The sequence below is a fragment of the Tamandua tetradactyla genome, chromosome 6 (genome assembly GCF_023851605.1).
Source record: "Tamandua tetradactyla isolate mTamTet1 chromosome 6, mTamTet1.pri, whole genome shotgun sequence".
In the NCBI taxonomy this organism is placed as follows: domain Eukaryota; kingdom Metazoa; phylum Chordata; class Mammalia; order Pilosa; family Myrmecophagidae; genus Tamandua; species Tamandua tetradactyla.
The window spans coordinates 37,831,170-38,980,438 of NC_135332.1; the positions used below are offsets into that span (position 1 = coordinate 37,831,170).

Sequence of the window (1,149,269 nt, forward strand, 5' to 3'; positions counted from 1 at the left end):
TTATTTCTTTTTCTGGAGTGATGCAAATATTCTAAAAATGATCATGGTGAAGAATACACAACTATGTGATGATATGGAGAGCCACTGATTGTATAATATGGTAGGACTGTACAGGTGTGGGTATTTCTCAATACAAATATTTTTAAAACACGAAAACATGCCAGCTCCCACCTCAGTTGCTCCAGGGTCCATCCTGTCCATCCATCATTCCCCCTTGTAACCCCGCCCACCATGTTCTGTAAGCCCCACCCCCATATCCTCAGTACGCCCTTTCCCCGCCCACACGACCTGCTCTACCACCTTCCCTTGGCCCCGCCCCCCAGGCCCATTCTCTTTCCCTTCCCACCTCACACCTTCGCCCCACGCTCTCCCCGTCGCCCAACTACGGGGCTCAGCGCCGCGGGTCCCGCCCCCAGCCCGCGCCCCCGTCTACCCAGCTCGGCGTGCGTGCTCGCTCGCGCCGCACGTCGCCGCTCACCCGCCGCCCGGGGCCTGGCGTCGGCCCTCGCCGCTGCGCTTCCGCTCGGCGCCGCGGGCCGACCCCAGAGTTGGGCTCCCGTGGTGCGGTGGCCCGGGAGCTGCCCGAGGTCTGAGCCGGAGCGGTCCCAGGAGCCGCGCCTCCTTCCGGCGCGAGGTAGGGCTCAAGGGCCGGGCGGGATTGGACCGAGGTCGCGGCAGGCCTCGCGGGAGAGGCGGGGGCTCCGGGCCGGGGCGGGGCGGGGGGTAGGGTGGTGGGTTGGGGGCAGCGGGCGGGGGCGGGAGGCAGCGCGCGAGCCCAGGGGGGCTAGACCCCCCCCCCTTGTTTGTGTCTGGGCGCCGGGGAGGGGAGTGCGACGGCGGACTAACGGTTATCCGCGCCGCGCAGCCCACGTGCCGAGGACCGTGCGGGTCCGTGCTTTCCGTGGCAGGGGAACCACTTGTCCCGTCAGTAAATTTTTATTGCGCCCTTCAGTGTGACAGGCAGCCGACCGGCGCCGAGACGCAGAGAAGGCGGCAGTCCTGGGCATCCGAACGCGTTTCCGAAAATGGGTTGGATGCAGAGGGAGGGGACGGGAGGGTGACAGCTGGGCGCAGCCCTCCTCGGCGCGACGGGGTCAGGGAAGATAAATGCGTGCGCTCGTTTGGAGAGCGCATAGCCGCCTGGACAGATGGCGCCCTGGTTATCCCCTGACGGGCGGGAGGGAGGGTGCGGGGAGGGCAAAGCGAGCCCGAGGTGGATCCAGCCCGTTTCTTTCCTAGTTAGAACTCGCCCTTAAAGAAGATGGAAGGGGAGAAGCGGTCGGCGCCGGGCCCGCCCTCCGCGGGCCTGTTCGCGGACGGGCACCTGATCCTGTGGACGCTGTGCTCGGTGCTGCTGCCGGTATTCATCACCTTCTGGTGTAGCCTCCAGCGGTCGCGTCGGCAGCTGCACCGCAGGGACATCTTCCGCAAGAGCAAGCACGGGTGGCACGACACAGACCTGTTCAGCCAGCCCACCTACTGCTGCGTATGCGCGCAGCACATCCTGCAGGGCGCCTTCTGCGACTGCTGCGGGCTGCGAGTGGATGAGGGCTGCCTCAAGAGGGCCGACAAGCGCTTCCAGTGCAAGGAGATCATGCTCAAGAGCGACAGCCGGGGGCTCGATGCCATGCCGCATCATTGGATCCGGGGCAACGTCCCCCTGTGCAGTTACTGTGTGGTTTGCAAGCAGCAGTGCGGCAGTCAGCCCAAGCTCTGCGATTACAGGTATTGCCTTCGTGGGTATTGGTTGGTCCCAGAATGGGCAGCAGGAGAGTTAGGATCTCATAGGGTGGGACTGGAGGCTGGCTTTGAGTTCCGCACGTGGTCTAAACTGCTCATCTCCTGGGCACAAGCTAATATATATCCTGAGTATTGCCCAGCCGGGTAGCTTTTGCCAATAGTTATTTGCAGAAATGATGCTTCTAGCTTCCATTCTTCAGCCAATATGCAGTTTGGGGTACTAAAATTTGGCTCTTAACTCCCATCCAGATGTCTCAAGTGCTGCGTGCTTCATAGCCAGTGTATGTTGTATTTTAGTTTTTGCTACTATTACCTCCATTTAACATAGGGGAAAATGAGGTGTGGAAATAGCAGTTTTCCCCTAGAACTTCAAAACTGATTCATCCTTGGTATAGGTAGTGTAAACAAGGGTCATTCCAAAACAGCATTTTAAAAAAAAGCAGGGGTCTTTTACCAAAACAGGTATTGGTGACATAATGAAATATATTCACAAAGGACACTGGGATATTCTTTTTGCCACATGGTCTTTCAGCATTTTAGATAAATGACATCGTTTTGGTAATTAGTGACCCTGATTGAGCTTATACATACACATTGGGCAACACTTTTGTGTACTTAAATACTGTCTGAAAATAGGCAAAGATGTGCTTCTCTCACGTCGCAGATTGGCAGAAGGGGGTGCTTCTTAGCAGATCATCTTACTTAATTCATTTTATGTTTTAAAGTCCCTGGTGCCTACTCAGTGGTGAAATAGAACTGGCTGCCAGGATTTCTAACTTCCAGCAGAGGACTAGGAATATTAATACCTAGCCTTGTTGCAGCCTCAAGTCTGAACATCCTTATTGCAATTTATTGTGTTTTCTGAGACAAAACATGTTAAGGCCCCTAGCCATGTTTAAGAACTGAAATAGAAAGCTACTACTCGGTAGTAAGTTATTTTTTTGTTAATTTTTGGCAGAAGAATCTTTTTAAAAATATTAGTATGGACACTGTTAGGGCAACACCTATTTTTTTCAAATATTATTTTACATGTTATCAGATTTAAAGACTTAATACATTTTCAAAATAATATATTTTTAAAAATATAGAGTTTGGGCAGGCCACGGTGGCTCAGGAGGCAAGAACGCTGGCCTGCCATGCCAGAGGACCCCTGTTCGATTCCCGGTACCTGCCCATGTTAAAAAAATAAATAATACAGAGTTTGCAACCATTCTTTTTTATTTGGAACTTTTAAAATTTAGACTTTGTCTTTTTTGCATCTGTGAAAACTAGGTTACCAGTGTATGTTAATAAATTTCTGAATTCTCTCTAAGTGTTGTTTAGCCAGAGACTTGGGATTAATTAGAAAGAAGATATAAATTGAGTATTGTTAATTTTTCTTCCCTTCCTTGTATCTGTGCAGAATTAAGTAAAAATGGCTTTCATACATATCTTAGCCATACTTTCAAATACTCATTCCTTAAATGATCATAGTGCTTCTGATTTTCAACCCAAATAATCTTTCTAAAATTGCAAATGTAATCTGTTCTGCTCTGCTTAAACCATTCATTTGCTCCCCATCACTTACACTGGTGGTCTTAACAGTGTGAAAACCAAGGGCTTCATGTGGCACGCAGCATTATGCATGCTGTCTCGATCCCACCTGCCTTTTCAAGTCTTAGCTACCGTCACCTGCGTTAAACTTTATAGACCTGCCATATCAAGTTGGTTTTAGGGCCTAAAAACAGGCTTTTTTTTTTTTAGTTGCGCTTTTTCTCTAGGTTTTCCTTTCTGTCTAAAGTAGCCTTCTTCTGGCTAGCTTCTACTCATCCTTAAAGACTCATCTCATGTCGTTTCCTTTAGGAATCTTTGCCTAACGTTCCCACCCCAGCCCCCAACCCCATTCTTTTTCTTCTTGATAATGCTGTAATAGCCTCTATCTCAGCGGTTCTCATAGTAAGGTCCCCAGGCTGGCAGCAGCAGCAGCGTCACCTGGAAACTTGTTAGAAATGCAAATCCTAGGGTTGCCAGATAAAAATAGAGGATGCCCAGGTAAATATTTCAGATAAACAATGCATAATTTTTTTAGAATAAGTATATCCCATGCAATATTTTACACAAACATTCCAAAAAATTATTATCTATCTAAAATTCAAATTTAATTAGGCATCTTCTTTTTTATCTGGTGACCAGTGAATTACAAACTTGAACTGGGGATCGGCAATCTGTGCTTTAACTGGCCCTAAGGAAATTCTAAAGGTTGGAAAACTGACTATATCTGTTTATGTATCTTTCTTGCCCTTTTAAAAACACAAGTCTCTCTCTTCAATTTTGTGCTCTTCCCATTAAGTACAATGAATGTTTCTGTTGATAGATCTTTTTCTCATATACTGGTTATGACAGGTTACTGAACGGTTTGTTCCCAGAATTCTGTACCACAACTTAATCCCCCATGGAGGACATTGACGCTGTACTTTAGGAAGTGTTAGATATTCATTCCCAGGAGAAGACAGCACAATGTCCTGAAGTTGTACATATTCTTTAGTGCTCTAAACTAATTTATGTTACACAATAATATTATGCAAGATTACAGTCTGCTTGACCTTCAGTAGAAATGAGATATTTTGAAAGAAGAGACAAAATAACTATTTAAAACACAGACCAGACTGTGAAACACAGACCAGACTGTTCCTCTCTAAATTTTATCTGGAGAGGGCTCATTCCTTGGCTGCATCAGGTTCTCAGGAAAGTTTTTAAATGAGCTGTGAAGAGCTCGATAAGTTAGCATTTCTAATTGTTTGAAATTGTTTGGTCAACAAGTCAGCATTTCAAAGGGCGGTAATGACAAGTGATGATTGATTTTAAAGCCTACAGCCTAGTTAAAACATCTATATAGTAACTGAGGGTTGATAATTTATATTTATTCCTTCAGTTTCCAATTTTCAGCTACCTATTGTGCCTTGCACTGTGCTAGATTCTGCTTTTCCTGTTGTTTTTTTTCCCTTTTTCTATATGTTCCTGCCTTGGTCATCCAACCACCATGATGCATTTCTGCACCTAGTTTTGTATCACTCCTTCCTTAGTCTTCCTTTTTTCTTCTCACCTCTCTTCTGACTAAAATATAGAATTAGGTTATATTTTAACAGTTCATTATATTTATTAAATACACCTTTGTTCCTTATAATGTTATTTGTCAGTAAGAAACCTTAAAGTGTGTTTTTAATTTTCAAGGCCTTTTTTCATTACATCCACCATCACCCCTTCCCTCCATGTACGCACCATGATTAATAAAAGAAAGTTTCTAACTCTCCGATGGTAATTACATTAGCCACTGAAATCTTGGCTTTGATCTTAAATTTTGTCTCTGTGTTCTATTGATATATGTTTGTTTTGTCCAATATCTGAAACAATAAAAGATAGTAAATCATCTTCTAGAGCAGAGGTGTGGAAACTTTTTCCATAAAGAGCCAAAAATGTTTTAGGCTTTGTGGCCCGTATGATCTTTTGTAATTACTTAACTTTGCTATTGCACAAAACCAGCTATAGTTAATATGTAAATTACCAGGTGTAACTGTGTTCCAGTAACACTTCATTTACAAAATCAGGTGGCAGGCCTGTTTGTAGTTTGCTGACCCTGTCTAGTGTGAATCTCATAAATGACAATCTCAACTTCACATGTAATTTAGCTGCCTCTTCCAGCATACTAAAGAAGAAAAGAAAACTATTGTGAACAGTTTCTGTTTTAGAGAAAATCATAAACATTGTTGCTAACATGGGTTTTTTTGCCCTGTTAAACTTTTTTTTTTTTTTTTTTTTTTTTTTTACATGGGCAGGCGCCGGGAATTGAACCCGGGTCCTCGGGCATGGCAGGCAAGCACTGTTACCTGCTGAGCCACCGTGGCCCGCCCAAACTTTTTTTTTAATAAAGCAGTCCTGCTCAGAGAGAAGAATGACGTGAATTTACGAGGCATTCCATATTTTCGCATGAGAGACTTTCAAGGGTGGTGGTAATGTTCTCTGTCTCCATAAGGGTTCGAGTTACATGAGTGTGTGTACTTGTCAAAACTCAGCTAATTGTACTTAATATTTGTGCATTTCATTGTATATAAATGTTGTATTAAAAAAAACCATAAGCAGTATTGAACTCTAGGTAATGATACGTGTGCTTGCTGACGTATTTAGGAACCATTCTGATGTCTACAGTTTACCTGGAAATGGACCAAAAATAAGATGGATGAACAGATGGGTAGATGGATAAATAGAAATGTGATAACGCAACTTCAGTAAGATATTAATGCTAGAATGTAGGTGGTGGGCATATGAAAGTTTACTCTAAGAAATTTATAAAGCAAGAAAAAACATTTAAAAAAACAAAGGCTGTCTTGTTTTAAAAGATACGTGTTAAAGTGTTGAGGAGTGGAGTGTCAGTGTCTATAGTTTACTCTCAAATGATTCAGCAAAATACAAGTTTATATCAAGAGAAAGGGAAAATACATGGGATAAAATTTTAATTATGAATCAAAGTGAAAGATCGGTTTAAGGGTGTTTTACTGTTTTTTGAGTTCTCTCTAAGTTTGAAATTGTTCAAAGTGTAAAATTGGGAAAAAAGAAAGGGAGAACTAAAGATAAACAATTAGCCAATGACATGATTGCTAAAACTAAAATATCAAGAAATTGTTAATAATTTCTTATTTTCTCATTAGGTTTTAAATCTAGATTGAGTTATATACTAATTACAAAAGTGTAAAGAGTGCAAGGTCTCAATATTGAATATAGTATTTCTAAGGAAAAGCGTAATATTGAATAAATAGTAAGTAACTATTTGACTTTACCTTTACAGAACACATGCTAATAATAGCCAGCATCTTGGTTAAAAGAATCTTTACTGAAATTTAGAAGAATGTAATAAGTGATAAAGGTGGCATTACATATTAAAGGGGATAGAAAAGATAGTTTTATAAATCATGCTGGAACAAGTGCTCTTTGAGGGAAAAAAGGTTAGAGCCTCTTTGTTTTTTAATTAGAAAAGTTGTGGATTTACAAAAAAATCATGCATAAAATGCAATGTTCCCATATTAATTCCCTATTAACACTTTGCATTGGTATGGTACATTTGTTACAGTCACATTTAATAATTGTACTGTTGAAAGGACATTTTAATAATTGGAAGCATATTTTAATAATTGTACTATTAACTGTAGTCCATGGTTTGACTTAGGATTCACTGTTTTGTTGTGCAGCTCCTTGGATTTTTTAAAATTTTTATTCAAGTTAAATATATACAACCTAACTTTTACCCATTTAACCACATTCAAATATATAATGCAGTGCTATTAATTGCATTCAGCAGTGTTGTGCTACCATTACCACCATCTGTTATCAAAACTTTTCCATCATCCAAAATAGAAACTTTGTTCATTTTAAGCTTTAACTTCCTAAACCCAACCATTTCTTTGTAGAAATGTCTAAGTCTTTTGTTCATTTTAATATTGGGTTATTTGTCCTTTTGTTGTGAGTTGAAGGATTTCTTTATATTTTCTAGATAGTAAACCCTTATCAAATATGTGGTTTCCAAATATTTTCTCCTATTGTGTAGGTTGTCTTTTAATATTGGGTTATTTGTCCTTTTGTTGTGAGTTGAAGGATTTCTTTATATTTTCTAGATAGTAAACCCTTATCAAATATGTGGTTTCCAAATATTTTCTCCTACTGTGTAGGTTGTCTTTTAACTTTCATGGTGAAGTTCTCTGATGAACAAAAGTTTTTAATTTTGATTAATTCCCATTTGTTTTCGTTTGTAATGCTTCCGGAATGCAGTATACCAGATATGGGTTGGCTTTTATAAAGGGGATTTATTAAGTTGCAAGTTGACAGTTCTTAGGCCATAAAAGTGTCCCAACTAAGGCATCCGGAGAAAGTTACCTTGACTCAAGAAAGGCCGATGGCATCTGGAACACTTATGTCAGCTGGGAAGGCATTTGCTGGTCCTTTGGCTTCTAGTTTCAAACATCTTACCTGGGGGTGTTTTCTTTCTGTATCTCCAAATGTCTGTATCTCAGCTTTCTATATTATATTGGCTTTCTAAGCATCTCTGTCGGCAACTCCAAATGTCTGTGTCTATGTCGCTTCTGGTTCCTACCTAGCTTCTGTTGGCTCTCTCAGCTCCTCTAATTTCCTGGGAATTCTGCATTTCCGTCTGTATGCATCAGTATCTCAGGTTTCTCCAAAATGTTACCCCTTTTAAAGGACTTCAGTAACCTAATCAAGACCCACCTTCAGTGGGCAGGATCACATCTTCATCTAATCAAAAGGTCACACCCACAATTGGGTACTCCACATCTCCATAGAAGTAATCTAATCAAACGGCCATACCCACAGTTGAGTGGGTCAGTCTCCATGGAAACAATCTAATCAAAGCTTCCACCTAGGACAGGCCGTGGTGGCTCAGTAGCAGAGTTCTCGCCTGCCATTCTGGAGACCTGAGTTTGATTCCTGGTGCCTAACCCATGTTAAAAAAAAAAAAAAAGGTTCCACCCTAAACAATAGGTCTGGCCCCACAAGATTGAATCAGGATTGAAAGAAAATGGCTTTTCTGGAATACATAACAGTTTCAAACTAGCACACTATTTATTTTTGCTTTTGTTCCTTATACTTTGGGTAAAAAGTCTGAGAAAACCATTGTTTAATTCAAGGTCCTAAAGATACTTCCCTGTGTTTTCTTCAGGGCATTTTACAGTTTTGGCTCTTGTATTCAGGTCTTTCATCCATGTTGAGTTGCTTTTTTGTATATGGTGTGAAGTAAGGATCCACCGTCATTCTTTTTAAATAGAGATCCAGTTTTTCCAGAATCCTTTGTTGAAGAAGCTGTTCTTTCCCAGTTCAAAACTCAGTTGGCCATTAAATGTGAAGGTTGGCTTTTGAACTCTCAATTCAATTCCTTTGGTCTATGTGTCTGTCCTTATGCCAGTACCATGTAGTTTTGATTACTGTGGCTTTGTAATAAGTTTTAAGATTGGGAAATTGAGTCTTCCAACTGCATTCTGCTTTTCAAGGCTATTTGGGGCTCCTTACCCTTCTGTGTTAATTTGATGATCGACTTTTCCATTTCTGTAAGTAAAGCTATTAGAATTTTGATTGAAATTACATTGACTCTAAATTGCTTTGGGTAGAATGTACATCTTAGCAGTATTTTGTCTTCCAATCCATGAACATGGACTGTCCTTCCACATATTTAGATCCTCTTTGATTCCTTTTAGCGATGTTTTGTAGTTTTCTATGTACCAAAGGTTAGAATCACATTATACACCAAAGTGCATTCCAGGTGGATTAAAGCATGGGTTCTTAGCCCAATGGTTCATAGGTAGATAAGCATCAGGAAAAGCCCAATACTTTAATGAGAAGCTATAATCTGTAACCCCAGTGGGTTAAGAAGTACTGAATTAATGACACTAAATATGAAAACTGAATTGTGAGGGAAAAACACTATGTGAATATTTATCTAATTTGGAAATGTAAAGGACTTTAAACCTTAAAGGCATTTGAATAAAATCACAAAGAGATACCTAAATCTGATAAAATAAATGCCTCGATCTGATATCAAATAAACTTAAGTATTTAAAAAAGTGAACTTAAGAGAAAACTGAAAAATGTTTGCAACAAATATGACAGAAAAGAGTTTAATGTCTTAGGTAAGTAAAAAGTGCAGATGTTACAAGTTTATGAAAAGCAAAATGCTATCAACCAAGAATCCCATATTTGGAAAAACTCTTTCAAAAATGAGATTGACGTTACCAGATAAAAAGTTGAGTGAGGGGGCGGGCCGCGGTGGCTCAGCGGGCAAGAGTGCTTGCCTGCCATGCCGGAGGACCCCGGTTCGATTCCCGGCCCCAGCCCATGTAAAAAACAAACAAACAAACAAAATATAATAAAACAAGAAAATGTTTAAAGATGTTTCCCTTCCTTCCATCCTTCCTTCCTTCTCTCTGTCTTTCCTTCCCTTCCTCCCTCTCTTTAAAAAAAAAAAAAAAAAAAAAAAGTTGAGTGAGTTTATCACCACTAGGCCTGCCTTATAAGAGTCTAAAGAGAGTTCTGCAGGTTGAAAGGAAAGGATAATAGACAATTGGATGAAGTCATATGAAGACCCTCTGGTGAGGGTAAAATCATTGTAAATATAAACGCCAGCACTAATGTATTTTTTTATTTGTAACTCTACTTTTACTTCCCACAGTGTATCTACAAGGCAAATGCATAAAACATGTTGATAAATCAATGGTTTGGGGCTCATAATGTATAAACATGTAATTAGTAATGAGAACTACCTAAAAAAAAGGAGGTGGGTGAAGTGGAATATAATTTGAGTATACTGTTGAAGTTAAACTGATATCAAAGCCAATAATGTTACAGATACAGATTATTAAATTTAACCCCTATAGTGAGTACAAAGAAAAGATCAGAGAATATGCAAGCTCGCAGAGACAAAAACTAGAATATAGATTGCCGGGTGCAGGGAGAATAGAGAGATTGTATGGGGGTTGTATTATTTTTGTAATTGTCCTATATATTTTCAAGTAAATAAAAAGTCTACAGTTTAAAAAAGAATCATGGAAAATGGATGCAAGACATGAATGAATTCATAAAAGAATGCAAAACATATTCAACCTCATCTAGTGACCAAATAGCTCCTAATTGAAACAACAAACTACTTTTTTCACCTTTCACTTTATCAGGGAAAAATTTTAAGTGCTAGTGAGCATTATTGGTAAGTGTTAAATATTATGGACACCTTCCATCAGTGCTAACAAGCAGTTGACAGGCATATCAAGGACCTTAGGAAAATGTAGGCCCTTTTATCCAGTAACTTGACTTCTAAGATTTCAAGAAAATAATTTCATATATGTTTAAGATTGTTCATCATGTTACTTTTCCTCCCACAATTAAAAAATATCAAATGATTTTTAATAAAAAACAACAAGAAGGGTTAAATAAACTGTGGTATATCTACATGGTGTGATTTATTTTGTATCTTTTACAAACCATGTTCTAAAAAAATATTTTATGGCTTGACAGAATATTCATGATACATTGTGGGAAGAAAAGCAATATTCAGAAGTGTGTATGCACATGTATCATAGTCCCAACTTTGAAAAACAATACATACATGCACTAAAAAAACTGAAATAAAAAAATACACCAAAATGTTAAAAGTAACTATGACTAGATTATTTTTGTTTTGTCTTTCTGTATTTTCTAAATGTACAAGCGTCAGCTGGTATTATCTTACTTAAAGTACAGTTTTAAAATTTATGCAAGAAGTTCATTAAAATCTTCTGATTTTTAGAAGCTCAAACAGTACAAAAAGAATATTAGAGTAATAATATCAGCCCCACTTTTCTTCCCAGAGGAAACTGTTATGAATTCATTCAATAGGTATTATTTCAGATTATTTTTATTATGATAATATACTATTTTGAAGTTAATGATAGAGCAATATGTGAAAGTATTATACTTCAGCTGTAGTTTCCCAAACTTAGTTTGAAAATAGGTATCAACAGAGGTTACTGTACAAGTTATTTCAGTTTTCTCTTTAACAGATTATGCGGACAACTCTTCATTCAGCAGTTAATAGCACTATTGAGTAAATAGCAGGAATTACCTGACAGATCCAAACATCCAACAGGAAAAAAGTCTTAAAATAGAAGGTCAAGAAAGTTGACCTTGGGTTGAAAGAGTGTTTATCCTTTTTAAATTATTAATTCATTTAATTATAACCATTATTTTCTGTTAGCCTGCTTTTGTCAGATCTACCTTAGCTCTGAGTGGATTACATACTTAGCAGATTAATAACAGAAACCAGGGACCTTCACCAGCAGTATTCCCTACTTGTTTCATGCATAGGTACAATTGTAGAGGTAAATCTCAATATAAATGTTTTTTCTTTCTGTATCGCAAATGCAAATATATAAATTATATTTGCATTAACTGCCAATAAAAGATTGACTGTTTTATGTTGTTGACTAAAGTGTTGTTCACAGATGATTGTAAGTTAAGAAATATTCAAACTGGACTCTGAGGAACTCTTCAGGAGTTCATGGCCAAGAGGGCATTTGAGCACTTTTAGGATGCACGAGCCTATTTCAACCAAAACACAAATTATACATAAAACCATTGTTCTAGACCACCTTTTGTTTATGTGGATTATAACTATTGGATATTTATTCTACTCTAACTTAAAACAAATATAAATTTTTCTATTTTTTAAATGACAATAATAAACTCTTTACATATTAACATAGATAATGTATTTTTATGAAAATAAACATTTACTGAGAACAACAACATTGGGTTGCAGTTTTGTACATTTCCTTGGCTTAATAGAAGTTAGATAAATATTCATATCTACTTCTGCATTCAGTCTGCTATGATATGTTATCTTTTCTGTAAAACTTCACTGTACACTACTGAGAGAATGAGGGTGAAATAACATCTTAGTAATAGTATAGAAATGATTTTAACCTGACAGACCCTCTGAAAAGATCTTGGGGATCTCCAGCAGTTTAAGAACCACTGTTAGATTAAACTGCCAAGTATATTCAAACCTTATAACTCCATTTTCACTATACAAACTGCCAAGTATATTCAAACCTTATAACTCCATTTTCACTATACAAATACAGTTATATTTTATTTGCCAGATTTTATGCTCATTCATGATGAGATTACTGTTGTTTTTTTTTACAAAAATGATTGGTTTTCAGACTGGAAGAGTATGTTTAAATTTAATTATTGCCTTTGTTTCTTCCTTCCTGGTCAGGTGCATTTGGTGTCAGAAAACAGTACATGATGAGTGCATGAAAAACAGCTTAAAGAATGAAAAGTGTGATTTTGGAGAATTCAAAAACCTCATTATTCCACCAAGTTATTTAACCTACATTAATCAAATGCGTAAAGACAAAAAAACAGATTATGAAATGGTAATTAGAGTTTATTTTTCTATAATCTGTTTCTAGAAAGTTATTTAAGTCAACATAAGAAAATTGTGTGTGTGTGTGTGTGTGTGTGTGTGTAAAGAATCAGGGCCTGGAATAAAATAAACTATATAGATAAAAGGTCAGGAGGAAAGGGAAAATAAAAGTCCATTATTTAAGCCATAAAACCTCTTACAGTTGTGTCACAAATCTTGGCTCTTGAGTTATTTTGTGTCGATAAGGAAAGTGGAAATGTTGTATTAGTGTTTCCAAATCACTACCTGCATCTGAATCAACTGGGGGGAGTTTTAAAAATACAGATTCCTGAGCCCACCTCAATCCCTGTGTTTGATTCAGTAGTTTTAGGGTGGGTTCCAGAAAGCCATATTTTGCGGGGAACATCTGATCCTGATTATTTTTGGTAAAAAGGAAACAGATTTTCCTCACATTTGTCTAGAATTTTCCTGTTCGTAACTTTACATAGGATACCAAGAGAAAAGTTTATATTGCACAATAGATGCTCCCACAAATAATGTTGAATATTAAAACTGTTGGTAACATGTTGCAGTGTGTGTGTATATTTGTATGCAGCTATGCAAAAGTTTTTGTCTTTATATAGGTAAAAGGAATGATTATAAAGATGTATAGATTTAGTTCCCACTTCAATATGCCAAAATAGTTGAACTTTTTATTTTAACGTTAAATTGTACCTTATCCAAGTTAAGATTTTTGTATTGTATTTCTGCAAAGAAAGAAGATGTTTTTAAATTTTAAATTAACTCTAAGTTTAATGCTGTTTTAATATGTAACAGCTCCTTATGTATTTAAATTCGATCTGAGGTCACAGGGAATGAAAATCAGAGTAAAACAATTAAATAGCTTCATTAGTGATTACATCCACAAAGAGAAGGGAAGAGGAAAGAAAGGGTTAGATTATGATAAACATTTAACTTCATTTGACTCTGGGCTTTGTACAAATCTGGATTCTTGAATCTGATTCTGGGTACCCCACTTAAAAAAACAAACAAAAAGCATACAAACTAAAATATGCTAATACAGCAAGAAAAGGATAACCAAAGTAAGAGATCAGAGAAAATCAGTGTTCAGTATGTAAATGGTTGAAAGAATTCATAACATACAGTCTAGGAGACAAGATTAATGAAAGATACGGTGCTTCACATGTTTAAGTATAGCAGTTCTACGGAAAAACAAATGGAATTGCTTCAGGAAGCAAAGTTGGAATAATGAATGAACTTACTGAAGGACAGTTTTTCAGCTCAATTTAAGGAAAAACTTTCTAATAATTTGATTTAGCACTGAAATGGACTACATAATAAGTGAGTTCCTTCTTTCATGAGTATTTAAGCATACACTGGATGACTTATCCTACACGAGAATTAACATACAGTGCAGGTTGAATTAGGTCATCTCTAAGTTCCCTTTCCATTCTTAGAATTCTTTGATTTTTATATTGTATTGATGGTACTGGTATAGTTACTTTTCTGTAAGTACATTATAGCACTGCTGTTAGCATGGAATAATAAGTGCTTCATAACTCTAAGATGGTAAACTCTTTTCATTCATGTTCATTTATTTTAGCTAGCTTCTAAGCTTGGAAAGCATTGGACTCCATTAATAATCCTGGCCAACTCTCGTAGTGGAACTAACATGGGAGAAGGCCTGTTGGGAGAATTTAGGATCCTGTTAAATCCAGTCCAGGTAACTAAAGTATAAAACTTATCTACTTGACTAATTTTCATTTTTAGCTTCTTATTTTTCCTAAAATGCAGTGACTGCTAGTGCTTTAAGTCACTAATCACCTGAATAAAGGGAAAAAAAATAATTACAAAAGGATCAAGGCATTCAAGGATGTGGAGAAACAAATATCTTCATGCATTGCTGGTGGGAATGTAGAATAATACATTGGTCACTTTGGAAAACAGATTGGTAGTTTCTTAAAAAGTTAAACAAATTTATAATATCACCTGGAAATCTCACTTCTAGATTTCTACCCAGAGGAAATAAAAAATATATCTCTCAAAGATTTACATGTAAATGTTCATAGCACCATTATTCATAATAAAAAGTGGGAACAACCCAATGATCTATCATTCATCTGGTGAGTAGAATAACAAAATCTAGTATATGCATGCAGTGGAGTACTACTCAGTAAAAAAAAGAAACTACTGATACATGTTAGTTTTCTGTATGGGGTTTGTATTATTTTTGCAACTGTCCTGTAAGTTTGAAATGATATCAAAATTTTTTAAAAATATGTAATGACAAGGAACATGTGTACGCTCAAAAATGTTTATACCGTTAAGAAAATGGAATGCAAATTAATATCTATATTATTGTTACAGCAATATCAAAATCAAATGCACAATTAATGGAAAGAACACAGACAAATGAAAAATGATGTAATTGTGTGGGGGGTGACTCTCAGACATAATTATCAGTAGGCTTAGCCTCTCCTTTTCAAGAATAAGCTTCATAGGGGCAAGCCCCAAGATCAAGCACTCAGCCAATGGAATTGGTTGTCCACACTGCTTACAAGAATATCAGGAATTCCCCAGATGAGGAAGTTTAACATTTCCTCCTTTCTTCCCATCCCCCAAGGGGACTTTGCAAATACTTTTTTATTCTCTGCCCAAATTACTCTGGGATATATGTGGGCATCACACTAACCTGTACAAACCAACAAAGGATCCCACTACTTTTAAGTAACATTTGTCTTGGTTGTCATGTGCCCTCTTACTGCAGTCCTTTCACTATTTTACAGAACTTTGAGAACGATGTCTATTCTGCCAGTTCTTGCCAGTTGTGCAAAACTTCTGTGGGGGAGTGGAGCCTGAAACATTTCACTCCATCATCTTTACCAGGGCAGGCTCCACACAAAATGTTTTTGACATTTTGACTTTTGAGATGTTTTCATAGAGTATCATTTACAGAATTATGGATATCATGGGTCCTTGGATTTTTATGTTTTTTATGCATATTGCAAAATTGTTGTCCAGAAAGTTGTATTAACTTGCACTAGTGATTTTTTTTTAACAGTATAAAACTTAAGTCACTAGTTAGATGTGGACTTAGCACATTCTGTTTTCCTATGAACAGAAATGAGGCAGTACGATGTAATGGGTAGATTATAAATTTGAATTTGTATTTCAGCACTTAATTATCTGAGGAATAATAGGAAACTTATGTAACTTTGTGCCTCAGTTTCCTGGTCAATAGAAGCTAACTCCTGCTTTGTAGGGTGGGCGTGGGCATATGCCAAGATCAATATAAATAACTTGGCTGGTGCCTGATGCATTTGTTAAAGATAAATACACAGAAGCCAGTGTTGTTATACAGCCATATTTGGACTCACCTAGAGGAAAATCATCCTCAGTATTGAATGAAAATAAGTTTTCTCTTTGTCTTTCATTTCTAGGTTTTTGATGTAACAAAAACTCCCCCTATCAAAGCACTGCAACTTTGTACTCTTCTTCCCTATTATTCAGCTCGAATACTTGTTTGTGGAGGGGACGGAACTGTGGGCTGGGTCTTGGATGCAGTTGATGAAATGAAGATTAAGGTATCAGCCTTTACGAACTAGTATCTTTCACAGAAGCACTTCCAAGTTAAATAATACAGTTTTTAAAATCTTTTTTATTATGCCAGTGAATATTAGGATACCTTGCCAGTTTTGAATAGCAAGAGTAAGATATTTATGATTAAGCAACCAGTTAGCTTAACCTTTAGTAAAATAATATAAAGTTGTCATATTTGAGTCTTTATTACTTTGGTCTTTAAGTTTTATGAAATATTACCCTATGTATCATCTGAAAAGAAAAATCTAAAATATTATCTTCGCTGTTCCTAGGGACAAGAAAAATATATTCCACAAGTTGCAGTCTTGCCTCTGGGAACTGGCAATGATCTTTCCAATACATTGGGTTGGGGTACAGGTTATGCTGGAGAAATCCCAGTTGCACAGGTCTTAAGAAATGTTATGGATGCAGATGGAATTAAGCTAGATAGGTAAGTTACACTTCTTCTGAAAGTAGATTTCTTAGCTTTGGGAATATTGTTTGGTTTATAAATGAAGACTTTTGTACTTACAAAACAAAACATAATTTAAATGTCAAAGGTGCTGTTAGTTGTACTTATCCATAGATCCTGGTGCTTTGCTTTGCTATATAAGGTCTAAAGACATAAATTATGCTGGGTGCTTTATCCCAACATTTGCATTTTCACTTAGATATCATTATTTTTTCAAATGCTGTTTCAACAGAAGAACCTTAGTGGTAAGGCATCCAAAGTACGGTTTATTTGATCAAAAGTAACTATTTTTCTCTTTAACTTCTGTTTATTTAGATGGAAAGTTCAAGTAACAAATAAAGGATACTACAATTTAAGAAAACCCAAGGTATGTTTTAGTCCTCAATTGTGAATAGTTTCAACAAGCATTCAAGGAGTGTCTCTACTATACAATGCATGGTACTTTGTGACGGGATACAGAAACGTGCTTATCTTTAAGGAGCTTGTTATGTAACCCCTAAGTTGGAGTGTAAAAAGGACTGTGGGAGAGAACAGTGCAAGCATGCTTAGTTCTGCTGAACAGTCTGGAAAGATTTCAGAGGAAGTAAACATCTGAGTTGGTCCTTAAAAGTTCAATAGAATTTAAATCAACAGAGAAAGGAACAAAGGATTTTTCAGGCAGAACAGATAGAAATATGAGACGGTGGGAGTCATAGTTAGCAAATAATGCAGGGATAACAGATCTGTGTTTTAAAAAGTTACTCTGGAGATCCTGTGAAAATAGCTTAGAAGAAGAGCAGAAACAAGGGGACTTTAGGATGAGGACAATCCAGATATGTTCTATATAGGTAGAGTTGATCAGGACTTGGCAACTGATTGGTATAAAGGAAAGAGAAAACACATTACTACCAGGTTTCTAGTTTTTATGCCTAGATAAATAGAAATACCATTAAAGAGGATAAGAAAATAGAGTTTCAGGTTTGAGATGGAAAAAAATGTGTTAAATTTTGGTCATATCAACTTGAAGCAGTGGCACATTGAACAAGTTGGACATTTAAGCTTATTGCTCTGGATAAGGGCAGAACTGGAGGGGTAGATTGAGGAATTATCAGCCTAAAGGTGATTATTTATATTATCAGAATGCATGATATGTAGAGAAAGAGAAAAAGAGGCCCAAGAACTACACCTTGAAAATAGATTAATTCAGGGGGCACAGCAAGGAAGAGGGGCCACTAAAGGAGACTGACAGTGTAGTGAAAGAATAAGAAGGAAATGGTTTCAGAGAAGACAGAGAGTTATAGAAGGTAAGTGGTAAGTGGCAAAAATAATGCTGACTTGAAAAGAATACTAAAGGAACACTGGACATACATATTTACCACTACCCTTCCAATTTCCTGCCACCAAAATCTCTCTGAAGTGGTGATAAATTTTTAACAGGCATAAGCCCTTAAGGACAAAGAAGATGGGAAATGAGATGATAGCAGTCTAGAGAAGCCAGAACAGTGTGGAAGGCAGAGAACAAATAGTAGTAACTGATTTAGCATATTGAAGAAAGCTGAAATGCTAAGCATCTACAATACAGAAAACTAAGAAAGAAACGAGATGTGGCAGGATCCAGCAAATGCTTAGCACTTAGAGTCACCAGATCACTTGGAATGCATGAGTGTAGGCTTGAACTGAAAGCAGAACTAACCAAAGAAGTTGTTTGTCTCTAGAGCACCTCCCCCTTCTCCAACCTCATGTAGCCACACACTACCTTCCACCTCCTGCCCACCTCCCCCATTCAGACCGCAGCATGGAGGTTTACTCTGGAGAATTTAAACTAAAGGGATTCTGAACTCTGAAATACCAGGCCAGCTGAAATAGAGATTAAATGACATGTCAGAGCACTAGCCCTTTTCATCCACTTAGCTTCAAGATTCCTAGCAGAGAGGATTTCTTTCTGGAGAAACTAACCTCCCAAGGAAAAGTTTCACAGATACTGACACTTGGTAGGCCCACAACAAAATAACCAGATTCCTACTATATAACCCTACAGTGGAGCTATTCCCATGGCAAACCATGCCTTTGGATACAAAGTTCACAGTTCACCTTTTATTGCCTTGCACCTAAAGGTGAGCAGATACAAGTAAGGATCTGAGGAAAGAACATGTATGGAAAGTTTCTACCATGAAGGAACCCAAAAGAAGCAAACAGGAAAAAAAGGAACACGAAGCAAATAAAGATAATCCAACTAGCAGAAGAAAACCTAGAGGGGAAAAAAAGACAAAATTAATAACCTCAGAGAGATGAGAATAACTGCATCCATGAACAGGATGCTAGGAAAAAAGAACATTCTGAAACACACACACACACGTACAAACATACAACCCCACTCCCCAAAAAAAGCTCTTACAAACTAAAATTCAATAGTCAGATTAGAAGGTAAAGTTGAAGACAACTCCATGAGATAGTTGTTGTGAGAAGAGAAGGGATGAAGAAAATAATTAGATGTTGCCCTCAAAAGGATTAAGCACACTTTGATTTGGGAGGTATCTTTGATAAAGACAAGTTTTAGATGGCAGGTAGAAGAGAACATGAGAATTCATACATGGTGATCTCACTGCTTTCAGTCTGGCAAGAATCAAGATCGTCACCTGAGCATAAAGGCAAGGAGGCTGTTGGTCAAGGACTTAATGAAAGTAGTAACATTGGATTATGACAATCTGATTATGAGAAAGGAAGTCTTAAAAGATTACCATGCGCTGTTGGCAGTTATGTCCAGCCAAGGTCGGAAATAAATTTCTAACAGGATCATAATTATAAGGTTCTCACCAGCAGTGCCTGGTAACCTGAAAACCAAAACAGTGTTTTGAGTAGATTAACAAATAAGGCTGATATGGAAAAAAGTAAAGGAGATACTAGAACTAAGTATGTTGTCCAGTTGGTAGTTGAAATGATTGACTTCAAAATGCATACTGAGTTTAAAAATACAGTTAAGAGGGGACCGGTAGCCAGGTTTAGGACTGATAGAAGCTTAGAACGGGTTGCAGTGAAAGTGAAAAGCAAATATGATGGCAACACAAAACATGGAAAAGCTAGTTACACTACCTTTAAGCTCTTAAAGTATTCTAGATGATAAGGACTGAGGTATAGCACTTTTAAATGGAAATGGGAAGTGAAATTCCTATCTATAGTTATTAGCCTTTGTACTAAAATTTGTTTCTGGTAATTGTATTGGATGGTATAAAATAGCTTTATGTGGAAAGTAAATAAAGTATTCAGTTTTCATAAAAACATAGACTACAATGTACATAATCAGTATGTGGTATAATCTTGGACTGACACCTAATATGTTACCTATTCTTATTTTTTCACAGGAGTTCACAATGAACAACTACTTTTCTATTGGACCTGATGCTCTCATGGCTCTCAATTTTCATGCTCATCGTGAGAAGGCACCATCTCTGTTTTCTAGCAGAATTCTTAATAAGGTGTGTTGGATAAAATAACATTTCCTGCTTATCATCGAAGGTACAGTAAAAATCAATAGTTCCATTTTATTTAGCATTCTTTCAAGTAAATTCAGATTGAACTAACTTATGGAGACATTTACCTGCTCAGTTTTATGTAAGACTGTCAAATTAGATCTGTGACTGTATTTAAAAATTTTTTATAACAATAACAGATTTTTAAAATTTCAAAGCTGGAATGTTTTACAGCTTATTTTGCTTAGATGGCAACTATATGGAATATATTTTAGCTTAAGTGGCAACTAAAATTGGAAAGAAATTTTAATCGGGATAAATTTTTGGTGCAGTCATTAGTGGAAATACAGATTCCATTGACTTGGGAAAACCCCAAAAGGCCAGTGAGGTAAGAAAAAGGGCAGCTTGTTTATCAAGACCCCTGACTAAATTGGTTGCTCTATTTTCTGTAGTATAGTTGACTCCTTTAATGGAAAATTTTGTTTTGAAATTTTTAAAAATGACTTGGTGGTTGAGCAATAGGATATGAATAACCAATGCAAAACTATTTTATTCCTGGGTCTGTTTTACAGATACTTCAAATTTGCATATAGTTCCCTTTTATTAATATAATTACCTAGGCAATGAGTATTGGCGTTTATACAATTGGTAATTAGCTCAACATCTCAGTGCTTCCATCAGCTTTTCTGTCTTCAAAATTGATTGTAAAATGTTTGTTAGATTTATCTGTATTACTTTCATTAAATAACCTGAGGTATTAGGAAAAAATGGAATTTTCTGATTTTAATATAATATTGCATTATCAAATGCTTCCTTTGGGAGAAAACGCCAATCGGGTACAAATCTCTCCTTCCCCAGTGCACCCCTCCCCCATCAAAAAAAACAAGACAAAACAGGTCAGTTAAGCTAAAAGAATAATGACCTTTATTGTCACCTTCTTAAAGCAGAGTGATGATAAACAACATTTCATTCTGTTGTACCAGAATTCCCCTAGAACCTTTAAACCTTTGCTAATAGCATAATAGAATAAAATGTAAAATTAGAAATGACACCAAAAATATCCCTAACATGTTATAATATGTAAGGTAATGTGTCTAACATGTTAAGGACACTTTTGGCATTATTATTTAATTATATATTTTCAGTGCTGCGCCTAGTAGGTTCCAGTTTTATCCTATAAAATTTCTAGGGTAGAAGAAAGTTGGATGAAACCAGGGGGTGCATAAAAAAAGTTTCCTTTAGGGTTCCACTTTTTCCATCATTATCTAGTCCATCTGAAGAAGCATGATTCAACAGTCAAGTCAGGGAGTTTGATACAGTGTATTTTCCTTAAGGTTTACACAGCTTGTTAGATTGTTTTAATGTCATGTTTTGTTTGTCTATTTTTCATAGGCTGTTTACTTATTCTATGGAACCAAAGATTGTTTAGTGCAAGAATGTAAAGATTTAAATAAAAAAGTTGAGGTAAGCTATTAATACCTTTCCTAAAGTTTTGGATGATCTCTGAATTATGAAGTTTTCTAAAACAACAGTGCTAAATTCTCTTTTAACATATTTTTCTGACATATATTGTGTATTTATTGTGTGCCAGGCAGTTGGTATGTGCGTTATATACTTGGTCCCCCTAAATGCTCACCACAGTCCTATGAGGCAGATACTGTTAGGTTCCCATTGTACAGAAGAGAAAACTTGGGTTTAAAATGAAATAATTTGTTCAAATTCAGAGACATAATCAGGATTCAAACCCAGGTTTATCTAACTCCAAACTCTATGTAATTCCTATGCCAAATAGCTTTTATTCATATGTGATTCAGAGTTGAATTTATTTATCACAGTGCTTGACTCATCATAGATGCTCAGAAGTTTAAAACCCAAAATTTAATTTGGGTTATGTTTGTGATGTATCTGTCTTACATAATTTACTAAAGTAAAATAAAAATGTATAAACAAAAACAGAATGTTAATGATTGCTTATAGCTACAGTTTCCCTGACATCGTGATATGACATAGTATTGTATTTACATCCCTACTTGCCTCTAAAAAGAATCCCTAATGTTAACAGCCATAACAAAGACATTAGTACAGAGAATCCTTGAACTAGTTAAATAAGTGAAAGGCAAGAGCCAAACAGTAAACAACATGGGGAAAGAGTGAAAAAATGAGCAGGGAAAAAGAAGCCTGATTATACATGAGCCAAAGAAAGTTGCTGTGGTTTAGCAAGACAGCTAGCTCAAAGCCTCTGGGCAGCCATAACACAGAAGGAATAGCAGCAACTTTTCCATACAAAGAGCTTTGTTCTTTATTATATTTCTTTTTTCCTGGGCTTTTTTAGCTTTAGTAGGGTGAAGCATACGAGGTAGTACTTTATTTTCTGATATTTATGTAAAAATTATTTGTGAAGCCACCTATAAAATGCAGGTAGTGTCTTAGATATTAAAGATATAATGATAATTCCCTTGCTTTTATTAAGTTTATAGTCTAGGGGAAGACTTTAAACCACATTGCAGTACAGTAAGAGAAGTGATTTGATAAGAAAAGTACATGGTCTTATAGGAAGAAATCAGAGCAGAACATAACCAAAAGACTGGGAAGATTTTGTAGGGAAAGTGACAGTAACGAAGTCTTGCTGGAAGAAGTGACAGCTAGAATCTGAAAATTAAGGAGTTAGCTAAGTGAAGAAGAAGATTGTTCTAGGCTAAGAACAGCATCTGCAAAGGTCCAGAGGCAAGAGAGAAAATGACTTACTACTGTAATGAGTTCATTGTAAAAGGGGAGGTGACAAGAACTGAGACTAGAGAAGTAGTCAGGCTAAATCAGAGAGGGCCATATTAGCCTAATAAGGAGTTTGGATTTGATCATGAGCACATAGTCTGGCCCCTGAAAGGCTGTAATTAGGGGTGACATATTTGCACTTTGTAAGTGTCAATCTAACTGCTCTGTGAAAGATGAATAAGAGGAGAGTAAGGCTCTAACTGGTCCTAACAGATCAGTTAGGAATATTTAGGGAGGAGATGATGGTATTCTAGACTAGGGTACTCTTGGGAATGATGGAAAGAGAGATTTAGAAAGTGGTGTTGACTGTTTTTAGTAAGTAATTCGATGTGGGGGGTAAACATAAATAAATCAAAGGTAACTCAGGTTTCCTGCTTGGGCAGCTTAGGGAATGGTACTTCTCTTTCCTGGGAAGTAGATGGGGAGTGTGTAGACAAGGTGCCTGGCTGAGTTTTGTTCTTAGATGCTGTTAATCAGTGAAATAGTTTTATCAGCAGTTGGATATATAGATCAGATCCAGTTCACTTTTCTGGACCGGCAAAATAGATGTAAGAACTGTCAGTACAGAGACGGCAATTAAAGATGTAGAAATGGCTTCAGAGTTGGGAGCATGAGAAATGATGGGGCTTAGTGCATAGCTATGGGGAATGCCATACTCATCCATGAGGAAAACAGGAAGTGAACTGGGGAGGACCAACCTGAGACGTAGACTCTGTGGTCCCCAGAAAGCAAAGAAAGAAAATATTTCAGGAAAGGAGGGAAGAGTCATTAGTATCAGATGCTCATGAAATAGCAAGTTAGATAAGGTCTGAAAAAATTAATTAAACTTACCAAAAAGGACCCCATTGATGACCTTGGTGAGAACAGGTCCATTGAAGAAATGGGAAAGTCCACATTACCTTGAGTGAGAGTTAGAAAGTAGTCTTCTCTTGCCTCTTATTGCATGTGCATCTCTTACTTCTTAAATAAGCATATATATATATATATATATATGTGTGTGTGTGTGTGTATACATATATATAATATATAATATATATATATTATATGAAAACAGATGAATTCTTACTGGATATGTCTGGAAATACTATGCCCTGTAATAACACACTATTCGTATTTCTTTAAAGCTGGAACTGGATGGTGAGCAAGTAGAACTGCCTAATCTGGAAGGTATTATAGTTCTCAACATTGGCTACTGGGGCGGTGGCTGCAGACTTTGGGAAGGGATGGGAGATGAGACTTACCCTCTAGCCAGGTATGTACAGTTTTTAATGTCTGTTTTCTTTAGAGCAGCTATTGTTCTTTATAGACATTAAAATCTTTTCCTGAATTTTTTGTAGACCTTATTAATACAAATATTTAGTAAGTTGATGGTCCACCTGTGTTAAAAAGTATTTGTCCTAACATGTTGATCTTTTTCCATTATATAATCCATGTTTCCTATTTCCAATTTTAGGCATGATGATGGTTTATTGGAAGTCGTTGGAGTTTATGGATCTTTCCATTGTGCTCAGATTCAAGTGAAACTGGCAAATCCTTTTCGAATAGGACAAGCACATACAGTACGAGTAGGTAAAATATTGCTATTACATTCTAAGTTCTCCCAGTTCCTTTCTAAGTCATTAATATGTAGAAGTAGATATACATGCTATATCTTTCCCTAAATGGGTTTATAGGACATGCTGGTGATCGCCATACACCAGGAAATTGGTTGGGATGGGGAAGGAACAGGAAACATGGCCTCAAACCGGTACAAGAAATAAAGCATTCGCTGGGGGAAAAAAAAAATCCCTTAAAACAATCAATGAATAAATATATACATTAATTTTCTAAAAATGAAATGCAGGAGAATTAAGGGACTATCAGTGGGATTATTAAGGAAGATCGCTCTGAACCTCAGTGGATTAACTTGCTTCTAATTATTTGTTCCCTAATACCAGCTGATCTTAAAGTGCTCGATGATGCCAATGCAGGTGGATGGTGAGCCGTGGGCTCAAGGACCCTGCACTGTCACCATAACTCACAAGACACACGCACTGATGTTATATTTCTCAGGAGAACAAACCGATGATGACGTCTCGAGTGCTTCAGATCAAGAAGACATAAAGGGAATGGAGTAGGTGGATGCAGAAATGAAGACTTGGTATAGAATCCGCTCAGACAAGTAGAGAGATATGCATCCAAAATTAGGAATCCACTATTAGCTGTTCCATTATAATTCCATCAGTAGTATAATGGGTATACATTTATGTAAATTGCATTCTAAAAACAGCCAAACTTTCAGTTACTAACAAAAGCTTATTCTTTTCTCAGCAATATGCTTTGAATGTATAGCACCTTTAAAGAGTCATACAGTTACCCTAAAGTGAAATGGTTTTCATGGCTTATGTTTTGAGGGTGGACTCACTCTGAAGTAGGCACTGTCTCATTCCTTATTCTTGAACCAAACATTTGATAGACATAGTCTATACCCAGTCAGATATGGGTGGAAAAAACATTTTAATGTGGTGACACCCTAGTATTTTAAAAATTAAATTACTTTTTCAAAAGGAAATGGTATAAATGTCAAACCTGCATGGTTACTGCTAGGCTTCCACTGGCAGCATGACTTACCTGAACCATACATCAAGTGGATCCATTTCCAGGAACTCCTCAAAGGAAAAGTTTTAAAGTCATAAATTTTTTACTATAGTTTTTATGTGAGGATCCATTTACACCCCCACATGTTGTTTAACTAATCTTGTTAATGGCCGTTTTGAGCTGAGGTTCAGAGTCTGTTTTATAACCCCAGCATAGCCAAAAAAGCACCAGGTAGGTGGCTGGCAAAAATTAAAATTCAGAGCATTTTGGATGGAGAATTATAGATTCCATGCTGGTCAGTTTACCACTTTCTCTTTTGATAAAAAGACAGTGGAAACAATTCAAGAAAATGTTCTAAAGGAAATTCACTGGTCAAATTAATTGTTTAAAAAAATATTCAGTAAGCTATAAAAAAAATTATATTCAGTAATGACTGATAAGTTTTTAAAACCCAGTGGTCTTGCAGTACTTGAAGTAAATGTTTTATATTTAAAGCCCTTGCCAGAATTTCCCCAGAACTGTGGTTGGGGTGGAAGTGGGGAAACACTCTGCCTAAGTGTTTATATGATATTTATTTTAAAATGAAAAATCTATATTTTTTACTTATTTATTTATCTTATGGTATGCTACCTGTGTTTAAATAATTTTTACAATTTATGTCTTTATTTAAAAATCAGATTAATCAGATGAACTCTACTTAAGTCACAGTTAATCAGATAGAAGTTTAGCGAACTAAGTAATTAAAATCCATAGTTTAATTCTGCAAGATATTACCCAGATATTCTAACTCTTCAGAGATAGTCCTCTTAAAAGGAATGAAAAGCACTGGCACAGTACTTTTGAATAACTGAGAGTTCTGTTTCACTGTTTTTGTCCCTCAGTTGCTAGTTTCGTAGTTGCCCATTAGAGGGCGCTCCCCTGCTGTTGCTGGCCAGCCTGCCTCTTAATGTCCTGAAGTTAAACAAACCTAATGGGTGGCCCCAGTTTTTTTCCTGACAAATGACCCGTTTGGGGGCTTGGTGGTCTTTCATGGCATTAATCTCTGAAAGATTGTAATGTATCCCCAAAACATCTCTAGCTCCCCTTAATCTATTATGGTCATCCATGTATTGCTATAAACTTAAATTTGAGTCACCTTCAGACTTGGGCCATCTTTTTTGAAGAAACAACTTATTAGTATATATAGTAATCAGTACATTATATAAAATACTTAACAACTTCCAGATCTCACTGATGCTAAAATTCTAGTATTGAAAGATTTTGTGAGCAGGTCTGTTTTCACCTTATCCATACAGGTGTCATGGCAAGTAACTTTCTTTTGCAGTGGTGGGAGATTTTGATTTTCTCCTGTAAGTGCTGATCATGTTTGAGTATAATGAGATTTATTCTTTTAATTCATGGTCAGAATTGTTGCAGGTCTCATGTTTTATAAATACATTATTCACTTTGTTTTAGATTATATTTTACCTATAACCCATAAGAGTTGAAGCAAAGTAGATAGTTTTGTATACACAAAGCAGATAGTTTATTGGGGATATAAGAACTCAAATAAGCAAAATAGTTACACAGGTTTTTTTTAGTTGTTAAAACGAAGGGTATTACATGCATTTAGAGTAGGTTTATGTGCAACTCCCTCATTTATTTAAACAAATAGATTTTTTAATTATCATAAACCAGTGAGGGTTTTTTCCCTACCAACCCTTCATGAAGTTTTTCTGCTGCCTTATTCACTCATTTAGACTTGTTTTGGGAAGTTATTCAGAATGCCATATCATAAAACATATTCTTATCTGGTTTTAGCCAACATCATTTACTTTTTTAGGCCCATCCACCCAGCATTTCAAATAAATGTGTAGGGTAGGCATGTGCTTTATTTTAAGTAAATACAGTTTACCAGATTTCATATTTGCAGCTTATATATTAAGATAGCAGTTGTTTACATTACCAGGGATTTTACTGCAAAATAAATTACGAGAAGATTTTCCTGTTCCTGTTCTTTTATTTTTTCCATGGGCGTGCACCAGGAATCAAACCTGGGTCTCCAGGCATGGCAGGTTAGAATTCTGCCACTGAGCCACTGTTGCACCACCCTTTCCTGTTCCATTTTAAATTGTCTTGATTTTTTTTTTTAATTGACTTCTACATTCTCAGGAATAAATATATAAGTAGGACCTATCTCTATATCTGTTTTGAGATTTCTTTCATCTTTCACTGTCCTAATACATTCCTAACTCTTCATAAACCTAGTGGCTTAAATACTGAATACCTGGCAGCTCTTCTAGATCCCAAAAGTAGATAATGATCATTTTCAGTGCTTTATGTTTAATATAAATCAAGCTTTGTGTTTTAAAATACGGTTTGTCTAGTAAGATTATATGATGATAAATGCATTTTGGTTTTCTGCAACAGTTAACTGTGAACCCCTAATGTAACTAACTAATGTGTATAAAAATTTTATAGTCAAGATTATTTATTTTTATTTTTTTAGGGTGTGTCATAAAATGTGTAATTTTTGCTTTTTGAGATACGTTTGCTTACTTAGTGCTGTAACATATACTGTGACTCAGAAGTTATAAAGTCCTTTCTGTGCTGTAAAAACAGATACTGCCAGTGTGTCAAAAGAAAAATAATTTGCATTTGTAATATAAAGTAAAATTGTACTTAATGTATAATATGGGATTTTAAATTTGCACTATCTAGAAACTTTAAAAGTTATATTAATTTACAGATTCATATGGATCCGAATACATAACTTATTCCACTTAATAGGTCAGTAGAGTTGGTGATCGTTTTGTGTGTGTTTTCCCTCTAAATGATAATATCAAAGAAAGAACCAGCACTTTATATTCAGAAATGTTTTTAAATTCTGCCTAACTTTAGGCCATGGACCGTAGGTATATTTATGAAAAAGTATCTAGAAATTTAAGTAGAAAAAGTAGTTTTGTTACTCAGTCCAAATCTGAATGAAGGTACATTCTCAGCCACAAGACAGAAGTTATGTTGGGTTTTGCTTTTAAAATGCATCCCCCTGCCTTTCTCAAATTTTCCTGTAAGGACTATCTCCTGTTTCTCAAAAGTGGGATCTACAGGCTGCCTGCAGGCATCAGCATCATCTGGGAGCTTCATGAAAGTGTGGACTCTTGGGCCCAACCCTGCCAATCCTGACTTAGTGAATCAGTATCTCTGGAGAAGGGATGTAGAAATCTGTTTTTATTAGCAAGAACCTCAGGAGATTGTTTGCACACTGAAATTTGAAAGCAGCTGCTCTATGCCTTGAGTCACCCAGGCCTTGTTCCAGATACATATCATGCGAAAGAACTGAATTAATTGAATACTACTGAAGTTGTATCTCCTTCGCTCTGTTAAACACCTTCTTCCTCCCAGATCATTATTTTCAGAAAACTCTGTGAGTCTTGTTCATATTCTATCCAAATTGCTGTATTTGTCTTAAATTCTATTGCATAAAAATTGGTAGCCTTAGATTCTTACATGGACTGAAGTTTTTGGTGTCTGGTCCATGGAATCCTGGAGGTACAAGGAGAAGATTCCACTGTTATTTTTTTTTGGTTTTTGTAAGAGCTTGAAGCCACTATTATAACTCTTTCAACTGTTTACTTTTCTACTGATTTTTATATACCTAGAAACATGATGTTTTTATTGAAAAAATTATTTAGGGATGGAGGGGCTCTCAGTTCCTGCTTGGAATATGGCCACTTGGCTATTTCTTAGTTTTTTAAGGAATTTTGTTGAGTTTAAAGCACTGCCTTAGGTTATGTTCCTTGTATTTCTAATTTTAACAAAGTATGGAAATGATCTATGTATTTAATTTTAGATATGTAAATACAACACACAACTTTTAAAATAGCCCTACATGAGGCTTGCAGGTAGCAAAGAAGTATGCTCCAGGGTTCTGGAGAGAAAATTTTTACATGTCACCCTGAAAAGAAACTCAAAAGAAATTATTGAGATTAGCCATCTGCAGAAATGTTTGCAGAGAATAAGTTACCTAGAAATGATACCTGTAAGCATTGCTGATACCAGACCGAGGGCACTTCCTCAGTCTCTGCAAGGATGACCTGGGCTATCTCACTGTTAAGGAAGGTGTTAGTAAAGAATGCATTTAACAAAAATAAACTATAGGCAATCTCCGTCACGTACTTTTTTGGTGACCAACAGGGTCACCAACACTTTCAGGAAGTGTTGAAAGGGAAGGCTGAAAAGTTAGGTTTTCCTTCTTCCTCCAGTGTTGTCCAGGGAAGAGGGCATCCTGACCAGATGACTAGATTTGGTTTTCTGAAGAAAAAAAAAGAATCTTAGCGAAAAGAGGGGCACATTTGTCGTCATTACTCCAATGCTGGACTTGGCTAGCACTGCCTCTGCCAGCATTTTCCAGTTAGGTCTCATTGAAAAAACTCCACAAATAAATTGGCAGTCTTGATTTGTAATTTTGTTTTATACAAGTTTAAAGACCTGCAGCCCTGGTCACTTCCAGGTGAACTGTCTGAACTGGGTCTCTGAGCCCACGGCGGGAGGGCACCCGATGACCGCTTGAGCCGCCGGCTGGCCCCCTGCACATCCTCCTCCAACCCCCGGACCACCGTGTACTGCCTAGTGTTGATTGCTCTTGCTGTGTTGGGTCTGTGTTGTGGTCCATGCCTGCAGAGAGAGAAGTAGGAATTAAAGCATTTAGTATGTTGAAGATTGCTTGTTTTTCAATAAAATTTAAAGTACTTCACTTAAAAATTATCCCATTTTTGTTTTTTGATACTAGCAAAGATAAAATAAGCAGCTTTGAGTTTCACAGAAAATAGCCCTTGTTTTACAGCAGAGATAGCATATATTTGTGGCAAATTCTGGATCAGATATTTGGGTTGGAAAAGGGAATTTAAAAAGTGTTATTACCTGGGGGCAGGTCACTGTGGCTCAGCAGGCAGAATTCTTGCCTGCCATGCCGGAGACCTGGGTTCGATTCCCGGTGCCTGCCCATGCAAAAAAAAAGTGTGTTACCTGGCCTTGTAGGCAAGTGGCACAGTGCACACACACGCAGATGTGCCTAGGAGAAACATGCATCCCCACATTTACAGGCTCTGTGCAGGTCACAGAAGGTCCAAGGGATAATGTAATGAAGTAACTAAGATGAATTTGTCTCACTTTCAATCAGGTAGAGAATAAAGAATACAGGGTTTATTTGGAAATGTCTAGGTTGAAAACCCAATTTCTGCAGTGTGACTTGGGCAAGTTACTTGTACATGAGCCTCATTTTTCCTGATAAAAATGGGACTGGATGTCCACCTAAGGGCATGTATAATCAAGTTCTTCCAGGGCTAGGAAGGTGATAAATGTAGGAGTGGTGGGAACTGGTAAACCAGAGAGCACCTGATGGTTGCCATGCAAGAGGGCAGGTCCAGAGTGACCAGAAATAATTTTTCTTGAGAAAGCAGAAATCCAGACTTTATAAAGTCTAATTTTTAAATATTGGTTGGTAACAAACAATTTAAAAAAAACAAAAAACATTGACTCAAACTGAAAAAATGTATCAGTCAACTGTCACTATGTGTATGATGAATATGGTTAAAAAAAAAGTCATCTTAATAAGCCTGGTAGAGGTATGTTTCCTTCCATTTGAATTTTTTAAAAAGCTTTATGATTTTTCAGCTATCATCCGGGTTTCACATAAGATTTTGTGGCATGTAACTTTTTATTCATTTCATTAGGTATTAGGGGATTCCAACTTCATTATCCAGAAGTTCATTTTCACAAATTATTTGGGAATAATTTAAAACTCATGTATTTGCCTGGTTTTTAGAGACATAATGCCAAATATAATGTACTTTTTCTTGATCAATAATATAAAACATACATTATACTTGGCTGTGATATCCACTGGAGTTCACAAACAAGACTCATTAAATAAACCTGATAAAGTCCATGTTTTGACTTGTTAGATAGCTTCAGCTCACATTTATTGTCACTTGGGTGTATTAGGTGCTTTACTTTCTTCTCTGCAGTTCTGTGACAAAGGTATTAACTCTAATTTACAGACTGTTAAACTCAGCTAGACATGACCCCAGGCCATCATACCCGTCACCTTTTCATCAGCAACAGAACCACTAACCCCAAGATATAAAAACGTCGAATATTGCCTTAGACATGTAATTGTGCTGGGTAGTAGGAACGCTAGGGTTATGATACAGCCTTCAAGGGAGCTCCCCATACAAGAAAACAGATTGTCTACATGCAAAGATAAATTACTCAAAAGTATTTCAAGGATTTTGTTGAGCCAAAGGTTTTACACATGGCCTATTAGTAAGAACTTAATTTACATTTTCTTGGGGCGTAGGGACTAGGAAATAGAAACTGAACAATTTTTTCAGATGTGAGTAGATGGAAAAATACAAATGTGTGAGAAAGCTGTGTACACCGAATTTCCTAAGGGCAGAAAACTTAGCTTGTTCATCTTTGCATTCAAATCAATATTTGAGTAAGTATCTTGTGAAGATTTTGTTCTATATGGGAAATACCTACAGGACGTTACATTTGACCTCCCATCAGCACATAAGGAGCACTCAACAGTCTTTAAACGAAAAAAGCTGCTGAGGCCCCTCTGCATGAATTATCTGCATACTCAAAATGGAAACAGCAAGGCTGTCTGTTCCTGTAGCATGCTTGCCTGTATCTCATGCCCCGTTCTCTGCAAATGCCCCCGCCCCCACCACAAAGCCTCCACCAGAAGGCCCTGCTTAGACCAGCTGATGATACTTCCTTGCAGCTGATAGGACCAGAGGAGCCCATCAATTGGTCAAGCAACCAATCAGAAGAGTTCTGATTCTGATAATTCTTAGATTTCCTTCTTTTTCAGAAGTACATTTTTTCTAAACACTTCAGTATGATACTCATGGATTTAAAAAATTGTTAGCGTTATCTGCACACCGAAAATGGAAATATTCTCACTTTGTGATTGATGGCGAGATGCTAGCTCAAAATATCTAAGAGTGATTGATCTTACCTTGCAAACTTGGTCTGTTCAAGATTAAAATGGGATATTTGTCACTGAGCTATAAAGGTCTCAATGAAATTTCCTCATATTTCCATATTTATATATGAATAAACATAATAAATGGCATTTTGCTGCCTGAGCTACAAAAAAAAAAAAGAACTCAAAATACCAAAACAAACACCCACCTGGTCCTTCACCAGAGTTTGAGAAGCACCGGTGTAAGTAACACACTCACTTCCTTCTCTGGGAGCGGGTGGGGTTCTGCTTCAGTTAGTTTCTTATAAACAAATAAGCTCTAACTAAAATGTACCAGGAGGCTTGCGTTAAAGATAATAAGTGCAATGACCTCAATGTGACTTTGCACTAATGGGGCCCCCAGACAACAGTGTGGTGGGGGGGAAGATACAAATAAAAATGAAAACCTGAACATGGTGTAAACTGGAACATACAAATGTAAGAACCATATGGTTTGGAGATATATGGCATAATGACTTAGATTTTTCTCCTGACGGCCTCCCAGAGGAGATGGGAGGCAGAGAGGAAGCGAGCAGGAAATTGCCTCCGAGTAGCTCCTCCCAGGCCTTCTGTCCTCTGTGTCCCTGGGAGGTCACACGGAGTTCTGCCAAGGCTCAGAGAAGCTGCGGTTCCAGCCTTTGCATGCGTGGAAATGTGCAAAGTCACCACAGCGTCATGGCAATGCTAGCCTACACAGGGAGCTGCTTTTGAATGAAAGATAAGTTTGGTTTTAGATACAGAGAATATAAAGTTACACTGGGACATTCAGGAGCACAGAATTACCACCTGGCCTGGCAATTCCACTTCCAGGTATATAACCAAAAGAATTGAAAACAGGAACTTGAAAAGTTAGTTGTACATCAGCATTCAATAGCAGCATTATTCACAATAGCCCAAAAGTGGAAGCAACTCGAGCGTCCAGCAACAGATGAATGGAAAAATAAAGACAGAGACTGATAGTTAAATTGGGATTAACCTTATTTGTTACAAGAGTGGGCAAAAGGAACATTTTCTCTCCATGAGCTATGACCTCATGATCTCTTCCCCACTCCTCCCCAGTTGATTGACTCAGGATATGGAGAGGGTTGGTCCTTGATCATCTCTAGTTCATCAACAGTCTTGGCTCATTTGGGAATGTGATCCATGAAACAAATAAGAACCTTAGGAGTCCAGACTGGTTGCTGCATTTCTTTCTACAGTGTGGAAAAGAAGCTTAACAAAACTTGTTAAATGCTGTCTGATGAATCACTGTTCTGGACTCGTGATTGTATTGATGGAATGCTTCTAAATGTATGGATATAGGGTTGAAACAATTATATATTACCAATCCAGAGTTTCCCCAAATCAGTGCTTGTTTCCTGAGTTTTTCAAAGGTCTCTGTTCTAGTTTGCAAGCTGCTGGAATGCGATATACCAGAAATGGAATGATTTTTAAAGAGGGGAATTTAATAAGTTGCAAGTTTACCTTTCTAAGGCCCATGAAAGTGTCCCAATTAAAGCAAATCTAAAATAATGTCCAAATTAAGGCACCAACCAGAGGTTACCTTCACTCAAGAAAGGCTGATGAAGTTCAAGGTTTCTCTCTCAACTGGAAAGGCACATGGCGAACGTAGCAACATCTGCCAGCTTTCTTTCCAGGCTTCTTGTGTCATGAAGCTCCCCCATGGGTGTTTTCCTTCTTCACCTCCAAATGTCTGGCTGTGTAGGCTCTCGTGGATCTCGTGGCTCTGTCACTTTCTCCACAATGTTTCTTCTTTTAAAGGATTCCAGTAAAGTAATCAAGACACACCCGGAATGGGTGGAGTCACATCTCCTTCCAATCGAAGATTAAAACCCGCAATTGGGTGAGTCACATCTCGGTTGAGATAACCTAATCAAGTTTCCAACTGCTGCCTCCACGAGGTAGATCAGGATTAAAACAAGACTTTTCTAGGGTACATAATCCTTTCAAACCAGCACAGTCTTCTCTAAAAAATGGCCTGTGCTCAGATAAGTTTGAGGATGTTACTCTTATCTCCTTCTTGGAGAATCTCAGTACACTTTGTCAATGCAAAGTTTATGAAATCAGAGGCAGCATGGCTTAGTAGCTATCAGGGTCTGAGTTCTTATTCTACCTTCACCTGCTTGACCTTGGGTAAGCTGCTAAACTTCTTTGTTCCCCATTTCCTTGTCTTTCAAATGGAATGACAACAATTCAATTCTGCAAATCCTGCATTATTACCTTGGAGCCAGATGTATTTCAGAATGCAGATATTTTTTGTTTGCATTTTAGAAAATAATATAACTCTTCAAAGTGTGGCACCCTCAGAGGGCCTGGAGAGGTAACCCATGATGTTTCTGCAGCCACTTAGATGAATATTGACACCAAGTGGGGTAACTATAGTCTATTAAATGCCACAAAATAACCCAGATAAGGTTTTGCCACCAAATTAGTTTGCTCCAAAAATACTCAATTTTTCAAAGTGACTTAGGCCTCAGAATTGCAGATAAGGGGTTGTACATCTGTAGTTGCTCCTCCTAAAGTTATTTAGGATTCAATGAGAAAGCTCCTGTAAAGTACCATCATCTGTGGCACATTCATTGTCAGACACCAAAAGGAAGTTTTTAAAGACCCTGAAACATTCACAGTAAAGAACTTTAACTCAAGTGTTTCTCAACCTTACTGACCATGGAACTCTTTTATATCAGAATAGATCACAGTTTGGAAACCCTGATGTAGTCCAAACTTGTATTTTAAGTATGAAGCAATGAAGCCAAGATACATAAAATGTCAGCTGGTGGCTGAACCAGGACTAGAAACCTGACACCTGACTTCTAGACTTGGGAATTTTTCTTTGTGCTCTGAACTGCCTCTGTAGCAAGTGATGGCTTACCTTGATTTGGAGGACAGTGGATTAATTAGGGTTCTCTAGAGGAACAGAATCAGCAGGAGATATCTTTAAATGTAAAATTTATGAAACTGTCTCTCACAACCGTGGGAACATGAGTCCAGATCTGTAGGGCAGGCCGCGAGCTGGCATCTCCAAGGAAGGTCCTCAGTGAACTCTCAGGAGAGGCTGGCTGGCTGAAGCAGGAAGAGTGACTGTCTCTTCTGAATCCTCCCTAAAAGCCTACCAGCAATTAGATTAAGCGTCACTCATTGCAGAAGACACTCCCCTTAGCTGATTATAAATGCAATCAGCTGTGGATGTAGCCAAGGTGGTCATGATTTAAGTCCATGAAATGTCCTCACAGCAACAGACAGACCAGTGCTTGCCTGACCAGACAACTGGGCACCACCACCTGGCCAAGTTGACACATGAACAGGCCATGACAGACAGTGTCAGGAAAATGAAAGACTTTGGAGGTCTTGAGTCACATTGCTTCTGTGGGTTGAAGTATATGGAACACACCTGTGTAACTGCCGCATTCTCTTCTTACAAATATCGCAGTGGGTTTGAATATGTGCTGCCCATGATATATGCTTTAATTGAATGAAAACTATAAATTTCCCTGGCAATGTGGGACATGACTCCCAGAATGAGCCAGGACCCAGTATCATAGGATTGAGAAAGACTTCTTGACCAAAAGGGGGAAGAGAGAAATGAGACAAAGTTTCAATGGCTGAGAGATTTCAAATAGAGTTGAGAGGTCATTCTGGAGGTTATTCTTAGGCATTATATAGATATCCCTTTTTAGTTTTTAGTGTATTAGAACAGCTAGAGGAAATAACCTGAAACTGTTGAACTGTAACCCAATAGCCTCAATTCTTGAAGATGATTGTTTAACCACATGGCTTTTAGGGAGTGACCGTGTGTTTGTGAAAACCTTGTGACTGACACTCCCTTTATCTAGTGTATGGACAGATAAGTAAGAAAATAAAGACAAATAATAAATAACTAATAGAGTGGGATAAGGGGTGTGAGATGTTCTGGGTGTACTTTTTATTATTTTTTTCCCTTGGACTAATGAAAATGTTCTAAAGTTGATTGTGGTGATGAATGCACAACTATTGATGATACTGTGAGTCACTGATTGCATACTTTGGATGATTATATGGTATGTGAATATATCTCAATAAAATTACATTTTAAAAATATGAAAAATAAAAGAGTATCCCATACAGAATCCATTTTATTTTTAAATAATTTCAAATGCATAAAAAAATTGCAAGAATACAGAGAACACTCATACCCTTTATCTAGATTCATCAATAATTAACATGTTGCTACATTCGTTTTATCATTTTCTCCATGTAGGTTATGTGTATAATTTATTTTTTCTGAACCATTTGAAAGTAGGTTGCATACAGCATGCCCCTTTAACCCTTAATGCTTCAGGGTGGATTTCCTAAAAATGAAAATAATTTCTTAGGTAACCACAACAGAGTTAACAAACTCAGAGTGTAGCAGTGGTACAGTATTTTTATCTAACCAATCAGGCATATCCCAATGTTGTCAGTTTTTCCAATTACGTTTTTTACATTTTTTCCCCAGTCCAGGATCATGTGTGGCAGGGAGTTGTCATGTCTCTTGGTCTCCTTTTATATGAAACAGTGTTTCTCAGCCTTAGACAGCCCATTTTTAATTGTAGTAAACTTTAACTAATGCTACAGGACAATGTGAAGTTCCCTATTCATCAGACATGGGGATGTTGCAGCATGGCACCAGTTCCAGGGAGGCTTAAAGGAAACGCAGCTTCCTTCCAGACACGTGGGTAAGAACAGTTAGGAGTCGAAGACAAAAAAGAAATTGTGGAAGGAGAGATCACTGGGCTCAAGTTCCTTGGGGCCTTTAATTTCTGAAGAAAAAGCTGTCGATAATGAGATTTAATATTTCTGTGGAAAATTAATAAAGTTAAGGATTTCATAAACTTAAAAAAAAAAAAAAAAAAACAGGACCCAGAAATAAAATAAATGGTTCCAAGATCTAGGGCGTTAGAGTTAAACAGAGCTGGGCTCAAATCCCACCTCCTTGCCTTCTGAAGTTGCAGTGGCCCAAGTGAGTTTCTTAACCTCTCTGAGCCTCAGTGTCTCCATCTATAAAACGGGGGGAGCAGATGGTTCTGTCACAGGGTGTGGTGAGACTGCAGTGGGAGAGCACAGCGTCGGGCACACAGGAAGTGCTCAGTAAATGGCATTACTATGACCTCTCTCCACTGACCTCTCCTGCCTCACAAATTTTTACCCACTGGAACTTTTTAACGGGGAAAACACTGTTTTCCTTAAATGCATTACAAATTCCTTGTCTGATTTTAAAAAGAAAAGCTCTGTGATGCAATTGACCCTTTTCTTCATGACCCAGGGTCATTGTGACCCAGCAAGGATTAGCAGACATCCATAGAGGGCCATGCCTTCAGGGCTGCAGGAATGGCAGCCCTTTGTCCCCAACTTAGGACCTGATTTTGGATCATGCTGTGCTGGCTTGAATCTGTTATGTACCCCAGAAAAAAAACACATCCTGTTTTTTATTCTGCAAATTTTGTTTTCCATTTAGCAGGAAATCATCATCATCTTTACCAATACAGAAAAGAGAATGGGCTGGATCTAATAGTGGCATTGACACAGTACAAACACACACCGCACACACACACACACACACACACACACACAATCCTCTCCAAGGGTGTGTGTATGGTACTTGTACTTTTCTGAAAAGTGGAAAGCTTTGCACTTGAATTTTTGATAGGCTTTACTAGATCATTGTCCCAAAAGGCTCTGGGAATCCAGGGTCCCGAACAGTTGAGAGGTCTTAGGTCTGCTGCATTCACTTTGGACTCCTGGTCAGACTCTCCCCGGTGAGTCATGAGGACTTGAGGATGAAGAACCAAGATCTTGTAGTGTAATCTCACACCCAGCCCAACTTGATGCAAGGCCAGTTGGGGGCACAGGGCAAAAGGAAATGGGAAACACTGCATGTTCCTTAAATTCAATCTTGCGGGTGCAGACCTATTGCTGGGTGGGGACCTCTGATGAGGTTGTTTCCATGGAGATGGACCTACTCATTAAAAGTTGGTCTTACTCCACTTGCTGGAGTCCTTTAAGGGAGAGACATTTTGGAGAGAGCTCAGAGCCCACAGAAGCTAAGAGAGAAACAAAACACCCACAGAGACATTTTGGAGAGAAGGGCCAGCAGACATCGCCATGTGACAAAAGAACCCCAGATGCCAGCAGCCTTTTCTTCAAGAAGGTATCTTCTTGTTGGTGCCTTAATTTGGTCATTTTCATGGCCTTAGAATTGTAACTTGTAACTTAATAAATCCCCTTTGGAAAAGCCAATCAATTTCTGGTATATCACATTCCAGCAGCTTTAGCAAATTGAAACACATGCTAACTCATATACTTCTAGGTACGTTTTGCAAGACTCTGAACCTCTCTAAGCATCATTTGTAAAATTAATAAAAAAAAAATTAGTAAAAATGCCTGCCTTTCAAGGCTTTGGTGAAAACTCAGTGAGTCAGCCTGGGAAAGTTCTTGGAAAATAGATCACTATTATACAACTGTTGATTATGTTAAATTTACTGTCAATAGAAAAAAAAAAAGGAATAGCTAACATTTACTTCCTGAGTAAGTTCTGTGCTAACTGCTTGAGTGCATTTCACAGGGATTATTTCCTGGTTATTACAGCAACCCTGTGAGATAGGTATAACACTCCCCTTTTACCAGCTGAGAAAACAGGCTCAGAGAGGCCAAGGTACTTGCCCAGGATCACACACAACCAGTAATGGCAGAAACAGGACTCGAACCCAGGTCTGTCTGATCAAAAGCTAATTCTCTTAAACCTTACACCAAGCATCTCCCTCACTGCCACCTCCTCTGCCCAGGGATTCGCCTCTTCTAGTTTGTGGACAGGAAACAGTCTCAGATTGAGTGTGAATTCAAGCACTATCTTTTTTTTTTTTTTTAACTTTTATTTTTAAATTATTTCAAACTTACAGGAAAAATTGCCAAAATAATACAAAAACATTACAGAAAACTTCAATATACCCCTACCCAGATTTACCAACTTCCAGCATTTTACCATATTTGCTGTATTATTCTTTATCTATCTTCTAAACATTTGAGAAGAGACTGCATGTATCATTCTCCTTTAGCATTCAATATTTCAATGTATATTTATTTCCTAATAACAAGGATATTCACTAATGTAACCACATTAAGTACAGTTATAAATTTAAGAAATCTAATATTGATGTAAAGCATATAATCTATATTCTAATTTTTTTGATTGTCCAATAATGTCATTTCAGCATTTTCTCCTCCAGTATTAGAATGGAGCACTATCTTATTAATTAAATCAAAGAGTTCAGTGCCTGGTCTTGGAGTTCCTACTTTTTGCTTCTTGCCTAAATTTTAAATAGGTGTGACTGCAATCTAAGTGAGATACCATTCTATTAATAAGAGACAGCTTTTTTCTTCAGGTCTAAACTCCAGGCAGCAGGAAGAAGAGGTAAGAAAAGGGGGTCAAACAATCTTCGAAAGAGGTTTCCTGGAAACTGCCAGGGGACACCCCCACCTGCATCACAGTAGCCATAACTTGGCCACAGGACTGTGCCCACCTACAGGGTCGCCTGGGGGATGTCATCCTGATGCTGGGGCAGGCTCTGGTCTCAGCACCCAAAGACCTGAACTTCTGCACAGGAGCTGAGAAAAGTGAAGAGACCATTTTGTTTGATCTGTAATTGGCTTTCAAGATTATTTTATGTAATTAAAATAAAAACTTCAACCAACGTTTATTCACATGAAATATTTTTTGGAGACAAGGCAGGAAGAAGAGGTAAGGCTGAACCAAATGGAATCAAAGTGGCTCTCTATTTGGAATAGTTCCAAGGCACTTTACCTCCAGGGAAAAGGGCACAGCCAACTCCCTTCTCATGGACCCCCCTCCTGAAAAGCTGAGCTGGAATGGGATCCTTCAACTCCAGAGCGAGTCTTAGAGAAAAGACAGGTGAGATGAGTACAAAAGGAGGGAGGACTTCAAGATTGGTTTAACCAGCTGAACTGATGAACTGATGGTGCTGTGGAAACCCAAAAGTATCATTTGTGGCTGACTGGGGCAGTTTGGAAATAGTGTATGACTACTGGTTGAGAGCCAATTTGAAGGGAAACGGGCCCTCAAATGCTATGCTCATTTCCCATCCACAGATGAGAGAGTCTTAGGGCATAAACCTTCTAGGAAGTTCCTACAGAGCTGGGCAATCAATGGAGAGGTGTGGACATAGAGGAATGCTACATCTGTGTCTGTCCATCAAATCAGGCACAGGAATCCCATGGAAATCTGGGATAAGACCTGGGTACTCGGGCTCTAGGACCCTTCAGAAACCAGCGAGCCTGGGGTTCTATCCATGACTACTGAGATACGGCCAACCCATGAGGGAGACCCAGCAGCTGCACATTCGAACACGAGAGCCTATGCCACGCCCCAGCGCCACACAGCCAGCACCTCAGTCTCCTAGGCCAACCTCTGAGGTGAGGGCATCCCTGAAGGAGATCATAGGGACACCCCATGACTCCATCAGGCACTAGTCAAAATCCAAGTGAGAAGAGACCTCCCTGCCTCCATGTTTTCAATGGAGAAAATCCAAGAGCACAAGGGGAAAATGAAAAAAAAAAAAACCTCAGGTGTCTAAACTTCCGAGGAGAAATAGCTGTTCAGCACAGAAAATCCTGTCATAAAAGACAGACAGGGGACATTTTCTCCTCAAACATTCCTTTTCAACTAGCCTTTCTTGTTCTGTCACTATCTCTTCCCTTCCCCTTCACTACTCTTGAAGCCTCTGTTTTAGGTTTCCTCTATTTTATGTAATTGGGATTGTTCCACAGGAAAAGTAGACTTGCACTCCAGGGTCTTGGAATCTGTCCATCATTCACAATGCAATGGCATTTCAAGGCTTCCTGGGGACTAGTAAGAAAACAGATGTAAGATCCCCAAGAGAATCCACAATCAGATTCTGTTGGCCACCCCAACAGACCACAGTGAATTCGATTTTAGAAATAACTGCCCACCTCCCATACACACAAGCACTCTTCGCTTTACTCTACTGAGCCACAAATGACTGTCTTGACCATCATACTGGAGCAGAAGAGCCCATGTGGCATTTCTGAATGGGAGGATAAGTCTGTAACTGACAGGATATATTCGGGATTGCAGCAACAGGATGAGAAGACTCCAGGGAGGGGACTGGGAAAGAATGAGAGAGAAAACCCTGAAAGTTAAACCCTCAGGTCTTCACAAAGGAGAGAAGAAACCTGGGACGCTCCTTTCACAAGCAATACGTTTTATTCCCACAGGTCAGTCAAGAAGGCTTATTAAAAGTTTACAAGTTCCGTCACCTCAAATCCACGCCTCCTGTAATACCTACTCCTATTCAAAAAAGGACCAAATCTAGCGAACGGGGCCCTTTGCTGACCTGGGGCTTGTTTTTTTCTTTCTTTTTAACTCTTTATTAGAGACATTTTCAAAAATATGCAGTAATAGTAGAAGGAATAATACAATGAACTCATTTTCCCATCTCCATTCTATTACTCCACTCATTATTCATGTATGGTTCATTTCAATCACATCCCTACCCCTTTTCCCCGTCCCCGACTCTCGATTTATCCAGAAGCAAACCCTAGACCGATGTCCTATTGGTCATGGAATTCCTTAGCAAAAGGTCCTAGAGGAGGGGCTTCACCTGGGGTGGGCCTCACATGGGCAACAGGCCTGGTGAAATCTCAATCCCCAGGGTGGTTGGGTGGAACTTGGGCAGCCAGAGGCCCCTGAGCAGTGACCTCCCATGGTGGAGACCCCATTCACTGATCCCACCTATTGTAGACAAGTCATGTCTTTTGCTTGTGCTGGGATGCAAGAATGAATATCAAACTCTGCTTTCTTGCACCCAAAGCTTCTAAGGTATGTCAACCAGCCTTGGCCCTAGCATTTCTCACGAGTTTCAAAAGATCATGTCTGTAGCCTGGATTATCTCCTTAGAGATTTAACTCTAAAACACAAGCTCAAGAAATAACAGCTCAAACGCTTACTCTTCACCAATGAGAATCAACAGTGGAAGGAAAATAAGGTAAAAGATACTGCTGTCGGCTATAGGTCACAGGTCCATTTCCGAGTAATTAAAATAGGGAAAATGGCCAACCAGGTCTTAAATAATACAAAAACTTCACCTTGACTTTTAACTTATTTCACCAGACTGAGACAGGCCCTGATAACTGGATCTGGCATAGTGTTTTTGTACTTGTTTCTGGAGATTTCTGACTCTTTCCCATAGTACCAGGGTTTTTTCCCCTCACACTTGTTAGAAGGCATCTCCTCCATGATGGAATCACAAGTCCGATGAACTGAGTCTATCCTCCCGATTGAAGTATTGAATTATTCTGCAAAATGAGGCATCAGATGAATACAAGGGTTCCTCCCTCAATTTCCATCCCTGAAGCTTCTTGTAAGCTTCTTCTCTTATAAAGAAAGGGCTCAGTGTTTTCTATCCTGAGCTTCATGTTTGCTAGGGAAGAGCCCTCTGCTGCCCTCATTTCTGCAGAAGAAGTTTCAAAAGGAGCCATGGATTAATCTTTAGCATTCTTATGCCCAAAGACCAGCAACTACCCCAGTATGAACTGGCTTCAGACAAGGTTTTGTTTTGGAAGACGCATGAAGAAACCACCTTCCAGAGCAGAGAAGAATCACTAAAGAACTTTTCTTCCAAGTAGCAAAGGAAGAAAACTTTTAAAAACCATTTATCAGCTATTGCAGGGATGCCTTCCCTACAAAGAAGATCTTTCTCCCCAGGGCCTTTTGGGAGATGATACACAGACACGTCAGACATCCCAAGTGCTCTGAGCCCAACTAGAGTGGCCCGAAATTCCAGCACAAAGCCTGACATGCTTAAATTCTCAAATATCAGTCTGAAGAGGTCTTAGGTTCCCTCCTTCCCTAATGGTTACCTCTTTTTTTCATACCACAAGGAGCCTGGCTTGAGCTCCCGTTTGGAAACGCTCAGAGCCGTACTCATTTCATCAGAGATGAAATTTCTTCCACTTCTGAAACGGGAGCTTACATCCTGACAATACCAGGATATAAAGAGAAAACAATCTATTTGCTCCTGCCCCCTAATGTTTAGGGCTTATTTTCACTCCCAGATTCAATGACCTGTTGAGCTTGCTCCCTCCAGCTTGGCCAATCTGCACATCTGGAATTGGCTCAAACATGGGAGACAGCAGAAAAGGACAGGACAAGTGACAGACCTCCAATACCATGTGAATGCCAGCACCAGGCCTGCAGCCTGTGGCCGGCCGAGCAGAATGGCGCCATTTGGCTTCCAGTAGACCCCTCTGGCCATAGGAAGTCACCCTAGCAGGTGACCACACATGACCTGTCTACGTGAAAGCAGACTTCAGATACCGAGCTCAGATACCCTATCCACTTGACTGTGATCTACACTAATCAATCCACAGGAGACACTGTGCTATCTATACCTCCATGTGGAAGGTGGAAGAGCTGAGGTTGAGGAGAGTTATCGGTAAGAAGAAAAGAGTCCAATAAGAACAAACCCACCATGCGTTTGTTCACCAGGTCACGGTGGAAGCATGGGTCCCTCTTGCCCAGCAGTGTTCCCTGCCCCTGTGATTTAGACACTTGTACCTACTTGGGGTGGAAGGGGGGGAGTGGGGTTGTCCATCCAAAGCTGGGCATGGGTCACCTTGACCTTGAGTGAAAAGACAAATTTAACAAAGGCTGATTCAGATCACAGCTTGAAGCCTTAGAATAAATGGTTCCTGATTGATTAAACATTTAAAAACCATCGATGGGATGAGGAGGAACAGGATAGAGAGGGAAGCAGGGCTGTTCTCCAGTGGGAACAGACGACAGGCTGCTTTGGGAAACTAGTTCTAGGAGACCTGTTATAGGCAGTTTCCTCAAACACAGAGAATAACCAGAAGAAACCAAGCATTCGCCCCAACCCCACATGGTGCAGTGGGAGTATTTCAAATTCAGTGACAGTAGAATCTGTACAAACTCTAGTTGTCGTTTTTTTTTGGGGGGGTGCATGTTCTGGGAATCAAGCCCGGGTCTCCCACATGAAAGGCAAGCATTCTACCACTGAACCACCCATGCACCCCAAAATTTAGTTTTAAATAACCCCATTAGCGTAATCAAAATACCAAGGACCAGTGCCCCCAGACAGCAAAAGAGCTTTAAAACAAGTTGTCCCCGAAGTAACCTGGTATGGCTATACATTTTTTCCAAGGAGCAAGCGCTCCTTGGTTATTGCCCAGAACCCTGCTCAGCTGTCCAGGTACCTGGCAATTAATGGGAACAGTGGGAGACCCATCCCGCCCTGTGGCAACAGGGCCCAGGAGGCAGAAATGCTTCCCCACCCACAGTACAGTTACTGGCCCCCTTTCCTGGCCAAATCCCTCTCCTTACCCCACCCTTCCCAATTCACCAGCTCCCCTGCCACCCTTCCAACCCTCGGAGCTCCCAGGGAAGTTCAAGGAGAGTTCCAACAATAAACTCAGTTCTCACTGGAGTCCCCAAGTCATTAGCCAGAGCTCCCAGGGACCTGCCTACTTGGGGGAGAGGACAGAGATCGTTGCACCCGCAGAGAACACCCAGAAGGCTGGGTACAGAGCTTCAGTAAAGTCCACCTTGTACTTATACATCAGGTGGGTCTTGTCACCAACGGCAAAGAAGATGACGAAGCCGTGGTCACAGTTGAGAAGCACACCGACGCGCGTGGCCTTGGTGGAGGGCAGGACTTTCTCCACGTTGTTGTGCCAGGCCGAGATCTTGGTGTTGAACCACTCCACACACCAGGAGGCTCTGTTGCGGCCGAGCCGGCTCTCGAGGCCCTGGCGGTCCATGCTGCCGTAGCAGATGCCCACCCCGCAGAAGTTGTTCTTCTGCAGCTGCACTTCCCAGTAGTGGACCCCTCTCTTGTAACAGTGCAGGCCCAGCACCTGAGAGCAGTACAAGAACCTCTGGGGATGCGGCCGGTAGTTCAGGGGTGTGTCGGCCACCGAAGCCACGGTGTAGTTCTCCGACAGGGCCACCTTGTTGTGAGCAGTGTTGTAGTCCAGAATGACTCTGGTAGCATCTGAGAAAGCATCACCCCAAGGAGCCAATTACTAGGAGCCTGAAGTACTCTCAATTTTAAACATTTCTGCAACTGGTATTATTTATTCATTTATCCACCCTCCCATCCATCTGTCTATCCATCCTGTCCATCCATCCATCTATCCATCCACCCTGACCACCCATCCATCCATCCATCCTGTCCATCCATCCATCCATCCATCCACCCTGACCACCCATCCATCCATCCTGTCTGTCTGTCCATCCATCCATCCATCCATCCTGTCCAGCCAGTCACTTGTCCATCTGTCTATCCATCAATTCAGCCATCTATCCATCTATCTGTATGTCATTCATCCACCCAAAACCATTTCACTGAGCAGTCAATTCATGGCAGATTCTGTGCAAGGCACAAAACCATCAAGAGAAACAGTGCCTGGTTCTGTGGTGTGCACAATTCAACAAGCAAGGCAAGTCCATCAGTAAAAACAGCATTGTAAGATGTACTTCATTAAAAGGGTACACGCACTGCTATAGGGGCAGAGATGGGGCAACTGATTCCCATAGAAGGGCAGAGGGTATAAGGGAGACATTTTACAGGTGGGCTAGAATTCGAGCTGAGCACAGGAAGATGAGAAGAATTAAGAGAGAAGAGAGCAGAGGAGGGAGAAAGGCCATGCAGGGCAGAGAGGATACTGAGAGGTCACAGGAACTCTAAGCATGTGACAGGACCAGGGAGGTCTGGGTAGCTGAGAGCACACAGCAAACAGCAGGGTGTGGGATGTCCTGTTGTGGTTAGATGGTGAAGGGCTGAGGGGCTCAGACCTTAATTAGCAGGCAGCAGAGAGCCAGCCAAGGCTTTTAAGGAGGAGATGATCTGATCATGCCCTTGCCTGAGACACAAGCATGCACCCCTCCCCCATTCCTGCCACATACTCAACCAGTTCCAGGAGATCTGAAGACTGAGCTCTTCAGATCAATCAGAGGTGCTTTCCCAGCCCTCAGTCTCCTCCCTAGGGCACACTCATCTCTGCCGGTCCCCTCAAGGCAGATCCAGGGCCGTGGGGAACAGGTTTGGGGCAGCATGGCAGAGAGGGCAATCTCTAGCCTAGAGACAAAGACCTGGGTTTGTGGCTACGTGGCTGAGGGCATGATGCTTTTCACTTGGGCCTGAGTTTCCCTCTGGGTGAAATGAATGGGCTGGGAAAAATGTTCTCTCAGGTTCTAAGATTCTAGAACTGTTCCTTCCCTGCTTAGGTGGTTGTGCTTTTCAAATGTGCCGTGTTGCTTCTCTACGTTGGTTCACATCCCTGCAGGGCCTAGAACCTGGAGCAGATGAGTCACAGGGCCCTGGTCCTTGACTTATGCCCAGTCAGACATCCTTCCTATTGTTCAGCAAATGCACACTGAGCCTGTGGCTGTGCTGAAAGCCAAGACGGAGGTGAGGAAGAGCGGCACGGGGCTGCCCTCGCACAGGTTATATGGCGTGGGGGTAAGGTTTTCCACAAATCATTACACCCTGGAGAGTCACAGATTCTGCTGAGTGTTAACAAGGAGGCATGAAGGCTGTGTGGGGTGCAGGCAAGGTCCCTCTGAAGAGGCCCTTTAAATGGAGACCTGCAGGATAGGTAGGAGTTGGCTGGGAAAGTGGGGAAGGGAGAAAACTCCAGCATCACAAAGGTATAGTGCTTTAGAACTGAAAGTCCGGGGGGTGCGGAATACAGAGGGCCAGGGAGAGGTGGTATGCAGTGGAGAGCAGGGCTGGGGAGGTGAGGGTGGGCTGGAGCTCACAGGCCGTTCCTCCTGGACCACGAGATAGGATTTGGATTTGATCCTGACAGCAATGGGAAGTGACCAGAGGGTTTTAAGCAGGGGAGGTACATGACCAGATACGCAATCTTTTTAATAGCAAAATCCTTCCCCCTGGCCTGGGCAGCTGGCACAGCAGGTGGTGATGCCCCCACAGAGCACAGGGCCTCCTGAAGCACACGGCTCAGCACCACCTGCAGCAGCTTGGGTGACAGCTGGCTGGGGTCCAGCAGAGGTTCTGTGGGGGCTGGGAGGGGCTCCAGGGAAGGCCCGCCCTGAGAAACCAAGGTATCCCTGCATCTCCCCCAAGCCCAGCTGTGGCTGCAGAAAGAGAAGCTGCCAGGTGTGCATTTTCCAGAGATCCTGTGGCTGCCACGTGGCAGTGGGTCCACACAGCAGCTGCTGCATGTGAAGCTTTGCAGCATGGAAGGAGAGGAGAGAGAGTGGAGGGCCCCTGGCCGGGCCTTGAGGAAGGAACTCAAACCACTTACAGGTCAGACAGGGAAGGACAACCTTGCCAAGGAGTCTGAGACGGAGCGACCCAGAAGGTTAGGCGGAAAACTGGGGGAGCGTGGTGACACAGGGCCCAAGGAAGTGCTTCAGGAAAAAGGAATGTGAGAGAGGTGCTCAATGAAAACTGAAATGTGACCTTAGGATTGAGCCACACGGGGGCTTCCGCTGATGTCAGGGAGAGCAGTTGTGGTAGAGGGGAGGGGCTGAGGTTAGACTCCGTAGGACGAGGGCATACACCTGGGCTTCCCAACTCTGGCTGCATTCTGCAACCACTCAGAGCTTTAAAAGCCACTGAGATCCCAATGAACTTATCTGGGATGCAGTCTGGACAGCAGGGATTCTACAAAGCTCCCCCGGGGGATCGTAACTGACCCACACTGGAAAGCCACAAATGGAAACCATCTTTAGAGCTGTGTGTTTACTTCCCTAAAAAGGATCCCCGAGGAAATGAGTTACATATACAGCTTTCCCTGCTCATTCCCTGGAAGGTCTGATTTTAGTGTACAGGATTAAAATGGGGTCCGTGAGCAGATGAGGGTTACCCCCCCCTCCCCCGCGATGTCACTCCTCACTGGGGAGGAAGCTGGTGGGACAGGGAGAAGGCGGCAGGGAAGGCAAGCAGAAAGCTGAAATGGAGGCCATGGAGAGTGACAGAGTAGTCAAGAGGAGAGAAAGAGCAGGAGGGCAAGGCGATGGAGCACCCGGCGGAGGTCGTGACCACAGGTCACCGCAGCTGCTCTGCAGGCCTAGAGAAAGTAAGCTGGGTTCAGCCAGGCCCGGGGTTCAGCCAGACCAGACTGCAAGAGGGGGTGATATGGATTGAATCATGTCCCCTAAAGACAAGTCCAAGTCCTAAACCCAAGCCCTGTGGGTGTGAACCCAGTTGTAAATGGGATCTTTGAAGGTCAAACTGAATCAAGATGGGCCTTACTTCAATATGGGCAATGTGGGGACAAAGGCAGAGACCGAGTGATGGATTGCTGGCAAGGTACCACCAAAATGCTGCAGACTGCAGAATAAGCACGATCCTGCCAACACCGTGATTTTGAACTTAGTTTCCAAGACTTAGTTTTGAACTTAGTTTCCAAGACTGGGAGACACTAAAATCCTGTTGTTGAAGCTAACTACTCCGTAGTATTTGTTAGAGCAGCCCTGGCAAAAAGAAGACAGGAAGATTCAGAGAACTGACTGCAGAATCTAAGCTGGCTAGGAAGGGAGGTGAAGAAAGGCAGGTGATATGGAAGGGAATAAGTAAGGGTAAGTAAGGGTGCAACAAAGTAGAGGACAGGTGAGGGGGCAGCTGACCAAGCAAGCTGGCTGGACCTCCGAGCAGAGCCAACGGTGCGGAGCCGCATGGAGCTGCACAGGAGAGATGCTGAGCCAGGAGGACTGCTCATGCTGTCCAAAGCTACTCACACTCCAGGAGCTCAGGTCTGGTCTTGGCTAAGAAGGCGTCCAGCACCTTGGCCTTGTCCTGTGCAGAGTTCTGCTGAGAAGCAGAGGCCACGTCTGTAGCAGGGAGGGTAAACAAAAAGATGCTTTAATGACCAACTCAGAGTGGAAACTCCATTGCCCCTTGCCCACAATAACTCACCCTCCAGGGCAGGTTTTAAATCCATTAACGATTCTTGCACTCCAAAGATGGGAACCTTGCTCAGTAGGGCAGAGGCAGGCGCTGGGGATGAGGGAGGAGAAAAATGAGTTTGCAACATGACACAGAGTACCCTAATGCCCTCCACATCCTTCAAAGCTTCCACACACACCTGAGCAGCTGGTCCAACACAGGTGAGTGCAGACAGGCCACTGTCATCTTATTCAACTTATGCATTTATACTCGCCCTCACCTCCAACCCCGGGCCTCCCTTCATTACAGGACAGAATCTTAAAAGTAAAGCCCCATCTTTGAACTCAGATAGGAAAGGCTGGCTTCAGCTTCCAGCGTTTGATACTGAGCTTGGACAGTCACAAGGAACAAAACAGATGCAGAAAAGTTTAACTTACGAGGTTTCTTGGGTTTCTTCTCTTCTTCTGAAAAAGAAGGTATTCAGAATTCAGAGATTTTAAAGTACAACACAATGCTACTTTCACTAACCATAAGATTTATTTGCATGAATTTTACCCATCCAAATAAAGCTGTCTTTTTTGTGTGTGTGCATGCTATATGGTGGGGTCACATTTCATTCTTTTTCCATGTGAGTATTCCATTATTGTAGCACCATTTGTTGAAATTTGTTTGTTTTTGTTGGTTTCTTTGTTTGTTTGCGAAGTGCGTGGACTGGGAATCGAACCCGGGTCTCCTGCATATCAGGCAAGAATTCTACCACTGAACTAGTCTTGCACTCCCCAGCTGGGTTTTTTTTTAACTTGAAAACTGTAAGTGGTCAACAGGCACAATGAATGTTTCATGACAGAAACCACCCTCAGTGGTTGTGGAAAGAGGTACCGGCTGATAAGGAGCATAAGAGAATCTTCTAGGGTGATGAGAATTCTCATCTTGACTGGGTAACACACGTGTATGCATTTGTCCAATTTTAACTAACTGTACATCTCTGATCTGCACACTTTACAGCAGGTAAATTTTTTTAATGCACATGAAAAAATTAGGGCCTCAGTACTAGATGGTGCTTGCCAGGTACCACGATACTCTTTTATAATAGCTGGAGTGTGTACCAATGACAACTGAGTTTTGCTAAAATAATGCTTCCCAAAGTGTGGCCCCCAAACCAGCAGCATCAATATCACCTGGCAATTAGTAAGAAATGCACATTCTCAGGCCCCACCACCGACTCAATGAATCAGAAAGTCTTAGGGTGGAGCCCAGCAATTAGTGTCTAACAAGCCCTCCTGGTGATTCTGATGTAAGCGGTGAGAAGACTTCAAGTTCCCCCTCTTCCACCTTCACCTCCACTGATACGGATCTCATCCCTCTCCACCCGCTCCAAAACTTTACAATTCTCCTCAACCTCTCTCCAGACTCCCCCTCGGCCTCCCATGTCACAGCCACATTTCCCTCGCCAGTTGTCTTTCCTCTCTGCCCCAGTCCCTTGCCGTCCACGTGGTCTCGCCAACCCTACTGGAAGCTCCCAGAGGAGGTCCTGTGCTAAGATGGCCTGGAGCACAGGGTCCCTCGCGGGCAGCACCGCAAGGGAGAGTTTCATCAACACTGGGGCTAGTTCACCCTGTCTTACATATTTCCCCATCGCGGTCAATTTTTTTTTTTTTTTTTATGTTTTTAAAATTGGGATAAAATGTAACAGACAATTTGGCACTTTAACCATTCTTAAGTGTTCCATTCAGTGGCATTAACGACACTCACCATGTCGTGCTACCGTCACCACTATACAGTTCCAAGACGCTGTCATCACCCCAAATGAAACTCTGTACCCATTAAGCAATAACTGTCCACTCCCTTCTGTCCCAGCTCCCGGTAACCTCTAATCAACCTTCTGTCTCTGGATTTGCCTAGTCTCTCTTTTCTCATGTAAGTGAAACTACACAGTATCTGTCCTTTTTGTGTCTGGCTTATTTCACTCAGCATAATATTTTCAAGATTTATTCATGGTACCATGTAACAGAATCTTATTCCCTTTTGATGCTAAATAATATTTCATTATATAGATATATCACATTTTATTTATTCACTCATCTATTGATGGACACTTGGGTTGTTTTAACTCTTCAGCTATTGTGAACGATGCTGCTCTGAATACTGGTGGGTGATGGACCTGCTGAGTTCCTATTTTCAATTCTTTGGGTATATATCTAGAAGTGGGACTGCAGGGTCAAATGGCAATTCTATGTTTAACTTCTGGAGGAACTGCCAGACTGGTTTCCACGGTGGATGTACTATTTTACATTTCCCCCAACAATGTACAAGGGGCTCTAATTTACTGACCCATTTTTAGTTAATGTTTATATATGTACATTGTTTATTTTGTATACTGTATATTTTGTAAATGGCAGAAGGGGCAAACTTCATTCTTTTGCAGGTGGATATCCAGTTTTCCCAGCATCATTTGTTGAAGAGATAGACTTCTTTCCCCCATTGAATGGTCTTGGCGCTCATCAATAATCAATGGATCACAGGTGTGAGGATGTATTGCGGACTCTCAATTCTATCCTGTTGGTCTATATTCTATCCTTATGCCAGTATCACTCCATTTTGATGCCAATATCTTCATAGTAAGTTCTGAATTTGGAAAGTGTGAGTCCTCCCACTTTGTTCTTTTTCAAGACTGTTTTGGCTATTGGGGGTCCCTTGAAATTCCACATGAACTTTTCTAATTCTGCAAAAAACACCACTGGGATTTTAATAGAGACTAACTGCATTAATTCTGAAGCTGTCCTTGAATAGTACTGTCACTTTAACACATTGAATCTTCCAATCTATGAACATGCACGCCTTTCCATTTATTTCACTCTAATTTAATTTCTTTTTGCAATGTTTTGAGGTTTTCAGTGTACAAAACTTGAACCTCCTTGGTTAAATTTGTTCCCAAGTATTTTATTCTTTCTGATGGAATTGGAAATGGGACTGTTTCTTAATTTAATTTTTAGCCTGTTCATTGTTGGTTACAGAAATACAACAGATTTTTGAGAGTTGATTTTACGCTGGAACTTTGCAGAATTTATTAGCTTTAACACTTTATTTGTAGATTCTTTGGAATTCTCTACATAAGAGATCATGTCATTACAAATTGAGATAATTTAACTTCTTCCTTTCCAATCTGGATGATTTCTATTTCTTTTTCTTGCCTAATTGCTCTGGCTAGGACTTCTAGTACTTTGTTAAAAAAGAAGTGACAGTGGGCATACTTGTCTTATTCTTTATCTTAGGAGAAAAGCTTCCAAACTTTGATCATTGAGGATGATGTCAGCTGTGGGTATTTTATATATGATCTTTATCATTTTGAAGAAGTTTCCTTCTATACCTAATCTATTAATTTTTTATCATGAAAGGATACTGGATTGTGTGAAATGCTTTTACTGCATCAATCATGTGGTATACTACCCTGATTTATTTTTATAAATCAAACCACCCTTGAATACCTGGGATAAATTTCACTTGATCATAAAGTATAATTCCTTTAATGTGCTATTTAATTTGGTTTCTTGTATTTTGTTGATGGTTTTTGCATCATAAGAGATATTGGTCTATAATTTTCTTTTCTTGTGGTATCTTTTGATGGCTTTGGTATTAGGGTGATTGTTGGCCTCACAGAATGAGGGCATATTCCCTCAATTTTTTGGAAGAGTTTGAGCAGGACTGGAGTAAATTCTTCTTAGAATGTTTGGTGAAATTCACCTGTGAAGCCATCTGGTGCTGCACTTTTTTTTGTTGGGACGTTTTTTTGCTATTTCAATCTCTTTACTAGTAATTGGTTTGTTGATATCTTCTATTTCTTCTTGAGTCACTGTCGGTAGTTTGTGGTTTTCATGGAATTTTCAGGTTATCTAATTTGTTGGTGTACAGTTGTTCATATTCTTCTAATTCTTTTTATTCTGTGGGGTCAGCAGTTAATTTCATTCCTTTCATTTCTGATTTTAGTTATTTATGTTAACTCTCTTTTTTTCTTTGTCAGTCCAGCTAAAGCTGACCTAATTTTATTGACCTTTTCAAAGAACCAACTTACAGTTTCATTGTTTCTCTCTATTGCTTTCTTTTATACTCTATTTTATTTGATTCCACTCTAATATTTTAGATTTTGTTTGCTCTTATTTTTCTAGGCCCTCCAATTTTGAGGATAGGTCTTTGATTTGATATCTATCTTCTTTTTAATGTAAGCACTTAGAGTTTTAAATTTCCCTTTGAGCACTGCCTTTGCTGAATCCCATATATTTGGGTATGTTGTATTTTCATTTTCACCTGCCTAAAGATATTTCCTAATTTCCCGTGTATTTTTTTCTTTGATCCACTGGTTGTTTAAGAGCACATTGTTTAATATCCACATATTTGTGAATTTTCCAGTTCTCCCTCTGTTATTGATTTCTAGCTTCATTCCACTGTGGTCAGAGAAGATAATATTATATGACTTCAATATTTTTTAATTTATTGATACTTTTTTTGTGATCTGACATATAGTCTCGAGATTTTGGAGAATGAACCACATGCACTTAAGAATGTGTATTCTGACCAAGAGAGCCAAGATGGCAGCTTAGTGAAGTGTAGGATTTAGTTCGTCCTCCAGAACAGCTAGTAAATAGCCAGGAACAGTACAGAATGACTGATGGGCTTATCAGTGACCGGACACATAGCATACACCAGTCTGGACAAGCTGGACCGGCTGTGAGTCCACCCAGAACTGTGAGTCTCCATGCTGTGGCAGCCAGCACCCCTCCCCACAGGCTGCTTCCCAGAGGGGAAAGGAAAGAGACCTTACTAGCAGCAAGGGGCTCAGAGCAAGTAAGCTCCAATTACAGAATTAATTAACAAATTCTGACTACTAAAAATAGGCCTCCAGCTCAGCTGAAGCTTAAGTAAAAACTGAGGTTGCTGGTTTTTGCCCACGCACAGAAGAGGCAAGGCAGATGGAGAAAGAAAAAAAAAAAAAAAAGAGGTTTTTTTGGATCAGATAGCACAAAATACTTGAAAGGGTCTGAGGGGCAGGCCACGGTGGCTCAGCAGGCAGGAATGCTTGCCTGCAATGCCTAGAGGAACCGGGTTCGGTTCCCAGTGCCTGCCCATGTAAAAAAAAAAAGAAGAAGAAAGATAATGGTCTGGGCCCTGAAGGAAAGGAGGGGGCACACAGGACCTGGAGAGACACAGAGCAACATACTAACTTAAGCTCATGATTGGCAAATCCGAGGAATGGGGGTCCTACTCTGAAAAAGATTTTTTTCTTTTTTTTTTTTTTTTTTTGTGGCTGTGTTTCTACAGCTTGACTGCTCTTTGGATACAGCTGCAGGGCTTCTCAGGCTCCAACTGCCCCAGGCAAGGGCAGAATTAAGGTTGTCTTAGAGTTTGTCTAGAGCTGTGCGTTCCCCAGGAGAGGAGGGGAGGGGCCCAACTCAGGTGGAATCCCTCCCTCAAGGAATTCGGATCCAGTTTCTGGAAAATGAAGCAATTAAAGCCAGCCTACAGCCTCTCCTCTGTCTCAACCACACCCGCAGTGGGAAGAGTCTACTGAAGTTAAAGGTACCACATCACCTTATGCTGGCAGGACCTGCAGGCAGACAAGTGACTCATACTGAGCAGGATAGGAAAAACGCAGAGTCCAGAGGCTTCATAGGAAAGCCTTTCAACTGCTGGGTCTCACCCTCAGTGGAAAAGTCCTCCTGAGAGGAGGCCAGTTTGGTCTGGGAAAATCTGACTGGGGTCTATAATACCTAATAGACCCTCTGTGCTGGTTTGAAAGGATGTATGCCCCCTAGAAAAGCCATGTTTTAATCAAAATCCCATTTCATAGAGATAGAATAATCTCTATTCAATACTGCATGTTTGAAACTGTAATCAGATCATCTCCCTGGAGATGTGATTTAATCAAGAGTGGTTGTTAAGCTGGATTAGGTGACAACATGTCTCCACCCATTTGGGTGGGTCTTAATAAGTTTCTGAAGTCCTATAAAAGAGGAATTTTGGAGATGGAAGGAGATTCAGAGAGAGCAGAGAATGCTATAGCACCATGAGGCAGAGTCCACCAGCCAACGACCTTTGGAGATGAAGAAGGAAAATGCTTCTTGAAACTGGAAGCTTCATGAAACTGGAAGCCAGGAGAGAATGCTGGGGAGCTTCATGAAACTGGAAGCCAGGAGAGAATGCTAGCAGATGACGCCGTGTTCGCCAAGTGCCCTTCCAGATGAGAGAGGAACCCTGACCGTGTTCACTGTGTGCCTTCTCACTTGAGAGAGAAACCCTGAACTTCATCAGCGTTCTTGAATCAAGGTATCTTTCCCTGGATGCCTGTGATTGGACATTTCTATAGATTTGTTTAATTGGGACATTTTCTCAGTCTTAGAGCTGTACACTAGCAACTTATTAAATTCCCCTTTTTAAAAGTCATTCTGTTTCTGGTATATTGCATTCTGGCAGCTAGCAAACTAGAACATCCTCCTATGGGAGAAAAAAAAGGGGGCACCATACAGACAGGGCAAGAAACAAGAAAACAAGATATGAAAATTTCTGGTCTGTTAAAACCTAAGCTAAAGGACTAGAATAAGCTGAACAGAATGTTAAAGAACAGACAGACAACAAAGTTATCCAGCAAGTTTAAAACCCTAGGTTAAAAAAAAGTGAAAACAATCTCCAGAATAAACTAATTAAGGAAATTAAATGCCTAGATGCCAGCAAAAAATAACGAATCATACTAGGAAAATTGAAGATATGGCCCAGTCAAAGGAATAAACCAAAAATTCAAACGAGATACAGGAGCTGAAACAATTAATTCAGAATGTTCGAACAGACATGGAAAATCTCATCAAAAATCAAATCAATGAATTCAGGGAGGATATAAAGAAGGCAAGAGACAAAAGAAGAAATCAAAAGCCTGATATGATACAACAAATCACAGAATTTATGGGAATGAAAGTCACAGTAGAAGAAATGGAAAAAACAATGGAATCCTACAAGGTTAGATTTCAAGAGGTAGAAGAAAGGACTAATGAACTGGAGGAAAGGACATCTGAAATTCGACAAGCAAAAGAAAATAAAGGGAAAAGAGTGGAAAAATATGGGCAGGGACTTGGAATTGAATGACAACATGAAGTGCATGAATATACATGTTGTGGGTGTCCCAAAGGAGAAGAGAAGAGAAAAGAAGGAAAAAAACTAAGAGAGGAAATTATCACTGAAAATTTCCCAACTCTTATGAAAGACTCAAAATTACAGATTCAAGAAGTGCAGTTTACCCCAAAGCAGAATAGATCCAAACAGACGTACTCCAAGACACTTACTAATGAGAATGTCAGAGATCAAAAAAAAGAGAGAGAATTTTGAAAGCAGCAAGAGAAAAACAATCCATCATATGCAAGGGAAGCCCAATAAGACTATGCATAGATTTCTCAACAGAAACTGTGGAGGCAAGAAGATAGTGGTATGATATACTTAAGATATTAAAAGAGAAAAACTGCCAACCAAGAATTCTATATCCAGCAAAATCATCCTTCAAAAATGAGGGAAGAAAAAAAGAATAAAAAAGAAAGAAAAATGAGGGGGAAATTAAAACATTTTCAGACAAAAAAATCACTGAGAGAATTTGTGACCAAGAGACCAGCTCTGCAAGAAATACTAAAAGGAGCACTAGAGACTGATAGGAAAAGACAGGAGAGAGAGATGTGGAAAAGAGTGTAGTCACTATCAGTAAAGGTAAAAAGAAAAAAAATTTAGATATGACATATAATATCCATAAGGCAAAATGGTAGAAGAAAGTACTGCCATTACAGTAATAACCCTAAATGTTAATGGATTAAATTTCCCAGTCAAAACACACAGACTGGCAGAATGGATTAAAAACAGGACCCATCTATATGCTGTCTACAGGTGACCCATTTTAGACCCAAGGATAAATTTAGATTGTAAGTGAAAGATTGGGAAAAGATATTTCATGCAAATAACAATCAGAAAAGAGCAGGAGTAGCTATACTAATATCCAACAAATTAGACTTCAAATGTGAAACAATTAAAAGAGGCAAAGAAGGACACTATGCATTAATAAAAAGAACAATTCAACAAGAAGACGTAACAATCATAAATATTTATGCACTGAGCCAGAGTGCTCCAAAATACATGAGGCAAACACTAAAAACACTGAAAAGAGAAATAGACACATCCTCGATAATAGTTGGAGACTTCAATTTTCCGCTCTCATCAACAGACAGAACATCTAGACAAAGAATATAGAAACAGAGAATTTGAATAATACAATAAACAAACAAGACTTAACAGACATTTATAGAACATTACACCCCACACAGCAGGATACACCTTTTTCTCATGTGCTCATGGATCATTCTCAAGGATAGACCATATGCTGGGTCACAAAGCAATTCTCAATAAATTTTAAAAGATTGAAATCATACAAAACACCTTCTCAGATCATAAAGGAATAAAGTTGGAAATCAATAATAGGCAGAGGGCCAGAAAATTCACAAATATATGGAGGCTTAACAGCACACTCTTGAACAACCAGTGGGTCAAGGAAGAAATTACAAGAGAAATCAGTAAATATCTCAAGGCAAATGAAAATGAAAATACAACATATCAAAACTTAGGGGATGCAGCAAAGGCAGTGTTAAGAGGGAAATTTATTGCCCTAAATGCTGTATCAAAAAAGAAGAAAGAGCAAAAAATGAGGAATTAATTGTTCACTTGGAAGAAATAGAGGAAGAACAGCAAACTAACCCCAAAGCAAACAAAAGGAAAGAAATAATGAAGATTAAAGCAGAAATAAATGAAACTGAGAATGTGAAAACAATCAAGAAAATCAACAAAACCAGAAACTGGTTCTATGAGAAAGTCAGTAAGATTGATGGACCCTTAGAGAGTGTGCCAGTTTGAATATGTGGTAGACCCCAGAAAAGCCATGTCTTTTAATCCTCATTCAATATTGCTGAGTGGGAGCATTTTGATTGTTTCCATGGAGATGTGACCCACCCAACTGTGGGTGGTAAGCTCTGCTTAGATGATTTCCATGGAGGTGTGTCTCCACCCATTGAAGGTGGAGTTGATTACTAGAATCCTTTAAAACAGAAAATATTTTGGAGAGAGCCCCTTTAGTAAAGCCAGGAAAAAGCCAGTAGACACTGCCATGTTTGCCATGTGCCCTTCCAGCTGAGAGAGAAACGCTGAATGTTCTTGGCCTTTTTGAGCCAAGGTATCTTCCCTGGATGCCTTAAATTGGACATTTCTATAGACTTGTTTTAATTGGGACATTTTTTCAGCCTTAGAACTGTAAACTAGCAACTTACTAAATTCCCGTTTTAAAAGCCATTCTGTTTCTGGTATATTGCACTCCAGCAGGCAGCAAAGTAGAACAGCGAGGTTGACAAAAAGAACAGAGAGGATGCAAATAAAATCAGAAACAGAAGAAGAGACATAATCACTGACCCCAAAGAAATAAAGGAGGTAATAAGAGGATACTATGAACAACTTTATGCTAATAAACGAGACAATGTAGATGAAATGGACAACTTCCTAGAAAGGAATGAACAACCAGCAATGACTCAAGAAGAAACAGACGACCTCAACAACCCAATCACAAGTAAAGAAAATGAATTAGTCATTACGAAGTTCCCAAAGAAGAAGAGTCCAGGATCAGATGACTTCACATGTGAATTCTACCAAACATTCAAGAAAGAATTAGTACCAATCCTGCTCAAACTCTTCAAAAAAATTAAAGAGAAGGGAAGACTACCTAAATTCTAAGACACCAACATCACCCTCATACCAAAGGCAGACAAAGATGCTACAAGAAAAGAAAATGGCAGACCAATCTCTCTAATGAATATAGATGCAAAAAATCCTCAACAAAATTCTTGCAAATTGAATCCAGCAGAACATTAAAAGAATTATACACCATGACCAAGTAGGATTCATCCCAAGTTTGCAACACAAGAAAATCAACTAATGCAATGCACCGTATCAACAAATCAAAGGAGAAAAACCACATGATCATCTCAATTGGTGCAGAAAAGGCATCTGACAAAATTCAACATCCTTTCCTGTTGAAAACACTTCAAAGGATAGAAATAGAAGGGAATTTCCTCAACATGATAAAGGGAATATATGAAACACTAACATCATCCTCAATGGGGAAAAACTGAACACTTTCCCTCTAAGATCAGGAATAAGACAAGGAAGTCCACCATCAGCATTGTTATTCAACAATGTGTTGGAAGATCTAGCCAGAGCAATTAGACAAGAAAAAGAAATACAAGACATCAAAATTGGACAGGAAGAAATAAAACTCTCATCATTTGCAGCTGATGTGATACTATATGTCGAAAACCCCAAAACATTCACAGCAAAACTATTAGAGCTAATAAATGAGTACAGCAAAGTGGCAGATTACAAGGTCAACACCTAAAAATCTGTAGTGTTTCTATACACTAGCACTGAGCAATCTGAGGGGGAAATCAAGAAAAAAAATTCCATTTACAATTGCAACCAAAAGAATAAAATATTTAGGAATAAATTCAACTAAACATACAAAAGACCTATACAAAGAAAACTACAAGAAATTACTAAAAGAAATCACAGAAGACCTAAATAAATGGAAGGGCATACCGTGTTCATGGACTCAAAGACTAAATATAGTCAAGATGTCAATTCTACCTAAATTGATTTATAGATTTAATGCAATACCAATTAAAATCCCAAAAACTTACTTGGCAGAAATAGGAAAACCAATAACCAAATTTATCTGTAGGGGCAGGGTGCCCTGAATAGCTAAAAATATTCTGAGAAAGAAAAATGAAGTCAGAGGTCTCACACTTCCTGACCTTAAGGCGTATTACGAAGCTACAATGGTTCAAACAGACATAAATATAGATATACTGACCAATGGAATCGAATAGTGTTCAGATATAGACCCTCTCTTCTATGGACAATTAATCTTTGATAAGGCAGTCAAGCCAATTCACCTGGGACAGAACAGTCTCTTCAATAAATGGTGCCTACAGAACTGGATATCCACATGCAAAAGAATGAAAGAGGATCCATTATTTCACACCCTATACAAAAATTAACTCAAAATGGATCAAAGACCTAAACATTAGATCTAAGACCATAAAGCTTTTAGAAGAAAATGTAGGGGAATATCTTATAAATCTTATAATAGGAGGTGGTTTCCTAGACTTTACACCCAAAGTACAAGCATTGAAGAAAGAAAGAAACGAGAACTCCTCAAAATTAAACGCTTTTGTGCATCAAAGAGCTTTGTCAAGAAAGTAAAAAGACAGCCTACAAAATGGGAGACAATGTTTGGAAAGGATATATCAGATAAGCGTCTAGTATCCAGAATATATAAAGAGATTGTTCAACTCAACAACAAAAAGACAGACAACCCAATTACAAAATGGGCAGAAGACATGAACAGATACTTCTCAGAAGAGGAAATACAAATGGCTAAAAGGCACATGAAAAGATGCTCAACTTTCCTGGCTATTAGGAAAATGCAAATCAAAATCACGGGGCACATGCTCAACCCCAACATGTGGTGGTAGCCAGGCTCTCCCCAAACCCCAAGGAATGTGCTTCACTCTCTCCAAGGCCTGACTCTTCCACTGCAACAAGGTGGAAGGCCCATCCTCTGCCTTCGGGGAGAGGCAAACTCACCCTCTTCACGGGCTTGGATGGGTCCATTCTCCTGGCCTGAGTCTCCTTGACCTCAGACCTCAGCCTCCATGGTTTTGCCTCTGAGGTCATTTTTCCTCCAATGTGTCCCTTCTCTGTCCCTCTCAGTCTCGACTGGCAGTGGTTGTCTTTATACAGATCCCGCAACACTCTCATTGGCTTTCTATGCAATAGCCTTGAATCATGCCCATCAGACATAAGGAGCTTCCACAAATCCTTCTTGGATAACTCCATGTCCAATCCTGGCTTTCTCCAAAATGGCTGACTGGTTCCACATTTGGCCAAGGCCTCATGTGGGACACTATTCTCTGGGGTCTTCCTTCCAGGAAGCCTAGAATTCTCCAGAACATCAACCTCTGGTTTCTTTGTACCCAGGAGTTCAGTTCTCAGCTTATCTCTTTCCTGTTGCATTCCACTATAAGCTGTGAGGAGAAACCAGGCTGCACTTTCCATATTTAATTTGGAGATCTCTTCTCCTAAATATCTAAGTTCATGGCTTTTAAAATCTGCCTTCCAGCCAAAGCCACTCGTCAATTTTGCCAGATTATCTGCCATTTTAAAACAAGGCTCTTCTTCCTTCCAGTCTGTAATGACACACATCTCATCTGTGTCTAGAGCCTGGTCAGAGGTATCTTTAGAGTCCACATTTCTACCAAGATTCTCTTCAAAACATTCTAGGCCTTCTCTGTCAAGCTCCTCACAACTCTTCCAGAATCTTTCCCTTATCCATTTAAAAAGCTGTCCAACATGTTTGGTATTTGCAAACCACAGCAGCACCCCACTCTCTGGTACCAAAATCTGTTCTAGCTTGCTGGCTGCTGGAATGCAATATTCCAGAAACAGAATGGCTTTCAAAAAAGGGAAATTTAATAAGTTGCTAGTTTACAGTTCTAAGGCCAAGAAAATGTCCCAATTAAAGCAAATCTATAGAAATGTTCAATCTAAGGCATCCAGAGAAAGATACCTTGGTTCAAGAAGGCCGATGAAGTTCTGGGTTTCTCTCTCAAGTGAGAAGGCACATGGAGAACATAGTCAGGGCTTCTCTCTTATCTGGAAGGGCATAGGGCAAACATGGCATCATCTGCTAGCTTCTTCTCCTGGCTTCCTGTTTCATGAAGCTTATGCATAAGACTAAAGCAAAAAATGTTCATTTGGTGCAAACTTTATATTTTGACTAGTGCATTTCCTAATATAACTTATGTGGACAGCTTAATTGAACACCATAGTACATGGAACCTCGAGTAGGGCATGAGATTTTGTAGGTTGTCCAGAGTGAATCCTAATAAATCCCAGAGTGATTTGAACAGCAAATAAAAAAGTATTTGCAAAGCCCCCTTGGGGGAATGGTGAGAAAGGGAGAAAATTCAACTTCCCCAAGTGGAGAATTCTTGATATTCTCACAAGCAGTGGAGACAACCAAAGCAATAGGCTGAGCCCCCAATTTTGGGGTTTGTACATATGAAACTTAACCTCGCAAAGGATAGGCTAAGCTTACTTAAAATCAGGCCTAAGAGTCACCCCCAAGAGAACCTCTTTTGTTGCTCAGGTGTTGCCTACGTCTCAGTCAACATGGCAAGCAAACTCACTCCCCGTCTTTACATAGGACATGACTCCCAGGGGTGTAAACCTCCCTGGCAACTTGGGACAGAAATCCTAGAATAAGCTGGGATTCAGCATTAAGGGATTGAGAAAACCTTCTTGACCAAAAGGGGGAAGATGAAATGAGACAGAATAAAGTGTCAATAGCTGAGAGATTTCAAATAGAGTCGAGAGGTTATCCTAGAGGTTATTCTTACGCATTATATGGATAACCCCTTTTTAGTTTAAGGTATATTTAGAGAGGCTAGAGGGAAGTGCCTGAAACTGCAGAGCTGTGTTCCAGTAGTTATGTTTCTTGAAGATGATCGTATAATGATATAGCTTTCACAAGGTGACTGTATGATTGTGAAAACTTTGTTCTGATGCTCCTTTTATCTACAGTATGGACAGATGAGTAAAAATATATAGATTAAAAATAAATAAATAATAGGGGGAACAAATGTTAAAATAAATCAAGCAGAGGGAAATACTAGTGGTCAGTGTGAGGGAGGGGAAAGAGGTATAGTATGTATGAGTTTTTTCTTTTGATTTCTTTTTCTGGAGTGATGTAAAGTTCTGAGAAAAGATCATGTTGATGAATATGCAACTTGTGATGATATTGTGTGCCACTGATTGCATACCAAGTATGGACTGTTCATACAATAAGAATGTTCATGTTGTATGTTGATCGATTTTATTAATAAAAATTAAAAAAATTAATAGAAAAGAATGTGTATTTTGCTGCTGTGAGGTCAACTGTTCTACATATGTCAATAGGTTTACTTGGTTTATAGTATCATTCAAATCTTCGATTTCCTTACTGATCTTCTGTCTAGATGCTCTATCCATTATTTAAAGTGGTATAGTGAAGTCTCCTACTATTAATGTAGAACTGTCTATTTTTCCCTTCAAATCTATCAATAACTGCTTCATACATTTTAGGGTTTTATCACTAAGTATGATACATTTATAATTGCTATGTCTTCTTATTGAATTGACCCTTTCATTAGGATATAAGGAGCTTCTTTTTTCCTCCTAACAGTTTTGGACTTAAAGTCTAATATATCTTATGACAGTAGAGCTATACTGGCTTTTTTTTTTTTTTTTTTTTTTTGGTTACTATTTGCATGGTATCTATTTTTTCCATCCTTTCACTTTAAACATACTTGTGTCTTTGAATTTAAGGTGAGTCTCTTGTAAATATCATATAGTTGAGTCATGCTTTTTTATCCATTCTGCCAATCTCTGACTTTGGACTGGGAAGTTTAATCTATTTACATTTAAAGTAACTACCGATAATATAGGCTTTCCTGCCATTTTTTCAATTTCGTCTTTGTAAGTCTTAGAGCTTAGTTGACCCTCAATTCTTCCATTAATACCTTTTTCCTATTTCTTTGGTTTTTTATACTGCAACATTTTGAGTCCCTTCACATTTCTTTTGGTATATATTTTTCATACATTTTCTTTGTGGTTATCATGGGGCTCAAATTTAAAATCCTAAATCTATGACAATCACATTTGATTTTATACCAGCTTAACACTAATAGCATACACATATACTTCTCCTATTCTCCTTCATCCCCCCACCTCTTTCATAGTTGTTACAAACTATATTATTATATACTGTAATCCCAAAACATAAATGTATGATTACTTCTGATGCATTTGCACATTAGAACCTGGTAAGAAGTAAAAAAAAAAAATAAATGGAGTCATATAACAAAATATACAATATAATCATACTACATGGTTACCTTTACCAGAGGTCTTTATTTCTTTATGTAACTTCAATCCACTGTCTTGTGTCCTTTCCTTTCAGTTTGAAGAACACTCTTCACACTGATTATAGAGCTGGTCTACTGGTGACAAATTCCCTCAACTTTTGTTTATCTAGGAATGTCTTAATTTCTCCCTTATTTTTGGGAGAAAGTCTCACTGGATATAAAATTCTTGGCTAGCACCTGTTTTCTTTGAGCACTTTAAATATTTCATCCCACTGCCTTCTTGCCTCCCTGGTTTCTGTTGAAACCATGAAAGAAATTGGCACATTTTATCTTATTAGGATTTCTTTGAATACATCTTATTGCTTTCCTCTGACAGTTTTTTTTTTCTTTTTCTGGCAGTTTGCTTAACTCCCTCCTCGTCCTTGGCATTGGACAGTTTGAATACTGTGTGTCTGGATATAGTTCCTTGAGTTTATTCTGTTGGGCTTCTTAAATGTGAATATTCATGTCTTTTGTTAAGTTGTGGAAGATTTCTGCCATTATTTCTTTGAATATTCCTTCTGCCCCTTTCTTTCTTCTCCTTCTGAGACTCCCCTAATGTGTACCCTGGTATGCTTGATGGTATCCCACAGGTTTTTTAGGTTCTGTTCGCTTTTTCTTATTCTTTTTTCTTTCTGTTCCAGGGCCAGAATAATTTCAACTCTCTTGTCTTCAAGATCATTGATTCTTTCTTCTGCCAGTTCCAACCTGCTGTTGAAACCCTATAGGGAATTTTTCGTTTCAGTTATTATGGCCTTCAATTTCAGCAGTTCTGTTTGGTTGCTTTTAAAATTTCTATCTATTGATTTTCATATTGTTTATCCATCATTTTCCTGATATACTTCAGTTCTCTCTCTGTTTTCCTTTTTCTCCTTGAGTACACTGATGATCTTTTTATAAGTCTTTGATGGTATGTCATAAAGTCTGGTCATCTTTGTTGTTGGTTTCCGGATTTTTACTTTATTCCTTTGAATGGGTCATCATTTCCCATTTTTTTGTCCTGTAATCTTGTGTTGCATTTTGTGCACTTTAACATTTTAGAGTGCTAACTCGGATATAGTCCCTGAGCCGTCTGTTCTTTGTTTGGATCCAGCTAGGGATATGACAGAGATTTCCTTGAGTGCCAGGAACTAACAGAACAAATAAATGAAGGCAAAAAAGCACCTTTCATAGTCTGCAAATTGGTTCTGCTTTGGCTGGTGGTCTCCTTCAGAGTTTAGCCCTCCTATCAAGAAGCTCAGCTTGCAATGAACGCAAAAAGCAGGGTACTGTCTGTCTTATCTGAGTCTTAGTGGAGCCCATTTCTTGTTTTGTACTTGTAATTGCTCCTGGCCTTAGGAATTCTCAGTTTATAGGAAATGCCCTATCTTCGTTCTTTGAAACAGACTTTTATCTACTCCTGGGTACTCTATTATATGACTTAAAGAGGATAGTCTTTTGTCCCAAACCTCTTAGACTTAATTATTTAATTCACTGTTTTAGCTCTCTGAAAGTTGCTTTTTTACCTCCAGGACAAATTCTATGAGAAGGATCCTGAGATAAGTATCCTAGTTCAATCTCCCAGCCTTCTACCTCATAGAATGTCACTGATATACGGGCACACCAGTATATACACAGGGGTTACTCTGCTTCTACTGGAACACGGTCAGGGATCCATAACGGGAACACAGGCCGGCTCCACACTGAGTTGGGAGGGGGTTGAGGAAGGGATCCCAGGGCACCACAAGCTTCACCTACCATTTTTCAAGCTGCTTTTTCATGATTCCGCACTCCCCTAGTTTTCCAGAGGGTTGTAGTACTGCTTTCTGGAGCTCTGAGATGGCTCTGCCAGTTTTAGCTAGTTGTTCAGAGATTCTATGGGGGGTAGGGAGAATACCCTGGAGCACCTTACACTACCTTCTTGGCTGACTAGTTTTTCATTGAGCACATTTTGAGACAATTGATTTACAATATTTAACTACTGTTCTAGTTTGCTAGCTACCAGATTGTAATATACCAGAAATGGAATGGCTTTTATAAAGGGGAATTTAGTAGGTTGCTAGTTTACAGTTCTAAGGCCGAGAAAATGTCCCAATTAAAACAAGTCTATAGAAATGTCCAATCTAAGGCATTCAGGGAAAGATACCTTGGTTCAAGAAGGCCGATGAAGTTCAGGGTTTCTCTCTCAAGTGGAAGGGCACATGGTGAACTCAGTCAGAGTTTCTCTCTCAGCTGGAAGGGCACCTGGAGAGCACAGCATCATCTGCTAGCTTTCTCTCCTGGATTCCTGTTTCATGAAGCTCCCCAGGAGGCATTTTCCTTCTTCATCTCCAAAGGTCACTGGCTAGTGGACTCTCTGCTTCGTGGTGCTGCAGCGTTCTCTGCTCTCTCTGAATCTCCAGATTTCTCCAAAATGTCTTCTTTTTTAGAGTACTCCAGTTAACTAATCAAGACCCACCCGAATGGGTGGAGACAGGTCTCCATCTAATCCAGTTTAACAACCACTCTTGATTGAGCCACATCTCTAGGGAGATGATCTAATTACAGTTTCAAACATACAGTACCGAATAGGGATTAGATTAATTTAATTGAAATTAATTAATTTCAATGTCTGAACTGCCTTACAGATGGTTCCTGTCAAATCTGGTTTTTTCCTGTGAATGAGTCATATTTTCCTATTTCTTTGTAGTTGTAATTTTTTTGTTGACACAGACTTTTTTTTTTTAGTGGCTTAATAAATATTTATTATCTCACAGTTTTTGTGAACAAGGACTTCAGGCATGGCATAGCCATGTGGTTTTTTGTTTTTTTTTTTTTCAGCTTTTAAAAAGGAGAATTTATTAAGCTGCTAGTTTACAGTTCTAAGACTGTAAAAATGTCCAAATTAAAGCAAGGTTATAGAAATATCCAATCTAAGGCATCTAGGGAAAGATACCTTGGTTCAAGAAGGCCTACGATATTCAGGGTTTCTCTCTCAACTGGAAAGGCACATGGCAAACATGGCGACATCTGCTAGTTTTCTCTCCAGGCTTCTTGTTTCAGGAAGCTCCCCCGGGGGCATTTTCCTTCCTCATCTCCAAAGGTCTCTGGCTGCATGGGCTCTCGTGAGATACAGACATTTTGAGTGTTATAATGTGGCAACCAGAAATTGGGTTCTCCACCTTCTTTCTTAGCGATTGCTTTTGTTGTTTAGCGATGGTTGGCACTGTCCATTTGCATAGTGACTTTTCCAAACTATCTTTACAAAGTCTGCAATCCTTGTATGTGCAGTCACTGAGGTACTATTCTATTATCTCTCTGGTCAGCCTGTGACCTGAGACTTCCTTAAATGTTGACATTCAGGAGCTCTCCCTTCATCAGGAGATCCCCAGATTTCTGTAAGTGTCTGGTCAGGTTCCAGAATTCCAAAATAGCTGAGTCTGATGTTTTTTTTTCCAGCTTAATGGGTTATTTCAGTGGAGCTTCCTACTTTCCATGACGTCACTTCCAGTCTATTTTGAGCCACTTCCAACATACAGGCCCCACTTCACTTGTACATTTAATTTTCATGGTCCCAACTATTTTCAAAGGTCCATAACATGGGGCAATTTGTCCTTCTGCTGAGGCAGGAGGGTATGGTCTCCCTGGGGAACAGGCCTGCCTGAGGAGCCAGCATCCACAGCTTGTCAATGGGAAGAACATGTGAAGGGCGGTGGCTAGGGTTTGGGGCCGTGGTGAGGAAGCTTTCAGGAGAGGTATCACTTAAGGACACAGGTTTGAGGTACTTTTCACTTACTCTTTCAATTCGTTTATCACACAAAATTTCCCAGCTAAGCTGAAAAGCTCCTTCTTCTATCTAAACCCTGGCATCCTAGCCCCTGACTGCATTTCCATTCATGGACTGACAACACACATTTGCCTGCTAATGACAACCTAAACATTAAAAACAAACCAATAAGAACTTGGACTTCTCTTATCCTCCCAACACACCAATGGTATGTGGATATCATTCCTTTGGTTGAGTATTTTGTAGGAAAACAGTAATAGCTAACCAAAATTCCCAATGACGTTTTTATGATTATAAAAAGTGCTTTTCCAATCAGTGTTTCATTTGAACCTCACTCACAATAACCCTGTGGTGTCAATGCCAGCATGGTCCAAATTTGATGTAGCAGGAAACTGAAGGTCATCACTCTCCCTCTGCCCCCATGCCAAGAGAACACGTGTTCTCAGTGACAATGATATCAACCCCAACGGGACAAAAATTGGTTGTGGGGCAGTGAAAAAATATTATTCTCTTTATGTCCAAAACATGGCATATAAACAGAGAGACAGTATATCTGGTATTAAACATCCACGGGAAAGAAGGAGCAATTAGGAAAAAATTGCCTTTAAAAGGCTCTGGGTGGCAGCGTGGGACAGGGATCCTGGAATGAGCTGGGACTTAGCATCAAGGGACTGAGAGGAACCCTAGAATGAGCTGAGAATCAGCATCAAGGGATTGAGAAAACCTTCTCGACCAAAAGGGGGAAGAGTGAAATGAGACAAAGTGTCAATGGCTGAGAGATTCCAAACAGAGTCGAGAGGTTATCCTGGAGGTTATTCTTACGCATTAAGTAGATATCACCTTGTTATCCAAGATGTGATGGAGAGACTGGAGGGAACTGCCTGAAAATGTAGAGCTGTGTTCCAGTAGCCATGTTTCTTGATGATGACTGAACAATGATATAGCTTTCACAATGAGACTCTGTGAATGTGAAAACCTTATGCCTGACGCTCCCTTTAGCTACTATATCAACAGAAGAGTAGAACATATGGAATAAAAATAAATAATAGGGGGAACAAATGTTAAAATAAATTCAGGGCGGGCCGCGGTGGCTCAGCGGGCAAAGTGCTTGCCTGCTATGCCGGAGGACCTCGGTTCGATTCCCGGCCCCAGCCCATGTAACAAACAAACAAAATACAATAAAAACAAGAAAATGTTTAAAGATGTTTCCCTTTCTTCCTCCCTTCCTTCCTTCCATCCTTCCTTCCTTCTCTCTGTCTTTCCTTTAAAAAAAAAAATAAATAAATTCAGTTTGAAATAGTGGTAAATGAAAGCGAGGGGTAAGGGGTATGGTATGTATAGTCTTTTTTTTCTCTATTATCATTTTATTTCTTTTTCTGTTGTCTTTTTATTTCTTTTTCTAAATCGATGCAAATGTACTAAGAAATGATGAATATGCAACTATGTGATGATATTAAGAATGACTGATTGTATATGTAGAATGGAATGATATCTAAATGTTTTGTTTGTTAATTTTTTTTCTTTTAATTAATAAAAAAAAGTTTAAAAAAAAAAAGGCTCTGGGTGGTGGGAAGGGTGATCATGAAGGAAAGGTAGAGAAACACTGTGATGGCAAAAGCAAATTACAGCATAAAGGCTGAAGAGTACTGAGCCACTGGGACCAGTGTCAAACTCCTCCAGGGCCTCTTTCCAAGTCCAAGAATGTTGTTGTAATAAGATTTCTTGAAATAAGTTAGCTCTGGTGATCTTGCTGGTCCAGATAAATATCCAAGACTGATGGGTAAGTCCTTGTAAGTGGCTTCTGCCACAGCTCCTTCCAGTTCCACTCACCGGGTCTGTAGCCGGACTTTTCTCCAGAGCAGGCCTGAGGACTCACAGCCACTTACAATGGGCTGTGGCCCCCCGGGAGTAGCAGTGAAACCCACCCAGCGTACCCACCAGCCACAGCCATGATGTCACCACGGGGGCCGTGGGAGATTACTTACTTGGAATCTTCTTCACAGGGTGTGGCAATTTGTTCGTGGATGGCGGGACAGGCGCTCCAGAGTCACCTGCACCAAAGAAGAAGGGGTTATTTTACGTGGCTCTTACCCACCAAACCCAGAAGCCAGCTCCACTATGGGTGGGTGGGTAGACTGTTTACATAGACAGCCATTTCCACTGCCCTCCCCTTCCTACCATTTACAAGAGCTAGAAACAATATAATCGAAGGGCCAAAGTGGTGTGTTCCCTTTTTTCTCTAGCATAAATGTTTAACCGAGATCCAGTGTTTTCTCCACCATTACTCTGTGACCTCTCTGAACTTCAGGCTCTTCATAAGTACAAACAGGACGACTCCCCCTTCTTCAGGGTTGACATAACCACCGAACGAGACCATGGGATCATGAACTGGATGCTCAATCAATGTTAGTTCCTTTCCCACTGCTGTTCCACCATGCCGCCACCCCTAGACCACTGATCATAGACACGGCAAGAAAACAAATCTGCATGGCGAATCCATCAGCAGCTTCACCTTCTACAAAGTACTCTGACACGCAACGCGCCACGGAGCCACACCACGACCCGTTTCAGAGGCGTTTCTGCAAGGATGCTCAGCTGGCTCAGCTGAAACTCAAGTCCATTCCCTGCGTTACATAATGCTTTACAGGTGTCCCTGCCTCGGGACTGCAGAGCACAGTCTACAGAACAACAGCAACTGCTAAAAAAAACCGACACAGATTCTGGCCTTATAGAAATCACAGGCTAATGAGGGAGACAGGCAGGAATTCCAAGGAAGAGTAAAACAAGAGATGTGAGAAGGGATCCAAAGGGATGATAATGATCCTATGACCTGCTGCAGTCTGACAAGTGGGAGTGGTGACAACTGCAATGTTTCAACTGAGCAAGAAGGAATTATCTGATGAATACTGTGGAGTTTGAGCCCTCTAGGCACATACAAAGGCCCTGCGGCTGGAAGCTTAGCATTTTTGAGGCACTGAATGCAGAGAGGTCAGCAAGCACCCCTTAGGGCTGGAGAGACAGGCAGGGCCTAGGAGCTTGTAAACCAGGAGTCTGGTCTGTAATCTAGGAGTAATGGAAAGTTCCTGCAAGGGGTGAGGGGCAAAAGGTCCCAAGAGATCAGAATTGTATTGTGAAAAGCTGCAGCAGGAGCAGATGTGGAAGGACCATTTAGAAAGCGGCCACAGTTGTGGGGCACAGGTGATGGCAACTAGGACTAGGCTGGTGGTGGCGAGGACTGGGACCACCAGACTGAGTCAGGAGATATTTAAGACTCAAAATCTGGTGATAGATCAGCTACGGGGAAGAAGGAAAGGAGGAGTCGAGGAGGAATTCCAGGTTACTCTGACCCCAAAATTATTAGCCATCCCCCACCAAATACACTGACAACTCAGATTCCACTCAAAACCTGTAACAGTCTGCCTCGATGATCACAGAGAAAAAGAATTTGTCCAGAAAGCTTGTCCAACAGGCCCCCAAAACTTTTCAGGATGGAGGAAAGCCTCCCCACCCACCCACTCAGATGGAGGGTGGCAGTTTCAGGATCCCTGAACACCAAGCCCAAATGCTCTAGATCACACACGCCCACCTTCCATCCCATCACACCTTCCCAGATGCGGAAGGGACCCATCTGCGCTCGAGGTTCCCCAGTGGGGGGATACGGGGGTTGATCATGGTTACCTGGGTTGAAGGACTCCTCGGGCTTCTTCTCCTGCAACTTCTTGATGTGCCCCTTCAGCTCGTTTTTGAGGCCTAAGGTCCCCTGATAGACCCCCTTTATCAGCTCGTTGTTTAGCTCAATCTTGGGGATGTAGACTGACTTTGTTGAGATTCCTTGCAGTTTTGACGCTTTCTGAAACAAGCCAGGAAATTACTGCAGGTACCTCTAGGGAAGCCAGGGCCTGCCTGAGCTCAGTCCTCACATGCCCAGAGAGGAGATTTCCTGTGCTCGTGGGTGCTAAATCCAATCGACCTTCTCAAATTACAGGTCAGAAGTCACCACAGGTTCAAGAACCAAGTACCATTTTAAAATAGAGCAATCAAAGCTGGAAGAGACAGTGGAGCTCCCTCAATCTTAAAGGGGGGTAAACTGAGGTCTGGAAGGGACAAGCGACCCACCAGGAACTCTTGCCAATTAATGGCAAAGCCAAAGCCTGCTAAGCAAGGACCCCGTGGGTCACGCTAAGGAGCACAGAGTCGGAAAAGGCAGAGGGGCCTGGGGAAGAAAGGGTGGGAGGAAGAGGTTGGGGGCAACATTCTAAGATGGTCTCCAAGGTCCTACCCCCTGTTATGCAAGCCCCATATTCCTGAGTGAGTGGGCATCACTTCCATGATTAGATTACACATATGGCAAAGGAAAAAAAGTTTGCATCTGTAATTAAGATTCCAAATCAGTTGGTTTTGAGGAAATCAAAATGGTGGGCCTGACTTAATCAGGCAAAAGCCCAGAAAAGAGGTCCTGGGCATTCCGGGAGAAAGAAATTCTCCTGCTGGCTCTGAAGAAGTAAGCCAGCTGCCAAGTTGCGAGAGGCCATGTGGCAAGAAACTGTGGGGCCTCTGTGAACTGAGAGCAGCCCCTCACTGGAAGCCACCAAGAAAGCAGGGACCTCAGCCCTACAACTGCAAGGAACTCAATTCTGCCAACACCTGCAGGAGCCTGGAAGAGGAGTGTGAGCTCCAGGAAGGCACGCAAACTGGCCGACACCTCAACTGCGGGTTGCAACACTAAGCAGGAGACTCAACCAAGTCACACCCAGACTCCTGACCCAGGGAAACGGTGAGATTATCAATGCATGTTGTTCCACGCTGCTAAGGTTGTGGTAAGTGGTTATGAAGCACAGAGAACTAACAGTGTGTGCCTCAGGGATGCTTCTGACAACCCTTTCAGCCCAACGTAGAAAAAACAACTCCTCACAGGCCCTACTGCAACTAAATCAACAGGAAGACTTGAGGCAGAGGAACAATCGAAGGGGACTGACTGCCCTCCACAAGACCCACCTCCAGGAACTCAAATTCATCCCCCTTAGTCAGGGCAAGTTCAATCTCCTCCTTCAGGGACTGGATCTCACTCTTCTTCTTGAGAAGAATCTGGTAAATGCTGTCGAACTTGCTGCTGACCCTCTTCTCCTCTTCCTTTATCTTTCGCAACGAGTTGGCCTCTGAAGCATCGATGAGAGCCTTCATTTCCATGTATTCTTGTCTAAGCTGCTCCAGTTTCCTGTTTGCAGTCTCCTAGCAGGGTCAGGACAAGACGGAACCCATCAGACTGGCAGAAATGCTAAGTACTAGTGAGATGTGCAGCACTAGGAACTCTTCGCTTATACCCTGTGGGAGTACAGGCTGGTTACAGCCACTCTGGAGAGCGATTTGGCAGTAGGGACTAGGTTTGAAGGCGCTTAAACCTTAGGACCCAGCAGCTACAATCCTGGGAATATGCCCTAGAGAAATTCTCAACACTTATCCCAGGGACATGCACAGGGATGTTCACAAGCAGCACTGCTTGATACAGCAAAACCTTGGAAATAGACTGAATGTCCACCAAGACGAGTGGATACAGAGGTGTGGACTATTCAGAGGACAGAATATTTAATGGTATTGAAACTTAACATATTGGAGCTATGCATGGATAAATCCTCATGAGGATAAAACCACTCATAGGAGAATACATTGACTATGATACTCTTTATATAAAGCTTAGAAAGAAACAGAATGGTAGTAGATTGCTAAAGACTGGCATACATAGAAAATGAAAGTATGAATACCTGGAAATTAGTGTAAAAATCAGGATAGTGCTTAATTCTGGAAGAGAAGAATGGAGAGAGGAAGAAGCAGACGAGGGCTTCATCTGCATTGGTGATAAATCCTTAAGCTGGGAAGCAGTACGTGGATAATTTGTTTTGTTTTTTTTAAGAAATGGCATGAAACAGCTTTAGAAAAATTCTAGAAAAGATCATTCTCTAGAACTGCACAGTCCAAAACCATAGCCATGTACCACACGTGGCTACTGAACACCTGAAATGTGGCTAGTCTAAAATGAAATGTGCTATAAGTGTAAAATACATACTGACTAGCTTTCAAAGAATGCAAAAATATCTCGGTAACACTTTGTTGGATTGACTTCATCTTGAAATTTTATTTCAGATATACTGAGTTTAATAAGACATTTTATTAAGATTAATTTCACATGGTATTCAAACTAGTTTAAACTTACGGGAGACTGCATTATATGCAGTGGCCAGCACTGCTCTGGAAGCTGCAGTTTCATTTTATATCTTGGGTAACCTCAAAAGTGCAGAATCAAAAATGACCAACAGAAAAAAAAAAATACAAATAAAATTTTTTAAAAAATGGCCACAGAAACACGCACAAAAGATACAAAGAGAATGGAATTCAACTATTTCTTCATCTTGTTACTTTGCCACCTCCAATGTGATGACCAACATTGTTCTCTATTGTCCCTCTTCCTTGGGTTTCAGCCGATCACGTGGCTGCCCAGACACACTCCAGTTCCCAGCCCCCCCCTGTAGCGAGGTCTGGCCGTCTGATTAAGCTCCTGACAATGGAATGTGGGCAGAAGTAACATGTGCTTTGCCAAGCGACCTGCTTAAAAGGAAACTGCTTAAATCACAGAGTCAGAGACTAGAATACAGGTTACCAGGGCGAGGGTACGGATAGGAAATGGGGACTTAATGCTTCATGGGTACAGAGTTTCTGTTTGGGATGATGGAAAAGTTCTGATAATGGATGGCAGTGATGGTGGCTCAACACTGCGAATGTAATTATCACCGCTGACATATATATTTGAATGTAGCTAAAAGGGGGAATTTTAGATTGTACAGATGTTACTAGAATAAAACTTTAAAAAACAACAATGTAGGACCATGTAACACAGTGAACCCTATTGTAAATTACAAACTACAGTTAATAGTATAATTTATATATTGTTTCATCAATTGTAACAAAGGTTATACCAATGCAGTGTTAATAGTAGGGGAAACTCTGCGTGTGAGGTGGTATATATGGGAAATAGGTATCTTCAGCATGATTTTTCTGGAAACCTATAACTTCTCCAATAAAAATTTAAAAAAGAAAAAAAAAAAAGGAAGGAAATGGTTCCTCCTCTACTTCTTCCCCACCCTTCTTCAAACAGGCTAGAACACAGATGCAATGATGACCCAACTCTTAACTTCAACCAAAGAGTTGAGGGCCATACCCTACTGAGTTCAGGACCACACTCTATGGAGTGCTGGAACAGTAAGATGGAAGAGTCCTAACTCCTCGAATAATCACCAAGGGCAGATCCATCGTACTAGGCCAGGCTTCTCACATCTGCATCCGAACAGTCACAGTGAGCAAAATAAGCCACCTTATTTAAACCTCTGAACTTCAGGGGCATCTTTGTTACGGCAGTTTAGCTTGTCCCGTAATCAACACAGGTGCTTTCACAAGCATCCTTTCATTGAAGCCTCATAATCAGCTTCTGAAAGGAAAGTTGTGACTCCAGTGTACAGAGGAGAAAACTGAGGCTCAGAGATCTGCCAACATGACCAGAGTCACACAGGCTAGTATTCGACGGAGCGGGTATTCTAACCCGGATGTTGTCTAATTAAGGCACAGCTGCCACAATAAAAACTGGGTGCTACAGCTCCAGGACAAGGTCGTTTAAAAAGGAATCTTCTATTAATATAAAAGCAGTGTAACCTCATTGTACAAAACTTTGAAAAAAACGGGGGGGGGGAGTCCCCAATTCTACCACTCTAACACTGCTACTGCTCTCCTCTTACTGTACTTCCTTCCAGTCTTTTTCCTATCTGGCCTGTAGTGAGTTGAAAGGTGGCCCCCCAAAAGTTACGTCCACATCCTAGAACCTGTACATGTGACCTTATTTGGAAAAAGGATCTTTGCAGAAGCAATTAAGCTAAAAATCTTTAGATGAGACCATCCTGGATTACAGAGGTTGGCCCTAAATCCAACAATGAGCATTTTTATAAGAGAGAAGAGGAGACACAGATTGAGGAGGAAAGGCCCTGCGAAGATGGAAGCAGAGACTGGAGTGATGCAGCCACCAGAAGCTGGAAGAGACAAGGAAAGCGCTTCCCTTAGGGCCTTCAGAGGGAGCACAGCCTGACCACACCTGGATTCCGGACTTCTGATCTCTAGAACAGTGAGATGACAACCTTCTGTAGTTTTCAGCCATCGAGGCTGCAGAAATTTCTTGCAGCGTCCTAGGACATTAATATACTTCCTTTTAATAAATGGCTGCAACCATTTTGCTTCCTGTTTTTTCCTACTTTATATCATAACCACTTTCTCTACTACTACTTCTTTTAACTATGCTTTTTACTGATCCTCCTGCCCCGCCCCCGCACCGCCCCCACCTTGCTCCTGTTCTGGGCTTTTAGATACTTTTCAATTTGAGGTTGCAAGAGATCTCTCAGGGGTACGTGACTTTTTGTACACTGGTCAGTTTAATCCTGACACTGGCAAGTGAAGCCTACACCAGCCTTCTCAAGGCCGGAGCCAGCCTGTTCCGCCTGGAGGCCGGCGAGGCCCACAGCTGGCACTGACAGCTGGCACTCACCCGCACATCCTGCTGCCTGGCTTGCACGTCATCCAGCGCTCTGGATGCGCCGTTGATGTGACCACACATGACGGTCAGTTTATTCTTCAGCTTGGTCTGTGGAGAAAACCAAGCCGGGTGAGAGCGCAGCCCCGCCTCGCCCCAGCGCCCGACAACAGGGCCACGCCCCCTGAATCAAACCCATTCCCCAACAGGTGATTCTTCCACCCCAGCTCTCATCTGCTTTTAGCTTTCCAAAGCATTCCCATGTTCACTGTCTCCCTTCATCCAGTTGGGGGCACAGTCAAGTCGCTCAGAGTCCAGGATTTGGAGCCGGACAGACCAGGGTTCAAATCCCAGTTCCCGGCTGTGCAACATTCTCTCATCTCAGCTTCCATGTCCACCAAAGACGGATAACAACATTCCCCAGTTCCCAGGGCTGTTCTGGAATGAGTAAATGAAATAATATAAGTTTTCGGCATTATGCCTGGATCTTGAAAAGGACAGGCTTGATGTCAGCTTGGACTCTTAGAGTCTCTTCACTGTTACCCATTTACAGCTGTCAACACTGAAGTGAGGACAGCCCGGGGACTGAGTTCACACAGAGACAGAAGGCACTGGACAGCTGCTTCCATAATAGAGGTGAAGTCATTCGGGCCACCCCTCCCACTGCACAGGACCCAAACTGCAGGTAAGATATCAGAAAAAAAAAAGCAAACAAACAAAAGCCTCCTTAAAGGCACTGGAGAGCTAACAAGGCAGAAAAAGGTCATGGAGTCAAGATCTAGGAGAAAGAAATCCAGAGACATAGCCTAGCACCTGGGAATGTTCTCCCCAGGGGCATCGGCCAACTCCAAGACGGCTGATTGGAGCCCCTGACAGTCTCCAGGAACCAGAGGGACAACAATCAGAGTCCATGGCTCACCTAGTAACCCCCCAGGCTGGGACCACCAAGGGCTCCCCTTAGGAATAAGAATGGACTAGCAGTAGACCAGCCCGCAGGAGCTGCAGCCAAGCTGCAAACAGACTCAATCCCCGAAACTGAATTAAGGTACTCAGAATCATTTGGCCCCTAGCCATCTCCGGAAACAAAAGGAAACTGTGAAGGAAGATATGATTTCAATAATGTTTCAAAATCAATATCTGATTACTGATTATCCTGCCTCTCTGCTCACAGGTAATGCTGGGGTGCGAAAATGAGAAGGAAAACCGCCATAGTAACATTTATTATGTATTTACTAGATGTCAGACACCACTCCAGTGCTTTCCATGCATTGACTTAAAGCTAAGAACTCATTACTTGAGGAAGTAAGGACTCATTACCCCCATTTTACAGATGAGGACACTAAGGCACAGAGCTATTAAGTGACCTGCTCAAGGTCACACTGCTATTAACTGGTACCGTTTAGATCAAGGTATTACAATCACAGGCATGTGCTAAAGCTGAGCACACTGGAAATTTCTAGAAAACAATTTTTACTTCCCCTAATTAGCTGGCTCAACACACTCTGGTCCTGCCCTCCCCTCTCCTGACTCTTCTACTCCACCCATGTTTATTGGGAGTTGAGCTTGACCCTCAACCTAGATTTGAATAACCCAGTGAGAGTCACACGGAAGGGCTGGGAGTAGGGACCGAAGCCAAGCTAACTGGACCCCAAGAGCGCAAGTCACCAGTGATGTTTCAGGCTTGACCTCTGTGACAATGCTCTTTGACCTGGCCTCTAACAGTGTCCGAGATAGGGTGTAGGCCAAGAGCAGAAGTCCAAGCCCAAGCAGATGGAGCCTCATGGGGTTCTGGGGATTGAAGAGACTTCAAATCCTAGGGGCTGCCACGTATTTTATTTCCAAGGGTACTTTCAGTACTGTACCTGTGAACCCTGTATTTGAAAGATTTTACCGCCATTAATCAACACGCATGGCAGTCCTTTGATTGTGGCCAGAGACCCACATGTCTCCAGACAAAAGGACAGTGACCCAGTGGCTCTGACCAGCGGCAACAGTCCCCTAATCAAGGGGAGAGAACCCTCTGAAGTTCTGAGGTCCCTTCACAGACTGACCCCCGGGCACTTGTGTTCTCCAAGACAGTCACCAAAGTCCTGAGTCCACCTGCACCAGTAGCTGAGACAAGCCAGTCGCACAAGGCCAGGGTGCCCTACATTCAGCAGTGAGTGGCAGCAGAGCTCAAAAAAGCAGACCGATTAAAGAGCCCAGTAAGCCAGGGCAATTGGGGCGAGGGGTGGGGAAGGAGAGGGCCAAGGAAGGCCTGTTCTAAGGATTAAAAGCACGTACAGAACCTAATAAACTAGAAGCAGACTCCAGCTTGGAGGCTAAATGAGAGCTGTGGCTCCCAGCCAGGCTGAGGAAGCATGGCCTATCCCTGCTGTCTTCTGCCTCCAGGGGCAGGAACTTCTAGGAGAGCCTCTCTGCAAATGCCAGGCTGCCCCATGCCTCGCCCGCAGGCCCGTGCACCCTGAAGCAAAGAAGATCCAGATGGTCTGACCCCAGGGGGCTGCTCTTCTCTCCCTAGGCCAAATGATAAGACAGCTCTCAACAGAGATTTTACTATGAAACACTGGTTTATGGGTCGCCTTATTTAATCCTCATGTTATGACTTCCTAGCTAAGAAGAGCAGCCAGGATTCAAACCCAGATCTCTCAACGCCCAGCTCTGGCCCAAGCCACGTAAACCAGCCACATGGTCTGACACAGGGGCCTGTAGACAAAGCACCTTCTATGCAACTCACCTCTCCGGAGCCTCCCGACACCCAGTGAGGTGGGGAGAGAATACTATCAGTCCACCGGACAGCCAAGGGAGCCTCGGCTCTGAGAACAGTAATGACTTGCCCAAAACCGTGCCAGAGCAGGGCTCCAAAAGCTGGGCAGGTTCTCTCCTGTGACAGGCCCTGACTCAGGCAGTGGTTCCTAGGATGGTGGCATCTCAGAGGAGGTCCACTTGCAGGAAGCGCCTTGAGGTCTAGAGTCAGGACAGAGCGCAGACGCACCTAGCTCAGGCCTGGATGCAGACATGGCCAGGGAAGGGCTGTGGCCTGAAGCAGGGAGGCCTGGACACTGGTTCTGGCGCCACCACAGATCTCCCCCTGACCTTACCCAGGCCTCATGTTTCCTCCGACAAGGCGAGAACAGTCCTTGTTCTGTCCAACAGTACTATGAGAATGAAATGCAATGAGGCCATCTTTGGAGGCCAGGGTGGTACGCTACTCAAGGTGGCTTGATAACGTTTTCCCAGCCTCTGCCTGTGTCCACCCACTCCCCCGACCCGCACTCCCAATCATTAAAGACCACAGACCTGCGAGGCCCCTTAGGAATCCAGTTTTGTCTCCTTGTTTACCCAGTAAGGATCCAGACTCGGAGGCCAAATCCTGTGCTCCAAGTTATCCAGCCAGGACAGAGCACACCATGACACAGCAGTCGGCTCTCCCTGTGGTCATATCTAGGAATTCCTGGGGCTCTGCCCCCTGTCTCCCCCCCATCCTCTAATAACTTACCCTCCCTGGTCAACAGAACTCTCTGATTCACCAAAGGCTTTGGCTTACATGACCTCAAGCCTCCAGGTATGAACAGACCTAGACATGGGGCTGGTTCATGGAGGGAAACTGCAAATTGCGCAAAGCAACCTGGGTGCCATTGCTTTCTCAACCAGTTACTGTATTTTCTGAGACTACATTAACTTACTGGACTTCAGTTTCCTCAACTGTAAAGTAGAAATAATAAGAGATCTCCTAGATGCTGGAGGAAACTCCGGGAGCTCATATTTGATGTTCAAAATGCTCACTAAATACCATACGAAGCTCTAGGCAAGAGACCTCACTTGTGTCCTCAGCTGTCTCCTCCGTAAAATGGGTGGGTGGATGGGGACAGATGATGGCAGAAGGTTGGATGATGGGGGAGGGCTGGATGATGTCCCAGCTTCTTTCTACTCTGACACTGTGACTGGTCCTGCCTCAGGCCCAGAAGATCAGTTCCCCCGGGGAACCCAGGGGATGGCAGGGATGCCACCAGCCTGGCCATCTGCACAACCCAGCTGGCTCTAGCCTGTCCCTCTGCCCCTCACCCACTCCCCCTACCTCCAGGTCGGCGCTGGCCTGGCTCAGGGGCGCAGGCGAGCAGGCTTTGTGTTCCACCAGGCAGATGTGGCAGATGCACTCGCCGTGTTCTGGGCAAAAGAAGTCCCGCAGCCGGTTGTGCTGGGGACACTTGCGACGCAGCAGGTCCCGGATGGGCGGCTGCAGCTGGTGGTCCCGGAAGACGGGGCTGTCAAGGTGCGGCTGCAGGTGCTCCTCGCAGAAGGAAGCCATGCACACGAGGCACGTCTTGGCGGCAGTGGCCTTCAGACAGTGGTCGCAGGCCACCGGGCTGGACGAGCTGGGCTCCACAGGACGGGACGGCGGCGTCCAGCCGTCGGTGGCCTCCTCCCGGGCCAGCTCGACCTGCAGGAACTGCTCCACCACGGCGCACAATACCGTGTTCTTCTGCAGCTGCGGCCGCGTCCGGTAGACCGCGCGGCACTGGGGACACTTGAACGGCGCGCCCTGGACCGACCACGTCTCGTCCAGGCACGACGTGCAGAAGTTGTGGCCACACGGGGTAGTGACCGGCACCTTGAAGGGCTCCAGGCAGATGGAGCACGACAGCTCCTCGGCCAGAGGGCACAGCTCCGCCATGGCGCTCCTGGGGGACGGGTCGGGACGTGCTGGTTCGGTAGCCGCGGCTCCTGCACTATCGCCCGGAGGCCGCCGAGGAAACGAAACTGAGCAGCTTTCGGGGCGGGACCGCGGCCTTCCAGGAAGTCACGTGGGGGCGCGGGGGGGGGCGGCCCGTGGGGAGGGGCGCGCCGCGGGGGGGGCGCGCGGGGGAGGGGCGCGCCGCGGGGGGGCGCGGCGGGTTGGCGCCTCAGACCAGCTGGCGCTGCCAGACGGCGGTCGGCGACGTGAGGGGCCCCGACGGCTCCTGCGGAGAGGGCGCGGCGCGCTGGGCTCGGCGCTTGGGGCCAGGGGTTTCAGATCGTGCTCGCGACCCCCGGGACGTTTGCGGATGAGGAAACGGACAGGCGGAGTGGAGTGTCGCGCACCCGAGAGTAACAGCCACCGGGGTCCTGTCCGGCTTCCGCACAAACTTGCTCCTGGAGCAAGTCATCTCCCGAGGAGCCCATCCAAGATGCCTCCGCCGCCACGGCCAACAGGGCTGATCTAGTTATCAGGAAAGGCCTTTTGAAAGTAACAATTGTGGGAACAGTTAAGGATAAAGGACACTGCCCTTTTTTCTTTTTTTTAATCCTCTGTCTTCCCTGTTCCTGGGTTCTGGCAGAAGGGCGTTGATCCTTGAAGGCTGGAGCCCATGGTCTTATCATAATCCAGACCCGAACTTGAAGCTTTCTTTCCATTCCACCCATCTAACATAATTTAAAAATTCCCATTTCTACTTTCATGAGGTTTGGACACACCCAGATTAACAAAGGTTTCCACGCACAATGAATACAGTATTGGAGTTTGGATATTTTTTTCTAAATGGTTCATTTAGATTTCTTTCCTTTAATATTTTTAGCTCTTTCTCCCCCTTCTGGTCCTGCCTACAAGAAAAGTGTATCAGCAGAGGCACATCTATAGCCAAGTGATTTTTGTCAAGGATGCCAAATCAGTTCAATTGGGCAGGAATAGACTGTTATGAATGGTGCTGGGAAAACCGGATATCCATATGCAAAGAAAGGAAGGTGGCCCTCTACCTCACTCCATATCCAAAACAATTCAAAGTGGATCTAAGATCTAAGTATAAGAACCAAAATAATAAAACTCCTAGAAGAAAATGGAGTTAAGTAATGGTTTCGTAGGCTTTACACCCAAAGCACAAGCAACAAAAGAAAAAACAGATAAAAGGATTTCATCAAATTTAAAACTTTTGTGCATCAAAAGTCTTCATCATGAAAGTAAAAGGACAACTTATAGACTAGGAGGACATATTTGGAAAGCACATATGCAATAAGGGTTTAATTTCCAAAATATACAAAGAAAAATAAAACTTAAAAACACAACTCAATTTACTGGCAGTTTCATTTCTAGGTATATATCCAAACTAATTGAAACTGGGAACTCAAGTAGATATTTGCATGCCAATGCTCATAACAGCATTATTCCTGATTGCCAAAAGACAGAAGTAACACAAGTGTCCATCAACTGATGAATGGATAAATAAAATGTGGCATATTAATATAATATAGTGGAATATTATTCAGCCATAAAAAGGAGTGATGTTTTGAGGCATGTGACAATATGGATAAAGCTTGAATGTCATGTTGAAATGACATTCTGGAAATAAGCCAGACACAGAAGAAGAAACATTGTATGAGCTCACCGATATGAAATAATAAGAATAAACAAATTCATAGAGTCAGTCACTAGAATACAGGTTACCAGTGGTCAAGGTCAGGGTAGGGAATGGGGACTTAATGCTTAAATTGCACAGGATTTCTAGTCAGGATGATGGGAAAGTTTTGGCAATGGATAGTGGTAATGTTAGCACAACATTGTGACTGTAATTAATACCACTTAAATATTTATTTGAATGTGGTTAAAACGGGAAAATTTTAGGTTGTATATATGTAACTAGGATTAAAAAATTTTAAAAACAATACATAGGACTGTTCAACAGTGAATTCTAATACAAACTATGAACTATAGTTAACAGTACAATTATAATATTGTTTCATCAGTGGTGACAAAGGTACCCGCTAATGCAAAGTGTTAAATAATAAAGGGTTATATGGGAACTCTGTATTTTCTGCATGATTTTTCTGTAAAACTGCAACTTTTTAAATTAAAAAAATGTATTTAAAGAGAGAGAAATAAAGGACACAACAGCCAAAAATAATAGTGGGTGAACAGGAGGCTAAAAGTGTTCGAGAAAGGGGATGGAGTGTTGGCCAAGTGGAAGAGTGTCTTGGGATGCGTTATTGGAGTTTGGATTGGACACCAGGTGGGCAGTAAAAATGAGAAAACGGTAAATGCCTTGGTAATTGCACCATTTATGGGCATTGGCTGTGTGCTTGACAAGTTACATATATTATCTCTTATAATCCTTATAAACCCTGAGAGCAGATATTATGTCCATCTTAAAGATGAAGGTCACCTACATTATAGAAAGCAGGACTGGGATTCTAGCTCAGAACTGCCTAATCAACAGTAACTCCTGTTTCCTCTAATTCTTGTCCCGCAGACTTCTATTCCCCCAGAACCCTTTACCCCACTCATTCTCTTTCATATTGTTTTTTTGTTTTCTTTTGATTTGTTTTTATATGGGTGGAGGAAAACAGAAGAAGGATGAGGGAGGCAAGAAATTAAGATTTATTCATTCTATCTCAATTAATTCTCACAACAAATCTCTGAGGTGAGATGGATATAAATTATCTCCTATTAACAGATGAGAAAACTGAGACCTAGCGAGACTAAATAACTTGCCTAAGACCATGGATGATCTGATTTCAAAAGCCAATCCTTTTCTGGTATAAAATGTTCCCAAAGGGAGATATGGGAGCAGTTTCCAGGAAAGAAACACGATAAAATTCCATGTGACTAGCTTTCCCGGGTGAGGTGGCCTGGTGACTCATGCTGGAATACCTGTAGAATTGTCTTACCAGGCTGAAAGGCTGAGAAGGGCTGATTAGACAGCGGAGATGAGGAGGAACATACTTTATGTTTATCAACTTCGGTGCAGTATGTGTTTACTTAGGCCCACTATGCAACAGGCATTGTACTGAGTGCTGAAGGACTAAGATGTGAGTTACATGTCGACCTGCCTTCTCATACATGGAGAAGACAAATCAGGAGTGGGAATATGGCAAGAGGTCGATTTTGCCTAGGGACATGGATTCCTCATCTGCAAAATGGGGAGCCCTGTAATAATACCTTTCTTTCTTTTTGTGGAACCAAAATGAAACACACACGAAGCATACTAACACCGGTGAGAATGGGACAGCGTCAATGCGAACCCTTGTAATGGGCTCTCCAGATGGCTCTCCTGAGCTGGAGGGTGTGTTTGTGAGTCGTCACACCAGTAGAGCAGCTCCTCAAGTCAAACATGATCCCAGCTGGTCACAAAGAAGTTGGATGTCCCAGCAGATGACTGGCTGGCTTAACCAGATGACATTTTGCCCCTGTAGGTTGGGAGAACTAGGTGGAGTAATTAACTTCATTTGCCTACAAATATATTTTGATTAAGCCTATTATTTCTACCAGTGCAATGCTCGTGAGATTGTGAGGGTGGTTCCAACACCCAACCCTCTAGCACTCAACCCCTCATGAAGGACACTGATTGTTGTACCCATTTGAAAGAAGGCTAGAAAGGTCTAGAGACAGAAATGATCCTAAAATCCTGACTTTGAGACTCTCTGTATACTAAAAAGGTTGTCGTATGTGACCCTTGCTGTCATACACAAACACAGTGGGGGGGAATCTATTCTTAATAAAATAAGTATAAAGAGGTCCAACAAAGTCCTTACTTTTTCCATAGTAAGGACTATGATCATTTTTATTGAGGCACTCTCATTCATTCAGCAAATACTTTTCTAAACAATGCTGATTATGTTTTGACTTCTTTATTTGGTTAATATGGTGAATTATACAGATTGATGTTTGAACCTTAAACCAACTATGCATTCCTGGAATAAATCCCTTTGCTCATGCTGTGTCATCATTTATTATATATCGCTGCATTTGATATCCTAACATTTTGTTAAGGATTTTTGTATCTATGTTCATGAGAGATGCTGACTGTAATTTTCTTTTTTTAAATGTCCTTGTCAGATTTTGCTATGAGTGTCAAGTTACCATCATAAAAAGGAATTGGGAACAGTTCCTTCTTTATTTTCTGAAATACCTTGTGTAAAACTGATATTATTACTTTCTTAAGCGTTTGACAGAATTCACTAGTAAAACCATAGGAATCTAGAATTTTCTTTATGGGAAGGTTTTTAATCACTAATTCAATTTCTTTAGCTGATAGAAGACTAATTTAAATTTTTATTACTGCTTGTATCAGTTTTTGGTAAGTTGTGTTTTTAAGGCATTTGTCAATTTCCTCTATGCTAATGACTTTATTGCTATTAAGTTGCTTGCTATATTTTAATATTATCCTTTTTAAATTATTTTTAATTGAGATATAATTCACATATCATAAAATTCAACCTTTCAAGGTGTACAAAAAAATTCAGTAGGTTTTAATGTAGTCAAAAGGCTGTGCACATATCACTATTATTGAATTCCAGAACATTTCATTATCCCAAGAAAGGAACTTTATACCCATTAGTAGTCACTCCACATTCCTCCCTCTCCCCAACCCCCTGACAAAACACTAATCTATTTTCAGTTTCTCTCGATTTGCCTATTAAGAACATTTTACACAAAATATGTAATATTTCATAGCTGACTTCTTTCACTTACTGTAAGTTTTCAAGGTTTATCTATGTTGTATTATGTATCATAACTTTATTCCTTTTCATGGCAATCAACAATTGTAACAACACCAAAGCAAGTTATTAATAATAGGGTGGTATTTTATGCATGATTATTCTATAAACCCACAACTTTACTAAAAAAGAAAAAAATTGCAATAAGTTAAAAATCGTTGAAATGCACAATGTATCTTATCTGACAATGGAATGAAGCTAGAAATGAATAATGGAGGAAAATCTGGAAAATTAACAAATCTGTGGAAATTAAACACAACCAATGGGTGAAAGAAGAAATCACAAGGGAAATTAGGAAATATCTTGAGACAAATGAAAATGTAAACACAACATACCAAACTTATAGTCTGCACCAAAGGCAGTGTTGAGAGGGAAATTTATAACTGTAAAGAAAATGTAACACATTTACGGAAATTTCCAGACAGATTTGTATTATCAGGTGAGTGTATCATTTGTATTGTTTATGAAAACTTCTAAAGCTAGATAGCTAGAATTCATATATATGTAGATTACTAACCCATTCTCTTTAAAAAAAAAATTATTGACAAATCTTCACACACATATGGTCCACATATGACATACAATCAGTGGCTCACAATATCATCACATAGTTGTATATTCATCACCATGATCATTTTCAGAACATTTGCATCACTCCAAAAAAAGAAATAAAAAGAAAAAAGAAAAAACTCACACATCCCATACCCTATACCACTCCCTCTTATTGACCACTAGTATTTCAATCTACCCAATTTATTTTACCCCTCATCCGCCTAATAATTATTTATATTTTATTCATATTTTTTTTACTCATCTGCCCATACTCTGGATAAAAGGAGCATCAGACACAAGGTTTTCACAACCACACAGTTACATACCAACCCATTCTCTTAATTGGACTATGGAAGAATAATGTTCTAAGAATTCAAAACATCAAATAATCATGTAACCCAACAATCAAACAAAATGGGCGTTTTATCACTTTTGAAGCCAGGAGTTTATCATCCTGAATATTCTGTTTTAGATTAATTTTTAAAATGAGTTGCATTTCAGCCTGATGGTATTGTGGCATCCTCTCTTCCAACTAGAAAGCCACCGCTGCCTCCAGACGCTGTCCAGATGGCGACCTCTCTGAGATCCAATACCTATAACAGGCAGAACCAGGAGGATACCAACTTCCCCATACTGTGCCAGACGTGTCTTGGAGAACACCCGTATATCCAAATGACCAAAGGAAAATATGGGAAGGAATGCAAAATCTGTGCCAGGCCATTCACAGTGTTTTGCTGGTGCCCTGGGGTTCGCATGCATTTTAAGACCTAAGTCCGCCAAACCTGCATCAAATTGAAGGCCGTCTGCCAGACATGCCTCTTGGACCTAGAATATGGCCTACTCATCTGGGCTCAGGATGTGGGATTGTCTTTTAAGGATGATATGCCAAAGGCAGATGTCAGCAAAGAGTACTACACACAGAATGTGGAGAGAGAGATTTCTCACTCTGATGGAACACCATTCGTTGGTATGCTGGGGAAAGCCACGTCCACCAGTGACATGCTACTCAAACTGGCCCAGACCACACCCTACTATAAATGGAGTTGACCCCACATTTACTTCTTCTGGGTGAAAGAAGAATGTAAGAGAGAAGTATTCATACAGACATGAGAAGCCTACAGATCCAGATGACCCCCTTGCTGATCAGAATATCAAAGATGGATATTATGGAATCAATTATCATGTGGCAGATAAGATTCTAAAGTGGGCTTCAACAATGCCTCACCCAGACCCACCAGAGGACAAGACCATCACCACACTATATGTTGGTCTGGGAGATACCATTACTGAGACATCATTTCTACCAGTTTTGAGAGATTCGGATAATAACTATTGTGCAGAGACAGCAGTGTGTTTTTTATCCAGTTTGCCACACAAGGCAAGCTGCAGAAGTGGCTGCCCCCCAAAATCTTTTAATAAGTTGGTTGTCAATGGCTGCAGCCTCAACATAAAATGAAGGAAGATCCCAAGCAGCCAGAGGAAAAGAAAAAGAGAGGGATGGAACCACAAACTCTGGAAACAAGCTACCTGTTCCAGGGCTGCCAGGAGCCCTCCTACCTCCTCCTCCAGCCAACTACTTCACCCTACCCTCCTATGGTCCTCCAGCAGTGGTGACCACTGCCCCGCCACCACCCCCTGGTATTGCTCCGCCTCCATCCCAAGGTTTTAATGTTCCATCCAATGGAACCAGCCCCTCCTTTCATGAGGGCTCCAGGACCAACCCACTATCCTTCTTAGGATCTTTAGAGGATGGGCGCTCATGCTGAGAAACACAGCTTCCCCTAGCACATTATCACCACATTTGGGCTCTACAGAAGAAAGGGCGCTCTCATTACCCAGTAAATGAATCTTGGAATAAATATATTTTTCTTCCTTTTTAATTTCCGTGGTAGCTGAATGTGTTCTGACGTGGACAGTCAGAGAACTACAGCCGTGCTTTCCTACATGTATTCGAAGGACTGATGGACATCAAATAAGCTACCATTAACACATCTGGTTACTACTGTAACATTACTAATAAAACCTAATGGCTGCTCCCCTTTTCTATATGGGGGACAAGTGACTGGATGAATTGGAATGTCCAATAGAGTTACCATCTCAATTATATGTTCATTTTGTATTTTTATTTTGGAGAAAAAAATTGACCTGTGCTTAAAAAAAACTTTTGACCACTTTTATGTTCATTAGGTATTTTCCTTTTTATCATCTTAAAAAAAATTGCTAATTCTAATCATTGTAGTGGCATGAGTGTGATTGAATTCTGAAGTCACACCCTCAGAAAGACAAATAGAAACCAGCACCCAGGACAGTCCAGATCTTTTTTTTCCTTCTCTTTTCCTCATTTGTTACTAAAGGAATCTGCCTGCTAGCTTTGCTTCTTTATGCCTACAAAAAGACAAAAGTTACTTTTTATTCCTGTCAATCAGATGGAAACCAAATTCCATGGAGCTGTATATCATCATTGAGCTTGCTTGGTATCTGGAATGAAATTATTTTAAAGAACTTCCTGTGACACGCCTTAAAAAACTGAAACAAAAAGTGTTGGAGAGTGTTTGGATGGAAGACTTGTGGCTTACAGCTGGGACTTCAAATGTTTGGATATAAGTGAATCATAGATGGTAAAAGAAATGTAATGCTGTATTGTGTTGTTTGTGGTTTTTTTTTTTTTTAGTGTTGCACGTTATTTATTAATTTTTAAGGTTAAAGCTTGTTAACACAGCATGGAGAATTAAAGCCACTTTTCACTTGACCTTCTGCTTTAATCAACTGTCTACTATGTGAGGTATGCATAATAGCCTTATATTTAGAAAACATTTCTGAATCTAATATTGCAGAGGTTGTTGCAAAATTACAAAAATTGTCATTGTCAACATTCAGAAAATTGTGGGTCATCCTGCTGAGAAGCAATTTGTCTATTTCAAGTTCGTCCAGTAAATAACACACATGCATCACACATTGGGCCAGAACCACATTGTGGTAGAACGGTGTTGTCTGTGTTGCATTTTGAAAGTATTAAAAATGGTCAATTTTCCAAAAAAAAAAAAGAGTTACATTTCATAAATGTTTATCCTCAAAAATGTTCACTGAGGCATTTTTTAAATAATAGCAAAAACCTGGAAAGTATCTGAACATCTAGTAATAAGATTGCTTGAAGACATCGATACATCCATGTGATGTGATAGTACTCAAAACTTAAAAAGAAAAGATCCTGTAGGAGAATATTTTAGGACATGGGGAAATGTTACTTTCATAATACATTTTTAAGTGAAAAAGCAACTTGCTTCCTGGTGCCTGCCCATGCGAAAAAAAAAGAAAGAAAGAAAAAAGTCACTTGCAAAATAGCATACACAGTGTGATCCCAATTTTACTCAAATTTATTGTAAACAGAAAAAAGCTATACATCGAAATGAGTTCTCTGTGGATAAAGATATCATGGCTCCTTTTCTTCTTTGTTTATGTATTTTCTAAAGTTTTACAAAAATTTGTATATTGCTTTATTTTTTGGGTGCATGGTGCAGGGATCCAACCCGGGTTTCCCGCATGGAAGGGAAGCATTCTACCACTGAACCACCCATGCACCTGTACTCATTTTTAAATTCTATTTTTCCAATTAAAAGGAATATACAGGGTCTCCCCTGAAGAAATGTGAGGATTCCTGAATAATAGATTTACAACTTTTACACAGGAAGTACTCCTTGCTAGGCCCACTCCACTTCAGCTTCTTAGTGTCTGAAAAAGGAGTAAACATTAGACAGTAGTATCTATTTAATGTTTGCTTGTTTTGCTTTTGAAACATTAGACAAAGGCTATTGTGGTTCGTCATTAATAAGTAACATTTTGCTTAAATCTCTTGGGTCATGAGTCTTCTGTGAGAATAAAGTTGATAAAATATCAGCCTTCTTCCCTATTTCATTTTTATTTATTTATTTTTTTGCATTGGCAGGCACCAAGAATCGAACCCGGGTCTCTGGCATGGTAGGTGAGAACTCTGCCACTGAGCTGCCATGGCCTGCCCCCCTATCTCATTTTTTTTTTATTTTATTTTTTATTTTTATTAATTAAAAAAAGAATTAACAAAACAATTAGAAATCATTCCAATCTACATGTACAATCAGTAATTCTTAATAACATCACATAGTTGCATATTCATCATTTCTTAGTACATTTGCATCGATTTAGAAAAAGAAATAAAAAGACAACAGAATAAGAATTAAAACAATAATAGAAAGAAAAAAAAACAAAAAAAACAAAAACAAAAAACCTATACCTCACATGCAGCTTCATTCAGTGTTTTAACATAATTGCATTACAATTGGGTAGTATTGTGCTGTCCATTCTGAGTTTTTATATCCAGTCCCGTTGTACAGTCTGTATCCCTTCATCTCCAATTATCCCTTCTCTTTTTTTTTTTTTTTTAATTAACGGAAAAAAAGAAATTAACCCAACATTTAGAGATCATACCATTCTACACATGCAATCATTAATTCTTAACATCATCACATAGATGCATGATCATCATTTCTTAGTACATTTGCATTGGTTTAGAAGAACTAGCAACATAACCGAAAAAGATATAGAATGTTAATATAGAGAAAAAAATAAAAGTAATAATAGTAAAATCAAAACAAAACAACACAAAACAAAACAAAAACCTATAGCTCAGATGCAGCTTCATTCAGTGTTTTAACATGATTACTTTACAATTAGGTATTATTGTGCTGTCCATTTTTGAGTTTTTGTATCTAGTCCTGTTGCACAGTCTGTATCCCTTCAGCTTCAATTACCCATTGTCTTACCCTGTTTCTAACTCCTGCTGAACTCTGTTACCAATGACATATTTCAAGTTTATTCTCGAATGTCCGTTCACATCAGTGGGACCATACAGTATTTGTCCTTTAGTTTTTGACTGGATTCACTCAGCATAATATTCTCTAGGTCCATCCATGTTATTACATGGTTCATAAGTTTATCTTGTCTTAAAGCTGCATAATATTCCATCGTATGTATATACCACAGTTTGTTTAGCCACTCTTCTGTTGATGGAGATTTTGGCTGTTTCCATCTCTTTGCAATTGTAAATAATGCTGCTATAAACATTGGTGTGCAAATGTCCATTTGTGTCTTTGCCCTTAAGTCCTTTGAGTAGATACCTAGCAATGGTATTGCTGGGTCGTATGGCAATTCTATATTCAGCTTTTTGAGGAACCGCCAAACTGCCTTCCACAGTGGTTGCACCCTTTGACATTCCCACCAACAGTGGATAAGTGTGCCTCTTTCTCCGCATCCTCTCCAGCACTTGTCATTTTCTGTTTTGTTGATAATGGCCATTCTGGTGGGTGTGAGATGATATCTCATTGTGGTTTTGATTTGCATTTCTCTAATGGCCAGGGACATTGAGCATCTCTTCATGTGCCTCTTGGCCATCCGTATTTCCTCTTCTGAGAGGTGTCTGTTCAAGTCTTTTTCCCATTTTGTAATTGGGTTGGCTGTCTTTTTGTTGTTGAGATGAACAATCTCTTTATAAATTCTGGATACTAGACCTTTATCTGATATATCATTTCCAAATATTGTCTCCCATTGTGAAGGCTGTCTTTCTACTTTCTTGATGAAGTTCTTTGATGCACAAAAGTGTTTAATTTTGAGGAGTTCCCATTTATTTATTTCCTTCTTCAGTGCTCTTGCTTTAGGTTTAAGGTCCATAAAACCGCCTCCAGTTGTAAGATCCATAAGATATCTCCCAACATTTTCCTCTAACTGTTTTATGGTCTTAGACCTAATGTTTAGATCTTTGATCCATTTTGAGTTAACTTTTGTATAGGGTGTGAGAGATGGGTCTTCTTTCATTCTTTTGCATATGGATATCCAGTTCTCTAGGCACCATTTATTGAAGAGAATGCTCTGTCCCAGGTGAGTTGGCTTGACTGCCTTATCAAAGATCAAATGTCCATAGATGAGAGGGTCTATATCTGAGCACTCTATTCGATTCCATTGGTCGATATATCTATCTTTATGCCAATACCATGCTGTTTTGACCACTGTGGCTTCATAATATGCCTTAAAGTCAGGCAGCGCGAGACCTCCAGCTTCGTTTTTTTTCCTCAAGATGTTTTTAGCAATTCGGGGCACCCTGCCCTTCCAGATAAATTTGCTTATTGGTTTTTCTATTTCTGAAAAATAAGTTGTTGGGATTTTGATTGGTATTGCATTGAATCTGTAAATCAATTTAGGTAGGATTGACATCTTAACTATATTTAGTCTTCCAATCCATGAACACGGTATGCCCTTCCATCTATTTAGGTCTTCTGTGATTTCTTTTAGCAGTTTTTTGTAGTTTTCTTTATATAGGTTTTTTGTCTCTTTAGTTAAATTTATTCCTAGGTATTTTATTCTTTTAGTTGCAATTGTAAATGGGATTCGTTTCTTGATTTCCCCCTCAGCTTGTTCATTACTAGTGTATAGAAATGCTACAGATTTTTGAATGTTGATCTTGTAACCTGCTACTTTGCTGTACTCATTTATTAGCTCTAGTAGTTTTGTTGTGGATTTTTCCGGGTTTTCGACGTATAGTATCATATCGTCTGCAAACAGTGATAGTTTTACTTCTTCCTTTCCAATTTTGATGCCTTGTATTTCTTTTTCTTGTCTAATTGCTCTGGCTAGAACCTCCAACACAATGTTGAATAATAGTGGTGATAGTGGACATCCTTGTCTTGTTCCTGATCTTAGGGGGAAAGTTTTCAATTTTTCCCCATTGAGGATGATATTAGCTGTGGGTTTTTCATATATTCCCTCTATCATTTTAAGGAAGTTCCCTTGTATTCCTATCTTTTGAAGTGTTTTCAACAGGAAAGGATGTTGAATCTTGTCGAATGCCTTCTCTGCATCAATTGAGATGATCATGTGATTTTTCTGCTTTGATTTGTTGATATGGTGTATTACATTAATTGATTTTCTTATGTTGAACCATCCTTGCATACCTGGGATGAATCCTACTTGGTCATGATGTATAATTCTTTTAATGTGTTGTTGGATACGATTTGCTAGAATTTTATTGAGGATTTTTGCATCTGTATTCATTAGAGAGATTGGTCTGTAGTTTTCTTTTTTTGTAATATCTTTGCCTGGTTTTGGTATGAGGGTGATGTTGGCTTCATAGAATGAATTAGGTAGTTTTCCCTCCACTTCGATTTTTTTGAAGAGTTTGAAGAGAATTGGTACTAATTCTTTCTGGAACGTTTGGTAGAATTCACATGTGAAGCCATCTGGTCCTGGACTTTTCTTTTTAGGAAGCTTTTGAATGACTGCTTCAATTTCTTTACTTGTGATTGGTTTGTTGAGGTCATCTATGTCTTCTTGAGTCAAAGTTGGTTGTTCATGTCTTTCCAGGAACCCGTCCATTTCCTCTAAATTGTTGTATTTATTAGCGTAAAGTTGTTCATAGTATCCTGTTATTACCTCCTTTATTTCTGTGAGGTCAGTAGTTATGTCTCCTCTTCCATTTCTGATCTTATTTATTTGCATCCTCTCTCTTCTTCTTTTTGTCAATCTTGCTAAGGGCCCATCAATCTTATTGATTTTCTCATAGAACCAACTTCTGGTCTTATTGATTTTCTCTATTGTTTTCATGTTTTCAATTTCATTTATTTGTGCTCTAATCTTTGTTATTTCTTTCCTTTTGCTTGCTTTGGGGTTAGCTTGCTGTTCTTTCTCCAGTTCTTCCAAATGGATAGTTAATTCCTGAATTTTTGCCTTTTCTTCTTTTCTGATATAGGCATTTAGAGCAATAAATTTCCCTCTTAGCACTGCCTTTGCTGCGTCCCATAAGTTTTGATATGTTGTGTTTTCATTTTCATTCGCCTCGAGGTATTTGCTAATTTCTCTTACAATTTCTTCTTTGACCCAGTCGTTGTTTAGGAGTGTGTTGTTGAGCCTCCACGTATTTGTGAATTTTCTGGCACTCTGCCTATTATTGATTTCCAACATCATTCCTTTATGGTCCGAGAAAGTGTTGTGTAAGATTTCAATCTTTTTAAATTTGTTAAGACTTGCTTTGTGACCCAGCATATGGTCTATCTTTGAGAATGATCCATGAGCACTTGAGAAAAAGGTGTATCCTGCTGTTGTGGGATGTAATGTCCTATAAATGTCTATTAAGTCTAGTTCATTTATAGTAATATTCAGATTCTCTATTTCTTTGTTGATCCTCTGTCTAGATGTTCTGTCCCTTGATGAGAGTGGTGAGTTGAAGTCTCCAACTATTATGGTATATGAGTCTATTTCCCTTTTCAGTGTTTGCAGTATATTCCTCACGTATTTTGGGGCATTCTGATTCGGTGCGTAAATATTTATGATTGTTATGTCTTCTTGTTTAATTGTTCCTTTTATTAGTATATAGTGTCCTTCTTTGTCTCTTTTAACTGTTTTACATTTGAAGTCTAATTTGTTGGATATTAGTATAGCCACTCCTGCTCTTTTCTGGTTGTTATTTGCATGAAATATCTTTTCCCAACCTTTCACTTTCAACCTATGTTTATCTTTGGGTCTAAGATGTGTTTCCTGTAGACAGCATATAGAAGGATCCTGTTTTTTAATCCATTCTGCCAATCTATGTCTTTTGATTGGGGAATTCAGTCCATTGACATTTAGTGTTATTACTGTTTGGATAATATTTTCCTCTAACATTTTGCCTTTTGTATTATATATATCATATCTGATTTTCCTTCTTTCTACACTCTTTTCCATATCTCTCTCTTCTGTCTTTTTGTATCTGACTCTAGTGCTCCCTTTAGTATTTCTTGCAGAGCTGGTCTCTTGGTCACAAATTCTTTCAGTGACTTTTTGTCTGAGAATGTTTTAATTTCTCCCTCATTTTTGAAGGATAATTTTGCTGGATATAGGAGTCTTGGTTGGCAGTTTTTCTCTTTTAGTATTTTAAATATATCATCCCACTGTCTTCTAGCTTCCATGGTTTCTGCTGAGAAATCTACACAAAGTCTTATTGGGTTTCCCTTGTATGTAATGGATTGTTTTTCTCTTGCTGCTTTCAAGATCTTCTCTTTCTCTTTGACCTCTGACATTCTAACTAGTAAGTGTCTTGGAGAACGCCTATTTGGGTCTAATCTCTTTGGGGTGCGCTGCACTTCTTGGATCTGTAATTTTAGGTCTTTCATAAGAGTTGGGAAATTTTCAGTGATAATTTCTTCCATTAGTTTTTCTCCTCCTTTTCCCTTCTCTTCTCCTTCTGGGACAACCACAACACGTATATTTGTGCCGTTCATATTGTCCTTGAGTTCCCTGATACCCTGTTCAAATTTTTCCATTCTTTTCCCTATAGTTTCTGTTTCTTTTTGGAATTCAGATGTTCCATCCTCCAAATCACTAATTCTATCTTCTGTCTCTTTAAATCTATCATTATAGCTATCCATTATTTTTTCTATGTTTCCTACTTTATCCTTCACTTCCATAAGTTCTGCGATTTGTTTTTTCAGTTTTTCTATTTCTTCTTTATGTTCAGCCCATGTCCTCTTCATGTCCTCCCTCAATTTATCGATTTCATTTTTGAAGAGGTTTTCCATTTCTGTTCGTATATTCAGCATTAGTTGTCTCAGCTCTTGTGTCTCATTTGAGCTATTGGTTTGTTCCTTTGACTGAGCCATATTCTCAATCTTTTGAGCATGGACAGTTATCTTCTGCTGCTGGCGTCTGGGCATTTATTCAGATTTCTCTTGGTGTTGGACCCAGCAAGGTTGTAATATTTTTCTGTGAAATCTCTGGGTTCTGTTTTTCTTATCCTGCCCAGTAGGTGGCGCTCGTGGCACACGTTTGTCTGCAGGTCCCACCAGTAAAAGGTGCTGTGGGGCCTTAAACTTTGGAAAACTCTCGCCGTCCTGGGGGTTCGCTAGCCGAAGCGAAGCTTGAGCCGGCCCGGGGTCCGAACGCAGGGAGGGTTGCTGGTCGCCGCAGCCAGGGAAAGAGCCCGTCCGAATTTCCTAGTCGGCCCTGGGCAACAAGCGTGGCGGGAGGGCGCCAGCGGCAGCGGCCCGCCCGAGAGAGTGCACGTTCCCCGGGAGTCACGGGGTCACCGTTCTCCGCGACCTGGGGGTTTCCGATCCAATTCTCTCAGTTGGTCCGGGGGCTGCGCGTGGTGTGGGCGCCAGTCGCCTTGGTTTCAGGGGACCACCTCTCCAATTCTCCCAGCCGGCCCGGGAAGGGGGAAGGGAGTAACTCCGGCCGCTTCCCGCCCCGCCCGGTAAGGCCCGCGCGCCTCGGCGATCTCACCCGAGCTGCTACTCTCAGCCATCCAGCCGTTCCAGGATGGGGTACGCTGTCTTTTTTATCTCTGTTGTGGCTTTGGGCGCTTTCTGTATCGTTTCTACTCCCCTAGTAGGTGTCCTGGAGAAGAAACTAAGATCCGCGCGTCTTACTAAGCCGCCATCTTCCAGGAAGTCTCCCCCCTATCTCATTTTAACAATTCCTTTTTATTTATAGCATTCAACTTTTTTTTTTTTTTTTGAGGGGTGGGTGCATGGTCTGGGAATTGAACCCAAAATTTAACAGCTCTGTGCCTCACCTATCTATAACTTAGATTATAAAATCTAAGTTTCTATGATTTTATGCCCAAACATCTGGGTTTTTTTTTTTTTTTTTATCCTTTTAATCAGTACAGTGCAGTGGTTAAAGACACCAACTCTGGATCTCAGACTGCCTGATTTCAAATTCCAATCCTGGGCAGGCCACGGTGCTCAGCAGGCAGACTTCTCACCTGCCATGCTGGAGACCTGGGTTCGATTCCCAGTGCCTGTCCATGCAAAAAAAAAAGCCAATCCTGCCACTTAGTAACTATGCGATTTCTGGGCAAGTCAGTTAGCTTCTTGGTGCCTCAGTGTATATTACCTGTAATATTAGTACCCATTTCTTAGTGTTTCTGTGAAGATTACATGAGTGAATATAGGTAAAGCACTTAAAACAGTAAGAGCTCAATTAACGATTATTTATACAGCTGGAGTACAATGTCACCATTCTCTTCCATCCTCTGAGCTAAAAAATCTGCTCGGTTGCAGTGTCACGTGATTGGAAAGCATGGCTCCAACCATAGTGATCTTTTTTTGGGGGGATGCTATATGGAGAGGCCATATTTCATTCTTTGTCCGTCTGAGTATCCCGTTATTGCAGCACCATTTGCTGAATTTTTGTTTGTTTGCTTTTGGGGAAAGTGCATGGCATGGGCTGGGAATCCAACCCAGGTCTCCTGCATGGCAGGCAAAAATTCTACCAATGAACTAACCCCATACCCTCATGGTGATCTATTATTGTTCTTAGCTTCAATCTATCAGTGAGTCCTGACCAGGCTTAAACTACCACAGCTTCTGAGGTTGTGGGACCTACAAGAGCCACCTTGTGTGGGCCAGCAACTTGGAGGGTATGATTGGACACTTGGTAGACTCCTTCAGTTAAACCAGCCAAAAGAGTGTCTCCAAAACTGGAGTTTTAACTTGAGATCCTTGGATCCCTAGTGTTTCAAACGCATTTAAAACTTTCTTAGTGGCTATCATTCAAAAGCACATAATAAATCAAGGTCTTTATATTATAGTCACATCTCGTTTGGAAAAAAGATGTAGCTCCACTTTTGTTATTTATCAAACTTCGCTGCTTCCAGAAATTAAATCTATGCTTAAAGGAGAGAATTCAAAATAGTTAGCTATATTATTATTATTTATAATTTGAGAAGATTCTCAAGATTGTTCCCAAAAAGGAAGCTGAAAGATTGTTGGAGTACTGGTAGCATTAATGGAATAAGTTTCTGGAATTTCAAGGGAACTGCTTAGTAGGGCAGCATTTGTTTAAATGCTACATTGGGGAATGTTCAGCTTGTGGTTCATAAGAACCTTAATATGACCAGGCATGACATAAAATACATTTGGATTTTACTGGAGAGTGAAAAACTTAAAAATCTGCATTGGTCATTATCAGAAAGAATTTTAAAAACAAAAACAAGAACCTTATTCGTGTTGCACTGACAGAGCCTTTGGTTCCAATTATCTGTCAATGGGCCAAAAGCACATACATGCAACTACATTGTGTTTGGCTTTTTTTTTTTAATTGATATGTATGCTCACATACCATGTAATCATCTGAAGTGTATCATCAATGGTTCACAACATCATATAGCTGTGCATTTATCATCACAATCGACGTTTTTATTTTTTTTTAATCACATATATAGAAAAAAGCAATAAATTTCAAAGTAGATCACAACAATTAGTTTTAGAACAGACTTCAGAGTTCGGTATGGGTTACCATTCCACAACTTTAGGTTCTTACTTCTAGCTGCACTAAGATACTAGAGACTAAAAGAAATATCAATCTAATGATTCAGCAATCATACTCATTTGTTAAACCCTACCTCCTCTGTCATAACTCCACCATCACCTTTGATCTTCCTCCCACTCTTTAGGGGTATTTGGGCCCATTCTAACTTTTTCATGTTGGAAGGGGCTAATAATATGGGATAGGGGGATGGAACTAGTTGATGTTCTGGAGAGGCTGGACCTTTTGCATTTTCAGAACTTAACTGGTCCAGGGACCCATCTGGGAGGAGGTTGTAGGTTTCTGGAGAGTTACCCTAGTGCATGAAACTTTTGTAGAGTCATATAATGCCCTTGTTGTTTTTTAGGATTGGCAGGAATGGTTTTGGTTGGGGTTTGGCAAGGTATGGTAGGTAACAATGTCTAACTGAAGCTTGCATAAGAGTGACCTCCAGAGTAGCCTCTCAATGCTATTTGAACTCTCTCAGCCATTGTTACCTTATTTGTTACACTTCTCCCCCCCCCCCCCCCCTTTTGCTCAGGATGGCATTGTTGATCCCATGGTGCCAGGGTCAGGCCCATCCCTGGGAGTCATCTCTGTGTTTGCCTTTTTCTTTGGGTGCATGGTTGGGAATCGAACCCAGGTCTCCCGCATGAAAGGCGAGCATTCTACCACTGAACTACCCGTGCACCCTGTCTTTTTTTTTACTTAATGAGTTTACAAAAGCATGCTCTTAAGGAATTCAATTCAGAACTATCTGATCAATTCCTAATGGTGGAATTTTGTGTTTGTTTTCTACTAACAAGATCACAGGTGCAGGCGCTGCAGGCCTGGTCACACTCCCATCAGCCCTGAGGCATGAGGATTGAGGCAACTACTGGCCCTGAATCTCACATCGTGGTCTCCTCACCCTCTCCACCTCCTACAGAAGGAATGTGCTTTTGCAACACTCGCAGAGCCCTCTTCCTCTTTTCTCTTTAACCCTGAAAACTGCAAAGGATCCTCGGGAAGAGAGAAATATCTATGATGGCCACGGTCAGCCATCTATTTATTTCATGCTGAGATTCCATCAGGGCCCGTATCACTAAAAGCTGCTTCTGCATCCTTTTCTCATCCTCCACCCTCCAATCCAGCCTTCCCATTTCTTGTTGTTGGATTGTTCTACTTCCTGATGTCTGCTTTGGTGACACTCCTACTGAGACCATTATCTCTTTCTTTTAAAAAATACTACAAAATTATAATAGTATGCATATAGCAAGACATTTACAGAGAGAATATATATATATATATGTGATCGAATATTATTCAGCTATAAAAAAGAATGAAGTATGTTACATGAGTGAACCTTGAAGCCATCATGTTGAGTGAAATAAACTAGACACAAAAGGACAAATACTGTGATTCTACATGTGTGAGATATTTACAATAAGCAAATTCATCGAGAGAGAAAGAAATTATCAGGGGCCAGAGTGAGGAGTGATGAAAAAATCTTGTTAATGGTGGTAATTGTAACACAACAATGTGAAAGTAATTAATACCAGTGAGCTGTACGCTTGAAAATGGTTACAATGGAAATTTTCCTTTGTATGTTACCATAATAAAAAATCTTCTTAAAAATTCAGAGAAGGATATAAAAAGAAAAGCTTCCCTACCCCCCATCCCCCGCCGACCAGCCCCTGTGTGTCGAGGTGACTACTACTAAGTTTCGTGGATGTCCTACTAGAACATTTGGGGTACAGCTCTGCAATCCAGGCTCATTCATTTGCTAGTTATGTGACCTTGGGCAAGGTATTTAACCTCTATGCCTGTTTCCTCTTCTGTAAAATGGGGATAATAACAGTGCTTATCTTGTAAGGTTACTTTGCTAAATGAACTGATAGATGTAAACTGCTTAGAAAAACAGCCATCACGTATTATTACCATCATTTCTATTCTCCAAAGCTTCCTTGTGATGATCTCATCTCTAACTGTGGGTCTCAGCCTTGAGTCAGAGGGGTGGCAGTGACCTCTCTGAGGCTCTGATGCTGACCAGGCCAAGATGGGGTGAGCTGATTAGGGCACTCTGGATCCATTCCCTGCCCCTAAACTGCTGAGTCATGAAACATGGGTGTGCTCAAACAGACTGCATTACTCATGTTCCAAGAATTTGATTTCTTCAGTGCTGGGGTAGCCAGAACCCATGGGTGCTTGCTTCTAACCACTAAAAGCATTACTTGCTTACCCCAGTGTGCCAGACTAATGTCATTTTCTATGTGGGCCTCCATGTGGGAAAAAGGTTGGGAATCAACGCTTTTAGGATTCAACTGAATCAGCCTAAAAAAACTTGCTTTTGGAAAATCCAGAGCCAATCATCAGACTCCAGTGCCTATTTTCTAACCTTACCCTGTCTCCATTATTTTACCTCTCTGGGTCTGTTGTCTCCACAGCACAATGGAGATTGAGCCTCATTATTTTGAAGGTGGCTTCCAGATTTAACAATATAGGGCTTTACAATGACCAAAGAATTGCTTAGAGTCCAGCAAAGAGTCCTGTGTGGACCAGTATTTCATTTCCTCCATGAGTCCGTCAGAACCCAGGAGAGGAGAGACGATACTCTCGTGACTGTCACTACGTCCACGTGTGCACCTTGGTTTTAAGGGCTGGGTGCTCACTAACTCCACTCTTACTTAGGCCCTAAACACTTTAAAGACCCATTTTTAGGCAGGATGAACATATCCCTTTGACTAAATCAATATAACTTTTGCAAAGTAAATTAAATCCACCCTGAAGAATATCCCATGCTAACAACCAGTTGATTTTTCTTCATTGATGTTAATGAAGTTAACTTTATTAACCAGCCTTTTGTGAGTCCCATTAGAGGCTAAAGAGGAGACCAACATTTTGTGAATGCCTCCTGTGCATCAGAGTCTGTACTAGACATTTAAAAACATTATCTCTACTTTCCAGTACAAGTCTGAGGATGGGAGAAGGCTCTTTCACAAATGAAGACACACACCTTCCGTTACCCAGCTCTGCAGTAGACCCACCTCTGACTTCAAAGCCCATTTTCTTTCCACTATGTCAGCGGTTCACAATGTGTTGTCTGAGGACTTCTGCAGGTCCACAGGACTCTTTATAGGGATTCCATGAGGTTAAAATTACTAAGACATTATCTGCCGTTTTTGCTGTGCTGACATTTACAATAAAGGTACACAAAGAATGGTAGAAAAAGTTAGAATGGGCATAGCTCAAATACCCCAATGAGAGGGAGAAAGATGAAACTTGATGGTTGAGTTATACAGAGATATACAGAGAAGGTAGGGTTTAACAAGTGAGTATAATTGCTAAATCATTATATTGATATTTCTTTTAGTCGCTAGTATCTTAGAGCAGCTAGAAGTAAAAACCTAAAATTGAGGAATTGTAACCCATACCAACCTCTGAAATCTGTTCTACAACTAACTGTTGTGATGTACGTTGAAATTCATTGCTTTTTTCTATATATGTTATTTTTCACACACAAAAAAAGAGAGAGTGAGAGAAGGAGGAGTATAACAGAGAAGATATGATTTGACTGCTGGATCATTATATTGATATTTCTTCTGGTCTCCCGTCTCTTGGAGCAGCTAGAAGAAATGAAAAATTGTGGAGCTGTAATGCATACCAAATTTTAGAATCTGTTCTGTAACTACTAATCAAAATGTACTTAAGAAATTTATTGCTTTTTTGTATATATATATTTCACAATTAAAAAAAATTAACGAATAATAAATTGCAAAAAATTAGATTAAATTAAATTAAAAAAAAACCACAGTGGAGTTAAATCACTGCATCTCAGCATGAATCAAACCAGTGACACCAATCTATATAAGAATGCCATTGATGGAGCAGTAAAAATTGTTACTAAATACTGGGCCTTGAAGACATATTTTGAAAATATTTTGTGTGAAGAAATGGGAAATATGAGCACCAGAAAAGCTACTTTTCTGCTTTTCTTCAAGGAAAAGCCTGCATAATTGATTTTTTGAGCTGTGAGCTGAACTGGCTGCTTTTTTCATGGAACAGCATTTTTACTTAAATAACGACGAAAAAAACTCCATGATCATTTAGATTTGGGTATCTAGAAGACATTTTCTTGAATGAAATAAAGTGAACCTGTCATTTCAAACAGAACAAACGACAGTATTTGCTGCCAATGAGAAAATCTCACTTTTAAGCAAAAATCAATACTGGAAAATGTCTATCCCCACTGTGAGCCTGATGGCTTTAATACTTAGACTTTGCTGACGATATCAGTTATTTGGCAATGTTAACACATATAACTTTTTAATACTGCAGAACTCAATATATCAACATTTGGATCGTCAGGATGGCAACACAGAGACTTCTCTGCCCGTCAGTGAGCCACAGTTGTGCCCTCCCAAAAAGGTCTCAGCATAAGAGAGGGGTTGTTGGGGGGCTCTTCCTTGGGTATTCTGTTTCAGCTCCGGAGGTAGTTAGTGGCTGCTCCTCAGAGTTGCTATTTCTATTTTCTTTAGAGTTCTCTATATTTCTTACTAGCCTTGGATTGTTCTTCCAATCCCTTCATAGTTAGGAATTCTTCATACTAAACTTTCTCTGTTCAAATTACTATTTGGCATGGGTAGGCCATGGTGGCTCAGTGGGCAGAGTTCTCGCCTGCCATGCCGGAGACCCGGGTTCGATTCCCGATGCCTGCCCATGTTAAAAAAAAAAAAAATTATTATGTGGTTTCTCTCTCCTGATTGTACCTGGACTGGTACTGCAGGCTTTACAACCAAGTGCTGAGAACAGTGAACTGGAAGGAAAAGAGATCAATTAGTACAGTTATTACAGTGAAGGGAAGGGATAAAGGAGAGGTGCAGTCTTAATCTTTGTGAAATGGCAAGAGGCTGCCTAATTGAGATGGAGGGAGGAAGGTGAGTTTACGGAGAACATTTAGAAGAGCTGCTTTTTAGGTATAAATAAAGAAGTTAAAAATTTATGCCATCTCAAGTGGGCTAGTTCTTTCACCTGTTAAGTTTTTGTGATGTTACCCTTTCAGAGAAGTTAGTAATTATGTTAGCAATCAAGATGAGGACAACAAAGGAGACCAATCGTACCAGTGATGTGGATAGTACTGTAGAACAGGAAGGTTTCAAAGAAGGGAAAAAAGATCCAGTGGGATATTGGAGTGATTAAGTCAGGGTCAGAGTCCTTCATACAGAGTTGAACATCTGAGAGCTAAGGCAAAAGTTCAGAACTTAATGGTGAGCAGACAATCTGAAGATGGACAAAACTGTTGAGGTGCAGAAGGATAATTAGCCAGAAAGTTCACATTCCCAAGGATAACGGCAGCAGAGGAGAGATGTGAGGCAGGTGACCCACTGCTGCTTATACTCAAAGCCAAGATAGAGCCACTTTAGCGACAGCCACCAACACATCCTGGGGGAAAGAACACTACTCTGAAGTTATACTAGACCTTCCCTCTGCTAGCTGGGTGGTCTCTGGCAAGTTATTCAACAGTGGGTTGGAAGAGGTTAAATGAGCTACTACTTTAAGCCCATAGATTAGTCATGTAATAATAATAGCTGGCATTTGAGTATTTACTATTTTCTTCAACTAGAATAGTACTTGCTTCTAGACCACCTGACTAGGAGCAAGGAGGCAAAAATTTAATGTCTGACATGTACTTCATGCTCAGCACCTTTGTTTTTATCTCTTTCCCCCACTTTTCTCTCATTCCTGGGGTAAATGGTACTTCAGAGTATCCAAGTCTCAGTGTAACATGGAGATTACGTTCCTGATATCAAGCAATACAAAATAGATTTATATTTTACATGGTAATCCAGTACACACATGGGATTATGTAAATGAGAAAAAGTTTCATAAAGTAAACTTAAATTTACTGGGTGTGATATGTTATTTACTTTTCAATTTTATTTCATCTTTCAAAAATCTGGTCATAAATCACTAAAGTGATTCTTTTATTTTTGGACATGGGCAGGCACCAAGAATCGAACCTGGGTCTCTGGCATAGCAGGCAAGAACTCTGCCACTGAACCACCACTGCCTGCCTACTAAGTTGATTTTATGACTCTTTTTTTTTTTTTGACATGGGCAGGCACCGGGAATAGAACCCCGGGCCTCTGGCATAGCAGGCAAGCGTTCTTGCCTGCTGAGCCACCGTGGCCTGCCCAATTTTATGACCCTTTTAATGGACTACAACTCATAGTTTGAAAAACATCACTATAGAGTAAAAAAGATGACTCATAACCTAATTACAATTTGAGGAAAATATACCCTGAGGTCAACATTTCCTTTTGGTCTAGTCAGTATTTATAGGTTATCTTAATTTTGTTTTCAAATCTGGGAGGAAAGTGTGCTACACAAGAGCCCCAGTCCAAGAGCTCATCATTCACATTAATCTCATTCTTTCTGGAATAATACATTTCATTACAAATCAATAAACCCACATTCTCAAATACATCAATGATTAAAACTGGACAGCATCTTCATTGGCCCAGTAACTTCTGGATATGATGAACTCGATTGGACTAAACCCTGGAAGACCACCCTTTGGTCAAGGAAAACTTTGTTACAAAAAATTCTAATCTCTAATTCAAAACTGCTAAATAAGACAATGATTTGCAATACTCAACAAAACATGATAACTCAGCCTGGAAGTTTCAGTTCAATATGATTTTATTTAAAAATCTGCAAAGCCGAAGAAGGGATCTGATCTTTTGTTAAAAGAAAGCAATTTTCACAGTATATATTTAGCAATTTTAGCTCTGTGTCAAATAACAACAGAAAAGAAAAGTCTCTGTTCAAGATCCTCACTCCAGCATACTCGTCCAGGTGCTTGGGATCTTGTGGCAAGATGACACATTCCCTGGGTTGAAGTTGACAGAAAACCACTCACCCAAGTGAAATGCCAGTTCTTCCCCAGGCACACACATGAGGTCTTATGTCCATGTTCTACAAAAGGCCCTGAGAATCCTTATTTTAAAGTTGAGAAAAATGTGAAAGGATTCCTTTTTACTCAAATTGCCTGTAACAAACCCAACTATCATTGGTTAACTCTTGACAACTGCAAATATAAAATACTTACAATTTACAAGATGTTCCACATTTAATGGAACTTAAATGTTAAAAAAATTATGTCATTTAACATGCGTTAATGTTTTAAAACGTTACTTAATAAAGCTTATTAAGACAAGATATACAGCACTGTCTTGTACTTGGTATTATAAACTCCTACTGACGGTTGCTACTTGATGGTCAAAAAAAATAAAAGACAAGAAACCATACATACTGGTATGTAACAAAGCCTGCAGAGAATGTCATGTTTTAAATGTTGTAACTGAAACTGAAAGAAAAAAAATTCTAAAAAACCAATACCTATGTTATTTTAAATGATGAGGTAGATCTTTATCCTACGCAGTAAAGTGAAGATAACAAAAGGGCATACAACTTTCAAATCTTCGTTTTTAAAAAAGTTCAGATATAATCACTTTCACAAACAGACATTTATAAACTATGAGGTGGAAATCTCATACTCAGGCAAGTTATGTATTTGCTGTGTTATTATTCGGAGAATCAATAATCAATCTTGGGTCAATCAATTCTCTCCAAAGTACAGTGATCTGAGGAAAAAGGCAAAACACTCAAATTTAGAGACTTCATTTTGAGAACAATAAAGGTTTAAGTAAGTTAAAATCTTTAGTCAAGTAAATTTCCATTTATGCAGAATGTTTGAATAACTGGAATTCTTAGATTCCCAGTAAATTGAGTAAAGTTAGGGTATAAGAATGCATTTACCTAGACTGCAGCTAAATTTTATATAACATCTCATCTATTTTTTAAATTTAGAACAGGGGATGGGGGTAGGAGGTAGCTGGTTGCAAGATGATCAGTAGGATTTGCCCCAACAAGCTCCAAGTAGACAGGTGGCCTGCATACCTCTTGGGAGACAGATGTGGCCCAGATAGGTTATCACTAAACTGTTGATACCCTTTTATGCAGTCTGTAGTTCTTATATCCTATGCTGCCTAAAAACAGGAGGCATTTCCTCCTATATTCCAGAGCAGCTAGAAGGAAAAATCTGAGAGGATGGTATGGAAGCCCGTGACAAACTCTGGGATCTGTCCTGTAACTACTTGTTGAAGAGTGCTCTGAAAATTATTGCTCTTTTCTTTCTTTGCTTTGTATATATACTATATTATAAAGTTAAAAAGTTAAAAAACAAAAACAAAACCAAAACAGGAGGCATTTCACACTTTAGCCAGAGAAAGAAAACTATACCACCTGACTGCATGCATGAATAAGGGCCAGTTAGTATCAAAAAAGGTAATTACAACCTTTGTATTCTATTTCAGGTCTCATTTATTAGGTTATAGAGAAGAAAGCCTCCAAGGTCCAATTTTCCAATAGTTCCCAGGAATGCATTTCAACCAAAAAGGAACCAGGTATATATATTGCAATATATATATCGCAGATAAAGAAGTATAAAAGACTGGGTCAAATCTACTGATCCTACCAGATTTGGAATAAATCCCTAAGACAATCATCTATCCGAAAGACAAAGCAAAACATACATTCTAATTAGGATTACCACAGTTTATATTTTAGATAAAATGTGAATTTGAAGTACTGAAATTTACAGAATAATGCCTATCACATTTCAAATATAAATACCTTAGGAGAAAGCATTTTCTTAAATAAAAATTCCATTTACTTTAATGCTAGCAGAGCCTGACAAGTCAGCCATCATCAGCAACCCTGACAATCTGGGATGCCTAAACTGCCTAAACCACATATTTTCAATGATGGTAATTTAAGGATTTAAACAAAGTTAAAGGACAGAATTGTCACTTTAGGTTATTCTTCAAAATTATTAAGTCAGAATAGTGGTAACATTTGAGGGGTGGAGATGACTGCAAGGGGAAATGAGTGAGGCTTCTGGGGAGCTGCTGAGTGTTCTACCTCTTGTCTTGGGTGCTGGTTATATAAGTATATTCATTTGTAAAAATTGTTCAACTGTACACTCATGATATGTGCAATTTTCTGAATGTATACTTCTATTAAAATTTATGAAAATACGCTACTTTTTTGTATTAGAGCCTATAAAAATTCTGTAACTATTTTAAGCAATTCTGTACTCTTTTTTTTTAACATGGGCAAGCACCAGGAATCAAACCCGGGTCTCCAGCATGGCAGGCGAGAACCCTGCCACTGAGCCACAGCTGCCCGCCCAATTCTGTACTCTTAAACAAATATCTGTTAATTTGGGTACCATGTCACATTAGCTTTTTGAGATCAAAGACAGTGCCTAAATTTGACACTGACACTGTTAGTGCCACTCCATAGGAGGCCACAGTGCCTCAGGCTCTAGATTCTTTATGGACCTAAATATAGGTCGTTTAGACCACATTACCTCCAGACTACTAGTAATCAGTCAAGAGAGATATATGACCAAGCAGTTCCAAAAAAAAAAATCCACCTACCTTTCTCTCCTGTGTGACAGCATACTCTACTACCTCAGTTCCATTTTCATTGTGATAAACCAAATCAAATTTCCCAGGTTCTTTCATGGCTGAAATCAGAAGGTTGGGAAGAGAGAGAATAAGGCATTTCCCAGTAATTAAAATGTTCCTCCACAGGAACTTATATTATTATAAAAACAAATATAAATTGTTAATTGATGTGAAGGATGGGTGTGTACAAGAAAGTATGGAGTGCTCAGTGCCAGGTGATCCACAGAAAACCCTGCCTGAGCAGAGGGGGCTTCATGGACATTTGTTAGAGGCAATCTTTTCTTCAAAGAAGTGGGCTTGATCAATTGTCACTAACTAGTACTCCCAGAAAATAGAATCACATGGTCTCAGCTGCTTTAATCCCAAAAGATAAATCATACGTTCCAACAAGGAAGGAAACATGAAATGTTCTGCAAAACTATCTTGCTCTGTCCTCAAACATTATGCTTTCTATTTGGTAATAAGGCAGTCCTCACTTTGCAAGACAGTACAGGACCATAAAAATGACCAAGTGAACTGAAATTGTGCAAAGCAATCCTAATAATTAGTGGACAAAAATTACTATTTATTTAAAACAGCATTTTTATTACTGTTCAATGGATCTTTAAAATTTTGTCAAAACATTAAAAACTCCTACTGTTAAAGGAAATGAAAAAAATAGTAAAACTAGTATTTACACAATACACTAATTTAAAACACTAAAAACATTAAGCATTAAGGTATTTTATTTCTTTGTAAGAAACTTATCAAGGTAGATTGAACAGTGTGTGCCTTCTCAAATACCTTACAATACAGAGGGAGCATCTTTTCTATGCCTTGGAGAATTGAAAATTTTCGTAGAAAGGACAATTTCACTACTCCTCTCTAGGCTTGGATCACCTTCTAACATTTTATCCTTGGCACTTTTAATGTTGTGAAATCTCTCTGAGAGTTTCTTTAATGAAAAGTTTTTTGCTGGTGTTGCTTCTTCTGGGACATCTTCATTCTTTTCATCACAATCACTTTTGTCATTTATGTCAGTAGTACATCCAAATAAACAGCAGTGTCAACATTCCCACAGTTAGCTATTTATTCTATAAAACCATTTACATTTGATTCAAATTTCATTTCCAGAATTATACTTCTTGTTTCTGTGCTGTGCTCTTTTGCTGACCAAATCCCTCTTTAAAATATCTACTTTTGTAAATGTCATAGGGATCATCACTGAGCAATAACAAGGCAACTTCACACTATGTTGTCTGTGTGTGAAATGAAGAACAGTGACCAATCATGGACAGACTTTGAAAGAAGGAATATGATTGTCATGACACACATCTGTTATTTATGTAGTGATTTTGGGCTGAAAAGCTAGCAATACTTTGTGTAATTATAGTTAACATAGCATGGTAACGGAAATTTGAATCAGATTGTTGGGAGAACAGTGTTATTTAACTAAACTTTGATAACTGAAATTCATGTACATCTGAACCACGTAAAGCAAGATTACCTGTATTTCTATTAGAGACAGATAAAGCCTATTTTTGGTGCCCCAAATAAGGAGAGTTCTAACTGGACGTTATCACCCTGAGAAGCAGGGCTTAGGGTGTATCCACAGAGCTTGACACTGGATGAACTTTTCTGTCCATGAACCATTTCTAAGAAAGGGGATTTCTAAAAATGAAACCTAACAGAAGAAAGCTGGAAAATCAGAGTAAATTATACCTATTCATTTAATTAATATCATAAAGGGATTTTGTTGAAAAACTCTTTGGGCTGATTACTGTCTACTGGGATTTTGAATCTTTTACTCACTACTATATGTAAAAATAAACAGAAAACAATTTTTTTAGGGTCTGCCAAAGAAAGAGAAATCTTTATGCTCTCTGGCTAAGGATCCCTAAAACAGATATAACTGTTTAAGTTAAGCCATATATAATAAAAGCCTTTTTATTCCAGGCTTTCAGAACTAATAATGGATGGGGTAATGAGGGATAAAGCACAGAACCATTTAAAATAATAATGTATGTGTGAGTGTATATACACACACTTTAGACATTTTATTTTCACTTACCAGACAAAAGTAGATTCATTTGCAAATCTTCTGAAATAGGGCTAAGTCTATGAGTCCACTGATTTAGAGTTCTCTTTCCTTTATAAAACATGCCCCTATTGTATTGTCTGCAATTTCCACAATTTCCAGTGTTGGTTTTTTAAAGTGATCCAAGAATGCAGAAACTTGCAAGGCAAACTGAGTGCAGAATCTTCCTATATTTTTACAGAATTTCTCCCTTTTACAACTGACCAGCTCACATATACTTCAACAGCAATTTTTTTAGTACTGCTCCTAAGTCAGGATTCATCTTGGGTTTCAAAGATAATTCTCTTTGCAATCAGCTTCCATCAGTTTATAAAATTTTTAATGAAATTACATAATTACAGTAATAAGAACAACTGGCCTATGTGCTCTGAAAACAAATCCAACAGGACTCGTGGCAGACATCGAACTCAACTAGTGGGAGTCATGGTGCACAGGTCTCTCTGCAGTGGCAGACAGAGTGGAGAGCATCAGCTCATCCTGAAGACCCATGAAGTGGAGGCCAATGAAGAGAGCTTCTCCTGAGTATGAAAGCTGTTTCAAAACCACTGCGGCTATAAAGAGTTTATATTTTCAAATTCTCTTCTAAAATACTCACCAGGTAAAGATGAAAGAATTTCTATATCTACTTGCTGGGTCTCTGGATTGTGGCTTAATATTTTTCCTTCCTTTCAAAAATAAAAGTCCAAGTCAAAAATCAACATGTTGAACACTGTGAATATACTGAATTTCACACTTTAAAATGTCGAATTTTTAATGAGAACTTTAGCTCAATTTTTGAAACTAAAAAACAAATCAACAGATAGGGTAAATAGAAAACATGGACTTAGTGGGCCATGGTGGCTCAGCAGGCAGACGTCTCACCTGCCAGGCTGGAGACCCGGGTTTGGTTCCCGGTGCCTGCCCAAGTGAAAAAAAAAAAAAAAACATATGGACTGATAAATACTCAACTGAAATATAGAAAATCCTCCCCAGAGGCAAAACTGATTGATTTACATCATAAATGGCAGACAGTGACCCGACAGACTCAAAGACAGAGTATACTGGGAACCCGAACAGAGGAAAGGAGGAGGAAAACCGTGCCAGGGTGAAGTATTCATTTGAAACTAACCATCACAGTCTCTACCAGGAGAGGCTGCACATACTGCAATGGAGCTTCTTTGGTTCATGATGCTGTCAGAACTCTTTAAAAAATGTGATCATGCTATACAGTAAAGATAGGATTTAACATATGAATATGAATGCTGAATCATTAAATTGTTCTCTCCTTTAGTCTTCTAGAGCTGTCAGAAGTAAAAACCCAAAATTGTGGAATTGTAACTCCTGCCAAACTGTGAAATACGTTCTATAACTAATTGTGGTGCTGCGCTTTGAAATTTATTGCTTTTTCGTATGTATGTTATTTTTTCACAAAAAAAAAAAAGAAGGGAAAAAAAGCCGATTGTGATGATAAAAAAATATTTAAGCCTTCTAGCCTTCTATATTCTGGAGCAGCTGGAAGGAAAAAAATCTGAGAGGATCGTATGGTAGCCCATGACAAACTCTGGGATCTGTTCTGTAACTACTTGTTGAAGAGTGCTTTGAAAACTATTGTTTTTTTTTTTATTTCTTTGCTTTGTATATATGTTATACTATACAATAAAATAGTTAAAAAAAAAAAGAAGTGTGATCACAACCCCCAAGCAGGAAGAGGAAGGCACTTTTTCATTAATAAGGTCCAACTGCCTTCTCCCAGGTCTCTGGCGTGGGAGCTGCTTCCTAATGCATCAGGAGGATGCCCTGCCCCGTGCCTGTGGGCTATGGTAAGACAGACGGCCTGTGTGGGCACGTGTTGAAGCCAACCCAGAACATCAATTTCTACTGCTTCTCCCCAGGATTTCTGAGCACAATCAACAATCTTTTAGACCAGACTCAATAGGGGTGAGGCGCCAGGTAGACTACATTCTTTGAGCACAGATGTGACTTTTAGAGACAAATTTAATAAGTAAAGCAGGTGATCAAGCTGGATAACAGCACTCGAGGCCAAAAAGTGGGATATATTTTCATTCTCAAAATTGTTCTGAAAGCAATTTCAAAAAAGTTCATAAAACATTGAGAACTAAAGTAAGCAAACAGCTTTCCAAGGTGATTACCATGATGAGCAACACCCATTTAATATGCACTTTAAAAAAATCAGTATCCTCTAGAATTACAACATGTAGAGGTGGTGGGATGTTATCCACTAAGTATTGATTTCCATTCCTTCAAGTATCACAACATTAAATTAGTATAGATAGGGTGACAAAACAAACTGGTTTACCCAAAACAGGTCCATTTACATTTTTCCTCCCAGAGTAATTAGTAGCACACACTTTTACTCTCAAGTGTCCTGGTTTAGGGTCACCTCCTTCCTTCATAGAAGATAGTAAATGGCAAAAAAGGTAAAAAATACAATACACTCATTACCTAGAACTAACCAACCAGATCCCTAAACTAACTGATTTATCCTACAGCCTGCTTTTGAGGGAAGGCTCTTACCAAGATTTTAAGTCTTCTATGGCATCAATCAATAAAATGCACTGGTACTTATCTATATTATAATATTAACATAGCCAATTATTTTTTTTTAAAGATACATGTGTCTTTTTTAACTTTCAAATAGTTGTTTTTTTTTTTTTTTTAACATAGGCAGGCACCAGGAATCAAACCCGGGTCTCTGGCATGGCAGGCGAGAACTCTGCCTACTGAGTCACGGTGGCCCCCAATTTTCATTTTTCAAAATGGACTTACATTCTGCATATTAACATCAAAATAAGTAAATAGGCATTTTATGAGATTTTCAACAAAATTCTGCATGGGCAAAAAAGGGAAGGGAAAATAATTTGAGATCCATTGACTGTACCAAGCTTTTACTAAACTGAGATAATGCTCACTGGCCAATCTGAACTCCCTTAGAGATATTAAGTGAGTAAATTTCAAGGATGGCCTTTGTGAATTACCTATGATGAACTGATACTTCAAAGGAAACCATATTAGACCATAATAACCAGTAGTAATTCACAACTACATAAAATAGATTCTTATGTTAAAAACTATTATATTTTCTCACTGACAGCAATTTATTGCCTTTCAGAGTTTAGGACTGTGGGAGAGAGAGTACTCAGGTAAGTTTGTATGTTTAAGCTGGTTAGAAAACAGTGACTAAGAAAACTGAGTTCATCATTTTCATTCTATAATTTTCCCATTTCCATTCTATACTTTTCTGCTACTAAAGAGCTTACATTTTCAACTTTGATATCATTACTCAAATAATCTATATTATCCATAAAAGCAGTATTAAATATTATTTATCTTTTTTAATACACTGACAGATGACTATACTGACAACTGATTGTTTTTAAATAATCAGCCTTACCTTGTACTCAGAGACATCAGGAGAGTAATCGGATGTTAGTTCTAAAAGCTAAAAAGCAGGAAAAAACCTCATAAATACACAAATCAAACTCACACATTCCCATAGCTCCTCTATCACACTCTCCAGTAAATGTGTAATGTTGGGGTGCCCACCTCCACCACTCTGGAGTCCCTAGTATGAACCTGTGGCAAAGCTGGAATTCCAGGAAGAAGAGGTTTTTTTTTAAGAGAAGTGGTAGGTTTAGAGAAAAACCATGCACAAAATAGAGTTACCATACACCACTCTATTATTAAACACCTTGCTTTGGCGTGGTACATTTGTTAACAATTCGTGAAAGAGCATTTTTATAATTGTAATATTAACCCTAGTCCATAGTCTACAATAGGGTTCATTGTTCGGGTTGCACAGTCCAGGAGGAAGAGTTTTTATAGATATATTTAACTTGATCTATTAAGTCAGTTTATCTGGAGGCTAAATTAACCTTTTTTGCTGCAGTTATTCTTTTTAAATGTACCTTAAATGCAATCTTTTCTCCAACTTGAGGAGCAGCTGCTAATAACGGTAACATACTGTAGTCCTTCTTGTGTATCTCTACTGGATTCTGAAAAAGAGTGTTTGTTCATTAGCCAATGACTTAGGGCTGGTGAGACACTCTGAACCCATGATACCAACTCCAGGCACACTATGTGGAGAAGGTGAGAGGTAAATTCACAGTACTACTTACCTGAATAATAGTAGATGAATTTGTTAGCAATTCATTTAATTGCTGCTGCTTTTGATAGTCACTGTTTCTGTTTAAAACACAAGGAATGGTTTGACCTCGTCCTCGTCCTCTACCCCGCATTCCCCGTCCCCTGGCTCCCTTCCAAGAAAGAAGGTCCTCTCCTCTACCCCATCCTCTTCCCAAACCGGTGGGGACAGACAAGTTGGGAGGAGGACCAGGAGCCTGTCTGCCACTATTTGAGTCAGAGTGTTTCCATTCGGTAGCACTCGGAGTCTGTGAGGACTGCCCTGGTCCTGGACAACCATTCCCGGCAGAGAGGCCTGTGGTCTTTAAGAAACCTGCAGCATATACCGCCGTGCTCTTGGATATCATGCACTGTTCATCTGACTCTGAACTGGAGTCTGAACTAGAAGATGATGTTTTCTTTGTCTTGCCCTTAGTGGGGGTATAGTTAAAGCCAGTTTTTGCAGACAGTTTGTTCACGGTTATGTTTTTCAGACAGGATCCTTCCTTTGATAGCTCAGATGATATTTTCTCAGAGGATTTATTGACCTCCAATGTGACATTGCTGTGCTCATCACTGGTTGATTCATTAGAAGACTCTGACTCTGAGCAGGAACTGGGGCTATCTTTTGCACAAATGCCTCCACCATCTTTCTTTTTACCTTTAACTAGGTTATTTCTTCCAGGAGAACCTTTTGAAGAACTACAGCTCTGAATGGTCCACTCTTTTGCTGTCTGTGCTTTAGGAGACTTGGGATTCTTTGTCTGTTTTTTATATTCACATTTCTCGTTTTTCTTTGGTGATTTTCTTTTGGTCTCCTCCTCTTCATCATCATCATTCATTACACCACATATTGTTTTATTTTTCTTCTTGTTTTTTTTTCTCACACTCTGATCTGTAGCAACTTTTGGTTCCAGATTCACGGTCTTCTCATTATTGCTTTCTTGCCTTTTCCATTGCTTCTTTGAATACTTGTAACCTAGTTCAGCTTCTTCCTCCTCAAACTTAAGCGTCCGCTTCTTAGCTTTTCGAGGTATTAAATGTGTACCATCACCATTAGTGACTACTGCAGAATTCTCGGCAACTGCTCTCTCTTCTAATTTAACTCTGTCAAAAGAAAAACAGAAAGCTAGAGTGAATTAACTCACAAGCATGTCACCAGAATGTAGTTATATATACTGAGATGACTTTGCGAATTATCACTATCATTCATCAATGAAAAAATGCCAACTCCCTGAAGAAAAAAGGCTCTTTTTGACAAAATGACTAATTTGACAACATTTATAATCTACTTTCAGATGACTGGTTTTATTTACTGAATATCTCCTGCATCCCAAGCATTTTCTCTCACCTAAACACCACCCTGAAGTAGGTGTCCTTCATTTTCTAGAACACAAAATTATAGTTCCGACAAATAATTTGCCCAAGAGCCACAGCTAATTAGTAGCAGAAATGGGATTAAAACCTTAATTTTTCTAACATCAAAGCTCATAATTTTTCCAGTACATTATATTGCCTGCTCCAAAAGGTGATAATGCTGAATATCCATTTTTGTTGTGGACTGTGGGCTGATTTTTCAAAAACCAGATTTTATTTTTATTTTGTTTAAATTTAGGACAACACTAAACAATTTATGTTCTCTGACGTAGTGACAGTGATCCATAAAATTCCATGATAATTCATTCAAAAATATTTCACTATAGGAAAGCAATTCTGTTCTTCCATGAACTGGCAATGGCTAATTCTAACATGTGCAGTCCAATAAACAAAGGTCAAGAGAATGTTCCTAACGTCGGGCACACAGTGGGTACTCAAAAAAGCCTACTGAGAGGATACATTATATTTAGGCTGTATTTATAACCAGCTATATATTTCACCAATTTTTTAGCAACCAGGAAAAGATATAATCATATTTTAAAATAAAGTATAATTGGTGAATGATAAAAACACATACTTTAAACTTTTTTAAACACAATAATCCTGCAGCTTTACTTTAATGTGGGGTCCAAAAAACAAACACCCTCAATTCTTTAGAATATACAAATATACAGACCCATATGGATCAAGACAAAGTAAGAGCTACTGATATCTAGAGAAGGCTATATAGAGAAAAAGTCCTGAAAGATCAGAGGTTCAAGCTGTAGGATACACATTATCCTCTGCTCCCAGCTCTGGACTTCAGCACCTAGAAACAAGGAAGCAATTTTTAAATTTGCAAAAGCTAGGTTGGCAACCTGTGAATCTAAGAACTACAGGGGAACTTCCAGAGCATTGCTGTTCTCTGACATTCCTGATCAATTTGTTTTTACTAGTAGCAATGCTATGATTAAAGTTTCAATTCTGGGACTACCGATTGAGACCCAGCTTTCCATCAATCTTTGTAAATGGTTATAAGACTTCCTGTTCAGTCACTGTGGTTTATGCCTTTCACAGGTACTTGCACACCATCCTGCTTTCTAAGTCAGCCCCTAGCATCATCTTACCCATTCTTATGACCATGGACTTGTGGATACTTGGCATGAAGGCATGATCTGTAATCATTGCAGCCTCACTACCAGCTCTTCCCAAAAAGAACAATAATTTCACATTGAAACATTAACATTGAGAGTCAGAAAGTCAGAATGTCATCCAGAGACAAGAAATGGTTTGCCTGGATCTGCTTGGTTACTGTTGCTTTCAAGGTACACTTTCCTTGGAAATGTTCTTCAATTCTCTACCTGGATCAGACAAGGTACCTAGTTATTCTTTTACAAACAGAAGTGAATGGATAAAACACATGGACAACTAACAATGAGAGATTTGATTACAATAAACTTTTAAAACAGACCCTCCACTTCTCATTCAAACTCTCTGCAGGGCAAATTTGGTAGCTTGATCACAACGCAACTATTTCCTTTAAATCTACAATTTCACATCTAGGATTTTATCATAGAATCATGCGCATGTTTGTACAAAGGTATTCACTGTGGTGATTTCATTTTATTTAGCAATATTTAAGTAGAAAAAAAGGAGGAAGAAAATTATAATGAACAGCTAGCTATGTAAACTATACCCAATTTAAGAAATAAAACCCTGTATTTTGTGTCCATTATATCCATTAATTCCTTTATGTCTTTATCACATAGGTATTATATCTGGACAGTATAAAGTACTATTTTGCATGTGCTATAATTTTATATAAATGATATACTTCATGTGCTCTCCTGCAAGTTGTTTTCACTCTATATTATGTGCTCTATCCACATTCACTGTAATGCTTCTCAATAAGTTGGTAAAGTTCATTCTCTGAACCTGGAGTGGCACCCACTCTCAGCTTGGCTCCTCCCCTAAGACCTTCCTGCTTCGTGGTACTAAAAGGTTAGTTAACACCTCGCCCAGTGTAGCCGCTTCAAGAATCTTGCTTCAGCATTTCTAGCCAGCTTCTGATCTGACTGGTTGATGCCAAAATCAATCAGCCCTGAAAATCCTGCTCCAGGGCTCCACCACAGGCTCCTCACTGGGACTCCTGAGAACCAAGCTGTGCTTCACAGGAAGTCATCATACCATCCAACTCCAGGGAACCCCAGGTGGGCATCTCTGAGGACTGCCCTGACTGTTCGCTGGCCCACAGGCTGGGGGTCTTCTCTGTTAGCCTGTCTCTAAGCGTTCCTGGAACAAACTGTGTCATGCCCCAGGCAAGGAGATGTCATACTAGCCAGTGATTTTGGCACCAAGGCATGCAAATGCTTGATGCCCATCTGTCCCACCTAATACCCCTGCCCTCTGAAGCCATGGTGATTCCTCAGTTCAAATCCTTCTTCTGCCACTTAAGTTTTTTTTAAAAATTGCCTCTGCTTTTCTCATCTGTAAAATAGGAATAATGATTACTATAGTATTCAAATGAGCTGTTATATACCTAGAAAAGTACCTGACTTAAGAACAAGTGCTTTCCAAACATTAGCTCTAATTTTTATCTATACAATTAATGTTAGTGCTCTGAGGGCAGGAATTGGTGGGTTTTTAATAAAATCGTCACATCAAATGGAGGTGAAATTTGACAAGGAGGGTAGAAGGGGGTCCTGAACTCTCTCTGGGTCCCACTTATTCCTTGCTACCTCTGCTCAGCTGCAGCAGAGCCTCCATTATCACCTTCAGAGAGGTCAAGTTACTTGACCAAGGACACACAGATAAGACTGTAGAGCAGAAATTCATACTCTAGACCCTGAGCTCTTAATCACTCTGCTCTCCTATCTCTCACATGATAATGAACAAAGGAAACTCACATATTGTTGGTATATGTACAGACCTATTTAGGCAGTACCTATCAAATTTTAAAATGTACCCTCTCTTTGGCCAGGGAGCAACAGTGAGTAATAGTGGAAAAGGAAGACAAAAAAATGTTCATTAATAAAAGGACTGGTTAAATAAATTATGACATGGTCACACAAAGGAGTACTCTGTGGCATTTAAAAGGAATGATGCACCACACAGACTTTATATACTGAAATTAAAGATACCCATGTTACCTAAAAAAAAGCAAGGTGCAGAGCAATATGTATGTTACAATGACATCTGTATTTAAAAAGGGTAAGTGTATATGTGCATATATATATTATATATTTGTATATATAATATGTATATACATTGGTCTCTGTTTATTGCCCATAGGCATTAGATCAACATGGGCCTTGACACAAGAGAGTAGATCTCAATATTTGATACCCTAGAAACCATTAGCATACTGCGAAATAATATTTAGTCTCAAGAAACCTACAGCTGCACACAGTTGGACGATTTTAATGGAAACTATCTTCTCTGACATGCAAGGAAACCAAATTATCCTCAGCCTGGAGGACAAAAGCCCCCATAGGCATTTCAATGGGTATCTAAAGTTATCCAAGGGGCCACTCCCTATAGCAACAAGAAATAAGAACACATCTCTATTATTTAATCAAGCATCAAATGCCACAGAGAGTCAAACGGAATGAAGGAGAGAATGCACTATGTTTCCTTACAGAGTGAGCTCCATTCTACCTGGTCAATCTTCAAACAAATAGGTGCAGCCAACCACACACACCACTATGAGAACACCTGTTCAGGGGGATCCAAGCAAATGGGAGCATTTCCTTCTTCCAGCAGAGTTGGATACCACTTTCAAGAGCTCAGTTAACAACCTGGGAGTGTAGCTGAAGTCAGATTCCAGGAGCCTAATAGAATGAGAATGGGCTGTGGAGACCGGCAGCGGCCTGCAAGTACAACAATGCCTATTTAACTTTGAAACTCAAAATTCTGCAACAAATCCAGTGTCTCAGGCTAAAAATGAAGGATTCCTATCATCCTGTACCATCTTTCCTGAAATAAACTTCTTTAAATACCCCCAGTACTTCCAACAGAATCCTTCTGCTAGTCACACTCATCTCTTTACCAAACCAGGCTAGCTCTTGCCTCCACAATTGTGCTTTCACCATAACACTTCCTCCTCATCCTTCAAGATACTGCTGAATTCCTTGACCATTTTCATTTCACCCTGATCTCTTCTTTCTGAACTAATTTTCAGCTTTATTGTTTGCATCACAAAAGATATATACAAAGGCATGAAACTGATCAGTTTGGTTTACTCCAACAGCATTAAGTACCCTGAGAACAGACTATGCTTTCTTCTGTAGCCCTGAAATAAGTGAGCTTGTGCAGGGGAAACCAGAAGAGAATGGTTGAGGGTGTGAAACAACAAAAACAAACAAAATTTTTCCAAATTCAGCTTTTTTTTTTTTTTACTAAGGGCTGCTCCACTCACCACTGAAGCCAGCAGCAGCATTATTTCTGGGCAATATGCAATCGTGCATCTGAAGCATTTAGGAAGGATTCTGCCTGCTATTTTGCTGTATTTATTATTTACGACAGCTTTCATGGTTTGTTTTTTGGGGTACATGGGCCAGGAATCAAACCCAGGTCTCCCACACATGGTTTGTTTTTCACATTTTTAACTTCATTATAAAGAGTATAAATCCCAGATGATTCATTAATTGAAACATAACTATAGTTAGCTAGTGGTAAGTTATTCATTCATCAGGCAGGGGACAGTTCACAAAGCAAACTTACTAGGAGGTGACAGAGTCCTTAAACTGTAGTATTTAAATAGTCCCTGAGTAGCAGAGAGAATGGAGATCTACTTCACATTTAATTAAAAAAAACTTCTTTTGAAATTTAGACTATTTTAAATTGTCATAAGAAACAGATGAAGATTATTAATAAATCATAGTGTTGCTGATTTAAAAGAGAGAGAGAAACAGAGACTCAAAGACATAGTAATTGTTTCTAATTAAATTATCCGATATTCTAAAGGAATCTTAGGATCCTGACATGCTCTGGGGAAAGAAACATTGAATAGCAAGCAAAAGGAAGCGGGCAGGTCCACAACTCTGGAATTAATTCAATGCAGCTTTAGCATTAAAAAAAAAAGAAAAGAAAAGAAATCTCAAATGAGTCTAAACTATGAGTCTAAACTGGAATGATCACATCTCATCCTTTTATTGAGACAAATCAACCACACATGGACAATCCATACTACAACTGCTCCTGTTATGCACCTCAGAAGCATTTTACAAAAAGTCCAAAAGCACATTTACAAGTATCTTATGTTCTCCCAATTCACAATCCAAGAGAACTTTCCAAGCACCTATTTGAGCGACGCCCCAAAACACCCAAGTGAGACACAGAACAAGCGGAGGCTTAGGGGATATTGCGGGTAGACTAAGGCTGGGCACCCTGCGCGTAACGAAGGAAACATGAGTTTGTCTGGGTCTCCAACACCTGACTCCAAGATCCGCTAAGGGGAAGGCCAGGTCTCAGGCACACTGGCACCATGTGATCGTAACCCACTGTTTACCTTACTAAAAGCTTATCCAATCAAGGCACGGGCCCTGCCCTTAAACTTCAAAGCGTGAAAGTTTGGTCCACAAACCACCGGTCTCAGAAGCACCCCGCGAGGGATGCTCCTTAATATGTAGATTCCTGGACACCCACACCTGGCTGCACCAACCTGAGTCTCAGGGGTCCACGAATCTGCATTTTTAGCAGTGGCGCTTCTAGAGTCCCCCAACCCCCACTCCCTCACGGTCTCCAGGTACCTGAACGCCCTCTTCCCCCAGGTCCACGCGTCCGCGGCCACCTCCCACACCCAAACCCCGCCGCGCACCTAAGGCAGTCGTTGTCCCGCACCAGGCGCGCGCTCTCGGTAGGGGGCAGGAGCCCCCCATCCAGGTAGAGACCTAGGAAGGCCCCAGAACTGAAGCCGAACCGTTGGCGTACGAGACTAATGAGATCGGTAACTACTCGGCATCTGTTTAAGTCGACCAGAAGCCAAAAGACCGTGCAATGCGGAGTAGCTGGCGGTGGGTAGTCAAATTGAAGCCGTAACCTAACCGTCTCGGAGGCTGCCATCTTGTTCGAAGCCCAACGGAAGCCGTGAGATACCAAAGCGGTAAGGAGAGGCGTGCTCAGGCAGCCCGCCCCCGGAGCCTTTTAACGAGTGCCACCTGTTGGCGACAAGCGGCTACTACACGTTTCGCGAAATGGAAGAACGCGAAAGAAGGTTGGTTCAATTCAATTCTGTTCACTGCAGGGCTAAGGCCGAATATAAATGAAATGCCTTTATTACTTTCCTACCGAGACTATGCAGACTCCATTTAGCCAAATATCTTTAGATAAACCCTTCTCTTAAACAGTGGTCGTCTAAGATACTCATATACCTAAAATAATTTTAAAGAACTAAATAGTACAATTAAAATAATATTCTCTCATCAATTGTAATAAAGGCACTACACTAATGCAAAATGTTAATAAGGGAGGCGGGTATCTGAGAACCGTGTGTTTCGTCATGATTTTTCCGTAAAAACCTACCACTTCCCATATAAAAAAGACCGAAAAAAAGATAAAAAAACAAACAAACAAAAAATCTATACCAGAACATTTACTTGACAAATAAAATTTTTCATCATAAAGAGTTCTAAAAGATGTAATTCGTAGCGTATTTTAAATATTGACATTTTACCTTCAGTCACTCTTTTAAATGTATCCAGTAGAATATAAATGCCTTAGTAATTCAATACCCAACAACATTCATATTTAAAAATATAAAAATAAACCTTTCTTATTTACCATTAGGTAAATAAATCAGAAATTTTACATCATACCTTTTACTCCTTGAACTTGAATGTCATTCCATTTCTCCCACAAAATATATAACACCTTTAATTTCAATGACAAATTTATGGGTAATATACTATTAACCCTATTTTGAAGATTAAAAAGAAAAGCAATGAGATTCAGAGAGGCCATGTAACTTCCTGAAGGTGGCTTAAGGACTAAGTGGTTGATACTTGGCAGTCAGTAGATACATGGAAATGTGGGGGGGAAAGTTTCATTTTCCTATAATCTAATGCTCTGAGTCATCTGGATTAAATTTTCATTATAATCATTAGTGGAGCACAATTCAGCAAAGGAGCACAAAACACCCATTTGAATCAAACTTATTAAACAGGGAAAATAAAATGGGCATGGGAATGTGTCTCTTAATGAAATATGTGAAGCTGGGTTTAATGAGGCCAAGTATCCATGTATAAATATTAATAAATGAAGGAGGGCTCCATATCAATTCCAGACTTATATTCTTGTTTTTATAGATGTAAAGCCCTGAGAAAACTTGTTCACATAATTAGGTAGATGAAAATGGAGGGGCTCATGTTATTGAAAATGCTAGTAAACTCTTTGAATTCCTTCCAACTTACATGCTAAAAGTCAGCTAGTAATCTATCTTTTAAAATTGTTAATGTTCATTAGCTAACCACTCAGTTAGGTTCTTGTTCAATGTTAAAAACAAAGAATTGAGATCCACATAGTTTTCCAAAGGAATTTTTATCCAGTCATTGGAATTGTTCATCTTCTCAATATCTGGGAAGACTCTTATAAGACTGAACAAATTATTATTATCCCACTTTTTCTTGCATTTGGAGGTGGCTGGGTAGGTGAAGCTAAAATTAGATGAAACAGGTAAAATGACAGCTCAATCAAAATGGAGATTGTGGATTTTAAGATTTTTCCATTGCCTGTGGAAAAATATATAGTAGGACCTATATATTTTCATGACAGGTGTACAAAGAGACAGATACTCGTGAGCCATCATATATAGATTTATTTACATTTTAATCCCACAGTTGAAATAAATTGTTTATAAATATGCCTTTGACAGAATTGGAAGGGCATATCAACATCTAAGAAGTAGTTAATCCCAATTAGGTGAAGCTGCTCAGGGCATTACTAGATGTTTTAGTTTGTTAATGCTACCAGAAATGCAATATACCAGAAATGGGTTGGATTTTATAGAGGAAATTTATTAAATTACAAGTTTACGGTTCTAAGACCATTAAAATGTCCAAACTAAGGCATGCAGAGAACCATACCTTGGCTCAGAAAGGCCAATGGCATTCAGAACCCTCTGTCAGCTGGGAAGGCAGGTGGCTGGTATCTACTGATCCTTTGACTTCTGGTTTCAAACAGTTTCCCTGGAAGCATTTTCCTTCTGCATCTCACAGACATTTCTCTGTGTCGGCTCTAAGCTTTTTCCAAAATTCCACTATTCTTAAAGGTCTCCAGTAAGTGGATTACGACCCACCTTGAATGAGCAGAAACTCATCTCCACGGAAGCCACCTAATCAAAAAGTCCTACCCACAACTCAGTGGGTCACATCTCCATGGAAACAACTTTTAAAAGATCCCACCCAAACAGTAGGACTGCCCCCACAAGATTGGATTAGAATAAAGAACATGGCTTTTCTAGGGTACATAACAGTTTCAGGCCAGCACATTAGACTTCATGTATCAATGATTCCCCTACCATTGTCACCTTGACTGTAGACAAAAGATGGAATCTTATCCATGCTCTTTCAAAAACAACCAGAACTAAAGTGTTAACATTATTTTAATAAAGCTGGGTAGTGGGTACATAACTCTGTGTCCTTATATGTATTTTGCAATGTTCATTCATTATACTGGGTATTTCTATTCTCCCTATCCTAGCTATCTATGATGAGAAGAACAGTTACAGCTGATGTGTAGAAAATGTTATGGGCCATCCTATCAGTGCTGTACTTATGTTATCTGATACAATCCCCTCTAAAATCCTATGAAGAAGGCAGTATTATTGCCTTCTAAAATTTCTTATTTGTAAATGATGACACTTAAGAACAGAAAGGTTAAGTAATTTGCCCACGGTCACACAGCTAGCAAGAGGCAGAGTCAGGATTCAGTTCTGGCAATCTAGCTCCAGTGGGCATACCCTTACCTCCTACATGACATGACATGACTAAACTGCAACTGCAGTCATTTTGTTAAGTAAAATGCTGATAGCTTTATTTAGTCTATGCGATCTGGTTGGTCTTTAAATATGCCAGTTGAACCTAGGGCTCAAATTGAGACTCTGTACAGATTTCATGAACTAGGTTTGCCTTCCTAGGACATAAAATTCCCAGAGGGTTCCTAGGTCAGATAAATCCTGAAACTCAGAGGGACCAGCCCCTCCAGGATTATCAATTAATTGCATCCCCCTATCCTTTAGTGTGGACACCTCTTCTCAACATGAAGGAGTCAGAACAGGTATTCCCCAAAGATCTCTATAGATTGGGATAAGGATTGAAGGAGAAGGAGGAGGAATAATAAGAAAATGGGATTTAACAAATGAGTATGGCTGCAAAATCACTGTATTAATATTCCTTCTAGCCTCCAGTGTCTTGGAGCAGCTGGAAGGAAAAATCTGAGACGATGGAATGGTAGCCCATGACAAACTATGGGATCTGTTCTTTAACTACTTGTCATATCATGCTTTTTGAGAATTACTGCTTTTTTCTTTCTTTACTTTGTATATTTGTTATATTAAACAATTTTTTAAAATATGCCATTTAAATAGGTGTTTTTCTTGCTTTTCAACATTTTTACCTTCAAGTTCTACTGTGTATCTAAAGAAGCTAGATGGAAATATCTAGGTAGAGACTTCAGCTACACAGAAACATCTTTTGGAGACTTTTGCCTTTTGTATGCTCTATAGGTCTTTAATAAATACCAAGGGAAAAAATGGAGAAATCATTATTTTATTTAACAAACAATTACAATGCTCAGGCTATGTGCCAGGCATGATATTAGTCACTAGGGATCCTGCGAAGGATATAGCACACACACACATACAGCCCTGCCCGCAGGCTGCTTCCAGTCCCACGGGAGAAACTACATGTAAATGACAAATGATGATGTGGCGGGGTGAGTGTTATCATTGATGAGAGGTACAGAGGCTAAAGAAGCAGAATGCACGACACTGGTGGAACAGGGGAAGATTTCACTGACAATCAGACACTTGAGCTGGATCTCAAATGTGAAAGTCATTGGGCTCATGAAAGGAGGACACTCTGGGTGAAGGACTCAGCATGTGTCAAGCAAGAAAGCAGGATTTATTTGGAGCTCTAAGTGGTTCCTTATTTGGAGGGGTGGGGCCTTGTGGGCGCATGGCTGGAGGTGAGGTTGCTGACACTAACAGATCCTACTGGATGTCATAACTGGTCCGTGTCCTCATCAGTGTGTTCTAGTGCCCTGTCTCATCCTGGCTAACATGTACAATGGATTGAGCCATCCCATTTGTCTCTGGTTCCTCATTTACTATTATTTGGGTTTGAGACTCTAGAATTAAACTGTATTCCAATGTAACCCACATGTATAAAGTTGAATTAGTTTTCCTGTCACTAATAATATTACTATTAATAGGACCCTTGTCCAAAACCCTTATAAGCCCTTGTACTCCCTGTCCTTTTGCAGAGTGCTATAACCTTCATTTTCCATGGGAGGTCTCTACCCTGGAAGATCTTTTCCCGTTCGAAAGTCCTAACAAAATTCATGTCTGACTCTGTACCTGACATGTCCTTTGGCCTTTGGGTAGGTCCAGCTCCAGCTCTCCAAGAGCTGGGTTGGAGCAGTAATGGAGCTCTGAAACATGCTTTGACACGGACGAACCTTGAAAACATCAAAGTTAAATGAAAGAAGTCAGTCACAAAAGACCACATAGAAATAGAAAGCAGATTAGTGGAGAACCAGGTGAAGGCTTATTGTCCTAATAGTAAGCAGCAGAATCCCTCTTAAGGAAGGAATGGTCTTTTTCTAAATACCTCATGTTCCTTGAGGCTAAGAGATGGATGCATGGGATATGGGGATATCTGAAGAGGCATCAAAGGAAAACTGTCTGGCACAAGGCTATGCGAGGAATTTGCTTTGCTTGGAGAGGAAGAGAGAGAGGGAGATGAAGAGAAAGGGGCTACCAAAGAGAAAGACCAGCCAAAGAGAGACATCACTGGATGAAGTACCGGTGGAAATTTTCCTTTTAGGGAGTGCTTGCAGAACATTTGAAGAAAGGTAATGCTTGTCGGTTTGATTTGATCTTGCATGTATTTCTGTGATATAAACTTGTCTTCTTGGGGCAGCTCAATAATAAGATATAACAGAACTTAAAGAGAGGCCCTGGGATTGGGAGATGCTGGCAATGTGCCCAGAAGTTGTGTTCACAAAAATTACATTTTTTTTAATTGCATGTTTGTGTGTGTGTGTGTGTTTTAGTTTTTGTTTAGCTTTCCATTTTGAAATAGTTTCAGATCTACAAAAAGTTGCAGAAATAGTGCAAAAAATTCTTATACACCCTTCATCCAGATTAACATCTTATATAACCGCCACACAATTATCAAGGACAAAACATTAAAACTGATATAACACTATTATCTAATGAACAGATCCTATTCAGAAGTTGTCTATTGTCTACTAGTGTCCTTCGTTTTCCTGGCCCAGGGCACATCTAGGATCATAAACTGCTTTTACTAGTTATGTCTTCTCAGTCTCTTTGAATCTGGAACAGTTCCTCAGTCTTTCATTTTTTTTTTTCCAGTCATTTTTTTTTTAATTAGAGAAGCGATAAATTTACAGAAAAATCATGCGGAAAATATAGTACCCACCCCCTTTTCCCATTATTAACACCTTACCTTGGTGTATCATTTTTATAACTGTACTACTAACTATAGTCCATAGCTTACACTAGGGTTCCCCGTTTGTATTGTACAGTTCTATTTTTTTTTTAATTTCTAGTCTAGTAACATTGACACACCCTAAAATTTCTCCCTTTTAACTGCATTTATATATATAATTCAGTGGTATTACATTCACAATGTTGTGCTATCATCACCCTGTAAAACTGAAGCATTAACTCCCTATTCCTTACCTCCACTCCAGCCCCTGGTACCTATATTCTAATTTCTGATTCTATGAATTTGCTTATTCTAATTATTTAATATCTGTGAGATCATACAATAATGTCTTTTTTTTTTTTTTTTTTTTGGTGTATGGTCTGGGAATCAAACCCAGGTCTTCTGCATGAAAGGTGGGCATTCTAATCTGTGAACTACCCGTGCACCCAATATTATCCTTTCGTGTCTGACTTATTTCACTCAACATGATGTCTTCAAGGTTCATCCATGCTGTTGCATGCATCAAAACTCCATTCTCTTTTTTTGGCTGAATAATATTCCACTCTATGTATATACCACATTTTGTTTAGTGATTCATCAGTTGATGGACACTTGGGTTTCTTCCACCTTTTGGCAATTGTGAATGATGACGCTATGGATGTTGGTGTGCAAATGTTTGAATCCCTGCTTTCAGTTCTTTTGGGTATGTACCTAGTAGCGGGATTGCCAGGTCACATGGTAATTTTAGCTTTCTGAGGAACCACCAAACTCTTCCACAACAGCTGCACCAGTTTACACTGCAACTAGCAATTAATGAGTTGTTTTTATTTTTTAATAGTAGCCATTTTAGTGGGTATGAAATGGTTTCTCACTGTGGTTTTGATTTGCTTTTGCCTAATAGCTGATGATGTTGAGCTTCTTTTCACGTACTTTTTGGCCATTTGTAGATCTTCTGAGAAATATCTATAGAAGTCTTTCCCCCACTTTTTAAATTGGGTTGTCTTTTTGTTGAGTTGTAGGATTTCTTTGTATATTCTGGATACTAAAACCTTATCAGATATGTGGTTTCAAGGTATCTTCTCCCATGCTATGCAGTGTCTTTTTACGTTGGTGATAAAGTCCTTTAATGCACAGAAATTTTAATCTGGACGAGGCCCCACTTATCTATTTTTTCTTTTGTTGCTTATGCTTTGGGTGTCAAAGTCTGTTCTAGTTTGCTAGCTGCTGGAATGCAATATACCAGAAACGAAATGGCTTTTAAAAAGGGGAATTTGATGAGTTGCTAGTTTACAGTTCTAAGGCCGAGAAAATGTCCTAATTACAACAAGTCTATAGAAATGTCCAGACACAGGCATCCAGGGAAAAGATACCTTGGTTCAAGATGGCTGATGAAGTTCAGGGTTTCTCTCTTAAGTGAGAAGGCACATGGCGAACACAGTCAGGGCTTCTCTCTCAGCTGGAAGGGCAAATGGTGACCATGGCATCATGTGCTAGCTTTCTCTCCTGGCTTCCTATTTCATGAAGCTCCCCGGGAGGCATCTTCCTTCTTCATCTCCAAAGATTGCTGGCTGATGGACTCTCTGCTTCGTAGTGTCACTCTCTCTGAATCTCTCTGACTTATTTCTCCAAAATGTTTCCTCTTTTATAGGACTCCAGTAAACCAATCAATACCCACCCAAATGGGTGGAGACATGTTGTCCCTTAATCCAGTTTAACAACCACTCTTGACTAAACCACATCAACCAGGGAGATGATTTCATTACAGTTTCAAATATACAGTATTGAATAGGGATGATTCTACCTTTATGAAATGGGACTTATATTAAAACATGGCTTTTCTTAGGGGGCATACTTCCTTTCAAACCAGCACAAAGGCTAAGAAGCCATTGTTTAGCACAAGGTCCTGAAGATGCTTCCCTACGTTTGCTTGTATGAGTTGATCATTTTGGATCTTGTATTTGATCCATTTTTAGTTGATTTGATCCATTTTGAGTTGAATTTTGTATATGGTGTGAGGTAAGGGATCCATCTTCATTCTTTTGTATATGGACATTTGTTGAGTTTTGACAAATGCATGCACCTGTGTAACCCAAACGCTTCTCAAGATATACCCCATAAAATTCCCTCCAGCTGTTCCCAATTTCTGCCCTTAATCTCCCAGGGCCAACCACTGTTTGTATCTGATTTTTACACCATCGTCTTATAGAGCAATTCCCTTGTCCTTACCCTAATTATTCTGACTGAATTAGCCCAGCCTGTGCTGTAAAAAATATTTTTTCTTAAATAGTATTTGTAGTCTTCTATGCAATAATATCACTTCTGCTATTCTATTTAAAGAAATAATGTCAAACATGAAAAATATATGTGAAAACATAGACATTTATTGTCCTTTTTTCTTCTTTTTTTACCTTGATAAAATAGAAATCTAAAATTCTAAGTATAGTGTATTTGAGGCTTTGGTGACAGAACAACTTGGAAGCTTTTGATTGGGAAAACTTAGAATAATGTTTGTTATATACTTAGTTCTTTTTGATCAAGGGAGTAACTTCTATGCATCTTCCAAATATTTCTCCTAAGGCCCATCACCAATATAGTTCTTATGGAACTTTAGGCATTCCAGAACCTGGTTGTAAATTTCTTTTCTCTCCCAGATCTCAATATCCTGGCCTCTCATCAGCCGGAATGCAAGGTCAGGGCTCCGCCTAGTCTCAAGGCTCCTAAATAAAAACATCTCTGCGGATTTATGGAGGGGTAGTCCTTCCATGTACTTAAAAACAACAACCATGTATTCAGAAACAGAATTTAGAAGTATGCTAACCCCTTCAAACAGCCCGCTATAGCCTCTTTCTTAGCTCTCTGAGTTAACCAGTAAACCCTAAAAAAAAAAGTGACCTTCAGACACACAGACACTTAGATCTCTGCCATCTGCTTCCTTCCCGTCTGCTTCCCAAATCCCAATCCTCTCTTCAGATGACTACTAGGAAGACATTATAGTACAATGCTGACTATAATCTATGGAGAGAGAAAACAACTAACAATTTTATTAGCGTGTTTAAACAGAGGAATGTGAGCAAAACTAGGAAAAGTCATCCCAAGTCCAACCATGGTTATTATGTATGATCTGAATATGTTTTTAATTTCCAAAAGTGTCTGCAATTTACAGAGAAAAAGAATGTAAAACACAAATTCCTGAAAATGGAAACCCTTAGTTTGTATCGACCGAAGCTCGCTCAGGCTGGAGAGGTCGCAGCAGTTCTGAAATGCCAGGGCGGGGCAGGAAGGACCATACTTATGGTTATTCCCCAGGAGCCGCTCGGTCTGGTTGCACGAATCAAACATACGCTCCTGCCCCAGCTCAAAGGCATTAAACGGCCTCGGAGGTCGAGCTCCTCCCGGCCGCCCCTCCCCTAAACCGCAAAGAACCATGTGGTCCGGGCCCGACCGCGGAGCAGGGGTGCCCGCTGAGCCTTTCCGCAGAGGGCGCTCGGGATGCGGCTGGAAGCCCTGCCTCCTGCCCCGCCCCGATCCGGCCAGGCCACGCCCCCGATCCGCCCCGGCCCCGCCCCGACCTCGCCCGGTCCGCTGCTGTCACGTGGTGGGGCGCCGGGTCCAGCCTGTTGCAGATGCTGCTTGGGCGGTACTCGTCATGGAGCTGGAGCGGAGGAGCTGTCAGGTCCCGCGGCCGCTGCTGCTGCTGCTACTGCTGCTGCTGGGCCTGAGCGCGGGTAGGTTCCCGCAGAAGGCGCATCCGCCGCCGTCCCTCCTCTCTCCAGGGCTGAGAGTTTGTTAGTGGATTTGTGCTTTTTGAAACAAATCGCTTTTCCTCCGTTCTTGTCTTGTGTAACTAGATTGCTTTTAGATCTCTTTTTCCTTCGTTCGAAATTCCTTTTCTACCCTTTTCTGGGCTCCGGGTGATGTGGTGCGTCCTTTGCCCCCTCAGGCAGTTGTGTTGCTTTGGGGATTTCGGGAAGCTGCTGATCAGCGAGGTCTCCGCAAACTTGGGGCCACCTCCGTTTTCCTGCCTAAAGAGATTACAACGCCTTCTTATTTTGAACCGAACCATGCGGTCGAAATGACCTTTAATCCTACCGCGAATGGGACATTTCATTGAGATAAGGCCTTTTCCCTCTACTGAACCAGAGAAGACAAGATCACATCTTCCCCCTCCTCAACGTTTTGGGCGAAAACAAATTCGCGTATAATGTGACCTGCGGGATAATTTCCCCCGTTTTCATTCTTATTGGCTCATCAGAATGCCTCTTCGTCTGAATGAAGAATTTAGGCAAGTTGCTTAACAGTTCTTATCCCTTTTGTAAAACGGGAATCATCTGACTGTACAGCTGTGTCTTGGATATGGTGTAAAATATGCCCCCGCCCTACCCCCACCCGTCCCCACTCCCAGGCAGTGACCAGGGAAAGGAACGAGATCAGGGTTATGCTGTCATTTTCAACGAGACTGCAATGTTGTGTTTCTTGTGTTAAAAGTTATCTAGGATAAACTGTGTTTGTGGATGTGTATGAGAGAGAGGGGGGGAGTCATCAAGTCTTCTATTTTTATCACTTCAATAATGCTCTTCTCATCGTGTTTTGCGCCTTCCGCCTCTTTCTGGTTTTCTCAATGTCGGTTCTTAACCATCCTTATCCAAACGGCAGCATCTCCTCTTCATCCACCCCGTCTCTACTCTGTTGGAACGTTTACTTGCCAGGAGCTGGAAATTTGAGAAAGGAAGTAGAAACAGAGCTTGAAATTTGAGAAAGAACGTGGAAACAGAAAACTCCGTACTTCCTTCACCTCTTAACATCAGTCTTTTTTAACCCGTTGAATGGTTTCTGAGAAAAAAAAGATGCTGTAACCTTGAAGTTGTCACTGTATCAAAAGGCAACATAGAAATGTATTTATTTAACCTACTCTTTTCTGATACGTATCTTGCTGATGGAGTAAAGTTAACGAAGGAAAACTGGAGTTAATGGGGTTAAAGTATACATAATGTCATGTAATCGTGTAATATACTGTAATGTAATATAATTTATACATTTATAATATATTTTAGGAACTCGTGATATATTTTTGCCAAATTGCCTTCCCAAAGAGTTGTGCTAGCTGAGAACTCCGCTCACAGCTCCTTTTGGACACTGAATATCTGTTGTCACTTTTTGATCATTAAATAAACAAAGATTTTTTAATGACCCATAACATTAATATTAATATATTTAAATATTAATGGTGGTGTGTTAATATTCATATATTTGAATATTAATAATGTTAACTATTATTTTACATATTCATCAGACATTTCTTTCTGTTTTTTTTTGAAAATTATCTCCTCACAGCTTTTACCCATTTCACTGTTAGAGTCATCAATTTTTTAACTGAAGCAAGAAAAATCACCCTTTTTCATATTTGTTGCAAATCTGCTTACTTTGTTGTATGCCTTTTATTTTTGATGTACAGAAATTTAAAGCTTTTCTCATTTCAATTCTGTTAATGTTTTTCTTTATATTTTAATGTTATTTTTAATATTTTAATTTTAAAATCCATATACTTGATCCACTTGGAATTTAGTTTGCTTTATAGTATCAAGAGAGGACCTAAATTTCTATTTTTTTCCCTCCAAAAAAAGGTAACAGTTGCCTCAGCAACATCTATTCAATAATCTTGGGCCCACAAATTTGTGATGCCTCTCTAATAGGGTATTAAATCCAAAATAAAAACCAGCATTTCACATTTTGAGAGTTTTCTTTTTTTCCCTAAAATGTCAATATTGCTTTTGTTTTTTCTAAAATTATACCAGTATTTCATGCTTATTGTTCTAATTGTGACTACCACACAAAGGCGTAAGGGAAAAAGTGAAAGCTCGCAGCCTCCTATCCCACTATTAAGCTTGATTTGTTTTTTCTTAACTGAGCTTTCCTTACCCCCACAATATATTGGGGGGGCCAAATCACATAAAACCGAAAGCAGATCATCTCTAGCTTAACATGGCCACTTCTACCAGGCTTGGACATCAGGTGTTCTTCAGGAAAATCGAACTGCACTTCTGTTTCAGGAGCAGTCATCAGCCAGCCTGGAGAGGAGGGCAAGGAAGTATGGGACTACGTGACAGTGCGTGAGGATGCCCACATGTTCTGGTGGCTCTATTATGCCACCAACCCCTGCAAGAACTTCTCAGAGCTGCCCCTGGTCATGTGGCTTCAGGTAAACATAGCTTCACGGTCGGATCTGGGGTTGAGGTCAGGTTCCGCTCCCTCACCACTTTTCTTGCTCTTAAGGGTTGAGGCACCTCAGTAGGTAAAGAGGCCTGATTTGATTGGCGCACGGCCAGCTGGAAGTATCCTAGGCCTGGGGCGCTGGCCTCCTTCTGAGGCGAGTTGAAGGACTGGGCAGTCGTGGAATCTAAATCAGAGGGTGAGGGCCTTTTGCTGGGTCTTTTTTATTATTTTTTTAATTGTCGTAAAATATATGTCACATATAATTTGCCACTTTAACCATTTTTAAATGTACAGTCATTTGCTGGCACTATTTACATTCTCAGTGGTGTGCAAGCATCGCCAGTATCGACGTCCGAAACGATTTGCTCATTGCCAGGGTCTTGAATTTTGGGGCCAGGCAGTTGCAGGAGCCCTTACAGAAAGCTCCTGGTGAGATCTTGGACTCTTGAAAGTGTTTTAAAAGGTTCCGAAGCAAAGATGGAGGTACCCTGACCCTCTGCTTTCTCTGCCTCATCCTCTCCTCCATGTCCTTTCCTAGACCCTGACTTTTTGCCCCCAGAATAAGCTGGTCTTTTGGAAGGATCTGCTACCACGCCTTAGTATCTAAATAGGGATTGTAGGCCCTGCCCCTCTCCCCGAGGGTGTTCACGTTTTAATCTGGTTTCTGATTGTGGGACAGGAAAGGCAGGAAACTCCTTGAAAGGTATTTTGCGAGCAGGCAGAGGATCCTATCTGGTGTTTCTGAAATATCTGTCAGAGGTGGCCCCACCCACCTGGATGACCAATCTCTAGAGAGGGGTTGGAGGGACACAGTCTTGCTTCAGTCTCTGGAGTTAGAGGTGAGGATCAGTGGGACGCGCAGAAAGGAAAACGCCTCAGAACCGTCGGGTCTCAGCCCAGGGACCTTCTGTCCACCTCGGGGACCTGGCTACTAAACGCTTTCCTACAACGCACAGCTTTGGCAAGACCTGGCTTCTAAACGCTTTCCTACAACGCACAGCTTTGGCAAGACCCTTCCTCTCTGGGCCTTGGTTTTCTAATCTTGTTATTAATCAGCAGAACTTTTTGCTCCCCCAAAATGAAAGTTTACGTATGGAAGTCAAAGCAGATAAAAGCAGAAATGCTGTGACTGGGTTGGGGGGGGTCAGGGGTGGGAGTGGGGGGATGGAGTGCAGAGTCCCACCCATTTGCCTCGCTTTGCCCCAGGCTGCTCTGCCTTGTACTGCTCTCAGGAAGGCAATTTGAAAAAACACTGAATTTCAGAGATTGCAAACTGTCTTTTTGGTTGACAGCAGCAGAGCGGGCTTGATGTTTCAATGAGTTGTTGCCAACCTCTTAAAATCAGGAAATGTCTTTCCCCTTTCCCCAGTCAGGAGATTAAGCAACTTTGGGCCTGATTCGCTACCACCATACTAAGGGGTAGCTGCCCCCTTTCATTCAGGGTGATGCCCATCAAAAGAGGTGGGTTCTCTGCCTGATGAGCTCAAATGACCAATTCCTGGAACCAGTTTCAAAGAGAGGGAGAGTTTATTGCAAAACAGGAAGCAGGAGCGCAGATGATCTATTGGCCTAAAAATCTATCTCCCTGAACTGCAGTAACTCATAGTTTTATAGTACCAAAAGATGGGCAGGTTTTAGGATAAGGAGCACAGGGCCTCAGATGATGTAATTAGAGGTGATTTAATTATTGAGCATGCACAGATTGATTACATGCTTAGTCACAGAAAGTATGTAAGAAAATGGCAGCCTCGTGTGATGACGGGTGTGATTTTTAGTATAACAAGGTATAAGTCACTTATAGGTTAAAGTTGAAGCTTCTGCCCATGTCAGGCAGGCCCATTTTAGTTAGATCTAGGTTCATCCAGCAAGATAGCTTTGGAATTGAGGTGCATTAGTTCTGGGCTGCTGTAGGGCCTTTCATTAATAACCATTAGGGGCTGTCTTTAGTGATCATAAGACTCTCAAGCTGGAAAACAGGATCAGATGGTACACGTGAAGGGTCTGTCGCAAGGTTTTTACAGTCACAAGATAAAGGCTGTACAATCATCAGCGATCAAGGCAGCTGGGTTACAGTTCAGAGACTTCTGGAATTTCTTTCTGTCTCCTCCAGTATACCAGAAATTAAAAAGGAATGTCTGTATAATGATTCAGTAGTCATAATCATCCCCTAAATCCTCACTCCTCAATTACAGGGACAGGAGCCCTCTGGGGACCCCCGCCCCGCCACCTGGTTTGCTCTGCTCTGTGACAGCGCCTGCTGCCTGGCCCCTGTCCAGGTTGGGACCTTTGGTTGGGTTCCTTTGAGCTGAGATGCTATTTGAAGATTACCAATTTGTAGACCCTCAACTGCTCTTTTCATTTCCCCAGAGCCCCAGGGGAGAAGCCAAAGAATTATGATTTAGGGAGAAATATTTAGTTCAAAAGATGTATTTTAGGAGCCTACTGAGCTAGAGTGCAGTGACTTCTCTGTAGGAATCGTTGAGAATTGACGATATATCATCTGTGTGGAGTAGTGAGCTATTTTAGGTGTGCTTTCAAGTCTTTTAAGCTTCCACTAGTCCTCATTTTAGTCACTGGATACCCACAGGCCATGGCAGCTCCCAATTCCAACGTTCTTGACAAAAAAAGATTTTGTAATAGGATGTTCTTAAACAGAACAGAGGTGATCCTCCAGCCAGCTTCTCACTGCCTTAAGGGGTCTGGGGGTCATTTGCCACCACTATAGCTTATCAAAAACAGAAAAGAGAAAATGGGATTTATCCTATGAAGACCAGGCACCCTGTGGTTCCCAGCTTTCCTCCTTTTGCTTTGGCCCTGCCCCTATTGCAGGAGGAACACTAGGAAACGGAATCCAGCTTCCATTCAAGGGGACATACTTGGTTTGATTTATTGCACATTATATTGTAAGCATGTTTTAATGTTGCTGCATGGTTTTTCATAGTTTGTGATTTAAATGGCAGTATAACAGGCCATCCTGTAGACATGCAATGATGTACTAACCCAGTATAGCCGGGTTCCAACATTTTGTTGTTATATAAAGCACCCTGTAATTGAGGAGTGAGGATTTAGGGGGTGATTATGATTACTGAATCATTGTACAGATATTCCTTTTTAATTTCTGGTGTACTGGAGGAGACAGAAAGAAATTCCAGAAGTCTCTGAACTGTAACCCAGCTGCCTTGATCTCTGATGATTGTACAGCCTTTATCTTGTGACTGTAAAAAGTGTTGTGAAAAGGAGATGTGATGAACATCTCCATCTAGCTCATGAACTTTTTTCCACTGTGTTAGGAAATCTTAAGATACAAACTGCATTTAATTAGAGGGAAATATAGCCTCCCAGTTTTAGCATATCTAGCTTGTTGCAGGTTCAAAACATTATAAATGTCTTATAAAGTCTTTCTCTGTTGGGACCCTTTGCAGTTGTCTGCTTACCTCTTAGCCCTGACTCTACCTTGTTTTTTTCTTTTCTTGTTTCATTCCCTTGAGATTTCCTTACATAGATGACCTTGGCTGCTGTTTCCTCTGAGCTCTTCCCTTCTGTCTGTCCTTTTGTTCTAAGCCTTAGGCCTGCCCCTCACCTCAGCTGATATACTTTCCTCATAACCCCCTACCCCCACCCCCTGGCTCAGCTAGCACCTGAGCTTTTGTCCACAAAAGCACATATCAGCGTTTCCCCTGGCCACTTCCCAGAGGGGTCTCCCATCACAATGAGAAAGTCCACCCAACCTGCTCCTGTTGTGCCCTTGGTTCCTCTCCTCCCCTCTCTTAGCTAATCAGACCTTCAGAACCTCTGCCTCCCCCATCTCTGCCCACCTGCCCATCAGGGGCCCCCTGCACTGACCTTCGCTTCCAAATCCTACCTCTCCCTGCCCCCTGGGTGCCCACAGTGTCAAGTGCTCCCTGACTTGGGACTTTGCATATGCCACATTGTATCCTGAGAATCAACATAGCCAAACCATCCCTCTGTCTGGATACCTTATCAATTCAAGAGAGTCTAAGGAGAGAGTCTCCCACCTAAAGAGCCCTAGCAAGGAGAGGCTGTGGGATGGAGAGTAAGTAGGCTGGCCGAGTGAGCTGGGGCTGGGACTTCCTGCTCATTTTTGAAACTAGAGGGATTGGACAAGAAGCTCTTTTGAAGTCTTCTAGTTGTGAAGGTCAACGAATCCAAAGGTAGGTCAAGGCTCAAGCTCAAGAGGATCAGGAGGTAGGAAAGTTCGCTTGGGGGGGCATTAGCCCAGGTCTGTCCCGTTCACACCAAAGGGTTGCAGCATTTCGGAGTGTTTGTGCTCGGCGGACCAGCCGCCCTAAATCATAATCATTGACTCAGTGTGGTCTTCCATTGTAATGACGCAGATTTGATTAAAATGTTCCCTGGATTTATTTTTGTTTCTTTTCTCTTCCACAGGGAGGCCCGGGAGGTTCGAGCACTGGATTTGGAAACTTTGAGGAAATTGGGCCTCTTGACAGTAAGCTCAAACCTCGAAGGACCACCTGGGTAGGTACAGCGAGGGTCGTCCCCAGTGGAAGCTGTGATGGGACTTCTCTCTGGCCCCTCCCCAGCTCTGGGTGGGGTCACAAATGTAGCAGCACGGCCAGGCCCACCCCCTCGTCCCCTTCCTCTCCCCCTTCCCGGCAGGTAGGCAGGCCTTGGGCCCTTGTCCACAGAATTCCTCTCTAGGGCAGCTGCTGCCATTTCTCAGGAAAGCTGAGCCCAGGCTGATCTCTCTCACCTTGCTTATTCTGGGACCTTTCTGTCCACTTGCCTTCAGAAGCCTACCCTCGCAGCTGCACCTGGGACCTTGTCATTAATCCACCTCTTGGCCGGCTTTGAAATCTCAGACCCAGAACCCCACCATCTCCTATCTCTTCCTTTCTCTTACCTTGCTTCTCAACATTTCGACTTCATCAGGATTTCAACTCCCTTGTCCCCTCTTGTTTTGTTTTATTTTTCCCTCTTAAAATGTTCTTGTGGTAACATTTATAGCATAACATTTGCTATTTTAACCATTTTTAGGTGTACAACTCAGTAACATTCATTAAATGTATAGTATTGTGCTATTAGCCCCACATTCTATACCAGAACTTTTTCATCTCCGCAAACAGAAACTTTGTACCCATTAAGCAATAACTCCTCATTTTCCCTTACCATCTGCCCCTGGTAACCTCTAATCTACTTTAGTTTCTGTGAATTTGCTTATTCTAGATGTTTCATGTAAGTGGAGTCATACAATATTTGTCCTTTTGTATCTGGCTTATTTTTCTAGCATGTTCCCCCAGCTATTATTAAGTCTCTCTACTTCCCTGCCCTCGCCACCACCCTCATTCTAGTTTCACTTCCTTCCCTAACTGCAGTCTGCTCAGCCCCTCACCCCCGGCTCCCTTATCCTTCCCTGCTCTCAGCCCTGCCAAGCCTAACCTTGGCCAGTCCCCCACCCACCTGCCCTGGCCCTGTGCCCAGGCTGCCAGACCCTGCTGGCAAAACCACACCACTGGGCAGTTGGGCTGGGGCACAGCTGTCTTGCTTACTCAGGGCCTCACAGCCTCATCGGCCTTGTGCTTAGGACCTCTCCGTGTCCGTCTGGCAGCACCCCTGCTCCTCCAGTCTTCCTCACCATAGCTAACCTGTGTCCCTGCTTCATCCTATAGCCAGCACTTTCCTGCCCTCACCAGTAAACCCACTCCCTTTCTGCCCCTTCTTACCAACTTCTTGCCCATCTCAAAGCAAGGGACCCTTCTCCAGGCTGCTACATCCTCAGAGACTCCCCTTTGGTCTTTGGTCCCTTTCTGTTTCTTTGTGCTCCCTCCAATCACTTTTCTCCCCTCGGGGTGCAAACATATGCAAAATCTTTTCCACATGTTTTCCCTAAACCTGGAACATTCCGGTACCTGGTGCCAACTGAAATGTCACTTCCACTCTAGGTAACAGGTGCACCACTAACCTCCCAGAGCTAAAGGGGGCAGCGTGGCTGGTGCGTTACTAAGATCCTTCGAGTCCTAAAATTCCGTAATTCTAGGCCTCTTTGGAAAAGGTAGTAGAATAAATTCAGACAGGTCCAATGTGGAAATTGGATTCATCTTGAAGATAACTGATGTGTGATATGCAGGCCTCGAGTATACTCTCATTGCTTCAAGTTACTGCATAGACTGACATTTAATGCGTTTGTGTTGTTTGAAATGTGACAACTTAGATTCTTTGATCTCCATGTATTTGCCAGTCTTTCCTTCTTGTCTCTCCTACTAATGTTTGTCTTTGCCAAGTGTCCTGTCATTTCATTAAAGAAAAATCCCTTTTTTTTTTTTTTTTACATGGGCAGGCACCGGGAATCAAACACAGGTTCTCGGGCTTGGCAGGCAAGCATTCTTACCTGCTGAGCCACCGTGGCCTGCCCAAGAAAAATCCCTTTTAGCAGTAGGATGGTAACCACACTGATATCCCTTGTGTGGTTTTTGCTGAGGTTGTATAAGATGGTCAGAAGATACTTAGTGGCTATATGGCGGATTGCAACATTTGGTTTTCCTCCTTGGTTTGTAGCTCCAATCTGCCAGTCTTCTGTTTGTGGACAATCCCGTGGGCACTGGCTTCAGTTATGTAAACAAGAGTAACGCATATGCCAGAGACCTTGCCAGGGTGGCCGCAGACATGATGGTCCTCCTGAAAACGTTCTTTGATGGCCACAAAGAATTCCAGGTAAGCAGAGGCTGGGGAACAGTTGTAGGGGCTAGCAGAACAACGTTATACGAGAATAAACTTAAACTTTCCTAAGTGTTCATTGACCCTGATTCCAGAGAGAAGCTTCTCAGGCCCAGGTGAGGTTGTGGGTCATTGTTTCTGTCATCTCTAAAGGTGATTTTTTAGCTTCAGTGACCATGAAGTCAGTATTCTAATCAGACGTGATAATCAGAGGTGGGGGAAAAGACAAAAGCAGATTTGTTTTGTCTATCCTTTGCATTTCCATTGCATTTCATATTTCTTTGTGAATTAAAAAGCACTCAGGACTTTTTTTTTTAACTTCTTTGTAAATTTCTTTTCTTGCTAGATGATTCCATTCTATATTTTCTCAGAGTCCTATGGAGGGAAAATGGCCGCTGGCATTGGCCTGGAACTCTATAAGGTAACAGGGAAGGTGATTTCATTGTTTTGGTTTTGGGTAGAAAACCAAATATGTTTCTTTTTTTATTGTCACCTGATATTGATGCACTTTAAGTAAGATCTTACGCATGCAAGATAAGTAAGTCTGTAAATTATTAAACAGGTAAAGTTTAAACAGAACAATGAGGGTTGCCTTATCAAATATCACGCAAGCCATAAAGCTACAGTGAGTAAAACTGGCATTGGCATAGCAACGGGCAAATGAATTAAACGGACAGGGTGAAAAATCCAGAACCATCGATAACATCTATATGTCATATGCACATAACTATAATCACACAAATATATGTGTATATCATTCATATATGCCATCATGTATCTGATAAGGGGGCATTTCAAATAATTAGAATAGTCAACAAAGGGAGTGGAAACAAATGATGATTACTTTGGAAAATAGTAAAAGTTGGATTCTTTGCCATGTTTAAATACAAACTCTAAATGTATTAAAAATCTAAACATAAAAATCAAAATTCTAAGAGCACTTAAAAATATAGGAGAAAGTTTCATAATCTTGAGTAGGAAAAACTTTCCTTCGTGACCTAAAAGGTACATGTGAGGTCCTTCTTGGTTCCTCTTTCAGGCCATCCAGCAAGGGAGCATCAAGTGCAACTTTGCTGGCGTTGCTTTGGGTGATTCCTGGATCTCCCCTATTGGTAAGTCTCAGGTTTGGGGACACTTCTTTACTCTCCTCTCCCCATCCTTCCCAGGGGCTTTTGGGTGGAACAACACTGCACAATTTTCTGGGTCATTGGAGGGTAATTGCCTCAGAAGCGTCTGAGACATTTGGGGATCAGAATTCATTTACAGAGCACCCACTATGGACCACAGAGGGCTGAACTGAGTTCTGTTATTTGATTCTCACAATGAAAGAGCCAAATTCTACAGTTGAAGATATTCTTAAGCTCAGAGAGGGGATGTAGTTTGCCTCTGACCCACGAATGAGTGGCCTACTCAGGATTCAAACCCAGGTCTGTCTGACACAGCTCCTGCCCTCTACTACCCCTCTGCTGACACAAGCATTTGGGTTGAAATTCCCATCTGTTGCTCAAGTCAATGGCGAGATGAGGTTATCATCAGGTCCTGCAACTCAGAGGTTCACGGTTTCATAATGTGAGTGTCCTTTATGGAGTTCTAATAAAGAGTATTTATATTGAGACATCTGGGGTGTGCCTTCAGGCACCTGAGCTGGCTGTACCCCAGTGTTTCTCACCCTCAGCACTATTGACATTTTGGGCTGTATGATTCGTTGTTGTAGACGGCTGTGTTGCGCATTGTGGCACGTTTGGCAGCATCCCTGGCCACTTAATCACTCGATGCCAGTAGCAATACCCCTTTCATGACAACCAAAAATGTTTCTAGCAATGCTAAATGTCCTCTGGGAGACAAAGTCACCCGGGTTGACAACTACTGCTCTAACTTAACCAAACCTTTCACAGGCATAACCAATCTTTGAGGATAGAAACCAGAAGAGTTACCTCTGGAGGAGGGAGGGGAATGGGTTGGAAAGGGAGATAAGAACACTTTCTAGTGTAACCCGTTTTTCCTCCCTGGATGGACCTCATCGGATGTTGTGAAACTGCCGAAGCCTTGATCAGAGGCATGAGGGTCCAGCATGTTTCTTTTTAGATATCTGACTCCCACTTCCACTTTGGGGTATCTTCACAGTCGCATAACAACACTAAGCCCCTTGCATGTGGTAGCTTCATTTAATCCCTGCAATCACTCCATAAAATGGTTGTTATTATTATCCCAACTTTGCAGGTGATGAAACTGGGACCAAGAAAGGTTCAGTAACTCCTAGAGTCACACAGCTGACAGAGTCAGGATTCAGACTCAGGCAGCAGGCTCTGGAATTGTGCTCTTAACCACTACACTACACTGCTTCCCAAGACCAGTAAGTTTAGCCTCATGTCTTTGCAAGTGCTGTTCACCCTGCCCGGAATCTATTGTCTTGTTGTATTGGACAACACAGATATAGAGCATTTCCACTCTTGCAGAAAGTGCTGCCAACACACATCTAGCTCAGAGATTTGCAAATTGCTGCCCCAAATGTGTCCTGGCTACAGATTTGGGGAGGCAATTTGCTTTTTTTTAAATTTTTAAAAATTTTTTTCAAAACATATAACAAGAAACAAACACAAACATTCTTAAGATATGATCATTCCATTCTACATATATAATCAGTAATTCACAATATCATCACATAGTTGCATATTCATCATCATGATCATTTCTTAGGACATTTGCATCAATTCAGAAAAAGAAATGAAGACAACAGAAAAAAATTCATACATACCATACCCCTTACCCCTCCCTTTCATTGATCACTAGCGTTTCAATCTACTAAATTTATTTTAACATTTGTTCCCCCTATTATTTATTTTTATGCCGTATGTTTTACTCGTCTGTTGATAAGGTAGATAAAAGGAGCATCAGACACAGGGAGTAATTTGCTTTTGTAAATAATCTTCATATTGTCTCTGGGTGCTTTCTCCCTATAACAGCAGAGTTGAGTAGTTGTAACAGAGACTGCCTGGCTTGAAAAGCCAAAAATATTTGCTATCTGGCCTTTCACAGAAAAAATGGCCAAATGCTGGTCTGGATCAAGCAGGGCATGGGATGTATAGGAGAATTACAAGCCTTTTTGTGTTTTAAGAAATGAACGCAAAGGCACGGGCTTGGAAATGAAGCTGGAGAGGTGAATGAGAGGTAATTAGGCCACAGAGGACCTGTTATGCCTACCTTTCACAGGGTGTATTCTGAAGACTGTCAGTCTACTGAGGTGCTGTGCAAAGAAGGACTTTTTGATCAAGTTGTAGAAGCACTAAGCACTTGCTTCCCCTCCTGGTGGTTTGTGGGCATGTTAAAGCCTCTGAGAAGTCCTACAGGAAAGAAATAGGTTGTATTTTGTATAACTCCAAAGGTATTTAACCAAAACCACTTTTTCTTCTGATACCTAGATTTAAATCCTACAGAACTGAGATGATTTGAAATATACTTTGAGAAACTCGACCTTATGGAGCCGTTGAAGGCTTTGGCACAAAGTAGTGGCATATATCAAATGTGCTTCATAGCCTGAGGTCCTTGGTACTTTGTTGGCATCTCTGTCAATAGCGCTTGTCTGACTCATTGTTACAGTAATCATGAACTTGTCTATATCCAGGCCAACTATTCTCTTTGAGGACAGGCATTGCCTTACTTACAGTCAAATCTTCTAAAGCTCCTTTGCAACTTTAGGGCCTTCGTGCATTCTCAGTGTGTTTATGAAGTAGAGATACATTGATTGACTATATAACCACAGACACTTGAGTTACCATTAGACTTCTTCTGTAATTAGTTCATTGGTAGATGCTAGTGGCTCCAAACAGGAAGAACAAACAGGATGCAGAGTGAGGGTGGGGAAATATTTTGAGCTGTCTAAAAGTTTGAAGAAGCCTGCAGATAAGAGCCTCCACCCAGCCACCCACGGCCTGCTTGTGGAGATGCCCTCGCTGGCCATGACTCACTTGGCTGGGCCAGTATCAGGCCAAATTAACGTGCCATTAGTCTTTAGAGTCGCCTGGAGGGCCTCCCCCACACCTTCAACCCAGCTCCCAGCCACCGAGCTGTCAGTGGTCTCCTGTGTGAGGAATGTTTGAGTTAAGAAGCCTTCAAACCCAGAGCAATCAGGTTTCCTGCCTCTGTCTCTTTGCTTTGGGAGGGAAAACTGGTTAGGTTTTCCACAGTAGACTCATCTTGCATCTCACTTGTATCTGTGTGTATCGTTTTATGTCTTTGTACTTTTAGATTCCGTGCTCTCCTGGGGACCCTACCTGTATAGCATGGTGAGTAGGTGGATCCTCACCTCCAGCACCCTCTGGGTGAACAGCCCAGCGCGACTCTTCTGGTTCTGCCCTCAGTAGGGAGGCCAGGCAAAAGACATGCAATGTGGTTGACATGCCCAGCTTATCAACTTCTTTTCTTTACCTGCTCCTTAGGGACTATTCATCTATATCAAATTGGGTATCCTGAGCAGCAGCTAGCCTCAGGAACAAAGAAGGAAACATCAGCACAGTTACACCATTGCTCCAGGTGCAAGAAACATGATCGATTTAATTCCCCAACTTTTTGACACGTAAATTTTCAAATATGCAGAAAAGTTACAGCTCTCTGCTGACATTCCTATACCGACCACCTAGATTCAGTTAGCAATTTGCAATACAGTACATGCGTGTGTGGGTTTTTGCTTTTTGGGTTTTTTTGCTTAATTATTTGAAAATATGTTGCAGACGTCATGGATCTTTATGCCTAACAAGCTTAACATGCATCTTCTAAAAATAGAACCGTTCTCCTATATAACCATGTGTTCTTATCATACCTAAAAAATGAACAATAACTTCTTAGTATAACCTAAAATCCAGTCCAATTTCAATTTTCCCAAAAATGTATTTTCTTCAAACTAGATTCCAATAAAGGATCATGGTTTATGTCTCGTGGGTATAAGAAACATGGTTTTAATATGCTCACTCCCTAATAAAGTTAGCAGGAAGCGGCTAGATATTTTGAAATTTGGTAAAGAATAAAGCGCAGTAACAATAGTAGGTGATACCATTATTTTTGCTGCTAAATTGAGTGACAGCACTTTTCATATGTGAAGCCCCTTTTCTCCTTCTACCCACTCCTTCCCCTATCGCAAGCCCAATTGCAGCCATACCAGATTTAAAATCCTTAAGTATTAAGTGAGTCTTTTCTTGGTTTGCTCTGCAGTCTCTTTTGGATGAGCGGGGTCTGGCAGAGGTCTTGAAGGTTGCAGAGCAAATTCTCGATGCTGTAAATAAGGGACTCTTCAAAGAGGCCACCCAGCTGTGGGGACAAGCAGAAATGGTCATCGAACAGGTAAAAGGGGACATGCTTAAGGGCCAGTCTGCTTGGCTTTTTTCCAAGTACAGGACCTAGAATCAGGAAATCAGGTGGTCAGTGTGGTCAGTATCAGGGTCTATCCTGGGATTCCTCCCGGATCTGGAAATGATTACATTCGGAACTGTGAATGTGACGGGTCTGAGCGGTGAGCTGTGCCCCCTACAGAATCAGAGAAACACTCAGGACTGCAAGACTTGATTGTCCCTCGACTCAATGTATGGGTTCTATAAGAAATAAAATGTCTTGCAGAGGGATTATGTTGTTCCAGGCCAGTCTTTGGCTTTAGAATCTTGCCAAGCAAGCTTCTGACTCCAGTGCGCCCTGAGGGAAGAGTGGACGGGCAAGGATGAGAGCCCCCGCCCTCGCTGTAAATGAACACACAGGCTCTTGATTTCTCCTGCAGCATTGCGAGCTTGATTCCCCCACCGACAAGAGAGTGGGCTGACATAGCTGGTTTCTGTTCCTTCAGAGTTGCATTTCTTTCTGGTCCCAGCAGATTTGTAAAGTTAAAGGCCAACTTTGGATAAGATGTAGAGACAGGAGCCCTTCCTGTTTTAAAACTTTGATAAAAAGATTTAAAAATAGCAAAAAAATAAACAAACAAACAAACAAAAACTTTGATAATGGGCAAAAAACAAACAAACAAAAAACAGTCAAATATACTTTTATATTTCAGAACACAGATGGGGTGAACTTCTACAACATTTTAACAAAAAACACACCCAAGTCTGCAATGAAATCGAGCCTAGAATTCACGCAGAACCATCTGGGTGAGTGAACTCTGAAGTTGTTAACCCCGCCTCAACTTACATGCAGGAGGAAATTGATTTTTTAAAATAGCTTCATTGAGGTATAATTTACATGCCATAAAGTTCACCTGTTTTAAGAACACAGCTTGCTGTATATTGTAGAAATTTGTGCAGGCGTGACCACAATCCAGTTTTAGAACGTTTCCTCACCCCAAAGGATCCCACTTGCCTGTTTTCATTCAGTTCTTGTTCCTACCTCCAGTCCCAGACAACCACTACTCAGCTTTCTGTTTTTATAGATTTGCCTTTTCTGGACATCTCACATAGCTGGAATCATACAATCTTTTCCATCTGGCTTCTTTCACTTAGCATGGTTTCGAAGTTTGGAAACTGACTTTTATGTACTGAATTAGAATGTCACTTCTCCTACAGTCTGAGTTTGTTGTCTTCCAGCTAACCCAGGTTCACTGGGAATGCAGAATGCCTGGCATCCTCCGTAAGAGGCATCTAAAAACTGCATGAGTCCTCTAGGTTCTTGGTTCATATCCTTTGGCCATTCTGGATAATACAAATGGCTCCGAAGTGCATAGAAGGCAGCAATCAGAAATAATAAAGCATCTCCACTTTCAACATGTTTCTCACTTCCTCCATTCTGTTTAAATCAAGGTGACCCTTTACATTTTCCAGCTAAAACCCTCTCTCTTACTGCACAAAATTCCCAGCAGCTGGGAAAACATGTCCTCTAGGTTTTATTTCCAGTTCTTTGTTTTCACTGTGTACCAGTTTGGTTTCAGTTCGTCTTTCTCAGCATCATGTGAGACGCCTACAAGAAGATGCCTTAAGTCAGCTCATGAACGGTCCCATCAGGAAGAAGCTCAAAATTATTCCTGAGGATCAATCCTGGGGAGGTATTTATTAACGTGATGATTTCCTATCTGTGGAGTATGAAGGTGCAAATTCAAAGGCCTTAATTCTACAAATTATGGGTTTATAGGTGTGATGGCATGCTGCAAGTAGAACAGTATTACTCTCCATGTTTTATAGATGAGCAAACAGATATAGAATAATAAATGACATGCCAAAGCTTTGTTCAAAATCAGGGCTTGTTGGGGAGAGAGATGAAATATGCTTGGTTATGAGTTGATAAATGTTGAAGTGTGCATCCCAGAGGATCCTTATGTTCTCTTTTGCACGCGTTTGAACTTTTCTATAAGACAAAATTAAGATAAAGCCACACCCGAGGTCACAATTGGTTGCACATGTGATTTCCAGGAAAAGCGCCTTTGCAGAGTGTCGGGCACACCCGTGTGCTTGGACAAGTTTTGACCACTCTCTCTGGCTGACGTCCCCAGGCATCTTTGTGCTGGATGTGGTCCAGCACTCACCGCATTCTGGCCTGAAGGCCATAGTGAGGGAATAATGGAGTCCTTAGAGACTCCATCCTGGAGGGAGGCCTTGGGCAATTGGGACCTTGGGTGTGGGGTGGGGTGTGGGGAGAGGACACTCCAAGCTGCAGAAGTTTTCATTTGGTCCAAGATACCCCCAAGGCCATGGTCAGGAGGCCCATTCCTGGGGAGGCCCCTTGGCAGCTGCTGAGCGGCTAAGACTCGCCTCTAACCCTGGTTTCCATGGCATACACGGGCCCTCCTATCCCAATCCACAGTCACCAAGGACCGGGTATCCTCATTTCCCACACCCCTTAAGGTTTTCTGGAAATGAAGAAAAAAATTAACTAGCTCAAATAAGAAGATAGAATCCAGTGTCAGAAGCTGCAAGGGATGGTTACCACTGTGGGGAGCTGTCATAGCCCTGCGAAAAGGGAGGTGTCAGAAGTCACAGGGGCCAGCACAGGTGGGTCTCCAGACCACATCTTATTGGTCCTCACAGCTCATCTCCCCCATTTTATCTTTATATCAGTATTTTCCAGCCTCAGCTACCATGGTTGTAGGAACCTTCTCTGTCCAATGTGGCTGGATGGGCAAGGGTAACTACCTATTTGCAGAGGATTTTGATAGAGAAAAATCTCTCTGGCTCCAGATGTTTCTATATATGGTCAAGAAAGGACAGATTGTCCTTGGCCAGTACACCGGGGTCTTGAGTTCCAGTCTGTGGTTAAGCACACGTAGACTGTAGTTAAACATGCCGAGCCTAGCTGTTTTACCATGGAATGTTTCTTAGCCTCTCTGAATCTCATTTTCTTTAACCATCACATAAGTTAAGATCCTTGACCTCCTAGGGGAGGGATGGAGAGGAAATTGATATTGCTTATAAAGTACTAACTTAGTGAATAAACAATAGCTGCTGTTGCTACTATTCTTATCTGATATTACGGTGATAACGCTGATGACTGGGAACCTAGCAGCAGCCTATGCCGAATGCTGCCTCTCTTCCCCGGGCCTCGAGAGCCACATGGTTTTAACAAGGGCCAGCTCTGAATGGAGGCGTCTGATTTGGTTTATCACCTAAGGAAGCCTCACTTGTTGAGAACTTAAAACAAATATTGGCCCAAGCCCAATTTGTTCCCGGCAAGGACCAGACTAAAGCATGTTTTCTGAACTTCTCCCTATGCTTGAGCAATCACTTTCTCCAGGTTTTAGTTCCTCATTAAAAACGGGATGTGCTATCATCCTGAGCTCTTGCGTGAATGGACCACGAGTGCTGTTTATGCGTCTCCTCTGCTCCACCAGCTCAGGCACGGGTTTCCATGCGTCCAGAGTCATTGTTAAGGGTTGCCCAGTGGACACGCCTAGGTGCCTTGGCCCAGGATGCTCTCTCTAGGTCTAGTAGAGTCTGAGCCTCTGGTTCTGGTAGATTCCAAGCTGCACTCCTCTTTGCAATTGCAGGTCAGTCTATGAGCGTCTTTGAGAACATGGCAGGGGACTTCATGAAGCCGGTCATCAGCATTGTGGATGAGCTGCTGGAAGCCGGGGTCAATGTGACCGTGTATAACGGACAGCTTGATCTCATCGTGGATACTATGGGTAGGAGCTGACTCCACGGGGTGCATGAATCAATGTCATGTGTTGACTGAAGAACTGGCCTTGGACATGTAATTTTGAGGGAAGGCCGGCCTCTAAATGTCAGAAGCAGGTAGCTTCCTGTTACATCCAATCTCCTCTGGCCTTGACTCTTTGAAGAGGGGGAAGCTGCATACAACTTGGGCCCTTCTTAGGTTTTGAGGCCCATACGTATGATTTTAAAGAGCACCCCTTCGTTCCCCTCTACAGAACATTTTAAAAGAAAAGACATTTTCCTGGCCCTTGGGCAAATGCACTATTTAATTGAGGGAAAACTTAGTCTTTGTGCAGGGTCACAGGAGATGTTAAGCCTGCAAGGTGAATTAAAATTAAACTCTCGTGACTCTCTAAACCCGAGGACCCGGAGAAATGGTCTCTGTGTAGTCCTAAGCAGGTGCTTCTCTCTCATGCTGTCACCCACATGCTCACTTCTGATTTCAGTAGGGCCAGAGAGGGGCTCAGATGCAGCTTCTCAGAGCCGTCAGTCAGTCGAGGCTCGTGGTTTGTCAGGTCAGGGCATTTCTTGAAGTCGGCAGGATTGAGTTGTGTTGTGACTTGGGGGCCAAGGGCACTAAGAACCATTTGAAAAGGTTCTGCATGTCCTCCATGCACGGCCTGGGGGCTCCATGCTCTGCCTCCCTATCCCTGGGGGTTTCTCAGGGCCCCCAGCATCCTTGCCAACCTCTTAGAGAGGCTGACTTGCTTCCTCCAGAGCATGTGGCAGTGGGAGACTCAAGGCAAGAAAAACATGGGCTTCACAGCTGGTGCTTTTCCGCCAGGAAGGCTTGGTGTTTAGAGTCGGTTCTGGGAGTCCGCAGCATAGCCATCCCCGGTAGCTTGTTAGATGTGCAGGACACAGCCCAGACCTGCTGAATCACAGTGTGCATTTTAGTGAGATCCCAGGGTGACATTTGGGAAGCACCAAGCCATAGGACGTGTGTGTGTGTGTGTGTGTGTGTGTGTGTGTGTATTTTTTTCTCCCCCCGCCCAGCTCTTAATAGCCAACCCTCTGGTTGTCCCTCTCACCAGGTCAGGAGGCCTGGCTCCGGAAGCTGAAATGGCCAGAACTGCCTAAGTTCACCCAGCTGAAGTGGAAGGCCCTGTACAGTGAGCCAAAATCTTTGGAAACATCTGCTTTTGTCAAGTCCCACAAGAACCTGGCTTTCTATTGGATTCTAAGAGCTGGGCACATGGTGAGAGCACGTCAGCACTTGTTCTAGACTTACAGTTGTTCTGGGAACAAAGCCGCGGGCTGTTTATTATGTGTGTGTGCTGCCTGGATTGCCCTGTAAGAAGGGCTTCAACTTTTGGAGGGTTTTGGACTCTGCTTATATAACTTGATTCCTTTGAGCCTGGAAACTCTTATTTAAAAAGTACATCCTCCTAAGATGGTTAAGCTGGGCCCTCTGTTCTTTGCTCATTAGTTTATACTAAGAATTTATTTCCTCTTAACAGTTTATCCTGAAGGAATAGGGTTTTAATGGGGAAAGAGGAGAGAAATTATCTGATGGAGGAAAAAAACAAAGCTAGGTGCTCAGTAAACTGGGTCATCAGAACATGGCACAAAGCAGGGGGAGGGGAGAAAGAGAGTTTTCAAGCAGTGCAGGCACCAGGATTTCAGTTTAGAAGAGACTGTGGATGCAGAGATACATCACTCAGAAAGGCTGTCCCACTGCTGTGACTGCAAAGCAAACACGCTCTTTCCCCTTAGGTTCTGTCTTGTTTGAGTGACTTTCCATGGGCTGAGGGAGATTGTAGAGGGCTCTAGCCACCCCCCAACACACACATCTGCAAAGGAGGAATGCATAGGAAACTAGTCTTAAACCTCTGTTTGCAGTAAGCATATGGTATGTTTACTTGGATGGCTGAAGAGGTACTGGTAGAGATTATCGGGGGGACGAAGTGCCCTCCCCTCTAGCCACTCCTTGGGGACATTAGTGGTTCTCAACCAGGCTTGAATTTGGGTGTGGAAGGGGGCATCTCGTGGGAGAGGCCAGGGGTCTTATTGAATGTCCTACAATGGACAAGACAGCCTCCGCAACAAAGAATTGTACAACCCAAAATATTATTAGTGGCATTTTGGGTTGTACAGTTGAGAAATCTTTGTATAGAGGGAAGGGGGAGCTTGAGCATTTGATAAGACTTGATTCCATAATATTTATTAGCTATCTGGCCATGGACGACTTATTCATCACCTCTCTGACCCTAGTCTCCTCTTCCATAAAATGAGAGCAATAATATTCATAGGGTTGCTGAAGAGATTAAAATAAGGTCCTTGGCACAGTGTTAGATACCAAGTTAGCATTTAGTAAATGCAAGAGCCCATCCTTTTTCCCTTTTCACATATATGTTGATCTATCCTCTTAAGATTTTCTAGAAATGAAGAAGCTTTAAGCAAAACCAGAATTTCTCTTATTTGTCTATTCAATGAGGAAACATCTGAGTGTCTCCTAGCTGCTAAACCCTGTGCTAGGTAATGAATACAAAGATGAATGTTGCCCAGGGCCTGTCCCTGAGGAGCTCACAGTGTAGGAAGGCACGCAGGGTAATAGACTGTAATAACACAGAGCAAGAGATTCTAAGATGGGTTTTGGCCCAGAGAAGGGTACCCAGTCCAGGCTGGGGAATCTGGAATACTGGGCCCTAAAGGATAGGTAGGAGTTAGGTAAAGAGAAGAGGGTGTTGGGAGTAGGGGAAGCAGTGTGTACACAGGGGCCCAGAGGAGATTGTGGGAAAACTGAGGCCTTGGGAGGGATGGGGCCAGAGATGAGGCTGGAAAGGTAAGCAGGAGCCACAGGGGCTTTCATACCACACTAAGGAGTTCAGACTTTATCCCGAAAGCAATAGAGTGTCATTGAGGGGTTTTAAGCAAAGGAGTGAAATTGTTAGAAATAACGTTCTAGTAGTAGAAGGATGGATCAAAAATGGGGCAGAGGGTGGGCCATGGTGGCTCAGCAGGTAAGAATGCTTGCCTGCCTTGCCCGAGGACCCAGGTTTGATTCCCGGTGCCTGCCCATGTAAAAAAAAAAAAAAAAGTGGGGCAGAGAGCGGATCTAAGAGGCTGTTATGGAATCCCAGAAGGGAGAAGAGTAAATGGCTTAAAGTGTAAGGAAGGAGAATTGGCAGGCCTTAGTAACTGTAGGGGATGAGGAAGAAATAAAGGGTATTTTTCCAGTTTCTGCTTCAGTGGCATTCTCCGGATAGGGAGGTAGCTTGCACAAGCCGCATCTGCATTTCCTGTGGAACAGCCAAGTGGGATGTCCGTAAGGCAATTGAGAATATAAACTGAATGTGTGTGGGTCTGGAGCCAAGACGGATATTTATCATTGGAGATGGAGGTTTGGGAATCAAATATGGAAAAGGCCAGGGAGAGTGCCTTGGGGAGCATCAATATTTAAGGGTCAGGAGGTGACTGAGAAAGGAGCAGCCGAGAATATGAGGGAGACCAGAGTCATCCCCAAAGCAGGGAGTCATCCCCAAAGCCTTTTCAAAAGAGGGAGTGACCAGCAGTGTCAGTGGTGCTGAGAACTCAGATAAAAGACTGACCCCCTATGCAATGATTTGATTACAGATTCTCTCTTTTTTAAAAAATATTTTTATTGAGATATTTCCACTCACTTATTTTCCATCCAAAGTTTACAATCAGGGGTTCACAATATCATCACATAGTTGTGCATTCATCACTATGATCATTTTTAAAACATTTGCATCACTCCATAAAAAGAATGAAAAAGAATAAAAACTCATACATCCCATACCCCTTACCCCTCCTTCTCATTGACCACTAGTATTTCACTCTACCCAATTTTTTTTTACCCCATCCCCCCCATTATTTATTTAATTTTTGTCCTTATTTTTTTTTTTACTCATCTGTCCATACCCTGGAATAAAAGGAGCATCAGCCACAAAATTTTCACAATCACACGGTCACATTGTAAAAGCTATATAGTTATACAATCGTCTTCAAGAATCAAGGCTACTGGAACACAGCTCTACAGTTTCAGGTACTTCCCTCCAGCCGCTCCAACACACCACAGACTGAAAAGTGATATCTCTATAATGCATTAGAATAACCTCTAGGATGATCTCTTGATTCTGTTTGAAATTTCTCAGCCACTGAAACTTTGACTCATTTCTCTCTTCCCCCTTTTGGTTACACTGATTCTTGAGTGCCATGCAGACATTTGTAGTGAAATGGCCGACTCAGAAGCTGAGTTGAATGGAGGGGTTGGGGGAATGAATGCAGAGTGAAGGAGTGGGGGCAACCACCTTTAAGAAACTGCGAGGAAGTGGCCCACCTTGTTAAGAAACGTGATCTAAAGAAAGAATGGACACACGTGGTTGTACAGAGTTAGAAGGGCTTTTTCTCGTGGTTCTGAGTTACTGAGTATCTTCAATACAGACTGAGAATAGGCTGGTGGGAAGTCTTTGAGCAAAAATATATCAATATATTGTTAGAGACAGGTTCCTACCACAGCAGGTAGGAGAGGAAGGGAGCTGACCTAATCACAAACTTACTTGCTGGAGTTCAGGCCCATTTTCTCTTGGTTAGTTACATATAAAACAAAAGGGGACAACCTGAAAATAACCTTTTGAGACTGTTATTGAATTATCCCCACATTAAATTATCCTCAAACCACTTCCCCTTTAATTGATTAAATGTCTTTCTAGTATGCCCTGCCAGGCCTCTGCCTCCAGGAAGATCCTTGCTTGGCAGGAGAGTCCAGGCCAGGGGTGTGCTACAGAGAATCGAGGCCACTGAATTTCAGAACTTGGAGGCCATCTGTTTGCAGCTCTTCTAGTAGCTTCCCTCTGGGTTGCTTTTCCACTTCTTCCCAACCTGGGATCCCCCGGACACAGAGAACCCTTTACAAGGTTTAGAAGCTCCCTTCTTCCTTGAACAATCTGGGTCCCAGCCCTTTGAGGAGAAACACAGATCGGCCCCAAATGGAGTAAACGTTTCTTTCTGAATGGCGACTTCTCCTTCCATCTGTCACCCCACACAGTAGGGACCCAGAAGAACTTACTGCCCAGTCTAGGGGTCATTTCACAGAAGGTCCTTCTCCCTGAGGCGCGCATCCTTGCAGGTGGTTGTTGCGGAGCTGACCCAATCCTGAGAGCTAGTCTCAGGATGTCATCCCCGAGCCCGGTCCCATGCTGCATTGGTGGGAATCCACTGGGATTCCTGACGTATGTGCTACTCCGTTCCAGGTTCCTTCTGACCAAGGGGACATGGCTCTGAAGATGATGCGGCTGGTGACACAGCAAGAATAGATGGACTGGGCTGCAGACGAGCCGGCCTGGCTTTGGGACACCGGAGTGGAAACGAGGACCCTGACGATGTAGGAATCTGACTTTTTTGGTTTGCGGTTGTGAAGGTTCCTGCTAACTCCCGCAGAGGACAAAATTATCACCTCTGCAGCATCTTGGAAATCATGTCTGCTTCTTATAAAACCTAAGATTTTGGAAAAATGGATTTATTTTAATCAAAACAAAGGGGTTTCATAGATTAATTTTTTTTTTCATTATAAAAGCAAGTTATGTGGGGGATGCAAAGCTAGTTCAGTGCTAGAATTCTCGACTGCCATGTGGGAGACCCAGGTTCGATTCCCGGCCCGTGCACTTCTTCCCCCAAACAAACAAGCAAAACAAAAAAATTCAATAAAATGGTGCTGCAATAACAGGATACTCGCATGGAAAAATAATGAAATGTGACCCTGCCATACAGCATACAAAAAAAAGGAAAAAGCAAGTTATGTGAACTGCAGAGAAAATGGGGAATACAGGTAAGCAAAGAACAAGACAGTACCTATATCCACCCACGTCCCAGGCAAATGCACTGACACCACTTTAGTGGACATCCTTGCGGATCTTTTTTTGCTATATATACATATATATTTGTACAAAAAATGGAATCATAACTGTAGATGTTATCTTACTGTCTGCTTTGTTCATGTATCAGTATGTCCTAAACACTATTCCATGTCAATAAATACTCTGTAACACTTTTTATGGCAGCTGATATTCTACTTTACGAACGTACCGTTTTTTGTTGTTTTTTTTTTAATCAAATACCCTGTTTCCCATAAATAATTGCTCGTTTGTTACCATCATAAACAGTGCTCTGGGGATTCATCTTGATACTTGCATTTTCGTGCACATGCTTATTTCCTTACAGTAAATTCCTAAAAAGTATAATTGTTTCGTCAAAGATTGCCACGTCTTTATAAAGTTTGAAAAAAAATTCATTAGTAATCCTGCATTGTTAAATAGAAGGATTAGACAATAAGAAATGCAAAGAAACAAATAAGTGAGACCCAACTACCCAGTGATAAAACTACTATTAACGTTTTGATGGGACCCTTCCAGGCTCTTTTTTTTTTTTTGAGGAATCTTGTATTTTTTTTAAGCCTTTTGATATACATTTCCAATCTTGCCTCCAGTTCATACTCACAGGAGCAGTGCTTGAGACTCGTATTTCTCTATATCCTAGTCAATCCCAGCTATTGTCAATCTCTTTTACTTTGCCAATTTGATAGATGAAAGAATATTTCATTTTGATTTGCTTTTCCTGAATTGTTAGTGACATTGAACCTTGTTTCCTATTTTATTACCCACTTGTATTTTTAAGAGCTTCTTTCTTGTTGTTATTGATAGAAGCTGCAAGTACGTTCCCCAATCTGTCTTTCAAAGTGGTTTCTGTTACTCTTTTGTATAGAAGTTTTTATTTTCCATTTCATATTTAGCAATCTTTTCCTCTGGTCTCAGGTAATATTTTAAAAAAAAAGATTTTAATTTTAACAGCTCTATTTAGTTATAATTCACGTACCATATATGTGCTTCTCTGTTGTGTACCCTAGAAAAGACCATGTTCTTTTTTTTTTGGCATTTTTTAATTGAGAAATATAGCATATATTCAAAAAAGCAATAAATTTCCCAGTACATTTTAACCAGTAGTTGTAGAACAGATTTTTAAGTTTGGTATGGATTACAGTGCCACGTGTTTTTCATTTTTACTTCAAGTTGCTCAAAGACAGTGGAGACCAAAAGAAATATCAATATAATGATTCAGCAGTAATACTCATTTTTTAAATCCTATCTTCTTTTTTATACTCCCTGTGTTAGTTAGATTCAGTTGTCAACTTGGCCAGGTGAGCATACCTAGTCTTGTTGCTGCGGACATAAGCCAACGGTATGTGAACCTCATCTGTTGCCAATTACATCTGCAGTCAGCTAGGAGGCGTGTCTGCTGCAATGAGTGATGTTTGACTTAATTGGCTGGTGCTTAAATGAGAGATTGCAAGATAGCCCTGCTAAGCAGCTCGGCATTCCTCATCTCAGCACTTGCAGCTCAGCCCAGGCCTTTGGAGATACAGAAAGAAGTCACCCCGGGGAAAGTTGTTGGAACCCAGGGGTCTGGAGAGAAGACCAGCAAAGACCATCCTGTGCCTTCCACGTAAGAAAGAACCTCAGTGGAAAGTTAGCTGCCTTTTCTCTGAAGAACCAACAAAATAAATCCCCTTTTATTAAAAGCCAATCCGTCTCTGGTGTGTTGCATTCCGGCAGCTAGCAAACTAGAACACTCCCCCTCTTCTCTTTTTTTCTTTTTTAGTGAAAAATAACATATATACAAAAAAGCAATACATTTCAAAGTACATCACAACAATTAGTTATAGAACATATTTCAGAGTTTGGTATGAGTTACAAGTCCACAATTTTAGGTTGTTACTTCTAGCTGCTCTTACATACTGGAAACTAAAAGAAATATCAGTATAATGATTCAGCACTCATACTCATTTGTTAAACCTGACCTTCTCTGATTAACTCCACCATCACCTTTGAACTTCCTCCCACTCTTTACGGGTATTTGGGCTATGCCCATTCCACCTTTTTCATGTTGGAAGAGGCTGTTGATAATGTGGGATGGGGGATGGAACTAGCTGATGTTTGACTGTGTTCTTTTAATCCACCTTGTGGGGGCAGACTGTTGTGGGTGGGGTCATTTGCTTAGGCTGTTTCAATTGAAATGTGACCCACCCAATTCAAGGTGGGGTTGCAATTCTTAACTGGAGTCCTTTGTGAAGAGGATAAAAGACAGTAAAAGTTCAGACAGCTTAGAGAGAAATGCCCCAGGAGAAACACCCAAGGACCCAGAGGAGCTGGGAGAGACAGCCATTGAAACCAGAACCAGCAGCAGAGAGAAGCAGCAGATGTCGCCATGTGCCTTCCCATGTGATGGAGCACCCCGGATGCCAGCAGCCTTTCCTCAGAGAAGGTATCTTCTCGATGCCTTAATCTGGACATTTTCATGGCCATAGAACTGTAAATTTGTAAACTAATAAATCCCTCTTGAAAAAGCCAACCCATTTCTTGTATATTGCATTCTAGCAGCTTTAGCAAACCAAAACACCATACAATTTGTACATTTAAAGTGTACAATTAAATGGCTTTTAGTTTTGCCACCATCACCACAATTTTAAAACATTTTCAAAATTTCTCAAAGAAACCCTGTACTTTTAGCTACCACTCTCTAAGTCTCCCATTCCCCCCAGCCCTAAGGCACCTCTAATCTACTTTCTGTCTCTATACATTTGCCTATTGGGCATTTAATATAAATTGAGTCATATAATATTTAATCTTTTTAAATACTTCCAGGAATGGAATTGTTGGGTCATATGGTAACTTCATGTTTACCTTTTTGAGGAACTGCCAGAACTTTCCAGAGAGGCTACAGCATTTCACATTCCTGCCAGCAATATGTGAAGATTCTGATTTCTCCATAACCTCGCCAATACTTTTTATTTTCCATTTTGTTGATTATGATCACCCTGATAGACAAAGTGGTATCTTGTGGGGGTTTTTTTTTAACTGTAGTAATATATAGATAACAAAATTTGCCATTTTAACCATTTTTAAATGTAAAATTCAGTGACATTACTTTTACAGTATGTGGCTCCCATCACTACATTTCATTACTAAAACTTTTTCATTACCCAAAACAGAAACTCCCCCATTAAGCAATAACTTCCCATTCCCCCCACTCCCAGCCCCTGGTAGCCTTTAATTTACTTTCTTTCTTTATGAATTGCTTATTCTAAATAATTCATATAAGCAGAATTATACAATATTTGCCTTTTTATGTCTGGCCTATTTCACTTAACATATGTTTTTAAGAGTCATCCATGTTGTAATGTGTATCAGAACTGTGATCCTTTTTACAGCTGGACAATATTCCATTGTATGTATATGCCCTATTTTGTTTATCTGTTTGTCTGTTGATTGAAACTTGGGTTGTTTTTCACCTTTTGAATATTGTGAATAATGCTGCTGTAAGAATTGGTGTATAGGTATCTGTTTGAGACCCTGTTTTTCAATTATTTGGGGGTATTCATCTAAGAGTTGAATTGATAAGTCATTTGGAAAATCTATATTTAACCCTTTGAGGAACCACCAAACTGTCTTGTACAGTTTAAATATTACCACCAGCAATGTTTGAGAGTTCCAATTTCTCCACATCCTCAGCAACACTTATTTTCCATTAAAAAAATATTATCCATCCTAGTGGGTGTGAAGTGGTGGTATCTCATTGAGGTTTGATTTGCATTTCCCTAATGGCTAACGATGTTGAGCATTTTCATGTGCTTATATATCTTCTTTGGAGAAATGTCTGTTCAAGTCCCTTGCCCATTTTTAAGTTGAATTGTTTGCCTTTTTGTTGTTGAGCTGTAGGAGTCTTTTTCTACTCTGATCATTAAATCTAATCAGATAATGATTTCCAAATATTTTCTCCTGTCCAGTAGGTTGTCTTTTCACTTTCTTGATAATGTCCTTTATGCACAAAAGGTTTTTTTTCTTTTTAAATTTTGACAAAGTCCAATTTAACTATCTTTTTGTTGCTCATGTTTTTGGTATCATCTAAGAATTCATTGCCTATTACAAGGTCCTAAAGATTTTCCCTATGTTTGTTCTAAGAGCTGTATGGCTCTAGCTCTTATATTTAGGTTGTTGACCTATTCATGTAATACTTTCAGAAAGAAAAGGCTGCTTCGACCAAGTTTATAGAAACAGTCATCTATTTTTTTTATCACATGTTTGTTTGTTTCATTTAAATTGACTAGTTGGGATTTATGTTGGTATAAGAAGTGAGATGGGAATCTAACTTTTTTGCAGTTGAACCAGCTGTTTATTATTTCCCCACCTCTCCAACACATACATACATACCCTGTTGTTTGATACACTAAACTCGTATATTTAGGCTGTCTCCAACTCTCTCTATCCCTGAACAGGTATCATTATATTAATCACTAGATATTCATAAGGAATAGGCTGATCTCCCCACTTAGTATTCGTTTGTTTAAAAAATGTCCTCATAATTTTCTTCCAGATGAGAATTTACAATAGTCATATTGTAAAATTCCAGGAACAGAAAAATCCTATTGAGATTTAGACAGGATTCTATGGAATTTATAGATAATTTAGGGAGAACTTTTATTTCTTTTCACCCTCTTTTTCAAGTCTTTTTTATGATGCTTAGTAGAATTTATGGTTTTCTTTATTGAGGCCTTAACCATTTCTTATAAGACTTTTCCTAGGTATTTTGCATGGGGGTGATATAGTGAATGAGTTATTTTGCTTTTTCATAGTCTCAGATTATTGTTTATTTATGGGGAAAATACTGATTTTTTAAAACTTTTTTTTGTTTGTTTTTTTGCATGGGCAGGCACCAGAATTGAACCTGGGTCTCTGGTATGGCAGGTGAGAATTCTGCCAATGAGCCACTGTCACAGCAGCCTGAAGAAAATCAAAATACTGATTTTTATGTTAATTTTAGAAGCAGTCAGCCTACTGAATTCACATATTTTTAAAGTTTATTTATTAATTTAAAAATTTTGTTTATTTATTTATTAATTAAAAAAATTTAACAAACTAAAACATTAACATGTGATCATGTTAATGATCTGTGTTACTGTGGATGATACTGTGAACACTTTGTTGTATACTTTCGTGTGTGACTATGTCTCAACAAACTTGCCTATAAAAATAAAAAGAAAATCAAAATTAAAAAAAATCAGGGCTTGGCCTATTTTCTTGGGAGTCCGCTATGATTGAGAGACTACCCGGGGTTTCCCGGATGGGAAAGTTGAATAGTTCCAATTTTTTTTCTTTGGACTCTCAAGGGACTGTATCATATTTTTTAATTATCAGCCCTCCGTAGTCTGAGATGTATCCTGGTAGTAAGTTATACAGGATTACACAGTCTTGTTTCCATTCTGGACCCCAGGAGTTTGGGTGTTTAAGTGAGCTATACAGACAGGGTGATTTAGATTATGTGTTACAGGAAATTTAGGTTTCTAGACATAATCACTTTCTGCATTTGCTCTCGTATAGTAGGTAAAAGTCTAGAGTATATACACTGTCATCTTAGACCCAGCCAGACTGACTTCATTTTTTAACTCTAATTGACGCCTAATCTCTTTTTTCAGTTACTTTATCTGTTATTGTATATAGCTAAGCTAACTTTCAGGGCTGCAGCACCCCACTTCAGGGTCCTAGGTGTCCCAGAGTTACTCGAAGTTCCAGGGAAATACCAGCTGATACCCTATAGCTCAGTGTCTCAGAATCTAGAAATGCACTTACAATTTCAGATTAAATGTGGCTGCTATAAGGACTTGCAATCTAGGTTCCAGTTTTCTTATAAGTATTTTCTGGGAGACCTTAGCTTATTTGCTCTTTTGTTTCTGGTTTATTATGCAGAACACATTGTCCTTGAGGTTTATACAGTTCGTGGCAAGTCTTTCGACGTCCTTCTTTTTATGGATGCACCATATCCCATCATATAAATGTATCACAGTTCACCATTCTGCTTCTCGGTCATTGTACCCTTCGGCTCCCTCCATCTACTGGGCATCATGGATAATGCCCAAAATAGGCAAACCATGTTTAACAGTACCCTCCGTTGGTTGTACACTCAGCAACAATCTCAATTTTAGATAATTTCATTGATCCATAGTGACAAAGAACTGACAGACCCAGCATCACCATCAAATCAAAACTACCCCTTATCGCTTGTCCTTCCCCTACCCCATTAGTTGCCCCTGGTAGTGCTGTGAAACTGGTGATGTCTCCTGTTAAATATTGACCATAGCATGCATTTTTAGTTTACCTCATACCCTTTTACTATCGACTCTTTGTCCAATATCAAAACTTTGAAATATTTCATGTGAGAACTTATTTATTATTGTAGATTTAATCAGTGGGATACATAGCACTATATATCTTTCAATCATATTCATCTTCAATATGGAAATGCTGTTTATAACCCCACTAATTAGCTACCATCACTTCTGTCCTTTCACATTTAGGTTCAACCTCACTGGGTAGCCTTTCCCCCATCTCTGGCTTTTATGGACCTCTAAATCTGCTATATTCTGCAGTGTAACCTCTGAGATTACCTTTACCAGAGTCATAACAGCAAAATCATACAGTATCTGTCCTTTTGTGTCTGACTTATTTCACTCAGCATTATGTCTTCAAGGTTCATCCACATTGTCATATACTTTGAAATCTCATTTCATCTTACTGCTGCATAATATTCCACTGTATATATATATACCACATTTTGTTTATCTACTCGACTATTGATGGGCACTTGGATTGTTTCCACCTCTTGACAATTGTGAATAGTGCTGCTATGAACATCAGTGTGAAAATGTCTATTTGTGTCACTACTTTCAGCTCTTCTGGGTATATACTAAGTATTGATATTGGTGGGTGTGCTTGTTTGAAGTTATTATGTGCCCCAGAAAAGCCAAATTCTTTAATTGTCATTCAATATTACTGGATGGGAGCCTTTTCATTGTTTCTGTGGAGATGTGACCCACCCAATTGAAAACTTTTTGATTGTTTCCATGGAGAAACCCCATTCAAAGTGGAGTTGCTTACTGGAGCCTTTTAAGAGGGAACCAGTTTGGAAAAAGCTTCAGAGCCCATGCAGCCAGAGACCTTTGGAGATGAAGAAGGAAAACGCCTCCATGGGAGCTTTATGAAGCAAGAAGCCGGGAGAGAAAGCTAGCAGACATCACCAGGTGCCCTTCTGGCTGAGCAAGAAACCCTGAACTTTATCAGCCTTTCTTGAGTGAAGGTAATCTCTTGTTGGTACCTTAATTTGGACATTTTCACAGCCTTAGAACTGTAAACTTGCAACTTATTAAATTCCCCTTTTTAAAAGCCATTCTGTTTCTGGTATATTGCATTCCAGCAGCTAGCAAACTAGAACACCAGGTCATAAAACAGTTCAGTATTTAGTTTTCTGAGGAATTGACAAAGTTTTCCACAATGGCTGCATCATTATACATTCCCGCCAACAGGGGATAAGTGTTTCAAATTCTTCACATTCTCTCCAGCTCTCCTCTTATTACTAGATCTTGAAGATGTTTCCCTGCATTTACTTCTAGAACTTGTATGGTACTGGCTCTTACCTTTAGGCTTTAATCTATTTTGAATTAATTTTTGTATAGGGTGTAAGGCAGGGAATCTCTTTCATTCTTTTGGTTATTGATATCCAATTCTCCCATGCCCATTTATTGAAACGACTATTTTGTACCAGTTCATTGAATTTGGAGGCCTTATTGAAGATCAATTGTCCTTAAGATTTGGTGGCCTATTGCCACACTCTCAATTCAATTCCATTGGTCAATACTTCTATCTTTGTTCCATACCATACTGGGTTTTTTCTTTCAGAGAGAAGGCACATAGTAGGAGAGCAGACGGCCTAGTGGCCCAAAATTTGTCTCCTCAAACTACAGTAATTCTGATAGTTTCATTAGAGAAAAAATAGGCAGAGTTTAGGATAATGAGCACAGTGGCCCCAGATGATGTAATTAGAGAGGATCTAATTATTGAGCATGCACAGACTGATTACATGCTTAGTCACAGAACCTATGTAAGAAAATACAGAATGAGGTATAGGTGGCTTGTAGGTTACAGTCTAAGCTACTGCGCATATCAGGTGGGCCTGTTTTGGTTATCAAAATAGTCTCTGTTATCAAGATAACTTTCTGCGTGGAGTGGGTTAGTTCCAGGCTGACCCAAGACCCTTCATTAATAAACATTAGGGGGTGTCTATAGTGATTATGAGACTTCAAAGTTAAAAAACTGGATAACTAAGAACAAATGAAGGTTAGTCGCAAAGGTTTTTACAATCAGAAGGGCGGAAGGGCTATACAATCATAAAGAGAGATCAAGGCAACTGGATTACATTTTAGAGATTTCAGGAATTTTCCTCTGTCTACTCCAATATACCAGAAAGCAAAAAGAAATATCTGTATAATGATTCAGTAATCAAGATCATCCCTTAAATCCTGATGTCTTGGTTATAATTCCTTCCTCTCATTTGATAATTATCTCTCAATCTTGAGGGATATCTGGGTGATGACTGTTTATTTGCTTCAAAGCTGAAAAGGGGCATTGTTATTAAGGGACAAAGGGATGATTATGATGAAACTGGTTTTGTTCTTGAAGAGTCCAGTATCTGATTTTCAGAGCTTCTCTGGCATTCATAGCATGCTGTTTTGACCACTGTGGCTTTATAGTAAGCTTTAAAGTCAGGAAGTGATAGTCCTCCCACTTCATTTTTCTTTTTTAGGATATCTGTGGTAGTTAGATTCAGTTGTCAACTTGGCCAGGTGAAGGTACCTAGTTCTGTTGCTGTGGACATGAGCCAATGGTATGTGAACCTCATATGTTGCTCATTACATCTGCAATCGGCTAAGAGGCATGCCTGCTGTAATGAATGATGTTTGACTGAATTGGTTGGTGCTTAAATGAGAGAGTGCAATGTAGCACAGCCCAAGCAGCTCAGTATATCTCATCTCAGCACTCACAGTTCAGCCCAGGCCTTTGGAGATGCAGAAAAAAATCACCCTGGGGAAAGTTGTTGGAACCCAGAGGCCTGGAGAGAAGGCCAGCAGAGATCACCCTGTGCCTTCCCACGTAAGAAAGAATCTCAGTTGAAAGTTAGCTGCCTTTCCTCTGAAGAACTAATGAAATAAATTCCCTTTTATTAAAAGCCAATCCGTCTCTTGTGTGTTGCATTCTGGCAGCTAATAAACTAGAACAATATCTTTAGCTATTCAGGATCTGTTTTCCTTCCAAATAAGTTTGATAGCTAGCTTCTCAAAGTTTTCAAAGTAGGTTGTTGAGATTTTGATTGATATTGCATTGAATATGTAGATCAGTTTGAGTAGAATTGACATCTTAACCACATTCAACTTTTCTATCCAGTTGAGTGTGGAATGTCTTTCCATCTATTTAGGTCATTTAAAAAAGTTATTTTAGTAGTGTTTTCTAGTTTTCTGTGTATAAGTCCTTGACATCCCTGATTAGGCTTATTCTTAGCTGTCTGATTATTTTGGTCACTGTTTTGAATGTGATTTTTTCCTTAATTGTTTCCTCAGATAGGTCATTGCTTGTGTTTACAAACATTTCTGATTTTTGACCTTTAATTTCATATCCTACCTGTTTTAGTTATAAGCTGTTGTAATGCTATACACCAGAACTGGAATGGCTTTTAAAAGGGGAATTTAATAAGTAACAAATTTACATTCTATGCCCATGAAAATGTCCAAATAAAGGCATCTAGGAAAAGATCCCTTGGTTAAAGTAGGCCAATGATGTTCAGAGTTTCTTTCTCACCTGGAAAGGCACATGGTGAAATCTGCTAGCTTTCTCTCCAGGTTTCTTGAATGGGTTCCCCAGGGCTCTCCCTGTTCTGTTGTCTCTGTCAGTTCTGGTGGCTCTGTAGCACTTTCCAAAATGGTTCCTTCTTAAAGGGCTCCAGTAAGCAACCCCACCTTGAAGGGGTGGAGACACATCTCCATGGAAACCGTCTAATCAAGAGTTACCACCACAACTGGGTGGGTCACCTCTCCATGGAAACAATAAAAAAAGATTCTACCCAGTAATACCGAATGAGGATTAAAAAACATGACTTTCCTGAGGTACATAACAGATTCAAACCAGCACATCACCACTTTGCTGAATTTGTTTACTAACTCAAGAGGCTTTGTCATAGATTTCTCAGGATTTGCTAAGTATAGGATCATGTCAGATGCAAATAATGAAAGTTTTACTTCCATTTTGATGTGGATGCCTTTTATTTCTTTTTCCTGTCTAATCGCTTTAGCTAGGACTTCTAGTACAATGTTGAATAACGGTGGTCATAATAGGCATCCTTGTCTCATTCCTGATTTTAGGGGGAATGCTTTCAGTCTCTCACTATTAAATATGATGCTAGCTTTGAGTTTTTCATATATGCCTTCTATGATATTGAGGAAGTTTCCTTCAATTCCTACTTTTGGAAGTATTTTTATTAGAAAAGGATGCTGATTTTATCAAATTTTTTTCAGCATCAATTGATATGATTATATGATTTTTCCTTTTTGATTTGATAATGTGCTGTATTATGTTGATTGATTTTCTTGTGTTAAATAACCCTCACATTGGTATAAACCCCAGTTGGTCATGATGTATATAATTCTTTTAGTGTGTCATTGGATTTGATTTGCTAGTATTTTGTTGAGAATTTTTGCTTCTGTATTCATTAGGGATATTGGTCCTTAGTTTTCCTTTCTTATAGCATCTTTATATGGTTTTAGTATTATAGTGATGTTAGCTTCATAAAATGAGTTAGGTAGTATTCTTTTTCTTCAATTTTTTGGAAAAGTTTGAACAAGATTGGTATTAGTTCTTTTTAGAATGTTTAATAAAATTCTCCTGTGAAGCTGCCTGGTCCTGGAATTATCTTGGTGGGAAGATTTCTTTAATTTTTAAATTTTTAAAAAAATTGACAAGAAAGAAACACATTCTTAACATATGATCATTCTGTTCTACATATATAATCAGTAATTCACAATATCATTACATAGTTGCATATTCATCATCATGATTATTTCTTGGAACATTTGCATCAATTCAGAAAAAATTAAAAAACAGGGCGGGCCGCGGTGGCTCAGCGGGCAAAGTGCTTGCCTGCTATGCCGGAGGACCTCGGTTCGATCCCGGCCCCAGCCCATGTAACAAAAACAAAAAAAACAAAATACAATAAAACAAGAAAATGTTTAAAGATGTTTCCCTTGAAAAAAAAAAAAAAAAAAAAAAAAAAAAAAAACAGAAAAAAGTTCATACATACCACACCCCTTACCCCTCCCCCGCACTGATCACCAGCACCTCAATCTAAGTTTATTTTAACATTTGTTCCCCCTATTATTCACCTTTACTCCATATGTTTCACTCATCTGTTGATAAGGCAGACAAAAGGAGCATCAGATACAAGGTTTTCACAATCACACAGTCACATTGTGAAAGCTATATCATTATACAATCATCTTCAATAAACATGGCTACTGGAACACAGCTCCACATTTTCAGGCAGTTCCCTCCAGCCTCTCCATTACATCTTAACTAACAAGGTGATATCTATTTAATGTGTAAGAATAACCTCCAGGATAACCTCTCGACTCTGTCTGGAATCTCTCAGCCATTGACACTTTATTTTGTCTCGTTCCACTCTTTCCTCTTTTGGTCGAGAAGGTTATCTCAATCCCTTGATCCTGAGTCTCAATTCATTCTAGGGGTTTTCTCAATCCCTTGGTGCTGAGTCTCAGCTCATTCTAGGGGTTTTCTCAATCCCTTGATGCTGAGTCTCAGCTCATTCTAAGATGTCTGTCCCACATTGCCAGGAAGGTCCACCCTTCTGGGAGTCATGTCCCACGTAGACAGGGGGAGGGCAGTGAGTTTGCTTGTTGTGTTGGCTTGAGAGAGAGGACACATCTGAGCAACTAAAGAGTTTCTCTTGGGGGTGACTCTTAGGCCTAATTTTAAGTAGGCTTGACCTATCCTTTGTGGGGTTAAGTTTCATATGAACAACCCCCAAGATTGGGGTCTCAGCCCATTGCTTTGGTTGTCCACACTGCTTGTGAGAATATCAAGAATTCAACTTGGGGAGGTTGAATTTTCCCCCGTTCTCACCATTCCCCAAAGAGGACTTTGCAAATACTTTTCCACTCACTGATCAAATCACTCTGGGATTCATTGGGGCATCACTCTGGGCAAACCAACAAAATCTCATGCCCTACTCAAGGCTCCATGTACTTACGGTGTTCAATTAAGCTGTCTACATAAGTTATATTAGGAAATGCACTAGTCAAAATATAAATTTTGTACCAAATAAACATTTTTTTAACACACACATAAGTTAAAATTTTTAAATATTAATTACTATCAATTTTCAACACCCTGCAGTAATGACATTCCTTTGTTCTTCCTCATGCAAAAGCCATTTTTAAAATTTGTACATTTAGTCTCCATCATTATGCACTCTAGGCATTCCTAGATTATACCATCTTTGTCTTCATCGTCTATCTTTCTTTCTGATTTCATTTGTGCCCCCAGCCCTCCTCCTTCTATCATTCTCACATTCAATAGCTCCATTCAGTGTTTTAACATAATTGTACTACAGTTAGGTGGTATTGTGCTGTCTATTTCTGTCCTGTTGCACAGTCCTGTATGCACAGTCTGTATGCATCAGTCCTGTTGTACAGTCTGTATCCCTTCAGCTCCAGTTACCCAATATCTTATCCTATTTCTATGTCCTGATGGTCTCTGTTACCAGTGAAATTCTCCAAGTTTATTCACTAATGTCAATTCATATCAGTGAGATCATACAGTATTTGTCCTTTTGTTTCTGGCTAATCTCACTCGGCATAATGTCCTTAAGGTCCATCCATATTGTTACATACTTCATAACTTTATTCTGTCTTATGGCTGCATAATATTCCATCATATGTATATACCACAGTTTGTTTAGCCACTCGTCTGTTGGTGGACATTTTGGCTGTTTCCATCTGTTGGTAATTGTAAATAATGCGGCTATAAACATTGGTGGGCAAATGTCCACTTGTGTCCTTGCCCTTATGTCCCCCGAGTAGATACCTAGCAATGGTATGGCTGGGTCATATGGCAATTCTGTATTTAGCTTCCTGAGGAACCACGAAACTGCCTTCCACAGCGGTTGTACCATTTGGCATTCCCTTGGTGGGAAGATTTTTGATGACCAATTGAATATCTTTACTTGTAATTGGTTTGTTGAGATCTATTTCTTCTTGCATCAGTATAGGTAGTTCATGTGTTTCTCAGAATTTGTCCATTTTATGTAAGGTGTCTAGGTTGTTTTCGTACAGTTGTTCGTAATATCCTCTCAAGATTTTTAAAATTTCTTCAGGATCCGTGGTAATGACCCCCTCTCATTTCTGATTTTGTTTATTTACATCCTCTCTTTCTTTCTTAGTTAGTCTAGGTAGGGGTCCATCAATTTTGTTGATTTTCTCGAACCAACTTTTGATTTTGTTGATTCTTTATATTGTTCTGTTGTTCTCCAGTTTATTTCTGCTTTAATCTTTGTTATTTCTTTTCTTCTGTTTCCTTTGGGGTTAGTTTGCTGTTCTTTCTCTAAATTCTCCAGGTGAGCAGTTAAGTCCTCAAGTTTTGCTTGTTTTTTAATATAGGCAATTAGGGCTGTGTTAGTCAGGGTTCTCTAGAGAAAGAGAACCAAAAGGAGAGATCTGTACATATGGGATCTATAAAGGTGTCTTACTCAACTGCAGGAATGGAAGAGTCCAAAATCCATAGGGCAGGCGGTGAAGCTGGCAGCTCTGATGAAGGGTCTGGATGAACCCCACAGGAGAGGTTTGCTTGCTGAAGAAGCAGTGAAAGAGGCTCTCCTCTTCCTTAAAAGCCTTCAACTAATTGGATTATATCACTGCATGAGGCCTTAATTGATCACAAATGCAATCAACCACAGACGCAATGAACTAACTAATGATTTAATACTCCAGCCTCTGGTTTATCAGCCAGCCATGAAATATCCTTGCAGCAATGGTTAGGCCAGTTCTTGCCTGACCAGACAACTGGGCATCATCACTCGGCCAATGTAACACCAGAACCCAACCATCACAAGGCAATAAATTTCCCTTTTAGCACTGCCTTTGCCACATCCCCTAAGTTCTGATATGATGTATTCTCATTCTCTAGCAATTTCTTCTTTGACCCACTGATTGTTTAAGAGTGTGTTATTTAATCTCCATATGCTTGTGACAGCTCTGGTTCTTTGGTGATGATTTACTTCAAGTTTATTCTGTTGTGGCCAGAGAAAGTGCTTTGGATAGTTTCAATCTGATTAAATTTATAACCTTCCATATGCACTAGAGAAGAATGTATATCCTGATATTTTGGGATGTAATGATCTATATATGTCTATTAGACCTAATTCATTTATTTCATTGTTTAGGTTCTCTATTTCCTGGTTGATCCTCTGTCTTGTTGTTCTATCTATAGAGAAGAGTGGCTTATTGAAGTCTCCCACTATTATTGTTTAAGCATCTATAACTCCCTTCAGTTTCATCAGTATTTGCCTCAGGTATTTCAGAGCTCTTTGATTGGGAGCATAAATATTTATGATTGCTATTTCTTCTTGGCGAATTATCCCTTTTACTAATATATAGGGTCCGTCTTTGTCTCTTATGATGTCTTTACATTTAAAGTCTTTTTTATCTGATATTATACTTATATATCTATATATTAAATATTATAATGTATATTTATATATTAAAATATATTATTTAATATGTATTAAATATATTTATATATTTTTAAAGTATATAAAAGTATACTTTTCTGCTTTTTTTTTTTTTTTGGTTACAGCTTACATGGAACATCTTTTTCCACCCTTTCACTTTCAATCTAATTACGTCCTTGGGTCTAAGATGCATCTCTTATAAAGAGCATATAATGGATTATATTTTTAAATCCATTCTGACAATCTGTATCTTTTAATTGGTGAGTAATCCATCAACATTCAATGTTATTACTGCAAAAGGAGTTAATGAATCTACCACTTTATCCTTTAGGTTTTTTCAGATCTATATATTCTTTTCCCTCTTTCTGTTTTTATCCTTTAAGTTACCCTTACTGCTACTCTTCAATTCTGTGCCCTCCTCCAGACCTTCCTTTCCTGTGTGTGTGTGTGTTTTTCAACTACAGGACTTCCTGTAGTATTTCTTGTAGGGCAGGTCTCTTGTTGACTAGTTCTCTCAGTCTTTGTTTGTCTTTGAGGATTTTAATCTCTCCCTCACTTTTGAAGTACAACTTGGCTGGATAAAGAATTATTAGCTAGAAGCCTTTCTCATTCAGGATCTTAAATATTATACCACTGCCTTCTTGCTTCCATAGTGCCTGTTGAGTAATACGAACTCAGTCTTATGTGTTTCCCCTTGTATGTAGTACATCATTTTTCTTGTACTGCTTTGAGGACTTTTGGTTTCTCTTCAGCATTTGACAGTTTGATTAGTATGTGTCTTGTAGTTGGTCTATTTGGATTTATTCTATTTGGAGTTCATTGGACCTTTTTGATTTGCCTATTTATGTCTTTATAAGGGTTAGGAAGTTTTTCCCAATTATATCTTTAACTATCTTTCCCAGACCTTCTTTTTTTCCCTTTTTCTGGGACACCAATGATTCTTATATTTGTGTGCTCTTGTTGTTCATTTCCCTAAGATCCAGTTTCATTTTTTCTATCTTTCTTGCCATTTGTGCTTTTGTGCACTACAGTTCAATTGTTCTGTCTTCTAGCTCACATATTCTTCCTTCTGCTTCTTTGAATCTACTATCATGTGGCTGTAGTATATTTCTAATTTGTTCTACAATATCTTTCATCTCTGTAAGATCTGCCATTTTTCTATTTAATCTTTCAAATTCTTCATGTTCTTCAAGTGTCTTTCTGACATCCTTTATTTCTTTATAAATATCCTTGAGTAGTTGTTCCATGTTCTTTGTCCCCTCTAGAGTTTTTTTTTTCCCCTCTAGAGTTTTAATTTGGTTGTTTGTCTGGGCCATTTTGGCTTAGATCGTCATGTGCTTTGTGATTTTCTATTGTGTTTGGGGCACTTGATTATCTTAGTAAGGTTATTTTGCAAGGTGGTTTCCCTCAATTGTCTAAAGTTTTGCACTTACTTGGTTTTGCATGGAAGGTTTCCTTTTGCACTTGGTTTGCCAGTAATTTGCCACCAGACCCAGTCCTGGATCTCATGGAGGGGGTACAATTCTACTTGAGGGTCTATTAAAAGCTGCAGGTGTGCATGGGTACTTCAGTGGCTAAATGCCTACCTACTGTGCAAGCGATCCAGACTTAATTCCTGGCCCATGCACTCCCCTGCCCTCCAAATAATAATATTAAAATATAAAAAAATATGAAAAAGATCAGACTTCAACAGTAGAAGACCCCAAAGTCAGAAAGAAACATACTGAGAGATATTGGGAATGAATTCAGACTGATGCCCACAGAAGGGAGAGAAAAATTTGAAAATAATAATAAATAAAATAAAATAAATTTAAAATAAGAAATAAAAAATCAATAAAATATAAGCATATATAAAATATATAAATAAACATAAAAAATAAAAATAATACTTCTAATAAAAAATAGAGAGAAAAAATATATTTTTAAAAAAGAAAAACAAAACAAAAAACCCTAGGCAGATAAGGAGTTTGTCAGCCTGCACTTACCGCTTCTCACCAGCAAATGATGCTCCTAATCCTAATGCACCTCCTCCCTCAGGCCCACACCTCCCCAACTGCAGCAGCTGGCCAGGAAGATGGCATCATGGCCAAAAGGCTGCTGCCAGCCCATGGTTCAGGGAAGCTGACTAAAATGCCTGGGAAGCAGCCAGCCTGCAGTTGCTGGCACCTGGTGGATCCATTACACACTGCTCCCAACAGAATGGTTATTCATGGCACCTGGCCAGGCAACAGCTCTCAGCCCAGGGATACAATTTTTTGCAGTGAACAGCCAAGCCCATCTTTGGGCTTCCCATGGGCATTACCAGCTGCAGAGCCACTCAGGGATGTTTCCCCAGCCAGATTCTGGGGCAGGCTGGAGTAGAAGGATGGTCAGCTCCCTCCAATCCATACCTCCTCACACACCAGTACCCACCCATGGTGGGGACCATGGCTGATCAGAACCATTCTGCTTTCCCCATTCTGATCACCCCAAACCCGCCACCTCTCTCCTCCCCCAGAAACAGTGAAGACCCTCCATGATCACTCACCCTTCCACCCCAGGACCACAGTCCTGGTCTTTCTCTCCCCATCCCCTATCTTGTCCCACAGAACAGCGTGGAGCAGAGGTGAAGTCAGTCCACCCTACTCTGCTATCTTCCTGGAAGCCCCCACATTTCTTATTTACAAATCAAGCTTAGCTCTTTCAATTTTTAATTCTTAGCTCAAAGTCTGCATAAGGGATTCAAGATCTTTTATGATTGCCCTGAACTTTCTCCTATAGTTGCGAGACTGAGATTTTGAAAACCAAACCTAAAGTCTCACACTGCAGGTGGTTAAGTGTGAGAAAGAACAACAAAGAGTTGTTTACTCTTTGCATGCCTCCAAAGGAACCATGATTGACCTTTGACCAAGCCCTGAGAATGTGGCCCTTGGAGTACTCTTTACGAGTGATTGATACTTCTGTTATATTCACATAGGGTAATGGACCATGCCATACTGTCTTATCAGATTACTTTGCACAAACATCAGGATTGATGATGTGGATCAGATTTCATTCTTGGGGTCCTGAGCTTCACTTGCCAAAGCTGGTTGCATGGCAGCTTATGCCTATGTGACCAGTCCCTTTCAAATTCTGAGACTAAAATAGGCTTCCTTGGACAGAAACCTTTCACACATGTCACTATAGTTTGCTTTTTTGAGAGACAAAGCATGCCCATGTGCCCTTGGATAAGGAAGGGCATTGGAAGCCTGTGGACTTCCCTGCATATCTTTTTCTTGCTGCTTTTACTCTGTGCTTTTTGCTATAAAAAAAATCTTAGCCAACAGTGTAACCTGTTATTGAATCTTATCTTTCTGGAAAATCACCAAACAAAGCACTGGATTTCAACACAAATTGAATTCTCAAGCTCTCAGAGTCTTTTTGCTAAAGTTAGGGTTTGGATGGAAAGGAACGAGATTCTCAAAATTGGAGTGGGTCATGTAGGCAAGCTACAATAAGGTTTAAATTCCTCAGAGCCTTTTTTAGCCAGTAAATGCAGTCCCTTCTTTCCTGCCTGAAGAAATTAGTTTCTTTTTGCCCAAAGATCCTATGGTCAATTCCAGACTTGATTCCTATGGCTCCTTATTTTTTTTACATGACTTCAGGGGTGAATTTCCTATTATTACTAGAGTGAGGAAGGAAAATTCAGGCTGGGTTTATGGACAGTTCTATACCATATGTATGCATCACCTGAGAGCCAACAGTTACAGCACTCATCCCCACTCTGAGATTTCACTGAAAGATGATAGTGAAGCAAAATCCTCCCAGGGGTAAGAAAAAATTGAAATACAGATTGTAAGCTTTTTAATCAATGTTCAATTTATTGAACATGATAGCTACACTAAGCTGACTGATTACATAAGTATAATGTCCTTGTTCATAGGAAATGTACATGGAAGTTTTATGTGTTCAAGGAGTATGATGTGTGCCACCTATTCTCAAATGCTCAGAAAATAGATGATCGATCGATCAATTGATAGAACAATATGGCTTTTGCCTTTTCTGTTCTTTAGAAGCAAATTACTAGTTCCATCCCACACTCAAGTGAAGGGGATTACACAAGGGCATTAATATCAGGAGGCAGAAATCAGTGGGCGCCATTTTAGAAGCTGTCTACCACAGTGGGACAGCACTTATTTTTCTCATACTTCTTTGACTTCCATCACCTCAGAGCTTTTGTTGGGAGTAGAGTCTGAGGAGAAAGCATGGAGATGTGGGCTTCTCAGGTTCTCCTCATTCCCTGTACCCTGCACTGGGGGAATGAGTTCACAAGGGGGTTTTCAGCCCCATTTTGCAGATTGGAATGCTCCAGTGTCTCAAGCCCTCTTATTTGGCCCAGAATAGCTGTATTTAAAATTACAGCAATGCATCATAGCCTGAGTATTTACTATATACTAGACGCTTTATGTGGAGTTTCACATCTGATCCTCCTAGTCTTCTCAGGTGAAGTACTATAATTATTGCTATTTTAAGGAAGAGGAAACTAAGGTTTGGAGATGTCATATACCTTGGCCATGGTCTCACAACTAATAAGTGGGGAAAAAATCCAGAACTTAAGTGTGTGACCACTGTGTGAAGTTTAAAAACACTCTTAAGCAAAATGTGAGGATGTTTAGGATTTTATGTTTGGAAGGGGGTGCTTTAAAGTTATTCCATTTTCATCCAAATTCATTGTGTCTCTTGACTGAGATTTCTTGATCCCTGATCTTGCAACTGTGCAGGGGTATGTTACAGCAGTGGTTCTGGTGGAGGGCTCAGAGGTGGTATCTTTATTTATGAGCCAGTTCTTCCACAATCTTGAAGTCATTCCTGGAGGTCTTTTCCTAGAACCATCTCTTCTAGTTCTTCCAGTTCGTCCAATGATTTTGTGAGCAGTAGTTCCTGGTATTAAATCCTTTTCTACCCCAAATATCTAAATTGCTTTCTATTCCTATACTGAACCCTGACTGATACACCTACTCATCAAATAACTCACCCTTTCTCATTGGGGAAGATTAAGGGGTGGTCAATAAGCTAAGAATGCTTAGCAAAGCTCTCTCTTTGGAAACCAGAAAGAGACAAAGCATTTCCTCCTCCCTTAACCGCCAACATTTTTCATGTGCCCTGCTTACTGAAATCCGTCCTGCCCCTCTCCACCTAAACACTTTTTTATCTTTCAGTTCTCAGCATAAATGGCCCTCTCCAAGAAACCTTCTTTGATTCCCCAGACTAAGTTAAGACCCCCTTTACTCACTCTCATAGTACTCCACAGACACTTTCTAACCGTCAGTCTACTTGTGATTGTGTACTTGTGTCCACATAGAAGACCATCGGTATTCATTAATTGACTGGCTGGTTGGCATTCCAGCATGAGAATGGAGGAAAGAATGCAGTGGAATTCCTCCAAATTGTGAAATGTAGTCACTGGGCTGCAATCTCAGCCTACTTTCAGATTTATCTATTGCAGGTTCTTACCTACTCCTCATTTGCTTTGTCTGGTATTTTAATGTTCAGTGATGACATCCACTTTTTTGAATTATCTGTTCATGAAAATTTACTACATTTTCTCATTTCAGAAATTTGGCCTCTTCTTCTATAGTGTTCTCTGGGCAGATGCGGTTGACTGTCGTGGAACTGTTGGAAGCAATGCCTTCATTAACAGCAAGAAGACTGTCATTTGCCACAAGGGATGATAACCCTGACTTAGCATTATCTTCTGCACAGTTAGTCAGATGTTAGAAAAGTCCATAGCTCTGCTGTAGTGCAGATAATCAAGGAGGGTGTAGGTTGAGTGTGCCAATACCAAAAGTTTTCTCTATCTTTTTTTGTCTTAGGCCCTAAATCACTTCAGCTACCAGGATGGGCCTTCTCTGACTGCACTCATTACCCTGCCCCCAGCCCCAGATCACTAAATTTCTCTGTGTTCGCAGAGCACTGGGTACAGAGTCTATCAGAGAGGATTTACTCCCTCGTATCACCATCATCTGCTTCCTTACCCATGTCTCCCACGAGACTATAGAGCTCTTCAAGCAGAAAGAGCATGTCTTACTCATCTTTACATCCCAGTACCTGACCCAACGCCTGACAGAGGGTAACTTGGAACTGAACTAAATTATGAGCATTACACTGGGAGCCTCGAGACTACCTAAGAAATGGAGAACTGCATTTCCAGTTTAGGGTTTCCAGTTTCATTTGGGACTTTCGTAATGTCAGACTTCCCTTTACCCAAACAATCCACCCCAAACATTGGTGAGGCTGCCTTTATGAACAGTTCCCCTGTCCTTTCACTTGTCTCTCTCCTCCCTCTGAGGTCTTGGATGAGCTCTTGCCAGGGGCACATTCATTGTACCATCAGAGAGTTATGTCTATTGGGCAATTAGCATTGCTCAACTTGAATCCAAGCTTGGGCTGTGTGCTGGTTTGAAAGGATGTATGTCCCTTAGAAAAGCCATGTTTTAATCTAAATCCCATTTCATAAAGGCAGAATAATCCTTATTCAATACTGTGTGTTTGAATCTGTAATTAGATCATCTCCTGGGAGATGTAACCCAATCAAGAGTGGTTGTTAAACTGGATTGAGGGAAATGTGTCTCCACTCATCTGGGTGGGTCTTGATTAGTTTCTGGAGTCCTATAAAAGAGGGAACATTTTGGAGAATTTAAGAGATTCAGAGAGAGCAGAACAGAATGACATAGCCATGAGAAGCAGAGTCCACCAGCCAGCGACCTTTGGAGATGAAGAAGGAAAATGCCTCCCGGGGAGATTCATGAAACAGGAAGCCAGGAGAAAAAGCTAGCAGATGACACCATGTTTGCCACGTGCCCTTCCAGATGAGAGAGGAACCCTGACCATGTTCGTGGAGAGGAAAACTCTGACTGTGTTCTCCATGTGCCTTCTCACTTGAGAGAGAAACCCTGAACTTCATCGGCCTTCTTGAACCAAGGTATCTTTTCCTGGATGCCTTTGATGGGACATTTCTATAGAACTTGCTTTAACTGGGACACTTATTAAATTCCCCCCTTTTAAAAGCCATCCTGTTTCTGGTATATTGCATTCCAGCAGCTAGCAAACTAAACAAGCTGGTTCCCTTTTTTGCTGTTTTTAAATCACAAAAGCAGGAAAAACAACTCAAATCCTGAAGCAGTTGACAAGGCAAGCAGGGGAAAATCAGCAAAGCCTTTATTAGAATTTATTCCAGACTGTCTTACTGAATGGTCTTGTTGGAGAAACACAGAAGTCAGTGGATCAGTTCAACAGAGACTCCTGATTTTTATTAACTTAAAAATGTTTTATGATTTTTTTTCTAAAAACTTTATTTGCAGATTTTTTAAAAAAACAAAATGCCCTTCCCACCTCCTCATCTGATGACAATACACATTTCGTAATACCATACTAATGACCAACATTTACTGAGCACTTGCCATGCGCCAGGCACTGAGCCAAGTGTTTATGTGGCTCACTTCATTTTATTCTCACATTAACCCTGGGATATGGACACATTGAAGAAGCCCTTTTTCACTCATGCAGACTAGGCTTAGAGAGATTAAGTATAACCTCTTCTAATTTAGAGCCCTATGGAAATTTAATTTTACATGGTTTTTAATCACCATGTGTTTATATTTTATGTCCTAACCTTTTTCCCTTTCATAGCTATAGCAGGTTGAATGGTGCCCCCCACAACATGTTTCCCCCTGGAAGCTGTGATTGATATTTTATTTGGAAAAAGTTTTTTGCAAATGTAATTAAATTCAGGGTGTCACGATGAGGTCATGCTGGATTATCCAGGTAGGCCTTGCATCCAGTGACCAATGTCTTTATAAGAAGAGGATGACAAGCACAGAGAAGGTGCTTGAAGACAAAGACAGAGATTGGAGTGATGCGTCTACAAGCCAAGAAATGCCAAAGATTGCCAACAAGCACCTACCAGCTAGGAAAGAGGCATGGGACAGATTCTCCCATGAGCCACTAGAAGGAAACAACCCTGCCAACATCTTATTTTGTACTATTGGTGTCCAGAACTGTGAGGGAATAAATATCTGTTGTTTTAAGCTACCTAGTTTGTGGTAATTGGGTACAGCAGTCCACTATAAAACTTTCCATTTATCTATATAACTTTTATAATTATCATTTTGACTCAGCAATTCAATAAAATTGATAGGTAATGATTTGTGTCACTAATCTGTGGTTAGATTTTAATCCTGATTATATACTGCACTCTTTGATCAGTCCGTCCATATCTACAGCAAGATAATGTTTGGAAATATTAATCTTTGCAATATTTTTCTCTGTCCTACTTAGTATGTGACCCTTCACTAATCATTCAGAGACAGCTACAATCCCTTGAGAAGAATTGGAGTTATTAAAATGGAAATGCTAACAAAAAGAAACACTGGAGTTTTGGCTTTCTGATTTAAGCTTCCGAAACCCAACTGAGACGCCTTAGGAAGCCATAGCCTTTGATTTGCAGTAGAAGTCTTTGATAAGGAGAAGAAAAGGTATTTGAGAATCAAAAAGACCCTGAAAGAAAAGGGCAGAGAATTTGTAACCTAACCATAGATGGGAAAGAGCAGGGAAGGAGATCCAGACCACCCAGCCCCAGAACAAATAAATGAGTCCAACTGGGTTGTGGGTAGGATGGGCAGGTGGATGGCACATGACCCTGAGGGAGCTCAGTGGGGCCTAGAATTAGCACAGCATCTGTGAGGTCCTGTATAGAGGAGCGAGATCAGCAGCAAGGAGCTGCCAAGCCCCTCCAGTTATACATCGGCACCAGGAAGCCACATGGGAGCCAGCCCACTGCCTCTAACCAGTCAGTGTCCACTCCCTGTGTCAAAGAATCACGGGCATTCTCATAACTCTATAACGGGAACCCACCATTGACTGCTACCTGCAATGAGTCAGGCACTGTGTTAGCACTGGGGAGACAGTATTGACCAAAAAGAAAAGACATGGTATCTACCCTCAGGGTGAGTACAAAATGAGATCAACCTCAACCAAGTCTCATCCCACAAACAAGAGTACACTTACAACTGTGATCATTATAAATAAAAGACGCTTGGTGCTATAAGAACACTGAAATGGAGACCTCTAGAAGGAGGGGGGGCGGGGGAAGGGTGTACAATCATGCATTTGATTCTAGACATGTTGAGTCTGCATTTGAGACATCCCAGTAGAAATGTTAAGTAAGCAGTTGTGTGTGTGTGTGTATGTTTGTCTGAGCTTAGAAGAGAGGTTTGAGATAGAATTATAAGTGAATGGTGGGTTGATTGACTCCAGAAATCCATTCTGTGCTTTCCATCAGAGCTTTGAATTTGTTCAGGGTGGCAGTGGGCCCAGTTAAAGATACCTGCTACTAGTGGTGGTCAGGTGCACATTCATTGTTATCAATGAAGGGTAGCAGAAGCAGCTGGGTAGAGGTTCTAGAAAGCGTTATAAAAGGGTTAGATTACAGTCACACAACATTTCCACATCTCCCTACCTGGAATGTGAACCTGAACCTGAAGGCAGAGAGCATCTACCTGTTATATGAAGCAAAAAGCACAAGGATGAAAACTACCTGAGAGGGGTGGTGGGGAGAAACAATCAAAGGTTCCTAGGACATTGATGACTTTATAAAGCTGCTGCGCCAGCCCCAGGTCACGTATCTTTAAACTTAGTAGCAAAATAAGCCCCCATTTGATTGGGCCAGTGCAATCCCTTTTTTCTGTTGCATGGAGTCAAATGCAATCCCGAGACTGATGGCATCTGAATCCAAGGGCCTTAATAAAATCACCCAGAGAGAGGGACTAGGCTGGGAAGAGAGGTAGGCCTAGGAAGAATCCTATGGGAAGTTGCAACATTCAATGACTTGTAGACGAAGATGACCTGCAAGGCACTTGGAGAAGGAGGAAACCTGAGACCAGTGTTTGAAGAAGGAGTACCTGGAAATATCTCCAAGACCATGAGGCAGAGGGGTTAAGAGTATCAGCTTTGCAGCCAGATTACCAGGCCTCAGACCTGGCTGGATCACACTAGCCAGGTGGCCTAAGGCAACTGACTTAATATTTCTGGGTCCCAACTTACTCATTTGTTAAATGCATTATTGTGATGATCAAATATGGAGGACTTGGTGTGCCTGGCATAAGGTAAGCTCTCAGCCAGCATTAGTTGCCATTATTATTAATCATTCCACAGAAAGAGGAAGGAGAACTTAAAAAAAAATACAACATTGTTTTTGTATAGGTTAGTCCCTTGGGCAGCTTGGTAAATGGTATTATCCTCCATGGGATGAGCATTAGTCATCAAACAGGCCTAAGGAAAAACAGTTCTCTCTGGGATGCTGCAGACTTCCTCCTAGCCTGGCTGGCTGGCCCTGTAGTCATGCACAGGGGGGATATTTTCATTCAAAGAAGCATTTTTGAAGCCTTTTCAGTGTGCAAGGACTGTGTTGGGTAATGGTGGGATAGAAAGATGAATATAATATGGGGTGCATGTGTGTATGTCCACATGTGTGATATATCTGAGGACTGACAGCAACTATTATACTCTTGTTTCCACTGGCCTTGAACCAGGAAAGGGAGGAACCTGACTGGGAGCTTGTAAAGCCTAAGGGAGAAGCTAACGTGGCTAAAGGCAGAGGCCAGAGATGGAGACTAGAAGAATCCCAATGACATATTTGAGTCTTGGATCAAATAACATTTGAATGGAGAATTAGCCTCCAAATTTTTAATTATAGGATCCAATAAATTGCTTAAGCCACTTTGAATTATATTTCCCTTCACTTGCAGCTGAAACGGTTATAAATGATGCAAGTGATAATGAATTAATATTTGTCTCCCACCTGAAAGTTCACTAATTGCTTTTTCTGCAGTTGTTAATGCCTAATTAAATGGACGGTTCAAGTCGCATAAGGAACCAGTTTCAGAAGCAGGAGTAAAATTTGGCCATCTGTTTTAAAATTATTTTGGGGGGAAATTTTCAAAGAAATACAAAAATAGAATAGTATAACAAACCCCTATGTACCCATCACTCAATTTCAACAGTTATCAAATCATGAATAAACTTGTTTCAATTTATATCCCTGTCCTTTGACTAGATTACCTTGCAGGACAGCCCATGCTTAATTTTGCCTGTAAATATTTCAGTATGTGTGCTGGTTTGAAACCGTTATGTACCCTAGAAAAGCCATGTTCTTGTAATCCAATCTTGTGGGTGCAGACTCACTGTATGGGGACTTTTGATTAGATTATTTCCATGGAGATGTGACCCCGCCTATTCAAGGTGGGTCTTAATTTGTTTACTGAAGTCCTAAAAATAGCCAACACAGATGTTTGGAGATGCTGAGAGAGCCATTTGAAATCAGAAGCCAGGAGAGGACAGAGATGTCTGCATGTGCTTTCCCATGTGACAGAGAAACTCTGGACACAATCGGCCTTTCAGCCTTTCTTGAGTGAAGCATTAGTAAACCGAAACAGTACGGATCACTAAAAGTTAAGGATTCCTTTTAAATTTTTTTTTTAACTTTTTATAATGGAAGATTTGGAACATACACAGAAGTAGAAACAGACAGGCCTCCAGCCCCAGTTACCATCAACACAGGCCAGTCCTTCCCTAGTGACACTATCCACTTTCTCCCCATCCGAAGTGTTTTGGAACAAATCTCAGGTATCATGTCATCCATAAACATTTCTATATGATTCTCTAAAAGTTAAGGACAGTGAACAAAACCAAACCTAACCTCCACCCCAAAATTAGCAAAAATTCCTTAAGATCATCAAATATCTAGAGAGTTGTATAAATGTGCTGGTTTGAAGCTATTTTGTACCCCAGAAAAGCCATGTCCTTTAATCCTCATTCAATATTTCTGAGTGGGATCTTTTTTATTTTTTCCATGGAGATATGACCCACCCAATTGTGGGTGGTAACTTTTGATTAGATGGTTTCCATGGAGATGTGTTCCCACCCATTCAAGGTGGGGTTGCTTACTGGAGTCCTTTAAGAGGGAATCATTTTGTAAAAAGCTTTAGAGCCAACAGAGGAACAGAGCCAGGAGATTCCAAACAGTCAGAGACTTTTAGAGATGAAAGAAAATGCCCCTGGGGAAGCCACCAAAGAAGCTAGGAGAGAAAGCCACCAGTGGTCACGATGGGCCTTTCCAGTTGACAGAGGTGTTTTAGACCCATCAGCCTTTCTTAAGTCAGGGTGTCTTTCCCTGTATGCCTTAATTTAGACATTTTCATGGCCTTAGAACTGTAAACTTGTAGCTTTAATAAATCCCCCTTTTAAAAAGCCATTCCATTTCTGGTATATCGCATTCTGGCAGCTTTTACAAACTAAAACAATATTTTTCTTGATTATCTTATAAATATTTTTCTAAGTTGACTTGATTGAATCATGATCTGAATAAAGGTCACAGATTGCAATTGTTTGAAATTACTTAAGACTCTTTTCATCTAGGATTCTCTTCCATCTCATTTTTTTTTTCCATTGGGTATTTAAAAAATTATTTTAAAAAAAGATTGTTTATCCTATGGAGTTTCTTATTGTCTGGATTTTGCTAATTTTATTCCTGTAGTGTCATTTTGAAATGCTCCATTTCCCTTGTATTTCCTGTATATTGGTTGTTAGATCCAATAATTTGAACAAATTCAAGATTCACTTTTCTTTTTTTTTTTTTTTTTTTGCCGAGTCTGCCTCTTAGTATTATGTGCCTCCATCAGGAGACATGAAATGTCTCATCATCGCTTTTGATCTTTTGATCACTTCTTATATCCATTCTTTCATCTGAGGTTGTCAAATGTAAGATTCTGAATCTCTCCCTCATTCTTTATCTATAATTTCCCCTCATCAGCTTTATTGAGATATAATCCACATACCATACAATTCACCCATTTAAAGCGTATAATTCAATGGTTTTTAGTATATTCACAGAGTTGTGCAACCATCGCAACAATCTAATTTTAGAAAATTTTCAGCATCCCAAAAAGAAACCCTGTACCTATTAATAGTGGCTTCCCATTCTCCTCTACCTTCTTCGCTCTAAGCAACCACTGAGCTATTTTTTGTCTCCACAGATTCTGGACATTTCAGATAAATGGAAATGTACAATCTTTTGTACATTTTGTCTTTTGTAATTAGCTTCTTTCTCTTTGCCCAGTGTTTTCAAGGTCCATCTGTGTTGTAGCATGTATCAGTACTTCTTTATTTTTATTGTTGAATAATATTCCATTGTATATGGATATGCCACATTTTGTTTATCCATTTATTAATTGATGGACATTTGGGTTGCAGGTTCTCAATTCTATTCCATTGTTATACAGGTCTATCCTTCTGCCAATACCACACTGTCTTGATTATTGTAGGTTTGTAGAAGTTTTAAAATCAGAAGTGTGGGTCCTCTAACTTTGTTCTTATTTTTCAGGATTATTTAAATTATTTTAGGATCCTTGTATTCCCATTTTGATTTTAGGTTCAGCTTGTCAATTTCTGCAAAAACCAGTTGGCATTTTCTGAACACTTGAGTGTAGGTTGTAAACCTTATGCTCATGAACACTTAATGGCATCATGTACATTTCCAGCTTCTTTCTTTCTTTTTTTAAAGGTAAACTTGAAAAATTTAACTAAAATATTCATTATTAAAGATACATTCTTTATACCTAAAAATACAACAACAAATGTGGTAGTTAGGTTCAGGTGTCAACTTGGCCAGGTGAAGTTGCCTAGTTCTGTTGCTGTGGTCATGAGCCAATGGCATATGAACTCATCTGTAATTGATTACATCTGTTGTCTGCTAGGGAAGTGCCTGCTGCAACGAATGGTGTTTGATTTAATTGGCTGGATGCTTAAATGAGAGAGCTCAACGCAGCACAGCTAAGCAGCTCAGCATACCTCATCTTAGCACTTGTAGCTCAGCCCAGGCCTTTGGAGATGCAGAAAAGAATCACCCCAGGGAAAGTTGTTGGAACCCAGAGGCCTGGAGAGAAGACCAGCAGAGGTCGCCTTGTGCCTTCCCGTGTAAGAGAGAACCTCAGATGAAAGTTAGCTGCCTTTCCCCTGAAGCACTATATGTTTTTAACTAAATAAATCCCCTTTTCTTAAAATCCAATCCATCCTGGTCTGTTGCATTCTGGCAGCTTTGGCAGACGAAAACACAAATATAGTTTACGTGTAGATTTAAGTAATTCACATAGCTGTAGGTGCTTTTTTGCTTCACAATATAGTAAGATGGTAAACTTATCTTGTACATTTTTTATCCCAGATCCAGAACCAGGAATTTATCCAAGAAATTCTGGTTGTTTTATTTGGAAATGGTATTTAGAGAGTACAATCTGAGTTGTAGAAATATTCATTGCTACTAGTTGTAATCATACTGCAAGTTTATATGCCTAGATTTTCATTTAACAGAGAATTATTAGCACTTATCTATATTACTGTGGAGTCTTTGTAAACATAATTTTTAACAGATACATAATATTCCATTGAGAAAATGTTCTATAATTATTTAAGCAATTCTCCCATATTTAAACATTTATTCTGATTCTCTTTCTGTGATTACGAATAACCATGTGATGAACAATTATTTTGCTTAAAGCTTTTTCTGTTAGGGCTATTTAATTAGTATGGAATAGCAAAAGCAAAATTTTTGGCAAAAGAATACAAATATTTTTTTTTTATTAATTAAAAAAATTAACTAACACAACAATAGAAATCAATCCATTCTACATATGCAATCAGTAATTCTTAATATCATCACATAGGTGTATGGTCATCATTTCTCAGTACATATGCATCGATTTAGAGAAAGAAATAGCACTACAACAGAAAAAGAAATAAAGTGATAACACAGAGAGAAAACACAAATAAAAAATAAAAAGTACAAAAATATATAAGAGAAAAAAAACAAAACAAACAAAAAAAAAACTATAGATCAGATGCAGCTTCATTCAGCGTTCCAAGATAATTACATTACAATTAGGCAGTATTGTGCTGACCATTTTTTTTTTTTTTTTTTAGACGTCATACCATTCTACATATGCAATCAGTAATTCTTAACATCATCACATAGATGCATGATCATCGTTTCTTAGTACATTTGCATCGGTTTAGAAGAACTAGCATTATAACAGAAAAAGATATAGAATGTTAATATAGAGAAAAAAAATAAAAGTAATAATAATAAGAACAAAACAAACAAAACAAAACAAAACAAAAACCTATAGCTCGGATGCAGCTTCGTTCAGTATTTTAACATGATTACTTTACAATTAGGTATTATTGTGCTGTCCATTTTTGAGTTTTTGTATCTAGTCCTATTGCACCGTCTGTATTCCATCAGCTCCGATTACCCATTATCTTACCCTGTTTCTAACTCCTGCTGAACTCTGTTACCAATGACATATTCCAAGTTTATTCTCGAGTGTCGATTCACATCATTGGGACCATACAGTATTTGTCTTTTAGCTTTTGGCTAGACTCACTCAGCATAATGTTTTCTAGGTCCATCCATGTTATTACATGCTTCATAAGTTTATCCTGTCTTAACGCTGCATAATATTCCATCGTACGTATATACCACAGTTTGTTTAGCCACTCGTCTGTTGATGGACATTTTGGCTGTTTCCATCTCTTTGCAATTGTAAATAACGCTGCTATAAACATTGGTGTGCAAATGTCTGTTTGAGTTTTTGCCCTTAATTCCTTTGAGTAGATTCCCAGCAATGGTATTGCTGGATCGATGGCAATTCTATATTCAGCTTTTTGAGGAACCGCCAAACTGCTTTCCACAGTGGTTGCACCATTTGACATTCCCACCAACAGTGGATAAGTGTGCCTCTTTCTCCGCATCCTCTCCAGCACTTGTCATTTTCTGTTTTGTTGATAATGGCCATTCTGGTGGGTGTGAGATGATATCTCATTGTGGTTTTGATTTGCATTTCTCTAATGGCCAGGGACATTGAGCATCTCTTCATGTGTCTTTTGGCCATTTGTATTTCCTCCTCTGAGAGGTGTCTATTCAAGTCTTTTTCCCATTTTGTAATTGGGTTGGCTATCTTTTTGTTGTTGAGTTGAACAATCTCATTATAAATTCTGGATACTAGACCTTTATCTGATATGTCGTTTCCAAATATTGATTCCCATTGTGTAGGCTGTCTTTCTACTTTCTTGATGAAGTTCTTTGATGCACAAAAGTGTTTAATTTTGAGGAGTTCCCATTTATTTATTTCCTTCTTCAGTGCTCTTGCTTTAGGTGTAAGGTCCATAAAACCGCCTCCAATTGTAAGATTCATAAGATATCTCCCTACATTTTCCTCTAACTGTTCTATGGTCTTAGACCTAATGTTTAGATCTTTGATCCATTTTGAGTTAACTTTTGTATAGGGTGTGAGATATGGGTCTTCTTTCATTCTTTTGCATAAGGATATCCAGTTCTCTAGGCACCATTTATTGAAGAGACTGTTCTGTCCCAGGTGAGTTGGCTTGACTCCCTTATCAAAGATCAAATGACCATAGATGAGAGGGTCTATATCTGAGCACTCTATTCGATTCCATTGGTCGATATATCTATCTTTATGCCAATACCATGCTGTTTTGACCACTGTGGCTTCATAATATGCCTTAAAGTCTGGCAGCGCAAGACCTCCAGCTTCGTTTTTTTTCCTCAAGATGTTTTTAGCAATTCGGGGCACCCTGCCTTTCCAGATAAATTTGCTTATTGGTTTTTCTATTTCTGAAAAATAAGTTGTTGGGATTTTGATTGGTATTGCATTGAATCTGTAAATCAATTTAGGTAGGATTGACATCTTAACTCTATTTAGTCTTCCAATCCATGAACACGGTATGCCCTTCCATCTGTTTAGGTCTTCTGTGATTTCTTTTAGCAGTTTTAAAAGAATACAAATATTTTAACAGCTAGGTGCATTTTTAATACTTCTTTTATACCACCTTATATTATTGTATGGTTATCTCAATGTGCATTACAAAATTTTAAATGGTTAGAAACTGATGAATTTTAAGAACAAACATCTGTTCCCCCAATATCTGTTCTCCCTTACTTCCATAGGAATAGAAATTTTAACAGGGGACACACCATCCAGGATAAAGACTACAGTTCCCAGCCTCCCCTGCAACAAAGCTTGGCCATGTGACTATGTTCTGGCCAATGGGACATTAGCAAAAGTGTTCCCATGGTGATGGCTGGGCAACGTCCATAATTTGTGTCTTTTGCGCTCTTTCCCCCCTCCTTTCTTCTATTTTGCTGGCCAGAGTGTGGGTGCCACCATTTGGGATCGTGAGCATAAGGGCCATATCCTAGATATTGTGCAGCGGTAAGCTGGAAAGAGCCAGGGTCTCTGAAGACTCAGCAGAGCAGAGCTGTCCTTCCACCTTTGCAGCACTCCCCTCTAAACTTTCTTTACATAAGAGAAAAATAAGTTTCGTTTAACTACTGTTGGTTTAAGTTTTCTACGTTATAGCCAAACCTAACTCTAAATAGAGTGTGGTTTTAGCAACTGAGAAAGGCATTGTTGCACTCTTCCTCATAAGCCCAGAGAAGCTGAGAATTACCACCATAGGAAAAAGCATCTCAGGCATACTTTGAGAAGATGTCCTTAACTTCTTAAGTGTTCCTGATCCCAATCTAAAACAAAACATTTGTGTTAGCAGCAGAAGATTCCAATGAACTCGACATCCAAATGCCAGTTTTGTTGCCTCAAGTATAAAGGGAAAGAAAGGATCTGGAGGGTGGGGGCATTAAGACTTCTCTCATATTATGTTATTTCCAGGGATTACTGCTCCTGCTCTAAGAACTATTAAAAGGCCCTCTTGAGAAAATGGCAACCAAAAATAAAGTGGCATTGGCATCTCTGGGAACATTCAACTCTATTCCTACAAGCGTAACCTGCTTTAATTTGCTGAAGCCCAAGTCAAGCCCTGTTTTCATTGGGTTTGGGAGAGAGGAACCACTGAGATAATATTTTTAAATAGAGATGTCAGTCTAAAAAAGAAAAGCAAAAAATGTAGAGCCAAAAGGAAGTTGTCTTATTCGGGGAATGGTGAAGAATGGGGAGAAATTCAACTTCTCCAAGTTGAATTCTTGATATTCTCACAAGCAGTGTGGACAGCCAAAGCTATAGGCTGAGCCCCCAGTCTTGGGGTTTGTTTATATGAAACTGAACCCCACAAAGGATAGGTCAAGTCTACTTAAAATTTAGGCCTAAGAGTCACACCCAAGAGAGCCTCTTTTGTTGCTCGGATGTGGCCTCTCTCTCCAGCCAACGCAACAAGCAAACTCACCACCCTCCCCCTGTCTACGTGGGACATGACTCTCAGGGATGTGGACCTTCCTGGCAACGTAGGACAGAAATCCTGGAATGAGCTGAGACTCAGTATCAGGGGATTGAGAAAATCTATTCAACCAAAAGGGGGTAGAGTGAAATGAGACAAAATGTCAATGGCTGAGAGATTCCAAACAGAGTCCAGAGTTATCCTGGAGGTTATTCTTACGCATTAAGTAGACATCACCTTGTTATCCAAGATGTAATGGAGAGGCTGGAGGGAACTGCCTGAAAATGTAGAGCTGTGTTCCAGTAGCCATGTTTCTTGATGATGACTGAATAATGATATAGCTTTCACAATGTGACTGTGTGATTGTGAAAACCTTGTGTCTGATACTCCTTTTATCTACCTTGTCAACAGATGAGTAGAACATATGGAATAAAAATAAATAATAGGGGGAACAAGCGTTAAAATAAATTTAGTTTGAAATATTAGTGATAAATGAAAGTGAGGGGTAAGGGGTATGGTAGGTATAATCGTTTTTTTTTCTCTGTTATCATTTTATTTCTTTTTCTGTTGTCTTTTTATTTCTTTTTCTGAATTGATACAAATGTTCTAAGAAATGATGAATATGCAACTATGTGATGATATTGAGAATTACTGATTATATATGTAGAACAGAATGATATGTTAATGTTTTTGTTTGTTCTTAATTTTTTTAATTAATAAATAAATAAATTTAAAAAAAGAAAGTTGTCTTAGAAAGTGTTTGGTTACAGTAAGTCAAGCCTGATGAAAACACAAACTTTGGGGCTCAGATCTACAAAATGTCATGATCTAGGAACCAGGCTGAGATTGGATAACAAGGATTTTTTCATCTCCTTTTCCTTCTCCTTTAAAAATGTGGTCACTTCTGGAGACAGGGAAGGTTGTATAATATGTTTACGAGCAACCCTGGTATTTGATCTTCCTTGCCATTAGATTTTGTCAGCAATCAAAATCATGGTCAGAAGCTAAAGCAAAGAACTGACCTCGGATGTTAAAAATTATCACCAACAAGTAACTTGGTTCGGTACCCTCGGTGTACAGAGCCCTCCTTGGAGCAGATCAGCTAGCCCCTTTCACTAGCCTCTCTGCCAAACCATGTGTGAGCTGCCCAGACAGTTTCTATAAGATTCCCTCTTTCCTGCTCACTGATCCTGTATTGAGGCTTCAGGTTCTTGAACAGTACCCTCTTAAACTAGCTGAAGGGGGGTCATCCAGTTTGTGCCTATACTCGGCAAGATGTGTTAACCCAAGCCAGCTGCCTCCTGCCAGCCTGCACAACTCGGAACTACTAGGCTGAATCATCAGTTGCTGTTCACCTGGGGAAACCAAATAAACAAAGGTGAATGTTGTTTTAGGCAAAGCCTCCTAACAAAAGCAGCCAATTCGTTACAAAAGAAATCACAGCGTACACCCCCAAACCAATGTAATTTAAAAGAAACATGCAAACATCCTCTGAAATTCTGTATTCATAAATAATTATCCATCAGCTGGCCAAGTTATCCATTTACAAATAACTTCAAGATATTTCCGATGTTGTCTTTTTTCAAAATAGACATTTCACCTCTATGATTGATCGTAGAATGTGGCAATGAAATCTACACTTCCTGGGGGGAAATAAAAGTACTGCAATTAACTTTACTTGGTGACGGGGATTTCTAACATGAATTTAACATTCTATTCCAGTGTGTTACACCAGAATAGCCACTGGTTGTTACCTTGCACTTTTTCTTTAAAAGCCCTCTGGCTCCTGCCACAACCCCAGGAAAACTGCTTAGGTTCCTTGTTCACTTTCCCTTTAAGAGTCGTTAGTGTTTCAGCTGGTAAATTTCCATGTGCCCTCTGGACTAATTGGCACCAAGTGAGAATTTTCCAATTTGGAAGGAGAAAGAGCCGGTTCTCCAGGGAAGACTCTTCCAGGTAATTGCTCTCCGAGAGGTTCCTGCCTCTACCGTTGGCAGCTTCTGGGAGACAAATCCCTCTGGCTGGTAGGTGGAGCTGGAAGCCCACGGATGGGGAAACGGGAGCAGGACAGACGTGCAGAGGCCTTTGAGACCCGTGACCTTTCCAAACAGAGGAAGTAGGGGAAAGGCCGCGGCAGGCAAAGGCAACTGAACTTTCCCAGGAGACAGGCACAAGGGCTGTGGGTATAATGGACATTTCTGTTGCTGTTCTTTTACTGAGGAGCGTCAGTGCAGGGGCATCGGGGGAGGGAACTAATGTGGTTGCCAGGACTCCTCAAGAAGGGCCATAATTATTTGGAGGAATTACTTTAACAAACTGTCTGGGCTTGGGGAGGGGGGAGCGGGTGGGGTGGGGTGAGGGTGGCACCCGGATGTGCTAGGTAAGAAAAGATGGGGGCTAAACCGAGGAAGGCTCCGAGAGGGATTTCTGTGTGTCCAGGGTGTGAGTGGGGAAGGGTGAAAAGAACAGAGGTGGACAAGAAAGAAGTCCTCCCTAGGGGCTCCCCTCCCCACCCCCCCACCCCACCCTATACCTGGGGCTTGGGTGGGGGTGGGGAGTGGAGATGTGTGGGAGAAAAAGGCCAAGGGAGTGGGGACATATGGGTGGCAACTGAAGAATTTCAGAGAATAAAAATAAAATAGCTGTTTTCCTGATTTAGGAACTGTAAACCCCCTTTCTCAATTCTGCTTTGAAATCTTAAGTAAAATTTGCACTGTTCACTTTTTTGTGAGTGTGCACGAGAGCATTTTTCCTGGGGAAACTGAGGAGGTGCTGAGTTCTGTGGGCTGTTGACACTGGGTAAAAAAGAGAGGGAGCATGCTGCAGCGGGAGGTAGGGAAGCCCCCGCTGAGTCCTGGCGCTTTCTCTCCTCTGTGTGTTCACATCGCGGTGCTGGAAAATGGCAAAAAAGGAGATGACAGTTGTTTTTAGTTGAGAAACGGAGACTGAAAGCTGAGTTGAAGGGCAGCCCTCAAGATGAGGTCGCCGGGCTAGTCAGCATTGCCTGACTCCAAAGCTCGTGCCCTAATAATCTGGTTAGTCACATCCCAGCCCCTGCCCCTGGACGGGGCCCTTAGAGCTATTGGAATTAGTTTGCAGGGGCTCCTGTTTCCCATAGCAGGAGAAGCGCATGGGTCTGACTCCTAGCGCTGCTGTTTACTAGCTGAGCGACCTTGGACAAGATGTTCAGATTTTCTGTACCTCAATCTCATCTGCAAAAGCACGACAAAAATGGTACCTTCTTTACATGACCAGATTCCTTCCTGTGCCTGACAGGGGTCTTAATAACCTGGACCTGCCACCTCTGGCCTCATTTCTGACCTCCCCTCTCCCATCCCATCCCTGACCTTTATTTTCTCCAGCAAATTCCTAGAAACACACAAACAACAAACTAATTAGAAGTAAAGAGGTTCAATCAGTCACCAAAAATCTTCCTACAAAGAAAAGCCCAAGACCAAATGGCTTCACAAGGGATTTTTATCAAACATTCCAAAAAGAACGAACACCAATCCTCCTCAAACTCTTCCCAAAAATTGAGGGAAAAAGGAGCATGACCAAACTCATTTTATGAAGCTAACATCATTGTAATACCAAAATCAGGAAAAGATGGTACAGGACAGGAAAACTACAGGCTAATCTCCCTAATGAGTACAGATGCAAAAATTCTCAACATAATACCAGCAAATTGAATCCAATAACACATTAAAAGAATCACACACCATGACTAAGTGGAGTTTGTACTAGAAATGCAAGGGTTGTTTAACTCAAGAAAATCAATCAATGTAATATAGTACATTAACAAATCAAAAGGGAAACATCACACAATCATCTCAATTGATGCTAAAAAAAGCATTCAACAAAATTCAAAATCCCCTTCTGATAAAAACACTTAAAAAGGTAGGAATCAAAGGAAACTTCCTCAGTATGATAAATGGCATATCTGAAAAACCCATAACCAGCATTGTACTCAATCAGGAGAGATCGAAAGCCTTGTCCCTAAGATTGAGACAAGGATGCTCTCTGTCACCCTGTTACTGAACATTGTACTAGAAGTTCTAGCTAGAGCATTCAGGTAGGAAAATAAATAAATAAAAGACATCCAAATCAGAAAGGAAGAAGTAAAACTTTCATTATTTGCAGATTCTATACTTGGAAAATCCTGAGAACTCTATGACAAAGCTACTTGAGCTAATAAACAAATTCAGCAAAGGGGCAGGATTCAACATTAACATGCAAAAATCAGTAATGTTTCTATACACAAGCAATGACCTAACTGAGGACACAATTAAGGAAAAAATTCCATTCAAAATAGCAATGAAAAGAATCAAGTATCTGGGAATAAACTTAACCAGGGATGTAAAGGAGCCGTGAAAAGAAAACTACAAAACATTGATAAAAGAAATCAAAGAAGATCTAAGTAGGTGGGAAGACATTGCCTGCTCATGGATAGGAAGGTTAAATGTAGTTCAGATGTCAATTCTACCCAAATTGATCTACAGATTCAAAGCAATAACAATCAAAATTCCAATAACCTCCTCTGAAGACTTGGAAAAGCTAGTTATCAAATTCATTTGGAAGGGAAAGAGACTTCAAATAGCTAATAATATCCTAAAAAAGAAGAATGGAGTGGGAGAACTAACACTTCCAATTTTAGAGCTTATCACAAAGCCACAATGGTCAAAACAGCATGGTACTGGCACAAAGATAGAGGTATTGGCCAATGGAATAGAATCAAGAGTGTGGAGATAGACACCAAACTATGGTCAACTGATCTTCAACAAGGCCCCTAGATCCACTGAACTAGGACAGAATAGTCTTTTCATACATGAGCATGGGAGAACTAGATATCAATAGTTAAAGAATGAAGGAGGACCCCTACCTTACACCCTATTCAAAAATTAACTCAAACTGGAATCAAAGACCTAAATATAAGAGCCACAAAACAAGAAGAAAATATTGTGAAACATCTTCAAGACCTGGTAATGGGTCTTGTAATAGTAATAGGAGGTAGCTTCCTAAACTTTACTCCCAAAGCACAACAAAAGAAAAACATCAGCAATTTTCTATACAACAATGCTTCTGTACCTCAAAGAATTTTGTCAAAAAGGTGAAGAGGCAGTCAACTCAATGGAAGAAAATATTTGAGTATCACATATTGGATAAAAATTTGATATCCTGTATACATAAAGAAATCATACAACTCAACAAAAAAAGAACAAACAACCCAATTATAAAATAGACTGAATATCACTGCCCTCCCCCTCTCTTTGTGGGACACGACTCCCAGGGGTGTGGACCTTCCTGGTAACGTGGGACAGAAATCCTAGAATGAGCTGAGACTCAACATCAAGGGATTGAGAAAAACTTCTAGACCAAAAGGGGGAAGAGAGCATTTTTTCCTTAATTGTGTCCTCAGTTAGGTCATTGCTTGTGTATAGAAACATTACTGATTTTTGCATGTTAATGTTGAATCCTGCCCCTTTGCTGAATTTGTTTATTAGCTCAAGTAGCTTTGTCATAGATTTCTCAGGATTTTCCAAGTATAGAATCTGCAAATAATGAAAGTTTTACTTCTTCCTTTCTGATTTGGATGTCTTTTATTTATTTATTTTCCTACCTGAATGCTCTAGCTAGAACTTCTAGTACAATGTTCAGTAACAGGGTGACAGAGACAAAAAGTGTCAATGGCTGAGAGATTTCAAACAGCATTGAGAGGTTATCCTGGAGGTTATTCTTACACATTATGTAGATATCACCTTTTCAGTTAAGCTATATTGGAGAGGCTGGAGGGAACTGCCTGAAAATATAGAGCTGTGTTCCAGTAGCCATGTTTCTTGAAGATGATTGTATAATGATATAGCTTTTGCAATGTGACTGTGTGGTTGTGAAAACCTTGTGTCTGATACTTCTTTTATCTACCTTATGTACAGATGAGTAAAACATATGGATTAAAAATAAATAAATAATGGGAACAAATGTTAAAACAAATTTAGTAGATTGAAGTGCTAATGATCAATAAAAGGAAGTGATAAGGGGTATAGAAAAAATAGGGGAAACAAAGGTTAAAATATATTGGGTAGATGGAAATACTATCAGTCAGTGAAAGGGAGGGGTAAGGGGTATGGTATGTATGAGTTTTTTATTTCTTCTTCTGAACTGATGCAAATGTTCTAGGAAATGATCATGGGGATGAATATACAATTATGTGACGATATTGTGAGTTATTGATTATATGCCAAGAATTGAATGATCATATGGTAAGAATGTTCATGTTTGTATGTTGTTACATTTTAAAAAATAAAATAGGCTAAACATATGAATAGACATTTTTCCAAAGGATAACTACAGGTAACTAAAAAGGACATGAAGAGGTGCTCATTTTCAGTAGCTATAAGGCAAATGCAGATCAAGACTACAATGAGATATTGCTGCACATCCTTAAAAATAGCTGCTATTAAACAGAAAATGACAAATGTTGGAGAGGACATGGAGAAAGTGGAACACTTATGCACTGCTAGTGGGAATGTATAATATTGCAGCTGCTGTGGAAGACAGTTTGGTTGTCCCTTAGAAAGCTAAATATTGGGTTGCCCTATGACCCAGCAATTCCACTACTCAGTATATACCCAGAAGAGCTGAAAGCTGTAACACAGACATTTACCCACCGATGGTAATAGCAGCATTATTCACAATTGCTAAAAGATGGAAACAAATCTAAGTGCCCATTAAAAGGCAAGTGGATAAACAAAATTTGGTATATAAGTAAGATGAAATATTATGTAGCAGTAAGACAAAATGAGGTCCAGAAGCATATGACAATGTTAATGAACCTTGAGGATATAATGCTGAGTGAAATAAGCCAAACACAAAAGGATAGGTACTTTATAATTTCGCTTTTATGATCTTAGTAAAGGTAAACTCAGAATAGAGAATAGAATATGGGAGACCTAGAAATACACAGAAGCTAGAGATGAGTGAACAGATAGCTAAATGAGATTGAAATTAAAGGTAAGGGAATGGACAGAAGTGAAGACAATTCGTTAGTGGATTTATAAGTAATATTGTCATATTGAAGGTAAAAATGATTGAAAGGGATTGTATAGAGCCATGTATCCCACTGATTGAGACTACACATATAAAGTTCTTGCATGAACTACTTCAAAAGTATGAATTTTGTATAATCAATAATAGAGAAGTATGGAGGGAAACTACTACTGCAGCTATGGGCTATATTTCACAGAAAGACATCGACAGTACTACAAAAATACTAGGGATAAAAATTGGGGGAGAAGGACATGAGTTAAGGGGAGGTTTGGACTTTATATTTAGTGAAGGTGTGTTTATCAGTTATTTTTCTCTTCGGAGCAATGAAAATTGCTGAAAAATGAAAGTATTGAGGATTGTACAACTAAGTGAGGATAATGTGAAACATGAATTGTTGACTTTGGACATTATACATGATGCCCAATGGATGGAGGGGAGTGAAGGATACATTGACTGAGAGGTGGAATGGGAGACTGTGGCATGTACATATGATGGAATATTGTGCGACTACAGAAAGGAACAAAGTCATGAGACATGCAACGAGGTGAATGAACCTTGGGAACATTATATTATGCAAAATAAGTCAAAAACAAAAGAACAAATATTGTATGGTTTCTATCATAAAATACCTATAAGAAAATTGGGGCCTAGATTGTAAGCTCTCATAGCAAGTTGCATTTACCCCAGAGCTGTTAATGTTATTTCTAGATTTTGAGATGCTGTGCTATACACGTATAACCTGGTATCTTCCTGGATCTTTGGCTACCTATATGACACTGAAGACTCAGAGTTGGAGTTCTGCAGCTCTGAAAGTCAGCATTGTTACATGCAACAACTGTTAAAGAAACTGAAAAAGAGATCAGTCTTCAATTAAAGGTAAGAACAAAGCTAATTGGGTTGGGAGTAAGGTGAATCAGAATACAGGGGTAAGAAAGACATTGTATTTTAGAGCTTCACCTACTGTATAACACCAAAGGAAGAGAGATTTGTTTTGTCCAAAATCTAAATTTTCTGTAGCACATAATCTAAATTAACCTGTCTGGATAGCTCATTGAAACAACCTAAACACATGGAGCCTGAAATGGGAATGAGGGTTTGTGATTCTGTATGGCTTAATGTAATACCCAGATTCATCCCAAGCACTTAATCTTGAGGCTTGCATTTGTGAAGCTTATTTATGTAACAGAGAAGCTAAGCCTACCTACAGTTATGCCTAAGAGTTACTCCCAGAAAACCTCTTCTGTTGTTCAGATGTGGCCTCTCTCTCTCCCCCATGTGGGGTGAAAGCCTCCCTGGCAACATGGCACATGACTCCCATGGATGAGCCAGGCCCTGGCACTGTGGGATCCACAATGCCTTCCTGACCAAATGGGGAAAATAAATGTAACAAAATAAGGTATCAGTGGCTAAGAGACTTCAAATAGAGTTGAAAGCCTTTTCTGGAGGCTACTCTTACACAAGATTTAGCTAGATATTGCTAATTAGTATGGTTTGTGAAACCGCAACCAAAACCATTCCTGTTAATCCTAAAGAACACCTAGGACTTTATCTGAGATTCTACAAAAGTATAACATACTAGATTGCTTTTCAGAAAACTACAACGTCCAGATGTGCTCTTAGGCCAGATAAATCCTGAAAACAAAAGGGGCCAGCCTCTCAGGAACATCAGCTAGTTCTATCCCCTTATTACATATTATCGACAGCCCTTTCCAACATGAAAAATTTAGCAAGGGCATAGGCCAAATACCCCTATAGATTGGGAGAAGGCTCGAATGAGAAGGAGGTGTTATAACATAGAAGATAGGTTTTAACAAATGAGTATGACTGCTGAATCATTATATTGATATTTCTTTTAGTCTTTATTTTCTTGGAGCAGATAGAAGGAAAAAAAACCCAAAATTGTGGAGCAGTAACCCATACCTAACTCTGAAATCTGTTCTATAACTACTTGTTACAATATACTTTGAAATGTATTGCTTTTTTGTATATATGTTATACTTCATAATAAAAAAATATTAAGAAAAATCAACAAAAATAAATAAAAAGATCACACCCACATTTGAGTGTGTCATATCTCCATGGAAGCAACCTAATCAAGAGGTCGCACCCTACAATATCAGATCAGTATTAAAAGAACATGGCTGCCCTCACAAGATTGGGTTAGAATTTTAAAGCATGCTTTTTCTGGGGTACATAACAATTTCAAAACAGCACACAGGGGCTTAAGAAAATTGAATTCATTATTATTTGTAAAGCACTTAGAAAAATACCTTGCACAGAGCAAGTGCCTGCAAAACAGAATTTATTTTAAGGAAATGCTGAATGAAGCAGATTATGCTTTAGTTTAGTGGCAGGGTTATATGTTTAGATGTCAAAATGCATCTTTTTAATATCTTTCTCCCCCTCCTGTTTTTTCACTGTACTCTGTGGGCTGGTTTGCCTTCACCCCTCCTCATAGCTACATAAAAGCTGTTGCTGGACTGAGGGCAAGGAAGGGTCTAGATTTCACTTGCAGAGCATTGTCTCTCTGCCTCCAAGGTGAGATAAGACCTGCACTGGGTGATGGGTGGAGAGAGGAGAAGGAAGGACAGTGCAGACAAGGAGAAAGTCAAAGGGAAATCTGAACCCTCAAGAAGGACTCTGGTGAAGAGGTACCTTGCATTTGGAGGACAGAGCCAGGAGTCAAGGTCACCTGTTCCCTCATTGACCCATTGCTATTGGCCAGCTGCCTTGCAACAATCCTGGGTCTAGGACACTTGTAAACCCCTCTGGCTGGGGGTGGTACGGCTTAGCTGGAAGGCACCTCTCTTTGTCCTTCTGTCATGACCAATGAGGACAGAATAACTAGGGAATTTCTATCTGAGCTGGAGCAGCACTGGACACGCCACCACCATTATAATTATAATTATTATAATAGTAAAAAATGGAAACAACTTAAAGGTTCAATAATATGGGATAAACTAAATTAATAATAATATCTTCACACAATAGAACATTATACAGGCAATAGAAATGAAATTATAGAAGAATACATAAGGTCATTAAAGTGAGAAAGTGCAAATCACAGATATGCTATTAAATGTTTTTACATACATATATGAAAGTGTCTGTTAATATATGTATTTTATGTTATTTTTTATGTATATATATACATAGGAAACATATCCTCTGAACCACTGGAGCTTGCTCTGGTCTGTGGTGGGAAAAGAGGGTGAAATATATTTTTTATTGCCCCCTACCCCAATTAGTGGGAAAGACATCTCTCTGTAAGCATTTAGTCTAGAGAGCTTAAAGAAAAACGAATTTTAAGCTCTTATCTTAAATTGTAGCTGGATAGATGACTTTGTCTCCTTTGTGCAATAAAGAATTGACTCAGCAGGTCTGGGGTATTCAAACACTGCACATTCCAAAGAGCTGTTTATGTTAACGTGATTTAGGGTGGGGACCTCAGGCCAGGCTGTCATTATTTTGACTGCTGGAGGGCTGGAGATTGAGTAAATAAGACCAGTCACACAGGCAGTACATACCTATGTAACCAGCCCACAATGAAAACTCTAGACCTCAAGGCTCAGGTGAACTTCCTTCATTGGCCATACTCTGTACATGTTGTCACACATTGTAACTGGGAGTCTTAAATGCTGTCCCTACCACTCACGGAAGAAGCTTGCACCCGGTCTCTCCTGTATTCTGCCCTAGGTGACTTCTGCCTTTGCTGATTTTAATCCGTATCCTTTCCCTGTAAAACGATAACCTTTCAGTACAGCAGCTTTACTGAGTTCTTTAAGTCCTCTAGTGAATGATTGAAACCCAGGTGGTCTTGAGGATCCATGACACATTAGTTTCTTTATTTTGGAACCCCCCTTGTAGGGTGTCTCTCTTTTTTTCTTTTCTCCAACTTCCACCTCCGCCCCCATTAATGTGAAAGGGTGGCTATCTGGGCATTCTCTGTCAGGGAGACAAAGGGGAGATGAACTGAACTAGTTTGTATATGAGGAGTGACAGGAAGTTGATCTTTTTCCTGGAAGGCTAGGAAAACTCTAATTTGGGGACCCTGAAATGTATAGCAAAGAGGAGAAGGTTAGAAGCTGCATGGGCCAAGGTGCTTGAAGCAGATGTCTGGGGAGAAATCCCCACTGCTAGCAACAATAGCTAGTGCTGGGCTTAGGTCCCCTTGCATGATCCATAAGACTCTTTTAAAGAAAAACCTGCTACTCACCTTGTGTGCTAAGGTCTTGGGTGAGAAGTGCTTTGGAGGATGAAGAAGAAAAGAAGTGAAGACAAGGTAGAAGGTGGAAGGACAAAACTAGGAAAAGAGAAGGTAGCAACTTCAGGAGGTGGGAAGTGGTAATTTAACTGAACCAGGTACTGGAAGATTACCAGAAAAAAGCAAAGCCCCCTTTAAAAAATGCCAGAAAAGGCTGGGGAGAAGGCTTGATTTCCCTCAGCCTATTGAATGAGAACTGAGATATTTTATTTGGTTAATTAAATGAGAGGTTGACCACAGAATGTTGAAAGACTATGGAGCATATGTATCCATACATATATGGCTAGGGATGCATTGAAAATGCCCTGGAAGTATAAATATATTAGAAGGCTAATGGTAATAGCTATCTTAAAATGTGGAATTACATGATTTTTTCATCTGTACTTTCTAATCATTTCTACAATGACATATGTGGTTTTATAATTGTTAAAATAATTCTTAAAAAAAAGAAAAGTATATTCTTAGCCAGAAAATTCATGGATTGAATTTGCACTGGATGACCAAAAAGGACAAGGCCACTGAACTAAAAAAAAAAAACTGCAGTCAACTGAAGGAGACCTTCAAATACCAAACAGATAAATATATCACTAGAGACTGTTGTGCACGTGATGAAAGAAAAGAACTGGGTGCTGTGGTTAGGAATGGGAGGAGGTTGTGTGTGATGGAACCTCTTTTAGAAGCTAATAGTCACAGATCTCCTGGTGGGGGTGAGGGTGAGCTCAGACATTTTGCATTGCATCAGGGCAATGCAAAAATGGATGGAGGGGAGTTCCAGGCACAGGAAGTGCCTAAGGCATGGCCCTAAGACAAGAGCGTCAGTGTGAGGAACTGAAAGGTGGGTGCACGACTTTGGGACCTGGAGGGAGTGTTTGGGAAGTGGAAGTGAGGTTGTAGGGGGGTGCAAGGATAAACTCATGCAGAGCCTTATACGTCTTGATAAGGAGTTTGGCCTTTATTCCGAATGTAAGGGGAAACCAGAAGGAGGGTTTCAATGGAGGTAAAGATGGGAATAGGTGGGTGGATTTAGGACATTTTGAAGGGAGAACAAATAGATGAGATGTTGGACTGGGGGTGAGGAATGAGAGAAGGAGGTGTCAGGGTTGACCGCCAGTTTTCCAGCTTGGAATTAACTATCAAGATAAGGCCATTTGTGGTAGATCAGGTGTACTGGTTTGAAATTGTTATGTACCCTAGAAAAGCCACATTTTATTTTCTAATCCAATCCTTTGGGGGCAGACCTACTGTTTAGGGTGTAAACTTTGATTGGATTGTTTTCATGGAGATGTGACACACCCAGTTGTGGGTGTGGCCTTTTGATTAGATGAGGTGATTCTACCCATTCAAGGTGGGTCTTGATTGGTTTACTGGAGTCCTTTAAAAGGGGAAACATTTTGGAGTTGCTTCAGAGCCCACAGAGATGACAGACATTTGAAGATATTTGGAGTACCCATAGAGAGAGCAGACGTCTAGATAGGGATGTTTGGAGATGCAGAGCCCAGCAGATGTCACCATTTACTTCCCGTAAGATAATAAGCAAACCAGAACCCAGAAGGGCTAAGTGAAGGCCCACAGATGCTTAGAGAGGATCCACTGGCATCAGAAGCTGAAAGCAACAGAACCAGGAACAAGGACCTGCCGAGGCCAGACACTTGCCATCCCATGTGACATATTTCTTTCCCTGGATGCCTTAGTTTGGACAATTTTTTTTGGTAACATTATATAGGTGGGGTTAACATTATATATATGTAATACATGTCTAACATAAAATCTGCCAATTTAACCATTTTTAACTGTGAAATTTAGTAGCATGTACAAATTTAAAAATGTGCATGAGGAAGAACAAAGGAATGTCATTACTGCAGGGTGCTGAAAATAGATGGTAATTAATATTTTAAAATTTCAACTTATGTGTGGGACTAAAGCAAAAAAATGTTTATCTGGCACAAAATTTATATTTTTACTAGTGCATTTCCTAATATAACTTATGTAGATAGCTTGATTAAACACCATAAGTACTTGGAATCTTGGGTAGGACATGAGATTTTGTTGGTTTGTCCAGAGTGATGCCCCGATGAATCCCAGAGTGATTCGATCAGTGAGTGGAAAAGTATTTGCAAAGTCCCCTTCGGGGAATGGTGAGAATAGGTAGAAATTCAACTCCCCTAAGTTGAATTCTTGATATTCTCACAAGCAGTGTGGACAACCAAAGTTATAGGCTGAGCCCCCAGTCTTAGGGTTTGTTCATATGAAACTTAACCCCACAAAGGATAGGTCAAGTCTACTTAAAATTTAGGCCTATGCGTCACCCCCAAGAGAACCTCTTTTTTTGCTCAGATGTGGCCTTTCTCTCCAGCCAACACAGCAAGCAAACTCACCACCCTCCCCCTGTCTACGTGGGACCTGACTCCCAGGGGTGTGGACCTTCCTGGCAACATGGGACAGAAATCCTAGAATGAGCTGAGACTCAGTATCAAGGGATTGAGAAAAACCCTAGAATGAGCTGAGACTCAGCATCAAGGGACTGAGAAAACCTTCTCGGCCAAAAGCAGAAAGAGTGAAATGAGACAAAGTGTCAATGGCTGAGAGATTCCAAACAGAGTCGAGAGGTTATCCTGGAGGTTATTCTTATGCATTAAGTAGATATCATCTTGTTATTCAAGATGTAATGGAGAAGCTGGAGGGAACTGGCTGAAAATGTAGAGCTGTGTTCCAGTAGCCATGTTTCTTGATGATGATTGAATAATACAGCTTTCACAATGTGACTGTGTGATTGTGAAAACCTTGTGTCTGATGCTCCTTTTATCTACCTTATCAACAGACAAGTAGAACATATGAAATAAAAATAAATAATAGGGGGAACAAATGTTAAAATAAATTTAGTTTGAAATGCTGGTAATCAATGAAAGGGAGGGGTAAGGGGTATGGTATGTATAATCTTTTTTTTTTCTGTTTTTGTTTTATTTCTTTTCCTGTTGTCTTTTTATTTCTTTTTCTGATTTGATGCAAATGTTCTAAGAAATGATGAATGTGCAACTAAGTAATGATATTGTGAATTACTGATTTATATATGTAGAACAGAATGATCACATGTTAATGTTTTAGTTCGTTTGTTGTTAAATTCTTTTTAATTAATAAAAATAAACTTAAAACCTCCAAATTGTTCCAATGCCAAAGAAGCTCTAAAACCCAAAAATGCTAAACTCTCCAAAAATAACAACTTATTTCATCAATTCATCCCTTTGCCCCTTGAATCTTATTAGCAACTCACTCCTCCTTAATTATCCTCGTATTAATTTGCCTCCTAACCCCTGCCTCTTACAATGTCTATCTAAGTTTGTTAACAGGTCAACAGCAGCCATGACCATCCAGCAAAATTCTGAAGACATACTCCTGCTACAACAAAAATCTGAAAATCTACTCCTGTTGCAACAAAAACATCGCTATCAGCCAGTTCCATAAAAAAAAAAGCCACCAAACCCCATTAATAATGCTCCAGCTCAACTCGAAGCAATTTCCTCTCCCAGCTTCCCCAGACACAGCAGGAAGTAGCCAAAAAGACAACACAACATCCCTTTGCTTCCTCCAAAAATTGCTTTGAGCTGAGCTAAGTTATCCCCCCAAATCAAATCCAAGCTCAGGTCAATTTTTTTTTTTTAAAAAAAAGGCAGAAATGTCAGGTCTCAGAAAATAAAACTTGACATACAAAATGGATTCTATGGAATGGGGGCCCCTTCAGTTTCTCTCCCTCAGCAGCTCCTCTAACAGGACCTGATGTGCTGGCAAGAGAGATGAGTATGAATGTGCTGACACCCCACCCGCCAGAGGCCAGACCAGATAACCATGAGCATGAAATCATGATCTGTACCAGCCTGATATCTCCTGATGATGCCTGTGGCCCCACATCACCCCCAGCCCTCGTGGGACATTTTTTTCTTTTAAAACCACAAGCTGTCAAAAAGAGAGTTGGAACCATTTTTCCTTTCACTAGCAGGTTTCACTGGTTCCCACCTGCCTGCTCTCCCTTTGCTCTCAATCTGTTCCTTCTCTCTCTCAATAAACCTATTAAGCTTAAAAAATATATATTTCCATGATCCTATTTAAGGATTTTTTTTTTAATTTTAGAGGACTGTTTCATTGTCCCCTTCCTTATATTTTATTATGAAAAATTTCAAAAGTACAGTGTGGTAGTTAGGTTCAGGTGCCAACTTGGCCAAGTGAAGGTGCCTAGTTCTGTCACTGTGGATATGAGCCAATGACATGTGAAGCTCATCTGTCACTGATTACATCTGCAGTTGGCTAGGAGGCGTGCCTGCTGCAATGAACGATGTTTGATTTAATTAGCTGGATGCTTAAATGAGAGAGCTCAATGTAGCACAGCCCAAGGAGCTCAGTATGCCTCATCTCAGCACTCACAACTCAGCCCAGGCCTTTGGAGATGCAGAAAGGAATCACCCAAGGGAAAGTTGTTGGAACCCAGAGGCCTGGAGAGAAGTCCAGGAGAGATCGCCCTGTGCCTTCCCATGTAAGAAAGAACCTCAGTTAGCTGCCTTTCCTCTGAAGAACTGTATGTTTTTAACTGGATAAATCCCCTTTTATTAATCCATCTCTGGTGTGTTGCATTCTGGCAGCTTTGGCAGACTAAAACATACAGCAAAGTTGAAGGACTTTTACACTGAGCACACCACCTGGATTGTACCATAAACATCTTGCTATTTTTTTAGCAGAATATATCCATCTAGGTACCCATCAATTCTGCCTGATTTTGGGGGGATGCCTTTCAAAGTAAGTTGCAGAAGCAGCACACTTCCTCCTGAATACCCCCCAGATCACTAACTAGAGTTCAATATTAGTTGACAGAATTTTCTTTTGATGTAATATTTACATATAGCAAAGTGCCTGAATTCTCAAGTATATATTCAAGAAGTGTTGACAAATGCATACATTTGTAAAACCCAAACATCTTTTCAAGATATAGAACATTACCATTATATATTTTCAAACTTTTTTATTATGCAGTATAACATATATACAAAGCAAAGAAATAAAAAAGCAATAGTTTTCAAAGCACTCTTCAACAAATAGTTACAGGACAGATCCCAGAGTTTGTCATGGGCTACCATATGATCCTCTTATATTTTTCCTTCTAGCTGCTCCAGAATATAGGAGGCTAGAGGGCTTAAATATTTTTTTATCATCACAATTATTTTGTCCTTTTTTGTGAAAAATAACATATAGAGAAAAAAGCTATAAATTTCAAAGCACAGCGCCACAATTAGTTGCAGAACATATTTCAGAGTTTGACATGGGTTACAATTTCACAATTTTAGGTTTTGACTTCTACTAAGGATTTTTTTATTGACAAAACAACATAAAAACACAAACATTCTTAACATATGAACACTCCATACTTAATGCACAAGCAATGGCTCACAATGTCATCACATTGTTGTATATTCATTACCATGATTATTTCTCAGAACATTTTGCATCACTACAGAAAAAGAAATAAAAAGAAAAAAGGAAAAACTCATACATACTATACCCCTTACCCCTTCATTTCTCTGACCACTAGTATTTCCATCTATGCAATATATTTTGATCTTTGTTCCCCTTGTTTTTTTCTATACCCCTTACCACTCCCTTTCATTGATCACTAGTATTTCACTCTACTCAATTTATTTTAACATTTGTTCCCCCTATTATTTGTTTTTTTTAAATCCATATTTTTACTCATCTGAGTTTAGACATTTCTATGGCCTCAGAACTTGTAACTTAATAAATTCCCTTTATAAAAGCCAACTCATTTTTGGTATATTGCATTTCCAGCAGCATTAGCAAACCAAAACAACAGGCTGGAATCCATTAAATAAGAGATGCCTGGGTTTATTAAAAGGGCAGCATTTTCAACAGTTCAGCCTACTGATGTGAAAAAGTGTAATGTGAACAAGAGAAACAATTCACCAAATTGCTCTAGTATCATTCCAGCCATAACTTATTTTAAAGTTTTCGTTCCTTATTCATAGAATTGTTGAGGTTCTAAAGGAGTCGCATATAATTTTGAGTTGTACTTCATTTCATTTGGTAATGATATTGATCAAAAGTGCCAGATGCATTCAAATGACCAATTCCTGATACACCAGTGTTTCAAAAAGAGAAAGAGTTTATTGTTAGGTACAAAGCAGGGGATCAAATGGTCTATCAGCCTAGAAATCTATATTCCTGAACTGCAGTAACTGGTAGTTTTATAGTATCAAATGATGGGCACGTTTTAGGATAATGAGCTCAGTGTCTCCAAATGATGTAATCAGAGGTCATCTAATTATTGAACATAAACAGATTGATAACATACCTAGTAAGATAGTTCAGGAATTGGGTTGGATTAGTTTCGGCTGGCTCAAGTTCCTTCATTAATAAACATTAGGGATTGTCTTTTTTTTTTTTTTCTTTTTGTATGTGGGCTGGGAATTGAATCCGGTCTCCTGCATGTCAAGTGAGCATTCTACCACCGAACCACCTGTGCATCCCTGGGGCTGTTTTTTGTGATCATAAAACTTTAAGGTTGAAAAATAGGATTATGGGACATATTAGAGGGCCAGTCACAAGATTTTTTCTATCACAAGATAAAGGCTATATGGTTATGCAATCATTATCAAAGATCAAGGCATTTGGGTTACAGTTCAGTAATTTCAGGTATTTTCCTCTGGTTATTCTAATTTACTAAAAAACAGAGAAGAAATATCTATCTAATGATTCAGTACTCACAATTATTGGTTAAATCTTAACTTCTTGGTTAAAACTCCTCCCTCTTGTTTGTCCATTCTCTCAGTCTTGATGGATGTCTGGGCAATGACTATTCTAACTTCTTCATGCTGAAAAGGGGCATCAATATAGTGGGGTAGAAGAATGAAACTGTTTGTTATTCATGCAGAGATTATTACCTATGGATTTCAGGACTTAACTGACATAGAAACAATGCAGAGGCTTTAAGTCTCTGAAAAATAAATTTAATAAGTAAAACTTTTATAGAGTCTTAGTTAGAGCTCAAGATATTCCTGAGGATTTTCAGGAACAGTGTTGCTTAGGGCTTGGCATATTCTGGGAGTTTTCAATATCTGGCTGAAACTTGCATAAGAGTAACATCCTCCAAAATGACCTCTTGACTCTGTATGAAATCTCTTAACCAATGAAACTTTATATTGTTTTACTTCTTTCTCCCATTCTAGTCAAGAAAGCATTACCAATTTCACTATGCCAGGGTTTGGCTTATCCCTGGGAGTCATGTCCACATTGCCAGGGAGACTTACTTCTGGAAGTCATGTCCCATGTAGTGGGTTAGGAAGTGACTTTATTTGCAGAGGTTAGCTTAGAGAGAGAGACTACATCTGAGCAATAAAAGATGTTTTTCAGGGGGATGATTCTTAGGCATTATTATAATTAGGTTTAGCTTTGCCATTATAGAAATGAGATTCCTATGGCAAGCTTCAAGATAGAGGACTTGGCTTAATAAACTGGGAGAACCTGTTGTTTGAAAACCTGAGCAGGAATTCCCCAGGTGGAGAAGTTTAATAGTTCCATGCTTTCTTTCCCCAAGGGACTTTGCAGTACTTTTTCATTTTATGCCCCAAACACTTTGAAATGCAACAGGGTATTACATTAACCTATTCAGAATAGCAAGATCTCATTCTCTATTCTAGGTTCCATGTCAAATAAAACTGAATTATTTAAATAATCTGACCAGACCGGTTAAATTAGATAGTGTGCCACAGAAAATACAAATTTTGGACAAAATAAAACTTTCTTCCTTTGGTCTCACACAGAAATTAAAGTTTTAAAATGCAGCCAATATCATCTTTTATCTTGTATTCTGATTTACTTTAGTCCTAAGAAGATCAGCTTCATTTATGTCCTTAATTAATGTCTGATTTTTTCAGCTTTTTAAACAGTTATTGTATGAAGCTCCTTTAGTACTTTTAAAGCTGGAGATCTCTAACTCTAAGTCTGAGTCTCAGGTGTCACACAAATACCCAAAGTCCAAGGGAGCTACAAGGATTTACACAAAAAGCAGGACATTTCAGAATTTAGAAATAGCAGTTAAAGCTCAGGCATGGATATCACTGCTGTAAGAGCTTACAATCCAGGTCCTAATTTTCTCATAAGCATTTTCTAAGTGAAGCTATTACCAGAAATAAAGACACTTGGCAATTGACTTATATTGGGGTCATCAACTGAAAACCATAGCAGAAACTTTGTCCTTTCTCACCTTTACACATTTACCAATGTTATATTAATTAACAGATAGAACATAATCTATATGCTTGCCTTGCTTCTCTTTTTTTAATTTTAAATTTTTTCTTAAAATACCAAAAAAATACAAACAAATGCAAACATTCTTAACTTTTGATCATTCCGTTCTACATATATAATCAGTAAATCACAATATCATCACATAGTTGCATATTCATCATCATGATCATTTCTTGGAACATTTGCATCTATTCAGAAAAAGAAATAAAAAGAAAGCAGAAAGAAATTTATACATATGATACCCCTTCCCCCTCCCTTTCACTGATCACTAACATTTCAAACTAAATTTATTTTAACATTTATTCCCCCTATTGTTTATTTTTATTCCATGTTATACTCATCTGTTGACAAGGTAGATAAAAGGAGCATCAGACACAAGGTTTTACCAATCATACAGTCACATTGTGAAAGCTATATCATTATACAATCATCTTCAAGAAACATGGCTACAGAACACAGCTCTACATTTTCAGGCAGTTCCCTCCAGCCTCTCCATTACATCTTGACTAACTAGGTGATATCTATTTAATGTATTAAGAATAACCTCCAGGATAACCTCTTGACTCTTTTGGAATCTTTCAGTCATTGACACCTTATTTTGTCTCATTTCACTCTTCCCCCTTTTGGTCAAGAAGTTTTTCTCAATCCCTTGATGCTGAGTCTCAGCTCATTCTAGGGTTTGTCTCAATCCCTTGATGCTGAGTCTCAGCTCATTCTAGGATTTCTATCCCATGTTGCCAGGAAGGTCCACACCCCTGGGAGTCATGTCCCATGTAGACAGGGGAGGGTGGTGAGTTTGCTTGTTGTGTTGGCTGGAAAGAGAGGCCACATCTGACTTGCTTCTCTTTTAAAGTCTCTTTTTGTTGAAAATGAAGTTCTGACTTATAACTGATCACATATACTTTTAGAGATACATTAGAGAAAAATAGTGTAACTGACAAGGAAATTTGGTCATTTGCATGATTTGTAACATTCTTCTAAGAATGTTACATGATTGATATCATACCATGGTCTAACATCATGCAGATCAGCATCAGAATACAACACGGAGGCCCAGCGGGTCAGTGACGTCATCTTTCTGCGCTTCGCGCACGTCTGCGGGTGGAAGAAGGAACCGCTTCGCCACCCTTCACTTCTTTTGTTGGACTGCTTTTCGTCTAGAGTCATGGCGCCGTCTCTGTGGAAGGGGCTGGTGGGCATCGGCCTCTTTGCCTTAGCCCATACAGCCTTTTCCGCTGCTCAGCATCGTTCTTATATGCGATTAACAGAAAAGGAAGATGAATCACTGCCAATAGATATAGTTCTTCAAACACTTCTCGCCTTTGCAGTTACCTGTTATGGTATAGTTCATATTGCAGGGGAGTTTAAAGACATGGATGCCACTTCAGAACTAAAAAATAAGACATTTGACACATTAAGGAATCACCCATCATTTTATGTATTTAATCATCGTGGTAGAGTACTGTTCCGGCCTTCAGATACAACAAATTCTTCAACCCAAGATGCATTGTCGTGTAATACATCATTGAAGTTACGAAAACTTGAATCACTGCGTCGTTAGATTTTTACAGATTATAATAACAGGACAGGACACAGAGCTGGAATATTGGAGTTTGGGGTATAAAACACTCCCCCCATCAGTATTTATATTGATTTTTCAGACCTAATAAAAGTCTATGGCCCTTGTTTGTATACTGTTAATCAAATAATTAATGCAGTATAAATTATCTGTGAAATGAATCTCTGATCTTTCAAAGAAGGAATTTTATTTTCATTTAAAACAAATTCACATCTTTTGTAAAAGTCACTGTTTTGAACAGATTCTTTTGAAAATTGTTGATGGTTTTTGTGATTATTTATTTTCTTAGATTTCTTTTCTTTTGCACTACAGTTTTTAGGATCCTTTAGGAAATACTATGTGACTACTGCATTTTGCAGCATGAATTATGGAAAAATGATCTTCAGTTCTTAACAACAAATGGACTTCACGAACGAGATCAAAATGGTGACTCATCAGTTTTTCTTACGCCCCCTAAAAAGTGGCTCTGGTTTAGCAGATACTTGCCAGTTTTATTTTATCCATGACTTTTCACCCCACCTTGCTCCCATATGCTGTCAAACGTCATCTGTCTTGTTTCACTTCTTGAGGTTCTATGTATGCAGTGAGCAACTTTTGCATCAGAAATTCTTTGTTATAACAAATATATTTAACAAGCTTAACTGGCTGTAAAGTTACTTGTGTTCTCTTTGTTTATCTGTAAAAATTTGCCCTAATTGATTATATAGTGTAAGAATAGTTGAAGATAGACCAAAATGACTATTCATGATTCAATTATACTGCCTTTGTAGAAGGAAAACTGATTATTTGTCATTAGCTAGTTTAACTTATTCAAAAACTCAGTTTGTTGTACACTAAATTAGTGAATTAGTAAAATAAAGGAGGGGTCTCATCTGACAGCAGAGGTGATTTAGGAATTGGTTCAAATGTGTTCTAAATGTTAAGAACTAACATCTAATTTAAAAGAAAAATTGTCGTTTAAGAAATTGTTTTGTGACTTCTAATTTATAGCAGGCTGAGAGCTGCTGAAGGTGAGAATGAGGATACTGAGTTGAATTTTTTTGTGTGTTAAACAGAGATTTTACTTTTAGGGAAATTTGGTTAGCACGTCAATCTTCAGAAAGCTGAACATTTCTTTCTGGAGCACATTGCTTTTGCTGAGTTGCATAGGTGTAATGGGAATAAATGGAAACAGGTTTGAAAAGGAAATGCGCTTTAGGAAAGAGTAATACGGATACCCTTACACTTGAACCTTGAACCTTAGCCCTTCTATTCTATCTGATAATGCACAGCTCCAAAGCATGAGATTGTTTTGTCATTGGGCTTTTGTTGTTGTTATTGTCGTTGTTATTGTTGTTTTTTGCCAGCCCAGTCTGTCTGGAACACTGACTCTGCTCTCTAATGAGAACAAAGTTAGAAATCTGCTGATAACCTAAAATAATATAGAAATGAGTTAAAAATGTGAGGTTAGGAGTTAAATTGATGATTATTAAATCAAAACACGCTCCTTAAATCAGCCTTGTTTACCATTTTCCTCAAGTGTGACTTGATTTGGGAGAGCCTCTTGTTTTATTTTGGGGCTGTCTTCCTTTCCTAATATATTTTCTTGTAACAGCTTTCTTGAGATTATAGTTCCCATACCATACCATTCACCCATTTAAAGTGTACAATTCAGTTTGTTTGTAATATATTCATAGAGTTGTACCAACATCACCACAACAATTTTAGAATATTTTCATCACCCCCAAAAAGAAATCCTATGTCCTTTAGCAGTGACCTTCCATTTCCCTCCAAAGTTCACAGGCCCTAGGCAATCACTATTCTACTTTCTGTCACTATAGATTTGCCTATTCTGGGCATTTCATATAAATGGAATTGTACAATACATGGTCTTTTGTGTCTGCCTTCCAAATGCAATTTTATTCTATGTGGCATGTGAAATTTTTCTCATCTGGAGAACCGTTATTGCTGTGAAAGGAAGTAGTTGGCAAAATGAATAGATTTGAAGAGGGAGGGTGAGACGCCTAGCAGATGTCTCAGTAAATCTTATGCTGAATGTATTCAGTAGTTTTTCCTCACAGCCAATCATTCCTGAGATATTACTGCTTAGAATATTTTGGCTAGTCTCTGGAATGGGTATTTAAATCTTTGCCTGCCCAGTCTGGAAGGTCCTGCTAAGAACGATGCAAGATAATTTGACAGGTAATTGGCATTGCAGTTTTCAGGTGCATCTAGCTTTGCTAGCAGCTGGTATACCTTGGGCCAGGTGAGCTTCCACTTAAAAAGAAAATTTCCTCCATTGAATTTCTGCTGTCTTTTTCAAGTAGGTACCATGGGACTGAAGATGATGTGGGTGCATTGTAAAACTGCTAAATGAATTGAGTACAGAATTTTATTTACAGTACTATGAGTACAGTACTATGAGTACAGTACTATGAGTACCGGTACTACCTATGGTAGTCCAAAAATGTGATGTGAACTAGTTAAGCCTGCAGTTAACTATGATTTCAGTAACATTCAGAAATGTGTATTATTCAAGGTTCTCTATAATAGAGGAACATTTTCAGGGAACCAACTAAATCCTATGGGCTAATGGCCCACCCGATGAAAATGCAGAGGGGTTCACTGGAGGCTATTATGCTTTGTAACTACCTAATGATTGTTTCCTAAGCATTGTGGCTTATTTTTTTTAAGTGGGCATGACAGCACCTTCCTGGTTGTATGTGGCCTGTTTCCATGATGTATTCAGTAATGTTGTTTGTTGTGAGCATCAATGCTTGTAACCCCAACCTAAACCCATTTTTTTTTTTTTGGATATGTTTCCTCTCTTTTAATGACCTTGCCCTGTCCAATAAATAAATGGTTGTCTCACCCTGAAAAAAAAAAAAAAAAAAGGAATACAACATGGAAAGAGAGAACATTGTTAAGTCTTTAGAATTTTATATACTCTCTAAATATATGAATAATATTTCACCCATACAAATTTAACTATTAGAAGGATAGAAAATCCCTTTTAATTATTGTAACACTTCCCAAACACTTTCTATGTGATACATTGAACTATTTTAGCATCTCAGTTTTATAAGATGAAAGACCAAATCCTTTGCAACAATTTACCTTTAAAAGTGAGAACAATTGACTTCTGAAATAAAGGATGATAAGGTCAACATAAACATCAATGAGGATGTTATTCTGATATGATATAGAATCTTTGTCCTCTAGGCACAGATATGGAAGATTTTTTATAACCTTTCATTAAGAATAGACCAACAATCTACATTATCTTAATAGAGAGAAAACTAAACACCAGATTTGTATGAATACACAGTTTGTCTCAAAAACCTCTATCATAAACAAGCTTATCAAATTTTTGGTCAGCATTGATGATGAAAGACAGAATTCACTTTCATAATCCTTCTACAACTTTCCATAACCATTCAGATCTTGTTTTACACATTGAAACTAGTCATTTTACTTTAGGACAAACCATACTCCCTTAGACAATTTTATCAAATTTTAGTCAGCATTGACAACAATAAACAAAATTCACTTTCACAAACCTTCCACAACTTCCCATATTCACCTAGGCTTTGTCCTACACAATTGAGGATAAAATTAGACAACTTTCTTTAACAAAGCACATCTTGAATATTTTACGTAGCCACATTACTCAAAAATGCCCAAAAGATCTTTGATGCTGCCTTTAAATATTCTACTAAACACAATTATTTTTAAAATAGTTTGTCAATATAATAATTTAATTTCATTAAACACAAACTTACCTTTTTACCATCTCAAAGATCTAATAAATATAATGCTATCTTATTTTATTGGTGAACATGTATAAATTTAGTGAGCACATACCAATGTACAATCAAACTGTATTTGGTTCAAAAGTTATCATAAAAACAAGAATAGGACTAGACTTTGTCATTCCATTTCACTGAGCTGTATCTGCTTTTTTATTCCTTCTATGGGAGGTTAAAAAATATCTTTGTTTTCATAACAGACTAAAATTATGAACAGCCTCAAAAGCATATTGACTATCAAGCTCTGGAAAATGTGCTACAATCGTTTAATTTGTCCCAAGTATAAATACAGGAAAACTTATCCATAGCTCTCAAAGATATTTTCCTTTACTTATTGAATTTTGACAATTAGATCTTATTTGATTATTCCTATCCCAAGGCTATTAATGTTTTAATAATGATTTATTGTATTTCCCATTGCAAAGGTATAATTAAAAAATAATTTTAAATTGGGGACTTCTCTCAGAACAACAATGCCCTATTCCTTAGTATTTCTTCTGTGTCTGCTATTTTGAATTTCTGGGCCCAGTAGAAAGAATTCTAAACCAAGCCCAAACCTCCCCCAACCTTCTGCTCCCAACCCTTTCCCTATAGCTGCTTTAGCTGATTCATTTATATTTGCCCCGGACTGAAGTGGCCCTGGGGGCAGGGATAGTTGAAACAGAAAGAATGAGGACTGATCTGTTGAATTTGATTTAAAAGTTTTAAATGAGGGCAGTGAAACTGAAAGAAACAGTTTCCAGTTCCAAGTCCAGACATCTGACTGGATGAGTGAGTCATCAAGGCAGAAATGGATTGGAAAATTACTATAGAGGTTTGAGTCCACTGGACCTGGTTTTGAGGTCCTGAGTCATGTTTCCAGAATGATCCCCTTTTGCTCTGACCTTTTCACATTTCTGTTTTCTGGGTACCATTACATATGAGGTTTGAAGCCTTGACCTGTTTGTCTGAATGGGTTTTGAGGCCCTGATCTGAGTTTATCTTTGCAGGATTGGAGGCACTGACCTAAGTTTATCTGTTGCACATACTCTGGAAAATAAGCAATCCAACAATTAATTAGTATTTGATGAAATTAAGTAAGTATATTGTTTTGGTTTGCTAATGCTGCCAGATTACAATATATCAGAAATGGATTGGCTTTTTTAAAGGGAATTTATTAAGTTATAAGTATACAGTTCTAAGGCCATAAAAAATGTCCAAACTAAGGCATCCAGAGAAAGATGCCTTGACTCCAAAGAAAGGCCAAATGGCATCCGGGATTTCTGTCAGCTGGGAAAGCATGTGGCTACTGTTTGAGGTCCTTGCTCCTGGTTTGCTGCTTCATGCTTCTGACTCCAGTAGCCTCCTCTCCAAACATCTGTGGGCCCTCACTTAGCTTTTCTGTATTGGTTCTCTCCAGGTTCTGACTTGCTTAGTTTCTCATGGGAAGGCACGTGGCAACATGCTAATGGCTCTCCAAGCATCTGTATAGGCACTTCAAGCATCTCCAAATGTCGGTGCCTAAGATTTCTCTCCCCAAAATGCTTCCCTTTTTAATGGATTCCAGTAAACTAACTAAGACACAACTTGAATGGGTGAAGTCACATCTCCATCTAATCAAAAGGTCACACCCATAACTGTTTGTGGCACATCTCCATGGAAACAACCTAATCAAAAGATCCCACCCTAGAGTAGGTCTTCCCCCACAAGATTGGATTGAGACTTCCAAAGCACAAGCATGAAAGAAAAAAATAGATAAGTGGGAACTCCTCAAAATCAAATGTTTCTGCACCTCAAAGGACTTTGTCAAAAAGGTGAAGAGGCAGCCAACTGAATACAAGAAAATATTTGGAAATTATGTGTTGGATCAAGGTTTGATATCCTGTATACATAAGGGAATCATACAACACAATAGCAAAAGAACATACGACCCAATTATAAAATGGGCTAAAGATTTGAATAGACATTTTTCCAAACAGCAAATGCAAATGGCTAAAAAGCACAGGAAGAGATACTCATTTTCATTAGCTATAAGGGAAATACAGATCAAGACTACAATGAGATATCACCTCACACCTGTAAGAATGGCTGCTATTAAACAGGAAATGACAAATGTTGGAGAGGATGTGGACAAACTGTAACACTTATTCACTGCTGGTGGGAATGTATAATGTTACAGCTGCTGTGGAAGACAATTTGGTGGCCCAGAAAACTGTATATCAAGTTGCCCTCTGACCAAGCAATACCTCTGCTCAGTATATACCCAGAAGAGCTGAAAGCTGAAACACAAACAGACATTTGCACTCCAATGTTCACAGCAGCATTATTCACAATTGCCTAAAGATGGAAACAATCCAAGTCCCCATCAACAGATGAGTGGATAAGCAAGATGTGGTATACACATATGATGGAATATTATGCAGCAATAGGATGAAATGAGGTCCTGATACATATGACAACATGGATGAAACTTGAGGACATAATACTGAGTGAAATAAGCCAGACACAAAAGGATAGATACTGTATGAGTTTGCTAATATGACCCTGGTAAAGGTAAACTCAGAGTCTTATAATGTAAAATATAGGGGACCTAGAGATACACTGAAGCTAGAGATGGGTGAACAGATAGCTAATGAGGTTGAAATTAAATGTAAGGGAATAGAAAGAAGTGATGGTAGTTCATTAGTGGGTTTATAAGTAATATTTCCATATTGAAGGTGAATATAATTGAAAGGGGTTGTACAGAGCCACATATCCTACCAATTAACACTACAAATATAAATAAGTTCTTGCATGTACTACTTTAAAGGTATGAGTCTTGTACAGAGAGTCAATAATAGAGGGATATAGGGGGAAAAGTACCATTGCATACGGGCTATGTTTAACAGGAAGACATCAACAGTACACAACAATACCAGGGGTAAATAATTGGGGGGAGGGGGGTGGACAAGAGTTAAGGGAAGGTTTAGATTTCCTATTCAGTGAAGGTGTGTTTAGCTGTTATTTTTCTCTTTGACTAAGGAAAATTGTCTAAAATTGAGAGCATTGATGATTGTACAATTAAATGAGGATACTGTTAAGACATGGATTGGTTATTTTGGAAAGTATCCATGATGGCTAATGGATGCCTGTACCTTTGGGTCCTCTCATCTACATTATACCAAGGCAGTTTTGGCATTTTAACCTCAGGTAATGTTGGCCACCTTTCGATTCATTTTTCAGCCAACCACCCAAGCAAATCAACGCCCCTTTGAACCCCTTGAGCTGCAACATTGAATGCAGAATCTCTGCTTAGTGGGCCCATATCAATAAATTCAACTTGATCCAGCTTTATATTCCTTCCACCATTATTCCACACCCTTAATGTCCATTCCCACATGTATTGCTCTGATTTCTGTCTGTATAGATTGGAAAACTCATGCAGTCCTTTTGGAGTATAGCATACCTCCTCATGGGCCACACTTTGTACCTCACAGTTTGGGGCCTGTTGGAACCTTAATCTGGTTTTAAGTCTGGAAGAAAAGAGGGGTAGTGGGGGTAGATCACAAAAAGAATTACGATGTTTCTTTCAAGCCACTTAGCTCAGAGCATTCTGTTGCAGTTTCATCTGGTGAAACACGACTAATCTTTCCAGATAGAGGAGTGAATGCTATTTCCTCTGGAGGTGGTTACAGGTTTAGCAGGCACTGAAGGGTTAATCGTCAGATGGAGGTTGGATGACAGACTCCTCAGGGTTACAGGTTTAGCCGGAGGTGGGGTGGCTGTTTCCTCAGGGCAGACCATTACAGATTTATCTAGCAAGGACTCAGCAGAATCCAGTGTTTCAGTGTCCCCACTGCCATCATTATCTACCCTTACGTCCCCATCCCAATTTTCAGGATTCCATTCCTTTCCAGCCAATGCCCTCACCTTAACAGCAGACACCTTCCAAGGTTGGAAACTTAGTTTACATTGTAAATTTGCTACTTATGCATTGAGACTCCAGATTTGGTTTTCAGAGATCTCAAGTCTGTGACCTCAGGAAACAAGATTTTCTTTCAGGGCACACACAGAAACTCTTAAATCCTTCATACAGCACTTAAGCTGCAAATTTGAAGACTTCAGCTCATCCTTTTCTTTTATAACTGTATCCAGTGTATCTAGGAACAACCAATCAATGTCATGATACCTTTAACTCCACAAACCTCTATTAAGGTGTCAAAAACACTGTCACCCAGAGCCTTGCCTTGTATAAACATACAGCTAGCAGAATCCAGTGGTGATATTTTACATATCTCTATTGCCAGCTCACACGATGGACTCTTAATGCCACCTTGATTATTGGAAATAGAGTCATTAGTGCCTTTGAGTCTAATCAGAGTAGAAAACCAATTGCAAAGATCCATTTTTAAGATTCTGTTTTTAAAGAATCAGTCCTGGTACCAAAGCTGTGTTAGTCAGGGTTTTCTAGCGAAACAGAACTAGCAGTAAATGTCTTAGTTTGCAAGCTGCTGGAATGCCATATTCCAGAATTGGAATGGCTTTTATAAAGGGGAATTTAATAAGTTACAACTTTATAATTCTAAGGAAGTGAAAGTGTCAAATTAAGGCGCCAAGAAGAAGTTACCTTCACTCAAGAAAGGCCGATGGGTTAGGAACACGTCTGTTAGCTGAGCAGTCACGTGGCTGGCATCTGCTGGTCTCTTGCTCCTGGGCTTTGATGCCTTAACCTCTGTTCCTGTGGGGGTTCCTCACTTTGCTCACCAGGGCTGGCTTTCATCTCTTGGCTTTCCTTGGCTCCTTCCAGGTTCTGGCTTGTTTAACATTTCACGATGAGGTATGCTGGGCTCCAAGCATCTCCGGATATCTATGTCTCTGTTCACCACAGAGGCCGAGTCAACTTTGCTCTGAAGTTTCTCTCTCTCTCAGGCCGAGTCAACTTTGCTCTGAAGTCTCTCTCTCTCTCTCTCTCTCTCTCTCTCTCTCTCTCTCTCTCTCTCTCTCTCTCTCTCTCTCTCTCCCTCCCTCTCTCTCTCTCTCTCTCTCTCTCTCCCTCTCTCTCTCTCTCTCTCTCTCTCTCTCTCTCTCTCTCTCTCTCTGTAGGCTTTGAGGCTCTTTCATTGTTGACTCTCTCCAAAATGTTTCCTCTTTTAAAGGATTCCAGCAAATCAATCAAGACCCACCTGGAATGGGTGGAGTCACATCACCATCTAATCAAAAGTTAATACCCTGGGGGAAAGAAGTATAACTAATAACTAATAAAGTATCAGTGGCTGAGAGAGTTCAAATACAGTCGAGAGGCTACTCTGGAGGTCACTCTTATGCAAGCTCCAATTAGACATAGCTACCTATCATAACTTGCCAAACACCAACCAAAACCATTCCAGCCAATCCTAAACAACACCTAGAGCAATATATAAGATTCTACAAAGGTTCCACGCACTAGGGTAACCTTCCAGAAACCTACAACCACCAGATGGGTACCTAGACCAGATAAGTCCTGAAACTTAGAGGGCCCAGCCTCTCCAGAACATCAGCTAATTCTATCTCCCCACCTCATATTATTGACAGCCCCTTCCAACTTGAAAAAGTTAGAATGACTATAGCCCAAATAACCCTAAAGAGTAGAATAGAAAGATCAAAGGTGATGGTGGAATTATACAGAAAAGGTAGAGTTTAATCATTTAATCAAATGAATATGATTGCTGAATAATTAAATTGGTATTTCTTTTTAGTCTCCAGTATCTCAGAGCAGTTAGAAGTAAAAACCTAAAATTGTGGAATTGTAACCCAGATCAAACCCTGAAATCTGTTCTACAAGTAATTGTTGTGCTGTGTTTTGAAATTTATTACTTTTTTATATGTGTTATTTTTCACCAAAAAGAAAAAAAAAGTCGATTTAATGATAAAAAAATATTTATAATCTCCTATCTTCTGCAGTAGAAAGAAGGAAGAATCTGAGATGATGGCATGATAGCCCATGACAAACTCTGGGATCTGCCCTGTAACTACTTGTTGAACAGTGCTGTGAAAACTATTGCTTTTTTCTTTCTATGCTTTGTATATATGTTATATTATACAATAAAAAAAGTTAATACCTCAATTGGGTGTGCCATGTCTTTGTGGAGATACTCTAATCAAAAGTTTCCAACCTACAGTACTGAATCAGGACTAAAGAAATAGCTGCTCCCGCAAGATTGGATCAGGATTAAAACATGGCTTTTCTGGGGTACATAATACTTTCAAGCCAGCAGAGTAGATCTCTATAAATATGAGATTTTATAAAAGTGTTTCATGTAACTGTGAGGATGCATGAGTCCAATTCTACAAAGCAGGCCACCAGTTGGCAACTCCAATGAAAGCATTCAATGAATTCTCCAGGAGCGGCTAGCTGGCTGAAGCAGAGATGAAAGTTCTCTCTTTTGACTGCTTAAGTTGTCACTTCTCCTTTAAAAATCTTAACTGATTGGATTAAACATCTCTCATTGTAGAAGACACTCCCCTTTAGTTGATGGTAGATGTAATCAACCATAGATGCATTGACTTACTGATGGTTTAAATCCATGAAATGTCCTCACAGTAACAGTTAGGCCAGTGCTTGACCAGACAATAGGCACCATCAAAAAAGAAAAAAGAAAAAAAAATAGCCACCATCATCAGGCCATGTTGACACATGAACTTAACCATCACAGCAAGAAAAAGTTCAAATGGCTTAAAGATAAATGAGTCCAAAGGAAAAAAAAAAAAGAAAGAAAGAAAGAAAGAAAGGGTTCAGACTCAGTATTTGTAATCACTATAATGAAACCTGAACATTAGAGACTGCCCCCTGGAATTTCCCTAAAGCAGTAGAGGGCTTTACTCTACTGGAGTAAATGGAAAAGACTTTTCCAACTGTCCTGGTTACAGCTTCAAGTGAAATAGATCTAATATTTGGAAACAATTAAAAGAAGATCATAGGAACTCTCATCAGCACTAAGGCCACCTTAGGAGTCTTAAATCCCACTACTCTCATTAAAAACTTTTAAAACCAAATTCAACAAACCAGGTCTCGTGATTTCTATCTCACCTATCCCTGTCCCCAGGGCCTCTTAAACCTTGGTCAAATATGAGTGAATGGTTAAGGCAGCTGTGCCAGTTTGACTCTGTAGTGGATCCTAGAAAAGCCATGTCCTTTAGTCCGCATTCAGTATTGCTGGCTGGGAGCTTTTTGATTGTTCCCAGGAAGATGTGATTTGATTGTGGATGTTAACTTTTGATTAGAGGGAGATGTGACTCCACCCATCCCAGGTGGGTCTTGACTGGAATCCTTTAAAAGAGGAAACATTTTGGAAAGAGAGTCCCTTTTTGAGAACGAGGAGAGAGCTGTAGAGCCACGAGGCCAAGAGTCCACCAGCTGGAGGCCTTTGGAGGTGAAGAGGGAGCGCACCCTGGGAAAGCTTCATGAAGCAAGAAGCCTGGAGAGAAGGCTAGCAAATGTCATTGCTGTGTTCGCCATGTGTCTTTCTAGTTGAGACAGAAACCCTGAAATTCATCGGCCTTTCTTGAGTGAAGGTAACCTCTTGTTGGTGCCTTATTTTGCACATTTCTAGAGACTTGCTTGAATTTGGATGATTTCATGGCCTTAGAACAGTAAACTTGCAGCTTAATAAATTATGCCTTTTAAAAACCGTTCCATTTCTAGTATGTTGCATTCCGGCAGCTAGCAAATTAGAACAGCAGCTATAGGGGAAGGTTTGTGTGCAGAAAGATGGGGGCGGGGGGTTAGTTTAGAATTCTTTCTACTGGGCCTGGAGATTAGAAATGGTAGGCACAGGGAAATGTTGTGGAATAGGACATGGTTGTTCTGAGAGAATTCCCCAATTAAAATTTTTCCCAATAATACCTTTGCAACTGCAACCACAATGAACAAATCATTATTAAATTATAAATAGCCTTGGGATAGGGGTAATTGAATAAGACCTAATTGCCAAATTTCAGTAAGAAAAAATATCCTTGAGCACTATGGAAATATTTTCCTGGATTTATACTTGGGACAAATTATACTATTGTTGTATACTTTCCAGAGTTTGATACTTTTGAGATTATTCACATTTTAGTATTTATCAAAACAGAGATTTTTTTAACCTCCAATAGAAAATGGAGCATTATATCTATTAGATCTTTAAGATGGAGAATAATGTTTGTGTTTAGTGAAATTGGATTATTGGTTTGACAAATTGTTTTTTAAATTATTAGGTTTTATAGGATGTTTAAAGACAGTACTGAAGGTCTTTTGGGTAGCTTAAGGTGTGTGGATATTTAAAGTATACAGGATGTGCTTTGTTAAAGAAAGGTGTGTAGTTTTGTCTTTGAAAACGTGTAGGAAAAAGTCTGGGTGAATATGGAAAGTTGTAAAAGTTTGTGGAAGTGAATGGTATTTCTCCTAGTTATTGCTGACTAAAATTTAATAGCTTGTCTAAGGGAATGTAATTTTGTAAATGGTTAGTTTTAATGTGTAAGACAAGACCTGAATAAATATGGAAAATTGTAGAAGAGTTGTGAAAGTGAATGTGTCTGCCATAGTCAATGCTGACCAAAAATTTGATAGGCTTGTTTATAATATTTTGTAAGAGGTTTTTGTGTCAAACTGTGCATTCATACAAATCTGGAGTTTAGTTTTCTCACTCTCAAAATATTGCAGATTTTTGGTCTGCTCTTAGTAAAAGATTATAAAAAGATTTTCTTAACCATTTGAGCTTTCTGTCTAGAAGGCAAAGATTCTGTCATTTCAGAATAATGCCCTTGTTGATGCTAATGTTGACCTTATCATCCTTTATTTTAGAAGAATTTTTGTTGTCACTTTGGTAAATAAGGAACCAATAATGTTTCACAGTAACCCATTTTCCTATTTAGCACAGTGTTCAAACCTGACAATATTTGACATTTTGCACTCCCAAAGTTGAACCCTAAAGGATATCTTTTATTTCTAACTGCTACAAAGGATTTATTCTTTCACCTTGTAAAAGTGAGGTGATATTAGCTAGATATTGCCATTTGCCAAGGTTTGTCAAATCCCAACCAACATCATTCCTGTAACCCCAAAGAACATCCAGGGCACTGAGATCCCACAAAAGTTGCATGCTCTAAGTTTACCTTTCAGAAACCTAAAACCTCCAAATGGTTCCTAGGCCAGAGAAGTCCTGAAACCCAGAGGTGCCAGTCTCTCCAAGAACATCAACCGGTTCTACGCCCACCCCTTCTCATATTTATAAAACAACATGAAGAAGTTAAAAGGGGCATGACCACTTCCGGAGAAGATGGCGGCTTAGTAAGACGCGCGGGTCTTAGTTCCTCCTCCAGAAAAGCAACTAAAGAAACAGAAACAATACGAAACAGCTCCCAGAGCCACAACAGAGACCAAAAAGACAGCGTACCCCATTCTGGAACGGTTGAATGGGCAGGGAGAATCCGCTGCGGTGAGATACCCGAGGGGCGCGCGTTTTCCCGGCCGGGGCGGCTGGCGACTGGGGTCCCCTCCACGCACGTGGCTCCCCGGTCTGACTGGGAACGTTGGATAGTGGGGCCCTCCCACCACGCTTGGCGTCTCGGGCCAGCTGGGCAATTTGGACCGGCACTCCCCCAAGCCGCAGCGGCCGGCAACCCCCCCCCCCACGCGCAGTTTCCCGGGCCGACTGCGAGAATCGGATTGGCAAGTTAAAGGAGCCACAGCATCTTTTACTGGTGGGACCTGCAGACAGATGAGCGCCACGAGTGCCACCTACTGGGCAGGATAAGAAAAACAGAGCCCAGAGATTTCACAAAAAATCTTTCAACCTGCTGGGTCCCACACCCAGGGAAATCTGATCAAATGCCCAGACGCCAGCAGAAGATAATGGATCATGCTCAGAAAATTGAAAATATGGCCCAGTCAAAGGAACAAACCAATAGTTCAAATGAGATACAGGAGCTGAGACAACTAATGCTGAATATACGAACAGAAATGGAAAAACTCTTCAAAAACCAAATCGATAAATTGAGGGAGGACATGAAGAAGACATGGGCTGATCAAAAAGAAGAAATAGAAAAACTGAAAAAACAAATCACAGAACTTATGGGAGTGAAGGACAAAGTACAAAAGCTGGAAAAAACAATGGATACCTACAATGGTAGATCTAAAGAGACAGAAGCTACAATTAGTGAACTGGAGGATGGAACATCTGAATTCCAAAAAGAAACAGAAACTATAGGGAAAAGAATGGAAAAATTTGAACAGGGGATCAGGGAACTGAAGGACAATATGAAGCGCAAAAATATACATGCTGTGGGTATCCCAGAAGGAGAAGAGAAGGGAAAAGGAGGAGAAAAACTAATGGAAGAAATTATCACTGAAAATTTCCCAACTTTTATGAAAGACCTAAATTTACAGATCCAAGAAGTGCAGCGAACCCCAAAGAGAATAGACCCAAATAGGCGTTCTCCAAGACACTCACTAGTTAGAATGTCAGAGGTCAAAGAGAAAGAGAGGATCTTGAAAGCAGCAAGAGAAAAACAATCCGTCACATACAAGGGAAACCCAATAAGACTATGTGTAGATTTCTCAGCAGAAACCATGGAAGCTAGAAGACAGTGGGATGATATATTTAAATTACTAAAAGAGAAAAACTGCCAACCAAGACTTCTATATCCAGCAAAATTGTCCTTCAAAAATGAGGGAGAAATTAAAACATTCTCAGACAAAAAGTCACTGAGAGAATTTGTGACCAAGAGACCAGCTCGGCAAGAAATACTAAAGGGAGCACTAGAGTCAGATACGAAAAGACAGAAGAGAGAGGTATGGAGAAGAGTGTAGAAAGAAGGAAAATCAGATATGATATATATAATACAAAAGCCAAAATGGTAGAGGAAAATATTATCCAAACAGTAATAAACATTTAGTAATAACTAAATGTTAATGGACTGAATTCCCCAATCAAAAGACATAGATTGGCAGAATGGATTAAAAAACAGCATCCTTCTATATGCTGTCTACAGGAAACACATCTTAGACCCAAAGATAAACATAGGTTGAAAGTGAAAGGTTGGGAAAAGATATTTCATGCAAATAACAACCAGAAAAGAGCAGGAGTGGCTATACTAATATCCAACAAATTAGACTTCAAATGTAAAACAGTTAAAAGAGAAAAAGAAGGACACTATCTACTAATAAAAGGAACAATTAAACAAGAAGACATAACAATCATAAATATTTATGCACTGAACCAGAATGCCCCAAAATACGTGAGGAATACACTGCAAACACTGAAAAGGGAAATAGACACATATACCATAATAGTTGGAGACTTCAATTCACCACTCTCATCAATGGACAGAACATCTAGACAGAGGATCAATAAAGAAATAGAGAATCTGAATATTACTATAAATGAGCTAGACTTAACAGACATTTATAGGACATTACATCCCGGCCTCCGCGGCTTGGGGGAGCGCCTGTCCAAATTTCCCAGCCGGCCCGGGGCGCCAAGCATGGTAGGGGGCGCCAGCCGCCGCGGCTTGGGCGAGTGCCTATCCACCGTTCCCAGCCGGACCGGGAAGCCACGTGTTTGGAAGGGACCCCGGTCACCGTTCTCCGCGGCTTGGGGATCTCCGATCCAATTCTCCCAGCTGGTCCGGGGGGGCCGCGCATTGTGGGGGGCGGCAGCCGCCGCGGCTTGAGGGGACTGCCTGTCCAATTCTCCCAGCTGGCCCGAGAAGGTGGGAGGGAGGGACTCCGGCCGCCGGCCGCCCCGGCCTGGAGAAGCCCACGCCCCTTGGCAATCTCACCGGAGCGGGTTCTCCCAGCCAGTCAGCCGTTCCAGAATGGGGTATGCTGTCTTCTTGATCTCTGTCGTGGCTCCGGGAGCTGTTCTGTATCGTTTATACTTCCCTAGAAGCTGTTCTGGAGGAGGAACTAAGACTCGCGCGTCTTACTAAGCCACCATCTTCTCCGGAAGTCTATCCTGATTTTTATACAGAACATGGAAACAACCAAATTTACATGTCAGTCACACTTCCTTGCTCTAATCCTTCTCTAAAAGTACATGTGGTCCACAAAAATGGACTTTAAAAGAAAGGCAAGGCAAGTATGTCCATTATGTTCTATCTGTTGATTAGCATAACCCTGGTAAATGTGTCAAAGTGAGACAGGACAAAACTGCTATCATTTCTGGTTGATGTCCACAATATAAGTCAACTGTCAAATATTTTTATTTTTGCAAATAGCTTCACTTACAAAATGCTTATAAGAAAATTAGGGCCTATGTTGTCAGCTCTAAAAGCAGTCATATTTATTTCTGAGTTCTAACAGTAATTTCTAAATTCTGAGATGTATTGTTCTTTATGTATAAGCTGGTAGTTCCCTGGAAGTTTGGGTAGCTGTGTGATAGCTGATATTCAGACTCAGAGATCTCCAGCTCTAGAAGTACTAGAGAAGCACCTTTACCCTATACAGCAACTGTTAAAGAAGCTGAAAAAGATTATACTTCAATTAGGGATGTTAAATGAAGTTGACCTGGTTAGGACTAAAGTAAATCAGAATACAAGGTAAAAGATGATTTTGTCTGTATTTTGAGACTTTAGCTTCTGTGGGAGATCAAAAGAGAAGAGATTTATTTTGTCCAAAATTTAAATTTTCTGTGGCACACTATCTAATTTAACCTGTCTGTTCAGTTTATTTAAGCAAGCTAATTCATCTTTATTTGACATGGAACCTATAATAAGGAATGACATCTTGATATTCTGTACAGGTTAATGTAATACTTTGATGCATTTCAGGATGTTTTGGGCATAAAATGAAAAAGTATTTGCAAGTCCCCTTGGGGGACTGGGGAAAGAAAGCATGGAGCTATTAAACCTCCACACCTGGGGAATTTCTGCTATTCTCTCAAGCAATAGGGGCTCCTAATTTACTCTAAAATATATGAGCCCTGCCTAATATGATATAATGCCTAAAGAGTCACCCCCTGAAAATCTCCAGTTGTTCAAATATTCCCTCTCTCCTCTCTCTCTCTCTCTCTCTCTCTCTCTCTCTTCCACCCTGAAAATGAACTAACTCAGTACTTCCCCCCTATATTGGACATGACTTTCAGGGTAAATTTCCCTGGCATTGTGGGATTAGCAATGGGTTCATTATCTAAAGGGAAAAGAAGTAACGTTTCAGTGGTTCAGATATTTCAAATAGAGTCAGGAAATCATTCTGTAGATTATTTGTATGCAGGCCAGCCAGATAATGCCAGTACTATTCCTGAAAACCCTAAAGAATACCCTGGTTCTATCTAAAATCTATAAAATGTTATCTCCCCAATGTAACTTAGTTATAAATAACCTTCTTCTACTCCTTTTATTCAAACCTATAGTTTTCAATTGACTTATAACATTTATTTTTCAGAAACTTAAAACTCTGGATTGTTCCTAAACCAGTTAAACCCTGTAACCAAGAGGTACCAGTCTCTTCAATAATGAAAACCAGCTTCATTCCGTTACTCCGTAATGTCAATGCCCCTTTTCAGCATGAAGAAGTTAGAGCAGTCCTTGCCCAATATCACTCAAGATTGAGGAATGAACAAAAACAAAAGGGAGGAATTTTAACTGAGAAATGAATAATTAACAAATGATCATGATTATTAAATCATTATATAGATGCTTTTCTTTCCATATTGTAGACTAAGCAGAAGTTAATACTTGACATTACTGAAACTCAACTAGTCTCAGTGCTATGTATAGTTACTATAGCAATAACTACAATAGTTACTATAATAGTAACTATACATATAGTTATACCTATTCCTATTGTATATTGTAGCCTGGTGTCAGCCTTATGTACACCTACTCTGGTAATCATTATTCTAGACCACTCTCAGCCCTGTGTATATTTACTATTATAATGGTAACAATTCCATCCCCTTGTTTGAACCCATGAAAATCATGAACTCCTTAGACTCTGGGCATCAGTCTTCTGCTTCACATATAGCATTAAACTCTTTCTCTCTTTGAAATACCATTGTCATAGATTGGCTATGATATGTGTCAGGCAGAGAACCCACTACTTGTGTTCAGTATCAAATAAAGGTTTGAACATATCTCATCTCATCCCAATGTCTGCTCTGTTTTGCAGAACAACTCTAATAGTAACATGGTGTCCTTTTCTATACCATTCCTTTCCTAAAGCTCAATCATACTGAGGCTAGACTGTGTCACAGAAATAAACTATTTTGTTTCATAGGCTCAAAACTAAACCCTTCCTAATTTTTCAAAATACAGTCCAAAGGGCTGTAACATTCAGGAATGCTATTTGAGTTAGAATTTCCCCATTTAAAGAATTTCAGTAATCAGTAATCAATTAGGACCACTTGAACAATATAAATAGAGTTTACATACCAACTGACGATTTATGTAGACACTTAGCACTTACTATGTATTTACGTAACACACCAAATTAATAATTAAACAGACATTAAACTTCAGTTTCATTAATACCAATTAATTGCTGGATTACTTATTTTTGCAGAAAAAAGAAAGTGTACAGAGGTCAGAGCAAGGGGGATCATTCTGGAAACAGGATACAGGGATACAGCCTTAAAACCCAGGTCCAGGGGACTCAAATTTCCGTACTAACCTCCACTTTTACCTTGGCGACCTACTCACCCAGTTAAGTGTCCAGACCTGGAACTGGAACTGCTTCTCTCTTTGAAGCTTTTTAAAGTGCCGAGTGTCTGGAGAGCTGGCAGAACAGAGAAAAAGCCGGTTGCTGAGCCTTTAGATAAAAGGAGTTTAGTGGCTGCAAAAGGCTCGATTATCATGCTTAACCTCTCCTGCTGGAGCTCTAGAACTTTGGGCAATCAGACTCTTTGCTTTCTATCTGGGTTGTCAAGCTGAAATAGATCAAAAGCAGTGGATTCTGCCTGATGCACTAAAATGACCAATTCCTGAGACACCAGGGTTTCAAAGAGGGAAAGAGTTTATTGCTAAGCATAAAGCAGGAAATCAAATGGCCTATTGGCCTAAAAATCTGCCTCCCTGAATTGCAGTAAATCCGATCGTTTTATAGTATCAAAAGATGAGCCAGTTTTTGGCTATGAGCACAATTGCTCTAGATGATGTAATTAGAGTACTCTGTTGTGCACAGGCAGATTATTGATCACATGCTTAGCAAGATAGCTTAGGAATTGGGATGGGTTTGTTCTGCTATGACTCAAGTCCCTTCATTAATAAACATTAGGGGCTTTCTTTTGGGATCATAAGACTCTAAAGTTGAAAAACCAGATTAGGGGGTCTATTAGAGGGCCAGTCACAAGGTTTTTACAATCACAAGATAAAGGCTGTAGAGTTATACTATCATTATCAAAAATCTAGGTGGCTAGGTTACAGTTCAGTAACTTCAGGTATTTCCCTCTGGCTATTTTAATATACTAGAAAGTAAAAAAGAAATATCTATGTAATGATTCAGTGATCATAATTATGTTAAATCCTAACTTCTCAGTTATAGTAGTTTGGAGTTTCATAAAGGTATTTGGTATAATCCTCATGAATGTCACAGATCTACTGTAGATATAATAGACAGTGTATTGAACTAATTTCTCAAAAACTTTATGGGAAATGGAAGTGGCTGGCTGATTTGTAATCTCTGGATACACAAATTATCCTTTATCAACCACGTACTATGTTCTAAGCATTCTGCTACAGAGTCTATAAGTATCCCTTTGAAGGCCTGCATATTTATCATCCCATTTTCTGTGAGGAAAATGAGGTTCAGAAAGGTTAAGTCACTTGCCCATGCTCACAGAGCTAGCAAGGGGTACAGTCAGCATTTGAACCCGGGTCTGGCTGACTAAAAAACCAGTGCTTCTATAAAGTAGCTGTTGATCTAGGTTGCAGAATGGGTTCTCCAGTAAGCAGACACTGAGATGGAATTGGAATGCCAAAGGTTTATAGGGGATTAACACTGTGAAAGGACAAGACCTCAGTGCAGACTTGTCAAAGTCTCTGCCATCCCAACCTGGAGCTCTCATCAAAGGCTGCCTATTTGCAGGGGGCTGCACTGGGCAAAACTGATTATACCCTTGTACCCCTGCCTCATTCAGCTACTGAGTGGAATAGAGGCATCCCTAGAAGAACGTGATGTTACCTCAAAAGCTGAGCTGGACCCCAAAGGTATTTTTACAGAAAACAGATTCTATTTGTAATCAGCCAAGGGGAGTGTCTTCTGCATTGAGTGATACTTAATCTAATCACTGGAAGCCTTTTAAGGAGGATTCAGAAGAGACAGGCTCTTTTTCTGCTTCAGCCAGTGAGCCTTCCTATGGAGTTCGTCTAGACCCTCCACTGGAGTCATCAGCTTCACAGCCTGCCCTATGGATTTTGGACTCTACATTCCCACAGTTATATGAGACAGTTTTATAAATTTTATATTTATGGATATTTTCTGTTGATTCTGTTTCTCTAGAGAACCTTAACTAATACAACTCGGTACCAGATGTGAGGTCTTAAGAAATAGAATCTTAAAAATGGGCTTTTATGATATGTTTTCTACTCTGACTGGACTCAAAGGCACTAAGGACTCTGATTCCTGTGATCAGAATGATACTGCCGATCCATGGGGTGAGTTGGAAAAAGAGATAGTCAAAATCTCACCATTTGATTTCTAATGCTTTGCTTGTATGAAGCCAGACTCTAGGGGATAATGTTTTTGACACCTTTACAGAGTTTTGTGGAAATAGGAGATATAGAGATGTTGGCTGATTGTTTTTAGATACACCGTATACATTAATGAGTGAGAGGGATGGGCTTAAGGCTTCAAATGAGAAGCTTATGTGCCATCTGACAGATGTCAATGCTTCTATGAGTGTCTTGAAGGAAAATCTTATTTCGTGTAGCCATAGACTTGAGATCTCAAAAAATCAGACTCAGAATCTTGTTAGAGTAGCAACTTTACAGTATAAACTGAAATCTCAATCTTGTATGGTGTCTGCCATTAAAGTGAGGGCATTGATTGGAAAAGAGTGTGACCCTGAAAAATGGGATGGCGACATATAGGCTGATAATGATATTGGTGGGGAGGTTGAAACCCTAGGTTATGCTGAGTCTTCTCTAGATAACCCTGTAATAGTCTTCCCTGAGGACATAGCCACCCTACCTCCAGCCTGCCTTGAGGAGTTGACCACCCAACCTCCACCTGAAGGAATTAGATGAAACTAATTTCACAGATGGAACTACAAATGAAGGCCTGGAAGCAAATGGCTTGGAAGATACTTTTAATTCTTTTCATGACACACCCCTACCATCCTTCATTTCTTCCAGACCTATAACTAAACTAAAGTCTCAACAAGCCCCTAAAGGTGAGGTACAAAGTATCACACATGAGGAGGTACATTACACTCCAAAAGAACTATGTGAGTTTTCCAATTTATATAGACAGAAATCATGGGAATATGTGTGGCAATGGATTTTAAGGGTGTGGGATAATGGTGGAGGGAATATAAGGCTGGATCAGGCTAAATTTATTGATATGGGCTCCCCACAAAGCAGAGATTCTACATTCAATGTTATAGCTTGAGGTGTTAGAAAAGGTATTAACAGTTTGTTTGGATGGTTGGCTGAAACATGGATCAAAACGTGGCTGACATTACCTGAGGTTGAAAAACCAGAACTGTCCTGGTATAATGTAGATGAGGGGATCCAGAGGCTTAGAGAGATTGGAATGTTAGAGTGGATTTATCATGCAAAGCCTCCTCTTACACCCCAGGAATGTCCGGAGGATGCACCTTTTACCAGAATAGTGAGAAATAAATTTGTGAGACTAGCACCATCATCCCCAAAGAGCTCGGTAGTTGTACTTCTCTGTAGGTCAGATATTACTGTGGGAACTGCTGTCACTGAGCTAGAATCCTTAAACATAATGGGGTGTTTATGTTTAACAACATAAACATAAACTTCCGCCGAGTTGGCAGAAGCCAGGTGGCAGCACTTATTTGCCAAAGATAGGGTGGATATGGCTATTATAATTGACAGCAAACTCAAAGCAGGAATCAAAATAATCTGACTTACAGAGATTTGTTGTGTAGGCTAGTAAATCATGGGGTACCTAGAAGTACAATAGATGGGAAGTCTACTAAATTCTTGTTTGAGCTGTATAAACAAAAGAGTTCTAGGTCAAGTGTACAGAAGTCTAACTTGAATTACAAAAACACGGAGTCATAGCCCTTTAATCAATTTCTAGACTTGAGACAGTTTAAAGACCCAGAGCCCTTTGAATGAAGGGGAGGCCAGGTCCCTTTGGAGGAGAACCCTGTTACATTGTCACAAATTTATACTGTTAATCTTCCTCCAAGCCTTCCCCAAGGAGACTGACAGCCTCTTTCCAGGGTAACTGTGCATTGGGGAAAAGGAAATGAGAAGATATTTCAGGGATTATTAGACACTGGTTCAGAAGTGGCATTAATTCCAGGGGATCCAAAACGTCACTCTGGTCCACCAGTCAGAGTGGAGGCTTTTGGAGGTCAGGTGACTGATGGAATTTTAGCTCAGGTCCATCTCACAGTGGGTCCATGGGCTCCTGGACCCATTCTGTTGTTATTCTCCCAGTTCCAGAATGCATAATTGGCATAGACACACTGAGCAACTGGCAGAATCCACACGTTGCCTCTCTAACTTGTGGAGTGAGGGCTATTATGGTGGGAAAGGCTAAGCAGAAGCCACTAGAACTGTCCCTACCTAGAAGAATAGTAAATCAGAAGCAGTACTGGATTTATGGAGGGATTGTAGAGATTACTGTCACTCTTAAGGACTTGAAGGATGCAGGGGTGGTGATTCCCACATCCCCATTTAACTCTTCTATTTGGCCTGTGCAGAAAACAGATGGGTCTTGGAGGATGGCAGTGGATTATTGTAAGCTCAACCAGGTGGCAATTCCAATTGCAGCTGTTATTCCAGATGTAGTATCATTGCTTGAGCAAATCAATACATCCCCTGGTACCTGGTATGCAGCTTTTGATCTGGCAAATGCTTTTTTCTCAATAGCTGTTAGTAAGGACCACCAGAAACAATTTGCCTTGAGCTGGCAAGGCCAGCAATATACTTTCACTATCCTACCTCAGGGGTATATAAACTCTCCAATTCTATGTCATAATCTTGTCCGCAGGGATCTTGACCATTTCTCCCTCCCACAAGACATCACACTGGTCCATTATATTGATGACATCATGTTGATTGGACCTAGTGAGCAAGAAGTAGCAACTACTCTAGACTTATTGGTAAGGGATTTGTGTGTCAGAGGATAGGAGATAAAACAACAAAAATACAGGGGCCTTCTGCCTCAGTGAAATTTCTAGGTGTCCAATGGTGTGGGGCATGTCGAGATATCCCTTCTAAGGTGATGGAGAAGTTGCTGCATCTGGCCTCTCATGACCAAAAAAGAGGCACAATGCCTAGTTGGTTTCTTTGGATTTTGGCAACAACATATTCCTCATTTGGGTGTGCTACTCTGGCCCATTTATCAAGTGACTAGAAAATTCGCTAATTTTGAGTGGGGACCTGAACAAGAGGAGGCTCTGTGACAGGTACAGGCTGCTGTGCAAGCTGCTCTGCCACTTGGACCATATGATCCAGCAGATCCAATGATGCTGGAAGTGTCAGTGGCAAATAGAGATGCTGTTTGGAGCCTTTGGCAGGCCCCTATAGGAGAATCACTATGCAGAACCTTAGGATTTTTGAGCAAAGCCTTACCATCCACTGCGGACAAGTAGTCTTCCTTTGAGAAACAGCTTTTGGCCTGCTACTGGGCTTTAGTAGAGACTGAACACTTAACTACGGGCCACCAAGTTACCATGAGATTTGAGTTGCCTATCATGAGTTGGGTGTTGTCTGACCCACCAAGCCATAAAGTTGGGTGTGCACAGCAGGACTCCATCATAAAATGGAAGTAGTATATACGAGATAGGGCCAGAGCAGGTCCTGAAGGCACAAGTAAGTTACATGAGAAAGTGGCCCAAATGCTCATGGTCTCCACTTCTTTCACATTACCTTCTCTTTCCCAGACCAGAGCTATGGCCTCTTGGGGAGTTCCTTACAGTGAACTGACTGAGGAAGAGAAAACTCCAGCCTGGTTTACAGATGGCTCCACATAATATGTAGGTACCACCCGAAAGTGGACAGCTGCAGCACTACAACCCCCTTCCAGGGTGTCCTTGAAGGACAGTGGTGAGGGGAAATCCTCCCAGTGAGCAGAACTTCGAGCAGTGCACCTGGTTGTTCATTTTTCTTGGAAGGAGAACTGGCCAGAGGTACATTTGTGTACTGATTCATGGGTTGTTGCTGGATTGTCAGGGACTTGAAAAGACCATAATTGGAATATTGGTGACAAAGAGGTCTGGGGAAGAAGTATGTGGATAGACCTTTCTGAGTGGGCTAAAAATATGAAGATATTTGTGTCCCATGTGAATGCACACCAGAGGGTGACTTCAGCAGAAGAAGGTTTTAATAATCAAGTGGATAAAATGACCCGTTCTGTGGATACCAGTCAGCCTCTTTCCTCAACAACTCCTGTTATTGCCCAATGGGCTCATGAACAAAGTGATCATGGTGGTAGGGATGGAGCTCAGCAACATGGACTTCCATTTACCAAGGTTGACCTGGCTACAGCCACTGCTGAGTTGCCCAATCTGCCAGCAGCAGAGACCCACTCTCAGCCCTGATATAGCACCATTCCCTGAGGTGCCCAGCCAGCTACATGGTGGCAGGTTGATTACATTGAACCACTCTCTTCATGGAAGGGGCAGCGATTTATTCTAACTGGAATAGACACTTACTCTGGATATGGGTTTGCTTTCCCTGCATGCAATGCTTCTGCCAAAACTACCATCTGTGGGCTTACAGAATGCCTTATCCATCATCATGGTATTCCACACAGCATTGCTTCTGATCAAGGAACGCATTTCACAGCAAATAAAGTGCAGGAATGGGCACATGCTCATGGAATTCTCTGGTCTTCAGAAGCAGCTGGATTGATAGAACAGCGGCGTGGCCTTTTGAAAACTCAATTACAGTGCCAACTAAGTGGCAGTACCTTGAAGGGCTGGGGTAATGTTCTCCAGGAAGCTGTGTATGCTCTGAATCAGCGTCCACTGTATGATACTGTTTCTCCCATAGCCAGGATCCATGGGTCTGGGAACCAAGGGGTGGAAATGGAAGTGGTACCACTCACTATTACCCCTAGGGATCCACTAGGAAAATTTTTGCTTCCTGTCCCTGTGATTGAGCTCTGCTCATCTACAGGTTTTAGTTCCAAAAGGGGGAGCACTTCCACCCGGAGAAATAACAATGATTCCACTGAACTGGAATCTAAGACTGCCACCTGGTCACTTTCGTCTACTCATGCCCCTGGATCAACAAGCCAAGAAGGAGATTACATTACTGGCTGGGGTGATTGACCCTGACTATCAGGGGGAAGTAGGACTGCAACTACACAATGGAGGTAAAGAAGAGTTTTCCTGGAATATAGGAGATCCCTAGGGTGTCTTTTAGTGCTACCATGCCCTGTGATTAAAATCAATGGAAAACTGCAACAGCCCAATCCAGGTAGGACTACCAATGGCTCCGAAACTTCAGGAAGGAAGGTTGGGTCACCCCACCAGGCAAAGAACCACAGCCGGCTGAAGTGCTTGCTGAGGGTAAAGGGAACATGGAATGGGTAGTGGAAGAAGGTAGTGATAAATATGAACTACGAGTTTAGCTGCTCCTAAACACTAGAGGCTAGAAGGAATATTAATGCTGTGATTCAGCAGTCATACTTGTTTGTTAGATCCCATTTTTTTCTGTTATGCCTCCTCCTCCTTTAATCCTTCCTCCAAGCTATATGGATCTTTAGGCAATGCCTGTTCAGACTTTTTCATGTTGAGACAGGGTATTGACACTAAAGCATAGGGGGATGTAGTCAGTTGATAAATCTTGGAGAGGCTGATCCCTCTGGGTTGTAGGATTTATCTGAACTAGGAACCCTCTGGGAATTATATGTTCCAGGAAAGCAAACTTAGTGCATGAAACTTTTATAGAGTGTCCGTTTGAGCACTAGGTGTTCTTAAGAGTTAACAGGAGTGATGTCCTTTTTGGTCCAGAAGGTGTTGTTGATCCCAAAGTACCAGGGCCAGACTCATCCCCAGAAGTCATGCCCTACGTTGTCAGGGAGATTTTTACTCCTGACTGTCATATCCCACGTATTAGGAAGGGTAATGACCTTCCTGGCAGAGTTGTGCTTAGCAAGAAAGAGGCCAATTTGAGAAACAAAAGAGATTTCCTGGAAACAACTATTCAGCTTCGTTATGGGTAGTCGTAGCTTCTCCCCTAAAGAAACAAGCTTCATAAGGGCAAGCCTCAAAATTAAGGGCCTGGCCTATTTTGGGGGGAGTCCCCAAAGATTGAGAGGGTACCTGGGTTTCCTAGATGGGAAAGCTTAATATTTTCATACACACACACACACACACACACACACACACACACACACACACACACCGCCTTTGGACCCTCAAGGGACTCTACCAATACTTTTAAATTATCAGGCCACCATAGTCTGAGATGTATCCTGGTATTAGGTTAAGCTGTACAGAATTACAAGGCCTTGTTAATGTTCTAGACTCTGTTCTGGAATTTGGGTTGTTTAATGAGCTATCCAGACAGGTTGATTTGGATTACGTGTTACAGAAAATTTAGGTTCTAGGCATAATAAACCTCTCTGCCTTTGATCTCAGACGGTAGGTGACAGTCTAGAGTACATACACTATTATCTTTTACCCTGTACTCTGACCTACACCAGACCTAGCCAGATGAACTTTGTTTTTAACTCTAATTGAGACCTGATTTCTTTTTCGGTTACTTTAAATGTTATTGTATATAGCTATGCTAACTTTCAGGGCTGTAGCACTCCATTTCTGGAAGCCACAGTGTTTTATAATCTAATTTTGGAAGTAACATCCCATCTCTTCTGCCATATTTTATTTGTTAGGAGAGAGTCCAGTGCTTGCTTCGGCAGTACATATACTGAAATTGGAGCGATACAGAGATTAGCATGGCCCCTGCACAAGGATGACATGCAAATTCGTGAAGCATTCCATATTTAAAAAAAAAAAGAAAAGAAGTTAAAAAGCAGTGAGTCCAGAAATCCAACCATATTCAAGGGTTATATGAAGGCAAGAATACCAGGAGGTGGGGACCATTGGTGACATCTTGCTGCCTTCCATAAACAGGCACATATTCAAATAAACAACACTGAAGACAATCATAATATTAGCTGCCATGTATCGAATACTTGCTATGAATTGGGTATGGCGCTTGGCCCCTACTACATTATCTCTGTTCTCTCCATGACTCCTTCATTCACTCAAGATTCGTCAGGCAACAGGCATTGTGGGCTGCTGAAAAAGGAATGACAAATGAGCCACACTTGCGGTTTTTGAGGTCTCATACCTAGAGGTCTAATTTGTCCCCATTTTACAAGAAGGAAGAGAGCGGTCAAGCAGTTAGTAAGCCGCTGGGCTGGGAGGCCAAAGCTGGTCAGCTGTGATTGCAAGGCCATCTGTGGCCTTGCAATCACAGTGAAGAGAGCCTCCTCCTAAATCCACAAGCCCTGAAAATATCTAAAAAGGTAAAGAGACCTTCTTTACTTCTCTCTAAGAACAATTGTGAGAAAGAAACAAGTCGCGAAGAATTTATAGAACACAATTCTATTTATATGAAGTTCAAAAACAGGCTAAATGAAATCTTGTTTGGTGGGGTTCAAATAGCAATAACGCTAAAGAGAAAAGCAAAGAAATGACTTCCACAAGTTAGAATAGTGGCCACCTGGTGGGGAGTCTGTGAAGGGAGGTGCCACGGAAGGGGTTCTGGGGGGCTGAGTTCTATTCTAGAACTCTGCTGGTGGTACATGACTGTCCAATTTATGACCCAAACTGATTTCTTTGTTTATATATCCATTTTATATTTTATTCCTATATATGTGTTGTTCACTCCTCTGTCTGATATATCTCACAATAAATAAAAGAACAATTGTGTTGAGTGGGAAACTATCTGCCAGGTGCCTGTTAAGGCATGTAAAGAGCTGTTTTCTAGAGACTTGCAGAGGGCAGAAGGTCCTGTGCCCCGGCACATCTCCCACACAGAGGGATTCGCAGCTTGGTTTATCACTTTGGTGTTTTTTTTGTTGTTATTTGTTTGTTTTTTGGGGTGCATGGTCCAGGAATCAAACCCGGGTCTTCTGCATGGAAGGCGAGCATTCTACCCCTGAACCACCTGTGCACCCGATCACTTTTTTTTTTTTTTTAATGCGTGTTACACCCAAAATAAATTCTGAGGAGGACAGTGCTTGGTGAGCTCATATTGCCATTTCATACAGCGTGTCTGAGCATGTGGATGTTTTCTGTTCCTAAAAGGGGTGCTGGAGACTGAAGCCTGATTCACACTGTGACAACAGCCACTTAGGGCTTACAGAGCAAATAGCCTTGTACAAAAATGCAAGGGGAGTCTCGCTCTTGAGCCATTATTTAGGCTTTAATTTATTTCCTTTCAGAACTTGTCACAAGGGAACAAGCAGAGGGGGTTTAGATTGGGCTCTGTCTGAGATGGCCCAGCCAGGCCAGCACCAGGGATCTGGGTCCGGAAGCTCTTTTTCTTTGGGAGGACTTTCTGTGTGAGGAGGATGGGTTTGGGGAGGGGGTTCCAACAGTGTCCTGGATCTTTTGGGGATTTTGAGCTGGTTCTATCCAGTCCCATACAGTCAAGATGGGGCTTTGCCCTCTGTGTTCCCAGCCCTCTCGCTATACAGCTTGTAGGTACAGAACAGGTCTAGGCATAGAACAGTTACCTGGATGTGAGTCCAGTTACCTGGATGGGATCCCACTTACCTGGATATGAGTCCACGTACCTGGACCAAGTGTTTTAGGGCCCAGCAGAGCATTCATTCACTATCGATGGGGTGGGGGGTGGAGCGTGGGGGAGGAAGGCATGGTTGCCTGCGAAAGTACTGACCGCCTGTTCGCTTTGAATTTCAGATAAATAATGAATAATTTTTTAGAACAAGTATGCCCCAGATATTGTATGGCACATACTTATAACTAAAAAAATTATTAGATTTTAATCTGAAATTCGAATTTCACTGGGCAGTCAACATTTTTAATTGCTAAATCTGGCAAGCATGGTGGGGTTATGGCGCACTAGTCAGCATCTAGCAACGGGAGGGACAAGGGGCGCCGACCAGGTTTCTGCTGAGTTCTGTGGACCTGGCTATGGCTACTGCTTGCTTGATCTGCTCACCGTCTCCATCTCCCTCCTTTTCTCCAGGCTTGGGGACTTCTCTCTGGACTGCGGGCTGAATGCTTGCTCTGCTATAGATATTTTATCAGATTAAGGGATTCTTGCTAATTATTTTGTGATAATGCGTTGTGGTTATGTTTCTTTAAAAAGGAGTTTCTTATTTTTAAAGAGACATACAGAAATATTTATAGATGAAATGATATGAATTCTGACATTTGCTTCAAAGTAAGATGAGAGGAGGAATCTATATTGTTGAAAAATAAATAACATAAACGGTGCTGTGATGGTGGCTCAGTGGCAGAATTCTCGCCTGTCATACCGGAGACCTGGGTTCGATTCCCAGTGCCTGCCCATACCAAAAACAACAACAAAACAAACGAGTGAAAAAAAGCACATCAGTGGTTGCCTGAGCCTGGCAGCAGAGGGAAGGATGGACTGCAGAGGGCCACAAGGAAATTTGGGGGGTAATGTTCTGGATTTTGATAGTAGCACTGGTTTCAAAGGTGTATGTATTTGTCAAAACTTCTGGAACTGTACATTCTAAATGAATGCAGTTTATTGTACATAAGTCATACCAGTAAAAGCATATCTCAATAAAGGTACCAGTTGAAAAATTAAAATAATGGGAGAGGAAGTGGATGGGGGTGTGGACAGGACAGGGCTGACCATAGACTCAGGCTATAAGTGAGTTGTTGGGACTGGGTGATGCTTACACATAGGATTCATTACCCTGTCCATCTGCTCCTGTGTATATTCAAAATTCTCCATAATAAAAAGCTTTTAAAAATATGATGAGGAAAAAATCCAAACTAGAGATTTTGGAATTTCTCCATCAGGGGGAGCTGCTAAAAAAAAATCATTGCAATTAGTTTTATTTAGGACAACTGTGAATGTCTAGAAGCAAACTGTTACCATGTAGGATTCTACATTCAGATTTCTTCTCAGTGACTCCAAGTTCTCACTGCACATTAATGAAAAAATGGAAATCCTTAAAAAAAAGAGACAAAAATATAAAAGAATATTACTCTGCAAATGTGCCCTCCATTCTTTCTCTCTTAGTGCAGCAGCTTCTTTTATGGCTAGCTTTTATTATAGCAGTTGTGATTCACGTGGCAAGAAAATCTTGCTTAATATCACCTGGGAGGGGTTTAAGTTTCACCACATTTGTCCGAGGGCCTTACAGAATGTATATTATGTAGACAAGTTTCAGCTTCCTATTATGTCTCTCCAGCATACTTCTGCATATAGCCATCTCCCAATTGCCGCTTTTGTTTTCCGGTTCCACAGGAGGGGCGCTCGTACTTCATGAAGTGTGGGGCACGCAGGAAGGCCTTCCAGGAAACTCGAGAGTGAGGAAGAACTCTGAAAAGCTAATTCAGTCACACAAACACTGCTGATATGGCAGGAAATTGCCTCCGTAGAGGTTGGGATACTGTGTTGTTAGATGCCTTTCCCGCTGCCGGGCAGGGCCCAGGAGGGGGGTTGGTTTTATTGCTCCTTAACTGTGGGGAACCAGCTTCCCGCCGCGTATGTGGGAGGACACAGCCAGTGCTGGGCTTCTGCTGGATGTGAAAGTGAAAGGTTCTGACTGTTGGAGGCTGGCTGGAAATGGAAACACCTATCAGGAAGACAGACCAGGACTAACTCGTGGGTGCTCCCAAGTGGCTGTGGACTAGCAAAGACCTCTGGCTGAGAGAGGCGAGAAATGTGAGCCAAACTGTAAGTAAATGGAGAATGTGGGGACTCCTTGACCATAACTTCCGCAAGTGGTCTGGATATGCCAGCTTCACAGGGTATAAATCAAGAGCTTTGAACAACATGCACAAACAAATAACATCTATTCAGCATTTACTCCGTGCCTGGAGTTGAGCTAAGGTTATATAAAAACTATCTCATTTAACTTCACAACCACCATCTGAGGCAGTGCTATTTGTATTCCCATTTTATAGATGAGGAAATGGAGGCACAGAGAAACTAAGTCACTTGCTCGGGCCCCAAAGCATGTATGTAGTAGAGGTGGATATGAATCTGGCTGGCTGGATAGTAGAGCCTGTTCTGGTGAGGTGGACAAAAAGATTAGAAAAAGGAAGTTCTCCTTAAGTGCCTATAACAGACTTTAGCCATTAATGCTTGATGGGAGCTTGAGATAGCCCTGTTGATGATGTAAGAACCTAATGGGGGGTAGGATGGCAAACAGCTATAGCAAGTACCCTCTTACTTGCTTGGAGGAGCATTTCCAAGGTCAGAATTGTATTTTCTGCACCCGCACTGCCTAGAATAGTGATGAGCACACAGTATGTGCTCAATAAGGGTTTGTGGAATGAATGCAAGAACATTTGGCCGTCAGAAGCCTTTACATGGAGCATTTTCAAGGTCAGAATTGTATTTTCTGCACCCACATTGCCTGGAATAGTGATGAGCACACAGTATGTGCTCAATAAGGGTTTGTGGAATGAATGCAAGAACATTTGGCTGTCAGAAGCCTTTACATGGAATTACCCATAGGGCCTTAATAAATATCTGATTGTCTGCAGTTGATTTTTAAATGAGAAACAGATTAAGAAAGCAATGATCTCTTCTTTCTCTAAATTAGTCAATACGTGTATTGATCAGGATGGTCTAGGTTATGCTGTGGTAACAAAAATCCTCCAAATCCCAGCAGCTTAAAAAAATAAAAATACATTTCCTGCTCTTGCTACGTGACCCTATCAAATCCACTGGGAACATTAGACTCACTCTGGACCCCAGCTGATGGAGGAGACACTATCTAGAGAACTGCTGGTTGCCATGAAAAGAAGTGGCAGATTCTGTGCTGGCTCTTAAAATGCTCACATTTCACTGGTCAGAGCAGGTCATATGACCATACCTAAAATCAGCGGGGATGTGAAAGTACACTCCTATCATGTACCCGGGAAGATGGAAGCAGAATATTTGTGAAGAGCCCTGTGATTATTACAGGTCTATTTCAGTTGCAAATGATGATAATTAAACTCAAAAGCAGAAAAGAAGAAATTCCTGGTTTACTTAGCTGAGAAGTAAGTCTAGTTGTTGTTTGGCTTTAGATGCAATTGGATCCAGGTATTCAAAGGTGCCATTACTCATTCAGCTTGATTGTTTGGGCTTCATGCTCAGTTTCCCCCCAAGTCATGACAAAAATGGCCATCACCAGCTTCATACTTTTCCTTCACCAACTAGAAACAGGACTGTTTATTCCCATTGTTTTCAGCAGAAGTCCATGAAGTGTGTTCCATTGGCCTAGGCTGAGTCCCCTAGGAGTCCTGATCCATTTACTCCTCCTGGAGCTGCCAAGTGAATCTGCCCCACCTGAAAAACATGAGCTGATGATGGGTCAGGAATATTTTCCCCAAATGAAGGGATGACTCTGCTACTAGGAGAGGGGACTTCTGGGCAGGTCAAAACAAAATATAGTCATCAGATTTTTCTCTTCCTTTTGTGTGGTGGGTCAGATACACCTGGAATGGAAGTCTATTGGGACATGCCACCCAAGGCTTACACCTGCTTTCATTCTTCAATTTATGCTTAAGAAACTGCCAGGGCTTACTTCTCTCAGCAAGGTGTGGTGGAAAGGGGCTGCTTAGAAGGAGGCTAGGGAAAAGAAGAAATCAAAGTTGAGCCTGCTATTAAAGACTGGGAGAGTGGGAGAATAAAAATACCACTAACAGAACTATTGAAGGATGAAGAAGGAGAATGAGTTTTGGTAAGGAGAGTGGGACTGTACATCTTGACTTTCAGATGACTGGGCTAGGCAGACACAGCAATGCACAGCCATTTGGAGCTGCAGAATCATAGGTCTGCTTGAAGGACAGAGCTGGACATTGATATGAAAATCAGCTAATGAAAAGAGGTAGGATATTCAGAGCCCTTAGAAACCCAAGGGAGAAAATGGAGAAAACAGTTTGGTCTTCCTCGGGGAACATCTGCAGCTGGCCAGTGAGAGCAGGAAGGAGAGCCACCCAGGGTGCCTGAAGAGCGATTGGTTATCATGGTGAAAGGAAAACAGAGGACAGATTTGACTTTTCAGAGATGTTCACTGCTCTTACGGGAAGAGAATGAAAAGCATACTCTCCACGTCATTTCCTCTGACTTTACTCTCATCCTCACCTTCACCTCTGTGCCATATGATGATTTGTTTGATTATACTCTGAAACGTTAGTTTCTTCATATCTTTTGATCATCAATTGACTTCTATCCACTACTTATTGATCTATCCATGCTTTTATCTAAAAGGTTATTAGAAGAGTTAGTGATCCTGATAACCAGTCTTATATTGATTAAAAACCTGAATTTTGACACAAGAGAGAACTGGGCTCCAATCAACTCTGCTACTTAATAACTCTGACATATTTTAAGACACTCAATCTCTCTGAGACTTCATTTCCTAATCTGTACAATGGGGAATAAAAATGTTTCCAGAGTCCTAGAAATGATTAAGTGGCATAGCAAAAGTGAAGTACCTAGCATAGAGCATGGCACATAAAAGCGGCTCCCATTTATGGGGAATTTATTCTCAACAAGAATAAAAAGATGATATAGCAGAAAACCCAACGTCATGGAAAGCCACTCGTGATATTATAGTTTAAAAGTCAGGTTGTCAAATCGTATTCACAACATGATCTCATTTTTATTAAAACATACACACACAAGACTGGAAGGAAATACACGAGTATTTGGCAGTGATTAGTATGGGCAGATTTATAGATGATTTTTGTTTTATTATATTTTACTTTGCTCATCTTCAGTTATCTGTATATTATTTTGGTATTCTGTAATTTCTGTAGTTTGTGAAATACATAGTCGCTTTTGTAATAATAAGAAATCATGTCATTATAAAAGGAACAGAAACAATTATTTCACTGACCATGGGCCCTGAAATGAATAAAGTACCAGCCCATCTTGCTAGTGCTGCGAATTGAATGATGTCCCCGCACAAAGACATATTCAAGACCTACTTCCTGACCCTGTGGTGAAGCATTTGTAAACAGGATCTTTGAATCAGAGTGGGTCTTAATTCAATGTGGCTGGAGTCTTCATAAGCAGAGGAAATTTGGACCGACAGGAGAATCAAGGCCATGTGACAGAGGTAGAGATGGGGTTATGGATTGCCAGCAAGCTGTCACCAGAACTCTGTGGACTTCAGATAAAGCATGAGCCTGTTGACACCTTGATTTTGTACATCTAGCCTCCCAAACTGTGAGACCATCAATTCCCACTGTTTAAGCTTGCTAGTCTGGAGTATTTTGTTACAGCAGCCCCAGCAAACTAAGACAGCAGGCCTCAGTCTTATTAGTATTATTTTTTTCTTCTTCCATTCTTCCAGTCTGTCTTTGGTAAATGCCTTTCCACTCACTCTTCATAAAGGGGGGATTTCTGAGGGAAATCCTGCCCTGCAGATTTTGGGCTTCACTGGACATCCACTTCGCTGAATGCGGACACAGCTTGCCACTAAATACTTGTCTTCACAGCTGCTCATAAAGATCTGTACTAATGTAATGGAGCAGTGGTACAAACCATGAGGAGTTCTAAACTATTAGTGATTGAGCTCAGAATGTTGCCATCTACATGAACTCAGTTTTTATTTTTGTAACAGTAGATGTACTTCTCTAAAAATTTAAATGAGCTTACACTCTACAGTACAGAGTAGCTGATATATGTGGAAGACAGCTCAGTGGCTGGGAGGTAGGTGGAAGGTGAAGGTCTAATTCGTACAGCTGATCAATAATTTAAAAAACTAAGAACTCTGCACAGCCATGAGTTCACGTAGACATTTAAGTGTCTAGGCTTTGAGTAAGCAAGATTAGTATAAAACCATTTAAATCTCTTTCACTTCCCACAGGGCTGGTACTCACAATTCTCAACTGCTTACCAAATATTGGTTGTCTGAGCTCTGGAGAGTGGGAGAAGAGAATGGGGACCATTTCATAAGCTGGTAAAAGTGTTCTTGTATTCTGCGTTCATCTTAAGCCTGCCTCTCACACATGCTTGGCTTAGTTTGTTTGACACTTTTGACATTTGTACCATAGTTACCCATGAACACTTGATCCTGACACCTGTTCAACATTGACGGGGCACACTGAGGAAGGAGCTGGGAGTTGGCATGGCCAGGACTTGGCAAGCTGATGTGGCTGTAAGTTGGGCTTCTGAAGAATGTGAGACTCAAACGGGGCCCATTGAAGGGAGGCTTACTATCTGGGAAAATCAGGTCTGGTGGGTGGAATCAGGCCCACTCAGAACATTTGTTAGAACCAGAGTAAGAATACAAATAGAGATCCACATACCATATGCTTAAATAATTAAAAGTTCAAACTCAAGCTAGCAAACTACAATAAAATATGTTCTAACTTCCTACTTTAACAAATAGAGCTGCATAACAGAACAAATATATTTTCATAACAACAAAATCAAAACACTTTCATAGCGAGGTGATTGATTTTTTATAAGGAAAGCCAGCAAAATAGCAAAGATAACTGACTGTAATTATTGTAGCAGATGTAGAACCAGTGAAATATTCATAAGTTTCATTTCATTGTTTCTTCTAGTAGCTCAACAATACGCATGATATATGTTAGTTGTTTTATGTGAAGCTTGTCCATAATATAATCTAGTTAAGTTGAGAACTGAGTGGAGAATTACTTCTAAATGTGTTATATATGATCCCTTCTCGTACTTTAGAACCCATTAAATTGATAATCTCATTTTGAGCTCTCCTTTGTATATTGTGATCATTTAATACATTATTTTTATCTGTATCACCTGGTGAACATTCTTGCATCATATTTTTTGAAATAATTTCTGTGAGACCTAGAAAATTTCCATTGTTTTCTGTAAATATTGAGCTGTGATTGCCACAAAAGTATCATTATGCTTGATTAAATATTGTATATTAGTATTTCTTCATAAGAATGTTAGGCATCATATAGGCACATCATTTGTCTTTGTTGAGTACTATTTATTGTTTGCTTTTCATTCAGTCTTTAAAATTTAGTACTAATAATTACTTCCTTTTTTATGCAAGTGATGTTTCATTTTTTCAAAAAAATTAAGCCCCTACGTGCTGTAGCTTAATTGGCCAAAGCTGATCTTAAAGAGCAGTTGTAAAACCCTGTCACAGTGGTATCAAAATACTTTGTATTTGTACTTAGGATATAAAAAAGATTCTACAATGTCTTTGTCCATCTAAAATAATTTTGGTGTAAAATTAAATACTAAATTTCCTCCCATGTTTAGGCAATAGACAATTGTGATAATTAATTTGAAGTGGATTGGGTTTTTCTAGAAATGTGTTTACTCTGCCAGAAGGATGTGACAGACATTTTTCAGGTTCACTATCCAATAAGCTAACTAAAGCTCCAGAGGTTTTTGGTTTTCACATTCAATTGCCGCTTTTATAAATGCAATTTTCTTCATATGTTAATGGACAGGCCATTATTAAATGTAAAATCATTTAATACATTAAATGTATCAATGTATTAATATTATTATTATTAATATTATTATACATAATGTATTATGTAATATTATTATACACAATGTATTAATTGTTATATACAATGTATTGATATTATATTAATAATATATTAATATTATTATACATAACATAATATATTAATTTATTAATATTAATATATAATTTATAATTATTGTATATAATTATATATAATATAATTTATATATAAATATAATAATATATTAAATATATAATTATATATAATTAAAATTGATATATTAATTCAATAATAATATATAAAAACATAATATATTAATATATTAACATTAATGTATTAATGTTACATTAAATGATCACAATATACAATGGAGAGATCAAATATACAATGGAGCACTCAGTGTTGCATTTGGTTTTCTGAGTTATGAATTTGTTATGAATAGTCCTTTTTCGTTGTTGTCCCCATTGTTTTTGATTGATAATTGAGTCTTCATCGAGGGAAGGGTTTGAAGTTGCAGGGATTTCATTCTTTTCAAATTGTGGATTTAAAGATAATTTATTGTTCATTTTCAGTGGATTAGCAATTTCATTTTTATTAAATAAAGAATTTGTGAAGTCCTGCCTGAGCATTTTATGTGGGTCATGCTCACAGAAGTCTGCCCGCTTTCATTCTCCATTTTTGAGAAATTAAGCAGACTTTCCTACTTCAGCGTTTTTCTTTTCTGAGCTCCATTATGGTATTCTCTATCTCTGTGATGGTCTCGACTTTTGTATTCTGTTAAAAACTATTTAAATAAAACTGGAATTTGTATTTCAATTCTTGGAAATTTTAATTGTCATTATTATTTTAATAGAAATTCTAGTTCCCACATTGAATGTGCATCTACTTGCCAGTTCATATGATGTTTCATGACATTTGTATCTGGACCTAAATATATAAATCTAAGAGTAATATGATTTTTTTAATGTTACAAAATACTCCTCAGTTGTCACGTGTAACTTCCGTATATGCCGATACAGGGACCACTGGAAAATGATGCATTGTTATGCAAGAAGCTATCATCTTCTTGCCATCTGACAGGATGGAGTTGACAAGTTAATTAATTTGTCTTTTTTTCTTAAGTGCTTCCTCCTCCCTGTACTCTGAAGCAGTGTCTATCTCTACATTAGCAGCAGCACAACTTACAAATTCTTCATTGCAATTGGATTCAGTCCTTTTTTGTTTCAAGGACATCGGGCTAGAAATGTGGCGAGGCAATTCCTTAGGGCTTCCATAAACTGAACCATGTAAGTCGCAAGAACAGATATTTAGGGTCATGGGTTGCTGTGTGCCAGCACTGAGTGCCAGATTCCAAATGCAGGCATCTTTCCATTCTTTAATGTTGTGTTTGTGATATGTGAGGTCTCCAAAGCTCAAGGCCTGTTGAGGGACCTTCTTGTCTGGGTTAAGGACAGTGTGGCCGCTTTGGATGTTGTCTTAGGAACTGATGAGAGGTCTGTGGAGAGCAGGAGCCCTGGCAGGGTGGAGGCTGGGGAAAAGAGCCACCCTAGTATGATTTGGGGCTAAGGGGGCAAAAGTAGATTCACCATGAAGCTAATGATGCCTAAGCTTCAGGCCCCTCACTTGTACAGATTACTCCAAAGCCCCACGCCTAATTCTGTGTTCTTTTTCTTAAAGATGGCCTGGAGATCATCAAACTTAAGTTTGAAACACTTAAGGCAGGATACCAGAACCCAAGCCAGACAGGTTCAGGGTAGATCAGGGCTGGGTCTTCAGCGGGAACCAGCGATAAAGCCTGGAAGCACCAAGCCTGGGCCAGCCCAGTGGGATTCACAGTGAAACTGCAGTTTGACAAGCCGCATGCAAATCTCTGTAACACACTGACCAACAGAATTACAATGTCAGCCACATAGGCTATTTAAACATCTTTAGAAGTCACATTTTTAAAAACTTTTTAAATTGTATAATAAAATAATATGTGTAACATATTCACAAAGCGAAGAAAGAAAAAAACAGTTTTCAAAGCACTCTTCAGCAAGTAGTTACAGGACAGATCCCAGAGTTTGTCATGGGCTACCATATCATACCATCTCAGATTTCCCCTTCTAGCTGCTCCAGAACACTGGAGGCTAGAAGGAATAAATATTTTTTTTATCATCACAATTGTCTTTTTTTTTTTTTCTTTTCTGTGAAAAACAACACATACACAAAAATGCAATAAACCTCAAAGCACAGTGCAACAATTAGTTGTAGAACAGACTCCAGAGCCCGGCATGGGTCGTAAGTCCACAACTTCAGACCTCTATTTCTAGCTGCTCCAAGATACTAGAGACCTAAAGAAACATCAACATAATGATTCAGCAATCATACCCGTCCGCTGAACTCTACCCTCCCTGCACAACTCCACCGCCATAGGGGTCACATTTTTAAAAAGTAAAAATAAATGGGCGAAAGTAATATTAATAATGTATTTTCTTTAACCCAGTGTATTCCAAAGATCATGTAAAAACATTACTGAGATGGTTTACATTCTTTTTTATGTACTAAGTCCATAAATCTGGTGTGAATTTAATGTTTCCAGCACATCACAGTGAAAACTAGCCACCTTTCGAGTACCTAGCTGCTGCATGCGGCTCGTGGCTGTCACAGGACATCACTGCTCTGGTGGCCTCATCTGTCTGTGCCTCCTGGGCAGGGCTGGCTGGGGTGCTTGGAGGAGCCGAGGCTTCTGGCCAAAGTGGGGCTAGGGAAAGAAGAAATGACTCAATTTTGTCCAGAGTAAAAGTAGGAATGAGCTGAAATTCCATAGAAGGACAGCTAGGGGAAGCCAAAGGTGGCTCCAAGGATCTCCTCTTTTTTCCTTTTTTTTCCCACCAGTTGGGAGATTTGTCCCAGTTATCAGTCCTGGAACAGAGTTGCTCCTCCAAAAATCATATCCATTTCATGTAGTCTCAGGCCCAAAGCATCCCACGCTATTCTCTGCCTCTCACACACACACAATCTCGATGCAAATATCAGAGGTTCGCTCTCTAAGCCCAGCTCTGTAAGTGAAATCACTGCCCTCCCCCCTACATGGGACATGACATTCAGGGGTGAAAGTCTCCATGGTGGCGTGGAGATGACTCCCAGGGATGAGTCTGGTCTGACCAAAAGGGGGAAAAGAAGTGTAACTAATAAAGTATCAGTGGCCGAGAGAGTTCAAATAGAATTGAGAGGCTACTCAGGAGGTCACTCTTATGTAGATGTTGCTACCTATCATAACTTGCCAAACCCCAACCCAAACCATTCCAGCCAATCCTAAAGAACACCTAGATTCTACAAAGGTTCCATGCACTAGGGTAACTTTCCAGAAACCTACAACCTCCAGATGGGTCTCTGGACCAGGTAAGTCCTGAAACCTAGAGGGTCCATCCTCTCTAGAACATCAACTAGTTCCATCTCCTTACCCCATATTAGTGGCAGCCCCTTCCAACCTGAAAAAATGAGAGTGGCCATACCCTAAATACCCCTAAAGAGTGGGATAGAAAGATCAACGGTGATAGTAGCATTATAGAGAGAAGGTAGGGTTTATCAAATGAATATGATTGCTGAATCATTAAACTGATATTTCTTTTAGTCTTTAGTATCTCAGAGCAGCTAGAAGTAAAAACCTAAAATTGTGGAATTGTAACCTATACCAAACTCTGAAATCTGTTCTACAACTGTTTTGCTGCGCTTTGAAATTTATTGCATTTTTGTATGTGTGTTTTCACGAAAAGACAAAAAAAAGTCTATTGTGATAATAAAAAGATGTCTATTCCTTCTAACCTCCTATATTATGGAGCAGCTAGAATGGAAAATCTGAGATGATGGTATAGTATCCATGACAAACTCTGGGATCTGTCTTGAAACTACTTGTTGAAGAGTGCTTTGAAAATTATTGCTTTTTTCTTTCTTTGCTTTGTATATATATTGTATTTTACAACAAAGTTAAAAAAAAAACAAGCAATGAAAAAGTTAAAAAATCAGAGGCAGAACTCACATAGTGCTTATTGGTGGAGTGGATCATTTAATATTTAAAATATTCATCGAATTGAAAAATATATTGCATTTTTTCATAGGAATACTATTAAAATGGAACACTGCTCCTGACCAAAGTCTCTGCACTAAATAAGCCACAGATATGGTAAAAAATGTGTCATAAGAAGAAAGATTATAAAGTCAGTAATCACCTAGAACAATGACAATGGGCTGCTCCAACTTCTATAAAATGGATTTAAGTGTACTCTACTATAAAGCACATAAAAGTGCCACTGGCTCATACATTTGCACTAAAGCCTAATATGATGGCTAGAATAATATTCTTGCTGGAATTAGTGGCGTTTGGGATAACTCCTATGAGATGATAGAATGAGCTGAGACTATCTCACAGATGCAGTTCTCTTCTCTTGCTGTATCTCCCTGGAGCAAGCAGAGGTGTCTATTTCCACGAGTGAGTATCTCTGGTGCTCACTGTATCATGAGTTATGGTCCTCATAGCCGACATGGTCCAATGTGGTCCAGAGCCTTCTAGAAACAAGGCACACTGGGAGGGGAGGTGAACTAGCACTTGACCCACCTATGAAGGTGGGGTGTGTGCCCTGGGAAGGCAACCCACGGGGGTGGGTGCTGGGAGGCAGGCCAGTTTGGCAGGCAAAACGGGAATCTGGGGAGCAAGGCAAGTGATGATTGGCAGTTGTTTAGTAAAATAGGAGACATCGGGGTCATCAGGTAGGTATAATAAGAGGTGGATGGAGGGTAGCAACAGAGTAGGTATTAGACTAACACCCTTGGCATTCTTGGACACCACAGTCACCATTTAAAGTATTTGTGAGTGATCCCAAAGGTCCACAACATGCAGTCATTTGACATTTGCCAGGACAGATATTGTAAACATCTAAGCATGTAGGAGCTTGTAGAGTGAATAACAAGTTTCCCATCTCGTGATTTTATGGCTCTTTGCTCACAGTAAGATGTGCAGAAACTTTCCTTAGGTGATTGAAAAATAACAATAAACACGATTTTTTTTCCCTTTGGAAAAAAAGTTGAACTGCTGATCAAACTGAAGAGTAATTCAATCAGGAAATGAAATAATTGAGTGTCAAATTCAGCAGTGCTAGGTTTGATGGATGAACAGGTCCACTTGTAGTCTTCACAAAAGAAAGTTAGGAGGCTGTTTAAGTATGGCACAAAGCTGGTCATAAAGGGAAAGTCAAACTTGAGTAAAAGTTGAAAAGGGGGTTAATATGTGCTGTGAGGCTATGCACAAGAAGCACCTTCGATTCTTGAGAAAAAGATTTATCTGTACAAATATTGCAGGGATTCAAAATGGCTTGGAAAAATATTGCGCCAGCATGTCGTGGGTTTGCTGTAAACAGAAATCAGCTAGGCACTAATAAAAGAAAAGATGTTTGGCGATTGCAGGGCAGTTGGTCCTGGCTGGAGTTCAGAGTCAGGGCTGGGTTGGGTCTAAGGATAGGCAAAGCAAGGCAGGGACTTAGTCCTGGAAGGACTGGAGGGAATGTTCAGCAGAGAATCAAAATAGCACTTTTAACTCAGAGAGACAAGTAGAAGCCAGCCAGTATAACCTAGAACGGGAGCAAAAATCAAAGCTGACTAAGAGCAAACTTAATTTTGCACTAAGTCCCCAAACATGAGGCTAAACATCCTTAATTTTCCTTCCTAAAGTTAGAATCGGTCCTAAAAATTGTGGCATGGCTGAACCACAGGTTTGGAAGGAGGATCCAGGGCTTTTAGGTACAGTTAAGAGGTTTTCAGAGATTGGGAGTGTGAAAGAATATGAAAACAATTGCCCCATGAAAAGAGCAACAAATTGTTCACGGTCAGACTACTGCAGAATACCTGGACAAATCAAGTATGTGTAACACCTGGCTCGCTCTTTACTGGAGAATTAGGTCATGAGGTTCTCGATGTGTGGCTGCCTGGGTAAAAGTTTGGGTAGTGCACTAATTTGTAGTGTGTCACCTTGAATACATTGAGAACTACATCTGCCAGAATCCCCTTCTCTATATTGTTCCAGGTAGGAGTTGGCTGAAAGAGAAATTTGCATATTTGGAAGGTGGAAATGACACCATGGCTATTACCCTCAGAAGGGTACTGTGGTTAGAAGTGGCAACAGACAGATACAGAGGTGTCCATGGTCCCAGCTTGTCCTAGCTCTTCTCTGCTCCTTATCCACCTCTTCTTACTGATAGTTTATCTTAGTGACCACAGGGTCACTGGCTCATCACTGCATACTGGACAGTGATCTGCAAAGGTGATAGCTACACAGAGGCACAGCTTCCTACTGATCTTATCTTTGCCTCCCCATTTAGGGGGTTGGATGCTTGCTTAGAATGATTCTAAGGTGAACCTGTCTCTGATCCCCCAATTTTCTTCCAGGACTTTTACTTCCCCAGATTCTCTCATATAGGAGATAATCCCTTATCCCATAACTCATGGTAGTTCTGCTTCCCTGAATTATCTCTGACTGTATTACCAGACAGGCAGTGTAGCCCCCTCGGAAATCCAAGCCTGGAAACCTCGACCTGATTTGATCCTTTCTCGGTTATTGTAAGGATTCTTTGGTTGCAAGAGACAGAAAGCCATGCTGAATTAATTTGAGCAAAAAAGGAAACCTCTATTGGCTCATATGCTCAATCCACGAAAGTACTGGAGTGGCTGGACCCAGCCAGAGGTTCAAATATTATCAGTCTCTTATCTTTGTTGCTCTTTTCTTGTTAGCTTTATTCTTTCCTAGATGGGGAAGGACCGACCAGTCAAGCAGTGGTCTTGTTTCCACTTCAAGGACCAATCACAGGCCAGAGTAATGAAGTATCAGGATTGGCCCATACTTATGTGGCTTGTTTGCCCCCCATGGTTCAGGGTTGAGTCTTTCATTAGAAGCTGTTGCACAAATGCGGATGCTGGGAGAATTATCCTGAGCCAGTAAAATACTTCAATTTATATCTAATTGGTTTACATTTACATTGAGTAAAATTAAATTGGGCAATTTTGAGTATAACGAAAGCCCTTTCTAGCTAAGATATCCAGAGACGCACCTAGGAGTTGGAAGGCACAAATTCCATGTGCCTTTCAGAGAATCTGACTCTATACAACTATGCTTTGGAGGGTTTTTGCCCTTTGCTGGAAACCTTACAAACCTTACACCATCATTACTGGAGATCTTTAGATAACGCTCCAAAAGGTGTCTCAGTAGAGGCTTGCTAGGACAGGTCAAAGAGGTTCTGATAATGTAAGAGCTGATATTTTCCTTATTTTGGGGCATTTACAAGAAACGAGCATGAAAGGATGAGAAGAGAGATAAATTTTAATTAGGAAGCAAAGGAAGTTTAAGATGGAGACTGTTACAGCTTTACCACATTAAGTCTTTTCATCTATGAACCTGGTGTATAATTGCTTCATTTGTTTAGGAATTCTTTTATGTCTTTCAATTAAGGTTTTATATTTTCTTCATAAAAGGTCTGACCATATTTATTAGACTTATTCTTAGATACCTTGGAAGTTTTGGTCCCATTTTAAATGGTATTTTCTCAATCACAATTTTAAATTATTTGCTATTAATGTACTGTACAGGAAAGCTTTTCGGGCGATGGGGTGTGGGAAGGAGCGGGGAAGGACCTTCTGTCCAGAAACTTTAGTGAACTTTCTCATTTGTTCTAAAGGTATATATGTGTGCTGGTTTGAAACTGTTGTGCACCCCAGAAAAACCATGCTCTGTTGCTAATCCTAATCCAATCCTGTGAGGGCAGAGCCATTGTAGGGTGGGACCTCTTGATTAGATTGTGTCCATGGTGGTGTGGCCCACTCATTCAAGGTGGGTCTTAATTAGTTTACTGGAATCCTTTAAAAGGGAGACATTTTGGAGAAAGCAGAGATGCTTGGAGAGTTGATACAGAGAGCAGACAGACACACATTTGGAGATGCTAAGAGGTGAAAGCGAGTTTGCTGGGGAGAAGCTAAGTGAGGACCCACAGACTTGTAGAGAGAAAGCCCCTGACATAGGAGCCGAGAGCTGTTTGAAACAAACCCAGGAGGGCCAGGAGATGGCACCGTGTCTTCCCGTGAGACAGAGGAACCCAAGTGCTGCCTTTCCTTCGAGAAGGTATCCTCTTGTTGGTGCCTTAATTTGGACATTTTCACGGCCTTAGAATTGTAACTTGTAACTTAAAATCCCCTTTACAAAAGCCAATCCATTTCTGATATATTGTGTTCCAGCAGCTTTCACAAACTGAAGCAATATGGAAGTTAATTTTCCCTAGGTGAAGAACCCCAATTAAGTCATGTAAACTGAAGGTTCTACTACCCGGTATTAATTTTCCCCTCCTTTAACAATTGACATTATTTAGCTCTGACTGGAAACCATATAGGTATATGTTTTGTAAAACATATACCATGGATGAAGAGAAGTTTTCATATTTCATACTATATTTTTGTTTTAGGGGTTCACAAAGGCCTTGGGAAGTTCTTTATCTTGGGTGAATCCTGCATTCCAAACTTACTTCATCATGGAACCCCTTCTCAAGCAAAACCTTCCAGTCTTCTGAGGAACTACTTTTTACAAAGGACACACTTTGGGAAATGTTGGTCTCAGGAAACACAGTCAACACAAAAACTATTGAACCCCAGGACTTCCAAAGAATCTACTGTCTCCTTCACTATATGCCATGGAAACTAAGCTGACTTGATCAAGATTCTATTTGGCTTCTTCTGTTTCTTCTCTTCAGTTTTACAGCTCCCTATGGGTTAATGCCAGCATTATTTAAAAAAAAAAAAAAAGGCAAATATGCATATTAAATCTCACAAGACTACTCCTCAGGACAGGGCCACAGCTGGTCGCAGTGGGAGAATGTCCTTGTAATTCCCATCAGTGTCTTTTGACCGATCTGGATACATTTTTCCTGTTTCTATTACTCTTCCTGCTAAATCCCAGGGCATCAACTCTTATTCTGTATTTTTCTCCTTAGATTGTACGAAAGCACAAGTGTTTATCAAAATCTGTCTTTTCTGTGTCCTGGATCGCGTACAAAGGCCACAGATCTGTCAGAGTACACGTAAACAAATGGAAATATAAAAGGTCGAGGAGCAGGAACCTCTTTTAGGGAAAAAAAGTTCTAATTATCTCTTTCCCTTGCATTCCTGATCGGACTGTGTGCTTGCGAGGTTATTTGAAAGGATAATGAGCAGTGACTAGCTCAGTGGGTCTCATCCAGGTGTGTGCCAGAATCACCGTGGAGCTCCCAAAAGGATAGATAACCAGGTCCCACTTGGAACCCTCAGAATTAGAATCTCCAGGGGGAAGCTTGAGCATTTGCATCTGTGAAAGCTCGGTAATTCATTCCCTGGTATTTATTATTGGTCTTTCTTTCTTTTTTAATAAATTGTTTTTTTTAGTAACACCTGACCTAAAGATTTTCTTCTGATTTCAATTGAAAACATCACTAAAAGAAAATTCTTAAAGGAAAAAAAAAAAACACTTTCAAACCCGCCTCCCAAACAATGAAACCGTTTTTTTTCATGTCTAACTTGGATCCATGTTCATGGAGAGACATACTGGAATTCAGAATTTGTCACTTAGCTTTTTATTAAGAAAATATTTTCCATGCCTCTGCATAGGAATAATAATGGTCATTTTAGGAATTGCACAGTATTCTAGCAGGTATTTATTTGTATCATAATTTGGCTAACCACTCCCTTCCTATTGGACAATTGAAGCTCTTACTCTGTTTTTAGCTGCTCAGGGGAAATTGGTAATAAAAAACTTGGTGTATACATATTTTACTCTTCTTTTGAATCAGTTCCCTTGGGATACTTTTCTGGAAACTGCTTATTGAGTAAAAGGGTATGAACTTTTTTTTTTAAATGAATCTTGTTAATGATTACTAAATTATTTTCCAAGAGGCTGAATACATTCACAAAGCCATGTCCCAACCCCATGGCATAAGTGGTGAGGTTTTCAGGGAAGGGCAGGCAGTACTAGAGGTCTCTTGGGATTTCCCATGACAGACAGAAGAAATGAACCTGGAATATTGCCTTATTTGGGAAGAAGAGCAAGAAAACTAGAAAAGACAATGGTATCGCGGCCGGGTCAATGATCTCCCCTGCCAGGTGCCAGCACTTTCCATGCATCCTCTCTAATTCTCAGAATAACTTTGTAGCCCGTGCTCAGGTGGTTCAGTGGGAGAATGCTCATCTGCCGTGCCGGAGACCCCAGCTGGATTCCAGGCCCATGCACCCCCCAAAATTAATAGCTCTGCAAAGTAAAAACCTTACTGCCCCTTATTTTACAAATGAGGAAAATGTGACAAGAAGAGATTAAATAACTTGCCCATGGATTGCACAGTACGTACTGAAATGAGGATTTGAACTCCGGGTTTTTTTCACTGTGTCACTTTTTGTGCACACAAAAATGATAATATGCTGCATTCCATGTCATTGATTCCTAAGGCAGTCGCAGCCTCTCATCAGTTAGGGACACCTAGCTATAAACTGGAATATGAAAGACTAGATTTGGTGGGCTAAAGACGTCTGCAAATTCTCTGTTGCTCCTCCCATTTCTCCTGCTCCTTACCTCTTTGCCTTGAATGAGGCTGGCCTGGGGCCCTCCTACTAAGAAGGCAGCACGAGTGAGGCCAAGCTAAGTCTGGACGTAGGCTGGGAGAGTGTTGGAGCTCCAGTTCTCGTCCTTTCCCAGGCCTGAGCCAGTCTGTGAAGAGGCCCAGTGCCCCTGCTAGAGAGACCACACGCAGATGGAAATAAAAGTCTGGGCCAGCCCCAGCTGTTCTGGCCAGAGCAGCTAAGCTGCCAGACATAAGAGTGAGGCAAACTTGGATCTTCCAGCCCCAGTCGGATCTCCCAGCCATCAGTATGGGGAGCAGAAACAAACTGTCCCTAATGAGCAAATAATCAATTGTTTGAAGCCATTAAGTTTTGGGTGGATTGTTCTGCAGAAATAGATACCTGAAGCAAGAGATTTTATGATGGTGAATGTCAAATGCAGGAAGAGAAATAGGGATATGTTCAGTCTTCCCACAAGCAGAATTCAATCCATGAGCATTGACCTCCTCCCTACCTAGGATTTAGCTCTATTGCAGCACTGCCCCCACTGCCTGGGGGCAATTCACAGAGGTAACCATGGCGCCAAACAGGTGTTTAACAGATGTTTGTTGAGTGACTCATGACTTGCTATTGATTTATGAAAGCAGGTGAAATGAGCAACAGCTTTTATTTTGCTCAGAACTGTGCAAAGTATTTTACACGGATTATTTCATTTAATTGTCACAACCACCCCATCACGTAGATGGAATTATATCCTCCTTTTACAGGTGAGGAAGCCGAGAGTCTAGATAACTTGCCGGGGATGCCACTGCCAGTAACTGAGGCAGTGCAGAGTCAAACACCTGCTGTCAGGTGTTAGAGGTCCTATTTTGCTAAGAGGAAAAAAAAAAAGTATTATGAAGTGTTTCAACCATACCAACAAGTATAGAGATGACCATAGCAAACCTCTATGTACCCACTTCCCCAAAGCATTAACTTTTTATATGTGCATTAAATCTTTTCAATGCTTTTAAAGAAGTAAAATATTATAGATTCAGTTAAGTGGCCTTTGTAGTCTCTCAATTCTTTATGTCTCCCATCTTCTCTTCCTCATCCATCCCAAGATAACCACCATTCTGAATTGGTTGTTTATAAACCCAAGGACCCATGCTTGTTTTTATATTTTTAAACATAAGTATGCATTCTTAAGCAATTTATACTATTGTGGGTGCTTTAAAACTTTAAATAAAAGGAATAATAGAGTTTGTACCCTTCTCTACTCATAGGTGGCCTTTTCCTCTCACTAAATATATTTTTGAGATACATCCATGTTGATATATGTAGCTTTTGCTGCAATATAGTTTCCATTACAGAAATATGCCATAGTTTATTTCTCCATTGCTCTGTAAATGAACATTAAGTTGTTTCAAAACACTTAATTTTGTTCTTACCAACACTATTGCAATTGGCATTTGTGTACGTGTCTCCTTAGGTAGATATTTAACAGTTTCTACCTAGAAGTGCAATTGTTAGGTTAGAGTACATATATTATTTTATAAAAAAATTGTTCTTTTAAATTTTATTTTGGTTCTTTAATTTTAGTGTGTTATATATACAGGCAATAATGAAATATAAATGAAACATGTAATTTGCCATTTTAACCATTCTTAAGTGTACAATTCCATGGCATTAATTATATTTACAATATTGTGCAACTATTATCACCATCCATTACCAAAACTTTTTCATCACAGAATCTCGATCCTTTAACCAATAATTCCTCATTTCCTCCTCCCCCCAACCCCTGGTAACCTATAATCTACTTCCTGTCTCTCTGAATTTGTTCATTTTCCGTATTTCATAAAAGTGGAAGCATACAACATTTGCTATTTTGTATCTGGCTTCTTTCACTTACCATAATATTTTCAAGTTCACCCATATTGTAGCATATATTAGAACTTCATTCCTTTCTATGGTTGAATAATATTCCATTGTATATGTTTACCACATTTTGTTTATCCATTCATTCATGGGTTGTTTCCACCTATTGGCAATTGTCAATAATGCTGCTATGAACACTGGCGTACAAGTATTTATTTGAGTCTCTATTTTCAGTTCTTTTGGGCATATACCTAGGAATGGAATAGCTCAATTATATGGTGATTCTATGTTTAACTTTTTGAGAAGCTGCCAAAGTCTTTTCTACAGCAGCAGTGCCATTTTACACTCTCACCAGCAGTGTAATTTCTCCACATCCCTGCTAATACTTCTCTGACTTTTTAATTCTAGCCCTCCCAGAGGCTGTGAAGTGCTATCTCCTTGTGTTTTGATATGTGTTCCCAGATGACTAATGATGTTGATCATCTTTTCATGTGTTTATTGCCCATTTGTATATCTTCTTTGGAGAAATGTCTATTCAAGTTCTTTGTCCATTTTTTTTTGTTTGAACGCACATAAGGGGTAATGAAAAGCAAGTCTTCGTCCATTTTTAAGGTGGGTTGTCTTTTTGTCATTGAGTTTTAGGAGTTCTTTATGTATTCTGGATATTAAACCTTATCAGATATATGGCTTCCAATATTTTCTTCCATACTGTAAATATTTTTTTCTTGATAATGTCCTTTGAGACATAAAAGTTTTTAAATTTCTAATGTTTTGTTTGTTAATTTTTTTTAATTAATAAAAAAAGTTTAAAAAAAAGTTTTTAAATTTCAGTGAGACCATTTTATCTATTTCTGTTGTTGTTGCTCATGTTTTTGGTGTCATATTAAGAATCCATTGCCAAGTCCATAGTCATGAAGATTTACCCCTATGTTTTCTTTTAAGAGTTTTGCGATTTTAGCTCATATTTACTTATTGATTCATTTTGAGTTAATTTTTAAAATATGGTGTGGGGAAGGGCTTCAACGTCATTCTTTTGGGTGTGGTTATACATTTTTCTCAGCATCATTTTCTGCAGAGACCATTGTTTCTCTTTGAATGGACTTGGGCACCCTTGAATAAAATCAATTGGCCATAAATGTGTGAGTATATGTACATCTTTAACTCTTCTAGATTTCTGCCAAATTGCCAAGTTTCTGTGCAAAGTGGTTGCACTGATTTATACTCTCAGAGCTCACACTCTTAAATATTATGCAATAGTCTTGAAAACAACAGTTCCAGGGATACTACCAAATTAGCATTTTCAAGTACCTGAATTGAGCAATGCAATGCTTGAGGCTTTAGCAGCCAGCAAATGAAAGGAGCCATTCCAGGGTGGTGCACAAAACCTGCAGAGGTCAGGTCAGTTGGTTGTGTCAGGGTAGACAGCACTAGTTATGTTAGGACTTGATCCTAACTGCAGGAATGCCATGGAAGGTGATTCAGGCCATGCCCTGCACAAAGGCATTCAGCCAAAAGTCAAGTGGAGGCTGAAATCTAGGCTCTGCTACTGCACTCTGATCACCATGGAGCCTGGGATAGTGCTGGTGTCTACCTGGAGGAAGGAACACCTGTTGATTAATTACATAAAAGCACTGAATGGGGTAGTGGCAGTTCTGAGTAGAAGGCTTTATTTTGTCTGTGAGAAATTGGAGAAGCTGACCCAATAGAAAATAGAGGTTACTAAGAAATTTGCAGGTTTTTAGAATGGATAGAGAAGGAAAATGACTCCAGGGAAAGGGCAGAGGGTGCATGGAGGTTGGGGACAATGGAAAATCTGAATGTAGTATATCAACTAACTCTCATACTGCAACGTGCTCTGCCTCATCACCGCTGGGGATGGTTTACCTTGGCCTATTGTCTCATCTCCAGGGAAGTTCCTGCTGCTATTGGAGACTTCTGGAGCTTGCTGTTTCAGATAGCTTCAGCTGAATGGTATGATATGCAAACTAACATAATAAACACTTCCTAGCTGGATTATAAACCTCACCCAAAGAGATCCCACTGCAATTTGCTTAAGGAACTCAAACAATTCAAACTTCCAAACACAGGCACACAGCATGGGCAGGTGGCCTCCTGGGAGGATCCCAACAGTTGACACAAAAGAAGATACCCCATAGGTAAGTGGACCTAAACTGGTCTTTGGTAGAACTTCCCCATGCCTAAAGGAGTTACAGAACTTCTTAGGTTCCACTTCCCAAATGAACTGCCATTGGAAGAAGCTGCAAAGGATGTAAGGGTCTTTGGGAAATGTTCAACCATATGACAGCTTGCCACCTACTGAACAGAACCACAGTTAAGCTCTTAAATGCATACCAGAAAACTTCCGCAGAATTTGGTGGTGGTGGTGTAAGAGCCTGGGTAGTGCCTATCGGAGGCTCCTTTAGCAGAGTCACTTGGATAGGGACCCTGGTCCTGTGAAGCCATGGTGTCTCAGGTCCAGAGGGGAGGGAATCCCTTTTACATCACTTGCATAATGACTTCACATTTCCTTTACCAGGTGGCATTCATGGGTTCAGTAAAGAACAGAACATTTTCCTGTAGAAAGCTGCTCTCTGGCTCTTGGGATCAGCAGTGGTATCTTTAAGTGGTGAATTCATGGGCAACGAATCAAATTGCTTGTGTTAACATTTTGCCTTGGCTGCTGTGTGACTAAGGGCTGCAAAATGGAAAGACAGTATATATAATAAGGGTATCTAGGTTTTGAGATTTGGTGCACAGAACCAGGAACTAAGTAAACACTCATTAAATACTAAGCCATTACTCTTGTTATTCTCCAACTTTTTTCACTGACTTCTCTGGGAGTAGGTCATTTCTTTTTTCTTTTTAAAATATTTTTATTGTGATATCTTCATGCACAATACAGTCCATCCAAAGTATACAATCAGTGTCTCATAATATCATCACATAGTTGTGTATTCATCACCATGATCATTTTTACAACATTTGCATCACTCCAGAAAAAGAAATAAAAAGAAAAGAGAAAAAAGCCCATATATCCCATACTCCTTACCCCTCTCTCTCATTGACCACCAGCATTGCAATCTATTCGTTCTTATTACCCTTTATCCCCTCCCCCATTATTTATTTATTTATTTATTTTTGTCCTTATTTTTTTGCTCATCTGTCCATATCCTGGATAAAGGGAGTGTCGGCCACAAGGTTTCACAATCTCATGGTCACATTGTAAAAGCCATATAGTTATGTAAACAGCTTCAAGAATCAAGGTTACTGGAATACAGTTCAACAGTTACAGGTACTTCCCTCCAGTCACTCCAATACACCATAAACTAAAAAAGGATAGCTATATAATACATAAGAATAACCTCCAGAATGATCTCTTGACTCTGTTTGAAATCTCTCAGCCACTGAAAGTTTATTTTGTCTTATTTCTCTCTTCCCCTTTTGGTCAAGAAGGCTTTCTTAAACCCATGATGCCGGGTCCTGGCTCATCCCTGGAGTCATACCTCATATAGCGGGGAGAGCAGTGAGTTTACCTGCTGAGTTGGCTTAGACAGAGAGGCTACAAAATCACTTAGCCTTCCCTGCTGGTATAGTCCTAGAGCATAACCAAATGCTTCCTCAAGTTTAAGGGAATTGGAGTGGGTAGAGAGTGGGAGGGGCTTGTTTTCATTTGTTCAGTTAGGCTCAGATTAAAAGACATTCCTTACCATACTGCACATAAAGGAGATAATTCATATTTACGAGTACTAAAAAATTCTTTCTGTCGATACTTCTGATGGAAAAGGTGGGACTTTTCTCAAATACATTTCCCCTGGGGTTGTGGAGAAGCTGCAAAGAGATGTCAAATGGCTAACTCTTTTAGGGAAATCTCAGGGTGGTGTTTACATTGATGAATTCCCCCGGTGGTCCTGCATCAGCCCTCACTCAGCTTTACATCAGGCTAAAAAAGTCACCACGTTCAGTCCCAGAACTGAAGGCAGACTTAAACTACAAAGGTTGACAAGATATATAAGATAATTCTGACGTAGGAAAGTAGGGGGCAATTTAAGCAATTTACTCTGCAAAAATTGACCTATGAAGGGATTATGCCTTCTTTAAATCCAATCCTGGCATCTCTCCTCAGTGACATTTATCAGAATGCTACCTTGTGGGCATGGAATCAGCGGGATGGGTGTGTGTTTTAGGAGTTAAATGAATATCAGCATCGACTTCTGATCTGACCATTTCTACCTATCAGAGAGGCCAGTTTCTCATTTAGGTCTGATGGGATACCTTCCTTTTTGCTTGCATGGGTGCTGCCACTTTTCCTTTTTCATCTCTTTTAGGTGCTTTCATACATATCCTTCTTCTGACTGATACATCCCTTTTTTAGATGTAGTGTTACACTCTTGTCTTTCTTGTTCTATCCATTGGAGTCTTTATCATTTTTGTTTGTTTATTTGTGTAGGTTGGGATAAGAGCATCTGATAGAAGCTATCCATACTGTCTCCCCAGAAATATGTCATACTTAACAAAACTACACAAGCAATTTCAGGGGGCTTCGTGGACCTTCTGTTTTAGGCAGCTTGGGCTAAAATCCTGCCTTTAGCTGACTTTGCCCATTTCTGCACAAGTCCATTTTGAAAGTTTAAGTCTAACAAAAATCTTATTTTGTTCACCACCAAGTTCTTAGGATCACTACTCAGCCTCACTTCCCTTCTCATTTCTCTACCTTCTAACCTTAAACTAGGGTCAGTTCTTTGACCTCTGAACTGCCCTGATCTTGGGGCTACTTCCTCAGCCACAGACACTGGGTTAATTTCTAGTTTTGATTACAGTTAATCTCATGTTCTTGCTTTTTTCTCTTGTATTTTCTTATATCTTGTACTTTCCTTTGTGTCCTAGTTACCCTATTCCTATTTTCTTCCCTCATTCCTTTTTTTCCTGTCCCTACACATAGATCTGAGGGGTTTGTCACTTTCACCCTGTACTCTACTTCCTTCTCATAACCATATTCTCATAATCATCTCCCTTTTCCTTCTACTCCCTGCTTCTCCCATTATTTTTTTCCTGTCAAGGCTTTCAAGACTTAATCCCTGAGCATCATTTTCTCAATTTCTCCCCTGTAGACATTTTCCATCCCCTCCACCATCAGAACTTTGCATTTCCTTAAAGTATTCCATTTTTACATGATTTTCAATAAATATTTTAACATGCCTCTGAGCTCCAGACTGCATATCTAACTCCACTACCGTTTCTACTCGGATGTCACAGAAACAGCACAAACTTAACAGGTCCAAAATGAAATTAATGATTCACTGTTCCTCCACCTCCATCTTCCCTCATCTCAGTAAACTGCATCCTGCTCCACAGGGTAACTCAAGCCAGGGGAGTCATCTTTCATTGTTTCCTTCTCCTTACCTGCTGCGATATCAGACAGTCTTATTTCCACTGCTTCAAAATAAATCTTGTGTCCAAAGCAGTGTCTTCATTCTGACTGCCACCTCCCTTAGCTCAAGCCAGTATAATTTCTCATCTGAACTACTGTGACAACCTCCTAACCAGTATTCCTGTTTCTACATGTGTCTCCCTATTTAACCTGCTGTTCACACAGCAGCTACAGCTTGGTTTTAAAAACAAATAAAATAAAATACATACATATATACGTGTATTTATATGTATATATATATTCACTATCTATTTAACCCTCTTTAATGGCTTTCCATTCATTTACGAAACAAAATTTTACTGAGCATACTCTATTGTGGGACCCTCAATGACACTACCTCATCAAATAAATGAAATATCTAGTAAATAGAAAATGACAAGGAATGTGAAGAAAAATGAAGAAGGAGCCAGGTACAGGAAATTGTGTGTGTTGGGATACAATATTAAATAAGGAGTTTAGGGAGGGCTTCACTGAGACTGAGTGACCTTTGAGCAAAGAACTTGAAAGAAGTGAGGGTGTGAGCTATGCAGAGCTTTATGGAAGAATATTTCAGGCTACAGGAATAGTCATCGCAAAGGCCCTGAGGTAGAAGCATAAGCAGTTAGTGGGCTGAGCAGCGTAGAATAAAAATTCAAACTTTACAATGTTTTATAAAGGGATCCAATGCTCCACTCCCCCCCAAAAATAACTTTCTGGACGTCTCTAATCCCATCCCATTTCTCCCCCACTCCGCCTCCTGCACCCCCCCATTCCAACGACCCTGGTCTTCCAGTTCACCAGACTCTGTTTTCTGCTTTCTGTCTGTGCTGGGGCCTCAGCAGGGATTACTTCTCACCACCCATATTTCCATATTGAGTTTGTAAGACTGGCTCCTTCTCATGCAATAGGACTCAGTTTAAATTTCACTTCAGGCCTTTTTGAGCACAGGACCTAAAATAGGTCTCTTTTTGTTGCTTTCTTGTTTCAGCTTCCTTTCATGTTTCCTTTATGGCACTTATCATACCTTGCATCAGGAATACACATACACACATACACTGAAAAATAGATAAATGGTATCTCTGCCATTATAACCTGCCTAACCTTCATTACTGAAGATTAAGCATTTCTCCAAGTGATGGTTAGCTTTAGCATAACCTCTTTTCTGTATTTTGCTCAAATGTTAATGTCCCCATGCCCTAAAGGCTGAGAGCAAAGCAGCTAGGTGAAACCGACCCTTGCCACTAGCCTGGGGCTGTGTGTGAGCGTGTGGGTGTGGGGTAGATTTATCCCCCCGGTTTCCTGGCGGAATCAGTGACTCAGTGATTGGGCAGTTTCACAGGAATCATTCCAAAACTCAAACCCATTTAGAGGAAAGCGTTTCACTCCGACACCACGGACTATGAAAACGGGCAAGAAAGTTGATTTTGAGTGCTACCAGACATCATTATTATGCAGTTATAGTTGAGCAATTATTAACGGTTGTGCATTACAATGCAATGACGTAGGAAGAGGCTCAAAGCCCCGCGGCTGTGCGAGCTCAGCCTCTCATCCGCCCCTCCGCTCTTTCTGGGGTGGGGATTCTCCGACCCGAGGCAGGCACACGGTCTAACTGACCCCTCGAGACCTCCCAGAGCCAGGGCGGAAAAAAGAAATGACTTTTTCCTTGCAGAAAATACGCGCTGGGCTCGCGGGGTTAGACCGTCCAGGTTCGGCCCGGTCTCTCCGAGCCCCGGGCGAGAGTGCAGCTCATCTCGTGAGAGCTCGTGGGAGGCCCAGCTCCCGGCGGCCCCAGGACGTCTAGGAAAAGCTCCAGACTGCGCCCCCTCTGGCGCAGCTGGGAGAAGAGCAGCGGAGGCGTGGGAGGGGACGGCCGGCGGCGCGCACGCGCAGGTGAGCTAGGGCGGGCACGGGGGCACGAGGGCGGGGGGCGGGGCTATGCGTCGAGCTGCGCGTCCTCAGTATTTAATGTCTCTGTGCTCCGCTCGCTCTGGCGAGCACGTGGGAGAGCAGCTAGAGCTCTGTGCTGCGGGGGCCGGGGGGCGGTGGCGGCGGCGGCGCAAAGATTCTGCATCTCGGCGATCGCCGAGGAGCTGGTGAGTTGGCGGTCTCCAGGGGCAGCTGGCTTGGAGACCACCTGCCTGACCCTGGAGGACGATGCCGTCGGGGTGATGGGGAACCTGGGGTGCAGGTGCAGATGCGATGCGCGCTCCAGAAGCCCCGGCGGCCGGAGGTTTCAGACGCCGGACGCCGGCTGTCAAGCAGGCCCCTCCCTTCATTTTCCCCGCCCGCGCGCCCCCTCGTCCTGCCCGGCTAGGGTGGTGTGTCCGCGGGCTCCTGCTGACAGATCGGGCGTGCGTGGCTTGGGGCGGCCGCGCTCTCTAGCGGCGTGGTTCCCTACCCCCGCGTCACCACCTCTGCCCTCTGCGGCTTAAGTTTCCCTGAGCCCTCTGAAGGGTGTCTTTAGTGAAAAAGACCGGAGCGCGTCCCACCCAAGGTCGCCCAATCCTATACGCGTTTACTTTTCAAAGGTCGTGTGTACCCACCCAGTCGGAGCTTGGGGAGGAGGCGGCGGGGCTGGCTGTGGGCAGGGCCAGGTACTAAGAAGGACGAGGGGGTCCCCCAGCCCCTAGGGGACCGTCGACCCCTTCGGAGGGATTGCAGTTTAATTGGTAACTAAGTGAACCTCACCCAACTTCTGGGCCTCTTTGGCTCACCCAGGATTCTACCTCAGCGTAGGCCCGACGCTGGTGACAAACCCGAGCACGGAGCTCAGCTCCTGGAGTTGGATTTGCGGAACACGGACCGTGGGCCGGGAGACCCGATTGTCACCGGAACCCTGTTTCGGGCGGAGGGTCCGTTTGGACCGAGTCCCGAGGTCGAAGCCTTGGGCGTCTCTTGAGAGGATTAACATTTATAACCCCTTCAGCATGTCGGTTGAGAGGCGGAGGCCGTCCAGTTCGCCTTGCTCGCCGTCTTCACGCCCGGAGCGCTGTGGGTCACGTGTCGCGCTCCTCTTGGCGCGGTCCTCCCACCCCCCACCCCCACCCCGCTTCTGGCCTGGAGGGATCATGCTTGTTTCGGGGCTGCCCTTTAAACTGTGCTTGGAGAATCTGTGGGCTGAACGCTAAGGGGTGGGGTGTGGGGCGGGCTTTCCTTCTGTGTTCCATTACTGGGTGCCCTAGGTTACAGTTGCTTGCATTTGCCCTCCTAGGGATGAGGGAGGCAAGGTCCTGATGGAAGGGTGGGCGGTGCAGAACGCACTGGGGACACATGGAAGCCCTGGTGTTTCGGGATCTTCCTCCCCCGGAGAGATGCCCAGGATGACTGGTGCCTTCCTACCCATCCGCGACCACTAACAGAAACCCGGTGGACTTAGCTCCAGGTGTGAGTGGAGGCTTCTCAAGCCGGTGGGGTGTATGGGGAGGGCAATTAGTGAGGTTAAGCCAGCTATCTTTCCCTGACTGAAGTGCAGGCAGCTTGGTGTTTATATTTATCTTCTGCGGTGAAATCTGGGCTGCCGGACCTGGTGCAAGCATATCTGCTGTTTGGTTTGCTACTCTGCCTTGATGTCGCTATTCCTGATCAAGGAACACTGCTGTTCCCCGTTCACAAAAACTACAAAAAACCCACCAAAAAACAGCTGTTAGTTCTGGCAGCTAATAACCTTACTTGTTCTTGTAACTGCTAAATACTTCTTAAAATTAGTAGCTTTTTTTTTTCTTTAATGCTTAACTTTATTTAGAAGGCAAAGCTTGGACTCTAGTAAGCTCCACCCATCCATTTTCCCCTTAAAGGTACAGAGCACCTTTGAAATGAGTGGCCAGTATGACCCATAGCTGTTCTTGGCATTTAGGTGGCTCACCTGCTGATGATTGAAAAGTTTCTGAGCATTAAACAAGTAAAGTTATGTTTTTGGAACTTTTTGACTTGTGTTGGACCTTTTCTTTTTCACCTAGTTTTGTGGGTTCTGGGTAATAATTCTTGAGTATATTCAGTATGAAATATGGCCTGAAGTTAGTAGCCATTCTTCTCTGGATGCTACAGATATGTAAATCAGTAAGGCTTCCATTGTTTCCTAGATTAAATAGTCTCTGTTGCCTTGTGTGTTCAGTGATGATCCAGAGCTTGCAGGTAATTGATTCAAGCCACTGGATGAGACAGAGGTCTAATAGATTGATTTGTGCAGCTGGAGTCTCTTGTAAGACCCTTACTCATGCTCTAGCTGTTTCTAGGGGATACATTCACACTTGGCCACTGCTAGGTGACATTGGAGGTGTCTGTTGGAAATGACCTGCCCAAGTGCCACAGAAGTTGAGGTGGCCCCTGAAGGGTAAGGATGCAGAGTATGGATATTTTAAAGCAAATTGTCTGGCTACCTGGTAACCCAAAATATACTTGGGTTTTGAACCCAGGCTGAGTCAGAGTATAGAGTGGGCAGAAGGTTAGTTTTAACCTTTACAGTGTTCACCATCACACCCTAAAGACAAATTGAGATAATATTGGTGAAACTCTGGGACTGTGCCTGGTCCATGACGGGTGCCAAGCATTGTTTTTTTCCCCCTAAAGAAATCCTAATATTGATTTTACTTAATTTCTCTTGTATCACTTGAGTGATTTGAATTTTTTTAAAAACCCCACCCCACCTCTCCCCCAGTGTCTAACCTAAACTTGGTTGGCAAGAGAAGGAAAACAAATTGTTTTCCCCACACTTTGCTAGCCAGGAACCTGGCTCCAGTGGCCACAACATGACTCAAGGGTGCTTGGATTTCAGGGCTCTGAAGAGCAGTCAGTAAATTTTCCATGGACCTGGCGAGCTGACCACCTGCCAGCCGTCCTCCCCCAGGCCGCTTCTTCCTAATCTGCCCTGTGAATCTAGAATGAGAGGGCTTCTCTGCAACTTGGTCTGTTCTCTCCTTGTGGCGAAGTTGATGGTTGTTTGATACCTTAGGTTTGTCATTCTGCGGAGAATTTTCCTCTGTTCCAGGGAGCTGGTGAGTCCTATGGGCCTCTTGTCCCTCTGAAATCACCTGACTGAGAGTTGCTAATCCGCATAGTGAAGGTGTAAGTTAGCCCCGAACCTTGCTTCCTAAGGGAAAGTTCTGTTTCTTCCCACCGCTTCCTGATATAATACCTCACACAGGTTTCACTTTTAGGACCATTTGACATTGACATTTGTTTGTGGTGTCTCACTGAATGAACTTGATGCCACCTGCTGGCCATGGTACCCGATTTTAAACTTGGGCACTGGAAAAGATGATCAGTGAGAGTGTTTTGAGCAGGACAGTATCTGACTGGAGAAGTAGTTAGTGGAGATGTGGGAGCTAAAGTTCAGGGGAATGACTCTTTCTTGGCAGTTACTGTGCTAACTGAGTACATCTTTCTAATCCTTTAATTCTCACACCTCTGAGTACAATTTAAATAGGTGAAGTTGGAAGTCATTCCATATTGTTTCAGTGCCTGTATTTTCATGGGAGAGAAGCTAAAAAGTATGAGTTTGGTCTTATTAGGTCCTCCGGAGGGTTTTTTTTTTTATTAAGATTTTGTACCAAATAAACATTTTTTACTTCAGTCTGACACATAAGTTAAAGTTTTAAAATATTAATTACCATCTATTTTCAACACCCTGTAATATTGACATTCCTTTTCTTCCTCATGCAAAAACATTTTTCAATTTGTACATTTAGTCACTATCATTGTACACTCTAGGTATTCCTAGATTATTCCATCTCAGTTTTTATCATCTATCTTGCCTTTTGGTTTCATTTGTGCCCCCACCCCTCCTCCCCTCTGGAGGGCTCTTGCAAGAGGAACCAAGGAATACTCTTAAATCCGTGGGCTTTTCTCCTAAGCTTTTTGGCTGCTTTCTAAGCAGTGGAAGAGGAGTGTATGTTATTCAGCTTTCTGTGGCTTTCCAGTAATAGATAGCTTTCCCACCAGGTGCCCCTTTAACTTTCCCTTCCTCCTACTAAACGGTTCAGAGGCATCATCATTCTGTCCAGGTCCTTGGCATCTGGACCTTTCTGCACTTCTCTTTTTGTGGAAGTAGGTAGTAAACATTCTCCTCCCTATCCTGTATTTCTGGCTAGCTGTGTTCACTGTCACATGTCACCGAGGGCCTTTTGTACCTAGGAAAAAATAGGGCCCTCAGGTGAGCTCTGGAAGGAAAGGTATGCAGAGCTCAGGGCTGATGAGGCTGATTTTACCGCTGGGCTTAGGTGGCAAGAGCGCTGGATTGGGGGTAAGGACTGGATGCAGTTTTAGGGTTGAAGTGTGGCTGTGACTCTAGGCAGGTCTCTTTGGCCTTCCGGGACCGCCCCAGTTTTCTCAGTTGAGCTGGTCAACATCACAGCCGTAAGATAATACTCCTAGGAGCCCTCGAGTAACCAGGCGCCTTGGGGCTGCTGGAGAGTGGTGGGGGTGCCTTTAGGGGCTGTGTGTGGGAGAACAGGTATGATTGGGGCTGGAAAGCTTAGCTTGGTGGGTAGTACAAGTCGAAGACTAAAGACTTTCAAAAAATACAATTCACTGCTTTAGGTACACTTAAGTTCTACTAGCCTAGATGCTGCTTTACTTTCTAAATATTTTTATTTTTAACAATATTTCTTTTCTCATTCCAAATCCATCCTTAGGGTAGAGGGCCTAGCTGGAGCTGCCGTGTCCTAGAGAGTAGCCATTAGCCACTAATTACATTTAAAAAATATTTTAAAAAACAACGGTTCTTCAGTGGCCTCGGTTCCATTTCAGATGCTCAGTTGCCTCATGTGGCTGGGGGCTGCCATATTGGATAGCACGGGTCTATGACATTTTCGTCATCATAGAAAGTTCTGATGGACATAGCTACTCTAGAGTATTATTGACTCACCTCTAAAGCTTAATTCCCTCTATTTGTAAACCTCTAAAGCATCACTTGTTTGGGCTTAGTCTTTCATAATCCAGAAACCCAGCAGCTTCAGTGACAAATTATTTATGTGTTGGCTTTCTCCGTGGCATGTTAAGAAACCCGTTCAGGTCTACCAGTTGGGAAGGGAGTGATCAATCATGCAGCCGTCTGAGAGAGGAGCTTATCGAGGGGCCTTGGGGACAGGAGATACCAAGGCCTCGGACAGCCACTTTGGTTTTGAGAGTCTTTGCAATCCTAAAGGTCCTTGCCAGCTCTCCAAGGCCAGTGCTCTCAGGGCTTGGTCTTCAAGTGTCAGATGTCACTGGACCAGCTACTTGGTCCTGCACCCACCTGATGGCTTTCTACAGGGTCCCACCAGGAGTCCACGGCTAAACCAGGATGCCAACAATTTATAAACGAGCATCAAGTTGGGGGCTGGTTTTCACTGAAGGCGCTTGTGGGGAAAGTTGCGCCCCAGTGGGGATCCTGGAGTGTGGGTGTGGGCTAGCTCTTTGGGAGTGATGCCCTTTTCGTCTGGTCCTGGTTTTACTTTATGACCCTGCCAGACTAACCGCAGGCATATAATGTGAGCTCTCTTTTCTTGGCGGCAGACAGCAGGAGAAGAGGTACAGCAGATACTTATACTTGGTACTTGGGCAGCGGGGTCAAACTGTCCCATTTTAATTCTCTCGCAACCCTGTGAGGTTCAGTGTTTCTAGTTTGTGGATGAGGAAGCAGAGGCTGGAAGAGGGTGAGCTGACCCCAGGACACTGCTGGGCTGGCTTTAGACTTCGATCTCTCCCTGGCCCTGCCCAGAGACTGTTTCTTATTTACTGCCCCATTGTTACTCCCTCCTTATCCTGAAAACTAAAACTAGCATTTTAAAAGATTAAAACCATTTATCCTACAAACTAGGAATCAGACTGTTCAGTGCTTTCATTTAAGCTTCCTAAGAACTCTATGAGGGAGAAACTGTTAGCCCATCTTCTAAGCCAGGAACTCTTTAACTCTCTTGCTTTAACTAAAGTCATAGTTTGTCATCAGAATTCTGCAACAATTTGGCACTTTTGAACTGCTGTGAATAATAATGGCTGTGAATAGTGGTAATAGCTAAAAATAAAAAAAAAGCCCCTGACATAGTGCTGTGTTATCTGTAGAGGTAAGTAGCTCTTACCTCTGAAGGCCTGGGGAACTTCTTAGAAGAGTTCTGTTTAACTCAGTCTCCTAGTTGAAGACAACCTTGAAGTCACTCATTCCCTAGCTAATAATAATGTGGCTGTGGCCTGTCAGGCCTCACATGGAGGTCATGGGACCATCCCCTGGCCCTCACCAGGCTGTCACCCAGGAGGAACTTGGCTCCTGGTTAGAGGAGGTGGCAAGCTCTGCTCAAGCACAGCTCCAGTCTCCCTTCTTCTCCAGCTTTGGCCTGGCTGTGGATTTGTGAGGACCTGGACACCAGATCTGAAGGACCCCCATTCAGTCTTCAGGAGGATCTCTTCCTTTCCCCCCTTTCCTTGTTTCTCCAAAGAAATAAGGGCTGGAGTGTTTCTCCCTTACACTGAACTGCTTGTGGAAGGAGGCCAGCCTCGGAGATACATTGAGCTCTGCCTGCTGAGAAAGGCCCGGCTGAGAATAACCTCCGTGCTTTGTCCTTTGCCTTTGCTGGGGCCCACCCGGCCCAGCATGTGCTGTCGTGCTATTTTTAGCAGGTGGCATCCTTTAGGAGGGCCAAGTACCAGGTCACTGCAGTGTCTGGGGCAGGTCCTGGTGATGAAACCACTGCCTGTGCTGCCACCGCCGCCTAATCAAAGGAGAGAGGAGAATAAAGGCACGCTAGGATCCGTCATGGAGTGTGTGTGTGTATAGGGGATGGTGGATGCTTAAGAGTTCTCCCGGGCTGCCTTTTCTACTCTGGATCCGTGGCTGGGGCCCATCCCTGCCTCCTGGGCCACGCTGGCTTGCTGCTCAGGCAGGGAAATAGGGGTCAGAACTGCCCTTGGGAATGAGAACCCTCCACAGTCAATTTCTCAGGAAACCATGCAACCCCATTTTCCTGTGAAGTCTCCTTTGGACAAGTCGCTAAAAGGGCAGTGTGATGGTGGCTCAGTGGCAGAGTTCTTGCTTGCCCATGTGGAAAAAAAAAGTCACTAAAAGCTGTACAACAGTAAGGCTCTGGCGGCAACCTGACTGCTGGTGTCCTCTGGGTTAAACCACAACCAAAACATGAACAGAGAAGGCAAAGCCATATCCCCCATTGGAATTCTTTACTGGGAAACCACTGAGGATGAATTCAGAGGCATGAAAAAGTAGTTGACAAATTTCTGTTCCCCACCTCTCTCTTTTCTGCTTCTTCTTTTTTTTGGTTTCTCCTCTCTAACTTAGAGCTGCCAAGTCCAGCCCATGTATCTGTTTCTGGTTAAGAAAGCTCTGAGCCATATAAGGCCCTCTGTTGCCTATGGTTTATGTTGGCTGGAGAGTGAGGGTTTTTCGGAAGTTCTGATTCAAAGAAGCGGCAGTGGCTTATGTGGGGCTGAGTGTGTGTGTGTGTGTGTGTGTGTCTGCCCCCCCAGGGTGGGGGCTCTCTAAAAGTGAGCCCCTATTTACCCACATGAACTGTGCCTGTCCCTTTACAGCCTGGGAGGTGGTCTGTCTCTGGAATAGTTCAGGAAGCAGCTTCTGTTTATTAAAGAAATTAAAGCCCCTTGGCTCTCTGGGCATCTGTTTCCTCTCTCTGGAGGGCACAGGGAGGTTGGAGAACCTTCTTCCCCGAGGTTCTCGATAGCTCAGGTCCATCTAAAAAAGGCGCTTCTGCCTGCTGACTTGGGGAGCCATTTCTCTGGCAACAACCCTCCTACCTTATCTTTGTCTTCCCTTCTTGCTCTCTAGTCTGCCACGCGTTACCTGCCTTAGGACTTTGGCATGTGTTCTCTGCCTGGAACTCTCCCACCCCCATCCTGGCCAGCTCCTCACTTTACCAGCCCTGGTGCCACCTCTTTCAAGAGGCATCCCCCAACCGTTGTCCCAAGCACGGGCCCTTCTTAACCAGAGTTCTTCATCTCCACCACCCAACACAGAAAAGGGTTCTCAGCTCTCCCATGCGGTACAGGTGTGTGATTCATCACATGCTCGCAGGGCCTTAGGGCTTAGTTCTCTGCTGAACTCCAGCTGCGTGGCTGCAGGGTCTACTCCATTGTTTTGCTTGTACCCTCCCACTCCTTTGCTTCCTGTGGGCTGTTTCCTTAGTGTTTAGAATGGGACTGGGCTCCCAGTAGGTAATAAAATTCTATTTAAATGACTAGTCCTGAGGGCTACCTTCAGTGGGGTGGGGAGACCAGGTGCTTTGGTTCCTAAAGGTCTGTGAGTGGAATTAGCATGTTCTCTTTTTGATCCTTACTATTATATCAGCAGGGCAGTTGGGGGTCTCTGAAGCAAAATGGATGCCAGTTATTATGGGGAAAATAATTTTTATTTTAGTTGTTTTTGATATTATCTGGTTGGCTTTCTACTGTAGATGCAGTTTATTCCTACACATTTTTTTCTCCCCTCATCCTCCCAATAGAGATAGCACAAATTTTTTGGTCAAGTTACTATTTAGAGTTTCTATTATAACAATATATTATTATAAGATATATTATTGTAATATAAACATTGCTAATGGCTGAAAAGTTCCTAGTTTTCCATATTTCCTTTCTTGTCCACTTTCTGCTTCCTCTCCCAGTTAATTTCCTTAGTTTCTTCTGCTTTGTTTTCTGTATAGCTCTCATTAATTCACTGATTCTTCCCTGAAGCTCTGCCCTTCCTGTAAAGCCCCTCTCCCTCTGTTAAAGCTATAGGTCATGGAATCTGACACTCACCTTCTCCTGTTGTTTCCTGGATCCCATACCCTTGGGTTTCTTGGTTGACTTCTGTGTTTTGTTGGCATCCCTCCTCTATTAGCTTGCTGAGAAAATGTGTGGGGGTGGGCAGCCACCAGGAAACAAGCTAAATCTTGCAGAGGGAGAGGTACCTGTGATGGCGTGGGCAGTGGGATGTCTGCAGAGACTACTGGCTTCCTAGATCCCTTCTACCATCCAGCAGAAGAGCTGGTTTACTCTCTGAAGAAGTTATAAATAAAAGGGTCTCAAGTAGTGCTGACAGTAAGGAGTCTGGAAGCAGAGTCTGTATGTTGAGTGGGGGTTACCCCCTCTCACTCCCACGGTGCTGGCACTCAGGCTGCTGTTCCCCCACCCCTACCCCCCACTCCAGGACAGTTGGAAGATTCTAATCTGGGAACCTGTTTCCTGTTCATTCCCACCCCAGCCAGATGCTTGCCTGTGTCTTGTCTTTTATTTTTAGAAATTACTCATTTTATTTATTTATTTGTGAAAAATAACATATACCAAAAAAACAATACATTTCAAAGCATGCTACAACAATGAGCTATAGAACAGATTTCAGAGTTTGGTATGAGTTAACAGTTCCATAATTTTAGGTTTTTACTTCTGGCTGCTCCAAGACACTGGAGACTAAAAGAAATATCAGCATAATGATTCAGTAGTCACACTCATTTGGTTAAATCCTATCTTCTGTTATAACTCCACCTGCTCCTTTTATTTTTCTCCCAGTCTTTAGGGGTATGTGGGCTATGCCCGTTATAACTTTTTCCTGTTGGGAAGGGCTGTCAATAATAGGGGATGGGGGATGGAACTAACTGATGTTCTAGAGGGGCTGGGCCCTGTGGGTTTCAGAATTTAACTGACCTGGGAACCCATCTGGAGGTTGTAGGTTTCTGGAAATTAATCATAGTACTTGGAGCCTTTGTAGACTCTCAGATAAAGCCCTAGGTATTCTTTAGGGTTGGCAGGAATGGTTTTGATTGTTTGGCAAACCATGGTGAGTAGCAATATTTAGCTGAAATTTGTGTAAGAATAGCCTCCAGAGTACCTTTTGACTCTATTTGAACTCTCTCAGCCACTGATACCTTATTTGTTACAATTCCTTTCCCTTTGGAAGGCATTGTAGATCCCACAGTGCCAGGGCCAGGCTCATCCCCGGGAGTCATGTCCCCCATTCCAAGGATGCATTCACTCCTGGGTGTCATGTCCCATGTAAGGGGGAGGGTAGTGATTTTACCTCCTGAGTTGAGCTTAGAAAGGAAGAGAAGCCACATCTGAGTAACAAAAGAGGTCCTCTGTAAGTAACTCTTAGGCATAACCACAGGTAGGTTTAGCATCTCTGCTACGTTAAATAAATAAGCTTCACAAAGTAAGCTTCAAGGTTAAGGGCTTGGCCTATTGACTTGGGAGTCCCTAATGTTTGAGACAGTCTCAGGGGTTTCGCCAGAGGTAAAGTTTAATAGTTGCATATTTTTTTCCCCATCCCTCAAAGGATTTGCCAATACTTTTTAATTATCTGCTCAGTGTACACTGGGATGTCTTCAGGCATGACATTAAGCTGCACAGAATTACAAGCCCACGTTCCTGTGCTTGCCTGTGTCTTGGAGAGACTGCCACTTTCTCTCCGTCAGTCAGAGTGGCAGTAATAAGCTCAGTGGAGAAGAGGTCATTGGTTTTATGCCCCCAAAGAAACTGAAAGACTTGAAAGCACTTGAGTACAGCATCCTTGTCTGATTTATTTCTGTTTTCCAGAACACTTTATACCTTATAGGAGCCAGTAAATATTTGTTGGATGGCAATGACCTCCTTAGGCCTTTCTGTAACTTCTGGGTTGGACTTCTTATATTGGCTTTGGGAATCAGTTTGGGAAATCAGCATCTTGCTTCTTTGCTTCACCCATTTGAGGCGAGGGGGTGAAGGGTCTTTTGCCTCAGATCAGCATCTTTTCTAATTTCTTTTGAAAGCACGTGTCATCTTTAATAGCATTTTATAGGCTTATTGTCTGATCACAACTTCATACCTTTTGAGCAATCCTCTGTAGTTTTCTGTGGCCACTTCTTTCATTTTGATAGGAACTCCCCATCCCCAAGAATGCTTTCCTGGTACTTGCTTTGCCACAGTCCTCAGAAACCTGTCATAATTCACTTGTAAAGCAAGGAGGTTGCCAAAAGCAGTGATGAGTGCCAGGCTGGGCGGGCCATATTCTGTAAAACTTTAAAAAAAAAAAAGTACCCCCCCCCCAATGAAGGAGTGGGGAGAACTTTATGGAATGAGTTTGGACCCACCATGGAGTGGGGCAGCAAGAAGGGGAGAGGTTGGGCTGTCCACCCTTGTTTTGTGTCACTCCCTTTATTACTGAGTATTCATACCAAGGGTTATGGGGAGGATGAGCTCTTCCTTTGAGACCCTTTCTAGGGATAGGATTTTGCCTTCTGGCTCTCTATACCTGGAGCGCCTGGGGCTTGGCTCTGGGCTTCCATTTTGCTGGAGAAAGCTTCCCCGTGCAGGTGCTCCCACCCAGCGGTGGGACCGTCCCAAGGGTGTGGTTGGTCTGGCCCAAAGCCTGGACCGGTGCCATCACAATGGAAGGTGTGGGGGCCCGCCTTGGGCAGGGCACAGCCCCACTGTGAGCTAATTTGAAATCTTTAGGATGCCAGCCTTTGTCACAGCTCACTCAGGCCCCCAAAGGATGACAGTAACAACCCTGTGAACAACTGGGGCTGGGCTGAGGCCAGCACACCTGCGGCATGGCTCCAGCACTCTGATTCCTGGGCCCACAGTCATGCTGCTGAGGGGGAGTGACCCAGGCTTATCATTCCCCCACCCCCAGTGGCCAGGACCCAACAAGTCCAGCAAGGTAGGCATTGGTTGCCAAAGCATCTTCTCTGCCTCTCATGTTTTCTTGAGATCTTTCCTTTTAAGACCATCCTCAAACTGGACTACCTAGGACTGTAACCACAAGCTACTTGGGGCTCTTTTGTCAATGAAACATTAAATAAAAGTAAAAATCCCATTCCTTAGTCACATTAGGCACATTTCAAATGCTTAGTAGCCTTGTGTGGCTGGTGGCTCCTGGATTGACCGGCTGTCAGCATTTGGATCCCTGGCCTTTGCCCTTGTGACCTGCTGTACTTTGATCTTGTCACAGCTGCTACAGCTCTTTCAGGCTCCCCACTGCCCTGGCAGTAAAGGTCATACTTCCTTTGTCTAACCCCTACTTGCTCCCAGGACTTGCTCCTTCACAGCTCTTGGACTTACTGCCCCCTCCCACTCCCAAAAGCATTTTGGGCTTAGAACCTTAATTTTTGCCACTTTTCCCTCTCCCCACCCAGTGTAGTCCAAGGAAATTCTGGTCCTCTTTGAGGAAACCTTCCTGGGCTCTCTTTGCCTACTTCCTGCATTTGAGGTCAGCTTAGCTGCTGTGGTGCAGGGTGTGTGTGTGTGTGTGTGTGTGTGTGTGTGTGTGTGTGAAGTCACATTTAAATGTATGTGCAAGGTGTGTAACCTAATGAATAATTAATACCACATCCAGTATAAACCAGAGACACTCTTCCAGTCTTGCAAAGAACTTCTGGGTGTGTGATCTTCCAGGCAAACTCAGTTGAGAGTGAGAGTGCTTCTAGCCTAGCCCCTGGGCCCACTGATATGCTCTGAATGCAGTGACCCCAAGTGCTGAGTTTTAGGTTCTGGACCATGTGGCTGCTTCCTGTCCTTGGAACAACCCCTTCAAGGGGGAAAACCCTTCGGCAGAGCTTTGTGCACATGACACTGTAGAGATGGCATGTCCTGAGGAGGCTCCTGTTGGTGAACACTCGGGAGCAGTCATTGGCAGGGAGCAGAAATCCCTGGAATAAAGGAAGAAGGCTCAAACAGATTTGGCTTCACTGACCAGATTGGGCTTGTTGAGCTCTTTGCTCTTAAACTCTTGCTTTTAGGATTGACTTTCCCATCAATTACAGGCAGCTCTTTTTCACAGTAACAGCCAGCCATATTGTCATAGTCACTGGACCAAGAATTTTTGTACCATTCCCAGGGATTTGTTTTCATGTTTAGCTGAATAGTCTAGACTGCAGTGACAGCACAGGTCAGATGGCTTGGGAGAGAGTCCTTCACTTTTCTGGTGGTGGTTCTGAGAAGCTGCGGGTAACTTTCTGGAGAAAGAAGGATCCTTTTAAAACCTGGAGTGAGCAGATGAACGTGGAGGCGTCTGGGGCTGTGGCCCGTGCCTGCTTTAGCTCTGTGTGACCGCCTGGCAACCAGTCAGCATGTCTATTCCTGGGTAAATGGACCTGCTAAAAATAAGCAGGCAGCTATTTAATTGCAGCAGATTGAAAATAGCCAAGTCTCGTCCCCACCGACCCTAGGATAAGTCTCTGCAGCATCTTTCTGGGAGACTTTTCCCTGATGGTGCAGGCCTGTCCTGAGTGTCCTGGGCCTCGGGAGGGAGGCCCTGGGGGGAGGACACCCCGGGAGGCAGCCTGCACTTCAGTTCGCTTGTGAATGTGAAGGCGTTTAATCATGAGAAGTTCCGATTTAAAAACAACAAAACTCTCAAGGCAAAGAGAGTAATTGGAGTCTGTGCCTGGAGCTCCTGGGCAGAGAAGGAAGGAAGCACCGAGCCTAGTGAGGCTGCACTTTGTTAGTGTGTGAACATTCAGAAAGGGTGGTGCTCCCCACTCCACTCTCCCAGACCTGTCAGACCATGTAAATGGGGAAGAAGTTTGTATTTGACTGGGGTGAGATTGTCTCAGGGTAGGACTCGCCTAGGGCTGAGGATGTGAGCGGCCAGCCATTTTCTTGACTGGTGGGCAAGTGGGTCATCCTCTCCACGCCAGACCCTGTGCGGTGCCTCAGGTCAGCGGGCACCTTTAGTGAAACCCAGTGAGGCTCAGATGTATTGCAGCCGAAGCCTAGGGAGGGTGGCTGTTGATCCCAGGGGTTCTTGGCACTGATCTTGGTGGAGGATGGCTCAGATCTCTAATCACAAACTCCTGGCAGTAAGGCATATTCATGCCTCCCCCTCAAATCTCTGGGGATCTCATCCCTCCTGCCTGCATACTGGGCATTTCCTATTCTTGGAAGCAGTCATGGAGAGGAGGGCTTTGTAGCTGCTCACCAGCAGAAGCCGTGGCCCCTGGTTCCTGGTTCCTGGTCATGTGGTCTCTGGTTCAAGTTCAGAGTCAAGGTGGAGTCTTTAAAGCAGCCATGCAGGACACTGAGGCTGGGTGCTGTGGGTGCTTGGGAATCCAGATGGGACTTGCTGGATTCTGTGGGTTGGGTGGGGGGGCCTTGGGGGACTGTTATGGAACACCTTCAAGGAGGCTCTCCTGGCACCAGAGTAGGGGGAAAGTGGCCTGGGAGCTGTGCAGGGACAGGGCTCTCTGAGTGGATACAGCTGTCTGTCTGTATGTAGCTAGAGATGCTGGGTCTGGGGGGTTAGCGTCTGGACTACAAGTTGGCCTGGGAGGGCTGGTGGGTGACTAGTGTCAGAGTCTCAGTGTGCTCTAAGGCAGCAGACAGGGCCATGTGTTATGGCAGTAAGTGGCTGGTTCTGTGCGTTTCATCTGAGCAAGGCCCTGGGAAAAGAGCAAATGAAGTGGTGGGAGGGCCTGATATTTGGGGGTGCTAAGGACTGGGTTGGGGCTTGGCTGGCCTGGCGTACAGGGCCATAGCCACACTGGAAGGCATGTTTGAGGGTTGGGCCTCTGCCTTATTGTAGTAGAGCCAGTTCCTGGGGTTGTAGATGGGCAACTGCTGGAGAGTCAGTACCCCTGGGGATCAGCTTTTAATTCTGAGTGGGGGACCTTTCCCAGCTGTTTGAGAGAGGCAGTTTGCTGCCACCCACAGACAAATTTGAGCCTCTAGCCTTGAACCGTCTTTTCCCGTTGTGCATATGATCACATCGTAAGGGGCAACTGAGACCATGGATTCTTTTCCTTCCTCTGACCCATCCTATTGAGTCTTTTTCCTAACATCATAGACTTGCTGGAAGACTGTGGGGATGGCAACTATAAACTTTGTACTTACGGAATGGTGTTGCCTAGTTAATGAGTCTGAATCCACATTTACTGACAAGATGAAAATCTGGATTCAGACCTCATCTCCACATCCTTTTAGCTCAGCCCTGTTGGGTGGGCAGTGGTCATCCTCCCCCATCCTGAGACCACCCTGCCCCTCGGCCCTTTTCCCATCTCAAATTGTCTTGGCACGAAAGACATTGAACACAAAGCCAATCTTCTGTAATCTACCACTTTTTTGGATGTGTGTGGGTTGTTACAGAACAGTGATTCTCAAAGTTGTCTACACACTGGAATCACCTGCGTTAAAAACCAAACTGGTGCTTGGGTCTGCCCCCTTCAAGGCTCTGATTTGATTGGTCTGGATACTTCCCGGGCATTGGAATTTTAAATACTTCTCAAATGATTCTAATGTGCAACCAAGTTTCAGAACCACTGATAATAGAAATTCACCCTTCCCAAAAGGAAGAAGTAAAACTGTCTCTATTCACAGATAAAGAAATCCCAGTGAATATACTTAAAAAGCTTAATGTTAGAACTAGTAAAGAAGTTCAGCATGGTTGCAGGATACAACCTTTCCTCTCACAGCTGTAAAGAGTTTGGTGTGTGCGCATACAAAAAAACTTGAGTTTGCAAATGCATGTTAGTCTACAACTTCTGTTTTCTCTATCATGACAGTTTTTCCCTGTCAGAACGTGAGATTAACTTCATTCTGTGATATGGTGTATTAGGGTTCTCCAGGGAACCAGAACGGACAGGTTATACACAAATGCACATACGTGTATTTGTGTGTGCATACATAGACACACACATATATATGTAAATATTATGATATTATGGTAATTGACTTACACAACCACGAGGTTGGCTAGTCTGAATTCCAAGGCTGCAGGTTGAGAATGCTGTTGAAGGCTATGATGAGTTCCCCAGGGAGAGTTGGCTGACTGAAGTAGAAATTCTCTCTGACTGTTGATTTAATCAGTTCTCCCTTTAAGGCCTCCAGCTAACAGGATGAGAGTTCTCTCGTTGCTGAAGGCAATATCCTTTGTTGATTGTAATCAGCCATAGATGCAGTCAACTAATGATTTAAATCAGAAGTGTCTTCATGGTAGCAATCAGGCCAATGTTTGCTTGACCAAACAATAGACACCATAACCTAGCTAATTTGACACATGACTTAACCTGATACCACAGTCTACCCCTTGTCAATTTGGCACCCATACACATCTCCTTAAACCATACTTAATCTCTAAATAAAAACAATTAACAGTCATACTTTCGCCTAACATAATTTGGCTGTCCTGTGTACAACTAGAAACACGCTAATTCTTTCCCCAGAAAAGAAAGTAAGCCCTTGGGTAATATTCACTCTTAAACTTGACTTAAATATTATGACGTAAAGTTAAAACAGCTTATGTTACATGCTAAGGGGATATGATAGAGAAGAAAACAAAGATATTTGCTATATATATAAACATTCATAGCAAAACAAGGAAGAAATACTCAACCATTACAGTTGTCATTTCTGTAACTGGTTATGTGGTCGTAGCTTGTATTTATAACTACTTCTGCTGCCCATTCCATATTCCCTTACCTGCAGCAAGCGTCTCAGCTGGTTGTGATTCTTTGCTTGGTGAGATGACTCAAACTTTCATTCCTGGAGGATATGGGCCTTTAGTAGTCCTGCCTGGATTGGGTTGTTGCAATTTTCCCTTGACTTTAATCACAGAGTGTTGGAGTATTAAGAAAAACCCTAGGGACTCTCCTGTATTTCAGGCAAACTCTTCTTTTCCTCCATTGTGTAGTAGCAGTCCTATTTTCCCTTGCTAATCAGGAGCAATCATCCCAGCCAGCGCAGTAATTCCCTTCCTTGTGGATTCAGAGGATTGAGGAGTGGCCTGATGGCAGCTCACCAGTTCTTTGGAATTGTCATTGTGTCTTCTGGTGGAAGCACTTCTGTTTTGGAAATATGACTTCCTTTTGGAACTATATGACCCGTAGACCAGCAGAGCTTAAGTTTGTAGGGACACACGGGTGTGCCCATGGACACAAATTTCATGGTATATTTAAGTAACAATTCCCTTTTACGTTTAATCCTAGTTTTGTTTCAAATGATGTCCTGGTGGTCATTCTTTTTGTTTCTTTTTATCAGCGTTGTTGAGATGTAATTCACATAACATACAACTCACCCATTTAAAGCATACACTTAAATGGTTTTTAGTATATTGACAGATATGTGCAATCTTCACCACATTCAACTTGAGGACATTTTCATCTTCTCAAGAAGAAGGACTGTGTCCGTTAGCTATCTGCCCCATTCCCCTCTACGATCCTCATCCCTAAGCAACCTCTGATAGTCTTTGTCCCAAATAGATTCCCTTATTCTGGGCTTTAATATGAATGGAATCATATAGTAAGTCATCTTTCGTGACTGGCTTCTTTATTTAGGATGTTTTCAGGGTTCATCCATGTTGTACTATTCCTTTTCATCGTTGAATAATATTCCATTGTATGCATATACCATATTTTATTTATCCATTTGCCCCTTGATGGGCATCTGAGTTGTTTCTACATCTTGTGAACAGTGCTGCTGTAAACATTGATTTGCAAGTTTCTGTGTGGCCATATGTTTTCATTTCTCTTGGGTGTATACCTAGGAGTAGAATTGTAGCGTCATATAGTAATTCTTATGTTTAACCATTTGAGGAACTGAGCTGTTTTGCCAAGCAGCTGTACCATATTACATTCCCACCAGCAGCAATGAGGGTTCTCATTTTTCCACATTCTCACCAACACTTATCTGACTTTTTTATTCCAGTCATCCTAGTGTGTGTGAAGTGCTATTTCATTGTGGTTTTGATATTTATTTCCCTGATGGCTAATGATGTTGGGCATCATTTCATGTGTTTATTGGCCATTTGTAAATTTTCTTTGGAGGAATGTCTATTCAAGTCTTTTATCCATTAAAAAAAATTTTTTAATTGAGTTGTAAGGATTCATTATGGATTCTAGAGACAAGTCTCTTAACAGATAAAATAATTGTGTAAGTATTTTCTCCTATTCTTTGGGTTGTCTTTTCACTTCCTTGATAGTGTCCTTCGCACAAAAGTTTTTGATGACTTTCAGTTTCTTTTTCTTTGTTGCTCATGCTTTTGGTGTCATATTTAGGAATTGTTTGCCAAATCCAGGGTCATGAAGATTTATCCCTATGCTTTCTTCTAAGACTTTACTTGTAGTCTTTACTCTTACGTTTAAGTCTTTGATCCATTTTGAGTTAAGTTTTATGTATGAGGCCTCAGTGGACATTTTTAGATAGACCTCTGCCTATTCAAACTTCTTTACCTTTTTGTAGGAAAGATTCTAGGTGTGCAGATTTCTTGGTCAAGGGGTGTGGCCATCATATTCTAAGAACTGGTGCTAAAGTTCTTCAGACAGGTAGTGTGAACTTCCCTTTTCCTTGGCCATACAGTGCATCTTCCCCATGAAGATACACTGATTAGTGGGTTTGAGATTTAACGTGGAGTAGAACCTGGGTTCAAATCCCTTGGCTGGATGACCCTAACTTATTTTAACCTTTTCTGGGACAATTTCCAGCTTTTTAAAACGGGAATACGTCTCAGACCAGCTGTTTGAGGATTAAATGGTGCAAGGGGAAGTGTCTAGGAAAGTTGACACATGCTGGACTCTAAAGCCCTTTCGTAGCATTATCAAAGCTTTCAGCTCAGAAGTATTAATACAAAATCTTCTGAGCCCTGGCCACTGCTTAATTAGCTCTGCTTTGTACTTTCCAATCTCATTGCTTCATCTTCATATGTTAGCGAGGTTTATCTTTAAAGATGGAGGGACTTCTGGAGATGACCACACACTCCACTCCCTGCCTACCCCTCTGTCACTTTGGGGATTGAATTTGTCTACTAGCACTCTTTCACAAACTGTATATGCCTATGCATCTTGTCAGGGGTTTGTTGAAATGAGGCTTCTGATCCAGCAGGTCTGGATTTGGGGCCTGAGATACTACATTTCTTGGAGGTTTGGTTCCCAAAGTATGCTCAGTTCTTCTGGTCTGAGCTGTGTCCTAGGAAACTGGTTCTTAACACTGACTGAACTATCAACCAGATAAAACCACCCGGGCTACTGTTAAAAGAACAGATGCTCTTAACTAATAAATTGAGCCATGTAAGAGTTGTTAAAACATTTACATTTGTAACCTCTGCAATAAAATACAAAATCAAATTAAGATGTCATTTACTAGGTCAGTTGGAGGATTTTAGGTTTTAAGAAGACATCATTTTTGCAGATGGATTAAACTTTTCTGGCATAGGAGGTATTGAATACATGTATTCTAAAATAAATCTTGTTACTTATCTCTAACAAAATCTAACACTGCTTTGCAGAGCTCTTAATAGATAGTATCTCAGCTAATCCTCATCTCCTGTATATGTCTATTTCCTTCTAGCCCTTATCGGTTTTCCTTGCTTGGATCTAATTAGCTTACGTCTCTAGGTTCCCTGTACATTCTGCTCCTAGAATCACTTGGAAACCCAGTTTGGGGTGTATACCTTGCAGATCTGTGCTGCTTCTCCAGTGCCTCCAGGATAAAGTCCAGACTCTGCTGTGTGTCCCCAGGATCCGCCCCACCCCCCACCCCCGGGCTACTTGAATTCTCTATAAGTGTGGCCTGTGCCTTAAGGACCCTTTCACCCTGGAACCCCCTGGTATGTCCCCTTATCCATTTGCAATCTTGCTCATCCTTGCTTCTGGCTGAATATTACTCTGTAACAGACTGCTCTTTTGCTCACCTTTTCTGGGATGATTTTTTATGGGTATCTGTGAGGGCTTTATGTACATGTGGATTCTCTGGGTGTTTAAAAATATTCCAGTGCTACCTGAATAGATTAAAAGGTTCTGGCAGTTTAGGGAATTTACACACACTAAGCATAACTAGCCCCTTGAGGGCATGTAGGAAAGATTTGGCATCATGAAGCTTGTGAAGAAAGGGAGCTGGGGTCAAGAGAAAGGGTCAGTTTGTTTCACAGGAGTGTGCATGAATTAGGGAGCACAAAGGTGTCCACCTGCCTGCGGAGAATCACTCAGTAGTGAGAGAGGTTTGCTTCTTTTGGGGGCAGAGCAGGGGAGAGCAAATCGCTCTGGCCATAGACCCCTCCACTCATCTTCCGTGTAAAATGGCATCAGCATCCTCTCACTCGGCTCTCATAGCACTCCTTCTCTCCCTCTCATCCTACTCTCCCAGGTGTGATTCTCTCAAGCCTCCAGGATGGCAAACCGGTTCCGCTCACTCTTTCCCTTGGCCTTGCCTGGGATGCTGGCACTCCTTGGCTGCTGGTGGTTTTTCTCTCGTAAAAAAGAGCACGTCAACAGCCGCAACAAGCAGGTGGAGGCCAGTACTGTGGGCCTGAGAACAGACCCTGCAATTGAGGACCCCCTCCCCATGGAAGACGCCTGTCCTGTAGCAGGGTCCACAACCCCCAGTGTCATGCAGTTGCCAGAAAAAGAACTGCCCACCGCGAGTAAACCTTGTGTGGAGGCCCCAGCCTTGCTGCGGGCACATCCAGCCCCCCGTAGATCAGAGTCCTCAGGCAGCCTTCCTAATACCATGGATCCAAGATTTCGACCCGGAATACGCAAAGATGACAGTGCTAAGTTGGAGATAGCCCTAACATGTGATGAAGCAAAGTCTATACCCCTGGAGTGTCCCCTTCCATCCCCGAAGGGTGTACCATTTCCCCACGAAGCAGCTGAAGCATGTAAGCGAGAGTCCACATTCAGCAGGACGCCAGGGCGAGGCCAACCAGCCCTGTCTGCAACCCCCACAGAGAAGAGGGGCCCTGGGGAGAAGATAAGGGAAACAGGTGGGACAGAAGGGACCGGCGATGCAGTGCTGGGAGAAAACATGATTGAGGAATGTGTGATGTCCCAAGAGCATGGCTCTGAACAGGAGAATAGCAAAATGCCCAGCCTGGTGCCCTTGGGAGGAGGGGAAGAGAATGGGAAGACTAGCCTGGCTCAGGTGATGGGGCCAGTGCAGAAAGATGATTACATAGTTGGGAAGTTGTTAAGTAGCTTCTCTGAGCCGGCTCACACCAAGCTGGCTAAGAGTGATGAGATGTTGAAACTCCATGTCCAAGGTGGCAAACACCAGGACAGAGACCTTGCTGTAGAACGGGGTGAAGATGAGATGTTGGATAGAAAAGAGAAGATTGAGGAGGTTGCCATTCAGATAATCTCCAAAGTGATCTTGGAAGCATCTGAAGAAGTAGTGGCTGTTACAGTGGACAAGATTGCAGGTCAGAAGCATCAAACTTTGGCTGGTCAGCCCCAGGGGCAAAAGGAGGAGAGCTGTGGTCTAGGCAGCCAGACAACTGTCCCAAAGCAGGATGCCACAGAACCCATTCCAGCCAAAGCAGAGGTGGCCATGGGTGTGTTGGCTGCTGCACCCCCTTCCTCAGACCTGCCTGTAGAGGACCAGTCACCACCAAAGACCCACGTGAGCTGCCTGAACAGCCCTCTGTCCAGCCCTACCAAGGACAGTATGCCAAAGAACTCCATACACCCCATCTCCCTGGCTACCAGCCCTCCACCAGTTGCCCCCCTTGAAGAGTCGCTGGGTGAGGCAGGCCCCCTGGCAGAAGATGCTGGCTGTGCCCCCTGCATGTCGGACAGCAGCCAGGGCATCCCTTCGGTGGTTTCTTCGGGGCCGTGCTCAGATTCTGCCAGCACCTCAGGACTCGACGACTCTTGCACAGAGACCAACTCAAGCCCCAGGGACAAGGCTGGCACCCCCCCACAGCCAGAAAGTACTGTGCCCTTCAGCAATGGGGTGCTGAAGGGGGAGTTGTCAGATTTGGGGGCAGAGGATGGATGGACCATGGATGCAGAAGCAGATCATTCGGGAGGTAGGAGGGCCTTGGGTGTTTATCACTTAGTGGATGGGAGGGTGTCCCCTTATTCCTTGGGGAAAGACTGCGGTCAGCCTCTCCCTCCTACTCCTGCAGTGCAGTAATGGTGTTCTTCAGTTGTGTGTCCCAAGTGGCCTAAAGAATTGGGGTGCAGCTTACAGCTGATGGGTAACTGAGAATTTAGGATACCCTGAGGACCCAAAGCCATGGGAGCTGTGACTTGGTATATCAGCCAATGACCCTCCCAGCCCTTCTGAAGGAACCACTTAAAGTGGGATTCACTGATTAGCCTAAGCATGCTTTTTTTTTCTCTTTTAAACACTAACCTCTTAATGGTTTTTAATGGAGAGGCCTCCTTAGCTTTGTTTCCCTGGTGTGGCAAGTATGGGTATGAGTTGGTTTTAATGGTTTATTTCCTTTTAATCATGTGCTTGTTCCCATGTCTTCACCTGCTTTCCTTCTCCAGAAGCTCTTACGGGGTAAGTGCCCAAAAGAATGGCCACAGCTTTGAATACCTGTGGGAGGCTCAAGCTTTCCTGCGTTGTTGCTGTCACCTATTCCTTCGCAGAGAGCCTCAGCCATTTTCTTTCTGTGCAGCTGCAGTTCCATCCCCGGGAAAGAGGGCACTTTGGTAACGAAGTGTCCGCTGGGTTTTTCGAGTGCTGACCTCAGCGTAGACAGTTCAGACCGCTAACTTACAGGTCAGCAGCTCCTGACCCTGCTTTTGCAGTTACCCCGGGGTATTTTCATTTCTCATGGAAAGATGCCATGAATTAACTGCGTGGTGTCTGGTTTGTTTGTCCTGGAGCCTTTCCCTGCCATTTCCGCTCCAGGAGAGTTGGGAATCTTTCTTGGGAATTTCAGCAGCATCTGATGTTACCATACACTCTATTTCATTGCATCTAAGATGTTATTGATCAAGACCCCACTGTTTTTTGTACTGCTTAAAGGAAAAAAAAATGCTGCTAATCATGATTATAGGAGGCTAGATACCATAAGATGTATCCTAATTTGTTTAAAAGTGCATCTTAAAATGGATGACATATCTTTATTTTTAAGAACAAAGGGGTTTCCCTCTGCCTGCTGCCCTTAGCATAATTAACAAGCTCCTTGGGCTTGTCCTGCCCACTCCAGACTGACTGTAGTAGCTACTCAAGTGTATTGATGGCTTCTGAGTTTAGGGTTAGTGGAAAAGAATGCTGTAACTGAGCTGTGGGGATGGGGCTGGAGAGGCTTAGGGACGGCAGAAGCCTGCTTAATAGCATCCATCGAGCACTAGCAACCAAGTAGGGCCTTGTGTGCATTCTCATGCCATCCCCACTTTGAGCACAAGGAAGGTAGAAGCTTTAGAGTGTTCTAGGGGATTGCCTGACTGAAGGAGTTGGAAGCCGGACTTTGAATGCTGTCTGCTAAAGTCCTGGCTTTGCTTTTAGCCACTGCTGGGTGCCTCCAGGTGTGCCAGGTATTGGCTAGGCTTGCTCTTTGGGGCAGAGAACCAGGATGAGCAGAGCCCTATCGGCCTGCATCTGTGTGTAGTGGGTCGGGCAGGCAGCCTTCTTTCCGAAGAGGTGGTTTTCCCTGCTGGGAAGCCCGTTCCAAGCCCTTGGAGTTGAAGTGGACTTGGAAGCCTTCCTTAGCTGGGAGCAGAATCAATTTTGACCCTAGTCCTTTGCATCCAGACAGTACATTCTATGGCAAAGGAATGTGCCCAGGATTTGGAGAAAGCATGTGGAAAATAGCCTAATTAGTAGAGTCTCCAGAGTGATCTATTTTTGGTTGAGTCAATCATATTTAAGCCAGAGCCGCTCCTCTTAAGCTGGGCTGGACCCCTGTTTTCTCTGATACGGTCTTGAGCAAGAGGCGGGCAGCCTGAGTTAGTGCCAGTGTGCCTCCGCCGCCGTCCTCTTAGGAATGAGGAAATGTGCTCTAGCTCTGTCTTTGACCAGGGGGTTTAAGACCAACCATGAGTCCAGAAAAGCATTCTAAGTTGCGCAGTCTGGGCCTAAGCAGAGGGAAAGGAGATCATCCTTCCTTTGTCTTCTTCTGGCAGAGAAACAGGACCCTGGTTGGGGATAAGAAGCGGGGCTCTCAGATAAGTCAGGACTCTGTCTAGCTCTGCTTGGCTGAAGGCTACAGCCTCTGAGCCCAGCTTGAGGCCATGGGGACTGGAGGCCCTTGGGCTGAGGCGGGATGGTTGGGAGAGTACCTGGTCCATCCTGTGAAGGCCTGTATCAACACCGGCCCCTGGGACCACGCAGACCTGATAGTCCCCTCCCCCACCCATGGGCTCCCCTTGCCTGGGCTGGAGTCCGTTTCTTCCCAGTTCACCACTTGTCTCTGCTCCAGCAGCTGTGGCTGGGCGCAGCTGCCAATTAAGCAAGTAGGGCCGTAAGTGACAGGCTAAAATTAGGTGTATCTACACCCCCAGTCCTCCTTTCATGAGAGTTCTTCTGAGCCTTCTAGACTGAGAGTTGACAGTCACCTGCCAAACTTGAGGAGGGGGCGTGGGGCAGAAGCCTCCCAGGAATGTGAGTTTGGGGAGTTGTGCATTACTGGCTGCTCTGAGCCTGTGTCTGTGTGCGTGTATGCTTGTTCCTCTCCTGCAGGGTCGGACGGGAACAGCATGGATTCTGTGGATGGCTGTTGTGGCCTCAGGAAGATGGAAGGCTTCCAGAGCGTCCAGGCAGGCTCCGATCCTAAGAAGGTAGACCTCATCATCTGGGAGATCGAAGTGCCAAAGGTAAGGGCAATGGCATCCCTACCTGGCTGGCTGTGCAGCTCCTGGGCAGACTCAGGGTTAGGGCAAGGGAGCCAGGGGGATGGACCGGAAACCAGGAGAAGCCCCCCAGTGAGCCAGAGGCTGGAGGGAAAGGGAGTGCGGCACTAAGCCAGGGCTCAGAGAGCTGCCAACCGGGTGAAATTCCTCCTGCCGCCTTCAGGAGTGTCTTATTCTTGTCCTCCAACTCAATAGGCCTCTTTCCCTCCTCCCCTAGGGCTTCCCCTGTGTGTGCCATTGCTCTGTTATCTGTTTGGAAACGCTAGCAAACAAAGAGCCTGGGAGCCTGAGGGCGCCAGGAGTCTTCTCCCTGTGTATTCTGCTCCGTGCAGCTCAAGCTCTCAAACGTGTAAAGTGTATTTCATAATTGAGAAGAGCATAAATACATATTTTAGAAATCTTGAGAAGTATAGAAATGCATGAGGAAAATAAAAATCAGCTCTAATCCAACCCCCGAGAGTGACTGTTAAGACTTTTATTTCCTTCTCATCTTGCACCCTGTGGTTTTAAACAAAACAGATTATGTTGCTTTAATTAATGCTTTTGAATATTGAACAATTTAAGTTTCCCATGTCCTTCTTTGAAAATGTAATTTTAACTGCATTATTCATTGTGTGAATGTCAACTTACTTCACCAATCCCTAATTCCAGGGTACCTAATTGGTTTCCAGCTTCTTGCTGTTAAAACTTAACAATTTATTAGCTTGATCTTTATGTTTATCTCTGGGGCTCAGAAATAATTGGCAGGCTGCACTGCCCTGGGTTGCTTAGCGGCCTGGCGAGGTGGGGATTTGACTTGGTCTGAACTCTGGTTTGGGCAGGCTGGCTCCTCTAGTTGCTTCCTCCCTTGGTAATGCCGGTAGCAGTCCTGCCCTCTTCCCTTTCAGGGGGTGGAAGGGGTGCAGCGAGGTAGGCTCTAGACGAAGAGGGACCAGGTCCCTAGGAGCTCAGCTGGAGTCAGGGTCGTTTAGGCTTGTTTTGGAGCTTGTACATCATGGCTAAGTTTGGTTTCCTCTCCCGGCCTTAAACTCTAGCACACTGGGCATTTCTTTGTGGGACATTTCTTGTGTCTTGGGCTCTGAATTTGCTGAAGGCTCCAGCCTGCTGTGAATTGGCAACAGAAGCCCAAGGGTCTTTAGAAGCTTATTTTCAACTAGGAATCCTTCATCTTTGAACTTGAGCAGCCTTGAGGGAGGGAGAAGAGGCCAGAGGAGTGGCAAACTGACCTTGCGCTGAGAACAGCTGGGTTCAGATGTTTAGTAACTGAATGGCCTTGGATGAGTTACCAGCCTCAATGGACCTGCTTCCCCATCTGCAAAATGAACGGGGGAACCTGTTTCATAAATGCTATGAATAAATGTTAAGTGCTGGGCACAGAAGTACTAAAATAGAATAAAATATGTTTAAATTTGACGTTGTTTAAAACGAGCTGTGTCTTCGGGAGGGTAGGAAATCAGCTTCCTGTTAACCCTCTCATTTCTTTGTCTTTCTGGAAGCATTTAGTTGGTCGGTTAATTGGCAAGCAGGGGCGGTACGTGAGTTTTCTGAAGCAGACATCTGGTGCCAAGATCTACATTTCAACCCTACCTTACACCCAGAACGTCCAGATCTGCCACATAGAAGGTCAGTGGCAACTGCTGTCCTGTGTTTAGTTTTCTTACCTGAAATGTGAGTAATTTAAGCATTTGAGCCCAACTGCTGCCCTTTTGGAATCTCAGCCTCTAAATAGAAAACCTGCTCCTTATCCCTGGGGAAGGGGGAGCATTGGGTATCTTCAGGTCTCTTCCCCAGTTTACTTGCTTGTAGGAGACTTATGCCCTTCCCCCACAGATCTGCTGCCCAGGAGAGGTGCTCAGACCTCTCAGGGGTTCAGGATTACAGTGCGTCCTGGCCCCCCTGAGCACAGATGCCCTGTGTGTGATCTGCTTTGGTAAATGAGGGTCAGTCCTTTCCCTGCTGCTCTCTTTCTATTCTGTTCAAACCATGATCATCCCCAGCAGAGGGTTGAAAGTGATCAGTTTTGAGCTTCTTTAGACGTCTTTCTTCCTAAGGCAGGGCTCAGCATCTCGACGCCCCTAATGCATTTGAATCCTGACATACCTGCTTGAGCTGGTTTTGCTCTGATGTTTCTTTAACCCACAGTGATTCTGTGCCCTGACCCACCCCCCTTTTAGGCTCTCAGCATCATGTGGACAAAGCACTGAACCTGATTGGGAAGAAGTTCAAAGAACTGAACCTCACCAATATCTATGCTCCCCCGTTGCCTTCGCTGGCGCTGCCTTCTCTACCAATGACTTCCTGGGTGAGCATGCTCCTAATGTGATCAGGATTTTTTGTTTCTTCTTCATATTGGTCCCCCAAAAGAAACTCCCAGTGCCATGCGCCCAGAAGGCCCAGAACATGTGAATGATTGCTTCTTCTACTAGCCTGTGTTCTCTGGGGACGGGAAGCGGGGGTGAAGTGCTGGACAGGAAGCCAGAGGCTGCCCGATCCTGCCTGGAAGAACCACTTTCCCCTGGCTGTACTACCTGGGCACCTTCTACATTTTCTAGGCGTTTCCCTAGAGCGAACTATAGTCCAGCCAGGAGACTAGGTGTGTCTGGACTAGCTTGGGGTTCTTTAAAGCTGTGCTAGGCCCAGGGTCACCACCCAGCACCTCTGAGGCCTTGTGCATTGTGGGCTTGAATGAGGCTTGTGATGGATCAGTGCCCTTCCTTTCTACTTGAGTCAGGCTTAGTAGTGGCCGTGGTGAGGGAGTGCCTTCCCCTTTCCTCTTCCAGAAGGTACCTAGATTATTAAAAAAAAAAGGCATACACCCATGAAGCCCAGGGAGCAGGTGGTTGTTTGGAGGTTGTCATAGGAGTTTGGCTGGAGGAGAAGCTGGTATCTTAAGGGCCCCTATGTGCTGGTGGCCTGCTGCCTCTGTCACACACTTGAGTATTCCTACATCGTGGTGTGAGCCCGCCCTCACTGGGCGTGGAATTGCAGTGTTCTGTGGGCCCAAAGTAGTTGCTTTTTACATAAATAAGCTGAATGTGCTTCTCTAGGAAAACTGCTGTCCTGGGTTTTGTTTGAGATGGGAGGCATTTCGGTATTATATCTCTTCCCCAAAGATCCTCATGCTATGGGAGAAGAAATAAGGTGTCCCCTTTTCTTTCCTGTGGAATTTGGGAGTGGGCTGAATCCTGCATACTTCACTCCTGAAATCATGTAGAACTTTTTTCCAGGAAGCTTGGCCCCAAACACACTCTTTATTTATTTTTTTAATTGAGTGCTTTGTATGGTTTCCTTCCTTTCTGCTCTGCTTGGCTCCATGGAACCAGAAAGGAGATTCCAGAGGCCTCTCAACCAGCAGCGGTAGTAGCTCTGGGGAGATCATGGTGATGGCCAACACTCTAAGCCAGAGGGTTTTTTCTCTCGGTGGCCCCCAGATACAGAATTAGAGTCGTATCATGTGCAGAGCCTATAGATGTTGCCAGTAGCTTGACGTTGGGAAAACTAGTGTCTAAGGACAATTCTTTCTTTTTTTTTTTGTAACATAATTACAGAAAAGCAGTAAATTTCAGCACACCACAGCAATTGGTTGTAGAACAAATTTTAGAGTTTGGTATGGGTTACTGTTCCACAATTTAAATTTTTTCCTCCTAGCTGCTCCAAGACACTAGAGATTAAAAGAAATATCAATATAATGGTCCAGCAATGATACTCATTTGTTAAACCCGACTTTCTCTGTATAACTCCACCATCACTTTGATGTTTCTCCCAATCTTTAGGGGTATTTGGGCTATGCCCACTCTAACTTTTTCATGTTGGAAGGGGTTGTTGATAATGTGGGATTAGGGGATGGAACTAGTTGATGTTCTGGAGAGGCTGGCCCCTCTGCATTTCAGGACTTAATCTGGTCCAGGAACCCATCTGGAGGTTGTAGGTTTCTGGAAAGTGATCCCTAATGCACAGAACCTGTGTAGACTCTCATGTAAATCCCTAGGTGTTCTTTAGGGTTGGCAGGGATGGTTTTGGTTGGGGATTGGCAAACCACGATAAGTAGCAGTGTCTAGTTGAAGCTTGCGTTGAGTGTTGCCTCCAGAGTAGCCTCTCGACTCTGTCTGAACTCTCCCAGCCACCGATACTCTGCTGGTTATAATTTTCTTTCCCCTTTTGGTCAGGAAGGCATTGTTGATTCCATAAAGACAGTTCTTTAGAGATCGATAGTGGTGTCTTCTACACCTTTAGGTAGGGTCTGTTCACTGAGCAAATCTCCTTTCCAAATCCCTAAGCCAGGGGGACGGATTGGGTGATCTCTGTGGAGCAGCACGCAGGGGCCCCATCCTAAGGACAGATGGGAAGAGGAAGTGTCGGATGGCAAGAGGAGGTGTCGTGCACACTATTGCACACGTTGGTGCTGGGCCTCACTTGAGTAGTGAGACACTCTCAAATCATAAGCTTCTCAGGTCATCGACTGGTTGGGAGTTGTTCTCAGTGATCGCCTCATCTCCATGTTTGCCCTTCCTGGGTCTTACAGGCTCATCAAGAGAGGTGGGAGGGAGGGGAAGCCCTGGAGGAGCCCCCTTGCCCTGGCCACGTCACACCCAACCCCACATCAACAGTTGGCCCCCTATCCCTGCTGGGAGCCACCCTGCCCCCAGCCTGAGGTGAGAATGCCCCTTGTGGTTATTCGTGGGAACGCAGGACAGGGACCACAGTGGTGTCAAATGCTTTCCGCGGCTAAAGTAGTTTTCCCTGAGCCACTGCCATCTGGTTGCCATGTTTTGGGGGGTTGGCATGCCCTTTTTGAAGATGTACAAGTTCAAAGACTTGCCCTGGGGCCTTGGGGCTTATCCCAAACAAGGGAAGAGAGGGATTATTTCAGTGCCTGCCGCACCTTCCCCTTCCTCTGTGCAGCTCATGCTCCCCAACGGCATCACTGTGGAGGTAATCGTGGTCAACCAGGTCAATGCCGGGCACCTGTTTGTGCAGCAGCATACGCATCCCACCTTCCACGCGCTGCGCAGCCTGGACCAGCAGATGTACCTCTGCTATTCTCAGCCTGGAATCCCTACCTTGCCTACCCCAGTGGAAAGTAAGTGCTTCCCTGAGAGTCAGAGTGAAGCCCTGGGCTCTGGCCGGGCCAGGGAAGCTGCTTTGGGGGCTGCCTCTTTCTGCCTTTGGTCTTGACCAGGGGTTAGACTGTTCTGGGCTTCTTCCTGGGGAGAGCCTCCCCTGAGTTTCTGCCACTAGCATGGCCTCGTGCTGGGTCGAATTTCTTGCGGGTGCTGGTGTTTCTTTTGGCTGATGGAGCAGTGGAATTGGAGTGGAGTCTTGACACTTGGATTCAGATTCTAGCTCTGTCACTTACTGTCAGAGCTGTAAATGGGGCGGATACCCACTTGTCCCTGGAATTAGAATCGAGTACTGTATATGTAAAACCACGGGCTCCCCACAAAAGATCTCTAAATCCAGCAAACCTGTTGTAGTGGGTTGGGTCATCTCCACTTGACAGATCAGGAAACTGAGCCTCTAAAGTCAAGTTTGCCCCCAAGTGAGACCTGAACAGGAGCTAGGATCTGAACCCAGGTTAGACTCCTGAGCCTACCCTTTGTAGCTATGATTTTTTTTTTTTTAACATGGGCAGGCACCGGGACTCGAACCCAGGTCCTCGGGCATGCAGGCAAGCATTCTTACCTGCTGAGCCACCGTGGCCCTCCCTGTAGCTATGATTTTTTTTTTTTGCCATTGTCAACAGGGATTGAGTGTTAGGCCATCTCTCCCGCTACCTCCATCAGGGACTCCTAACCTGTGAAACACTGATGGGCTTCAAGGCATCAGCAAAACCCTTGAAATTAGGTAGCATTTTATAGGAATAAGAATTTGGTTTTCATCAGATTCTCTAAAGTCACCTTGACCCTGCAGTAAAGATCAAACCAGAGCTAAGAGGTGACTGCCCCAGGGGTTCCATTTAAAGGTCAAGTGGTTGCCTCCTATAAGGAGACCAATGTAGCCAGCTCTGGCCCACAGACCCTCGTGCCAGCTGACCTGGACTGCTGCTGGGGGGTTCGAGGGGTTGTGGCCTCATCTTTACCCTGTGGTTTCATCTACCCCTATCCCTGCTACCCCAGGATAGGTGTTGGTGACCCATGAAGCACTTGCCCTCTGGCCTTGTTGGCTGCCCAAAACATCAGTGCTCTCAGCACCTTCCCGAGGCACAAACTAGAAGAAGAAGCAGAGGGGCTTAGGCCTAGGAGTCCCCTTCTGCTCAGCCCTGTGTCTGGGCCATCATAGGCCAGAACAGACCTCAGACGCCAGGCCACTGAGATCTGGCTGCTCTTCCTGGTTCTTGATTCTCTTAGGGACTTCCCAGAGTTATACATTTTACTTGTTTAGTTTCCAGTTAATCTGTACCTGGGTTGGGCTTCAGTAGGCATTAGGGAAAATGGATCTAGTCTGAGTGCTTTTTGGTCTGGATAGCGTTGGGGGCAGCACACATGCTGGGCTGAATTTCCAATATCTCAGATTTTCCTCGGTGGCCTGGGCTCTGGGGAGGCTCGTGTCATTCTTTTCCTGGCCAAGAGAGGCAGGTTCCTGGGAAGTAATATGAGGTGGGCAGTGTTGACTGGGGTGGCCCCTGGTGCCCACATGCTCCTCTTTCTGCCCCGCAGTCGCAGTCATTTGTGCCGCCCCTGGTGCGGACGGGGCCTGGTGGCGAGCTCAAGTGGTGGCCTCCTACGAGGACACCAACGAGGTGGAGATTCGCTACGTGGACTACGGTGGCTATAAGAGGGTGAAAGTAGATGTGCTCCGGCAAATCAGGTGCGTAAAGACTCCTGAGACGCCAGACGGACAGAGAGGCACATGCCCTGTGTGCTGTGGCACCTGTCTCAGTTACCAAGCCTAGGAAATGGGCTTATTCTTCCCCTCTGCTGTTGCCAACTGTGTTTTAGCAGAGTCTGATATAAGCAAACTTGATTACTTGCCTCAACCAAAATGAGCCAGAAAGGCGTGTCTTAAGTAAAAATTCTCCCAATATCCTACATCAAAAGAGAAGCAGGTTCATCTCTGGAAATCTGCAGGAAGTCCCTCTGGGGTCAAGCTTGCATCAGGGTAGGCTGCCTGCGGGCAGGGATCCTTACCGCCACCCCCCTGTCCCGCTTCGTCCTGGATCGTGGGTGTCTCTGTACTAAGCACAAGATGAATAGTAGCCTGGAGTTGGATCAGCCTTCCAGCCCATGTTCTCAACTTTACAGGTCTGACTTTGTGACGCTGCCATTCCAGGGAGCGGAAGTCCTTTTGGACAGCGTGATGCCCCTGTCAGGTAACAGGGGGGGCCTCCGGCTTGCGGGTGGGGGCAGAGGTGGGAGCACTGAGAGATCTTTTCATTCTAGAGCAGAGGTTCTCACCTGGAGAGTTTCTGCAAACTCAGATTGCTGGCATGACTCAAGTTTCTGATGTAGTATGTCTGGGGCGAGGCATGAGAACTAGCATTTCTAACAAGTTCTCAGGTGAGGTAGATGCTGCTGGTCCAGGAATCGGCCTTTGAGGACCACTGCTCTAGACTTCACCCATGCTTCCAACTGAGCTGCTTCCTACAAAGGCACTTCCCAGCATGCAGTCCAAACCAGAGTTTTAGCACTCATGGCTGAGCTCAGCAGCCCTGCTCAGCCAGGTCACAGTTCCCATGGGTGCTAGCAGGGGCTGTGCTAAGCCTCACCCTCAGCCAATGTCCAGTGTCTTAGACTGTGGTAGCTCTGCCCCAGAGAAGAGGACTGGCTGTGAGATCTTGGGCAAATTACTTAATACTGTCACCAGAGGGGGAAATTGAAGCTGTCTTTGAGGGAGGCTGTGAGAATGATGCACACTCTAGAGCTGGTATGTAGAAGATGGTTACCAAATAGCAACCGTTCATGGCTAGGAATTTTATATTTGTGGGCAGCAGGGTCTGCTTATTCCATGCTCCCCACCCCCCACCCCAGGTTCACCCTGTCTGACCTTGGTCTGGGTTGTCAAGGTGATTACGTGTATTAGAAACACTTCAGTCTGTTTGGAGTCATTGGATAGAAAACATGGGCAAGATCTTTGTTTTCTTTTCTTTTCTTTTATCGCTATTGCCCAATTTCTGTTTTTCTCCAGTTTCTGTCCATCTTAACAGTCTGTCCAGGCTCAGCTAAAATACTCCAACCTTCTCTAAGACTTTCCTAGACCTTTGTAAACACCTCCCTCTCCCATTTCTACCATCTCTTACCTTGGGTATGTTCTTTCTTCCTTTTTTTAATTATAACGTGGTAAAATACATGTAACACAAAATCTGCTGTTTAAACCACTTGTAAGTGTACTATCAAGTGGCACTAATTACATTTGCAATGTTATGCTACCATCGCTACCATCCATTACCAAAATTTTTCCATCAGCCCAGATCAGACACTCTGTACTCCTCTCCTATAACTCCTCGTACCTGCCACCCCCCAGCCCAGCCCTGGTAACCTCTATTCTGTTTTCTGTCTCTGTGGATTTGCCTATTCTAGATATCTCATGTAAGTGGAATCACACAGTATTTGCCCTTTCCTGACTGATTGGGTGTGTTCTTAGCTTAACTTTTATAACCCAACAAAGCAGAAGCAGCCTCGCCACCCTGCCTCCTGCCTGGTGACTGTCCCTGTGGGGCTCGGGGCTGATTGCGCGAGTTGAATTCCACTCTCACCACTCCAGGAGGTGGTTGGCTTTGGCTGGTCAGCCTTTGCCTCAGTGTTCTCATCTGTAAGGTGGGGATGGCACTGCTGCCATCGCATAGCACGCAGCTGATGGGGCACAGGTGCACACGACGCTCACAGCACAGTCGGCACCCACATGTGGTGGTGGCACTGCCAGCGCCTCAGTAGCTCACGAGGGTAGGGTTTCTGTCCCTTTGCTCTCCTGCCCCCTACTCCCCAGTGGGTGGCATATGGCTGTGCCCCTGAGGCTACCCGTGTAGAGCCATGCGGAGGCCTGAGGTCTGCACCTGATGTAGGTGGCTCACCTAAATGAAGGGTTCAAGTCCTGCTGCAGCACCTGACGTGTGCTTGGAATACAATTGAAAGTCATGTAAGTGACAAGAAGGTCTTGCCTAGGTGAGAGCCTAAATGCCGCTTTTCCTTCTCCTTTTAAAGATGATGACCACTTTTCACCTGAAGCAGATGCAGCTATGAGTGAGATGACAGGAAACACAGCGCTGCTTGCTCAGGTGGGTGGTCAGGGGCTGGGAGGGGTTTGTTGAGGAGCCTCCTGCCTGGCTCCTGCAGTGCCTCCCTTGCCTCCGTTAGTTAAGTATCTGGGCTTCTTGGAATTGAGCTCTAAAATTCCTCCCTTCCCATGCTCGGAGCCTGGCTCAGCCAGCAGCCTTTAATGAGATGACTGTAAGGTGGGAGCAGCTTTAAAACAGGCTCACTTTTTTTTTCCAGGTGACGAGTTACAGTCCAACTGGCCTTCCTCTGATTCAGCTGTGGAGTGTGGTTGGTGATGAAGTAAGTTCTGTCATTCATTCCTCTTCTGGTTTGCCGGCCAGCAGTAATGGATGATTTGGAACTGGTTCTGGCATGGTTTCCTCTTGAGCTAACTCGGAGATAGAACTATAGACCAGAACCCCCAGGGGACGTTGGGCCACGTCCAGTGACATTTTTGGTTGTCACAGTTAAGGAGGGTCCTGGGGGCATCTAGTGAATAGAGACCACGGATGCTGCTAAATGTCCTACAGTGCCCGGGCAGTCCCCACAGCAAAGAAATATCCAGCCCAAAATGTCAGTGGTGGCAGCATGGAGAAATCTGCTGCAGCCCTTCCTGGACCTTCTGTCCATTGGGTTCTCCTATCCCTCCATCCTGTGGTTAGATTTCTTGAGCATACTGGAATGCCTGTCCTCATGTCAAAGTGGCCACAGGAACATTTAAGTAAATGATCCTGTTGGCCCAGAAAATGCTTGTGAGGTTGTTCTAGGGCTGTAAGAATACGAAGCAATGGAGGCCGTGGGCAAGGCTCTCAAGGGGAACTTCTCTTCTAGGTGGTGTTGATAAACCGGTGTCTGGTGGAACGGGGACTTGCTCAGTGGGTAGACAGCTACTACGCAAGCCTCTGACCCCTGCCCTCCAGCAGCCGCTTCTTGAGTCTTTTTTGCACTGTTAAAGTTGGGCTTGGCAACAAGGCAAAGAATTTACATCAGAAGAACAAAACTTTGTCCTCCCCAGAAAGTCTTTTTTTTTTCCTTCCCCATACTGTAATCACATCGAAGAAGTTTCATCTCAAAGAAAAGGAGGGAACTGTGTGTTCTTTTCAAATCCATAGGTGATATTTAACAAGCCAATTGGCTTATTTAACCTGGTTCCAAACTGTTAAATTAAAAAAAAAAAAAAATGAGGTGTAAAACCAACCAACTTCAACTAGGTTATTCTGTTCCTCCTCCTATCAGTTTTCCTTCCCACTCCCTCCCCCACCAAAACAAACAAGTGGTGGTATTCCTGCACTCAGGCAACAAGCAAAGAGATGCGTTCGGCTTGCCTGAGAGGGTTTCTTTGACTTCAGAATCTTCCTCCTGCCTTCAGGGAGCGAGGCCTGAACTGACCCGTGGGTATCAATGATTTGTACAGCTCACTAAATGAATTTATGGCGTTCAACCATTTTTTATAAATTTCATCTAGGTCTCTAGGAACACAAATTTTTTTAAATGCAGATGTAAATATGAAGCCCTCGTCACTACTGGTGGGGGGAGACAGAACTGTCATCCTGCCAAGCCTGGTTGTAATTTGTAACCATTTTCTATTTGTGCAAAATTTGTAAATATATGTTCAAAAATGTAATATTTTGTACAAGATACACTGGAAAAGAAAGGGAACTCAAGATTTTGCCACACCAAGCGTCATCTGTAAGTAGAAGTTAACTCTGCAGAGTACAGCCGCCGATCCCAAGTCTTCTTAGCAGGCCTGCGTGGCCCCCCTGTACCCCGACAGTATGACTGTATAGAGCGTGGTCAGGGAATCGTCTGGCTGTACAAACTTGTGAAAAAGTGACTCATTGAATGACCTTGCAGTGGTGTGTTTTTGATTCCTTTTTTTTTAGACTGGCTTCAGCATTGTGCAATTTAAAAATAAGTAACTTAACTTAAACTTATATAAACTCAAATTATATAAACTCTATCTTTGAGTCTATTTTTTTCAGTGGTACAAAAGGTTGGGAGGGGGTGGGGAGCATAGGGGGTGGGCTGGTGGGTCCACCCCACATGCCCCACAAGGACTGCTGCATCTGAAGGAGTCTTATACGGGTCATTCAGTGGTAGAATTCTTGCCTGTCATGTGGGAGACCCAGGTTTAATTCCTGGCCCATGCACTTCCTCCAAAAAAAAGAAGATGTTCAACAAATGGTGCTGCAATATCGGAATATTCACATGGAAGAAGAATGAAATGTGACCCCCACCATGCAGCATACCAAAAAAATAAATATATAAATAAAGGAGACTTACAGTTTTTGAAGACAGTTTGTCCAGAAATTTCCACTGGACCTTTTTCTCTCTCCCCATCTCACCAGGTGGCAGCCAAGTCTCCTCTGGCTTCCCCGTTGAATCTAAATAGCTGAACCTGCAAAATCTCCCAGGAGATACTCAAGTTTAAAGCACTGATTTCCAGAATTCTTCAGTTGTGTGTGATTAACATGTCTACTGAGTTATTTAATCTATTACAGCGATAAAAAATGATAATAAAAATGTATACATTTAATGTATACATTTAAATGGTGAGAGCGGCTATGAAACCTCGAAAGGTTTGATATGCTCCCACTCCCGAAAGCTAGTCTCATACCCCTGCAGTCTAGCCACCCTGCACAGCCGCTCCCCCTGCCTCTCCCACAGTTTGGCTTGGGCCTCAGTGTTCTGTGGCTTTCCCACCCCTCACAGGTGCTGTGGGGAGCACATCAATATGTCTTAGGAGAACTGAGATAGTCCAACAGACCTTAGGGCTGCAAGAATCCTCCTCCAGAGCTGCAGCCATTCTTCTCTGCTGCCAAGACCCTCTTCCCCATCCCAGGAAGACTGCGAGCCCCCTCTCCCTGGAGTTTCTCTGAGTCCCATCCTAGCAGGCCTGTTAACCCTCCTTACTGTTTTGCCCAATGGCTGTGGCTTCTGGAGCCTGAATTGGGTTGGGTTGAGTCTCACCTATGAGGCTAACAAGTGGTTAAAAGCCTTTTTCCTCATGTGTAAAATCAGGTAATGGTACCTACTACATAAGGTCCTCAAATGATGTCACCTGCTTGTATGGAGCTGGGCCCACAGGGCGTGCTCGTGCAATCATAGCTGCCCAGAGCACTAAGTCCTAGCAGAAATGGGATATGACTTTGGCCAAGTCGCATTGCTGTATAGCTCAGCATCGCTGAAATCTCTCATGAAAGGATCTTTGGGAGCCAGACAAAGTAGTTTGGGAGAAAGCTTACAAGAGCCTGCTGTACAGATTGGTCTTTATCTCTAGGGAGTCGCTAGGGTCAAAGGGTAGGCACAGGTAGCAACAGAGTTCTGGTGCAGTGGGGGAGGGTGGTGAGGGGGAGAAGCCTGGGTAGCTCAGATCCGATAGAAGGACATCCTCCAGTATGGTGACCTGGGTGGATGAGATGTGTTTGTGCTGGATCCTTAAAGTCCTTAGTGGGGGTGGGGACAGAGGAGATGAGGAAGACAGGTTTTATCCTTCAAGGATGGTTCCACTAAACAGGATTTGGCATATGGGAGGAAAAGTGGCATGGAGGTTGGTGAAGGGTGATTTACATTATGAACAAACGTTTCTCAGATTGTTGAAAGCCTCTGGGTAATTTCCAGAGTCCTGAGAATGTTGATTTTGACCATTTTGCCCACATTTTTGTTATTTTTATGGAGGAGTGAGTTTCTGGAGGTCTTCCTCCAGTATCCTAGAAGTTGACGCACTTTGAATTGAATTACGCACTGTTCTTTGAATTACCTGTGGGCCATTCTGGGGACATCTTAAGGGAGAGGCCAGGGCTGGAGAGAGAGATTTGGGAATGTCAGTCTTTTGTTGGGGTGGGGTAGAGAGTGAGTGCTGGGCTTGGGGCCAGAGCTTCCAGTGTTGGTTTCCACTACTTCCCGTCTGGTCCATGGGGCCTTTTTAGGTACGGGTGGGGTGGCTGATCCTAGTGGGCACTGGTCCTGTGGTTCTTTATGCTTTGTGCAACCTTGACTGTGTCACAGGCATCAACCTCTATAAAACGAGAACCAGTGTCAGTTCTAACCATCACAAGCTTAAGGCTATAAGACAAGATCAGCAGCTAAAGTTAGGGAGCGCTTACCCTGTGTCAGACATTGTGCCAGTTGTTTTACAGGTAATACCTAATCATCTGACAACCCAGAGAGATGGGGATTATTTCATAGATGAGCAAACTGTGAAAGTATAAGCTGGTAACTTCATAAAGTGGTTTGTGCATGAAGCTGAGTAAAGACCCAAACTGTTTCTTCCTGGGCAGGTGCTCCTAACCACTGTCCTGTCATAAAACAATGCAACTGATCTTTTTTTTCCCTTTTAAATGCAATTTTATTGAGATATATTCACATACTATAAAGTCATCTAAAGTATATAGTCAGTGGTTCATAGTATCATCATATAGTTGTGCGTTCATCACCATCAATTTTTGAACATTTTCATTACTCCAAAAACTAAAAATAGAAGTAAAAACGAATACCCAAAACATCCCATACCCCCCATCCCCTCCCATTTATTTTGTTGTTTTTTTTTTTGTCTTTATTTTCTTACTCATATGTCCACTGGATAAAGGAATGTCCGTTATAAGGTTTTTACAATCACATAGTCACATGTAAAAGCTATATAGTTATACATTCATCTTCAAGAATCAAGACTACTTACAGTTCAACAGTTTCATGCATTCCCCTCTAGCTACTCCAATGCACTGTGAAAAGGGATATCGAAAATGCATAAGAATAACCTCCATAATGACCTCTTGACTCTGAAATCTCTCAGCCTCTGAAACTTTTTTTCATTTCTTGTCCCATTTTTGGTCATGAAGACTTTCTCAATCCCATGATGCCAGGTCCAGGCTCATGCCTGGGAGTCAGGTCCCACATTGCCAAGGAGACTTACACCCCTGGGGGTCAAGTGAGTTTACCTGCTGAGGTGGCTTAGAGAGAGTGGCCATATTTGACCAACAAAAGAGGTTCTGTGGGGGAAATCTTAGGCATAATTATAAGTAGTTTAGCTTCTGTTTTGCAGGAATAGGTTTCATAAGGGCAAGCCCCAAGATATTGGTAGTCTCCAGTGCTTGTGAGACTATCATCTATTTCCCAAATGGGGAAGTCTAATAATTCTGCATTTTTCCCTAGTCCCTCAAGGGGATTTTGCATATGTTTTTTTTTTTTTTGTCTTCCATCCAGATTACCCTGGGATGTATCAGTGCATCACACTAACCTGTACAAGCCAACATCTCACTCCCTATTCGAGTTTTCATATGATTATGGTGCTCAAATAAACGGACCATATAAGTTAAATTAGTAGTGTGCTACTGAAAATATAAATTTTGCACCAAATAAACATCTCTTCCTTTGGTTTCACACAGAAGTTGAAGAGTTTTAAAATATAATTAGTATCATCCTTTACATGTATCAGATTTACCTGAGTCCTAACCAGATCAACTTTATTCATATCTGTAGTTGAAGTCTGGTCTGACTTTCAGCTTTTTAAGTAGTTGCTATATGGGATAATGCTGACTTTTGTAGCTTTAGAACTCGAGCTCTGAATCTCAGGTGTCACACAGATACCCAAAGTACCAGGCAATGACCAGTTTATACACAAAGAGCTCAGCATCTCAGAATTTAGAAGTAGCAGTTACAACTCAAGAATAGATGTGACTGCTGTAAGACCTTACAATCTAGGAACGTTTACAATAAGCCCCAACCTGATAAGCTACGATCTCTAATTCAATTCTTAGGGTTTGAACATTATAGTTAGCCCATGTTAGTAAGGCATTATAAGTCAGGCATATGGCTTATTTCACTCAACATGCAGTCCTCAAGTTTCATTCACTTAGTTGCATGCTTTACAGCTTCATTCCTTCTTGCAGCCATTCAATATTCCATTGTATTATATACCAGTTTGCCCTTCTGTTCATCAGTCATGTTTGCTTAGGCCACCCCCATCCATTGCAAATCATGAATACTGCCACCATAAAGATCAGTGTGCAAATGCCCATTCGTGTCCCTGCTTTCAGGGGGTTACGGGATCATATGGCAGCCCTATACTTAGCCTCCTGCCGAGGGACCACACTGACCTCCAGAAAGGCTGCACCATTCAGCCTCCTGCCAACAGTGTAAAAGGTACATCTTGCCACGTTTTCTCCAGTACTTGTATCTTTCTGTTTACTTATTTATTTAGAACATCTTCAATTTTAAATTCTTTCTTTATAGGTACCTAGACCACTTTGATTATGAAAACTGTAGAGGAACTGTTTAAAAAGTTGAAAAAGGGATCAGACTTAGACTAGAGATATGAATGAAGCTGGTCTGGATAGGACTAAGGTAGATCAGAATACAGGGTAAAGGATGATATTGTCCATATTTTACAACGTCAACTACTGTGTGAGGCCAAGGGGAGAGATGTTCATTTGGTGCAAAATTTTTTGGGTAGCACATCACTTAATTTAATTTGTGTGGTCCGTTTAGTTGAACACTGTAGGTACAGGGAATCTTGAATAGGGTGTGAGATTTTGTTGCTTGTCCAGCTTAGTGTGATGCCCTGATATATCCCCCAGTAATTTGGGCAGTGAGTAGAGTACTTGCAAAGTCCCCTTGGGGGACTGGGGAGAAAGGAAATACTCTACCTCTCCCATTTGGAGAATTTCTGATGTTCTCACAAGCAATGGGGACAACCAAATCAATCGGCTGAGCTCTTGATTTTGGGGGTTGCTGCCATGAAACTTATTCCTGCAGTGGATAGGGTAAGCCTACTTAAAATTATACCTAAGAGTTGCCCCCAGAGAACCTCTTTTGTTGCTCAGATGTGGCCTCTCTCTCTAAGTCAGTACAGCAGTTAAACTCACTGCCCTCCCCTCTATGTGGGACATGACTCTCAGGGGTGTAAATCTCCCTGGCAACGTGGGATAGAACTACCCCGATGAGCTGGGACCCACATTATGGGATTGAGAAAGACTTGACCAAAAGGGAAGAGAGAAATGAGACAAAATAAAGTTTCAGTGGCTGAGAGATTTCAAATAGTGTTGAGAGGTTATCCTGGAGATTAGTCTTATGCATTATATAGATATCCCCTTTTTAGTTTATAATATATTGGGGTAGCTGGAGGGAAGTACCTGAAACTGTAAAGCTGTGTTCCAGTAGCCTTGATTTTTGAAGATCATTATATAAAATAAAATTTTTACAATGTGACTGTGATTGTGAAAACCTTGTGTCTGATGCTCTCTTTTATCCAGGGTATGGACAGATGAGTAAAAAAAAAATATGGATAAAAAATAAATAATGGGGGGATAAGGGGAAAAATAAATTGGTAGATGAAAATACTAGTCAAGGAGAGGAAGGGATAAGGGGCATGGAATATATGAGTTTTTTCTTTTTTCTTTTTATTTCTTTTTCTGGACTGATGCAAGTGTCCTAAAAAATGATCATGGTGATGAATACACAACTATATGATGATATTGTGAGCCATTGATTATACACCATGTATGGACTGTATGTGTGTGAAGATATGTCAATTAAAACAAAAGAGAAATTTAGTAACTTTAGCATGTGTCATTTTCCACAGAGTCCTGCTTTGCGGGGTGTCTTCACTGCTTGAGGTCTTTGCTCACACTTGCTGGAATCAGCTGTGGCAGACTTTAGTCCACAGGACATTTTCCCCCATATTTCTTTGTAAACACTTCAGTGTTCTTACAGAATATTTTATGGTCCTTAGAGTATTCTTTAGTGAGGTCAGCCTGAAGAGGGTGCTCAGGCTGGAAGCCATTCACCAGGGCAATGAGGGACTGGATTACTTGGTCAGTTTTGGTGACTGGCTTCCAGTTTTCAGCACTAATTACTGGCCAACAAACCTGTCCCTTTTCATTGATGTTCAAGTGGAAGATCTTGATTTTAAATGTCATCTTTGGTGATTTAAATGGATACTCTGCTGGAAAGTTGAATTCGATTCTGAAGGCCCCCTTATTATATGGACAGTTGTCAGGAAAAATAAGCCCTTGCCAAGTCAATAAATTAGCTTCATCAGCCTGGATGTTACCGAAGTTTCTCATTCCACATTTGCAGATTTCTTCAAGCACCTTCATCAGCCTTCTGCTGGCCGCCATCTTGGATCTGGTGCCGCTCTTTCTGTTTACCTTTAAATAGTTTTCTTCACGTACCATACCACCATCCTAAGTAAACAATTAATGGTTCCTGGTACAATCACATAGTTCTGCATTCACCATCACAATCTGTATGAGGACATTTCCATTTAGTTCTGTGCTGTGATCTTGGCCCTTCCATCAGTTCCAGACTGGTGTACAGTGTGTATCTAGTCACGGATGTCCCCCAACCAGTTGTTTCAGTCAGTTACCAGCTATTTGCTAGCTGCTCTAGGGGACTAACTAAATTCTGCACCTCCCTACACTGCCATTTGCCCCGCCTCCCAATGCAGTTGAGTTTGCCTCATTCCATATCGCTAAATAAATGCCACAGGGGTTGCATGATCAAACCATAGAAAAGTTTTGGAACTCAGACACAGAAAAAATACCATGATAGGAGAGATAACTAATTCTGTATATATGTAAATTTTTAATTAAAAGCCAGGAGAAACTTGTAGCATCTAGACCAAAGGGTGGACATTTTAAATTTCTCATGACCTTAAAAGGAAAACTAAATTTCCATTGGAAAATGCCTAAAGGATATAGACAGAAAATAGATAAGCTGGGTCTGTTTTTAGCCCAGCAGTATCACAGAGAAGTATAATGCAAACCACCTTTGTAATGTTTTTGTGTGTGTGTACATGGTCCTGGAATTGAACCCAGGTCTCCTGCATGGAAGGCAAGCATTCTACACCACTGAACCACCCATGCATCCCTTCCTATGTAATTTTAAACTTTATAGCAACCACAATAAAAAAGTAAGAAGAAATAGGTGAAGTTAATTTTATAATAGTTTATATAATCCAATGTTCTATCATGTAATGGGCATAAAAAGTAAGACACTTTGCAGTCTCTTTCATAATGTTTAAAATCTGGTGTATATTTTACTCTTGCAATTATCTCTCAAATGGACCATATTTCAAGTGCTCAATAATGTTGTGGCTTGTGGCTCCCCTGTTCAATGGCATAGATCTACACACTGGTTACCGACTGTACTAATCCTAATAGTTTTGCATACATTCTTCCTTATTCAGAAAGCTCTAGCCCGCCTTCCCAATCAAGATGGCAGAGTGAGACACTTCAGGCTTCATATCCCCACTGCTCTCCCTCCCTGCCCCAGAAGCTTTGAACAATACACAAGAATTGGCAGAAACATCTTTCTTAAGGCCCCAGAAAAGTTATAGGATTGTAGTAAGGTGTTTTAGTTTGCTAACGCTAGCATACAATATGCCTGAAATGGAATGATTTTTTTATAAAGGGGATTTATTAAGTTACAAGTTTCCAGTTCTAAGGCCTTAAAAATGTCCAAACTAAGGCATCTAGAGAAAGATACCTTGACTCTGGAGAGGCTGAATGGTGTCTGATATGTCTGTGTCAGCTGGGAAGGCACGTGGGTAGCGTCTGCTGGTCCTTATTCCCAGTTCCATTGCTTCCAGCTTCTGATTCCAGTGACTTTCTCTCCAAGCATCTGTGAGTCCTCATTTAGCTTCTCTGTACCAGCTCTCTCCAGGTTCTGGCTTGCTTAACATCTAATGGGAAGGCACATGGCAACATCTGCTGGGCTTGTGAAATGTCTGTGTCTGCACTTTCTCCAAAGTGAAAGGACCCAGTAAACCAATCAAGACCAACCTTGAATGGATGGAGTCACATTATTTCCACCTAAATTAAAAGGTCACACCCACAATTTCATGTGTCACATCTCCATGGAAACAACCTAATCAAGAGGTTCCACCCTACAATACTGGATCAGGATTAAAAGAACATGGATTTGGGGGGTACATAACAGTTTCAAACCAGCACACACGGCAAGTGCCAAATTGAAAATGCCAATTGAAAGCAGTAAATGTGGCACCCTGGCTGGCCCCTTCCCACCCCTTGCCATCTTAGTGGCCTGCTATCCCAGTGTGGTTCCTGGTCCTGCATCTGGAGGGGGCAGATGGCCCTTGTGCACAAGTTGGAGCATGTACATCTGGCCTAGTCTGGTGGTGGCCTGAGGGCCTTGTCCCTGCAGAACTTGTTCCTGCCTGTAGAAGTGAGGTGGGAGAGCCTTGAAGTCATGCTGCCTAGGGCGAGGGGTGGCTGGCTATAGAACATGGTGCAGTGCCTGAAAGCCTTAAGGAAACAGTTTCCTAGGGAGTAGGAGACATTTATAACCATAAGAGTGGGGTAATTTCTAGGGTCACACGTGAATGCCCCAGACTAGACAAGCAGGTCAAGACCCTATGCTTTGGCCTGGAGCTGTTCTCATACAACTCATTTTTTCGATAAACCCTGAAGGAGGGCACTCTATCTGCAAAGACTGGGAAAGATGTTCTGCTTTCTTTCTATTCTTTTTCTTTCTTCTTTTTTTTTTTTTTTTGTTAGCACCTGTCATTCAGGGAGAACTCAGTCATAACACTAGCTTGATGCAAGCTTAAGGAACAGTTGCCTCAGAGTCTAAATTTCAATGGTAGATAAACTACTAAAACATCAAAATGTCCAAGTTTCAACAAAAGATTGTAAAAACAAACAAAGAAACAGAAAGTGATGTTCCAGGCAAAGGAGATTAAAGCATTAGAAACTCAGTAAGGAGGATCGAACCTGGGACATTCTAGACAAAAACTCTTTAAAAATGGCCCTAAATATGCTTAAAGATCTAAAAGAAAACAGAAATAAAGAACTAAAGGAAACCAGGAAAAGTGAATACAAAGAGAGTATCAATAGAGAGGTAAAAATTATGAAAAGCAACTAAACTGACCTGAAGACAACAGACACAAAAATTTAAAATTCCCTGAAAGGGTTCAACAGCAGATAGGAGCTAATGGAAGAAGGAGGCAGTGAACTTGAAGATAAGATAATTGAAATCATCCAGTCTAAGGAGCAGAAAGAAGAGAGAATGAAGAAAAGTGAACAGAGACTGAGGACACTGTGGGACACCATCACGTGTACTAATATATGTTGCACATTGTGGGAGTCCCACAAGGAGAAGAAAGGGGCAGAGAGAAAATATTCAAGGAAATAATGGCTAAAAACTTCATAAATTTAACAAAAGGCATGAATATATACATCCAAGATGCTCAACGAACTCCAAATGGAATAAACATAAATAGACCCATGCTGTGACATATTATAATCAGATTGCTGAATGCCAGAGGTAAAGGGAATTCTGAAAGCCTCAAGAAAGAGGCAATGTGCCATGAACAAGGAGACTCGAGAAGACTATATGCTGATTTCTCATCAGAAACTATGGTGTCAAGAAGGCAGTGGGATGACGTATTTAAAGGGCTAAATGCAGAAACTTGCCACCCAAGAATTCTATATCTGGCAAAACTGTCTTTCAAAAATGAAGGAGAGATTAAGACAGTCCCAGATAAACAAAAGATAAGGGTGTTCATTACCATTAGACCAGCCTTACAAGCGAGGCTAAAGAGAGTTCTGCAGGTTGAAAGGAAAGGGAACTAGATAGTAGATCAAAGCCATATGAAAAAGATGTCCCATAAAAGTAGTGGCATGGGTAAATTTAAATGCCAGTACTGTATTGTATTTTGGGTTTGTAACTCCACTTTTTCTTTCTACAGGATGTAAAAGGCAAATGCATAAAATGTAATAATAAATCAGTGATTTTGGACCCGTAATGTGTAAGCATGTAATTTGTGACAAGAACTACCTGAAGGTGAAGGGACAGAGGTGTATAGGAACTTAGTTTGTGTATACTAATGAGGTTAAGTTGGTGTCAAAGCAAATAAGACTCAGAGATTTAGCATATTAAATTTAAGCCCCATAGTAACTCCAGTTGCCAGGGGCAGGGACACAGGGGCAATGGGGAGTTAAGCACAGTGGGTGTAAGGTTTCTGTTTTGGGAGATGGGAAAGTTTAAACAATGAAAGGTGGTGAGGGTACCACGATATTGTGAATGTGATTAATCCCCTTGGATGGTATACTTGGAAGTTGTTGAGACCATAAAGTTTCTATTGTATATATGTTCCCACAGTTTTTTATAAAAGCAACTAAAAAGACAAATTACAATTAAATGCAGGATGTGAGCCTGGGTGGGATCTAGCAAGGAAGGAGAAAAGACTCAAAAGGACATTATTGGGATAGATGCAAAATTTAGATTATAGACTGTAAGCTTTGCATCGGTGTTGAATTGTTTGAACTTGATAATTGCACAATAGTTGGTTATGTAAGTGAATTTCCCAGTTCTTAGGAAATGTACATGGAAGTACTAAGTGTTCAAGAAGCACAGTGTATACAACCTATGCTAAAGTGTGCAGGAAATGGGTCGACAGAAAGACAGATAGAAAAGAACGGCATGGCAAATACGGCAAAAAGTGAAAACTGGTGATCTTGTATTTGGTGGGATAGGGGTATTATGGTGTTCTCTGATTTTATAACTGTTCCTGAATGTGTTTCAAAATTAAAAGTTAAAACAAAATGTTGTAGGTTATTTTGTACGTTTACTTTCTCAGATGAACTTGAAAATGATTTCTCTATTTTTTTGGAGAGTATTGTGATAAATGTTCTGTTGATACTTGAAAAGAATGCATATTATTGGTTTGCTATAATGTTTTATAATCTATTAAATCAAGTTCATAAATCATTCAGATTTATTGCCTTTTTCTTTCTTGACACCCCCCCCCCCCCTTTTATTTTGAATTGTTTGGTCTACACTACGTGCCCCTTTCTAAAGAGAGTACACTAAATGATTCTGAAATTGTCATGTTGTCCTGCTACTTGGTTTTTTGATTTTACTTAATTTTTAACAGCTTGTTTTATAAGCTTTAAGTTGCCTGGTTTGAAAAGTTTCATGAATGGTGTTTTTTCATCAGTGCAAAATATCTTTGTATCCTTTGTGGCCTTTTGTTTTGAATTTTATAGCCTTTCTCTGTCACTTAACTTTAGGTGGGTGGTTTGTAAATAGAATGTGGCTGGATTTTTTTTTGGGGGGGGGTGGTCCAAGAATCAAACCTGGGTCTCTTGCACGGAAGGCGAGCATTCTACCACTGACCCACCATGTACCCTGGATTTTTTTTTTTTTAAGTGAAATCCGGGAGATTTCTTGATAGGTGAATTATTTAATCTATTTATTGGGATCATTAATGCATTATCATTTGCCATTTGTAGTTCATTTTTCTGTTATGCCTTCTAGTTCCTTTTTTCCCTTTCCTCATTTGCGTGATCGAATTTTTTTTTACATAGTCCATTTAGCATTCCACATCTTGTTTCACTGTTATGAATGGAGAACCTTAAAGTTTTCAATATATTTGAATTTGTATTTACTCAAGTTCGAGTATCTAAGACTTTTTTTCTCTCTGAACAAGAGGAAACTGGATACCACCTCATTTCTGCCCTTCTGCCTGCGGTTAGTATATACAAGTGCGCCGACATGTGCTCTGACTTCTGGGTTTTGATGAGATCACCGAGAATGTGCTTTGGAATTCTGCATTCCATATATTCTCTATCTCAAGAATCTTTTTAATGGTGACCTTTAAAAAAACACCTTGATCTAATGTTTCACCAGTTTCATTGTTTGTCTGTTTTCCTATATACCTGTTCTTGGATTTCTTATTTCGGTTCACTTTTAATTTGTCTGGAGTATTTCTAAGAATTTTGGGGGTTCCAGAACACGAATGAGCCCTTGCACACCTGAGCATTTGTTCGTTTGCTTTGTTTTCATCCCGGCACATCCACTGTAGTTTGGCTGGACTGCCCCAAGGTCTGTCCTTCACCCTGGTGGATGGCTAATTCCTGTCACTGATATATGGGCACAGGTGGCATGTGTCACTTCAGGGCAGCGGCTTCGAGGGCCACCAGTTGGTTCTCTGTGTCGTCTCCCTCTGCCTCCGTGTCGCCTGGGTTCTGCCGTGGTGTGACACATGGCGCTGTCGTCAGTGTTGACATGCGGGGCTGCTGTGCCGTAGCCCATCCCCATCCTGGTGCCCCTCTAGGTTCCCAGACCTTCCTCTGAACACTCATGCCTCTGGCTCTGGGGCTGCCTGGGCACCACACTCTTCTGCTTGATGCGGGCAAGTTCCTTGTCCTCTCTGCACCCTTATCCTCCTCCCCCAATCCACGAGGGTAGATTAGATGAGCACTGAGCGCTTTCCAGGTTTGACTTTTGACTAATCTGTTCTGTTTTGAATAAGAAACCTCTTAATGAGGCTGACATATTTTTTACAAGGCAAGCTGATGTAGGAGGGACCTTGGCTGTTTCTTGCTAGCAATGGGTCCAGCTGACATCTAGTGGAGACAGAGGCATGTGAGAAGCCACGGTGTTCTGGGCATGAGAAGGTGAGGACCTCTCCCTGAAGCTGGGATGGGTTTCTTAGCTCTTTCCCTGGCCTCCCTGCCTGGGCAAGAGGTCGGAGTTCGACTGTTCCTTTTTACCCCTTTCTATCTCCTTTCCATTAATGCCTGCTGTGTGCCAAGCACGTGCTAGGGGGCTGCAGAGGTGAGGCAAATGCTGAGGACACCTCTGTTTTGGGAGCTGATCCTGGTGATCTCAATGCAGGTGCTGCTTTCTTGTTTCAGTGCCTTCCCGCACTTTCTTAAGGGATCCTGGCAACCATTGACGAGGCAGGAAACCAAGACTCAGAATTGGCAGAGTCAGGATTTGAATTCGGGTCTTCCGGACTCTAGACTCTGTGCTTGGCCCCAACTAGGGTGCCTCTGCTTCTCTTTATGGTGGTTCAAGTGCCATAGGGCCAAGGTGGCCAGGAGGAAGAGAGAATGCTAGTGTGCCTGTGCTGCAGGGAGAGCTTGCAGGAGGTGGCGTCCAACAGGCCTGGAAGGAAGAGAAGGTCTGAGGAGAAGGGAAGGAGACAAGGGAGCAGCTGCAGAAGCAAGGATTATCTCCAGGTGGGGTGTGTCCTCGGGCTGAGCTTGGGCATCATCCTGTAGGTCTGGAGCAAAGGCACTGGGAAGACGAGATGCTGAAATGAGAGTAGGGAGTGCACGGGTGGTTCAGTGGTAGAATGCTTGCCTTCCACACAGGAGACCCACGTTCGACTAAAAATAAAAATAAAAATCTTCACAGGTGGTTCAGTGGTAGAATGCTTACCTTCCACACAGGAGACCTGAGTTCGATTCCTGGATCATGCATCCCCCCCAAAAAATGCAATGGAGTAAAATGAGAGCAGGCATACCTTTGCATTATTTATAGAAGTCCTATCTCTTTGTTTTTAATTTTTTAGTAGGTGATGGGTGGGCACAGTACCTAAGTAAAGGTACTTAAGAGTAACTAGTGAAAAGGAAGTCACCTTCCCTGTGAAAACTATTGCAAATTGTTTGTGTTTCTTACAGAGGGTAGATCCCACCCCACCCAACACACGCAAATGCAAGCATATTGTAAACTGGGGGTCACAGACTATGGCTGCGTGCCAGTCCCTCTCACTGCCTGTTTTGTTTTGATTTTTGCATGGGCAGGCTCCAGGAATCAAACCTGGGTCTCTGGCATGGCAGGCGAAAATTCTGCCACTGAGCCACCATTGTACTGCCCTGCCTGTTTTATAAATAAAGTTTTATTGGAACACAGCAAACCCACTTGTTTCGGTACTACCCCTGGCTGCCTTCATGCCCAGCCACACAGGTAAGGAGCTGAGACAGACCATCTGGCTCACAAGGCCAGAAATACTGATCATCTGGCCTTTTACAGAAACATTTCCCAACCACTATTGTAAACACTATGTGCACGCGCCCCTCCCCATTTAATATATCTGACTTAAACACAGCCTTGCTATTCCCTGTCTCTTTTATAATCTATATAAACTAAATGAGTTCTTTAGTCTTTGAACATTACCAAATCTCTCCTTAAGATTCTCTGTAGTGGACAGCTCGGTGTCTTGTCACCCGAGCTGCATCTTGATCTGCCTGCTGGTAAAAGCATTGCTCCTGGAGGGGTGATCAGGCACAGGACACCCCCATGGCAAGGGGTGGGGTGCGCACAGATGACCCATGTAGACCCACTTTTGGATAGCAAAATGTGGTCCACAGCCCCACAGCTGGCAGCACCTGGGAGCAGAATCTCAGGTCCCATCCTACTGAATCTGCGTCTTCATTTTAATGACCACCCTAGTCCCCTCCAAAGCCCCCTCCCCCCCCACATACCACGTGATTCGTATGCACTTAAAGTTTGAGAAGCACTGACCCAGGGCCATGGTGGTCAACCCTTGCTGCATATTGGAATCGTTTTTAAAATTACTGTTGCCTGGGATCCACACTCGGAGAGTTGGATTGAGTTGGTCTGGGCTACAGCCTGGGCATTGGGATTTAAAAAATAATAATTACCTTTGGAGTATAACATATATGCACTAAAGTGCATAAGGTGCACATACCTTGAGTATACCACGCAATGCATTTTTACATGTGTATACACCTGATGAAGATAGACTGTTTCCAGGACCCCAAGAGTTTCCCTTGTCTAATCAGTATCCCTCTCCAGGTAGCCATCATTCTTTTCCCTAAGATTAGTTTTGCCAATTCTAGAACTTCGTATTAGTGGAATCATCTAGTGAGTACTCTTGCATCTTCCTGCTTTCACTTGCATTATGTCTGAGATTCTGCCATGTGTATCAGTTCTTCTCTGTTGCTGTGTGGTGATTGTGGTGTTGCTGGGGTTGAGAATCCCTGCTCCTGAGAGACAGCCCTCAACTCTTGCTGATCAGCTACCTCCACCCTGAGTTACCCTTCCTAAGGCCAGCTGTTGAGCTCTTCCAAATGCTGTTCTATGAGTTTCCCCAGTAGCCTTCCAATAAATCCTTAACCAGTTTCTGTTGCTTGCTGCCACTAAGCCCTTTCTAATTCAGACATGTAGTTCCTGCTCAACTCCTACCCTACCCTGATCTGATCCAGTTTTTAAACCTCTTCTCCATCATCCCTGTCTATTGGATTCCAGCCTCAGCTCAAATATCCCTAATGCCAGAACCCTCAATACCTGCAGCAGACTCTGGACAAGTTCTTCCTTGTGTGCACTCTGGGCTGTGCTGAACATGGTCCTCTGAACGTGTGGACATTTGTCTACCATGTGCTCCCGAGGGAGAGCTGTAGTGGGTGGTGCACAACTTCCTCTAATGTAGGGCTGGCAGGGACTGGAACGGCATAAAGCACTTAGACCAGGGGACCAGTACACGGAAGCACTCAATAAATGATGACTAAATGCAGACAGAGAACATTTCCATTGTCACAGGAGTTTTATTGGACTGTGTTGCATCTAGAGCCTCACTGTCCTATGGGGATAGCCACTGGCCACATGGGGCTATTGGGCCCTTGACATACAAGGTGTCCAAATTGAGATGTGTTCTAATTGTAAAATATGCTTTATGAAAAGAATGATTATATATTGGAATAATACTTTGAATGTATTGGGTTAAATAAAATATAATTAATACACTCATTTCAAACTGTGGCTGGTGGATGTATTAAAATCACACATGTGGCTTGCACTGTTTCCAGTGGGCAGCACTGGGTAGAAGAATGGGTTACACGAGATCACGCCCTTTCAGACAGTGTTCTCAAATTTGGGGGCTCAGGCTATTTAGTGAAGCAAAATATTTACTGAAGAAAATTCTGAAGACTTTACCTGGAGTGCTTGTTTAAAATGCAAGTTCCTGGGCTCCATCCCAGGCCAACCCAATCAGAAACTCTTGTAAGAGTGGGGCTGGGAATCGGCATTTTCAACAAGACCCCAGTTAAACTCATGCCCTCTTAAATTAGAGAACCACTGCCCATAGAATTTGGGGTGGGCGGGAGGGGGGAGGGATTTGATTTTCCTTTTCCTCTCTTGGTTCAGGTTGTGGAAAGGATGAAACCCTTATTTCCTACCTTGACTTGGCTGCAGGAAGCATTCAGGACTTAATTTTGGGCTACATTCGGGTTTAATAATTTGTAATCTGGGTGGCTTTTTCGCTGTTTGCCAGTGTGTTAGCATTGTCCTGCCTTACGTTAGAAACGTATGGAAGACAAAGACCAAGGGCTCCTGGCACTGCTTGGCGTTTTTAAGGTCAAATCAGACTTTCAGCCTTTGCGTGACTTTGGGCATTTTGCAGTCTGTGACAACCCCAATTTCCTAATTGTTCAAAGGATGGAAAGAGATAATTTAATTTCAATAAAAAGCTTACCTAAAAAACTAGAAGTAACAAAGGTACATGCAGTCTATGCAAGCCATGAAGTCTTGTTCATGTATGAAGAAGGTTGATTTTCATTTCTCAAGCAGATTGCTGCCACTGCAGCTTTGGGCCACTAGATGGCGCCACAGCCCAGCTACTGGAAGTGACACTCCTACCCGCTCCATCCCACAATGCCCCAAATACCAACTGTCTTAGAGCAGTGCTTCTCCAAGGGTGGTCTTATTGTTAGAACTTATTAGAAATGCAAATTCTCAGGTTCTACCCCAGACCTATTGAATAAGAACCTGTTTTAACCAGCCGTTCAGGTGATTCTGATGCACACTGAGTTTGAGAATCACTTTATTATACCTTGACTCTGTTTTGGGCTGGGAGAGATGTGAGTAGGAATCCATGGGATAGGGAGCTTGCCGGACTGAGGCAAGGGGCGGGGTGGGGCGGAGAAGACTGAGCGCAAAGATGAAACTCACGGGTGCAGGATCAGCTCCACAGGGCGTGTTCGAATCAGGGAGCAGTTAAGGAAAAATACTAGGTAGCAGGTTTTTATTTTCATTTTTAGGTAGAGCATCTCAAATGGTGCCAGCTGGATGGAAGGAATGGGGGGTTATTGGAGGATACCCACTTTAGGTGAAAGGCCCAGGACAGGCAGCAGAAGCCAGAGCCTGGCAGAGTTCTGCCTGGAGCCAGCGTATGTCCCACCCTAAGTCCCTCACCATGGCTGTTTATCTCTGCCCAATCTGGAATTTCACCAAATGACCAGTGCTCATGGAGTAAAATCTTGCAACCTCTCCAAGACGACTAGAAGGAGAAATCACTAGTGACTGAAGACGTTTCTATCTTTTCAATCCTATCTGTATCCTAAGGGGAGGTCAGTGCCAGAATGAATTCATGTTATTTTTTCGACACTGACAAAAATTCCTTTTGCAGTTGGCTACTGATGCTTCAAAGGGGCAATGTATCATGCAAATAATTGTTTTCATCTATGACGTGTACAGTTTAGTTTGATTTATTTTTGATGTCAGAAACAAAATGGAAAGTTAGCACTTTAAAAATGAGCATGGCTGGCTGAATAAATAATACGCTCTTGGCCAGAACCTGCCAGTGCCTCCTTAATTGCTCATTGATTCTTTACTTCTCTGCAAATTAAGGAAACTGGGTTTTAGAAGGTATAGTCTTTCCTCGGGCTTTGACCTACCATTTAAAGGCAGGAGTTGCTGGCGCAGGAAAGTCCTTAGTGGTTTCTTCTGGAGTACGGAGGTACCATCTCCTTGTTTTTTGAGTCGTGAATATTTGTGGCGTATCCTGAGGCCTGAGAACATATAGAAGACAGGGCAACTTGGAGAGTGACAGGGATGCCTGGAGCAGTTCTCCCTTGGGAACCTGCTGGGGCCTTGCATTTAGATCCTTCTGGAAAAGTAGCCTGAGTAGAATAGGACACATGTCCTAGGGACTGGGCCTCCTCCATTTCCTAGAAGGTTTCTTTCACCTTCATTTCTGGGCTGCACTGGAGGCACCAACCATTCTCACCACCCTCAGAAAGACCCCTGACCCAGCCCAGAGGCCTTCCAACACCCAACTTCCAGAGCCCCCAGCTCACCACCAGCCCCGGCCTTGGACTCCAGTTTTTCCTAATCGCTGAAAATCTGTGTTCTCTGCCTGTTTCCCCCGCTGCTTCCTCAAACACACTTCTCCTCTTTTAGACTGCTCTGGGTTCCCCCCTCCAGAACAAATGAACCCTCACCCCCAGCCCCCACGAGTCTTGGATGTAACTCCCTGTGGTTCCCAGAGCATCCCGTGTGTGATTCTGACGTGACGTCAACTCCTAGTGTTGGCAACCCATTGAGACGAGAACCTGGGCCTTATATTTCTGTAACTCCAGCTTATAAAATGCGACCCAGAACATTATAGGCCCTCAAAATAATTGGTTGAATGAATAAATGATTGAGTGTATTTGCCCCTAAGCAGAAACTACAGCTGTCACTCAGTTAACAGGATGAAATGCCTGAAAAGGAAATTCCATGACTATTTCTGTCTTTTTTTGTACACTCGGATCTCACACTTCTTCATCAGGAAGTCCTTCCGTATATCCCCCTTTACATCTCCTGCTCTGTGTTCAGGAAGAGTGTGTTGAGATTAAGTAAGAAAATGCGTGGGGAATACCCTGAAGATGGCGGAGCTTGCTTTCTAACTCATGACAGGAGGGAGCCAATCTTAGTCTCTGGTGGATCCAAGCTAGATCTGGAAGGACAGATGTAGTAGGGTCATCTTAAAAAACGCCAGATCCTGCTGAGCTTCAGACCCTTAAACATGTGTCTCTAACCACAAGTTTGCACCCTAAGGCTAAAAGCTATCAATTTAGGAAGGCAAATCTACGTATATGAGCAGCTCTGGGTTGGCATGCCCTTTAGGAGCTGTGTGTTCTCTGGGAAGTTACTTAACCACTCTGGGCCTCAATTTCCTTATCGGTGAACTAGAGTGCTTGTAGGAATTAAATGTGTTCTTGGCATCCACAGTGCACTTGATAAATATTCTGTTTATTATTGATATCCTTCAGCTGCTGCACGGGGTAGGTGTGAGAATGACAAGATCTGCTGAACCTTTGTCTGTAGAAAGATTTTAAAATGGGCCATCTTTGTCTACCTCTAGGGGTTCTTCCAGGATGGGGGCTACCCTTTCTCTCAGGGTCTAGAGGGACCCATCATTTCCTTCACGCTGGAGACCCAACGGCCAGTCCCTCTTCTCCTCACCTCCTGGAACCACCATGGGATGTAATTATGGCTCCGGGGTGGTACCACCATCAAAACACCTGCTGCTCTGGCCCCTGCTTCCGGATGCCCTTTTCCTTCTGAGAAGTGCTGGGGAGGGCGGGAGGCGAGGCTCCCTCATCCAGGCACAGTCCTCAGCTGGCCACCCTCGGGACACGTCATCCCTCCTTGGATGTCCTCTCTGCCCGTCTACTCATCAGATCAGCCTGGCACCTGCCTGCTTCTGCCTCCCTGGCAGCCCTGCCATCGGCCCAGGCCACTCCTCTCTCCTGCAATTACAATTCCTTCCCCAGCTCCCTTTGAAAGTCTTTGTTCTTCTTCCCTGAACATTCAAGTTAATTTCCACCAACTGTTTATTCAGCCTTTGTACTGCCTGGCTTGCCACTTACTCAGGAAACGCAGCTCTCAGAGGGAAAGAGCAGGGACGGCAGAGCAACAGTTTAGGACAGGAAGGAAAGACACTTCAGAGAGTGAGGAGGCAAGGCAGGAAGTCTGCCGTCCGTCCCCCCCCCTCCCCCCACCCCGGGGAGCCCAGCAGGGGAAGCTGGCCAGTTCTCAGGCCTCTGCTCTCTGGCCTAGCATCTTGGTATAGCTCCTTCCAGTGTCAGCGTGTGTGCCCTTGCACATGGATACATGTGCGTGTGGAGAGACAAACGTGTTTGTGTAGAAGGCAGGAACAAGTAGCTACTAGCGGCCACCACTCACTCTGGCGGCTTTTGGTTCTACTGAGCATTTGGGGAGTTGGGGAGGAGGTTCTGGGCATGCAGGAGATTGCCTTGCTAAGAAGAGAGAGGAATTTGGGCTCCAGAAGATGATCCAGTGAGGAGAGGAGGGGAAGGGAAGGAGCTGAGCCGGGGAGGGCGTGAGGGCTTTGCTGGTGTGGCCAGAAGAGTATCATGTGATTTTACTGTCAGCTGTGACCCCTAATGTTCATGGAACACTTGGTCCTTAGGCGGCAGCCTTGTGCTGGACATTGCTTTGGTGGGGAGCGTCTCACTTTTGGACAAATGCCAGCATGGAGATGGAGCCCAGGCCAGGAGATGCAGGGCTGAGTGAGCTTAGGGAGGCACTGGAAGTCCAGGACTTGGGCTCGTGGGAATTTTGAGAAATTTGGGGGACAGCTTTGCACTGTGGAATGAGGGGCAGAATCAATCTTAGTGGATAAATCTACTTTATCCACCAGGAGGCCCCAGCTGACATTTGGGATTCTCTCTATAAACATGTATACCCACGCTGAACCTAGTATATTCATAATACATAAAATGCGTAACTGTAAAATTATATATCATATGCAATATGTGAAAGTTATAAATGTATAATACATGATGAGATAAAATATAAAATACAAAAAATAAAATATATAATCCAAATATACTACATACCGTATGCAATCATGTATACAATTATGCATATATAAAATACAGAATATGTAATCATGTTTTAATATATGTAAATTATATATATAATATAAAATATCTTGAGACACAAAATAAGTCTCATCTTTTTTTCCCATTCTGACACTCTCTAACTTGTTTTGGAATGTTTAGTACTTTCACATTTCCTCATCTTTACTGATGTGTAATTGGCATACAATTTTTGCACATACTTAAAGTGTACAACTTGATGAGTCCGATGTATGTATACACACATGAACATTACCACAATCAAGATAATGAACTGACCCATCCTCCCATAGCTTCCTCAAATCGCTTCATAATCCCTCCTGCCCCTCCAAACTCTCTCCCACCCCTAGCTCCCCACCCTCACCCCTAGGCGACCATTATAGCTTAGTTTGCATTTTCTAGAATTTTATAGAAATGGAATCATACAGTGTGTACCCTTTTCTGCTGGCTTCTTTCATTCAGCTTATTTTGACTCATCCATGTTGTGTGCATCAATAGTTTTTTCCTTTTTGTTGCTTAATTCTGTGTATACTTCCCTTTGTTTGTCCAGTCACCTGTGGAAAGACATTTGGGTTTGTTATTCCAATTAAAACATCTCTGAACTTCTGTGCCATGCATTTCAAGAGGTTCTCCTCTCTCCCTGGGGATTCTGCCTCTTTCTCAAGAGTCCCAAGAGCCCCAGGGTTAATTTCTGCACAGGCTGGCAAAGTGAAGACTTCGTTTGGAGCTGGGGAGGCTGGGCAGTCCTCTGAGGCCGCTGCGTGCGTGGGCAGTGTGGGGGATCAAATCACGCCCCCCACAAACGGCAGGTTCAGTCCTGGGAGTTGAACCCATTGGTATACAAGACCTTTAGCGTTGAAGATGTTATTATTAGTTAAGGCGTACCCAAACAGATTGATGATGGGCCTTAACCTAGTACGCCTGAAGTCGTTAAAGCTCAAAGGAAACTGGACACCGAAGAGAGAAACTCGCCGGAAAGAGCCAGGAGCCGGAAGTCAACGGAACCGGAAGAGGAAGGAGCGGGCGTCCCCACGTGAGGGGAAAGCCAAAGGACCCAAGGACTGATGCCCAGTCCGGCTCTGCCAAGCTTGGGAGGAAGGAAACCTTCAGTTCTGAAAAGGTGAGCCAGTTAATTCTTACTCTTCAACCACCCCGTAGTATGTATTTGTTTGAGTAGCCTTGAAACTGAGGCAGGCGGCCTGGGCATTAGAAGTAGCTGAAACACACAGTCATTGGCAGTGGTTGTGGTTCCTTAGGGAGCTGGGATGGACAGTCCTGGCGCCCCCAGCGAACCTTACCCTGCCCTTTTGTCCCGAGCGCAGGCACAGTTGTGTCCCTCAGTGCTGTCAGGGCAGATTCTCGGCCCCCACAGGGGTGCTGACAGCCGTGCACGATCACAGTCAGGGAAAAGTTCAAGGCTCAGCCCCTGCCGTTGACCTAGAACCTCGTTTTTCTATCCCAGCCTCCTCACCGTCTTTCCCTTTGGCCACACTGGCTCCTTTTAAATTCCTCAAGCCCTCAGGTGTGTTCCCACCTCAGGGCCTTTGCACTTGCTGCCCACTCTGTCTGCCCAGCTCTTCATTTCTTTTCTTTTAACTATCTCACATACCATGTAGTTTACATATCTTTCTTGTTTATCACTGTGTCCTCCATGAGAATATAAACTCCATGAAGGCAGTCATGTCTGCTTGTTTATCGCTCTGTTCTCAGCTCCTAATCACAATGTGATTAAATATTGGTCAAACGAATGAATTAATAAATGGACCCTTGGCACATTCCATTGGAGAACATCCTAATTCCTTCAGGATGAATAGCCAAAGGCAATTCCATGTTAAAAGGGATGGGTAATTTCTATATGGGGAGCTAAGTAGATTTGGTTCCATTTACAAGTCTGGTAGAAGGTAGCCTGGGCTAAGACTGTGAGGCACACAGAGCAGTGAACCTTACCTGGTGACTTAAGGAATATCTCCTCCAGTTGTTGGTAAACTTTTTTTTAAAGGAGTAGATCCTTTGCTCTTCCTTCAAAGAAATCTTCCAGGAATTCCGTTATGGAAAATAGGTAAAATTAATGTTTTATTTGTATAAACCTACAGGTTTACATTTATAGCATTTATTTATTAAATGAGGACATAGAAATTGATCAAAATATTAATTTGACTAAATGCAATGTGGAATCCTGGAATGTGTCCCAGGACAGAATAAGGACATTAATGGCAAAACTGGTGAAATCTGAATAAACTCTGGTGTTTAGTCAACAGTGACGTACCCATGTTTGTCTCTTAGTTTTGACAAATAGACCACAGTAATGCAAGATGGTAATATTAAGGGAAATCGAAACTGGGTGAGGGGCATTTGGTTACTCTCAGTAGTCTCTATACAGCTTTTCAGTAAATATAAAATTATTTCAAAAGGGAAAGTTTATTTAAGTATTGATTGTATCAATAAATAACATTTAACAAATAAAAAATATGAATTTGAAATTATAGTTATGGATGACAGTGATCATCTTTCACAACATAAATATTATTGCTATATTTTGCTTTGGTTACACAATATTGGGGAAAATCTTGATTCTCTCATTTAAGCAGTTGAAAATGGCAACACATTTTAACAGCTGCTTGCCTTGGGGTTTCAGGATATGCTCCAATTAAGCCAGGAAGGTGGGAGAAGCTCATTTTTGAGTTCTGTAGAATAATGAATGAAGTAGATAGTACACATTAGTGCAGTGCTTGTGAGCAATGGGTTAAAATTTTGTATGAAGTACATTGGAGAGTGCATACTGTTTTCTGAGTTTTCAAAATAGTTTAAAAAATATTTTTGAAAGACCTCTAGGTCTTTGCTGAACACAGTTTGAAAACCGTTGGTCTAATCAAAACTTCCCATTTTATAGATGAGGAAGGTGGGGCCTGGAGAAGGGATGGGGCTAAGGTTTGAGGAATCTGGGACAAGCCCAGGGTATCATGTTCCAGCCATGAGGAAACATGGATGAATGTAACTCTGGAATATTCTTTCTAATTCCTGGGTAGAAATCCATTGGATGCTTCAGGCTCTCTTCTCCTCTTGATGCCATTTATGCTATTCCAATTTTTAAAGCTCCATTGAAAAATCTTGAACATGTCTCCTTACTTACATGTCTCAAGTTTCTCTTGGGAATAATCCTAAAAGTGCAGTTGCTGGGTTGTAGGGTGTGCTCTCCAAGGGCTTGTAAGGATGACCCCCTCCCCAGCGGGCATGGCTTTCATCCCCATTAGTGGTGGGTGTTGTCAGAGTGGAAGGAGGTGGGTTAAACTCCAATGTTTAGTCAGCAGTAACGTAAAAATGTGTTGTTTTCTTAGTTTTGACAGATGGACCACGGTAGTGCAAGATGGTAACATTAGAGGAAACTGAAACTGGGTGAGAGGCATTTGGTTACTCTCAGTGCTCTCTTTATAACTTTTCAGTAAATATAAAATTGTTCCAAAACAGAGAGAAAATGCACGGTTCCCCTGCTTTACCTCTTACAACTTTCACCAACTAACAATGGTTTCTCTCGTCCCAAGTACAGACAGCTGATCTGAGGCTGTTGTCCCCTGGGATCTCTATGGTCCTGGAACCCAGGCTGTTGCCATGACTCTGCCCTACTCACTGTGACTTTGGGTGAGTCCCTGCCATGCCCCCAGCCAGACTCTGCTCATCTGAGACAGTAGAAGATGGGCCTAGATCAAAGGATCATAATTTGAGTGTTTTAACTCAATCAAATTTTCACCATCCTTACCCATGATAGCAGATGTACTTGGGGTGGGGGTGTTTGATGACTGAGAAGATACAATCTAATTATAGACTGCTATGAATTCAGTAATGATTTACAAGGAATTTGTATTTCATGAAACATTCCGATATGTAATACATTTGGAAATGGCCATGTTTGTATCTGTGATCAACATATTTATTTCATTTACCTACAAAGCTTTTTACATATGTGGACTCATACTCTGTATGTGAGATTTAATGTCTGGCTGCCCCCCTTCCCATCCAGAGTCACAACCCATATTTGGGGTCTCCTTTACTAGAGAATGTCAGTGAAGGGGGAAGTAGCAGTATATTTCAGAAATCCCTGGATTTGAATCCTGCTTTTGTCATTTACTAGCTGTGTGCCCTTGGGCAAGTTGCTTAACTTCCTGGAATCCTAATTTCTCTTACTTTGTGTGTATGTGGGTGCTGATACGTGTATGTGAATGTGTGTGTACCAGGCACCAGGTGCCCTACAGATATTAACTCTCTTACACACATATGTATTGCTTATAATAGTTCCTGGCAGGTAAGTGCTTTCTTAATGTTATCTTTTATTATCTCAGTCCTCCCAACAATCCTACAAGAGAATTGTCATTCATTCATCCATTCCGTTATTCAGTGGATATTTATTAAACAGGACCATGTTCTGAGCACTGGGAATACAGTGGTAGGTGAGCAAAACAGTAAAAAATATGTGCCTTTATGGAGCATATCATGATTCCAATTTAACATTGTAGGATGCTGAGATCCAGAGAGGTAAAGTGCATTTTCCAAGTTCACACAGGGAATATAGAGAAAAAGTATTGTGGTTGCTTTCTCTACCTAGCATGATCCACTCTTCACAAAGTCCATTCGTCATCTGGGGCCTGCTCCCTCCTGCACAGCCCATCCTTATGATTCTTGCAGAAGCTGCTCTTATCTCTCATGACCTCACTTAGCTGGACCCTGCTGAATGGATTAGTTGTCTGTATGTGGGGCCAGAGAAAAAATTATTTGTCAGTGGAAGCTGCAAGAGGCAAAACTTGGGAACCATTGGCTGCTGTGTTTAGTTCCATATAGAGACTACTAGTTTAGAGAGAGAGAAAAGAAATGAAGCCAAGACACAGAGAGAAACATAGATGGGAGCAGAATGGAGAGAGAGTGAGAGAAAGAGAGGGAGATGCTGGAGTCTGCATCTCCAGTTTCAGGCATTAGTAAGACTCAACCACACTCCTCTCCTTGAGGTCCAGGGATACCCCAATATCCTTACAACAAACTCCCCCCTTTTTTGCTTAAACTTGCAGCCAAAGTAATCCTAGTTAACATCCTGGGACCTGGTAAATGCTTGGTGAGTGACTGCTCTAACATTCTTTGAGCTTCCACCACACCTAAGACTTGCCTTTTTGGCATCTGGAGCTGAGAGTTTCTGTTCTTAGATAACTTTGCAATAGCAATAGCTTCTCTCCCTTCAGAGCATGTGACTGCAGCCTAACTCTTAATAAATCAGACAGAAGCTTTCTGCATGGAAAAGAGCTTCCTCATACATCATTTTTGTTTTCCTCTTGGGGAGAACTATGGTACAGCGATAACCTGCCACGTATATGTCTCAAAGTCCTATTTATATAGCCATATGGATAAATATATATAAATAGGACTCTGGAATAATAGATTAAGGGATCTGCTCATCCATAGAAGACTTATGGGGCTTTCAGGACCTAATGGTGGCTTGATTCCGTAAGAAAAATGGGTTTCTAGCAGGACGTGGCTGAGAATTAGATAAGCCCATAAACTGATAGAAAGCCCACCTGGGAGATGGAGAGGTGGGAAGGACTGTGTGAGAGGAGCCAGAGGCCCTGATGGGATGAGCTGTGGAGCAGGCAGGGCAGAGCTGCGGAAAGTCATGAACCCAGAGCTTCCCCTCCCAGCTCTGCCCTTATTTTGCTGTGTCAGCTTCAGCAGATTACTCGCCTTCTCTGATATCCTCATGTATAAAAGGAGAAATGTGGACTCACTGATCTCTGAAGTCCTTTCTCACTCTAACACTAAAATGGCTCTGAGATCCATGCTTATTTTCCTTGGGGTAAGGAAGCTTCCAGGTAAACTGGGCTCATCCCTAGGCCTTGACCAACCACTGGTGCTCCTCATGGGTCTCCCACCTTCTGGAGACATCTTCAGAAGGGACCCGTGATCATGAGACACCACCAATGACTGCCACTGTTACTACTCTCCCATTATTCTCCACTTTATGCTCATAATCTGCATATTTATTGAGCACTTACTATTCCAGGCACAGTTCTGTACATTTTAGGTGTATTATCTCATTTCATCCTTAGAACCACTCCAGGCAATAGGTACCGCTATTATCCCCCTTCATAGGTGAGGAAACAGAAGCATGGGTCCAGGTTTTCCTAATCAGCTGCCACACAGCTGGTCATTGGTGATGCTGGGACACACCTGGGAACCTGAGTCCAGCATCTGTATACCTAACTGTGGCTGTGTAGTTCCCATCTCCAAGGGCGGAGACTGAGTTTATGAGGGGTTAACTGCTATGTGAACTATGGGGATCCTTTGACTTCTCAGATCTGTCAATTTCAAGAGAGGGGATATAAAGAAAAGGTATTCTGACTGCTCCTTGTTTCTTTCAGGTTTTCCGAGTTAGCCCATTAAAAAAAAAACACACCAAAAGTCTATTTACAGAAGAGACGTATAGGAACCAAGATAACCATGTGTCGGCCATGCTTCAGTGAACCCCCAAACCAAAGATTGGCTGGATAACGTGTACCTAATGCTCTTGGCTTTTTCAGTATTTCAGACTATTCTTTCTCCTCTGTGAGTTAAACCAGGCTTTTGTGACCTGATGAGGACACATTTCTCCTGGGGTGTAATAATGCAGCTGGTGTTAGATATAATGCTGAAGAGGCATTTGCTATTTGGAAAAGTTAAATCCTAAAGCTTCTTTCCTGCACTCCTACCTCGAGAAAAAACATTTCTCACGCAGGTCTGGGCAAGACTGCTGTCTCGATATAATCCCCCCACTATCATCTTAATGCGAATCACTAAACTTTATTGAACGTTTGTAATGTGCCAGGCCTGGTGCTGAGTGCTGATTTCATTCTCTTCCCTTCCTGAATGGGGCCTGCTGTTACCCCCACATTGCAGATGAGACACTGAGGCATGGAAGTTCAATAGCTCAGCCCAGGGGCCCCAGCCAGCAAGAGGCAGAACTGGGATGAGAACCCTGACTCCAGACACTGAACTGATAATACTGCACTCTGCTGCCTCCAGGACTGGCTACCGGATTAGCAGGGGCAGTGCAGAATGAAAATGCAAGGCCTGATCAATGGTTTTAAGATGATGACTGCAGAGCATTACACCAAGGTAGGACCCTCTGTGATTGCACAGCTCATGTGCCTAGGAAGCCGGCCGGGCCTACCTTTTGAGTCAGTTTCTCAGGCCTCCAGGTCTCTTTGCCAAGGCTGTGTTCTCAGGAGGGGGAAGAACCCCCTCAGCCCAGGCAATGAGCCTATGACACCCCAAAGCTATAACAGATGGATTGACCCAGCCTTGGCTTTAGAAAGCCTTGGGCAGCTGCTGGTTCCTTCTGTTGGGAGGCAGAGAAGGAGCAGAGGTTGGTGGGTACCCTGAGGCTGACCACCCTCCTGCCGGCACTTGGCTGGACCCCACCCCCTCTGCAGGCTGTGCATAGGGGTCCTAAGAATGTCATCCTATCCGTCTTGACTCCTACCCGTCTTCACTGGTCCTGGGCGTAGGTCCAACTCAGAGGCCGAAAGAGGGCCAGGCCACCTCCCTTCTTTAAGCATCTAGTTTACTAAATAAGAAACGTCAAAACAGGTTGCAAAAGTGGTGGTGTACTTCAAAATGTAGATGTTGAAAATTTATGCCATTAAATAAAAGAGAATATGATGTCATTATAAGTGTGCTTTTCCTAAGACAATTATTGGATGTAGTCATTCAAAGCTCGCACAGGCAGTAGGATCTAGTAAGGTAATATAATTACTTTTTGTTTTTAATGAGATATAATACACAGATAGTAAAGTATAGGTAAAGGCTGCTAGTCTTAAGTGTACAGCTTGTTGGATTTTCACATATGTAGTTCACGTGGATCAAGATATAAAATATTTACAGCACCCAGAAGTTTCTTTCATGCCCCTTCCTTGTCAGCACACCCTTGTGGTAGACAACATTCTGACTTCTATTATTGATGGAAGTTCTTAAATTTTGTATAAATGGAATAATATTCTTTTGTGTTCTGGCTTCTGTCACTTAGCATAATGTCTTTGAAATCATCCATATTTTTGCATGTATCAGTAGTTTGTTCCTTTTACTGTTGTGTAGCATACCATTCTGTGAATATAGCACACTTTATTTACACATTCTTTTTTGATGGACATTTGGGTGGTTTCCAGTTTGGGGCTTTTATGAATAAAGTGCCCACGATGTTCTTGTATGTGATTTTTGGTAGACATATATGCTCATTTCTCTTGGGGTATGTGTATGTTCAGCTTTAGAAGACACTGCCCAATAGTGGTTGTACCAGTTTGTGCTCCCACAGCAGTACACGAGCGTGGGATATATGTTTGAAGTTGTAGAGTTAATGCCATCTTCTCTCAATTCTTTTAGTGTAACTCTGTGAGTGTAACGATTTGAGATATGTTGAAAAGTAAAGAGGGTGTCACTGGGGGCTGGGCAGCTGCCTGGTGTCCCCTGGACCCACATCTGACAAGAAAACTCCATAGCAGACCTTGGTTGAGAGGCACTGTTTTGTCTCAGAAATTGCCGTTGTCCAGCCTTTTCTTCGTCATTCTCCAGTCGTCCATCCTCCCTCAAGGATGGGGAGGGATGAGTGCTGCCCCCCCCCCCCCCCGGGTGTCCATTCTCCCAATGAAGTGATGGAAAGGCAACTGAACCGAACAAGAAAGAGCCAGGCAGGAAAGAGGGGGAAAGGAAGAGGTCCTGGCATGCCAATTTAGTCACTGTGGACTCTCGGAAAGCCATGTCAATATCTAACCACAGTTTCCTTCACTCCTTTTCACTGACGTTTTTTGGGATCTCACCTACATGCCGCATGCATTTGCTTCTTGGTATAACCATTACAACAACCTTGAAAATTTGCATTATTAACTCTTACCAGGTGTCAGGCACACCGTTAATACTCATTATCTCTAATCTCTCTGACTCTCCTATTGTACAAAAGAGAACAAAGTGAAGTAGCTTCTCAGGGTGAAGTAGCTGGTGAAGGGCCCCTTGTCTTTCAGGGGCTTGCATGACTCAAACCCACTCAACCTAGCACAGGGTGCGCCCCATGATATTTTAACAAGCAGGCCCCCTACCTTGATCATTGTACATTACATGTGTGCACACATATGAACACGTGTGCACACATGGATAGGGGTGTGTGAATGCCAAGTGTGCGGACACTCTTTCAGGCGGCTTCCTGAAAGACTAGCAAAAATGGATGGTTTTGTAAATTGAATTGCATTGTAAACCAGGGGAACTTGCTTTAAAAAAAAAAAAGACATAAAAGAAGATGTAGGTGAGGCCATTTTAATATGTCACCCTACCTTTTCTTGTGGGTAAATCTAGGTTTTTGTAGTTGGGACTTGTTTGAAGCAGGGCATACGTGAACTCCCCTTCTCCCCCCAACACATAAAGACTCACTCCCATTCTGGTGCCCTTGGCATATGTGTATGGAGCTCAGTGTCTTGACTTGCTTTGCAGTGACCCTGGCTTTGCTTTGGCAGGATGGGGTAGGATGTGTCCATAGCTTGTAGGATTCAGGGTGATGTGTGAGGGGCCGGCTTTCATTCTCTCTGCTTCCTGACCCCCTTGCCCACAGCAGCACCCATGAAAGGGCCAGTCATTTCTGCCAGATTTATTTATTTCAGAGTCTGTGAGGCAAGCTAACCCAATAAAGAGATCGAAAATGATGGTTTCCAGTCCAAAAATAATTGCAAGCAACAAATCATGGATGAAACTCTCATTCTGCAGCAGGTCAATGCCTAGTGGAAGCAGAATATGGCCCCTCCCTGCCCCTACTCATTCATTTGTCCAAGGAGAGCTTCAGGAGAGGCTGCACAGGCCTGAGGCTGGGAGTCTGCTACCCTATCCTTGCTCCTCTCAGAACTGCCCTCTTGAATCACCCAGATTTTGTGACACCAAAAGGTCTTTGACAGAGGACAATCTCCCCCTCTTCCTGGGAACACCTTACGGGTGGAGCAAGGCCACATGCGGGTAGGGGAGGGCTTTGCAACTTGAAAGGCAAAGAAAGTTTATTTCTTTGGGAGCCAAGAAAGTTTATTGTTCTGAGAGGTAAGAGATGGGTAGAAGAGGAAGGTAAGATGTAAGGAGGAGATTAGGATTTTTTCATACCACTGTATACCAAGAACTATGCCTTATGCTATTTAGTTTTCACAACAGCTGGTGAGATGGACACACCATTCCTCCCACCAGGCTTCCTGGGCAAACGACCTGTGCAGTACACACAGGTCCCACCCTCAGAATGGCTCCATGCTTGGTTGAAAGCTCTGCTGTCCCTGCATCAAAATCTTTAATAATTTTTGAACAAGCACCCTCACACTTTCATTTTGTACACAACAATGTGGACTATCGTGTTCATACCCACTTTACAAATGAGTGAACTGAGGCTCTGAAAGATTACATAACCTGCCCAGGGTCCTAGCTAGGAAATGGTGGATTTAGCACCCAATGGGTGGCTATCTGACTTTCAAGACTATAATCGCCAACTTTATTCTGCATATCATTCCAAAAAGGCATATATATGCCTTTTTTAGAATCTGCTCTGGGGTCAGCATTCTTCTAGGTGCTTGAGATTTATCAATGAGTGAACAAGGAACCCCCCTGCTTATATCCTAGCAGGACACGTGCATGGCATGTGAGCACAGTGCTTCTCAAAGTGGGTGCCTTGGGTCAACATCAGCATCACCTGAGGACTTCTTAGAATTTGACTCTCTCGGGGTGGGGCCCAGCAATCTGTGTTCTAACAAGCCTTCCAGGTAATGCACAGTAAAGTTTGGGGACCACAGTGCTAAAAGATGGTAAGTAATGCATACAAACAGGAAAGCAGAGTGAGGAGGGAGAGTATGTGAGTATGCATATGCACATGCGTGTGTACAGAGAGGTTAGGCTGCAATTTTTTGAGAAGGTGACATTTGGGCAAAAATGTGAGGGTGATGAGGAGGTGACCCATGGGCCCTCGGGGGAAGAGTGTGCCAGGCAGAGCAGTGGCTGACCCAAAGGCCCAAAGGCAGGGTGTGCCTGGGAGTGTGAGGGACAGTAAGGAGGCCACTGGGCTGGAATTAAGTGTGACAATGATGAAGCCACATTGGATGTATCACCAAGACCATGAACCTTAATCCGCTTTTCCTCCTTATTTTGTTCTGAAGAGGCAGTTTAGGAGCTGGTCACCCAAGAAGGAGCAGGGCAAATGAGTGGTTGTGTCCCTCAGTGCTTCTAGGGGAAGACATGAAGAATGACAGTGCTCCAGTTTCCATTTGGGCTTTAGTGATCTGAAAATATTGCTTCATGGATACACAGATTGGGCATCATTAAAGGACCTTGGCCAAGATCCTTGGATTGCATTCTTATTTCCTGGGTGATAGCCCTGGAGGACTGATCAGAAGACATTTTCACTAGGATGTGTTGAGCCTCACGATATAGCACAGAAGGTGCCAGTCCTCCACTTTACATTGGAACAGTTAGCCTGCTGATTAAGGGGTTTCTTAAAGTTTCAGGGCTGTGTCACCAAGCATGAAATTCCAGGAGAAAAAATTTGGTACCTTGATGGTTAGGTTCATGTGTCAACTTGGCTAGATGATGGTGCCCCATTGTCTAGTCTAGCAAGCACTGGCCTATCTGTTGCTGTGAAGACGTTTTGTGGTCTTAAATCATCAGCACTTGGTTGCATCTATGGCTGATGACATTTGCAGTTGGCTAAGGGGAGTACCTTCTTCAATGAGTGATGCTTAATCTAATCACCCGAAAACTTTTAAGGAGAATTCAGAAGAGAGAATCTCTGTCTCTGCTTTAACTAGCCAGCCTCTCCTGGGAAGTTTGTTGAGGACCTTCATTAGAGTTGCCAGCTCATGGTCTGCCCTACAGATTTTGGCTTTTTGCCTCCCCATGATTGCATGAGATACTTTAAAAAATCTCATATTCATATGTATCTCCTTTTGGTTCTGTTTCCCTGAGAACCCTGACTAATACTGTACCATTGGCCAGCAATGGCTCACTTTCTTCCTTAGAAGTGGCCCTGCCTCTGGGTAACCTTGAAGGCTTTTTGTCCCATTTGTCTCTTTTACTCTATCATCTTGTTCCTAGTCTCAGCTCCTTATCCAGAATCTGCACCTCACTCAAATGAGGAATGGTGAGGATGTGTTCTGTGGTGGAAGGACTAGAAAAGCGGGGAAATATTAAGGACATCATATAGATAGATTTGATCAAGGCTTGTACCTGGGGGGTGATAGAGAAGGAAAATGGAGATTGACTTCCAGATTGGCACCAGAAAACAGTCAACATTTAATTAAGTGCTGCTTCCATGTTTGTTAAGTGTGCTATGTGCATTGTCACATTTAATTCCTCATTATTTCCGTTATATAGATGTGAAAACCGAGACTCAGCACTTGCTTCAGGTCCCAGAGTTAGTAACTTGTGGATTTGGGATGGAAACCCAAGCCTGACTGAATCCGTGATACCAGAGATTTACAAACTTTGGTATATATCAGAATCACCTGGAATGCTTGTTAAAACACAGACTGCTGGTCCATACTCCCAGGGTTTCTGATTCAGTAAGTATAGGGTAGGGCCCAAGAATTTGCATTTTTAGTAAATTCCCAGATGAAGCTGATGCTGTTGATCCTGGGACCACACTTTGAGAACAACAGCATTACTATAAACCAGTTTTTCTCCACCGTGGCTGCACAGTGAAATCGCATGGGGCACTTAAAAATTCTGATGCCAGCTGCCTCCCCACTCGGAAAGTCTGATTGAATTGGTCTGGGCTATTGTCCGGCAGTTGGCATTTCTTAAAGAGCTCCCTGGGTGTTTCTAATGTGCAGCCAGGGATGAGAACTACTGCTCTAAACTTTGTCAGTGGGGAATACAGGAGAAATAGCAAGCTTCTGGGGAAAAATAATGGTCCCTTTTCCCTAATACGCACAAACATAATGACTTCTGCTTTCATACTCAAAATCCCCAGCATTACCAGCCAATCTGCTTGGACCTGGCTAAATGCTAATTGAGTTTCCTCCTTGGGCTGGATGTTTGATCAGTGTGGCTTTTCCAACAACCTGAGTGTGGACTGATTGGGACCAAATGGTTGGTGGGAAATGACAAGATGGAAATGCATTGAGAAACTGATGATGGGTCTACCTTGCAACTGGGCATTTTTTCCTTACAAATAATAATCTGCGGTGATTTCAGTTAAGTTTGCAGAAGCATGTTTTATGACCAAGGTCCTTGTAATTATGCAACGGAAATGTATTTGAAATTGCTTTAATGGTAAGATTTGCTCAAACACTTGATATACTTTTTTAAAAGTTTGTATTCAGTTAGATTATCTTTGAAACGTGCTTTGGAAGTTGGAGTTTGCTTTCTCAGCTCAGTGCTGAGAATGAGGAGATGCTGGGTATAACCTAAAAGCAGCGGTGCTTTGTAAAAGGCCAGCAATAATTGTTTCAAAGGGTGATTAAATTTTCCCTGGTCATTAATTATTTAGGGAATAATTAAAGGAGACTTGTATCTACTGCCTCAAAATACAAGGAAGGTTTTGAATGTCTCAATTCATTGGTTCTCACTAAGATAAAAAATAAGTGATGATGTCAACTGGATGAAGGAGGAGGAAAAGAAACAGGAATTACGGAGGGTAGGACTTCAGACGTGGTACTTGAGAAGGCATCCAGGCCAGGGACTTCACTCCAGTGGCAACCTAGAAACCTTAAGGAGTGGAGCAGGCCAGCATATGCCCCAACTGAAGGGGGCTAGCTGATTGTCCCATCCATGAGGGCAGATCCAAAGCCACCAAATCACATGTTTTTAAGAGAAGACAGAAATCAAGATTTTAATATGAACTCTCCTAATTTTAAAATGCTTGCCTCAATAAAATAAGTGCTGTGTGGGCCAAAAAGATGTGTGGGTTGAATGCAGGCCACATGGGTGACCTCAGCCAACCTCTTCTTCTCTAAGAGGAGAAAAGCCCTTGAGGGTTTACTCAAAGTCATTAACTTAAATAAAGGCCGTCTCAAGCCTCAAACTCGGAGCTTCTTTGCCTTCCAGGAACTCATAGTCTGTTGGAGGAGAAGGCAAGAAACTGGGTTGTGATGGAGTGAACGTCAGGATACTGTGAGAGTAGAGCACGGGTTGTCTCGGCCAGCCTGTGGATCAGGAAAGACTTCTCTCAGGAGATGAATTCCTCAGCTAAGTTTTGATAGGAATGGGAGTTAGCCAGTGAAGGAATGGTGATCCTGGAAGAGGGGTCAGCCTCAGCAAAGACCTGGGGACAGGTAGGCTTGGAGACCTGCAGGAAGCTGAAAGACTGAGTCCAGACACAGAACCTGAAAGGTCACAGACTGAACCCCAAAGAGAATCTGAGCAACTGAGAGATTTTGATATGGCTCAAACTATAGCCCACACCTCCAAGAAGTCTGTTCACTGTGGTGCAGGAAAGGATGAGTTAAGTGTCTGAGAATCTGTGAGTGAGGTTGTAGTCAAGCCTGGGAAAGGGGTAACCCATGCTAGGTGATAAAGTGTAATTTCACCTTTTATTTTTTTCCTACTTGCTCTGAAAATGAACATTTCAAACTCTGTCATCATAACCCCTGAAACCTGCCTGATTCATCCATGAAAATTGCTCCTTTGCTTTTAATAGCTTCCACTGCTTTGAATGGATCCTCATATTTCAATAATCAACATGATTTCCCTTTGGTAACCTTGGAATTCATTGTACCTAACTGGGGATGTTTTCTCTTTTGGTACTCATGCCTTAGAATTTTGTGGAAAGAGAGGAAGAGAAGGGACTTCGGATTGTTTATCTATACTATCATGTTTTGGGTGATTTTTTTTTTTTCTGTTCATATTGTTATCCAAAAAGGGAACAGTAGATTTGCATAGGAATAAAGGTTCAGTTTCCTTCTAGGTCAGTTGTTGACCAGTTGTCCCTGTGGCTTCTCCAAGTTTTGAGTCCCTGATATTTTCATTATTTTTCTGGGGAGCTATGATAGATTTCTGGGATCCAACTCTGACCCTTCTCTCATAAAGCTTAGCGTCTATGGGGAGACAGCTGTGTGATCCAAATCATGACAAGGGAAAATCCAGGGGGCTATGAATGTATATGGCAGGGGACAAGAATGTGATTGCTTTTATTGTTGAGGAACTGATTTCCCCAGAAAATAACATCTTGACTTTAATTAAAAAAAATTTTTTTGAGATAGTCATTGTAAAGTAAAATCCACCATTATTTAAAATAGTACAATTCAGTGATTTCTGGAACATTCACAATGTTGGGCAGCCATCATCAATATCTAATTCCAGAACATTTTCATCTTTCTGAAAAGAAATATGATACATATTAAGCAGTCACTCTCCATTATTCCTTCCTCTCAATTCTATTCCATTGATCCATATCTTTCCTCGTGCCAGTAACACACTGTTTTGATTACTATAGCTTTTCAGTAAGTTTTGAAAATGGAAAGTGGGCGTTCCCCAACGTTGTTCTTCTTTTTCAGTATTGTTTTGGTTTTTCACATCCCTTGCAATTGCATATGAATTTTAGAATCGCCTTGTCTATTTCTGCAAAGAATGCTGCTGGGATGTTGATAAGAATTGTATTGAATCTGGTGATCAATTTGGGAAATATTGCCATCTTAATAATTTTAGGTCTTCCAATCCGTGAAAACAGGATGTATTTCCATTTACTTAGGTATTCTTTAAGGTCTTTCAAAAATATTTGTTGTTTTCAGTGTACAAGTTTTGCAGTTCACTGATCAAATTTATTCCTAAATATTTTGTTCTTTTTGATGCTATTATAAATTGAATTGTTTTCTTAATTTAGTATTTGGATGTTCGTTGCTTACATATAGAAATAAAACATTTTTTTTGTATATTGACTTTATATCCTGCAATTTTGCTAAACTCATTTATTATCTGACCTAACTGGCAAATGGGACAGATCCAAGGTAAGTTAAAATGCCACAAACTTGGCAGCTCTTACTGAGATTCAGCCTGTTGTTTTCTTGACCTAACATTCCCCTGGTTATTGTAAGCTTTTGACTAATTTACAGATTTCTAAAAATGTTAATTCTGAGCCAGCTTTATCATTGCTTTTATGGAGGGATGGATTTTAGGAGTTTCTTACTTCACCATTTTTGAAATTATGACTCAATGACTTTATTTTGATGTGGTCTCATTTATCAATTTTTTTTCTTTTATGGTTAGTGCTTACTGAGTCCTGTGAGATCTTTTGACATTCTTCTGTATTTTCTTCTAGAGGCTTTATAGTTTTAGTTTTGTGTTTAGATCTATGGTCCATCTCAAATTAAGTTTTTGTATGGTGTGGGGCAGGAGTAAAGGTTTCTTTTTCTCCTTACATGAGTGTTCTTGACTTGACCTTTAGATGTAAAGGTGAGGTGAGACCTCATGACACCCAACCTGATAAGATTGGGCCATCCCCGAGGACCTGGCACATTCTTTCCTAGTACTTCTCACACTGACCATCATCTGGTAGTAAAGTGATATTACAAAATATTAACTGTAGTAGGTTGAATTATGTACCACAATTTAAACATGTTCTTAATCTTAACCCATGTTCCTGTAGGTCTGAACCCATTGTAAATAGCCTCTTTTGAAGATGTTATTTTAGTTAAGGTATAACCCAACTGAATGAAGGTGGGTTTTAATTCAGATTGCTAGAGTCCTTTATAAGCAGAAGAATTCAGGCAGAGAGAAATGCAGAAGTCAGCAGAAATCTGGAAGAGAAAGGAGAGGACATCTCCAGGTGAAGGGAAAGCCAAAGTACTCAAGGATGGCCTGGCAGCCAGAATGCCACCAGCCCAGGGAGGATGCAAGCCTCCTCCTAATCTCCAGAACCAAGAGCCAATAAATGCCCATAGTTTAAGCCAAACCATTGTGTGGCATTTGTCAGAGAAGTCTGGAAAACTAAGATATTAGCTAATGTGTTTTTTATTTTCTTTTGATAATACCTTTTTACTCAGTCCTTTCTCACTAAATTTTTTTTTTCTCATTGAAATTTGATTACATTTCTGGGGTATCTTTTCTTGTGGAAGGATTGGTAAACATGAGTTTACAAAACCCTTAACTTTTTTTAAAAAAAGACTAGCATCTCATGGTGGAGACCATGGGCTACCGAAAAGACTTTTTGAACTTTGAAAGCCAAACCCCTGGGTGACTTAGGGCACACACATGAGTGTGAAAGGCAGCATGGAAAAGAGAAATTTTTCTAGCTACAAGTGAGTGACATTTCTTTGGGCTGGGGAAGAGAAACTATCCGAGTAGAAGCAGGAGAGCTGGCCTCGTGGGTGTCCCTGAAAGGTACTCTGTGCCCTGCCCATGTAGGCTGGGCCCCCATGGAGAGAGAAGGGAGACAAAAGATGGGAGAGCAGAGGGCAGTATGCTCACTTCCTGGTGGACCAGAAAAATCTTGGAAGGTTCTCAAGGTCTCCTGGGTCTACCCTAAAATGGGGATTGGAGAGCAGAAATGTTTGCAGGAGAAACCCAGAGGGACTAGTCGAGGTGACCTTAGAGCCTGTGTTGGTTTGAAATGATGTATGTACCCTAGAAAAGCCATGTTTTAATCCTAATCCCATTTTATAAAGGCAGCCATTTCTTCTAATCCCTATTCAGTATTGTATGTTTGGAACTGTAATTAGATCATCTCCCTGGAGGCGTGATTTAATCAAGAGTGGTTGTTAGGCTGGATTAGGTGTAGGCGTGACTCCACCCATTTGGGTGGGTCTTGATTAGTTTACTGGAATCTATAAAAGAAGAAACATTTTGGAGAAAGAGAGATTCAGAGATAGCAGAGAATGACATAGCCATGAGAGGCAGAGAGTCCACCAGCCAGCAACCTTTGGAGATGAAGAAGGAAAATGCCTCCTGGGGAGCTTCATGAAACAGAAAGCCAGGAGAGGAAGCTAGCAGGTGATGCTGTGTTTGCCATGTGCCTTTCCAAATGAGAGAGGAACCCTGACCGTGTTTGCCATGTGCCTTCTCACTTGAGATAGAAACCCTGAACTTCATCAGCCTTCTTGAACCAAGATATCTTTCCATGGATGCCTTTGATTGGACATTTCTGTAGACTTCCTTTAATTGGGACATTATCTCGGCCTTAGAACTGTAAACTAGCAACTTATTAATTTTCCCTTTTTAAAAACCATTCAATTTCTGGTATATTGCATTCCAGAAACTAGCAAATTAGAACAGAGTTCCTGTAGGTCTCAGCATAGAGTGATGAGCAGCCAAATGAACAAAATAACAAAATTTTAAATAAAGACAGTGTGGTAGATTGAATTACATGCCCCAGAAAAACATGTTGCTACTCTTAATCCTTTCCTATTGGTGTGAACCCATTCTAAAGGACCATTTGAAGATTTATTTTTAGTTAACGTGTGGCCAACCAATGAGGGTAGGTCTTACTCCTCTTACTGAGGCCTGAAGGAAGTGACTGGAAAGGAGTAGAATCTGGAAGTCAGTGGAATGCGGAAGAGAAAGAAAAGGCATTGCCATGTGCACTGCCATGTGACAGAGAAGCCAAGGACCTAAGGATCGCCACAGCCAGACCTAGAATGCCACAGTCTTTGGGGTGAAAGGATCATTACTTTGCTGATACCTTGATTCTGGACTTCTAACCTCAAAACAAATACATTCCATTGTTTTAGCTAAGCCACTGTGTGGTAGTGTGATTGAGCTGGGAAACTAAGACAGGATCCAATTTTGCACATGTATCACTTGCCTCACTTGCCTTACTCTCATCCCTACCTGTCAGATGCTGTCTTTATTTAAAATTTAGATATTTTGTTTGTCATGGATTTTTTGCATTCGTTTTAATTTTTCAAATTAGTGCATTGAGACATTGTTTAACTTGGTTACTGAATTTTCTGGTGCCCCTTTAAATTTTGCACCCAAGGCCCTGTGGACTTTGAAGTATCAGGGATGATGCAAACTGGGAAGCAGCAATACTAGCCAGTGTGGACAGGTGTTGGCCAAAAACCTCATGTCTCCTCCTGATGCCTGGATGCCTCACGTATCTTCCCTTTAAAGCTAAGTGGGGATGATAGAGGTAGGGAAGAGGAAATTTGTAATTGGTTGATAAGACTTTAAGATAAGTTTTCACCACCAGTAGAGCAGTGACTAGAGAGAGAAAATAAACTCAGTTATGAGGAAATAAAGTCAGTTTATGGACATTAAAGTATATAAATTCTTACTGACCTCACTTTGAAGTCTGTCTCTAGGGATAGTATGTAAGCTCCGTGAGAGCAGGAAATGTTGGTTTTATTTGCTGCTTTTCCCTCAACAGCTAGAATAGTGGGTGCACAATAAACATGCAGTAAATATTTATTGAATTAATGACATGAATGCACCTGCCCTGTGCTGGTTTGAAATGATGTATGTACCCTAGAAAAACCATGTTTAAATCCTAATCCCATTTTGTAAAGACAGCCGTTTCTTCTAATCCCTATTCAGTATTGTATGTTTGAAACTGTAATTAGATCATCTCCCTGGAGATGTGATTTAATCAAAAGTGGTTGTTAAGCTGGATTAGGTGGAGGCATGGCTGCACCCATTTGGATGGGTCTTGATTAGTTTACTGGAATCCTATAAAAGAAGGAACATTTTGGAGAATGAGAGGTTTCTGAGAGAGCAGAGAATGATATAGCCACATATGTCATTCACATAGAAACAGAGTCCACCATCCAGTGACCTTTGGAGATAAAGAGGGAAAATTCCTCCTGGGTCGCTTCATGAAACAGGAAACCAGGAGAAGAAGCTAGCAGATGACACTGTGTTCACCATGTACCTTTCCAGATGAGAGAGAAACTCTGTGTTTGCCATGTGCCTTTCCACTTGAGAGAGAAACCCTGAACTTCATCGGCCTTCTTGAATCAAGATGTCTTTCCCTGGATGCCTGTGATTGGACATTTCTATAGACTTGTTTAGTTGGGACATTTTCTTGGCCTTAGAATGGTACACTAACAACTTACTAAATTCCTCCTTTTAAAAGCCATTGTTTCTTGTATATTCTATTGTGGCTGCTAGCAAACTAGAACATGCCCTAACAAGAGAGTGATATCATTGAGTGTTTTCGTTTGTGTGCTTGTGCATGTGTGTATTGTTAGTTTTGTTTCTGTGTTTCTTTAGCATTGAAGGTGGATTGCCCTCAGTCACTCTAGTTCTCAGTGGTCCTTTTGACTTGCAACAACCTCTTAGAAATGGCTGTCCATTGGTTCATGTAGTTGAACTAACAAACTTCCTCGGAGATCAAACCAGAACTGACAGCTAAATGGTAATCCAATGACCTTGACCTCTTTAACATTTGGGCTAGCTAAACCTGACAGTAGGTCATTACTTTCCAAATGATCAGGTCTAAAATGTTAATGTCTACTAAGTGTGTTGTACATTAGAAAGCTACAAAGAGTTAATTCCCTGAAGCCATTCCTATTAAATTTGATATCATCTGAGTAAAACCTAAATTTGAAACTTCAGTTACCCAGCTGAGTCCCGTATAGACTTAGCCAGCAGTAGTATCGATGAGGGCAGCAATCATTTCTCCCATTTGGAGACCCAATTGCAATCCCGTCATAAGCAGTCTGTCCTTCAAGTGCATCTGGATGTGGGCATTATTTTTCCTTTTTCTTCTGATGTAGAGAGAGGTTTTGGTTCCTAAATCTTTAACCCCCTGTGATCTACTGCATAGCCCTACTTGGATGAAGAAAATAAATAATACTGCTAATATTTGAATCATCTTTTACAATTTCAGAAGCTTAAATATTCTCTTGTCTCAGCCTAGCCTCCTCACTACTGGGTGGGTAGGTTTGGTTATGCACATTTGTCAGGTGAAGGAACTGAGGGTCAAAGAGGTTAAGTGAGGTGCCTATGTCACCCAGCTGGTAAGGGGGAGAGAGAGAGTTAGATGGGACTCAGAGAATTGGCTTTCAGGCTCATGTTGGCTTGTTTCTCTAAGCTTTTGGGCTATAGAGTGTTTCATCAAACAATTTTAGGAGTTTTTGAAGGGCCACAGACACAGAAGACCAAGCATTGTGCTTGGTTTAGCAGTTGATGGGGATGAGGAAAGAAGGGCCAAGTTTGATTGAAAGGCTGAGGGTTGAGGGATTTTGAAGAGGTGACTGAAGGTGGTACTTTCAGCAAATAGAGCAATACCACCATCTAAAACCGAACTTTCCCACCTCTTAAGCAGTGATTTGTGTTCAGGCCTCCATTTATCTGTGGTTCTCCTCTGCTGACCCTTGTCAGTTATCCCCCTGGCGAATTATTTGTGGCGTATTTTTTAGTTTCAAGCCACCTGATGCACATCTGGTCACCAGCCTGGTCAGGGGGGGACATGGTCAGAGAGTGTGAGGTTTGTTATACAGCATTATTCTGGCAATAGCTTACTAGTACAAGTAGGATTACTTCTCTGAGAAATGAGCAACAAAGACAGGTTATTTAGTCCAGATACCAGAAGAAAGAAAAAGCACCTAAGTTTAATTTAACTAAAAATGTCACATGAAGAGAATGAGCTTTGTTCCGTATGATCCTAAACTACATGTCTGAGACCAATAGATGAAAATACGGAGAAGCAGGTTTAAGCTACACTTAGGAGAAGTTTTTATCAACTGGAAATATCAGGAAGATGGAATGAATTGTCTTGGAGATTGTTATTCACCACCAGAAGAAGTATTAATGTAGCACCTACAATTTGCCAAGCACTAACATAGTTTTTCTATGTTCATAGTTTGTGATAATTCTCATGAAAAAAGTCTGTAAGATGGGGAGTATTGCCCCATTTTACGGATAAAGGGGTGGAGGCTCAGACAAGGGAACTAACTTGTTGAAGTCTAAATTGACAGCAAGTAGCAGAGGCAGTAGCTGGTTTCCAGATGGTTTCAAGAGGATTCAAGTACTGGACAGGACAATGTGCCCAGCGTCTGGAATCAAAAGCCATCTCAGTTCCAGGATGTTTTATCTTTCGCTAGCACGAGGCAAGTTTTCACAGTTGGAGTGGGGAGAGGGAAGCAGGGGAAATGTGGTAAGTTTTCATAAAGCTAAATTTACTCCATTTAGAGGGTTTACTTTATTCCAACATTCTGTCTTTTCTTTGTTGATCAAGAAATTGTTAGTTTTTTAAAAAATTGTGTTAATATGGCAAAGTAAAAAGTTTCCAATCAGGTATCTTGGAATCACATGGGCCGTGAAATCTAAAAGTCTAGACGTCACTGTCTGGATGACCTCAAATGTCTTTTCCAGCCCTGAGTTTTACAATTTTTTTTTCTTTTGACTCTAAAGGTCAAGTATCAGGCTTCAGGAATCTGCCTTGGCCATAAAATTGCCTCCAGGCTGAGGTAGGTATGCAAGGCTGGCTGCCTTCTGCTGACTTGAAAAGGACACTGAGCTCTCATAAGTCGCACACTTCATTAGAGCGGTCTGCCTTCTTCTCTTGCTGTCCCGTTTTGCTTATTCAGTGGCAATAGGCCAGCCACGACCATGCATAATGGTCCCCATCACAGTAGAGCATGGAGGGGGTGTGGCTTATCCGGGTGCCCACGCTAGCTGAAGACAGCCTGTTTCCCAGCTAAGCCAAGCTGCGTTTACACCGATGAGACCTCCTGGCAGAACCCTCACCTCCACCTCTCACTCACCCAAGACATAGTCAAGTTTTCCACAGATAAAGGCAATCAACAGGGGCTTCCGGGAAGCTGTAGTCCCACCCAGTCTTATGTAGTGCCCACCACCCTGAGGAGATAGAAACCGAGAATGGAAGAAGGATTTTAATTTTGTTTTTTTTGTAAAACTCATCTACTGACTAAAAAATGTCCCTCCCTTGTGACTGGCTGCCCTGGGGCCAACCTGTGGGCTCGCCTGAAGCAAATGTGAGGACCAGGGCACTGAGCTGAGGGCCGCCTGAGAACAAGCAGGTGGAACAGGACGAGGATGTGCAAGCCTGGGGATTTCAAGAGGGATTTGCTCCGAGGGGCCTGGGGAGGCCATGCAGGTGATAGGAAGGAGATCTGGTTTTGGAGACGGCCTGCCTGGGCTTGAATCCTGCCTCTGCCATGTGTTCTTGGGCAAGTTACTTAATCTCTCTGGGCCCTGGCTTTGTCACCTGTGTAATAAGAGGGCATATTAATGAAGGTGAATAATTCCTTCCTGTGAATGTGCCCAGCCATGACCACCATCAGGCCCTGCTGATGAAAGGAGAGCTCTGGACTCGAAGAGAAAATACTTAGAGAATGGCTTCCCTTCCACCCCTGCCCTTGCTGAATGTATGGCTTTGGACAAGAGGCATCATCTCTCTGGACCTCAGTTTCTACATCCATAAAGTGGGGATGACAACACCTGCCCCTATTATGTGCTGTGAAGTTGTAAGGCCAATAAGAGAGTGTTCTGTAAATGGAATTGCCTTACATAAAAATAAAATGAAGATGAAAAAAAGTAAACACGGCATAATAATATGTTGTTAATTAAAAATGATCCTGTATAATATGCAGCCATTAAAATAGATCATTATGCAGACAATGTAAAACAGGCAACACCATTTCTGAGAGATAGAATGCTTATAAAATTATATGTACATGGGGATCAGAACTAGATAGAATTATGTATAATGTAGACAAATACTAGAAAGGATCACACAGGAAAAAAATGTAAGTAATTATAATGTGTAGACATGGGGAAGAATATGGGAGATTTAAACCCATGCCTTGAAAGTCATTGTTGTATTGGTTTTACAATAAGAAAATGCTTTTTAAAAACCAGATGTGTCAGCAGTTGAGAAAGGGGTCATGTGAGGACAGCCTACATTTAAATTCTTGGGACCCATCAACAGTGACTTTGTGGGGGCACTAGAGAGGGAAACCACATAAGAGCCTTCTTTGCAGAGGCCCCCCCTGCCCTTCCCCTGGGGCTCCACCACTCACAGACACTCAGCTCGAGATCCACCTACCACTGCAGAGGCTTCACATTCTGACAAGTTACTCAACCTCCCGAGTTACTCATTCGGTTCCCATCTCACAAGGTTGTTGGAGGATGGAATGGGTTGGTGCATGAGGCGGAACCGAACCACTGGACCCCACCAGACGGGCACAGGCATCGCTGCTTCCCCCTGACTGCGCGGCACCCTTGTGTCCATGCAGCAGGCTGAAGGCTCCACTCCAGGGTGGGGGTGGGGGGGCTAACTGCCACTCAAGCTTGCTTCCTTCTCATTCCAACTGCCTCATTTGGGAAGTCAGTCTCAAATGTATTATGGACTTACAAACCGTCAAGACTAAAATATACAGAATATACCTGTGCCTTTCTTCAAAACACCTTTTTAGGCAAGGTAGACTAGCCCCTGTTCTTCCAGGCTCAATCCCCAGAGCAAGTACTTCTAACCTTTTAGCTGTTTCTTCTGAATATCCCTAAGTCAATACTGCTGTTTCTTTATTTTACATTTAAAAATGACCCATTGTATTCATTTCCCAGTGCTGCCATAGCAAACTGTCACAAACTGAATGACTTAAAATAGCAGAAATGTATTCTCTCACATTCTGGAAGCTCAGAGTCCAAAATGAAGGTGTCGGCAGGCTGATCCTTTCTTGGTTACTCAGAGGGAGAATCATCCCTTGCCTCTCTTCTAGCATTTGCTATTGCCAGGGCAATCTATAGCATTCCTTGTGGGAGCCTAACTCCAATTTCTGTTTCCATTTTCACAGGACATCCTCCTCTCTTTGAGTCTATGTCTCTTTGTCCAAATTTCTCTCTTATAAGGTCGCTAGTCATACTGGATTTGGGACCCATCCTAATCCAACATGACCTCCTCTTAATGAATTACATCTGCAAAGACGCTATTTTCAAACCAGGTCACGTTCCTAGATTCTGGGTGGACATGAATTATGGGAGAACGCTACTCAACCAGGTGCATCCATTGACTTGCTGCTACATAGGGAAAGGATTTAGCTCACTGATACCGCATCTCCATCTCCCTCCTGTTCTCCAACACAATTTTATCACCATTTTATTACTCATTTGGTTATGATTAAGAAATATGCTCACACCTCTTCTTGTTCCACCCACTGGTATTTCCTGGTGCCCTCCAGCCAGTGCTATATCAGGAGAGGCTGCTGGTGCTGCAACTTTCCTTTCCTTCCCTCCTGCCTTCTACCTTAAAGTTTCTATCACAAATACTTTTACTTTCACATTGTCTTGATTGATAGCATCCTTATTGTTTCATAACCATAATTAAGTTTTTCATGCTTTATATTAGATTGATTCAGAAATCACTAAACAATGTTTACATTATTGAGACATATAAAAACACATATGGTTCTTTGCCCAGGAGAAGTATATCTGGTTATGTTTGCTTTTTTGTGATATACTTTTTAAAAATTTTCATCTTTGGTCTGGATTTTCAAATAGCCATTCTCTTTTTCCTGCACTATTTAGCTTCATCATAGTCTCAATTTTCCCTCAGTTATCCATCCTAATAGGTATTCTATTGAGTTTCCCCCCACTCCCCAAACAATACCTTCTGGAGCCTTCTGCCTGCCTGCTCCAAAATAGATGGTTGATCTATCTCAAAGCCATCATCTGGCACTTCCCCTCACTGCTTTCCTGGGCTTAACCTGCAGTTTCTGAGATTTATGTTGACATTTAAAATTTTTCTCCTGTAGTTTGTTGGTGCATAGCATCGAACAATGTTCTAACTAAGCAAGGTGTGTGAAAGATAAACTTTCTGAATCCTTTATATTTGGAAATTTGTTTCTTCTGCACTTATACTTGATGTATATTTGAACTGTGCATTGAATCCTAGGTAGTAAATAATTTCCTCTTAAAATTTTGAAAGCACTGGTTTGTTGTCCTCTATATTCATTTTCCTGTGGAAAACCCTGTTTTAGTCTGATTCTTACTGCTTTATAAGGAACCTGACTTTCAGTGGAAGCTTTTTGTTTAATTAGAGAAGTTGTGAGTTTGCAAAACAATCATGCATACAATACAGGATTCCCGTACATTGTCCTACCAGCAACACCTTCCATTGGTGTGGAATATTTGTTACAGTTGATGATAGCACTTAAAAAAATATATAATTGTACTATTTTTAAACAGTAGTTACTTTAGTTACAATTGATGAAAGATTATTAAAATAGTTCTATCTACCCTCTATTATTTATATTAGGTGTATTTTTCCCATATACCACCCTTTGTACATTACCCATATACATTACCACCTTGTTTTAATGTACATTTGTTATAATTCATGAAAAAGTCTTCTTATACTTGTACTATTAAATATAGTCCATCATCTATAGTGGAGTTCACTGTGTTGTACAGTCCTTTGTTTTATCTTTTGGTTTTTATTCTAGTGATATATGCAACCCTAAAGTTTCCCTTTTTAACAGCATTCACCTATTTATTCCAGTACTGTTGTGTGCTATTATCACCACCCACCATTTCCAAACCTTTGCAATTAGCCTAAATAGAAATTTTGTACAAGTAAAGCATCAACTCCTTGTTTTTTAACCCCAATCTATCTCCTTGTAGCCTATAATCTAGATTCTAACTCTGAGTTTGCTTATTATAATTAGTTCATAACAGTGGGATCATGCAGTATTTCTCCTTTTGTGTGTGGTTTGTTTCACTCAACATAATGTCCTCAAGGTTCATATATGTCACATGCATCAGGACTTCATTCCTAAAAATGCCTGAATAAAATTCCATTGTAAATATATACCACATTTTGTTTGTTTGTTCATCGGTTGATGGACACTTGGGTTGTTTTCTTCTTTTGGCAATTGTAAATAATACCCACTGTGGTAGTTAGATTCAGTTGTCAACTTGGCCAGGTGAAGGCACCTAGTTTTGTTGCTGTGGACATGAGCCAATGGTACGTGAACCTTATCTGTTGCTAATTACATCTGCAGTCGGCTAGGAGGCGTGCCTGCTGCAATGAATGATGTTTGACTTCATTGGCTAGTGCTTAAATGAGAGACCGCAACGTAGCACAGCCCAAGCAGCTCAGCATACCTCATCTCAGCATTCGCAGCTCAGCTCAGGCCTTTGGAGATGCAGAAAGAAATTACCCCAGGGAAAGATGTTGGAACCCAGAGGCCTGGAGAGAAGACCAGCAGAGACCATCCTGTGCCTTCCTGCGTAGGAAAGAACCTCAGTGGAAAGTTAGCTGCCTTTCCTCTGAAGAACTAACAAAAGTTCTTCTGAGTATATACCTAGTAGTGGAATAACCGGATCACATGGTAATTGTGTACTTAGCTTCCTGATGAACCGTATTCCAAAGCAACTGCACCATTTTTCTTTACCACCAGCAGTGAATGAGAATTCCTACTTCTCCGCATCCTCTCCAAAACTTGTAATTTTCTGTTTTTTTAAATAAAAAGTGGCCTTTCTAGTAGTTGTAGAATGATATCTCACTGTGATTTTGTTTGCATTTCCTTAATAGCTAGTGATGTTGAGCATCTTTTCATGTGATTTTTAGCCATTTGTAGCTCCTCTTTGGAGAAATATTTTTTCAAGTCTTTTTGCCCATTTTTAAATTGAGTATTTTTTTTTTCTGTTGTTGAATTGTAGCACTTCTTTATGTATTTTGGATATTAAACCCTTATCAGATATGTGGTATGCAGTTATTTTCTCCCATTGGGTAGATTGCCTTTTTTGTTTCCTTGACAAAATCCTTTGGTGCGCAATTTGTTTTGTTAATTTTGGGGAAGTCCCATTAACCTGTTTTTTCTTTCATTGTTTGTGCTTTGGATGTAAAGTCTAAGAAACCATTGTGTACCACAAGATCTTAAAGATGCTCCCCTATATTTTCTACTAGGAGTTTTATAGTTCTGATTTTATCCATTTTGAGTTAATTTTTGTATATGATGTGAGAGAGGGGTCCTCTTTCATTCGTTTGCATATGGATATATAGTTCTCCCAGCATCATTTGTTCAAAAGATTATTCTCACCTTAATGATTTCTGACAGGAAATTGGCTCTTAGTCTTATTGTGGCTCTCTTGTGTGTGACAAATTGCTTTTCTCTTGCTGTTTTCAGAATTCTCTCTTTAACATTGGCATTTAACATTCTGATTAGTATGTGTCTTGGAGTATGTCTATGAGGATTTATTCTTTTTGAAGTACATTGTGCTTTTTGGACATATATGTTTATGTTTTTCATATGAGTTGGGAAATTTTTGACCATTATTTCCTCAAATATTATTTCTTCCCTTTTCCTTTCTCTTCTCCTTCTGGAACACCCATAACATGTATGTTTCTGTGCTTTGTGCTGTCATTCAAATCCCTGAGACCCTGCTCAACTTTCTCCATTATTTTTCCTATCAACAGATCTGTCTATAAGATTTTAATTGTTGTGTCTTATAACTCATTGATTCTTTCTTCTGTCTGTTCAAATCTGCTGTTGTATTCCTCTAGTGTATTTTTTTTTATTTCAAAATATTTTTAATTACCATGTCAATACCATGTCATTAAGGAAGAACAAGATTAAATCCCATTATAGAGACTGAACTCTACATAAATCCGTGTCAGTCAAAGTTGTGATACTAAGTTTGAATTTAAATTTAATTTAAAAAGTAGTGAGTGAATATTATATAAATGGCCACTTTGTATTCAGTGTTATGAATGATTTTGTGAGGCTGTGTAAACAGCACCATGTTTGGATTCAATTTTTGTACATGAGCTCCTTCATCTGGAGACTCTGAAACCTGTCTGTCCTTTATCCAAGGCTGAATGCTATGGAGAAAGGCACTTACTTGTCTCTGGTTAAAACACTGAGTAAAGGCTTTCCCATATAGATGACATTCCTAAGGTTTCACTACGCTGTGAATCCTATTATATTTTCTAAGATTAGAATAACGAGTGAAGACTTTACCACAGAGATAGCATTCATAAAATTTCTCTCCTGTGTGAATTCTTTCATGTGCTTTAAGGGTAGGACATTGAGTGAAGACTTTCCCACATAGATGGCATTCATATGGTTTCTCTCCAGTGTGAATGTTCTCATGTTGTCTAAGTCCAGAATACTGGGTGAAGGCTTTCCCACATAGATGATATATAGACGGTTTCTCTCATTGTGAATTCTCTCATGTTGTCACAGTTCAGAATATTTAGTGAATACTTTTCCACATAGCTGATATTCACAGGGTATCTCTCCAATGTGAGTTCCATTGTAATGTGTATGGCCAGAGTTTTGAACATCTCAATTAGATGACATCCATATGACTTACTCCTAGTGTGAAAATGCTTTTGTTGATTAAAAGATCATTGGTCATTGAGGGCTTTTCCAAATAGGTTGCTGAAGTATGGTTTCCTTCCCTTGTGAGTTAATACATGTTAAGTCACTCTGAAACTGTGAGTGCAATTTTCTGGCAATTCACCACATATAATGCCATTCTTTTGAGTATGAGAATTCTGCTTCAATGACATGATGGTACGTATGCCTTTCCTGAAGATATGATGCACAGATGATGTTTCTTGTTTTTTAAAACTTATTTCCTGCCTAAATTCTGGCTTTGGAACAATCTAGTTCCTTCTTCCCACAGTTCCTCCCATTGAATCAACTTTGAAGCTACATCTGATTTACAAGCCTGATATCCTTCACTGAAGGAGGGCTGACGTATCTGAAACACCTCTGTCAGCTGGGTAGTTATGTGGCTGGCGTCTGCTAATCCCTTGCTCTGGGCTCCATTGCTTTCAGCCTCTGTTCCTATGAGTTTTCCTCACTTTACTCCTCCAACAGCTGGCTTTCATCTCTTGTCTTGTCCCTCCTGCGCGGCTCCCTCCTACTCAGATCCCTCCTCTCTAGTGTATTTTTAATCCCTTCTATTGTGACTTTCATCCCCATAATTTCTGGTATGTTCCTTTTTTTTTTCCTACATGGGCAGGCACCAGGAAGTGAACTGTTATGTTTCTTTTTATACTTTCAAATTCTTCTTTATGCTTACCCAGTGTCTTCTTAATATCCTTTATCTCTTTAGCCAAATCTCTTTCATCTCTTAGAATTTGTTTGAACATCTTTGATTATTTTTCCAAGTTCTGTATCTCCTCTACAGTTTTAATTTGTTCCCTTAACTGGGCCATATCATCCTGTTTCTTAGTATGGCTTGTAATTTTCTTGCTGATGTCTAGGCATTGGATTATCTTGATGAGTTTCCTCTGAAGGTTAGTTTCTCTCTCTTACCTAGGATTTTATTGTTGATTGGTTTTGTGTTAAGGCTCTTCTTTGATGCTTTGTTCAACTTCTTCTATACCTTTAGAATAGCCAGGGTTTAACTGATTAGATTTTCACCTATCCATCTGCTTCTTGCCCTGGATATGCAGTACAATTTTTAAGATTGCATTTTTGTGTGCAAATACTTCCCCTCCAGGGTACAGCTTCCTTTTCTGGGAATCTTAATCTGTTCTGCTTGTTTTTGATTTAATAAAGTTTTTTTTTTTTAATGTACACTTGGTTGGACCTGTTCATGCATCTTCACCCGCAGCTGGGGCATCTCCACCCTTGGTGTTTCTGATATAAATTACTGGAGCTCTGTATCTTGAAACCAGTTTAATATGTCCTTTACTAAGCAGCTCCTGAAGGGCTGCCCTGGCCAGAGAACCTCAAATCTTTAGTCTCTTAGAGATGACAGCTAGAGTTTTAAGCTTATAGTTGGGAACTTCCTTACAGAGTTCATCATAAGTGGCTTTGTCAGACAAGACTAGGTTATTGAGCTTGTCCCAAACTTTGCCTTTAGACCACATCTTTTGGGTTTGCTCCCAGATTTGTTCACTAGGTCTTTGTCTTTCTTGGCTAACTTTCTAGCATCTTTCTTCTTTTTGTCGTCCTTGGGCAGCATCGTGACGCTCAAAGAGCAATAGCAGCTTGCGGCCTTGCTACAATATTGGACAAAAAGGCTGTTTGTTTTTGTTGTGTTGCCATAGTTTTTTATACTCCTTTTGGTGTCCCTAGCTGCTTTTGCCTGGAGGGCAAATTCTGGGAGGAGGGTCACCCTGGAGAGGACCTTCCGAAAGTCAGTATTTCCCAGCCAAAACAGGGCCAGGGACCCACAGTGCCCTGGAGAGGGGACCAGGAAGAATGCCAAAAGCTTCTTTGATGACTTCCCAAAGCTGTGCTTTCCTGGCCTGCCCAACAAATGCATGCCTTCAGCTAACTGTTCCCTTCAGCTGTGAGGAAAGCGCTACATCTTTAAATCTCTGCTCCTGCTGGGGCAGGGTTGAAACAGTGGCTGCTGCCACCTTTGTCGAGGGTGGATTGAAACAGTAGTTCAGTTCCTGGAAGATGGCGGCTTAGTAAGACGCGCGGATCTTAGTTTCTTCTCCAGGACACCTACTAGGGGAGTAGAAACGATACAGAAAGCGCCCAAAGCCACAACAGAGATAAAAAAGACAGCGTACCCCATCCTGGAACGGCTGGCTGGCTGAGAGAAGCAGCTCGGGTGAGATCGCCGAGGCGCGCGGGCCTTACCGGGCGGGGTGGCAAGCGGCCGGAGTTACTCCCTTCCCCCTTCCCGGGCCGGCTGGGAGAATTGGAGAGGTGGTCCCCTGAAACCAAGGCGACTGGCGCCCACACCACGCGCAGCCCCCGGACCAACTGAGAGAATTGGATCGGAAACCCCCAGGCCGCGGAGAACGGTGACCCCGTGACTCCCGGGGAACGTGCACTCTCTCGGGCGGGCCGCTGCCGCTGGCGCCCTCCCGCCACGCTTGTTGCCCAGGGCCGACTAGGAAATTCGGACGGGCTCTTTCCCTGGCTGCGGCGACCAGCAACCCTCCCTGCGTTCGGACACCCTGCCTGCGTTCGGACCGCGAGCCGGCTCAAGCCGCTTCGGCTAGCGAACCCCCAGGACGGCGAGAGTTTTCCAAAGTTTAAGGTCCCACAGCACCTTTTACTGGTGGGACCCGCAGACAAACGTGTGCCACGAGCGCCACCTACTGGGCAGGATAAGAAAAACAGAACCCAGAGATTTCACAGAAAAATATTACAACCTTGCTGGGTCCAACACCAAGAGAAATCTGAATAAATGCCCAGACGCCAGCAGCAGAAGATAACTGTCCACGCTCAAAAGATTGAGAATATGGCCCAGTCAAAGGAACAAACCAATAGCTCAAATGAGACACAAGAGCTGAGACAACTAATCCTGAATATACGAACAGAAATGGAAAACCTCTTCAAAAATGAAATCGATAAATTGAGGGAGGACATGAAGAGGACATGGGCTGAACATAAAGAAGAAATAGAAAAACTGAAAAAACAAATCGCAGAACTTATGGAAGTGAAGGATAAAGTAGCAAACATAGAAAAAATAATGGATAGCTACAATGATAGATTTAAAGAGACAGAAGATAGAATTAGTGATTTGGAGGATGGAACATCTGAATTCCAAAAAGAAACAGAAACTATCGGGAAAAGAATGGAAAAATTTGAACAGGGTATCAGGGAACTCAAGGACAATATGAACCGCACAAATATACGTGTTGTGGGTGTCCCAGAAGGAGAAGAGAAGGGAAAAGGAGGAGAAAAACTAATGGAAGAAATTTTCACTGAAAATTTCCCAACTCTTATGAAAGACCTAAAATTACAGATCCAAGAAGTGCAGCGCACCCCAAAGAGATTAGACCCAAATAGGCGTTCTCCAAGACACTTACTAGTTAGAATGTCAGAGGTCAAAGAGAAAGAGAAGATCTTGAAAGCAGCAAGAGAAAAACAATCCATTACATACAAGGGAAACCCAATAAGACTTTGTGTAGATTTCTCAGCAGAAACCATGGAAGCTAGAAGACAGTGGGATGATATATTTAAAATACTAAAAGAGAAAAACTGCCAACCAAGACTCCTATATCCAGCAAAATTATCCTTCAAAAATGAGGGAGAAATTAAAACATTCTCAGACAAAAAGTCACTGAAAGAATTTGTGACCAAGAGACCAGCTCTGCAAGAAATACTAAAGGGAGCACTAGAGTCAGATACAAAAAGACAGAAGAGAGAGATATGGAAAAGAGTGTAGAAAGAATGAAAATCAGATATGATATATATAATACAAAAGGCAAAATGTTAGAGGAAAATATTATCCAAACAGTAATAACACTAAATGTCAATGGACTGAATTCCCCAATCAAAAGACATAGATTGGCAGAATGGATTAAAAAACAGAATCCTTCTATATGCTGTCTACAGGAAACACATCTTAGACCCAAAGATAAACATAGGTTGAAAGTGAAAGGTTGGGAAAAGATATTTCATGCAAATAACAACCAGAAAAGAGCAGGAGTGGCTATACTAATATCCAACAAATTAGACTTCAAATGTAAAACAGTTAAAAGAGACAAAGAAGGACACTATATACTAATAAAAGGAACAATTAAACAAGAAGAAATAACAATCATAAATATTTATGCACCGAATCAGAATGCCCCAAAATACGTGAGGAATATACTGCAAACACTGAAAAGGGAAATAGACTCATATACCATAATAGTTGGAGACTTCAACTCACCACTCTCATCAAGGGACAGAACATCTAGACAGAGGATCAACAAAGAAATAGAGAATCTGAATATTACTATAAATGAACTAGACTTAATAGACATTTATAGGACATTACATCCCACAACAGCAGGATACACCTTTTTCTCAAGTGCTCATGGATCATTCTCAAAGATAGACCATATGCTGGGTCACAAAGCAAGTCTTAACAAATTTAAAAAGATTGAAATCTTACACAACACTTTCTCGGACCATAAAGGAATGATGTTGGAAATCAATAATAGGCAGAGTGCCAGAAAATTCACAAATACGTGGAGGCTCAACAACACACTCCTAAACAACGACTGGGTCAAAGAAGAAATTGCAAGAGAAATTAGAAAATACCTCGAGGCGAATGAAAATGAAAACACAACATATCAAAACTTATGGGACGCAGCAAAGGCAGTGCTAAGAGGGAAATTTATTGCTCTAAATGCCTATATCAGAAAAGAAGAAAAGGCAAAAATTCAGGAATTAACTATCCATTTGGAAGAACTGGAGAAAGAACAGCAAGCTAACCGCAAAGCAAGCAAAAGGAAAGAAATAACAAAGATTAGAGCACAAATAAATGAAATTGAAAACATGAAAACAATAGAGAAAATCAATAAGGCCAGAAGTTGGTTCTATGAGAAAATCAATAAGATTGATGGGCCCTTAGCAAGATTGACAAAAAGAAGAAGAGAGAGGATGCAAATAAATAAGATCAGAAATGGAAGAGGAGACATAACTACTGACCTCACAGAAATAAAGGAGGTAATAACAGGATACTATGAACAACTTTATGCTAATAAATACAACAATTTAGAGGAAATGGACGGGTTCCTGGAAAGACATGAACAACCAACTTTGACTCAAGAAGACATAGATGACCTCAACAAACCAATCACAAGTAAAGAAATTGAATTAGTCATTCAAAAGCTTCCTAAAAAGAAAAGTCCAGGACCAGATGGCTTCACATGTGAATTCTACCAAACGTTCCAGAAAGAATTAGTACCAATTCTCTTCAAACTCTTCAAAAAAATCGAAGTGGAGGGAAAGCTACCTAATTCATTCTATGAAGCCAACATCACCCTCATACCAAAACCAGGCAAAGATATTACAAGAAAAGAAAACTACAGACCAATCTCTCTAATGAATACAGATGCAAAAATCCTCAATAAAATTCTAGCAAATCGTATCCAACAACACATTAAAAGAATTATACATCATGACCAAGTAGGATTCATCCCAGGTATGCAAGGATGGTTCAACATAAGAAAATCAATTAATGTAATACACCATATCAACAAATCAAAGCAGAAAAATCACATGATCATCTCAATTGATGCAGAGAAGGCATTCGACAAGATTCAACATCCTTTCCTGTTGAAAACACTTCAAAAGATAGGAATACAAGGTAACTGCCTTAAAATGATAGAGGGAATATATGAAAAACCCACAGCTAATATCATCCTCAATGGGGAAAAATTGAAAACTTTCCCCCTAAGATCAGGAACAAGACAAGGATGTCCACTATCACCACTATTATTCAACATTGTGTTGGAGGTTCTAGCCAGAGCAATTAGACAAGAAAAAGAAATACAAGGCATCAAAATTGGAAAGGAAGAAGTAAAACTATCACTGTTTGCAGACGATATGATACTATACGTCGAAAACCCGGAAAAATCCACAACAAAACTACTGGAGCTAATAAATGAGTACAGCAAAGTAACAGGTTACAAGATCAACATTCAAAAATCTGTAGCATTTCTATACACTAGTAAGGAACAAGCTGAGGGGGAAATCAAGAAACGAATCCCATTCACAATTGCAACTAAAAGAATAAAATACCTAGGAATAAATTTAACTAAAGAGACAAAAAACCTATATAAAGAAAACTACAAAAAACTGTTAAAAGAAATCACAGAAGACCTAAATAGATGGAAGGGCATACCGTGTTCATGGATTGGAAGACTAAATATAGTTAAGATGTCAATCCTACCTAAATTGATTTACAGATTCAATGCAATACCAATCAAAATCCCAACAACTTATTTTTCAGAAATAGAAAAACCAATAAGCAAATTTATCTGGAAGGGCAGGGTGCCCCGAATTGCTAAAAACATCTTGAGGAAAAAAAACGAAGCTGGAGGTCTTGCGCTGCCTGACTTTAAGGCATATTATGAAGCCACAGTGGTCAAAACAGCATGGTATTGGCATAAAGATAGATATATCGACCAATGGAATCGAATAGAGTGCTCAGATATAGACCCTCTCATCTATGGACATTTGATCTTTGATAAGGCAGTCAAGCCAACTCACCTGGGACAGAGCAGTCTCTTCAATAAATGGTGCCTAGAGAACTGGATATCCATATGCAAAAGAATGAAAGAAGACCCATCTCTCACACCCTATACAAAAGTTAACTCAAAATGGATCAAAGATCTAAACATTAGGTCTAAGACCATAAAACAGTTAGAGGAAAATGTTGGGAGATATCTTATGGATCTTACAACTGGAGGCGGTTTTATGGACCTTAAACCTAAAGCAAGAGCACTGAAGAAGGAAATAAATAAATGGGAACTCCTCAAAATTAAACACTTTTGTGCATCAAAGAACTTCATCAAGAAAGTAGAAAGACAGCCTTCACAATGGGAGACAATATTTGGAAATGATATATCAGATAAAGGTCTAGTATCCAGAATTTATAAAGAGATTGTTCATCTCAACAACAAAAAGACAACCAACCCAATTACAAAATGGGAAAAAGACTTGAACAGACACCTCTCAGAAGAGGAAATACGGATGGCCAAGAGGCACATGAAGAGATGCTCAATGTCCCTGGCCATTAGAGAAATGCAAATCAAAACCACAATGAGATATCATCTCACACCCACCAGAATGGCCATTATCAACAAAACAGAAAATGACAAGTGCTGGAGAGGATGCGGAGAAAGAGGCACACTTATCCACTGTTGGTGGGAATGTCAAAGGGTGCAACCACTGTGGAAGGCAGTTTGGCGGTTCCTCAAAAAGCTGAATATAGAATTGCCATACGACCCAGCAATACCATTGCTAGGTATCTACTCAAAGGACTTAAGGGCAAAGACACAAACGGACATTTGCACACCAATGTTTATAGCAGCATTATTTACAATTGCAAAGAGATGGAAACAGCCAAAATCTCCATCAACAGAAGAGTGGCTAAACAAACTGTGGTATATACATACGATGGAATATTATGCAGCTTTAAGACAAGATAAACTTATGAACCATGTAATAACATGGATGGACCTAGAGAATATTATGCTGAGTGAATCCAGCCAAAAGCTAAAGGAAAAATACTGTATGGTCCCACTGATGTGAACGGACATTCGAGAATAAACTTGAAATATGTCATTGGTAACAGAGTTCAGCAGGAGTTAGAAACAGGGTAAGACAATGGGTAATTGAAGCTGAAGGGATACAGACTGTGCAACAGGACTAGATACAAAAACTCAAAAATGGACAGCACAATAATACCTAATTGTAAAGTAATCATGTTAAAACACTGAATGAAGCTGCATCTGAGCTATAGGTTTTTGTTTTGTTTTGTGTTGTTTTGTTTTGATTTTACTATTATTACTTTTATTTTTTTCTCTATATTAACATTCTATATCTTTTTCGGTTATGTTGCTAGTTCTTCTAAACCAATGCAAATGTACTAAGAAATGATGATCATGCAGCTATGTGATGATGTTAAGAATTAATGATTGCATGTGTAGAATGGTATGATCTCTAAATGTTGGGTTAATTTCTTTTTTTCCGTTAATTAAAAAAAAAAAAAAAAAGAGAAGGGATAATTGGAGATGAAGGGATACAGACTGTACAACGGGACTGGATATAAAAACTCAGAAATGGACAGCACAATACTACCCAATTGCAATGCAATTATGTTAAAACAGTGAATGAAGCTGCATGTGAGGTATAGGTTTTTTGTTTTTGTTTTTTTTGTTTTTTTTTTCTTTCTATTATTGTTTTAATTCTTATTCTGTTGTCTTTTTATTTCTTTTTCTAAATCGATGCAAATGTACTAAGAAATGATGAATATGCAACTATGTGATGTTATTAAGAATTACTGATTGTACATGTAGATTGAAATGATTTCTAATTGTTTTGTTAATTCTTTTTTTAATTAATAAAAAAAAAATTTAAAAAAAAAAAAAAAAAAAAAAAAAAAAAAAGAAACAGTAGTTCAAAGCCAGGACACAGCAATCCATATTTGCTGATCAAAAGCCATGGTCAGTGATTGGCCATGCCCACCCCTGTTCTTGGGGAAAAGGATTTTTATATCCCTTTCTGTCTTCAACAAGCTAGCCCAGGACTGGACCCCAGGGTGGCCCTTGTAGGAGTGGGGGATGGGCACTGGCAGCCACTGCACGGAGAGAGCAACTCACCGTTCTCTACTGTAGCTTATCAGCTTCTTCCTCCCACTTTTCACTGGATACTGTACAGTATTCTTCTGGAACCCTAGAACAGTTGTAGTCCCTGCCTGTTCAGTAGCCATTTTGGTGGAAGAGCTAAGTTCTGGAGCTCACTATTCCACCATATTCCCCTTCTTTTTTTTTTTTCTTTCCACCATCTTTCCCTTTTAGTGGAAGATTTAAGGGTCATCTCTTAATCCAGGTAATCTATTATTTCACAGGGTTGTTTCTAAGTGTGGGCTTTTAAATTCATTATTCTGAGTTCTTTCTATCTGAGGACTCGTGCGTTCACTTCTGAAACATTTTCCTGTGTTGTTTCCTTGATAATTTCCTCTCCATTTTTTTTCTGTTCTCTTTTTTAGAAACTTTGATTAGTTGGATCCTGATTTGATTCTCTATATCACTCATCTGCTGGCTCATTTTTTCCTACTTTTTACGTCTTGATAGTTTCAAATCGTGTAAGTGTATTTAAGTCAAGAATGATTTGCCTTTCTTGATTGTGATGTAGTCATATGTAAACATGTATTTCTTGTTACATTGTTTCTGAAATAACAGTGACAGACATTTCAAACATTCCAAGTTTCATTTAAGACTTTAAGCATTACCGTAAAGCAGAAACCAAAATTGCCTTAAATGAGTGAGGTTTTAAAAATTTAACTACAAAGTGAGACCAAGGGCTTTTAGGGATATAAAACGAGAATGTGGTAACTAGACTAGGCTGGTGTCCAGGAGCCAATAGGAAAAAGAGAAACATGACCTTAAGAAGCATTGCTGGGTCATCTCTTTATCCTGCCTCCCCTCTGCCCTTTTCCCACCCCACTCCTATCCTCTTCTGAGAAATGAATGGGACCAAGTAGTCAGGCAGAGGAACTGTGAGGGCCACCTCCCAAGTCTTTGGTGAGTAAGGCAGCTGGACTGAGAATGGCAGGCAGTAGGCAGGGGCAGGGGAAGCAGGAGCCAGGCAGACAGATGAGCCAGGCAGACAAGGGGTCAGGGTGAGGCCCGTCGGGCAGTAAATTGGCAGAGGCTCTGGGTGCTGGTGGGGAGGGGGCACCCACGGCCCCTGGGTGAAGAGAAGCAGCCCACACCTAGCTCCTGGAGCTCAGAAAGTTCTTTTCCAACGGAAACTTTTCACCTCCGTGCTAAAAGGCCTTCCCCTAATGTAGGTGAGGCAACCTAATAAAAAGATAGAGCCAAGATTCAAGAGCCTTTCTGATATTCTGGGACCCTGAATTCACAGTTCCTGCTACTGAGACCTTTATGACTGTGTTTATCTCCTGCGCACCCTGCGATGTTGCCCCCAAGCTTTGTATCAAGCTATTTCCCTTCTGTTTGTAGTTTGGGCCTCACTGTGCTGGGGATTTAGAGATGGTACATTTCCGCCCCGACGTGTTGAGTGTCTGCCCATCGCTGTGCCTGCACTGAGCCACAGATTCTGTCCCAGAATCTGAGGCCCTTCCTGCTTCCATGTCCTGTGGGGGAGGCAGGCGTGTGAACAGACGAGGGCTGGTGACTCCTTCATGCTTCAGCTGCCTCCAAATGAGATGTTTGGCAGGAGAGGACTGCAACCTGTTGTCCCTATGTTCATTGTTTATTTACTAAAATAATAATTTAGGTAATTAGTTATTCATGCAAACGTTTACTTATTCAACACACGTTTATTGAGCTCCAATAATAATAATAATTAGCACTCACTGAGTGCTTGTTGTGTGTCAGGCATGGTGCTAAGCCCTTTAAACTCGTCTATATGCTAAATGTGAGGAAGATGGAAATAAAAGCATATAAGAGTCTTCAAGGAATAAGCGTAGAGAGACCCATAATCGGTATTGTCTGTAACCCTCACAACAATGACAATCCTGTGAAGTGCTATGCCAAGGGGAAGTGCTACATAATGGTGAAGTGTTAGGATTATTGTGTGAAATCGATATATGTAACTTTTAGTTGTGCATCTTTAGACACGCTACTTAAACTATCAAAGCCTCATTTTTCCATCTATAAAATTGGTGTGAAATTAATAACAGCTATAACTTAGGGAGTTGTGAAGATTAAATTAGATCATGCCTATAAAAAGTGCTTTGCACATTGTCTGGCACAGAGTGAATTGTTATTAAGCACAGGGTTCAAAGGAATCCCAAGAATTAACTTAGAACAATATTAAGTTAAGGTATCAAATAGGAGTAAACAAAGGAATAAGTGGGATTTGTATAAATGGTTCATGTTATCCTAATGGGAAGTCCAGTATCTCCCTCTGTCAGTACCTCCAGGGTCTGCTTACAGAACTCATGGTGTGTAATTGGGAAGTGTCTTCTCACTTCTGGACTTCAGAATCTTCATTTTTACAAAGAGAAGACTGCAACATTCCCTACAGCACTGTTTATAATAGTAAAAACTTGTAAGAAATCCAAATGTTCATCAATGGGGAAATAGTTATGTTACAGTCATACAATGGAAATCTATATTGCCTTTAATAAGATTGAGGCAAACCCATATGAGCTAACAGAGAAAAATGTACTTTACTGAGACATAAGTTACATTCAATAAATGCTCTGATCCTACATTTACAGTTCCATGCATTCTGATGAGCATATTCATTCTTGTTACCCCCAGATATCTAATTAAAATAAAGAACGTTTCTGTCACACACACACACACCCCCCCCCCCCCCGTGCTGGTTTGAAAGGATGTACGTCCTCTAGAAAAGCCAATGTTTTAATCCTGATCCCATTTTGTAAAGGCAGCATTTCTTCTAATCCCTATTCAGTATTGTATGTTTGAAACTGTAAGTAGACCATCTCCCTGGAGATGTGATTTAATCAAGAGTGGTTATTAAACTGGATTAGCTGGTGGCATGTCTCCACCCATTTGGGTGGGTCTTGATTAGTTTCTGAAGTCCTATAAGAGGGAACTTTTTGGAGAAAAAGAGATTTAGAGAGACCAGAGTGGAACGATACAGCCACGAGAAGCAGAGTCCATCAGCCAGCGACCTTTGGAGATGAAGAAGGAAAATGCCTCCCGGGGAACTTTGTGAAAGGAAGCCAGGATAGAAAGCTAGTAGATGATGCTGTGTTCACCATGTGCCCTTCCAGCTGAGAGAGAAACCCTGATTATGTTCACCATGTGCCTTCTCCCTTGAGAGAAAAAACCTGAACTTCATCAGCCTTCTTGAACCAAGGTATCTTTCCCATCATGTCTTAAATTGGACATTTCTATAGACTTGTTTTAATTGGGACAGTTTCTTGGACTTAAAACTGTAAACTAGCAACTTACTAAACTCCCCTTTTAAAAGCCATTCTGTTTCTGGTATATTGCATTCTGGCAGCTAGCAAACTGAAACACCCCCCAAGCTTCCTTGGTGCCCCTTTTCAGTCAGTCCTTCCCCACTCACACAGATGCAACCACTGTTCTGATTTCTAACAGCATAGATCCATTTTATCTGTTCTTGAATTTCATATTTTTGAAACTTTTTTTTTATATTGAGCCGTGTTATTCCAAGTATCAATAGCTTTTTGTTGCCAAGTAATATTCCATTGCTTGTATACCAGTCTGTTTAGTCATTTCCTGTCAATGGACATTTGCCAGTTTTTGGCCATTGTATATAAAACTGTGAGATCATTTTTGTAAAAGTCTCTTGTATATATATATATTATATGTATCATTTCTCTTGAATATATTCCCTAGAAATTGAATTGCCATATCATATGATAAGTGTACATTTAACTTTATTAATAACTGCCAAAGAATTTTCCAAGGTGGTAGTACCATTTTACACTCCACCAGCAACCCATAAGAGTTCCAGATGATCCACATCATTGCCAGACCTGGGGATTGTCAGTTGTTTCCATTTTACCCATTGAGTGTATGTGGTCTGTTTCATTGTGTTTCAATTTGTATTTCCCTGAGGATGCGTGTGGAGCACCTTTTCATATGATTATTGGATATTCAGACTAGGTTCTTTTTTGAAGTGCCTTCTTAAGGCTTTTGCCCTTTTTCTTCCATTGTCTTTTTCTTTTTAATTTGTAGGAGTTTTTATGTATTCCGAATATGAGTCTTTTGCCAGATAGATGCATTGCAAGCATTTTCTTTTGGTCTGTGGTTTGTCTTTTTACTTTCTTAATTGTGCATTCTGATGGACAGAAGTTTTTAATTTTGATGAAGTTAAATTTTAATTTTGATGAAATTAATGAAATTTTAATTTTGATGAAGTTTTTATTTTATGGTTAGTACCTTTTGTGTCCTAAGAAATTTTTGCCTACCCCAAGGTCATGAAGATATCTGCCTGTTTTAGCTTTCATATTAGGCCCCTGACCCATTTTGAGTTAATTTTTGTATATGATATAAGGAACGAGTTGAGGTTCATTATTTTCCATATGGATATCAGGTTGTTCCAGCACCAAGTGTTGAAAAGACTATCTTTTTCCTCATTAAATTACCTTTAATCTTTGTCAAAAATCAGTTGAGTCTATGTGCTTTGGCCTGTCTCTAGACTCTATTCATCTTTATGTGTATCTTTGCATCAATAATACCATAGTAATTCTTGAAAGCAGGTAGTTAAGTCTTTCAGTTTTGTTGTTTTAACTCTTCTAAGTCATTTGCATTCCTAGATAAATTTTAGAATCAGCATGTCAATTTCTATGAAAAAGTCTTGCTGGGGTTTTAATTGGGATTGCATTGACTTTGTAACTCTGGGGCCCCTTTTCTGCACTTCCGTCTGTGCAATCTCAGCCACCTGTGCAGCCCTGGGCTCATCTGTTTCTTCCAGCAGGCCTCTGTTCCTCTACAGTGTGACTGCTTCTCTATACTTGGGCTCCATTTATCGCCACTGCAGTTTGGGAATCCCCCATCCCTCCTGCAGAAGGCTGAGGTGAAAATAGAATTTGCCTCTAGTGCTACCCTTCTTTCTAGGATTACATCTCAGCACTTGTCCAGTGCCTGAAATCTGTTCATATTTTTTGTTCGCTTTTGTAGTTATTTATAGTGGGAAGGTAAGGCTGCTACCAGCTATTAATTTAATCATGGCTGGGAGTAGAAAATCTGTGATATTTAAAAAATTTTTTCTTTGAGGTGAAATTTATATTACATAAAATTAGCCACTTTAAAGTGAACAATTTGGTGGCATTTTGTACATTAATAATGTTGTGCAACCACCACCTCTATCTAGTTCCAAAACATTTTTGTCACCCTGAAATAAACACCGTACCCTCTAAGCAGTTAATCATCTTTCCTCCCTTCCTAGTCCATGGCAACTACCTTGGACTGTATTGATCTCTATGGATTTACCTGTTCTGGAAATTTCATATAAATGGAGCCATATAATATGTGACCTTCTGTATCTGTCTTCTTTCACTTAGCATTAATGTTTTCAAGTTCTTCCACATTATGACATGCATTTATGCTTCACTTCTTTTCATGGCTAAATAATATTCCATGTGTGGATACGCCACAATTTATTTATCCATTCATCAGCTAATGGACATTTGGGTTGTTTCCAACCTTTTGGCTTGTGTGAACAGTGCTGCTATGAATATTCGTGGGCAAGGGTTTGAGTTTCTGCTTTCGGTTATTTTAGATATATACCAGGAGAGGAATTGCTCGATACTATGACAATTCTGTTTAACTTTTTGAGGAACCACCAAACTGTTTTCCACAGTACTGAAACTCTTTTACATTTCCACCAGCAATATATGGAATAAGGGTTCCATTTTCTCCACATCCTATTTTCCATATATATAGCCATCCAGGTGTGTGTGAAGTGTGTCTCATTGTGGTTTTGATTTGCATTTCCCTGTTGATTAATGATGTTGAACATCTTTTCATGTGTTTGTTGGCCATTTGTAAATCTTTGGAGAAATGTCTATACAACTTCTTTCCCATTTTTTAAAAATAACAACAATGTGTATTGTGTGTGTGTGTTGCAAATATATGTACAAAGCATAGTGATTAGGTGCAGACTTTAACACTGCCTGGTTTATATTCTAGTTCTGCAGTTTATTACCTGTACAATTATGGACAAGTTACCTAATCTCTCTGGGTCTCTGCTTCCTTATCTTTAAAGTGAAAATGGTAACTTCTTAGGGTTATTGTCATGCAAAAGGTGGAGAACAATGATTAGACATTTTGTAAATACGTGTTAAATATCTGTTGTTTTTATAATAACAAATTTGTACAGATATTATATTGATATATGCACAGAAAAAGGTCTGTAAGGAAAGGCAATAATTAAGGCCAGGGAATATGATTGGAGGGGAGTGGGAGGCACTTTTTCTTTTTCATTCATGTGGTTTTGCATTGTTTGAATTCCTTAAAACAAGCATATATTAAAAAATAAAGATTTTTTATAGACCTTAATAATATAGAAATAATGATCTCAAAGAGAACTTCCTACTTTACATTTTAATTTTAAGTTTATTCCTCAAATCAGGATTTCTTTAAGTAACCAGGTGGCCTTGTTTTTCTTCTGGCTTTTCCTAGGGCTGCAGTTTGAAGTAGCTTTTCAAGAAAGGCTGAGATGGCCCCTGCCTCCTCTGCAGGAGTTCCCCAACCCCATTCCCCATCGCTTCTCCAGCTGCTCAGAACTTTCTCTAGTTCTTGGCACACTTTTCTCTCCCCCACACTAAGGAGCCTTTTTACTCTCTTTTTTCCCTCTGTCAGGAATCCTAACTTGGGCTCCATTCCTATACTCCACTCAGCCTCTAGGCCCCAGCTTACTTGCTGTAGAAAACCTTCCCTTATCTCCTCTTCCAAGTTAGCTTGGGAGACCCTCCTCTGTACTTACCTTGTCCTCTGTGTGACCCCAAATTTTCTCCATGTCACACTATACTGGTAATTCATTGTCTCCTTTGATAGTGGGCTAATAAAATAGGGACTGTCTTTGTTTTCTAGGACTCCTGTAACTAAGTTCCACATACTGGGTTATTTATGACAACAGAAATTTATTGTCTTCTACTCTGGAAACTAAAAGTCTGTATAAAGGTGTTGGCAGAGTCATGCTTCCTCTGAAGTCTGAGTGTTTCTAGTAGTGCCCAGAAATCCATGGTGATCTTTGGCTTGTGGCATAACTCAGTCTCTGTCTTTTCTCTCTTTCTGTTTGTGTCCAAATACCCTTTCCTTATAAGAACGCCGGTCATACTGGATTAGGGTACCCCTTAATTCAGTTTCGCTTCATCCTTACTAATAACATCTTCAGAAATCCTGTATCTAAATAGGAACACATTCATGAAACCAGGGGTTAGGACTTGCACATATCTTTTTGGGGGACACAATTCATTTCATAAAGAAACTGTTGTAGTTTCTTGGCTAAAACAGGTCCCATACAATGGGTTTGGCTTAATAGCAGAAATTTATTGACTCATGGTTTCAGAGGCTGGAAGGATTGCTTCTTCCCAGGTTTGATATTTTATGGTTGGCCAGCAATCTTTGCGGTTCCTTGGTACACAACAGTGCACATGGTGGCATCTTCTGCTTTCTCTTCTGGATACTGTGGACTTCCAGCTTCTGGCTGCCCCCTGTGGCTCCCTCTCTGTGTCCAATTTTCTTTGAATATAAGGATTTCAGCCATACTGGATTAAAGCCCACCCTCATTCTTCTTGGGCATTCCTTAGCTAATATTAACATCTTCAAAGGTCCTGTTTACAAATGGGTTCATAGCTACAGGACCTGGGATTGGGACTTGGATGTGTTTTCTTTGGGGGACATGATTCAGTCCCCAACAGGAACCATGCTTATCCCCCTGGTGGCTTCATGGTTCCATCCCTAAAGGCTAGCACACTGCCGGAAACATGGTAGGTGTCCATAATATTTATTGAATGAAGAAGAGACATGGTTCCCTAGTCAGAAACACAAGCTACAGCCCTCAGCTGTGAGTCCTGGCTTAATTGTTCTATAACCCCATGACTTTTAAGCAAAGGTCTTTAAGGACCTAAAGAAATTCTTCTGGAAGAAATTTCCCAAATGGAAAGCTAAGTAGACTGTGGATCCATGTCCCTTCACACAATAGAGCTGCCTACAGATTCCAAAAGAATTGATGAATGCCATCCATCCAATTCTCTTGGGTATTATTGAAGGATTGTTTCCTTCTTTGAAATAAAGCAAGATTTTTTTAAGCCCCAGTCTCAACACAGCCATCCCTCAAGTTATAATGGGTGCAGCTGTTCTTTCAAAATATGAAAATAACTAGAAAAAAAAAACCTTCTACCTCCCTGAGAGAAAAATAACCCTAAGTCTCCAAAAGAACAAATCATGTTGTAGTAAGTGTCCAGTATGTGTTCCTGGCAAAAGGATACAGTGGGATTGAAAGGCTAGCATGAATGTAGATGCCTACCTCTGACCCAACATTGGTTTGGGTCTCCAAGCATCCTTCATGACAGTGTGCACAAATGAGGCATCACTCAGGGAGGGGCCCAGCCAGGGGAGCACATCCTTCCACAAGCTGATGTCCAGATCAGAGGATTATCATGAAACTTGGAAAATCCATTGTAAGTTACTGTTATTATTACTGGTATGAGGCATTATTATAAGTGCTATCTTTGGCTTGTATATTTTGTGGTATGCATGTTCTGACTAATTTTATTGAGAATTGTATTTTGATTATTGTTGCAGCGATGGGATTGACTGTGTATTTTACCTACCTAAAAAAAAAGAATATTTTTTCTATTCTTCTCATGGGATTTTTAGAATTCTGGTGATGATAAACAATGGCTCTTATTAATCTGTGTGAATAGGTAATAGAGTTGTATGGGCAGGGATGGTTAAGTTAGGTGAGGCACTAGTCCTTAGTCCACCTGGGAGAGATGTTCAACTTGCCCTGACCCACAGGGACAGTGAGACCTCGGTGACCCCTTTTATCCTGCTGTCCCTGGGCTCACATGAGATGAGCTGTACCTCTTGCTCTGGTGCCCTTGACTTTTCTGGAATGTTCATCACCTGATAGATCTCCAGTGGCTTGGAGGCTGGCTTCTTGTCATGCCCCAAGTCCCAGCTCAGTTCGAAGATGATCTTTCTTGGGATTTCTGGAACAGCCAACAGCGTGGATTTGGAGTTCACAGATAGTTTTGCAAGGGAGGAGGTAGCTGTAGTCTGAGTTTCACTTCTACTTCTTAATAGACTTGGAGTTTCCCATTGCCAATGATATTATTATTAATCACCACTACCATCATAGCTGGCATTTATTGAGTGTTTACTATGTGCCAGGTACTGTGCTAAACACTTGAGATGAAAAATCCTGTAGGGTTTACTCCCTGTAGGGATTGAATCATGTATCCCATACAATACATGGTCAATCTTACTCTATGTTCCTGTAGGTGTGAACTCATTTGTAAATAATATCTTTAAATATGTTAAAGTGAGTTAAGGTGTGGACTCGTTTGTGAGTAGAATCTTGGAAGACCCTATTTAAGTTTGTTCAGAAGGAATGAAGGCATGCCTTCATATGACTGGAGGCCTTATTAAGAGAGGGAACTCAGATGAAATTAGAGAAGCCAGAAGTTGGAGAAAGACACAGGAGAACTCCAGAGAGAAGAGAGGGCGAGATTTTCAGTGATGGAAAACTGTCATCACCAGAATATGACTGACTTGGAAAGAAAGCACAATCTTACCACCATCTCGATTTTGGAATTCTAATCTTTCAAACCATGAAACAATAATAAATTCCTATTGTTAAATTAACCCACTGTGTGGTATTTGTCCTGGCAAATTAAGATACCTCCATTTTACAAAGAAGGAACCTGGTAATAAGAGCCTAAGCAATTTGCCCAAAGTTGCCTCTCTTCTAAATGGAGGATAAAAACTCAGGCAGTTTGCAGGCTGTGACAGATACACACTAAGGTGCCCGCATCCTACCCCACATTGAGTCACATCCTTATATAATCCTGTCCCTTTGAGTACAGGCAAAATCTGTGACCTGCTTCTAATCGACATTATGGTGAAGGTACTGTGATGTCACTCCCATGACTATGCTAGACTTCATCTTAGCAGAGTCTAGGAGAGCTTCTTTTGCTGGCCTTAAAGAAGCAAACAGCCATGTTGTGAAGAGCCTGTAAAGAGGGCCACATGGCAGGAAACTGTGGGCAGCCTCTAGGACTTGAGAACAGCTTCTAGCCTGCAGCCAGTGAGGAAATGAATACAGCCACAAGGAAATGAATTATGCCAATAACCTGAATTAACTAGGAAGCAAATCAAGCAAATTATTTCCTGTTTGAGCCTTCGGATGAGAATGTGGCTTGACTGATGTCTTGTGAGACACCGAGCAAAGGACCCAGTTAAGCGTGCTTAAATTTCCGACCCACAGAAACTGAGATAAATGCATGTTGTTTTAAGCTGCTATGTTTGTGGTAATTTGTTACACAGCATAGGAAACTTACATATAGTCCATGCACTTAACCTCCAACCCTGTCCACCTTTGTAGCAGCTTCCTGCACTCTGAGTACTGATCCTCTTACAAAGTCCCGCTTCCCACCACCGCCAACACCGTTGTTCTGGAGAGTTCCATCTGAATTTCTTGAAAGTGACAAGTGCAAGGGAATTCTGGTCTCCTTCCTGATCAGGAAGTAGAGAAGTAGGGCACCCAAGCACAATCAGTTATTTATTTGAAAGGATCAGCAGGGAGACCTCCTGCCTTGTCACAGGGCACTTCAAGGTGAGAGGAGACTTTGGATTAATATTCAAGTATAACATGCAAGAACTGGTACTAGCAAAACTTGGAGCCATACCCAACTGTGCCCTGATATTATACGGTGGGAAGGAGAGTGGTGCTGAGAGTTTTTAAAATCTGAATCTACAGTTGTATTATTTTGGTGCTTAATTGCATTAGTGCTGGGCTTCTGGGGCATATTTCACCTTGACTTTCAGGACTGGGATTTAAAGTATAGCCCATGGACCACATGTCGTTGCAGTGGTACCACATATATTAGATACTTTCAATTTATCTACTTCATTGAGCATAGCATCAAAAAGTCAATACCGCAGAATGGTGCTGCCAGCATAATTCTTCCAAAAATAAAACACAGCCCTGGGTTTGGAGAGTTATAAATCAACAGAGGGTTTCTCCTCCTTGTTGACTGTGTGTATGTACAGTGGGATCTATGCAGCACTGCATCTAACAAGGACTACTGTGTGAGGCCATTTAAAAGGCATTTTCAGCCTTGGCCCCAACCACCCGGGACACTGGAATCCATCACTAGTGGCCTTCACTCTGCCCAAAGAAGGCCTCCTGTCCAGGCTGAGTTGGTACTGTCCTATGAGCAGTGGGGTCACCTTTGCAGCTCATTCTTTCCAGGGAAGGGAGAAGGAACCCCAGAGTCTGAATGCCAAGGCCCAGGCTTGCAGCTGCTTTCAAGGGGAGCACACCTGTTTCTCAGCAAACTGCCTTAAAAAGTGAAAATGGTTACTGATTCATCTTTTTGTCGGATCCGTGCAACATTTAGACCATGCCTAGATGTGAAATTTGAAGAGACAAAACATGTGACTGTTTGGAATGATCTCTTGTGGAGATGACAATCTGAACAAGGGCTTCGCCCTGCCTTGCCCAACTCTGGTCTATCTGCATTCCTGAGCCAGAGTTTTCTGGGCAGTTGGAGAATCAGTTGTAGGTGAGGCTTTGGGCTTTGGGAGAAATGGAAGAGGATTTTCTCCCCTGAGGGCTGGGCAAGGGACAGGAGATCGGTATCAGATGGCTGAGCAAATCCCCACAGGTCTTGGGGAGAGCTTGATCTTAGAAGTCTGAGGATTCCCAGAGGGAACACTGCTGCTACACATGACCATCTGCTCTCCTGGGCCCTGAGAGGCCAGAGAGGGAGCTAAGGGTGGTGGGGGTGGGGGGTGGGGGGCTGGGCCGTTAGGACCTCCTGGGAAGGTCGGTTAGAATGATCAGAATCTGTGCCAGGTGAAATAGAGTTTCTAATGGAGACACATGGCAACTTTAGCTAAAAATTAATAAGTATACTTAAGAGTGAAGAGAAGCACAAAAGACCTGAGCAGATGCTCAGAAGTTCGGAGTCTGTTACCACATCCCCATTGTGAAAAATACTTGAGAAAGACTGACAAAAACAGTAAACGAATCCAGTAGGGGCCTCAGGAAATAGGAAGATGAAGTGACTCCCAAATCCTAATGGCTTTGACAGCAAAGGTGTGTCTGTTCAAATAACATGCCACCCATGAAGGCTGTAGTTCAGTCCACATTCTCTTTACTGAGGGACTCTGTTTGCGTACAAGTTAATATATGTGCTTTCATCACTCCATTTTATTTTTATTATTTGTCTTATATTGCTGTTTCCTCTTTTTCCATTTTCTTGTCTTGACTGGTTTAATCAGGTTCCTATTCATTCTGTTTTTTACCTGCTTTAAGGGGTTTTATTGCATTTCAGGCTTAATGGGAACCTTCCCTTTCCTTCTACTCTCTGCTATTAGTTGAAGATAATATACCAACTAAGGACGATGAATCAGAAAGATAGAAGGATGTGGGTCCTGGATGACTGGAACTTCCATGCTAATTCTCGATTGCCCATTTGGGGGTTTATTTTATAATATCTGCTTCAGCCTCTATAATATGGGGTTTTCTGTTACATACAGTAGGGATAGGTTATATTATGGCTCAGAGTATTCGCTGTCTCTCCCTGCAGAAGGATTATGTATTCCTGCTTTATTGAGGACTGGCTTGATTTGGCCAATGAAAACCTAGCAGAAGTGGCATGTGCCACTTCTAAGCAGAAGCTTTAAGGGCCACTGTGTCCTCCAACCATGCTCTCTTTTCCTCTGCCATGAACACAGCAAAGTGCCAGCTAAGAGATACCCCAACAGCATAGGTCCCAAAGTGCAGATGGTATGAAGCAGAGCTGTACCTACCCAAAATGGACCAGTTATATGAAAAGAACCAAATCTTGTTTGGCCCCTGAGATTTCAGAGACATTTGTTACCACATAACCCCTTCTATTCAGACTGACACAATAGTCGAATACCATCCAAGCTGCTGGTGTTTGCGACTAAAATTTTATTTTTCCCAACAATGCATCATGCCATCTAATATTTAATCTCCATCACAGGCTTATGAATAAGTCCCTTTTCTAGAGGAAATGATGGAGACATAGAGGGAGTAGGACACCTTCCCAGAACTGCACAGTCAGTAAGGAGAGCAGAGCTGAATTCCAAACTCAAAGGACTCTAAATCTCTTCCTTGTTTTACTGCAAGAAGCTGTTGCAGCAGACACTGGAGCCCCCTCCCTAACATCACCACAGAAGTGCATGAAGAACTCTGGCTTCCACTTGGGGTTTTCTCCTTTAACTCCATTTTTAGCTTGAGTGGTATATGGCACTAGGTTTCTGACTGTTACCCTTGGAGTCTGACAGGCTTATCCTTAATAAGGAACCTCCATCCCCAAACTTCCCATGCTTTTTTTTAAAAAGAAAAGAGAGACCTAATTGTCAATGCCCAACTCCCACCACCAAACTGCGTATAAAAACTAATGTTGATTTAGAGACCTGGATAATCAGTTTTCTGATTTTGTGGGGGACGTTTTCTTCAGTCTCACCTTTGTGCAGTAACTCTAGGCTCCTAGCTAGATTCAGATCTCCGGGCTGTGTATTTAGCAGAACAGGGTTCCTATTCTCTGGAAGCCTGGGATTCGATGACCTTTCTTGCTTCACACTTCTGAGTTTGGCAGAATGGCAACCCTTTCAGGAAACCCCAGCCATCTCCCTGGGAGAGAGCAAAGTCTTTTCAAGGGTCCCTTTCACAAGAGTTAAAAAAAAAAATGCCCAAACCTCACAGTAGCATAAACCTAACCATTGAGAGACCTCTTACATGTTTTTAAACAGGTCTTTTGGGGAAAAGGGGAGGAGACAAATGCAAGAGAGAGAGAAGAAGGAAACTCCTTGAAATCGATTCAACAAGCCTGGACATAAACAAGAAAAGAGTGCCACTATCAGTTGACAGTGGGGAGCAGAAGAGGCAGGGGAAATCACTGGGAGTTCCATAGATGAAGCCTTTCATTTTTATCTTGACATTTTTCCCACCAGAGCTTTTACATAGTGAATTTCTAGATCTCCAGGGTATAATTTGGGTAACATTTACTGATAAAAAAAAAAAAAATGATGGTTTGGACCAAAGAAACTGATTCACTCCACTTCTCTAATTTATTGCATTTTGCTCTTCTTTGAAGTTCATTTTAAAAGAGGGATTGTGCAGTTTTCTGATCAAGGGTCACCCTCCTTTCCAAACTTCATGCCCATTCTGAGCTGTAGGTAGGGGTTACCATCTCCTAATGTGGAAAAGGCCCAACATGGAGAAGGAGGAGAAAAACTTGGTGAACTGAAAAGGGTAAAGTAAGTGTGACAAGAATGGGTGGCACCCAGAGACAGTGGAAGCATTGGAGCACTAGTAGAGAAGGGAATATTACTAACTCACCAATGGGAGAGGTGAGAATGAGAGGCTATGTAGAGCATTCCAACCTTGGTTTAGACTCACATCATGATTTTTGAGATGGCTTGAAAAGTCTGATGCTAGGGGTTGTCTGGTGTTTTAACACCAAAATGGATCTCAGAGCCCTAAAAGAGTGAGAAATTTCCTGACATCATGAGATAAGATTGTTTCTCCTGAACAGCACCTTTCCTGAACTCAAAGGTTTATCTATTCATGCCCAGCCTGTGGTCATAATTAGAATTGACCACATAACTTTAACAGAATGGCGTTCACTAGCACTAAGAAGTTAATCCAGGATAGAAGCATGGATTTATCTTAGGGTTTGCGGGCTTCATAGAACTCAACTAACCCCAGTATCACCCCTAGGAGCTTAGGGTGAATGATCACCATATGCTGTGTGAAATAGAGAAGATAATGTGCCAGTTCCTTGGTACCTTTCTTTCAAAGTCAGGATGATTTGCAAAGAGGTTCATCACCTCTGTAACTGCAGATGTGCCAGCTGGCTATTATTTCATAACAAGCCACCTCCTAACCTAATGAGTTACGACAGCAACTGTTTTTTATTCTTCATGAATTTGTGGAACACTTTGTGGTTCTTCTGGTCTGGGCAAGGTTGGGCTTTTAATGGCTTGGCTTGTTCCTGCCTCTTATCAGCTGGTGGATTGGCTGGGGGCTGGCTGGTCTAGGATGGCTTCACTCGCATGTTTGGGGACAGGCTGTATACTGGCTACAGCAACGGGGGTGAGAGTTCACGAATCTCTCATTATCCAACAAACTAGTTCAGATGTGTTCCTAAAGAATAGCCCTTAGGCCAAGGCTCAGAACTGGCTCATGGCACTTAAACTGCGTTTTATTGACCAACATAAGTCCTGAGGTCAACCTAGATTCAAACAGTGGGAAAATGGATTCCCTTTCTTAGTGGCAGGAGCTGCAAAATCATAATATCAGTGATGTGAGTACAGGGAAGTGTGGAGAATTAGAGCCGTATTTGTCACCAGTGTACCACAGATGAGTTGCCTTTATTGAGAGATGGCTGTCCCAGACCAAGGTGCAGTATGGGCCCTGGAATTGAGGTCATCTCTGTCTGCAGTGAGTAGACCCATAGAGGAAGCAGACACACAGCCCTGACCTCAGTGGGGCTGTGTCTCTAAGCAAATAACGGTAGGGCAAAGGATTTCTCACATGCAAAATATTACCTAGGATTTATTCTCTCACTACCTTTGTGGGTACTTTCTGCATTTTATAGAAAGGGAGACCACAAATGCATTTTTCCCCCCACAAATAATTTGTTTTTGGATCAGAGTTTAGACTAACAACCTTTTTTGGAAACACCTGATGCCAATATGTCTTCTTTGTAGTTTCACAGGTTCCTGCTGACTTCCTAAGACCCAGCAGACATGGAAGAGATAGGAGGAAAAGGTAAGTGGTGTGGCCTAATAACTATAAATCCAGCTTTATAAATATAGGACACAAATGTGACCTACTGGGGTCAGTAGTGGGCCATGGTGCTCCATCACACTGATGGAGGTCAGGGCTTTCAAGCCCTTAATTTGGATTTATGAGTTGGTTTTGAGCCCTGACCTTGCAGATATCTGAGGCAGTGGCACCTCAGTGGGCCCATGTGCCTCTACCTCAGAAAGGAAAAGAGCAGCGTTGGTGGGGTGGGCAGATTCCCTGTCCATCCTACTCCCACCCCATAGTGATCCCAAGGAAAAACGAACAGTTGTTTCTCACCGAAAGGTCAGTATGACAGATTCTGTGGAACCATTTCCCCAAACCCTACTTTCTTCCATACACATGGAACCTTAATTTTGTTCTGATAGGTGACAATATGTTTGGCAAGGTGGGACCCTCCCTGGCCCTGGAGGATGGACCATTATTTGTCCAAGTTAACCATGTATTCTCATTGTCCTTTGCTAATAATTGGTTTAAAGATGGGCCTGTGACCTAGTTCTGGCAAAGGTACTTAAAGAGGAAGCCTACTGGGGAAAATTTCCCCCTGATAAAAAGAGAGGTATACTAGGAGAAGTCCTGAATTCATTCTCTCCTGCTTTTGGCTTTATTGTTAAAAGATAAAGTGATATTTGGAGTTTTAGCAACCATCTTGTCACCGCAAAAGGGAGGCTAAAAAAATCTCTAAGATGTTGACCCAGACCATACTATCATCAAGCTGCTGAGCAACCTGGAACCAGGGCTGGGATTCAGCCAGCTGCAATAATGCAACTGGAGTGTTTTTTTATAGCTAAAATTTGTTCCAAATGGTCAGGCGTTGGTTCTGATTCATCAGTGCCTGTACCGTATTGGTTGCTAAGTATTTTGTAAACCTCCCTTGCCTGGAACCAGTGCCTCTGGATTTCTTGTTATATAATGAAAATAACCCCCAGTTGCTTAATTCATTTTAATTGAATATTCGGTTACTTGCAGCCCAAAGCATCCTACTAATACAGCTATATCATGGGAATTTGGTCAAGTCTGAACTTGACCAAATTTCATTTGCAGAGGTTTGGAGGCTGGCAGCCCTGTCAGCATGTCATACTCCTTTGCTTTCCCATCCCCCAATTGTTAGGTAGCAATAAGGTCTCTCTCTGTTTATTTGCTCCCTTGTCCAAAAACAAGTAGTGGTATCAAGGTTAAAGCAGACTATAGTATCTGTGGCCTGGAAAGGAAGCTATCCCAGCACTACCAGTGTGCTGTATCTGCTCTTCACAGAAGGGTTGGGATAGACATTTGTCCTCTTCGGCAAAATGTAGGAGATTTAGCTAAATCCACCTAATCAATCCATTTTGCTCTTTTTTTAAAAATATTTTTATTGACAAATCTTCACACACTACAGTCATACATGGTATACAATCAATGGCTTACAATATCATCACATTAGTTCTATATTCTTTACCATGAACATTTTTAGAACATTTATATCACTCCAGGAAAAGAAATAAAAAGAAAAAAGGAAAAACTCATACATCCCATACCCCTTACCCCTTCCTCTCATTAACCACTAGTATTTAAATTTACTTACCCCTTATCCCCCCTATTATTTATTTATTTTTTTATACATATTTTTTTGCTCATCTGTCCATACCCTAGATGAAAAGAGCATCAGACACAAAGTTTTTGCAGTCACACAGTCACATTGTAAAAGCTCTATTGTTATACAGTCATCTTAAAAAATCAAGGCTACTGGAAAACAGCTCAACAGTTTCAGGTACTTCCCCCCAGCCACTCCAATACACCATAAACTAAAAAGGGATATCTATACAATGCATAAGAATAACTTCCAGGATAACTTCTCAACTCTGTTTGAAATCCCTCAGCCACTGAAACTTTATTTTGTCTCATTTCTCTCTTCCCCGTTTTGGTCAAGAAAGCTTTCTCAGTCCCATCATGCTGGGTCCTGGCTCATCCCAGGAATTCTACCCCCTGTTGTCAGAGAAATTTACACCTCTGGGAGTCATGTCCCACATAGAGAGGAGGGCAGTGAGTTCACCTGCCAAGTTGGCTCAGACAGAGAGGCCACATTGGAGCAGCAAAAGAGGGTCTCTGGGAGTGACTCAGGCATAATTATAAGTAGGCTTAGCCTATCCTGTGCAGGAGTAAGTTTCATATGGGCAAACCCCAAGGTTAAGGGTTCAGCCTGTTGATTTGGTTGTGCCCCATGCTGTGAGCCATTTTTCTCTTTTGCTATACCATCTGATTAGCCACATTGATAAATGTTCCTTTTAGGAATGAGGCTTGCATATCCATCAATCAACCAGTCAATCTTGTTGATGCACGCTATTGGTAACTAGGTTAAGGAACTAGTTCTAAGAAACTAACTAGGGAGCAGGTTTATGGACACATCTGCTGCATTGCATTGCCGTTATTTTTTCTGTGTCTGTTCCCTGCGACTGTGAGCAACTTTATGGCAAAAACCACATCTTACCTCTCTGTATCCCTAAGTCTGGCATAGTATCTGGTTCATGGTGGTGGTGGTGGTTTCTCAAGATATGATTTGTTGAAAGAAAAAAAATTATATTCATTCATCTTCACTATTAGTAAAATTATTAAAAATGCATGTTCTACCAAGAGTGGAAGATTTTTATAACCATTTTGTCTGGCTGCCTGAAAAAAAATATAATTAGGGCTATTGGAGTATCTCATTCCATTTAAAAACCAACACATTCTGAAATACACAGAAGGAGACGGCACATCTTTCCATATGTTTTCTGTGGCACAGTTTCTTCCTAGAAAGCCTTTTTTATGCAAAGGATGTTGCTTTATAAAGCGACTTTCTATTAAATGTAATGACAAGAAGTTGAAATATTCTCAGGGTTAAAAAAACAGATTTTTCATGAATTCAGTAAGTAATGTGTTTGAACTAACTTGAAAAGCCGACAAGAAATTAGATAAAATATATTTATATCTCTGCTAACTATCTCCCAACATACAGCTCGTCTGAAATCTCCAACAAATAGCATATGACCTGCTCTTCAGATGGCCATCTGAAGACTCATTACTAGCAAGGGAGGAAAACAAAATCACCTCCAAAACTTTCAAATTGCATTGATCTGTGGCACAAAGCTCTCACCACAGGAAGAGAAATGATGGGTTTGAGAATCGCAAGAGGATTCATGTAAAGTGCTTTGTGTTGTGGCTTTTTTTTTTTTTAATTTATGTATGGAACTGCCTGGGAGTAGTAAATAGACTTTATTTGCTAAATTTTGAGGAAGATAAAATGATCAGAACTATCTATGTATTTCAAAGCTGGAAAAAACAAAAACAGCTTTGAAGTCTGTCTTCATGGATTGTTTTTTTTTTTTTTTGTCCTAATCTTCTAAGAGATAGTCTTGATAATGTTTATTCTTTTCTTCTTTCTAAAACAGTTGAAAGTACCATTTTTCTCAGTTAAAATAGCAATCTCATTTTTAATTAGGTCAGGTAAAGTACCCATTAAGTGCCACAGATTTTTTAAATGATTGCAAAAGGGCATGCAAGAATTTCTACTCAGCAGGTGAACTCTCTGCTCTTCCCCGCTATGTGGAACATGACTCCCAGGGGTGTAGACAACCTGGGACAGAACTCCCAGGATGAGCCAGGACCCAGCATGATGGGATTGAAAAAAACCTTCTTGACCGAAAGGGGGAAGAAAGAAATGTGACGAAATGAAGTTTCAATGGCTGAGAGATTTCACACAGAGTCGAGATGTTATCCTGGAGGTTATTCTTATAGGTTATATAGACATCCCTTTTTAGTTTGTGTGTATTGGAGTGGCTGGGGGAAAGTACCTGAAACTGTTGAGCTGTTTTCCAGTAGCCTTGATTCTTGAAGGTGATTGTATAAAGATATAACTTTTACAGTGTAACTGTGTGATTGTGAAAAACTTGTGTCTGATGTTCCTTTTATCCACAGTATGGACAGATGAGCAAAAAATTATGGGTAAAGAATAAATAAATAACAGGGAGGACAAAGGATAAAATAAATTGGATAAATGGAAATACTAGTGGTCAATGAGAGGGAGAGGTAAGGAGTATGGGATGTATGTGGCTTTTTTTTCCTTTTAATGTCTTTTTCTGAAATGATGCAAATGTTCAAAAAAATGATCATGTTAATGAATACACAAGTATGTGATTATATTGTGAGCCATTGATTGTCCACCATATATGGACTGTATGATTTATCAATAAAATTAAAAAGAAAAGAAAGAATTTTTGAGTAGCATAAGCACCCCTCTTGGCAAATGTCTGTCCTCCCCTTCTCCCTAACACTGCGTTGCTCCTACTATAAGCATGTCCTGATCTTTTTGGGGGTGGGATTTTTCAGTTAAATTCATATATACCACCTGGACAAATTTTTCTGCATATTTTTCCCCAGTAACCCAAGATATCAGACATTTCCTATCTGCTTGGAGATAATCTGCAGAGTTTTTATATTAGATGGTGGTTATGGGTAAGGGAGTGCACAATGCATACAATTCACAGGCAATAAAGACTGAGCAGTAGGATTTTCTTTTTCCATTACACATACTCAGAAACATCAGATTCTCCCAAAATTCTATTCTGTGAGTCTTCCTCATAGCCTGCAGCAGGAGTTGGAAAACGTCTTCTGTAAAGGGTCAACTAGCAAATATTCTAGGCTTTGTGAGACATTTGGTCTCTGTTGCAGCTCTGCAACTCTACGGATGCAGCTATGTACATATGGGCATAGCTGTGTTCCAATAAAACTTTATAAAAGTGGGCGGTGGGCCTCAGATTCTTGGCCTGGAGCATCTCACAATGCTTTGCCTGATGGGGGCCTCAACCGTGGTTTTTGAGTGATGGCGTGCTGCCTGCTGTCTGAGGATGTGGTCTGTGGTGAGCCCACAGAGGCGCAGACACTACCTGTGCCCCAGGCCACACCTGTGCATGATAGGGACCTAGTGAGCATTATAGTGGGTGACCCTCAAATTAATGAGCTTGTCAACTGCCCATGTCAAGACTCTACTGATGTCCTACCTCAATCATGGTTACAGTCTCTGCCCTGATCCCCAAACTCCATTTTCCTTCATACTCTCAAGTAGAGCTAGCTTTCTGAAACAGATCTGACCACATCATCAACAGTGGTTGATGAAGAAAGTCCAGATGCATATTCATGGCATTCAAGGCTCTCCATAAGCTGGTTCGGGGCAGACGTATCCATTAGATTCTGTAGGCAACGTGCCTGGGGCCCATGATACTTTTAGGGGACCCAGGAACATGTTCTAATTTTCATTTCTTTTAAAATCAGGAGGGAAAAATGGTATCGTAGTAATAATGAGGAAGATATAATAACGAGTCTAGTCTGAATTAGATTAGTTGTGTTTTTTTTTTTTGCATGGGCAGGCACCTGGAATTGAACCTGGGTCTCCAGCATGGCAGACGAGAACTCTGCCTGCTGAGCCATGGTGGCCCGCCCATAAATGCATTTTTAATTTTTTAATTTTTTAATGAAGGAATGGGCCCACAAAGGTCACAGTGCCCAGGGATCTTTTAAGACTGCCATATAAAATACAGAATGCCCAGTTAAATTTGAATTTCAGATAAACAATGAGTAATTTTTTAGTATAAGCATGTCCCACATATTGCATAGGGGCATGATTATGAAAAATTGTTATACCTCCAGAAGATTCTTACACACTAAAATTTGGTAATCCCTGATGTTAATGATTGTGCCAAATTAGCAATAAGACATTTGGATTTCTCAGATGAGTAAAATTCTTTTCCAAAGTTGAGGGAACTTCCCTTTGTTGTTGAGAATGTTGTTATTTGCCAAGAAAGGGAACTAACATTTATTTTGAGGAGAAACCAAAACCAAAATTATTTGTTGTTTATATGAAATTCAAATTTAACTGTGGTACTATATTTTTATTTGCTAAGTCTGGCAACTCTACACAGAAGCTATAATGTATCCTGGCCTGGCACCAACATACATTTGCAGCCATCTCTCCCTTGCTCCTTAAGCTGAGTGTCTTAGGTCAGTTTCCCTGAGATCAGCCCCTAACATAAAGATTCATGTGCATGTGATTTATTAGGGAAATGCTCCCAGGGAGACTAGAAGGAGAGTGAGGGAACAGATCAGGGCAGGGCAGGTAGGAGCCCAAGCTGGGGCCAAGTCTCAGCAAGGTTCTCCAGAGAGGTTTTAGCTTGATCTCACAAGGGAATTCTGGAGTATAAGTTTCACCTCTGAAATGTCTCAGAGGGCATCTGGGCAGAGCACTGACATTGTCCTCTACATTAAGCCAGAAACAGAGGCTAGTTGAGGTTTGAGGCTTGGAAAGGATAATCACCAGGTCCCTGCTAGCTTGTTTTCATTTGGTTTTACTCCTTAACCTGTAACTAAGCAGTGCAAAGGAGATAAATGAAATCCAGCAAGTATGATGGCGTAAGTGGCTGCAACTTCCCCATGCTTGCCTGTACCTCTCAGAGTCAGCCTGAAGTTTGGATGTCTCAGCCCGAAGGGAGGAACGTGCACTGCAGAGGAGCAGCCTTGCTATCTTTTATACCATGTTGCTATTGACCAGGAGGAGCATCATGTTTCAACTCAAGAGCCTACCTTATTACCTTTGGTAAAAAGTGATTTCCTTTGGGCCACTGTTCTTAGTTCCATCCTTCTACGTTTTACCCCTTAAGGTACCAACTCCTTGCCAATCCCTCTCTTTCGGGAACTTCTTGGGGCTCCAGCATCCCAAGTCTAAGTATCAGGTGATGAGCCTGAGCTGATCAGCACCAAGAAACTCCATGGCCCTCATCAGGTCTACACGCACCCACCTCTTTGGAACCCCAGAGGTCTGCTGCCTGTCCTTCCCCTCATCCAGTACCCGGCCTGCTCCCACAGCCAGAGAGGAAGGGAAGAGGAGGTGGGGGATAGAACTGGATTCTGGAGTGGACAGGCTGGGTCTTGCCGCTGGGCTCTGGCACTGAGCAACTGCATAACCGTGCCTCATCTCACCGTCCTCATCTGTCAAAGGGAACGCTCATACTATCTCATAGGAAAGGCAGAATGAAGTGAGATCGCTAACAGACACACAAAACAATAAAAATTCCTTTTCCTTCTGTTTTGGGGCCCTCCCTGTTTCTGGATTTCTTCCTTTCCTTACTGACTTTTGAAATCCAGGGCTCAGAATGCCTCACAGTTCGAGAAATAGCCAGGAAAGAGAGATGTTCCCTTTAATTCCTGCTCTGCTGCCACGCTTTACCGAGTGACCATGCTCCTGTACACTGAGGAAGGGAGGGTGACATTAACCCAAAGGACCTGACAGCAGAAAAGCACAGACGGTGACACACAGAACTCAAGATGCTGAGCAGGACACAGCACTTTCTGCTCAAACCAAAAGACAAACATTATTAGGAAAAGTCATAAAGGAATATTCCTCCTGATGCATGTGGACAAAAAGGACTGAAGTGATAAAGGGAAAATGATGTGAAGGAAACCGAAATTTCATTTTCACGGGTTGCTCCTCAATTATTCAGGCTCGGTGGGAGGTTCCACTTGCACCGAATGTTGTACCCAGAACACACAATGGCTCTTCCCTTCCCCTTTGCCAAATGACAGTTAAGATTCATTTTCTGATCAATTCAATAAGTGCATGGCAAGATCCTTCAGGAAGAGAGGTGCTCAGTGAAGGTGAGGTGTCCATCATATCGTTACAATTCTGTACCCTTTCTACTTACTTCAATTTCTGACTCCTCCACCTCTTGCCTTTCACTACAGCTGAGTAAATAAAATGACTCTGAGAGGTTTGGCGACAGCTGCCAGCTCCCCTCCGGCGCCTTCAATCTTTTGTTTAATTCAGATAGTTTCTTTCTGTTCAAAAAAATAAATCCCCCAGGTTGATCCTTCAAAACTAATTATTTCATTACTCCTTTGTTCCCCCAATGTCACCTACAATAGGGTAGGTGCAGAGGCGGGGGGGTGGGTCAAGGAAGTAAAGATGTGCTACTCAGTTCCACACCTTAAGACCCCATGGAGGAGAGAGGCAAGAAAAATGATCGTGGAACAACATGTTAAGTGCTGCCACAGAGGACTGTGCAAGATGCTGTGGGAACACTGCGAAACCAGTGGCTGAATGTTACAAAGGAGAGCACACTTGAACTGAATCTGAAAGGATGAATTAGAGTTTATTGAGATTGACAACTGGGTCAGAAAACATTCTACATGGAGAAGCTAGTGCATATAGAGGCTCAGATGCAGATTGACCTGACTTATTGGAGAACTTGATTTCACTAAAATACAGGGTATTTGGGAGAATTAGCAAGCGCTGGAGCTAGATAGATAGTCTGAAGCCTGATTAATTCATTTAAGAAAATTTATTGATCACCTACTCTGCATCAGGGACTGTGCAGTGTGCTGGGGATGGAAACATACATGTGAGATGGCCACGGTTCCCACTCTCTTGGGTCACACCCACCAAGAGGGGTACACAGGAAAAGAAACAGTCAAATGCCAGATCATGACATAAAGAAATGTCTTTCTGCAATACGCTAGGAACTACTGACAGTTTTTAAACAAAGAAATGTGATGCTTATGCTGACATTGAAGAAGGTGTGAAAGACAGTGGGGATGGGTAAAACTGGGGTCCAGCAAGGAGGCTGCTATGATAATCCATAGGATATGATAAAGGACTGGATTAAGACAGGAGAGATCTTTCAGGAAACGACCTGGCCTGATAATCTGACTCCATATCAGAGTATCCCCTGCCCACCTTTTTAAATGGTGATAAAAATACACGTAACACAAACCTACCCATTTTAAAGTGTACAGTTCAGGAGTAGTTAGTACATCCACAGGGTTTTGCAACCACCACCAGTATTTAATTTCAGAACATTTCATTACCCCAAAAGGAAACCTGTACCTGTTAACCAATCACTCCCTATTCCTTCCTCCCCCAGCCTCAAGCAATCACAAATGTCCATTCTGTCTCCATGGATTTGCCTATTTTGGATACTTTATTTAAATGGAATCATACAATTTGTGTTTTATGTGTCTGCATTTTTTTCACTTAGCATAATGTTTTCAAGGTTTGCCCATGTCACAGCATGTAGCAGTACTTCATTGCTTTTAATGGCTGAATAGTATTCTATTGTATGGATATACCGTATTTAAAAAATGTTTTTTATCAGTTGGCATTTGGGTGGTTTCTGTCTTTTGGCTTTTGTGGATACTGCTGCTGTGAACATTCACATACAAGTTTTTGTTTGAACACTGTTTTCAAGTCTTTTGGAGATGGACCCAGGAATAGAATTGCTGACACCTCTCTTTTTGACTTAAACTATTCAGCTCCCAGGAAAATAAATTTGGAGGGAAACTTACACAAAAGCTTTCTTCCAATGCCTAAACATCATCTGAACGATGGTGGTAGTGTTCGTTTCAGTTTGTGGTTTTAGTGGGATCTAAAACCCACTAAACCCTGAAACCCTGAAATCCTGAAACTGAAACCCGGTTTCAGTCCTAACCTTCTGTTTAGGAGTGCCTCCCTCTCATTAGGAAGAAGTGATCTCTAGGGGAGTTTGGATTTTATGAAGTGGTCATGGGAGCAAATTGACTTGGACTCCTTGACCTAGAAACATATGGTCAAATTTCTTGACTAAAACTCCATATTGTCAGTCCCGATTTCCTAGCTGGATTATTTAAGGGAAGCCTGAGGGGACTGGTGTTGATAATTAGAATCTCTCTCAACTTCTGACCTCTGCATCTGCTTCGGGGTGTAGGATGATTATTATTCTATGGCAATATGGAGGATGAATGCAACACTGTCTCCTCCATTATACTATAGTGTGCTCTTCTGGAATGGTCAGAGTAAATTTAGAAATATCTTAGTCCTCTCGGTTTTGCATGTGAGTATGTGAGTCAGTGTAGCTTGAACTTTTCTACCTTCTCTGGTGTTGCCTACTGGAAAGAATACCCTCTCTGGACCTGACAGAGCTGAGTTCAAATCATGCTACTTCTCAGTTATATGACCTTGGGCAAGTTTTTTGAACTCTCTGAGCCCAACTTTCTTCACATGTAAAAGAAAGGTAGTAATACCACCTGTAATAGGCTGTCTTGATTTTGGCTGAGGTCCCAAATACTGAGAAAAAAGAATTGGTGGCGAGTATTCTCTCCAAAAATGAGATGCTAGAATGTGTATCTAGGACTTATAAGGAAGCATCCTAGAAGTGTTTGTTTTTTGACCCCTAGCACTTGCCCACCTCAGAAGTTTAATGGGTACTGAAGTTGTAAAGGCCAAAAGTTGAAATTAGGTATCTTTGGATAGAAAATGCGTTAGGAGTATTACTCTTCCCTTGATGAAGAGGTAGAGAGTGTTTCCCTCTTACAACAATCCTTATGAGGAGGGCTCGAAAGAGATCATATTCCCTGAGATTGGGAGCAAGACAAGGATGTATGCTGTCATCACTCCTACCCAACATCTCACTGGAGATACTAGCTAGTGCAATAAGGCAAAAATAAATAAAATGCATAAGGATTATAAAAGAAGAAATAAAACTGTCTCTATTTGAATATGACACAATTGTCTGTACAGAAAAAATCTCAAAGAATCTGTAAACAAAGTTATTATAGCTAATAAATAAGTTTAGCAAAGTTGAAAAATGCAGGGTCAAAAAACAAAAACCAGGGTATTTCTATATATTAACATGGAGCAATTGGAAATTGAAAATTGAAATATTTAGGGGTAAGTCTAATAAAATTGTTAAGCTGAAAAAAATAATACACTAATGAAATAAATGAAAGGAGACCTAAATAAAAGGATGGTTCATGGTTTGGATGACTCAATATTGTTAAGATGTCAATCTTCCAAAACTTATCTATAGATTCAATGTAATCCTAATAAAAATTCCAGTGGGACTTTTTTTTTGTAAAACTCAACAAGCTGATTCTAGAATTTACATTGAAAGGTAAAGGATCTAGAATAACCTTTCTTTTTTTTTATTAATTAAAAAAAGAAATTAACAACAAACAAAACAATAAGATATCATTCCATTCTACATATATAATCAGTAATTCTTAATATCATCACATAGTTGCATATTCATAATTTCTTAGAACATTTGCATCGATTTAGAAAAAGAAATAAAAAGACAACAGAAAAAGAAATAAAACGATAATAAAGAAAAAAAAGTTATACATACCATACCCCTTACCCCTAGCTTTCATTTACCACTAGCATTTCAAACTAAATTTATTTTAACATTTGTTCCCCCTATTACTTATTTTTATTCCATATGTTCTATTCTTCTGTTGATATGGTAGATAAAAGGAGCATCAGACACAAGGTTTTCACATTCACAGAGTCACATTGTGAAAGCTATATCATTGTTCAATCATCATCAAGAAACATGGCTACTGGAACACAGCTCTACATTTTCAGGCAGTTCCCTCCAGCCTCTCCACTACATCTTGAGCAACAAGGTGATATCTACTTAATGTGTAAGAATAACCTCCAGGATAACCTCTCGACTCTGTTTGGAATCTCTCAGCCATTGACACTTAGTCTCATTTCACTCTTCCCCTTTTTGGTCAAGAAGGTTATCTCAATCCCTTGATGTTAATTCTCGGCTCATTCTAGGGTTTTTCTCAGTCCCTTGATGCTGAGTCTCAGCTCATTCCAGGATCTCTGTCCCACATTGCCAGGAAGGTCCACACCCCTGGGAGTCATGCCCTAGGCAGAGAGGGGAAGGGTGGTGAGACTGCTCGTCATGTTGGCTGGAGGGAGAGGCCACATCTGAGCAACAAAAGAGGCTCTCTTGGGGGTGACTCTTAGGCCTAAATTTTAAGTAGACTTGACCTATCCTTTATGGGGTTAAGTTTCATATGAACAAACCCCAAGACTGGGGGCTCAGCCTGTAGCTTTGGTTGTCCACACTGCTTGTGAGAATATCAGGAATTCGACTTGGGGAAGTTGAATTTCTCCCCACTCTCACCATTCCCCGAAAAGGGCTTGCAAATACTTTTCCAGTCACTGATCAGATCACTCTGGGATTCATCAGGGCATCACTCTGGACAAACCAACAAAATCTCATGTCCTACCTGAGATTCCAAGTACTTATGACATTCAGTCAAACTATCTACACAAGTTATATTAGGAAATGTTCTAGTCAAAATATAAATTTTATAAGAAATAAACATTTTTTGCTTTAGTCTCACACATAAGTTGAAATTTTAAAGTATTAATTACCATCTATTTTCAGCACCCTGCAATAATCCTTTCTTTCTTTTTTTTTTTTTTTTAAATGAAATTGGAGGACTCATACTACCTGACTTACTATGGAGTAATCAAGATAGTATAGTCTTGTCAAAGGATGGATAAATATTAGTGGAAACAGATTCCAGAAATGGACCCATACATATATGGTCAGCTGATTTCAAGCAAAAGTATGAGGCAAATTGTCTTTTCAACAAATGATGCTGAAACAACTGGACATCCATATACAAAAAGTGAACATGATCTATATCTCGCACCATAAACAAACTAAAACAGACCATAGACCTAAAGGTAAAACCTAACACTATAAAACCTAGACGATAATGCAGGAAGAAATCATTATGACTGTGGGTTTGACAAAAAGTCCTTAATTACAACACTAAAAGTATGTTCTGAGAAGAAAACTTTGATATACTTGACTCCATCAAAATTGAAAATTTCTGCTCTTTGAAATGCACTGTTAAGAGAATAAGAAGAAAACCACAGACTGAAAGAAAATATTTGTAAGACACATATCTGATAAGATCTTGTATCCAGAATATATAAAGATCTCTGAAAACTCATTTAGAAAATAAAGAACGCTATTAAAAAATGGGCAAAGGGTTTGAATTGATACTTCACCAAACATGATATAGGAATGACATATAAGCACATGAAAATATGCTCAACATCATTAATTATTAGGTAAATGCAAATTAAAACTATAAGATGCCATTACATATGTATTTGAATGGCTAATGAAAAAGAACACTATTGAGTGCTGGTGAAGATGTGGGACAGCTGGAACTTTCACACAGTACTGGCAGGAATGTAAAATCATACAGTTGCTTTGGAAAACAACTTTATAGTTTGGCAGTTTCCTATAGCATGAGCCAGCTGTCCCACAATCTTACTCTCAGTTATCTATCCAAGTGGAATGAAAATTTATGTTCTCACAAAAGCCAGTACATGAATGTTTATAAAGTAGATTAATTCATAATCACCAAAAACTGGAAACCACCTCAGAGCCCTTCAGTTGGTGAATGGATAAGCACTGTACTACATCCATAGAATAGAATACTACTCAGCAGTAAAAAGAAGGAATTACTGATCCTTACAACAACATGGGTGAATCCCAAGAACATGTTAGTGAAAAAAGCCAATTTCAGAGGCTACATGTTGAATGCAACCATTTTGATAATATTTTGGGGAAGGCAAACTTTAGTGGTAGTGGTTGCCAGTGGCTCTGAATAAGGGGAAGAATTAACTACAAAGAGTGGAGGAGATTTCTGGGAGTGATGGAACTGTTATATCTTGAATGTGGTGGTGGTAATATTATTGTATTCATTTGTCAAAACTCATGGAACTCTACAGGGAAAAGGGTGAATTTTAATGGTGTATAAATTATACCTCAATAAGCAAAACCTAGTTGAATATAAAAACAAACAAACAAACAAAAAGCTGACAGTAGGGGAGGAAGGTTGAAGTGTTAATATATCTTCTCCAAGATTTGGCTTGATGATGAAAAGACTAGAGGTTGAAAATTAGATTTCTTTGGAGAGACTTGTGGTGTTATGTGAGTCTCATTCTCCTCTTGGGGGAAAAGTTGGGTACCTGTATGTTTCCCCCTCAGCTCAAGTCTAGGGAGAGATGCCCAAGGAGACCACTCACTGAGACAGCTCGAAATGTGTCACCCACAATCAGGGCTGGAACTCACATCCCAAAGAAAATTCTTCAAGCAAGAAGCTGGTTGAAATAGTCTAAGACAGCAGAAAAATCATTATGTGGGAAGAGTCACTGTACTACCACAAAGGTCAGAAGGATGCCATTCCAAATGTAGACCTTAGCATGAGTGGATCTGTTTAAAAGGACCCTGCCCATGGGGCTTCTTGCATGGAGCAAGAAGACCTTGGCAGAAAGAAGTGGAACTCCTCAAGCAATTAGCTTAAAAGACCTACTGCCTGGATCAAGGAATGCAGCTGTAGGGCCCAGGAGAAGGACCCCATAGAAGTCCACAAGGAAAGTGTCAGCTTTAGGCATCTGCCCCAGGTAGAGTACTGTCACATTAGCATTTGTCAGTCTGAATTTTCCTGCCCTTTACTTTTCATTCCTCTTGCCCCCATAATCCTGGAGGAGCCAAAGAACTTAGGAGGGCTGATGTAATGGGGTGGGCGCTTCAAGGGAGAATCATCTGGCAAACCTGCTATGGGTTTCTGAAAGCTCCAGTCCAAGGGATACGCTTCTAAAAGTGGGAGATGAAATATAACAAAAGTCATTATTTCTTCTTTTGGATAAATATGAATTATTCACCAAAGATATAAATTCTGTTTTATTATAGCTTCAAATTTATCAAGGAAGAAAAACTTACTTTTTCCTTTTTGCTTCATCTCTGGAGGGGAAGTATGACCTCACCTTGCACAGCGGTACAAATACTGAATGTAATGATCACCTTTAATCATGGTAGAGGTTGAACTGACCATGGACCAGGGTGCTGAACAGTGGTTATTTACATACTGCTTGTATCTGTTGTGAATGATAATACTCTTATTCCTCTGCTGCCTGAAAATGGTGAATTGCGCTCTCAAATGAAAAGATAAAATATACGACCTTTTGTGATTATCTTAATGTCAGCTGTTATATTCCTTTAAAAGAATGTTAGGGATCTTATCAATTTACGTGTTGATTCTGAAGTCTGGCCTTAACATGAAAGGTGAGAGGATAAAGTTCTTTCTGAACCTACTTGTGAATGGGTGAAGATGAGATAGTGATGATACCAAGAGGAGTTTGAGCCCTGGGCTTGATTCAACTCTGTGTGCATTTCTCCATTTTTTCCCAACAGCTGCATGAGGTCCTTGTGACAAGGACCTTCTGGAGGCTCAGTCACTCTTGTAGGTCACTGAGGCACCATTAACCCAGCTGAAGAAGGTGACTCACTCTCAAGGGTCTGAGCTCACTTTACTGGGAAGACTGCAGCAATGTTTGTCAACCTGAGGAGTGATGTCAGATTTAATTTTGTTGTTAAGGGCCTCACAAAACTGGAATGAAGTGTATCCCAGAACCTATTAACTCTTGTTGTTGTTGTTATCATCACTACTGAGACCATTTCTTCCATGATAATCTTCCATGACATTGGTCACATCCTCTAAAGGAGGATGGCTGGGTTTGTCTACGTTGGCATCAAGATAATCCACAATTCCCTCTCTTAGTGTTAATATACCTCCCCTGGAATTCGGCTTCAGACCCAGGGAAAGGAAAGAAAATGAAAAACATCTCACCTTAGATGCACCTCGAATGCAACCCTAAATATTCACATTTATTTTAACCCTTGCCACTCAGCTGGTGCAATCATTATTGGGTTATGTGCCTGTATCCCTGTATTAGTTAGGACTCCTTTTTTTCAAGTGATAGAAAATCCAAATTGAGGTTCATGTAACTGAAAAGCCCAGATGCTGGGAAAAGCTTTAGGCACTCTGGATCCAAAGATTCAAATAATGGCATAAGAACTCAGGCTCCAGTTTCTCTCTCTGCTTTTTCTGGTTGGCTTCATTCACCATGGCAGAGGATTCCCCAATCTCCAGGCTTACTTTGTTCCAGTGCAAAGGGAATTCATTTTCCCCAAAATGCCAGCAAACCCTTCGGACTTGAATCCTATAAAAATATATTACCTAATTTATTGTGGGTCATGTGTGGATCTATCACTGCACCATAAAGTTGGAATATATCGAGTGGCCTGGTCTGAGTCACTTCCTCAGACCTGGGACCTAAGACTGGCCAGTTCCATCTCTGCCACAGAGACCAAATGTGAGAAGGGGATGGATCCCCAAAGGGAAACCAGGGTATTGTCACCTGAAGGGATTGAATACGGAATAGGAAAATTCACAGTTGTTAAGAGCAAATCTTGGCTCTGCCTTTTCTGAGTTTTGTAAGTTATTAAATGTTACTGTGATCAGTTCCTTATTTTAAAAAATGGGGGGAAACAGTATATATCCTGCAATTTCTCCAATACCCAGGCAGGAGAGCTTTTCTTGGACTTACACCTAACACTGGAATTGTTGAGTTGTAAGGCTTGAGAAGTGAGTATATATTCAGCTCTACTTGATGATGAACTTATTCTGAAGTGATTTTATGAGTTTTCACTCCCACCTGTTATTAGGTGAATGGTTGAGTGTCCCTTTGCTCCACATCCTCTGTAGTTGTTATTCTCAGATTCAATTTTTTTGCTAATTATGGCCATATGTAATGACCTCTCATCATGATTTTATATCATAGTTAGCCTCTTTTGAGATGTCTATTGTTTATCTAAGTTTCCTCCTTTGTAAAGTGCCAGTTTGAATCTCTTGCTCATTTTGCCTTTGAAGATTTTGTCTTTTTCTTAAAATTCATGTATTTATATATCCAAGATTCTTCTCCTTTAATATTTTTATATGTTGAAAACATGTTTCCTCTATTTATGGCTTATCTTCTTATCTTCTTAATGGTATCTTTTGATTTAATGAAGTACTTGATTATAAAAAAGACTAATTTGTTAACCTTTTCTTTTATGTTTTCTTTTGATATAGGACCTATTTAAGGAATCTTTCCTACCCACAAAGGCATTATTGAATTCTCCTCCTATCTTCTAAAAGCTTTATAATTTTGCCCTTCATGTTTATTTGTTAGTACATTTAGAATTGATTTTGGTATATGATGTGAGGTAGGGGGCAAAGTTTTAGGAAGTATAAAGAACTAATTATCCCAGTATCATTTATGGAAAAGTTCACTGTTTACCTGCTGTGCTGAACTGCCATCTCTATCACACATAAAATCTTCACAATTGTGTGGATCTTTTTTGGAGAAGTTTTTCTACTTTTTTTTTTTCCTGCTCTGTTTTTCTAACTATATGCTAATACATACTCTCTTAAACATAATGGCTTTATGACTTTTGATATCTGGTAGAGCAAGTCACCTTAAAGATACTTTCTCTCAAGAGTGCCTTGGTTATTCTAGGCCACTTTCATATAATTTTATTTTTTCTCTTAAAAATTATTTTTAGTGAATTTAACATACAGAGAAAAGTTCACACATCACAAGTGCAGAGCTTACTGAATTATTCCAAAGTGAACAAAGCTGTGTAACTACTAACCTGGTCAATAAATAGTAAGTTGAACCACATGAAATTTCTGTTATTGTAAGTAAAAAATGTTTGAACAAATTTCTGTGAAAGACTAATGGGTACAGAAATTGATTTCCTACTATAAACAACTAGAAAACAAGACAAAATATATGAAACACTATTTCTAGGCATTAGAAATGGGCAACAAGGACTGTGACCCTGAAAGATAGGGGAAAAAAAATGAAGCCCTATAATTATGTCACTTTACTGACTGTGGGTAGTTTCCAGATGAAATTCAAGACTAGGGAACCCAGAAGAGTCCAGGAGTTTCACTGCATTGAGGGAACAGAAATTGGAGTTGAGGAAAGCCATGGTACCTAGAATTTGCAAGGCAGATTACTGGTGAGGAAATGCTAAACAGAGAGTGAGGGGTCCAGGGATTTGCAGAGGAGTCCTCATGAATTTTAGGTTAAATATCAATCAGCAGATATTTGAGATGGAATTCCACAAATCTGTGGAGAGAACCCCTGGAAAGCTATAGGCCAAACAATTCCTGGAGCTTTTACGGGGCTGGGAATAGTTCATATTCTCATCAGACAGAGTGGAAACTCAGTGATTAATGAAGCGTATTGCTCTAGGAGTGGGAATAAATTAACCTTATATTACAAACTGTTCAGGATGCACCTTAATACCTTAAAAACAACCTTCAAAAGGATTCAATTAACCTCAGTTAATTGCATGCTAAGAAAATGCCCAAAGAATTTTTTAAAGAATACAGCAAAATACAGTACCCAGAAACAGAAAATTCACAATATCTGACATCTAATAGAAATTTCCAGCCTTGAAAAGAAGCAGAAAAATATGACCCAGAACCAGGAGAGAAAAATTAATCAAATTAGTTTCAATAGACATTGAAATGGCAGAGATGATGGAGTTACCAGAATATTCAATCAGTGATTATAGATAGGCTCTAAATGGTAAAAAAATTTAGATGGACACATGAGCATGATAAGGAGGGAATTAAAGATATAAAAGAAAGGACCAAATGGAACTTTTAATATTGAAAAATGCAATATATGAAGTGAAAAATATATCAAATGGAATATTTAGCAAAGACTGAAGAAAAGTAAATTTGAAGACATAATAGAAAGCATACAAAATAAGCATACAGAAAATAAATATTTAAAAAATGAATAAAGTATCAGAGTCTTATGGGACAATTGAAAGAGGCCTAACATATGTGCAAGTGGAGTCCCTGAAGGAGAGGATAGATAGGGGGAAAAGTTGAATAAATCATGGGTGAATTTTTTCCAAATGTGAAGAAAAATACAAACGCATAGACTCAATAATCTCGACAACCCCCAAACAATAAACGTAAAGACAACCACATGGTACATTATACTCAAAGAGCAGTGATGCAGAGAAAATCTTATGAAAGGGGAAGAGCTCAGCATTCTACATACAAGAAACAAAGATAAGAATTACAGAATGTTTCTTTTCTGGAACTATGCATGTCAAAAATCACTGGAACATCTCTAAATTACTGAAAGAAAAAAAAGTCAGCCTAAAATTTTAGTCACCAGAAATATCTTTCAAAAGTGAAGAAAAAGTAAAGACTTTTCTCAGACAAACTAAAGCTGAACAAAATCATCACAAGCAAACCTGCATTACAAGAAATATTAAGAGAGCCTTCAGAAGAAAAATGATACCAGATAGAAATTTGGATTTATACAAAGTAATAGGGAAAGCTACAGATGACAGAGATGTAGGAAAATGAAACAGACTTTTTCTTCTTAAATTTTAATCCCTTGAAACGATAATTGATTGTTTAAAGCCAAAAAAAAAAATATTGTGGAATTCATAGCATATGTAAAAGTAAGAGGAATGACCAAAAAAAAGCATAAGATGCAAAGTTGGGCATGGAAATATACTTTCTTAAGGTTGTTATACTAAATGTGAAATAATTAGTATTATTTGGAGATAGGCTGCATTAAATTAAAGATGTTTATTGAAAACTCCAGAGCAAGCACTAAAAAATAATACAACAGTAATATACTGCTAATAAGACAGTAGGGTAAATTAAAATGGAATTATAAAAAGTATTCAGGTATTCAGAAGAAAGTATTCAAAAGTGTTCAAAAGAAGTCAGGAAAAGACGATCATAGGAACAAGAAAAGATGGGAATGTAGAAGACAAATAGATGGTAGTTTAAACCTAAACATATTGATAATTACATTAAATATAAATGGCCTAAACACTCCAAAATAAATGACAGAGTTTTTCTGATTAGGAAAAAAAGAGCAAGATCTAACAATATCCTCATAAATATAAAGATACAGATAGGTTAAGAGCAAAAGGATGAAAGAAGAAATGCTATGCCAATATTAATATCAGATCAAGTAAACCTAAGACTAGAAGTAATGCCATGGAAAAATAGGGACATTTCACAATGATTAAGGACATAAAATCAAGAGGTCATAATAATCCTAAGTGTGTATGCACTTAATAACAAAGCTTCAAAATATATGAATGAAAAAAACTGATAGAACTGAATGAAAAACAGACCTAAAACTATAGCCAGAGAATTCAACACTCCTCTATCAGAAATTGTTAGAACGATTAGACAGAAAATCAGCAACAGTATTTAATTAAGTCAATCAATTTGACTTAATAGACATTTTAAAAAACCCAAAACATTATATTAGGCATTTTTTTCAAGAACATATGAAACTTTAACCGAAGACAGACCATATTGTGGGCTATAAGATGTCTTAATAAATTAAAAAAGAATTGAAACCACACAATATGTGTTTTTCCATTACAATGGAATTAAACCAGAAATCAATAACAAAAAGAATAATCTGGAAAAATCCCAACCATTTGGCAATTAAATGTTGCCCTTCTAAATAACCAATGGGTCAAAGAAGAAATCAGAAGGAAAATTAGAAAATATTTTGAACTGAATGAAAGTGAAAGCATAACAAATAGAATTTTAGGTGAAGCAGTTGAAGCAGTGTTAAAGAGAAGTATACAACATTAAATGTTTATATTATAAGAGAAGGAAGATTTCAAACCAATTTTCTAAGACTTCATCTTAGACACTAGACAAAAAAAAAAAAAAAAGCAAATTAAATCCAAAATAAGCAGATGGAAGCAATGAAAAGGATAAGAACAAAAATTGCTGGTATAGAAAATGAACAAATAATAGAGAAAAATCAATACATTTAAAATCTGGTTTTTGAAAAGATCAATAAAATTGGTAAAAGATTAATAAAGAAAAGAAAGAAGATACAAATTATCAACATCAGGGAGAAAAGAATATCAAGAATAAATTACATCACAAAGAATCATACAGACATTAAAGGATAAAAAGGAATATTGTGACAACTTTATGCCAATAAATTCAACAATTTAAATGAAACAAATTCCTTGAAGGACATGAACATCCAAAGCAGACTCAGAAAGATAAGCTGAATAGCCCGAAATCTATTTTTCAAATTTGTACTTAAAATCTTCCTGTAAAGAAAATACCAGGCCTAGATGGTTTCATTGGTTAATTCTAACAAACATGTAAGAAAGAAACTTTAATACTAATTTGACACAAACTCTTTCAGAAAATAGAAGCCAAGGGAACACTTCCCAACTCATTTTGTGAGGTCAACATTACCCTGTTACAAAGAAATTACAAGAAAAAAAATTAAAAACCTACAACCAATATTCCTTAAGAACATTGACATAAAATCCTTAACAAAGATTTAGCAAGCTGAATTCATCAGTATGTAAAAAAGGATAACACAACGTGACCAAATGGGATTTATTCTGGGAATGTATGGTTAGTTTAACTTTCAAAAATAAATATAATTCACAATAAAAAAGAAAAAATCATATGATAATTATATCAAGAAAGCATTTGATAAAATTCAACACCCATTCATGATAAAAACTCAGCAAACTGAAGTTAAAAGGGAGCTCCCTTAACCTGATAAAGACTGTGTTAAAAAAATCTACAGTTAACATCATACTTAATGGTGAGGAATACCTTTCTCCTAAGATTAGGAACAAAGCAAGTATACCTACACTAACAATTTGTATTAAGCATTTTAAAAGACCGTATAATAAGGCAAGAGAAGGAAATAAAAGGCAAACAGATTGAGAAAGAAAAAGCCAAATGTCTTCATGCACTGATGGCATGATCATCCAAATAGAAAATCTTAGGGAAGCTACAAAAAAATTTCTGAAACTAATAACTCAGTCTAGCAAGAACACAAATACAAGCTCAACATGTTTAAAAATCACTTATATTCTATATGCTTAGCAAGAAAAAACCTGAAAATGGAAATTTAAGACTCTTGATGGTATTTTCTTGGGATTACATTGATCAGTGTAAAGGGAATTGACATCTTTGCAATCTTGAGTCTTCTAACCCATGAACATGGTATATAATCTTCCATTTATTTGGATCTTCTTTAATGTTTATCAGTAATGTATTATAGCTTCTATATAGAATTCTTGCACATCTCATTAAGATCTATTATTAGGTTTTTGATTGTTTCAAGTTATTGTAAATACTATCTTTAAAATTGTCATTTCAACTTGATTACTCCTAGATTATAGAAAATCAATGGGTTTTTGCAATATTGACCTTATATATAGAGCAACTTTGCTAAATTAACATTAATTCTAGTAGTGTGTGCACATTCCTTTGCAATTTCTATGAATACACCATGTGGTATGCAAATTTTGATGATTTCTTCTTTTACAATCCTTGTATAATTTATTTTGTTTTCTTATCTGATTGTATTGGTTGGTATAGGTATAGGTAAATAGGTATAAGTATTTGGTAAATACCCTTTATCATGTTATGGAAATTTCCTTCCATTCCAAATTTTCTCAGAGTTTCTTTTTATAAATTCAAATTTTTTCAATTTTTTTTCTGAATTTGCTGATCTGTTTCTAGTTTTGTAGGATGGATGCTTGGCTCATTAACTTTTAGTCTTTTTTTCCCCTACATAAGCATTTTAGGCCATAAATTTCTGTCAATACTGTTTAGCTGTATTCCTCAACTTTTGCTATGTATTCTCAATCATAGTTTCTTTATGAATATTATTATAACACTCTAGTACAGTGTTAAGTAGAAGTGACGGGAACAAACATCCTAAACTTGCTCTCCCCATTAAGCATGATGTTAGCTATAGGTATTTGGTAAATACCCTTTATTATGTTATGGAAATTTCCTTCCATTCCAATTTTTCTCAGAGTTTCTTTTTATAAATTCAAATTTTATAAATTCGTTGTTAAATTTTATCAATTCTTTTTTCTGAATTTATAGAAATAATCATATGATTTTTCTCTATTTTTGATAAAGTGTAAACTTTACATTGATTTTCAAATGTTGAATGCATCTTGCTGTGGTCATAATGCATTATCTTTTTCATATATTGCTAATCTAAGATTGCTAATAGTTTTTTTAATGATTTTTTACTTTATTTTCATGGGAGGGTCTTGCCTGGCATTTTTCTTTCTTATACTGTCGAGTTGTAGAACCACATTAGTGCTAGATTCATAAAATGAGTTGAGGGAATAGAGCTTCTTTTTTTTTTCTCTGCAATAGTTTATATAAGATTATTACTTATTCTTTGAATGTCTGGAATCCATTGGAGTTTAATGTGTGAAAGCATTTTAATTTATAGAGTCATTATCTTTCGTGGTTATAGGATTGCTCAGGGTTTCTACTTCTTGAGTCAATGTTTGTAGGTCCGATTTTCCTACAATTTATCTGTTTCATATAAGATTTCAAACTTAGTGGCATAAATTTATCACCGTATTCTCTCTGGGCTTTCAATGCCTCAAGTCTCTGTATTTGTGTTTCTTTTCATTCTTTATACTAGTTATTTGTGTTTTCTTTCTTTATTTTTGGTCACTCTTAGCAGAAGTTTGTCACTTTAGTTAATTATTTAAGAGAGCCAGGATTTGGCTTTGTTAATCTTGTCTATTGTGTTTATTTTCTATTTCATTAATTCCTACTTTTCTCTTGATCATTTTCTTTCCTACTTCTTTTGAAGTTTATTTTGCTGATCTGTTTCTAACTTTGTAGGATGGATGCTTGGCTCATTAACTTTTAGTCTTTTTTCCCCTAACATAAGCATTTTAGGCCATAGAGTTCTCTCAATACTGTTTAGCTGTATTCCACAACTTTTGCTATGTATTCTCCGTCATAGTTCATTTATGAATATTAAGTTTCTGTTATCTTTTCTTCTTTGATTCACTGATTATTTAACCACATTTTTTCATTTCTGTATATATGGGGCTTTTCTATTGATTTTATTATTGATTTCTATCAAAATATCATTGTGGTCAGAGTGTAGTCTGCACAGTTTCAATCCTTAGTAAGTTTATTGAGATTTGCTTAAACACTCAGTATATTGACAATTTTTTTGTGAACATACTGTGTATATTCTAAAAAAATAATAATGCGTCTTCAATTGTTGGGTACAATGTTCCATATTTGTGTCTGTAGGGGCCATGAAAATGGGCCACTCAGCTCTCCTACTAGATATATCTATGTCAGTCATGAAAATGAGCCCGTCACTTCTTTCCTGGGGTGGGAAGCATGGTTGACTGGTAAATGTTACTGCTACTCCACTGGATCCATCAACACACTCTTGTTGAAATCACTTCTCCCCTAGGCTGCTTCCAGACATTAATTGATCATGTCATGGGTACTGATGCCGACCCATTCCTATGGGATGTGGGACTTCTTTAATGGGCAACACTGGCTCAAGGGCACCTCGTCGGCCTGGTCAAAACATACATAGAATTGCATTGTTGTCTTAGACTGTTCTTACCAAAGTTCTCCTTCCTTCTCACACTCCTTGCAGATCTGCCTTGTGATCAGAAGCTTCTTCCTGCCTATTCCTACTCCCCCCACCCCCCTTATCCTTCACAGGCAGTTTCCCCAATAAATCTGTGGCATGTCTAATCCCATCTTGGCCTCTGTTTCCTGAAGTGATATGATGTCCATTACGTTAGTTGTATTACATGTGTTGAGCAAATCTTCTATAACCTTACTGATGAATTTTTCCTGTTTGTTCTACCAATTACTGGAAAAAGGTATGTTAAATATCCCACTATAATTGCTGATATGTTTCTTTCTCTTGGTAAGTGTCAATTTTTGCTTAATATATTTTGAAAATTATGGAGTGTATAAATTTAAAATCAACTTCTTCCTGTTGAATTGCTTAACATCTTGACATGACCCTCTTTATCTTTAGCAAAGCTTTTTGCCTGAAATCTATTTTGCCTCATATTAACATAACTAAACCCAGTACACCTTTTCTTAATGCATTTTTTTCCCATTCTTCACTTTCAGGATTTCTGAATACTTTTGTTTAAGATGTATTTCTTATGAACAGCATATGGTTAAATTTAAAAAAAATTCTGACAAGCCTTTTATTGTAGTGGAGCATTTAATTCATTTGTATTAGCCAGAATTATTATCTTTAGATTTATCACTATCATCTTTTTTGTCTTATTTCTATTTTTCCTACCAGTTCTGCTTCTTTTTCTATTCCTTCTTCCCCTCTTTTAGATTAGCTTATTGTTTTTTCCATTTTCAATGTTTCCTCCACTGGCTTCACAACTGTTTCTATTCCTTTAGTGGCTTCTCTAAGTAAAGCAGCAAATAATTTACCGAAGTCAAAGTTACTTATTAACTTTATCCTTCTGAAAAATATGAGAACCTTATAACTTCTGTCTATTCCTTCATGACTTATATACCATTATTGTGCATTTTAATTCTACCAATTTTTTTCTTTTAAAACTCTGTATGTTTATTATTGTTATTTTATTCATTCGATATTTCAACTGTTTTTCACTTTTTGGGTACTTTATTCCTTCTTGCTTTCCATTTGGGCTAATTTTTCTTCTGCTAGAGTGAAGATTTATTGATACCAACTTTTATCAGTCTGAAAATAACTATTACCCCTTTCATTGTGGGTATAGAATTGAAAATGACAATCATTTTCTTTCAGCATATTGAGGACATCATATACTATTTTTGACTTCAGTTGCGGCTGATGAGTATAAGCTGTCTGTCATTCTTTAAAAATATAATCTTTTTTTCTCTCACGCTTCCAAATTATTCTCTTTGTCTTTGGTATTCTCAATTTCACTGTGATGAGTTTATATATATATATATATATATATATATATATATATATATATTTTAACCCTGCTTGGGAGTCCTTAAATTTCATTACTCTGTGGATTGCTGTCTTTCATCTATTCTGAAAATTTACAACTATTATTTCTTCAGATACGGCTCCTCTCCTTTTGGGATGCTAACTAGATGTTTGTTAAAATTCTCACTATATTCACCATGTCTTTTTTTTCTGTCTCATATTGTCTCTCTATGTACATTCTGGATATGTTTTTCAGATCATTTTTCCAGTTCACTGATTCTCTCCCCCCATGACTAGTCTATTAAATCTGCCCACCAAGTTCATTTTTCTAGAATTTTTGTTTTTTTAAAAAATGTGTTTCTTTTTCCTTGCAGATATTTTCATGCATGGATTTTATCATTATTAAAAATGATTATTTTATAGTTTCATCTTATCAGTCCAGGATCTGAAGTTCTTGGAGTTTTGTTCCAGCTATCTATTTTTTCTTGCTCTGAGTTCTTAGTGTCTTGTTTATTTAAGTTTCTTTCTCTCTTTCTCTTGCTTTCCCTTGTTTACCTGTAAGCTGATCATTTTCCTTGACACTTTGTATGTGGAAATGCTCTGAGGTCTGGGATAAATTTGGTTTCCTCTATAGAGGATTCACTTTCGTTTCTGCTAGGTACCTGGGGCATTATATTCTTGGGATCACTCCAGTAAATTCTCCACTTAGGGTGTTCAGACCACCCAGATAATGTTGATTTTTGCTATCAACTGTCATGAACAGCTTGTGGTTTGAATTCTTTGTGGTGGTTCCTGGCATGTGCATGTATATGCACACACATCCTATGTCATCTCTCTAGTGCAGCAGAATTTGAGGTTGATTTTCCTTGCAGTCTCCAGGAGGACACAGCCCTTGGAGACTTCTCATCTTTATGTTGGAATATCACTTTTTAGACTACCCATTCTAGGCAAACCATGGACTTGTGCTCCCTTTACACAAGTCCTATGAGGCCATGAATACCAAAGCTCAAGTTCACAAATGCCCTTGGAATGCTGTGCTCTACTTACATTTCCGAGATCCACCTCACTCAATATCTGGCTTAAGAATTCTTAATATTTTGCTAATTCATTGATACTCTTAAGAAATTATTTTTAATTCAGATTTCTTTTTTTTAACATGGGCAGGCACTGGGAACTGAACCCAGATCTCTGGCATGGAAGGTGAAAACTCTGCCTGCTGAGCCACTGTGGCCCACCCTTTAATTCAGATTTTTTGTTGTTGTTTTCAGTAAGTTTATTGATTCAGGTTCCTCACTTGCTAGACTTCTAGAAATGGAAGTAATTTTTATAAAAAAGAAAAAGTGCTCATTTTATAATTAAAGTCTTCATTTAAAAACTCTAGATATATAGTAACTACTGAAAATACACTACAGTTTTTATAGATTAATCATACTGTATATTTGAAAAATGCTTTTAACTTTTCAAATTGTTTTCATATGTATCTGTGACTCTCAAGTGGTTCCGCCCTTCAGGAGAGTTTCAGTGATTCAGAGGAGTGTTTTTGGTTGCCATTATGACAGGGCCATTACCAGCATTTGGTAGGAGCTAGAGATGCTAAGCCTCTGCAGTGCACAGACAGTTCTGCCCAAAGAATAATCGTCCTGTGCCTCATGTGACTTTTGAATGTCCCCGTTAATGTGTGGTGAGATTTCAAGACAGGAGATGTATTTTTTTGGTGGTACATGGCCTGGGAAATGTATTTTTACTTGTATTTTATCACATTGTGTCCCGTGTCATAATAAAAGAAATTATTTTAACGCCACACTTCTTAATAAGACCCAGGCCACTTGTGAGAATATCTTCTTCATTTTCTCCACTCTGATAATATTTAATTTGTCTTGGCATGTTATTCCTACTTCAATTAAGATTATATCCTTTGGTCTCTTATCATGTGCAAACAAGTTTGGTTTGTTATCACTTATCCAAACATTAGTTTCATTGTGATGAACACCTGTACTTCTTTCTGCTCTTTGATTTCCTTAAGTTCTAAGTCCAAACTGATATATTTATTATAACTAGTTGCTAGCATTACTTTTTTTTTACCATATGAACATTCCTTTTTTTTCTTTTTTTATCACATAGTGGTATATTCTTCATCATGATCATTTCTTAGAACATTTGCATCAATTCAGAAAAAGTAATGAAAGGAAAACAGAAAAAATTCATACATACCATACCCATTATCCCTCCCTTTCATTGATCACTAGCATTTCAATCTACTAAATTTATTTTGACATTTGTTCCCCCTATAGTTGTTTATTTTTAATCCATATGTTTTACTCATCTGTCCATAAGGTAGATAAAAGAAGCATCAGACGCAAGGTTTTCACGATCACACAGTCATAGTGTGAAAGCTATATCATTATATAATCATCTTCAAGAAACATGGCTACTGGAACACAGCTCTACATTTTCAGGCAGTTCCCTCCAGCTTCTCTGTTACGCCTTAACTAAAAACGTGATATCAATTTAATGCATAGAAATAGCCTCCAGGATAACCTCTAGACTCTGTTTGGAATCTCCCAGCCATTGATACTTTATTTTTTCTCATTTCTTTCTTTCCCCTTTCGGTCGAGAAGGTTTTCTCAATCCCTTGTGTTGCGTCCCAGCTCATTCTCGGATTTCTGTCCCATGTTGCCAGGAAGGGCCACACCCCTGGGAGTCATGTCCCATGTAGAGAGGGAGGGCAGTGAGGTTGCTTGTTGTGTCGGCTGAGAGAGAGAGGCCACATCTGAGCAACAGAAGAGGTTTTCTTGGGGATGACTCTTAGGCCTAATTTTAAGTAGGCTTAGCCTATCCTTTGCAGAGATAAGTTTCATATGAACAAACCCCAAGACTGGGGGCTCAGCCTATAGCTTTGGTTGTCCACACTGCTTGTGAGAATATCAAGAATTCTCCACTTGGGGAAGTTGAATTTTCCCCCTTTCTCACCATTCCCCCAAGGGGACTTTGCAAATACTTTTTTATTCACTTGTTCAAATCCTTCTGGGATTTAACGAGGCATCACTCTGGACAAACCTACAAAATCTCATGCCCTACTCAAGGTTCCATGTACTTATGGTGTTCAATTAAGCTGTCCACATAAGTTATATTAGGAAATGCACTAGTCAAAACATAAATTTTGCACCAAATAAACATTTTTTGCTTTAGTCTCACACATAAGTTAAAGTTTTAAAATATTAATTACCATCTATTTTCAACACCCTGCATTATTGACATTACTTTGTTCTTCCTCATGCAAAACATTTTTAAATTTCTACATTTAAGTCACTATCATTATACACTCTAGGCATTCCTAGATTATACCATCTCAGTCTTTATTGTATATCTTTCCTTCTGATTTCATTTGTGCCCCCAGGCCTCCTTCCTCCATCACTCTCACATTCAGCTTCATTCAGTGTTCTAACATTATTGTATTACAGTTAGGTAGTATTGTGCTATCCATTTCTGAATTTTTACAGTCAGTCCCATTGCACAATCTGTATCCCTTCAGTTCCAATTACCCAATATTTTCCCTATTTCTATCTCCTGATGACCTCTGTTCTTAACTGAAATTATCCAAGTTTATTCATTAATGTTAGTTCATATCATTGAGACCATACGGTATTTGTCCTTTTGTTTCTGGCTAATCTCACTCAGCATAATGTCCTTAGGGTCCATCCATGTTGTTACATACTTCATAATTTTATTCTGTCTTACAGCTGCATAATATTCCATCGTATATACATACCACAGCTTGTTTAGCCACTCGTCTGTTGATGGTCATTTGGGCTGTTCCCATCTCTTGGCAACTGTAAATAATGCTGCCATAAACACTGGTGTGCAAATGTCCATTTGTGTCCTTGCCCTCATGTCCTCTGAATAGATACCTAGCAATGGTAATGCTGGATCATATGGCAATTCTGTACTTAGCTTTCTGAGGAACTGCCAAACTACCTTCTACAGTGATTGTACCATTTTACATTTCCACCAACAGAGGATAAGTGTGCCTCTTTCTCTACATCCTCTCTAGCACTTGTCGTTTTCTGTTTTATTGATTATGGCCATTCTGGTGGGTGTGAGATGATATCTCATTGTGGTTTTGATTTGCATTTCCCTAATAGCCAGGGAAGTTGAGCAACTTTTTATGTGCCTTTTGGCCATTTGTATTTCCTCTTCTGAGAAGTGTCTGTTCAAGTCTTTTGCCCATTTTGTAATTAGGTTGTCTGTCTTTTTGTTGTTGAGTTGAAAAATCTCTTTATATATACTGGATACTAGATCTTTATCTGATATATCATTTCCAAATATTGTCTCCCATTGTATAGGCTGCCTTTTTACTTTCTTGACTAAGTTCTTTGATGCACAAAAATGTTTAATTTTGAGGAGTTCCCATTTATTATTTTTTTTAATTTATTTATTTTTATTTTTTACATGGGCAGGCACCAGGAATCGAACCTGGGTCCTCTGGCATGGCAGGTGAGCATTCTTGCCTGCTGAGCCACCGTGGCCGGCCCCCATTTATTTATTTATATCTTCAGTGCTCGTGCTTTCGGTGTAAGGTCTAGGAAGCTACCTCCTCTTGTAATATTTATAAGATATTTCCCTACATTTTCTTCTGAAGTTTTCTGGTCTTAGATCTAATGTTTAGGTCTTTGATCCATTTTGTGTTAATTTTTGTATAGTGTGTGAGATATGGATCCTCTTTCATTCTTTTGCATGTGGATATCCAGTTCTCTAGGCACTATTTATTGAAGAGACTGTTCTGTCCCAGGTGAGTTGGCTTGACTGCCTTATCAAAGATCGATTATCCATAGATGAGAGGGTCTATATCTGAGCACTCTATTCAATTCCATTGGTCAGTATATCTATATGCTAGTACCATGCTGCTTTAGCATTACTCTTCACCATGTCTTCTAATGGAATTATTCCAGGGCAGAATGAAATACAAATTTGTATATATTTATTTACTCTTATAGTGTCCTTTGGATATTATTTTTATTTTTTTAATAATTATGTTTTTAGATATAGTATCTATAAATTCATTTCAGCTTTGGATACTATTATTTAAAGGATTATGTTTATAGATATCTATAAATTTCATTTCAGCACAGTAAAAGATGCCATTACAAAATACTTTTAAGAAATTAATATAATGGTTCTGATAGGATTAAGAGCACTGACATATATGTTTCATTTTATTCTTCTAAAAATTCTCTTTCCTTTCCAGAGAGATAGGGAAGGAGAAAGACTTCCGGTGTAATGACTTACCCGAGGTTAGCCGGCTCTTTAGAGTTAGGCTTGATTACAAGGTGGCTTGACACACTTTATCATACCGCTAATTTTTCAAAATAAAATGTTCATTTATTCCATCAGCAAGTAATTATAGTACAACCATGTGCAGGGCACTGTGCTGGTTGTGTATAGAACTCAGAAGTAGAGAAATCGCAGTCCCCAACTGTGCCAGTTTTAAGCTATTATATACCCCAGAAAAGCCATCTCCTTTAATCCTCATTCAGTATTGCCAGGTGGGATCTTTCTGATTGTTTCCATGGAGATGTGACCCAGCCAATTTGGGTGGTAACTTTTGATTAGATGGTTTCCATAGAGATGTGTCTCCACCCATTCACGGTGGGGTTGCTTACTGGAGCTCTTTAAGAGGGAACCATTTTGGAAAAAGCTTTAGAGCCACCAGAACCAACAGAACCCACACAGCCAGAGACCTTTGGAGCAGAAGGAAAATGCCCCTGGGGAAGCCTTATGAAATGAGGAGAGAAAGCTGGGAGATGCCACCATGTGCCCTCCCAGCTGAGAGAGAAACCCCAAACTTCGACAGCCCTTTTTTGGAGTTAAGGTGTCTTTCCCTTTATGCCTTAATTTGGACATTTTTACAGCTTTAGAGCTGTAAACTTGCAAGTTATTAAATTCCCCTTTTTTAAAAGCTGTTCCAGTTCTGGTATATCACATTCTGGCAGCTTACTAACATACCAACTGTTTTAGTTTCCTGGCTGCTGAAACAATACCATGCAATGGGTTGGCTTAAACAATGAGAATTTATTGGTTCATGGTTTTGAGGCTAGGAGAAGTCTATAATCAAGGCATCAGCAAAGCAATGCTTTCTCCCCGAAGGCTGGGGTGTTCTGGGGCTGGCTGCTGGTGGCCCTTGGTCCCTGGCTTTTCTGTCAGATGGCAATGCACATGGTGGGATCTTCTCCTTTCTCCTCCAGGTCCTGTTGACTTCTGTTCTCTTCCTGCGGCTTTCTCTATAAGGGTTCCAGTAGTAGGATCAAGAACCATCCTGATTCAGTTGGTCACACCTTAACTAAAAATAGCCTCATCAGAAGGCCCTGTTTACAGTGAATTCACACCAAGAACATGCTTCTCTGGGGTGCATAATTTGATCCGCCACAGTAGCACAAGGAGGGGACAGAAGACAAAAAGAAGCCCAGTGACTACATTCAGTCCAGCAGCATCATTGTCATCAGGGTGGCCCAGGTACTCTAGGAGTCCAAAGGCAGGGACTGCTTCTGCTGGGAAGACTTGGGAAGGAGGGGTGCACGGAAGTGGCATTGGGATTGAGTCTGCAGGATGGGCAGAAATTTGACAGAATAAGGAGAGGCAGGATAGGTGGAAGGAGAGAGACTTGGGCATAATTTATTTTGTTCAAGTAAAGGTACAAGGAGGGAGAGGCAAGAGCAGAGTCAGGGAGAAACGTCAACTTTATTTTGCAGCATGTTCAAATCCTGAGGGGCCCCTGAGAAGAAAAGAATGTCTCCAAGAAAAGGCTCATATCACAGGTCACTAGATACACATCAAAGAGAAGGTGAGTAAGAAGGCAGATTAGCACAATAACACCAGGTAGCACAGAACTTTTCCGTTTTTACTTTTGTGATAAACACAGGCTTAAAGATGGTTTTTGTAGCATTGTGTATGCTAGGGAAGCACTGGGATCCATATAAAATATCCAGCAATAAGGAAATGTATATGCTGGTTATGGAATTTAACATAATATGTATCTAACTTGGTATTATTAACAAGTCAAGGTTAAAAAAGAAGGGACAAGATACTATTGTAGCTCAGAAGAGACCTAAGAGACATATCAAATGCAGTGTATGGTTCTTGATTGGATCCTGGTTTGAATAAACCATCTGTAAAAGACATTGTTGGGAAATTTGAATATGGACTGGGTATTAGATGATATTGAGAAATTATTGTTAATTTTCAAGTTATGTGGGAAAATATCCTCTTTTGGAAAGCATATGGAAATATTTAAAGCTAAAATGTCATGATATCTGTAGTTTATCTTAAAATACTTCAGTAAAAATAGATGAAGTCAGTATGACCAAATGTTAGCAGTTGTTGTTTAGGTGAGGGGTTTAGGGGTGTTTATTATCCTATGTCTCTGCTTTTCTGTATGGTTGAAAATCCCCATATTAAAAATGAAGGAGAGAGAGAGAGAGAAAATATTGTTTATCAATAATTTTAATAATGTTGAAAAATACTTGTGATATAATGTTAGAGGAAGAGAAGCAGGAATCAAAATTTTATATATGGTTTGCAGTAGTATATAGTGTGGACATTGTTTTAAAAAGGAATAGATGCAAGTTATAAGGCACTTGCACTCCCAGGGTTCAGGTCCTAGGGGTGAAGTTATGCATTAGAACTCATCTTTCCTGCCCCCTCCAGCTGGTCAACAGTAGAGCACAAACCTGAAACCCATACTCAGCCCATCCCAAAACTCTCGCTCTTTTATATTTTTATCGTGAAGAATGATTTATTTACACTGGATGGAAGCAATTTACATTTTTATACACACACACGCACACTTTCAAAGTTTTCATCTAAACTTCTTCCAGTACACAGTTGCTAAAAAAAATTCTTAGAAATTAAAACGAATAGAGAATGCAACTATAAAACGTTTTGTTCTTTTAATTATGAAATATTCCTCAAATGAATTTAACTCAAAAATGATATTACAAAGAAATCAGTCCATCATCAACTGGAACACTATACTGTGACTCATGCTGAAATCATGTAGCCTGTAACACGCCAATACCATTTTATTTATAGTGGTACATTTCCTTGACTCCTCCCTTTAGTGACTTGAATTCATAATACGCAACTAGGAATTTACAATTCAGTTGCCCAAACCCTCACTCTTGCCCTACACCAGGGGTTGGCCAACGTTTTCAGTAAGGGGTCAAATAGTACATATTTCTGGCTTTGCAGGCCAGTTGGCGTCTATCACACGTAGCCCACTCTGCTGTTGAGGCAGGAGAGAGGCCGCAGGTAATAAACGTGTGGCTATGTCTTGAGAAAACTTTATTTTTACAAAAACAGGTGGTGGGCCAGATGTGGCCGGTGGGCCGCAGTTTGCCCAGCCATCCCTCTCATGTTGCTGACTTTCAAAACAGTCAATACACACACACAGAGAAGCCAAAGACAAGAAAAACCTCGCTTAGTTGTAATTCTCTCTTTCATACTTTTCTTTATTTCCCAAATCTGCTAACATGGTCATGTAATACTTTCATATATGTGTATTTATTTATACAATTCCTCTTGTTTATTTTTTGGGAGGAAAGGGTATTCTGTAACATATTTGTAAAGTTTCAAATTGAAAAGATGCAGGCCATATGGTGAAAAATCTTCCTACTCTGTTTCCAGCCACGTAGGTTTGTTCCCCATAGGCAACCAGTGTTATGCTGTGCTTTGTGTTCTCCCGGAGCTGTGCTGCACATGCAGAGCCAAGTTAGCAGAGCCACAGTCTTGCACAGTGCTGAGGGACACCGTGTATATGGAGCTCTGGCTGCGATTGACAGAATACAGTGGCCTGGCACCTTCTGCAGCACAGAAATCCTGACTAAAGATGTTTATGTTTATGTGTGTGTGTATTAAATATGTACTTCTGGATATAAGTGGATATATGTACGTGTATTTTCTCTAACTTTTAAAATTGTATAATATAACATATGCAAAGCAAAGGAATAAAAAAGCAATCATTTTCAAAGTACTCTTCAACAAGTAATTACTGGACAGATCTCAGAATTTGTCATGGGCTACCATACTATCATCTCAGATTTTTCCTTCTAGCTGTTCCAGAAAATGGAGGCTATAAGGAATATATATTTTTTTATCAGCACTTTTTTCTTTTTTGTGAAAAATAACATATATACAAAAAACAATAAATTTCAAAGCACAGCACAATTAATTGTGGAACATATTTCAGAGTTTGATATGGGTTACAATTCCACAATTTTAGGTTTTTCCTTCTAGCTGCTCTAAGAAACTGGAGACTAAAAGAAATATCAATGTAATGATTCTGCAATCATACTCATTTGTTAAACCCTACCTTCTCTGTATAACTCCACCATCACCTTTGATAGTTCTCTAACTCATAGGCCATGGGCTATGGCCATTCTAACTTTTCATTTTGGAAGGGACTGTCAGTTATAAGGGGCAGGGAGATGGAACTAGCTGATGTTCTGGAAAGGCTGGCCCCTCTAGGTTTCAGGACCTGTCTGGTCCAGGGACTCATCTGGAGGTTGTAGGTTTCTGGAAAGTTACCCTAGTGTATGGAACCTTTGTAGAATCTAATATATTGCCCTTGGTGTTCTTTAGGATTGGCTGGAATGGTTTTGGTTGGGGTTTCGCAAGGTATGATGGGTAGCGATGTCTAACTGAAGTTTGCGTTAAGAGCAGCCTCCAGAGTAGCCTCTAGACTCTATTTGAACTTTCTCAGCCACTGATAGCTTATTTGTTATACTTCTTTTTCCCCTTTTGGTCAGGATGACATTGTTGATCCCATGGTACCAGGGCCAGACTCATCCCTGGGAGTCATCTCCCATGCCGCCAGGGAGACTTTCACCCCTGGATGTCATGTCCCATGTAGGAGGGAGGGCAGTGGTTTCACTTGCAGAGTTGGGTTAGAGAGAGTGAGGCCACATCTGAGCAACAAAAGAGGTCTTCTGGAGGTGACTCTTAGGCACACCTATAGGTAGGTTAAGCTTTTCCATTACATACATAAGCTTCCCAAGGGTAAAGCCTCAAGATCAAGAGCTTGGCCTGTTGATTTGGGTGTTTGACACAGTACAAGGGGATTCCCTGATAGTAAAGTTTAATACTTGCATATTATTAATTCCATCCCTCAAGGGACTTTGCCAATACAATTTTTCCCCCATAGGCAGGCACCGGGAATCAAACCCGGTCTCTAGCATGGCAGGCAAGAATTCTGCCTGCTGAGGCACTGTGTCCCACCCTGCCAATACTTTTGCGTTATCTGATTTATACCTCTTTTTTACATACTGTGCTATACTTGTCTTTTTTTCAGTTAGTGTATCTTAATGCTTTGTCAGAATCAGTTTATATAATGTCCTCATCCTTTTTTGTAATGATGATAATAATGGTGGTGGTGCTGGAGGTGGTCACAATTTGCATCCTGTGTGTGTGCCAGGCATTGTCCTAAGCACTTAGCGTGAATGAACTCACACATTTCTCATAACGACCCCATGAGCTAGGCCCAGAGAGGGTAAAGGACTGACCCTGAATCACAGCGAGTGAGTCTCACAGCTAGTGAGAAAATCCTCAGGGAATTCTCCCACGGTTCCCTGAAGTACTTATATAGGCTTGTGTTTTATGTTCACGTCTTTGATCCATTTGGAATTCTTTCTGGTATGAGGATCAACTGCATTTTCCCCAGTGGCTCCTGTCATTCCAAGCACCATTTCCTGGCAGTTTGAAGATACCACTTTTCTCACACATGAAAGTCCTAGACACTGGACTTTCTATCTATTCCATTGTTCTGAATGTATAATCAGGCATCAGTGCCACACTGTTTTAATTATTGAGGTGTTCTAATTTCTGCTAATCTCTGGTAGGGGTTCATCTCATCATTATGTTCCTTTCTCAGAAGTGTCCTGGCTATTCTTGACTTATTTTTCCACATTAATTTTAGAATCATTAAATTTAGAATCACATTAAATTTAGTTTGTCTAGGTCCGTGTAAAAAACCTTTCCACTGCTTTGACACTTACCCTCCACCTCTGCACCCCCCACTCCTCCCAAAGGCCATTTATTCGTCTGTCCAATCACAGCGTGCCCAAGTCACCTTTTCGGACTTGTCTTCCATCACTCACAGCAGCCTACCTGTGGTTTTGCCTCCCCAGCTTTCCTTCTCGTAAAATTGCTCTCCAGTTTTTCACTTGGAAAAACTACTTCTCCTTTATTCTCTATCCATGATTCTAGCCACTGGCTTTGGAGTTTGGTTCTGGGAATACTTATCTGCAGACCTTAACCGCCCCAGCCCAGTGGCGCATTCTGCAATCCCCACTGCCCTTGGCTTCCCTGCTGCAGGAGCCCTCCTTCCAGCCACGTCCTCCCTGGCTGCTCTAAGAAGCCTCTCTGCTTCTCGCCTGTCTGTAACTTCACGGCAGCTGGTCTCCTTTCCTCGGCCACTTAGCTCCTCCATCCTGTTTACGAGCCATTTTTTCACTCACTTGATCCAAATGTCAGCCGTACTCAGCTTGAGCGAGGCTGGGTCTCTCACCTCCCCAGTACCCACTGCATCTAGCTCAGTGTTTTTCACATTGTGGATGGATGCCCACGAAATGGCTGCTGATTTAAATTGGGTTAAACCAAGATCATCTTCATCTGGAAGCTTAGGCACAAGTAAAGCAACCAAAGCCTCCCACGCCAGGCACAGGCGGACCCATCTTGGCCACCCGTTGGCTCATAACTGACCATAGGGATTGCTGCTGCCAGCCATCCTGCTAGTGACCCTGGGATGTCTGAGCACAGCCTCCTTCCCCTAAAGGTCCACTTTGTGTGCTCATCCTGGTCACCTGCAGAGTCCTATGTGTCCTGGGTCCCTGAGCCTGTATTATGACTTTCCCTGACACACTCTGAGATAAGTTCTGAAAGGCAGATGTGGAATGGGGTTGCAAACTAACCCACTTCATGTGTGAATCCACGTGTCTTCAGTAAGACAGTTGCAGCTGTCTTCCTGCAGCCTGATTTTATGTGAACCCATTTATGTTGCATTACATTTCATGTTCATCTTACTTGTTTCTTTTTCTTTATTTCTAAGCATTTAAAATTCACTCCCTTACTCAACAAATGTTTACTGAGCAGTTACTCTGTGCAAGGTGGGTGTGGGGAGAATGACAGGTCTACTCAGGCAGCTTTTATAGTCTCTTGGGGATGGGGAAGCAGGCAGTCAGCAAGGAAACGTGAATTAACACCATCATTTCCACGAGTGACAAGTACTAAGAAGATAAAATGGGATAATGTGCGAGACAGTAATTTGGGATAGTTAGGGATATTTTAGATTTTGGCGTTAAGCTTCTTGCCCCCTAGACTTTAAGGACAGTATTTAAAGACTACCTCGAGTCTTCACTTTGTAATTTAAACGATCATCTCTTTAATGTATGTCTTTGTATCTTTTGGTTGGGTTTTATTAAAATAGAACTGCTCTTGAGAAAAAAATGATAGAAATTTAAAGTTCATTCATTCATTCATTCAACAAATACTTAAAGGACCTCCCGACATATGCCAGCCTTGTTCTAGGTGCTGGAGAAATGGCAGTGAACAACACAGAGGAAGTCCTGCACAGGGGAACTTTCTGGGCTGGGGTAGGCAGCAGACAGTTCTCCAGTGAAGAAATAAACAGATGAGATGGCTTTGGATGGTCAACGGCTATGAAGGAAATAAATAATGTGATGAACTGGAATGCAACGAGTGGACAGGCCACTTTAGAAAGGCTGGGCAGGAAAGGCTTTTGTAAGGAGGCCTAGTGTTTGAACTAAGATAAGAAGGGTGATGAGGGGATACCTGCGCACGGAGTGGAGAAAGAACATTCCAGAGAAAAGAAACTGCATATGCGAGAAGCCTGAGGAGGGAAATAGCTCATTTTGAGAAATGGTAAGGGATTGTAAAAGAAGACAAACGTCAGATCATGTAGGGCCTCTTAAGCCACAGCAAAGGGGTTCAGCTTGATCCTGAATACAGTGAGAAGACACTGGAGGGAAGAATCGGGATCTGACTTGCATCCTATAAAAAGCCCTCTGGATACTGAGGAGGGAAATAGATCGTTTGGGTAAGTTCCCAGGGAGCAAGAAGGAGCTAGTTATAAAGGGGACCCCCCCTTTGCAAAATCTTGTCCCATGCAAGGAACTAACTCACAGAAGACACACTGGATGTGTCATAGATGGGGAAACTCAAATCCAGAGAAGTTAGATGACCTGTGTGATTGTTTCGGGCAGATCCAGAAACGGGATGAGGGTCTCATCGTGCAGACCAAGCAGACCATTTATTTTAATTCCCCCTGTTTTGCTTCAGTCACCAGTTTGGTGAGGGGAAAGTTCCAGCCATCTGCAAGCAATCCAAATGCCTCACTAACCTGCCACCCACCCACCCACCCCCACAAAAAAAAAGAAAGAGAAGGAAAAAAAGAAAGCAACCCCAGAGCTCGTATGCCTCCATTCTCTACAATCATTTCTCTGTATTACAGCTCTTGTCATCTTACATTATACATGAATAACTAATCAACCAAACACAAACCCACTGATGAAAAAACATGTATTAGATCTAGAATGTGAGCAGGGTAAAGTGTAATATTAATTTCACTGGTAAATAGCAAAATGGGAGCAAACATGAGGGATGTTAAGGTGAGAATGGTGTTTCTGAGCACTTCTGGGAAAGGAAACTTCCCAGGAAATAAGGGAAAGGGAAATAATCAAATGAACTTGACCATATCTGAAATGCACAAAGGCCATTCTTTTTGCTTCTGGCATTCATACATGAGCATTAATAATGGTCAGACCAGCTGGCTATTTAAACCAATATTCTGTCTACATCAGAATAGAACAGTTACTATAATAATATATCTTGCACTATGCTCGGATGGACATTTAGATGTTAGTATTAATTCCCCAATCAATCCTGGGGGCTGATGCTTTTTTGGACTTCCATTGAACACAGCACCATGCTAGGTATGTAGAGGTGCCCAATAAATGCATCCTTTCATGAACTTCCTAAATTCTGCTGCTGTCTACTATTTTCTTAGTTCTTGAAGTCTGTATCTGCCTCCATCCTTTCCCTGACTTATCTTTCTTGACCACTAAGGATGAACTCCTAATCTCCATACCCAGTGAATGGTCTGGAATATTTGAGTCTTCCTCCTCTTCCACTTTGACTTCGTGACATCTACACTGCCCAGTCCCTTCAACCATCTTTTGTGACTCTGAACTTTCCTGACTGATCTTTTCTGACTGGTAGCCTCTCCTCTCAGACCTCCTTTCCCTCTTCCTGTATGCGAAAGCATGTATTCCACTAGGGTGCTGTGTTTTTCTCTTGTCACTCTTTCCCTGTAAGAAATTAATTGCATTTCATTTCAAATCAATCCATTTATTTATCATCATCTGTCACTCTATACACAAGTACTTGTTTATGGGCCTGTCTCTCCAACTAATGTGCCAGCTCCTTGAAGACAGAGGAGCTTGTATTCCTATTTGTTCCCCCAGTGCCTGGCAAAAAGCTGGCCACTCAGGAGATGTTCAGTGCCCACTGGTTGAATTGAAGGACTTGATCCTTCAGACTACACTTGGAAGAAGACTGGTGGAAAGTATTATCCCTACAATATAGAGGGGGGACCCCAGCATTCAGGTAGGTTAAGTAAACTTTGAAAACATGATTCCTAGTGTCTGCTACTGAAACTCTGTGACTCCAGTGCAGTAATCATTCAGATATTGCCATATGCAAAAGGACTGTTAGGCTAATGTTGATGATGCTAAATCCTGATGCCCAGTCCTTCTCAGGCCCTTCCCCCTGGGCTTGAATTTGCCAATCCCCCCGCACCCACAGGCCTGAGCATAAAACTGCATGGGCCTGACCTCCAGCACGCACTGGGGTAATGCTTCTCCTACACTCTGCCATTCTATTAATAGAGCTTAAGATTGCATTAGGGTTTCCAGAGCCTCCTTGTGCTACGCTGTGGGTTCCCATCAAGCTCGTGATCAGCTAACCTCCCCCCAGCACCCCGCTTCGGGTCTTCCTCATGAAGCCCCTGGCAAGCCAGGCTGCTCCACTAGCATTGTGGGCAATTGATTTTTTGAATGCTTGTGATTATCAGTGACCCAGACTAGAGGATACAAAACCAGGTCTCACTCTCTTTTTTTTTTACTTTTTAAATTTAAATTTATTTATCTTGTATTTATGGTACATAACCACATACAAACACAAACATTCTTACCATATGATCATTCTGTTCTCGTTATATAATCAATAACTCACACTATCATCACATAGTTGTATATTCATCATCATGATCATTTCTTAGAACATCTGCATCAATTCAGAAAAAGCAATAAAAAGAAAACAGAAAAAAATTCATACATAACATACCACTTACCCCTCCCCTTCACCAATCACTAGCATTTCAATCTACTAAATTTATTTTAACATGTATTCCCCCTTTTATTTATTATTATTATTATTATTTTAATCCATATTAAAAATTATTTATTTTTTATCCATATGTTTTACTTGTCCATTGATAAGGTAGACAAAGGGAGCATCAGACACAAGGCTCTCACAACCACACAGTCACACTGTGACAGCCATACCATCATACAATTATTTTCAAGAAACATGGCCACCGGAGCACAGCTCCACATTTTCAGGCAGTTCCCTCCAGCCTCTCCCTTATACCTTAACTAAACAGGTGATATCTTTATAATGCGTAAGACTAACCTCCAGGATAACCTCTCAACTCTGAAATCTCTCAGCCACTGACACTTCATTTTGTCTCATTTCGCTCTTCCCCCTTTTGGTGGAGAAGGTTTTCTCAAACCCTTGATGCTGAGTCCCAACTCATTCTAGGATTTCTGTCCCACGTTGCCAGGAAGGTCCACACCCCTGGGAGTCACGTCCCTCGTAGAGAGGGGGAGGGCAGTGAGTTTGCTTGCTGTGTCGGCAGGCCGAGAGAGAGAGAAAGAGAGAGAGAGAGAGAGAGAGAGAGACCACATTTGGGCAACGAAAGTCACTCTCCTTTTTCATGAGACATTTGCCGAGTGGACGGGGTCTTGGGCAATTGTTCAGTACCCCGAGGTATGGCCAGCATGGGGGCCTTCAGCCTCACTGGAGCCACAAAAGGAAGAGGATGGCAAGAACCATAGAGCCTCGTGTGCCTCCCACCCTAGGATGCAGCCACTCTTGGAGTTTCATGCCCTCTCCAAGCAATATTATTTTTAGCATGAATGTCTTGCTCAGCAATTTGCTCTACAGTCCATCCTCTGTTGTGCTTACATCTAATCTTTTCCTTTCTCCCTTCTTTCTCTCTGCCTGTGCCAAATATGTGTTTGGCTAAACAGGTTTGATTTTGACCTATTTGAATTTTCCCTTCAGTGATTACAGAGCTTTCTCCCTCTCCTTCCTTTCCTTTAATTGGCTTTTGCAGCCCCTTGGAACTAGCTGATTGGTAATTGTAGAAATAGCAATATGGTCTATTTTGGTGGGTATTGGCCTCAGTTCCAAGAAACCTCTGGATTTGTGGTACTTGAGTCTCCGAATTTGATAGTAGGACCCTGAGGTGAGAGAGCTTCTCTCTGCTCCGCCAGTAGAGGGCACTCAAACACACGGGCGCAAGGAGGCATTCCCCTGTTGGCCAGAAGAGGGCACTCATACCCACAGTACTCCAAACGAGGAATTTCTCACACACAAACGGATCGTGCTCTATTGGTCTCCTGAAGACCTGGACATATGATGAGCTGACACTACAGCCAGGCTACTTATTGCTATTTTGGCCACCTCCAGCTGTAAATGGTAAAAAGAAAAGAATTTATAAAAATCAGGACTCAATGTTGGCCAGAACTTGTTGGTGGTTTGTGGGTCTGTGTGAAGAACTTGTTGCTGGTAAGTGGGCAGGCTGATGGGGCTATGAGGCTAGACCTTGGGAATGACTGACGTTCACAGACAACCTGCAGAGTCTGAGAGGGGGTGCTGGGTGTAGGGGCCCTGTAGATTTCCAGCTGCAACATTAGATTTCTGTTCGGCAAGGCAGGTCATGGAGGGGATGGGGCAAGTTCCAGAGTAGGTGTAGAGGCGTAAGGGAAGGTGACGGTGGCGCCAGGTCAGACATTTCCAGGTGGAGTTAAAAAGTAGCCATTCCCCACCCCCCACCCCTTTCATCAAGGCTAAGTTGGTGACTGATTAAAAGAGAAGTAATGGAATATTAAGCCCGAGAAGGCAGAGGAGAAAATGGTTTCCAGGTGGAAAGGACTCGACAACCTGATGGTTCTTGTGCTGTGACTATATAAAGTTAAGCCGACGAGTTTTCAAGCAGCCCACTGTTTTCCCTGCCTCCCAGGCAGCTCTAGGAGGCAAATGGTTCCTTAACTGCCAAGCAGTAAAGATGTTTAATAAAATATATAAAGAACACTGACAGAATGACACACAGTTTTAAGATACATAGGAGAACAGCCCTGGGATGTTTTTAATGAAATAGTAACTTTCTGTGTAATTCCTGAGCCTTCTTTCTTATGCCAACCACACCCATAAGAGAGGCACCGTTGGGGAGGGGACTGGCCAGACCACCTTTGGGTGCCCCCGGCAGGAGGCTGCTGTCTGGGGGACCATGGCCAGCCCCACTCCCTATAGTAAGTCACCGTCTACCTCTCACAACTCCTGGGGATTAAAGATCTCTGATCTTGTCCCCACCGCACCTAGAAAGGTTGTCTGCTATGGTTACTCAATAGATTGTATCAATTGATAGGGAGTCTGGCCCTTTCTTACTCTGTCAGATGTGTGGGGAGCAATTGTCCTGTTGGGTATAATCATTTTGAGTAGGAGGTGAGGAAGGGGGGCTGCAGAGGTGAATGAAAAAAAGCAAAACCCTTCAACCACAGCCCTAGCTTCCTAGCTGGGACAAATATGAATATGGAAAAAGGAAAAAGAATTCTAAAATGTTTTAAGTCTTTTTTTTTGCATTCCCCACCCCCAGTTTGGAAAAGAAATAAAAAGCAAATCAAAGCAAAATTTCTCCATCATTTAAGTAAAATGGACCTTTATGTGTCTAGATATATCAGACAGTGCTAGGAGTAAATCGATTACACAAAGATATTTGTATGTTAGATCAGTAAAGGGTGTTTGGAAACTAATTGTGCTTTCTTTCAACCTTCCACTTTCCTCTCTTTTTTTCACATTTTGACATTTTCCAGATATTTTATGCCTTTTAGTTCTGACTCTGTTAGAAAGATACCATCCTGGCTTTCCTGTATTCTGCATCTTCAGAGGAAGGACCAACTTAGGATCTATACTCCTATTTCTGTTTTTTGGTAGGAGACAAACCAACCCTGGATTTGAGAGCATGCTCAAAAGTTGTAATTCTTGAGGAAAGCAGCTCTTTATTTATTTAAGTGCAATACAAAGGGCCCATTACTTTTACACATGGATTTTATACTTGGTGAAATTTTCATGAATAAATAATCATTTCACTAAATATTTTCTAGTAAAAATATGGTTTACTTTTTCTGATGCAAAGTCTGCCGTGTCTGTTCTTAAAAGTAAGGCTCGTGAGACAACAGAAGACAGATAAGTGGACAGACTCTTTATGAGAGTGGTGCCCGCGTGGCGGGGAAATGCAATACCAAAAAGTAAACAAAGAGCATTGTGTGAAAAAGAGCAAGTTTAAATTAATCTTGCTTTTTCCAATTTGAAAACATGCTCACGGTTGTTAGTAACCGAGTCAAGACATTTAAATCACATATATACTTTTATATCTTGACAGTGACCTTTTATAAGTGTGCAGTGGGGATAAGAAGATGAGCAAAGCAATGCCCCAGAAAGAGCATTTCAGGTAATTGAACATGAAATGTGTTGCAATCTGATAACATTAATAATATGTCTTCACTATTTTTTATCTAATATGCAGTTCATTTGGTCAGAGTCTAACTAAAGCACTCCATAAATGTTAGCATATGAATCCCCGTTGCAAACCTATAAATAAGGTAAGCAGCTCTATTTTAGTACAGTTTGAAGTATCCCTGTATTAGTTATCTATGCTGTGCAAGATATCACCCCAAAGGTAGTGGCTTCAAACAGCAAGCATTGCTTATCTCATCCAGCATCTGCAAGTCAGAACTGGGAGCAGCCTAGCTGGGGGGTTCTGGATCAAGGTCTCGGATGAGGTTGTGTCAAGATGTTGGCTGGTGCACCATCTGAAGGCTCAACTGAGGCTGGAGGATTTGCTTCTGGCATCAGGATGTGTTGTTAACGGGTGACCTCAGTGCTTATTCCCCTGGGCCTCACCATAGGCTGGTTGAGAGTCCTCATGCCATGGCAGCAGGGGTCCAAGAGAGAGTCAGTCGCAAGCCACAATGTCTTTTACCACTTAGCCTCAAAAGTCACTCACCCTCATTTCCTCCACATTCCATTCATTAGCAGCCAGTTACTAAGTAGGTACAGCTCACACTCAAGGGAAGGGAGTTTAGGCTCCACCGCTTGGAGGAATATTAAAGAATTGGTGGACTTCTTCTAAAATCACCATCATCCCCTATTTACAAGTAGGGCAGCAGAGACTGATGGGGGCTCCCCTGCTCAAGGTCACTCAGCTACTAACTAGTAAAACCTCAGACAGAAGCCTGAATTTACCCTCTGCAAGGCCATCCACACACAAAACGAAACAGACAACCCCCAGTTCTGAAATGACTGCATACAAATCCAAAATCTGCTTCCTTAAAATTACCAAGGTCTTCTCAAAACGGTAGGAAGCTTTCTGTTTTGAAATGAATGAAATGTACACTAAGCTAGAAGGTGGGAGCCAGCTCTCCTTCTAATCAGCTCTGTGGCCTTGAGGAAAAGCCCTTCTCTCAGTGACCTTTTACTTCTTTAAAAAACAAAGGCTAGGCTAGCTGAGCAGCTTCCAAACTTAGTTGCCCATCTCAAGTTCTGGGGGAACTAAAAGACATACAGACTCATGGGCATTATCTTAAATCTACCAGATCAGAATCTCTAGGAATCTATATAATTAAAAAGTTCCCCAGGGGTGGGCCACGGTAGCTCAGCAGGCAAGAACGCTTGCCTGCTATGCCAGAGGACCCGGGTTTGATTCCCGGTGCCTGCCCATGTTAAAAAAAAAAAGGTCCCCAGGAGTCTGATGACCTGTTATACAGACAGAAAGAACCACCTAACTAGATGATTTCTGATGCTACCAGCTCTAACATTGTTTTAACTCTTCCCTTTTGACTGGGTATGCCTGGGTAAATCAAGGGGAACTTTTAAATATATAGTACCTGCCTTCCTTTGCATCTCCTGCAAAATAATTCAGAAATTCTGGAGGTGGAGCCCTGGTATCATTTATGTTTTTGTCTTAAAAAAAAAACACAATAGATTTTAAAGTTATTGTGTTCAACACAGTGAATACACATTCATTGTGTCTGCATATAGGAAGCACCTGAGGCGCTTTACCAGCGCTGTTGGCAGGGCGCACGGGTGGGTCAGTGGTAGAGTTCTCACCTGCCATTTGGGAGAGTCTGGTTTGATTCCTGGCCCACGCACTCAGAAACAAAACAAAACAAAAAAACATTCAACAAATCGTGCTGCGATAATGACATATTCACATGGAAAAAGAATGAAATGTGACCCCCCCATCACACAGCACATACGAAAATCCCTGCCGCCCAGACTGTCCCCCCAAACCAAATAAATCAGAATCCCTTGGAGTGGGACCAATTATCAGTATATATTTTTTTAATGTTCCCGAAGTGATTACAACATACAGCCAAATCCTATGTTTGCCTTATTTGAGACAATTTCAATGTAACTGCATATATAAAAGATTACTCAGAAGAAAAACCGAAATCTTAGATGCTTCAGTACTCTAAGAAAAATGCATTTCAAATGGGAGATATTAAAAATTAAATGGAAGTAAGTTCCATTTCTGGCAATATGGTAGACTAAATCACTTGAAAACCCTCCCCAAGCTCACAGGAGAGCAAGAAAAGGCTAGAAGACAGGATGGTAAGCAGGCCAGCTGAGGCTGAGCTGGCCACGGGCAAGTTTGCATGTCTTGGGAGCCTCAGGTTTTAGCAGGGTGCATGAGTAGTTCAGTGGTAGAATGCTTGCCTTTCAGGTGGGAGACCCCGGTTCGATTCCCGGACCATGCACCGCCCCCCCACCCCCCCAAAAAAAGTAATGGACAGAAGACTATGCTTTAGGTTCATTAGAAGTCCATCCAGATAAAACTGGAGCCTCCCCAAAGCTGAATCATTAGAGAAAGAACTCACTAGGAAAAAAATTCTTCCCACGGCAGAGGGACACAAGAACATCTGTCTTTCTTGACATGGGTTGGGGTGGAGGAGAAGAGTCTTCTCTGAGAAGTTGACTATGGCTTTGCTCTCATAGAGTCTCAGGCTGGAATTTATACCATCTCTATGGTCCAGGAACCCCAAAGTTGAAAAATTAAGATAAAAATACAGACCCAGTGTCAAACTACAAACATATCTGGGTACAATCTTCTATAAATAAAATAGAAGTAGACACAAGAGTCCCAACAACCTCAGGTAAGAGAAATACCAGGCAGACTATAAAATTAGTAAGTTTAAAATTATTAATGACATAAAAGAACATTTGAAACTATGAGAAAATAACATAGCATCATTCTAAAAAAAGGTAGATTTGAAAGAGAACTAAATAAAACTTTGAGAAATGAAATATATAGTCATTGAAATGAAAACCTCAGCGGATGAGTTACATAGCAGATTAGACACAGTTGAAGGAAAAACTGGAAATGAATCTCAGGAAATTGCCCTGGAAACAGCGCAGAGAGATAAAGTGAAGGAAAGTCTGACAGAAAAGTTGAGAGTGTACTGAATAGAAGGAGAAGGTGCATTATACATCTAATGTACATCTACAAAGAGAAAACAGAGAGAGCGGAGTGGGGGAGGGGCGTAGGAAGGATTTATCTAGATAACAGCTGAAAATTTTCCAGACTTGATTAAAAACTTGAATCCCTAGATTTTGGATGTACTAAACGTCTTGAGTCAGATAAAAAATTTAAAAGAAATTCATACATGATGACAGCATAATAAAAATGCAGGAAACTGAAGACAAATTGAAAATGTTAAAATGGAGAGAAAAGAGATTAACTACAAAGGTGTAGCAATTAGACTAATAGCAAATAGAGAAACAAGAGGACAAAACAGCTTCAGAAAAGTACCGAGAGAAAATAACTGTCAACCTAAAATAACTGTCCAGAAAATTATCATTCAAAAGGCAGAGTGAAATAAGATATTTTTATTTTAACAGAGAGAATATAGCACTCCCATAACTTTCCTGAAAGTACTACTAAAGGATGTTTCAGGAAAAAAGGCTGGTAGACAGAAAGAAGAAGTAGTGTACAAGAAGCAAAAATGAACACATTGGATTGACTGTATAAAATTAAAATGACAATAATGATCAAATTTAGGAGCATAAAATCCATAAAACAACAATAACATAAAATAGTAGGTGACTGACATTGAATTGTTCATCATTAGTTTTAGGGGGAGATGCATCATTTTAGATTAATGATACATGTTAAAAACTTAAAAGTAATTACTAAAAGAAAAGAAATATAATTTATAACTTCTTAATTAGAAAGAGTTAAGGAGGAGCAAAGAAGTCTCCATCAATTCAATAGGAGGCAAGAAAGGAAACAAAAAAGTTGAGTGAAAGCAGAGTAATAAAATATGCAAAATAAAATGGAAGACATAAATTCCACAATATCAGAAATCAGTGAATCAACAGGCTCTTTCATACATTGCTAGTGGGAATACAAACTGGAATATTGCTTTGGAAAACCATGTGGCATTAACTTGTAAAGTTTTATATTTACACATCTTATGATCCAACAATCACTCCAAAAAAGTGGAATTCTTGCCCAGATACATCAGAAGACAAAAATGCTCAGAACAGCAGTTAATAACAGGAAAAACTGGAAACAACCCAAAAGCCCATTGATAGAATGGACAGATTAAATTACAGCATAGTCACACAATGGGATATTAAGCCATTACAAAAAGGAATGAACTATAATCAGATGAAATAATCTAGTTGAATCTTTTTTCCTTTAATTTTTAATTTTGAAATAATTTAAAACTCACAGGACAGTTGCAAAGATAATACAAAACCCGTATAGAGAACTCCAACATACCTCCACCCCAGATACCCAGATCCGTCAATTTTAACATTTTGCCGCATTTATCTTAATATTCTTTTCCATCTATATGTCTGTCTATTTTCGGAATATATGAAGAGTAGGTTGTCTACATCAGGCTCCTCGAACACATAATAGTTCCATGTACATTTCCTAAGAACAAAGATATTCACCTCAAGTACAGTTACCAAGTTGAAGAAATTTAACATTGATACAAGGCTTGCAATGCCTATTCCAATTCTGTCATATGTCCCAGTAATGTCTTTTGAGCCTTTTCTCTTCCCTTATTAGGTCTCATCCGGGGTCACCTATTGCATTTAGCTGTCATTGTCTCTTGAGTTGCTCTTTTTAAAATTGTGTGGTCATATATACAATGTCATCCACCCCAATGTGTCCCATTCATTGGGATGAATCACACAATTCATCCCACTGAATGGGCTCCCTCACCACCTTCCATTATTATACTTAAATCTCAGTAATACCATGCAGAATAAAAAAATAAGCCTCAGAAATGTTTCATTAAGTCTAAGACAATGAAAACCAAATAGTATATTATTTAGTCATTGCTATGTGTAGTGATACTATTTTTGGAAAGCAAAAGAATTAAAAAAAATACAAGATTCAGGTTGGTGGTCACTTCAGATAGGGGAGAGGGATGGGGAGAGCCCTCAGGTAGGCATAAGTCATTATCACTTATTAGTTTTCTGGTTGAACAGTGGGTTTACAGGTGTTCATGATATCAAAAATAAAATTAAATTAAATTAAACAGGGCCACGAATATGCCCAAATGATGACGGTGTATTGGACCAGAGATTGTGACTAACACATTTTGTGCCTAAAAAGTTCACTAAAAAACAACAGCATTCCTAATAAAGGTAATGACTTAGACTTAGGAGTTAAACTTAACAGAAGAAATAAAAGAACAAGATCCAGCTATATGCATTTTTGGAAAAAAAACAAAAACATTTTTTATTGTTACATATATATACAAAGAAAACAAAGAAAAAGCAATGATTTTCAAAGTACACTTCAACAAGTAGTTACAGAACAGATTTCAGAGTTTGTTATGGACTACCATTCCATTATTTCATATTTTTCCTTCTAGCTGCTCCAAAACACTGGAGGCTAGAAAAATTATATTTTTTCTTTTTTGTGAAAAATAACATATACCATATACACAATAAAGTAATAAATTTCAAAGCACATTGCAACAATTAGTTGTAGAACAGATTTCAGAGTTTGGTATAGGTTACAATTCCACAATTTTAGGTTTTTTCTTCTTAGCTGCTCTAAGATACTGCAGACTTTTTACAAAAGAAGACTCACTTTAAGGACACAGAGAGGTTGAAAATAAAAGGATGGGAAAAGATAAACCAGACATATATTAACTAAAAGAAAGTTGTAGTAGTAATATTTTTCTCAGGCAAAGTAGATTTTTTTTTTTTTTGGCAAAGTAGATTTTAAGGCAAAAACATGAGGAATAAGGGTCATCTGGGTATACGTTAAAAGAATAGTCCAGGAAAACAAAGTAACAAAGTAGGAATATACCTTATAACATAGCCTCCACATACATACAGACCACATTCCCTAACCACTCTCTAGTTAAGTCAGAAATCAATAACTAAAAGATAACTCAAACAAAACAAAAACCAGCCCCATGCTTAGGAATTTAAAAGAATATTTGTATTGAGTCATGGGTGAAAAGAAATCATAATTGAAATCTGAACATTTTTTGACCTGGATGATAAAAAAAAATGCCATATATCTTGTGGAATGTAGTTTGAGTGGTCTGTAGAGTAAAATCTATAGGCTTAAATGTTAGTATCAGAAAAAGAAGGCTGAAAATTAATTACCCAAGCAGCCAATTAAAGAAAGTTTAAAAATTTGAGTAAACCCAAAGAAAACAGAAGGAAGGGAATACCCAAAGAAAGCAGAAAGAAGGGAATACTATAATATATATAATAATATTTAAATATATATATTTTATATTATATTCTCAAATACAGCAGATAAGAATATGTTATAATAAAATATATAAATTTGCAAGAATAAATGATGGAAAAAGAAATAGAGAGTATTAACAAAACTATAGCTGATTCTTTGAAAAGCTAGTAAAAAGGCAGAGGTTTGGCACAACTGATCCAGATAAAAGAGAGAAGATACATATAAACAATATGTGGAATGAAAAAAAAAAGGACATTACAGATAGTTAAGCAAAGATTAAAATATGTTAAGATAAAACTATGAGCAGTATTTTGCCAATAAATTTGAAAACCTTGTTGTCATGAATAATTTCATTCAAAAAATACTGTGTAAAACATGCACCTGAGAACTAGAAAACCTGAAGAGATCTATAACCATTAAATAAATGGAATCAGCAGTTAAAAATCAACCGATTAAATGTCTATTTCTGACCGAGACATTTTACCGGCAAATTCTACCAAACATTTAGGGAACACATAATTCCAGTTTTATACACACTGTTCCAGAAAATGGAAAAAGAAGGAACATTTACCAATTCATTTTATGAGACCAGTATAACCAGACAAAGGCAATATGAGAAGGGAAAATTGCAGTCAATTTGACTTGTGAACATGCATGCAAAATTCCTAGAATGAAATTAGATGTTGGCATTCATTCATTCAACAAATATTTATTGAGTGCCAACCACGCACTAGCATGCACTGTGCTAGGAGACAGTGGTACACGGTGATGGTTGTACATGGATGTGGTCTCTACTCTCAGAGAGCTTACACCCTGATGGAAGGGACGGTGATGAATAGATGTTCACATGGGGTAAGGTACACAGGGAGGGTTCTGGCAGTGTAATGGTTTATACCAAGGTGGATTCGACCCGACCCAGAGGTCAGGTAATGCTTCCCAGGCAAGCAAAAAGAGCAAGAGTAGATGTAGGAAAACATTTACTCTTTTAAGAGGCTACTGAAGGAGCTCAGGTGAGAGACCTGGGATGCGGTAGCAAGAAGATAGATTTAAGAGATATTTGAGAGGTGCGATCCATAGGCCTTCACAATAGATTGCACATGGGAAGAGGTGAGGAAGAGGCCTCAACTTTGTTGTCTCATGAGGATGGTTCGGTTGGTGGTGGTTCTGTTCACCAGTAGAGGGAACCCTAAAAGAGGTTCACATTTCGGAGGAAATAACAGGCACATGGTTTTGGACACCGTGAACTTGGGTTACCTTTGGGAAGTCTAAGTGGAGATGTTGACTAGAAAACTGATAATGAGCAGCAGGCCATCTGCGAGGAGGCTGGGGTGGAGATTTTAATGTGAGTGGCATCAGCATGTAGGTGATATTTAAGACCATCCTACGGAGGAGTCCCGCAGGGAGTGTGTGCGGCTGGAGGAGAGAACAGAGCTGAGGATGAACACCAATATTTTAAGGAAAATGAGAGGAGGAAGAGTCAAGACAAAGAGAGAGAGAAGGAGTGGTTGGAGAGGTAGGAGGAAAACGTGAGAATATGGGCATCAGGGAGGCAAGGGAAGAACGAGTGACAAGAAGCAGTGTCCAACAGTGTCATGGGCTGTTGAGACTTAAAGAGGGAGCAGAACTGGTATTGTGCTGCTGAATTCTCCTGACCAAGGGGCTACACTGAATGAGCTGGAGAAGAAATGAATAATAATAATCACAACAGGCTATTACAAATAATGTAATGCAAAGGGGCAGCACGAGGACATTTTCTGGGGATGATGAAACTGTTGTGCATCTTGATTATGATGGTGGTTACATGACTCTATACATTTGCCAAAACTTATACTATTATAGACCAACAAGAGTAAATTTTACTGTCTGTAAAAATAAGTAAGTAAAAATGTAGTAATAGGGATTTAAGATATAGTTCTCTCTCAGCTACTGACCTTGTAACTACTATGCTAGCCCCCTCAGGATTTTATCTCAGTTCAGTAAGTGTCAGCTTGTGCTTCTCTACAACTGGGAAGAGTACCCCCACTCCTGCTTTGTGATGGACAGAATATACATTCAGGCAGCAGAGCCAAAGGGCAGTGGACTAGGGGCCAGAGCCCTGCTTAGGTGCTGACTGGTGGGGGTGGGCTGTAGGCTGGTAAACCTGGCTCCTCTTGGACCCTGATGTAAAATGTGGGGGCTGAATCAAGTAAGGCCTTTCTACCTCTGAAAGTCTGTGGTTCTACTGTAAAAATCCCAAACACAGTCCAGTTAGCTCTGTCTGCATTTTGTTATTGAGAAAAATAATAATAAACAATTACCTTTATAACAACTGGCTCTTCAATACGCAAGATCCCAGATAATTTGGGAAGCAGCCTGCAGTGAGGGAAAATGTTTGGATTTGTGGTGTAGGCCTTAAAGTGCTTTCTAAAAATCATATTAAGTAATGATTGATAATAAGCATGGCCTATATAGGCTTGCAATGAAAACGGGGCTTTAATGAACCTTTTCACATTCGTTTACTTCCACCTCTCACCTTGGTCCCATCAATTCTACTAGAGAGGAATTATTATCTCTGTGTAGGGGATGGGGAGATTCAGGGTCTAGTCACCCAAGGCTATGGCTGCGTTAGGATTTTCTAAACATTTCACTTTGCCAAGACCCACCGTGGATTTGGTACAGGCTTTAGTGTTGAGTATATTCCATTGTCTCCGAATCCTAGGAAAATTAATTGTGAAATGTTAATTGGGCATCAATTCATGCTTAACTTTCATCTGAGGAACCACAACTTTATGTTGCCCCTCATGCCACATTAACTCAGTTTACTGTAATAATTAAAAACAATAAGTGTAATTGTATCCTTATTGTTTTAAATACTCCATAAATTGAATCCAGCCTGAATTTGGCCAGCCTAGAATCTGCTGGAGAATTGTGTGATGCCTTTGGGAAACTACAAACACGTCTTTTTGGAGTTTTCAGTGTAGTAAGGGATAAAACCAGTATTTATTAAGCACCTACGGTGTACCACCACAGCCTGTACTGCACCACATTGGCTCCAAAAGGTTGTGGGCAGAAGTGAATGCGTGTGTGTGTGTGTGTGTGTGTGTGTGTGTGTGTGTGTGTGTGAGAGAGAGACAGAGAGGGAGGGAGGGAGGGAGGGAGAGGGAGAGAGAGGGAGAGAGAGGGAGGGAGGGAGGGAGGGAGAGAGAGAGAGAGGAGAGAGAGAGACTCTGTCTGAAGCCTTCTAGTACTACTCAGCCTACATCCCAGGTCTTCGTGGGGAGGAGGTCTTGGGCTATTTCAATCCCATGCGTTTTACTATCTCGCCATAGAAAGCCTGAGTAACTTGAGAAATACAATATATAACGAACGGATTTGGGACGGGTTTCCCAAAATAACTACCGTTCCCAGCCATCCCAGAGACGCTCCAAAACTATTTCTCACAATGTATAAAAGTTTGCTTTGAACCCCATTCATTTGACCTTGACTCCTATAAACCTATTTCATTACATATTTTAAATGCCGTGTGATTAACGCGGAAACCTTTCCTTCGGCAATTTCTTGCCACTAGAATCTCGGCAGTTTCTCAAAGTTCCAAAATACCCTTTACCCGGCACGGATTCGTACCTCTGCCTGGGAAGGGTGGGGAACGACGGAGGACGTGCCGATGTGGAGGGAGAGCCAGAGAGAACTTCCAGCGCGAAAGGAAAATAAAACTTGTGGCTGGTGTTTGTACGGGAGGGTCTCCGCAATCCTGAAGCCCCCCGATCCTGGGGGTCTGGGTGTTCGCCCGAGGAGCGCCAGGGTTTAGGTTCGCTCCCGACGTCCTTGACCTAAATTTCTGCGCGGTGGCTGGAAACAGGGCGCAGAGCCGGGCGGGCGGCTGGTGCCATCCCCGGATCCGGGCTGCAGGGACCGGCGAACTTGAGCGGAGAGGCCGATTTAGAGGGGGTGGGGGCGTATTTTCCCCCGACGGGGCCACGAGCCGCAGCCAGCTCTCCGCGCCTCGGCCAAGCCGGATCCGCCCGCCCCCCGCAGCCCATGTGATCTAGGGAAGTAGGGGTGCGCTCTCCCTTGCCCCGCTCCCGGCCCGCCCGGAGGCGGCGTCCCCCGGGCCGCGGGGTTCGCGCGCCACCCCAGTCGCTCCATCCGCGGGGGGCCGGGTGTGCGCGCGCGGGCAGGCGGGGGCCGCACCGGGGTGCGTGACGTCACCGGCATTGGTTACACGACGTTCTAGAACTCCGCCCCACGTGCGCCAGGGAGGAGGGGGAGGAGGAGGAGGAGATGGGGGTGGGGAGGAGGAGAGGGAGAGGTGGGGATGGGCCGGGGGGGCGGGGACGGGGGGGTGTGCGAGGCCGCGGGGCTGAGCTAAGCCGAGCCCACGTGTGACGGCTCTCGCCGCTGCCCCGGCTCCACCGCTCGCAGAGAGATTCGGAGGAGCCCGGGCGGGGGGGAGGAGGAGGGGGAGGAGGGAGCGGGAGATCTCGGGGCTCGGAGCCGGCCGCCGCTCCGCTCCGATCGCTGTGGGGCTCGGTTTTGTGGGGGTGGGGGGGCGGGGGGGCTCAGATATGGAGGCAAATGGGAGCCAAGGCACCTCCGGCAGCGCCAACGACTCCCAGCACGACCCCGGGTAAGTTTCCAGCCGCTGCCCACCGCGCCGCCTCGGGCTCGCTCTCCTTGCGGCGGCGGGGACGGCGGTGCGCGGAGCCGGGCATCTCCCGCGCCCCCCCGCCCCCCCGCGCCCCGCGCCCCCCCCCCCGTGGAAGTTACACACCTTTGGATTGCATTTCCCCGTCACCTTCTCCCCCACCCCACCTCCCGGCTCTCGCTAGCTCGCTCCCCCTCCGCTTTCCTTTTAGCTTTTGTAAGTTACACGTCAAAATGGCCGATCTGACATCGGTGCTCACTTCTGTTATGTTTTCTCCCTCTAGTAAAATGTTTATCGGTGGACTGAGCTGGCAGACTTCACCAGGTAAGGGAGGGAGGGGGGACGCCTGGGTCCCCCCCCTTCTTGGCTTCTTTATTGCTCTTTGTTATCCCAGTATAGAACCCCCCCCCCCGCCATTGGCTCCCCACTTCTCCTGTGCAAGGTTATTTTTTTAAATAGCAAATCCTTTCCGAGCCCTCTACGCGACCTCTGTTGCCGAATTTCCCCCGCGTGTGCAAGATATGCAAAACCCAAACAGAATAACAACAGAAAACTACTTTTGGTTTTTGTCCTTGATCAAAATTTGCATTGCTTTTTTTTTCCTCCATCCCCCCCCATCTCTCTCTTTTTCTCTCTACAGATAGCCTTAGAGACTATTTTAGCAAATTTGGAGAAATTAGAGAATGTATGGTCATGAGAGATCCCACTACGAAACGCTCCAGGTAAACCATTCTCTTCTGGATTTTGTCGTTATTTTAGAACAAAGTTTAAGCTTTATTTTTGGAGGTGTCTTCGGAAGTAGCCGAGCGGATTTAGAATGGGGCTGAGGCGTGTGGATGGTCTCGAACGTTGCTCTGTAGCCCCCACCCCAAAGGTTATTGTTAATTGAGTCTGAACTCTGGATACAGAGATGCCCAGCACTCCGCTTTAAGTCATTTTCCCTTCGTTTCTTTTTCTCCTGTTTAAAATGACATTCAGCTTCATTCACTTTCCACGTAGTTTTTTTTTTTTTTTTTATGTATGCATCCGCGACACCCCGGGCTCTCCAAACTCTTAAGCCTCCTCTTAGAAAGGTGGGTGAATCTTTTTTTCTGAGTGCCCGGCTTTCTTCGGAATAAAACAAAGCGTGGAGAAAAGGAAGGGAGGAGGAGGAGAGGAAACTGAGGTGGCCAAAGAGTACAGACACCAGCATTCTCCCAAGTTACCTCCACCCGGCCTCCTCCCGTTCCACCTCCCCCATTAACCTGGATATTTTCTCTTCCGAGGTGGTAGACTGCAGGCAGCAGGGAGTTGGGGGAGGGTTGTGAGGAGTAGGGATGCTGTGGGGGGGGGGGCAACTTTTGCTCCCCATTCTGCATTACATCTCACTCCCTGTCGCTATCAATGGTGTCACATTTTCTTGTTTGTTTTTCTCCCTCTTTGTCTCATTTCAGAGGCTTCGGTTTCGTCACATTCGCAGACCCAGCAAGTGTAGATAAAGTATTAGGTCAGCCCCACCATGAGTTAGATTCCAAGACGGTATGTTGCTTTTTGTTGTTGTTGTTCACCCCTTTTCAGGAACGAGCTGGGCATTGACAGCCCCATTTAAAGGGACAGCGCCTTTCTTTGCTTCAGCGTTGGGAACTGGGTACTTGTAGGCAGAGCTTGCTAGTTGGCTTAAAAGTTTGCGGTGGTGGCTGGGTTTGGGGTTTTCCTTGTAGAGCTCGCCCCATTGCAGCTTCAGATGCTGCTGAGAGAAGACTTGGGGGTGTTTCAGTATGGGGAGGGGCCATTTTCTTGGCTGAGGGAGCAAGCAGGGACACTCCATCAGAGAGCAAATGCAACTTTTCTTTGTCAGTTGAGCACAGTACAGGATACCAACTGTGGCTGTGGGGATTGGCTTTTGGAAGGCACAGCCTACTTTACCATGGGGGTGGGGGTGAGGTGGGGGTGAGAGGGATGAAGGAGAGGATGGGGTGGGGGGGGGCGCTAATCGCAGGTTCAGGCAACAGGTTCTTCTTGGGGTACTTGGAGTTTGCAGTGGGTTTTGAGAAGGGAAGGAGAACGCTCCCAGAGCCAAGCTGGGCATCCAGTGGGTGACTCCAGATGACATGAAATCTAAGGCTGATAAGGCCTTGGGTTTCAAAGTGATTTTTTTTCCCCTTTCTTTCCTAGATCCTTTGAATTGCATGTGGGCACTTTTATAGAATTAGGTTTCTAAATCCAAAGTTAGAGGGGGGATGTCTCTTAAGTAGAGGTTAGTTAGAAAAGGAAGAAAAAGTGTGGGTAGATTACAGTTTGTTAGTTGGAAATAAATTTAATGGATGGGGGAGGGGAATTTGCAGTGTGTTATTAAACCTCTGCGTTGGCTTCCTTGCTCTCCACCTTTCCCTTTATGTCTACGGATGTTTCCCCATAGTTTTTATACATCTGATTAAATCAGGGTCTCTAAGGTGATGTTGAAATGTGATGCTGGGCTGTATGGGAGAAGGCAAGAAGCCGGGTCTAGTCCCAGCGGCCTTTTCTAACTTGCATTGTGACCTTGGGCAAGTTGTTTTCTGCCCTTGGGCCTCAGTTTCCTCTTTTGTACAAAAAAGAAGTGGAACGAGGTGATATTCCAAGTCCCTTTAGACGCTAACTTTGAATGGAAGAAAAGGAAAGAAAAGGATGGTGGTGGGGGGAGACCCTAGCCAATCATTGGTGCACTTCAGTTCATTTTGCAGATTCAACCTCTTTCAACCTCTGATCAAAGAGGTCGTGTCATGCCACCCCCCCAAAAAAAGAATGTACATTGTTAGTCGCTTTATTAATTGCGCTGGACTTGTCATAGCTTGCAGCTCAGATATTTTTACACTTTTAGATCATTTAATTTCAGGGATAATGATTTATAGGGTGACAACGAATGCCTGAAAAGTTTTTTCTTTCTGACTTCTTGGTTAGACATTTCAAAGAACTAATAAAATTACAGAAGAAAAACATTTTGAAGCAAAGTCAGGAATTCGTGATGTGCCCCCTCTCTCCCCCAGAGTGGGAGAAATAGCATTCGGTTTCTATGGTGGCTGGTGGGTCATAACCCTAGTATCAGGTACAAAGCCTGCAGTTTGCCCTCCCTGATTGTTTGTAGACATGTTTTGGTGGCTATTATGTAGTATAACCTAGCTTTTGACTTTGTTTCAACGTTCAGTGCAGGAGCGGTTGGTTTATTGACATGGAAACGAGGATCTTGTTTACCGTTACCTTAAAAGCTTTGTTTAGGTAACGGCCATTCACATCCAAAATAGTACCCTAGTCTTCCTAGAGGACTTGTAGATACAGTAAGTAGAGCAGTACCTAACTAACTAATGTTTTAATTTTTGGTAGTTTTTTTTTTTGTTGTTGTTGTTGTTCTCATTTGTTTGTTTTTAAAAACTAGTTGACAGGGACGTGCAAAAGGTTGGGATTTGCCATACTTATCTTGACCCTCCCTCTCCTTTAGAGATCTCAGCGTGTAAACTTTGCACACTGAAGAACATTGTGGTATAACACGCTCTTATCGCGACACACAATCCAGGAGTTCTGAATTGGCTTTCAGTTTTGTAATTTTAGATTTTCTTTAGTGCTGTGCTTTCTTCACCGCGCCCTACTTCTCCAGCTCCTGGCCTGCCCCTCTACGGGTCCCTTACCTTTTACCGCACGAACAAGGTGACTTTTATTATTGCAATTGTGTGCCGGTCAGCTTCAAAAAAAATACCTTGGGACGTTTGGTCAACAGAATGGAAAATCCACACCTGTTGTATTTCTCTTGTAGACAAGCTCTAGTGAGTGCTGAACACACCTGTAGATGCAATAATGTTAATGTTTATGAAAAGGGTAGTTTCCTAGATCAAAGATTTTTGTCTATTTTAGTTTTTGAAAAAAGTAATCTCTCATTTCTCAGGTGATGTTTAAAGGTAGAAAACATGCTGCAGCCTTTTATTAGGTCTCTGAACTATCTTAATAAAAGCAGTAAATCCTCCTATGTCTTACTGGCTGGAATCCTGGGGGTATAAATCATGGAACGAATGAACTATCTTTGGTGTGCCTTTTTAGCCCCCTTCGGTGCTTTTTCCCAGGGCATTACTCTCTCCCCTCATCCCACAAGGCAGAACTGAAAACAAGATTCAGATTTACATTTTAAAAGGGGAAAATTTTAATATGAAAGCCAAAGCTCATAAATAAATAACTTGTAGCAATATTCATGCCACTCTCTACACTGAATTTTACCCAGAGATTTGTGACATTTAGAAATCTAATGAAAACCAACAATGGAAATATTTTTTATCCCTCCCTCTCCGTATCACCCATCTAGTAACCTCTCCTCCCCGTTCGCCACCCCCTCCCCACCAGCCGGTTAGATTCGAATCCTTCTGTGGGAATTGTTTTGAGTTTTAATGCCAGTCCCTGATTGAGAATCATGTGCTCTGCAAGTGTCTGAACTGGAATATAGACTGTTTTTCCATTTGGATTGGGATAGTGAGAGGGGGAACACCCTAATTGTACACTAGAGTCTGACATCTTTTTTCCAGTAATTTTTTTTGCCCTCTCCCCATGATGGCCTTTCTTCTCTAACATGGGGTTGGGTTGCTCATAGATCGCTGTCTACCGTGGTTTTCAAATCCAGGTAGATTATGTGCGTATGCTTTCTTTTTTACTTATTTTTAAAATAATGTAGTCATGCTCCACCGTTTTTGACACACGCATTCTTTTGAGCTGTAACTACAGAACAGATTAGCTTTTTGATTAATCCTAGGCTACCTTCCCTTTTGCTGAAACAAGTGAATTAGTTCAAGCAGAGCGTCGTGTTGGATATCTGTGAGGATTTTTTTGGGCTGTTGATATTTAAATGGTTTTGGTAGCCCCTTCCCCTCCTGTGTTTAGTTCTCACCAGGGAGAAGAAATACTATTTGGTTACTTACTGCTGGAAGATACTTACACTTAATTTGCAGGTTATGATTTTTTTTTTTTTCAATTATAATGATGCTCCCATCTTTTCTCCCAGCCATGCATTGCAAATTAGATGCAGGTACCATTTACTATTCAGTGTCTGTGAAAGAGAAGCTCTTGCCTAAATAAGAACACATGCGATCTGCTTTACTAAGAACGTCACACATTGAAATACAGACAAGCTAGGACTTTTCAGAAAGGCTAGCTGTGTTTGATACACAGATCAAACCCTAAGGAAGTTTGAAATTGCCTGAGAAGTTACTAAAATCTGGGTTATAAGCCTGAGAAATGAGTGATTAATACTTAGGTGATTAATCATGATTTTTTCCTCCCCTTGAAGTACTGAATTGACTCCTGTTTTTTCCATTTTTCTTCAGATTGACCCTAAAGTTGCATTTCCTCGTCGAGCGCAACCTAAGGTAAGTAGGAAAATCAATAATAGGATTTTAGCTCTCAGAGATTGTTGCCAAGGATTTCAGGTTTCAAATGGGAATTGGCAATGAATCCTTGAAGCCTGGTACATGCCTTCCTTCAGGCAGCCCATGGCTGTGAAAATCCAGGCAAAGAGCTTTGTGAGATAACTGTGCACCTCCACGTTAGCCATCCCAGGGTGGGTCTGAGCATGCATTTGGGGGCAGGGACAAGCCTGTTCCTAAGTGGGAAGATATGACTGTCTGTTGCTAATTTATGCAACCATTATATTTATTTTTTAAGCATTGTTTAAATCATACAGGGAAAAATTGGGCATTTCCTTGTGACTCTGCTTTGGAGGGTACTCTTTTGAGGCCTCAGAAGTTGGAGTTTATGGAGAGGAGAACAATTTAAGTAAACAGCTTGTCCTTTCTTGGAGCAAACAGCCCTCGGAGAACCATAAACTCTTGAATGAGAGAGAGGAAGCAGTGGATGTCTTGGTTTCAGGTTGGTTGGATAAATCAGGGCACACTTGAAACCAACCATGCTTCTTATTTGTGTGAGTGCTGGTTCCCAGGTGGAGAAGTTTTGAAAATGTTGTAACCTTGTAGGAGTGGTACTACAAGACTTGCTGAAAAAATTAAGATAGGGCTTCACTTTTGCAGAAGTGTGTAGCTAACATTGTTTCCTCTGCCAGGTGTAGATATAAGAATGTAGCTGCAACTAGCTTAAGGTTAAATTTAAAGGGCTTAGGGCTTATGTGTTAAATTTACACTTTTTAATTATAGTGTTTTCTTCTCTATATAACATAGGAAGTAATGCCCCCCCCCCCCCCCATCTTGTGGTCTCGGGACTCTTAGTTAAAGAGGAAAAGTTGAAGCTTTGTTTCATGGGTCACAAAGGGAAAGGGCTTGTGGCTTTAACAAATTCAGCTTGTTTCTTTAATGTTTTTTTAAAGGGAGGAATGGTTTTGCACGTTACTTAGAAAAAGTTGGTATATTTTGAGAATTTCAGGTCTGTAGCCCACTATGAGATTCCTTCCTTCCTTCCCTCCTTTTCTTCCTTCCTTTCCTCTCTCTCTCTCTTTCTAGAAAGAAACACAAATCTCAAAGTAAACATAGTGAAATATTTCCTGAAGGCGTTTTTGTCCTAATGCTTAAGCAAATAATAGGAATTAATGAATCGAAGAGGTTAGGTTTTCTGTACTTAACACAAACTTTGGGATTGTCTCAACTGTTTAAATGTTGTTTTCCAAACTGGTATGATCCTTCACATTACAGAAGACTTCTGAATTACCAGTATTTCCCGTGTTTAGTCAGATTGCTATTTCTTTCCATAAGGGTGAATCTTCACATTTCCAGGTTAGTCATTTGATCACTCAGAACTAGTGTCAGATTACCCTATAGGGAAACTGGAAAAATCCCTGAGCTGGTCAAACCATGATGGTGACGTTTCTCCTCCCCTTTACTGTTCCTTAGTACCACCCCTGCCCCCTGCCCCCAACTTTTTTTAAAACCCAGGAAAGCAATATTTGACTTTAATATACTATGACATTTGGTTTTTCAGTGATGCATTCAACTTGAAAATGAGGTAGAATATTTGTCAGACTTGTCAAAGCATGTCCCCCCAGCCCATTGCCCCAGTAACTCTGAGTATGGTGAATTGTCAGACTTTTTAATTAAATGCCAGAAAGTAGTGTACTGGTGGGCACAAATCCGATGGGGACAGTGTTGGCAAAGGCTTCACCAGTGCAGAGCCCACCACTGTCCAAGGGGCCGTGATGGGGATGTATTTGACCACACATCCATCTGGGATGAGGCAATTTTCAGCCACCATATCTCTGAACTCGTCAGTTTTAAATGAGGTAAATCCCTGCTTCTTAGAGACGTGGATTTTCTGGTGGCCAGGGAACTTGAACTTGGACTTGCATGGTGCCCCAGTCACATGCTCCTTGTTTTGAAGCTTGGTGCAGATGGACATGATGATGGGCCAGTGTGGACCCTGGCTACTGTAGTTTGGGGCTTTCCAAAGGTACCTCGCATACCTGTCTGGAGTCTAGATTGGGGATGGCACGAGGTCAGACATGGCCATCAGCAGGATAGGGCTGTCTTCAAGGTCCCGTAGGACAGCCCATGTAATGAGGCCGCAGTCTGCAGCCACTGCACACCAGGCCCCATGGGGGAAGGACGGTTGGCTTAATTGGCTGCAGAGAATGGTTAGACTCTTAGCTGTGAGTTTCATTAAACAAGCTGGGGGAGGGTGTCTTTCCATGGAATTCTAGGGATTTAATAATAATAACTTACTTTCGGTGGCATCCTTTACTTTAAAAAGGACTTTCCTGTCTATTAGCTTCATCTAAAGCCCTGTTCTGCAGCATTTGACTGTCATCCCAGCAGCTTACCTTTCCTTGGTCTCAGTTTGCTCATCTGTGGAATGGGGTTGATGATAATAGCCCCCTCAGAGGGCAGCTGTGAAGAGGACAAGAGCTGGCATGTGGTAACTTGCCATCACCCTCATCAATTTTATCATTGTTGGCTTCGTCGTCATCGCTACTATCAAATGTTAGCAAGCGTGGTACCCTGGTGCTGCCACTCATTAGCGATGTCAAATTGGACAGTTTGTTTAACTTCCCTAAACATCAGTTATCCCATATCATACAGTTTTTTTTCTGCAGATTAAATTAACTAATAAAGGTAAAACACTTAAAATAAGACCTGGTATTTGGGAAATATCAGATAAGTGTTACCTGCTACTTTTACTATTACTTTATTAGGTCCTCACACCAGTCCTGTGCGAGGTCAAGTACCAATGATGATGCTAATTGAATTTCTGGGCCAGGTACCATTCTAGGGGCCTTATATGCATTAATTTAGTTAGTCGGCACCACAGCCTTATGAGATGGGTACGTATCACACTGTTTTATAGGTGAGGAAACTGAGGCAGAAATGGCTGACAGCCTGGATCTAGAATGGGACCCTTTCCCAGTATGGAATTCTGTGGGGATATCATCCCTTCATTATGGAAGGGGAGACAGAGTCAGAGAGGACGGGGTGGGAGGAGATGGTTTAAGGAGCGGTACCACGGCAGAGCCCCCCCGTGACGTCATCCCTCTATGTGACACCAGTTGGTTGGGTCTCTGCTTCCGACCCCTTGGGGCATCTTTTCTTCTCAGGAGGTTCTGGGGTTGCTGTACCCCTGCCAGGAAACCTTTGATAGACATGCGGTGATTGGGAGTGGGTCAGAGTAGAGGGACGCCTTCTTGTCTACGGTTATTTCCAATAGAATATGAGCCTGGCCACTAGGTTTCAGACTGAAGTTAATGTTGGGGGCCACAAGCCAGGTGGCAGGAGTTGAGAATTTGAGTCAAGCCTTATTTATTTATTATTTATTTATTTCCCTTTGATAAAACATGCATGTGTGTGTTAGGGCTGCAGTGGTGGGTGAACCGTCCCTGTGCTTGTGGGCTTGGTGAGGAGCTTGTAAATGATAACGTCAGCCTGTGTTTCTGTTAAAATTCAGTTCTCTGCTTTCTGGCTGTCCTTCCTTGCTAATACTCGCCAGAGAAATATTCCATGGAGGTGTTAAAACAAGACTAGTGGAAAGAAGCTGTAACTGAATATGAAAGAATACCCTCAGCAGTGAGGAACAGATTTCATATTAGTAATGTCATAATATTCTATATTATGTCATATAAATAAAAGTCTGTTTTGATCAGAATTTCTGTGAGCGACCAGAGGAAAGGTTCTAAGTCCTGCAGTTCGTTTATTCCCGTCTGCCGTGTAAATGTTCATATCTCAAGTGAAGTGTCGGGGACCTTTATTAATTAATAGAGGGGTGACTCTTTGGAGACTCGTGGCCGTTAATTAGTGAAGTATGTTTTGATCCGGAGAAGATAGGTCCATTTTCGTTATCTTCCTGTTTCTCCTGATGATTATTTCATTTTGTAAAATATGTAAGAGGTTTTCCCCGCTATCTTTTTAAAAATTAAAACGGTCAGGCTACGCTAAGAAGATGACTTAATTTGAAGCCATTGGAGAAATGAGCATGAGTGAGATCAGTCACGTCGTGTCCTTCCTTTGGTCCTGTTGGGCAGAAATAGTCGCCTCCTGGAAGAATTTTGCTCAAGCTTGTGGGTTCTTTTTCTAGTGTGGAGAAACTGAGAGACTCTCTAGCGGCCGGTACTCAGAGTGAAGTCTGGGTGTAACTCACCATCTAGTTCCTATTTATCCTTGCAGATGATATAGGTCTCCTCACTGCCTCCAGTGCCTGCTTCCTTCAAGTTTTAGAGGCCAGAACATTATCTGTTCATCAAGACAAATTTCATTCCTTTGCCTAACTCCAGCTGCTTCCATTCGCGGCCGGGTGACCATGGATGAGTCACTCAAGCCCCTTCAAGTCTCAGTTCCCTCCTCTGTAAAATGGGTACACTAACAAAGCAACCCCCAGCAAATGTGTGCTAAGATCATTTTTATAGAATTATTAGAAAAAAACTTCTAATGATGTAAAGGACCCAAGAGATACCTGAATTACAATGTAAACTTCCTGGTGGCAGGAGCTTGCTGATGGCAGGCATTCCGTGACTGTTTGTTAAATGAATGAATTGAATCCTGCCTGCCTTTTTCACAGCCCAGGCAGCCGGGACCCAGTAAAGTTTTGCTGAATTGCCCCCCGTGTCACAGTTACAGTGTGGGAAGGGTTGAACTAGAAGCCAGGTTTTCCTGTTCTGGACTCGTCCTCTGACATGGCTCCAGGGCCCTGGAAGGTTGTCTGCTGAGCACAAGCTTTTTGCACGCAAACCTCCTGCTGTGGAGGCGTGGCTTCCTTGCAGCTTCTCCTGGGCGGGGGGGTTTGTTTTTGGCATCTGGCCGTCCCTTGTTGCTGGGGGTTGAGTCACTCTAGCATCTTGCTGTCTTGGATGATCTGCAGCTGTCATCTCGGCAGCCACAGTTAACCGACCTGCTGGTGGGTGTCTCCTTCCCAGTGAGGATGTGGTGGTGTGTCTGCAGCGCTTTTTAACAGCAGTGAGGAACTTGGAGGATTAGTGGCTGAGCTTCTTTGTTGCCAGCAAGCGCTGTACCTTCCTGCCTTCCAAGTCAGCAGCAGGTGTCAGCTCAAGGAGGTGGGGTACCTCGTCCTACAAATGTCCTTTCCGTGGATTTTGCTTTTCCTCCCATGCTTTCATTTCAGTGCTAAATTCATTCTACCAAGAAGCCGAAGCTCCTGTGTTCTATGTCAGATGTTTTGTTTTGTTTTTTTTTGCAAACAGGTGAGACTTCTCCAAATGTAAACCACCCCTCCCGGGACAGGAGTGACTGTGTATCTGCACCCACTTTTGGTGGGGGGGGTGGTTCAGGAAATCCTCAGTTGGCTTCCTGATGCCCACTGAACAAAATCTAAACTTCTTAGCCGGGTAAAGTCCTACAAGATCTGTATGGGGTATATTTTTCCAGCTTATCTTTTGACTCCTTTACCTTTTGATGCCTTTAAACTAAGCATTCACTCTTCTCAGAACAGCTGCCTTTTGGGGATGCCTGCCTCTGCGCTGTCCTTCCTTCCCTCAAAATCTTTTCCACGAAGTCTTTTCCACAAAGCAGTTTCTGCTTCCTCTTGAAAGTAATACTTCTTTCTGGATTTCCACAGCACTTTACATTTTCTTTGGTCATGACTCTTCCAACAATAATATTAGCAAAAAAAAAAAAAAGAAAAAAGATCTTAGTGAACACACCCTCATTCTCTCACTCATTCATTCACCAAATGTTATTGAGCACTTATTCTGTGCCAGATAGCTTGAGGCCCTGGGATAGTGTGGAGTTGAAGATAGTCCCTGCCTTCAAGGAGATTCACTCTGGTGGGGCAAGTAAGCCATGAAGAATAGAAACATGGCATCGTTTATGAAAACTAAAGCAGTGCAAGTGATGATAGGTTTGGGAATGGGCCACATCTTTTAATACATTCAGTTGCCATTTGCAGTCTTTCAGTAAGAGTTTACCAAATTTCTTCTCAGCTCCAGGGACTGTTAGGCACATAGTTCAGACTTTTATAGTAACTTAGGTTCATGCCTTACCACCCCCGCTAGATAATAAACTCTAAGGACACAAGCTTATTTTGCTAATTGAAGAAAAACCCTAGCTCTTTAATGCTGCACTTTGCACATCATAGACCTCCATGATTATTTTTAGATAGAATAAATGAAGAGTGGCAAAGGAGATAGTTCTTGTCTTCAAGGATTTTACCTCCTGATTGGAGGAGGGGGACTCACTGTGATACTCAACAGGCTGTGATAGGCACCGTAAGAGAAAGAAGGAAGGACTAAACTTCTTGGAGGAAGTGGTCTTTGCCCCAGATCCTGATGAGCGGGTAGGAAGGAGGGATATTAGGAAGGCAGTATGGGCCCAGGACCAGCCAGGTAGTGTGGGGCAGGTACAGCAAAGGGTGTGTGCTGAAGAGTTGTCAGGGGCGAGTGAGGCTGGGAAAGGCCAGGTTGTGGAAGGCCTTGAGTGCCAGGTGAGGCAGATGAATTCGTGCTTTATGTGGCAGGTGCCAGGGTAGCTGTTGTGTATGTGCAGAATTGTGGGGTTACTCCATAAGGATGTGCTAAGCTCTCCTGGACCAAGATGGAAGCTGGGGTCACTGATAGGTCTGTGGCCGATGCAGTTTCATGGAGAACTTCCCACACTGGACTGTGGCTTAGGCTTGACTCATACAGGATTCTCCCTGGCCTTGCTTTAGAAGTGATTTCTCGTTGGCAGAACCACTCCTGATCTTTGGGGTGTGTGGTAGTGATGAGAAGCTCTGTCGGTCTTTTGTTGTCACCTTCTACCTTGCCCACCTGTTTTCGTCCTTATCAAGGGACCATATAGATAGAATTCCAAAGTTCTTTACTTGGTTCTTGTCTAAGCTGTGATCTTGACCTCACCAAATGTAGGCAGTGAGATGTCATTTCTTGATATGGAAGTCACAAACTGGCCAGGTGGCGCCAATGTTTGCTCCCCCATGGGTAGTACAGGTTTGGGGTTGTCTTTGGCTGACTGGTCCCCTGATGCGAGAAACCCATGGTGTTGGACTCTGCTTTCCCTGTGGTGTGAAAGGTGAGCAGGGGTGGTCTTGGGGTTGAGCGCCCCATGGCACACTGAAGTAGTGGGCCATTAAGTTTGGGGCAGGCACCCCTTGGTCTTCCCTTTCTCCCTTTCTTTTGAGGAGAGATAGCACCAAGCCCCCAATCATCTGGAAAGTTATTTTCAAGATGAGAGCCCCGCTGCTGAATTTCTGTTAGTTCTGAGATTTTTGAGTAATCAAAATGAAAAATCTTAAATCAAAATAATAGCTATCACTTACTGTAGATAGTATATTACAGGCAAAGTTTGAAGCCTCTATCTCCTTTAATTTAATCCTTACAACAGTCCTTTGCAATATTTGGTATTATCTCCATTTGACAGATGGGTTAACTGAGGCCCAAAGAGGATAAGCAGCTTTCCTAAGGCTATAGGACTAGTCAGGGTTATGTCTGGGATTTGTATCAAAGTCTGAATCTCAAGGCTTTGTTTCTTATAACCGCTAAGCCCCAGTGCATCCGTCATGAGTGGTTAGATTTGGTGTTCTTCTGCTTTGCCTGACTGCTGTAAAAGGCTAAGGCTGAGGAATAGGATTTGCTGTAGCCTGGTCAGAAAGCTTCAGGTTACTTTCTGTTGCCTGTTTCTAAGAACCCTGGTTAGTTAGTTAAGTGTGGAATTTTGGACCAATCACTTAATGGTTTTGTGCCTCTGTGTCTTCATCTTAAAAAATGGGAATGTTGGTGATACCTACAACATAGAACAAAGGGAATGTAATTCATGTGCATTACATGGGAAATGCACACACTGATACATGCACACAGTGGGGGCAGTGTAAGCATTAGTTATCTGTTGCTGTCCCCAAGCATGCCACTCCCCTGATCACAGGAGGACCTATCTAGTAGCTTGTAGGTTGGTTGGCACTGTTGCCCCTTTCTGGGGGTGATGGATAGAGCAGCATACTGAGATTTGGTTTACATCTTTGTCAGTGTCTTGGGTTCCTGGTTTGCCTCTAGCTCTGAGGGGGAGATAGCATGCCCCTTTATCTTGGGGATGCTCAGTGGGCATTAGGAATTCATCTCCTTTTCTGTATCTGAGGCTGATATTTATGCTGCCTCTGAGAGTGAACTCCTGGGGAGCAGCTAGGGAACAGCTAAGACACCGCTGGGTGCGAGCTCTCTCCATGAACCCTCTTTTTCCTAGTCTTGGTCTTTATCTGCCTAGGGTAGCTCCACCAGTGACTGATCTGAAACTGTCACATTCATTTATTTGTCACCGGCTGTGACAGGCAAGTTAATGCTAATGGATTCTTTTTTTAGCCTGTTGTCTGGGATGTTTCACCCAAATGTCCTGAAATCTAAGGCATTAGGGGAATTTGTAACTTTTATGGGAGGGGAGGAGAGGCCTTAACATTTAGGTTGGGGGCAAGAGCGGCTGAGGCACAGTCTTCTTTTTAAGAAATCCATTCAAAGTGCTAAATTGCTGTTCCTGTTTCAATTATGTGACAATTTCAAGGGTTTAGAGAAGTCTGATAAAATGGTCTTGATGATGCAATCTGGGGAGAGAGTGCTTCAGAAGATCCGGGAGAATGAATTCCTCAGGGGTCAGGGAATTCTCCTTCATGCCACCTTGGCCCTTCTTTCCTCTGGGTTTTTACATTTTTATTGTTCTGAAGGGCAGAAAACGTTGTAGGAATGTATTCAGGACTCCATCCATATCCTTCACCGAAATGAATTATTCTCTTTGGGCAATTGGAAATAGATGGGCCACCACAGTCCCCTTGCTTTTTTATTTTTTTCCCCCCAGATAATAGTTTGTGAATGTAGTGGTTCTGAATAAAGCACCAAAGAGAAGAAACTCGAGGAGGGGAAGAGTGAAGAGGGAGGCCCTATGAAAGTTTTCCTTTTCACCAATCAAAGCTTTTGATAGTTTTCCAAAGACCAGAAGTTTACAATGGAAGCCAGTTTGGACTGCCTATGGGAACGGAGTGCAGAAAGACCTAGTGTAGCAAAAGGAGATTATGAGTGACATTAATGAGGTGACCGCGCAGGCAGGAGGGAGGCCAGGAGCTAGCGCTGCAAGGAGCAGTTCCCATGACTTGCTCTCAGCTGGGTCTGTTTCCTTCTGCCTGCTTGCGTGGGCGCCTGCGTGCGTTTGTGCATGCACACGTTTTTTCCGACGAAAGTTTTAACACCAAGCCCTACTCAGTTTGCTGCAATATTCTCCACCCTAGAGAGCCCATGTATGGCGAGTTCGGTTGTCTCTTCCCTGTTGAAAAGTAATTTTAATGCGGAAGGCATTTTCTGCTGGATACCTTCCGGGTCCCTGCTGGAACCCGGGTGGGTAGCATACGAGGCTGACATCCCAGAACTGGGCCCAGATGGAACATGAGAGCCGAGAATATGAAGTCAGTAATCCCATCTCTGAAATGGGTCAGGGAGAGGGAAGAGAAAACCTATTGGGGTACAGCTTATTTTTCTTTTCTTTTTTTTTCCATTGAGGTCCTAGACTGATAACACTTCATATTGGTCAAATAAAGGGAACCTTACAACAACTGCCTCTTAAATATTTTAGTGCCCTGGAGAGAATTCTGTATTTCCATGTTGTTCTTGTGCAAGAATTTCCACTTGCTCGAAAAAAACTGCAACATTTCGGGTAGATTACGTAGTGAAGAGGTGAGAAACCTGGGTGTTGCTGATTTACTATGGAGGAACTTGGGAGAGGCTGGCTGTGTTGTCACCTGTTAGCTTCCATCTCATTGTGTGTGTTGGATTGGGCCTTCCAGCCGGTATCGGACGAGTGTTTCAGAAACCTTTGTGAGAATGCAAGAAGAGAAACTAGATGCGGCCTTCTGGAGTGGAGTGGGAGGAAATATAGAGAGCATTTATTGATACATGCCTGTTTTTTTAAAACCCCCTTCAGCTCAGTTCCCTTTGGGATTCCTCTCAAATATGTCCTTTTTGTAGCCAAAAGCAAACAACAACAAGAAAACTTTTAAACTTAGACACACATAATACTGGATAAAAACTAACCAGTAGGTTCAACCTTCTCCTCCACTTGAGGAAAAAGCATCAAATTAAGATGCTTGAACCTAGGAAAAAATTGGAATGGATTCGCCACAAGGCTAGTACATGTATATGTTTCCTCTTCTGTTTTCAAAGCAGGTAATTGGTTTTAATAAGAACTTCTGACTTGATTAGGGGGCCCTTAGGAAATTAAAGTGTGTTTGGATTTCACAAGTATAATTTTAATTATATGAATTTTGTGTTTTTCACTGGGGAGCCAGGTTCAGAACTTGTTTTCCTGTACTAATAGGGGTAGTAAAGCTGATTATGGCAGAATGCCTTACTTAAATAGCTTTGAAAATAAAAATCCTTGGGTTTGATCCTTGTTTTCCCTTGCAGTACATGATGTTCAAGTTACCATCCATATACGTCCCATATCCTTGTTAAAAAATGATTTTTCATTGGCTCCCCACAACTATAGAACTGACTAATGCAATGGAGGGGGACTCATTATGAATTTTCTGCTGTACTTGCTGAAAGAATTCAATTAAAGTTCTTTGGAGCACAAGTCCTGCCTGGGCAGCTTGTGGTTGGCATGCGGCCGCGTTAGCATGTTGCGATTGCCTTTATCGCCTCATCATCCTTTTTGCGCAGAGCCTGTGTTCTCACGGGGTCGCTGTCCTGGCTGCTGGCCCTGCAGCATGTCCACCGTGGATTACAGTAGAGAGTGCGCTGGAAACACTCACCTGAGTTGTTCCCCAACCTGTAAAGAGATGTTAGGACGATCACACTCCCGGGGCATCCCAGGAGAAGGACTGATTGTGTTAGTGGGAAATGACGGTATTCCCGGGCTGTCCAAACAAAACCTCTAGATGCCGGGCAGGTGCTTTGTGGGCTTGAACTCGAGCATCTTCACATGTCCCCCTGTACAAGGGCTTTAAAGAACCACCTGGAGATCAGCTCCTTTTTTTGGGCTGTCTGGGCTCTTGTCTCAAACAGATACTGACGATTTCCTGAATTTTCCACTCAGGAAAGAGAAATCACGCCACCAGCTTGTGAATAGCTTGGTGTCATACAGATTGGGGTCTGAGAATATGGACTAATAAAGCTCTGTCCCATCCCCACTCCCCTACCTCTCATTTTAATCATTGACTATTTTTTTTATTACTTTCTATAGAGGTGATGGAGCTTACTTAGTTTTTAAGAGCACGGACTCGAACCAGGCTATCTGAGTTTGGATTCTTGCTCAGCCACTTCCCAGCAGTGTCACATTGAGCAAGTCATCTAAATATGCTGTGCCTTTGTTTTGTCGTCAGTGAAATGGAGATAATGATAGTACCTCCTTCATGGGGTTATTGTGAGGGTTTCGTGAGTTATATATTAACTGCTTAGAATGGTGTCTGGTGCATGTAACCTGTGTGGATGTGTGTGTTATGCTGCTGCTAGGAAGGCTAATATCCTCTGCTAAGTTTGACAAAATGCTGTCTGTCTTATTTAGTTGGAGAATTGTTGTAAGTGCTGTGCCTGCTGCCTTGCATATTTTTTCTTATGTGGTATTTGAAAAGTGCAAAAGAATACACACACACGTGTGTGTATATGTCCATGTGCGTGTGTGTGTATATGGCTTCATTTGAGTTCCAGTATAATTTAGATTCGGACATGAGTGCTTGCGCTGTAACAAATGAGGCGTGTGCTTTAATGGAGGCTTCAGATTTGGAGGCCCTGGTTTGAATCTCGGTGCTGACACTAACTCTGAGACCTTAGAAAGGTATCTGAGCTTTCTGAGCTTCGATTCTGTACCTAAAATAAGGGGATATTAGCGACGTGGGAATTAAGTGAGAGTGTGAATAAAGCACCTGGAGTGTGATTGATTCTCAGCAAATGTTAATTCCTTCCCTCATAACCAGGGACTTTTCTTTTTACCCATCTTGAAAATAGGAAAGATACAGAGGGTTCTGGTCTTGCTGGTGACGGAAATACCTGAAGAAGCTAAGTCTTGGGAGAGCAGTGTAGGAAAAGCAGACCCTTGGTGGCCGTGCCATTGTGGACTTCATTTCACCCACCCTGAATTCCCATGTGTAGGAAAAATACTTTTATTTAGTCAGGAACATTGGATGGTGTGCATGAGCCTTTAAGATGCCTTTGTTCCTTTGACACTTGGTGGCAATCAGAAGCCTAGGGCCAGATGGTACGAGTTTTGGGGGAATCCTTAGAAGGAAGGAGTAACTTCAGGGAAGTGAAAGCTATGAGGACAGTTGGGAAGGAGAGGGAGGAGGAAGGGAGAGGGTTGGGATGGAAGGTAATTGCTACTTTTCCATAGAACCTTTTGCTAGGATGAATTAGGAACATATAATATTACTTTTTTTTTTGGCATGGGCAGGCTCCGGGAATCGAACCCGGGTCTCCAGCTTGGCAGGTGAGAATTGTTGCCACTGAGCCGCCATTGCACCGCCCCATATAACATTGCATTTTGATCCACAAACTTCTAAGCTCTGTTGTGTAAGTGGGAATAAGCTTGGCAGAATGCCAGGAGATGACCGCACTTCCCGGTCACAGACTTGGTGGTTCCCTGACCTCAGAGATGGTTAGTTGGGGCTAGGAATGCCCTCAGACGCCTTAGGATAGTCACAGTGTGTGTGTGTTCATGTCTCCCTGCACAGTTCCACAATCGTCCCCTCCACTTCCTATCAGCCTGGTGAAATTTACCAGGTTTATCAGGAAAGGAGAACAAGAGTATGATTATAAGCTGATCCTAGGCTGGGGGATGGAGCAGGCATGGGTGTTAGTATGTAGAGAGGGGAAAGGGAAGGAGAAAGGGGGTGGCTGGGAGGAGGGAAATAGCAGTAGATTACATTGACTAATTATAGGGAAAAAGCCATATTTGCTGCTCCATTAGGTGATCGCTAGGCTATGAAGCCGTTTATTGTAATTAATGCAGAAACGGCGAAATAAGTGTTGGATGTGGAGTTGAGGGTCTCCAGGCGCCCCCCACCTCACACCTCTTTCCGTTCCCTGTGTCCACTGCCCTGTTCCGTTACCCTTTGGTGTAAAGAGTATTTGGAGGGCATCGTTGTCTGAAAGGCCGTGCCAGAGTCTTACCAGTTTCCTACTGGTTTATTTTGGCAAGTAAGGAGGCTCTGTTGCCTCGTCTCCTTTTGAATCTTAGGGTTTTGAATCGAAAGGCTTTTATGTTTTCCAAGGATGAGGGAGGAGGGACAAACCCATGCCATCATTGCTATTCTTGCCACAATCATTTTAATTTCAGTGCATGAAAGTGGCAGGTTACGCATCCAAGTCCATCAAGTTATGGACCATGTGGAGTTGTGATTGCTTTCCTTGATGATTTCTTGTTCAAATCAGCAGTGCTCTTAATTTTCCAGGTGAAGTAAAAAGAAAATTGGAGACTCCCCTCCCGCCCGTGTCTCTTCATCCAGGGTTTTCTGAGCACGACTCTGGTTTGGAGGGTTAATATTAATTAGGAGCCAGTTTAGACCTCTGTTGCTTGATGAGGGAGCTTCGACTGTTCTGACAAACATGGCTCCTTTTTGTGTGTTGTGCCTGCTTTTTGTGTGAAAGTTTCTGGGTTTCAGAGCCTAAGGAATAAATATATACAGAGAGAGGTGAAGGACTTGGCTCCTAAAGAAATGTAACAGATTATCTTGGATCTTGAGGGAGGCACAAAATGAGAGAGCAGAGCAGTTCTGGGTTTGGGGGATGCTTTTCTGCCTCAGTCTGCCCACGCCCTGTCCGCATCAGCATGGGGCCCTCTGCCTTGGTTTCCTTCTCTGCAAGTGAAGGACATCTCTTTGGCTTCCTCAGGGAGGCATGACTCATTTCCTTAGTTTCCAAATTGGGTGTCAGTTGAATTTCCCTGAGGCGAGGCCCCTGTTAGTGCCAGGTAACAAGGAGGCACTTCATTTTGTGCTGAGGCTTAGGATCCTTGCTTCCAAGCTTTACCAGTGCTGACTTGGTCTTTTTGGGGAAGGTGGCAGAAAGGACAAGGACAGAGAGAGCCAGTGAGTCCAATTGTACTGTTACGGGAAGAAATACCTAGAGAGAAAGAGACCTGTTTCCCTCAGGTTGGATCATGTTGAGGATCTTTGTTCTGTGGTCTGTGGGTTTGGGCTGGTTTCATTTTTTATGGGGCGGTTTGGGGCTGCAGAGAGGACAGCTAGCTGACCAAGGGTGTAGGTGAGTGTTACAGGTGAAGCAGGAGAGACCTGGCTTCTACTGCTCAGCTCAGTAGGAATCGATTAGCTGCATGTGACCTCTGACAAATCATCTTGCATGTCCATACTTCAGTTTCCCTAACTGTAGACTGGGGGAGAATGAGGGAGTATGGGGTAGGAAGCAACAGTCCTGAGGGCTTCAGAGACTAGTCTTAGGAGGCAGGTAGTCTTAGGATTTTATTTCTGGCCTGACTACTAACTCACTGCATACTTTGAGAGATGCACTTCACTTTGCTCATCTCGGTTTTCTGATCTGCAAAATGGGGATAATATAATGATAAGGCCTACTTTACAGGGTTGTTGTAAGGATTGCAGGAGGCAGTGATTGTAAAGTGCCCACACAGTGCCCGGGAGGTGGTGAGCGCTCTATACCTGGGGGCAGCTTTCACTGTTAGCAGCCACTACGAGTGTTGTGAGTGAAGGTGTAAGGTTTCAGCCAAGGTGTGGGATCGCATCAGGGAATCGTTTGAGCTGATCTGGGGAGAGCTTCCTACAGAGAGAAGATATGTGGTCAAGGAGGGGAGGCCTGCCTGGAACACGTGACCTGGAACTTGGACCTTGAAGTGCCTCGGACATTGGCTGGGAACTGCGGATGGAGGAGGGTCTCAGCAGTGCTGAGGGTGGGAGCCGGTGGAGGGAGGCAGGGGGGGAGGGAGGGCTGGGACGGGCCCACCTGCTAGCCTAACCTAGGGGCTGCAGCTGCCCTTGCTCCAGACTGCTTCACGGCCAGGGGACTGGGGTCTGCCACTTCACGGCAGGAGAATGGGAGAGATCAGTCACCAGGCGACATGGAGACACACATTGTTTTTGGGGAGCCCACGTCTGGTACTGTCTGAAATTCAAAAGCCTTGCTTGACTGAGGCAGTGCTGATCAAAGGCCGTTTGCTATTTCAGAATGTTCTTCGTTGTGTTTGGCAGACAGAGTTCGGTCTTTTTATTGCTTCCTCTGGGTGAAATGGTTTTATGTCACCCCAGCAGCAAGGAACTCCACCAGCACCTGTTAGTCATACCTTGTGTGTGCAGCTGGAATGGTCTGAACTGAAGGCAGGTACATGTGCTTCTTGGTCACTGCCCACGTGAAGCTGTGGATACCACTGCTGTGTGATCGGATAGCCAGCTGCCAGGAAGGGGCCACCGGCAGCTGCCTTCAGTTGCATCTCGGCTTCGTTCTCGGAGTAGGCCTGATTAGGGGGGGAGGTGGAGAGGTGGAAAGAGGTGGTACAAGGAGAAGCAGCTCACGGGGAAGGGGAGAAAGGGAACTCTGTGTCAGTGAGCACAACACAGGCCATGTACTACACACAGATACAGTCCCTTGGGGCCCTGCATCTGCTCCTGGGACAGAGGGGAGACCGGTGATGAACGAGGAAGAGGAAGCGCAGTAGGGTGTGATAGTGGAAGGGAGTGGCTAGGACAGGCCTCAGGAAGCTGGATCCCTAGAGAAAAGCATTCCTGCATGCCCAAGGAGCTGTGGGAACAGTTTAAGCAGTGTGGCTTTTGGGGGCACGCAAGTTGTTCCTTACGAACTGGGATGTAACTTGCAGAGATGTGTGTGGTGAGAGATTGATTTGCTCTCTGTGCCGCAGGTGAATGGAGCACCTGTCCTGAGCCAGGTGCACAGCTGGCACGTAGGGGTACAGCAGGCGGACCCATTCCCTGCCCTTAGGGAGTTTGCAGTCTGGCAGGGGGCACTTTCATTAAACCACTTAACACATGGTCCAACATTTAATTATAATGATGGTGGGAGCATCAGGGACCTGTAAGGTGTTTTATAGGAATGCTGAGGGGAAGCCAGGTCTCCTACAGGGTGCTGCTGGGAAGTCCTCCTGGAGGAATAACATTGAAGCTGGGCTTGCAGTGAATATGAGATTTGACTAAGGAAGGGAAGTATCAGGGTGCTGAAAAGCCAGGATGTCTGGAATGCAGAGAGCAAGGAGGGAGGTGAGCGGTGAGGCTAGGGATGGGCAGAGGCCGTGCTAGGCTGTGGTGTTTCAGGGTGTTTATTCTTCTCTGGAGTGGATTAGGGTATTAGGAAGGAAGTAAAATAATTTCAGGTTTGGAAAAGGTCACTGTGGCAATCCTTGTAGAAGATGGCTTGTGGATATCCCCACAGATACTGGTGAGATCAGTTAGGAAGCTGTTGAGGCTTGGAGGAGTTCCTGGAGGTGGGGATGGAGACCCGTGGGTGGACGTGTGAGATGCGCGAGGGTTGAAGCGGCAGCCTGGTGATCTAGTTCACATGTTGAAGGGGAGGCTCGAGTTTGGCTCATCAACTACGTGGGCAGAGGCTCCATCCCCACCTCCACATGAGCTTGGGGACATTGGTGCATGTGGGAGACACAGGCAGGGAGGAGCAGATGTGCCCGGCAAAAGGGTTTGGAGTGAATGAACCCTTTTGGCTGGAGATCACCACCCTCTTGGTGATGTATCCCTATTGGTAAAAGTTTTTGAGGGTGCACATGTGTCATAAATGACATATATGTACTACTGTACTAAAATAATTTGCTCCTCATAAACCATAGACAAATAATTAACTTAAAAGAATGAGAAAATGAAGTAAACATAAGTAAAAGTCCTCGCCACCCCCCCCTTTCTTCGGAGACTAGAATATTAGGTCTTGGGGGGACATTAATAAGTTTTAGGCAGGGATGGCCAAACTGGGTGCTTGGGAGAGAGCACTCTGCAATCTGGGGCCAGGAGAAAAGGCCCTTGAATGAGTTCTTCCCAGGCCAGGGGCACATGGGGGCAGTGGGGTTTGGGGGAGGCACTCACATGGTATGTCCTTGTTGGTGGCTGGGGGTCTCAGGGGCATGCAACTGTGGTATAATGCCTCCCCCACAACGCCTTGGCATTGTCCCAGAAGGTGTGCGGAGGCCCGTTGGTGCTTGGTGATTGCTCATCACAGTCGGGACTGGGGGTGGGGTGGGGGGCTTCAGAAGTGCCTGCCTAGTGGGCGAAGGCCCACACCTGCCTGCGAAGAGCAGGGTCTTCTGGAGAGAGCACTGTGTGAGGAAGACAGATCCTGGTCCCAGTGCCTTCACTGAGCCCACCTAAGTGGCTCTTTGCCTTTCATCTGGTGGGTTGATAATATTCCCTACCGGACGCCAGGGGCTGAGGTGGATCTGAAAAGCCTGCAGGATGAATTATTTCTGTCTTCACAATCCAAGCGGTCCTTAGTTTACCCCCCATATCCTTTCCAGCAAATTGGCATTGACGCGCTCACACTCTTGTGGGGTTTTCTGAGGCTAATTCCGTTCCAGCCCACTCCATTTAGCTCTTCCTTCGAGCAGAACCCGAGCTAGGATCTCGCCTTCCAGACAGTGCTTTAAAAAGCCTTGTTTCCCAATATACTGCATTTCAGCCCTTCCCCGAGTGCAGCCGTGCTCAGTCGAGGGATGCGAGTCATTTTTACACGGAGAGGTGAGCAAATCAAAGGGGAGCCCGCTTTGCCTTGGTGAGGCCTTTTGTGTAAAAAGGACCTTGTGGAGTAAAGCAATCAGGTTGACTGACAACTGCCACAGCTACCCAGGGACAGTACGCTCCAGATGGTCACCCCGAGAAAAGTCAGGGCCAAGAGCAGACAAAAGAATACCCAGGAACCGGTGGTGAAGATAAAAACAACCTGAAAATGTGTCTTCCAGTTAGCAGTTGATGTGGAGTGAGGTCCACGTGGCCGACTGAGGGCATCAACATTTACAGTTTGTCCTCGCTTTTCCCCTGGCTTATTTCCCTTGGGATCAAAGCAGGGAGAATAGGAGTTATCACTCCCAGGCTTGGTTTCAGGCATGTTGGTGTCTCTTGTTTTATGACCTTGGGGTTTTGTGGCTTTGTTTGGGTGCATGGGGTACGTTTCAAAAAAAAAAGAGAGAGGAAGCACTCGTTTAGTCAGAGGAAGCTCTTAGAAACACCCGGGAAGGGCCTTGAGAGGATTAGAAAGCAGCCTATAGGGCCAGTCCTGTATTTTCCATGGATTCTGGGATAACAGGAGTCCAAAGGTTTCTACTTTTCAGCCTCGTTGCTCCTCTGAAGAGCCATCTGAAAGTGGTTTGGTCCTGCACGTAGAGACAGGGGACCGGCCTGAAGATTTCCTGCCCTCTGCTACATAATAAATCTGATACTAAAATTAGTGCCACTGCCGTAAGTCTTGCTGACATGATAAAGAACTGTGTGTGTGTGGGGGGGCGGGGGGCGGCTTGTCTTTCAGGACTGTAGGATGTTGCTTTATGTCAGATCAGCGTCCAGATCTCAAGTTGATTTTTTTTATGACAGCATCTCATCTTCCTCCTCACCCTCCTTTCCTTCCCCCCCTTCTCCCCTCTCTCCCTCCCCCCTCACTCCTCCCCCCTCCCTGTAGGGGGTAGAGTGAAGGGGCTATTTTAACTTGGCCTTTGGTTTTGCTTAAGTACCTGTCTCTGTCGGTAGATGTTCCTGGAAAATCCTCTGAAGGTTTTATAATTGAGTCTTTTCCTCAACAACAAGATGATATTCACCTTCTCCAAAGCATGTTACTTTATGCTCTGGGGAGGGGGAGAGGGCAGGACTTTTGTCCCCCAGAAGATGCATATAAGGAAGAAGCCTGCTGGTCGGGGGGGAGGGGGTGCTGGGGGGGCCGCTGGGTGGCAGGCTCACATCTTTAATAATTGAGATGGCACCTGGGTCCCTCAGCGAAAGGCAGCCCTTCTGGCCGGGATGATTTTGCTTTGAAAATAACATGTTCACCTTTAACTTTTAACTGCAAGTGGCTTTGACATGAGGTTGTATTTAATTTTAAATTGCCCATGTCCAGCAACCCTCTGTTACTCTTCAAACAATAAAATGTTTTTAATCTTCCCGCAGCTGTGTGCTCTGTGTGGGCGCCTGCCTTTTGGGGGAGGGAGAGTTTGTGCACCCTTTTCCGACTCCCCTTCTTTTCCCTTACAAACTCAGCTTTCGAAAGCCCCCTCCCACTGGGCAGGCAGCCCCCGCCCGCCCGGAAGGCCTCCAGATCAGGGATAGTGAGTGGCCGGGCAGGGTCCCAGCATGGGCCCCCTGGGGTCAGTCAGCGATGGCAGCCGGGGCTGGGACGCTTCCTGTGTGGGCAGAAGCCACCAGCCCCGTCTCCCGGACTCTGTACAGAGCCCGTATCTCTTTCCCCCGCCTCCCGCCCCCTAACTTTGGTGGGGCTTGATTTGTCTGTTATAATCAGAAACAGATTTTGGCTCCTGGTCCATTATAGATGTGTTTGAGATGGATGCCAAGCCTTAAGCTACTTAAAGAGCATGCGAAAATATATTTAGATACAGAAAGAAAGAGAGAGAGCCGGGAGTGCCTCTTCCAAATTGCCCAAATAAAAAAAAAAATCCTGAAACAACACAGCAACAACAACAATTCAGTTCAGACCCTGAAAAAAGCACGGGAAGAGAAAATTTGGCTCCAGAATCAGCAAAATTGGTATTCAATTTTAGAATGAACTGCCTGGTAGAGGATGTTAAAAGAGTGAAGGAAAATTGTGCCCTCCCTGGAAGTGCCGCCAATGGGGGATGGGAGGGGGTCCCCAGAGCCCACCTCTTTGGAAGTGCCGCCTTCTGGAGGTGTTCCCAGAACCCAGGGGCAGGTCGCTGGGGAGGGATGGGAAGGCATCCACGCTGTGCCCAGCGGGACCATGTTTCTGTTGGGAATATCCTGGAGCTGGGAAATATTGATTGCTTTGTGTTTGTAAACAATTTTAAAGGAAACAGGGCCAACAAAAATAGCCAACTTGAGGTGCATAAAGTACGTTAGAAGAGGCTCTCAACAGGGAGGCCCATTGCTCTGATTTCTTAGATCGGCATGGCCTAAGATTTATTTTCCTTTTTAATTCTAAGAAGGGGCCCACTGAGTTGAGCAGGGTCTGAGGTATTGATTTCTTTTCATCCTTGCTGAATTTTTTTTCTTTTTAATGAAAGGGTCAGCTGAGCTGGCCACGGGGCCTTCCACCCCGGCGTGGCTGTCCCTCCTTGCAGCCATCTCATGCCTGTGTTTCTGTGTTTGTCGTCCTCCCCCCCCCCCCCCCCCCGCCCTGGGAAACTTTTGCAGGTCAGCTGCTGGCCTCCAGAACTTGTACCCATGTGTCTCTCACTCTAAACAAAAAATAAACCTGTGCACTCTATGTATGTAATTTAGAGGTGTGTGTGTGTCTTTTCTCTTGGCAAGTTTGTTCCCTACAGCTGTGCTGCTATAGCCGGCTTTGAAAACTGGAAAGAGAAAATGTAAGTGACTGTTTAGGGCTAAGAGTGGAAGTAGGAAGAGATCGGGGTATGCGGTTTGATGTAACATAAAAAACTCTCTGACCCCAGATTTAAAATGCATTTAATTGATGTATTATAGGAGGCAATTATTGAAACAAGAAAGATTTTGAGTTGGTGGGATTCCTGTTTCTCCCAGTGTAGGTTTTTTGCTTTCGACATTACAGAGACAAGAAAAGTGGAGCTTTATGATGTCATCTTATTTCCCCCACTGGGGGAGGGTTGCAGAGCAGGTAGCTTCTGAATCCACCTCGGAACAGCTCTGCTGGGGGATGGGAGAAGAGCTCAGGGTGGCGCTGGAGGCCTTGGCACCAATACAGAATTTGCCCTGTGCCTTTGGTCAGCTAGAATTAAAACTGCCTTTTCTACCTTGGGTGGGTGGGTGGCAGTTGAAGGTAATTTATTGAGACTACACCCCAGCAGCATCAATTTGGGGATTTACTTTTCCTTCAACCCCTCCCCTCTCTGGAAGCTTTGTAAGAGAAAGGGAAAGAAGTTTTCTGAGCAGAGATTAGCTTCGGTTTTTCAGAGATCTTTCCAGTTTTTAGAAAGTGTATTCCTTAGCTCAGACTTGCCTCTTCAGATAAGGATTTATCAACACCATAGTTAGAGCCAAGGGCTGAAGGGATCTTGAGGGACTTTGATTTACTCTATTTTCAAGGCCACATAGCAACAAACTTTCAGAGTAGCCTCGGCCTCATGCAAGGGAGAGTTCTTCGATTCAAGGTTACCCGTTTTTCCCCTCCTAGGGAGGAAGCCTTTCCTTTTGCTATCTTCTTCCAACAGCTTAGAGAAAATAAATGAACAAACCTCCAAAAATCAAGCAAATGTGCAAATAAAGGACAAGTTCACAGTGGGGATAGACAGATTTCTGATTAGGAGGCTAGTTTGTATTTTTTACTTGTTCTTGTTGAACCACATTCACTCTGTCCTTCCTGGTTCTCAGCTCCCTCTTACATATGTCTCAGTCTACATGGTAGCGGGGGCGGGGACCCCGCTGGGTTTAAATCCCTGCTTTTCTGACCAGGCCAAGAAAAGGGTCAGGCTGTTCGTATTAGCTAGCTAGCTAGCTGGTTTGCTTCCTTCCTTCCTGTCTGTCTGTCTTTCTGTCTGATACCTAACCCCTTGTCCCGCTTCTAGGATTTTGAGAGTAATTTCGTGTGGGCCAACTGAACTGCAGTACCAGCTGTACCAGCTGTAGTTTCACTAGTTGTCTTTTGGCATTCGGGAAACAACTTACAAAAAGAATTTTTTGACTGAGCGTAGATTTTAAAAGTTTTAGGAAGAAAAATTCTGAAGACAGTTGGTGGTGGTTTTTCGCTCTGGTCTCTCCATGGTGCGGCGTGTCTGGCATTTTCCTCGAGGGTCGCCAGTAAGAACTGCTGGTCTAAATCAGTGTCTCCGGGAATCATTGATTCACTAATTGCTCATAGTCGTGTCCTGGCTTCCCCCTCCTGCCGAGAGCACTTCTGTTTCCTGCTGTTCCGTGAGGAATTGCACGGATTTCTGGAGTGTTTAAGAGTAGCCAGTAAAAATGTTTGGTGTGCCGCTGCTGCTAATTGTCAGTGCTTTCCAGAGCCGGCCCGGCACCCAGTTGCTTACGGGCCCCTAAACAAGGGGCTGCCAGGCCGAGCGAGCGACCTTTCCCGCCTAAGACGCAGGGTCCCCGGGCTGCTTTATTGAGGAGGGAGAGTGTGTCACCAAGCCCGCCGCAGGCCTCGGCTTCTTCTGTCCCTTTCCTGAGGTACAGGGACTGCTGGGTCCACCTGAACTCTCTCTTTTTTTTTTTGAGAACCAACAGAATTAGGAAAGGTGTCTTTTTCTGCTAGAGAACCAGCAGCCACTAATTAAGATCCTGATGTAGGGTTATGCACATGCACGTTCTCAAGTTCCGGGGCCTGCAGGTTAGAATGTAAATGCCAGCAGAACAGAGGGTGCCCGGGAACAAAGAGAGAGAGCGAGGGGCCGGCCCTGAGAGGAACAGCTCACTCTGCACAGAGGGTTTTGAAGCAACATTTCTCTTGGCATTGGGAATTAAAAAAAAAAAAAAAAGCAACACTTCTCGCTCCATATTCATGTTCTTTATAGTACACTGCAAATATGTGGCTTCAAAAAGCTCTTTTTTTTTTTTTTTTTTTGCTAAACCTTTATAATAGGACCCTTCCCAAGGGCCTCAGGAGGAGCCCAAGAATGCCTCCTTGCAGTAGGAGTGTGGGAAATTAGTTCAGCCCAAAGAAAAGGAGCTCAAAATTGCTTCCCTCAGTGACCGCTCAGCCCTGCGGGGCCACCCTGAGTGTCTCAGAGGCCGGTGGATTTGGAAACTCTGCCTAACACTGAGTTTGGGTAATGTGATTTGTTGGCCTCCGGTCCCTTCCACAGACCCTTCACAGCTAGCCTTGGGGAGGGTGTGGGGGCCTGGATGGTGCCTGGAGGGCGGGTGTTCATGGAGGGACCCCACTGTGTTTGATGTAAGTTGCTTTCTCCATCCTAGGGAGTTGGAGGTGTTGGTTCTCCCCTGATTTGGGTGCCCACCCGCTTGTTTTCTGTGGTTGTTGGTTAGTGTTCAATGTCCTGGTCTGCTCTGAGTGTCCCAGTATGATAGGAGCTAAGCTTTAGCCCAGGGAAAGGCTCAGAGTGTTTCTCAACCTTGCTGCTCTAAGTCCAGGCCCAAGAACGGGGCCTTCCCCTGCCTAGGACTCATCTCCACAGCCAGCCTGAGTTTCTAGTTCTCCATTTGGAATTTCTGAGCCGCCAGCAACATCCCATCCCTAGGCCCTGCCTAGAGAGGAGGTAGGACGCTCCTTTCAGTGGGCTGCGTGTCAAGCTGAAGTCCTGGACTCGCACCAGCTCTGTAGCAGGTCATGGAGCACCCACTGCAGGCTGTCAGGGGGCAGGAGTTCCAGGGTGCTCTGGACCAGCTTCCTCAGAGGACCCGATAGAAGAGGCAGGGGTGGTCAGATTACTCCTTTCTGAAAACAGCGGTAGGGCAGGTTGTGGCCTGGGGCTGGGGAGCTGGGGGGGCACGATGCTCTGTTAGGAGCAGGAGGTGCCCAGAGTGGATCTCTGCAATCCAACGGACCACTGCTATTCTGGAAATAAAAGATTTGGGGCTTCATCCTTTCTTATTCTTCCTTCCCTCTGTGATGGGATGTTTGGGAGAAGAAAGGTGGAGGAGTGTGGTACAGAGGGCCTGTTTGGAGACAGTTCTGGGATCGAGTCCTGGCTGTATGACTTGGTCAAGTTATTTAACCTCTCTGAGTCTCATTTGTATCATCCATAAAATGAGGATAACAGGATAATAAGAATATTCATACTTACCTGGTGGCTGTGGGGACAGATGCAATTTTATGTAGAGGATCTAGTACTTAGTGTGGATTGAGAGTCTGGGTTGAGGGTTTGCTGTGTGGCATGCACTGGGGAACGGGTTGTGCCTTTACCAGACCTCACACCAGTCTGTTACTGTTGTTGATTTGGACCAAGGGGCTACGGTATGTTGTTTGGGCTTCTGGGCCCTGGAAGATTAGTTGTGCCTGCCTCTCCCTTCTGCCAAATCTGCCCCCAGCGTCTGCTTGGATTGAGGATTAACCTCACGGTTATTTCAAGTCAGTCTGAGTCTCAGCTTCTCCCAGGCCAGCCCCCTTGTCTCTGGCTCCCAGCAGAGGCTGGGAGGTTGGCAGCAGTCAGTACAGACCCTTGGCTCTCACCTGAGGCTGGATCTCAGCATCAGATTATAGACCGCCTGGCTTGGTTCTTAATTCTTGCCTGATTTAGAGGGGTGGCCATAGAAGGAACAAGGCTATGGGAGGATTGTGCGCTCTTGTTTAATTACGTTAGATGATCTAGTCCAGGGTTTCTCAGCCTTGGCACTATTGACATTTTGGGTTGGGTAGCTCTTTGTTGGGAGGGCCTACCTGTGCATTGTTGGGTGGTTGGCACCATGCCTGGCTAAACACACTAGATGCCCTGTAGCACCCCCTACCCAGTTGTGACAACCAAAAATGTCTTCAGACATTGCCCGATCTCCTAGGCTAGGCACCTCTGGTCTAGCCCTGTAAGTGGCTTTGTTGGTGCAGAAGGGGAAAGGTTGTATGTGTTCTGAGCTTCCATTCCGTGTGGACTCTCACTTGGACCATAGACGTTCATGGAATACAGGAACAGAAAGGTGCCTGGAGAAGTCCCCGGGTGCAGTCCCGTGCCTCCCGCAGGTGAGTGCCAGGCTGCCCTGGATTTGATTCTGCAGCCTCTGACAGTCCTCTCTGTGGTTAAGTGAAAGGCCAGGGAGAAGGACGTTTCCATCCGGGCTAGCACTTCTTTTAGCAGAATGACCTCGGGCTCGGGCTCTTGGCAGGCCGGTGCTTTGGGCCTTGTGGAGTTGGGTTACAAGCTCACGAGTTTGATCTGCCCTCTCCTGCACGCAAAAATTTGTCACTCGGAGAAACTGGCTTTTCTGCATGCTCTGAAAGAACTTTTATTTGAAATGAATTCATTAAAAAAAAAAAAAAGAAAAAAGAAGCTTCGGTTGCCAGGACTCTGATGGTGCTGTCCTCTCTTTTTCCTTCTGTTTCTTCTCTTTCACCTGTAAGATTAGCCTGGAAGGGTTGTCTGGTGGGAGCGGTTGGCCAGGGATTTTTGTAGTCCCTGATTAAAGGTACATTATCAAATGAAAGTTGAGTGTAGCTGCTGTGCTTGTAAAAGTCAGTTGTGTGCCATAAAATCCATCACGGCTCCCTTGGTGAGAAGGAGGAGGGCGGTGAAATAGCCAGTGGCTGAATCCAGTGATTCAGTTCTCTTGCTGGAGGAATGCAGCCCTTCAGCCTTGTGTCCCCACAACCTTGTTGTCTAGCTTTTGGTAAGCAAGGAAGGGCACAGCTTGTTTAATCGGGTCTGTGGGAAGCTCAGAAACAGGACCTGGGTACGGCCAACAGGCCACTCAGTAGTATTAGATGTTGTTGAACTTGGAGAACCCGGGTGGCCATATCTGCTACCTGTGGGGCCCGTGAGGTTTTGGTGACTTTTGCCTCCGTTTTTTTCCCTGTAATATCAGATGCTTGTTATCCAGCTGGGGCGGGCAGGAGGGGTCTGGCCTTTAGAAAGTTGGTGCGGCCTGGTGGCTTAGAGGGCGGGTGTGGGAGCCAGGCTGCATTCTCCTTTATGCTGATGGGACTCTGCGTAGGTCTCTCTGTGCCTCGGATTTCTTATTTCTGAAGTGAGGGTGACAGTAATACCTACTCCAGGGTCATTTTGAGGATTTAATGTATGTATGAGCGTGGCAATGGGGTATTGACGTCACTTTGAGTTGTATTAGTATTGGATATGTTATTTTGGATGGATGGTGAGCCTTGTCCCCAAGATCCTACGGCAGGGCAGAAAGTCATGTGCGCCCTTTGCTGGACGTGCTGAAACCAGACTCTCAGCCCGTGGGGCGCAGGGATTGCGTGCTGATACAGGGGGTCCGCAGGTGCCTTTGTGACTCCTGACAGTGGTGTTTATCAGATTCTTGAAGAACGAGTAACCTGGTGTCATTATGGTGTCCTCCTCTGCCTCAGATTATCCTGCCCAGGCTGTGGATTTGGTTCTTGGGTTGCCCAACGTGGGCCCAGGGCGTGGGGGACTGCAAGCTGCTCTTCTCTGTCCCTGGGTAAGTCACAACAACACCATGTCAGCAGGGATGGGACAGTTTCAGTGGGGGTGGGGCGAGAAAAAAATCGCCCCTGTTTTCCAGATAAGTCAGAATCCCACACCTGGTTCTCTAATCTCCCAGCAAGTGCGGGAGGCCTGCAGGCCGGGGGTCTGATATGCTGGTTTCTTTGCTTCTGTGGGTAACTGGTTTGTGTGTGTGTGCGTACGTGCAAAAGAAAACATCAAAATGTTTTGGGAGTGTTTTAGGAAAATAGCAAGGAGCAGATTGCCAAGCTTCGCTTATATGTTTCTTTTTCTTTCCTTTTGCTGTGTACATGTGTGATCAGCATCCTGGAGTGTTCTGAAATACAGCTTTGGCTTTTCTTACCCCAACTGTTCTTTCTTAGAGTGGAGAGGATACAATTCAGCACCAATAATACTGAGCAATAAATAACCCAGAGAAGATGAATAGCCTTGTGTGGTGGTAAATTAAAGTTGATTTATTGCACATAATATATACAGGTGCTCCTAATGTAATTAAGCAGCGAGGCTTTTAATGCTGCAGAATCTGAAAGAAGACCCAAGAAAATTGGGTCTTAATAAGGCTTATTGAAATAACAGCTAACCATGCCGCAAAGCACCATTAAGGGGATGCTGAAAGATGGATGGACCACAGCTTTTTCTTATATGTGGAGATGATGTCCTGACCCCTTGGCCATGGGGCGTGCACTTGGATTGCTTTCCCTGCAGTAGAACTGGACCGTGTTGTAGCTGTCTGCACCTTCTGGCCTGGCTCCTCTTGTGACCATCAGTCAGGTGGCTGGCCATTGAACATGCTTTTCCAGAGTGAAATGCAAGTGGCATCGAACTCACGACCGTGGCCTCATTAGTACCCCCATTCTCACAAAGTGGCCTGGGCAACAGATGATTGGTTCACTGAGTCAGCTCACTGATTGAGGTCCTCCTGTGGGCTGTGCTAGAGCTGGGGATGTAGGGCTGGAGACAAAACAAACAGACGCAGTCCCCATCCTCCAGGGTTTCTGGGCTAGCTGGAGAGGCGGCCATGTAAGCCCATGATTACAGAGATGCCGCAGCGATGAACGGAGAGGCAGGAGGGCAGAGCAGGGGACGAACTCACAAGAAGGTGCCTTCGCAGAGAAAGACTACAAGGAGGTCCCTTGGGTTGGGGGCTGCAAAGGCCCTGGGGCCAGTCCCCAGAGTGAAGGGCAGAGCCCAGGGAGTATAGTCCTAGGGGGACATGGGCACGTCTTTGTGTGGCTGGAGAGTTGGGTCAGAGTTTGGATGGGAGAGGAGGGCTGGGCAAGGAGGTGGTTTGGAGGAGAGAGCAGGGAAGGTTTTGAGCATCAAGCCAAGACCTGGAGACCATGTGGAGGCAGTCTAGAATCATGGAGGCTTGTAAGCAGGCAGGTGTTAAATATATATTTTAGAAACAAAACTCTTGGCAACAGCGTGGGACTTGGATTGAGGGAGATCAGATCGCCAAGAGAGAAAGGCGCCAGAGCAGAGCAGGAGCAGGCAGGAAGGAGGAGGGTGTGAGAGTTAAAACCTGTACTTGTGGCTATCCCTGGGGCTCTAGTAGGAGGGGGAGGTGCTGGGCCAGTACCCCCCACCCCCCGCAGCCCACCCTCAAGCTTGTTAGAAATGGGAGGGGGGTGGTCCCTCACCCTGGACCTCTGGTTGCCGAGGCTCCTGGGCATCTGTGGGGGAATGCTGGTGCCTGAGGACCTTGGTATCACCTGAGAGGTGGCTCCACAGTTCCCTTGGGAGCTGGTGGGTTATTCCCCAAGGAGTGTCAGGAGAAGGGGTGGTGCCGGGAGAAAGTGGGAAGAGTTCCTGCAGCCTTTCTGTGAGCTGCCTGAGGGACTTAATGCTTCAGGGAGGTGAAGGAAATGCAAAGGAACAGCAGTCCTCTGGGTGAGGGACCCTCCCTCTCATAGGTGCGCCCCACTTCAAGAAAAGCACCATGCACTAACCCTGAGTTGTGGAACAGGATGTGTCAAGGAGAGATTCATTATTCCCAATGCCAGAGGTTTCAGTACAAGATCTTTTAAGTGGCGAACTCATCTTTTGAACCAAAAAAGATTTTGTTTGCACTGAAGAGGGCCTCTATTGCATAAACTGAGCACATTTGGATAGTTTAGTGCTTCTACCTAGCAAGATTAAAAAAAAAAAGAATCATTCTAGTTGGTGGGCTGTTATTGCGTGTCTGGTTTCCAGAGAGCCCGGTCCTGGTGCTGGGAGCGGTGTTTGCTGCAGGGCCTGGGGCCACCAGTGTGGCTGGGGAGAGAGAGAGACCCAGGATGTGTCTTGCTTGGGGCTTGGAGTATGAAATGGCCAAGGGGTAGTTGCAGTGTGTTCCCGGGTGGGAGGTGCGGTAGCTCCTGGGGCCCGCTGTGGCCTCCTGGGCGGCCGGGGCCCGACTGTGGAACCTTTCCTTTTGCCTCCGCCTCCTCCTTTACTCTGGGACAGTGCTCTGCTGTACCTTGCTATTACTTGATTATTTGCAGAATTAGGACAGGCTCAAGTATCTGATCATGATTTTTTTCGTGGATGTATAGCACATCCTCTGCATATGTAATCAGTGCCTTTTTTTTTTCTTTTTAAAGGACTATGGGGATATTAGATATCGCGGATGGACGGGCTCATGATTACTCTTTTTAAGCCTTGTTCAGGGAAACTGAACAAAGTGCCGGTGCCACCCTCAAGCATGTCTGTGCAGCTCTGTGGGGGATGGACTAGGGCTGGAGGTGAGGGTGGGCTGCACATGGCCTTAACGAAGGTTGCCCGAGGTGGGACGGTTGGATTTTGAAGCCTAGGTGGGGGTATACTAGGCTTCAACCATCAACAGATCAAATATTCATTTGACCTTTTTATTCCAGTGAGTGGGGAGGGCTCTGGGGCTTCCTTCATCATGCATCTCGCCTCATTGTTTGCTCTGGAACAGCACTGCTCTTGGGTGCTTTGTGAACATTGGGCTTGGACTTTTAAGCACTGGCAGGTGCAGTGGCGGGCATCTCATAGGGAGAAGAGGCAAGAGGAGCCAGTCAAGTCATGGGGCCACTCGGCAGTAGAGGTGGTGGGAGAGGGTGAAGCTTAGTTTGCCCTTGGGGAGCTCTTGACTCTCTTGCAGACATTTCTGAGGTATGCTGTGCACAGATCAGCTCCAGGGGGCTTGTTTGCCGTGGGGAAGGTGAAGGAGGAAAGGGTTCTGAATTGTCCATAACTTGATTGGTCTAATATCCGGGCACTGTATTTGCTGCAGGATGAGTGCGCGTTCCTCCTCCTCTCCTTCTCTCACCCCTTCAAGACCAGTCATCTGTTTTTTTGAACCATCCCACCACAGCCCCAAGTCAGTTGATCCCTTCTTTGTGCTCCCGAAGGACTCAGCAACTCGGCTAACAAGAAGACATTTGTTAGTTCATTTCTTCATTCATTATTCATGCAGCCAGTGGTAATTAGCATTTAGTAATGTAGTTTCTTTCTGGGGGCAGTTTAGTTGTGTTCATTCATTGAACAAACATTTGTTGATGCCCTGCTCTGGGTTGGGAGTAGGGCATGGAGCAAGTATTTCAGAGAGGAGAAAGGGGGCTATTTGTCCTGGAGTGTGCAGGCTATTGGGGGAGGCGGGTAATCAGCAGGGGGTGGTGGGATGACCGGGTGGGGAACCAGCATGTGGAGATCTGGGGAGGCTTTCCGAGGAGGTGACGTTTGACTTGGGCCTTGAAGAGTGAACAGGAATGTTGGAGTTGAGGGAAAGCATTCACCTCCCGGGATAAACATGGTTCTTGGCATTTTGATTCCCATGACATGTGGCCATGTGTCTTCCTCTCCCTCCGTCCCCAGCCCTCCCCTCCCCAGGCCTCTGGCATTGGAGAGAATACATGTGCCTTCTGCTGAGCATCTGGTGGTCCCTAAGGGAGCTGTGTCCCAGTAGGAGAGAAGGGGGAGAGGGAAGGGTGCTGATGAGTCATCCAGGTTCCCTGGGGCTCAAAAGAGAGCACACTTGAAAGCCTGGGGCACCTCACAGATGAACGGTGCCTCACCCACTGAGCATTTGTACAAAGAGCAACCCAATTACTGCCTCTGTAACAAAAAGTGGGTTGAGGAGTGTTGTTCTTGGAGATGGGCACCTACAGGTGGTAACGTGTGCTCTTCCTACCTCTCTTTGTGTAGTTCCATTTTCCTTTGTTCTAGCTAATGTTTTATTACTGCTCCAAATCACTGAGGGGTTTGGAGGGAGAGAGGAAAGGGTTTCTGTATAAACAGCTGTCTTGCTGATTCAGTCTACAGTGGATTTTATAGCTGAAGTGTTTGTTCTTGCTTTAAAATGCCAGGACGGCACTGTCATTTCCTCCACTTAAGAATAGGGGTTGTTTGAGAATTCAGGGGCCTTCTCCTCTCATCAGAAACCTTTTGGGAGGAAGGGAGGATGGAATTCCAAATATTTTCTAAAATCATCTTATTCTTAGAGAGATATTTTCTTTACGAAGTTTAAGACTATTGAATTTGAATGATCAGTTCAGGAAGCCTTCGTCTTATGCCCTGGTTTATGCTAGTTAAAAAAGAAAAAATCCTTTTAGATATTAGAGAGATGCAAATTAAAACTGCAATGAGGTACCTCATCACATCCACTAGGATGGGTATTAGTAAAAAGAACTGGAAGGAACAGCCGTGGGTGGGGATGTGGAGAAATAGGAGCTCTAGTCCGTCTTTGGTGGTGATGTAAAGTGGAGCAGGCACTGTGGAAAACAGTTTGGCGAATCCTCAGAAATTTCAATGTAGAATTACATATGACCCGGAATTCCACTTCTAGGTATACACCTGAAAGAATTGAAAGCAGGGACTCGGACAGATACATGTACACCAGTATGCATCGCAGCACTATTCACAGTTGACAGAAGGTGGAAGCAATCCAAGTGTCCATCAGATGTATGGATCAACAAAACGTGGTATATGCATACAGTGGAATATTATTCAGTTGTAAAAACAAGTGAAGTGCTGGTTTATGCTGCCACATGGATGAACCTTGAAGACCTCATGTTGAGTGAAATAAATCAGATGCAAAAGGACAAATATTGTCTGATTTCTCTTACTGTGAAGTCCTTAGAATAAGCAGATTCATAGAGACAGAAAGCAGAATAGTGGTTCCCAGGGTGAAGGGGAATGGAGAGTTATGGCTAAATGAATATGAGTTTTGGTTAGAAATGAGGACAACAGTCTGGAAATAGTGGTGAAAGCTATACAGTATTGTCAGTGTACTTAATGTAAAAGAATTTCCACTTAGATTGGTTAAAATAATTTTTATGTGTATTTCACCACTATTAAAAATAATGAACTTAATTATAAATGAAAAAAAAACAAGCAAAATAATCCTCTTTGGTCACAGCTACCAACCTGCTCGATGTTTGTGTGCAGACATCTCATTTTCTTTTTTATGCAAAATTTCATCGTTGCATGATCTGAGATAGTTGATTGCCCCGAGATTATTAATAAATTGAAACGGTTAATGGTGTGTGACTCAGAACATATATTTAAAAACAAGTTGGAATAGAAATAGACCTTTTACAAAATTAATTTTTTGTTAGGCTCCTCTCTTGAGCCTTTTTGTTTGAAGCCAGCTTGCTTTATAATGCTCATATATGCCCTATTGCAATTAACATAAATTACTTTTAAATACCAGTTAGTTGCTGTGGAGAGAGGCCAGGGTTGTGGCTGCTTATGGAGGGTTAAGAGGTTTGGTCATTGTCTGGGTTTTTATCTCACTGTAGATGAGATTCTGTCCCCTTTGGAGGCTGGCAGAGATGGCGTTCTTTGATGGGAAAAAGAAGGAATAAGTCTTTACCTTGAGTGTCAGGACATTTTCTTACCAAGGAAGAATAAATAATCAAAATATGTTTGCTTATTTAAAAACAAGTTATATTAAATATTAAATACAATGAGGTATCCCGCATTTTCCGACCCTGGAACAGAAAAAGATATCAGTGGAAAAATTGGGGAAATCCAAATAAACTCTGTTGTTTGGTTAGTGGTATGAACTAATGCTAATTTCTTAGTTTGGTAAATGTACCCTGGTTAGATAAGATACTGACAAGAGGGGAATCCAGGTGAAGGGTATAGGGAAACCTCTTTGCGATTCTTCTGTAATTCTAAAATGATTTCAAAATGAAAAGTTACAAAAAAAAAGTTTGGCATAGTCCTTTTGGCCTGGTTGAGATTATTTTCAGCTTACTCATATTCAGAATTATCTACCTATAGGAAGGGCAAATTATCCCACTATTAATATTGGAAAGTGGGACGCAAAGACCTGGGGAAAGACCTGGGGAGACTCAGGGCGTCCCTCACTCCTGGCTCCCCGCTTCCCTCGGGCCATCCATCCCTGTCCTAAGCCATAATGAGGCCTGTGGCCAATCCCTCTCCACCACGTGACCTTCTGACAACTTGTGGCAAGCTGACCTCTCCTTCCGCTTCCATTGGCGTTCATTGCCCAAGATGGACGTCTGGCATCTTGTGATTTGCTGTCTCATTCTGCTGTGAGGACCAGGTAATTGGATTTTTTTATTCTATTCTGTTCACTCTCATTTTGTATGTGTTAAGTTTTACTTTACCAGCCAGACTGTAAACTTCCTAGAGTGAAGTTTTGCCAGGCTCTCTTCTAAAAGCAATTAAAAAAATTTTCTCCGTTACAAAAATAATGTATGTTCATAATAAAAATTTAGACATTAGAGAATTTATAATATCAAAAGTAGAGGCCCACCAGAGGCCTGCCTTATTCTACCACTGGCAACGGAGTAGAATATATTTCTCTACATTTTTTTCTGTCTATATCACAAATAGTTATTACGATTTACAAATATGAGAACCTGTTATACATATCATTTTGTGGTATGCTTTTTTTGGGTTAACGAAATATTTTTGCATGGCTGTGCATCTGGAGACTACCTCTGTCTCTTTCTCATATTCCCATATTGACTAGCACTGTGTCAGCACATTGGAAACATGCAATACATACGTATTATTATTAATATTATTTATAGTATTATATTAGAGTAGGAGATTTGACCCAGAACCCATAATTAACATGTGCTCTGATAAGGAGAGAAGAGAGGCGGAGAGAAGAGAGGCATGTCAGTGTGGAGGAGGAAGGGTAGTTTATAATACAGCTTTGTCTTGCAGGAGAGAAGGCAGTTTTGCTTAATACTGGGGGTCAGCTTCCTTGAAAAGATAGAGCAGCAGGCTTTCAGGAGATAGCGATATAGCGTATGTGGTGAGAGTGAGTTGGGAGAGGAAGGCTAGAAACCAAATCTGACTTCACTTGTCTTGGATGGCAGTGGGCTTGGCAGCGTTGGGGTTGGCTCTCGGGAATTCCAGAAGATGACTTGTGGTCTGGAGGGTGTCCTAAAGTGAAGTGTGGATAAGTAAAACCAGATGGGTGGGGAGTAGGGACTGAGATGGGGAAGGAGGGTGGTTTGAGAAGGGGCAGGACAACATCTGGTCAACAGTAGCTGTTAGGGCTGCCTGCACTGGAGGGGAAGGTGCAGATGCTGGAAGAACTAGTTAGATTGATGAGCAAGTTGAGCAGAAAATGACTAGGAATTTGTTAGTGTTAACAAGGGGCGAAGGCTTTTCTAGAGTTTCTTGAAGAGGGAACCCTTTTCCATGGGTGATGCTCAGTTGGAGAAGCTGGGCGAGGGAAGTTCTAAGTGCTGTGTCTAAGATGCAGCCCTCCCGGAGGGGGCGAGGGGCATGGTCCGGCTCTGACTAGGGAAAGTTCCCTATAAGTGTTACCTGTGTCTCTGCAGCCCTGGTCAGCAGTGGGGTGTCCATGCAGAGGTTTTTTTTGTTTTGTTTTGTTTTTCTAGAGCAGATCTTGCTTTGAGTGATGAATAATTTCCATTTTTGATTTTGACTTGACTTAAGGGAAAAGGGTGGTAGTAAGTTCTGGAGAGCCCTTAATAAGAAAATATCTTTAAAGAGAATGAGAGACCCCAGAAGAAAAGTGGGTATACTCTGAAAAGAGGAGTTTAACTAAATTTAGTTTTCTTTTTTTATTTTTTGCCCACATATAAAATAGGGCAAATATACAAAAAAGCATAAAATGTGTACATAATGTATGAACTACAATGCCATGACACCCATGTGAATGGCTTTGTTGAAATTTGCCTTCAACACCCTTGCTTGTTCCTTCCCAGTTTTACCCCCTGCCCACTCACCACATGTCGGTTGGCGTGCTTTCCGGCCCGATATAGGAATACCTGTTTTCATGCATTTTTCCATTTGCAGCGTTTGTTTGTGTTGGGGCGTGTACCAGAGTTCTGTTTTCAGTGCTGTATGGTGTTCACCACATGAAGGCACCTCGGTTTGTCTTTGTCCTGTCTCCTTTTATGGACATCTGAGTTGTTAATTTTTATGTTTTGGTTTGGCTTGTTCACACAGTGCTGTTGTGAATACTCTTGTGCATCTCTGGTATATATCTGCGAGAGTTTATTGAAGTGTGCATCTGGGAGTGGGATTGCTCACAGGGTACACAGAAGCTTCAAGCTTACTGGAAATCATGTTCTCAAGATCCCGTTCTTTTAGCATTTGCACCACGTCATTGTCCCACCAGCAACGCGAAGGAGGTTTTGTTGCCCCGCCTTCTCATCAGACTTTTACATTTTTGCCAATCTTGTGGTAAGCTGGCTGTGGTTTTAATTTGCATTCACTAATGGGATCGAACATCATGCTTATTTTTAGGGAAAGGAATCTAGATACTAAAACATCGCATAAAATGACACAAAAACAGCTACTTTGGTGGGACAGGTCCTCCCTAATGCTGTTTTATTACTTTGGAACCAAGTCAGCTGTATTTTTTTCATTTGCAGTGAAAGCTTTGGGAGTGTCTGTTAGCTTGCAGTGCTTCTCTTGGGTTCTGGACCGTCTGTTTTGAGAACCCAGCTAATACCTGCTCCCATGGTCCCTTTATTTTAATAAAGGCACCTGGATGGTAGCAAGTTGGCCATTTCCTCACTGATGGGAGCGTGTTGTTCCTTTTAATGTAAAAAGACAAATAAATGAGAGTTCAAGCAGTGTTCCCCAGGGGTTTGGTGGCAGCATCCTGGGCAAGGGAGTGTCCTTGGGGGAGGTGTGGCGGAGGGCCCCAGAGGCAGTGCCTGGCTGGCTTTCCTGTGAGGGGGAGGCGAGGGGGAAAAGAGAAGAGGGACAAGGGACCAGGCTCCAAAGCGCTGTGTCCGAGGCCTGATAAGACCTGGACAGGATCACTGCAGCCCATGCGCTCCCAGTGGGTGCTCACGGGGTGGTGCCTGAATCCTCCACTGGCCAGGAGCTCTGCTCTGGCTGTTCCAATGCTGAGGCTTTGGGGTGCAGGGGTGGGGGTTGCCTGTTCTACTGTATGTGCAGTTGAGCGATTTCGGGCGAAATTATACCTCTAATATTCTGGAAAATGAGAGAGAAAATCTGCTCTGACACCTGTGGAAGAGAAGCTGTCTATGGAAAAAAAAAAGTTCCGTTACGAAAGAATAGAATTGCACATTTTGACACGTGTGGGGCTGGTTGTTCTAGGAGGAGGGTTGCAGCACAAAATATAGGCTTTCTGTCCCAAGTGAAAGCATGTTTAGAAACCCCATTTTGAGGGGGAAAAATCAGAGGATATCAGTTACGTTTATATTAAGAGTGCAACAATATCAACACTTATGGACAAGGACTGGGAGAAAACAGGGGAAAATAGTAGTTGATTTTCTTTGTGTAGTGTGGGATAGTGGGTGTTTTCAAATTTCTTATGTTATTATTGCATGAGAAAAAGTTTTTACCAACATAAGTATCGACTCTGCAATCTCTCGTTTTATGACACCATCCTGAGGGCCCATCAGCATGTTTATTTATTGAGTTCTTAATAAGGTGGGCATTTTGAGGAAGAAAATACTAGTACTTACCTTCAAGAAACTTAGAGACGAATGGTGGGATACTAAAATGTTATTACTCAAGTTATAAGTAATAGCTTACTAGAGATGTGGGTGTCACACAAAGCAGACTCTGATTGTCAGAAAGAAGTGGACCAGAGAGCAAGGTCTCTTTGGGAAGGCTTCTTGAAGGAGGCAGGCTTGGGGACCTGCTGAAGGTTGGGAGCCTCTGAATATATAGAGGGAGGAGGAAAGGGTGGCCAGGAGGCAGGGAGCACATTATCCCAAGGGGAGAGGCCAGAAGGAGAGTTTGTGCCATGTTAAGGACTTCTTGGCTGTCAGTCTAAGAGTTCACCCAGAATTTTTGCCCTAGAGCCCACCATTTGTAATTTTTTTTTTTTGTATACTGTGTGGCAGAGTCACACTTCATTTTTCCATGTGAGTATCCCGTTACTGCAGCACCATTTGTTGAAGTTTTGTATGTTTATTTTGCTTATTTGTTTGTTTATTGGAAAGTGCATGGACCGGGAATTGAACCTGGGTCTCCTGCATGGCAGGTGGGAATTCTACCACTGAACTTCCCTTGTATCCCCCATTTGTCTTTTTTGGGGGAATGGGGGAGGTGGGGGCAAGACCTCTTTGACAATATATGAAACCTATACTCTCCTAAGGAGAGTGGTTCCATACACATGCACTTTTAATCACAATGAGCCCACACACAGAGGGTTTGCATGCAGTCTCAAAGGACTACCTGCATCTCATTCCTGGGGAGCTCAATTCAGTTTAACAGGTATTTATTGAGCACCTACTGTGTGCCACTGTTTTATTGGGTACTTGGAATAAAACAGAAATTTGACAATTGAGGTCTTTGCCCTCAGAGAGCTTACCGTCTAATGAGCAGGGGACCTTGAAGAGGTAATTACAGGAAAGGGTGTGTTATTAGGAAGAAGAACAGATGCTGGGGGAAGAGAGTTAAAGGGCCTTAGCCTCTAGGGAGAGCTCCCCCAATCAGAATTCAGGGCTAAGAAACCTGGGGGGTGGTGTGCCATGTAATCCCATAATAGAGCCCCAGAAGGGGCCTTGGGTCTGTCTGTCTAGTGGTGTCTTCTCATTTCTCCGAGGAGGAGGAACTTGAGCTCTCCTGTGAGGGCGAGTCGTTCAGCCGGGGTCTTAGAGAAAGCCAAGTGTCTCTGGGGCCTCCAGTGCTGAGGAGAGGGGTAGGAGTGGTATTGTTTTCTGGGGCCTTTTCCCCTTAGCAATACACGCTCACCTGGAGCTGGTTGTGCATTCTTCTTCCAAACAAACAGCTTTCAGGAAGAGTTAATAAATTAATCTTCTGGGAAAAGAATCTGCTGCAGTGCCAGCTAGGACTTCAGCAGCCTCGGCCAGAGATTTGGCTAATGTAGTCAAAACACAGGTTGATAATTGTGCGTTGTTGCTGACAAGGTTTTGGGCAGCCAGCTCCTTGTTGTAAACACCAGGCCCTCCTCATGGTTAGGTGGGGTACAGCTTGGTTCAGGAAGGGGAAAGGAAGCTAATTTGTATTAAATGCAACCCTCTCAAGAGCCTGTGGAGATATGTTCCCATTCCACAAAGGATGAATCTGACACACAGGTTAAAATGGTCTTGCTGCTCTTCCTTGTGGGGTAGGGTTACCCAGCCTGTTCCTTCCCCACCATTTGGTTGGCTTTCCCTTAGTCCCGTTCTTCCAGCTATTTATAAAAGAGTAGCATGACCTGACCTGCAAGGGGGTATGAACGGCTCTGTGTAACCACTACTTCCAGCTGGAAAAGCATTTTAAATCATCTGTCTATATTTAAAGAGGCCAGACTCTGATGCTCATATCCCACTGAAGTCTAGTTTTACTCATTCACTCCAGGTAAAAATTTATTGAAAGTCTACTAGCTGTATCTAGTCTGTGTCAGAAAACAAAACAGCCAAAGCCCTATGGAGTTTTCATTCTAGCCATCCAGGCAGAGAGCGAGAAGCATGGCTCCTGCCTTCCAGGAGGCCAGGGAAGTGCTGTGGACCCCAGGGAGACTGGATCCGGTCCCACCCGCTTCTTTAGCTGGTGGAGAAGAGCTTATATGACTGCCTCTTGTGTTTCCCCTTGCCTGTCCCTTACCACCCACCCCCATTCCCCCGCAGGCCTTCTGGGGCTTGGAGTTCACTGGCTGCCTGTAGAGCAGAACCTTTTCTGCCTGCTAATGAGAGAGAGGGTTATTCCCACTGAGATCTACTTGTTAAAAAGTTAGACTCATCTGCCATTTCACCCAACAGATGACTTTACAATAGTTGAGGAAGAGACGGGTCCTGTGCACCTCTTTATGCCTTCTCTGTGGACATCTTCTCCCCTTTTGAACTCCAGCTCCCAGCAGCAGCTCCTGGAATTCTCATCTAGGTTCTGCAGCTGTTTCAGATGAAAATGAGGTTGGAAGATTCAAGTGTGGCTCTGTCCTAAATGGATGGGCAGGAAGGAGCTTCTGTCCCCAGTCCTGTTCCCTAGGGGTCGGAGCACCTGGGGGCATGGTTAGAGGTGCATATGCTCCCTTCAGTTTTTGCTTATCACTGTTCAAAGGCTCTCCTGTCAACTTTAACATTCTCTATTGTACATAACTGTGACACACTTCACAAAATTAAGATATAAGAATATCCCTGTAACATATTAAAAAGCAAGTTGATAGGCTAAGTAATTATTTGGTTCTCAAAGGGATTCTCTGGGCTCTTTTAACCAGGGAGTCCCCCCCCCCCCCCCCAGTACATTTAGAGGTAAACTTGGTCTGTGATAAATAAATCTGCCCAGTTTTTGAGGACTGTATTAGTTAGGGTTCTCTAGAGAAACAGAACCAACAGGGAACACTTGCAAATATAAAATTTATGAAAGTGTCTCACGTGACCGTAGGAACATAGAGTCCAAAATCCACAGGGCAGGCTGCGAAGCCGATGACTCCAATGGATGGCCTGGACGAACTCCACAGGAGAGGCTCACCAGCCAAAGCAGGAATGGAACCTGTCTCCTCTGAGTCCTCCTTAAAAGGCTTCTCATGATTGGATTTAGCATCACTAATTGCAGAAGACACTCCCTTTTGGCTGATTACAAATGGAATCAGCTGTGGATGTAGCTGACGTGATCATGACCTAATCCTATGAAATGTCCTCATTGCAACAGACAGGCCAGCGCTTGCCCAATCAGATGAACAGGTACCACAACTTGGCCAAGTTGACACCTGTCCCTAACCATGACAAGGACCATGTTGAATTTCTGATGCCTACTTGTTCCTTGGGCTTTCCAGTGTTTCCTAAATTGTCAGGTTTCTTCTCTGTTTTCTTAGCTCCCCATATCTCCCCTATGATAGCACTCACAGCAATTGCTTATTCAGTTGTCTTACTCCTATGTTGGACCAGAAGCTGTTGTGAGAGTGGAGGCAGTGCTGTCTGGTTCACTGCTCTGTTCCAAGTGCCTTACACAGAGCCTCACACATGAAGGTTGCTTTCGTTAATATTTGCAGGAGTGAATGCTTCCATGTTCACCAAAAGCCAGCGTGGACTTTGTGCTTAGACAAACCTGAGTTGGATTCCTGGCTCCACCATTTATTAGCTGTTGGGATCACCAGTTCCTCTTTTGTAACAGAGAGGGAATAATAGCCAGCTCCCCAGGTGGTTGTGAGGACTAAGAGATGATGTATTAGGCATGTAGTAATTGTAAGCCAGAGGAAGTGAAAACATGTCAGCTACTACTGTTAACTTCATCATCATCACCATCACCATTATCAACATTGTCATCATCATCATCATTTCCCAGAGTTGTTTCAAGGACCAGATGAGATAATGGGTATAACATTCTTAGAACTTAAGGGAGGGTCATGAATGCTGGTACCCTTCCAAATATCAGGCTCTCTCATATGCACATTTTCTCTCAATTTAATTCCTATTTAAATCCTGTGAAGTAGTTTCAATTGTTCCATGTTACTGATGAGGAAGCTGAAGCTTAGAGTGAGCTAAGTGACTTATCCGAAGTTCAGTAGGCACATTTTTACTGTGTGCCTACTTGATGGTTGAAATTCTGACCTAGAGCAGGACAACTCCAATGCCTGTCCCCTTTCCTCTTTTGCATATTGATTTAGGAGGCCTATATACTTTTTGACCCTCCTTTTCCCCTTACCTTGTCATTCCATTACTGTCAGCTTTCACTTGGGCTGGAGAGGCTCCTATTTCCTTACAGTTCTGTCTAGTCATCTCCAAACTGAAAAATGGGTTGTCTTTCTTCTGAAACGTCCTTTATGAGTTGATTGTTGAGAGCTGAGAAGGAGGATTTCTTTTGGAAACAGTATCATAAATAATGCTCCAATTCTCAGGATAGCATATTAATGCTGAAAGAAGACAGTTTCTTTTGAGACCTGAATCTCCCTGAACCTTCAGCTGGTGTGAATGAGGAATTGGGCAGCTCCAGTTGGTTTCACTGGGGTGACAAGGTGGGAGGGCTAGGGACGGAAGGCAGTCTCCATGCAGTACCTGCAGCTTTGTCAGATGGAGTAAAGATGAGCATCAAATTTAGGAAATTCCTTGGGCCTTACAATGGGTAAGCCCTCCCTGCTTTTTGCTGTGGCTCCCAGGGACACAGCTTGCTCATCTTTCCTCTTACACCACCACTGTATACTCCACCCCTGGGGTTCTTCTGTAAAACCTGCTCCTCAGGAGGGCATCATCCACCTAGTTAGTACCCACCTCCATATTGCCCTTGAGGGTGAGCTCTTTTTTTCTGGTGGTTTTATTGTTCATTGAAAGCTCCATGTTTTGGTCTGCTAAGTCAGCCAGACTGCAATATTCCAGAAATGCATTGGCTTTTTCAATGGAGATTTATTAGTTCACAAATTTACAGTTCTAAGGTCATGAACATGTTCAAATTAAGGCATCCTGAGAACGATACTTTGACTCAGAAGAAAGGCCAATGGCATCCGGTATTCCTCTGTCACATGAGGAGGCACATGGCTAGCATCTGCTAGTCCTTCGTTCCTGGGTTGCATTGCTTTCAGCTTCTGATTCCAGTGGCTTTCTCTCCGAGCTTTTGTGGGTCCATGCTTGCTCCTTCAGAGACGCCTCCCTGAGCTGTGACCTGCAGGTCCACCCTTAGCATCTCTGGGGTGTTTCTCTCTCTCTCTGGTCACTGTATTGGTTCTCTCCGAAATGTCTTTGGGCATTTCTTTACTCTGTCCAAATGTCTCTGGACTCTCTCAGATTTTACTGTCTTTTTATCCACTCATAAAAGACTCCAGTAAAGAGGATAATGACCCACCTTGAATTGGGTGGGCTCCATCTCCATGGAAACAACCTAATCTAAATGTCCCACCCATGATAGGTCTGCACCGATAAGATCAGATTAGAAGAACTTGGCTTTTCTGTGGTACATAGCAATTTCAAACTGCACATTTCACCCTCTGGACCCCCAAAAGACATGTTCTTTCCATTTACAAAAACATTAATTCCGTCACAGTATTACAAAAGCCATAAACCGTTTCAGTAGCAATACAAATACAATACAAAATTCAAAAACAGTACAGAGTCTCATCAAAATCCGCTATAGGCATGATCTGTCCTAAGGCAAAATTCTACTCTAGCTATGGACCTATGAAAACCTGCAGGAGAAACTCCATTCGATTTCAAAGTCTGAGAGTCATCTACAGAAAAATGTTTTATCTGCAGGGCTTGAGAGAGCAGCAGTCCCACCCTCTCCAGGGGCTTATTCAGTGGCCCTGCTTTCTGGAAATACTGGATGAGGGTTTTAACATTTCCAAGCATTGGGCAGACCACATTGTTCTTGGCTTTACCCTTTCCAAGCATCAGGATGGCATTCAGATTCTCTGCTATCTCTGGGGCACATGCTCAACCCCTTCAAAACAGTGGGATGGTGGCTAGGCTCTCCCCAATGCCTGGGGAATGTGTTCTACTCTCTCTGAGGCCTGGGGCGGCAACTTTCTTCCTGAAGAATGGGGCAGCCAAGCTCCCCTCAATTCCCCAGGCATCTGAGAGCCTACTAAACAATGTGGTAACACTTCTCCTAAACAGCGGGGAGGAAGGCCCACCCTTTGCAAACTTCAGGGCTAACCACCCTCTCCTGTGCATGGGTGGGTCTGCTGTCCTGCCTGAGGTTTCTTTGATCCACACTTCAGTTTCCATGGTTCTGCTTTGAAGTCATTTTTCCTTCAGTCTGTTCCTTGTCTGTCCCTTTAAGTCCAGACTGGCAGTGGTTCTGCTTATACAGATCCCACAATAAACTTGTCAGTTTTCTGTGAAGCATACAGAGGTCCCAATTTTCAGATACTAGGATTTTCAACAAATCCTTCCTGAATAACTCCATTTTCAATACTGTAATGGCTGACTGGTTCCATATTTGGTTAAATCCTGGACTCATTTTCCAAAAGCTCAGAATTTCCAAACTATCAGTTTCTGGTTTCTTTGTACCCAAGAATTCAGTTCTCAGTTTATCCCTTTCCTGTCGCACTTTACTATAAGCTGCAAGAAGAATCCAGGCTGTATTTCTACATTTACTTTGGAAATTTCCTCATCTAGATATCTCAGCTCATCACTTTCAAATTCTCCCTTCTATCCAACACCAGTACTCAATTTTGATGAATGCTTTGCTACTTTAAAACGAGGGTCGCCTTCCTTCCAGTTTACAACAACACATTCATCAGTTCTAAGACTTCATTGGAAATATCTTTAGAGTCTGCATTTCTGCCAACAGTCTCTTCAAAGCAATCCAGGCCCCGCCTATCAAGCATCTCACAATTCTTCCAGAATCTTCCCCTTATCAATTTATAAAGCCATTATGGCATTTTTGTTATTTGCAAATCACAGCTCCCCACTTTTCTGGTACCAAAATCTGTTTCATTTTGCCAAGACTCAGATGCCAACAGCCTCTCCTCAAAGAAAGTATCTCCCTCTTGAGGCCTTAATTTGGACATTTTCCTGGCCTTAAAACTATAAATTTGTAACCTTTGAAAAAGCCAACCCATTTCTGGTATATTGCATTCTGGCAACATTAGCAAATGAAAACACTGTGGTAGGAGGACATTTCAGTGATGACTGGAGCAGGGGTACAACTGGGCTCTTTTATTTATTCCATTGTTCCATTGAGGAAACTGGAGCCTAGAGCTGAATTAAGTTATTTGTCTCAGGCCACTTATTATGTGGCAGGTTTCCTGAGTTGAGTGCTTCCTATATTTTCATCAGTGTGTAGGGATATCACATCCTCAGCCCATGTAATCCTGCAGGCTAGTGCTATAGAAATGTTAATACACTTTAATAAGTTCAAATGCCCTGCCCAGTGACTCTTTGAACATTAGTAATTGTACAGATCATCTGTTCTTGTGGGCTTAGTCATCATAGGGCATTTTAGCCTCAGGTTTCAGGCTAAGCAACATGTCAAGCTTCTCGCTTACGGATAAGCTGAAAGCTGTGTTCAGAGCAAGCCCCGCCTATTACTTGGATCGTGCCCCTAGGTGCCAGTTTTATTCTGAAATTACTCTTGGCCTTCTGGTTCCTCATGTGCCCTTCTGCTACCAGTCAGCTTCCAGAATGTGTTCTCGGAATAAGTGGCTTTAAAGCTCTATTGGCCACTTGTTGTATATCCCTACTGTGTAGAAAAGTGTATAGCAAAACAGAAATACATGCAGGAAAATGAATACATGTTAAATGGTGTGTGTGTGTGTGTAGTATTGAAAGAACGGGGTATGCTATAAACATAAATAAATCCAACTAAAATTGGGTTTAGTCTCTGTGACTTTGTGGTCCTTGAGGGGAATGCCTTCTCAGAAAAGCAGGTGTTGGCTCCAGATGATCATGTCACCACTTCCCTAAGAACTGAGCTCTGGAAAGAGCAGTTGGGGAAGGGGGGGCAGGGAGTGCCCTGCTTGGGGAGCCTCGATGGTTGACAGCCGGAGTGGAAGAGACAGGAAGTCACGACTCGGGTAGCTGAAGTGTCCTTAAGGTTTGAGTTAAGTGCCGTTCGTAATCAATAGATTCAAGAAGCAGCCTGGAACTGCCGGGAGACCTGGGCAAAGTCAGACTGTCCACGGGACTGCCGCCTCTCTCCAGGCAGGTGGTGATGAGGCGGGACCCAGAGGAGGGGGAGTGTTAAGAGTTTGGGCTTTTGGAATGAAGGGATCGGCATTGGTGTGTGTCTGTTCCTTTCTGGCCCTCGCCCTTCCTCCTTTCTGGGCCAGTAGACCTGCCTGAACCTGGCTCCTCCTTTTGCATCCAAGCCTAGAAGTTGCTGTGCTGTCTGCTGAGGAATTGCTGCTGAGGGTGGGCCCGAGGTGGCGGGCATGGTGCCTGTCTTCCAGATTAGATCCCGGGCCCAGAGCATCTGGAGCAATGCCATGGTGGCCTGAAAGCAGCGCTCAGTGGAGAGGCAGGTCTGGGCGGCCCTTGTATGTGAAGCACAGAAGGGGTCTTGCCACTTCCCCACTTTGTTTCCCTGTTCGGTCTTAGTTTATTTACCAGGGAAACGGGGTATAAGGACTGTTCCACTTGCCAATCTTCCCGCAGCGGGATGCTGTGTGAAGGTGCTGGACGAAGAAAGGCCAGGAGCCTTTGTGGGTGACATGGCACCACCAAAGAGAGCCTTGGAGTCAGGCCTGAATTCAAATCCTGTTCTGCCCCTTACCATCCTGGGGACCCTGGGCAAGTTGCTCGTTCTTTCTCCAGAATCCATTTTCTTATCAATGTAAAAAGAATAATAATATTTTTATGGACTTTTGGTGATGCCTGAAATCATCGTTGACAGCGTTGTTGTGAGGGGTTGATGAGTTTATATGTAATGTATGTCAAATGCAGACAGTGCCTAGAACCCAAGAGATGCTCACTAAGTGGCAGCCCTTGTTACTGTTATAATTATTGTCTGTAGAAAAGCAGGTCTGCATCCCACTGGTGTCCTGTGCCAGGGAACGTGGTGTTCAGAGAAACTGTAGGGTGGGCTCGGGGGCTTTAGCCACTGAGGCTAGTCCTGGGGCGAGTAGGAAGCATCGGGTCTTTAGTAATCTCCCAGCAGATGATGAAGAGGGTACTGAGTCCTTGAGCAGCTCAGGGATGGAGATGTTTCTTCACCAGGAGAAGGGTTCCCTGGATTTTGAAATCCCATTTTGCAGAGGACAGTAAAGAGAAATCCCATAGCTCCACACACGGTCAGAGATGCATCGCTGTTCTAGGGGGTCCTTGGAGAGGTGTACTGAAAGGGACCCTAAATAACTGAGGGTAGTGTAACACCCTTGGCTTAAGAGTGGGAAGGCTGAAGGAGAAAATTAAAGCTGTAATAATAGTTCTTTTAGTACCTGCTTTCTCCAGACTGCACTTGCCCTCGAAGGGCGATTGTTGAACTGAGAGGTGTGAGATGGAGCGGTTGTAGCAGTTGCCCCTCGGCCAGGGCTGGGGCCGTGCAGCTGGAGGGGCCCCCCGTTTTGCTGTCAGATGGTACTGTGTTGGGGAGAATGACACTTTCATAGTTTCTTGGTGTTTGAGGGCAACTTTGCATGAAGGAAACTATCCTATATCCAAAGCCTGTGCTGGTCTGTTTTGGGATGGGTAGCAATTCCTGCCTCTCCCCTCACCCCCCTGTTCTCTTTCTTCAAACCCAAATGCAGGAAGCTTGGTGTGCGGGGTTGCTGGAGAGGTTCAGGGTGAGGCTGGTTGCTGGCTTCAAGGCTGCAGGCTCTCTGGGGCCCAGGCTGGGAAAGATCCTTGAGTCTCCTGACAAGGGATAAACCGCTGTGCTGGAGTTGCAAGGCTGGCCAGCCTCGTGACCTTCAAAAGAGCCAGTGCCGCAGTCTTTGGAGTATAAATCGACCCTAGAAAGAAAGTGACCCTTTCATATTTCAGGTTCCATGTGAAAAGGATAAGAAAAATTTCTACAAAGATGCCTGGGTTTTTCTTTACTCACTCAGAGGGCACCATATCTGAGTCCCCTTCTCTGCTCCTTGAATGTGAAGGGTTTCAGCATTTTAAACTCAGTAGGAATTAATGGGCCTATATGAGACCCTCTTTCCCTAAAACACACGTTTCCAAGGCACCATCGTAATTCCAAAGGGGGGTTAAGATTTTCCTTTTGCAAAGCTGGTCGTTCCTTTTCCCAGGTCTCTTGTGTGCTCTGCTCAGTCCTCCCTTTAGGTTTGCGAAGTGCTCCGTGCGCCTGTTTCTCTCTGGTCTCCTCTCCCGGCAGAAAACCCACCGTGCCCGAGGATGGAAAGCAGCATTCCAAATCTGCCTCCGCTCCCTGCCCAGCATTTGGTTACCATTGCCTTTTGACAAAAGAATTACTTTCTCTTCCTGGTTTTGAATTGAGGACCTTTTGTGTATTTACTGCAAATGTGATAAATGCTAGTCTGGAGAAACCAGCTGCCCCTTATGGCTGGGGGTAGCGTTTTTAACACCTGGCAGTTTGCATTTCAGTATGGTGGCTTAAACACACACACACACAAACCGTACACACAATAAAAACAAAAACCAGCTCAAAACAGTGATCGTTCTTGGCTGGAGAGTAGGGAAAAACAGGCTGCAGTGGCAGGCAGAGGGACTTGCCCGGGAAGGCCCTGCTCCCTGGGTCAGGTCCCCTTTCCTTCATTCTGGCTCACATTGGCCGGTGCCCGCTGTGTGCTGTGCCCTGTGTGGGTGGGTGCTGGAGAACCACAGGCGGATGAGACACGGTCTCTGCCTTTGGGGAGTCACGGGTAGGTGGAAGTCAGAAGAACAGGTCATTGCCAGAAACAAGAACCTTGGAGGGATCAAAGATAGCCAAGTATTTGACCTGCTGGGCAGGTCAGGGGAACTTCCCAAAGACAGAGGTGCCTGGATTGGGTCTTGGAAGTTGGGTAGGAGTTTTTTTTATTTTTTGATTTTTATTTTGACAACATATGTACAATATAAAATAGCCCATTTTAACTTTCAAGTATACAGTTCAGTGGTGTTAATTACATTTGTAACATTGTGCTACCATCGCCACCATCCATTACCAAAACTCTTCCATTACCCCAAACAGAAACTCTGTACCCATAAAGCAGCAACACCCCATCCCTACTGCTACCCGAGCCCCTGGTAGCCTCTAATTTACTTACGATCTCTCTGCATTTCTATATTCTAGTTATTTCATGTAAGTGAGATTAAATACTTTTTTTCCCTTGGGGTTTGGCATCTTTCATTCACTCAACATAATTTCTTTAAGATTTGTCCATGTTGTAGCAGGCTTCAGAGTTTCATTCCTTTTTGATTCCACTTTTTTTTTTCCCCACGTGGGCAGGTGCCATGAATCGAACCCGGGTCTCAGGCATGGCAGGCGAGAATTCTGCCACTGAGCCACTGTCGCACCACCCAGAATTTCATTCCTTTTTAAGGCTGAATAAATTTCCATTGTGTATATGCCGTATTTTGTGTATCTGTTCAACTGCTGGAAATCTGAGTTTCTTCCACCTTTTGGCTATCATGAATAATGCTGCTACAAACATTTGTCTGAGTCCATGTTTTCAGTTCTTTTGGGGATATACCTAGAAGTGGAATTGCTGGGTTATATGGTAATTCTATACTTTCTGAAGAACTGCCAAACTTTTTCACAGTGTTCAAACCATTTTGCATTCTCACCAACAATGCACACATCTTTACCAGCACTTGTTACTTTCCATCTTTTGGTTAATAAGCATTCTAGTGGAAATGAGGTAGTATCTTATTGTGGTTTCAATTTGCATTCCCCTAATGACTGATGATGTTGAGCAACTTTTTATATGCTTATTGGCCGTTCATATATCTTCTTTAGATGAATGTCTGTTCACATCTTTTGTGCATTTTTAAATTGTTAGGCTTGTCTTTTTTGTTGAATTGTAGGAGTTCTTTATGTATTCTGAATATTAAACTATTTTCAGATATATGGTGTCTAAATACTTTCTTCTATTCTTCTGGTTGTCTTTTCACTTCCTTGATAATGCTCCTGATGCAGAGAAGCTTTTAGTTTTTATGAAGTCCAGTGTATCTATTTTTTCTTTTGTTGCTCATACTTTTGGTGTAGTCTAAGAAAAGATTGTCTAATTCAAGATCTTGAATGTGTTCCTCTATATTTTATTCTAGGCCTGTTATAGTTTTAGTTCTTATGTTTAGGTCTTTGATTCATTTTTAGTTATTTTTAATATATAGTGTGAGGTACAGGTCTACTTTTTTTTTTTTTTTTTTTACATGGATTTCCAGTTTTCTCAGCACCATTTGTTGAGGAGACTATTCTTCCTCCATTCAATAGCCTTGGCACCCTTGTCAAAAATCAGTTGCACAGGACCACAATGGCTCAGTGGCAGGGTTCTTGCCTCCCATGCCAGAGACCCAGGTTCAGTTCCCGGTGCCTGCCCATGTTAAAGAAAAAAAAAATCAGCTGGACATAGATTTGAAGATTTATTTCTGTACTCTTAATTGTGTATCACTGGTCTATAAGTCTGTCTTTTTGTCAGTGCCATACTGTTTTGATTACTGTATCTTTGTAATAAGTTTTGAAATTGTGAAGAGCTTGTTCTTTGTTTTCAGGATGGTTTTGGCTATTCGGGGCCCTTTTGAATATGAATCTGGTGATTGATTTTTCCATTTCTGTGAAGAAGGATTTTGAGATTTTGATTTGGATTGTGTTGAATCCGTAAATTACTTTAGGTAGTATTGACATCTTAATATAATTTAGTCTTCCAATCATGAACATGGACTCTCTTTTCAATTATTTAGGTCTGTAATTTCTTTCAGCAATGTTTTGTAGTCTCCGTATACAAATCCTTTACATCTTTGGTTAAATCCATTCTTAGATATTGATAAAAGACTGGTGAGAGTTTCGCAGGGAGAGATGGAGAAGTTATAGGAAGGGATTTCCTGCCTAAGGGATTAGAAGAGGCATAGTCATCAAGGAGAGAAATAGCACTGTGAATTTGAGGAAGCTGCATACATTTTGGGGTATTGGGTTGGGCAATGGCAAGAGATATGAAAGGAAAAATAAAGGGGTCAGGTAGTATGTGCCTTCAGTGCCAACCAGAGGGTTTGGTCTTTTATTCTAGAACCTTGCAACTCTAAGTGTTGTCTGTGGACCAGTACCATTAGCTGGGGGCCTGTTTGAGGTGTAGACCTGCTCAGTCAGCATATACATTTTAAACAAAATCCCCCAATAATTTGTGTACATGATCAAGTTTGAGGTGCACTGGTCTAGAGCAGTAGTTCTTATCCTTGATTGCACATTGGAGGCATCTGGGGAGGGATATTGATTCCTTTAGCCTTTCCCTTAGAAATTCTGATTTACTCAGTCTGGTATGTGAACCTTGGCACCTGGAGGTTTTCAGAACCCCCCGGGGTAATGGGCAGCCAGGGTTGAGAAGCACTGGTTTGGGCAGTGGGGGAGCCAGTGAAGAGTTTAAAGCAGGGGTGTGGTGTGGGGTAGAAGACACAGAAACTGTCTTTCATCCTTTCTTTACCAAGAACAAGAGTTCATGGGCTTGAAGACAAAAGGAGCCTTAACCTGCCCCAATGACTGTCCTGCTGTCTTTTGCCTGGGGATAGGTCAGGATAGCGAAGGACAAATCCCAGGCCCAGCTAACCTGCCTGTCACAGGGGAGGCCCTGACTTGATTTAGCTCAGACTTCTCAAGAATCCCAGGGGGAGGGGAAGCACTTGACTCCACTGCTGCCAGCACTTCTTTGGGTGATGGGGAGAGGGTGGATGTGAGCCTCTAGTGGGGGAGGATGAGTAGACTGTAGCAGCAGGAGAGGAGTTCACATCAGGTTTTTTTGACAGTAGTATTATTTCCGGTAGCAGCAAAGATTCCTGAAAGCCAGGCCCACTCCTTTGAAAGGATGCTTTTTTTCATGGCTAGTGCATGCAGCAGATAAGTTCTCTAAAGCCCACTGGTGATAAAGGTGATCTAGAGAAAACAAACATCAGTCAAAAAGCAAACAAATGCAGACGCTCAAACAGCGTTTATCCCGGTTTAGTGGGGAGACTTGGATTAGGCAGGTCACATGGCTCACAACTTTCCTTCAATCCTTGGGAGACTTCTTCCATGGAAATCTTTTTTGGCAGCTTTGCAGTTTTGATTTTCAGTTAATTAGATCTGTGCTGTTTGGGAGACTTAGTTAATGCATTTCACCCTACAGAGCTTGTCTAAATTAGGTCTTTGCTATGGCAGAGGGTATATACTGGATGCGTGAATATAGAATCACACCGGGGGTATTGAGGTACCATTAGAGAGTAAACAGGAGAGGGTTTGGGAGTCATCATTTGTCATCGTCATCATTATTGTGGAATATTTGAGGTCCCACCGAGTGAGTAGAGCTGTTCTTCAGACAAAAGGCATCATGTGAATACACAGTGGCCTTGTTATATGCTTCTCGAAATCCAACCCGATGTCCTCTTGCACTGTCCACCTTGGGTTGCTAACATCAATGAGAAGGAAATCTATCTGGAGAGTGCAAAGTAGTAGATAATGCAAAATAATAAATATACAATCTGCAAACCTCTTAGAGCTAAGAGAGACCTGAGAAGTTATCTCAACCAGTCCCTCAATCATAAGGCCAGAAAACTGAGACATTCTGCTTTTGAAATCAGAGAATATGTTTCTCTTCCTTTTCCCCATATACTTGCCCCCTCTCCCTTGACCTCCTTGTCTTTGGATGAACATCAAGGAGGGGTGGGAGACTCATCTGATTTTGTGGATATTTGAGAGAAACTGAGTGAGGGGCTTGGGGTCCAGTTTTATGGATTTTTCACAGGTTCTGTTCTTTGTTCTCATTCTTCTCTGTCAAGAGATTATAAACTGCTTGTTAAGTGAAATGACGCCAGGAACCATAATTTAATAATTTACAGCCTCCTGATCTTCTCAAAAGACTTTGGGCAGCCAAAAAAGGGAACTAGGTTGTTAGAATCAGGCTTTTGTTGCCACAGCTCGCAGGAGTGTGGGTGCCTGTGTTCAGAGTGTACCTGTAAATGGTTAGGGTCTGTGTATGTCCAAGATCATGTGTACCATCTAGCCTGGCGGGGGGCAGACTGTTTTCATCTCCTTAGCCATCTGTGATTGCTTGTAAGTGACTGAAGTGCTGCTGACCAGTGGGCAGAAGTGTGCACTTGATTAGCCATGTCTGTCCAGGCCAGGGGATGAGGGTGGCAGTATGCTTGCTTTCTAGTTGCCATCTTTTCTGTCTACCCTGCCAACTGAGCTTATGATGTGTGAAGAATCCTATTGTAGGCATTTTGGAAAAAAAAAAAGAGAGAGAGAGATATTACCTCTGTCTTTGGAGAAACTGCAGTCCCATCAGGGAGAGAGAACATAGGCACAAAGAGAATTTGATGCCTAGAGTCTCAACAATCTCAATTACCATTATTAGTATAATGTAGTAGTAACTGCCCTATAACACTGTGCCACATTTTAATGGTTTTTGACTTGTGGAGTAGATAGGAAAGAGATGAACTTACATCACAGGTGAAGGCGTCAGGACGCTGAGATGCAGATGAGTTTCCCCAGGCCACATAGCTGGGAAACACAGAGCAAGACGGTGTGTGTTCGGCACAGTGGAGACCTTGGCGTCAGATCGTGCTTTTCCAGAAAGGTGCCCAGAGGGGGTTGTGGTTTTGCAGGGTGTGGAAGGTGGCAAGGGCAGACATGTCTGGAAGTGGGGGAGGAGGACTTAAAGATGAGGCGGGAAGTCCAGCGAGATTGCTTACTGATGATGGGTGGCCAGCTCCTCTAGTGTTCATCGTTGGAGCCTGTCCCCCTTCCAGGTTCTTTGCTGGTTTTTGTCTGGGTCTTCCTATTGTGACAGTGTCTGAAAGATGGTCTGAGGTCACCTTTGGGCCCTGGCCTTGGGTAACAGCTCCGATTTTCATTTTCTTGACCTGTTCAGAGAAAGCGGCAGTGCTACCACAGAGGACCCCATACTGGACCCGAGAGCTTGTGGGGCATACTGATTGCAGTTGGGGTCCTGGAGCTGTTCATTAGGAGCTTGAAAGAAGACAGCGTGCAGACTTCCTGTCTCTGAAACCTGGGTCTGGAAAGGTTGCTGGAGGGTCCTGGGTCGCAGGGGCTGGGGAGAAAAGGAAGCCACACACTTAAACATGTTAAGCACTTCTTGGTATTCAGGTCTTAATGTAAAGGGAGTATTTAAGTTGCACATTTCCTTTATTCTATTTTCCTGAGTTGTTTTGCTTCTTGACTGCAAGGAAGATGCTATGTTGCAGAAACATCTGTGCTCCTTAGCTGATTTATTAACTGTAAATCTGCAATGTAGAAGAGAAGCAGGGAAGTTAGCTGGAAAAATCTTTCTGCCACTTATTATGGGTTCATGTGGCTCCAGGGCTAGCCTTGGCAGTCCGCTTTGGGGTGAGCAAGGCCTTGAAAGGACACTGTGCCCCGGGCGCCAGGGGTCTGGGAAGAGTGGCCTTCTAAGCTGATATGGGGAGCAGCTCTTGCCTATGCAGAGCAGCCACCTTTGGCTCAGGGTGGGCTGAGGCCACTCCTTAGATGGTTAGGAAGAGTTCAGAAATAGCACAAGAGGCAGAGCCCTTGCTGTTGCTGATTTGGGACCATTGTTAGAATTCTTTCAGGGCTTAATAGTTATCTTGTCCATCCTTTCGCTGTACGTTGAGGAATCCGAGATCCAGATAGAGGACGTGACCTTGAGATCACACAGGTGGTTTCGCGGGACAGCCAGGACAGGAGCACAGATGTCCTGATTCCCACCGAAAGATACCATATTTCCTCAACTCAAGACGATTTTCACTTACATGCTGCACTTGAAAATTGGGAAGCATCTTACAGATTGATGGCATTGTGTCAGAATGGTGAATCTTACATCCATAGGGCCTTCGATTCAATCAAATATGGTAGCCACTGTCCATCAAGAGCTTGCTTTATGTGCAGTGTCGTGCAGATTGCTTTGAACACACTTGCCCAATTTAGTCCTATACAAAACAGAACCTTATTGAGTAGGGCTTTTTTATATCCATTTTCTGATGGGAAAACCTCCACTTCTCTTGATCCTTACCTGCACTCCCAGCCCTGCCTCTTTCCAGGCACCTCCCTTTTAGAAGGAGAGGGGCTTGCTGTGGTTTTCAAACCCCAGACCTCAGTGCCAGCCTCAAACGAGTCGTCAGTGTGAACCCCCCTGCCCTCCCTGCCTGGCCCTGCCCTCTGCTCTGCCTCCCTCTCAGCTTCTCTGGAATGAGCACACTTTCTTCCTTTGAGTGGTCACCAGGCTGCCACCTCCGAGTTTTCTGGATACTCCCTTGCTGAACTGTGTTCCGATCGAAAGAAACACAATTACTTTCTGAGACTTGAGGGCAATTGTGAGCACTTACAGTCTGCCTTCTTGTCCAATACTTGCTTGGAGTGCATCTCTTAAGGGGGCTGGAGAGCCGTCTTTGGTGGAGAATGAGCTATATGGCATTTGACTGTCTGGTGGGGAGAGAGAAGGTCTGCTTTTTGCCTCTGTTGGGGAGGGGGAGAGTTATTTTTATTTAGACATTGACGTAGGAACTTTAATCCAAGGCAGAGGTGATAATCTTGCTTCTTTCAGGTGCAGGCCAGTTTTTAGAAAGGCAGTGGAAGGGAGTGTTAGGTATGCCAGGGCCGTGCGGAGAAGTCTCCGGGGAGAGGACCTGTGGGGGAGGCCCTGTCAGATGTTCCTCACCAGTTTGCAGAGTGCTTGGAGGTCATATTTTAAGACAGTTGTGAGGGCCAGGGGTTCCTGCCCTCAGAGTCTCATTAAAGAGCTACGTGATGCCCAAAGAGGATGAATAATTCTTCCAGAAATCTGAGTCCTAGGTTTTCCTCTCTGCTTTCTTCTTGGTGAAACAGGCCAGTTTGTAGAGGGATACCTCTAACCCTGACATTAAGGAGTAGATGGAAAGACATACTAAGCAGCCTCTTGCTGTCTTTGCAGCCAAGGAAGGAGGTCCTGCAGAGGACAGTCCCGGGAGGGAGAAGGAGAGATTGGGGCAAAAAGGGCTTTGGCGGGCTGCTCAACCCTATAGCGGTTTCCCATCGATGGAAAATGGACATCTAGGGCTCCCCCAGCCTGCTCCCTGCTGTGCCGCCCTCCTTACATCTGGGTCCCTTATCCCCCCTACTCCTTCCTACCCCTTGCCCAGCCCTCCTGACTCCACATTGCCCACTCGGCCCAAGGGAAGGAGGAGGGTATAAGAACCTTCCATGGGTTTTCTCAATCAGGGCTGTATTAAGGAGCTCCTGGGATCGGGGGGAGGAGGCTCCAGCTGCTTGTCACAAAGTGGAAGTAGGTACCCCTAAGCCCTCTGAACGGTGTTTGTTCAGACAGGCTGGGAAAAGTGACCAGGAAGGAGCCTTTTATTTGGGCTCGCTGAGATTGCTGTGTTCTCATTGAGCCCCCCTGCCTGTGGCTTCCAGGCCTAATCTCTCGGTTATTACTGTGTACCACCAAGCAGATAGGGACGATAATTATAAACACTTTGAGAGCCGCCATTCGCCTCACTTGGCAAGGTGACTCAGACATTAGATGAGAATTAGGAAAGGAGAAAAAGCGATCAAAGGGAGCCCATACCCCATCCTCCTGTGATGCGGCTGCACTCAGCCCAAAATATGAGTTATGGAAATACCCCCAGCCTCTCTGCAGATGGGGAGCTCTCTGTTACCGGAATTCATGCTGAGCTCTCTCCTGAACTAGGTGCAGAGAATTTCCCTGTAACAGAGGGGAACTGATTTGTGTCTGCTCACCCAGGGGGCCACTGTGGCTGTGCTGAAGAGATGCATGGGAGAGAGGGAGTGAGCTGGAGAGGAAGATGTGGTCATAGAAGGAATGGCCGTACAGCTGGATGTTCTTATTTCTCGGTCTTGGGCAACAGCCTCCAAAGACATCCTTTTGTGTTGGACTGGGACACTTTCCCCGCATTTTAGATTTTCAGAGTGTCAACGAGGGCAGGGGTGGCTCTGTCTTGTTCACAGCTGTAGGTAGAGCACCTCGACCTGGGCTCAGTATTTCTGGGTCCAGGAGTGGCCTCCAGGAAGGAGGCAGGAGTCCATACCATGCACTTTGGCCCCAAGGGCAGGAGGCAGACATGCCTGGCCTTGTCTTGTACCTTTTGGTCAGGGTTTGGTCCTCAGAGTCTGGTTAGAACAACTTGAATGGAAAAATTTATTTCTGCTTCAGGAAAGGGCAAGAAAAATATTTGTTCCCATCATCAAAGTGGAAATTTAAGTCAATGACAATGGAAACTATTTCTGGCCATTTGCAAACTAGGAAGAGGAGGGGGTGGGTTGACTGCAACAGGGTGGAAGAATTCAGGCACTGTAAATTTTAGGGCGAAATAACAGCATAGAAATAAAAAGTCCCTGAGGAAACATAAACCAACACTTAATCAAACATAAACAGCAAACCACGTCCCTTTCACTGGAGCTGCTGCCGTCGGCTTCATCACCACCGCCTGTTAGTTTCGAGCTGGTTGTTGGGGTGAGGTGCTGCTCATGAGGACTTAGCCTAGAAGGAAGGAAGGAATACTGGGTTTTCTCCTTTCTCTGCAAAAGGTCATTGTGGACAGCCGACACAACTTCTCCGAGCACTCAGTCGCTGACCCATGCCTCTGCTCCTCCATTCCCCACCCTTTGTTATGAAGCTGGAAACCCGGTGGGGTCTGGGTCTCTGGATTCATTTGACTTCTAGAAGGTTCCTAGGTGAAAACGCGAGAGATGGAGGCAGTGACCAAGCCCTTTTGCAGAGTTTCATGTTGTGTTGGTCAGAAACAGGTTGGAGAAGAAGCAGCTGATCAGAATAATCTAGTGTGCAGGAGGGATGCAGAGGCGGGTAGAGGGAGGTAGGGATGAAACAAGAAGGGCCACTTGTTGGGAATTATTGACGCCGGGCAGTGGGTACAAGGGGTTCATTACATTAATTAATCTCGTTACTTTTGTGTTTGGAAATATCCATATTAAAAAGTTAGAAAACAAAAATCCCAAGGTTTCTTCCCTGAGCTTCAGCTCCTTGCATCAAGTGTGGTTCTCGTTCTTCCTGTGCTCTGTACAGACCGATTCTTCAGAGACCCAGACTCCAGGTCCTTTGGGGAAACTGGAAAAGGAAAAAATGAGTGGCTGGCTTTTATCAGATTTTTACTGTGAATATTATTTTTTCTCATGGAACTCTGGAGATGCACGTCTGGGAAGCAGTTTGGGGTTTCCCTGCCCCTCCAAGATTGGCTGAGCTGAGTCAGTATCCAGGAAAGTGGGAAGGCCAGCTGGATACTTGGGGGCCGCTTCCAGCAATCCATGTCCCTAGTTCCAGTGGAGGCCTTGGCTGCTGCTGGGACAGCCTCCTCGTGCTCGCGGCCTGCACGAGTGCCATGGTCCAAGCCAGAGGTTTGTGGCTTCCACTGGAGGGACTTGTGCCCCAGTGGCCAGGATGGGCAGACAGGGATGGGAGCAGACAAACTGTCTGCCTCAGTGGGGATCAGGAGTGGCCTTCCAGGTGGACATGGGGTAGCTGTCGCAGAAATGCCTGCTATTGTGAAACGGTTTCTAGGCTCTGAATTCTTGCATGAATCCAATTTGCTTATTGCCCTCATTGATTCCTGCCCTATGAGGAGCATTCTTGAGTGATGGTTTTTCTTTCTAGTGATGGCTCAATTTGCCAAATAACTATTGTGCAGCTGTTATGTTTGGGGTATTGTTAGGCGACACAAACGAAGAAACGGGGGTGGCTCCTGTCCGTAAGGATCTTTAGGTGTCTTGGGTGGAGATGGAGGCCTGTGTTCATACCCAGCCCTAGCCAGTCAAGTCCCTCTGTCCTCTGGCAGCGGAGCCTGCAGATTCATCAAAATTTCCTTTTCGGTCCTTGGTTTACAGTTCCTGGAGGAATCAGCACGTAAGACCCAAGAGAAGCTACTTTGTTCCTCATGGCCCGTGGACCCTTGTTTTTGTCTTGCCACCATGAAATAACTTCGCCTTTTCTGCCCTGGCTCCATGCGGATGTTTTGCTTTAGTTTAGTTTTGTTTTAAATAGGGGGCTAGTGACCATTTCAGGAACGGGTGTTTGTAGATCACCCTCATAAGTTGGCAGAGTTCAGTTCCATGTTAGCCTGGGCCCTCCTCTCCTTATTCTCCCAGTAACCCTGCTTGCTGTAAATCTGGGCTTGGCTCCGTGGCTGGGAAAGGTGTGCAGCAGGTGCTGTCCTGGCCTCTGTGACCCGCTGCTGGTCTTCATGGACTTGCTTTCTTTGAGCCTTCGGGGCTGGGGGCGAGTTGGGTCCAGTGAAGTTAACTGCAGCCCGCTGGTAACCTGGAGGAGCTGGGAAGGGAAAGGAAGAAAGGAGGAGCGCTGCTACAGCTCAGATTCTTGTGCAGTTACAAGAGTCACTTTGTCACTTGGAACATCAGAAAGTGGCATCTTGAAAAAGAGCCTCTGTGAGACTTTGGCTGCAGCGTGCGACTGTTGTCCAGCAGTACTGCCCTCCGCAGTGCCGTTACCAGGGCAAGTCTGCGTGTCCCCCTTTCACATCCTCCCCTGCCTGTTGGCATCATCATCATCTCCTTCCTCACCACCAGCACAGAGTCTCCCAATTGGGCACCTCCTCCCTCTCTTCCCCTTCCTGTCCATTTACCAGGTGGCCATCTGGGGGCTTCTACGAAAATGCAAATCTGCAAATGTTCGCCCTTGCTTCCTATTCTTACAGGGCTCCTGCAGACTGCAGTACCAGGGATCAGTACCCCCGTTTAGGAGCTGACTCGGGCCTGTTTTTTAGCCTCTCCACTCACCACGCCTGCACACAGGCCTCATTCTGCAGCCCTCGAAGCCCGTTACTGTTCTTGAATGTACTGTGTTGGTTCCCACCTCCGCTCCTTTGCATCTGCTGGTCCCTCTGCCAAAATGTTGCCTTCCCTAGTTCAGTGAGGGTCCTGTTTCTCCTTCAAGTTTTAGTTTAAACCGTGCCGTTTCTGTGAAGTCTTTCCTATTCCCACCCCCCATGTAGTTGTTTGCTGCTTCTTCCTTTGTAAAAACACCTCATTCCTGCAGGTGCAGGTCCAGAGACTCTTCTTTGCAATTCTGACATCCAAAGAGCTCTGAAACCCAGAAGTTCTTTTATAATTCACTTGGCTGCAAAATCTAACCTGAGCTGCCTGAGGCTTTTTGTTATACTTGTTGATCCCACTTGGTGTGAACAGATGTGTGTTCTGCTGAAGAAATCCAGTGTGTTTGATTGCAAGGTACCTGCCTCTGCAGGCCCCATCAGGGAATGTTATGTAAATATGGTATACACACCTATTACCTGTCTGAAATCAGAAACACCTCATTCCAAACCCATCTGACCCAAGGGCTTTGGATACAGGATCGTGGGTCAGTATTGTAATCATTTATTGGTTCATCTGCCTCTTCCCAATAGACAGGAACGGCCTCAAGGGGACAGATTACATCCTAGTCAATATTTTTGTGTTTCCTTAGAGCCATAAAGAGTATCTGGCATTGCGCAAATAAATACTCAGTAAGAGTTTGTTGGGTGAATGGATAATAATGACTAACATTTATTAACATTTATTAAGCACGCATTGTGTGCCAGGCTGTATTTTAAATGCTTTAGTTATTTTCACTCATGTAAGATTCACAGCAACCCTCTAAGTATGTACTCATTTCATCCCTGTTTTTATGGATGGGGGAATTGAGGCAGCTGAAGGTGCTTACCTGGGTCCCACTACTTAAGCCATTAAGTAGTGAGGTGGGATCTTTGAACCATGCAGCCTGATTTTTCACCATGTGTTATGTACCTCAAGAAAGGAGAGAGGCAGTGAACTTATCTGTTCAGGTGAAATCATAGGAGAATGTGGAAACAATGGCAAGGACTCTGCCCCACTGCAGTGTTTGTGCTCTTTTTGCTGTCACAGGGCTGAAATATCACCACTTATCCTGAGAGCATTTTTGATAGAGTTGTAAGATGATTGGATGTGTGGTTAAAAAAAAAACAGTTTCAGTGGTCATTGAGTTCTTGCTAAGTGTGAGACGGAGCTTGGTACTTATAGAAACAGGCCATCAAAAGTGATAGGTGTCTTAGTGATCTTGTTCACCCTTTTGCTTGAGAAGCCCAGAGAGGCAAAGTTATTTTCCTGAGGTCACACAGCACAGTGGGTTGTTGGGGCTAGATCTGATTCTCCTCACTGGGTTCCTCTTCTGTTGCTCCACATTGCAGGCCCCCACCAGTGCCGGAGGTGGAGGGACCTGGGGCTGAGTCGTCCTTTAGTTCTCAGTCCAGCACCAGTTAGTGTGCTGGCTGACCATGTGACTTGTGATTGGTATCACAAGTCCACTTCTAGACATAGAAGCTTCTCTGTGGCATCAAAGGGGAGTGCGGTATGTGGGGATCCCCCTTGTCCTCTGCCTCCCCCCCCCCAACTCTCCTACTCTCAGAGCTTCAGGCAGAAGAAACTGAGGCTTAAGTTTCTAGTCTGTGTTGCCAGTTAGAGAGGGTGGCTGCTTTTATGCCTAGCCCACAAACATCAGCCCCTTCCTGGGATTCCCCTGGGGTAATGTTGGGCTTGTGCTGGGGAGGCCCTTAGTTGTGGATAAAAGCTGGGGCCAGAGGGACCTGTAGCAAAGATTCCTTTCTCTGTTCAGGACAAGAATTTTGCCCTTGACAGATTGATTGCCTACTTGGGAGTCCACTTCCAGGCACCTAAATCCAGTCTAATTTCATAGTTCTTTTTCTCTCCACCTGGGAGAGGTGAACTGCTTTTCCCAGGAAAGAGTAAGGCGGGTTCTCGCTGCCCTCTGAGAATTCAGCATGCAAAGCCTGTGCGGAAGGGGTGGGGGATGGGGATGGGGTGGTCAGACAGATTATTTTTTTTAATTTAATTGTTTTTAACTGTTTTCCTTAGCAAGGTTCATGTTCTAGAAACAAATTTTCTAGTACCAAAGGTAAAACAGTTGCTCCGTGATGATAAAATCTTCCCAGATATCACTGCCTGTTGCTCTCTGTCTTGTACACCCCGCTAACCAGCTCACTCCTGTCTTTCTCTCCTAGGCTTTCCAATGTAAATATAAGCAAATATTTGTATATATTTCCCTTTTCTAGTTATATAATTAATAATATTTATTAACATTTATTAAGCACGCATTGTGTGCTTATTGTATAATAAAAAAAACCCCAAAAGTATCACATTATACACCCAATTTTTTAACCTGCTCTGAGTGCCTGTTAAATCCCACGAAGGAACCCCAACGTGAGCATTTCCAGTGGCTGCAGAATACTCCATGGGGTGGCTGTCTAATTTATGTGATCCTCTGTGGTTGGACAGCTGGGTGGTTCAGCTTTGCCTAGATAAGCAGGGTGACAATGAACATCCTTTAGTATCCTTTAAAAAAAAAAATACTTCTTTGATCGCTGCCTGAGGAGACATTCTTCTGTGTGGAATTGCTGGGTTGAAATTATGTGCTTCTTTGGGAGGTGGGTGGGGTAGGGTAAGGGATAGAGGGTTCATCAAATGGTATAACTGACCTTTAGTTCTGTTGCTGATTCCTCAGTCCTTTGGCTTTGGGGCTCTCTGATAGGAATATAGACTCATTTTCATATTTGTGAATGATTTAGAAAGTCAGTCTCTAGTAAGCAGAGAGAGAAGGAAGACACTGGCTTCCTGTTGCATCCCCCAGAAGTAAGGTAACGGTAGGACCTGGGAACATTGTGACTTCACCTGGCGAGGAGAACCCATTCCATGACCTTATTTGAATTTCTCCCTGCAGAACAGCTCTTCTATATTTTATAGAAATGGAATTTTTAGAAGAGATTTTCAGCACCTCCAACTATCTTTGGAAAAGCTCGGTTGTAAAAGACAAGTAAATAATTTTTTTTCCTAAGGTAAATGGAAATATTTTGCATCCCCAAGAGCATGCTCTATACTTTAGACTCAGAGTCCTCAACAGTAAATTACTTGATTCCCTCTAACAATACCCCTGTGTGGGAGGTATGTATAAACTTCCATTAAGGGCAAACGACACAGTACATCGAAGCTCAGAAATATGTAATTTCTTACCCATCTGGGTGGGCCAGAAACCCATGGTGGGGTTTTACTGGGGTGTAACTGTGGATATGTGTGTGTGGGGTCACCGAGGGTGTAAAGAGGTTTTCTCAAAGACTTATTGACATGAGTTAGTGAAAAAGGATTTGTCCTGCTTCCCTGCCTCCCGCTTGCTTACTTCGCCTGTGTTTGAGCGTGAGAGTGCCTGGGGAGGAGCTGATGTATACAGTGAGTCCAGCAGGCTGTTTAAGGCATAATCAAATCAGAACCCTCATTTTTGGAGTTACGTAATTTTGCAGAACGGCCGCAGAAGCTCCTGGGAAAAGCTGCCTGTCCTCCTGTTAATTTTAAGGTCCATTTATAAAATTAGAAGCTATGTTGAACAGAGGAATATGAAGTGGAACTTTCCTATTAAAGTTTTTTTTTTTTTGTCAGATAGCCTTATTTAACCTTTCTGTGTCTCAGAGGTCGGTGGCCTTTGCCTCTGGCGCCTTCATGGAAAAAGTTCTAAAGATAGTTCCTGTTTGTTGTTGAATAATGACTTGGGAGTGCGGATGGCAGGGTTTCCAACTTCTTTCCGTCAGCAGGATGGACCGCGGGCACCCAGCCCCAGGAGGGATGGAGGCTTGAGTGTTAAGAGCTGCTGCCGTTGACGGCGGCGTCGGGGTCAGTGAGTGAATGGTGAAAGTCTGTCTTGCCCATCTCCTCTCCTCCTTCACCCCGAAAAGCCTCTAATTAATTCCTAACATGTGAGCATCTTCTGAGTTTGCCTCACAGGTGTTGGTCTTCCACGGGCCTTGGGAACCCTTGGTTATTGTCCTAACAGGATATTGAAGGGAGTGGATAGTGTGAGAAACTCTTGAGTTTTGGTAGCCTTGTATTCAGGGGAGCATCACGCTGTGGAAGAACAGGCGGCCTGGGAGTTCAGGTTCTAGTGCGTGTGGCTTTGAACATGATATTGGTTTCCATTCTTGGTAAAATGAACGCATTGGATTATGTTCCTTTCCCACCTCAAAGGGATTTTGTTTCTTTGGGGCCCAAATCCGTTCAAACTGAAATAATGAAACCTTGACGAACCAGCCAGGAACACACCGTGTAGTCTTCCCATCCGTATCTCCACATAGTTTCTGGGTGAACTTCCATCAGATGCAGAGTCTTTCTTCGTTTAGGCCTTCGAGATGGGAAAGGGGCAGGTAGAGAAGGTAGGAACCTGGGTTTCCAGTAGCTTCTCCAAAGGCAGGGTAGATGGGAGTGAGTTGGGATGTGAAGGAGAGGAATGTCTGAGACGAGTAGGCTGCTGCCTCACCGTGGGTAAGTCACGTTGCAGCTGCTCAAGAATGGCCTTAGTGTTCCTTTTGCCATCTCTGAGCAAGACCTGGGAGCCTCTCTGAGATGCGTCTCTGCAGAGTAGGTATCCTGGAAGCCCCAGTAGTTCCTGAAGCTCCATTTCACGTGCCTGGGGAATGCCTGGTGTGTGACTTTCCTTTGTATTCACTGATGCCAATGTCCTAGGTTTTTCCGGAGCTATCTCAGCGCTGTGAAGGCATTTTCAGCGGCACCAAAGATCAGCCTATTTACGGAGAAAAGTTTTCTGTTATTCTCTCTATTTTTAAATTTTAGACCAGTAGAGCAGCCTTCCACCGGGAGGCTATACACTTGGGCAGTGTATCCCTGGCTTTTTGAAGAATTACCTTCCTTTGAGTTGCCTTTAATATTATGGCCGTGATTTTAAATTTTCATTTAAAAAATGTCAGCAAAGGCATTTGTCCACCACCTCAGTTTCTTTAATGTATTCCCACATGAGAAATTTCTCTGGAAATTTAGTAATAAGAAAAGTTTGGTTCTCTCTGAGGAACTGATAAGGCTTCCCTCCTTTTGGTAAAGAAAAGTCTGATCAAGTTGCCCTTTTTACCTGGGTTACCAGGAAGTGCAGAGCCCAATTTGGAGCAGAGTCACAGCAGTTCACTTGACCTCATTTTTTATCTATTTATAATATCTCTTTTCCATGGGGCCATCTGTCTTTTGTTGTGTTTTATTGTTGATTTAATGCCTCTTGTTGTTAGTCACCTCAGAACCTTTGTGTAAAGAAGTAGGTTAAGAGTATTGTAGAAATGAACAGACACAAATGAAAGGGCAAATATAAGGCCTTCATGCTGTTAGGAAAGCTTTAGAATGCAAAGATGTTCTTCTCTTGAGGAAGGAAGGAAGGGAGAGAGAGAGAAAAGGGAGAGAAAGAGAGAGATTAGGAGCATGGATTCAGGAGCCAGATCGCTAAGAAGGTTCAAATTCTGACAGTCACTTAAGGGGGTACCCTGGGCAAGTTATTTAACCTCTGTGTGCCTCAGTTTCCTCATCTGTAAAATGGGAATGATAATATCTCCTTTGTGAAGTCCTTGAGAGGATTAGATGAATTAATAAATAAGACCCTAAGAAATGTGCTTAGCACATACACAGGCTATATGTTTTATCTACAATAAGCAAGACAACACCACTTTCCATCATTGTTTGTCCCATCCTCTGGGAAATGTCACAGTAGTATTTGATTTATTCTCTCCTGTTCCTCTAACTTTGACTTTGTACCAGACCCATTTACCAAGCCAACTATTTGCTGGTGTAATTAGCTGAGGTGTGGTTTGTACCATTTTAATTTTTTTGTTGATAAAAAAGGGAAAAAAACCTGCCTGCTAGGTTTGGCATACTTTTCCAGAAGATTGAGAGAAACATGAAGTACTTCCTCTTGTCTGGAGCTACTGTGGGGCTTGCCAGGCTCAAGTTTATCTGTGTGGCTTGATGGCCAGGGCTCTGCTCCACTCTGACAGCTTGGAAGTTCATTTTGCTCCATTCCATCCATTGCTGGCTCCAGGCTGGCAGGGACTCTATGTTCCCCCTTCATCCTGCACATCATGGCCACTTAGTAGATGTTTGCTGAACAAATGAATGAATGGGGATTGAAAGCCCTTGCTGTGCTACTGGTGGATTTCTTCTGAGTTCAAAATAAGATAACTGAAATGAGAGTGATTTTAGAAAGTTAAAAGGACCCTCAAATGGAAGGGTTTCTGATTCCTGTTTCTTACCTACTCTTTGGCAGTGGCGAAATGCTGATAAAATCTGAGAGTTGGATGAAATGAAACAGCCCATCAGGGTCCCCTGCCATCTGGGTAGGTGGTGATTAAAAATTGCAAGCCTCACAGCTTCCCCTGGAGGGCTGTCTGCAGTGGCCACTGAAGATGAGTGTGCAAAGGCACTAGGTTTCAGGGGTCGGCTGAGGGCTGGCAGGGAAGCTGGGAAATGCCTTTGAAGGTAGCACTCCCCAAGATCTCATTAAATGCTTCCTTCATTGGACTGAGCTGGAGCAAACAGGTTTGGGAATAGAAACAAGCTAAGACTGGTAGAAGACACCTAACTATGAATTTAGTGGCAATTAAAGCAGAAAGACATGAGCATGTGATATTTTTTTTTAAGAATAGTGCCCTATAGTAATCCTTTCTTTTTGATGGTTCATTTAAAATAAGCATAAACTTGGTCTGTTAGCCTGGCTGCCAGAGTTGTATATATTTATTTTCATGACTGCCCTTTTACATTGCGCAAGAACCCATCCGTAACAGTGTATTTGTCTGTGGATGTATTTTGGTTTTGTTGGTGTCCTCCTTCCACTCCCGTCTGCCATTTCCTTGAGAAGTCAGCAAACCTGAACTGGTAGATTTTCCCCGGAAGTGGATAATGTAAAGCCTGGTTGATTTCCTTCTAGCAATGGTAGGATGTTCTAGAATTTTAGGATGCGTACTTGCCTCGCAGCCCTTAAGAGACTGCGAAAGAAGTGGGCTGGTCCATCACCCACCCTGCCTTTACACCAGCCAGCTCTTCTCTGTGCCGAAAGACTTCAGAAAGCAATGGTACTGCCTGTTGTCCGTTTTGGTGTGTATTAACCACTTCACTGTGAGCAAAATTCTTGCTGTATTTTGCTGAGATCCCACAGTAGGCATTTTCAATCCATCCGCCCCTGTGTTGTCCAGCTGGAAGACAGAAAACAGTCTTATATTTGAGACAAATATATATTTTAGTTAACTAATTAATCAAATATGTCAAGGGTCAGCAAACTCTGGTCTGCGAGCCAAATCCTGCCCACTTCCTGTTTTTGTAAACAAACGGTTATTGGACACAGCCATGCCCGTTCATTTCTGTATTATGTATGGCTGCTTTTGGGTGACAGCAGCAGAATTGAATAGTTGCCACAGGGATTGCAAGGATGCAAAGCCAAGAACATTTGCTATCTGGCCTTTTACAGAAAAAAGTTTATTGACTCCTGAAATATGTGGTGAGGACCTACTATGTGGTGGATGGTATTTTAGGCACTGGAAATGCAGCAGTGAACTTAATAGAGTCCTGACATGAAATATGAATGGATACACGTAAAAGTTATATTGGCAAGTGGCAAGTGCTGTGAAAAAATCAAGCAGATAAAGGCACGGAGACTGACACCGGGAGGAGGGTGTAATTTTAGGTAAGACCACAGGCAAGACCTCGGTCAGGAGGTGTTTGCGGAAACCCTTATGAGCACGTGGATGGTGCTCCAGGCTCAGGGCCCAGTGGTGCAAAGGCCCTGAGGCAGAAGCTTGCTCATGCAAGGAACAGCGGGGAGGTCCATGCAGGAGGAGACAGGGTTGGGGAGCCTGGGACCCAGATCCCTTTAGACCCCAGTAAGGACTTGGTGTTTATTCTGAGTGCAGAAGAAGCCATGGAAGGGTTTTGAGCAGAGGATTGGGAAGAGAGGATTATATCCCAGGGGCCTAGAGGGGCAGAGGTGAAAGCAAGGAGATGGGTTGGTGAAAGCAAGTCCATGGTCCAGTGCTGGTGGGGGAGGTGGTGAGAAGGGAGTGGATTCCAGATTTCTTAAAGGCAGAGTCCATGAGATGTACAGACAACTGGGATGTGGCAAGTGAGAGGAAGAGGAGTCAAGGATGGCTCCAAAGTTTTTGCCCTGAACAACGAGAAGCATTGTCCTCCGGAGGCTGACGGAGATGGGGACGGTCAGCTTTGGAGGTGAAAAACAGCTTTTGGAAACCTTTCTGCCTCTCCACTCTCTCTTCTTCCAGCTGTCTTCCTCCCCTACTAATTTTCTTTGGGAGGAATTTTGAGGAATTATATTATTTTCATTGGGTTGGTGGTGGCACAATCTAGGATTAGGCAGTGGTTGATTCACCTGTGTTACACATAGGAGCATTTGAACCAAGCCTGACTTAACAACATCAGGAAATACATACAGGTTTGCTCTTAGCATTTCCTCTGTTCTAAGACATATTTGTTGTTCATATTTTACTGTATGTAAAATCTGGGTGTACCTTAAAATTGATGTGCAAATTTAATACGATGACGTTTCCTTTTTTCTAAAAAAGCTGTTAGTAGTCAGTGTGGCTTATTATGGTTGTTTTAACATGCAGGAATTGAGGAAATCAAGTAGGAGCTGTATATTGAGCTCTTACATGCCAAGAACCAAAATTTTTATTCTCTGTTGCTGTTACCCCCAAGCTTCACAGCTTTAAACAGCAAGTATTATGAAATTGAGTCTTAAACAAATGCCTTCGAGGTCAGATGCTTCTATAGAAGTCCTTTGACCTAAGGAATTCAGCCTTTGTGATTTTTTTTTTTTTTGGTGTCTATTCAAATTCCTAATTATAATCCATAAGAAGGAATGTGATTTTTTTTTTTTTTTTGGTATGTTGTGCAGCGGGGTTCACGTTTCATTCTTTTCCACGTGAATATCCTGTATCCTGTTATCACAACACCATTTATGCATATTCTTTTTTTTTTTTTTTGGAGTGCATGGGCCGGGAATCAAACCCTGGTCTGCTGCATGGTAGGAAAGTGATTTTAGTATTCGATTTTGTTGACGTGCTCATGTGTCTGCTAGTTTTTTTTTTTTCTCTTTAAATCCTATATCACTCTATGATGAATTTTCTATTTTGTTATGTTTCTCTTTTATTGACGGGCGTGCAGAGGAATAGCAAATTTCTATTAAAATATTTCTGGAGGAAAAACAGGAGGACTGCAGTCCGGCTGCCATTTGGGGCTGCGGTCACCTGGAGGCTCGGCTGGGGCCAGAGGGTCTCCTTCTAGGTCCACTCCTGTGATTGTTGGGCGGCCTCCGGGGGCTGCCTGCCTGCCCTTGTCACTTTGCAGCTGACACCCCCAGAGCTCCTCTCTGACTTCTTCCAGCTCTTCAAATCACCCTCCAGGCCTGGCATTTTAGCCTGGACTTCCAGATGGAGAAACTGAGGCTCAGTGAGGTTGGTGCACTTGTCCCAAGGCTACACAGAAGTCTGCGATTACACTGGGATGGGAATCCCCAATAAGACGACTCCATCCTCACTTTGTTTTCTGGCCCCCCCCTCCACCCCCCAGTGTCGTTCTTGTGTGTTTGTGATGCTGCCATCTCAGACTGGCCCCGGGAACCCCTTGCAGGTCATCGCATTTCACTGTGACTGTGTGACTTGTATCCCAGGCGCATAATTACAGCTTAAACCGTCATCTTATCCTTGAGGCTCATCTCACCCCCAGCCCTCACCCCCCAGGCACACCCGGAGCTGTGTCCTCCGGGAAGGCACTTGCTCCTCTGTCGCCTGCTGGCCACGGCATCCAGGTGTGGCGAGGATCCCTGCCCGTGTTCCCAGGCTGCCCCGCACCTTGGCGCGGGCAGCTGGTGTGGGCACCGACGCCGGAGCTGTTGGCTGGCGGGCACTCGGTTGGTGGGGCCTGCTTCCCTTCATGATTGGTCTGTGGCCAAACCCAAAACTGTGACTCCCTTCTTTTCAGAAAATGGTTAATGTAGTTTTTTCTAATTAGAAATGAATGCCTGCTCCTTGCAGAGAGTTTTAAAAATATAAGAAAAAAAATCGCCTACGATCCTACTACTTAGAGATAAAAATGGTTTAAGGTTTTGGTATATTATCAATTGTATATGTACATATGTATTTTAAAACAGAATTTTAACAGAACTGAAATCATTCCTTGATGTATGTGTGCATTTTTGGGGTATTTTTTAATGTAATAATATATGATAATTATTTTCACGTTAGTGGATTGAGAAAACATGGTTTTTAATGGCTGCATGTAGTATTCCATCAGCTGGATGTAAAATGTAGATATATTTTAAATACACTTTACTGTCGAGGAAAAAAACGTTAAAAGATTTGTTTTCATAGCACCCAAGATAGTATAGGGTTGAGAGGAAAGAGGATTCAGCTTGAAGTTAGAGGCCGTGGGTTTGAGTCTCAGTTTTGCTCCTTAGACAGATTATTTGAATTCTGAGCCTTGGTTTCTTTTTCTGTAAAATGAGGATAATATTAGGTATCTCACAGTTGTGAGAGATGTGTATCTCATTTATATCTCTTTTTAATGAGATGTGCTTGTGCACATCGTCTGTTATTCTTGTTACAGACTCTGGTTCAGTTAGTACCACGTCAGCTTCTTAGAGCCCCACACTCAGTCCTTTGGAATCGTGGATTTGAGTATTTGCTGCAGCGTGGTCCTTAGTAGACTGTGAGAATGATGGTGTTTCAGTGAGGACCAGTGGTCAGCAAGGGGGGCAGAGAACGGAGTGGGAAGTTCTGATGATGGGTTTGGAGCCTGGGAGTCCCTGGGGGGCTCGGTGCTGGCGGCAGTGGGGGCAGTGTTGGGGCCAGAAGGGGTTACTGACGCCGAGCTTCACCCCATTCTTGGTTTGGGGTCTTCCTAGCTCTGGGGAGCCACACTATTTCCAGTCAAGTGGAATATGGGAAAATTGCTTTCCCAGGATACATCTCTGCTGGGAATGCGAGGTGGGAACTAGGGAGCCAGCCCTTTCCTCACAGGATTGGGGAAGGGGTGTGTTCTGTAAGCAAAGGCATCCTGCAAACAGCTGTCACCTTTATTGTTGTGCCAGGGCTTCCCTAGAAAGTCGATGGGAGAGCTGTGTGGGTCTTCAGTTAAGAGAAATGAAGAGGAAATTAGAGGCCACCTCACTGCCACTCTCCACCCCCGATACCCACACTGAGGGGAGCACATATCTGTACCCTGCATTTGCATGTACTGAGGCATGGTGACACCTAAACATGTGTTTCTTTAGATGCTTTAATCCATCTCTACATTAGGTAGGCTTCATGAGACCTTCACCTGTCTTGTTGCTTTGTATCCTTGGCACCTAGAAGGCTGCTTCTGCACACAGTAGGTGCTCAGTAAATGCATGATGAATGAGCAATTGAGGAAAGAGTGCCAGACCAGCTAGACCAAAGGCTAATTGAAAGGGGGCACAGAGAAGGGTAAGAGCACAGACCCAGGTGTGCAGAAGGTCTGGGTGGGGTCCTCATTCCACCCCTTACCAGCCTCGTCGCCCTGGCCTCACTCTGCAACTCCAGCAAGTGGGGCTGATAAAACCCCAGGCTCGGAGAACCTGAGACAGTAAGTGCAGTGCACTGCCCGACAGGTCCGGCCCTCGCAACAGTAGCCACTACCGTTCTGCAAACAGGAGGCCCGTGGGAAAGGCAGAGAAAATGCACAGCCCGCACCAACCGCATTAGGGCCTCTAAGCTCACTGGCAGTGAAATATAGGGCACGTGGCCATGCCATTCCCATATTTTTGTTCAGGTGTCCGTGAAGGCATAAATAAAGAATAAGTAGCGCGGGAGCCCTGCGCAGACTTGTTGCGTCTCAGTTGCTCGGGGACCCTGAAGGCTGCATAACTCATAGCGGGGCCTGTGCCCTGCACAGCCAGCTATTGATCCCTGACCCAGGGAAGCCTTCCTGGCCATCGGCCTCTCCATCTTAGGTGGTACCCAAACCTTTCTTCCTCATTTTGGCCCCTGGCATGGCTTTTTATTCAAAATTTCAGTTTCAGTGTGTGCAGTTGATTTCCTCCACAAAGCAGATAATGTGGGATGAGCAGTTTGGGGCCCGACTTCCTGTCGCCCCTCCACTGCAGTGGTAGAGCAGACCCGCCCGCCCCTCAGAGCCCCTTTGTCTCCTTTGCAAGGAAATTCCTTTATTTGTTCTTGTAAAGCAACTGGCCTCTGAATATCCTTTCCAGATCAATTTGGCCTGTCATGGGTGCCTGGCTTAAGTTTTCAAGCTTCTAAAGAAGGTGGGGAGGGGAGGGGGGTGGGTAGGGGGGAGACTGTGGCTGGGGATCAGACTTTCTTTCTCTTTGTGGCTTTCAGAAGAAAATCATGCACGTTAAAATAAGTGATGCAAATATCTGTATTTTATATATCAAAGAGACAAATGGCATAAATGCAGATTATAGGGTATTCCTTAGAACTGTCCATCACACAAGAGCTCCTGGGAAAGGCGAACTGTAGTCTCAGCACCAGCTGACTCAGCCGAGGGGTGCCTGTGCTTTCGGGCATTCTCCAGAGTGTTGGCATATTTAGGTCGTCTCACAGATTGATTCAGGATCGTCTTAAAAGCCAACTGGTTTTCCAAGTGTTTCATCTTACATGCACATTTAAAAAAGTAAAAGCTAGTTTCCAATTTCTTATATTTGATTTGATTGACCAGCCTTCACGTTTTGCCTCCACTTGGGTGATTATTTGTCTTCTGGTTTAAGAACTGGCAGATTTGGAATTCTCTGCTCCTGCCTCTTTCCTTCCTCCCCTCTTTGGTTTTTGTAGCTGATTTGTACTTAAACTGATGTCCTAGATTATTGTCGTGGTGGGGAGGGAGGGAGTGCAGTTACTTCGGCTGCTCATGATTCTCAGCCTTTCTTGTTTCCACTCACCAGTCTCTCTCTGGAGGAACCTGGCCCCACTGCAATGCCAGGGAGTCCATTGTTTCCTCTTGAGGACATTTTCCTTCCAAGGAGAGGACACCGATGTAAGTTTTTGAGAATGTGAGTGGTTGCCGTTCTGTGCCTACAGCAACTAGTGAAGATTCTTCCGTGGTTCTCCATTGCCAGTTGAGGTTCTCCATTGCCAGTTGAGGATGACTCCTGGAGCCTTTTCCACCTTTCAGTGGTTCTGTGCTCAGTGTGCATTCCAGGCCATGGTCTCATGGAAAGTAGTTTTCCTCGCTGAGAATGGTTCTCCTAGGTCTTATGCCCTTTAGGTGTACCCATCCAAGAATCGTTCTTTTAAGGGATGGATTCAACTGCTTTAAAGTCGTGGATCTGTAGCTGGGTCATCATGTAATATACAGTGAGGGCGTTGGAACCAGGCAGACCTCGGGTCAAGTATGGAGTCCAGCCCTTTTTTTCCCAGCTGGTTGACTTTGTGTGATAACTAGCATTTCTTGACCATTTACTGTGTGCTAACTCATTTTAAAGCCATTATTTCTCATCTAGTCTTCAAAACAACACTGAGAGAAAGGTATTACTCTTAGCTATTTTATCCAAACCTGCAGAACCTGCTTCCTAATCCCACACCCTCACCTCTATAGCCTTAACTGCTATACTGTAACTCCTCAACACTCCAAAACGCTCATCCTTGGAGTCTCTGCTTCTTCTTTTGCAAAGTGGGGATACAGTGTCAACAGGATCCTTTGGAGGATAAAATGAGATGAAACGTAATAAACAGTCCCTGGGACGGAGGAGGTGCCCGGCAAATGCTAGTTCCTTTCTTTTGTTCACCTGGGGTAAGGGGTGGGGCATGAGAAGGGGGGATCCGCCCCACTACCTGTGGCTAGATCATTTCACCCCAGAAGTCTTCCCAGCATTCTGAGAATGGGGTGGGCAGCAGGAAGTTCTTCCTAGAGTGGAATGCACAGTAGGAACCCTTGCCAGGTAGCCCCTTGAGTCTTGGTTGAAAGAGCAGTTTGGGTACTTAGCCTTTTGACTGAGGTGGGCTTGGCATTGGCCCTGGTCCTGAGTGTGGCCCTGGAGGCTAAGTGGAGACTCCCTCTGCAAATTACGTTGTACCAAACATGCTCATTAGCACTCCTAAATCTACCAACAGGGGAGCCCTCTCTCTGGACACTATTACTCATCTTGGGCTGCTCTCCTTTGGCTTGCAGCCCTGGCAGGCCCTCCTGCCATCAGGCCTGGAGGGAGCCTCACCAAGGAACCTGGATTTGTATTACTCCCTAATTATCTGTTCCAGGCCCTTGAATTTCATCTCATTCTGTCCCAGAAAGTGTCTAGGTGGGAGCAGAAAAACTGGTGGGTGCCTTGTAAAACCTACAGATGCTACCAGGGAAAGAGGTGAGATTCTAGACCTGGAGCAAGAGGCTGTTTGACTTTTTCCCAGCCCTCTTCATTTAGAACATAAACATTTCAGAAGCATAGAGAGGGTCTCCCCATCTAGTATGGCCTTTCTAGTGGGTCAGGAAAGGAGAGGTCAAGTCTGGACAGAGCCTAGAAGCCAGGGGCAGAAGCCAAGAAAATGACCCCTGCGGCTCAGGGTGGTCCCAGGTAGCACCTGGGGACTTGTTAGAAATGCGTAAGCTCAGACCCACCCAGATCTTGGACTTGGAATCTTCGTCTTAACAAAACTCCCCAGGTGATTTGTGCGCGCAGGAAAGTCTAAGAAGCTCTGCCTTTAGACTTTGGGACTGAGAGGAACTAGGATTATTCCCTTCCGCATACCCACCTGCATTTTGTAAAAATAAAAAGATGATAATATAATGCATTTAGAAGATTGGAATTACCTAGCCTAACTAAAAGGAAGAACAGAATGAAACAAAACACCACCCAGGGCCTGAGTGGGGGATGGAATTGGGTGCTTTCTGGGTTGACCCCACACCCTCACCTTCTGGCTGAGGACCCCGCACCATCTGTAGCCAGGATGATGTGTGATTCCCTCTTCAGTCTGTGGGCTGCCTGCCTCAGCCTCCCCCGTGTTTCTCTTTTCTGTTTCCCTGGTGCGTTATGCTAATAACGTTACTTTTCGGGAGAGTGTTTGTAGCAAGTGGGAGCTGTGGGTAAATAGCTTTGTTGGCCACTCTTGCTTTTCTTGCTTATATTGTACACCTTAATGTGCTTTTTCTTTTCTTGTTTTATTTTTTTTGATAATGGCAAAATCGTCGCTTGTGGGCACTGCCACAGATAATGCAAAAAGCCCTTTGAGAAGAGCTTTATCTGAGCACAAAGTACTTGGAATTGAAGACCCCTTAGGGATTTGCCTCGATCGCTCATCTTTTCTCTCTCCTCTCCCTTTTCTTTTTCTCCCCATTCTTTTCACCCTCTCTCTCTCTGTCCCCTTTCTCTTTTCTTCATTCAAACTTTCCTTGGAACTGGAGTGAGCTACTTATTGCCCTATTTTCGGCTGATTTGCATGTTAGGGAGAGCAGAGTAATTGGTGTTTAACCAGAACAAAAGAGGGTCTGTTTTCTAAAAGAAAAAGAATTTTTGAAGTAGGCCCTATTGCATCTACTGCCCTTGTCTTTCCTCTCATTAGGAATTGAATAGGATGGGCCCGTAATGAGAATGTGGGAGATACCGCTTCAGTTGGGATGCTTTTTGAACTAATTGGTTTGAAAATTATATTTGATGTGGATTTGAGGGATGTTGGCAGAACACCTCGTTGGGATCTAGACATCTTTTCCACACACCAGCTGGAGGATCAGGCAGGAAGAGGGGTTTTGGGACTCCACTCACCTTCCTAGTTGAGTACACTGATGGGTCATCTCTGGGATTTTGATCTTTCTCCACACCCTCAGGTGGGGTCCCCATCTCTTCTCCTTGGGTGAAAGGAACCCTGTGGCTATTGTCCTCAGGAGCCCTGTAAGGAAGGTGGAATTCAGTATAAATGTCCATGGCCGATGATTTGACTTCTAGTGAAGAAATGTTAATTTAGGGTATTTTGGCAAAGAAATGAAATTGGAAAATGATTTTTTTATTTGCTTTGGTCAGAGGGAGAAGATCTAAGTATGGACTAGGAAATTGGCAGGATATCAGGTGAAAACTTCCGTTGACCAGATTTAGATTGCCCATTCCTCAGTTTATATCTGAAAATCACTTAGTCAGCTCAAGTGGTTATATACTCTTCCTTCTGGAGCTTACCAGCATATGAGCTTATGATGTAGTTTTGTGAAAATTAAGTGGCATTTTAAAAGATTTTCAGTAATCCTTCAGAGCCCATTACTGTTCAGAAATTAAAAGTAAAATAACTCTACATGAACTTGGAAAAATAGAAGAGGAAAATGAGTTACAACTGCAATATTCTAAACAACCACCGTTTTTAAATTTTAGTGTGTCATTCATTCTTAAATACGCACATTTTAAATTTGTTTATTTTAAATGTTTTTTAATTGCATAATATAACATATTTACAAAGCAAAAAAGCAGTAGTTTTCAAAGCACACTTCAACAAATAGTTACAGAACAGATCCCAGAGTTTGTCATGGGCTCCCATTCTGCCATCTCAGATTTTTCCATCTAGCTGTCCCCAAACACGGGAAACTAGAAGTAATATTAATACAGTGATTCTGTAGCCATACTCATTTGTTAAATCCCATTTTCTCTGTTTTACCTCCTCCTTCTCCTTTAATCTTCTCCCTATCTATAGGGACCTTAGGGGAATGCCTGTTCTGACTTTTCCCTTTTGAGAAGAGATGTCCACTGTAAAGAATAGGGGAATGTAATTAATTGATAATCCTGGAGAGCTTGGTCCCTCTGAGTTTCAGGATTTATCTGACCTAGGAACCCTCTGGGTATTGTATGTTCTGGGAAGGCAAACCTAGTGCATGAAACCTTTATAGAGTCTCAGTTTGAGCCAGAAGTGTTCTTAAGAGTCAGCAGCCGTGATGTTGATTGGAGTTTAGCAAACCATGGCAATTGGCACTAATGAAGCTTGCATAAGAGCAGCCTCCAGAACTTCCTCTTGACTCCATTTGCTCTCTCGGCCACTGATGCCTTATTTTATTGCACTTCTTTTCTATTCTTTTGGTCAGGAAGGCGTTGTCGATCCCATGGTGCCAGCGCCAGGCTCATCCCAGGGGGTGATGCCCCATGTCGTCAGGGAGATTTTTACCCCTGGGTGGCTTGTACCACATAGCAGTGGGGATGGCAATGATTTTCCTTGCAGAGTTGAGCTTAGAGAGAGAGCGGCCACATCTGAGCAACAGAGAGGCTTCCTAGAAGCAACTCTTAGGTCTCGTTAAGGGTAGTCTTAGCTTTTCCCCTATAGAAATAAGTTTCGTAAGAGCACGCCTCAAAATCCAGGGCTTATTATCAATAAAACAGAAAATGACAAGTGCTGGAGAGAATGTGGAGAAAGAGGCACAGTTATCCACTGTTGGTGGGAATATAAAATGGTACAGCCACTGTGGGAGGCAGTTTGGCGGGTCCTCAGAAAGCTAAGTACAGAATTGCCATATGATCCAGCATTACCATTGCTAGGTATCTGTTCAGAGGACATGAGGGCAAGGACACAAATGGACATTTGCACACCAAGTTTATAGCAGCATTATTTACAGTCACCAAGAGATGGAAACAGCCCAAATGACCATCAACAGATGAGTGGCTGAACATGTTGTGGTGTATGCATACGATGGAATATTATGCAGCTGTAAGACAGAATAAAGTTATGAAGTATGAAACAACATGGATGGACCTTAAGGACATTATGCTGAGTGAGATTAACCAGAAACAAAAGGACAAATACTGTATGGTCTCACTGATGTGAACTAACATCAGTGAATGAACTTGGATAATTTCAGTTAAGAACAGAAGTCATCAAGAGGTAGAAATAGGGTAGATTTGGGTAATTGGAGCTGAAGGGATAGAGATTATACAATAGAATTGATTGTAAAAATTCAGAAATGAATAGCACAATACCACCTAACTAATATAATAATGTAAGTACATTGAATGAAGCCGAATGTGAGAATGATAGAGAGAGGAGGGCTGGGGGTGCAAATGAAATCAGAAGGAAAGAGAGACAATAAGGACTGAGAAGGTATAATCTAGGGATGCCTAGAGTGTATAATGATAGTTACTACATGTACAAATTAAAAAATGTTTTCATGAGGAAGAACAAAGGAATGTTAGTATTGCAGGGTGTTGAAAATAGATGGTAATTCATATTTTAAAAATTTAACTTAATGTTTGAGACTAAAGTAAAAAATGTTTATTTGGTATGAAATATATATTTTGATAGTGCATCTCCTAATATAACTTGCATGAACAGTTTAACTGAACAGTATAAGTACATGGAACCTTGAGTAAGGCATGAGATTTTGTAGGTTTGTACAGAGTGATGCCCCGATGTATCCCAGAGTGATTTGAACAGTGAATAAAAAAGTATTTGCAAAGTCCCCTTGGGGAAATGGTGAGAAAGAGGGAAAATTCAGCTTCCCCATTTGGAGAGGGCCTGATATTCTCACAAGCAGTGGGGACAACCCAGTCAATAAGCAGAGCCTTCAGTCTTGGGGTTTGTTCATGTGCAACTTGTCCCCACAAAGGATAGGCTAAGCCTACTTTAATTTAGGCCTATGAGTACACCCCCAGAGAACCTCTTTTGTTGCTCAGATGTGGTCTGTCTCTCAGCCAACACAACAAGCAAACTCACTGCCCTCCCCCCCTCTACCTGGGACGTGGCTCCCAGGGGTGTAAACTTCCCTGGCTACATGGAACAGAAATCCGAGAATGAGCTGGGACTCAGCATCACGGGATTGAGAAAACCTTCTCTACTGAAAGGGGGAAGAGAGAAATGAGACAAAGTAAAGTGTCAATGGCTGAGAGATTTCAAATAGACTTGAGAGGTTATCCTGGAAGTTATTCTTATGCATTATATAGATAACTCCTTTTAAGTTTAAGGTGTATTAGAGAGGCTAGAGAGAAGTGCCTGAAACTGTAGAGCTGCATTCCAGTAGCCATATTTCTTTAAGATGATTGTGTAATGATACAGCTTTCACAAAGTGACTATGTAATTGTGAAAATCTTGTTCTGATGCTCCTTTTATCTGTGGTATAGACAGATGAGTAAAAAATATGGATTAAAAATAAATGAATGGGGGAACGAATGTTAAAATAAATTGGATAGAGGGAAATACTAGTGGTCAGTGAGAGGGAGGGGTAAGGGGTATGGTATGTATGAGTTTTTTCCTTTTTCTTTTTATTTCTTTTTCTAGAGTGATGTAAATGCTCTGAGAAATGATCATGGTGATGAATATACAACTATGTGATGATATTGTGAGCCATTGATTGCACACCAAGTATGGAATGTTCATATGTTAAGAATGTTCATGTTGTATGTTGACTGGTTTTATTAATAAAATTAAAAAAAAAAAATCCAGGCCTTGGCCTATTTTCTTGGGAGTCCCCAATGGTTGGAAGGGTACCTGGGGTTTCCCAGATGGGAGAGTTTAATAGTTCCATATATATATATATTCCCCCCCCCTTCAGATCCTCAAGGGACTCTACCAGTACTCTGTAATTATCAGCCCACCATAGTCTGAGATGTTTCCTGGTATTATATAAGCTATAGAGAAGTACAAGGCCTCTTTCCCATTCTGGACTCCAAGAGATTGGGTTATTTAAATGAGCTATCCAGTGAGTTTGATTTAGATTATGAAACACACATTTTTAAATGATTCTGGAATACTGATTACTTTAGGGATTGTGTTTAGGCAAATGTTTATTTAATAGTGCCAGCTAAAGGGTTTGGTGACCTTGATTCCTCTTTTAAGGTCACCCAGATTTGCAAAAAGTTAATATTATCTCACAAAATCTGGTATCACATAAAAAAGAGGTACACAGATAGTGGTGCTTTCCCTCAGAAACTGTGATTAAAATTTTACTGTCTTTGTTTTGTTACTTTATCTTCCTGCAAAACCTGTGAGATCAGTGAGGGTTAAGCCATCTTGACCCCATTTTCCACATGAGGAAATGGAGCTACGTTTAGATTGAAGGAGTTAGCTAGCAGTGCCCAGTCTCCAGGTTTACAGATCAAATCAGTCTTCTTCCCTCCACTTCCTTCCTTCCGTCTCTCCTTCCTTCCTCCCTCCCTCCCTCCCTCTCTCTCTCCCTTCCAACTTTTAATTTGAAAATAATTTAAAATATATAGTAAAGTTTTAAGAATAAATACAAAGAACACCCATCTACCTTCCATATTTAAATATGGATACTTTTTTAAAGTATGCTTGTGGTTAAGGTAACTAAGATATTCATTTTTGGTGGTTCTAACTGTGTTTGTTTTCTTAAATAATAATTTTTAAAAAGTAAATACAAAGAACACCCATCTACTTACCACCCACATTACCCTTTGCAAATGCTCCATCAATTGCTCTCACTCTGTAGACACATATTTTTTCTCCCTGAACCTTTGGGGAGTAATTGTGTACCCATCATGGCCCTTCACCCCAGAATATGTCAGTGTTCCTAAGAGTGGGGATGGCCCCTTTTATAACCGCAGCACATTTATAACCCTCAGGAAATGTAACACTGAGTCAGTGCTCTCATGTCATCCACCATCCAAATTCCAGGTTTGTCAGTTGACCCAATAATGTCCGGTATAGAATTTTTTTTCCCCTCAAGTACAGAATATAATCCAGGACCACATATTATATTTAGCTTTTTATGTCTTTTTAATCTCCTTTAGTCTGGAATATTTCCACAGCCTTTCTTTGCCTTTTTTGTAACATTGACATTTATGAAGAATATAACCCATCCCTCCCCCACCTTTATTTTTTTCAACAGGACAGTTTTGTCTAATGTTTTCTCTTGATTAAATTCAAGTCAGGCGCTGCTGGCTGCAATACTACATACATGTTTTTGTGTCCTCTGGTCTCAGATCTGGAGACATGATGTCCTTCTGCCCTCTCTTTGGTGATGTTAGTTTGATCACCTGGTGAAGGTGTTATTTGATTTCTCCATGATCTAGTTATTATGTTTTCCTATTATTCTGCTTCTCTTCAGAATTTCCCCTTAGAGTTAGCATTCACTTCCTGATCTACCCTTTACTGTGATGGCTGTAAAGTGATTTTCTGATTCGTGAGTTCTTCCACATTTACCACTTGGTCACTTGGCGTTCTCCTGAAAGCAAGCACCCTTCCTTCTCCCCCATTAATTCTTTTATCTACATATTGTCAGTATGGACTCATTGAGTCCTAGTGTTTCAGTGGCTTTTAACTCATTCCTGTACTTGATTATTTTGGTGCCTTAGTACTGTCCCAGATTAGCCCAGTGGGAGACCCTCCTTTGTGGTTCTTTATAATATACCTCCATTATTTTTTGAGCACTTCTTTACTTTCTGACTTATCTAGTGTCTGTCCTGCCCCAGCTCTCGAGTTAGTCATTTCTCCAAGGAGCTGGCTTTTTGGGTGGGGAATTGATTTAGAGACTAAGATCTGAGTGCTAGGTGTGTTTATTGCTACTTGAGTGTCTTTGCTCCTTGTTACTGGGGTGTCTTTGCTTCTGGACCTGAACGGGCAGAGCTAAGAAATATGAGTTTAAGTAAGCATATAAACGTGTACATATGGATATATACATGGGAAATACACGTACATATTTTAGAACTCATGAGTTGACACCATACTTCCAATTCCAGTCCATTCTCAAAGGATTCCTTTTTTTGCCTCCCCTTTCCACAGTTGAGTGTTCCTTCTTGCGCAGAGAACCCTGGCTATTAACATCAGCACATTTACTTATTTGCTTAATCGTATAATAGATCTAAAGAAGAACCAGAATTGTTTGCCCTTTCCACTACAAAACGCAAACCTATTTTTAAAAAGTTCACACACACAAACACAGAGTTCAGGACTGCTTCAGAACTTGATCCTTGTTTACCAGTATCGTGATAGGACAGTCCATAGAGTGCCAAAAAGCAGCTCGGCTAAAATAAGTAAAAAAATACTCAATGTACATTAAATGAATGTCCTAACTACTGGAGCCTTAAGAGTTCTATAAAATAATTAATGTAGATAGGGTTGAGTCCCTAGGACAGGCTGAAGAATTGATGTGTGGTGTGAAGAGGCCCTTTCATGCACTGCCCCTGTGATGCCATTGTGTTTCTGGGTCATAATGTTCCCGTGATATGATACTGGGAACATGTCATGATTGGTGGGGTCAGACATTAGCTTAGCTGCTTGCTGGGCTGGAACAGATATCACCCCAGCATGCTCATCTGATGGGGTCGCACAGCAGCTCAGATTAAGCCTTGTGAATCCATGCTCAGGATTCCAAGGATGGATTCTTCATCGTGACCTCCACGGGCTGCTCCCAGGTCGCCTGCACCCCACCCGCCGTCCGTCCTGGCCCAGGGTCCGCATCCTGAATTGGAGTTTTGATGAGTTATTAGCTTGTACATCAGAATATTGCTCAGATTTTTGACTCTGTATGCATGTACCTTCATCATAGTATTTATAGAGCTATACTTGGGGCATGGCTATGGTTCTTCCACTTGTATTTCTTGAGAGTTGCATAAAAATCACACACACTTCTAAAGTTTGAAAAGTTCAACAAGTAATCTCTTAATATTTACCCTTAATAGAACTTGAAACATTGAATAATAGTAAACACGTTTGTCTCATTTTCTTCTTACCGCAGATGCAAACCCATTGAATTCGTAGACATGACCCATCTCTCTAATATATGCAAGAAACTGGGGTTGAGCCTTTCTGGGGATTTTAGAATATGTGGTCTCTTCTCAAAGAGCTGTAGCAGTATCATATCACGGGAACATTATGACATGGGAACATATATACAGGGGGATTAAAATAAAACACAAATTTAATGAGTTAAATATTAAAACCAAGCAGCCTTTCTCTCTCTCTCTTTTTTCATTTATAACAAAGTTAAACAGAATGTTGGGTTGTGCAGAACATATATATGTATTTGTGTGTGTGTATACTTCAAGTTGGCTCGGTTCATCTTTTAAGATAATGCCTTAAAGATTCTGGGTCATATCTTAGCCACATCAAATGCCTACCAGTTATGTTTATGTCTTTGTCATGGAGTTCCAAATGGAAAATTTACGAGCATTTTACTGTAGCAGATTTTTCAGTTGAGCAGCCAGTAGTCAATACTCTGTTCAGCATTGCTCCTGGACACGAGCTGTAACAGTCCTGACCCTTCCCACTTGTTCTTATATTGCCAAAGATGATAGAGATGTGGGGTGTTCTGGGAGCAGACTTGCATTCTAGAAAGGAAGTGGAAATTAATGGAGCTCTCACAGTGTACCATCTTATCAGGATTTGAGTTATGAGACCTTTATTCCAGAATGACTCCTTAAAAATGATCTTAGCCATTCTTATTTTTAAATAATGAATGCGACATTATAGCAGCACTATTCAAATTCTAAATGAAAAAAAGAGGGAAGGTGTTCACCCATCACCCTGCCTGGGGGCCTCTTGCCTTCAAGTACTGTCCCTGTGTGTACAAGTTCATCTCTGTAGGTGTCATTGGAGTGCAGGTGTACAGTTTGCTGTCCTGCATTTCTCACTTAGCATTACACGTGTGGCAACCCATGGCTCTTTTTTTGAAGCTGTTCTGTCTTCATGATTGTGAATAGGCTGTTCAGTGAGGTCACTCCCCAGGGTTTCTACATGTGGCACCCCCTTGGTAGAGGAAAAATGAAATTTCTGTCCTGGGTTTCTTTCCTGGCAGAGTAGATTTGTCTCTAAGTTTCCCACATCACTGCTTCAATTAGTGTTTGCTGAAATTGGTGTTGTTATCAGTTCCTCTTCTAGTTGTGATCCTTCGATCATTTTTCAGCACACTGGTTTCCACGTGTCCAACTGTTCCTTCTTTGGTTCACAGGTCCTGCTTTCTGCCAGACCCTGGGTTAGTTGTGAGGGTAGAATGGCAAGCCAGCTCAGAGCATTTGAGCATCTGCCTTGTTGGCGTGCACAGTTCTTTTGTAGGACCACAAAGAAATGTACACCGTTCCTTTGTGCTTTGCTGCATGTCCAGCCCTCTGTCTCCAACTCATGCACAAATTGCAGCAGAGGGAGGTGAAGGTAACATTATTGTTGGAAGAATCTAGCATCTCTTCAAGCTTCTTAAGGTGCTAAGTTGTTTGCACACTTTGCTACTTAACTTATGTTACAAGTTAACTTGGAGTACATCCCACAACTGTTTGGACACACTTGTGGCAGTGGGTAGTGGGTATGAGACTTCTTAGACTAGGGCATTAAGGTTGGGGAGTCTTGGGAGGTTGGCAGTAGTGACAGATGCCTGAGCTGCCTTTACTGAACCAGGGTTCACTGTCCAGAGTCAGAAATTCACTTCCATACCCAGAGAAGATGAGCTCCAGGGGAATGGCAGCATTCCTAAGTTTAATATGTCTTCTCTTCCCAAAACCTTCTCAGGGTATTCTGGCTTCTTAATTCTGGTAGTGGGAGAACCACCATTAGAACTAGGAATGATCTGATATCGTTTACAATCATTCTTGTCAACGTGTTAACTCTCCCAGCTGTTGCCTTTAAGCCTTTTATCTCAAATGATGGACTGAAAAGCTTTGTCTGTAGTTCAGGCTTCCGAGAAGCCTTCTTAAAGTGTCTGAAGCAAGAGCCATCAGCATTCCTGGCTGCCCACCTCTTCTCTGTCCTGGGTTAGGGAGCAGACTGTCATCTCTGAACCTTCTCCTCTGCCTCCATGGGGATTCCCCTCTGCCCACTGACCTCTCCTTTCAGGTGATCACTGCTGCCTCTCTCCTGATCCAGCCCAGGGACTCGTGTGTGTGTGTGTGTGTGTGTGTGTCTGTCTGTCTGTCTGTCTGAGTGCTTTGGAGCAGAGGGGGACAAGAAAGTAGACTTGGAGAAGGAGAGCTCACAGGAGGAGCATAAGAAACTTAGGGGTTCTGCATTTAGTGCAGTCAGGGAGAAGCATTTACATCTTCTTGATGAGCATGTGTGAGTCATCCTGATGGTGATGAAAGGAAGTGGGAAAGGTCTCAACATTAGAGGGCATTATATATTCTGGGGGGTGGGGGGAAAGGAGGATGAGAAGTGACACTTGAGTGATTCCCTTTAGAAGTGCCAACTGTGTCCATTTATGTCTGAGTTCCATGCAGCAAATAACAATGATATAAATACTCTTAAATTGACTAAATTGAAACATGGAAGCACCAATAAAGTTAGTGTACATGTGTGCTTCTGTTCCAGCCTGCCTGCTCACTATCAGAAATAATGAAAAGAGTTAACACTGGTCAACATGAGCTTACCAAGCAGATAAACTTTAAATTTATTCTATTTGAAATATTTTTAAGCCAGTTTTCAGAAGTACATTTGCTTGAAAGCCTATAGGAGGGGTGGAAAGCCAAGAAATAATTTTTTAATTCAAGAATATTCTAGAAGTTAGTAATATCTGAAAACCACTTCAATATACATTTCTTCGCTATCCTTTTGGAAACATAAGAGCATGTCTGGTGGCTCTAATAGATGTCATCTGAATGGATTCTTGCTGACTGATGCTATGTGAATTATAAATGAACCATATGGAACCACTTTATATTAAGTAACTTGCGTGTTCCAATGATAGTTACTTAGGTTGTAATCGTCTCAAAATCTGTTGTTAATGACTGGTGGGTTTTCACCTGAAGTTATTAATGTACCAGACACTGTTGTTAACAGTGCCAGAGGTGTGTGTGTGTGTTCATAGAAGGATATTACTGTGAACCATATTTCATGGTCTGATAGCCTTTATAGTTTGCCTTACATCCCAGACACAGTGCTCTGTAATAGATATTTTAGGAATTATGTTTATTGTCCTAAATGAATGCCAATTTTTATTTTGTCCAAGAAAGGGATGTATTTGGAAACACATGGAGTATTCGATGGAATCACCATGTGATTGGTCTTTGGAGACAGCTCACTGCTTTAGGATAAAGTCCAAATGACTTGGCGTTGGCTGTAAGAGACGTCATCAGCTAGTCCATGCCCCCTCCTCCCAAGCATGGTCACTTGTCGTCTCCTCACACCAAGCCCTACGGAGCTCCTGAAGTCCTCGGTCTCCGGTTATTTGTGCTTCCCTGCCTTTGCTAATGGAACTCCCTGGCCCAGAATGCTCTTGCCTCCTCCTTGCTTGATGAAGAGCTACTCATTTGGCTTCAGCATAACCTAGTGTATGAGCCTCCCCTAGTCCTCTCCTCCAACCCCTCTTGTGCCCAGTGGCTCTGTTTACCTCTATCAATATCCATAACACATTTAAAAAATACAATTTTACTGAGGTATATTCACATGCCCTATAATCATCCAAAGTACAGTCATGGTTCACAGTATCATCATATAGTTGTGTGTTCATCACCACAATCAATTTTTGAACATTTTCATTACTACTTCAATAAAATATATATAAGAATGAAAAATAAAAATCCCAAAGTCCTCTGTCCTTTATCCCTCCATGATATTTATTTTTTTACTCATTCCATACACTTTTTAGACTTGTTGACCCGAGATATGAGTCAGGGTCCCTGTAGGAAACAGATGCCATGCTGAAGGGGATAACTGGAACGATTTAGGGAGGGAACAACTTAAAAAGGTATGGACAAGGTTGAGTTGCAGAAGGACAGAGGGAGCACCCGTGGGTTATCAGCAGTGCCTAAGCAGTTACTAGCTGTGGGACTGAAGGGGCAAGAAGAAGTGGAGTGCAGCTGTGGAGGGGGTACCCTGACAGCCATGGCTGGAGCCAGGAAGGACTGGGACCCTGACTCCCCCAGTCTCTCTTTCTTCCCACCTTCTCCCGACAGTGTCTTTCAATGGCCAAATCCAGCTGGAAGATGGATGGTAAAGGAGCCCAGGAGGTATGTTCTGGAGAGATCCGTCTTACAAAGCACAGGACAGGGAGGAAAAGTGCAGTTGATTGAGAATAATCACACCCATACATTTCTCCTATGGGGTATAATTTCACTAGGAGCCTTAGCCATATCTTCCTCATTTCCCTTTTCCCAGAGCCTGTTAGGGTGTGTTGGGATTGGGGCTTTGTTTTTCTCCCTAGTCTCTATCAGCACCTCCTAGCCACCACAAATATATCATCTAAAAGCTGCTTGTGTAGCTTCAAGACAAATCCCCAATCCATTGCTGCTTCCAAACCCCTTTGATTTAGAAATTCTGGAGCCACTACTGATCTAATGAAGTGTCTGATGCAGGGTATGTTCCATGTACACTTGTTGAAGGAATGATGAATGAGTGAAACAGTGAATGAATGAGAAAATATGTTGTATGAAGAAATATTGAGGGAAAGTGTGATCTGAGTTCACCCTTTGCATCCCTTTCAAATCTATATGGTGCAGGAGACTCTGAATGTCAGTCCTATGAAGGTAGGTAGGAATTTCTTAACCTGTTTTGTTGTGTCCCTAGCACCTAGAACAGTTCCTGAACGTTCTGGATGTTAAGCCACACTCTTAGATACATTTCTTCTCTAAAGGGCTACCCTGTGAGCTTCACCAGTGTATAAGGTCCCATTCCCTTTTGGGACCCAAGGGCCATTTGGGTATTTTTCCAAAGTAGTGAAATCTGTGGCATCCCTTCCTATTTATTTTCTTGATTTGTGGAATTTGAAAGGCAGAGCAGAAGACTGTAAATATGCTTCCTCTTATTTTAGAGAGAAAATAGGACTTTAAGATTTTGGTGAAAGAGAGAGGAAGGCAGATGCCTGGAGGTGATGGTTGGGTGAGACTCTCATTACTAACACCAACAGATTTGGTTGGACCCACGCAGGTTTGGTTGGACCCACCTTCCTCCTGACGTCAGGGCCCCCAGCCTTGCCTGGTGCTGTGCAGTGCCGTGCCTCACTTCACTCTTCCAGGCGCACAGGGTTCTGCAATTTTACAGAAGGAAGTGGAGTACCCTGGACGAGAGACAGAGGGCAGGAACAAGGCATATAAATGTCAGCTAATCCCTGGATAACTGCTCTTTTACAGAATCTGTACCTGGTCTGGGTTATAGTCTGGAAGGAGTAGTTTTCATGTTTTCAGATGCCTTGGTCTTTCGCCATGTGTATTTAATTTGAATGGAGTCACAGCCTCCCTGTAGGCTGTGGCCAGAAGGGCTCCTCCTAAGCCTCCCCTCCTGTGTCCCTTCAGCCCTTGTGGGCACATGGTAATTTTACAGGGTGGTGTTAAGAATCAGGGTGCGGAAGGCAGGACGTTCGTAATGACCGGACATGGTGAGGGTGACACTTGTAATTTTAAAGAAATGCTTAAAAAATTAATTGGTTCTCTGCTCTGCAGCTTTATACTGCTGAAGCCAAAAGGAAAAGTCAAGATGGACAATTTCCCACTGTGACGCCTATTATTTCTGGAAAGTTGAGTCATTTAATGATGATTTGAATATCAACAACCCACTGGCCCATCTCTCCCCAGACAGCTCCCGTCAGTGTGCTCCTTTCCAAGGAAGGATGTATATCTTTCCGTTCATATTCTGGCAACTCCAGTAGAGTCTGGGCTCCTGGGTCTCCCCAGATCGTTATTAGACTTTTGCTATCCAGGATTTGAGTGGGTTTTAACCTTTGCCTGTTGTTCCCTGTTTAAGGTCATCTTTGGACAAACTCGGGTGGAGTGGAAACAGGTGTGACAGTGCTGTCCATGTTGCCTTCAGGCTTGTTGATTGATGGTCCCGAAGCGCTGCTGGGCGCCCTACTAAGGGCCTCTGCCTTGGGGACCCTCAAGGAGCACATGGTTAGTGACAGATTCCCAGCACTATGCCTAGCTCAGTTAGGGACAAATCGAGGCTCCCTCAGGGACACTAAGGTGTGAAACACGGACTGTTACTTCCTTAGTTATTTAGGGAGGTGAGAGGAGATGGAGCGGGCAAGTGATTTCTCCTGTAGGGGTATTTGCTGAACCAGAATATCTGTTTCCTCTGGGAAGTCTTTGAATTTAAGCACTTTCAGTATATTAGATACTTAGATTTAACGGGATCCCGGGAAGGATGTTAAGAGCACCTTACGAGAACATCTTGTCATTTCCTTATTAACAGTTAGGCCTGGATGGTGCTAGGGTTGAACTGGCCTAGAAAATCCCCCTTTCCTCTTAATGAATAGTAAGTCAATAGCAGGAATCTGGAAGCTTTTTTTGTAAAGGGGGCAAATAGTAAAATATTTAGGCTTTGTTGCTTAAGTGGCAATATCAAGGATATTATGTAGGCACTTGCATAACAGGACAGAAAATAAGTTTATACAAATTTTTACTGATGGTATTCAATAGTAGAGTACAATGTTTGTAGTACAGATTTACAAATGAGTAGGGTGGTTTTTTTTTTTTTGGCTGGGGGTAGATTAATATTTTGCTTAATTGCTGTTCAAAGTTATTATTTCCTATCATCAGGTCAATTGCAAATGTTCATTTGTAAAAGCCATTCTTAGTTTGCAGAGTATATAACAACTGACCAGATCTGGCCCCTGGGCCATAGTTTGTCACCCCGTGGACTGTGACGTATCTCTGTTGATCTTAGTTGCAGTGGAAAACCTGAGGACATGAAAAGTGGCCCAGCATTCCATGCTGCACCTTGTTTGAGTGTCTGGGAGATACTGTTTGGAAGCACAATATCAGAATTTTGTATATTTACTCAATAAATAGTGGTGAAAGAGAGGCTAGGCACAGGGATGCAAAACTGAACAAGATACTCAAGGTCACTGCCACTGGAAGGCTTATTTTCTAATTGGAGAGACAATAAACAGATGCATACGTATAAAATACAATTCTGGGCAATGGTGATGGCTGTTGAAGAGGTGGGAAAAGAGGCTATTAGTGACCCTGGGAAAGGTGGTTATGGCATGCCTCTGTAGGTGGTGCCATTTGGATAGAGACCTGAATTAAGTGAGGGAATGAGCCACTGAAGCTTTAGGTGAGTCACCTGCAAGTGTATACATCTTGAGGCCAGAACAAACTTGATGAGTGTGGCCCAGCAAGACATAGAGAGGGGTGAATTTAGAGGGACAGGAGATGAGTTTGAAGAGAGCAGAGGGGCCAAATACGAGGACCCTTGAAGCCCATAAAAAGGAGTTTCTGATAAGACATCATTGGAAGGATTTAGGTCAGAGAATGATGTAATGGGGCTGACTATTGAAGAAAATCGCTCCAGCTGCTGGGCAGAAGTCATACTCTAGAAGGCAAGAGTGGAAGTGGTTTAATGCTGAGAATTGAAACTAGAACTAGTCTGAAAAATCTGGAGTCTGTGGTCAGTGAATATTCAGTATTATCTTACATGTCATAAGTCAGGATCCTTCTGGGTTCAAATGACCCAAGTCAAATGGTCTCAAGGAAAAAAGGGTGTTTGCTGGGCCAGTGTCACTGTCAAGTCCAGGAATTTTCCTGGCTTTGTCGCAGTCAGTTCCAGGGGCTCAAATGATGTCATCATAGCTCTCTCTGCCCCTCATCTCTCCTTTGTTCTGTGGGTTGGCATCATTCACTTTTACAGGTAAACTATTTCCATGATTTGGAGAAGATGGCTGTCATGATTCCACATTCACATATTAGCCTGGCAACTCCAGCAGAAACGTTGCTTCTTTCTTTCAGCATCTGCACATCACTTTCAGAACATTCTCTGATTGGCCTTCATCCTAAGTCAGGATCCAGCCCTTGGACCACCCTCTTTGATTGACAGCCCCTTTAGAACTACATGTGGTGAGGGAGGGACGGTTCCCCAGAAGGTGCTGGGCAGATGAAGCAACCTATGTCCATGACACATTGATGTATCTTCTTTTGGTCTCCTTATTTTTCTCTTCCTTCTCTACCTAGGTCATTTCTGTTGGGGAAGCATGTCAAAACCCAAGTGAAACCCATGTCCCTTCAAAATGCCGACCCATGAAGAAGCACAATCACATACTGATTCTTGGTTATCATTTTCACACCACATGACTCTCTTGCTCCAAGGGCTCAAGGGCTCAAGGGCTCAAGGGCTCAGCCCAAAACCTTCTTTGTTCTGGAAATGCTGTTTTGAGCAGAGAAGGCCTGGCTGAGTTCCAGGTTCTGGTCCACCTCTTACTAGCTCTGTGACCCTGGATAGGCCACTTAACTCTTAGGAGACTTAGTTTCCTTGTCTTCATGTCATCCTTAGCTGCCGTGTGCATCACCTGAGATGTCCACTAAGTACTTTGTAAGATGTGAAGTGCCATTTGGATGATAATTAATTGGTCTTTTTTTAACCCTTTGCTTGGGAAGGAGAGAGTGATTGGGGAAGAGAAAGAGGTTGTACTTCAATTTCTGGACCTTTCTGCTCATATATACCACCTTTTTTCTCTTTGTGAAACTTCTTTCCCAGTGGGCCTGTTTCTTTATTTTATCTTCTTGATACTGGCTGGACTGTTAAGTAGATATCCTTGGGTGGTGGATGCTGACGTGGGAGAACCTCCCCAGATTAAGACAAATTGTGTTTTGTCTTTAGCTGTAAGCAACTCTTAGCAATTTGACATAGACGTCATTTTAGATTTACGGAGAAGAAAGGACAACATGCTCTGTATTGATAAGATTTCAGCAAGACTTAAAAAGAAAAACACAAAACTTAATGCATCACTCTGTGGGACTTGGTTCCCAGTTCCTTAATGAGGCCTGTGGTTTAGCAGAGTGCACCATCTCAATACACAGATGGTTTTTATGTAAAAATATTTTTTCAAATGTTAATTTCCAGTGACTGATGTTCTCTGCCTAAATCATTTCCATTGTTTGTATTTGATAAGAACTGTATTTGAACTGCTCCTTTATAAGTCGGATTCTTTTGTAATGGGATTTAACTTAGTGGTTTTACAGGTGTATGAAAATGTTAAGCTGTGTATTGTATTTGAGAGTTGGAAAATTCTTAGTTGCAGCTAATTTAAGGAAAAAAAAATTAAACAGGTGATTAGCAGCTGCTTTTGGTTTTGAATGTCCTCGCCTTGGGGTTTTGTGTTTGCTTATTCGTGTGCAAATTGGTGTGGTTATTTTGCACACACCTCCCCAGCCAGCTGCCTGGGCCCATTCCACTGAACCGCGCGGCCCCCCCCCCCCCCCCACCCCAGTTCTTCAGGCTGATTTGTTCCCCAGGCTGGCAAGCCTGCTGTCTCCCTAATGATTCATAGGGCCAGGCCTTCCTGAGAAAACAAAGCCGCCCTGGTCCTTTTTCTCCTTGAGCAGGGCCTGGTTCGCTGCCACAAAGGCCTGCCTTTCTCCCCTTGGGCAGCCAAGAGCCTCAGGCCCGGGCGGCCTCCTCCCCCACCTCCCACCCCCCACCCCCTTAGAGTTCTGTACTTCTCCTCTCCTAAGTGACAAATGCTGGATGGCCTTGCGCTCCAGGACCCTCCAAGGCCACTCGAGGCGGGGTCTACGACCAGTGGGAAAAACAACCATTAGAAAGCAGGAGGTATAGAAGGGCTGCTCAAGGGTTCTCAGCTTCTGAGCCGCATCCAGGCACCCAGGTCTCCCTTTGGCGGCGCCCCGAGGCCTCCGCTCGCTCTGGCTCTGCCCAAAACATCGTGCTTTTTTGGCACTGGGGGGTTTGTGCTTGCTCAGTCCTGGTCAGTGTGCCTGCCAGGGCAAGGACGGCTTTGCACAGGCTGCTGCCGCGTACTTAGGAACGATGACGCCAGTGGGAACTGCGCCACCAGCTCCCTTTCCAAACCTTTGTGGCTACATCCTGTTCACTTAAAGGTGAAATCACGACCTGCCAGACTTGATTTTTCAGTTGAGGGGCTTTTATGTACATGTCTTTCTTTATCCAGTACGAGGATTGTGCTTTCATTGACGAAGATTTGATGAGTAAATAGGGAGGGAAAATGCTTGAGGGAGAAATACTTGCCCTCTAGATTAATAAATTAATCTTTTTTATTTTTTCATTTTTGGGGGTCGGCCCAAGAACTTTGCTGTTTCTCTTGACTGAGTCTTTTGTCTCGCAGCCCCTTTTTTCCTTGGTATCTTCTGACCTTAGCTGACTTGATAACTAGGATTCCTGTACATCCTCATCTCCTTTCTGGGGGCAGCTGGCTCCCACTTGTACTTTCTTGTTCTTTCTCAAGTGGTACTTTAGCCGAGCCCCAGAGTAGATGACTTTTGGGGGCTGCCGTTTGAGAGGGTACAACCTGGCAGGCCTGGCTTCAGAGGGACGAGGGGATTTTGGTGCACAAGTCTCCCAATTTAGACTTTGGCAACTGTTGGCCCCTGAAGAAAAGCATTAGTGAAAAATTGAGGGCAAAGGGAGAAGAGCAAGCCCTTGGGGGGGATTTCTTTGCTTTTTTCTGGGCAGCATTTCGTACCTGTAAAACCAGAATGACTTCTTCAGGCATTTACTCTCCAGCTGGCTCCAGTCACAGGTTGAAGTTGGCTTTTCCGAAACCTGCAATGAGGTTTAAGGTTAAGTGTATGTCAGGTCATGCTCACATCTACAGTTTGAGCCTCATCTCGAAAGTCTGCTTGTCCTGTTCTCTATAGGTGGGTGTTTTTGTGTTTTTTTTTGTTTGTTTGTTTTGTTTTGTTTTTTGGTGTTGAAACAAGCATATAATGGCCAGGATCACTTCAGAATTTAAAAGTGGTCTACCTTAACTGTTGGAGGTATTTTTGCTACAGCATCTCCAGGTAGAGCCCTGAGTATAACTTCTCACTGGGTGGAGAGGCAGCATCACTTAATGGGCAAGAACCCAGAGGAACGTGCCTGGATTCAGATAGTCCTTAGAGAGAGTCATGGGCAGGGTGTGTCTCTGTCCCCCCTCCATGTCTCTCCCCAATGCCCATCCCCTCCTGCCTGTTTCAGCGCCTCTTGAGTATTGGTTGCATGAGGACAATGAGTTTGAATCCCAGCTCTGCCACTAAGCATCCAGGTGGCATTGGGAAAGTCACTTAACCTTCTAAAGCCTCAGTATCCTAATCTGCAAAATGGAGCAGTTAGTGTCCAGTTTGTCCGTGCTGTGAGTATTGAATGGCATGTGGCACTTTCCACTTAACTGCAACTGCCTGGAACAGCACAGTTGAAAGAGACAAGCTAGTCATGGAAGAATATATACAGTATGATTCCTTTTACATAAGTTTAAAAACATGAAAAGTAAGTAACAGAGGCAAAACTGTAAAGAAAAACGGGATTTCTACACATAAAATTCACAGTCATCTCTGAGTAAAGAAGGAAGGGGATGAGATTAGAAAAGGGCCAAATGGAGGCTTCAAAGCTGACTATAAGTTTTTGTTTCCTAAGCTGGCTGGTAGACACATGCATGTTAGTTGTATTGCTTTTCTTTATAGTGTACATGCACTTTATTAATTTTTTTCATGTCTGTTCAGTAGTATTTAAAATGAAACAGAAGTTACCACACTGCCTGGGACATATAATACAATCAATAGTTGCTATTTTTGTTATTATTTGTGGTAGAATTGAGCAGTACGGCTTCAGGAATGTTCAGTGGAAGGGTACAAGGCTGCCATGTATGGTTGTTCATTCCAGTGTGAACTGAAAACCAAGCTTTGTTCCAGGACAGAAGGCTGTGTCCTCCTGGAGTAAAGGGTGTGTTTTCCTAATTAACACAGTGACATTGTATGGGCCTCGTGGTGACCCTCGAAAGGTGTCACTTAAGTACACGGATCTGTTGGAAAGGTGAGTTTGGAGAAGGTTGAGCATTACAGTGACATACCAGGAAGGTGAGTTTGGAATGTGGAATCCTAATCATTAGACTGTGGAGGAGACCTTGGAGATTCATTAGGTCAGGACTCTCAGTGTGCAAATGAAATTATGCCCACAGAGAATCAAAAAACTAAAGATCACACAGTGATTCTCTGAATATCAGAAGTGCAATGCTTGAGAAAAAAATAATTTTAGGAGAAATAAAGGAAGTGCTATATTTTACAGCAGTTTTAACAGTATTTGTAGAAATTGTTATGCCTAAAATATTGCACATGTTGAAATGAAAATATGCTCAAGAAGAGTATAGGTAAATTCAAGAATGGTTCCTTGCTAGGGGCTTTTGAAGGCTGTTCCTAATACTTTGGATAGGTTTTTTAGAGGGAGACTATAGTCACCTGCAACAGTCCATCAGATCTTGGGTGGGAGAATGGAGCCTGCTCTTCAGACCAGGTAACAGGTGGTTCTCTGTCCCATCGGCAGTTGTCCCTCTTTTCTCCAGAGGAATGGTTTTGCATTTTATCTAACCCTCCCCAGTTCCTGGAACCCCTGAAATCTCTGCTCAGAGCTTTCCGGTCAAAAGCCATTTAGGTCCCCACTGTGCAAATCGTTGTTCAGATTCAATGTGCATATTTTAATGTTATTATGAATCCAGCTGCAAAGGAGGTGTAATCAGCTGACAGTTAAGAGCATGGCCTTGAAGTCAGAAAGATGAGGACTTCAGTTCCAGCTACCAGCTTTTGAAAATGAGGGCAGGGTCTTACTGTCTGAGCCTCAGTTTATTCTTCTGTGAAATGGATATCATGGCACCCTCTTTCCCCAAGCTTATGTGAGTGTACCCTCAGTAAAGGCTGGTGGTGGCATTATTAATAGTGCTCAGTGGCGGGGTGTGTGCTCAGCCCTGGCTGGAGTGATTGTTTCTGTTGGTCAATGGTGGGGGTCAATGGTGGGGGTCAATGTATGACACCCCAAGCTGGAACATGCACTCTTGTCTACCCCTGGAAATCCCTGTTGTTGATTAACAGGCCAAAACCCTGCTGAACTCTTGGTGATCCCTGCTACAATTTCCTTTATTATTGACTTACTCTGCTTTCTTTTACAGTGGATATATTTTTAAATTCCCTTATAAGTGTTCTAGTAGTGACTTTATCCCCTTTGCTAAGCCTCCCCCTACAAACCCGCCACCATGTGATGTCATTGAGCACTTTTATTTGTGACGAGGTAGTCTGGGAAACTCCTCAAGGGCAGCTCAGACAGAGCCTGGCCTTCCATCTCATCTCTTAGGAAATCCCTGTTGGGTGTCCCGGGGTTCAGCGCCAGAGAAATTCTATAGGTATGGTTTTCCAGAAATCTCTTTGCTCTCATACCTGCTAAGGAAGTGAAAGCTTCAAGCAAGTGAAGAGGCACTGGAGGTTGCCCTCTTTTGCGGTGGTGGGGACTTCATCAGCTAGGTACCTGCAGTCCCTGGGAGCAAGCCAGGGGTCTTAGGGAGGGAGCTGGGCCATTCGCAGATGCTAGCACGTATGTTCAATTTGGTTATCGGTGGAATTGATATACCTTGCTTCACTTACAAAGGGCTTGAGGTCCAGGGGTTCAGCAGTTAACAATTTTGCCTTTTCCCAACTTCTCTTTGAACCTCTGATTTCCAGGAGAGGTCGCTCAGCAGGTACATTTGGGGTCTCTTAGAACGTAATGGGTTTTGGCTTCATTGAAGAGAACCGCAGAGGTTGGATAGAAAGAAGGTGGCTGAAGTTCAGCTGGGGAAAAACTTGTCCAGGGGTGCTGAGTTCCACTTCTCAGCTGCAGCAACAGCTTGTTCCTTTGTCCCCAAATGCTCTCCTGGCCTGTGAAGGGCCGCAGAACCCAACCAGTTTAATGTGGTAGCACTGAGGTCGATGCTGTTTCTGGACAGTCACATGAATCCACGAAGGTAAAATGTTAGAGCTCAGCTTTCTGCCTAGGCAGTGATTCTTCTCTGGCTTCTCAGTTCTATTAAATTTTTAAAATACTTTATTGCTTCCGCAGGAGAAAAAAATTTGGAATATAAGAAAAATGAATATAACATTTTGTTCCATATTAAAAGTTAATTTAAGACAGAACCAGAGGCCAAGACAAGTGTCTTGTCTTTTCTTCTTTTGGTGATATAATTGACCCTTCAGAGCTCCATACGACTTAATATTCATTCAGCACAGGCTAATTACAGGGTGTGTGCAAGCCGTATGGTTAGTTTCTGCGTGAACTGCTTAATTCTGAGGGTTTATAACTTGTCCATAAAATTTGCTATGGCTTCTAACAAGTGGAATATTAGCTCAGTGTGTGAGGGAGGGTCTGAGCTGTCTCCCACCTGCTTCCTTTCTGAAGGGGTTTCAGCCAAACTTAACGAGATGTTATGTTGTGAATAGTTAACACACTTTCTGAACCCCAAATTGCATCATGTGGCCTAACAGACCCTCCCTACCCCCATGCCAATTAAATTATGTGGTTAGCCTTGTAAAGATAGGACAATGAAATATTTTCTCATATATGCCACACATGGTCTTTGCTGAAAATAAGAAAATACATGAAATCTGAGCTTTCCTGGAAAGGAGGATTCATCTCTGGTGTTTAAATTATGGGCCATGAGAAAGGGGATAGCCTCGGTGACCCCTGATCTTGACTTTTTCTTCTGGAAGTGAGAAACCCCTTATTTGCCCTGTGTCCCTGGGGAAAATCCATCTGTGTGGGTGGTGGCTGTGTGGTGGCAGGATCTTTGGAAACAAAATGAGGTTGACTTCAGTTATCAGAGAATGAATGCCGGAAACCAGATTGCAGTTTGTGGAAGCAGAGTTGGGCTTAAAGTTGCATTTCAGTGTTGCCCTGTAATAGTGTTGATTTTGTTGTATTGGGAGGGGGTGGCAAACTTTATTCCCTAAACTGTGGATCCTATGATTTTCTTGAGATGAGGGCCTCCTGAGTGGTTGGAAAAGGGAAATGGTGAAGCAACTACCTCTTATTTCTCTGTCCACTATGGAAATTAATATCTGACCCAGTTTTGTTTGCCCATTGAGTTTATGGCTTACATAAGTGGCCGTTGTAATGATACATCGACTGTTGCAACTGCATTTCCTGAAAATTATATTTTATAGTTCTGAACTTCTAGTCCATAAATCTTTCGAATTTGGGGCTTTGAGTTGGAGGAACCTTGTGGTTCTAGGAAAAAAAAGTGTCCAATATATTTTCATGACTGTTAGCTTTTTCCCCCTCCCTATCCCGTTCTTTTCTCCTTTCTTCACATGCCACCCCTCTGATATTTACTACTTGAAAAAAATCAGTTTTAAAGTTTGCTCTTCATGTAATACCACCTTTAGAAAATTTGGTATTTAAAAAAAGATCTAGAGAGGGCCATATTTAATAAAAATGCACTCATGGATTGTTACTTGTATGGTTTTCATTTAAAAATGCAGGCGGAAGGGACGTCCTGTGTGGGACTCACTGGCTCTCTTAAACTAAGCAGGTGAGAAACTGTCCTGATGTCCTCTGAAAAAGCAGCAGTGTCCAGGCTGCTCTGTCAGGATTAGCCAGCTGACTTTACCCCAGGTCCCTGGCCTCCTCCTGGGTGGTTGTCCCCGTGCTGACATGCATTTTCCTTCTAAGTGGGGAGTTGGTGAGCCCACGTGAAACCTGTTTTCCTGGTTGCTTTTTGTGATAATTATTGTGTTCTATTTTAAACTGGCTTCTCTGCATTTGGTCACCGTCTGGGATTCTGTTTTGTTAAGTCACCCGGGTGAGACACAATAAAAGAACAGAAAGACCTGGTGTAAGTGGTGAGGAGCAGAAGGCTCTGCTGGCTGAGTTTGGAGACCTGGTTCTCTCCTGTGCAATGAGAAACCTGATTCCCTTTTGGTGAAAGCTGAGAAAAGACGTAACTTAAAATCAGAGAAAATACATATTTTTGCCTCTGCTCTAACTGTTGGAAACAGGGTTGGCTCTATCACAGCAGGTGGCTGAGGAACTCAATCTGTGGAAGGCGGCAGTGCTTTCAGTGCAATCAAAGTTAAGTGCAGAAATTTAATTAAACGGCATCAAGGATGGCAGAAACTTTGTAAAGCTGCAGTGCATTGTCAAATTCAACAATTATTTCAAGGAACACAATCCACAGATGGCATCTAATTGATAAATTAAGGTTCTGCTTTTCTAATGTGCTTGCATTTAAGCCCTTTTTCCACCCATACAATAACCATCACCTCCACTCAAGGCCTCTTTCCCCACCGGCCCTCCTTGAATCCTGCAAGTAAAAGTACATCACGTCCCCAAACAGCTCCCTGGAAACATAGCATTGGGTCATGAATGTTCGGAGTGACAGACCTCCGGCTTCTTTTCCTGCCAGCCCAAAGCCCCCATTTGGGATCGGGTCTTGCCCTAAAAAACAGAAGCTGGGATTTCTTTGGGCTTGTGTGTCCTTTCTGCTCTGCAAACTTGGGTATATTGCTCAGAAATGACGAGGTTATTTTTTCTTTTTCCTTTTTTAGCATGGCTGAATTTATCGACTTCCATGGCACAGGATTTTGCCTAAAACGAAAGTCTCGATTTATTTATTCTTTAAAAAAAAAAGCCTGTTTTAAAGACCTTGGGGTGCTTCCTGTCTGTTAACAATTCATACACAACTAACTTATTTTTATTTCAAAAGGAAACACTTGTTATTGGAAAAGATACAGCTATGTGCAAAAGAAATGCAACCTGTGTTGAGAGTTAATTAAAAAATAATCTGAAATTTGAAGATCTTGAATATTTACCGAAACTTCATTTTGTGGATGAGAAAATTGAGGCACAAGTGATTTCATGTACCTTGCCTGGTAGTTTTATGAAACCATAGGATTATAGAGCTGGAGAAGAGACTGTCTGGCCTACCTCCATTAAATGGTTGTTTCATTCATTCATTCATTCATTCAACTGACAAATATATTATGAAGTGCCTACTAATGCTTTTCTAGATGCTAAGGGAGAATTCATTAGTGAAGGTAGATACACAGTCCTTGCCCCCATGGAATCCACAGGAGCATGTGGAGAACAGACACTAAACTAATCCCACTTATAGCTGTATCACAGGGGTCATATGTTGAGAGGCATCAGGGAGGGCTTCTCTGAGGAGCAACTTAAGCGTGAGTGGGGCTCAGTGGAGAGGAACGGAAGAGCCTTTTGGCAGAGGGAAGAGTCTGCTCAGAAGCCGTGAGCTGAGGAGCTCAGGGTCGGAGAGGGAGAAGGCCTGGACGGGAGGAAATGGCGTGAGGGTGGCTGGAGAAGAGCAGACGAGAGTGTTTCAGTGGCAGGTCAGCTCCCATGTATCGAGGGCTTACTGTATTCTGGCGGCTGAAAGAGCTTTTCTACAACAGACCTTGTCTGATTCTTTATTTTCTTGGTTGCTGTATCTCAGCATTTACCACACTGCCTGGCACATAGGAGGGTCCCAATAAATGCATTGAGTAAAGGAAGGAAGGAATCCTCCCAGTCGTGGGCGTTATTATCCTCATTTTACTGCGGGGAAAACTGAGGCCCACCGGGGGCAAACCCATTTGTCTGAGGTCTGTTGTCTCTAGTAGGGCCGAAATCTGTGCTGGACTCTGACCCCCGGCCTGGGCCCTTCACTTCTGCCCCCGACTCTGCCACCAAAGGGATGCGGTCCGCGTGGTGACGCAGTGTGGGCTCGGCACCTCTGCCCCCACCATCAGTGTTTTCATCCCTTGAAAGAAAGACGAAACAGTAAAAAAAAAAAAAAAAAAAAGCTGACGTTTATTCTTGCACATGCAGTAGTTAGTGGTGGAGAGGGCCAATTTTGAAACGGAACCTTTGCAAAAGCAGGAGCACGGGGTCCCAGACTTAACCAAATCAGTCACCCAGGCCTGGGCTTTTCTCAGCTATGGCTGAGGGGAGGAACGAAGGGGGTGGAGAGAGCAGAGGAACACATCATATTTACGTATTTGTGTGCTTATTTCTAAGGAATAATTGTGGGGGATGCTGCGTCAGAGCTCTTTCTAATTGCCTTTTTTTTTTTTTTATGGTAGTGCGGGTGGCTTTTAAAATTCCGTGTGGTTTTTGGCTACGAGCGTCCTGTGCCTGGGATGCCAGATGATGTAGTAGAATGGCTGGCGGCTGTTTATTTGCTAGTCTGTCCTTACCAGCACAGCAGACTCAAGTTCAGTGGTGCAATGGTGTCCCCCCCGCCCCATACCTAAATATATCCACTAGTCAATCAGACTTGGCAGCCGGCAGGTCTGTCAGATTCAGTTTGCCTGCATCCTCTGAACTATTGGCTTGTTTTCCAGGCTCGAAAATGTATTCCAAGAGTGATATCAAAATTAGACTTGCAAACGCACACCCAGGTAGGGGCCGTGTAGGGTAAGAATGAGGTAGCGCTTTGGTATAAAAGTGGAATTTTCTTCTCCTCCACTGTCGAGGCTGTTGGGGAGACACAGAGCCTTGCTGGGGGCCTGGTTTCCCCATGGCTTCTCACTGGGGGAACAATTTTTTTTAGCCAGGAGAGAAAATGAGAAATTGGCGCTGGTAGAAAGTAGTGTATGTGTAGTAGGTGGAGAGTGGGCGCATGGCTGGGAGAGGAAGAGGGGAGAGGACACACATGGTTTGGGCATTGAAGGAAGAATGGCCCCTGATGATGTGGCCTTAGCCCGGGGTGCTTGGAGCCACCCTTGAGCACTGGGCCACCTCCAGCTTCTCCTGTAACCTAGGAACAGCACCTACAGCTCCTGGGTCCCTCCCCGGAGGCTTGTTAAGGGGGATCAAGAAAGCTAATCAGAAGATTAAAAAACCTACCTGAAAGATATCCTGAGTTCTCCAAGAAGCGAGGCCTCTTGTAAATAAACGTCCTGGGTGCTCACCTCCCGGTTGCTCATGTGCAGAGAAGCTGCATCCGGGAGGAGGGCCACGGTCACCACAGCCCAGGCCTGGACACGCGGACTCGCTCCCCTCTCCCCTGCCAGCCTTGCAGAGCCCCGGAGGCCTGGGTGGGGGTTGGCCTGTGCAAGTTCTCCCCCCAATGAGAGGGAGCCACAGCTTGTGGTGTCGGGGTTCTGGGTGTTGGGTGGGGAGGGAGAGGTTAGGGGAAGTTCACCAGCTCCATCACCAGGAACATGAAAGTGTGTCATTCAGACCCTGCCCTCAAGCAGCTCCCAGAATTCCGAAAACACAGACCTAGAGAAGAATGAATTAGAACAGCCGGTTCCCAGATTGTGGTCCCTAGACCCCTCAGGCCCTTTCAGGCTCTGTGATGTCAAAACTCTTTTTCATAGTAATTCCGAGTTATTTTGCTTCCTTAACCCTCCTCCATTCATGAATATACAGTGGAATTTTCCAGAGGCCGCTTCATGATCTGTACTGACTTCATCGTTCTGATGGCTGGTAGAATGCCTGTGTGTGTGTTCCTGTGTTTAAAAAGGTCTCAGCTTTAATTTCTAATATGATAATATAGATTGATATAATACACATAAACAAAAGCTCTCTGGGAGTCCTGTCACCAAAAAGTTTGAGAACCACAGAATTAGAATGCAGTCAGATGAGTGGCAGGTTGGAGTAGATAGTAGGTCCGATGGTAGGCAGCTCTAGGGGTAGACAGTGGTGGGGATGAACTAAAAGTGGATTGTCAGAGATGGCTTACAAGAGGAGATTCTTCGTACTTGGGCTTTGATAATCGAATAGGAGTTTATCAGGTAGACAAGGAAAGGAAAAACATGTTAGAAAGAAGAAATAGCATGTATAAAGGCACTGGGTTGAGAAGCATCATGGCCTGTCAGGCTTTTGTCATCAGTCTGTGGGGCAGAAGCAGTTTTTCATATTGACCTCTCATCATGGGATTTTCTCTACCATCGATTTCCAAACCATACTGCATCTTTATGGAAATAGGTAAAGCTATTTACCTATAATTATCTAGTTTTCCAGTGTGATTTTGATCCTTGATTGGTCTCACTGTTTGCTTCTGGTAGCAGGAATGACTGCATGCTCTTTGTACCATTTTGAGTTATTTTATTGAAAGTAGCATCACAGTTGTCTCTGCAGTAAGCCAGAGTCACGCCCATGCTGTTGGCTATGTCACAGATGTCGAGCAGGTTTCACTGGACATGTGCTGTCCCCTCCTCACACCACCTTAACCTTAGTGTAAGGAGAAGGGATAGTCCATTGTAGTCTAGGAACCGTGAATTCTGAGACGTGTTTGCCCCTCACTGCTGAGCAGTGTGGCCTTGAGAAGAGGCTTGCTGTCTCTGAGCCTATCTTTTCCTTCCAGGAGTAAACTGGGTGGACAGCCCTCATTTAATAGGCATGCCTTAATGTCTGTGAAAGGGACCCTCCTGCTGATGAATTCATTCTGGTTTTGTTTCCTAGAAAGTATTCCATGGGGCACACCATCTTCTCAGCTGCTCTTTGTTGTTATGCAAAGGAAGACGTTGAAATGTTTAGATTAACAATTTAGACAGCTTCTGAACCACCAAGGAAAGGACCAGAGGAGCCTGGGGCTCACGTACTGGACACTCACTCTTTGTCAGGCTCAGATCTGTGGGCTTTTTGTGGATCATCTCATCTAATAGACCATTCCTGTGAGTAGGTGTGACTATCCCATTTTACAGATGAAGAAACAGAGGCATGGAGAGGTTACCTGTTCCAAGGCCAGGCGTTCTGGCTGCATGCCTTCTGCTCTCAACACCGAGTCCTGTGCCCCTGGCAGAGAGGGGGATGGGCATAGTCTGGAATGGTTCAGAGGAAAAGGAGACAGAGGAAGCCCCACTCCTCCTTTCTGAACAAGAATAGAAGATGGAATAAAGGACACAGAAATAAAATGCTGTTAATCAGACTGGTAAATCAATAGACTAATTAAAAATCGAACACCTTAAAACAGTGTTGTTGGGTTAATTGTAAACCAACTTTGCAACGTTAAAACTAGCCCTGCCCACGGGTTTGAATTATTAACTGAGTGAGTTAATTTCAAGCCTTCGGTTTTGGTAGTTCTGAAACCCGTGGTTAGTAGAAGGGGAATTTGCATGTCCTTTCCTGCTCAGACCTGCTGGGCACCCAAGATCTTGTTATTCTACTGCTGTTTTTGTTTTTTATTGAAATATCTTAAACACGTAGGCTGAACCTCCCAGATTCAGATAAATTGTGGGAAAGGACAGTTTGAATCAGTAAGGGGTTGAATGACATGTATCTTTCCAAATGGAAGACATGCCATTCTGTTGTGCAATGTCCCTGAGTCCTAGAGGGAGAAAATGACCTTTTTAAAGTCCTTTAGACTTGCAGTGTTTTCTTCCAGGCCACTCTCCCACCTGCTGCTTTCATTGCTCTCTGGTGTTCCTTTCAGCCCAAAGAGGCCCAGGTCTCAGGCTATGTGCTGTTAGGATTTAGCCCTAAGACAGTCTGCTCTGAAATGGGGCTTCTAGGATATTCAGCGTTGTGCCACTGGATCACAAGGTGTTATGTTTTAAGTAGAGAACTTGATGGACCTGCTTTGATTACTAGGTAAACTCATTGGAAACCAGCTGTATTGATTTAACTTACATTAGCTGTATTTCTAACCTGTCTGGGGTCATGGATCGCACAGGGAAAGTTAGGGACCTTTTCCCCAGAGTGAGTGGATCCCATAATAACGTGGAGCTTTGCACCTGGGGTCAGGATGCACAGATCCCTCGGTGCTTGTTCACGACCTCACCAAGAGTCAAGACACCCTGTGTTGAAGTTACAAAAAACCCAAAACTTTTAATGATAATGACAGTATCTCATTATTACTTATATAGGTGCCCACCCACTACCCCCAGAAGTCTCATTTGATCCTCGTGAGAATCCTGTGAGGTCATTTATGTAGGCTCTGTTTTACACATGACAGATGAAAGTAGGTTAAACAGTTTCCTTGTGTGTTGCTGTTTTCTTGTTAACTTGCTAAATAGGCTTTAAAAAAGGAGATAATTGTAAATTTCAGCCCCATGAAATAGTCACATTTCAGATGCTTGCAACTTAAATTCATTAATTAAAAAACAGCATAAAATGCTGTTCCAACCACAGTCATGGAAAGTGAGTAATGTTTGTTCCATCTAAACAGTGATAGGCTAAAATTACAAGATTGGTCTATGATTAAAAAAATGGTTGACTTCAACTTTGGACATTTACAGAGAAGAGAAACTTGAGCAATTTATTTGTTTATTGAAAGCGTTCATTACTGCTTCTTCCGTACTCCTACAAATTATAAAAATTGGGGGAATTTTTGGAAAACCGTAAGAAGTAAAAAATCCCCTAATCCCATCATTCACCATTTTGTTAACATTTTGGTGCATTTTCTTCCAGTCTTTTCATACCTATGTATTTATATATATACACACACAGATGTACACATGCACACACCAACACACATATTATTCATCACTACATGGTGAATATTTTCCCTATGTCATGTACTATGTGTTATGGCATGATTTTATTGTCTACATGGTGTCGTGATGTATGGTAATACTCCAGTTTATTCAACCAGTTCCTCTTGTTGAACAGTTAGCTTGATGATTGTTTTATTATAAACAGCCCCGTTTGAACAGCCTTGTACATAACCCCTTTGTGACATCTCAGCCTCCTTATCCCTAGATATGGATTTGGGGATTAAAGGCTGTTGGTCCTTTAAAAAATACATGCATGTATATACACCATATTGCCCCCATAAAGATACTTGTACTTTATACTCTTATCAGAAACATGAGATTAACTTAAAGAAATTAACTGGCTTTTACAGAAATGTGTTTATGTGTTGTATTTTTATTTGTGCTGAAAGCTTAATTTTTAGAAGACTGATGCTTGGCACAACTGGAATTAAATTTATTCTTTGGAACCACCCCTCTTCAGTTTGCCTGGGCTTTCTATTTGGGGTTTGTTGGTTTACCACCCACTTATCTATCAAGTTTGGACCTACCCACCTGTCTGTCTGATTCAGTTAATATTTATCCAAGTTTGAGGATAGGAATAGTTTTTCTCTGAATCAGAACTTTCAGTGTAACATTCCAGAAAACTGCCTCCACGGATGTGAAAAGAGAGAGAAAATGAGGAAGTCCTGCACTGTCTGTTTTATCCATTGGGGTAATAAGAGTGGTTGGGTCACAAGCCTTTTGCATTTCTTGTTCTCTCCCACCCTGAAGCATCTTATCCTTTTATCATTATAGTACAGTGGTTCTGGAAGTTTTTCTTTTTCCTTAAGTACTCCCAAAGGATTATTGATTATATTTTTAAGTGAAACACCTTTTCCTTGATTGTAAAAAAACTCCTTAAGTATGACAAATTTGGAAAATGTCAAAAAGTATACAAATGAAAAAAAACAATATCCCTGAAATCTCACCACATAGACATCATCACAGTCAACATTTTATATTTCCTTTTTTGGGGGAAAAATGTACATACAGATAAATACAAACTTGAAAACAAGATGTGCCTATATTGTATTTATTTATTTTTGTACAAATAATTGATGAGGCTTTATTTTGTAAAAAAAATATATAAGCAATACAGAAACCCATACTACTACTTTGCTTTCTGGAATAAACAATACATGAGTATTATGCATACCCCTTCTTTCCCTACCACTTACCCCCACCCCATTGTGGTCCCTTTCCTTCAAAGGGCATAAATACATTTATTATTATTTTTATTTCAAAAGTGAATTTCAGCATTACAGAAGTAGAGGACAACTGGATTTAGAGTCTTCAGGTGTTAAACATGTTAGGACGTTGGAGACTTTCTAGTTTCAACCTCTCATTTTACGCGTAAGAAAACCAAGGCCTGATAGAGATTAGTAAAGTTGCTTGCCTCAGGTCAATCGGCCAGTTAGAAACAAAATTAAAATTTCAGGCTTCTGGTTTGTGTCTTATTATTTTTTTAAATGAAGATATGGATCTATTTATTTATTATTTTTTTGCAGGGGCAGGCACCAGAAATTGAACCCAGGTGCTGGGCATGGCAGGCAAGAACTCTACCTGCTGAGCCACCTTGGCATACCCAATACCAATCTATTTTTAAAAAACAAGAACTGAAGCCGAGTTCTGGTCAGGTTTCAGTTGCAGAGAACTGAATCTACTCTGATCTAGGCTTGTACATGGAATGCGTGAAAAAATCATTAGCAGATCTAGAGAAACCTGTAGGTTGTGCTTTCAGAAACAGCTCTCAGAGCCACATGGTACATCTGAGTTTCTACGTAGCTGCTGCCTCTTCTGTGACCTGGAAGCCACTGGGAAAATACTGTGGCCATACTCCCTGGTCAGGAAGCCACCACTACTGTTGCCAGCTTGCCATGATCTTTCCCAGCAAAATAGATTCCCCAAGAATAGTCAGAGGATACCCAGGATACTGCTGCAGAATAACCAAATGCCCACCTGACCACGCTGCTAGAGAAAACACTCAAAGCACAAAATCCACTTCACTTGCCCTTTCATATCCAGCTGCAAGAGAGCTGGAGACAGTCATCCTCAGCTTTACAGTTCCTGTAGAACAGAAGGGTGCTGGGGGAGAAGGTTGGAATGGATAATGGATCCCAATTTACCAAAGTCCCTCAGCAATTTAGTAAACAGATCAAATGATAAGAAACATGCTTGTGATCTATGTTCTGACCATGTAAAGTAGACTAGCAGAGAATCAAAAAACAAAAACAAAAGTGGAGGGAATTGTAGAAAATAAAAGAGACAAATAGACAAAGAAAGAAGCTATATGCAGAAGCATATTGTCCTGGGGTAGCAGTATTGCCTTGTAGTGTTTTAGGATATATCATTTAAAGTTGCATTTTTGCAATAGTAGGTGCAAGTGGTATGTGATAATTGACCTGACTGAAATTAAATTAGGTCTGGATTCAGCCTGAGAATTGAAGTTTTTCTGTCCTGCCCTTGAACTTGTGTTCTGACATTTGTTCCTAAAACTTTAACTTCCTCAATATCATTTTTTCCTACCCTTTTCTGGTGTTATTCTCTCCATATTATTGAGGGACCCTTCACTCCCTCTAAAAATCTGAAATTTAGATAGGAAGTTTGTCTTTGATTTAGCCAGAAAATCACTTAGCATTTATTCCATGTACAGTTGACATTTGAAAAGTGCTTTAGGCAAGACGGCAAGCAGAACACAAGTCCTGTATGTTGTTGGAATGATCATCTTAGTTTCCATATCTTTAACATCTCTACTGGGACTTTGTGGCACTCCTGAAAATTCTCCAGACAGATTGAAACAACACCACTATTTGCTATTCCTAGTCATTGCCAGCTGAGTGCCTAGTGTTTACACAGCCCTGAATTTAGATTTGGCTACATTGATGTGATATCTTTACTGAACCAGGAAGTTTATTCAGGAACATCCAGCATGATAACATTGAAAATGCGACTTATGGAAGAAGAAGGAAGAAATAAATAGATAAGGACTCAAAAATTAAGAGAAGGATGACATGAAGTACAGCGATCAGCTAGTTTAAGCCCCTGGCAACAGCTGATCTGTAGCCTTTGCAGGTCAAGTTGGTCAGCAATTCTGATTGAAGGGCTGGGTGTAGAACATTCTATTGGTGATGCAGTGCAAGGGCTAGGGGAGAGGAAACCTAAGACAGTAAAGATGCAGTTCAATCTCCAGTGGAGTTTACTTCTCTATTTGGGTGGGTGAAGCCTTGCTAGAAAACAGTTTCTGAGCTGTGCAAACGGTGATGAAATACAGAATTGAATGCCAGCTGACATAATGGATTGCTGAGCGACATTGGATGCCAGGATTCACTGGGGTGAGCAGAAGCTGGGGGGCAAAGCCAGGTAAGGCTGAGGAATAGCTGAGGTTTAAACAAAGATTTGAAAGAAGGAATGGCTTAGGCTGGGAGAGAGAAGGATATGGCTTTAGCGCTGGTCTTTGTTCCCAGCTCAGGTGTCTTTGACAGTGACTTGGAGCTTCCTTTGACCATCAAGAAAACACTTAGGGCCATTGTCCCTTAGGCTGGCCTTTTTTGGGGGACGGGCGGGGGGGCAGGACTATCTGGCAGTGGAAGCGTGGAATGGTTTCTAATGGACAGGCTTCTTCTCATCATCCATAATGTCACCTGGACATCCAGTTGTCTTCACTTCTGTTTGCGCATCTTGCCTGCTGGGCACAAGCCCTCCTTGCTTTGGGTATTTTAAGGATGAATGACTTGGTATTAAATGCGCCCTGTGCCCCCTTCATCCATCCATGTGACTGAAGGGCAGGGGGCCCATGCAATTAAGGAAAATCGCAGAGATGTCTGTGAGATTTTTGGACTGGGTAGGTTAGTTTTTTAACTCTTTTAGCTCTGTGGCTTTCTGCAAATGATTCAACATCCACAATCCTGTGTTTCCTGAGATGTAAATGGAGATGATGAAACCTAATTCACTGAGTCATTGGGAGGATTAATTGAAATTTAGAATGAACTGGGCTCATTATACACACTTTCAACGGCATCCATTATCGCTGTTGTGGTCCCTATTTTTTGACCTTTATAACCTCCCAATTCTTGAATCTCGGTACCTGCCTAAACAGGTCCATCCCAGGACCCAGCCTCAGGTGGACATGACATGCCTTCCTTCTGCTGTCTTCTTTCTTTCCCTTCTCTATGTCTCCTTCCTCTTTTTCTCATCCTGTACTCTCATTCCTTTCTCTTCCTCCTTCCTTCTTGATTTACTGAACCTTCCTTCTTGATTTACTGTGGTTGGTTGATTTGTAAAACTTAATACGTGTTTGATAAAGAAAAGGTATTGTGTTCTTAGAGGAGAAAATGAGACATAGCCTATATGTCTTCATATACCTTCAAACCAGACAGGTGTAGGCTAGCATTGGGGTGTGGACTTTGGAACCATATTACCAAGGTTTAGATTCTATCTCTACCCTTTGCTCTGTATTTCTGTGCCTCAGTTTCTTTTTATCTGTAAAAGGGGATAACAATAGGCTCTACCTTACAGGGTTGTAACTGAGAATTAAATGTGTCAGCATGCGTTGAGTGCTTAGAGCAGTGCCTGTCCACATAGTGAGGGCCTCAAAATGTAGGCTGAATAATATTGATGATGGTGATATGATGATAACATTATTATGTCTTCTCCCTTAAGAATTCAGTAGCAGTTAAGGCAGTGTATTTTACATATACCCAAGAAGAATAAAGGCACAGAGGCCACTCTGAGTGAATGTATTGGGGGGTCCCTAACACCTTTGGGGGAGCTGGTGTTGAGTGTGAATAAGAGGTAATTTTAGTGGTAAAGGATGGTTGTGCTACTCGTTGCTTTTTCCTTCTCCCTAGCACGTGTGCGGCCCCTATAGCTGACAGTGTCCCTCTCCACAGCAGAGGCGCACACCAAGTCCCATTTGCTGATACTTGTTCTGGCCTCCCAGGAGCAGCAGGCTGAGTCAGCCTGTCCTGCCCTTGAACCTGTGCTCACCTGCTTGCTTTAATTAGATGATATATGGTTTCCCTTATCTTCCTAAGAGAAGATTGATCAGCTGTTGATGCCAGTATGGGATTAGAGGTTCTACTCTCTGTTTCCCCCTCAGGCCCTATTCCAGGAGGTATCAGATGGAAAAATCACACGTTTGGGCAAGTGATGGGTGAGTGGCTTGGTGAGTCCATGAGACTGAGCTCTAAGGCCTTTTCAGATTTACGAAACACTTTCACACATAATCTGACTTGATCCTCACAATGATGCTATAAAATAACCCATCTCATCTCATCCCATCTCACAGATGAGGAAACGAAGGCTCAGAGAGGTGAAGTGTTTGATTTAGGGTCAGACAACTAGAAGTCAGCAGAGCCGGGAGCCTAATCCAGAACTGTTCATTGTTCTCTCCCAGTCATGCCAGTATCCACTTTGGACTTGATTTTCAGTAAAGATTTTTATTCGTTCAGTTCAGTTCGACAAATGTGTTGTGAGACCATGTGTTACCGTCTTAAACACAATCCAGTACATACAACACAATATAACATCACCATAGCGGTCATTCCTTTTTCCAGCTGCCAAAAACTGAGATCCCTTCCCTCCTAAGAAGAGGGTCACTGAGGGGCACGGAGCCAAATGGGTCAAGAATAAGCATGTGACCTCACACCTATAAGAATGACTGCTATTAAACAAATAGGAAACTATAAATGTTAGAGAGGATGTGGAGAAATTGGATTACTTCTACACTGATGGTGGAAATGTAAAATGGTTCAGCCACTGTGGAAGTCAGTTTGGCGATTCCTCAAAAAACTAAATATTGAGTTGCCCTATGACCCGGCAATACCAGTACTCAGTATATACCCAGAAGAGTTGAGGGCAGTGACACGAACAGACATTTGCACACCAATATTCATAGTGGCATTATTCACAGTTGACAAGAATTGGAAACAATCCAGGTGCCCATCAACAGACAAATGGATAAACAAAATGTGGTATATGCATATGATGGAATATTATGCCACATTTAGACAAAATGATGTCCTGAAACACAGGACAATGTGATGAACCTTGAGAAGATAATGCTGAGTGAAATAAGGCAGACACAAAAGGACAAATACTGTATGGTTCCATTATTATGACTCTGATAAAGCCACCAGTGTTTTGGAGCAGGTAGAAGGAAAAATCTGAGATGAAGTCAGGGTAGCTCATGACAAACTCTGGGAGCTGTTCTGTAGCTGCTTGTTGAAGTGTGCTTTGAAAATTTTTGCTTTTTTTTCTTGTCTTTGTACATATACATTTTATTTTACAAGAAAAAATGGTTTTAAAAAACTATAGGCAATTATAGTAATATTAGATAAAATAAATTCCTGAAATAAAAAATTTGAAAAAGAAAAAAGAATAAGCATGTGAGACCTTGACCTCTCCATGAGGTCAAAGAGTTGAAGCAATTTCTCTTAGTTGAATTCATTGGTGGTCTAGTTTTCAGTTGTGATTTTTAATTCTCCTTAAATCAGACATCAGAAATCAAAATTGTGAGATCCACCATTGTTTTTCTAACTCCCTTAAAGAGTGCTCTGTTTATGAGCAGCTGATGGCTAAACATTAAAATGTGTCTTGATTTTTTGGGAAGTTGAGACCTCTCAGTTGCTTTCCAAAATCAAAAATGTCTCCTTTTGCCTTTTGATGTATTTGCTGATGATACTACATATGAATGAGAGGCCGTCCTTCCATGAACACCCCCTTCACCCTTGGCCCTGCAGAAGGCAAGCACGTAATCATTCTGGGGGCCACTTTGACCACAAGTATCTCCTGTAAGGTGTTTGGGATAGAATCAGAAAGAAAGAGAGGAACCCACCTGTCCTCTGGTATTTATCAGACAACCTTTAGCCCTGGCTTGAATCAGAACATCAAATTCTCTACGACATTTGCTTTGGAAGACTTCAGCCCTATTGTGTCATCCCCTTGTGTCACTGTAGTTGGCCACTGAATTGGACTTCTATGTTGGGGAAAGGGTGGAGAATCTGGGGCCTTGGCCAGGTGAGCGGGGCTCCTGCGCAGTCAGCCCAGCAGGTGTTGGTGCAGGTGTAGCTTTTGCCATTCATCTCAGCAGTGACTTGTCCTGTGAAAGCAGTCATCTTTTCCACAAGTACCTCACGCATATTTGACCACAAATGTATTTCTCTGGATTCTGCAAGTGGCAGAATTTGCTAAGAAATGCATTAATTTCCTTTCCTGCTCCCAGTTACTTAACAGAAGAAAAGCTAATTAAAAACAAAAAACAGTTTTATTCACGTACCATGCAGTCCATCCAAAGCATGCAGTCAGCGGCTCTCAGTATAATCACAGTTATGCATTTGACACCACAGTCATTTGAGAACATTCTCATTGCTCCAGAAAGAAAAAACCATCCCCATTATACCCCCTCTATTTTATTTTAATGTGTACAGCTGGGAGACGGATAGAATTAGGTAAAGACCTGTCATCTTTTCACTTCGTCCCACCTCGGAGATTGAGGTGTTGCAGGAATTTCTTATTTTTAGTGGTTTACTCGTGTAGCTTTCTTAGTTACTCAATTTCTTACTTAGCTCACTAAGTGTAGGGGTGTCAGCGTGTTAGGCTTTGAGTATGGGTCACTTGGAAAGAAGATTCTGGAGTACAGATGTCTCCCACCAGGAAGACCTCATGGCTGACCACCTCTCTCCCTCTACAGCACTGGCCTGTGGAGCAGAGGCAAGCTGAGATGAATGGAAGGTGCATTCTCCTCAACCCACTTGGATCCAAAATGTCATGTGTGTTGAGTGGCTGGGCTTATGTCGTGTGTTAAAGACTTCGCACTGAGCTGCGGGCCGAGTCCCGTGCTCTGCCGTTCCTTGCATGGGGTGCAGCTGCAGAAGCCCCCACTGGCTTTCACCCTTTCTCACATTTTCTGCAGTCCCCTTGGAAGTAGTTATTTCATTCTTTACCCCCTCCTCAAACATACCCACCCCCAAACCCTTCAGAAACAAAACCCCACAGTCCCATTGTTTTCCTGTGTGGCTTTTCTCTCCATTTACCCCACATCTCCTAGCATTTGGGTCCCCATATTGAAAACAACAAAGAGAATCCATAGCCCACCTCTGCAGCAAACTCTGCTTCCCCCAAACACTTCTGTATCTCAAAGTTCAGTTTCCCTGCGGCTTACCCTGGGCTGGGGGTGGTGTAGGCTCTTCGCCCTGGTACTTTATGGAAGGATGTCTTTATTCAGTTTGACCGTTGCTATTATGTGGCAAAGCAGTCAATAAAAATTGTGATTTATGAGATGTGTGTGGCTGCGGTTGTTTTTTCTTTTCTTTTTCTTTTTCTTTTATTTCTTCTTCTTCCTTTTTCCTTCCTCATCTATCAGGGAGAGAAAAGCCAGGCCCGATAATTTCTTGGCATATCCTGTGTTCAGTTACGAATGTCAGCTGTCTGCTTGTCAGGAAGTTATTTCTTGGATTGGTTTCTCCCTCCTTTTACCTCTCCCTTTTAACAGGCAGAGGCCCCTCCGTCCTGTGGGTGGGTGACCTGGGAGGGCTGGACGCCGTGGGGATGGAGCGTGACCCCGCGGCCTGTTCCACTCCTCAGCGCCCAGTGTCCCGTGCTCTGTCAGCTCTTGATTGCTTAATAGGAAGAGGCAGGCAGGGCCCTTTCAGGAGGTTTTCAGAGTTTTCTTTGTTCTCGAATACAGCAACCCCCTATCCTCTTAGTTTTTTTGGCCTGTCCACTTTAGAAATACTTTCCTCTTTTTTCTTTCCTTTCCTTTTGCTTTTCTGAGAAGTATGTGCATGCTAGATAAAAGGCTCTTGAATAGAAGGCCTGGCATAGTGGGTATTGGCTGCTGAAAATAGGCTAATTGGAGATGGAAGCAGGTTGTCACAAAGGTGCCTGTGGCAGGGGGTGGGGAGGAAGGAGGACTGTCCCCAGCAAATACCAGGTTGACTTCTTCCACCTCTCCCCTCCTCCTGCTTTTATTATTAGCTGTTTGCTGAAATGCTTCTGAGTCTTTGTGGAGCCACCTATAAGCAGCGTTAACCCAGTCGCTCCCCTCCTCTCCAGCACCTGGCTAAAGTGACTGGACTCGGTCCATGCCGAGCCCCCCCGAGAGCATAAATAAATCTGTAACCCACAGCGTGGGGCCAGGCGGGGACAGTGGAAGGCTGGGCTGCTGCACTTGGTTCCCCTCCATTCCCCTCCATTTCAGAGTAGAGCCGGCCAGACTTTCCTTCTGGTCAGGAGCAGTGCTGGCCGACAGGGGGGAGCTTGGAAGGTCCGGGTCTTCCAGGCCTCTTAGCGTCAGCGTGAAGTGCCCACTGGCCGAGGGACAAATCAGTGCCCGCCGGGCTGACCGACACAGGGTCTGTTCAAAGTGCGGTTTTGCCCCAGATTTGTATTGGGCTAGATGAGTTGGCCTAGGAGGTTAGCCATCCTTGCCCCCAGCCCCCGTAGCACCACGTGAACATGGGTTTGCCTTCCAGTTGTTTACCATCTCAGAGGGCAGGACAGTTCTGCTTCTGTGAGCATCTCCCGTCCTTTGAATTCGAACATTCTGTCGCCCCCAAGAATAACCCGTGCCTGGTCATGGAACTGTTACCACCAGGGCGCTTCTTCCCTCCTTCCTGTTGTGCTGATGTCATCCACCCAGCCCTCTCTCCAGGCAGTGGTGGGTGCTTTCTGACCAGTGGCCTCTGATCTGCCCCCTCCAGGCTCACGTGTAAGCTGCTCCCAGGGAGTCAAGAACAGCCCTCTGCCTGGAATTCCTGGCGCACCCCAGCCCTTCCTGCCACGTCTCCTGCGTGTCCCCATGCTGCTTTGCTCTATGGAACATGCCTCTGAACTGCACTTTATGGGTGTCCTCATTCTCCAGCCTCCTGGAGTGCCCTCCCTTTCTTTTGCCTGGGAGATAACCCACCTGTTTTTTTATGACATGTCTCAAATATCTCCACTCCTTCCTTGAAGCCTCTCCTGCCTTTTTTTTCCTTTCTCCTAGGCAGGGACAGCTCTCCCTTTTCAACTCCTGTAGCTGTTTGCTGGTTCTTTTATAACTGGTTAATATATCTTTTCTCCTGGGCCTCCCTGTACCTGTTGGATGTGCCCCACTGGACAGTTAGGCATTGGGAGCCAGGGCTATCTATGTCAGCCCTATCCAGGAGAACTCTCTGTGCTGATCGGCATGTTCATTCTGTGCCATTTGATATATGTAGCCATCAAATATTTGAAATGTGGCTAGTGTGACTGAGGAACTGAATTGTTGTCGTACTCAATTTTAATTAATCTAAGCTTAAATTTAAGTAGCCACATTTAGCTAGTGGCTGTTGTATTGGGCAGTGCACGTCTATATCTTGCTTTTCTTTGCATTTTCACAGGCCCCCTAGCACTCTGCCTGCACAGGGGAACACCAAGTCCTGCTGAGTGAGACAGGAATCATGTATATAGTTACAGTTGCACCACTTGTGTGCTCTTTGCCTGTTTTCCATGCATTTGATTTTCAAATTAAATTCAATAGATTGATTATATATTCAAGCACCGAAAATGCTTTGGGAAATACAAAGATGAATAAGACATGGTCTCTTCCTTCAAGGAATTTAAACGTAATGAGTAAATGCCTAATGATACTATGAAGCAGAATGGAATCAAGTGCCACTGTTCAGAACAGTTTACATCCTAGGTGGGTGTAGAGAGAGGGGAATGGTTTATGGTGACTGGGATTGGGGAATGCCTTTGGATGCTTGTTTATTCATTCAGCAAGTAGTGAATGCTTCTTATGAACCAGATCCTGAGAATATAGTGGTGAATAAAACAGACAAAATTCCTGACCTCATGAAGCTTACGTTCTGGTGAGAGGGAATTACCCAGAGTGATAAGTACTGTGGAGTAGGATAAAGCTGGGAGAAGGGCTGAGGACTGCAGGGTATGGGATGGAGTTCCACTTTTTAAATAAGGTGGTCATGGAAGCCTTGGTCAAGGTGGCATTTGAACAGAGACACCTGGACTGAGGCTTGGAGAATTGTGACAGGCAACATTCGGCAGAAGGATATCCCAGATAAGGGGGCAGCTTGAGTGAAGGCCTGCGTGGGTATTTGGGTCGGGGAAGCTTGGCTGGAGCCTGGCGCTTAGAGGGAGCTGAAGGTGAGGCTGCAAGGATGGTTTGAAACCTAAGAAAGAAGGGCCCCGAAAACTGTGCTGAGGTGTCTCTGCAGATGCCTTGTCTCTCTGATGACAAAGTTAGCCCCCAAAGACTGTGGTCCTGGTTTTTACTTCTCATTTCTCTTCCCAAAAGGTTTCATTCCAAGTAGCTACTAAGAAATTGTGTTGATTCGGGGACAGTTCAAACTAAGCCAAATCTCTTCATGGTGACCTTTTCAAAAAGAAAAGCTTTGATCAGCTCAGGTGTCTCCTCTGGTTTAACTATACTACTGGCTTTTATTTTCTTTTTAGGTTTCTCTTTGCACAGACTGAGTACATTGCAGGGTCCCAGTTGACCCAGTCCTGGTGTTTTAACACATTCCTTTGACCTTGGTCAAGTTGGGGTGCCAAAAACCTGCAAGAGGCAGGGCCTCTGAGAAGCAGGAACAGGGTGGAAAATCACCAAAACTGGCCTGTAGGGGGACGGGATTTGTGACCAGGCAAAGGAATGTCACATTTCCTAGCAAATCTGGAGGGCCAGAGACTTGGCGGCTGACAGGAAGTGAGTTGTCCTGAGCCACAGATGCCGCTTGAAGAGCAACTGCACTCAGTGAGTCTGGCTTCAGATAGATCTTGGGTGTTAAGAATCCACATTTTACCTAGGAAGGGAGGAGGGCATTTGGCCAAGAACAAGAAAGGGCTTTTAAAACAGAATTGCTATTTAACCCTTTTTAAAGAAGTTGCCTGGAACCACTAATATTTACAGTGATAGCAGATACAAAAACCAATTCTCCCCAGAACCATGGGGCTGTGTCCCACTTAGTGAACCGCTTTTCTTTGGCTTTTCTCCTAGTTTTATGGCTGTTACTTTGGGTCTGTAAAAGATGATGGGATTTTTCCTGAAACTGTCCTTGTCCTGATTTTAATGGCTACCCAGACATTGGTGAAGTCATTCTGAGTTATCTGTCCTGATTTTTTCCCTGAGCTCCAGAACAAATATACGCAAATTGTCCTATGGGCACTGCAAGTTCAGCATACCCAAACTGAACACATTTATATTTCCTTTGCAAATCTGCTTCTTCTGCATTCCCTGTGTCAGTTGGTGGCACCGGTAAATTTAAGACCCCATCCTATCCCCAGTCTTGCCAGTTACCCACCCAGTCCTGATGATTTTGTCTCCTACTCTCTCTCTAATCTCTTCCCTCTTTGTTATGTAAAAGATCCTTGCTTTAGTTCACAGTCTCTTCATCATGGACTATTGTGATAAGTTCTTGACTTGTTCTGGTTTCAGCCCTTCAGATCCAACTTCTGCATAGTGAATTGTCTAAAACACAAAGCTGTTTAAAATCTTTGGTTACCACTTGCCTACAGAATGAGGTCCCAGCTCCTTGCTTATCTTCGTGAACTAACCCTAACCCTTGTCCACATCTCTATCCTATCTCTCATCAAAGCCTCCTCTCCACTTGATTTCTAGCAATGACAAACTTTTAGTGCCTCAAACTGACAGAGTTAATCATATCTCTACCTGTCTCTTTTGCATACTCCTGTCATTGTGTCTGTCAGGCCCCTGTGAAAATTTTAAGGACAGAGAACTTAATTCTTTTAGTTTGAGATCCCAGGGCCTGGTAGGGACCAGTAGTCACTAATGTTGGATGTTGAATGGAATTAATCAGGAGCCAGGTGATGCCGACACTGGAAATTTTCATTGAATCTGTGATTGCCAGTAGTTCCTGGCCCCAGCCCTATTTTACTGGACCTTTATCTAGTTTCTTATAAAGTCACCAGTTGTCCTTTGTATGTAAAGGTGCTCTATTAAATCACCGGCTATGGGACATGCTCTCTGTGTATGTGTGTCCAAGTAGTAGGGAAGGGTTTGTCTGATTGAGTCCAACAGGACCCTCCTGTTGCAGCACCTTCTGTTAGTCTCCTTGAACAGGAATTTGACCAGCTGTCCTTAGGAATGAAGACTTTAATCTCATTAGTGCCTGTGCTCAGCTTAGCAACAAGGAGTGTTTGGAATTACCCAAGGAGAAAGAGAGGAGACAGGTCCCAGGGACCTTGAATCATTCATAGACTGTGTGAGTCAGAGCAGAGAACATTCATTTGCTCATTCATTCAATCCATATTTTTTTAGTGCAGCCATTCTCTTAGGTGCTAGAAATACCCCCGCGAACAACAGAGATGCAACTTCCCTAATTTTATGGTGCTTCCATTCTGGAGGGTGATTTGACCATTGCCTGGCCTGATGGAGCCACCATCCTGGAGGTCGTCCTGACCATGGCTGATTGACCGGGAGTCTTAGCCTGGGGCCTCGTGCAAAGTAGACACTCAACAAATGTTTGTGTAGGGAAAGACTGAGTGCTGTTGGATAAATGAGGTTAAACTGGGCAGATTTTTCTTCCTAGAGGGAAGGGAACTGGACTTTATTAAGCACTTGCCAGGTGCTGGGTGATTTCCCCTTAGAAGACCCTGGTCTTGCAGGCAGAAGTGCCGTTCCGAGAGAGCCGTGCGCCATTTGCTAGGCTGTGTGGCTGATTTGACAGTCCTCCAGAGTGAGCTACAAAACGAGCCCTCCACGTTTCCGCTGACAGCTACGGGTCCCCAGTTGCCTCTCTGCCTCAGTAAACAGCCAGCCCAGACCATTTAGCTGGGTTGGACTTGTTGGGCAGCATGTCTTTTCTTTCTCTCTTTCTCATTGTTTGGTTGGCCCAGGGCAAGCATTTTGAATAGAACAGACAACACGGCTGTAAAACATCTGTAACACAACACATTTAGTGAAGTTCTTGGCGGACTGGTTCTGTTTGATTGGTGATATTTTTGCTGCGACTGTTGTTTCCTTGTTTCCCCCTGCTTATCCCTGTGGAAAATAAAGTTTTCTTTTACATGAGGATTTATAGAAATATGTGGCTAGCATGAGGAGAGCATGGACATGCTGGGATATTGGTATAGCAGAGAAATATTACCTCCAAGGAGAAGACAGCTTTATCTCCTACAGAGAATGACCTTTCTAATGGGGAACAATCTGTAAGGGGTTGCCTAGGTTAAGGCAGATAAAGACACTGCTTTGCCTCGATAACATCTTTTGCTGGAGCACCCACAGCCCTTGCAGTACCAGAGCTGGCCAGCATCGCTGCTGGATGGAGGTCGGCTCATGGGGTCAAGAAATCCAAGAGAAGTGGGATCAGTAATAATTAGTGATTAAATTAGGTGGGTGTGCTTTGTGTCTTTCCAAGTGCTTTTCCTTCTGTTGTTGAGTCTGTGGGATAAGCAGAGCAGGCTTGGTCCACTTCCACAGAGTTGCAGGTGGGGTAAAAGCCACTGGTGCCCAGTCACTGGTTGGGAGGGAAGATGGCAGGAAGTGAGAACTGTAACATAATGATTGCCTGCCATCCCAGCCCCTGTGCTGATCGGCACGTTTCATGGGTTGGTTCTTTTCTGTGGTGGGGGGGGGTGGGGGGGAGAGTGCATGGTCTGGGAATCGAACCCGGGTCTCCCACATGGAAGGCGAGCATTCTACCACTGAACCACCCATGCACCATGGTTTGGTTCTTTTAATCCCATTTAGTAAGGGAAGAACTAAAGTTTAGAGAAGTTCAGTCCCTTCCCAGAGTCACATGGTAAATCCATGACAACATTAGAATTCCCAAGTTGAATCTCTTTCCACTCTACCACTCAGCCTGCTCAGGGTGCCTGCCCATCCCCCCATCTCCAGGTCTAGTGTTCTTTTCGCCCTCCAACACCCTCTTAGGTTCAGAAGATTCACCTATCTTTTTCTTGAGAGGGCAAGACATTTAGTAAAAGGTGGAGAACTCACTCACGGTCATCTCGATTTCACTGTTTTACTATAAACACTTTTTTGGATCTCCCCATTCCCTCAAAGGAAGTTACTTACAGAGGGTGGAAGGGACCCGACTAGCACATCCTGGTGGGGGCAGGGGGTTGTGCAGGGGGGATTTAAGGTTTTTTTTTTTTCTTGACAAGCAAAATTTATGACCTAACAGATGGCTGAGTATGTTTCCAAAGACCACCCCACCGAGGGTGCAATGTGCTTATCTCTCCTTATGCCTCCCTCCACACCCCCCTCGCCCTCCCACAACCAGGACGTTTCTGGAACAGCAGAATGACAGAGCCATAGAGACCTGCTGATGGGGAAGCTGGGCCCAGAGCATGCACATCACTGGGCCTGGTGACCATGCATCTTCCTTCCAATTCATGCTTTTTTTCTACTCTCACCAATACCGGCTCCTCCTTGCCAAGATCTAAGCATTAAGATGACCCAGCCCCTGACAGTTGCCCTACTTTTCTCTTTAGAAGACCAATTTAACAGTCATCCCCCTGCCTGCTGCCTCTTCTTGCATTCTACCCACCCTTATGCTGCAGACTCTTGAATTTACAGCCTTTTGGTCAGATGTTGCAGCCTCTGCTGTGGTCCCTTCTCCCCTTTCCTTCCTGGCTATTCCTGCAGACCTTCAAGCTGCAGGTCAGGCCTAGCCCTGTGCTCCCCAAACCCCACTATTTTACAAATAACATGCCTCTAATTAGACTGTCTCAGTGCATTTAGAGCCAAGATTCCACTTGACATCCACAGAGCCTATACAGTGCTTGGCACATAGTAGGTCCTCAAAACAATTGAAGAGAAAATGAATTGATGAGTATGGTTTGCCACCGGAGATACCCAGCTGCAATTCATCTTCCTCCCTTACCCTCTTGGTTTTCATTTTGGCTCTCCTGGGATTCAGCAAACATTTTTTGAGCACCTACTGTGTGCCAGGTGCTTTCACATACCACTTTTGATGCTTATAGGTTTACCCCACTTTGCAGGTGAGAAGGTAAGGAAAGGTGACTTTCCTAAAATTATACAGCTGGTGAAGCGGCAGAGGTGGGACTGAAGCCCATGACACCCTGTTTCAAGTCTCAGACTCTTTTTGCTCTTCCCTCAATTTTCTCACTCTCATGCACATTAATGGTAGTGACGAAAAAGAATCCTTTTGCCGAGGGATCCACCCCCATTTTTCTTCCTGCAAGATGGCAAAAGCACCTTTTTCTGAGCCTTGGATGCACACTGTAATTATCTGGGGAATATTGAAAAAATGACTTCTGCCTGGGTCTCACCCTGGACCAATGAAATCAGAATCACTGAGGGTGGGTTCAGGGTTTCTATAGATTTTTAAAACTCCTCAGAGGATTCTAATGGGTGGAGAGCCGCTGCTCCATGGGAGTGCCTGGCGAGCTCCGTGGATTAGGTACAACTTGCTCATCAAGGACTGATTGCCACGTGCATCTAAAATATGTTAATGAAGATAATCAAGGCTAAGGGTTAAGGCTTCCATTTGTTCTTTTCACGAAATCAGCTGGAGGATTTGGGGGATGGTACACCTTGGCATTAGAACCTGCCCCCACCAGTGCAGTTCTTAACTTTTCCTCTCCTAAGAAGAGCAGGCCAGATTGTTGCTGAAGAGACCTGGCCTTGGTAGTGTGGGGGGTATGGGTTCTAGAAGTCCGCTCTTGGGCAGTTGTCCCCCCAATACACTGGTACCCTCTGAAGCTTGGCTTTCCTTACCCTCTTATACATCCAGGGTCTGTACTCCTGACCACCATCCCTTGATGTTTCCTCAGTGTCATGTGGAGAACCAGAGGCCTCTGTGGGAGGTCAAGGTGAGGATATTTACTTCTGGTTCCAGAAAACTTCGACACTCATAGCGTTCATAAAGAAACCTTCACTTCTGTGTAGGAACCACTTCTCCATTAGTCGCTACCCAGGTGAACTGATACGTTTCAGGGGAAGAGCTGTCTGGGGATTAGGAAGGGATGCCCTGAACTCCTTGCTGTGGTTGCATGGTTTGTGGGGCAGCCCGTTCATGGGCTGGGGCCTGAGCCTGGTGAGGAGGAGAGCCTCGGGCGTTTCTCAGCCTGGAAATAGGCACCAGCCAGGGTCCAGTCCTGGGAGAAGCTCTGAGGAGAGTTTGTTTGCGAGACAGGCTCAGGACTTGACTCTGCGTTAGTGCATTTGTGGAGGATACAAGAACCACTTATGGACGGAGTTCTCCTTGGTATAATTTTACAGTTTTCTCAGATTGTGTCATCGAGGCCAGTGTCTTATGCCTACTTTTTTTTTAACTTTTCTAATTGTATAATATAACATATATACAAAGCAAAGAAATAAAAAAGCAGTAGTTTTCAAAGCACTCTTCAACAAGTAGTTACAGGACAGATCCCAGACTTTGTCATGGGCTAGCGTACGATCCTCTCAGATTTTTCCTTCTAGCTGCTCCAGAATATAGGAGGCTAGAGGGCTTAAATTTTTTTATCATTACAATCGACTTTGTTTCCTTCTTTCTTTTGAGAAAAATAGCATATATACAAAAAAGCTATAAATTGCAAAGGATAGCACCACAATTAGTTGTAGAATATATTACAGAGTTTGACGTGGGTTACAGTTCCACAGTTTTAGGTTTTACTTCTAGCTGTTCTGAGGTACTGGAGACTACAAAAGATACCAGTTTAATGATTCAGCATTCATATTCATTTGTTAAATCCACCATCACCTTTGATCTTTCCATCCCTCTCTTTAGGGGTGTTTGGGCTATGGCAATTCTAAATTCTTGATATTGGAAGGGTCTGTCACTAATATGGGGTAAGGAGATGAAACAATCTGATGTTCTGGAGAGGCTGGGCTAGGTTTCAGGACTTATTTGGACCAGGGACCCATCTGGAGGTTGTAGGTTTCTGGAAGGTTACTCTAGTGCCTGGAACCCTTGTGGAATCTTATATATTGCCCTAGGTGTTCTTTAGGATTGGCTGTAATGGTCCTGATTGGGGGTTGGCAGGTTGTGATAGGTAACAAGGTTTAATTGAAGCTTGCGTAAGAGCAACCTCCAGAGTAGCCTCTCAAATCTATTTGAACTCTCTGCCACTGATACTTTATTAGTTACACTTTGTTTCCCCCTTTTGGTCAGGATAGAATGGTTGATCCCACGGTACCAGCTTTGGATTCATCCCTGGGAGTCATCTCCCATGTCACAAAGGAGACTTTCACCCCTCGATGTCATGTCCCACGTAGGGGGAAGGCAATGATTTCACTTGCAGAGTTGGGCTTAGAGAGAGTGATGCCACATCTGAGCAACAAAAGAGGTCCTCCAGAAGTAACTTTTAGACATCCTATAGGTAGTCTAAGCTTCTGTGCTACCTACATAAGCTTCACAAGAGTAAGCCTCATGATCAAGGGTGTAGCCAATTGATTGGGTGTCACTAAAGTTTGACACAGTATCAGGGGATTCCCTGATGGTAAGGTTTAATAGTTCCATATTCTTCTCCCATCCCCCAGGAGACTTTGCCAATACTTTTTGATTATCTGCTTAATATACTCTAGGATGTATCCAGGCATTACAATAACCTATACAGGATTAAAGGACCTCTTTCTTATTCTGTGGCCCCTGTGTTTCAGTTGTTCAAATGAGCTATACAGATAGGTTGAATTAGATTATGCACAGCAGAAAATTTCAGTTCCAGACCAAATAAACCTTTCAAAGAGTATATGTGGTTCTAAAATATAGACACTGTCTTCTCTACCCCTGTATTCTGAATTACTTTAACCCCAACCTGTTCGGCTTCATTCTTATCTCTAAATATCAGGTTATATATATAAAACAGCCTCTCAAAATCCAGAAATAATAATCACCTCTCCGGTTTTTAATGTGTCTGCTCTAAAAGCTTACATTCTAGGCCCCTGTCTTCTTATAAGCATTTTCTAAAGGTGACCATACCACTGTTGTTATTTTGTTTCTGGCTTGTTTTGTCTCACCAGTGTCCCCCATGTTCATTCATATTGTTGCATGCCTCACAACTTTGTTCCTTTTTGTAGCAGCACAACCTTCATTCATAAGTATATACCATTGTTCGCCAATCTACTTCTCTGTCGGTGCATCCTTCAGCCACCTGCATTATTTGGGCATCATGTAGAGGGCCCAAAGTCCACAGTCCATCACCATTCTCAATTTTAGATAATTTCATTGTTCCCAAGAGACAGAAAACCAATAAACACACCCTCGCCAAATAGGAAATCTAAGCCTCCTCTTAGCTCTTGTCCCTCCCCCCATCATTTACCTCTGCTGTTCCGTGGTAGTGCTGATGGTTTCCTTTTGAACATAGCTCATAGCCTGCAATAGCAGTTTTCCCCCAGCACCCTGGACTTAAACACTCTTCTTTGCCTACTTTATAGCAAGGGGAAAGTGGGAGGAGAGCTGTAAGAGCCTCGTCCTAACCCCCTCCTATGAACCAGGGTGGGTTACCTAGTGTGTCTCAGTACACACAGATGTGCCTGAAAATGCAAAAGGCGGTGAGCACGTCGAAATGAAAACACTATGCTAAGTGAAATAAGGCAGGCACAAAAGGACAAATATATGATTCCACTTGCATGAACTATCTGGAGTAGGCAGATTCATCGAGACAGAAAGTAGATTAGAGGTTACCAGGGCTGGGGGAGGTTACTGATTAATGGGTAAAGAGTTTCTGTTTGGGGCGATGAAGACATTTCAGTAATGGATGGTGGTGATGGGAGCACAACATTGTGGATGTACTTAGCAGCACTGAATTAGATACTTGAAAATGGCAAAAAATGATTAATTTAAGGTTGTATACATGCTATAGAATAGAGCTGTACAACATAAAGAGTGAACCCTAATGTAAACTCGGGCGGACAGTTAATATAATTATAACAATAATGTTTCATTAGTTGTAACAAAGGTAGCATACTAATGCAAAAATGTTTATGAAAGGGGAAACCGTGTGTGGGGTGGTGGCTGGGAACATGGAACTCTGTAATTTCTGTGTGATTTTTCTGCAAACGTACTAGTACTCTAATTTTTAAAAAGGTTAAAATGACAGAGTTTATGCTATATAAATTATGTGCTACCACAATAAAAAGCATTTAAAAGGAGGTGTGGGTGAACAGATATAAAATACTCTGGACTTTTTATTACTGTTTTATTTGGGTCATTTCTGTAGGCAGAATCTCCCTGGGCCCTTGGTTGGGTCATGGGCCCTGAAACCATCTGTATGACCATTTTCCACGCTCCTCACCTCATCCTCCTGCAGCCTGGGTCAGCCTGTGCCACAGCCCACTCCCACGCTGGCTGCGCAGTCCCGGCGCCCACTGCTGGACTGACAAGTTCAGATGGAAGGAATTGAGTTCATACCAGCCCCACTGTCCCATCTGGCCCTTTCTTTCCCACCTCTTTTTTAGATTTATTAAGAATCTGCTTTGGACACCTTTCCCTTGCTGGTGTTTCAAAGGCCCTATTTTGTCTATGGAAATGTACGGCTTCTTGGCAAATTCAGCAACAGTAGAGGGTACTTATTTAATTTTACTAATACCATTGCTGTGAAAAAAAAAATCCTGGGTTTTAATTGCATGTCTTTATCAGTCATCACTGGAACACTGGAGAAAATCTTTTGGGGGCCTTCCCTATGGTAGGTCTCCCTGTGAGCGAGTTGGGGAGAAATGGGGGACCGAGAAGAAGGGAGGGATGGAGGAACCGCCTGCGGATGCAAAGCAGCTCCGAGACCGAGTGGGTGACAGCCCACCAGCCCCCTCGCTCAGCATCGGTCGATGCGTGGATCATGAGCCTTAATTTCCTGTGCTTTCCAAGGCGATGCTCCATCTCTGCACCTTTTTGTGTTACCTCCCTCAGTCCCCAATATGAGTCAGGACTACTGACGAGGATATTGCTGTCTGATACGAATCTGTGGACAGGTCACCACTGCTGGCTGCAGCTTTTTCCCCAAGGGTAAGAGGAAGTAGTATTTTTTAAATTAGCCTGGGAGGGAGCCAGCCAGGAGCTCTGAGATGGGAATGGGGAGGCTCAGTGCCCTGCTGAAGCATCCTGATAATTTCATGACAAGATCACATTCTCCTTTAGGGGAGTTACTGTTGTTTTAATAGGAGATAATGGTGTAACCTGACTATGTCATATAATTGTGTGTAAATTATATCCCAGCCCCATATAGATGAAGGCTGTTTCTCTGCTTCCAATTTTAAAGCTGTTTAGAGGGAATGCCAAATTGCAGGTTGAGCCCTAGTGCTCTCTGGCTAATAGCTAAAGGTGGGGAAGGAGAACTCAGAGAAACATTTGGGATTGTGTCTGTAATTAGTTTCATCTGAAGTTAAACTAATTTCTGTAGTCTGCAACATTGAAGAGTCTACACCTTTGTCCAGTGGGGAACTGTGGATGAATTCAGGCTCACGGAATTAGATGGGGGAGGGGCAGGGGGTGGGCAGCAGGCCTGGCACACTGTCTTGGCCGCTGGGTTCATTTTAAGCCCTTTTTGCATTTCTCCTCTTGGCTCGGGGATCTCTCTGGCCTGCTATTTTTTCATATTTACTTCAGAATCGAAAAGGACAGTCAGACTTGTTCTTTTCTCCCCTTTTCCCATTTGTGTGTTCCTGCTGGGAAGAATGAAGATGACACAGTCTTTAGTGAAGTTGCAAGGGGCATTGGTGAATAGACAGGGCAAGATTTTGACTCTCAGTTTTGTCACTTCCTGGTGCTGTGTGACTTTGGATGCATAACGTCTCTTAGCCTCGGTGTTTTTTATCCGTGAAAGGGAGGCTGAGACCTGTCCTAGATTTGGTGGGAGAACTGGATAAGGCAACTTGTGGAAAGGGCACAGAGAGGGCTCGGCCCAAAGAGGATCCAGAGTGAGGACAGAGAATTCTGTGCGGAAGGAGATTGATAAAAGGGCTTTTCAGTGGGAGAAGAGGTCCTTTCTCGTTGCTCAAAGCTTATTCGGTAGGGGCCCCTCCACGTGTAAACTCTGGCCACACTTTTATGATGGTTTTATTGGAGGAACTTAAACCCTTGTGCAACATTTGGGTTGCTTCTCCTGGATTGCTTTGTTCTCCTTACCTCTTCCCTTCCCAACATGTATCACCTTGCCCTTTCTTTAAAACTGGTGGTAAAATAGATAACATAAAATTTGCCATTTTAATCATATTTAAGTCTACAAATCAGCAGCATTAATTACATTCACAAAGTTGCTCAACCATCACCATTACCTGTTTCCAAAATTTCTCATCACCCTCCCCATACATAAACTCTATTCATTAAGCAGTAACTCCCCTTTCCCTTCTCCCCTCAGTCCCTGGTAACCTTTGATCTGTTTCCTGTCTCTATGAATTTGCCTGTTAAAGGTATTTCTTATGGGTGGAGTCATACCATATTTGTCCTTTAGTGTCTGGCTTCTTTCACCTAACATAAAGTTTTCAGGGTTCATCCAGGTTGCAGCATTTTTCAGAGCTTCATTTCTTTGTGGCTAAATAACATTCCGTTGTATGTATATACTACGTTTTGTTTAGCCATTCATTTGCTGACGGACACTTGGGTTGTTTCCATGTTTTTTGCCTCTGTGAACAATGCTGCCAAGAACAACCGCGTGCGGGTTTCAGTTCACTTCACCTTCTAAGGCTCTTGAATGGTGGGGATTTAAATGCTCGCTGTGTCCTTCCCTCCTTGGGAGGCAGATTTAGATGATACCCCTGTGGATGTGATGTCTTCTCTTCTCCTGTAACTGCTGGGGAGCGTCTGTGTGGACTTTGGCCCCAGTGTCACCAGAAAGTGGAAGGTCAAGCCAGCGGTGTCCTGGGCATGTCCGGAGTTGGCCTTTTCCCATATGTGACCTGACCCCATAACCGTCTGAAATGGGGAGATGCCCCGTGTCTGGCCCCTGTCCTGGTTTGGCATGCTGCTTGAGCTTTGCCGTTGGGGTCAGATGTGGTGGTGGTATATTGGTAGCAGTGGTGGCGATAGTGATAGTTTAGGGGCAGGAAGGAGGGATAGGAAAAATATACCTGAGGAAACAGGAATTTTCATGGGCAAGTCCCTTGGATGAAGCTCCCTGGGGAATGGGGCTTTGGGCTTTGGGCTTTGGGATTTCTGTGACCTAAGCCCTACAGAGAGCATCTTTAATGCCCAAAATAGGCTTCATTCTCAGAGTTCCCTGGGAGGATGGACATGTTGGCAGATATGTCTGCACATAGTTCATCCCAGATTTGAATGGTGAGCACTTTTGTTCTTCAGCCTCATTTGGTTGTGTGGTGTGATGGCTCGAGCCTTGTCTGGGGTCCAGGGAAGTTACTGCCTGCCTTACCTTTAGCTAACGTATTAAGTCATATTTCTCAGACTTGTTTTTTCCATCCATAAAATGGAGGTGACAGAGTGAGAGGTTTGCAAGATCCCATCCGGTGCGAATTCTGACATCTTTCATGAACTTTCTTTACCCTGGGATTCCCACAAATGAAGGAGCCTCTGTAAGTGAGCCTGTGTTCTTGGACTGTGAAGATGGCAATTTTTTCAGCAAGGGGAGTTTGAACTGTCTCTTCAGGAACATGATGATAGGAAAAGCTGACCTAATTTCTCTAGACTCAGTTAAAACCCTCCAGAGCCATTTCCTGCCTTTCCATGCATTTGTCAGGAGTAAGATTTTTTTTTTTTTTTTTTGGTTTTTGGTTTTCCTTGTGTGGTAACTACTATCTTCGGGTTAATGCTGTTGGAGCTAATTTCCTCCTTCACGCTCATTCTTAAAAGTAGTTTTCTCTCTTCTAATGCTCTCACTCTTACACACAGAAACGCACGTGTGCCATTTGCTTTATCCTATTTTAGAAAAATGCAACCAGTGATCTCAGATGAAATAGTCTTTTTAAAAGGGAATTTCAAAAATAAACGAAAAAATACCAGTTCTCTGGTTAGAGGCAGGAAGGTGGAGTGTTCTTCGCAGCTCTAGTTGGCAGTTGGCTTTGGCCAGTTCTTATGTGTAAACAGCAATTTCCAAAACTGGAATGGATGCTGGGGTTTTCTTTGTGGGGCCGGGAGTATGTGGAGAGCAACGCATATATTTAAACTACAGGTTTAGATGCTCAGCTTTGCTGCAGTGGTCCCTGAGAACTTGGCCACTCCCATTTCCCTGTCCACACACGCACACCACTCATATTGGCATGACACCCTAAACCAAAGAAGGGACACCAACTGGAGGAGGGGGCTGCCCCCAAGTGGTACAGGTCTCTAGGAGGGGGGATGGGGTAGGAGGGCTGGTGTCTCTAGCAGTGGAAAGCACTCACATCCAAATGGTTTTCTGCAGCCCTCCCCCCTACCAAAAACTCCATGCAGAGAAGGTAATTTGAGATTAACTTCCTAATGAATTTTGGTCTCAGCTTGCTCTGGAACAGATGGGTGGCTTTTTATCCTAGGTATTCGTGGCAGCCGAATCTGAGCATTTTGGTATACAGTGGCCAGCTTGCTATACCCTGGATGTTGAATCCTGTGCAATGTGAAGGGTGTGGGTTAGGGAACCATTATCCATAAGCCTAGAAGAGGAAGGAAGCACAGGTGGCTGGGGGCGGTGGAGGTAGGGGTGGGGAGGGTCAGTGGGTACCTTGTGCTGGTCACTTTTTCCACCCTCAGACAAGAAGGTTAAAATTATGGGGAAACTGGATGTTTCCTGGGGGCAAATAGAAGCTAGGACTCCAGGGCTGCAAGTAGACAGTTACTGCCAACACACACGTGGTGTGCACACATGCACATACACTACACACATATACGTCTTCCATTGTATTGATGGGAATTTGAGGACCCCCATTTCTTCCCTATGAGAAATTGGACGTAATGTCCCAGCCCCCAGCCCCCTGCTTGCCAAATTCCTCAGTAGCCATGGAGATGGAAGGGCAATGGGGAAAAGAATGTATGATTCTAGGGCCCTCTGCCTCTGCCTCACTGGAATGCAGCCCATCAAGCAGCCCACAGTCCATTTAGCAGTAAAGCTGTCCAGATTCCCAAAGTAAATCACTCCCATTTCCACCAGCACGCCCCTCGCTGGGGAGGTCACCATGCAGGGCCCCGTTGCCCTCCAGCTGTACCCTCCCCACCTGCGGCGGAGACAGGGTGAGCAGCTAACCAAGCGCTGCCCGTCTTCCCCCTAGCCTTTTCACGTTTGGAAGGTTTTGATTAAGCCAGTTTCCTTTCAGTGTTTGCTGAAGAGTGGGATCCATCACCGTATGTATCTGAGCTTGTTCCTGGGGAGGATGTTTTAGTTACTTGGACATTTCAGCGCCTGGAATTTTTCATCCTTCTTAGAAAATGTGTTTTAAAGGCTTTTTGGGGACCTGTGTAGATTTATCGCTGGGTGTCTGCCCCTGTGTTTAGGGCTCTGTCTAGGCAAGTTTACAGCTGTAGGGCAACTGGTGAGGGTGGAGAGTGTAAGAGGAGACCTTTTCCTTTAACAAGCTTCTGGGGAATGAACGTTCTGTTGACTTCTTTTATTTGGAATGAAGACGCATGTGTTGTTTAATTCTCTGGGTCCGTGTGAACATTTGGATTATAGATAGGGCCTGCTTTGTACCCACCCGGCTCTAAAAACATAAATGAGACCACAGGGTTCATTTTATAGAATGCCTCTCCCGAGTTTCTTTAAGTACAGAACTCCACGAGTGCATGCTTATGGATTACGTTAGTGTTTCTTTACAGATATTTAATTACTTGGCTGGGGTAGAAAAGGAATGAAAAATCTAAAATTAAACTCTTGGGAGTCTTTGCCAATCTGAAACCAAGTGGAAATGCAGGAAAGTGCTTTTGAAATTATAGTAGGAGAGAATAGGGGCAATAAGAGTTGATTTATCAGAGCTTTTTATATAAGGTGTCTTTTTGCTGCACATTTATTCTGAGCTTGAAGGATGAATTTAGTAACTCACTTTGGATTTAGTTACAGTGAACAGTTATTTAGCATCTACCAGGTGCCCTGCTAGACACTTTGGCATACGTTATTTAATTTAGTCCTAATAAGAGTCTTGTATGGTAGCCTAATTTATTATATCTCCATTTTATAGTGGATTAAATTCCACATTCTATTAGAATGTAAGCTCCAGCACCTAGCATTTAATATATCTGTTGAATGAATACATTAGGAAAGTTAGGTTAGCCAAATTTGGTGATTAGTGAGTGTAAGGAGAGATTTAAATCTGAAGAGGACCTGATGGCATTCTACCATGAAGGTGACCTTGATCCGCCTGGGGACACTTAAGGAATGAATGAGGGGGAAGGTGAACAGTAAGGAGGCAGGGTAAGATGCCCGCTAGTTGGTGAGAGGTCCTTAGAGCTCAGCAGGGCTGTGGGAGCTTCACAGAGTGTCCTCACGTACATTAGCTCATTCAATTCCCTGTACATCTGAAAAGGAGCGGGAGACGTCGAGCTGCAGCTTTAAACACCTCTGCACACGTCTGCATGTCTTGTAGGCAACAGGAGGTAGGCAGCGAGAAGGATGCAGAGTCTAGAATAGTGCCCTCTTCAGGCAGTGCCCTCTTCAGGCAGTGCAGGGAATCTGCAGCAAGGGCATTCCAGGTTGCTGGAAACCAGCTGCCACCATGGCATATGTCCCTGCTGGGAGCTGCTGGTCTGAAGCGTGAGCTCCCTGACGCCAGGGGCCCTTCCTCAGCCACGCCCTCCTCGCATGGATTCAGTAGCATTCAGGGTTAGGTGGGACCTGGGAGCTCTCTGGTCCAGAACTTCACACGATGAGTCCAGCCCAGAGATAACTCCAAAACTGGGTTTCCAGTGCCTTTTCCACTCCTCGGCACAGCCTGCCGGTCACCGCCAAACCCTGGGCATCCCTTGGCTGAGCAGTCCTGTCTGAGGTTATTTCGTTCACTTAGCCTGTGTGCGTGGTGAGCGTGGGCCAGGCAGCCATGTCACTGTCCTTAGGAATCCTCCATCGAGCTGTAAAAATACACATTTGACATTGTGCTTTTTTTGGTGTTTAACCAAACTGGTGAAACTGCACCTGATGGATTTTGTAATTTTTTTATTTTGACATTACAAACAACTCCATATAGCCAAAACTCAGACTTTGGAATAAGAGTTCTTTAAGTTCAGTCTCCTGCATATAAGGTTTTTGGTCCCTGTTCTGAATAGTGTATGCCATTGAGCTTCCTTCTTCCTTGGCTTTGAACTGGTAGAATTCTGAAGTGTGGTCACATTTGTTCACTTGTGCATCCACCAGACATTTAGTGTGAGCTTCTGTGCTCCTGACACTGTACTTGGCCTGGTGGAGGATTCCTAGGGCAATCAGGAGCTTGCCGACTGGGGCAGGTACAAAGAAAGACATGTTTGTCAGTAGCCCTAGCACGGGCGGTGAGGAGTGAGTGCTGTGAGAGGGAGATGGATGCAGCACTGTGGGCTTTTGGAAGAGGGAGGGATAGCTTCTGGCCAGAATGACTGTCTTGATAGTTTGAACTTTGGAGAGAAGGTAGTATTTAGTTGAGTCCTGGAGGATAGTTATTTGCCAGGGGGAGCTTCAGGAGTGGAGAGGCAATCTAGGGAGAAGGTCCTTTATGAACAAGGTGTGGAGACTTTGGGATTAGCCCGGCTTGACTAGAATATGGGGTGAACCGAGGTGAATCATGAGAAATCAAGAGGGCAAAGGGTGTTGGGGACAGAGCTCGGAAGGTTGTCCTTGGTTGCGAGGTCAGTGTCTGTCTTATTCCCAAACATAAACCGGCTCCTAGGGCAGCCTAGTGTGGACAGTCCATACATGCTTTTTAGTTACTTGTGAGTTTCTTGTTGAGTGTTCTTGGGACTACTTTTTTGGGCAGCAGGTTTTTATGCATTTAGTTCTGTTTTGCTCAAGCTTAGGTTTAAAAGAGCTTTGATGTATGACTTTCTTTCCTCTTTGTGCTGATACATCAGAATGAAGCTGGGTGTTATGGCGAAAGAGGCTCTGAAGTTCAGTGCACGGCTGTGTGAAACTCGAGTCTTTAGCCTGCAGCCTGAATGCCTGAAGATATCCAGAGCTACTATCTCTAGCATCCTTAGATTTCTAAAGAGCCTGCTCTGTGCAGCTTGAATATCTCTATAAAATTGCCTTCTTAGAAAAATATGGACAGTGGCTTGTTTCACCATCTTATCGAGTGCTACTTCAGATAACCTGGTTAACCCATGTACTTCCCTTGTCATTTCTTGCAGATGGTCACAAGAACAAAGAAAATATTTGTAGGCGGATTATCTGCGAACACAGTAGTGGAAGATGTAAAGCAATATTTCGAGCAGTTTGGCAAGGTAAGCGCTGCGTGGTGTTGGAGAGCGCAGGCCAGAAGCGTCCTGAGCAGTCTTTAGAATTGGCTGCCATCGTCCCTGCCTTTGCCACGGCTGCGTCCTTAAGTGCCTCATACTTGAACTGGGCCATCAGGATTTAAGTGAAATTCGTCAGGAGCTGAAATGGAAGCGTCTGGCTCGTGGTCCTCACGTTGCGCATGTGCCTGCAGGAGCAGACAGTGTGGTCTTTCAGTGAGGTTTTGCTGGCATTTGCCAGCCACGTGGATCCTGGGCTGGGTGCTGGCGGTGGAAGCGGCTGCTGAGGGGTGCGGGGCTGTGACTCATATGTGGCAGGGACTTCCAGGGAGGCTTCTAGGGGCTTGTGAGTTGGCAACAGGCTCCATTCTGGGTCTTTTTTTGGAAAATACATTGGGAAATGAGGCTCCCTAGGGCTTTTGCAGCTAAACCTTCCTTGTCTAATGCCCAAGGAGATGTGGGAAAGCTGCAGGGCCTGTACCTGTCAGCATTCTCCCACTTGAGTGTCTGAGAGACAGCAGTAAAATCATCCCCTGAGCTCTGCTGCTAGAATAGGCTGGGAGCAATATCACAGGCCCTAAGTCAGTCAGGAAACAGTGTCAGAGTCTTTGTGTATGTGACAGCCAGAGAGTGAGACAGACAGATAGACAAGGCAGGTAACCATGGGTGATGTACTTAATTCAGTTTCTTTCTGTGGGAAGACCGTGCCTTCGATAGTGGGTTCTGTCTGAAGGAGATACTCCCCCAGATGACTGTGTTGCCCCAAGGCTTAAGTGGGGTCACTTGTCAGGGGCTGGCTCTTTCTGGCGTTGTATGATGTCCTTCCTCTGGCTCCCGTGAAAAAGGCAGGTCCAAGTTGGCTGGCAGGTAAGTGGCTGAGCTGGTGCTACCCAGAGCCCTTCACTAACTGCATCTTCCATAGTTGGGGATGTTGTCCTAGGAGCCCAGGTGTTGTGCCTGCACAGATCTGGGACCTCCTTGCCGAAGGGCTGATGTGGCCCTTGCCAAAGGGCTGCCGTGCAACCTGTGGAGACACACGCCTGTTCTGAGCTCCTCACTCGTTTCTTCCTGTGGTTGCTTGCCGCAAGGGTGGTACAGAAAGGAGATGCTGCTCACTGGCTGTTTCTGAAGGTTCTGTGCTTTTTTAAAAATTGGTTTGCCCAGGGCAATGAACAGCTATGCCTTGTCTCTAGATATCTCTGTCTATGAGCTAGCTGTCAGGGGTTAGGGCCATGACCTTTATTTAGGCTTAAAATGGAGGCTTTCCTGCCTCTGGTGTTCATCAGATTTTGCATGGATGGGAGACCATGTAGCGAAGGGAAACCAGTCTTCCCAGCCCAGCCTTGCCTTTGGAATGGCACAGAGAAACAGAACTGATGGGACACACACACATACACATAAGTACATACGTGTATTTATTATGATTTATTATAGGAATTGGCTTATGCAACCATGGGGATTGGCAAGTCTGAAACCCCTAGTGCAGGCTGCAAGCTGTTCACTATGATGTAGGTGCTGATGAACTATCCAGGAGAAGCTGGCCGGCTGAAGAGAGAGATGAATTCTTCTTTCTGACCGCTGAAATCATCAGTGTGCCCTTTACGGCCTTCAGTAGATTGGATGAGACTTGTTGCTGAAGACAGTCTCCTTTACTGATAGTGGATGTAAGATGCAATCAACAGACTAACAATTTAAATACACAAAATACCATCACAGAATGAGTCAGGCCAGTGTTTGCCTGACCAAATAACTGGGCACCATCACTTGGCCAAAGTGATGCATGAACTTAACCATCACAGTCCACACCTTGTCACCTTGGCCCCCATATACATCTGCTCAAACCTACTTAATCTCCAAAGTAAAAACAATACCAGTCAAACATTATCCTAACAGAATTCAGCTATCCTACATAGAACCAGAAACACAGTAACCATTTCCCCAGTTGAAGATATAAGTCCTTGGCTGATATGCTTTCTTAAACTTGATATCCTGTAACTTTTAAATACTATGACGTAAAGTTAACACAAACTTATGTTATATGTTAAAGGGATAAAATAGTGAATAAAAAAATCTATTGCTTTATGTATCCATAGAGATGTATTCCTAACAAAACATGGAAAAAATACTTATAACCATCACAAGTCTTATTTTTGTAACTGGTCACGTGGCCATAGTATTTATAACTACTTCCACTAACCATCCCATATTCCTTTTACCCTTGGCAAGCACGTCATTTGTGTTTCTTGGCTTGGAAGTGGTGGTGACCCAAACCTTCATTCCTGAAGGTTCTGGGTCATTAGTAGTCTACCTTGATTGGATTATTGCAGTTTTCCATTGACTTTAATCATGGGGCGTGGTAGTACTGAGACACCCTAAGGAATCTCCTGTATTCTAAGCAAACTCTTCTTTACTTCCATTGTGTAGCAGCTGTGGTATTTCCCTTTGATAATTAGGATCAATCATCCCAGCCAATGTAATAATTCCCTTCTTTGCCTGTTGATTCAGAGGCACGAAGAGCACAAAGTGGCTGAGTGGCAGTCTTAACTTCCAATTGACTGGAATCGTTGTTGAGTCTCCTTGTGGAAGCATTCCTCCTTTTGAACTAAGACCTGTAGACCAGCAGAGCTTAAGATTGCAGGGAAAGGAAGCAAAAACTTTTCTAGGAGATCACAAGGGGTAATAGTGAATGATGCTACGCCCATTTCCACCCGTGAATCCTGGTTATGGGAAACATGGCACCAAAGAGTGATTATTGACATAGAGTATATTCAACCCCCTGGAGAATATTGCACCAGCCCTGCAAGGTATTGCTACCCAGTTACACCATAATTGAGTCTTCAAAAAGCTGTTTCACTGTTCTGTCAATCCCGATGCTTTAGGGTAGTGGGGAACATGGTAAGATCGGTGAATTATATGAGCACATGCCCATTCCAGTACTTCACCTGCTGTGAAGTGGGCTCCTTGATTAGAAGCAGTGCTGTGTGGAATACCATGATGGTGGATAAGGCATTCCATAAGTCCATGGATAGTAGTTGTTTTTTGTTTTGTTTTTTTTACATGGGCAGGCACCCGGAATCGAACCTGGGTCCTCTGGCATGGCAGGCAAGCATTCTTGCCTGCTGAGCCACCATGGCCCACCCTGGATAGTAGTTTTGACAGAAGCATTGTATGCAGGGAAGGCAAATCAGTATCTAGAATATGTATCTATTCCAGTAAGAATAAAATGCCTCCCCTTCCATGATAGAAGTGGTCCACTATAATCAACCTGCCACTAGATAGCAGGCTGATCGCCTTAGAGAATGATATCAGGGACTGAGCGTGGGTCTCTGCTGCTGACAAACTGGGCACTCAGCAGTGGCCATAGCCAGGTCAGTCTTGGTGGTTGAAGTCCATGTGGCTGAGTCCATGTGGTTATTGACATAGAATATATTCAGCCCCCTGGATAATATTGCACCAGCCCTGCAAGGTATTGCTACCCAGTTGTGCCATAATTGAGTCTTCAAAAAGCTATTTCACTATTCTGTCAATCCGGATGCTTTAGGGTAGTGAAGAACATGGTAAGATCAGTCCCTACCACTATGCCCACTTTGTTCATGAGCCCATTGGGCAATATCAAGAGTGGCTGAGGAAGAGGCTAAAGTATCCACAGAACAGGTCATCCTATCCACATGATTATTAAATTCTTCTGCTGAAGTCACTCTTGGGTAAGCATTCACATAGTGCACAAATATCTTCATGTTTTCCATCCATTCAGAAAAGTCTTTCTACCCATTTCTCCCCCAGACCCCTTTGTCACCAATTTTATGCTCATGTACCTTCCAAGTCCAGCTAACCTTTGGCCACAGCTCATGAATCACTATGCAAATGCAACTCTGGCCATTTCTCCTTCCAAGCAAAATGAACAACCAGATGCACTAGAAATTCTGCCCAGTGGGAGGGTTTCCCTTTACTACTGTCATTCAGGGATGTCCCAGAAAGGCCATAGTGCTGCAGCTGTCCACTTTCGGGTGGTACCTGTATATTGTACAGAATTGCCTGTAAACCAGGTCCAAGTTTTCTCTCCCTCAGTCAGCTGATTATAGGGGACTCCCCAAGAACCCATAGCTAGGGGTTGGGAAAGAGAAAGTAACGTGGCCAGACTGAAAGCCATGGGCATTTGGGCCACTTCCTTATGTAACTTACTTATGCTCGACCCTGATCTCATATATACTACTTTCATTTTTATGATGGAATGCTGCTGTGCACACCCAAATTTAAGGCTTGGTGGGTCAGGCAACAACCAGCTCATGATGGGCACCTCAGGTCTCATGGTAATTTGGTGGTCCATGCTGTCACCTGGGTCCTGCTAGCTCCAGATCCCCACATTGTATTTAAGCATGCAAGTTAAGAACAGCAGTTCCCGCAGTAATATCTGAATTAAAGAGTAGAGTGACTGTAGATATCTTCAGGGATGATGGAGCTAGTTTCACACATTTATTTCTCACGGTCCTGGTGAGAGGTATGTCCCCTGGATGTTCCTGGGGTCGGGGAGCAGGTCTTAACGTGATAAATCCACTCTGATATTCCAGTCTGTCTAAGCTTGTGGGTCCCCTCGTCTTTATTATACCAGAACAGTTCTGGCATTTGACTTCAGATAATTTCGGTCACCTTTTGGTCCATGCTTCAGTCAACCGCCTGAACAAACTATTAGAGCGCTTTCTAACCCCTCGAGCTGCAACATTGTATACAGAATCCCTATTTGGTGAGCCGGATCAGTAAATGCAGCTTGGTTCAATTTTATGTTTCTTCCACCATTTTCCCACACCCCTAATATCCATTCCCACACCTCTTCGTGGCCCACATTTTAGATTTCACCTTTCAAGACCTGTTGGGACTTCAGCCTAGTTATAAGTCTGGAAAAAAAGAGGGGTAGTTGTGGTGGGTCATGAGAGGAATTAACAGTGTCTTGCAAACCAGCTGCCTCAGGGCATTCCGTTAAGTTTCATCTGGTGAAACAGGGTTCATGTCTTAAAACAGAGATGTGAGGGCTCTTTCCTCAGGGGAGGCAGTTACAGGTTTAACAAGTACAACAGGGTAAATTTCTTCAGATGAAGGTAGGGATGACTGATTCCTCAGGGCAGACTGAAAGAGATATGGCTGATTCCACAGGGCACACCATTACCGATTTATCTGGCATAGAAGACTCAGCAGAATCTAGGGTTTCAATGTCCCCAACTTCAACATCAGCCCCTGTGTCACCATACAGATTTTCAGGATCCCATTTCTTCCTAGTCAAAGGTCTCACTTTCAACAGTCACCCTGCAATGTTGGGAATTCAATTTATGTTGCAATTCAGACACTTATCCAGTGAGACTCTTAGTCTGGTTTTCTGAAATCTCATTTGTGGCTACATGAAATAGGGTCTTTTCATGCACGTATTTGAAACTTTCATATCCTTCCTGTGGCAGTCGAGCTGGAAATTTGAAACCTTGAGCTCTCATCCCTTTCTTTAACAACTGTATTTGGGAACTGCCAGCCAACATCATTATATTTTTTAACCCCACAAAATTACTAAGGTACCAAATATACTGTCACCTGGAGCCTTGCCTCTTAGAAGCATTTTAGCAGCAGTATCCAGTGGTGACATTTTGTGTATCTCTATTGCCAGTTCATACCATGGTCTTTCGGTGTCCTCTTGATCATTGGAAATAGAGTCATTAGTATCTTTGAGTCTAATCAGATTAGAAAAGCAATTTCAAAAAACCCAAAATCAACTCTGAAATCCCATCCTTAAGATTCTGTTTCTCAAGAACCACTCTTGTTACCAAAATCTGTATTTGTCAAGGTTCTCCAGAAAAACAGAAATGACAGGATGTGTGTGTATGTAAATATGTATTTATATATATTTAAATATATAAACTTATATGTAGTTAAATATATATTTAAATATGTAAATATTATGAGATTTATTATAGGAATTGGCGCATGCAGCTATGCAGATTGGCAAGTCTGAGTTCCATAGGGCAGACCACAAGTTGGGAACTCCGATGAATGTTTTGATGAATACTCCAGGAGAATCTGATTGGCTGAAGAGAGAGAAATTCTTTTTTCCAACTGCTGAAATCATCAGTTCACCCTTTACGGCTTTCAGCAGATTGGCTGAGACTTCTCTCATTGCTGAAGGCAGTCTCCTTTGTTGACTGTAGGTATAGGCAGCCATAGCTGCAATCAACACACTAATGATTTAAATATACAAAATACCCTCACAGTAGCCAGTGTGTTTGCCTGACCAGAACTGGGCCCCATAATCCAGCCAAGTTGACACGTGAACTTAACCATCACAGGCACTTAGCTTGGTTTTGAAAGGTGCCTACCCCACTGCTCTTTCTGGCAAGGCCAGTGGAGGGCTGATTCATTTTGTCAGTGTTCTAAAGAGAAGCTAAGTGTGTTCATGACCATATATGTTACGGTGCTCAATACTAATATAAAATATTTAGGGAAATTTTGCTCCTCACCTAGCCCCACCCTGACTGGGAAGGGGGGTTAAAAATAATTAAATGAGGCAAGTCCAGTTTGCCTGAGGGAAGGCTCGGAAGTGTGAGCCCTCTCTGCTACTATTCTGTCTTTAAAACAAGGCTGGTAGTAGTGTTTGCAAACGTAAGGTGGGATTTCTTTTTCGAGCCATAACCTGCCTTGGAATCTCATGAGCCTATTTGTGGGTGTCGGGGAACTTGACGCTGCTCAAAAAGGCTGTTGGAGTATTCCAAACAGGCTTCTACTTGCCAATGCTTAGTACCTCTCTCCCTCCACATGCCCAGCCCTCTATTTTTTCTCTTAGTTTCTTCCTTTCCTTCTTCCTCCCTTCTTTTTTTTTCCTTTTTTCATTCACACATAATTTTTGACTCAGTGTGTCAGCAGCAAGGCTGTGGGGAGGCTCTTCAGGCTTTGGCCTTGCCCACATTGGCACCCATCACTGCCAGAGAACAGTTGTCCTTTTGTCTGGGAAGCAGTCACAGAGCATCTTGCTGAGTCTGAAGCTTCCTGGTTAATTTTGCAGCAGTGTTTGTAGATTCCTGCAGGATGTGCAAACTTATCAAGTATTTTATTCAAGCACTAAGGAAGCTTTTGAATGTATCAAACCATAATACTCTCTGTACTCATGCTTAGTAGCTTATTTCACACATATGCTCTGTGTATTGTCTGGTTCCGTCTTCAGAATAGCTTATTTCTCATTTGGCTGGTGGCTAGTGTTACATTTGTGTCCCCTTGTGTGGGCCCTGTCACCTTGCAGGATTATGTACAACATCTGGATCCAGAATGATCGAAGTAAGGGAGACTCTGCTGTAGGCCTTTGGGGCAATGAATAAATCTAGCAGCTACAAAAAAAGGGTAACAACAGATCATTAATAAACTGACTCTGCCCTTCAGTAGTTCAGGTTCTGGGTGAAGGAAACAAACACACACACTTACATGAACTATACTGACCTGCATGCACACACCTGCATACATACCTTCCTGACTGTGTGGGGTTGTTTTGAGCCATCTTCAAAACAGCTTCAAATTAGGGAAGTGTAAATGTATTACTTCTGGATAGTGGGTTGCCGTAATCATAGGAATCTATTGGCTCATAGTTTCAGAGACTAGAAAGCTTACTTATTCCTAGGATTGGAATCTTCTGACTGCCCAGCAGTCTTGGGGTTTCTTGGCTTTTCCATCACATGTCCATTCACATGATTGCCTCTTCTCCTTTCTCTCCCAGGTTCTGTTGACTTCTAGCTTCTGGCTGCTTCCCATGGCCTTACCTTCCATGTCCACCTTTCTTTGCCTGAAAGGATTCAGCCATATTGGATTAAGTTTGGGCATAACTAATAGCATCTTCAAAGATGCCGTTTATAAATGGGTTCACATCCCCAGGACCAGGGATTGGGACCTAAACATGCCTTCTGTTGGGGACATAATTCAATCCCCAAAAGATAACTAGACCATTTAATTATATTATCTCATTTCTTTCTTCTCTGGGAGGCTGGTGGTGGAATTCTCCATTTTGTAGATTGTCAAATGGAGTCTTATTGGAATTGAATCTTTGATTCTAGGTCACAACCCCCAAAAACATACAGCTGGGAGCAGACTTTCCCTCCAAGCTTATCTGATAACAGTCTGAACTCTGGGTCTGCTTCCAATGACCAATCCAGAGGTTGGACTTCAGGTGGGGAATATGCTAAGTAGAAAAGAGATTATGTTCCTTCAGGTTCCTTCAGTGGTGGGACCCTGGATGTTCATTGGCCTCACTTCATCCACATAGCAGTGCTGTGCTCTTTTGTTTCTTCAAGCCTGTTTGACCGAGATGCACACTGAGAGGCTCAGCAGAGTTCACCTAGATAAAACAGCATAAAGTTAGAATTCATTCCCTACCTCTTTTCCTCCAAGTGTCGAACTTTCCAGCCCTCCTTGGCCTCTTTTTAGACTTCTCCCTCCTTCCCTTCCTGTCTGAAGCTTCTTCAACTGTTTATTTGAGGTAGCAATCAAAATGGGTGAGACTGCGATCAAGGAGCTGAGCTAAGGGAGTTTAAATACGTCATTACTTTAACTGTAGTGGGCACAGAATGACATACCGAGTAGCTTTAAGTAACTGAAATTGGAGGCTTGTAAATGGTTTTGTGCTTTTCACCCACCTTTTCTCCAAAAGGTTTGCCTCCCAGGTTGGAAATGTCATTACTTGTTTTTATTTAAAATGAGGTCATTTGTGTTGGGACTCTGCTAACTTGAGATGGCCCTCTCCCCGTTTTGTGGCTGCTCTGGTGCTGTCATTGGAAAAGGGGAAAATAGGTGTTCTATACCATGGGTTGAGGGTCCACCCCACAGGGACACCTTGACAAGCCATTGCATTCCCAGTTTTAGTTTTTCATCTGGGGGAAGCGGTTGGACTATGTCAGGTGTTGGAAAACTTGTAAAGGGCCAGATAGTAAGTATTTTCAGCCTTGAGTACCGTATGGTCTCTGTCGCAACTAGTTGATATTGCTGTTGTATCACAAAAGCAGGCGCAGACAACATTTAAACAAATAGTCATGGCTGTGTTCCAAATAAAGCTTTATTTACAGAAACAAGTGGTGAACCAGATTTGGTCTATGAACTATAGTCTGCTGACCCCTGGACTAGATTATTCCTATTTTGGGTTTCAAACTTGAAAATTCAGTAATTTAGGAAGTATTTAAATGATAGGTAAATTGAATGATAGCTAGTAATCTCATGTATCTTTAGATGATGACCAAAACAAGATCTAATCAATAGTAATGAGCATGATAGAATAAACAAAAAAGTCTTAACCATGATAGAGTTACTTTCTGGATTTTGAGGTACAGTGACAGTGAAAGATTCTTTATTTGGGAAAAGCCACTATTTATAAACTGGACTCTTCATTCTATGAGCAAGACCCAGAAAAACCACAGCGTGCTTCTGACTCCCTATTGCATGTGCTAGGTCGAACCTAATCAAGACTCAGAATTTGTGAGATTCGGCTTTTACTCTGAAGACAATTTTACTATGTGCTGATGTTTTTGAATTAGAGCTCCATGTGCTTCGTGCTACTCTTTTAATGCTATTTTAAAAATTTGCTTCCCAAGGATGTCAAGTGGGGTAGGTGGCATATATATATTAGGTAGATAAAGAAACTGATGTTCAGAATCTAGCTAAAAGTGATTTGTCCCACATCACACAGCCCCGGCCTGGTTGTGCCCAGAGTCACTCAGTTTTGCACAACATACCCTCGCCTCTTTTCACTGTTTATTAAACTTCTCATCTTACCACCAAGCAGCCCCTTACTCAGATGGAGCAAGTTTTGTTCATCTGTCATAAATATCGAAACAGAGTAATTTATTTTATGGCCCCAGGGTTCTTCGTGGACGTTATCTGTGCTGTGCTTGTGGGTCCGTATGCACAGCATGATATATGTAGGCCATTCCAAAAGATGGCCCGTGAACGCTGCCCTGGTAGGCTCCTACAGACCCGGACGGTGCAGCGACCTGGTCTCCACATTCTCCCGCGCAGCCATCAGAGCAGCCCTGCTTAGTAATTAAAATGCAGGGGGATCAAAGAAACTCCAGGTACACGGGTTTCCTCTTTCTCCCATTTAGGCCCCTCCTTCAAGTGCCGGTTTCTTAAATTCTCACTTATAGGATTTTGGAGATCAAAAAGAGGCCTTTAAACTAAATGAATCCTCTGCTGCGTCCCGAATGGAGCAGTCCTGCACCTTTCAGCCGTTCGCCACGGCGATGAGGCTGCTCGGGGCCGCGTGCGCAGGTGATTCTCACTTTTATAGAACTCCTGTGATAGCCAAGCGGCCGTGTTTGGAGGCTCCCAATTATACTTCACATGGCGAACTGTGTAATTAGTTTGGAAGACTTATGCTTAGTCATTGGTTTATCCTAATCGGCTTTGGCTTTTCCCAACAACAAAGTGAGCTTATTTTCCTAAGCTGAAACAACTCTGCACCCTTTGTTCCTGCCTTTTATTGTCTCAATCCTTTCATTCTGTTTTACTGCCAGAGTTCTGTTTCATTAGGCCTACAAGTCATTTCCAATTCAGTGGGCTGCTACAATCCGTCCTTTATCTCTCCGCTGCCCTGGTTCCCATGTCCTTCTGGGCCAGTGCCCGAGTTTGTGGTAGGACCTGAGTGCTTTAACCCCTTCCTGGGCCAGGTCCTCATTGTGGCGGATGGGAAGAAAAGGATTGGCAGGAAAGGGTTTGGCAAGTTACAGCTCTTAAGGTCCCATCAAAGGGGAGCTCTGTGGAAATGAGGTGAAAAAGGTCCTTCAAGCTCTTTGTGGTGAATTTTTGGGTTGTGTGTGGGCCCAGAAGCGTTAACTTGAGGCTGGAAAGCTTTCTGGGGTGGGTGTGGGAGCGGGGTGGGGGGGGGGGGGAAGAAAACAGGAATGAATCTCCTCTCTAATATAGTGAGATCTCATTTTTTCCATGCGTGAGGGGGACCGTCGGGGAGCACACTGAGAAGTGTTTTACACCTATTATTTTCTAGCTCCAGGTTTCATGTGCAGGTGCGATTACGCGTCCACTGCCGCTGCTCAGATCCTCCTTTTGATACTGTGTGTGTGAGGAGAGCAATGCCGAGGAAAAGAAATATTCTAAAGCCTTTGAAATTTGAAAGGCAAGAGATTTGTGGGAAAACAAATAAGCCCGTCAGCATACTCGTGAGGACGGGCTGTGATCCGGAGGTAAAATTTCATCACGTCCACACGTGTGTTGGAGATAAACGGGGCTCTGTGCACCGTGGGGTTCCCTCAGATGCGGTCTGGGAAACAAAAGCCCTGCCTGTGCTCTGTGGGCACGGGGTCCCTGTGGGACGTTCTGAAGCGGTGTGTGCAGGCCGGGTCACTGGAGAGTGGCCAGCCGGCCGAGCCTCGGGTCCCTCTGACCATCCGAGCTGTGACTGAGGCCCTCCCGACCGGGAAGGGCTCTTGGCCCTCCCCTCCCCGTCAGCCTCGCTGAAGGCGACTTTTGTGTTTAAATTTTCTTCCTACAATAGCGCCGAACAAGGCCGACACTGTCCCCCTGTTTTATTAATTCTCTGTCTGGTTTGTGTCAGTCTCTCCCTTCGGAAGTGTGTCATAGGGAGGAGGGGATTTTACTTGCCCCCTGACCTTGGCAGGGATGCTCGGTGAGAAACGTCACAGTGGGAGGATGGAAAGACCTGCCCGCCCCGCCCGGAGGCCAGGTGGCTGCAAGCAAACAAGCAATTCCCACAAGTAATGTGATCCTTGGGGCTTCAGGTCCACCCTCCTGCCCGACAACTTTCTGTTTTCCTGTTGAATTTTTCCTCCGTAGACTGACTTTGTGCTCCAGCCAGTGCAGGGAATGAGGTTCAAGTTAGAAATAGATTTATTCGGGGTTCCCACTTTACTTCTCCTAAATCCTCTTTTTTTTCCATTTCTTTCTTTAAAAAGGAGCTCCTAAAATAAATAGTGGGTTTCTAGGAAAACTTCCCACTTCCCTTTTCTTGTATAAAATATAGCCAGCTGTTGTTATGTTTAGGCAAATGCATCAGATGTTATTATTGTCCCGTGAATAGTATTTTAAAATGTAGAAATAAAAAAATAGATTACATGTTGGGGAAAATTTGAGACTATGCTAAGCAGAAGATGTCTTCATAGACGTAGTAGGTAGAGTAAGGAGGCCTAAACTTTCTGGCTTCACTGGTCATGTTTCCCAAGTGTGGTTGAGCTTTATTTGATTTTTCTGCTGCACCAAGAGAAGGACGGGCAGGGCAAGGGAGCTTATGGCCACGAAAGAGTTAAAGACCCGGGGAAGGGGCATTGAGCACTCCCTCCAGCTCACCTTCCCAGAGTCCTCCTGCAGGCCTCTGAAGAAGTCGTGTACAATGGAGCTGTTAGCATGAGAAAGAAAGCTTTCTCTCCCTGGATGTAGTTCAGTGGGAACTGAAAGTATACTAGAAATCCTGGTTTAGGCTTGTGCCAGTGGGTGCAAGGAGTGGTTCTTATGGAAGAGAAAGCTCAGTTCATTTTGACTTGGCATAGAAATTGAATTCCATTGTTTCCTGGAGTGAACATTGATATGTAGATTCTGCCCACCCCCCACTCCGTCAATAGGACACCCCATTACATGGGTCTTGTATGCTTTTCTTTCTTTTTTTTCTTTTTCTTCTTTTGTCCTCTTAGAATTAGTCTCTCTGTAGAAAGGCCGGATTTTTGTCAAGTCACCACCCTCTAAATTTTTACAACTCTGTACATTCAGACTTGGTATTTGTGAATTAACTCAAAGTGGGCTGTCCAGATCTGTACTTTATTTATATTTGAAGCCTTAATGGTGAGAGCCTCAGAGAAATGTTAATATTCAGGAAGAGGCAGAATGGTTGGGTTTCTGATTGTTGCTAACCTCACAACTGCCTTTAAAACCAATCATGAGGCACACGGCTGATATTTAATAGCTTTTAGCTTATTATTTTTCTTCTCCTCCTCTTTCTTTTCTATCCAGGTTGACCTGGGTGTACTTGAGCGGAAATGAAGTCATCCACATGCTGAATTAGAATAATCACAGGCTTCTAAGAATGAAATGGAAGCACAGATTAAATGGTGGAGGGAAAGCCAGCATTAATAAGCACCGGGAAAACTTTGCATAAAATAAGTAGGAGATGTGATAGATTGGATTTGTATATGCTGCTTACATTTTTCTCCATTTCATGTTATCTTCCTTGAGTTGAGTTCCCAGCAAAGTAGGATTTGATTGCCTTAAGTTCACATCCTTTCTGCAGTTGAGGCAATGGATGGATGGTCTTAATGAGACATTTCTATGACCAGGATGTTTCCAGGATGCAGGAATCTGGGTCGAGGGATGGCTACCAGGAAATATTGATGATTACTTGTTGCAAGTGCTGGGTGGGGTGGGAGATAACACATAGCAGACAAAGTTAATAAATATTATTGACATTAACTGGGAGAAGAAACAAGGCAGGATAAAGGAATGGTAACCAACTGTCCCGGCTTCCAGGGTCTTGAGACTTGCAAACCAAAACAAGTTGGCTACCTCTAAAAAAGGAGAAGGGGGCAAGTCCACACACTTGGTGTGAAACTCCGAAAGGGATGAAACCTTCCTTGACCACCTCCAGGGAGATTAAAATATTCCTTCCTGTGTGTCCTGGAACACTTACTTCATACCTATTTACAGTCTGCCTTTTCTGATTTAACTCAGCAGCTGGGAGCAGGAGCAATGCAGGACCTGCGGGCGTACAGGTCAGGAAGTGTTGACGGAGCAAGTGATTGGAGGAAGGCAGGATGGAGAGACCTGTGACTCTGCCCGCTGCCCCCCCACCCCCCAGGCCAAGGAGTATAGGACCTCTTTGGGCTCCCACTTAGGAATTATTTCTCTGCCTCTTAAAAATAAAAAATTTTGCCCTGGTGTAGCGAAAAGTGAGCTTCTTTAGTTAAAGAGTGAAATAAAGATTTAATTAGATTTTAAATCCCAGCAGAGTGGTTTGTTTCCAAGAAGTTGTTTTTAGGTGGTCTGCCGGAGAAGATGCAGTTTGTGGAGGTGGATTAGTTCTAAATTAGTTTGGTGTTGAGGTCCCCAATGGTCTTTTATAATTGGGGGCAGAGGCAGATAATTTTCAGACTTGCTTATTGTTTGTATTTGCAAAAACAATTTAAGGTGCTTTTCACTTAAGGAAACATAAATGAGATTACGAAATGATCAGAGATAGGCTTCCTGATCATATTCTCAGCTTTCTAATGCAGTGGCAGCAGGGCGGTGAGCATCGGGGAGATAAAGTACTGAGATAGTGTACAAGACCAAGGGAGCTTATAGATTCTCTGATAGGGAGAAAAAAGCATTTTTGATTTTTATCTTTCAAAAGACCACCCCATTTCCTTTGTCAACAGACCTGTTTTAGTAGCAAAAAGGATTTATTGATGTCACAGCTCTCCCTTCGAACTCATTTGGCATCCATGTTCAGATTCAGGGATTCCTGTTTGCCCGACCCTTTCCTGGGTTGTTTGTCTTGTAATTCTCCCAGCAAACCAAAGAGGTAGGTTGGATCATCCATATTTTAAAGTTAGGGAAGGAAAGCTGAGAGAGCTTAAATGACTTGCTCGATGTCCTTTAGCCACATGACAGTAGGCCCCAAGTGCGATTGTGACCTGGTGAGGGTGGGTCTGCTGTCCACATGAACTGCTGGCAGGGAGCCTCCTCCCGGGGTGTACTGGGTGCGTGTCCAGCGGATTTGGGGTGTGACTTTTTCCAGGGGTGTGACTTTTACTTGATAGTTGTTTGTTTAAACAAATAATATGACATAGAATGCAAAATTTGCATAGTTTCATTTTGATAAACCATGAGACTTCAAGGCATTTCAGCGTGGTAACTGGCTGCAACAATCTTGGGTAGAATAGTTGAGAATCACTGTTGTTTAGCACAGGAGTTGGCACTTTTTCTGTGAAGGGCCAGATAATAACCATTTTCGGCTCTGCGGGCCAGATGGTCACAACTACTCATCTCTGCCATTACAGGATGACAACAGCCAGAATGGATATGCAAATGAATGGGCGTGGCTGCAGGCCAATAGGGCTTGATTTGCAAAACCCAGAGGCTGCCCTTTTTGACCAGAAGACCATAGTTTGCAGACATCTCCTGGTTCAGCCTATTGCTTGGTAATAAGGGCATTCAGATCAATGAGGTCTGGCTTCAAATCCAACTCATCTACTTACTAATTCTGTAACCTTGGGCAGGTCATTTAAACTCTTTCTCTCTCAGTTCTTTATCTGCAAAAAGGTAATGGTGATACCACATAGGATTGTTATGAGGATTAAATGAACTTGTGCATACCAAGTCTTTAGCATCCTACTGGAAACAGAGTTCATGCTTCATAATAGTTAGCTGCTGTTGCTGGTTTTTGACCCCCTGAGATGCAGGTTTGGCCTGTGGAGTTCCCTCTCTAGTCCTGTCCAGCAGTAGCCCTGCCAGTGAAAGGGCTCCTTCTTCATATACACACCACACACATGCGCTCCACAAACACACCACAGGGTCTTCCACCCGGGAGTGATACAAATTAAAAAGACCTTCCTGGGTCCTCACGATGAGATGAAAATTCAGTTTTCTGTCACCTCCAATGGGATGCACCTTGCGTTAAATTCAGCTACCCTGGTACTTCCAGTTTGTGGAATTGACCTCCCATTCACTCTGGCTTTGACGGAAAAAGTTATACTGATCCGGATTGAAAGAGAATTCCTTTTTTTTTTTATCCTAGGGGATGCCATCTGGGAAATCATCCTAATATCATTTAGCTGATGCTTGTTAATATTTATGTGTGTGTAAGATCTTTTCACATCCTCATTTAACTTTTCCTTCTTTTTCTTTTACCATGATTCCAATAAACTTGGTTTTCTGGCTTTTGAATTTATAGTAAATATTAAAGGGTGGAATGATGCTAATAAACTCAGTGCAAAGGAGGAGGGAGAAAAACCTATAAAAACAAAGCTTTCAGTGTTAAAAAACATCACCTTGTAGGACCATTTAATGCAGGGAAACATCCGTCCTTCTTCATTAGGTCCAGAAGGCATTGTCTACAGCCTTTGTTCCTTTGTTTATTGATTCTCTCTGTTGATCTTGATTATCTTCTGAATGCTAGGCACTGTGCTAGGAGCTAAGGGCATATCCAGTGAGTGAACAGGCAAGATCCCTGCCTACATGTAGCTTAAGTTTTAGATAGGATGGGGTGCCGGAGGGGAGTACCAGCCGAGAACAAGCAAGTAAACAGTAGGAATCATTACAAATTGTGTCAAAAAGAAAGTGAACAAGGAGCCAAGAGGAACCCATCATGGGTATACAAAAAAGGGAACCATAACTTACTGGAAAAAACTTAATTATGTCTAGCCTCTTTACCTCCACTAGATTATATATTCCACCAAGGAGGGGCTGGATCTGCAGTTACTCACCATGTAAGGTAGCACTAACACTGGCCCAGTGCCTGGGCTCTAGTAAGTGCTCAGTAAATAAGTGACAGAATGAATAAATCTGGATCGGACGAGTAGGGCTGTGTCAGGCTGTCACTGGAGAAAGATTTTCAAATGATAACATTATGATTTATCATTTTACACATTGTACTTTAAGAGAAGACATTGGATTATCTGGAATATTGTTTTATGTGGAACCCATTATTCCCTGTAGCCCAGAATAAGTGAGTTTTTCCTACCCTACAGTAAAAACTGAATAGCTACTGGAGATTAATAGCTAAGGGAGGGTCTCGACAGCGTGGAGCTCATCAGCAAGGAGCAGGGCTTGCATAGAGGGTAGACACACGTAGCTGCCCAGAGGAGGAAAGAGTAACAAAGGGGAAACCTCGTATATATGCTTTTCATCTTTAATCTTCTCGCCTGCTCTGCTTTCTGCCTTTGAGGCTAAGAAAAGCAGTGGGCCTGCTGAGTGTGAGGAGTCAGTCGAGTAGGGCCAGTGGTTGTTGGAAGCAAGTGGGAGAATTCACAAGTCTAAGCTAATAGATGCCATGGGTCTCCCTTCGGTCAGGGGACTAGGTGGGCGCTGAGGGGCAGATTCTTCTTCTTTCTTGCCATTTGTGATCAGCAGGCTGGGGAGTGAAGACAGGTCCAACCACATGAAGCCAAAGCACAAACATCTCTGTGGTCGAGGAACCAGGCTATGGGGCAGGAAGAACTTGTTTGTGGGTACATTTTTTCCTTCGAGAGAACGGAGGAAGGGACATTACTGACATTTATTGTCAGGCTCTTAGAAGTTGGCTGAATTATGTGTAAGTTAAACGATGATGAACTTTGGATTTAGGAAGAGCTGAATTCAAATCCAGATGCCACCACTTATGACCTTGGGCTGGCGACTTAAGTGTCCCAAGCCTCTGAGCCTGTCAAGTGAGAATAATACTTTCATTAATGGGGGTTGTAAGGATTAAAAGAAACAGGTTTGCCCAGTTGTCAGGCACTGGGTGCTCAGTGATAGTCTGCCCTCCGTACTTACCCTCTCTTGCTCTTACACATACACATAGTGTCTCTGAAGTCCCAAACTTCTGTCTTCCCCAGGTCACCTCTCTCCTGTAAACGCAGCACCTTAATCTGCACCGTGCACTTCTTATGTGCCAAATGGATGGTTGGGTTTTTAAGGGACTAGTCCTTAACCCCTCCCTGGCTCTGCTGCCTGTGTGCATAACCATCAGCTCTAAGACAAATTCTGAGCCACAGAAGTTCCGCATCTAAGATCCTGCTAGATTTAACCCAGCTGGAGCTTCTGGAGGGGGAGGCCAATGGGAAGATTTGGCTTTTTTTTTTTTCCTCTTATGCTAATGAAGTGAATATGGCAAAGAGTCACAATATTTTCTTTCCAAGCAAAGAAATATTGTAGTAGGAGAAACAGCATGCAGGGAAGCAAATGTGATCTTACTGGATTCTCTCAAGGGAGGAATAGGACAAATTGTCAGCTTCTGTTGAGAAGATAATGCTCTCAGTATGATAAATGCCAAGTTTCTATTGAAAACCACCATCTTAATGGTGGCAGCCCCGAGTACTCGGTGCACGCCTGGCAGCAGAGGCCGCCGGCACAGGAAAGCAGTTATTTATAGGGGGTTGGTTGTTTTGCAATGAGAAATCAGTGTAAAGCAAATGAGTCCGCGCATTAAAAGCGTTCTTTTAAGGCAACTTTATAGAGCTAACTGGAGAGCTCCAGCACAGCCGGCACTTAAAACACACCTATGGGGAAACTTCCACCCTCAATAAATATTTCTTGCATATGACTCAGATTAAAGGAGCACAGGGGCCTGGAAAGCAGCCTAAAATAATTTTCCCTCCCATAGGAAGCAGCCACTGTAATTCACTTGCAAGTATTTCTAAAGGCCCGTTCTGATAGAATTGCTGCCTTCTCATGGACTGGGATTTTTTGAATACTGTCTGTTTGGAACATCCCTTCTCGACAAGGTCATGTCTGGTCATGTTTTATTGAAGGCTTTTCCTTTGAAGAGCTTTTCAGTTGTAGTTGCCTTTTTGGGTGTGCTTTCTGCTGACTCCTTCTAGCTTCTTCAGTGTGGCTGGTTTGTCTCATGGGCTTGAGCCCTGGAAGACCCTCAGGTCAGGTCAGGGGTGGTTTCAGGACAGTGCATCCTACAGCTCTAAGGATGCTGGGCCATCAGGACCCTGGCTGGGTGGGGCACTGTGGGGGCACTCAAGGAGGAAAGAAAGCAGCCTCTCTCAGCTGTTGTTGTAAGGCCCTGAGGCTGTTACGTTTGTCCTGCGGTGCATCCATTCAGCTACCCAGTGTTTGAATTCCTGCTCGGAGTTAGGCACCTTCCGGGGACCACCGCTGTATCCTGAGGTGGGTGGGGCAAGTCTCCCTCTCTCCTTCCTCCACATGCCAACACCATTACTCTGACAGGACCCAAAATAAATGTCTGTCAAGCACTTTTTCCGATTCAACACTCAGGTTGGCCCTGTGACAAATGAAGATGCTACCTGCCTGCAGAGGCTGTCGTGAGGAATAAATGAGATAGCAGATTTGCACGGGGGCTGGCACGGAGGAGGGGCACAAACAGCAACCGCCACCCGCATCACCACCTGTGAGGATGGTCGGCGGGCTACTCGCTTCCCCCTCACTGTCGTCCTGTTTCCTGATGTCTCCACTCCTCAGCTGCCTTCCCATTGCAGGTGGGGAACCTGCCTCTCTCAGCCCTCGGACCCTGCCTGCACCCTCTTTGGAAAGAACCAAATGGAAATTGTCCATTTGAATAGTGACTTTGTCTTCACTGGGAGGGAGGAGAGCACAGCTCAGATTGGATACCTCCATTCTCCTTGCCCAAATGTGTTAGCTGCTGAGGATGTGTCCCAGGATTTTCAAGACTCTCCCCTTCTTGCCATGTTCAGAATTTTCTTTCTGAGATTGTACAACTCACCCCCACCCAGAAACTGCAGCCAGGTTCTTTAGTTGGTTTCTTTGTCTCTGGCAGGGATGGAGGACACTATCTTTTTGGTGCCCGAGAGCCTCAGGGGACATTGATTCTGCCCCATCGGTGCCTCCCAGCTGCATTTAACCTGGGCTCTGCCAGTGAGGGGGTCTGGCAGCCCTAGGGAATTGACAAAGATAACTCCTCAGATGCCCCTAGGACAAAATGACAGTTGAAGTCAGTGGTTTTCTGCTAAACCCATAACTTCTAATCACTGGAGTGGAAGTTTGTGTAGAGTTCCAAATCAAATGTGTTACTTCTAGATAGCTTTTTTTAAAAAAAGGAAACAAAAAGAAATCTCACTTATTTTTACGTGTTGGGTCCTCCCAGTCTCTAGGGATCATTGTCACACTCTCTCAGAAGTGGCACATTCGTACTCATGATCTCTTTCCTAGCACCATGTTCCTGTGAACCAGCGGTTGGCCAGCTTTGTCTAGAAAGGGCCAGATAACAAATATTTTCGACTCTTTGGGCCCGAACTATTCAGTCCAGCTGTTGTAGCATGAAACGAATGAGTGTTGCAGTGTTCCAATAAGACTTCGTTTACGAAGGCAGGCAATGGGCTGGATTTGGCCTGTGGGCTGTAATTGGCTGACACCTGCTATAAGCATTCCCAGCTTCCAGCTTCAGCCTCAGGAAAAAATGATTTCACCTCTCTGTGTACTGTGTGGAGTTTCAGGGTCAGCATAAACTTATTTGGGGGGTAGGTAGAATTGTTTGGAGTAATAGTCCTTTAATGTAGACATACATCAAAAAGAGGCATCAGAAAGTGTCTGATGCTATCCTTCTGTTCCATTTGGAAAACTCATAGCAAGTAGCTGCAAATAGGAGGTTGACCGGAGAGAATAGAGCAGATCTAAGACCTTGCCAGTGGCTCCAGGGATGTCGCTGTGGACGGGCGAGGGTCAATCCTGTGGTCTGACTTCTTCTTGGGCCACATGGTTCTGCTGCTCGGTGACAGGTGCCCTGCTGGGCTGTGGGACCCACAAGCTAGAGGGACTCTCTCCCCATGAATGGTGTGGAAAGGCTTGCCTGCCATTCAGGCCCCACTTGTCCGGCCACATTCCTGAACCTGGAAGGCCAAGGCAGAAACTTTCTTGCAGCTTCATACAGAGGCTTCTTACTCTGATCACTCATACCTGGGAGCTCAGAATTTGCTAAAAGTCATTTTTCTAAAAGTAGAGGAAATTGGATTCACATAGATTAATTTGAACTTCTCAGAGCTTTAAAAACCCAATAACATTGATGTGTTGTGGAAATTAACACGTGGGAATTTTTATTTAAAACCTTTTTTGAAATTTCAGCTAAACATTCTAAACACTGAACACACTAAAAACAGCTATATATTTGTACTTGAAAAGCTCAATTTGATGCAAGCTGCTTATTTCTCCATTGTGATCACATGAGCTGAGGTTCTTGGTATGAAATGTAATTTACACAAATTAGTCCAAGGCAGGTAGAGTGTGAAATTAAATTGATGCCTTGATTTCTGTATTCTTTAGTAAGTGGTTCTTTGAAAATTTGTCATTTCTGTCCTAGGAACTTTGAAATGTGATTTTGTTTTTGACAGCGTAAAGAAATTCTTATTGGTTAAGGATATGAAACGACCTTAATCACAGGCTAAAGAGACATGTTTCATTTTGTTTCATGGCTAAATATTAGAGTAAGTCCAAATTGGGCTACCAGTGGACATAGAAAAGTTAGGACTTAACATGTCTATTAAATTTTTCAACTATTTGGAACAAACCGTTTAATTCCTTTGGCTGTAACTAGAACAGTTTGGGTCTTTTAGTTGTGTAGACCTGGAAGGGGCTCAAAACGGAAGCTCGAAAGTCCCATTGTGACCTTGGTCAATTCTGTTGTCAATATCTGGCATAATTGTGTCAGAAGCCACACTAAGAGTGAGACAAGTATGGGGTGTCCTGGTTCAATGTTGATAATCCAAGAGGAATGAGAACTACCACATGTTCATCAGAAATAATCCCCATGGCCAGCTGAGGGACCACATTAGCACATTCTAGCAAAGGCAGAGATGATTTTACTTGACCTTGTCAGCAGAAAGTCAGCCCACCAGGACTGAACCCATCTGCTGGGTCTCCTGGTAGCTCTGTTGACAAACCTCAGCTAAAAAGGAGGCAGTTTGCATGTCCAGGGTCTAGGATGTCTGCATTTGCATTTTATCGCTGTCTTTCTGCTAGCCCACCTCTCAGCAAGGAAAGCCTGGGTCAGCCATGCCGGCTTTGGAGTGAATCATTTCTGCCAAATAACTAGTGGCTGATGTTCGGAAAGCTGAGAAAAATGAATTATGGGCTCTCATGATTTTTATTTATCCATGGTGGCATGGGTGGTATTTATCTCTCTCGTTCCCACTCTCCCCCCTTTCAGAGCCTTTGTCTCCATCTGAGTCAGCATGACATGGTTTGAAAATTGCCTGTTTGCCTTTTAATGATGATTAATGTCCATAGCCATGTTTCAAATTTAGGATCTCTTAGAGTCTTGGAGATCGTTACCCAGAGCAACCCGGTGGGGGAGTTGATCTCGCAGCACTCTTTACTTCTCGAGCCTGAATTACATTCTCCTAAACTTCTCCAGCTTCCTTCCTGCATGATGCAGACTCTCCTTGGAGCTTTGGCGCAAGGAGCTGAGTTGCAGGGCATCGGAGGGTCCATCTGGCAAGCGTGTCCTACCCTCTTGGCCAGTTTGTTTTAGTGCGTCGCTGTGGAGTGCTGAAAGGGTCACTTCTTCTCGCCCCTTTCTCCCTCCCCCCAAATCAGGGGAGGCCAGTGAGGAGTTTAATTTCCCCAACAGCAGGTGCCTGTCATCTATCTGAAGATAGTTGCCAACATCTGGTACCATTGCCTCCGCAAACGCAGTAACAAGGCGGCCTGCAGTTCAATCGCAGAGCGAGCATCGCCACTTTAATGATAACAAGCTGTTGGCTTCCCCTCTGAGATGAATCCATCTCACAGATGTTTGTCTAGTTTTGGCAATCGTATCGCACTATAGCTTTGGTGATTATGCTCAACTGGAGACTATTACAATAAAAGAAGTTTGAACTTGTTCCATTTTTACATCCCACCCTCTTCTCCCCTGTACTGAGGTATAATTTATATCAATGGCTGTAATATTGGTTCCATTACTGAGGCCTCTTTATTTTTTATTATGTTGGTGGTGCTGCAGCTTATAGCCTGGCTTCCTCCACAGGTTAATGTGTTTTAGCTATGTTGCTGCTGCTAATGTCCTCACTTACTGGCCCTGTGTCAGTCCTTCTCACCCTCTTTTGAAGTGCATGTTGACGCTGAGAGGCCATGAGATTACTTTGACGTAATATCTCTGGCTGTAGATAGTTGTGGCTCATGTGTATATGGAGTGAATGAACGTGGGTCATGGGGGAGTTTGGTGCATGCACAGGACCGTGAGTAGATCAGAAGGAGAGGTTGTCATGAAGGTAACAAGAAGAGAGAAGGCCTGAACCCTCTAGAATGTCATTGGACTTTCTTTCCCTACCCCCTCCTCCCCATTCACTCTTATCCTTTCTCCTCCCTTAAAAGGTGCAATATACTTATATTAAAGTAAAACAAATCAGAACCATACCTTGGGAAAATGGCATATAGAGACAAACATCACAATACTCAGTATTTTGGGCCTTACTGTTACATAGGGGTTTAATATTTAATAATGTTTAATACTACACATCTTTACTGTTAAAGGTTTATATGTAAAAATTAGGAGAAACTATCAACCCATTCAGGTCATGTTCAGTGATAATAAATACTAGGTACTTTTGCCAGCAACTGTCACTGATTGGGTGTCTGCTGTATGCAGTCACTGTGCTGATGCCTTTATTGATATCTGGATATGTAAATGATAGCCCTGCAAGCAGGTGTTTTTATCCTTCTGTCACCGATGAGGAAGGTGAGGCTCAGGGACATGAAGGCACCTTGTCTATGGCACACAGTACCCAGAGGAAGAGGGAGACCTCAGATCAGGGTGGTTGAGCTCCAAACCCAGGCTCATCCTTGGGTCATCACTGGCACTACTAAACGGCCTGAATTGATGTCATGGAAAAATCTACCCATCCGAGATGTGGTGCATTATATAAATCCATACAAGACAAATCACCATCATCACTTGACATTTACGCCTTTTTTTTTTTTCATTTTAATTTGGATATTACTTTGTGAAGATTAGGAGACGTAATTTTGGCATGGTGTTATTTTTGGAAGTGCATTTTGGAATGGGTGAGTCAGCCTGAGTGTAGATGTGTCATTGGTGGCAGCACACCACGTGTTCCTTTCCTTGGCCCAGAAATAGATATTGGTCTCTGTGCTGGTGACACATCAGGGGCTTTGGACAATTGCACTGGGCTCTTGAGTAGGAACTTTCTGCAGGAGGCCGAGGGAGCTGCTGCATCCTGGCCTGGAACAGGATGCTGTTCTGCAGAAAGTTCTTCTAGTGTGTGGGTTTGAGTCCTATAGGGAGAAAGAAGATATTGCCTGAAAAATTAAAATAGAATGATCTCTTGAGATGCATGTCAAAATAAAAACAATAAGGCGGCTTGTGAAGAATATTGACTCTCAGTAATGGCTAAGAATGAAGCCTAAAATCTAGCAGATTATTGAAGATTTCAGGACAGTGTCTTTGCCCCCAGAGTTAGGTTTAAGTTATATGCTTTTCACCTGAACCATACAAGGAGACTTTTTTAGAGTCTTTTATTGTGAAATATAGCATATATAGAAAATAAGAAAAAGAGAAAGCAATAATTTTCAAAGTACACTCCAGCAAGCTGCTACAGAACAGATTTCAAAGTTTGTTATGGGCTACCATTCAGCAGTTTCAGGTTTTTTCTTCTAGCCGCTCCAAAATACTAGAGGCTAAAAGAAATATCAGTATAGTGATTCAGGAGTCATACTGATTTGTTAAATCCTATTTTCTCTGTTATAACTCCCCCTTCTCCTTTAAACCTTCTCCCACTGCCCTTTCCTACCTTTTCATGTTGAAAAGAGGTGTTAATAATACAGACTAGGGAGATGAAACTAGTTGATATTCTTGGAGAGGCTGACCCCTCTGGAGGTGATGGGTTTCAGGAAAGTAAACTTAGCACATGAGACTTTCTTAGAGCCCTAGGTGTTCGTTAGGATTAACAGGAATGATATTGGTTGGGGTTTGGCAAACTGTGGCAATTAGCAAAATCTAGTGAAGCTTGCATAAGAGTAGCCTCTGTAATAGCTCTCTACTCTGTTTGAACTCTCTTAGTCTGGAAGGCATTATTTATCCCACATGGCAGGGCCAGGCTCATCCCTGGGAGCCATACCCCACATTGTCAGGGAGACTTTCATCCCTAAATGTCATGTCTCACGTAGCAGGGAGAGTAATGATTTTCCATGAAGAGTTGACTTAGAGAGAGGCCACATCTGATCAACTAAAGAGGTTTCCTGGAAGCAACTCTTAGACATAAATAATACTCTTAGCTTCTCCACTATACAGAAATAAGTTTCCTAAGGGCAAGCTTCAAAATCAAGGGGTTGGCCTATTTTCCTGGGAGTCCCTAATGCTTGAGAGGGTACCCGGGGTTTCCCAAATGGGAAGGTTTAACAGTTCCATATTTTTCCTCCAGTTCCTCTCCCAATACCATTTAATATCAGCTCACCAGAGACTGGGATATCTCCGGGTGTTAACATTAAGCAGTATAGAATTACAAGACCTCGTTCCACTCTGGGCTCCATGTGTTTGGGTTGTTTAAATGAGCTGTCCAGATAGGTTGATTTAGATTGTGTGCTACAGAAAATTTAGGTTATAGACACAATAAACCTCTATGCCTTTGGTCTCATACAGTAGGTGATGCTCTAGAGTACATACGCTATCATCTTTTGTCCTGTATTCTGATTTACCTTAGTCCCAACCAGATCACAGCTTTGTTTTTTATCTCTAATTGAAGACCTGATTTCCTTTTGGTTACTTTAAATGGCACTGTATGTAGCAGTGCTGACTTTCAGAGCTGCAGAACTCCAGCTCTGAATCTTAGGTGTTACAGAATTACTTAAAGTTGGAACTTTATAGCATATAGCTCATTGGCTCAGAATCTAGAAATACACTTACCAGCAGATACACATATAGCTCATTGGCTGGGAATCTAGAAATACACTTACCAGCTTATACACATATAGCTCAGGGTCTCAGAATCTAGAAATATACTTACAACTTTGGTATAAGTATGACTGCTATAAGAGCTTACAATAGTCTCCAATTTTCTACTAAGTATTTTCTGAAAGAGACTATAGCATATTTATTCTTTTGTTTCTGGCTTATTTTGCACAACAAATTATCCCCAAAGTTTATTCAGTTCATTGCATGTCTCATGACATCCTTCCTTTTTGTAGCCACACCATATTCCATCATATAAATGTATTTCAGTTCGCCATTCTGCTTCTCAGTCATTCTGTCCTTCAGCCTCCTCCATCCATTGGGCATCATGGATAATGTCCAAAATAAACAAACCATGTCTTACAGTGTTCTCACTTGGTTGTATAGTCAGCAGCACTGTTAATGTTAGACAATTTTCATTGCTCCAAATAGACAAAGAACCAATAAACACAGCGTCACCAAATATCAATTCAAAACCTTCTGTAATCTCTTGTCCCTACCCCCCAATGATTTACTCTGGCATTTCTGTGGTACTGTTGTCGTCTTCCTGTTAGATATTGGCCATAGCATGCAAAATTAGTTTTCCCCCTATACCCTTCTGTTATTGACTCTTTGTGCAAGATCAAACCTTTGAAAGAGTTCATATGAGAACTTATTTATAATTATAGAGTTAATTAGTGGGATACATGACACTATGCATCCCCTTTCAACTGTATCATCTTCAATATGGTGATGTTATTTACGACTCCACTAATTAGCTATCATCACTTCTGTCCATTTGCTTACATTTAAGTTCTACTTCATTGGGTAGCCTTTTCCCTATCTCTAGCTCCTGTGTACCTGTAGGTCCCCTATATTCTACAATGTAAACTTTTGAAATTACCTTTACCAGAGTCATAATAGCAGAATCACACAGTATCTGTCCTTTTGTGTCTGACTTATTTCACTCAGCATTGTGTCCTCAAGGTTCATCCATGTTGTCATATGCTTTGGGACTTCATTTCGTCTTATTACTATATAATATTCCATTGTATGTATAAACCACTTTTTTTTTTAAATCTGTTCATCTATTGATGGGCCCTTGGATTATTTCCATCTTTTGGCAATTGTGAAAAGTGCCGCTATGAAGATCAGTGTGCAAATGTCTGTTCGTGTCACTGCCCTCAGCTCTTCTGGGTAAATACCAAGTTTTGGTATTGTTGGGTCATAGGGCAAGTTGATATTTAGTTTTCTGAGGAACTGCCACAGCAGCTGCACCATTATACATTCCCACCAGCAGTGAATTAGTGTTTCAGTTTCTCCACACCCTCTCTAACACTTGTAGTTTTCTGTCTATCCATTTGTATTTATTTGCTCTTCGGAAAAATATCTATTCATATCCTTTGCCCATTTTATAATTGGGTTGTTTATTCTTTTGTTGTTGAGTTGTGTCATTTCTTTCTCTTTTTTTTTGTATGCTTTATGGCGGGGTCACATTTCATTCTTTTTTCCATGTGAGTATCCCGTTATCGTACCATCATTTGTTGAATTTTTGTTTTGGTTGGTTTTTTGTTTGTCTGTTTGCTTAGGTGATTTTTTTTTGCTTTTTTGGGGGGGAAGTGCATGGGCTGGAAATCAAATCCGGTCTCCTGCATGGGAGGCAAGAATTCTACCTCTGAACTTCCCTCACACTCCTCTGTATCATTTCTTTACGTATATAGGATATCAAACCTTTATTCAATATATGGTTTCCAAATATTTTCTCCCATCGAGTTGGCAGCCTCTTCATCACAAGGTGATTTTAAAAGCCCCACACAGGTATTTAGAGACCTACCAGTGGCCCATGCCACCTGGGGACAGCATGGACCGTTTGTGGGCTTTGGCTCTCCCTTCTGTATAAAGTAGGACTAAATGACATTTTGGGTCCACTGTGGCCCTAGATTTGGCTGGGACCACCACCTGATTTTCCACTATTAAAGTGTCTGTTTCATGAGTGACTCTTAGGAGTTTCCTTCTGTGTCCTAACTAAGATACCAAGTTGCCCAAAGTTGTTTGAAATGAAGCAGTATTTACCATCTGGGGATAGCCTGTTGATTTGGTGTCTTCTCTTCCTCAGCTTCCCTTCTTCAGCACAGATCTTCCAGTCCAGCAGTCAGATATAAATTTCCATGCCCCCCAAGTGTTCTGCGTCAGGGTTCTCATCCTCTCCAGACTGGCCCTCCACACCAAATTAGTTGTTCCTTTGTGAGGCCTGGGCCAAACCACCAAAATACAGCAAAAACATGTGGTGCGGCTTTCCCCAGTTTTTCTCTCATGGTAGTTACAATATTATTAAAAATCCATTAAATTTTAATGTATCCTATAAAATATGTGCTCTTGTAAAAGCAAGCGCAGATAATTATTTCTGATGAATAAACCAAGAGGACAAGTTTGTATGAAGTTCATGCTGCAGCATTCAATTTTTATTGTATACATCTCCTGCAGGGGCAATCATTGTGATGTTCCAGCTGGTTATGTCGAGGGCCAGTCCTCCTTGGAGAGCCTTCGGGCAACGTGATCCCTGATCTAGCCGGCAGGTTCCCAGCACTCCTTATTGCAGAGAAAGAACGAGCCATGTGTTGTAGCCGTCTTCTAAGCTCTTCAAACCAAGGAATGAAGGACTCAGCGACTCAGGAGAACAGCACCGTCCTTCCAGTACTCTTAAGGGGATGAAGATCAAAACCGGACATAGGTTTGAAGTTCTTCTCCCCGATGGCTCTGTGCCACCTGAGCTTTGCTTCTGGGGAGCATTTGCTTCCTACACCGGGAGTGATAATTTTATCTGCTTTGGGGTTTGGCTCAGAGGAGCCTGTGCTTGCAATAGAGTCACTGACCTGTAGGTCCCTTATTTTCCTTTCCTCCTTTCCTGAGGATCCCTTGAAAACTGTTTTAATAGCTCTGGAAGTTGGAACACAGAGCCGCCCCCTGGAGTCCCTGAGCTTTAGAACCTCAGGCATCACTGCGAGTGTTTAGGGTGGTGCCTGGTGTAATTTTCTGAGGTCTCCCCTTGCCCTGCGGATGGAAGTGCCTCTCATGCCCTGGGGGTGGGCAGCAGCGGCTCCCTTTCTTGGAGGGGATGTGGCTTAGAGCCAAAGGGGAGGAGCTCGGTCCTGCTGACTGACCCGGGATTTATTTAAGGCTGTACCAGAGAACTGACACCTGATCTGCTTTGCAAGTTTATGAGACCCATCCCAGGCAAGGTTAGTCATCCAGCAGGGTCTGGCTCTGCAGAGGTGGGGGCATGATTCCGGAAGCATTTTTAAATGGTTTGAAATTACGGGCTTGTACAAACCTCTCTTGCAAGGGATTTGCATTATCCTCCCATTCCGGCTCACTCAGCATCCCAGAAAAAGAAAGGCAAGGGTTGTAGTTGGGTTTCATGGAGGTATTCTAGAATATTCCAGAACTCAAGCTGGTAATCAGCTGCTGAAGTCATGGAAGGAAGTGCAATACTCTGCATAGACTTGGGTGATCCGTAGGTGAAGGATGGTTCTTAATTTTTAAGTATTATGATTTTTTTTGAAGACTTAGGGAAAAAAATCATAGAAATAAAGTACTAAGAGTTCACCTCATATTTCATCTCACTGAGATAACCTGTAGTAACATTTTGGGGCAGCTTTCCAGAGGTCTATTTGCATGTACCAAAACATGGTTGTTTCCGCTTTTATATAAGCTGGATTGTGTGTTCTTTACAGAACTACCTTTTCCACTCAGCACCGTGTCTGAGACACCCTTGTGCCCTGTGTGATCATACTTGTGCCTCCATTGTTCTGTGATGTTGATGTGCGTGATTGACTTCCTCAGACCCTTCACTAGGAGTGTTTTGTTTCTTGGTATTTTCGTTGTGAAGTGTTGGAATGATACTGTCGTCCCTCCTGGGCCTGCGTTTCTTTCCTGCTCACACTATACTTCTGACCCAGCAATTTCATTTCTAAGAATTTACACTAAGGAGATAATACATTTTACCATTTGCTTTTTATTGCCAAACTGCCCCCGCAGGGTGATGGTGTCATTTACACATCCACCACTGAAAGGTGGTGTAAGTCTCATCCTGAGCCTTGACCTTGAAATTTTGTACCAAAGTTTTTCAAAAATTTTCATTCCTCTGAAATTTGTCATTTGAGGCCTTTTTTTTTTTCTTCCGATATTGAAGACTGAAGGGCCCATTTTACTTTGACTTCCAAATGTATTACACTGTCTGTTCCCTGATGATCCCGAAGCCTTGGATTATTTTGGCCACAATACGTAGAGAAGAGTTTCAGGGTAGACCTGGCGTTAAGTTTTTGTCTCAGATTATCATCTTGAAACAGAAATGGTGGCAGAGCAAATGTTTTCAAGTGGTGATTTTCAGTGGATTTTTAATCATTGTCCCTTTAACTCTAGCCATGTACCAGTTTTGTCCTAGCGAGGATGTTCCTGAACAAAAATAGTAACTTTTTACCTTCGTACGATGTATTTGTCAATTACTTACCACCTTGTAAAATGCATTACTATTATTTAAAGTTTGCATTGCTCCTTTAAGAGAAAGGTTCAGCTCCTTACCTGTTTACCTGTTTACCTTTTTCCTCCTGGGTGGGTCGGGACTGCAGACTGCTCCTATGTGCGCCCGCTGCAGCCTTGCGCCCTAGATGCACACTGGGCACTTCATGACTTTTCACCAGTCACAAAGTTTTAGCATCGGAAGGTCTCTGAGAGGTGGAGGAGTCCCCCCTGGATGTGTTTCTGCTCTTTTGCTCATTTTAATTTGCCAGTTCTTTCACTCAATAGGTAGTAGTTGAGAGCTTATCACATACCAGGGGCTGAGGTTATGGCACTGTGACAGTCACCCAGCCCTCGTGGGGGCTACAGGCTAAGCACTGGGGGCAAACAGTGACCAAGTTTCAGGGAGTGTCCAGTGTCCCCTGGCAGGCATGGGGGGCTCGGGGCCGCAATTCTAGCCCTCTGTAGAGGGCACACTCTCTGCATTTCTCTTCTCCTGTTACCTTTTACATCTGCGTTTGATAAAAACCTTCTACCGAGAAAGGATTAGAGCTCGCAGAACCCTTATTTCAATAGACTTCTACATTCGTCAGCCTGGGAGTGAAGGTTTGAGTTAAGCAAGGCCTGGTGAGGGAGTGTTTGGGGAAGGGATTATGAGAAAGCAAACTCTTTCCATTTGACAGGAAAGCAAGCAGAGCCAGGTGCCCCTAGGATGAGTACTTCTGAATTCCAAAATCATTGCTTCCATAGCTGTCCCAGGGCTGATGCCAGGATCATGTGAATGATGTTGTCCGATTGCTTGGAAAGATTCAGAGTTGTTGAGAGAAGCTCATCACTTCTTTTGGGAGGGACTGGCAGGAGCTAAGGCAGCAATGGGTGTGAGAACTTTACTGGCTGTGAGGAAACCAGGCCTGCTGGACTAGCGGGTGTGCTCAGGGGACCCCGCTACCCTCCAGCCCTGAGTAAAAGGCCTAAGTGCCACATTCCCTATCCTGTGTTTCTAAGGATTAAGTGAGGCAGCATATGTGAAGCACCAGACATAAATCAAGGGCTCGTAAATGTTATGATTTCATTAATCATTAATACATTGAATTAAAAAGGTTGTTTAGTACAACTTGCCCATCTAATCCATATGGGAATCTCCTCTGCAGTTTATCTGACAAATTTGATTTGTTAGGAAACTCATCTTTCCAAAACATCAACTTCCATTTTTGACCGGTTTTTAGTGGTTTAAGGAAGAGTTTTCCGAGAGGAAAAATCTGCCTCTCTCCTTCTTGGTGAGTACACAGTTCCTTGTTTTGGCTTTTTGAGCCTCACAGTGAAACAACTTGGCCCCCTTCCCATATAATATATTTTCTACAGTTCTTTGAAATCTTTCAGTAGTTCTCAAATCTGTGCATCAGAATTACCTAATCACTTTTGAAAAATACAAATTCATGAGCCCATCCGTCTCTGGGGATTGAGTGGGCCTGGGCATCTATTTTTTTTTTTCTTAAACTTTTTTATTGTATAGTGTAGCGTGTATACAAAGCAAAGAAAGAAAAAAGTAGTAGCACTCTTCAAAAAGTAGTTCCAGGGCAGATCCCAGACTTTGTCATAAGCTGCCATACTGGGCATCTGTTTTTAAGAGTCCCAGTGTGCCCTGAAGTTAGGAACCATTGCTTACCTGTCTTCATATGTAAAATGAGGGTAATCACTCTTCTAGGGGCAACGGGAGTTGAAGTAGCAAAAGCTCAGTCTTAAACCAAGGTCTTTTAAGCTCAGATTTCATGTTTTGTGTAGTTTATCATGAAACTTAATTATATAAGCACAGTTATGAGCCTGCCTCCTACCACCACGCTGTTGTTTCTTTTCCAAGGTGAATGACCCCAGTTTTGCTTCAGTTCTTTCCTACTCTATGGCTTGAAGTGCCCTCTACTCTTCTGGGTGACAACACATCTGCCACTCAGTATTTATACTTATATGAATCAATATTTGTGCATTCAATGCTAGGCATTAGGAATCAAGAGTGTCCAGAAGAGACAATTCAGAAACTAAACACAATGCTTTAGACACAGTCCTTGTCCTTAAGGCCGTCAAGATCTTCCCCAGAACATCTGGTCTTCCTTAAGTGGGGAGCATATCCTTCCTGGAGCTGAAAGGTGGCCTCAGGCTGACCAGGGCAGACCATACAGACCTGGCTTCCTGTGGCTGGGACCTTCTGGGTGGCGCTTTCCTTTTGGTGTTCTGCATTAGCCCTGCATTTCAGCCTGGTCCTACACAGCACTAAATTATGCAGCCTTGCTCTAAGATCAATGGGAAAGAGGCTAGCCCTGATTTTGGAAGCTTTTTGGTTTTTAATGTGCCTAAGAGATTAAATTCAATAGTTTTTTTGTTTGTTTGTTTTTGCCTTGCCAATGAGAGAAAGAAAAGCTGATCATGTGCTGTGTCGGATGCTGGGAAAGCCATTTTCATGGGGCATTCTTTGTACTGAGCATCCAGTGACTCTTGCTACTGTTGTCCTTCCCGGCTGGACGTTTTTGTGGCTTCCGTCCACTCCTCTGGCATCCTGGGAGGCTACGATGAAGTGACGACCATCTGTTAGGGAGCAGATAGCAAGGACATCTGCAGCCCATTGAAGGTTGGCCTGGATGACAAGCAAGAGCTTTTCATACCCTTCGTGCTCAGACTCCCCTCTTCCCACTCCTGCTTTGGCTTCTGGTTGGGAGAGTGGTAACTAATGGAGCTGTGTTCCTTCTAAGACAGAACACCAAGACGGTGAACCCCCCTGGTAATTCATATTCATCAAAAAAGTTTTTTTAATGTAAATATAGCTAAGCAGAGGGAAGGATTTTTGGTCTCATCGTTGAGAGCTAGCCACAGTGAGCATTTTGGTGTGTGTCCTTCAAGACTTGTGTTCTGTGCATTCACTCTGTAGTTGTCATATTGTTGATGAACGTGGATGCTGGAGGCAAGCAAGCCTGGCTGCCAGTTCTTGGTCCCATCACTTACAACCATGTGACTTTGGGCAAGTTAATTTATCCGTAAAATGGCGATGTAATAGGCTTGAGATTGGGAACCTTAAAGGAGATAAGTGCATGTAAGTCCTCATTAGAGGACCTCACACACAGTGAACGCTCAGTGCAGTGCTAATTTAAATCACACATGCATTATTATAAGAATGGGATTCTCTCCATTGTCCTGAGGTCATCAGTAGATGGCCATGAATTAAATTATCTACACATTTGCCCATTATAAGAAATTCTATTGCCATTAAAGAAAACTTACCCCAGAGTTAACGTGATGCACGTTTAATGGTAAACACCATCATTTTGCTGCACAGTAATTAGGCATGAATGGCAAACAATTAACATCAGTGATTATAATTAATTAATATTGCTTTTAAATATTTTTCCAGCCATATCCAAGCTCTCGTTCTTTCTTCTCATGTGGTTCTCCAGTGGTGGTGATGACAGGGTGCAGGTGTACATCTTGAGGGCAGGGGTGGTGGGGTCTACTTCGTACCCCAAGATCTGGCACATTGGAGCTCAAGGTCTGTTAAGGAATCAGGGACAAGAGTCTATTTGTTCATTCACTCACTCACAAGTCATCTTCATCTAAGACATGCACCCCTAAAGGCAATGGTCTTGTTTTGTATTGGATTTATTTTTATTGTTCCTGCTCTTTACCCCTTGTCTTCCAAGGTGAGAGACCCTGGCTGTCCTCAACAGCTTCTGCCTATCTGTCTGCTCCTCAAGACTAATGGTCTCTGAACACACACTTGCTGTCTTTCCCTGGCATGTGTGCTGTGGCCATCCTCTCACCCAAGGATGACTGTGCCATGCTGGGGAAGGTGGAAGAAGTGGGGTGAGGCCACACTGGTGGTTAGTGGACGGCATCAGAGCATAGGACAGGAGGGGACTCTGGTTCTCTGGCCTCAATGGTAAAGGGGGCTTAGCTATTTAGAGGGTCCAGATTGGCTGTCCAGTTCACATTCTTGTCCCGACTTTGGCCTTCGTTATGATTTTAAGACCATGGAAAAGGCTCCTCCAAGAACCGCCAGCACAATAATTTAATTTGTTCTGCCTTTGTCTGCAAAGCCTTTAATTGGAAACATGCCTTTCATTCCCCTATTTGAGATAAAAGGTCCACAGTTGTTGAAACCCACTCAACTTCAAAGGGTAATTGAAAGCAGCTCCCTCCTCTGCCAGTAAACTGGAGGGTGGAAAGCTGGGAGACCCCATAAGAGATGTCACCACCAAGGAGATGGAGATTCAGCCAATCCCAGCATGTCACCCATGGCTGCCCCGGAGTTACATAACCTCCATTCCTTATCTCACCTATGTTGGAACTCACACTCTGAGGTCAGACAGACTTGGATTCAAATCTGGCACTTATGGGACCTTGGGCAAATTACTTAATTCCTCAGAGCTCAGTAGCCTTCCTTTGAAAAATGAGGATAATAATCCCTTACGCTCCAGGGTGGTGGGCAAGCATAGAAAAAAGAATGTATACAAAATCTCTGTCTCAGCTCCTGGTATGTAGTAGATGCTCAGTAAATACTAATTTCTTGTCAAGCCCTCCAGGGTGTTGGGTGGGGTATTTTAGCATGCCAGATACCTGCTACCTTCATGGAAAATTCTAGCTAAGCTTGGATCATTTGGAGAGGAGGGGTTTTGTCCTTTTGCCCATTAGAATTGCTCTCCTTGATACTATGTTGACTGACCACTTTTAGTTAACGAAAGATTAAGCATCCAAGCTCCAAGAGACATTTAAAGTTGTCCACCCTGTTTTCCACTGGACCGTGTCCCTGTCTTTAGGCATCCTACAGCTGCAGAGCTTCAGTTTCTAATCACCTTTTGTCCCGAGCAGGCCCAGGGTAGGTGCCCTGCTGACCAATGGCCATCTCCAGTCAGGTAAGAAGGGGAAAATATTTTCATGTGTAAACTGCAGTAATTTATTTCTTCCTAATTGGTTTGAGTCCTTTTCACCGTTCTTTCATTGTGACCCCCCCCCACTGTGAAGAATAAATCCCTTCAGAAACAGCCTTTAGATGATGGGTCCAGGCTTGTGGGCTGGGAACCCAGGCTGCACTTTAAGGATCCGCCCTTTCTTCCCTCCTGACTCCCAGACAGGCCCCTTCTGCATGCAGACATCAGAGCCCTGGGGTTCCAGATGTCCAGCATGTGGGTTGTGGGCTGGTACCAGCTACATGGGCCTCAGTTGGCAGATGTTAGGTGGGTCACGGATAGAATCACCAAGGGATCTACTCTAGTACCAGTATTGTGAGTTGACTGCATGTTCCTTTGAATTTGCAAATAGCTGTAGGGGCAGGAGGCCAGGCGTGGCGGTTTAGTGGCCAGATCTGTTGTACCAGAGCAGTGTGGCACGTGCGTCCATATGCACCCTTCCATTCAGGCTACTGGGAGGCCAGAGGTACCTTTGGCCCAAGAGGAAGGATCTCTCTGCCACCCTGGACCAGTTTGTCAGCGCTCAGTCGCCTGTCTCCCTCCTGGGCCTGGCATACTCCTTCTCTGACCTCCCCTCTGCCCTATGGAGGACTTGATTGCAGAGTAAAGAGAATGGACCCACCGGTCAGGGTGGTTCTCATTCTGGTTCTGTGAGGAGCAAACACTCACTTGTGGGGAGGCTGAGAGAGACCCAGCTTTTTCTCTGCTCCTAGTAGCACCCAGCTGCACCCGGGTGAATTTATCAGCTAATTCCGTACATGTGGCCTTCCCTTGGGACGCAGCCTCTGCTGGGCACTTGGCTGGACGATGAAATATGGAAAGAAGGCTTCCTTCAACCAGCGTTTATGACTCACCATGTCTCTTGCAGCCCACACATTTCCACTAAGCCAAGCGTTTCTCCCCTCAACATGTTCAGTCTTTAATTGTAACTATTAATCACACCGAGCTGTGTCGCACTTCATAACCCTTCCATTAAATATTAAGATTTTTGAAAAAATTGAGCCTTCTTAATTGAATTATTGAATTACTGGGCACTTACTGTGGCTCTAGTGGATAAGTGTAGGATTTTAGTGTCGGAAGGGATCTTAGTTTCCTCATCTGTGACGTAAAGGTTTGTGATGCCCAAAGGAGCACCAAGGCTTGCTTAGGGTTGGTGGCCGTGATGAGACTTGAACCTGTGGCTCCTCTTCCCATGCTTTCCCCTGCTTCCCCTACTGCTTCCTTGTGTAAGAGGCTCTGTTCCTGGGTGTACAGCCATTCTCAGATTTCTGCTGTTTGCATTTTTCTGCTTCTTCCCAGCATCATTCATTTCCAGAGTTGGGTTTAGAGGGAGACACACATCTGGTCATTTGAAGGGCTACTCCTGTGTCTGTAATAATGTAGTCTGACCTTGGGCCTTGTCCTTGACCTTGGCTTCTTCTCTAGACATGTCATCCCTACGGTGCCTTCATGCTCATGGTCTCAGCCACCATCCCTCTCCCTCTACAGTTTCTACCTGCAGTCTGGGCCTCCCCCAGCCAGTGTCCCTTGCCTATCCCCACCCTCACTGCTGGACATCCCCATTTGAATGTTCTAGGCTCATCTCATGTTTCACCTGCTTCAGACTGAACTCACCAACTCCAGACTCCAGTCTCATCTTCAGCCCTGAGTTCCCGTGTGGTAGAACAGTCATGGTACTAACTGCTCTTCCTAACTTATTCCTTGAGACTTATTTTTACCTGCTAAGTGGCTCCCACGTTCACCTTGCCTGCTGCCCTATCCCAAGCCAGGCAGAATTGTTTCCTAATGACACTCATGTTCCTTCCTGCTCTGATCTGTCTTGCCCTCTACCACCAGACTTGTCTTCCTTAAACCCTGTTCTTCCTGGACAGTCCTCTGTTCCCCAACTTGCAGCAGCTCTCCATTTCCTTCCACAGCAAATCTACATTCTTCTCTACTCAGCGCATGTGGGTGAGCCCTCCCTTTGTACCAAGCTCTGTGATCAGTGCTGCCACCTTCCTTTAAGAAGAGAATTTGAGAGCTGCACTGGGTTGACGAGGAAATGGAGACTCACATGCTTTAGGTCGCTTCTCTAAGGTGGCATGCTGAGTTGGTGGGGAAAAACGGTGCTTTGAAACCAGATCTCTGTACACAGCCATCCACCCCTGTCTGGCCTTCGTGGATTTCTCTGATGTGGCCCCTCTCTGTGAAGTCGTAACCTGATGATTCCCCAGCATCTGTCTTCTCAGTTGACTGGTCCTCAAGAAGCACCTCTCCTTCACATTCACAGGTCATGCTATTCAGAACTTCTGTCCTCTGCTTATGCTGCTTTTTTGGCCTTCTTCTCCTCTCCCAACACATTTTTATTGGTTGCCTCCTATATGACAGTGCCTGGAGGATATAAGATGGGAAAAGTTCTTGCTTTCAGTAGAGGATTGAGGGGAAGGCACTCAGGTGGTAAGTAAATAAATAGCACAATTACCAGGTAGTGACTATTGCTATAAACAAAATAATATCAGATAGTATAAGAGAGAGTGTTCTTTAAATGAAGTAGTTGGGGAAGACTTCTCTCAGAAGCTGGCATTGTTAAGACCTGTATGAAAGAAGGAGCCAGCTCGGAGTAAATCTAGGAGATCATTTCTGACAGAGGGAATGAGCAGGCCCTGTGGCAGGACTGATCAGAAGGAAGGCAAGTGTGATAGAGTCTGGTGAGTGAGGGAAGAGGCAGAGAGGTTACCTGTGCCTTTATGAGCCATGGAAAGCAGTTTGAATTTTGTTCAAAGTGCCATGGAAAGCCTTTGAAAGGCGGGCAGATGACATGATCGGAGTTTTTAAACTGTTCTGTGGCGACTGGATAGTGGGGATTTGGGGTCAGCAAAGGTGATCTGACCTTAATGCCCCAGTTCAATTCCTTTGTCTTATACTCCTAATCCACTGTCCTCCCCTGAGCTACTCTTGCCCGTAATACAATTTGCTCACCATTTAATTAGAAAATCATTTCCTTGTGCTAAACACGGAAGGGCCTAAAACACTGGGCTGTTTCATATAAGCTTCTTTGGAATGCCTCACAGTTCTTAGTGATAGATTAATTGTTCTTCAGATGGTACTGAGTAATGGATTCATATTTATTTGGACTTGTCCAAGGTATAAGCAGTGGACACATCCCTCCTAAAAAGATCTTCATCTGTCCAGCAACTGCCATACTCATTTGGTATCCAACTTTTGACAGGAGAAGACACTGGGAATATTAGCTCCATTTACATATGGGAGACAAGCTCTGATTGTTATGAGAGCCCAGGTCTGCTGGACCATGAAACCCATGTTGACTTCCCTACACCATGGTGCTACAAATGGAAGCTTGGCCCTTGGAATGAATGCATGACTGAAAAATCTGTTGCTGTGTGCTGATGCTATAAAAATCAGGAAAGCTCCTAATAGATTGTGGAGGCAGGCCTGACTCTGCAGTGCAGTGGATAGGAGCTTTAGATTGAGATAGACTTAAGATCTAATCCTGGTGTAGCTGCCTATGGGCATGTGATCTTGGACAAGCCACTTGCCCTCATTGAGTCTCAGGATGCTGATCTCTAGGATGGGAAGAATAATAAAGTAACTATTACTGGGATATGATGATTACATGAAAGAATGCACGGAAGGGGCTCGGTACAGGTTGTAGCACAGAACATGCACTCAGTAAATACTTCCTGTTTATGACAGGAATGGAAACAGATTGTAGAAGAGGGAGGAATGTATATTCACAAATATCTGAGGGGAAAACTGTCATACACGTGTTCTGGACATTAAGTTCTATGAAAAGTATTAACAAAAGAAAGCCAATGCCCAGACCCAGATTTATTGAAGAGAAAGAGGGCCAGTGTAGTCCTTGCTCTGTTAAGAAGTGTTTTGGCAGACATGGGGAATGGAATTGGAGAGATTCAGGAGACCAGGGACAGAGGGTTTCCTGGGTCTAGGCAACCCTACCTAACGGGGGAAGCCAAGGGGTAAGAGGATACAAAATGGGAAGTCGGGTCCTAGGTTGTATATGGAAGTGAAAGATTACTAATTGCCATGGGTTCCGATAAAACTATTCCTCTGAGTATGACAAATATGAATCATAACATCATAATAGTTTTAAAAGTGGAAGGCCTAGGAGAGCATCTAGTCCCGCCAAGGTCAGATAAGGTTATTTTGCAAAGAAGAGTGCTGACAGTGCTCAGGTTTTAGAAGAAAACATTTCCCCTGCCCTTTTTTGTCCCCTCCTCCTGGGTTGCTTCCAACAATTGCTGTTCCTCACCTTGAGGGGTATTTGCGACTCAGATTCAAGGGCATCGGGGACACTTGCAGCTTGCAGCCTTGTGTGTGCAGTGTCGATGCAGCCTCGAGGTTGAGCCGAGACACTGATGTCGTGGGCAAAGTGTCTGTTTAATATCAGTAGGCATATTTCTGATCTTCCTGCAGAGAATGGAATTTTGGAGAGGAGGCTTTTGAATCTCATCCCTACATCAATTGTGGTATCTATTTTTAGAGCAATGACTTTACTTTTGGACTTTTTCCCCCCATTCTAACCCATTTCTTCATTTATTTTTTCATGTTGTATGTATTTTCCATAAGACACCTCAAATCCCTTTTGGAACAAAGTATTTTAGAAATAAATAAATGAAATCTCTTGGCTTTTGCTCACTGGTCGTCAAAGAGATGTTCTCATGAGCCAGACCTCTTTGGTACCAATGACGAACTTAGGTCAGGTCAAAACTCAAATTCCACATCAGGAAGGGGCTTGGCACTGAGCCTCTTGGGTGGGACTGCCTGGAGATTGTGTGGTAGGCTGGAACTGTATGGGGAAAGCATGCATGAAGGATTGGAGAGAGGAGGAGAACTCGATTTTCAGTGGGTGGCCCTGTAGAACTTCCATGTTCGTTACAATACAGCTTTTCCTTAAGCTTTTGACCTTGGCTCTGTATTTCCTTTGGTGTGGGGTAGGGATGTGTTTTTTTCTGGCTTCTGAACCTGGTGAAATAAGGAGACAAAACCAGACAAAAAGGAGAAGTAGTAGGAAAGTAAACAGGAGAATCCTGCAGTTCACATTGTGTGTCCCCTGCATCTGGTGTGGACCAAACAATTCTCAAAAAAGCCCAACCAGAACCAAGTGAGGGTCCTGTTTCTAGTAGCCTGCTGTTAAGATTTTCTTTTTTCTTCTTATTTATTCAATATATATTTATTGAGTGCTGGACATTGTGGAGGAGGCAGCCATGGTCTGCCTGGTCTAGTAGGGGAGACTGACAAACCAGTTGTCCCACATACATGCATGCAAACACACGCATGTGCACACATACACGCAAGCATTTATGTATAATTGCAAATTGTTATGTTTGCTTTGAAGGGAAAGCCAAGTGTGCTCTATGAGAAGGAGAAAGGGATCTGATTTAGATGGGGTGCTTGTGGAAGTACTCTCTGAGGATGTTCAGCTTTCATTTCATTTCTTCGCAGCAGCCTCTTCCTCCCCTGCATTCTCCAGTAAAGGTAGTTTGGGGGCAGGCAGCATGGCTTGAGTGGGTTGCCCAGGTGGTGATGTGCTAGGGAGAGGAGGGTTTAGTGAAGGAAGGAATGGGCTCTCCACAGCCAACTTGCCACTCTCCAGCTGGGCCACCTGTCCCAAACGGCCGGGTCCCAGGGGGTGGGGGGGTGGGGGAGCAGCCCTCCTGGTGGTGCAGTAACAGTGCCATTTCTAAGAAGGGGCTGACCGCAGAGATAAGACCACAGTGACAAAGGGGCCATAAATTGTTACCTGTGCCCTTCAGTTACCCTCCCTTCCTATATCCCCTCCTTTCTGAGCCTGTGGGGTTGGATTTAGCAACAGGGTTTCTGCTCGTGGGCTAGAGCTAAAAGCTGCCTTTCTGATGGCTGGGCATAATCACTGAGATGCAGAGCCCTGATAGCAGGAATCAATTTAATTTCTGTTGCTCTGTGACAAGGAGCAGGGGAGCAGGAAGGTCAGGACTATTTTGAAAGCCACAGTTCAGTTAAAACAAAACGCTCCTCCCAAGGAGTTAAAAAAAAAAAAAAAACCCACCATGTTTTAGGAAGAAAAAAATGGAAATGACTTGAGATGATGGGTTTTAATCAGAGGAGCAGGGAGACAGGGTAAGTAAACACCACGGAAAGGCCTGTGGAGTCTGGAACTGGTGCCTGAGACTTGTAGCTGTTCCCTTAGGAAAAATTGCCTTCTGTGTCCATGTGCTTGAATCACTCAGGCCCTGCTGAAGTAGCGGGTCCTGTCATTAGGTGTCCATTTCCCGAGACACGTTTTCAGGGCACCGTTCTCTGTCCTGCTGTCTAGGCTGCTGGGGGAAGGTCTTGGCTTTTCTGGCAACTTACGGTTGCTCTGATCAAGTCTGTGTGATTCATGGAATTGCTACAAATTTGGAGGCTGAGAGGCCTTTGTAGATATGGGTGAAGATTTGTACTCAGCCTGGATTGCAGAGCTGTCTGGTCAAACCAGAGCCCTGCCTGACTTGGAGACCTTGGAGGGGCCTGCAGAAGCCCCTTTTTGATGGATGATAGAAATTAGCTATTTTGGGGGAAAGAGTTGGGCCACCCCAAGCCTTTCCTTAGACATGATAGAGACCTATTTTGAGGTGACTTTGATTCATCATGCTTTGGTGAGGGTGGCAGTGTGCAGGTCCTGCGCCAGGTACGGGGGAGACAGTCTTGTCCTAAGGAGTTCACAGCACGGCAGGAGGCTCAGACTTTGTACCATTTCTTAAGAATTTGATAAGTGGGGTGGTGCGACCGTGGCTCAGCAGGTAGAATTCTCCCCTGCCATTCCAGAGACCCAGGTTCGATTCCCAGTGCCTGCCCATGCAAAAAAAAAAAAAATTTTTTTTTGATAAGTGAATACATACAGAAGTCTTAGGGGAGGGCCCAAAGTCGAGGTTGGCGTATGAGGGCCAGAGGGAGAAGTTAAAGCAATGAAAACAAAAGTGAAGGGTTAGTGCCCAGCTAGTAAGGGATCCTAGCCTGCCCGATGCCCTGGCATATAAACGTCAGTCATCTGTCAATGTTGAGACGGTAAATGTGGTGTAATGAAGATAACTGGATGACTGGGTACATGCCTGCCTCCCCTAATTAGGACCACACCGTAAACACGTGCCTGTGATGCTTGGGATGGGCTGGTGCTCCTTTCCGGCTAAGATGCAACACCGACAGTGTCTCCTTGATAACAGCTTGCCGTGAGGGTGAGTGGTCTATCCTGTTTGGTCTCCCAAATTAGGTGGTTTCTTCACCAGGATCACCTTCTGTTGGGAGTTCTTGCCCTAGAAGCCACGTGAGACAGTTTGAACTGGGCTGGGAAGGGAGGGAGTATGAATTGGGAGCTGTACGGTGGCGGCAGAGCACCGTGCACTGGCTGTCGGGGGTTTGAGAGGCAGCCAGGTCCTGCTGCCAAGCATTTTGTTGGGGCCTCAGAAGCCGAGCCCCTCATGCCTTTTCGTATGTGTTTGTGTGTATGTGTTTGTCATTCCTATGACTTGGAGACCACCTTGGATCCTGTCTCTCTGGGCTCAGAATCAGTCAGATCTTGCTTCTCAAACAATGTTACCCAGGGTTTGTTAGGCCAGGGTGTGTGTGTGTGCGTGTGTGTGTGTGCACGCGCGCGTTCATAGCTAACTTGGATGGGTCAGAACTGGGCTGTCCATTGAGCATCTAGCTAAAAGAGGTTAAGAGGGGGCAGAACTCACACCACTGCTGAAGGCCAGAGAACTTTGCTGAAGAGCTGGTCATCTTCGAAATGAGCTGATCTATTTATAATTTGGCAGGCTGCCACAGGCCTTTAATGAATGGCAGTCTGTGCAGACTCACACACTTTGTGTACTGAATCTGAGTTTGTGTTTGTTCATTTATGTGCCTTTGTGCCATTGGTGTGGACGTGATTTCACAGCGCCCAGGGGGAGGAAGGCAGGGTTGGGATTGCAGCTCTTTGGAGAAGAGGCAGTAGCTACCTTTGTCCTTAGAGAATTGACTCCTCTGATGTTTGAGTGCTGGAGCCACCTTTGAGGAGGTAGGTGGGCCTGGACAAATGCTTTTACTCCTGAGGAAACAGAGACCTGAATGGGTACCCAGGGCTCAGAGCTGGCCTCAGGTCTGGGGCCACCCTGGGCTGGGTCTGTGGCTCTTTCCTGTCTCTCTCCTGTTGCCACTGCTCCCTGCTGCTCTTCCCAGGGCTACGGGGCCCTCACTGTGCTTAGCAGACAGCTGTTTTTCAGGCCATGCTGCCTTTTGTAGGAGGCAGTGTAGCTCACGAATGGGAAGATGGAATCTTTGTGTTTCCATTGATGGGGATGGGTTTGCAGCACCACCCATGCTCCTGCCTGCTCTGGTGATTCATGTGGATGAGACAGCTGACCAAGGAGAGGGAGGGGGTCCCACAGCTCCAGGAGCCTCTGGCCACCCAGAGGATGTGTGTATCTGCACTAGCTTCTCATCCATTGGATCTGCATTGAAAAGAGAGCTTTGCACTCCCTCTTAAAGCCATTGGGCACTAATCTTTGGCCTGAAGCTTTTGTGTGTTGATGAAATCTGGCCACCCGCCTTGCCTCTGCTAGAGGCAGCATGAAATGCACCAAAATCCCCCTTGGGAAGTGGTCCCACTCCTGGACACCACAGATTGGGGCACTTGCCCTGTCACTTGTGCTGGGCTGGATGGTTTTAGTTGCAAGTCATTTCTTAGAGAGATGTAAAGCTGTCGTTAGCATACAGACTTTTGCAGTTGGATGGAACTGGGTTTGAATCTCAGCTTTGGGACTGAATAATTTTGCAGGTCTCTGAACTTCTTGGAGCCTTTGTCTCATCTTCAGGAAAAAGGAACCATTTGAGATAAAGTCCCTGTGTCGTGCCTATCCTAGAAAACGTGTCCAGTCAGGGCTGCTTCCTTTTTCCTGTTCTCTTACCTGGAGTCTGTCCTTATTTTCTTTCTTTTTTGTTGATAGTTCAACTTACTAATGTAATGATGTTGATGAATTGGGATATGAGAAGTACTTAGCACATCGCTTGGCACTCAGTAGGCACACATTAGCAATTGTTTTTGTATAGTTGTCCATTTGAGACAAAACCTGTATCTGCAAAGGATTTCTTTCACTATTAGCTGTGGCATCAGGCGCCAAGCAGGGTGTTACCTCTTTCCACTCCACCTGGCTCCCTTGAGGTCTCCACATTTTAACTGGGCTCTTGTGTCATGTTCTGTAAGTCGGCACAGCCAATTCTGATGAACTTTCTGGATGTGTTTACCTTCCTGGTGTTCAGACATGAATGACTTTGCTTCTTTCTAAAGGGGGTATTGCAGAACCTGGAGAGGTCTTTGCTTGGGAGTTATTTCCCTTAAATGGAGTGGGGCTTGTTGGGTTTTGTTGGGTTTATGTAGCCTCTGCCACTTACCACTCACCTTCTCCCCAGAAGAAACTGTGATTTGTTCTTCACTGGCCTCTCCTTAGAGTGTTTCTTCTTGTGGGAAATAACCCACAACTGGGTTCAGCTGCCCAAGATGAGACTGGGTGAAAATTGAATGAGGATACTGAAAAGGCCCTGGAGGACCCAGCGACTGGGAGGCGGGGGGCAGAGTGTGGGCGAGCAGGCCTGACAGGTGTATAGAATGGCATCTCCATCAGCCGGCATTCATGGAGCTGGGATATCTGGCAGACATGCTGGAAACTTGATGCTCAGACTATCACCAAGTATGGGAGAGCCCCAGAATGCTCCTGAAAACTTCTCTCATCAAAATGTGAGGGGAGTGGCGAAAGGTGGTGATGGGGGGAGACTAGTAGTCTTTTAAGTCAATCTCAGAGAGGTTGGGAGTCATCTCCCACTTGACCTACTGCATCTCAGGGAAGATGATGGCTGGGGGGTTTTGGGCTTCTTATTTGTGGCTTAAGCCATGGAAGCAGGGGAGGGCCCACCTGGAGCCCTTCAAAGGTTCTGCATTTTTGCTTTTCCTTGACTGCTGATGTTCTCCAGCCACCCCCAAGATTCAGCAGTCTTGGGTGAATCTCCGTTAGTGCCACGTGTTCTGTGGCAGCAGCTGTTGGTGTTGACTAATGACACTTCCTGGCAGCTGCACTGGACACTCTTGGCTCTGGCAGGAACCACCTCTCCTCAGTCACCCAACCCTACCCCAAGCTCCCCAAGAAAGGCCCAAGGAAGATGCCTGCAGAGGGAAGCTGCCTGTGATGGGAAAGACCTAAAACTCAGTGACTCAGAGATTCAGAGAAAAAAGTTGAAACCCAACAAAACCCAACAAGCCCCACTCCATTTAAGGGAAATAACTCCCAAGCAACCAACCCTTTTTGCAGATGGGAGATCTCAGTGCTAAGCCCCCCCCTCCCAGTCGCTGGGTCCTCCAGGGCCTTTTCAGTATCCTCATTCAATTTTCACCCAGTCTCATCTTGGGCAGCTGAACCCAGTTGTGGATTATTTCCCACAAGAAGAAACACTCTAAGGAGAGGCCAGTGAAGAACAAATCACAGTTTCTTCTGGGGAGAAGGTGAGTGGTAAGTGGCAGAGGCTACATAAACCCAACAAAACCCAACAAGCCCCACTCCATTTAAGGGAAATAACTCCCAAGCAACCAACCCTTTTTGCAGATGGGAGATCTCAGTGCTAAGGAGAAGGACTGGCTGTCCAAGATCAAAGAGCAAGTTAGGCACTGGGATGGATCTTAAAACTGTCTCCTCTCTGCCTTTTAGGCTGCTCTACCCTGGTGAGGTAGGCCTGGTATGGGGCTAATCTTGCTTGGGTGCTAGGCTGATTAGCTCTGTCCCTGGGCTACTTGTTTTACCTCCCTAAGATCAAGTCCCTCGAAGGCAAAATGAAGTAATAATTGTCCCTACTCCATAGGCTTGCTCTGAGGACAGAATGGGAGCCTGGGATAACATGCCTAGCCTGGAGCTGGTCATCCTCAGCAAAAGGCCCCTTTCCTTTCTTTCTCACCTAAAAACCGGGTTGGTGCACCTTTCCCCATAAACCCCTTGGAGTTTATAGCAGATGCCATAGTGGACGCTTGAAGAACTGCAGCTGGCATTCACTTGGAGGCTCATGGGAGGATGAACAAAGAAAGAAGACAGAATAAGAAATGGGAAAACCTAAGTACTTACTGATTCCTGCCCTTTTTCCCTCTCTCTGTGTGCAATCATCTGCTTACATATCTTGAAAAGGACTTGCAGGGCCTTTTAGGACCACGCATTACCAAGGCACAGTTGGCCCTATACGATCCCTGACAAATGACCAGGCATCCCTTGCCTGATTGATGGTTATAGCTGCTATTCAGGGGGCTTCTAAGGGGGCGGTCAGCAGCCCAAGGGGCAGGCTCTGTTCTCACCTCCAGATTACAGACAAGAAAACAGAGGCCAGAACCAAGAAGTGTACAGATCTTCCCACTGGGAGCTTTGTCCGGATAGAACAGGAAACAGGATGCCTATTCTCCACAGGCCTCGGGGCCTGGCTGGTCCTCTGGATACCACCTGCTGGTAGTCTGCCCTGACCATAGCCCAGGCAGAAAGAGAGCTTTTCAAGGCACATCTCGAGTGATAAGAAGGCCCCTTGGTGCCTGTAATTAAGCCTCCCTGTCTGCTCTCCTTTTCAAGGCCCAGCTTTTCAGGGGATCAGATAATGGGGCTTTGTGCCCAGGTCTCTTTGAATACTTGAAATAGGAGGACACAGCTTCAGCTCTCTGCATTCACAGGACTTGGGGGCCCCCTTTTCTCCCTGTACTGAATTCCAAATGTGGGACGAGTAGCTGACATGTGGACGTTTTTCACTGAAATTCCATGATGGGTTTTTCCCCAGGATGTACAGTCAGTGTCTCAAAGAGAGATTTATCAGTTAAACCTGCCTGGCTCCAGAGGAGTTCCCGCTAACTTCCTGGTAAATAACCCTGGGCCTGGAATGCATTTGTGAAATTTTTAGGAGGTGATCCCAGAAAAGCCTCCTTCGGTCACCAAACCTCGTGCTTGTCTCTGGAGATGAATTGTGCACAGGAGGATGTTTGTTCCTGAGAGCAGGCATTTTGTATGATGCACGCAAGGCTTTTATTTGACATTACATCAGATGCGAGTAGTCAGATGCAGGGCTTGAAGTTGCGAGTTGACTTTCCCCCCTGCAGCTACAAAGTTCTGTGTCAGCCCGAGTTTCAATGTTCTGGGATTGTTGTCTGTCTACCACTCAACTAGGTGTTCTTAACACCTGTTTTTGTTTGCATGTTTGTTTGTTGTTGTTGCTTTCGGTGATGGTGGTTAGGGGAAGGGATGGGTTAGTGACAGGGCAAGGGGGGCATTTAATCATTTATTCAAGAAGGTTTAATTGTATAAAGATTATAATGCATACAAACGTCTGTAATTAGGGGAGTTGGTTCTGCTAGACAGTGTTTTAGTGAAGAAAATTATAGTGTTCATAAGCTGTTTAAGGAGGAGGACGCACATATTAACATGCAACTAGTTTTTGTTAATTCCTGCTGAGTGTTTACAGTGCTCCCTGAAGGTGTCTCCCTTAATCCCAAAGTATTCCTGATCCCTGCGTGCTGGCTTACTTCCTTCAGCCAACCTACTATTGCCAGAAAATGGAGCTTCTGTCTAGGGGCTTCCAGGGCCAGATTTTGTTCTGCAACGTTCTTGAGGCATATTTTTCAGTGCACCCTCTGTGTGCCTGGCACTGTTTTGGGCATTGGGGATATAGAGGGGAATCAGACAGCAAGCTTTTTGCTCTCATGAAGTCTGTAATCTAAAGGGGAGTCAGACTGTAAACAAGAAAATAAAGAGATGCACACTGTACTTACGGATAAGGACTGTTGCAAAGAGAAAAATGGAGAAGGAGTGGGGGGTGAGGATGTGAATTCAGGTAGATTTAGGTCAAGAAGGCCTCTCTGCAGCTATGTGACCATCCTAGGGCAGTGTTTTCCAGGCAGGCAGTCCAGCCCAGTGGTCTCCAGGGCAAGAATGAGCTTCAGGAGTTCAGGAACCTGAAGAAAGGACAGTGGGGCTGGAGGACAAAAAGCACCAGAGCAAGTAATGGGAGATGAGGTGGGAGGGCCAGATCCCCTGGGGGTTTGGATTTATTCTTAGTGTACTGGAAGCTGGAAGTGAAGGGACCTGCTGCAAGGAGAGTGGGTCTTTCTGTCCCTGCATAGATGACCCTTTTGGGCTCTGTGCCACCATCTTCCCACATGGTCTCCTTGTCAAAGAAGCCAGGCACATGGAATATGGCCTTTCCAGGAAGGTGAACCTTTAGGTCCAGCAGAAATATCCTTAGCACCCTTCAGAATCCAGTCAGTTAGTGAAGTTTTGACATCTTGGGGAATACCACTGAGAAAAGATGGATCACCTATTCAACTCAGGGAACATTCTTTTCTAGTGCCCACCAGGCTATAAAAGAGATTCAGCCACATAACTTGGGCATACCATTAATTCCCATTTTGCTCCATTTGGGGGCAAAAGGCATGGGCTCTGAAGGATGAGTTAGGAGTTGCTAAGCCGTATGAAAATGGGAAGAACTTTTTTGGCAGAGGAAAACTCACATGAACAAAGGACGCAGTGTATTGTGGGAATGGCAAATAATGTGATATGGCAAGAAATGGGTCTTTCTGGAGAGAAGGGCTGAAGTCATGTTGGGACAGACCTTGAAACTTTGGACTTTATTGTATAGCTACAGCACATACGCTATAATGCTAAATTGATTCATAAAAACGGAATTCAAAAAATCCATTTGCTCCAAGGAAATTGAATATCACGTTAACAACTCTGAGGCTAGCTGCGTCAATTTAAATTTTAAACTTTAAAGACCTCTGTTCTGTAAGGGCAACTCTTGAACAGAGTGGACCAATTATGAAGAGCCCCATCCAGGTTTTGCCTGAGTCTTGGGCTTCTGTCACACGAGTAAGGCCCAACAGACTCAGTTGTCCAGTCAAGCTCTGGGTCAGATGGTAAGTATGTGGAAGGCCCTCGGCTATCTCAGGTATTATAGTGAAGATCCCAACAGCCCCTGTCCCCTTTCCCCTCCAGCTTCCCCAAGATCAGATAATCACCTGTCAATCACGCAACCCCAGTGTCTTCATTTTGTGCTACTCATTCCTCTAGAACTTGCCACTCAGCTCTCATGGTCACTTTTGGTCATTGTTGTCCCTTTCCCCCATCCCACTGACAATTTACTTCTGGTCGAAAGCCTCAAATGCCAGAAGCAGCATGCCATCTGAAATATCACTGATATGCCTCTCCTAGCTGATTTGCAGCAAGTTGTTAGGACTGAAGACTCTTGGTTTGGATTTCAGGCGTAGGAGAGGGGATATAAAGTTACAAGTTACTGAACATGAGGCTGGCATTCTTGCCTCGGTTCCTGGGCTGCCTTGGTACACTCTTCCTGGCCTTGCTGAAAGACAATTTGCTAGGATGAAATAAATACGTCCCTAATTGTTTGTGGTATGGGAAAAGAATCCCATAAGCATTAATTTGCCCAGGCCTAGAGTATGTGAGAAAGAGCCTGCCTGACATGTTTTTCTTTTCCATTAACACTTCTGTGATAAACAGCTTAGATGCGCCGAGAAAAATTAATGAAACTATTGTAACAATCGTGTACATGTAGGTAATTTATTAAGGACAATTAAAAAGCTTTAAAAATCATCCATGAAGCAAAATGAACAGGAAGGCGGTGCCTGGCGGGTTCTGGCAGGGAGCCTGCCCACGGGTATGTGGGGCAGGAGTCCCTTCCCAGCCCCTTGCCTCCCTCTAGAATGACGCAGCGTCAGGGAGCATGGACTTCTGCCGTCCAAGCTTTTGGTAACAAAAATTCCATGCTGGCTCCCCATTTTGTAAAGCCGGGGAGATGTGCAGAAGTGTGGGGCGGCGGTAAAATACAGGCCGGCCGCAGAGGCATTCGGCTCCGTCCTTCCTTGGGACAGCGAGTGCTTACTTACCCCTGGGCCTCACCATCTCCGGCTTTAGGAAGGGACAGGAAGGTATGCTCTTTCCCTTCTAGGTAGCACTTGATTGTTAGTACAAGGACTTCCTTTTGTGTTGGTCCTGGGATCTTCACAGGTGAGGAGCAGAAAAGGAAGGCTAAAAAGGTTAAGGTGGCATTGTCATGGTGTCATTAGCCATTTACTACCTTCTGACACTGGGCTGGCCTCTGTGTGCCTGCTCTCAGCCTCAGTTTCGTCATCTGGTAAGTGGGGATGATGGTAGACTCTCCCTCCCAGGATCAGAGGGGGATCACACAAGGCCACGCATTTAAAGTGCTTAGCATGATGTCCCACACAGGTAGTGAGTTCTCAGTCAATGTTAACTATCCATCACCACCATCCAAGATATTGTTATTGTGTTGGCTGAAGGCCATGCAGAGGTTGAAATCCAGATTTCTAACACCTACGCTGACGCACTGTCCATCATGTGCCAGTGTCTACCCCCAGAATGTCTAGTTTTACCTGAGCACACATATAATGCCAGGTGTCAGTGATTAATGCACCCATTCAACCTACGCAGAGGGGTGGGACCACCAGGCTTTGTCCTGGCCCAGTCTCCACCCCCACCGTTCTTCACCCCTGTCCTGGCCCCTAGCCCCTGACGGGTGCAGCTTCCCCATCTTGAAATTTTCTTTGCATGTGTGAGGTCCAGGAATTGTTGAGTTCTTTTTTTTAATTGGCTTGTGACCCAGCAAATCTTCAACCTTGTAGACCAGCAGTTTCTCAGAAATAGATGAATTTAATAGAGTAAGACTCCATTGGTGAACGGCTTTGACCACTCTTGGGGTAGCTATCTTTTGTTTTACTCTGTTTTCCTCCAGGCTTGAGTATAGACACGTACTTTGTATGTCCATTATAGACATATGCATCTATTTGCAAGGAGTAATTTTTAGTTCACTTACCGACTAGAAAGGAAAATGAAGCCTTTTTGCTCACTCAGACACATCAGACGCAACAGATTTTTTTTTCCCTTCCCCTGCTGCAAATGAACAGTGAAAAATTACCCGCTTTTGCTATTAAAAGCTATAGAGGCTGTAAAAAATAGTAAATTATAGAGACATTATCAAAGTTTATAGGCACTAGAATTTGACCTTCAGCAAATTCAGCATTGGAGGGAAACAGGGTTTTCTTTTCTTTCTTCAAAACGAAAAATGAGAGGGAGGAAAAAGATTTATTTCCTTCTGTGACTAGAGCAGCAACTCGAAATGGCATTCCCCAGTTTAAAAAAAAAAAAAAACTTTGTAGAATTACATAAAGTAATACAGGATGTCAACCTCCTTGGAAAAAATTAAAACCTTATAGAAAAGGTCAAAGTCCCTTTGAACAATTTACTCTCTCCCTTCCATTCCCCAACCCCTCCCACTTGATTTTATCATTTTTGGTGAATATATTCATACAGAGCTTTTTTGCAAATTTATAAACATATTTTTTATAAACTCATAGAAAATAATATAGTACTGTTTTGTCTTTTCAGGCTATCTTCCTCAAACTTTTCCTTTATCCTTCCCTGAGATTTAGCTGGAAAAGAAAAAGGGAGCTTGGAGGAGATGGGTGCAATTTTCTTTAATGTCAGTTCGGACAGCAGCTGGGATGAAGGGGTTCCACTCTCTTCTGTGAGGTGTGCTTGGGCTTCATGAAGTTTGTTCAGTTGTTAATAATCCGGGTTAAGATTGAGGGGATGGATGGTCAGAGGAAGCAGCAAAGTGTCAGGCTCAGCTGAGTGCCGGGTATTTAGATTTGAGCTTCCTTTGCCATCAGCTAGATCCTGACACTCTCCTGACCTAGGAGTGCTTGGAACTGTCTGTAAGATGGTAGTGCCCAGTGCATGGTTTTGAACATGTGAATGTGTCTGTGCATGCACATTTAAGGTAGGAATTTTGCCAAGAAGCCGCAGACTCCTTGGCAGGTAATTTTGTGGTGAAATGCAAAAAGTGAGATCCTTGACTAAATCAAGTCAGCAGGCAGGAGTGGTGGTGTTGGAGGAAAGCAACGGCAAAGACACCCAGTTGCTATTTCTGAAATGGCTGGCTGATCTGCGCAGAGTAGGCTCTTAGGGGGTTTCTGAAAGTAGTTACCTGTGTCCTGTCCCAGCCTGTGACATTTGTTCAGCATCAAGCACCAGTCTGGGGCCTCCCATCTCTGAGCCAGTAAGACTCTTCCACCCTTTCTCCAAGAGCAGAGCCACATAATGGTTGCTGAATCATCACAGAGAGTGGGTCTCTAATCTCATTCTCACCTGCTTGTAGCTCTGCTCTGAGCCCAGCAGAGAAAATTGCTTTGGTGTTTTGCTGCTCTCTGAGATTTAAGGTGGGAAGTTGAAGATTCAGAGCCTCAGGAAGGCACACGTGCAATTCGGGAGTTACACCGAGATGAGCACAGCTGCCTGGCTTGGCCCTCGCTTCTTCCTCATCTTCTTGTTGAGCTACAGCCTTGAAGATTTTTATCCATCTGTTGCTGGGCAGGGGCAGTTTGGGCCTTTCAGAAACAGGGAAGGAATAGGTGTGATCTGTCACCTCCATCGGTGGCTGTCTCACTCCAAAAGCGAAGCCTTGGGCAAGAAGAGTATAGGGGAATCAGGCACTGGGGCGAGGAGTTGTGAAAACGAGCCGTCCTGACTCCTCAAACCTTTGCTGACCCTTACCACGAGTGACATCTTTTCTCTTCCTCCTCTGAGGTGTAGCTCTTCATGTCCTTCAGTCCATCTTCCCTGGAGATGAACACCTCTGACCACATGTCCTAATTCATCAGCTTCTGGGTGGGAGGCATGGTGAGCCCTTCACCTTTACGACCATGTAAAACAGTGGATCAGCAGACTTCCCTGGATGCTCAAGGGAGGTTAGTCTAGCTGGCGTCTGGGACACATGTGGCCAGAGGGTCAGGACAGACATGACTGGGAAGGTCAGGAAGACATGGCCGGGAGAGTGAGGCCCTCTTCGAGTGGGTTAGCTCAGTGATAAAATAACATCACGTAGCTCTGTCTCTGTTTGCCAGGAGGGTAGGGATCCTCTCCTCCAAAAGTAGAGCAGGTTACACGTGGTCAGCAGAAAGGAAGCACTGGGACCCGTGTCCATGCTTGCAGAGGAGAAGCTGCTTGTCCAGCACCACCTCTCCCACCAGCATCGGAACCAGCACTAGAAGTCAGACCCTCTGCCTCTAGGTTGTGTGGGCCAGAGACCCTGACCTGGGCATTGTAAACTATTGAGGGGCAGCCAAGTTCTTGCAGTGCCTTTCTGATCTGAATGCCTTCCCACCCATATGCTAATTAAATGTGGACGCTTCTGGACTTAAAGCAAAAGAGGACCTTTTCCTTGAAGTCTGGTCTCTTAAATGGTCCTAATATGAAGAGAGAGGAACTGATTCATTAAAAAAAAAATTTTTTTTATTAGAGGAGTTGTAGGTTTACAGAAGCACCATGCAGGAAGTACAGCATTTCCATATACCCCCCTCTCTTATTCACAGTATTCCCTAAGATTAACATTTTGCACTTCCCTATTATTAACATATTTCATGGTGTGGTGCTTTTGTTACAATTCATGAAACAATGTTATTAAAGTTATGCTATTAACTTTAGCCCAGTGTTTACATTAGGGTTCACTTCTTGTGTTGTTCAGGTTTATATACAACCTAAAATTCCCCTTTTTATCCCCATTTGAATATACAGTTCAGGGCTGTTAATTACGTATGTAAAGTTGCCTCTATCCGCATCATCCTTTGCCAACACTTTTGATCACTCCAAACAGAAACCTTATGCCAACTAAACATTAACTCTCCGTTTCCCTTCACCACGTGGCCCCTGGAAACCTTCGCTCTACTTTCTGACTTCGTGAATGTGTGTATTCTGAAGTCCTTTTGTATTTGGCTTATTTCATTCAACATGTTGTCTTCAAGGTTCATCCGTGATGTGGCATATATCAGAACTTCATTCTTTTTTATGACCAAATAATATTTCGTTGTATGGATAATACCACGTTTTGTTTATCTGTTCATAAATCGGTGGGCCGTTGGTTGCTTCCACATTTTAGCAATTGTAAATAATGCTGCTATGAACGTTGGTGTGCAGTTATCTGTCCCTGTCCCTGCTTTCAATTCCTTTTGGGGTGTATACCTAGATGTGGGGTTGCCAGGTCATATGGTTAGGGCTATACTGAATTTTCTGAGAAACTGTCAAACCGTTTTCCAGCATCTGCACAATTTTACATTGGACAGTATACGAGTGTTCCTATTTCTCTGCATCCTCTCCAACTTTAACTTTTCTTCTTTTTTTAAGTAGTAGTCATCCCAATGGATATGAAGTGGTGTCTCTTTGTGGTTTTTATTTGAATTTCCCTAACAGCTAAAGATGTTGAACATCTTTTCATGTGCTTTTTGGTCATTTGTGTATCTTCTTTGGAGAAATGTCTATTGAAGTCTTTTCCCCATTTTTAAAAATTGAGTTGAGCGTCTTTTTGTTGTTGAGTTGTAGAAGTTCTTGGTATCTCCCAGATATTAAATCCTTATCAGATATGGCTGATTACCTTCATTTTTGTAGTAATGATAACGGCTACCACTTCTTTAGCACTTACAGTGAGCCGGGCACTGAGCAAAGTGCTTTGTTTACGTCATTTTACCTGTTCTCATAACTCCCCCACGAGCAGCGTTGAGTGAGTGGTGCCGGCCAGTTTCGTCCCTTTCTCATCGCTGCCAATGGCTTGTTTTTTTCCTAGATCCTCTTTGATCCGGGCCCCAGGCTTTGGGCTGTGGCTGTGGAATGGAATAGCTCTTCATAGCCAAGTGGCCCATGTGGCACTTGAACTCACTGCCAGGCTGAAGCCGGCAGGGTTAACAGTCTAGGCGCATGGAGCAGGTAGTCACGTTAGCAGAGCTGCATCTGGGTATAGGGACGCTGACCCACAGCCCCGGCCCTGCCTGCCTGCTGCTCCTGTCATGGAACTGGAAAGCCTGGCTGCTACCCTGAGCCTGCTGCCATAGGCTGTGTGACCTCGAGGTGGTTAAGTAACTCCTGAGAGTCTGGGTTTCCTTACCTTGCTTGTGAAGTTCTTGTCAAGTGCCGAGCACATATCCAGGCTCAGAGGAGGTGCCCTGTGATGGTGAATTCTTTCCTCATACCTCTTCCTATAGCTCTGGGGCCTGTGCTAGAACTTCCTTTTCTTTCAGACTTCAGCCAGCTGTTGCCACTCATATATGAAACTGTTTCTCTTTCTCTGGCAACTTTGTACAAAAGAAGATTTTGTGGTCACCCCCTAAATAAAGCAGTGAACCCCCCGGGCCCCCTACCCCCACCCCCAAATTTATACCCTGGGAGCTGTGGTCACAGTCAGAATACTTGGCAACAATAACAAGACTTGAAACAGGGGGCTTGAAACCATTGCTTGCAAATTAGCATGTTTTTCTCTCTTGCTTTTGTGAAAACCGACATCCTGTACAGCCACTTGTGTGTAAAAACCCTGAAACGGGGGTGGGGGTGGTGGTGGCTCTCAGCCTCTGTCCACCATTTGCCTGGTTCGTGGCAGCTTTGTGAATTAAAGATTACAGCTGTTAAAAAGAGATCTTTAAACAAGAGCAGTTCCCTCTCTCTCCACATCCCCAGAGTGTTGAAGTTTTCGTATATATTGAGTCCAAAACAAACAGAGATGTTCTTGGGAGACGTGGTGGGCTGGGACCTGAGGCCGGGCAGCCCAGAGAACAATGCAGTAGAGGCCAGGGCTGCAGTTTTGAATTGTTGGTCTTCCGTTTGTGTTCTTTGAGAAATAGGGCAGCACAGAGTACTCAGCAGCACCTGCTGCAATGCTGGGTTGCTGTGTGAAAAACTTTGGATTTTGCCTCCTCCCCAACACACACATACACACACACACACACACACACACACACACACACTGCATACCTGCATCTGCACGCACGTGCACACCCGCTCCCATCCCAGCCACACCCATGTGTGGGTGTTATGCACATATGCACACGCTGATGTCTGAAAAGGCTCTGGGCTCTTTAGACACAGCTCTGAAGATGAGCTGGGGGAGAGGTGCAGTAGAAATGTCACCAGGAAGCTTTTTTTATTAGATACCTTATCGTTGCTTGTGAAGATGGACCAGCTGCCCAAAAGAGACAGCCCGCATGGAACTCACCTCAAACAGACACCACAAAGGTGGGGGGATTCCTAGGATTTTTAGGCAGCTGAATAAAACATCAAACAGCTACCACCGTTTAACAGTAGCAATAATGGGTGTTCCTGAGTTAGTCACTGGGAATATAATGATGTTCAAAGGCAAACCCAGTGCTTGGTAGGGAGCTCACAGGGCAATGGAAAAAAACAGACATGAAGGGATGAGTCTAGAACACTTTTCTATCTACCCCTTAACCTCTTAGCCTGTCTCAGAGGGAGGGAAGGACCAGAGCTGATTTCCTCTACTTTGGAGACGGGTATGTAGAGTGACAGTCTTGGTTAAGGGCTGTACCAAGGGCTGTTGTCATGAACAGAATTGGGGTTAAATCCCGGGCCTTCTGACCTTGGATCAGGAAATATTCACTGCAAAATGTTGATGTAGTCCCCAGGGCTGCATTATCTTGGAGTTTATTTCAGGCAGATGATTACCTTCATTCTCAACCATTTAAGTGTCCTTGGAAGGGACTTTTCTGGACCTTCCAAGGCTCTTTGAGATGGAAACAAGGTATGATATTCTCCCACCCATGCCATACTCTGTCTACCCTGGGCCCTGTGGTTTAGTTTGGAAAGTTCCTGGCTGTTGGGAGGGGAAGGGGATCAGAACTGGCAGCATGGAGTTCCATGCTCTAGCGACCACTGATTACCTCTGCCAGGGTCACCATTTCTCTGGGCAAAACTAGACTCTAGATGGAGGACTGGACATTTCTCCCTTGGGCCACATTTGCCAAAGTCATTGATAGGCAACCACAAAGGCTCTTTGGTCAAATTCATTTAGCAACTGCTCAATTAAACATTGCCTAAATGTAGGACTTCTCAGAACCTTCACTCTGCTAATAGAAGTGCTCTCATATTCCATGAGCAGGTTATGGTAGGCAATGTTTCCTGAACTCATTTGACCACTGAACTTATTTTATGTGAAATACCATAGGGCTACTATCTCTTGGAACATTTTTTGAGAAGCTTTCTAAAGTCAATTCTCCTTTTAAGGTTTCAGATTCCTAACTGTGAAATGATAGGAGTTTATTAGAGTGTTCTCTAGCATTGTCATTTCTTTTTAAATTATTTTTCTCCTATAGAGTCTATATCCTGAAAGAATATTTTTCTCTCTTGAAAGCCAATCAATAAATACGGGGAGGTGTCTTGGTTTGCCAGGCTGCTGTGACAAATGCCACACACAGTGTTGGCATAAACAAAAATTAATTGGGTCACAGTTTTGAGGATAGAAGAAGTCCAAAATCAAGATATCAGCAAGGCTTGCTTTCTCCTAAGTTTGTACCATTCTAGTGCTGGCTGCCAGTGATCCTTGGGGTTCCTTACCCTGTATCTCTGTATCGCATGGCAACTTCTCTGTCCTTATGTCTGCTCTTCCAGTTTCCACTGACTTCTGGCTTCTTCCTCTGTGGCCTTCTCCAACTTCTGGTCTCTGGTTTCTTCTCTTCATAACACCTCCAGTAATATGGATTATAACCCACCCTCATTCATTTGAGTCACAACTTAACTAAAAATAACATCTTCAAGAGATGCTATTAACAGGAGGTTCACACTAATAGGAATGTGGATTAAGAACATGTTTAGGTTGTGGTACAAAATTCAGCCTACCGTAAGAAGTCAGATGAGTTCTCACCTGATAGATGCAAGTCAGAAACAACTATGTCAACTTGATATATTATATATCAGGTCAACCAGTGTTACCATGCAAAGTGTTACCGTCAAAAGCGAAGAACATTGGGTCAGTGTGCGGTTTCTGGTTGACTTTTGGAAGCAGGCAGAGTTTCCCCATTGACATCTCCTAGTATACAAAGCCCGTGATTGGGAACCCCAGGGTAAGTGGATGGAAAGTCCCGTCCAGCTCTAATATTCCGTGGGTCCCTTGCCTCTGGATGATAAGTTAGAAGCCTGGCTACTCAGCCTTTAGCTCAGGTCAGCTGTTGCATAAAAGCAGAAAATAATTGGGCCCTTAATTGCTCCTGATATCATGTCTTGAACTAAGCTTTGGAGCATGGGGAAGGAGCCCTGTGTAGGCCATGGGAGGATAATTTGAGAATTCCCTTGCCTCTCTCTGCTTGGTGGTTGCCTGGCACCTGGCAAATGTGTTGGGTTGTTTGCTGTGGGTAACTATGGCAGCTCTTTTTTCTTGCCACCAAATAATTTCAGCCCAATCTCAGCACTGGTTGTTGTGCTGCCTCGCTCAGAAGAATGCCTTCCTCTTTAAAGAGCTGGATAGAACCTTAGCAGTGGCAGGAAGACACCATTTAATGTTTTTCTTCCCATTTAATGAGTATGGAACAAAACTTAAGTCCCAGGGTCTTTATGTGGCACAAAAGTTAAATGGTTTGTGGTGTTTTGGGTCTTGGGCTACACATTTCTCACGAACATCTTCATGACATATTAAAGTCTGCCTCTATATTAAACTTGTATCATTGCCAACTTCCTCCTGAAATGCTATCTGCGCTATTTTGGGGATAGGAGTGGGAAAAGGTTGAGATGAGAGAGGGGCCAGGCAGCATGTGGAGGGACGGGGGGATGCAGTGCAGCCCCATTGCCCGTGTTCACAGTTTCTAGAACGGCATTAAGTGGTCTGCTGATAAGAAGGGAGGTATTTGAATCATTTGGTGAGGCTTTTGCTACTCTGACGTCAAACTGGTACAAGGCCCTGAACCTTTGACTTCTGGCTCCAGGTCCATAAATCTCCCAGAGGTTCCAGGGAAAGAAGGACATGTTAGGCTGAAACCCTAATGCTTAATTAAAGTGGATTTTAGTTTAGCACCCGTCGTCACATTTTTGCTTATTCATTTATCTAGCCTGTCAGTTACTGTGCGCAGATCAAGTGTCAGAGGCCATGCTAGGTCCTGGAGATGTAGGATGCGGCGCTTACCCTTGTAGCTCATGGTGGGGCAGAGTTGTGCAAAGCAAGTACTTAAAATGCAGTGGCCTATGTGCCATGGTAAAAGCATGTACACGGTAGAGAAATCACACCAAGGAGGGAGCGAGTAACTCCGGGGAGAGCATCAGGGAAGATGTGAAGTCTGAGCAGGGGTTGGAAAAACAGTTAGATTCCCCAGGCAGAAAGGGGGTGCCCAGGGTTGCACACAGGAAGAGCTGCCCATACAGAGGCTTTGGGGGTTGACAACACATGAATTCGGAGAACTGCAAGCATTTGCTAATGCAAAGAGGGTACAAAAAAGTGGTACGGAGTGATGGCTGGAGGGGTGGGCAAGGCCAGGTCACGATGGTGCTTTTGACTGTGGAGAGGTGTCCCTTCTCCAGCAGGGGAGGGGAGCCGTGCTTTCTGTAGGCTTCGCAGTGAAGGTCACCATCGCGCTGGAATGAGAGAAGAGGCTTCTAGGCAGAGGGTCGGGTGTGTTGTGGGGAGAGTGCATGTCCAGTAGGCACTGTGATGTCCACTCAGCTGCTCCGTGACACGCCTGTGGGGCCCACAGCCCCCTGCCTGCCCTTGACCCGACTGCACAGTGACATGCACAGATCACATGGCTGCAGAGCTGTCACCCGGTCCCCTCAGAGCTGCACACCCACAGCATCTGCCTGCTCCCCCAGGGCCGCACGGTCAGCCCAGGCAGCTGTTCAGCGGGAATTAGTCAACCCAAGCTTTACAGGTTCAATGACTCATTGTCTTAAATTTTAATAAGTACAGAAAAACAGAGTGCTGATTTATTAAAAATTAATCTTCCTAAGAGGTAGCTTCAGCGCTGGGAAAGCAGAGGGGCTGCCGGGCACGGCTGGAAGGGTGGGTTGGAAGGAAGAAGGGCAGAAGGAATGTGCAAGAAGAGCCTTGCTGCAACCCTTCACTTAGTCAAGGTCAGATTGTAAGGCGATGGTCCCTCTGTAGAGGTGTCCTCCTTTTAGTGTTCCTTTTTCTTTTCCTCTTTTCTGTCCCCTTCTTTCCCCGGCTTTTTTTCCTTCTCTACTTTTCTTCCCCCCCCCCCCCCCCCCCCCCAGCACCGTCTTGTTCTCTTGCGTGCTCTGTCCCCTCTTGCTCTCCATCTCTCTGTGGCCACCCCCTCCCCCTTCCCCGTGCTATTTAGGCCACAGCCATCCGCCTGCAGCGCCGCGCCCTGCCCCTGCCAGCCTGCCCTGCTCTCTGCAGTGGTGGGTGCTGTGCCTAGAGCATTTCTCCACAGTAGCCCCCAGGTCCCAGCAATTCTTGGGCCATACCTGCTTCCAGGGGCTTGAAGAAGTTCCCTGTCCGAGATTCAGTTCAGGCAAGGGGGTATGCGGGTGGGGACAGGAAAATAGGTGCCTGCCTGCGGCTGCATACTTGAGGGAGAATTTCCTTCTATTGATCATAAAGCATTCCAGCACAGGGCAGGGACATCCCTGGAATGAGCCTTGTCATTTAAAACATTTCCTCCTCAAAGGCAATCAGTTGAGGCTAACTGCGGGAGCAAGCGGGGCTGAAACTCAGCAACAAGAGGGGAATGTTGGCCCCCAAAGTGTTATGGGCCATTAAGTCTGTAATGGAGCAAGGGCCTCTGGGTAGCGTGAGTTCCTTCCTTCCTTGCTAATTGCAGGGATGCTGCACTCTCATCCTGTTGACTCAGTGTCCTGTCCACAGAGGCACCTTCTCCTGTGCTTCATCCCTTCCATGTGTACCTGTGTCGATAAAGGAGGCTGGGGAGTGGCCGAGTGACTTCCTCTTGGATCTTTCTCTTCGTGCCTCTCTGCCAAAGCCCTCAAGCCCCTCGCCACAGCTCTCAGGATTAAGGAGCTGCAGTTTCATAGCAGCGAGCACCTCTTTCCCTGTTGGCAATTGGGAGGACCCCAGGTCTGAGCTCTGGGTGCATCTGCTCCCTCCCTGCCGCTGGGCCCCTGGCCTGTCTGCTGAGCTCCCCACAGGTGACTTGGTTTCCATCTGGAGGGTCATCCCCCATTGAGAGGAGAGGGGTTGGGGCTGGGTCCTCCAGAGGGGGGCGTGGGGGTGGAGGTGCCAGGCAGAAGGGGTAGGAACTTTGTCTGACTAGGACCAATAGTTTTGAAATGACTTGAAAAAAATTTGATCGTGGGGAATTTCCAGCATGAGTAAAACCTAGAGGATTCTCAGGATTTTGAGAAAGGGCACCCCCACAAGCCTGTCAGCAGTCTTTGCTTATAAAATCTCCCTCCCTTCAACCCAGTCCTCTTCCTTCCCACTGGGGGTGTCTCTGGGCCAGCCCCTGTTCACCCACTCGGTCTCCCAGCTGCTTCAGTCTTATTGCCTGCAGCTTACCCTGCCTCTCCCTGCACACTGTGTTCATGTGACCCTTCCCCAATCGAACCTCCAGTGTATTCTCTTTCATGCAGAACAACGCTTGGTCTCCCTCCCCCTTCCGGACTAGTCTGGACCAGTCTGACTACTTTTCCGTCCTTATCTTTGTAGGTTGAACTGTGTGAACCCCCTGCTCCAGCCCCCTGGCCCGCCCTGGGTCCTAGACCAATGCGTCTACTGTGCCCCAATCTGGAGGTGACTCCCACTCCCCATTTAATCAAACGCGATCCGTCCTCCAGCACCGTTGCTGTTCCTGCCTCCGTCTATCCAAACAGGATGCCTCTCTTCTTTGATATCTGCTGAATTCTTAGGGTGGAACACTTCATAATAAATAGACCATGCCCTAAATAGCTTATTTTTTGTCATCCCGAGATAGCTACCCCGTCTCCTTACAAATTTAGTTTGGTTTCATTTAATGAACATATATGGTGTTCAGTAAATATTTTCTGACTCAAAGTGGCCATATCTCTTTGGTTGATACTTTGGAGAGTGGGATGAGGTGGAGAGTTGAGTGAAGGAGGAAGGAAGGAAAGAAGTGACCTTGAGATAAAAAGGCAGGTGGCCTTGGCCTTGGCCTTGGAGTAGAGAGGGATAGAGGAGCATGCCCGCCTTTCCTGACGCAACCAGATCTCCAGCCTTTGGTCAGATAAGAGTAGAATGTGGTTAAATCCATTTCTCTGAGGAAGGAAGAAGGAAAGGGCAACTGATTTGTCCATTGGGTATTTCTAACTGGAACGAGGAGGTGAGGGCAGGTTGGAAACCCCCTGCACTTTCTGGAGCCCTGAGAGATACTGCTGGGTCGCCCTGTCCCTGTCCCTTCCTCTATACCCTGAGGTCCGTCCAGTAGGCAGTCTGTAGATCCTCCTGGTTCAGCTTGGCAGGAAGCAGCCTGACTTGCCAAAGGGGCCTCAGTTCTGTGTTGAAGAGTCCCTCTCCCTTGTCAGATAGAACAGAGCCCTGTGAACTGTGCCCGCCTGGCATGAGATGCTATTTATGAAAGCACCCAGCCCAGTGCTTTGTAGAGTGTAGCCTCCCTGTTAAGTGGTGTGGCTTCCTTGCTTCCCACTGACATAGCCATTCTATACCCACCCTGGCAAATGCCCCCATCTTAGTCCATGAATGTTTCCTGTAGACCAAAAAATATTTATATATTTTTGATGGGGCTACCAAGAATAGTTTTAAGCATGTGCTATTACCATCATCCTTTTCATTACTCTCATATTTCTGTCTAATGTAATTAGGTAAGTTGTCCGTGAACCTAAGTGAAGGCGTGGAGGCATTTTGTTTAGATGAGAGTTCACTGGAGCCCCTGTATAGATACCCCATTTAATGGCAAAGATCTTCCTGGGCTCCTTGAGTAGGAAAATGAGGTCGAGCCCTGTCTCGATTCCATTGGAAACTGCTTTGTTTCTTTACTGTGAAATAAATTGCTCTTGAAGCCAAACAACCAGTGAACTTACTGGAGTGGGTTGGTGGGTGGGGCATGAGGAGAATGGAGCCAACGTGCTATGAGAGTCTGTATATGCCGGGCATTATGCTAAGAACTCTGCAGGTGCAGCTCAGACCTCACCCAAAGCCCACTGGGGTGGGTGGTATCTGCCACCTGTTTTATGGTGGCATTCGGGGCTAGGAGACTGACTAGGCATGTCCTGGAGACCCAGTCTTTTCTCCCCCACCTCTCTCTTACCCTTTCTCTGCCTTGGCAGGGCTGGAGTGGTCCAGAAACCCAGGCTGTGTTAGCAGCCCATCAGTTTAAGATCCAAGAATGTTGAAGGTTTTATTGCAGTGCTTTTAGAGAACATTTGCCAGCTCTGAGCCCAATAGAAAGTTTCCCAAGTCTATTAGGCAGCAAACGCTTTCATGGCTTTGGAATCATAAAGTTGATTTGAAAAATTGGCACTTAATAGCTTACAAGTGGAATGCACTTCCTGAAATGGAACCTCACAGGGAGACCTGGGGGTGCATGGTGGCCTCTCCCCAGCTGGCCACACGCTCCTCCTGCCGTGGGCGCTGCTTATCAGGCCACCAGGAATCTGAGTTCCCCCTAATTGGAAAAGAGACTCTGTAGGTCTTCATTACTCAGTTTGGACCCAATATTTAGTGGCAGTGACTGTGGGGAGAGTTCTGTCTGGAATTTCTCCCACTGTCCTTTCAAAGGCCAGGGCCTGAGAAATCCTGAAAAATTAATAGGGTCTCTATGGGTTCCTTACTCTTGCTGGTAACCTCCCCTCTCCCAGGCTCACTGTGGCTTTGCAGCATAATAGCTGCTCAGCAGCTGGTCTTTTGTATGCAAATATGACCTAAAGAAGTACAGGAGGCAGTGGTCCATTGTTGTGGGAGACCAGAGATTTCAAACAGACCCGCGGCTTTTAAAATATTCCAGGTAGATATTGAAAATGTCAGCAGCGGGTTTCTCCCACATACTTCTTGCCAGTCCCTCTTTTCCTCTCTTCATCTCCCCTGCCACCCACCCCACCATAAAATATAATCAAAAAGCTAGTAAATAATTTAAAGAATTGCCTCAAAGGATTTTCAGACCAGAAAGAGAGCCCCTTCTCTGCTTTAAGTTGGGAGAAACTGTTTTCATTTTTTCCCCCCCCAGATATTTAAAATATTCAGGAGTGTCCCGCAGGGTCCTGAACTCATAAGTGTCTGCATTTTTCTCACCAGGTGCTCATCCCTTCTTTCCTTTATTGAATTTTTTTAAGGTAGCTGTCGGCAGCATTTAGGGCCAACTTTCAAATGAAAATCATTTTTTAGATACTCATCTGAAGTCAGATGATCTAAGGTGTGCTTTGTTCATCTGATTGCCCTACCCCCTTGCTCTTTATTTTAACAAGAGGGTGGAGGGAATCATGGCCATTGTAATTTTTCATCCTATTAACTCTTTCCATAGGGGTCTTTATATGTTGAGTCTTTGCATATCTTTTTCCAGAAACTAAATCAGCCAGGACTGTGCCTTCGATCCGTCCCTTCTCACCTCAAGAAGGGAGAGAGGTAGGTGGTCAGGGCCTCTGGGGAGCCAGAAGCTTAAACAAGGATGAGGTCAGAAAACCTTTAGATCTACCCAGTCCCAGCCCCGAAAAGAGAGCTGATGGATGGATGCGTAATAGATGCATCAGTGATGGAGGGGCGGGCAGAGGAAGGGACGTAGTAAAGGAAAGTTGGATGGGGAGAAGAACAGATGAAGGCTGGATAGAGATAGCTGGGTGATGGTAGCACTTGGTCTCCCTTCTAGTATTTGTTCTTTCATGCTGTGTTTACCAAGGAGCTTTCCTGGGTCCTGCTTGCAGAAGCAAGGAGAGGACACAGGTGCTAACAGTACTGGCAATACCTCATCCTCCTTTATACTCTTAGATGCTGCTACTGACTGACCCTCCCAAAGCCATTCACGTAGGGATTCTTTCCCTTCAGAAGGGCAGTGTTGTGCTGCCATCCCCACCCCAGGGTACCCCTTTCCTCTGTGATGGGAGCTGCACACAGACACCCTCTCTTGGTTGGGTACCAGCAGTCCTCTGTGGAGGAGCTAGATGTATCCTCCTTCCAGCCAACAAATGATACCTCCTGGGCACTGTGATCTGTTAACTAAAGAAGTTGCTTCAGGCCCAGGAGCATAAAGCATAGTGAATAAGAGCTCAGGTTCTGGAGGCAGACATAACTGCATTTGAATCCCCGGTGACCTTAGGCGAGGTACCTAATGTCCTGGAGCCTCAGTTTCCCCACCTGTAAAATGGAGGAAATAGTTACCTATGGAGTGCTGTGAGCATTAAATGAGATGATGTAGGCAGAGCCCGTAGACACAAGCCGGCCCTGTGTCTGTGCGCCGTGATGCCTGTGGCCTTTATTGTTGTCATTATGGGTGGGGGGTGGGGGGCGGACATCTCTGAGGCACAAATGCCCGAGCTACTGAGATGGTGGCGGCAACAGTCAGCCCCTTGAGTCCTATCTGGGCAGTCGGGCTTTTGTCAGTGCCACGGGACGCCGTCATTTAGCGCCCACCTCTCGGGTCCCATCTGGGCATCATTTAATGACTCTGTTGCTGTTTCTGCGAAGAGCAGCCGAGAGTCCTGGGAGACTTATCAGGTGTCCAGAGAGGCCTTGAGACCAGAGGCTTTCCCCTTTTGTTCTTTCACCAACCCTCTGACGATTTCTTTCTCCTCTGTTGCGAGCAGCAGGTCTAGCCTTTGCCCCAGCAGTCGGTTTGCACGTCGCTCTGGATTTAGGCCCCCGAATATAGGGCCTTCCCCGGTGCCAGCTTCAGCTCCATTTCTGCCTTGAAGGGAGGCTGGTCTTGAGTTGGTGGCAGCCGCCGGGTCCGTGGCTCGCTCTGGCCAGGGCTCCCTGTCCACCCCACCTGGCAGGGTGTCAGGTGGTCTCGTAGCGAACACCCGGGCCTTGGTGACTTAAAGCGGCCTTCCAGAGAACAGAAGTTCGAGGGCTCTCTATCTCGTCCTCCAGCTCTCCTGCTCTTTTCTATTTTAAAGCCCCTAAGAAGGGAGGTGCAAAGCCCATGATAAGCATAAAGGATTTTTAAACTAAACAAGAAAACCAATTATTTTTCTAACTGCTTTACTCCTTCAAATCTTTCACTGTTACGGAGATTTAGAATCCATTGCAGTTGGGCTATTATTTCCGTGTAAACAGTGTCATGCCCTGTCGCACCAAGCAAGCAGTCAGTTTTTCCCATTACACATAGACATGGGCAGCGAGGGTGCTGTGCCTGGTCAGCGGTCTACGGGGGCGGGTTTGAGTTGATGGGCACACATGCCCGTGGTCGGAGGTGAGGAAAGGGTTAAGGCTTGTGGGGATTTCGGCTCTATCCCAGCGGTCACCTCTTTTGCTCCAGAGCTGAATTAATCTCCAGGCCTTGGCTTGTGAACCTCCCATACCCAGAGCAGGGAGGTAGGAGGAGAGTCAAGAGTTGACAGGGCACCAGGGGCAGGAGCTCGGAGTTTGCTTTAAACTGCTGCACACTGTTCTCCAGGCTCTCCCTTCTTTGCTTGCTGGTCTTTCTGACATGCACCTTCAGTATTGCATCCCACTGCTTATAGCCCTGGGGTAAAATCCAGAAAGCCTGCCTGGCCCAAGGCTCCCATCCTTCACTGCCCATCTGGAACCCTTTGCTCCTGCAACACCGATCCTCTTGGAGCTCCCTGAAGATGCCCTCCACCCAGAACATTCTTCACAACCCTCCCCTTCACTCGATCTAATGCCTTCTCATCCTGCAGAACCCATTTAAATTCTGCCTCCCCCAGGAAGCCCTCCTTCTCCCTCACCCTCAGCCTGCCCTGAGTTGCCCTGGGGGTCCCCTTTTCTAGCACATGCTGCATGTTGTGTCTTCTTCTGAAAAGCAAAATCACCTTGAGGGCAGCCACTGTATCCTCATCACCTTTGTACCCCCAGCGCCTGGCTCAGCTCTCGGCGGGTGGTATCTTCTCAGTGGTTATTTGTGGAATGTATATATGGGTCCCCAAGCCTGGTGGGGGAAACAGGGCAAGAGAATACCCTCCCCCATGCACCAGGGTGGTGTTAGCCCTGCTGTCCACAGCAAGGATGGAGACGGCAGTGTGCCTGGCAGCCACAGCTCCTGTGGGTGCAGAGGCGATAGGGCAGTCTGGTGGAGAGCATGGATCCTGGGCCAAACCACCTGGGCTCAAATCCCGGTCCCAATACTGTGACTCGGGCAAGTCACGTGAACTCTGTGTGTCTCAGTTTCCCTACCTGTGATGGGAGATCATAACAGTGCCTGTTGTGCTTAGCTGAGTTAACAGGGCCCATGTGAAGTGCTAAGCACAGGGCCTTGTACAGAGTGACCACCACCTAAGGGACGGCTCTTCTCTCTGTGATACTCTGCTCCGTTGGCTCTGCCCCCAGTGCTTAGAGCAGAGGTGGGGGACTGCATGTGGAATGTGTTGGCACGTGGCACTGGTTGCATAGTTGACCCTTTGGGTGGTGATTGCCAACTTTGGGCAGGTCACCCAGTCCCCACCACACTGCTCTCTTTTTTGTGCCACCTGCCTGGCCTCTGAGGCACTTGAGTTTGTGACTTCTACACTGACATTTAACTCAGTGCAGAGGCCTCTTGAATCAAGCGGACTCTGCTTATAGACTCAGCCACACAACTGAGGCATTTATGGAGCACCTTTTGTGTACACATGCTGTCTTTTAGATGGCCTGTCTGTCACACACGCCTTGAAGAACACATTTGATCTGCTCCCTCATCTCATGAATTAGGCCAGCCTGCTGCTTTCTGTTTTTCCAGATGGAGAAGTTGAGTCAGGGAGGAGCTCAAGGCGTACAGCTGCAGAAGGTGGTGCCCCCACCCCCAGCCCCAGGGGTGCTTTTGAGCATTTTTGCTTATCTAGTCCAGATTCACAAATACCATCTCAGTCCTGGAGTCTGCAGAAGGCTTCAAGGTCGTTGTGCCCAGAGCACAGGCTTCTGACAAGGCCATTGATGTCTGGAGCTGGGGAGAGTAGAGGAGAAATGTCTTCAGCCAAAAAATGCATGGTCTTTTTTCTCACTTGGAGTTTCGGAGGCTTTTAGTCTCAGTGGCTGGGCCTCCAGATCTTAAGGAGAAGCCCAAGGAACCTGAACAGGAGAGCTGAAAGGCAGCTTCTCTCTTTGGAGGTGGGCACAGCCCCATTAACTGAGGGCACAGAGTGCTGGGGAGGTGCAGAGTGGGGCTTGCCCATGGCAGAGTGTCAGAATTGTTGCTGGTTCCTGCCTGTGAGTGGACCTGGCTTTAAGCGAGGTTGAGAGCTGAGATGGTGGATTCCCACAAAAGACAAATTAGGTAGGGATTAACATCTTACCAAAAAATTCTTTAAAAATATACCCAAGAGTATTTAAAACAAGATTTGGTTCATGTTCAACTTGGCAGGCTGTATTCTCTGTGGTGGAGGTAGGAAGCATGCAACAAGTGTGGCTCTTCCTGCTTTCCCAAATATCAAGAAGTCCTACAGATTCCATTAGCAATGGAGCGGGGCTCAGACATCCCTAAAGACAAATAACCCAGACAAGCAGGCTGGGCTGGGGTGGGGTGAGGCCCTCCATCCCTTAATTGAAGGTGATGGAAAGGGGATCACTATGCTTTAAAATTTAGGATCTGAAGTTCGGGCCAGCCACATCTGGGTTTGAATCCTGACTTCTTCCTACCAGCCTCATGACCTTGAACAAATCCCTTAACCTTTCTGAGCCTTACTTCGCTCATCTGTAAAATGGAAGTAGTAATGGTAACAACATACTATCTATTCTCATCGAGTCACCATGAGGTTGAAATGAGACAGTGTTTGTGGCACGTTTAATGCAGTCCTTGGTATATAGTAAACGCTATATGGCAGCAGTTCTTCTTGTTGCTTTTTGCTCCCCCACGAGGTACTGCCTTGGACCTTACAGGATTTTGCTTTCGTGGACTTTCTCCCCGCTTACACGGCACTATCCATCTTTGAGCTTTCCCATCAAGCCACTTCCCTTGAAATGTCCTTTGAAGCTAACCAGCGCATTGCATTCCCTTCCCAGAGGCTCCGTGCTGCCTGTCTGGGGATTTGCCCTGTGTATTTTGTCGGTAATGCATAATATATGTGCGTGTGTGAGTAGTGTGCATAGATTCCCCCCACACGGATGTATATATAACTCATTCCCCAAAGAGAGATTTATTTCAAGGAACAAATGCTTCTGGTTAGCTTCTGTGTGGATCTGATCCAGCTCCAAACCGTTGCCATGAGTAGAATTCATTGACGGCAAAAGGAAATGAAAACAAACATTCCCTGACATGGGGCATTTCCGTTGGAAGGCCTCTGGGAATTTGCCTCCTCTATTAAAATATCTACTAGATTGGACAGAGGCACTTGGCAGCCTGAGCGGAGGGTACGGTAGAAGCCGTGCACTGGCCTCTCTTCCAGAACCTTCCGCCGGACATTGAAGGGGCTGTGTGAGAACAGGAAGGTGGCTGGACGCCCTTGGAATCCAGCTGCCACCCCCCGGGTCGGGCTGGGTGCCCCAGGGTGGTGAGGGGGAGCGCCCTCTCCGCCGGCCCTCGGGAAGCAGCACTTGATGAGAGGCAGTGGTGGGCGGGTGGTGCTGGGAGCGCGCATTCCTGAGATGGTCCGAAGCCTTCCGTTTAGCCCCGGCAGACGGAGTCTGAATGTGGTTTTGATCACAACCAGCTGATGGGAGCTGGCCCAGGCTTATTACCATTTGGCTGTTTTTTTTCCCCTTCCCGCCCCTCTTCCATGTGGGGAAGATGTTTCTTTTATGAATGAATTTGCTTCAGGGGACAGAGTTCATGAGGGAGGCAGATGATGAGATCCAGGGCTCTCACGCAAAGTTTGGGGGATTTGCTGGTCTGTAGCATCGATAAGGCTATTTCCCGTCACTCCCCCCTCCCCCCAAAATAATGGACCAACAGTGTTGTTTCCTGAGTCCTCTGGACATGTACTAGGAATAATAGCTGTCAATGTGTTGGTGCTAGACATGTTCATTTATTCAACATCTCATGTAATCCTTCTGCAAGGTGGGGACACTTATCCCCATTTTACATCTCAGAAAGCAATTTGCAGCAAGGTCAAGCCTCCTGCCCCAAAATAGCAAAGCTTGTGCTAAGTGGCAGAGCTGCTGGATTCAAGCAGGCCAGACTCTAAACCAGGGTTTCTCCACCTGGGCACTATTGAGATTTGGGGTCCAGTGCTTCTTGGGAAGTGGCAGAGGGAGGCGGGCGTCGTGTGCATTACAGGATGCTTAGCAGCATCCCTGGCCCCTTCACGCCAGTGACAGTGGCACCCCCGCCCTGAGTCATGATAATCAAAAATATCTCAGACATTGCCATAGTTGCCTGGGGAGCAAAATTGCCCCAGACTGAGAGCCACGGCTTTAAAGTCACATTCTTTCTTCCACACACTGCCTCCCCCGTGCCCTCTCACCCCGTGTGGGAATACGATAACATGTAGTTTTGAATACTGAGGTGACCAGTGGACGTTGAGGTGTCTAATCCAAATTTGCCTACATATATTCAACAGGCATATATAATGACTGTTCATTGAGTGCCATTTGTATGCCAGGCACTTGAAGGCATTTGGGACTGAGTGAAGCTGCAGGCAAATGTGGTCCCTGCCCTCATGGAGCTTATTATGGTGCCAAAGGCTGAAGGATTGACCAGAAAGACTAGGAGAGGCTCCCTGTCCTCAGCAAGGGTCCAGTTAAGTGGGACACTCAGTCTTGTTGGGTAGCAGATGCTCATGCTCTGTAATCATGTGGGGCATGGTGAGGGCTGCAGGTGAGTGTTGGTTGGTGGGGGGGACATGCAGTTACGCAGCAGTGGAAAGAATAAAACTCGTGACACATCTGTGGGGCTCCTCATCAGAACCCAGTAGGCAGGATGGCATCACTGACGAGAAACTCCCTTTGGTTTATCTGAGAAACTACGTGCATTTCTCATTTCTGCGGGGGTGGGGGGTGGGGGGACTTTAATCTCTTACCAGTTTGGAAATTTACCCTTAAAATAAACAACACGAGGAAAAGCTCCTGGGCCTTTGCCCTCATAATTTCAATTAATTGGTGCCAAAAATGTTTGTTAGTGACACTGAAAACCCGATATCTCAGGATAGGTCAGACCCTGGAGAGGCCAAGATTCCTTGGGAGTCGTCTCTGAGAACCCCCAGAGAGAGGAGCGAGTGGGAGAGTGTGCTTACGTGTGTGGGGGTTTGCGTGTGTACACATGTGCACAAGAAAAGAACATCAGGTTGTTCATTTCTCTCTTGTAAAAACTCGGAGAATGCATTTCAAACTCCTGCTGCCTGCCAATCACCTCCTCCCCCAAAATCCTTGGTTAAATCTTAAACCTCAACAACAGCGAAGAACAAAGCCATGATCCCCCCTCCTGACAGTGTCAGCTGTGAACTGAAGATCTGAATAGCCTTTAAAATTGTTTTATTGTTGTCAGTGCTGCAGAATGGTGTGTAATCTTTGTGTTCTGGAGAATCTTTAATTGGCACAAAAGGGCAGTTTAGCCAGCATCTTGTAGGAGGTTTGTCATGCAAACGGTTAGTGCCTGCCACTCACGACATATAGCCTATCCAAACTGCTTTGCATCTCAGCTCCCTCTGGTTAATAGCCTGGTATGTTTCCTGAGGGCCCCTGAGCTGAGGTCGAGTGAAGACACCCTCCCCCTCGTCTGCACCCACACTGCAACCTCAGCATTTGAGACCCCATGGCACCTTCCTCTGAGCCCACTTTGGGTGGGGGCTAGGGGCACGATGGATTCCTCTTGTCAATGGAAGCTTCAGCTATTCAGCTACTCTGTAGTAAAAAGCAGGGGCCCTAGAAACGCAAGCTGGGTTCAGATCCCAAACGGAAAGCTGTGCTTCTTGACACCTGTATTAGTGAGGGTAACGGTGGCAGCTAAAATAAAGCTCAGAATCTCCGTGCTTAATGCAATAGAGGTTTATTTCTTGCCCATTTAAAAGTTCAGTGGGGATGTCCCTGGTCGGCTTTGCATCCACGTGGGGGCTTCAGCCATCCAGTGTCCTTCTGTCTTACGGTATTGCGGGACCCTGGGTATGGGACACAGTGCTTTGGATATGTCGTCTCATTTTATCCTCACAGCGGGTCTTAGGAATTGACAGTGCTCTCATTTTACAGGTGAGAAGACAGATTCAGAGAGGGCAAGTCATTTGTCTGAGGCCACATGGTTGTGTTGTGGGTGCTCCAGGGCCAGGGAATGGAGGGTTGGTTCTCCCTACCTTACCACAAGGCACTTGGGTGGCCCTGTCTGTTCTCCGCTTAAAACTTGTAAAACAAGGACCCTCCCTCCCCCCTCCCCCATACACACAGCCTCATGCACATGTGGCCAGCTGTCACCATGGCTCTGTTGGCTGGATTTAGCAGGTCTTTACTATGGGGTTTTCAGTCAGAGTAGGGCAGAGTGGAGGCAGGGGAGTTCCACTGACACCAAGGCAGGCCCTCATTTTGCAAAGGCAGGATAGGATCTGAAGAAGAACCCCAGACCATTCCCATGTCCTGGTGCAGAAGGCCCGGTTCATATGGCCTCAGCTGTGGCGGGGAACATTTGGAGGTGGGGAAGGAAAGCTGTTTATTTAAACTGTGGAGGCATTGACACAGCATGTGGGCCCCGTGGAAGGAGCCTCTGTTGACAAGTTGGGTTTCCTCCTGACACAACTGACGGCTAATGGATTCAGAGTCTCCGGAAAGCCGACTGCCAGGGAGCCAGGCTGCTCCAAATGCTCACCATTGCTGATCAGAAATGGGTTTCCTTTGGACGCCCTACACTGCTCTGCTCTAGAGATGGCTTCGAACAAACCACACAGCAATAATTAAACCAATATCCATCTCCAGGCACGTCCCCTGAATCTTCCTTCTGCACCCTCCCCACTCCTGTAAGCAAAGGGGCATCTGCATCTGTACTGAGCACCCTCCTACCTCCAGCAAGGCTCAGACATTCCTGCAAAGCCTCCCTAGTGCCTCTAAATGTGACTTTTGCCTGTGCACTGATGTACACCCACCAAAGCGAGTAGACTTAACTTCCTCAGGAGGAAGCCCTGCTGCCTGTGCTGTGGACTGAGATGGGGGAGGGCAGGTAAAAGGAACTTTCGTTCTGGGAGAACAGCCGCTGTAGACTTTAGGACTCTTGGAGAAAGCTTTCTCTCCTTCAATGTTAGGGGGTTACCTTATGGTCCCTGTCTCTGGTGGGTACTTCCTGGCAGAAAAGTTTGGGAATGGGTAGTCATCATAAATGGGAGGCATTTGGAAGGCCTTGGAAGCAAAGATTTATCACAGTCCTGGTTTAGTCCATTCCTCCTCGAGCAGCCTGGAGCATTGAAGGAGCCATAGCTCTCCTCCCTTCTCCTCCCTGCAAGGATGCTGCTGGTCAGTTTAGCCCATAAGGAACACAGGATACTGGACCCTCAGTCTGCCTGGTCCTGCAGGGCTACCTTGTCCTGAGATGAGATTTTTTTTTTTAAATATTTCTATTGACAAATTTTCATACGCTATGCAGTCCATACATGCCATACAATCCATGGCTCATAATATCATCACATAGCTGTGTATTCATCACCATGACCATTTATAGAACATTTGCATCACTACAGGAAAATAAATAAAAAGAAAAAACTCATCCATCCCATACCCCTTACCCCTTCCTCTCATTGACCACTATTGTTTCAATTTACCCAATTTATTTTATCCCTTATCCCCTGTTATTTATTTATTTTTTTGTCCTTATATTTTTACTCATCTGTCCATACCTTGGATAAAAGGAGCATCAGGCACAAGGTTTTCACAATCACACAGTCACATTGTAAAAGCTATATCATTATATAGTCATCTTAAAGGAGCAAGGCTTCTGGAACAGAGCTCAACATTTTCAGGTACTTCCCTCCAGCCACTCCAGTACACCATAAACTAAAAAGGAATATCTATATAATGTGTAAGAATAACTTCAAGGATAACCCCTCGACTCTGTAATCTCTCAGCCACTGAAACTTTATTTTGTCTCGTTTCTTTCTTCCCTTTGTTGGTGAAGAAGGCTTTTTCAGTCCCTTAATGCCAGGTGCTTGCTCATCCTGGGATTTCTGTCCCATGTTGCCAGGGAGATTTATACTCCTGGGATTCATGTCCCACATATGGGGGAGGCCAATGAGTTCATCTGCCAAGTTGGCTTATAGTGAGAGGCCACATCTGAGCAACAAAAGAGGTTCCCCTGGGGGTGATTCAGGCATAATTATAAGCAGTCTTAGCTTATCCTGAGAGGTTTTTGAGGGGCATCCTCTCACTCATTACCCAGCTTCTTGGCAGGGTGGGCACCATGCTGGGGTATGGTAATGATATGCCCCCTGGCTGCAGACCAAAAGCCAGCAAAGATGCATCCAGGTGCCTCCATTGTCAACTCTGGGGAAGTTGGCCCCTGCTCAAGAGAAGGAGCTATTTGTCAGAATCTACAAGTCAGAACCAGGAGGGTCCTAGTAGGCCCCAGGGTCTAGAATCCTTAGTGCCCTGTTGGCCTCTCTGTACATACAAGATACTCTCCTAGGACAAAAGCACAGGTTCAATCTCTGATGGAACCTTCATCCTGGGGCAATAGCCTTTGTAGACTTTAGGACTCTTGGAGAAAGCTTTCTCTCCTTAGGTGTTAGGGGGTTACCTTATGGTCCCTGTCCCTGGTGGGTACTTCCTGCCAGAAAGTTTGGGAACAGGTAGTCAAACTTTGTTCTTAATTAATTCTTGTGCTCTGTTTCAAGTCACAGTACTTGAAACCTTTAGAATGATCTGCCAAATAGTTTAGTTTCTTTTCTCAAGAAAGGAAAGACCACAGGCCTCAGAAGTACATGTAATAATATGTCCAGTCCTCAGAACCAAGTCTGATAGGTGCATCGCCCATGGCACGTCTCTCCCTCACATTTGAGGCCATGGCTTATGTCATTTGGTTTCTGAATTCTCCTGATGCGGAGCCCAAGGTGTGAGGAAGGCCACCAGGAGGTCCCAGCAAAGCACAGAGTGGTTTTCAGAGTTGAAGGATCAGAAATCCTGCGCTAGTTTCTGATGGGAGGCAGCCTTGGTTTGGCCTTGGGCAGGACGCCAAGTTGTTTGTTGCTTGGTTCCCTTTTCCCATCACTAAAACAGATTTCTTCTCTTTAGAAAAGAAGCATAGACTCAGCTGTTTAATAGAGCAGCTACTTGGTTTCTTCACTACTGCATTTGTTCACTCATTCATTCAAGTGTTTAATGAGTGCCTGCTATGCACGATTGTCACTCTAGGTGCCATGGATGTACCATTAAGCAAACAAAACCCCAGTCCTCCTGGAACTCTGCCCAAATAGAAGAAAATGTGTGTCTGATGGGGGTAAAGGATATGCAGGAAAATACTGCTTTGGGGTAGGGGTGGGAACGCCTTGATAGAGGGCATTTCTCCTGCCCATAGAGCCTTGTGGAGTGACCTGGGCTTTTAGGGGGTAACCTGGGCTGCTAAGGGTTGGGACAGTGACTGAACCAGGGATAAAGGGCACTATTGGGATTAATTCTTCCTCTCAAAACATTTAGTGCTGTCAGGGTGGAAAGAGAGGCACCTTCCCCAGCCTTTTGCACACGGAATCCACATGATCCTCACTGCTAGTGTGGCATGTGGGAAGCTGTATTTTTTATACACAGGGAAACGGAGGCTTAGAGAGGTCAGGTTATGTGCCCAGGGTCCTGGCTGTATTCACCCAGTCTAGAAGCCCTCCACTTCACATCATGTACCATATGTCCACGCCTGTACAAAGGAGGTGTTAGGCCACAGCAGTTCCCTCAGGTCCAGTGGCCAGGAGAAAGCACTTTTTCAGATATCAGACTGATAAAGTTAACATAAGATATAAAATGTTTATGTTAGAGTCATCAGTGTAACTGTTAAAAAAAAAAAACCACAATCACAACAACAAAATTGGTAACTCCCTTAGAATTTCTTAAACCAGTAACAGGGCCAGTGTTGACAATTGCCAAGGTTCAGGCTGCAGCCAGCAGTGTGAAAGTCTTGAAGCTGGAGAAGAGATTTCTCGTCACCTTCATCAGGGTATCCGCCTTAACCTAAGCCCTTGAGTAATATATTCAGAATTTTGAGATTGAATCATGTGAGCAGGACTTAACAGGCCTACCTCTGCCTGTGCTTGGCTGGGTTTCAGACCTCAGCTGCAGAGATGAGACACTATAAATAGATGAGGGGAAGAGAAGTAGCACAAAAATCCTGTCTTCAGAACTGCCACATAGTACCCTTTGGGCCAAGTTATCCTCATCTTGGAGCCATAAAGTTTGCACCAGTAACTTGCATGAATTAGTTTTGGGCCCAGCCTATACCCCAGTTAGAGAGCTGGAGTTCCTTAACATCAGGTGAGCATAGACCCGGAGAAGGCTTCAGCATCACCCTAAATATGCTGAAGAGGGTTTCAGAATTTCTTCCTAATGTCAGGCTAAGGGGAAGGAGTGGGTTTGCATGGCCAGTAAGCGTTAGGATTTGAAAGCTGGAGATGACATTGACTGGGAAGGTGATAGCATTTCAGGATTCGAAGGACTCATTGTATAGGGTGGTAAAGAACCTAAGGCATGGGAGAATGAGCTAACTTATCTCCTCTGGGTTCATGATAACTATAGATATATATCTGCAGTGATCACTGTAAGGCTGTTTACAATTCAGGAACCAAAGAAAATCTGAGTTCTAAGTGACAAGGTGTTAAAGTCTGCATTCCTTATAGTTAGTTGCTTCTTGGGTTGATTTCTTTGAAACTGCAAAGCAGCAGCTGGCAGGTAATGTGTTTCAAAAGGATATATCCGTTCTGCTGAAAAGCACAAAACCAAAATAATCTGTAACCTATTCCACCCAAATAAATAAGTCAGCAAATAAGTCTGCTTTCATTGTATTGTCTTCATAAATATCCTTTAAATTGAGGCTGAGTGACAAGATGTGCTTCTTCCACTCAAATGGTATCACTGATGATATTGAAAAAGCCTTTAAAACACCACAATTGTCACAATTGTCATTGAAACTATACTTTGCTCCCTTTTTTTCCCTCTCCTTTGCTAGTAACTAGATCTCTTTGGGGGATTTTTAAAGTGACAATTGGTAGCTTGTAGCCTGTGATATTTCTCCCACATAATACTTCTGAATGCCACTCAACTCAGCCTTGATTGGCCCCAAATATCCCAAACAAGAAAAACATTTCATTTGAAAATGTAAAGCCTGTTGGAGGACATTTGCTCCCTAACTTTTTACCCCTTTAAAAGGGACAAGAAGGCTGCCTTAGTAGGACTTAGCCTCAGGAAGGCTGCCTTGGTAGGACCTAACCTCAAGGGAACATAACTGCCATCAGAATCAATCTATACCTATCAGCTTGAGTACAGAGTTTTATATGCTTATTAGATTCTCAAATGTTATTCAGCTTGATTGCAGCTTCTATACAAAGGATTTAAGACACGGGTAGGGAAGATAATAGAACTATAAATTGCAAGACAGGTTCTTATGAAATCAGTAAATTATTCATTTAGCAGTTTGCTCCTTGTTGATTTCATGTTGCTATGGCACCTCAAGATGGAGATGAGTGGGTCATCTGGCCAACTAGGGGCCTTATACAGATGCACGAATCCTGATAGAGGGCAGATAATGCATTACGTACATCTTCAGCCACGTGATAAATCGCCTCTTTATCTGGCAAATTCCAAGGAGATCTACTGGAGAGAACTGAAAGAGATATCTCACAGTGGCTAACATTTCTTGGAAGAGGCCCAACCGTCTCAGGCTTTGAGTCAGAATCTGTTTAAGAACACATTAAGAATGCATTGTCTTGGAGTGACTCGCCTGTCTCCGGAGATGTTGAAAACACCCTGGCCTCACAGTTGCTTTGGCATCCATGCTACAGTAAATGCCTGACTTCATTTATTATTTTGATGGGCAAAGAAAACTGCCTGCCGACAGTCATGCTCCTTCCTAAGTCCTTCCCTGCCTCCCTTTTATAGTCTTCTGCTCATTTGCAGCTCAGTTCTTGCTACTGGTTTTATTATTGCAATCCTGAAATAGGACCCTGTGGCCAAGCCTGCCGCCCATGTCAGGTATAGTTGTTGAAGGTAGTTGGGTGCAAGGGGAGGTAGGAAACTCAGTATTTGTGTTGGCCATGACCATGGTGGCCATGCAGTCTTGGACAAGTCACTTCATTCCTAGGGTCTCAGCATCCTCATCTGAAGCATGAGAAGTGTGGGATGGCTGGATGATTCTGGGGGTCATCCCGAGTTTTGCCTGTAACTCATATTGATGCCCTGTTTGTGGACGGGGCAGTGTGGTTACTCGTAGCCCTGAAGGCCATCTGGATGTACCTGCATTTAGAAAATTGGGGCCAGGCACCCCAGATGCAGTGGATTCTGTGGACGTTTTGTATGAGAGACTATTAAGAATTTAGCAGTTCATTCTGACAGCTTGATGGATGTGATGGTTTTATGTGGCATCCATATAGGAATTGACTAAAAAAGAAGTGTTTTCTAAGAGAGTCTGGTTATTTGTATATATTAGCGTTTCTTTCTTTTTAGATTTCTGATCAAAATGTAAAATGTTAAGAGAAATAGCAATTTAATCCAATATCCTTTTATATTTGATTCTGTTGATCATAATATCTTAAATTCTGTTCTTGGCTTCTGTGACGTAGTATAATAATAAGGAGAATAAATATCAGTATTATTGTGAGGTGGGGACAGTTACCCTGTTGCATGAGTCAGGATGTAGCCAGGAGACAGAAACCACATGTCATGTGTTCAGAGAGTCTAATGTAAAGAATTGTTAATGGGATGGAAAGTTAGGTAACTGAAAGGGTAAAAAGAAAACCTGAAGACATTGGTTCTCAAATATTAGGATGCATCAAAATCACCAGCAGGACTTGTTAAACACAGATGTCTGGGCCCCACCTCCAGGGTTTATGATTCAGTAGGTCTAGGGTGGGGCCTGGGAACTTGCATTTCTAACAACTTTCCAAGTGACGGTGCTGCTGCTGGTTCGGAGGCCCCATTCTGGGAACCAGGGCTCTCAGGGACTATGCAGGTAGCAACTCAGGAAGCAGGTGCTAAATATGAAATAAACTAAATATTAAAACTCAGATGCTTGCAGGAGGAGGGACCCCAGATCTCTCAAGAGGGGTTATCAGCCACGGGTGCTGATGTCTAGAAACAGCCATGTTGCTGGTTCTAGAGTGTTGGGAGAAACTGCGGCCTGTATTCAGCTGCTTCTACAAGAAAGAACTGCTGCTGCCAGGATGGATGGCATTGCCTGGGCGACACTGACAGGAAGCCCAGGAAGCAGACAGCAAGGTGCAAGGCTCTGCCTCCTCCTGCAGCCTTTCGTTCTCCCTCTGGCTCCCCCTACTGGCAGGGCCTTTCAGTGGCCAGCTGGTGAAGCAGAAATGTATGTGGTTTGCAGGGTCACAGCTCCAGCTACAAAGTTTAAAGGGGTGGGTTTGGAGCTGAGAGAGACAGTGTTACAAATGAAAATTTAGTTTTACAGAGACATTAACAAACTTTCCTAATGGCTCCCAGTTAGATGGTGGCAGAGCCTGAATTTGAACTCAGACTCAGGCTCAGTGAACCCAAACCCACATTAGTCCCTGTCCCAGTCCGTCGTCTTTCACTGGGCTGGTCTCTCAGGATCTCCCCCTTTCTCTCTGACTATTCTCTGCCTCTGTTGGTGGCAGCTTCTCTTTTCCCACCCCTAAGATAGGTGTCCTCAGAGCTTAGACCCATGCAGCTCCCCTCTACACCTGCACCTTCTCCCTAGACTGGCACCGTCAGCATCACTTGTATGTATATGTGGGTTCACAGCTGTACCCCTAGCCTTGACTACATTTTGGGATGCCAACCTTGGGAGCCCAGTGATCTGCTGCACATTTTCTCTGGAATGTCCTGTAGAAACCTCAAAATTAAATAGTTCTGCTCCCTTATTGCTTACTCTCCTCTCTCAAAAAAAGATTAATCAATAAGAAATGTGGTCACCTTCCCTTCTGCAATCCAGTTCTCCTCTTTCTGACTTTGGTACCATCAGATACAAAAGCTCCCTTTCTCCTGATGAGTTCAGGTTCTAAGTACAGTTTTTACTTAGACTAACTCAGTCATCTACTTGTTGATTGCCTTATTTCTATTATTCTCTTCTACTCAGTTTATCCAGTACACTGTGATTGGAGAAATGCTCCTTAAAAATAACTTTGATCATGACAGTCCTCTGCTTGAGACTCCTTGCTGGCTCCCCATGGTCTCCTGAACAAAGCCTAGACTTTTCTGAAACTTGCTTGCTGGCTAGACCCTCTATAATATCTGCCCCATCCCCTTTCCCAGCCCTAAGTCAAATTTCTCCAGCCCAAATGGGCTACTAATGCCTCTTCTCACTTTGTTTTTGTTTGCTAACCTTTCCAGAATGCATACACCAGAGATGGCCTGGCTTTTATAAAGGGGATTTATTTAGTTACAGTTTTACAGCTCCTTGGAGGGAAGGCAGCTGGCTTTCCTCTGGGTTTCTGTGTCACATGGGAAGGCAGGCACAAGGCAACATCTGCTGGCCTCCTGTCCTGGCTTCTGGGTTTCAGTGGCTTTCCCTGGGGTGTGTCCTTTCTGCATCTCCAAACGTCTGGGTTTGAGCTGCTGAGCTCTGAGCTAAATTGTTATGGGCTGTGCTAGATGGTGCTGAGTGCTGCCGGACTGTACTGAGCTGTTTCTCTTCTGACTTCTCCTATTAAGCTTCACCCATTGCGAAAGGCACTCCCCTTACCCAACTGCAGAGGTAATAAACCATGGATGAATTTCATATGCCGATGATTTAAGTTCACAGCAACAGGCCAATTGGGCACCATCACCTGGCCTCATTGACCCATGCATCTAACTACTACAGATTTGTTCCAGTAATCTTGTTCAAGATGTAGCCAGGAGACAGAAACCACACGTTTCTGTCTATGATTGCCTATGATTGTTCTTGCCACTCCCCTGTCTGGAATCCCACCATTTGTACCCTGTTGGCACTCTTAATCTTGTTGAAAGACCCAATTCTAATGCCACCTGCTCCACACAGCCTTCCCTGGTTCTCCCTCAGGTAGATGTGCTCTCTTCCTTCTGTAAACTCTGCTGGCATTTTGTTGGTGTCTCTTCTTACCGGTGCCTCTGTGTAGAGCCTTTATCCGTGCTCATTCCTGGGTGCCTTGCACGGTGCCTGCCCTTAGTAGGGCTCATAGGGGCTCACAGTGGCAGCCCTCCTACTCCGCCTTGAACAGGCAGGCCTGGACCATTCTAGTCTCAGAAAAAATGGCCTAGATGTGAAACCACAGGCTAACCTGTTGCTTTTAGTGCTATTCTGCCAGTGAAGCATAGGGCCCTGCCTTCAGTTCTCTCTATTGAGCTATTTCAATGTCTCCCAAATTGAGGTCTTTAAATCCTTTGACTCCTGAAGATTGCCTGGATAGTGTGTGAAGCTTTCTTCATTCTGAGTTGGGCTGCCTTCTGATTTCTCCCATTTGCTTGTGTATCTGGAAAAACAGGTTCATTTGTACAAGTATCGAAGCCATTCACTGAGGGAGAGCAATACTGTGTGTGTTTCAGTTTTCTCATTGCCGATGCAAATACCATGCATTGGGTTGGCTTAAATAACAGGAATGTATTGACTCAGTTCTGAAGCTAGGAGAAATCCAAAAGTAAGGCATCATCAAGGTGAGGCTTTCTCCCAAAGACTGGTACTATGCAGCTGGCTGTGGTGATCCTTGGTCCTTAGCTTTTCTACCACATGTCAATGCACATGGCAGGCTCTCCTGGCTTCTCCTTTCTCGTCAAAGTTCTGTCTCTTCCAGGCCCAACCTGATTCATTTAGGCCACAACTTAACTGAAGTAGCACCTTAGAGATCTTATTCCTACCTTCCCGGGAATGGATTAAATTTAAGATGATATTTTTCTGGGGTAATAACTCTAGACCACCACATACGGATAGCCTGATGTGGATCCTCAGGAAACATGGAGCTGCTTTGAGAAGAAAGAAACTGTGGTCAAGGCAGCTTGTGGAATAAACAGACTCCCCGGCCTGCAGGCCTTTTCAGGGCCTTTAATATGCTAAAATGAGCTAATGGTGAGCTTTGTGAAACACTAGTTGCACATGAATGGAATTTGGCCAAAGGAGTGGAGTTTTATGGGACCAGCATTCCTCAGAATGGGCTTGGAGACAAATTGCCATAATGACTGAGTGTCCTAAAGCAAACAAGTAAGCAGGCGCCCTGGCTGAGTTACTGGCAGTGGACCCCCGCCTTTGGGCCTGCAAGGGTATCTCTGGGTGAGGTGTGAGGAGGAGGAGGAGGAGGTGGTGGTGGTGGTGGGGATGGCAGCAAATTCTGCAGCCCTTGTTCTAAGCCCACAGTCCAAGACTCCCTGGGCCATGTGAGCCCAAACTCAGTTTCCCTCAGTGGGAGCTCTGGAAGGCCTTGGTGCCCCAAGAATGCAGTGTCAGAGCAGCAGCTTCTGTTTTCTCCATTCATGCAAATGACTTTCTGAGCTGAGCACCCATTTGGGTAGGAGGGTGTTCTGACTGCCTGTTGGTGAGGGAGGGACAGGGCAGCAGTTTCTTTTCTCCTAGCAAAAGCAGACAGTACCCAGCCTCTAATCAACAGGTTCACAAGCATTTTTCTGAGAACCAGAAATGAATTTATAAAGGGTTCTCCTAGCCTTGTGGAATTAGAGCAGAGATATTGCTTTCTTTTCACTTCACTTAATCCAAATGAGCTGAGTCTCCTTTCTATAAGGAAGGGCAAAACAAAACAAAAACCCAAGCCGGCAGACACAGGCTTTCTTACTGCCAAAATAGGACTCCGAAAATAGTTTGGATCATTGGAATCATGAAAAAAATTGTTTATATAACCTCTCTCTTGTGGGGTACTTGAAAGTGATTTCTTTATATTATATGCAGATAATCTGTGGAATTTATACCAGTTGCTTTTGTCAAACTCATCTTTCATGTATGTCCCTATGGAAAGCTTATTCTCTGGTGAACACAGGCTCCTTTTCCTCTGGTTAAGTTGCCTTTTAGGTGGTAAATTCCAAGCTCTTTCCTTCAATCAGAGCTGGGAGGGTAAAAGTAGGATGAGATGAGAATCACTTCTGAAAAAGTTCCTTCATCTCTGCTACCTAGATTTTTTATCCTCTTTGGATATTTCAGTGCACCAGACTCAGTGGCCACTCAATTTGGTCAAAGGTTCTCAAGAGCTGCAAAGATAAACTAAGCCCTATCCTTGCTTGCAGGCAGCTTACCGTCTACTAGGCAAGACAGGGCCAGGCATCATGATGCAGGTAAGTATGGGTGCATACAGAATACCTTGGAGTTGTAAAAGAGAGGGGGACAAATCCTGCCAGCTGGAGAGGGGGAGCTATGCTTGAAGTACAGGTTACATTTCAACCCCCAGTGAGAGGGTGCTATGGTCAGGGGTGCAGGTGTGGGAAGTGCAGGAGGACTTAGTAGGGGTACTCATGGGGAGTAGACTCGATTACAGTGTGTGAAGATAACTTGGGGAGATGCCATGAGAGAGAAGGGACTGGTGCCCTGTGAAGCCAGCTCCTAGGACTTCAAAGCCAGACTGTGGTGGGCATCAGAAGCCAAGTAGGGGGAGCTGTAGTTGCACTGTCGGGAGCCATCCAGGTGGTGTAAGCAGGTGAGGGGCAGGACCGCATCCTCTTCCTGTGTGCTCCCCTCTCAGTGTACCAGAAAGAAACCTGGGAGTTGTCTCCACACCTCCCCGTCCCCATCTCTCATGTCCCCAGTCACCAATCCTTCTATTGTACCTTAAAAAAATACTGCTTGAATTGTTGCCTCTCTGCCACTTGCCCCTGCTCCCTCATCACTCATATGTGACTCCTTGAGTGCCCAAACTCTTCCTGACTTTCAGTCTCGCCCTCTTCTACTCCATCCTACACAGGCTGCCAGAGGGATGGTTCCAGAAGGCTGATTGGGCCATGTCTTTACCCTGCACAGAGCCTATGCTCCTTGGGCTGGCAAATGGGGCCCTCAAGGTGTGCTCCCCATGTCTCCCTCTTTTCACACGCTGAGCGTTAGCTACACCAGACTGGATGTCCCAGCACCATCTCACTCCTGTTTTTTTAAATGCACTGTGTGTTCTGCTCAGAGCTCTCTGCCTTCTCTGCACCCCTATATGTTCCCCTCAGCCAACAGGCATGTGCAGGCCACGCCAGCCCCCTCCCTCCCTCCATTCTCATGGTGCTTTGTCCCTCTGTGGTTACAGCCCCAAGGGCTTTACAGTTACTTTGTTGCCTGTCCTTCCTGTCCCTGGACTGTGAGACCTCCCAGTGCCTAGCTTGGTGCCGGCCCATAGTAGACCCCAAGGACAAGTGTGCAGGGTGGGAGGAACTGGAGGGAGAAACCCATCGGTAGCCCGGGCTGCCTTCCTTGGTCTCACAATCATGCTGGTCTCAGGTTTGCCTCAATCCTCCTGAGGGTGGTATAGGTTACTGGAGGGAAAAACAGGGGAAACTCGTTCCTATACAATGATACCACCTCCTCCTCCTGTCCCAGGAGGAAATGATATTTCCATACATCCTAAACATCCGCCTCCGTTCAGCATCTGCGGAAACTCAGTTGAATAATGAAAGATAATCAGTAATGGAAAAAAAAAATCCTTCTTTTCCTTCTATCATATTTAACTCTCTCCACCTACCCCTTGGGGCCTTTGGAGCTTATGGTTGTGGGCTCGGGGCTTGTTTGACCTTCCCTTTAGTGTTTGTGGGTGCAGTGATGGGTACCGTGCACCTTTCAGAGTCAGGAATACAGCTTTAAAAATTTGTTCAGATCCTGCAAAATGATGGCACATTAGAACTGGCAGTGTGTCCACCTGGCAAGAGAGAAAATTAGCTGTGCTGGCAGAGAGCTCCCCAGTGCCCTTCCCTGGTGTGCCTCTCTGAGAAACAGTAGGACTGCAAGCCAGCCAGCGGCCCCAGCCTTAGCTCTCCATTCTTGCAGGAGATGTAGGTCCTCAACAAACACTTAAGCATCATCAGAGCCATTAAAGGTCATTAAGAGCCTTGGGTTCTCGTCCCAACTCTGCTGCCAATTGGCTGAGGGGCCTTGGGCAAGCCGTGCGGGTTCTGGCACCCAGGTAGCGCTGCTGCCATAGGAGGCAGTTGGATGAGATCTCCGAAGGTCAGTTCAACATCCCATTTCCAGGAGTCTGTGGGGGACCCAGAGTCGTGGGATTGGCAATGAGTCTGGGAGAGAATGTGCACCTGGGAGAGGTTAAGATGAACAGCAGCAGGGAGAAAGAAAGCTTTCTCTTGGGTGCTGGTGGAAGGAGAAAGGAAGGGAGGTGGGGGAGGGAAAAGTAGCTCTGGCAGCCCCTAGACCCACGTCCAGATGTGAGGGTTCTGAGCATGAGCCACAGAGTCCATATTTGGCCAGGAAGATTCCATTCATAGCTTGCCTCTCTGTGGACAGAGCCCCTGTCCGTACTTGTCCTGTCTGGCCAGCTGGTACTGCCCAGGGACTTTCCCAGAACCGCCGTGGTCCTGGCACCTGGTAGGACTCCATCAGCCTTGTGTCGTCTTTCATCCTTTGAGCCTTCCTTCCCTTACCTCTTCTTTAGCATGTGCCCTTCCTTCTCACTTATTTCTGCACCATCATCGTTAAAGAGCACACTGTGTACCAGGTAAAGCGCTAGACACTGGCGACCTCGGCTCTCGTGTGATTCTTGTCCCTGTTCCCGCCTAACACCTGCTGTCCTAATAGTGTTTCCCTTTGGGTGCCCAGGGAGGGGTGGCCATTAACCCAGCTGGCGCGGCAATTCAAAGACTATTGATCTCTGTCCTGTGACAGCTCCATTCTGCAGATGATAAAACCTTTGCCAAGAAATAGGACTTGGGTAAGAAGGAAACAAAGCAACACATATCCTCCTACAAGTTCAAATTACAAGTAGTATCTCTTTCTATTAGTTGAAGGAGGAGGAGCATGAAGAGAGGATGGTTGGAACTTCCAGGTGATGAAACATAGAAATGAATCATGTTGCTTTCAATTCCACCAAGTTAATCTAATGGGAAACTCAAAGATGTAGGGGTGCTTTTGGAAAAGCCCTCTTAGCTTCCATTTCTGGAAAGCAAGAATATACTTAACAGGGTGGGCCATGGTGGCTCAGCAAGCAGAGTTTTTGACTGCCATGCTGGAGACCCGGGTTCATTTCCTGGTGCCTGCCCATGTGACAGAAAAGAATATACTTAACATGGTCATGCTGTTGGCCCTTGGATGCAGCCTGGGCTTTAACTCCAGCTCACCAGAGCAAGTCTTTAATCTCCCTGAACCTCAATTTCCTCATCTGCAAAATGGGGATCATCAAGCCTATCTGGAAGGTTTTGGGGGAGATATAAGTGAAATAATATATGTGACATGAAATAACATTTGTGACTTTTAGCAACAGGCCTTCTTTGGGGCACCAGAGGAGACCTCTCCTCTGTTTAGATCTTTGTTGAAATCTGATGACCGTGCTTCAATGCTTGTCGTTGTATTCTGCCATGTTTTCAGTTTTTTAGATCCCTTCTAGGAAGAGTGATAGTGACTGCCTCTCATGAGAGCCTGGACAATCTGGGCTGTTTTAAACATTCCTCACACTAAAGGGGGGGCCTCTGCCTTTGAAAGCCACGCCCCTCCATCCAGGAAGGGCTTGTGGGAACCTCTAGGGTGGGCCAGTCTGTGCAGTGGGGGCAGGGGGTGGGTTGTGTTCTCATGTGTACTGGGTTTCCAAATCAAATGGCTTAACCTTGCCAAAGGGGATACGTTCAGAATAAAACACACAGCTTACATTTCAAGATATCCTAGGCCCAGAAGTGACAATAATCTGAGTGAAGTGCCTGATGTTTTCCTTCTGTGGAGCACGTCCTTAAAGTACTAACATTTTGGTCTGTCCCCTTTTCCCCGCTGGAGTCTTCCGGATTGGTCCAAGTGGTTGAAATGCCTTCAGGTGGGGGGGTGGATTTTCCCCATCTCCATGTGCTCTACCCATCCTTTTCCCCCTCTGTTGTTTCCGCAGCCAGGGACAGCAGCTTAGGGCTTGGAACTAGTAACACGAATGGCTCAGACTCTCTGGAGCCAAGGTACACGGCTGGCAGCATCTGCCCAGCATCTTGCCAGGGTTCTTGGGAGGGTGGGCGATGGGTAGTGCCACACTGCCCCCCGTGGGCCTTCCTGCTAACAGCTCGTGGTGGTTCTTGTGGCCAGAATAAAGGGCTTAGCCTGCCGGCCTCGGGCACGTTCCTGCAAACACCCACATTGGTCAGTTTGTTCTGCTTCTCCTATGGTGGAGGTTATCCTGCTTCTCCTCATATCCTTTCCCCATTACAAGCCCGGCTAGATGCCTGTCTGAGAACTTACCCTGGCAGAGAAAGAGCCGAGCAAGGGAACTGGAGAAGACAGCTTGTGGAGTGAGTGGGTGAGATTTTAGGGCCTTAGCTCTTAGAATAGTCACATCCTACATAGCTGTGATTCAGCAGGCATTGAACCTGGCACCAAAAGTAATTTTCAGACTTGCAAAGGTGCCAGAAAGCAGCCCAGGAGAACGCTTGGGGCAAAGAGACAGACAGCCTAGGGTCAACCTTTTGCGGCCGATAATAGACCACAGATAAAATGAGCGGAGGCATGATGCATGCGCACGCTCAGAACTCAGCAGCCAGAGGGACTCGGCCACTTGGGGGCTCTTTGGGAGGATCTGGGGGTCGAATGGAGATTGAGTCTGATGGGGGGGGCGGGAATTGGCCTTACGATTCCTGTTTCTTGCCCTAGCAAGCAGAAAGGGAGACCAGTGCCTGCCAGTCCTTTCTTTCAGTTTAGGAATCCCTGAGCATTCCTGCAGGAGGAAGGCCTGCTCCTCAATGATGATGATGATGATGATTTTTTCAAAGCTTTCATGATGGATCTAATGATAGGAATAGAAGCCACAGTTTGCCTCCTTCCTGCCTTCATTCAGCTTTCCTAGCCTGGCGGCTTTGCCTCAGTTTTCCTCTTGGGGTGATGGATTCATAACTCTGGCCAAACAGAAGATGAACGCTGCTCTGAAAGTTACCATTTTGTCCTTTTAAAACTTACTTGTCTTTCTCTGAGTACTGTATTAGTATTGTAATTTGCTTCTGATACCTCCTAAACCAGTTGTAATTAAAGCTTTTCTTTTTTTTTTTTTTAAACCAGGTTTACTGCCTGGAGTTCATATATTAACAAAGATGAAAAAGATAGCTTCTGATTTATAATGTTCTGCATTGAATAAGCCCTTCATTTGTATTTCTCGGTAGTGCTCTAGTAAAGTGAGGTCTCCATTCTGCTCTCAGGGCCTCCATAATCCTCTTGAAAAACTGGGGAAAGATTGGAGATGCAGACACATGAGCCTTTGAGATGATGGACAGGTAAAAATCAGGACGATGTAAATTACTGAGTACCTCTCTTCCCTACAGTTATATTTACTGTGGCCTCCCCATGTTGGGGAAATCTTCAGGGACCCTTGAAGGTCAAGAAATCAGGAAATAATAGCCTTGTAGCAATTGACCTAATCAATACTGGGGCTTCTCAAGCAGATATCTAAGTCTTTGGCAGCCAATGCTGGATGGGCAAAGGAAAAAATAGTTTTGACTGGAAAAATTCCAACTGTAGTCGAGTATGTGGTGCCTCTTTTCCAGGTGTTGGACATGCCATGTGCCACTCTCTGTTGGGAGAGGGCAGTCCATTTGGTTTCTTAGTCTTCTTTGGATTTCTTTGGTTGTTCCTCGTTTTCCACCACTTTTCCACTCTGAGGAGCTGAAAATTGGTTAAAATGGGACCAGCCAGCATAGCATGAGTTGAGAGAAGAAGCCTGCTATAGACCCTTTTGGGGCTAAGGAAACTCAGACTTCTGTTTATAAGGAGAAAACCCAAGATGAATTCCTGGGCTGTCATCCCAACCATGCCACCCGAATTCCCAGCACTGACCACTGGGCTGGAAGACCCAGAGAGTGCTGTAGAGATGTGGAGCATGACCTTCTTTTATCCACACTCAGCTGTAGGTTGCCTTTCAGAAGTTGGGAAGTGTGAGCATCGGGGCATTGATGTCATTTGCATCTGTCAGAAGAAAGATGAAAGGAGTGATTGCTTTTACATTGGGTGTTTCTGAGTTGCCTCTTGATAAAACCTGGTGTGTTGCCCATTTTATTACATAGTTGATCCAAAGCAAAAAGGGAGGAGGAGATGAGGAAATCACTGCCCTTCCTGCCACCTCCTGATTCTTTTATTCTTTGGTCGTTAAGTGCAGCTAAAACATCAATAAAGAGACCGTCCCTCTAGCTGGCAGTCCAGGGCCATCTGCCAGGGGACAGTACTTTCCCAGGGGAGTTCTGGCCCAGGTGGGCACAGTGGCATTGCCTGCATTTTGGGTCATGGTTTGTTTGAAGAGATTTCTGTTCTTTGCTAAGTCCCTCCTATTAGATGAAAGCTTTCAGGATCCCAAGTTAGATGGGGGACAATCTTGGACTGACTGAAGATCTGGCCTCCTTGGTATTTAGGGATTGGCTGGTATTAGAGATCGGCTCAAACCTTTATCAGCTGCCCCCCGGTCCTACCCTCCTTGCGCGCATTTTCATGCCCTTCACGTGTGGAGCGAAAGGGGTTGCAGGCTGTAAAATACCTGTTTCAGGCTCATCCAGCACTGGGAGGAAGTTGGACCAGGGCAGAAGAAACTGGCGCTTTGGAGACATTAAGTGGTCTGGGTGAGCCATGGGCTGGCACTGCAGGCCGAGTCTCCCAGCTGCACATGGCTGACGATTGCCCTTGGTCCTGGTCACCCTGTGTCCTGTCATTCTCTACGGAGCAGCAGCCTCTCTCAGCATGTTTGACCCTGTTCACTGTGGCCACAGGAGCTATTACAACACCCATTTTGCAGACCAGGAAATCAAGACTCAGGCTGTATAACAGAGTATACCCGCTTGTCAGAGGGTCTCACCTTAGTGTCTTTCCTCTGCCCCACCACCCACGGTAAGGGGGAGAGAACCACTAAAGAGAGTCTCCTGGTTTTATACCAAAGGCAGCTCTGAGGCTAACAGGGTTAATGATTTGCACAAATTCTATTTGGGCTTCTTAATTCCCATGTCCAGAAGTCTCTATGACGTGGAGATGCCTACAAGAGCTAATGTTGTTTTGATTCTTTTCTGGAGCCAGGAGACAGACTGTGGGATGGGAATGGGTGGGGGACCCCAGAAACGGAGGAGGCAGGAGGTTCTACAGAAAGGGTGTGTTGTGATGGTCATGGGACCGGTGACTAAGCCAGAACGTGTCTTGGATCTGAGCAGTAAAAATTGAGTACCTCCTTGACCTTCGAGGGAATTTTGCTTTTCTCCACAAATAACATGCTTTGAACATCTCCGTCTTGCCACATGCCATGCCAGCCGCTTTTCATCTGCTCTTGAGTGTAAGCCTCCCAATACTAGCAAGGCGGTGTCTGCCTCTTTCTGTAGTTGAGGAAACTGAGGCTCAGTGGGTTGAAGAAATCTGCCACCAGATGACACCTCCTGTCTGCAGAGGCACGACTCAGCCATTCAGCAAACATTTATTGAGCTCACAGTGGGTGCCAGGTACTGTCCTGGGCCCCAGGGATACATCAGTGAACAGGATAGACCCAAAACCTGGTTCTTGTAGGTCTTAAGTCAAGTGGAGAGAATAAGCCATAAACGACAAATAGACAATAAACAACAAATAGAATAAATAATAGATTACATAGCGCATTAGAGGATGATAAGAACATTAAAAGAGAACAGACACAGAGCAAGATAAAGGGGGATTGGGAGCGCCTGGGTTGGGTTGCAATTTTAAGCCAGTGGTTCTTCATATCAGAGAAGGGTAAGTCTCAGGGAGAGGGGTTGGAGGAGGGAGGGAGTAAGCCATACCAGAGGAACTTGACTCTGACCAGAGGTCCTCTTTCAGAAAGAAAGGGGGACTCAGCAACTGGGAGTGACTTAGCGCCCAAACGGGTCAAGAACCTGGGGATTCTAGAGCTGCCTTGGAAAGCCCCCGTCTGTTCCTTTGTTTCCCCTCTGCATCCCTGACTTTCTTTTCTTGAGCAAGTCTTCCATCTCCACTCCTGAGTCCCCACATCTGCTCTGCACCGTCTTCCGCAGCCCTGCCTTCAAAAGCATGAATTTCCATCCACCCCACACCAGCCTCAAATGCTCCTTACTCTCAGAAGCCCCACCTCGCACCCTTCCCCATATAAACACACATCCCCTCACCCTGGCGTCCCGGCGGCGCCCTGAGCGAGGAATTAACGCTCTTCTTATTTGAAGACATGTGCTGCTGTCATTTTTGATGTCTTCTGTTTTTGTATGCGGGAACGCAGAGCACAATTAGAATACAGTTATATATCCTCATAGTTATTAAAGCTTGGATTAACATGACATAAAGTTTTGTCTGGGGAGTCTTTTGCTATGGCTCAGGGAGCATTTTTTGTGACAGTAATAGGCTACAGTTAATATACTTGAATGATACTAGAATCTGTGTTATAAGGCAGAACAAAAGGGGTTTATCTGAAGCTGAATTACAAAGGTGGAATTATCACTGCGAACGATCCGCAGAGATCTGGGCTTAATTATTGTCGCTTGTGTCATTTTGGCATAATACGGGTAGTTACTGGAGCACAGAAGAAGTGCAGGGAGGGCGGGCCTGTCAATCTCCAAGTGTGCGCCTGGGCCCTTGCCTGCACCCTGCGCTGGGGGGACACCCGCCCTGCCCATCCGCGGGCACTGGACCCTTCTGCCACCCAGGGCTCCGTGAGGCTGAGTTTTATGGCCTTCCCATCACCAGTTTTCAGTGACCTCCCTGTGCCAGTTCCTCCTCCACCCCAGCTGGGTTCCCCGCCCTCCTGCTTCTGCCGAACTGTCCGCGGGTCCGGTGAACGGGCTGATTCGCTGACTGCGTTTTCTCAGCTGTGGGGCCGCTGCGCCTTCTGGAGCCTGATTGTTTTGACAGGCGGAAGAGGCCGACGAGTGTGCTGTCAGCCGCTTGGTCACAGAGCGCGGCTGTGGCGAGCCCAGGTGCTGGTGGCAGCTGGGTGTGCTTAGGTGAGCCGCTTCCCCAGCTGCTCCCAGAGGGCGAAATGCCGCAGCCCCGCCCGCCCGCCCGGTGCCCAGTCGGGGCAGCAGTTCTCCAGAGGCCGAGTCAGAGCTGGGGGCCGCAGGGACAGGAGCGCGGCGGCTCAGCACCCGAACAGGGTGGGACACCGGGAAGGCTTGTGGAAAGGCTGCTTCTATAGGGGACCCTAATCCTCTTTTGTTGTTGTCGCTGCTAATATCCAGCTGCCAGGTGTACAATTGCAGCTTGTTTTGTTGGTGGCTAAATTCAGCTTTCACCCTCCCCTTAACTATGAGCTAAGAGATGCGTGGCTGTTTTCAGAGGTTAAGGTGCTTCCGTTGGACCTTTTTTAATGGAACTTTTTCTGGCGAACTTGTCTTCTTTAAAGAGGTTGGCACTCTGGTGTTTTTCCCTGAGCTGCTCTGCCTTGCCCCACTTTTAGAGGGAGGAAAGGGAACAGGTGTGTGACAGGCGACTGTGTGTGGCAGGACGTAGAGTAGGTGCTTCGTTGCTTTCTCCTGAAGTCCTCCCAGCAGTCCTGGGAAGCTGTCCTTCAGGAACAGAGGGGTTCAGAGAGCCAGAGTCGCCTTGTTTGTGGTTATGTGACTGTAAAGTCAGGAGGACAGGATTGGAAATGAAGCTTTTAAAGTACAGCCTTCTAAATACCTGCTCAGGGATAACCTTGGACGCCTGTCCAAAAAGTGCAGATTCCCGGGTGCCACCTCAGAGCTACTGAGTCATGCTGTTTGGGGGAGCAGCCTGGGACTCTGCATTTCACAAGGTCACTGGGTGATTAGTGCATGCGTTTGGGTGTGAACTGCCGCACTCCACGGACAAACTGATGGTAGCGTCAGCCCTGGGTTTCCCATGGAGGACAGAAGTGGATTTGGATACCACGTGCCTTGATGTACTCTCTGCATTGGGAGATCTGGTCTGTGGTATGTTATTCTCCAGTGGGCTGAGGGTGACAGGAGGTGGGAGCAATGAATTCACATTTTGTTAGAGTCAAAGGAAATAGATGCAACTTTCTTCACTTCTCCCATTTTATAAATAAGAGAACGGAGACTCTGAGTAAGAGGATTCCACGCCTAAAGACATGTGTTCATGGCAGAGCCAGCCCCGATGTTGTCTGTTACCCCCACTGCCCATTAAAAAATAAATGTCTGTCACCTTTGCCTTCCATTGGCTCAGGATGATTTAAAAGAAGGGTTGGTTTTAATTAGAATAAACACAGTATTTTTCTTGTTGCAACGAGGGCTTCAAAGGGGGAAAAAAATCTCAATACCCCAATTATGCCAAAGCATTCCCAGGCCTATCCAGGAGTAATTAAAAAATACAGCTGACGCTTGTTCTCTTGCTTGTTTTTAAATGAATAGCTAAGTATCTGTCAAGATGATGAGTGCCTAGGCTTCTGACGGCGTTACGATCTCAATTTGCTCCCAGGAACTGCAGTGAGGAGAGCATGGAAGCCGCGGCTTTGAGCTGTGGGGCACCTGGCCACGCCAGTGCCCGCACTTTGTGGCTGGCGGAGAACACGGCCCCCACCCCTGCCCTAGGGTGTGAGGTGGAAGGCCAGGCTCGGCGCAGTGTTCTTAGCCGTCTGGCAGAGATTCCCCTTCCTTGTGGGGAGAGGAGGTGGCTGCTGCTTGCGCTGCTCTGGGGAACGCAGCTTCTCCACAGAACACAGATCCTAGGTCATGTCCTTTGCATGAGCTTAGCTGGGAGAATCCTCCAGTTCCAAGTCACTTTTCAGTTAGTTCATGGAACCTTCATTTCTAAAGGATGCCACTCGGTGAGCTGAGATGTCATTTCTTTAGCACATGGACATCAGAACTTCATTTGGCAACATTTGGGTTTTGTTTTGTTTTTTTCTCAGAGGTTAAAGGCAAATCTGTATACTTTTCCCTCACCCCATCCTCAACACACATTTTTCTAAAGACAAAATCTCAGTTAACATGAGAATCAAGGGCAGACTTGAGGAAGAAATAATCATAAAATCTAATATAGTATTAGTAGTTCCTTTTAAATCCATCAGTTTGCAGCATGTTTTCATCTTATATGTGCTATTCCAGTTACCCGTCACAGCATGACAGATCACCCCAAAACATTTTGACTTAAAACAAGAGCAATTGTTATGTTATCTCTGGTGGTTTCTGTGGATCAGGATTTTGGAAAGGGCTCAGCTGGGTGATTCTGGCTCAGGGTTTCTCGTGTGGTTGCGTCAGACAGTGGCTGGAGCTCAAGCAGCCCAGGGGCTCAATAAGCATCTCTCTCTTTATGTTGTCTCAAGACTTCTTCTCTATGTGGAGTGTCTGCATAGGCTAGTTGGACTTCCTCACGCCATGGTGGCTGCAGGGCAGCACAATGCTTACACAGCAGCTTAGGGCCTCAGAGCTAGGATTCCACAAAGAAGATGGAAGTGGCTTCACCCTTTGCCACTAACCTTGAAAGTCTCACAGCACAAGTGAGTCACAAGTTCAACTAGGTTAAAGGGGAGGGGATAGAAACCTCACCTCTCCTTTGGAGGAGTATCAGAGTGGCACTGTAGATTGCGTGTGGGATGGGGGAGGCATTGTGGCCTTCGGTGGAAAGTATAGTGTGCCACACTTTGCAGTAATAAGCTTAGGCACTTACAAACAGGAAGAGCAAAGCCAGGGGAGTAATTTGCCTGAGGTCACTCTGTCACTAAGTGGTCATTTGAACCCAGGTCTTTCGCTGCTAAAACCTGGGTTTTTTCCTCTCTGCAAGTAGTCCAAAAGATTTGGGGAAAGGTGAGAGGAAGCAGTAGCAGTTAGCTTGTCTAGGTGATATTTGGGGATGGGGAGTGGAACTAACTGACTACACTTCATGTGACTTTTCAGTACCATGTGAGGGAAGTGGCACCTTGTTTTTCCCACGTGATTGTTGAGAGCAGGAAGAGGGGCTGGATGGGGTGGTAGACCAAGAGGAGAGGTAGGCTCTGGAGGAGGAGTGTGCTTTTTTTTTTTACATGGGCAGGCACCGGGAATCGAACCCGGATCCTCTGGCATGGCAGGCAACCATTCTTGCCTGCTCAGCCACCGTGGCCCACCCTGGGTACCCTCTTGGCACAGCAGCAGTCCACAGGGCCACCTGGGTGTATGTGGGATACTGACCGACTTCACCCAGCGCTCCCAAGGGGAGTGTGCTGAGTTAAGGACAAGTTCATCTGCGTCCTTTAGATAACAACAGCAATCATAACAGCAACAGTGTCAGAAGGAAATACTTTCTGTGTGTTCCCTTGGGTGTAACTCCTTTGTAGGCACCATCTCATTTAATCTCATCTCATTCTCCTTTAAAGAATATTTTATTAGCCGGACTCAAAGAATTACTTGCCCAAGGTTACTCTGTGGCTCATGAGTGTCAGATGTGAAGCCAAGTCTCTGTGATCCTGGGGCCCGAGCCCTTGACCACTCTGCTGGTGTCTGAGTTGGCCACTGCTGGGCCAGCTGGAGGAGGACATCCACGGGAATGTGTTGGCTGTGTTGAGCTGGGCCCCTTTGCCAGATAAAAACGAGCACGCTTTTATGCACTTACTGCCACATGTGTTCAACCAGAAGCTCCTGTTTTATCTCCTGGGTTGGGCCGGGGGTGGGAAGCCCCATCCACAAGACCTGCCTCACGCTCCTCTTCCTCTTCCTTTTTCTGTCCCACTGCCAGAGGCTGGAACCATGTGGAGTGCAGGTCATAGGCGTGCCTTCCATGGACTTGGAACTGCCAAAGTCCCTCTAAGAGGGAGAGCCCAGGGGAGAAGGTGAGGGGTAGCAAAGAAGAAAAGGACTTACGCTCCACCTAATTACAAAGAGGAGTAAATCACTGAAACTGGATATTGGTGAGGTGGGCATTAAATTTTCCCACTTTACAGGCAGTTTGGCACAGTTTTAAAGCATGGGCTCTGGAAACCCACTGTTGAGTTTAAATACGGTCTCTGCTTCTTCAAATTGTTCAACCCTCTGGACTGCAGTTTGCTTGTTTATAAACAAAGGTGATGATAACGGTATCTCCTCTGGAGAGGTTGTGTGAGAATTAAACCAGGTGATGTGTCTGCAAAGCCTCGCATGGTGTTCAGGAAACAGTTAATGAGTGATAAGGATTGGCTGCTTTTATTATTCTTGTTTCTGTCATTGTCATCGTTGTTGTTAGCCTGAGGGATGGGGACAGAGAAAGAGGAAGGTGGCTCTGTCAAATAATGTTACCAGTCCTGATAGTCATTATTCTGCCATCCAAGAAAGTCTGGATCCCCGCATAGGACTCCCAGCACCACGTCGGGTCACTGGTGTGCTCCGAGGGTTCTGGAGGCTTTGCTCGCATGTGTGTGTGTCCATGTGGATGTGCACGGAAGGGTGACCTGTCACTACCCCTCACCTGCTCCATCATGTAACCTGGGCTCCGCGCTGACCTTCTGGCCCACGTCAGTGCAGCCCTGATGTGGCCTGGGCGGCAGATGTGCCGCTGATGGCTTGGGGTGGCCTGGGGCTGGGCTCCAGCATGCTCACCAAACCCTGAGCCCCTGTTTTTGACTAATTGCCTTGTTTGTTCTGTATAAGACACTTAATTTTTTTTCCCAGTGATTTACTCCTCTTTGTAATTAGGTGTAGTGATTAGAATCTTGTTCCTATTACAATGGAGTTTTCCTTTTAATTCATGCACATTCGCCAGGCCTGTCTCTGTCTGTTCCATTGATTGTCCCCAATTGGCTTTTCCCAATCTGTCATATAAATCACAGTTCAGGGGTGGCTTAGAGACTGATGTGAGTCTAAGCACTCAAAGAGAACCGACTGGAAGTTTTGTTATATTTGGCTACTGAATGGTGGTACATACTTGCAGATGAAATCTCAATAATTCTGGACATGACAAGTTGGCACGTTAATAAATCCTATACCATATTTTCCCCATGTAACGATTTTATATTGAAAATGCTATTATATGCTCACTTTGCTAGGAAAATGCTTGGAAAAATAAACACCAAAATGTTAACCAAGGTGATATGTTTTTCCTTCTTTTTGCTCATGGGTAGTTTCTGCAGTGTGCAGGTGATGCATATATTAAAAAATATAAAATGTTTTGCAGGCCTTCTTTTGTAACAAATTAGGCATGGTGCATTTGTCAACTAGCCCAAGGTCACTCTACCCATCAGCAAGAGTCCACGTCCTTATTACAGCCCCAGAGCCATTGCTGTGTCCCCAGAGCTGCCCTTCATCTGTCAGTCTGTCAGAAAAGTCATCAAGCCGGTGCTCTGGGAGGAGGGGCAGAGAAGGCCGAAGATGCAATCCCTGTTCACAGGGTGCTTACCCTTTGGGGACGGCGTGGGGAGTTTTTGAAGCTCTCTCTTTTTCTGACAATGACTGTGACCTCTCAGATTTCCCCAGCGTTTGGTTTTCTCTTCACTGATCCTTTCTCCTTCATGTCCCCTATAGACGTAGCCAATTCCAGGGTTGTTGTCCTCTCAGTCCTGCTTCTTTCTGAACGGTCCTCTCCCCTCCCATGGTTTCGTTTGCAGCCTCCTTGCTGAAAGTCTGTGTGTTCAAGCATCATGGCCTCCAAAAGACAGCACCTCGAACCAGCGCCCCATACCCCCAGGAATCTCCTCATGCATTTCCTCGGGGTCTGTCTCCTGCTCTGGAGGCTGGACAAGAGGGGTGCTCCCCATAAACGCAGGGCTTGGCAGGAATTCAGTGGAGATTGGGCAGACCAGTGGACTGAGGGGTATGCATCTGTGGGGCACAGAGCACCCTGAGGCTGGACGGCAGGATTGCAGTCAGCTTGCTGGGGCCATGTGTGCTCAGATGTTTTCCTGTGGGCAGCAGATGTGGAAGGTTTGAAATGGTCCTTCAGGAAAAGTCACCCAACCGGACTGAACGGAATAGATTGGAGGGGAGCAAAGAGCTGCCAGCAGACCCAGGAAGGAAGTCATCTCATATTAGGTGCCAACTAGTGGTGATAAGCTACTGAAACTAAGAGGGATGTAGACAAAGTAAGGAGAGACCAGGGCCCGGGGTCACATCAGAGAAAGAAATGATAGAAGAGGGTGGGGTGGCAAAGAACAGGGTGGGGTGGCTTAGAAGAGGGAGGGGGCCAACGAGGGCATAAAGCTTCAGCCTGTGGAGGTGGGATCCACTGGTAGAAATGGAGTTTTAGGGGAAAGATGCAGAGGTCACTGTTAAGATATGTGTGTTGCGGTCCCATACTGTCGACTTTGAGAGAAGCCAGCAGCAGCAGGAAGTGAGGCTGGTGCTTTTGGGACAAGCATGGAAGGAGACCCCAAGAGTGGTGGAATCTGTGCTCTTAGGTGGAGGAGCACTCAGAGGGAGAGCCTCTGAGTGGCAGCGGGTGGATTGGGTAGGGTGAGTGACAACTGGAGACATAAAGAGGGGGAAAGAAAGAGGAGCCCAGGAAAGTTACAGGGGGTCGGGAGGGTGCAGAATCCAGGAAGCCACAGTGTATACGTGGGCATAATGGCAGGTTGGGATTTGGGGTAAACTCTAGGTTTCCCTAGGTGTTTCCCTATTTAATGAAAAGGAGGTGGGGCCGTCCAGACTTATCTGAACAAATTAATAAGGCGAGTCATCATTCCTTAATATACTCTTTGCTTTTCAGAAGGGTGCCTCACTGGAGATCCTTGAACAGAGATGTTCAAGGACCTGTGCTACTTTTCACAGGGAAATAAAACCCTGCGAGAAGGAGATTTAAGTCTGTGTCAGTGCTTGTTTAGTATGGTTGGGTGACCTGTTGGTTTGGGTGGGAGGGACTGACTGCAAGGGTCCCGTGTAAGTTAGTGGGAGGGGAGGACAGCGTGAAAGACATACAGAAAATTAAAGCGGTTTCTCAGAGCTTCTGTGCCTAGAGATTCCTTTCTCAGAAGCTGAAGAGAAACTTGAATGAGTTTTCCTTCACAGGTGTAAAGCAGTTTTATTCTGTAGCTGAGACTTTTCTAAATAAAGCAGCCTTCTTTCCTACCCCTCTCCCGGGGCCTCGTCCCCCTTCCTGCCAGCCCCCCTCCCCGCCTCTTTAAAATAGACTTTCATGCATGAGGAAGCACCATAATGTAATACTTGCCTTATCTTCACACTTACCCAGCAGGCTTTTGTAACAGGGCCGTGGGCGCGCCTTGGACCCCCACGCAGCCAGTGCAGGTTCCACGTTTTCTTCCGACACAGCCGCGCCCGGGTCGAGGCCCTGGCTGGGCAGTTAGCCGCGGCCAGAGCTTCAGTGCTGGGATTCCTTCCCTTTGAAGGGCTCGGACATGTCTGCTTTTACGCTTCTCAGGTCCTCAACTTGTCTCCCTCGTGATAAACAGCGAGAGGCACAGTGTCTTAAGGACTCACGGAAAACCTGTGGGGTTATTACGGCTCGTTTGGTAGATGAGAGGAATCTGTAATTTTCCGTTGTGTATTTGTACGCACAGAGATGTGATAAAGATGGCTTGTGGCCCCTTTCATTTTCCAGATGTCTCACAAGTGGATAAACATCGTTTCTTTCTTTGGCTGCGGGTACACGCTCTGGCTTTCTCACACTGCCGGGTTCCCCGGGAACTTTGGCCGCGGTCGTTGCGCCGTCTCCGCGCAGCAGCCATTTTGCCTGGAGAGGCCTTCCCGGGCCCTCGGGGGCAGAGGGAGAAGGCTGCCGGGCGGGGTGGGGAAGGCCGTGTGATCGGAGGAGCTCTGCCTTGTTTTCCAGGGCTGTTTGAACACCTGGATGTGTTTAGCCTGTTTGATTTGAGTTAAGCAAAACGAGCTTGTTTTTCATCCCTGTTGAGGGAGTAAAGAAAGCCTTCCTGTGTTCTCCTCCATGGACAGGTTATTACAACAGAGAGGGGAGTCCTGGAGAGGAAGGACTCAACTCTCATGAAAGCAGATATCTAACAATCAGGAAGAGTATGGAAGGGGTGTCAGGTGAGGGGGGATTTGTAGGGTGCTTGGTAAACACACCTTGAGCATGCTAATGGTGTTGATCACCAAGAGGGGGCATGTTTTCTCACAGTCACAAATATAATTTGTTTGCTGTTCAGTTGTGGAAAAAACTTCCTGGTTTCTCTTCCCTTTCTTTCACCTCCAGGATACTCTTATGATGAATCTTTCTCAGTCTCTCTCTGTTGGCCTCTGTCTTCATCTGTCTGTCCGTGTGTGCGCGTGTGTGTCTTTCTCTTCTCTCCCCACCCCCATGTGTGCTCCACGATGACTGGAAGCGTTAAGATCAGGGTTTTTTCATACAGATGCAATGTGTTCTCTTCAAAGTGGAGCTTGGCTGCTTATTCCAAAGATACCGCCTTGGCTCTGAGAATTTTCAAAGCTTTCACTATGAACTCATATGCAGACTCTGTGGCATATTCTGCTGAGTTTCCTCACTGGTGATAAATCTTTGACCTTTGAAAGTGGATGTGATTTTTGGAAACCATCACCAGCCTTGGCTCCAAATGACTTGTGGCCAAGATTGATAATGCTGTTTTTGAGCCAAAATTGCAGTAGGACTATAAAACAATAAGACTAGTTGTCTTGATGAATTGGGAACTGATTAAAAGGAAATTCCCCAAAAGGATCTCCCCAAAATATTCCCAAGACTTAGTGGAATGAAGGCAGGGTCTTCCACGGTGACGTCTCTGAAAGGGGACAGTGGCCATTTGAAGGTTTCCATCTGGTGTGTTGGTTTATCAAGCAGCAAGTGGAAGTTGCATTTTATTTAATCCTTGCTGACATCGGACCAAATCAGCCGACAGTAGATAAAAAACCAGGGTCACTTGTGAGTTAGTGACGATCTAGCATGGGGGACTGCGGCAGCAGAAATCACCTTTTGGGACACCTGCCGCAGGCCGGCAATGAGCTGTGTTGGTGATCACCAGGAAATGGCAGGAAAGCACCCTATGTGCTTATCATCAATCCCCTCCAGCATGGGCTGTTATTGGCTGGCAGGCAGCTCTGGGAAGGACTCTTCCAGTGGGTGGGGCACGGTGTGACCACACTGCCCCTTCATCTGCTACCCCCATCCCTTACTGACTCTGCAGATGCCAGGCCCCAAAGTGCACTGAAATTGAGGTATCTGCACTGAGTCCAGTCTTCCGCACGTGACCCCAGGAAAACAACCCATTTGCTACATGAATGACTTCTAAAGTGAAGACTCAAGTGTCAGGAACCTTAAACCTCATTTTAAGGTGAGGAGTGCAAAATCCATTTGGGGGTTAAAGTTTGGGACCCGCAGAAGAGCTCAAAGGGTTGGATGCTGGCTGCGGAGACGTCCGGAGACATTTCCTTTAGGAAGAGAAGAAAAAGCACGTAAGACCTCCTCAGGAGCCTGTATTTTGTCCCTGAAAGTGATGGTTTAGTTCTAGGTGGGGCCACACCCAAGCTCCCCAGCACACAGATAGATTAATGAGCCTGGCCAGAGCCGGGAAGGAGGAGGCGGGACTCGGGAGAGCTGCAGGGCACCTGCAACTGATGTTCTGTGAGAGGAGGGCTCACACCTGGCCGGCTAAGATGCTGAGGGAGGGGCATTTCCTGTGGTCTTGCAGACTCAACAGTGGTCAGAGGCCCCAGGGCTGTCCCCTGGGTGTACCCTGACCCCATTAGAACAGAGCCAGAGGTGCAATGCAGGCCTCAGTGGAAATGGTTCCTGGGGCCCCTGGGAGAGGAAGAGATGAATCTGATCGGTGTTAAGTCCCCGCCGAAATCCACACAGATTCTGGGGGAAGCCCTATCTCTGCCTTCCCAGCCTGAGAGATGGGGTAACCGCTGCTTTGCGAAGGTGCAGAGAACTAACAAGCTGACATTTGAAAAGTGTTTGGGAGATGCATTGGAAGTGCTAAGTATTACTATTTCATGTGGAAGTCTGAAAATAGCCTCGCTGAAGCGTCCTGAGAAATCACTAAATCATGCTAGCGGAGAAGAAATTTCAGCCGTCTAAAGAGTGTTTCACTTAAATATTTTTCCCTGAGGTGGAAAGGAGTGAGGGGAGAGAGTTCTGTGGGCATATTTGCCTGCCTGCATTACCCAGCACACATGCCAGAGAATCTTTAGTCTGAGAAGCCTTGCTGGCTTGGGGACATCCTGCTTTCTTTTGCTCCTTCTTTAACTTCAGACTAGGCATTTCCAACGAAATTAAATCCCCCCAACATGAACTCAGTCAGCCCCACCACGTGAATGCCTTCCCAAGGCCCCCTCTGTTTTCTCAGAGCTTCCTGCCCTCCAAGGCCTGGCCTCATTCCATCTTCTCCTGAGAAACCATGCCTGAATTTTTTCGGCCAAATGGTGATTTCTTCATGCTTTTTGTTCAAGCACCTCATTTTGTCATGATCACAATTTCTGTCCTTTGGGTTTAAATGTCTGCTTTGGCTTGCCTTTCAAACCGGTCCACGGTTGCCTGGGTGGCAGAGATTGTATGTTTGCAACATGGACTGAGCCCGGCACATGTTAGTTGATTGTCAGTTCATTCTTAAATTGAGCTTAGTCTCGCTGCCACGCCATCCCATGAGGCTTCTCTGTTTTCTTCCTTCTTCGTCTCAGTCCTGTTGGACACGCTGCCTTTGGGTGGTTGGGTTCTCAGCAGCCTTCTCTGGGAATGGACCTGGTGGCACAGGGTGCTGAGGTTCATTGTTGGAAATGGGGGCCCCATCCCTGCACATCCCTCCCATTTCATCCTGCTCTGGTATTTTATATTAAAATCCCTCCCACTTCATCCTACCCTGGTATTTTATATTAAAATCCTAATAAGCACTCTGCTTCGTTAGTGTGAGGTCAGGAATATAATGCAGAGCTCCCGGGTCCAATTCTCAATTATAAAAGCCTCTCAAGGGCGGGCCGCGGTGGCTCAGCGGGCAAGAGTGCTTGCCTGCCGTGCCGGAGGACCCCGGTTCGATTCCCGGCCCCAGCCCATGTAAAAAAAACAAACAAACAAACAAAATATAATAAAACAAGAAAATGTTTCCCTTTCTTCCATCCTTCCTTCCTTCTCTGTCTTTCCTTCCCTTCCTCCCTCTCTCAAAAAAAAAAAAAAAAAAAAAAAAAAAAGCCTCTCAAGTTCTGAAAACTACTAGTCCTGGCTGGGGCAGGTATGTGCATCCAGAAATACCTATTTTAAAAAGGCTATGGTACATTCGGTGCTTTTTTGGCTTTAGCCCTCAGCACATAAACTGGAATTTGGAACAGGCAGTTTAAATCTCCCAGGGTCACTCAGCTCTCTTCCTGCTCTCTCCTCCGACTTCCAGCCTCTCTCCCTCTTGCTCTCACAGAGGCAGGGTAGAGGTGTGCCTGCCATTGCATCTGGAAAATTGAGGCTTTTGTCCCCAGAATTCCATTTCTGTTCAGTGATCAGAAAATCTGGAATTTTGATAAGCCTTGGCCCCTTAAGGACCATCATGTCCTGGCAGGGATAGACCCACTGTCCTTTCTCATCAGTTCCTGAACTAGCATCATAAGGCCATTGCCCCAGCATGGCACTCAGGGAAGAGCCCAAAGGTGGAGAGGGCATGGGCCCTGCCTCAGCGAGCTTACAGTCCAGCTGGAACACACTTGGTCACGTGGACGTAATAGTCCTGAAACTAGAGCAAGGACTACAAGTTAAACACAAAATGAGGAGCAAATACAACAAAAGGTAGAGCAGGAATTACCCACTCACATATATGGAGTCGACTCACTCCCCCCACACCCCCCAACACACACATCCAGAGACAGGGGAAAGGCTCAATAGAATCGGCTGGGATAGTCATCTCTTCTTCCTGCCTGCCTTGAGGTATGGTCTGCAAGATCTGGGGGCTCCTTGGCCTTCTAGGCCATGGGTGAGAGTCTTGGCAGCTCAAAACAACTACCATTTACTGGACATGTCTGGTCTTGCCTTGCTCTCTTGCTCACACTGAAGCTGTGTCCCCCAGGTTGAAACAGTCTATTAACCCCATCTGGCCGCTGACCCGCCATGGGATGGTGGACCCCTCAGCCTCCACAGCCCCAGTGGACCTTCTCCCAACTATTCGGAGAGGTTGACTCCAGCAGAGACTTAGCACATGGGTCTCTCTGACTTCATTCCCTGGCCCTCTAGTCTGCCATATTTTTCTGAGGAGCCAGCACCACGCCTTCAGGAGGGAGGCCCAGCCACCCCATGGCTCACAGGGGCCTGGCCACCCTGGTACCAGCCCAGGCTGCAGCTCATGTCCCCACCCTGCCCATTCCACCCTAGAGGCCCAGACCTCCTGTCTGCTCCTCCATCTCCAGGCCCATGGCGCCCCCTTGCCTTCAGTACCCTTCCTGCTGGGCCCAGGAGGAACTCACTCTGCCCCAGCAAAGTTAGTGTCATTTTGTTATTATGAGTTTTCTGACAACTTGCGTGCACAAATGAATGATTATATGGAGCCTTTGCGGAATGTCTGTGTGGGCCCTGAGGCCCCGTGCATGACTCTTAGAGCACTCATCACATATGGCACAGGGATGTCTCTGCCTCCTCCGGGCCTCAAGAGCAGAAATCACAGCTTCCTCATTTTTACATCTTTGCGTCCAGTATGGTAGACATTTAGTAAATAAGGTTAACTGATTTTTTTAGATGACTGAATTAATTGTAAAGGTAGGACCACTGCCTCTGACAAACTTGTTTCTTTTTAAGCTAGGGTTTACTCATTTGTTGGATGAAAGGAGATCATTGGATCTAGTCATTAGGGCAGTAAGTGGCCCAGGGTGGAAGACTAGGTCTCTCAAGCTGTCACCTGCTGCCCTCTGGCTGAAGCAGCCCCTCCCGGTAAGGGCTGGACCTCCCGTGGGTGCAGGCGGCACAGAGGGACAGCAGTGGTAGTGTGATGCAGGGCCAGGTGCAAAGCGCGGCCTCAGGGAGCTCAGGGCCTCACCACGGAACTTAGAGGCAGAAGAATATTAGCTCAAATTTGGTTGCAAGATGCAGAATCCATCTCATGCCAGCACCAGCCTGTCTCTCTCTGCTGACTGGTTTTCTGTGCTTCCGGAGCCTGGTGGCAGAGCACAGCTGCCCCAGGTGTAGGCAGGATGGGCTGGACAGACGTCAGGGAAAGCAGCCAGCTCAAGCCCGTCGTCTCCTCCTCAGTGCTGCTTGCTCAGGTAGGCAGCCTCTCCACTAGTTCTAATTTCCCCTTGGCATCACATCCTAATGGTTGAGATAGGGGGGCCTCGGGCACAATGAACAGTCCTTGACCTTCCTCCTTCCCAACTCACTGAGGCGATCATCCTAACGGATGACAGCTGCTTAGCTCTTCGCAGGCGCCAGGATTCTGCATATGAATTAACTTCTTGCAATGCTCATAATAGCACTAGAAGATGGTTCCCAACGAGAAGGTGAAGGGCTGACACCCAGAAAGGTTAAGGGACCTGCCCACGATCGCATCGCTAATGGGTGATGGAGCCAGAATCTCAGCCCAGGGAGTCTGGTTCCATGAGCTTCCGGCCTTTTCCACTTTTCAGTTCTACCTAGATCTGTCCCCACCCCACCCACAGGAACCCACGTAAATGCTGCTTGTTAACACGTGTCATTGGCAGAAATACTGTGATGCCTTCTATCAGTCTAGAGTCTGAGAATGTCAACAAGCAATTGGGATTCTTTGAAAGACAGTACTACAGGTCCATTGTCACATTTGCCATTTGATGCCAACTCAGGGCTGGGGCTCCTCCTTTACTCTAGTGGCTCTCAGGAGCTTGCTTCCTGGGCTCTCGTAGCCTCTGGCCACCAACTCCTTGGGGTTCCCCTGTGATGGCCAAGGGCAGTTTCCCAACTGCCACACGGCAACCTGAGGTCTGCGGGGGCATTTTGCTATGGAATTTCTTGTGGGTCTCATAGAAAATCCCCCACCCTAGAGCTGAAGAGGGAACCATTACAGATCTCAGCGGTTGAGGAGAAATTTAATTAAAAGCAAAAGGAAATGCAAATGAACTTGCCCAGCGTCTTCATAGGCCATACTCATTGGCAGAGGAGGACTGGAGAGGAAGAGATTAAAGCTTCCTTTTATTTATTTTTAAGTTCTGTTGTAATCGAACTCTCAGTGTTGATGGAGAAGGATTTTTTTTACACAGTCTGGACTGTGGCATGCATTTGTCTTTGTTAATATATATGGGAAAGGGTAGTAAATCTATTCCAACGTGCTGTGGCTCCTGTGTTATTTCACAGGGGTATTTAAAGTAACAGCACCTGACAGTTTACCAGAAGCTAAGAGGTTTTTCTGCTTCAGAAAGCAAAATATTGTATGAGCTATGCAGTATGTATAAATGATTTGGAGAATTGGGGTGCAGCAAATCGTACAGTTTTCAGCAGAGACCTAAAGACTTCATCAAGTCATCAAGTTCACAGCGGAAGGCAGGCAGGAGCTGGGCAGTGGGTACAACACAGGTGTGCTTTGTGGCCTGGTATCCTTGTTTAATTTCCTTTTCCCTGGTCCCAATTTGAATTGCCAAAATAAGTTAGATTGCAGTGCATTATTTCATTTGCTTGCTTTGTAATTCCTCTTTACCTCAAACGGATGAAAACCATGGCACTAAAACAAATTGACAGCTCTCGAAATGAGAAAGATCTTTATCCTTCAGAGTGTTGATGTAGAAATAAATGAAAGAGAAACATGCTTGTTGGATCTTGAAGCAGCTTGGATTGGTACTTTTTTTTTTTTTTAAGGGTAGATGAGGGATTTTCCCTCTCCCTTCTGTTTTCCCCTTTAGGGAGCTGTGTGGTTTGCGGATGAAGTTTGAGGGTTTGTTTTTCTTCCAATACTTATTTGCAAAGAACTGAGTTATGATTTGGTCATAAGGAGCAGACCAGGAGTTCCCACTCTAAGGATTGGCAGGAAAAACGTGGCAGGGATTGGGGGGGTGGGGGGGCTCAGGCTGCCTTCCTTACTCCAGAAAGTCTACCAGCCGTGGCAGTTGCCCCACCCCAAACAGTATGAGGAACTACTACAGGGTCAGGCTTGCTTTAGACAGAGTATCCCAACTCACATGCTCTCAAAAGCCCCAACTGGCGATTTTGATGAGTATGGATAACAGACTTCCTTACCTCAAAAGTATAATAAGTACAATTTGTTTGGTATATAAAATGTTTCAAAAAAATAGAAGACCTAGGTTTCAAAAATTGAAACTGAAAGGGAGTTTAATGGCTTGAAAAGAAAAAGATTTGTGGCACATTTTTTTTTTAATATTTATTAATGTTATAAATTCCACAACCAAAGTGTTTACAAAAAGATTAGAATTTTGGTGTATACCCTTTCCACACTACAGTATTTCTCTGCTTCCTTAACCCAGTAAACTGTTTGGAATCCCAGCCCAGATCATCAGCTTCTGAACAAGACTTCTTCTGCATTTCCATCTAATCACAGATTCCTAGAGATTTGATAAACCTGAAGAATGTAAAGGTAACTGTGAACAATCAAATTCTTAAACACATCAGATCAAAAGAATCTAAGGCTTTCTGAGAACAAGGAACTGGACATTCTTGAGCTGTCATGTTTATCAACAAAGTCACAGAAGACATTCCCAAAATATAAAGCACAGACCATTCTCCTTACCAAAATTTCAGGAAAATTGTTGTGGCACATTTTTATATGAATTTGTTTTCTTTGTCCTACAAGTCTTTTTGAAACTCAATTAGCAAGCACCTATTGAGCACTTTTTTTTTTTTATTAGCTGCTCTAGTAGGTGCTGTGGATGTGAAGAGCTATATCTGATATTTTCTGAGGACCAGGGAAGAGGAAAAGATAGGGTAGTGGGACTACTAGCATGGATATTTATGTGAAAACATAATATTCCCAAGCAGTATAGGCCAGTGGCAAATATGGAATACAGGTAAGGGATCTTTCTACTATAGGTATATCTTACTTATACCCACTTCATCCAAATCAAGAGGACGTAAGTGTGTTTTTTATTATACATTTTAATTTTTAAATAGTTTATGATTCATAAGAAATTGCAAAGATAGTACAGTGCATTCCCATGTACTCCTTATCCAACTTCACACCAGAATTATATCTTACAGAATCATAGCACATTGTTACTAGCAGAAAATGATGTGCTAGGCATGTGTCTGTGTATGTGTGTAGTTCTTTGAAATGTTCTCATGTGCAGATTTGAGTGACAGTCACCGTAATCAGGATACAGAACTTCCCATCATCGCCAAAAGGTCCCTCCCTTCCTTAATAGTCACTTCCTTCTCCAATCCTAACCCCTGGCAACCACTAATCTGTGATGGAGACATCACTGTAATTTTGTCATTTTGAGAATGTTTTAGAAATGGAACCATACAGTATGTACTTTGTGATAGACTTTTCTCACTCAGCAGGCTTCCCTTGTGCTCTGTCCGAGTTGTGTAGCAATAGTTTGTTTCTTTTTATTACGAGTAGTATTCATGGCCGGGATATACCACAATTTGTTCATCCATTCCCCATATGTCTTTAAAGTATAGTTTATTAGCATACAGCTCGTAACACAGTACAGAAAGCAAGGTTCGCTTATTAGGTAAAACCACACTCCTCCAGACTGATTTCATTAAATTAGAATTTGTGGTAACCAAAGGAAGGCACAACGTCTGTTGTTGCATAATCGTGAATAGGCATCTGTGGGACATCTGGGTATGCCTCGGGCTGGGGCATGTGCTGGTAACAGCATGGTGGAGGGTTAGAGCTGTCTTCTGCCACAATTCAAGCACTTTCCTGTACATGAGGTCAGTAATTTCTACTTCTCAAGGCAGGGTAAAGCTTAAGAGGTGCTGTCACCCGCTTTTACACAAAGGAAACTGAGCCGCCAGAGAGAACCTTGTCCAAAATCATGCAGAGGCCGGGATTTGAATCGCTGTGGGCTTGTGATACCACACCCAACTCTTTTCATTAAGTCTTTGCCTGTAGCCACTGAATCCCTCAGCCAATTTGCTTCTCTGGAAAATGAGTGAGTTGGACTCCTATCTTTTAGGTCCTTTCCAGCTTAAAAGGTTTTGTGATCTTCTCTAAATAAGGAGCAACTTCTCCAAGTGCCTGAGTCCTTCAGCCTGTTGAGCTTTTTTCTCAGCAGCATTTTATCCATTCTTTGAAGATGCTTTGGAAATTTTAAGAGTAACAAAGTAAAATTCCTTAAAAAAAAAAAAAAAAAGTCAGCAATTCAGGCCTTCCTTCACTTTGCTGATTTTTGACAAAGCCTTTAGGTCAGCCTGGAACCAAGCAACCCATGGGGATCTCTGCCCCAGGACTCCCAGGGGTGACTTTTGGGACCACACTTTGGGAATTCTTGTAATGCCATTAAAGCCCCACTAAGAAGCTTTGGGCTGGGGGATGCATGGTGCCCCGATTTAGGGGTCTGCATTCTGCTGTGTGCAGAACTGGGCTGCAGATGAGAGGAAGCTGCTATTTTGGGCATCTGAGTGCTGCTGTTGCTGCTTCATTCAGGCCTGAGCAGTTCCACTGAGGGATGGGGCAGAGCAGCTCTGGGTCTTTGAAGCTCCAGAAGAGGAGCAGGGATCCCTGCCTTGGGCTGGAAGTGGAGAGGTGGCCTCTGGGACACTTTTAACTCCCGAGTCTGTGATTCTGAGAGGAGTGGAACTTCCTCTCTCCTCCAGTTACTGACATTCACCCTGAGACCCAGCTGAGTTTGTCAGAATCACAGGCTGAATGAAAGGGCAGGTGGAGAAAGAACAGCCTGGAGCTCAGGACGGTCTCCTGAAGGGTCTCTGTGACCTTTGGCATGTAATCTCATCCCTCCTCAGGGACAGGTGGGGCTCTGGAATCTGACAGTCTGGTGTCCACCTCATAGTCCCAGTTGCAGAGACTGGGATTATTTTTCCAGGGACAGTGGGAGATGTGGAAACATGGGGATGTCAGAAAGCCCAGGGGTCATTCTAAACAAATTCTTGTCATCTCTGCTCTGCAAAAACCTCTCTGTGTTGGGTTGACAGTCAGTCCTTAGTAATACTGGCTTAATAAATAAATGTGTGACCTTGGCCTAAATTTCCTGCCACCCTTTCTCCACCCTCGTCAGCCTGTCTGTTAAAGTGGCAGGGCAGAGGGTCATAGAATGCACCCAGAAGTTCTGTGCCCCTGAACCCTGACCTCCCCAAGGTGCAGACAAGTGTTTCATCCTACCATCGAGTTGTGCTATTTCTGCTCCCAATTTTCCAGGCAGAAGGAAGCTGCCAGTGCCCCAAGAGACTGACCTCGGAATTGGAACCTAGACTCTCTGAGCCTGCAAGACTCATCTCTCCCCTCTCCCATCTCCCCTCTCCCCGCCCCGAGCTTATAGCCACAGCTACGCTTGTCACAGTCCGAGATTGCATTGGCCACAGGAGATGTGGATGATTTTTCCATTTGGTCCTGATGTTTATTTCATGCCCATCAATATCAGCCCGTATTAGGACAGATGAGGTGGTTATTTACAGGCTGTGCGTTTTCACACTTAGTAATTATAAACCCTTCCCCCAGTTCGGTCAGAGTCGTGGAGATCTATTTTGGCAATTAGCAGTTTAGTATTTGTTTAATGGGAATGCAAGAGAGTGTTACGGCACATCAGTGCTCCACTAATGATTTGCCTGTCTCCTCTGGAGCTGGCAGGTTTGGGCCTTTTTCACGGTGGGTGAGGCCTGATGGGGAGAGTCTGGGGGCAGGGGGAGGGTGGTGAGCATTAGGCAGCCTGCCTGCTGCTCCCCACCCCCACCCCCCGGAGCACACTTGCATGCATGCACGCACACACTCACAACCAGTGCTGTAAACGGACCATAGATTTCCAGAGCACAGCAGCCGCCACTCGAAGAAGCCTTACACACAAGGCCGTTAGGCCAGATGCCATTTCCGTGTGACAGCTGTCCAGCCTGCCCGAACCAACTGCTTCTCCTCCAACAGCTCGTGCCTGGCCTCTCCCCATGCCTTTCTCCCACCACCCCCACCTCCCCTCACCTCCTGGGCCCCCATCTGGTTCAGATCTCCCCAGAGGGAGCCTCCGGTCCCATCCTCCAGGGCCGAAGAGGTGCAGGTGTTGGGCCCCACCCCAAGCATAGCTGGCACAAGCAGACCTTGCTCCCTTCCTCAGCTGAGAGGTGGTGTCTCCTGGCGCTGCTACCCCAGGGGCATGCCGGCTCCTTTAGCTTTGCAACGTCGGTTGCTTGGTGTGACCTTGCTGTGGGAAAATACACAGCACTGGGTGTGGCTCCTGGTGTAACTGTGTGGAGTGGAAATTGTGCACGTGTGGTGCATACTGAGACGGTTGCCAGTATCACTCACGGCAGGTGTATCCCGTGTGTAGGGCACTCAGGCACCACCTCCTACGCCTTCTCAGCACTCTGAAGGGCATGCGTTCTTAGCGCCCCCACGGTGCGCTGTGTGCTGCGGGGCCTCTCCCAGTGGGAGCGCTGTGCAGCTTGCTCTGTGACTGTGGACCAGCCACCCAGCCACTCAGCTTTTTGAGCCACCCATCTCAAAGAAAGAGTCCCTTTTTTTCCTTTGCCTCTCAAACCATTTTCCCCTCTTCTGAGGCTACCAGAGGCAATATAGGTGATCCATCTTTTTGGTTACCTAATTGCCCTTTCTTAATTCTTTGGTATGGTTTTAAGGCAACTTTTTTGATTCATTTGGCAGACTGTGGCACTCTGCTAAACCCTAGGGATTAAAAATAAAGCAGAGCGTGATGAAAGGAGACCACTAGAAAGATCAGAGACACATCTGGTTCTTTTTTACTATTATTGTGATTACACATATGTAACACACAGTTTCCCATGTTAACTATTTTAAGTGTGTAATTCAGTGGTATGATTATATTCACACTGCTGGTGCTACCATCGCCACCATCCATTTCCAAAACTTCTTCCTCACCCTACACTGTACAAGAAACACTATATCCATTAAGCCGTAACTTCCCACTCTCTCCTCTCCCCAGCTCCTGTAATCTATAATCTCCTTTCTTTCGCTTTGAAGTTGCTAATTCTAGATATTTCATATAAGTAGAATCATGTGATATTGGTCCTTTAATGTCTGACTTCTTTCACTCAATGTAATGCTTTTAAGGTTCATCCATGTTGTAGGATATATTTCAACTTCATTCCTTTCTATGCCTGAATAATATTCCATTCTGGGTATATTCCACATTTTGTTTATCCATTCATGTGTTGATGGACACTTCGATTGTTTTCACCTTTGGCAATTTTGGAAACAATTGAATTGTTTCCACATTGTACTGCTATGAATAGTCATGTATGAGTTTTTGTTTGAAGTTTTCAGTTCTTTTGAATATATACATACAGGTGAGATTGCCGGGTCCTATGATAATTCCATGTTTTAACTTTTTGAGGACCCACCAAACTGTTGGCCACAGCAGCTGCACCATTTTACATCTTCATCAACACTTGTTATTTTCCATTTTTGAAAGTAGCAGCCATCCCAGTGGGTATGAGTGGACTCTCATTGTTGTTTTGATTTGTGTTTCCCTGATAACTAATAATGTTGAACATCTTTTCATGTGCTTGTTGGCTATTTGTATATCTTCTTTGGGGAAATAGCTATTCAGGCCCCTTACCCATTGTTTAATTGGGTAGCTTGTCTTTTGTTGTTGAGTTGTAGGAGTCCTTTATATACTCTGCTTATTAAATCTGTTTCAGATAGATGATATGCAACTGTTTTCTCCCATTCTGTAGGTTCTGTTTTTACTTTCTTGATAATGTCCTTTGATGTTCAGAGGTTTTAATTTTGATGACTTTCAGCTTACTGAGACACATCTAGTTTTAAATCCTGGCTCTGTCATTTACTACAGGTGTTGCCCTATGCAAATCACTTAATCTCAAAGAGCCACAATTTCCACATCTATAAAATGGGAACGATGATGTCTTCCTCAGAGCTATTGTGATAATTAAATGAACTTTGCAAATTGCCCATTAGCCTCCAGTAAATGCCAGCTATTACAGCAGCCATTATTTGGGGTGATAGACATTTCCTCACACAGAGTCTGACATTTTCTTATGGAATCACAGTCTCTGATCAGGAGGCTTTTGCCTGTTGGGAGTTAAAATGACACTCTCCAGAATAGTGCATGGAGAACCACCCCATCACCACCCAATACCCCTGGGCAAGTGTTCCTTTGTTAGACTCATAACTACTATTTGATAAACACTGTTTGAGTTAAATGGGAAAATGCAGTGACCCCCACAAGAATACATTAAAAAAAAAAAAAAGTAGGGTCCAATGAAGAACAGTGCTGCCAATAGGGTAGAATATTCTGTCCATAAAGAGGCTTGGGAGCCCTCTATGAGGAGTCGAAAAGAAATTGAGCAAGCTGCTTCTGTTGTTATTCAATTGAAGCATGGACTAAAATAAGCAAGGTTTTAGGTGGATACGATCTAGAACTTTTTGACTTTTGGAATGAAGGGGAAAAGAGTTCCCTCTATGTGAAAATATTGGGGGTGGGGGGTGAGCAGGGCTTCATTAGGTTTTCTTAAGGTCACATCCATGAAGAATATCCTGTGTTCAGTTTTTGGTTGTTCTGAGCTACTTCCAGGACATCCCTTTGGCTCTCCCATACTAAAACAAACACAAGAGTCCAAGAGAGCCCCGAGAAAGCAGAATGCAGCAGGGCGCTTGCTGATTACTTCTGTCAGGGATAAGCCTCCACCCACACATACTCTGTGATTAAGGCTCAAATCCGATATATTTAGCCATTTGGAACAGGGGTTCTCAGCCTTGGCTGCACCCTGGAATCACTTGAGGAACTTTTTAAAAAAATCTTATGCTGGGCTCCCACCTCCAGAGATGCTGATTTAATAGGTCTGGGGTTGACCTCGGCATCACAGATTTTATAAGCTCTTCAGGTGATTCTTGTGAGCAGCCAACGTTGAAAACCACTGATCTAGATTTTAGCATGAACTAATGGGATTTTCCAGCCTGCTCCCTCTTCTCCTCCATTCTTCCACATGGGTGATGATTAAAGATAGACTCACCCCACCCTTTGCAGGGCCAGAGTATGCTGAAAAAGCCTGTTTAATAAACTAGAGCTTTTGTGGCAGAGCAGATTTTGTTTTTTAGTTCACGCTGGCAGTGGGAGAAGTCGCAAGCTGTGCCTTCTGGTGTTCTGCAGTGACCCATGGTGGGGAGCCCCTTCTCTCCACGCCGCTGTCCTGGGCACCACGTCATGTGTGTCTCCACTCTGGTGCCTTCTGTGCTTCTGATTTGTAGGGCAGAACAAGGCCTGTTGTGCCTACGCACTACAGAATCATGGCGTTGCATATGAGGGTGTTTATTTAAACTAACACTTCAGGCGTTTGTGTGGGAGCAGGAAGAGAAATCCAAATCCATTTGTTCTGGGGGAGTTTGGAGAGTTGGGTTTCTTTCTTTCCCTTCCCCCTCCCCCCTCCCCCGCCCCTGTACTTGACCAGAAAATTTCAGGATCATTTGAAGTGCCATTTCCTGCTTTGTCCTTGATATGTATAGTGTGGGTGGGTGTGTTTGTGTCCTGAGAGAAATAGGAAATTTCTCAGGGCGTTGTTGGCCGCGGCAAAGCCCTGGAACATCTTCACAGAACTGGAGAGTTTGCAAAGGACCAGCAGCGAACTTGACCCTCCCAGATGTTGTCCCAACAGCCCCTGCAGTCCATTTTAGCATTCTAGGCAGACATTGTTTTTAAATGGATCTCAGGTGACATCTCATAGAGTCCCCTCCTCCTACAGATGAGAAACTAAGGGCAGAAAAGGAAAGATGGCTTGTCTTCAGTGAGAGCCGGAAGTATGGCTGAGGTGGAATTGGGGCTGGGAGCCTTCCCTGGCCTTGTGCTTTGTTCTTTGTGCTTCGAGCCCGCCATGCCTAGCTGCCTCCCAGAACCTGCTAACTTATTACAGGTATCTCTTTTCCCTTTTGCACTCTCCTGGGGACAATTTTTTGCATCAGTTTGGCCTCACTCACCTTCTGTCTATTTGTGGCACCAAAACCACAAAGCTGTGGGCAGAAGAGGCCATGGTCTGGGGCACACTCTGGAGACATGCCTTTGGCCAACCAACTTGCCAAGCAGAATTTTTTACCTCTCTTTATAAGAGCGACTCTACATAGTGGCCTCAAAGGTTTCTTATTCAACTAGCACATGACTTGTGCTTGCTAGAGTCTAACATCTGGATATAGTCACCAGCATCTGGCTACTTCTGAAATCACCAGCAAGAACGTCTGGCTCACAATACATCTTTTGACTCATTATAAAGAGGGTTTGCTCATTCATTAAATGAATTAGGATTAGAGAGGCATCACCCACTGACTTGAGTACTAATCATTGCTGATTTTCATGGTCCTCGTCTTGTAAGCAGCATGCTGCCAGTTTCTCTTGGCACTTCTAGGATCTCCTTCTCCAACCTGGCTGCTGGGATGGGATTAGAAGAGGTACCTCCTCCCCCTAATACCTAGTTCCGTTTGGAATGTGGAACCTGATAGATGCACATTCCCAGAAGAAAGCTGTGTAAAAAACAACCACAATACCTGTTTTATTTCATGTGCCTGGAGTCCACCCGGAATGGGTCTACTGTTCTTGCTGGGTTCACTCACAGGTTTTGGCATTGGCTAGGTATCATCTGATTTGTACTGGCCTCAGCTGGGGTGACTCGGTGGGGATGGGGCGGGGCTAGCCAGCTCCATGTGTCTCTCATCCTCCAGCAGGCTGGCCTGGGCACATCCTTCTTGTGGTGACGGCAGAGGTGCAAGAGAGAAAAGCAGAAACATGCAAACTCTCTTAGGTGAGACCCAAAATGGACATCTCATTCTCTTCACCTCATTGTATTGTTCGTAGTAAGTCAAATCTGGAATCAAGATATGGGGAAATACCCTCCACCTGTTTGGAGAGAGGAACTACAAAATTACAGGGCAAGGAGCGTGAGGCCATTAATGCGATGTCTACAGTGCACCAATACAGCTTGCCTCTTATTTGTACTTAGGCTGATACTCTGCAAGTAGCCAGTGCCTAATAAATGGATGTTGCATAAAAGTCAGTAAATTAATGCTAGCTAGGTATTTCTAATCAAGATTAGGTTGACTGCTGCATAATGTCGACATTCGCTGGAGTTTGTCTGTTAGAAAGCCTCTGTCATCCTCACTGGTAGAACCTGAACTTTCCAGCATTGGAGCAGGGGCACCTTGTTTGCCTGCCAGTAAGAAATCCCATTTTTGTCAACATTTTCAGAATCTTAGAATTTAAACATCTGAGGGAAGGGGGAACCAAAACGGGGAGAACCATCGCCACCTGAAGTGTAGCCATTACCCCCAGAAGAGAACATTTGTCCCAGGAATTGGGCACTGAGCACATGTGAAAGACGAAGCAGCAGCCTCTGTCCAATAACCCTTGTTGCTGTTTCTCGTTCCTTAGAATAGTGCCTGGGAAGTGGGTCCCACAGGTCAGTGGGAGCCTCGGCACCCACTAGGAGCTGGCTAGAAATGCAAATGTTGCTGAATCAGAGACTCTGAGGGTGGGTCCGGGGGGTCCTTGTTGACCAACCCTCCCGGTGATCCTGAAGTGCAGGAAGTTTGAGAAGCCCTGCTGCCACGCCAGGGGACCCCAGCCGCTGACATTATAGCTCCCCTTTATCAGCTATCAGATGTGGTGTGTGTGTGGCACCCACTTCCGAGGACACTGCAGCAGTCTCAGCCTTGCAGTAGTCAGAAATGCATGGTCAGGACCTTCTAGAGTCTTAGGGGCAGAGGCTCCGGCATCCTGTGTTATCTCCCCTTCAGTTACTTTACCCTGCCTTTTCATCCACAAAGAAACATCACTGTGGATGCCAGGACTGCATTTTAAACCTGCCCCAAGTTCTTAAGAGGCAGATTTTGAAGTTGGCATAATCTCTCTCTCCAGAAGCAGACCACGAGTGTGCAGAGCACAGGATCAAGTCCGCTGAGGTTCAGACACCTCCTCCTCCCCTCTCCTGCCCACCCCCAGGTGGAAGGCCATCCATAAGGCAGGTTGAGGACACTATGGACACACACTAGATATCCGTCTAATCGGGAGGATGAAGGTGGTATCCCTTGAGGATACATTCAATAAGCATTAATGGCGCTTTTTACATGAGGCCAGAAAAACTCCTGTTTCCAGCTCCCCTAACTCGTGGTTGTGGTCTCGCCTGGGTCTGGGTTTTGGGTGTGTGTGTGAGAGAGAGTGGTAGGTAGGTAGCTAGCGTGCTGTCTCCCGGGTAGAATGCCAGTTGCCTTGCCTGCGCCCCTCATTTCCCCTTGTCGAGGCTCCGGCTCACACAAGTCTCTTCTGTTAGAGCCACATGGAACCGTGAGAAACAGTCCTGTACGTGAGGCCGCGTTTTTCATTCTATTCAGTCTTTGTATATTCAAATTCTTCCAGTTTCAGCTCTTGCTGTTCTGCCAGATTTCCATCGCATTGATGGCTTCTCTGAATTAATAAGTTTTGCAATCGCTGAAACCCCTGCCTCCAGCCGGGGGACTTATCCATATTGATTTCTTTTTTTTTTCTTTCTTTTTTCTCTCTAGCCACTTCTTAGATGTTTTATTTTGTAAAGTGTTAATAGAAATTTTTTTTTCCACCCCGACACTTTATCTATTCAGGAGGTCTTTCAAGTCCCATTGTACAACTGGGCTGTTGTGGAAAGAGTTCTATTCTTCACCACAATGGTTGCCCTAAAAACCATATACAGATCCCCCAGCCCCACACTCACCAGCATGGGGTGGACGCTGAAAGGCAGCGTTGGAAAACGTTCAAACTTAGGAAGGGGAAGAGGGAGCCAATTACACACTGCTGAAAGGGGGGTTTTAAAAATACAGTTCTAAAAAGTTCAAAATATTTGTTTCCTAAGGGGATCTGAGTTTCAGAACCAAAACATGGCCAACACAGAAGGGAGGCTGTTTTCCTTACTGTTAGGCATTTTTAGCTCAAAATAAGGACTTGGCAGACATTTTAGAAAATATGGAGATGGTTGTGAAACAGATGTCACGTTTACCTGCAGATCCCCAGCAGGCTTCACCCCCTACCCACCGGCACCCTGGGCATTCAGATTCTTCTCGGATCCCGGGGTCTGTGTCGGAGACGCCATCTGCTCAAGTGTGACTCCTTTGTGTACAAACAAACCAGCTGACCTTCTGGTGGTTTTGCTTGCGTGGTGCTTGGGCGGCAGGATGGCTTTGGTGTATGTGGCCTCAGCAAGTGGGGGGGAGTGGGGGGGCTCTTCAGGTCTGCCTGGCTGAGATTTGTCCTGGGAGGGCCTGGTGAAGGGGCCCTTGTTAAGTCATCTCCAAACCAGCATCACCGATTTCTGTCGTCCTGGTGCCAGGGAGAGAAAGGGCAGCTGGCTCCCTGCTGGAGGAGAAGGCATCAGGCAAGACCATTTTCCTCCCAGTTACTGACTTCAGAAATGGGGACCAGAAGGGGAAGGCCCCGGGAGCCTGTTTGTTCCGTCTCAGTTGCCTAGCAACAAAAGGGGGCCCTGACTCTAGAAGGGATTTATAAGCCAGGCCGGTCCCTTTGAGGTTTGTGTCTGGCTTGCCTACCCCCCCTTCTGTTCTTACCTTAACTTCACTACCTATTATATTTGATAGCACCTGGAAAAATAGATCTGATTTGTCTGGAGGAAACTTTTTAAACCTAGTGTTATTGTTTCTCCTAGTTTCTTCCTCTTCCTCTGAGATTTGTGGTCTGGCAGGAGTGGGAATGAAAAGCCCATGATTCCTTTTCTGAGCGGGCTTAGCTCAGGCCCCCGAAAGCTCATCTGTGAGCCCCTGAGCTCAAATGAGTGGTGCTTGATCCTTCCCAACTGCACACCCTCTCCAGGTGTCCCAAGCACAGAGCACACTGGCCAACAGCCCACAACCACAGGGTTGGGTTTACCTGTTGATGGCCAACCTTGGGCACAAAATAAATGAAGAGACCAGGAATGCCCCCCGGGCCAAACCTGATACTCTCCTGAAGTAAGTAACTGATTAGTTAGGCTCACACATAGGCGTTTTGTGGAACAGACAAAGGGTTGGATCATAAATAAGAGGAGTAGAACCCAAAGCCAAATCTGGCTCATTGTGTGTGAGTTTCTTGAGCACTACATGGGAATTGAGTTTGGATTCTGAAATCTTTTTATTGCTAGACATATCCAAAAGGGTTTCAGGACTTGTGGGAGGGCTGGAGAAGGGATTAGGAAGAGAGGTAGAGGAGGCCTTTGGTATTTTCTTCTCTTGGATGTTTTTTGAAAACTTCCTAGCATCAAGGAATTAAAATTCCATTGTTTGTAACGAGACAATTTATATATCCATCAGAAAAGGAATAATTAAGCAAGCTATGGCTTCTCCGTGCAATAGTATGAAGCAGTAAAACATTCATGATGCATAGATTGTAACCTGGGAATAATTTGCAGTATTGAGTATTGGGGGGATGGGAGTAAGGGGAAAAGTTCATGTATAATATGGTTTAAAAACTACATTAAAATATGCATAGATTTCTTTAAAAGACTAAAGGGAACTACATCAGATATTAACTGCAGTTTTGCAAAGTGGAAAGATAAGTTTGTTGTTTAAATTTCTACATTTTTTGCAATTTTAAATATTCTTTAATAGCAACTGTTATTTCTATAATGGAACCCCCCCAAGCAAACACCGTTCCTAAAATTCCTAAAGCAAACTCTATTCCGTATTTGTCTTGCAGGTAGAGGATGCGATGTTGATGTTTGATAAGACTACCAACAGGCACAGAGGTAAGAACCCTGCAAGGAGACTTCCCCTTCATCCTCTCCTGGCCCCGTCTCTTCCCATCCCGGATCCCTCTGATCAGAGATCCAGTAACTATTCCAAGGTCAAAGCAAACAGAGTTGATCACCTGTTGACGAGCTGTATCGATGGAGTGCCTCATGGCACAGAGAGTCCAGATATTGGACAATTAAAAAACTATTTCCTCTTGGCTTGGGAACTTTTGTTAAATTATGCAGCCACTCCCAACACACCCATTCCAATATACCTTTCCAATCCTGCCTTTCTTTAGTCCCTTGCTAACCACAACACTGAGTGATCCAAGTAGAAATTATTCATAGCAATTACTCAGTTGAGTTCTCAATTTGCATCAAAGGAGGTGGTTTTGAAGCCGACTGTCAATCTAGAGAGAAAGAGAGAGAGAAAGCCTTTCTGGAATGTATACAGAGTGTACAGAATTAGAAATGTCCTGTGGCAACCCCAATTGTTTAGGGAACATCTGCCCTTGTTTGTATTTCCCCTGTGTCTCTCTTCTCCCGCCCATGTATTTAGAAAGTGGGTCTTTACCTGGGGTCTCTGTAACCCCTGAAATGATAGCACCTCCCCCAAGTTAAAACTATTGCATTAAATTGAGAAAAACTGGTGGAATCTAGAAAATCCTCCCCAGAGGAGTAGAGTCAAAGGAGGGGATGGCTTCACAATCCATTCTCCCAAAGTTCCCAGTTTCTGGGGTTCCAATCTAGAGGGTGTTAATGAGCTGAGCTTCCAAAGGGGAAGCATTCTGGAAACAGGGTGGGTGTGTGGGTGTTCTCTGTTCTCGAGGGAGGGGAGCCAGAGAGCAAGCAGTGTTTCCTTGCCACTCGGATTGCATTTAGATGTTTCTTGTGTTGTTTACATTCCCGCTGTCACCTGCGATTAGAGGCAGTTATCCAGTGCCGAATGTCTGTCTCTCCTCTTTGGAGAAAGCAAGCTGGGTGAAAAAGAGGAAAGGAATGAGTGAGGATCATTGCTTGGGGTGAGAGAAAGAGGGGGTTATCTTCCTGACCTTGCCTGGTAACCCAGCCTCTCGTGCATCCATGTCTGCCACATCCTCAAAATGGGAAAATCGATAATTTGATGGAAAACTGTGATGTCCATTGGTGCTTAGGTTGGGAAGAGGAGAGATGGGGAGGAAGTGGGAGAAGGCAGGAGGGAAATAAGAGCATGTGGCTGAAGTAGAGTGCTGGGATTTGTTATTGCATTGCTCTGAGTGAGCACCAACAGAAGACAGTGACCACAATGCACAGTCCTGGATTATCTTTCCTCATCCTTTGCATTGCATCCACCTGGCCTTATGGTTTCCAAAGCATCACTTCCATGTGCATTGTCTAATTTGATCTTCACAGGAGGGTGGTTATGACTTTGGGAAAGTCACTCAACTTCTTTATGCCTCAGTTTATTCATCTGTCGAATGGAGATAATGATAATACCTCTCTATTGATTTATGTGGAGAGTACAGTGTTTTGAAACATCCTAGAGTACCTCAGACATCGTCAGCTGTGAATACACGTTAGCTCTAATTGTTAGCGTTCTCACCACCTCCATTTTGCTGATGAGATAGCCGAAACTCAGAAAGGATAACTAACTGATTCAGCAGGGGCTTAAATCCAGGACTGCTGATTCCACACCCTCCTCTGTTTCTTTTGGTTCCAGATGGGGTTGGGTTTATTAAGAGCGTTTCATCTGATTGTTTTCAGGGTAGGCAAGGCTTATCGGAGTGTAAATTTCCTTGGTACAATTCAGAATCCTGGAAGAGTCCTGTCAATCTTTTTGAATATCAGTCGATGAAACATATTTTTGGATCTCCTGCTCTGTGTCAGGCTTGTGCTTCCACATGTATCATCTCGTTGAATCCTCCCAGACATACAGGTAAAGAGGTTTGACATCTGAGGAAGTTGAGAGGGCCAGGGACTTGTCTAACTAAGGTCACACGGCTGGTAACCAACGGAGGTGGGATTCACTCTCAGGATATTGGGCCTCCAAGCACAGCCCAGATGATGCATCAGTAAGAAAGAGTTCCCTCGTATTTCTAGCCCAGATCCCTCTTGCTATGGGTGACCTCTTCCCTTTTCCCGAAGGGGAGGAAGACCGAGAGGTGCTGGGCATAGTAATCAGCGGGCGCCTCTCTGCGCCTCAGTCAGGGATGCGCTGCATGGAATGAGGTGGAGGAGGTGCCGACATGACTCCATGGGCTCATCCCTCATCTGCCCCACCAGGACCTCTGCAGGGCACTGGGTGGAAGGAGAATGGGCAGAATCCTGGCAGGACCTGCCCAGATATCCTTCTGCCCCACCAGACTTGAAGGCAGCTGTAGTGGACACAGGACCAGCTACTAAATTTGTGGAGTCCAGAGCAAGATGAAAAGGTGGGGTCCCTTATTCAAAAGTAGAGAATTTCAAGACAGTGACAGCAGAGTGTTAAAGCAAGCACATGGCCCTTCTGGGTGCTGGGCGCAGTTTGTGTGCCCAGAAAGCCGGCCCTCAGTGGGTGCAGCCTGCAAGGGCCCCTGGCTGAGGCTGGTGGGGCCGGAGGGGGGAGAAGGCAGGAGGAAAGGGGTACCAAGGTGCTTCAGAAAGAAGTACCTGACAGCTGCCCTCGCCTTTCCTCCTGGACTCCCCTTTCCCATGTGGCCGTGTCCTCCGTCTTGGAGCAGGACACGGGTCTTCTTGCTCCAGTGTCTGACCCCCAGTGGGTAGATGTCTAGAAGTATGGAGTCTTCTTCCCACCTTCCTCCTCAGAGCGTGGACCTTCTTCCAGCTTCTGCTGCTGCCCTGATGTTTCGCCTGGGGCACATTTCTACCCTCTTGGAACATCTCGGGTTACTCCTCTGGGAAATAAGGAGACTAGGACTGATGAGCCCCAGGACCCAAAGGATAGCTTTTTTTTTTTTTAAATGCAATTTTTTGGAGATATACTCACACACCATAAAATCCATCCAAAGTATACAGTCATTGGCTCCCAGCATTGTCACATAGTTGTGCAGTCATCACCACAATCAATTTTAGAACATTTTCATTACTCAAAAAAAAAATAAGATGATAAAATTATAAAAGAAAACCCAAAACATCACATACCCTTTATTCCCCCCCCCATTGTTGGCCCCTACTATTATGGGATACGCTTGTTACTGTTAATGAAAGAGTTTTAAGATATTACTGTTAATTATAGTCTATGGTTTGCAATAGGTACATGTTCTCCCATATATACTGCTCTATTATTAACTCTTTGTAATAGTGTTGTACATTTGTTTGCGTTCATGAAAGAACTTTTTTATATTTGGACTGTTAATCGGTTGTTGAAGTATAGCTTTTTAACTGAGTGATTGTCCAAGATTAATTCCTTCTTTTAAAATTGGGGATGGGGGGTTCTCTGGGAAGCATTTGCAGAGATGAGTTCTAGAGTGCAGAGGTTTCCTGGGGGTGCTCTCATCAGGAGAGGGCGGAGGAGGAAGCTGGCCTGGGGCACCCTGGGAGGGCCTGACGTGGGTCGGGGGCGGGGGGGTCCTTCAGCACAGTGCCCAGCATGGCAGGAAGGCCGGTTTTTATCCCCTTTTGTTAATCAGTCATTGGACATATCCCACCCGGGGAGGGGTGTGATCTTGGGCTTCACTGAGGAGATCCTGGAGGGGGCCAACAGCTGGGGACCATCTTGCAGCAGCTTTCCCAGCAGCTGGGGACATCTGGGCATCACAGCCCAGCACCCATGGTAGGGTGGTCGTGGGTTCTGTGGCTGTCTAACCAGGTCCTGTTAACACCTCAGTAGAAACAGGCAGGCCTTCTGAGCACACCACACAGAGTGCTTAGCACAGGCCTGCACATACTATATTGCATCTCGAGGACAGGGAAATGGGGATGCCCCAGGCCCATTCCCAGAGGAATGGAGGTGCCTGGGGCCCACACACTGTCAGGGCATAGCCTGCCTGCCAGAGCTCTGCTAGGCAATAGTTTAGAGAGGGGAGTCGGTGGTTTTCAGGGCTCTTCAATCATGATTAGTAGTTCTCTACCAACCCTTCCTGCTGGACTGTAGTGTGCCTCCAATTCCAAATGCAGAAACTTAGGCATATACAATTTTGGAATGCTTCCTGGCTGGTTCCTGCAGCCAGACAAGAAAGAATTGAGCTACTGGTAGAAGCTGGCGCCCTCCTTGGCCTGGCCCATCACTTCATTTTATGGCCTTCTATGAGGTTATTTGTGCCCAAAGGGAGAGAGAGAATGGTGGCTTTCCAATTTTCTCAGAGTCATTTCATTTGCTCTCTAAAAGTTGTTAGAGGTGGTCTGAAAAATACTGGGCTGATCCTCAAAGGATTTAATCATTGGGGAAAAATTTGTTGCCTCATCCTTGCAAAACTCAGATAAGATATTGAATTCGGCATTAGGTATTGATCCCAGAGTGGGGCCGTAAGGGGGAGAGACAGGAGAAAGAAGCTACAAGGTACTGTCCTAATTCTCTCTTTTGTTGGCAGGGGGCTGGGGAATTGAGAGGCAAAGGAAGGCAAAAGGGTAGAATGGCTCAACTCTCCACTCTTCTCACAACCGCGTCCTCTTTGAGAAAGTCAAACGCAGGGGTGTTGTTGCTGAAATACATCTCCCCCACCTCCGGCCCCCTGAGAATGCATGTCACTTTGGGCTCCCTCTGACCCCAGGGCCCTGTGTCCCTCTGAGCCTGGCCCATCAGGGGAGAGCTGGATGGTCGGGGGCCCCGTGGAAAATGAGCCAGGTGTCTTTGAAGCTTAAGGGATAGCCTGGCGAGGGTCAGCTGGAGAGGGGATGGTTTCTGGCGGAGTGCAGAGGAGAGGACTCAGCGGCACCGCCTTCCCCACTCCCCGTGGCTTCCATTACCCAGCAGGCCTGTTTGCTCCGGAACGTTGCCAGAGGCGAAGAAACAGGATCCACTGAAAGAAAAATAAAGATTCTGTGATGGATGATTCCTCTCCCAACTGTTACCAGTCGTTTATTAAGTGCAGTGCTAATGATTTTGAAGAGGAGTAAAAGCCCTGGGACTCAGCCTCAGGTCCACACCCCCCACCCAAAGATCCACAACCCCCAGTGGGCCCCTCCCCTACACCAACGTCCGCCCAAGATGGTTTCATAAACCTCAGCAAGTGCCATCACAGCAGGCCGCCTGGGCAGAGAGGGTCCTTGCTGGGTGGCTGTGCCTTATTCAGGAGTTTCTAGGCTGGAATGGTACATGGCAGGTGGATCTGGCCAGGGAGGGTTGCTCACAGGCAGACTCACCTTCAGAGCATGGAACAGAGAGCTTGGCTTCTTCCACGAAGTTTGCACAGCATTGCCATCCCCCAAGCAGTTGGCCGAAGTTAAATGTCTCAGTAATTTGTGTAATCAGTGTGTTAAAAGAGTGCCAGTAAGATGTTGCTTAAGCGGTGATGGAAGATAAAGCTTTTCTAAGGAGAAAACCCAGCCCTTGATGCCCTGACTAAGCTGCTAGGCACTCACTTTTGAAATTGACTTCTGACGTCTAGATTGACTCTTTTACGTAAAGATGACTAAAAAATCACACGGCAAAAAAATAAAAATCACCCAGTAGTTGTCTGTTTATGGGTACCTATTTCCCCAAAAAAGGGGCCTGTAAAAATAGCTTCATTTTGTTCTATTCACATTTCACTTTTAAAGAAAAGGGAAAGGCCCTGCCTCATTTGTAGGTGTGGAAGTCAAAAATAATGTAGGCCCTTTCTTCCCAGTCAGATTCCAACATTGTGTACCTAGAAAAGAAGGTTGGACTCTACAGCCTGTGAGCGGTGAGATGTGAGCTTGTGGGATGAAGAAGGTATTTGACAGAGAGGATAAGTCCCTCTGGGTGGGAAAGGGCACATTCCAGGAGAAGGGCTGCTGAATGGGAATCACAGCTGGTGATGACACTTGTGCTGATGCGACAGGAGGACTCCCTGCCGACGCCAGCACCCAGGCCTGGGGTCTGGAGCCAGTTTGCTGTGCAGCAGCCCTGCTGGAGTCAGGCCTGTTTAGTTCCCGGAGGCTGGCGCTGAAGGTGTCGAGGGCTATCGTTCCCTCCTCTGAGATGGTGGCAAGGACTTTCTTGGACGCCTGTAAACCAAGAGCTAACCTAGTTCTGCACCTGAGAAAATGGAAGCCAGGTGACATGAAAGCTGCTGGTCTATCAGGGACCAGCAACAACAACCAGGGGTGGGCTGGGGTGGTCTTGGCCTCACAGACCCTTCGATCTCGTCTGTAGTGTCACTGGCCACCAAAAATGCTAAGTGAGCTCTCTTAGGCAAGTCAAGGGTCTGGGTCAGGTTGGGTGATAATTTTATTCTCTGCTCTAAAGACCTCCCAGAGGGGCTTCTTGTCAGTGTGGGGGCAACATGCGTTTTAAAAGAAAGACATGACAAACCAGAAGTCTAGGAGAGAATTAAGTCTGCTCCAGTCCAGCTTGGATAAAAGAGGCCTTGGAAGAGATGGGGGTGGGGAGGGGCATTAATTGTTGCTTTTGAGTATTTTAAGAGGTTTCGTTGAAAAGGCAGGCTTGAAAATGGCCGAATCCAAAGGTGCCATAAATGGATAGCCGCTTGCCTCGTGGGAAAGGGCCCGCATTCTCAGAACCCAAGGTTCTGGGCTTCTGGCAGGGCTTCCTCTAAAGCTGCAGCTTGTGGAGGCGGCCTGGCCTCTGTGTGCTCATGCCCGGAAGCCCTGAGCCTGCGCCCACCATCGGGGCACACCCACCTCCAGCCTCTGCATTCCCTTGCCCTGCTTTGTGACCTAGTCCCCCACCCCCAGCAAATTGCTTGACCGGTTACTGACCCAAGTCAGGATCTCTTGCAGAGCCTGGGAGCAACCCGTGAGGCAACGGAGTGCTGCAGGAGTCACCCTGAGCCATTTGCAGAGACCAGCCCTGGAGCTGTCTGCACATTTTATTTTCTCATTAAATAAACACCATTAGCCTTCCCGAGAAATTGGTGCAAACATGACCTCGCAAATAACCAATTAAAAGGGCAGGGTTGAAGGGGAATGTGAATTTGAAAACATGTAGAGGAGGCCATTAGAGATTCCCGTAAGATGCCGCACCACTGGCAGTATCGATCCCAGACCTTAATTTTATTTCTGACAGGAAAGCAAGGAGCGCACTTTAATTTTTTTCCCCTGTGCTAACTAAATTCCGGAAGCACCCATTCCGGTGCCGTCTCTTGAGATATTCATCAGCACAGAAGCTTGGTTTCTGTTCACCTGCCTTCCTTTGTGGGCACAGGCCACTACAAAGCCCCCAGCTCCCTAGCAACAGGGCTGGGGGACAGGGGTGCCCAGGGCAAGAGGAAGCCAGTGAAGCCGGGGGGAATTAGGCACCTTTGGATGAGATGCGTTTTCTTTAGCTGAGTATAAATCTTAATGTGCTTTTCTTTGGAATAAAAGCCCTGGCACCAAAAGGGTGGTGAGCTAATAGGTCTTTCTGCCTCACTCCCGGCTGTAGCCCCCGGGGTAGAAAGGGAGTGGGCCCTGGGGCAGCAACTTCATTGACCCAGAAATGCTTTTTTGTAGGGAGAGACAATGAGGTCCTTGTTCCACCCTGTTCCCCAAAGAGGCCCAGGCTCTAAGCTCTCATTACACGTTTTAAGATCTTGGTGAGGACAGAGTCTGGAGGCCCGAGAAGAAGGGAGCCTCCTGGTGATTTGCCCAAAAGCGCCCTATTCTCAGCATCATGGTGAGGCTTTAGGGAGGGGCCGTAGGGGGCCTCCAGGCCTGGGTTGGGGGTACCAGAAGCCGTGGGCAGCTGTCTCCCTGATGGGACCTGAGGTTTCTAGAAGGGCCCCAGCTCTGAGGCAGCCCTGGACCATGGCTTCTGTTTTGAGCCTTGCTGGCTGGAGGGCACCTGCTAACCCGTGTACATCAGTACGGCAGGTTGGAGAGAGCCTGGGTTTTCCAGTTGCACGTATTTGTCAGCTTTCCCATCGATGTGATTGCAGGCTAGTTATTGAATGGCCTCGAGCCCCGTTTTGCTCCCTTGTGAAGATCACACACCTACTCTCTGAGTCAGCTGAGACGGGTGTGTGCCCATAGCAAGCAGTGAGTGCTCAGGAAACCTCAGTTCTTTCCCTCCCCCCTTAAATAAGACCACTGATTTTTATCTCTTCAGGCAAACAAACTAAAAACAGTGTTTGGATTTTTAGGACTCTAATCTTTTTTTTTTTTTCCCTCCTTTGGATATTTTCTCCCATCCCTGCACACGCACAACTCTTGGGCTGCAAGTGCATAGAATATTTTGGAAAGGATACCTACCAAACTGGAAACAGAGGCAGAATGGCATAATTGTTAAGAGTACATACTCTAGAGGCAGACAGCTGGTATTGGAATCTAAACTCTGCCCCTTGATAGCTGTGTGACCCTGGGCAAATTACTCACCCTCTATGTGATTTAAGATACCTCATCTATAGAATAGGAATGAGATCCGGTTAGCCTGAGGCTTAAATCTGTTGAGTGTCAAGGACCTGAAACAGTCTCTGGCCATAGTAAACCCTTGCTGTTTTCTGCACGTGCACGTACATAAATAAAAAACAGCTTTTGCTTCTGGAGAAGAGGACTGACCCAGGGGTACAGGGGTAAAGGAAAACTTTTTGCTGTATACTCACTTACCTTTTGAATTTTGAACCCTGTGCATTTATTACCTATCCAAACCTTTGCTTTTTCTAGTGTAAGTTTAAATAATTCATTCCAATTTGAATTGTAAATGTAGTAATATAACAACATGAAAGAAGATTTTCAAAAGAAGAAAATTCTTTTTAGTCCCAGCACCTTAACATAATAACGGTTGCCCCTTCTCCCTCATGCCTGACAGATGCATGCAGGTTTCAAAGTCGGTTGTAATTATGGGTCCTCGGGATGAGAAGGTGTACGTGCCTCCGGTGGAGTTGGAGGTTGACAAGGAAGGGACCTGCCTGGTCTGAGTTTTCTGTCCTGTCACTGAGAGGACCTGAGGAGCCCCAAACAAGGCATGATGATATGCCACCAAGAAACCTTTACCTCTCAGTCGCCTCTGTCTTTCCCTTTCCGTAAACAGACTCAGATATAGATAGATGAGGATTTTCTTAGTAGTTTCTGCTCTTCCCAGACAATGTGCTATAATTAGAATAGGCAGACTGGTTCCAGTCTGCAAAGTTACCTGGTTTGCTTAAGTTGTTTTGAGAACTGAGAGGGAAAAGGTCAGAAGGGGGCGGCCCGGCGATGCAGAGCTGGCTCTCTACCCCTGGGGGTCAGAATGCTTTCTAATTAAAGACGAAAATGTTAAAAGTAGCTTCCTAACCCAAGCTGGATTAATAAACATGCAGGGGCCTTGCACAGTGCAGCAAATACATAATCCTGCTCTCTGTGCCCATTGCTGATAGTTTACAAGTCAAGTCAAGCATCCAGTTTAGTTCATGGAGCTGGTGAGGGCGGAGGAGGTTGTGGCAAAGGGATGAGAGCTTAGGGTACTACTATTAACTCATGGACTTGTGAGATGTAAATGAAATAAGTAATCTTTGTGAAGCATCTGACACTTGGAAGACTCCCTGCAAATCCTAACATTATTATTAGCATAACAACTTATTTTACTACTATACTAATAAATGCATAGTTACTACCCCTACTTGGAGAATGAAGGTTGGTGAGAATTGCTGGTAAGAGAGAACGTTAACTTTGGAAAGGGCCATCTGCAGACATGGTCAGGTGCTCCAGGAGGACCATGAAGCCTCACTTTCTGCTGGACACATTGCCTTGCTCACCACTGGCCTGCAGCCCTGCAGCCACGCGTGGCCTTTGCGGGCTCCTGTCCCCATTGCAGCTGCTCCCCCAGCGAAGTTCTATGCAAGAGAAGTTCGAGAAAAGATTTTTGACCTGAGAACGCTACCCCCAGGTCCTGACAGAGTTCACGTCTTAACCTAAATCTAATTTGGCCAAAAACCTTGAAATTACCTAGAAACAGTGACCTTAGGATGTTAATTTTGTGTTGTTGTTTTAGTAGAGAGAGACATGAAAAGCTGTTTTATTTATTGGCCTTCAGGGCTCAGTCATTTCTCTGTAAGCCAAAGAATAACCAACACACTTAGGAGACGTCAGAACCCACAACCCCAAAGCAAACCATCCTCGCTAGACTGATTTTTCTGGTTGGGTCATTCAGCGTGGCTTTTTAAGGGAAATAACACTCAGGTTAAAAAAAAAACGTCAGGAAGCCCCCATTTCTGTGACAACACGCACCTTGTCGTCTTGGCATACCCATTCTTACTTCCATCCTGGAAAAAAATACAAAGGCAGGGCAAGCCAACACCGAACTTCAAAACTGCCTAAACAGACTTCTTGATTTTTTTATGTTATCCCCGAAACCCTTTCAGATGGGAAGATTTGCCCAACTCAATCCTGGAGTGAGTTTCTGAGCTAAATTGACACAGTTGAGAGTCAAAATAGTCACACCTACAGGTCTCTCGTTGTAAGGGCCCGGGTGGGCACAGCGTAATTCATAATTACCGCCTCATGTGGACGTCCTTCTCTTAATCCTCAGGTTTGGTTGGCAAACCCAGCAGTGTCTGAAATAGCTGCCGTGATTTTAAAGTGATCAAAGTTGTGTGCCTTTGAGCACTCCTTACAGATTCGAAATTCCTTCCTCAACTTGCCACCCCGTTTTGAGATCAGGAAATAATTGAAAGCGCCTCCTCCTCCCTGCCCGCCTTCAGCGTGGTAGCCTGTGTTCCTGCGCCCTGGGCAAAACTGGCACGTCCGCCCGGCTCTAACGCACGCAGCGCTGACATCCGATTTATTATCTCGGCGGGCTGGGCCGGTTCATGGATGATTCATGACTCCGCTTCCCACTGCCGCTGGAGGTGACATCATCTACCCTGGGCCCGGAATAGACACAGAAGCGAATGTGGCCCCTGTTTTGTGTGTCTCTCGTGGACCCCGGGCTCCCCTCACCCTTGCTGCTGTGTTCACCGAGTAGGAAAGGTGATGGGCCCCGGGAGCCCCTTAGAGGCATCTTAGCAGAGGGCTGTGTCTCCCCACACAGCTGCAGCTGCACAGTGAACTGGGGAAGGGGCCTTCCCCAAAGGTCACCTCTTCCTCTTACTTTCCTCTAGTTGGAATTTAGATTTCACTGACAATTCAAAGAGCTGCTTAATGCTGTGGTCACCGTTGGTTTCTGCATTTAGAGACAGGCGTGGTCTGGAAGGAAGGTCTGGAGGAGACCCGCCATCCCACAGCCCAGCGTTAGACATTTCCTGTGATGAGGGAATGAGTTCCCTTCCAAGGTTCTCAACCCTGGTTGCACATTAGACTCACCTGGGGAGTTTAAAAAATACAACCGATGTCTGGGTCATCCTGACATCCTCAACTCAGAGGACCAAGCCGCAACCCCCGCCCGGACCGATAGGTTTGAAAGTTTCCCCAGCTGGTGCTCATGTCCAGTCAGGGCCAGGAACCCCTGGGTCAGATGATCTCTGATGGGCTCTCCAGCTCTGAAACCCATCTCATGGCCAGCCTTCCACGGACCACAGCCGGGACCCTGGCCTGCAGCGGTGGGCTGTGTCCTGGCGTGTGAGTTTGGGGAGGGTGGTGTGCCTTCTTCACGTGAGTGGTTCTCAGTGGCCCGTGTGGGCCGTGGGAGGTGTGAATAACTACCATTAGGCTGTGCTGGTGAACCTAGCTAACCCCTACCCAGAAGTCCTTTGCTGACTTCCCATTGCTGTTAGGATGGGGCTGCCAGCGCTCCCTCTGGTCTGCAGGAGACCTTGGCCTGCTCCTACCTCCTTTCCAGCTCAGACCCTGCAGCTGCGCTGGCCTCCCCCTCGTCATCTCCTTCAGTGCCCAGTCAGGGTCTCCGTGCATGCCGTTCCTTATGCTTCCAGGAACAGTCTTTGCCCTGCTCCTGGCCAGTTGCTACTCATTTTAGAAAGCTCCCCAAACCCCTAGACTACGTCAGTTCCATCTGTCCCCTTGCTTGTGGCTTCTTGTAATTTTCCTTTATGGCACTTGTCAGTTCTCAGTGATTGTGTTTGTTTATTTGATGCTTATTTGTCTTCTCTTCCCTCTTTAAGGACAGGCACTATTGGTTTTATTCACTCAGTACCTGGAAAATAGTAGGTGTTTGATTAATATTTAATAAGAAGGAGGTTGGATAGAATTAGCTCCATAAATGTTGCTGAGCTGCTGGAAAAAGAAGAGCCCATCTTAGGCACCACCCTCAATTGGCTGAAAACTGAGAAAGGTTGGCCCTCACTCTCCCCATCCCAGCTTCCTCTGCGTGATTCTCCCCCTCCAACTCCCCCCCATCCCCCCACACCCCCTCACCAGCTTGTGAGACCTTCTAGCACAGGGGAGGCCCAGGGTGGGAGTTATAGGTGTTTTCTGGAGAGATTCTTTGGAGAACTAAAGACATGATGCCAGAATGTTCTTGCTTTTCTGGTTCCTAAGAAAGGAACAGCTGCCCAACGATGTAGCCAGAATCCTTCCTTCCTTCCTCCTCCCCTTCACAGTCTATTTGGAAGAAAGACTGAAATACTTGCTTTGACTTAAACACACACACACATACACACACACACACACACCCCTCTGTCCTGCACTACACACACACACACACACACACACACACACACACACACACACACACACACACACACACACACCCCCCTCTGTCCTGCACTCCTGCCTCTGATTGTTGACACATGGTTGTGCAGCCATGGTGGGCTGAGGTGAAGCTACAGATGCAGAAGCTTCAAGTGTTGTGCGCTTGGCTCTCGGTGGCTAGGTAGAGAAATGTGTGCTTGCAGGTAGGTGTTTACATCTCCTCCCCATTTCCCAAGTCTCTAGGCTTGGCATCATAAGTCTGCTTTTAATTAAGTTGATTCATTTGCCCTGGAAAGAGATTTCCTGATTCAGCTAGTATATTTATGTGTAAACTACTCTGGGAACACCTGGTAATTTTTCTGAGCAACAATAAGGAAACTTAAGTCTGAAAATTATTGTTTAATTCGCTCCCTCCCCCATGCTGTCTCACCTTAAAAAAAAAATGGGTGAGATTTACAAAAGAGCCTTTCTTTGTATTTTGCCCACAATTCTAATCCTGTTTTACTACGCAAATAGGTATATCAACAATACCTAATAATTTGCCTTTATGTATTTTTAGAACTCTAGCTTTTAATGGACAGTTGAATTATTCCTTAGCAAATAGGCAATCATCTAATTGCATGTTTTTGTTTATTGTGAATTTGCACGTAGTTCCCAGAAGAGATTGGTGAGCATATATAAAAAGTCAGAATTCACATCTTAGTGACTTTATTTTTCATAAGTCAAAAGCTTTGTTGCCACTCTGTTGCATATCAGCTGTGTGTGGCTTGTGTGGGTCAGCTGGTTTTAAAACACAAGCTGATTTTTTTTTTTATTTTCAAATAAACTGGAGTCAAAGATGTTGTAAAAGATCAAAATAGAAAAATAGGTACCTGTTCCTATTTTATTTTCCTTTACTTTAGGACTAATTAAAATCCCCCCATAAAATAATCATGCCACAGCCTGGTCATTAGCAGAAACGTTAACTGTTCCTGGGTAGTATCAGTGGCTTCTGCAAAGTGGTTTGAATCATAAATGGCACCTCCTGAGTTCATCCTTCTCCCCCCCCCCCTTTTTTTTTTTTTTTTTGTTTTAGAGCTCAGTGTGCAGGGTAAGGCACTGCAGGTAGCCCAGCAAATCTTGCTACTTGCCAGGGCGGTAGCAGCTGGGGTGGGAAGAGGAGAGCAGCTGTGGTTGTGTTATTAGTCATTCCATGAAGAAATTGATTTGATAAATAATAAAGCAGTGATATTAGCAACACATGCTTGCAGGTCAGATGACTTCAATGAAAGCCCCCAGTTAAGTGTGTGTAATGGTGTGACAATATATATGCCTTCTAGAAACATCCTATTTTAAAATGGAAATTGGACTGTTCGTCCAATTCTTAGCAAATATGCCAAAACGATTACCAAAGGGGACTTGAAAATCTGAAGGATGATCTTTCTATTTAATTTGGCCTCTACCCTCCCCCTTTCAGACAAATGCTCAAATTCACTGTTCCCCTGTCCTTGCCTTTTCATTTTGTTAACTGTTTTGATTCGTAAAATGCTATGCCTCACACTACAGCCCTTTATGATGATTTACTGTGCTGTTCTTATCTTTCACCTTAAATCCTTGATAAGAACGTTTTAAAAATGAAATTGCTACCTGACACTATTAAAAATCTTGGCTGGCAGCCAGGGAGCAACAAGAGGTGGGGAGAGAAAAAGGAGATTGAGTTTAGAGAAAGGAAAGTTTTTAAAGGAACTGCAGAGCGCTCCTCCCTCTCACCCACCCAATCCTGGAAACCCCTAGCCCCCTTTCTTAATGGAGCAATGGTACAGCATCAGCATGCCTCCTGCTATTGCAGGGGAACCCCGTGGTGTGGGGAGTGGGTGAATGGAACACTGAAACAGTTGTGAGGCAAAGGGTAATCTCCATTTCATGCAGTAAAGAGGAAACTCGCACCTATCCCTCGCTGTGGATTGAAACTGGATGGGGTCGGTGGATGGCATTTAATGACCTAGTATATCTGTTACCTGGAGCACATGCCCCTCCCAGCATCCCTATTCTGTTTAAGACAAGCCAAAGCAGTCTCCTTTAGCTGCGACCTCGATGGGGGCGGACTTGCTAGAGTAGAAGTGCATGCCGTAATTGAAACTTTTTTTGTTTGCTTGACTGTGTTGTGTATCTGGAGATCTCCATTTATTCACAAAAGGCATCAGTGATGGGGGGCATCAGTAAATAGAGCTGTCTGAAGTAGCACGTCATTTAAATTCTAATATAGTGATTTAATGAACTCTTGTCTTTAATTCCTGTGACTCAGAGAAGACAACCGTTTTCTCTCCATAATGGAGCTCGTTAACCCATCTCTGCACTGACTGGTGCTTTTATTATGATGATGATGATGAGAACTTAACTCTGACTGTTAGAATAGCAGGTTTCTGAAGTGCCTGGCAGAGAAGGGGGTGCCTAATGAGGATGCTCTTTCATAGGAATAACAGTGGCCACCGGCTTTTCTGGCACAGGCGTCATTATATGAGTCGTCTGAAGTGCCCACACGAAGACCTAGATGATTGGGCTGGGGGAGGGGCCGCGGGAGAAGGGACACTTATCACCCCGTCATTGCTCTGACAGCCGAGGTGCAGCTGCCTGGTGCTAAAGTCACAGCCGAGGCGGGGCCCCTGCATGTAGCAGGAGATTCTGGAGCGATTATGCCCAATTTATCATGCACCTCCTGAAAATATAATCTGCCACCCAAATGACTGCTTTTGGAAACTGTCTTGTCTCTTTTGAGTCGAGACTGGAGACAACCAGACAAGGTTCGGTGGTAACGAATAAAGAAACATTACTTTCTGCACACAATCTTCTGTTACCAGTCACTTTTCAACAGACATTCAATCAAAATGCTAATAGCAGCGGCAACAAGGGAATGCGGTTATTGTAATACTAATTGATTGGTTGGAGGGTGGGTTTTGATAAGTGCAGCTGAAGATTCCTGAAATATGATTCTCTTTAATTACAGCGGCACTAATAAAAATGAACAAATGATTTAATGATGATTTCCTGGGTAATGGCTTAAAGATTTTGTTAGGGTTTAAAATGGGATATAGTGGAAATGCACCAGAAAAATAGGCCCTGGTGGCCTTGCCTTTATCAGACCCATCTGGAATGCCCCAGGAGCCTGCTTAGACCTTAGAAACAAAGGCCTCTTCCACATGGCCACTGACGGGCAGGTGATGGACCGATCTTCACTTGATGCCGTTGGCGCCAGGAGGAGTGGGGACCTGGTCGCATTGATCCTACATGTATTCCCCATGAGCCCAGGTCCTAGACTGGCCAGGACATCCATGGCCTCTTTTCCATGGGGCAGAATGAGCCCCACTGTACCAATGCAGGTGCACCCTGGGGTTTGAGGCTCCTGGGCTTGACACTTTAGTCCACACAACATGCAGTGTCCTGGGTACTGTGTTTCCGGCACTGTTCTAGTTCTAGCAATACAGCAGAGACCAAGGGAGACCCAACCCTAGCCTTCCATGTGTTCACATTCTATGGGGAGAAAGAACACCTATCCCAGAATCTCAGATACAGCTCCATGCCGTGAAGAAGATAAAAATGTTGAAGGATTCTGGGGCCTGCTTTAGTTTGTTGGGTAGTTGGGAGTGGTTGAACAAGGCAGAGGACCCCAGGAAGGGCATTCCAAGGAGATGACAACAGCAGGTGCTGAGGCCCTGATCTGAGAACGAGTGTGGTGTGGAGGGCCAGTGGCTGAGAAGGAGAGGGTTGGGAGATGAGTGAGAGAAGTAGACAGGAGCAGCTGTGGGAAGGGTTTGGGAACTGGGGTTAAGTGTATAATGAGCCACTGGAAGGATTTAAGAAGGGCAGAGACCTGAGATTTATGCTTTAGAAAGAGCCCACTGGCTCTTGAATTGAGGACTGATGGTGGGGAGTACATTTGGAAGCAGGAAGGCCAGTTGGAGTTCACTGCAGAAGTGCTGGTGAAATCTGGTGGTGTCTTGGGCAAGGAAGTGTTATGGTGGTGGAGGTGGGGAGAAGCAGTGGGATTTGGGATATATTTTTGGAGAAAGATTAGATGTGGGCTTTAGGGGAAAAGAAAAGAAAGTAGGGCTGGTTCTGGGATTAAGCACTGAGAGGAGGTTGGTGCCATCTAATAACATGGGGACTGCTTCGGTGGAAGAAAACCAGTTCTGTTTGAAATTCCCATTGGAATCATTTGGTGATGTTGAGTAGATGGATATATAACAGATGCACCAAAAAACATGTCTTGGGAGAATTAAAATAACCCACCCAATCGTTTTTGAATAAACCTCACTAAAGGATTTTTTCTGGGGACCCCTGAGTATATTTTATTGTCAGTGCAGTAGACAATGAAATTTGGAGATGGAGTAATTGGTCCCCAAACACACCAGTTTTCCCAGCATTAAACCAGCATTAAAACTCCCCCTGTAAAAAAAAAAAAAGAAGAAGAAGAAAAGGAAACACAAACACTCCCCCTGTGTTTTTCTATTGTGATTCAACTGGAGGGTTTCATATAAAATGTTGCATCCAGGCGACAAATATCAGGCATGTCTGGGCAGGGCCAGCATTGCACCTGCCTCCGTAGGGTGGGAAGGACTATGTTGGCGGTTCTTCCTTCCCCCAGGTTTGTGAGAAGGTCTGGATCCATCTACTCAGCATCACCAAATGATTCCAATGGGAATTTCAAACAGAACTGGTTTTCTTCCACCAAAGCAGTCCCCATGTTATTAGATGGCACTAGGAAGGCAGCCTCAGTTCCCAAGCCCTGACCATCCCTACATCTCTCAGCCCCTGGGTCATGCAGGCCCCTTCCTTGTGTCCCTAACTGTGCAAATCATAGGTGGGTACAGCTCTGACAAATTAATTGGTAAAAAAGAACAGAAATCAGATTTTTGTTATTGGGATGGGAGTGGGGGCTTAATTGGGGCGGAGAGGCTGTGCTAGCCTTTCTTTTAACTTGTCAAGCTTTCTTTGAAAAGATCTGCCAAAGAAGAAAGGGTAATTAATAGGCTTGAAGTCATTTCCGATGTGTCAGGATTTCTGCCTTGCTTCCAAGTGATAATGTTCCCCGGCTCTGGGCCTCTGGGGAGCCTTCCGTCTTATTAACTTGTCTAGGAGAAGCAGGGAGTGGGGACAGCCAGGGCCAGTGGGTGACAGGAAATAAAGATTTGTGGTGTAGTGAGCTGTAAACATGAGGGCCGACTAAGTTTAGTCTGGGGATGGACAGGAGGAGGGGAAGTGGGGGTCCTCTCAGATTCCAGGCCTAGTTTCCTGGGTCAAATGACCATTCTTCTCACCTGGAAGAGTAATTCAGGGTTACCCCAGGGAAGAGTTGCTTTTAATGAGAAGCATGTAGACAGTTTTTTGTGCGTTCATCTCTTCGCCCCTCTTCCCTCTCACTGTTCCTTTAAAAAGAGAGAGAGAGAGAGGCACCTTCCAATGAAACAGTCCTTGGACCTTGCAGTGGTTATTCTCTGCAGCCCTGGAAGTTTGACTTTTGCAGAGGCAGCGTCATCTGGAGCATGGATTAGGCACCCAGTGTGCGTGACTCCTTCTGTGACTTGGCCTTTAAGGCCTGGCTCCTACCCTGGAGGGTCACAGTCTAGGAAAGCAAGCTCGCCTCCCTTTTGCAACGGGTTGTTGAGTTGCCCAGTGCTAGCTATGGGCTGCTGTCTGGCAAATGGTCTATCGGTGGAGAGGGTAGAGAAGGAATCCTGTTTTCCCTCCCTTGCTCATAGATCATCACCATCATGGCCCTGCCGTGTGCTGGCTCGGTGCCCTCCTTTCCGCATGCCTCGCTTTCACCCTCTCCTCAGCAGTAAGACTATTCACCTTTAAAACATAAAGGACTGGGTGAATATTATTTTAAACTGAGTTAGTGGATAAATGGTAATAGTCATTGTTAGGCGCTGCTGAGGCCTCTTCATGCATTCTCTTATAGTTGCAGCCACTCCATCTACCTGATTGATACTCAGAGAAGCTGAGTAACTTGGTCCAGATCGCAGAGCCAGTATGAGTGGGAGGCCAGGACTTGACCCCAGGAGTCCTGTTTGGGGGTAGCTGCTGGATTCCCAGGTGGGCGCCTACATCTGTGCTTAGGGGCAGGGCGCTGGCAGTTGGCCGGGGCCGGTGTCTGCTGTCCAAGGCCCAGCTGGGAAAAGAAGGGCTTAGAGAGGGGCTTAGAGACTCTCCCACCCTCTGACTCTAGGGGGGCCGTTGAGATCAGAGCGTTGGGCGGTCGGTTTACACCTGAGCAAAGGAGCGTCTTCATTCATCGTTTCTGGTCGCCCCCGAGTGATGGGGAGGTGGGGACAGGGGTGCATGGCCGCCTCCTTCTGCCCCAGCCTCGGTTTTCTGGGACTATGGTCTTTTCTGAGCCGGTTAGGGGAACTCTCAGGTTTATGAGTAAGTGCCGCAGGCATTGCCCTTGTGAGCACTGCCCGTTTGGAGGGGTCTGTGGGACTGGTTGCGAATACAATCCGGGTGACTTTGGCAGTGGAAGGCGGGGCGGGGGTAGGGTCGGGTGCGCGTGAGGACGGAGGCGCGCACCATCTCCTCCAGCCAATCCCGGTTGGTCTTTCTTTCTTCTTCCTTTTTTTTCCCTCATTTATTGCAAAAAGTGCTTAAAAAGTAAAAAATTAAGTTAGGATAGGAAACCTGAGGTGAATAATGCCGGCTTCAGCTGTATTCAAGCTGTTCCTCCCACACTGTGCTTTTTCATTGTTTAAAACAGCAAGGTTTGGGTTTTGGGGGGTCACGGGGAGAGAGCATGATGTCTCTTTTCCTTTCTCTTTTCTTTGTTTTTCTTTTCTCTTTTCCAAAAGGAATTTTGGGTAACAATTCAAAAGATTTTCAGCCTGAGAAACAGAGGCAGGTTCAGGACACTTTACTTTTCCTGGGAAAGCTCGAAGCAGGGTTAGGCAGTTTGTACGCCCCCCACGCCCCTCTGTCTCTCGCGGGGATAAATCCCGCTTCAGCGTCTGTTCTCCATGTGTGTACAGCGCAGCGCCTGTGTCTCCTATCCCAAGCCCCACCCCTCAGGACACTTTTTCTGGGGCTATTTACTCTTACTTTCTTTTTTTTTTTTAAGGATTTTTTTTTTGTTTTAAAGTAGTTAAAACCCACATAATGGTTTCTGGGGGCACTGGGGCTGCTGCAGCCAGGCCAGGAACTGAGAAAGAATGAAAGGTGCCTGTAGGTAAACGGGTAGGGGGACAAAGGGACAGATATCGTCTCTCGGATGAAATAAAGCCCCTTGTTTGAGGCAGAACCTGAAGGTGTTTGTCTTTCCTATCCCGGAGACCAGAATTCTTCCTTCTGACTTGTCTGCTGCTTGAGAGGCAGGCCTCATCCTGCTCCCCTGGGCTGGAGATTCCCATGGCCACAGGCATCACCTGCTGTGAGTCCCACTGGCTCCCGCTGGGAGGGCAGAGACCCGGACGAGGGGCCCGCGAGGGGCGAGTGGGTAGAGAGGGTGCATTGGCTACAAACTGGGATCCGGTACGGTTGGATTGGAATTGGTGTTCAGCCAAGGGTGGAATCAGATACATGGAGCAGACTGGTTTCTGTTTAGAGGCCGTCGATCCCCACAGGCACCCATGGGTCACACATGTACTCACCAGTGTGTTCCCAGACCCCCCTCCCTACCCCCCACTTGCCACAGCCGCCTCCCTCCCCCATCCATTGCTGACATCTTAGCTTTCAAATGCAGGTGTTGAGGTTAATAGCCAGACATTTCCCAGTTGGCCATTTGCTTGAGAGGCTTCTCACAGGGCTCAGAAGGTGGAACGGAAAAGATTTAAAGGAACCGCAGAAGTCAAAGCTGGAAACACTTGCGTCCACTGCTGGGGGCAGGGCTTGGCTGGGAGGTTGTTTTGTATGCTGGCAGCGGGGGTGCCTGGCATCTCCCAGCCCCAGCCTGCTCTCCCCCATTTGGCTGTAGCGCCCAGAGTAACCCTACAGCCTGACTTTCCCGGGCCCTCTCAGCTTCCAGAAAGGAACCTCGGCAGCTGGCCTGACTCTTCCTCTCCACTTGCTGCCCAGAGGGGACGGTGCCTTGAGCTGGGAGCCCCAAGTCCTTTACCCTCTGGCAGGTCTTTACCCACGCCACCCCGGGACTGCTACACCATGGGGTCCTGCCCCCCCCCTTCCTCATTGGACCCTCAGACCAATATTTGTACCTTCTTATTGTGAGGTGTTTACTGCTAATGCCACCGAGTAATCCACAGAACCTGTGGGGAGTTTCAGCAGCTTAATGAAGTTCAGAGTTGTGTTCACTGGTCTGGAATTCCTGGCTCCCTTTCTGAGAGGGCCCTGGGAAGCTGGGCTTGGCTTTCTGCCCGCCTCTTGTGTCGAGCACAGAGGCCAGCCAGGAACCGCCCTCCCCCCGGAGCCCCCCTGCATCCAGACCCGGGGTCTCCAGTCTGTCAGTGGCACTCCAGGTCTGTAGCAGTAGAGCCAAGCACTAGATGTCCCTCGTCTCCCAAGAAGTTGGCCCTGGGGACGTGGTTTTCCTGAGGCTTGCGTGTCTGTTTTAAGCCCTGTTGTCTCTTACCCTAAATCCCTAGGTTAGAGACACTCTCGCCAGTTTCCTGAAGTTCCTACAGAAACTGGTGTTTTCATTTTTCCCGGTACTAGACACTGGCCTTCTCTGAGCGTCACACCTCCCACTCCCCTTTGTCCCGGGCCGTGGGCCCCTGACGTGGGTGACCACTGTCCTGTTTGTTCTGTGACTGCTCGTCTTCACAGGCTGGGTTCCTATTTTGATTATCTATTTGTGTATGTGCTTGAGCGTTATCACCCACCTCAAACCCTTCTAGAAACTTTGTGGGAACATCAGGGATAAACAGCTCAGTAATCACGTGGCTGTGAGGCCAGCTCGAGTTGTGGTAGAGACAGGGACCCAAGGCAGCCTCAGGCTGGGGTCTGCCCATATGCCGGGCTGTGAATGATCAACTCCTCATCCCAACAAAAGCAACTAAGAATCCAAGTAATGTTTTTAAAAAAGAATTCTGAACACCACTGGAGATAATGGGAGTTGCCTGGTATGTCCAAAGCGGGATCTGGTCCTGTCGGGTTGGAAATGCAGCCCTTCGCTGTCTGCTCACCTGGCCGGCATGCAGCCCACAGGGCCTGGCCCTTTCTGTCCCCTGCCCTGCAGTTGTGCAGCCCTGAGGGAACTGCACTGATGGGCACAGAGCGCCAGACTGCGGGCCCCGGAGGATACCAAGGCTCGGCCAGCTCAGAATTATTCATCTGAAGCTGTTTGGGGGAAGCCAGAATGAGTGTTTGGGATCATCTTTCATTTGCGCAGTTTTTCAAAATTCAGCCACAGGTCTTCCTAGACCCCTAACGGGGTTTTGATTTTTCTAGGCTGAGATGAAAGATGAGGGGATATTTATGTGGTCAGAGCGGGAATGAGACATTACACTGCTTTTTAAATCTTGCAACGAAACCCTTTCTTCTCCCCCTTTTCCTACTTCTGCTCTGGCACTGACTTTGAAAAACCTTCCCAGACTGGCTGAGGCTAAGAGATGAGGAGCTAACTCAGGCCGCTTTGAGAAGCTGGTTTTTGAAATACCGTGGAAACCTATGGCAGCAGGCCCCTCTCACCATGGAGGGGCAGCCCTGCCAGGGGCCTTTGTGGCTGTGTCCCCCCTCCCCTGCCCCCTGTGCCTCCTCCCCACCACCCAGCCCAGAGATAACAGTTTCTGAAAGTCGGTGTTTATCAGGAGAGAGCAGTATGGTCAGAGAGGAGGAACAGAAGCGTCCAGAGGCCTTTCTGCGATGGATGGATGGCAAACTTTTCTTGTGAAGCAAAATCTGCAGATTTGTCTTTCCAAGAGGGAGAGAAATTTAAAGTGAGATAAGTTGGGTTTTTTTTTTTTCCGGTCTGTTGCTTCATGTAGGCTTAACAATCCTAGTAGGGCCCTGAAAATGGCAGAGACCTCAATTCTGTACCCCCCCATTCCCCCCCCCCCCCCCATGTGCTCCCTAACTAGAGAGGTTTGCAAAGCTTAAGGGGATTAATGCTCTTTAAACCTCTGCACTGCTTCCTGCTCCTCCTGGGATCCGGGTGCTAATAAAGATGTACCAGCTTGGAAAGGCTGGTAAACACTGCTTTGTTGCCACGGCAACAGGCGAAACAAGAATGACTCCAAGTATTGCTAACAAGAGTCCTTATGATCAAGAGTTTAAGGAGAAAGAGTGGGGGGAAAAGCCGGTTCTTAAAAATGCAGAGAGTCTTGGCAAGGTAATTAGACTTGGGGCTCTCAAAGTAAATTTATAGTTTTGCAGAGCCTTACTAGAGTGCCTTGTTGCTTGCGATGTCACCGCCATCAAGTATTACCAGCCCTCTAGTTGCTACAAGCCGCCAGCTTTTGCTGCTGGTGGCTCCGGTGAGGCTGGGTCTGGACCTCCACATCCCAGTGAGGTTTTTTTTTCTTCCCCTTCTCACCTTCTCCTCGGCAACTAGCTGCCATGTGTATTGGCCTGGTCGGGAAGTGTTAAAAGGCTCTCATTCCTGCCTCCTGGGTGTGGAAAGGCACGAGGGAAGGTTCTACACCTGCCTTCCAACTGGGATAGCCAGTGATTAACGACAAGGGGACAATACATAACCTTGCCAGAAAGTTCTCTTTATGGCTGGGACACGGGATTGAGCTTCCCTTGCTTTCTCCCACCTCACCTTCATGCTGACCCTGCATGATGTCGCTGTTTTTATACCTATTTTTCAGAGGAAGAAACAGAAGGGTTAAGGAACCAGCCCATGGGGACACAGCCGGCAAGTGGCTGCTGAGCTGGAATTTGAACCCGAGTGTGGCTCTGAGGCCTGGGCTTTTGGCCCCCCGGCCCACGTGTTTGTAGACCTCCTCCTGCTGCTGTAATTTTTATTCCTGAGTCACAAGCAGCAACTGCAGCCCCTGCTGGGATCTTCTGCCCAAACGTGCTGAGATTTCGCAGCGAGCCTAGGACTCTGATTCCACACCCCTCCCTCCATTGTGAGCACTGCTACCAAGCTCCACGAAATGCTATGCTTCTGGTCCGGGATTGAAAGTTCTGTGGGCTGTGGGTGAGAAATCGGGTGGTGTGGGGAGATGGGGTCCCTCGGGAGGGGAAGGCTGCCCCACCACCTCGTGGCCTCCTCCGGTTGCTCACATCAAACCCGAGGCCAGGTTCTGGACCCCTCTTCCTTCCATCCTTGCATCCTGGGCCATGCCCTGCTTCAGGCTCTCATTGCATCTCTCCCTGGTGACCACAGCAACTCTCTCGGGTCTCCTGCCTCCAGACTCCCACTCCCTGATCCATTCACCTCCAGAGGGGTCTTTCTGAACCATGATTCTGAGCCTGCAGGCTTGTTGGCTTCCTGTGCCAGCCTCTGGGGAAGGCCAGCCTCCACCATGCTGCTTGGTTGAGCCTTGCCATGCTCTCCACTCCCCATCAGCCTGGGCTACCTGCTTAGTTAACCCTACCCCTTGGCCACCAGCATCTCAGTTTCTACCTGGGTTGACTCCCCACTACCTTTTCTTTGACAAACTCCTCAGGGCCTCCAGGACTCGGCATGGACCCACCCCATTGTACAAGAATACCCCTTCCTCCTTCCTGAATCCTCTGTCACCATCTGCTCACTCGGACTTCCCCGGTAACCATGAGGACCTAAAGAGCAGGGGGGCTGTGTTCCTCTCAGTGTCCCCAGTCACCTGGGACATAGTAGCTTCTTGGTGTTTACTGAGGGGTGGAATGACGGTATCATTGCCACCAAGGTGCTATGGCAGTAGATGCTTCAGCCCTTGAAGGTCAGGTGACACACCCAAAGCCACCCCAGTACCTGCCTCGGCTCAGCCTGGAATCTCCCTCTGCCTGCCGTCAGGGTGGGCTGTCCGGCCGCAGACCCACGATTAAACCCCATGTCCCGGTGCTGCCTTGAGAACCTGCCTTAGATGCCTTCCACTCTTGATTGTAATGAGAACCCACTATCTGAGTTTTGTTGCTTGTAAATTTACTTTATACTGATAAAATTGGAACTGGATTGGAATTGAATGTGAGATGTTGTCCAGGATCCATCAAGAAAGTAATGGTGAACATTTAACGCTGTCCTCCTCCTTCCCCACAGTATCAGTTTTCTTATTGAATTTAGGAAGCAATAGCAATTGATTAAGTTGCAGTGGAGCTTGCCCTAAAAGGAAATGATTGATAATCTGTTTAGGCCCAGCTTGCTTGCTTTTCCCCTCCTGATTTCCTTGGCCACTTTTTCAATTACCAACTGTATTTAGCTTGGTTTGCTTGCTGTAACTCATTTCCCCTTCCTCCAGGATCTGCAGGGAAGTTGTAATGTAATGTTGGAGTAGTGACATCTAATTATTTCCCTGAGACATCAGTTAGAAATGCAAGAATACATCTTCCTTGAGGTGGCCAAGCAAGGGGTGCAGGGCTGGGAAGCGGAGCCCATCTGTCCCATCATATCGATCCTTCGGGTATTGGGAGGGAGGCCAGGGCATCCTGTGACATCACAGCCTCCGGGTCACCGGCATCAGTTAGAGTCCATGAAGATCTCCTGGGGCAGATGCCATGGACCCATTGGCAGGCTGGCTTATTGCCATTCAGTGACCTTAGCCAGTGCTCCTATTGTAAGTAAAGCTACCTGAAATGAGTGTTACTGTAAGGAGATCCACCCTGTCACCTTCAAAGCCTTATTTTATTTTTATTGCTTTAACTCATATCTTCAAGGCAGTTTGCAGTCTACAGAGTACTTTCACCTGTCCAGGTTCAATAGCTTGAGATCCTCTCAACAGTATTCTAAAGGGAAGGAACAATGAAATTAGCTTCTACATTTGCCCTTCTAAAATTAATACTTGTCCGGCACCAAACCCTTAGTTGATACTCAGTGATGTTCTGTGTCGTGGCCACCTTTTAAAGTGGGTTATGGTTTCCCTGTTTCATAGATGAACAAACGAGGGCTTGAAATAGTAGAAGGACTTGCCATGGAGTATGGAACCCACTATTTGGAATTAGGGAGGGGGAGGGCACCCGATAAATAACATTCCTAATCCTTTGACTTCCAAATGGGATGTCAAAGGAGTGGGAGATGGTGCACCCAAATATCACCTTACTAAGAAATGTTTAATAGAAGGACAACTGCACCCAGCAAGGGGGAGACTCTCACAGGCATAGGCAAGGCTGGCCTAGCTTCCTGAGTTGGGTACGGGCTGACGTAAGGCAGGGGGCACATAGGAGAACATGTCCTCTCTGCAGGAGGATCCCAGAAATGGGGAGAGAGTTACTGCCAGATCATTTTTCCCAATTTACCTGTGAGCTAAATTACACTACCTCTTTCAGGACAGGATGGGTCCAGGAGTGTTACAGAAATTCAGCAGGAGCTAAAGACTTTTCCCAAGATGTCATGGAGTCTTAATGCTTCTGCCCTCAGACCCATGCCCCATTTCCCTCTCCCTCTTTTTCCTGACTAATGAATAACGGGTTTGGAACCCTTCAGTAATGCCAGCATCACCCAGCTCACTTTCTGCCAGCTGTGGACAATGCAAGATCTGATTTCCCAAGGAGAGCCCTGCCCGGAAGGGCATGTGTCTGTGGTGTTGGGTCACTTGGCTGGTGATTGAGCCCCCGCAGCCCCAGGCTGGGGTATTCATTTTGACTCTGCATTGCCCACAGTGAGGCAAGTCTGTCCCTCTGGCAGGTGGGCATTTGCAGCCCCTCCCCGCTAGGGATGGGGAGCAGAAGAAACACAGGGGCTTTCTTGGGAATGCCGAGTCTCTGATTCCAGAATGCTGTTGATGAGGGAGAAAGAGCTCCGATTTTGGTCAGAGTTAATGGCGTGAAGCAGTAGAGCTGTTTTCCTGGGCGCTGAGTATTTCTTCTAAATGTTCAGGTCCATAACCAAGGCAGCTAAGTCAGCAGATTGCCAGCATTCCAGCAAAGAGCCGTCTCCTGGGGAGCGGTGGCACCCTCCGGGACCGCATCTGACTTAGCCTTCTCCTTCCCTTTGTGGTGCCCGTGATTTATTTTATTAAGACGAGTGAGGGGATGGGAGTGACATTTCTCGTGAAACTTACCCCCCGTTTTCCAGGAGTGCTGGGGAATGGAGCTTGCCTGCTTCTGGCTCAGGGAGCTGACAAAATATTTAAATAAAAGCTCTGGGGAAAAGGACATGCTTAGATTACAGAGAGAAACTCCTTACAGCTACGGTCTCGCATAGTATGCGCCTCTATAATTATGCCAGTTCAGCACTGCCATTTCTAGTCACCACGCAGCCATCCGAGGGAAGACAGGCGCTCTAAAAATGGCCCCAAAAACTGTCCTTTAAAAAAGGCCGTTAACAATCTGGAGCCATAAATAGTGTCTTTGCAACGAATAGCAAAGATTGTCCATTCTCCTTTAGGGCTTGGCTGCTATCTGCCCTGGGGGAAGGGGGCTGCGACCAGAGTGTTGGGACCTGCTCCGAGGCTTTGAGAGCTCGAGCTGCCCAGACTCTGGTGGAACCCAGCCTGGGCCGGGAGGGGGGCCTGGAGGTAGGAACCAGGGCCCGCCGGCCTGAGCTGCCTCCTCAAAGTCTGTCTTTAGAGATGCATCTCTCTTGGTGGCAAAACAACAGAAACCCACCACTGTTGGTCACTCACCCTTTCTGTCTGACCTTTGTTAAACCTGGACCAGCTCTTCTACCAGTTCTGAACCATAATGCTGCCATGAGCTGAAGCAAGCCCACTGGATTCCACCAACTCCTTGTGGCATCCCTGAGTCCCAGGGCGTTCCAGGTACTTCTCGGGCTGCCTCATGTATCAAAAACTCAGACTTAATTCATACCCATTCTAAGTTGGTAACACAAAAGGAAATATTTACTGTCCCAGCAGTCACATACACCAACAAAACTACAAAACGGGATCATATCTGCTTTATCCACCTTAGAGGTAAAGTTTGTGGCTAAAGACACCCATACAAGGACGGGTTAGGAAAGTCAAAGCTAAGGGAATGAGAAAGATGGTTATAAAAAGATGACAATGGTTTGTATGGTGTGTGAATGTATCTCAATAAAATTGCATTAAAAAAAAAGATGATAAGCCCTGATATACTTTTATTTGGCCCTCCTCTCACTCTCCTCCTGCCCCACCGCCTCCTCTCGTGACCATGAGGTAGTTTCCCCAGACTCAGCTGTGCCCCATTGGAACACAAACTTCCCTAAGCTGGGGATTGGCCAGAAAGATCCGTGTGTAGCATGGAGATTCTGGCTCCTACTTCCCAGGGCTTATCTCAACCCCATCCTTAGCCAAATATGACCCTGGTGGTAAATATTTAAAACGACCAAGAACCACTGGCAAGGGAGGCACTGGGGTAAAGTAACGTGGAGGAACTGCATGGGACCAGCCTGGCTAATGAGCTCAGCCCGCAGCCCAGAGGATGCTCATCTCTGAGCCCCTGGCTTTGTTCCTGCCACCTCTCCTTGAGCACCTAAATCCACATGCACCTCTCCGACTTCTGCTCAGTGCAGAAGCAGCTGCACATCTGGAGAGGTTTGGGCACAGTGGTCAGCACCCCGGTGGGCTGTCCCATGTTCCTGAAGGGGTGGGGCATGTTAAAGCAGGAGCAGGTGGCTCTAGTCAGAGCTGGGTCCATCTTTTCAGTGTAACTCCTTCGATGGATAGTGGGTGGTGAGTCATAAAATCAATTCTTCTGCAAAATGCCACAGGTTTTCTGAGCACCCCACCACCATCACCACCATCATCTGGATTTGTGCTCTGAGTGCATCATGTTAATAGGTTTTAAAGTAGAAAAACGCATGTGATTCTAGAAGGCTAGAGATAGGGCAGTGGAGGAGACAGTTCAAAATTGCTGTTTGGTGTCTCTGTATAGTAGCAAATGTGAACCTATTATGGTACATGGAAGTGGTTCATTGCAAAATGACATCTTCATAAGTTGCCTTACCAGCTGGCTTTTCTCGTAGCCTTTGGAGGGAAATTTTGCTCTTTTGAGGTATTTTCTTGGGGGTGGTATTGGGTGGAGACTTAGATTGTCCTGAGCCCCTCCGTGGAACTGGGGGTAGGGAGGAAGCTAGGGAGTAGGGGCACTTATAGTCTGCTTCGTGGACTATAACCACCTCTCTGTAGTGCTTCCTCCCACGCCTCCGAACTAACATGTTTGGGGAGAAGAATGGTTGGAAAGCAAAAACTCTGGTATCAGGCTGCCAATCTTCTGAAACTCCAGCTTCCAACCACTCGCTGGCTGAGCAACTTTAGGCCAGTTACAGAGCCCCTCTGTACCTCGGCCCCTGCATCTATAAAATGGGCTGGCACTGACACCTAGCTCCTAGGGTACTGAGAGATGTAACTAAGACAGTGCCAATACAGTTCTCACCAGGGCTGGTTAAAAGCTCAGGAAAGGTTGTAGGTGAGCTGACAGAGGCAGGCTCACAGCTTGCTTTTGGTTGCCTGAGCTGCCGAGTAGCAGTCTGTGATGTTCTATTTGTGAGAGTCCCAAGAAAGGAGGAGGCAGGTGAGAGGAAGGAAGGTGCACAGTCCTCCTGGGGCAGAGAGGTGCCACTGCCCTGATGCAACCTCGGGCTGTCGACAGACAAGGGAGCCTGTTGTGAGGAGAAGAGCAGAGAGAGGCAGAGGATGCTTCTGGTTTTCCTCCTTGGAACCAGTGGTCATTTGGGATGTCCTGTCTCAGCCTGGTGGCCAGATGCCCTGGAAGCCGTGCCCACCAGCCCCCAGGCTGGGTTAGGGTGGTGGCTTCCCAGGACCCTCTTGACTGATGGAGAAGAGTAATGGTGAGGGGGTACCGGGCCTCCCGACGAGACCCCTCTGCCCATCTTGGGAGTGAAAGATGGAAATAGCATGTCCTTCCACCATCTGTTCTTGAGCCATGGTGAAGAGACCTCATGACCCAGGAGAAATCAGGCAAAGAAATGAAACCACACCCCGGCAATGGGAAGCTGCCAACGTGGATAGGGCTGGGTGCCTCGGAGAGGGGTCTGCTGAAGCGGCAGGTGGGAGCATTTGATATTCTGGCCCATCTGCCTCAAAGACCGTATTTCTGTGACTGCTTTGTTCAGGCCCCAGCTATCATGAAAATCTCTAATCTCGCTCCCCAGCCTTGCTGTTTTCCATCGGCAGCATATCCATTTCTGTGCAGTTGACTGAGGAATGCCCTGTGTTGTTTGAACCAGTGGGGTCAGAGAACCTGTGTCCCTCACCCCCTACCCTGGTCTTTCATCCATGCTACAAATAAGAAGCTCTGTGACCCGTTTGCTCAGTTGCCCCTTTTATCTCCTGGGGCCCCCCTTGGGGGAGGAAGCTGTGCTGATGAGTAGGCAGGGCCAGGAGGCCAGGGTCAGAAAAGCTGTGGGAGGACAGAAAGGTAGGAGATCCTCAGTGGTGGTCTTGTGTAGTCCACTGCCCCTCACAAGGTGGCATCCATGGTATTCAGAGAGGGGTCTGATTGCATGTTTAATCATCAGAGCACATTTATCAGAACCTTAGAGAACTGATGGTGCCTACCAGCTGATGGCCATATCCTCATTTTATAGAGAAGGGCACTGACTGCCAAGCAGAGTCTGTCCATATATTATTTGAATTTGCAGCTTTTGAGCCTGGATTCAAATCTGGTTCCTTTCGCTTACTAGATGTGTAAGCCACTCAATCTCTCTGAGCCTTAGTGTCCTCATCTGTAAAGTGGGTATGAGAATGCTTATTTTTCAAGTGGTGGTTGCTGCAAATTGAATGCGGAAGCAAATGTTAAAAGCCCAATATATAAATATATATCCAGTAAATGGCAGAAGTTCTTCTTTCATCCATTCATTCAATGGTGATTGAGCCCCTAAGATGTTCAGAAGAGGATTCTGCCCCAGGGGCTTATGAGTAGTGCTATCTCTAAGGTCCTGTCATCCAGTCCCAGAGATTTCTCTTCTCTGGACTCTTTGTACCCAGAGGAAATGTTCTCCTTTTGGCAGAAGACACATGACTTGCTGGGTCCCAAGCCAGCCCCCACTGGACACTGGCTTCAAGGAAGCTGCACATCCTCCTTGCTGTTGCTGTGGCCTGGGCCCAGGGACCTCACTGCTGTGGGCCGCAGGAAGGTACAGGCAGTGGGACATGGCTTTCCCATCCTTAGGCCTGTGCCGTCACAGCGAATGACCAGTTGACGGTAGAATGTGCCACCTGCCACACGTGTCGACCAGCTTTCTGAAGACTGGAGGAGGGCAGTCTTTAAGAAATACATAAAAGTTAAAGAAAAAACACTTTCGTTCTCACTTCTCTGACTTAAAGAAGCACAGTCGCCGCCACCACTGACAGGCAGACGGGTGGCCAGCAAACCCGGCCCTCAGGGCCTGCGCTGAGGGTCAGTCTGCCTTGTGTGAGTTGTACATCAACCGCTTTCACACTGGTGGCTGCAGGCCTTAGAGGCCCGTTCTCTTTACTGAGCTCATTGTCCCCCTGCCAGTTCCCATGGAACCTTCTCGTCCCCTCCAGTCCTAACCTTATGGAACAGTTATGTTGTGCTGGGTCCTTCCAAGATGTTATAGGCCCTGCCACGGCCCTGGGAGCCAGGGACCCCGTTACAGATGGTCACAGCTGAGAGCAATTAGTCTGCTTGCTAGGATCCCAGGCCAGGCAGCAGCAGAGCTGGGACTCAAGCTTCGGGACTCCCCAACCCCATTTCCCTCCCCCTTTCATAAATAGTGAGACTCTGAATAATGTTCAACCCAAGTCAGGTGCTCTCCCCTCCTCGCTGGCATGAACTGTGGTCTTCCAGAATGTATAATGGCCACACGTTAGCAGGACGCGCGCACACACACACAGGCCTCTGTGTACAGACACACATAGGGAGGCTGTGATGTAGGATTTCCCAAAGACCCCATTGTCTGGCCTGTTGTACACTCGGCTGAACAGCCCACCTGAGCCAGTTGGGGCCCAGCACCGCCTCAGACGCAGGTCGCGTCCTCCGAGCTCGGCGTGATGAATAGGATGTCCTTATGGCCGGGCTCCCTCGTGCGTGTTTCTCGCTGTTCAGCTGATACCGTTGTGCTCCAGACACAAAGGCTCCCGTCACCGGATGCCCTTTCCCTCCACGTTTGTGAGGGTGTGCCGTGTGGTTGTGGCTCTCCTCCTGGAATGGGGGCACAGATGGCTGGGTTTGAGTGCAGCAGTAATTAAGGATTGCCCAGGAGCTAACATATATGGGCATCAGTCCAGAAGGTCACAATGTGACCAGGTATCATGTGTCTCCTACTATCACGTCATCAGCCGGCTGTAGCCTTTGGCTTGCCTTGCATCCTTTGCCCTTATGCCCTCACTTTCCGCTGTTTGAGGAAAACCCTGATGTTTCTGGGCCTCAGTAGATCCAAGCATAGTGGCAGAAGTTACCAATAAGCACAGGAGGTCTTGGTGATGGTGATGGTAGAGGCCTGAGGTTAGAGCCCCATGGAGACCACCTGGAAAGCCCCTACCTCCTGAGAATTTGAGTCTGTAACACACTGGGCCTGTTTTGCTAGTTTGATTTAGGAGGGGCGGGGAGCTACTGCCTTAAAGGTGGATCACTAAGTGTGTTATATGGAGCATGTGCCCTTTGCCCAGCATGGGCTATAAAGAGTCCTTAGCTCAAATATATGATTAAATGCTGAATTATGTGAATTTCCTTGGCTTATTCATTCGCTAAATGGTATGAGCGCATAGTAGGTCCTAAGTGATACTGTTACATGTCCTGGCTGCACGCTCCTGTGGCCCTTATGTGCAGACTTTGTTTGCTGAGGAAATACCTCTTGAGGCCACTACAATGCCTTGGGATATCAATTAGTGTTCCACGTGTGTGTGTGTGTGTGTGTGTGTGTGTGTCTTTCACTGATTTCATTAATAGCCACCATTCATGGAGCATCTCACAGTGCTAGACACTGTCCTTGCGTGCCTTACCTGCGTTGTCTTATGGAACACTTGCAGCATGCTCCTCTATGGAGGAGGAAACAGGCTCAGAGAGGCGGTTACTTACTGAAGACCACACAGCACATGAATGGCAGAGTCTGGATGTACATCCCAGGCAGGCTGACCCAAGAGCAGGGTCCCAAGCTTAGGCTGTGCTGACCCCTGTGTGTCTTGTGATGCTTGTCCAGACCTGGTGCCTGGTGCTGTGCCTAAATGGTACCGATGCTTCCCAAGAAGGGAGAGTTGATGGATCTCCCATTTTCTGTAGGATGAGGGTTGAAATTTTTTTGCATGCCATTCGTGGGTTCTCATATTCTGGTTCCAGCCAGTCTTCCCAGCCTCATCTAATCCTGCCTATTTCCCGATACCCCACAACACACCTCGCCCCCTCAGACCTCCCTGACTTCAAACCTACCCTGGACTCTGCCTGAAATGTGTTTCCCTGCCCCTTTGGTGCCTGGAAACCTCGTTCTCTCACTGCGGGTGTCCACTCAGACTTGGATGCAGAGGGCACCTGCCTGGAAGCTTTCTTGCATATGTGCAGGCGGAGTCCAGACTCACCCTTCCTTTTGTCTGCCCGACCACAGCCTTGTTCGTTTTGTGTTGGGGTGATTCACCTGTCCCTCTCCTGCTAAGGATGGGGTGTCTCTGAAGACAGGCATCCTATCCAAGGCAGGCCTCACGGACAGTTGCTAATGAATCAAATGGATTCATTTGAGCAGCTTCGCAGAGCAGGCAGTGCTTTATACATCTGAGTTTCGAGCCTGCAGAGGAGGGGAGACATTTCAGGCAGGCCCAAGTCCCCTTCTTGCCACTCTCCTCTCTCGGGCTCCCTAGGTTTGGTGAAAATTGTCTGTAGTTGTGAGATACCCCCGTTGCCTCCTAAATAACATCTGCTTACTTTCCCAGGGAGAGTAGCAATTTATGATGAGTGCATAGAAACAAAAACTGTCTTTTCTCCTTCCTGCTGCCTATGCGTGTGGCGGGGCTCTCGGGCAGACACCCAAAGACATTCTCACCGGCTGCAGAAATTGGGGGCGGTGTGACGATGTAGCATCAGCTGGTAGGGCTCACAGTAGAGGGGTCCTTCAGGTTTTCTCCTCACTTGGAGAAGTGGAGAAGTGGCACGGGGGCCTCCAGACCCAAAGCTTGTTCACAGCTCAGCCCTTGACGTCTAAGCCCCGTTCTCTGGGAGCAAGACCCATCTTAGACGTGGAAACAAATACAGCCGAGTGATACATACTTGAGGCTTAATGTAAGTTAATTCCTTTTGGCACAGCCCCAGATATCTTGATTAAATGGCCTGTGAAGTGCTGAGATATCTTGATAATGTACGTTTTACATTTGATTATATAATCAATTATGTTTCTCTTAATAAAATGTAAAATGAGCTGAAAAGCTCTGAGAAGGCTGTACCATATACCAAAAGAAGGTCCCCAGATGGGTGTGAGAAAGCCCTAAACACCTCAAGCGGGGTGTCAGTGTCTGGAGGTGCTGGGGCGAGGCGTGAGCTGGGTGGGTTTATCTGGGTGAAAGTCACCATAGAGAGTAGGGCAGAGTGAGGTATCATTTCAAGGCACTGAGATGTAGCAGAGCATTGGTTTCTGAGATGAAATTTTGGTTTTATTCACTCAGTAGCTGAGGATTTGGCCCATCTTGCGTTCTCCCCTCCTGAGGCTCGGGGCAGAAGTGTGACAAGAGTTCAGCAGAGCCAGGCTTGCTCAAGAGGCGGCCTCCGATCAGGCTGGGGCCACCAGTCTGTTTATGAAACAATGAAAGGAGAAGCATTCCGTGGCACACCAAGGGCCTTGTACAGCCAATTAGGAGAGTTGTTACACGGCTTTCTCTGCCTGCTTCTGTAGCAGCCATTCCCCCCTGGCGATGTGGCAGGATTTAATAGAAGGGGCATGCTCAAACCCATTTTTCCAGAGAGCATTGGAGAGGGACCCATGGGTCCTTTCCATAGATGCCCTGCAGGGTGATGTTTCTCCAAGGACATTTACGTGTGGCAGAGCGCATGGGGAGTTGGGGGGCAAATGCTCATTCTCATTAATGGGGGGAACGGTCTGTACAAAACTGTCCGTTCTGCCTGCAGACAAGCTGCTGCAGCATTTCTGTTTCGTTTAAAACATTGCTATCAACCAGTTGGAATATAGGCCCAGAGTATCGCAGGGAGTAATCTAATTAGTATGAAGTCAATTCAGTCGCTCCTTTTGTATCTCGTGATTAAATAAGTGGGGAAAATGGCTTGAAAATTAGGTGCTAGAACGACCCAATTACATTTCTGTAGCTTTTTGTATTCAATTTCATAAACAATTTTGCTCTTCGCTGGTTAATCAGTGAATGCCTTTTTCCAGTTTGAAAAGCACTTTTGAAATTATAATGCAATTAAATTGTGTGTGGATGTTCTGGCATAGCGAGTGTGAAAGCTGGGGGCTTGGCAGGCCGCCATGTTGTACCTTGACTGTAATGAGTCCCCACACTGGCAGCTTGCGAGTGTCATTCATCATATTGTCCATGCTGGGTTACTGTAAAGTGCAGCTGCCTTAACCGGCAGTTAACCAACAACCGCCAGTCCCCTGTCTTAAGCAGGATGGGCATGCGGCTTGCAGCAAAGCTGAGCTGCAGAGATGCCAGAATGGCAGGGTTTCTCTCGTGGGTTGTCAGGGCCTGGGAAAGTTGGGTGTCCAGTCCCTCAAAGATGATATCCTTACCTGTCACCAGGAAAGGTGGAATGAATCTGTCCCTCTTTTTCAGTTCGGCCATTTAGTCTTCTGTGTCCAGTTAAAATGGATTATGGGAAGGGAAGAGATGGAAGAAGTCTTGGGCCCCTGCTGTGAACCCAGCATTATCATAAATACCTCTATACTACCCTGATAATCACCCTGCAAGAGAAGTATTACCCCATATTACAGATAAGGACTCAGAGGTACAATGAGGTTCAGTGATTTTCTGTACGTGGAGGCTCTGAGAGTGGGACCTGAGTTTATCTAACTCCAAAATGTATATTCTTTCACCGTGTGCAGGCTAGCAGAGCCTGGTGTAACGGAAGATAAGCGGAGGTGAAGGCAGGGATCGTGGATGGAGGCTGGGTGCAGGCGTGTGGTAGGTCCCCTCCTCTCCACGATGGGAAGTGAGGTCGTGAGCCCTCCCTGCTCTAGGAGGGTACTTGCGAGTTCACGGAGGGATGCTATGGTAGAATAAACCATGCTTTTGATTTCTTTTCCAAACTCTTATTTAAGCACATTCCTAGTCCTTTGGGCATTTGGGTGTGAGTCAGCCTGATTTATGACATGGACGCACAGCTGTGACCCAGGATTGGTATTAGGAACTTTTTGTGGGATAAAGAGAAGCTTCCAGGGGAAATGCTGACCACAGCGTAATCCAGCAGGCAAGGTCAGGAGGATCTCTCCTAGACTCCAAATCCTGCCTCGGTCGATGAGGAAGACTCCCGTGTCTCTAGTGATTTAGGATATGCAGCCTATAAGAGGCGAGCTCCCACGGGTGGGCGTGTGATGAACAAATTCTGAGCTTTCCTAGTGACTTTTAGTGGTTCACCTCCAAACAGTTAACACCTTCAAGCTCCAGCCCCTAATTTCCCTTCTTCCCCCTTGATTTTCTTTCCTGATAGAGGCCATCATACTAAACCTGGTTTACTGGAAATGAGTGATATCTCAAATTCTGGGACATTCTGTATAACACATTTTTTTCATGTTAAACTTGACCTGGAATTTCAGCCAGAGGAGGAGAACCTGTGGCCTGGTTGTCATACTGCCCGCTGGGTGGGAATGACAGGTCTTTCCCTGAGGTCAGCCACCAGGAGCTGCGATGGTGTTTATTGGTGGGAGAAAAGGTCAGGAGGTAGGAATGAGCACACCTGGGCTTAGCTAGGAAAGGACGGGGAAGGGGAGCCGAGGGTGATATTTACTGAGCTATCTTGAACTTGGGGAAACTATTTCATGTTGCAGGCTTTTAAAAAATTTTTGGCCCCAGGCCTGGGAGATCTTGGGTCAGGTGCAACATCTGTTTTTCAGTAAAGCTCGACGAAATGAGGATGGGCATGTGAATGGGATGGGATGTGGATTAGAGGAGGAGGGAAGAGAGTGCTCCAGGGACTGAGCCCCTATTCAGCTGGGGGGTGGGGGGTAGACAGGGCAGTCGCTGCTAGCACGTGCTTCTAATCATCTGCTTGCCAGATGTTACCCGAGTGGGAAGTGAAGGAGGCTTGCCTGATGGGGAACAAGTAGCTTTGGATTGGAAATGGGCTCCTGTTTGCTTGCCAGGTGTTTGTTCCTTTTGAGAACATCTGGAGAGAGGATGGTAAAAGAAGCTTCTCTGTCCTAGCCTGGATCTTGGTATTATCCATCTGGCTGGTGGATCGTCTAAACACTGTACACTCTGGTCATGGAAGGAACCATAAGAATCCTCTGAAATAAGCCCCCCGTATCTAGGAACTGATCTCAGAGTTTGGACGTCCACGCCCAAGCCCGAGATTCCAAAACCATGTACATTGCATGCCTGAGCTGATGAGGCCCTGTTTCTGGAGAGAAAGAAGTTTTTCAAGATTCTCAGAGGAAGGAGTGAGAGAAACAGGTATAGGGAGTTGAGAGATCAGCTGCTGACCTCATTTCTGGTCCAAAATGAAAAGGCTCAAAACGTCTGTTAAGGTGGTGACTCTCCTAAACCGATGAGCCTTGTAGGAATTCTGTAAGGATCTTGTGAGTTCAAAAGAGCCTAATTGATTAACACAGACCCCTTCTTGCCATAGAGGTGTCATTTGGGCCCTCTGGGTGCCCCTTCCGTTGGACCGGGGGAGCCTCCTGGCAGAGACGGTCAATCACCCAGTTAGTGACGGATTTCTGGGTATGGTCCAGGATCCCCTGATGGCCATGCAGGCTCCTGAGCTTGTATGCCAGCAGCCAGCCTGTCCGCAGGATGTGCTCACTGACCACCCCTGGGAGCCCAGCTCTCTCCAGGGAACCAAGAGTGGAAGGACATAGGCCTGCCCTAAGAGCAGGGGAGAGGTCTCCCCTCTGGACACCAGCCATATGCTGTCACACTTGGGAGAACCCTTGAACAGGAGAACACTTTAAAAAGTAAATTGAAAGGAAATTATGGTATGTTCACATGATGGATTATTACCCATCCATTGTGTAATATGTTTAACGTGATGTTGGATAAAATGATGTGTACAGAAAGTTTTTAAATGACATGGAAATGCCAGTGCACAGAAAAAGCTTTAAAATTTATAACGTTGTGAATTGTTAGAATTAAAACCACTAGGGGAGTTTTATAGAATACCAGTTCCCAGGCCCCACCTCCATCTAAGGGAGTGAGAATCTCTGAAGCTGGAACTTGGAGATGAGTGTTGTAAAGCCCCCTAGAATCTCCTGATTCTGATGTGCAGCTGGGGCTGACAGTGACTGCGGTAAAGCAGTGTCTGGGGGAGGAGAGAAAGTCTTCATGTTGTTAATAGGGGCTTTCTCTGATGGAAGAATGATGGGTGGGTTCCAAGTCTGCGCCTGAATCATTTCTGCGTTTTCCAAGCACTTCTAGGCTGCATGGGAGCCAAGCTTAGAGTAGGACACTTGGGCTTTGCCTGGGGCCCCCGTCAGCTGGTGGAAATGAATAGTACCAGAGACCCAGGGTCAAGCCCATCCGGGCAACCCTGACAGTCTGTTTTGGGGATACATTCTGGCACTCTGAGACATGAAACCATAAAGCATATTCAGAACATTCGTCAGGAAAACAGGCAAAACAATCTCCTTGAGACAAAGGGAGAAAGCTGACGTAGTCCCTACTGCCTCTGCTCACGTGGGGGTGTCAGGTTAAGAAGAGGTGGCTGAGATGCCTGCTGGACAAGCCATTCCTTGGTGTAGTCCCAGCTGCACCCTCTCTAAGGCAGTATCTCTGGCAAGCTAATCCGGTGTCCAGGTAGTGAGGTGCTGAGTTAGCCACTGTCCCCCTCACAGGACTTCTGGGAGGGCAGCAGGCGCAGGGGGCCAGGGCAGCAAATACAGCCTCTGCGGATTGGGGCAGAGCGTGAGCCACAGGGTGGGTTCAGGGCCTTTCAGCTGCTGTGGCCAGTGGGCATCTGTGATCTTGCTGATGAAGGCCAGGGAAGGAGCCTGCGATCAGCCGTAATTGGCTGCTTCCCTGATGTATTGGGTCCAAGACAAAGCTTTTGAGCAGGAGGACAGGGTGTTGAGTGGTGTTTCATTTCTAGAGCAGTGGCAGCTCTAACTAACAGTCGAGCTTTTGCCTAGTCTTGACATCATTTTATCATTTAGCTCCAAGGAACCAGAGGCTGGGTGAGCACCACTGAAAGGTTAGTTCTTTTACTGCTTGTCACTGTGCAGGAGGAGGGACTGGCCACCCCCGGCCTCAAGAGAATCAAGCCAGGACTGGCTTTTTTTGTCACTTGCTAAATCTTCTCCCCTTGTGTCTTGGGCAGGGGGGCCGACCACAGGCCTATGAGAAGCGGGTGCAGGGAGGCACGGAGGCAGGGGAGGAGAGAGTTTCTGCTCTGAGGCAGCATGGCATCCCCACCCAGGCCCCAGGGAACCTGCCTCTCTGTATCCTGCCTAACCCGGTGAGGCCAGTTTCTGGTGGACCCAGAGGTGTCCAGCTGCCCCTACCTCAGACACCCCTGGGCTTGGGATATCTGATTGGAGGTAGGACTGGGGACTCTGACTTTCCTCTTGTCCTGCTCATTTGACTCATGATGTGGTCAAGGTCAGAGTGCCCCTATCCCATGCCTCAGTTTCCCTACTGGTTAAAATGGGAATAATAATCCCTTTTGAGATACCTTATTGAGTGATTGTGAGAATAAAGTGAAATAACCTAAATACATATACTGCTAACGGTAAGATTTTTAAAAGACAGTGGTAAAATGACAACAATAATTGTAATAATGATGTGGCGAGAACGAATCCAGACACTGACTCATTAGTTCTTTTTCTCTCTCCTTCTGGCTGGACTCATAAGCAGGTCGTTAAACCCCATGGGGAAGCTGATACTTTATACCACTGATCATGTACCTCCAGCCCCCTGGAATAAAAAGATCTCAACCTGGTTCTCTGCAAGTGTTCATTTCCCTCTGTATCAGCTCAACCTTTCCGCGACTGTCCTTGTTCTCCAGACCCCTCAAAAAGGGTTGCTATATAATTAGGGAACTGTGCTTTGGTGGATGTGTCAGGAGAGCTGGAGGGCTGATCAACAGCTCCAAAGAGTAAGTCAGTAGGATGCAGCTAGTTAAGGACAGGTGAGCCTCAGGTGTGGGCCTCAGGCCTAAGCTTGCTGGGAGGCTGTGACAGTTTTGGCATCACTGAGGGGGAATGTCAGAGGCTTGGGTAAGGATTCAGAGGTTTAATCAGCAAAGCTATTTAGGTCCCAGTGAGTCTAACTGTGAGAATTATTTTGAGCCTCCCCCTGTTCCGGAAATGTTGGGTTCTCTAAGCAAGATGGCATGTGGCACCAGAAGCCTAGAAAAGAGTGAGGACTTGGATAGAAGCCTCCAAGGTTAGAGGAGCTTGCATAGCCCTAGAACCCAAGGCTGGTGACCGGCAGTTTTTATGGGGCATAGTCTCAGGACTCCAGCTTCCAAGGAGTTTCCTTTTAATAGATCAATCTATCTATTTACCCTTTTCCTTCAGGAAATCTGTCTTGAATTAGAGCTACTCATGTATATGCTTACGTCCGTTTCGTCACCTCTAGGCATTGCTGATTCAGCCTCAGGTCCCTCACGGCTTAAAAGCTCTAAACAATGCTGATGAGGTCAGAGGAGAGTGGCTGTTTGGAGGGAATGGCGTCCTTGGGTGCAAAGACCCTTCCTTACCCCAGAGCTGACTTTTCTTCCATGGAGGCAGCCACCTGCCAGCTCAGGGACGAGAGCTGAGATCGGCTGACTCTGCACATGAGTATGGCGCCACATTGGGATGGCACCTGCGCTCCCGCCACCCTCATTTAGAGGAGTCTGGATTTAGGTTTCTCTTGTAAACTCTATTTTTAACTAAGCTGAGCAGAGACCGGGCCAAGGTGGCTACAATTTACGGGCATTAGGTGATCTGTGCAGTGGAAACAGGAGGCATTCTTGACGGAATTGCTTTGCAAGTGCAGACGTGCCCAGCAATCCCAAATGGGCACAGTGACCTGGGACAGACCTTTGGAAGGAGCTCCTCCTCCCAGATCCGAGGTGTACATGTCCAGTGGGAAGGTGAGGGGCAGACTCCTGGGAGGCCTCCAGGCTGGGCTCCTCTGTCTTCATGGTGGCCACTTGCCAGGGCCTGCCCTTATTTTTTGGCAGCAGTTACCAGTTATTGTAAAGATATTGTCTTGCATTTATATAAATCTTTATAGTTCCCATATGCTTTGATCCTTATAAACCTTGCAAAGCAATAATATCAGCAACCACAATAATAAGCAGAAACTTCTGCTTAGTCCTCCCTTAGTACGTGTTATGCCCTGTGCAAAATGCTCTGCCACCTTATCTCATTAATAAGGTGGATAAGGGGAATAGTGCCTGGATTTCCGTTTTTCAGATTCATTCACTTATTTGACAGATCTTTGTCAAGCACAGGTTCTAGGCACTGGGAATACAGCAGTGGACAATGAAGACCAAAATCTCTGCCCTCAGGAGGAAGCTGAGGCTGTAGAGGTCACATGAGTCATTCCAGGTGGTAGAGCTCATTGGAGTGGGGCTGGGAATCGATGCCCCATCACTTACCCCAGACCCTATGAACATCCCAGGCCACCGCACTTATTAGCAGGGATGATCCATCAGTCCTTTGACCTCCTTTTATGTGGCTTACCCAGAGCATGTTAGCACTGAGCCTCTGTTTACTCTAGATGCCATCCCAGGAGTGATGGAGAAGAAAGTTCAGGTTTTAGGGACAGACAAACCTGGACTTAGAGCCCAGCTCTGCTATTCACTTGGGCCATGAGCAGATGACTTCATTTAGCTGAGCGTAAGGTTCTTCATTTGTGAAATTGGGATATTACCTGCCTTGAAGGTGGTTTGGAAGGATTAGAAATAATGCATATGAGAGTAACGGTTAAGTAGAGTATATGGTTAACACATGGTGGGTGTCAGTAATAACCCAGTAATGAAACACACACACACACACACACACACACAAGTGGGAAAGAAAAGTGGCTTATCCCAGAGGAGAACAACCTAGGAGGTAACTCTGCCCCCGCCTCAGTGGGCTTTTTCAGCCCCAGGTTGGTAAGTGACTCTCCAACCCTGCCCTGCTGTGCTCCCCCAGCCCCCCAGCACTCATATAATCTGCCCTGGTCCCAGCGATGCTGCTGATCCACTGGGAAGAATGAATGGCCAAAGCATTACTTAACTCCTGGCGTCTCTCCAGCCTTTGCTGAGGCCTCTGCCACTGCCAGCTTCTTTCTCCATCACTATTTGGTTATGTCCCTTTACAAGCCAATGAAATAAAATAAGTGGGTCCATTATACCTTCTGGCTGGCAGAAAACAGATATTAAGAAACAGAAGGCAAAGCCCTCAAGAGTCCACAGCACATGTCACTGGTTAGGAACGTTCTCCTGTAGAGGAAGGGGATGTGGGGACACAGTGGCTGTGGGCCTGGGGCAGGCAGAGGGCCAGTCCGTGGCCCACCCACAGATTCTAGGTTAAGAATGCTGCTCTGAGTCCCCTGTTCCCCAAGATGCAGCCTCCAGTGGCCATCCTCAGTCTCTCCTGGAAATTTGCCTTTCTGGAAAGAAAGGCTAGACATTCTATTGGGCTTGCAGTCACCAGAGACACAGAGTGGGTGATGGTCTGTCTCTGAGTGTGGGTTCCATCCTGGCTCCAGCCTTCTGTCTTCTACCAAGCACACCTGAGCTCCTAATTTATCAGTCTTAGGGGCTGAGCAGGGCAAATGAGACAGCTCTCCTAGGCTTCAGAGAGTCAAGGATGCTGCATTTTGCTTTAAAAAAAAAAAGTCCCAGCTGGCATAGCTTCCCACCCTGGCTGCCTGCTCACTGGTCCCATCACTTCCAGGGCAGCCCTTGGACACTGCGGCTTGTTCATGGGGAAGATGGTGAGTTTGAGATGCCATCCAGTGCTTTGTCTGCCTTGTGGTTTCTGTGGCACCATTTACCCCAGATGCTCAAACATTCTGCCTTGCTAGTAGAAGCTGGAAAACCAAATTTGACTTGGCTCTGGGTGGCAGTTCAGCGGGAGCAAATAATGTACTACACATCTCCAGTTTCATCTTTAAATCATTGGCAGTGCTTCCAAGCTGCCAGCTGCTGGGAGAAATGTGAACTTCTTACCAAAGCCTTTGCAAATGGGCATTTCTAGAGATGGTAGATGGCTTTGTTTGGCCAGGCCCAGAAATCCTGGAATTGGCTTCCTCCTGCCCTCTCTCCTCCCTGTTCCCTCACTCCTCTCCTATCACGGGCTTTCAGGTAAGCAGGTTCTGTCCTCTGGGACCCCGACTCTGGGTAGAAATTGGAAAAGAAGTCTCTGTCTGGCTGAGGAAGAAGCCCAAGCCTCCTTTTCTTTGCTTAAAACTTGGTCTGGTACTGACTGCCTCTGGGCATGACTGATTCAGTCTTTGAAAAAAAGAATCATTTGCCTGTACAGAGAGAAAGGGAGAGACTGGGTGAATAGAAGGGAGTTGGGCTGCTCCCTCTCTGGCTATAGATAACCATATGTGACGTTCCCCAGAGAAAGATTGAACATTTAGGGTAAGAGGAACTTAGTAATGTGGCAGGCTGCCCAACTGTAAACAAGCTGTCATTAGGAAGGATTGAGGTGGTGCCCTTTTCCCCGGAAGTATCTGAGCAGTTATAGAAGGGAGTTGGTGAGGTTAGGAGTTGGGATCAGGGAAGAGAGTGTTGAGTGGACATTTTGCAAAACTCAGGGGTGGGGGAGTCCTTTATGCCCTAAAACATCTCATTTCTAGACCCCTGAAGTCCAGGCAATAATATTTCAGGAGGCCTGTTTATGAAATTTTGCCTTTAAACTCTGGTCTCTCCCTAGTATACATTGGTAGAGAATTATTTACTTTCACACTTGGTATATGTTAGGCATGCAAGGGAAAGACGGGAACAAAAAAAGAAGGTTTTGATAGCAGGAAGGAGCCCCTGCCTGCTAAAGATGATTAAGAAATAAAGAGAGAGCCCTTCTTGGAGTCATGATGTAAGCCCAAAGGGAGAGCAGGTTTTTATTTATGGAAAAGGGTTATAACAAGCTGTTCAGGAGCACAGCAATTACATGGCGCAAGATGCCTCTTAATTCATTTGGCCTCTTTTGTAGGTGACTGAGTGTTTCTGTGTTGTCTTTGCTCCTTCCCTTTTTTTGGTCGATCCTGTTGCTTCAGTTCGCAGCAGGTCGCTGGGAACTCCAGAGGCATTACTGATAATGTCTCTTTCCTCCTCCTTCCCAGACCCCCTACCCAGTAAGCAGAGACTTGGAAAAATAGCAAAGAGCTCAGCAAAGTAAAGCCAGGATCCTTCTTCACTCCCCGCACCTCCCTGGTGGAGAGAGCCCGTTATCTGGGAGAAGGATGGGGAGACTGCGGTCTGCCGGCAGCCCAGCCCGCGGCCCTTCTTCCCTCCCACGCCACCACCCTGGTCCCCTTGTCCGCCTGCAGGGGATGGCGGGTATCTGCATATAAATGCTCTAAGCATCTATGAGTCTGAGTTGCTTCTGTCCTGGTGACAGCCCAAGCCCGTCACCACCCGTCTGACATGATCTCATGGGTTTGCCGTGGTTGCAGGGCTTCTCTGAAGCCAGTGAGAGTTTGTTCCGGGCATCACTGCAGAGCTGGAGGGCCATCTTCAGATGAGCCACCCTTTGCCTCAGCTGCCCTCAGGACTAGGGACACCTCTGGGGGCAGCCTCCACAGAACTCGGTGGAAGGAGCCGGAATTCGGTGGAAGAAGCCGTGAAGGGGGTCCCTGCCATGCTGACCTTTCTGCTGGAAAGATGCCTGGAGGCCCAGCTTAGGAATCATCCTCCAACTGAGTTCCTTTTGCGGGGAAGCTTGGGGCTAATTGGGAACAGGAAGACATGCCCAGGGGATGAAGAGAGGATTCCAGAGAGGGTGGGTCTCACCAAGGTGGAAGAATGACAAATAGATGCTTGCAGCAAACAAGAATGAAAACAAGAGAGATTCCTAATGAGAGCTTTTGGGCATTTTGTGCTTTCAGTTCTCAGGGTGTGATTAGTTGTCTTGCTGCTTGGCACAAGACCAATCCCTCTTTTCAATATCAAGTTTCATAAGCATGGAACAATAACAAATCATTATAAATCCTCTGGTGAATGGTGGGTGGGTGGTTTTGTTGTTCTTTTTTTTTTTCCTCCTCTTCGATAAACTCATCTTTTCTGTTCAGGTACCTTTTTTCCCATTGTCAGTGGAGAATGGCAAGGATGGGATTGTGTCTCGGAAACTTGCTGTATTGTTACTCTGTTATTAGGCAGAAGACTTAACACCAGGCTGGGTGCTCAGATGCCTCATTGTGAGCTCGGGATGGAATTATGCATCATGAATAAAAACCGCTGTCAACATGCATTGGTTTCAAAACATTAGAGCATATGGTATGTGATTATCTGTATTGTCAAGTGCAATAAAGTGAATTTGGAAATAATAAAGAATGTAATTTTTTAGAAATTTGGTAATAAACTAAGGAAGGGATGACAGCTGAGGTTCCTTAAGGCCCCTGACGCAAATAAATTGAAGGTACTGGTCTCTGCAGCCCAGTGGGAGAGTGGCCACGTAGCTGTCTGTGCCCAGTGATGTTTGAGTTGCTGTCTCTGCGTTGCCTTCTCCAGAAAAGGCTGAGGGATCCAGGAGGAGATGGCGGCTCCTTCTTACTTGGCTGAGGATAGGGAGCCCACTCTCCAGCCCCCTTTCCCCACCAATTGGTCAACAAGAAAGGTGTTACTCAAACGCGAGAATAGTGTGTAGCTTCCTTACAGAGGCAGCCACCTTCTAGAGCCCCCAATCCTGCAGGATCAAATTCTGAAATCAATAAAAGCAGGAAAAGCAGCTTTCTAGGCAGGCACTAACTAGTACTTGAGGGTCTGGTTAGGGCTAGGAGCTGTGCTGAGCTTCATGCACGTCATCTCATTTCAACTCTCCACGTTGCTATGAGGCAGGTGTTATCCCAGTTTTATGGGTGAGAAAACTGAGGCACCGATAGACATCGCACAGCTGACCAGTTGTGGAGCTGGGATTACACCCATGCCAGAGCCCAAAGCCCAGGTTCTTTTCACTCACAACCCACAAATAGGGGAATGACATATTTGAAGGCCTCACCACAGGAAACCTTTAAATTCTATGGTCCTAGGGTCTTGAAGGAATGTTCCAGAAAGAAAAAAGAAAATTATATATATACATAAAAATGTATAATTTGAAATCAGGTGACACTCCTTATTCTCAGTTGAGCTTGGCAAATGATGATTTACATTTGTTATTTTATTGGATTTTCCCTTCACTCTTGATTTTGTATCCTGGCTCCAGCTAGGGGAACCCATTTATCTTCACCCTAATAGTTTACCTTGGCCCTGCTCTAACCACCCTCAGGGAAGGTCTCCTGAACCAGTCAAAAGTTTTTTGAGGGTGGAGGCAGAACCTGTTTACTTTTTCTCACTTTCTGACCTGACTGCTGCTATGTTTTCTGACTGCTGGCTTCACCTGGACTCCTGGTTCCGATTCAGGACTAGCCTGGGCCCGGGTGTGGCCTTCCACTCTGGCCTGCTGGGGCTCATCCAGTGCTTGCTGCCAGCCAGGCACAGTATTTCATTACTAAGCGTGAAGAATTGAGAGTACCAGCATCGGGCCAAGCTAAAGCGATTTGGATATCTGGGCAAAGAGAAGAAATTTAGTCCATTTCATGCCTGGATACCTCTGTAATTCCCAGGACAGGGCGAGAAGAGGCTTGAATAACCCCTCTGACCTAGGGATTGTGTGATCAGGTTTCCTTTGGGGATGACAGCAAAGTGAGTCCCAATTCACTTCCAGATTGCTTTTCTTTGGCACCATGGAGTAGACCCCACTAGAACCCATACTGCTGCACTCAACGTTTATTGATAACTAAATTATTTTCAAGCCTCAGCTGGCGACCCACTTATCCAAGCAATGTTGGGCACAAAATTCTTATCTAAAAACTACAAACTTGTGCAGTAATGATAACAGCAGCTCTTGCTACCTTATTTAACCCTCTTTGCAACCCTGTGAAGTGGCATCTTTATCCCTGTTCTACAGGCAGAGAGAACAAGGGTCGGGGAGGTTAATGGCTTGCCCCAAATCACACTGCCAGTGTGCAGCAGACCCGGGATTTCAACCACATCCTCAGATTCCCATCTCCAATCCTTGCAGCCGTCCAGATTCTCACTGATCTGCCTCAAAAGGATGCGTTGCTCTCCTCTTCCTCTCCACCCAAATCCCTTCCGCATCAGTTCTTTTGAGTAGTTTGCACTGAGTGACATCAGATCTTAGAGTAATTTCCTTTGGCGAAAAATAGACCTTGAGCAGAAGGGCTGAGGGTAAACCACAAAGAATATTTCCACCCTTGCTCTCAATTCCCAGCATTGCCCACTGACGACCACCGCCACCCCCACTGGAGAGCTGGGGGAATTGAACCGAATGCTCCTAATGATCTGTGAATGTATTAATCCTACTTCCCGTTAATTAACAATATGATAAAACCAGCATTTCACAAGTCGTCACTTAACACATGTTTTAGCAATTATGTACTTAGTGGTTTGGATTCAGAATGCTAATAGAATAAAATTTTAATGAAGATAGGATGCTATGCAAAATGTATTGAAAAGAGTTCAGGTGTTGTTTCAGTTAACATGTAGGAGGCAGGGGTCTCAGTTTGAAGGGTGAAGCCACCCAGATGCCTTCCAAGCTCTCTATGCTACTGAGCCAGTAGGATCTAGGAGATCTGGAATTAGCTGGTTTCTCACTCCCATGAATCTCATCGGAAGACCCCTCCTTGGGCGTGGGCAGAGGTCCACACCCGCTGGCAGGCGATGAAGGTGATTTGTCAGCCAGGTACCTACTCTCCCCCACCTCCTGGCTTTTAGCTGCCTCTGTGACCAAGGAATGACGTAGAACCAGAACTCTGGACATTCAGCTCCACGTTCTCCCTCTAGAGCAGAAGCCTCCAAAATTTAATTGTGCAGAAAAAACTTAGCATGCATCTCTATGAGATACTATTTAATTTTCAATCATGTACATGTACTATCAAGGTTAATAAAGCAGGTATATCATAAAACTTATATAAATAGAAACAGGAAAAATACATTTGAAATAAGCAATATTTAAAATTTTATCAATAAAGTAATATTTTTGGTGAGTACTGAAATGCTTTTTTGAGTACTAAGATGCTTCTTTTTTTTCTCTCTTGATTTGACACTGTGATACAACTCTAAGGCTTGGATTCTAAGTTTAGTTTGGTTTTAATGGTGTCACAACTGAAAACTACACCTCACAAGATACCCAGGTCCCAATGGAAGAAATGCATTCACTGCGCTGACTAAATCATGCAACTAATTTTTCAATCCCATCCTCCAATTATGCAAAGGAATTTGTTGAAATTCAGCTTGTAAATTTCCATCTTCCCCGATGTCAATCAGTTTTTCATGGGAACTAATCAAGTGTTGCGTTTTTGTATTTTTAACAAATGGGTTCAAAATCCACTGAAATGTTCATTTTAAAAGGTTTTTTAAAAACAGGTTTCACAGTTCTGTTTCCAGGCTTTAAAAGTATGCAGATAGGAAAGCTTTTGTAGGTGACCCAGTTACATCTTTTTTTAGCCACAAAATCACATAACAATAGAAGTAGTTTCCAAATGTTTGTGTTCAGAGTGTTTTCCCTGCAGCCCAAGTTTCTGTTCTAAAGCCCTTTCTTTCTTGCTCACGTGGCTGCTGCTTGTCCCATCTGGAAGCCTAATGTGGCTGGTACCGAGTCTTGCTGACGGTGAGAGAGGGTCAGCTGGCCGTTTTCCCTTTGGTGGCATGGGCATCTAGCATTAGTGTTACCTCCAATCCATGTTTTCTTCGCAGTTGCCTGTTTTACTGGGGTCGGTTTACTTAAAACAAGATCACGTGATCTGTACTTCCATTTCTCTGTCCCATGTAAACAGCTCGAGTCCCAGGTGTGCTGGCAGCAGGTGAGTGACTGCAGGTGCCACCCTATCCTGGCTCCATTGTAGCATCTCCCCTTTTCCACACCATCTAAAACAAGTTCTCCTGACATATGGGCGTGTGATGGCACCTGGATATTTAATTCATATGTTTAAATCGTAATGAAGTGTAAGTTATCTTTTAGATGGAAAATAAATAAAAATGAGATGTTACACCTTTTTTTTTCTTTAGTCCAGTGTTTCTCAACTCTCCCTATACATCTGAATCACCTGGGGAGATTTTTTAAACTACAGATTAACGCAGACCTTTTTCAAGTCAAAATTCTGAGGAGGGGGCATGGGTGTCTGTATTTTTTAAAAGCTTCCCAGGTCATTCTATTGTGCATCCTTGGTTAAAGTAGCTATTCCAGACCACTACTGCTTAAGTTTTAATTTCCATAAACTTGTTAAGATGCAGATTCAGCCTCCATAGGTCTGGGTAAGACCTAAGACTCTGCCTTTAACAAGCTCCCAGGTGCTGATGCACTTGGTTTGTGGACCGCCCTTTGAGACGCAAGCCCCTAGACTGAGCCGGCCCTTGCCTCCCCACCCCCCACCCTTTCTTCTACCCCAGCCCCTGGCCTTTGGCTCGCTCCCTGCAAAGCACTGAAGCACGGTCCAGGCTGCCTCGGCTCCAGTTTCAACTTCTTGGGGAGATCTGGCCTCCAGATGTTAAGAACAGTTCAGAGTGTGTCCTTTACAGCCAGATAAATAAAGTAGGCCAGACCCCACCCTGGGATGAATAAGCGTGCGTGTCTCGTGCAAATCAGGGTTCCTCTGCCAAACGCTTGGCAACACCTACCCACAGACTCCAGGAGGGATTGTTGGCAGCACTGTAGGCTGGGGTCACAGAGATGCCCACAGAAACGATCCTTCTGCGGGGGCCATGGAGGGGCTGTGCACCAGCAGGCATCCAGCCAGGGCTCTGTCCGTGGGGACTATTCTGAAACCATAGCTCATAATAAAAGTCATATAATTTGTGGCAGTGCTGAAAACCTGTTTCCAAGTAGCGGTTTCTTGATGGAGGAGATTTAGACCGTTCTGAAAACTTGTTATAGGAGGCGGGTGGGCATCTCGAGGGGGCTGCTGGGGATGCCGAGGCTCCTGGGTAGAGGGTGTCCTCCCCACCCTTGTCCTGAGGGGAAGGATGCAGGGCTGCTTCTTACACACCCTTGGAGGGCAGGTTTTGTTGGTGCCATTTCTGCCCCCGCTTCCCTCTTTGTTTTCTTCTGTCTTCTTCATGTTCCCTCTTCAGAAGCTACCAGGGCATCTCCTCGAAAACAGGTCATTGGCTTTTTCATCAGCAACCTTTTGTGGGCCCGCCTTGGCAAAGTCTCATGTGAAAGGAATCACGGCCAGACGGCAGCTTCCCAGTCCTGGAATAAGTGAAGGAGCTGCTTGGAGCATCAGTGAGTCAGGGCACTGGGCCACTGTGGCCACATCCTGCTGAATCAGGGTGACCCTCAGGTTTTGCAGACACTCAGGGATCAGAAGATGATTTTTCTTACCTAAAAGAATACAGACGAGGGTCTTTTAAAATAACAAGATAGCTTAGGAATTGTTCCTAATGTCTCATCTTACCTTTCCCTGTCCTGAATCTTGTTATCACTGTAATAGTGGGTAAAGCCCCTTGAATGTCTTCATGATAAACATGTCAAATGAATTCTAATAAATGAGACTTGGGGCAGTGGGCAAAGGAAAGCATGTGTGGAGATAGTGATTGAGATGGGGGAGAAGTCATAAAAAGTCTAGTTTGATCTGTGGGAAGGGGAAGTTGGCCCCTCACTAAGTGCTTTCAAATAGTCCTGCTGGCTGGGACATGGGTTTTATTGTTTCTGTGTCACAGAGGAGGATACTGAGGGTCAGGGTGGTTGAATATCCTATTCAGAGTCATACAGCCCATCATTGCTGGAGCCAGGACTTGAGCCCAAACTTATCTGTCTCCTAAGTCCACCCCACCTCAACAGAAACATGAAGAAAGCAGATGGAAACTCCTTCACATTTTCCAGGAAGCTCTCTGCTTGCAGTTGGAGTAGGGTGGTTGAGGATCAGAAAAGGAGACAGATTTGAAACCCTCTCTTTGGGGAGAGACTGGAGATACCAACCTGAATACCCAACCTTTTAGGGGAGAGCTTTCGGTCTGCATCCCACCTCCCCAGAACCCAGCCCAGGGGGTTAGAAGTCTTAAAGAACATGCGCCTGCCAGTGGAGGCCGCCAAAGCCTCTGTAGGCTCCGTGGTTTCCAGAGCAGACGCGGAGGCGGCACGTCCTCATGCCCTTGCTCCAGCTGCGCCTGCGACCTCAGCCTCCTCCACCCCGCTGGGCGCGCGCGGCAGTCCTGGCACCTTCTGCCGGGGTCCTGATCCGAGCCAGTTGTCTAGCGATTTAATTTGGTGAATTTACCACTGCGTCCCCGAGTTTATATTGGCACTTAACAGCAGTAATATGTGTCTCTCTTGCCAAGAACTGACTATTTTCCTGACCAAGATGGAACACCATGCACAAAAAAATAGGTTTGTGAACTAATCTGCTGCCCTGACAAGTGTCATTCACAGAATCACTGCTATAGAGCGCACTTGGAATGAAATGAGGTTGGGGTTTTCTGGCCTGGATCACAGGTGCTTTTTCCCTCTCGGTTAACAAGAGTCTGGGATGAGACACCCTCTCCCTGCAGCCGCAGGCACTTTGAAATCACACTATCAGTATTCACGGCAGATTTCTCTCTTAGAAAAATGGTTTGGGGATGGTTGGAGGACTCTCTTTTCCTCCCTCGCTCCTCCTCCCTCCTCCTCTCTCTTTCTCTTTCTCTTTTCCTTTCTTCCCTCTCTACCTTCTGTCCTCACTCCTAAATCGTAAAGCCCACCCCGTGCACTAATGTGATTTCATGGGCTCAGGGAGGCACCCCCAGACCCGTAAAAAAAATCTCCCATGGCCCAAATGCCTGTTTGGGATTCTAAAGAGAACACAGTGGCTTTCGCATATTAATTTGATTCAGGCAAGCCACCAACACTCAGGAATTGGAAGCAAGATCTGTCGTTTACACTTTAGTATGAACAGGTTTCCAGTCCTTTACTGAGCCTGGGAGAGAAGCTTTGTGTTTGCCTCTGATCTCCCAGTCGTGTCCTGGATGAGCCGCCCCTGAGGCTGAGAGTTCCAGCTTTCCATGTACCAGATGCCAGAAGCTCCTTAAAAACTGCTTTAGTTTCCCCTTTTGTGTGACAAGGGCCCTGGGGAGTCTCCTTTCTGTGGCAAGTTCTTGATTCTATTTCACCAAATGGTCTCAACTCGGCTCCTCCTGAATTGGGAAACATAGAGGAAAGGTAGATTCCAGTGGGCATCTGAGTCTACTGGAAGCTGAATAAAATGCGGACACCTGGCCACACCCACGGAGCCTGCCTTCGGAACAGGGGCAGGGCGCAGCGATCCGCATTTTTGACAAGCCCTTCCCTACCAGAAGATTCTGCAGCAGGACCACACTGAGAAACGCTGGTCTAGGGGCACACTTTGCTTTCACACCCAGCTTGATTTTTCGGTTTAGGGGCCTTCCTAAGTGGGCCTGGGGCTGTGGTGGCCATTTGAAAAAATTACTTGTAACCGAAGGCTTCATGAAACACTTTCTGGTTCTCTGTTGGCTTCTGACTTTTCGAATGTTTCTCTGCATATTTCAAGGTCAGGTGTCGGTCAGAGCACCCTCAGGCTGAAAGAAAAAGAAAAGCATCTTTCCACTTGAGAAATTGGCTCCCTTCTGGCAAATGTGGCCAACGTAGCTTAATATTAATTTAGGGAATTCAGTCCTGTGCAGTTACTCAGAACTAGATTGGAAATCTGATAGTGCCATTGCTGTTATCTGATTCCCCACACACCTGAGATCGCCCCCACCCCCACCCAGCTCCCTGCATCCCCAAAGGTGGCGGGCGAGGCGCAGGTGTGAGCTGGCTCTCTAAGTAACTTTCCCCCTCCTGATTAAGTGCTGTGTGGGAATAAAGGAGACGCGTGTCAATTCACACAGATCTCTGCCTGGGCTGAGTGAGAGCCACTTGTAATTCCCCACAGCCCCAGCGAGCTCTGCAAGGCAGAAAGAAATATGACCAGGCAAGTTGAGAAAATAAATTAAACTTAAGTGTCAACTTTTCTTGTTTCTCTCTTCATTATTAAGAGATGGAATGGGGCTCGTTTATCAAGGAGGGGGAGAAATTAATTGACACGGCTTTAATATCATGGTGTCTGGCGTGTCTGGCCACATTCCTTCATTTTTCGAAAAGGCATTTTATTACGGTTTACAGCAACCAGCTGCCAGCTCCGGGTGTAAACGGGGAAGCAGGTGCACGAATGACCCACCGTGCGGGGGCCTGGATGCCACCCGAAGAGGGCAAGGCAGGGAAGGACGGCCGGGTCAGAAAAGGCCCCCAAAGAGGCAGCTTCTTGGCTGGGGGCAGGAAGGATGGAAGAAGGGGGTGGGGGAGAACATATGTCCGCAGACCCCTCACATCCCCTGCAGGCCAGTGGATCCACCCTGGGAAGTGGGGAGGTGGCAGGCTCTGCCTCCAGTTGCTTCCTGGCGCTGCAGTCTTCGTTCTGACCAGCCCTGGGGCTGAGACCTGTGTAGGGAAGGGTCAGGGCCAGCCTCTCTGCTTTGTTCTCCCTAAGGTGAGGAAGTGAATGCTTCTCTGTTTACTCCCCTAGGGAGGCTGACTCATTTGAAAGCCAGTTTGCTCTGTAACCCAGCCCCATTTCAGGCCGGTTAGTGGTCGGAGGCTAGAGATGATAAGAGAAGAAACTCGCTGCATGCCTATCCTAGGTTAGACCGGCTCGGAAGATGGTCTAGCTGTTCTTCTTTATAAACATCACGTTTGTCGTGTGCCACTAAAAGCCCCCGGCATCCCCTAACCTTCGGGTTAAGGAGGGCTTTACCTGCTGTGGGCGATCGCTCACATCTCCCCTACTCCCTTCCCCTGCCCTCGGTGTCCTGTGTGGGGAGGACAAAGGGGTTCGTGCGGGAATTGTCGGTGTCCTCACAGGGAAACAAGGCAAGGCAGGGCTCCAGAGCCTGGCTGAGGGCAAGGGTAGGATTAGGATGATGCCAAGTGTGGAAGAGAGTGGGCTGTGGGAGAAAGGACACAGGCTCCAGTGGGGCCTCTGTATAATGGGAACAATCACTCCTTGCCCAGGTGGCTGGGGGAGGGGAGTGAAGGCTGAGTTCAAGAATGTACAAAGAGCACCTAAGTCATTTCGATGATGGAGAGCTGCTCAGTAAGTGTAGACCAGCTTGTTGATTAGAGTATTAAATGATGATGATCATCATTTTTTTGATAGAAGAAAACAACCACATTTGGGATACCAGACAGTTGTAGCTGAAGGAATCCCGTCCTAGCTAGGTGGGCACCGATATTCTTAGCCAAGTTCACATTTGCCGTTTGGGTGTGAAACCAGACACTGCACAACTGTCGCCCCATCCCCTGCCAACACCAATGTCTGAAAATGCCCAGGAAACTCTAAGGGCACTTCAGACTAGTGACGATCCCAAAGAGGCAATCAGTAATTGGAAACATGTCCATTCTTTTGGGAAGGCAGCTTGATTTTTCATGGAACAGCTCTGTGTCCTGAGTTGTATTTTCCTAAGGGCAAGCCCGGGGCAGTGGCCCGCCGGTCCCTACCGTACGCACATGTGGCCTTCCGGAGGGGGTAGGTAGAGCCTCAGACCTCCATCTGGGGTTCCACAAAAACCCTTCCAGGCACAGGAAACCCACTGGCCAAGCCCACATTAGCCCATGGAGGTGGCCCAGAGTGTACTGAGGTAGGCGTGGGGGCAGCGGGGTGCGCAGACCTCTGGGGCTGATTCTACTTTAGGCAGATGGCCCACACGTGCCTCTTCGCCCCCGCTCACCCTTCCTGAGCCATGTGGCCACCTAATTTGTCTTCGGACACTTGCTGATCCAAGGAAGTCCCTGACAACCTGCCCCAGAAGAGCAGTTGGGGTCATAAAGGGGGTTGGCGATCAACTCCTGCTCTGCTTTTAGACACGTCAACATCACCGTGGACCAGTCACTTCGCTGTGCGGAGCAGCTGAGCAGCACGAGGAGAGCGAGACTGCCCTGCCTCGCGCAGACCCACCTGGGGACCCGGTGGGCTGGTGTGTGAAGAAGCGCTTGGAAAGCAGCAGCTGCTCTGCAGGCGGGGAGGATTGGTGTTTAGCTGGAAGCAGCCCATCGATATCGCTGCTTCCCCCAATACTGGGGTTTTAGCAAGAGAGGGAGGGAGTGTGAGTTATGAATGTACTTGCATACACATATCTTATATTCCTTATGGGCCACTCAGAATAAATTTGACAATTTGATTTTGTCCCCTTTTAATTTATTTTCCCCCGTTAACCAATTTTTTGTGTAACCCATGACTTGCATTGATTTTCATTGAAGATGCATTAGGCACTGCCCAATTGCCTATTAGTGTTCATTGACCTATATGATAAGAGAAGGAAATTATTTTTGAGGCTAGAAAGAGGCTGTTCCCATCTTTTCCAAACTGACCTAAAAAAATTCTCTGCAAGTTAACTGTTGAATGTTCCGCAGTGGCTGCATTTGGAGCAAGTCATTTTAATTTTGAGGTATTTTGTTTTCACATTTCTATTCTCCTCTTCTGTGTGTGTGTGTGTGTGTGTGTGTGTGTGTGTGTGTGTGTGTGTGTGTGTTTATAGCCTTGTATTATTCAAATGAATATACAGTTTGATTCATTTGAAGAAAAGAAGGAAAAAAGGTTTGGCTGTTAAATGCTTATCTCTTAAATAGAGCTTTCTTGTTAGTTTCCAATAATAGCGTCATTCAGGAGAAGGCTGTAGAATTTCATTTGTAAATGCCCCCTGTCAACTACCACCGTGTTTTTCCCTGTTTTAGAACTCTTGTCTGGTTGGGGTTAGCCTTCCCACCGCCTTCTCTGAGGCAGTGCTGCTAACTCCTGGGGCCCTGCGGGAAGTATGGGGCAAGGTGGGTGGGGGGGAGGGGGTGCTTCCAAGAGTCCAGACAACTATTTTGCTAGTAACAGGTGAGCAGAACTACTGGGTGCCCCCAAGTTCTGGCGCTTTGACCCAGTCACGTCCCCCAGCTGTCAGTCCCTGGGCGACTCCCAGCCTCCTTGAGTGAGTTTAATACGTGGGGATCCGTTCCCTGATTCCAGGGCCACAGGACAGGCTGAGCAGGGAAGGTTCCAGGACAATCCCGCAGGGCATGAACGGCATGGTGAACCCCAAATCAAAGTCTTCGACCCTGGCAGGTACCAGAGCAGGACACGGTTCTGCCTGCTTTTACGGGGCCCAGAGAGGCAGGGGGCACCCTGGGGTCACACAGCTAGTTTTCAGCCCCTGCTTTTGAGGAGGATGATTGCGTGGTTCTCTTACCTGGCTGCTGTGCCAGGTTTGAGCCTTCATGAGGCTCTATCCCTGATTCTCAGGGTGGGGTCGGGGACTGGGTGGGTTCAGTGGGGGCTCCCTGTTGGGAAAAAGGGGACCAGAGGGATCAGCCCTTTCACCCTGCAGCCTTCCTATGTCTCATGTCTGATCTATACATCCAGGAGATGTGTCAAAAGACGGTGATGCCCAGAGGAGTTTTTCCACCCACCGACCGGTCCTGCCCAAATTTCGAACCTCATTGTTTTTGTCCTTCAGGGCTCAGTTTAATTTATTTGGGGGTTGTTTCCCACTGAGTTACTAATTTGCACCTGTGAGATAAAATGATTATATGTTAAAGAATAATACTTATTGATAATTAGGTGTTTCATTGCTTCTTTGCTTTCCCCAAATAGAATAAATAAATATTTTATACATAATCAAGTTTGTTTTCTCTATTCAGGCCAAACAGATAGGAATGTTAAGCGATATAGATCTTTAAAATACTGCAAATAAGTCTTGACATCAGTGAATTGTTATGCATCCCAGGTACATAGGCTTGAAATCCAGGCTATCTCCTTTAATCAAGACAATCATTTTTGTGATTTCAAGTCCTATGTGGTTAGGGAAGAGACCAGCAGGGAAAATTTCGGAGTCAGAATTTGAAATCATGCGATGAGCCACCGTCCCACCCTTCCCGCTACAGCAGTCTGCATTTTAATTCCTGTCTCCCAGTGCTCGCCCCCTGCGTCCCTCTGAAGGGTGGCTCAGGGCTCTGAATGGTGTTGGGTGTTCAGTGATTTACACAGTGGGCTGGGCAGGAAAGCAGCTCCCGTGGCATGGACCAAACCCTTGTCGCCCGCCTTGACTTGACTTATCCTGATCTCTATTTCAGTATCAGTGACTTGGGCTCGGCAGCAAGGTTGCTTTAAAATAGGCATCCCCTGGGGGACAGTGGCCCCAGCTAGCACCAGCTTCAAGCTTGTTCCCGACAGCAGGGCTGGGTTCTGCTCTCCCGTGCACACTCTCCTGCCTTCTGTCCTCAGAGGGTAGAAGTCAGCCAGCCTGGCTGGAGGAGGCAGTGTGTGACCTGCCCTGTGGGCGTGGAAACCCACGGCCTTGCCCTAACTAGCTAACCCTAAAAGCTAAATCCTCCTGGCTTGTTGAGGGGTTCTCCTGCTGCCTGGGTTGGGGTTCAGGACAGAGGAATGACCCTCAGAGATGGGTGAGACCCAGAGTGGCCCACAGGTGAGCAGTGAGGATGGAGAGGTGAGAGGCAACGTCTGGAAAAGGAAGAGACCTCTGAGTGGGAAACTCTGGCTGTGCCTTTGGAGAGCGGACTTCCTGGAGGGGGAGGGGAAGGGGTCACATTGATCCCATATCCTCTGTCATGCCTGGCGCAGAGGTTCTGTTTGTGAGAGGCAGGAAATGCTGCACAAGGACAGAATCAACCTTGAGGGGAGATAATCACCAGGTGGATTGACAAAGGGGAGCAGAAATGGCTCCGTCGTGCATTTACTCACTCAGCATTCACTCAGCATTTACTGTGAGTTAGGGGCTCTGTTTGGGGACCCTCAGTCCCTGTCCCTGGTGGTCCAGCTTAAAGCCAGTGCTAGAAGATTCTTGCTTCCTCTGCCACCCCCCTTTCTGCTCTGAAGGGTTCTGCCTCTTAACCCGCCCCCCCCCCATTAGGGACCACGTGAGGGGCTGGGCAGGAAGAAGGGGGTTAACCATTAACCCCTCGGGGGGCCTCAGAGCTTCCTGCCTGGCTGGAGGTTTGACCAAGTGGCCTTTAATGCCCCTTCCGACTTGGGCTTCCCAAGCCCCCAGGTGAGCAGAGCATCCATGGAACTGAAACTGCTTGGCTTCGGGGGTGAGGCGCAAACACACCAAAGCCCGGAGATAAGTCATCTGGGGACTGCTCCTGGACGTGGCTCTCATCCAACCCTGCAGATAATAAATGGGACCAAGAGCCGAGGAGGAGACACCCAAACAGAGGGAACCGATGTCCTTGCTGGAGATGACAGCTTCGTAGCTCACTGCAGGGACCTGGTTAGGGGGCCTGTAAACCTGATGGATGTTTTTTGTTGGGCCTCATTTCAAACAAAATATCGTGTCTGATGCCTGCTTCAGGCTGCAGACGTAACTTAGGACCCAGCTTTTACCAGGATGCTGGGAGAAGCTTGCCAACTTTGGAACCCCGTGTCCTCATTGTGGTGGATCTGACATACCTCCTTAGGCACCTGGCAGGGGCTGCACTGTGTCCCGGGGCACTACGCTGGGGAACACATGCTTGGTATTGGGTGTGTGCGAAGCATCTCGCAAAAGATCTTGATTGCCATTCACGTGGGGGTCCCAGCCCTCTGTTTTGTTGGAAATTGCAAGGCTGGAAGTGGCCTCTTCTTTTCCGGAGGAATCTTCTAGACCCTGCAGGAGCTTCACTGTAGGAGCTCAGTGTATCTGCTGCCTGTTCCCAGGTGTTCCTTTGAAGATGAGGGTATCAGAGTTGGAGAGATGAGAGTCAGAGAGACTATAGAGATTCTCTCTCTACCTTGGGTTGCTGGGACCCAAACTAGATATGGGAGCTTGAAAAGGAAGCATCTATATTTAACTCATTGTCCGAACACTTAATTATCATAATATAGAAACACCTGTTCTGATTTTGGCTTCCTGATCAGTGTGTCTGGAGTTGTATTTTTCTAGGTTTATACTTTTGCAGAGGAGAGCCCTGGGGAATACTCATTTGGATTGTGGCCAGAGGTGTGAGACTGAGCGTCCAGTCTCACCACCTTAATTTGTAGGTGCAGAGTCAAGGCTCAGAGAGAGGAAGGGGCTTCCAAGAATTTACACATAAACCAGAGGCAAAATCAGAACTCGAACCCAGCTCTCCTGCCCCCCATCAGCTTGTCTGCAACCACTGCATGACACTGCAGGACACTGCAGGTCTGTACTAAAATTGCAGCGGCATTTCATTCGAGGTGGGGTGTGTTGCTGCCTTCTGACCCAGGTGGCAGGGCAGAACTCAGGAGCGGTGTCACAGGTGGGACAGCATGCTGGGAGCCCTGTCAGGGTGGCAGGAGGAGAAAGAAAGAATCAGGAGGGGGTTAGCGAGAGGAACTAGGGATGCTGGGCAGCAGTTGCCTGCCAAAATTCTTCAGTAGGGCTTGTCGAGCAAAGCCGGTCTCCAGCCGGGTAAATACAGCAGATAGCTGACGGGCTGACAGCAGGCATCAAACAGTCTTAAACTGCCCCAAATCCACAGTGCTTTTGAAGCAGCAGTAGAAAAAGGATGCCTGCGCAGAACAGAGACCCGAAACTTTTAATAGTTTCTTCCAGGCCTCAGGATGTCCTGATGAGGTATTAGAGGAAGTAATTCAGGAAGAAAAGGACAAATAACCACCTCCGTCTGGAGGCTGACCCCAGGGCTGGCCGTTGCTCTGTGCGGAAAGGGCAAGTGTGGCCCTGCGGTGCTCATTAGCCCACCCGCCTGCCTGCGCCTCTGGGCTCTGACCTGGTAAATAACAGACAAGTAAATTTTTTGTTTGCTTCTGGGCAAATGTAAGCCACACAGTGTCCGCTGCATGTGGGCGCGGTCGTTAGCATTTCTTCACTGTTGGATGGGTGCTTCGTTCACATCACAAGTCATTTCCTTCCACCTCAGGGCCCTTCCCGGGGATCCACTCCACCCATCCCCAAATCAGGAACCCTCCACGGCTGCAGGACTTCAAAGAAAAACACTCAGGAGCTTGGGAACTGAACTCACCCCGTCTCTCTCTGTTTTTTCTTTTCCTTTTCCCTTTAGGGTTTGGCTTTGTCACTTTTGAGAATGAAGATGTTGTGGAGAAAGTCTGTGAGATTCATTTCCATGAAATCAATAATAAAATGGTAAGTTTGGGGAGGAGGTGCTGAAATGCTGAAATGCAGCTCTGCTTTGCGGGCCAGCTTCAGCCACTGATGCCTGGGGCGGGGGGGGTGATGCTTGGGGGGTACAGACTTGAAGGTTCAGCCCCGTGAACGGCAGCACTTGTTTAGGACACAGCTTGGCTAACTTTTGCTGTAAGGGGCGAGGTAGTAAATATTTTCAGTCAGGCAAACTCTGCTGTGGTAGCAAGAAAGCAGCCATAGACCGTGGGCAGGGCTGTGTTTCAGAAAAACTTTATTTATGGGTGCAGAAATTTTAATTTTATATAATTTTTCTGTGTCACAAAATACTTGATTTTTTCCTTTTCTTTTCTTTCTTAAAGATGGTACAAAAACAGGCAGGGAAGCCGGATTGGTCTGTGAGGCATGGTTTGCCGACCCCTGGCTTAGGGTATTATTTTGCTGTTTGGGTTTTTGGGGTATATTCTAGCTGTGAAATTTATGTCCCCAAACCATTTCTCTCTTTGGGTCCTGCTGGACAGTTAACATTCTCCCCTTGTGACCACCTCTAGATGGTTTGTGCCTTCATGATCAGCTGCTTCCTTTCCAGCCTTTGGCTCTTTGGGGTTCCTTTCCTGCCCTGGTGTCCTCAAGAAGGATGGAGGTTGAGTGAGAGCAAGTTCGGGGAGCCAGGTGGGCCGCCCAGAGAAGTGGCCACCAGAGGGCGCCATACCATGAGCCGAATGTGCACACTCACTCAAAGTCTCCAACTCTTTCAAATTGAGTAGGGGGTGAGGAACCCCTTCCTCGTTGGTTCCAGAAAATGGAAATCAGTGGTTGTTTCTGGAGCCATCAGCAGGTCCTTTGGCACCAAAACATTTTGATGGGCCAGCCTCTAGCCCCGAGAGAAGAGGGAGGGGAAATTTATGTTTCGGTCGCAGCCATAACTTTGATATTTTCTTCCTTTTGTCAAAACATTCCTTGCTTCTGAAACATGCATTCAGATATGCATTGTATATTGGTCTGATATGTGTTCACCGACTTTAAATTCAATAATAGAGCTTTTAGTGTGGATAAGATCAAAGCAATCTGCTTAGCATGTGGTGCTACAGGCCTGATTCAATATTTGACTTGCTAATTTTCTTCCCAGGGCACTAAAATAATATTGTTCATATTGTTCCTAGCTATAATATGCATCTGAAATGGAAATACAGTTTCTTTGCATACTGTATGTTGGAGATGTCAGCTCAGACGTTAAAACGGCACAGGGGAGATGAGTGCATAGGATTACCACAGAGTCCCTCAATGGCTGTTTCTGCCCCCATGTGCAGGTGCCTTCCAGTTGGTACTTCTCTCTTTCAGTGGGTTCTACTTGTTATTGTTTAAAACTAGAGAGACAGGGAACTTAAAAGGAAACGAGCCTCTAGCACCCCCACTGCCTTGTTTTTCCAAGCCAGAGTCATGCTGTTGACAGAGTCCAGTGAAGGCTGCCTGGGCAGAGGGGAGTGGAGGAGGCCATGCAGAAGGCTGGTAGGCACCACTTCTGTCCTGTGGGGTCTTAATGGTTCATCAGGAAAGGCCTGGTGTACACTGGCAAGAGACTGTACTCTGAGCTACCTCAAATGCATATGGCGGCCTCTCACTATTGCCTGGCTTTGAAACAAACCAGAGAGACAGGTGGGCACAGGCTTTAGTTTCTCACTGTTCCAGCGGGGGTAAACTGAGGCCCAGGAGATATGCCCCAGGGCTTCCCAGATAGTGAAGGAGAATAGATCTTGAACTTATTGGCTGCCAGTAAACTGTGTCGACAGTTGTTTGAGTTGAGAAGGGGAGAAAGCCCCAGAGAACCAGTGAGCCATTGAGAGAGAGAGTTTCAGTCCCAGAAAGATAACTGACTTGAAGCCAGAGAGGTCTGCATTCATTTTCCCTAATTCTTTCATATTTATCACATTCTGTACCGCCCCCAGGTGGAGGCTGACTATGACAGGCACGGGTTACTGGGTTGTCATAGTATGAGGGTTTGTGTTTTCTTTTGAATCGTTAGTACCTGTTATTTAAGAATATGCAGAAGTGGAAGTAGAGGAAGTGGAGGAGGAGGTGGGGGGCCAAGTGTTAAGGATCCCAGGTTGTGAAGGTCCAGAGTCCCACCCCAGCCCCACCAGTTATCAGTTCTGGGGAAGAATTTAAAGGTATTGGAAGATGACCTGGGATGGGTCACTGACTCTCACTGGCCTCCGGTGAGACAGGGATGGTAATGGTACCACCTCGCGGGATTGCTGAGATTGGATGAGGTACCGCGCATAAAGGCCGAGCACAGGGTGTGAGCTTCATGAACATTTGTCTTGTCATCTTCAACCTCAATCACGGTTGAAAAGTCTTCCTCCCCGCCAGTTTCCCCTGCCTGCAAAGTAGGGGGGAATTTAAAGGGTGTTGGGAGAGGAGGCTGAGTCATGAATTGCTTTGGATTCTGTTATACTGGTTTCTACTTCTGAGGCCCACAGAAAAGGAAGTGAATTTAAACTGTGCTATGGACAGAATTCAAATGAGGGATCTGGAAAGACTGAGAACTCAGAGGCTGCCAAGCAGGAACACGGACAGTTGTGAGAATGTACGTAGGAGTGTTTTATAAACTGGACTGTGCTTGGAAACTGTAAAGACGGCTCTCATTTCACCCTCCCGGTCTCCCCATGCATTTGGCAGGAACGGGCAGAGATCTGCGTGCCTGTGAACCTGCCTCAAGCGACGGTTTTCTCATATTCACAGATAAGAAAGTTCTCACCGCTTGTTAGTAACAGAGATAGGACTTAATTGCAGATCTTCTGACCCCCTAGTCCAGTACCCTGAGCCTGGCACGTAGTAGGCCCTCTGTAAATAATTGAGGAATAAATAAGGGATTAGATGAGGGTCCACATGCATGAGGCACGCCGTGGTTCCCAAAGCTCTTTTTCTCCTCTAATCTAGCAGGTGGATCTCCTGCATCTTTTTAAAATCAGGGCCCTCCTCTACTGTCCAGGAGAGCTTGTAGGGGCACTGAGTACTCCTGCCACAGAAGATAGGAGAGCTGCTGTCAAGAAGCTGACATCACAGGAACACCCCCTTCCCCCCCCGCCAATGTAGTGCCAGCCTTAAGGAGATCTCCCATGGGGTGGTGGTGTTGGGGTGGGGGGTTAACAAAGGGCGGTTGGATAGAAAAGATTTCACATGACCCCCCTCCCACATAGGGTTTCCTTGAAGAGCTGACATTGTTTTGAGTGCCAGCAATAGCTCTGCTAAATGCTTTCTGTACCTCATCTCATTTGATTATCATACCTTATTCTTCTGTAGGCATAAGCATTATCCTCTTTTTACATATGAGCATGTTAAGGCAGAGAAAGGTTAAGTCCAAGGTCACATGGCTAGCATATGACAGCATCAGAATGCAGGCCCAGAAAATTGTACTCCAGAGCTCATGTGTATAACCGCTAGACCACACCCTTTCTCCCGGTTATTAAAGGACTTTAATAAAGGTCATCAAGCAAGGCTGCAGGCCACTGTCACTCCATTGGCTCCATGTTCTCTTGAGAATGAAGCAGAGGAGACAAACCCAGCCAGGGTCAGATTCCTGCTGGGGGCAAGGACCAAGCCGGAGCTTAAGGGGACCCATTGACTGCGGATGTCCAGGCTTCTTCCTCCACTGCCCCAGAAGCAGGTCAGCGAGGGGCTGAGCCCTGAGAGCCCAGACCCCACCTCTTTCTCCTGGCACAGGTCAGCGGGAATGCAAATATGGCTCTTTATCAATAAACACACACTTGGACTCTCCGGAGAGGGGCTCCTCTCTGGCCGCTCGGCACCGGTGCCAGTGCAACTAATAAGGCCTCCCGCTGCGTCGCCCTGATTGAAGCGGGGCCCCAGCAGCAGGGACTCTTCCTTGATTGGTCGCCAGAGCGCAGCGGCCTCCTAGCAGCAGAGGGAGGGAAGCAGGCGGGAATTAACAAAGAGCCAGCTCGGGTTTCCTCAGAGGCCTGGCTCAGTCCCCACCTCAAAATGGAGTCAGGGAAAAACCAGCCTCATTGGGAAGAACTTAGGGTACAGTTTGAAAAGTGCCTGGCGGGGAGGGCACCTCGGGTAGAGCATTTCCCACAACGGAGTCAAAGGAAGAAAATGACATTCCCCTGACACAGGGAGAAAGAGGGCCTTGGATGGTGCTGTCTCGCTTAGTCCCCACAGCGTCCTGAGGGAGGTAGAGGTTACTGTCCCATTTTACACATGTGCTCAAAGAAGTGAAGGGATTTTGCCCCTGGTTGCTCAGTTCCCAGCACCAGAGCTGGGATTTGAACCTGGGCTATTCTGGCTCTGTGCCCTGTGTTCTTTCCACACTACCCTGCTGCCAACTTAGGCAAACCTGATATACAGAAAATCTGGACATACATGACTGTGAATATAAGGAAGAGGTTTTATTTGCTTTGTGCAAGGGTAGTCCTTTCATTCTGTTAAGGGAATCTGATTTGCAAAAATGTGCCAAGCAACTTGTGATAAAGCCAAGCCGGCTTGTTTGGTATCCATTGTCTTGGAACGAAGACAAGGTGTGCAGGCCCCTTGGTACTGTGTTCCACGGACCTGCAGCCTTGGCATCACCTGCAGTCTCAGGCCCCGCCCCAGACCTACGCAATTTGAACTGGTGTTTTCACAAATCCACCTGTGCATATTACAGTCTGAATGGCACCACACTAGGATCAATGCTAATGATAGATAACGTGGGAGTTGTGGGTCCTAAGTCATCCAGTCAGTGTCAGTAGGAAGGTACCAGAGAAGGGGGAACTGAAGCCCTGAGAGCAGGGAGCTGGGATGAGCTGGGCCTGCCACCCAGGACCTCAGCTTGGACTGGTGATCTCAGAAGCACCCCAGGCTGCCTTCGGGACCAGAGAGAGACCAGATGATCTCCAGAAGGGGCTCCCAGCACCAAGGGACTCCCCCTACCCCCACCCCCTGAGCGCAGGTCTTAGAGCATTGACTGTAGACGATACCACTGGCAGTGAAAAAGCGTGAGTGCATGTGTCAAGGTGCGGGGCTGCACAGCCTTCTGAGTGTGTGCACACGTCCTGGTTCCCGTCAGGACCTGCCGGGACATTTGGAGGCACTATGGGCATTGGAACCTGGCAGGCCCACCCCCGTTTCAGTGGCCGTGGGCTATTAGCACCGCACCCCACCCCCGCCTGTACTCTTTCCTCCTCTGTGAAATGGAAAGGATGATGCTTTTTGCAGCTTTTGTCAAACCCTGGTCTGGTTCCTGGTCCTGGGAGGTCTCGGCCTATTCTGTCATAGGTCGTGTGATCTGCGGGCCTGGAAAGAATCAGCCCTCCTGACAGCTCCCTTGGTAACTATGAGATTCCTCTACTCGGCCTCAACCAAGGGCCGACAGACTCTTCCTGTAAAGGGCCGGGTGGTAAGTAACTTAGGCTTTGAGGACTGTACCGTCTGTCTAGCATGAGAACAGCCACTGACACTATACAAACAAGTGAGTGTGGCTGTGTTCCAATAAAACTTTATATACAAATACAGACAACAGCCAGTCTGGCCTGCAGGCCGTAGCATGCCAGTTCCTGGCCTCAGCTCATCTAGCTCAGAGCAGGCATGGCAGGGTGCTGCCCATCTCAAGGGACCAGGGAAAACCTTTTAGCCAAGTGGTAGCCATTGTCACTCATGAGTCAGCATCTTACTAGGCAGGCAGAGGCTGGGGAGCAGGTGCCCAGACAAGCAGCAGCGTTTGGGGTGGACAGCAGCCTCCAAAAGCATCAGCGCCTCCCTTCTCAGGAGGGGCCCCAGAGCACTGAGCAGGGAGGGGGCGGAGGGACAGTCGCAGGCAGGTGGTGTCAGCCAGAGAGGCTGTTTTGATTTGTTACAGCTGCCGGAATGCAATATAGGAGAAATGGAATGCTTTAGAGGGGGAATCTAGTAAGTTGCAAGTTTACAGTTCTAAGGCCATAGAAATATAAGGCCCAGAACACCTGTCTCAGCTGGGAGGCAGGTGGGGAAGTCTGCTAGCTCTCTCCCAGCTTCATTTGGCTTCCCCGGGGGCATTTTCTTTCTGCCTCTCCAAAGGTCCCTATCTGTGTGGGCTTAAAGCTTTTCCCAAATGGTTCCCTTTTCAAGGACTCCAGTAAGCGACCCAATGGCTTACTGAATGGGTGGAGACGCATCTCCATGGAAACGACTTAATCAGAAAGATCCCACCCAGCAATATTCAATGAGGCTTAAAGAACAAGGCTTTTCTGGGGTACACAACAGTTTCAAACCAGCACAGAGGACTTCCCGGCAGCGGGGACACCCAACATTGTGCAGCTCTCCCCATCCCTGCAGCGCGATTATCCCGCTGAGCCGCTTACTGGCTCTGTGGGCTTGAGAAGTTCACTTCTCTGCCGGGGTCGGCTGCCTGTGCTGCGGGACCGGGAAGCCGACCCCCACCCCAGAGAGTTGCTGAGAGTGAAGACTTGTACCTGGTTCAGGGCAGAGCTAGGCCAAAGCACACCCCACAGACTGAGGGAGATTTTTACTACTGTTAACATCGTCATCCTTAAAATCGTTTTGTTGAAAAATAATCACAAGGTAAGGCCCTCCTCGATATAAAAGCAGTCAGCGGATTGCAGGTGTGCAGGGACTGGGCTGGGTCGGGACTGAGGTGCCTGGACAAGGAAGGCATGTGTGAGGGGGGCCAGGGACGCTTGTCCAGGAGGAGAGAAGGCGCCCAGCCCCCCACCCACAGAGCAGGAGGGCCCGAGAGGTGAGCTTCTGGGTCCCAGGGTAGCTGGTCTGGCCCTACCCCTGCATCATCCTTTTGGGAGCTTCAGAAAAACCCTCTTCTGAGAGCAGAGCCTGGTGAGCTCTGAGGCCTGGCACCCTCCAGCCCAGGGTGGTCCTGGGGCATTGATCCTCTGATCTGGGACTTCTCGGTGGGAGAGGATAGAGGACCAGAAAGCAGCAGAGTCCTGAGGTGGCCTCTAGGACTCGGGGGGCCAGGCCCCAGGCTAGGGCAGCATTGGGGTGCCGCCACCAGCAGGGTGCCCTGTGGCTGGGCTGCTTTCCCCTCCCTCAGGCTGCTTCTGCTCAGTCCCCATAGGCTGAGGGCACAGTCAGGAGCCGCCCCAAAAGGGGGCAAGGGATGCAGTTGGAATTAACTAGGCTTCTGTGTTCGTGATCCTATTTGTAGCATCGTTCTCACTCGTGAGCTAATTTTAGCCCATCCATTCTGCTTCTGTTGCCATTTATAAAATGAGAATGTCAAATGCAATATTAAACAAGCAGGATGAAGGCAAAAAAGGAAATGCCAGAGAGGCATTTAATAAGTGAATCTCGTGTGTACGTGGGAGAGGGAGAGACCCTGGCCCCCCGCCACGTGCGCTGTGGCATTGTGTACAGGCCCATTAATGAGCAGAGTGGTGCCCGCGGGGAGGGGTGGCTGGGTGGTGAGTGCTGCCAGTGCTGTAGGCAGAGGTGATTTGGCTTGCGAGGTGGCGGCCGTGGCCACACTGGTCAAGTAGCCTGCTGCTGCGTCTGCCTGTTTGCCCTTCACTTGTCCTTTGGCAGCATCACCGCAGGGAGGGCTGAGACTCCCCAGGTTCTGAGCTTCTCCCCATGGTGCTGCAGCCACCCTCCTAACCACCACCCTGGGTGCCCGGCCATGAGAAGGGGAGCACAGAGAGCACCACGAGAGGCTGTCCCCACGCTTTCCTGCCCCTTCCCTGAGGCCTGGGGCTCACCCCTGTTCCTCCTTCCTTTCACCCCCACTCCCTGCTACTCTTTGCCTGACATCCCAGGGAGGTTCAAGCTAATGCTCAAATTGTGCCTTTTATTCTCTTTTAAAAAGAGCAGTTAAATTCCTCTCCATGCAGCCTCTGCAAAGCCCACCGTGGGCTGGGGGTAAGCACCAGCCTTAGGGCAGAATTTGGGCACCTACTGGAGGCTGAGGTTTCTTTTCACTTTGAAATGTCCTTGCAGGTTCCCAGAAATAAAAAGGAGAACAGCTGCTGCTGCTGCCACCATCAGCTTTTCCCCCAAACAGTGCAGCCGGTGACGGTCCCTTTGTGCACCTCACTGGTGATGGTGACTGCAGGGAGGGTGGCCTCTCCTGGCTGGTGGGGGGGAAGGAGGAAGTCAGCTGCAGTGCACGCGAGAGTGCTGGGCTGGGGGCGCCACCCTCTGAGCTCCTCTCTGCTCCCCAGTCCTCTGGATTTAAACAAGCACGGATGTAAGCTGGCATCATCGCCTTTAGACACACTCACCTGGGCTTGGTGTGGAGGAGGGTAAGATGTGACTCAGGTTTAGTTTAGCTTCCTCCGTCCGGTAGCTCAGCTCACTCTGTAGGATCAGCTCACGTACAGCCTCTAAGGTAGGTCCTTCCTTTACTCTGCTTCAGATGAGACAGCTGAGGCCCAGAGAAGTTAGGCAACTTGTCTGAGCCCAGAGAGCCGGCAGGTGGAGCAGGGATTGAAACCTGTTACATCCTAAACGGGTGTGGGCAGGGGGGAAGGCGGCGGTTAGCAGGGGTGCGTGTCTGGAAGAGTGTGGGAGACCAGCTCCTCTCCACCCCTTGCCCAGACCCAGAGCCCCGCACAGGAAGGAGCCATACCCTGTCACATTCACCTTTGTAGCCACCTCCCGCCCCTGCAGGTGCTAAACATCACTGGTTTACAACCTGCCTCACTTCATCGATTATAGCAACACTCTAAACAGGATAAACAGTGGATAAAGTTAATTCTGGAAGTTGTGGAGAAATTAATTCCGGAAGCCAGAATTAAAGACGGCTTTGTGGAAGAAATAGCTTCTTCTAGGCCTTGGGGGCGAGGGCGCAGAGGCGGGAGCAGGGGCCCGGGAGTGGATCCTGGCTGTGTCGTTAACTCACTTTGTGACCTTGAACAAGGCATTACTGGGAGCCTCGTTTCTTTTTCTGCTGTCATTATGGAGTGGGTGAGGCCATCCCAAGAAAAGAAGTCAGTTTGGTAAGGGTGTGGAGAGCAGTGGACGTTTCTAGAGGTCTTCCTGTGTGCCAGGTGCCATCAGGTGTAGCTGCTTTTCAGTGCCTTGAGCCCGTGAGGGTGCGGTGACCGTGCCTGCCGGTGAGGACTGCTCAGTGACGGTGCAGGCCCCCCTCTCCAGAGACATCCTGCTCCCCGGGAGACCACGTCGAGGTGCCGGGCCCTGCAGGACCTTCCGTGCTCTGCACAGATGGGTCTGGCTGTCTGCAGCAAGCACATGTCCTGGGAAGGCACGTGTCCCCGAGCTGAGCAGGCTCCCCACATCTGTGTGCATAGGTACCCCTTCTTCCACAGACTCTGTGGCTGGGTTCCCGTCCACAAGGGAGGGACTGAGCCAGACAAGTTCTTGTGTGAAAGCGGGTCCCCTGTGCTGGGCTGCACGGTGGGCTGAGCCCAATGTCTGGGGCAGGCCGGAGGGGTGAGGGAGCATGGAACTCCTCTTTTCTGTTCTCAGTGACCAGCTGAAAAGCCCCTCTGAGTCTGCAGAGGGCAGAAAGGCTGCGCTGGGGAGGGAAGGTACTGCAGATGGCGTGACATCTTCCCCTGCCAGATTCAAGGGCCAGGTCTTCCGGACACAGCTGCCGGGAAATCTGGGGGTGTGGTTGCTGCCTGACCCCCGTTCTGCCATGATAGTGGTCCCCCCGTGTCCTCAGGTAACCACCTACTCGTGCACGAGAGTCGTGAATCTGCCTCCGGCCCCTGGAAGAAGAGCAGCTCCATAGAATGAGAACCGGGGGGCCCCGCGGGGAACGTGCACTCAGGCCCCTCGGGACAGGGGGCCATGGGCCCTGCCTTCCCCCCGCTGGCATGTTCGTATTCTTGCCATCCCCCCGCTTTCCTACCACGCGCACCTCTTCACCTTTCGTACAGAAGCCATCCCTCGAGCAGGAAGGGCCCTGCCCTTGCTTTGACTCACTGCTCTTGCCACCTTGAAACTCCCAGTAATTGTGGAGCAAGGGCCCCTCGCCTTCATTTGGCTCTCGGCCCCACGGTCTGTGTCCGGGCCCGCGCTTGAGGAAGGCGGTGCCCGGCTCGGTGCCGGGGCGCGCGGTCAAGGCGCCACAGTGGGGACCCCCGTCCTTCGGAACAGGCCCCTTCCTGGAGGAGGACTTTCCAACGTGACCTGTACCGCGCCAGGAGTGAAGCTGCAAACACTTGCCTCTTCAAGCCAAACAGAATCTCCTTGTCTGGGCGGGAAATCGAAGCCAGCAAGGCCTCAGAGCAGGGCTTGGGTTTCCCGGCCCGGCCCCGGGCAGTGCACTGAGTGGCCATTTGTGTAGCGACCAGGGGAAAACAAAAGCCTTTTCACTTCTCAGGCTTCCCCGGAGCTCAGCGCCCTCCTCAGGCAGCCACGGGGAAGCGGCTGGGAAGCCAGCCCCACAGAAGCTCCCCGACCCCCCCCAGAGAGCCTGTGGCGCGGCCCCCACCCCCAGTAAGCAGAGCAGGGGCTGTGGCAGCAGGCAGAGCCGGCACAAACCCCAGCCCCGTGAGGAGCGCGCAGCCGCGGGGCAGGCCCGTGCCGCCCTCAGGCCCCGTCTGCCCCTTCTGTAGGCCACACAACCAGACTCCTAAAGGGAGGCTGGGGTACTGTATCAGTGTCGAATTCCCCGAGGTTGGGAGCTATATTGTAGTTATGTAAGAGAGTGCCCTTGGTCTCAAGAAATGTATACCACAGCGGATGGAGCTTACTCTCTCAAGTGGCTGAGGAAAAGAAAAATTGTATATATAGACACAGACATCTATATCTATATATAGATGCAGAGCGTGGGTGAGCAAATGATAAAGCAAATGGGGCAAAATGTCAACAGTAGGCAAATCTGGGGAAAGGGTATATTGGTGTTCTTTTTGTTTTGCTTGCAAACTGTCTGTGAATTTGAAATTATTTCTAAGTAGAGAGTTAAGAACAACCACTAGTCTCCTTGCTGAGTTATTCTGGACTCTGATAGGAAGAGGCACCCACCCCAGAAGTAGCCTCCTGCCTCTGATGTGTTCTCTGAAGGGGCAGGCTGCTGCCTCAGTCACCCTACATTAGCGAGGGTTTGGTTAGGTCACTGCACCTGTAACTGGTGTGGAATAACGAAGCCATGCCCTCTTCTCCAAGGCCAGTTTCCAAGCCAAGCAGCATATTTGGAGAATGAAATTTTAAAACAAATCCCATCCTTGGGGAGGGGCGGAGGGTGGCGCTTCCTTGGCACTTGGCCCCTGGTACGGGCTTGCTGCCAGGGGCTTTGCCACCCAGGACTCTTAGAAATGGAGACTGACTCTCCCTGACTTGAGCAGTTGGTCACAGGTGGCCTCTGAGGCTTATGACAAGCATGAATCCTGATGGAATTTCCTGATACCCTTCTCGCCCCTCCAGTTGGACTTTTTTTGTTTGCCATTGCGAGAGGCTGCTGAGGTAGAGTCTGGACTGTTGTCTGAGGAGACTAAAAGATTGAAACTTGGAGAAGTTCCTTCCTTCAGACCCTTCCTCCTCCCCAGAGCTGCCCTGTAGAGAATGGAGGGTGGGGAACATTACCAAATGGGGCTTTTAGTGGGTTGGTCTGAAGCAGCTGGGGCAGGAGGCCTGGCAGCCAGGAGACGCACCTCCATGTGGTTTCTGGTGACCGTGGGCAGTGCTGGGAGGGGAGAGTCCGTGCCTGCCCTCCGCCCATGGTGAAAGCCCTCCTCAGAGCTCACTTCTCAGGAAACTAGTCTGCAAAAGGCCCAGGGTAGGGAGAATTGCCTCTTACTATCCTGTCTGCTCACTGCCTTTCCTTGGTCACAAGCAGCAGGAGGTCTCCAAAGATGGCCCCCCGCCATCACCACCTCCTGGGGTCCGCGCCCTTGTGTGCTGCCCTTCCACGCTGAATCTAGGCTGGTCTTGCACAAGCAGTCTGATGTGGCAGGTGTAACACTGCATCTAGTTAGGTGCGGTAAGGCTAGGTGGCAAGGCCCCTGCCCTGGCCTCTGGAATGCCCGTTCCTGGGTAGCCCTCTTAATCTTAAACCCAGCCAGGCGCAGCAGCCACGTAGGTGCCGCCATCGCCAGTCCCAGCTGAGCCAGCGTCTGCTGCCTGCCAAGTGCCGGCAGAGGCCGTCCTGGACCTCCAGCCCAGCCAAGGCTTTAGATGGCTCCAGCTCCAGCCCCAACCACAACCATAAAAGAGACCACAAGCAAAATCCCAGCTGAACCCAGTCAACTCACAGGACCGTGAAAAAGACTAATGAGTTGTTGTTCAAAAACACTAGGTTTGGGGGTAGTTTGTTGCACAGCAGTGGATAAATGGGACATCGTGTCTGCCCATATGACCAAAGTACGTGACTAGAGCTGGGGGGATAGCTTGCTCTGCTTCCCACCTTGGTTCCGACTCTAACCCTTGCAGTTCATGCCAAGTTCATGGCTTACCTAGGGCCCAACTTTGGGGGTTGCGGAGGAGGCTGACAGGCTTGGAAGTGGTTAGGGCGAATTGATGTGTGAGTATGGTAACGTTGGGTGGACAAGACAAAGCCCATCCTTTTTCAAGAGGAGAGTGCTTGGAGATACAGGCTTGCTTTATTTATCTTTGCATCCTCCAAAGCCTAGCACTTGCCTGGCACGTTGAGTTCCTCAGCACATCTCTGTTGCATTCAGTAGACGGGGTCTTCTTGACCCCGATGAGAGTGTCAGTCAGGCCACATTCTGAAACACTGCTGAGGGACCAGGAATTGGGGACAGACCCTGATGCCTGCTCTGGGGACTCTCAGTCTGATGGGAGAGATGCCTCTGCCAGTCTGATGGTGATTGGTGTAGCTTTCATCCTCAGCAAGCCCTTGACCTGCTGCAAGGACTCAGGTACAGGTGGAGAAAAGCTATGCTTTTCTTCCCTTTTGTCTGTTTTCTTTGTACGAGATGATAAAAGGAGCCGGGAGCCTCCTGATCCTGAGAATTCTTTCAAGAAGCGTTCAGGCCAGGCCAGGCCAGGCCAGGCTCCCTGCTGTGACTGCCACCTTTCCCTGTCACTCAAGTGCCTGGGATGTGCCGGGGTTCCCCGGAGAGTGCAGATGCCACAGCCCCTGGCCACTCACAGTCCACACGGCGGGTGGTTGACAGGACCCACGCAGCGAGTGCTCCTCAAAACCCCACACCGCAAAAAGAGAGCAGAATGGAAAGGAGCTACCAGCCCTGTTCTGCCAGAGGAAGAGTAGGTGGGTTTGTTTAAAATACTCCCATTACAGTCAGTTAACCTTTATGTTCCCTAAATGAAAATTGTATAAACCTGAAATTTTCGTTGATCGGGTTGCCTAGGAACAGGCAGCAGGTTTTCATAAGACAATGCAATAGATTGTCACCGATAGGGCTATTAGGAAGTGAGCTGGTTAGCAGTATAATTCCAGCTCCTGGTGTTGGCATTAGGTAATTATCCGTCTGCCTGTACGAAGCACGCCCAGCTTTCCAGGCTCTGGGCAGGCCCGTGCAAATGAGGCTCCTCTCAGGTGCCCGAGTCCGGAAGGAAATCACTGCCAGCCCTGGGCTTATGAGAAAAATCTAAAAGACCCCATACTGATGAATTTATTTCTTTGTAATCACCTCCCCCCCAACCCCCACCCACTGGCAACAGAAATACTCAATTTGGAAAATAAACAACAAAAAGCAATGGAGGGCAGGCCATGTTGGCTTAGCAGGCAGAATTCTTGCCTGCCATGCCAGAGACCTGGGTTCGATTCCCGGTGCCTGTCCATGTGAAAAAAAAAAAGCAATGGAAATTAGAAAACAGTGTTCCTTTAAGATGCTGTAGTGTTTTTCTCTCTCTCTGTGATATATACACTTGTTTATTTTCCATGCAGTTACTGTAATTTGCTTTTTTCCCTTTTGCAGTAAGGGTGACTAACAGGCTCCCAAAACCAACGTGTCCTGCTTTACAGCATGAGTCTCTGTAACTGTGTAGTATTTAGTCAGTGTGGATGAACCAAACTTGGCTTAACCAATCCCCTATTCTTGGGCATTCAGGGTGTTTCCTTGTTTTGTTGTCGTTTGTAATTTTAGTTAATGCTTGTGGTGGATGGCCTCATCCAGTCCTTGCAGGAGAAATGTTTAGAAGTAGAATTATTAAATCAAAGGGATATGTACATTTATGGCTTTTGATATATTGCCAGTTCTCCCTCATAAAAAATGTGCCTTTTCAGCGCTGCCAATCCGATAGTGAAAAATGTGTCTCTTCTTCGGGTGTGTGCTTCAGTAGTGGCCACTTAGAAATTATCTGCTCATATCCTTTACCCATTTCTTTTTCAGGATATTCATCTCTTCCCTTTTAATTTGTGAATATTCTTTGTATTAAGCATATCAGTCATGTGTGCTGGAACCATCCTGTCCATTTTTTAAAAAGCATCTGTAGTTGTCATTCTTTAAAACGTAGAGCAACAAACAGGTTTGGGGGGGGGAAAGTAGAACAACACCTGAGTTATCTGGTGATAATTTTGAAGAAAGAATCAATATTTTACGTAACTGACGCCTCCTCCCAACCTTAAGCACTCACTTATCTTTTACTGGAACTGTTTGGGATGAGAGTGTCTCCATTGTAGATAACTGATGTGTGTCTCTTTTTAACAACATATACCGAACACAGTTTAGCTTTTTCTTGATTTCTCACACTTGCTGTAAACAATAGTAGTTTTCCGTGTTACAGTGATACCCCCAGCAGCTGTTGCTCTACCGGGAGTTTTGCTCCTATACCATGTAGCCCCAGACTGCTTTTTAAGTAGGATACTTGATCTTCTCTTTCCTCCATCACCATCAGACTGTCACATCATTACTTTTTGCTGCTATAAGCATCCCTACCTCACCACTACAACTTCCCATTTTCCTCAGCAATGGGCTTGATTACTGGGTAACCATGCTTGTTAAATTTATCTGTAAACTAAAAGCAAGAAGTCCCAAGTCAAGGGCGTAAGAAGTGCTCTAGTAAAAGCCATGCAGGAACTTTGGCAGGAAAGCTTTTTACTTTTTTCTTGAGGCTCGTATTGCATTTGGTTAAGGTTGTCAAATAAGTGACCTCTGAATGTGTAAGCAGAAGAGGATTAAGCAATTTTGAAGGCAGAAGAGAAACAGAAAGGAAAGATTAGCAGCCACTAGAGGATGGAGCTGCAAAATGAGAAACCAGTAATCCAGATGAGCAGAATCGATGCTTAATCTTATTATTTCACTAAGGAGTGTGATGGTGCAGGGTTTTGTTTTTAATGGCAGCATTAGTGACCTAGAAATTTAAAATTTCTGGCTTCAAAGCCTGGACCGCTGGGGTATGGTCTTAGGCACTTGACTCAAGCCTTCTGATGCTTAGTTTTCTCATCTGTGAAATGGAGCTAAGACCAACTGGCCTCCCTGCTTTGTAAGAGAAGCAGATGATCTAGAGTGAAAAATACCGACCTGAAGGAACCTAACGGGAATTTGTAAACCTGTGCAGAGCCAAAGGATCATGAGAGATTATTATTATTATACCACTGTTGTTATAATTCGCAGACACACACATCAAACAGCCATTGTCTGCCTCTTTAACTCCCCTGCCCTCTGCACAAGCTACAGTCTGCACTCTTGCCCGTGTGTATCTTGAGCTAACATTTTTTGCCGTCCCTCCTGTAACCCAATTTCATCCTTATAGGTTTTTCCAAAGCAGGATTTGCACAAGTGGTGTGTTTTCTTAAATATTTATTTTGCAGGCCATTTACCCAGCACGGCTATTTTTACAGTGAATAAGGAGCAAGGCTAAAAATAACTTAGCTCCTAAGCAGATCGGTTCTGCATTTGACATTTACGTGGAATTCATTTGCATCTCATTTGTTCGCCCTTCTGTTTAACAGGTAGAATGTAAGAAAGCCCAGCCGAAAGAAGTCATGTTCCCACCTGGGACAAGAGGCCGGGCCCGGGGACTGCCTTATACCATGGATGCATTCATGCTCGGCATGGGCATGCTGGGTGAGTCTGGGCGGGACTCTGGGAATGCAGCAGGGTCACAGCAGACCAGGGAGAGCCTGTATCTCCATCTGGGTCTCTAGCGGCAGTGTAGCCTTGGGCAAACCTCTGGACCAACCTGAACTTCCATTTCCCCGTTTGTAGGTGAGGATAGTCCCCTCCTGGCAGCATCCTGCCGGGTGTCTGACGCACAGGAGATACTTGATGTTATTTTCTCTCCACTTCTTCAAAAGAAGGAAAAGCCAATCTCTATTCCCTGGCCCTCTCTGCTGGGTGAAGTACTTAAAGACCCTAGGACACCTGGCTGCTTAAACTTGGGTGGGCTAAAATTTGGGAGTAGAGCGAACTGGTGAGTGGGGGTGGGCGATAATCCTGTCTATTTAAATGATTAACATTTTTCTCTTGGCATATCAAAATTTGCATTTAAATGGATGTTTTAAGTAGCCTGTTTTACTCTTTATTTGAAGAAAAAAAGATAAAAGACAAGAGTGTGTTTGTTCTGACTAAAAATGATCTCTCCTGGCTTTTGAAGGCATTGAGTTGCATATTATGCCCCTTTCCTTAAAGGTATCTCTGTCCGTCCTGCGTAGATAATTGAAAATCTTATTGCTTAAATGGCATGAAAGATGGAGAAAGCAGTGGAGAGGCCTAATAGTGTGTGGGTCGTAACAATAATTAGAAATTTCAAGGCAAGAGAACGGTATTTCAGTGCATTTATTGTGTGTCTGGAAAATACTAATTAAATGGGATAAATGGTAGTTAATGGTAAAATTCCATTCAGGCACATGATCTGTCTAGTTTTAAAGGGTTTTCATTTGGTTTGGCTAAGAGTCCCTCTTCTATATTGTTTGATAATCTCTTTATGTATTTTCAAATCATTCCTGGCTTAGTTTTAAATATATGAGACTTTTCTTGATCTTAAAAGAAAATTGTATCTAGTTATCTGAGGAAATAGCCAGAGCAGGTAATGTTATTTTTGGAACTTAAAAAACAGGGATGCCATGAGAATACAAAAAAATTAACATTTTCTCAAGTTAAAATTTTAAGTTTAATTTAAAAATTTTTAAAACTGGCCAAGTGTTTCTAAAATTTTACCTGAAAGAAGAAACACATGAGAATAAATAACAAAATGTTTTAGAGTAGCTCACCAGATATCAGAACATAGTATAAAGCTATAATAACTAAAACAGTATGGTAAATGGAGGTGTACCTGTTCACAGAAAGGGTTAAAGAGCCTAAACTAAATACATGTATATGAGTGTATAATTATAAAGAAATAATTTAAAACAATGAGTGAGAAGGGAGAATTATTTCCTGGTTGACTATGAGACAACTGATTGGCTTTTGCTTTAAAAAATAATTATTTGGTTGTATACCAAAACAAACTCCAAATGGAATCATAGTTTTTAAATTTTAAAATCAAACCTTTAAAAAGAAAACAAAAAACTGCGTTGTTACCACCTGCTGGCTTTTGGAATCTTGAATTTAAAATGTTGAGTGTAAAGTCCCTAGATTGGCATAAAATGGGAGACTTTTGAAGATCCAGTCTTAGCATGAACCCTCCAAGCACTGTGTGACCTTCAGGAAGTGCTCCCGCCTTACCAAATCGAACTTGATACCTTTTGTGAGCTGGGAAGATTGACCTGGGTTTTCATCAGGGAGACCCAGCAGTGTGGACCAGCACCAGTTCAGCTCATGTCACTGTCACAGCATAGGTGCGCCATGTTGGGCATCCCAGACTCCAGGCCAGGGCTCGGGGCCACAGACATTCAAGCTCGGGTCCCGGAACAGAGGGGAACCCGGAATAGAGGGGAACCAGAACAGAAGGAACCCGGAACAGAGGAGAACCCGGAACAGAGGGGTATCCGGAACAGAGGGGTATCCGGAACAGAGGGGTATCTGGAACAGAGAAGTACCTGGAACAGAGGGGAATCGGAACAGAGGGGTACCCGGAACAGAGGGGTACCCGGAACAGAGGGGTACGCGGAACAGAGGAGTACCCGGAACAGAGGGGAATCGGAACAGAGGGGTACCCGGAACAGAGGAGAACCGGAACAGAGGGATATCCGGAACAGAGGGGTATCGGGAACAGAGAAGGAACCGGAACAGACGAGAACCGGAACAGGCGAGAACCGGAACAGACGAGAACCCGAACAGAGGGTACCCGGAACAGAGGAGTACCCGGAACAGAGGAGAACCGTAACAGAGGGGTACCCGGAACAGAGGAGTACCTGGTGGCTTCTTAATGGGGGCCCAGATGAAGGGAGGAGGTAAGTAGGCAGGAGACGTTCAAGAGCAAATAGTCCTTGAGCTCCACTGTGTGCTGCTCCCTGGGCTAGCACTGGGATGATATGGTGCTTAAAGAGGCAGGTGCGGAACCTTGTCCCAATGGAATTCATATTCTAGTGAGAGAGGTGACATTGCAGTCACATGGATAGATAATTCATTGTAGTAGACATGGAGGTCTGTGAGAGCTCATCATGAAGTACCTAACTAGTCTGAGGAATCAGAGAAACACCCCAGTAGAGGTAACATTTCAGCTGGGATTGGAAGGATGAGTAGGAGTTAGCTCAAAGCATTCAAGGCAGAGAGGGAACAGCCTTGGAATGCCAGGATCCTGGGAAGGGGCCGGCAGGGTATGGAGGAAGAGGAGGGGCTCCGGGATTGGGTCTGATCTCCTCTCCAGCAGATACCCGTGGACTCCTCCTGAGAGTAGCCCCTGAGGTGGGGTCCCCCATTAGTGGGAGGCTGTGGTCCCTGCGCTCCTCCACGCAGACAGTGTCCAGTTGGCTCGAGCTCCCTCAGGGACAGATAAGTGATGAATGACAGATGCTTAATCATCTGCTCCAACTCTTTTCCTGTCCTCTCACCACGTTTCAAGTTACGACTTCTGAGTTAAAAATATTGCCACGGTTAAGAATCTTATTTCTTGAGTGATAATCTCCCCTAGCAAATGATTTAGCCTCTCAGTTCTTCAGTTTCCCCATCCATAAAATGGGGATAATAATCTTACTTCATGAGGTTACTGGGGGATAAATGGACCCATATGGAAAGAAAAATGCCTAGCAAATGGTATATTTCATCAAATCAGAGATGCTGTGACTAGTAGGGTGCACTATTAATTTATGTACCATTCAGAAAGAAAACAAAAACACTGCTACTGAAACTGTATGATGTGTTCTTATCAGCTTGTGAGATGGTTCCCACTTCTAGAGATGTTAAAATGTGAAAAGATGTTTGTCTTCCAATCAACAAAATATGGTGGTATGCATTCGGCCTGGGAGCTGTTATTAATAAAGTGCTGAGCAACCCTGGGCAAATTATCTCACAGTATGCCGCAGCTTCTACAGCCTTTTCCCCACCTCAGACCCACATCCCAAAGAGTTTGAATCTGCCAGGCCCGGACAGAGATCTGTTTGTTGGGTTCAAGGCCATATCAGCCCCTGGCCCTTCCGAATTGCCCTTTGTGGTAAGGCCGTCCAGATCCCTGCCAATACGGGTCCTCCTGGGAGGTCCCCAAATGTGCCCCCAGCCAGGTACCACCCCACCTTGAGGTCTGGGCAGCGGGGTAAATCAGACATGGCACCCAGGAAGAACTCAGTCTCATGGGCCTGTCCTCTTCCCTGCAGCCTAGAGCCTCCTGCGGAGCCTTCTCTAATGCACTTGCTGGTGCTGAAGAGAGCAGGGAACTCCATGGGCTGCCTTCAGTTTCGCCCACTAGCACAGCTTGGCACCCTGGCCTCCGAGTCTTCTTGCTGCTTCTCTCTACAGTGGTGGCACAGCATCAGGAGGAGTCTAATCCTTTGGCTCGATGGCCCGATGTGCCCCCACCCCCCACCTCCAGTGGCCTGGCTCATGGCCTCTGTGGTGCAATTCCTGCATGTCAGTCCTGGAATCAGGACCAGCACCAACAACAACAATTTGGCTGATGAACTCGGCTCATGCAGAAAAGACTTTTTTTTTTTTTAATTAATGAATGAAATGAGATGAAGTTTCAGTGACTAAAATTTTTATTGTTTAAAGATCAGAAAAATATGTAGCACTTCTGGGGGCTTTTAGAAGTAAGACTTGGGTGGGCCATGGTGGCTCAGCAGGCCAAGTTCTCACCTGCCATGCCAGAGACCTGGGTTCGATTCCTGGTGCCTGCTGATGCAGAAAAGAAAAAAAAAAAAAGTAAGACCATACAACATCAAAACTTTTTAATTCATTCATTCAACATTTATCGAGGCACTGTTCCAGATGCTGAGGATGCAGCAGAGAACAAAGTCTGTGATCTCTGGGAGCTGACATTCTAGTGGGAGTGTGGGGGTTATCTCTTAAGAGTTTCTCCATACTTTAGGAGGTCCTATCCCAGGGAAGCTGATGAGCTGATAGTTGTGCAGTTATTCTCTCTTGGACTCTCTTGATATGGCTGCAGAGGTCCTGGGGGGAAACCCACGCCTGTCTTGAATTTAGCTTTCCCAGCCTTTGACACAATCATAGACTAATCAGGCCCAATGGGGATTCCTTAAAAAGAACACAGGAGGGAAGAGGAGGGCTCATCCTTAGGCCAGGCAGCACCCCCTTGGAGCAAGATAAAACCCAATCAACTGAGCCCTTCGGAAAGGTCTTTGCAGCTACCAGGCTTCGTTCTTCTGCCTGCAGCAGCAAAGAGATGCCCACCTCGATGCAGTTGAAGTGCTTTAGTTTTTCTTACTGAAATGGGCTTCATAAAAGTAAATATACGATTATTGTTCATATATTTGCTTCCTCTTAGCCTTCCCTGCCCTCAGCCTCATAATCCCATTGCCTTTAACTCTCTTGACCTCATTGGGCACATGCTATTTAGTTAACATGTTTGATAGCAACGATAGAGAAATGGTGCATTGCTGAGGGGAAGCGTCCCTGCGGCGGGCCCAGGATGGAGAGATGCTAACTGGCTGAAGCGCTTTGGCCAAAGGCATTCTTGCCAGCCTGTGCATTGAGCAGCCCCTGTGACATCATGACCTGGTGTCCCTAACGTTAAGCCCCTGTGAAAGGAAAACTTTATTCTTTAGAACTGATGAGGATCTGTAATCTGGCATTTGCTTGCAGATCAGAACGAGTTTGGCTGCAACTTAAAGCCAGAAGTCTTGACTCATTTCTCATTTGTAGCATTTTTCTTTTCCAAAGTATCTGTATAGATCATTTCCAAGGAGGTCCCATTTATTCAGCTGTTTCCTCTTGGACAGAGGAAATTCAAAATTCAGCTCTTCAGTGCAGTCCAATAGAATTTCTGCAGTGCTGGAAATGGCCCGTATCTGTGCTGCCAGATATGGCAGCCACTAGCCACATGTGGCTTTCAGGTGCTTGAGATGTGACTCATGTCACTGACAAACTGAAATTTTTGTTTCATTTAATTGTAATTAAACCTAAATAATTAGGCTGGTGGCTGTGGAATTGACAGCATATACCTAGAGGACTCAGGATGATTCCGAGGGCCGAGCACCCCTGTGGCCTTTGGCCTTCACGGCAGGCCCGGGAAGGGCTCTGGGCACTTGGTGCTTCTGTATGCTGCCGACATGGGGCTCCCGGCAGTGCTTCTTAGGCCATGCAGCAGACACTTCACATACTGACAGCTCCCTGGATACACGGCCCTTGTCTCTTTCAAGTCAAGGGTCTGGTGGGAGCAGTTTTCCATGACTTTCGAAGTAGCTGAGTAATGGAGCCCGGGAGATGAGTCATGGACCTGTCTAGAATGCAAACATCTTCTAGGGTCGGGGCAAAGATCTAGAACTGCAGTTCTGAGAACCCTGCAAGCATCACCGAAATAGGGTCCAGGAGTGAGTCGACGAGCAAACCCAAATTCTATTGTGGATTTCTGATTTCTGCTCCTACAATAGGAAGCCTGTCTGTAAGAAGGTTGGTCACCCAGGCAGAAGGCTTGGTTTTTTGCTTTAGTGACAAGAGATAATTACTGTGGGATTGATCAGACATCCAGGGTACTGGAGCAAATAAATTGTGCAGTGGCCAGTGTGGGAGGGGCCCCACTGCTAATGGAAGCGGTGGCTGGGTCATCCTGCCGTAATGTGGCTTGATGGAGCATCCGCATGGGTCTGCTGTAATGTGCTATTGATATGCAGCCAACCGATTTCCCCTGTGTGGCTGGGGCTGTGAGCCATTAGAGCAGAGCTGGGCTTCACAGCAGTAAATGAAGAGGAAAATTGAAGTAATGTTGTATTATAAATTTATGATTTCATCTGCCCAGCCTAGAGGATGTTCAGCAATGGGGAGGCGGAGATAAGATCCCCCTCGCTGGCAAATGCCCGATTCTTATCTTTCTTGTCTGGGAGAAGATATAGAAGTGCCCAGGAAGATTGGGGTGAGGCCCAAAGTTGGGGTGAACTTGGCCGTACTTTTCTTCCTTCATATTGGAGACTTGCCAGTATGGCAGAAAGACAGCAGATCTGCCGATGTCGCACTGGGTGTCTGAGTGCAGGGTGGGACTTGGCATCCCACTTCCCACCCATCCCCAAGGGAGCCTTGAAGGTGACACATCGACTTAAGCTTTTGCTGTCAGATTAACACTAAAATATTTAACACCCCAGAGCTGAGCTTAAAAGCAAATGAGTCATTTTTCATCAGGAAAGCCCCATGGGCAGCAGTGATTTGGCTGTATGCATGTAATCCGTTTATCAATATTGTTTAAATAATGGTATAAGAAAATCTAGTGGTAAAAGATCTAATTTGATAATAAATTATTAATTTGGAGGAGAACTGAACTACCCAGCCATGAAATAACTAGCCAGGAAGGAGCCGTCATGGTTGTCCATTGAAGGCGGCAGGTCCTGGCCTCTGCTCCCCTGCAGCCGCCTGCACTCAGCGTCTCATTTGGGTCCCACTACTCAGTAGAGCACAGCGCACTTGGGCAGCCTTCTGCCAGTGAGGCAGCCCCATGGTGCTGGAAAATAAATATACAGGGAATGAGCAGGTGCTAAGTCGCTTTTGAGACACAAGTATTTCAGTTGGCCAGAGAGTTGCAACTGCAGATTTGGAAAGGCTGTAGCTGACAGGAGGAAAAGAAGCCACATAGCCCATCTCAGTTGAGAATCGGGACACATCAGGGCACGGCTCAAGGGACACACATACACACACGCACACACCACACACACACACACACACACACACACACATACACACCAAGACTTCCTACTCAAGGTCAGAGAGAAAAGAGAAGGTCCCTGGGGTATGGTGTTGGGTCAGAGGCAGGACTGGCTCCAGCTTCTGGATCTTTGGGGTCCAGCCTGCAAGCACCTGTCTGGGTCTGATGGCAGGTTGCTCATCGCAGCAGGAGCTACGACACCAGCAGCCATGGGGAAGTGAGGGGAGGGGTTCCCATCTCTGGACCTGAGGCATGAATGCTCTGACCTGGCAGTGGAAAAACCAGAAACAAGCAAACTCTGATCACAGTGCTGGAGTACAGACGAGAAGGAATTTAGTCAAGGATTCTGTTCCTTTAGGCCTGACTTGCAGGGTCAGAAAATTCTGGAAACAGGTACAGATCCACTGAGTGGGTGGCTGGTGAGACCCTGAGTGCTTATGTGAAGGGATGTTTTAAGGGGCTCTATATTCCCCCAGAAACATGGGAGAGGGCATGGAAGCCATCATAAATCAACCTATTAAGGACGATTTCTACCAGTATCCTTGGTGCAAACAGTAGAAACCATTCTAGCCACTGTAAGCAGCAAAGGAGCTTGTTGGAAGGGCCTTGGACAGTGCATAGATCCAACAGAAAGACCGGAGAACAGGAGCCAGGGGACCTGGATGAGCAGAGCCACAGTGAAAGGGACAGCCAGGAACCCAGGTCAGTGGGTCAGTGCTAACCCCACCACGCACCAGACTCTGCTACTGATGCCAGACTGAATTCGGGAACCCGCTCCTCTGCCTCACTGTTGAGGTGCAGACCTGGAGGAAGGCATCCGGTTGGCCCAGCCCTCCCAGCTGCCAAGTTTGGGGAGAGCAAGAAGGGACCTTTCCAGCTCCGGCGATGGAAAGTGGGGCCTCCCTCCAAGACTTGCACAGAGCGAGGGGGTACGATGCTGGGCAACCAAAACAAACAACCATGGACATCGCCTTGTTGGTTAGAGCAAAAGTCAAGCTAGTGGCGGTGGTGGTAGAGTTGCCACAGTGACATTTTAAGGACGTGAATGTGCCAAGACTCCATACTCTGGGAGTGAAGAGCAGCCATGGGTCTCTTACCGGTGAGATTTCCATCTGGGGCGGCCATGCCAACTTTTGCAGCCTGAGTCAGGAGGCAGGGACAACGAAGAGTAGCATGGCCTCAGCAGACCCCGGAGAGCCGCGGGAGCTCAGGTGGCATCTCGTGTGTGGTTGTGTAACAGATGTAGAAGCCCACCCCAGCATCTAGACTTGCCTGTGCTCAGCCCAGCAGCAGTCTCCGCAAGCACCGCAGGTAACCGACGATCCTCTAGTGTCAAGAGCTGCAGGGACAGGTGTCTGGAATGCGCAGCCAGGACTGGGCGGCGCGGGGCTTCTGGGTTTGGGTCACGTTTCGTCTTAACACATTTTCACACAGCCAGCCCCTCACCCTTCTCAGCGGGCCGCCCTGGGGAGTGGCCGAGCAGTGGCCGTGGACTCCCACCTCCTCTGGGCCGTGGCTTATCAGGCCAGGCCTCTTCCAGAGGCCCTGGTCAGCGCCGAGCTTTCTCCGCCGCTAAGCCGCAGCTCCGGGGGGCCTCGCTGCCTGCCACTGGCCCTGCTGTCCCCCTGCCACGGGAGGGGGATTGCGAGGACCTTAATCTCGTACTGTCAATAGTTTTAAGGTAAAGTACATTCCGGGTAAGCTCTCCAAATGTCAAAGCTGGGCGCCGGCCCCATGTTTGGTGCTATCCTGTGGCATTTACTCTGCAGGTTCAAAAAGGCGTGTGGGCTTTAGGGGTCTGGTGCCCAAATAAGGGCTAATCAGCAGCCAGCCGGCAGCGGGAGGACCCCGGGAAGGAGCCCAGCTCAGGCGGGCCCTCGTCCCCACCCTCTGCCTGGATTTGACCCCAGAGCCAAGGCGGCTGTTCTGACTAACGTGCTCCGCTCTCTGTCTCTCTGTGTTCAAGGCTACCCCAACTTTGTGGCAACCTACGGCCGCGGCTACCCCGGTTTTGCTCCGAGCTATGGCTATCAGTTTCCAGGTGAGTGTCTTTGTCTCCTGGGGCTTTGGAAACTCTGGAGGGGGGGCCGCCTTTTGGGGGGGGAGGGGGGAGCCGAAGAGAACGCAGCGCGTTCCTGGTGTCCTTTTCTGAAACAACCGCTCTATGCTGAATTTCAAATCTACTTAACGCCGGGCCAGGAGGCAGCAGAGTTTCTGACTCACCAAAGGATTTCGTTGGTGGCTAGGTATTGAGAGTGGCAGCATTTAAACATGAAAGGGAAAGAGCTGAAAGCAGGAGGCCTCCCTCTGCTCACCCTCGTCTTTCTGAAGCCTGTCACAGGGTCTTTCTCACTGGAGGCTGAACTCTAGACCCGGGCCGCCCCCCTTCCCTCCCCCCTCCCTTCCCCCTCCCCCTCCCCCTCCCTTCCTGCCCTCGCCTGCCTGCCCTGCTCCTGCCCGTTTCTCTCTGCTCTGGCTTCAGTGCCCTTCGGCAGTGTGTTGGTGTTGTGTTGTTGGGGTTTTGTTCCACCCAGCTAGCTGGACCCCCGCCCCAGAAAAGCAGCCAGAGTAGGCGCAGGCTGGTAGGAAGGGGAGGGCTGCTGAAGGAGAGGATGCTTCGTGGGGTTTGCTCGTGCTCTGAGGTCACCCAGCCTCTCCCAGACTTGGAGTTCAGACTTGGGGTGTTTGGCAGTGTCTTCGTGGCAAAGGACAGCTGAGGCTGCTAGAAAGGGCGTTAGAAGTGGGCTTCTGCCCTCCGCAGGCTCTCTGCTGAGGGGAGGGGGCTCTGTGAGGAAGCTGGACATCGGGTGGGCTTCTCTCCTATGGGGTCTTTGGAGGCCTGGGAGCGTCAGGACCTGAGAGAATTAGGGAGCAGCATGATAAGGAGGTGTCCCTGGAAGGGTGGCTCTGGGACGGGAGAGCAGGAGGGCAGGCAGCGGGGTGGTGAGTGAAGGCGGGCTGGCGTTTGCCTTACTCCAGACTCTGGGGCAGAGAAAGCTGGGGGTTGGTTTGGGAGGCAGTGGGGAAGCCAGCCTAGAGCCAGGCCTGGGTGCACAGAGCCCCAGCCAGTGACGAAGCCCCAGGCTCCTGTCCTGGCGCCAGCAGCAGTGGGCCCAGTGGTCCTGACAGCAGGTCTCTCTCCTGAAAAGGAGCGGGTTTGCTGGGGTAGTCTCTGGGGCCTGGGGGTGGGGGCAAGGAGATACAGCAGCAGAAACTCAAGACGGGGTAGTGTAGATGTGGGAGCTGGTCCACGAGCGTGGCCTCTGGGGCTGGGGCAGCTTTCCTGTCCAGGCAGGGACCCTCCACATGCCTGCTTTGGGGCTCCTCTGACTAAAGAGACAAGTGAGTGTGGCGGCAGCCGGCACAGGCAGACGCAGCACGGGGCCGAGGCCCTGCCTACTGCTCTGGGTCCGTGGTCTCTGCTCGGTTCCTCCTGCGTACACACAGGAACCTGGAGCAAGAGGCAGAGGCCTGCTTCAGGTGTCAAACCAGCAGGGCCATGATTCTAAATGCAGGCAGTCCGGTTCCACACCGCCCCGCTCCACCATCTCTCTAGAGTGCACTCACCATTAGGAGAACACTCGCCATGTGTGGCTACTTCAGTTAAGATTTAAATGTACTAAAGTTAAATAAAATAAAAAAGTCCCATTCCTCAGTCACACTGGCCACGTTTCAGTTCCTTAGTAGCTGTATGAGGCCAGTGGCCACCGTTTTAGACAGTGTCAAATAGAAGATGTTTCCATCATCACAGAAAGTTCTAGTGCCCAGCGGTGTTCTAGTGCATCCAGGAGGTGGTGATTGTGGTGGCGGTTGCACCCCTCCCCATGCACGGGCGTGCATTGCCCCTCCCCCAAGAGACAGGTCGTGTCACCATTCCTGTTCTCCATTTCTTGCCTTTCCTGCTTGGCTCAGAAGCTAGTGGTGGTTTCAGGGGCAGATTTTCCTCCCCAGGGGCCGAGCAGATGTGCATGCTCCCCACCACGGGCTCCCCATCATGGGCTTCCCTATCTGCGTCCCCTGACCCGGGCTCCCAGGCTGATCTAGACACTTGATGCAACTTTCCTCCCCTCATGGCCAGTGGTTCTCTCCGCTGCCTCAGTGTGGCGCTCTGCCCAAGGATAGAGCTGGGGGTCTTCTGTGGAGTCATGTTGGGGAAGGCAAAGTAGATCCAAGGCTAAGGCTTCATGTCAGCTGTCTCCGTGACCTCATCCCACCTGCTGCAGTCATGGATACAAGAGTGGCCACAGGGAGGTCCCCCAAGCATCCAGCTCTTCATCACAGCCAAGGCTGTGGGAACTGAGATGGGGGGGATGGGTGGGGGCAGATTGACACTGCATGGGGCCTGTCTGTTTATCACGGTTCCCAGCTCCTCCAGCCTAATACAGTCCCCTGAGTTTGAATGAAACAGAAATTAGGCATTAAAATAGGCAGGGGCTCCCTGACCCATGCGTGTAGGCTGTTTGTTCTCTCTTCACCATCAAACTTCCCATTTCCCCATCCTTTCCATTCGTGCTGTGGAAGCCTCTCCTTTATCCCTGCCAGTGACAAGAAAGGAATCACCAGTGGCCAGGAGAGTGAGGCCATCTGCTGTCAGGAGGGGAGCAGGTGTGGAGGGGCCCTGGGCCGGGAAGGGTTTTCCCAATAGCTGCATCTAGCCACCCACCCTCTTAATGAAGAGCCGGCTTGGTTTCAGAGTTCCGTTACCCTGCTGACCCCACTCCCTAAAGAAACTGTCTCTTGTGGAGTGTTGGCTTGGTCTCTTCCTTCAAAACTGTTCTAGATGCCTCTCCAAGCAGCCTAGTGCTTCTAGACCACAAAGCCTAGGTCCCTTCCACTCAAGAACACACAAAGTGGTTCTTCCTTCTCAAACCAAACTTGGCCCTTCCTAGAGCCTTGGTGTCAGGGGTGGGGCTGTTGAGTCAGGGAAACTTTGGAGTGTTCTGATTCTCTGTAACTTGTCTCATGTCAGCAGTAAATAATGTCTAGTAGATCCAGCTGAGGAGGCTGGGGAGCAGAGGGGAGACCCAGAGCAAGGGCAGCCCAGCTCTGCCCCTTCCTCACCCCCTTTTGCATTGATTCTGTTGACGCCTCCTCCTTTCTCATCCCTTCCCCTCCCTGAGCCCCAGGGACTACAATGGCACAGCTGTCATCAACAAGCTGTCCTGTGGTTTTCTTTGTGGTCTTTCTCTTGAGTGTCATCAGCATGTGCCCACTTTTCCCACTTCCAGTCCCTCTTAGGATGTATATAAATTCCACACCCTCCCTGGCCCTTTCAGAATCCATCCTAGCAAGCGATGCTAGATTGAGAGAAATGCAAGGACACCCAAGCTCCTGGGCTGCTGCTAAAACCCTTTGTTCTGTTTCTTTTCACCGCAAACCCTGTGAGATCATGGGTCCCCCTTTTAGGAGGATGCAGTCTAATCCCTTTAAAAAGGGTCCTCCTTTTCAGCTGAATTTACGCCTATGAATGTCCATCTCCTCACTTAGTCGGGCGTGCAGCTGCCCCTCTCTGTGAGGCCCCAGTTTAGTGTGTGATGTGGGCCTTCATGCAGGTCTCTCTGCGATTCTACAAGCATAAACAGGATATTGCGAGAGAGGGGCTAGACATCTTTGGATAATTATTAGAGTCAGGGGCAGGGGAGGAGTCCTTTTCCAGAAAGGCTGGGTGGTGACCAGCCACTTTGGAAATGGTTTCTTCTCCCCGTGCCCTGAGCCCCCCCATGTGCCCAGCCCTGCCCCATTCCAGTAGTTCAGTATATGGTCTTGAATTATGATCATGGCCAATGGTCTCCCCTGTTTTCCTCTCTTTTCCCCCCTCTGGACTTCTCATTTCAGTTTAATCTGTTAATTTCTGTTCTTATTTCACTTTGCAGACTATTTGCCGATTTCACAAGACATAATTTTTATCAACTAGCTCTTAAGAGAGTCATAAAAATTTGGGGTTTGCTACCATTGCTAGAGAGAGAACACACAGTCCAGGCCTGGGTCACCCCAGCTGCCGACAGTGTCCACTGAAACTCTGTCCTAGCTGCCGGTTTGAATGAATGCTCTTTTTCTCATTTTTAATTCTTGGAAAAGACTTCACATCCTCATTGCTTCACCCTACAATTTTTTTTTTAATAAATTTTGTTCTCCAGTCCTCGCCCATTTTGCTTCTTGTATTGTGAACAACCCTCACCCCCCCATCCCGCCTCCCCAGAATGTAACGGGGCCAGAGGGAAGCTTCTCACAAACTTTGTAAAGCCTCCTCAGGGCAACCCAGGAAGAGGGTCTCAAATTATTTTAAATAAAGACCAAACAGGCTTATTAGGGCATTTCACTGGATGTGCTTTTAAGTGACAGTGGGCCAGAGGGGCTGCCACTGTGTGCTCGGAGCCCCTATGATGGACGGTACCGAAAATGAACACGTGCATGCCACGCACACACGGACTATTCTAGAAATACTGATCTGAAAAAAATTAATCTGGAAGACTAACTCTATAAGAATGATCGGATTGTCTCCATCTCTCGGGGCCAGTTCCTCAGCGGCTGTTGCCGTAGTAATAAGCACGTCTGCCGAGAAGGGCAAGACATCCAGGCGCTGTTACGTCTCAGGGACAGGGGGTTTCAATCTGCTGGACTCCTTCGTCCCCAGCCTCACCTCCCTGCCCATGCCAGCCTGGCTTTGGGGCCTCCTGGCACACTGGGAAGCAAGGGATGGAGCACAGAAGGCTTGTCCCGGTGGTGGCACCCTGACAGTCACCCCCAGAAGGGGTGTCTCTTCCCAGCATCTTGACCGCTTCATTCCCTGTTTGAAGACCCCTAGCTCTCTTGGATTAATGAGGTACAGCTCAATGGGACCCCTCGAGTCACCCCTTAGTCGGGGCTTGTAGTTTGTGAGAAGTGACCTGTGTGCTTCCATTTGATGCATTTAATGTGAGCTAATCCTTATGTTTGAATGTCAGTGTCCTTGAGACTCAACATATGCAGTTTTGCTCATCTCATTAAAGATGCTTGATGTAATTAATAATTGGTTAGTTTCCTTTTATTTTCCTGTAGGCTTTTTCATGAGTATTATTTTTTTTTTCAAACAATCTGTATGGCTTTTTTTCTCCCCACATTTTGTTTTGCTATGAATTGCTTTGCTTTGGTGAACTTGTCCTAGTATGCTTGACTCACAAACGTTTTAGCCATTGTGAATTTTCTTCATCTCTGTAAATAGTTCATCTGTGCTTCTCCCTAATGACGTTTTATTTTTTTCCCTGTAAGCAACTGAGGTAGAAAAATAAATTGTTTACCACGGACATGCTGTGTGCTGCCGTCTCTTAGCCTTACAGTGTCCTGTTCTCGCTCCGGGGGAGGTGAATGCACTAAATAACCAGTCCCAGTGACAGCCTAATGCAGTCTCTAAAAGCATGTGCACTCCACCTGCTTCTACACGTCCCCTGCACTTGCCGGAGGTGATCCGTCCTGGAGCAGCGGGGCTGAGCATCTGCACCTCGCAGCTGCACGGGCTCGCCCCCATGCCCCTTTCTCTGTCACCACTCCCACCCTCCAGGCAACACGCCACTGGAACATCTGGAATCCCCACATCTGTGCACCGGGTGTGTGTGTGTGTGCTCATGCACGTGCTGTTGCACACAGGCCTCTGTGTGGTTGTGCATGTGGCTCATTTTCCTAACTCCTTGGAGTAGTGCAGGTCAGATGAGGCACTTGCCATCTCATGGAAATATTTCTGGATGTGAAACTAGAGACCTCGTTTCCAGGTCCCCTTTGGCTACTTAGTAGCTGTGACACCTTGAGCAAGTTTCCCCTCTAAGCTCTGCAGATAATAATAGTGCTCAGCCGCCAGTCAGTTTGTGAGGAAGATGAAGGGGGATCTGTGTATGTGTAATATGTGAAAGTGCACTCGTAAATGCTTTAAAATTAGAAGTTATGAAAGTAGTAGGCTTTGAGTTCTTATTAGGTTAGCTCTCTAGGGTAGTTTTCCCTTCCCCACCACCCCTGATGGAGCTGCCTGATAGATTTGCTGTTGGGAGAAAAGGATGCCAGGAGATCTACAGGTGATTCCAGAAAGTTTCTAGGAATTCCTCCCATCTTCATGTCCTGTCCTTCCCTTCCTCCCCCTTTGTTGATCATCGGGCTCTGGGTTAGGTACCAGATATCTAGACATGCATAAGAGTCACTCCTTCAGAGTGCTTATAGTCAGGCTGAGGGAGAGAGAACAAGTGATCAGACCACTAAGAATCATGGGGCAGTGCTCAACTAGAGAAAAAAACTCTCTGGGCTATGTGAGCCAGAGGTGGGCTGTTTGTCCTGTATGCAAGGCAGTCAGGAATGGTTTCCTGGAAGAGGTGCTCCCAGAACAGGGCCTCAAAAGATCAAATTAAATTAGCTGGATGAAAAATGGAAGGGAGTATATCCAAGGCAGAGGAATGACATGCTTAGATGCTGAATCAGGAAATTTTAAGTTTGGCTATAAGAAAACACAAAATAATAATGGTCTAACAAAAATTAGAGTATGTTTCCCTCTCTCATGTAAAAGAAATCTGGATTTGGCTCCATATTATTAAGAGTCTGGGTTTCTTCTATCTTGTTGTTTTACCCTCTTCACCCTAAGACCCCTGCTTCCTGGCCCAATAAGACTGCTCAAGCTCCAGCCATCAAATACCCATCCTAGCTATCGGAAGAGTAGAAGGGGTGATGAAGAGCAAAGCTCTTCCCTTTAATGACACTTCTCAATAGGCATGCATGGCACTCTGCATGGATCCCATTGGTCAGAACTGTCATGTAGTTAGTTTCAGGTGCCAGGGAGCCTCCGAAATATCTTTATTCCAGGTAACCATGTGCCCAACTTAAAAACAGGGGGTCCTGGTGCTGATGAAGAAAAGTAGAACAGATATTAGGGGATAATTAGTGATCTGTGCCATGAACCTGAGAAAGGAAGCACTGGAGATTCCAGGAATTATGAGTAGTTAATAATAAGTATAATAGTAAGAGCCTGCAGGAGCAACTTGGGTTGGAGTGGGAGTTAGAAAAAAGGGTAGTGGGGTGGAAAGGGCCGAGTCATGGTGGGCTCTGTGAGTCAGGTTCCAGAATTCAAATTTGATCCCCAAAGCAGATGAAAGACCCTTAGAGGATCTTAAGTAGGGGAGTGGTGAGACTTGCGAAGTCAAGCCGCAAGGACTTGGAGAGGGTAAGGGGGGTCAACAGCAAAGAAGGCACAAGGGTGAGTTTGAAAGAATATCCCCATCTTTCTCCACTCCCAGCTCCTCTCCTTCCTGCTTTACTCTCTCGGCTCTATTCCTGTTCCCCAGCCTCAGGCTGGCTGGTGGCTCTTTGGGACCTTTCCACTCCAGTTGGGGACAGCAGGGTTAATACAGTATGGTCCCCCCATCTTCCAACCTGGATCAGAGTCGACTTCCAACAGTGGCTTCAGAAATTGGGGCTCTTGGGGCTGCCAGGAGAGCCAGGCTCGTGGCTAAGTGCTCACACCTCCCTCCAAGGACCCCACATGTGTGTGTCAACGGTGGGGGGCCCTTCCCTGGCTGGCTTGGCCCAGACTCTAGTTCTGGAAGTGCCAGCGTGTGCTCCTTTCTCTGCAGTACTGGAAAACAGGTTTCATCTCAGGTGCTGATGTTGACTGATGGGTACCGGCTTCCAGCAGCCCTGGCTTAAGGATTTTGAGGCCAAGTCCCAGCTCAGCAGAAAGGAGGGCTGTGATTGATTCGGGATACCTGCTGTGGCTGCTGGGTCAGGGACCCACGGCCGCTCGCCACATATTTTGCCTTCAGTCTAACGATGGTTCGTTGGTGCTGGGTGATTTTTCATTCACTCTAAAAGGCAACCATTCTGCATTTTACAGGAGGGTGGGGGCTGGTCTGAGGAGAGGTGGCCTAGCCAGGGGACTTGTGCCCTCTGGAAGAGAAACCTCTAACTATCGTCAGTAGGGGATGCTGCAAGGTAAGCTTTAAAGTTCTCTGTTTTGGGGGCACAAAGACAGAGTCTCAGTGATCCGTCTTATCCAGGGCATCTGGCTGGAACATGGGGAGCAAAGTGAGGAAAGCCCAGTGTCTTAGGAGGGAAGGCGCTGCCCTGAATGGGAGGCTAAGACAGTATCAGCGCAGTCCCAGCCTGTCAGTTCTGTCCGGTTCACGACATTTTGCAGACCATTGAGATGTGCTGAATAGCTGCTCTGTCAGAGGCCTAGGGTGCTGCCTGGAGTGGTAACCGGGCCCCTGTGGGGAGCCCCCTTCTGCGTACCCCTCCAGAGAACACCGGCCCACCCAGAGAGCAGGATGCCTCGTGGTCAGTCCCCACTCAGCAGAGCGGGACCTGGGCATGCCACTCAGGAAGCCACGCCTGCCTCGGTTTCCTCACATTCTGCATTTTCTGGCCTAGTTCTGGGAGGGAAAGGAGCCTCCCCCCTCTCCAGCCTCTGTGGTCTTGTCAAAGGAGGCAATTCCAGGAGCACCAGCTATGGAATCATGAAACCAGTGGCCCCTTATTTGGGTAGAAATTTAGACTCCAGAATTCTTTTCCTCCTGCTTAAGTGCAGGTCCCCAAACCCCCCTGCTGTGACACCCAGCAGACTCCCTAAGCGGTGGACCTGAGGCTCTGTCAGCACTGCCTGGCCCGCTGCTTCCACTGGGAGTCAAGAATGGAGCCCAGACCGTGTACAGGCTATTGCTCACAGACAGGGAAGCAGAGCTTGACATACAAAGACTGAGGTTGGCTTTGCAGGTACATTGCTATAAACACGGACTCACACTCCCGGGCACCCCCAGATTTATGCCACAATACCTAGATGGAAATGCTCCCAGCTAAAAGATCATGGCATCCTTCCCAGGAGTCCCCACACATCTGTCATCACCTGCCCTCTGTCTCTGGGAATTATCCCCTTCTCAGATTCGATTTTAAATCACTAGCCAGCCCCACTGTGGCCAGCCTGCCCTTGTGTTACCCAGCCGGGTATGGATTTGGGGATTTGTATTCTCTTAAAGGCAAACTTGGGGAAAAATGTCTTTTGCTTTAAAAAAAAATACAATGGAGAAGTACAGTTCAGCATTTCCCAGTCCAGACGGGCCTGGCGGGTGGCTCACTGGGGCAGTGGATAGGCCCTGCCTCGCTCCCCTCCCTCGGAGTGAAAAATCAGGAGTTGACTGTATTCCCAGATGAGAGCAGAGAGCAGTGCCTAATAGGCACTTAATAAATGTTTGTGGAAATGAATTGAAACAATCTGAATTGACAGGAATTGTGGGTTTCACTTTCGATCAGCTTTCTGGGCCTCTTGAAGCTTCTCTGCATAAATAAAGGGAAATATGACTAAGTGAGCGCCCAGCTCCCCTGGTGAAGCCCAGAGCCCTGTGCTCTCAGGGTGGAAGTCAGGAACTGAGCTGTTGCTTCAAGCTTGCTTAGGATGGTGAGGCCATCTCTGAGCCTCGGTTTCCCCATCTGCCAAATTGGGCTGTATCTGCCTTCTTCACAGGTAGTTGAGAGTCCAGTGGAACCAGGCATGACCTGGTGCTTTGGAAAAGGGGGTGTCCAAGGAGGGGGACCCTGACAAGCAGAGGCCTCGCCAGCTGCATCTGGGGCAGCCATAAGGACAGCTGTTTGTAGCTTCTGCACCACACCCTCTGTGGACTGAGAGCTGGTGTCCACCAAGATGGTGTCCCATCTCCCCCCAGCACTGCTGGCCTCGGCTCGCCCTCACACCTAGCACCACCAGGTCCCCATTAGATATGTCAGCAGGAACTTAATCACACTTCTTCAAGCCTTTCGGTTTTAATTTCCATCAATAAAGGCAAGTGGCAGAGGGTGGAACTTCAAAAAAAATAAACATGAATTACAGAGTGTGAAATCGTAGAGAGAAGGCAGTACCAGTACCATGCTCTCCAGGACAGCCAAGGACAAACCAGAAGGCTGACGGGTATACCTCCACACCCTACTCCTCTCCAGGCTGAAAAGATGGCACGGGGTCCTGCCCAGAGACATCTTCAGTGAGTTCAAGTCAGCTTGCCCCCGAGGGACCCCAGCCAACTGGGTCACCCCATGCATTCCCTGTCCTGTCGGTCAGGGGGATAAGAGAGCACGTCCTCTGCAGTGTACCGGAGACAGCCACTGGGACCTGCTCTGGGCCAGCATGTCCTGGGATGTGGGATGCTGTTGTAGCAAGCAAGCAGGGGGTTCAGATCCTGGAAGGTCATGCCCCATGCGGCCACATGTGTTCCTGGCAGTGTGATCCCAGCCGCGTGCACAGGCTGCTGAGTCAGCACAGAGGAGGGCGTCATCCGCTCTGCTGGGAACACTTTCAGGAACTGGGGACACCACAGCTGGGTTGGAAGCACAAATAGAAGCTCACCAGGCAGACAAGGAGGAAAAGGTTATTCCAGGTGGAGGGAGTGGCAGGTGCAATGGCAGGCATGAAAGCGTCACATGACTTCCATCACTGGCATTCCTGCCTTCATTGACTCTGTTGTCCTCCACCTGGGCCAGGACATCCGGATGACAGACTTTGGCATTGGGAAGTCCGTGCCACTTCTTCCCAGACCCAAGGAATCACTGCAGACACTTTGTGAAGCAGACATGCTGACCCACGCTTCCATAGGAACCATTCCCTGACGTGGACCTTTTGCAAATGCCACTGAGCCAGCCCCATGGGCTCTGCATGCTGGCTGGCCAGGGCTGACTTCCTCTGAGGCGGGAGACCTTGCCCAGATGCACCCGTGTGCAGAGTTGAGCACAGCCTGCTGTTCCCCCTTGTGGAGGCACTGCCCCATTCCAAGCAAGTGTTTGGCAGGTCCCAGGGCACTCACAGTTTTGTGAGGAAAGGGTCTGTGGCCAGTCCTGCAGCACTTTTAGCAGTGCCTGCTTAGGGTCTCTCCAGCCTTTCTCCAGCTGATCTCCAGCCCCAACCTTGAACATGCTGGGATTCAGGTAAGGCTAGGAGCAGGGAGAGGCACCTTCTATCCCTACTGCCCTGTATCTGTCCGTGCCTCCTCCATCCATCCACTGTGCATTCGGCATAGCACCTCCCGTGCCACAGGCCCCTGCCTCAGATGCTGGGGACACTGTAGTGAACAAAAGAGATGCACCCCTGCCTTCATAGGGCACTTGTAGGGCCCAGAGGAGCAAACAGGAATCCACACAGATGGACGGACCCAAGGGCAGCACATCAGGGCAAAAGGGCAGTGGAGGTTGTTAGTGCAGCAGCAGAGTGCTGCATCCACACCTGTGGTGACCATCTCCCAGGGCCCTGGACACCCCAGGCCAGCCTTTCCTGAACTCCCGCAAGCCCCTTACTTCCCACAGTCACACTGCTCCACCAAAATTAGAGCTCATGCTTCGAATAAAACTTAGCCTTATCAGTCATGAGCAAATTATAAATATTATCTATGAAAGCCCTTTGACTATGAAATGTCATGTAAATTAATAGGATTTTAGACTAGGGAGGCACCAAAGGATTTCTCGGCTCCACTACTGTTATTACCTTGGGCAATAATAATAAAAATAGAAGTGAAAGTTATTATTGCACTTAGCGAACATTTATAGAGTGCCAGATAACTGCGAGCTCCTAACGCCATCCTCGCGTTCAATCATCACAGCAGGCTTATGAGAAGGTATCACGTTAACTATATGTTGTATTTTACAAAGAAGGAGAATGAGGTTGAAAGAGAAGTAAAGTAACTTGTCTTGGTTTGTACAACTAGCAAGTGTTGGAGGTGGGACATTTTTTTAACCACTGTTGTTACGTTTCCTTTTGCCTCTCTGGACCTTGGGTTGCTCATCTGTTCAGTGGAATAGTCTTGTCCTCCTTTGAGGTTGTGGTGCGATTCATCGAGATGATGTGTGGAAGCTCCTTGGCCCATGGAAAGTACTCAATTGTACCTGCTATTATTATCTTTAGTGTAATGATTATTTTTTTCATCATTGAGGATGAACACTTTATTTTATAGGTAAGGAAACTGAGGCATGGAGAAGGCTATTGTACCATTCACCTTTTTAATCTAGGGCCCAGTGGTCTGATCCACTGGCCGTTGCAATTTTTTAAATATTTTATTTAAAAAATATTTATGACTATTCAATGCTGGGTCCATAGTTGCTGACCCGAGCCGCTGCGTGCCTCGCCCCCAATGCTGAGCTCTCCTCTGAGCCTCCCTGACCACCCTCCACGCCCAACAGAAAGGCCAGTGCACAGGATAGCACCGTCTGTCATTCAACATGAGACATCCTAGCTCCGGAGACAGAAAGTGGTAGAATCTCCACCTTTTGCAGGGGCGGAAACTTAAGGTCCACAGATGTTTGTTTACTCACTGGCCAGTGAGGGGACCAAGGCAGAGACTTTCCGCCAGAAGTGCTGGGGTACTCAAGACTGGAGTTCTTCCTGTCCTGATCTGCAGTGGTGGGAGCTACAGAGCAGCTGTTTGGAATCGTGCTGCCAAGAATTCCATCGAGGGCGGGGGCCACGGTGGCTCAGCTGGCAGAGTTCTCGCCTGCCATGCTGGAGACCCGGGTTCGATTCACAGTGCCTGCCCATAGAAAACAACAACAGAAAAAAATTCTATCAAAAAGTTCCATCTAGGATGAAACTGAGGGTGAGGTAGGCATGGTGTGGGGGTCTTGAGAGAGCTGAGCTCCTAACTGGCTTAGAAATGGTATCCTGTGGCGAGGAAGCAACATTTTGATTCTCTGGCTATCAGGTGTCAGATGTGGGAACAGGGAGAGGTGTAAACAGCCATCTGAACAGTCCACTCTAGAAGGACCAAAAAGGTCACCCCACTGGTTTGTCCTGATATCTGCTGGCGGTAAGTGGGAGGGCATCTCAGAAGCAGAAATTGCAGCTGTTTGTCTGAAGAGTTGGGGGAGGGATACGGCGCAGCATTACTTCTCTTTAGGGGTCTTTGTCTCCAGGAGACAGGCGGATGTTTGACTTGTGTGCAAGTGGGTATCCTTGCTCTATCTAGGACCCACAGACTGCTGGTACCACACACAAGGGCTGGCTTTAGAAGGGACTCCCTGTGGCCATTTTCGCCCTTGGAGTCTCACTGGTGAGAGAGAATGATGCTGACCAGTGTCCTCTTGGGGCCGGAAGCCGGTGCCAGCCCTTCATGATGTGTCATTCATTCCTGATGCAGACCTGGGCCGGCACTGCAGGGTACCTCGCCTCACCCCAAGGCCCTGAGGTGTCCGGCCAAGGGGGAAGGGGCCTGGGATGCGTGCAAGCCCTGGAAGGCGAGGATTTGCCCCAGCTCCCTGGGTAGTGACTGAAAAGAATTGGAGGGACCCGTGTATTGGTCATAAGTGTCCCAGTGCCAAGGTCAGCGATTTTTTTTTAACCAATTGAATTCAACTGAATTGAATCAAAGTGGTGAGACCTTTAGGAGACTAGGTCAAGATCATAACCATTATTTTTCCTCTTAGTTCCTCAATTTTGGAAAAAATAATTAGTGTGAATGGCTCCCCCTATAGTCTTATCTTTGCTAAGGGCTTAATTTTCTGATAGCTGCCTCTGTCTTCAAGTGGGATCCAGCTGTAAGACCCTAAAGTGGACACAGGCAGGACCCTGGTTCTAAATCAGGGGGATGAGCAGCACCCCCACCCCCACCCCAGCCTTTAACTCATGGCCCAGCTTCTCTTTAGCCAATTTTCTCTCCTGCAGGAAGCCGGTTTGTGTTCAGCCTGGCTCCTGGGACCCCAGTCCCACAGGTGAAGCTTCCCTTCCCCAGCCATGGCTAGCAACTGTAAGCGCCACGAGGGCAGGGATTGTGTGTTTTCCTCACTGCCATGATCCCAGTGCTTGGAGCAATTCCCGGCGTGTAATAGGTGCTCATTAGCTATTACGCAGGGGGTGGGGGCTGGAAGCGGGGGCGGGGGTGGGGGGTGTATTGTGTTAGAGGTTGAGAACGGGGAGTTGCAAAAGCTCAAATGCAGTTTACCGCAGAGGTTCTGCGTGAGTGAAGGTCCTGAGTTTGGGGCTCTAGCTCTCCATTGGGAGGGATTGAATGATTCAGAGACAAATAAGTCCCTGATGAGAAGGCTGCTGGCCCGAAGTCTCCAGACAGAGCTTCCTGCTTCTTGCCTTCCCGGGAAAATGCCTCCTGCTAGGGTTCTCAACCCTGGCTGCACATTAGAGGCCCTGGAGAGCTTTTCAAGTTCCCCATGTCTGGGCTGTGCCCCAGAATGTTTATATTTGACTCTCGGGGGGTAGGGCACAGGCATCAGTATTTTTCCAAGCTAGCTCCCCGGGGGATTCCAGTGCTCAGGAAGGATGCCGAATGACAAAGGGAGGTAGGAGGAAGTCCTGGGAGCTGTGGGCCGTGGGGCTGGCCAGGCTTCCAGTGATGGAAAGGGACTTCGCAGTGGGTCTGAACAGCGTCCCTGCCTCCTCCCCACAGCTCCGAATCCTGAACTGGGAGACAGACTAGGGTTGGGACCGAGGCCCATTCCATGAGCTGGAAAATCATTCGCCAAGGAGAAGATCAGAAGCTGCAGAGTGCCACGTGGCAGGGGAACAGGGAGCCAGCCTCACCCCACTCCTGGTCCTCAGGGGGGACAGCAGGTGGCAGACACTCTGCTTCCAAAGCATCTCCAGGGTGGAATCTGCAGCAACACGCACACCTTCCACTCACGGCCCTGTCACCCTGGTCTGCACTTGCCTCTTCCCGCGTCTGCTTCTATGCCCCCGACAAACCCTGTCATCCAAACAGAGTTTCTCTGACAACACAACTAACAAAATTTCACAAAGCTTTTATGTTGCAGTATACCATCCTTTTATCCCCATCAAAATACTTTTCAAAATTTGAGATAAACAACAAATGCTGTTATTTGGGGGCATCGCTCTGCTTTAAGTGATAGCATCCCAGGGGCTCTTGAACCCAGCGCTTCTCCCCTCCCTTAAGCAGCAAGGAGGCTCCAGAGACCAGGCTGGAGAGTTGCGAACCCCTTACTCCTCCTTGGCAGGCAGACCTGGCCTTAGAATTTGGCCCCGCTGCCCTCCTCTTGGAAGAGACATTTGCCAGGTTCCAAATGACTATAATTTTCCCCACTGCAGCCAGGAAAAGGTGTTTCCAGCCCACAACCTGTCCTCACTCTCCTCGGTGCTCTCTCCCTTGCCCTCCTCCGAGCAGCAGCCCCCAGCCCTTTCCTCCATCCAGCAGTTCTCCATGGGAATGAAGCTGGGATCCTTGGGGAATGTCAAGCTTGCTCCTTAGAAGGTGTGTATAAATCAGATTCCTATTTTGAATGCCAGGAACTCAGGGTTTTTCCAAATGGATGTTTATCAGCTTACTTCAAGGCAGAATTTCATAGTTTAATCATGTAAAGGCATCCCTTTGGTTATTGAGTTTTCCTCCTTTTTAGGCCCTCTGTTGTAGGTTTGAACCCTGGGGTTCACCCACCCGCATAATGCACCATCCAACTTTTTTCACCCTCATCCCATTGTAGCTTCCGCCCACTCTCTATCTGCATAGAAGTCAAAGCTACTGATTTCCTTTAAAAGAACTAGCCCTGTCACACCAGGCAGGCCTGTCTGGAGGTGGGGTGGTATGGGGGTCAGCCAGAGTGACAGATGGCAGTATTTCCAAACAGTTTTAGGATGTGTTTCCTATATCCAGGGTGGCGGTAGCCTCTTTTGGTTGCTTATGTTTTAGTGTTGGGATTCAGTAAAGCAAAACTGGGTTCCACCAAGACTGTTTGAACCATCCCTAGAAATGGCTTGGGGGTGGGATGGGACATGGTGGGTATGCTGGGGAAGTGAGTGCAGAGTGCTCTAGGCAAGCATAATATAAGAAAAGTCACCGTTCATAATGGACCATGTAGGTCTGGTCATGGACATTACTAGAGGTTGTCCATAAAGATTCTCCTCAAAACCCCAGCCTGCTGCAGCCATAAGGAACCTTGGAGTTCTCTCCTCTCTTTTTGTTTGAGGTATAGAAGGCATAGAATTCAGTAGTGGCTGAGCCAGAACCACACCGGGGCAGCCCACTCCTAGGCCAGCCTCTTCTTCATCTCAGTGAGGAGAGAGGACACAAAGGGAAAAAAAAGATCGTGACATAATGCTCTGCAGCGGAGAGGACAGGGTGGCGGTGCCCTTTCGGTGTTTACTAAAAACAAAGACCCCTCAGGGATTCCTTGAGATAAGGAGTTCTCTGCCCACGCTGTGCATGAGAATTGTCTGGGGGTGGGGGGCCTCAGAAAGAGAGGGAGGTGCACCCCTCTTTCTGTTGGTCAGAGGTGGCTAGGTTGTCGTATAGTGTTAAAGCTCCTGCCGGCAAAGTCTGGCCACTCCAAATGAGACCTCTGCGGTGGGTCTCAGAGGGGATGGGTCACGAGATTTAGATTCACAATCATAAAGGACAAGGTCCTTTGCTTACTCTTCCTAGTGGGCTTACCGACTGTGCAGATGAATGCTGCCATTTAACTTGTTTTAAAACATTCGAATGCCTTTGAACCATAGGTTTTCAACCCAATGCACATTCAATACACCTGGGGAGCTTTAACGGTCTGGCTAGCAGGGCTGCACCCCAGACCAAACGAGTCAGCATCTTTGTGGGTGGGACCCAGGCATCAGCATTTTCTAAAGTTCCCCCAGTGATGCCAGTGGGCAAACAGGGTTGACAGCCATTGTGTTAGAGTGGGGCGCTCCCACTTGCCACGACCCCAGCACTCTCCCCTGGATTATTCGTGCTCCTGGCCCAGCTGCTGTGGGCATTTGCCATCCTTGGGGTTGGACGACAGTGGGAGCGCAGAGGCTACTTGACCTGCAGGCACTGCCCTCTGGCTACAGTTTACACTCAGCCTCTCCCAGCCCTGGCTCTCAGCCACTGCCCCGGCATATCCTGACCATCATCTGCAGATGCTCCCTGAGAATCTACAGCGGGGCAGACTCTGGGCTCGTCCTAAGTGGGATGGGGGACTAAGGCCCTGCCCTAGAAGAATTTGTCACCCAGTAAAAGAGATAAGATGTGCACATACAAATAACAGTGCTTAGGTAAGGCAGAAGCTGGTAAGTGCCACAGAAACAGTAGAAACAAGATGTGGTATCAAATAATTCTCAAAGAACCAAAATACTTTAACTTCTCATTGCCAAATAGAATATCACAACTCCAAAAAAGTTGAGAAGAGTGTCCCATTTGCTGCCAGTGGGATGGTAAGACCATTCACTCGGACAAGTTAAGGACTAACCCTATAGTTGCGTTAGTGTCAACCAAAAGACACCACTTTCCTAAAACGGAGGGACTTGGGTGTCTCATCTTCTTACACCAAGAGCACCAGCTTATGCAGGGGGTTGAGGACAAAGAGACACTAGACATCAGATGGCCAGACCTCCTTGCAGGAGAGAGGAGTTATTCAGGATCTAAGTCACAGAGCGAGTCAGGAGTCAGCCATGGCTAGAGGACAAGTCCAGGATCCTTCTCTTAGCCACGCAAAAGCCAGAGGAGTCCCAGACTAGGGAGAATGAGCCTTTGGACCTGACTCCCATTTAAACAGTGACAGCCCCTGCAAGGAGTGGCACTTGCCCATGTCTGAAGTTCCACCATCAGTACAGCATTCTTTTATACCCAGGTGCTTTTAGTTTCCTGGCTGCTAAAACAAATATGGAATCATGGGTTGGTTTAACAACAGGAACTTATTGGCTCACAGTTTCAAAGGCTAAGAGGCTTGTTCCTGGGGTCGGTATCTACTGGCTGGTCAGCAGCCATTGGGGTTCCTTGGCTTCTCCGTCCCATGGCAATGCACATGGCAGCATCTTCTTTCTCCTCCAGATTCCATTGATTCCCAGCTTCTGGCTGCTCCCCATGGCTTCTCCTTCTGTGTCCAATTTCATATGCTTATAAGGACTCCAGCCATATTAGATTAAGGGCCACCCTTACTCAGTTTGGGTGCTCCTTAACTAATAACATCTTCAAAGGTCCTATTTACAAATGGGTGACACCCATTGGACCAGGATGGGACTGGAACATGCCTTTTTTGGGGGGGACATAGGTCAATCCCCAACACCAGGCATCTTCTTAAATGTAAGCTTCCCTTACAGGAGAAACATACCACATTCCTAATAGCTAAGTTTCCAGATATCAAGCCTATAGCTGCCAGGCCTTCTGAGATTTTATCAGCAAAAATTTTTTTCTCCTTTTTGCCTAATTTACTACAAACACCTGGGAGCTAGTCGGCCCCTGGGTACCTTGCGGCTCACTTGGCCCAGTCACTATTGTTGGAGCTGCAAATTCAGCTCCCCTAAAATGACATCATGCAGTTGGAACGTTATGGAGGGTTACTGACCACTATTATCAGTACGGGATTGCGTGTATGCTGAAGGCTGGCTGACCATGTGGCCCACCGTGGAGAAAGTAAGACAGCCCTGCATGGGGGCAAATCCTGTCCTGAAGGCAGGACTGATGGCTGGACAGGCTCGACAGGCCTCATTACCATGGCAGCTAACACTCTTTAAGCTTACTGCAGCCAGGCATTCATCTAAGCACTTTGCATATATGAACCAGGCACCGATATAGTCGGCCCTTTATAGTTAGGGACACTGAAGCACAGAGAGGTTAAGCAGCTTACTCAGAGTCATTCAGCTAGTAAGTGGCTGAGCTAAGATTTGAACCCAGGCAGGTACTAGAGTCTGGGCTTGCCTGTACTAAACTGCCTGGCATGGACGACACCTTGCTGCCTCCTTCAGTCATTGGCCAGGTGGGCTGTGTTTAGGAGGGTCTCCCACTACTGTGCATCTCTATAGACAGAGGGAGATGATCAGCTCCCCTCCTGGCTGATGGACCAGGATGCTCTGCCCCAGTTTTGCTTAGGCCTCAGCCCCAACAAGAAGCTCTGGGCCCTGCGTCTTCAGCCCTGCCAGCCCTTCTATCTAATTCTTTGCCGTCTTCCCCTGATATTCCTGCCGGGACAGTTCTCTTCTTTCCTTGGCAACCCAGACTTCTCTTCCTTCAAAAGGAGAATAAGAGAGGTTTCCAAAGGATGTAACCAGATGCTGGGAAATCTGCCACAGGTGACCCCAGTCTCCTCTGGGCCAAGAGGGAAAGGCTGAAAACAGGACCACCAAGGGAATCTGCCTCAATTCCCTGCACTCGCAACTCTTCCAGCCCCAGCCCTGGGAGGGGTTCTTTCCACCAGCATCCGAGCGCTGAGCGCCGGAGCCTCCTGATTGTCACCCCCCTCACACAATCCTAGCCAACCAAAAGGCCTGGCCTGGGGATAGGTTGCTCCCCTGTCAGGGCAGCTCCAGGCCAGAACTGTGATTCTTCTCTGGCTTCTGACAACCTCTGGTTGGGGCAGCCCCCCCTCCCCAACACATGCACACCGTTTCCTGGATCTGTGCTTGCCCATTGCCCGCAGAGAAGTCCATCCACAGAGAAGGGCCCCTGACCCTGGAAACGCGACATCAGGGGCACTCTGGCAGGTCACCTGGCCAGTGAGGTTGGGCAGCTGGACAGGACAGAAGAGGGTAGCAGAGAGCTGGAGGAGTGGGCCAGGCACGCAGCCCAGGGGTCAGGATTCTGCAGTCGGGACCTGCAAGTTGGCGGAGTTGTGGGGGGCAGGGGCTCTGGTGTCTCAGGAGGAAAGGTGCTGGAGCTGCCATCTCTGCTGTGAGTGCTGTGGACCCATCCCCTTCGCACAGGGCAGGCTGGGTGGCTTTCATCCGCTGCCCCTCCCCTCACACCCATCAGTCCGGCTTACCCTCCGTTTGTTTTGATGGTTGAGATTAAATTCCAGCCCTAAGCAGTGTCTGACGCTCAGTCTCCAGCAAGAACCTTTATCTGAGATTAAGGATAATGGATTTCCTTTCTTGGATGAGATTTTTTTCCTTCCCCTTTCTCTCCAACTTTTTGTCCAAAATGCGCTCAACTCCACAAAATAGACCTTTTGTTAACGAGTCTTTTTATTGACTAAACCCCCTCCCCAGATCTGTCTCCCCCACCGCCACCTTTCATGCTTCCAAGGAAACCTTCTGTTCCGAGTGCCTGGTAAGAAAGTGCAAAAGAATAACTTGACCTTCCTTTTCTCCCCCCACCCTCCCCCACCTCCTCCCCCAAACGTTCCCTGAGCCCTGCTCCGTGCCTGGAGGCGGCAGACAGGTGTCCTGAGTGGGGATCGGGGCGGTGAGAAGTAACTGGGCGTCTTAGTTACATCGGTAATTCCCAACAGCACACACATTTTCAGAGATCTAGTCTGCCTGGAAGAAATGGGGAGAGAGCTCGGTGGTGGGTCTCTGACTTCCATCTCCCTCGGGGGTCCAGGCTCCCGGACGAAGGGCGTGGCCCCCTGCGCTGTGCCCAGCTCTCCAGGGCAGCGGGGTCCCACGTCCCACAGCCAGGGACAGCCTGCGCTTTCATTTCACCTGGATCTTTTTTCTCCCCCTTCTACAGCCCTATTACCATACTTAAATGCAAGTACGTCTTTTCATTGACATTTTAAGTAGCTTAGCCTGACCTTTTTAGAGTAGCTCCTTCCCTTTGGAACTTCTTTTCCCCTAGTAGTTGTGTGTAGCTAAGACCATAGTCTTAGAGCTTAGTGTGGGCTTCTAGTTCGCTCTGTTTGGGGTCTCTCTCTCTCTCTCTCCCTCACTCCCCTTTCTTTTTCTCTGCTCCCTACTCTTAATGGTGCATGTCTTCCTCCCTCTTGTCCTATAGAAATTCCTTATCTCAGAGGCTCAATGGCTAAAGTCGGGCAGCTTTGTTGCGGATTTGTTTTGAGTTTGCACTGGCTTCTGGCACATCATTTAAAACAGGTCTTGAGGTCAGGCCTCCAAGTGTCCACCTGGGCTGCAGAGGATGTTTGTATGCGTGTGGGAGTGAGTCAATGTGTGCGTGTGCTGGGGTCCGAGAGAAGCCTAGAGGACTCGCCGCCTCTTCCTCCACATGGACATGAGACAGCCACCCTTAGTGTCCTTGGCATCCTGACTCTCACTCCCACTGCTGCCTGCTGCATTTTTGACAGCACAGGCTGTGATCAAAGACTCCAAGGCCTCTTGGTGACCCTCCCACGCCGGCCTTCTGTGAGCTGTGGTGCTCAGACAGGGGGACCAGACTGAAATCCCCAACACTGTGCCTTAGCAGGTTGAAACCTTAAGAGAGAGCAGAGCCCCGGGACTGGCCCCACGCTCCCTCCCACAGGGCTGCATGTGCACACGCTCAGCCGGGACCCCCAGAATGCTTTGCTCTTCGGCCTGGAGCTGTGACAGAACTGTCCCTAGGACGCTTTGACATGGAGTTTTGACCAAGTCTGGAGTCAGACGGCCAAGCAAACCTCCATTGCCTTTGGGAATAGCCAGGATGACATCGTCACAGGCTGAGGTGCCTGTTCCTGTCAGGTGCTCTCTGCCTGTGGCTCAGAGCTGACGGCTCAGCTGAGGTCCCTGCAGGGAGCCACTGGCCAGGCCAACCATGCTGGGCCTTTCTCCAGGTAGCCCCTAGGGAATCCTCACATGTCAGTGCAGGGACAGCAAGGAGGCTCAGTCCCTGTTCTCAAGGGAAAGCTCCTCCTGAAGCTCTTGAATTGTGTGTCTGGGATTACAAGTGTGCTAGGATTAAGCATACCTAAGGATGCTGTACCTTCCAGAAGCCTGAGAGCCGCTGCTGTATGTCCCCCCTAAAAGCTGACTTGTGAATTCCCATCCCACTCCTGTCTTGTGTGGAGGGTTGGGAGTGTGGCCTGGGCAATGGTCTGGCCATGGTCCTTTGAAGGGTGGCTCCCTGACTCCGACTCCTCTCTGCCCTCCAGGCTTCCCAGCAGCGGCGTATGGACCAGTGGCAGCGGCGGCAGTGGCAGCAGCGAGAGGATCAGGTAGGGAGGTGTATGGGACAGGCGGCCCCCAGGCATGCCCCCAGTGTGCAGGGGAAGGTAAAGGCCCTGTCGGATCTGTGTGGCTGCATCTGTCCAGCACTCCTCTGACTGTAGCCCGGGGGCAGGGAGGCATGGCCCGGGCCCTGCCACCTGGGCAGCCCCTAGTGGGGTCAGTCATGGGACTGCAAACCAATAGATTATTGTTCTTTGATTTTAAAAAAGAAAAATGATTTCTTTTGACCTTGGACCTCCCCTTCCCCTGACATTTTGCTTCAGGGCACCTGTGATCCTTTCTCTCCTTGGGTCTCTAACTGAGCCAGAGAGGTTCTAGGTTGTGAGAGGGGAGCTCAGAGCCTTGGACCAGCCAGCCCTCTCAGGGTTTTGCACCTGGCAGGTGGGTGCGTTGTTCTGGCCAAACCCACAGGGCCCCTCGAGGCCAGGCGTGGTGAACCGAAGCTGCTGTTTCCTGAGGCCCCATTGCATCCTAGTCTCCTTCTTAGCAGAGCCCCAGCGGCCACTGACCTCCAGTTGCCGAGGAAATTGGGGCTTTCTCTCCCATGTAGTTATCCCAGCCCCTCATCTCCAAATCCAACCTTTTAAGTGGTTGGGAGCCTCTCAAGGGCACTATGGGATCAGACCAGAGTTGGACTGGGGTACTTCCGTCTCCCCCAAGTGCCCACTACCTTCCTGGGCGAGCAGGACCCCTGCTGTGCACTGGCCCTATCAGGCCAGCTGCCCCCACCCCCTCACCCTCGTCATGGTTTGCAGCTCTTCCCCCACACCCCGTGGACAGGGCTCTGGGGAGTGGGTGGTTGGGGGTGCTGGTGAGGGGATGGGAAGATGGGCCATGAGAAGCCCGGAGGGCACATGCCCCAACACCCGAACCCTCGGTGATGAGAAACTGGCACAGTGAGGCCCATTAGAAAGCGTCAGTAAAAATCCGTTCCATGCAAACTGGCACTGCCTTGGAGCTACAAAGGATCCACTTCCCTGAAACATCCATTGGGTTTTGTTTGGAGGGGGCCAGGGAGTTTGGGGTGGGGGGCAGCTGAGGGGCAGTTTGTCAGGGAGCTGGGGAGCGGCAGACTGGTAGGCAGGTCCAGGTAGCTGGGCACCCTTTCTCAGCCCCCACAGGCCCTCCCTGCCTCTGGCCAGTGCCCCTTGGTATCCCCATGGGGGTAAGGGGTGCACAACTCCCTTGTGCTGCCCTGTTCCATTTGGGTTTTAACTTGAGTGTTGTCTTGGTATCATTTTAAATGACATTTGGTCCTACCTGTGCCTGGGGGCGGGGGGAGGGAGGGGAGATAAAAAGAAAAACCTTGAGATTTTTGAGTGTTGTTGGTCGTTGTTTTCTCCGTTCAGTTTCTTTCTTTTTATAACTTGGATTATGAAACTAAACTTTAACCCAAAATTAACCCTGCCTCTCTCCCCACCCCCGGTTCTCCTTGACTTCATGGCAAGTTTAAAGGGCAGCACGGGGCTCTTTGTGAGTCTGAGAGTGGTCTTCTCCTCCCCCGCCCCCACCCTAGCCCCTAGGCTCTCCCCCCTTCTGCCCCCATCCCACCCCCTCATGGAGCCCCAGGGCCAGGTGGGAGGCCCCCCCCCCATTCCCTCTAACTCCTAACTGCCAGAGGTCAGACCCATCTCCAACACACATTTTTTTTCAGGATCAGTGCTGTTTTATTTGTAGCCATCTTCATCTGGAGCCAAGTCTCCCACAGCCCATTTTAGGTCAGCCATGCTCATCGCTGCACTGCTAGTGAACTGTATTCAGGAGTGTCCCAGACCACCTGCCCACACCAACCTGGGTTAGTGCCGGGAGTGAGTCCTCAGCTCCGAGGGGCCCGCCCCTGGGGTGCCGGCTGGAGCAGGCCATGCGGCAAGCCCACCATGCTGCCCAGGATCAGGGATTTGGGGTGGGCCTCAGGGCAGTGGCTAGATGGTGCCCACTGCAGTTAGAACCCCCCTCTGGGCCAGAGGACACCTGCCTGCGTGGATTCGGGGTCCCACCTCCACCTACCTTTGAGCCTGGAGCAGGGCTACAAGGGTGGAGAAGGAAGCTCTCCACCTTTCTTTTACTCATTTTGGCCCCTCAGGACTATCATCTCCCTCCTGAAAATGATCTGGACTCCTGAGCCTGGCAGGACGCTGGTTCTCTGTCTTTTGTCCGGCCTCTCAATGGCAGCAGCCCCCTGGCCTATGTCAGAGGCTCCACACAGATTTTCTCAGATTGTGCTCCAGTCCAGCTGCCACTGCAGGCCATGGAGGGTTCCCTGAGGGCTCATTGCCCAGTCCTGCCTTTACCAGCCCTACAACCCTACCCCTCCCATCCCAGTTCCTTCCCAGGGAGTAAGTCTGCTCCTTCAGCCTCTGCTGAAAGAGCATGGTTCAGGGAGAGTCTGTTGAGTACCTACCATGAGCTGGGCACCCTGCTAAACCTGTTAGGCAATTCAGAATAGTAGGAGATGTGGCCTCTGCCCCACCAAGGGGCTCCCAGGATGAGATTAGGGATTAGGCATCCTATGGAAAGCCCTTTTTCGTCTTTCTTTTTGTCTAGCTCCTCCGATTGTTTTGTTTTGTTTTTTCCCCTACCATCATTACTTATAAGGAGAGCTTCCTGAGGTAGGAAGCACCTGCTGAAGGCCGTGAGGGTGGGACGCAACTTGGGTTTTCTTAGGTTGGCAACTTGTGTCTGTCAGGGCTATGGTGTCAGGGTAGGGGGTCCAGGGGGCCCTTGCGCTCTACACCCACCTCAGCCAACTCCTCTGGGCCGGCTGCCCTCCTTTTCCTAATCCACCCAGGTCCCGAGGTGAGCAGGGCTCAGGAGACCCCACCAGGTGAGGTCCCTACTGACTCCTCGATAACTTCACTATCAGTGGTCACTTTTCTTTTACCTTCACCTGGTAGTTTGAAATGTCATCTTTTCTTGTGCTCAGTCTAGAGTTTGTTTGTTTATTTTGATCGATTTCATTCAGTTCCAATAGCCCCATCATGTCCCACCCAAACCCAAATCCAGTTTGACCAATGCAATGACTTCCCCCATAGGTGAGGGAAGTGGTGTGGATTTTCAGGCTACTTTATTTCTGGGCAACATTCTGGGTGGGTCGGTGTATCAATCTCAGAGCTTCTGAGCCCCCTGGTGTCCCCCAGTCCCATCTCCAGCCCCAGCCAGGACCCCTTACTGTACTTTATACTTGCCAGCTTTATCCCAATCTAGTGCCATGATCTCCCGATGGTGGTGGTGAGTGTCAGCAGTTATGTTTCTGTTGTCTTTTCTCTTGCTTGGTTGGGGCTGCGGTGAGAGAGTGTCTCTGAGGCATACTTTCCTGCCTCTCTTACACTAGGATCTGCACACCTCCTCTCAAACACTCTTCTGAGCACGCTCAGCGGGAAGGTTTGTCCACACCTATTAATCCTCTCTCAGTGTCCAGCTTCCTGTTAGTACCAGCTGGTTTGCATGTTTTTGCTTGTTCAGATGAAACAGTTCAAGAAACAAATTCATATCCAACTCTCGAGAAATGTCTTTTTTTGTACACTTTCGTTTTCAATTTTTTTTTATTAGTTAAAACTCCAAAACACCTGTTGTCCAGTAAAACATTTCACACCTCCCCTGCCTGTTCTTAGACTGTATGTATCTGTGGGACTGAACTAAATGCATGCACTGTAGTAGATGTACCGGTAGCTGTAGCTGTAGTTGTAGAACATGCATTGTTGAGTTGATATTACAGGGTCTCCAATGGCTCGGCACAGCACGACTGTCTGAAGCATAGCGTGGGGAACCAGGAAGAGAAGGGGCTCCATATTTTCAATGGTGCCATGGGGCTTGGATCCATGCTCTCGCCATCAGCCACCACCACCTCCCCTCACACTCCCTGCTCCCCCAGACAGAACTGGGTCACCACCCTCAGCTCTAGCCTTCCCAACTGAGTTCTCTATTGATGGTATCAGGTAGGGAGGTGAAAGAAGATGGAAGGAATCTTCGAGTTCTTCTTTGTTCTTGTCTTCCTCACGTTTTTCTTGAAAAGAGCATATCTTTTCTTATTTCTTGTGGCTTGCCAAGCCCCTCCATTCCTTGAGTCCTTTCCCAGCTCACATCCAATCCTTCAGGGAGACAGATCCATGCAACAGCCCAATCTCTATGGTCCACTCCTTGGGGTCAGGGGGAAGTGAGACATGGTAGGGACAAGGATTGAGATCCTAAGACCCTCGGTCTACAGACAGGGAATGCATTCGGTCCTAGTGAACGCTGGCATTTGTTCTTATGGTTGGTAAAGGAAAAGGAGAAGCTTTTCAGTTTGCCCCAAGGGGGAAAGTTGAGCAACATTCCTCGCGTGGGGACATTCCTGGTTGGAGACTTTGGGCACATCCTCATGGGGAGGGGGGGTAAGGTGGGTCTGTAATATCTGCAGAAGAGGCCCCATCTCCCCAGGAAGACTCCCTAGAGGGGGAAGGGGCAGCCCCAGCCTTAGCCCTAAGCCCAGAGGTATGGGCTCAGTGGCCTTTGGACAGATGTCTTCCCTACATTTGTGACGCTGTGATAAGGGAGCACCAGAAGCCTCTTAAAGCCTTTGGAGATGTCCCTCATCTTGAAAAGTTGATGTCTAGTGAGATGGTACTTGCTGCCTCAAGCCTCCTCTTTAAGTAAAGTGGTTGGTGGCTCTGACCCGCCCTGAGATCGGAGGCTCTGGGAGCTGCTAGAGGAAACCAGCATGATCTGAGCCCTCAGGGTATGCAAGCTGGAAGCCCAGGAGGAGGTCAGCGAGTCCACAAAGTACTCAAATGAGCATGAAGTGATAGATCAAAATGGTAGCTCAACAGAGAGAAGCTCTGGGGCTGCAGAAACCAGCAGCATAATCGAGGTGAGTAAGGATTAAATTTGAACTTGGCCAGTCTGCCACCAGACAGAATAAGGACAGCCAGGCACAGGAAGAGAAGTCTAAGAGGAACCTTCCTTCCAGCTTGGCTGTCCTGGAGGCAAGGAAGCCGGCAGAGGAAAGTGGTGGGAGCTGTCAGACTTTGGGGCTGCTGAAGCTGCAAACTGTCCTTAGGCAGGGGAGAGACAGGCAGGGGGGTGGGGGGCACATCAGAAGGCAGAAATAGAGCAGAAAATCCCCCCTCCCACTGGCCTAAATCCTGGCTCTGGCTCTGCTCGGAAAATGGCTTCGGTGCCCTATGGCTGGAATTCCTAAGAAGTCTAGTTCCAGTAGGTGAAATGAGCAAATTAATGTTCATATCAGAGGGATAGAATAAATCATTTAAGTTGAACCAGAAAAGAAAGTATTTTGAGGAGACTAGATCTCAAGAAGCAGGCCTGCCCATTCTCCCGTTTCAAGATATCTTCCATTCCCACATTGACAGCCTCTGCCTAGATGTGTTCGGGGCTGCAGGCTGTGAAAGGTCATGACCGGCTGCTGGAGGGATCCTGGAGCTGTTTGGGTCAATTCTGGCCTAAGCTTTAGGGTTCCCAGATATTCCTACCAGCATTTATTGAGGGTCTGCTTTGTGCCAGGCACCAAGGAATATAAAGAAAAATAAACACTTCTTACCTCCAAGAGCCTGAGAATCTGGTTGTTTCTCCTAAAAGCCCCTGTTTCCCATAATACATGGCTTCCAACCTGAAAATGACCACTGGCAGCTTCATTGAAAAGGGAAAGTAGATCAACGTGCTGGTCTTCACTTCTGAAGATGGCTTTTCTGAGCCTCCATCAGCAGGAGCTGATGCCCAGGGCTTCAGGAGGACTCAGACCACTGTCTACGTCCCTCCCCTAGCCTCCCTGGTGCTAGCAGCAAGCATCCTCTGGGGCCGTGACCCCAAGTCTGGCCTCTGGGGGGTAGGGTCATGGAGATACCCTCTAGCTGACAGTAGAGGCACATCTGCAGCCACGGAATGAGCCAGCACCATAGCCCAGAGGGAGAGCGAACCTGTGACCCAACAGGACCAGCCACTGTCACCAGCCAGAGTTTCCCACAGGATCTTTGATGAACACCCATCTCTCAGTCCACTGCCTTGTGCCTTGTTTTCCTGTTTGTCATTTTTTTTTTTCATGTCAGGGAGAGCCTGCACTTTCACTCTAGAGAGTCCAGCATAGATGTCAGTAACCCCAGTGAATTTATAATAATGTGCAAAGCTGCCCGCCGCTGACCTCAGCAGCTTCATTCATTTTCCAAGGGCTTTCAAGACCAGCCCTGTTGAGGATAAAATACATCAGCTTTAATCAATAATTTTATTATAGAAATACCAAGCACTTGATAAATCAACTCTAGTACAATTAGTGACTAGCCTTGAAGCCCAGACTTAAGAATGAGTTAATCCTAAAGCGAATGGAGTGAGGGAATGTTAATGATCTTTTAAATGGGTGGAATGATTTTCAGTGGGTGACACATCCCTGCCTGCCCACTAAGCTGGGTGGCCCTCCCTCTCAGGCCGGCTCAGGAGCCCAGGCCCAGCTGTCTGGAGGGGCGCCCTTGGCAGCCCCATACGATCATATAGAACACAAAGGAAGGGGGCTGGGTAGGGACACTTCAGGGTCCTAAAGGCCCCCCCAAACCTGTAAAAGCCCCATGTTGATGAGAATCATCAAAGGAGCATGTTTTAGGTGCGTCATGATTCCTTATATTTCTGTACAACTTTGAAATATCAAACACTATCATAGCAACCCCATGAGGCAGGCAAGGGGGCAGACAATTTGGGCCAAATACCTGTTTATTTGTTGTTGTTTTTTTGTATGAGAAGGCTGGGCTTCAGAATGGTTCTGACTTACCCAAAGTCACATGCCTGGTTCCCTGGGGAGCAGGGATCTGGTCAAGGGTGAAGAGCCCTAAACTCGAACCCAAGTCTTTGGCCTCCTTGAAGTAGCCCTGGGGTAGCCGTGTTCACTCGTGAAGGACTCACAGCCCAGGTGACCTCAAGTGCTAGCAGCAGGCCAAGGACTTGGGATCCAGCCCAAGGTCACTCAGCCTCACCTTTCTGATGCAGATTTCAGAACTGGGTCCAGGGCATGTCTGCCACGGAGTTATAATTCAGCAGGTATTTGTTAAGCATATAACAACGAATTATTATTATAGGTGGCAGGCTGTATTGAATCAGGGTGCTTTGGGCTGTGTCAGAAAACCCAACTTAGTGCGGCTTAAATATTAGAGGGGATTTATTAGCGCACATACTGAGAGGTCCACAGACGAGTGGACATTGTTTGCTTTGCTCAGGGCTCTATATCTGCACTTCTTTTAGCTCTGTCCCCCTTTTCGTTTCAATATTGTGTTTGTGTCGGGTTTTCTTATGGTGGCAAGTTTTCAGCTTCACACCACCCTGGCTAGAAAAGGGGTCATATGGTCCAGAATCCTAACAAAAGTGCAGAGCTTTGTGCTGCTTGGCTAAAAAAGCTTGGGTTATAGCAACTGATCGCTGAGGGTGGGGCCCTTCCCCTTCTAAACTGAATGGCTTTTACAAAGTGGAGGAAGCCCAAAGGAAAATCTGGGTCCCGATAAGAGGGCAAAGGAGGGAATGGATGCTGTGTAGACAACCAGTGATGTCCACCACAGCCCTGGAAGCTCATGGATGAACACCGAGCACAGTCGTGTCCTTGAGGACCACCCAGCCTTAGGGTGGGGACCAACAGGTAATTACAATGAGACATGGCCGGGGGAGCTTGCCGTGGACAGAAACATCGAAGGCGGATCAGCCTGGCAGAGGCCCCATAGGGCACAGCCTGACCACTAATCCCAAAGCTCGGGGCTGGGTTTGTGACCTGGAACAAGAGGAAGGAGTGACCCAGCCAGAAGGCAGACACCAGAGGGCATTCCAGCCCAGGGCCTCCGCCTCCTCCCCCTCAGTGATGCCACCTTGGATTCCCTCAATGGCCTTTGCTTTGCTTGGGCTGCTGGGTGTCCCTCCTGGACGCTTGTGGCAGCCACTGCCCCCCACTGCCCCCAGCCTTTCAGCCAGCCCATTTCCCCATGTCCTTGCCCTTGCTGCCTCGGTAAAATTCCAGCTGGGACTGCTAAGAAGCCTCGCCCGATTACCCCTCCCTGGGGCGCCCCCATCTTTACTCCCATCTTCTCAGCACAGCCTTGTGCCCGCAGTTCTCCTGAGTGGTGAGTTCGCTTGAATGAAAGGTGGGTCCGTGGGTCATTGGAAGACTTTTGTATGTGTCTCAGGGTGACCCCTGCTCTTGCCAGCAGTATATTTCCAGTCCTCTAGGAGGCAACATCAGTCTAGCCCTCATTCTTTCTTGTGCCCGCAGTTCTCCTGAGTGGTGAGTTTGCTTGAATGAAAGGTGGGTCCGTGGGTCATTGGAAGACTTTTGTATGTGTCTCAGGGTGACCCCTGCTCTTGCCAGCAGTATACTTCCAGTCCTCTAGGAGGCAACGTCAGTCTAGCCCTCATTCTTAGTATAGAGGAATAATTACTGTGCAGTTAGAGAAAGCAGACATTAAAGGGGCCCTTTGTTCCTGGATATATATATTAATATTAATTAAAAGGCTTCCCCTTACTGGTCTGGGATCATATAGAACAAGAGGAGGGCAAATAATGCTTTTGGTCAGCTGTTGGGTGTTGCCCTTATACCTGCCAGAGGGTGAGTGTCATGGTGAACCCCACCCATGGTGCAGATGGGAGCGGTCCAGCCAGGATCTCCAAATGCAGACCCACACCCCACCCCGCCACCTGGGAGGTCCCTTGCAAGAGGTGGATGGAATGTTAGAGACAATTCCCAGTCAACTTGATTGAGATAATGATAACAGTAATATATTAATGATAATAGCTAACATTTATTGTTTAATGTGAACCATCTCTGTGGCATCGTCACCAGCCAAGCCCAAACGCCTTATCCTATTTAATTTTCACAGCAACCCTATGAAGTGGTCATTCCCATTTTAAAGATTAACGAGCTGGGGCTTAGGGAGAATATGTGGCTCGTCCGGGGTAGCAGACACAGGACTTGAGCCCGGCCGGTCTGATCGGTCTGCATTCTCAGCGGCCCTGAGGAGACGATGCCCGCCACCGTACCAGCCCGGTGAGCAAGACTCGGCATCTTTAAAACATACACTTAGGAAAAAAGAAAGAAAAAAAAAAAAAAAAAACCACGGCTGCTCCCAACTCAATTCTCCATATCCTTGGGGAAGGAGAAAACTCAAAATCCTTTACAACAGGCCTGGGGGGCATTATATGTATTTTTTGCACCTGCTTTCTACTGTTGCAGACTTAACGTCACGGCACTGTCGGGCTTTGGCTGACATTTCTGTTCTGACTGCGGGTCCCTGAATCCATTCAGACCAATGTCAGACAAAGGCGTCCGAGAGGAGGGGTGCTGGCGTAAAAGGGAGCCAGCCTGAAGGTCACTGTTTGGAGGGACTTCGGCTCCAACAAAGCTGAAGAAAGTTAGGCACTGCCCAAAAGAAACTAGGCGGGGGAACAAGGGAGAGCGTCTCTGGGAAAAGACAGACGTTCTCCGTGGGGGTGAGTCAACAGCCCTTCCCGTGGGCTCCGAGGACAGAATCCGGAAGGTCGCCGGCAGGCACTGCCCAGCCCTAGGACCGGGAGGGGATTGGCCGCCCAGTTGCTGGGGCTTTGCTTTGGGCCAATGGCTGTGGGGAGGGGCGGGGCCACAGCCGAGAGCAGCGACTCCTCGGCCAATCATCCTGCAGAGAGGCTGGACTCCGGGAACCATGGCAACCGCGAGCAGGGGCTCATTTGTTTTGTAGATGAGTAATTACTACGCAATTAGAGAAGGCTAAAAATAAAGGGGCCCTTTGTTCCTGGTTACTTATTAATATTAATAAAATGGTCTGTCCAGGTCTGTGGTAAACAATTAATGCAAACCTGTGAGGGTGCGGTAGAGGCCGCAGTGGAAGGGAAAGGCTGTCCCCCACCCACCCACTCTTTCCCCTCTTCTAGAACTTACTTTCTGAATGTCACCCGGAGAGGCTTGGCTTTCCTCGGCATAGGGAGAAGAGAAAAGGCTCAGCTTCGCAACACACGCAGGGTCCAGGACGCCCTGCGGTCAGGGGACCAGGCAGGCACTGACCCATGCGGAAGGACCTCCTGAGAGAAGACCAGACACAGCAGCCAAACCAGAAAACAGGACCAGTGTTGGAGGAAACCCCTAATCCAGTTTTGCTGTGTGTCCTTGACCAAGTTATTTGTCTTTTCTGGGTCTTGCTCATTCAGACCTAAGTGTGTAAAATAGTTTTTAAACCTTCCACCGAAGTAGCCCCAGAGATTAGTTCGTCTGCCTTTCCAGCCTTCTTCCCCAACCTACCTGGCTTGTAGAACACATTCGGCTCAGGTTTGGAAATGACCTGCTGGAAAACTACATGGTGTTCAGGGATTGTCCCCTGGCTTTTGGTGTTGGAACTGCTGACAGCGTCCCTTACAACCCGTCCCCCTCCTGGTGGGGGAGGGGTTGCCTTGAGGATGAATCCAGTAAGAAAGAACAATAGAGGCAGTGCAAGAGCTTAGGTGATCTGAAGTCTTGGTCCCAAGCTAGGTTCTGCCACCAACAGGGCTGTTTCCATCTCGATAAAAGGCGGCCTTAAGAGGGTCCTTGGGGGCCATTTCAGCCTCTCGCTGTTGTTGCCGAAGCTCTCCATCCCTTGTCCTTGGGGGTAAAAGATGTGACAGTGACAATACCTTAAGGTCCCAGAAGAGCAACGAAAGAGAAAGCCAGAGGTCGTGAGAAAGCTTGGTGGGCTGCATTTGAAAATACTCGGGCATACATTTTTTAATGCACAAAGGCAGAGGGAGAGACAGTATTTTCCAGGATGGTGTATCATTTTAAAAATTCGATTCCCCCAAATTTCCATCCTTGGGTGTGGTTGATAAGCCCTGGAGGGCTTGGCATGCATCGGTGGATGGTATTCATTAGTTAAGGTGGACCTCTTAAAAACTGCTGTGGATGAGAAATCAGACCTGAGCTTGGCACCAACACAGTGGTTCTCAAATTTTGGCACACATTAGAATCACCTAGGGAGTTCTCAAAATTCCCAGTGTCAGGGCCACACTGCAGGCCAATCAACTCAGAATCTACTAGGGTGGGGCCCAGGCCTCAGGAGGATTTACAGCTCCCTAGGTGATTCCAGTGTGTAACCATGGACTCAGATACCACCAAGCTCTTCCTGGATGTAGATGTTCACGCCATCTCTGTGGCATCATCACCAGCATCCCGTTCTCAGAAATGGATAAATGGCACTCAGTCAGGCAATTCATCCCAACTCCACAAATGTGAGCCTGCAGTCTAGAAGCCCAGGGCTCTCCTGTCCCCCGTTGCTCCTCCTAGCAGAGCCAAGAAGTCCACCCCTTCAGGGTGGGGTGAAGGGGCCTCTGTCCTCATACAAGGAACTCTCCTGCCTTCCTGCCTCCCAGCCTCCCAGCCCCCCACCTCCCAGACTACCTTGGCTGAGGTTAAGAGCACCCACACCTAGAACTAGCAAAACACCGCCCTTCTTGACTGTTGGAGGAGTGGGGCCTTTTGGTAAGGTCGGAGTTTGTTTGTTATTAAAGACCTAATTAGAAACGAGAGGGAGCAGAATGGCTCTGTGCCTGGCTAATTAGTGACATGTATGTGCCCGCTTTGAACTTCAAGGACACAGAACTATTAGCACATACATCAAAAATGGATTTAACGCCTGTCCCTTTATAGTCATTAAAGACTGGCTGCTCAAGTGGAAAGCCTTTTGTACAGGTCCTCAAGGAGCTGCCCCTTGGGCCTCCTCCCCACTGCATCCTCTCGATGCTGGAACCCCAGGCAATGCGTTTCCATTAGATTGGGCAGTAAATGCTGATCTGTCTTTAGGGCAAACTAGCTGTCCAAAGGACTTGCCCACAGAATGGAGTGGTCTTTTGGGACTTTTGGTCTTTTGGGTCCCTATATGAAGGGGCCCCAGTGAGAGGCAAGGCATGGCAAGCTCTTTCTCTCCTATACTGCCCTCTCCACCCCTCACCCACCAATGCCACACACTTGCTTTGTACACAACCTTGTTCTCTGGGTGTGGCACAGATGAGGATGGCCCAGTCCTTGGGAGAGAGGCAGCCCCCTATCTCATGTGGCAGGCACGATCTGCCCTCAGAGAGCCCCCAGACTTACAGGGGAGCTGTGTCTCCATCACCAGGACCTCCCAGTTTGAGGAGGGTAACAGGGTTCAAGCCTTCAGGAGCTTCCACTCCGGGGTTGGAGAGTAGATTCCTTGTCCTTGAATTTGTGATCTCTCTAAGGCAAAGAAAGATCCACATGAACAGAGGAAACCATTTCAAACTGTGATTCAGGGAAGGACACCTGGGCAGCGTGATACAGTTTAAAACATACATGCTTCCGAGTTAGCAAAGCTGGGTCAGTCCTGTTAGAGACACTTCACTGGCTGTGTGAGGCTGGATGTGTCACTGCATGGCTCTAAACCTCAGTCTCCTAATCTGCAGTGCAGGGCTATAGAGCTACTCTTCCAGGGTGTAAGGCCTGTGAAAAAAAGATGGTGTAAAACACTTACCACTTGCCTGGTACCCTCAGAAGCCAGAGCTCCTAGAACTCTGCGGTCTCAACCCATTGGTGCAGCCCTATTTTATCCCCACTGGTATAGCAGATAGGGTGTTCTCTAATTCTTACATCATTTTTCATCATGACTAAGAATGCCATGCTAGGCATTCTTTTAAGTATGTAGTGTTGACTTTGGATTTCACAGTGTATCCTTTTTGTGACAGCATATCATACAGAAAATTTGCACTGGTCTGTGATGGGTGGGATCATTTACAAGACACAAGAGAGGACCGACCTCTCTGGTTGGGGGCGGGAAGTGAAGGTAGCTTTCAGGGTAGGAATTAGAAACAGCCTAGCATGAGGCAGAGGCTGGGGGTAAGTGGGAAAAAGCCAGACTGGTTTCTTATTTGAAAAGGTAAAGAAATGGATGTGCGTCAAGGATGAAGGCAGGCACCAGATCAAAACAAAGCAAAGGATGTTCACAGGAGTAAACTAAGAGAAACCTGGAGAGCCACACCACTTGGGCACATGCTCCCTTGTCTCCATTTTCTTTTAAGTCTCAGGCGGATTTAGGCTGGATGAGAAGCAGAGGCTTTAGCATCATCCCATGGCACCCTACCTCTCCAGGGCCGTGGGTGCTGCTGGTTTCTGGCCGTGGTGCTGCTGCTCAGGCGGATTTAGGCTGGATGAGGAAGCAGAGGCTTTAGCATCATCCCATGGCACCCTACCTCCCCAGGGCCGTGGGTGCTGCAATTCATTTAGGGACAAGGCAGCAGGATATTAGTGTTAGCCGAGCCATAAACATTTGTTTCCCTGGTTGGATTTCACCTTGTCCTCCAAAGCCCTTTGGAGGTTTAGGATGGAGGCGCCATTGAAACACCTGTCCACACTGGGGACGGCTTGGGGATACCACTTCACTTTTGAGACCCAAAGCCGGGCCTGTGGCAGCCTGCTGAGGTCCTTTCATTGGTGAAGTGTGCACATGGTTTACACTGGCCGGGCAGGCAGCTTCACCCCACCAGCCATCCCCATGATGCCTGGTCACTAAGTAGAGCTTTTCCCTTCTTGGGGTCCCTCCCCCATGTTCCCCTTGAAAGCATACAAACAAGGTCATTCCCTGGAGACCCCTGGCTGGCAAAGGGGGTTTGAGGCAGAAACGGGAACCTGCCATGAGCTCCAGAAAAAGTTTCATTTTTGCTCTCATGGCAAAAGTCTCTTTGGCCACCAGGCCGAGGCCCATGCAAGACTGCTTCATCTCCAGAATTTGCACCACAAGTGGATGCCCGCCAGCCACTAACAGCCAACCAGCCAGCCAAGAACCCACCCAGCCTGGTCCTTTCTGAGTAGGAGAGACACACCCACAGACCCAGATCAGGGCCCATAAGGAAAGAGCGTCAAGTTGGAAAGAGAGCCATTCTCTGATGAGACTGTGTCTCAACATTAAGTATAGTTCTGGCCACAAAGCATTCCTCAAACAGTTCTGTTCTGGGCGTTTGGGACCTCTTCCCTGCATCCATTTGAATGGCAGCATGAATCCCCAGGTTCACCATTAGCAAGTTGCATTAGGGCTTTAGAGCCAGCCAGTAGTGAATTTATCTCTTGATGGTATTGCATGTGATTTGACTGGAAGCACAGAGAGTTCTACGAAACAGTCTTAAGTTCCTCCATCAGTTCCCTGCTTGGGACTTTCCAGCCTAACCAGCAGACATCATCAGCACTAGCCATGGTGGTCTGAAGCAGGTTCAGTTTTGAGAGAACAAGCAGACACTGCAATCTTAGAAGGCTGGCACCGTTGTCACCAACACTTGGAGCGTTTGTGTCGCAGTGACTCCCCTGTCAGGCCAGTGAATGGGCAAACGCTCTCCACCTGTCCTGTGCAGTTTTAAAGATGAGCCGGCGGTCTCTGGATAATGCCAAAACTGGCCAGTCGATAATGACAACAGGCTGAGTCCGTACCTCTCAATAGTGTATTTGTTTACATACTGAGACAATGCAAAAGAAATAACTTCACATTGCTCTCTTAATCCTCCCCCAGTTTTAAAGTGTATTTTCTCCTTCCCTCCTGAAATAGCCTGAATTTCAGCAGGAAAAAAAGTATTATGTGTAAAATTGATTGTCCCTGCATCTGGGGTCTCTGAACTGATTTGATTTTAATTTAGAGTGTCAAGCAATTTTCCCAGCTTGGACATAATTGCTGGCCCTCTCTCTCTGTCTCTCCCACCTTCAGGCTACACTCTAGAAGGGAAGCTGAGCCAAGGATCCCTGGCCAATAGCTGGCTGGGCAGACTTCTGGAGTGTAATCCCACCTTGCTTAGCTCGGGAGACATGCTTTAATAATTTGCCATGCATGCTGACCTTCCCCATTTGACCATTTGCATAAATTTATGGTGGGCCCTCTTTGGAGGACACAAGAAAGAGACAACAGGGTGGAGTTCCCAATCCGTTATCCAGGAAAGGCCTTGGCTGACCAGCTGCCATTCTTCAGAGCCATGAGCAAGGAGTGGCCAGATGTCAGAAGGGATCCATGAAGGTTTCCACAATCAAAAACTTCTTTTTTCCCCTGCTCCTTCCTTTTTCAGTTAGTTTAATTTCTTTAAAACAAGCAAAACCTCTCAAGTCCAGTATAAAGGATTAACACAGCCCCTGGCTTCAAAGAAGGATATCAGCAGACTGGTGGTCTCACCAGCTTTGGTTCCCCACCCTGTCGGGAGCTGGGGGGTGGGGAACGGGGGCTGTGACACCCACCAATCACCTGAAACTGCCTTCTGCTTGGCTCTGAAATGCACGGTGTGATTCATTCTGTTTGGGCAGCACATGACCTTCTGGACTGGACTTTATAAGGACCGGCCGTCCATTGCATTTGCCTAGCCCTGAAGCAGTGCATGCTGGCTGGCCAAGGAGAAGGCTGTGTCCCAGAAACGTGCCAGGGACCACAGGGGTCTCCAGCCTTAGATTAAACCCAGTGGGGGCAGATAATATACAAAAGGAATGGTTGCAATTGCGTCGAGGGCTGGCCCTGCCCTTTGGGGACCCACCAAACCAGAAACTAGCTCTAGGGCTGGAACTTATCCCAGATATGCCAGCTGAGCTCATCTGGAAACTTCGTCGATAGTTGCTCTCTCTTGGTCATACTAAAATCCATTTTTCAGGACTTAGAGACCGAGGTGCCCTCTGAGGGGTGCCCCTTTCACAGTCTCAGGTTCTAGTTTTTTGCCTCAGGTCCGTGGCATCACTTAGGGCCAATGCAGAAATACCCTTGCCTCCAGCTACTTCTAGCTTCCAGGCTTCTGGGCCTTTTGTAGACCCACGGTGAGGCTGTTCTGCCCGTCACTGTCCCCCTCCCCACCACCACTTCCATTTCCCTGCCCTCATGGACTAATTCCGCTCTCAGACCAGCCCCATCAGACCACAGCTGGGCAGAGGCACCTGCAGACGGTGTGCCAGCCTAAGGCAGGCAGCTGTCTTGGCTCACCTAGAACCCTTGAGGGGAAAGGTGCCTGTGAGCTGTGGGTCCAGCTCTGCCGGTGAGGGCCTCAGCCTGCAGCAGGCCTTTGTGAAGGTTTCCAGAATAAGTTTCCCTAGCCTTCCCAAGTCAGCAGTCACCGTAGTTTATTCCCTCGAAGAGCAGGAGTCCCTCCCTTATCCACCCTAAAATTCCTCCAGCTTATTGTCTCTTGCTGGCCTCTGTGACACTTGCATGTCCCTGCCTTACTACCCTCCATTCCCAGGAGTCATTTCTTCAAACCCAAGATAATCAAGTGCACCAGGTGAACAAATTGCTTCTTTTTTTTGTAAACCACCTACCGATTTGTGTGGTGAACAAATTGTATTTTCCTGGACTAGATCAGATTTTCCTGAATCTGCATATGTAACCTGCCTTGCTAGGCTGTGTCTGTACCATGATCTCAAGAATAGTCAGGGGCATTTGCTTTACACTTTGCATTTGCCGTAAGTTACAGAGCCCTTTCTCTTTTCCATCCTCAGAGCAGTCTGTGAGTCAGATTAAATAAGGAAGGCACCACTCAGATTTTACAGACGAGGAGACTGGGGCTCAGGCTGGTGAGCAGCGTACAAGGAGGCACGCAGCCGGCGGGGTCCGGGCCAGGTCCCACTCAGAGCTTCTGACTCCAAGTCCAGTGTGCCCTTAGTCTACACCATAGCTGCCTCCCTCGAGGTACTTCCTGGATCAGGAGAGCCCAGAGGATCCTGGGGGACAGGGTGAGAGGTAAAGAGGAAACTGCCTCTGCCCGGATTAAACAGTTGCTCTGGTCCCTGCCCAGAGAAGATGATAGAGAAGTGACCTGCTCACCCAACTTGCCAGGCCACTTAACAGCCATAGCTTCTGGAACAGAAATACCAAGGTGTTTGCAAAGCATTGTCCTGTTCTGGAACTAGAGCCATTATAGCCAGTTGAGGATTCTCAGCATTACTTATTCACCCACACTTACTGAGAACCCTCTTCCATGCACGCACACATGCACACGCACACTGGCTGACAACAGGCAGGTACAGCTGCACATTAGGGGTGATGTCCCATTCGCTCTGCCTGACCTGATCTCGGCCTGTGGAACTGGTTCTCCTCCCTCAAAATGAGTCCCAGTGTCTGGGGAAAGGCCCCTCCATGAGGCCAGGTCATCGGGAATTGATGGCAGAGGGAGCGGCCTCTGGTTGGGAACTTGGCTTCAGAAGGTCGAGTGTGCATGCTTTCTCCCCCAGCCTCTCCTCTGGAGGACACAGCTTAGGGGAGACCAGATCCCCACAGGGCTCCCTTTTCCATGTAGCCAGCCGGCCTTTAGCCAGTAGTTACGCCAACTTCCCAGGGTAGAAAATTACCTTGTCCCAGTGCCTGCCCTCCACTAGACCTCGGGAACAACTACTGACAAGTTCATGTGAGAAGTGGCATCCCTGATTCTTTTCCTGAGCCACCAGCACCTGCTTTTTGTGTCTTCCCAAAGATGCATGGGTTCCCAGCTGGCTTGGTCAGGGTTGTTAGCGGGCTCTATGGAGCCCAGATGTGCCTCTCGTCCATGCCCCACATCTTGCAGGTTCACTGCCCAGGAGCCTAGAAGAGAGGGGACCGGGAGGACTGGGTGATTAGTGTCTGCAGACTGCGCCCTCTGGTGGAGACCCACCAGCCTGCTCTTTCACCCCTGGCTGGGAGATATCTGCAAGTTGTTTTTCAGCTGGGACTCAGGCATTGTGACCTGCAAGTTTAAAATAAAATGGGACTTGAAAGTTTAAAGCTTCATTCCAATGCAGTGCCTTCTCCGTGGTGATTTTAGTGTCATTTGATGGACGATGACCAGTGAGGAGGGGTGATACAGCCCTAAGAGCAGCTGTTTTTGGGGAGGGATTTCAGGCCAGCTTGTAGTCCCAGGTTTCCCTAGAATCTGAGCCAACATGTTTGCAAGACGTTGTCCTGAGTACACAAGAGTGGGAGGGGTTGCCAGGGATGGGCATAGTACCTCTTGTCTTCTAAGCCTACAGCAGGGCATCTCTGGACAACATCCTTCTGTGCACACGTTACATCTTGTCTCTGATGCTGCTTCTGCTGGATGGATTGGTCTCTAGGTGGCTCTCCCTGTTGGAAGGTACCGTGACCAAAACCTCCGTTCACCCCATCCCCTACACAGGCAGGCTGCCCAGGACCTTCCTGGATCTTCATTCAGCCCCAGGGAAAAGAAGGCAAAAGCTTTATCTTCTACCACCTTCCCACCCCCACCCCCACCCCCGACTCCTACCTCATCCTTTTCCTCTAAAACAGAACAGGACCATGAGTTACTTTATGTAGGAAGGGGGTTCCGCTGCCTGGGGAAACCAGGCACTGTCTGAGCTCTCTCTATTTTCCCAAGCCCAGAAGAAAAAGTATGTTAGACCAAGATAATAACCGCTTTTTGAATATCTCCGCTTGATATTTGCCTCCACGAGTGAAAAGGACCAAATGTTATCTGCAAGTTTAATCTTCTGTGTTCAAAACTCCCCATGCCAGCACATTCCCAAATAAGCTGTTCACTTGCTCTCAGCCTCTTTGTTGTTATTGTTGTTTTCTTTTTCTCTTTAACCCGCTCTTTCCTTTGGCCAATGTATTCCATTCTCGGCCACGGCTTCAAAGGGGTCTCACCTGGGGCTTCCTGCCCCAACGGGCACGCGGAGGTATAACCGCATCTGTCTGTGCGGAGTCAGGCGCCCAGCCCAGCTGCTTTGGTCTCCTTGTTTCTTCGTGTAATAGCTTCGGTCTCCCACCAGCCTGGCTTTCCCCTTGATGCATCATCCATCTCTTCTCATCCCAACGACAAGTGGGCAAAATCCACTTCTGGCTCTTCCAGCCTCCCCAGAAGGGGAGCCCCCAGCCACAGGCCTGCGAGCAGGGCAGAGGCCGAGGGTCGAGCTGGCCGATGCTCTTTCCTTCTGCCCTGGAAAGCAGCCGGTGGCGGGGCAGGGAGGGGGCAGCTGAGAGAGGTGGGAGGGAGAAATGACCGGGGCCGGGAGCTGCCCCCCCACCCGGGGCCAAGGAAGTGGAGCTCAGACTGCCTGTTTTTCCAAGTCCAGTTAGCATCGGCCTGAAATGGCCGGCCCCAGACTCATCTCCATGCTTAAAAATCAGAAAATTTGCTTTTATAAGTAAAATGTGTGCTTTTCCATTCTGGAAAAAAAAATAATGATTTAAGTTACCGAGGGAAAATAAAGACAAGACAAAATTCATGAGGTCGAGGGGTGCGGAGACAAGGGTGGGATTCAGGGGAGGCCGGGGTGGCAGCTGAAGGCGGCGTCTCCCTCCCCCTGGCTCCCCGCCCGCAGCCCCCGCCCTGGATCTGTGGGCACCAAGTCCCACCCTTCGATAGCAAGGGCGTCTTCTGAGCTTTCTTTTTCTCAGTCTGGATTTTGTGTTTGAGGACAGCTAACAGATAGCAAGCATTTAGGTCAGATATGCTTCAGCTATAAATTGGTTCAGTCGCCATGCCCTGGATTCATACTTCTTTTTTTGTGTTTTTTTTTAAACAAAAGGAAAAAAAAGTTTAAATCCCCCCTTCCTTCTACTGCAGGAGGTGAGTGTGTGGGTGTCCTGTAGCGTCATTGGCTTTCACCCCAGCTTTGACCCCAGCCTCCAGGTTTACCATCCCCACCCCATCCCCTGCTCTCCACCCCAAAAGGGACTCCTCTCCCGCCACCATTACTGTTATGTTGAGATGCCCAAACTTTCCATGACATATCCCATCCTCTGACCACCTCCAGTATTGACGACTCATGCGGGGATGTAAATGGTGGGGGGCGGGGGGAGTAGGGAGAGGGGAGGGGGATGGGTGGGGGGATGGAGAATGGAGATCTTTTTGGTCTTTTTTTAAAAAAAAAATTTTTTTTTTCATCAAATGGATCCAAAAAGCAAAAAAAGAAAAAGTGAAACAAACGAAAGAATCCAAAATCCCCTCCCCAGAGATTTTTTTTTTCCTGGACACAAATTGCTTTGTTTTCTGTCACGTTTTAATATCAATATTAACACAATGTGTAGTCTAAAACTAGTTCCTTTGTAGTTTGCATGGGATGTGAATGCTGTCTCCACGTGCCCAGACCTAGAAAAGACTGCATGAGCGTCAATTCAGATGTGAAAAAAATTCTCTCTCTCTCTCTCTCTTCCATATATCTCTCTATTTCTATTGTGATAATTTGGTGGGCAGTGAAGCACTTCCGGTTGGTTGCCGTAGTGTGTTGAATGATTGTTTTTTTCTTCTCTATATTTTTGGAGCTCCAAGCTTCTTAGTAGTAGCCTGGGCTGAATATTTTTGAGTCCCTGCTGATGTTCTCGCATGGCCTTGGTTGAGTGTTAGAAGTTGGGCCTCAGCTGTTTTTCTCGAGTGTTTGGCTTGTAATGACCGGTGCATGCCTGGCTTCTGGCCTCATACCCAGCTCTATTCTCTGCACACCAGTCCTGAATAGCTACAGTGCTCAACCGAATTTTGGCGCGCCCGCTTCCCCGGCAGGCTCCAACCCGGCGCGGCCCGGAGGCTTCCCGGGGGCCAACAGCCCAGGACCCGTCGCCGATCTCTACGGCCCTGCCAGCCAGGACTCCGCAGTGGGGAATTACATAAGCGCCGCCAGCCCACAGCCGGGCTCCGGCTTTGGCCACGGCATCGCTGTGAGTACCTCCCTCTCCCTGCCCTCCCGCCTCCTTCCTGACCAACCTTGCGGCCAGTGGGGAGGCTGGGCCAGGAAAGCCCAGGATTGGGGAGGCAGAGAAGGGTGGGTCCCCAGCAACAGCACGTCCATGAGTGGACTTGACATTTGTCACCCGGAGCTGAAGCTTAGCTCCTCGGTGTAGCTGTTTCCTGCCTCCTCGTGGGCCATGCAGAAGCAGCGTGGGCAGGCCAGGGTGCCAATCCCCTCTCCATCCCCTTCAGCCCCTGAGCCCGTATTCCTTTATACAGCCCTGGCTGCAAAAATGAGATGGCATGAGAATTGGCAGAAGGTGCCTGGCCCGTGCCTGGCACATAGTAGGTCTTCCCATGATCCTTGCTTTCTGGGGACTTTCTTGCTGTTTTTCTCAGATCTGGGCCCCCCACCCCCACCCCACCCCACCCCATGGTAGCCACCTTAGCCGACAGGGTGCCCAGCCTAATTTCCAGTGGCAATGTTGGTGTCTGGGAGACAGAGGGTGGGGTGCAAGCCCTCCCCGCCGCTGGCTTCCTTTGCTAATGTTTTTTCCAGTTTCCAGGTTCCAAGTAAGTTCCCACTTGAGTTCTTTAGCCATGGCCCCCTGAAGGCCAGATGCATTTGATATTTGTATTGCTCTGTGGTTCTATAATCTGACTAATCCAGGCAATGGAAATTTGCTTAACAGATTTGCATGCTGTTTTCAGATTGTATTGTTCTTCTCCCTCCTGGTGTGTGAGCATGAATGTGCCTGAGTCCATGCCCTCGCTGCCCCTTCCATTTTGGAAACAGAAAACCGGCCAACCTCTGTCCTGGCCTCACTCCACACTTTGGAGACAATTTTGAGCTCAGATGGAAGCGTCTGCTGTCCCAGGGCATGTCCCTGTCAGACTTCACTTCTGGGAGGCAGCAGAGGAGCCCTACCTTGGGGGCCACGCTGGGAGAACATACGTGTGCACAGTTGGGGGCACCAAGCAACCCGATTCCCGTCCATTGTAAGCCAGACACACACACACACACACTCACACTCACACACACACACTCCCCTCTCTCACATACACTCACACCTACATAGATACACAACTTCCTCGCTCACGCACCCATGCACTCACACACACACACACGCTCACATACATACTTACACAGTCTTGTACATTGCCAGCCCTGGCCTGTGCAAGCTGGGTCTTTGTTCAATTCCATACCCAAGCCAATATCACTTGAGTCAGTCACATCCCTGGGATCAGCTGTAGTACCAAGTCCAGAGTATTAGTATTCAGCTTATAGCTACCTCAACGTGAGGGACCGTCCATCACCACTTAGAACACAGCCATTTCCATTTTTGGCATTCAGAAACGCAGACCCTGTTTGTTCTTGAAAACCCCGTTCTTTGGACCTTTGTGCAGTCCTGGTTTTCTGAAATAACTACAAAACAGCATCAAATTTTGTCAGCACAGGATTTCCTTCTCCCAAGCGGAAGCTGTTGGAATTGTGGACAGAGACATCTGATATCTCTGCTCTCTGGGGTTCAGGGCCACAGTGCCCATCAGTTTGGGGCATGAACCTCCATTTCCCAAGATCTACCCACTCCCTCCGAATCTGGCTCTTGATTTGCCCCTGGTGGACAAACAGACTTAGGGCTGGAGCTGGGGGTGGGGAGTGGGGGGATGGGAGAGGCTGGAGGGGGTGGGGCTCGGGAGAATGGCAGCCTGGCCCCTGGGGCATTGTGTCTCAGAATCACATATTCATGCTGGCAACCACAGACTAGTCCTAGAGATAATTTCCTTTCCCAGAATATGACAATCTGTTCCCATGTATAGCGCACTGATGACCTTAACAATTGTGCAATTTTAGGGACCTTTGATTGCAACGGCCTTTACAAATGGATACCATTGAGCAGGTGCTTTCGTTGCCATCTCACTCTGAGGTATTACCGTGTCTGCCTTGTGTCTCCGCCCTGCCGGGCGTGTCCGTACATGTATGTGACCAGTCATACATTTAAGCGCACGCCCTTCTCTCATCACGTCCACATGTCTTCATCTCTCTCCCCTCTTTCTGGACCCCTTTTCGGGGGGATGGGGGGTAAACCTCCAATCTTTTAATCTCATCCTTTCCTCCAGCTTTAATCATGGCACACACACACATCCCTTTTTTTTACTCTCTTTTTTTTTCTTCCTTTAGTTCTTTTGATTCCTTTTCTTTATCTTCCCCACCCCTCATCTTTCTCTGTCTCGAAGTCACAAGTGTGGGAAACTGGAAGGAGATCTCGTGTCTCGTGCTATGCCCAAACCGGGGGTGGGGTGGGGGGGGGAGGTAGGAAAGCACTGGGCTTCCAACCCGCCTAGAAAAGGGGGGGCAAAGCCACCCCTCAATGTCCTGACAGCTGACCTTGTGGGTCTCCAGGCCCCTTCAGCTCCCCAGGGCTGGCTGATTGGCGCTCAGCCAATGGGGTTTGTACAGTCAAACAGTCGGACTACATCTTTTAGTGAAAAGAAAACATTTTTTGCCAATAACTACTGAGCAATTATCCAGATTATGGCACAAAAAGCAAATTAAATTAACGACATCACCTGTGTAACATGGATTTGGATCCCTGCCAGTTTCCTAACCTTTTAAACTGAGCTCAAGTTAATTAAACATTTTTAAATCTTTTTGATGGGGATATGGAGGGGGTTGGAGTGGAGGAGAAGGGAGGTTGGGGCAGTCAGCGAGGAAGCCTCTTACCACATTCTCATCTGAAAATGCATTTCTGTCATTCTTGGCAAGAACCCCAAGAATGAAAAGGGGTTTCTTCTTGTGTAAGCATCAAATGCACACCAGGTTCAGATGTTACCTGGGGGGTTGAAACGTGGGTCTGTCTTTTTGGAAGAGGGAAGGCTACAGCTGAGGCCTGGGAATGGGTCATTCTGTGCAACTCCCTGCTGGGACCCGAGAACTGGAGGAGGCTTCACTCTTGCAGTAGGGACATAGGAGGAGCAAAGCTAGGGATGAATTTGCCACTTTCGGTTTGCAGTTAATAGAATGGCTTCCTGACGGAGGGACACCTCTGCAGGCCCTGGAGTCAGCTGGGACTGTAGGGTGGGACCATTCAGGGAACCGAGCTGAATTGAGCTCCATCCATCTCTTTTGTATTTCTCTAATGTTGCTGCTAAAGAATCACAACAACTAACACAACTGCCTCTCTTAACCAAATAAACCACGTGTGTGAATTCTCCCCGCTCCTCACTGCCCTTTGTGCGCTGACCCAGCCATTGCTGGCTGGAGCCAGAAGCCACTAACAGTTTGAAGGAGAGCTACTCATTACTAATTAAGCTGGGTTTGGGGGCCCAGGGGAAATAAGATTCCTTTGAGAGCAAGCAGGGGAGCGGGATGTCCGAAAGCCTTTGGGAATTGAAGGTGACTCCGGACTTCATAGAGTCAGATGAAGTTGGAATTAAACAACTAGCAGATCCCTGGAAGGCCAGAGGCTGGGGCTGCCAGTGCTTCTCCCCTGGAAAAGGATGAGTGGCCCAGGGCTCTCCCACCACTCAGCCCCCACGCCCCTCCGGCACCACTGCGGCTGCTCCCCCTGTGGGAGGCCATTCCCAGCCCATCTTCCCTCATCCGCCTCCAGGACTCATCTCCAGAGAAGGATGAAGTAGCCAACCTGGTCCCCTCCAAAAGGGAATAAATGAGCTAGTTGAGCCTCGTGGCTGCACCTCAGCAGTTAAGGGGGACTGGTCAGACACCACCGTGTCCCCAGCAGAGGTGACCCTCTGGCATACAGTACCATCTGCAAAGAAAGGGCCCACAGTCCCCTAACTGTGATCTCAGCAGAGAGGCTGCTAGCTTGGCCATTTTCAAGATACTCGATAGCCAAATGTCGTCACTCTTCAAACTCTGATTGAAAAGTCTGAATAAATCTCAGCCTCGTGTAACACGTCTTCTTTCTCCTCCCACCCCCACCTTATGGTCTCCTGTGGAACCCCTGACCTTCCCCACCACGCAGAGCATACCTGGATGTCCAGGCAAGACTGGGCGAAGTTTCTGAGTGGCCCTTTGTTCAGGTGATGCCATCAGACCCGGCTCCCACCAGCCTCACTTCTCGTCCCAACCAGAGATGGCGCTACAGAGGGTCAGCTACATCTCATCATCTCACGAGTCTGCTGTAATATGCGACAACAGCTTTTAAATGTGTATATAACCCATGATTTTGGTTGGGTGGTTTTTGTTTTGTTTTTTTTCTCGATGGTTTCCCTTCCCCCCTCTCTTCCCCTTCTCCTTTAAAACCTCTTTGAATCACATTTGGTAGTGATTTTGACTTAGTCCAGTAGTCATATAGCTTTAAATCTAGTTAAAAGCTAACCATAGTATAATTGTTATATTAAGGAGTTATTTTTTTCTTAAAAAAAAAAACGATTTTTTTTTTTTGCTTGTTTTGATTCTGTTCTCACTTTTAAGGGATGCTGAGATGGGAATAATACTCTCAATATTTTGGTACCAGTTCTGAGACTGTATGAATTTTCAGGTGGAACTTGAGCACACACTGAATCGAAGTTAAGAAATGTGGAGTGGGAGGTGGACATAAACTTTCTATTTTGCGTTGTAGAAGAATTGAGATGTAGTCGGCTAATTAACAGACTCTATAGCAGTTCTTTTTTGTGATGTCTCTTTGTTAACCTAAGTATACCTATTTTCGGCAATAAGATAAGGACGACCATGTTTTGAGTGTCCTCCCTTTCTATAAGTGCTTTTTTTCTGTTGAAAGAGGTGATATTATAAGGTTTTTTGAAATTGCGAATTCTAAAAAAAAAAGAGAGATGTTGTAAATACAATTCCATTAACTACATAGAAACTATTAAGAAAGAGAGAATCAAAAATATTTTTGTGAGGGAGTCAGTCCCAGGCAGTTTGATGCTCTGTGCAAGGAAGAGGGGAAAGAAGGATGACACGGTCAGTTGCTGAGACGGGAGACCAGCCAGCTGCCAGGGCGACCCCAGGAGAAGGTACAACGCCGTCAGCTCCTTTTGTCTGTGTGCTAGACCTGAGCACTGTTAGTGTCATGCCAGCATATCAGCCTCTCGTCTGTGCACAGCTTCAAATGCTACCATCTAGGTAGGTTTTTATTTAAAATATGAAAAACCGCTTTTCCCAAGACGTTTTTTAAGAACAAAGCTACAATTTTAATATTTAAAACATATTTAAAGTTTCAAAGCACACCTGTTTGGCTTGGGTGGGAGGGGGTGGGGAACATTCTTTTTCAGTCTTAATTTTTAAATATTTGATCATTTTCTATCGTCCAGTCATTTCAGCACCTCCAAAGGTCCCCAGGACACTTTGTCTCTCTTCTCCCCGCCCCCACCTCTTGGGCCGTGGCGACGAGCGGATAAGCCTGCATTAATGAAACCTTTTCTCCATTCACTTTCTATTTACAAATTAGGAAAGCAACCTTTTGATTTATATATTTTTTTTAATACCTCAGTGCTGCAAGTATCACCGGAGAGGCTATGGAAGAATTTTTTTTTTTAATTTATTGTAGATGTAAGCAGAATTTTAAAAATAAAAAAAAGTATAAACATCACTGCACTGTGACCGGTAGGAAAAACTGACAGTTTCCTGTTTGCACATGTTTAACATTTGGCTGTTATAATATATGGTCCTCGGTTGGGGAAAGATACTTATGATGAAGGATATTTTTTAATTTAACTTTTTTTTTTAAATATTGGTAATAGGTCGGCAAACAGCAACTATAGAAGTACAACGCAATAGATGGCATTAAAACCTATTGTAGTGTGGATATATATTTTTTTCTTTTTTAAAATGTGATATTGACGTTTTATTAATATTTTTTAAATTGTTACGTTTATAAATTTGGTACTTAAGGCACAGCCAGTATGAGACACTGAATGCGACATTTATTATAAAGAGCTGCTGCACTCCTATTTTTATAAATTTTACTAACAAAGTAGACTAATGTAGACATTCACAGACATGGTAGGGCAAAAGCATCTTCAAACAAAAGGCTCCAAAATGCTAACTCGGAAAGAAAGAAAAAAAGCCTTTTTCAATTCTCATTAAAAAGCAAGAACATAAAAAGAAAAAAAAAAAACATGTAACATGTTCTTTGTTTTTCCAATAAAATGTTAGGCTGTTTGGAGAGGCTTTTTTTCTTTCTTTCTTTCTTTTTTTTTTTTCTTTCTTTCTTTTTTTTAATTTCTAAACAACCAGGTTAAGTAAAATGCTGAGCGCTTTTAAAAATATCAAAACTTGTCAAGTAATAATATAACAAAATAGAAGTTTTCTTTAAAAACAACAGCAACAAAGAAAATTAAAAAGAGACAGTAAATTCCCAGAAATTCAGTGTCTAGACTAGGGAATTTAATTACTATTAAGTCCCTGTTGGTGTTGTACTGCATCACCCTCCGTTCCTCTGCATCTCCCATCACCTCTTAGAAAACTCTGTTGATCATTGTCTGTTAATAATGTATAAAATGACTATCTTGTAAGTGTGCCGTCCTGGTACTAGTGTAGTGACTTTTTTTCTCCTCTTTCTTCTAGTACATATTGATAGGTATAACGTAATTAAGGTTAAAAAAAATTAGACATAGTTATTCAGATTTAGGACCAGTAAGGATAGAACTTTCTCTTATTTATGAAAAAAAAAAAAAAGCTAATAATTTGGGGGCAGTTTTTTTCCTTTAATTTTTTTTTTCAATTTTAAGTTTAATTTTCTTTTTGCTGATCTGATGTGGTTTCCACTAACCCAAGGTCTCACAATGTTAAAACGCCGGGCAGACTCTACGGTGTTTTGTAGATCCCCACTTCCCCCCCCCCAAACTGTGAAGGGGTGTGCCATACTACCTTAAATGCTAATGCTAGATATGCAAAACTGGATTTTTTTAATTTATTTTTTAAAAGAGGGAGGCATGGTATATTAAAATGATTTTACTAAGAGAAAAAAAAATATTTTTTTAAGAATGCTCAGAAGAAATCGATAATCTGTGTGAATATGTTTTAGATGTTTATATACCTTTTGAAGAGACCCAGTAGCCCATAGCACAAATCTCGTGGGAATCTGATATGTTTTCATGTGGCTACCTAGGTTAAGGTTCGCGTTAGTCCCCCACCCATCTAGAAGTCCATTTTGAATGATTTTTGTAAATTATTTTTAGCACTGTTGTTCAGCCTTCTCTTTGTTTCAGTTGAGCTCAGTGGTGATACCATGGGAGCCACTTTTCGCCTTCCCTGGGGGAGAAACCCTCTAGGCTGATGGCTTTTCCCCGGAATTATGAAACAGCCACCGGGTGACTTTCTGGCTTCCAGATCCATCTGCCTGGGACCCCCGAGTTCCTCTCCTCCCAAGCAGAGGAGAGCAAATCGCATTCGCTCCTTGACCCATTCCCAGTCCTTGTTGGGTGGGGAGCTGGGGGAGGTGGCCGAGCTCTTGGCATCCTCTGAGGAGCCTCTGTCACCGCGGTCGGTCGTGGCCTTCTCACACCCATGCGGGAAAACCAAGCAGCCCAGCGCCACCCCGGGCGCCCGTGGGCGTGATTCAGACGGAGGAGCCCCAGTGGCCTTTGCGTTTCTCTCCTTCATCTTAATTTGAACTCTTAGCTTGGACTTTAAGGTAGCATGGCTCTATTGCTGTCCATGTAACGTTTCACCACACAGCAATCCACAGCCAGTGAATGTTACACACATCTTGCTAGACTAGTATAAAAATCATCGGGTCATTGTTGGTTCTAACGACCTGAAAGGTGTTCGGTTTTTGTTTTCACTTTTGTTTTGTTCTTGTTTTTTGGTTTTGCTTTGTTTTGTTTTTATTTTTTTATTTTATTTTCCTTTGGGGAACGTGAAAAAAAATTTTTTTTTTTTGTTCCAAAGAGAGAAATAAAACCTATTTTTTTGATTTTTTAGTGCAAATGAGGGCTAGGGACTTAGCCTCCACCGCCACCATACTGCTTCACTCTGCCGTTCACTCACTGCAGCATAATCAAGAATAAAGCAATATAGTTTACTACATTTTTTTATTGAAGGTCAGCCATGCTTTCTGTATTATATTGCATATGAAATTGTTTACAAAAGAAACACTAACTCATACCTATCTTTATCAGTTGGAAGTGGCACGCAGGGACAGAGGGAAACTGGGGGGGAGGGGCGGGGTGGGACAGGGGAGATTTTTTCTTGAATGTGCTTCACAGGCCAGCCTGTCTTCCAAGGGGGGCAGCGGGCAGGGAAGAGGGATGGACTGCAGGCAAGCACATTGAAGAGAGACCCTCACCCTCACCCTCACCAGAAAACAAGCAGAAGTCAGCTCAGCCCCGTCCTGGGCACAGACACTACACAAGGAGACGCTGTAAGTTAAGCAATACTTTAATACTGTAATACGTTCGTTTTCGTTTTCTTTCCTTTAACCAAAACAATAATAATAATACATAAACTAAAACACATAAAAAGTATATATATATAAATAAAACCCACCCCTCTGGGGGAACAACCTTAATCTAAACACTTGGCTATCAAATAATGAGAATGTATTGTCTTGGACTAAACTTCATTTTCCAGGAGGCAGGGGGCCGGGGGGCGGGGGGTGGGGACTGAGAAAGTTCCAGGGCCTCCGGACAAGGCCCTCTGCTACTGTATTCTGTACATACTGTGCCATCCTGTGTGCACCCTGTGAGTGTCCTCTGAGTAGCGTGGGCTAGCCGATCTGTTCATGGCGTACTGTAAACTCGGAATTCCATATGTAATAGGATGCAAGTCTAAGCGTTTCATGTGGACATAAATGTATCGAAATAAAACCTTCCCTAGCACTGTGGCTGACCTCACCCTTACTTTTATACTTTAGTATGAAACTGATGAGAACTTTGGTAGTGAGTATTTTTTTTATATATATACATATATATGTATCTATCTATATATATATATATCTCAAGCATCTTTCAGGTCTTTGTGTGTGGCTTTCTTAAAGCCCTGTTGTAAAAAATTACTATGTGGATGGCAGTCTCTCACATCACAGATGTGGAAAGTATAATTTTATATTTGTATTTTCAAATAAATAAGTTTGTGAAAGGTTTCCATCCTCTACTGTGGTCCAGAAATCAATGTGTTTGTCTGACAAAAAAAAAATAAAATAAAATAAACTGTTTTGAACAGAGCTGTCTAGTGTCCTTTCACCTGCAGGGGAGGGGTGGAGTGGAGAGCTTTTGTTCCCGGGCTTGGCGGGGCTGGGGAGGTCACCCCACTACCTGCCTTCCTGCAGCCCTCAGCATGGGCGTTGGTCCCGGGGCCTCCATTGGTCGTGGAGTGTCTGGACAAGAGAACTTGAGATGGAGAAGCAGACCAAAGGGTGGGCGAATTTAACAGTGGAAGGCGTCTCGGTGGGCAGGGTATAAAACACCAAAATCCTGTGGCGTCGTGGGGCCCGGGTGGTGGGGATGTGCCAGGGCCCAGGGCCCTCCCGGCTGCTGGCCGCAGCAAGGAACCAACAGCTTGCAGGAGAGGGGTCTGAGCCTGGGACAGGGGCCCAAAAGCTGCACCAGGAGGCCCACCTCTGCCTGCAAGGAATTCAGTGTTTTGCCTTATGGCAGGAATTTTGTGGACTCACAAAATCTAAGGTGTAGAAATAGACCATCCACTATGTTCCCCATCTTCTATCAAATTATTGAGAGAAAACAGAAGAACTGAGGCACAGTTGGGTGAGGGCAAGTCCCATGACGTAGTGGAAACAGGAACAGCCAAGGCACAAGCTAAGCCAGTGGGATTCTTGAGCTTTTAAGCCTTGGAGATTAAGAGTCAAGCCAAGGGTTGGTAAGGGATTGAGTGTGGGACTGAGAGTGTCCTCCTAGCTGCTTCCTCAAGGCCCCAAAAGCCACAGTCCCTAGGACACGACCTTCTTAGCCTCTCCTCCAATTTCCTGCCACTTTCTCCTGCTACTCTAAGGACCCAGAGGAGGTGTAAGGTGCCCCTCCCTCTCTGGGGCTGGAGTCAGAACTGGTCCAGACCCACCTCTCGAGTGGCCAGCATCACCGGTCCCTGGTGTCTCCATGACACTGGTTGACAACAGGAGAGGAAAGCATAATCCCTGCTGTCCTGCAGAAATGAAGGACCAATGAAGGCTGATTTGAGAATTACCTCTACAAGAATTCTGAGGGAAGTGGGCCAAACAGAGCCCATCTTCGCCATCCTCCTCATCCTGACTGATCTGCTCCAAGGAAGGCGATGCCCAAACACAGTCCAGGAGCCTAAGGGGCAGCAGGGACATGGTGGCACCAGCTGCCGCATGAGTTCCACATGTGGCCTAGTTAGTCTTACGTGTCCCTGTGACTTCATTTGAATGCTCTTAGATGGGAGGTCATTTGCCTTCGGTCATTCAGCTGTTGAGTGGCAGAGTTATGATCTCGTGCCTAGGACCCCCTGCTGCCCCTGGGCTCAAATCCTGTGACAAGGGTGAGCGGTAGTGAGTGTGCCGGGAGGGAGGGAGGAGGAGGGGCTTGGGGAGGCTCCCCAAGCAAGAGCCCACCTGAGCCCACAAAAGGAGGTAGAAAAATATCAGTGTAGAGAAAACCGAACTTTCAGGGAGAAACACTGAAAAAAGCAATAAAAACCAAGTCATCAAAAACTAGGAAAAAGGGGTGCACGGGTGCTCCAGTGGTAGAATGCTCACCTTCCATGTGGGAGACCCGGGTTTGATTCCAGATACACACCCACCCCCCACCCCACACAAAAAAATACTGGGAAAAAGAAGAAACAACAATGTAAGATAAATAATGGGCAAAGTAGGGTGAGATTAAGCGAACCCATCATTGCTCTAAATATGAATGGTTTGAATTTTCTGTCATTCCAAAACAAACAGTCAAACAGTGTTTAGTGAAAAACCAAATGCAGTTATATAAAACAAAATGCAGTTATATGCTGTGTACAGAAGCAAAGTGATAAGGCTGGAGATAAGGGGTGGGCAAAAAATTTATAGGCAAATGTAAACAAAGAAGGGCAAGAAATGAGACGTCCGAATCTGATGGTGGAATTTAAGGTTAAAGGCATTCAGTAGGATATTACATTGTGATAAAGAAGCTCACTCTATTAAGAGGTTATAGTGGTGACAAGCCCTTGGCCCCAGTTACCAGAGCAACTAAACACTTAATCAGAAATCATTGGAAATACAAAGGGAACTTGATAAAAATCCAATTATAGAGATGTTAATAAACCTCTTTCAGAACTGCATATATTTACTAGACAAAAATAGAGGACAGGGGAATCAAATAATGTAATTAGCAAACTTGATCAAATGACTAATATATAGAATGTTTGAATAGAGAATGTACATTTTTTGGTGTATATTCAAGAAGCATACACAAAAGTGAATCCAGTACTTGGTACCCCACCCCCAGTTAAAAAACCCTCAATTATATAGAGAATTAGAAATTTTATATTTCACATTCCGTTGTCATACTCTAGTAATATTATAAAAATAATTAAAATACCCGTTACAATTACAGAATAGTTCAGCAACACAATTCTGTACACTCTTGGCTCAAAGAGGGAAATTAAAGTCACAAACCATTTAGAAACCCACAAAAAAGCACACCTTAGACCCAAACCCATAGAATATAGCAAAATTTGGACTTGGGAAAATGTGGCTCTAAATGCCTTTAATGGAGAAAAATTATGATTTTCAATGAAGGAACTGATTCATCTTATAATATCGAAAAGCAACTAAAAAAGCTAGAAAGAAGAAATTGATAGATTTCTGAAAGCAGTAAAATAGAAAACAAATCAGTCATAGAAAGGATAAATAGCTGCAAAGGCTGGATGTTTACAAAGACTAATAAAATATATAAACCCACCTTGCACCCTCCTCCCTCCCTGCCATCCCCTCTAGCGCCTCCTATTGGCAGAGGCTGACAGGAGTCCAGCTGGCACAGCCCATTGCGGTTTGCAGGGTCCAGCAGCAGCATCACAGAGATGCTTGGAAGCTTGGAAGGCCGAGAGTGGAGCTGAGGGAGGCGGTGATACCGGCGCAGCTCCCCAGTACGAACTCTCTCTCCATCCACAACCATGAATCAGATCATTCCAACATTTACTGAGCGCACATCATGTGCCAAAAGTCACATCAGCGCCCTAGACTACAATCTTGAATGTCGTCTTAAGGAATCTGGAATGTGATCAGTTGGGCGATTGGTGTTCTGGATTTGTATTAAAAGGTTATGTGATCAGCCGTCCTCTTTGCTCAGCCTACTCCTACTCATCTTTCTTCCTCAAACTCTCAGCTCCCCACACTCTCCCCACTTGTGCACTGCATGACTTCTGCTCATTTGTTGTGCATGCACAATTTAATAAGCAGCATATGTGCTTGGAGAGCATTCTACGGAGTCAGAGCTATCTCTGCAGCTGCGCTATGAGCGGGGAGTAGGAGCTACCCCCCAGTAAAAACAGGATTTAGGCCACAGCGAATCCCTAGGGGACAAGGTGAGGGTTCGAGCCCATCATTTCAGCGCCACCACTTTCCACCCACAACATACACATGTGCGCACACACACACACACACACATATACACAGGCTTTCTCACACATTAGCTCTGACTCACACCTACTCACTCTACATGCCACTCCTCTCACTCCCATACTTACATTCACCTAGTCACGCTCTCACTTCACTTCCATTCTCACTCACACGGTCACACTCTCAATCACTCACATTCGCTCATGTTCTCACACTCACCCTGACATTCACCCTTTCAGACTCACAGCCACTCACATGCTCAAATGCTCTCACTACGCTCGCTTTACTCACACTCAACTCTTGCTCTCACTCACGTTCATTGTTACTTTCACTTTCTCACATCCACTTTCTCAGTTTCACACACTTACTCTGCTCAGTCTCCTCTCTTTCCCCTCACAGTCACATATACTCTCTTACACTCTAGCTCTCACACTTACATTATCACTTCCACTCTCACTGCTGCCATCACACACTCTCACTTACTCAAAATCACACTCCCCCATCACTCATTCACTCTGTCACTTGCATTCCCTCCCTCACACTCACATACCCACACTCACTCACTCACTCTTCCTCCTTCACTTCCTCTCTCACACTCTCTCCTTTGGTTACACTTGCTCTCCCTCACACTTTCTGACTCGCTCATTCTCACACTCATCCGCATATACTCTCTTGGCAAAATTCTGCCTCCCACCTTCCTGTCATCTTGGAACTTTCATCCCCTCTCAGCAAACTGGTGGAAACTGGATCGGCTTTTTGGGCTCAGAACAAATATCCAGGGAGTTTTCTCTCTGCCCTCTTTCTCTCAGCAGGAGCAACTTTCCCTGCTCTTGGTTGTGTGGGGAAAAACGACAACTTAGAAGAAAACAGAACAAGTCAGACACAACCCATCCACTCTCAAGGATCCCTCCCACTCCGGTGCCCATTTCCCCTACCGCATGCTGTGGGACCCCAGGCTGCTCCAACCGGGAGCGCCAGCCGCCCAGTGGCTCCCGGCCCCACTCCCAGGTCTCAGCTACATGAGCCTCCGTTTGCTATTCCCAGAAACTCGGTCAGTCCTCCCTTTCTTTACCCCCACTCTCCTACGACTCCCAAAGCACCCACAATGATTGGTGCAGGTACCTTCCAACACTTCATTCCAACTTCAAAAGTGTCCTTCCCTGCTCCTTTTGCTTGTGCCTGGAGCCACAGCCTCCTCCTCAGGCTGAAGACAAATCCTCTTTCCCAGCCCAGCCTTCCTCACCCTCAGAGCCAGCCCAGTTTTGCTAACTCTTCAAGTTCAATGCAATGCAAGTGAGTTGGTCTTCTTGTGCCTGTCTGGATGCCTTTTTTTGCTTTAAGCTGATGCAGATCCCTCTGGAAATAATAGCAATTATCATTATCAGGCGTTTGCTATATGCTACACACTATGATAAGTAATGTATTTATATAACTGAGGTTTTGAGGAGTGATCAGAGAGGAAGCTCTACTAACAAATGAACTCAGCAAAAATACTGTATCAACAGATGAAAATCAGTTGTATTTCTATGCACTAGCAATGAATATTCCAAAAATGAAATTAAGTAAACTGTTCTATTCACAATAGTATCAAAAAGAATAAAACACTGGGAATAAATTTAAGCAAGAAGGTACAACATCTGTAGACCAAAAACTACAAAACATTAATGAAAGAAATTAAGACCTAAATAAATGGAAAGATATTCTATGCTCATGGATTAGGTGATTTAACATTGCCGAGATGGCAATAGTCCTCAAATTTATCTACAGATTCAATGCAATCCCTACCAAAATCCAACTGGTTTTCTTTCAGAAATAGACAAGCTAATCCTAAAATTCTTATGGAATTGCATGAAACCCCAAATAATCAACCAATCTTGAAAAAGAAGAACAAAGTTGGAGGACTCACGCTTCCCGATTTCAGAATTAACAAAGAAGTTGCAGTAATCAGTAGAGCGAGGTACTGACATAAGGATGATAAGGAGGGACCTATGCATCAATGGAACAGAACTGAGAATCGAGGAATAAACTCATACCTCTATATTCAGTTGATTTCCAGCAAGAGTGCCAAGACCATTGAATGGGAGGATAGTCTTTTCAAAAAACAGTGCTGGGACAACTGGATATCCGCATGCAAAAGAAATGAAGTTAGACTCTAACCTCATACCGCATACAAAAATTAACTTCAAAATGAATCAAAGACCTAACTGAAAGAACTAAAGCTACAAAACTCTTGGAAGAAAACATAGGGATAAATCTTCATCCTCTTGGATTTGACACCAACAGCATAAGCAACAAAAGGAAAAATAGAGAAATTGCACTTAATCAAAATTTAAAACTTAGGTACATTAAACAATACTACCAAGACAGTGAAAAGATAATCTACAGGCTGATAGAAAATATCTGCAAGTTTATATCTGATAAGGCCCTAGTATCCAGGCTATATAAAGTACTCTCACAACTCCAACGACAAAAAGACAAGCAACCCTCACTCCCCCAAAAGACACACATATGGTGTTGCATTAATCCTTTGAAGCCAGTGCTATCATTCACCCTTCATGGATAAGATTCAGGAAGGGTGTTTGACTTGCCCAAAGCCAACCCAAGTGGTATGCGGTAGAATTTGCATTTAAACCCAAGCTTGTCTGACTTGAGTGCTCCACAGCCCCCCGCCCCCACCCTCCCTGCCACACACTCATCTAACTGTTTTCCCCCCTTGTTTAATGCTGGCTTCCCTGCCGGGTCCTAAGCTCCCCGAGGACAGGGATTGCCCCGCTCACCGGCACCTGGAGTCTGATGTATTCTCAGTAAACACTGGCTGGCTGAATGGATGGATGAAGCGTTGAGTTTTCAAATTTTACCTTCTCCTCTTTTTTGAAAGTCTGGCTACTGTGCTGCCTCCAGTTTTCTAGGGCCTCTTCTTTTGCCTCATACTTCAAGCTCACACACTATATTTTAACAACCTGATTCAGGATCCTGGAATGTAATTTGTCTGAATGAGAAGACCAGAACTCACGCCGAACCCCTGGGTGTTCCCTTTTCAACTTCGTCTCTCTGCAGGGCCTCATTTCCCCCTTGCCAATATCCATGTAACACCTTTTAGCTCCAAGCTCATTCTCCTTAACTGAAAAGGAGATATGAAATAGAGGCAAGATGCTCTGCTCTCTCTGTCATCTGGTAACATTGCCCCAGCGGCAGGCTGAGCCTCTCTTTGACCTTTGTCTTGCTTTGAACACCCCTACAAAAAGCTTTTTGTCTCTTAAGTTCTTGGTATATTTTACGTGACTCTCCTCACTGGATGTATTAGTTAGGGTTCTCTAGAGAAACAGAATCAACAGGGAACACTTGTAAATAAAAAATTTATGAAAGTGTCTCACGTGACTGCAGGAATGCAGAGTCCAAAATCTGCAGGGCAGGCTGTGAAGCCAACGACTCCAATGGAGGGTTTGGACGAACTCCACAGGAGAGGCTTACCAGAAGAAGCAGGAATGCAACCTGTCTCCTCTGAATCCTCCTTAAAAGGCTTCCCGTGATTAGATTAAGCATCACTCGTTGCAGAAGACACTCCCCTTTGGTTGATTACAAATGGAATCAGCTGTGGATGCAGCTAACGTGATCATGATCTAATTCTATGAAATGTCCTCATTGTAACAGACAGGCCAGCACTTGCCCAACCAGATAAACAGGTACCACCACTTGGCCAAGTTGACACCTGTCCCTGACCATGACACTGGGCTTCAGCCATCTTGGGTTATGCTTACAGATCTGGGCTACCTTTTTAAATTCTCTCCTGGATTTGTGAGGCTCTTTCCATCATTTATAAATGCCCCTTATTTTATTTTAATCTCATGCATTTATTAGAATGGATAATACATTTATGTGTTTCAAAATTCAAAAAGTACAAGGAGGACAGTTTCCCTTCCACCCCATCCCCTTGCTACCCAGTTGTTCTCAGAGGCGGCTGTTCTTTTCACCTTCCCGAATAAATTTCCAGAGACATGTAAAGAATGTGGTATGGGTGTTTTTTATACACGTGAACTTGTTCAGCAGTCTTCACATTGGGACATTACTCATCTCTTCATGGTCATTTGGGATGGCCCTGTGAGAGGTGCATTTCCGTCTTGCAATAAGAAAAGCATGGCTGTATGATTTTTTGGGAATGTTTTGTCATCTGCCTCCCTCAAGTCTAATGGATGCTGCCTTGTTCTCAGCCTCCTTCATCTTGGTTGTCACTGACTGCACTATTATGGAGACGCTTTTCCATGTTTCTCATCATTTCCAATTAGCCAGTCAATTCTTTTTGGCGAGAATTAATTTCAGAGCGGCCTTTTCGCCCCTGGAGAGTACATTGTTGGGCAGGTCAAATGCAACTGTCGGAGAAGGTGCCTCTTTGAGGGTGTCCCTTGTCTGTCCACACCCTTGGCCAACCCTCTAAGGAAGATGCAGGCCTGGAAGCGCCCCTGGGTGGGGGAAGAAGGGACCAGCCAGCCCAGCTGTCCTGCTGCCCTGCCCTGCCCTCCCCTCAGTCCGGTCCCTGGTTAATTGCTGTGACATATCGATGGGCACTCTCGGAGGAAAGAGCAGGCGAGCCGGCCCGAAGTATCCCAGCTCAGCAATCATTGCTGATTAAAAACTAGTTACGAAGCAATGAAGATGGAATCCTGCATTAACATAATGACCCTGTCCATGGCCAAGCCCAGATAGATGGCAGTGATTATGAAAGCATTGCTCACAACTTCGGCAAACGTTAACGGCTGTTTGAGTTTCCGGGAGATTTACGAGGCAGTGACAGCATTTGGCTGGACGGAGCTCTCCCTCTTCCTTCCCAGATGTGCCTGTGCGCTGCGGGGCTCCCACCGACTCGTGGCCTCTTCTAAAGGCTCTAGCTCAGCCAGCTTTCTAGATGGGTCTAATCTGAATATGCTGGCTCGCGTGAAGTTGCAGTTTGTCATTTTGCCAGTTTTCAGAGAATCTGAATTAGCTCAGCTACACTTAACACCGAAACTATCCTGAACATAATTTAATCCTCCTTTAATGATTCAAAAGGTGCTTTGAGGTCTTGCTCTAATCAGAGCCCTGGTTGTGTGTATTGGAACTTGATATTGAAGAAGCATAAAAGTGCTCATAAAAGAATTAGGTGAAGGAAATTATGGAAAGCAATGTATGTGGATGTTTCTGTGAGGGAGCAGGTGTGACTGTGTGTGTGGGTGGGGGGGTGTGGTGTGATAACACTTAACGTGGCTTATGTTGACATCGGCCACATTCAATGAATGTTCCCGTCACAAAGTCAGCCTCTCGCAGGCTCCTGCCTGCCCCCCACCCCTACCCCAGAGAGCTTGGCCTTTGCCATCTTTTTTTTTTTTTTTCTAACAAGGACAGGCACCGGGAATCGAACCCGGGTCCTCTGGCATGGCAGGCAAGCATTCTTGCCTGCTGAGCCACCGTGGCCCACCCGGCCTTTGCCATCTTAGCTCAGTTGTGCAGATCTGGAGTGAGGCGAGAATTGTTCTGCCCAAGAATGGATCAAGAGACAACCACAGGATTCCCTTTAATAGATAAAGGCGAAATGGACAGATAGAAAAGGTGCAAGGGGAGGAGAAACAAGAGCCCCTGAAAGCCAGGTTTGGAAGGAGGAAGAAGAGAGCACTGGGAGGGGCTGCTGTGATGGTGAAGTGTGTGTGTCTGGGTGTGTGTGCATTTCAGGTGAGAATTAAATTGAATCTCCTTTAGTGTGCTTTTAAGCACTTCTAGGAAAGTTTAAATTTCCTCTCAATAATTTTTGACCGTAGATATATCTTTGAATGCCCCCTACCCACCCCCCATCCCCGTGTGGAAACAGGGGTAAGAGGCCTGGCCTTTTCAGGGCTTTGCAACAGTACAGTTTAGGGCTGATGCCCTCATCCAGGTCCCCCCAGAAGTGATGCCCAGTGGCAGGGCCAAGCAGATGGGGCTGGGCCAGCCTGGGAGTCAGCCTGAGAGCATCCATCCTCGGCCAGGCCTCTGCCCTGGACTCTCACACCCCGGCTGACCAGAGAAAATGAAAATGTTCGGTCACTGGGGTAGGAGGAGGACGAGGGGGCGATTCCTCCGGCCTGGGAATAAAAAGCGAATTGCTCTGAGTCATGGGGGCAGCTGCACTTTGCCCAGTTGGCATCCCCCTTCCCTTCCCAAGAGCCAGGCCTAGGAAGTGGAGCCGTGCCTCAGAGCTGGGGATGGAAGGCAAGCTGGTCCTGCGGCTGCAGTGCAGCCAGTACAGGGGCCTGGGGTCAGCAGATGACCAAAGACTCCATTGCCAAAGGCCCCTTGGCCCTGCTCCAGGGGAACACACACCAAAGGGAATTCCTCCTTTGGCCAGAGCCCAAATCTGACCCCTCCCATACCCCTGCCTGACCCACCCCTGGTCCTGGGGCCACAGAGTCCACCAGGCTGTGCTACAGATTGGGGTCTACCCTGGTGTCCTCCCACTGCTGACCTCTCACCTGGGCATACTCCACCAAGCTCCTCTCCCACCCTTCTCCATCTCTCAATAGCTCCAGAGTATGGGCGTTCTGCACGGCCAGTCTGACCTGAGCCCCCTCATACTCCTTATTAGCTCCCAGATGCACAAGAGGTTCTCAGTGTGAGCCTTCGGAAGTTCTGGGGAGCCTTTTGGTGGTCTCCACAATGGCAGATGCTGTCACTTAGTGGGCAGAGCCAGAGACATGGAGGCCGTGAGGTGGGGAGCAAACGCCTGTGAGGACCCCAGGTGGCCTTCCAGGGTCTCACACGATGTCTAAGTAAATTGATCTATAATTAGCTGAGCCTTTTGCCTGATTTTATTAGACAGTCAACTCCAAGTATTTTTTGCATAATTTTAATATACAGTAACTTTTGCTGGAGCACAACTATTGTATCAACAAAGAGCCGATCACAATTGTGTCTACTCAGAACTTTGCCAAGAGTTGTTCAGCATTTTGGAGACTTCAGCCACTGCCTTGGTAGCATCACGTTCACAGTGATCACACATGTAGGTGCCAGCGTCTGACCCCTTCGCCGTGTCCTCTAGTGCACTCTTTCCCAAATAGCCACATGTTGAAATACACATTATTTTATCATAAATTATGTTCCTCCTTCATATTATATACTGAGCATTATACTGAAGTTGTTGTTGCTTTTAAGTACATGTATTCCCAAGTTGCATTACTTGTGAATTTTCTCTGGGGCTAGTGAAGTGGCATTACAACACATTTTTATAGAAGGGGGTTATTGGGTCAGATTGAGCTGAGTAGCACAGGTTCATAGGCTACTGCCCAACCCCCTAGGATGGCTTCTTGACTCTGATGATCTGGCCTCTGCCTGCACCCCAGCCTCACTGCCTATACTTGCCACACACACCCCGGCCTGGCACTTTGGACTCCAGATGCTACAATCCAAACAGCACCATGGAAACACGGTGCAGCTCCACCCATCCATGCAGTTGTACATGCTGCTCCCGCCAACCATACTGGCCTCCCTGCCCCACGCTGTCTTGAGCTGTCACAGTCCCCCTCTGTCACAGTCTGCCTCTACACAACACCACGTCAGAAGGACAGATTGACATTCACCTGTCTGAATCACTCCCTGGGACCAGTTCTCACCTTGCACTCTGTAATTCCACTGCTGCCTCTCCCAGGAAAGCATATGGGAGAGCCAGTGAGTGACGGTGATGTTACCAGAAGATCTTGAGCATGTGACATGTATAATACATGTGATGGAGTAGGGTACTTGATGTCTCAGTAACAAATTGCTTTACATCTGAAGCTACACCTGAGAGTCACACCGGGTTAAAAACCTTGAGCCCAGATAGACTCCGGAGAAAGACACCTTCTCCTCCTTCCCTGGGCTCCTTCCCCAGCTGTCCGCCTCAGGAAGAGGTGATTGCGGCATTCTGTGTCCAGGCAGGATTCTGTCATCTCTTGGCATGGAAGGAAACCCATAGGCCAAATGTCCAATTTTCCGAGTTTAACAAGTCCACTAGAAACTTGCTTCTTTTAACTATCTATAAAGTTTACGTCAATCTGTGTTGGGTGAGAGAGTTTTAATAGCTTTTGAAGATTTCCGTGGAGTTGTGGTTGCCCACTTCTTGTTTGTTTGCTTCAGCATCATCACAGCAATAGATGGAAGTTGCTGGGGCAGAAAGAGGGGGCTGTGCTGAGGGAAGATGGCTTCAGGCCAGCACGCACGGCAGCTCAGGTGGTCAGGCCTGGAGAGGAAGGACAGTGAAGGGCAAAAACAGGTGGAGGCTGGGGGTCAGGTGGGTAGAAGTGGGAGAATGAGGGGGGAGGGGCGGTCTGAAGGCCCCAGAACCTAGCTACTTCCATCCCCATATTATCGACAGCCTCTTCCAATGTGAAACAGTTAGAATGGGCATAACCCAAATACCCCTAAAGAGTGGGAGAAAGATCAAAGGAGAAGGAAGAATTATAACAGAGAAGATAGAGTTTAACAAACGAGGAGGATTGCTGAATCATCATATTGATATTTCTTTTAGTCTCTGGTATCTTGGAATAACTAGAAGTAAAAACCTAAAATTGTGGAATTGTAATCCATACCAAACTCTGAAATCTGTTCTACAACTAACTGCGTGGTGTGCTTTCAAATTCATTGCTTTACATATATATATGTTATTTTTCACAATATAAAAAAAGAAAAAATGTCATTTCAACATATACTAAGTACAACTTTCGCCTTGGGTCTACTTCGGGACTGTATTCTCTCCTCTGATATGTAACAGGAGAAATTTGAAATTCAATGTAGCATTAACTTCAGAGACTAATGTTAATGCTCTTAATAGCAGCAAATCTTAGCAACTAAAACTCCTATTTTAATGGGAAAAATATAATATGTAAACTACAGTAAAATGGATTGTATTCATTAAAAAAAAAAAAATCCACCTAGCAAGACGAAAAGCCACTTCTCAGATGAGGTGGTTGCAAGCCCTTGCCAGAATTTTATTTTGGACTTGCTTATAAAGAAGCGATTCCCATGAATGCCAGCTCGGAGGTGCTTCCTGGTAGAGATATCTGCAGGGAAGGAAGGTGCCTAAACCACGGTAGGCCAGGTACAATGAAGGAGCGTGTGTTTACGTGTGTTTCCGGGCTGAGGAAGAGCCGGGGGCTAAACCTCAATTTCCCCAAGGAGCCGTAGAACACGCCGTGCCTCACAGCACCGCCCAGACCAGGTGTCGAGCAGTTTCCTTTCACAAGGAATTGCAGTGAAGACCACAGCGAAGACACGTGCACGGGCGTGGGGGTGTGCGTGGGTGGGAAGGGGTAAATTTGGCAATAGGACAAAGGAGAGTCTCAAGCACCACTGCTCCCGTCCTGGGCAAAGGAAATATTAACCAATAAACTCCAAGCGTAGCAGCCCATCCACAGGACACTGCGAGGTGGGGTGGGTGCTGGCGTCCAAGCCCATGGGGGTACTAGAATTCCCGACCTACCGCTAAGACCTTCCCTGTCGGGAGACGGGTGCCTCGGCCTATCTTGGTTGATGCAATTAAACATTTGCTCGTCTTGCTCCCTTTGTTCAGGTTGGAAACGGGCCAAGAAACCGTCTAGCTACGATCTGGCTTCCCAAGTGGGCCCTACGGTGTCCACAAGCTGCTGGCATCGCTGCTCGCTCCCCTGGGCGCAGTGAGAGAGTGCACAGAGCCCTCCTCAGCGTGATGAAGGAACTCCCAGGTAGAACCCTGCAGGCCCAGGACCAGAGTCGATTCTGATTCTGCGGGGCAATGACAGCAGCCGGAGAGCCCTGCCGGCCTCCCGCTGGGGAGCCCCCACCCTCCCTTCCCTTCTCACTGAGCACCCTGTCTCATCTGCCACTGCTGCGCCTCAGGCGGTGCTGCACATTGGAGGTTCCGAGTGTGATTCCCACCCAGCCTCAGGGGCCAGGACCACAGGGGGTGCATCTTCGTGATTCCAGCACCTGGAATCCTGCAAAAGCGCGGGCCGGCTGAGGACACATGGTAGGCACGAAATAAAAAAATTACAGAATGAAAGGACAAACAGACCATCCAGCCATTTTTAGCCCACTGTTGGAGGCTGAGTTCAGCCCACCCACTCTGAAGCATACCAAGCTTTCAGAAGTCTGTGACCCTTTCTGGTTTCTGCATTGTCATCAAGACTCCTGCACAGTGTGGCCTTCAGAGCCAGGCCCTCCTGGATCCAAAGCCTCCTGACCTTGGACAAGTCCCTTAACCTCCCTCTGTGCAGCCTCCGTTGCTGCCACCATGAAATGGGAATGAAGATGTTGAACTACCCTGGAGACAGAATAACTTTTTCTATGGGCCCTGCAGGCTTTAGTCCAAGGAAGAAGAGCCACTGAGAGGCAAATATTCTTAAGCTCTCCACTGAATAGTCCTGAGACACAAACTCCGCCTGCCCCCCCTCACCCTCACCTTTGCCCCCACTGCTACCTGGGAGAGGTTGAGCCATGCTTTGCCAAGAGTCAAAGGGGTCCTTTCTTTGCCTGCCTCCTCCCCCTCCCTCATCCCAGGAGCCTCCGAGGTGAGCAATCTCAGCCTGACAACTTCAGAGTCGGTCTTGCGGCCAGGGCAGGAGCTGGCCCCTCCACCTGGAGCAGGGGGCAGGATGTGCGCAGAGAAGCTCCTGCCCTGAGACCCTGCTCCTCCTCCCCTCCACCGCACAGCAGCTGGCTTCCAGGAGAACAGACAGCCCGACTCCAAGAGGGCAGGCCGACCGAGACCAAATTCTGTTGAGTGATCCATGGTGACAGAGGAGCCTCCAGGCCTGGGAAGCTCAGCAGGGGGCTGGGGCAGGACCAAGTTAACCCGTAGAGGGAAGGACAGTCTGGGGGACACTGACTGTAGCTGGCTCCTCGCTCTAATGGGCACTGTCAATGGCCTCATAACCCCCGGAACATGCCGAAGCTGCAAATTGTTGTCTTCCATTCTGCCCACTCAGGGCCTCCTTTTGCCCTGGCACACAGTAGCTTCTACCCCGGGGGGCCTGCCCACCTTTCCAGCCCTCCCATCTGACTACTCACAGTTCTCCAAACACACCATGCACAGCCAGGTCCCTGTCCCGTGACCTGTGTTGCTTCCTCTTCTGCAAGACCCATTCTCACCCTTGGCTGACTCCTCCTCGGCCTTCTCTGCTCGCTTCTGAGCCATGGACCCTGTGGAAGCCTTCTAGGACACCCCAGTGAGATGGATTGCCCCTCTCCTGTGCTCCCCCCAGCCCCAGTGCTTCCCTCTGCCATAGCACTGATCCCTCAGAAGGGGCCCACTTACCTGGCTGAGCGCTGAGCTCCTGGGGGCAGAAATGCCACGTGTCTCCTATTTCTGGATCTGGAGCTCTTAGTGCAAGAGCCTGCCAGAAACCAGGCACTCAACAAATACGTGTTGACTTGAACTGAATTTGGTGAACGATTCTCTAAACAGGGTTTAGAATTACCCTGTTACTCTGGTATTTATATATTTGTGAATCGTGCATATTCAGCTTGCTTTTTTTTATTGGTAATAACTTTGTTGAGATACAATTCATATATCATGCAATTCACCCAAAGTGTACAATGCATGGACTTTTAGTATATTCACAGTTATGCAACCATCACCACAATCAATTTTAGAACATTTCTGTCATCCCCCAAAAAGAAACCCCTTACCCTTTAGCAGAGTCACACACACACACACACACACACACACACACACACACACACACACACCGACCCTGTCCCCTCTTCCACCATCCCCTGGGAACCATTAATCTACTTTTTGTTTCTACCAATTTGCTGATTCTGGACATTTCATGTAAATGGAATCATATAATTGTGGTCTTTTGGGGCTGGTTTCTTTCACTTATAATAATTTCAAAGTTCATCTACATAGTAATAGACGATAATTCCTTTCTATAGCTGAATAATATACTGTTATATGAGTGGACTATGTTTTGTTCATTTATTTCTCAGTGGGCATCGAGGTTGTTTTCACTGCAGGACTGTCATAAGCATCTTGCTTCTTTTAATGCTAAAGATCATTTCATTTGTTCTATAGATTTTTTCAAGGCTGAGATTTTGCTGATTGAAACCCCATAGTGTCCTTCAGTATGTTCTTCCTTCTCCTTCAGAAGAAATTAGTAGTTAGATCCAGAGGTTTGATAAGATTCAGGTTCTGTTTGTTATATTCAGTATTCAGGCAAAAAGGCTTCACAGCGCCTGCTTTGTACTTCCGCCAGCTAGCACAGGATGTAGAGTTGTCATAACTTCACTAAACATTGCAAAATGATGTTATTCTATCTCTCATTCTTCATAGTAAAAGATATCTCTGGGCGGGCCACAGTGGCTCAGTGGCAGAGTTCTCACCTGCCATGCCGGAGACACAGGTTCGATTCCCAGTGCCTGCCCATGAGAAAAAAGAAGGTATTTCTCTTCAACCATTTATTTACCCTGTGATTCATAGAGGAAAGGCAAGAAAATGCTTGATTCTTTCCCTTAATTTGCCACCACACAAAATAATGTGTAGGTTTCCTTAACATCATCCAAGGGTGATCAATGAGTATGTTCTGTATTTCATTAAGAACTCAAATGAAACATATCAGTTGCTTCTACCCATTGCAGATATCATTTCTATTGATCAAATTGTCCCATCTTTGGCCAGTAGGAATATCTTCAAATTGGCCCTACCTAGTAGGGTCTAATGGCTCCTTTTGATGTGACAAGATGTTTCAAGCTCACCTTGTACATTTTGTGCCCCAAAACAGGAGTCAGTCATTTCTCCAAAAAACCTTTGTTTCCCATTTTTTAGGGTAATACAATATTTAGAGGCCATAATCTGGTCTCTAGTGGTGTTCTCTGCTACTGTGTTGCTTGTAGTTTCCAGATCTTTGCAACAGATAGAAAATGGAAAAAGCATGGACAGAGCTATAATATAACAGCATACCTCTGAGTTCATATTGATGCTTCCTATTCAAATTCAGGGTTACCAAACTCTTACTTAGACTCATCTGTCTTGCACTTGTATATCCTTTCTTCCATGCTGAACATCCAAGTTCTCAATGAAACCAAAATAATTACTCCCTTTCTACCTCACAACACACCCCCCATCTCACACCGATGGCACCAGCACAATCATTAATAATATGTATACTGATTAACTGGTTATGGTTTTTTTTCCAATCCTTTTTGTTAGAGTATATCCCACTTGGACTGATAATGGAATTAATTTGACTAATTCACTCAAAATGGGAGTGGTTATGTTGTCGTACAGATCGATACACAGATTTCTTTCCATCACAATTTAGATTGTGGTTTATGATTTTTATAGATTACTTTTTGATATTTAATTTTGTTTTTGTAATTCAAAGAATATTTATATAGTTCTAAGGTCACATCTACAAAACAAGGTTTCATAAAAGAAATCTTCAAACTCCCCCCATAGAGATTGTACATCTTGCATTTTCACTAGCCGTGTCCTCTTTTCCTACAATCTTGCCAACAGAATTTGTTGTCAAGGTTTTGAGTATATTTTTGGTAATGGAATAGAGTTTGAGCAACTCCTAAACATGCTCAGAGCAGTGTAGGCAACAAATTCTTGAGATTCTGTGATATCAATGCGCTGGCCAGTTCTCATTTATTCACATCAAGGAGTTCTATAATTAGCATGGAGGCTCCCTAGCGTAAGAAAGGCCCTAAAATAACAGTAATATAGAACTCTGACAGTAGTTGAAGAATAAGCGCTCTAGGCTAGGGTGGTGGCTCCATGGCCCCAGGGCCGTGGGCTCCTTCTATCCTATTACTCCACCACCCTCCACACATGGCTTCCATCCTGTGATCTAGCATGGCTGCCCCTGATTTTGCCATCACATCCTCAGACCAGGCAAGAAGGGGAAGAGGAGGCCAATTCTCTTTAAGGGCAGGGCCCATGTATTGCACGCGCAACTTCCACTCACTTCCCTTCAGCTATTTAGCTGCAGGAAAACAGGAAAGTACAGTATTTTTCTGGGAAGCACGTGCTCACCTAAAATTTGAGGGTGCCATTGCCAAAGGAAAAACTGGGGGTAGATATTGGGGGACCACTGGCTGTCTCTACTACATCCTCCAAATACTAAACCAAAACACAATTGAAACATTTCTACCAGCAAATTCTCCGTCCTGCTGATACTGTCTTAGGTTCAGGGTGAAATCAAATAGCCAACCAGGAATGCATGCAGACAGAATACAGGAAAGGAACCTACACTTAGTCTATAAAAAATGTGAATTTTTACATAGTCAAATCTAGCTTTTATAAATTCTGCCTTTGTTTCTTTGCTGAGGGAAGCACTTTCCCTTGAGTTGAGACACATGTTCATCTTTATTTTCTGCATATTTTTCATGTACATTTGTTTTCTTTTATACCTGAAATTTTTGTTGAATAGTTATCACTTAAGGACATAACTGCCAATCAGGACAATCAGACCCAGGACAGATGGTCATGTCTAGGGTGTCCATTTGACCAAAACGATCTGGAACAATTCCCAACCTTTGTCAATGTTAGCTGAGCACCCATGATAGGCCGGCTCTCGGTCAGGATCTCAGGTCATGAAGATGGAGAGGACATTGTCCCTGCTGGTGAGAAGTTCCGAGAAGGAGCCACACCTCAGGGGTGTCAGCACCATAGACTGTAATTAGTGCTGGGGTAGGCTCTGTAGAGTCGGGGACAGTTGTTGAGGGTAGAAGGATGGGGAGAGGGTATATGGGAAGCTTCACAAAGGAGGTGACAATTGGGTTGAATTAGGGAAGACAAGAAGATATTTTCCAGGTGACAAGTTGGGGAAGGATACGTGGAGGCAAGTTGTTTAACCTCTCTGAGCCTCAGTGTCTTCATTTAGAAAACACTAAAGAGCAAGAACCCCTTTCAAGAAGGAGATGCCAGCATCTGTGGTTAAATGACGCCTCCATCCGTCATCCCAAGGTAGGTAGGATTTCCAAGCCGCTCAAGGTTTCATGGGGAAAGGGTGCTGAGATGGAGCTGAGCAAAGGCCCCATACACCTGGGCAGGGGTGGGGGGCGTGAGGAGGCTGAGTGGCCCTGGGACTGGATTTGGTCGTCTTCACAGTCTCCACTCAGCCTTTTGCTGCAAAACTGGTTTTGAAGTGGAAGATCCGGGGGGCAGAGCCATGGAGGTCTTGTGATTAACTCACTTCATGACTTTGAGTAAGTCATTTCTCCTCATCAGAGAAATGATGCTTTTAGCTGCAGGACATCTGGAGCTTTTCCTGAGGCCTTGAGTCAGTTCAGAGGTGCAGAGAAAGGAAAAGGGACATATGCCTTTAAGGCTGTCATCCATGCCTTAATGAAGTCCACATGCCAGCTGTCGCCATGCCAGGTCCTCGGGCCAGCAGTTGCTGTGGTGTGTGGCCTCAGAAAGCATCTTGCTATAATAAGACGTGTTTGTTTGAATACGAAGGTCAGGGAGTTAAGTAGTTGGTATTCCAGTCATATAGAGTCATTTGCACAGTGTCACTAATAATTAAAGGGGGTTTTGACTAATCTAGTTGCTCTTCCTAAATATACTCAGCTCAAGAAACTCATCAAAGCAGCAAAGTAATCTTTGAGGTTATTAATCTCCTCTGCTTCACAGCTGGGGCAAATTTATTTGCTTGAATTAGCATGTAATAAACCTATAATAAAGCTGCCAGAGCCCCAGCTTGGTAGAGAGCCACTCTGTGTAATGGGTAGTCACATCTAGGAAATGTGCATCACCTCAGGCCTGGTGGGCTACGGGGCGGTCTTTAGAGACCACACAGAGAGGGGACCTCAAGGGATGAGGAACTCTGAGATGGAGCTGGGTAGACCACTGCAGACTGGCAGGTCCAGCTCCTTTATCTCTGCCCCTCCACATTGCAAAAGCAAGGAAACTGAGGCCCAGAGAAAGGAAGGGCATGTCTGAAATCACCACAGCCCCACCAAGACCTGTTTGCCTTCCCACTTCATTTTCCAAGGAAATGCTGCTCTTCCACCCTGTTGTATGAGCTCATCTGAACAGCTTAGGCCACGACCAGGAGAACTCAGTCTCACTGGCAATCACCCCTGAATACACTGAGAGCACCCAGGAGGGTTCTGAGTGTCTACTTCCTGAGGCCTGGGGTGGGGGGACCTTTCAGTCCAGGTAGACAGACAACCTCAGAAGGACACCTGGATGTCTCTGCTTCTCCCTCTTCTCTTTCCTTTGCTTCCCGCTGCCATCCCCTAGGACGTCAGCTCCACCTAGCTCTCTTTGGGGTTCAGCTATTCCTTGACTCCACTCTGGGGAGGCCCTGATGAATGGACCCAGCCTTAGAAGGGAACAGCTACAAAACAACAGCCTCTCTGATGCCAACATTGACCACCTTACATCACTTTACTTTAATGTATCATACCAGAAATAACCTACCCCATCCACTGAAGGTGGGAAAAAAGGAGGGTGGTGGTGATAGGCAACACCATTCTGCCACACCCAAAACTGAACTCCTTGTCTCCTCTTTCCCCCCACCCCATCATCCCCCAAACCTCATCCACCGTTCCCCATCTCCCATCTCAAAACCCCATCCCCTCATCTCCCATCACTCATCCTTCCATTATTTTATCCCCTCATCCCTTTACCCCTATCACCTTCTGTCCCCTGTTGCTTATCTCCCAATTCCCCATTCCCGTATTCCTCCTTCTTTCAGTATTTGGAAGAGCATGAAGGGAATGCAAGAGAATAGAGACTTTCTGAAGTTTTCTCAGTCCCAGGATTCTGAAACTTCTCTTCAGACATCTCTGGGACATTGACGTGTGTGAAATCCTTCTAGCAAAGTTCACACCCACAACGTTCTCAACACCACAGTTATTTCTCAAGCAACGGATAATAAAAATGCAATGAGTAATCATGGGTGTCTTGAAATTCTAAAAGTTGAAAGTCACAAAGCTAGGCCAAGTCCTTTATTTTGAAGGCCAGAGAGAAAAAGTAATTGGCCACCAAGCTCAGGACAACCACTAGAGTGCAGATGTCCTGATCCTGTCTCCAGGTCTCCTTCCACTATGTCAAATTGCCTTAGAGAGGGACATGTGGTGGGAGTCTCCTCCCTGCCAACCAACAACGGACCTTTGCCCTGGGACCTAGATGACTCTTCAGTTTTCCAAAGAATTTGCTTAAGACCCTCAGAAACCCTTCTTTCCATCTAATCTCCCCACCAGTCTTCATAAGCGACAATTTGGGAATACCCTACCTTGAAAATTTTGAGGCTGGCATGGCTAAGGGCAGCATGGCTTAGACCCCTGGTGGGGTAGAATTATACCAACCATGGGGCGGGGGCGGTATCTGGTGCTGGAAGGATGAACTGCAACTGTAGGTGCCTGTTCTAGTTTGCTAGCTGCCGGAATGCAACACACCAGAGACGGATTGGCTTTTAATAAAAGGGGATTTATTTTGTTGGTTCTTCAGAGGAAAGGCAGCTAACTTTCCACTGAGGCTCTTTTCTTACGTGGAAGGCACAGGATGGTCTCTGCTGGTCTTCTCTCCAGGCCCCTGGGTTCCAACAACTTTCCCCGGGGTGACTTCTTTCTGCATCTCCAAAGGCCCGGGCTGAGCTGCAAGTGCTGAGATGAGGAATGCTGAGCTGCTAGACTGTGCTACATTGCGTTCTCTCATTTAAGCACAAGCCAATTAAGTTAAACTTCACTCATTGCAGCAGACACGCCTCCTAGCTGACTGCGGATGTAATTAGCAACAGATGAGATTCACCTACCATTGGCTCATGTCCACAGCAACAGAACTAGGTGCTTTCACCTGGCCAAGTTGACAACTGAATCTAACTACCACAGTGCCATTGGAGGAAGTCCAGTCTAGAAGGCAGACTGTAACCCCAATGGTGGCAGACTATAACCCCAATGGTGGTCAGTGTCAGGAAAGCCCAATCTATTTGGGACCGGTTGCCTTGGCAGAGCTTTGCTCCGCACTCACACCCCACACTAGCTCAGTGCACATTATTCCCTTCGTCAGGGTGACTCAGCCGGGAAGGCTCTCTCTACCACCATTCACAATCCTATGATTCTACCCTGAAGCTGAGGAGCAAATAACATCAACCCTTTCTTAGAAGGTCCTCTCAATGGTGTCAGGCAAGACATTAAGAAGGTGTCAGTGATGTAGGAGTAGGAAACACAGAAAAGCTATAAACATAGGTATAAAGTCACTGTGGAAGAAGGCAGGGGCCAGAGGGACTTCCAATTATTTTTCATCTCCCCAAGCCTCCTCTGAAAACCTTAGGTAAGATTTTGGTGTGTTTTGTTTGTTTATATTTTTGTTTGTTTTACAAGGAAATTTGGGGAAATGAACAGGGAAAGAATGGACTCTGCCTTCATAAAACCTATCTAAACTGGTCTTAACGGAGGATCAAGTCAATCAGGCAAGGATGGAACAAGATTTAAATTGGGAAAGCTTGAGAGCATGTGTCCCTCAACCAGAGTTTCTAAGCTGTATTTGGGGCAGGGAAAATCCACCACTTGGAATGGCTGGTATAGGGGGACTGGTTGACAATGAGAAAGCAAAACAACTCCACCCTTATTTCAAGCCAGATGTCACTGGCATAGAGGAGGCATTTCAAATCCAAAAAGGTGAAGCAAACAAAGTTAAGAGAACATTGATCTGTTCCTGGAGTTCTAACCAAAGAAAGTAATGTGCGATGAAGAACAAGAGTGTGACAAAGATACTCATTTTAGTGTTGTTTAATGAAACCTTGTAAACCACTTAAAGGAGGACCCCAAGCAGAGCCTATTTAAGCAGTCTACAGAGCTCTATTCTGTGGACTTTTATGAAGTCACCAAAACCCCTCCAAACATGTCATCATGTTAAATGGGGGGAAAAAAACAGGACTCAGATTTGCTTGTGTAGTGTATTTGTTAAATGCTGCCAGAAATACAATACACCAGAAAAGAGTTGAGTTGGTTTTTATGAAGGGAATGTACTAAGTTACAAGTTTACAGTTCTAAGGCCATAAAAATATCCAAACTAAGGCATCCAGGGACAGATACCTTGACTCAAAAAAAGCCTATCTGGGAAGGCACGTGACTGGTGTCTGCTGGTCCTTTGTCTTCTGCTTTCAAACAGCTTCCCTGGAGACATTTTCTTTCTGCATGGCCAAATGTCTCTGTATATTGCATAAGAATAACCTCCAGCATACCATCTCGACTCAGATGCTAAAGCCACGGAAACTTTATTTTGTCTCATTTCCCTCTTCCCCCTTCTGGTCAACAAGACTTTCTCAATCCCATGATGCCAGGTCCCAGCTCCAACGTGGGAGTCTTGTCCCACATTGCCAGAAAGATTTACACCCCTGGGTGTCATGTCCCAAGTAGGGGAGAGGGCAGTGAGTTCACTTGCCAAGTTGGCTTAGACAGAGAGACCACATCTGAGCAACTAAAGAGGTTCCCCAGAGGGTAACTCTATAATTATAAGTAGGTGTATCTGCTTTCTTGAGTGAAAGTAATCTCTTGTTGGTGCCTTCTGTAAACTTGCAACTTAATAAATTCCCTTTTTAAAAGCAGTTCCAGGTGCATGGGTGGCTCAGTGGTAGAATGCTCACCTTCCATGAGGGAGACCCGGATTCGATTCTTGGACCACGCACCTAAAACAAGTTAAAAAGTAGTTCCATTTTTGGTATATTGTATTATGACAGCTTTAGCAAACCAAAGCAATGCACTTATAGCATTTACAGTTGACCCAAAGCCAGAGAGATAGGTAATAGAAAGGAAGACAGAAATAAGATTCAAAAATATCTTTGAATTTTTGAATTCAAAAATTGAAACAGTATTTCAAAGGTGAAAGAATGGACTGAAAACATGGGCTGATAAATGTAAATTCCTGCATTTAGATTTAAAAAAAAAAATGTTTCCTAAACATCAGACGTGACAAACGGTGTAAAAGCAAAAAGACAACTAGGTATGAGCCAGTGTTGGAAGAGAGAAAGTCAGAAAAAGGAAAGGAAGAAAGAACTATTATCTATTAAGTATGTCAGCAACTGTACTATTTCACATCATTTCTAGCAGATAGGTGCTACTGCCAATCCCAAATTGCAGATGAGGATGTTAGTAAGGGATTAAATGATACATATTAAGCTATTAAATGATTTGTATTGAACCCCTAGAGTTAGGCTACAATGGAGTGGAGTCAGAATTTGAGATTGGGTCTTACTGTCGCAAGGGCTAATGCTCTATCCTTCCCCTGCGCTGAAAGGTAAATCTTTCTTTTCTTTTTTCGTTTAGTTTTATGGTTGTGACTTGTACATAAGATTGGCCTTTTAAGCCATTTTTAAGTGTACAATTCAGCAGTATTAATTACATTTACAATGTTGTGCTACCATCACCACCATCCATTACCAAAACCTTCTCGTGGCCCCGAACAGAAACACTGTACAAGAGGTAAATTTTGATTAATTTAAGAAAATCACAGTGATTCTTTTCCCCTTACCAGTAATGGTTTTGGAATAGGCACATCTTCCAACCCTAACCAATGAGACTTGGGGGCAAGTATGCCGCAAGCTTCTGGAAATGTTTTCCTCTTTCTTATAAAGGAGCCCTAGAAAATAGCTGCCCCTGCTCCTCTTATGCCTCTAAATATTGTACCATTGGAGGTCTGGAGCTGTGGCAGCCTTCCAGGCACCTTGAGGAATCTGGCATTAAAGGGCCGGCAAATGAGAAGGAAATAGGGTGGAAAGATGGAAAGGTCCTGGGTTATGACTGTGTGAAAACATTGGATGAACCCAAACTGCCCTACTGTAGGATTCTCCTTTGGAGATATCCGTTTTCATGATTTTTCAAGCCCCCTCTGCTTAGGTCTCTTGTTAACATTCTACAGTGAGCCTTCTAAATGATACCCAAGGCCTAGTGAGCACCCTCTTCCAGCCCCGGCAAGACCACGTGTGGGGCTGACAAACTGGCATCAATCTGAGCCGAACCCATGCCCACTCCATCCCTCACTCACTTGGCATCTTGAGGAGATGTAGAAGGATTCGGGGAGTTTGCCTGGACACAAAATTGGCGGGGAAAGCAAACTGATAATGATCTTCAAATATTTGCAATTTAGAAGAGCAACTCAGTTTATCCTGCGATGCTCCAGGAAGCAGAACTAGAACCGGTAAGTAGAGTACTAGGAGGCAGATATTGGTTCAGTGGACTCTAAGCTGTCCTACAATGAAACAAGTGTCCTACGATGGAACATGCATCTCCATCTCTGGAGATGCCCAAACAGAGGAAGTAGCCATCAGACAGAGAGGTCAGAGAGAACTGTCCTTACTTGATGGCAGGTCAGACCAAGATTCTTTCAAATCCAAAGTTCTGAGCTTCTGTGTTATAAACTTGTGGCAGTACTAGACCCTTTCAGGAAAACAAAAGAGTAGACCAAGCCTCTCCTATTTCCTCTTTTCCAAACTAGAGTGAGCCACTGACACAGAGACACAGTGAACAGTCCTGGGCAGGGAAAGCAAGTGTCTAGTGAGAAAAAAAGAGCCGGTGTTCCATGGGAGGTCAGAGGTGGATGAGAGCCCTTCCGGAAGGCAAGGAGGAGAGGGCAGCATGGAGGAAGGAAATACAAGCTGGGCTTGATGAATGGACATGTGCCCTCCACTTCCACAGTGCACACATGCAGTTTTGCCTATGGGTCCTTTCAGCCCTGTAGTCTCAGACCCTTGCCTGTTCCCAGGATCAATGCTAGGCAGAAACAGGGGGGACTTGAGCAACTCCAACTCTAGAATCTAACACTCAGCACTGCCACCTGTGTTGCAGAATGAAGCTGACTTTGCACCCAGTTTGCTAGCAGGGCTTCAGGGGGGCGTCTGAGACACTTCCCTTTCTCAGCGCTCCAGCTCTTAAACCAGGTCTCTGAGTAACCTTTGTGAGGGACCGGCTACCTGCTGATGAATAGGCATTGATTCCACTCCCGACTTTCCTGTCCTAATCCACTTTTTTGGATAATAGAACCCACTTACTGGTCAAGGATGACCATGTGACCCAAACTTGGCCAATCAGAGCACCCAAACCTTCCTGCTGGGATTGGCTCAGGGATGAGCACAGGTGGCCCAAATCTAACCGGAGTCCTTTCCTAGAGCTGTTCTAGGTGGAGTTATGGGGAACGCTCCTGGCCTCTTGAATTATAGAAGAAGGGAAGTGGGAATCTGGGCCTGGTGGTGGCCACATGTCTTCAAACGGAAAGAAAGAAGCACTCAGACTCAAGGGCAAAGATAACAAAGAGATGGATAGAGAGAAAGAAGCCATGTCTGCACTGGGTTCTTGGAGTTGATGTTTCCTCAGAGTTGGAAACTGTTCCTGCATCTGCTAATAAATTTCCCTGTTTTCTCAAGCTGTTTGAGTGGGGTTTTTCTGTTGTAACTAAAGGTTCTGGCTGAAATCTCAGATTTTCCCATCACCACACAGCTGCTCTGACCCCACAGGCTGAGGGAAACTTCCATCAAAAGTCCCATCTCTGCCCTGGCTCCCTCTTCCCTGGCCCTGTGTTGGGGAGAAGGGGTAGAGATGGAGGGTGACCAACCCTGCATTTCAGTTCTGTCTTACTGAAATTCAGCAGGCAGTGGTGTGTCCAGGCCTCAGAGAAGACTACAGCACCTTGGGAGGAGTCTGAGTGTGAGCCAAAAAAGTTGGGAGAAGATGTGGGGTGGCAGGTGCATTCCACTCATCCATTAAACCAGTCACTGACTCACTATTCCATTCATTCACTCAACAACTATGAATTGAACTTCTACTATTACTCAATGTGCTTTTTGCAATGAGGTCAGCAAACATTCTCTTAGAAGGGCCAGATAGTAAATATCTTCAGCTCTGTGCGCCGTGTCGGGTGTCTGCAGCAACAGCTCAGCTCTGTTTTGTAGAGTGAAAGCAGCTAGAGATAGAGGAAAACAAATGGTGCCTGGGTGTGACTGTGTTCCAGTAAAACTTCATTTATCAAAATAGGTGGTGGGCCAGATTCGGGCTGTTGACCACGGTTTGCCAAGTCTTGACTTAGAACACACAATTGGAGAAGATGGTTAGAGAATGATTGAGCCTGGAATACCAGCCAGAAAAAAAAAAACAAAAACTTTATTGAACAGCTGCCGGGAGTCTCGGAAGATGTTTATATTGGGGAACAGTGAGATCCAGACAGGCTGTCAGAGGGGCTGGTTCAGCGTCCGTCTCCTTAGCCAGGCAATCAAGATTCCCTTGTTTATCTGGACGTCCACCGTGTGCAGAGGCTGTTCTAGGCACAGAGGACACAGGGATGGGCAGGGCAGGCAAGATGCCAGCCTTCGTAGGGCTTACATACCTTCCTCCAAGTTTGCAAAGTTCCTTGTCATCTTGCCCTGATCTACCTCCCCAGGCCTTTTGCCTCTGACTCCCCACCTAGTAAAACCCTTGGAGTTTCCAAGTGTTCTCTCCCACGCCCAGCCTCTTTACCTGCTGTGACCTTTTCCTGGAGCACCCTCACTAGCACCACCTCATCCTCCCACCGAAGTCCTCAGAGCCAGGCCCAGCAGCTCCCCACCTTCCCCCCCGGGGAGAGGTGGCCACTCCTCCTCCTGGATCCCCCAGCGCTTTGCACCCACCTCGGCTCAAGCACTTTTCAGGTGGCAAGGGAATTCTCTGCCCAATAGGACTGTGGGCTTCTCGAGGTGCTGCATCCCCAGCACCCAGCAGGGGCCTGACCCATCAAAGGGGCACCCTAAACCTGTGTCGAGTGAAGGAATGAGGGTAACTTTGGGAAAGGAGGGAAGACCTGCCAGAAGCAAAGAAGTATTGAGAGGTGGAAACACTGAAACCAGGGAGGAAAGCTGTCGTCTAGTTTTAGGGATCTAAATGCTTGAAGATACAAGAGATCTCATTTGCAGGCTTAAAACCGTCCAGCATTATTTGTTGGGCAGGAACAATAGCACGGTCACCAGGTCTCTGAAACACCAGGACGAGGCTCCTTTGTCTGATTAAGGGATGTCGGGAGTGATTGATGGGTTCCCGCCGGACAGCCCAAACCTCCCTCCTTCTGACAGCACGAGTGATAGGCGCGCGGAAGCTGACCCTGGCTGACACACTCATCTTAAAATATCTGTTTCCCTGCAGCCTAGATAAAATAGCTGTCGCACTAAAAGTAAGGGCTACGCTCGGGGGGACGCCGGCTTCTCTAAGGACTGGTGATGAAGGCGTCGGTGACGTCAGGGTTCAGCCGAAAGCCAAACAAAAAGGACCCCAAAGACACTGGGCCCTGGATGAGTTGTGTTCCAGGGAGCAGCTCAGCATCCAGTCTCTCAGGGCTGGGCCGGGAAGAACCACATGCCGTCATCAACATCGAGAAGCGCTTTTCGGCGTGTATCGGCACGTGGTGCTAGGTTCAGTTCTGATCAAAGAGAATAATGCCTAACGGCCCTTCCCCATGGGCCCCTGTGACATTCAAAGGAAGGCAACAACATCAGTCATTGTTATAGGCCTTACAAAGAGCTTTCAGCAGCAGCACCAAGTAGGTAGAGGAGGTATGAAAATTATTTCCACCTTAGGGGTGGAGAACCAAGGCTCAGGGAGGTTAAGTGTCTTGCCCAAGGCCACACAGCTAATAAGGGTCATTGCAGGAATCCAGCTCAGAGAGAGGGAGAGGTGGGGGCGGGGAGGGGGGTACAAATTGCTACTTAAAAGGGCCCTTGAAGAGTGTTCAATGAGGGATTCTTTGATGAACTGGGGGCAGGGTTAAGGGAACTGACAACAGATGGAAAAGCACCCTGAAGTTACCAGCAGTGGTGATCCCCTAGATGTCAAGGGGAAAGGGGAAAGAATTGTGTTAGAGGACCCACAGAACAGGAGCTGCCTGACGGGGGACGGCCTCAGAGAGAGAGGAACTCAGCCACTGCCAATCACCTCTCCCTCCCTCCCGGTCACCTGCCAGCGCCCCCCATCCACCAAACCCAGCCGGAAACCAGGGTCAGAGAAGTCAGAGTGAAGCGGTTTGCAGAAATCAGCTGGCTGGGGCTGAGAACAGGTGGAGGAGAGGGCTGAGTGGATGTGGAGGAGCAACTGGAGACAGTTCAACTACCCCGGACCCATGCCCAGTGCCCCACGCGAGCACGTTAAGTTCAGGAGAGGATCCCACAGAAGGGAAAGGAAGAGCTTCTGCCCTGTGCAGCCGCCGTGGTTTCATGGGGAGACCACAGATGCATTAATCAAGATAAAAACCTCAGCATATCCACACTGCTCAGGACGAGAGAGTGAGTGATGACCGAGGCTCGTGGCTGGCAGACGGCAAGGGGACCTTCTCGCTCCTGGTGTGAGCTGGGAATGCTGCCTCCCGGCCAGGGAGTAACCAGCAAGATGACAGCTGGCAGAGGCAGACCAGCGGGCAAAACCGCCTGGGAAAGAAGACGAGGGGAGGGGTCATGACCCATTAGCCTCAGAGGTTGGGAGGACAAAATCCTCTCTGCAAGGTGGAGCCTGGGATTGGAGGGAAGCAGGCGGCAGAGAAGCCCAGGCTGAGTGGGGGACACCCTGCCCTGCTCCCTTCCCCCCGGCTCAGGGCAGGCCTGTTTTTTTTCTGGGTCTTCTGTGTAGACCATAAATTGCCCTTTTCAGCCAATTTAATAGCCATCTCCCCCACTAGAAGCTGGGGTCATGTCTGTCTCGTCTGCCACTGTATCTCCAGGTCATAGCATGGGTCCCCAGTACATATTTGTTGAATGAGGGAGAATAAGACTCCAGAGGAAAGGAAACTCTGCTGGCGGGGAGGTGCCTTGAGAAAAAAAAAAGCAATCGCCAGCCGGACTCACCTGGAGGCAGGTCGGGCAAGGTCTGGCAGGTGGCCCCAGTGCGTAGGGACTTCTGGGGGGATTGAGAAGCCTCCGGTCTAGTGGTGCCCCCACCCCCGCAGGCATGCCCCAGAGCTGCAGGCAGACCTGAACCGGAGAGAGCAAACCCTTCCCCAGCTGCAGCCCTCATTGCCCATGGCCTGAGCCCCTGAGGGTGCCATCGCCCCCTTGACCTCTTGCTCCGGGCAGGTGGCCTCCTGGGGCCTCAACAGAAGGTCTTCAGGGGTCCCTGAGGGCTCCTCACAGCATTGCCGGTTTCTCGGGGGACTGGGCAGATGGGCTGAAGCCTAAGAACAAGGGGGGGACCCTGGCAGGTCAGTAGAGGTCACAAGAGATTGGGGTGGGGGAGGGGCACCTGCTCCTGCAGACAGAGCAACTTGGGATAAGGCCATGACAGACACACAGACGGAAAGCCCCGTGTTCTTGACTAGGAGGCCATCCCTCTCCAACTTGGGCTTCAGCTGAGGCTTTAATTATAGCTTGTCACTCACGTACCTTCCCCAGGAGATGGTGGAGCCGGATGGCTAAGGGAATGAAACTCTCACTTCAGACGGCTCATTCTGTCTGTCAAGAAATTTCAAACTCTCAAACAATAATATCTCAAATTGCTGAACGCGGTGGCTCCTGGGGGCTCGATGCGCCCCCCTCCCGGCATGGCCAGTGAGCTCATTACTGGGCCATCAGAAGTGGCCAGACCCCCTCGCGGGCAGAGAAACGCATCCCAGCAAGGACAAGCGACCGGCTCGAGGTCACCCAGCAGGGGGTTGGTGGGACAGGGCGCGCTGTGACACTGCTTCACTAGGGGCTCTTCCCTATCTGCTTAAAGATGTCACATAGGAAGGGACCCAATGAAACGTCCCCTGGGGGTCAGCTCTGAGCACGGGGTTAGCTCTGAGCACGGGGTGCTGGGCTGGGGAGGGGCCTTTGTGCCTGTCCCACCAGGCCGGCCCACTGCAGTGGTGGCACTAGGGAGGCGGGCGGGGGGCCCAGGCCTGGCTCCAGGCGGCTTGGCTGTCACACCCGGTCCTCTCTTTGGGCATCTTCCCAGGTGGGCCATCCAGAATATAGTAACGCTGGGCCCTTAAAGGATTTGGAACCGGATATCAGCTCCCTACCCCAGGGCAGAGGCCACCCACAGGAGTGTGGACGGGAAGTTTCAGCTGTAAGATGGCAGGGCAGGAGGAGCTGAGCTGGGGCTTCCAATGACGGGCTGGGCAGCCTGTAGTATGGGAGCGAGAGGACTTGATCCAACTCTTGTCCCCTATTTTGCTAGTTACAGGGTCTTCAGCAGGCCCCCCATCATCTAGGAGCGTCGGCTTCCTCCACCTGTCTCTGCCATCCTCAGCTCAACTGGACCAAAGGGACGATGGCGGTGACAGCCCCTTCTCAGGGGAGAGAAGGGGGTTGAGCCCAGGGACTCAAGGGCCTGGCGTGGTGTGCTGACTTCCTTTCCCAGGCTACAGGGGTCAAACCATAAGTTGTATTTATCTTTAAAGAGTGACTAGAGAGCGAACCACCAGCAGTGAGAAACGCTCCCACGCGTGCGAGTCCGCCGCACAGTCAGCACCCGGCGCGTGCCAGGAGTGAGGGCTCGGGGTGTTGTCACCTCCACCCGCTGCTCCGCGGGGCCCGGTCCGCCTAGGGGCGCCCGCCGGGTGCAGGTGCTGCCAGGTTTGATGGTCTCGCTCTTGCTCATCGCTCACCGTCACCTGGAAGGGAAGGTGCCGCAACCCCATTTTGCAGGCAAGCACACTGAGCGAGAGGACTTGATCCTCTTGCTGCGGGCCGGGCCGAGGCAAGGACTGGCCTCAGGTGGGCCAGGCTCCCAAGCCGAGCGGTGGTCCCCACAGCGACCTTTGCCACCGAGGCCTCCTCCTCACGCCGCGCCCCTCCCCCGCTCTGAAAGCACGCAGCCCCGCCCCTGGTCCCTCGGCACCCGGGGAAGGGGTTAAGCTCCCTCCCATTCAGGAAGGCCCTGGTAGCCCTTTCCTGCAGGGGCTGGTTACTGGGAAACGTGCTCAAAGGGTCCATGATAGTTTTATGAATCCAGCTCCTTCTGTTATCCCGATTGAAGTACAGAACGCCCCGGGCTGGCTGCTCTCCTTCACAGACCCATTTGTCATGGGAGCTGATGTAAAAAAGAAGAAAAGGAAAAAGAGCGCATGATGGCTTGATTGCATTTGTTTGAGGTGTGGAGAGGGGCTGCCACCTGTCTCTGCCATCCTCAGCTCAACTGGACCAAAGGGATTCTGACTCTTTGTCCCCTAAGCAAGAAAACCCCCAGGAACACCCGAGGATGCTGGAAGAAAGCGGGCAGGGTGGAGAGGGTGGGAAGCCTGTCCATCGAGCCTAGGGTCTTGGAACAGTGATGTGGCCGGGGGGAGGAGGTGAGAGATATGGGAGAGCCTTCCACTTTGGGTGCAATGCCCCAGCGGCTGCAGGTCAGGGGGCTCTGCCTTTGGGGTCATAGGCTAAGAAAGGAAGCAACTGTCTGTTTAATTTCTGAGCAAAACTCTCTCCCCTGCACCCTAGAAGAGAAGGGAGCAAACCCCAGGAACCTGAGGGTGGAATAGGCGAGCAGAGCCTTAGGAGTCCACCTGCCCCACCCAGCAAGGTGGTCCCCACATGGAAGTCAAGGGAGGACAGCCCCGTCCCCCACCCCACCGTGTGACTCACAGCCGAGGACTGTGGAGGCACAGCTCGGAGCCTGAGCAGAGCACCCCGAGGCTCACGCCCCTTGCAGGGAGGAGGGGAGGCTGACCCCGTTCCTCAGTCCCCGGGAGCGCCCCGGCATCCCAGACAGGCGAGCCTCACCCCTTCTTCGACAGACCCAGAGGGAATTTCCTGGGCGGCTGCTGCCTCAGTGGCACAGCCAAGACTCAGACCGCCTCTTGACTCGACAGAGAGGTGGCAGGAGGCGTGGTAAGTGTCAGCTGCTGTCCTCCATCGCCAGAATCGGGAGGAAAAGGCCATCACCCCCGGCGCCGGGGTCCCACGTGTCCTTGCCTCCATCCTCGCTGCTTTGGTGGGCGTGGGGGGGATAGGGCGGCTGCGGGGAAGGAAGGAGGGAGGAGAGGGCAGGAGGAGGGTGGCTGTGCCTAGGGACTCATGGGGCAGCGGGGGTGGAAGACCAGGCTTGTTTACACACAGCCCAGCTTTCCATAGTCTACTTGTAGGCTGGGGGAAAGGCCCATTGAGACCCCACGTTGTTTTCCCAGGTTTCCCAAGGGGCAGGGTCCGGAAGGTCTGAACAAAGCTCAATGTTCTTCTGTCTTGGGCAGGAGGCAAGAAAGATGTCCTCTGGTTCTTCCCGGCAGGGCCCCACGGCGCCCAGCAGCCCAGGCATACGCCGTCCCCCAAGCCCTTCCCATAACCCGGCAGAGACACCTGGGAGAGGGTATGGCCCGCCCAGAGAGAGAGAATGCACTTTGGGAGAAGCATCAGCCTCAGCTTACCGTCCCAAGGCGGGAAACGTACAGCCCTTCTCATAAGTTTAATGGAAGGCCTATGGTGCGTCAGATCCAGGGATGCTAGGATCAGTATAACCTGGAAACTTCTTTCACGGGGCTGACAGTCCAGGGGGAAACAGACTCACAGAGAGGCGATTGCAATGCCGTGTTTAAAAGGCCAAGCTGCAGGTGAGCAAAGGGACTCAGGAAGTACAGAGAGCAGAGGGGATGCGACAGCCTCCTGCAAGAGGCTGGGAGAATGGGGAACAGTTAGGGTCTATGGGAAGAGACCTGAGGGAGGAGACAGGGGAGGTGGATCAGGAAGGGGGAGCAGCAGGGATTAAAGCATGGGGTGGGAAGATGGAAGCAGCATGGTGTGCTTCGGGGGCTGGAGGAGCTCGGGGTTGTTCAGCTGAGCAGGTGAGACCAGGAAGGGCAGACAGCAAGGCAGGCGGTGGAGGTGGGCAGGGCCCAGGCTGCAGCACAAAGACGAGCTTTCTGGGCAATGGGCAGTGGTGACAGGTCCTGGGATACCCACTGGGTCAGCCCTCTGTGGTCCCCCCAGAAACCTTCCTTTTCGGTGGTTCTGTTCCTTTCCCCACCATGCATTGCCAGAGGGCCCTGCAGTGGGTTGAATAGTGGCCCCAAAAGCTATGCCCATGACGTAATCCTCAGAACCTGTCATTGTTACCTAATGTGGTAAAAGATTTAGTGTGACCTCATTTGGGAAAAAGGTCTTTGCAGATGTTATCGAAGATCTTGAGATGAGAAGATCACCCTGGGTTATCCAGGTCAGCCTCAATCCACTGACAAGTGAGAGAGAGGTAGAGAGAGACCCCACACAGACAGAGGATAGGACATGTGGTTGTATGGAGAAGTCCAGGCTGAGGCAGAGGCAGAGACCGGAGTGGTGCACCCACGAGCTAAGGGGCTCCTGGAGGCACCAGAAGCTGGAGGAGGTGAGGAAGGAGTTCCCCCTTTAGAGGGGGCCTTTAGAGGGAGCACAGCCCTGCTAATGTGTGATTTCAGACTTCTGACCCCCAGAACTGAGAGAATAATTTATGTTGTTTCATGCCACCAAGTTTGTGGCAATTTGTGAGTGCAGCCCTAGGAACCTAAGATGGGCCCCAAGGCTTGGAGCTGTCGTGTGGACCTGTCAGTGTCCTCTTCAGGCCCAGGAAGCTGTGCTCAACCAGCTCTTCTTTCTCCAGCTACTGCCCCCAGCCAGACCAGCTCCATAGACATCTCCTCTCTTGAGGACACCGCTCCCAGCGAATGGATGGATCCATAGCTGGCATCTCCTCCAAGTATCCTTTTGGATCAGAGAGATATCTGGGCAGGGCATTGTCAAGAGTGAGACTGAAAAAAGCATGGAGAATGCCCACCAGGAGTTTCATGGGATTGACCATTTTAAGCCAATATTTGTCTACACCCAAGGCTCCTGACCTGGACTGAGACACTACAATCTTTGGAGTTGCTCTCTCCAAATACCAATGTCTGGGCCATCCACAGCCCACTTAAATGGGTTCTCAGAGTGAGACCCAGGCATAGGTATTTTCAAAAGCTTCCCAGGTGATTCCAAAGGATAGCCAGGGTTGAGAACCACCAGTCTACACTGGCCAATTCAGATTCCACTTTTCTTGTGCTCCCTCCATTTCCCTCAACTCACAACTATATCTTCCTTGGCTCTCTCCTCCTTCCCACTTCTCCCATCCTTCCTTCTCCAAGACTGACTGACTGCCCTGCTTAGCTTTTTGGATCTCATCCCCTCCTACACCTGTGAAACCAGACACCAAAGAATAATGTTGAAAACAATAGTCATAATAATAGTAGCAGCTACTATTTGAGTACTTAATAAATGTGCCCACAGGCCTGTGGGCACATTTAGGCTGGGCCCCCAGAACAACCCTTTACTGTAGGTACTAACCTTATTCCGGTATTAAAGATGAGGAAACAGAGATCAAAGGAAGTTAAGCAGAAGCCCATCACTGCTGAGTGGTTCCTCTGCCAGCAAAGCCAGTCCTTAGCTGTCACGGAGCCCACCTCCACCACCACTTTGCACGTGTCGTGACTTCGATGTCTGTGACCTTGCACTTCCCTAGCAGGTGGACCCATCGGTGCTCCTGGCCTTCACATCCCACATCCCAAGTTGGTCTGTAGGTCCCAGAGCAGACATAGGTCGCTCTGTCCTCTGAGTCTCCACAGAGCCTCCCTAGGTGGACGCTAATGGCAGGGGAGACTTGGGTCTCCAGAATTCTGGAGTGGCTTCGTCAAAGGCTGTTCACCTGTTTGTGGTCCACACCACACTGAAGGGCAGCACTTATATCTTCTGTAGGAGGAGAAAAGGATTATCTGATTGATGTAAGCTGAGTTTCTAAAGTTACTGTAAGTTGTCCCATTATACTCAGCGGATGCCAAAAGCATGCACCTGTTACTACAATTGCTTCACCCCCACTGCCTTCTCTGTGCCTGCTGGAGCGTCATGCCATGAAGATGATCCTAAAGATGACTTCAGATGTCTGCCCTGGTTAGAATGAGAGGGAGGGAGGGATGGGTGGGTGTGGGGTGGAGTTTATGGCGGATGGTGTGTGCTGCGGAGCATGGCGTGGCGTGATGCATGGGTGCAGTGTATGGGGTGGTAGGAATGTAAAGTACATGCGTAGGGAATGGTGTAGCTGCGTGAGTGGAAGGGGTGTATCTTGTAGGTGGTACATGGATAGGGGTAATTTGTGTGCAATGTATTGAAATGTGGGTACTTTATGTGTGAGATTTTTGGGTGATGTGATATGCAAGCTGGGCAGCTCTGACGAGAGCCAGGCTGATCTTGACACTGAGCTCGCTCATTCATCTGCCATCAGCTGGCAGACCAGTTAGGGACCGGCTGGTTTATTCCCAGCCTTGGCTGGAGCAAGCTGGCTCTGCGCCACATGGTCTCTCACCGTCCAGGCTATTCTCATGGTGGTGCTTTATGTCCAAAAGAGGGAGTGGAAACATACAAGGGCTTTTTTCAAGCCTCTGCATGTGTTAAGTTTGCTGCTGTCCCATTGGCCAGAGTCATTTAGCCAAGCCCGGAGGCTGAATGGAAGAGAGCTATAAAGTTTCGGGGCAAATGGCAAAGATACAGGGAGGCAAGTAATTAGGTCTGCCAAAGTAGTCAATTGGCCACATCGTCCAGCCTCAATTTTCCCTTTTCGTTTTTTTTATTGAAATGAAATTCACATACAAAATTAACCATTTTAAACTGAGCAATTCAGAGGCATTTAGAGCCTTCCAATGCTGTGCAGCCGCTACCCTTGTCCAGTTCCAAACATTTCCTTTGCCCCCAAATAAAACCCCGTACCTATTAAACACTGACTTCCCTTTCTTCCCTCTCCTAGCCCTGATAAGTACTAATATGTTTTCTGTCCTATGGATTTATTTATTCTGGGCATTTCATATAAATGGAGTCACGCAGTGACCTTTTGTGACTGCCTTCTTTCCCTCAGCAGTACTGTTTCCGAGGCCCACCCGTGGGACAGCGCGCACCGGCACTCCACCCCTTTTTATGGCTGAATAAGAGCCCATTGGACGGATAGACCACGTTTTGTTTATCCGTTCATCCATCGATGGACATTTAGGGTGTGTCCACCTTTTGGCTATTGTAATTGGTGCTGATATGACCATTTGTGTACAAGCATTTGTTTGAATCCCTGTTTTCAGCTCTTTGGGGTATTTGCCTAGAAGCAGGTTTGCTGGGTCATGCGGCCATTTTATGTTTACCTTTTAGAGGAACCCAGTTCCATTATGTTTAAAATATAAATAATGAAATTACTTTGCAGGGATGCCAGAGGACTTAGAGGGAGTGCATGTAAAGTGTGATCATAAAGCACAACCTCCATAAATGGTTTCTCTAACTATTCTTCCTTCTTTAATTCAATAAACATTTATTGAGCCCAGGATCAGGAATTATATGAGGTGCTTCATAGATATATGGGCATATAAGATATAAAATATCTATTAAAACATATGCCTATATTTTATAGAGCCATATAAATATATCCCTAGGGTCCCTTCAGGTACGGGCTTACAACATTCCATCCTTGCTTCTTTCCTGGTGTGTCCTTCACAAACAGAAGACAAAAGGCTCTCTCTCTCCCTCCCTCCCTTAACTGATTCCCCAGAAGGCGGCTGGCTTCACTGCCCCCCACCTGAATCGGTTCAGACCACCTATTTCAGATCTGTCGGCTCTTATAAATGTAGCCACACACCAGCAAAGTGAGATAAAATGGCAATGTGATTAGTGTGTGTGTGTGAGTGTGAATGCTTATGGGTCCCTGTCTCGTTCCTTTTGTAAAGATTAATACATCAGAGCAAGCACTTATGAAAGGAAGAATAAAAAAACAACAACCGGGTCCAATTTTCCAGACATTCAATAACCAAATGTCACCCGCACGGTAAGCAATAAAATAAAAATATATGCTTAGTAGAGGCAATATAAATATGATGTATATTTTGAAGTTGGATAACAGAACAGTGGCATAAAAATTATACCCACTGGCAAATTCAAGAGAGGAGACCTTTGAAAACGTGGCATTCCTTTGGGCTGCCATTCCTAAAATATCGCAGTGTCTAGTGCAGTAAAACAGGTTGGTTTCCATCTGACAGGAGCACTCGTTGTAATGAAAACACGAAAAGTCTTGCCAGCATTCCCGCATCAGGGCGGCACCTTATGCCCCCTCCAGCAACCCCACCTCCTCGCTCCTAAGAGCCCTCCCCCCAGTCTGCCAGCTCCATTCCTTTGTCTGTCATAATAATCCCTTTTAAAAATCCTTCAAGACATTATTCCATTTGCCCTTTGCAAGCTAAAGCCCTAAAGCTGGGAAAACAAGTGTCATTATTGCCGTTTTACAGATGAAGAAGAAGAGGCCACAAAAGTAGTATTAGACCTAAGACTGGAAATCCACCCACCTGCCACTCTACCCCAGAAAAGGGGAAATCCTTTCTGCCCTAGAAATTATCGCTTGCTGCTCACAGGGGCATGAAAAAAAAAAAGAAGGATTTTAATCAAAACAAAACACCCCTCTGTTGTCCAGCAAAAGTCTAGATTCCCTGTAACTATCTGCTTAAGGAATACAATAGAATTTTTTTTGCATCAGCCAAACAAAAGCATAAATTGAAAGATTAATTTGGGGATTTAATGTAAACATCAAAATATATCAGGAATAGATGCTGCCCCTATCTTGAAACACACACCTTTTGCAACTCTTAGGTACTGTGATTCTAATGAGAAAAAGCAGAAATGGAGGTCCAAGAGTTCGAGTAGTTTGTCTCAGGCCTCGAAATGAGAGTTCTAAAATTGAAATGCGTGCTGTTGGTAGAGAAAGTGCAACCAGCTGTGTGTCTTTAGGCAAATTGCTTGACCTCCCTGAGTTTTAATTTCCTCATGATAAAGGGAGTAGAAATAGATGATGTCTAAGCTGCTTTCCAGCTTTGAAATTCTATCATTTGTTTTCCTCTAGGAAAATATATCCAATGCTACTCAAGGAAAGCCCCGTTTTGCTCACACTGGGGTCAGTAAGAGATCTTTGGTGGAACACCAACTTATAAGAGCATTCCTGTGAAAACAGAGGCCATCTTACAAACAAGGAGACTTGGGTCCTGGTCCCAGATAAGACACAAACTCATTGTAAGGCCTTGAGCTTCAGCTTTCCCCTATACAATGGAGGAGACTGAACTAGATAAGGATGGGAAATAAATCCCATATCAAGTGCCACTCTACTCAATAGACGGTGGCTGCTTAGAGTGCTGTGTTGAGAAAAAAATACCAGCGTGTATCCAACTCAAGTGCTGGGGTTGATTAGTAATGCCTGCCTCAGGTGAGTGCAGGAGGCAGCTGTACAGGGAATTTGCCATCCCTGGAGTAGACACTCTCCAAAGCTCTTCTAACTTGACACTAATCCTCTATGAATAGCACCCAGAAAACTGGGGGATTCAGAGTCGCTGATGTACAGGAAGGAGAACTTGGCTTGTTCAACTGTTTTTATATTATCCATGGCTAGAGTTTGAATAATCTGTCCCCTGATACCACTGTATTTCAGAAATTGCTACCTAAGGCAAATTCTCCACTTTTAAACTCATTTCCTGAGTTGGTCTTTTTAAACCCCACATTAAATATTGATCTGCCCTGGAGAGATCTAATTTATTTAGTAGACATGTTTGACTCCACCGGAACTGTCAAACCCAGAAATGGGGCCATGCCCCTCCTGAAGCAATAACCATCCAGGATGGTGACAGAGAAGTCAAGGACACAGGAACCAGCTTCTTTCTTCTTTCCAAGTCTCAGAGACAGGGCCTGCCTTTCTGGTCTCATACAGGTAAACTTCTCACCCCAGATTGTTAGAGTTTCTTTCAGGCCCTTTCCTCTGAGGATGGATGTCTGAAAGCCAAGTTGTCCGCTCTGTGCCCACTGGCCTCCCCAACCCACTGCCCCAAATCCTGCTGGTCCCCAAGACAGAACCCCAGAAGCCTCTTCTGCAACCTCCCAGCATGTTCTATTTCTGGGGCTATTGCCACAAAGCTCTGCCCATCAGATCCACAACCCTTCCCTCTTTTTGGCCCAGGAATGTGGCATTTCTACTTGGACCCTGGCTTTAAGCCTCAGCCTCTCCAACGAGCTTTGCCTTGACTGCCCCTCTGATGTCATCGTCCTGGCTGTCTCCTAAAGGATCCCCTCTACTTGTGCTTATTAGTGTGACTCCAATAAGGAGGGAGAGATGGGGAGTGGCGGGGATGGGGAGAAGCAAGAGAGAGAGAGAAAAAGATTAGATGAGCCTGAGAATAAGGCGTTCCATGCTCCCCCACAGCCCAGCTCACGAGGGGGGATCACAAGATCCTACTGGAGAGTAGATCTCTCTGCTGCTCTCTTGGATCTGGCTGCCTCTACCTCCCGCACTCAGGAGCGCTTGCTTCCGTCACCTGGCACGCTGGGTCGATCCAGCATAGTATCTCTCAGTGATCTAGACTTAAGCACAGATGCCAAGTCTGGATTTCTGGAAACATCTGTTTGGGGCCCCACAAGCAAGAATCTCTGTGGCAGGAACACAGCCTCTCTCCCCGAGTTAGAGAAAAGTAACTATAGTTTCAAGTCCCAAATTTTGATCAAATTCTCAGTCAGTAATTCTACCATACCTGCATTCCCTCAGCTAATTCTCTCAACAATCCTATGAGGTTGATATGTCACCATTCCCTTAGGGATATGGAGAAAAACTGAGGCTCTGAGGCTGTAGCCACCAGCCGTATGTGGCTAATGACAATTAAATGAAAATTTAAATTCACTTCCTAAATCCCACTAGCCATATTTCAAGTACTCAGTAGCTACGCATGGCTGGTGGCAACCGTATTGGACAGCATGGAGGAATCACAGAGCATCTCCATCATCATGGAAGGTTCTAATGGACAAGGCTGTAAGGGGTCAGGCGCATCCCTACGTCACACAGAAACCGAGGAGCAGAGTGGTACTTAAACCAGACTGGGTGGTCTGCAGAGCCTGAAGTCCTGTCTGCTGCTCTCCTTTCCTGCTGCTAAAAAGGAATTCAAAAGGAATGGGATGGGGTGGGCAAGAGGTCTACAGAGAGATTCCACCAGAGTGAAGCCTTGTGGATGGCATGCCAGAGATAGCTCGTGAACACTTAGGACCTTTTAACCTCCTCCTGGTCACATGCCAGCACCATGGGCCATGCAGTGTGAAGCTGCCTTCTCTCTGCCGGACATCTCTTCCTGGTGTCCCTCTGGCAGTTGCACCTCCTGTACCCCTGGAGATGCGGAGTCAAGCATACATCGGGGCACAGGAGAACTTCTCACGCATGCTGCCGAGCCTCTAAGACTTCGTGGAGATGGGAGAGGTCATTCAGGTCAATTGATCATAGAATTTTGGTCACGACATTTTGGTGCTTTATTTGCGGCTTCTACTCAATTATCATTTACGACACACCTCATATGGTTCCAGAATGTCATAAATAATTCCGATCGTTATTTGTTTCTCTCAATAGTCAAAGGGATTCAAATTATAAATCAGAGCATCACTTCTTTTTTTCCACTGTGTATTTGAGCTTACACTTTATTTTTAAAACAGCTTTACTGGGATATAATTCCTATACCACACAATTCACTTATTTAAGATATACAATAATTTTAGAATATATTTGTCACTTCAAAAAAGAAAAAAACCCTCAGGTAGGAGACGGCTGTGACAGAGGTGAGAGGGTGACGGCCACCGTAGTTCTCACCTGGTCAGTCAACCTTTCATCAATCTCTCACCAAATCCTGCCACTCGGAAACCTGGGGTCTCTCTCTGGCTGTGTGCCAAAGCAAAAATTGTACCTAAGTCTTTATCTCAATCATAATTTAGTTCTAATATTTTATTTAGAAGGTTCAAAAAGTGTGAAAATCTCCAATAGTATTCATTTCATCAAATAAAATGGAAAATGGTACAAATAAAAGATATTTCTTCTCATTCAATCTAGAAATGGCCTTTCACAACTATTGTGGAATAGTTTACATATGGAATCATGAATCACCAGTAACAACTCCCCATTAACAGTCCAGTTAAGTCATCATGGTTGACATCATAAGGTGCTGGGTGGCTATAAGGGACACTGGTTGAATATCACTTTCTGCTAAAACCTAGAAAAGATAACATAAGTAGCCAATAGAAGTATAAAAGTATTCAGACCTTCCCGTTTCCTTTACCACCAATTTTATGTCACATCTGACCTGGCACCGCATCCGTCACAGCACACATTCATCGTCCATTTCTGAGAAATAATCTGGCATAGCTCTTTGCTCAGAGACCCTAAAATATACCAGGCAAGTAGATGAGACTGAGGAGTGGTATATTTATTTTACCAATAAAACTAATGTATTCCTTCTTGTATGTATACACTACAGTTCACACTTCCATTAATGGATCAAAGACCTAGACATTGGAGCTAAAACCATAAAACTTTCACAAGAAAATGTATAGATCTTGTGATAGGAGGTGGTTTCCTAGACATTACCCCCAAAGTGTGAGCATTGAAAAAAGAAATAGATAAATGGGATCTCCTCAAAATTGAACCCTTTGAGGTATCAAAGGACTTTTTCAAGTAAGTAAAAAGGAAGCCTACCCAGAAGGAGACGATATTTGAAAACCATATGTCAGATAAGGGTTTAATATCCAGAATATATAAAGAGATCCTGCAACTCAACAACAAAAAGACAATAAACCCAATTTAAAAATAAGAAAAAGATATGGGCAGATACTTTTCCAAGGAGGAAACACAAATAGCTCAAAAACATATGAAAAGATGCTCAACCTCACTGGCTATTAGGGAAATACAAATCAAACCCACAATGAGCTATCATCTCACACTTACTAGAATGGCCATTATCAAAAAAAACAAAACAGAAAACGACAAGTGTTGGAGAGGATGAGGAGAAAGAGGCACACTTATCCACCGTTGGTGGGAATGAAGATAGTGCAAACACTCTGGAAGGCAGTTGGACGGTACCTTAGGAAGCTAGGTATAGAATTGCCATATGATCCAGAAATCCCCTTACTAGGTATATATTCAGAGAAACTGAAGGGAAGGACACAAATGGATATTTTCTCACTGATGTTTATAGCAGCACTATTCATGATTACCAAGAGATTATCAAGCCCAAATGTCCATTGACAGAGGAGTGGATAAATAAACTGTGATATAAACATATGATGGAATATTACACAGCTGTAAGACAGAATAAATTCATAACACATGCAACAAAGTGGATGAAACTTGACGACATTATGTTGTGTGAAATTAGCCAGGAACAGAAAGACAGATACTGTATGGTCTCACTAATATGAGTAACATTAATGAGTGAACTTTGACAGTTAAAGTTGAGAACACAAGTTATCAGGAGATAGAGGATAGAGATTGGACATTTCATGCTCAACAGGACTGATTGTAAAGATCCAGAAATGGATAGCACAATATCATCTGATGGTAGCACATCTTGTACATACACTGAACGAAGCTGAGTGTGAATATGGTTGAAAAAGGAAGGCTAGGGCCATGTATGACACAGGAAGGAAAGACAGAAGATAAAGGACTGTATAACTTAGTGAAACCTAGAGTGGACAGTGATTGGGATTAAATGAACAAGTATAAGCATGTTTTTGCGTGAAGAAGAACAATGAATGTCAACATTGAAAGGTGTTGAAAATGGGATGTAAACTAATAACACTGTAAAAGTTTCTGTTAAATTAACAAACACAATACACCAAAGCTAAATGTCAGTAAGAGGGGGATATAAGGGATGGATATGGGATTCTTGGCTTTGTGGTTTCTCCTTTTTATTTTATTTAATTTTTAATTTTTTATTCTTTTTTTTTCTCTCCTTTCTTTATGGAAGAAATGGAAATGTCCTCACATAGATTGCGGTGGTGAATACATAACTATGTGCTTATATAGGGAACCATTGACTGTTTACTTAGGTTGGATTGTATACTATCTGAATAAAGCAATTTAAACATTGAAAAAAAGAAATCTCATACCCATTAGCAGTCACTCCCCCTGCCCCCATGGCCCGTCACCCCACCTGTGTTAGTCAGGGCTCTCTAGAGCAACAGAGCTAACAAGAGAGATCTGTACATGTGAGATTCATAAAGGTGTCCAATGCAACCGTGGGAATGGAAGAGTCCAAAATCTGTAGGGCAGCTGTGAAGCTGGCAATTCCAGTGAAGGGTCTCGATGAACTCTGCAGGAGAGGCTCACTGGCTGAAGGAAGAAAAGTGAGAAGTTTCTCTTCTTTAAAAGTCTTCAACTGATTGGATTATCTCATCTGCAGGAGATGTGCCCTTAGTTGATGCAGATGTAATCAACCACAGTTGCAATCAACTGACTGATGATTTAATCACTCAGCCTTCCGGTTTATCCGCCAGCCATGAAATATCCTTCAGAAACCTAAGGCTAGTGCTTACCTGACCAGACAACTGGGCATTGTCACCTGGCTAAGTTGACACCAGAACTTAACCATGACCCACTTATCAACTTGGCAGCTATACACATCACTTTGAAACATGCTTAATTTCAAAATAGAACACAATAACAGATGTGTTTTGCCTAACAATACTCAACTATCCTATATACAACTGGAAATTCACTACATCTCTCCAGAATAGGGTGCAAGTCCTTAGGTAATATTCATTCTTAAACTTCATATCCTATAACTTAAATACTCTTAACATGAACAGCACAACTTATGTCATATGATAAGAGAAAAACAAGATATTTGCTTATGTACAAATGGAAACACACTCAAAACAGGTAGGAAATATTCACACCATCACAGTCCTCATTTCTATAGCGGGTCATGTGCAGCTTAGTTCATTTTTATCACTACCTTCTTCCACTACCATTACACGTTCCCTCTACCCTCAGCAAGGACTTCAGCTGGCCGTGGTTCTTTGTCAGGTAGGGTGACCCAAACCTTCATTCCTTAAGTTTCTGGGCCATTGGGTAATCCTGCCTGGATTGGGTTGTTGCAGTTTTCCATTGACTTTAATCACAGGGCATGGTAGTACTAACAGATGCCCTAGGGGATCTCCTGTATTCCAGGAAAACTCTTCTTTACCTCTATTGTGTAGCTGTAGTCCTATTTTCCTTGATAGTCAGGACCAATCACCCCAGCCAGTTACAGTGATCCCCTTCCTTGCCTGCTGATTCAGAGGTATGAGAAGCCCAAAGTGGTCAGGTAGAAGTCTTAACTTCCAATTCAGCGGAATCATTGTTGTGTCTCCTGGTACGAGCACTCCTCCTCTTGGAACTAAGACCTGTAGACCAGCAGAGCTTAAGTTTTCAGGGACAGAAAGCAAAAAATTTTCTAATGGATCACTGGGGCTGCTAGTAAGTGGTGCCACTCCCATTTCCACCCTTTGATTCCTGGACCCACAAGTCCTGGCTAGGGGAGAAATTGCACCATAGAATGGACTCTGATTCAGAGCAGCACAGCCTCGTGGAGAACACTGCTCCAGCCCTGCAAGGCATTGCCACTTAGTTGGCACCATAATTGAATTTTTAAAAGGCCATCCCACCGTTCTATTAACCCAGCTGCCTCTGGATGATGGGGAACAGGTAAGATCAGAGAATTCCATGAGCATGTGCCCATTCTCACACTTCCTTTGCTGTGAAGTGGGTTCCTTGATCAGAAGCAATGCCATGTGGAATACCATGACAGTGGATAAGGCATTCTTTAAGTCCATAGATGGTAATTTTTGCAGAGGCATTGCAAGGCATGCAGGGAAGGAAAACCCATATCTGGAGTATGTGTCTATTCCAGTTAGAGCAAATCACTGCCCCTTCCATGATGGAAGCGGTCCTATGCAACCAACCTGCCATAAGTATCAGGCTGACCACTTTGGGGAATGGTGCCATATAGGGAATTGAGTGTGGGTCTCTGCTGCTGGCAGACTGGGCACTCAGCAGTGGCTGTAGCCAGGCTGGCTTTGGTGTGTGGAAGTGTATGTTGCTGACCCTATGCATAACCTCCATCCCTACCACCATGACCACTTTGTTCATGAGCCCATTGGACAATGGTAGGAGTGGCTCCGGAAAGAGGGCAACTTGTATTCACAGAATGGATCATTTGATCCACTTAATTATTAAAACCTTCCTCTGCTGAAGACATCCTCTGGTTAGTATTCACATGGGACACAAATATCTTCATGTGTTTTGCCCACTCAGAAAGGACCTGTCTCAGAGCCTCCTCTTGTTCAGGTTCCCACTCAGAACTAGCAGTTTTTCTGGCCATGCTGTAGATGGGCCAGAGTAGCTCACTCAAATGAGGAATATGTTGTCTCCAAAATCCAGAGTGGCCAACTGTGCTTCTTTTTTGGTCATAAGAGGGGCCAGATGTAACAGCTTATTCTCCCCTTAGAAGGGATATCTTGCCATGCCCCACACCACTGGACACCTAGATATTTTACTGAGCTGGAAAGGCTTCTGTATTTTTGTTATATTTATCTCCCATTTTCTGACACTCAAATGCTTTCCTAATAAGTCTAGAGTAATTGTTACTTCTTACTCACTAGGTCCAATCAACCTGACATCATCAATATAATGGACCAGTGTGATGTCTTGTGGGAGGGAGAAATGATCAAGATCCCTGCAGATAAGATTACGAAATAAGGCTGGGGAGTTGATACTCCCCTGAGGTAGGACAGTGAAGGTATACTGCTGGCCTTGCAAAGTGAAAGCAAACTGTTTCTGGTGGTCCTTACTAACAAGGTGTGACACTACTAACATGGAGCCTGATGTTCTACCACAAGTGGTGCCTTCAAACATGAGGCTACCATTTACCACTCTTTGATTGTAAGACCTTAAATGACTCAAAGTTTGCATTTATAAACGCCACACCCACAAACAGACATTTAAGATGCCATTGCTTTTAATTACATTCACTGAATGTTTACTGAGCACCAACTACCTGCTGGGCACTGAATATGAGTGCACTCCCCTTGAAGCAGCCAAGTGGAGAAGGGAAGGAAAATGGCTAAGCCCTCGGGTCCCTCTTTCATCTTTGCTCCTCACACTCTAGAGGAGTTGCCAAGTGTTCCACGTGAACTACACCCAATAAACCCCCACCCAGGGAAAGCCACTCTAGACTGATAGATGTACATCAGGAATGAGGCCAACAGCTGGCTTCTTATAGCATTGCAAGGATTAATAAATGGATTGGATTGCATCAGGGCACAAAGTTTTGTGTGTGGAATGAAACTGATTCTCAGGTCCAAATCTGTGCTTCCTGCAGCCATGTGAGGGCCACCCACCTGCACGACTATGGCCAGCCATGCCCTCTCCTGGAGTGCTCTTCTTCCTGGCCTTGGATATGAATTAAGGAGAAAAGATAAGACTCAGGTTGTGACAGCCAGGCCTGGATACCTCCTGCACTTCAGCCATCTAGCTGCTCATCCAAACGCCCCAACTTCCACAGACACAGGACTTTGAATCCCAGGGAGGGTACCCTGGGCTGCCCCAGGGTTTCATGAGATGGAGCTGTGTCTCTAAGACCTGCAGCAGTCTTCAGGCTGCAGGGATCACTCAGGAGGCACAAGCAGGGTACTGAAGCTTGTACAAAATTTTTGAGAACTACAGCTATTGGTAGGGAGAATAGTTTCTGCTATTTTATCATCTATTTGACATAGGATTTCAAAGAAAGTGAGCAGTTGGGCTGCTTAACCTTACTGTTGACAATCGAGAAGAGAAGAGTTGAGGTTGGAAACTCTGTCTTCCAAACCTGCAAAAAGCTGTCTCTTCTTGGCACCATGCACAATCCCTGAGTATTGAATAGAAATACTCCATTTGACTAGAGTCTCAGCTGTGAAGTATGGCCTAAGCAAGGATCCCAACTTTCTGCAGAAAGATCTCAAAAGTTGCTCAGAAATGGCCCAGCTCTCAAACCTCCTTGCCAACTCGAGGAAGCAGGCCAGGGAATGAGATTGGGGAGAAGTGAACTCAAGGACAAGCCCCTCATGTTACAGAGTGGGTAGGGCAGACCCTTCAGGCTAAAAATGAAAACAAAGATGTCCCACCTTTATGTTTCTGTGTCTGACCTCCTGTGATTCAACCACCCTCAGCCTCACCCAGATCATCCCAAGGTGTTTTATGTCTCATGCAAGGTAACCAAACATTCCAGTTGCCTAGGATTGAATGGGCTCCTGGGATTTAGGACTTTGTTTTTAAAACCAGGGCAAATTGGTTACCTTAGATCATGATAGCTCATGTGGATTGCATCTCTAAGAGTAGCTGCCTATCTTAAGGACTGAGGGCTTGCAAAGTCTCCCTGGCATCCTTGGAATCATCTCAAGCCTCTGAGGTCAAACGCAAAGACTGGCTATCAGGCAGGTGGGAAGGTAGAGTAAGTGAAGGCAATGGATCACAGCACTGAGGTGGCCCTCTGTACCTATACCTGGCCCATCAACAATTCCCAGACCCAAATTCATACTTCCCACAGTTATGGGATGGCCACCCATGCTGCACAACTCTGAGCCTACCTGCCAGCCCCCAGAGCTCTCTTCTTTCTGGTCCTGGATAAGTAAGAAAGATTAAACTGGAGTTGCAGGTTGGTTACCTTCCCAGCAGCCAACCTCATTAATGAGGCATATTTTATTCAGATATCGGACAACTGAAGAGTCCAGCCCCAGAAGATGACTCGTGGCAATCAGCTTGCCCTTTTGTTGTGATTGGTTTAGTGTGGGCAGGTGACCCAGATCTTGTCAAAGAGATGTTAAGGAAAAGCTACTGAGGGAATTCTTGTTAAAAAAAAAAAAAAAAAATCAATTAATTAATTATTTAGAAACTTGCAAAGAAAAGCCTATCATTTTCCTGCTCCAGAAGTTATCAAGTGAGGATGTGATTTTGGAGCTCCTGCAGCCATCATGTGATCATGGGGAGAGGACGACAAGAGGATAACAGAGATGCAAACCCAGACCCCTGTCATTGTTGAGTCAACCACCACCTACTTCATAAGTCTTATTATACAAGAAAAATAAACCTGCCTAAAACAAGTAAGCAGAGTGTATATTCTGTGGCTGGCAGCTGAAAGCCCCTGGTAGAGGATGAAATAAAGCTCCAAAGCCCTGCAGCAAGGAAGACAATGAGAGAGGACATGTAGATTTTCACTATCTCCAGGTCAGACATGGCTCTAACCCAACCTGGACAGATCTACTCTGGAGCTCTCCAAGACAAGAAATCCTCAAGCTCCCTCACTTTTCCTTCAGCACTTCATCATCCTCATTCCAGGAGGTCTAGCCTGGAGCTGGAAGGCCTTGAGGACACTCTAAGGACCTTCCCCCAAAAGGAACCCAGCTCATCCTTATCAGTTCCTTCCTTTGGCATGGGGTGAGAATCAAGAGAAGGCGCTCCAAAGCCTCCCTGAACTCCTAGACAAGTTACTTGGCCTCTGTATGCCTCAGTTTCCTCACCTGTAAAGGCAAATAATAGTGCCTAGCTCACGAGGTTATTGTGATGATTCTAAGGATAAAATGTTAGCACAGCATCTGACACTGTGTTGGGTTCCCTAAAACCACCCTCAAGGTCAGTGATTCACTAGAAGGACCCACAGAACTCAGAAAAGCTATATAATCCCAGTTACAATATTTCAGCTAAAGAATACAGATTAATATCAGCAAATATAAAAAGCACGTAGGGCAGAGTCCAGGAGAGACCAGATACAGGCACAATTCTCATCTTCTAGTGGAGTCTTACCGACAGCACTTAACTCTCCCAACAATAGTATGTATCAACATGTACAGAGTATTGCCAACATGAGAAATTTACCTAAGACTTGGAGTTTTTATGGGGTTCAGTCACATAAGCATGCTGTACCCACATCACTGAACTTAGTCTCCAGCCCTTGCAGAGGTCAAGCTGATATCATGTGAGCCAAGGCCCTCACCATACATCATACTGCCAGCAAAAACTAAAACTATCTGCCATGGCCCAAGGACGCAGGAAACAAAGACAAAGTCAGGCAGGGTATTCCAAGGGCTGAGAGGCTATCTCCCAGGAGGGGCCAAGGGCCAGAATTTCTTTGGAATATACAGGATTTGAACACCCCAGACCTGTCCAGAGACAACCCTTTACTGCACAGACACCTGATAAGTACCCACTGTTATTTTTATTTCTTACACAGAGCTGAAAGCTATCTGCATGTAGCACCCATCCTTTGTCATTAAAACTACCCTACGAAATTACATAGCATCAGTCTAACCCTCCCCCTCATTGCTGGGGAAGAATCCTTGTCTCCCATTCCTCCTGTTTCATTATGGAGAGAACAATACTCAAGTAGCATTCCTGGGATGTCCTTACTCCCTCCAAGGAAAGAGGAATGATGCTCTGATGGGCAGGTTTGGGAGAAAGATCAGCTCTTGCATGGCTCACTTATTCTCCCTCGAGCTGCTCCTCTACAGTGAGGTGGCTTCCTGCCTGCCCCACCATGCCTTATGTTTTACACCAGCAGCCCCTCGAGAGGCCTGTCCAGCTCTGCTGTGTCTGTGCCCAGAGACTACATCTAATTCAGGGATGAGGTCTTAGATGCCTGCGTGGTGGCAGACCCTAAACCACTATGTCAGATAGCTTCATCACAACAAAGGTGATGTTTTGTCTCCATCTGCCTGGTTGCTATGCCTATTGCTCAACCAATTCCTAATGCAGAGAGGGGAAAGACGGATGATATTTATTAAGTCCCATCAGACGCCAAAACACAATCAGCCCTTCTAGAGCTCAGAAGATCATGACTGGGTCTCCTTCTCAAAACGTCTCCTGCCAAGGTCCTCAGGTTCTTCTAATATGCCTCGCTTTACAGGGTTCCCTGGCTTGTCTCCACCTTCTGGACACACTCGAGGCTGTCCAGGACCCTCTTCAAATGTTGGGCTTAGAAGTGAACACAGATGACTCCAGAAGTGGTCCACAGGCACCAATCACAGTGTCATCTCTCAATCTGCCTGGGGATTCCCTTGAAGAATCATTCCCTGAAAGTTGCATTGCACGTTGAACTTGCAGTTGACTGCAAGGATTTCCTTTTCCATATGAATTGGTGCTAGACCCAGTTTTTCCAGCATAGAGTGGTTGATGTTTTGGTGTTTTAAACCTTCTCCTCTAGTTGGCCAAAGAAATTCTACTTCCCAGATACATCTGTAAACACATACTCACATATCCCCTTTAAGAGTTCAAGGTATGGAATCTCTCCCACAACATAATCTTTTCTCCCAGAACTCACCTCATCAATTTCAGGGCTCTTGTGTTTCATCTACTGAAGAAATATTTATCAAACACCCATAAGGCTACCAAAAATATTGCACACACTCTGGAGTTAGACTTTCCTAAGTTCAAATCTCAACTTTGTCATTTACTAGCTGTGTGACCTTGGGCAAGTTCCTCAGCCTCCCTGAGCCTTGGTTCCTCAGAATCCTAAAGTGAAGAAGTAACAATATCTTCCTTCAAAGTGCCGTTGTAAAGATTAAATGCATGTCAAGAAACAAAATAAATCCCCTTTTATTAAAATCCAAAAAAATAAATAAATAAAAAATAAATGCATGTCAAGAGCCAAGCACGGTGCATGGAGCGTATTACATTCTGCATAATTATTAACTATTAGTATTAGTAGTAATATTGATATTACCATTATAATTACTCTAACCAAACTGCCTAAAGTTGGACTTGGGAATGCAGCCCTCCTTGAGAGAAGATGATTGACCAAGGAATAGTCGATTAACAATGGGTGATAGGGTTTTATTTGAGACGTCCAACTTGGGGGGGGCGTCCAGATGTTCATATCTTATCTTGGGAGATTTTATAAAAGAAAAAGGAGGATGGGGCAAAAACAGAAGATCGGAGGATATGGAATAGGTTGTGAGTCCTGAGCTGGGAGACAACTCCAACTCTGCCCAGACATTCACTCTGGCCTCTGGGCACCTCAATTCTCCTGTTTGGGGGCAAATGGCTGTGTTTGGGGGATCCAGAGAGAGGATATGTCGTTCTACGAAGGAGAGCAATCCAGCAGAATTAAAAGGTAAGGGGACAGCTAATGAACCCCAAAGCCTCCTATGTGACAGTCTCAGCCCTCCGGAAGGACAGGTCCGTGAGCAGCCTGAGTATAAAGTGTGGCTTGACTAAAACCAGGAGGGACAGCAGGATGTGGGATGGACGAGCTTGCGACCCAGACTGGAACCAGGGCCCTGCCACATCCCAGCTTGGAGCGGGAAGTGTTCAGTTCAGTCCTAGGTAAAAGACCCCCTCTTCCTGAGGCCCGTTTTCCCCCTGTGCTCAGTGGGGGGGGGGGGGGGGGGGGGGGCAGCACTCACTTCCAAAGGTGCCTGTGAGAGTCAAGGAGACGATGTGCATAAATTACCTGATAAATGCCCGGGCATACTAACAAGTCCTGTTCTGTGAGTCACTGTGACCATCAGTCTCGCTACTTTACAGCCCCGCCCTGGAGACAGCACGTCAGGGGTCCACAAGCGTGCAAATGACCCCACCCGTCAGGCGACTAATAAACTCTGTCAATCCCTGCAGGCGAAGCGGGGAGGAAGTGGAGGTGGGCAGAGAAAGCAAAGGAAAGGCAGCCGTGAGGGCTTAACCGGAAAGCCCAAGGAGCTAAGAGCTGGGCATATTTCGTGTAGCGGCAGATGACCCGCCCCATCTCCGGGGACCGTGCATAAAGTATCCCATCACCAAAGCCTGAAGTCATTAAGAGAAAGGTAAATTCTGTTCAATGCCATCAGTTTAAGAAGATAAAAAAAAACACGTTATACATTTCGGCAATATTAGCATTACAAAAACGAAGAGAGCTAAGTGGGGTCTAAAAGACTTAGTGCTGGGGTGCAACCTTCCCCGATGACCCGGATGAGAGGAGGGTCCCGAGAGGACGTACTAGGTCTTGTCACCTCTCCACAGGGTGTTGTTCGGGTAGAAGCAAAGCGATGGGAATGGGGGAGGGAAGCGCGTGGGTGGGGACCTAGGGTTTGTCCTTCTGTTATCTCGGCCTCGGCCCTTGGCTGGTGCAGCCCGGGAGGCTTCAGTGTGCCTGGATCTTCTTGGGGGGGACCAGCGCCTCGCGGCCCCTGCCCAGGAGCAGACCCTCCAGGCGCTGGCAGTGCTGGCGGAGCTGCTTCTCGCGGGGCAGCAGGAAGGTCAGGACCTTGTTGCGCACGACGCCCCTGTCCTCCTCCTCCCGCAGCCGCTGCCTCACGCGGGCCGCCTGCTCCTCCTGCTGCGCCAGGGCCCCGTTCAGCTCGCAGAAGGCCTCCTCCAGGGACTGGATGGCCGGCAGCACCTCCTTCTTGAAGTCCTCCAGCTCCCGCTGTACCACGGCCACCTTCTGCTGCAGCATCTCCAAGTCGGCCGCTGGCGGGAGGCAGGAGGGCCACGACGGGGGCAGGGAGAAGTCTCCAGACTGGAGGCCGCTCTCCACCATTTTCTTCCCTTGTAAGGTATTCACCTTCATGAAGACCGACCCAGCCTGATAGAGGGTTTCCATGGTCTTCTTTCCCCAGGTGGACAAAGAGTCAAGAGGACCAACCAGGTCAATGAGTTTTGGCCAGAAACAATCATGGGATGTGGAGAAAACCCACACATTGTGACCTCAGGGCCCCTTCAGCCAACCAGGAGGCAAGCCACACCCACTCATTTGCATATTGTAGCCTCCTTAGTTGGTCACCGAGGGCTCTGTCCACTCTTCTACCCAAGTGGCCCCTCCCAATATGTGGATTCTCATCATCTCATCATGCCTTCCAGGAACAGAAGCTCAGTCACTCCTTTAACCTGAGGGAGAAACTGAAGCCCAGAACAGGGAAGTAAACAGACCAGAGCAAAGCAGGCCAGCCAGGCTCTCTGGCTGCTAAGACTGGATGGTCTCCCAACTGGTGAGGGGCCTGGATGGTCTTGGAAAGGTCTCCGAGCTTCATAAGCAAGAACATTGTAAGAAATGGCATCTAACCTCACTTCTAGCTCTAAAATGGTAAAGGAATAATTTCTGATAATCTTAGAAGTTGCAAGAAATATACTTAGGTTTTGATGTATGGCCCACAGCAGCAGCTGATTCAGTATGTAAGGGTAAAAATAGGTTCTCATTCATTGATTCAGCAAGTATTTCTCAGCACTCTGAGGAGCAAGTGTGAGCAAGAGTGCATGGTCCCCCACTCCCTACTCTCACAGAACATATCCAAATGTGGATGGCGATGAGAAAAACATATACATGGGTGAATGTCTCACTTTTTACCTGATGCCTATCATAAATGAAAAGGTTTCTAGCTAACTTGCATTTGAATGGGTCAAGAACAAACCTCTGTCTTGCAGATCTCCATCTCTTGTCCAGACCTCTCTTCTGGATCCCCAAATCTAAATATTTCCTCTAAAATGTCCCTTAAATTCAGTCCATCCAAAGCTGAACTGGTCGCCGTTTTTGCTGGCACTGGTTCCTGTTCTGATGCTGACTTCTGGCTTTAGTGATACAGTCATGAGACAGCACCTATACCAACCACCCACATGAGAAACCTGGGCCAACCTGGACCCTACTACACCAAAACAGCCCTGAGTCCTATAGTCATCCATATCTGAACACTTTAGCACCAGACCACCGGAGTTGGGGTCCTTAGCTTACAAGCCGTGTATCTATGGCAGATTACCCCACCTCACTTAGCCTCAGTTTCCTTATCTGTTAAGTAGGGACAATAACTCAGTGGTGAGCAGGTAAACCAGTTCTCTGGAGGGGAATAAAGGCTCTGGTGTATAACTATCCTGATTTCCATGGTGCAAATACTCCCACTATAGCTGTTTCCAAGATACCAACAGGATGGCACTGACAGAGTTGGAAAGAAGATGTCCATCATCACCTCCCATGAGCCTGGACAGCTCTAATGAGACCCCAGCCCGGGGTCCGTGGAGGGGGCAGCTGCCTTCTCGAAGATGCATATTGACCTAAATTCAGTAGAGGGCCTGGTGGTAGGTGTCAGAGAAGGCATTTTGCATTGAAGTTTGTGACTAAACTAAGGTAGAATTTTGAAGTGCAAGATGAAGAAAGCAACTCCTATTATTGAGACAGAATGCTTGGTGGAAAGAGCACTGTCCTAGGAGCTGGGGGGTCCAGGGTCTGGAATTCCTGTGACTCCACATCAGTCACCTCCCCTTTAACTAAGCCTATTCCTTCTTCTGTAACATGAGAAGGTGGGGGGCAGCTCCTCTGAGGTTTCTGACGGTCTAAAATTCTACATAGTCCTTCTTCAAACGTCTCCCCAGGCACTTACTGTATTCTGCCTCTTTTTGTGAACTAGGTCCTTATCCTAGGCCCCCCGTGGCACAGTGACTCCATGAGGGCAGGGCTGTGTGTTTCCCACCTTTGTGTACCCCCAAGTGTCCTGCCTGGCCCCGCACTAATGGCACTCCAATAACTAGATGAAATTTGAATTCATTTTCGTTGGCGGCTGTCAAATCCCACCGCTCCCTTGACTTTCCCTCTGACTTGATGACACCTACTGGCCTGAGCGGAAACAGCAGCCCCTTTATTTCCCTCCCCAGGAGCTCCATACAGATTTGGGAAATGAACAGCATGGGGTCTTGTCTGTCTGTCTGTCCGTCTCTCTCTCTCCCTCCCCCTCCCTCCCTCCCTCCGTCCCTCTCTCTCTCTCTCTTTTTCTCTCTCTCTCTCTCATTCTCTGTCACTTTGTCTTTGTCTCCCGTGGGGAAACCAGAGCTATGAAATAAAAGTAGCAAAAGTTAAAATGGAGTAATTTCCCTTGTGCTTTTAAATGAGAAGGGCTTCTGAGCTGGCGGTTGGCTCCTCCTCAGCACCGGGGAGGATGGGGGCAGGAGCCCCGGTTTCGCAGAGCCCTGGGGTGCTGAGAGCCGGGAGCGCTGCTAGCTGGGACCCAGGCGCTCAGGGCGAGCGCAGCAGCAGTGCCACGCACACGCGCTCTGAATGGCTTCCGGAACTTTAATAGTCAGACCTGTGCCTTCCGCACAGAAATTCCTCGATGCATCCTAGGAAAATATGAAGGCAAATCGATTTGTCTCCTTGAAGGTGTCAGGATTAAGGAATTTTTATATCCTTTGCCAAGGCATCTTCTGGCCTGAATCCCGCTGCCAGGAGGGCTTCCCTATCCCTGGTTGTTCCCAGGCCCCCAGGCTCAGCATGGGGAGGGGGACGCGGGAGGGGCAGGGGTGCTAGCCTGCTGGGTGGGGCCCAGGAGTGGGCATGTTTTGATAGTTCCTGGGGTTGGGCAGGGCTGGGTCTGACCCACTCCCAGGGGCTCTGCCCACCTCTTCCGGATGGAGACCACATGGCCCAGCCTCTCCCCACCCCCAGTTCCCTTTCATGGACCCCCACCCAGGCCTTCACTCTGTGCAGGAACTAAACCTTCATCTTTCTATCACTCTCTCCTCTATCCCTCTTCATGCCCCTTTTAAGAGGGGAGGGCACTGCTCAGAAGCTCCTTACATCTATTAGTTAGAACTGCATTCGCCTGCCCATTTCTAAGGCAACCACGGGCTGGGGAGTGGCCTTACCCCCCTGACTCGGAGCAGCCACAGTTCCCTTTTCTGGGGTGGGGGTGGGGTGGCCGGGAGGGTGGCGCAGGCCAGCCTCCCCAAGCTCGGGACCCACATTGGAATTCTGTTCCCAAACAAGAAAGGAGGAGGATGGGGAAAAAAGTGTTCACAAATAACCATTTTATTATTATGAGAGAAGATACAGTGAAAGGACCATGCGAACCCTTTAAAAATGAACTACTATGTCAGTTTTCAGGCAGAAAAGGGAAACCATCTTTCAGGGGTCCCTTAAATCGACCTCTCCCCACTCTCAAGGAAGAAAGTTCCAAAAAGCCCAGAATTCAGAGCAATTGCTCACAAACACCAAAGAGCATGCAAGTTGAAGTTTCTGGAGGCGCAAGAGCAGCTATTGGTCTCTTTTTCCACAATCTGCTGGGTCTGAGCCTCACACTGGGGCCCCACTGGCCTGGGTGAGACTGCTACACAGCCAGGGTCTCCCAATGAGCTCCTCTACCCACAGCAGCATTCTTCATGCACCGAGTCTCAAAATCCCAGCCCACAGAGAGCTTTCCATCCATCCTTCCATCCATTCCCTTATTCGACGACATTCATTGAGTACCTGCCCTATATCAGATGCTGAGCCAGGCAACAGGGGATTCAAGACGGCAAACAAGATAGGGAACCCCCCCTCCACCTACCCCCACCCCTCTACCCCCCATCTACCCCTACCCACATCCCTCTATCCTCAGTCTCAAGCAACCTGTATTTCAAAGGAAGGGGACAGACAATAAAGTAAAGCAATCAACTATTAAGATGATTTGGGCTGCAGCTGAGTGGTCTGAAGGAAATAGGGCAAGGAAGTAGAGAGAACCTGGGGCAGGAGGGGTGCCGAGGAAGGGCCTTTGGGAGATGGGGGCATTGGAGCTGAGACAGAAGGTTGGGGAGACCTGGGCAGAGCGCTCCAGAGGGAACAGCAAGGGAAAGATCTTGAGGCAAGAATGGGCTTCAAGAACCTACAGGAGGTCAGGGCGGCTAGAGGCAAGGAGGATGCAAGGAAGGCAAAATGCAGGGCTGCACCAAACAGAGCCTCGAGCCCCCGGGCAGGAGTGGGATTGTACCCCCAGTGCATGGGAGCGCTGTCTAGGGCTGCCCCCGCTGTGTGCGGTTCCCCCTCTGAGCTGGTATTCCAGTGCGGGAAATGGGGACAGGGCTGGGCCTGGAAAGTGGGGACCAGGATCAAGAACCAAACTCAGAGCTGTTCACCATGATTAATTAACCCAGCGCCAGAGCCCCGAGACATGGTGCTAAAAATACCCACTTCCCTCTGAGATGCAGCTGCCACCCAGCCACTTCTACCCACTGCCATTTGTCATAATTTGACACTGATAAGGAGCGTCCATGGGGCTGTGCGTCTGCAAGAATTGGACTCACCAGCAAGCCGCCTGCCAGCTGGTCCTCAGAAACTGTCCATGGGGGCTTCCTACCTTACCTCTTCTCCCATCCCTGAGCCCCCCTTACCCGCCCCTCGGTGTGCCGCCACCTGCCCACCCCCTGCCAGGGACTTCTCCCCTCCTGGAACCCAAGTCACCCCACCTCCAGAGGTGGGAGCCAAAGCATTCTCAGGAGCACAAGTGCATCGTGGGATGCCATGTTTCACACCACCGCACCCCTGCAGGTCGGACTAGAGCCATCTATCAGGCCCTGCCAGACCTGGGCGGCACTTTAATTAAAATATGTAAAACATCCTGGTGGGAGTGAATCTGAAGACACGGGAGTGGTCCTTGGACACAGCAGAGCAGGCAGGCCCAGCAGACAGAGCTGGCCCTTTTCCAGCCTGGGAGGGATGGTTTTTGCACCAGGAGGCCCCTCGAAAGCAGGCTGGGAGAGTGGGATGTGGCATGCACCATCCACCCACTCCACTGGGAGAACTTAGCTGCGGGCAAGAACGTCTGCCCAAAGGAGCCACACCAAGCTGTGGTTGAGCATGGTGACCACAGCACATGCGGGGAAGGGCTTGGTGTCACCCTAGTTTACAAGTCTTGGGGGTTGGAATACTCTGTCCCCGCTTTTAACACTAAATTTTCTAAATGATCCCTGTGAAGCAGATACCTGGATATTTGTATAAACTCTAACAAAGCCATTTCCATTTTGCAGTCTAAGGAGCTTCCCAAGTTAACCCTTTATTCGGTCTTTTCTTTCTGTGTTGAGTGGAAGGATGGTAGGAGCCACATCATTTGGGGCAGGGACAAGCAAACTTTTTGCACAAGAATCAAATCTGGAAAAATTATTTGTCTACCAAATCTTTCAATCCGAACTATTTTTTTTTTAATCTGGAAATGCAGTACCTATAAACTGTCTTAAGCATCATTTTGTTTTTTCCCATCATTGCATGATTCATGACTTTTACAGAACTGTCAGAATCTACACAAATATTGTGTACTGCAATCCTGCAACACAGATTGTGGGGAGTGTTGATGAATTTGGGACTGGGGAGGTAAATTGTACTGCGAGCCCAGCCAAGACCAGGCTCCTGGTCCCAGGGAAGCAAGCAGTAGAGGTACTGTAAGTCTCTTGGCAGGGTGTGGGGGTGGGGGGTGGGGTGGGGTAGTATAAACAGAGCTGCAGGTGATAGGTGCCGAGTATTGTGTGAGCAAATGGTTCCGCTTTCCCCAGCCCTCCGGAGCAGAGCAGGGTAGGGAGAGGGGCCACCAGCTCTAACATAACTGTGCACTAAGACAAGCTGCGGCAGCCTGCAACCTGCACCCCTCCAACCAGGGAAATTTCACTGGAGCAGAGTGAGAGCCATTGCCTTCATGTCGGGGTGTCAAGCTGAATTATGTGAGCTTAAAAGCCAAATCCCCTCCTTCCTGGGTTACTTAACTGTCTGCCTGGCTAGGCTGAGGGATTACTGGTGACAGACACCAGGGCCTGCTTGGCTGCTCCAGACAGAGAAGCTTTGATCACCTGGAAAACTCCAGACACCAGGACTCCTAATGATGAGTAATGAGCTAAAACCACTGGAAAGTTACCCAGCCACCGTGCTGTGGGAACACACTCTGCTTCCCACGGAGGGCAAGGTGCGGAGCAAATAAAGCCTGGGCCTGGGAAAGGGGGGTGCAGTCACCCAGCAATATCCAGGTGAAGAGTCAGACCCCAAGTCCCACACCCACTCCAGCCCCACCCAGAGTCCTACATACTGATGTGTTGGGGAGGATTCCAGGCTTCCAGGCTCTTGGCTATAACAGGATTGGCTTGGAGACTAGTTGCTGGGGTTTATATTCAACAGTGCATTCTTTTCATTCATTCATTTCTTCTACACACATTTATTGAATGATTAATGTGAGCCAGGCCTGGTGCTTGATGTTCAGAATAGAAGTCAGCTAAGATAGAGTTTCTCTCTTAAGGGAAATTGCTCTCTCCTCCGCAGACATCCCAAGGTCAGCATTATAAGGCTCTGTGATATGGGGCAGGACAGAGGTGGCTACAGGGCACTGACCTGCCCAGAATAGGAGGACTCTAAATTAAAGTGTCCCTGTGGTGGTGGGGACAAGAAGAGGACTGGGGATGGAATTTGAAAACCCAGGCTTGGGGTTCAGTATGATCCTGCAGAATTTCCCAGTCTTGAGTCATACCTGCTAGATATGTCAAGCTTGAATCCACCACTTTGCCTTCATGAGACACTAAAGCTCAGTGATTCTCCAACATCGGCACATATTAGAATCACCTTGAGGGTGTGTTTAAAAAATATTTTTAAAGTCCAAATCTCATGTCTCAGAGACTTTCATTTGGAAGTTCTTGGGAAACTGGAATTAGGGAACCAACTATCCCTGTTGGCCCAGTACTGAGGGAGTTCCTAAGATGAGGAACTCTCAGTTTTAAAACTGGAAGGATGCCAAGCAAACTGGTATGAGCTGGTTATCCTAGCTGGGACACACACTGTTAATCTCTGCCCAATAGCATTCCTTGCTTCCTTGGGTAATAGAATCTCAATTTTGATCAAGCAGTGACATGCCCAGGGAAGGTGAGCCCTCCCTGGCCCTAGGTGGTAAATCTCAATGCAAGCAGTAATCCCACTCCATGTTGCTATGGATTTATTTAGAGTGGGCCTGTTACCCAGTTCTGCCAATGAATCATAAGAGAAAGACTTATGGAAAGGATACTGAACTTGATTTAAAAGAGAGTGAGACTTCAGTGGCAGAGAGAGTTCAAATAGAGCCAAGAGGCTGCTCTGGAGGTTGCTCTTACACAAGCTTCAGTTAGACCCTGATACCTATCAGAACCTGCCAACCCCCAACCAGGACTATTCCAGCCAATCCTAAAGAACATCTAGGGCAATATATAAGATTCCACAAGGGTTCCAAGCACTAGAGTAATTTTCCAGAAACCCACAGCCTCCAGATGGGTCCGTGGTCCAGATAAGTCCTGAAACCTAGCCCAGCCTCTCCAGAACATCAGACAGTTCCATCTCCCTACCCCATATTAGTGATAGATCCTTCCAATATAAAAAATTTAGAATTGCCATAGCCCAAACACCCCTAAAGAGAGGACTGGAAAGATCAAAGGTGCTGGTGGAGTTATACAGAGAAGATAGGATTTAACAAATGAATAGGAATACTGAATCATTAAATTGATACCTCTTTTAGTCTTCAGTATTTTAGAACAGCTAGAAGTAAAAACCTAAAATTGTGGAATTGTAACCCATGTCAATCTCTGAAATATGTTCTACAACTAATTGTGGTGCTGTGCTTTGAAATTTATAGATTTTTGTGTATATGTTATTTTTCACAAAAAAAGAAGGAAAAAAAAGTCTATTGTGATGATAAAAAAATTTTTACCCTCTAGCCTCCTATATTATGGAGCAGCAGCTAGAAGGAAAAATGTAAGAGGATGGTATAGTAGCCCATGACAAACTCTGGGATCTGCCCTGTAGCTACTTGTTGAAGAGTACTTTGAAAACTATTGTTTTTTTATTTCTTTGCTTTGTATATATGTTATACTATACAATAAAAAAAGTTAAAAATAAAAAAAGAAGAGTGAGACCAAAAGAGAAAGAAGATCTGCCTCTTCTTCTGCCTTGCATGCAGTGGTGTGAGAACATGAGAGCTGGAGCTGTAGCAACCATTCTTTAATCATGAGGCAATGAGCCTAAGAATGAAAATCCAACACTGCTGAGAATGAACAAAGAGAAAAAGAACTTCGATCTTTAGAACCACATCACTGAGTCAGTACACCAGTCCCAAATAATCTACCTCCTGTTTAATTGATGTCAATTAAATGTCTTTCTTGCTTAAACAGTTGTCATCTAGTTTTCTGTAATTGCAGTCAAGCATCACAACTGTTACCAAGGGCCTAGAAATTGGAATTTTTAACAAGATCTCCAAGGCTGTTCTGATGCCTTCCACTGTAACAACTAATCCAGTGGTTCTCAAAGTGTGTTCCTTTGGAAACAGCCGCATCAGCATCACCTAGGAACCTACTGAAAATGCAAATTCTCAGGCCCCACCCAGACCTTCTAAATCAGAAATTCTTGAGGAGGGGCAAGGAGTGTGGCCCAGCAACCTGTTTAACAAGCCCCCTATATGATTCAGACACTCACTAAAGTTCAAGAACCACTGAGCTAATCAATACCTGAGACTCTAATACCAAACCCCCAAAACATCTGGATGAGATTTTAAACTTAACCCGTCACACCTGTTTCTTTTTATCACCTGAAAAGGAACGCCCCGTGTCTTCTCACCTGTGACTTTTCTTCTTCCTCCTCAGTCCCTGCCCCAGACAATGGTGGAAGGGGGCTAGGGCAGTTCTTGGTGGTCAGGCCTGGCAAGGACGGGAGGTGAGCTCGGTCAGCCCGATGGCCAGTGAAGGACTGTGGACGTCGATGGCCCTGACGGCTACATGCAGGCAGGGCCTGAGGGCCCCCTCTTCAGTCATCAGCACTGCATGGCGCTGCCAGGGAGGCAAAGAGGATGGAAGCCCTGCACCCCTGGCAGCCCTGCCTTCTCCCTTCCTGGGAGAGCTCGGCTTCAGCGGGGCCCCCACTTCTCGACATAATGTGTCCCCCAAAGCCCCATGAGAGCCCAACAGGCAGAAATGGAATAATATGCATCATATTACAGGAGGGTTCATTCTCAGCTAAAACAGAAATAATTATAAAATCCCTAATTATACCTCCCCTTTGGGATACTGTCTTAGACAATAATTTTCAGCACTTCACAAATGCTCCTGGGTTTTATTTTTCTTCACAATTGAGCACACAAATGATTATCTAGTGAGCATCATGTCACTCAGCATAGAAAGTCCTACCACTCTCGAGTGCTCTCCCTGTGCTGGGCCCTGTGTGGCGGATTTTCGTGCATTTTCTCTTTGAAGCTGAGCAGCCACCACCCCAGGCATACCTGTTAAGGCTCATCTTTGTCCCCACTGAATTAGACATGTGAGTCCTACAGCAGCAGCTTCAAGTTTTCCATCTTCCGTCCGTAATTATCAAATAAGGCCAAAATGCCATAAAATATTTAAATCCCCGCCCCACTTCTACTCTGTGGTCCAAAATGGCACCACTACAGGCTCTGGGTGACAGCTGAGAATGCTGCTCAGCGGCTGTGGTTCTAAAAACCAAATCTGACACTTGGAAGACATCCAGTGGTTTTTAAGTGGTGTAAGAAAGTGAGAATTGTCCCAAAGTGGAGTAAAGCAAAGTCCTGCCTTGCCTCTCCCGTGATGGCGCCAGCAGGTCTCTCGCTCTCGCTGCCATTGGTTCTGTGTTAGCCTCGTCTCTCAGAAGGGCCCCCTTCCAGCCACCCCTGTTTTCAGGTTATCAAGCAAACAGGATTGCTTCCCAGGAAGCTAGGTCTCGCTGGTATCTGGTCTCTCTCACACAGACACACAGACACATTCCAGCTTGCGGGTCAACACTGGCCTAGACGCTCCCTTGGTTGCCCTAACTCACGTTTAACAGTTTTCTTGGCGATCATCGCTTGACCTAGAATCCAAATGGTCCCTCCCGGCAGGATAACTGCATTGGATTGCCTCTAAGGACATGATAGTTGGGGTAAACAGTTAAGCCCAAAAAAGGTCAATGAGCATAAAGAAGCCCTGAAGGTTATCTTAAGACCATCTCATTCAAGGCAACAGCCTGGAACCTTCAGCCGGAGAGCTATGCAAAGACCCAACACCTACCTGTGAGTCTCAGGGTGGGCTTGCAGCAAAGCCACTGGAGCCCAGCAGGCTGACCCCACCATCCTGAATGTCATCTGGCAGCCCGGTGGGCACTTACCTCCTGCAACCCCTCTGCCCCCCATTCCTTCTAGTTTCTGTGCTGGAAGCATCTCGGCATCTCCCTACCAGCCACAGAGACATTTCTTTACCATAAGCCCAGCAAGCCCAAGCCCACCCTAGGCCCTGTAAAGCCAGAGAATGAGTGGGGAAGGAAGAGAGGGAAGAACTGGAGGGGCAAGAGAGGAGAAGCAAGAGGGAATGCTTACTCCATCTAGCCAACTGAGGTGGGCTGACAGGTCTGGCTTTGAAGTTTCCTTTCGTTTGGTTGGTGGCGTTCATGGTGGGGAAGGGTTAAGATGATCTCACGCGTTTGGGGCGAAAGGTCAGAGGAAGTTGGCCAAGCCTCCAGAGGGAATTGCTTTTCAGACCATGTTCTGGGTGCAAGTCAAAGGCAGGTCTGTGAGCGTTTGTCAAACCCCACAGGCAGGCGGCCAGGATGCTCGGGACCCACCCCCACGCCACACCACCCTCAGAGACACAAAGCTTCCAGGAATCAATCTCCCGCTGCAGGATGTTGCATCCTGTTGGGGCAGCTCCGTTTTCTCCCTCTGTTCTTGCAGGGGGAGGTCAGGGTTCACATCAAATGTCATTAATCATCTTCTTGGGGGCCGGGTGCCTATTGGACAGTCCTATTAATCAGCGGCCTATCACACACACAGCCTGGCTGGGCCACTATTGTCCTGTTCCTCACCCATCATAGAGAGATTAGATTATCAGTGACAACTGAGACACCCTTTGAGTCACAGGGAAGCCGGAGAATGAGGTTGCTTTTATTTTTTTATTTATCCTCCTGATTTGAGGATGAGCTGTTTCTTGTCTTGTCACACTGAATCCTCTTCTTCACAGAATCAGCTTTAAGAATCCAATTTGTCAAACTGGACAATCATTGGCAAATCCATAAAATAAAATAAAAAAAACTTACCTTGGTGACTTTATCAAAAAGGTAAAAATAAAGCAGAAGGTTTTAAATGGGGCCCGAAAGGATTAGAAAATAAGTTGTGCTTGACCACAATTAATCTCTGAAAAGCCGGGGCTTTGCAAAAAAGAACAGGCCAAGGTGTGTCCAAAAGGGATTCTGGAGATCTGTGGGCCCGTGTCCATTCATTACCCGACAGTCACCCCTCTTCCAGAGTGCAGCCAAAGCAAGAACTGGTGCTAAAAAGGAATGGCATGTCTTCCAAGCTGTCCCCAAACTTTCTACCAACCAGCAGCAGCAGCAGAAATAACGACAGAAACAAAAAAAAGCCCAGGGCAGAGCAGCACAGAGAACCCACTTCTCCCACCGACCTCGGTGGCAGTCACAGAACTGCCACTCAACTCTTGCATCAGCCCATTGTGGCCACTGGAGGGGTTTGGGGAGGGGAAGGGGTGCTTTCCAGCCCTTCAGAAGTGTAAAGACCAAGCTGAGCACAGGGAACACCCAAATCACATGGGACGGGGCCATAGTGGCCATGGAATCAGGGGTTAAAAACCCAGAAGCTTCGAGCATCCAAAGTGATGAGACAAGGGCAACCAGCCAAGTGTCAGCCCACGTGGAATGTCCAGGACCCCAGCAAGGAGCCCACAGGCCCTGCCTGGAGGGGCAGCAGGACCCACCCCCACTCACTGATGCCACGTGGGAAGGGATGCCCTAATCTGTCAGATCCTCCAGTTTTTCAAGAGATGCTGGGGAGTTAGGTTTTACGAGGCCATTCCCTCCCTTAAATCTTGGCAACTTATTCTAATCGAAAAAAAAATCCCCACATTTCAAAATGAAACCCCCTGGTGGGCTGATTCGATCCCCAGGCCTGGGGTTCATGGCATTGATCTAATCTCCCCGCTTCAGTGCAGATGAAGACAGTGAAGCCCAGAGAGTCTGGGAAGTGCGGAGGTCACACAGCTGGCCAGAGGCAGAGCCCATCAAGAGCCTGGCTCTCCGGACGCGCGGTCCACGCTCGTCCATTGGGAGGCCCATTGCTCCTCCCGACATGCTGGGGTGCGCACAGAGGGAAAATCGGCAGGTGCATTCACTCACAGGCAGGAAGTGAGGACCAAGGCCCCACACCTGTGTGGGGAAAACAGTGAAGGGGCTGGATTAGACGAGTTCCAGGAGGTTGTGGCTGTGCCCTTGACACCACATTCATTTACATCTTCCACTGACAGCCTGGCCCTGACCATCCGCAGTGTTGGGGCCATAGAGGTGCAGGGCAGGGTAGGGGTGAGGGGGGTTCATGGAACCCTCTCTGGCCTTCCGCTGACAACTCAAGGCTGCATGCTCTGTATAGGCATGTGTCCTAGTTTGCTAGCTGCCAGAATGCAACACACCAGAGATGGACTGGCTTTTAATAAAAGGGGATTTATTTTGTTGGTTCTTCAGAGGAAAGGCAGCTAACTTTCCACTGAGGTTCTTTCTTACGTGGAAGGCACAAGATGGTCTCTGCTGGTCTTCTCTCCAGGCCCCTGGGTTCTGACAACTTTCCCTGGGGTGACTTCTTTCTGCATCTCCAAGGGCCTGGGCTGAGCTGCAAGTGCTGAGATGAGGAATGCCAAGCTGCTAGGCTGTGCTACGTTGCGATCTCTCATTTAAGCACCAGCCAATTAAGTCAAACATCACTCATTGCAGCAGACACGCCTCCTAGCCGACTGTAGATATAATTGGCAACAGATGAGGTTCACGTACCGTTGGCTTATGTCCGCAGCAACAAGACTAGGCATGCTCACCTGGCCAAGTTGACAACTGAATCTAACTAACACAGCATGTGCGTTACTCATGCAGTTAAGGCAAAAAAATCTTGGACTCTGGAGCCAAACAACCAGGTTCAAATCTTGGGCCTGCCACTGTCGGGGAATCACGTCCCCCACAAAGGACACGTGCGTGTCCTCACTCCCGGTCCCGTGGGTGTGGACTCACTGGTGAACAGGACCTTCGAGGAGCCTATTCAGATGAGGACAGACTGAATCAGGGTGGGCCTTCACCCATGCAACTCGAGTCCTTATAAGCAGAGGAAATCTGAATGCAGTCAGTTAGGAAAAGCCAGAGAAAGGACACAAGGAGACAGACCTCCATGGGCCAGGGGATTACCAAAAAGCTATCACCAGAGCCCTACAGTTTTTGGAGGAAGCATGGCCTGTGGACGCCTTGCTTTTCGACTTCTAATCTCCAAAACTGTGAGACAGTCAATTCCTGATGTTGAAGTCACCCCTAGTGTGGTATCTGTCATAGCAGTCCTGGCAAACTAAGGCAGCCACTTATTACCTCTGTGACCTTGGGCAAGTTAGTCACCCTCTCTGGGCTTCTGTTTCCTCATCTAAAAATTGGGGATGATAACGAGATCTACATGGGAAGATTGTCATGGATTTCAAAAGTCGCACAGAACACGGCCTGACGCATGGTCAGTGCTCAGTAAATGACTGTGGTTGTTACATAACGTGATCAGGTTTCATTTCATTTTCAGAGATGCTGCTTGTAAAAACGGATTTGTATGTGTCAGGGTGCCTGGGATTGAGACACAAAATTATAAGAAATTGAATCCATAGAAAAGATTCGAGTCCACTTGTCTAATCTTAGACAGAAGATGAGAGATGGAAGAGTTTGCTTTCTGCTGTGGTCACATGTGAAAATCAATACATTCCTACAGACGCAGCTCACTTGTAACCACGCCCATTAGTCCTGTACCAACTATTTTGTTTCTCTCCGTGATTTTGTTGGAAATAAGGAAAAGTTTCTACTGTAAACTTATTTAAAGCAAAGCCAAACACATACCTACAAGCTCTCAAATATTTCAGCCACCTCAGCGTAGTCTGCCCTGTGTAACGTGCCCACTCCTGTGCTCATTAAAGGAAGATTTGTAAGCCAACTCGGGGCCCTATTTGTCCACTGCAAGTTTGCAACCAGCTTCATTTTTAAAAAGGATTGTTCCCCAAGGCAGTTCGGGGTCGTTAGAGAGGCCCAGCGTAGGAGCCGGGGGATGGGCTGTGGCATTACGGTCAAGCCAGTTGATCATTTGTGAAAACTGAACACTTGAATGTCTTAACTGTTGACAAAACTTGACAGGTATCGTGTCTGCCTTTATTGGCGATTAATTAAAGGCTGCTGGAGGCGCTGGCATGGAGTGGAAAGCCAGGATTTGGGGCTGGGCAGAATTGGGCACAGAACCTGACTCTTTACTTGGCTCTGAAGCCTGGGGCTAAACTCTCTGTCTCCACTTATTCATGTGTGAAATGAGAATAATAAAGCCTGCTTCACAGGACTTTCTGAGAGTTGAACAGAAAATGTATATGCCCAGGGATCATGAGCCCCCTTCTACCCCACTGCATCCCCTTGAGAAAGGGGCCTCTGCTTACAGGCAAAGGAGGCAGGAGTTGGTCTTATATGGAGCCCCTTCTTGGGTCTTTTCTTTCTTTTCTTTTCTTTTCTTTTTTTTTTTTGGCGCGGGCGCGGAGGTGGGGGCGGGGAATCGAACCTGTGCCTCCGGCGTGGAAGGCGACCGTTCTACCGCTGAGCCACCCGCGCACCCTGGAGTCCCTCTTTAAGTGCTGCTAGGAATCCACCCCAAGCGGCATCCAGTTGATGTGGAATGAGAGAGCAGGGCAAGGAACGCGCTAACGCTTTAGCTTCTGTTCAGGCTTCTGGTAATAGGCCAGTTGCTGACTTGTTCAAAGAAGAGCTCGCGCCCTCCTCGGAGCTGATCTGGAATCTGAAGTTGGAGCCCTGGCTGAGCGCAGCTCAGGCACGCTCTCGTCTTGATTTATTGACCTTTCTACACCCTTCCGCCATCCTGGAGCAGTCTGCAGAGGGGAGGGGGCGGGAGGCACCTCCCTGGGCGTGCGGTGCGGGGGACGATGTGGGTCCTAAGACCGCATCCCGGGAGGCACACTCCATGCAGCCCAGTCTCCCTGTTCTGGAGAAAAGTTCCCAAGAGTCACCTTCTGACTCAGAAATACGAGGATGAGTGATACCAGGAAGAGCCAAGAGAGTCGGAAGGGCGAGCTGGAAGATAGCTGCGGCCAGTGTTTACTGAGCATTTATGATGAGCTAAGCCCAACGCTTAAAGCTTCACCACCAACAGCTCATCCCATCCTCCCCCAGCCCCAAGATGTGGGTCAGATTCACGGCGGGGGAACACGGAGCAGTTACGCCTATGGCCTAAGGTCGCCTGGCTCTGTGGGGCGCAGCCCGGACTGGAAAGTGGGCGTACTGCCAAGGCCCGCACTCCTCACCGCGGGCCCACGGCTTCCCCACACGGGACTGAGTCCTTCCATGCCCCGACTGGCGGGCAGCGCTACTCTCCCAGCCCTGAGCCTTGGTGAGGACCCTTATAAGGAGAGCTTCTGATTCCCACCCGGGATCCTTTCTCTCCAGGTTGAGGTCCCAGAGAGATCACCTGGAGCCTCCGTTCTAACCCTGCAATACCATACGCACACACATGCACACACGCTTATGCACACTCACACATGCACACACGCATATGCACATTCACACATGCACACACATGCACCTTCTAAGCTGCAAATATAGCTCTTTGTCTTCTGCTGAATTTGAGGGAGGGACGGTAGCCTCTCTTTCTTCTCAAATCACCCTCCTAACCACACCCCCTCCCAGGCATCAGCAGATATCCACCCTGTGGGGGCTGGGGGAACTAAGGACAGGCAAGTTTACCTGCCACCCACTTCCAGGTGCAGTGTCTTTGGCTTTGATGACCTTACAAAGGCTCTAACCTGGAGTGCTATTTAGGTTTGGGACTCATTGACTTTGGGGGACAAGAAGAAAGGAAAAGAGGAGTAGCAGCAGTCTAAAATACGTATATTGGCAAACAGAAGAGAAACTCGGGGCTCGTAGAACCAGATGAGAATTTGTAAGCTTTCAGCCACCTGAAATTGTGGCGCTTTCCCCACATGCTTAATAAAAGCTGACAGCCACATTGTTCTGCCACGACAAGGCGCACGGCATCCCAGGGCTAGGGTGAGGGGAGCGGGGGAGGGGCAGAAGGACGGGGTAACAAATAAAGAGTGAGGCTGGCGGGGGTGACTCTTAATCGGGGGCCTGGCAGGAGACCCTGGGAACGGCAGCCCACTGACAGTGGAGACCAGGAGCTCCAGATGGCTTTTTGTCTCGATGCAATAAAAAATGTAATCTGACAGGCCCGTGGATGGGACTCAGGAAACAAAAGTCTGGGGGGGGCGGGAGAGCAGGAGTAGGAGTGGGCCGGGTTAAAGGTATCAGAGTCTGAGAAGGGAAAAAAAAAGAAGCTACTGTCTCTTCAAACAATTACAGGCTTTGCAAATGACATTTAATTCCAGAGGTGCACACTAGGACAAAGCCAGTTGTTTTCTGGTCTTGGCAAAATGGGAGAGGAATTGGAAGTGGGCCAATGTACTGGACGTTTGGCCCCTGAATAAGGTGATAACTTTGCCAATTAACCACAGATGTGGGCTCTGTGCACCCACTGCCCTCACCCACCCACCCCCTCCGGTCATTAGGGGATGATATAAAGATGCAGGACTTCCTGGTGCAATTTAATTGCTCATAGACGGAAAAATTATGAGCTCCGTCGTATTATGCAGACGTCCTGGAGGAGACCAGCTGCCGTGTTAATGTGGCTTCTCGGAGGGGGGCGCACCCCCACCTGCTTCACCAGGACCCGCAGACGCCCGGGGAAACAGCGGCACCCCAGCGGCCTCTGATGGGGCTGTCGGTTTCTATTAAGTCATCTCTGCCTTTCGAATCACTGCATGTTTTCTTCCCAGAGGTGTCCGTTGCTGTGTGGACCCAGCACACAGCAGGCTCCCAATAAATATTAAACAATGGATGCGGGCGATGCCACCAGATTTCACTGTAGGGTCAGCTTGTCACTCAGGGGACAGAGCCCGCTCAGGACGGTAAACAGCGGGATGGCCACAGTGGCCGGACAAAGGAGAACTTACGGCATGGCGGTTTAACGTTTGAGGGGGGGGAAATGAGGCAGTAGCGTTAAGTGGCTGATAGCAAGAGCCTGTTAGAAAGGGCGGGAAGATGCCCAGTGCTGGGGGAGGTGTGCGAAGCAGGCACCCTCGCATGGTGGTTGAAGGAGGGGGGGCAAGGCTTTGTCAAAATCAGTGAGTCAATATTGATCAAAATGTTCACGAACACATCTTTGACTCAGCGATCCCAAGAATCCATCATACAGAAATGTTACAGGTGTGTGCGAAGTTTTTGCATAAGGGTGTTCATTGCAACATAGTTCATAGTATAGAAAAGGAAAAAGAAACTTGAATATTTACCACTAGGGACATCGATGGTGCCTTCATACAATGGGATACTCTACAGTTATTTAAAAATAATGAGGCGAATCTATACCTACTCATGCGGAAAGAGCTTTAATACATATTGTTAAGAGGAAAAATGAGCCTATATATATATATATGTCATGAGAGCATGTAAAAAAACTAAATATCTAAATAGGGTACATAATGCAAATCTATGCACATAAATGGACAGACAGAGGACAGGTGGTGGCTGCGTTTGCAGGGGTTAGGGAAAAGGAATGGAGAAGAGAGGGTTGTGAAAAAGTGCTTTAACATTTACTTTTTATAGTGAAAATGTCTCTGTGTATTACTCACATAATTTAAAAATGAAAATATATTCAACAAACATCCATGTTTTTAAGCACAAGCTTTGGAGTCTGATCAGGGCTCAAATCCCAGCTCCATCTGTCCCTTGGTTTATGACTTCAGACGAATTACTCGGTTTCTCCCAGTTTTCAGTTCGTCCACTGTGGACCGGGGGGTAGTACGATCTACCCCATCGGGTGTTTGAAAGACGCAGATGAGATGCGAGAGGAGTTCAGGCCTCACACACCTGCTCAGGGCATGGTAACAGCAGTGGTTACCATCACATTAGACCAAGAGCCTCTAGGTGTCTCTCGGGAAGGGTGGAGGGCATGGGGAGAGCCCCAGAGAAGCTCAAACTGCCCCACCAGGAAGAGCAGACATCTCCAAGTGCTGGGAAGATCTACAAGCCAAGGAGACAGATCCAGGGCCTGGTCTGATTTCTCCTAACAGTTCCAGGTAGGTTCTCCTCCTTTCCCTGTCTCCCTAACTCAGGCTGCAGTGAAAGGAGTCTGAATTTTGGATCCTCAGACCCATGTGAGAGAAAGGGTCCCTTGCCCTTTGGCCACGATGACGTGCAGGGCAGGTCTCTTTTCAAGGGGTGCTCCTGGCAGGGGCTTCTTGGGCAAGAGACCCTCGGCCATCGTGGAGCTTTGCACGCCCTTTGGGCAGCTTCCTGTTCCCAAAAGAGTTTAGGTTGGGAAAACCACCCCGAGAGCTCTCAAACAAGCAGACCGAAGTAGGCTGGCATGGTTGGTGCTTGATTGAAGAAAAGAAAGAACACGAAAAAGACTGAGGTTCACCCCTAAGAAAGCAGGCGTGTACATAGCTATCTCTCATTGCAAGGGCATCCTTGTAGACTAGGGAAAATGTACATGGCAGCCCCCATCTCTATTTTATTCTCAGGAACCCGAACCCAGAAAAGGCAACGGTTCTAGATATGCACAGCAGATGAGCGGCCCAGGCAGAATCTGATTATGAGTCCCTAGACCAATGCTGTGCAAGAGAAATGTTATAAAGACCAGAAATGTCATTCAAAATCATTTAGGAGCCATGTCCAAAAAGGAAAAAGAGATAGGTGAGATTAATTCCAGTAATATATTTATTTAGCATAATATATTCAAAACATTACTATTTCAACAGGTAATATATATATATAAATTATTAATGAGCTCGTTCGCATTCTTTTCTCGCACTGAATCTGCAAAGTCTGCTGTGTATTTTGCTCCTGCAGCACACGTGGGTTAGGACAGCCACGTGCCAAGTGCTGAGAGCTAATGGCTAGTGGCTACTGTATTGGACAGTGCAGCCAGTTCACTGTCCTTCAGGCCTCTGCCTGCTCATCTAGTGTGCATGTGTGTGGTGGAGCAAGAGGGCCAGGAAGCTCAGAAAATAAATCCTGATTGGGTGGGTTGAAGGTGAATCTGGAAAGGTGGGGCCAGGCACTGAATTCCAGGAGGGGATCTGACGTAACTGAGCTTTCCGGACCATTAGGAAAGAGCCAGCAAAGAATGGTGGCCACACTCTAGGACAGACAGAACCCAGGGAAGGGGCAGGAGAAAGTACTCGATGGGGTCTGAGGCCATGTGAGCCCTGATCAGGGCCCAGCCAGCTCCCCCAGCAACAGCAGTCCCCAGTGCTACAGCCCGGAGCTTCTCCCAGAGGCAGAGCACCCAGCCACGTGAGTCCTGTGAGCTCTGCCTGGGACAGACACCGCTGGGTTTGCGGCTCTCCCTCTTTCTAGGCCACCACCCTCAGCACCGGTCTTCTGTTTATCCTGAGCCAAAGTGTGTAATGCAAGCTTGAGACAGCCAAGTAAGATGTAAGGACGTTTAGGAGATGATCTACTTGTCATGGTTTGGAGTCAGTCAGCCCAGGGCTGCAGCTGCCCAGTCACTTAACTAGCAATGTGACTTAGGGAAAATGACTGCCTAAGCCTCAGTTTCCACAACCGTGAATTGGGAACACTAATTGCGCCAAACCTATTTGCCAATTTCATAGGCCAGTTGTGAGCACAGCAGAAGATGACACGTGCCAAGGCCTGGCAAAGCACCACAACTGTCCCCCACGCCCACCCCCACCCCAGGCAGGCAGCAGGCAGTTTCATGCATAACCTCAGTGAGCGTGGAGCAGGAGACAGCACAACAGGCATCTGGCCCAGCTGGGAAGAGGCTCAGGACGTCCCAAGGTCACTCGGCTACTAAGAGCCCCGGTGCCCTTATCATGCCTAGTTCGAAGACATTTCCTTTGTAAGATGGGATTCTTCTTGCTTTCTCTTTAGTTTGGGGGGTTTTGTTGTTGCTGTTTTGCTGTTTGTATGTTTTTGTTTTAACCAACAGGTGGGGCAGGGCTTTAAGAAGCTGATGTCTTTCCATTACTTTTGTTGTGTCCCCCTCCAGGCTGTGGCAGGAGACCCAAGGGGACCCAGGGAGTTGGCTGCGTAGCTCAGAGGCCAAGATGGTTCGGAAGTGCCAGGCAGGGAGGGCTGGCAGTGAAGGGTGACAAAGTCTCACTTGATGGGAAAGGAGAAGCTATGGATGGGGATGTTTGCTGGATGCTAGGCTGGCCAGCCCCAGGTTAGGGAAGGCGTTGGGGGCTGCTACTTGTTTTGAGGACTCTGGTGGGGGTCCCAAACCCCACCAATTCGTAATACCCCTGTCCAGAAAAGGACAGGGTTCTCATTTGCAGGGGCAGGCAGCAGGCAGGCCGTACCATATGAGGCTGCTGTAGCATATCCTTGTGAGGCTGGGACAAAAGTGTCACCTCACCTCTTAATGTGTGTCCTGGAAGCAGCCTTGGAAGTAAGTAGTCTTGTCCAAAGACTTTGCTTTGCAGGAGATGATACTGAGACAGGAAGAAGCTGTGAAATGTGCTCAAAGTGCTACAGAAAGCAGCTGAGCCGGGCTTTATGGGCTGATTGAAGGGGGTGCTGGGTGGAGGGGCAGGAAGGAAGAGAGGGCATTAAGGAGAAGAGGAGAAATAGGAAGAAAATTGCTTCTGCGGGCCCTGAGCATGCCATCCTCACGAGACGCCCCAGCCCTTGCCTGGTACATTCAGGAAAGCAAGATTGTCATCAAGACTAATGACGCGAGAGAATTATGAAGATGAACTGGCCCTAGGAGACCTCTCACAGAGATAGGGAGGCCATATCCCAGGGGGTAGACCCAAAGGTCCATCCTCCATAAAAATAATCTGATGATTACTAATTAGATAGTAGTTAACTGTGAGGACACCAACGGACGTGAGACAGTATGAAGTTTAAGTACAACTTCCTTCCTTGGGAGGGGTGGAGGGGTGGTAGAGGGACATGCAGGCTCAAGGACTGACTAATTAAGACAAAATAAGCCCTCATCACAGTCGGTGGGACTTATTGGAAGTGAGGAAGACTGTTCCAGATGTCGTGATTGAGAAGCCAGGGGACCTAAAGAATCAGCCATGTGTTTCTCCAGGACTCGGAGGATGGGGAAGACGACAGTTTTTGGAGAAGGTCTGAAGGCTGCGGGGCTTGAAATGGACTAAGAGTTCTCTTATGGTTTCTCCTCCCCTGAAGAGTATTTGTTGAGTGGCTGATGGATCCATTTACTGGAAGGCTGATTCCATTCTTCCCGCTCAAGTGTCTAGGAGCCAAGGCCATGGAATGGGGGCAGGGAGGTGGGGCAGGTGTGGGGTTCCAGGATCTCTTCTCAGCTTCCCAGCTCTGATGTTCTTCCCTCCACCTGAGGTGAGAGGAGGTAATGGTTCCAAGCAACCCTTGCAGCCGTATAGTGAGAGGATTAATTAACGTGCCTAACGTGCTCCAAGATCCCTAAACGAGGGCGTTAGCCAAGGGCCAACATTATTAGAGTGATGATAGCTATTAGGATTACACTATTGTTATTATGTTTGCTCTCTCAACCCTTAAATCACTCTCCATCTCACGATCACTTGCATTTTATGTAATTATAGCTTATATAGGTAACAAATGGATATCTCTGCAAGCCTGGGAGAGAGCCTCCTGCATACATTAATTTGCTTGATTAGTTCTCTGTTTGGTATGCTTTGTTCCCCAGACCCCCCCTTCCCTGCCTAGCTTCAACAGAAAATTAATGAGTTTTAACACCTTGCAAAAGTGGGTTGTGCCGTGGGAATACCTCAAGTGTACTCTGGATTTTAAATTCACACATTCAGGGGCTTCCTAAAGGTTATGCAAAGGTTAACAAATAATTAATATGTTGAATCAGTGTGCTAAATCTGTTTACCCAATCTTTGCAATCTAAAGGCCATTAGCCATCAGTCTCAACGCGTTAGATTGATCTCTCTTTCCTAACCCACCCCCACTATGTCCCCTGGATAATTTGGGTGAAACAGAGAAAGAAAGAATCCTGAATTGAGAATAGTAAATATCCCTGGAAAGTTTGGGTTTTGTTGAAACTTAACATTCCAAAGTTTTAGGAGTCATAATAGACTTGATTGTGTGAGTTGAACACTGTGAGGAGACAAGGGAGGCATTTCTGCCATTTTAGCAATGATTCAATGACGAGAAAAATGTGAGTGAGGCATATAAATGGATACCATATTGAATTCCTGCCTCTTGTGTTGATTCCCTCCCTTGTTTACAGGGAGAAGAGGGTAGAAAAGAGATGTGAGATAACTCCCACTTGGGGGACTAATAGGAAAAAGGTTTCCTGCCATTCTGTCCTCCAAGGAGAAAACATTTCAGAGCAGTTGAAGCCAAAAAAGTTTCTTTCCTTAGGAGGCAAGAGAAAGAGGGTGAGGAATGGCCAGAGGTAGTCCAAATGCTGCGACTGCCCCCAAAAGGACTCCTAATCCCCCAGGGAACCTGATTGTTGTCCATGTTTGAGATGCTGCTGTCGGTCCTCATCACCGCTGTGAACACGATGACAATAAAGAGAGTGATGAAGATGGTGACCTGGATGAGATGGTCGAGATTGTTCATTGGAGTCCAGGGTATAGGAGAAAAGCAGTACGTCCATCCTGCCCAGACCCTTTAAAAGAAGCTGTTCTACCCATATCATCCCTTTCTAGCCTCTAGTCTCCCACGCTGAGCTAGACCCTCTCTCCTTTGTCTGTTCCCAGATTCTCCAGCTTATCCGTCACCTTGTCTCTCTACTGCAGACCCCTTTTGTTTTTGATGACCATCCTACACGCAGTCTGCCGGTTTTGATCTTTGGGGGACTTTCTTAGACATTGTTTGACATTTGCCCTCTGAAATTTTCAACACTTATTCCTTGTTTATGTCCTCTCATCAGTGTCAGAGGCAACGCCTATGGAGTACTGCAAATGCTGCGTCTTTTTCTTCTCCAAAATATATATTACCATTGGCTGATGGATAGGTCATTATTTGGTTTTTGATGTATAGGTGGGTGACAATCAATCGAAAGCACAGTCTCTGGCCAATCCAAAAGGATGCCAGTTGAAAACCACTGGAATAGCTGTGCCCATGCATATCAGCAGACTGTCTTCCTTGAATACCTGTCTATCAATGGGAAAGAGTTATTTTGAATGTTATTAGAGCTTTGCTCATGAATTTTCTTGAATGCATTGTGCTTTGTGCACGGTATATAAATCAAGCTTCATTTAATTTTAATCTTATTGGTAATACTTTGGTGTGTGTAAATACATATATTTCTAAAACTCCTCGGATATGAATATTAATGATGGTGAGGAAGATGTGTGCTCAACGCTGTGGCAGCAGTTTTGCAGGAAGATTCTAATTTTAATCCTTTAAGTAACACTGTGAGATGCGTATGATCACTTCACCATTTCACAGATGAGGCTATGTAATTTGGCCAAGGTCACAAACTGAAAAGTGATGGAACTAGCTCTCTTTGATGCCAAAACACACATTCTTGACCACAAGGTTATAGTACCTTCCATATGAGAAAAGAATATTTTATTTAACAAGAATTGTATACTGCCTCTTGCCCCAGAGCAATTCAAAGTCATTTAAGCCCACTGGTCCCTTTTCTTCACCTGGAAATGAAAATACTGGATGTGTACTTTATAATAACCTAGGGGAAAATGGAAAAATCATACATATACAATATTAAAAAATTGGATAAATAAATGATGGTATATCCACTTAATAGTGTATAAGCAATCACTAAAAATGAATTTTTCAAAGAATTCAACAACATTTAAATGTGCTAATATTATCAAAATCATTAAATAAAGGAGGATACAAAATTACATATTAGATATTGTATAGTATAATAACTATGTAAAAAACATCGTGTGTAGAATGCGGAAGTGTTCATGAGTGAAGTGTGCTGATGCTTGTAACATGGAAACACATCAAAAATGAGAAAGTTGATAAATGGATAAGGAAATGGATAGACGGATAGTATGTGATATAGCAAATGTTGATTGTGGAATCTAAGTAGTGGGTATGTGTGTCCTCACTGCTCATTTCTCTCCATTTTTTTCTGTGTTTTGAAAGTTTTCAAGATAAAATGTTGGGGAAAATATTTGCAGGAAAAAAAGACTGAAAGAAAAAGCTCACAGATCTTCAGACTGATTATTTTTGTGTGATGAGCTAATGGTGATTATTTTTCCATTGTCTAATATTCTACTGTTTTAGTTATCTGTTGCTGTATATCAAACCATCCCAAACGTTAGAGACTTAAAAACCACATCGTTTTATTATTTCTCATAGTCCATCTGTTGAATAGTGTCTTAAAAAAACAACTTTCTGGGCGGGCCGCGGTGGCTCAGCGGGCAAAGTGCTTGCCTGCTATGCCGGAGGACCTCGGTTCGATTCCCGGCCCCAGCCCATGTAACGAAAACGGAGAAACAAAATACAATAAAAACAAGAAAATGTTTAAAAGATGTTTCCCTTTCTTCCTCTCTTCCTTCCTTCTATCCTTCCTTCCTTCTCTCTGTCTTTAAAAAAAAAAAAAAAAAAAAAAAAAAAAAAAAAAAAAAAACAACTTTCTATTATTTCTTGTGATTCTCTTTGCTGACTGGTTGGCTCCTAGGCTGGTTTAGTCTAGGTTCACGCACGCATCTGCACTCAGCTGAAGGATAAGCTAGGGTAGAAGATCCGAGATGTCCTCACTCATATGTTGGTAACTGGTGCTGGATGACAAAGAGGATTTCCTCTCTGTGTGGTCCTCCATTCCGGGCTTCTTCATGGCATGGCAGCTTCAGAACGCTGCTCCAAGAGAAGAAAAGTAGAAGCCTGAGGATCCAGAAGGCCTAACCTCAGCAGTTGCATGGCTTCAATTTCTACCGCATTCTACTGGGCAAAGCACGTCACAGGGCTAGCCCAGATGCAAGAGGAGGGAGAAGCAGACTCCTCCTCTGGATGGGAAGAGCACCAAAGCTCTATTGCAAAGGGACATGACCCTGAATTGGAAGGAATCTGGGCCCATGAAAAATCTGCAGTAGAAACATCTACTGCAGCTAGATGTTTAAACGGCTTTCTTGTCTCAGTATTTCTGTTGAGGCCCCAAAGCTGAGAATAACAAGTACAAAGTAAAACAAGAGGCTGGACCATGGAGGCAGGCTTCCAGTTCAATCAGTGCTAGAACATCACTGATCTCCCATCAAATTAAGCGAAGGCTATCAACTCATGAGTCAGGTTGAAGAGCTTGAGGGTAAGAGAGAGGTAGTTGTGGAATATGAGGGCAGGGAAAATGTAGAGAGACCCCCTCAGAGAACTTGATCTATGGCGCCTAGAATCTGGGGCATGCAGGGACTACATGTCTAAAAATTCAGTGATAAAAGGTTAGCTGGGCTAGCCTGCATGGAGAACAGCTGTGCGTTGGGGCACAGATGGGGACAGCTGGACTTCCCAGGCCTGGTGGTGTGAGGATGGATGCAGGTGGGTTTCCCATGGACCATCATACTCCCAAGAAAGACACCTGCTATGGCTCAGATATGGACCCCCCTAGAAGGAGGGTGTCCACTCCTGGAGAAATGAGGTGGCCACCACAGAGAAGGGACCACTGTAAAAGAGGGGCTATGTGTAGTCATCCAGAAGAAGCATTGTCCAGGTAAATGGAAACACCCAGGTATGGGGGAAAGTCTACAAAGAACCCAAAAGTGTACCCACAAGAGAAACGCACCTAGAGGACACTGTGTTACACCTGTCCCAGTCAAACAAGACCTTGCTGACCCTTTATCCCTTGCCACCCCCATCCAGGCAACCTACCAAGTGGGGGAAGAGGAACAGAGAAGCAAGGGAGAAAATAGAGATGGGGCTGGCCACATGCTTGTCCCAGAGGCTAAGCTTAGGGAGGGGAGAAGTTATATAAATTGAATGAGCGTACAGGATGAGATTAGCCTTAGCATTTTATGACCTGAAGATCTGAAACTCTTCAGTACTACCTGGGAGTATTCAAAAAAGCAAGGGAGAGGGAAAATGCATCTGCAGAGCCAGTGGGCAGGGAATGGGGAAGAAGCCTAAAGTTGCTTTCTGCTTGCACCCTACCAGCCTGGCTCACTCAATCACCCAGTTCCCCTGTATTTTTCATTTTTTTATATTGAACTTTCATAACTTATATAGAGAGTGAAAAATAAACACCATTTTTCAAAAAGAAAGAAGAGCTTTGCACTCTAAATTTCAAAGTTTTAAAATTGATGAGCAAGTATCTTGACAGGAGCAGGAATCGACCATGAGTGGAAGAAATGAGGTGTCCCCTTAGGAATCAGGAAGTAGGTTTCTTCAAGGTTTTATGTCTAAATAAAACTACAGAATTCAGCCAAAGCCAGTTAGGTGGCAAGCTCTGAGGGCACATTAGCCACTTAGAACCCTGGGGTCCAGGCGCCTTGCCCGAGATTGTATACTCAGAGTAGCTGGCACTTTTAGGATATTAAATTATTCTTCTAACACAAACACACTGTTTCTCACAAATTCCTGAGAAAAGTTCGCTAGGCCTGCCCCTGCTCCCCAGTTCACATGGGAGTGAGACCCCAGGGAGGGGACCATTTGCAGCCAGAAGCATTCTCCGTGAAGACCCCAAGAAAGCTCACGTCTCCTGACTTCGGGTGAAGGTCTCTGAAGCCAGGTTTCATGTCTGAAGAAAGAGAACTGTTTCATTGTTTTAAGAAATGCCAAGCTGATGCTATGAAGGAAAAAAATCACTAAGCTGTACTGTGTCCTCTGTGTCATTATGGGGGGTTTATGCATAGCTCTCATCTTTAAAAAATAGAGAAGGGGGTTAGGCTGTGTTTGGGAGGCTGAAGCCTACAGGTCCGGCTTGCCCAGTGCCCGGGTCCTGATGATGCGTATGTGCTGACTGGGGAGGTGAGGGCACTGAGAAAGAGATACGGTGAAGACCTACCCCAAGCCACTGACTCTGGCGAGGATGCTAATGCCTGACAATAGCGCAGTGAAAAACCCAGATGCAGCAGCTGGAGGCCAAGGGAGAGTGAGCGGGTCAGAGCTGGTGGGTGGGCTCCCACCTCTGCCAGGACAGAGACACCCAGCTTTGCCACCAATTGCAAGGGGTGATCTGTACTTCTAGGACCTCTGTTCCCCTCCTTAGCCTGAATGCCCAATTCAAGAGGCACCATTCCCCCTGTTTACTTTGGCCCCTTCCTAGCCTAGATTTTAATCTCGATTTGAGAGGATAAAAGGGTTGGGGGGACTTTCTGCAAAATGAACTTCCTAGTCATAAAAAGTAGAAACGAGCATTTCAACCTTTTCAGCCCATGCTGGCACCAGATTGGGGTGGGACGGTGCATGGGGCTGATCACTTGCAAGGAGATGGGGAGACGTGTCGCCACACCTTCACAGGGAAGTGTTTCTGTCGTCAGAGCCTGCTGTACTGGTAGAGGAATGCATGCAGCACGTCTGCTGTGACATGCATGCCATAAGGAGGAAGTCCAGGCCCGGGACTGATGGAGAAACTCTCCCAGATGTCATGCTCTCTCCAGAAACTGCTGTCCACCAGCACCCCAGCACTCTCGTCCCTCTGTCATCCCTCCAAGTCAGCTCGTCCTTCTTCCTGAGCACGTGGTAAACCTACATTTCCCAGTCTCCCTTGCAATTAGTGGGGGCCTTGCAACCAAGGTGTCCCCAAAGGAATGTAAGCAGAAATGATGGGTATCATGTCCAAGCCTGAGCCTTGGGGCTCCTGGGTGCCTCCTTCGTCTTTCCCTCTGGCTGGAACCCTGGCAATCCAGCCTCAACTCTGTAGACAAAACCAAGGACTCAATGACTGCAGGGAACACTCACCTTAAAACATTACATAACGAAAACATCAACTGTCTATGTAAGCTACTCAGTTACTGTCGGGGCTCTTTGTTATAGCAGCCAAGACTCACTTCTAACCAATACACTGAATGCTGCAGTTCTCGCCTCGTTTACATATCCTCTGAGAGGGAAGATAAGAGAAAGGTTTTTTGGCGGCAGAAACCACAACAGAGAGGAAGCATTCCTCTGAGGTATAATGTAAGACCAGAGGCCAAGCAGACAAACCCCCAAACCCTTGTATTTCTGCCCCTGTCTTAATTATAATCCCATTTGTAAGCCAAACCCTGTCATTCTGTCTCCCTTAATGGCTGGTTTCTATTCTGGTCCTTTCTCCACCCTATTATCATTTGCAATATTCAGGAGCGCGGGCAATGGAGAGGGAAGGCCGCTCCCTGAGCCTGCCGTCCTTCTCTGTCTTTTTGAATATTTCAGTTGCTCCCAATCTTTATTTTTGCATTTCGATTTCCTGTGGTACAGTAAATTTATCTTGGTCACTCAATCAAGTTCTCCCTGGCTCTCTCCCCTTATCTTCCTTGCTCAAGGCTGACTAAAAATACCTACAGTATCTTTGCAGCCGATCTGCCAACTGGAGGGAAATCTACAGATCGCCTTGATAGGGAGACAGCTGAGGGAAAGAGGGTAGAAATGCTGGGCTAGTCGAAGGACAAGGGTGAAATGGGTGACCTCAGTCAGCTACTTTCTTTCAAGGTTAACTGCACAGTGCCAGCCTCTCCCACCGCATCTGGGAGAATTCTCTTCTCTTTGTTTTAGTTTGAAACCAGGCCTTCCACTTACGTATTTGTCCCACCATGGAGTGGGTTTGCTAATAACCTCACACCCATTGCTGGGCCTCGACCACTGAGTACCTATGCTTCAGACTTCCCACTTCCGATACCAAATTTTAATTTTAAAAAATTTTAAATGCCATTTTTAAATTATAGGGAGATATGTAGATATCTCCCAATGACATCATAAAAGCAATATTTGAGAAAAAAATTCTATCTTTACTTCCTGGAATCCTGAGATCTTGCATGGGAGAATTTCTGCTCTGAGTAGGTTATTCCCACTCGTGGAGACCAGAGCAGGGAAGCAAAGGCATTTCGTCTGTTCTTTTTTACAGTGATAGCCAAATTCTGGACCAAATCTCTAATTGGCTGAACTTACTGAATAACCCTAAGCAGCCTCAGCTGTGTTCACAGATATACTCTGTGTGTTGCTCATTTCATGGGAAGGTGCAGAAATAGTCCTCCGCTCCTCCACTGGGCCCCAGGCTGGTCAGCTGGGCTTAATTTCCCTCCAAGTGTTACCCCCCAGTAGTGGGCTGAACAGGGAAAGGAGAGAGGGCACAGGTCATTGTTATGCGGCCTTACTGATGGCCGGTCAACGCACATGGATCCTGAACATGTAAACAGCAGTCCTTTGTCACAGGTTCATGCTGAATCTTTGGTTGCAGCTCCTCAAAGACTCCCAGCCTTCAACCTCAGCCCTTGGCCTCATGTGGCCACTTCTCTCAAACTTGTTAAGGAAAACCCTTCCCTTCCCCTTTGAGCCCTTTCTGTCTTCTCCTGTCAGCCCATATCCTCTGCTCTCCCGGGGTCCTGCTCCCCTCACTTCAGTCATTTTGTTCCACTGCATCTGGTTACTCTGGAGTTGGCAGACAGGGTAGGAGACGTGTGTTCTGAAATGCCAGATGGACTCCTCTTAGCCGACGTCTTGAGTGTTACAACAGAGGCTCAGGTTCCTTCTCCAAGGCTTTAACACTTTCGAATTACATTTATCTTCCTATAAGAGAGATCTGATCAATGTGGCCTAAACAAGATAGGGATTTATTTCTCTCTTACATTATAACAACAAAAAAACCCAGAACCCAGAATAAGGCAGCCCAGAGTCGCAAGCTCCTTGCATACTCCTGAGTGTGTGGCTTCCATCCTCAAAGTCACCTCATGGTGGCGGCTGAAGCTTCATCATCATATCTGCGTTCCAAGGAGCAGGAAGGAGGAAAGCCAAGACCAAGGAGCTGCCACTTAGATCTCACTGACCACACCCAACAGTGAGGGAGGCTGGAAACTGGAGTTTGTCAGCTGGGCCTGCTGTCCAGAGCTCTGACAGTAGGGAAAGCTAGAACAGGGACTGGGCAGGCAGCTGGGAGTCTGTCCTCAGAGGCGGGCTGCCATGGTGGTCGCAGGTGGAGCTTCTAGAGTCCGAGTCTTCGCTCCAGGAATCCCCCGCTGTGCAAGCTCAGGTAAGGGACCGACTCTCTACTTAGGCCTCTTCAACTGTAGACTGGGACTAACAATAGTTCTTACATTATTGTTGGCAACTATTATTATTGTCTGATGACCAGGTGGATTAAATGAGGATCCGAAGCGTCCTGGCACTTGCTAAGCACCTGATAGCTGCTGGCCATTGTCATTTGCCTGGCGGCAGATGTTACCAATGTCCCACCTGTGACCTGTCCAGGGCGCCAGTTGGAGGGGAGGGAAGGGAGGAGGAAGGCACAGCCTCGTCGGTGACCCCTCCTGGGGCCAGAGACTCACATCCTTTAGGAAAATCCTTTCCCCAAATGCCTCTTTTCGTCCCCCTCTCCCCACTTGCTCCTTACCCCCTGAGCAAGGCCGAGGTCTCCTCTCTTCCCATCTCACACTCCAAGTTCAGTATTGAAAATGTTTCCCTACCTAATCTTGGCCAAGTCCCTAAGTGTGCAAGACACGTTTCCAGAAGCTTGCGGCGTCCGTCTGACCCTTGCCCCATGAAATTTACGGTCTAGAACGGGGGCCAGCAAACTACAGCCTAAGGGCCAAATCCTGCTGGCTCTTTCTGGAAGTAAAGTTTTACGGGTTGACCTGTCATCTGTGGCTGTTTTCACGCTACAACTGCAGAGTTGAGTAGCTGTGATAGAAACCACCCACAAAGCCGAGGGTATTTACTCTGCTTATTTATAGAAAAAAGCTTGCCGCCCTCTTCCTCTAGAAGGAGAAAAAGAACATATTTTTAAGACTATCTGTAGGTGTGTGCAGTCGGATAGACCATGGATACAGTATGCAAAGGTACGAAAAGGACCTGGGAGAACTTAGAGCAAACAGCTGGAAGCGGGAGGCCACGCAGAGGGGGGAAGATCAGAACCGGACAGGGGCCAAAGCGACTTCAGCCTCGTCTGCGATGTTTTCATTTTTCACGAGGAGAGTAGAGTTGGGAAGTTAAAATTAATTTTTAAAATAATTTATTGATTGCTGGAAAGGGTGTGACATGTTTAAGACTCATATAAGGTATAAATTATTACAACCCTTTTGGAAAGCAATTTGGAAATATGTATCAAGAACCTACAACATGGTCATACTCTTTGGCCCCATAATTCCACTTCTGGGAATCCATCCTAAAGCTATTACCTTAAAGGTTAAAAATATTTATGCACAATTGTGTTCATTGTGGTAGGAATTATAGTAGCAAAAGGCTAAACTCCTCTAGATGGTTAGTAATATAGTAAGAGTTAAAGAGGTGGTGAGCCATCCATATAATGGAATATTATATAGTAATTAAAATGAGGATCACAAAGAGCTTACAAATGATTTGGGAAAATGCCAAAGGAATGAATAGGATACAGGGTTGCATGTAGTTTCATCACAGCTGTATAAAAGAAAGATGACAGTACAACCCAGGCATACCCAAAAGTCATAGTAATCTTTGGGGTAGTGGACTGCTCACGTTTCTCCTCTTCATCCTCATCTCTATATTTTTCTAGAATGTGTTTGTTTTATTTTCGTAATGGGGATAGGGTATATACCATCTCGGACTACAGAGGTTTTGGACGGGTCCGCTGGGCCTCAGTGAATTAGGGTTTGCCTGGGAGCAAAAAGGAGCAGGTGAGAGGGGGTCACCTCATTCCTGGGCAGTCCAGAAATCAAAGCAAAGGGAGAGGAGAGACTCGCACGCCAGCTCTGCCAAAAGGACGGGTCAGAAGCTGCTCTGCGTCTGCTGCCTCCACCTGGCACTGCCCTCCAGCCCAACGACTGGGCGGTGGGAGACCCGAGGAGCCGGGCTCCCCAAATCCGCAGGCAGAAGCTCCGCTTCCTCCAGGAGCCTGGGCAGAGCCCACAGGACCCCCCCACCAGGGGTAACAGCTGAGGGGGAGGGAAGAGCCCACTGAGGATGGGCAAGAAGCTTGGGGGTGGGGGGCTGGGCCTCCTCACTTTCCTTCCGGCCCCCCAAGCCTCGGGGATCGGGGATCGGGGATCGCTGCCTTGGGAATGTTTCCCTCTGGCTCAGACCCTCAGCCACATCCTGAACCCCCCAGGTCTGCTCCTCCCCAGTGTATTGTTTTCAGTTAGCAGCAACAACTATTCGCTTAGGGTAGGCTTCTGCTACCCTAAAAAAAGATAAGAAAACAGTATCAAGCTGAAGCCTCTATCCGTGCAGTGTTCTAGGAGGGCTCCAAGAGACCAGGTCTGCCTAAAGGAGGAAATCAGGCACTCAAAGAGGAGACCCCTCAGAAAATAGCTACAGACAGTGCCCCTTCTGTAAATCGCAGCCGCTCGGATTTTAGGTTCAAATAGAATAGGCTTCACAGCCTGATTTAATGACATGACCTTGGAGCCCCATTTGCTTCATCTGTAGATTAGGGCAGGGGAGGATACGCCAATGAGGGCCGCGTAAACATTTTTTCATGTGCCCCCGTGCAGTGATTGGCACAAAGTATGTGCTATAAAAGGTCATTCTTACTCCAAAAAATTACATTCCCTGGGCAGTCTGATGACACGAGGGGCAGTAGCCCAGAATCAGGTGCTAATCTAGAAAGGAGCTAGTCCTATATCTTCCTTGTAGCAAAAAATTGTGGCTTCTTTTTCTAGTATCTGATGCTCAGCCTTCAAGAAGCAGCTCAAGCCCAGGCCTGTCTCGCACCCCACCCCCCACCCGGGGCCCCAGTGCTGGGTTTCCTGATGGCGCTTGCCGGGAGCATTCCCTCCCTCCCAGGCCCAGGAGGGCATCAGCCTGGGAACTGTTCATCTGGTAATTCATCACCCAGGCCCTGCGGCAGCCCTTCTTCTGTTGTTTAAACTGTTGCTTGCAACATTCCCTGATACTGAACTTCCCACATATGGGGTCTCATCTCCTCAATTAGATCACAAGCCCCTCGAGGACGAGGCTGCTTCCCAGGGCCTTTCTTCAGTAGCTCATTGACACTCCTATGTTGCACACTGGATTTTTATGCCTGTTTTCATCTGATCCACAGAGGTGTGGCTCACACTTGGCTGGCACGGGGTAGACTATTCCAGATCTAAACACATCAGCAAAGCTCTGAGTTGGGCTACTTCAAAAGTTGAAAGGGGGAATGTAAAGAATCTGCAGCAGGTGGGGTCCTTTCTATACCCTCCCCCCTCGAAATGTGTCGCTCCTGTGATTCTGAGCAGATCACTGGGGCAGGGGGCAGAGCCAGTGCTGCCAACTCGAGGGCTAAATCTGCATCTGGGGCGAAGCCAGGACACTGGTTGCTTCCTGCCACCCGCAGCTGCTTCGGGAGTCATGGGTTGCGGCTGCCCCAGGGAAGCTGGACTTAACTCAGTGAGCATCCAGGCGGCCAGTCAGGGCAAAGGGGCCGCGCAGCCAGGCCAAATGTGGAATCACTTAGAAAGGGGTAGCATGCAATTCTACAAGTCTGTGCACCCCGCCGCACCCCCACTCCACCTCACATCTTTTCCCTGGGCTGGGGCCTGTGGGTCCCCGGGAGGGTAAGTAGTGCCACACTCCCAGCCGGAGCAGCTGTGTCCCCTCCCCCCACCTCCTGCAGGCGGCCGGGACGACTCCGGTCACATGCAGCTGACAGCTGTGGTGGCGCCAGAGCTTGGGCGGCCACCACATGGCTCTCTTTTGATTCTGGCCCTTCCCTGGGCTGCTGTTTCTCTTCTGCCTCCAGCACAGCTAATGGCCACTGGCCCCAGGATGCCGGGCGGAGGGCGGGAAGGGTTAACAGCGCCTGCTTCCTGCCTGGCCCTTCTTCGTGCGACATTCTCTTCAAAGTCACAGGACTTTGCTTCCCTGTCTTTGTTCCATCCCTGCAGATGTGGAGGTTTGATTTTTCAAACCGGGGGTTCATATTTCAGCTGTTCTATCTGTTGGAATCTTAGAAAGAAGCCAGCTTTAAAAGGAACCTAGGAAAGAAAACCGATATTCGTTGAGTGCCTGCCAAGACTCAGCTACATACCATTCCAGGCCCTGAGCTAGACCCCACTTCCCTGAATTCCTGGGCCCAGCTGAGGACCCTGGCTTGCTCGCCCCTCTTCTCTGCCCCCTCTATCCTAACAATGACATCCCCTCACCAAGGGCCAGTGCCTCCCACCCTATCCCACCGCTATCCCAGCGTCCTGGAACCAAGAGCTGACGTTTTACAACAATCTCCATTCAGAGGTTTATCCTGATCCAGTGAAATGGCTTTGTTGACAGCAGAAGCACAAGATCTGACGGGGAATGAGCCGGGCAGAGCCAAAGCCGGCCGGCTGGGGCGTGGGAGGGAGCCGTGCGCTTTCCTCTCGGCTTCTCGGCGCGTTTTGTCCGCCTCTCGTGACAGGAGAGCGCCCCCTGCTGCCCCAGGCCAGCTGGTGTCGCACAGCCGAGACCGCGAGCGCAGCCGCGCGGCGAAGGCCTGGGGTCCGCTACCGCCGGTCACTCGGCCAGCTCCCGTCTGCGGGGCGCGGCTCAGCATGGCAGAAGGAAGATGCTGCCCCTCTGGAGCCCACGTAGGCCGGTAGCGGCCGAGGGCCCGGCCCAGCTCCTCTCCGGGGCAGTGCTGGAAGGCGGGCAGTTAGGAGTCTGTCCGGGTTGGGAGCCTGCCTCCCCACTCACTGCCTGCGCGAGCCTGGGCGCGGGATCTAACCTTGAAGCTTCCACTTCTTCATCATTAAACCAAGATAATCAGTAGTATCCACATCACAGAAATACTTTAGGGATAATTCATGTAAAGCACATAGTGAGCTTTCAATAATAGTAACTATTATTATTGATTTGGCTGACACTTCTACAAGTGATGAGAGAAGAACTGACAAGGTCCTGTGGACAAAAGCCGAGGGATTTGGTTGTGTGTTTTTTTGACATCATTTTCATCATTACATGGATCTTATCTGTTTCCACGGGCATGTTTGAGGGAAAAAACTTTGCCTAAAGGGGGAATAAGTGCAAGAGACCGTCACTAAAACATCAATTCACAGAAACAATTACTAAACACATTGATCAGTGCTCCAAGCCGTACAGTAGAGAAAAGAGAGACAAGTTATGTTGGGGGAGACTGCCCTGCGTTATCAATTTTTCCCTCTTTGTTGGATTATAGCCATCTTAACTACAAACTTGCTGGAAAATCCCCCACGTAAGAACACAAAACAATCTTGACTCCACACCCCCTCTAGCTAACCTCCTCCAAATTTCTTTTCTTCCCTATATGGCCAAACTTCTTGAAAACTGCTCAGGGACTCCACTTCCTCTCCTTCTATTAGCTCTTGAACCCACTCCAATCAAGCTTTTATCCCCCGCCACTCACTCTACGTCACCTGCTCTTATGTAGGTCACCTGTGACCACCACAAGCTGCATCCAATGGTCCATTCTCAGGCCTCCTCACTCTACCCAGCAGCAGCAGCCGGTGTAGTGGATGGGCTACTCGCTCTCCCTTGGAACACCCCCTTTCCTTTTGCTTTCACCCTGATTCCCCTCCTACTTCTCCAACCAGTCCTTTCCCATCATCTTTTGCTGGCTGCACCCAATCTTCTCAGTCTCTAAATGCTCTGTGTCCAGACCTCTTCTCTCTCTATTTACACTCTCTCTCGGTGATCCCCACCGGCCCCAAGCTTTAACTATTGTACACTGATGATGACACATTTATGTCTTTAAGCCCACCTCTCCCTGTCCAGCCATCTCTTCATCATCTCCACATAGATGTCCTATAGTCTTTTCCCTGTCTGTCCCATCTTCATAAATGACGACTTCATACTTCCAGTTGCTCAGATCAAACAACGTGGTCATCCTTATTGTCTGTCTGTCTTTCACACCCAGCGTCCAATCCATCAGCAAATCCAGGCAGTTTTACCTTTAAGATGTACCCAAAATCTGACCACTTCTGGAAATCTCTACTGCCATCTCCAGTCCACGGACCCATCTCCTGCCTGGACTACTGCAGTAGCTCCCTTCCTGGCCCTCCTGCTTCTACCCATGTTACCCTGCAGTTATTTCCATATAGCAGCAGATAGAGTCTTTATTAACAAAAGTCAAATCATGACCCTCCTTTATTTTTAACTCTTCAAAGTCTTCTGTTCTAAGAATGGAATGCAAAGTCCTTCCATGATCTTCAGGCATCTTGCCCCTGGCTACTTTTCTGTCCTCACCTCCTACCCCCATGCCCACTCCACTCTGACCACACAGGCCTTCTTGATGTTGCTGGAAGGTGTCGAGCATGATCCTACCTCAGGGCCTTTGCACTTACTCTTCTCTCTTCCTGCAATTTTCTGACTCTATGCAAACCCAGGACTTGTTCCCTCACTTCATTCAGTCTCTGCCACCTTATCAAAGAGGCCTTTCCTGACCACTCGATAAAAAAGAGAATCCTGTCCCTTCCCCTTCTGCCTCACGGTGATGCTTTTTCTTTATAGCATTTATCAACACTTACATATTGTAAATTTGATAGATTTTTTCTGTCTCCTCCAACCAGACTGTAAGCTGCCCGGACTTGGGTTTGCTTGCTGCTAGATCCCCAGTTCCCAGTGCAGTGCCTGGCAAATGGCAGCAGCTCAGCAAATATGCGGTGCCTGCAGGAATGAATTAGTTGGCACCAGCTACGCTCCTATGTGAATGGGAGGCAAAAGATGCCAGGCCAGCCACGGCCCTGACTTGAGAGATGAACTCAACGACTCTGAGAGGTTCCTCACCAGCATTGCCTTAGAAAGGCCTCCCTCTAGAGCAGGCGCGATACTGCCTCGTCTCCCCAGGCTCAGAGGTATTGATTACATAAGGTTTGAAATTTCTGACACCTAAACACTTCTGGGTTGGCCAATTAGATTTTTTTTTCCATTATAAGAGTAGAGATGAACTTGTGAAATAATCTACCCCACAGCTTATCTCTGCGAAATCACATCATCAATCTCTATCATTCAATGTTCCAGTGATACATTCAGAGAGATGAATATTCAGGGACCTGCTAGCTACATCCAGGATGTTCTTGACTCTTTCTAATGAATGCTCTTAAATAAAATAAAAGATGCATCTGACCAGGTAGAAGCTTTGGGTGAAAGAAGGTCAGTGCTCCTAAATCTAAATCTCCTTTCTTATTTCACCGTAAGCACAACTGTAGAATTGTGCACACTGCGAGAAAGCCCAACAATATACCCAAACAATTATTGACTAAAGGGGAGTGGCTTGGAAGTTTCCTCTTCTCCACAAATTGCCCTCTCCTAGAGTCTGTCAATTTCCCAACCACCAAGTATATGCAACATCATTTTCCTGTGCTCATCTTGTTTAGCTGGGGATGTGTGCTGATTTGAAAGGATGATGTACCATAGGAAATCCATGTTTCAATCCTGATCCATCTCGTGGAGGCAGCTATTTCTTTTAACCCCTATTTAGTACTATAGGTTGGAAACTTGATTAGGTTATCTCCACGGAGATGTGACTCACCCAATTGTGGGTATTAACCTTTCATTAAAGAGAGATGTGACTCCATCCATTCCAGGTGGGTCTTGATTAGTTTACTGAAATCCTTTATAAGAGGAAACATTTTGGAGAGAGCAGCAGATCTACGAGAGAGCCACGAGAACCATGAGATCCCACTCATCCAGCGACCTTTGGAGATGAACAAGGAAAATGCCCCGTGGGGAGCTTCATGAAACAAGAAGTCTGGAGAGAAAGCAGACGTCGCCATGTTCTCCATGTGCTTTTCTAGTTGAGAGAGGAACCCTGAACTTCATCGGCCTTTCTTGAGTGAAAGTAACCTCTTCTTGGTGCCTTAATTTTTACATTTTTATAGACTTGTTTTAATTTGGTCATTCTCACAGCCTTAGAACTGTAAATTTGCAACTTGATAATATATCCCCTACCCAGATTTACCAACTTTCAGTATTTTGCCAGATTTATTCTATCTTTCTATCTTTATCTATCTTCTAAACATTTAAAAGTAAGTAACACATGTCATGCTCCTTTAACACCTCATACTTCTACATATATTTCCTAAGACAAGGATATTCATGAACGTAACTACATTAGGTATAATTATCAAGTTATAGAAATTTAACATCAATGTAAAGCATACAGCCTATATTCCAATTTTTTTCAATTGTATCAGTAATGTCCTTTTCGGCATTTTCTCCTCCATTATTAAGTTCAATCCAATATCATGTATTATATTTAGTTTTCATTGTCTCTTTGGCATCTCTCTCTTTTGTTTGATTGTGGAAACATATACAACATAAAATGTCCCATGTCAACCACTCCCACGCAGACGCTCAGTGGCGTTAATCACATTTATCACCACCACCCATTACCAAAATTTTTCCAACACCCCAAACAGAAACCCTACACCCATTAACGCCCCAGGGATTTATTTCTTTTTGGTACTGTTGGACCTTGGGGATGCAAGGTCCTTTCCTACATGGGTCCCAGAATGTACCCTCTGGCTTCAAATGTAACTTCCTCTCCTCGTCTGTGACCTCATTATTTCGTTTACCAAACATTTGAATGGATAGAGAGCCATATAAACTCCCAGTTATCATTACTGTGCTAAAGACTAAATATAGGTATTTGGAAGGTACTAAGGAAGCCAAGAAGAAGACTCCTCTGGTGATGCAGGAGGGTCAACGATGGGAGGCAGCGCATCAGTTGGGAAGTGTTTGCAGCAGTCCAGGCAAGAGACCAGGAAAGCAGCAGTGAATGGTGCTGGGAATGGGCCCCAAGAGAGATCAGAGGAGGAATAGGATCAGGAGGGGGGAGTCCAAGTCCAGGAAAACTCCAGGATTTGGGACCCAGATGCCTTGGACACTCAGGTCCCCAGAGAGTTCATTTGTCATCTCATCCTCTTTTCTTTCTCACCTCCAGGCTCTACTTCATCTAACAGTTCCCCGGACCCAGTTATTCAGGACTCCAGCCTACCAGCTTCATCGAGTATTTTCTTGGTGCTTCAGTTTCCTCATCTGTAAATGGGGATAATAGTAATTTCTGTATAAGATTGTAGAGAGAAATGAAAAAATTAATCCATGCAAAGTATTTTGGACAGTGCCTGGGACATAAGCACGCAAGAAATGTTAGCTATCATCATCACCATCATCATCATCATCATCGTCACCATCATCATCATCATTTATTTGTCAACATCCTGTATTCCTTCCCCCCAGGACTTTTCTCTGTATTCTCAGGTCCTTCTCTCTCGGCTTGTGCAGAGTCTAGCATATTCTCAAACTTCATTTTCCTGGCATTCTCTAGACCAAAGTTCACCACTAAGGAACTTCTTGCCACACGGCTTTAACTCATTCACAGAGTAAGTTGATATAAATCTAGGGATTCCCACCCCCACCCCAGCCTCCAGCATTCCCCTCCTCTGCCTCCATGGCTGCTCTTCTCTCCCATGGGTAGAACGAAACAACGTAATCAGTACAGAGTCTCCATGCCCCAGCCCTGCCCACCACCTAGCAGCTCCAGTTGCAGCCTGCTTGCTTCTTTTCTACTCTCTAAATGCTTACAGATGTCTGCCTGCTTTCCTCTACGGTGTGTCTTCCAAGAGAGATGGGAAGATCAAATATTAGCAAATATTTTAATCTCTCTTTTACTTCCTCTCTTAATAGCAAAAGAAGTAGTGGGTAGAAGCGGGGATGTTTTTCTCCTTCCTGGTGGGGTTTAAGTTGGCCGAGACTGAACACAATTTCATTTTATAGCCTCGGGGATAGGGATGGTGAATTCATTGACTCAGGGGGCACTTAGCCCTGCACTCCTTGGTGCTTATCCCTCCAGCCCCATCAGGACTTTGCGATCCACTGGAAGGAACTCAGCAGAGGGTCTCGAGCGTGTCCACAGACCAATGCTGGCACCAGGCAGAGCCCAGCTTGAGCACCTGGTTTCCGAATCGCTGCAGGACGTGCAGATGAAGGAGCTGTCCCCAGGAGGGAAGAACGAGAATGACCTCCAGGGGCCTCAGACAAGAACGGGAGAACAAGGACAGAATCATGGTCCTAGAGGACAAGCAGATACTGCACGAGACTGCTCTACAGCATCTTTCAGAAAGAGCCAGAAGGTTTTAAAGAGAAGGGGACATTGCCTCAGGCTTCAGAACCTTTCAAGTTTATATCTAAGCGGGAACATATTTACTATCAAGGGTGTGGTACATTGGAAAATGTCGCTCAAATTGTAAAGACTTAAATGAGGAAACTTGTGGGAATTTAAATTCATGCAAAATATTTAAAAAGCAAGTTGGCTAAATGAATCAACAGCCATAAAAATATCTGCCATCTCTGACCCAGGAATTATGCTTTTAGGATTGGATCCTAAGGAAATCACTCCAAATACAGAAAAAGAGGTTTGCCCTCGTATTATGTAGAATAGCAGAAACAAAACCATAAAAATGGAAATACCTGGCCCTTTACAGGGGGAGGGGGAGGGAAATCGGGTGCACTGCTGGAGGCACCTCCCAGCAGCTTGTAACCTTTGAAGAATACCTGACAGCGCAGAGGCATTTTATAACAAGGTGGAAAACACATCCCCCTCCCCCACCCCCCCCACCCCCCCCACCCCCCCCCCCCAGCATTCTCCAAGACTTCTTTAATTGTGGGTATTTCACTCGTAAAGTAGGGGGGAAGTGCTGCTCTTCAAATTAGAAAGCACATGAAGAATTTTTGCTCTCAAGACTAAATTAAAAGTTTTACATGGAAATCATTTTCCCAGAATTTTTTTCTTTCCATGGAAAAGTCTCCAGAATGTTAAAATTCTGGCCCTCCAAGCAAATGAATGCATCTTTGCTCCCTCCAAATGTCCATGTTCCCTTAGCTTTTACCTCCAAGCAGGAAGGTATTGGGTAGGGTGGAAGCGAATATGACATACACAGTTAAATATAGACTGCCACTTACAAGGGAAGACCTAGAGGAAGTTAAGACACAATCTCCCACTGGATGACCCGATTTGCCTAAAATGCTGCATGCTCTTTGCAAGTAGCCCTGGCCAGGTCTTCTCTGTTCCAGTGCAGTGTTCTGCAGACTCATAAGGACCGCAGGACTGGAGAAGAAGAGACCTGAGTTTGCAGAAATCAGGCTTGCAGAAACAGTCCAAGACCTGTAAACTACAAGCAGAAGGAGAAGCCGGGGGGGGCCCTCCATCACACCGACTTTGAAGGTCCCTCCCAAGACCCCCTGCAAAAAGGAGGGACACCAGTCAGAAAGGACAGGTGCTCAAACACCCAGAATCCCAAAGACACCAAGCTGCTCTCCAGGATAAGTGGGCAGGTGTTGGGCAGGTAGTGCCAGCACCTTCTCCTGCCCCCCCCCCGCCCCCGAGACCGTATCCTGAGCTCCTGCCTCAACGGGCTGACACCCCTTGCTTTGTAAAAGCAGAATCAGCAAGTCACCAGGGTGAGTTAGCTCCCAGGTCAGGGGATTGCTGCTTAAAGCACATTTTTTTTTTGTATTCTGCTTGAGATTATCTCTTAATGGTGACTGTTGTGCTAGTGGAACTGAAAGGAACTGATTGATAAATATACAGGAAACAAACAAACAGAAAAGGCCACCCTCAGTAGCCCCTTGCTTTGTCAGAGATAGCCCAGGTTTAATGGCCTCCAGGTGGCTCCTTGCACAGACTTTGAACCCCCCGACTTCCTCCTCATTCACATCCCTCCCCATCGTGACCTTCTGCCCATTTACCTTCAGTTCCGCCATTCAAAGAGCAGGAATTTTTTTTTATAAGTGAACATTTCAAAGAGCATAATAAATCCCATATACCTGTCTCTCTCAGCCATTATCTCATGGCTAATCTTGTTTCACCTGTGCCTGCACCTACTTCCTCCTTTCCCACCAGTTATTTTAAAGCAAATAATGAACATTATATCTTTTCATCCATAAAGACTAGAGTAAATATGTCTAAAAGATAGAGCCTTTTAAAAACATAGTCACCATACCATACCAAACCTCAAAACTTTAGTAATTCCTCCATATCATTAAATATCTAGTGTTTAACTTTTCTTGATTGTCTCATACAATTTTTTGTTTATTTGACTCAGGGTCCTAATAAGGTGCTTACAATTGTGTTTAATTGTTATGTCTGAGACAAAGAGCAGAATTCTAAAACCACAAAATCCAAACAATAGGGAGGTGGCAGAGAGGCAGTCTCAGCGGGTGCCAGCCATCAAAGCCAAGCAGGCAGTCATTCACTCATGCAATAAATAGTTATTGAGGACCACCAACGCACCAGGTCGGGTGCCTTCTCTGGGATACAATAGTGACCAAGACCATAGATGGAGCCTGACCCCGTAGAGGTAATCCAATGATGAAGACATTGATCCAAAGATCGCACAAATAAATGCAACATTTAAAAGGTGAAGGAGTGCTATAAAGGAAGGTGCTTTAGGCTCCAATAAGAGGGAAATTTACAATGGCCCTAAAGGACAGATTTAGGACCAAAAAGTCAAAGGGCTGGGGAATCAGATTTGGACACAGCGTAGGAAAGGACTCTTCAAAGAGCTGGAGTTGCCCAGTCATGGAATCAGCCACTTGCCCTGGGATGATATGTGTTCCCTAAGTCCAGGTCCGTTTAAGCCAAGGCTGATGACCTTCCATCCAGGATGTGGTAGAGGGGATTCCTGCATTGTGTGTCCATGTGCTTTGCGGCAGAGGGCCAGTTCACAAGGAAGGTGTTAAGCAAATGTCTGTGAAGATGAAGTGAGGTGGTGGGGTCCAGAGCAGGTTCCAGACATCTTACTATGACTGAACAAATGGGCAGGAATAGATACCCCTAAAGGTCCCTTCCAACTCTAACATCCTTGACCCTAAGAAATCTTGTGTTACCTGCATTTGTTTATTTTCTATTGTGAACCAGAGGAAGGCTCTGTGCTTTAGGACCTTTAGATATGGTCAAAATGGAGTGAACTGGACGCAATCCTGAGGAGCCAAGTCTGAGAAGTATTTGAGAAGGAGAGGTGAAGGAAGGCAACAAGGAGAAAAGTGGCCTGGGGTGGGGAGGGAAAGGGGGGAAATAAGCAGAGAGAGCTAGAGAGCCTGAGAGAAATCTGGGCCTCAGTTTCCCCATCTATAAAATGGCAGTGAGGAGCATTCATGTTCTCTAAAGTACTTCCCAGCTTTAAGACCTGAGATGTGTGGGTTCCATGGAGTTTGGTCCTAGCCAGCTGAGGACCCATGATGAGGTTAGCTGCTCTTTTATTGCTTAGATATCTCTCTAATGTGGCCCTGAATATATCTATCTATCTACCACTTTTCTAGTCCAAACCATCATCATTTCTTACACGGATGACTGCAGTAGCCTCCTAACTGGTCCCCTCAAATCTACCCAACGTCCCCTCCAATCCTTTCACCAAACAGCTAGGAGAGAAATGTTTCTCAATCATAAATTGTATCATGTCACCCCCTTACTGAAACACGTCAAAGCCTTCAGTGCATCCCACTGAGACTGAAGAGCTACACCCTCAGCACAGCCCACCGCACTCTGCAGTCTGCCCTCTGACCTGACCACTGGCCTCATGGCATGCTGGCTGTCCCCTTTCCCCAGGTGCTGGACTATCTTGTAGATATGCTTCACATCTCAGCTCAAACAGCCACTTCCTCATGCCACCCCTCCACCCCCAAACAAAGAGCAGAGAGGGAGTTTGAACCCAGGACTGTCTGGCTTCAAGTCCAGGCTCATTTCACCAAATCTCACGGACAGAAACCATCTCTGTGTCATGAAGGCACTGAGCCACAGGGATACCCTCTGCAGACCTGGACGGCCATCCAGTCTCAGCTCCAGTACAACCAGGCTCATTCCAAGGCAGTAGCTGATTCCACACTGGTTAGCTCAGGCTGCTAAATAGTCCTTCCCTATTTTGTGATTCCTCAACACTTAGACCTGTTGGTCCTAATTCTATCCTCAAGTGTCATGTAAATCAAGTCTACTTGTGGGAGCCAGTCTCCAAGATGGCCCCGAGGCTGCCCGGCCCTGGCGCTCACACCCTGTGGGGTGCCCTCCCACGCTGCACAGGGTTGGTCTGTGTGACCAGGAGCCTGCAGCAAAACTGACGCTGCGTCACTTCCCAGATCAGGTTATGAGAAAAGACTGTGGCTTCTGTCTAAATTGTTCTCGCATGAGCTTGCTCAATTTTTCCCTGTTGCATCGCTCACCCTGGGGAAAGCAAGCTAGCACGCTGTCAGCCATTCCATGGAGAGGCCCACGTGGTGGGGAACCAAAGCCTCCACCAAGAGTCAGCCAGCAACAAAAGTCTGCCAACAACCACTTAAATGAGCTTAGAAGCAAATCCTCCAAGCCCCAACTAGTCTTGAGATGACTAGTAGCCCCAGCCAACAGCTTGACTGCTATTTAATTAAAGTCCCCACGTCAGAACGACCCAGCTAAGCTGTTCCTAGATTCCTGACCCTCACAGACTCTGTGAGAGAATAAACGTTTTAATCTCCTGTTTGGGGGTAATTTATTAAGCAGTAATAGATAATAATGCACTGCTTCCTCTTTCACTTGATTGTCCTTTTAAAATTGTATGTCATCTATTGGAGTGATTCCCTTAGTCTTCTAGTCACTCACGCATTTAAAAAAAACACACACACACACCTTATTGAGCACACGTGTGTGTCAGACCCTGGACCAGGTCTGCGAAGGCAGAGACGAGAGAGATTATCAGGAATTAGAAAAGACAAACTGGTAAATGAGCAATAAAGCACCCTTAGAGAATAAAAAGTCACGAGAGGGACTGCGAAGGTAGTTCAGTGGTAGAATTCTCGCCTGCCATGTAGAAGACCCTGGTTCAATTCCCAACCCATGCACTTCTCAAACAAACAAATGAAAAACCAAACAAAAGAATTCAGCAATGGTGTTGCAATAAGGGGATTTTCACATGGAAAAAGAATGAAATGTGACCACCACCATACAGCATACAAAAAAAACCCCAAAAAACTCATGAGAATGGGTGAAGCAAAGGGTGTGAGCCAGGGGTGGGGTGAGAGAGCAGATTGGAGGTGTAACAGAGGACAACTCAGGTAGATCAGGAGTTAAGACTTTACCCTGAAAGGGTAGGGTGGGAGGCACCCTTGAAAGGTTTTAAGAAAAAAGTCGCTACAAAATGAGATTTATGAATTAGAAAGATCACTCTGGCTGCAATGGTCAGGATAAATTGGAGGGAGCGGGGATCAATGCTGGAGGAAGGATACATTTAGAGACTATTGAAATAGTCCAGGAAAATGCTGATGATAGCCTGAATTAATAATAAGAATTGCAATGAGAGAGTGTATATAAGAGATGTTAAGGAATAGAATAAAATATCTTTGTAAAAATAAATTGGGTAGATGGAAATACTAGTGGTCAATGAGAGAGAAAGGTAAGGGGTAGGTATGCATGAGTTTTTTCTTTTTATTTCTTTTTCTGGAGTGATGCAAATGTTCTAAAAAATTATCATGGTGATGAATACACAACTATATGGTGATATTATGAGCCATTGCTTGTACACCATGTATGGAATGTTTGTTTGTGTATTAAGACTTATCAATAAAAACATTTTAAAAATATATCTTTGCAATTGATAAAATGTAGGAAGGAGGAGTTGAAAAACTCGCAAACGTGTGGCTTGGGAATCTGGTTAGATGGTTGTTCCATGTGCCAATATGGGAAATAAAAGAGGAAGAGCACTTTGAGGGGAGTTCTTTGGGCTATCCTGTCTTTAAGATGTTTATGGGCTGTTCAAGTGAAAATGCCCAGGAGGCAATTGCCTGACTGACTTCAGAGCTCAGTAGGGAGAAACAGGGACCATGAGGTCATACCTCTACACTCCACCAACCTCAGCCATTCTTTAAATGACTTACTTTTTAGAGCCTTCACCATGCTCATCACCTTTCTCAGGACTCACACAAACTAGTCAATGTTACTTATAAAATCCAGTGCCAGCCCTTTCTCTAAGCCAACTCTGCAAATAAACTCATTTCATTTGATGAAAGTAAATGTCCCTACATGGGACATGCCTCCCAGGGGGTGTAAGTCTTCTTGGCAATGTGTAAGTCTTCCTGACTCATCCTCCCAAGGATGAGCCTGGCCATGGCATTATGGGATTGAGAATGTGTTCTTGACCAAAAAGGGGAAAATAAATTAAACAAAAAAGTTTCAGTGGCTAAGAGATTTCGAATAGAGTTGAGAGGTCATTCTGGAGCTTACTCTTATGCTAGCTTCAGCCAGACACTGCAAATTGCCACAGTATGCCAAGGCCCCACCAACAGTATTCCTGAAAACCCTAGAGAATACCCTGTGCTCTAAGACTCTATAAAAATCTTTCTCAGTTAAATTTATTTTTTCAGAAACTTAAGGCCTCCAGATTGTTCTTAGGCCAGATAAGCCCTGAAACCCAGAGGTACCAGTCTCTCCAAGAACATCAACCAGTCTCACTCCCCTACCCCATGATATCAACACCCCTTTCCAACATAAAGAAACTAAAATAGTCATTGCCCAGATATCCCTGAAGATTAAGAGAATGATCAAATGAGAAGAAGGAGGTGTAACTGAGAAATTAGGATTTAACAAATGACAATGACTACTGACTCATTATATAGATATTTCTTTTTTGTTTCTAATGTATTAGAATAGTTAGAAGGAAATCCTTGAAATTGTTGAACTGTAATCCAGTAGCCTTAATCTTTGATAATGACTGTATATCTGTATAGCTTTTGTTGTGTGACCATGTAATTTAAAAATCTTGTTTTTTTGTAAAAACCCTGTAACTGACACTCTCTTTGCTTGGTGTTTGGGTAAATGAGTAATAAAATAAAGAAATATAATATAATATAATAAGGGTAATGAGGATATAGGATGTTTTGGGTGTTATTTTTATTTTTATTTCTTTATCTGGAATAATGAAAATGTTCTAAAATTGACTGTGGTATTGAATACAAAATTATATGATGATGCTGTGAGCCATTGATTGTATACTTTGGATAGATTATATGGTGTGTGAATATACCTCAACAAAATTGCATAAAAAAGGTAATTGGCAGTTTAAAGCAAAATAATAGCAGTATACTCTAGAGTTTATATATATACAGATGTAAAATGTATGACAACAGGACAGAGGTCAGGAGTGGAGAAATGGAAGTACAGCATTGTAAGTTTCTTATACTAATGTAAAGCGGTATGGTATTTCTTGAAGATAGACTGACAAGCTAAAGATGTACACTGCAAATCCTAAAGAAATGTACTGGTTTGCTAGCTGCCAGAATGCAATATACCAGAAACAGAATGGCTTTTAAAAAGGGGAATTTAATAAACTGCTAGTTTACAGCTCTAAGGCCAAGAAAATGCCCCAAATAAAGCAAGTCTATAGAAATGTCCCATCAAGGCATCCAGGGAAAGATACCTTGGTTCAAGAAGGCCGATGAAGTTCAGGGTTTCTCTCTCAAGTGAGAAGGCACACGGCAAACACAGTCAGGGCTTCTCTCAGCAGAAAAGGCACATGGCAAACATGGCATCATCTGCTAGCTTTCTCTCCTGGCTTCCGGTTTCATGAAGCTCCCTGGGAGGCATTTTCCTTCTTCATCTCTGAAGGTCACTGGCTGGTGGACTCTCTGCTTTGTGGTGCTGCAGCATTCTCTGCTCTCTCCGAATCTCTCATTCTCCAAAATGTTTCCTCTTTTATAGGACTTCAGAAACTAATTAAGACCCACCCAAATGGGTGGAGACACATCTCTATCTAATCCAGTTTAGCAACTACTCTTGATTAAATCACATCTCCAGGGAGATTATCTAATTACAGTTTCAAACATACAATACTGAACAGGGATTAGAAGAAACAGCTGCCTTTACAAAATGGGATTAGGATTAAAACATGGCTTTTCTAGGGTACATACATCATTTCAAACCAGCACAAGCAACTACTAAAAGAACAAAGCAAAAAGACTTGACTTGTAAGCTAATAAAGGTGATAAAGTGAAATCACAAAAATACTCATTTTATTAAAAAAATAAAACAGCAAAAGAGGAAAAGGGGGAACAAAGAATAACAGGGAGAAATAGAAAACAAATAGCAAAGTGGTAGGTTTAAATCCAACCACATCAATAGATACCTCAATTAAAAGTCAGAGATTGTCAGATAGGAAAAGAAAGCAAGACACAACTAAATTCTGTCTACACGTTACCCACTTTAAATACTAAGACCAAATAAGTTAAAAATAAAAGGATGGAAAAAGATATGCCATGCTAACACCAAGCAAAAGAAAGCATAAGTTGCTATATAATATCAAAGTAGATGTCAGATGGTAGTCATCAAAATAAAGGGTCATAAGGTCTCCCGGAGAAGATGGTGGCTTAGTAAGACGCGCGGGTCTTAGTTCCTCCTCCAGAACAGCAACTAAAGAAACAGAAACAATACGAAACAGCTCCCGGAGCCACGACAGCAACCAAAAAGACAGCATACCCCATTCTGGAACGGCTGAACGGGCAGGGAGAATCCGCTGCGGTGAGATACCCGAGGGGCGTGCGCTTTCCCGGGCCGGGGCAGCTGGCGACCAGGGTCCCTTCCACACACGTGGCTTCCCGGTCCGACTGGGAATGTTGGATAGCGGGGCCCTCCTGCCACGCTTGGCGTCTCGGGCCAGCTGGGCAATTTGGACCGGCACTCCCCCAAGCCGCAGTGGCCAGCGACCCCCGCTCCATGCGCGGTTTCCTGGGCCGACTGCGAGATTCGGATTGGCAAGTTAAAGGAGCCACAGCATCTTTTACTGGTGGGACCCGCAGACAGATGAGCGCCACAAGCGCCACCTACTGGGCAGGAAAAGAAAAACAGAGCCCAGAGATTTCACAGAAAAACCTTTCAACCAGCCGGGTCCCACACCCAGGGAAATCTGATCAAATGCCCAGACACCAGCAGAAAATAACGGATCACGCTCGGAAAATTGAAGATATGGCCCAGTCAAAGGAACAAACCAATAGTTCAAATGAGATACAGGAGCTGAGACAACTAATGCTGAATATACGAACAGAAATGGAAAACCTCTTCAAAAACCAAATCAATAAATTGAGGCAGGACATGAAGAAGACATGGGCTGAACAAAAAGAAGAAATAGAAAATCTGAAAAAACAAATCACAGAATTTATGGGAGTGAAGGACAAAGTAGAAAAGATGAAAAAAACAATGGATACCTACAATGGTAGATTTAAAGAGACAGAAGCTACAATTAGTGAACTGGAGGATGGAACATCTGAATTCCAAAAAGAAACAGAAACTATAGGGAAAAGAATGGAAAAACTTGAGCAGGGGATCAGGGAACTGAATGACAATATGAAGCGCACAAATATACATGTTGTGGGTGTCCCAGAAGGAGAAGAGAAGGGAAAAGGAGGAGAAAAACTAATGGAAGAAATTATCACTGAAAATTTCCAAACTCTTATGAAAGACCTAAAATTACAGATCCAAGAAGTGCAGCGCACCCCAAAGAGAATAGACCCAAATAGGCGTTCTCCAAGACACTTACTAGTTAGAATGTCAGAGGTCAAAGAGAAAGAGAGGATCTTGAAAGCAGCAAGAGAAAAACAATCTGTCACATACAAGGGAAACCCAATAAGACTATGTGTAGATTTCTCAGCAGAAACCATGGAAGCTAGAAGACAGTGGGATGATATATTTAAATTACTAAAAGAGAAAAACTGCCAACCAAGACTTCTATATCCAGCAAAATTGTCCTTCAAAAATGAAGGAGAAATTAAAACATTTATAGACAAAAAGTCACTGAGAGAGTTTGTGACCAAGAGACCAGCTCTGCAAGAAATACTAAAGGGAGCACTAGAGTCAGATACGAAAAGACAGAAGAGAGAGGTATGGAGTAAAGTGTAGAAAGAAGGAAAATCAGATATGATATATATAATACAAAAGCCAAAATGGTAGAGGAAAATATTATCCAAACAGTAATAACACTAAAAGTTAATGGACTGAATTCCCCAATAGAATGGCAGAATGGATTACGACCCAGCAATACCACTGCTAGGTATCTACTCAAAGGACTTAAGGGCAAAGACACAAATGGACATTTGCACACCAATGTTTATAGCAGCGTTATTTACAATTGCAAAGAGATGGAAACAGCCAAAATGTCCATCAACAGACGAGTGGCTAAACAAACTGTGGTGTATACCTACGATGGAATATTATGCAGCTTTAAGACAGACTAAACTTATGAAGCATGTAATAACATGGATGAACCTAGAGAACATTATGCTGAGTGAGTCTAGCCAAAAACTAAAGGACAAATACTGTATGGTCCCACTGATGTGAACCAACATTCGAGAATCAACTTGGAATATATCATTGGTAACAGAGACCAGCAGGAGTTAGAAACAGGGTAAGATAATGGGTAATTGGAGCTGAAGGGATACAGACTGTGCAACAGGACTAGGTACAAAAACTCAAAAATGGACAGCACAATAATACCTAATTGTAATGTAACTATGTTAAAACACTGAATGAAGCTGCACCTGAACTATAGTTTTTTTGTTTGTTTGTTTGTATCTTTTGTTTTTTTCTTTTTCTTTTTATATATATATATATATTTATTATTATTATTATTTTAATTTTCTTCTCTATATTAACATTCTATATCTTTTTCTGCTGTTTTGCTAGTTCTTTTCCTAAATCGATGCAAATGTACTAAGGAATGAAATGATGATCATACATCTATGTGATGATACTAAGAATTACTGAGTGCATATGTAGAATGGAATGATTTCTAAATGTTGTGTTAATTTCTTTTCTTTTTTTTAATTAATAAAAAAAAGTTAAAAAAAATAAATAAAGGGTCATTTCATCAAACGGACATAACAATCATAAATATTTATATACCTAATAAAAGAGCTTCAAAATACATGAAGCATAATGTCATTATTCAAAGACAACATGATTGGGTACATAGAAAATCCAAAAGGATATAGAGAAAAACTATTAGGATTAATAAGTAATTATCAAGGTCACCGACTAAATGGTCAATATATAAAAATCAAATATGTTTTGATATACTGGCCACAAACAAAAAATAAAACTTTTAAATTATACTGCTTTTAATAGCATAAAAACCAAGTCCCTATAAATAAATCTAACAAAGTACATGCAAAACTTTTACACTAAAAACTTTACAAGCAATTAAAGACCTAGATGGATAGAAGATTATGTCATGTTCATGGGTTGGAAGATTCAATACTATAAAAGAAGTCACTTTCCCCCTGGTTGGTCTACAGATCTAATGCAATCCTAATCACAATTTCAGCAGGGTTTGTGCTTATGTGAAAATTAACAAGCTGACTTTAAAACTGATGAGGAGGGCAGGCCACAGTGGCTCAGCAGGCAAGAACACTTGCCTGCCATACCAGAGGACCCGGGTTCAATTCCCAGTGCCTGCCCCTGTTTAAAAAAAAAAAAAAAAAAAAAAACTGATGAGGAGGGCAGTGCAATGGTGGCTCAGTAGCAGAGTTCTCGCCTGCCATGCCGGAGACCTGGGTTTGATGCCTGGTGCCTGACCATGGAAGAAAAAAAATGATGGGGAAATGCAAAAGACCAAGATTGTCATGCCAATCTTGAAGAACAAAGCTGGAGGAATTGCACTACCAGATATCAAGTTCTATTATGAAGCTGTAATTAAGACAGTGTGGTGCTGGCTAGTAGAATGGAATAGAAGTTCCAGAGACAGACTTACCCATATATCATTGGCCACCTGATTTATAACAAAGATGACACTGCACTGCCATGGGAAAAGGAAGGTCCTTTCAAAAAATGGTATTGGGTCAACTGTACATCCATATAGAAAAAAAATGAGCCTTGACCCTTCCTCATACACATTCACAAAATATAGATCTAGATGTGAAAGGTAAAAAAAAAAAAAAAAACTTCCAGAAGAAAACACAGGACACCTTCTTGGCTTTGAAGTAAGCAAAAAAATTCTTAGAAGGACACAAGAAGCACTAACCATAAAGGAAAATTTGATAAATTGAACTATATTAAAATGAAGAACTTTCATTCATCAAAAGATACTATCAGGAGACCATAAGTCAGAGTCTGGTCAGCAGATATGCCTGGATAGTAATATGAACAGGGAAACAATATAAAAAGTATAAAGAAAAAGAAAAAGGTGATTCATTATTTAAGAAGGCAAAACAAGAACCCTAAGGCATAATAAAGGTAGTAATAAGGAAAGTAGCTACTAACCCAGGGCTGAGCAAAAAGTGCAAAAGGAAAGAACTTTAAAAGCTTAGAAGGGAGAGCCCCACAAAGCTGAGGTTCAGATCTCCGAGGACAGGGCACAGCTGCCACAAAAGCACAGTCTGCTAAAGCAGTACTATAAGTGGCTGGAAGGTACTTGCCTCTGAACTGCAGAGCGGCGCCACGGTCAGTGCGGTAGGGGCCCCTGCACAGCGCTCCATTTAGTGTCACATGCAAAAATAAAAGTTCAGGGTTTCTTTCTCAAGTGAGAAGGCACATCTACCATGGTGATGGTAGATGAACATTAGGATTGTAATCAATGCCACTGAAGTATACACTGAAAGTAGTTAAAATGGGAACTTTTGTATTACATATGTTCCCACTATGTCTCTAGAACAATATAAGAAAACAAAAGTGTCTTCTTCCTCTTTCAGCCTTGCGATGAACCCCCAACTTCCCAACGTTTGCCATAGGCTATCAACAGCCAGTTGGCAAAGGAGAACTAGCATCTTCAGAGTCCAGTTTCAGAATCACAAAGCAAAACAAAAAGAGATGGAAAATTCACAGCTGGAACACAAAGTGAAATGGGACCCATAGAGAGTGGAAGAAAATATTTGCCACATATACCTCTGACAAAGGACTCACATACAAAACTCCTACAAATTAATAAAGAAAAAAGACCAGACAACCCAAGAGAAAAATGGGCAAAAGACTTGTACAAGTATATTAGAAGAGAAAATGTCTTATTATCCAGTAAATATATTAAGACTTCATCAGGGAAATGAAAATTAAAAGTTTAATGTGAAACACCATTCACGAGAATATGAAACACATAATCACAGGAATGGCTAAAATGGAAGAGATCGAAAAATACCAAGTGTTGAGAAAGACATGAAAAATCTCATACACTGCCGGCGGGAGCATAAATTGGTACAACTACTGTACTGGTTTGAAAGGATGTATGTCCCCTAGAAATGCCATGTTTTAATCTAAATCCCATTTCATAAAGGTAGCATAATCCCTATTCAATACTGTATGTTTGAAACTGTAATCAGATCATCTCCCTGGAGATGTGATTTAATCAAGAGTGGTTGTTAAACTGGATTAGGTGATGACATGTCTCCACCCATTTGGGTGGGTCTTGATTAAATTTCTGGAGTTCTATGAAACAGGAAACATTTTGGAGAAAGATGGAGATTCAGAGAGAGCAGAGAACGACATAGCTATGAGAAGCAGAGAGCCCACAAGCCAGTGACCTTTGGAGTTGAAGAAGGAAAATATCTCCTGGGGAGCTTCATGAAACAGGAAGTCAGGAAAGAAGGTAGCAGATGATGCTTTGTTTGCCATGTCCTCTTCCAGAGGAGAGAGGAACCCTGACCGTGTTCACCATGTGCCTTTCGAGATGAGAAAGAAACTCTGACTGTGTTCGCCATGTGCCTTCTCACTTGAGAAAGAAACCCTGAACTTCATTGGTCTTCTTGAACCAAGGTATCTTTTCCTGGATGCCTTAGATTGGACATTTCTATAGACTTGCTTTAATTGGGACATTTTCTCAGACTTAGAGCTGTAAACTACCAACTCATTAAATTCCCCTTTTAAAAGCCATTCTGTTTCTGGTATATTGCATTCCGGCAGCTAGCAAACTAGAACAACTACTTTGGAAAATTGTTCAGCAGCATCTATTAAAGTTGAATATATGTATACCCTATCACATGACAAGTCCAATCCTTGGTATATACTTAATAAAAATGAATATGTTTGTTCATTAAAAGACATACAAAAATTGCCTAGTAGCATTATTTTTAATAGCTCTAAACTGGAAAATCCTCCAAAGTCCTCGGTAGAACAGATTCAGAAATTGTGGAATGAAGCACTATTCCATAGCAAAAGTGAATAACAACAACTGTACACAAAAATATAGATGGAGCTCATTAACATGATGTTGAACTAAAAAAGCCAGATGCAAAAACATACATATTCCTTTAAAAATTAAAAAACAGGCAAAAGCAACCTATAATATTAGAATTTAGTATAGTGGTTGGCTTTGGAGAATGGGGAAGTGATGGAAAGGGACATTTGAAGGACTTGATCTGGGTGCTGGTTACATATGTGTGTTCATTTTATGAATAGGAATCAATATACTTAAGATTTGTGCTTCTGTATGTATGTTATACTTTGACATTTTTTTTAACTCCAATGCTGACAACCAGTGAGAATTACAGAGTACAGAATTCCTTCATCTGAATTCCACATTTCCATAATATTCCAGTAATATTGTTTTAGAATGTATCAGTGTTTTTTTTAACCTCAACACAGTGTTGGCTCACATGAAACTCATATGTCCTGGGTATTAATCTATGCCTTCCCTAAATGGCTACTGTACAACTTTTTATAAGACTTTTTGTAAGACATAAGCATGTACTCTTGTGTTTGTTTCTTTTTGCTCAGCATAATATTTTCAAGAGCCATAATTTTTTTCAGTATACTGGTATTTTGCTCCTTTTTATTGATGAGTAGTATGCCATTGTTTGAATAAGCCATAACTTGTTTATGTGTTTGTCTAATGATAACTATTTAGATCATTTCTATATTTGAATATGAATGAAGTTGTTATGAACATTCATATATATATCTTTTTGTAAACATTTGTTTTCCCTTCTCTTAGGTAAGGAAATTGTTGAGATATATGGCAAGATATATATGAGATATATGTTTAACTTAAAAGATACTGACAAACTGCTTGCCAAAGTGGTTGTATCATTGACAACCCCACCAGCAATGTCTGAGAGTTCCAGTGGAAAACACCAGTTATGGTCAGTCTTCTTAACTTCAGCCATTATAATGGGTGTTTAATAATGTCTCACTGTGGTTTTGTTTAACTTTTTTTATTGCATAGTATAACATATATACAAAGCAAAGAAATAAGAAAGCAATAGTTTTCAAAGCACCCTTCAACAAGTGGTTACAGGACAGATCCCAGAGTTTGTCATGGGCTACCATATAATCCTCTCATATTTTTCCTTCTAGCTGCTCCAGAATATAGGACGCTAGAGGGCTTAAATATTTTTTTATCATCACAATCGACTTTTTTTGTGAAAAATAACATATATACAAAAAAGCTATAAATTTCAAAGCACAGCACCACAATTAGTTGTAGTCATTGTGTTTTAATGTGTATTTCCCTAATCACTAATAATATTGAGCATCTTTCTATTTGCTTACCGGTTATTTCTATTTCTTGTTTGTGAAGTTCGTCTTTCACATTTTTCATAGTTTTATTGAGATATAACTGACATACAATTAACTGCATATATTTAAGTGCACAGTTTGATGAGCTTTGACATACATATATATTCAGGAAGCAATCACTACCGCCAACATAAATGAGCATATGCTTCACCCCCAAAAGTTTCCTCATGTCCCTTGGTGATGCATCCCCCCCCACCTCCCATTCTAAGGCAGCCATTCACCTGCTTTTTGTCAGTATAGATTTATTTATATTTTCTATCATTTATATAAATGGAAGCATACAGTATTACTGGGGGGGGTTGGTCTTACTTCTTTCACTCATCATAATTATTTTGATATTCATATCAAAATACCAATAGTTTATTCCTTTTTATTGCTGGTTGATGTTCCTTCTGTATATCTTTTGGGGGGAAATATTTTTTTCATATCTTTTGCTCATTTGGGGAGGATTGCTTGTCTTCTTATTAAGTTATAATATTTCTTTATATATTCTAGATCAAAGTCAGCAAACAATGACCCATAGGCCAAAGCTGCCTACCACATATTTTTGTAAATAAAGCTTTATTCGAACACAGCCATGCTCATTTGATACTGTCCACGGCTCCATCCATATTATGATAGCAAATTTGAGCAGTTACAACAAACCACCATTCAGTCTGCAAAACCTAAAATATTTACTGTCTTGCCTTTTATAGAAGAAGTTTGTGAATCCTGTTCTAGATACTTGTCCTTTCTATCGTCTTTGCAAATAATTTTTCCAGTCTGTGGCTTGCCTTTTCATTTTTTAACAGTATCTTTTGAAGAGCACACATTATTTTAATTTTGAAGTAACCTAATTTATTAATATTTTATTTTATAGTTCATGCTTCTTATGTTCTACTTAAGAAATCATTAGCAAATTCAAGGTCACTAAGATTTTCTCCTATTTTTCCTTCCAGAAGTTTTACAGTTTAATCTCTTGTAGCTAGGCCATAGACCTAGCTTTCTCTTAATTTGTTGACTTTATGGACCCAAAAAAACCAATCCTGCTGTATATTTCCACTTCTATAAGTTATAGAAAATGCAAACTAATCTATAATGACAAAAATGGTACCATATCTATCATTTTATATATGTTATAAGATAAGGTCTAGGCTTTTGCTGTTGTTGTTGTTTTCATATAATTATCCAATTGTTCCAGCACCATTTGTTGAAAAGATTATCTTTTCTGTATCAAATTGTCTCGGAAGCTTTGTCAAAATCAACTGATCCTGTGAGCCACAGTGGCTCAGCTAGGCAGAGTTCTTGCCTGCCATGCCGGAGACCTGGGTTTGATTCCTGGTGCCTGCCCATGCGAAAAAAAAAAGAATCAATTAATCCTGTGTGTGTGGATCTAGTTCTGGGATCTCTATTACGTCCCACTGCTCTGATTGGCTGTCTTTACATCAGTACCACTTATATAAGGATTGCCCTTGGGCACTGAAATCTGGAAGTTTTACTTTGCTTTGGGCAGACTGGAGCCAATACCTAACTTATCTGAGAGTATTAAACCCACCTTTATTTGCTTCAAGAGGGTAAACTTGGAGGTATAGTTTACACTCCAGGCTCCCCATGGGATCAGGCCTTGTCTGAGACCTAAATTTGACCTTTTCTTGGGTTCTTCCCCTTCCCTATACATCTCGCCCCACTCCCTTACAGATTTTTTCTGAGAGCACTTCCTTTATAAATTCATTTGCACCCAAATTCTTGGCCCAGGGCCTCCTTTTGTTAGAATCCAATGTTATGACAGCATTCAAATACCACCTAAAGCCTTATTTAAATTAGGTTCCTCCCAACTCCCCATACTTTTTTTCTTTTTTGGCTCTTAGTATCTTTTATTAATAATTTCAAAAAACTACAAACAAATCAAGAATCTTTCATATGGTAAATGGATAAAGAAACTGTGGCACATCATGACACCAGAATTCTGCTCAGAAATAAAAAGGAAGGAAATACAGATTCATGGAACACCACATATGAATCTTAAATGGATTATGGCAAGTGGAAAAGGCACACTCAAAAGACTAAACACTATGTTATGTCATTTGTTTGCCATTCTCGCAAAGGCAGAGCGACAGGGATAGAAAACATCTCAGTCCTAGGTAGGGTTTGGGGAGGGGAATGAGATGAGACAACTACAATGGAGTAGAAGGGAAACTTTTGGGTGTTCATTACCTTGTCACCTGACTGTGCGCTTTGTTAAAACAGTGGGAACGGTACCCAAAAGGGGTAAATTTGTGCATATAAATGACACCTTCAAAAAACGAAACAAAACAGTGGGGTGATGTCACCAAGTGGAGTGAGAAGTGTCTGGGTTTCCATCCCTTGAAGAAATTTTGAACAAGAAGCAAAACTGGCACAAGAACAGGGTGGGGGGCAGAGAGTCTTCTCTGAATAAGACCAACTTGGATTAAACTGGAAAATACCGAAGCTCTTTTGAAATCCTACTGTACATAAAACCTTATAAATAAAACTTTCATGAGGACTGACCATAAATATCCACAATGCTAAAGATTTTAGATGTCAAATATTTGAGTATGACAGTTCCAAATAACCAAAACAACCCTGTATAACTTTAAAATCAAAGAAATATAAGGGTGGGCCACAGTGGCTCAGCAGGTGTTCTAGTTTGCTAGCTGCTGGAATGCAATATACCAGAAACGGAATGGCTTTTAACAAGGGGAATTTAATGAGTTGCTAGTTTACAGTTCTAAGGCTGAGAATTAAAACAAGTCTATAGAAAAGTCCAATCAAAGGCATCCAGGGAAAGATACCTTGGTTCAAGAAGGCCGATGAAGTTCAGGGTTTCTCTCTCATCTGGAAAGGCACATGGCGAACACAGTCAGGGCTTCTCTCTCAGCTGGAAGGGCACATGGCGAATATGGCATCATCTGCTAGCTTACTCTCCTGGCTTCTGGTTTCATGAAGCTCCCCGGAAGGCGTTTTCCTTCTTCATCTCCAATGGACTCTCCACTTCGTGGTGCTGCAGCATTCTCTGCTCTCTCTGAGTCTCTCTGAATCTCCAAAATGTCTCCTCTTTTATAGGACTTCAGAAACTAATCAAGACCCACTCAAATGGGTGGAGACATGTCATCCCCTAATCCAGTTTAACAACCACTCTTAACTAAATCACATCAACCAGGGAGATGATCTCATTACAGTTTCAAACATACAGTATTGAATAGAGATTATTCTACCTTTATGAAATGGGATTTATATTAAAACATGGCTTTTCTTAAGGGGCATACTTCCTTTCAAACCAGCACAGCAGGTAAGAGTGCTTGCCTGCCATGCCCGAGGACCTGGGTTCGATTCCCTTGCCTGCCCATGTAAAAAAAAAAAAATATATATATATATATATATAAAAATAAATAAATATGGCTGTTTTTTCTTTTTTTTAATTAATTTGAAAATTTTTTTTAAATACCAAAAAACACCAAACAAACACAAACATTCATAATTTTTTATCATTCTGTTCTACGTACATAATCAGTAATTCACAATATCATCACAGAGTTGCATATTCATCAACATGATAATTTCTTGGAACATTTGCATCTATTCAGAAAAAGAAATAAAAAGAAACAGAAAAAAAATTCATACATATATGACTGTTCTTTCGTCACTTTTCTTATCATATTAGCTTAGAGAGATGGGCTTCTGCAGCTGCATAAGCTGCTTCAGCCTGGGAAGGGGTCCCCCGTTCTTCTCCCTGCCTCACTCATAAGAATGAATGGAGGCAACTCCCCACACTCATACTATCCCCACTTCCAACCCCACTCCCTGCAAAAAAAAAAAAAAGCTGGTATGCCAAACTTTAAAACAACTTGACATCTGAAAATCTTTGCTTACACTAAAGGAATAGTAGCATTTTTATCCACTTTATAAAAGGATTCACAAAAGGGATCTTAAAACAGGGAACTCCACTTGCATGTTTAAAATTAAATTTACAAAAAGAAAAATCATCCTAAAGCAACTTTTCCAGAAATAGCATATCCTGTATAAAGCAGTGCCCCATCCACTAACCCAACAACTGAAACTCTGAAATCTCTCTTTGAAAGTGGCTTCTCGTGGGGACCCCCCTGTTAAGTTTCTGACTCTTTTTCTCAGCCATCCACTACCCTCACTGTCATAACCCGAAGGCGTTGCCATGGTGATCGTGGGAGTGTGACCTCCAGAATGGCTCAGGCTCAAGAGAAGAAAGGGTTTCCACCAGTGTGGCTGCAAAGCAGGGAGCTGAGATGCAAACGGCATTCTCCTGGGTCATTTGGGCAGATCTTTGACTAGTTTAGCCTTGGAAATGCGGGGAAAGAGCTCCAATGCCTTTGGATGCCCGGAGCTGACACTGGGCTGGCCCTGCTACTCCGCAGAAGCATGAACAAGGCACCTTGCCCTGAGTCTGGTCCAGACACATGTATGTACCAAAGGAACCTCTCAGGGAGGCGGGCAAGGACTGCAGGGCCCCTAATTAATTTAGTATCGGAGTTCGCTGATACAAAGAGAGAGTCACCACATATGTAAATGATGCTGTTTTTATCCCAGGACCTAAAGGCACTTAACCAAGAAAAGTGAAAGCTATCTAAAGAAAGGTGTTTAATTAGCTCATCCCAATAGAAGAGAAGCCTGGGAGGGACAAATAGGCCTGAATTCAGGAACTTGCCCACACAAACTGTTCCTCACCTCCTTAATGTAGACATCCTGCCAAACTCCTTCCTTTTCTTCCCTCCTACTTTTTTTTCATGTTATTAATATTTATAATTACAAAAATAATATATGCTCATTGCAACCCAGAATTTTTAATGTACTCATTTTCCTTTCCTTCCCTCTAATCTCAGCCACTTCAGGCAATCAGTGTTAACATCCTGGAGTACATAGCCTTCCATTCCTTTCTTTGGGATCCTTTAAAGGTATACAGCCATCCCCCATCAGCCCACCTTACCCCCCAACTCTAACACTGCTCTGCAACTTGCTTTTGCCAATTCACACTATTTCATAGGCATGCCTCCAAGTCAAGATATATGGATCTAATTCAACTTTCCAATACATGCACAAAATTCTGTTATATATATATATATATATATATAGACCCTATAATTACTCAGTATTTCCCTATTAATGGACAATTCAGAGTCAATCCAGCTTTTACTACTATAAACAGTGCTGTGATAGACAATCTTGTGTACGTATCTTTGTATACTGATACTATTATTTCTATAGGACACATTTGCAAAATTGGAATTACTAGTCAAAGTATGTCTTCATCCTCAGTTCTTACAGTCACCCTGAGATTGCCTTTTCAAAAGGGTTTAGCAATTCACAAACCCATTAGCAATGTATGAGGATCCCTGTTTACCCACCCACTTGACAACTGTGGATGTTATCAGTCTTGAATTTCTGCCAATCTGATAAGTGAAAATGATATTAATTGTTATTTACTTGGCATTTCCTTGAGTACAAGTAGAGTTGAGTGTCTTTTCATATGCTTATCAGCCATTTGTAGTCTCTCAATTGTAAACTGCTTGTTAAAATATTTGTCCATTTTTTAAAAGTTTTTCCTTTTCCTTATCAAGTTGCATGTTTGAGAATATTATTCCTTTATTGCATGTCTTTTCACTAGTCTTTGATTTTGTTTCTGGGAACTTGGTCATTTTTGTTCCTCCCCAGTCAGTTTTACTTGTGAATGTCAACTCTCACCATTTTTTCCAAATTGATGGGCAAAGACATGAGCCTGGGAAAGGGTAAGCAGTGGTTATGGTGCAGTGCAGAGGCTAAAGAAACTGAAGAAGAGAGTTGTGCCAGGAGGCAGTGGGAACCAGTTTGATTTTACCCCTCATTTAGGATGCTCTTTTATCTGGATGAGAAATGGTGAGCAGCATTTCCAAGATGTAACCAATTTCTTTGTTCTGCTTTAAGTGCTCCTCCTGCTCCTGGATAGAATTCTTCTCCCACATCCCTTCATCTAACTCACCCCTACTCATCCCTCAAAACTCAGATTAAAACTTTCTCCTCCGAGAAGACTTCCTCGATCCATGCCAAGCTGACCTAGATATCCCTTCTGCATATAATTCTTTTCTGGCTCTGGTCACATCACAGTCTAGTCCACTGCTCAGCTTGTTTAGCTCCCCTCTAGACAGAGAGCTCCTTTGGCACAGGGCTACCATAGGGCACATTTTCATGCCCAGAGTCTAGCACTTTTGTGAGTTCTCCATTTGCTCAAAGAATGGCATCAACAAGTTTAGCAAATTTTTCCTCAGCACCATTGTGCCAGGTGCTGAGGGGCTATAGAAGAATTCTAACGCATGAACCCTGATCACAGAGTGTTTAAAAACTAGTTGAGATGTAAGAACATACTAAAATAGAGACAATAGCATGTGAAAGCAATTACATTTCAATGGAATATTATATAACAGGGAATATAACTGCTGTAGATGTTCAGAGCAAAAGGAGCCCGGGATTGGGAGTGAAGAGGGACAGGGAGGAGTCCTGGAGGATGTGGGACTTGATCTGAATCTTGACGGATGATGGATTTGAGTGAAGAAGCTAGGGCAGCCAGGTAGAGCAGCAACGGGCAAAGTCGTAGGGCTGGGAAAGAGCTCGCAGTGATTGTGAAACAATGTGGAGGCTGAAGTGACCAGAGGGCTTGTACTGGGAGGGAGAGGATAGTCAAGTTGGACAGCATCTACCGTCCTGAAAAGGAGTTTCTGAACTATGTATAAATATGCGTGCTGCCTCCCCATATCTCACTGCGTATCTTATGAGAGCCCTCTGCCAGTGCTCTAAAGGCGTGTTTATGTGCACCTCTTGCTAAATTGTGAGCTCCTGGTTGGGACTCACATTGCCTTGTAAAGAGGAATGAAGGTTGTAGATGGAATGCAGTTGCTAGTCAGCTGACCTTAAACTAGGAAGATGATCCTGAATTATCCAGGTGGATGCAATGTTATCACAAAAGACAGAGGTGACTACAGAGGCAGGTCAGAGTGGTGCAGTGTGAGAAGGATTTGCCTCGTGTGGCTGACTTTGAGGATAGAAGAAGGGGCCCATGAGCCAAGGCAAGCAGGCAGGCTCTAAAAACTGGGAACTGCAAGGAAACATTCTTCTCTAGAATGCCCAGAAAGGAAAGCAGCTCTGCCAACACCTGGATTTTAGTCCACTGAGACCTATTTCAGATTTCTGACCTACAGAACTGTAAGTCAATAAGTTTGTATGATTAAGTCACTAAGTTTGAGATAAGTTGTTATGGCAACAACAGGAAGCCAATATGGGAGAAACCACATCTCATCTGTATTTAAACACACACACACACAACCTGGCTCAATGTATTGAGTTGTTCAATAAATGCCTATTTAGTAAAGAATTTCTCATGTCTCACCATTCCTCCAAGAAACCAAAAACCAAATTCTCTTTCTGAAGAGTCATGTGCTTAGAGCCATGTGATTTAAGTCAATTTGGTCCTCAGCACAGACCTCGTTCTGCTATTTTAAGCAACACCAGAGCAATACACCTTTTCTCTGTATTTGAAGCAATATCCTTATTATGCAGAAAAGAATTAAAGTTGCCCAGAGAGAGGTCTAGCCTTTGCCCTCAGCACCTGAGACGTGATCTCCAAGCCCTTGGAACGTTCTGCCTGAAAAGAGCGCTTTCGTTTACCTATTCTTTGGCTCACATTAGATGGCCAACCTGACAATATGATTACAGTGAGGACTGTGGGTCATGCAGCATCAGCTTGGCCTCTGGAGGAGCTAGACACTAAGGTCAGCCATACACGTGCCAGCTCTATGTGTCTAGTTCTCTGACTGAGGAGGCTCTTATGGTTCTCATGGATTGCGTAGCTTTAAAACGTTTCCTCTTTTAAAGGATTCCATGACACTAATCAAGACCCACCTGGAATGGGTAGACTCAATCTCCCTCTAATCAAAGGTTAATACCCACCATGTGTGGGTGTGTCACATCTCTGTGGAGATAATCTAATCAAGTTTCCAATTTACAGTGATGAATAGGGATTAGAAGAAATGGCTGCCTCCGTGAGATGGGCCAGGATGAAAACCTGGCTTTTCTAGGGCACATCATCCTTTCAAATCGGTACAGTGGTCTTGGAGCCCCCCAAACTGGCAATTGATGTCAGAAGCAAGGGAGGTCTTGGGGACTTGCTGACTCTGTGCTTGTCCTAAGTAAAATTCCTGGATCAAAGATCATGGATGATTTTATGGCTCTTGACCCATTTAGCCAACTTGCATTCAAAGATTTTGCACTAATTTACCCACTCCGCACCACCGACCGCAACTCATGATGGAAGAAAGCACCATCCTCTGCCACAATCTCCGGGCCCAGCAGGGCCTCGGGAACAGCTCCTTCCTTGCATATTAAACTTCTTCCTTGCATATAAACTACGGAAATTCTGGGCCTTGAGACTGAAGTGGGCCTCCCACGGCGAGCAGGACCTTTGCTGTGGCCTTCATGTGGGAAGAACGCCCTCTCCACAGCCCCAGCACATTCCTTAGGGATAGTGCTGGTCCAGGAGGGAGGAACCTGATACTTCCCTGGTTTATTTTTAGTCAAAAATTGCTATGACAGACTCTTTTTTAAAGAGTCGTAAGAGAGGATCTGTGTGTGTTCTAGAAGCTGGTGATTTTCCAACGTCCCCAAATAGGTAGCCTGGGAATTGTCGTTGACTGACCCAGAGGGAAAAGCTGGTTTACTTAAAGGTCTGTTGCTTTTTTCTCCTTTGCAATTTAGTGGCGGTGTTTTTGGTTTTGTTTTTGTTTTTAATGAGTCCTTTGTTGACTGTGCTAATAAGAGCATCATGGAGGCAAAAACAAGATTGGTAATTTTTCCACCTGCTTCCAGCCCACAGGACAGAGAGAGAGCTGGAGGTGGGCCAGCTTTGTCTTCCCTTAGGACTGATTATCTTCCCAATTCAGGGAAGAAAAAAATAATGTGACAACTTCAGGTGCCTCTGCTTCCTCACTCACAAAGAAAGGTCTTATTTGGGGAGTGAGGTGAGCATGGGGAGGGAGCCAGGCCAGGTAGGGCCACAGTACCTCCCAAAGAGTCTGGAGTCAGGGGCTTCTGGGAAAGTGGACAGTCTTTGTCTCAGATTCTACATTGCGGACAGGTAGTCTGATGACTCCTCTGCCCCTTTTCTCTCTCCAGCATCTGTTCTTTTTTACTCACCCAGGCCTGTCACTGATGGGTCCATGTGAAACAGAGACAAGCAAGCTCAGTCAGCCCTTCCCAGGGCAGAGAAAAGCCCTACCTCACCCAGAGGCACAGTCTGGGATTCTGTCAGGTCTAAAGGTAGCTTGGTTTTATGTGCACATGACTTATCCGAAGGATGAAAAAAGCCTTTGGAATTTGGAGAACTTACTTGTAGTCCTGGCTCTTTCCCAGGCTTCCCTCCTGACTTTGGCCTTCACGTCCCTCAGCCTCAGGGTCTCCCTCTGTGAAATGACCAAACAATCCCACTTCCCAGGGAGCGCATGCCTCAGGAGAAAAGAGACTCAGATGTTTATAAATCCATCACGCAGGTGGCAGCTAGACCAGCTGACAGAGCAAAGCCTGACCCAGGCAGGTCCTGCCCCCCCGGGGCCCCTTCCTGCTGCCCCGCCCGGGCTGCGGGCAGCCCGCGCAGCCTCCCGGCGGGGCCCAGGCAACTTCCCAGCCCATGAATTTCCTTTGGCACTTTGAGGCTCCCCCAGGAGGGTGCATGAGACCGCAGCAGGAAATGAGGAACATATTTTTAAATCAGAAGGGGAAGCAATGTCTTTGTATCAGAGAAGTGGCCTGGATCCAGGGCTGAGAGACCGTGGCGCGTTTCTTCTCGCAGACAGCAGGTGCTCTTCTAGATGTGGTTATGGCAACAAAATAAATGATGGATAATTGCTTTTGTGACAACTTGCCAATTAAATTAGACTCAGCAGAATAACATAATGACAATTTGTTATGCTCCGGTGGGCACTAACATACCAATCATAATTAAATGCTATGACTGAAATAGAATACCGCTCAACGCAGGGATATATAACCCCAATTCCCTCTCCGTGAAACATTATAGGTTGAGGCTTGATTTTAATTTCGGGAAGATAATGGCATTAGCGCACATCCGAGTGGGTCTGTGGATAGGCCCGTGGTGAGGGGCGATGCGCCTGAGCTGGAAGGCCAAGCCTGGGAGGAAGCACCCCAGGGGCTGAACGCCAAGGTCAAGGGGAACGGCTGAGGACGCCCCGCTTGTGAAAGCAGGGCTCCGGGGGCTGGGAAAGTGCCTGGATGCCCTGGGCAGGGCTGGGGAGGGCAAAGGGAGGAGACCTTCGACAACGGCTCCCATGGGAACAGGGCCTGTGCGGGGGCGGCTCCAAGCCCCCCACCCTGGAATGTTCCAGGCACGCATCCTTGAGTGAGAAGCCCAGGCTTATACCTCGTGATAGAGAGTTGCTGAAGGCCTACTATGTGCTAGGCCTGGCCTGGGTCCTCTTCATCCATGACACATTTTCTCCTCAGAGTTCTGACACGTGCAGATCCAGCCTCAGAAATGAGAGCCCTCCGCAGAGCTACAGTCGGTTACTGGGCAAGGTCAACCTAACTTCAGGTGACCTGCCTTCAAACTCCTTCCTCTGTGCTTCCTCCACTCGCTTCCCTCCACACACTTGCTGGCTGCAGGAGGCAGTTATGTCAATATGAGGGAAGGAAATCCTTGAGTAGAAGATAAAATTCGAAATGCCTGCCCAGACCACATACACCCTGAAAACTGTTTGCTCCCCACAGGGCTGAGCTTTGTCTGGACGCTTCCTTTACATAACCCAGCTGTCCCAGGTCATAGCTGATTAGGCCAGGAGCGCACAGCTGACCCAACATGGGACGGGCAAATTCTCCCTCAGTGAATTTTGCAACTGGGCTATTTCAGTGCCATAAAATGATCATGAATGTGCATACTGACCTTATAAGAGCCTCTCCATATTATAATATGCATGCAGTACATGCAGCACATAGAAGCTAGAACGCAAGTATCAAAAACTTGGCCTAAAATGGATATTCTTTGAATGGCACTTTCAAAGATAATATCAATCAATAGATCACTAATAAATATTGATTACCTATTCAAGTTTTAATATCCTTATTGGTATACCAGTCCTGAATCATGCCATAAGAAATTTGAGGTGACTTTTAAAAATCAGATAACAATAATTCTATGTACTTTCTTAAAATTCAGAAAGGGGTTCTGTAGAAATAAAAAGGATGATTGAGGCTTCTTTCTTTCACTCTTTAAGATCATTACTGAGCCTAAATAAGTGGCAGCTATGATAATTAATGCTTGAAACCGTGCAGCTAATTATTACTCTATGAGAGTATATCCCACAGATTCATTCTACTGGTTATTGCTCCTACTAAACCAACCAGCACAAACTATTGAGGAAATTGCCACGGTTATGCCAAGCCCCAACCAACAGGATTCCTGAAAACCCTAAAGAATACCCAGGGCTCTATCTAAGGCTCTTTAAAGGTTTCATTTACTAAGTTTATTTTTCAGAAACTGAAAACCTCCAGATTGCTCCTATGCCAGATAAGCCCTGAAACTTGGCAGTGCCAATCTCTCCCAGAACATCAACCAGTCGCATCCCCTTATCCCATGATGTTGACACTTCTTCTCAGCATGAAGGTAGAATGGTCATTGTCCAAATATCCCTGAAGACGGAGAGAATGTCAAATGGGAGAGAGGAGTTGTGACAGAGAGGATTTAACAAAGGATTATGATATTTCTTTTTAGTTTCATGTTAGAACAGCCAGAAGGAACTACCTGAAATTGTGGAACTGTAACCCATACTATACTTTGAAATGTGCATATAACTACTTGTTAAACTATATTTTGAAATTATCACTTTTCTGTATAAATGTTATATTTCACAACAAACAAGTGCTAAAATTTTTTTTAATCCTTACTGAGTTGTTTTATTTATTTATTTGTTACATAATACCACTTGTTGAAAAAACTCATGTAATACTGAAATGTTTAAAATAAAATCCCACCCGCCTCGATTCCACTCCTCAAAGGTAATATCAGCTTGGTGTGTATACTTAGTGCCTTCCTTCCCTGCCTGCACCATCCTTTAATTGAAATATGGCCATGATATATTATCAATACATTGATAAGATATTTGGGCTTTGTTTTAACATAATCCATAGGCAAACATAGCAAGTGAATGGGAGTACAGATGAATAAAGTTTGGCCAGGAGTTAAAAATTGTTGCAACCAATGTTGGGAATATGGACATTCATTGCACAATACTCTTCACTTTTTATGCATTTGGAAATTTCTTCAATAACAGCTTACATTTTTAAATACTGTTTTACTATTTTAAAACTTACTAAAAAATTGACTCATGCTTGATATGCTATTCTGAAATATGTCTTTGTAAAACTAATGGCTTGGTTGGCATTGCTCCATGTCTGGTCAATGTAGATCTAATGCATTCTTTCTACTAGCTTTCCACTGAGTGGCTATTCCACAACTTCTCCAGCCTCTCACCCTGAATTGTTGTTTGCAAGGTTTTTCTATAGCAAAAAAAGGTTGAGCCCAGGAAGGAAGATGGAAGATTTCCAGGCTCTGAGGAGACTGCTTTTGTTGTTGATGAAGTGAGCAACATTGTAAAAGAGGCTATAGAAAGTGCAATGGTAGCAGTGCTTACCAACACAGCAAAGTGAACCAGTGGGCCACAGATGCTGTAGAACAAACTTTAAGCCAATTCACCAAGCTGGGGGAACCATTTAGATGCATTGTGATCTGTGTCATCATGCAAAAGAATGGAGCTGAATTACAACACAACCCGTTCTTGCTTCTGGGACAGCTGATGGGAAGTGCACTGGGAGATGGGAGAACAAGATCATGTACTGCATAGTCAGTGCCTTTGAACTCTCCATTTAACTTTCTTCTCCAACCTATGCATTTTCTCCTTTTGTTTCTATTCCCTCTTCTAACCACCAGCTATGAATTTAGTGAGCAACTTTCTTGTTCTGTTTAAGTGTGTCTTTGGTGGCACTCTCAAACTGTAAGGAAAAAAATCAAAATGACTGTACTGTGACATGAATGGCAGTCCATGAATCTGACGTGTAATTCACCATAAGTAGTCAAAACTTCTATTGCCATTTGTCTTAACTCTGAGTATTTCTTTTCAAAGATGCTAAAAACGGATATCTGCTAGTGTGAAATTTTCTCCACCCTGAAATGATTCAAATACACTAATTTTCCATATATTTTGTTAGAATAATAAATTATTCAAATTTTTTTTAAAAAGTCTAAGTGATACTTAGACGTACATCTCATCTCTCTTTATTTATTTATTTATTTATTTATTTATTTATTTATTTATTTTTATTTTATTTTATTTTTTTTTCATCTCTCTTGAAGAAAGGTTTCTATATGATAATTCCTAAAAGGAGAATCTCTGGGTCAAAAGACAAATGTGTTTTCAATTTGACTGATATTGCCAAATTCTTCAAAAATCTTGTATCAATTTACAGCTTCATCAATCATGTTTGTCTTTTGATGCATATCCCTGAAAACGTTGAATACTATCTGTTTAATTTTTGCCAATTTTGATAGGGAAAATACATCTTATTTTGTTTTGATCTACATCATTTTAATTGCTGCCAAGATTGAGCAACTTTTCATGCTTTATGTGCCACATATATTTCGTCTTCTGTGAACTGCTCTTGGCTCATTTATCTATAGTATTTCTCTCTTTCTTACTGATTTGTAGCAGCTCTTTGTACATTATAGAATTAACCCTTTGTCTAGTACTTATATTTTAAACATTTTCTTCCATTCTTTGATTTTTGTTTGTGGTATTTTACCATACAGAAGTTGTCGCAATCATTGTTTGTTAGTTTCATGTAGGTAGAATTGTCATTCTTTTCCTGTTGTCTTCTGGGTTTCATACAATGCTCAAAAAAGCCCTCTATTTTCTTCTAGTATATTTATAGTTCTTTTTTTTTAACTTTCAGATTTTTTAATGATTTGGAATTTATTAGGGGTATGGTACCAGGCAGAGAAATAATTTTTAAATTTCCCTGAAATTAAATCCATCCTTTTCTCACCAATGTGAAATGCCATCTTTGTCATATATTTAAAACTCATACATACCCAGGGTTTTCCTGGACTCTCTGTTATATTCCTCCAGCCTAATTGCCTTTTCCTATGTCTGTAACATGCTGTTTTAATTACTGTTGCCTTATAATATACTTAATATCTGGTAGATAACATTATTATTCTTCTATTTCAGAATGTTATTGCCTATTCTTGCACATTATTTATCAAGTTGTTAAGTTTAAAAGAAAAAAAGAGCTGCAATGAGATCTGATGAGCATTGCCTTAATTGTGCCTATTAAGTTGGGAAGGATGGTCTGAGACTCTTGGGATGAAAAGGACAGATAGCGGCTATCCAGAGATGCCCTATACACCCAGATGCCCTGGTCAGACTCCAATGTGCTGACGGTCTGCCAGAAACAATACTGCCCCACACCCAGGCTTGGCCCACTCGGCTTGCTCTGTACTCAATCCCTGCTTTTTATATTGGATTCAAATTGGATTCCTACTTGCCGTTATCTGGTAATTATCTGTTTCTCTGGCCTTCCGACTATACCCAGCTCTCCAAGCCTGGCATGGCAGGTCTTCTCTCTTGTAACAATTCTGTCATCTCCTCCCTCCTGCAGCTGAGACCTGGGACTTCCAGACTGGCCCCACCCACTGAAACTGGCCAGTTGGCCAGGGTTGGACAAAATCTGCAATGATGCCGTCATAACAGAAGGAATCTTAGGAATCTGCCAACTCATACTCATTCCTTTGACTTCATTTCCATAAAAAAAATAGGAAAATGACCTTAGACTTAAACAAATAAAGAACAATTGGCAAGCTAGGAAAGGTATTTAAAAACTTCCTAGCAATATTAACAGGTTACCTCTTGCCCTAGCACCCCTGTCCCCTGCAGAGAACTAGAATGGAAATATTCTAGGCCTGTGTTATCCAAGATTCTACCAGTTCCAGAAAAAAGATGGTCTTTATGGTAACTGAAAAGTCTACCCTTGTTAACTGGAAATTTCTACAATTTCCTGATATTAGGTTTTCATGAGTGTTTGAAGGGCCAGGACAGGGTGACGTAAGTGCCAAGCCTGCACTTGCATGGCCCTGAGAATGACTCCTTACATTTTTGCCCCAGATGCCTCACCTGCCTAGCCCTGTGTTTGACACCCTCTGCACCAACTGCTGGGGATATCAGCTAATGACAGCTCACAGCTACATCCATCACTGGATTACTCTGGCCACAGGGAATCACTTTGCCCAAAATTACATCTCCTCCCAGAAGGCATCCTACAGCCAAGGGTGTAGGCTGGTGTAGGAATACTGGTGTAGGAATGCACAGGCCTGTCCTCCTTGCCTCAGATTGGAAGAACTCTGACAGGCCATCTAGTGCAGAGCTCTAGAACTACAGTTTCCATCACTAATCAAGAAGCACAATTCTGGGTAGACCTCAGCAGTCCTGGAGGTACCATATTCCATGCTGTGGAATGTTCCTCTAACCAATTACTGAATGACAAACTTGGTTGCCAGCTTTGAATGGGACCCAGCACAGGAAAAGGTTCTGCAGCAGGCTCAGGCTGTGATGTAAATAGCCTGTTTCTTGGGCTCTGTGACTTGTCAGGGACTCTGGTGCTAGAGGTATTAGTGTGGGAAAAGACACTGCATGGAGTTCATGGCAAGCCCCATTGAGAGAATAACATTATAGACCCTTAAAGCTCTGAAGCAGGCATGCCATTTGCAGAAAAAAAACACACCACACACCAATTGAAAAGCAGCTCCCAGAATGCTTCTGGGCCCCACGAGAGATGAAACCTCTAACAGAGTAACATCATGTGACCAGCAACTGGTGCTGCCCGTTGTGAACTAGGTTCTGTTCCATCCACTAGGTCACAAAGGAGGCCATTCCAGCAGCACCCACCATAAGGTGGAAGTAGAATATTCAGGATCAGCACAAGTATGCTGCATGAACACTGTTTTAGTTTGTAAAAGCTGCCAGAATGTAATATGCGAGAAACAAAATGGGTTTTTAAAAGGGGATATATTAAGTTGCAAGGTTACAGTTCAAAGACCATAAAAATGTCCAAGCTAAGGTATCCAGGAAAAGATACCTTAATTCATAAAAGGCCAATGGGTCCAGAATACCTCTGTCAGCTGGAAAGGCACAAAACAACATCTGCTAGCCTTCTCTTCTCATTTCACAAGGCTTCCCCAGGGGTGTTTTCTTCTGCATCTCCAAAGATCTCCAGCTGTGTGGGCTCTGTTAGCTCTGAACCTTTTTCCAAAATGGTTCCCTCTCAAAGGTCTCCAGTAAGCAACCCCACCTTGAATGGGTGGGGACACACCTCCATGGAAACCATCTAATCAAAAGTTACCACCCACAGTTGGGTGGGTCCCATCTCCATGGAAACAATAAAAAAGATTCCACCCAGCAATATTGAATGAGGATTAGTAAAAACTACTTTGAAACATGACAGTTTCAAACCAACCCAAACACGTAGCCCAGGCTCCTGTGTAACACACCAGCGCTGCCCCAGCGCCTCCCACAGCTCACATCTGTGACTGCACAGTGGTCCCTTTCAACCAACCAATAGAAGAGGAAAAGGCCAAGCTAAGTTCACAAGTGGATCAGATCAGTATGTCCAAAAATAAACTGCTGAAAAAAACCAAGATGAGCCTGGAGCATCTTATAGTGCCAGAAAGCTAAAAAATGCTTAAAACAAACAAACAGCAGCAACAACAAAATGATGGTGGTATGTCAAGGGACACAGGAGCCAACTGAAACAGCTCCCAGTGACCCAAACTGGGACAATTTGAGCAAAAAAATAATGTAATATTGGATAAAAACTCAAAGTATAAAATAAATATCCATGAGTCTATACTGATATAAATAAATGGTAGAATAAATCTTTAAATGAGAGAGAAAAGACAAATCTCCTATGTAGCAGAATTCCAAATAATTTATGTAGATATTCCACCTTAAGGAGGTGGAGTACAACTCCCCACTCCCTAAGTGTGGGCAGCACATGGTGACTTTTTTGCAAAGAGTACAGGGAAAAAAAAGTTATTTTTACAGTGGAGGAAACTGACAAACACTACCTCAAGCCAGATGATCAAGGTTAACATGAAAAATGATGTCACATTGTTTATATGTACCTGTCTTTAGTTTCCCAGCAACTAAAACCACCACCATACATTGGCTTAAAAATGTGAATTTATAGGTTGACATAAGGCAATAAATGCCTTGAGTTTTGGAGGCATCAGCAAGACAACACAGCAAGAGGTTGAAGTGTTCTTGGTACTTGGTTTTTCCATCACATAACAATGCACATGGCAACATCTTCCTTCTCCTCCAGGTTCTGTTGATTCCCTGCTTCTGGCTCCTCCCCATGGCTTTTTTCTTTCTAAGGCCTCCAGTAATAGGATAAAGACTCATCCTGTTTCAATTGGCCATACCTTAACTAAAATAACATCTTTAAGATCCTATTTATATTGGGTTCACATTCACAGGAATGTGGGTTACGATTAAAAACATGTCCTTCCTACCCACAGGTCTCAACCAGCATCCCTGTATGAGGACTAGGAGAGAATTTAATTCACTCACATAGGATCCCCTAAAACTTTGCCATGAACCAAAAAATCCATTTACAGCAAAGCATCTACAGGAGGGACCATAAGAATGCAAAGGTCCAGCCTTCTTACCCTGGAACAACACTGAAGGACCATCCTAGCCCCCAAGCTTTCTGTGGGATTAGCTGAGGTCTCCACAGCAAGCACATTGTGGGACAGTTTCTCATTCTGTCCAATCCTGTCTTCCTTGCCCCCTCACAGTTGTATCTTTCAAGAACACTCCTAATGAATGTTCTGCACATAGCTCTCTAACTCAGACTGTTTCCAGGAACTCAATCTAAGATATCACTTAGGCTCAAGCCAAGATATTGGGAAACCCGAATAATGCTGAATCAGTCCCTCAATTCAAGGGATACCAACAGTTGCACAATGATCTACACTGAATAGCTTGATTGATCTTCGGGTTGGTTGTTTTGAATCTGTCCCCTTTACTTAGGTTCAAAGGAATTGCTCAAAAGAAGAAAAATGCACCCTAAAACCACATTTCACTGATGACTTCTACTCATATGCCCTTCTTCCCCACTTGAAATCATATGACCTAGGAAACTGTAAATAATGATAATGATGACAATAATAGTAATAATAATAATAATAATAAAGCCTTGAGCAAGATAAGGACAAACCCAAGCTAGGGAACATGAACGAGTTGTTCTTCCAAAGGGAAAAGGATGGGCTGTTGGCATTTATGAGGTCTGAAGGGGGATTCAATGTTATACCAGAGTTGTTTTTTTTTTGTTAAAAACCAACAGAGAAAAACATGGAAAACAGGCTGATTGATTGACAGACAACCCAATTTTTAATCTGGACATCTTTAATACATTCTGCAATGCAGCTGATTAATCTTATCTCACCTGGATTTCTACCCTTCACAAGGAGATGACCTTGATTTTAGAGGCCAGAAAAAGTAGCTTCTTTAGCAAGCAGCTCACTCACTCTACATGGCTAAACATGAGCAGCCCTAAACCAGTCCCCAGAAGCCAAATTTCACCATCTTTTCACAGTAAGGGAGTTTTTCTGACTAATTATACTTTGGGAATCAGCCTATTTTTCAGTAATGTGCAAGAGCCATACCATTCTGGAATCACCTTAAACCAAGTCCAAGACTTGAGATTTCCTGGACCTGGAAAATGTGAGTTATGAAGAACCTGGGTTATAATTCCGCGTGAGGGTTGGTGTATTTACAGACCCTGAAGCTTCCCTTACGGTCTCCCTGTTAGCCCCTGGGCTGACTTCTGGTTTCTATTTCCTCTTTCCCTTCTGGCTAGACTGCACGGCTGTCAAGGAAAACCCCCCATTCCAAGATCAGTAAATGCCTTCAGGGCAGAAGTAGCTTCTGTGCTCTTTCCCCTCTCTGTCCCTAGTCTCCCTTCCCTGTTGACCTCGTCATGTCTTACTCTCTTGTCAGCATTTAATACTCTTTAAGAAGATTTCAAAAATATTTTATGCAGCGTTTTTAGTTGTCTCAATAGGAGAGTTAGTCCAATAATAATTTAGCCTACCATTACTACAAACTTCTCAAGGAATACCTGATTCTGATTGAACTTGGGACCATATTACTAGGTGTTGAGATGCCCAAAGTTTGATTTCTGTGTCACAAAACAAAATGATCAGTGTTTCAACAAACACATTTTTAACTGCAGTCACTGAAGGTGTGGAAAAGGAAGAGTATAAGAATTATCTGTGGCATAATTATCTGTGCCCACCAGCTCTGCTGCTGAGCAGCCATGCAAACATGACCAGCAACGCCAGCTCTTGGCTTGTTTTCTCATCTGGAAAATGGGAGTAATAATAAGGCCTGTCTCACAATGTTTTCATGTGAATTACATGAGATAACACATGCAAGGCCCTTAGTACCATATTTGCACTCGTTAAGTGTTCAATAAACATTATTATTATTATTATTACTATTATTATTTATCCCTAAGTTTTTATGTCCTCTCACACACACACACACACACACACAGATGCACACGTACCAGACTATCTCCTCTCTACTCCTGCACCCAATCTGGTTGAGAACCACACTATCTTACTTAATGGTAATTTGAATAAATCCCTCAATTCCAGTGGTCTGTTCGCTAAGGACATTATTCAGAAGGCCTCAAAGGCAGTCCTCCTGGATTTTTCCTCCCTTAACTCATTCTGTGACCTATTAATGTGAGAGGCGGACAACTGAGATGTGGAAAGGGCCTAGAGATCCAGCCCCCACTTCCCATGAAAGATGGCCCTGCAGCCGCGCGCCAAGTTGTGCTGTTGTGATAAAGCAGAAGGCTGTTTGAAAATAACAAAAAATTCTCTCAGGAAGCCCAATTATATTTTTTACATCAAGAATCAAAATGCTGGTGCCACAGCCTTCAGCCTATCATTCACAAACCTTTTATCCTGTAATTAAGCCAGATCTGCTGCTGGGCTAATTCTTCTCTGAATGACACCACCCTTTGAGCCAGGCCGCATGTCTGTAGAAAACTTCACTCTGATGATCTATTACACCAATACATCACCGCGGTGAGCTGCCTCCTTAATGATTTATCCATAACACATCATCCAAGCGAGGCACACTCATAATATATTGCTCAATAAGTCTGCGGTGGCCAAGGGAAAGAGCCACGGACAGCGACCGAGTCTGTGCCCTTACATGGTGGGAGTCAGCATGCTGGGCTCTCCCTTCGTAAAGAAGTGTTTATATAGCTGGGAGGGCCCTCATGCCGCTAGGCTTTTAAAACACGAAGACCCATGACCTTAAGAAATAAGAAATTTATTCCCATAAATCCAGAGCAGAAAGGCAGCTCAGTGGGTAGGGGCGGGGGGGTCTAGTCTTCTAAGCCTGCCAGACGTAGCAGCCCCTTTCTTTAAGCTCTTTCTTGGTATAAAGCCAGGGCCACAACACTGCACAATTCCAAAGGGCATCGGTCACACTGCAGTCTGTGCAAATGGTGCCCCCTGGAGTTGAGCAGCACACTGCCTGAGTCGCCTGACACGACAGCCCTGTAGAAGACCCTGGCTGAGGGTCCAGACTCTGGCATCAGGCTGCCTTATTTGAATTAAGGCTCCAGGCATAATAGTCCTAAGTCATGGGGTTGCTGTAACCAAGTATAGAGAAAGGTATAATATATAGAGATAGGTGCCCATAAAGTACCTATTGCATGTAAGCTTTGACAAATGTTTGTCATTACTGATGGCAGCCTTAACAACTCTGAGAGCCTGGGAGTCTTTAGGTCCAGGGCTGGAGGAGCAGAGAGCCCCTACAGACTGTGTTCTTCATTCTGTGGGGCCCTGTCTAATTTCTGCATATTTAGATTCTGCTTCATTAATAAAAAGGGGGGGGGGGCAGAATGGATAGGAGGGTGCTTACAGAAATATATACCAGAATACAAATAAGTAAATGAGGACATTTGAGCAAAGGGAAAGAAAGATTACATGAATTTAAAGCAAAAGTAATACATAAAAACACCACCGACAATTGGCAAGGCTGGGAGCCACAGGCACACTCATGTACTCAGGTGGGAGTGTGATCAGTGCAAGCACTCTGGAGAGCCAGAGGCCTTCATCCAGAAAGCTGCAGCTGTGCACACCCTGCTACCCAGCAATTCCACTCCTACATCTTTTCCCTGCCTCCAAAGGACTCTTCCCTACCCATGTGCAGAGAGACGGTGTTTTAGCTTCCTAGGCTGCTTAAAGCAAATACCATAAAATGGGTCGGGTTAAACAAAGGGAACTTATTTGCTCATGGTTTTGAGGATGCAAAAATGTCCAAATCAAGGCATCATCAAGGCGATGCTTTCTTCCTGAAGATTGGCTGCCAGCAATCCTTGGCTCCTTTGTCACATGGCAAGGCACGTGGCGGCATCTACTGGTCTCTCCCTTCTCTTCCAGGTTTCATGATTTCAGCTTCTTACTACCTATGACTTTCTCTTTCTCTGTGTGTGTGTGACTTTTACTCTCACAAAGGACTCCAGTAACAGGATTAAGACCGATCCTGATTGAGGTGGGTCACATCTTAACTGAAGTAACCTCATCAAAAGGTCCTACTTACAACGGGTTTATACCCACAGGCATGGATTAGATTTAAGAACATGTTGTTTTTATGGGATACATACAACTTCCAACCACAACAGATGAGTTTAATCATCTTCCCTGAAATATCTTGGAGGCAGCAAAAAGCTGGAAACAATCTGAATGCCCACAAACAGGAAATTAAATGTACAACAGTGAGAGCCAACTCATAAATAACACACACTATGTACCAGGCATTTTTAAATATTTTACATATATTAACTTATTTAATCTTCATATCAAATCTACAAGGGAGGTACTCTCACTAGCCCCATTTTATAGATGAGACAATTGAAGCACAGAGAGGCTAAGCACTTTGCCCAGGTCACATAACCAGTAAGTGGCAGAGCTGGCAGTCTGGCTCTTAAATTTTACATTTACATTTTTCTAGTCTCCGCAGAACACTATGCAGCAGTACAAAGTGAATTAATTGGAGCTACTTGTATCAACACAGATGAGTGCGAAAATAAAAATATTGAGTAAAAAAATCAAATTACTAAAGTATACATATTGTATGGAATCACTTATATAATGTTTTAAAACATGAAAAAATACTATATATTCTTTACAGATGCAAACATATGTAGAAAAAATTTTTAATGAGGATAAACACCAAGTCCAGGAAGAAATTTACACTAAGGGGTAAGGAAGAAGGAAAATGAGATCAGGAATGTGTACACTGAGGCTTCATATGTATTTGTTAAGTTTAATGTTTCAAGCTGGATGGTAGGTATATGGGGGGTTGCTGTATATTCTCTATAATTTTTATGCTTAAAATACTTATAATCAAGCAATGCCATTACTTACAGCAGAGCTACACGTGACTGCAAATTTATCTCTGAATATCCTCACAGCCAAAGCAAAGAGGGAAGCTAAGAAACCAAGTTTGCCAAGTCCACAAAAGAAATGTATCTCAGTTGTTCAAACAAAGTTCAAGTTTTGCTTGAACCAAGATCTGAGAAAAACCTCCCTCATGGGTCTTCATAATGGAAACGAAGGTTAATAACATCCCTACAGTAAAAACAGAAGGGAGCCTCACAGAACCATTTCCTGGAGCCCCTCGATGCATGCCAGTGGCTGAATGCCAAAGCAGGATTCAGGAGAATCTGCTCTAGGAGGAGACCCACCTCTGTTGGCAGCATCTGGGACACTTCCGAGAGAGTAGGCTTGGGCGAAGCAGGAGGGAGGCAGGCGGACCCCGGGACCATTTGCGGTGGCCACAGCATCGCCTTTTCCCGCAGGATTAGCAGGCGGCATTGGAGCCCACAGCCCAGGCCCTGGGGCAAGAAGGCGCACCCTCTTTTGTCCAGTGCTGCCACCGTTGCTCTCACTTCTTGGAATCCAGCTACCTCTTTAGACCTTTGGTTCCTATCCTCATCTTACAAAGCAGGGAGTCAAGAGGTAGTCAGTGGAACAGGAGGGAGAATCTAAGTGAGCTAAATCCTCATGGATCCCAGCAGAAACCCGGAGACACGACTGAGTTAATAACACAAGAACTAGAGGAATAGGCTGATTATTTGGCGACAAGAAGGCAACCACCCGCAGCACTAAAAGCAGAAATGGTTAAGAGTGGTGGCCAAAGGGCCAGGCCTGGGTGGAGGGCAGGGGAAGCCCGTCCAGGGGACTGTGGCAAACTTTGAGTATTGACCAGGTATTAGGTGACATTAAAGAGAATCCCTGTTAAATGTTATTTTGTTAAGTTTGATAACAGTATTGTGCTGATGTAAGAAAAGGTCTTACTTTTCAGAAACGTAGACTGAGGCCTTGGGTGAGAGAGGTCAAGATGTCTGGATTTGCTTGAAAATGCTTCCGAATAAAATATAGATGAACAAACATGGCAAAATATTCACAACAGTCAAGTCATTACTGAACGTAAGGGGGATAGTGTTCTCTGCACCTTTTTGAGTGTTTCCACAATAAACATGTAAAAAGTGAAAAGATTTCAAATAAGTACCTAATAGGTCTGGGAATGTCCTTGCTCCTCCCATCTTTGCAGCTCTTTTTGGACCCATGGACCCAAATAACAGGATTTCAGAGATCTTATAGCTCAACCCCTTTATTTTACAAAGGACTAAAAATGCTTAGTGCCTTACCAGTCAGCCAGCCAACTGGGTTGTGGCCAGACAGGGGTTGTCAGGAGCCTCACGCAGTGTTTCCTCCCCTGTCCCTTACCATCTCCTGCCTTATTTTGGATGTTAAAGGAACTATGCATAAATGTCAGTAACAGTGATGGTGCCTTCAGGGTGTCTGTTTGTTTTTAAACATTGCATTCTCCTACATAAGAAATCTAGATTATACCCTGAACGTTTTATTCCTTTCAGCTTGACAGGGAAGTACATTCAAGTCCTTTAGATCTTAAAGTGCACCCTCTGGGGTTTGGCAATGCATATGTCAGTTGAGCAATAAGCATCTGTCATCTATCCTTCATTAACATTCATTATAAAAGGCCAGTGGCTCAAGGGACCCAAGCCCTGCAGATGTGATTTTCCTAAACTTGACCTTCCTGGACTTTATAGGTGTTCAAAGTGGTTCTTTTAAGAAGCCAATCTAGGTTCATCAATAATCAAAAGGGAAGGAATCAACAGTCCCACCCCTGAGTGCAACAGTGTTCCATGGCAGATGCTAAGGGGCCATGGAACATTCTGGTGCCCTTTATCTGCCTAGAGCTCAGGATACCAGACTTGTCCTACTCAGCTGGACTAACTCCCACGGCCCCTCTGTCTTCCCTTATATCTAAAAGTGGGAAAGTCGGAGCTGGGGCAGGATTGTCAAAGACAAGCTTTGCCTTCTTAGGATTTAAATAAGAATTTTTCTGGGGTTAAGCCCACTGCCCACTGTTCGAACCTCGGCAGGGCCACAAGACTATGGCTGGGTGGGCAGCCCAGGAGACAGGACTCAGACACACAGCCCTGAGCCCCCTTCCTCCAGTTCAGATAGGAAGCGCAGGGAGTTAGCTTTTGGTTCATGGCAGCCCACTGTCCCTGGCATTACACTCAAGGGCTAGAAAACTGAAGGAGCCAAAGTGACACATATGCCAGGACAGGAGGCTGACTTCTGGCAGGAAACCAGATTTGGGAAAGGTGATGAGCCCCAGGAGGGCTGAGGAGGCCGTGACCCACATCGTGGAGATGGGACAGAGCCACTGTGCCTCACTTAGCAGGAGCCAGTGGGGAGGGGGTAGTAAAGCTCGGGAGCCTACAATTTACTTATGTGATATTCCAGAGATAATCCAGAGCATGCTTAGGGTTTAGGCTGAGCACCCCAGGAGCGGGTTTGAAGAAGCCGCAGGCATTTCCTGCAGAATTCTTTAGCAGTCAGAGACAAGAAAGCACAACCTCCACACCCTCCCCATGCTGCTGGGCCTCTCGGAGGTCCTCTCTCCCAGGCTCTGCGCTGCTTCTGGGGGGAAGCCCAGCATCCAGCACCGTCAGCTCTGTAGCCATTTTCTTCTTTCCCACATTTTATTTTGTGTAATTGTAGAGCGCTTGAGAGTCTACAAAGTTTTGCCACAGCCCACATCTTGTTTGGGTTTTGTGCTCCAAGATTTACTTGGTACAGATAATATTTATTATCCTTATATTATAAATGAGGAAACCATTCATTTGTCCATTCATTCATTCATTTCATTCATTCATTTAACAAATAAATTTTCAAGTATCTATTGGATTTCAGATGCTGTGTTGGGGCTGGATATGGTTCAGAAGCAATAAGTGACTTGCCCAAAGTCAAGGCCACAGAAGGAGTGGCAGCACCAGGATCCTAACCCAGTTCCTTTGACTGAAACTTGGAAGGAAAAGAAGGCACAGTTCTTCCTCTACAGCCCACCAGGCCGGCAGCCTTGGCTCTAACATTCCAGGTGACCAAAGGCAGAGGGGCCCCTAGGCCCACCTGCAGACCAACCAAGTCAGATGGAGGAGAGGGGCCCAGGAGAGTGGGAAGGACATGGACAGCCCTTCCTGACTCCCCCAGGCCTTGTCCCCACCCTGCCACTATTCCAGCCCTGGCATCCCCACCACCACCGCCCAATCCACCCTTGCCCTGCACGGAGAGGAGACCTGAGGGCATTCCAGAAACTCCTGCCCTAAGCGCTGACCCCAGGAATAATGTCTCTGACTTTGGACCTACTTTCCTGTCCTGGACCTCTAAGTATTGACCTCTGGCTTCCCTCCACAATCTGGGTGCAGGTGTGTGTGTGTGGAGCGGGGAGGTGAGGGGGTGGGGAACAGTATAAAGAAAGCAGAACAGTTCACCTCAAACTGGGCAGAGATGCACAATGAGGGAGGAAAGAAGCAGGGAAACCTCCCAGTATTGGGTAAGTTCCAGTAGCACACAAACTCCCAAATTAAATCCTTGATTTCCTCCCTTGCCTTTTTGTTTTGCTCTGTTGGGGCAGGGCAAGAAAAGAGAAATGGTGAAACTAGCGGCTGGTGAAAAGGGCCACGATACCTTTTTTTGGTTTGTTTCTTCTCCACTTTGATCTAATGCACGATCCTCTCCATCCCATTGGAATCAACAGTTGCTGAGAGTCTGCGAGGCACTGAGAACAAAGACTGACTGCATGCCAGGAACTTTATGTTCTCATTTAATCCTCAGAACAACTTGATGAGGTGGATGTTATATCCCTGTTCTGCAGATAAGGAAATTGAGATTCAAGTTGTTCACTAAACTCCCCTAATGTCACACGACAAGCAAGAGACAAGGGCTCCATGCCCAGGTGGGTCTCTCCAAGGCTGGGGTTTTCCGCGGCTCCACACAGCCTCCCTGCCTGCACGTTTTCCCTCCCTCCAGCCTCCACAGCAAATTCACAGAAGTGTCATCGACTAGGGAAGGTTAGAAACCTGGCTCTGGGCAGGGTCTCCAGGGGCCCAGCAGTCAGCAACTTCTCCTGCTCCTATTCAGGTGTTAACAGCTCTGGTTTCCCCCCAGGGCCTTGGTCATTTATCCCGTGGCCTCTCCTCTCCCATCTGTGCTCCATCCCAATAGCACTCCAGAACCTCAGCTTCCTAAATCTCAACCAGAACGTTATTTTACAAGGACACTCGTCAACCTTGAAAGGCAGGGTACCCTGGGGCAAAGAAACAAAATTACTGTAGTTGAACAGCATGAGGGTGCAGTACCATCTAGTGGTGCTGGAGCTGATGGACCCAGACGGTGACATTTTCAGACGATCAATATCTCATTATTAACCATAATCACAACCTGATGTTTACTTTTGGAGGTGTTCAACAGCATGGAATGCACATGCACTTTTCTGCATGTTTCAGAGGCCTGTGATCCTAAATGCCACAGTGACTATTAAATAGTGTCCCACTTATAAGCAAACAGGAAAGAGCAGAGATTGATTGTGTTATCTCTTTTCATCTAAGCTGCTCACCAAAAACAAAGCATCAGTTGGAGCCACTGACCTTTCACTAACTGCTGGAAGGAAAACGCTGGATAAATAATAAATAAACCACGACTGGAATATCACTTAGAACCGTTTTTTAATTAAAAAGAACTGAGCAACCAGAAGGTCGGGTGACTGACATTTAAGTTGCAACTAGGAAATGTATCAATCGAGGGTAAAATTATACCCCAGACGTATTTTCATTGTCAGCTAGTGCTCAACAGAAATCCCTCTCTGTAATCTGTAAGGATGGAGAGCTGGTGGTGGTTGGTGGTGGTATTTTGTAGGAGACAAAACACTTAACTTCCTTCTTCCTTTGCCTCCCCCTAGCAACCTTTTCATTTTCATGCTGAAGCAATAACCACTTGTCTTGTTCAGCCTCTCCACAGAAACTGCTTCAGTGCTGGGCTCAGCCAATCAGAGGCACGCCTGCCACACTGAGCACACTTGCCTAGGAGTAGCATGAAAGCCATATCCTATCTTTCCCACAGGAGGGCAGGTGCCTTTTCTCTGCCAGCCAAGGTGACTCAATCAAGTTGCTTTCCTGCTCAGGCATCCCTCGTCTCACCCAGCCCCGTCCAAGGCCCACAACACATTACTAACCTAGCCAGAGTCAGTCCTCTACTTTTTGGCTGTTCTGAAATAGAACTCAGGAACAAATCGCCCCACCCTGTACCCCCTGACATCTTCCCTCCTTCCTCACTCCTCCAGCTGCGGCAGAGTGGGCTTGCTTTCACCATCAACATCACCTCGTATCATATGCCCTAACTCCTATGTAGTCGATAAAACTCCCAACCTAGTTCCAAGACAGGGTTGGTTTGAGCTAAGAACTGAGAAGGATGAATGAAGCCAGGAAAATCCAGCATGCCATGTCTGGATTCCCAGGAGCACAGGCAGGCACCGGTGCTAGACTTGGAGAAAATATTATTCCACCCTCCACGATTTTGTTTAAAAAAAGAAAGAAAGAAAAGAAATCTGAACATCTTTAAGTAACAAGGAAGTCATCATTCAGAGATGAAGGAATGATTTTGACAAAATCAGAAATCCTTTGGGAACACAGATTATTCTGCATGTTTTGCTTTTGTTATCAGAAAACTCAGCACTATGCTAGTTTACAAATTAATAGCAAGAGTTGGGCTTCTCTTCCGAGAACAATCAAGGATCAGGCCTACCCAACAAGGAAGAAGTGTAACATCTGGCGAATCCAGGACCACCTAAAAAAGTGTCACTATTCAGATGTGGGACTTCAGTTCCTTGGCTGGCTTTCTCGGTCCTCCTGTCCTTTCATTAAGAGCATTCACCTGGCCCAGCCCTTAACACTGTGTCTCTCTACGCTCCCCCTTGGAGAGCTCATTCATTCTACCAGCTGCAACTCTCACCCCAGGACTAGGGATTGTTTCCATCTCTCCCACACCTCTCCTATATCTCTCTGTGATATTGCACCATCCCCACCAACTCACCATGTTGAGATTTGTTGCTCTCCTCTCTGAGAGCACCTGCCCCTCTTCCCCGCCATGCACTTTGTTAGTGAGAGCACTATTCTTCTGCTGGCTTGGGTGTGTAACCTTGGAGTCGCCTCTCTTTGGTCTCTGACGTTTCTGCTCTTCCCTCTCTCCCTGGCCACTCCCCTACCCCCATTCTTTATAGCACATCTGGGTATATCTTCCTCCGACTTGACTCTGCTTTCATTGTTACCTCTCTGGTCAGAAACTTTCCTACATCCAACCAACTATTCTGGGTAGTTTTCAAGGCCACCTTGATATGATCCCATCCAATACATAAACATTGTCATGTTAATAAACGCACTTGCCATGTGGATTCCAAAGGGGCCTTCTCAAGTAATCCTCACGATACCAACTGGAATCCAAGCTGACAAACATTATCCCCATTTTGCTGGAACAACGTCCCACCGGTAAAAACCAGAGCAACCGGGACTAGAATCCAGACTCGTCTTGTACAAACGTTGCTGCACCTGGACGTAGACCTTCCTCTTCTTCAGCTCCCCAAATCCACACGAGGGCCTACTCCCAAAGTCACTTCCGTATTTCAGTTGAGACAAAGCTGAATAATAGTTTCTGCCCTTGTTCAGACTCTTAAGAGGGAAAGTTACTTAGCAGAAGTCAGCACTTGAATGTGACCATGGTAAATTTGGCAGGTGTGCACACAATAGATAAGGTAATCTGCCTTGTCAGTGCAAGGGTGTTCAACAGGGATGTGACACTCGACTTGAACATTAGGAAGTTTCCAGGCAGAGATAACATTTGAAAAGGGCAGTGAAGGTGTGGTTTAAAGACGGTGGTGGCAGGGAGGTGCTTCTGGCAAAAGAAGTGGTACCTACACTTCAAACTCTGCCCAACCTTCAAGGTCCCCCCAGGCACTGCTCCTAGGCTAGTCCAGAGCTGACCCTGCCTCCCTCTGAATCTCTATTATACATTTATGATTTAAAGGATTCCTCCTCATCTTATTACTCTGCGAGTCACTCATCTAACCGACTTCTTGTCCTTAAGCCCTTTAAGGACAATGAGGCCACACTTCCTTCTCTCTAAGCGTCCTAAGGAGTGGACGACAGTTTTTGTCAAACTGACTGTGGGAATAGTTCTGAATGCCCCAAAATAAATGTCACACCTTATTTGGGAATTCACTGAAATCAACATGTGACAACTTTTTTCTCCTGTCAAGACATTTGTGACTAGGAATAGTCTCTCTGCCTTTTGCCAGGCTTAGTCCACCTCATGAGAGTCCTAGTGTAACGAGATCAGAAGGTACTGAGCAGGCATTCTCATACACTGCAGGTGAGGATACCATTTAGTACAATTTCTATGGAGTAGGATAACATCGATCAAAACTTTAGATGAGCTATTCCTCAATCCAGCAATATCATGTGTAAGATTGCATCCCATGAGTCTACTAGCACATTTGCAGCACAGTAAAACATGGAAACAACCAAAATTTTCCTCAATTGGGCAGTGGTTAAATCATGATGCATCCATAGAAGCATCACTGAAACATGTTAACTGGAAAAACAAGATACCAAACAGTATGCATAGACTCCCCATGTATATGCCCAGAATATCTCTGGAAGGCCACAGAGGGAAATGGTGACAGTGGTGGTTCCAGGGGAGGGAAACTGGGTGGTTGAGGAACACGGGTAGGAGGGAGATTGACTTTTCACCTTTAACTTTGAACCATGCGCATGTGTAATTTTTTTTTTTTTTAAGAATTGAGACAACAAAAAGTGTTCAGCGTTGTAGTATAGAAACTGCCTTTTAAAAACCCAGAAACAGATGGATGCTACAATATGGATGAACCTTGAAGACATTATGTCAAATGAACTAAGCCAAACACAAAAGGACAAATATGGTATAATCTCACTAATATGAATATAATAAAAAGAAACTCATGGAGTTAATATCTAGAATATAGGTTACCAGAAGATAGACTGAGGATAGAGAATGGAGAACTGATACTTAATTTGTACAGAATTTTTTAATAAGGTTGATTGTAAATGTTTCAAAACGAATGAGGTGATGATAGCAATTATCGTGTCTGTAAATAACAGCACTGAATCAGATGTGTAATTGTGGTTGAAATGGGAAGTTTAGGGCTGTGTATGCCACTAGAAAGAAAGCTAGAAGAGGAAACATGGGACGATGTTTCTGGGCCTAGGGAAGTTTGTGGTAGATGATGAAGGTACATCATCATGATGATGAAGTACAAATACAAGAATGTTCTTCCACGAATTAGAACAAATATATGTCACAACTACAAGGTGTTAATAATAGGGTGGTCTTTGGGGAAAAATATACCTGATGCAAACTAAGGACTATGGTTAACAGTAATATCTTAACGTCCTTCCATCAGTTGAATAGTTGTAACAAAGGTACCAACCACACTGATACTAAGTGTCAATGATAATGGGGTATACCGGAAATGGGGCTTTTCCTTTTGGAGCTTTGAAAATATTCTGAAATTGATTGAGGCAATGAAAGCACAGCTTATGATTATACTGAGAGCCACTGATTGTTCACTTTGGATGAATTATATGGTATATGTTTTGGAAAACAAACCAGAAATAAAACATTTACAGAGGTAACGCATCCTATAAGTCTACTAGCCCATTTGCAGCATAGCAAAACATAGAAACAACCAATTTTTCCTCTTTGGTTAAATGATGATGCATCCATACAAAGCATCTCTGAAACATGTTAACTGGAAAAACAAGATACCAAACAGTATGCATAGAATCCCCATGTTTAGGCCCAAAATATCTCTGAAGGGCCACACAAGGAAAATGAGTGACTTACTTTCTCCGATTATTCCTCTGAGGATAGAAACTGTTTCCTCTATTAGCTTATTTAGTCCTCTTACCAGGGTCTGGTTAGATATTCAGAACAGTGATTACCTAATGTTTTTAAATGGATGGAACTGACTTCCCTTGGAAAGCTAAAGCATTTCCCTGATAAGAGGAATCGTAAAACAGTGATCAAGGTGGAGAGGAAAGCAGCACAGCTGAGAACTGCTTTTGCCTCATGTATTTATCTACCTTACATTAACTGAGCACCCACGGGCAAAAATCTGTACAGGCTATGAGATATGGAGCTCAACCTTACAGTCCACTGGGAGAGAAAAGATAATGCTCACAAAGAAGAGTAGGGTAGAAAAGCCATAAGAGTTTTAAATAAGGAATTACTGAAACAGCTTATGACAAATAATTGAAAATATTGACACAATCACAAATGCAAAGGTCACAACTTGAGAACTTTTCATTTACTGAGTAAAAGAAATGGAAACAAGGAAAGCAGGACAGTTGGTAAGGACTGTGTGTGGAGCCTGGGTGGAGAGCGGCACCTAAATGGGCTGTTCCTCTCTGGATAATCAAGTCTACCTACGTGATACCATCTTTGAAAATAGCATTTGGCTGGACATACAATTCATTCATTCATTCATTTAACAAATATTTACTGAGCAGCCTACTACATGCAGGACTCTGTTAACTGTCTCCAGCACAATCAAATAAGATTACAGTTGTAGTTTTTGCCTTTGTCCATCATGAAGGACAGGTCCTCACTTTTACTGCAAACCACAAGTCAGCCTGACCTCTCAAGCTGAAGGTCAACAGTTCTATGGCAAAGAGTACAAAGATTATCTGCAGACAGAAATAGGTGACCAAGGAACAAGACAATATGTGCAAGTAAACATCTGATGGATCGAGAGAACAGAAACATACCAAAGAATCAAATGTAGGTAGCCCACATGCTAACACAAAAATCCAAGCAAACCTACTCAAAATGAGTTCAATTCAAACAATATTTATAAAGATTTCCTCATGTTATTTATAGTTTCAAAGTAAATTTACTTTCTAAGCAGCTAGAGAATTCTTTATTTAATAACACTCTAACATAAAAGTTCACATAACTGCTTCTTTCAAACCATGAAACTGAGCTTTATGACAATTCAGAAATAGGAACTAAGGAAAGGTAAACATAATGCCCTAGAGATTAAGAAACATTTACACAGTTCCACCATTAAAAATAGCTCAGCATTCATCTAGCGAACACAGTTTGGATGTGAGGATACACCATATGCGAGCTCTTCAGGGAGGTGAGAGGCGTTCGGGCTGCTCTTCAGGTGCCTCCAAATGCGCATCCGGGGGTACTTCTTTCAGAGGTTGTTTTTCTTCCAATACAGTTTGGGGTTTGATGTCTACATGTGCAGATTTCCAGGAAACATTAACACTTCCCTGCTGCTTAAAAGACCAGATACAAGTACGTCACTTAGATTTACTATTTTCACTTGATTAATTGATTGAAGCCATATGCACGTTCTGTCACTGAGTCAAAAATTTTACTTTTTGACTGTATGATTGTGAAAACCTTGTTCTGATGCTTTTATCTATGGTATGGACAGATGAGTAAAAACATGGATTAGAAATAAATAATACGGGGAAACAAATGCGAAAATAAACTGAGTAGAGGAAAATACTAGTGGTCCATGAGAGGGAGGGGAAAGGAGTATAGTATATATGAGTTTTTTTTAATTTCTTTTTCTGGAGTGATGTAAATGTTCTGAGAAATGATCATGGTGATGAATATACAACTATGTGATGATGTTGTGAGCCACTGATTGCATACCAAGTATGGAATGTTCATACTTTAAGAATGTTCGCATTGTATGTTGATTAATTTTATTAATAAAAATTTTTTTTTAATTAAGTTTTAATAGCTTAGGTCAAATTTTGTCAGAAAAAGGTAATAAACATGGTGGTTCAGTGGTAGAATGTTTGCCTCCCATGAGGGAGACCCGGGTTTGATTCCCAGACAAATGCACCAAAAAATAAAAAATAATAATAAACATGACCTTTATGGGATCTTTTTAGAATTGCAATTTCAAAAACCCTAATCACCATTCACCTATTCCAAGTAGTAGTCATTACCACAAAACTCCAGTATATTCCCTAGAATTCAATCTAACAATATTTGACCTAGAATTGAGGGAACATGAGCTAAGGTAGGGAAAAGAAAACCAAACCTCCCTTTAACCTCTGCTAAATAGAAAACTAGTCCTTGTTACAATTTTAATAATAAAATACTCACAGGTCTTGCTTCTCCTAGTCGTCTTAAAATGATACCTTGTGCCAATAAAGCCTTCCCTGTTTCCACAAATAACTTCTCTTCATCTGTCTCTCCAAGTTTCTGTAGTTCAATGTACTTCTCCACAAACCTGGAATTCCAAGCAGTTCCATCTTAGGTCTTTCTGGATATTTAGAGTTGTCAAGTGATGCTATTTCACAATATTAAGCATTCCCTTAACAAATCTTCCTATAGGAATGTCTTCTGTTTCCTCAAGTGGAATTCAACAAAAATGTCAAACTAGTAACTAAATCCTTAAAAAAAAAGTAAATAAAATGACTCACTGTTGACAGGTAGACTTGAAGTTTGGATTAAGCAGATCAAAAGCTTTTGGACCAGATCCATAGGCAGAATAAAATTTCCTAGAAAATACAAGCAACATATTAACCTCCAATAAAACACTGTGGCCAAAAACTGAGCGAAAGGAATAAACATTTGGACCCAAGGAGTTAAGTATAGCATCATCTACATATCCTAAGTGTTTAACAGTTTGCTTCATGTTTTCACAAGTATAAGGAATACACATGGTAGATACATCAAAGAGTACAAAAAGGAATCCAATGAAAAGAAGATTCCTCCCACCTCTCTAGCCCAATCCCCTAGTTTCTCTCCCAAGAAACAACCACTAACAAGTTTCACAGGTCTCCATCCAGGAATATTGTATTAATATGCAAACATATATACACATATATTCCCTGTTTCCATTCACATTTTTAACCCAAAGACAGAATACTATAAAAACAGTTCTACATCTTGCCTTTTTACTTAATATTTCTTAGAGATCATTTCAAATCAGTGATTGCAGATCATCTAGAGACAATGAAAAAAATATCCTTATATATACTTCATGGTGCAAGTGTGCAAATAATTGTGGAATAAATGAGTAAAAACAGTCAAAAGGGATGTACATTTGTAATTTGACCCTCCACATCACCAAACTGCCTTCCAAAGTGATTTTTACCAGTTTACACTGACACTAGTAATGAATGAGATTGACTATTTCGCCATATCCTCACCAAATTGTATTTCCCAACTTTTTTATCTTTGCCAATTTGATACATGAAAAATTATAACTCATATAGTTTTAATTTAAGTTTCTTATTATGAAAGAGATTCACATTTAAAAGCAAACTAAATTCATTTTCTGTGAACAGTTCATGTTCTCACCCATTTTTTTTATTTGGTGGTTTTTTTCTTAATGATTTATAAACTAGAAGTTAGTCCTTTGTCAATTATGTTGCAAAAATTTTTCCCAGTATATTGCTTGCTGTTTATTTTTGCTTATACCATTATTCTCTTCTTGCAGAACTTTTTAATCTTTTCTCCTATGGCTTCTGGGTTTTATGTTAGGCTTAGAAAAGCCTTTATCATTCAGTTTACTTTTTAAAAATCTCCCATGTTATCTTCTAGTTCTTTTATAATTTCACTTTCTGCATTAAGGTTTTGATCCATCTGAAATTTATTTTGATATGTTATTAAAAATATCAAAACATCAAAGGGGGAAAAAAGCTACAAAGATAAAGGCTCAAAGAACTACATAAACACAAGGTGTTATTTTGGCATTAATGGTAATAATAAAAATACTTAACCAGAAACAAGGAACAGTAAAATATTCTGCAATGACCTATCATCCAGTTCCACTGCCATCACAGAAGTGCAAACAGTTTTAATGTGTAAATGAACCACAAAAACATCTCCACCAAGTACATGCAATGGACTTGTGCAGAAAGGTGGTGAAAAAGTATTTAATGCCCTAAATATCTCATGTCCTACCGTGAAAACTTCCAAATAAAGCAAGAGCACACTTGCTTTCTCCTACCTCAAAGTATTGGGGAAAAAAAATGCCCCTCATATAAAAGATGCTTGGGCCACAATAAAGAATATAATGACTTTATAAATTCCATTTCTTATATTGAGGAATAGTGGTAAGAATAAGGGATGTGTATTAACTTCAGTTAGGCACAATCTCTGATGTGAACAAGATAAAACGACTGGACAAATTCTAGGTACTAAAAACTAACTGGCATCAGAATTTGAGGGAAAGGGCTTTTTCAGCAAATTTCTAGTAGGTGATTTACCAACTATTTGGAATCCAGATGCAGACAGGAAGATTAAACGTAGCCATAGACCTGATTTCCAATCCATCATTCCAGAAGCTGTGTCAGGGAACTAATAAAACTCTGATGCCATTATCCAAACAACTCCCATCCAGCCCTCCAGCCTCCTCTCTGAAAAGTTTTCTCTTACGCCTCCCTGTATCAGCCTCATGGTTCATTATTCACTAAATTAATTTATTAAGTTCTTTATTAAAAAGAAATTGTGAGCAACTTATGTACCATGCACTGAGCTAGACATTTAGGTTACAAGGATGAATACAAAAGCCTGGCCCACTGCAGTTCTTAACAAATGTCTGCTATTTATTAAAAGGCAGGGTAGTGTGTTTGGCATGCAGAACTACTAAGGACAGGCTAAAACCACAACTGCAGCAATGTGAACAATGGATTCTGGGAGTCCAAAAAGGAAGACACTAACACTGGAAGGGATCAGAGAAGTATCTCCAAAGAATGTGACATTTGAGCTGCTCTTGGTTTTGCCATTACAAAACTGAGGAGTAACCAAGAAAATGTTTATTATACAACTCAAATGAAAGAAAAACACAGAGTTCTAAAACACTTTTAAGAAGAATGTTGCTGAGAAACCATTAAATATACCTTTTCCATGGCTATGCAGGTTTTAAGGGGAAAGCAAGAGGAGGAAGGTGGGAAGTTAAAGAATGCATAGTTCTACCAGCGTCACCCGATTTGCATTTTGAAACAGACTCAGAAAAGGATACTTGAATTTACCAAAAAAGACTCTTTTAAATAATCTAAGCCTAAAGGCAACAGAAACCAACAAAAAGAAAAACCTGGCAGATTTCTTCACACAGACTATGTCAGTGCCTAGCACAATGTTTGGCACGATGCTTGACATATAGAAGCCACCCAAAAAACATCTGTGGAATGAACTAATCAACTTCAATACATCGAAAAAGAGCTAAATACGTTATAATATTCCCTCATCACTTGTAACAAAGCTAGCACATTAGTGCAAACTGTTAAACATGAGACTGGGTAAGCCTTTCCAGAACATCAGCTAGTTCCATCCCCCATCCCATATTACTGACAACCCCTTCCAACATGAAATGTTCCAACATGGTTGGAACAGGCATAGCCAAAATACCCCAAAAGAGTGAGAGAAAGATCAAAGGAGATGGTAGAGTTAATCAGAGAAGGTGGGGTTTAACAAACGAGCGTGACTGCTGATTCATTATATTGATATCTCTTTTAGTCTCCAGTATCTTAGAGCAGCTACACGTAAAAACTTAAAATTGTGGAACTGTAACTCATGCTAACCTCTGAAATCTGCTCTACAAGTAATTGTTGCGACGTGCTTTGAAATGTTTTGCTTTTTTGTATATATGCTATTTTTCACACACACACAAAAACTCGATTGTGATGATAAAAAAATAATAATATTCCTCCTAGCCTACAAAGTTCTAGAGCAGTTAGAAGAAAAAATCTGAGATGACGGAATAGTAGCCCATGACAAACTCTGGGATCTGTCCTGTAACTATCTGTTGAAGAGTACTTTGAAAATTATTGCTTTTTTCTTTCTTTGCTTTGTATATATGTTATATTATACAATTAAAAAGTTTTTTAAACAAAAGTGGGGCTGGGTATATGGAACTCCGCATTTTTTGCATGATCTTTTTGTAAATCTACAACTTCACTAATAAATAAATTATAAGACAAACAAAGAAAGAAATAAGCAAACAGATCAATGAATAGTCCAGGACGTAAAAAGCACTATAAGTGGTAAACAACAATAAAAAAGTGTTTATAACATATGTCAAATGATTAATATCTGTAATTCTATGAAGAGCTTCTATTGATAAGCAGTAGCAATTACTAAAATGAGTAAAGAACATGGACATTTCCAAATTAAATTCAAATGTCAAAAATATATAAAAACAGGGAAACGTCTTAGTAATCAAAAAAAATAGAAGTTAAAATTTTAAAACTATTTTTTAACTATCTACATCAGAAAAAAATTAATAATCATTATCAATGCTGACAAAGGTAAAGTTAGAACTCTCAGATGCTGCTGATCAGCGTATAAACTGGAACAACTTTTTTTTTTATCTTACCAATTTAGGTAATTGCAGCAAGAGATTTTTAAATGTTTGGATTGTTAGACCTAATTAATTATAGTGGTAGAAATCTACCCTAGAGTAATAATCAGTGTTGCAGCGAAGAAAACATATTCAAAACTATTGCTATTTATTATAGCTAACATTATATAAACATGACAAATATCCAACAGTAGGGAAATAGTTAAATAAAATATAGAATATTCACTATGTTTAATGTATTCTTTTAAGTGCATGATTACATGGGAAAATACTCACAATAAGGTTAAGTGGAAAAAATAACAAGTTATTTGTACTGCATAAATATATATATATATATATTTTTTTTGGCATGGGCAGGCACCAGGAATCGAACCTGGGTCTCCAACATGGCAGGAGAGAGAACACTCCCTGTTGAGCCACCATGGCCCGCCCATCTGTACTGTATATTACTAAATTAAATTATATATATTGAAAAGAATGGAAGAGACCCAAATGTTATTAACAACTATAGCAACAATGGTTACTGTTTATTGAAGGCTTACTTTGTGCCAGGCACTGGACTAAAAACTCTGTTATGTGCTATCCTATTTAACCTTTGCAACTCTATGAAGTAAGTTCTATTATTGTTATATTTTACTGTGTGGAAACTGAAGCTCTGAGGAGTAATTTGCCCAAGGTCACACAGCAAATAAGTAGCAGGGCTTGACTTCAAGCCATTACCTTTAGATGGTAGGTCTTTAGGTAATTTGTGCTTTCTTTATGCTTTCTTCTTTACACTTTTCCTTTGCTTTGAAATTTTCCACAATGAGAGTATACTACTTTTAGTGAAAGAGAAAATAGACGCTAAAGAAATAAAGTGAGCACTTTCCCCCAAATTTCTAGATTTGTATGCATCCTTCTCTCTGCAGTGCCATCAAAGATCCTAGCCATGTTCCTACCTCTGCTCTTAGAGAAGGCTGGCATGATCATCAAGCACAAAAGCCTGGAGTCAGAGATATGATCCCCAGGTCTGCCCTCTTGAATAACCACAGGGGATGAGTAGGTTAACCTCCGTTAGCCTCAGGAGAAAACGGAGCAAAGGCTACCTACCTTGCAGGGTTAGACCGTAGTGGGATAACGTCTGTAAAGGGTTTAGCACAATGTCCAGCACAAAGCAGACGCTCAAAATCTGGTAGCTATTATTGCAACAATGTACTAGTTACTGGGCTCCAGATTCCACTTCTTAGAACCTCTCCTTAGGGGAGAAGTACTGATTTCCTAGTTTGAGCGGACATGCAAGACCTCCTCCATCAGGCAAGCCCCTGACTCAATTCTGTATTGAAGTGACCAGGCTGCTGACTAAACCTTTTCTTCTGAAGTTCTGCTTCCTCAGACACTCACGCTCTAATCCGATCCTCGTGGTACAAGATGTCCTGTATGGCAGCTTTGGCTTTGCCATATCGCAAGCGGGGCCTTCGGAAGACCGGCTCCCTCAGCGGGGGAAAGGCGCTATATATGTCATACCAGAGGGGTTTCTTCAACACCCCAGCCTGAACCAGGTCCCGAGTCCTTAAGGAAGGGAAAAGAATGAAAATCAGTTACAATATCCTGCCAAAAGTCCCTGAATCGCTTTAACAGCCTGGGACGTTAGAGGGATCTGGAAATCTGCAACCTGAAATACGCAAAGAAAGGCGGAGCAGGAGTGTTCCCCAACTAAAGGGAAGCCTTTTCCATCTCCCAAACCAACCTAATAAAGCTCGGGGGTTAAGACCTTCCATTTTCTCCTTAAATACGTCCCACCTCCACCCTTCACCCTCAATTCTGTCACATAAATAGAAAAACGGTCCAACCAGGCCCCTCAACCTCTTCCTCCCTCCTCCACCCAGGGAGGGGTGCAATTTAACGTGGTAAGTAAGAAATCCAAGGGGAGGGGTCGTCAAGCACAATCATTCAGAGCTAGAACAGAGCACTTAAGAGGGCCTCACCGGGCTCAGACACCCGCACGCTGGAGAGGGCCTCACAGCGCTCAACCTCACCCAAGGAAGAGCGAGAGCGCTGAGAAGCCGGTCAGGGGCAAGTACTCCAGCCCCACCCCGATTTCGAGCACTCACCGCGAGAAGATGCTCCCCACGGTTTCCAGCCGGCTCCCAGCCATGAGTTCTTGAAAGCAGCGCTACTACTTGCCACCGGAAACAAAAGCAGCAGCTGCAGGAAAAGGGGACAAAAAGTTGCTGGCCGAGCTGAGGATCGCGGTGCCTTACTTCACAACCCCGCGGGGAGAGCGGAGCCAGGCAGAAGCAAAGGATGGGCGGAACTGGCGCGCACCTCGGCGACATGCCAGGTTCAGACAGGAGCACTCGATAGTCGAACCTGAAGAAAAGGAGCGGGCCAAAGCCCGTCAGAAGTAATTGATAACCGATCCAGAAGGAGGAATTGGTTGTGGTGGCTGCTTCACCTCTTCTGTCCTTTTTGAGCCAGCTCCTCTCGAGAGGCTGGGACTGCGCGAGGGGAAGAAGATGGCGCGGTACAAGGATGCAGCACAGCCTATCGTTCTGGGGTGGGGGGCATGAAAGAAATGCAGAGATTTGCGGGCATTAGACCCAGACTGAACCGGATGGTGATCAGTCACAGACTCTGCGGAAGAAACCCTAGGCCCGCAGAGGGACAGTCACTTGCCCGGGGTCACAGTAGACTCCAGGCCTCCGGTCTGCCCCCCACCCCCACCCCCGCCATTTAGCGCCCACACACACACACACTAAATCTTGTGGCTCCGGGGCGCCACCCGCATCCTCACAATCAGGATGCTGCCAGCCACCGGGGTTTTCCGCCAGACCTCGTTAACTAGCTGCTCCTCGGCGCTTGAAAGGTGAAAGTATCTGGAATAAATGTGGAGAAAGTGACCTCTCAACAACTGTTAAAGAGTAAACTGTACATAGCATACTCTTTGGCCCAGTAATTGTAGGTTAGGTAGAGTATCTCATAAAAAGTTGAAGCACAATTTCATAAGGATATTTGTGCAAGGGTCTTCATTGCAGCATTGTTTGTAGCAACAACAAAAAAAAAGCCCATTAAACAGGAAATGGGTGGAAATTTACGATCCAGATATTCTCTGGAATCCTATACAGCTATTAAAAGGGGTGATTAAATCTATGTGTATTTACGGAGATGAATGCCCATGGCTTATGGTTAAATTAAAAAAAAGAAGCTGCAGAAACATGCCTTTAATAAGAAGCCTATTTGTGCAAAGAAAACACCTCTATATGTGTTTGTGTTGTAAGAGGAGAGAGAATGGTGTGGAGGGACACACAAGGCTGGAGACATTAGTTATCTTGGAGTGAAATTACAGGAGGCTGAAGCTAGGATGTTAATTTTTTCTATATCTATATACCCGCCCCCCCAAAGTTTGACTTGTGAAGAGTTTGTATTCATATTTGAATTTTTTAATCCAGTAAACTGTTTTGAATCACAAACATACAAATATCTCCTGGGAGTCCTTGATCTTTGTCAAGTCATACCAGACTCCTCCCACTCTACCTGAGGCTGGTGGGGAGGAGGAAGGGACTGTCTGATGAGCAGTTACTACTTGTTTATGTTATCTTACTGATTCCACACTCCTACCCACTGGGTGGCTATTGTTTTTCTCATTATGGATGAGAAAGCAGCCGCAGGAAGTTAAGTGACTGAGGTTAGGAGACTGATAAAGCCAGGCTTCCAGCCCAGCCTGAACCCTTTCCTTCAGACCGGCTATGTCTGAAGCTGGAGGCAAAGGGGATGAGAGGTCAGGGAAAAATTGGCCCCAAAGGCTGGAGATCGGTGATTTGAGGCCCAGGGCTAAACTGAGAAGTGGGTTTCGTGCTGCCTCAGTTGTCTCTGGAACAGAGAAGAGAGAGCACAGCGCTGGCCACTGGGCCAATTGTGGAGGCTCCAGTCTCCCAGTTCCAGGGAGGCCTAGAAGACTTTGCCCTAGAGAGAGCAAATGTGTTTCCAACTAAATATAGTCTCCCCAGGCCTCATAACAAATTTCTAATTCTGTCTGAACATGTGCTATCTGCCAGCCCAGACCACAGATACATTTCCCTTCTCCACCCAGGCCTGTCCCTGTAAACCCCTGCAGTTACTGCTACTTAAGAATTAGAAGGGTTTTTTTCCAAGTTCAGGGATGGGAGCCAAAGACCCAAACCCTCAATGGGGGAAGAATTGTAAGGCGGGGAATTTTCTCTCTAGATCATTTCAGTAAGGGCAAGCCCCTTCCTCTTCTGAGCCTTTGAAGTTTCCCCTTCCAGCACCACATTTAATGCTTCTGTGACTGAGAGAGCACAATGTTGGCAGGGAGACTGACTGGTCTATGTGGCAATGTCAGCCTGCAGCAGGAAGTGCACACTCCAGGGAGCTTTCATTCTTAACACCAGAAGAAGCTGCTGGGCAGCCAGAGGCAGGCAGAATGGACCTTAGAGGCTTTCTGTCTTCAGGAGTTGCAAGGGCCTGGGGCCATGCAGGAATCTGGCCTATGTCATTCGGTTGTTCAACTGCCTGATGCAGTAGGTAACATTCTATCATAGAGAAAGAAGCTTGTAAACTCTGCAAACTGCCCTTCTCCCGTTACACCACTCTGCCCCATTTTAGTCCCACTATATCCAGTATACTCACCAGTCAGTTCACCTTGGGCCAGTTGTGTAACTTCAAGTCTCTGTTTCCCCATCTGTTAGAATATGGGTGGCAGTGTCGACTGCCCCCGTAGCTTGTTGCGAAACTAAAAGTGGTCATTCACTAAAAGCACTAATCGCAGCCCGGGGCGAGTAACAACTGAAGGTGAGTACAGTGTCACCGCGCGGTGTGCACATCATGCGAGCCACACTGATTGGCATCTGGGACTTGAGCTTGTTGAAGATATTTCACTGATTACCCTATTGTTTATTTTCTTATTAAATGATCCATTCATTCCACAAGCTCCACAAGTGTGTATTGAGCAACTAGCTGGCCCTGTGCTGGGTCCTGGAGAAGATGGCCATCCTATGGGGCAGAGGAAGGGATACACTTGACCCTCGATGGGATAAGACCCACACCTACTCTGCCCTTCTCCTCGTCAATGCCCCGGGAGGCTGGCGTCGACATTCACATCCCCCACTTCCAGTTGGGTTCCATTTGGCACCACCGATGGGAGGCCTTGGCAGAGAACCGGGAGGACTGCAGAGCACGCCCTTATTTCCTCCACTAGCTCCTCCCTGCCCAGATCAGGAACACAAAGTCGCAGCTCCTGTCAGGTGGCCACCAGGCCGTGGTCATTCTTCCCTCCTTGTCCTTTCAGGCTGAGACACAGTAAAGTGGGCCCCTCTGTCACTAGCCTTGGGGTCTAGCCTCCCTGGTGGCTTCCCCACGGGCTCTCTGCACCCCTGTAAATAGTGCCCTTATTTAAATAGTGCAGACAATAGAGGAAGGGCATGTCCCAACAGCAGAATAGCTTTGGGAAGTGAAAGGCCCCAGCATTGCTGAAAACATGAGTCCCACTACCTGCCTTTGGTAGAGAGCCAGGATCAAGGAGACGTTAGCAGGTTGCTTCAAAAAAGAAGGAACGCAGTAGTGTGTGTGCTTCTATTTCTGTTTTTTTTTTTTTTCTATTTAATTTAAATGAATAGTACGAGAATTGTGGGCTACTAAGTCAGAGGACAAGAAGTATGGAAGGGGCTGTGGAGTGTGGGACGTGGTGAGGAGCAGGAGTCCTCTGTCAGGCAGTTGCCCTGTGCTCTCTCTGGGAGCATTCTCCGTGAGAACCCACACCTCCTCTTCCTTCCAAGAGTCAGTTCAGAAGGCATTTCCACCCCCCAGCACACTCTCAGCCAGACTGAGCGCCTGCCCCTGGGTCATGCTCCTTCCCTCTCTAAGCTTATCTCTTTCACAAGGCAGCTCTGGAACTATCTGCTTGTCTGCTCTAAATGGGCCTCTTAGAAGACAGGAATAGGACTTTTATCTCTGCCACCCGCCTCCACCCCCACCCCCCAGCCTGGTGCTTGGCCTAGAGCTGGCTCTTAGGAAGGGTTTGCTAGTGAACAGTGTGGATGAATAGAAGGACAATCAGCTCCAGGACGCCAGCCTCCTGCTTCCCATGATGGTTTTCTAGCTGCCACCGATTCTGTCCCTGTCTCCCCTGCCTCCTCCGAGAGGTAAATCAAGTGGGGCTCCAGTTGCCGTAATAAGCAGTGAACTCGATTGCCCAAGCCAGGACGAATGAGGATCTCAGCCATCCCATCGGCTGCTGCCCTCATCCTGCCCTCCGCCTGGGTCCAGCTTTCCTGTGAGGTCTTCCCCAGGTACAGAGCCAAGGAGAAGCAGTGGCTGAATGGAAATAACCCCTATGCAGCTTGCACCGGGGCAGCCCGGGCACTCCAGGCCTGGCAGTCCCCTGCATCTCACTGATGGATGGATCCCTTCTGCAATCTTTTGAGCCCCAGCTCAAAGACAACCGACATATCCCTGTGACCATATGACTTTGTTGTGAGGAATCAGTGGGTCAATACCTGCAAGCGTTTAAAACATTGCTTGGTGTACAGCAACTCCTCAGTAAATAGTGTGGCCGTGGTGATGCGGGCCTCCTGGGCGCTTCAGGGCAATCGCATCCTGCCACTCAATCACGCCTAATGATTGACAGTCTTTTCACGTGTCTGCTCATTCACTTCGGTATTTGCTGTGTGGTGAGCACTGGGCTGGGTACTGGGGAGACAGAAAGGAATAACAGCGGCCTTGCCCCCAAAGAAAATCCACTTCAGGTAGGGGAGATCCGCCTACCTAACAGAGGTCTGTATCACTGCGGGCTCATTTGTAGCCAAGGATACCTGAGCAAGCTGGACCTGAAGCTCAGCTCTCCAACCCCCCCACCCAGCTCTCACCTCCAACCCAGCAGCAACTTGGCCTTTTGTTATTGGGATTAAAGGCCAATTGGCGTCACTCTGTAGGTTTTGCCAGAGAAAGGAAAAGCAACCAGATCTTTAAAATGCACAGACACCTCCTGGGGGTCTTGTTAAAATGCAGATTCTGACTCAGTGGGACTGGCAGGGCCTGAAATTGCATTCTAACAAGCTTCCAGTGGTTTCAAAGTCACTAGTTTGCAGAGAGGGTCATCAACTCGTCCGAGTTTGTCCAGGACTTTTAGTTGTAGCATGGAAAAGTCTGCCTTCTGGGAGAGCACTCAGCCCCGGAGAAAATGGGGTGATGGGCTACTTGCACAGCAAGGTACGTGTGTGCGAGGTGTGTACTGAGCTTCACAATGCCTCACCCCACAGTTCCTGGAATCATCCCTTTGTTCTGATAAAGAATTATGCCTGGAAGGAGAGAGGAAGTGATTTCAGGCCTCCGTTCTCCAGGCAGAGTAGATGCTGGTTGTTTGGGACCTGAAGCTTGCATAATCTTAGTGACCCTTTTAAGAAAACAAAACAAAACAAAACAAAAATATCTGTTTTGCAATATTTACAAAACATGACCATGTGGAGGAGTAAATTCCCCCGTTTGACCTGAGGTGCTCACAGTTTCCTTCTGGGAAAATGGTGTTTGGCTTCTCAGCGAGGAGGGAGGTGGAGAGAAGGGGCTGCACCTTCTGCAAGGTGACCACCAGGTGGCAGTAGATTCACACAGCTCCTTTCGGGCTGCCCCCTGTCCCCCCCATCCCCAGAAATTTTCAACTTCCTCCAGCTGGCTCAGCCAGCTAATCCAACAAATTAATCTGTGCTGTGATAATGGACAAAAGGAGTTCATGTGCTTCTCTCTCGATAACATATTTGCCTTTTAAAGGAAGTGCTAAGAGATTGTTTTAAAATCCAGATAAAGAATGCTAATGGAAGAGTTCCAGGGACAGTGTTGAATCACTGTTCACAGGGAGATGTTTTTGAGCTAAGCACACCTTCCTGTGCAGCACAAATTTCATCTATGCAAGGGCCCTAGGTCTTATCACCTGTCCCCCACTTCCAACATATAACTTATTGTGCAGTCCCCAGCTCGAGCTCAGTGGCCTGAGTTCAAATTCAGATACTACCCCTTAATGAGGGTGATGTTGGATAAATGACCTTAACATCTCTGTGCCTCAGTTGCCTCATCTGTGAAATGGGAGTAAAGATATGGATTTCATACGATTGTTGTGAAGATTATGTATTATCATTGTGGAAATAATGTATACAAAACATCTAGAAGACTGTCTGGCATACAGTAACCACTCAGCTGCTATCATCTTTATCACCTTACACTTTGCCTTCTGCCTTCTTCAGACCAAATTCTCCTCCTATCTTTCCTGCCCCACCCCAATCACCAAGTGCGTCAGCTCTGGGTCCCGCAAGAGAACAGAGGGAGGGTCTGAAAACCAATTCAGTTTTTCTGGATATAGTGTTCTCCAGACATACGATCTCCTTTCAAGTTGGTGCTGAGCCCTGGGGACACCAAAGCCTATGGAGGGTAAGAGCCTCTGGCCAGACCAGACTCAGCACTTTTGCAGAGAGAAATGACTGCCGAGTGGATGCCAGGTGGCCCTCACTGTCCACCAAGAGTCAGGGTCCCATCATAGGACAGGGGTTTCATCTTCATTAGTCCTGTTGGATTCAGTAATCTTTTCTCTTCTTCTCTCTCTCTGGTTAGAGTCACTTTCAGTCTCATATGTACTAATAGGCAAAATGGTGTATGATTCTTAAACTTTGCTGCATTTGAGAATCACCCAGGGAGCTTTTAAAATCTAATTCCCAGACCAAATTCCAAAACCAATGAAATCAGAATCTCTGGGAGGGGGGCCCAAACATCAGAAATGGTTTTGATAGGCAACAAATTTGAGAACCAGTGTTCTAGAGTAATGTTTCGCAAGTTTTAATGTGCATACAAGCCACCTGGGGAACTTGTTAAAATGTACATTCTGATTCAGTACGTCTGGGATAGGGCCTTAGACTCTGTTTCTAATTCTCAGATTCTGTGATTCCGCTCCCAGAGGATATAATGCTGCTGGTCCATGAGTAGGAATAGAGTTGCGATCCTCAAACTTGAGAAAGTGTCAGTACCATTTGGAGGGCTTGTTAAACACACCTGAGTTTTAGATAGCAGTAGCTTTGGAATGTAGGCAGGTAATCTGCATTTCTAATAAGCTCCCATGTAGTGCCAATGCTGCTGATACACAGGCAACACTTTAAGTAGCAAAGCTATACATGATGGTACACAGGTTTTGGAAACAGATAACTCAGGACCGCCTATTCTGGCTTTGCACCTTGCTAGCTCTGTGATCTTGGGCAAGTTACTTAACCTCTCTGAATTGTCATACCATTATCTGTAAAACAGCTACAACTGGACAAGATTAATTGGGCTAATATGAAACACTGAACAGGCTGACTAGTGCACTGGTCCTCAAACTTGATTGCAAATTTAAATTACCTGGGGAACTTTTTTAACTACTGATGTCAGGGTCCATCCCCACAGGTGTTGATTTAACCTGTCTGGGGTACCAAGCATCAGTTACTCAGGTAATTTTACTGTATAGCTGGTACCAAATACTGGACTAGTATCGTGGCTCTCAAACCTTAGTATGCCTCAAACTTACAAATTGCTGGGCCCTACCCCTAGGGTTTCTGATTCAGTAGGTCTGGGGTGGGGCTGAGAATGAACATTTCTATCAAGTTCCCAGGTGAGAATCAAACATTACACTGGTCCACTGCTACCAATAAATAATGTCAGGGTCAAGGGATAACCTTGGTTTGCGCAGTCTAAAGAGGACACACCTGAGGCACCATCTGCTATCCCAGAAATGCCACCTGACAAGCCCACCTGGGTCTGGTGAGGGGTAGGGAAATCTCTTTGACTGGAGTGTGGGAGTAACAGGAAGGACCGCAGACCTTAAATATTGCACCAGCGGAGAAGAGGCAGCGTCAGCCTGGATAACCCAGAGCCCAGAAACAAGATGTGTTAGCAGAAGCAACAAAGAGACCTTTGGGCCCCACACAGGGAAGAACTTTTTGAGAGCTGCCCTGTCTGGAAAGGGCATCAGCTGCCTCTCCTGGCAGTGAGTTCCCAGTCATGGGAGGTAATCCAGCTGAGCTGGAGTAAGGGAAGCCAGAGGTATTTGAACTGGAGGATCTCAGAGGTTCCTTTGAAGTCTGAGTTTGCACATCCCCACAGCCTCCCGTTGCACCGTTAATCCAGAAGCCTTCTGTTTATTTAGGGAGTGACCATCTGGATCTTTCGCAACAGACTGGCTTTCTCCATGGTGTTTCTTTGCCTATCAGCAAGCGGTTTGCTTTCCCAGAGCAAACAGAAAGGCGACAATGCTGAGCAAAGGCTACGGGTCACTAAGGTTGAGGTTAGAGCAGCAGGTGTCACCTTGTGAATGTAGTGGGGAGAGGGCTGGGTCCTTTGGATCTGTGGGCGAGCGGACCGACACTGGGCTCAGCGAGCCAAATTCATCCAAGGTCAGGAAGGAGGGGATGTCCAACGCTCGCTGCCAGCCACATCAGAGCACCAAGAGAACACCAAGTCTTTATTACAGGAATTCCTATGAAACAGCTCCATGAAAAAACTCACACATAGGAGGAAAAACTAACATGACAACACACACACAGACTCGAGGCTGAGGTTTCCCCCACCATGCACCCCGTCTTGATAGGGGAGGGGGCAGGACCACAGTCCAGAGCCCCCTTCCCTGGCCCTCGGGACTGGAATCTATCTGGAGCTCGAGCTGGAGGGGGCCGTTGGTGGGGAGCACTCCGCTTCCCCGCAGCGGCCACAGACCCCGCCGCGAGGGCGGCGAAGGGCTGGCGGCCCCGCCCCCGGCGCCCGCGCCCCCGACACCGCGCGCACTTCCAAACTTGGGTAAGTGCCGCCGCCGCGCGCCCCGGCTGCTCCTGCGCCCGCGCTCTCCCGCCGCGGAACCCGGCGGTCAGGGGCAGTCAGGGGCCTCCCCGGAAGCCCGGGCCGGAGCGAGCGGAACGAAGTGCGAGCTCGATATTGCCTCGGCCGCTGGCCCAGAGCGCCCGCCATGCCCTCAACATCTCGGGGCTCCGCCAAGGACTAGCGCCCACTCCCAACCTCGCGCGGGGGCGCAGGGCTGGCTCCCCACCCCGCGGCCCCCGAAGGCTTCGTGCCTGCGCAGGCCTCCCTGGCCGCAGGAGAGGTCAACGCGTTTCCATCTCGGGGTGACGGGGAGAGGCCAGAGAGACCCGGGCAGCCTACGTCCCACTGGCAGTGGCTGGTGCTGTGGAAGCGTTCTTAGAATCTGAGTTTTCCTAATCACACAACTTTTCGCAAGGCGACACTCCCAAGTCCCTCTGCCCTGGCCAACCTCCACCCCAAGCCCAAGCTGACAAGCTGCTTCACCCTTTCGTCAGCCCTGCACCTTCACCTCAAGGGGGGTCACTGCCAAACCCAGCACTGCCCGCCGGCTGGAACGTCAGAGCCCCTGGAAGCCCCCACTAGGGGAGAATCCAGAGCCCCATCAAGAACTGGCTTTTGTCTTCTCCCAGACTAAAGAGTATACCTGCCTAGAGTCCTCTAGCCGGGGTATAGGAACCCTCGCCATCCCTTCCGGGTGAGGGGAAGCTGCCGGGGGCCCAAGCCAGCCCCAAACAGAAGCAACCCGACGGGCGGGGCTGAGCAGTCCACAGCGGGTGTCTGCGTCGGCCCATCCCTGCTCCGCAGGCGCCCGAGCTCCGCGCAGGGGCCACGCAGACGGCTCAGCAGCACCCGAAGGCAAGGCTGGGGTGCAGGAAGCCACGGGAAGAAAGGGCACAAAGTGTCAGATGGAGGCTGGAATCGGGTGGGAATCAGGGAGTGGCCACGGTACCGCAGGGGAGATGGGGAGAGGAGGGAGGCAGGAGCGCCACCTTCAGGCCAAAGAGCCTCTTATAGGGTCGATCCGCTCTATCTCACACTCCAACAATGGCCTGTTTTCTGGATTTCTTTCTTTCTTTTTTTAAAGAAGGGGTCTTGTTCTTGCGTTTCCACTTATTACCCAAAGAATAGCCTGGCTATAAAGGAGGCTGTGATTGGCTACCACCTCTGGGGGGCCCAGAACCTTCTTCCAATCACAGCCCAGGAACTCCAAAGTTCTAAACCCCAGTGGAAAGTGGCGGTGGCAGTGGCTGGGCTGGACGGTGGCCGGAGAATCACTGGGCCTCCATACTCAAGCACCATCTGTCCGGCTGCAGCTGGGCTCTTCAGCTGGGGGCCGGTTTTGCTCTTGGGCTACTCCACCGGGTCAGATCAGATCTGGTGAGGATGAGCAGCTAGCATCTGTGGGGGAGAAAGGAGTGTGAAAAATTGTTTTCAAAGGAGTCCAGTGGCCTTTGGTTCCAGAAGAGACAGTCTTGGGCAGAAGCTAACAAAGACAGAGCCTTCTCCTTGCTTCAGGGACTCTGTATCAGCCTCGGAATTCTAGCTGGAGTCAACCCAACTAACCAAGCTCCTAGAAGTGTTCCAACTTGCCGAATGGATGGGACACTGGCAGTTAGAGGTGAAGTGGGGGTGGGAGGTGGGAGGTGGGATTCTAGGTGGGAGAAGCTGTATGACAAGGGCTTAGCAGTAAACTGCTTGGTAGTGTCTCCAGTGAGCTAGACCACTGGGACCTGTAGAGGCAGAAGAGTCAACTGGGGCCAGCAATTGGTAGGCCCTATACACCAGACTAAGGGGTTCAAAAGGGCACAGAACTAAAGTGGTGTTTTGGTGATGGACTTAACCAGGATTAACCAGGGGATGACAGTCTGCCAGGGTAGTGATGGAAGGAATGAGGGAGAGGAACGAAATGGAGAAGTTGGAAGGTTAACTAGTCAGTTAGTTTCACTGAGTTAACTTTCAAGGCTCGTGAGTAAAGCAGGAGGTTGAGAGAAAATTTGGAGGAGTGACACAGAGATTAGGATTTTGGAACCAACTGCATGGAAGTTCTGGTGCTGTAAAAGAGGGGGGTTGGTGCTCCCAGAGAGTGGGGAGTGAGAAGACTTCGGAGAGGGTCAGGGGCAGAGCATCGGAACAAGTGCATTTAGGGGATGGGGGGAGCCACAGGAGCTGGAAAAGCACATGACATGTAAAGGGGGAGAGAAAGGGGAGGAGGACAGGACACCACAGGAGCCAAGGAGAGACGTGGGGGAAAAGACAAGGACACCACATGCAGAAGAAAGCACCCAGAGGCTGCCGAATAGGGAAAGGCCCTGGCCGTTAAGATGGTACAAGGGTGGTGGGTGGTGCTGCCCGCCTGCAGTGGGTGAAGGGGAGACGCCGCTTCTTGGTAAATAGGATGATGATGGAAAACTTCGTCTTGTCTTTTAAGACGAGGAGGGGAAGGGCATAGACTTGAGGAAGGAGCTGGAAGGGGAAAGCTGGAAGACTGAGGAGAGAAACAAGCAAGTTCCGACAGAGGGGTAACTTTGGACAAGACACATTTTCACTGGGGACCAGGAGGAAGGAGAAAGGGGTGGGAGGTACCAGCAACACTGAGTGGGATTTGGGGCATATCCCCCGGCTGGCTTCCTAGGGGCATTCCAGAGAAGTGGGACACGCGGTGCACCTCTGTGCTGAGGAAAGCCTGAGGGGAATGGAAGAAGTCTGCAAGGGCCTGGCAAGGGATGCGGGACAGGAGTCAGCTCGGGGCGATGGGAAAGCCTGCCCAGGCAGAGGTGAGAAGGTGCTTGTATCTACTTGTTCGCGACTGTGTCCTCTGTACCTTGGTTCATCTTGCCTCCACCACAAATATCCGAGGGCAGCAAGCATTTCCCCATAGTCTGAAGCAGGGCCACTGCTGCCACACTGCTAGCTCAGCAAAGCCTGACAGGCGCTGACCACTGGGACCCGGACAGCAGCTGGGGGTAGGGCAGGTGGGCAGCCTCCTGACTGGGGGAGAAGCTCTGGAAGAGGGGCAGGTACAACTGAGTCCTGGCAGAGGTGCTGCCGTTCCCTTGTTCTCTCTCAGAGGGGAGCACAGGGAGAGAGAAGGGGGAGCAGCCTGGAGTCGGGGGCTCCAGCTGCAACAGCAATGCCTCGGGAAGGGCAGTTTCCTCATCTGGCCCTGCAGATCCCAGACCATCAACCCAAACAAGGACCTGGAAGGAGCTGTCTGTACACCCGGGCCAGGGCCACCGCATTTTTCTTCTTAAATTGTCATTTTTGTGTAAGTGTGTGTCCTGGACTTTTCAACTGAGTTGTAAACCATTCCAAGCCAACAAGTTCCACACACACCAGCCGGTTCCCAGCATCTGGCATGAGCAGGTGTATGTGACTATCTCTTGCCAGATGAACAAAGAACCACATTTTGAAATGCAAAAACTAGTTCCTTTATAAAAGCCCATGTCCCTGCTGGCCACAACAATGAGAGAAGAGACCCAGGACCATCACTGTCCAGCTGCCTGAGGCCAACTCCTCTAGGCCCCTGGTGGACAGCTGGGGTGTGGGTGTGGTGGGTGCTGGTCCTGGGCCATCCCTGGGAAGCAGTGACATGGGTCTCTCACCTCTTACTGTCCTTCTCTTAGGGTTTCCTCCACCTTGGGCACTTCTTGCCGCCTCCCCCGGAAGTCTTCATCTGAAAAGCAGGGAGAAGCTGCTCATCCTCCATCCAGCATGTCCCCCTGACTGGGCAAGAGAGCTGGCCCAACTCTCCCCACCCCCTTTGCTTGAAGGGGTGCATGCTGATCCCCAAGATGGTGATGAGTGGGTCTGGTGAGAGGCAGCAGGGCACAGTGGGGGTCAGGGCACACAGATGGTAGCCTGGCTCCGTCACGAGCTGAGACCATGGGCAAGTTCTTTCCTCTTTGTGCTACAGTTTCTTCATCTGTTAAATGGGATGTTAGACTAGGCAGATGACTTCCAAGAACCTTGTGGTCCTCGTTTCTAGATGCCTCCTGACTACTGAAGGACGCCTCTGCTCTGTGGCTCGGCTGTGGTCCCGGTAGGATGTGAGGCAGGGCCTTCTGGCCACGTGGCCTTTGAGGAAGGGACTGCGTGAAAGCTGAAAAGCCTCTGGGTCCAGAGAAGGAACTTGCCCAGCCCTTGGTTCTCAAGTTGCAGCTGCTCCACGTGCCTAGGCCTGTCTGTCCCTTCACACCCAGAAGCAGCACCTGGCGCTCGGGGCTGCTGGTGGAGGTCTATGGGCGGCTGCCCTGGGGCCCGTCTCACGGACTGGACCAAGGAAGGGAGAGGATCCGTGTCTCTGGGTCACCTGCCCACCAACACTAGATGTGTCCCCCAGGCTGTGTCCACCTATGGAACACCCAGGACCACTATCCACAGATGAGCTGGAGCCTGAGCTTCCCCCCCCTCCCCACCTTACCACAGGCATGGCCCTCCACGTCATCCAGGAGATTGGCTGTTGACACCGCAGCCCCCAGCCTGCCGGGCCATTCAGGAAAACTGCCCCCTGCATGGGTGGGCTGGGTCCTCCCAGACCTACCCATTGTCCCCTGAATCCCTCCACCCCCTGCTCCAAGTTCCAGACGCTGCCACCCTCTCTTTGCCTCCCCCCAGGCTGCTCGTGCCCTGAGGCCAGGCAGCTTTTTCTGGGGTCGGCTGAGCAGCCAGGCCCTGACAACCTCACCCCAATTCCATCTCGGGGGACAGAGCAGCCGCTTTCTCCATGCTCCCCTTTGACCATTCAGCCTCTAATATCCTGGGCCCTGTTTGACAGTACAGAATGGATGGGGCTCCGGGTAAAAACGTAGAAGACCTTATTCCTACTCAAGGAACTGAAAGCGAGAGGAGGGGGCAGGGCCAATGGGCTTGGAATGAGGAGGCGGGAGGGTGCATGGACCAGTTCGACTAGAGAACTTAGGGATGCGGTTTGCTGATTTTAACAGAAGAAACAGCTTTTCTCCCATGAAGCAGATTATCCCAGACAATGGGGGGGAAAATGTAGAACTTGAAAGCCAGGGAAGGAAGCCAGGAGATGCTGCCGACCCCTATGCCCCCTCTTCTCTTCCAGCCTGGCACCGAGAGATGGGGATGGGGGTGACGTGTCCTTGTGGGGCAAGGTGCAGCGGGAGGGCCACAGCCTCTGGGAGTCCAGTGCCCTTAGAGCCCCCTGCCCCTCACTCGGTCCCAAGTTGGAAAGGATACGAATGATGCTTCAACAGGTGTTTCCTCTTTGACTTCCTCATCTTGGTCTTCTCCGAGAAGGCCCGGGCAAGTTCAAACAGCTTCGTCCGGGTGGCTGCGGGCAGAGAGACCGTGAGCCGTCCTCCTGGCAGCCAGAGCATTAAGTGGCTGCAGCCCAGGTCCGGGGGGAGGTCGGGGCACACTGGGGCGGGGGCGGGAGTCCCGGGCGTGGGCCAGGCTGGGGCGGCACGGCAGGAGCGAGGCTGCCATCCCGACTTGGCCTGCAGGGGCAGCACAGGCCGCCGGAGATCCGGGCATTCCTTCCCCAGCCATGAGAGGCAGCGACGCATCTTGGCTTTCTTTCCCGCCGCCGCCGCGCCCCGCCCCTAGCCACCTTCAGAGTGGGTTCTAGAATTTCTATGACTAATCGGAGATTTTCCCTGAAATGGAGCCTGAAAGGACTGCAGCCTCCTTCTCACGCAGTTGTGTCTGTGTGTGGCGGAGGGGCGGGAGCCGGGCAGGGGCAGGAGGGCAGGACTTCGTGAGCAGTCACCCAGCCGGTGGGGTGCGGCGCCACGACAAAATGGGCTTAGCCTGGGCCTCCCGTACAGACTCTGCCGGCCCTCCTCAGGCCACGGGGCGTGAGCATGAAAACTGGGGTGGGGGATGGGCACACAGTCTTTTTCTGCAGACAGCTGGTCCAAGAGGATTTAAAACTTAATTTGAATACAGACTCAGCTGTAGAGGGTAGTGAGGCAGGAAGACTAAGGGAGCCAGGCTGCCATTAAAATGTCACTAGGGATCACCACTGCATTAAAAATTCTGGGTGGCTCCCTCCTTCCCATGAAGCCGTGAGGATTGGTCTTAGAAGAACTGGGCACAGGGACACGGGGCTGGACTCACATTTTCCCATGTGTTTCAACTTGTCCCTGAATAAGGCATCTTCAGACACAGCGGGATTGGCTTCACTGGTTCCTGGAAGGGGGAGACACCTGCTGAGGGGAGGGGTCGACCCCTGGTCGTCTGTGGGTCAGCTAGAGAGGGCAGTTGGCCGCAGGGTCCTGGGGCAGAGGCCAGGGTCATGCCCACTGTGACTGTTTCAGCCCCATCCTTCCATATGGGAAAGAAAGCAAGAGCAGGCTTCTTCCCTAACCCAGAGGGCGCTTAAAACAAGGAAGAAACAGGGGCACTTCTTTTCCCCTCTAAGCCTCCCTTTCCACTCTGTGACAACGGGGTCAGCCTGCTGTGCCTGTGGAGAGCTGCTCTCACGGGCTCCCGACCGTCCATTTCTCTGCCCCACTCCATGCCCAGTGAAAAGCCAGGCTGGTAAGCTGAAACCAGTCATGGTGGGAGTATTTACACATGAAAATCACCAGATGCAACAGACACGCTCTCCCCCTGCACCCAGAGCAGGCTGCTAAACATTCACCAGCAGCCCCCCTGCTGGCTGCCTCCCCACAGCTGAGAGGGTTCAGGGAGGGAAGGCAGGAAGATGCCTGGCCTGGAACAGGCATCTGCCAACAGTGACTCCCTTCTCCCTCCTTCCAGGTCAGCCCTTTCCTGGGCTCCCTCCCGGACACAATTTTTGACTTGTCAAAAGATAAGCAGAAACTAGGATGAGGCTAATCTAAAAGCCTGAACCCAGAGGGCCACCAGCCTCTCCCTCACTCACTCGGCACCCACTTTGGGACTCTCGCTGCCCTTCAAAAGGGAGTGCCTGCACTCCTCCCTGCAACTCGGCTAATCTGGAGTCACCTTGCCAGCTAAGTCCCCTTTGAGTCACTCTGATCCATCTCAGCAGCGCCGGCGTCTATAGTTAATTCAGGATCAAGGACAGGAGGTTCCCATTAGAACACCCAGATGCAGGCCTGGTGGAGCCTAAGCTCCCAGCCTGTTGCTTACGAATCAATTCCCCTCCACAGGATTTTCTCTCTTGGAGCTGGGGTCAGCTGCACTCCCCATCCTTCTGTTCCCCCATCTTACCCCACCGCAGTGTAATATCTATCGCAGGAAAAGCTTCTAAACATTTCTCTGAGGTAGGCAGCTTGGGAGTCGGGGACGACAGAGTCCAGATGTTGAGTTGGGCTGGGTGTTTGTACCCCATGTCCCCAGCTCCAACTCAACCTCCGGTCTGTGCGCCCTAACAGCACTGCTGCCCACCCCTGGCTCTCGCTCCGCTGGCAAGGGCCCCTGGAAGGCCCTGGCCCTCTTTGGAAGCAATCCTTCCCTCTCACCACCTTGAAAATGAAACTTAAAATTCTCTTCCTCCAATACCCAGGGAAGGGCCTGGCACACGGCAGACATTCCCCAGCTACTTAATGAATCAATGAACGAACCCTCCCCCAATTAATCCTGCCCCTCCCTTCCTGGTTCTGCTGTAATCAACAAGCGAGTCTGAAGCTTTGCTGGTTTGCTCTGTTTCTTGGACCTACGTCTCCTGTATTCCCTAAAAGACAGAAGCTTCCCCAGGATAGAATTCAAGCTTTGTAGGTTTCTGCGTTGTTCCCACCCTCTGCCCTCCATCAGGCATTATGTGGTGCACTGTGTCCCCTTCTTACCCACGCAGGGACCTCTGGAGAGTTCAGCCACCTAGCAGCCCCTGGCCTGGCAAGAATTTGGGGCTGCTGAGTGGAGAAGCAGACTCAGGCCACAGGGACGTGGAGGTGGGGACAGAACCCTTCCCTCCAGCTGCTGAGAGGGCCCAAGCCCCCACCCTCAGTCTGTCTACTTCCTCACCCTACCCCCAAAATCCAAATATGCAAAGGGAAGCTGGGGTGTGAGGCCCCCAGGCCTTCAAGGATGGCCATGTAAGCCCTGTCCTGGGAAGGCAAGGTTACCTGGGACAGGAGAGGGAAAGCCAAAGTCGTTTCCGACAGCCACGCTGCTGGATTTGGATTTCTGGGACTCGTATTTCAATCGATCTGAAAAAGGACCATATTCTAGTCAGGGAAGTTAGCTCCTTGGCTCCCGGGAGCACACTGGGCTGAGGCCCTGGAGGCTGTTGGAAGGCTGAACCCCCAGAATCACACATGAGCATAAACGCACATACAAAACACATGGGCACACACCTACCGGCGCTCAAGAACCAGAGTTTAGAGAAACTGTTTTCCTGACAAACATCTGGAATGTCACAATGCCAGAATTAGAAGGACTCTGAGGGAACAGCCAGTTCAGCTTCCTCACTTCCCGGGGAAGGTGTGAGGCCCCCGGCACCTCGCCACAGGACTGAGAGCAGAGCAGGGCCTCTTCCCGCTCAGCCCAGCACGCTGCACACCCTGCCCCACCCACCTTGTGTCAGTTACACACACACCTGCTCTCAGCATCACCCGTGCAGCCCTTCTTTTCCCACTCTTAAAGACAACAGTGCGCCTTCCTTCGAGGGCTTTGGACATACCACCCACGTCCTTTCAGTGCACCCTCCCCAAACACAGGCCCAAAAAAGCACAGACACTAAAGGGGAAAGGCAGCCAGGCTAGGGAGTAAGGTCCCCAGCCCAAAGATTAATCCAACCCCCTAAAAACCTCCAGGGCCCCTGCTCCAACGTCATCCTCTGAGGGAGGAGAGCACTGGCACTCTGGGCCCTGCTCCATGAAGCATGGCAGCTCTGCGGTCCTGTCACCGGGGGGCCCAGGCCAGTGCCCGGCATGCACAGAACGGATGTGTGGAGGGGAAAGAGCGGGCGCAAGAGGGCACATCCCTCTTGCCTGAGCCCTGCGGGTCAAGGGGTGGCCCCAGGACGCCCTTGGCAGAATTCTGGGGCTCCCATAAGGGTAGCCCCGTGGCACGACATGCTGGCAGCACAGAGAGCTGCTGGCACCCCTCGCCTCTGGCCCAGTGCCTTCCCTGACGCTCAGCGCTAAAACCAGCATCCGCTCCCGTTCCGCCACGGGGAAGTGGCTGCGGCGCCCCCCGGGGCAGCACCTCTCTCCAGGGCGAGGAGGAAGTCGCGGTTTCGCTGCAGCTCCTTCATGAACTCCTCGTTCTGCAGGAAGAGCGCGATCCTCTCGTCCTCCAGGTACTGCTTCCAGCGGCTCTCCTGGTCGCGGGCCCCGGCCCCCACGGCACGCGGAGGGCCTCCCTCTCGGCTCACGCTCACGGGCTTCGAGCCCCCGGGCTTCCCCTGCGGAGGAGCGCGAGCCTGCTGTTGAGGGCCTGCTCACACCTCACACACGTGACACAAACCTTCCTGCACACCTGGGTGTGCGCCTCCTTTCCCAGGCCCCTCCAGCCTGCCCTGGGGCACCCCTCGTAGGGATCTAGTCCTCAGCCAAATTCCAACACCACACGCCAGTGTCCTCTCTGCTGGGGAAGCAGCAAGAGCTAAAAACAGATTTTCCTCCCTACCTGGAGCACTTCATCCCTTTATCTATCCCCTGAATAGTCATGAAAAGTGATCTGCAAACTGCTCAATAGCCCACACATAGAGTCCCAAACTGGAAAATGCAAGTCTTTCTCCTTGCATTGGCTGTCTCGGAGCAAGGCACACACACACACACACACACACGCACACGCACACGCACACGCACACACACACACACGCATTATACTCTACAGGGGCACCTTAGGGTTTGCCAGCATCTGAGGAGAAGCTGCCCCTGGCTCGTTCCCAGCAGAGGGAAGGGAGGTACCTTGCCTCTGCCATTGGCTGCCCCATGCCCTGCTCCCTCCAGCCGCAGAACCTCCTCAGGGCTTTCACCTCCCCTGGGTGGAACAGGACACCTCCAGGCCAGCCAGGAGGGAAAAGCATTCTTTCCCCACAAACCCAGGGCAACAGAAATAGCTCAGCCCGGATCTAAATATCAGGAAATGAAACTTGCTAGCAAAAACTCTCTAGACCTCAGATGGCAAAAGAGATGATGGACAAGCAGGTGGGAGTGGAAGGCGGGAATGGGCACCCTTTACCTGTACGCTGTCCAGCTGCTGGGGCAGGATGCGGAGAAAGTCATCCGGGAGGTTGCCCAGCAGTGGCGGGTTCCAGTTCCGATAGCGCCTCTGGCTCACAGGGGGGCCGGAGCCCAGCATGTCGATCCTGGGGGTTGAAAGGAGCAGTCAGGCCCAACCACAGGTCTCCTGGGCCATCACCCGAGGTCCTCAGGCAGACTGGATCCTGCTCAGAAACTTCCCCGAGTCTGCGGCCTTCAGGGCAAAGCCCAGTGCTCGATGGCATGTTGGGGAGTCAGTGCTGGCAGTCAGGCCTCAGCCTGCTCGCCAGCCTCAGCCTTTCCATCCCGGCTGCAGGCCTGGGCTCCTGCTGCGCCAGACAGACACAGCTCTCCAATTATAGGCTCTACGCTTCCAGAACTCTGTGTTCATGGTCTAATGTTGGACCATTGTGGATTCAGAGTGAGATGTTTACAGATGTCCTCTAAAGACAACAGGAATTAACCATTCATGTTTCTATATCCCTAGCAACTCGCAGGCCTCACAGCTCATAGCTGCAGAGGGACAGGTGTGGTCCAAATAAACAGAGCCACAAACCACCGCTGCCCAACCTGGTGCCCGCTGTGGGGGGGGGGGGAGGTCACTGGCATACCCTGGAGGAACCCGGCCCATGAAAACACACTGGGGAAAGACTAGAGCAGATCTGGGTTCCCCACTTCTAATTCAGTCACAAGCTGGCAAGGTGGTCTTGGGTAAGAACTTTCTCCCCCCTGGGCCTCATATAAATACTGCTCCTCCCTCCCAAGGTACTTGGAAGCCCCTCGTGAGACAGTGTCTAGAACATTGCTGTGAAAAGCTGGCGTACGATGCGAGGGTGGAAAGGATTCTTGTTCCAAAGTTCTCTGAGAGGCAAGGGGCGCTTACCCAGGAGCAGTGAAAGCCTCTCTGCTCTCCTCTGGCAAGGTTGCACGGTAGGACTCAACAGCATGGTAGGGGGCCAAGAGAAGGGGTGGTGGCGCCACACCCTCCCTGACCCCCAGGTTCCTGCCCTGCTGCCCTGGGCCTGAAGGCAGCCCGGGGCCCCAGCCAGCAGCTCCCCCCAGCAATGCAGCAGCCTGCGCGTGGCAACCACAGAACACGTGTTCTGCTGAATCAGGGAAATGACACACACAGATGCAGCCGCGGGCTGGGGGCGCCGGGGGTTACTCTCACTCTGGAGCCTGGCTTTGATTTAGTCTTCAGCTTCAGGAATCCCGCCCGCCCCCTCACTGGGTGGGGGGGGGAGCTTTTCCGGGCGGCTGCCGTGGACTATGAAAATAACTTCCTTTCCTTTTCTATTTTAGGCGGGTGGCCAGCAGGGGCGAAGGGGAGGGGCGGGGGCGGCAGCAGACGGGATAACAAGCTGCTAAGTGCATGGGGGGAGCTCAGCGCAGCGCGGACTGGAGCCAAGGGAACCCCGGGCATGCCTGGTCCACCCTCTTGCCACACAGATGAGGGAGGCGCCTGAAGTCTCCCGCTGACATCACAGCCAGGGACTCCAACGGCATTTTACTCCAAGGGCCTGAGAGGCAGGGGAGAGGGTGCCCCAGCTCTCAGGGACTACCTCTGGCCACAGGGGTAAAAAATCCTCTCCGGCATTACCACCCTTTCTTGGACTTTGGTATATTCATCTGGGACATGGTGTCCACCCACTGACTCAACACACACCACAGCCACCCAGGAGAGTCGTGGAAGGAGAGCCGAGGAATTGCATTTGGACCCTCTCTAGCCATAGATACCCAAGTGGAGATGGTGGCACGGGAGCAGGAAGTTCCTGGTCCTCGGCCTGAGTTTTCCTTGCAGCTGGCCCGCAGCTCCAGAGGGCAGGCCCAGCCCCTCTCGGCCCTTTGCCCTGGCCGGGCCGAGATGAGGTCAGTCTCCAGCTGCGCGGAGCTGGGGGCCTTGAGCACAGGCAGCCCAGACAACTCCATTGTGGTTGGAAAGGAATGTCAGAAATGAGCTGAGAGGCAAATAAAAAACTTCCAAGGCTGTAATTCAAACGGAAAAACAGCAGGCGGCCTGTGCAGAGGGGTCTCTCCAGGTGGCAGAGACTCTGGCTGGGGGAGGGGAAGGAGACAGAAGGCCTGGAGAATCTCCTGACCTGGGGGCCCCTAGAGGCCTCGTCTCCCCAAACTAGAATGTTGAGCCCCGTCAGCAGCCCCAGGTTTACCAACAGAATGTCAGACCCGAGAGGGATTTCAGAGACAAACCCTCCAGACAGGACTTTTGGTAAAGACTGGGCATTGAGGCTATCCCCAGGGTATACAATTGTCCAGGCAAAGGCTGGACCCAGGGCCCCCGGCATTCCAGACCCACTGCCTGGTTTCACCCTGTCTCTCTGTGCTCCAGCAGGACAACACCTAAGCTCCCCAATTCTGCCCCATCTGAAGTCTCACTGGCACCCCTGTGACCGGGATGGCAGAAGGGGGCCAGGCCGCTCCTGCCCACTAGGTCCTCCACTCAGGTATGATCACACTGAGCAGCCCGAGGGTTTCCTAAGACCCAAGCACGTTCACATCCTCTCTAGTTTAAACCCGTTACCCCCAGAATGAGGTTGAAGCTCCTTGGAGAGTACTCCATGATCTGCTTGCCTTTCCAGCCTCATCCAGCCCTTTGATACTTCCTAGAGTTCCTCAAATAGTTCCCTTTTTCCTGCCTCCAGGCCTTGGCACATGATGTTCCCTCTGCTGGAATGGCCTCCTGTCTTCTGTTTCATCAGACTAAATCCGATCTGTCAGGTCACAGCGTGAGCATCAGTTCCTCTAGGGAGTCTCACCTGCACCCCTGCCCCCATGTCTGTGCCTCCCCAGACTGAACTCCTTGGGGAACAAGGCTGTGCTGCATTCATCTCTGTACCACACACCTAGTTCAGCAACCATGCCTTGCAGGTGATTCAATAAATGCTGGAAATAAAAGTCCTGGATGTTGAGAATGAATGAGGTCTGGGAGATGGCCTAAATGTAGACTGGCCCCAGCAGGGCCCTTTTGGGCTTAGGGGCATCTGCTCAGAGACTGGCCCAGCCTTTTCTGGACCCTGACCTCCTGGGGAAACCTCACCATTGACCTCAATGTTCAGTGTTAGAGCTGAACTCAGAGACCAGCTGGCACGGCTGCAGTGGGAAGAAGCAATAAACCACTGATTGCAGGTTTGGTGCATACCTGGCACTGTGCTAAGTGCTCCACATACCACATCTCATTGAATCCTCATAACAGTGCTGAGGCTGGATTAGTATTCCCATTTCACAGATGAGGCAAACGAAGCACAGAGAAGTTAAGCAAGAAGCCAGAGGCCACTCAGCACTGACATCTGGAGAATCAGAAGTTAGGCAGCTAAAGGAAGGGGGAGAGAACCCACACGGGGCTGAATGCACAACTCATGCTCCCTTGCTTCCTTCCCTGCACCCACCCTCCAGCCCATCATTTCCTGGGTCAGGCCCCTGACCCCGCAAGCACCGGAACTTGTCTGAAGTCCACAGCATCAGAATGAGGCTCCTGAGCTTCGGTCCAGAGCTGAGCTCAGGCTGTCCTGCACTGGGGCTCCCGCCACTAGGTCAGACTGTCCCCAGCCCCCCAGGACCTGACCCCTCCCTACCCACAGCAAGCAGGCTGAGCCCCTCGCCAGACAGAGTAGGGGAAGGAGGATGTGGCCAGGACACCCACCCCAGGTTTACACTGGGCTCTCTTACAGCATCTTTTTAAACTTCTAAAAATTAGGCAGAACCACCCTGCCATGCAGGAGACCCAGGTTCAAGTCCCAGCCCATGTACTTCCACACCTCCACTCCCCCAAAACTCAACAAATGGTGCTGCAATAATGCAATAGTCACATGGAAAAAGAATGAAATGTGATCCCCACCACACAGCATACCAAAAAAAAAGAAAAACAACTTGAGATATTTAAAAATCAAGTTAAAGGAAAATCATTTCACCCCAAGCTCCATGGCCCATCCCAAGCTGCAAACCTTGCCAAGGTCTCACCCAAACCCACCCACTTAACTCCCATTTCCCACCCAGTACAACCTGCCATCTCCTGGTACTACTGTGATAAGGAGGGACCCCAGCTCTGGTCCTGTCCCTAACTCAAAACACATCTCCAACCTCCACCCCATCCCATAATTTTCTCAGACTCTTTTAGTCCCCTCCAAGCTACAATCACAGAGCTTTTTCTCATTAGGGAGGCAACAGTACACAGCAGTAAAAAGCATTAACTTTGGAGTCAGACTGACCTGACTTCAAATCCCAGCTGATAGCATTAGGAGAGTGTGAAACCTCTCTGAGGCTCAGGTTCCTCATCTGTAAAATGGGAACAATGAAGACAGTGCCCAGCTCACAGCAGGTTAGGCAATTTAAATGTAAAGGTGTATGTAGGTAAAGAAAACCTTGATAGTTTCTGGTGTTGGAAAGGTGCCTACTAAATGAGAGCTGTTATTATCCATGCCTGTATGAGAGCAGAGTGGTCAACCACACCAGCTCTGGGGCTTCCCAGGCCCCACTAGAAGAAAAGTTCCACCGGGTAAGTGGTCCCCCCAGCCCCTCACCACCAAAGGATGAGTCATTCTAAGGGACAGAAGCTCGAGGACAAACAGACAACCCCTGGACTCCAGCAGCCTCACCACAAAGATCACGCCCAGAAAAACAAGCACCTAAGAGATCCATGGGGCTCTGCCGGCAACCAGTTTCATTTGAAGCTTCCAAATTACAGAGTCCTTGACTTGGAGAAGTCTCCAGGGTCCTGTGAGTCTGTTCTATTGCCTCACGTTATCAAACCATCCCAGAAAAAGAGACTTTTCCCTATTCCTTAAAAATCCCCACAACATCCCAACCCTGGGATGGCAAATAGATATCCGTTCCATCGACTGCTGATGTTGAGAAAGATTCTGAGGCCCATTCTTAACTCAGCAGGAAGGAGCACAGTGCTCAATTAGTAACAGCTGCACTTAGGGTCATCTCAGTACACATTTCATGTGTTTGTCATTCCCACTCTGGCATCTCACTTGACTATAAACTTCCAGAAAGCAGAGGCTGAGCCTTATTTAACTGTTCCCTGGAGAGTGTTCAGCATAGCACCTAGCCTAGAGTAGGAATTTAGTAAATGTTTGATTTTGCCACCCTTACATTTTGGAAGTTCTCCTTGGTGTCTAGCTGAAAAGTCTCTTGCTGCAGTAGAAACCTGTTCTTGGTGGAAACATATACTGAGAGCTCCAGCCAAGTTCCCCACCATTTTGTTCTCAACCCCTTCCCTACTGAGCTGTGCTCTGAGAGGAGATGTATTCTCACCTGGGAGGTGGAGTAGGGGGAGCCGGAAGGTAAGGCCTGTCGAACATGTGCATGTGGTAGGCTGGCGGGGAGTACACTGGAGGGGGCTCTTCGTCAGAGCTATCAGGTTCCAAAGTCCTTTCCAAAATCTAAATCAGAGGCAACAAGAAAGAAATACTAATAATCCTTCCATGAACTTAAATAACATTCAGACAATACCGAGTGTAGGCAAACCCTGACCAAGTAAAGGAAACTCTTACCAAATAAGGGGAACTCCCATTGCAGGTGGGACTGTAATATGATACAACCACCACTTTGGACTGTTTGGCCATATCAGGTTAAAGTTACACACATGGATACCTCTAACCTTGCACTTTCAACATATTTAACAGACGTGAAAATACATTTCCCCAAAAGAAGGCTTATAGCAGCATTATCCATATGTAAAGTGCAAAAATAGGCAAAAGGAATATATGTGACTGGAAGTCAGAGCAGTGGTGACAGGTTTGGGGGTGGGGAAGGACCAGAAGGGCACGAGGGAGATTGCAGGTTCTGGTGATGTTGCTTAACCTGGGTGCTAGTAACATGGGTGTGTTTGCTCTGAAAAAGCCACTGAGCTGCACACCTGTAATTTGTTTACTCTTCTGTGTGTGTGCTTTCTTTGATAAACTTTACTTGAAAAAAACTTTACTTAAAAAAAACAAAACAACAACATTCATACCCCCTTCTCCAAGTACTTCAACATCTATTTTCTTACCTTAGTCTCAAACAACCTGGTGAGGTAGGTTTGGGAGCATTGGCCCCATTTTACAGAGAAAGAAACTGAGGCCCTGGCCACCCAAGTACAATGGCAAAAGCCATACCCCATTTTTAGAGCTGGGTCTTTGACTTGAACCACAGCCCCCTGACTCCCGAGACCCCCTGCTGGTGCTATGTCTGCACACCCGGGCTGGGGTCTTGGGGGAAGAGTGGTAAGGGGAGAGTCCAGAATGCCTGCTCTATGTTCTGGATGCCTCTCTTCATCCAGGACCTGGTGTGAGGGTCAAGGGCAATGACAGGTGTCCCTGCTATAAGGACTGATCTGGACCCTTCCTTAGAGGAGTCTAGGCCAGGAGGCAGCCATTCACCAGGAGATCTCACATCACACACACCCAACCAGCCTACACCTTAGCCTCTGGCTCCCTTCTCCTTCCCTCCACACAGCTGTTCCCTTCTCTTCCAAGACCTGACAACATGGCTGTACCCTCAGAGGGCTTCAGGGAAAAGAAAGGCTCAGAGGCTATGAATTGGCCCAGAATCCCCAGGTCCCACGTTTTACTCCCAAGTGAGTTTGCAGATGTCACCACTAAAGCTGCCTCTGCAAGCCTGGTCTGGACTGGGCTGCACTGGCACACTCCTGCCCCGGGTCCAGCCATGACCAGGCACATGGAACCTCACAGGGACACACTGGCAGTGTGCAGGCAAATACACACGAGTGTACACACACAAACACTGCAGTGCTATCGGGTGGGCAGGAGAGCATACCCTTGTGTACACACAAACACTGCAGTGCTCTGTGCACATACAGACAGCCCAGCCCAAGGAGGCCTCCTGCCCTGGAATGCACTGACGTTCTTTCCTTTCAGGCGGAAAGTATTTAAACAGATGCTTTTGCAGGAAAAGAAGAATGTAGCTGCTTTGCGGGCCAAGGCTCTGCTTACCCCAAATTTCCAAAAGAGGAAAACTAAACAAAGAGAGAACACAGTAAGCTCCTCTTCTGTTCAGCGGCAAATCTCTGGTGCCCAGCACAGTGCCTGGAACAGGGTGGCAGCTCAGCAAGTAGCTGATGCATCAGGAGAACACCCCCAGCCCACTAGTCCTCGCTGCCCAGTGCCCTCTGCTCTGAGGGTCAGGTTCCAGGCGTGACCTTTAGGCCACCTACTAAGGGCTGAGGCTTCTACTCCCTCAGTGGGTAGCCTGGCCTTTCCCACTGAAGGTGGTCTGAGGGAAATGGGCGAGGAAGGGAGAAGAGCTCGGCAGGGCTTGTTGGGGGTTTCCTGGACTCAGTGAGATCAGGCCACCTTAGCTGCATCAGGATTCACCCCCACCCCCACCCTTCTCTGCCACTCCCGCTCCTCAGTGCAGCCTCCTGGGGTTGCAGGAACCAGACATTCAGCAGAGATTCCTGGGCCAGAATGGGGAAACGCCAAGAAGGCAGGCAGTGGGCCAGGCACGCTCCAGCAAGCCTGATCCTGCGTTCCCAGAGAGAGTAACCCCAGCCACGTTTCTGGCCTCCCTCTGCCTCTCTCCCCCAACCCCCACCCACCATAATGCAGTTGTGCTGACTCTGAAGGTGCTGAAGTTTTCAGCTTCGAGGCTTTCTGGCTTAAGTGTGGGTAGTGGATGCCTGCCAGGTGCTCTGGGGTGGGGGTGGGGAGGCAGGGTCTGGGCCATTTATCTGGTAGGAGAAATTTCTCCATGGCAAGGATACCCCTCGGGCCAGCCCATCAAATGTCAGCCCCCAGAGAGGGGGCTTTTTCCAGTCAGCAGTTATTGTCATTTCAGCTGCTGCTCATAAATTTTCCAAAGTACTTTCCACTGGCTCAGGAATCGCCTGCTGATGGGCCCAGGCAGAGCTCCAATGGTAGAGGGCTGGAGAAACCAAGGAAAGTCAAGGCAGGGGCGAGGCACCAAAGGGGTTCAATCTGTAAAGCGAGACTCTTAGAAAAACAGAAACACATACATGGCCGGCCTACTCAGGGTTGGTGAAGCCTCAGAGGGCTTCACAGGGCTGTGGGTGCCATGGACAAAGAAGATACGATCCTACATGCATGCCAAATAGAGACTGTAGAAAGGGTCAGAGGTGGCAAAGAGTTGTATCCTCCCAGCTCTCACTTAAAGGATGTATCTGTAAATACACACACACACTCACTCCTCCCTTCCACAAAGAGGATCTGGATTTTCCAATACTCCCTCCACTGGGCTAATCCTAGTAGGCCAAAGGAGTGATCTCCAAGGGAAAAAGATGGTAGAAAGCTGTGCAAAGGCAGCAGTGACATTTATTCATTCAACAAACATTCCCTGAGTGCCTGCTATATACAAGGACTGTCCTGGTTGCTGCAGATGACACAGGAATGAGCCAGATGTCACCACCTACATAGCTTCACCTCTACATGGAGAGAGAGCAGTCCCAGGCAGCACCCACTAAAAGAGGGAGAGCTACCAGATTTCACCCTGAAGGATGACTCTGATGAAAGGTGGCTGCTTGCAGCCTTGTGGCTCCCTTGTGTTGGGAAGGAATCTGAGGCCACATCTGGGTCTAAAGTTTCTCAATAGCACCACCTCACAAGGTTGGTAAGAATTAGATGACATATTACAACTAATGCACTTAGGATGGTTCCTGGCACAGGTTGGGACTCAACAAAGAGCTGAGTTAAATCCCACCTGCTGGGTCTTTCCATTTTGCCAGAGCTGCAGGTCCCAGGTACCTCTGCAGGCAGTGACCTTCTCACTGTACTATTCTGTGTGGCTCGCCCCTTCTGCTCCAAGCACTGCAGGTCCCTGTGAGGGGCAGATGGGCACCTAACTCTTGAATGAGGCTGGGGAGGGCCAGCCGTACCCAGTAGGACACTGGTGCAATGGAGTGGTCCCTTCCTCTCCAGCCATATCTCTGGAGAAAGGAGAGCATGGTTACCTGGGTGTCATGAGCTCCCACCTCCACCACTGTGCAGTGAGGGGGATTTAAGTGGCAAACCTGACAGGTCACTCCTCTTCAGTGGCTCCCTCTGCCCTAGAGATAAAGCCCCACACTGTTCTCAGCAGCGAGGATGTCAAACCTGGCTCACCTCTCACTAGGATCCTGACAGATGGTCCTGCAGCCAGTTTCTTAATGAATCATGCTCTGCTTCACCTCTGAGGCTTTGCACAAGCTGTTCCCTTTACTTGCACACCCTTTCCCTTACTCTTCACTTTTCCTTTGGATCTCAGCTGAGCCACCTCTTCCTCTGGAAAGCCTTCCTGTCCTCTCTGCTGCTTCCATTTCTCCCATCATAGCCCTTACCATACAGGAATGACACGGCCTGACTCTCACCTCTACTCTCCACTGGACTGTGAACTTCATGAGAGCAGAAATGGTCTGACTTGGCCAAAGTGCAGATCCAGAGCAGAGGTTAAAGAAGAGCCTTTCTTGAAAGAACAGGCTATAGGGTTCCAGGTCTGGAACTGGAAATCTGTATGTCGAGGTGGGGCCCATGTACCTGCATTTTTAACAAATTTATGATTCTGACGACCCCTGACTCATCTGCATGCCCAGCACATCACAGAGTGGGTATGCTGAATGAATGCATAATTTCCGCTAATAAAATAAGCCACTGACTGGCTTGGGACCCTTCTCCCTAAGAGGAATACGCTGCTTGCTATTTGGAACCCTGAGAGCGGTCTAACCCAGGTCCTCTAAGAGACACAACTGGTTGTTGGAGCGCGCAGTGCATTATCTGGGCCGCTGAGGCCGCGCCCCTACCTCCGGAGGAATGCTGTCCTCCGAGTCGGAGCTGTCCTCGTAGACGCTGCCGCCGCCGCCCTCCAGGTTCATCTGCAGCAGCTGGTCAATGGTGGCGTCCACCGCGCCGCTGTTGGCGCGCAGCACACACTCGATGATGTCGTAATCCATGTTGGGGAACATGGTCTTGAAGTCGTCCATGGCCTGGTTGAACTCGAGGCGGCGCACCTGGCGGGCGGGCCGGCTGTTGTTGAGCTCGTGCGCCGCGGCCGTGGTCGCGCTGCCCGCGCCACGCGCCCCGCCGCTGCCGCCCCCGCCGCTGCCGCTGCTGCTCCGGCGGAACAGGCTGGTCATCTTGCGGAGCCGCTTGGGGAAAATGTTTCCAGCTGGCACCGAACTCCCTTCCGACGGGCCGCTCCACTGTCGGCCACCCGCTCCGCTGGCTTCGCACCTTCCTGGTCCCTGGGCGGCCGGGCAGGGTCTCCGGGTCAGGGGACTACGGGCGCGGGTCCACAGGCGGCCCCCGCCGAGCCGTCCTCGCGGGGCGCGGCATCCGGGCCTGGGCCGTGGTGGGGGCTGAACGGCTGGTCATCCACACCCCCCGGGCATCCTGGGGCCGCCTCCACCGCGGATGCCACCTGGAACCGAAAGAGACAAAGTCAGGGGCAGAGGCAAGCAAAGATGAGCTCAGGGTGGCAGCCAAGCGTTAAGAAATTAGGGCAAGGAGGGGCGACTCCTACCACACCCAGGGAGAACGGCTCCTTTTCACGCTGTCTCTACTTGCTAACACGAAAGGGCTTACTGTCTCCAGAGGCCATCCTAAGTCTTGGGTGTGGGGCTAACATGACACCACCACCATGAGGCAGGTGCTAATATCCCCATTTTGCAGATGGGAAAACTGAGGCATAGACTCTAAGTGGAGGAGCCAGGGATATACACATGGGCAGGAGGGGCTCTGTACAGGGCAATGTTCTGTCCTCTGGTCGCCCTGAATGTTCCACTCCTGTACCAGTGCAGGGCTCCACTGAGCCGGAGTGGGGGGTGGGGTGAGACAGAGAAACAGGACTCCCCCAGTTTCCCCAGGAGTTACCAGCCTGAGGGAAGAAACATGGTTTCCATCCCTGGAGAGCCCAGGCTGATCACAGCAGTCCAGTTCCCACTCTTGGGGAACTCAGTCCATGCCCCTGAGAAGCCCAAGCCCAACGGCAGAAAGCAGCCTTGTCCACCACGGGGCTCCCCGTGCCTCACCCCAAATCATACTGGCATGTTTTATTGATATGATATCAGGGGTGCAGATTTGTTTTTATGGAACATCAAGTGTTCTTACATGTTAAAAAAAAAAAAACAAACAAAAAAACATATCCTAGAAGTTTTTTTTCTGGACCACCCTTCTCAAAGCTGTCTTACCCCCACCAAATCCAGCCCCTCCAGGTCAAGCCGGCCAGGTCCCTGGCCCCCTGCACCTGAGCAACGCAGTAGCAAGAACTGGGCATCGAGTGCAATGAGGGGCTGAACTCCGTGGCAGAAAATAGCCAGCCCCCTCCAACCAGGGCCAGAAATCCCCACCAAGGCTGTGTCTCTATTAGTGCAGACAACGGAGAGTTGTGTTTTAAAATATCACTGTTCTTTTTCATGCCTGTCTCAAGATTTACAATCATTTTGTATAATTATAGAAAAGTGGCAGCTTTATTTTAAGGAGTTGTTCCATCAAAGGATATTCTTAAGTTTGAGGAAACGGGTGCAAACCGATTTCCACTTTTCTAGGACTTGGGGCCATAATCCTAAATGTTTAAGTGAGCAAACTGTGACCTCCCTTGTCATCATCATAAGGTCAAATAACTGAGGGTGAGGAAGACGAGACCGAGCGGGAGTGCAGGAAGGCGCAGTGGAGGGGACCCCCTCACCTGGAGGTCAGTGCCAGTGATTCCCCCTGCCACCTTTGGCAGGTCGGTCCCCTCGGTTTCCTCACAGATAAAATGGGACCTCTGGGCCACTGTATTGAGATTCTAACCTCTTTACAGGGATATGCAGACTGTCAAGGGCTCCTGTTTTGGGGCCCAGTGGGTGCCTGCCTAGCCCAAGAAGAGGACTGTATTTGAGAATGTAATCCAGAGGGACCAGGACCCAGTCCAGCCGCCAGACCCTGAAGTTATAAAACTATACACCCCTCCCCCCAAAGAAAACCCATTACCGCTCAGATATATCTGTCTAGATATTTTTTTCTGTGCATATACTACCATATATATGAATACATTTTATTGAAATGTGCTCAAACTGTAAATTCTACTATGCAACTAGGTTTTTTCCACTTAATAATATGTTGTGGCCATCGTCCCCTGTCAGAACCTCTACTTCATCGTTTCTAATGGCTGAGTAGTATTCTGTTGTCTAGACAAAGAATGCTTATTATCCAACTCCCTCCGCCCCATCTTTTCCCAGACTGGTAAGTCACCGCCAAGAGACGCCAAAGCCATTCCACAAAGAGATACAGAGAGGTGATCTCAAATGATCAGTCCCAGAACTTTTGCTACGAGAATGAAGATAGGAGGGTAGCCAAGTATGACATGGCTTCCCACAGCCAGCTTCAGGCGCCCCAACCCGCCCCCCGACACACACACCCCACCGACTGTGATGCTGTCGGTCAGAGGATGCCGTTCCAGCTCTGCCCAAACGCCCTCTGAGGATGGGCTCCACCCAAGTGGCTGCTTTGTCCTGGGATCCAGGGATCTGCCCTGAGGCCTCTGGCACAGGATGCCAGGGCCCTGGGCTGCTCTCTGCTGCCCCTGGTATGATCACCCAGGACTGTGCCTTGTGCTAATGCCCTAAAAGAAAGCCCGTCAACTCCCTGCCCTCCAGTGATACAGTAAGAGAGCTGGAGGAAAGTCATAGGTACAGAAAGTAGAGTTCAGGTTACCAGAGGCTGGGGGGAAGGAAAATGGGGAGTTCGTGCATAAAGGGTTCAGGATCTCTGTTTGAAGGGAGCAAAAGTTTGGTAAAGGCTGGTGGTGACGGTAGGAGCACACCGTGAATGTGGTCCGCGCCACGGAGCTGAATGCTGGAGAGTGGTTGAAATGGGAAATCGTGTTGTATATATGTTCCCACAATTTGTTTTTTAAAGAGAGACTAAAGAAAAAGAATAAAAAATAAATAAAAACAAAAAAATAAAAGAAAAAGAAAAAAAATAGAGACTAAAGAGATAGTGACGATTCAATGCAATATATGATCCAAGACTGATCTAATAATGGAGGAGAAAATGCCAAAAGGACATTATTGGAACAACTGAAAAAAATGGAATATATACTGTATGCTTTATATCAATGTTAACTTTCTTGAGCTTGATAGCTGTACTTAAGTTGATTACGTAAGCGAGTGTCCTTGTTCTCAGGAAATAGGCAGAAAGTGTTAAGCCTTAGAGGAGTAGGATCTATGAGGCTACTCGCAAAGATTGAGAAAAGAGATGACAGATGTCTGATAGATAGCTAGAAAGGCAGTGAAGGAAGGAGGGAGGGAGGGGAAGAATGAATGTAACAAACTGCTACTAGTTGATAAATGTGGGTATCTGGGTGGGGGGTATGTTGGAGTTTACATAGTGTTTCTGTATTATTTTGCAACTTTCTTGTCAGTTTGAAAATATTTCAAAATAAGTTTTAGAGGAGATAGAGGGAGCGAGAAAAAACAAGCTACGCAGTGATCCAGTCTCGGTCTGCCCAGGGTAGTTCCCTGGAAAAAGACAGCCAGGACCCAGCCCACCCCCTGGGGCGGAAGACAGAAGATGGTGCAGACCATGTTGTCCCCATTACAGCCCCGGGGGCTGGTCCCACCAGCTCTGGGTTCCTCTGAGCGCTGAGAAGCCCTCAAGAGGCATTCTGGCGCCCACACCATTTACCCTAACTGTGCAGTGGTTGCTGGAATTCCTGCTCTGCTACTCCCCAGGTGTGTGACCTCATGAATCTCCTAGCCTCTCTGTGACCCGATTTCCCCACCTAAACCTAACCCCCCATGGAATTAACCACAGCAGCTCTCAGCACAGTGCCGGACCTTCGGTGAGCTGCACAGACGGTGAAGGTGCCAGGAGCCAAGCTGCCTCCCGGGGCGCAGTTGGCCAAGCTGGCTCCTGGGGCGCCTGGGGGAATTCTAGAGGGACCTTCCTCTGCATCTGGATGTTAACCCCTAAAATTCCTCCACCCTCTGGAAGGAGAGACTGATCCTCGCAGCCCAGGGCAGGTCTGACTGGCCTGGACAGCTGGAAATGCTGCAGCTCAAGCAGCCTCTTCTTTACCCTAGGTGAAGAGCCTTGAAAAATGATCATTTTGTGTGTGTGTCCCAACATGTAAAAGGCTGAAATATTCTAATCCAGCCCCAAACCTGCTCCACATTACAGATGAAGAGACTGAGACCCAAGACTAGGAGGGAGTTGCCCAAGGGCAGAGAGCAAGTAATGACAAAGCCTAGACTTCTCCATTCAGAGGTGGTTCTATGGATGAGAAGAAAGTGGCTCAGAAACGGTTATGGGAAACCCAGGGAAACAGGATTCAATTTACAGAAATACAATCTCCACGGGACGCTGCGAGGATCCATTGACTTCCCAAAGCCAGGCTGTCTATAATTAGCACAGGCAGGGCCGTGAGGCCCACACTTCACCAAGGACAGTCTCCCTCACTAAGTTCAAGGACAGAGTCTGAGGCCTGGGTTGAGGTGTGGCTAGTGTGGCTGGCAGCAGGGAGGAGGACTATCCTCAGGGTCAGGGTCATTGTACCAGGCTGCCTTTTGCACCCAGCACAGTCAAATGAAAAGCACCTGAAAACATAGAAAGGGCAGGAAGACGACCTAGGTTTACTGGGCTTGTGGCCAGGCCCGGTGCCAGGTACTTTCACATTTCATCTTTATTACAACCTCACAAAACAGGTGCTTCCATCTCCATTTTATAGCTGCAGCAACAGGTTCAGAGAAGGTGGGTACCTTGCCCAAAGTTACACAGCCAAAAATGCCAAGTAAGGTTTGCAGGGCTAAGAGCCAAGGAGTCCCAGAAATGCAGCCATGTGTGCCCCAGGCTCAGGAGCATTGGGCATGGCCCGACTGACTTGTCATCAGAGGAACAGGACCCAGCTGGCCCAAGGAAGATGTGCTTGCTTCTGCCCCAGAGCAGGCTCTGTGACTTGGGGAAAACACTCTACCTCTCTGATCCCCAGCTGCTGGGTGTTGGCAGGGAAATACAGGGAGATAACCTCTGAGTGGCTTCTGAAAAGGAACTGAACCAAACCTGCTGAGCCCGTTAGATCTGAGAGGCTGACTCAAAGGCTCTCCTGATCTCAGTTGTGAGTGAGTTGGGGATTGGGAAACAGAAACCACACACCTGTCTTCCCTCAGGTCCCAGGGATCCAGGCCCAGCATCTGTCCACCGCCCCTCCCTGCTGCGAAGGTTCCAGGCCTGGCAGAGGGCGGCACACAGCCAAGCTCCACTCTGAGCACAGCAACCCACAGCCAAGGCCTGAGTCACTCCTGGCTGGGCCCAGCGAGGTGGGCAAGGTGCCCCAGTGTTATCCTCCTGACCTTGCCCAAGGTCATCCCAGCCAGCCTACTGCCTAAGGGGGCCCTGTCCATCAGGGCTAGGGTAGGGTCCACGTGGAGGGTGTGAGAGTCCTGGCTTCATGTTCTAACTGGGCCAAGTGAGGCTGCATGGCTTGGGAAAATTCTTTCACTTCTCCAAACATCAGTTTTCTTATTTGTAAAAAGAGGGGTAATACCTTTTTGGATAGGAGTTGTGATATAATTTACAATGGGTGCCTGGAGCATGGTAAGCACCCAATGAGACAGGTTGGCGTGGCCACGGGCACAGGCCTTGGACCTTTCCCTTGGCTACACTCACTTCTGAGTAATCTTATTCCATCCGATGGCTTTTAACCATGGAGTAAGATCCATACACCGAGTACAGGCTGCTAGATTTCTCTCTCTAGTTCTGACCTCACCTGTTGGAACTCTCCACTCAACCCCACACTTGCACTTCCTACCTGCTACCTCCATTCGGGTGTCTAATAGCAACTCCACTGGGATGTGGGGAAGGCTTCTTAGTTTCCTTTCACCTCTACACCTCACAACCAACCTATAAGGTCCACAGGGGCATGTATAATTATCCCACTTCACAGATAAGGAGACTGAGGCCAAGGCAGTCCAATGACACGGCTAAGGCCCCACCTGGCCTGGAGCCCCCTCACTGAGTGACAAGGCTGATGGCCAGTCAGTCACCCCCTTCAGCATCTGCTGTAACCTTACACTCTGTCCCCCAGGAGGACCAGAACCCGACCCTGAAAAGTGGGAGTCAGAGAAAGAGGCTTTGGGAGGCTGGGGCAGGAGTAGGGGACTGAGAATCCCGGGGTCCCAAATGGCCTGTACTTCCCTGTGTCTCACTTTCCTCTTCGTTCTGTGTTTTCCTCTGGAAGAGAAGCTGGCCCAAGACAGCTCTGTCCCTGCACACCCTGAAACCCCCCAAGGGACAGACCTGGATCTTGTGATCCATCTGCAATTGCTGTGAGCCTTGCCTGCAGAGTGACACTGTCACTTCTTGCCTAAGACCTGGACCCAGCCCAGAGCCAATGCCCTGCTAGGCCACTAGGTGGTGTCCCAGGGTTCAGGTCCTGGCTGCTCCCAGAAAAAGGGCAAACAGTGTGACTCCTCTTCTAGGTCCCAGGAATAGGCCCCACCCCCACCCTGGGACTGAACAAAAGGGAGAGGAACCACCCAATCCCTGGTAGTCTTAGAACTCAAAACTTCCAGAACTGGAAACTGTCCTACAAAATCATTTAGATGGGATCCATGGCATGCGTGCCGTCACTTCCTATCCCCTTCCTTGGCAGACATTACTAATCCATCCAGGTATTACTGTCCTACTGAGCCCACACAACCCCAGAACCTCTTTCAATGCACTACCCTGGGCAAGCTACTACCAAGCGATTAGAACTGGCATGCAAGTCACAACCTGCTTGCCAGCCCTTTCCTTTCCCGTAAGAGACTAGGCCCAGGCTCTCTTTGTCTCATCAGGAATCCATGCTACAAAAGCCAGCAGGGCCAGAATGAGGTCATATGACCCCTGGGACGCTTGTGTAACCATGGTTAAGTCCTCGGGAAACCTCAAGTGGGTAATGGCAGTGCTAATGGAGAGGCCACTGAGCTCCGGCAGCTGCATCTTCATCCAGTTGTCACCTCCAAAGCCATGGGGGTGGGGTGCAGTGAAGTCTGCAGAGCTTCTTGGCTTCTGAGATGAAATGGCCCCCAAAAGGGGAGGGGAGGGGTGAAGAGTGAGGCTCTCAGGGTCAGGGTGTGTGTGCGTGTGCGTGTGTGCGTACACTTGAGCCCAGTGGGGAGGGGTCAGCCCTGACAGAGATGCCTTGTCCTCCTGCCCCTGCACAGACTTGTTTTCTTCCCAAGCTATTAATGTCACTGCAGCTTCAAAAGCCGGGTGACCTTTAAATGCTGAGCCTCCTGCTCCTGCCCAAGGCGCGGAAACAGCTTAATGGAAACTGGGCTCATAAATTATCAACTCAGCCCAAATGGCCACAGCTGCTGGGGCTGCAAAAAGGCCAGACTCATTCCCGAGGCCCCCAGAGCTGCTGGGCAGCCACATGGATGCCCACCCTGGGACAGCTGGGAAGGGCAGAGGGGACTCTCGGGAACAGCCAATCGGGAAAGGAGGCCAGGCTGGACCTGCGGGGAGTGGGGGGAGGGGGGCAGCGGCACAGACAGCTCTGCCACGCCCTGCTGTCTGACCTTGAGTTGGCCACCTAGTTCTCTGGGACACTGGCCTCTTCTTCATCAATAAACCTTGAGGACTTGATTTAAGGACTTCTAAGGCCATTTGCCAGGAAAAATAAGGGCTATGAAAAGCCCTACTACCATCCAGAGAAGCGCCCACCCAGCAGGACTGGGTAAGGGGCTGGGGGCAGTAGCTGCCTTCCCAGGGCTGCCACCTGCAGCAGCACAGGCTGTGCACTGCGCGACTCCGTGTCACCCCCCCACATCCCCAAATCCATTAGTCCAATCTGGGTGAGCTGGGACATTCCTCAAAAATATATCTTTTGTGATGAGTCTGAAGAAGAGAAAGTCATTTTCTCTCCTAACTTTCCTCTTTCCTGTCTCAACTTTTGTGACCAGGTCTGTAGCTAAGGGTCATTAGTGAGTTCCCTTCCATGGGATAGGCCCCGGAGCCTCAGCCCTGAGGACAATGACAGTCATCTCTGCTCCTGAGGCCTAAATATCAGGCTTGGCTGCCATATAAGGCTCCAGCAGGAAGCAAGCTCTGCCTTCCCGTCGAAAAGATCCAGGATGAAGCTCTTCAGGCTGAGTAACATGTCATCTGCTTGGTTCATCTTGGTGCAATAATGATAATAATAGTAATAATGATAATAACAGCTACCATTCATTGCCTGCTTTCTTGTGTGCCAAGTGTTCCACCAAGGGTGCTACATGTGTTAACCCTTTTCATCCCTCTGAGGTCCAATTTACTACTGTCATTTCCATTTTATAGACAAAACAAGCCACAGAACAGTCAAGTAACTTGTTCAAAGTCACACAGTTAAGTGGCTAAGCTGAAATTTGAACTCAGGAGGTCTGAGTCCAGATTCCATGCTCTTAATCCATCAAGGTCACCCCCTCTCTATCCTCCCTGGAGCCCAACACCCAGCCAGCACTAGCAGGACCTTAATAACTGAGCTGAAATTGAATTCTAAAGGGACAGGGTCACCCCTGGAGAGACTGGGGATGCCTTCAGGAATCATAGGGGATGATGCTCATGGTGGAGAGAGGAAACTGCAGGTAAAACTTCATCCAGAAGAGAAAAATCAAAACTGGGGCCTTTTCCACACCCCACCAAAGTTGTTCAGTTACCTGAGCAATTAACTGTTTTCTGCCTCTACCTGAGCTGATTACAGACTATTTCCATAACAATCCCGCTCTCCAACAACACAGGCCACCAGCTCAGCCAAGACACTCAGCCCAGGCACCTGGGAGGGTGTCAAACCTCAGTAGAAGGAAGAGGCACTGCTCCCCACTGCCCCATCCTAACCTGGTACCACAACCCTGGGGAGACCCTCCCAACTGGCAGGAGTGTGCATGTATATGGGATCAAGAGAAATGGGAGAACAGAGACCAGCGGCTTAGGTGCAGGGTCTGGGAGGGCTGGGATGGCTGCAGGCATGAGCTCATGCTGGCCGAGGCCCAGCTCCTCCAGGAGAAGGGGCCAGCTGCCCCTCCCTGGGTCTCTCCTACAGGCAGGCAGCTGAGCAAGCCTGGTCTGGGGCTGGGCCCTGAAGGATGGGCAACAACAGGAGACAGGCAGGCAACACCCGACAATTCAGCACCAAGCATGCCCAGAATATTCAGGCCAAGGGACCCAGGATTAGGGAGCGGTGGTCAGATGGGCAGAGAAGGATCCTAGAAGCAGAAGTGCCAATCTTCCCCCCACCCCCACACTAACACTTTGCACCCACCCACTGATACATGACTTTCACTTCCAGGGAATTCACCTGCAGATGTATTTGCACATGTGCCCAATAATACGTTCCCTGAGATAACGTAACAGCAGAAGACTGGAAACACCCTAAATGTCCATCAGTTAAGAGTCTGGTTAAATTATGGAACATCATCCTCCTCCTCCTTTCTATGTATAATGGAATACTATTCAACAGTAAACAAAACCGAGGCATCGTTAATGTACTGAAAAGGGAACGATGCGAGGTACAGAACAGTGAGCACAGTCACTATACCATAGTGCATTATGGCGTGTGTGTTTAGAGAGAGCACAAGTGCACACACTCTGAAAGCATTCACAAGAAACAACTCTGGTTTCCTCTAGAGAACTGGGTCATAAGAGACAGATCAGAGAAACTTCTCACTGTAAATGCTTGCATACCTTTTAAAATTTGATTCATGTGCCTTTATTAATTTAAAAGTAAAATGTGCAAATAACCTATAAAGAACACTCAAGTGATAGCACTGCCAGTGATTTTTATATTCCTTTTGTATGTTATCTACAACAGACATGAATTACTTTGTAATAATAATCACAGCAAATATTTATGAACATTTATTATGTGCCCTGTTCTTTCTAAGCACTTGGCATGCATTATCTGAGGAAATCCTGGCAGTAAAATAATTACAATCTCCATCTTACATATAAGGCAAGAAAGCTCAGAGAGGTCAAATAAATTGCCTAAGGCCACACATCAGTGGCAGAGCCAGAATTTGAATCCAGTCTGGCCTGATAGTCTATGCTCTTCTTAACCTCTTAACCTCTACCTCGTACTGTCCACTCAGATAAATACAGCTATATGTATACCACATGATGATGGAAAAAAATCTTAGGGGGAAGCAAGCCGTAAAGGATCCAGGGCTTTAAAACCTTTACAATCCTTAGAATCCCAAGTCAACCCTTCCTACTGTGGCCACTGGGCAGGCTTTCTCAGTCCCACCCTCAGTGGGAACCTGCTCTGCATGGTCAGGGAGCCGCCCGCCCCAGTTGGGGATGCAGGGGAGGGAGGAAACTCCAGTAAGCAAGGTGTAGGCAGGAGGAATAGAAAGCAGGGGCCGATGCCACAGCTGTTTCTGAGGGAGACCACAGGCGTGGAGGGCCGGCTGGGACAGAGCGGGCCCAAGAGTCAGGCCAGGAAGCTCTCTGGGGAGGGGAAACCACAAGTTCATTTTTATTGGTGCTGAGTCCGGGGTCAGAGGCTGTAGAGCACACTGTTAAGACCTCAGCTTACATCCTGCTGCTTCCTTGGCCAGTACAACTTCTCTGAGCCCCAGTCCCTCTATCTGTAAATCAGGGACATATGTACCTTCTTACTTTGGGTTCCTGTGGGGATGAATGGTGATGGTGCCCCGCGCAGGCGCTCTCCAGCGGGGGCAGCTGTTAATGAGACCGTGGTGGCCACCCACACGTGCCTAAGCCTGCAGACTGGCCCGGGAGCCAAGCCCATGAATATGACCTCGAACCAGCCTTGGGGGTACAGCCATGGCCTCTGGGGGAGACTGTGCAGCACAAGAGGTCTCCCCTCAGGGGTGGGACCCCAGGACCTCTGGGCTGGTCAAAGGAGATTCAAGCCCTGGGGCCTGTGGGTAGGGAGTAGGCAGCTGGGCAGGCAGCCCCTTTGCCCTTTCCTGCCTGTACACTGCCCCCCTGCTGACTTTCCGAGAGGAGTGGTTGGAATATGACCCTGGGCCCGGGTCACCCAGGCCTGTGATGCTCACCAGGAAGAGGAGGTGGCTCTGTGGGGGCTTGTCCTCTCTGGGAGGAGCACTGGTTGGCCGGAGCCCAGGCAGAGTGGCCTCTCCACAGCGCCGCCTCTGGCAGCCGGGGAATGTAGGGCCAAGACTGGGGCTCTGCACCGGGAGTGGAGGGCTGGCCCACGGCTGGGCTTCAAAAGAGCGGGCAGCAGCTGCGCTGGGAGGGCTGCCTCTTCAGGACACCATCAGAAATTCCACACAGAACAAGGAATGCCTGGCCCAGGCAACAAATGGGACTGTGCGTAGCCACTTACTGCCAGCTAGCTACCGTCCCCAACCATAGGCCGCTCCATCCTCCTGGCCCCCTCACCATCTGTGTGGCTGCAAAGCTCCCTGTCCAAAGCCAGAGGCCTGCCGCCAAGGGTCCCCTCTCCACCTGAAGCCCACCCTCATCCACACTGCCTTGCCTCCACGTGCCCACGTGCCCAACACACACTCCTCGAGTCAGCCAAGGTTAGAAAGGCAGGAAACCTCCTGTTCTCACTTCCAGATGGTAACACTGAGGCTGAGAGAGCAGAGGCAGGTGCCAAAAATCATGCAGCTCAGTGGCCACAGAGCTGGGAATTGAACCCCAGTCCTGCGGCTCCTGGGCCCGTGCCCTCTCCTACACAGACACACACAGCAGCAGCGCCAGCACACGGCTTGTGCACATGTACATCAGCTCACACACACATCCCCCCCCACACTCACAGCCACAGGACACAGACACCATCTTTAGGATTTTTCCCAAATCTTTCCATCCAGTCTCGGGCACTCCATTCTACTCATTCGACTCCAAAGCTGTGTTTCTAAAATTAGTTACATTCTCTCCTGTTCTCTCTCTCTCTCTCACAAACACACATACACTAATGGGCACCAACAGCCCCCCATCCTTTCCACAGCCCACCCCCCCACCAAGCCACCCCCTCCACTACCTGATGAATCCCTCTCTCCCTCCCCCATCTGGGCCCAGAATGTTTTCGACAGCACCTGCTGCAGCAGCAGCGAGGTCAGGCTGACCTGACTTGCAACAAGACTGGATGGAACCAGGAAGTGGCACACCCTGGCCAGGGCCCAGGCTTCCTGGTTGTCCACAGTCTCGCACTCCTGGAAGGGAGTGCAGGGAAGGACCTGGGCTGGCAACTGACAGGCAAGGGAAGTGGGCAGGTGCTTTCAGAGGCCCCATAACCAGCCTCCTTTGTCTCTAGGGGGCCTCAGCTCCACCTCTAGTAAACGGGGAGAAATAATGCCTGTTCAGTGTGACCCTTCCCATTACTGAAGCCTTCCAGGGTTGCAAGGACATTGGCGGGGACAGGGGTGGACGTGGGGGCATCAGGTGCATGCAGTGAGGCACTTCTGCAGAAGGAGGTTGTGCATCATAGTCCCTCGGGGCTGTAAGAACCTGTCCACTTTCTTTAGCTCGACCCCTTTTCTCAAATGAAATCCTCAGCAGAAGCCCATTAGATAAAGCCAAGGAGCAGAAGCATGCCCTCACTCCCCTCAGCAATTATGCACAGAGAACCTGCCATTTACTGAGTGCTCGCAAAGTGTTTCTTGGGCATCGTGTCAATCAATCCTCACGAGAATTTAGTATTGTAGAAGATAATTACCTTCTACCATTATCGTAGTCATTTTTACAGATAAGGAAACCAAGTCACGTATGACCCAGAAACTGTCCAGGGCAGTGCCACGTGCGAATGGCGTGGCCTCCCAGGGCAGAGGTGGGGCATGCCTGTCAAGTCCCCTTACACACCAGCTACTTGCAGCATGTTTTAAAGCCTGGGTTTAACCCCTCATCTCCTGAGCTGTCTGCATCTCTGCCTGTTTCCCCACTGATACATACCAACCTGCTCACGTGGCTTTGGGAAATGCCAATGTGCCTTATGCCAGTCTAAGAAGCAAATGCTCTTGGCGCTACAGCAGTGTATCTCAGAGGGTGGTGGAGACCACCTTTGGTAGACTCCCCTGACATGTTTGCTAAGAATACCTATTCCCCATCCTTTGATCCAACTGCAATCTCTGGGGGTGGGGACCAGGAATCTGCATTTAAAAGATATATTTTTATTGTACACAACAAACAAACACACAACCTTGACATACAAACATTCTATATATGTATACAATCAATGGTTCACAATATCAAAAAAATCAACATAATTGTGTATTTATCGCATGATCATTTTTTTAACATTTGCATCTCTCCAGCAAAAGAAAGAAAAAAGAAAAAACTTACACATGCCATATCTCTTACTCCTCCCTCTGACTGAATATTCCAATCTACTCAATTTATTTTAACCTTTGTTCCCCCTATTATTTGTTTATTTTTTACCCATATTTTTTACTCATCTGTCCATACCATGGATAAAAGGAACCTGCATTTTAACAAGGTCCTCAGGTCATTCTAATGCACAGAAAAGTGTGTGAGGACCACTACCTCACTGGGTGGTATAATTTGGAGCCCTGGGATTCTGGTTTTAGCTCCATCACTAACCAGCCAAATGACCTTAGGCAAGTCATTTTAACTCCTGGGTCTCTGGGTTCCCCTCTGAAACAAGGGAGGGGGGACTAAATGATCCCCATGATTCCTTTCACCTCTGACATCCTCTGGGGCTACTATGAGATCCCACAGGCTTCACCTCAAATTACATGAACTGTTTATGGTCTCTGGAGCAGCCAATGTAAACTGAAGGCACTCATTAAAAGAGTTCCTCTCTGGCTAATTTAGGGAAATCTGCAAGAATACCTTAACTTGTCTCCAGGCCCCAAACAAATGTCTTTTGGGTTATCCCTGCCACATCTCCCCTCTCCTGAACATCTGTTTCCTTCATTCCAGCCCTCGCCCAGAGCCAACCAGGATTCTGCAAACGCTGCGTCCATGCACCTGGGCTGAGTCAACAGGCCTCAAACAAAAGCACTGCCACATCACCTTACAAGCCCGAACTCGCCCCCATGCTCCGTCTCTCACAGGCCACCAGGTTGAGAGGCTCAGACAGCTGAGGGGCAGTGAGCTTCCCCCTTCTCATCACAGAACCAGCGTGAAGGGACCAGGTCATAAATGGGCATAACTGGGTCACCTAGAGGGTGTAGTCGGAATGGACCCAGCCTAGAAAGGGGTTGCGAGGTTATCCAGACTTAAAGAAGCCCTCAGGTAAAGAGGGAAGATAACTGAGGAAGCTGTTACTGGGACCTTCTAGAAGCAGTCAGACATTCCTAAGACCCTTGGATCTGACCTAACAATGGCTCTTTGATGATCACCATTAAAACATGAGGTATTCAGCTAGTGCTCAAGCATTGCTTGCTGGTGGCAAAGATGAATGATACTTCCTTCAAGGCCTGTGAATCCTAGACAGCAAGGTAGAGGGGATTCCCAGACCTGCAGCATATAGACACATGAATGCAGATTCATGATATCTTTGCATATGTGTGCACATGCAAAATAACTAAAGAGGAAGGACAAACAAGAAAAGCAAGAATGAAAACCCAACTTCTGCACTGTGCAACATCTGTGAATTGTAGCTAGGGACTGCTGACCCCAGTCATTTGAGAGTCCTAAAATAGATCATCCTCACACGCAGAGCATACCAACTGTGCAAAACGATGATGCTTTTTGCGGGCACAGCACTTCACAGTTTACAACTCTGGGGAAAAGTCCACAAGACTTTCCATTCAGCCAGGCCCTAGGCTGGGCATGCATGCCACAGCAGAGAACTGAACCTGGCACCTACTAGGAGCTTTACCTACCTGAGCTCAAGGGATCCTCACAACAATCCTACAAGATAGGAACTATTATTTTGCAGATAAGAAAACTAAGGCCCAGAGGAGCTAAATAACTTGTCCCAAGATTTTAAAGCTAGAAAGCAGCAGGGTCGGGAGTCTACTCTAAAACCCACACTACCTACTGCGCCCTGCACCTGTGGCTAGCAAGGAACGAGGGAAACTGAGGCTCCAGAGGAGCAGAGCACATGGGGTCAGCCTGGCAGTGGCCCCACCTCCAGCCGTGTTGGGGCAGGACAGATGCAGGTGCACTGAGTGTGTGGGTGTGCGGGGAGGGCCGGTGAGCAGGGAGGTGGAAAAGAGGTAGGCGAACCCCAGCTCAGGCCTGTGTGGTTCAGTCCAGCCAAGCAGAAGGGGCCCCCCCTGTTGTGCGCAGTCCCAGCCACAGAGGGGATGGGGTCTGGCTCTGTTCCCACCCCCAGCAGAACCGCCCTGTCCCAGTCCGGGCGCTCCTCAAGTTGTGTTTCCATCCCAGCCATGCTGCAGCCAGACTGAATCGGCCAAGTCAGGAGGAAGTGGTCACGCTCGAAAATCATTAACATGCAGGGCTGAGTTTGGGGCCTTTGTTCTTGGGCAAGGACTGTAGCATTTCACTTTCAGGAAGGCGCTGGGAGGGTGGGGCAAGTTCAGAATTGCACAACCAAACACAAAGGCTCAGACACACGCAGCACCCATGTGGAAGTTTTCTGAGACAGGCCAACTGCAGGAAAAAAACCCAGGCAATCCCAGGGCCCTTCACACATGACAGGAACACACACACAGAGAGAGAAAACGTGGACGTGAACCCATCCCCACAGCTTTTTAAATTGAAGGGGGCTTCCCGTATGGGACAAAATCGGGACTTTATAGCTGAAAGTCTTCCAAGTCGGGGAAACCAAGTAAAAGAAGGAAAGTCGCAGACAGGGTGGGAAGCCCAGCCAGCTGGACCACCAGGAAGCCCGAGGCCTGGGAGAGATGGGCAGCTGCCCCTGGCTGGGAGAGGGCTGCCTTCCTACAACCCCACCCCAACCCTTCCTAGAAGAGAGCATCCCTCCTCCAACCTAGGTGTCTACCAGATGAAAAGAGGGACGAACAGTCCTTACCGCGGCAACCCCCCTGCAGGCACCCCCCTCTCCCTGCGCCTGATACTGCGTGTCCAGGGCAACTTCTCAGGACTGCGGCCCTTGGCTGGAACAGTCACGTCTTAGCCACCAGTCGTGGGAAGGGCCACAAAGCGAGTTAGCTAATTCTGGGAGAGGGAAGATGAAGGTTGAGGAGGTAAGAGAGGGGGAAGGGAATAGGGTCACCAGGAAAGAGAAGTCAGCTGACAAAAATTTGTTTTAAAAAATCTAATACAAACAATAACAATAAAAGCCTCTTTGGGGGGAAACTGCTATTGCATGCTACGAGCGATGTTCAAAATGAAACCATCAGCACTACCACAGCAACAGCAGAGGTAAATAGTGGGGGGAGAGACGAGGTAAGAGGAGATTTAGATTTCCTATTTGGCGAGGGTGTGTTTATTGGTTTTCTTTCTCTTGAGACAATGAAATTATCTATAATTGAAAATGTTGATGGACTGTGGACCCTGAGCCCTCTACACGATGCCCGATGAATGCAGGTGGCTAAAGGATGCACTGACAGAGAAGTAGGTTGGTGAACGATGGTGTATACTTATGAACGAAGGTTGTGCTGCTACAAAAAGGAACAGTCATGAGGCATGCAACGATGTGAATGGGACATTTGGTGAGACAAAATAAGCCAGAAACAAAAGAACAAGAATGGTGTGGTCACATTTAGAAAACGCTAATAAGAAAACAGGGGCCTGGATTGTAAGCTTTCAGAGTAGACTCATTAAGTCCGGGGTGGTGATTATTATTTCTGGATTTTGAGAGGCTGTTTTATATATATAACCTGATATTTAGAGATAAGAATGAAGTCAAACAGGTTGGGGTTAAAGTAATTCAGAACATACGGGTAAGGAAGACAGTGTCTATATTTTAGAACCACACATACTCTTCGAGACTAATGGAAGAAAGGTTTATTTGGTCTGGAACTGAAATTTTCTGTAGTGCATAATCTAATTCAACTTATCTGTATAGCTCATTTCAACAACTGAAATGCAAGGAGCACAGAATAAGAAAGAGGTCCTTTAATCCTGTATAGATTATTGTAATGCCTGGATACATCCTAGCATATATTAAACAGATAATCAAAAAGTATTGGCAAAGTCCCCTGAGGGATGGGAGAAAGAATATGGAACTATTAAATCTTACCATCAGGGAATCCCCTGATACTGTGTCAAACTTTAGGGACACCCAAATCAATAACCCATGCCCTCGATCGTGAGGCTTACTCTTGTGTAGCTTAGGTAGGTAGTGGAGAAGCTTAGACTACCCATAGGCATGCCTAAGAGTTACTTCTGGAGGACCCCTGTTGTTGCTCAGATGTGGCCTCAGTCTCTCTAAGCCTAACTCTACAAGTGAAATCACTGTCCTCCCCCCTATGTGGGACATGACACCCAGGGGTGAAAGTCCCTGGCGACATGGGAGAGGACTCCCAGGGATGAATCCAGACCTGGCGCCGTGGAATCAACAATTCCATCCCGACCAAAAAGGGAAAAGAAGTGTAGTTAATAAAGCAGAGAGTTCAAATAGAGTCAAGAGGCTACTCTGGAGGTTGCTCTTACACAAGCTTCAATTAAACCTTGTTACCTATCACAACCTGCCAACCCCCAACCAGGACCATTCCAGCCAATCCTAAAGAACACCTAGGGCAATATATAAGATTCCACAAAGGTTCCATGCACTAGAGTAACTTTCCAGAAACCTACAAGCTCCTGATGGGTCCTTGGTCCAGATAAGTCCTGAAACCTAGCCTAGCCTCTCCAGAACATCAGATAGTTCTATCTCTCTACCCCATATTAGTGACAGACCCTTCCAATATCAAAAATTTAGAATTGCCATAGCCCAAACACTCCTAAACGGAGGGATGGAAAGATCAAAGGTGATGGTGGAGTTATACAGAGAAGATTGGATTTAACAAATAAATATGAATGCTGAATCACTAAATTGATACCCCTTTTAGTCTCTAGTATTTTAGAGCAGCTAGAAGTAAAAACCTAAAACTGTGGAACTGTAACCTATGTCAAACTCTGAAATACATTCTACAACTAATTGTGGTGCTGTGCTTTGAAATTCATAGTTTTGTATATCTGTTACTTTTCATTAAAAAAGAAGGAAAAAAATTGATTATGATAATAAAAAAATATGTAAGCCCCCTCACCTCCTATATTCTGGAGCAGCTAGAAGGAAAAATATGAGAGGGTGGTATGGTAGCCCATGACAAACTCTGAGATCTGTCCTGTAGCTACTTATTGAAGAGTGCTTTGAAAACTATTGCTTTTTAATTTCTTTGCTTTGTATATATGTTATACTACACAATAAAAAAAGTTGGGGGGAAAAAAGCCCCTTTGCATGAGCTTCACAGGCTCTTGGAATCCGGACTGTCCCTAGATCCCAGAGGCTGGGCCCTCCCTGCTCCCCTCCCCTCTTCCTAGGGGTCAGTCAAGGGGCTAAGGTTTCCCTCTGCTCCCCGCCTGCACCTCATTAGAGCTTAACCTCCAGGCCTTCAAGGAAATTGGCAGAAATGGGACCCTTGTCCTTTGTCAATTACAAAGTAAACAGCTCTCCAGGGGATCGCCCTCCTTTGGGGGTCTTCTCACACTCTCAGACTACACCCCTCCTTCCCACCCTCCCCTGGCTCCACTGGGGTGGCAGTAAGAATGAAAAGGAATCCTTCGTATTTAGGGAGGCCGCCTGCTCAGGCCATGTTGTGGAACTTCTGGCAAGGCCCGGCCACCCACCAGGTCCAACTCAGCCCCCTCAAAGCGCCTCTGTTTGTAAAGGGCTTTCAGGGACAGGAAGCAATAAACAGAGTCAAGCGGCCAAGATGCAGGGGCTGATTATGCAGTTTATGGATTTTCCAGGCCTCTTTGTACTCCTCCCTCCCCCAGCTGCCTGGGGCTCTGCAGAAAAAGGTGCTGGCAAAAGACTGGCTAGTCCCTGCTTTAAAGGTGGCCTTTTGCCAGGCCTAAACCGGGTCCTTCCAAGTGTGTGAGGGGACTGTAGGCCTTGGAGGCCCCACAAGCACCTTCTCATAACCTCCATGGAGAAGCCTTCCACCCCCACACTACTAGGGCCCAGTCCGCTAATGCTAAAACTTTTCACAGACACACATACTCCAGCCACTGCTCACCTCTCCATCCAGCTCTAACAGGACGGCCTGTGCATCCCCACAGGGGAGGGGAGGGCGTGCCTGGCTGCTTGGCTGCCAAGGCCAGGTGGGTGGCCCTCCTTCCTAAAGAAGCTCACAGCTCAGCTCAGCTTGCCATCCCGGGAAGGAAGAGCCACCTGAGAAAATGGACAAAGCTGGGGCTGGACAGGAAGGGAGCTCTGGGACTGGTGGGCTCCCCAGAGACAGGCTCCACCTGTATTCCCCAAACAGGCTGCACACCTGATAAAAGTTGCCCACACAGCGAAGCAGCCAGTGTAAGGACACATGGCGCAGCACGGTTTGTGGGAGCAAAAGCATGGAAACCACCCTCTGATCTCTCAGCCCCCAGTAACCAGTAAACAACTCAGGGCTCAGGCTCAAAAGGGAAAAGCACTAGGACGAGAACCTCAGGTGCCGCTGTGGAATGACAGGAAGAAATGAAGTGGCGGGGCCGCGTGTTCCCCGTTCTGCCTGTGTTACAGTGTCTGTGTGTAACGTCCGAGTGGGCACGCAGCAGAGCCGGGCAGCGGTTAGCTACCAGGCAGGGTGGCATGTGGGGGAGCGTTCACACTTTACTTCATGCACTCCTGCACCCTTTGAAGTTTTTACAACAAACATGCTTTATTTCTTTGGTTTAAAATTAAGGATTTACAAACACATTTCTACCGGGCAGAAGGGGGCACCACTCGGGCTATTCAGAGACAGGTCCCCGGCGCCCAGGAAATCCTGGCCCGCACAGAGGGGCTCTGTCCCCAACTGCATGGAGCGGGCCTGGGACAATGGGACCCCTGTTGATGAGGAGGGCTCAGATGGCCTGCAGAGTCACACGCTTCCTGGGCTGGGGCAGACAGCAGCGCAGGGATACTTTTTAGGACATTTGGAATAATTCTGTTATATGTTAAGAGACAGCTATTAAACAAGGTTAGCTATGAAGTCAGGTTAGCAGGAAAGTGGACATCCGTCTGAGAGCCTTGGATAGAAGAAGGGGAGGGGAGAGGAGCAGGGATTTAGCTCAGCTGCGGGGGGAGAGGATGAGACGGGCAGGAGGAGTCTAGAGAGAGCAGATGGGCAGGGTGGGTTCAGAGGGCTCTCTGGCAGACAGAAATCACGTGCTCAGTCAACAAACGTCGATGAGCACCCCAAGGCGCTAAGGGGACAAGAGGACCAACTCAGCTGGCATACCTTAGTGCACCTTCGGTTTCTACACCCGCCCCAGGCTATTCCCCCTAAGGTTTACATATTCATTAAAAAAAAGAAAAACGCTGCCTCCCCGCCTTCTTAGATGGCCCAAGGTGTTCCAGCCAGAATAGGAAGGAAGATGAAAACGGAGAGCAGGGGCTCAGCGTGCTCCCGACTGGGCCTTACTCACACAGGCTGCCCGATGGCCAGTTCCCAGGCATCAACTCACACCAGATTCCTCCTCCCCCAAAAGGGGGAGCAAAGCAGGGAGCCTGGCATCTCAGAGCCACACCAGAGCCTGAAGGGTGGGTGGGAGAGGGGACCCTGACAGCCCGAGAGGGATTCTCAGCCAGTGCCAATCCTGAGGCTTCCTTCCACTTACTTCCCATCACGTGAGGGCAAAGAGGAGCTGGGCGTGGAGGCCCGTTGTGATCAGTGGCGGCTCTGCTCACCTGAGGAAAGAATATTTACACAGTGGACTTCATCATAAAACGACATTGCATCCAGGGGCTTCCCAAATCACACAAGGTAATCTACGTGCCAGACAGAGAAAGCGTGTGTGTGTGTAGGAAAAAGTGGGATGGGAGGCAGCTCTGGGGTGCCCGGATTTGGCCTCTGTGCCCTTCTCAGAGACCCACTTCCTCTGGCACTGCATTTCAAGAACTGTCCAATAAGGCCACTGGTCACTACGTAAATTTAAATTTAACTAATTAAAATTAAATAAAATTGAACATTCAGCTTCTCAGTAACACAGATTCCAATAGCCGCTGTGGTTAATGGCCAGGACACTGGACAGTACATGTTAGAGAACATTTCCCACATCGTGACAGCCCTGTTTTGGATTCTAACAGGGAGCCCTCCTAAGTGGAGTGAAGCCCTAAATTACAGTAACTGCAAAGGCTTTCTTATTTCCTGGAGGAGACCAAGTATGTGGATGTCTGATCCCCATAGAGGAGCCCGTCCACACCCTCCCGGGGGGGCCAGGTAAGTGTGGTCACGCGGAGCTGGGGTGAGCACTGGGCCCAGGCCGCAGAGCCACTCACTGGTGTCGTCGGCCTCATCAAGATCAAAGCTTTGTCCCGTTTCCTGTGACACTGGACACCCCAGGCAGAGAAGCCTCCAGTCTTCCAATAACCCTCGCAGGGAGGGCGCTGGTCTCAGAGAACCAGAGCCAGCAGAGGCCCTCCCGGCATGCCCTGCCAGGAGGAAGTGTGCTCTCCGCACGGTCAGATGCACCCATCATCCCCCCCTGGGTCCCTGGCTCTGTCGCCTCAGGCTTCTCCAGGGACACGGGAAGGGTCAGCTTAGAAAAGAAAGAGTTGGTTAAAGAAAAAACATTGCTTCAAGGAACTTGATGGGTCAGGCTAAGGAAATGACTTGAAGGGGGTTCTAAGCTCACAAACTACAACTGGGTATCTTTTAACTAATCCAGGGAGTGAGAAACAGGTCGAAGCACCTCCCACCTCTCCTACACACACACACACACACACACACACACACCAGGCACCAGGTATGAATCAGACCCTTTCACTCCAGTCTAACCAATCACCTTTAAAATGTCCCCACTTAACTCAAAACAGCATCGCCGTTCTCCTACCAAGTCGTTTCAGCGTTGCCCTGAAAGTCAACCAAAAGCAACGATGAATCTGCACCTTTTCTGGCAAACGGTAGACGGGGCCATGAGGGGAGCAGGGTGGCCAAGCGCAGTGCAGGAGAACAAGAGGGCAGGCACCCCAGGGACCAGGTTCTAGCCCTATGTTCTGCCACACGGATCCTTCAGCAAGTCCTTTTACCATTAATTTTTCCTTTTTTAATAAAATAAAGCACAGATACAAAAAAAACTTATAAAACAAACGTAAGCTTAACAGATTATCATAAGGCAAACATCCTTGTCACCACCACCCAGGCCAAAATAAAAAACTTTGCCAGGCACCCCAAAACCCTCTCTAGGGGCACAAGCGGCCTTTTGCAGGACTCACTTCCTCGCATTTCTTTATCGCTCAAATGTACATCTGTAGATGTTATACTTTAGTCTTACTCATTGTTTGTCTATTAAGTCTATTGTACTCTCCCTCCATCCCTGGCTTTTCCTTACAGTTTATGTAGTAAAGAGGCCAGGCCATTTGACTATTGAATTCCCCACAGTCTGAGGTTTACAAAGCAAGTTTCCTCCTCTCTGTGATCTTCAGTGACCTCCGACTTACCACCGCCCGCCCTGCCCACCTCAGGAGCTCCTATAACAATAAAAAGAGTCAATGAGCCTGAAAGCACATAGGGAAATGCTTGTGATATTTTGTTAAGCAAAGAAAGCAAACTGATATATACAGTGTGCTTTCAACTACATAAAGAAAAATGCATAGGAAAAAGGCCAAAAGGAAATATAATCTGTCAATAATTGTCCTGGACAGTGGAATTACGAGTCCCTTTTCTCTTTTTTCTTCTTTTTTTTCCTTTTCTTATAATCTTCCAGAGCTAGTACTTAATAATGTGAAAATAATCAGGGGACAATTGTTTTGAACAAAAGAGCGCTCTTAAAGTGGTGGCACGAGCCCAATTGTGTCACCAGGTTTGCCCAGGCTCCCTTCTCAGTTCCCCTGGCTTTGTGCTCTCTGTTCCAGCTGCCACCATCAATCCAGCTGGGACCCTCACCATCTCAGACCTGCCCCCTGGATGCCTCCTAGTATCCCAGCCAGCTGGTCTCCCACCTCCCTTCTCTCTTCCCTCTACACGGCCAACAGAATAACTCATCTAAAACATGCCAGTCACTCTCCAGCCCCACAGTCTCACATGTAAAGATCACGTCCCTTCCTTCTCCTACATCAGTGGTCTACATCCAACTTCTGTATCAAACTCACGAGCAACAGACTGGAGGGCTTGTGCAACACACACAGTGGGCGTCATCGGAGTTTCTGATTCAGTAGGTCTGGCACGAGACCAGTGCATATATGTTACTTGTCTGGGGACCACACTCTGAGAACCACTGCTTCATGCCCTTCCTCTATCCTCCTGTACGAGTCCTGCCCATTCCACAAGACCCAGCTCAAGTTGCCTTCTTCCAGGAGGCAGCCTCTGAAAACTTCAGCCAACATGGTCTCTCTCCTTCTGCCTGACCATCCCTAACACTTAAGGATGGCCTGAGCAAGGGGGAGCACTTAGTAGCCACAATGATAGGCAACTTAGCACTTCATTCTCTGCTGTCTTCTGTGGTCCTGGCCCCCCTCCCTCATATCAGCTCTTAAGAGAAGAGAGTGGGAGGGACACTGCTTTACTGCCCCTCCACTCACCAGGAGGGATTTGTTTGCCTCCTGGGGAAGAATCTGTTTCATCCACAGGCAACTCAGTGAAGCACACACACAGACCTCTGATTATTCACCATTCATTCATTGTCAGTCAAAAAATACCCAACTGGGCACCTACTATATGTCAGGATGCACCAGATAAAATCTCTTGGCATCAAGGAGACCAGGAATTACAATAGCATGAGTTACAACAGAAGTCTGCAAAAAGGGTTCTATGAGGGATCCCTTCCAATACCAGCCAAACTCCCCACTGCCTCCGGCTCAGACACTGCTACACACACAACCTCTGCTTCATGATGCAGACATTGGTGCACCCCAACGAGCACACACAGTCCAGGTCACACCCCATCGTGTAGCCATGGTGAGGGTTTGGCCGCCAGTCATGGGCTCCATTGTTCCCCCAGCTAAGCCACCCTGGTCTCGGGGACAGGATTTATGGGCTGACATTGTTAGGAAAGCAGATGTCCAGGCAAGCGGACAGAGCAACTGGGGACAATCGCTGTGATTGTGCAGGCCTGGAACCTACCCAAGGGAGGCAAGAAGACACTACCACCTAATTAAAAGGCAGAGAATGTCTGAGGAGCAGATCCCTGCTCCATTTTCCCAAACACCTGGGGGTCTGGCCACTTAGGGCCTCTGCCCAGCAGGACACTATAAGCAGGCTGCAGACACCGTAGACTGTGGAAGGCAGATGTTGGTGTCTCCATGACCTTGGACAACTTTTACGTCTTTGTTCAGTTTCACCATCTACTAATATCTCAAAAAAAATAAACTGTAAAGTAAAAAAGTAAGATGATATGATCCTCTTTTGAAAAACAAGAGGAGAAATTAAAAAGTAAACAATAACAATAACACTCCATAAAAGTAAAAAAAAAAAAAAAAAGAAAAGAAACTGCAGAGACCAGGCAGGGAATCAGTCAGTACCTTAGTTGAGGGAGCCCCAAATGTAGACGAGGCATCCCTAGAGCAGAGATTCTCAGTTGGAGGGGGTGCATCAAAAGCTCTAGGGAGATTTTTAAAGATAAAGGCCCAGGACCCCCTACTGAATCAGAATTGCCTGAGATGTATCCAACCCCCATCCCCAAACCCCAAGGAAGTTAAAGAGGCCCAGGGGATCCCAGGGTACTCCTAGTCAAGAGACAGTACCCCAGAGGTAAGGTCTGTAAGTAGCAAATCCTCATCTAAGAGGGAAAGACAGAGGTTATAAAAGCATCAAGGGAGCCCAGAGACCAACTGAGGAGGAGGGGGAGTATCAACATTGAGGCACCACTTATTTATGCCTCACCCACCCCCCCTTCCTGAGAGATCTGGTTCTGGAAAGGAAATAATCATCCCTATAATACAGTTTGACCAATTGTTCAGGGACCTTCAGCTAAGGCATGCCTTGGGTCCTGGGTTACTCTCCTCTGCAGCCACCACTCTGTCCCAGCCTGTTTCCCTGATCCTGAACCCCAACTTCTCAGCCCTAGTACCCTCACGCTGACCAAGATTCTTCTTTCAGGATTCAGACTGCAGACCTCCTCCTCCAGGAAGTTTTCCCAGATGTACTGCTCAGCTCACTCCTTCCCCATCACAGCCTACAGCCTATTAGACCCTCTCTTCCCCTGTGCCAGCCAAGTAGCAGGACTAGTCATGTGATATGATTGCCCATGTGCCCATCGGTAGTCCCAGAGACCCCAAAGACTGAGCCTACCTGGAGGGTGGGGATTTTTTGGGTCTTGTCCAGCTTTTTATCCCCAATACTTAGCTCACTGCCCAGCATAAAGCAAACAAGCAATATGTTTATTTATGTTGATTTAGAGAAAGCAAGAGGAGGAAATGTTAAACAGCTCCACAAGCAAATGTTTCAAAACTCTGCAGAAATTATAGCTAACACTTTTTAGTACTTTCTGTGTACCAGAGAGAAGACGGAGGCACAGGGAGGCTAAATAAGGTACTCCCAGTGGCAGAGCTAGGATGAGAATCCAGCTAGTCTGACTGGACCCAGAGTACTTGCTCTCAACCACTCAGCTACATTATCTCTGATTCAGGAGGGAGAAAGATTAAAACCTGAAAATGCTGCAGCTATCTCTGAAGTCTTTGTCTTCCGCAGCTTCAGGGCCACAGAGACTCTATAACTTCAGCCTCTGATGAAACACACAGCAAGGCTGCCGTCCACAGGGGTAGGAGTAATTGGTCTCTGCTGAAGGCCTCTCTTGATGAGGTTCCAGGGATACTGATGCATCCATTTGAGAGGCCTGGGAGGCCCAACTGGGGGCTCAGTTTAGAAACAGGGACAGGGATAATGCCATCCAGCTCCTTGGCATGGGAAGGCTTTTCTCTCTCACACCCAGGACCCCCCAGGAGGAAGAAGGGTGCCAGGTTTCCTAGCCTACTGGTTCGGGGCAGTAGGAGAGTGGCCCACACCTGCCTCACCCAGCTTTTCTGGGCCCAAAAACAGGCCAGGGAAGAGGATGCCTCATAGCCCAGGCTGTTTAACTCAGGAGAGGCTATGCAGGGAAGCAGGAACCCTGAGTGGCATACAGCAGGCAAGAAAGAAAATTTATTCAGAGTCAATGACAGTAGTTGAAAGGGAACCATATGCCAGGCACTTGGCTAGCTGCATCCCCACAGTCTTTATTTAATTTTCACACCAACCCAATGAGGCACCTTCGATTTTCCTTGTTTTACCAACAGGGTATGCAGGCATTGTTCAGTTGGAGGGAGAGGCTGCTAGGAGATGAGCCTCAAAAATTGGGTGTATTTGGTCAATGGTGAGTAAAGATTTAAGAATCTCTAAGTAAAGCACTGAGGACATTTGCTGTTTATTCTCTTTCTAAAAGATTGAACAAAATAAAATGGGATTTAGGTTAGATACCAGGAAAAACTCCTTGATTGTACAGAGGCATCAGAGTCCACTTCCCAGGATAGTCTACTTCCCTGCAAGTTACAGCTACATCAAGTGCCGCTCCCTACAGGCAGGAGACTGGACACCATGACCTTTACCACCCCAAGAAGCTTCACCTAACAGGGTCAGAGTGCTCCCCAGGCAACTCGATTCTAGCTCCAGTCTCAAATGAAGCTTTTGGACTGTGCAGAATCTGAGGTTAAACACATCCTTTGCTAAATTTAACAGGCAGGTAGGTCAAGAGTTCAGTTTGCTGATTTACTCAATGCGGTTAATCATGACTGTGTTAAAGTTAACAGTGTGTGTTTATTGCTAAAAGCCCGTTTAGCCTCCTGGATAATGCAGTTAATCAAACCAGCAGTGACGAAGATGGCACGAAGTGGGCAAGTGGCTCAGGCAGAGAACTGCCGCTGGCCTCCGGGAGCCAGTCCTGCCGGCGCGGCCCTCGCCCATTCTCTTCCCTCTGTAGGGAGAGCTGGAATGCTGGGAGAACGGCAAAGCAGATCAGCCGCCCCTGGCTGCTCAGACTCCCCCAGGGACTGCAGAAGCCCCTGGGAGGGAAGAGGGAGGCCTGGGGGTGGGGGTGGGGTGGGGCTGTACTATAACAAGGTGCTCAATTGAAAAGGAGATTCTGTTTCTGAATATTTCATTTCAAACCAGGCAGCTCACTGATCTGAATCAAACACAGCATCTATTCACCATTGAGCAGTCATGACAAGAACTCTGCAGTTCATCCAGATGTGGGCTTTCCTTAAGGTAAGAAGAGTTACGGTGCCAAGGTCCTGTCTTCTCGGAGCGCAGAGCCTCTCCACACTCTCAGGAGACACAGAATCTAAAGGCCTCACCCTCAAGGCCCCTCTGCAGATTGAGAGCTGGCACCAGCTCTCCGACTCCTGTCCAGTGTCTAGCTCCAAGTGCCCGGCAGCGATCTCTGAGAAAAGAGTGGGCCGAGAGGGGCCAAGCGTGTTTATAAAGCACTGCACGCTCTGCTCCATCCTCCGGCCTCACGATGCCAGGGGCGTGGCTGGGCAGGCAGCCCAGGCCAGAAGCCGCTCTAGGGTCGGACCCCCGGGCCTCCAGGCCACCACAAAGCCTCCCGGTCAATCCCACCTTAACCCCAATTCCCCCTTTGACACCAAACCAGGGAGAGGGATGGAAAGCAAGGAAAAATCCCCACCTCCGCAGTGCATCGATTTGCCCAAAGCAAAGGCAACACAAAGGCTGCACCTGTTTCCATGGAGACTCAATGGCTGGAGCTTGGAGTGAAGGAACAAAACACAGAGCGAGAAACACAAACCCTTCACCACCTTCCGGGCAGGAAGGTGATTGATGTTGGCGGGCCAGAGCCCTGACAGGAAGGCTGCGGAAGGATGAAAGGTAATCAGCAGATCTAGAAGCCATGCCCAGAGTCCTTTCAGTGGGGAGAGAGGGAGCAAGTGGCTACACACACACACACACACACACACACACACACACACACACACCGCCCCCCAGGAAAGATCCTGAACAAAAAAATCCGGAACAGAAATCCAAAGTGAGCTATTATTCACTTTACAAAAGGATTCTTTGCTTTACAAAGGAATTCCTTGAAAGAACAAAACCGCATGGCGGATGGAAGCCTTTGTTTTGATTCATTATTTACTTCTCTGAGGCTGAGGAGGAGGAGGTCAAGGAAGTAACTTCCAGTTGAGAGTCTATAAGGGAAGGTGACAAAACGCCTGAGAGAAAGGAATGAGGAGACCTGGGGGGCTGGGGCAGGACTCTGTCTATAAAACAGCTGTTAGAAGCGGCCCACAAGAAATTGAGACGTGGCAGCTTTAAAACAAAAAGGTGAGCGAGCCAAGTGCCTGAGGCCTGTCTGCAGGAGGCAGGGTGGAGAGGGGCACAGGATCAAACAGCCCAGGAAGTCGGGAAGCAGCAGTTTCAAATCAGGGCCCGCGGGTCCCCACAGGTAAGGCTGGGACAAAGCCCTGAGGCCGAGAAGAAATGTGGGAAGCAGAAAAGGGAGCAGGCAGCTTACATCTCCCCTGGGGCAACGAGAGGAGAGGGTCTAAAATGTCCCGGCGAAGGCCAGCAGGAGATGCTCAGCAGATGGCAGGGGCTCGAGAGCAGCAGTAAGAGCCTCTTGGCTCGCACTCGCTGTTAATCAGGTGACATTCATTAAGTGCTTCTTCACACATGTTGTCATCCTGGAAGCAGACAACACCACGCACCAACACAATCCCTGCCCTTGACGAGTCTCAACAGGGCCTTCGTTCCACTGAGTTTTCCCAGCTGTCATTCCCACAGGGAACAAAAAACCAGGATAACAACAACAATAATAATATTTACTAAATATGCTGTGTGAGACGACTAACCTTCATTTCATTTATGTTCTCACCCACCACAGGAGACAGATACTATTCTTGTCCCCATCTACTGATGAGGAAACTAAGCCACAGAGAAGTTAAGTAACTTGCCTGAGGTCACACAGCTAACAAGAGGCAAAGCCAGGATTCAAACACAGGTCTGCCCAACTTCAAAACCTGTAAACACTGAACTTCATGCCTATCACATCTGCCCCATTTATACCAGACAGAGACATTAAGAATAAGAGAACTCAAGTGATTTGCAGAGTCAGAGGCAGAGGATTGCCCTGAAGACCAGCTCTTTTGACTCAACCCTTAAGCTTTTTGTGCCTTGTGATGCCTCCCCCAGAAAGGCCACCTGGCTTTCTTGGTGGGGTTGATGGACTGCTGTGATCATGAAGACACTCCTGGATGGGCCATGGTGGCTCAGCAGGCAAGAATGCTTGCCTGCCATGCCAGAGGACCCGGGATCGATTCCCAGTGCCTGCCCGGTGCCTGCCCACACGGGTGTGCCACGTGTCACCAGGGAGTCCATTGGGAGGAACAGGCTCAGCCCCAGCTCCGGCAATGATTCCCAAAGATCCACAAGCTCTTGGAGGGAGCAAACCCCGTGCAGCATTTTCAGGCCTCTAGTTCAGTCTTCCCACCAGGGTTCATTTGGGAGAATCCTTGGGGAAGCTGGAGACTTCCTGTGCGTGTTCAGGCAGGGGTGGCTTTCAGGGAATTAGCTTCAGAGTCCTGCATTTCCCCATGTACTCCTTCCTAAATCTCATCTACTAGCCAAGGACTGTCTGGTCTCCTTTCACAAAGGCCTTACAAACACCTCACAAAAGACAGGCCAACCCCTGGCCATCCCAACCTTACAGGGTGCCCTGCCCTGGGCTGCAGGACAGCGGGACACCTGCAGAAGGCTCACTCCTGGGGAGAGTGCCCTGAGGACAGAGAGAACTTCCTCAAGACACTGAGAAAGGGGCCAGCCTCCTGTTACCCGGGTCTTATCTGCCTTATTTATTACCCATCGATTTATTTTAGGATTAGAATTAGATCACCTAATACATGTATTTAAATAAAAAAATGGAGCCAGACTTTTTCTGACACAAAGTATGATTTGGCAGGTATAACAACAAGGACTGGCTTTGTCAATTAGGAATTAGATAACATGACAGACATTTTCCATAACCGAATAGGCTGAGTTTGCTGTTCTAAAGCTTTGACAAAAATATATTTGAAGCCAATGTATGACATGAGATAAGCTTATAAATGCATTCTATTTAAACTTAGGATAAAAAATTGTAGACGCTAGTTTTAAAATGCATGAGGAGGTACAGCCTTTCAAAATTCTTCTGACAGGTATAGGAGCAAAAATGTCTGAAACCTGTTTCTCTGCTTTCCTGGAACCATGTTCAGAAGCTCTAGCTTTCCACGCTGACAGATCCACTGGGCCACACACATAGTGAGCTCTCAAGAGAAGGCAGCTGAGTGTATACAACGAGCATTAGACCTGGAACCAGGACAGCTGCCCCGGTGTACGTTTGTTTCCACTGCTCACCGTTTGGGTGAGGAATCATTCTCATGCCCTACTTACAGGGCTGGCCCAGCTAGTCATTAAGGGCCCAGTGGGTCTGTTTGAATCTGGGCTCTAAACCCTTGCAGCAGCAGCATCACCTGGGACTTTACTAGAAATGCAGAATGACAAGACCTACTCCAAACCTACTAAATCAGCATCTGCATCTTAGCCAAATCCATGTGTACATCTAAGTCTGAGATTCACCGCTCTAAGCCACCAGTCCAGCTGATTTACCATCCTGGCTTTATCTAGCTGAAGGTAATATTAGAATGTTTGCTTTCTCTACACATACACACACAGCTGGCCATTAAAGCAAACAAGATGGTTAGGGATTATAGTAATCTATCAGAAGCATATGTAAAATGCAGTTTTTAAAAAGGGCTGGGAAGATTCACATCAAACGGTCATCAGTGGTTGATTACCTCACGGGATGGTGGGGAGTGGTGGTCAAAGGGGGCTTTCTAATCACATTATTTGAAATATTGTAATAAAAAATGTAGCCGGGTATTGGTTATATAATAAAACACAAAAGCACCATTTTAAAACACAAATATGGATCACTAGAAATGGACTGCATTTTATGAGCTACATCTATCCAAGGCTGTTGCCACTTCGCCCAACTTCAAACCCCGGAAGAGCAAGGCAGGAGCTGACAGAGAAGAGCTGGTGAACACAAGGAGCACTGGGCTTGGAGTCCAAAGACCCAGATTCAAGTCCAAGCTCTGCCCCTGGGGATCCCAAGGCTCTCACTTAACATCCGTGGCCCTGTGTTTCTTCTGATATGAAATGGGATAGCCTAACACGCCTTTCCAGTCCCACAGTGCTGGTGACAGATCAATACTCCAGTGAAACTCATAAAAGCCTCTGGGGAACCCCAAGGTGCTGTACAAATTCAGGGGCTGTTTTCTTGAAAAGAAAAGAGATGGAAAAAAAGCAGTGAAACATGCACCCTCAGTCATTCCATTCCCTAAACACAGATATTCCATGACTTTATAAGGAAGATGCACAGAGTAACCTGGGTTTAGATTCGTGGGAGCCTCAGGCTGACTTTCAAATCCTTATTCGAACTTAGACGTTAGGATTGGAAGTGGTTCAAAAAAATGAAGAGAAAGAGCTATTTCTCAATGTCTGGCCCATTTTCTTTGTGCTTCTCGCCTGGTTTCTCTGCAGGGGTGAAGCTCCTCGGATGTCCTGTTTTGGGGTTCTGTGTACCTCCTGTCTGGGCCCAGGCAGCGCTCTCCTTTACTGTCTCTGACTTCTAGCCAGCAACCATCCCCAGGGCTGGGCAATTGACACAGGGTTTGCAGTTCAGCTTACTTCAAGCCAATGCCTCCGTTTCCCACCTTTTATCTTAGAACCCAGATTCGCAGAACTAGAAAGGGCAGCAAATGTTATTCCTTCATTATCTGGCAGCGTGGAGTTTAGGTGTAGAAAGAAAAAGTCACTAGCTCAAAAGCACAAAGCTAGCTTCAAATAAATAGGTCCAGGCTCCTTGATCCATGCTCTCTATATGACCTCAGAAAAACCTCTTTTCTTGAGATTCTGCTCACTCATTAGTTTGACTTGTCTGTCACTGACATCACCTTTGACCCACCCTTCTAAGAGACCCATGAATCTGAGGACCAAAAGCAGCTATACTTTTCCTCAAACTGAATAATCCTAAAACCATGCAGTCTGAAAGTACCACTGAAACTGAGCCAGAGAGGAATCTCCAGCCAGATTTTCCATGGAGAACCGAGACCTGTCTAAACCATTATGAGCTTCAATTATACTAGAGTAATGGCAAAAGCCTCCAGACAGGCAATTCCTGTCCCTATACTGGTGTGACCTTAGGTGACTCGCTTCCTGTCTCTGAGCCTGTTTTCTCATTTGTAAGACAGTGTAAGTCCTGCCACCCTTCAAGATTGGCATGAAGGTCACAGACAAGGGTAAAACCCTTGTTCACAGGAGAAGCTCAACAAAGAGCAGCTGTCACCATCACAATCACCATTACTCCAGACTGTCCATTTCAAACACAGGGGCCTAAATCACTTCTCTTCCAGCCACACATGAGGATCACCTAGGACATTTTTTTTTAATACCAATGCCAGGTCTTACCCTCAGTGATTCTGACTCATTGATCTGGGAGTGGGGCCTCAGGAATCAGTATATTTTTTGATACTCTCTATATGATTGTAATGTACAGCTGTGATTGACAACTGTGACCTACGCCAGTGCTTCTCAAACTTTAAAGTTCATGAAAAGCCCCCAGGGATCTTGTTAAAATGCAAATTCTGACTCAGAATTTGTCTGGGTTGAGGCCTAAGATTCTGCATTTCCAACTAGCTTTCCAGTGATGCCAATGTTAATGACCCATGGCTTCAGGGAGTATAGCACCCAAGACTCAAGGTCTTGGGCACACGGTTGGAATGATTATAAGACTCTCCTGCCCTGGACAGTCTCAAAGGGCAGCTCTGTTCAGCCAGGCTGAGTTCACTGCCTCCTAGAAGCAGTCAACTATATGGCCTCAGGCTATTCCCAAGGGCCCAGAACCAAAGTCTGTCCTTGGATGGCTCTCTTTGTCTTTCTGTTGTCTTTTTGGGTTCTACCAAGAGCCTGAAGACCGTGTGGCCGCTAAGAGCACTAGCAAATTAATCATGACACCACACCCTGTGTCCATGTTGAGATGAGCTCCCAAGACTGTCCAAGGGAGAAGCCAGAAGGAAAGGGCTATAGTTGCTTTCACTCAGATAAGCAGAGAATAGGAGCACAGCCCACTTGGCAGGGCGTCCCCAGTCAGGAGGGGCTGAAACAACAGCGACTCTGCTCAGTGAGACTCCTCTGATGGGCCAAGTGGGAAATCTTCCAGCTTGGAGCTGCCCAGGTGAGTGTTCAGTTGAAGGGGCTCTGGAGAAAGGTGAGCAGGGATTGTGCTGGGTGGAAAGGCCTCTTCTGGCTTCAAGACTGGGACATTTTGTGAACCTGAACAACATCAACAAAACAGCACTGACTGGGCACCTACTATGTGCCAGGGGATTTCAGAGAAATACTCTCATTTGAGCCTCACGTCAACTTTGCAAGTCAAGTGGCATCATCTTTATTTCACAGATGAGGAAACTGAGGCTCAGTGGATAGTGACAATGAAATTTACACACAAGCACACTCAGCACTGGAACCCAAACCTCTGCAGTTCTTCCCAGTTCTTTACTGCTGCTCAGAACTCTTCAATCTCCTGGTACCTCAACTTACCCTTTCCCTGGGGGAAGAGAAGAAAAGGAAGAAGAAAAAGGACAGAAACTGACAGAACTGGAAGTGCCTTTGGGTCTCTAAGAACAGCATATAACACTTATTATTATCAATCACTATGATTATCACTGTCCATCCTAATATTTAGCTTGGCTAAGAACCCAGCCCTGGGCAGACAAGGCCACTGTGGTTCTGTCCCTGGAAAAGGGTGAACAGACCTGATGACTCCAGGATGACTTCCCAAGAGCCTTGGGTGTAGGATAAAGCAGCCACACACACCCCACCCCCAATCCCCAGCAGACCCAAGACTGGAAGGACACTCAGCCAATACATGGATGGGCCCAACACGCCACCCCCGCGTAAACCACCGGAGGCCTTCTGAGGCAGCCAAGAGTGCTCAACCTTAAGGACCATGGAGTTGAGGGCTGAAGAGGCCATGCTAGGAGCCACCCCCCCACCAGGGCCCCAGAACTGTAACTTAGCCAGGTGCCTCCTTCCAGAGCCTTGGCAAGGAGGGGCCTTGGCAGAGACTCCAACTCCAGATTAATATTAGTCCAAGGGAACCAAAACAAATGGCTCCTGACTTTTATGTTTCATAAATGAGGCTTGAAATGCAGATGAGTTTGGGAGGGGGTGGTCAATAAGAAGAGAATGGTCAAGTATACAATGTAAAGCTGACAGATGAAATATTATACAGCCATTTAAAATAATGTTTCAAAGCCACATCATTTCATGGAAAATGCTCATTATATAATGTTATGGGGAAAGACTAGAATCAAGAGTATATAATCAGGGGTACAAGGATAGTTCAGTGGTAGAATTCTTGCCTGCCATGAGGGAGACCTGAGTTGATTCCTAGTACACATGCACTTCCCAAAAAACAAACAAGCAAAATACAAACAAACAAAAATGCAATAACGGGATACTTACACAGAAAAATAATGAAATGGGACCCAGCCATACAGCATACAAAAAAAAAAGTACATAATCAGTAAAACTACATAGGACATTAAAAGCCCATGTACGCTGGGGAAGGTAAAAAAGAAGGAACTACAACCAAATGTTATCAGTGACAGCATTTAAGCTGTCAGAATGATCTATACCTTGTGGAAATCAAGCATTTTCCAGTTTTTTTTTAATGACCCTGTAAACTACACAGGGGCAAGAGGAACACACCCTTAGTAAAGCAATGCGCATAAGAAATCAGACCGAAGACTTGCTGGGTTGGTAGGTGCCCAGCCCAGGGCAGCCTGCAGCAGTGAGGTAAGAGAGGCACAGCTGCAATCCAGAGAACTCTGGGCTGTGTGGTCACACCTGGACAGCTCAGCCAGGAGGGTTCTCTTTCCAAGAGGCTGAAATCTTCCAGGGAGCATACGAAAAAGTCCATTAGCCCTTAATGTGTTCTAAGGGATTTTAGCAAAAGACACCAAAGTGAAGCACAGTGCGGTCAGGTGCTGTGCCCCAGGCAAAGAGGCAGGGGACAGCTGTGGGCTCTGCTGTCCCTCAGAGACCCCCAGCAGACAGGGATTCTTGCCCATGCACAAGAATAAAAGAGATACGCCTTGCCATATGGGGCTCCAGAGCCCCCTGGGAATGCGGGTGTTAGAATGGCAGGTCCCTAAGCCACATGCAAATGTGAAAGAGGAAGGGAGGGTTAAAAGAGAAGCCTCTGCACCAGCTGTCTCCAAAAGGACATTAATTATAGGGGCTGTGTCTCCTGAACTAGGCCTGGTATTGCAAGCAAAGGTTCTCCCAGGAGCCCAGGCATTTACCAGCCCCCAGCTGCCTGTACTTTGCAGCCTCGTGGCTGGGCCCAAGGTGGGGAACAGGCTGAAGCTGCCGGCCTGATGCCCTCCCCACCAGGTGGGGAAGTGCCAGTTCCAGAAAGTAGCTTCAACATGCTCTTCTTACTAAGAAATCCACATCATATGATCGGGAGGTTATGCTGGATGCCAGGGCTAGGAGACACTGGAATGTGGGAAGGGCCAGAGAATTTCCTTCTCTGGAGATTTTAAAGACCTAAGCATCTGTCTGGAATAGTTCAACACTGGAGTGGAAAAAAGTGACTCTCTCATCCCTTGAAGTGGTGGAAGGAAGGGGCAGAGTCAAGTGGAGAAGTTAAAACTGCAAGTTCTCTAGGGCACTTGGCTGGTGGCAAAGAGCTCATCAGCCAACTCCAAAGGTGCCCCCCCCCCCCATTCCCACATTCTCCTGCTGCCAGCATTTCTCCCAAGACAATGCGGAGGACTGAAAAAGGGCCACCCTCATGAAGCCGAGGAGGCAGGGGAGAGGCAAAGGCCCTGGCCTGGAAGTCAGACCCGGGGGGCTTGTCCCTGTTCTGCTGTTTGCTAGCTGGGGGCTGGGGGCCAATCCCATCACTTCCCTGAAGCAAGTGTATGTGATATTCGCCTCAGCTACTTCATAAAATGTCTGCAGATCTAGATAAATTGATGGGACAATACTTCTAAAAAAATTGTCAGATGCTAAACAAATGGAAGGCATTGCCATGATGTGTGGGGTGTCATAACTGCAGCGGGAGCATTTTGCTGCCCTTTCATTACAATAGGCAAGTTAGAAGTAAAAACCGACAGTGCATTAACTTTTTTTTCTAAACCACTCATCCTTTACACATTAAAACAGGATTATGCCCCTGTCCTCCAGGCTAAAAAGGCTGGGGCTGCTCTGGGAATGCACAAAATGGGGCTCAGATGCTGCATGCCCACTCGGCACCCCAAACCAGGGAAAAGGTATGACACGGGGAGGGAAAGGGGCAAGAAAGGAAGGAATAAACAAAACCAAAGAAACCTAACAAGAAATAAGGTTAGAGCTGAAACCCCACCTCCTGGGAACGAGCCCCGTATCCCTGGGAAAGAGGCTGAGATGAAAGAGAGGCACAGCTGGGGGGAGACAGGCCATGGGAACAGAACCGCAATTGTTTGGCCCGGCTGGGACAGGCCTGGGATGCACCCGGGGCGCCCGGCCCCGCACCGCAGCTTTGTGCTCTAATGTAATTAAGGGCCCGGTGGGGGCCAGTGTTTGGAATCCTTTAACTCTCCTCCATTCTCACAGAACACTGAGCCAGAGCAGGGGCTTTAACCGAGGGTGGGTTTCCGAGCAGCGCAGCTCAAAGTGGGGAGCGAGGGCAAGAGGCCCTGAGCAGCAGGAGGCACTTCCCCCTCCTTGGCATCCTCCCCAGGAGTCCCCCCAAAGCCCCGGCCATTGCCCTGACCCCAGTTAACACTCCCACTAATTGCCCAGGGCTGCAGAGAGCCTGAAAACCTGGGAGCAAGTGAGCCGGAGTTAATTACGTAGAGAGAAAAGACTGTTTCTCCATCCTTCACTGAAGTTTCCCTCCCTCCCCACACCCTTCTGGTTGGGGCGTCTAGTTTCAGGGAAGCTCTCTAGGCAGGGATCTCGGCTTTGGGAGCCAAAACCAACAGCAACACATGGACATTATTGAATGGGAGCAGCTGGGTATAGAGGGCTTCTAGAAGCACTGCTCCAGAGCTCCCCCACTCCCCCCAATTTCCCAAGAAAATGTCCAGCCCCACCCCTACCCCATCCAAAGGAAAGCCTCATTTTCTCAGTTCAACTAATTTTTGCTCTGAAACAAAGGCAGCGCAGGTTCTTTTTTTTTTTTAAACATAACATATAAACATGAACATTCTTAGCATATGATCATTCCATTCTTGGTATATAATTAATAACTTACAATATCATCACATAGTTGTATATTCATCACCAGTATCATCTCTCAGAACATTTGCACCAATCCAGAACAAGAAATAAAAAGAAAAAAGAAAAAATTCGTACATACCATACCGCCTCCCCTTCACCAATCACCAGCATTTCAATCTACTAAATTTATTTTAATATTTGTTCCCCAAGTTTTATTCATCTGTCGATAAGGCAGATAAAAGGAGCATCAGACACAAGGTTTTCACAATCACACAGTCATATTGTGAAAGCTATATCATTATACAATCATCTTCAAGAAACAGCTCTACATTTTCAGGCAGTTCCCTCCAGCCTCTCCATTACACCTTAACTAAAAAGGTGATATCTCTATAATGCATAAGAATAACCTACAAGATAACCTCTCTACTCTGTTTGGAATCTCTCAGCCATTGACACTTCTTTTTGTCTCATTCACTCTTCCCTCTTTTGGTTAAGAAGGTTTTCTCAATCCCTTGATGCTGAGTACCAGCTCATTCTAGGATTTCTGTCCCATGTTGCCAGGAAAGTTCACACCCCTGGGAGTCACGTCCAGTGTAGAGAGGGGGAGGGCAGTGAGTTTGCTTGTTGTGCTGGCTGAGAGTGAGAGAGAGCAGAGGCCACATCTGAGCAACAAAAGAGGGTCTCTGGGGTTGACTCTTAGGTCTAATTTTAAGGAGGCTTAGCCTATCCTTTGTGGGGGTTAAGTTTCATATGAACAAACCCTTAGATTGAGGGCTCAGGTTACAACCTGGTGCAAGGTTCTTAGCCAAGACCATAACCGGTTTCTATGAGGTCCTATATCCCCCTAAAATTGAATGCACAATTCAGTGTGTTTGTGTGGACATGTACTTTTCCGGGCAGGGAGTGCTGAAGTTTCCTCTAGATTATCAAAAGGGCCTGGTACCCAAAAACAGCTTAAGAACCACAAATCAATGAGGTAACACTCCAGTGGTTGGCTAAGTTGATTCTAGAACACAGGTCTTCTGACTTGACTCCTCTCCTTTTCACTTCACCATATGTCTTATAAGACATAGCCGAGAGGGCTGCCTGAATTTCTCCAGAAAGAGAAGATACCTGGTAGTTTGATCATTAGAGGCACTGAAAGTCCACCCAGCCTACTTGGGAGAGAATATCCAGGAGATATACTGTAGGGGTGAGGGGGGTGTGCTAACAGCCAGGATCTGCGGGATTTCCTATACAGTGTTTATTACTTCTTTCCAATACTTAAAAACAAGTTTCAACAATGTCCCAATCCAGATCCTGGGTCTTGCCTGGGTCTATACAGAGGAAAAGTCATTATTAGTGGCCCCAAACTATCAGAAATTCACAGGGAAACAAACATAGTTTTTCTTCTACAAACTAATTCACTACAGTTTTCAGGGCGCCTGTCTGTCTAAAACCAAGAATTCCCTTAACTGAGGCTATGATCCTCATTTTCAGATACTCAGCAGCAAATAGTAATGATAATGCTGCTGTCAACATTTGACAGCCAATGTTATCAAGCATGTATTTTGTGTGCTAGTTATGGGTTCTCAGCAAGATAGGTTCAAAAAGGAAAGTAAGTAAGCATTTAGAAATATTACAGCAATTTGAGATTGCCACAATATCCCGGCACCCAATGGGTGGACTTGCCTCTGGGAATGGAGTACAGACCAGTTCAGATATCGTCTGACTTATGCAGACTGGTCATACTCAGTGGGGCCACATATGGGTCCCCAGAAGAATAAAAACAACCTGTCCTTCACCTCAGATAGTTTTTGAAACACTGTTCTAAAGAACACTGCAAAAACAGAGGCATAACATCGAAGGTGAATATGATTGAAAGGGATTGTATAGAGCCATGTAACCCACCAATTAACACTACAAATATAAATAAGTTCTTACATGAACCACTTCAAAGATATGAATCTTGTACAGAGCGTCAATAATAGAGGGACATGGGGGAAAACTACTATTGCACGCTATGGGCTATGTTTAACAGGAAGACATCAACAGTACCTAGTAATACCAGGGGTAAATAATTGGGGGAAGGGATAAGAGTTAATGGGAAGTTTGGATTTTCTATTTGGTGAGGGTATGTTTATCTGTTATCTTTCTCTGTGGAGCAATGAAAATTGTCTAAAATTGAGAGTGCTGATGATTGTACAACTAAGTGTGGGTAATGTGAGGCACGGATTGTATACTTTGGACATTATCCATGATGCCCCATGGATGGAGGTAGCTGAAGGAAAGAAACACTGACTGAGAAGCAGAATGGCAAACTATGGCATATGCACATGATGGAATTTAGTGTGGCTACAAAAAGGAACAAAGCTGTGAGGCATCAAACAAGGTGAATGAACCTTACGGACATTATGCTGTGCAAAATAAGCCAGAAACAAAAGAGCAAATATTGTATGGTCTCTCTTAGAAAATACCTATAAGAAAATAGGGGCCTAGATTGTAAGCTCTTATAGCAGTCACATTTAAGTCTGGAGCTGTAAATGTTATTTCTAGGTTTTGAGATGCTGTGCTACATATGTAGAACCTGGTATCGCCCTGCAACTTTGGCTACCTGTGTGACACCTAAAACTCAGAGCTGGAGTTCCACAGCATTGCCACATACAACAATGTTAAAATTTTTGAAAAAAAAGATCACACTTCAACTAGATAAGAATGAAGCCAAATGGGTCAGAATTAAGGTAAATCAGAATACAGAGTAAAGGATGACATTGTCTGTATTTTATAACTTCACCTACTATATGAGACCAAAGGAAGAGAGGTTTATTTTATCTAAAACCTAAATTTTCTGTAGCACATAATCTAACTGAACCCATCTGGATAGCTCATTTAAATAACCCAAACACATGAACCCAGAATGGGAATGGGGGCTTGCAATTCTGTATAGCTTAATGTAATCCTGGATACATCCCAGAGTATGTTGGGAAGATAATTCAAAAGTATTGGCAAAGTCACTTGAGGGAAAAAATAGAATTATTAAACCCCTGCTACTATTTCAAACATTGGGAACTCCGAAGTCAATACCCAAGCCCTTGATCTTGAGGCTTGCTCTTATGAAATTTATTCTGTAAGCTAAGCCCACCTATAGGTATGCCTAAGAGTTACTTCCAGCAAACCTCTTTTGTTGCTCAGATGTGGCCTCTCTCTCTCTAAGCCCAATTCTGTAAGGAAAATCATTACTCACCCCACCCCTCAAGTGAAAAAGACATCCAGGGCTGAAAGTCTCCCTGGCAACATGGGACACCACTCCCCAGGGATGAGCCTGGCTCTGGCACTGCGTGATTGACAATGCCTTCCTGGCCAAAAGCAGGGAAAGAATTGTAGCAAAATAAGGTATCAGTGATTAAGAACGTTCAAACAGAGTCAAGAGGCTACTCTGGAGGCTCCTGGTAACACAAGCTTCAGCTAGATATTACTAATTACCACGATTTGCCAACCCCCAACCAACACCATTCCTGTTAACCCTAAAGAACACCTAGGGCTCTATCTGAGATCCTACTAAAGTTTCACATACTAAGATTACTTTCCAGAAATCTACAACCTCTAGATGGGTTCCTAGGCCAGATAAGTCCTAAATTCCAGAGGGGCCAGCCTCTCCAGCACATCAACTAGTTCCATCCCCCTATCCCATATTCTCAACAACCCTTTCCAACATGAAGAAGTTAGAATGGACATAGCCCAAATATACCTAAAAAGGAGGAGAAAGATCAAAGGAGATGATGGAGTTATACAGAGAAGGTAGGGTTTAACAAAGGAGTATGATTGCCGAATCTTCATATTGATATTTCTTTTAGTCTCTAGTGTCTTGGAACAGCTAAAAGGAAAAACCTAAAATTGAGCAATTGTAACCTATACCAAACTCTGAAATCTGTTCAATAACCACTTGTTACAATGTACTATGAAATTTATTTCTTTTTTGTACATATGTGATATTTCACAATAAAAATATTAAAACAAAAACAAAAACGAAGCATAAACAATGCTCAAACTGGACCATGCCTCAGTTCTTGCCGTCGGTGTCCACAGCATCCCAAATTAATGCTGGAGATCTTGTTAAGCTGCCGACTGACTCAAGAAATCTGACCAAGACTCTCCATTTCTGAGCAGGCCATGCCGGAGCCACTGGCCTGGGGATGGGACATGGAGCAGGAAGGCTCTAACCACACAAGCACACGAGGCCCGCGAGGCTGGGAGTGCCACCTGTCAGAAGTGCATCAGAGTCCAGTAAAGGAACCGAGCGCAGGCGCATCACTCAGGCCTGGCTGTGAGGGGGGCAGAAGGCCTTGGGCCTGTGCCCTGCTTGCAAGCTGCTCTAGCAAAGCACTTCCCCCACCCTCCCAGGCTGTGTCTGAGACACTCTTTTTTCCTGATTTGGAAGAGACAGCAGTCCTTTTTGTCCTAGGGGCATGACAGAAGGTGGAGAAAAGCAGCTCAGAAGCATTTGCAAACATTCACAGGAAAACTACCTGTAACCATACCTAAGCACTGAGCAGAGGAGTGTTGCGAGGAAACAGCTTACTCTCTCGGCTCTGCTCCTGCCAGGCTGGAGCCAGATCTCGACAGTGGTGCCCTGGGAGAATAATTACACATGCACATTCGGACAGCACTCTTTACTTCTTAAAAAAGGATATTTCCATTTGCTATGAGAGCTAGAAAATCTAATTAAAAGCTGGAAGGCCCAGAGGAAAGGGTGCACTGTGGGTCAACCCAGAAGAGCAGAAATGGCCCTCCGAGACCTCTCTTGCAGCCAGAAAGGGCCAGGAGCAGCCAACTCCAAAGGGGAACAGCCCCCACTCCCGCCAGGATACTGTTCTACTCCCTGGACATTCTCAACATTGAAGACTTTCCTCCTAATTACCAATCTCAGTCTCTCCTAATTCAATTTACAGCACAAGGACTAGAGGACTATATACTTATTAAAGGAGCAATGCACAATAAAAGCCCCATATCCCCCATTCATTCAGGGGATTCATCCATTCATTCAAAAACATTTACGGAGGGAGAACTGGGTTCGATTCCAGGCCTGTGCACGCCTCCCAACCCCCCCCCCCCCCAAAAAAAATCAACAAATGGTGCTGCAATAGTGGGATACTCACATGGAAAAAGAATAAAATATGATCCCCACCATACAGCATACAAAAACAAAAAAATTTATGGAGCAACTGCCATGTGCCAGGGAGCAGGCACACAGCGTGGACTCAGCAGACAAGGGCCTTTCCTCAGCCTCCTCTATAGAAGTAGGGAACAAATGACAGAAGAGACCATGAAGCTTCTAACAGACAAAGGGCACTGCCTGTCCCTGAAGGGGGGAAGTGAGTCCTAGGCAGCTGCTTTCACTAATGCACGGACTGAGGGAAAGACGGGTGGGGGTGAAAGTGGGCATCTGAAGTAGGTGGTACCCAGCAGCAGCTCCTTCACTTGATCCTCAGGGGCAAAGAAAGGCCTGAAGGCTACAGACACAGTAAGCAGATCAGAGGGGCTTAGTGTACCAACCAAGTGTATCTCATCAAGACAGAAGCCTGACTCCAGGCAGGATCAGGCTGAAACCCCCCTCTGTAAGTCTCAGATGACTCAGGAAACCACAGACCTCCCTCTCCTTTGCAAAAACCAAACTACAGTCATCTGCCTCCAAACCTGAAATGGACCACTTGCCTCCAGGCCACCCCCACCCTGCGCCTCTCTAACCAACTGTATCCTTCCCTCTCTCAGAATTCGACTTAAAGCAATTCTCCAAAAGGTCTGATCCAGTCACTGAAGCAGGGTTTATCAGCCTTAGCACCACTGACATTTGGGTCAGATGGCTCTCTGTTATGGAGGACCGTCCTGTGCACTGTCCCTGTCCTCTACCAGTTAGATGCTAGTAGTGCCATGGGCCGCAGTTATGACAACTAGAAACGTCTCCAGACACTACCAATACCTCCTGGTGGAAGGAAAACTCACCCCTATTTGTGAATCACTGCACTAGATGGAAAGTTTTCAACTCCGATTGCACACTGGAGACACCCGGGGAGCTTCTAAAACTCTACCCGTGCCTGGACCCCACCCACACTGACAGAAACATAATCCCTAGGAGGTGCGAGAGGGTGAACCATGGAATGAGAGCTATCTCTAAAGGTACTTTAGATCTCTTAGCATGGTCGATTCTACAAGCAATCAAGAATGTCTGTCTGTCATTCCACATGCCCTTAATGTTTTTGTTTTTTTTTTTTTGTTTTTTTGCATGGGCAGGCACCAGGAATCGAACCCAGATCTCTGGCATGGCAGGCAAGAATTCTGCCACTGAGCCACTATCGCACCCCTTAATGTTTTTTACTGTGTTGGTTGGTTTCTCTATTAGATCAAATCTCTTCAGAAGAGCCATATCTTCTCTTTTCCTCTCTCTGCAGAGCTCCAGACAGTGTTCCAACCTTTCCCTCATATTTTATGCTAATCAAACAAGGTCAGAAAGTTTCATGGCCTCTTGACCCCAACTTCAGCTAAAGAAGCCACTTCAAATAGCACCATCTCCCCCAAATGCAACAGAAGAATTTATAACCTTCCTAACTCAAACAGGGAAGGAGACAGAAGAGACGGACTGTGATGTCAATCTTATGTGTCAACATGGCGAGGCCATCACACCTAGTTATTGAATCAGAAACTAATCTAAGTGTTGCTGTGAAGGCATTTTGTAGATGCAGTAAATATTCACAATAAGCTGATTATAAATAAAGATTACCCTCGATAATGTGGATAGGCCTTATTCAATCAGTTGAAGGCCTTAAAAGCAGAGATTTCCCAGAGAAGAAGAAATTCTGCCTCTAGATTGCAGCATCAATTCCTGTTGGAGTTTCCAGCCTATTGGCCATCCTACAAATTTCACTAGCCAATCCCCACAACCGTATGAGCCAATTCCTTAAAATAAATTTCCTTCTATATATCATCTATATTATCCATCTATCTATCTATCTATCTATCTACTCCCTCCATCTTTCCTCCTGGCTCTGTTTCTCTGGAGAACCCTGATACATGGGGGTCCATGAGAACACCAGCCCCCTGATTCTGGTCCCACACTGGACCTCTGAATGTGACCTCTTCCCGCCCTTCTCCAGGTGTGAGGAAACTCTGCTGAGTGGCCAGGGCAATGCTCTTTGTACACACAAGTTCACTGAGCCCCACCCCCAGAACGGAGGGACCTGAGGCCGGGGTCATCAGCAGGGATGGAAACTCCAGTCTATCAAATCAGACGCTCTTTTCCTCATGCTGATGTTGTCTAAGAATAAATGGACCCAGGCCCAGAATCAGCTCCTTTCTGAGCCCGACACCCAGGCTGGGATCTTTTCCCACACCTTCCTCAGGGGTCCCCAGGAACACCTGGGGACCTGGCAGAGAGGGGTCTGGTGAAATCTAACAGATGTTGCCTTGTCTGTCTCCTGCCTCCCTCCTCCCACATGTGAGGTGGCCCCCACTCGCCATCCCCTCAGACAAGGCCAAAGAACTCAGGGTCAAGAGAGAATATCTGGATTCTAACCCCTATCTTCCCTAAGAAGCCGAAAGGCACCCATTATTCACTCATTCATTAACAAATACATAGAGAGGGTATCTTATAAGTGATCTAGGTGTTTAGTGGATGGACAAACTACCCTTCCTGATTTTTATAATTGGGCCAGCTTAAAGACAAAATGAAAGGAGCAGAATCCAGGGGACCCAGCTCCCCCACAGACAGCAAAGGCTACACAAGCTCTCAAGATCAGCTTTCTCACTAAAATGCATTGGCTAGTACATAAGAATGCAAATTGCCCAACATGGTTGCATTACATTTTAATGAATGATTTAGTGTTTACCCTGAGATTTTACATCTTTGATATTCATCGCCAACAGGATGAACAGTCCCCAGAGGTTTGCTTTGGCAGGCCTGGCTAGCTTGTTGTCTGTCTAGGACGGCAAGACCTTCCACTCCGAGGAGGCCAGCGTGACACTGTTGTTTTTTATCCAAGCTTCCTTTCCTCCCCCCAATTACACACACACACACCCGGTTGCCTGGAGACGGGTCCCATTCCTGGTGCTTACACTTCTTTTCACTCCCTAGAAGCAGGAGCTTTGGAAGAGGGGCCTCCAGGAAACATGTCTGGGGCCCCAGGGGAAGGGGAGTAACCCAGAGGGACATTTCCTCACAAACAGGCCCACCCCATCCCAGCAGCCCCCTCTGCCCTCCCATTTGAGAAGCCCCAGCAGGCTCTAGTGAAAGGCCCCACAGGGAACAAGGCCCCCTTTGAAAGCCGTATTTACCCAGCGCTGCTGCGGGCAGGGTTGCCATGGCCACAGTCCACCTTGGCGGGCCTCCTTGGGCCTGGATGGAACAGGCCTCAGCACCCGGACACCCCACCCTGATCCCCTCTGGGGACCTTCCCTGGGCCCAAACACCCTCTGCTAAGCCCCAGAGTTGCTGGAAACATTGATTTTCACCAAGTCCCTGGCTGAAAACATAATCCTGAAGGGAATGAAAGAGGATTAAGGCTCCTCCCGGAGCAGGCCCCGTTGCTGTCTCTCTCTGGACCTCCAAGAGAAAGGCCCTGAGGCTTCCCCCTTCCGGCTCAGCCTGCTCCGTGAGGAGGCCAGGCACGCCAGAGGGAAGTCGCTCCGCCGGGTCCAGGCCGGCCAGCAGAGGAGGCCCAGGCCCGCGCCAGCCTGGCTGCTAATGGGAATCACTTATGTATGTAATTCATTGTCACTGTGTCCTGCAGCCACGCAGGATCAGGCGAGGGGAGACCTTGGCCCAGGAGGGAGGAAAGGGAGGGGTTCTCGTCTCAGTCTCAACCTGAACCAGCCAGGCCCAGCCGGCTGGGCTGCGGAAGTCCAAGGACAAAGGTGGCCGAGGACCGGGCCCAATGCTGTCTGCTCCCAGGACTGAGCACACCAGCCCACTCCACCCCCAGGAAGCATCAGCCCTCCCTGGGTGCACATTCTTGTCCCTGCCCCCAGGAGAAACCAAAGGGAGTAGATTGTCTAAATAATTCAGCCCTCAAATTGCTCTGTGGTCAGAAGCGTTCTTCTTCTTCTTTTTTTTTTTTTAAACTCTCCCGGAGTGCCAGTTTCTCTACAGGAAGCACTTTAATCCCAAACCTGAGACCTGAGCCAGAGTCTTAAGGACCTCCCAAGTCCCTGGCTCGGGACTGAAGTGAAGGAGTCTTTAAACTTGTAGGATTCTGCAGAGTCATCCCTAAGGCCCACAGACTGAGGAGGCCTAGGCTACTGGGGCTGGGAAGCAGATGGGGCTGGCGGGGAGAGGCAGAGTGGCAGCTGAAGGGGCAGCCTTACTCTGTGCACCTCGGCAGTGCTTGATTCATAGAAAGAAGTCAGCATCAGCCTATAAGGCTGGAACAGGAGCCCTGTCAGCAGAGAATGTCTCCCCATTTCTTCCTACTCGCCCCTCCAGCTTCCTAATCCTTTCTCAAGGCTTCTTCCAGCACCCCTGCCTCTCCACCCCCATCCCCATATAGGCTCCACATTCCTTTTAACTATGTGTTAGTATTACTACCCCTGGCCACAGGTCCCTGGAATTGGCCTGGCCTTGGCTTCTGTTAATAATAATATTCAATAGTTTATTGAGCTCTCATGTCATGTAATCTTTCTCACTTCATGAGAAAACCAAGACTCAGAGATTTTAAGACGTTTGTTCAGGTCACATGGTGAATAAGTGGAGAACAGGACTCAAACCCAGCTGTCTAATTCCAGACCCAAATCTAACCCCCCACGTTATACGGACAGATGCTGCACACAGAGAGTCACAAAGAGCAGGACTAACTAAGCCCCATAGAGGTGAAGTGGCTTGTTCTGAATCCCACAGCCAGTTAGTGTTGGGAGAGGACTGAAGTACCACACTCGAGCTAAAATCCTTTCCACTTCGCAGTTTCAATCAAGATGGACAAGGGTAAGAGAACGTAAGGGGACACTTACCTCTCTTACAATGGGGAGGTCCGAGGACCTATACACCTGGCTTAACCCCTGGTAATGCCCATGCTGGCCCTGTCCATTTCTTCCCATTCTGCCCCGCGGATTTCTAATAGCGCTCCTGCCTCCACCAAGACTTCTAAATTCTCTCTCATTGGATTGTGATCCCCATTCCCCTTCAGGGCAGGTAGCCTCCAAGGTTCAAGCGTGAGATCCCACACCACCCTCATCACTACCATGCCAGTTCATGTGGACGCAGCGTCTTACAGCCTCAGAGCATCCTTACAGATGTCCTCCAATCAGCTCCATAACCCCTGAACTGGGTTTAGTGCTGGCAACTTCTCCAGGTGACTGCCCAGCCCACACCCTTTGAGGACCACTTCTACCCCCATTCACAGGGAAAGTGTCCCGCCCTCATGGTGGTCCTACACGACCATGCCCTCTTGGCCACAGCTGACTGGACCAGCAGTAAAGAGCTGACCCAAATGAGCCCATCAGATTTTCTCCCTGGGTATGTGACTCAATGTTCAGACACTGCTGAGTCTTTGTCAATGACACTGCTAGTCACTGATGGTGACTAGAGCGAAGCCTGGTAGAGGTGGGAGCTGAGGGGCCGTGACATCTGGCGCATGTATTCTATAGGGCACCAAGCAGAGACACCAACAGCAGCTGCCTTAGTTCCCGGCACGTGGGAGGCCAGCTGTATTTCCTACCCTTGATTCCTCAATTCCCCTGTGGTTTCAAGTAGCCCAAGTTCATTTCTATTACTTGCAATCAGTAGAGTCTGAACTAAGAGATGGGCTGGTATTATTGTCCTCCATTTACAGACAAGGAAAGATGCTCATGAAGGTGAAGCAACTAAAGATTCACATGACCAATGTGTAATAAAGGGGAGGTTAAAAATCCTGCAATGTGCCATCAGTGTCATGTCATTCCTCATTCCTGGGCTGAAAGGAAGTGGCAGATGTGCCCTTCCTGTCAGCATGAAAAGGGTAACTGATTCAGCTAGAGGCAGTCTGATGGACTGACACCAAGGACAAGACATGCAAAGTCCTCTCCTTTGGAACTCGAGTGCAGCAAAGACAGTGCTCACCAAATACCGGTTTGCTCCACTGCATTTCCCAGCTTCCCAGGCAGCTAGGTCAGAGCATGTAACCAGTTCTGACCAATGAAATCTGAGTGGAAGCGACAGGTGTCAATTACTTGCCAGGGCAGTTAAAAGCCGGGGTGGGGTCTCCATCTCTCTCTCCCCTCCTATGATGATCTCGAAGGCCCATATTCTAGATGGTTGGCTATAAAATGGAGAAGGATGGTCTAACCTACATCAGACATTCCACGGGCAGAAAATAAACCTAGATTGTGTCAAGTCACTGAGATGGCAGGGCTTAATTATTGCCATGGTCTGGCCTCTCTTGACCAAGGCACAGAAGTCATTCAGCCTGGACACTTCAGTACCGTTCTCTGGTGCGCAGGATACTGCCATTGTTCGTTTATTTGTTCAGCAAACTTTTCTGGAGTATCTGGCAGATGCTGTAACAGGTGCCAACAGCACAGAAATAAAAAAGGCTCGGTCTCTACCCTCAAGAAGCCCCCTATCTGGAGACCAAAAGGCCCCACTTGGAACTAATTTAATTTACTCTTTTTACAGGTGTGAAAACAGTAGCGCCCAGGGCTACACTGAGCCCTGAGAAAAGCTAAGCCACCAGGAGGCAAAGACAGCTTGTCCCAGCAATTCTAGGCAGGTGGCTGCCAAGTGAGTTCACTTCAGGCTTTCACACCCTGGGCTCAACCAGCTCCCCTCCCACCAGCTTGTGGCTACAAACAAGTGCTTTCCTTGCTCTGAGCACAGAACAGAGGGGAGAAGGCATCAAGGAAAAGAAGTCATCAAGGGAGCAGACAGCTGGTAAAGAAGCAGGTATAGTAAAAGACACAGCTCATCTGCCCCCACCCTCCTCTGCGGAAATATCTCCTCTAGGAACATTCCACTGCTTAATTTATTCCAGTCCAAAAAGTTCTTAATAGCTGAGCTTTTCTTCCCTCACCCCACCTAGCTGAGAACCAACCAGAGAAATCATTATTCTCTTAAGACCTGGTTTCTGGCTAGAGTCTCCTTTCTTTATGCCAAAAGCTTGATGAGAAGTTAGGCAGACAGGGCCACCACTCACAGTTGTACAGTCTGTTCACCACACAAGGTGCCCATCTAAAGGGGCAAATGCAAAACAGCCGACATCCTTCTTCGCTAGCCGCATGCCCCAAGGCAGGGCGCCTTCTAATTCACACAGCCAAGTCTGCTATGGACCCCAGAGGCGCCGGACCCAGGGCTTCTCCCCAAGAAGTAAAGAACTCTAAGTGAAGGGTATATGGGAATTTACTATACTAGTCTCCCTTACTTTTGTATATATTTGAAAAATTCCACAATAAGAAGTCAGGGGGAAAAAAAAAAGGCCACCCAGTCACTCGCAGAGTTAACAACCCTGAGCAAGTTGCTTTACCCCTCAGCCCTCGATAATCCTGGCTCATACAGTTAGTATAAAGACTAAATTAAATTACACAAGTAAAATCCTTGGCATGGAGAAAGTTCCCTTAGAAATGGGAGCCGTTAGCAATAGCTGGTGATGACTGGGGCAGAAAGGGGGAAAAAAAGGCAAATGGAGTTAAGGGCATTGCCAAGGAAAGCAATCACTTTGGAAAATATGTGCCATTGGGTCAGGAGAGCCAGGAAACATCATCACCTGCTAACTCTCCCAAATCTGAGCTTCCAAGAGGCGGGTCTGAAGGCATTCTTTCCTAACTCCTCTCTCCACCGCAGACTTCACATTCCCCCAGGAACCCCAGCCTCAGCTCCGGACCCAAATTAAAGTCACTGATTTACAGAAAGGTCACGAAGAGTGGCTTAGAAAAGGAGGCCCTCTCCAGTTTTGCCGGCATCCTCGGAGAAGGGAAGGTGGCTTCTGGGTGGGCCTGGATGGGCCAGGAGGGCTCACACCTGGAAGGCTCAAACCTGCAGTCTGAGAAGAGAATAAGATGGCCCCAGAGATGGCCCAGGGGATCCGGGCCCCTGCCACCTTCACAGGGATGGAGGAAGGAGATGAGAGTACATAAGTGGCCATTCATACACCAGCCATCAAAAGCTATTTTTGAACTGTCTAGTTTTATGCAGTGAAGTTTAATGTTTGTGTCTTCAAACTGGTCACCACTGTGTATGAATTTCACCTTGTTTTTAAGGACACCTTCCCTACTCATTTCCCCTTAAGGTCTTGGGTCCCACAGCCTCACAGGTATAGAGAGGGGAGCAGCATAAGGGGGCTGGGAGCACTCCCCAAAGCCCTGCAGGGTCCTCACCTTTGGCACGACCCCCAGGTCCTGTGTACCAGACCCGGCATCCGCCCTCTGAGACCAACACCAAAGGCTCTGCTTCAGTCAAATGCCATCTCACTTGCTCTCTTTTCTTTTCTATTTTTTCAGCATGAAAGCTAATAGGATGATTCATTCTCTTATTAAGTCAACTCATGAGAAACTGGGAAGTCACCCAAGTCCCCAGTCGTCTGTCCGCCGAACACAAGTCATTCCACGGCTCATACCCCTTGGGCACCTAATAGAAATGCATTAACAAAGGAAAAGCTTCACTAAAAATCCCAACCTTCACACCTTTTCTTCTCTCAAGAACCCACCATCCTTGGCAGTTTTCTTAGTTTCTAAGACTGTCACAGCTGAGGGCTAAACTGAGGTTTAAAGACAGGCTTCCAGATTAAATGTGACAGGAGAGGAAAAGGATGCGTGGCTCTTAAATCCACAGGCAGTGCAACCCTTCACTCATTGCAGGTAGTAAAAATCCACTCAGAAAATGTCCTTCTCTGTCCCTGCCGGATCTCCTCAGCTCTGTCCCCAACTTAGAAACAGCTGTTTTCCTATGCTCTGTCTCCTCGTTCTTTCCAACACAGCGATCTGTACACTTAATCTACCTCAGGCTCAGGTTATCCCTCCCTCGGCTGTCAAAGAAGAAGAGTCACAGTCAAAGAAGAAGAATCACAGCACCACAATTTTTATAAAGCACTCTTGTAAACCTGATCTACAGACTCAGCAGCCTGGCCTTCTGGGTTCAGATCTCAGTTCCTTAAGGAGCTAGCCATGTGACCATGAGCAAATTAGCATAATCCCTCTCTGATATATAAAGATAAAACTATCTCGATGGGTTGATTAAATAAGTGAATAACCCTAAAATGCTTAGAAAAGTGCCTGGCACACAGTAAGCACTCAATAAATGTTGGCTATTATTAAACTGTCACAACAATCCACCCTGGTCTCCAACTCCAAATGACACACTCACACATTTCACACTTTTAATACACTGCCCCTCCCTCAGGCATAGAAAATTGAGAAGTCCTATGATAGGCATTCAAAACAGATTTCAATTTAGTAATCCCCAGAGAGTGCCAGTATCTCAAGGGAACGCTGCAGAATTCTCCAAACAAAATGCATTTCCATTTGTTTTCATTTTCCAAGAAAACACACCAAAGTGGTCTTACTAGAGGCTGGAGGGTGCCACCTCGTTAAGACTAAGGCTCACACATGCCTCAAAAATGCACCAAACTAAAACATCTCCCTTGGGAGACCCCTAGACTCTGAGATTTGCAAAAGGGTCAGTATGAATCATTTGGGAATGCATTTGTGAAGGCAAGTCCTAATACACATGGACTTCTGCCAAGCCCATATTTTAAAAAACATCTGCACTGTCTTCACCCTTGACAAACGGCAGCCAGGCTGCAGAAGTATTTCCATTACACCCAAAAGCCTTCTTTGCCACCACAATTCATTGAAATGGACATTTCCAAGAGAAAAGAATTCATCAACTAAAAAAACATCTAAAAGCACCCCAACCTTCCCCAGAGCAGCAACCAATCAAGCATTTAGGCAGCCTCTACACACTGGTAAACAATATTTGTGGGAGCAAATTATTTGGTAAACATATGCTCGCATACCCAAAGTCTAACTATGTCTAATCAATGGGTGAAACCATTTTCTTCTAGTTCTATTACAAATGTGCATCAGAAAATTTCTGCACAGCACTTTCGTAAGTGTTCCTCACGTATTTCAAGACTGTGATGAAATTACATTTATTTCTATGCTGGAGAGAGCTAGGAGTAAAAAAGAGTTTTGCATTTTAGCCCTGACTCTACCACTAACTAGCAGCAGGATTTAATGAAATAATAACAACAACAATAGTAGCTGCTAGCATTTATTGAGTGCTCATGACCTGGCAAGCATTATGCTACAGGCTTAATAAGCATTTGATCCTCATTAGCAAGCGTTAGGGACTAGGATTATTCCCATTGCATGGATCAGGAAACTGAGACTCAGAGAGATTGAATAACTTGCCTCAAGAACACAGCAGCACTAGTGTAACTGTCCAGAAACCTACAACCTCCAGATGGGTCCCTGGACCAGATAAGTACTGAAACCTAGAGCGCTCAGCCTCTCCAGAACATCAGCTAGTTCCATCTCCTTACCCCATATTAGTGACAGACCCTTCCAACATGATCAAGTTAGAATGGCCATAGACCAAACACCCCTGAAGTGAGGGACATAAAGATCAAAGGTGATCAGAGAAGATAGGATTTAACAAATGAATATGATTGTTGAATCATTAAATTGATATCTTAGCCTCCAGAATTTTAGAGCAGCTAGAAGTAAAAACCTAAAATTGTGGAATTGTAACCCACGTCAAACTCTGAAATATGTTCTACAAATAATTGTGTTGCTGTGCTCCGAAATTTATTGCTTTTTTGTATATGTTTTATATTTCACAAAAAAAGAAAAAAAAAGTCGATTGTGATGATAAAAAAATATTTAAGCCTTCTAGCCTCCTATATTCTGGAGCAGCTAGCAGGAAAAACCTGATAGGATCATATGGCAGCCCATGACAAACTCTGGGATCTGTTCTGTAACTACGTGTTGAAGAGTGCTTTGAAAATTATTGCTTATTTTTTTGTTTTGTATATATGTTATATTACACAATAATAAGGTTATATATATATATATCTATATATATATAAAGAACATACAGGTTCGATTCCTAGTGCCTGCTCATGCAAAAAAAAAAAAAAAAAAAAACAAAAAAAAAAAGAACATAGCAGCATGTCCCTGGCAACGTGGGACAGAAATCCTGGGATGAGCTGGAACTCGGCATCAGGGAATTGAGAAAACTTTCTCAATCAAAAGGGGGAAGAGAAAAATGAGACAAAATAAAGTTTCAGTAGCTGAGAAATTTCAAACAGAGTCAAGAGGTTATCCTGGGGTTATTCTTACATATTATATAGATATCGCCTTTTTAGTGTATTGGAGAGGCTGGAGGGAAGTACTTGAAACTGTAGAGCTGTGTTCCAATGGCTGTGTTTCTTGAAGACGATTGTATAATGATATAGCTCTTACAACATAACTGTGTGATTGTGAAAACCTTGTGTTTGATGCTCCTTTTATCTACAGAATGGACAGATGAGAAAAAAATATGGATAACAAATAACAGGGGAACAATGGTTAAAATAAATTGAGTAGATTGAAATACTAGTGGTCAATGAGAAGGAGGGGTAAGGGGTATGGCATGTGTGAGGTTTTTCTTTATTACTTCTTTTGTTGGAGAGATGCAAATGTTCAAAAAAATGACCATGGTCAAGAACACATAACTACGTGATGATATTGTGAGCCACTGATTGTACACCATGTATGGGATGTTTGTATGTCAAGAATGTTTGTATGTTTGTTAAGGTTTGACAATAAAAATATTAAAAAAACAAAACAAAACAGCAGCAACCCACAGAAGCTGGATTCAGACAACAGAGACTCTGTTTTTGGCCACGTACCATATGTCTTTTCAAGTGGTTTAATGACGTTGGACCATAAATTCCTCCAGGAGCAGACTGAATGATCTTCAAAATCTTTTCTGGTTTTAAAATTCAGTGATTCTCTCTTATAGACATAAAATAATTGTATAGCTTAATTAAAAGATAAAATGCAATACTGCTCTGGTGCTGCTAAGATGGAATGAAACATCTGTCTATGCCTCACCTGGATCCAGCTGGGGAAGAAAAGCTGATTTTTTAAGATGATTTTTTACAGTAACAATGCCCTGTGAACCACGACACTGGCCCCAACCATCTCAGAAAAACAACAGCTTGAAGTTCCTAGGGAACACACCATCATGCAATGGGTTGCACGCAAGTTTGTAAACTCAGCTCTCAAACTTTAATTCAACTTTTTTTTTTTTTAAGGAAAGTCAAATTCAAGAAAATGCTGCACAGGAGGGGCTAATCTTAGGAATGCCAGCCCAAGTTGTCTGTAGACCCTGTGGCATACTTACGCTTGGCTTTCCTCTCAGGTCTATACCTACTCATGGGAAATTCACCTTCTCCAGGTAAATCTATGCTTTAAAACTTCCCTATGAGCCCCTAGCCCATGGCTCATCAGTCCTGTAACTGGGTAAGATTTTGCCCAATGCACATTCCTGCTATATTCATACATTCCCCCCCCCTTCACCCATCGCTGTCTCTAGACATGCAAACACACAATCACTGCCTTCCCGGACTCCATCTCTGATTCATCGTCTTCCTCTCCCTGCACAGCACAGGAGTTCCCTGTCCACCCACCATGCCTTCAGCAGACACAGCCAGTGGGGAAAGCTCTCTCCTAGCTTCCCACCCCCAACTGCCTCATCCTCACTAGCTCTCTCCCTCCGTCTTGCTCGCCGCCCCAGCGTGTGTGCTCTTTCAGCTCCTGGTACAGCCTGAAACCGAAACTAATCTCAGACCAGAACAAAGTGAAATCATTTCCTGCGCCGTTCACCCTGCATGACCGCAGAGCACCCTCTGCCCCAACAGAGCTCCAGATCCTGCTGGCTGATTGTCGGGGGGAAAAAAAACAAAGCTTTGCAGGTGCCCTCCTGGAACCCACTGATTTTGCAATGAATAGGGAAGACGGGGTTAGATGAGGAAGCAGGAGTTCCTATAATCGTGTTTTCTGCCTCTGCTTCTCTTTAATTTGCACAAGTCAATTTAAATTCACCCCAGAACACCCCAGTTCGCCACTGGGTATTTTCAACTCACTGTCCGGCATCAGTTCCTACTTGACTCATTTTTAATCAGATTATCTTCTGAGAGTTAGCCTTGTTCTCTTCTGAGATGTCTGCAGCCATCTTGCCTAATGCAATTTGGACTCAGATATACTACATGCTTTACATAAATCTGAAATGTGCAGCCTTTATTTTTGTGCTAAAAAAAAAAGCCGTTATAAACGAACATAATGTCAGCCCTCGCTCTTTCAAAGAATTATAAATTTTGAGGAAGATACCAAGCTGTGTTTTGTTTACTTTCTCTTTGTCCCCCCACTCCCATCCTAGCACATTTCTGGACAGGCTTTCTCTGTTACTGGGGATTGCCACGAAATAATTCTACTGTTGGCTTTAACAAAACAGGGCGGGAAGGGTAAGTGCACTGTCCCAACAACTGTTTATGGTACAGGAGAAATAACTTTAGGATTATCTGCTGCATTGTCATTCGTTCCACAAACTTGACCGAGGGCTCCTGTGTACATGAAAATCTTCTAGGTGCTGGGCCAGTGGGGTGAATGAAAAGAGCCACTAGCTGCGGTCTGGAACACCCCACTTAGACACATCCTGGAGCAGCTGGCACCTGATGCTTTCTCTAGTTCCAATACCCAGACGACAATCAACAACTTTCAGGTTTCCCACAGCTGTCCTCACAAGGCTTGACCACTTACACAGCTGAGGGTCACTCCCAAAAAAGTGGCCCCCTCTGGCCGGGACCCATGCAGGGTGAGGGCCCTGGCTTGTTGGGCAGATGCCATTTGCGTCTTGGCTGACCCATTACTGGACAAGCCACCCAGCCCCACTGGGTATTCTTCAACAGGAAAATAAGGGCTGAGGCCACATCTGAGCAACCTTCCAGTTAAACAATTCCAGCTCCTTTTAACCCTCCCGTTACTGAGCACACACAGACCTCGGGGGTGGGGCAGGGAGGCTCAACTTAAAACTTCCTGTCTCCAGATGAAACCTCCTAAACCACACCTGTCTCCAGATGAAACCTTCTAAACCACAAAGATGAATAAAAATTGTTCCCATTTCCAAAGGCTGTCAGGGGAGGCCATTTGCCTCCGCTCCTGTGACTCACCCGTTGGATCTACAGCGCTTCCCTCGTACCTTTCTTGAGACCCTCCCCCGCAGTTTAAATTCATTCGCCTCTGGTTCTAAGTTCGGAAAGACAGGAGTGAATCACTATGTTCTGAGCAACAGCTCTTCTGAGATTTTAATTTCTTTTCCAGCTTGTTCACTGCAGGCCTTACAGGAGATGACAGTGTTTCTTGGCTATTTCAAAGCCACAAAGGCACCAAAGAAGGCCAAACCACACGTCCCAGTCCCTGCCTCTGCAGTTAGCCTTTCTGGGTTCAAATCCTGGCTCTGCCACTTTCTAGCCAAGTGATAGTTGGCAAGCTATTTAACTCCTTAATGTCACTTACATCTCTGCTTCCTCATCTCAAAAATGGATGTAATATCTTACAGGGTCTTATGAGGATTAAATGAGCTGATCCACTTAGAACAGGGCCTAAGCCCACAGCATGTACTCGTGAGTGTTGGGAATATTATTTCCCAAACCTATTTCCTTTCAGAGGCCCTGTTCCCCACAGCTCCCATTCTTGGCGGCCTATTGGCCCTCAATATCCCCTCAAAAGGCCCTCCTCCTCCAGGCCCCTCTTTGCCCTGTTCCTACAGGAACCACTATTAGCATTAATAGGAAAAGCTATTCAACCCTCCTCACGGACTATGTGCCCTCCCCTCCCCCAGTTTATAGGGCAAATTCCCAAAGAAAAGGGAGAAGAGATGGCTCCAAAGCAGGACTTCAAATGCTGAGTCATTCTGCCCCTAACTCTGCTTAGCTATCGTCCCTGACACTTCAGTACCTTTCCCCCATCTCCCATCCCCTGCCACTCTGGGGTCCCCTCTGCTCATAATTCAAGATCTTACCCCACTCCGCCCCACCCCTCTAAAACCCAGTTAAAGTCTCTACAGCGCTTACCAAAGGTTTTCCCTGTTAATAATGTGCCCAGGTGCAGAAATAATAATGATAACGATCATGATAATGATAGCTTCTATCTGGTGAACACACTCTATTTTTGGCATTCATGCACCATCTCCTTTAACCTTTTTAAAGATGAGATACAGAGGACAGAATGATTAAATGGCTTACGAAGTCATAGAGAAAGGCAAAGAGCTGGTATTATAACTGGAATGTCTTCAGATCCCATAGTCTCAACCACAAGGCCAGGATGGAAATGGCTGCAAAATGGGGGGACTCCCTGCTGGGCTGGAGCTTAGACTAGTGGGGTTAGAACTTCTCTTTGCCACCAATCATTCCTCAAAGACTGCTGGTGCTGCCATAATAGAAATGAAATGGTTACATTTTACATGAAGGGAGTTTTTGTTTACAGGCATTTTTATCACATTTATCATTTATGACAGAATGATAGGACAAAATTCAGAGTCCAATAGAATGCTCTAACACATTAAAGGTACTTCTCCTGGGAGGCTGGAAGCAGAGGGGATCAGGGAAGCACTGAACGAGCTGAAACAGCTAAACTCACCAACCCATATCAGGGAGGGAGGGAGGTGAATCCCTAGTCACTTGCATTCTGCCAAGAAAACTTCCAAGCCAAATTAGAGACCTCTGGACCACACCATCTCAAGGGCTCCTAACTGCCCTTACTTTCGTTAAGGCTAAGAGTCAGTAAAACAGAGGTGTCACCTCCTCTAGGTCACCTTATATAGTCAGAGACAGAAATAACCCCAGTCTGGACCCCAGCTTCCTGCCCCCAAAGCCCTAGAATACTCCCGCCAATGCTGCTTATTACCAGAATGGGAAAAATCCAACGGTGCAGAATAAATGTAGCAAGTTCTGCAGGAAGAAACATATGTGAGTGCCACCATATGACAAACACTGGGTTGGCTAATTACAGAATAAAAAAGAACAATCCTATGAGCTTCAGCTCTCTGGGGGACTTGAGCCTAAGGAGGCCTCTCAATACCAAGGCAGAGAAGTCACAAATGGCTGACCATCATAAAGGCTCCTCCAGACCCCCAGATGCTTGTGTAGGTGCCAGGACTGTGGGTAAGAAAGAAGAAGCAGCCCAAGGCTCCTTCCTCAGGCTGCACTGGGGATGGTGACAGCCCACCTCACTGGCTACCACTTGCCTTTTAAACCCAGAGGGATCAAAGGAACCTACAATACCCAGCTCCCAGTCTTAGACAATAATTCTCAAAAGGAAGGGTGTGTCTTTTGCACACTCTCCACTAAACACTTCTCCCACCTCAACCTCATTTACCCAAAAGTGAGAGAGAGCTTTCAAAGGGTTTGTCATCCACACCCAGCTGAGACAACAATCCCCGTATTTACCTCTAATTCAATAGCTCTGTGGCCCCTGCACAGAGTCTAGAGCCTTCCCACCAGATAGACAGAAAAATCAGTCCCTGGTTAAAGGCCACACCATCTGCCCACGACCCACCAGCTATCTATAAAGAGGTGGGATCTGGTCCACAGTTTCCAGGTTTCTATGGCTGCAAGCCCAAAATTGCTTTGGAGGATCCTAAGAAAAGACCTCTTCGGGAGGTCTGGAATTATTCACTGACCGGCCACATGAAGGGAACTGTTCTGAATGGCTTAGGGTGAACAACAGACTCTAGAGCAGCAGTCTTAATTGGGACCCCAGTTCCAAGGGGTATATTAACCCCAATATTAGATACAAAATGTATCACTGCACCAGTGCATGTTTCCAAGGAAAGGAGAAGGTAGAGCTTTCACCAGATTCTCACATAGACCCAAGACCCAACCTCTGGTCCCATGTCATCACCCTGTCATATCACCATCCCTGGGCCATCCCAACCCTCCATCTCTCCTATTCAACATACTGAATAGGTCTACAGCACCACTCCTGTTCCCTTGTGCCCTGCTCCTCCAGCTGCAGAAAGTGGACCCAGGGGTTTTGAGCCCAACCCTCCTGCGTGCACCCTCCAGATTCCAGGGGGCAAGAGCCAGGCTTCTCCCAACAGAGGTGCCGGAGATGCCACCCTCCTTTCAAACTGAGGTCCCAATTGCATGGACCCCCCCAAGAACAGCAAGTGCCAAGCCTCCTGGAGAGATGACTTCCTTCAAGAGAGAACTTTGGGTGTCCCTCACTTCCTTCAGGACCACCTGGCTAAGTCCACTTACGGTGGAAAAGGAGCATGCGTGGCAAAGAAAAGGGATGAAAGACCCAGAATATTTTCTGAGTCCTTTCTCCTGGGCCAGGTGGCTCAGTGGTGAAGGCTTATTCCCCTTGTTCCGTGATGCTCCAGCCTCTGAAGAGCAGGCGGAGGACGAGATGGATGGTGTTCTTCAATCCTGTCCCCTTCTAGGAAATCTTATTCTAAATTCCCAGTTATTCCTCTGATGCTGACTTAAAAAAAAAAAAAAAAAAGGAAACTCTAAAACCCCAACCCCCTAAAACAAATTCCTTCCCAGCTCTTTTAATTTCAGTATAAATTTCCTGGAGCTAAAAACTTTTTTTGTTTGTTTGTTTCAAGTGGCAAAGAAATGGGCAAGTCAGTGCTAGGTGTAAGGCAACAGAGCATAGGGGCAGATGAAGAGGAAAGAATGAATAAATGCAGACATCAGTCCCCAGGATCGTAACGCCCGGGGCACATATAGCCGGCGGGGCGGGGGAGCAGGGGCGGGGACAACGCGTTCGGAACTTTCCCCAGCCCAGCCGCGGGGAGATGCAGCTCCCAGGGGACCGGGTGGGACCAGGAGAGGCAGAGCCGACCTATGACATCCGCGGGGTCAGGAAGCGAAGTTCCCCCTCTTCCCAAAAGGAGCTCTGCTCCGAAGAGGCGTCCCTGCCTGCCCGTCGCCGCCCAGCTCGCGCCCCCAGGCCGGGGCAAAGCCGGGAGGGGCGCCCACACAAAAGGGGGAGCGGCCCGAGACCCGGCTCAGGGCGGCGCCGGCTCAAGAAGGCCTCGCGTCCCTTCCCTTCCCCGGCGCCGCCCGCCCGCGCCCACCCCGATACTCCCGCGCCCCACTCCCGGCCGCCCGGACCCCCGCGCGCTCCCTGAGCCCGAGGCCTGGGATGAGGAGGGGGCTCGAGAAGGAAGGGAGGGCCCGGACCTGCTGCCTGCCCCCGGGCGGCGCGGGCTCGCGGGAAGCCACCGCGGCAGGACCGGGAATCAAACTCGCGACTGCCCCCGCCAGCGGCACCTCGGCGGTCGGTCCGCGAGAAGGTGGGGCCGCGGAGCCGCGGCCGGGGCTGCGCGCGGGGCGCCGGCGGGGTAGGCACCCGGGGGCCGCGCGGTGAGGCGGGCAGCGAGGGGAGGGCCTTACCGGAGCAGCCGCCACGCGCGTTGGCTCCTCGCGGGCGGTCGGGCCGGGCCGCGCCGGGCTGGGGGAGGGGCGGCGACCCCGCGGCGGCGGTGGCGGCGGCGGCGGGCCGGGCTGGGCGGCGCGGCTGGGGCGCGGGGAGGCGGAGAATGCGAGGCGAGGCCAGCTTCCTAGCGGCGGGCGGCGAGAAATGCAGCTGTCCCTGCACGGCTGCCGGCGGGGCCCACAAGTGGGGCCGTGCGGGGAGGAGCGGGGCTGCAGGCAGGGGCGGGGGGCAAGCTGCGGCGCCCCTAGACCTTCTCCAGATACCCGACCCCTTTGGAGAGCGGAGGGAAGCAGGAATGGGTGTCCAGAAACCAACACAGTTGCAACGGGGGTGGGGGGACCTTCGGGTGAAGATTAGGACCCCCCCCCTCCCCTCTCGGCCCCGCACCAGCAGCAGTGACTCCCCGGCTTGTGGGCAGGAGGGCGTGAGGCGGGAGCCTCCCTCTCCCGAGCAGAGAAGGATGCGGGGCGTCCTGCCCCTCCCCCAACCTGGGAGCCGCGCGGGGAAGGCGAACGTGGGAGGGGTGGGAGCGGGGAGACCCGCGACCTGGGGGTCCTGAAGGGAGCCTAAGAGCTGGGGTAACCAGAGAGGCTGCAGATATGCCAGGAACCTAGGATGGAGGTGCAGCGTGTGGGTGCACATCTGGGGCTTGGGATAGCTGAGATGCGGGAGAGGAGTGGGAGGTTCCTTGGGAGGTAGGGCCCCAGAAAAAGAAACAAAATGGTTGGCGGGGGTGGGGTCTCTGAAGGAGCGCTCAAAGATTTGCCCATTTCCGCAGTCAAATAACACCTGCCATCTTCCCTTGTCCTTCTTCCCTTTTCCCCAATATCCCGGGTCATTTAAGGGATTTCTGAACCCTGGGACGATTTTCCACAGCAGTAACTTGTTTAATAAATGCGAAATCGACTTTGGTTATTCTTTTTCTCCGTGGTTCAAACTCCAGTTTCCGGATGGATGGGGTGGGGTAGGTGGTGACTGGTAAGGCCCCTTCCTCTGAAGAGCTGCCCAGGAGAATGCAATTTCAGCTCTGCCCCCAGACAGCTTGCCAAAGGGTCTGCAACCTCCTTCTGGAAAAGCTGCCTTAGGAGACCCACTTGCCCATCTGGGCCCAGATCCCAGGGACTAGCTCTCTCTTCCCTCCTCTGAGGGCTTACAATCCCCTAGTTGTGCTGAGACAGCTCAATATGATCAGCCACAGAGACATCTGATGGTAAAAACCACAAACCAAATTGCCCCAAACACCATGTACCTGTCAAGGGTAAGTATCTTCAGCAAGTTTGGAATCTGGGAGGGGGAGGAGCCTCAGAACCACACCCTCCTTGGGGAGGCAGGTTGAACCTAGCTCCAGGACCGGCTTTCCAGGCCCCTCTGAGGCTCTCCTATCTCTAATCCGTGGTGCATTCCATTTCAGGGGGCTGTCGGAACCCTAGAAAGTGGTCCCTAGGGCCCAGGGTAAAGATCCTTAGCCAAGAGGCAATAATCCATGGCTCTATGCTGATGTTTGGCTCCTTTCCCAAGCTGTAACTGAGAGCTCAGGATTTATGCTCGGCACAAGGATAATGTAGTTTGAGTTATCAAGCGCGTTACCGTTCACTTACCCGCAGTGCAGTCCACCCGACTCTCTTCTGCCTATCTGCAAGATGCCCCAGCAGTTCATCTGTTACCTTGTCATTTCAGGACCCAGGAAATTGCATCTGCAAACTTGGGGTTGTCCGCGTTCGCACTTGCCTCTAGATTGCTCATAAAAATATTTAAGGTATTATTATTATAGTCATCAAATGAAACCAGTTACTATGATGGCTGCTCTTCCTTGATGCATGCTCTGCCTGAGCTTTACTGCCTTTCTCCTCCTTTTGGAACTGTCCTCCTGGAAGTTTTTTTCTCAAATCCCTTCCCTGCCTTTCACTTAAATCCCCACTGGGTGTCCACTGACCCTGAACTGAAAGTTCCCAGGCTCCCAGGGTTCCAGGCCAGATCGCCCTCCTGCATTCCATCCCCTTGCACCCAGCTGCCTACAGAGGGTCTTCGCCTGTGGGTCCCTCAGACACCTTGGACACTTCAGACCCAAGGAGGTTAAAAATGACCTCAGGTTCCGACCCCCATCCCAAGCCTCCTCATCCTCCCCCAGATGCACTTACCTGGCTTCCTGACTGGAAACCTCAGTACTTTTTCCTCACCCCACCTACCCCCCTACACCCACCCCCAATCCGTGGTTATCAGATCCTGTGCATTCTTCCTTGACTCTCCCCCTCCCTCACTGCCCCAGTTTTTGCCCCAACTCAGGCCCCTGTGGTCTCTGCTCATCTTGCTTATCTGAGGCCGTGGTGACCCTTTTGCTTTCAAGCGCAACCCTCCCAGGAGACTGGATTCTTTCTCTCTGCTTCACACCTAAAGGCACTATAGGAGCCCCTCCTTTAAAGAAAACTTCATCCCAACCCTACCTTGCCCTGAAGCCATCGCTCTATTTCTCTCTTCTCCATTTATCAGTAGGCTTCCCCTAAGAAGTCATGCCTTCTCTTTCTGCCTCCTCAACCCCCATTCAATCCTCAACCTCCTGCAACCTGGCTTTATTCCCCTCATTCCATGGGCATCTCTCAGTGGAAGGCTCCAGCTGGCTCCCACTCTGTCTCAACCCGTGGGCAGCCCTCCCTGCCCCGCTGGCCCCACTGAAGCCCTGGAGGCTGTTACTACCTCCTTGAAATTACCTCAGTGACTCCCTCTTGCCAGCCTCTTCATTTTCCTATCAGCTCCATCATTTCTTCAGCTCTGCCTACAGCTCTGACTTTCCTACAGATGCCTCTTTCCAGAATGTTCTTACAGGGGGAATACAGTAGAGTGAGTACCAACCCCTGAATGCAAGCTGTATGACTTTGGGCCAGTTACTTAATTCTCTCTGAGCTTCCATTTCCTCGTCTGTATTAGGGGTTAACAACAAAGCCTACCTCCAAGGATTGTGGTGAGAATTAAGTAAATCAACACAGGCAAAATGCCTAGAATGGTATCGAGCACATTAACTCATGCAATAAATGCTAATACTGTTGTGAATAATACTACTGCATATGCTCTCAGGTGGAGCGTGCTGCTGAGTGTGCTTCCAAACCTATGCCTGCACTCTGCTCCGTCTCTTGAGCCCCTGACTGGAAGGTGCCCCACCATCGGACATACTGTCCCATAGCCATGTCACCTTCAGCACTTCCTGTCCGTCTAGGGCCCTCCCAACCACCTGAGCTACAAACTTCAAACGCTGCCATTCTCCCCGCCCACATTCAAACCACTAAGCAAACTCAGGCCGCTCTCAAATCATCCCTCTTCTCCGTTCCCACTGCTCTGCCCTGGTTCAGGCCCCGCCAGCAGGCCCCTGACCTTCAACCCATCCATCAGTTCTAGCAGTTATTTTTCTAAAGCATGGATTGATGATGTCCCCCACCGTTGAAAACCCATGGAGGACTCCCCATTGCTTAGAGAATGAAACATGAGCTCCTTAGAGGCCTTTCCGAGTCTGCCCTTAACCTGCATTCCAGCCCCTCTGCTTTCCCGTTCTCATCCCACCATCCCCCCTATGCTAGTACCAGGGAAGAACACTTGCTATTCCCCTAGAGTAAATGGGGTGGTGATGAAAGCCTTTTGCTAAGTCCCTGGCCATGGTAAGCACAGATAAATGGGAACATATGTTGTTATCTCCCATTTTCACCTCTACTATGAGGAAGAGGCTGGCAGAGAGCTCTTGGGGTCAGGATTAGAAAGGGTGGGTTCCAGCTGAACTGTAGAAAAAAAAAAAACAGGACATTTCCTTCCTGGGATCCCCGCAATCCAAGTCAAGTGCCAGGGCATGAATAACGGACAAGAGTATGTGGCTGCCACTTTGGAATCAACCACATCGTCCCAGCCACCAGGAGACCCTCCCCTCCCCACCAGAGCCACCAAAGGCAGTGCAAGAAGGCCATGGTGGAAAAAAAGCGGGAAGACACCTGGGTAATTTGGTAATCCCATCCCTTTTCCCATCTTTACTTATTTGGCATCACTTTGAAAGAGTGATACGCAGATTCAGGGGCCAAAAGAATGTGAGTAGATTCCCCTCTTCCAGGCTAATAACTCAGTAGGCGTCTGTGGGATTTCCCACCTAACTCCCATGTGAGGGATGGGTCCCAAGGATGCCGACCCCTTCCCCAGAGCACCAATGTCATGCCTATGGCACTTGCCATGTACCCTTCCCCTGCATAACAGATTACTCCCCTTGTCCATCCTGCCGGCTGCTGCACCTGGTTTTAGAGTTGGTTTCTGTGTGAGTCCTTGGAAGGGAGTATATCTTTTCTGTATAACTACTTGCGTTTCCCAGGCCAAGACACACCCTAGAGAATGAGGAAATATTTGCCAAAGGACCGATTTCTTACAGGTGAGTGAGGCATGCCTGGCTTGCCCTTACAAAAATCATGTGTCTGGTCCATTACTGGTAACAGTTTGTAAAGCTCCAGTGACTCACCCCTCCTGCACAGAGGCTGCCAGCTTGCCCTCTACCAACCAGTGGAGTGGAGATGAGGTGTAGATATATGTAAACCTTTATAACCATTAAAACTGTGTCTGAAGAATATTTCATATCTGTAAAAATGTTTATGATATAATGTTATGGGAAAAGATGGCTACAAACAGTTTATGCAATGGATGTATATCCTATATTTAGTTTTCAAGATCATTATGATTAGAAGGAAGAAATTTGAACATAAATAACTTTCCTCCATAATTATGTTTGACTTAGGCTATTTCAACCCAGTTCCATGATCATTTCCCCCCTCCCTTATGCCCATACTGAGTCCCCAAAGATGAACAATATGTAGTCCCCCCACCACCCACCCAAGTGGGGTAGGTATATGCGAAGCAGCTAACAAAAAAATATAAGGCAGAGAGTGGCAATTGCTTAAACCAAGGCATAAGCAAAGGGCTCTGGGGCTACATGGGGAGGAAATGGTTAATTCTAATGGGGGGTGGGGATAAGAGATCAGAGAGGGCACCTAGGAAGAGCTGGCATTTGAGGCATGCCTTGAGAGATGAAAACAATTTTAACTGGGTAAAGGGTACTGCCATTTGGGGGAGTAGCCTAGGCAAAGGCACGGGGAGGGGGAGGGGTTGGCTTTGTGGTCTATTTGGAGTGGGTGAATGGTCTCCCGTGGCCAGAGTGTAGGGTGGATGGCAACAGCCGGGCAGGGGGTGAATAATGTGGTAAGACAAGGCTGGACAGGTAAGGAGGGATGTGACAGTGAGTGGCCTGCACAACAAACTAAGGACACTGCAGGAGGTAGGGTGGGAGCATGCAGGGCTTTTAGAGAAGGCGTGTGTGACAGACTCAGCCTCAGTTTCAAAATATAATTCAAAATTTACTTTGATTTTCCTAACAACACCAAGTCCCGGAGCCCTGGGGAAAACCAGCCTGGGGTTAAGCATTTGCTGCAAATTTTCACAGAGGCTGGAGGAGAGCAGCCGGTCCCTTGGGCTCCTACACTCTGGTCCTCACAAACTCCAGCTAAATGCCCTGTGTCGTGGTGAAGCCCCCTGACCGTAGCGCCCGCCAGACACTCCTGCTTACCAGCTGGGTGAACCTGAGTAACGACTTCATCTCTCTGAATCTCTGTTTCCTCATCTCTAAAATGAGGATGAGAATACCACATTCCTCCTCACTAGATTAAAAATAATAGTATTAACAGTAACAGTTCTTGAAATTTTACAATGTGCCTGGCACTGTTTTAAGAATTTTTGTGCATCTTATTTGATCTTCAGGAAAATCCTAAGAGGTAGGCATCAGCATTTTCATTTCACACACATGGAAATCGAGACACAGAGAAGTCAAATAACTTGCCCAAGACTCACAATAAGTGGTGGAAGGGGGAGAAGAATCCAGCCCCGGGTTCCAGGGCCCACACGCCTCCCTCCATCCCTAGAGATGACGACAGCAATCATAATAAAAGCAGACCCTGATGCAATGCGTACTGAGTGCCAGTTAACACCTGCACACGTAGCTTCTCTCAATGACCCTCTTGTCATGACCATCTGGCCCATTATACAGCTGAGAATACTGAGGCACAGACAGGTTAAACAACTTACCTGGGTTCTTTGCCAAACCAGGAAGGATAACAGGTGGTCTGGTTGCAGGCCTGTGCCTAATCACACTAATACACTCAACAAATGATAGCTGGTTCCTTACTGTCACTGTTATAATTCCAAGGAGCCATACTGGAGACCGGTTCAGTCCAGACATTCAGATCTGGTTCTTCCTGGCAACGTGGACCCATGGAGGAGGATGAGGAGTGGGGCTGGTTGAATATTCCTAAGTGGGACTTGGGGAGCAGGTCCACAGGTGGAGGGGCCTTCCTGCTTAGAGGGAGGGACCCTCTGCAGAGCCATGGGTGGCCAAGGAAGGGAGAGAAAGTTGGCACAACTTCATCGGCCCCTGAATGAGGCTCCGGGCACTGGTGGGAATGGCAAAAATGTCTTATTCTTTGGCAGAAGAGCCCCTCTTGTATTGTACAACAGCCAGAGGTAGGCCGAGTACCCTGCAGAGATCTGAGTGGAGTCTTTGAGCGAGATGTCATTAAACTGTGTCTCTTTCTAAGAGAAAACAGAAACCCCTCCGGAAGCAGGAGGACCCTAAGGCTCTGGCACTCTAGGAACTGTAGGGCCCAGACCTTCAGCTCCAGGCCCCACATTTGAGCCCGGGGGGCGGGCCTGCCTTTGGGGTGGGGGAAGGTAGGACCCAGGGCTTGGTTCAACTTGGTTCCCTAGTTGGGGAGGGGACTCACTGTTGTGGCAGGTCAGAGGAGGACACTGCGTGGTGTAGTGGCACAGATGGGCACACCTGCCACTTCAGGCTGGTTCATGGGAAGGCTGAGCTGAATTCAGAAGAGCAGGAAGATTTGTTCTTTCATTTCTTTATATCAGTGTGGATTCATGGATTATTCTTTTTCAATAGTTTGCAATTTATTATCATGATTTCTTTTGATGCTTAAATTGTCCTAGATTTGGCCATTTGGAACTCCTTCAGTCTGGCTCCTGTATTCTTTTGATAAGTTCTCGTTTTCACCGAGCACTTTCTAGTTGCAAAGAGATATTCAACCATCATGGTTAAGATAGAATCAGACAAGAATCATCGATGGATGGTAAATCTAGGGGGAAATTTTGATGGGGAATAAGATCTTTGAATGGTCTTAAAGTGTTTCCCTAACAGATAGTATATTAATTATAAAGGGAAAAAATAGTATTATACACTGGAGAAACTGGGCAACACTTTGACAGGGTGATCAAAATTAACATCATCTACAAGGGACTGACAAACACTGTGTGCCTCCAGATGAGATGCCCTGAGAAGGACACATCACCTATGCAGTATTCGAGCTGAAAATGCATAATCTCGATTTAATCATGAGGAAACATCAATCAAACACAAACTGAGGAACATTCCATTAAGAAATAAGGGGCAAAACTAAAAAAAGAAAAAGAAGAAAATAGATAAGGCCAGGGGAGACATAGTAAAAAGAAGTAGCAGCAGCAGCAGCAGCAGCAGCAGCAAGCTACATAAATGTTCCAGATTTAAGGAGGTAAAAAATACATGACAACTATTATAATATCTGACCCTGGAATAGATCCTGTAGTGGAGGGGGCAAAATACCATAAAGGACATTATTAAATCAACTGATAAAATTGGAATATGGATGGTTGATTAAATAAAGTAGTATATAACTGTAAATTTATAACGTTACTACCTGCTATGGTAATGTAAGAGTATAACCCTATGCTTAGGAAATACAGAAGTATTTAGGGATAAGGGCCATGATGTATGAAACCCTTGATTGGTTCAGAAAAATATTGAATATCCAGAGAGTGCCCACAAATGATAAAGCAAATGGGATGAAATGTTAATAATAGGTGACTCTGGGTAACGGGTATAGCGGTGCTCCTTGTACTGTTTTTATTTTTTGCAACTTTTTGTAAGTTTGAAATTATTTCCAAACAAAAAGTTTTGAAAAAGAAGTTCCCGTCTTACTTTGTATTTTCCCCGTTCAGGTTCTGCAATCGGCCTTTTCAACAAGAGATCTTGGTGAGCAGGAGTATTTAACCAGTTTTTTTTGTTGTTGTTGTTTGGTTTTGTTTTTAAGGTAGATGAAAGAGAATTCAGAGGACGCATCCCAAACATATGGAGCAGCATGCTCAAAAGCGAAATGTGAAATACAGGTGTAGGTGGTAGAAAGGACCAGTGCTGGCAAAAGCGAGTCTTCCAAAAGGCTAACCCAGGCAACGGCCTCCCAGGATGAATCGTGACCTCGCCTGGACGAGCAAAACGCAACCCTCCACGCGTTTCCGATCGCGCTTCGCGTTCCCTCGCACTTCTGTGATTTGAATAAGATTCTGTCATTCTTTAGGGAGACAGCACTGTATTGGGGGACGCTATCTTCTGCGGAAACCATAAAACTGAATTTTATCTATGTCCGTAGACTGAGTACAGCTATCGTGCAGCGTGTAAAAAGTAAAACAGCCTTCGAGATACCAGCTTCAGCTGGGGGGTGGCGAAGCCCTGGTGAATGAGCGCCCAGCCCGACATCCGACCAATCAGGACACAGGAGTTGTCCACCAATCCCGGCTCGGCGGTATTCTAACCCGGGCGGGGCCGACACGCCCAAGAGTTGTTTGTTAGCCTCGGCTCCCTCCCAGTCCCGGGGTCTAACTCTAGGCTACCCTCCCTTGCGCGGAGACGCGGACGGGAGGCCGGCAAGTAGATTGTCTAAAGCCTAGCAGTTTGGGCACCACAGCAGCCTGACTGCGGGATCCAGCCATGGCAAAAGCCACATTTGCCGCGCGCTCTGCGTGACTCCTCTCTCGGATCCTGTGAGTCTAGGGCGCCTTAGGGAGAGGAGGTGGAGCGATGAGGGCTGCCTCTGGAGTGAGCATTTCTGAGAATGATGTCTGACTTCTCTTCCCCATCCTACCTAGGTAGGTGGTGACGCTCCCTTTCCACTTGGGAAAAAAAAAAAAGAGGAGGTCAAGTCTGTGTCCAGCTTGCAGCAAGCTATTAAGAAGAACTAATTTCCTGATTGTCAGACTAGTGAAATTGCAGAGGGAGATTGTACAGGCATCCTCTCTGGGTATGTTGAATTACAGGGAATGAAAGAAGGTGCAAGAGGGAACAACTTTGTTGAACTCGGGAATTTTATGTTGGGATAACACTAACGAAGCAGTTTTCATCAGTTGAGTTATCTAGGTACCCACTTATGCCTTAATTCCCTGGGAAATTAGGAAGACAATACAGCTTTTACTAGTTTAACCTTTCATTATTGTGCAAAAACCTTGCTCATGCCCCCAACCCCAGCCCTCCTGCACGGACCCTTTGGCATCTGATAGAAAGGGAAAGGGGACCAGTTTGAGAACAACTTCCACCTCCATGCCCCTGGTTAGGGCAAGCCCTGAGGGGTCAGCGTTGACCTCTGAGGGGTCAGTGTTGACCTCTGAGGACTTGGGCTTCTGCTTTGTCCCCTAGACCAAACTCCCATGGACAAAAGGATCTAATCCTCTCCCCAGCCCTTCAGGTGCATAGTCCTCATTCATTTGTGCCTCTTTAATTGGGAGGAGTTGGGAGATACCAAAATAAAGGTGGAAGAGTTAGTCTAGTATCCCAAAGAAGAGAGGCTAGAGAAGGTTTTGAATACCCAGTCCAACAGGTATTTATTCCATAACGTAAAGCCCTGAGCAATGGAGGGTTAGTAATTCAAGGGAGTATTTGTCCTCCCTTGGTTCATAGTCAGGTAGGGAAGACAAAAAAGAAATAATTAATGTTACACCGAGAAGGAAGGAACTAATTGCTTGTGGAATATGGCGAGGTTGCAGAAGGGACAATGTTTAAAGACTTTGGTGGATGTCTTTGGTGGAGGGGCCTTTCTGGAGGGCTGGTGGTGGTAAGGGCATTCTAGACCTAAGGAACAGCATACACAGAGGTTTTGTTCCTCGCTCTCCTCCAGTTTTCACACTACCCCTGCCCACTCCCACCCCCCCACATCCCATTCTCCTCCCTCACAGATCCCTGATAGCCAGAGTCTCTGGTACTGACAAAGTGACAACTCTTGTGTTGGAGAGTTGGGCAGGGATGCCCCAGGGTAGGGCCAACTCTCTTGGCATGGAGCTCTCAGATTCCAGGAAGAGGTGGGCCCCCACATGGAAGTGGCCCGGGGATCCTAATAATTGGAATCTTTCTGTTTCTTTACCTACTGATTTTGTCTTCTTTCTGGCTGAGAGAAATGATTCTTCTTTCCTGCCTATTGACTGAATTGACTGAAGCTGAAATCCTCACAGCTGGTTTAGACTAGCAGACTGTCTCATAGTCCTCTGAGGAAGCCCATACAGCCCAGGGCAAGTGTGTGGAGAGGGATAGGGGTCAGGGTGAAGATTACACCACAAGAAACATAAGGACATTTTCTCCAAGATCTATCCCTTCCATCTCATGCCCTCTTCCTAATCTTCAAGTCCCCTCTTTCCTCACCTTCCCCCTCCAACTTCCATCCCACCCCTACAAGCAAGAAATTAGACACGGCTGATTTCTCAGGCTCTTTTCCTACCAAGAGTAGGAATTCCTTGGCTCACAAGCAAGGGTCTTGGGGATCCAGCCCCCTCAAGCTGGATCTCTGAGAGGAGTTTAGCCTGACTCTAGGAGGCAGTGACAGAAAAGGTTTTGGTGGCACCCAAGTACCCCTAAGATTGGCAGAGACCCAGATTCCTGTCCCAGTCTCCGAAGCTGGGTCTACTCTCTCTGAGGGACAGAGCTGCTACACTAGTCCCTTGAAGGCCATGTCCCTTTTACTGCCCTTGGTCTCCTTGTCCTTGCCAGCTATGCCAAAGGAATAGCTCACTGGCAGAACAGAATGTTTTCTGCAAATATCCACCTTTATCCTGGTAGTTCTTGTTCTAGGAAAAAGTAGCATTCAGGTAACAGGGCTGACATAGCCAATGCAGGTGGCCTTCACTTTGAGAAAAATTGCATAAACGATAATGTGAATTTACAAAAACACTCCAGAGAATTCTTCCAGCATGGTTGGCAGTTATATACATTAGAAAGGATTCACTCCAATAATAGTAGTGATTTTAAATTCTTGTTTTATGCACTCTTCAAAGAGACTTGTAGGGGTTGGGAGGGAGGTGGGATGTCAACTTAGTCATGGATAAGAGAACATTTCTGAAATCACGATGTCAGTAGTGATACAGAATTTAAAGTATGAAAATCTATTCCCTCACAATAGCAAAGTTTTTGTACTGAGGTGTACTTGGCCCTCATAGTCCAGGGCCAAGATCTGAGTCAAGTGCTTGTCTTGGGAAGGGGAAGGCTAATTAGTTAACTTCTGATGGGTAGGTTCAGGGAAGGGGGCTAGATCAAAGATCCAAAGCAAAGCCCTTGAGACTTCATTCCTTTCTTAGGAACTAATTGGGCCTTAGATTGCCCAAAGGTCAGCAGCCAGGAGCTTTGTCCAGATTAATGCATATTGTAAGTCAGTGTTCAGCCCTGAATCATTACCCACTGACCTGACTGCCCCCTATTTTTACAAGGCAGGACTGTGGGTGTGGGGCAGATTATCCAGTAATCTGCCATGGTCAGGCAAGTTGTGGAGATTTTATAGACCCAAACGGAGACAAATGGCATTCTTTCATGGTAGTTTCTTTAAAGGGAAATAGAAAGGGTTCAGAAAACCAAAGAGATTATGGCATGGAAGGGACAAGTCATTACCATCTCATTGCAGATTGGACTTTTTGTCCAATGATCCTTAAGGATATCAAAGAGGAAATTTCCACCTCCCCTTTTCATTCTAAATCCAGGTCTCTCCAGAAAGGACCAAAATTCAAGGCCCCTTAAGAAGAGAGGAAGACAACTGAAAAGTCAGGATTGGAAACATTAACTGGCAATTCCATGAAATAAACACTTCCCTTGTTCCTAGATAAAAACACAAGGAACACTTTTTCTGCTCAGCTGTTTTTCACTCAGTCAATAAAGAGATTTAAAATATTATGTGAGGAAGTTGGAAAATTCTTAATCTTCATAAAAGAGATACAAGTACCCAAAACTTTTTCACTGGTAAGATTCATCTTGATTTGATGCCTGGTTGTATTGTCACTGGGGACTTGTAATTTTCTCCCTTAACAGCCTTCCTAGAGGTTGGCAACCATGTCTTACTCACCTTTTACAGCCCTCTAGTGCCTAATAGTGATTTGCACATTGTCAGTGCTAGGTAGACATCTGATGAATCTAGGGGATCCTATTAAAACCTTTCTCAAGTAAAGAAATTGGATCCTAGAGCATGAGAAGAAATATTGTAAATCCATCTTCCCTTTTGGATAGGAAATCTAAAAATAAATCTATAGCTACTGCCCCAAGACCTGGTTTTCTGGATGTCAAACTGCTTATCAGGGATACTTCCTTTCTGCAATCAGTACAGTGCCCTTTCACCTTCTCTGACTTGATGGTATCTTGACAGCAACCAGCCCAACACAAGTCCCTCCCCTTCTCTCCACCCCAATATAGAGATGTAACACCTGGAGAAGAAAGTGCTTCAAAAATTTCTGTATCATCATGATGAAGCTTCTGAGGTATTAAGCAATCCATAACATTTGTGACTGGTTAACTTTAATTTGTCAAAATAAATCTGCAGTATTTTGCATGTTAGTAATACAGTGCTGGTATTGACAGGTAAAATCATCACCATCTGCTTACATAGAAACCTCCATTAAGGAGCACACCTTAGGAGGGAAATGGATACACAATAAAAGGCAAATGCAGGCCAAGCAGCAAGCCCTAGAGCATAACAGACTGGATGTCAGATTTCAGGATTATCTAATACAACTGTTCAGCTGCCAATCTTGATAAAGGGGAGGCTCAACCAGGTTACAACCAGAAGGGGAAATCACTCTCTGCCTTTTCGTAGAACAGTGCCCTTCGTGCCTTCAACACCTGGTTGAATCAGTTCATCAGCATCAAAATCCAATTCCAGTTCCATGAGACAGGAGGATTTCACCACACAATTTACTTGTTCCCCTCTTTCAGTGGCCCGCCCTCACCCCCATCCTGCCAACAATTCTCCACCTCCCAAAAGACACAACGTGGCTTTATTATTGCAGACAAGCTTCTTAAGTGAATAAAGAATGCATACAAAATAGCATTTTAACTGAAGTCATACAATGAAGTCTCACTCCTGTTTATTATACAATGAATTGATAAAACAATCATTTCTAGTAAATATCTTTTTTTTTCTTCTTTTAAAGAACTAATACTTTCAGGGGTACAGGCGACCACACTCTAGCCTGGGGGTAGGGCCCACACCTGCCCCCACTGAGGACTGCTCCTTAGGCCACTATTGAGGAAGCCCTGGCTGTCTGAATTATGGAGGACCATGTTTATCAGCCCAGCCAGGTAGAGATGACAGATCCCAGCAGGCAGAGCCAGAACCTGGTCCTGAGTCTGCATGCCAGAAAATGTGGGCTTCTTCCAAATATGGCCACTGCCCGCCCAATCCAGGCCTCGGCAGGGCCACGCATGGGCCTTCCCTACACAAATCCTTCCAGTAGCCCACACATAATGCTCTACATATTAAAAACAAACGATTTTTGTACTGTGGATAGGAACAGTTGTAACAAAGTCATAGCTACGTATTTTTCTCTACATTTTGTTTATTGAGACAAACTAATTAAAAGGCACAAACATAGGGCATGTTTACATGGACATTATAACAAACATATACATTAAAAGTGTAGGAATGTGTTGCCTTCCTGCTAAACAGAAAGTTACTAAGCTTTTATATATACAAAAGTTGTACAATTTAATGTCCTAAAGTACAAAAAATCATTTATAAAATTATTTTACACTAAGTACTATTTATTTCATTTTTTACTATGTAGTTCAACCCCCTAGAACTGTTTTGTATAATGACACACAGATACCTGTCCCTGATGTAGGAAGTCTGCCTCAGATGCAAGGTATTTTGATGCTTGAACTGACATAGTGGGGTATAAACGGAAGTCATCCAGTTTGATAGTCAGTCCTGCAAACATTCTGCAAGATTAACACAACTAATTTCCATTTAGCTTAACTGCAAGATTAAAAGAAACCCCCAAACATACTGTAACTGAAAAAAAAAAAATCAGAGCGTCTTGGTTTTAGGTTGTTTTTTAACACAATGTTTAAAAAACATTAACGTGTGGCATGATGGTGTACAGTATCTGTTTCCCTAGCTTTTGGTTTCTACTTTATGTACAGAGATAAAACATCTTGCTAAGAAACAAAAAGCACATGTCTCAACGTGCATAATCATTGCTGGGTTTCTACAGGGAGTGCAAACAGCTGTCTCCCTGAAATCACCACAAAGCTGATACAAGTGTTTTCTCAAAGAAAAAAAAGTGATGTCCATATTTACAAAGTTGAACAAATCTGCACAATAGTTGATTAAGAAATGGAAGGAGAAATTAAAAAAAAGGTACACTCTGCTTGTTCTGAAGGGGCATACTACCTAGTTAGTGGTTAGAATAAAAACTGTATACAATTTAATATAAGACATAAACTCTAGTGCGCAACTAACACATCTGTCCCTGTTGTGACATCAACAGACTCTGATTGGGAGAGAGAGGGGCATATCACATCCCATTGCCTCCAACGTCTTCCAATTTTTAAAGCAATATATTTTAACTGTTCCAAAGTACTCCTTGGCTCCTGAATAGGAGTCCCATTGGTCTCCATTCATTAGGAGCTTGCCTGTCCGCACGCTTGACTCCTCTGTCAATTGTGGCCTTTTCTTACCAAAACACAATTTGTATATTTTGGTTGGGTTCTTCTTCTTCTTCTTCTTTTTTTTTTTTTTTTTAATTTTTTTTTAAAAAAGTCAACTACAGTGCTATAGTCCATCAGGATTAATATGCTAAGCAATATTTACATCTCCAAATATCAGGTCACAATCCCTATTATATGTTGAAGTTAGAATGATAAATTATCATATGCTTTGCATATCAGAGCTGGTATCACCTTTCCCATAGGGAATGCTGCCTGAAATTAACATATTCCCAAAGGTAAAATGCATATTCTCTGAAATGCATTTTATTATGACAATGCATGTATTTACTCATAAAAACAATAAACACAGACAATTCTACACTAGCTCTCAGTCCGTGGATTTAGAACTTCAGGTTAAAACCAGCCATCCACCTTGTTTAGGGAGAAGAGTTCTGCTAGTGTTTAAAATAAAATGATTTGGGGGAATTAGAAACAATAACACTTTTTTTAAAAATTTTAAAATGGGTTTTGCTTTTTTAGATTGGTTTTAATTCTGGCATTTCATCTCGCCAACTAATATTCTGTTCAAGCAATGGTGTCAGCTAAAAGGAATTTCTGATTAAACTAAAGTGGTCCAGTGATAAGTTATATATACTCACCCTACTTTGAATAATCCCAGCCAAACTGGGAAAAAATGCTACTATATTCTTATTAACTAAGGTAATAAAATCTCCCAATTTCATGGTTTACTTTTTGCTTTAATCAACTAGAAATAAGTTGCTGGTAAGTATTTACTTTAAACCCAAATTTTGACTTTTTAATACTGTTTACCAAGGTGGTGATGTAGGCAAAGCTTGGGGTAAGAAAGGCATGCTTTCTACGGGTCTCATTGCTATATTGAGAGGGGCAGCTAATGTCATGGGGGTGGGCAGGTTCATTGGAGACGTGATCGTCACAGGGTGTGCTATATTCACCGGAGCTGTGACTGGGGTGGGGAGATTGACTGGGGTAGTGAGTGTTAAAGGAGAGGTCATTGATAAGGGACTGGTTATAGTTACTGGGTGCCCTATGTTCATTGGGCTGGTTATATTAACTGCACTTGAAACATTTACTGGACTTCTCATGCTCATTGCAGCTGCCACTGTGACTGGGTTTGACATAGTCCCAGACGACACAGAGGACGTTATATTGAATGGAGTAGTGAGAGTCACAGGTGTTGTAGCAGCCGTGGAGGTTTGGCACAGGTTAGCAGCTTCTAAAATAAGAAGATAAAAGGTCTTTTAGACTCTCAAAACAGTAAATAAAATTCACAACCAGTTTCTGAATCATCTTTTAATTAAAAGGACAAACACAATACATTAAATTAGCTTTCAAGCAAATGGTCAACAGGAAGGGCGGATCCTTCTGAGCACAAGAATGGGGGCCAGGAACCCCAGTGTGCAAATCTTCTTTTTGACTCTATAGCTCCTGCAAGAACTTAAAACTTTTTTAGCCTTGCACTTTTGGTTTCAAGTTCAGTTCCAATTACTTACCTACCTCATAGTGATGCAGGAAGATCAGTTACTTTTGCAAGGAAGGGGTGAGGGGGGCATCAGAGAATCGAGTAGGGCACAGTATTTTCACTACCACTTCATGCAGTTCCTCTTAATTCTAAACACTTTCCTGGGAAGAGCCAACCATCAGCAGGTGAAAAGAGCTTGTTTATATAGAGCTAGGCCTATGGTTACACAATAACATATAATCAGAAAACTCTTCTCATAAGACACACTATAACTAGCAGAGAGAGATGTGCTTACTCAACACTATGATTCTAAAGTCTTCTTGGAGGTGAAACCATATTGTTAAGGGTTTAAAAATCCATTAGGGATTGATAAGCAAGCTATTTTAGTATCATCTGCTTACTTCAGTATTAGAAAAAAAGATCATTCTCGTTAAATAATCCATAGCTTCTAGTTATATTTCTTAATTATGTTAAGAAAGAAAAAAAAACCCTCAGTAGGTTTATGTTCTCCTCCCCATTCCCATTTCCTCTTCTCTGTTAACTAAATCACCTACCTTATGCAGAATCATTTAACTGCTTATATTTAACATACCACCAAGCATTCCAAGGAGTACTAACCAGGCAGGGAGACCTTGCAATGAGTTAGAGGCCCCTAATCCTTGTAATCCAGCAAAGCCTGGGCATTTTCTGAAGAAAATTTTGCTCAAAGGTGACACCCCTATCCCTACCCCCAAACCCACCACAAAAATCAGCACCACCTGCTGGTTTACCAGCAAATTGGCTGGATGGAGGCAGATGGGTGGGGCTGGCTGTGACTTGGCTGTTAAAATGGAGAAATGCATTTAGACTAGGGATGGAGGTGTGTACACATTCCACATGTGGGTCAAACCACTCCATGTGGACCTTTAAGCCATCAAACAGCCAATAAGCAGTTCTTCCTTGGTCAATATGATATAAGTTTGGCATACTCCATTACCAGGAATTCCCAAACTTGGCTGATGATCAAAATCATCTCTCTCTAGGGAGCTTTTAAAAAAATGGATTCCCAGGAGAGTTAACTGTGAAATTTAGATGGGACTTGGAAAATCTGCATTTTTATAAAACTCCCTAAGATTATGATTCTGGTTGTCAGCCAGGTTTGGGAACTGATCTTACCTATTATGGAATTGTTATAAAACAAAAGACTCAATATTTAGAGATATTGCTGATTCAAGTTCAGTTTTCAGGTCAGGAGAGTCCTCTCTACCAAAATGGTGACTTTACTAACATAAATACAGAGGTTTCTAACATCAGTGGTCGTTTCCAGAGAGATTCATGCTATGAATAGGAATACAATAGTATTTTGTTTCATGGAGGTCAGAAGATGAGCTAAACAATTGAGTCTTATTGTGCAAGCAAACTGAAACACAATACCTAATAGAAAAGTGCAGAAAAAAAGAAGCAGCAAAAGATAAAACCAACTTACTTCTGAGGTGACAGTAGCATTAAGGATATTTTTCTACTTTTACCACAGGAGTTTTCCTGTATATTGCACTATACTGTACACTTTTCCCTACACTTTCTCTTTTTTAATCTAACAATATCCTCTTTTTTAATCTAACAATATCCTCTTTTTTTTTTTTTTTTTTTTTTGCATGGGTAGGCAGCAAGCAAGAACTCTGCCACTGAGCTACGGTGGCCCATCCTAACAATGTCCTTTTACACTGACTTGGTTAAATACTTTTACTCCTCCTCTAAGTAAAAATTCAGTATATAACTCACTTTTAACCCACTATGCAATTATCATAACGCTGTTTCTGCCTTCCCCCATTCCCTCTTCTCCACTCCTTCTCCTAATGCAAAGTATTTTAGAAAAATAAATCTGAAAGATGGAATGAGCAGCACCTGAGGAAGCCTATTTAGACTGCTGCATTGTTTTCCTCCAACATCAGTAGACATATGAAAAAGGATGTTATTCCTTTTATCTTTATCTAAGCATAGGATATTTAGGAGGGACCTGTCACTCAACATAAAAGCAAAGGTTGGAAGGTAGGCTGGCTGTGACTTGACTGTTATATCAGCAAAGGAATTATAGAGGAATTACTATATGCAGAGGATTCCTTATGCATTTAAAATAAAACAGTAAGACATGGTAGGGATGGAGAAGGTAAGAATGAATTTAGGAATCTATCCTGTGGCTGATGATACATTTGCAAAATGACTTGTTTAAAATGGCTGCAGAAGCCAAAGTTGCAACCAGTAAGTCAAAAAGCTATGTTGAAGACTAATTTTCCAACTGATCCTTTGTAAGATACACAAGGGAGTAAAACAAGCTATTCTCAATTTTTATAACATTTACAATAAAATCACAACAGCAAAAACACAGAATATATAAGTTAATGCCAGCCTCAGTGATGGACTGAACAAGATTAAGGTTGAGACAAAGAGGAAAGAAGTAAGCACTAAAGAGTATGAAAAAATGTAATAAATAGCATAATGCAGAAAGAACATTAAGGAGCAGAAAATAACACAGCACAGAGAAGACAAAGTTATATACAAACAAGGATATCTTATCTACCTCTGAAAGTGGAAATATTTTAGAAAGAAAAACAGGAACTCATAATGCATGGATGTTGATAACAAGATGAAAAATAAAAATGAAATTCAGCATAGCAAAGGACCAAATTTGGCTCCAAATTGTAAAAGTAAATCAAAAGAAATAACTTGGCAAGAATACTGAGAATTTTTATTTTCTAGTAATAAAAACTTACCTGACAGCTTTGTTCCCAGTAACTAAACTTTACCAGACAATTCCCAGCATTATAGTATTTACATGTTTCCATATAGCTAGTTTCGCTAAATGTTTCTATTTGGATCACTTGGTATACTAAATTAAAATACTTTTCAAATTATCCCTGAACCACTGGAAGCCTCATCTTACCTTTCTTCCTTGCTTTGACAGCTTCTTCCCACAGTCTCAGTGTCTCTACCTGCTTCCCTGGCCAACTTGTCACATGCTGCTGCTGCTGCTGTTGTTGCTGCTGCTGTTGCTGCTGCTTCTGGTTGCTGGTCTCTTCACTCATACATGCTGCTCCAAAGACAAACCAGAAACACTATATTTACCTTTGAAAACTATAGCCATTTTTTAAAAATCCAAAACTTGGAAACTTTGACTCCTCTTGCCTCTGTGATCTTTATCATTTGACTTGATAGCTCTTATTGCACATCATTTTTTGCTACTGTGTCTAAATTGGTCACGACAGATAAATTAACAAAATGTTTTATAAATTAACAAAATTATAAAAGAGAAAAGAGGTCTTTGCTATATTAGAAAGTTAATGTCTTTTAAAATGGAAACTGGGGAATATTGACATGGACTAATTAACATGTTCATCAAATATCCATTTGACCTAAAAGTAAATTTTTGTAAAGTGAGCAAAGTGTAACATGTTAGATAATAAACCCAATGTACTTACAAAGAAGCTAAACGAATGCAATTAAAACACAAGCTTTCTCATTCACTTTTGGTCACTCTTTTTTTTTAAGAATTTGATGTTTCCGCTGCATAAAGTACATATACAATAGAATACAAAATTAGGAGAACATTTTCGTCTAGAGGTTAGGAAAATATTGAAAGAAAAAGCCTGGGTAAACGCAAGAACTAAATTTCATCCACAGTCTCTGGAATATTTTACCTTCAGTTTAGAACTTAAGCAAGCAAAGAACTTAAGTCTTCAAACAGATGTATTTCTACAGATTTGGGTTTGAAAAGCAAACTTAATAATACCATTTCCTATATTTTAAAGGCTATTATTAAAGGCATGTTATTAATACAATGAGGAGTTGGGAGAAAATGATATTTGAGGGTCTTCCTAACTCTAAATAAAAACAGTTAAAATTGCCTAGCATAAGATGTAAGCTTCCTAGTTTGAGCTCTGTTGCCTCAATTCTAACACACTAGAGCTTTTTATTCAAAGTCCCAAAAAGAAGAAACACACCGAAAAACAGCTGTGGGGAAAGTATATTCTTCTAACATGGATGTTATTTGTAAACACGGATTGAAATCATGATTAGCAGAGTTTATCAATGCTGTTTGCATATATGCATGTGAAACATATTTCTGACACTAACATCTTTCCATTGATGTGTGTTTGCACACTTTGGTATTAGGAGGACATGTGTAAAATGAACAGTAATATAATCCTGAAAGCACAGCAAAAATACCGTTCATGTATCATAAAAACATCTAGATTTCATCAAACTGAAATGCAAAGGAAATAAACTTTTAAAAGAGTCACCTACTTTTATTGATGCCTTGTTTACATGTATTACAGTTGATACTTTGGCTCTGACCATGTGTCTTTAAGTGGCTGGTGATGTATGCTGCACTCAGAAGTTTCCCACAGATATTACACGATACCTTGCCCTCATGGCGCACCATGTGTGTCCGTAGTCTGTCTTTGGTGGCAAAGGCAGCAGTGCATGTCTGCATGAGGGAGGAAAACTTTTTTTAAATATAGACTATCCTGTTCTACTCATTTTCAAGTATGTTATATTCTATGAATTATCCTATCCAGTTAGCAAGCAGACTGAGCTAAGTTTTAATTGCATGTGTTGCTTAGAATCATAATTTTCAAAACACTTGCTAATTTTAGACCCTTTCATTTCAGGAGAAAAACAAGTATTAACACAGAGTAGTGAAAAGATATGAACTTTAGAGTCAGTTAAACCTAGCTTTAAACCAGCTCCAAGATTTACTAAACTGTGTAACCTCGAATAAGTTAGCTAACCTCGCTGAATCATCATCTGTAAAATAGAGCTAATAATACCTACCTCACAGGATTACTGGTGGATTAACAGCCTGGCTCAAGGCTTGGCACATAGCAGGAACTCAATCACTTAACACTACCTTTCCTCCTTCAGTTGGAATTTTCTTAGAATTCAAGTCATTTACTTAATAAGATCAGTCATTAACAAACTTAACTGAAAGGAGTACAAAAAGATTTCCAGCAACAAACCAGAACTACTGATGCCCTAAGGTTATCTGATTTAGCAAAATTCTTAACTTTTTTGTTATCACAATTATATCTAATGAGACCAATAATAAGAATGGATTTTTAAATTAGAAAATGTTCCAATTTGACCAAAGACAAAAATCCATTAAGTGATAATTTTTAGGAGAAAATTCATATTTTCTTATTACAGTTAAAACAACCTCAACTATCAATCCAGAAATTAATTCAAAGCACTTCATTCTTTTATTAATTTCAAATACAATGATCTTTGCCAGACTATAATTATTTTTCTCTTATAACAAAAAATGTTGTTGTCCAAGGAAAGGGAAGTGTAGCTTAACAAACACAACAGATTTGAATTTTTAAATAATCCTGCCTCACAGAAACAGAAGCTGTCATTTATATTTTATAAAATTAGAATTCAAATGGGCCATATTTACTCGAATCAGTGATTTTAAGATTTTTTAAGAACTGTGAGATTTGATTGGCTCAGACCTTTGGGATAATGTGCATAAATGCTACACTAAGGATAAGTCATTTTAACTCTTACTTGGCATTTGAAGGGTCTTTCTGTTGAATGGACATGTTTTACGTGACAGCTTAAGTGGTCAGGCCTGTGAAAGAGAGAGTATCACCAAAAGATATAAGGGAACACACACAGAGAAATGCCATTTACTGTGATACCTTACATGCTTGGCATATCTGAGACATTTTGAAGAAAGTAGCAATTACTGACTACCCCTCCCTCCGTCCCCTCCACCGCCCCTGTGCAAGCCTCCTTACCTCTCTTACTACAAACAAGTCTTAATCCTTTACCCCTTAATTTTCTCTCCTAGTCAACATCAAATCATATTAGATCTTGATTCTTTACAATTATAAAATATCCAAAGTTATAGTCCTAACACCTGCCAAAAACAGCTACTATATTAACTTTAAAAGCTTTTAAAAATGAAAATGAGTGAAATGTTAGTACCTCCAGAAAAACAAAAATATTCCCCTACAAATTTTATCAAGCATCTCCAAGATCATCCCAGCTTTCAGGAAATAAGTTCCTTTGATTTGTGCAGATAATGAACCTTACATCTAATCACCCAACTGATTTGGAAACTGGTAGTTTTGCAGTATTCAAGTGCCAAATGAAGGTCTGAGTCCACCAAAGCGTATCTTAAGCGAAGTAATGTTAATCACTATGTCACCACTTGTCAACCATACCAAACTGGAATTAGACCTGGAGGTGTAATGCTTCTTTATCTATTGCCAATATTTATTTATATTATCACAAATCAGACAGGCTTGCTCACATCTATTCTCACATAAACCTTCTAAATCACATCAAGACAAAACTGAAGTTCACTGGGATCATAATGAAAAAAAGCAAAGCAAAATGCAGTACCTCGAGAAGCCTTTCCCACAAACACTGCAAGTATAGGGTTTGGTGATGCCTCCTTCATGAGACCTCACATGGTAGGTCATCCGGTCCTTCCTCTTGAAGCGCTGATGACAAATAGGACACTCGAAAGGCTTTTCATCCGAATGGGAGAGCTTGTGCCGATTGAGGTGGTATACGTCTCGAAAGGCCTTCCCACACATCTCACAAGCATGGTTTTTCTTGACAGGCTTACTGGGTTTCTTGACAGACTGGGTCACAGGCATAGCTGTGGTGCTGGCACTGCTGCTGGGGTTGGTGCCTGAGGAAGATGTAGTGACTGTCGACAAGATGCCTGCAATAGTGGAGACCAACGAAGTTCGGCTGCTGTCCCCAGCGATGGTGGAGATAAGGGGAACCACTGTGGTGGGGGTTTTCTTTGGCCGGGACACCAACTTGATCCCTGTGTGGCAGGACTCATGGCGCCTCAGGTGATAGCTGTCCCTGAAAGCTTTACTGCAGTAAGTGCACACAAATGAAGTTTTGGGTTTTTCTTTTTTAATCCCAATGGCATCCTTTAATGTTTCTGGAGCAGCCTGAGGTTTCTGAGTTATTGGTATTGGAAGCAATGGTTTCTGATCAGGGGGCTCCACAGCAGAGCTCAGGAGGGGCAGCAAGCTGTTCTGTGCTGCCTGCTGTTGGTGATGGGAGGCTTCATGGGCCTAAAACCAAACATTTACACTTCAGAAACCCAGCCTCTCACAATGACCTTCAAAATTCAACATGTTCCAGACAATGGAGACCAAAGGAAAGAGTCAAAGAGCCTATAAGCTATTCTCTTCAGCAGAGATCCAGCAACCACTCAGCTCTATTCTCATAGCTCCCAATACTAAGCATTTAAAATCACCTAGCAGACACAAAACTTTTGCAACTAAGTTGCTGACAGTGATCTTGCTTTCAAACAGCTGACAACTAAACTACACACCACCCTTGTTCATAAGGGACATAACAGCTGATGAAATTAGTTTGCATTAGTCTGTCAGTGCTGAAACCAAGTTTAAATAACCTGTCAAAAAAATTACACTCCAGACTTAACTATTTAGCAGTATCTTACTTCAGTAACACACAAATATACACACACACAATGATATAATCATCTACTTGTCTATTATAAACTAGGAAAGGAAAGGTACCCATGTCTCTCCCTTTCCATCAGAAAACTTGGAGATTGCTCAGTGAGGAAAGGCATCTAGTGCCCTGAATACATTTGCTAGTTAAGTCTCCTTTTAAATTTTTCATTTAACTCTACCAAAAAGTTGGTTGATATGAAATCTGCTATTAATCAACCTAGAAGGCATCTGAGGAAGTAGCCCATAGCAAAACACCTGTCGTTTCTTAGTTCATTTACTCTTACACTAGAAGGCTGCACCTTTAAGACCACCAGTTGTTCAAACTCTAAACTCTCAAAGACAGATATGAAAAAAAAAAACCCACCAAAAAACTATAAGCATTTAAAATTCCCTTCATGTTCATCTTCTTCCAGCAGTTGTAGGTTTTGTTAAATATTAGATATTCGCTCTGTTACAATGTGTTCCTCCACTCCAAAACTGGGGATTGGACACTGGAAATTTTCTTTAGCTGCACTGAAACCAAAATATCATCATGGAACAAGTCCTTGGTACTTATAAGCAGTTTATTCTCTTGGTTTTGAACTTTCAAAAATTTTCCTTACCTCCAAAGTGATAACACTTAGGAAATGATGGAAAAAATTCCTGAAATAGTTCTTCCTAATATGTTGTTCTTTACCAACATTATTTTTGAAACACTTGACAGTGAGGCCAAGCCTCTAAGCTTGAGTTTTGTAATCCTAAAAGGCTACAGAAGTTCCAAATATTTTATGCATAAAGTGTTCTAGGAGAGGCCCATCCCTTTATCTTAGACACTTTAAACACTTATTTACCCTTCTCACTCTATAACCACAAGACCTACAGCTAACTTGATTAAGGAGAAAAAAAACAAGAAGACAGACATACACACTCACACATAGCACCTCCCCTAATGGAAAAGAATATCTACCATTCAATGCTGATGGATAAGAACATTTATTGCATATTGCTCCATGTTTACTTGACAGTAGCACAACAGCTAAGCTTTGAACTAGTCTCCCCCATACGATTAGGTGGTGTGGAATTCAGAGTTATCAGTTTCAATTTAATACTTTTGATTTTATCTCTCTTTGAGTTCTGGAAGCACTCTCAGAAATTGTGTGCATACATATAAGTATCTTTCTGGACTTAGTGCTCATAATGAATTACAGTCCACTTTTAATTTAATTTATGGAGCTCCTGTAACTGTCAGTGTCCATCCAGTGACATAAGCAGAAACTTTACAGAATTTAGATTCTAATCTTAACCCTTTTCCAACCTGGCTGTAGGATACCCAAGTTTCCACACAGTATACAAACAGTTAATAGCTGAAGCTAGCTCAAGATATACAATTTCAAAGGCTAACAGATCAGATAATAGGGAATGCAAATCTTCTGGACAAAGTTCAGTCATAGTTTAGAGGCATTTTTCAATTCTAAACAACCATTAGTACAAGGGAGTACTAAAAACACTTACTGCCATTTTACCAATCAGATGTCTGTGGCAACATAATGTATTTTTACAGCATTGCTGAAGCTCACTCTCACCAGGTCACACCAGGTCCCTGCTTCTTGGGTGAAAAGCTGCAGAATACCTTGACCACTACAGGAATCAATCTTTGAGGATTCCTAGGATCCCCACACTTCTACATGAAGCCTTCTAAGAGGGGAACTGGGTTTTCCCAACTTGTTTTCTGGGGGAGAGACAGAGTAAAATAACAACCACAGCCTGCCTTCAATAAAGTGATTTATTTTAAAAATGTAACTTCTGAGTAGGCTTTTGACTAAGCATCATCAAATCAGAGTCTCAATTTTATCTCCCATTTATTTCCATTGAAAGGCTTTTTAACCCTGCCCAAATTTTCTTTTTGAGGCTGGCAAAAAACAAAACAGAAGTTATTTCATCACCCAAGGTGGTAGGATACGGCAACATGAAATCTCCAATGCCAGAGGGTAAAAGATTTTGTACTGAAACAAATTAGCATGGGTGAGTCATATCTTGAATGTCCTGTTAGGAGAACCATTCATCAAACATTTTAACAGCCATAGCTTTCACTTTCCACCAGGTTATCTGGAAAGCAAGCAGGTGTTAAACTGTTTTAAAATATAAATTCAATAGGATGCTCCAGTAAACAAACAAGAAAGTTTAACTCTCAGTTTCCTCAGTGAAAAGTACTTAAAACCAGAACTGATTAAATCTATTCATACCTTTCCATAGAAAAGACTGAAATATTCTCTTTACCCATTCAACTCTCCTCGGTTCTAAATTATGTTTTCCAACAATTCTCACTGCACAAATTGCCAAGCCCAGGATCAAATATTAGCTTTCACACTTCTCCATCAGGTAGAAAAAAAGATTTTAATAGCTGGAAAAAATATAAAATCTAATTTAAAAATTGATCATAAATGCCTGGCATTAGCTTTATCCAAGGAACGAATAATAAAGATTTCTAAGATATTTCTCAATTAACTTTACTAAGACTATGAGTTTTTGCTTTACATAAAGAATTTTTTTTCAATCTCCATTAAGTTCATAGACATCAGGTGTAATGTAAATCTAAAACACTCATCATGTGAAAATCACTTCAGAAGCCCATTAATCCCATCTTTTTAAATGACAACTTAAAAGATTTTTCTAGAGAGGGCATTTGTTACCTTTACACCAACCTGGATGCCAGGTTGTTATGTATTATTTATTTTCCAATGCATTTTTAAGTTACTTCATCACATTATTACCAAGCTCATCAAACTGTAATAAAATACTAGATCAGAATGAGAAAAGGGAAATTTGAGTTCTGTCATTTCGAGTATATTCAACTTTAAGAAGCTTGAATATTTTTCAACTATTTAAAAATCAAATTACCCTCATTTCAAAGAATGTATGTTTTAAAACAATAAACCAGACCTACACAATAAGTAATACTTGAAATCTCCAATTCCCTATATTAACCTCACTGGGATGGATGCAACAGAAGCGCAAAATTTTTTTTGAAAATTCTACATCCGTTCCTGGTTAGTTCCAAAAGGCCTCAAGCGCTCAAGCTAAGCGTTTGAGGTTTCACGAAGTTATTCGAAGAAGGAAAATAACCTAGAGAGGCGGGAAGAACGCACTTAGAGTGACGAGTTTCCTAACCTCCTCCGGTTCCGAAGTTTCCCGGTAAGCTCATCACCACTGTCCACTAAGTGCTTCGTTCGCAAATAGAAATGAAGTAAGGGGAAAGAAAAAAGTCCAGCCCAGGTATTTCAAACACGGATCCCTACCTAAGGTGAGCGGGCGAGAGGATAGGCAACGTATCGGCTACAGTCACTTTAAAGTTTCTTGAAAAAGCGAAAACCAACACCCCAACGAGTGACTCATCTGGGGGCTTTGTAAGAGGACTTTGTTTGCTCTTCCCACTTTTCGTTTCCCCCACTCGGTTGGAAGAAACGTTAGAGGTGAGACCGGACAGAAAAGGGCTCTGAGAAATGGTCTGGCCTCCCGCAGCCCCGGCCCCCTCCGCTCACCCCGCCCCGGCCCGGGCTGGGGGATTCCCCGGGCTGAATGGGACGGCGGGAGAGCTGGACAGAGGGAGAGAGCGTCAGCTGCCAAGGTTCGGCTGACGGTTGAGAAAGAAAAAATGTAAATCCAATGAAAAAGTTTGGGGAGGGGATACACACTCACAACATCCCCCAACTAGGTAAACACGGAGGGGAGCAGCAGAGAGAGGGAGTGGCGGGGAACCCAGGGATACCCGCTATTCTCACGGATGGGGGGGGGCTACGGACGGCAGTCAGAAAGTCAACAGAAAAAGGAGAGGCGAGAGAGGTAAAAGAGGAAGGAAAGCGAGTGAAGGATGGGTGAGGGGGGGCAAGAGGAGACTCAAAATGGACCTGGGGACCCCTTAACCCCATGGTGCGGCCCCAGGCCCCGCGCGCCTTGGCGGAGCGGCCCGCGCTACCCAGCGGCCCGGTGCCCTCCTTTCTCTCGGCCGCGCGGATGGTGACAGCGACCGGCCTCCTCCCTTCCCCTTCAGGGCAAGAGAGAAGGGTGTGTGTGCGCGCGCGTGTGAGTGCTGCGGGGGCCTCGGGGTGAACCCCGAGGCCTGCTCTCTTCACTGCACCCCGTGAAGCCGCCTTTTTTTCACCTCAGCAGCCTCGCTCCTCCGGAGCGGGCGGGCAGAAAAACAAAGGGGGATTAAGGCCCGGCCGGAGAGCGGAGCCGGGAGGGAGGGGAGGAGGAGCGCCAGCCCGCCCGCCCGCCAGCCCGGGGCCCGGCCCCCCTGTCCCCCCCGTGCACCCCCCCGGGGGGGCCCCCAGTACCTGGAACAGGAACGTGGTCCAGTTGGCCTCCATGGCTGCGGCGGCCGACCCCCCTCCTCCCCACTCCCCCCCGCTCGGGGAGCCTCCTCAGCCGGAGGAGGCGACAACAAAGCGGCGGCGGCGGCGGCGGCAGCGGCAGCGGCGGCTCCTCAACATGGCAGCGCCGAGCGCGGCCACTTCCGGTAACCTCCGGGACGCACCACCGCGGCGGCGAGCGCGGGCGGGGGGGGAGCCCCAGCCCGGCCGCCGCCGCCCCCAGTTGTCCGGACCCCTTCTGGGCGTCCCCGCTGCCGGCTCGCCTCCTCGGAGCTCAGCCAGTACCCGCCGGCGGTGGGGTCAGGGGCCCTGCGGGGGAGACGGGGTGGGGCCGGGGGCGGGAATGGGCCGTGGCGTCCCCCCCCGCGGGGGTGTGTGGTGCTGCGGTCCGTGGCTCAGGCAGCTGGCGCAGGGGGAGCTCAGGAGAGAAGATGGAGGACGTCAGGGTCTGGCGCTAGCCGGCTGGGTACAGCCTGGCTGTCTCCCGTGACTCAGACACGGTGTCCGGCAGCATCGCGTCCTTATTAGACCCTTAGCGCAAGGCACAGGCCGCGGTGGCCACCAACTCATCACTCCCGCTGCACAGCATAGTCCTCACCTCTGAATTGGGGAGACCCCCCCGTTTGACTTTGAGTGTCTCTCTCTGGTATTTCATCCCCTGCCGGCTAAACCCTCAGCAATCTCGCTGTAGAATGCATGTCAGAGTGGCCATCCACCTCAAAGCAGGGAATCCCACAGGGTTGCAACCTCAGATCCTCCCAGAGTTGAGGGAAAGAAACACTTCCCATGCATAATGTCATCACTGGGTTATCCATGGGTGAAGTGCTGAGTTTCCCCACTCTCCCTTTTCACACAAGACATGTGAAATTCTACCTGAACATACAACTCTCCCACTTAAAACAGAAAACCAAAACATTAAAAACAAGTGAGAGGGCAGGCCACAGTAGCTCAGCAGGCAGAGTTCTTGCCTGCCATGCCGGAGACCCGGGTTTGATTCCCGGTGCCTGCCCATGCAAAGAGAAAAAAAAAAAAAAAAGAAAAACAAGTGAGAAAGGATAGACAAATCATTTTAGTCCTTTAGTACAGTTTGCTTCCTTCACCGCCCCCCCCAAAACAAAAATCGAACTTTGGTTGAACAGCACCAGATGGCACTGAGGTGACCCCAGTCTCTGTTTACAGTTTCAAGTCTTCCGTTTAAATATCTCTGCCACGGGCACTTTGTAGATGTAGAGTCTGTATGATGATGTTCTGAATGTTTTCTTTCCTTTTTTCACATAGAAGTAGCTACTGGGAATATCATAGACAAGTAAATATTAAACAAGTGTCTTCAGTCCAAGTCTCCTGTTGGCGGAAAATGAGGGGGTAGGCTGTATCAGCGATATTTTTATAAACTCTGGTTTAAAAAAATTCCTCAGATGGCCACATTTTTTGAAGATTTCAACATCTTTTATAACCAACTCTCTCTTATCTCATCTTTCATTCCCCTCCAAACACATTCTAATCAAGGTCATCATCTCAACTTCCCCCATACATAGACAATAAAATAATATGGTTGCAGAATTCTACTGGTACAATAAATCAAAGAGGTATAGTAATTTGACAGTCCATGTTTCCTTGCCATTCACTACACATGTATAATCCCTCCCACTCTTTCCTTTTCTCAGTCACCAGAATGAAGGGGCTGGAAAATCCTGGTCTGGTTCGTTTTAGAGATGATTTTCCAGTGGATACCGCCTGGAGACTTGGGTATGAATGCGATATTCTGCAGTTTGGATCAGTAGTAGAAACAGGTAACACACCAGGGAACCGTTCAGCCTAAGACAGGAGGGGACAGAAAATGATGAATAGTTTCTGATACATTCCTTGACTAAATCACTACAATGGCCCCTGTGTCTACTACAAATGCCCATCCTAAAAGTCTCTTTTGGAAAGAAAATTAAAATGGCTTAGGAAGCCTATATATACCTGCAGAATAAGAAGGGAATTAAAAAGAAAAAAGAAAAAAGAGAACCAAGATGTAAACCTAAGGAATTAACTAGAAAACCAAAACATTTATATGTTCTTGCTCTGACCTTAGGCACTGCATGTTCTTTTATTTTCATTTATTGGACCCAATCTGCTTCTTTCCTGCCTCAATACATTCACTCTAAGGTCTCTCTAGTTCTTCCTGTATATAACTTCTCCTCCTCAGCTTTTCAAAGTGTGGTGAAAATGAAGCTTTACGATTATTTGAAAATGAAGCTTTATGATTAATGATGACTATTATTCTAATGACAATAATTGCTGGACTCTCTTGAACTTATCCTGGGATCTCAAAACCCTTTCTCAGCAATCTTTCTCATAGCACCTCTGAGTGGGGTTTCCCCACTAATAGGAAATAGAGGTCAAGTGAAAACAGTCCAGTTCTCATTACTGAAGAGCTGGGTTTTCTTGAGAAAAATGGCTAATTTTATCTCTATCCAAAAGATAAAACCAGAAATCCTGATTGTTCCTTAAACCCTTCTTTAAAAAGAAAAAAGCAACCTTTAAAATTCAGATGAAACTTTAAATAGTAGGTTTCCAAAGAGAAATATCCAAAAGTTTGGAACAAGTATTCAAAAGCAATTAGCTCCAATTATTACAAGGAATATAATGAATCTGTAAGATCAAACACTCCATCCTCAGAAGGGACATTTCTGTTAGGACAGACAAAATCCCCAACACAAGCAAAACACGTCCCTTCTCTAGCCAGCTTCCACAGACCATACTGGAGTCCAGTCTAAAGACTATGGATGTCTAAAGGTGACATTCAGATGAATATCTGAAATGTTGGGTGTCTAAACAAAACATATGGTATCCCCACATCCACCCAAATAAAATCCAGCTCACTCTCCTCTTCCCCCTATGCCCTGTTCAGGTCCCTCCCTCCCTCTCTTTCAACTCTTCCTTTACTCCTTCCTTCCCTCTCTCACCTCCCCCCAAGTCATATGATTTAACCTCAGGAAATTGAGGACGAAATACCTATCACACAGGAGTGACTAGGGGATTAAATAAGTTAATGTATATAAAATGCTTAGAACATCTTTGAGAACAGGTGCTAAGTAAATGTTTTTATTGGTGCTACTGAAAGAACAGATTAAAATTGGGGCCTGGAACTCTGCAATAAAGTTCTTTTCTCTAAAAAAAAAAAGTGACAGGTTTTTCCCCACCCCCACTGCTCTCTCCTTCAAAGAGCCCTAAGGTAAATGGCCAAAGGGCTAATGACACATGACAAAGGAAGATGCCTATTAAGACCTGCTTTCCTAAAAACAACTTTGAGCAAACATTAGAAAGCAACAGGATATTTCCTTTCTACTTTGGAGAGGATTTTAAAGTCCTGAGTACCTTAAGGATTTGGATTACAGACTTAGAATCCTAGGAATAGAAAGCATCTCTATTGTAATCTATTACCCCATCCCTAAGACTGCTCAACAAACCAAAAACAAATAAATCTAAAACTTTCAGTAAAGTACATCTCTATTATGAGGCTTCAAACTAATAGGTTAACAAACCAACATCATGCAAAAAAAAAAGCCAGAACTAACAATGAACAAAATCTACCAGTAAGTATCAAAGCCGCAATATTTAGAAATATCAAAAAGTGTTGGCTAAAGAAAAATGTGACCCAATATCAGCCTCAGTGCAATTTGGAGCAGAGAAGGAAGCACACTATTAACCAGACTGAAGCGAACCAAAAAGAAAAAGGAAAAAGCCTCTCCAGTGAGAAAAAGTAGAAGTAATCTCCTCCCCCAACACCCCACCCCCGCCCCCAAACTCTATAACCACACTAAGGGCTAAAGCCACTTGTGGCTGTGGCCCACCCATGTGGTCAACATTCAGATTTGTGTTACAATTCTACACCTAAAGTGTCATCACTAGTTACTTGTTTCAAATGGCAAGGTAAAGAAGGGGAAACATTGAAGTTTTTTTTCCCCCTGAATATATCTATTTAGGTTTCTTGACAGCTGGAACATAGTCACAAAGAACAAAGGGATAGGGAATTAGTCTACCCATTTTCCTAGGAGACAGTGAGTTCAACTGATGGTTGATGGTTCTTAAGACTCTTGTTTCTAAGAAGGGTCACAGACCCCAAGACTCCACAATTGAGTCCAAAGCCACTGAAGCAGATATATCACTTAACCTGTTTTTGAAAGAGGCTGCCAGAAATCAATGCTAACTCTTATCAGCTGCATCCATAAAACATTTGAGTAAAATATTGTTTTCTATTTTATAACCTGACAAAGGAGGATATCCAACAGTAAGCACAGGCCATAAGAAAGAAAGAAACTAAGACAGGTCAAAAATACACCAAGAAAGAAATTCAATACAACTGAAAACATACTCTCAGGCACCAACATTTCTCCTTTGGACAGCTGTTCCTCACTGCCCTTAGATGCCCCAAACCCAGGGTGGTGACTGAGCTTTTAAAAAGTTCATACTTAGCAGGTTACACAAACCTGGTGGGCCTGAACCAAACTGCAAAGCTTAATTCAATTATTGCATCATGCTAATAGTCAAGAAGGTAGTCTTTACATAAGTTACTCTGGTACAGAGGTAAAGCTATTTTCAGTGGTTACAGCTTCTACACCCAATATATGCTGCCAGTAATGACATTAAACAGCACTGTGCCGCCCATCTTCAACAGGAAAACTCTAAATGCCCCTCATGTGTGCAAAAAGATAGTACTCCTCACACCAGTTTATAGCAGCGTTATTTACAATTGCAAAGAGATGGAAACAGCCAAAATGTCCATCAACAGAAGAATGGCTGAGCAAACTGTGGTATGTGCATACGATGGAATATTATGCAGCTTTAAGACAAGATAAACTTATGAAGCATGTAATAACATGGATGGACCTAGAGAATATTATGCTGAGTGAGTCCAGCCAAAAACTAAAGGACAAATACTGTATGGTCCCACTGATGTGAACGGACATTCGAGAATAAACTTGAAATATGTCATTGGTAACAGAGTCCAGCAGAAGTTAGAAACAGGGTAAGATAATGGGTAATTGAAGCTGAAGGGATACAGACTGTGCAACAGGACTAGATACAAAAACTCAAAAATGGACAGCACAATAATACCTAATTGTAAAGTAATCATGTTAAAACACTGAATGAAGCTGCATCTGAACTATAGGATTTTTTGTTTTTTTACTATTATATACTACTTTTATTTCTTTTCTCTATATTAACATTCTATATCTTTTTCTGTTGTGTTGCTAGTTCCTCTAAACCGATGCAAATGTACTAAGAAACGATGATCATGCATCTATGTGATGATGTTAATTACTGATTGCATATGTAGAATGGTATGATTTCTAAATGTTGTGTTAATTTCTTTTTTTTCGTTAATAAAAAAATTGTAATAAAATATATATCTTAAAAAAAAAACAACATAGTACTCCTTGCTAATGCCTGGCCAAATGCTCTTGAAGAGCAGGAGTAGAACAAAAACATAGAAACATCAAGTGACCACCCCTTTATTCAAGCTTCAATAGAAATATTTCTTCAGTTTCTTCAGATCACATTTATGAATAGTCCAGAGTTCAGGAAGGATTCTGTTTCTCAGACATCTCCAAAAAGTTAGCATATTAATACATACAGATTTTAGGAATCTTTCTACATCAGTATTCCTCTCCCTTCCACTGGCCTAGTTTAAAAAGCTGCACTGAGTCAATTTGATCCCAACTGAGGCCCCGCCTCCCCATTCTTGGCAATGATGGGAATAGCAAACAATGGAACTGGTGTTGGGGAATCGATGGTGTGTTCCTAGGTGAGGGAAATGAGCAGTGGTGACCTAAGACACTGAAATGACATCCCAAGACGAGCCAGACTAAGTTTTGGGAAGGTTGTTCTATTCCAGAAAGTGATGCCAACAGATGGCAGCACAAGTCTGGGACAGCAAGAGATTTGGCTCTAGCTCTAGCAAAAAGAATTAGCTCCTCTTAAGGATGTTTTTGACCCTAAGAACTCTGAATTAGAAGCTGCTTGATGTTATTCTACATTTAGTCATCTGGTATAGACATAAAACCAGGTGTAGGGACCTGGTAAGCTAGTTGTTAAAGTGCTACATGGAAACAGCAATACTCAAAATGTACTCTATAACTATGAATAATACATCAAGCTTACCTGTTATCCAAGTACTACTTAAAGAACTTCACTCCTGATTGCCTGAGTAGTGACAGCAAGCTCTCTCCTAGGCCTGAAAGAGGACAGGAATTCCTAGAAGGTAGTACAGATCTTGACCCAATGAACAAATTAATAGGTACATGGGGGAAAGAAAGGTCAGTTTCAGAGAATCAAGATTTTCCTTGGAAGTACCTTAGATCTCTTCAACAAAGCACACTAGGCTCTACTCAACTAGCTGACAGAAGTTAATTAGCCCTCTACACCCAGGGCCTGATCTGGCCCTCTGCTGGCTTTTTTACGAACCTCATATAAGTCCCACCTCCTCAAGCCCCAGCTGTTTCCTTATTTCTCCAACTTACCCCGGGCCCCCCACCTCTCCTTTCCCTTTCATTCAGCAGTGAATACTCAAAGAACAAAATGACAAGTAGTCAATCCAAGCCAACAAAAATACTTTCTAAGCATCGAGTAAAGCAAAGTCCAGAACTAAGCATAGTGGGGGTTGGGATACATATTGTTTCAGCCTTTTAGTAGTTTGTGCTTCAAATAAAAAGGCACAACAATGCTTACTCTACACATATGGTTAGACTAACTTACTAAAACTAGCTTCTTTACACGGGACAAAACAATATCTTAGCGATGTGTCCTAGGGACTAGAGGATGTTAGTTCGTCCTATTTGGTAATATTTTCCTACAGTAAATCTAGTTCCATGGGCTTCTTCAACTTAGCCTATCTAGTGGAAATAACGCTGAAAATTGGAGGAAGCCTCCGTTATACACACAAGTTCGGGTTAATATTTTTGGAATATTTTTAAGGATCTTCTACACAGTGGAGGATCTTTCAGGCAAAATGTAGTGCAAACGTTTTGATTGCAAATGATTAAGTCACCAAGAACTTTTTTTCGGGGGTGGTGGTGCATGGTCCAGGAATCAAACCCAGGTTTCCCACATGGAAGGCAAGCATTCTACCACTGAACCACCTGTGCACCCCGGAATGAGTTTTAAAAGTCATCTATCTAGAGTGGTTCAACAATTCAATCTGGTTTTCTTCTGTGGCTCCATTTTACTATTTAAGTGTACACTCAGCTATCAAAACAAATATATGTATAGACATTTACTCATCACAGGTTTTCTCTATTTACTGTCCCTCATGGGGTTGCTGCCTAGTTACTGAATGATTGGCCAGGCCCTGACCACTTCATGACCTGCTGTCTTGACATGGGGCCAGTCTGACCTGGAGGGATCAAAAGTAGGCAAGGGCTTAAGGAACTAAGCATCCCAAAGCTGCTGGGCTTTGGCCCACAGTCACTGTGATTAGATTAACTTAGTTCAGAAAAGTCTTCAGTTTAAGATAAGAACAGGTCAAAGACAGCACCATGGAGCACCCTGGTGGCATGAAGTAGATATTACAAGTGGTGTTCCCTCCAGTAGGCTTATCCACCCCTCCTAAGAATTTCCCAATGGCAAAAAGTAGGCTAGCTTTAAACAGCAATGTGGTAGTAAAATTATTTATACAACCTGTCACCAGAAAGCCTGAATTCAAGTTCTGGCCTTGCCACTTTAACATCTCTGAGCCTGTAAAATAAGGCTAATGCCATTGAAGACTCAGAATGAGTCAAACTACTTTGTAACATGAAGATTTAGCTATTATCGTCATAAAGAACAATCAACAATTTGCTTATGACCTTATAAAAATTTTTACTTCAAAAATTTTCATGGTTATAAAAAGGTTGCAAGGGTACAAACCCTGGAGATCACTACTCTGGGAATAAAACCTAAACTGTTTGGAGGACACAGTGCATCTCACATCTAAGCTATGCAGCACACCTGTCTAGGACTTTGTTACCATACTTATTCATTAATATACACTTATTAAGACACGTGTACTACCATACTGGGTATCTTGGAGGAAATGCTAAAAAATTAAAAGCTATTAATTCCTTTCTCTTGAAATTCACCAAGTTGCTGGGTAAAAAAAAGACATCTAAATGCATGCATTTTGTGACAAACATACTGAAGAAAAGCAAAAAATACGAGTGTAATTAATCCAAGGATACCTTGAGTTAGTATTTAGATAATTATGAAGGATTGAAAGAATTTTTAATTCTTCCAATTGGGTTGCTTGCAGGACTGGGGGTGGAGGGATTAAATATATGCAAGACTGGGTCTCTTGATTTTGAGAGAATTGCTTAAAGCTATGGTTCTCTATAAGCCAGGTTCAGGGTCCTTGAGTAATGTTTAGAATTTGCAACCTCAGGAAATAATATACTATTCAGTTTCTTCACTCTAAATAAAATCTTTATGTATGAATCCCTAGAAAACTACTGGTAAGAAAGAACTGAAATTAATCAACCTCAGGAGAAATCTGCAGAGATCTTCATTGAGGTGGGACCATGAAACTCAGGAGACTCAAGGCTTCCTCTGTAATTATCAAGTTTAAGTAAGAATGATGGAAAAACAGACATTGGAGAAAGTAACCAGTACAATGCCATCCATTCTTAATGGTTTGTACTGAAGGAAGTGTGCACAGCTTAAAACAGAACATAACTTTTTTATTTTGTAAGGCTGAGTTTACGAGCAACATTACCTTCCTAAATTATAATTGGTTTAGGCTAACATTTAAATTGATTTGCATTTCCTGATTTCATATCTAAGTAGGAATTATTTGATGAAATATTAGGATTAAAATCATTTCTCCAATAGCCTACCCAGTTTATTTCCATAGTTAATGAAATAACTTCTATAGCACTGTTTTAAAGAACTAAAAAACATCTCATCAATGAACATTTATTAAACTGTCAGCAATGCATTTGGCTCTCAGCAAACATTACATATAATGTAAGAAATATTAATATATAGAAAACATTCACCAATAAGTTGTGGGGGACTAAATGCATCTTGTTAGAGAGCTATTAAATCGCTGTAGTGGTTTGCCTTTTTGCTTCAGGAATATGGTGGGACTTAAGAATCTTTGAAGATGGTCAGGACTTGAAGCAGTAGGAATATAGACTGCTAAGCTCAGGGAGGGTGGGTATGCATTTGGAAACTAAGCAAATGGATAAGCAAAACTGAGCATTCAGGAAGTGTTTACTAGATAAACCAGAGCAAGGGAAGACGTGACTGAAAATACTGATAAATTAGAAAGCTAAACTATAACCCCCATTGATTCATATTAAGCAAGTGACATGATGAATGTTATAGGAGAATCAGAAGGGCAGCAATTCATAGGATGACCAGGCTGAGGACAGAGCTTTGAGTCAGTGAAACCACCTAACACTTTAACAATGAATTTGAGTGCACAAACAAGGATCTGGTATGGCAAATAAAGATGGAAACAAATCCAAGAGACATTTTGGAAAATAAAAAAACTCTGGCAAGTAAATGCCACTGTAAGGGCAGAAAAGATTCAACCTAGGACTTTCTATTTCTACTTAAAGGCTACAGGTTCTCTTTTACTTGATGTTCGATGTTTCATTGCTGCAACCTGAAAGCTCATCCTAAATTTACCCACAGGGACTCCCCTAATACCCAGCACCTCAGAGAACAGTTCTGCCTTGCACCTTCAGGCACTTGACCCTTATTCAGGTTTAGTTCCTTCTCTTTCACAAAGGTAATGCTGAATTTTAACCCATACAATTGGTAGCTTCAGAATGCCACACTTAAATTAGTAAAGTGACAAGAAAGCTAAAGTTTTTAGGATTGAGAATAGGCTCAATCCAACTTGCAGCTAAATTGATGGTCAGCAACTACCTCCTTAGTCTCACCTGCTATATAAAATGTTAGCTTAGTAGGCAGGAAAAATACCATTGTGTGTTTTGTTCAAAATAGATTGTTTTATGGCAAATAACTTGTCTTTGATGACATTGATAATCAAATGGGCATTGATACTTATTCTTAGTGGCAATTTATACTTCAAACAGAAGGCAAGTTTGTGTCCTTTCCATTTCTGTAATGTGGACTTGGGGGGAGGGGATGAAAGTAATGGAAATGACAAATGTTGAAGTGTTAATTCCCAACATTTTTTTCTTTCTTAAAGTGGCATTAACAAACCATGACAAGAGAACTGTGTGATTGACTACAGAAAAACTCTAGTGCCTATAAAAACAAGGCATAGAAAATAGAGACATAAACAACAAACATGATAAATATGAAAGGTTTTAAGACAAATATATCATTAACGTTTCTTAGTAATGCCAAGACTGGTAATCATTCAGGAAAACTTTTTCACACCACAAAAACAAAGGTCTTTTAAAACATACTTTTTTCTACTATGACCAATTTTAGACGTAAATTTTTAGTTTTCTTTTGTAACAGACTTATCTCTGCACTCAAATCTCATTCTATACCTAGCATTGTACAAGGTAGGCAGAAAAACAAGCAGATTCCAGTCATCAGCTTTCTCTCAAGTCCCAGCTCATATTTCTTATTTACAGGTTAACACCCATGAGATGAGCTCTACTCAAATCTTAAACAGAGCCAGAAAATGAAAAGGGAAAGGATTTTTCACAACAAATAGGAAAGCAGAGGAAAAGTTGCAGGAAGAAAACTACTAAAACTAGTTAACCCTGGAGCTGATAAACAGAGTCAAACAGTTGGCGTCCACCTCACTGTACAATTCTTTACACTAGAGATCACTTCCCAGATGAATCTGTATTATGGCTCCCTCTAGTGGCTAAGTGATTCCCCTACCATTTTCTCCACTAGAAATGGATTAACAGTTAAAAATTATTAGATATTTTGGCATCCCTATACATTCTTTAAAATATTGTTCAGAATGTTTTTAGGGATGGATATGGCATCCTAGAGAGGCTCTCAATGTCCACTTTCTTCATGTTGATACACCCAGGGTCTGCTGAACTCTTAGTGTTCTGTTTCATTTGTGCTTTGCTTTTCTACCTAGTGGTAACTAATCTCATTAGCACAGGTGTGCTGGGTTTCAGCCTCCTGGTAACCTAGACTAGCACCTAATAAAATGCTGTATATGAGGTTATTTCTATCCAAATTAACTTCTATATGACAAAAACTAATTCAATTTTATTCTGTGTAATAAAGGACCAACTGATTTTTGTAACCAATCTTTACACACTCAGTCACCTTCAGAGTTGTCGGGCACTGCTTTCAAAGCCAGCAAAAAGCACCTCTAAAGTTCTTAATCATGGGAATAATTGATGGTTTAAGTATATTGTAACTTCTCAGACTTTTATTCAAAGCAAAAGTTCTTTTGCCAGGAATACTATTTATTCATTAGACAATCACAGTATACACAATGAAGAAATGTTTCCTTATTATCTCTTTACTTCATGCCAATCTTTTTCCTATAGGATTCCAATGGTCAATGTTTCTGTAAGGAAATCACTGAAACAGAAACAATCACCCCAAAAGAAGAGTATTTCAGTGTATATTTTAGGATGGCCGAGTCTTTCCTTCAGAATTTAACTGTTTTTCAGCCCACCATAGCACAGTACAGAAATGTGGGTCATACCTTTTGTTTGTGGCTGCTTCAGCCTAAGATGGGAACTTAAATGTCAACTAGTAAAGAAGCCACAGCAAAAGGTTTTCATTCATACACCCAAAAGTACACACAGAAGCTTTAGCCCCATATATTCCAGTACTTTACAATCTCTTATCCAATGTACGTGGACGAGTTGTTCACATGTTATTAAGATAACGGCAGATGCAATCCTGTTACCTATATAATACTCTCAGCAAAACCTGCAGGAGCAGGGTAATAAAATATCAGTATTTCTGCAGTAAAACAGTACAGTCATACTAAGATGCAAAATGCAAACATCAATTTTGGTACAGTAATTAGCTCAATAAAAATCTATGCTTTTGGATTGTTTTGGATTTCAGAATTGTAGGCAAGAGATTGTGAACCCATTTTCTCTTTCACTCTTTGTACACTGATATAGACATAGGTTAAGCCAAAGGAGATTATATTACAACAGAACTTCAGTTTAATAGTTTCTTTCCTTTTAATATTAGTTATGGTAAACATATACATATAGCATCTCATTTGTAATTTCATTACGAAACTCATATGCAAGTAAGCAAAAGGGCACAAATAAATTCACCTTGACCACAGAAACGTGAAATATACCAGCCCTAACAAGCAAAAATGTTACAAACACAATATTCACAAAAGCTGAGATTCTAGAATATATCATATTGAACTCAAGCTCTATGCTGGCTGAACATGAGCACCCCAAATTTATTAAAAGTATGAAACTTGAGGGAAAGAAAAAAGCATTTTAAAGGAGAATCTGCTCACATTTCAAATAGCAATTTTAAAATATTAAACTCAGCTTACCCTTTAAATTCAGATCCCAAACAATTAGGAACCAGAAAATGGGTTTCTTACCTTGTTTCCAGAACGGTGTGGACTGAACAGCAAGGTGGGTTATTCAATCTGGTGTTATGAAAAATAATTGCTTCTTAAAAGAGACTTAAGTTTTTCCTTGGTTAGAAAAACGCAAACTAATTATAGGCTCCCCCAAATATAAGGGAAATAGGGAAATACTCAAGCCAATTTCAAAAGGGCATGATTCTAATAGCTATCAACCTGAGTAGAGGTTTAAGGTTCATCTCCTCGGACTAAAAAAGAGGAGGAACATCCTGTACCCTTTCTCACAGCTTTTAGTGGTCTGGTCACCTGAATTGCAAAATCTATATCCCTTCTATGTTCCATAAATATGCATTGTCTTATATTCAAACTTATACTCTATATTATCAGTAAATTCTTCCTGTCTTATTTCATCCTGGGTTTGAAACTACAAAAACTTTAATAGAGTACATCATTCACTATAGCTTAAATACACTTGACCTTGAATGAAGGCTATTTTTATTCTGGTCTTTAAAGCATTCAAGGAACACAAAATGAACCCGATCCGCTTGTCAAGTTCACACTATCTTTTTCAATTAATCACTTAAAAGAAACTTTAAATTTTTTCTTAATTTCTATTTTAAAGTATTTGACACATGAAACTTAAGCATTTAAAACATAAAACATATAATATAAACTATTTGAGGTGAAATCCCTATTTTGGATCATTAATACCTTACCTTTTTCCTCCTAACATCCCACAAGTTTCACTTAAAGGTTACTAGTTGGGAACTTGATATAAATTTCTAAGGGCCCATTTCCTCTACTACCAAAATTATTTCTGGTTTTCCCTAGGTTTGAAATCCTATCACCCTAACAGTAATCTTTAACTCAGCTTCCTAAAGTGATTTTGATGGTTGTTAACTAGCGGGGAGGGGGGGGGCGAGATATGGAATTAGGAATTTTAAGCCCAATTTCTATTGCTCTGTACCCTAAGTAATTAGAAAATTATGAACACAGGAGCTGCCAAGTGTAAAATACAAACTAGACTTGAAGATATAACCATTGCTTTGGTATGTTCTGGGTACAGAATAACCTTATGGTTGAGAATGGTTTACAAGACAAAACTCTAAAGGCCAGCTTTTCATTATCAATAATTCAACCAAATAAGTTCATCTTCTAGTGCATTATTCACATTTCCAAAAGGAGATGTGATTTGTGTTAAAAAGTTTTAATAAATCTAGCGGGAAGTTAACACTACAACTTACCAAATTCTGAGATGAGTTTCACCAAGAATCTCCAATGCTATCTCCATTCAATTAACATTAAATTTACTAGCTATCAACCAAGGCTAAGCTGTCTAGATGGTCTCCCCTGAAAATAGTATTAACTGAAAAAGCCTTTACTCATTTCTTGTCAAAGTATGGGAAAGCTTATCATTCACACTACCTCACCCCCTGCATTCATCACATTACATAACTGTCTTATTCTCACATTTTCATCATTCTTTGAAGACTTTCACAATTTTACAAGTTAACAATAAGAGATGACTAATACCATTTATTAGAAATTGCCTTTCAGGAAGCTTTAATTTACTAACATGAGCCAGACCTTATCATATCAATTTAAAGTATATACTGATAGACTAATCACCCATTTAAAATCATCTTATATGAAGAGGAAAAAGGACAACCATGCATAGTTTTTTAAAAAATGTTTATTTTTTTTCAAAGAAAAATGGCAATAGCCAATTGGAAACCTACTTATTCTTCAACTCCAATTATGTTTTCTTTAAATTTAGAAGTGACTTACTGATTTACTATTTTAAACAAACCCCCCCTTTCCCCTTTAAATGTTTACCATCTACTCGTGCTGAATCCTTCCAAGGAGATTGCTCCAGCGTATATATCTCCAGGTCCTCGCTTTGCTCCTTTTACCAAAAAATGCAAAACACAATTCCATCGTGCATCTTAAGGGCTCCAATCGTCAAAAATAGGAAAAAAAAAAAATCTTTGGAATAGCCAATTAAGTTGAAAAAAAAAAATCCACACGAATGCGGTTTGGTTGGGGCAGGAATCCACTCCTATGTTCCTGGTAATCTGATCCCGCTCCATGAATCCTTGTAATTCATCCTCCCTATCCTATCCACATTATGATTTGAATCCAATGATCCAGCTCCAAGGATTGGGATCCAGTGAGCCCTCTCCAATCCAAACCTTTATAACCAGCAAAACCAAAAAAGAGGAGGCAAAATGTTAGATACTGTAATCAAAAAAAAGTTTCTGGGGAATGATGAGTTATGTCTGTCATCAGTATTAACAGATGTACATCAATAACTATCAAATTCCCCAAAACAAGTTTCTGAATGGTGTTCAGATAAATTTTAGAAACTTAATCATCATAGAGACTAATTGGAAGAAGCATTTTATATTTACAGTTCAACTGATAATGCCAACATTTGTTACTGTACAGCGTATTACAGGTTTTGTGGTTGCAAAAAGTTATGTAGTTGAAAAGTTTACTGGTATTGGTACCCACCTAAGTCTAAACTAAAGCTAACGTTCCCATCTGCAATTTAATTTGTAAATTAAGTGTTTTAGGCATGAGTCAATCATGAATATTAAAGGGGAAGGTGAGACTTAACGTATTCCCAACTAAATTATCTACACCAATATGTTGAAATTCTGTATTTTGTTTTCATTTTGTCTTAAAAAAATGAAATAGCAACGCTATATCAGTCACACAGAGGACATGCAGATTTAGCAGTATTGATATTATACTCTATCTGGTTGGAATTAAAAGACACCCTGTACCCACATGTACACCAACAGCAGGTCACACATTAACAGTTGTAACTAAGCACTGTGACAAAATTAGCCAGTTCTTCCCACATTAGTCCCTATTAAAACAAAAAAAGAGGGAAGGGAGCAAAATAAATTGTTACAAAATGGGCAATGTAATTTTGCCACAATTGCCAAGGTTTAAAAAGCAAAGCAATTGTAGCTACACATAACTGCATAAGATGTTTGCATGTCTTTTAAGGTCGATTTACTTTTTAACCCTTGCCTTTTAGTATAAGGTCAATACTGCCAATTTCATCTGTGACAATAGCACTTGGAGTCATACCATTGCCTCCATTATTGATCTGATCCTCCTCAATCCTCCTTTTGACAATCCTAAAATGATTGAAATGTGCTCCACAATCCTTAATCCAAAGCATTCTTAATCCATCTCTTCAGATATGTCTACAGAAAGACACATGAAAAGGCAAGATAAACATAAGAACTTCCCCAGGTAAGATAACCACAAACACCCCCAACATCCCAGTTCACACAAACCAGAGCAGAATAGACATTTACACATTATCACAGTCTGAAGAGCATGGAGAGTTAACTAAATTTAAAGAATCCTGTCTATGACATCACTTAAAATACAATTTTTATCAAAGACATGAGGGGAATGTAGATGTTAGGAGCAAGGGGATATTACACAACAATGCAATTCAACACTTTTAGCCCATTCTGAACAAAACAGTTTGAATTTTAAAAAATGAATAGATTGTACTGAGTAAAGGAAAACTGTATACAACATGGGTTCTACAAAAAGTGTCACCAATCATTTTATGTACGAGAGCGAGATCTGCTATGACGGGGAGAATAGCGTGGTGATCCTCTGCTTCTCCTTGGGGAATAACTGCGACTCCTGCTGTTGCTTCTGCTACGGCTTCTGCTACGACTACGGCTTCGAGATCGAGATCTTCCATAACTTGGACTTCTGGGCCCATCAACTTTAACCCGGATGTAGGCAGTTTCTCCCTAGTGGATAGACAGAACTTTCGATTGAAAGATCTAAGCTTTCACCTGACTTCAGGCATGCTGAATGAATCAATGAAACTAAAACCAGAAATGATCTGGCACTTTACTTGGACACCCTTGCCTGAATCCTTACCTTCAAATTCCACTGTTAAGACCACTGTATCCAATTCTGGCCAAAGAAAAGAATAAGTGTATAACCTACCTCATGAGATCTAAACTTAGTGTTATCCAGTTTTCGAACTGCATAGGTCATATCTTCTTTCCGTACAAACTCCACGACACCAGTGCCATCTCGGTAAACATCAGCATAACATACATCACCTGCTTCACGCATGTGATCCTTCAAATCCTGCCAGCTTCCACTTGGAGGCAGTCCTGAAAAGTGATTTTTTTTTCAATACCAAGTATCTCAAATATCACCTTAAATGTGTAATGTACATTAGAACAAAGATTATGTCAAAATAATGATTGTACCTAAATGATTCCAAGCAAGATTCTGGAATCCAGAGTCCAAAACTATTTGCGAAATAAGGATCTTCATATTCTAGTACTGCAATCTTACTTGGTTACATTTTCATTACAGCGATCCTTGTTCGTTAAAATTCACCCAATAAGAACAAAACTTAAGACCTAGCATGAAAACTTCCAATTATCAAGTCAAGCATACAAGAACAATTTTACAGTAGTTTGTTCCCTCTCATCAACCCATAACAGCAATAACTCACCAGAGACAACCACTCTGTTTTCAGACCGCCTGGATGGGGGGCCATAGCGCCCTCGGGGAGCTCCGCCACCTCCACCCCCACCGCCACCTCGGCCTGTACCACGGCCGCTTCGAGGAAACTCCACCCGCAGACGATATCCATCGTAATCATAGCCGTCACGACCATACACCGCGTCTTCCGCGTCTCTGCGTGACCACAGAAAGCAAAGAGATAAGAAAAGGGTCCGGCAAAGGAAGTCTTAACTCGGTCAAGAGCTAGTACACCATCAAAACCCGCACATGCGCACCGAGTGTGGAAGAGCCCACACGCGCTGCATAATAGAAATGGCCCCTCCCCCACCCAGAAGCATGCCAGCCTCCAGACGATACGACAGCCCAGAGCTCCTCAGTTTCCCGCTCGGAACATGCAAGTCGGCTCAAGGGATGTCCATGGGGCCAGGCCACCACAGAAGCCAAACCAACTTGCCTCCTTACTCAACTCCAGCGTGGGCGATATTGCCTCGCCCCCAACCTCTCCAAGAGTACTGCCCCACCCCCCCATTCTCCATGTTAAGGCCTCACAGCCTCCCCAACTACTCCAACCTATTTCTTCAAAGCCGCAAGCCCCATGCCGCCTCACCGCGGGTCCTCGAACTCAACAAAAGCGAAGGGCGGTCCCCCGCGGCGATTCTTGAGATCGATGTCGCGAATAGCGCCGTATTTGTAGAACACGTCCTCAATGTCCTTGGTTCGGATGTCTGGAGGTAAGTTACCCACGTAGATGCGGCAATCGTTGTTCCCTGCCGGACCACGAATCACACCACCTCCTGACATGGCGGCTACGGAAAGCGCGAACTGGAGAACAGGCCTTCCCACCAAGCCTAGCGCACAACAGAGCGAACCCGCAGCGACACCACGTCTCCCGCGGCCCCTCCAAAATGGCGCCTTTATCTGCTGGGCGCACGGATATCGACGGAGGGAGGAAGAGAAACGAGAGGAAGTAGTGATTCGCTCTCAATACGCACGCGCAAAACGTAACGAGCGCGTTGAGAAGTACGCACACGCACGCTCGACGTGACCCTCCGCACGAAGGGGAAAAAAGTTCCCCGCGTTCTCGCTGTGCAGTGCGGTTTGCCAAGGGGGTGACCAGCCTTTTATAAAAATTAAATCCGGGACTTCGATAAAGGGGCTATTCGTGCCTGTCGGGCCTTGAAAGACAGTCAGTTTCCCCAGGAATGGGCCTCTTTTAAGGCAAATCGGCGCCTTAAAAGGATTTGGTGAAACAGCCTAGAGCCTTTTGTCCCACCATGCTTTGCGGTGTTAACGGTCTTTGGCGGGAAAGAATTTCGGGGGCGGGGTCGAGGGGGTGGGACCAGTTGGTTGCTCCCGAAACTAGGGCATCTTCCGAGAGTGGACCCTGTGCGGGAGCTGTGTTACTGGTGATTTAGTAGAGAGTCAAGGCGTGGCCTTGCGTTCCCGCCCTTTCACCTGTGAAAAGACCTAGGGCCAGTTTAGATTCCTTAGTAAATATTCTGCAAAAAAGTACTGTTCCACCTTCGGTTCAGGGCTTAACTTTTGCACGGCTCAATTCAACACGCTTTGTGTTAGGGCGATCCTAAACAATCATAAGTGGAACCTGATAACCGGTGGGGTAAACAACATCGTACCGCCTCCAAGACCAAGACCTCCTCTGCTCCACTCATTGTGTCTTTGCTGGGCTTCGGGTAGAGGAAAGGCTCAGTGAAAGCTTGGAGAATGAATTGTGCCTGTCGTTTTTCCACATTTCAGAGGACGAAAAAGAAAAAGTATTTTTAGGGAGTTTGCAAAATCCCGAAGGTAATCCCTTTTTGAAGCGTTCCCCCTAATATTTATGTACAACAGTTTTGAATTATTGGCTTCTCAGGTAATATAAATTAGCAAAATGAATGTGTGAGAACTATGACTAACCGTAAGGCACAGTTGCTTCTCAGAATTGTCATCCTGCTTGAGTGTTGGCTCTTTACGTTTTCCCAGATTTTTATGTGAAATGTTAGGATTTTTAAATGTTAGTAATAAATTCAAATTTTATGAAAACCCTGCAGTCAGATTTGCTAAAACATCTGCACCCTGAGTTTAATGATGATTTTCTTCATTATGTTTACTTATTTGTACTTCTCCCCAACGATGTGATGAGGCTTACAGAGATAGAATTAGACAGTATTATAACTGAATGAATAAATAAGGAGAATGGGAAAATAAGGAAGAAATTAAGATGACGTCTCAGATAACGTTAGTAGATAAAATGCCTGCAGTAAGAGCCTGCTGAGTTCTAAGAGATGGATTTCAAATTTGACTCTGGTCTTCCCAGAAGCCACATTAAAGAAGGAAACACCTGTATTTTCAAAATTCAAAGTGCTCTTGAGATTAAAAAGTAAATTGGTTGTTCAGGAGAAGGGCATGTTTTCTTAGTTCTAAAAGCTGGCAATGTGTTTTACACATATCTCTCAGTGATCCCAAAATACAAATTCAGTTTGAAACGTCTTGAGTAGGAATGCTTACTTTTGGTCTGTAGATCCTCAACAGATCTATAGGACCTTTGGTAGTCCTTGAATTCTCTGTAATGGTTTCCAAAATTATGTGTATGTGTGTGTGTACTTTTTTTGGAGAGAAATTTTGAAATTTTAATCATATTCTTAAAAATTCCAAAAGGAAAAAGAACACTTGAAATTTTTAAAGAAAGGATAGATTACCTTTTCAGGCCGTCCTTCAATGATATATTTTGAAACTGAGCTTTTAATAAAAAAAAGAACCTGATTTTTTTTTTTTAGTGAGAAGAATCAGACCAAAAAGGACACTATTTCAACAAATTTATTCAATTTCTGGCACAGTACCATGGATAAGAATTGTTGTTTTAATTTTGGTCATATATTTTTCATTCCTTCAACAGTTAATTACTGATCACATTTTGTCTTCGTTTCCAGTTTTTACCCATCAATTTAAGAAATACTCAGTCATCTGTTGATTAACGTTGTGTTATGTCAGTGATAACTGAAGTGTTCTAAACATAGGTGCTTTTAATTTTAAGACACTCTCATTCAGAAAAATAAGAAAACTATTTGTTTTGATTTATTCGTGTCTGTCTAATTCAATGCAAATATTTCTGATTCTGTTCAGTTCAGAGAAATACAAAACAGAACTTAAGAAGAGTGAATAGGACCTTCTTGTTTATCTACTGGCCTTTTTACACTTGATCTTAGCCAGGAAGCTGAGACACAAACTCTGCTACCCCTTTTTATATTTGAAAATATTCAAATTGTAGGTTCTGGAATCAAAGGGATTAGGGTATGACAAGGAAAATCTGGATGGCTATTTATCAAGGTCTCCCAGAATGACATTAATTTGGTGATTATTACAATCTAAGAATGGGATCTTAATGTCAGCAGTGTCCCAGAATAGATTAACAAATTTCATTCCACTAATAGACAAGAGGGCAAATAAACGAAACTATTTATTCATTTACTGGAGGTAGGGACAGATTCAGTTTTGGTGATGAGGTGGCTCAAATGTACATGCCAAGACAACTGTTTTGGAATGTCTGGAAAGCAAAGCAGACTGTTTCTTACTAAATGAGGACTCAGAACAAAGTGAGGTGAATCATTTTGAGGGATGTTTCATTCAGATCATGGTGAGACCTGATAAATGATCCCTGCCCAAAAACAAAGTACACAAAGTACACCTCTTTAAAGAAAGGAATATTCATATTCGCCGGATTTGATGTTTTCTGTTTCCTGGAAAGTACTAGGTAAAGATTGACAATTCTTTCTGTAGGCTGATCTTGACATTAACGTTCTCTAAACAGTGCACTAGACAATTGATTAGGTTTTTGCGGGTCAAATTACAGCCACTTCCAGTTTTGACTTCTGAGATTACATCCTCACCTTTATTGGGTTTCGAGGTGTTTCTAAACTCAGTACACTTTCACAGGAAGTCTTATGGATTGAGCCCACAACCAACTGATATGGATTTTACTAGCTCTTTTCTCAGAAGCAATCTTATTTTCAACACTTGCTCTTTATGAAAAGTTGCTTCCTGAAAAAGAAACTTACAAAATGTTTTCAGTTCAATCCAGTAACTCTATACTAGTGTTGGCACCATACGTTCTCCTGGAAATGATTACTTCAGAGACTGCAAAATTTTGAAAATTAATTACTGCAGGGGTTGAAATCACAAATGCACTTTTTCAGTGATTTGCTCAATATTTAAAACTCCCTGTGATGATGGTTACACAAGTCTGTAAACATACTAAAAATCATTGAATTAAACACTTAAGACAGGTGAATTGTAAGGTATGAAAATTAAACCTCAATGAAACTTTCTTTTAAAAGATGGGGGTAAATGAAAACCCTCTGTGCTATTTTGAAACTGTTGTGTACACCAGAAAAGCCATGTTTTTAAATCCTTTTCAAATATTTCTGGATGGGACGTTTTGATTAGGTGGTTTCCATGGAGATGTGTCTCCACCCATTCAAGGTAGGGTTGCTTACTGGAGCCCTCTAAGAAGGAACCATTATGGAGAAGGTTTTGGAGTCCACACAGCAAAAGACCCTTGGAAACGCAAAAGGAAAAGACCCCTAAGGAATCCTTATGAAACAAGAAACCAGAAGAGAAAGCTAGCAGACTTCCTCACGTCTTCCCAGCTGATAGAGGCATTCCAGAGGGCATCAGCTTTGACTGAGTGAAAGTGAACTCTTGTTGGTACCTTAATTTGGACATTTTCATGGCCCTAGAACTGTAAACTTGCAACTTAATAAATTCCCTTTTTAAAAGCCATTCTGTTTGACTTCCGGAGAAGATGGCGGCTTAGTAAGACGCGCGGGTCTTAGTTCCTCCTCCAGAAAAGCAACTAAAGAAACAGAAACAATACGAAACAGCTCCTGGAGTCACGACAGAGACCAAAAAGACAGTGTACCCCATTCTGGAACGGCTGAACGGGCAGGGAGAATCCGCGGCAGTGAGATACCCGAGGGGCGCGCGTTTTCCCGGCTGGGGCGGCTGGCGACTGGGGTCCCCTCCACGCACGTGGCTCCCCGGTCTGACTGGGAACGTTGGATAGCGGGGCCCTCCCGTCACGCTTGGCATCTCGGGCCAGCTGGGCAATTTGGACCGGCACTCTCCCAAGCCGCGGCGGCCAGCGACCCCCCCTCCACGCGCGGTTTCCCAGGCCGACTGCTGTGCAGACAGACGAGCGCCACGAGCGCCACCTACTGGACAGGAAAAGAAAAACAGAGCCCAGAGATTTCGCAGAAAAACCTTTCAACCAGCCGGGTCCCACACCCAGGGAAATCTGATCAAATGCCCAAACACCAGCAGAAAATAATGGAAGACGCTCGGAAAATTGAAGATATGGCCCAGTCAAAGGAACAAACCAATAGTTCAAATGAGATACAGGAGCTGAGACAACTAATGCTGAATATACGAACAGAAATGGAAAAACTCTTCAAAAACCAAATCAATAAATTGAGGGAGGACATGAAGAAGACATGGGCTGAACAAAAAGAAGAAATAGAAAATCTGAAAAAACAAATCACAGAACTTATGGGAGTGAAGGACAAAGAAGAAAAAATGGAAAAAACAATGGATACCTACAATGGTAGATCTAAAGAGACAGAAGCTACAATTAGTGAACTGGAGGATGGAACAACTGAATTCCAAAAAGAAACAGAAACTATAGGGAAAAGAATGGAAAAACTTGAGCAGGGGATCAGGGAACTGAATGACAATATGAAGCGCACAAATATACATGTTGTGGGTGTCCCAGAAGGAGAAGAGAAGGGAAAAGGAGGAGAAAAACTAATGGAAGAAATTATCACTGAAAATTTCCCAACTCTTATGAAAGACCTAAATTTACAGATCCAAGAAGTGCAGCGCACCCCAAAGAGAATAGACCCAAATAGGCGTTCTCCAAGACATTTACTAGTTAGAATGTCAGAGGTCAAAGAGAAAGAGAGGATCTTGAAAGCAGCAAGAGAAAAACAATCTGTCACATACAAGGGAAACCCAATAAGACTATGTGTAGATTTCTCAGCAGAAACCATGGAAGCTAGAAGACAGTGGGATGATATATTTAAATTACTAAAAGAGGAAAACTGCCAACCAAGACTCCTATATCCAGCAAAATTGTCCTTCAAAAATGAAGGAGAAATTAAAACATTTATAGACAAAAAGTCACTGAGAGAATTTGTGACCAAGAGACCAGCTCTGCAAGAAATACTAAAGGGAGCACTAGAGTCAGATACGAAAAGACAGAAGAGAGAGGTATGGAGTAAAGTGTAGAAAGAAGGAAAATCAGATATGATATATATAATACAAAAGCCAAAATGGTAGAGGAAAATATTATCCAAACAGTAATAACACTAAAAGTTAATGGACTGAATTTTCCCAATCAAAAGACATAGAATGGATTACGACCCAGCAATACCACTGCTAGGTATCTACTCAAAGGACTTAAGGGCAAAGACACAGATGGACATTTGCACACCAATGTTTATAGCAGCATTATCTACAATTGCAAAGAGATGGAAACAGCCAAAATGTCCATCAACAGACGAGTGGCTAAACAAACTCTGGCGTATACCTACGATGGAATATTATGCAGCTTTAAGACAGACTAAACTTATGAAGCATGTAATAACATGGATGGACCTAGAGAACATTATGCTGAGTGAGTCTAGCCCAAAACTAAAGGACAAATACTGTATGGTCCCACTGATGTGAACCGACATTCGAGAATCAGCTTGGAATATATCATTGGTAACAGAGACCAGCAGGAGTTAGAAACAGGGTAAGATAATGGGTAATTGGAGCTGAAGGGATACAGACTGTGCAACAGGACTAGATACAAAAACTCAAAAATGGACAGCACAATAATACCTAAGCGTAATGTAACTAGGTTGGAACACTGAATGAAGCTGCACCTGAAATATGGTTTTTTGTTTGTGTGTTTGTATCTTTTGTTTTTGTTTTTTTCTTTTTCCTTTTTATATATATATAAATATTTTTATTAGTATTATTATTTTAATTCTCTTCTCTGTATTAACATTCTATATCTTTTTCTGCTGTTTTGCTAGTTCTTTTCCTAAATCGATGCAAATGTACTAAGAAATGATGATCATACATCTATGTGATAATACTAAGAATTACTGAGTGCATGTGTAGAATGGAATGATTTCTAAATGTTGTGTTAATTTCTTTTCTTTTTTTGATTAATAAAAAAATTAAAAAAAATAAATAATAGGGGGAACAAATGTTAAAATAGATTTAGTTTGAAATGTTAGTGATCAATGAAAGGGTCAGTAAGGGGTATGGCATGTAAAATTTTTTTCTTTGTTTGTTATATTTTTCTGTTGTCTTTTTATTTCTTTTTCTGAATTCATGCTAATGTTCTAAGAAATGATCATGATGATGAATATGCAACTATGTGATGATATTGTGAATTGCTGAGTATGTGTTGGGAATGTTTGTGTTTCTTGTAATTTTTTTAATTAATAAAAAATTTAAAATGATAAAAAAAAAAGCCATTCTGTTTCTGGTATATTGCATTCCAGCAGCTTTAGCAAACTAAAACACTCTCTAAACCTCCACAATCAGCAAAATCACCTTCTAGTACCATGCCTTTCAAAAGTATTACTGGGGGAGTAATTTTCACTGAAAAATGGCTTCCCTAATCTGGAAATTGAGTTTTCAACATTGGATGTGCCAATCCCTACAGTCTTCCCTGGAGATAACTCTGTTATTTTTACTAAATAAAGAGATGCTTACAAAGGTTAGGACTACTCAAATCTGTATAGGCATTACCACCAGGAATGGTTCACTTGCATAATTCTCTATTTCCTTGCTTCAGACGTTTTAGTAATAGTCTCTGGAAAGAAAGAAGGTAGTATATATATTTCTATTTCATTTATGTTTGTCTCATCTTCCCTAATAGATTATGTCAAGGAGAGATTTGTCATTTTACTCCATTACCAGTAAATTCTGTTAAAATTAATATTGTTGACTGTTTACTGCATGCATTTTTTTAAAAAGGTGAGATGTTAGATTAATAGAGTTGTTTCTATGGAAACTTCATCATGTTACTGTCGGGATAAACACAATGGGTACAAGGATTGTTTTTCGTTTCACAATATAACAAATATGGCCACTTTTCAAGCCCGAATAACTCATTAATAATGTAGTCTTGGTAATCTTATTTTAGAACTGTCCTCTCATTTGATTCTTCCTGTTTTGCTTTTGGCTGTTTCTTCCCATCTTTACTGTTCCATTATTGGTAACAATAGGGTATGATTCTGCCAGAAACAGATCTTAAAATGATCAATTACAAAGAGATATGTTGTCACCATGTCTTCCTATTCCTGTAACTACTAACCCCCTCTCCCGCACTTTCTACTTATTTTGTGCTTTTAAAATCTGAACTACTTTTGTTGTGTGTTTTCTAATTGGAGTAAGTGGCTCTTTAAGGTCTAATATAAAAAATATGGCAGTTTTGTGGTAATAAAATGCAACCTTTTTGCAGTTTAATCTTACATTTGAGTCCTATATAAGTGTTAGATATTAGTAATAGTAATAATAATAGTATAATATATTAGTACTGCTGCCAAGGTGTTAGAAAATTAATTTCAATCAAAATTTTTTATATGAAGTTTTGAGTGTGATTAATTTTTTCTCTTTATTAAAAAAAAATGTGTCCCAGATTAGGCAAACTGAAAACTCTCAGAGTTACTTTTCTAAGTTTACTTGCAGAGATGACTCCAGAATTAATAAGGCCAAATCTGGTCATGGATGAGATTTGGTCATGGTAAGTTAAGAAAGGTTTTTGCATTTTAAATAATTTTTTTTAATTAAAAGAAGGATATTTTATAATGTAAAAATTATATGAAAATCACATTTCAGTGTCCATATGCAAGTTTTATTGGAACACAGCTATGCCCATTCATTTACGTTTGTAATGTTTATAGCTACTTTCACACTACAGTGGCAATTGAATAGTTGTGGCAGACATCTTTGGCTGAAGGGTAAAATATTTACCCTCTGGCTCTTAACAGAAAAAGTTTGCTGACCCCTGACTGAGAGGAAAATAATACCTTGCTTTTGTACATTTTGCTTATTCTAATTCAAATGTTCAGTTTTGTCATGTTCTCTTCCTCTCATAGATGTTTTGTCATGGGTAATATCTTATATTGTTATTAGTTATAAACCATAGGTAATACACTTTTTCAAGTGATTTGTTGCTTACACATGCTTCATCAGCCACTGCTACAGTTTAGTGATAAGGTACTAAGAGCTGGTGGAAAAAATCCCCTCTAGTCTTCTGCCCGGTCTGGAAGAGTGGGTGCTGTTCTTCTCCAATGGTTTGCGTTCTTTGTACTCTAGTTGATTCACAATTGGTCAGCAATTGCAAGCATGCAGGTTTCTGTAATTCTTCTTGTATTTGTCTTAATTTCCTGGTTGCTAAAAAATACTATACAAATAGTGTTATGGTTACATTCATGTGTCAACTTGGCCAGGTGATGGTGCCCAATTGTCTTGTCAAGCAAGTGCTACCCTAACCATTACTGCAAGGACATTTTATGGTTGGTTAAGAAACCAGAAGGCTGGTTTATTAAACTGCCAGCATGTTGATTGCATCCATGGCTGATTACATCTGCAGTCAGCCAAGGGGAGTGTCTCCCGCAATTAGTGATAGTTAATCTAATCAGTCGAAGGCTTTAAAAGGGAAGTCAGAAGAGAGCTTTTCTCACTCCTCTTCAGCCAGCCAGCATCTCTGGGAGGATTCATTGAAGACTATCATTGGAACTGTCAGCTCGCAGCCTGCCCTATAGAATTTGGATTTGTGCATCCCCACAGTTGCATGAGGCACTTTCATAAAATCTCATGTTTACAGAGATCTCCTGTAAACTCCTATTGGTTCTGTTTCCGTAGACAACCCTGACTAATACAGCTTGATACTGGGAGTGATTCTTGAGAAAGAGAATCTTAAAAATGAGTGTTTGCAATTGGTTTTCTACTCTGATTAGACTCAAAGGCACTAATGACTCTATTTTCAGTAATCAAGATAGCACTGACAGTCCATTGCATGAGTTGGCAATAGAGATATACAAAATATCACCATTTGATTCTGTGAATTGTACACACATATAAGGCAAGGCTCTGGATGACAGTGTTTTTGACATCTTAACAGAGTTTTGTGCAGTTAAGAGGTTTAATAATCTTGGCTGTTTTTTCTAGATATGCTGGATGCAGGTATAAGAGAAAGGGATGAGCTGAGTATGCTATACTCCAAAATAACTGCATAAGTTTTCTAATTTATATAGACAGAAAGCAGGGAAATATGTGCGGGAATGGATAGTAAGGGTGTGGGATAATGGCAGAAGGAATATAAAGTTGAATTAGGCAAAATTTATTGATATGGGCCTATTAAGCAGATATTCTGCATTCAGTTTTGTAGCTCAAGGGGTTAGAATTGGTGTTAACAGTTTGTTTGGGTAGTTGGCTGAAACATGGATCAACAGGTGGTGGAATTATCTGAGGTCGAAATGCCAGAACTGCATTTAGAGGAAGGGATCCAAAGGCTTAGAGAGATTGGAATGTTAGAGTCAATTTATCATGGAAGATCTGCTCACTCTCTCCAGCAATGTCCAGAGGAACATCTTTTACCAAGACTGTGAGGAATAAATTTATGAGACTACCTCCATCATCCCCGAAGTGTTCTGTAGCTGCCCTTCTCATTGGTCAAATATTACTGTGGAAACTGTCACTGAGCTGGAATCCTTGAACACAATGGGAATGATTGGATCCCCAGTTGGTAGAAGCCAGGTAGCCGACCTCAATCACTAAAGGCAAAATGGGCATGGCTACCATAATGGACAGCAGACTCAAAGCAGCAGTCAAAATAATCTGACTCACAGAGACTTATGGCATTGGTTAGTAGATCATGGGGTACTTAGAAGTAAAATAGGTGGGCAGACTACTAAGTTCTTGTTAAATCTGTATAAGCAGAAGAGTTCTAGGTCAAGTGGACAAAAGTCTAACTTAAATTACAGAACAGAATCATGACCCCTTAATCAATTTCCAGACTTGAAACAGTTCACAGACCCAGAGCCCCTTGAATCAGGAGAAGGCCAGGTATCATTGGGGAAGGGCCATGTTATACTGCCAAAAATGTATACTGTTAACCTTCCTTTCAGCCTTCCCCAAGGATACCTATAGCATTTTATGAGGGTTACTGTGCATTGGGGGAAAGGAAATAATCAGATATTTTGGGGATTATTAGACACTGGCTTAGAAGTGACACTAATTCCAGGAAACCCAGAACATCACTATGGTGCACCAGTTAAAGTAAGAGTTAATGGAGGTCAAGTGATCGACAGAGTTTTAGCTCAGGTCTGTCTCACTATGGGTCTCCAGACCCATTCTGTGGTTATTTCCCCAGTTCTGGAATGCATAATTAGAACAGACATACTCAGCCACTGGCAGAATCCCCACATTGGTTCCCTGGCTCTTGGAGTGAGGACTATTGTAGTGAGAAATGCCAAGTGGAAGCCACTAGAACTGCTGCTGCCTAGCAAAATAGTAAATCAGAAGCAATACTGGCTTCCTGGAGGGGTTGCAGAGATTAGTGCCACTCTTAAGGACTTGAAGGATGCAGGGGTGGTGATTTCCATCACATCTGCATTCTACTCTCTTATTTGGCTTATGCAGAATACAGATGGGTCTCAGAGGATGACAGTGGATTGTCTTAAACCTAAACAGGTGGTGACTTCAATCGCAGCTGCTGTTCCAGATGTGGTATTGTTGCTTGAGCAAATCATCATATCCCCTGGTACCTGGTATGCAGCTATTGAGCTGAAAAAATGTTTTTTCTCAATAGCTTTCTGTAAGTACCACCAGAAACAATTTGCTTTCAGTTTACAAGGCCAGCAGTATACCTTCACTGTACTGCTTCAGGGGTATATCAGTTCTCCAGCCCTCTATCATAATCTTGTCCGCAGGGAACTTGATCATTTCTCCCTCCCACAAGACATCACACTGGTCCATTATATTGATGTATCATGTTGATTGGACCTAGTAAGCAAGAAGTAGCAACTACTCTAGACTTATTGGTAAGGCATTTGCATGTCAGAGGATGGGAGATAAATCCAACAAAAATACAGGGGACTTCCACCACAGTGAAATTTCTAGGTGTCCTCTGGTGTGGGGCATGTTGAGATATCCCTTTTAAGGTGATGGATGAGCTGTTACATCTGGCCCCTCCTATGACCAGAAAAGAGCACAATGCCTAGTTGGCCTCTTTGGATTTTGGAGACAGCATATTCCTCATTTGGGTGTGCTACTCTGGCTCACTTACTGAGTGGCCAGAAAAGAAGCTAGTTTTGAGACGGGACTGGAGTAAGAGGAGGCTCTGCAACACGTCCAAGCTGCTGTGCAAGCTGCCCTGCCACTTGGGTCATATGATCCAGCAGATCCATTGGTGCTGAAAGTGTCAGTGGCAAATAGGGATCCTATCTGGAGCCTTTGGCAGACCCCTATAGGAGAATTACAATACAGATCCTTAGGATTTTGGAGTAAAGCCTTAACATTTGCTAAGGATAACTACTCTCCTTTTGAGAAACAGCTTTTAGCCTTCTACTGGGCCTAAGTAGAGACTTAACACTTAACCATGGGCCATCAAGTTACTATGAGACCTGAGCTGGGTGTTGTCTGACCCATTAAGCCATAAAGTTGGGTGTGCACAGCACTCCATCATAAAATGGAAATGGCATATAAGAGATAGGGCTCAAGCAGGTCCTAAAGGCACAAGTAAGTTACATGAGGAAGTGGACCAAATGCCCTTGGCCCCACTTCTGCCACATTACCTTCTCTTTTCCAGACCAGAGCTATGGCCTCTTGGGGAATTCCTTTCAACCAGTTGACTGAGGAAGTGAAAACTTGGGCCTGGCTTACGAATGGTTCTGCACGATATGCAGGGACCACCTGGAAGTGGACAGCTACAGCACTACAACCCCATTCTAGGATGTCCTTAAAGGACAGTGGTGAGCAGAAATTCTCCCAGTGGGTGAAACTTCAAACAGTGACCCTGGTTGTTCATTTTGCTTGGAAGGAGAACTGACCAGAGGTGTGTTATATACTGATTCATGGGCTTTTGTTAATGGTTTGGCCGGATGGTCAGGAACTTGGAAGGAGCATAATTGGAAAATTGGTGACAAAGAAGTCTGGGGAAGAGGTATGTGGATAGACCTTTCTGAGTGGGCAAAGAACATGAAGATATTTGTGTCCCATGTGAATACTCATGAGAGGGTGACTTCAGCAGAGGAAGGCTTTAATAATCAAGTGGATAAGATGACCCTTCCTGTGGATACAAGTCATCATCTTTTTCAGCACTCCTGCCATTGTCCAATGGGCTCATGAACAAAGTGAGCATGGTGGTAGGGATGGAGGTTATGCATGGGCTCAGCAACATAGACTTCTACTCACCAAGGCCGATCTGGCTATAGCCATTGCTGAATGTCCAATCTGTGGGCAGCAGAGACTCACACTCAGTCCCTTATATGGCACTATTCCCCAAGGTGATCAGCCTACTACCTGGTGGCAGGTTGATTACATTAGACCATTTCCATCACAGAAGGGGCAGTGATTTACTCTAACTGGAATAGACACATACTCCAGATACGGGTTTGCCTTCCCTGCATGCAATGCTTCTGCAAAAACTACCATCTGTGAATTTACAGAATGCCATATCCACCATCATGATATCCCACACAGCATTGCTTCTGATCAAGGAACCTACTTCACAGCAAATGAAGTGTGGGAATGGGCACATCCTTGTGGAATCCTCTGGTCTTACCCTGTTCCTCATCATCCAGTGGCAGCTGGGTTGGTAGAATGGTGGAATGGCCCTTTGTAGACCCATGTACAGTACCAACTAGGTGGTAATACCTTGCAGAGCTGGTGCAGTGTCCTCCAGGAGCATGTGTATACTCTGAATCAACATCCACTGTATGATGCTGTTTCTCCAAAGCTAAGATTCATGGGTCCAGGAATCAAGCAGTGGAAATGGAAGTGGCACCACTCACTATCACCCCTAGTGATCCACTAGGAAAATTTTTGCTTCCTATCCTTACACTCTTAAGCTCTGCTGGTCTACAGGTCTTAGTTCCAGGAGGAGGAGTGCTCATACCAGGAGACACAATAATGATTCCATTGAACTGGAAGTTAAGACTGCTACCTGACCACTTTGGGCTTCTCATGCCTCTGAATCAACAAGCACGGAAAATGATTACTGTACTGGCTGGGGTGATTGATCCTGACTATCAAGGGAAGATAGGATTGCAGCTACACAATGGATGTGAAGAAGATCCCCTAGGGTGTCTCTAAATGCTACCATGCCCTAGGGTGTCTCTAAATGCTACCATGCCCTAGGGTGTCTCTAAATGCTACCATGCCATGTGATTAAAGTCAATGTAAAACTGCAATAACTCAATCCAGGCAAGAATCGCAATGGCCAAATAACCTCAAGAACAAAGGTTTGAATCACCCTACCAGGCAAAGAACCACAACCGGCTGAGGTACTTGTTGAGGATGAAGGGAACATGTAAGTCCTACTAATGTAAGATAGTAATAGGAGAAACTGGGTGTGGGGTATATGGAATCTCTATGTTCTATCTTCACAGTAATTTTGTAAATCTAAAACTGTTCTTCAAAACACTTATTGTAAAAAAATGGGAAAAAAATGAGGCAGTTCTCTCTAGAACATCAACTAGTTCCATCACCCTATTGCATATTATTGACAGCCCCTCCCAACATGAAAAAATTAGAATGGTCACAGCCCAAATACCCCTCAAGAGTGGGAGAAGATCAAAGATGATGGTGAAGTTATGCAGAGAAGATAGGGTTTAACACATGAGTATGATTGCTGAATCATTATATTGATACTCTTTTAGTGTCCACTATTTTAGAACAACTAGAAGTAAAAACCTAAAATTGTGGACTTGTAACCCATACCAAACTCTGAAATCTGTTCTACAGATAATTGTTGTGATGTTCTTTGAAGTTTATTGCTTTTTTATATATGTTATTTTTCACACACACAAAAAAGGTGACTGTGATGATAAATGCACAGCTATATGATGATATTGTGACCCATTGATTGTACACCATGGATGATTATACGGTATGTGAATATATAATATATGTCAATAAAAAACGTTTGTTGAATGAGTTAAAAAATGAGGCAATTATGAATTTCATGAAAGTGAAATAGGTTTGCAAGAAATAAAATAAAATCATGGTATACTACTGGCTCAGCCTTGAACAAAATTTACATAGTCATGGTAATTAAGATATGAAACATGAATCCAAGCAAAAATTGTGATATAACTATATTTGGAAGTTGGATAGGAAATGTAAGAGAGGTAAACATTCTCATCTATCATAATAGGAAACAAAAAGATAGTGTTTGTAATTGATGAATCAAAAGAGAGCTGTATGCCTATAGAAATATGGAGATAATTACTAGAACTAAAAGAATTGAAAATGCTGACTAGTGGGAATTAACAGAAAACTGTTGGTTTACTGTGATAAGCCTTAAATCATGATTTGATTTTATACTTGTTTAAAAATGTAGTTTAAAATTTAAATCATGTAAACCTTTGATAAAAATTTTAAATTGTAGGCTTCCAGATGACAAAGATGGCAGCTTAAGATACTTCACAGTGATATTCTATCACAGAATCCTTGAACAACTAGCAAAAACTGGCAGAGCCATCTTTTTAAAATTGCAGAAAATAGTTAAAAGCTTGCAGTAACTGGGCAAGTGCAGAATCAAGAAAATGCAGCTTTAAAAGTGATAGGGGGTGGGCCAAGGTGACTCAGCAGGCAGAGTTCTTGCCTGCCATGCTGGGGACCTGGTTCAATTCCCAGTGCCTGCCCATGCAAAAAAAAAAAAAAGTGATAGGAGGGGGTGCAAGGGTAGTTCAGTGGTATAATTCTTAACTGCCACATGGGAGACCTGGGTTCAATTCCCAGCCTATGTACTCCCTAAAACAAGCCAACAAAAACCAGACAAGCAAACAAATGAAAAATTCAACAAATGGTGCTACAATAATGGATACTCACATGGAAAAAGAATGAAATGTGACCCTGCCATACAGCATACAAAAACAAAAAAAGTGATAGGAGAAGCTCATAGTGCATTTGCTGGCTGCTCCCTTACCCACTCCCTGGTGCTGTGTGGAGCCAGTTTGCACTCACACTCTGGGTCCCTGGCCCTGCTTGGAAGGATCAGAGAAACTCCTATGCTTATATTAGGGTGCCTGTATTTCAGTGTCAGTATGAACCAGCAAATTCCTCTCAGGCTCACCCTCCCTGACTTTGCCTACTGGCAGAACCTGCTTGCAGAGAGCTAAAGCTGTGTGAGGAACAAGGCCAAGTGGCCTGAGGCAAAGAATTACCAACTTTAAGTCATACAATAGAGCACCCAGGAAGGGAAAAGTTATTTCCTAGGGACTAAAGGGGCATTTGAGTTCCTGTAAGCAGGAGGAATTCCTAAGGCCACCAGCAAGCACAAACCCAGGAAAAAACACACTCTCAGAAAAGACAGAAAGGACAATGCACTTCACATTTGCCTCAAGCTGATCTTCTTGATAGGAAGACTAAACTCTGGAAGAGAGCATCAGACAATGTAGAGCCAATTTGCAAATCCTGAAAGGTATTTGTGTGTGTGTGTGTGTTGTATGTGTGTGTTGTGTGTGTGTGTGTGTTTAGCTCCTGGCACTCAGGGAAATCTCTGTCATATCACTAGTTGGTTACAAACTTAAGGAACAGACAACTCAGGGTCTAAATCCCAGAGCTAACAATTTTAAAATATTAAAATGTGCAGTATGTAACAAAAGATTACAAGACAAAGAAACAGGAAGTGATGGCTCATCCAAAGAAATTGAAAAGGAAGTACTCCAACATATATGCACACTGATGTTCATAGCAGCATTATTCATAATTGCCAAAAGATGGAAACAATCCAAGTGTCCACCAAAAGACAAATGGACAAATAAAATGTGGTATATATGTACAATGGGATATTAGTCAGCCATTAAAAGGAATGACGTTCTGATATATGCAACAACATGGATGAACACTGAAGGTATGTTGAGTGAAATAAGCCAGACACAAAAACACAAATATTGTATGATCTCTCTGAAACGAAATAATTGTAATAAGCAAATTTATAGTAAAAAACCAGAATACAGGTTACCAGACGCCAGAGTGGAGGTAGGGAATGGGGATTTAATGCTTAATTGGTACAGAGTTTCTCTTTGATGTGCTGGGAAAACTTTGGTAATGATGGTGGTGATGGTAGCACAACACTGAATGAATTAACACCACTGAATTGTATATTTGAAAGTGGATAAAATGGGAAATTTTAGGTTTTTATATGTTAATACAATAAAAAATAAAAACAAAAACATAGGATTATACAACACAGTGAGCCCTAATATAAACTATGGGCTGTAGCTAATAGTACAATTATAATTTTACTTTATCAGTTGCAACAAAGCTACCAGTATTAATAATAGGGAAAATTGTGTGTGAGTGAGGAGTATATAGGAACTCTGTATTTTCCGCATGGTTTTCTGTAAACCTACACATTCTCTAAAAAAATAATAAAATAACAATTTTCAAACCTAATGACATTAAAATTTCAAATTGAAATCACAAATTTAATACATTAAATTCTCTACCATATTGTATTCTCTAAAATATTTTATCTACTTTACCACCTATACCTTTAAGATATTACAAAATTTCTTATAACTAAGAAAAGCCAACCAACTGAATTTACTAATTTAAGACTCAGAACCATAATATAGGGTACATTTGAGTTTGTGGTGGCCAACGCCTGGGCCCCCTCCTAAAAGCCCATAACAGATTTACTTTAGCCAAGTACAAAGGTCAAGAAAATAATCTCCTGGAGGCGGAAGAATGTAACTACAGATGTAAAACATAGTAGTGATTGTATCTTAGCCTTAAACACTAACCTTAGTAAAAACTCAGGTCTTAGGCCCTTTAATGATTGTACTAGAGACCTGATGTCCTCATACTATATGGAATGCCTTTTTTCTGAAATCACATATCACCTCATGCATTTCTGTTCCATTTGCAGAGCGCTGAAGTCTGGACAGCCACCACCACAGAACTTCTCATGTTCCAATATGTCCCAATAAACCCAGGTCCATTTCTGTGCCTGGCATGTTTTTCAGTCCAGCAACCGCACCCTCCCTTGCTCTGCATGAGCTCAGTCTGGGCCCGAACAGAATTTACAATAAGATATCCTGCACTGAGACACTGGTTCTAGTTACTACTACATGAACCTCAGGTTTTCATGCCAACTCCTTACATCCTAGAAATATTTTCTTTAGATGAAGGCAAGAGAGGCCCCTGCTCTGGGCCTAGCACTTTATAGGATCTCATAGCCACACATTTACTTTAAAAACATAGGTGCCTCTGTCACTCTGCCCCTATGTTTGGCGCTACACTGCCTGATCTGTCATCTTAAATGTCACTCTCAGGGTGAATGCTCTTCAGGCCCCAGGGCAACACTTCTCTATGGCTTGTGTCCACTATCTGTGAAACAAAATGGTTTGCACTGCTTCCTGTGTTGTATACAGACTGCTTTGGATTCGAATGGCAGAGAGGCTTAGGTAAAAGAAAAGAATTACCTTGTCAAGTCCTTCCTCTTGGAGAACATGAATAAAATAGATCCTTGCAGAATGAAGTATTGTTTTTCAGGGGTGCCAAGCACCCATTTTCTCGCTTCTCTTTGCTTTGGTGGTTCATGCTAATTAGTGTGGTGTTTATAAAAGTTGCACATATTGGCTGAGGAATATTTTGTGAGTAAACGTACATATTGAATGAAGAATATTTTGCAACATTAAACTATTCATATTACTCTTGAAAGTGCACATATGTAGGCAAAATGACATGTGAAACATGATTCAAATTTTTTACATTGGTCACTAGATGGACATTGAATTCTCAAATTGAGAATAGTATTATTTTTTTATAAAAATATTCACAAGACTTTGTTGAAATTTCCAAAAAGTTAAAGCACAGTTTTGTTCAAATTATTTTTATTAAAAATGTTACTGTTCATTAATTATAATTAGCATTTTGTTCATTTTAATGGATCATTTTTCACTTTTAGAGGAAACAAAACATAAAAATAAGTTTAATTTTTCAATATTGGATATGTACTTTAACTTTCATTTAAAAAATTTTTTTTGCATGGGCAGTCACTGGGAATTGAACCTGGGTCTCCAGCATGACAGGCCTGAACTCTGCCTGCTGAGCCACTGTGGCCTGCCCTAACTTTCATTTTTGATGAAAACATTTAAATTGTACATATTTTGAATAAAATTAATTTTACTTTTTGATTCTTTACATCAAGGGTCAGCAGATCTTTTCCATATAGGACCACGAAGTAAATATTTTGGGCTTAGGCAGAGCACGTGATCTTTTGCAACCACCCAATACTCTTGTTGTAGTGAGAAAGCTGCCGTACGCAATAAGCAAATGAATCAGCATGGCCGTGTGCCAATAACTTTTTCTTACAGAAACAGGTGGCAGACCAAATTTGGCCAGTAGTTTGCCAATCCCTGCTCTAGATTATTACTATTAATAGAACACAAATTATGTGAAAATCTTGAATATAACAACATTAGTGATTTTGCTGAAATAAAGGCAAGAAAAATAAATTTAATGGAACAAAGCAATAATAATTTCTTAAGTATATCTTTATTCTGTAATTCATCTAAATATCACCACATATCAACAGGACACCTGGAGAAGCAAATAATATTCTTCGTGACCTTGCATTAAGCAATGGTTCCTTAAACACGACACCAAAAGCACAACTGACAAAAGAAAAAAATAGACAAATTGGACCTCATCCAAATTTTTTAAATGTTCTGTTTCTAAGGACAACATCAAGAATGTGAAAAGACAACCCAGAGAACAGGAGAAAATATTTACAAATAATAAATAACTCTGATAAGGAAATTGTATCTAGTATATATAAAGAACACTTACAACTCAATAATAAAAAGGAAATAACCCAAATAAAAATTGGGCAAAGGTCTGAGTATACATTTTTCCGAAGCAGATACTCAAATGGCTAATATGCATATGGAAAAATGTTCAACATCATTAGCCATTAGAGAAATGCAAATTAAAACCACAATGCGATACCACTACCCACCCACTATGATGGCTACAGTAAAAAACCAACAGATAATAGTAAGTGTTGGGGAACACATAGAGAAATAGAAACTCTCGTGCCCTGCTCGTGGAAATGTAAAGTTGTACAGCTGCTTTGAAAAAACAGTCTGGCTTTTCCTCGAAAGGTTAAATATAGAGTTACCATGTGACCCAACAATTCTACTCCTAGGTATGTACCCAAAAGAAGTGAACACATATGTCCATAGAAAAATACATACACAAATATTCATAGCAGTGTTAATCATAGTAGCTCCAAAGTGTAAACAATTTAACTGTCCATCATCAATGGATAGATAAACAAAATGTGGTATATTCATAGAGGAGCAAACAGACAACCAAAAGGAATGAAGTACTGATAGATGCTACAACGTGGAGGAATCTCAAAAACATTATCCTACGTAAAAGAAGCCAATCACAAAAGACCTCATAATGTGTGGTTCCATTTATATTAAATGTATAGGACAGAGAAATCCATAGAAACAGAAAGTAGGTTAGTGGTTGCCTAGAGCAGGATTTGGGGAGATTTAGGGAAGATGGGTATGTGTGTGACTGATGGGTAGGGCGGATTCTTTCTGGGGTGATGAAAATGTTGTAGAGTTAGGTAGATTAGAACCAGATGATTGCACAAATCAAAAATCATTGAATCGTATGATTTAAATGGGTGAATTGTATGGTAAGTGAATTGTATTTCAATTAGGCTGCTATTAAAAAATATATATGTTCCTACCCCATGGTAGAGACTGAATAAAATTTCTTCCTCTTTCCTCAACTTCCCTACCCACGACACCCTTGAAAGACTTCCTAGATTTTCTCACCTCTGGCAGGATTTTTACCTACCACCATTTTAGGGTTCAGGGTTTTCTCACCCCGTAAGACCTCCCCCCTCCCGTTTTGCTGCCTGCTGGTCACCGTCCAAGTAACTCCCTAGCATTGGACAGGCTCAGTTAACACTTAGGTGATTGCTAGGCGGGGGGTGGGCAACTACATATACCAGCTTATATACCAGTTAACCTGTCAGCTAGGCTCTGCACAGGCTGCTTCTCTGGGCCCCCTCTTTGGAGCAGTCCCATATCAGCATTAGAGGGAACCTTTGATGTCAGACCTACTTCGCCTGCCCCTCTCTTCCTTCCTTCACTCTGATCTGAGCAGTGGCAAGGACAGACTTCTTCAAGAGCAGATTAAGACATTTCTGGGGACTCCCTACAGGAGGCAAGAACGAAAGGAATTCATATACTTGGAGTATTTATGACCTTGAGTAAGTCACTTAGCCTCCCTGAGCCTCAGGTTTGCATCTGTAGAATGAAAACAATAACTCTATGTTCCCCACAGATGAGATCCTACAAAGTGCCTTCTAAATTGAGAAGTGGGTGACAAATGTCAGGAATAGGTACTTACAGTTAGATGTGTTCTCCTATCCTGGATGGTGAGGACCTTAAAGTCCATGTGACCATGGGTCCATGTTGTGTTGTTTCTCTTCTGTCACAGGGCTAGCATAATTTATTGAATGGAATTGTGGCGCTGTTGGCATGTGACTGTGTGGAGTGTTTGTGGGTGTGGATTTACTCTGCAGAGCTGCTTATTTACTCTCATGTACCCTCCCGTCAGCAGAATCTAGGGAAAATGAGTGAAGGGCCAGGACTACTCCCATCTCACCACATCCCAGAAAACCCAAGCCAAAGCACCTTTAATAATTTATTTGATTAATTCATATTCCAAAGCATTTTTGAAATCACGAATTCAATTCCCTTTGCTTCTACTTTTGCTGTGATTCGAATTCTTATTCCTGAGAGGTTTCTTTTCACATTATTCTTACAATAATATCATTTTCGTTTTCACTTGCCTCTGGGTTTTCCGTTTGCCCTGTGAACTATATTCACTTCTCAGGGGCATGCAGGAAGTGTAGGCCAGGAAACCCCAGCAACCTCCAGCTAATGCCTGGGAGCCTTGAGCCTGGTGATTACTACAATTGGTGCCTGGTGGAACGTAAGCCATTAGCTGGGTTCTCAACCCCCTATTAGTATTACCCTGCAATTTAATCACAATTAGACTCCCAGAAACATAGACATAGGAAACAAGTAGGCAAAGGAGGCAGATGACAGAAAGTAACAGCAGTCTGGGGTTTTAATTAAAAGCACTGTTTTCAGAAGGTGCAGGGCCAAAGAAGAGTGGAGCCAGAGCATGGAAACAAGGTCATTGGCAAATCATTAAAGGGACTTTGAGTTTTATTTTCTGGTAGCGTGGCTAAGGTCGGACATTGACTTGTTTTAATTATTTTAACTGGGACTTGTTTTAATTGTTTAACTTGTTTTAATTGGGACATTTTCTCAGCTTTAGTAGTATAAACTAGCAACTTAATAATTCCCCTTTTAAAGCCATTCCATTTCTGGTATTTTGCATTCTGGCAGCTAGCAAACTAGAACATGCACGAAGCCAGAGTGCTCCAAAATACATGAGGCAAACAGTGAAAAGAGAAATAGACACCTCTATCAAAATAGTTGGAGACTTCATCAATGGATACAACATCTAGACATAGGATCAATACAGAAACAGAGAATTTGAATAAAACGATAAAAGAAGTAGACTTAACAGACATTTATAGAAATTGCACTCCGCAACAGTAGAATATACCTTTTTCTCAAGTACTCATGGATCATTCTCAAGGATAGACCATATGCTGGGGCACAAAGCAGGTCTCAATAAATTTAAAAGGATTGAAATCATACAAAACACTTTCTCTTATCATAAAGGAAAGATGTTAGAAATCAATAATAGGCAGAGGGCCAAAAAAATTCACAAATATATGGATGCTCAACAACACCAACAACTCTTAAACAACCAGTGGGTTAAGGAAGAAATTACAAGAGAAATCAATAAATATCTCAAGGCAAATGAAAATGAAAACACAATATATCAAAATTTATGGGACACAGCAAAGGCAGTGCTAAGAGGGAAATTTTTTTTTTTTTTACACACTGGCAATTTTACATTTATTTGCACAACTCTTTGGTTAATCTCTCTCTCTGCGTGTCTCTTTTTTTTTTTATTAACGGAAAGAAAAAAAAAGAAATTAACACAACATTTAGAAATCATACCATTCTACATATGCACTCAGTAATTCTTAACATCATCACATAGATGCATGATCATCGTTTCTTAGTACATTTGCATCGGTTTAGAGGAACTAGCAACACAACAGAAAAAGATATAAAATGTTAATATAGAGAAAAGAAATAAAAGTAGTAATAATAGTAAAAAAAAAAAACCCTATAGCTCAGATGCAGCTTCATTCAGTGTTTTAACATGATTACTTTACTTTACAATTAGGTATTATTGTGCTGTCCATTTTTGAGTTTTTGTATCTAGTCCTGTTGCACAGTCTGTATCCCTTCAGCTTCAATTACCCATTATCTTACCCTGTTTCTAACTCCTGCTGGACTCTGTTACCAATGACATATTTCAAGTTTATTCTCGAATGTCCGTTCACATCAGTGGGTCATACAGTATTTGTCCTTTAGTTTTTGGCTGGACTCACTCAGCATAATATTCTCTAGGTCCATCCATGTTATTACATGCTTCATAAGTTTATCTTGTCTTAAAGCTGCATAATATTCCATCGTATGTATATACCACAGTTTGTTTAGCCATTCTTCTGTTGATGGACATTTTGGCTGTTTCCATCTCTTTGCAATTGTAAATAACACTGCTATAAACATTGGTGTGCAAATGTCCGTTTGTGTCTTTGCCCTTAAGTCCTTTGAGTAGATACCTAGCAATGGTATTGCTGGGTCGTATGGCAATTCCATATTCAGCTTTTTGAGGTACCGCCAAACTGCCTTCCACAGTGGTTGCACCATTTGACATTCCCACCAACAGTGGATAAGTGTGCCTCTTTCTCCGCATCCTCTCCAGCACTTGTCATTTTCTGTTTTGTTGATAATGGCCATTCTGGTGGGTGTGAGATGATATCTCATTGTGGTTTTGATTTGCATTTCTCTAATGGCCAGGGACATTGAGCATCTCTTCATGTGCCTCTTGGCCATCCGTATTTCCTCTTCTGGTAGGTGTCTGTTCAAGTCTTTTTCCCATTTTGTAATTGGGTTGGCTGTCTTTTTGTTGTTGAGTTGAACAATCTCTTTATAAATTCTGGATACTAGACCTTTATCTGATATGTCATTTCCAAATATTATCTCCCATTGTGCAGGCTGTCTTTCTACTTTCTTGATGAAGTTCTTTGATGCACAAAAGTGTTTAATTTTGAGGAGCTCCCATTTATTTATTTCCTTCTTCAGTGCTCTTGCTTTAGGTTTAAGGTCCATAAAACCGCCTCCAGTTGTAAGATTCATAAGATATCTCCCTACATTTTCCTCTAACTGTTTTATGGTCTTAGACCTAATGTTTAGATCTTTGATCCATTTTGAGTTAACTTTTGTATAAGGTGTGAGATACGGGTCTTCTTTCATTCTTTTACATATGGATATCCAGTTCCCTAGGCACCATTTATTGAAGAGACTGTTCTGTCCCAGGTGAGTTGGCTTGACTGCCTTATCAAAGATCAAATGTTCATAGATGAGAGGGTCTATATCTGAGCACTCTATTCGATTCCATTGGTCGATATATCTATCTTTATGCCAGTACCATGCTGTTTTGACCACTGTGGCTTCATAATATGCCTTAAAGTCCGGCGTCGCGAGACCTCCAGCTTCGTTTTTTTTCCTCAAGATGCTTTTAGCAATTCGGGGCACCCTGCCCTTCCAGATAAATTTGCTTATTGGTTTTTCTAATTCTGAAAAATAAGTTGTTGGGATTTTGATTGGTATTGCATTGAATCTGTAGATCAGTTTAGGTAGGATTGATATCTTAATTATATTTAGTCTTCCAATCCATGAACACGGTATGCCCTTCCATCTATTTAGGTCTTCTGTGATTTCTTTTAGCAGTTTTTTGTAGTTTTCTTTATATAGGTTTTTTGTCTCTTTGGTTAAATTTATTCCTAGGTATTTTATTCTTTTAGTTGCGATTGTAAATGGGATTCGTTTCTTGATTTCCCCCTCAGCTTGTTCATTACTAGTGTATAGAAAAGTTACAGATTTTTGAATGTTGATCTTGTGGCCTGCTACTTTGCTGTACTCATTTATTAGCTCTAGTAATTTTGTTGTGGATTTTTCTGGGTTTTCTACATATAGTATCATATCGTCTGCAAACAGTGATAGTTTTACTTCTTCCTTTCCAATTTTGATGCCTTGTATTTCTTTTTCTTGTCTAATTGCTTTGGCTAGAACTTCCAACACAATGTTGAATAATAGTGGTGATAGTGGACATCCTTGTCTTGTTCCTGATCTTAGGGGGAAAGTTTTCAATTTTTCCCCATGAAGATGATATTAGCTGTGGGTTTTTCATATATTCCCTCTATCATTTTAAGGAAGTTCCCTTGTATTCCTATCTTTTGAAGTGTTTTCAACAGGAAAGGATGTTGAATCTTGTCAAATGCCTTCTCTGCATCAATTGAGATGATCATGTGATTTTCTGCTTTGATTTGTTAATGTGGTGTATTACATTAATTGATTTCTTATGTTGAACCATCCTTGCATACCTGGGATGAATCCTACTTGGTCATGATGTATAATTCTTTTAATGTGTTGTTGGATACGATTTGCTAGAATTTTATTGAAGATTTTTGCATCTATATTCATTAGAGAGATTGGCCTGTAGTTTTCTCTTTTTGTAATATCTTTGCCTGGTTTTGGTATGAGGGTGATGTTGGCTTCATAGAATGAATTAGGTAGTTTTCCCTCCACTTCGATTATTTTGAAGAGTTTGAGGAGAGTTGGTACTAATTATTTCTGGAATGTTTGATAGAATTCACATGTGAAGCCGTCTGGTCCTGGACTTTTCTTTTTAGGAAGCTTTTGAATGACTAATTCAATCTCTTTATTTGTGATTGGTTTGTTGAGGTCATCTATTTCTTCTTGAGTCAAAGTTGGTTGTTCATGTCTTTCCAGGAACCCGTCCATTTCCTCTAAATTGTTGTATTTATTAGTGTAAAGTTGTTCATAGTATCCTGTTATTACCTCCTTTATTTCTGTGAGGTCAGTAGTTATGTCTCCTCTTCCATTTCTGATCTTATTTATTTGCATCCTCTCTCTTCTTCTTTTTGTCAATCTTGCTAAGGGCCCATCAATCTTATTGATTTTCTCATAGAACCAGCTTCTGGCCTTATTGATTTTCTCTATTGCTTTCATGTTTTCAATTTCATTTATTTCTGCTCTAATCTTTGTTATTTCTTTCCTTTTGCTTGCTTTGGGATTAGTTTGCTGTTCTTTCTCCAGTTCTTCCAAGTGGACAGTTAATTCCTGCATTTTTGCCTTTTCTTCTTTTCTGATAAAGGCATTTAGGGCAATAAATTTCCCTCTTAGCACTGCCTTTGCTGCGTCCCATAAGTTTTGATATGTTGTGTTTTCATTTTCATTCGCCTCTAGGTATTTACTAATTTCTCTTGCAATTTCTTCTTTGACCCAGTCGTTGTTTAAGAGTGTGTTGTTGAGCCTCCATGTATTTGTGAATTTTCTGGCACTCCACCTATTATTGATTTCCAACTTCATTCCTTTATGATCCGAGAAAGTGTTGTGTATGATTTCAATCTTTTTAAATTTATTAAGACTTGCTTTGTGACCCAGCATATGGTCTATCTTTGAGAATGATCCATGAGCACTTGAAAAAAAGGTGTATCCTGCTGTTGTGGGATGTAATGTCCTATAAATGTCTGTTAAGTCTAGCTCATTTATAGTAATATTCAGATTCTCTATTTCTTTATTGATCCTCTGTCTAGATGTTCTGTCCATTGATGAGAGTGGTGAATTGAAGTCTCCAACTATTATGGTATATGTGTCTATTTCCCTTTTCAGTGTTTGCAGTGTATTCCTCACATATTTTGGGGCATTCTGGTTCGGTGCATAAATATTTATGATTGTTATGTCTTCTTGTTTAATTGTTCCTTTTATTAGTATATAGTGTCCTTCTTTGTCTCTTTTAACTGTTTTACATTTGAAGTCTAATTTGTTGGATATTAGTATAACCACTCCTGCTCTTTTCTGGGTGTTATTTGCATGAAATATCTTTTCCCAACCTTTCACTTTCAACCTATATTTATCTTTGGGTCTAAGACGTGTTTCCTGTAGACAGCATATAGAAGGATCCTGTTTTTTAATCCATTCTGCCAGTCTATGTCTTTTGATTGGGGATTTCAGTCCATTAACATTTAGAGTTATTACTGTTTGGGTAATATTTTCCTCTACCATTTTGCCTTTTGTATTATATATATCATATCTGACTTTCCTTCTTTCTACACTCTTCTCCATGTCTCTCTCTTCTGTCTTTTTGTATCTGACTCTAGTGCTCCCTTTAGTATTTCTTGCAGAGCTGGTCTCTTGGTCACAAATTCTCTCAGTGACTTTTTGTCTGAGAATGTTTTAATTTCTCCCTCATTTTTGAAGGACAATTTTGCTGGATATAGGAGTCTTGGTTGGCAGTTTTTCTCTTTTAGTAACTTAAATATATCATCCCACTGTCTTCTACCTTCCATGGTTTCTGCTGAGAAATCTACACATAGTCTTATTGGGTTTCCCTTGTATGTGATGGATTGCTTCTCTCTCGCTGCTTTCAAGATCCTCTCTTTCTCTTTGACCTCTGACATTCTAACTAGTAAGTGTCTTGGGGAATGCCTATTTGGGTCTAATCTCTTCGGGGTGCACTGCACTTCTTGGATCTATAATTTTAGGTCTTTCATAAGAGTTGGGAAATTTTCAGTGATAATTTCTTCCATTAGTTTTTCTCCTCCTTTTCCCTTCTCTTCTCCTTCTGGGACACCCACAACACGTATATTTGTGCGATTCACATTGTCCTTGAGTTCCCTGATACCCTGTTCAAATTTTTCCATTCTTTTCTGGATAGTTTCTGTTTCTTTTTGGAATTCAGATGTTCCATCCTCCAAATCACTAATTCTATCTTCTGTCTCTTTAAATCTATCATTGTAGGTATCCATTGTTTTTTCCATCTTTTCTACTTTATCCTTCACTTCCATAAGCTCTGTGATTTGTTTTTTCAGTTTTTCTATTTCTTCTTTTTGATCAGCCCATGTCTTCTTCATGTCCTCCCTCAATTTATCGATTTCGTTTTTGAAGAGGTTTTCCATTTCTGTTCGTATATTCAGCATTAGTTGTTTCAGCTCCTGTATCTCATTTGAACTATTGGTTTGTTCCTTTGACTGGGCCATATTTTCAATTTTCTGAGCGTGATCCGTTATCTTCTGCTGGCGTCTGGGCATTTAGTCAGATTTCCCTGGGTGTTGGACCCCACAGGTTGAAAGATTTTTCTGTGAAATCTCTGGGTTCTGTTTTTCTTATCCTGCCCAGTAGGTGGCGCTTGTGGCACACGTTTGTCTACGTGTTCCACCAGTGAAAGTTGCTCTGGGTCCTTTAACTCTGGAAAACTCTCGCCGTAGGGGAGGTTCAGCAGCCGAAGCAACTTGGAAGAGTGCCAGCTGGCCCGGGGGTCCAAATGCGGGGAGGGTCGCCGGCCACCGCAGCACGGGAGAGCGCCCGACCGAATTTCCTAGTCGGCCCGGGGTGCCAAGCATGGCGGGAGGGCGCCAGCTGTCGCAGCCCGGGAGAGTGCACTGTTCCCAGCCGGACCGGGGAGTCACGTGTTTGGAAGGGACCCCCCGGTCACCGTTCTCCGCAGTCTGGGGATTTCCAACCCAACTCTCTCATTTGGTCCGGAGGGCCTCGTGTGGTGGGGGCCCAGGCACCGCGGCCCAAGGGGACTGCCTGCCCAATTCTGCCAGCTGGCCTGGGAAGGAGGAAGGGAGGGACTCTGGCCGCTTGCCGTCCGCCCGGGAAAGCCCGCGCCCCTTGGTGCTGGTTCTCCCAGTCAGCCGTTCCAGGATGGGCTACGCTGTCCCTTTGATCTCCGTCGTGGCTCCGGGAGCTGCTCTGTATTGTCTCCACTCCCCCAGTAACTGTTCTGGAGGAGGAAAGGTGAGGGTGGCAAGGCTGTCGAGGTCGGTGGCGGAGGAGCCGGTGAAGGCGGAAGAGGGCCACCGGAGCAGGAGGGGGAAGAGGGGAGAGGAGGGCGGGCGGGCCGGCTGCTGCGGGGTGTGGGTGCTGCACGCCGGGCTGGTGGACAAAGAGGGGAGAGGAGGGCGGGCGGGCCGGCAGCTGCAGGGCGTGGGCGCCGCGTGCCGGGCCGGCAGACAAAACCTAAGAGGGAAATTTATTGCCCTAAATGCCTATATCAAAAAAGAAGAAAGAGCAAAAATTGAGAAATTAACTGTTCACTTGGAAGAACTAGGGAAAGAACAGCAAACTAACCCCAAAGCAAGCAAAAGGAAAGAAATAACGAAGATTAGAGCAGAAATAAATGAAATGAAAACAACTGAAAAAAATCAATAAAACCAGAAGCTGGTTCTTTGAGAAAATCAATAAAATTGATGGATGCTTAGCAAGGTTGACCAAAGGAAAAAGAGAGAGGATGCAAATAAATAAAATCAGAAATGAAAGAAACAACATAACCACTGACCCTGCAGAAATAAAGGCAGCAATGAGAGGATACTATGAGCAACTTTATGCTAATAAACTAGACAATGTACATGAAATGGACAATTTCCTAGGAAGGCATGAACAACCAACATTGACTCAAGAAGAAATAGACGACCTCAACAAACCAATCACAAGTAAAAGAAATTGAATCAGTCATCAAGAAGCTCCCCAAAAAGAAAAGTCCAGGACCAGATGGTTTCACATGTGAATTCTACCAAGCATTCGAGAAAGAATTAGTACCATTCCTGCTCAAACTCTTAAAAAAATTGAAAAGGAGGGAAGGCTACCTAACTCATTCTATGAACCAACATCACCCTCTGTGGTATTAGATTCAATTGTCAACTTGGCCAGGTAAAGGTGACAAGATCTAACGCTGTGGACGTGAGCCAATGGCATGTGCATCTCATCTGTTGCTGATTACATCTGTAGTTACTAGGAGGCGTGCCTGCTGCAATGAATGATGTTTGATTTAATTGGCTGGTGCTTAAATGAGAGAGCTCAACATAGCACAGCCCAAGCAGCTCAACATACCTCATCTCAGCACTCGCAGCTCAGCCCAGGCCCTTGGAGATGAAGAAAGAAATCACCCCTGGGAAAGTTGTTGGAACCCAGAGGTCTGGAGAGGAGGCCAGCAGAGATCAGCTTGTGCCTTCCCACATAAGAAAGAACCTCAGTTGAAAGTGAGCTGCCTTTCCTCTGAAGACCTAATGAAATAAATCCCCTTTTATTAAAAGCCAATCTGTCTCTGGTGTGTGGCATTCTGGCAGCTAGCAAACTAGAACACCCTCATACCAAAGCTAGACAAATATACTACAAGAAAAGAAAATTATAGCCCAATCTCTCTATTGAATATAGATGCAAAAATCCTCAACAGAATTCTTGCAAATAGAATCCAGCAGCACATTAAAAGAATTATACGCCATGACCAAGTGGGATTTATTCCAGGTATTCAAGGATGCTTCAACATAAGAATATCAATTAATATAATACACCATATCAACAAATCAAAGCAGAAAAACCACACGATCATCTTGATTGATGCAGAAAAGGCATTGGACAAAATTCAACATCCTTTCTTGATAAAAACATTTCAAAGAATAGGAATAGAAGGGAACTTCTTCAACCTGATAAAGGGAATATATGAAAAACCCACAGCTAATATAACTTCAAAGGGGAAAGACCTTTCCCGCTAAGAATAGGAACAAGAAAAGGATGTTCACTGTCACCATTGTTATTCAACATTGTGTTGGAAGTTCTAGCCAGAACAATTAGACAAGAAAAAGATTTAGAACGCATCAAAATTGGAAGGGAAGAAGTAAAACTCTCACTGTTTGCAGTGACTATATGTTGAAAACCCTCCTAAATCACAGCAAAACTACTAGAGCTAATCAATGAGTACAGCAAAGTGGCAGGGTACAAGATCAACATGCAAAAATCTGTAGTGTTTCCATATACTAGTAATGAGCAATCTGAGGTGGAAATCATGAAAAAAATCCATTCGCAATTGCAACCAAAAGAATAAAATATTTAGGAACAAATTTAAGGATACAAAAGGCTATACAAAGAAAACTACAAGAAATTTCCAAAAGAAATCACAGAAATAAGTATATGGAAGGGCATACTGTGTTCACAGATTGGAAGACTAAATAGTTAGGATGTTAATTCTACTTAAATTGATTTGTAGATTAAATGTAATACCAATAAAAATCACAAAAACTACTTTGCAGAAATAGAAAAACCGATAACCAAATTTATTTGGAAGGGCAGGTGCACCCAATAGCTAAAAATATCTTGAGAAAGAAAAATGAAGTTGGAGGTCTCACATTACCTGACTTTAAGGTGTATTATGAAGCTACAATGGTCAAAACAGCATAGTACTGCCATAAAGATGGATATACTGACCAATGGAATTAAATAGAGTGTTCAGATATAGACCTTCTCATCTATGGACAATTGGTCTTTGATAAGGCAGTCAAGCCAGCTCACCTGGGACAACAGTCTCTTCAATAAATGGTACTTGGAGAACTGGATATCCATATACAAAAGAATGAAAGAAGGGCAGTGCAATGGTGGCTCAGTGGCAGAATTCTTGCCTGCCATGCTGGAGACCCGGGTTTGATTCCTGGGGCCTGCCCATGCCAAAAAAAAAAACAAAAACAAAAACAAAAAAAAAACAAAGCTACTAATAATTTGGCCAGACAACAGTGGCTCAGTAGCAGAGTTCTCATATGCCATGGTGGAGACCCAGGTTTGATTCCTGGAGCCTGCGCATGCTAAAAAAAAAAAAAAAGAATGAAAGAGGATCCATATCTCATACCTTACACAAAAATTAATTCAAAATGAATCAAAGACCTAAACATTGCAGGTAAGACCATAAAAATTTTAGAAGAAAATGTAAGGAAATACCTTATAAAACTTGTAATGGGAGGTGGTTTCCAAGATCTTATACCCAATGCATAAGCATTGAAGAAAGAAATAGATAAATGGGAACTCCTCAAAATTAAATACTTTTGTGCATCAAACAGCTTTGTCAAGAAAGTAAAAAGGCAGCCCACGCAATGGGAGACAATATTTGGAAACCACATATCAGATAAGGGTCTAGTATCTAGAATATATAAAGAGATTGTTCAACTTAACAACAAAAAGACAAACAACCCAATTACAAAATGGGCAAAAGACATGAACAGACACTTCTCCGAAGGGAAAATACAAATGGCCAAAGGCACATGAAAAGATGCTCAACTTCACTGGCTATTAGGGAAGTGCAAATCAAAACCACAGTGAGAAATCATCTGACACCCGCTAGAACGGCCATTATCAAAAAAACAGAAAACTACAAGTGCTGGAGAGGATGTGGAGAAAGAGTCACACTTATTCACTATTGGTGGGAATGTAAATGGTACAACCACTGTGGAAGGCAGTTTGGTGGTTCCTCAGGAAGCCAAGTATAGAATTGCCACATGACCCAGCAATGCCACTACTAGATATCTATTCAGAGACCATGAGGGCAAGGACACAAATGGATATTTGCACACCAATGTTTACAGTGGCATTATTTACAACAGCCCAAATGTTCTTCAACAGATGAGTGGCTAAACAAGCTGTGGTATATACATACAATGGAAAATTGAACACGGGTCTCTGGCATGGCAGGCAAGAATTCTGCCACTGAGCCACCATCATACTGCCCAGTAGTTTGATTTTTTAAAAACTTTTTTATTGTATGTTATAACATATATACAAAGCAAAGAAAGAAAAAAACACTACTTTTTAAAGCACTCTTCAACAAGTAATTACAGGACAGATCCCAGAGTTTGTCATGGGCTACCATTTCATCATCTCAGATTTTCCTTCTAGCTGCTCCAGCACATTGGAGGCTAGAAGAAATACATATTCTCCTTCTAAAATAATAAAATTCTACAATATATATAAAATAAATATATACATTTTATCATCACAATCGACTTTTTTTCTTTTTTGTGAAAAATAATATATATACAAAAAAGCAGTACATTTCAAAGCACATCACAACAATTAATTGTAGAACAGATTTCAGAGTTTATTATGGGTTACCAATCCACAATTTTACATTTTTACTTCTAGCCGCTCTAAGATATTGGAGACTAAAAGAAATATCGCTACAATGATTCAGCAGTTACACTCATGTGTTAAACCCTATCTTCTCCGTATAACTATCTTCTCTGTATAACTCCACCATCACCTTTGGTCAACTGATTTTTGACAAAGTGGTAAAAAAACTGAATTGGGAAAGAAGACTCTCATTAACAAATGGTCTGGGAAAACTGGGACTCCATTTGTAATAAAAAGAAAGAGGACCACCACGTCACACCACATGCAAAAATCAACTCAAAATAGATCAAAGACTTAAATATAAGAACTAGAATTATAAAACTCCAAGGAGAAAACATACAGAAGCATCTTCAGGATTTTGTGTTAGGCTGTGGTTTCCTAGACTTTACATCTAAAGCAGAAGCAATGAAAGAAAAAGAATTTTTTAAATGAGACCTTTTGTACATCAAAGGACTTTATCATGAAAGTGAAAAGATAACCTACAGAATGGAAGAATATATTTGGAAACCACATATCCAAAAAGGGTTCAATGAAGAAAGAGAGATAAAGAAGTTCTATAACTCAACAACAAAAAGAAAAATGACCCAACTTAAAAATGAGCAGAAGACTTGTAAACATCACTCCAAAGAAGATATACTGGTGGCCAATAAGCCCCTGAAGAGGTGATCATTAGTCATTAGGGAAATGTAAATCAAAACCATGAGATACCATTTTATACCCACTAGAATAACCACTATTTAAAAAAAGGAAATTAACAAGTTCTGGAGAGGATGCTGAGAAATAGGAACATTTATTCATTGTTGATGGGAATGTAAAACGATGCAGCTCCTACCAAAAACAGTTTGGCGGTTCCTCAGAAAGTTAAGAATAAAATTACCATATGACCTGGCAATCTCACTTCTAGGTTCATACCCCAAAGCACTGAAAGCAGGGACTCGAACAGCTATTTTCACATCAATGTTCATAGTGGCATTACTCATGATTGCCAAAAGATGGAAGCAACCCAAGTGTCCATCAGTATATGAACAGATAAACAAAATGTATATATATATACAGTGGGATTATTCAGTCATAAAAAGTGATGAAGTTCTGATACAAGTGACAAAATGGAAAACCTTGAAGACATCTCGTTAAATGAAATAAGCCAGCCACAAAAGGACAAATATATGATTTCACTGATATGATGTAATGAGAATAAGCAAATTCATAGTCAGAAAATAGAATATATGTTCCCAGGGGTTGGGGTGGGGGATAAGGAATTGATACAGAGTTTCTGTTGCAGTGATTGGAAAGTTTTGGTAATGAATAGTGGAGATGGTAGCACAAAATTGTGGATGTAATTAACACTGAATTACATATTTCAATGTGATTAAAGGGAGAATTTTGTATTGTATATATGTTACTAGAATAAAAAATTTTAAGATCCCATAGGACTGTGCAACACAAACAATGTAAACTATGGATTATATTTAATAGTATAATTATAACAATATTCTTCCATCAAGTGTAACAAAAGTACCACAACATTTTAACCACAACATAGAATTACAACATTTTAATACTAAGGAAAACTGCATGTGTGCAGAAGGATATATGGGAACTCTGTACTTTTCTGTATTATTTTTCTATAATCCTACAACTTCACTAATAAAATTAAGAAAATGAAAAAAATGGAACCAAAAATGCGTGAAAAAAAAAGAGCTCAGTCTCACTAATAATATAAAAATATAGACCAAAGAAGCCATTTCACCTGTTTTTTTGTTTTGTTTTTTGGAGGGAGGGTACATGGTCCAGGAATCAAACCCGGGTATCCCACAAGGAAGGCAGATATTCTACCACTAAACTGTCCACGCACCCATTTCACCTGTTTTTTTTTTTTTTTTTAAGTGTATGAAGACCCTGGGAAACCAGCACTCTCATTCTGTTGGTAGAAATATAAACTGTTTCAATCTTCTAGAGAGAAATTAAAAAAAAACAAAACTTTTTATTTTTGTGCTGGTTTGAAATGATGTATGTACCCTAGAAAAACCATGTTTTAATCCTAATCCCATTTTGTAAAGGCAACCATTTCTTCTAATCCCTATTCAGTACTGTATGTTTGAAACTGTAATTAGATCATCTCCCTGGGGATGTGACTTAGGGAGTCACATCTTGATGTGATCTTGATGTGATTTAACGGTTGTTTAGCAGGATTAGGTAGAGGGGTGTCTCCACCCATTTAGGTGGGTCTTGATTAGTTTCTGGAGTCCTATAAAAGAGGAAACATTTCAGAAAATGAGAGAGATTCAGAGAGAGCAGAGAATGCTGTAGCACCACGAAGCAGAGTCCACCAGCCAGTGACCTTTGGAGATGAAGAAGCAAAACACCTCCTGGGGAGCTCATGAAATAGGAAACCAGTAGAGAAAGCTAGCAGATGATGCCATGTTCGCCATGTGCCCTTTTAGCTGAGAGAGAAACCCTGACCATGTTCACCATGTGCCTTCTCACTTGAAAGAGAAACCCTGAACTTCATCGGCCTTCTTGAACCAAGGTATCTTTCCCTGAATGCCTTAGATTGGACATTTCTATATACTTGCTTTAATTGAGACATTTTCTCAGCCTTAGAACTATAAACTAGCAACTTACTAAATTCCCCTTTTTAAAAGCCATTCCATTTCTATTATATTGCGTTCTGGCAGCTAGCAAACTAAAACGATTTTGAAATACAACATATATACAAAAAAGCTATAAATTTCAAAGTACATTGTAATAAGTAGTTATAGAACAGATTTCAGAGTTTAGTATGGGTTACTGTTACACAATTTTAGGTTTTTCCTTCTAGCTGCTCCAAGACACTGGAGACGAAAAGAAATATCAATATAATGATTCAGCAGTCATAGTCATTTGATAAATCCTACTTTCTCTGTTATAATTCCTCCTTCTCCTTTGATTCTTCTTCCAGTGGTACTTTGGTGCAGCCCTTTCTAACTTCTTCCAGTTGGAAAGGGGTGTCAATAATATGGAATAAGGGGATGGAGCTGGTTGATATTCTGGGAGAGACTGGCCCCTCTGGGTTTCAGGAGTTTTCTGGCCTAGGAACCCATCTGGAGATTCTAGTCTTCTGGAAAGTAATCTTATCATGCGAAAATTTTGTGGAATCTCAGAACCCTAGGTGTTCTTTAGGGTTAACAGAAATAGTTTTGGTTGGGGGTTGGCAAAGCATGGTAATTAACAGTATCTAGCTGAAGCTTGCCTAAGAATAGCCTCCAGAATAGCCTCTTGACTTAATTTGAACTCTTATAGTCACTGATATCTCATTTCTTACAAATCGTTTCCTCCTTGTGGTCAGGAAGGCATTGTTGATCCCTGGTTCATGCCTGGGAGTCATGTCCTACATTTGCAGGGAGACTTTCACCCCTGGTTGTCACACCTAAGAAACAAAAAGATTCTCTGGGGTGACCTTTATGCATAATTATAAGTAGGCTTAGCTTCCTTTTTTCAGGAATTAGTTTCATAGGGGCAAACCCCAAGATGAGGGCTCAGTCTGTTGAATTAGTTATCCCCAATGCTTATAAGACTATCAGGAATTCCCTAGATGGGGAAGTTTAATATGTCCTCTTTTTTCCCCAGTCCCCCAAGGGGACTTTGCGAATACTTCTTTATTCACTGCTCACATTACTCTGGGATATATCAGGGCATCACATTAATCTGTACAAACCAACAAGATCTCACACCCTATTCAATATTCCATGTAATTATGGTGTTCAAATAAACTGACCATACCAGTTAAATTAGATAATGCACTACCCAAAATATAAATTTTTCTACCAAATAAACATCTCTTCCTTTGGGCTCACACAGAAGTTGAAGTTTTAAAATATGGACTATATTATCCTTTATCCTGTATTCTGATTTTCCTTAGTCCTATCCAGATCAGCTTCATTCATATATCCAGATCAGCTTCATTCATATATCTCATTCATGTATCATATATCATATATTTGATATCATATATCAAAGTGAGTCTGATCACTTTGTCTACTTTTATAACAGTTGCTGTATGGGGTACTGCTGACTTTTGTAACTTCAGAGCTGTAACTCTTGAGTCTCAGGTGTCACATAAATACCTGAAATTTCAGAGAATGACTAGGTTATACACAAACAGCTCAGCACCTCAGAGTTTAGAAATAATGGTTACAACTCCAGAATAGCTGTGATGCTGAAAGATCTTACAATCTAGAGCCCTTTGCAATAGGCCCCAATCTGATAATTCATGCTCTCAACTCTGATTCTCTGAGATCGTATAGTATAGTTAGTCCATATGACTCAAGCATGGTAATATTTGCCTTTTTGTTTCTGACATTTCATTCAACATACTGCCTCAAGGTTTATTCACCTAGTTCCAGTATGTACACACCACAGTTACCTCTTCCATTCCTCAGTTGATGTACCCCTAGGCCACCTCCATCTATTGCTAATCGAGAACACTGCCCCAATAAGCACCAGTGTGCAAATGTCCACTCCTGTCCCCACTCTCAGGTCCTCCAGGTATATACCTAGCAATGGGGTTGCAGGATCATGTGGCAACCCCACCCATAGCCTCCTATGGAACCACCACACTGCCCTCCAGAGAGGCTGCACCTCTTAGCTTCCCTACCAACAGTAAATAGGTACATCTCTCTCTACATTTTCTCCAGCACTTGTTTCTCTCTGTTCATTTTTAAAGTTTTATTCACACATCATGCAATCCAACCTAAGTAAAAAAATCAGTCATTCCTGATATAATCACAAAGCCATGCCTTTGACATTTCCTTTTCTTCTGTAAAGAATCCCATACCCCTCCCCCATATCCCGCACTTCTTGACATTTAGGTTTGGCATAATGCTTTGGTTACTGTTCTAGTTTGCTAGCTGCTGGAATGCAATATACCAGAAACAGGATGGCTTTTAAAAAGGGGGGTTTAATAAGTTGCTAGTTTACAGTTCTAAGGCCGAGAAAATGTCCCAATTAAAACAAGTCTATAGAAATGTCCAATCTAAGGCATCCAAGGAAAGATACTTTGGTTCAAGAAGGCCGGTGGAGTTCAGGGTTTCTCTCTCAAGTGAGAAGGCACATGGCGAACAGGGTCAAGGTTTCTTTCTCATCTGGAAAGACACATGGCAAGCATCATCATCTGCTAGCTTTCTCTTCTGGCTTCCTGTTTCATGAAGCTCCCTGGGAGGCATTTTCCTTCTTCATCTCCAAAGGTTGCTGGCTGGTGGACTCTCTACTTCATGGTGCTACAGCATTCTCTGGTCTCTCTGAATCTCTTTTCTTCAAAATGTTTCCTCTTTTTATAGGATTCCAATAAACTAATCAAGACCCACCTAATCCATTTTAACAACCACTCTTGATCACTCAAGATCACATCAAGATGTGACTCCCTAAGTAACATCTCCAGGGAGATGATCTAATTACAGTTTCAAACATACAGTACTGAATAGGGATTAGAAGAAACAGCTGCCTTTACAAAAATGGATTTTCTAGGGTACATACATCCTTTCAAACCAGCACAATTACATTCAGTGGAAGCATATTACAATGTCACTGTTGACTGTAGACCCTAGCTTGCATCGACTGCACTTTTTTCTGTATACCATCCATTTTCAACACCTTGCAATGTTGACATTTATTTGTTCTCCCTCATGCAAAAACGTTTTTATATTTGTACATTTAATCACCATCATTGTCCACTCTAGGCGTTCCTAAATTATACCATTTCAGTCTGTATCCTCTATCTTTCCTTCTGGCATCAAACGTGCCCCCAGCCCTTCTCCTTTCACCATATTCACACCCAGCTTTATTCAGTGTACTTATATGTCAGTGACATTGTAACATGCTTCCACTGAATGTATATACCATTGTGCTGCCATTCGCTAATATTGTGCTATTCATTTCTGAATTTTTACAATCAGTCCTGTTGTACATTCTGTATTACTTCAGCACTACATTCCCATTTTCTACCCCCTTTCTATCTTTTGATAGAAATTTTTTCCTTAATTTTAACTTTCTTTTTGTCCTTAATTTTAACTCTCAAAGTTCGCTCATTAATGTTAGTTCATATTAGTAAGACCAAACAGTATGTCTTTTTGTTTTTGGCTAATTTCACTCAGTGTAATGTCCTTAAGGTTCATCCACATTATTACATGCTTCATGATTTTATTTTATCTTACAGCTATATAATATTCCATCTATGTGTATACCACAGCTTGTTTAGCTACTTGTCTATTGATGGACATTTGGGCTGTTGCCATCTCTTTTGCCAATATTTTTAAGTTAACTGCCCAATAGACTTTGTGATGTATCTGGGTTGCCTTAAGCTATACAGAATGATAAGCCCTCTAGAGAGAAATTTAGCATAGGGTATGAAGTATCTTTAATTATCCATAGCCTCTGATCAAAAAATTCCATTTCTTAGAAGGAATTAATTAGAGATATAGAAGTTTGGGGTACAAGGATGTTTGTTCATGACAGCTTTGAAATAAAGTCAAATAGGAAACAATCTAAAATTTCCTCTTTGGAGGCCAAATTAAAAACCCAAATTCCTCTAGGTTTTTAAGCAAAACAATTCAGACCTCCTTCTGTTCTGCCGTCACCTTACAGAGGCCCTAAGACCTATATTTCTACTCAAATAACTCTCTCCCATAGACGAATTTTGCCATTGGCTCTTAAAATATTTCCCCCAGCCACCCTTAGCTCGTACCACTCACATGGTTTGTTTGCTCTTTTGCCCTTTGGTGTAATTACTCTGGTCAAAGCATTTTTTTTGGTTGTAGGTAAAAGAAACCAACTCAAACTCTTTCAAAAAGAAGAAGAAAAAAAACATGGTGGCAGATATTCTTCAGTTGGGGGGAATCCAGGAAAAGCTGGCCAACCAAGCCTCAAGGAAGGTTTGCCTAAGATGTCTCTGGGAATGGCTGCTCCTTCAATAGACTGGCTTCATTTAACATGTCTGAATTTGAGTCCTAATTCTAGTCTTTACTAGCTGTGTGCCTGTAGGCAAGTTAACTAACCTCTCTGTACCTCAATAGTTTCATCTGCAACAAGGGGACATTAATAACATTTATCATATAGTACTTACCATGTGCCAGGCATTGTTCTAAGCACTTTGAGAATATTAGCTCAATTAGTCCTTTTAAGGACACTATGAGATACATGCTGTTATCCTCTGGCTGTGTGTACAACTCTCCCCCTCGTCACACACACACCCACACACAGCCAGAGGATGACAACATGTGTCTCATAGCATGTATCTCTTGGGGTTGGGGGGGGATTGTGTGCATAAATATGTGTGTGCTCAGATCCTTTGCTTCTCTCTGTACTTATTTCCATCTTCTGTCCTCTTCTCTTTCACTGGCTTCCTTTATTCCCTCCTAACTTGATTGCACACATGGCTCCTTAATGACCACTCCAGTAGTCACCCCTCCCTCCTTCTCAGACTCACAGACTGAAACCTGGAATCTCCCTTTGTGTCCCATCTGCTGTCAGGTTCTACCCCCTGCCACTCCTCCCCATGGCAATCATCTATTCTCTTCTCCATAAGCACCTCCTTTCGTTTAAGACTAGTCCCTGGTTCACTACACTTATCACCATTCCTTGTACCTTCAATGTCTGTTAGATGATCCCTTCAACGCTACCTCTCAGTTAATTAACCTTCTTGCAAGTGATATTTACCTTCTTCACCTCAGCCATCTATTACCTTCATTTTATCCTAGATCTTGTCATCAGCATCGACTATGCCACCTCCAAACTCTCCATTTTGAGCAGCTCACTCTGACCAGTATCTCATGTCTGTTCAACTCTCCTAGTTCTCCCATATTCCTCCACCCACCAAAGACTTTCCTTCCATTCACTGATCCTTCAGTCCATTCACTGACCCCTTCATGTCATCATTGCCTTCCTTCAGCTTAGAGGCCATGGTCCATCACAATAAACACACTTGCATAAAGCCTTGGCCCTTGCAATGATGTTAAAAATGTCCACAAGTTCTTGGATATTTCTCCCTGCAAACGGTGAAGTCTAATTCCCTTTCCCTTGAGTGTGGGTTGGACTTAATGACTTGCTTCTAACAAATAGGATCTGGCAAAAGCAATGCGATGTGACTTCTGAGTCTAGGTAATAAAAAAAAAAGATAGCTTCTGCTTAGTTATCCCTCTTGGACTGAGCTCTGGAGAAGCCGGTTGCCATGATGTGAGGTCACACAAACTGAGGCCAACCATTAGCTCAGAAGGGAGGGAGCTAGGGAGGGAGAATGAATATCCTGATCCCTCCTTCTCCTGCTTCCCATCCCTGGTCAATGCCTCCTATTGACCAAATCCAACCAGTAACCAGAAGGCAAGGGTGTCTGCTGGTGTAGACCATACTGGTTTACCTTCTGGACCTTATAGTAGGATGGAGAAGGCTGAGAGTGGAGCTGGAGGGGCAAATGGAGAATATCCTACAGACGTATTCAGAAGAATTCCAAGAGTCAAAGTTATTAGAAGGCAATGTTCTCAAAGTAGATGGTTCATGGCCCCCCTATCCCCATTCTGCAAAACAACTAAAGCTGATATTCTACTCTGATGTGCTGCATTAGAATAAGCTTTTTGTGTATGAGACTGGAAATCTGTTCCCCAGTGATGCTTATGTAATGAGGACATAATTTATTGAAGTGTGAGTCTTCTAAGGAAAGTTCTGGCTT

At 44.4% G+C, this 1,149,269-nt stretch overlaps 11 protein-coding genes, 3 long non-coding RNA genes, 1 other non-coding gene and 7 pseudogenes across 53 annotated transcripts; 8 read left to right on the plus strand and 14 right to left on the minus strand.

Annotated features, from left to right (window-relative positions):
• The first annotated feature begins 506 nt into the window (after nt 1-506).
• DGKE (diacylglycerol kinase epsilon) lies at nt 507-29,697 on the plus strand. 12 transcript variants are annotated; one of them, XM_077164858.1, is made up of 12 exons: nt 507-634; nt 1,244-1,725; nt 12,530-12,689; nt 14,283-14,402; nt 16,120-16,263; nt 16,552-16,709; nt 17,046-17,097; nt 20,069-20,182; nt 21,569-21,640; nt 24,073-24,200; nt 24,402-24,513; nt 24,886-26,347. In XM_077164858.1, exons 2-12 carry the CDS (start codon nt 1,262-1,264, stop codon nt 25,063-25,065), a joined length of 1,704 nt encoding a protein of 567 aa, XP_077020973.1. In that variant the 5' UTR covers nt 507-634; nt 1,244-1,261; the 3' UTR covers nt 25,066-26,347. The 12 variants fall into 12 exon arrangements, with proteins under 12 accessions (XP_077020973.1, XP_077020970.1, XP_077020971.1 ...); XM_077164855.1 differs by having other exon boundaries at nt 511-634; nt 1,240-1,725; XM_077164856.1 differs by lacking the exon at nt 507-634 and adding an exon at nt 808-924.
• Nucleotides 29,698-38,223: 8,526 nt separating this feature from the next.
• Nucleotides 38,224-81,598, minus strand: TRIM25 (tripartite motif containing 25). 2 transcript variants are annotated; one of them, XM_077164865.1, is made up of 9 exons: nt 80,917-81,598; nt 76,854-76,949; nt 73,271-73,504; nt 71,954-72,125; nt 70,261-70,326; nt 49,903-49,929; nt 49,496-49,576; nt 49,318-49,410; nt 38,225-45,601 (listed from the first exon to the last, which is right to left on the minus strand). In XM_077164865.1, the coding sequence occupies exons 1-9, from the start codon at nt 81,511-81,513 to the stop codon at nt 45,072-45,074; spliced, it is 1,896 nt and encodes a 631-aa protein (XP_077020980.1). In that variant the 5' UTR covers nt 81,514-81,598; the 3' UTR covers nt 38,225-45,071. The 2 variants fall into 2 exon arrangements, with proteins under 2 accessions (XP_077020981.1, XP_077020980.1); XM_077164866.1 differs by lacking the exon at nt 76,854-76,949 and having other exon boundaries at nt 38,224-45,601.
• Nucleotides 81,599-87,425: 5,827 nt separating this feature from the next.
• LOC143685962 (pre-mRNA-splicing factor RBM22 pseudogene) lies at nt 87,426-88,643 on the plus strand (annotated as a pseudogene).
• Nucleotides 88,644-105,827: 17,184 nt separating this feature from the next.
• On the minus strand, nt 105,828-122,340 carry COIL (coilin). Of its 2 annotated transcripts, none has more exons than XM_077164867.1 (7): nt 122,050-122,340; nt 114,872-115,982; nt 114,662-114,748; nt 114,148-114,195; nt 111,352-111,421; nt 108,650-108,738; nt 105,828-106,789 (listed from the first exon to the last, which is right to left on the minus strand). In XM_077164867.1, the coding sequence occupies exons 1-7, from the start codon at nt 122,292-122,294 to the stop codon at nt 106,712-106,714; spliced, it is 1,728 nt and encodes a 575-aa protein (XP_077020982.1). In that variant the 5' UTR covers nt 122,295-122,340; the 3' UTR covers nt 105,828-106,711. The 2 variants fall into 2 exon arrangements, with proteins under 2 accessions (XP_077020982.1, XP_077020983.1); XM_077164868.1 differs by lacking the exon at nt 122,050-122,340 and adding an exon at nt 121,894-121,937.
• A 9,158-nt stretch (nt 122,341-131,498) lies between these two features.
• SCPEP1 (serine carboxypeptidase 1) lies at nt 131,499-156,068 on the plus strand. Its single transcript, XM_077164869.1, has 13 exons — nt 131,499-131,625; nt 133,948-134,096; nt 138,518-138,607; nt 140,645-140,800; nt 141,150-141,224; nt 141,843-141,915; nt 145,049-145,086; nt 146,009-146,137; nt 146,838-146,931; nt 147,705-147,818; nt 149,754-149,891; nt 150,957-151,120; nt 155,139-156,068. Exons 1-13 carry the CDS (start codon nt 131,547-131,549, stop codon nt 155,199-155,201), a joined length of 1,362 nt encoding a protein of 453 aa, XP_077020984.1. The 5' UTR covers nt 131,499-131,546; the 3' UTR covers nt 155,202-156,068.
• A 34,591-nt stretch (nt 156,069-190,659) lies between these two features.
• Nucleotides 190,660-210,573, plus strand: LOC143685963 (ER membrane protein complex subunit 5 pseudogene; annotated as a pseudogene). Of its 4 annotated transcripts, none has more exons than XR_013176825.1 (3): nt 190,660-190,773; nt 196,570-196,737; nt 209,456-210,573. The product of XR_013176825.1 is annotated as an ER membrane protein complex subunit 5 pseudogene, transcript variant X2 (transcript). The 4 variants fall into 4 exon arrangements; XR_013176827.1 differs by lacking the exon at nt 209,456-210,573 and adding an exon at nt 203,459-203,774 and having other exon boundaries at nt 190,660-190,841; XR_013176826.1 differs by lacking the exon at nt 209,456-210,573 and adding an exon at nt 202,479-203,273 and having other exon boundaries at nt 190,660-190,841.
• A 26,197-nt stretch (nt 210,574-236,770) lies between these two features.
• On the plus strand, nt 236,771-236,874 carry LOC143689194 (U6 spliceosomal RNA). Its single transcript, XR_013178655.1, has one exon. It is a non-coding gene; the product is annotated as a U6 spliceosomal RNA (small nuclear RNA).
• A 29,486-nt stretch (nt 236,875-266,360) lies between these two features.
• On the plus strand, nt 266,361-302,004 carry AKAP1 (A-kinase anchoring protein 1). Of its 2 annotated transcripts, none has more exons than XM_077164871.1 (11): nt 266,361-266,481; nt 286,412-288,074; nt 290,684-290,817; nt 292,350-292,476; nt 293,028-293,155; nt 295,756-295,933; nt 297,510-297,660; nt 298,095-298,162; nt 299,991-300,064; nt 300,282-300,344; nt 300,876-302,004. In XM_077164871.1, the coding sequence occupies exons 2-11, from the start codon at nt 286,436-286,438 to the stop codon at nt 300,948-300,950; spliced, it is 2,637 nt and encodes an 878-aa protein (XP_077020986.1). In that variant the 5' UTR covers nt 266,361-266,481; nt 286,412-286,435; the 3' UTR covers nt 300,951-302,004. The 2 variants fall into 2 exon arrangements, with proteins under 2 accessions (XP_077020986.1, XP_077020985.1); XM_077164870.1 differs by lacking the exon at nt 266,361-266,481 and adding an exon at nt 277,749-278,000.
• LOC143687679 (uncharacterized) lies at nt 276,855-277,723 on the minus strand. Its single transcript, XR_013177636.1, has 2 exons — nt 277,590-277,723; nt 276,855-277,355 (listed from the first exon to the last, which is right to left on the minus strand). It is a non-coding gene; the product is annotated as an uncharacterized LOC143687679 (long non-coding RNA).
• Nucleotides 302,005-307,551: 5,547 nt separating the features above from the next.
• LOC143687680 (ubiquitin-conjugating enzyme E2 L3 pseudogene) lies at nt 307,552-308,707 on the minus strand (annotated as a pseudogene).
• Nucleotides 308,708-318,203: 9,496 nt separating this feature from the next.
• On the minus strand, nt 318,204-323,464 carry LOC143687683 (uncharacterized). Of its 3 annotated transcripts, XR_013177641.1 has the most exons (4): nt 323,351-323,464; nt 322,892-323,019; nt 319,493-319,606; nt 318,204-318,880 (listed from the first exon to the last, which is right to left on the minus strand). It is a non-coding gene; the product is annotated as an uncharacterized LOC143687683 (long non-coding RNA). The 3 variants fall into 3 exon arrangements; XR_013177639.1 differs by lacking the exon at nt 318,204-318,880 and having other exon boundaries at nt 318,892-319,606; XR_013177640.1 differs by lacking the exon at nt 318,204-318,880 and having other exon boundaries at nt 318,893-319,606; nt 322,901-323,019.
• MSI2 (musashi RNA binding protein 2) lies at nt 323,039-824,185 on the plus strand. 14 transcript variants are annotated; one of them, XM_077164875.1, is made up of 16 exons: nt 323,323-323,585; nt 376,197-376,257; nt 420,576-420,644; nt 431,834-431,874; nt 432,191-432,272; nt 432,984-433,068; nt 436,869-436,910; nt 567,951-568,043; nt 687,675-687,723; nt 747,560-747,642; nt 763,439-763,553; nt 772,637-772,711; nt 794,383-794,445; nt 814,832-815,040; nt 816,906-816,978; nt 819,040-819,153. In XM_077164875.1, the coding sequence occupies exons 3-15, from the start codon at nt 420,610-420,612 to the stop codon at nt 816,945-816,947; spliced, it is 1,014 nt and encodes a 337-aa protein (XP_077020990.1). In that variant the 5' UTR covers nt 323,323-323,585; nt 376,197-376,257; nt 420,576-420,609; the 3' UTR covers nt 816,948-816,978; nt 819,040-819,153. The 14 variants fall into 14 exon arrangements, with proteins under 14 accessions (XP_077020994.1, XP_077020990.1, XP_077020988.1 ...); XM_077164879.1 differs by lacking the exon at nt 432,984-433,068 and having other exon boundaries at nt 323,039-323,585; XM_077164873.1 differs by lacking the exons at nt 323,323-323,585; nt 376,197-376,257; nt 420,576-420,644 and adding an exon at nt 431,234-431,532.
• Nucleotides 352,929-353,302, minus strand: LOC143685964 (small ribosomal subunit protein eS25 pseudogene; annotated as a pseudogene).
• LOC143689265 (small nucleolar RNA SNORA70) lies at nt 439,005-439,111 on the minus strand (annotated as a pseudogene).
• LOC143685622 (ragulator complex protein LAMTOR5 pseudogene) lies at nt 506,367-517,476 on the minus strand (annotated as a pseudogene).
• LOC143687684 (uncharacterized) lies at nt 569,473-582,670 on the minus strand. Its single transcript, XR_013177643.1, has 3 exons — nt 582,439-582,670; nt 575,546-576,408; nt 569,473-569,707 (listed from the first exon to the last, which is right to left on the minus strand). It is a non-coding gene; the product is annotated as an uncharacterized LOC143687684 (long non-coding RNA).
• Nucleotides 824,186-875,632: 51,447 nt separating the features above from the next.
• CCDC182 (coiled-coil domain containing 182) lies at nt 875,633-876,939 on the minus strand. Its single transcript, XM_077163075.1, has one exon. The coding sequence runs from the start codon at nt 876,815-876,817 to the stop codon at nt 876,356-876,358; it is 462 nt and encodes a 153-aa protein (XP_077019190.1). The 5' UTR covers nt 876,818-876,939; the 3' UTR covers nt 875,633-876,355.
• A 64,570-nt stretch (nt 876,940-941,509) lies between these two features.
• LOC143686629 (dynein light chain Tctex-type 1 pseudogene) lies at nt 941,510-945,420 on the plus strand (annotated as a pseudogene).
• Nucleotides 945,421-964,383: 18,963 nt separating this feature from the next.
• Nucleotides 964,384-972,709, minus strand: MRPS23 (mitochondrial ribosomal protein S23). 2 transcript variants are annotated; one of them, XM_077164887.1, is made up of 5 exons: nt 972,529-972,709; nt 971,819-971,986; nt 966,552-966,629; nt 966,232-966,358; nt 964,384-965,381 (listed from the first exon to the last, which is right to left on the minus strand). In XM_077164887.1, the coding sequence occupies exons 1-5, from the start codon at nt 972,570-972,572 to the stop codon at nt 965,232-965,234; spliced, it is 567 nt and encodes a 188-aa protein (XP_077021002.1). In that variant the 5' UTR covers nt 972,573-972,709; the 3' UTR covers nt 964,384-965,231. The 2 variants fall into 2 exon arrangements, with proteins under 2 accessions (XP_077021002.1, XP_077021001.1); XM_077164886.1 differs by having other exon boundaries at nt 964,384-965,384.
• Nucleotides 972,710-980,886: 8,177 nt separating this feature from the next.
• On the minus strand, nt 980,887-1,062,010 carry CUEDC1 (CUE domain containing 1). The gene is made up of 11 exons (XM_077164888.1): nt 1,061,938-1,062,010; nt 1,001,114-1,001,730; nt 996,637-996,764; nt 991,343-991,469; nt 990,362-990,560; nt 989,278-989,361; nt 987,344-987,415; nt 986,462-986,555; nt 985,680-985,738; nt 984,862-984,932; nt 980,887-982,657 (listed from the first exon to the last, which is right to left on the minus strand). The coding sequence occupies exons 2-10, from the start codon at nt 1,001,444-1,001,446 to the stop codon at nt 984,865-984,867; spliced, it is 1,164 nt and encodes a 387-aa protein (XP_077021003.1). The 5' UTR covers nt 1,001,447-1,001,730; nt 1,061,938-1,062,010; the 3' UTR covers nt 980,887-982,657; nt 984,862-984,864.
• A 14,808-nt stretch (nt 1,062,011-1,076,818) lies between these two features.
• VEZF1 (vascular endothelial zinc finger 1) lies at nt 1,076,819-1,090,222 on the minus strand. 4 transcript variants are annotated; one of them, XM_077164891.1, is made up of 7 exons: nt 1,090,061-1,090,222; nt 1,086,112-1,086,260; nt 1,084,645-1,085,339; nt 1,083,802-1,083,865; nt 1,082,539-1,082,722; nt 1,081,178-1,081,324; nt 1,076,819-1,078,011 (listed from the first exon to the last, which is right to left on the minus strand). In XM_077164891.1, exons 2-7 carry the CDS (start codon nt 1,086,148-1,086,150, stop codon nt 1,077,584-1,077,586), a joined length of 1,557 nt encoding a protein of 518 aa, XP_077021006.1. In that variant the 5' UTR covers nt 1,086,151-1,086,260; nt 1,090,061-1,090,222; the 3' UTR covers nt 1,076,819-1,077,583. The 4 variants fall into 4 exon arrangements, with proteins under 4 accessions (XP_077021006.1, XP_077021004.1, XP_077021007.1 ...); XM_077164889.1 differs by having other exon boundaries at nt 1,082,539-1,082,740; XM_077164892.1 differs by lacking the exon at nt 1,086,112-1,086,260.
• Nucleotides 1,090,223-1,104,264: 14,042 nt separating this feature from the next.
• SRSF1 (serine and arginine rich splicing factor 1) lies at nt 1,104,265-1,108,064 on the minus strand. Of its 2 annotated transcripts, XR_013177644.1 has the most exons (5): nt 1,107,724-1,108,064; nt 1,107,106-1,107,290; nt 1,106,583-1,106,755; nt 1,105,692-1,106,380; nt 1,104,265-1,104,781 (listed from the first exon to the last, which is right to left on the minus strand). XR_013177644.1 is itself a non-coding variant. In XM_077164893.1 (4 exons), the coding sequence occupies exons 1-4, from the start codon at nt 1,107,915-1,107,917 to the stop codon at nt 1,106,186-1,106,188; spliced, it is 747 nt and encodes a 248-aa protein (XP_077021008.1). In that variant the 5' UTR covers nt 1,107,918-1,108,063; the 3' UTR covers nt 1,104,265-1,106,185. The 2 variants fall into 2 exon arrangements, 1 of the variants encoding a protein (XP_077021008.1); XM_077164893.1 differs by having other exon boundaries at nt 1,104,265-1,106,380; nt 1,107,724-1,108,063.
• Between the last annotated feature and the right edge of the window lie 41,205 nt (nt 1,108,065-1,149,269).

Bases quoted from the DNA above. Each gene is read 5' to 3' on its own strand.
- DGKE (XM_077164858.1), top strand. From the start codon at position 1,262: ATGGAAGGGGAGAAGCGGTCGGCGCCGGGCCCGCCCTCCGCGGGCCTG. The intron at 12,690-14,282 runs GTAATTAGAGTT...CATTTATTTTAG, and splicing joins AAAAAACAGATTATGAAATG to CTAGCTTCTAAGCTTGGAAA. The intron at 24,514-24,885 runs GTAGGTAAAATA...CCCTAATACCAG, and splicing joins GACAAGCACATACAGTACGA to CTGATCTTAAAGTGCTCGAT.
- TRIM25 (XM_077164865.1), bottom strand. From the start codon at position 81,513: ATGGCGGAGCTGTGCCCTCTGGCCGAGGAGCTGTCGTGCTCCATCTGC. The intron at 76,950-80,916 runs GTAGGGGGAGTG...TTTTCTCCACAG, and splicing joins AGGCCAGCGCCGACCTGGAG to ACCAAGCTGAAGAATAAACT. The intron at 73,505-76,853 runs GTGAGTGCCAGC...TGACCCTGCTAG, and splicing joins CCAGGCAGCAGGATGTGCGG to GAGACTGCAAACAGGAAACT.
- COIL (XM_077164867.1), bottom strand. From the start codon at position 122,294: ATGGCAGCCTCCGAGACGGTTAGGTTACGGCTTCAATTTGACTACCCA. The intron at 115,983-122,049 runs GTGCGCGGCGGG...TTCTTTTGACAG, and splicing joins CGGGACAACGACTGCCTTAG to AGTTAAATTAGAAGAGAGAG. The intron at 114,749-114,871 runs GTAAGTAGTACT...ACTCTTTTTCAG, and splicing joins ATTCATCTACTATTATTCAG to AATCCAGTAGAGATACACAA.
- SCPEP1 (XM_077164869.1), top strand. From the start codon at position 131,547: ATGGAGCTGGAGCGGAGGAGCTGTCAGGTCCCGCGGCCGCTGCTGCTG. The intron at 140,801-141,149 runs GTAAGCAGAGGC...TTTTCTTGCTAG, and splicing joins ATGGCCACAAAGAATTCCAG to ATGATTCCATTCTATATTTT. The intron at 147,819-149,753 runs GTATTTATTAAC...TTGCAATTGCAG, and splicing joins TGAGGATCAATCCTGGGGAG to GTCAGTCTATGAGCGTCTTT.
- AKAP1 (XM_077164871.1), top strand. From the start codon at position 286,436: ATGGCAAACCGGTTCCGCTCACTCTTTCCCTTGGCCTTGCCTGGGATG. The intron at 290,818-292,349 runs GTAAGGGCAATG...TCTTTCTGGAAG, and splicing joins GGGAGATCGAAGTGCCAAAG to CATTTAGTTGGTCGGTTAAT. The intron at 293,156-295,755 runs GTGAGCATGCTC...TCCTCTGTGCAG, and splicing joins CTCTACCAATGACTTCCTGG to CTCATGCTCCCCAACGGCAT.
- MSI2 (XM_077164872.1), top strand. From the start codon at position 765,246: ATGTCACTGTCACAGCATAGGTGCGCCATGTTGGGCATCCCAGACTCC. The intron at 794,446-814,885 runs GTAGGGAGGTGT...CTTCCCCGGCAG, and splicing joins GGCAGCAGCGAGAGGATCAG to GCTCCAACCCGGCGCGGCCC. The intron at 816,979-819,039 runs GTATTACCGTGT...CCCACCACGCAG, and splicing joins CGTTGCCATCTCACTCTGAG to AGCATACCTGGATGTCCAGG.
- CCDC182 (XM_077163075.1), bottom strand. From the start codon at position 876,817: ATGGAAACCCTCTATCAGGCTGGGTCGGTCTTCATGAAGGTGAATACC.
- MRPS23 (XM_077164886.1), bottom strand. From the start codon at position 972,572: ATGGCTGGGAGCCGGCTGGAAACCGTGGGGAGCATCTTCTCGCG. The intron at 966,630-971,818 runs GTGAGTGTCTGA...TGTATTTTCTAG, and splicing joins CACGAGGATCGGATTAGAGC to GAAATTTTATTCTGCCTATG. The intron at 966,359-966,551 runs GTGAGTCATTTT...TTGGAATTCCAG, and splicing joins TTCAAGTCTACCTGTCAACA to GTTTGTGGAGAAGTACATTG.
- CUEDC1 (XM_077164888.1), bottom strand. From the start codon at position 1,001,446: ATGACCAGCCTGTTCCGCCGGAGCAGCAGCGGCAGCGGCGGGGGCGGC. The intron at 986,556-987,343 runs GTGAGTCCAGCC...CTCTGCCCGCAG, and splicing joins GTTGAAACACATGGGAAAAT to CCACCCGGACGAAGCTGTTT. The intron at 985,739-986,461 runs GTATCCTTTCCA...ATGGCCCGGCAG, and splicing joins CACCTGTTGAAGCATCATTC to GCTGGGGGCTGCGGTGTCAA.
- VEZF1 (XM_077164889.1), bottom strand. From the start codon at position 1,086,150: ATGAACATGAAGGGAATTTTAAATGCTTATAGTTTTTTG. The intron at 1,085,340-1,086,111 runs GTGGGTTTTTTT...GTTTGGTTTTAG, and splicing joins TAAATGCTTATAGTTTTTTG to GCCCATGAAGCCTCCCATCA. The intron at 1,081,325-1,082,538 runs GTAGGTGACTCT...TCTTTGGAGCAG, and splicing joins TAAACAAGGCATCAATAAAA to CATGTATGAGTGAAGAGACC.
- SRSF1 (XM_077164893.1), bottom strand. From the start codon at position 1,107,917: ATGTCAGGAGGTGGTGTGATTCGTGGTCCGGCAGGGAACAACGATTGC. The intron at 1,107,291-1,107,723 runs GTGAGGCGGCAT...GTGGTCACGCAG, and splicing joins GTTGAGTTCGAGGACCCGCG to AGACGCGGAAGACGCGGTGT. The intron at 1,106,756-1,107,105 runs GTGAGTTATTGC...ATCACTTTTCAG, and splicing joins AAACAGAGTGGTTGTCTCTG to GACTGCCTCCAAGTGGAAGC.